Source organism: Sus scrofa, chromosome 9 (assembly GCF_000003025.6).
Source record: "Sus scrofa isolate TJ Tabasco breed Duroc chromosome 9, Sscrofa11.1, whole genome shotgun sequence".
NCBI classification, from domain to species: Eukaryota; Metazoa; Chordata; class Mammalia; order Artiodactyla; family Suidae; genus Sus; species Sus scrofa.
In genome coordinates, this window is record NC_010451.4 from 116,375,438 (window position 1) to 117,246,488 (window position 871,051).

The window sequence follows — 871,051 nt, forward strand, 5'->3', positions numbered from 1 at the left end:
GCTTACGGAGTTCCCGTCATGGTTCAGTGGTTAATGAATTCGACTAGGAACCATGAGGTTGTGGGTTTGATCCTTGGCCTTGCTCAGTGAGTTAAGGATCCTGTGTTGCCATGAGCTGTGGTGTGGGTTGCAGACGTGGCTCAGATCCCACGTTGCTATGGCTCTAGTGTAGGCCGGCAGCTGTGGCTCCAATCGGACCCCTAGCCTGGTTACATCCATATGCCACAGGTGCAGCCCTAGAAAAGACAAAAAAAATTAAAATTAAAATTAAAAAAAAATAAATACAGATTCTTAGGAGTTTATACCTTGTAGAGGAAGAAGTCAAGCAGGTTGTACCAAAATGCAATTAATCTAATCTATTTTCTCTTTAGGTTAAAATATTGTCTCACTTTATTTCTTTTTTTTTTCTTTATTCTTTTTTTTTTTTTTTGTCTCACCTTAAAAAAGAAAGAACATCTTATGTCTTTTCCTTCTATTTGAGGAACATATAAACTATTAAATAAAATATTTACAACGCTGGTATTTATCACAAGGTGGAGTTTAGAGAAGGGTAATCAGTGTCTTTGCAGCAGTAGTTGCTGCCTGTTTCCCAGCTAGATCTCTGTTTTTTGCTGACCCTCATGTCCACTATTGCCTCAAAATCTATCATCACCCACTTCTAAAGCCTCCCTGGTGGGCGTTTCTGGAGGCTGTTAATATCTGTCACACCAGAGAGAGAGAGTGGGTGCGAACTCTTCAGGAGATCTCAGCTGGCTTCAATATCTTAGCTCTATTTTTAACTCTCTGCAATCAATGTTGATGACATTAGACATTTGCTTAATCTCAGTGGACTCAGTCACCTTTTCTTTGGCTTATTCCTTTCACACCTTAGAGCCTTCTCCCAAGCTACACCCTATGCTTAGAATGACCATATGCTCTCTTTTTCTGGAGAGTCCCAATTTCAAATATTCTGTCGTATTGCCAAATCAGATGTCAGACCATATGTTTCATATTTTCTTTGGGGAAATATGTTCACCTATGTATGCTTCAGTTCACCCAAAACTCTGATCAAGATTTCTACTGTTTTGCTAGATAGTTTATGAAAAATGTTATTAATCAAAAATGCAACTCTGATGTCTTCTTCTATGGGAAGCATTCCTTCAGAGCCTGCTTTCCTTAGATGCTCTCATATGTGCTTCCAGGGCTCTCTATTCTTCCCTCTACAGGGCACAACCCAAGCCTCAGATTTCCCTCACTCACTCAATTAGAATCACCTTCATTGGTATATTTGGTAAAAAGAAGGGTAAGAGGTGCTGCTCTACATCTGTAATGTGTTCACCCACGTGTACCCTGCTGCTCGGAAAGGCAGTCTCTGTCCACTTAGAAAACACCCTTCATTTTTCTGCTGCTAATGGTTTGTACAGACTGTAGTCCACCATCTCCTCTTCCCTCCCAAGAGTCTATGGATCTGAGTATTCCCCAGCAGCACATCTCCGCACCTTGCATGTTTCAGTCCAGCATATACCATGGGGAAAGGGATTGGGGTTTCAGGTTGCTTTCCACTATAGTTGCATAGTCTAGAGTCTGGAAAGAACTTGGTATTCTCAGGACTTAGGAGACAATCATCAGATCAGGCACACAGACATATATTGATCTCCTACAGACAAATGTCAATTTTCCAGAGCAATATCAAAAAAGGAGGAAAATCAACTTTTTCTTAATTTTTCTATATAACACAGCCCTTGCACCCAATGGCATTTGAACTTTCTTTTATAATACAGAATGCATTAGCTCATTACTCATTTTTCTTCTCTCCTGCTTCTGAATAAGGAACTTCATGCCAACCAGAAATAAGAGAATGGACCAATTGCCGAGTCTAATTTCCTCCTAATGATAAGAATATGATATAAAATGTGGCCCTTCCCTGCAGGAAAAAAATAGCCAATGCACGAATTATTTTACATAGTTTTAGGAAATGTGTGAACCTCTCTAGAAGGTTTCTGCATCTCAGAATAAGGATTCTGGTCATATTTTTATGTGTGCTAGGCACTGGGAAGCAGAGGTTAACCAAAGGGTTCACACAGACAAGCTTAGAGCATTAAGAACCTGACTAGTATCCATGTGGATGCGGGGTTCGATTCCTGCCTCACTTAGTGGGTTAAAGATCCAATGTTGCCATGAACTGCAGTGTAGTCAAAGATGTGGCTCAGATCCCACGTTGCTGTGGCTGTGGTATAGGCCGGCAGCTACAGCTCTGATTTGATCTCTAGCCTGGGAACTTCCATATGTCATAGATGCAGCCCTAAAAAGAAAAAATAAAGAAAAAAAATAAAAATTTAAATAGAAGGAATCACAGAGAAAAATTACCATTGTAATGTTAGGTGCATAACAAGTTGAGTTGTCTTAGGCAGAGAGGTCTCAGAAGCTTCTCTGGTAAAGTGATTAAGGGAAAGTCAACTAGAAGGTAGAGAATCCAGATAAAGAAGAGAGCATGTACCAAAGCCCTGTGACTGGGAGGAGTAGGCATATTTAGGGAATGGAAAAGTCACTTGTGGCTGAAGGACACAGAATGAAGGGAGAGAGCTAGTGAAAGTAAGGCTGGAGAAAGAGGCCAGGTTATAAAGGCCAATTAGGATTTTTGTCTTTAGTCTAGGAGCATCGGGAGCAGTTTCTTGGTAGAAAGTTGATATCTGGTTTTGGTTTTGAATAGAGCACTCTGGCTATCATGAGGAGAATGATTCAGAGGGAAGCAAAAGTGGATGAGAGATCAGTCAGAATGCATTGACTCTAGTCCAGTAAGAGGGGATGGTAACTTCAAGTAGAGAGATGGCATGGAGGAAAAGAGAAGTGTCTGGGTTCAAGGAATAGTCCAGAAATGAAAATGACAGAACTGAGAGATGAGGTGGAAAATGAGAGAGCACGTGAGAGGGAGAGAATACCAAGAAGAGCGTCTAGGTTTGGGGGCTTCCATAATAGGTTAAATGGTGGTACCATCAGGGAGATCGTGTGTGCTAAGAGGGAGCCAAATTTGGTGGGGGAAGACTGTGTTCATTTTGTACCTGTTGAAATTGAGATGTCATTAATTCTCCTCACTTGAAGTGTGTACTAGTCTATCCAGGCTGCCATAACAAATACCAGAGACTCAGTGGCCTAAACAATAGACATTCTCTCACAATTCTGGAGGCTGGAAGTCCAAGATCAAAGTGCCAGCAGGGTGATTCCGGTGAGACCTCTCTTTCTGGCTTACAGATATCACCTTCTTACTATCTTCACTTTTTGTGGTGGTGTGTGCACACACAGAGAAAAGAGCGTGGTTAGTGAGCTCCGGAGTCTCTTCCTCTTCTTATTAGGTTACCAGTCTGTTGGATTAAGGGCCCAGACTATGACCTCATTTAACCCTAGTTACCTGCTTAAAAGCTCTATCTTCAAATATAGTCACATTTGGAATTAGAGTTTCGACGCAAGAATTTTGGGGGGCTGTCTCCATGCCCTCACAAAGGTCTAAAAAGCCTTTCTTTCCACTATGAGTAAAGGGCACTTGGCTTTTAATTCAGGTGGCCAGGTTTGGGCCAGGTACGTGATGTAGGCTTCTAATGAACTCTTTAGAGGAGCTTTTTAGGGGCCAGCTGACTTTCTTCACTGCATGTGGGGCTGCCTCTTACTCTATCTTTCTGACCCCCTATTTGCTCTTCTGAAACCAAAGATAGGAATGGATGGGTTTAGGCTTCTGGCCATGTGTGGGTGAGGAATAAAACTTACCAATTGATTGCACTGAAAGGAATTATGTACTTTAAGACTAAAAATTTTATTTTCATTTGTGTAATAAGCATTTACTGAGCACCTACCAATGCGAGATGTTGTGGAAATATTTATCTATTTAATTTTTAAAAATAGTGGAATTTAGTTCACTTACAATGTTGTGTTAGTTTCAGATATACAGCAAAGTGATTCCATTATACATATTTATGTAACCATTCTTTTTCAAATTCTTTTCCCATATAGGTTATTACAGAATATTGAGTAAAGTTCCCTGTGCTAAACAGTAGGTCCTTGTTGATTATCTAGTTTATGTATAGTAGTGTGTATATGTTAGTGTGGACATATTTATTGAGCAAGTTCACCATGCATTAATGTGGACCTCATGATTTACTGCAACCAACATCATGTGGTAGAAGTAATATTGTATGCCAGTTCTTAGCCTAGGCTTTAAGAGAATTTGCATGCTTCTGCTTTCACTCTTATAACTTTGACAGTCCATGGGCTAAGCCCAGCCTGGTCTGCTGGAGGATGAGAAACAACGGCTAACTAAACATCACAGCTGACAGCTTGCTAAGCCTGGAAGCAGAACTCTTAGTTACCGGCCTTTGATACAGACACATGAATGAGTCAACTGAACTAGTAGAGCTATCCATGAAGCCACCCATGCTGACCATATAACATGAGTTAAGAAATGATTGCTTTCAGTCTTTTCTCTCTTTACACACACACACCACACACACCCACCCACCACAGAGCTACAACTAGTGCTTAGTGACTTAGTCATTTAACCTATCTGTCCTCAGTTTCCTCATTTTTAAATGTTTTATAAAATATACCTGGAGTTCTGTTGTGGCTCGGTGGTAACAAACCCAACCAGTATCATGAGGACATGGGTTCATCCCTAGCCTCACTCAGTGGGTTAAGTCTCTGTGTTGCCATGAGCTGTAGTGTAGGCAGCAGCTGAAGCTGAGATTCAACCCCTAGCCTGGAACTTCCATATGCCGTGGGTTCAGCCTAAAAAGCAAAACAAAACAAACAAAACAAAAAACCAAAACAGCAAAAAACCAAACCAAACCAAAACCAAAACAATTACCTGCACAGAGGGTTGTTGTTATCATTAATGAGATAGATTTGTAAAGTGCTTTACACAGTGCTAGGTACAGTGCTCGGTATTCAATACGGTGGCAGTGTTTTAAGTCAGACTCTTATCTTTCATCTTGTTCTTAACAGTAGTGAGGTCTTCATGAAAAAATCAGTAATGTGAGTATTTGGGGAACTGTAGTAAACTCAACAAATATTCTGTTGTAATCTTCTGAAGCTAGGACATATATTTACCTAAGAGGCAGTAAGAAATCATTACAATATTATGTGATTTTAAAAGCAAACAAACAAATCTTTGTTATCTTCATTTCCTTGAAATGCAGGACTGATACTGATTGCTCACTTCTTGTTCTTTGACCCTATCATTGCATTCAGTACAGCTGATCTTTCCTTGTCTTTGAAACACTACTCTTCATTTGGCTCCTGGTACATACACTTAATTGATTTCCTCTCTACGTCACTAGCTATCATCTGCAGTTTTCTTTGAGAATCCATCCCTATCTTTCAGCCTCTAGGGATAGAACTTGGTCCTTTTCTCTCCTCCATCTCCATTCCTCTTTTAGTGATCTCATTTACCCTCCTGGCTTTAAATATTGTCCTATTTATGGCAATCCAAATTTATATCTGTTTCAGGTTATGCTCCTGAACTCCAGCCTCATAAATCCAATTTAGGATATCTAACTGCCTACTTGACATTTGCATTTGGGTATTTAATAGGCACCTAGGAATTTTATGCATCCAAAATTAACTCCAATCCAAGTCACCTTCTATTTACTTCTGAAACTTGCCCTATATTAGTATATAACAATCCATCTTTCTAGTCCCTCTACTGTTAGAAGAGCTAAAACCAGGGTGCAATTATTCTGGGGTATTTCCTAGTGATCTACTTCATATTACACATAGCAGCCAAGGGTAAAGAGGGGGAGATGAGTTTTGACAGTACAACAATTCTCAGAAGTTATTCAATCTCAGTTTAAGACTATTTATGATTCCTGCCTAGCAGCAACATTCTCCTGTCTACTTTGCTTTTCCTTCTGGTCATTTTAGGTGAAGGACAGATACTATGATAAACTGATTAGGTTTTTTTTGGGAGGGCAAAAATTATTTATTTGTTTTTGTTATTTATGATTATTGAAGTGATGATTTATAATGTTTTGTCAAGCTCTGTTGTACAGCAAAGTGGCCCATCAACACATTTCCTGTGCTGTACAATAGGTCCATTGCCATCCATTCTAGTATAAAGTTTGTATCCCCCAAACCCCAAAATGCCATCCCTGGCACCACCTCCCCTTTCTCCTGGGAACCAAATCTGCTCTTCTTGGCATGCTCCATTTCTGTTTTTTGTTTGTTTGTTTTGTTATTTTGACAGGATCATCTGTTCATATTTTAGATTTCACAAATAACTGATATCATATGGTATTTGTCTTTTTCTTTCTGGCTTTCTTCACTTAGTATGAGAGTCTCTATATCATCCATGTTGCTGCAAATGACATTATTTGTCTTTTTTTTTATGCTGAGTAATATCCATTGTGTATATGTAGCCACATCTTCTTAATCCATTCATTCTGTCAATGGACATTTAGGTTGTTTCCATGTCTTGGCTGTTGTGATAGTGCTGCTGTGAACCAATTAGTTTAAGGTGGTATTTTCCAACAAGGTTTGTGTCTTAAAATCTTCCTTTGTCATTATGATGGAGCTGATAATGTGAGAAAAAAGTAATGTAATGGGTCAGATGCTGTACAGTAAAAAAAAAAAATTGTATTGGGGAATAATTAAAAAAAATGTCTCATGCAAGAAAATATATTATTCTTTTTGGTAGGATTGCTGTGTATTTATAACAAGTCACTTTTTCTTGCTTAATTTTCCCAGATAGTATGTACATATTTAACAGAAAACTTCAGTGTTATAATTCAAAGCAGTAAACATTAGCCACCATAGCATGACAGTGAGAATATACTATTGGGAAGACAGTCTTTTGGTACAGTCAAAAATATCGTACTTGGCCATTTAATTTTTTCATAAGCGAATTCCCTGTACACAGAGCTAGTCTGGCTCAAAACGTTTTAACATTTTTCTGGAGTTCCCATCGTGGCTCAGTGGTTAATGAATCGACTAGGAACCGGATGAGGTTGCAGGTTCGATCCTGGCTCTCTCAGTGGGATAAGGATCGGCATGGCCATGAGCTGTGTGTAGGTCACAGATGTGGCTTGTATTTGATGTTGCTGAGGCTGTGGTGTAGGCTGGCAGCCGTAGCTCTGATTGGAACCTAACCTGGAAACCTCATATGCTATAGGTGCGGCCAGTTAAGCGCTTTCAGCATTAAAATCAGGATTAAAAAAATTTTTTTTCTATCTTTTTCCTTCATAAGGGTTTCATATGCAAGGAGCCTAATTCTCTTTGTCTTTTTGCCTTTTCTAGGGCCGCTCCCGTGGCATATGGAGATTCAGGCTAGGGTCTAAGTGGAGCTGTAGCCGACCGTCGCCAGAGCCACAGCACTTGGGATCCAAGCTGCGTCTGCACCTACACACAGATACGGCAAACGTTGGAATTTAACCCTGAGCAAGGCCAGGGATGAACCGAAACTCATGGTTCTAGTCGGAAGAGTTAACACTGCACCATCATGGGAATCCACCTAATTCTTTGGAGAAGACTATTCTTACTTAATGTGTCTCTTCCTTTTTCATAGATTTATCCATAGAGTCTAGAGGATTACTCAAATAGGAGTTAATCTGCATGGGGTGGCTCACATTACATAAAGTTTCAAAATATTTTCCACCATTTTTAAAAATCTCAATTCCATTACTATCCTAATTCTAATACTATTTTCTAATTCTATTACTATTAGTACTATTGTGTTATTACCACACTGCCTTTCATTCCGCATGAGCTGAGTTTATCACATGCTTACAAACTGATTATTTGTAGAGCTTCCTAATGGATTATCTTAGTCATATTCTTGCTTGATTTATTATGCATTCTGGCTATTTAAAAAAAAAACAAAACCCTGACTTACTGAATCTGGTTACTTTTTCTTTTACTTTGCTTGTATGCGACTTTACATTTTCAAGTTTTCACATTTTTTATATTGCTTATTCTTATATTAGCTTGTAAAGTTTATATTAATCTCTTTAACTAGACAAAGAGAACACATGCAGAATTGCTAGTGGCTGTGAGCTTCCGAAGATTTCCCCTGCACTATTTTTGGAACCTCAGTTGAGCGGTGTGGGAGCCCTAAACAAATAAGTAAAGAAGAAAAAAAGAAAAAAAAGAAAATAATTGGCAAATAGATAGTCTTCCATTCAAACCCACATTTTTTTTTAAAGTTATGGTTGATACAAATATACATAAATTCGATGTGGATATAGTGATGCAAATTTTTAAATGTTATACTGTATTTATAGTTGTAATTGGCTATATCCTGCATTTATAATTACCCCAGATTTTATTGCAACTTGAGTATTTTAAAAAATAGGGATGCTCAGGGAGTTCCATATGGGTCTAAGCATGGGCAGCTCCCTATTTAAATCTAGAGCGGCAGGGAAACGATCCAAGTAATGCTGCAGGTGAGCTAAAAAGAAATAAATGAATATAAATAAATTAAAAAATAAAGAAATAAAATAGGGATGCTCTTGTGAAGGCTGTCATATAACATGTAAAAAATTCAATAAAATGTATATGCTTTTCTCCTGTTAAGAAAAAGCAGAGATGCTCTTTTATTCGATCTAAACTGAGCCATTCAAATTCTCCCTTCCACAAAACTGGAAATGGATCACAGAGACTCTGATAAGCAGTTGAGAACTAGTGCTAGGAGCTACGGTGGTTTCTTCTCCTATGTGCATGTCCTGGTGTTTACTTCTTGGAGGATCCAGACTGACGCACCAGGATGGAGAGAAAGAGAAAAGAAAAGAAATAGACAATGAAAAACAGCAATGAAGGAAACACTAAACTTGGTTCTTAACTTTCTGGTTCCGGATCCACACTCTGTGTAGATATATTTCCTACACATTCTTGAATCTGTGATAAATTCTTTTTAAATGAATTCTACTCTAAATTTTATCAAGTGATTTTTTGCTCTTGCTGCCAAGTGATATCTAAAAACATGTTATTCTTTCCATCCTTCTTTCCCTCCTTATCTCCATGTCTTGCTCATGCCATGCTTTCTGCCTGGAAAACTTTATTTTATTCTCTCTTTTTTAAGATTGGCATCCCTTAAGTTCTTGTTCAAACACCATGTCTTTCCTAGTGCTTTCTCTGTTCATTCCTGGGATGAACATTCACTCTGTGTAAATATAGATTCAATTTATATCAGCAAAATAACACTCATTACAAACTGCTTTACAGAATTATTTGTGTATATGTCTCATCTGGCCTACTGTTGAGGAAACCTAGAAAAAAAGAAAAAGAAAGCATAGCATATTAATTTTTATGTCCCCCTGAGCCAACACAAGGCAAGTCTTGTGAGAGAAATGCAATGAATGAATATACAAAGAACCTGACCCACCCAATTCTAAAAGGGACTGATGCTAAGGCACATCTGCCTGGCTATCAAAAGTGGAGCCATCTGTGATATACATGTAACTCTTCCCACAAAGTCAATACCAATGGATTCTCTATTGGCTTAGTTATATTATATTTGGAACAAGATAATAAAAATTACTGAGCTAATAACCATTTAAACTGCTCATGCCTCAGGAAAGAACAGAGGTAAGATGAATCAAAGCAGTTAATAGCCTCCTAGATGCAAAGAGAAAAATTTAACCCAGAATTTCCTGAACTGCATTCCGTTCTGGGACAAGAAACAATAGTCATTTATTATAGAGCTCATGATAGTGAGCTCATATAGTGAAAATATTGATGATGAAAATAATAATGACTTCTGAATTTATTTAGTATTTGTAATTCCTTCACTCACAAACAGTAGTATTCCAATTGTTGCAGTTATATTAATTTTTATCTATCTATTATTATTATCTATCTTCTATCTATCTATATTCACTACACTATGTTAACTATTTATTTAATTTTTTAAATCATTTTTTTTTTTTGCTTTTTTAAGGCCCACGTGGCATATGAATTCCAGCTAGAGTAGAATCAAAACCAAGCAATGCCAGTCTGAGACGTCTGCAACTACACCGCAGCTCATGCAAACAGGATGCTAAATCCACTGGTTTAACTAACCCACAGAGATTGAACCCACATCCTCATGGATACTAGTCGTTCGTTACTGCTGAGTCACAACAGAACCCCCTAAAAGGCATTTTTTAATTGAAGTATGCTAATTTGCATATTATGTTACTTTCTGCTGTACAGCAAAGTGGCCCAGTTATACATACATATATTCTTTTTCATATTCTTTAACATATGGTTTACCACAGGATATGAGTATAGTTCTCTATGCTATACAGTAGGACCTGTTGTTTATCCATCCTACATTACAATACTTTGCAGTTGCTGATCCCAAACTCCCAGTCCTTCCCTCCCTACTCCTCCTCTCCCTTGGCAACCACATGTCTGGAGTCTGTTTCTGTTTTGTATTTGTTGTTCTTTTCCTAACTTACCTCACTTAGTATGATAATCTCTAGGTCCATCCATGTTGCTGCAAATGGCATTATTTCATTTTTATAGCGAAGTAGTATTTCATTGCATTATGCTTCTTTATCTACTTATCTGTCAGTGGACATTCAGGTTGTTTCCATGTCTTGGTTATTATTAGTAGTGCTGCAATGAACATAGAGGTGCATGTATCTTTTGAAATTATAGTTTTGTCTGGGTATATGCACGGGAGTGGGATTGCTGGATCATATGGCAACTCTATGGTTTTAGTTTTCTGAACAACTTCTCTACGGGGTTTTGTTTATTTGTGTTGTGTTGTTTTGTTTTATTTTGCTTTTTAGGGCTGCACCTGCAGCATATGGAAGGTCCCAGTCTAGGAGTCAAATTGGAGCTGAAGCTGCAGCTGCTGGCCAGTGCCACAGCCACAGCAACTCAGGATCTGAGCCACGTCTGAAGCCTATACCACAGTTCATGGCCACGCAGATCCTTAACCCACTGAGCGAGGCCAGGGATACTGGCCACATCATCATGGATACTGATCGGGTTCATTACCGACTGAGCCATGACGGGAACTCCTCTCCGTGTTGTTTCCATTGTGGCCGTACCAATTTACATGCCCATCAACTGTGTAAGAGGGTTCCCTTTTCTGAATTCCCTCTCCAGCATTTATTATTTGTAGAGTTTGAATGATGGCCATTCTGACTGGTATGAGTAGTACCTTATTGTAGTTTTGATGTGCATAAAATGCATTTTTAAACATTATATGGCTAATATTTTTAAAACTCTTTTATGAGACGGTTTGTACTGTTGAGTAATCACAGCTCATGCCCTCAACACTCCCCCTTCTCTCCTTTGGTACTTGCTTGGCAAAACTCCAAGCCTGCTGTAATACAACTTCCCACCTACTCAGTTTCTACACTTAATTAACTAGAGAAAAAAACTCATCATTCTGACCGGACTCACTTTAAAATTATGGCCTCAGGTTTTAAGTGGGTTCCCATGTTGCCCAGCCATTCTTTACATTTCCTTAGTCATTTGTCTCTCCCACTCTTCCGGATGATTCCATTCACCCTTAAGCATCTTCCTCCCTTATTCCTCTCAGCTGATGACCTTGCTTTTTATTCTGAGAAAAATGAAATAATCAGAAGAGAACTTTCTGATTTCATAGCCACTCACCCCTAATTCCACCTACCTACTTGCATCTCACATTCCTTCCTATTACGAAGGCCGAATTGTTCCTCTTTCTGTCTGAATCCAACTTTTCCTGTGCTCTGGGTCCTAGTTCCTTTTACCCATTCAAAAACTTTGCCATTAAAATTATCCCATCTCTTTCCTATATCAATTTTCCCTCCTTGTGGTATCCGTAACAGTAAAATACAACTATATTTAATATCTCTTATTTAATAAAAGAAGCCCTCTTGATCTCACAACCCTCTTTAGCCATGCCCCCATTTCTTTACTCGTCTTTACAAAAAACTCAAAAGAATTTTTTATTTGTTCTATCTTATGTCAGCAAGTCTCATTCTATCTTGAATTCAATTCAATAAGTTTTTTTTTTTTTTGCCCTCACTGGCCAAATCACTGATATTATTCCTATTAGATATATCTTTGCTCTTCATACCAATAAACCCAATGATAAATTCTTCTTCATCATGCTTCATCTTTTATTAGTAGTCAGTGCAGTTGAACTTTTAGGGACACGTTATACATTGGCTTCCAACAAACTTCTCTCTCCTGGATTTTCCCCACCTCTGACTCCTTCTTCACAATCTACTTTGTTTGTTCCTCCTCTTTATTTTGACAAAAAAGTGTCAAAGCTGGAATTCCCCAAGGCCCAGCTCTCCTCTGTCCTCACTCCCTAGGTTATCTCATCATATATCTGATCCTTTGTCTTTCTTTTACTTCCTTTTTCTTCCCAAAGCCATTAGGTAGGACAGAGCAAGGCTGGCATTTGGCCTGAGTTGGAAAGAATCACAGAGGCTCAGAAAGGGGTTTGGGGGCCACCTGGGAAAGGAGGGTACCTGCTTAAGAGGACTGCCTAGTATGGATTGTCATAGCTTGAGCAAAGTGAAGAGGGTATCCATGCAGAGGGGCAGCCTGACATGGGCTATTAGGGATCCATGTAGAAAACTGACCATGTAAGAGGAGTCAAAGCCTCAGCAGGAGGACCATTGTAAGGTAGGGGCAGACAGATATGGGTGTCAGAGCCTGAATGGGTGAGGAGGACACTTAACGCAGGAAAGGGAGTGGTGGTGACTCTCGAAGACCTCTTACCTACAGAGGAGTTGATTACATAAGTAAATATAGATATAAAATAAATATATATGTGTATATGTGTTTTGTATCTCTATATCTATATTTCCTAGCTCTGTCACTGAAAGGTCCTGGGAGTAAAAACACCCCAATAAAATTGAGCATATCTACTCCCCAGATTTTGGCTTCTAAATATAATTCTCCACAAAAATAACCAGGTTCTTGGAGAAGTGCTTGACTCCAGTACTGGAGCAACAAAAGTATAAGATAAGCTTAGAACATCTTGTTGAGCCAGAAACAAAGTGCTCCAGGAATGATGAGGGTATGTCACATAAGCCAGCCTAAAGGGTCTTAATGGGCAAATCTAGGACTTTTAAAATTTTTTCCCTCTTTTTAGGGCTGCACTCGCAGCATATGGAAGTTTCCAGGCTAGGGGTCAAATCCAAATCAAAACTGCAGCTGCCGACCTATACCACATCAATGTGGGATCTGAACTGTGCGTCTGTGACCTACATCACAGCTCATAGCCACACTGGTTCCAGGGTTGAACCGGCATCTTCATAGATCCTAGTTGGGTTCATTAATCACTGAGCCACAAAGGGAATTTCAAATCTGGGACATTTTGAGCATTAAATTAAATATTGATGGAAAGAGATTATAACCTGTTAAATAAAATTAGAAACCATGGGTCAATAGAGATATAAATTAATAAATGAATATACTGAAAATTTGATGAGTAGGATATTCACACAGTTTCAAAGTTCCTTTCCACAAAATACATATTAATTACAAAGGGGAAAAGAATAACTTTAAAATGGAGGAGGCTCTGGAAGCTCCCTTGTGGCACAGTGGCTTAAGGATTTGACGTCACTGCAGTGGCTCAAGTTGTTGCTGTGGCATGAGTTCGATCCCTGGCCTGGGAACTTCTACATACCATGAATGCGGCCAAAAAGATAAATAAATAAAGTGCAGAAGGCTCTAAGATACTACCTTAACCAAATGATTCAAATGTACATCATCAATTATGAGACAAATTGAAATTATATATCACATGATAGGTTGCAACAAGAAAAATACAGGATAAGTTCTGTAACACTCCTAACAAAGATACACGGTCTGAATCTAATTGTGACGAAACATCAAAGAAATCCAAATTGAGGGATATACTTCAAAAAAGCTGGCTTGTAATCTTCAAAAGTGGCAAGGCCATGAAAATCAAGGGAAGATTAAAGAACTGTTCCAGAATGAAAGATATTAAAGAAACATAACATCTAAAGTCAGCACATTATTCTGAAATTAATCCCTTTGATAAAAATAATATTGTGATTTGAATAGTGTCTGAGAATTAGATGGTAGTAATATGGCAGTCTTAATTTCTGGATTGTAATAGGTTTATTTGGTTATGCAGGAAAATGTCCTTATTTGTAGGAAGAACACACTAAAGTATTGGGGGTGAGTGTGCATTGGGTCAGCATTCCCATTGAGTCATTGGGTAAACATTGACTAAATGTGACAAAAGAAATAAACTTGTGTTATATTAGAAAATTTCTTGTGAATTTGAGATCGTTTTTTAAAAAACAATAAAACTGTATATGCCAATGAGTTTCAAATTTCTCTCTCTAGCTTGTACACAAGATCACATATCTAATTTTCCAGTCAGTCTTCACCTGGATGTCTAATTATTGTCAAATTGAGAATGTAAGATTAGGGGTTCCTGTTGTGGCTCAGGGGAAACAAATCTGACTAGTATCCATAAGGACACAGGTTCGATCCCTGGCCTTGTTCTGTGGATTAAGGTCCCGGCGTTGCCCTGAGCTATGGTGTAGGTCGAACACGAGGCTGAGGTCTGGTGTAGCTGTGGCTGTGGTGTAGGCCAGCAGCTATAGCTCTGATTCCACCCCTAGCCTGGGAACCTCCACATGCTGTGGGTGTGGCCCTAAGAAGACAAAAAAAAAAAAAAAAAAAAAGAAAAGAAAGAAAAAGAATGTAAGATTATGTATCTGTTTTCCAACTCTATTTGTTTTTTCCCCAGTGTTCCCATTATTCACCTAGTTGCTTGGGCCAAAGCTCTTAAAATCAGCCCTGACTCTAACTCTCAGGTCATTGGCAAATCCTCTTGCACTATCTTCAAAATACATTCAGAATCCAATCACTTCTTTCCACATCTTCTATTACTACTCTATTTCAAGCTGCCGACATCTTTTATCTGATTTTCTAACTGGCCTCCATATTTCTTCTCTTGCTCCTCTATAGTCATTTCTCAATACTGAAGCCAGATTGGTCTTTTTTCTTTTTCTTTTTTTAAAGCCGCATCTGCATCATATGGAAGTTCTCAGGCAATTTGTATGAACTGACCCTCACATCATGAGGATTTCTGCTCATATTTCCCCATATAAGCTTTCCCTTTTGACGTATTCCAGAATGACACTTCCTATCCTTTTACACTGTTTTATTTTTCTTCATTGCATTTATCCTCACCTGACATTATAATACCTATTTATTTATTTGTTAACTGCTAGTGTTTAACAAAGTACCCTTAAATATCTGGACTTAAAAAAAATATTTACTGTTATATCTCCAATACCTAGACCAATGCCTTCTACATAAGAACTACTCAATAAATATTTGTTCAACTAATGAATGGAAATGTTCACTATTAAAATGACCACATGAAAATGACATGGAAAGCTTTGACCAAGAGGGAAGAGGAGGACTCTGAAGTAATACCCCTTGAAAGGCAGACTTTTAGGGGTAAGTAAAGGTCGTTATATTTTATTCTGGTTAAAGAAAAAAGTTATAAGGGACACAATTCCATTATATGCCTGCATGTTTTCTTTCCTTCTTTGTGTTTATCCACTTAGAAGAAAAGAAAAGTCTTTGGAGGAAAGAAAGTTAAAATATGTAAAAGCAGCTACATATATATCTAGAAGTGTTTTTGATTTTTACAGAAGTGTTTGATTTTAAAGAGGCAGCCAAATATACATTCTGAAAGATTTTTTTACTCTGAGGCAAAGAATTTAGGGTTTATTAGAGGGAGGCTTCTTAGGTTTGAAAGTATTCATGGTGGACTGGGGAAAAGGCTGTGGAAATTCAAAGACACTATTTTGATAGAAGTTACTGATGAGAGAGAAAAACACCAAATTTTGCTTTGAATATAAGTGACTACTTTGTGATGATTATTATCAGCTTGTATTCCTGTTGTTCTAATAAAGGGTTTTATTTTTTAAAGTGTAACTTTTGGGAAAATATGCTAACTTTCTCTTGGTTAAACAAGTCTCTGAAAAACCTGGCTGTTTGAATCCTGAAGCTGTTAACAAATGTAACAGGAAGTTGCATAGGAAACTGTGACTGAAGCACCCCAAGGCAACAGGTGTGATTTTTCAGAGTGAAGTACCAGATCACCAAGCAGAAGTTTCAAACAAATTTCCACTGATTAGATGGTTCTCAAAACCCACAAGGGTCAGACAGCTGGAAAGTGGGTCTGCCACAGAGCATTTATAAAGAGGTGATCTTTAGAGAAAGGCAGTGCATTCTCTGCCCCCCATCTGAGGTAAAGGAGAGGGTGCTTGCCCTTTCGCCTCTGGCCTGGTAACTATTCTTTCAGAATTAGTCAGAGAACTATGGTGGGAAGGATGGAGTATAGAGGACTGAGGTCTGACTACCCCAAGGCAAGTCTAGATGGAGATGAAAGAGATGGCTTCACTTTGTGAGTGAAGAACATATGCCCCATTGTACTGGGGCCAGTCACCTCTCTCAGAGTTTGTCAGGACAAGGGATGCACGAAGCTTCCCACAGAGCAGGTGTGGGCCACACAGGGAGAAAGAATCAGTCCAGAGCTCTTTTTGACTCCTGCCCAAGAGAACTGGGCTCTAGCAGAAAGAACTGTATGAAATGGATATCTAAGAAATCTGAGTTTAAGGGAGAAGTGGCAGCAAGACAAACAGAATACATGCTCGGTGTCAGGAGATGTTGGGGGAGTTGTAGCTCGATTGGTTAAGCATGTGAGCCTCTGAAGAACTCACAAAAGTTCCCACAAGGCAGTTTTAAACATCTGCCAGTTCCAGAGAATACAAAATCATCTCACTATAGTGCCAACCAAGTAAGACCTTTCTGCTTCCTTTTCCCTATTCCTTCCCTGTATTCCAATCTAGAGAGTCAATAACAGCAGCTACTAAGTGGTGGAGAAAGTAAGCAGGAGACACAGAAGCAGCTGACCGTATTCCTCTTCTCTAAGGCCTTCCTTCCTAAATGCCAAATAGAAGCTGAATTTTGTGATTTAAAGTGATTGTAAAATAAATGAGCAGAAAAATCATGAGACTTGCTGGAATTTTCTTCTTAGTGGCAGAGGGTAAAACTCACCCCTCTGAATTCATTTCAAGAGAACAGTTATGTTTTGACTATATCTCATAAGTCACACTAGCCCAATGTAACAAGTACACAGATTTTCCACTGTGCAGTTTGTGGAAAACCTTCAGAACTTGCAAGTTCAAGTCTTTGGAGGAAACAAGCATTGCATGCCCAAATTTATAAAAGAAAAAATTTATAGTTCCTGCATTAGTTTTATCACCAGTCACTACAGTAGAATCCTGAAATAAATGAATATAGAATATTCAAACCTTATGGGAGAAATAAATGTAAAATTTGAATGAAAAAATTTAGTCTCCCTAAGGCAGGGAGAAAATTTCAGTGTACTTTCAATAAAAAGAATATCAAAACCAAATGGACTTGGAGCTCCCGTCGTGGCACAGTGGTTAATGAAAACAACTAGGAACCATGAGGTTGTGAGTTCAATCCTTGGCCTTGCTCAGTGGGTTAAGGATCCCGTGTTGCTGTGGCTGTGGCGTAGGCCTCTGGCTACGGCTCCAATTAGACCCCTAGCCTGGGAACCTCCATGTGCCGGGGGAAGAGGCCCTAGAAAAGGCAAAAAAAACAAAAAAACAAAACAAAAAAACCCACACAAAAAACAAAAAAACCCAAAAGGACTTAAACGTACCTTTTAGCTGTGGTTGTTAAGATAAAATAGTTACTGAAATTCTCCATCCAACCTTACTGTATTAGCCATCTTAGGTCTGATGGATCCAAAGAAAGACTTTCCATTTTAAAGGGATTAGGGTATTATGAACCTATCTTAATTCTGTATTTGAAAATCATATAAACCAATGAAGGAGTATGACCTTACCAATGAGATGTAAGTATTAGAGTAGTGGTTAAATTTAGGTTGAGGTGCAGTGAGTAAAACCAAAACAAAAAAATAATAATGGATTATGTATATAAGGTTTCATTCTGTATAAATGAGATTTGGACGTTGGCATTGCAGGTAGGTTGGAGGTCTACAGAGTCATCAGGGACTTCCCTTTCATCACTTCACCATTCCTATGGTGTCCTCTTGTACTCTGGTTCGGGATGGTTGCTAGATTCAACCACCATATCTGTGTTCAAGGGAGTAGGAGGAATGAAAGAAGAGCTTGCTCCCTCTCTAATTTCTCAATTACTTCTCTTTTTGCCAGAGTATATACCTCCAAGAAAGTCCAGGAATTGTGGTCTTTTAACTATGCATGTTCTAATATTGAATACATTTGGAATTTTGTTACCAAGATAGAATGAGAAAATGAATGTTGAGGCAAACAGTTAGCAGTCACTGCCATAGAAACTTAATACATTTCTTCTGATAAAATGGCTAGGCCAAATATTGATTATTAATAAATTAGAATTATTGATAGAGATCTTTAATTGCATTATGGTTTTTATTTTGTTTTATGTTTATTTAATTATTGAACTTTTTTGGCCATCCCTGTGGCATATGGAAGTCCTAGGCCAGGGATGGAATGTGAGCTCCAGCTGCGACCTATACTGCAGCTTCAGCAATACCTGATCCTTAACCCACTGCACTGGGCCAGGAATCAAACTGGTGCCTCCACAGTCAACCCAGATCATTAGCTCACTGTGTCACAGAAGATGTGATTTTCTTTTTTTTTTTTTTTTTTTGGTTAAACAAACTTTTTTTTCCCCCTGCTGTACAGCATGGGGACCAAGTTACTCTTACATGTATACGTTTTTTTTCCCCACCCTTTGTTCTGTTGCAATTTAAGTATCTAGACATAGTTCTCAATGGTACTCAGCAGGATCTCCATGTAAATCCATTCCAAGTTGCATCCGTTAACCCCAAGCTCTTGATCCCTCCTACTCCCCCCCTCTTCCCCTGGGCAGCCACAAGTCTATTCTCCAAGTCTATGATTTTCTTTTCTGTGGAAACATTCATTTGTGCTGTATATTAGATTCCAGTTAGAAGTGATATCATATGGTATTTGTCTTTGTCTTTCTGACTCATTTCACTCAGTATGAGAGTCTCTAGTTCCATCCATGTTGCTGCAAATGGCATTATGTCATTCTTTTTTATGGCTGAGTAATATTCCATTATGTATATATACACACCACATCTTCCTAATCCAATCATCTGTTGATGGACATTTAGGTTGTTTCCATGTTTTGGCTATTGTGAATAGTGCTGCAATGAACATGCGGGTGCATGTGTCTCTTTTTAGCAGAGTTTTAGATATGATTTTTAAAAATGCTTGATTTCTCTATGCAGAGAATATTTCTGTCACTTGCAACCAGAGAAAGTGCAAATTTATGATGAGTTGTCAGGAAACTAAGGCTTTCCTTCCTTAGGAAACTAAGCCTTAATTTATGATGAGTTGTCAGGAAACTATAAAATTTGTTATACTTGTTATATTTCTGTGTCACTGAGAGGAGAAGCATTTCTAAAACAAATGTGTGAAAGCATTATTCGATTATTCATACAATAAATACTTACTAAATGTTTAAGTACTAGAGAAAAAAAGACAAAGATAAAATCTAGTGGAGACAAATAGTCATAAAAAATGTAAAGATTAAGAAAGTGTTATGGGTGCTGTAAGGAAGTATGTACCAGGTGTTGTAGAGGTACAGAAGAAAGAGATATTAATTCTTTTTTTTGTCTTTTCTAGAGCTGCACCCATGGTATATGGAGGTTCCCAGGCTAGGGGTCAAATTGGAGCTATAGCCACTGGCCTACACCAGAGCCACAGCAACGTGGGATCCAAGCCGCATCTGCAACCTACACCACAGCTCAGGGCAACGCCAGATCCTTAACCCACTGAGTGAGCCCAGGGATCAAACCCACAACCTCATGGTTCCTAGTTGGATTCATTAACCACTGAGCCACTACGAAAACTCCAAGATATTAATTCTATAAAAGAGATTGAAGGGTATATATCTGAAATAAGGCCCAAAGTGACGATAGAATTAAATTAAAAATCATTATGTACTTTTTTTTTTTTTTTTTTTTTTGTCTTTTGTCTTATTAGGGCCGAACCCGCAGCATATGGAGGTTCCAGGCTAGGGATCTAATCGGAGCTACAGCTGCCGGCCTTCCCAGAGCCACAACAATGCGGGATCCTTAACACACTAAGCAAGGCCAGGGATCGAATCCAAAACCTCATGGTTCCTAGTCAGATTCATTTCTGCTGCGCCATGACGGGAATTTCTTGTTATGTACTTTTAAATACACCAAAATGCATATAGAATAACATAATGGCAAATATTGTAAATCAACCATATTTTAATAAAAAATAGAAAAACCAAACCAAAAAAATAAAAGAATAATATAATGAACATCCAGTCACTCACCATCTATCTTATGAAATGAGATAATTATGATTATGGTCACAGGACACATTTTTATGAAAAATAATTCTCAAACATGGATTTTGGTGTGAAGTTTGAAATTATTAGCAATGATATACAGGTGTAAATATCATAAATAAATGATCTTCCACAAGAGGTTGTTATTGTTGTCAAATCAAAGAATTAAAGAGTAGTGAGAATCTTTCTGAAATTGATAAGTATTAGAGAAAGTGTTAGGAATTTTGGAATATATTCTAAAGCAACAGTATCATTTGATAATTTTTAATTTAATGTTAGATAGGCTCGCATAAGACTTTGACTTTTTTTTTCGAATTTGCAACTTAATTTTTTTTAATGTGGCAAAGGGAGGAGGGACTAAAAGAATATCTTGGCGGGAGGTGGGAGGTGGTGGAGAGGGTGGATTTCCCTTGACTCAGAAGAGGAACGTGGTAATTTTTCTCCCTTTACCATGAAAGTATTTATAATTTTTGGAGTTGCTCTTCTGCAAAACATATGTATTTAAGGAAAATTTTTTGTATATCCAAAATCTAAATTCTAGGTCTATGGAAAGTACTTCAAGGGAACTTGGGGTCACTGCCAAAGCTCTGTTTGCATGCCTAGTGTGGGGAGTTCATCGAGAGCAAGAACTCTGCTAAAATGGCTGACACCTCCTCAACACAGCGCCAGGCTCCCACTTCGTATAGTTTCTTAACATTGTTAAAAAATAGAATTCCTTTTCAACAATCTCTTTACATTGTTAAAAAGGAGTTCTTTTCAACAGTTTTTTTTAAAAACATTGTTTAAAAATTAGTCAAATTCAAATTAAAATGGTAAAGTAGGCTGACAAAGGCAGACTCTCTACCTTTCCATAAATATAAAAATGGTAGATAATATATGTTGCCACTTCCTATATTTTGAAAGCAAGAAAGGGGAAACTCAGTTTCTAGAAAAAGGAAAATGGAAAAAAGGAGCATTGGAGGGAGCTGAAGCCAAGTACTTGCTAAAGCCCCATGGCTTACATGGGTACTGGAATTGGAAGCAGGCTGTGAGGCAGGGAGATTAAAAGGTTTAATGGCTGTTAGTATATGAACAACGTAGATGAATGTCAAAATAATTCCGCTGAGCGAAAGAAGCAACACCAAATAGAATACGCATTGTGTGATTCTATTTATAGAAAACTGTAGAAAATGCAAACTAATCTAGAGTGACAGCAGATAAATGGTTGCCTGAGGATGGGGGAGTAGAGGAGAGAAATTACAAAGAGGCGCAAGGAAACTTTTTTGGGTGATAAATATGTTTGCTAGTTTAACTGCTGTGATGGTTTAACCGGTATCAAAAAACTTGCCAAATTGTGTAGTTTAAATACGTAGGGTTCATTGTATGGCGATTATACCACATGAAGCTGTTAAAAACAAACAAGCAAAATCATGATTCAAGCAATTTAAACACATCCTCCTTCCTATTTTTTACTTATGCAATTTATTTGTTGAAAGAACTTGGTGGTTTGTCCTGCAGAAGTTCCCACATTCTGGATTTTATTGATTGCAAAAAAAAAAAAAAAAAAAATCCTTATCTTTTAGAACTGTATTACGAAGTATATATATTTTTTATGAGTGAAATCCAGGTGAAGGGTAGAGAAGAGGAGTTTGGCCATATGGTGATAATCTTCAAGATGAGTGATTGGCACATGAAGACATTATACTAGTCTCTCTACTTTTTATTTGCTTAAACATTTTTTGTAATAAAAAGTTAAAACAAAACAAGTCTGAGTCCCATCCCAGAGTCACTGAATCTCTGAGGGGTTGAGTATAGAGGTCTGCATTTAAAAAAAAAAAAAAAAAAGAAGTTCCTGTCCTGGCTCAGTGGAAATGAATCTGACTAGTATCCATGAGGATGCAGGTTTGATCCCTGGCCTCGCTCAGTGGATTAAGGATCTGGTGTTGCCCTGAGCTGTGGTGTAGGTTGCAGGGAACTTGGGGTCCGAAGTTGCTGTGGCTGTGGTGTAGGCCAGTGGCTATAGCTCCAATTCGACCCCTATCCTGGGAACCTCCACATGCTGTGTGTGCGGCCCTAAAAAGACAAAAAAAAGAAAAAAGAAAAAAATCACTGCTCCAGACCATAGAGAAGGATTCTGATGGTAGATGAATTTCAAAACCTGCCACAAATTATTGGAAAAAATTTTTGGTAGGTGTCTTTTTTGTTTTTTATCAAATCACAAAAGTGGTATATAACCTATTCTTCAGAGAAATATTTATGGCTCTGCTTGCCTCTTCTGCTGAGGAAAATTTCTGATCTCTATATACATATTGTTTGATTTTGTTCTTATTCAGTCATAAAAGGATGATTATAATATAGGTTTGTTTTATCATTTTGTCTTAGTACAACTTGCCTGATTACTCTGAATTTCATCCCTATATAGGACTGTGAAATGTGAAATTTTGTCTTCTGTACCTATAGTTGCTTCTATTACGTCTTACCTCTCTGTGATTCCTCCCTTCCCATTGTCTCTTTTTCTGTCTTCCTACTAGTAAAAAAACCACTCAAAAACCACATGATAATCTCTTTCATATAAGATTACTCAATAGAATCATGAAGTACTCTTCTCAGGGAAAGTTGATTTAAATAGGGCAAAGGATTTGAAGTCAAAGTTTAAAAAAAAGTGTAGTGTTGGATTCTCAGACACCAGGTAACCTAGTCAGGGATGGATTTTGGGGGTGGGGGTGGTAAAGTTCCTTTTAAGACCCTCTAAAATGTTATTAAGGGGGTTGTTATCCATTTAGCCTATTGGAAGCATTGGAAGTGTATTCTTTTTTTTTTTTAATTTTAAAGTTTTGCTTTATAGGGCCACACTCAAGGCATATGGAGGTTCCCAGACTAGGGGTCCAATCGGAGCTGTAGCCTCTGGCCTACGCCAGAGCAACAGCAATGCAGGATGTGAGCCGCGTCTGCCACCTACACCACAGCTCAGGGCAACACCAGATCCTTAACCCACTGAGTGAACCCGTAGGATCCTTAACCCAGGGATCGAACCTGCAACCTCATGGTTCCTAGTGGATTTGCTAACCACTGAGCCATGACGGGAACTCCTGGAAGTGTATCCTCAGAAAAATCAAATAATGCAACTACAGCTCTTTTTTCTTTTTTCTAACATGCATAGAAAATTTGGCTTCGACTGCTAAAGTAATAAAAAGCCAAATTCAAACTTTCTTAAATAGCTAAGAAAATTTATTAGCTCGGGGAATTTACTAAATCCAGACGAAGGCGGTAGGTTTCAACCTGAGTTTGGCTATTTCATCATGTGGTAGCTTTATCCTTAGGCTGACTTCCCTCATGATAGCAAAGTGTCTTCTATAACTATAAGACTCACATGCATCCATCACATCAGCCAGAAAGAGAGAGACAGACAGACAGACAGACAGACAGACAGAGATAGAGAGAGAGTGAGAGCACACTTTTCTTCTCCCAACAGAGATCTTTGTTTTTATAACTGGACCAATTTAGAGCTGTATTAGTATCTATCACTGACAAAGTCCGTTGAGGACCTTATTAGGCTGATTATGTACCTCAATTAGGGTCTACACTTAGAGCTGGAGCTGGGTCTATTCCCATTAAATTCATTAGCTGCCTTAACAATTGCAGATGGCTGGAAATGCACACTAAGGAGTCAATCAATAATGCTCATTATAAAAGCAATATAATATCCCGCTCCATTAAATACCACATTTTAAACACTTCCATTTTCATTCAACATTGTTTCCAGTTTTTTGATATTATGATATTTTAATTTTTGTCTTTTTAGGGCTGCACCCTCAGCATATGGAAGTTCCCAGGCTAGGGATCCAATTGGAACTGCAGCTGCTGGCCTACACCACAGCCACTGCAATGCCGGATCTGAGCCACGTCTTCGACCTACACCCACAGCTCATGGCAATGCCGGATCCTTAACCTGCTAAGTGAGGCCAGGGATCAAACCTGCATCTTCATGGATGCTAGTCAGATTCGTCTGTGCTGAGCCATGACAGGAACCCCAATATTATGATATTTTAAATTGGAATTGCAGACCCACATGAAGGAAACAGGGTAGTATAGGGTACAATAAGGAATGTATAGACTTTGGGAAAAGAGAGAATGCATGTCCTGTAGCTTACTGTCACCATGTGAAAATGTAAGCCCACTGTTACCAGATCTTCTGCTTTTTAGAAAGAAGCCTGAAAAGCATGTGAAATCCTCTGGTTTTTAACTTGGCTAATTTTTTATGCACCATGCAGGTCAAATTAAATGTGTTTATGGGTTAGATCTGGATCTAGGCCACCAGTTTCTGTCATGTTATGAATCATGCTAGAACATTTTATAACACTTCCCCTCAAAGTGAGAGCTGCAGCCCTTTCATGGATCAGCACTGCTAGCATATACTTAATGCTAAGAAAGTCACAGAGGCGAGAGACGTGAGCAGCGCACATTATATGAAGAATGCTTTGTTCGTAGTTCTTTGGCCTGTACTTAGAACTGTTTTCCTGGTTGTGAGGATGAGCTTGTACCAAATCACCTTCACTGTCTCTTATTTAGGTTCTCTTATGACATCTCTTATCCAAGTTCTATTATGAGGACGAGGTCAGGTTTACAGAATGACCCCTGGAGATTAGAGGTGTAACATGTGGCCCTGGAACAGAGTTCTTTTTTTTTTTTTTTTGTAGCAAGCTGTCACATCAATGATCCTATAGTAGTGACTTAGCTATTATGCTCCGCTTTAATAGAATTAACTGGCAACAGCCAATGGTGGATATTATTATTGCTGCCAAAGGCATATGGAACTGAATTTTGGGAACACTAAACTTATTTTGGACTTATGATTTAAACATATATTTCCTTTTCTGGGAGCTAAGGTTCTTATTGAGTGTAGATAATTATAAGAGTATTGCCCTTTTCCTTTTTTTTTTTTTCTCTTTTTAGAGACACTCCCTCAGCATGTGGAGGTTCCCAGGCCAGGGGTCCAATTGGAGCTGTAGCTGCCGGCCTATGCCACAGCCACAGCCATGTCTGTGACCTACACCATAGATCTCAGCAACGCCGGATCCCTAACCCACTGATGGAGGCCAGGGATTGAACCTGCGTCCTCATGGATACTAGTCAGATTGGTTTCCACCGAGCCACGACGGGAACTCCCAAGAGTGTTGCCCTTTTTGCCAGAAAGCTTTTTTCAGTTAGCAGGTATCAGAAGGCAGAAACTATGTCTTTTTCATCTGTTGTCTTTCTTATGGTGCCCAGAGTTAAGTTTAATAGTAATTTATTTAGCAGAGACTTAGAATCTACTTGTTGGCTTATTTATTAATAAACACAGATGAATTGAGTTATTCTAACCTTAACTTTATTAAATATCAAAAGTTTAGCATTTATTGAGGTCCAGAGCTAGGTAGACTCTCAGGAGGTTAAAGGACTTTCTGGCAAGGTGGGGGAAACACAAAATAGATGTGATATTCTTGATATGTCCTGGCATCTACAGACATTTAAATTAGGAAAAAGGTAGGTGTGTGTGTGCATGTGTAGAATTTGAGAAGGCTCTTTGGACAAATGACACATTTCTCAGGGTGGCTTTTGGACTTAGGTAGGGAAATGAGTACAGGAGAAATGAAGTGGGACAAAGGGAGAATTTTAAACCAAAGAAGCCATTCTAGAACGGAAACCATTGGACCTGCACTTAACTCTGGCTTCAGTGTATGATAACATTTATGGAGTAGTTTCTATGGGTCAGACACTATACTAGGCATGATGGAAGATTAAAAATGAATGAAGCAGGTTCTCAAAGATTCTCTAGTGGGAGAAAATTTTGCACAGATTTCCCTAGAGAAAGCTGAATATATTAGGTGACACAAATGTATAGTAACAAAGTGCTGAGGAAATTTGGAAAATTTCCTGGTCATTTCTGGCTGCAGGATCTAGGAAGGAGGATGTTCAGAGTTGAAGGATCAGTAAATACTAGTAGATGAAAACGAGTTGGCTTATTTTTATCTTTAATAGTTTGTACCCCCAATTTATTACCCTAAAGGATAAAAAGGTGCAAATGAGGGTACATTTTCTTCATAAATACATGTTTCCAGTTCCTTACTCGCAGGATATTTTCTTATTCAGTCTCCCCGGAGTCCCACAAAACGAACCAGCAAGGTGGTGCTTCCTAAGTACACAAGACACTGAAAGAGGCGAAGACAAGAAACTGGTGAGAAAAGGTAGCATTCTTTAAATTGACTTCTCTGAGGATTACGGGACATTAAGACTGAAAATATTTGTAAACCAGGCTTTATGAGCAAGAACACAACTGCCTTAAACTCAGAATTATCTAAGAGCTCAGTAACTTCTGGGCAGAAACTCGGCCCAGGTCGCTCGGGGCTCGAGCCAGCACGGGCTGGTTCACGGGCGCAGTTATCTCTCCGGAAGGCTCTGAAGCGCGGCGAGCGCCTCTTGCCGCTTTCCAGGTCCCTACCCCTAACAACCCAGGTCTGCCAGCTCTTCTCTCCCCTGCACCAGCGAAATCTCGGCCAGGCGGAGACATGTGTGCGCATGCGCGCCCACCGCCCTGAGCAGAGGAGGTGCTTCTGCCCTCAGGAGCGCGCACGCCGCGCCGAGGGGCCCGGACGCGCGCGCTCCCGACCCTCCTCCTCCTTCTCGGCCCGCCCCTCCCTCGCCTCTTCCTGCCGGGCGGTCCTCCTCCCCTCCCCACTCCGCTCCCTCCGCCTTACTCCCTCCGCCCTCCTAGGGCTCCGGCGGCTGTGGAGTGAACGGGACGGGCCCGGCCGCAGAGCGCGGGGCGGCGGGTGGGACTCGAGCGCCTGGTAGAGTTGTTCCGGCCCTGTCCGCGGAGACGTGAGGAGGTGAGGCGAGGGCGGCCTCCTAGGGGCCGGTGGGCGGACGGGCGGCCCGGAGCCGCCGGCCCGGCTGGGGGTGTTGTCCCTGGGGCTGAGCCGGAGGAGGATTGTGGTGGGGGCCGGGCCCGGGACGGGATGCGAGAGGACTCGGGAGGAGGGTTTAGGATTGTCGGTCGCTTCCCCGACATCGCCGTTCTCCCGGTGGCCGCCCCCCGCGGCCCGAGCAGGCAGGCGGCAGGCTGGGTCGGCGCCCCTCACCTGGGGCGGGTGGTGACGGGTGCTCGCTTTCAGCTGTGCCCTCCTGACATTGTCGCCGCCTCCGCCGCTGCCGCCCGCTGCTGCACTGTGGCTGCTGCCGGGTTCGAAGTCCCAGCAGCCCCACGTCCGGGGGCGAGTGGTTAGGATTTTCTTACCCACATTCAGACATGTGTTCTTGACCTGGTCTCGCCCTCGCGCTCCGCCTGTCTCCGCCCGGCGGCACTTTGCTCCGCTCTTGCTGTTGATGCTTGTGGTTTTGCAGTCTGGGATGGGCTGCGTCCTGGGCAGATCTCTACCTGCAAGAAATGCCCCGCTTCAAAGTTGACCGCCTGGCCATGTCAAACAACCCCTGTCCAGGTTGTATGTGCTCAGTGTCCTGATAACTGAGTCAAAGTTTCTGAGACTGGGCTAGTACTTTGCACTGGTCGCCAACGGTGCAGGGCTGGGCAGTGCGTCAGCATGTGGAAAGGGGCCACCGGCTAGCAGGAGGTGGCCGGGTGTTAGGGGACTGGTCTGACAGGGTCTGTTTCTGGGTCCAGGTGCTTGTGTATTCTCCTTGTACACTCAGATAGGATTATCTTAGAAATGTACCAAAATTAGATGGTCACTTGCAGACTTGAGGGTTTCATGTAAGTAATGAGAAATGCCATCCTCATTATTGCTAATGGTAAGGAGAACTTTTGCTTGCCTGACAGATTTCAGTGCTGTCTGGAAACTGATTTCAGGGTCTGAATGTTTGGTACTGGAAACTTAAGGGATTTTTAAAAATACATTTACATTTTCTTGTACATGGAGGGAAGTAGGTAGTTGCCTGTTAGAATTCTGAAAACATAATTATCACGAAAGCCTTCTGACTTTTCTCATGAGTGTTTATGTGTGGCTTCTGTTGCACTTTTGTAGTATATCCAATAGTCTGATGTCAGAAGATACAAACATGAAGTTTGCTTGTGGGCAAATTGGAAGTGGATTTTGTCCATGGAAAATATTGGTGCACAAGTTGCCAGTACTGGAAAACTGGCCTGTGATTCATTATCTCAACAGAGTCTTATGTGAAACTGACAATGAAATTACAAAGGAGAAAGACCAGATAAATTTAATGTATACATTATCATCATATTATATTAAACACTCAGTGGTTGGGGGGGTGAGTTGAGACTCTTGAGTTAGAGTCGTGTCTCTATTGGAGTTCCCTTTGTGGCTCAGTGGTTAACGAATCCGACTGGGAACTATGAGGTTGTGGGTTTGATCCCTGGCCTTGCTCAGTGGGTTAACGATCCGGCATTGTCATGAGCTGTGGTGTAGGTTGCAGACGTGGCTCGGATCCCACGCTGCTGTGGCTCTGGCGTAGGTCCGGTTAGACCCCTAGCCTGGGAACCTCCATATGCCGAGGGAGCGGCCCAAGAAATGACAAAAAGACAGAAAAGAAAAAAAAAAGTGTGGTGTCTCTATTAAGCCAGGCAATAATGTGCCCTGATATTACCCACACCAAGTCATGTGGGGAGGAATGGATGTAGTTGGGCAGTGTTTATATGTGAATGTATTATATAGCCAATATTGTATTCTGGAAAGCTAGAAACAAGGTCCCCAATGTTATTGGGACATGAAGTAAGTGAAGGAATCAACCTTAAAAGGTGTGACTAAGTTTATAACTTTTTTTTTTGGCCTGAGTTATTTGATGGGAATGTTATACATTATAATTACGATGTTCTGATAATTTTTGCTAATTGTTTTGTAATTCAGATCATTTTCTTTTCACTCTATGAGTTGTAATGTTTTTTATTTGAATAACAGAATTTCATTGGGTATGTGAAACAGGGGTTTTCATGTTTATTAGCTCACCAATTCTAAATTTGTGGCTTCTAAAAACTTATAATTAAAATTTTTTTTGCCTTAACCCAAATTTGAACTTGTTTAATTACTGTATATTCATTTGAACTCAGTTGATTCAGCATTAAAACTGATAGTCCTTTTATCCATTCTTTTGGAGTAGTCAAAAGAAGGAATTCTGTTGCGCCAAGTAAAAATAGTATTAGTTGAGGATAGCCAGGCTTCTAGAGGTTAGCTTTGAAGAGAGGAGAAGCTAAGTAGCAAAACTTTTTTTTGTCTTTTAGTACCACAGCCACGGCACATAGAGTTTCCCAGGCTAGAGGTGTAATGGGAACTGTAGCCACCGGCCTACGCCAGAGCCACTGGATCTGAGCTGAGTCTGCAACCTACACCACAGCTCACGGCAACGCCAGATTCTTAACCCGATAAGCGAGGGCCGGTATCGAACCTGCATTCTCATGGATGCTAGTCGGGTTTGCTAACCGCTGAGCCACGACGGGAACTCCACAAAATTTTCTTGTATTGAGGGAAAAGAACTGGCTCTACAGTCTAGCTTGCCATTGTCTTGAAGCGGTGTAGAGATGATTATGGCTGGATAGAGGGTGTTTGGAGAACGACACAGACACTATAGGCTTTAGGATTCCCAGGCACAAGAGCTTTTTTGCTGTGTCTCACAAGTTTTAATGAGTTACTACATGTATATAACTCTTGCTTTATGTAAATAGATCAGACAGTGGATCTGAGTATGACCAGCGGCCCAAGGCTTGTCCAGCCTCTGGTACGGCATGGACAGCTCCAAATTTTCTTATGGCGGTAGTCTTTTGGTGAGCTTTTGCTACCAGCGATCATGGAGGCAAACAAAGTATAGACTTGAGCCTGACTTATGGTAAAACATAAGGAGAGGTTTTTAAGGAGAGGTTTAGTATTGTGACCATGGAGAAAGACATTACTTGCCTTGATTCTCAGCTTTTCAGAGTGGTGAATAAATTTCACTTTATGATCAGTGTTTGAAATTGCATGTAAATATGTGATTAGCAGTGGACCCTAATTAGGAATAGTTAATGGAATTAAGCAGAACTTGTATCTCAACAATCTCTTTTTCATACTTCTTTTACTTTCCATATTGTAGTCGTTCAACAGATAAGATGCCATAACTGTTTGAGTATAGTGAGTTGGTGTTTATGCTGACTCCTTTTTGTCATCTTTTCTTTCTTTCTTTTTTTTTTTTTGGTGTAATTTTGGGGGATTTTCCTGGGAAATTTCTAGGTATATATTCACTTGATTTGGAATTATATTTGGAGTAAAGTTATTAGTCAGTTTGAAATTCTGAGCCTTCTTGTTTTCTAAATAACCTTAAAAATAGAAAACAAAATTCTTTATAACACTCATGAAAAATCTGGTTACAGACTGTGTTGTTGTGCTAGACATAGTACAGCCAAAAATATATTCAAGAAACTTCCCTTCTCCTCACCTAGTTTAGTAAGCTTAAATAAGAAGAAAATAAGAATTTTTTTTTCCATAAAAGCCTGATTTTCCCAGAATATCAAGTCTAACAACTGTTTGCTGTGCTATTTTCCCCCTTGCCTATTCTGAATTCAACAGGTACTATATGTCTCTAGTTTATAGCAAAGACTTAATTTTATTTTTTTAATTTTTTGTCTTTTTAGGGCCACACCTGCAGCAAATGGAGGTTTCCAGGCTAGGGGTCGAATCAGAGCTGTAACCGCTGGCCTACACCGTAGCCACAGCGACACCAGATCCGAGCCAATTCTGCAACCTACGCCACAGCTTACGGCAATGGTAGATCCTTAACCCACTGAGCAAGGCCAGGGATCAAACCTGTGTCGTCATGGATGCTAGTCAGATTCATTTCTGCTGAGCCACGATGGTAACTCCCACAAGTTTTTTTTTTTTTTTTTTTTTAAGTTATTAACTCCAAAGACTTAATTTTAGTAGAGGATTCTTAGTAATGGAGATCTTGTTGAGGGTTGCAAGCGTGTGCTGGAGAATTTGACAGGGAAACCTCAGGCCTGGAAATTTACTTTTTTATAGTTCTGTTTTTTCTATACCCAGCTTCTTGGTGGAGTGGGGACATGGGCACATATCAAAATTACCTAGACTTTTTTTTTCATACTGTAGATCCCCCCTCCACAAACCTTTGCTAAATGAACTTGGTAGGAGGGTGTTGCTTTTAGTAGGAGGGTGTTGTAGCCCTCTGTTGTGTGTAACTGAACAAAGGCCAAGAACCTTGACCTTTTGCTGATACTTCCTAAGCCAGATTTCTACTCCCTGTGATTTGCCTTCTGGTGATATCAATAGGCACCTCTGTTACTCTCATTTTTGAAGAGAAATGCAAATTTTGGTGGTGAAGAGCTTACGTCTGTAACTAAGAGTGAGATTTATTGCATTATGTAGTACACATGGGAGAGAGAATCAGGAGATTGTTTAGCTGAATGTTTATGAACTGTTTTGACTGTGACAGTAAGAAACACATTTTATACCCTGATTCAGTGTGTGTGCACACGCGCGCGCGCACACACACACACACACACACACGAAATTGAAAGAAAAGTTTGCTGAAACAATACTTATCTTTTCAGGACCTTGCTGGAGCTGGCTTATCATTTGGCTTGCAAGAGCAGTTGTACCTTTCTCTTCCCACCTAGCTGTGCATTCAGTGACTGTCACATTTGTGTCTTGAAATTGCCCCTGGTGGCATTATTTACACCAGGGAAATTGGTAAATGCTACCACTCAGAGCTTTTCTCTTTCCTCTGGTTAGCTAATTGTTATAAAACATTTACAGCACACCACACCACTGCCTACAACACACTTTGGTATTTTCTAGTCTATTTTATTAAAAAAAAAAGTGCTAGGTTTTAACCCCCGAATTGATTTTGCAGCCAGATAATGGATAACAGCCTATAGTTAAAAACTAGTTTTGTCCACCATCTTCACTTTGCAGATGAACACACTAAAAGATTGAAGTCCAAAGTCATAGAGCTAATAGCAAAGCCAGGTCTGCAGACTCCTAATCTGGAGTTGTTTCTAGTGGACTTCTCTCTTTTCCTAACCCAAGCCATTCATGTAGCTCAATTAGAGTCCATAATATGTGTATTAAACCGTTTGAATAGAGATGAATAGGGCATGGACCTTGGCCTTGAGGCTCTATGCTTATGTGGGGATTAAATATGGAAACAAAGATAATGTAAGGCAGAAGGTAATGTGTGGTAAAGAGATAATAAGGTGGTGTGCAAGTTAGAGGAGGTAGAGATTACTTTTAGTTGTAAGGATAAAGGAAGAGGTGACATTTAAATCAAGCTTTGAAGAATGGATAGGATTTAGACATGTGGAAATTGGACAAATAGTATATAGAGAGAAAGGCCTTCCTGGGCCAGGTAATCAAAGGCATAGAGGGAAGGAGCTGAGCAAGAAAGCACCAAATGCTAAAGAGTCTTAAATGCCACCTCTCCCTTCTGCTTTTCACTTTGTCTTTCATTTTTGTTTCTGGAGTCGTCTAGAACTTAACGTTAAATAAGCTTTATATGCTGTGCTCCTTATTAGACTATGACCCAGAGAGCACTTAAGTATCCTTAGAGTAAAAGTTGAGGCAAAAAATTTTAGCGTAGGGGAAACAACCTCGAGTTCAGTCCTAAAACTGTTGGGAAAAAAAGGGAAAATATTTTCTTTGCAAGGAGATACCTTTTTGGGCGGGGGGGGCGGGGGGGGGGAAATAGACAGCATCAAATTGGCTGTAGCAGCAGAACAGGAAGCAGTTTTAAAAGTCTTTGAAAAGCACTTTCTAAAATGTGCTTTCTAAATGACTGGATCTTAATCTTCGGAGGCAGGTTTGGTTTAGGCAGAAAGGCAGTTTTTACAGCTTCACAGCTGAGCTGACTAGTCTTCAGAATTTAGGGCAATGAGGAAAGCTATTTCATACCACAGCCAGTTGTGAAGGATTGATAGAGTCTTTACTCAAAGAAGTTCCTTTGATTCTAGCATTTATACTTTGACAGCCTGTATGACTGGGGTGTTTTAAAGTTCTGGATGGAACTTGCTTTGTTTGACAGGGGAATTAGGTGGCTGGAAATGAAGACAAATGACAGTAAGTTGTGTCTGTTAATCACACTGAAGCACTGGTGGTAGTTCTCAAGGTTTTCTGTCTGTTGATGATTTATACTCACTGCTTCTAATTAAAATGATGCACAGTCAATTTGAAGAAGCTTTACTTCTCTTTGACCCACCAGAAGGAAAAAGCCCTTTTAGAATGTTGCCCAGGTAACAACACATACAGAGTGTTGGAAGTATGTGGAAAATTTTGGTAATCTTGGTGATGAAGTTGCTATAGTAAATAACTGCTTGGTTAGTAAAAAAGCTGGGCTACTTCTGGATGATTGACAAAGAATTTTTGGGATGAGCTTTGGTTCCAAAGTAAACATGAATTATATCTTTGCTATACTTTTTTCCTCATGTGTTTAAGCTTCTAATATGTAAAATATATTGTCCTGTTACTAGAGGTTTTCAGTTTCATATGAACTGCTCCACAAGATAGCACACCCCAAATAGCATGATAAGGGCTTTAGATGCAGCATGCCTCAGATGCTTCACACCAGTTGAATGGAGTAGTTAATCATGTTGGCACAGAGATGGGTTTTTTTTTTTTTTTTAAAGACATGTCAAGTTTTACACATTGAGTTTATTAAAGGTCTTCCAGATTTTCTACCATCTTTTTTTGTTTTTATTTTGGGGGGTGTGGTGTGGTACAAAGTGTGATGTTGATATCCTTAACTTAAACTATGCAAACATTTTCTAAAGATACGTACATGCACATAGATGTGTATGTTTGTTTGTATGTATGTATGACATAACACCCACTCACTAGTTTTTGGAATTTGTGGTGAAAATACAGTTCTGCCCAGTAAATGACTAAAAATGAGTGATCTGGCTCTTTGAAAACTATCATCTGAAATAGTCACAAAAATGAAAGTAATACAAACCCAAAGGGATTTTTTTTTATTCCAAATTTCCAGGAAAGAAGCACATTTTAAAAGGCAAGTGTAGAATTCATTCATGTGCCAGGGAAGAATTTCTCAACCTTTCCCTACATATTTATATGTACACCCATATTCTGCCCTCATTTTATGCCGTAGGCAAAATTGCAGGGCTTTAAAAAATCAGGCTTGCACCACAGGGGATGTAAGTAACAAACACTATTTTTAGAAAAAATACAAACTTGTGGTTTTCAGTTTTGAAGGTTTAAGAGACAAGTGACACTAGTTTTTGGTAAACAATGTAGAGTAGTCTGTGCTTCAAGATATATTTGTCATTTTGAGCTCCCTTGCTAAGAGCATTATATAAATGCAAATGGTTGTTACAGTGGTTATTAGTTTTTTTCCTTGAGTAGTTTCTTTCTCTTTACTAAATTTATCTTGGTATGGCACTTTGAAAAATTTATGTTTTTAATTTAGTGAAAAGTCAGCCATTGAAAGGAGCCCATAAATATATTGGCAGAGTAGTATGCCATTGTGTACATATACCACATCTTCTTAATCCAATCATCCGTCGATGGACATTTAGGTTGTTTCCATATCTTGGCTATTGTGAATAGTGCTGCAGTGAACATGAGGGTGCATGTGTCTTTTTCAAGGAAAGTTTTGTCTGGGTATATGCCCAAGAGTGGGATTGCTGGGTCATATGGTCATTCTATGTGTAGTTTTCTGAGGGACCTCCATACTGTTTTCACAATGGAATACTACTCAGCTATAAAAAGGAACAAAATAATGCCATTTGCAGCAACATGGGTGAAACTAGAGACTCTCATACTAAGTGAAGTAAGACGGAAAGAGAAAGACCAATACCGTATGATTTCACTTATATCTGGAATCTAGTACAGGGCACAAATGAACCTTTCCCCAGAAAAGAAAATCATGAACATGGAGAACAGACTTGTGGTTGCCAAGAGGGAGGGGGAAGGAGTGGGATGGACTAGGAACTTGGGGTTAATAGATGCAAACTATTGCCTTTGGAATGGATAAGCAATGGGATTCTGCTGTATAGCACTGGAAACTATGTCTGGTCACTTGTGATGGAGCATGATACTGTGAGAAAAAAGAATGTATACATGTATGTGTGACTGGGGCACCTTGGTGTGCAGCAGAAAACTGACAGAACACTGTAAATCAGCTGTAATGGAAAAAATGAAAATCATTATAAAAAATTTATATTGGCAGATAGTATGGTTTCTTAGTTTGTTTTATAGTAATTTTGTTGCTTCAGTGGCTATTTGCCATCAAACCTGGTTCATTTATTATTTTATTTTCACAAATATCTTCTCTCATGAACGGTATTCTTTCATTTCAAATCTTTATCTCATATTTGCTCTGCCGTTAGTGGTCAAGTTTGTACTAATGTTTTCACTTGCCTTTGTCTTACTCTTTCTATGAAAAGATGTATTACTGTCTATCAGTTTGGTACTAAATCGCAATTCAGTTAATCCCTTCTTTTCTCCATCTGTTTTTCCCCCTCAGTATTCTAGAATTGACTCTTAACACTGGCCTAAGCTTCCTGATAAAGTTAATGGGAAAAATGAAATTTGATATTATTATTCAAAGCCTAGGACCATCTGTTTGCCAATACTAGTGAACCTATAAAATTTTATGTATGAGTTATGCAGCTTAAATTTTCACTAATGAGCCTAAGCCTCAATTTATTTATTTATTTATTTCCAGCCCAATATCTTTTTATTTATTTATTTTTTGAAGGCTTTAAAAAAATTATTTCCCAATACAATTTTTTTCTACTGTACAGCATGATGACTGTTACATATACATGTATACATTCTATTTTCTCACATTATCATGCTCCATCATAAGTGACTAGATATAGTTCCCAGTGCTACAATTTAATTTTATTTAATTGAAGTATAGTTGATTAAAAAAGTTGTGTTAGTTTTAGGTGTACAGCAAAGTGTGCAGTTATATACACACACTACACACACACACACATCTGTTCTTTTTTTTTTTTTTTTTTTGCCTGCCGCACTTGTAGCATATGGAAGTTCTTAGGCTAGGGGTGAAATCAGAGCTGCAGCTGCCAGCCTATACCACAGCCACAGTAACACCAGATCCAGCTGCTTCTGAGATTTACACCACAGCTTGCAGCAACACAGATCCTTAACCCACTGAGCAAGGCTAGGGATTGAACCCAATCCTCACAGAGACTACTATGTCAGGTTCTTAACCCTCTGAGCCATAATGAGAACTCCTGTATCTGTTCTTTTTTTTGGTCTTTTTGCCTTTTCTAGGGCTGCTCCCGCGGCATATGGAAGTCCCCAGGCTAGGGGTCTAATCAGAGCTGTAGCTACCAGTCTATGCCAGACCTACCACAGCTCACGGCAACACAGGATCCTTAACCCACTGAGCAAGGCCAGGGATTGAATCCCCAACCTCATGGTTCCTATTTGGATTTGTTAACCACTGCGCCATGACGGGAACTCCTTGTGTCTGTTCCTTTTTAGATTCTTTCCTGTTACGGATTATTACAGAATATTGAACATGGTTCCTTGTGCTGTACAGTAGATCTTTGTTGTTTGGCTATTTTATGTATAGTAGTGTGTATCTGCTAATCCCAACCTCCCAATTTATCCTTCCCCCCTTTCCCTTTCAGTAAGCATAAATTTTTCTGTGTCTGTGAGACTATTTGAGTTTTGTAAATAAGTACATTTGTATCATTTTTTAGATTCTGCTTATAAGTGTATAAGACATTGTCTTTCTCTGACTTCCCTTAATATGATAATCTCTAGGTCCATCCATGTTGCTGCAGATGACATTATTTCATTCTTTTTTAGGGCTAGGTAATATTCCATTATGTATATGCATATTTATAAGTTGACATTTAGGTTGCTTCTGTGTGTTGGTTGTTGTAAACAGTGCTGCTATGAACATTGGGGTGCTCTTTTTTAAAATTCTAACATGGATTTTATGTTTCTTGTCAACATTGTCAATAGTTTTGATAGATGAAACAGGTCTCTCCTGTTTCACTTGGTTTCACAAACAATGAAATAATGATCTTTACCATTTGAAGATATGAGATAAAGTTTTAAAAAGATAATCTAGTAATAGTAGGTTAGAGAAACCAGTTCATTTAGCAATTAATGTGATACTTCCATTTTGCTTGTAAATATCATTATGTTTGCATGCTATAGTGGCACTTTATTATGTTCCATTGATAATTTACTTTTCTAGATAGAGAACTTTAGAAATTTTTGTATTTATGAGAATTTTATTTGGAAGAGGAGCATGATAGTAGTAGATTTTATAAATTTTGGTTGGCCAAAGGGGTGAAAGAAAAAATCATCTTTAAGCTGCAAATAACTAAAAACATTTTTGGTTTTGTGGAAGACAAGGTAGGTAGAACATAGACCTTGGTTCTTAATCTAGTGGTGCTGTAGAAAGCATCCGGGATTTGCCACAGTTCTTTTTGCACAACAACAACAACAATAATAAACTAACATTGATTGAGTGTTTAATGGGTTAGTTATTATATAAGATAATGTGCATTACCTAGTCAATCTTAGCAGTAACTGTCTGAGGTAGGAACTTTTATAATGTTGTTATCAGTTTGCGGATGAGGGAAGGTCATCTGGCCTTAGAGAAGGTCAGTAACTTAGTTAAGATCACACAGCTCATAAGAGGCAGGTCTCTCTTGCTCCTAAATCTGCCTCATAGTTATTGACTCTCAACTACTATTCTATGTTGATGATTCATTAAATGAGGATGATGATACTTGCCTATTTTGTATGGTGGTTATGAGAACCAAAAAACGTAGCATTACAAAAGAATGCCTAGAAATGTGCCTGATGTTTTCATTTTACTGGATAATTTTTTTTTCTTTTGGCCGCCCACAGCATATGGAGTTCCTGGCCAGGGATCAGATCCAAGCTGGAGTTGTGACTTAGCTGTAGCTGCAGCCAATGCTGGTTCCTTAAACTAAGCCGAGCTGGGGATTGAACCTATGTCCCTGCTGCTGCAGAGATACTATTTATCCCCTTGTGCCACAGTGAGAACTCCTTTTGCCAGATAATTTTTGAGAAGCCAAAAAAATCATTGAAATAGATATGCACATCTGTTACTTTTCTTTTTCTTTTTCTTTTTTTTTTTTTTTTTTAGGGCTGCATCCATGGCATATGGAGGTTCCCAAGCTAAGGGTTGAATTGGAGCTACAGTTGCCGACCTACACCACAGCTCACGGCAATGCCAGATCCTTAACCTACTGAGCGATGCCAGGGATTGAACCCGCAACTGATGGTTCCTAGTTGGATTTGTTTCCGCTGCACCACAATCAGAACTCCTGCATATCTGTTACTTTTAATCACTAAAATAAATCAACCATATAAAATAAAATAAAGTAAAATAAAATAAAATAAAATAAAATAAAAATAAAAGTCGAGCAGATCAGTTCAACTATCTGCCAACTAGAAGACATGTTTTCTGTAGGTCCAGAGGATCAGTGGGCGAAAGGCAAAGGGAGGCAGAAATGTAGGAGGGTATTGAGTAATAATTGGATTGGATGATTTTTAGCAACCTGAATTCTTTCTGCTCTGAGGAAGAGTACATGTAAATAACATTGTGGCATCTTAAGATTCTTGCAGCATCTATTTTTTCTTTGTAATGGCTGACTTTTATTTTATTCTAAGACCTCAAAATACCTAGATACACCCAAAACCTTTTCTTTAAATTTTAGCTTGGATCATTAACAATCACCACTCTTTAATTTTTTGCACTTAGAGTGAAAAAAAGTATATGGTTGCCTGGGAAAAACAGAGTTATGTATTTTGCTTTTCTCTCCCCAAGATAAAACAGAATTTTGGAGGGTACAGTGGGTAAAACAGCTTAATAGTATGTTGTCACATGCTTGTGCTTTTCTTGTGATTTTCCTTCAAATTTAGATTTCCTAAGTGTGTATTTTCAAAAGAAAGTTAATATAATTAGGAGTATGAAAGGTCATTTTTATTGTCTGGAGTATCACAGATTTATGGCTCTCTGTACAGTTGGTTTCATTCTCTGACATTGTTTTTCTCAACAAGCATTTATAGGTAGAGTATGGGTTCAGTGCTAGAGAGGCAGAGATAAGAGGCTGCTAAGGAGCTGACAGTCAAATTGGAGAAACACATGCATATAGTGGAGTGTAGCAAGGATAGGGCAGCTTAGGGTGTGCCTTACAGGAAAGCTTCAGAGGGTTGTGTAGCCTGGTCTGGATTTTAGGTAAGGCTGCCTGGAATATCTGAGTTGGGTTTAAAGAAGGCAAGAGGGACATCTTAGAGGTATGAAAATTTGAAATTGTAAATCTTTACCCAGTGGCAGCTCCTTGTCGCTCTGAAACATGCAAAAACCCAAAGTAGTTGTCATTTTTACAGGTAATTACTTGTAAATAAAGCACTCATTGTGAACTTATTTTTACTTTATATATGGTGCTTGTGGTTTTTAAGATAGCAGATTAAAAGGAGTACTTTAGAATTGAAATGGTATAAGCATATATGCTGATAATGACATTGAGATTGCTGATATGATACCAGTGAAGAAATGGGTTTTATGGGTCTAAAAACCATAGGTAGTAAAGGAAAACCAGCCTTACACACCTACTTAGCTTTAGGTATCAATTGTATTTCTAATAGTATAGAATAGTAATGGAAGTTTGTCATGTTCTCTCTTACAAGAAAAGATTAAATATATGGTCTGTATAGTACATTTTTGAAAGTTTTATCTTAGAAAGATTTTTGATATGAAATAGTATGAAAAACAGAGGGTAAGGACTTAGTTATCAAATCATTTCTTTAAAAAAACTAGACTCTTATTTATTTATTTGGCTGTGCCTGTGGCATGTTCCTGGGCCAGGGATCGAACCCACACCACAGTAATGACCTGGGCTGCTACAGTGACAACATAGGATCTTTAACCTGCTGTGCCACAAGGGAACTCCTCAAATTGTTTATCCAAAATGATTGATTTCCATAGGGCTTTAAATAACCTTAAATTTAATTTTCTTATATATTCTTTAATGGGATACTAGACAGAGTTCAGCATAGGATTGCTAAATAATATTGCCTAGAAATTACTTGCTTATGTAAGATATCAGGGCAGAGTTCCTGACCATTGGGTATCAGGCATTTTTAGAGAGTATAGGCCAGGTTGTCTTTCTGTTCTGGATGGCTTATGGTTGTGGTCTCTTTCAGCATTAGTATCATCATCTTGAAAGCCTTCAGGGAGACTCTAAGCCCTGTTAGATATCTCTCATGTGTGCTTTCAGAGTATCATATTTTCCTCCCTGTATTCCTTTGTGACACTAATAACACTTCATTGTAGGTTATCTGTTTCTGCTTTAGAGTATAGGCTTTTCAAGAGCAAAAACTATTTCATTCAGGGCTCTGAAATAGGTCTCCCCTAGGTTTGAATTTTGGCTCGGTATGGCATTGGGGAAGTTATGTATAAAATGGGGATACTCTTACTGCATAGGATTATTTATCTTGAATAAGTTGATTAATGTAGAGGAGATATGACATAGTTCCTGGCACATACTTAAGTTCTCATAAATGTTTCCTTTTTCTTTCTTTCATTCTTGTTGAGTCTGGCACTTAGTAGTAGGATTTTCTGTAATACATTTTAAGTGATTTTGTAAACTATATTAAAGCCGAATTGGATCTATCATTAATCTTATTACATGAAAATCTCTTAAAATAAGTAGTAACTGGTATGTTAAAACACAGTCTTTGAGCTAGATGGCAGCAAGTTATGTGGTCTCCAAATCAGATTACCAGCCTGAAAAATTTTCTCCAGTCCATGTCCGGTTTGTAATTGTCATGATGGCAGAAGGTTTAAAGTAGGTGGAAAAGATTGTAGAGTTCCTTTTCCTGGGTTTGCTGCTTTTTGACCTTGTTCACTTGTGTTGGTGGCTATGCTCCTTATTGCCATTATCTTGATCTTTTTTGTGATGGGATTGTTATTGATCTATTTCTTGGGGTGACAAGAACCCTGAATCTGACAGGCTTACTAGCTGTGCAACCTTGGGCAAGTAACCTTATTTCTGGATTTATGTATCTGTATAATGAAAGTAATAATACCTCATCACTCTGTGAAATTTAAGAAATAAGTGCCTCGTATATAAAAATTGCTCCATAGATGGTAGGTATGAATCCTCAGCACTCCCTATTTATTAGCAACTTTATTTGATAGAAGCAGACCAAGAAATAGGATGAGGGAGAACTGAATGGCCTGGGGAATTATGGCAGAGATTTTGTATCAGCACTCTTTTTTTTTTTTTTTTTAAGTGATTTTTATTTTTTCCATTATACCTGGTTTTCTCTTGATCTCAGATGGGAGACACGGAAGGGGAGGGCCTGAGGCTTTACGTGAAGGCTGATGGGTGGAACCAGGTTGAAACAGATGTGGTATAACATCTGTATTCTGGCGTAAAACTCATAAGCTGGTTGGGTGATTTTTAATTTAATTATTTTTTTTTTTTTGTCTTTTGTCTTTGTTGTTGTTGTTGTTGTTGTTGTTGTTGCTACTTCTTGGGCCGCTCCCGGGGCATATGGAGATTCCCAGGCTAGGGGTTGAATCGGAGCTGTAGCCACCAGCCTACGCCAGAGCCACAGCAACGCGGGATCCGAGCCGCGTCTGCAACCTACACCATAGCTCACGGCAACGCCGGATCGTTAACCCACTGAGCAAGGGCAGGGACCGAACCCGCAACCTCATGGTTCCTAGTCGGATTCGTTAACCACTGCGCCACGACGGGAACTCCTAATTTAATTAATTTTTAAAAATTTAATTTGTTTTTTAGTTATTAAAATGCTTACAGCACTTAACTACTAACTTGATTAGAGAATGAATAAGCTGAGTACAACTTATTTAGGGCTCCTGGGCTATCAAATTGTTCCTTTGTGATAATGTGTTAAGACATTTCTAAGAATGAAGTATTTTGTCTCCCTCTTCTCTCCTTTAGTACCACAAGCTGTTGAGATCTATACTGCTGCTGTTCCTAATAGGAGCTGCCATTTCATTACATCTTTATTGTTTGCAGGGCATCATGTTAGGTGCTGTGGAGGAATGTAAAAAGTATAAGGCATAAACTGTATTTTAGGAACTTTACTGCAGCGAGGAAAGTGATATATACATGTGTTAAAAATAACTGACTTTCAAAAAGGGCTGAATTCCTGAATCAAACATCTTATTGTCTGAGCCCAATATTCTTAGCATCATTTGTTTAAGATAAATAGTTTTTCTGGGATGGGGTATGCGCTGGGGGTTTCGGATGGAAATGCTATAAAATTGGGTTGTGATGGTTGTTGTATAACTATAAATGTAATAAAGTTCATTGAGTAATAAAAAAGATAAATAGTTTTGCTAGAAAAAAGTCTTAGGTTGTTGTATATGCTGATGTCAAAAATGGATAGAAGAATTAGAAACTGAAGTTTCTTTTTTTTCATTTTTTTTATTACTCAAATGAATTTATCACATCTGTAGTTGTATAATGATCATAAAAATCCAGTTTCACAGGATTTCCATCCCATAGCCCAGGCACATCCCCCACCCCCACCCCGCCAAACTGTCTCCTCCGGAGACCATAGGTTTTTCAGTGTCTGTGAGTCAGTATCTGTTCTGCAAAGAAGTTCCGTCTGTCCTTTTTTCAGATTCCACATGTTGGTGAAAGCATTTGATGTTGGTGTCTTATTGTATGGCTGACTTCACTTAGCATGATAGTTTCTAGGTCCATCCATGTTGCAAAAAATGCTGGTGTTTTGTTCTTTTTAATGGCTGAGTAATATTCCATTGTGTATATGTACCACATCTTCTGGATCCACTCCTCTATCGATGGACATTTAGGTTGTTTCCATGTCTTGGCTATTGCAAATAGTGCTGCAGTGAACATTGGAGTACATGTGTCTTTGTGGAAACTGAAGTTTCTGACTGATGTTTTTTCATCTTATTTGAAAATCTGTATTAGAATTGTCCTGATTCCTTCATTTATATCTTCTAAGAATTTTAAAAAATTATCTGTAAATCTTAAAGTGTCATCACTTTGGCACCTTCAAATGTGATCATTGAAAAGTTGGTTAGTTATTATTCTAAGTATCTTTTTAGGGTAGATTGAGTTAAATCATCATCATTTATATATTTTCCTATACCAGTATTTTACCTTAATTTATGTATCATTTGGAAAAAAATCATCGTTAGTGCTATATTTATTGTTAAGTCTGTAATGTATTTTATACTTAAATGGTACACATTTTGATCAAAAGAAGCATTGCCACCCTTCCTCTTCCCCCTATTGTAACTTGACTTACATTTGGATATAAGAGAATCTCTAATCAGAATGCTCTAGGGAGTTCCCATTGTGGCTCTCAGCAGGTTAAGAACCTGTAGTCTTCCTGAGGATGCAGTTCTATCCTTGGCTTCTTAAGGACCCAGCGTTGCTGTAAGCTGTGATGTAGGTTGCAGATGCAGCTTGGGTCCCAAGTTGCTGTGGTATAGGCCAGCGACTGCAGCTCCTATTGGACCCCTGGCCTGTGAACTTCCATGTGCCACAGGTGCAGCTGTAGAGAGGAAAAAAAAAAAAAAGAAAAGAAAGAAAAATGGAATGCTCTTGCCTTACATGTTCCTGTTGCTGACTTCTTATTATTCAGATCTCAGCTCTTTTGAAAAATTTTCTCTGAGTTTTTCCCAAACCACGTGATCTGAAGTGGTCTTGATGCTCTCAGCCTGCTCTGCTATGTCTGTGTTTTAATTCAAAATACTTATCCCTATCATAAAAACTTCCTTCCTCCCTCCTTTCCTCCCTACCTCCCATCCTTCCTCCCCATTCTCCAGTAACATGTAAGCTCCTTGAGAGCAAGGGCTTAGCTGGATTTTCACTTTTGTTACTTCTAGAGCTTTAAAAAATGCACTTAATAAAATTTTATTATTATAGAATGAAACAGATATTCTTTCCCCTAGTAGCTTTATGACTTTCTTGAAAGTTTATTTCACTTCATTATGCCTTGGTTTCTTCCTTTGCAAAGTGGGTGGGAGATGGAAGAGGAAAGAGACTGAATTAGGTTATTCCTAAAATCTCTACAATTTAAAGGCTTGCTGTTAGCTTGATGTGAGCTTGAGTTCTGTTCTAATGGTGTTGATGAAGTTGTGCTGAGCTACTTAATTACCTTCTTACTCTGTCCTCTTTTAAAACCAATAGTGTGTATTTGTATTTGTAAAATTACTGACAGCATGGGAGAGTTAACTCTGATTGCAGAATGAAGTTTCCTGGTATATCTAGATTATTAGATTAGATCTGCAATATGATTTGTGTTTTGATGATCAGATTAATTAAGGTAAGTTCTGTGGCATATCAAGTACTAGGTTGAACTGATCTTTCTGGTATTTACTCTAAATATCAGGAAATTTGTTATCTCATCTTTTAAATTAATTTTAATTATGAGAGTTGTGATTTCCATGAAATGAACCTTGAGGTAATATTCATATAAATAAAATGAAAGTTTACATTAAAAGTAATTTTTGTAGTAATTTCTGGAAGGCAGTGAGAATTGTAGATACAAATTAGTTTTTCATTTGATCCATGTGACCAGAAATTTAGACAATTGGCTGTTGTAATCTTCACTTGGAAAAGCTTTATATAATGAACAAAAACATTTGTAAAGGAAATGAGCAGACAATTGAGGAAGTACAACCTATAAGCAACTGTCAGAAGAATGTTAGATCTTCTCAGTAGTCAAGTAAATGATTATTAAAGCAAAATGGAATACTGTTTTATACTTATTTCAAATTTTGAAATAGTAATATGATATGCTAGTTAGATTTTACTAAAGGAAGCATATTCGAATATTGGTAGTGGATTGTAATTTGATATCTAGAATTGTAAGACTATAACCTTTTCATAAACTGTTGATTCAGTAATTCCACTTCAGAGAATCTCCTAAAGAAATAAGTATAGATAAAAGAAAGGAAAATGTAAAAAAACAGGTTTTATGCATGAGAATATTCAGAGCACATTATTTATAGTGGAAGCATAATGGAAGCAACTTAAATTTCCAACAATTGGAGATTTTAAGTTAAGATACGTCTATTGGGAGAATCATTATGTAGCATGAAAATAATTACAAGGATTGTGTTAGCATAAGGAGATGCCTTTACATTTAAAGAAGGGTGAATATAACCATTCGAAATATATAATAAAAGATCAGGAATGCCCTAAAATGGTAATTGTGTTAGCTCAATAGGATTATGGACATTTTCTAAATTTATGTAACTTTTATAATGAAAAATAATATCAGATTTTGCTAGCTGTGATAATTTTGTTAGTATAAGTAGGGTTGCCAGATTTAGCAAATAAAAATACACACAAAATTTGGGCTGTACTTATACAAAAAATTATTTTTCTGAAATTCAAGGTTAAACTAAATGTTTGATGTTTTATCTGACAACCCCAAGTGTAAAAACATTTTGGTTATAATTGAATATTGTTGAGAAAGGTTGGGACACTCTGCTTCCCAAATAATTTTAACTGTTGTTTTAAATTAGATGTTAAAGTTAACTTTTTAAAAAAAAAAAACTGTAGAATTACTTAGCTTGAAAAATTACTCTTGTGGTCTCATTTTTTTTTTCAGGACTAGTTTTTGAGTGATGCTTTAATGAAATGTGTTTCAGTATTTTAAAGAGCAATTTAAAAATCTTACTGCTTAACAAAAGCATGATGATATTGGATGCTGCCTGTTTACCTTAGATGTGTGTCACTGGGAAGGTGCTTTCCCTGTAGCTAACTTATTAATATAATGTTTGAGAGGTCAAGGAAATTAGAATAACGAGGGAAGGGGATATGGGATTACAACTGCTTGGCTTTGAAAACTGGAACTTTTAGTAAGATTAATATTTGAAGTGAAAATAAGATATTTGTAAGAGGGTCCAACAGTTTTCTAAATCTTGAAATAGATAATCTTCCCACAGAGTAAGATGTCAGGACTTTTTGGATTGAAAAATATATGCAATTTTGGGGTCTAACTAAAGATAAATCGTATGAAGATGAAGATCAATTTTGTAATCATCATTGATAGAGTGAATGTATTCAATCAAGGCCTTTGAGTTACTAGGCACTGAGTGGACAGATGAGAGATGCTACCTTCATGGGATATATAGTTTAATGTGGATGTAGGCAGTTACCATGTTCTGTGCTAAGTACAATGATGGGGGCCGTTTGAGCTGCAGTGGTGGCTCAGAGGATGTGGGGGATGGTAGCCTTACCCAGAAGAGAGATTCTAATATGAGAAGGAGTAGGAGTTAGCCAGGGAAACTGATGCAGAAAAGTCCACAGTGGCAGAGAAGAACATGGCAAATCTGAAGAATGAAGAAAAGGAAGTTCGGTATGGATTACACAGCAATGTGTATGAGGGAGGAGGGAGAGCACCTGGAGGCGAATGAGGCCATATGATGCTGGGTCTTACAGATCATTTGAGCAGTTTGGGCTTTATTCTAAGGATAATGCAGCATCAGATTTTGTTCTAGGCAGATTATGTTGGCTTAGGTGTGTAGCATGAGTTTGGAGGGAAGTTTCAGGCTAGAGTCAGGGTGACAATTTAGAAAATTACTTCAGTAATCCAGGTAGATGAACTAGGGTGGAAGTAGTGAGGTTGGAGAGGAGTAGACAGAGCTAAGATGTTTTGTGAGGTAAAATAATTAGGTCTTTGTGATATATTGGATTAGGTGTGAGAGAGGAGTCATCATTCTAGGGCAGCTTTACAAGAGGGATTAAAGGAGGAACAGAGTTTTGGGGGAGAAAATACAAGTTCAGGGTTTTACGTCTATGAGGCAAATATTGTAGATGTCTGAAGGCAACTTGATGGATGGTTATAAAACGTGAGAAAGATGTCTGGGTTTGAAAAGTGCTAATTGAGACTAGATGAATAGAGTAGGAGAGGCGCAGAATAGAATCCTGAAGAACTCTCTTTTAAGGAAGGAAGAGGAACTTATTTTTAAAAATGATTGTTTCTAAAAACATACCCATTTATATATATTTCTTCTGTTTGTGTTTTTTGTGTTTGTTTTGGTATGTGTCTTTCCTCTGTTAGATGGTAAACCCTTTAAGAGCAGGACTGTGTCTCTTGTTTCACCTCTCTGTGCACAGTACTTGGCACATAGGGTATAGTCTACAAATATTTGTGGAATGAATAATTACTGTTTTCTCTATTACTCCTTTTGTTCCTCATTTGAGTCTTTTAGTTGTGGGCTATCATTTCTGCACTCTCTGTTCTATTTTAGGAGCAGTTTTTCCTCTTTAAATCAGGGTCAGTATGTTTTAACTTTTCATTTTGGAAAATTTCAAACTTAGAAGAAGAGAAAATAGGTTACTTAATATCTATGTAACAATCTAAACTAAACAATTATATTTTCCATCTTTGCTTCGTGTCTTTTTTTTTTCAGATTACAGAAATTGATTTATTTTTATCACTAAATAGTTGATATATCTCTCGAAAGTAAGAACATTTTCTTTTTTTTCTTTTTAGGCCCATGCAGCTTATGGAGATTCCCAGGCTAGGGGTCGAACTGGAGCTACAGCTGCCGGCCTACACCACAGCCACAGCAACGTCAGATCCGAGCTGTATCTGCGACCTACACCACAGTTCACCACAATGCTGGATCCTTAACCCACTGAGCAAGGCCAGGGGTCAAACCTGCAACCTCATGGTTCCTAGTCGGATTCGTTTCCACTGTGCCACAACGGGAACTCCAAGAACATTTTCTTACATAACCATATTCACATTCACACCTATATAAATTAACAATTTCTTAATATCATCAAAAACTCAGCCCATATTAAAATTTTGCCACTTATACCCAAAATGTCTTTGTGTTTACTACGGCTGCCGTAACAAAATACCACACACTGAATGGCTTAGATGACAGAGATTTATTCTCTCACATTTCTGGAAACTGTAAGTTCAAGATCAAGTTGTTGGCATGCTTTATTTCTCTTGAGGGTCTCTCCTCGGCCTGCAGATGGCTGCCTTCTCTCCGTGTCCTCACGTGGTCTTCCCTCTGTGTGTGCACATTCCTGGGATCTCTGGGTGTCCAGATTTCCTTCTGAGAAGGACACCAGTTAGATTGGATTAGGGCCCAAACCCTAAAAGCCTCATTTTAACTTACCTTCCTAAAGGCCCTACCTCCGAGTATTATCACATTCTAAGGTATTGGGAGTTGGGGCTTCAACATATGAATTTTTGGGGGGAGAGGGCACAATTCAGCCCATAAAAATGTCTTTTATACTTCTGGTTTGTTCAAAGGAAGATTTAATCAAGGACTATGCAACTGCATATAGTTGTCAATTTTTTATGCCCATTTTAATCTACATATATCTCCCACTTTTTCCTTTTTCTTTTCATGACTGTTGAGACACCTAGCCAGTTGTCCTGTAAAGGACGTTTTGAATTTGTCTCATTTATTTCATTGCTTTCTCTTTCCTGTAAGCTGAAAGCTAGATCTAAAAGTTTGTTTCAATTAAAACATTTTGGGCAGCAGTATTTTTAGTTGGTGCTGTGTGTATCATAATGCATTGTGTCTGGAGGCACATATCTCATTGTCCTACTCTTAGTAATGCTGAGATTGATCGCTGGGTAAAATAGTGACAGAATCAAATCATTTTATTATGAAGTTTTTTTTTTTTCCTTTATCACCAACAAGTTATCTGTGGTACAGCACTTTAAGCGTCATATAGTTTTGATAATTGCTGTTTAGGGTAATGTGGTTGCCTGAATGCCATCAATAAGGTTTGTTAGGAATAGTGAAAATTTCTCACTTTTGGCTTTTTAGCATTTGAACCTCTTTCTTGGATTTGGCAATTTCCCCCAATTTATGAGTCAGAGCCTTCTTTTCACTAGAAAAACTGAAAATGTTAGATTCTTTATTCCAACCCCTTTTCATCTAGGGCATTGCTGTGTACCTGGGTTCCATTAGGCAAATTACTTACCTCCAGTTTTGGACTGGAAGCTAATAATATAAAGATGGCACTAGACAGAATCTGTTCTGGTGAGGGATTGTAGCAGTAGCCCCAATCTCATTTAAGAAGCAGCGGGGCAGTGGCTCTAAGTGTGGCACCCACCCAGTGTCTGGACTGTTGGTAGTGTGGGTTGTGCAAGCCGTAATGTCTGTGCCAGCAGCAGTGGTGTCATCACTGGAAAGGTTGAGGCATGCGTTTGGGCATGGTCTTGGCTGTGTGGCCTTTTATAACTGTGGTCCTTGCTTTTCTGGAGATAACCTTTTTAATAAATTCTGTTTCTGCTTTGGTAGCTATAATTTCTTTTCCTTCTTAATAACTTAAAACTCTGGGAGAAATACTTTGAAGGGATAATTTAGATCAGAAGTTGGACCCAGTGTCACCTCAGGTCCTTTTTAAATTTGCAGTTATATTTGTCCACTCATTCTTAGTCTTTAAAAATCTTATTTTATTTATATTTTTGTTTCTCGTTTTTTGAGATATACTTTATCATTGGCTGTTAAGTTTTAGAAGTATTCGTTGCAGAAGTGTTCATTTTATGCCCACTATGAGCTAAGCTGGAAATACAAGACGAATAATAATCTACCCTCAAGGAAGATAAATCAGATAGAGATGTTTTAGTTCAGATAAAGTGCATTGGCAATTCAAGTAGGAAGAAATCATTTGCAGTAGGAGGGATAGGAAATGATAAAAGAGGTTCGATTTGAGCTGGTTTTTTTTTTTGAAGGCTTGGGAGTGTCTACAATAGCCAGATGAAAGAGGAAGGGGCCTTTAGGTAAAGGGAATAGCATGACCAATGGTAAGATGTTGGATATGTATATGAGGATATTTAGTCTATTAGAAATTAAAATGGGTATGTTAGAATACTTATTTATTCATTAAAAATGGTGGTTAATAAATCCCTTGCTTATTATCATAAATGACATGTTTTTAATGAAAAGTATTTCTAAAACAAAACAATTTAGTGAGAAGACAACATAGTTTTACATTTTGCAACTCCCTTTAATGTTGGTCTTAGATTCTCATATCTGCTACTGCATTCACTCTACTGTTGTATGTTGTTTGGGATGAGGTATTTTATGAGAAGCTGGCCATTTTCCTGTACCTTTAAACACCACTTGTCTGGGGATGGGAGAAACTGAAAGTGTAGATGTTTGAAGGTCTTCCAGTGCATACTGTTTATCCAGAATTAATAAGGTAGACAGTGAAGATTTTGTGGGTGAGGTGAGATTTAAGATGAAGCTTGTAGACATTAGATAAACAGGTGGAAATAGAAAGGCTTTATTGTTGGGGCCAAATAGTATAAATAAAGTTGTGGAAAATGGCATTTCTCAAGATCAAAAGATTGAAACAGTAGCCTTAAATTCAGGAGGGAGAACAAATTTAAAATGATCACTGTGTACTGGGATCTGGTAAAATCTAGAGGATAATATAAAGACCATGGTTCAACTGATTGGCTCATAATGTTGGGGAGTAATAGCAGTTCATCATTTATTGAGCTCTTTTTATGTGTCATTTCCTAATTTACACTAAATGTATTCATTCATTTAATCTGCAAATAACTCTAGAAAGTTGGTGTTATTATCATCATTTTATATATGAGAAACCTGAGGCACAGAGAAATTTTGTACTCACCTGAGATCACACTCTCAGAAAGTTGCAGACTTGGGATTTAAACTCAGGCTGTTGGATTCCAAGGCCTGTGCTTTTATGGAGCACACTAAATTGCCTATTAATTATTAAGAAATAAGATTATAGAAGGAGGATGGTATTAGCTTATGAAGGAATCTTAAAACAGAGGAATTTGAACTTGATACACTAGGTTCTCAATAAATGTTTGATTTTTTTCAGTTGAATTGATTTGAGAAGTTATAAAGTATTTATTGAGTGCCAGTATGTGTCAGCCATTGCGGCCGGGATATGAGGATGAATGTGGCAAAGCCTGCTAGTTGTCCCTCAGCAGCTGCCTTTCCTTTCTTCTGAAGTATAGCAGTCTAAGGTGAGCACATAGTCATCCATAGTAAAGACTACATCTCCCAGCCTTTCTTTCTTTTTTTTTTTTTTAAAGATTTTTTTTATTAAAGTATAGTTGATTTACAGTGTTTGTTCAATTTCTGCTGTACAGCAAAGTGACCCAGTCATACATATATATATATATATATGTATATATACATTCTTTTTTTTTTCAGTACTATCTTCCATCATGTTCTAACCCAAGAGATTGGGCATGGTTCCCTGTGCTGTACAGTAGGACCCCACTGTTTACCCATTCTAGATGTAATAGTTCGCATCTACAAACCCCAAACTTCCCGTCCATCCCACTCCTGGGTATATATCCAGACAAAACTTTCATTCAAAAAGGTACATGCACCCCTATGTTCACCCCAGCCTTTCTTGAAAGCTGGACTGGCCATATAACTAAGTTCAGCACCAGGGATGTAAGTGCAAGTATCGTGGTGACTTGTTGGGACTTGGTTTAAGTGATAGATTGTTTATGTCCTTTTTCTTCTATTTTTCTTTTTTTCTTTTGGTTTGGTCCTTTCCTCAGTCTTACTGCCTGTAAAATACCAAAGGAAAAGGTGTTAAAAGGAAGAGAATAGAATCTTTTTGAATGGAAATTCTTAGAAGGAATTACATAGAAGTTGGCTGCAATGGCAGAACATGAAGGGGAAAACTATTGGTCATAGGAATTAAAATTTGGTTTGGGCAGTAAGAATATTAAAAATGTGTGGAAAACTATTAGATTAGTAGTGCTCAGTTAGTAAGTTTGAATCTGTTGATCCTGGAGCAGCAGACACCCCTACTCCCAACCTGGCATTCTCAGGAAATTCAAACTCTTTAAGGATGCTTGGCCAGAGGGTCATGATTATCTGTCTATTCATTTGAAATATAAACAGTCCTTGGGAAGAAGTGGCAACATGGCTTTCAAGCCCAGTTTTATCTTCTTGCTTTAACCCCACGATGCTATTTTTTAAAATTTCTTTAAAATTTTTGAATAAATGATTTTTCAAGAACTTTTAGTATTATAGAAAAATTGAGCAGAAAGTACAGTTTCCATATACCACCCCCCTCCCTATGCACAGCCTCCCGACTATCAATACCAGGCATCAAAGTGAACATTTGTTGAAACCGATGAGCCTACATTGACACATCATATTCACCAAAGTCCAAAGTGTACGTTGGAATACACTCTTAGTTTTGTACATTTTATGAGTTTGGGTATATAACAACGTGTATCTACCACTATAGTATCATTCAAAATAGTTTTACTTGGAGTTCCCATTGTGGCACAGGAGAAACAAATCCAACTAGGAACCATGAGGTTGCGGGTTTGATCCCTTGCCTTGCTCAGTGGGTTAAGGATCTGGCGTTACCATGACCTGTGGTGTAGGTTGCAGATGTGGCTCAGATTTCGTATTGCTGTAGCTGTGGTGTAGGCTGGTAGCTGTAGCTCTGATTGGATTCCTAGCCCTGGTACCTCCATATGCTGCGGTGGGTACGGCCCTAAAAAGTAAAAAAACGGACAACCCCCCAAAAAAAAACCCAAAATAGTTTTACTGCCCTAAAAATCCTCTTTGCTTTGCCTTTTCATCCCTCCCTACCTCCTGACCTCTGCTAACCAATGATTTTTCTTTTCCCTCCATAATTTTATACTTTCTTAGAATGTTATACTGTTGGAGTCGTACATTACATGGTATTTTCAGATTGGCTTCCTTCTCTAGTATTAAGAACTTAAACTACTTCTGTGTTTTTTTGTGTCTTTATAATTCATTTCTTTTTAGCACTGAATAATATTCCATTGTCTGGATTATTTATTACTTGTTTATCCATTCACCTACTGAAGGACATCTTGGTTGCTTTCATGTTTCAGCGATTAGGAATAAAGCTGTTGTAAACATACACGTGCAGGAGTTCCCGTCGTGGCGCAGTGGTTAACGAATCCGACTAGGAACCATGAGGTTGCAGGTTCGGTCCCTGCCCTTGCTCAGTGGGTTAAGGATCCGGCGTTGCCGTGAGCTGTGGTGTAGGTTGCAGACGCGGCTCGGATCCCGCGTTGCTGTGGCTCTGGCGTAGGCTGGTGGCTACAGCTCCGATTCAACCCCTAGCCTGGGAATCTCCATATGCCGCGGGAGCGGCCCAAGAAATAGCAACAACAACAAAAGACAAAAGACAAAAAAAAAAAACAAAACAAAAACATACATGTGCAGGTTTTGTATGGGCATAATTTTGCAGCTCCTTTGAGTAAGTACCAAAGAGTGTGATTGCTGGATCGTACGTTAAGAGTACGTTTAGCTTTATGAGACACTACCAAATTGTCTTCCAAAGGGACTGTATCATTTTGGATTTCTGCCAGAAATGGCTGCGAATCTGTGTTGCTCCACATTCTTGTCAGCATTTGGTCTTGTCAGTATTCTGGATTTTAGTCATTCTGATAGGTATGAAGTAAATCTCACTGTTTTAACTTGCATGACCCTGGTGACTTGTGATGTGGAACATCTTTTCATATACTTATCTGCTATCTGTATATCTTCTTTGGTGAGGTATCTGTTCAGATCTTTTGCCCATTTAAAAAATCAGGTTGTACATTTTGCTATTATGCTATTATTTTGATACCTTTTTCTTTTTTTTCCTCCTATAGATAATATGAGAGACATTGTGTCCTAGTGATTAAAAATATTTAAGTCCCTTAGAATCAGGATGACTGTTACAGAATCCCGTCTTCTTCATTTAATAGCTGTGTGACTTTGTGAAAGTTACATAAACTCTTAGTGCCTCAGATTCTTTCTTGGTAAAAGAGAGGTTAATAATATGATAGTTACTGAATTGATACATATAAAGGGCTTGGAGTAGGGCCTGACCTGTAGTAAGTAGTTAAAAAAGGTTAGTGCATAGTATTTATTATTCTGTCATTTCGTGTAGTTATCATCAGTTGCTGCTCTTTACTGCATTCCCTCTAGAAAGCTTCTTCTAAACTTATTCACACTAATTTATTTATGATTTTTAGGATACTTATATTTTCAGTCTTTATTGAATTTTAAAAAATCACATTGAGGGAGTTCCCATCATGGCTCAGCGGTAATGAACCCAACTAGTATCCTTGAAGACACGGGTTTGATCCCTGGCCTTGCTCAGTGGGTTAAGGATCTGGCATTGCCCTGAGCCGTGGCATAAGTTGCAGATGTGACTTGGATCTGGCATTGCTGTGGCTGTGGTATAGGCCAGAAGCTGTAGTTCTGATTCCACCCCAGCCTGGGAACTTCCATATACTGTGGATGAGGCCCTAAAAAGACCAAAAAACCACATTGGAAGAGAAGAGGTAAAATTGTCACTGTATGCAGATGACATGATACTATATATAGAAAACCCTAAGGACTCAACCCAAAAACTACTCAAACTGATCAACAAATTCAGCATAGTAGCAGGATATAAGATTAACATTGAGAAATCAGTCCATTTCTGTATACTAACAATGAAATATTAGAAAAGGAATACAAAAATACAATACCTTTTAAAATTACACCCCAAAAAATTAAGTACCTGGGATAAACCTGACCAAGGAGGTGAAAGACTTATATGCTGAAAACTATAAAACATTAATCAAGGAAATTAAAGAGGATTCAAACAAATGGAAAGATAGTCCATGCTCCTGGGTTGGAAAAATTAATATTGTAAAAATAGCCATACTACCGAAAGCAATCTACAGATTCAATGTAGTCCCTATCAAATTGCCCATGACATTTCATGACAGTTTTCACAGAACTAGAACAAACAATCCAAAAATTTATATGGAACCACAAAAGACCCAGAATTGCTAAAGCAATCCTGAGGAACAAAAACCAAGCAGGAGGCATAACTCTCCCAAACCTCAGGCAATATTACAGAGCCATAGTCATCAAGACAGTGTGGTACTGGTACCAAAACAGACATACAGACCAATGGAACAGAATAGAGAACCCAGAAATAAACACAGACACCTACAGTCAATGAATCTTCAACAAAGGAGGCAAGAATATAAAATGGGAAAAACACAGTCTTTTCAGTAAGTGGTGCTGGGAAAACTGGACAGCCGCATGTAAATCAATGAAACTGGAACGCACCCTCACACCATGCACAAAATATAACTCAAAATAACTTGAAGACTTAAATGTGAGACAAGACACCATCAAACTCCTAGAAGAAAACATAGGCAAAACATTCTCTGATTATCAACCTTACAAATGTTTCTCAGGTCACTCTCCCAAAGCAACAGAAATAAGAGCAAAAAGAAACCAATGGGACCTAATCAAACTGACAAGCTTTTGCACAGCAAAGGAACCCCACAAGAAAACAAAAGGATAACTTATAGAATGGGAGAAAATAGCTTCAAATGATGCAGCTGACAAGGCCTTATCTCTAAGATATACAAACACTTATACAGCTCAGTACCAAAAAAGCCAACAGCTGAATTGAAAAATGGGCAAAAGACCCCACAGACATTTCTCCAAAGAAGATATACAGATGTCCAAGAAACACATGAAAAAATGCTCAACATCCCTGAGTATTAGAGAAATGCAAATCAAAACTACCATGAGATACCACCTCACACCAGTCAGAATGGCCATCATTAATAAGTCCACAAATAATAAATGCTGGAGGGAGTGTGGAGAAAAGGGAACCCTCCTGCACTGTTGGTGGAAAAGTAAATTGGTACAACCACAATGGAAAACAGTATTGAGGTTCCTCAGAAAACTAAATATAGAACTACCATATGACCCAGCAATCCCACTCTTTGGCATATATCCAGACAAAACTTTTCTTGAAAAAGACACATACACCTGCATGTTCATAGCAGCGCTATTCACAATAGCCAAGACATGGAAACAACCTAAATGTCCATTAACAGATGATTGGATTAGGAAGATGTGATATATGTATACACAATACTACTCAGACATTAAAAAAAAAAACAAAATAATGCCATTTGCAGCACCATGGATGGAATGAGAGAGACTCTCATACTAAGTGAAGTAAATCAGAAAGAGAAAGACAAATACCATATGATTTCACTTATATCTGGAATCTAGTACAGGGCACAAATGAACCTTTCCCCAGAAAAGAAAATCATGAACATGGAGAACAGACTTGTGGTTGCCAAGATGGAGGGGGAAGGAGTGGGATGGACTAGGAACATGGGGTTAATAGATGCAAACTATTGCCTTTGGAATGGATAAGCAATGGGATTCTGCTGTATAGAACTGGGAACTATGTGTAGTCACTTGTGATGGAGCATGATAGATACTGTGAGAAAAAAGAATGTATACATGTATGTGTGACTGGGGCACCTTGGTGTGCAGCAGAAAACTGACAGAACACTGTAAATCAGCTCTAATGGAAAAATAAACATCATTATAAAAAAAAATAAAAAGACCAAACAAAATCACATTGATCCCACATAAGCATATTCTTTTGGTAAGATATTCAGTACATGGGTATATGTAGTAAAAATGGAAGTTCCCGTGCATGTAACATCCCTTCCACCTACTTCCTCTTCTCTTTCTGGGTGTTAAGTACTGTTAAGAGTAGGTTGAGCTTGAGTAGATTGGCCTGAGACGTTCCATATTAAAAATATTTTAAAATCTGAAGTCTTTTGGCAACTGTTCTTATCTGGAGTCTCTTGGAGCAGAGATGCTTCATGAAGCTCTGCTGTGTTAATCTCTTGTACTCCTCTCAGGACTTCTTTGTAGGAAACATTCCCAGACTAACACCTACTGCTTTTTATTGATTTCTTCCATTTGTGGTAGTCGAGGTATTTCATTTTTAATTTCAGCACTTGTATGCTGAGAATGTCCACCTTAATTAAGAAATGCTCATCCTAAGTGGTATGGAAAGTGATACCACAGGTCATTCAAGGTTGGGGTGGAATTGTGGCCAACCTTCCCTGTTCATAGTGACATTTGCTCTACAGGGCAATAGTTCTTTGTAGGCACCGTTGAAATGTGATTGTAGGGCTAGAAGGAATGAGGGGGGATCTGTCATTGGTCTCTTCCCATCTCCTGTTTCTGATGACAGGACCTGGGAAATGTAAGGAGACCTGGAGATACCTTATAGTCTTTCTGATCTAACTTCATAGCCTACTGGATAGGTACTGTTAAATATCTCAATTGAGATGCGGAGAACTGTATGCTGCTTGCTTTGGGAATTATAAAGCTGAAGTACATTGAAGAATAATTTAAAACGATTTCTTTTAGGTTTTGCCTATAATTGAAATGATTTTTTGGCTTTATTTAAAGAAATGTAAAATTATATATTCAAATAAGTATTTCTTAAAAATTTCCACCTTTATTTTAAATTCCTCGGTAGTATGTAATCATTGCAACGTATTTAAAAGATGAGTAAAAATAAAAAGGTGAAATCTACCTCTCATACATTGTTTACTAAATACAGACATTGAAGAAGAAATAAACTTAAAATAGACTTAGTGTATTTTGGATATCTTTCTGTGACAGTTCTATGGTAGCAAAATACCACGTAATTTATTTAACTGTTTCCTTATTATTAGATGTTTAGATCCACCCCTCCCCATGCCCCAGAGCAAATCTAATATGTGTGGTCTTGTAATTGTATTTTCACGTACTGATGGCTATTTATCTGGGGCAGATTTTTGTGGATGGATCACTGGATCATTGCGTACCTTTACTTTAAAGTTTGGTTAAAATTTAAAAAAAATTTAATATGGTTATATGTCGACTTGTCGATTTTTTTGGGGGGCCTCTAATGGTCTAACTCAATTTGGTAGAGATGAAAGATGTTTCATTGAACAGTGAAAGATGTTTATCAAATAGAATATTGTAGGTAGAAACTCCCAAGGAAATGTCTACATAGTTGAATTTCAGGTAGGTGAAAATGTAAGGATAGCTAATCTCTCAAAATAACGGCTAATACTCACTTTTTCATTTTCATTAAAAATTAAGTGGAAATAATTTCTGAAAGACTCAGTGACATTTTGGCAAGCAGTTACATCATTTTAAACTGCTTTCTAGAGAGAAATGTAATAATTGTAGTCAGTGTTTTGATTTAAAAAATAATGAACGCATATGTTAAAATTTAAGCAGTTTCAGAGTGTCTTTATTTTCTGCATAGTGCTCTACTCCCATCCCACTGCAGCCTGCAGAAGAGCTACTCAGCTTAATTAGAGGATAATTTCCTAATTTGTCATTAATATCCATGTACTTTTTTTTGAAAAAAATTGAGGTTTAGTTGATTTACGTTATTAAATACATTATATAAGTTTCAGATGTACAATATAGTGATTCACAAATTTTAAAGTTTCTATTCTGTTTGTAATTATAAAATATTGGCTATATTCCCTGTGAGAGAGAGAGGTTAATTGTAGACAGACAAGTTAAGAGTGCTATTTCCTATTTTTCCCCTTCCAGCATGAAAAAAATCATTTGAAGTGTCACATGTACCAAAAGATTTCTTATGCTGTTGCCAGCAAGCCCTTAATGACTAGGGGGAATTCAAATGATATGTTTTATGTAATGGTAACCAATAAAAAATTTTCTAAAAGCTTGAAAAAAAAAAAAAACTTCAGTATAGTATATCCTTGTACCTTATTTTCTACACAGTAGTTTGTACTTCTTAATCCCCTACCCCTGTGTTGCCCCTCTTTCGTTCCCTTCCCCCATTAGTTTGTTCCCTGTTTCTATGAGTTGGGTTTTTGTGTTTTTGTGTGTACGTTTTTGGTATATTCACTAGTTTGTTTTATTCTTTAGTTGCACATATCAATTATATCATACAGTGTTTGTCTTATTTCACTCACCATAATGCCCTTCAAGTCCATCCGTGTTGGCTGCAAATGGTGAAATTTCATTTTTAAAAAAATTTTTTAGAGTTCCTGTCATGGCGCAGCAGAAACTAATCTGACTAGGAACCATGAGGTTTTGGGTTTGATCCCTGGTCTCATTCAGTTGGTTAAGGATCCACCATTGTCATGAACTGTAGTGTAGGTTGAAGACTGGTTTGGACCTGATGTTGCTTTGGCTGTAGTGTAGGCCGGCAGCTGTAGCTCTGATTCAACCCCTAGCCTGGGAACCTCCAATGCCACGGGTGTGGCCCTAAAAAGAAAAAAAGAAAAAAATTTTTGTTATTATGGCTGAGTAGTATTCCTCTCTGTGTGTGTTAAGTGTATAACACACTTTCTTTAGTCATTTATCTATTGATGGGCACCTAGGTTGTTTCCATATCTTGGCAATTGTAAATAATGCTGCTGTGAACATTGGAGTGCATGTATCTTTTTGAATTAGTGGGGTTTTTTTTTTTTTTTTCAGACGTATACCCAGTGGTGGGATCACTGGGTCATTTGGTAGTTCTGTTTTTTGTTTGTTTGTTTAGATTTTTTTTTATTTTAAAAAAATCTTTATTGGTGTATAATTGATTTTCAATATTGTATTAGCTTCTGATTGTTCTATTTTTAATTTTTGAGGAACCGCTATACTGTTTTCCACAGTGGCTGCACCATTTTACAGTCCCACCAACAATGTACAAGGGTTCCCTTTTCTCCACATCATTGCCAATGTTTGTTGTTTGTGGTCTTTTTGCATACCCATGTACTTTTATTCTCCTTTGTATTTGACCATTTTACTGCTCAACTGTATCTCTGCTAGTGTGGGTATATAAAGCAAAAGGAAAGAGTGTGATAATGTCTGGTAGATGATGGGTTAATTGAAAAAGTTGTTTAAAGTAGGGAATCATGAAAACCTAATGCAAATATACCTTTAAAAATGTTAACTTGAAATCCTTGTGTACCTTTATTTATGAAGCTTTTGATTTAAGGCCAAGGCTTTTCTGGTATTCTGTATATTGGTCTTTCTTGCATATACCTCATCTATAATGCTTAATTTTAGATTTTTTAGTGCACTTAGAATAAAACCTTAAGTCTTTAAATATGGTACAAAACTCGGTATAATCTTGCACTTTGCCAATTTCTAAAAATCTACTTTTCCTCTGGTTTTCTATAATAAAGTTATGCTGACTTTTTATTTTCTGAAACTTGCCTTAGGGTTTTTCCACATGCTGGTCTCATAATCTGAAATGATCTTTCCTTCAAATGTTTGAATGGAGAATCATATTTCAAATGTCCTGTTCTTAGAGAGGCATCCATAACATTCCCTTACTGTTCCAGCCTAAAGCCGGATATTCCCCCAACCCCATATCACCTTGTTTTCCTTAGTTCTGCTTGTCACATTATATAAATATATATTTTTATGTTTATTTGTTGAATTTCTGCCTTTTTAGAAGACTAAAGGCAGCATGAAGGCATGGGCCATATCTGTTAGGTTTACTTTGGTATAATAACCTTTGTTTAGAGCAGTGTCTAGATATAATAAGAAGCTTAAATATTTATTTTCTTAATCAAATGTTTAATAATTGGATATGAGTCAGGTTCTTTGGGGGCGTTAATTAATGAAATGCCACTTAGTCACCATATTGGTTGACTATAGTACATTTTCATTTTATTTATTTATTTATTTTGGATTTTAGGGCCTCACCCATGGCATGTGGAAGTTCCCAGGCTAGGGGTTGAATTGGAGCTATAGCTGCCAGTCTGCACCACAGCCATAGCAACTCAGGATCCAAGCCGCATCTGTGACCTATGTCACAGCTCACAGCAATGCCAGATCCCAGACCCACTGAGTGAGGCCAGGGATCGAACCTGCATCCTAATGGATACCAGTCAAATTCATTTCTGCTGAGCCACTACAGGAATTTCCTGTAGTACATTTTTAAATGGAAATGTGTACATTCAAGTATACATCATATTTAATAAGATAATAGGACATTAAAATTTCTCAGATGATAATATTAGAATATTAAAATTTTATACTAAAATGAATAGAACCCTTTTTAAAACATGGGAGAAAATGTTGCTTATCCTTTACAAGTAGTCATTCATTCATTTTTTTCATTGACACTATCTTGAGAATTCTGATCATTTTGTGTAAAGCTTTGAAAAGCTAGGAAATAGGCATTATAGCCTTTTTTCCTCCTAAAGTAATTAAGGTTTTCTTTGTGACTATGCATAGTGTAGTTATACTTGCCCTCTGGAGAACCAAATAGGTTTAAAATATAGAACTAAAAGTAGATCATAGGTAATTAAAGCTAAACTAATATGCTGCAACTCTGATTTGTTATATCTTAAGATCTGTTGCCCTTAATAAGATATACTGGGATAAACAGAATGGCAGGCATCATTTGTAAAGGTTTTCCATTTTGATCGTAGTTTTGTTTTTGCATGACCAGAAATTCTGATTTGAAAGGATGTACTTTATATAAGAGAAATGTGTACAGTAAGTATTCAGCTTTTGTCTTTATATTCAGTCTAGAGAATGAGATTTCTTGCCTGTGGGTGAGTGAATTTGCCTTTCAAATCCCATTATAGTTGTAAAGTGGATTTGGGTTTGGTATTTGGATGGGTTGACTTAATTAACATATTAAAAGTTCTCTGTTTTGACATGATCTTGCTAGATAGAAATTACTTTGGTCTTTGCAATGTGTAAGTTTAAGCTATTCATTCATTCATTTATTCAGTTAGTGTGATATTGTCAGGTGGCTTACTATGTTTTTGATACTTTCCAAGGAGCTGGAAATAAGAGATGAATAGATATATAGTTGCTGCACAGGAGGAATTATTTGTAATTGAAGTAATAGACACATAAATAATTAATGTGATATAGATGCTAAAGTAGGAATACAAATTAATGCAAAATGTTGTAGTAGCACTGTAGAGGGAGTGATCTAGTCTTTTTGTAAGGGTTGGAGAAAGTTTTCAGATTTGTTAACCAGATAAATTCAAATATTGGTATTTTAATCTCTCAAATTTGTGTAAACTAGGGCTTCTTAAGAACCTCAAAGGCAGAGTAGGATGACCCATTGGAAGTTCTGAATATATCTCACAGCAGCTTGAAAATTTCTTAAATCCTCTGTTTTATCTTGAGTTCATGTTAATGTTGCATTCTTTTGCATACTGATTATATAAATATGTAATATTTTATGACCAGAAAAGAAAAAAAATTCCTGCTGGTCTGTTAATTTTGGAAAAGGGGGGTGAATGAGGAGAGCTGAGACTATGATTGAAGTTAAGATTCACCTTCATTGTTTTAGTGTATCTCCAGCATGTTTGTGCCTGGGGTGTATGAATATGGGGTGTGTGTCTGTGTGTGTGAGAGAGAGAGAAAAAAAAGCAGATTGGTCAGTCAGATCTTGGAATATTGCATTCTTCTTCCTCCTTTTCCTCCCATGTTCCTATAGCTTTCTTTCTTCTTGGCTTTACTCTGGTCTTATAATTGCTTGGTTTGCCATGATTATTGTGCTTACTACTTTATAGGTCTTTATCAGCCAGTAAATAGAAAACAAAACTAGAAGATGCTTGGGGCATAACTAAGGAAGTTTCTAGAATAACAGAGAAAAGCCAAGTCAGGAGCACTCAGTATACAAGGAAAGGATCAGATTTGGCTCATCAAAGTAAACAAAAGTCTAGGAAGGCACTTACATTAATGGAAGGATAGATGGGGCCAGAATATAAAGTTAAGGAGGAGTAGGATGTAGGACTGAGTGCATCGGTAGAGTCCAGTTTCATAGCAGCATCAAAGCTGGTGGTGTTAGTTTTGTTTCAAAGTGGTCAGAGTATTAGACCAAATGGTCTAGAGATTTTCATCAGTTGAATAAGTGCATACTCAAAAATAGATTATCTCTGAAATTTTGTAGTTATACATCACAAAGAATTATGTTACTGGCTTATTTTATAAGTAATACTGGTCCCTGTGGTTCTCTTGATGTTGTTAGTGTGTTTCATTAATAACAAGTGCTTGATCTCTAACCTCCTCTCTTTATCTAACTGGGCTGCACTTGTCAGTTGGAGTTTCAGGAGGCTCTGATGAAGTTAGATCAGTCCACCTTTCCAGGTTCTTAACTAATTGAGAACAGACACAAGAAGCCAAATACTAGTACTAGTTGGGGTTAGGAAATGTGGTAAGGATTCTGATATTGCAGTCTTCCTAGCAAGAAGTGAAAACCTCACACAGAAGTAAGAGAACAGAAGTGGTTTCCCCCCCTCCCCCAGTGCAGTGAATCATGACACCTGCTATAGTCCCTTCAGGTGGAAAGTGGTCAGGGAACTAGGCAGGTGTGTTTTAAAGCGTTTAACCTGGTCCTTTTCCTGACCACCACCACTGGTACCCGACCTGTGGGCAGTCCTTATAGGAGACACACTGCTACAGTGTGAGATTGATTTGTTTGCTCCAAATCTGGACTCTATATTTAATCAGTTGTATTAACTAGAACATTATTTACTAAATATATGTTGATTGGCCTCTTGCTGTACATTCTTTTACTTAGATTAAGGGAGATACTAAAGTACTTCATTAAGGTTTGGATATGTATTACCAAGTGAAATAAGTCAGACAGAGAAAGACAAATATAAGAGATCACTAAGATGTGGAATCTAATAAAAAATGATACACGAGAACTTACAAAACAGAAACAGACTCAAAGATTTCGAAACCAAATTTACTGTTACCAAAGGGAAAACGTTGGGATTGGCGTTATACATACTGATATATATGGAATGAATGAGTAACAAAGACCTGCTGTATAGCACAGGGAAATAATACTCTGTGGTAATCTATGTGGGAAAAGAATTTGAAAAGGAGTGGCTATGTATATGTATAACTGATTCACTTTGCTGTACACCTGAAACTAGCACAACATTGTAAGTCAACTATACTCCAATAAATTTTTTTTAAAAACTAAAAAAAAGATTTGAATGTGTGTAACAGGATAAAGAGTCCCTTTATCTATGGAATGAAAGTTAAAACATAGGTTTAACTTTCTAATATAGGTTTAATGTTAGAAATTGTAACAAACGCTGGGATTCCTGACATTGAATTATGTTGTTCTTTGGGTAAAGAAGTCTGGAACTCTTCTCAGACCAGTTGCTATTTACTGATTTGATTTTAAAATGTATGTGAAGAAAGCCATTTAACACATGGCTTTGCTAAGTTTCATAAATTATCTGCATTAAACCTTTCCCTCCCTCCTTCCCTCTCTTCCTTTCCCTCTCTCACTCCCTCTCTTTCACTGGTCAAGATATTTTATTTAAGGAAAGCATTTTGCCAAAAAGTTACCCTGCATTATGAAGTATGCTAATCCAAAATTTTGGCATTTGAAAAGTTGACAGTACTTCATAATAGAACTGAACTCAAAGGACAGCAGTTCCCACAGGGGATTTATAAGTGTTACTGGCTATAAGCCAGAAAGGGAAGAGATGGATACTAGAAGTTACTATTTGGGTTGTGGGAAAAATGCCTTTAACTGCATTTAGATGATGACATTTTCTTAGAAGCCAGCCGTGGTCTACTGTGATGCTCTTGGATATCGTTACTGCCCAGATAGCCTTGCTCCCTGGTCACTCCTTTTCTTACTGTTAGGACACAGATGAACCTTCTACAAAATGTGGAAATAGGAGTTCCCATCGTGGCGCAGTGGTTAACGAATCCGACTAGGAACCATGAGGTTGCAGGTTTGGTCCCTGCCCTTGCTCAGTGGGTTAAGGATCCAGCGTTGCCGTGAGCTGTGGTGTAGGTTGCAGACGCGGCTCGGATCCTGCGTTGCTGTGGCTCTGGCGTAGGCCAGAGGCTACAGCTCTGATTCGACCCCTAGCATGGGAACCTCCATATGCCGTGGGAGCGGCCCAAGAAATAGCAAAAAAAAAAAAAAAAATGTGGAAATACATCTCTTTGTGACCTGGAATTTGGAACACTATTGTAGTTTTGTGAAGCAAGAGGATGTTGAGAACTTTTTTTTTCTCCCAAAGGTTACTAGGTAGCTATCCCTAAAACATAGTATATTGGAATTTACTTCAGATGTAGTATTTGAGTTTTACTTCTGGATATATCAAATATGAGTTTCATTTCTGTGTTTCTCCAACTGTTTACTTTCATCATTCTCTTGATAGAACACATTGAAATATGTTCTTGACACAGAAGTTTCACGTATTTTGAAAAGACGACAAGTTGTAAAAGGCCCTATTTTTTCATTTTTAAACATTCGTCTTCTGGCTTGTCATAACATCAGGTGTTATTGAAGTTGTGTGCTAGGGCTATTATGAAAGACTAATGATATTTAGCGTATTAGGTACAAATTACTTAAATGACACATATAAGTAAGAAATGAAGTCAGGGACAGAGAATTTAAGGTGCTGAAATGGGCTTTGACTAGTAGGAGGAAGGTTATTTGCTCATTTGGGAAAAAAAAAAAGTGAAGTTCACAGGTAAAATTAACTACTCTGGTTTCTTTGTTGATTTCTCTTTTTAAATTTTTTTTCGTTTGTTGATTTTTCTTGAAACAATTTCTCATTTGTAGAACTTGGTTTAGAGGTAGTAATTTTCATATCAAATACATGAGTTTTTATCTGAATTCCTTTGTTCAGAAGCAGGAGACAATTCTTGCCTCGTTTTTTTTACCATTAGGAAGAAGGTACGACAAACATTTAGCTGTGTGTTAAAAAGATAAACTGGAGAATTTAAAGTTGTGGGTGGGGGCGCGGAAAGAAAACCTTTAACTTCTCACTGTTGTGCTTGGATATTGTTTCACAGTTGTTAAATTCCCAAGTGTAAACTGTGGGAGTCAGGAAGGGATTGCTTGTATGAAGTGGCACTACTGTGTGTATGACTATATATTTACTGTCTGAGCCTATTCATACCCTTTAGGAACAAGCGATTTTTATTTTGTATTTATAACATGTTATTTTTTTATGGTAGAAACATTTGCTTATTTCACTATTATTTCAGCTGTGACTTAACTGGAGTGAAACAACACATCTTTGGTTAAACTCAACTCAAATTTCCCAACTGTGTAGTAAAAGCGAAATACCTTGGGACCAGAATTTATCTTCCCAACTTAACTATAAATAAGCGAGACTGAAATGTCGGAGGATTTATATCAACTTTTAACTTATTGATAGAATTAGACTGAGCATTTTGTACATTTGTACTTGCTTGAAACTTTTAGATGGAATGCTTTTTTATATTTGAAGTTTTAACTGTGGCTTTAAACAATAGTCGGACTGGGGGACCAATTAGATCACTTTAGTCACCTCTTTAACCTAAAGTATTTTACAACTTCTTGGCGGGACTGGGTTTTGGTATAGGAATATAGCTCAGGATGACTAACTAGAACTTATATGTCTTTGTTCCATCTTATGATTGTAAAAATCAGTACAGGGTTGAAAATTTTTACCCTGAAGATTGAAGTTGTGAAAGCCTTGAGTATTTGAGTTCAGATAAGACTGATTTTTATTTTATGTTAAGTTTACATAGAAGCTGCATGCTTTGTGACTCTTGCAGTGCGATTGAGGAGGTGGTATTAAGAGGAGCTGTTCAGACTCTTCTAGATGAATGCTTCCTTTGTGAACCTGTTAGATGGAACTCGTGTTGTCCATTTAATTCTTCTGCTTTGGAATGTTCTCATTTTGATTTTGTGTCAAATTCAGTAACTGGCCTGGATAAATGGTTTGCTCTGAATCTAAACAATATTTTTTGAAGATAGTGGATAATTGTTTGGAAATGCTGAAATTTTTGTTTTCCTTTATTTTAAAAAAAATCAAATAATCCCCAAGATGTGTGTGGCAGTTAGAGAAGCTGAAGGGACTCTCCGTATTGTTGTAGGTATTAGGGCCTAAAAGAGCCCACAGGTTTGATTCATCTCTGAATTCCCAGTTTATAGTGCTAAGTATATAGTGGACTTCCAGTAAATGTTTGAATTAATTAATCTGTGTCATGCACACTGAAAAATTCTTTGGCATCTTTCAGGCAAGTATTTAATTATTTTTATTCTGTTTTGGGGGATCGTTTTCAGAAATTATGACACATTCTGGTTTTCCGTTTCTTCGAGTTGGAAAGACATGACCATTTATAGAAATTTTTAGTTTTTATCCAGTGTTCCATGTTCTTATACTTTGTTGTTGTTAACCAGTTGATCATTTAAGTATTTGTCAAATAATTCAAAGATGGAATGATTCGTTTCTGATTTCCAAGGTTGATCCTACTCTAAAATGGAGGAGCCCTCTGCTCTCCTCCATTTCTTCAATCTAGACACCTGCCTTCAAGTAAATTCCCTAGATTCCAAGGCATGGCATAATTCTAGGATAGTACTTTGGAGCAGACCTGGGTTTTTTATCTCACTTCCATTACTTAGTGGTTATGTGGTTCCTAGGTGAGTTACTTAGTTTCTTTCTGCTCCCAATTAACAATTAAATTGATTAACAAACATAAAGTTCCTGGCAAAGCAGCTGACAAATAGTCAAATGGTAAATGCTAATAATAACTACCATCTTATGAGTATATGTTTACTAAAGGAAAAGCAGAGTTAATCATGCAGATTTAGAGTATGTCTGTAGTTGAGAATGAAGACTATAAAATTTCTAAAATTGTGGCAATATAATAAAAACTTATTTTTAATGTAATGAGGACTCTTTAAATTTGTCTTCTGGATTTAGGCTACTTTTTCTCCTAAACTTACCTTCTTAAAAAGTCATGGAATCCAGCAATCCCACTCCTGGGCATCTATCCAGAGAAAACCATGACTTGAAAAGACATGTACTCCAATGTTCATTGCAGCACTATTTGCAATAGCCAAGACATGGAAACAACCTAAATGTCCATCAACAGAGGAGTGGATCAAGAAGGTGTGGTACATACACACAATGGAATATTACTCAGCCATTAAAATGAACTAAATACCGGCATTTTTAACAAAATGAATGAACCTAGAAATTATCATGCTAAGTGAAGTCAGTCAGACAATGAGACACCAACATCACATGCTATCACTTACATGTGGAGTCTGAAAAAAGGACAGAATGAACTTCCTTGTAGAACAGATACTGACTCACAGACTTTGAAAAATTTATAGTTTCCAAAGGAGACAGTTTGGGTGTGGGGAGATGCGCTGGGCGTGTGGGATGGAAATCCTACAAAATTGGATTGTGATGATCATTGTACAACTATAAATGTAATAAATTCATTGAGTAATAAAAAAAAAGTCATGGAAATGGCAAAGTAAAAATCTGTTTTAGTTGAAGGAGTTGCTGAACTTTAGTTGAAGTTGCTGAACTTTTAAAAATCTGGGTTTGTTTAGTCGTTGGGGGGATTATGTGAGAAAGAGAAAGAAGAGTATATAGTATAGTGCCTGCTACATAATGAGCTTAATGAGTGGTTCTGTGTGTGTGTGTGTGTGTGTGTGTGTGTGTGTGTATAGTGGTGAAAAATATGGCTCTCTAGGAGTTCCCGTCGTGACGCAGTGGTTAATGAATCCGACTAGGAACCGTGAGGTTGCGGGTTTGATCCCTGGCCTTGCTCAGTGGGTTAAGGATCCGGCATTGCTGTGAGCTGTGGTGTAGGTTGCAGACGCAGCTTGGATTCTGCATTGCCATGGCTCTGGAATAGGCCAGTGGCTACAGCTCTGATTCGACCCCTAGCCTGGGAACCTCCATATGCCGCAGGGAGCAGCCCTAGAAAAGGCAAAAAGACCAAAAAAAAAAAAAAAAAAAAAAAAGAATATGGCTCTCTAATCTGACCACCATACTAATCTTGTGACTTTGGATAAGTCATTTAGCATTCTGTTGTTTCTTCATTTATAGAAATGATAAGCAATGAAATCCTGCTGTCCAGGGAACTATATCCAATCATGTGTGATTGAACATGATGGAAGATAATATGAAAAAAAGAATGTGTATATATATATGTGTGTGTGTGTGTGTGTGTGTATCACTGGGTCACTTTGCTATACAACAGAAATTGACAGAACATTGTAAATCAACTATAATAAAAATAAAAAATAAAAATAAAAATAGATTATTGTTAGCTCCAGCTTGTATTGTCAGGGCTAAATGAAATGGAGTATAAAGTGCATAGTACAAAATAAGCACTCAATAAATGTTAGATAATATTATTGTGTGTATTTCTTCTCAGAGGCATTCCATAGTAAAAACAGAATCTTTGGGGTCTGGTTGAGTTGGTTTTGAGTTTTGCTTCAGCTGTCTACTAACACTGTGTCCTGGGGAAAATTACTTAACAACTATTCTTTTCCTGTTTTCATATCTATAATGTGAAGATAATAGCTACCTTATAGAGTTTTTGGAAGGTTTATAAATATACAGATACTCAGTAAATGGTAATTATCATAGGCATGATGCCTGTAATTCACGTCAATAGTATTTTCTTGGTTTGGCAATGTGAGCCAGCTGGCTAGATTTTTCCCTGACACTGATGGGTGTCTGAATTGAGTACTTAGTCTACAATCAAATAAATTTATGCTTTTTCTATAGAAATAAAACTTTATAATAACAGTTTAATATTTACTTACAGTATTTTCACATGAAATACAAATTATGTATGTTCGATTGTACTTTTTTGGGTTCTCTTATTTATTTTTGTAGAACAAAGAAAAGCAACATCAGTTTGGGCTCAAGATAAAGAGATGTCATTCTGACTTCCACTAGATGCCTTTCACACTATGTGTCCTGGAAAAGAAAAATTCTGCTCATAGGGGGCTGTTTCTAGGCTGTGGAGGCTTTAGAGAAGCAGCAGTTAGGTATCTGTTTGAGGTAGACAACCTAAAACTTATCTTGCTTAGAACACAGAACTGCTAATCAAGAGTGGCAGGTGACTCTTCTTAATAGTCTCATTCTTTATCGTATGAACATAGCTGGATAGCTGTCAGTGGGATGAGGCAGCCCAGCTTCCAGCTTAGGTCTGCAAAGGCATGAGCATTTTTCCCACAAGAGTGGAACCAGCTATTAGAATTTACTGAGCCCAATGACTAATGTGAGAAACCCCCAGATGATCAGCCACTCTAAACTGAAACTATAGCAGGGTCTGACAAAGTTCTCAGACATGGGGACTGTTTATGGAAAATGTTAACAAAGATTTACATGTATGTCCCTTCAGATATTCAGATCTCATGGCTTATGTACTTGTGCCCTCCCCTCCTTTTTTTGATAAGAGAAATCTTGGAACATATAGAAGCTGCAGCTTAATAGCAGATTCTTGCTAAACACAAAATTTCTTATAAGAAACAGCCATTTACATATATTTTCCTTATTTTCTTGGAAGGTTTTGCAAATACATGCCAGTTACTCTGATAACATAAAATTCACCATTTTAAGGTGTATAGTTTGGTGATTTTTAGTATTTTCACAAGGTTGTGTGCCACTATCTAATTCCAGGTAGAAAATACATTTTGAAGAAAGACATTTTTAAAAATCATGTTTTGATTAACTTACCTCTAATTTTCTTTTCTACCTTAAGGATAACCTCTTTTGCTTTGTGCTTTTCTCTGACTTTTTGTTAAGCTGTTTGGAGTTGGTGCTTGTTTCATTTTAGAGTGGTTGATCATCTGGTTCTTTCACATTAGTCATTGGTGCTCAGTAAATTCTAAAAGCTAGATCTTCTTGAGGGAAAACTGTTTTATCAGTTTCAAGAAGTCCTCAAACCTTTATTTTTGTATTCACTTCATTTTTATTCTATTTCACAATGGGAGAAGATTAAAACAATATCATTTTGGATGGTATTTACCACAAAGCTGAATGATTTTTTTTTTTTCCTTTTGACAGTGGAGCATTTGATTCATGACTTAATTATTCACTCCTTCCTCCTCTATGACTAGTTAAGTTTTAATGTAAAAATTATTTTTTGGAATTCCCATCGTGGTGCAGTGGTTAACAAATCCGACTAGGAACCGTGAAGTTGCGGGTTCAATCCCTGGCCTTGCTCAGTGGGTTAAGCATCCGGCGTTGCCGTGAGCTGTGGTGTGTGTCGCAGATGCAGCTCGGACCCTGAGTTGCTGTGGCTCTGGTGTAGGCCGGTGGCTACAGCTCCGATTCGACCCCTAGCCTGGGAACCTCCATCTGTCCTGGGAGTGGCTCAAGAAATAGCAAAAAGACCAAAAAAAAAAAAAAAAAAAATTTTTTTTTGGTAGACCAGCTAAAGATGATCACTTTTCTTCTTAGAGACACTTTCTTTCTATTTCCAGCTGAACAATTTTAATGAGATTTGTCCAGGGCATTATAATTTTCTAACACATTTACTTTTTCTGGACAATGAAAATGTGTTTATGTAACTTTTACACAAGTAGATGGAGATCAACAATAGGTATAGAATTTAGCTTTATATACTTTATTTGTCTAGCCTATTATATGTCTTTGTAACGGGTTCTTTGAAAAATACTTTGTGTTATTTTTCAGTTTACTGTTATTTTTAATCCAAACTAAAATGTAATTATCTCATTGCAAAGCCTGTCTTTTCAGGTTCTTTGGCTTCTAATGGAGTAAAAACCTTTTTACTTCTTTTAGAACCATTCTGTACCCTTTCCCAGACACCTGAGAGCTCTGGTAGGCCTCATGTCTGTATGCCATACTGTCCAGAGCGAGGACAGCTTCTCTCTCCTCTAGGACATTCTTCTTGCGGATTTAATCTGATGAGACAGTTAAGTTCTTATATTCCTTCCTGAACTGTTGTCAAGAAAATGCCATGTTAATTGGCTGAGGACTTACTGTTCCTCTTGGAACCAGCTGTTCGGGTAAAAGGTATTAAGTTAGTTGGTCTAGAGTTCGTTAGAGACCACCCCCACCCCCGATCCCCTTCTGGATGCTTACTTCCCTTCTCCAGAAGCTAGCGATTGGGACTGCTATGTAGTTGGCACAGAGTTAGACTGGATGTGGAAAGACATTTAATAATATGTTTATTGGTCATTTGTCCTGTATTTCCTTTATTTAATTTTTTATTGGAATATTCATCTTTTTCTTATTTCTAACAGCCTGATATATGTTTAGGATGATGCATTTGGCCATGTTTCAAACTTTGCTTTTAAATTTTGCTCAGATTATTTGATATGCAGATGGCTTAAATTTTTGTGAACTTAAGTTTATCAGTCTTTTTCGTTATGATTTTCTCCTTTTTTTTCTTTTTTTTGTCTTTTTTAGGGCCGTACCCGCGGCATATGGAGGTTCCCAGGCTACGGGTCTAATTGGAGCTGTTGCCACTGGCCTATGCCAGAGCCACAGCAATGCCAGATCCGAGCCACGTTTTCAACCTACACCACAGCTCACGGCAGTGCCAGATCCTTAACCCACTGAGCGAGGCCAGGGATTGAACCCGCAGCCTCATGGTTCCTAGTCGGATTTGTTTCTGCTGCACCACGGCGGGAACTCCTCTTTGCCATTTCTTGGGCTGCTCCCGCAGCATATGGAGGTTCCCAGGCTATGGGTCGAATCAGAGCTGTAGCCACCGGCCTACGCCAGAGTCACAGCAACACGGGATCCAAGCCACGTCAGCAACCTATACCACAGCTCATGGCAACGCCGGATCCTTAACCCACTGAACAAGGCCAGGGATCGAACCCGCAATCTCATGGTTCCTAGTTGGATTCACTAGCCACTGAGCCACGACAGGAACTCCGAACCCAAATCCTTTAAACATTTATTTGGAGTTTGGTTTCAGGGAGGGGTAAAATTTAATTTTTTCCCTAATAGTTGTCCCATTACCTTTTATTGAATAATTCCTCCTTCTACTATTGTTTTGAGTAAATTGTCCCTTTATCACTAGTTTGTAACATGCCACTTTTATGCTATACCAGATTCTTAGTTATACTGATAGGCCCTTGAATTCTCTCTTCTGGTTCTTTGATTTTCCTGTGATTTCTTATACCGCTATTACATGATTTTCATTAATCTATCTTCTGCTATTTGGTAATATACTTTCCCCACTTCCCCGCATTTTCTTGATTATTTTCCATGTTTTCTTCCAAATGTTGATCTCACTTTATATTTACTGAGTACACAGTGTAGGTCAGGTTTTTTGCCGTTTTGTTTGTTTGTTCGTTTGTTTGTTTTTGTCTTTTGGGGGGCTGTACCCATGGCATATGGAAGTTCCCGGGCTAAGGGTTGAATCAGAGCCACAGCTGCCAGCCTATTCCACAACCACAGCAACGTGGGATCCGAGCCACCTCTGTGAACTATAGCATAGCTCATGGCAACGCTGGATCCTTTAAACCACTGAGTGAGGCCAGGGGTCAAACCTGCATCCTCATGGACACTAGTTGGGTTTGTTACTGCTGAGCCACAATGGGAAATACCTTTTTTTAGATTTTATTACATGTATTGGCATATTCAATCCTCATAACAACCCACTAATGTTGGTGTTATATGTATTAAGTATCTTTATACCTGTTTACATAGCATTTACATTGTATTAGGTATTATAAGTAACCTAGAAATGACTTAAATTATACAGATGGATGTACATAGGCTATTTTATATAAAGGACTTGAGCATCTGCAGATTTTGGTATCCCTGGAAGTCCTGGAACCAGTCCCTCATGGATATTGAGGGACAGCTGTACTTATATGTTGTCAGTACATGTAACTTATATGCTGTTCTAATAAGCATATTATGATAACTCATTTTATACTTACACCAATCCTGTAAGATGGGTACAGTTATCCTCTCTATTTTATGTCTAAAAAATTAAGACATGGAAAGATTAAGCAATTTGCCAAAGGTCATAAAACTGGTCAGTGTAGAAGTCATGATTCAAAACTAGGGATTCTCAGTTCCTGGCTTGGGGCAAACACCAACCAGCTTGGCTTTGGCACCTATTAAATTGAGCTCTGAATAAACATTCATTAGTAGTGACCTTTCTGTTCTCCCAGGTAGTGGTGGTGGTGGTCATGGCAGTGGGTGAAGAAATCTGCAGGAATAGGATTCATTAAATTCTAAAACCTGGGATTTTCAGTAGGATTATACTTTGCAGGGACTGCTTCTAGAAAATTGACCCATTGGCTCTATACTGCCCTCAGGAAAAGTGCTGAGATTGTTACCAGTTACCTGGTGGGCAGGCATGCACTAGCTATAGTCTGTTCAATTGTCAGGAAAGGCTAAGAAGTTATAAAAACAATAAACAATGTGAAGAGACAGATAACAGATTAGAGGTTGCCAAGAGGGAGGGAGGAATGGGGAGTGACTACTAGCAGGTGTGCAGTTTTCTTTGGGAGATGATAAAAATGCTTTGAAAGTAGACTGTGGTGATGGTTGTACAACCTTGTGACTATACTAAGAATCACTGAATTGTTAAAAAAAAAAAAAAGAAGAAGAAAAAGAAAAGAGCAGTGTGAGCTTTTTGGCAGATGGAGCACTTCACATACAAAGAAAACTCCATAAGGCATCAGCAGATTTTTCAGCATAAACTTTGCAGGCCAGAAGGAAGTGGCATTATGTAGTCAAAGTGCTGAAAGAAAAAAACTTCCAACCAAGAATACTCTACCTGGCAAAGTTATCATTCAGAGTTGAAGGAGAGATAAAAGAGTTTTCCAGATGAGCAAAAGTAAAGGAATTCATCACCACTAAACTGGCCTTACAAGAAATTTTAAGAGATTTCTTTAAGCTGAAGAGAAGGGACACTAAGAGTAACAAGAAAACATATGAAAATATAAATCTCACTGATAAAGGTAAATATATACTAAAGGTAATGAGTAAATCACTTATAAAGCTAGTTTGAAGGTTAAAAGATGAAAGTAGTAAAAACAATTGTAATTGTTTTTGTAGTTGAAATACACAAGATAAAAAAATGTAAAGTGTGACCTTGGAACATAAAGTGGGAGGGAGAATAAAAATGTAGAGATTTAGAATGTGTTTAAACTTAAGTTGTTATCAACTTGAAGTAGACCATTATAAATATAGCTTGTTACATGTAAGCTGCATAGTGACCACCAAACAAAAACCTATAGTAGGTATACAAAAGATAATAAGAAAGGAATCCAAGCATACCAGAAAAGAAGCTCATCAGATCACAAAGGAAGAACACAAGAGAAGGAACCAAGGAGCTACAAAATGACCAGAAAACAACAAAATGGAAATAAGTACATACCTATTGATAATTGCTTTAAATGTAAGTGAACTAAATTCTCTAATCAAAAGGCATACAGTGGATGAATGTTAAAAAAAAAAAAAAAAAAGAAAGAGAAAGGCAGCTCTATATGCTGTTTATAAGACACTCATTTCAGATTAAGAATTCCTCTGCAGGATCTTGGGTGACTGTGGAGGTACCAGTTCAATCCATGGCCTGGAACAGTGGGTTAAAGAATCTGGCATTGCCACAGCTGCAGCATAGGTTGCAGCTGTGGCTCAGATTCAGTCCCTGGCCTGGCAACTTCCATATGCTGCAGGTGCAGCCATAAAATTAGAAAAAAAAAAGTAGTTCTATTCATTAGTTCCTCAGTAGTGTTATTATTCCATTATTGCGAGAGCCAGTTTAGCCTCTCTCTCCCTTCTCTTCCCTCCCTTCTATTTATTTACTCCTTAAAGAAGTAATAGCTATTCCTAGAATTATTGCTTATGAAAAAGTATTTTTTATATTCAGTCTAGTGGTGATTTATTCATTGGAAACAGATGTGAGGATTATAATTTTAAACCCAGGTAATTCTTTATTAAAGGAGAAATTAAAATAGTTTATATTCATTGTTTATATTAAGAATTTGAAATTTTGTGGCAAGTAAGAATAAGAAGCAAAAGAAAATCAAACTAAAATTGGTACTTGGGATTTTTTTGGTTTGTTTTGTTTTTGTTTTTTTAGAGCCGTACCTGCAACATATGGAGGTTCCTAGACAGCCACAGCAACTAGGGATCTGGGCCATGTCTTTGACTTACACCACAGTTCATGGGAAACACCAGATCCCCGACTCTCTGAGCGAGGCCAGAGATCAGACCTGCACCCTTATGGATCCTAGTTGGATTCATTTTCACTGTGCCACAACGGGGACTCTGGGATGTTTTTGTATAAGATCTTCTGTAGGTGGTAGCTCACAATCTGGTATTCCTAGAATGTGAAACATGTACATCACCTCTTACTCTTTGGCAAATTAGCAGAGTAAGCTGGAATAAATAACTTTATTTCTCTTCCTGATGGGAAAATTTTATCTTTTTTGTACTGAGTCCATTTGATTTTTATCTCCGGTTACTTAAATGGAATTAAAAAACCAAACATTTATCTGTACATGAGCTAGATGGGAAGCTTTCAGTTAGGCTACTGTTTTACTTGAGTAGATTTAATCATCTGGGGAGATTGTTGAAGGTGCTTCCAGTGGTACAAGTTATGTTTTGAGGAATACAAGTTTTATTATATATAGTTTGTTACCATAGTATTTTTTTTTTTTTAGGGTCTTATCCATGGCATATGGAAGTTCTCAGGCTAGGGGTTGAATCTGAGCTGCAGCTGCCAGCATATGTCACAGCCACAGCCACATTAGATCCAAGCCATGTCTGCAGCCTATAGCACAGCTCAAGGCAATGCTGGATCCTTAACCTACTGAGCCAGGGATGGAACCCGCATCCTCATGGATGCTAGTTGGGTTTGTTACTGCTAAGCCACAATGGAAACTCTAATAATTTTAAGATTTAAAATTTCTATGCCTTAAATTTTTTTTTTATTTACTAGATCTTTCTGGGATTGAGACAGTGTTGGTCTCCTGCTCTATTTGTTTTCCAGTCTAATTGATCCTTGGATTTCTAATATGCTGCAGTGTTATATGGTACATAAAACTTCAGCCACCTTCTCTTGTTCTCATTGATTATATTTTGCATTTATATAATTGACCTTTATGGAATATAGTGCAATGCCTTTTATCTTGAAAAAAGGTAAAAAGTCTTTTCACTGTGTTCCTCATTCTGATCCAGTCATCCATACAAATTTGAGGTTACTGTGACCACCACTTTGCATGTCCTTTTTTTTTTTTTTTTTTTTTTTTTTTTGACTCTGAAGGAGGGCCTCACTTTGGTCATTCAATTTCATTTTAATCTGCTCTTGTCATTATGGAGTTTATAGGAACTGTTGGTTAATTTTGACATGTACTTTATTCTCCATCATTCATTTATTATTTAGATGCCGCATAATGTGTTAGATGCTAAAGGAAATGTAGACTTTTGTTTTTGTGTTTTTAAACTTACTTTCCATGCTATGATTACTTTGCTTTTATATTTTTATTTTGGCAGTGTCTAAACATATAGAAAATCAGGGTAAATGATGTAAATATTCCTATGACTTTTCCCAATTTATCAAATTTAAATTGATGACAATCTAGTTTCCCCTGTGCTTTCCCCTATGATTATATTAAGCACATCTCAGATATCATGTGATTTAACCTGTAAATACTTCACTATGTATTGTTAAGATAAGGACTTCCTCGTAACGATACCATCTATATTCACACTCACAAAAATACCAACTTCTTAATGTGATTAACTCTCTAGCCAGTGTTCTCATTTTTTTTTGCATAAATGGGAAATTCAGTGAGGAAGTGTCTAACATTTTAATTTACTCTGTTTTCTAGTTACGTCATTATATCATAAACCCATGGAAATTCTATATAATGTCAAGAGTGCGTGCTGGCTACTTATCCAGTGAAAGAGACCATCAGTACTCTTATCCTGTCCCTTTAGAGACAAAGTCCTGATCAAGGTGAAGGATACTAGTTTTAGGAACTGACCTTACTCATCTTGGGCACTCTTTCATTTGTTCAGCAAATATTTACCTGTCTTCTATGTGCCAGACGTAGTTCTAGGTGCTTGGTTTACATCAGTGAATAAGACAAAGATTCTTGCCTTTGAAGATGCTGTATTCTAGTGAGGGAGACAGGCAATAAACATTAAGTGTAATACAAAAGTAAATTAGATTGTGTTAGAAAATAAGTGTTCTGGAAAAAAGAGTAAGTAGAGTAGGATAAAGGGGGATTGGAAGTTGGTGGTGGAAAAGCAGACAGATAAGGTAATCAGGGTAAGTCTCAGAAGAAGATGAGATTTGAGGCAAGATATGAACAGGGGACTAAAGGGTTAACCAAGCAGACATCTGGGAGAAGAGTGTTCACAGCACAGCAAGTGTGCCGTGGTTGTTTGAGAGAAAGTAAGGAGATTGTTTTAGATGGATGGAGTCGAGTCAACCAGGCAGAGAATTGTAGGGGATAAGTAATAAATGTAAGATGGGGAGGGGGAAGTAGTGAGGAAGGGTGAGTTTTTAGTACAGGCGTGTAATGACTTCGAAGGTCATTTGGCCTTTTTTTTTTTTTTTTTTTTTTTTTTTTGTCTTTTTGCCATTTCTTGGGCCATTCTCGCGGCAGGCATATGGAGGTTCCCAGGCTAGGGGTCTAATCAGAGCTGTAGCTACTGGCCTACGCCAGAGCCACAGCAACATGGGATCTGAGGCGCATCTGTGACATACACTATAGCTCAGGCAACGTTGGATCCTTAACCCACTGAGCAAGGCCAGGGATCGAACCTACAACTTCATGGTTCCTAGTCGGATTTTCTAACCACTGCGCCATGACTCCCCTTTTGGCTTTTATTATGAGTGAAATGGGGGAGCCATTGGAGGGTTCTGATCAGAGGGCCGGTAATAACTACATTAAAAAGACCATTCTTTGTGTTTTTGAAAATAGACTACAGGGAACAAGTAAAGACGCAGAGAGATTATTTAGGCAGCTTGTAGAATAATCTTGATGAGAGATGATGGTGGCTAGAACTGGGTAGTGGCAGTGGTAGTGATAAAAAGCGGATAATTTCTGGATGTGATTTGAAGGTAGAGCCAAAGGAATTTTCTTACATTATAGCTGTAAAGTCAGGGTGTGGGTGGGGGTAAAGAGAGAGGGAGGGAGAGACAGAGGTTGATTGATTGAGGAAGGTGAGAAAGAAAGTAGTAGCCTGAGCAGTACTTTTTACTGGAGTAACTAGAAGGATGGAGTTGCCCTCAATCAGGATGAGAAAGTCTGGGAGTTCCCGTCATGGCTCAGTGGTTAACAAACCCTACTGGTATCCATGAGGATGCGTGTTCGATCCCTGGCTTCACTCAGTGGGTTAAGGATCCTGCATTGCTGTGAGCTGCGGTGTAGGTCACAGATGTGGCTCTGATCCCACATTGCTGTGGCTGTGGCTGTGGCTGTGGCTGTGGCTGTGGCTGGCGGCTACAGCTCTGATTCAGGTTACCCTAGGCTGGTAACCGCCATATGCCACAGGTGTGGCCCTAAAAAGACAAAAGACCAAAAAAAAAGAAAGAAAGAAAAAAGTCTGCAGGAGGGTGGTGTGGGTTGGCTATTAGGCTGATGGGGGGAAAGATTTAAAGTATTGATTTTTGAATATGTTGAGTTTGAAATCTGTCTAGGCCATCCAGTTGGAGCCTACCTTATAACTGCCTGTTAAGTAATGTGTTCATCTTCAGCAGCAACAGTTTTTTAAAAAACTAATTGGAGTCTGTGTGAATGCTCTTGGAGACCCCAAGGCTCTAATATTCCAATCTCTGCTCTCAGTATGGCAACAAGTCTGTTGTGGCTTGTAACTTAGGATTCAAAGGCATGACAAATCGAAGATGGGCATCAACATGCAGATTTAGAAACATGAGAAGCTGTCACATACTGGATTTCTGATGCTTTGTATTTTATTACGCTTTTCCTGTTTAAAACATCAGAAAGCATTTAAAAACATTCTTTAGGTGGGGTATTCAATAGAAATGGTTATGAGGCCATTGAATAATTTTTTCTTCTAACTATGTAAAATACTCTTGGGTTTTATTTGTCTTGTGAGAGTGAAACCTTGCAAAGTATAAAGCAGTTCTAGAATGGTTTTTACTTTGGACTATTTTCCCATTGCACAGTGACTCAGTTTGTAGTTTATATAGTTTTCATCTCAGCAAGATCCTTTTCCCCTTTGCTTTGTCATATGACCTTATATGATTTCATAGAAACTATGTAGTTATGAAATTTTAGGTACATGTCATGAAATTTCCTATATACTAGCTTCTTCAAATTATTCTTGGTGGTTTTTTGTATTTCTTTGTTTTTGTGTAGTAGAATTTGGAAGCTTCCTTTTTTTAAAATTAAAAAAAAATTGGGGAGTTCCCGTCGTGGCGCAGTGGTTAACGAATCCGACTAGGAACCATGAGGTTGCGGGTTCGGTCCCTGCCCTTGCTCAGTGGGTTAACGATCCGGCATTGCCGTGAGCTGTGGTGTAGGTTGCAGACACGGCTCGGATCCTGCGTTGCTATGGCTCTGGCGTAGGCTGGTGGCTATGGCTCCGATTTGACCCCTAGCCTGGGAACCTCCATATGCCGCAGGAGCGGCCCAAGAAATAGCAAAAAGACAAAAAAAAAAAAAAAAAAAAAATTTTTTTTTTGTCTTTTTAGGGCCTCACCTGTGGCATATGGAAGTTCCCAGGCCAGGGGTTGGATCAGAGCTGTAGCTGTTGGCCTATGCCACAGCCACAGCAACATGGGATCTGGCCACATCTATGACCTACACCACAGCTCACAGCAATGCAGGATCCTTAACCCAATGAGCTAGGCCAGGGATTGACCTGTGTCTTCAGGGATACTAGACAGGTTCATTACTGCTGAGCCACAACAGGAACTCCAGAAGGTACCATTTTTTAAGCATTGCAAAACTTTTTTTCACATTTCTTAACTTTTCTCATAAGCATCCTACTGAATCATTTTACCGAAAAAATTAGAAAGTAGTACGAAATGTATAGAAATGTATGTAATCCCTTTGTTAGAAATTCTACCAAACCAAGGAAAATGCATTTTTTTGAAACCTAGTTTATTTGAGGGATGTCGATGAATTCTAACTCTTTGATATGGATCATTAGTTCTGAAGAACTAGGCAGATACAAATGCATACACACAGACAAACATACATGCACATCATATGCCAAGAAGCTTTTGGGTACTGTATATTTAAATTTCTTCTCATGAGTAAGAAGGTGTTAAGCCAGGCATATCTCAGAAATACTCAGTGTTCTAGTACACCCAGAAGATTCTGTGCTTCAGAGACAGAAATCAGATCTTTGATTGTAGGCTTTAATAGGAAAAAAAAACATTCTTTAAAAATCATTTTACTTCAGTTCCTTAGTTGTGTTGGTGTTGTATCTTCTTGGACAATGATTGAGGCTTCCTAACTGCTGATTCTTGTGCAGCTCAAATAGTTGAAGAGGGCAGCAGGGAAATCCCTTTTCTTTCCTTTGGCATCAGGAACCATGTCTGGTTGCCAAGTTGAAGTTTTGGTTACTTCTTTGGGTCTCTCTATACTAGACGCAACAAATTGGTAATGACCATTTCTTCTGTTAACGTAGTTCCACTTATGTAGGAAATACACAGTAAACGTTAATTCACTCCTTTTCTTTCTTAATTCTGCTTGGTGTTGTATTTTGGTTTACTTTCATTGAGTGTATTATGTGAGGGCAGAAGATATAATTGGCTGAAAATGTTTGTAATAGTGTAATGCTGCCAGCCCTTAGAAAAGTAATATGCTAGTAAATAAGATTTCTTAACTGAGGATTTATAAATTCTACTTCTGCTCTGTACTTTATTAGAGGAATTATTTAATTTCTCTGTGCCTCAGACTTTTCATCTGTATTCTGTTTCTTCTTCATCTACAGGTATATTCAGAAAATAAATGATGTGTAAATTTTTTTAGAGCCTTGCCATCTTGGAGAACAACTAGTGAAACCCCTTATTTTTCAGCTAAAGAAACCAGTATGTTCATGGAAGTGAGATGACTTTCCCATGGACACACTGGGCTAGAAAGAACTTATGATTTTTTTTAAAATGATTTTTATTTTTTTCCATTATAGCTGGTTTACAGTGTTGTGTCAATTTTCTACTATACAGCAAAAGTGACCCAGTCACACATACATATATACATTCTTTTTTCTTACATTATCATGCCCTATCATAAGTGGCTAGATACAGTTTCTAGTGCTGTACAGCAGGTTCTCATTGCTTATCCATTCCAAAGGCAATAATTTGCATCTATTAACCCCAACTTCCCAATCCATCCCACTCCCTCCCCCTTCCTCTTAGAAACCACAAGTCTGTTCTCCATGTCCATGATTTTCTTTTCTGTGGAAAGCTTCATTTGTGCTGTATATTAGATTCCAGATATAAGTGATATCATATGGTATATTTCTTTCTCTTTCTGATTTATTTCACTTAGTATGATAGTCTCTCGTTCTATCAATGTTGCTGTACATGGCATTATTTTATTTTTTTATGTCTGAGTAGTATTGTGTATACATATATCACATCTTCCTAATTCAATCATCTGTCATGGACATTTAGTTTGTTTCCATATCTTGGCTATTGTGAATAGTGCTGCAGTGAACATGCAGGTGCATGAGTCTTTTTCAAGGAAAGTTTTGTCCAGATATATGCCCAAGAGTGGGATTGCTGGGTCATATGGTAGTTTTTTTTTATTACTCAAATGAATTTATCACATCTGTAGTTGTATAATGATCATAAGAAGCTGATTTCACAGGATTTCCATCCCATAGCCCAGGCACATCCCCCCACCCCCCAAACTGTCTCCTCTGGAGACCATAAGTTTTTCAATGTCTGTGAGTCAGCATCTGTTCTGCAAAGAAGTTCCGTCTGTCCTTTTTTTCAGATTCCACATGTCAGTGAAAGCATTTGATGTTGGTGTCTCAGTGTATGGCTGACTTCACTTAGCATGATAGTTTCTAGGTCCATCCATGTTGCAAAAAATGGTGGTGTTTCGTTCTTTTTAATGGCTGAGTAATGTTCCATTGTGTATATGTACCACATCTTCTGGATCCACTCCTCTATTGATGGACATTTAGGTTGTTTCCATGTCTTGGCTATTGTAAATAGTGCTGCAATGAACATTGGAGTACATGTGTCTTTTTGAGTCATGGTTTTCTCTGGATAGATGCCCAGGAGTGGGATTGCTGGATCAAATGGTAGTTCTATGTTTAGTTTTCTGAGGCATCTCCATACTGCTTTCCACAGTGGTTGCACCAATTTACAATCCCACCAACAGTGTACTAGTGTTCCTTTTTCTCTACACCCTCTCCAGCACTTATTGTTTGTAGGCTCTTTGATGACGGCCATTCTGGCTGGTGTAAGGTGGTACCTCATCATGGTTTTGATTTGCGTCTCTCTAATAATGAGTGATGTTGAACATCTTTTCATGTGTTTCTTGGCCATCTGTATGTCTTCTTTGTAGAACTGTCTGTTTATATCTTCTGCCCATTTTTTGGATGGGGTTGTTTGTTTTTTTGGTATGGAGCATATGGTAGTTCTATGTATAGTTTTCTTAGGAACCTCCATGCTGTTTTCCACAGTGGTTGTACCAATTTACATTCCTACCAACAGTGCAGCAGGGTTCCCTTTTCTCCACACCCTCTCCAGCATTTATTATTTGTGGACTTATTAATGATGGCCATTCTGACTGCTGTGAGGTGGTATCTCATGGTAGTTTTGATTTGCATTTCTCTAATACTCAGGGATGTTGAGCATTTTTTCGTGTGTTTCTTGGACATCTGTTTATCTTCTTTGGAGAAATGTCTGTGGGGTCTTTTGCCCATTTTTCAATTCAGCTGTTGGCTTTTTTGGTACTGAGCTGTATAAGTTGTTTGTATATCTTAGAGATAAGGCCTTGTCAGCTGCATCATTTGAAGCTATTTTCTCCCATTCTATAAGTTATCCTTTTGTTTTCTTGTGGGGTTCCTTTGCTGTGCAAAAGCTTGTCAGTTTGATTAGGTCCCATTGGTTTCTTTTTGCTCTTATTTCTGTTGCTTTGGGAGAGTGACCTGAGAAACATTTGTAAGGTTGATAATCAGAGAATGTTTTGCCTATGTTTTCTTCTAGGAGTTTGATGGTGTCTTGTCTCACATTTAAGTCTTCAAGTTATTTTGAGTTATATTTTGTGCATGGTGTGAGGGTGCGTTCCAGTTTCATTGATTTACATGCGGCTGTCCAGTTTTCCCAGCACCACTTACTGAAAAGACTGTGTTTTTCCCATTTTATATTCTTGCCTCCTTTGTTGAAGATTCATTGACTGTAGGTGTCTGTGTTTATTTCTGGGTTCTCTATTCTGTTCCATTGGTCTGTATGTCTGTTTTGGTACCAGTACCACACTGTCTTGATGACTATGGCTCTGTAATATTGCCTGAGGTTTGGGAGAGTTATGCCTCCTGCTTGGTTTTTGTTCCTCAGGATTGCTTTGGCAATTCTGGGTCTTTTGTGGTTCCATATAAATTTTTGGATTGTTTGTTCTAGCTTTGTGAAAGAACTCGACTTTTTTTTTTGACTGTCTTATGTTCTTTGTGCAGGAGCACACAACGTATCAAGTAGTAGATGGTGACCCAAAGATCACAAGACTGTGGTTTTTATTAGCCCAGCAGAGAAAGAGGGGACTGTAGCTATTTTATTTTACTTTTGGCACACTCTTGGCATATGGAAGTTCCCAGGCCAGGGATTGAACCTGTGCCATAGCAATAACCAGAACCTTAGCAGTGACAACGTTGGATCTTTAACCCACTGAGCTACCAGGGAACTCCAGGGGGACTATAGTTAAGTGGACTCTTTAGTGTATTCTATCATGTGATGGATTTTTTTCCCCACTTTGACCATTTGCCTGTACCTGCTGGGCATAAAGCTGTCAATTTGTTTGAAGCCAAGTTCATAGAACACTGAACTGCATATCTGACAGTCCTTTGTTTTTCAGGCAAAGAGTGAAATGTGTATGATTTTATTACCCTTATTCTTTAATAGATTGTATATGTACTTATGGCAGAAAAACCAAGAGAAAAATCTAGAGTCAAAGTCAAATCTTCATTACAATTTATGATTGTATTTATTTTCAAAATATTATTGCCTAGGAGATATTGGTGATAGCTTTTCTAAACTACAGTATCATGCATGGATCAAAGTTTTATACAACTGAGTATATCTAGGATTGAACATTAGTATTTGAAGGGTAGCCTATTGAAGTATGTTTTAACTCAGTGGAGTATAAATAATTATAGAAACCACTAGGTTTTTAAAGGTAAAAATTAAAGAATTATATTAATCTCTCTTTGAGAGATTGACTTATTATTTGCAGTGTTAGCTTTTTCTGATTTTTATTTGAAGATAGCATAATAATGCAGAAGAAATTTAAAAATAGTGGATTGTTGTACTAGCTATTACTTTGGTTATGCTGTGGAACAATGCTGGAATGTTTCATGGTTTACAACAATAAACATGTAGTTTTTAATGATGCTTCTGTGGATCTGTGAGGGAGACTCTTCTTACTGTAGGCTGGATTCATGTCTTTTTTTCATGTTGCTTATTGAGTTTATTGGCTTCCTGCACATGTTCTTCTCAGGAGAGGTGGCAGAAGTTCAAGAGACTAAGCCAAAAACCTCAAGTACATTTAAGGTTTCTGCTCAAGTTTTGTTTTCTGATAGTCCATTGACCTAAGCAAATTACATGGATAAGCCCCAAATTTGGGAGGCGGGGAAATATTTTGCTTCTCTTACTCTGATTGGAGGTATTGCAAAGTCAATATTCAAGAGGCATAAATGTACAATTCTGTAATAGGGAGTTTAAAAATTGATAACATTGAGAATTATGTTTAGATACTCATATTGCAACAGAACAAAGGGTGGGGGAAAAATGTATACATGTAAGGATAACTTGATCCCTTGCTGTACAGTGGGAAAAAAATAAATTAATAATAATGAAAAAAATTGATAACAGTTATCTGATCTACCACAGTCACCTGCACATCTCACCATCCTGATACAGATTTTTCAATATAATTTTTTTCCTGTTTTGCACTCTGTTTTTATGACTTAGGATTGTTACAAAGCAACAACCATAATGTGCCTACTATTTAAAATACCTTTTTCTCCTGGAGTTCCCATCATGGCTCAGTGGTAACAAACCCAACTAGGATCCATGGGGATGTGGATTCCATCCCTGACCCACCGAGTGGGTCAGTGATCCTGCATTGCCCATGAGCTATGGTGTAGGTGGCAGATGCAGCTCAGGTCCTGTGTGGCTGTGGCTGTGGTGTAGGCTGGAAGCTACAGCTCCTATTCACCTGCTAGCCTGGAAACTTCCATATGTGTGGGTGTGGTCCTATAAAAAAAAAAAGAGAGAGAGACAAAAAAAAATTACATTTCCTCTTTGTCCTATGATGACTTCCTATCTTGGTTATAAAACATTCTTCTATTGTCTTTTAAACCATCCTTTGACTGTAAATACTTCTTATGTAATCATTTTTTTTCCCCCTGTAATTACTTAAAGTAAGTCTCTTTACTCTTTTCCTTTCCTTCATCACAGCCACCATATCGTTTATCTGGGAAATTATTGTCAGCTTTTCAGATTCTCTTGTCTTCCTTCATCTAAATTTCTGTTCTCACAAATACTATATGAAATCATATGGCCATCTGTAGCTTATTAAAATGTATCTTGTACATCTTTTTGCCAACATATAATTATGTTAGGACTTATTAAGCTTCATGTGACAGAAACTCAAATGTGCTTATTCAAAAAGGATTTATAGGGAGGGATATGGGTTAGTTGGTCTGGTTTGGATTCAGTGTCCACCTTGGGATCTGTTTGGCCATAGGGTTGAGATTTCTATAAAAGCCATGTGGTTTGAGTAGAGAGAAAGCTTACTCTTAGAAAAAAAAGTTTGGAGATTATTGCTAGACAAATAGAAATAGGTATCTACTAAAGTAATGTGAATTAATAAGGTCCTTTTGTGCCTTTTTCAGAAGCAGGGGCGTGGGCACACTTGCATACATACCTACATACTGGTGTGGCTCTTGCCTGAAAACTAGAATAGTAGGTGGACTGTTTAGTGAACAGATGTCCTGGTAGTTTTTTCCCAGGACTTCCTCATTTCTTTTTAGTGCACAAAATAATTATGATTGACAAATGATGTTTTAAATTATTCAAGTCCATTTTCTTTTTGTAAATTAAAAATATTTCCTGTTTCCACTGTTGTAATGAGTCTACTATGGTCATTCTAATTTTCATGCCTGGGTACCTCCCACTTTTGACTCACACTCATATTTTCAGTTTTCTATTTTAGTTCAAGAGCTACTTGAAAATGAATAGGTGCAAGAACATACTCTAAAAGCAAGGAGTAGGCTAACCACATTTGGCACAAAAAGAAGTTAGACCATGTGGCCCACGATTATATACTTTTGAATGTGTTTGGTTATTTTGGGAAGAAGATAGCTTCCAGTTAGACTTTGCTGAATGTTTTTAAACTGTTATACATGTGAAAATTGTAGTTTTAGGCCTCCAAGTGAGGTGTTAATTTAGGTATCATCTTACTCATTTGACAAAAATGATATGGCATTAAAATAAGAATTAAAAGCTATTTTACTTGGTAAAATTGGTAGAATTACTCTAGATAGAGTGGATAAATGTGTGTTTAAGTGATTTAAGTCAGTCAATTTTATTGAGCTCCTTTAGTTCAGAGCAGTGGAGAAGGGGATAGATAAAAGAAACATTTATCAGATTTTCTGTAGTACTGATAAGTTTTCCTTTTCTTGTGTATTGTTAAAATGCCCTAAAAATAAAAATGTTTATGCCTAGACTATATTTCTCATATTGGTTTTTTTTCCCCTCCTTCTGTGCCTGAGGAGACATAACAATTATTTGTCAGATTTTACATTCTAATTTTTGAATTGTAAAAGGGCAGTCTTTTAACTAAATGCTTTTAAAAGCAGCTTTGCTTAGAAGAGTCTTGAAAATTTTCCAACTGCCGTTTCTTTTGATTTGAAATAATAGCAGATCACCATATATAAAGAGAAAGTAACATTTTGCTTAGCATGCTGTTGCATAATAGTAGACATAGTAAATTATATTTTGAATTGACGTGGAATGGAATTCTTCTATATATCACATAGAATGAGAATTTTAAGTGACTTTAGAATCCATTCAGTCCAACTTTCTACCTGATGCAGCAGTCCAGCCTGTTACACCCAAAATAATTGACTTGTTTAGTAAGCAGATATTTATTGAGTGCATACGATATGTAGGCACTGTGCTGGGGATGTTTTGGTGAATCAAATAAAAGCAGACATTGTCCTTGTACTTGTGTAGATAGTTTAGTTAGTAGTTGTGTTCTAAGTTTGTTTATTCAATCTCAGCAAGTTATTTTTTGTTTTTTTCTTTTTATAGCTTTACCTGTGGCATATGGACCCGGCCAGGGGTTGATCCTGCACTGCCTCAGAAACAATGCTAGATCTTTAACCTGCTGCGCTACAGTGGGAGTCCTACACTGATGAATTTTTGAGCCAGTCTTACATTACCTATGGTATAATTCTTTTTTTTTTTTTTTTCCTGTCTTTTTGCTATTTCTTGGGCCACTTCTGCGGCATATGGAGGTTCCCAGGCTAGGGGTCGAATCGGAGCTGTAGTCTCCGGCCTACGCCAGAGCCACAGCAATTCCGGATCCGAGCCGCGTCTGCAACCTACACCACAGCTCACGGCAATGCCGGATGGTTAATCCACTGAGCAAGCTCAGGGACCGAACCCGCAGCCTCATGGTTCCTAGTCGGATTCGTTAACCACTGCGCCACGACGGGAACTCCCTGGTATAATTCTTTTTATACATTGTTGGAAATGATTTTATAATACTTTGTCTATAGTTTTCTTGTAATCTGGTTTTGGTATTAGGGTAATGCTGGCCTCATAGAATGGATTAGGAAGTGTTTCCTCTCTTATTTTTTAGAAAAAATTGTGGTCAGTTAAAATTCATATTATTTCTTTCTTTCTTTTTTTTTTTTTGGCCGTGTCCATGGCATGCAGAGCTTCCTGGGCCGGGTATCAAACCTGTGCCACAGCTGTAACCAGAGCCATAAGAGTAGCAGTGCTAGATCCTTAACCTGCTGAGCCATGAGGGAACTCCAGTATTATTTCTAACTTAAACATTTGGTGAAATTAACTAGTGAAGCCATCTCTGTCTGGTGCTTTATTTTTTGGAAGTTTATTAATTACTTCTGGTTAAATTTATTTAAAAGTATAGAGCTATTCAGGTTAGCTGTTTTTACTGGTGTGAAGTTTGGTACTTGATGTCTTTTAAGGAACTGCTCCAGTTCATCTAAGTCACCAAATTTGTGGGTATAGAATTGTTTGTAGTATTCCTTTATTATCCTGTTAATGTCCAGGGGATTGGTGGTGATGACCCTCTTTCATTTTTGATATTGGTAATGAGTCTTCTCTTTTTCTTGTTTAGCCTGGCTAGACTATATATCAATTTTATTGATCTTTTTAAAGAACAAATCTTTTGGTTTCTGTTTTTAAATTTTTCTGTTTTATTTTTGCTTCAATTTCATTGATTTTTGTTATATTTTTATTATTTATTTTCATCTGCTCTCCTTTTTTTCAGTATCCTGAGGCTCCTAAGCATAAGTTATAGATTTTAGATTTATTTTTTCCCGGTGTATGTATTCAATGCAACAGATTTCTAAGTACTGTATCACACAACTTTTGAGAAGCTGTATTTTCATTTTTGTTTAGTTCAAAGTATTTAAAATTTTTTCTTGAATCATCTTCTTTGATGATAATCTCATGGTTATTTAGAAGTATGCTAAATATTTGGGAATTCCCAAGCTATTCCAACTGATTTCTGGCTTAACTCTATTATGGTTTGATAATATTGTATAGTTTTAATTTTTAAAAGTTTGTCCGGTTGTATTTTATGGCCCAAAATATGATCTCCTTTGGTGAATGTTCCCTTGAGAAAGTATATTCATCTCATATTAGATTAATATTTTATGAATATCAATTAGATCAAGCTGACCCACAGTGCTTTTCAGGTCATCTGTATCTTTGTTAATTTTCTGCCTGCTTGATTTGTCAGTCTCATAGAGGAGTGTTGAAGTTCACAGCTATAATTGTGGATTCATCTATTTCCCCTTTCATTTCTATCAGTTTCTGCCTCAAATATTTTGATGTCCTCTTGTTAGGTGCACACTCATTTCAGATTCTATGGCTTCTTGGAGAATTGACCCTTTTATTATTACATAATACTCCTGTTCATCTTTAATAATTTTCCTGGTTCTGAAGTCTGCTTTGTCTAAAATCAATATAGCTATTCCTGCTTTCACTTTTTGTTTTGTTTTGTTTTTCTTTTTAGGGCTGCACCCTTGGCATATGGAAGTTCCCAGACTAAGGGTCTAATTGGAGCTACAGCTGCCGGCCTATGCCACAGCCACAGCAACGCCAGGTCTGAGCCGCATCTGCAACCTACACCACAGTTCATGGCAATGCCGGATCCTTAACCCACTGAGTAAGGCCAGGGATTGAACCCACAATTGCATGGTTCATAGTTCCCACTGCGCCATGATGGGAACTCCTCTCTTCTTTTTTTGGAATTAGAAATTTCTTTATTATTATTGAAGTATAAACGTAAAATGCAAAAAATTCGAAGCCACCCTTCTACAACCCACTCTCCCCTCCCTCCCACACCCAAATTCCATACTTAGCTTCCAGTATTTTATCAAAATTACCATTTAGGTGTTCTTTCATGTTTATGATGCCAGCAGCTTCTGCTTTAGATAAACGGATCTATGCGGCTTTCTCTCTCTTGATTGCCTCCAGATTTGGCATGATGGTTTGTCCTTTGATCTCAATTCTCTGATGGATCCAAGAAGAGCTATTGATTTTCAGTTTGTCCAACCTTTTGTTATAGAGAAGGGAGTGATGACTTTCAGGTTCTTTAGCTGATACCAGAGGTTGAATTATTTGTCTTTTTATAACTGACTCATAGGAGTTATTCATATAATCTGGATAGCAGACTCTTATCAGATGTACTACTTGCAAATACTTTCTCATCCTGTGGATTTTATTTTTACTTTTTTCATTTTCAGCACATTTTAAATTTTGAGGTAGTCCAATTTATCTTTTTTTTTTATTTTGCCTTTTATGCTTTTAGTGTCATATCAGAAAGCATTGCTTAACCCAAGTACATGAATATTTACTCCTGTGTTTTCTTTCGAGAGTTTTAGTTCTTATGTTTAGGTCTAGGATCCATTTTGAATTAAGCTTCGTATATGGTTTGAGGCAGGGTCCAACTTTATTCTTTTGCATGTAGATATCTAATTTTTCCAGCACCCTTTATTGAAAAGACATTTCTTTCCCCATTTAAATCTTATTACTTGGCTGTGGAAATATTTTAAAGTATTGACTTTGCATTCTTAGATTTTGTGTTTGTATGCAAATTTGAAAAGCATGTCATCTCTATATTGAGGTTCAAAACAGTGTTCAACCCAATGAGTAGCATTAGACAAACTTCTAAAACTATTTATAAGGCCCTTCAAGGCAAGATTTTTATGCTTGTAATGAGAGCTTTCGTGATTCTGAGAAGACTGAGAAGTGCTGGACTGTGTTCATAGGATATTCCCTGATAAACAGAATTGGGAGTGGGGAGGGAGCATATGTATTTATTTATTTCATTTAAGAAAGTTTTGGAGTTCCCGTCATGGCGCAGTGGTTAATGAATCCGACTAGGAACCATGAGGTTGTGGGTTCTATCCCTGGCCTTGCTCACTGATTTTAGGATCTGATGTTGCTGTGAGCTGTGGTGTAGGTCACAGACGCGGCTCAGATCCCGTGTTGCTGTGGCTCTGGTGTCGGCAGGTGGCTATAGCTCCGATTAGACCCCTAGCCTGGGAACCCTCATATGCCGCGAGTGCAGCCCTAGAAAAGACCAAAAAAAAACACAAAAGTTTTATTGAAATATAGTTGATTTATAATATTGCAGTAATTTCTGCTGTACAAAAAAGTGATTCAGTTATACATATACACACATCCATTCTTTTTTCAGATTCTTTTGCTGTATAGATTATCAGAGAACATTGGGTACAGTTCTCTGTGCTATGAAGCAGGTCCCTGTTGTCCAGTCATTCCATAGACCACATTATGCATGTGCCAATCCCAAACCCCCAGTACATCCCTCCGCCGCAGCCACCTGTCCCCTTTTGTAAGAAGGAGTATATTTAGGTAGCCTTAGCATCAGGGGTGGCTTCAGGCTTCTCTGCCTTCCTTTCTATATTCCACCTAGTACTAACTGCAGTCGACCTTTGAACAACATGGGTTTGAACTGTCTGGGTCTACTTAAACATAGATTTTTTTCCCCCCAGTAATTACCACAATACTACACAATCTCTGATTGGTTGAATCCACAGGTAAGGAGCTGAGGATATGGAGGGCCAACTATGGGACTTAAGCATCTGTGGATCTTGGTGTCTATGGTGGGTTCTGGGAGTTCCCGTCATGGTGCAGCAGAAACGAATCCAATTGGGAATCATGAGGTTGCAGGTTCGATCCCTGGCCTCCCTCAGAGGGGTTAAGGATCAGGCATTGCTGTGAGCTGTGGTGTAGGCCAGCAGCTGTAGCTCTGATTGGACCCTTAGCCTGGGAACCTCCATATGCCGTGGGTGCAGCCCTAAAAAGCAAAAAAAAAAAAAAAAAAAAAAAAAAAAATTATGGTACGTCCTGGAACTAATCCTCTGTTGATACTGAGGAACAGCTGTATAATCACCTATACTCATTATTATGTAGCTACATGGCCCCCTTTCTCTTCCTCAGTAAGCCTTTTCCTACATCTTGGCTTTTGTATTTGCTTTTTCTTCTACTTGAAGTTCTTTCTTCCTAATTCTTGCCATAGTTTGCTCATTCTTATTAAGTCCAAATGTCAACTGGGTCCATATTGCCTCCTGGCTTCTCATTATCTCTTGTAGTACTTTTTCCATTATGTGATCCTAATTTATTTTCTTCGATATTATTTATCACATCCATAAGTATGGCACATCTAGGAAGACTGGACCTACGTTCCTCTTACTAATCACTTAGTCTCCAGTTTTCATTATAGTTTCTGTCTCATAGTAGGGACTCATTAAATATTTGTTGAGTCAGTGAATGAAAGCTGATATCTGTAGGAGTCAGCTATATGAGGGTAGGAGGTAAGAGCTAAGGACCTAAAGTGGGAAAGAACTTTCTGTGTTATGGAGCTGTTATGATGAAGCAACAGAAGCAAGGGCGTGTTAGGCCTTGTCAGTCCTGGCAAGGAGTTTGGATTTTATTTGACTTTTAGTGAAAAGATTTTAGTTTGGAGGTTTAATGTAATATCATTTATTTTACAAAAGATTTCTTTGGCAACTCTGTGAAAAGTAGATTAGGAAGGGGGAGACTGGAGGTCAGAGATGGGTTAGGAGACTTTTATAGTAGATGGGAACATACCTTGGATTGGATTGGTACAATTGACGTGGAGAAAGGTGGGTAGATGTGGAATTTATTATGGAAGTCGGATTGACATGGCATGCTAATGAGAGGAATGAAGAAGTGGAGATGAATCAAGGATGATATCCAGATTTCTTATTTGAGCAACTTGGTAGAAGGTAGTGTTATTTACTGAAATGGGAAATCTGAATAAGGACAAACTTTGGAGGAGACATTAGGTATTCCATTTGGATCACATTTAAGATACTGAAAACTCTTCCACACTGAAATATCAAATAAAGGATTGAATTCCAAATCAGGAATTTAGAGTGGGGATGACTCTAAATTTGGAAGACTCAGCATATACATGCTATTTAAATCGGTGGCAATGAGACATATTACTTTGATTGTGTGGCAAGGAATCAGAAAAAAGCTCAGGACTTGAACTTGAATTTCCAACATTTAACTGTCAAGTAGAAGAGTGGCAACTGAAAAGTATTTGGAGCTACAGGAAGAACACACAGAATGGCTTATGTTTTGGCAACCAAGGATTTATGGGACAGCCTGAAGGGTAAAAACACAGCTTCTACCACATACTGCATTTTCAGAAACATATAATATGCAAAATGAGAAGAAGCTTTTGAGGATGGATGAATGTGCTTGAAGGGTTTTAAAAAGGAAGGATGTTAACATGCTTAACAGAAATAAATGAGGGCTAGCTAATTACACTAGCCTTGAGGTATGGTATAATTATTCTTTATTTTGATATTATTGGAAACTTTGATTTTTGATTATGTTAGGAAGTTTTGTTTTTTGTTTTTTGTTTGTTGTTTTTTCTTTTTAGGGCCATGCCTGCAGCATGTGGAAGTGCCCAGGCTGGGGGTCGAATCACAGCTACAGCTTCTGGCTTATGTCACAGCCACAGCAACGCCAGATCTGAGCTGCATCTGTGACCTGTGCCACAGCTTGCGGCAATGCCAAATACTCAAGCCACTGAGCGAGGCCAGGGATTGAACCTGCATCCTCATGGATACTAGTCGGGTTCTTAACCCGCTGAGCCACAACGGGAACTCCCTAGGAATTAATATTTTAAAGTGTGACTTGAAGGTAGAAGTCATTTTTTTCCCCCCTCTTCCAGAGTAATGGTGTTAGTGTCACCTAATGGCGAAATGAGATATTGCAGCCATATTTATATGAGGCAGTAAACAAAGTAACCTAATTAGAAAGAGAAAAAGAAGGAATCTGGGGGGATTTTTGTCATGGATTGGAAAACTTACCATGGTTACAAGGTCCTGTGTTCTTTAGCCTACTTGTCTATCTCTCTGTCAGAGAGATCTGAGCAGATTGTTTAATATGCGGTTCGTTTTTGTCTTTTATAAATATTTTAGCTCAAATATTTCTCTTTCAAGAGAGTCCTTTCCTATCACCTTACGTAAAGTTCTCCATATACTCCTTACAGCTACTCCTTGTTACATTAATATGCCTCATTTTCTTCATACCTATAGAAGGATTTGGGATTACCTTATTTGCTTCCTTCCTTGCTTCCTCGCGTGATGTAAGCTTCGGGAGAGGAGGCAACTTGTTTGCCTTATTCATTCGTGTAACTACAGTGCGGAGTGCAGTGATTGTTAGTCATATAAGGGACATGTTCAGTTAAAATTAGTTGTGTGAATATTTGAATTTCTGGAAATGATAGAGAATGTTGAGTTTCCTTGGTGTAAATTAGAGATGTATCCAGAAAACAAATCACACTGTATTTGATTACTAACTAAAACATTGTTTGCTGCGTGAAGGCAGTGTGAACGCTTTACTTACCTAGGCCCCCCCCTCTTTTTTGCTTCCTATAGAGAAATGGTAGTGTGTCGGGAAAAGAAAAGATATGTGGCTTTGGGTGTTGAATTCTGTATTAATCAGTCAACTTCAGTGACACAAAAAATATTTTAAGATACAGTGCTTAGTCTTGAGGAGGTAATTTTTTGCAGACATGTAGATTTATTGTAAAGTAATTTCATTGAATGCGTTTTTGTGTATGTGAATTTGTAGGTACTTCCGGTATCATGCTTAATTCCTCTCTATATTAAAAAGAACAGAAATGGTATTTTTAGAAGAAATACAAAGAGCACCAAACAGTAATAAATCCTTTTAGCTGAGATGTGGGCGGGTTTGTGTTGTTTTTCAGGGAACAATATGGTTCTTTTAGACTGGAAACTTAGGGTGAAAAGAGTACATTTCCATTGTGTGGCCCAGTCCAAGAAGGTTGCCTCCCTAACTTTGAGATAATTACCCAGTCAGCAGAATTCTTGTTCGCATGAACCATTTATTAAAGGCCAGAGATTGATGAGGTGCTTAATAGTTCATGTTTTTATTCACTAGTTTTTGTTCTTAATTCTTGTGGTTTTGACCAGGTGGATGTGGGAAGAGAAGTTTGTAGAACTGAAATGGAGGTCAGAGCTTCGTCACAGAAGGTTAGTGGGTCATCGGATTCTGTGACTACACCGAACAGTGAAGAATTTGTTTTGGTTCCTCAGCATGCAGATGACACTTCTACAAAAGATGATGAAAAACCTGAACTGAAGGTATCTTTTTCTATTCTACAAATTATATTATTTTAAATGATTGTTTTTATTTCTTAACAAGGTGAAACTTATCTCAGATGTATAATATCTAAAGGTTTTTCTCGAGTATTGACTGGATCAATGTTTGATTTATCCAGAGGTTAATGATTTGGTTTGTGTGTTTTAAAACATTTTTGCTTTTGTTTGTTTATCTTTTACTTTAGAATTCAGAAAAAAGGGCATAAGTGGGAAAAAAGTAGAGAAAGGGTAAATGGCAAGTTAAACTTAATGTTTAAATCTTATATAAATTTATTTGGATATTTTTGTCTCTTTTACTGCTGGGTTTTGAAAGTTAACTATTTATTTATTATTATTATTTTTTTCTGTTTTTTGCTTTCTAAGGCTACATCTGTGGCATGTGGAGGTTCCCAGGCTAGGCTAGGTGTGGAATCAGAGTTGCAGCTGCTGGCCTACGCCACAGCCACAGCAACACAGGATCTGAGCTGCGTCTGTGACCTACATCACGGCTCACGGCAACGCTAGATCCTTAACCCAGTGAGTGAGGCCAGGGATCGAAAGCACATCCTCATGGATACTAGTTGGGTTTGTTACTGCTGAGGCACAATGGGAATTCCTAAAAGTTAATTATATAAATGCGTAGTTATGTATTATTTTCACATCAGAGACTTTTCTTTATGATTTTTGTGTTTCAAATCAGCTGGTAGGTAACATTAAGTATGTGATTTAACACTTGTATGAGTATTTTTAAGTATATGTTTTATAATTTTATCAGTTGAGTTTTTCTTTGGATGTGGTCCTTTTCCTTGTTCATTTTTATGTTGTTTTTCCTAACTCGAAAAAAAAAAGAACCAAGCAAATCCAGGTATAAATGTATGAGAATTGTATAACCACACTTTAGTAATAGGAAGAGAGAAAATAGTAAAAAATGCTACGTGTTATTTATGACTTATTTAATATTAATTGTGGCGTAAAATTTATGTGTTAATATATTAATATAATAAAATATCTAATAAAACTAAATCAGATTATTAAGTACTCATTATGTTGATATATAGTTTTACAATTTTATTAAAATAATCAATGGATTTCCTTAGCTTTATTCAAATATCTATATTTAAATAAACAACTACTTAAATTTCTGTAACTCTGTATTTTTGCATTAATGTGTTTAATTTAAGGCATTTATTTACTTAGGCTTTGTGTCTCACTTGCTTTTAAGAAAAGGATGAGTCAAATGTAAGGAAATTAGCAATACTCCTTGGAAGCCAGTTAGCAAAGTCTGTAAAAAAATCAGGAATATGTTTATGCAATGATAGCAAAAAATATGACCTTTTAAATGATATCCACACTAAATAATATGTTTAAACTTATCCATTTTCTTCTTTAAAGCACATAAATTTAGGATTACCTGGTTTTTAGAATGTGTTGCTAAAAAATAAGAAAAAAAAAGGAAATCTCTGTAAATAAGATCTTAGGTCTTTAGATCTGATATAGTTGGAAATACCTGGAGTGTTTCTTTTTTTTTTTTTTTTTAATCCTTTTTTGTTTTAGGGCTGAACCTGTGGCATATGGAGGTTCCCAGTCTAGGGGTTGAATCGGAGCTACAGCTGCCGGCCTGTGCCACAGCCACAGCAATGCCTGATCTGAGCCACATCTGCGACCTTCACTGCAGCTCATGGCAATGTGAGATCCTTAACCCACTGAGCAAGGCCAGGGATCGAACCTGCAACCTCATGCTTCCTAGTCGGATTCACTTCCACTGAGCCACGATGGGAACTCCAGCCTGGAGTGTTTCTGAAGAATCCTTTTCTGAAACTGATAATCCTCAAACTTAGATGATTTTATAACTTAGGATTTTGTATTATAACTAAAGAAATTAAATACAATTGTATAAATTCTTTGTATTCAGTAACTATATTTAAATTTAAATATTTAGATTGTTTAAATTTCTTCTAGAAATGAAATATTTTCATTAAGTTTCAGAACCATATTATGATTGAGAAACATTGTCTTGCTTTGTCTGTAGATAGTTTCTAATGGTGATGAGCAGTTGGAAAAAGCCATGGAAGAGATTTTGAGAGATTCTGAGAAAGGGCAAAGTAGCCTTCTTGTTGATTGTCCAAGTTCCAGTGAGATTTCAGACCATTCATTTGGAGATGTTTCAGCCAGCCAACCAAATAAGCCATCTCTTCAGTTAATTTTGGATCCATCGAATACAGGTACTATGTTGAACTCTTAACAGGCTGCAAGAGAAATGGGATAAAGTGATAAGGACAATTTTAAGGTGTAAATTAAATTAAATAAACCCAATTTTATTAAGTTTATTTTCTAAGATCAAGGTGGCGAGCTTTTCAGTTCTGGTCAAGATTTCGCACTTTGGTTCTTCTTAGGTTTCTGTATGTATCTCTACCCGTAAAATCAGTCTGTGTTCTTTGAGAACTGAGACTGTATCTGGATCTTCATTTTTACCCCTAGTTCTTGGCATATAGTAGGCCCTATATGAGTGCTTATTGAACAAATGAATAAATTCTTAGATGTCAAAGAATAGTGTAATTGACACATTCTTTCGTATGGTGTTCCTTTTTATTCAGTTTGACTACAGTTACTGTGAATTATAATTTGTTAAAATTCTAAATAAAATAGTATATCAACCTATATCAGTGTAATAATACTGTAAAAGTGTTTATTACAGTGTAATAAATAATACATGCACGAATGAGTAGGATTTAGAGTAGGAATACTGGCTTATAAGTCAAAATGGTTTTGGATGCAAGATAAGCCAAACCAAATCCAGTCCAACTCCTACTTCAGCTAGTTTAAACACTAGAGGTATGGTTTGATCTGAGGTCTGGTAGTATTGCTTTGTTAACTACTCAGTTTTGATCTCCATGTCGTCTTTCTCAACTGGCTTCCTTTAAGGTCACAAAGTAGTTGGCAGCAGAAATTGATAAGTAAGGCAAGGTAATTTGTTTATGCCTGGTGACAGAGAGAAAGTCTCTGATCTTTTACTCATTGAACAAAAGTTGTGAACTTTAATTGGACCAACTGAACCATTTTTCTAGTGGCCAGGGGAATGAGGGGAGTGCCATGAACTGCTAGGATAGGCCTTGGTTATATGCAGATTCCTCAGTAAGTCACTCTGACAGAAGAGATGAAATTATCTCAATTGATTTAAGGCACTCAAGATCCGTTTCTGAATGCTGGTGTAGGGTAAGTATAGGTATAGGCCAGAATGCTACACAGTGGGGCCGTGATGGCTCTACCTTACCCTATACTCAAGATTTATTCCTAGTGAATCAAATATTTAGATGTGAAAAATATAACCTGTATTTTTATATAGATTTTATATAGAGTTGAAAAAAGACCTATAGGGAGAAAATAGCATGTTTTTGTGATTACACAAAACGCCAAAGGAAAAAAGTTGCATTTTAATATGTAAAAGCTTAAATCTTCTGAATGAGAAAGGTACCATAATAAATATGGTCAAATGACAGACTAGGAGAAGATGTTTGCAATGTGTTGGGAATCCCCAAATGTTCCCACTAGTTCAGTGATTCACTATAGAGACTCATAGGTCTCAGTGCCTATTCATATTCATGGCCAGATTTATGTTCAAGGGGGCCTAAGAGAGAGATATATATATCTTATATGTGTGTGTGTACACATAAGATTGGGAATAAGGCTTATAAAATATTAATTCTTCTAGTTCTTGATTGAGGGAGCATGAAAGATTATATTATTCATTATGCTTTACTTTATCTTTTGAATTTCTTAAATCCCTAGCCCTCCCCCCAAACCCAAAGCATATTGATATCAATATTCATATAGTTGAGTTATTTTTTGGTTAATAGATTAATCAAAAGGAAGAAACACCTTTTTCTTCTAATATATATCTGATGGGTTGTTGGAATCAATTATCCTTTAAAGCAGTGGATTAGATTCTTATTTCTGAGCATATCTGATAGGGACTATGTATAACATACCTTTTTGTGTTCTCATTACACTAAAAAGAGTTTTTAAAATGATCTTTCCCTGAAGGTCTCAGTTGATAAGAATTTCCTTTGCTTTACAAGTACATTTTTAGCATTCTTTTCTGGTTATATATTGTTTACTTTTCATTTTCAATAAAGAACATGTGTTTTGTGTTCTCCCCCAAATTTGTATGTTGAATTCCTAGCCCTCAAGGTGATAGTATTAGGAAGCGGGGCCTTTGGGAGGTGATGAGGTCATGAGGGCAAAAGCCCTCCTAATTGGGATTAGTGTCCTTCTAAAAGAGACTCCAAAGAGCTAACTTGTCCCTTCTGCAATGGTGAGGATGCAGTGAAAAGATACTGTCCGGAAAGTGGCTCTTACCAGACACTGAATCTGCCAGAGCCTTCATCTTGGGCTTCCAGAGCTGTGAGAAATGAATGATGTTTAAATACCATACTCAGTCGGTGGTGTTTTGTTACATAAGAGCCTGAAAGAACTAAGACAAGGCATTTCAGCTGCCTCTTCATAATTGCAATCAACACAGTTTTTGATAACAGAATTGTTAACTCTCAATTGAAAATGACGCCTAACTCAATGGTCAGGAACAGTCTGGAAAGTATATAGATTTAAGCGGACTAAAATGAATATTAAAGGTATGTAGTTTGCCAATAATAAAATTAGGTAGATAAGGGTTTTTGTTTAAACATTATGATAACTTGTTGGTTTTTGTTATTTGCTGATCTTGTGTCCTGACTACTTGGATTCAGCTGTACAGGGAAGCTTTGCTAAATTATTGCAATGTACTAAAATACTATTTGGGTACATTCTTGAGTTTTCTCTCTCATGTCCTTTGTTGTTCTCCACCTCTTTCTGCTGAGGAAGGGATGATGGAATTAAAAAAGTATGACTTAAATAGGACTGAATTTATATTTGGGAGATGTGAATTTCTTACATTGGTGTGTGATTTTACTGGATCTAAAAGTGTTGCCTTGCTAAAAATGTTATTTGCCTGCTTGACTAAGGATCTTCACTAGTCATAGGGAGTTTTGTCTACATGAAAGCCATAATTATGCAGCATTTCATTGTGGATGGGATAGGGTCTAGGTAGTGCCTGGGATGATGTGTGTTTGCCATTAATAGGTTGCTTAAAGGACCACTAGCTCTAGAAAAGTTTATTAATTTAGTGATTAATTCATTTGATATTATATCAAGGGTCGAGTCTTTTAGACACTGTTATAAGTGCTGGGAACAAAGAGGATAGAACAGTTCCCTCCTTGAAGAGCTGATACTCTCTATAATAGGATAAACTTCATTTTGCTTTTGATTCATTCTATTTTACACTTTTCATAGAGGTTAAGACATGGTATCTGGAGTTCAGACCTGGATTTGGACACAGGCTCTTTCTGTAGTTTGGGCAAGTTATTCAACTTCTCTAGTGCTCAGTTTTCCTGTTTTTAAAATAGAATCTGTCTCCTAGGGATTTAGAGGATTAAATGACATCACCTACATTAAGCATTTTGTAAAATGCCTGGCTTTTGGTACTTGGAGAGTATGTACCAAATAAAATGCTTGTCATCATCATCATCGTCTGTTTTGGAAATCTTGAACACCCAAATAATATCACATAAAATTTTAGTTCTAAGGCCAATAATTACGACATATCTGTAATGGGCATGAGGCAAGGCATAAGTCCTTTATCTCCATTGAAGCACCTAATTCCTGGATTTATGTGGAGCAGTGTTCTTTGCATAGTTGATTTCTTTGAGTGCTTTAAAAGATGTTCTTTTTTATGGCTGAGTAGTATTCCATTGTGTATACATACCTCATCTTCCTAATCCAGTCATCTGTCAATGGACATTTGGGTTGTTTCCATGTCTTGGCTATTGTGAATAGTGCTGCAGTGAACATGTGGGTGCATGTGTCTTTTTCAAGGAAAGTTTTGTCTGGGTATATGCCCAAGAGTGGGACTGCTGGGTCACATGGTGCCATCTGCAGCAACATGGATGGAACTAGAGACTCTCATACTGAGTGAAATAAGTAAGAAAGAGAAAGACAAATACCATATGATATCACTTATAACTGGAATCTAATATACAGCACAAATGAATGTTTCCACAGAAAAGAAAATCATAGACTTGGAGAATAGATTTGTGGCTGCCCAGGGGAAGAGGGAGGGAGTAGGAGGGATCAAGAGCTTGGGGTTAACGGGTGCAAACTATTGCTCTTGGAATGGATTTACAATGAGATCCTGCTGTGTAGCATTGAGAACTATGTCTAGATACTTACATTCAGCACAACAATGGGAGGAAAAAGTATGTATACATGTATGTGTAACCTGGCCCCCATGCTGTACAGTGGAAAAAAAATAAGTAAATAAAAATTAAAAAAAAAAGATGTTATTCTTTGGTCTTTTCTTCTCCGTAGTTTCTGATGAGAAATCTGAAGTCATTTGAATCATTTATTATTCCTTTTTTTGTAACATGCTATTTTTCTGTCTTCTTTATATATTTAAAGAGATATTTTTGTTTTCCAGGAGTTTGATTATATGAGTGTGTTTTTCTTTAAATTTATCTTTGTTGGTGTTCACTGAGATTCTTGGATCTGTAAATTTATATCTTTTATGAAATTTGGGAAGTTTTCAGACAGTATTTTTAGGAGTATTTTTTTGTACAGTGATCTTTTTTCTCGTATTTTCCTGTGACTCAGACAACAAAAGTATTAGGTATTTTCCTATTGTTATACAATTCCTAAGCCTCTCATTGTATTCCAGCCTTTTTCTCTCTCTTCTTCAGTTTAGATATTTTTTGTTGACCTATGTTCCAGTTTACTAACCCTCTGCTCTATTATCTCAATTCCTTTGAGCTGTCTAGTGAATTTTTAGTTTTAGATATTCTATTTTTCTGTTCTTAAATTTATCTTGGTCCTTTTTGCGCTTTCTGTTTCTCTGCTGTGGATTAATATTTTTCATTCGTTTCCGGTGTATTCACCTTTATATTATAGAGCATGGTTATAATACCAATTTTAAAGTCTTTGATTGTTACAGTAACCGCATCATTTTGGGATTGGTATCTGTTGATTGCTTTTCCCTTGAGAACTGGTCACCTTTTTCTATTTTTGTTTTTGTTCGTTAGTTGAGTAATTGAATTATTTTCCAGACCTTCTGAATCTTTTGAGATTCTGTTTCCAAATAAAATTCTCTGAAGAATGTTGATTTTGTTTTAGCACTTCCAGTTGGTTATATACAGATTGCAAATTCTATCCTGCTTTCTACTTTCATAGTTGTTCAGTTCCAAAACCTTTTATACTTCCTTATTCTATACATGTACAGCATGGTGGTGAACCCAAGGCTCGTGTTAGTTCATACAAAAAAATTAGGGGGTTACCTTCTCCAGCTCTCCTCCTCAGCATTACCTTCATACTCTCTGGCTTCTTAGGGCCCATTTTCCCTTCTTCTAAGTAGAAGACAGATTTCTCACTTAGAGTTTTGTTCCTTTGTGCTGTCTTGTGGCCTTGTATGACTGGAGTCAACTTTAGGACACAGTGGTGAGAGAAAAGAAAGAAAAAATAACAGAGGTTTCCTTTTTCTTTTTGAATCACAAGAGCCAGGTCTCTTTGCTTGGGTGCTCTAGCCATTGAGACAGGTTCTTTTCTTTGAGTTTTAGATGCTTGTGGCACTCTGTTCCCATGCTCCTATAACACCCCCTGCCTCCCACCCCAAGCTGTGGCTCAGCTCCATCACTGGGGCTGGCCTTGTGGTAGAACTGGAAGAGGGGAGAGAGAGAGGGAAAGAAAGAGAGAAAAAGAAAGAGGGAAGAAGAGTATTATAATTCCTCAGTCTCTGGTTTACAGGGACTCAGTTTTCTCTCCTTTGGCCAGAAAGATTGGATTTCTCTCACATTTTTCTTGCTCACTGCATAGTTCTGCAACTTGGGCTGCAGATATAAGGATGAAAAAATATGAAAGGAAATTCAACATTACTGGTAGTTCTTCAAGTTTTGATTGTAGTCTCCAATCTGTTTTTTTTAAAAATTATCTTCAGGTAGTTACTTTTAATATTCTGGCTATTGTTTTCAGTTAACAGAGAGAAGCTAATGCAGACTTGTTGCTTCAGCTTGACTGGTTCAGTTTGAGTATTTTCAGTTCTGCTAGTTTTTGCTTCAGCTATTTGGAAGCTCTGGTATTGGGGCATAAGCACTTTTGAAATTATGTTTTCTTGATAAATTGACCCTTTTATCATTTGGAATGTCTCTTTTTCTCCTATTACTATTCATTGTTTTGAAGTATGGTTTTTCTGACATTAATATAGCCATTCTGGCTTTCTTATAGCATTTGCATGATATATCTATTTTTCTCCTTTCTTTCTTTCTTTCTTTCTCTTTTCTTTTCCTTTGTTTTTTCTTTTTCTTTTTTTACTTTGAACCTATTTGTGTCTTTTTATTTAAAATGAGTGTTTCTTATACATAGCATATAGATGAGTTTTGCTTTTTAAAATCTAGTTTGATATACTGTCTTTAATTGGTATATTTAGACCAGGGATCTCCAAACTACTTCTTATAGGCCACATCCTGCCCACTACTTGTTTTCACTATGGTTTGCAAGGTAAGCATTTTTTTTACATTTACAAAGGATTGAAAACAAGTCAAAAAAGACAGTGTTCTTTTCTGGTACATGAACGTTATATGAAATTCAGATTTTAGTGTGCATAAGTTGTTTTGAATTTTGTAAAAACAGTTTTTGTGGAAAGCTGTTTTCTCTTTTTACATAAATACTTGCCTAATATCCCAGATTTTTTTCTCTTGGCCCACAGAGCTAAGAGAAAATTCTTATGTAATTAGATCTAAGTGTACCTACTCTCTTGCTGTTTATTTTTTCTTTGTCCCCCCCCCCCCAATTTTTTCTCCTCCTCCTGTTTACTTTCATTCCTTTGATTTTTTTTTTTTTTGTGTGTGTGTGTCATTTTAGGGCTGCACCTGTGGCATGTGGAGGTTCCCAGGCTAGGGGTTGAGTCAGAGCTGTAGCTGCCAGCCTACGCCATAGCCACAGCAACACCAGATCTGAGCCACGCCTGCGACCTCCACCACAGCTTATGGCAACACTGGATCCTCAGCTCACTGAGCAAGGCCAGGGGGTCGAACCCATGTCCTCATGGATACTAGTTGGGTTTGTTAACCATTGAGCCACGATGGAAACTCCTGGATTATTTTTTAATATTCCATTTTATTTCCATTACTGGCATATTAATTACATAATTTTGTTTTATTATTTTAGTAGTTGCTCTGGGGTTTATAACCCATGGCTGTTTTATACCACTTCATATATATTGTGAGGATCTTCCAGTTCCTCCCTTGCAGACTTTATGCCTTTGTCATCATTCATTTTGCTTGGACATACGTTATGCATTATACGAAGTATTAATTTTTTGCTTTAAATAGCCTGTTGTATTTTTTAAAAATTAAATGGCAGGGAAAAAAGTTTTTCTCTCATATTTATAACTTTTGGTGCTCTTCATTTTCCCTCTAGTCTCATTTTCCTTTATCCCAAGGGACTTCTTTAACATTCTTCTTTTCTTCTGCAGGTTAGAATTAGCTGTTAATTCCACCCAGGGAATATTTCATTTCAGATCTTTTTGACTTTTCTGCTTCAGAATTTCTTTTGGTTCTTTTTTTCTGTCTTTCATTTTTCTCATTCTTTTGATGGGTATCTTTTTTTAGTTCCTCTGTCACATTTATAATAGTTACTTTAAAGACCTTGTCTACTAATTTTGTCACCTCTCTCTTGTGGATCCATTTATGTACTTTTTTGTATTTGATGTATACAGTTTCATGAATCTCTGAGTTACACAGATTTGTAAAATATTTATTTCTTCAAAAAGCTTTTTCTCCACCTTTTCCTCTTTTGTAGAACTCCAGTTACACATAAATTTAGACCATTGAACTGTTTGTTGTTGGTTTTTTTTTTTTTTTTTTTTTTTTTTTTTGTCTTTTTGCCTTTTCTAGGGCTGCTCCTGCGGTATATGGAGATTCCCAGGCTAGGGGTCTAACTGGAGCCGCAGCCACCAGCCTACACCAGCGCCACAGCAACACTGGATCCAAGCTGCCTCTCAACCTACACCACAGCTCATGGCAATGCTGGATCCTTAACCCACTGAGCAAGGCCAGGGATCGAACCCGCGACCTCATGGTTCCTAGTCGAATTCGTTAACTACTGAGCCGGGAACTCCTCATTGAACTGCTTGATCTCCCATGTTCATGAGTCACTGAGGCATGATTTTAGCATAGGATCTTGCAAATAATTGTTGTTGCATAAGTAGTTGCTAAATTAACAAAAATGCATTATATGTGTGTGCGTGTATGTGTATTCTAAATGTGTTAGCATTCAGCCTTAAGCTGTGTTTGTAGTTTTTTATTTATCCCTTTTGAAATATAATACATTGAACTGAATCAGAAGGTGAAAAATCATAGTCCGTGATTGAAGAACATGGTAGATGAAGTACTTAGGAAAGTAGGTGGTGAGGTTGCATGATTTAATATAATTTTTGGAGCTGGAATGGGGGGGTTGGGAATGGCTCTTGTGAACTATTTATTAATATCCTGTAAGTGCAGTCCTGGTAATGAGAATTACAGCATGCTGCAAGGATCTAGTTAAGGTGAGATAGGCATACTTCATTTTGTGTGGCATGGATATAGGTAAATGGGGAGGAGTTGGAGACTGGCTGAATGTAGATTTTCAGGTGGGAATGGGGAGAGTGATAAGGGGGGAGCTTTATATAGTATCTGATATGTGCAGATAAATACTCTAATCACAGTTGGGACTTTGCTGCATATACACTGTGCTTAGAATTAAAGTGGGTTTTTTTTTTTTTTTTTTTGGTCTCTTTTTTGTCTCTTTTTTGCTATTTCTTTGGGCTGCTTCCGCAGCATATGGAGGTTCCCAGGCTAGGGGTCGAATTGGAGCTGTAGCCATTGGCCTACGCCAGAGCCACAGCAACGCAGGATCTGAGCTGCGTCTGTAACCTACACCACAACTCATGGCAACACCGGATCCTTAACCCACTGAGCAAGGCCAGGGATCGAAGCCGCAACCTCATGGTTCCTAGTCGGATTCGTTAACCACTGTGCCACGACAGGAACTCCTAAAGTGTTGTTGTTGTTGTTGTTTTTTTATTTTAAAGAAACTCATTGGTGGGGAGAGGAGAATTGGGGGAAGCAATCATAGGATGATTAAAATAATGATTATTTTGAGGAAAAATTTTTCATTGAAATACTTGCATAGTTTGCAGAAACCAGCAAGCCAGGAAACAGCAAAATAAGGAGCTTGACCTCCGTTGGTCTTGGTATGACATGGAACATCTTAACGTTGTTGACTTTTGCTTAGGAAGTTAGGCTGCTTAATAAATTTGCTGCCATGCAGGATCTTTACCAGAGAAATTTTCAATTAACTTTAGTTTTATTTAATTCTCTTTATTTTTAGGCAGATTGACACTGTCTTTAGTTCCCTTTCCTTTCTATTGTTTTATATAATTTGAACTCCATCTTTGATTTTTTAAAATACAGAGCTTGGAGTTTTTTTCATTTTATTCTAAGGAAGTTGTAGCTAAGATAATACTTTAAGAGATTCGTAGTATATAGTGGCTGATTCCAGAACTCTAAGTTAAGGTGTAGGATAAACATAAAAGAAATGAAAACACAGAGAGACTTAAACTTTATTTGCAATTTTTCATTTGTTTTTGGGAAATAGGTGAACTTACACTGTGAAGTTTTGTTTTAACTTTTGAGTGTTTCTTTTTTTCCTTCAGAAATTACACCCAGACCATCTTCTCCAAGTGGAATACCTGAAGAAGATAGTGTTTTATTTAACAAACTGACCTACTTAGGTTGTATGAAAGTTTCCTCCCCACGTAATGAAGTGGAGGCTTTACGGGCAATGGCAACTATGAAATCTTCCAGTCAGTACCCCTTTCCGGTTACCCTGTATGTGCCAAATGTTCCAGAAGGCTCTGTGAGGTAAGTTCTAATACCTTTTAATTATTTTATTTTATTTTTTTGCTTTTTAGGGCCACACCCATGGTGTATGGAGGTTCCCAGGCTAGGGGTCAAATTGGACTAGTAGCCGCCAGCCTACAGCACAGCCACAGCAACGCCAGATCCAAGCTGTGTCAGTGGCCTGCACTGCAGCACAGGGCAATGCCAGATCCTTAACCCACTGAGTGAGGCTAGGGATCAAACCTGCGTCCTTATGGATGCTAGTCGGATTCGTTTCCACTGAGCCATGATGGAAACTCTGCTCTAATACTTTTTAACCCTCCTTAGATACCTGTGAAGTTTTTTTGGGTAGCGGTGATGATATTTTATCATAAATGAGGGCTAGGACTTGGTGTGAATTCACTTTCACTCTGTAGATGTGCAAAGTAAAAATGTTTAGGTATAGACTGTATTCCTTACGTGCAAGGGGCATTTGTAAAATTATGCTTAAATTGCTCTAGTGGAACTATGAATGTAAAAATACCTGTCATTTGTGTTTCACCTTGTCATGTAACAGTGGTTTAAAAAACTAGAACAATCTCTAGATTTCTAAGCTCTTTACTGCAGACTGGAAAGAAGCAAAATAGCTTTTTTTCATATGCTTCACTTGGAATAATATTTAATGTCATCTGAATTTTGAATTTCTTTAAATGTGAAACAGGTAATCTTATTTTCCTACATTCAGCCTTCCAGTAGTCTTCCATCACACTTGTATTTATATTCAAAATCCTTACCTTGTCTGGTCCTGGTGATCTGCTTTGACCTAATCTTCCCTTTCCCTCTCTCCTTCCCTCCCTCTTTTGCTTTCTCCTCCTTTCACTACACTTACTTCATTCATTCACTACTTTCCAGTCATAGTAGCCTCTTTATTCTTTCTCAGATGCAGTCATGAATCCTGCCTCAGGGCCTATCAGTCAGGATTCTTACCTCAGGGCTTTTGTATAGTCTCTTTAATTTGCCTAAAGAAGCTTTCCTAGCTTTTTTCCAGTTTTCACTTCTTTCCAGTTTCACCTCAAGAAACCTTTTATCAAAAGAAGCCTCTTTTTTTTTTCCCTTGTTTTTCTCAATAGGATTTATTTTTTAGAGTGGTTTTAGGTTCGTAGCAAAATTGAGCAGAAGGTACAGAGATTTCCTGTGTCCCAAGTGTGCACCTGCGGTCTCATCCAAACACGGACTTCCCTCCCCATCAGCATTTCCCTTCCACTTGTTACACTTGGTACATTCGTTGCAGCTGATGAACCTGTGTTGACATAATAATTTTCCAAAGTCCATAGTTTACATTAGGGTTCACTCTTGGCGTTGTACATCCTGTGGATTTGGACAAATGTATAAGGACATGGATCCATCATTACAGTATCGTACAGAGTACTTTCACTGTCCTAACAATCCTGCCTTCTGCCAGTTCGTCTGTCCCTCCCCCTTATTCATCTGTCCCTCTCCCCTCCAACCTCTAGCATCCACTGATCTTTTTACTCTTTCCGAAGTTTTGCCTTTCCCAGGATGTTATATATTTGACATTTTGTAATAAATAGCCTTTTTCAGATTGACTTCTTTTACTTAATAATAGGCATTTAAGGTTCCTACATGGTTTGTTGTTGTTGTTGTTGTGTGCTGAATAATATGTTATTGTCTGGATGTGCTAGTTTGTTTATCCATTCGCCTATGGAAGGACATCTTGATTGCATCTAAGGTTCAGTCATTATGAATAACATTTCTGTAGACATCTGTGTGCAGGGTTTAGTGTAGACATAAAATTTTCACTCATTTGAATAAATACCAAGGAGTATAATTGCTGGATCATATAGTATGAGTATATTTAGTTTTGTAAGAAACTGCCAAACTATCAAAAGAAACCTCCTTTGATAATATCATAACTTATCTTTCTCTTTTTTAACTGAGCTTTTTTAAAAATAGCATTTTCCCTTGACTTGATATTATGTTTATTCACTTACTTGTTTATTACTGCCTGTCTTCTTCACTAGACTATAAGTTCCATGGGAGGGAGGTTATTGGTATTTTTTTCTGCTTACAGCTTCAGTGTCTAAATAGTATCTGGTCCAAAAAAGGTATTTAGTAAATATTTGCCGAATAAACAAATAATTGAAACAGGTCTAGGGAATTAGGTTGAATGTGTCTTGAACCAGTAATACTCCCTGAAGGCTCATTTTATCTGTTTTCAAACCCCTTCTGATTTATCTCATTCTCTAAAGTTTAGAATGCGAGAAAAATTTTAAGTACCAAAATAACAGCAAAATAAATTTACGGTTTTGGCAAAAGTGCTTTGAATTTTTGGGGAAAGGGTTTTGTAGATGTATTGTTTGTATATCTCTTAAAAATGTCAAAATGACTTTTATTGTTACCTGTTTAGTTTCAGAGTAACAAACATATCTTGACAAAGATTTAATGGTTTTGACTTGACTTTCTATTCCTAGTGGGTTCCCCTTCAGTTTCACAGTTTGAGATCCTGAGAGGTGGTCTTGAGTTTTTTGATCAGTCTAGGTTAGGATTTGTATAGAAGAAGTCAGAGAGGTATTTGCTCCAAAATTACTCCTTTAAAATTCCCTTATTAAGTTCATCTTTGGAACCACTCTGACCTTTTTTAGGGTAAAAGAAGTCTTGGTTGAACAATGACCTGGGGCTTGTATGAACTTATGGGTGCTGCTTTTTTTTAATTAAATTTTTTTTTTTTTTTTTTTTTAAGGGCTGCAGCATGTGGATGTTCCTAGGCTAGGGATCAAATTGGAGCTGCAGCTGCCGGCCTACCACAGCCACAGCAACATGGGATCCGAGCCATGTCTGCAACCTATACCACAGCTCATGGCAATGCCAGATCCTTACCCCACTGAGCGCGCGGTGGGGGGAGGGGGGCAGGATTGAACCTGTATCCTCATGGATGCTAGTTGGGTTTGTTACTGCTGAGCCACAGTGGGAACTCCCTCAGGTGTTGCTTTAAATAGAAATGAACTCTCCAAGGATGGTCTGTGCTATTTTTTTACTGACGTTCCTTTTGCTGTAATAGAACAAGACTAGCATTTTGGGATGGGTGACATTGACTTTACCTGGCAGTGTATACTTGGCTTTGAGAGTAAATGAATTGGATCGTGGGACACAAAAATGAAGTAATTGTCAAAAGAAGGTGAAGAATTTGTGTTTGTGTTTATAGCAGAAATATTAAGATAATGTTTTCCTGCAATATTGATTCTAGTTTATTTTTGTGATTTTAAGATAGTTATGTTTATGTGTTACTAGAATAGTAAAATGTTTGCCTTTGTTCTTTGATAGTTAATATTTTATCTCATTTTCATCACTGTTCTGCAGAATCATAGACCAATCCAACAATGTGGAGATAGCGTCTTTTCCAATTTATAAGGTGTTATTCTGTGCACGTGGACATGATGGGACGGCAGAGAGCAATTGCTTTGCATTTACAGAGAGTTCCCATGGTTCAGAAGAATTCCAAATACATGTTTTCTCCTGTGAAATTAAAGAGGCAGTAAGTATAACAGATTGTAGCAATTTACTATTGAGATGAATTAGGGTAATGTTTTTGAACCCTAATTTCACTGTCATATAATTTAATATGTATAATCATATACCATATTACATAAATTTGGAGTATCTTTCTAAAGCGAAAGTTAGTATTTGTAGTGGCATAGAACTGAATACGGAAAGCTAAATTCAGTAACTCTGTGGACTAAAGTAGTACTCTCAGCTTTACAGATATAGGAGAAAAATCCCATTTGATGGGCTGCTCTCCCACACCACCATAGTAGTAATTGCTCAGGCTTAGAAGGAAGAATAACTTTGTACCTCTTTTATTGTTTTGCCCAAGTTGGTTGGTCCATGTGACTTGATTGATTGATCGATTAACTGCACCCGTGGCATGTGGAAGTTCCTGGGCCAGGGATTGAACCTGCACCACAGTAGTGACCCAGGCTGCTGCAGTGACAACGCTGGATCCTTAACCCGTTGAGCAACAAGAGAACTTTGGTCCCTGTGACTTTCAATAACAATGTCTGTTTCTCTGCTGGGCCTTTCACTTAGATATTGCACTAAGGTGATTCCATAGATCTCTGTGATTTTTACTGGTGGTCATTGTTATGTGTGTTCATTCAAAGATTTGCTTTTGCTCTATAGGACTGGTTTAATTATAAATACAAATACTCACATACAGCAGGGGTATCAACTAGTAGTCTTTAAAGATGCCAGTGAGCTCCTCTTCGTAATTATTAAATGAGTTTATTACTAGACTCAAGAAGTAGTACAGAATCAAATGGCTGTTACATACACAAGGAAATTGCCTTCTATATCTACTGAATTCTCCCCAAATTAAAAGTAAGTTGCACTTTTAGAACTTAAAGTACTTACACAACCATTTCAAAGGCTTTAATAAATGGGTTTGGATGGGCAAGGCCTTGAGTGTGTTTGCTTTTGGAAATGCAAATTGTCAGTGGAAGATATTGAAAGCAGCATTTATTCTGTTTTCTCTTTACCCTGAAACCAATGAACCATTGTATTAACAGTGGTTCTGAGAGTTTATTTCTGGCTATAAAATAGGAACATATAATATATAAATACATATACTGACTACTTGGTCAGGTGTGCATTAGATAGGAGTGAATGAGTACGAGTGAGTCTGGCTCATAGGAGGCAGTGAATATAAATATGTTGTAAGAATGTGTGTGTGTGTTTGTGAATTAGGGTGTCTATTTCTGATCCTTACAACTCCACTGCAGAGGTGGGGAAGCAGATGGTAGAGTCCTGGCGTTTCATGTTGGCAACCATCATTTAACATACCTGTATGAATTCTGGATAATTGGTGCTCAACAGTAAGAAAATGAGCTTTGAAGAATTGGGAGAACCCACTGCTTGGAGAGGCAGAAACACTGCTGCAGAAGGAAATTGAAAGGGACCTGGTTGCAAGCATTTTTCATAACTGTGATGGTATGAAACTTTCTTTTGAATTATAGCATCCACTTGTTTATGGGTGGGGGAAATTTTTTCATTTTGAGAGCTTTAACAGTGTAAGCAGGGGAATTCTCCTCCTGACCATTTTGAATACAGTATTAAATAATATTGATTGTATTTCTAGAAAGTATACTTAGTACACTGCAGGTTGTGAGAAAGTGATGTCCATGTATTATTTAATTTTGGGGGTAAATTTTTCAAAGTGTTACATTCTGGGACATTGGTGGTAAAATTCATTGTTGAAGGAAAAAATATATGACAGTTGTCATTCAGCTTTATTATGAGAGGTTATTTCTAAATGAAAAATAACCCGGTATAAATATAGGACTTATGCCAGGCACTGTGCTAAGCATTTACGTGATACTCATAACATCCCCCTAAACTAGATAGTACCTATTTAGACTAGTGATCTTATGCTTCTCTTTTCCTGGGGCAGTTCTAGTTTATGCATGTTGTCTGAGCATATTATTGAAGCACTCCATTTTATTCTCAGAAGTATTCTGGTCTGGTAAATTGTACTGTTACCCTTTCCTTATCCCAAGGCTAAGAGGATAGATGATAAAGCTGGTTTCCAAAGAAAGTTTCTGACTCTGAAGACCCTTGTAATTTGTAGTCACAACTTTCCTGTTGCATTATTATAAAAAGCACATATGGATTTTTACCTTTCAATTATGCTTCATATAGGGATTTACTGGTCATGTAGCTTGCATTCCAGCAACCTTTGGGTTTTACTCATGCCTTTCATAGAAGATGTCTGACATCTTTCTGTTGTCCCTTAAAAAATAATTACTCTTTTAGTTAATTCGAAGTCTTTTGTCACATTTACTAGTTGTCTGGTTATCTGGTTCCCAGAAGTTTCTTGATCTATGGTGAAGGGACTACTTTAGTGCTTAGGATTTGGATCCTTCTTAATGGGCACAGACAGTTGGCAAAGGTAGCTCAGGAAAAGATGACAGACTTTCTTATTGCTTAAGTATGTGCTTCGGAGCAATGTCCCTAATTTATTTACTATTGTTTGCAGAGTCGCCACATGGAGGTTTGAAGAAGTTTGTTGGTTAAAGGCAAGAAGACATCATGTCAAGAGGGAGTAGCTGCCTCTGCCAGTTGGCTGCCTCTACCAGTTGTCACTGACATATGCTTTTAAGTAAAATTCCACAAGCAGCAGACACCAGCAGTGGTAGAGGGAAAGCGGAATGAGGGCGATGGCTTTGTTGGGCCTGTGACACTAGGATTAGGAGTTCCCCTAGAAGGGTTAGGACAAATTTGACTTATTACACTGGATATTCTTCTTTGGAACTCTGCTGGAGTGGATCTCAATTATCTGTGGCAAAAGAGTTGGGGAATCCAGCCAGAAATATCTTGATACTGATGATCTTTGTACAGGGAAAATAATGTGCTAGATTTCTGCTGAAGAATTGCAGACAAAGCAGAATATCAAAAAGCATAGTGAAAAAAGCCAAGGAGGTGCATGCATCTTGTTGCATCTTTGTGGATATATTATGCAAAACTTCTCTTAAAGAGACATTGAAAGGCTCAGTTGACTCTCTTTAATAATTTATTTCTACTAAACAGCATAGCCATTTTCTCAAAACAGCTTTTGCTATTTCTTTGTTACAAAATACTTAACCACTGCTGGCAATTCTCAGTGTTATGTTTTAGAAGCAGGTTATCGTCTGGTGTTAAAGGCATTCAGAGGTATTTCATGAAAAATACCATGGGTATCATTAGGAAGATCTTTATTCCTTTTCTAGGGCTGCACCCATGGCATATGGAGGTTCCCAGGCTGGGGGTCTAATGGGAGCTGTAGCCGCCAGCCTACACCACAGCCACATCAATGCGGGATCCAAGCCGCGTCTGCGACCTACACCCCAGCTCTAGGCAATGCCGAATCCTTAACCCACTGAGCGAGGCCGGGGATTGAACCCACAACCTCATGGTTCCTAGTCGGATTCGTTAACCACTGAGCCATGGTGGGAACTCCAGGAAGATCTTTATTCCTAATGCACTGATATTTCTTGGAGTTACGAAAGAAAATCATATTCCTGGTATGGGGAAAAATTATTTCTAAACATGTATTTATTGAGATGATATTTTAACAAAATGCCTTATTTTGGAAATTCATTTGGAAGTTATACTGCTGGTGTTTTTCTTAAATAAGTTGATTTTTGTAATTTTTAAAAAGTTTCTTGTATGATATGCCTCTTATTTTAGCTCCTTTCAGTGAGTAATGTATTTGAGTAAGTTAAAAAAAATTTTAACAATGTCTTTCTGGGTATCTTATATAGAATAATTTTCCTACATTTATTTATTTATTTGATATTTATTTATCCCACCCCTTTTTATAGGAGGTTCCCTGGCTAGGGGTCCAATCAGAGCTGCAGCTGCTTGCCCACACCACAGCCACAGCACCTCCAGATCCAAGCTGCATCTGTGACCTACACCACAGCTCATAGCAATGCTGGATCCTTAACTCACTGAATGAGGCCAAGGATTGAACCCACATCCTCATGGATGCTAGTTGAGTTTATAACCTGCTTAGCTATAGTGGGAACTCCTCTACATTTATTTTTTGGGTGAACATTTTCTTGATATATATTTTTTAAAGAGTTAATTCTCTTTCACCAGTACTAGTGAAAAAGCTTTTATCTTAGAAGATTTGGCTGTTTTTTAAATTTTATTTTATTATTTATTTATTGGCTTTTTTAGAGCTGTACCCAGGGCATATGGAGGTTCCCAGTCTAGGGGTCTAAATGGAGCTGCAGCTGCCGGCCTATACCACAGCCACAGCAATGCCAGATCTGAGCCGTGTCTGCAACTTACACCACAGCTCACAGCAACACCGGATCTTTAACCCACTGAGAGAGGCCAGGGATCGAACCCGCAATCTCATGGTTCCTAGTCAGATTCGTTTCTGCTGCGCCACAACAGGAACTCCTATTTATTTTATTTGCTCATTTCATTTCATTTCATTTACCATGTTCATGGCACGAGGAATTTCCTGGGCCAGGGACTGAACCCATACCACAGCAGTAACCTGAGCCAGAGTGGGATACTTAGCCCACCAGGCCTTATTTTGGAAATTTGACTATTATTTAAGTAAATGTTTTGTTTAATAACCTTTTTTGACTGTTAACATGTAATGCATATTTGAGAATTTGGAAGATTCTGAAATACAAAAGAAAATAAAAGATACTCAGGATTCCATCAGAGTTAAAATTTTGGTGTATTCCTTTCCACATTATCTACATGCAACCTCCTCCCCACCTCTTCAAGCAACAATGACAGCACCAATCCCAACAGATAGTTTTGTGTTTAACCAGTGCTTTCTTTTTTTTTTAGGGGTGTACCAATGGCATATGGAAGTTCCCAGGCTAGGGGTCTAATCAGAGCTGTAGCCACTGGCCTGCACCACAGCCACAGTAATGCCAGATCCAAGCCACATCTGCAACCTACACCATAGCTCACGGCAACGCCGGATCATTAACCCACTGAGCGAGGCCAGGGATCGAACCTGTATCCTCATGGATACTAGTCAGATTTGTTTCCACTGAGCTGCGACAGGAACTCTTTAATTAGTGCTTTTTATGGGTACTGCCTTCTGGTGAAAAATTGTACTGTGTTATTTGTCAATAAACCTTTTGACTTCTGCCAAAAAAATGCCTATTCTTGATTATTGTGTATGCATGCGTGCATGCGTGTGTGGTATATGTGTATTTAATAGTGTGACATGAGAAAAATGTTTTCCATGGTATTATGGTTTAAAATTTCATTTCTTGATGAACTTGATTATACAGTTTGTTCCTATAACTGTATACATTGATAATCATTGTTTCTGAAGTCACCCTACAAATTCTTTGATCATCGTCTCAGCTTATTCATAGACTCTGAAAGTCACAAATACCTTTAGCCTTATTGTTGGAAAAATCCGCTTTTAAGATAGGGTAAGAATTAAATACGTTTCGACCTCTCTTAATGTACTGTTGTGTCCTTCCTCCAAAAAAGAAAGGTGCAGTCTGATTCCCCTCTACCACTTATTTAAGTGGTAGAGGGGAATCAGCCTCATATTTAAGCCTTTTTTAAAAAGAAATTCCTAAGCCTTGCCCATCTACTTGGGAATTTGCCAAGTTCTTCGTCTTTTTATGGTGTGGCCTGATACGGCAGGCTTGCTGACAGCTCTGGTACAAAAAAATGAAATAGAAGAAGATATAAGAGAGAAGGAAAAAGAATGAATCTTTTGGGGGTTTGACTCTACTAATTATCAAAAATTAAGTGCAGGTCCTCTTTTCACATGTGATGTTTTCTTAATATGCTTAAAATATGTTTTCTTAAAAACATAAAAATAAATAATAGAGTTCATATTTTTGGGGGTGAGGAAGTGGGAAGTACTTAACTGAAAATAATTTGATGTCCATATTTATATAAACCTTGCAGGCATAATTTTCAGTGACTTAGCTCTGGTATGTTCTTTGATTCTCTTTTCCTTGATAACACTTAAATTATTGAGCCACGTCAAATTAGGATCTGGTTGAGGCTGAATATTTCTGCTTTTGCCTTACCTGATGATTCTGTCCCATTCATCTCAAGTACATTCAACTTAACATGTGCTGAAATACAATCTCCATGTTCACTGCTATATCCCTAGCACCTAGAATAATACTTAGTACACTGAAGACACTCAACAAATATTTGTTAAATAAATGAGTGAATTTATCATTGTCTTAATTGTGTAAAATTTGAGGTCTATAATTCTTATTTCTTCCTTTTTTTTTTTTTTTTTTTTTTTGTCTTTTTAGGGCGGCACCTGTGGCATATGGAAATTCCCAGGTCGAATTGGAACTGTAACTGCTGGCCTACACCGCAGCTCACGGCAACACCCAGATCCTTAACCCACTGAGCAAGGCCAGGGATCGGACCTGCGTCCTCATGGATACTAGTTGAGTTCATTAACCACTGAGCCACGACGGGAACACCCTGCAATTCTTATTAATACCAATCCTTTGCTGCTTTATTATTTTTACTTACTTATTTATTTATTTTTTTATTTTTGGTCTTTTTTAGGGCTATACCTGTGGCATATGGAGGTTCCCAGGCCAGGGGTCAAATTGGAGCTGTAGCCGCTGGCCTATATCATAGCCACAGCAATGCCAGATCCAAGCCATGTCTGCGACCTACACATCAGCTCATGGCAACGCCAGATCCCCAAACCATTGAGTGAGGCCAGAGCTCAAACCTACATTCTCATGGATACTAGTCAGATTCGTTTCCATTAAGCCACTACAGGAACTCCCTATTTTTACTCATTTACATAAAATTATGAGACAATATAATATTAAAAATTTTACAAGCACTGTGATATAAATATAATGCTTTTGCTGAAGTTGAACTTTAGGCTACAAGCAGCATTCTTAAAGCGTATATAATTCATTTAATTTAGAGAACTATTAATTTGGCATTGGAAAGGCAATTTACAGTAATCACTGATTACTGCCTTTAAGTGCGACTGTTGGAAATTTGAGAACCATTTGTTTTTGAATGTGAAGGATTGTGTGTATGAGAAAAGGTAGAGTATATGAATGTAACAAAAAGAGAAAATTGAGGAAAGACCCTCCCATTCTTTAAGAAATTCTACTGTTAATGAGAGTGCTATTATTTTAAGCAAATTATGAAATTTTGTAATCCTAGACCAACATAATTCAAAGAATAATTTGAAATTCCCTTTTTCTAAAGTGAAGGATTTGTTAATATTCAACGAGGTCTCATTACTAGTTCCTCTCAATGTGAGATTTTGAGAATATTACCTTTCTTTAAACCCTTCCTATTTCATCTTGTTTTCACTTGTTCAGCCTATGGGTGGCCTAAGCTATTTGGGAGGTCTTTTGTGCTTCACCTTACAAGCTTGAAGTGGTATGATTCTTGTTTTGGAACCAAGGAAGACCGATCGATCGATCGATTGATCTATGTCACATAATAGCTTATCTAATTTATTTTTATATAGCTTATACTTTTTATAATATAAAAAGTAGTCACCAAGGTGGCTTAATACTAGTAAATTAGATCAAGCCATTTCAGCATTCAGTCGTTCTGCAGCGCATTTATACCACAACATTGAGTAACAACCTGGAAGCGCTTTAAATCATGTTACCATGTTTGCTTTTCACAAAAAACAGTGTTTGTTTTATTCTGTGCCTCAGGATCTAGCCCTCTGAAGCTGAGGGATGTGAAAAGAGAAATTGACAACTTGGGTTAAAAACCTTGTTTGTCTTCATTGTAAAGATTTAAATGCCAGCATCATTCTAGTAATTATCTTAGGATTCATTCAGTGCAAAATAGTATGTTGTGAGTCCTATAAACATCTATAAACATATACAGCTCCTTTTGTGAATTTAACTTAAACATCTTTATTATGGTGTTTAAATGCCAGATGGAAAGAAGCAAATTATAGTTGACCCTTGAACAATGTGCCGACGTGTGGGGGGGGTGTGTGTGTGTGTGTGTGTGTGTGTGTGTGTGTGTGTGTGTGTGTGTGTGTGTGTTAGGGGCGCTAACCCTCTGCCCGTCAAAAATCCATGTAAAATTTATAGTTGGTCCTCTATATTAGTGGTTCTTTATTATCAGCCGTTCCCCATCTGCCAATTCAACCAACCACGGGTCATTAATTATTGAAAAAAAAATGTGTATAAATGGACCCATGCAGTTCAAATCCATGCCGTTTATGGATCAACTGTGTGTGTGTGTATGTGTGTGTATTTATATGTATATAGCATATGTGTGTGTGTGTGTGTGTATATATATATATATGCTTAGACTGTATATGTACTATATAAACTATATAAACTTATAAATTCTGTGTATATATATGCTTAGACAATATCTACTTTATTTGCTAGGGAAAATTAGAACCATGGGAAGTTATAGGTTCAAGAATTTGGAGAGAAGGGTGTCAAAATGCAGTTAAAATTATTGTCTAATATTATTTTCATTTTCTTTTAGGTAAGCAGAATTTTATATAGTTTCTGTACAGCTTTCAAACGTTCTTCTAGACAAGTATCTGATGTTAAAGACCCAGTTATTCCTACCCCTGACAGTGATGTGTTTACCTTCAGTGTCTCCTTGGAGGTAAAAGAAGATGATGGAAAAGGAAACTTTAGGTGAGATTATTTGGAAAGAATAAAAATTGGTTTTGTGTCTGAAATAAAAAATTGGCTGATATAAAGGTTCTAGAAACTATGCAATGTTGGTATAAAGCTTTAGGGTGATATTTTACTGGTGAATGCATAGTTCGCTTTTGTCATTCTTTTCAGATATTTTATGTAAATGATGTAAATGATTTTGTTGATATTTAAAAACACTGACATTGTAGAAAACTTAGTAAGATAATGGAAGGATAAAAAGCAGTTGTCAGCTACAATCACTTTTTTTTTTTTTTTTTTTGTCTTTTTGCCTTTTCTAGGGCCGCTCCCACGGCATATGGAGGTTCCCAGGCTAGGGGTCTAATTGGAGCTGTAGCTGCCAGCCTATGCCAGGGCCACAGCAACGCGGGATCCGAGCCACGTCTGCAACCTACACCACAGTTCATGGCAACGCCGGGTCCTTAACCCACTGAGCAAGGCCAGGGATCAAACCTGCAACCTCATGGTTCCTAGTCGGATTCGTTAATCACTGCACCACGACGGGAACTTCTACAGTCACTTTTAATATTTGATTTTTAGGGTGTATTTTTATACAGTTGTATATATATAGTTTTTCTCTTTTCATAATGTAAGAATTTTTCCATTAAAATGTTCCTAATTAAAATTATTTTTAATGGTTACTTATAGAATATTGTATGGTTTAACCATCATTTAATTAATGTTGTGTATTTGAAATATTTTTCTTTAGTTCAAAGACAGGCAAATAATAGGAAACAGTTATACTTTTAAATGATCACTTATGTGCCTATATTTTATATCTAACAATAATTGTCAGGTTGTCAGGTAGGTATTTTAACTGTTACAGATACAGAAATTGGGTCTTAGGTCAAATAAGAAGATGTTTTTCCTTTTTAGATAAGACAACCTATATTTTATATACATATTGTTTTGATGAAGTAATCCTTGAGAAATGTCATTCTGGCCTAAGCCAGAACTTAACTTGCTCTAATCTATATCCCTTTGTTCATCTTTTATTTATGATTACTTGAATTTGTCACAGTTGTCTCAAATTCTAGATATTTAAAAGTAAGCTCTTCTCACTTGCTTTGCCTTGAGTTTCACTGTGCTAAAGGCATTCATGACCTTATAACCAGTTAAACCAGAAATGTGACAGTCTAAAAAGTAATCAAATAAACCTTGTTCCTAAGTTTGTTAAAATTTAAAAGCTGAAATTTGTAATGATGTCATTTAAAAAGTTTTGTTTTAAACCTTGGTTAGAGATAAAATATAAAGCTCTCATAAGCTCACTTAAGTAGCAACTCTGTTTTGCTGACTATAAAGTTTGTAGTTACTCTATGGCAATATGAGGGTTTAGTACATCTTAAGAATTTGGGTGTTGTTGCTTAAATACTTTGTCTCATTCTCATCTTCACATAGAGTATCTTTTTAATCATTGTATTGATAATTCCTGTTCTTTTTGCATATTGCAGTCCTGTGCCTAAGGATAGAGATAAATTTTATTTCAAATTAAAACAAGGAATAGAGAAGAAGGTTGTAATTACCGTGCAGCAACTTTCTAACAAGGAATTAGCTATTGAAAGGTAAGCAGCTTGTTCCTAAATGCTACCAAAACCTTACATTGACATTGTTAGTGTGTTTCAAAAAACATACACTTGAACCTTAGCTGTATTACTTACCGTGGCTTTTCACCATACTTCCATTTTTCCATTTAAAAATGAGGATGAGAATCATAATGCTTTCCTAGCTTAAATAAGTTGAGGGTAACCGATTCATGGAAAAATCTTAATTGAAATAAACATGAAATGGCTTTATTTTTTTCATTAAGAACGGCTTCAGGAGTTCCCGTCATGGCGCAGTGGTTAACGAATCCGACTGGGAACCATGAGGTTGTGGGTTCGATCCCTGCCCTTGCTCAGTGGGTTGGGGATCCGACGTTGCCTTGAGCTGTGGTGTAGGTTGCAGACACGGCTCGTATCCCGCGTTGCTGTGGCTGTGGCATAGGCTGGAGGCTGCAGCTCCGATTAGACCCCTAGCCTGGGAACCTCCATATGCTGCGGGAGCGGCTGAAGAAATAGCAAAAAAAAGACAAAAAGACAGAAAAAAAAAAAAAAAGAACTGCTTCAACCCTGTTTGGGCTTTTTCCTTCTCTCCCTTATTTATATATAGGACAAATAGCCTTAACTTCTCAATCATTTTTGTTTATTAAAAAGTCCACTTAATTATGGAGATTTCAGAATCTTTAATTTATATATATATTTTAATATATAAATACACACGTATACACACATGTGTGCATGTGTTTTTATGTTTATGTCTCTATTTTACCATATAAAAACAAAACAAACCTCTTGTAGAACACCAGATACTATAAGCAAAGTCAATAACAAATGATATTTTTGGAAAAATGGTAATGTAGATGACAGATGAAAGGATACTATCTGTCACAGACATATGTTTCTTAACAACTGGCAGGAAAAAAGGAGAAAAATGAGCAAGAGTATGCATAGACAAATCACAGAAAAGTTTTTCACAGCAAACATATATATGTGAAGATGTCCTGATTCATGAATAGCTTGGGAAATGTAATTAAGGTAACAATAAGATATCACATTGGCAAAGATAACATGTAAACCTGGTGAGAATGAGGGGAAAAGAGTAGAGTATGTGCATCCCTTTTGAAAAGCAATCTGATAATGTCTATAGAGATTTAAAAAATACCTATAATTGGGCACATCAGTCCCATTATAGGGAATCTTCCTACTGGGAATAAAAGTACACTAAGGACCTTGTGTGTGTGTGTGTGTGTGTGTGTGTGTGTGTGTGTGTCTTTTCTAGGGCCGTTCCTGCGGCATATGGAGGTTCCCAGGCTAGGGGTCGAATCGGAGCTGTAGCCACCGGCCTATTCCAAAGCCACGTCAACGCCAGATCCTTAACCCACTGAGCAAGTCCAGGGACTGAACCTGCAACCTCATGGTTCCTAGTAGGATTCATTAACCACCGCGCCACAATGGGAACTCCACTAAAGACCTATTTTTAAGGATATTTGTTAAAACGTCATTTATAGTGGCAGAAAACTGAAAATACAGACAAATACCCATTCACTTGACTTGAAGGAGTAAGAAAAAGTGGTGGTGATCACAAGAGAAAGAACACTTCTTCGTTAAGGCTGCTGTATACTGTGACTACTCTCTCTCTTCCTCTCCACATTCTCTAGATTGGGATGGAGGTGGGGGCCAGCCGAGGTGCTGGCCGATGGCATCATAGTCACCTCTGTCCCCCTTAAATCTAAGAGAAGCTTTTTTTAGAGTGTCAGGTATTTAGCTCCACTTTGTTCCTATCTTTGCATCCTACTGCCAGTATCCAGATAGTAGGAAACGTTCTGATCAGCATCTTGGAACAATGACGCATGCATGTGTTTTTAATTGTTGATGAAGTTTGGCCTTATATAAAAACACATTTCACATTTCACGAATTTTTAAGATGCATGTTTTCACATTTAACGTCTCTGAAATTGTTTAACAGTTGATGGATCTTATAATTATACTTGTCATCTTTTAATTCCTTTCCTAGTCATAAAAAAGTAATTATGAGTCTTAAAATGGATAGTTTCTTAAAGATTAAAGGTATTGTTGGTTTTGAATAATTTAGTACCAAAAGAATGATGGTATTTTAATTTTATTGTTAACTTTATTTTTTGGGGTTAACAGTAAATACAGCAATGTTTTAATCTTATTATTTGGAAGTAATTTCAAACTTAAAGAAGAGTTAAAAAATAAAACTGGTACAGAGAACAGCTGTATACTCTTTACTCAGAATCACCTATGGATAACATTCTGCCCCATTTACTTTGCACCCACTTTCTCAGTTTCTCTCAGTCTTTCTCTCCCTCTCTCTCTGTGCGCGCGCGCGCGCGCATACACACACACACACACACACACACACACACACACACATACACACATGACTTTTTCTAAACAATTTGAGAGTAAGTTACTGGATGCTATAAAACTCAAGGCAGAATACTTGGCAGAAAACAATGGCAGAATACTCTGACATAAATTGCAGCAGTATCACCTCCTAGAGTGATGAAAAACATAAGCTATCACATATCTGGAATCTAATATATGACACAATTGAACCTTTCCACAGAAAAGAAACTCACGGGCTTGGAGACTAGACTTGTGGTTGCCAAGGGGGAGGAGGAGGAGGGAGTGGCATTGACTGGGAGTTTGGGGTTAATAGAGGCAAACTATTGCATTTGGAGTGGATAAGCAATGAGATCCTGCTGTATAGCATTGGAAACTCTATCTAGTCACTTGTGATGAAACATGATGGAGGATAGTATGAGAAAAAGAATGTGTTTTATATATATATATATACACACATATATATGTGTACATATATGTATACATATATATGTGTACATATATGTACACATATATATGTGTGTATATATATGTATAACTGGGTTACTTTGCTGTGTAGCAGAAATTGACAGAACACTGTAAATCAGCTATAATGGAAAAAACCTAATTAATTAAACTTAAGAACTTTTACAGAGCAAAGGAAACCATAAAAAAATGAAAAAAACCCACAGAATGAGAGAAAAATTTTTGCAAACAAAGCAACCAACAAGGAACTAATCTCCATAATATACGAACATCACATGTAGCTTTATATCAAAAAAGCAAATGACCCAGTCATAATGGTCGGAAGACCTAAATAGACATTTCTCTAAAGAGGACAGACAGATGGCCAAAAAGCACATGAAAAGGTGCTCAGTTTCGCTAATTTTTAGAGAAATGCAAATCAAAACTACAGCGACCTCACACTGATCAGAATGGCCATCATCAAAAGATCTACAGACAATAAATTGCTGGAGAGTGTGTGGAGAAAAGAGAACCCTCCTACACTGTTGGTAGTAGAGTAAATGGTAAAACTACTATGAAAACAGTATGGAGGTTCTTTAAAAAAACTAAATATACAACTGTCATATGATCCAGCAACCCCACGCCTGGGCATATACCTCGAGAAAACAATGATTTGAAGAGATATATGCACCCCAGTGTTCATTGTTGCACTATTTATAACACCCAAGACATGGAAGCAAACTAAATGTCCATCAACAGAGGAATGGGAGATGTGGTACATATGTACAATGGAATATTACTTAGCCCTATAACGAGCAAAATAATGCCATTTGCAGCAACATGGATGGACCCAGAGATGATCATACTAAGTGAAGTAAGTCAGACAAAGGTATCGTATGATATCACTCACATGTGGAATCTAATAAAAATGATACAATAGAACTTATTTATAAAACAATCAAACACATAGATTTCAAAATCAAATTTATGGTCACCAAAGGGGAAACCCATGAGGGGGAAGGATAAATTAGGAGGATGGGATTAGTTTATACACACTATGGAATATAAAATAGATAACTAACAAGGACCTACTGTATAGCACAGGGACATCTACTCAATATTCTGCAATAACCTAGATGGGAAAAAAGAATGTACATATAGATGATTCACTTTGCTGTACACCTGAAACTAATACAACATTTTAAGTCAACTATACTCCAATAAAACTTTTTTTAAAAAGAGTAGCAAGTTACCTGTATCATGGTTTTTATCCCTATGTGTTCCCTTAGAAAATGTGTATTTCCTAAAAATAGAGTCAAGGATCTCTCTCTTGCTCTCTCTCCCTCTCTCTCTCTCTCTCTTTTTTTTTTTTCCCAGGGCTGCACCCACGGCATATGGAGGTTCCCAGGCTAGGGGTCGAATTGAAGCTACAGCTGCTGGCTTACACCACAGCCACAGCAACTCGGAATCCGAGCCACGTCTGTGACCTACACCACAGTTCATGGCAACACTGGACCCTTAACCTACTGAGTGAGGCTGGGGATCAAACCTGTGTCCTCTTGGTTACTAGTCAGTTTTGTTTCTGCTGAGAGAGTCATGATGGGAATTCCTCAAGGGTATCTCTTATATAACCACATTATATCTATTAACTTCAGTAAATTAAGCTTTCTTACAACACTTTTTATCTAACCTACTCTTTGTCTCTAATTTTGTCAGTTAACCCAATAACACCCCCCCCCCAATCCAGTTCAAGATTTACCCTAGGGTCAGGTAGTGCATTTGGCGGCTGTTTGTCTTTAGATTTCTTCAATTTGGAAACATTTCCACAAAATTTCTCTCCCTCTTACATCATGGACATTTTTGAAGAATACATCCCTTTCCCCTCTTTTTAATATAACATTGCTTGTTTTTGGTTTATCATATATTTCCTCATGATTAGAGTCAGGTAATTTGTTGCTGCATAGGTGATGTTCCTTTCTTCACAGTGTATCACACATGGCAGCATTTGCTAACCATCTGTCCCTTTCCTGTGATGTTAATTTTGATTACCAGTGAAGATATGTGGTTTTTCCACATAATTCCTTTTTTCCCCCCTCCTTTGCAGCTAGTAAGCAATTTGTGGGGACACCCTTGGAAACATCCTACTCATCATCAAAATTTCTTCCTTGCTTTAGCTTTCATTCATGATTCTTGTCTGATCCAGTCTTTAGTATGATGAATGCAAAGTGGTAGTTTGCCATCTTTTGCATTTTCTCTAGTCAGCCCTTGACATTCCTCCTGCAAGTCAGAGCTCTTCCTTCTTTTCCATTTATTACTTTGCTTGTTATTAACATTGGCTTTTGAATCCTCTCCTCCCACAAAGTAGTTTATAATTCACTATTGTTCTTAGTTATTTTGGCGCTCAAATTGTCCCAGGATTTGCCAGTGGGAACCCCTTCAAACCCTGTGTCCTTATGAAATAACCCCAGCGCTCCCCTCTGGCATAATGAAAAGCAGCTCTCTATCAACCAGTTTGTAGTGACACAGGCAAAGAAGTATTAGGTGTTGGCTTGAGTAATTTAACTTTTAATAAACATTATTAAACATATTGAAGTTTTATGTTTGAATTGTATATTACACCTCTGCTATAGAGGCCTATATTGTGCTTGTACATAAAGCAGTTCTTCCTTTTCCCGGTGAGATGCTCCAGGTTGGATTGACTTGAATATAGAAACCTTGGTGAATATAGGTGAAATAATCAAATGCCTAATTATGTTTTCTTTGTTAACTGAAACATTTACACACATCTTAAAATATTACACATACTGTAACTTAGAAATACAGCCTCTGCCCACTCTCATATTCATAAGACAACTTAATTCAGACTTTCCTCAATAATCTTCAATGTCTGTGTCATTATCACTTAAACTACTTTTTGAATAATTTTAAGGCATTTTTTTTCCAGAGCACATTATCTCAAATTCAGCCTAGGTTGTTTGAGATAAAGCACTTTTTCAGTCAGTATAAATTATAATCATTAGAAATTTTACCTAAGACAGAAGTACCCATTTGTATAACATTAAAACAGTTGAAAAAATTTGTTCCGTTTGTAACCACTTACTATATTCCTTCCTTCCTCCTTTCCTTTCCTTTCCTTTCCTTTCCTTTCCTTTCCTTTCCTTTCCTTTCCTTTCCTTTCCTTTCCTTCCCTTTCCTTTTTAGGGCTGTACCCACAGCATATGGAGATTCCCAGGCTAGGGGTTGAATTGGAGCTATAGCTGCCAGGCTACACCACAGCCACAGCAATGAAGGATTTGAGCCACGTCTTTGATCTATACCACAGCTCATGTCAATGCCGGATCCTTAACCCACTGATCGAGGCCAGGGATCGAACCCGCAACCTCATGGTTCCTAGCTGGATTCATTTTCGCTGTGCCATGATGGGAATGCCTTAATATATTTCTTTTGTGTAATATAATTAATGCTGATGATGATAATATCTAACAACTATGGATTCATATATTCAGCAATAATTACCAAATCTGTTAAGTTTTTTTGTTTCCTTTTTTACAAGTCTGTCAGATGACCTGTCAACATCCAGACTATAAAATTGCTTCAGGCTAATGGGTTTTCCCCAAACAATATGTTGTTCAACATAGCAAACACAATTTACTGTGATAGGGGGTATTTTTAAAAAATACTCAGATTTATCCCTTTTTAAAGAAGAAATTCTTTTTATTGGATTATATGTGGTATTTAATGTATTAAATCACAAAATATGAATGGTGGAATTTAAGGTAATCCATTAGGTGGCAGCATTGTCAAGAGAATTCTTAAGCTCCACATTTTCAGCATTGCTGACAAAGTTCATTTGAAGTATAAAGACAGTGATATGAAAGAAAATCCTTCAAATTATGTAGTTTTGGCTTATCTTCTGAAAGAGAAAATGATTTATCACTTAAAAAAAAAACCCTCATTTTGTGAAATATCCAACATAGGCAAAAGTAGATACTACATTGAATCCCTGTGCATCCATCACCCACTCTGAATGCTAATTTTCAATACTTTGGGTTTTTTAAAATACTAATTTTATTATGAAAAAGCCATTTCTCTGTGCATTCAAGGGCTCAAGCTTTCCTCGTGTATATATTTGACAAATTATATTGTGATTATCAGTCTTGACCCCTTTGAAAGCAAGTACTGTGTGGTTTATGTCAGAATCTCTGATGTCTAGCACTGTGCTAGGCACCAGAGCTTTGTAGCTAGCTACTTAGTATTTACTTAGCACTTTCTCTGTGTTGAGCACTGTTCTAAATGCTGCCTGTGAGGTGTAGGTACAATTATATTCATTGTACAGTCGAAGGAAATGGGGCACAGAAGAGAGGTTAAATAGCTTTCCCAAGGTCATACCATTAAATACCAAGTCCATCTAGTTCAGAATAAATATTCTTACTCTCTACTTCCTCCTTTTAAAAACTTGAATAAATGAATAAAAAGTGTATGAAAATTTTATAAAGTTAGGGCAAAGACTAAATTCATTGCAATATGGAGGGAATAATAGAACATTGCACCTAATCCTAACTTGTTTAAAGGAAATGTGAAAACTGTTCTCATGTTTTGAAAATTTCTAATATTTTTCTGCTTCTCAATCACTCATGTTAGATTTTACATATTAAACTTTATTTAGGAACTGGACATATGAAAGAAAGTATTATTAACAGCCCATATTTATTGAGGCCTTACTGTGATGGCTGTTATAAAATTTAATTGTCATAACAACATGTGAGAAAGGTATTACAATTATTACCCTTTTTTGTTTTGTTTTGTTATTTTGTTGTTGTTTTTTTTAAACAGAAGATGAAACAGAGGCTAAGTGAGAAGTGATTTGGTTACTTGGCCAGAAAGTGATAGAGCCAGGGTTTAAACCAAGGCTATCAGATTCCTGAATGTATACTTTTGCAGATGGTACCCATTTAAATCATGATTATATGCTAAGTTTAAAATTAATCAAACCAGTTAAAACATAAATGGATTGGTGTTCTTTGGTGTATTTCCAGCAGCATTTGAAAGTAATATTTAAACGCTTCAAACCCAGGGGCACTGTGTCCTGGTAGAAGAGCTGATTGGTTTGTAGAGAAAACTAACAGTCACAGCTAAGAGGAGAAAACATGATGATTGTAATCTGAAATGTGTGAGAAGAGCAGACCAAGCCTAATTATTGAGAGACTCCAGTTAAAATGTTAGAGCAGGTCTGATCTAGTCAGGCTCTCCTGGTGTTTCCAAAGTAGAGACGGCCGTCTTCTTCATTCCTGTCAGGCTGGCATTTTCATGAGTTTCAGTTTCACCATGTGTAGAAATATTGCAAAAGATTTTCTAACATATTGCTAAAAAGATAATAGATTTATAAACCTTTATCTAGTGTATAAAATATACTTTAGCACTGTCACTTCAGTGCTTTGAATAGATTGTTGATTGTGTTCGATACCCTAAAAGTGAGGGGGAGATTTTTCATTTTTTGCTGTATTAATTTTCTGGCTAGTTGATTTTTGCCAAGTATTGCTTCTTAACTTGTTACCAAATGATTCAGGGCAAATAATACCGTATGCATTTGGAAAATGGCTCTTTTTACAGATTCTTAACAAGAAGTAGAATTCTATTGATGGTAATTTCAGATGACAGTTAGTGGGGAAGAAATTTTGGCTTTGGGGTTTTATGTCTGTCAGATCACTTTGTTCCTAGGGACCGGCCCTGATCTTTGCTATGTAAACCAGAATTACATATTGACACAGCAAGCACAGTACAATTATTAGATTTATTGTAAATACACAACCTTGTTTGTGTTGAGTAACATGGGCCATTACTGCTAGAAAGAATTATTGTGAGTCACTTTGATCCTAACTTGAGGGAGCATAATCATTACATACACATTAAAAAATACGTGTATTATAGAAAACACATCATTGCTAAATGGCAGTTTGATCATTTGTAGAGTGATTCAGTGATGTGCCTGTTTTGATAATAAATTCAGCTTCAGTTCTTAATTTGTGCTTGCTGGCTTGTAGCAAAAACTACATCATGAGAAGGTAAAGTGTTAAGTACCATACCTCAAAGCATGAGTGACTGACATGTACCTTGCCTTGTGTTCTTGTCTTGAGGAAAAGATTTTCAAGCCTAACAAGTACTGGAAAAAAAAAAAAAATCACCTGGGGCTCTATTCTTCTCACATAAAAACACAATTTTCTAGTATGATTTGACATCTCTAAGGTAGATGGGAAGTAGAACCTGAACTGTTTATTATTTGGAGGCTGATGTAATTGGATATTAGACCATTCTGAACATCTTTTGCTGGATTTATATAGCGCTCATTTTTGTCTTCACCCCACCAAGTTGTTAAATAGTTTTATTTGGAAAGAATCTCAAGTCACTGACTTCTAGTTGCCTAGATGTTAATTTGATTTGCTTATTTTTCTCTTATATAAATTTTTGAAATATTTTAACAAAATCAAGAGTTTAATGTGTCCTGATAATTTTTCTTAGTGGATATCATTTTTCTCCGACCTGTAAATAAGAAAAAGTAGGGTGACCCAAAGTCTGCTAGTATGTTAAAATATGTTTTTGAATTTACTCATTTGTCTTCTTCGAGTTTTCTTATAAGGCAGTAGAAAGGTAACTCTTTTACCTTAGAAAAACAAAATGTGTTTATACAGAACTACTTTTGTTGTTCTCTGATAGCTATTTCAAATGACAGTTGATAAAGGGCTATTGGCATTATCAGATGCTTTGGAGAATGAGAAATTGGAAGCTTCTGTCCATCTCCCAGCCTTTGGATTGGAGCGTGTAATTAGGACAGAATTTTCAATATCGTCCATTGCTAGTTTTTGCAGGCACCCAGAAGAGGGAGGTGGCTCTATAGAAGTATGTATATAATACTATTACTTTTTCAGTAATGTATTTTAAGAGATACTTTTTAAATATTGGCAGTGAAAACATAAGTGCTTTCTGTCACATGTTTTTATAAGTATCTACTCTAGATGTCTTGGGGCTTAATTTTAAAAATGAACTTTTAAAATTGAAATAATTACAGACTCACAGGAAGTTAAAATAGTAGTGTAGAGAGGCCCCGTGTACACATCACTCAGCTTCTCCCAATAATAACATCTTGGAGTTCCCGTCGTGGCTCAGTGGTTAACAAATCCGACTAGGAACCATGAAGTTGCAGGTTCCATCCCTGGCCTTGCTCAGTGGGTTAAGGATCCGGCATTGCCGTGAACTGTGGTGTAGGTTACAGACTCGGCTTGGATCCTGTGTTGCTGTGGCTCTGGTGTAGGCCGGCGGCTACAGCTCCGATTAGACCCCTAGCCTGGGAACCTCCATATGCCGTGGAAGCGGCTCAAGAAATGGCAAAAAAAAGACATAATAATAATAATAATAATAATACCATCTTACATAACTGTAAGTACAATATACAGACTAGAAAATTGACATTGGTACAGTCTCTAGACCTTTGCTAGAGATCTTTTCAAATCCTTTTGTAAATCATAGTATGTTTCTATATTATAATTTTTAATTATTTTTCTAGTGGCAAGAAATTTTTACTGATCTTTATTTAACCTAAGGTGACTCATCAAGATAGTTACAAAGGGGCTACCAGGCCCTAGTGGAGGAAAGGCCTAGGTTGTTCAAATGTAGTTTTTTTTTTTTTTTTGTCTTTTTAGGACTGTGCCTGTGGCATATGGAGATTCCCAGGCTAGGGGTTGAAATGGAGCTGCAGCTGCCAGGCTACACCAAAGCTACAGCAACACAGGATCTGAGCCGTGTCTGCGACCTACACCACATCTCACAGAAATGCAGAATCCTTAACCCACTGAGCAAGGCCAGGGATTGAACCCTCATCCTCATGGATATTAGTCCAATTTGTTACTGCTGAGCCATGATGGGAACTCCCCCCTTTTTAGAAAAATTGTAATATATTTGACATGTAACATTGTATAAATTTAAGGTGTGTGTTGATTTGTTACTTTTATATAATATGATGGCCATTGTAGTGATAGCACTCACCTCTGTCACATCATGTAATTTTTTTAATTAAAAACATTTTTAAAATGATTTTAATTTTTTCCATTATAGTTGGTTTACAGTGTTCTGTCAGTTTTCTACTGTATAGCAAAGTGACCCAGTCACATATATATCTATGTGTGTGTGTGTGTGTGTGTGTGTGTGTGTATAATTTTTCTCACATTATCCTCCTTCATGTTCCATCGCAAGTGACTGATATAGTTGCCTGTGCTATACAGCAGGATCTCATTGCTTATCTGCTCCAAATGCAATAGGTTGCATCTATAAACCCCAGACTCCCAGTCCATCCCCCTCCCCCTTGGCAACCACAAGTCTGCTCTCCAAGTCCATGAATTTCTTTTCTGTGGAAAGGTTCATTTGTGCTATATATTAGATTCCAGATATTAGTGATATCATATGGTATTTGTCTTTCTCATTTACTTTACTTAGTATGAGAGTCTTCAGTTCCATCCGTGTTGCTGCAAATGGCATTATTTTGTTCTTTTTCATGGCTGAGTAGTATTCTAGTGTGTCACATCACGTAATTATTATTTCTTCTTTGTAGTTGGAATAATTAAGATCTAGTCTCTTAGCAAGTTTGATTATAATACAGTGTTGCCTATATTCACTCTATGGTGCATTCCATCTGGAAGACTTGTTTACTATTAGTTGCAAGTTTGTACTCTTAAAGAACATCTCTCCTACTCCCTCACTCCCCAGTGACCAACATTTTACTCTTTTGTTTTTATGAGTTTGACTTTTTTGAATTCCACATAAAAGTAGTGATATCATACAGATTTATCTGTTTCTATCTGGCTTAGCATAATGTCCTCAAGATCCACCTTTGTTGTCCCAAATGGCAGAATTTCCTTCTTCTCATTGTTGAATACTATCCTATTGTATATACCACATCTTCTTTGTGTATTCATCCATTGCTTGGCATTTAGGTTGTTTCCATATCATGGCTTTTGTGAATAATGCTACAATAAACATGGGAGTGATATCTCTTTGATATCTGGTTTTCATTTCCTTTGGGTATATACCCAGAGGTGGAATTGCTGGATCATATGGAAGATCTATTTTTAACTTTCTGAGCAAACTTCATGTTGTTTTCCATAGTGGCTGTACAATTTACATTCTTGATTTACATTAAGAAAATAATTTCTTAATTTATTGCTTAAGAAATTTTGATTTCTAACCTGGATGTTAAGTAATTAGAATACATGGGGATATTTTAACTATATCCTATGCCAATTATCAACTCATTGCCTCTAGGTTCCAAATATACCCTCTTCCTTGATCTGTATTAGTGCATGCAAACTTTATGCATTTCTTCTTTGCAGCAAGCACAATATTAAATTGTGCCAGTAGAGGGTGCTAGAGAGACACCACAGGAGGAAGGGACTTCTTGTTTTGGTGTCTTGTGATTGTTTCTTACTCTTGTTATAACATTCTGCGACATTCAGTGATGCTCTGCTCCTCTGTGCATGCAGGACATGCATTCCCTCTGTGAACTCATGGTCCTGGCCCTGGCTCAGTGAGATCTTCCTCCAGAGACAGGCACTGTGGGCCTTAGGCTTTGCACCACCGAGCCTGTGAGCTGGCTTTTCCTTTGTTTACCTGCCTGCCAGCCTTGGCTACCTGCACCCTAAAGGGCTATTTCCCATTTGCTTTTGGTCCAGCTTTGCCTGGGCAGTCCAGAAAACTTCTTTGTCATACATGAGGCTGCAGTTATACATTCTCCAGTTAGGTTAGAATATCAGCTTTAGAGAGAAGATCTTTTTTCCAAGTTTTCTCTTCCTTGGGGTACTCTTCCTCAGCTTTAGGGTAGTCTTTAGAATTCTCTTTATAGTCACTCTCCCAAAGATAACACTTATTTATAGTAAACTTTCCATGTCCAAATTATTTGCATGTTCTCTTTCCCAGCTGAACCTATACTGACAGTATCTAATTGAACTAGTGGCTAATGAAATCAACCAGCCTATAGATAAAGTTTCTGATACATTGCTATGGTGAAAAAAAAAAAAGATAGTCTTTTTAACTGATAGTCCTTTAATTTTCATAATAATAGCAAGGATAATAAGCACTGTTTAATGATTTCTACCATATGTCCATGTCCATCCCAGGTGTTTATTGAATAATGTTTTTTATACTCAAGCAAAGAATCATGTAAAATAAGTTATCTTTTTATTTACTTTTTGGCAGAGGAAGGAAGCCAAAGCATGTTATTTTGCCTGCTAAAAAACAGCTAACAAGAGACAACATGAAGATTTGAATTCAGGGTCTTGGTAGTCTTCCTATAAAGCCTTTCTATTTGACTCTTGTGTGATATTTTGGGGGGAGGGATGAGAAGAGGTATTAATTACCCATAGATATAATTATATCACTAGTAAATATTGCTTAGTTACTAATATTTTGTTCTTCTTTATAATAGAAGCATAGTTTTTTAAAAATAATTTTTCCTCTTCCTCCTTTTTTTTTATTTTATTTTTTATTTTTAGGGCCACACATGCAGCATATGGAAGTTCCCAGGGTAGGGGTTGAATTGGAGCTATAGCTGCAGATCTACGCCACAGCCACAGCCACAGCAAAATGGAATCTGAGCCACATCTGCGACCTGCCCCACAGCTCACAGCAACACCAGATCCTTAACCCACTGAACGAGGCCAGTGATCAAACCTGCATCTTCATGGTTACTAGTTGGTTTTGTAACCTGCTGAGCCACAATAGGAACGCTATAGCTTTTGTTTTAAACATCTTGGTTTATTTGAAAGGAAGTGGGAGGAAGAACTACATAAAGTGTTATTTTTATTTAGTAGGACTTTAGGCAATTAATTACAAAAGTGAAATAACTCATGTGAGAAATATTTGTGCTTAAATATTAGTTTGACTTTTTATATTTTTAATATTTTAATAGTTTACTTATTCTTTTTATTCTCATATTACTTTTCATTGTTATTTACCTGTTTTCTTTAAGGTTTATATAACCTGGTACGTTATTCCATTATTCCACTAGAAAACTGTTACGCTTTCGATAACAGATCAAAGCTTTATATAGCTTGATTCAGCTGCTTTAAATGTTGAGCTTTTGAGGAATCCATATGCACAGATGATATTATTTTGTATTAGAATTTTTTTAACTTAAAATGGAAATACCAAATAGGGCTGAACAGAGAAGAATTAACATAGGAAGACTGAAGCTATTATTCCTAACAAGATCAGCTTGTAAGGTTGGTTTTTGACTGGCATATGGAAACTTGGCTTTTGGGAGGGTTTCCTCCATTCCCAGAACTGAGAAGAGTGGCTCACTGGGTCTAAACTGTTAGTACAAACAACATGGTTTGTGTTGAACACCTGCTTTCCTTCTGGAGTCTGGAATTTTGGTACATGCTTGGCAGAAGATGCCTATGTGACCAGCCCCAAGAGAAACTGAGTCTCTCTAAGCTACCCTGATGTTTCACACATGTCACATCTCGCTGCTGGGGCAATCAGGTGTGTCTTGTGACTTCCCAGGGAGAGGACTTTTGGAGTTTGTGCCTGGTTTCCTCTGGGTTTCATCCCATGTGCCGTTTCCCTTTGCTGATTTTACTTTGTATCTGTTCATGCTGATGAACCGAGGGCATAAGTACAACAATATGCTGAGTCCTGTGAGTTCTCAGAGCAAATATTTGAACCTGGAGTGGTCTTGGGGACTCCAACAGAAAAGCGTTTTATTGTGACTAGTTTTTCATCCAGAAATCAGATTTCAAATAACCAGTTCCTTCCTTGTGTCTGTTTAGCTTTTATTGATTACATAAAATGCGTATTTGCCTAACTGAAGTTCTCTTTATGAGGACATAAAATAGCTTTTTTGGACCTTGTCTTCAGAGGAGCAGTAGTATTTGTGAGATGAGGTTATGAGGAAAGTATAATAAATATATATTTGTATTTGCCATTTTGCAGACTTATCACCTGAGAGTGTCTTTGGTGATATTCTCACCAAAAGAACTACTTAGTTTTTTTGCTTTTTTTTTTTTCTTGTCTTTTTGCCTTTTCTGGGGCCGCTTCTGCCGTTCCCAGGCTAGGGGTCCAATCAGAGCTGTAGTCCCTGGCCTACGCCAGAGCCACAGCATGGTGGGATCTGAGCCACATCTATGACCTACAGCACAGCTCACTGCCACGCTGGGTCCTTAACCCACTGAGCAAGGCCAGGGATCGAACCAGCAACCTCATGGTTCCTAGTCGGATTCGTTAACCACTGAGCCACGATGGGAACTCCAGTTTTTTTCCTTTTTTAAAAAAATTAAAATGTAGTTGATTTACAGTATTGTGCCAGTTTATGCTGTATAGCATAGTTACCCAGTCATACATACAAATACATTCTTTTTCTTACACTACCTTCCATCATGTTCTGTTCCAAGAGATTGGATATAGTTCCCTGTGCTGTACAGTAGGACCGTGTTGTTCATCCCTGCCAAATGTAATAGTTTGCATCTATTAATCCCGAACTCCCAGTCTACCCAGTTGCCTCCCCTCTCCCCCTTGGCAACAAGTCTGTTCTCTATGTCTGTGAGTCTGTTTCTGTTTTGTGTATAGGTTTATTTGTGCCATATTTTAGATTCCACACATAAGTGATATCATACGGTATTTGTCTTTCTCTTTTGACTTACTTCACTTAGTATGAGAATCTTTGGTTGCATCCATGTTGCTGCGAGTGGCATTATTTTGTTCTTTTTTATGGCTGAGTAGTATTGAATTTTACACACACACACACACACACACACACACACACACACACACACACACCACATCTTCTGAATCCATTCATCTGTTGATGGACATTTAGGTTGTTTCAGTGTTTTGGCCATGGTGAATAGTGCTGCAGTGAACATAGAGTTGCATGTATCTTTTTGAATTATAAGTTTGTTCGAATATACGCCTAGGAATGGGATTGCTGGATAATTGGTAGGTCTGTATTTAGTTTTCTGAGGAACCTCCATACTGTTTTCCATAGTGGTTGTACCAATTTACATCCCCCGCAACAGTGTAGAAGGGTTCCCTTTTCTCCATACCATCTCTAGCATTTTATTTGTAGACTTGTTAATGATGGGCATTCTGACCAGTGTGAGGTGGAACCTCATTGTGGTTTTGATTTGCATTTCCCTAATAATTAGTGATGTTGAGCATCTTTTCATGCCTGTTGGCTATCTGTTTGTCTTTGGAGAAATGTCTATTTAGATCTTCTGCTCATTTTTTGATTAGGTTGGTTTTTTGTTGTTGTTGAGTTATGTGAGTTGTTTGTGTATTTTGGAGATTAGACCCTTATCTGTTACATTGTTTGCAAAAATTTTCTCCCATTCTGCAGGTTGTCTTTTCTTTTTGTTTTTATGGTTTCCTTTGTTGTGCAAAACTTTTGAGGTTTATGACAAAAAGCAAAAATAAGTCAGGGGGACCTAATTTTGGTTGTTGTTTTTTTTTTTTTTTTTTTTTTTTGATGCTCTTCAAGTAAGACCTCCTTCACACTCATGTTCTGTTGTCCTTCCTACCTCGCATCAGTAACAGTAAGAGGGTGCCCAGAACTCCTTATTCCTCTGGTAATACTGTCCCTCCCTTGTCTTGTATATCACAGTTTTCCAAAAGTGGAGTAAAATAGAGTTCTCTAGGACTTTGTGTGCTCTTGCCAAGATCCTTCTTCTTACCTTCAGCCTTCAGCCTTCAGCCTTCAGCCTCACTGAAATAATCTACTTTGCCTGTTTCTTTCAGGCCTTGTAAGAAGCCCTGGGTTTTCCATCAACACTCAAATTCAAATTCCTACAAGATTCTGCATGTCCCTTCATCTGACTCTTATCTACACCTTTGTCCAACTTCATAGTTTATCATGAGCACAATTCCTTTTATCTTCAATCTTATTTCTGAACATTACATTCACTTGATATAATCTGGCCTTTGCTTGAGTCCACTGTTTTTTTTTTTTACAGTCCTTTCAAATGATGGCTGTTTCCTCTCTTTCCACCCCTTGTACCTCTGGCCTGGAAGTGTGGAGGCATCTTTCTTGCATTCCCTTGCTTCTTTCAGACCATTGTTTCTCTTTTCTCCTAAAAAGTTCTAGCCTAGAAGTTCATGCTATCAGATTTTAGCATCTGCTAATCTCTCTTCTTGTACTAATTTTCAGATCCTTGGAATTCACATCATTCTTTGAAGATTTTAGCTCCTGGCTTACTGTCATCCTTACTGTCATTAATTATTTAGGCTTATCTTAATTTTTGACAGTTTTGATGTCTATGTAGGTGATTTTTCTAGGAATCTAGCTTCTTAGTTTCTTAACCTCTTCTTGTCCAAAGATCTTGTCCTTTTCCCTACCTTGACCACCTACTTCCATGGCCATATTCTTGATTTTGTCAATGCCAGTAACTGCACGTCCTTCTTAATCTCATTTTTAAATATTCCACTTTCTGATCCCCACTTCTTACTGCTTTAATTCACTCTTATTTTCTCAATTCCATTAATTCCTTGATCCCATTGAGATTAACAATGTATAGTCCAGTCTTGTTTTACTATCCCTCATCCATTCACTTCATGTTTTTACTTGTCTCCTTCCTGACTTAGATTCCATTGTCTTTCTTTAAAGATTCTTCCTTATACACTCCCACAAATGCCCATAGTCTCTTACCTATCTTCTTACTCAGCTGGCATATTCCCAACTCTAATTAATTTGAGCTTTCTGCACTGTTGCACCAACACCCTTTATAACTGAACGCTGCTGGGGAAGAAAGAAAACAAAGTAAAAAAAAAAAAAAAAAAAAAAAAAAAAGCTGTATATAAACGTACTGATTTGTCATAACCTCGGGTATACCTTAGTGTTGGTAGCGTTTCTATTTCATTTTGCTAGACAAGCTATTTAATCTCTTTCATGTATTATTTCACACCTTCTAGTTAAACCTCCATCATGCCTTCTTCCCATGTTTACTCTCAGCCAGTGATCTAAGATAATAGAAGCAATAATATTAGAACTTTATATATTCCCATCACCTTCTCTGCCAATCTATCTCATCTCTACTGTGTATTCTGCCTTCTCTCTTATAACTCTGGATCAGATGTCCATATTGTTATGGTCAACTTCCTATTTGTATACTAGATTTTTAATCCATTTTGCCTTCTTGATGACATTCTAGGAGTCTTTCTGCTACCATACTCACTCTTGAGGTTATCTCTTCCAGTTTCTTGACTTTAAACATATGTATAAATGGATGGCTTACAGATTTTTCTCTCCCTCCTGAGGTCTCCTTTAAACTCCTAATTCAGACATCTCATAACTTCAGATCTTCAGTTGGTGTCTCAAAAAATTAATATGCTCAAAACTCAAACTCTAGTTTCCCCATCTCATCCAAAAGCTGTCCCTCCTATAGTCTCCCCTGATGTTATGAATTTGTAACTTGATCCTTCCAGTTACTCAGGCTGAAAACTTAGAGTCATCTGATACTCCTTTCACTCTCACTGCACATTAAATTTATTAGGAAATCATATCGGTTCTACTTGCAACTATGGAAAGAAAGATAAAACTCTAGAGGAAAGGGATAAAGAAAAATACATGAATAGACATAGGAGAAAATGTATGTAAAAGAAAAAGAATTAGATGAAAAAAATAAAAGAAGTGAAATTATAACTGGGAGAAAGAACCGGAGCAAAAACTTCAGGTGGAACCACTGGTATTTTGTTTTGTTAAAAAGTAAAGTTGCTCATAAAATTGCTCTTAAATTTTCTTATATTGAATTTATCATTTTTTGCTATTGTTTGGTTCAACTCCACCTATATTTGCTTTGTGTCTGTGAAGGAGAAAATGGGCCCTTGTTATTAACCAGCATTAGCTATAGGAGGAAAATATTATTTTCTTTATATTTCTTGATTTTTTTCTTTTAAAGGCCATACTTGTGACATATGGAAGTTCCCAAGCTAGGGGTTGAATTTGAGCTGCAACTGTAGGTCTACACTACAGCCATAGCAACACCTGATCTGAGCCACATCCTGCAGCAGTGCTGGATCCTTAACCCACTGAGTGAGGCCAGGGATTGAACCCATATCCTCACAGATACTATGTCGACTTCTTAACCTGCTGAGCCACAATGGGAATTCCTGATGTTTTTTTGATTGTGTTTACAGACATATTCAACTGTAATAATATTTGTAGTTTGGCTTTTGATTATTTTGATGCATATAGTTGGTATATCCAAAAGCCCAAATGTATCACTACCCAAATTTCCTGTATTATTCCTATTGAATAATAAAGCAAAAATAATTGATTTACTAAAATTTTTATCAGTGTTTAACCCAAGCATTAGATTTTGAAAAACAATTTGATTGTTGTAATGATTTTTAATATTATATTTTTTTCTGAGTATAGCTAAGTTCTCATTTTTTTAAATTAATTTATTTATTTTTATTTATTTTTTGTCTTTTTGCCATTTCTTGGGCCTCTCCCGCGGCATATGGAGGTTCCCAGGCTAGGGGTCTAATCGGAGCCATAGCCACCAGCCTACGCCAGAGCCACAGCAATGCGGGATCCGAGCCGCGTCTGCCACCTACACCACAGCTCAGGGCAACGCCGGATCGTTAACCCACTGAGCAAGGCCAGGGATCGAACCCGCAACCTCATGGTTCCTAGTCGGATTCGTTAACCACTGCGCCACCACGGGAACTCCAAGTTCTCATTTTTTATTTGAAGAGAGTTAGTAAAAGTATTCATATTTGACTTATAGTTTAACATTTAAAATTTTGATCCATTATTAATGTGGGAGTTAATGGGAATGTTATTGCCCAACAATGGTATGAAGGTTGTATATTCTTGAAGCTTATTGGCTGATAATTTTTTTTAAATGTACCTAAAATTACTATCTTTTTTTTTATAGCTTTCTTGTAGGTTAAATTTTCTGCATTGGTAGCAGATCTAAGACAGTGCTAAGCATCTGTTTTGAATTATTTTTTTCATAGTATTAGCCTTAGTGCTCTAGAAATCTTTGGGAAAAAAAAATTCCCACCTGGTGAATGAAAAGAAAGGAATAACCAGTTTTTACATCTCTTTTGCTGATGAATATAAATCCTAATGGCGAGACTTATTCTTCCTATTACTTAAGGCACTGAAGCTAGTAGAGTGACGTTTTTAAGGTCAACAGCTATGGAGTCCCCTCGTCTGGGTTTGAATCCTGGCTGTGCAGTGGCCTTGGCCAAATTATTTAACTTCTCTGTGCTTCAGTTTCCAGTTTGTAAACTGTGAGTAAAGCTTACTTAAGAATGTTGGAAGGGGGGGGGGGAACTGTAACTGCAATGTATACATCTAAGGATGACCTGACCCCCTTGCTGTACAGTGGGAAAATAATAAAAAAAAAAAAAGAATGTTGGAAGGATCCTACACCATGACCAAGCAGGATTCCTCCCAGGTTCACAAGAATAGTTCATCATAAGCAAATCAATCAACGTCATACACCACATTAACAAAAGAAAGGTCAAAAACCTCATGATCATCTCAATAGATGCAGAAAAAGCATTTGAGGAGTTCCCGTCATGGTGCAGCAGAAAGGAATCCCACTAGGAACCATGAGGTTGTGGGTTCGATCCCTGGCCTTGCTCAGTGGGTTAAGGATCCAGCGTTGCTGTGAGCTTTGGTATAGGTCACAGACGTGGCTCTGATCTAGTGTTGCTGTGGCGTAGGCCAGCAGCTGTAGCTCCGATTTGACCCCTAGCCTGGGAATCTCCATATGCTACGGGTGTGGCCCTAAAAAGCCAAAAAAAAAAAAAAAAGAGAGAGAAAAGAAAGCATTTGACAAAGTCCAACATCCATTCATGATAAAAACTCTTACCAAAGTGGGTATAGAGAGAACATACCTTAACATAACAAAAGCCATTTATGACAAACCCATAGCAAATATTATACTCAATGGGGAAAAGCTGAAAGCCTTCCCACTAAAACCTGGAACAAGACTAGTATGCCCACTCTCACCACTTTTATTCAACATAGTATTGGCAGTCATAGCCACAGCATTCTGACAAACAAAAGAAATTAAAGGTATCCAAATTAGAAGAGGTAAAATTGTCACTGTATGCAGATGGCATCATACTATATGTAGAAAACCCTAAGGACTCCACACAAAAACTACTCGAACTGATCAACGAATTCAGAAAAGTAGCAGGATATAAGATCAACATTCAGAAATCGGTTGCATTTCTGTATACTAACAATGAAACATTAGAAAAGGAATATAAAAATACAATAACTTTTAAAATCCAAAAATAATAAATACCTGGGAATAAACCTGACCAAGGAGGTGAAAGACTTGTATGCTGAGAATTACAAAACATTAATCAAGGAAATTAAAGAGGATTCAAAGAAATGGAAAGATATTCCATGCTCCTGGATTGGAAGAATTAATATCGTTAAAATGGCCATACTACCCAAAGCAATCTACAGATTCAGTGCAATCCCTATCAAATTACCCATGACGTTTTTCACAGAACTAGAACAAACAATCCAAAACTTTATATGGAACCACGAAAGACCCAGAATTGCCAAAGCAATCCTGAGGAACAAAAACCAAGCAGGAGGCATAACTCTCCCAGACATCAGACAATATTACAGAGCCACAGTCATTAAGACAGTGTGATACTGGTAGCAAAACATATATACAGACCAATGGAACAGAATAGAGAATCCAGAAATAAACACAGACACCTGCAGTCAGTTAATCTTCAACAAAGGAGGCAAGAATATAAAATGGGAAAAAAGATAGTCTTTTCAGCAAATGGTACTGGGAAAACAGGACAGCCACATGTAAATCAATGAAACTAGAACACACTTTCACACCATGCACAAAAATAAACTCAAAATAGCTTAAATGCTTAAATGTAAGACAAGACACCATCAAATGCCTAGAAGAGAACATAGGCAAAGTGTTGTCTGACATCAACCGTACAAATGTTTCTTTAGGTCAATCTCCCAAGGCAATAGAAATAAGAGCAAAAATAAACCAATGGGACCTAATCAAACTGACAAGCTTTTGCACAGCAAAGGAAACCAAAAAGAAAACAAAAAGATAGCTTACAGAATGGGAGAAAATAGTTTCACATGATGCAACTGACAAGGGCTTGATCTCTAAAATACACAAACAGCTTATACAACTCAACAGCAAAAAACCCAACAACCAAACTGAAAAATGGGCAAAAGACCTGAATAGACATTTTTCCAAAGAAGATATACAGATGGCCAACAGGCACATGAAAAAAATGCTCAACATCACTAATTTTAGAAAAATGCAAATCAAAACCACAATGAGGTACCACCTCCCACCAGTCAGAATGGTTATCATTAATAAGTCCACAAATAACAAATGCTGGAGAAAAGGGACCCTCCTGCACTGTTGGTGGGAATGTAAATTGGTACAACCACTATGGAAAACAGTATGAAGGTTCCTCAGAAAAATAAATATAGAACTACCATATGACCTAGCAATCCCACTCTGGGCATATATATGGACAAAGCTTTCATTGAAAAAAGACACATGCACCCGTATATTCACTGCAGCACTATTCACAATAGCCAAGACATGGAAACAATGTAAATGTCCATCGACAGATCAATGGATTAGGAAGATGTGGTACACAATGGAATACTACTAGGCCATAAAAAGAACAATATAATGCCATTTACAGCAACAGGGATGGAACTAGAGACTCTCATACTAAGTGAAGTAAGTCAGAAAGAGAAAAACAACTACCATATGATATCACATATCTGGAATCTAATATACGACACAAATAACCTTTCCACAGAAAAGAAACTCATGGACTTGGAGAACCCACTTGTGGTTGCCAAGGGGCGGGGTGGGGGGGCAGGAGCAAGTGGGATGGACTGGGAATTTGGGGTTAATAGATGCCAACTATTGCATTTGGAGTGGATAAGCAATGGGATTCTGCTGTATAGCACAGGAAACTAAATCTAGTCACTTGTGATGGAACGTGATGGAGGAAAATGTGAGAAAAATAATATATATATGTACATATATATATATATATATATATGCACACTGGGAAAAAAAAACGTTGGAAGGATAAAATTAGATACTACTTGTTAAGTGTTTGAAATAGTCACTGATGAAAATAAATGCTCGCTATTTAAATGGTGGTGTTTATTGCTACCACAATCATGTTTTTTTTCTAAGACTGTTACTGCTTTTTGACTGGTAACCAGAAATCAGAGTAGCCCACAGAATCAGAATAAACTATCCCTGTAGAAGGTAAAACCTTGGCTATGTTTAGAACCTATGTGTGTAAGCATGCGGTCTTTGCTTTGCAGTTATGAAATGCATGGATTTCTGTTACCATGATTTGGTTAAGTAACACCAGTTCCCACCACATGATTTGAATTTTTAGTTAACCGTAGTATATTAATTGTGAGTAATTGCAGGAAGTGTAGACTTTGCTGTTAGTTCTTCAGTCCAGTCACTACATAAATACGCAGTTGGTGACCTTCTTTCAAAGTCTTTTTATGATTGGTCATGGTGCATCTGTTTGTTTACAGATAGCAAGTGTGTTGTGTTGCCTCCTTGGTCTCTCAGTGATAAACTATGTAATAGTTTACAAAAATGGATAATTGAAAGAGTTAGCCGACAAAGATAAAACTGCAGCAAAGAAATGAGAAGTGATAATGCTGAAAGTGGAATTGCGTGTGATCTTAGAAGACTTAAAAATAGTGACAGCAAAATGAAGATAGGAGGAGACCTAGCTCTGCCTGAAGCTATAGTATGAACCATACTGAAAACTATAAAATATTAAAAACGTGAATATAAAAAAGTGATAGAGACACTTCAGCATCTTTCAGTTTAGATTTCACTAGGGCTAGAAAGCTGCTTATCATTTGAAATGGAGTATTTACTTCTATGTTGGATTGAAGACTGCAATAAAAAATAAAATTCCGGTTAGTTTTGTTAGCATCAAGTCATACTTTTGAAGTTAGTTGCCACATTGAAAGGAAATGATAATTCTAAGAGAGCTGGAGATCATGCAGTTTCTTTAGCTGAGTTTGGAAGAAATATGACATGAAAACATACAATTGAGAACATTCACACATCATGAGAGGAAGCAACAATGAGTCATATGCATGCAGGATGGCAAAGCTGTCACTGCACCATACAGATAACTTTGCAGGATTTGAATAGGACTTGTATGGAGTTATGGAAGAAATAGTTGACCATGGGAATGTTGACACTGCTATTATTCAGTAGACTCTGGATATGCAGCCACAGGAGCTTAAGGAGTATGAACATATTAGCATAAATAAGGCAAGTGGTTGTGATGAAAAGAATGAATGTCCCAGAGGAAGTGAGGACAGCAAAAACTTCATGTTAAAGGAACTCTTAGAGATATAGAAGTACAAAGGATAAAATACTGGAAGCTGATTCAAACTTAGAAAGGCGTATGACAGTTTGCCATGGCACAGAAAAAATGTTTATTCTGCATTGTAATTTATACAAGAAGAAAGCAAACACTATTTAAACTATGCTTAATAACTCTTTCCAAAGAAATAAAACATTTCAATTATAGGTTTTCTTTTTTGTCGTCTGTTTACTCCTTCTGTCATACTGTCGCTTTTCATTTTTAATAATAGAACCTTAGTCTAAGAGACTGTGTTCTTTAATTGATATTGGTCACTTCCCTGTCTCATTTCCTTTTCCTTTCCTCCTTTCTTAATTTTTATCCATAGTCTTCATGGGGATATGTAAAATTCTAATGACTACACGGACTAAAAGAAAAAGTAAAAGAAGATTTGTTTCTTATTATAGGACATTAACATATCTTTATTTTTTTCACTTATTTCCCATTAATTAAGCCTAAATAATTCAAGATATGTTAAGTTTTTGGTATTTGTATGGATGCTGACTTATTAAAAGCTGCTTAAAGACTCACTGGGCAGAATGGAAAGCCAAACTTAGTAATAGTGGAATCGTAATAATGACTTATAATTGGTAACTGCTCTGTAGTTTAACAGTGTATTTTCACTGTGACTTTTTCTATTTCAACTTTCCGTTAACATAGGGAACCTGTATGTTGGTAATATTTATGTTTCAGAAATGTGGAAAGTGAGACTTTGAAGTGTATGGCTTGCCCAGGATCACACAGAGAATTTATAATACTTTCTACTATTAGGCTAGGAAGGTGGCAGAGTATAATGCATAAAAGACTGTGTAGTTTTGGAGTCATGATCATGTCCTATAATAGCTATGTGGTTTGCACAAATCACTTCTACTTTTTTTTTTTTTTTTTTTTTTTAAGTCTTTCTCTCTTTTAGGCCTGCACCTGTGGCATATGGAGGTTCCCAGGCTAGGGGTCCAATCGGAGCTGTAGCCACCAACCTACTCCACAGCCACAGCAACATAGGATCCGAGCCGAGTCTGTGACCTACACCACAGCTCACAGCAATGCTGGATCCTTAACCCACTGAGTGAGGCCAGTGATTGAACCTGCATCCTCGTGGAGGCCAGTCAGATTCGTTAACCGCTGAGCCACAATGGGAACTCAACTTCTACTTTTTTGGAAACTAGTTTTATTATGGTGTTTTTTGGAGACTGTTTTGAAATGTAAATGTAACAATATAGTAATGTCTGACAAAACATTCAGTAATTAGCTGCCATAACTAATATAATTATTATTAATATCGTCATCATCATCTCATTCTCAGGAGGCTTGGTTTCAAGTTTTGGGTCAAGTTAGCTATTTGCTATATTATAAATAACATTCAATGCATCTACTCTGCTTCGTTAACATTCTGTACTTAAAGCTATCATAGAACTACCATAACAGCCTGTTTACTTGTTTTTCTCCCCTGCTAGACTGAGCTCCATGAGAAGCTAGTGTAATAGCAGTTTGTTTTCTACATTATTTATAGAGTTAATAAGGAGAGGTTGGATTCTTTGAACTCTCCAATGAAACACTTAATATTCGAATTAGGTGTTTGTGGTACTAATAATATCTATCTAATTAGTTATCTAAATAACTGACATGTAATTCCTAATAGACCTTGCTTGTCTCCATAGGAAACCTGATGTGCTTTAATGAAGCATAATTTTGGAAATGACTAATACAGCTTGATAGAAAAAAATTATGCGACTTAAGTACTGGAAGAACCCTTAGAGTTCATGTATTGTACCTCTCCTATCTTCTTGAGGAGGAAGCAGAGACCTAGGGGGTTAGGTGCTTTCTCTAAGGTCGCACTGTTGCTTAGTAGAAGGATTTTTTATTTACAACCCAGGAAAAGAGTAGTGTATCAAAGTTCATCAAAATAAGATGGTGCGTGTTGTCCTTTAAGGAAAGCCTAAATTTCTAAGGCTCCTTTCGCAGAGGAGTTTAGGATAGGAAGATTATTTGAAGAAAATTGTCCCCATTTTACCACTTACCTGTAAACGCTTAACAAACAAAATAAAACTTCAAACTTTCAAAAAGAGCAAAAGAAAGGTAGGGTGCATCCTAAACTCTTAGTATTTCTTGCACAGAGGGCTGAGATTAGAGAGAGAGAGGAGAAATTATTTTTTACTTATACACATTGGTATTCATTAATTTTTTTTACAATGAGTATATAATAGTTTTGTAACTTAAAAACCCTATAATATAGAAAACTGGTGTTTTTTGGTTCTTGTTTAGTTCATTTTTGGCTAGTCATTAAATTTTTTTCCTAGGTTCTTATGAAAAAAAATCCTGGCGTACGGAATTATTCAGTAAACATGCATATATCCTCTTCCTAGCTTCCACATTTAATATTTCTCTATATCTACTTTTTTTACCTATCTTTCCTTCCATCCCTCTATCCAAACAATAGTCCATCTTATTTTTTTGATGCGTTCCATAGTCAGTTGCAGCCATCAGTACACTTCACCCCTAAAGACTCCAGCATGCATATCATGAACCAAGTTCCTTATTAAACTTTATTTATTTATTTAGGCCACACCCCTGGCATTTGGAAGTTCCTGGGCCAGGGATTGAACCTGAGCCAAAGCAGTGACAACACCGAATCCTCAACTGCTAGGCCACCGGGGAACTTCCAACTCTTTATTTTTTTGTACTTCTGGGCCATTTGGTTTTCAGTGGCTCTTTTGCAAACAGCATGTAGTAGAATTTTGACTTTGGATCTAATCTAAGAGTATATCTTCTAAAGAGGAGTCTATCATCCCATCACATTGACTGTGATTATGGAATATCAGTTTTTAATTGTCTTCTTTTTTTTCTCCCTTTTCCTCTGTACCCCTGGCATATGGAAATTCCTGGGCCAAGGATCAAATCTGAGCCACAACTGCAGCCTTTGCCACAGCCAACTTCTGTCTTATTTCATGTCTTTCTTCGACATTTCCTCTTTTATGCTTTTACAATCTTTAGTCATTTATTCAAGTTTTCTTTGGTCTTTTCTCTTTGGTAAATGAATTTTACTCTTTTTTTCAACTAGTAGTTACCTTTGATTTAAACAGATATTGGGTCTATATTTCTCTGTTCACATCAAGAATAAGATAGCATCTGTTCCCTCTTCTCTTGTGAGATGAGGCCACTGAGCCTCCTTCACTTTCCTTGTCTGCTGAACCATTGCAAAGTTTTGTCCTGGGAGATCACAGACTCAGAGCATGTCAGGCTCTCATTTTGCAAAAGGGGGAATTTAAGACTTGGGGGTAGTGGGAAGACTTTCTCCTGAAAAGCCCAGGTTTCTGAATGGAAGAATCAGAGAACTGGCTTGAACACAGGGTGTTTAGTCCACCTCTATCTTTAGATTGGGCAGTACTCAAACAGCAGTTAATGCTCGCAGACAAAAAAAGGCCGCCCATTTAGGAGGACTAAATAAAATGGGATTTAAAAGCCTTCTAGGAAATCCTTCCACCTCTATAATAAGAATTTTTAACCTGCCAAATAATATACCTTCAAATATTTGAAGACTAGTCTTAAGTCTCCCCATAGTCTCCTTTTCTCAAAAATAAATAAATAAATAATTCCTTTAATCTTTAGAAAAAAATTAAACAAACAAACAAACAAACAAAAACCATGAGAGATGCAAACTGAAGCAAAGTATGTAGAGAATGTGAGACAAGTCTTCTGTCCTCCTTGACCTGACTTTTAAGTTTGGGGAAGTAAATTTTGTATCTGAGAAGGAATTAACTCTTTTATTCTTATAAAGAATTTAAGGCAAAATTAGTAGTAGTATAGTAAAGTGCTATATGATAACACTTAATTTGTATAAACTTTATTATAGGAATTCATAGAGAGTTCTTAGCAGTATATAGGAATCATATTAAAATTATGAATATCAGATTATAATTATTTCTATTTCAGTAGATTATATTTTGTTCACTGGTACAATAATATGTTTGGAAAGTTATCCTCAGAGCTTGTTGACTTTATCTTTGTTATATACTTGGTTGTTTTTGGATGCCTTATGCAAGGTATCCTCAAGTGTTCACAAGAAGTATATATTGTTTTACCACTGAAGTAATAAGCTTGTATTTGGATAGGACCAGTCACTTGTCTTGTTTATGGAAGAAAAAGCCATGACAAATAAACCTTTGGAAAACAAGAATCAGATTAAGTATTTGTTCAGCTGTCACTATTTTGAAATTTTAAAAACCTTATATCTAATTTGTTTACATTCTTTACTCCCTGTATAAAATGATCCATAGCTTATTTTTAAATTTTGGAAAACCACAATAAAAACACTCTATTCTGGTTAGTATGGGTGTGCATCGTTGGCAGAGGCACACTGCAGACTGACCAAATTGCCTTCAAGAACTATTTATTTAATAGCTATATGAATTTGAATAAATTAACTTTGCTGAACTTTATGTATTGTGTCTATAAAGAATAACTAACAGTAATATCTTAACAAATATAAAAAATTAGATTTAGCTGAATTTTAGAGCTTATGAAAATCCTTTACAGGTAAAGTGGTAGTGTCGATGGGATTCCTAAAACTTCCCTAGCATCAGGGAGCACAAAATAAAGTAGTTAATAGAATATAGTATGCTGGATAATATCTTCATTAATATAATAGCACTTTTAATAATGAGTTTATAGAACTTTTTGCTCAAACTGAGAATATAATATGAACAGGCTACTCATGAACATGACTGTTGAGGGCGAGGCTAATTGTTTCTATTAATCTGGCTTTGTGCAAAGAAAGAGTAGTGTCTTATTCTAATTTTTTTTTAATTTTCTTTTTAAAAAAACTTAATTTGGGTTAGCTCTTGACCTATATGTTTAGAATAATTCTAAGGCAAATCAAATCTTATTTTACCTAGATACTAATTCATATCTCACTACTGTATTTTGTTTCAGTTAACAATTTGTGACTATTTTATTACGATTTCTGATCATTGATAATCTTTTACATACAAAATAAAGATCTGGGAATTTAGATGACCTATTTCTATGTAGTTTTATTATGCATCTTAATGAATTCTTATTTGTGATGTTTCTCTGAAAAATTAAAGATATTTGTAAGTACAGAACTCACATTGTATAGTTACTATGAAAAAACTTTTTTGCTCACTGGGCTTCTCTATATTCTTGATACCTTATTTCTCCTTTTCTTCCCCCCAATATTTTCAGATGTTTTGGAATGTTATTAAGCCCAGGTCGAAACGTGAAGAACAGTGACATGCATTTACTGGATATGGTAATGAAAATCTTAAGCACCTTAACCAAGTATAGATAATAGTTATTTTATATTTTTAAAATATTTTCTGTTTTGAAATTTCGTTACTTTGTCAAAATTCTTTCTAACTTTCAGCTGTAAGATAGTAGTAATATGGAATCCCAAACTTTAAATTACTTATCAGGGAGAGATTTAGGAATATTTCTATCAAAACAATCATATGCAAGTCGAAAGCAAATAAAAGGATAGTGTTATTAAAATGTCCATCTATTAATTTGTTTGATTTTTAGGAAGAATGTCTTTTCTTTGAACTACAAATAACAAGTACATGATTATAACAGGCACATCCAGAGTGAATATAGTGCCTTTCATTTATTTTAATACAATATTAATTTGGGTACCGTGATGGACGCTTTTGTTTTCTTTAAAGCATTTCCCTTTCTGAATTTTTCCTTCTTGATTACCTTTTATTAGCAAAGTGTATTTACTGTAGAAGTGGTATTTATTTAAGGAATGCCCTTGAATGTTAATACATATTTAAGAGTTGGTTTTGATGTAAAAATGGCAAGCAGTTTTAACTTTTAAACAGTAATACCTGCTAATATTGCAGTCATTGAAAACATTTACTTTGTGATTTAGAAATGTTATAAGAAATAGTTACCTTATAATAAGTATAAAGTTCTTTGCTTACTTAAGTGCGATTTCTATAAGTAGCACTACATGTTTTCTTCCTCGCAGCTGTATTCTGCAAATGTCAGTGAAATATCACCAATCATATCAACTTCTTCTTTGAATTATTTCATGGTAACATCACATTGATCCTCAAGTGGTCGTAGAATGGTTTATCCATCTTTTTAGAGAACCTAATTATGTGCCAAGCATTGTGTGAAGTGCTGGCATTATAGATATGGTAAAACATAATTCTCATCTGTGGGTTCATGGTCTTGTGATAGAAACAGATCTGTTAGGTATGTAATGACAACAGTGGGTTAAGTGCCCTCAGAGTTGGTACAGTGAGCCACAGAAATATGACAGGAAGTTCTGCATGGGTAGGTAAGGTAAGGACAGCCAGCTACACTGGATATGAAAACAATTTAGCTATTGGTTCATCTTTCTTCCATCCCTTTTTACAGCATATCAGTAATGCAAGTGGTTTTTACTTAAGGTGAGACATTTCATTTTGGAGCCCTGAAAATTCCATGAGGAGGTAGTTTAAGGAACCTTAAACATTTAAAAGCTCCTGGGTCCTAATTAGTAATGGCCTTTCAGAGTTTAAAGGATTAAGATGATTCACTAGCAGAGATTTTTCCATAAAACCTAAGACAGGTTATAGAATTGCTGACCTGGCATGAACTTCTGATCCCTCTTAGACTTAGTGCAGCCCTCCACCTTTAAGAGTCCATACTGAAATCAAAGGACCCTTCAGCACTGAAGCTCCTGGAAACAAAGAGCTGGTCAAGGGGAAATGTTTGTATGTACAATTTATTAGTAGTTGTGATATTTATTACATGATACTATTAATCCTCATGGTATCTTAATCAAGGGCTTCAGTTAGACTACATCTAATAAAAAGGAACTTGTAATGAAGACTACAGGACAGTGCTGGCTATTACAAATTATGTCTTTTTGATCACTTGAAATCATATTCCTTTCAGCTTTGCCCAATTAGTCTTAATTCTGCCCTTTGGAGCAAGATATTAACCCTTCTGCTCCTTCTATGACATATCCAAATATGTGAACACTTTGAAAGCAAATTTCACCTTACACTTTATTCTGACAAACTTTAAAAAAGTGTACAGTTATATTTAATTTAATTTCAGGATTTGTGAGACTTCTTTAATTTGACTTGAATAATTTTTAAGCAATGCTGACCTTCTTCCCTGAATGCTGAATACTTTCTAATAACCAAAGTGAACTGAGACTTTTCTATAAATTTACAAGTTTTAATATACAATCTACATGAAAAGGAAAGTTATATTTATAAATGAAAAAATTTTTAGTCAAATAGATTACTTACATATGTATTATATAGAGTATATAAACAAAATCACACATAGGAGTTCCCGTCGTGGCGCAGTGGTTAACGAATCCGACTAGGAACCATGAGGTTGTGGGTTCGATCCCTGGCCTTGCTCAGTGGGTTAACGATCTGGCGTTGCCGTGAGCTGTGGTGTAGGTCACAGACGTGGCTCGGATCCTGCGTTGCTGTGGCTCTGGTGTAGGCTGGTGGCTCCAGCTCCGATTCAACCCTAGCCTGGGAACCTCCATATGCCGCGGGAGCGGCCCAAAGAAATAGCAAAAAGACAAAAAAAAAAAAAAAAAAAAAAAAAAACAACCAAAAAACAAAAAAAACCACACATAAATAAAATTATTTGTTGTTGTTGTTGTTCTTGGTATACATACTGGATTCTCAGTTTTCTTCCAGTCGCAAGAATAGTTTTGGTGAAAAATACTTGTACTGTAGGAATAAGGAAATGAGGATTCTTTTTTTTAGTACATACTTGTGAGTCTTTTTTTTTTTTGGCTGCAACTGAAGCATGTGGAAGTTACTGGGCCAGGGATCGAACCTGCACCACAGCAGCAGCCTGAGCCACTGCAGCAAACAATGCTGTATCCTTAATCCACTGCCCCACGAGGGAGCTCTGGAAGTGAGAATTTTTTATTCACAGCTGTTGATTGCTAGGCAAAACCTAACAGAAAGGTACCAAAAATAACTGAAAACTCAGCAGAACCAGGTTTCATGGAATTGGAACATGGCTTAAAATTGATGTCCTAGAGGTGCCTCAGGAAGTTTGTGGATCTTTACAATTAACCATTTATTAACATTAGGCTAGGAGCTGGACTTAAAGGAAATAAAACTTGCATCGTAATCTAGTACGTGTGTATGTATAAAAAGGCTGAAGTAAAATTTTTATGGAGCAGTTCTTAACCCTTATATGTGTGATGAACTCTATTATTTTTTCCTTCTATCTGATTAAAAAGTCTGATTATAATCCACTAAATTGATTTTATGATCTACAAATGGGTCACAAACTGTTGTTTGGAAAACATCAGCCTGTCAGCTCCATAAAGTCAGGACCATTTTGTTTTGTTTTCCTTGCTGCATACCCGCAGGCATAGGTACAGAGCCCGACTTGTAGTAGGCTTAAGGAGTGGATGGATTAGCATGAACTTACAATTCTTACTTTTTTGTGTGTTGTCTCCTCCTTTAATACCACCTTTACCCTGCTGTCTGCCTACTGGACCTCATAGCTTCAGCTTACTCATAACTTAACAATAGTTTGTTCATGGCTTAGTGTGTGATTCTTCAGCCTGTGCTCTCATTGCAAAGTGCCATATTCTCTTTATGTCTCCTAGTTTTCTTTTCTCTTCTCTTCTCTTTTCTTTCTTTTTTCTGGCCACATGCATGGTGTATGGCAGTTCCAGGGCCAGAGATCGAATCCAAGCCACAGCTGTGACCTATATCACAGCTGCAGCAATGCTGAATCCTGAACCCACTGTGCTGGGCTGGGGATTTAACCCGCACCTCAGCAACAACCCAAGCTGCTGCAGAGACAATGCTGGATCCTTAACTCACTGTGCTACAGTGGAAACTCCCCTAGTTCATTTTCTTAAGGAGAGGGCATCTGGTGTTTCCAGCCTGGCTGAGTTTGGGCAGAGAGAGGCCTTTGTTGTCCAGATGTCCTTTACCTGCTGACCCTGATCTTGTCAGCCTTGTTGAGGGAGATGAGGGCGGTGGGGGCGGGGGAGAGCGGGCAGCCGGAGGAATCAGGAAAGAAATCTGAAGTAAAGATTATGAAAGTATCTCATAAGGGGATGCGAGCAAGCCAGGCTATGTAGTAGAAATGTCCAGTTCAATAACAAAAATATGTTGATGAGGAGAAATCTTTGTGGGCCTTTGATGTATAAGATATTGTGGTCATGTGTTGTGAGGACTAGAGAAATAAAAATATACGTTATTTGGTTAGGCTATTCTGGTTATAAAAAACAAAGATTCACTTAGAGCACCTTAAGGACAATAGAGGGTTTTTTTTTGTTGTTTTTTTTTGTTTTTGAGTTTTTTTTTGGTCTTTTTTTAGAGCCACATTCGTGGCATAGGAGGTTCCCAGACTAGGCCTACCCCACAGCCACAGCAATTCCAGATCCAATCCAAGTCTGTGACCTACACCACCGCTCACAGCAATGCCTGATCCTTAACCCAATGAGCAAGGCCAGGGATCACCCCACATCCTCATGAGTACTAGTCGGGTTCTTAACTCACTGAACCCCAATAGGAACTCCCCCCGCCATCTTTTTTTTTTTTAATCTCTTCTCTTTGGACTCAAGCACAGCACAAGTTCTTGACCAGAATTGGATTTTGTTGGGGGCGGGGGCAGTCAGGTGTTCATTCTTGTTCTGAGTGAGGATCTAGTTAGAGAGTAGGGAGGATGGGCACATGGGAGGGAGGGAAGGGGAAAGTGTGAGAGCAAGGAAGAGAATTAATATGAATATTTAAGTGTGTTGGAAGTGCTAAATGGGTTTCTTTTGCATGGCTTTGAGTGTATTTTACCTCTGGAGTTCAGGGTCCTTGCCCTTAAGTTATGCAATCTGATTAGCAAAATATCACAGTACACTAGAAAAATGTACGTAGTACATTCAAATGACTGAAATAATTTCATAGGGGTTCAAAGACCCATCTGTGGGGATAATACTGAAAAAAGCTTTTCTTTTTCAGTCTGACCCATTGGCACTCTCTCTTCATAATATGAGGAAATTGGTACAGAAAATGGGACGTACTGTAGATAATACTCTTTTGCATATGCGCATATTTGTATGCTGTGCGCTGTTCTCCCAGGGGACAGCCTCTAAACTCTTCCTCACCCCTCCTCCACATACATATACACAACTGTATGTGGCCTTGCTTTCAGTATAGGAGTTACTGCCTCCTTTAGTGAGAGTCAAGAGGTAACTTGATAAAAGTCTTAAAGTGGGGAGGAAATGAAGAGGAAGGAGAGAAGGGAAGGATAGAGGGAGATATAAACTAGTGTTGATTATAAACTAGTGTTAGTTTCCTGATAATAATTTGTGATTGTAAGAAAATGTACATGTATCTGGCATATACACAGTAGAAAAGTATTAACTTTAAAGGTATTAATTGTGACAAAGTAAATTAATATATTAATTAGAGTATATTAAAAATTACTCTTTCTTTTAATGAAAAATTCTTATTTTCCTATGATTAGCTGTTGATTCAGTTGAACTTTCTTCAGTGAGATCTCTTCTATAGTTTTTAATAGAAACCGCATATATCTTTGTATGTGTAGGTATGTGAGATTTTGACAACCAGCCTAAGATAAAGTTAAATATCACTTCATACCAATATTATATCTTTTGAATCAGCCTATAAGGGTATATACCTCCTTTTATCCATGAGTACATGTCTCTAAATAGAAACTTTGCAGAAAGCTATAGGGAGAATTTAATATTTAAAGAAATGCTTCTATAGAGTGAAAAAATTTACAAAGAAAATCAAAATCCTGTTTGATTATAAAACCAAATTTTATAAGTTGAATTCCTTAAAGTAAGATCTGCTTATAATTTAAAATGATGATTTTTTTTTTTTTGGTTGTATATATTCTTAGTGATTCTTGTTTGAACTTTTATAGGAATCCATGGGAAAGAGCTATGATGGGAGAGCTTATGTTATCACTGGCATGTGGAATCCCAATGCACCAATATTTCTGGCACTTAATGAAGAAACCCCAAAAGGTGAATTTTCTTAAAAGATTACTTATTATTTGCTTTAAAATTTCCATTATGGACACTTGTTTTGCCCTGCTTAAAAAAAACCTGCTGCTCATTTTAAATGGAGTCTTCCTATTTTTTCATATTTTATGCCTCTATGGAGAAAATCTCCATTGAGAAGAAGCCTCCTCAAAGATATGTGAATTAATTTTATCACACCTTGTAGAAAGTATTTGGGCTTTGTGTTTCATATGTCATTACAGGTAAAGAAATGATGTAAGAATACAAAAGAAATGATGAAAGCAAGAATTTTTGTTTATATTTTATAAGTAGCTTAACTTTTTTCTTTATATTATGGATTACTTATATTTTTTCATTTGCTAATTATTCACTCCAGTCTTTTGACCTTTGGGAACTTAGTAATGTATATTTAGGATTTCATTTGTGGCAAATATTTTTTTCCAAGTTGTTTACCTTTTCATTTTGTCTAATATGTGTGGTGTTAAACAGAATTTATAAATGGTAAATAGTCATATTTGTCATTTTTCCCCATTGTATTTATTTTTATTTTCACTTTATCCAGATATCTGTTAATTGTCCATGTGTTTTTCCCTTCCTCCATTGTCTGCCTTTAAACTAAAATTCAGTTTTATCTCATGAGTTGTAATCTTATACTAAATGTTTTGCTGTGATTAAACCAATAATTTATATTGAGAAAATAATGGATCAGCTTGTTTGATCTTTTTTAATGCTCTTTAGGGCTACACCCGAGGCACATGGATGTTCCCAGGCTAGGGGTTGAATTGGAGCTGTAGCTACTGGCCTATGCCACAGGCACAGCAACACAGATTCCAAGCCTCATCTGCGACCTATACCACAGCTCAAGGCAATGCCGGATCCTTAACCCACTGAGCGAGGCCAGGGATTGAACCTGTGTCCTCATGGATGCTAGTCAGAGGAGCATGATAACTGCTGAGCCATGATGGGAACTCCAGCTTTTTTGATCTTTAGTTTTATATTATTTAGTTTATACCCACAGTAGACTTTTGGTTAAAGACAGGAGCCTTAGTGAAGACTGATATGGAAATTTAGTACATTAATGAAGAACATTAAGTGATAATTATTCTTGAATTTCCTTAGCAAGAGTATTTGCCAGTCCTATAAATTGCATGCATTTGATCACATATCAAGCTCTTTCAAAATGAGAGCTAAAAAGAGAAAAATAATCATGACTATGTAAAATTTAGCTTTTCACATATTAGGAATAAATAATTTTTGCACTTGCAGTTTGTTATTTCTGGATACAGGCTTGTGAATACCAGTCTGTAAACTTCTTTATAATCATTCAGAAAATCAACATAAAAATGGAAAAAATAAACCAGTTGATAATTTTGAGGAATAAAACATAGACATTTCAAATAATATCTTACAAAAGCAGTTTTTATCCAAAGCACATATTTTTTTTTTTTTGTCTTTTGTCTCTCTTTTTTGTTGTTGTTGTTGTTGCTATTTCTTGGGCCGCTCCCACGGCATATGGAGGTTCCCAGGCTAGGGGTCGAATCGGAGGTGTAGCCACCAGCCTATGCCAGAGCCACAGCAACGCGGGATCCGAGCCGTGTCTGCAACCTACACCACAGCTCACGGCAACGCCGGATCGTTAACCCACTGAGCAAGGCCAGGGATCGAACCCGCAACCTCATGGTTCCTAGTCAGATTAGTTAACCACTGTGCCACGACGGGAACTCCCAAAGCACATATTTTTAATGTAGCACATAGTTCAGTTTCATTTTGTATTTTAATACCTATTTGGTCTTAATTAAAAATAATGCATTTAAAGATTTATTTGTTCAATTAGAAGAAACTACATAATACTATATTACAATAATATTTAAAATCATTTCCTATGCCATACAAGAATGTTGACCTAATTTTTAAAAATTTAAAATGATGTCTTTGAAATTATAAATTACTCAGAGGTTTCATTAGTGAAAAACTATGGAAGTTGAAGCCTTGGGAGATGAAATGTCTTGGATCTGTTCACTTCATCAAGTTGTCTATTTGTGTTTGGTGTTATTCTCTCTTACTCCTCTACATTACTCCCCTGAGACTTTAAGGTCCTTTAGGTCAACTACAGTGTTGAATCCTAGTTTCTCTTGAGTTGGCATTTTTGTTGAATTTGATGATATTAGAAGTGTAGATTATTAGTATCTATGTGTAATGATTAAAAAGACACTATTGAAAATTTCTTCTAATGGTAGACTTGGTTATTTGAACCTGAGAACTAAAAATGGTAGACAAAATAAATTTTAAAAATATTTTTTTAAAAAATGAAGAAATAACAAAATGATATGGAATAAATCATAGTTTCAAAAACCCCAATGAGGAGTTAGTTCCCTTCTTGGCTCAGCAGTTAAGAACCTGACTAGTATCCATGGATGTGGGTTCTATCCCTGGCCTCACTCAGTGGATTAAGGATCTGGCATTGCTAGGTGGTAGTATAGGCTTGGATCTGGAGTTGCTGTGGCTGTGGCATAGGCTGGCAACTACAGCTCCAATTTGACCCCTAGCCTGGGGAACTTCCATATGCTGAGGGTGTGGCCCTCAAAAAAATAAGAGAACAAAACCCAAAAAAACCCAATGAAGTTCAAGCAGGGTAAATAAAATATAAATGAAATCTATTTTAACCTATCATAGAGAAACTAAAGAAAACCAATAGATACTGGCCTAGAAGATTCTAGACTCAAATTAAAGGAAGGCTATGACCAAGTAAACATTTTAAATAGTAACAGGAATTTTGACTGATAACGGTATACCGTTGTCTAAAAGCACTTGATAGGATTCATATATATATATTACGTATATATATATATGGACACACACAATCTCTTATATATCATCTATGTATAATATACAGTATACACATGTAAATTGTAAATTGTACAAAGCTGTTTCATTAGTGTTTTGGTCAGTTATTTTCCTGAGGGTTAATGTATATCTATTAGAGACAATGAAAATACTGACAAATCTCCAGGGACTTCTCTTAAAGCATACAGTATTGAAATAGTTGCTTTAATAACATTTTCTCAAACAAATTTTACATAGTTAAGGTTGAGCATTTCTTCTGATTTGACAGTCCTTTCCATACAATTCATCAAACAAACCTAAAAATTTTTAGTATCTCTTTTTGTAAGATGAGTTTGTCATTTTCCAGAGTTCCTTTTGGGGAAATCTGGAAGATAGTGTAAAAGACATTCTGTCACCTTTCTATACAGTAGAAATTAACACAACATTGTAAATCAGCAATACTTCAATAAGATGGATTTTTAAAAGACATTCTAAAATTTTGATTTTATTTATTTTTTATATTAAGTATCTGATTTTGGGGAGGAAAAATTAAAGTTGACAGAGGAGATTCGGACATTTGATTAAGATGGGACTGGGAATGTTGAGAAATGTACTTGGGATACTTGGGTACTTATTTAATCAAAGTGACAGTAAAACATTTAAAATTAAACATGGAGGGTAATATGATTGTAAAGAACTTCAGCTCTTTAACTTTGTTTTCTTAATTAATCAAGTAGTAATGAAGCCAGCATAAAACACAAAATTTCTACTACAGATAAAAGAGTGTACATGACTGTAGCCGTGGATATGGTCGTCACAGAGGTGGTGGAGCCTGTCCGCTTTCTCCTGGAGACAGTTGTGCGTGTGTACCCTGCAAACGAGCGATTTTGGTATTTCAGCAGGAAGACTTTCACAGAGACTTTTTTCATGAGGTTGAAACAGGTAGGACCTTTTTTGTTCTTTTCATATAACATATTTTTTCTTTAATGCCCACATAATTCCTTAAGTAGCAATAAAAGGCAAAAGAATTCCTCAAATAATCAAATGATATTTAGTGTCAACCAATAGAGTATTTGAAAATCCATATGGAGGTAATGTAAGTTAAAAAAAAAATGTAGGAGTTCTTGTTGTGGCTTGGTGGTTAATGAACCCAACTAGCAGCCATGAGAATGCGGGTTTGATCCCTGGCCTTGCTCAGGGGGTTAGGGATCCGTGTTGCCGTGAGCTGTGGTGTAGGTTGCAGATGCAGCTCGGATCTAGTGTTGTTACAGCTGTGGTGTAGGCCAGCGGCTACAGCTCTGATTCGACTCCTAGCCTGGGAACCTCCATATGGTTGGGTGTGGCCCTAAAATGACAAAAAACAAAAACAAAAACAAAAAACAACTGTAATAATTATGTTGACATTTTTTTAAAGAGACCTGAAATGTGTACCTGTAAAGTATCAACATACTTAGTAGAAATAATGAATCTATATCTAAAACAACTTTTCAATCATATAAACCAAAAGGAAAGGGCACAGAAATACTGTATTTTTAAAAAGTTATAATAAAGTCCAAATAATACCTAGTTGTTATCATTTTTCTACATATGTTAGTATATCAATGTATTGTTAATAAGGTTATGCAATTATTTTTATATTAAATAAATAAAATTAGGCTTTCTCTGACATCCTTAAAATAGGCAATGTTAGGTAAACATATTTTTTGTTTTATAATGAAGGAAGAAGGTAACAGTGAAAAATAATTTGAATTCTAATAGTGTCTCTTTTATGAAATCAGAGTAAAATATACTATTTGAATATTGGAAATTCTTTATATCCTCTCTCCCAAGTTTAAAAATGCTTATTGCTTCAAATACTGCAGTATGTGGAATGTAATATGCTATAAGCAAGCATCAGTGTGGCGAACAAATACAGAAGCCTCTGAACCATTTTCATATTTAAAAAACTTGTCAGTGCTCATTAGGCTTTATATACTAGATGGTTTGAAATTGTTGTGATTTTTATCTTTCATAAAATTGTTGGAGCTGTGGTTTGACATAGCTTTTACTACTGTGTAGACTGTTTTCTTTAGTTTTTGTAGCATATTTTGATGAAGATTATATAAACAGTATTTAAAATTAAGTCTTCCAAGCATCTTTTTGTATTTTATTATGAGATATTTTTCTCCCCTCTTTCTTTTCTTTTTTTGGTAGCTTAATTGTTAGCATCTATCAAATAATTCATTTGTCATTTTGAGCCAAAAGATTATTCATAGTTGCACAAAAGTGAATAAAGGAGCAGTATACAAAGTGGTTGTTATCATTCTAGTGACACTTAATAAATTATTATGCCATGAATTTTTCCTCGAGACGATAAAAAGTTAGCTTACTCAAGCGTACTCAAGATAAACATGAATACTATAATTTACACATCTCTATAAATTTAATAATATACATATGACTGGATTTTTATTATTAAATGTTACTTTCATATTTTAAAACTGCTGATGTTGAGTGACTGAATGCTAAGTACCATGAGATAAGTAATCTAGTTTATTTTAATTTCATGAGATAAGTATACTAATTTCTTTTTCTTTCTTACTTTTTTTTTTTTTTTTTTTTTAGTCTTTTTGCCATTTCTTGGGCCGCTCTTGCGGCATATGGAGATTCCCAGGCTAGGGGTCTAATCAGAGCTGTAGCTACTGGCCTATGCCAGAGCCACAGCAATGCGGGATCCGAGCCGTGTCTGCGACCTGTACCACAGCTCACGGCAGCACCGGATCCTTAACCCACTGAGCAAGGCCAGGGATCGAACCCGCAACCTCATGGTTCCTAGTCGGATTCGTTAACCACTGAGCCACGACGGGAACTCATCTAATTTCTTAATAAAACATTAAAAGTACTGTGTGAGGCCATTTCATGTGAATTAAAAAGATTAAATTAGATACACTTGTAGTATTCAACTCCACTAAATGTGAGACTGATTAAATAAATATCAAATAAGGCAATGTTTCTAATTTTAGTGGTATAATTCAATTTCTTTAGTAGGTGTTATATTAAAGTTTATTATTTTTATTCTTGAATCATCTTTGATGATTTGTGTTTTTCAAGGAGTCTTCAGTTTAATCAAGGATGTTCAATTTATGGCTTAAAATATTGCCTTTTTCTTTTTAATGTCTTTCGGATCTGTTTTTATTTCTTTCTTTTTAGGGCCACATGCGCAGAATGTGAAAGTTTCCAATTTAGGGGTCAAATTGGAGCTGCAACTGCCAGCCTAGAGCACAGCTACAGCAGCACCAGATCTGAGCTGCATCTGTGACCTATACTGCAACTCAAAGCAATATCGTATCCTTAACCCCTTGAGTGGGCCCAGGGATGGAACCCCCATCCTCATGGATACTAGTTGGGTTCATTACCACTGAGTTGCAACGGAAACTCCCGATCTGTTTTCATTTCTGATTTTGTTAACTTAAATATTCTCCCTTGTCTTTTTTATTAGCCTAGGTTTATTAAGTTTATTGATTTTATTCTCCTTCAAAGAACCAGATTTCGTGGTTCTGGCGTAGGCTGGCGGCTGCAGCTCTGATTCAACCCCTAGCCTGGGAACCTCCATGTGCTGCATGAGTGGCCCAAGAAATGGCAAAAAGACAAAAAACAAAAAACAAGACAAAAAAACAACCAGGAGTTCCCGTCGTGGCGTAGTGGTTAACGAATCCGACTAGGAACCATGAGGTGGCGGGTTCGATCCCTGCCCTTGCTCAGTGGGTTAAAGATCTGCCGTTGCCGTGAGCTGTGGCTCGGATCTGGCATTGCTGTGGCTCTGGCGTAGGCCGGTGGCTACAGCTCCGATTCGACCCCTAGCCCGGGAACCTCCATGTGCTGTGGGAGCGGCCCAAAGAAATAGCAAAAAAACAAACAACCAAAAAAAAAACAACCAGATTTGGGGTTCATTGATTTCTTTGTTGCTGTTATGTTTTATCTTCTCATTCCTTTTGTTTTCCTTTTTATTTCCTTTCATTTTTTTCTGCTTTGGATTTAACTCATTTTTTCTAGTTTCTTTATGTGAAGTAGGTCACTGATGTTTTTAAAAAAAATTTTTTCCGTGATATCTTTTTAAGATATTATCTTTTTTATTTTTAAGGTTACAACTTTCCTTCTAACCACTGCTTTAACTGTACCCATTAAAACTTGATATTTTGTGGGCTCATTCAATTTTCTAATTTTGTCTGTTATTTCTTTTGTGACATATGGGTTGTTTAGAAGTGTATTGTTTCATTTCTAAGTATGTGTGAATTTTCTAGATATCTTTCTGATACTGACAGTTTTGTTTCATTTTGATCAGAGAACATATTCTATATGATTTGAATCCTTTTAAGTTTTTGAGACTTACTTTATGACCCAATTATATGGTCTGTTTTGGTGAATGTTCCAAGAGTACTTATAAAGAATGTGTATCTGCCTTTGCTGAGTGGAATTTTCTATAAATGTCAATATGTTAAATTCTGTGATAAGGTTTTTCTGTGGTTTGTACTCAGTATTCTGTATTTTCAAGGAGATCTCTCCATTCTTGTTGGAAGAATAATATGAACTTCTGTAACTATTACTATGAGCAGCAGTAATGATAACAGCCATTATTTAAAAAGAATGGACATTCTCAGAACAACTCAGTTGAAGTGTAGGTACCATTATCATCTCCATTTTTCAGATAGGTAGTTAGGCACAGGAAGGTAGTTATTAGGTAACAGGAATTAAACCTAAGTAGTTTGGCTCTCCAACTTGTACATAAGCATAATTGTTTATGAGAAAGTGAAAATATGCTAGCTGTAACACTAAAATTAATATTTTTTTCCTGAAAAATTTTCCACATGAGTACTGGTCATTTTCGCTGTATTTCACTTCAGCTTGTTTTTCTTCACATCATCTTTGTTGACATCACTAATTACATTAGATATACAGCATGGGAAGAGTTTATAAAGAAAATCTAAGGATTTGTTACATTTGAAACATTGATAGTACATCTACTGGTTACTCCTCTAAGAAAACAGGCTCTTGAGTTCCCGTCGTGGCTCAGTGGTTAACGAATCTGACTAGGAACCATGAGGTTGCAGGTTCGATCCCTGGCCTTGCTCAGTGGGTTAAGGATCTGGCGTTGCTGTGAGCTGTGGTGTAGGTTGCAGACGCGGCTCAGATCCTGCGTTGCTGTGGCTCTGGCGTAGGACGGCGGCTACAGCTCCGATTCGACCCCTAGCCTGGGAACCTCCATATGCTGTGGGAGCAGCCCAAGAAATGGCAAAAAGACAAAAAAAAAAAAAAGAAAAAAAAAGAAAAAAAAGAAAACAGGCTCTTAGCTTCTGGAATATAGTGATATATGATGGTGCTCTACTTATATGGAGTCATTTGAAAATTGCTCGCCCAAAGGATTCCTGCTCCAAAAGCCTTTCTAATACTAATGAACATATGATATTTTACCATTAGATGCTGATTCTGCTGCCTTAAAGCTTTACTGCTTGTTAAAATGCCGGTGTCACTAGGAAATAGACCTTAATACCTTTTACCAGACATATTGTCTTCATTGTTAATGAGTTTAATATGGCTCTTTCCTTAGGCTAGGATTTATTAAGGGTCAAGATTAAGAAATCAAGAGGGCATTCTTGTTTGATATGAAGTGTTACTAAATTGAGGAGAGAGGCCAAAGGCCTGTATTGTAACAAGTGAGATTAATTTGCTGAGATGCCGCTATTCATTTTCCGAATGATTTTCAGTGCTTCGTTTAGTTTTTTAAACATTTATTGGAGTTCCCGTTGTGGCTCAACAGTTTAAGAACCTGACATAGTGTCCATGAGGATGCAGGTTTGATGTCTGGCCTCTTTCAGTCGGTTAAGGATCTAGCCATTGCCACAAACTGTGGTATAGGTCACAGATACAGCTCAGATCTGGCGTTGTTGAGATGTGGTGTAGGCTTCAGCTGTAGCTCTGATTCGACCCCTCACCTGGAAACTTCCATTTGCTGCAGTGCAGCCTTTTTAAAAAAGGAAAGAAAAAAATTTAATTGAATTCCTACAGCATGATAGGTACTGTGCTAGGTGTTGGGGATGTGTGAGTGAATAATATATGTTCTGTGTCTTTAAAGAGTGAAGAATGTAGTGATAAAAAGATTATACTATCGGGTGATACATGCAACAGTAGATGTATATGCAGAGAGCAGAAGTGATACTTATAAATCACACTTAACCACACTGGATGGAAGTCACATTCTTGGAATTGTATAAACCAACTTACCATTTCCTAGATGTTTAATCTTAGGCAAGATATCCCTCATCTCTGAAATGGGGATTTTAATTATATCACCTCAGAGTTGTTAAAAGAAAACTCTGTTTCCTTCACTACTGTTCACACCACTTCACTTTTCCACCAAATGGGTGGGTATTTTTCCAATACCAATTAATTCTCCAACTTGATAGTGATTGGATGTCCTTTAATTCAATTATGATACTAACTACCTGGAGTTAGCAGATAGTTATTATTAATGTTATCATTAATGTTAATTAATAATTGTTTTCTATTCTTGTCTGTGTTCTTTTGTGGGCAGAATCCTTTATATCTTAAGCATAAAATAAATTAATAAATAAATTAGCCAATAAACGAATAACTATCTCTGGTAGAAAGTTCAGGATTTTGAAGTGTGGTAGGGCAGAGAAGGGCATTTCTGTCAGAGACAATAGTTGAGTCACTTCATAAAGCTCTGATGCAACATGGTATGTTCAATATCTGTAGAAAATCAGGTATTGCTGAAGCATCAGTGGGCATGGTGGGTAATTATTCTGAATAAGTAGGTCGTTACCAAGCTCTGTACTTTATCCTAAGGTTGGGAGCATTTTCAGCTATGAATAACACTATATTTATAATGAAAAAGGTCACTCTGACAGCAGTGAAAAGGATATGGATACTGGAGGCAATAAATATGAAGTAAGAAGGCTATTGTGGCGAAGATAAGGAATGATGATGGCCTGAGAGAAGGCAGTGGCAGTGAGGATAATAGAAAAGATGAATTTGAGAGGCAATAGGGGAGTTCAAATCAAGATTTGGTATTGGATTTGATGTGAGTTTGAGGAAAAAGTAGGAGTCCAGGATTACTTCCAGGTGATTGGGTGGTTGTTGGTCCTTTTGATTGAGATATACTTTCAAGAAGGAATGTTGAAGGCTAATGAGGAAAGTTGGCAGAGTTTTAGATATGCTAAATTTCACATTTCTTTGGGACTTTTAAGTTTAGTAGCAATTGGATATTTGTATCCTAGGCTTGGGAAATAAAGATTCCAAAAGTGGTTAATGCTTGAGATTGTGAATAGGAATAGGTAAAATTACCCTGAGGCCAAGTGTTGAATGAGGAGACATTTAAAAGATTGGTAGAAGAGGGGAGTTCCCGTCGTGGCGCAGTGGTTAACGAATCCGACTAGGAACCATGAGGTTGCGGGTTCGGTCCCTGCCCGTGCTCAGTGGGTTAACGATCCGGCGTTGCCGTGAGCTGTGGTGTAGGTTGCAGATGTGGCTCGGATCCTGCGTTGCTGTGGCTCTGGTGTAGGCCGGTGGCTACAGCTCCGATTCAACCCCTAGCCTGGGAACCTCCATATGCCGAGGGAGTGGCCCAAGAAATAGCAACAACAACAACAACAAAAGACAAAAAGACAAAAAATAAAAAAATAAAAAAAAATAAAAGATTGGTAGAAGAGGATTAAACCAAGTGAATGTAGGATGCTCACAAGAGCTTGAGACCAGAAGAGGCAAGGGAGGAAGTTGTTTCCAGCAGTTGTTCCCGATGCATTAGGTACTGTAGCGAGGTTAGCTGGGGATTTGATTGGTAAGTCAGAGACAAAGAAAAACTTGGATAATTTCAGAGGAGTAGAGAGGCAGAAGTCAGATTGCAGTTGATTGAGGGTTGAATGGGAAACAAAATGTTGTCATAATTCACCCCCCTGTAACTGGGGACAAAGAGGGTACTGGGTACAAATCCAAAGTAATAAGGTACATTTTACTTTATATGTAAAATTAGAATTTTGAGAAAACTTAATCTCTCTGTTTTTCCTGGGTTTGGAAATCAAACCCTCTGCTAGTGATTCTGCTGAAAGAATACCTCATCAAAATATGGAGTCAAGTGCTAAAGACATTTTGTTGCCAATATTTAGAGGAATGGCATAGCAGATATTTTAAAAAGTAAACTATTTTCTTTCTGAAAGAACTGGTATAGTTAAGAAATTATGGGAGTTCCTGCCATGGCAAGTGAGTTAAGAATCTGGCTGTAGTGGCTTGGGTTGCTATGGAGGTGTGGGTTTAATCCCTGGCCCAGCACAGCGAGTTAAAGGATCCAGCATTGCCAAAGCTGCATTGTAGTCATAGCTGTGCCTTGGATTCAGTCTCTGGCTTGGGAACTTCCATATGCCACAAGTTTGGCCATAACATTAAAATTAATTAATTAAGTAAGTAAGTACACACTGGCAACTTGGAGATAATAAGTTCTGGAGATCTAGGAGTTCCCTTCATGGCTCAGCAGAAACGAATCTGACCAGCATCCATGAGGACGCAGGTTCAATCCCTGGCCTCATTTAGTGGTTTAAGAATCCAACATTGCCGTGAGTTGTGGTATAGCTCGCAGATGTGGCTCAGATCTCGGTTGCTGTGGCTGTGGTGTAGGCCAGTGGCTATAGCTTCAATTTGACCCTTAGCCTGGGAACTTCCATATGCCATGGGTGCAGCACTAAAAGGACAAAAAAAAAAAAAAAAAAAAGTTAAGTAATATGCCAGTTGTTAAGCAAAGCAGGTTGGGAAGGAAGCATAGTGACTTGGGATCCTCTCACTAAGTATCACCATTCCTCTCCCTTGTCTTTCTTTTGTGGAATTTAAGAAGGCACTGTGAAGTGGCCTATGAGTGAGGAATAAATAATCCTCTTATCTAAAGATTTATATTCTTTAATGATTTGCAAATTTAATAAAAACAGAACTCTTGTCAACCGGAGAGTAATGTGACCAGGAAAACTACTTGGGTATGATGAAGAAGTAGCAACTTAATTGGTATTTAATAATGGAATTTTGCTTATTTCATAGTCAGATATCTTTCTTTAGGTCCAGATAATCTTGCACTTAAGACTATGGTATTACTCTTAAAACATTACTTGTTTGAAATTTTGAAATGAAATTATTTTCTGTGGACAGAGGTAACTGCTAGTGTTCCCAGTCATGATGTGCAACATTCTTAGCTGTGTTCTTCATGAAAATGTTTTCTACTTTGTGCTGGTGCCAAAATGTAGTAAAAATTGATAGCAGCAAAGTTATATTAGGCATAAAGGAGTGGAAGCATATGGAGATAGAAGCTTGGAAAATGCAGCACTCACTTCAGTGAACTCAGTGATCTTTTATTTCATAACTTGGCGTCTATGAATAAGATAGAGTTTCAAGAAAAATATGAGCAGATTTAACTGATTTGATGAAGTTGTTTTAAAACAGAGTTTAATTCTCAAGGGGTCAACTGAGTCAGCAGCAGTGAAAACATGTAGGGGTGGTTCTTGAATTCTTGCTTATTTTGGGGATGTGTGATAAACTACAAAGAACAATTTGAGGTAATTATAGGGAAAAATGTTATGAAGAAAGAAATACTTATATAATATTTACTTTAAAGATAATCTGAAGAAACGTTATTTACATTAGGTTAGTTTAGGAAATTAAGAACATTTTGAGGCCAGCACAACATATTTCAGTGCATATGTTGTACAATTAGTAAGGTTTAAATAATTTAAATAATTTCCATTATTATGTCTGATTATCATGATGAACAAATTTTCTGAAAAAAATATGTTGCTGCTTATTATGGAGATTTTTAAACTCTAATAATAATAACAAATTAAGTTGTGTTTAGTTATTGGAGTATCTGGCCTAAAAAGACAGTGAAATTTATATTTGATTGAGAAGGCATCATCTGTTCTAGTATAGATATGTAGTTTGTATCATTTATTTTTGATTTAGAACATGAAAAAAGTGTTTCAAATTTGTATATGAAATAAGTGTGTCAGATGAAGCTTGTTCTCGGTAGATAATAAAAAAATAAACCTATTTGGAGTCCTTTTATCTTTGTAAGCCTTGGTTTCCTTATAAACTAAGAATGTGGGTTAATAGTGTTACTGAATTCTTTTCATCTCTAAAATTCTATGACATTTTAATCAGTGATTTATGTAAAAGGTTTTTAGCACAAATAATTCCATGACTGTTGTAGTTAAATTAGTTCAAAGTTAATTTATAGTATCCGTGGTCATGGAACGGCCAGGATATTTAAAATACAACCCTTATCCCCAAAGGAACTTTGTGTCATCTCCTATTAATAAGGAATCATAAAAATTACCATTTTATAGGAGGACTCTAATAAGTACCAGATGAAAATAACATACAAAATGTTGTGGGATTTCGAGAAGGGAGGGACCACAGCAGTAGAAGGACACAGAGTGGTGGTTAGAAAAAGTCCCTTTGAGGGTAAATGTGGGTTGTTTTCTGAGATTACAGCAGAGACAGACTATTGTAGGGGTAGAAAAAATTTCCCTTCTTCCCTCCTAGGTACTTTTGCTAGTCTAGTAATTAAATAAATATAAGACATATTAACAGGAGAAAAATTTAATTATGTTCATATGGGAGCCCCCGTAAAGATGTGAAGATGCAAAAGGCAGCTGGTAATGATACCAGAGAGATGATACCAGAATCCGGGTTCTTGTACTGTAGTCAAAGAATGAACTCTGCAAACACACAGGCAGCAAGCAAGCAAAGTCTTTATTAAAGGAAAGCAGATAGCTCCCAGGATAGCTGGGAGTGGGGAGAAGAGCCCCCTTTCTCTATTGTCTTATAGGGGTTTTTATCCTTTAAAGGTGGGGGGGTGGGTACCAACGTGGGGTCCAGAAAGATGTGGTCTTCTCCCATTGGCCTTGTTCTATTACCTACATTAGTCCTTGTCCAATAAGGTCTTAGGGGTGGAAATGTCCGGAAAGCCTCATAGTTTCCTTGTCCTTTTCTTCCTGTAAACTGAGTCACAGGGGATCCTCGATTAACGTCCATCTGGGCATAGGTACACTCCCTACAGTAAACAAGGCCTGTGGGGATATTACTCCCTAGAGCTCTTAAGCCACAAATGTTAATCAGTGGCCGTATCAAAGAATGCATCAAAGCCCATGCTCCTACACTGATGACCTGTGTTAATATTCTGCCTCAGTAATTGAAGCTTATATACCCTCCTGAGCCAAAGAAAGGGGAGGGGTCTAGGGCTACAAAGGAGAGGAAGTCCTTTCACTGAAGGAGAAAGGAGGTATTTGGAAAACAAAGTTTGCCCTGTTAGGCAGATAGGTTTTTTAGGTAATAAGAGATCTCTGGTAATAGCTTTCTGCCAGATGCAGGCGTTCTTTCCTATGTAAACGTAGGCAGTTGAGGGAGAGGTGAAAGAGCTTTCATGAATCTCCTGGGTTTTGATTGCTAACTTTAGCTCAAATTAGTAATTCTTAAGCTTGTTACTAAATTCAGGTTTGGCTGCTTACTGCTCAAAAGCCAGTACCCATGGCTTGGAAAGGAAAGATTGCTTTATTCAGGAGGCCAGCAACCTGGGGAGAAGGCTGACTCATGTCCGAAAAGGAATTTCGAAGATTCTGCTCGACCAGGAAAGTTTTTTAAAAGGGAGAAAGAGGAAGTCAACTGCTGTTAATCTTTTGTGGAGGGGACCAGAATCTAAACTGTGTGCTGACTGTCTTCTGATTGGTAGGTGGTGAGGTACAGAGTGGTGGTCCAGGAATTTGGTGCTCAGCCTGAAGTGACCTCTTCTACCTGGGTGGGGCCTTAGTTCCAAAAAACTCAAAGATGTTGCTGTGTGTATTCCTTGAGGAGGAACCTGAACACTGCCCCAAGGCTGTGCTGTTGTTTCCAGACTGTTCTTCCTTTGTTTTTACATTCCCTCCCTTCCCTAATCAGTAACCGTTTGAGTCTGCCCTTTGGAACTTAGGGAAGGTCAGGGAAACTGAAGCTTATTCCCTAAAAACAAAAAATGGGAGACACAGAAATAAATAGAAACTGGAAAACACATTTTTTCCATGTGGTTGTATGTATCTGCTGCTTAGTGAGAATTATCTGATTCTGTTATATGATTTATAATTAAAAAGGAAACTTTTTTTTTTTTGGCATATGGAAGTTAGTTCCCAGGCTAGGGGTCCAATCTAAGCTGCAGCTGCTGGCCTAAGCCATAGCCTCAGCAATGCCAGATCCAAGCCATGTCTTCAACCTACGCCACAGCTCACAGCAGTGCTGGATCCTTAACTCACTGAGCAAGGCTAAGGATTGAACCCAGGTTGATCTAGTCAGGATACTAGTTGGGTTTGTTACAGCTGAGCTGCTGCAATGGGAACTCATAAACACAGACATTTTTGTTAAAAAGAAGGGGTCTTGAAGGCAGTAGCTTGCAGTTTAGCTTTGCATCAGAATCACTTGTGGCCCCTTAAAAAAGTCCAGATTCTTGTGTCAGATTCCTCTTAGTGGTCTCTCTCTGTTCTTGCCTACACACAAGGATTTGGAAGTGCAGGCCGTGAAGCTCTGTAGCAGCACCAGGATAGAGCTAGCGGGGTCATTGTGTAAGGATGGAGGCAGGAGACCTTGGCTTAGTATAGGAGCGGTTCTGGGTCAGAGGGAATTTCCCCACAAACCAACACCTCCATGTGACAGCTCTGACCTGGGCTCTTTTTTTTTTTTTTTTTTTTTTTTTTGCTGTCTTTTCTTATTTTATTTGTTTGTTTGTTTATTTATTTTTGTCTTTTTGCCATTTCTTGGGCCACTCCCTCGGCATATAGAGGTTCCCAGGCTAAGGGTCCAATTGGAGCTGTAGCCACCGGCCTTCACCAGAGCCACAGCAACATGGGATCCAAGCCGCATCTGCAACCTATACCACAGCTCACGACAACGCCAGATCCTTAATCCACTGAGCAAAGCCAGGGACAAACCCACAACCTCATGGTTCCTAGTCAGATTTGTTAACCACTGAGCCACGACGGGAACTCCTATTTTTATTCATTGTACAGCATGGGTGACCTGGGCTCTTTTAATGAGCCGTAACACTCCTGCTGGTTGCCTCGGAGATTGCATTCTTGATAGCAATCAAAAATCAGGTAGCAGTGTACAGCAAGTTTTATTTATGTCTTCAGAGAGAGCAGGGACTGGCCCTGGCTGCAGCTGAGTCTATCCTTATATCCCTATATCATGGACCTTTTTGGGGACTCCTGTTTTCTTGCCCTAGGCCACTAATTTCCTGTCCCAGCCCCTCTGCACTGTGTTTAAGGGCCGAGTGTTGTTTTGTTCTCTGTTTGGGGGGTGCATTTTGATCCTCTGGTTCCAGGGTCAGGATGCCTTATTTGTATGGGAAAAAGGTTATAGGGAAGTGCTCTGAAGAGCATCCTCTGGTACCTGTAGGTGTCTTCATTGTTTGATCACAATCCTCCTATTTTTGGTAATGATAAATGGCCTGTTTTGAATCACCTGGGTCCAAGTCCCTATCCTAGTCTACCTAACAATTGGACCCCAACCTAAAGATTCTGATTTTAGTGTTTAAAATATTAAAAGCCAAAAAACATATATATATGTGTATATATATATACACATATATATATGTATATATGTGTATATATGTATATTAAAAGTCCAGATTTGGTTTCTTTATTTATAGCCAGTGTTGAGACCCATGGCTTTAGAAAATTTGTAGAGGTATCAGATTTATCAAGAGAGATACTGTACTTTGAATTTGATGATAGTATACCATTTTGAAAAAATTTTAGAATTTATTTGCATGTGATGAATCTTTGCAATGTGACTTAGCCACATTTATTGAATACCTACCATGTGTTTACAAGTTGCAATTAATTCTAACATAAAACAGGCAATTTATTTCATAAATACAGATGGATAGATTCTCAATTATCTGAAAATATGTGAATATTGGTAATGAAAAGTATTTTTTATTAAAAATTCTGTATTTCATGTCAGTTTCTAGGTATAATATTTAGGTCTACATGAGATTATAGTATTAGAGAAAATTATGCTTTTATAGGAAACTAAGTGCAGATGAAGTATTTTACTGCTATAGCAGAGTTGAGTAACTGTGACTGAGACCGTATTGTTGTGGTCTGTGCACACAGGTCAGAAAAAGAATTTTCCAGCATGGCAACGCAAAGAGAAAGAAGAGTTTATTGAGATGAGAAACACAGTTAGTACAGTGGGACGACTTACAATCAGGGAGAACCAACCCCGGGCATGTGGTTGTGTCTCTTTTTATAACCCAAGGAAAAGAGAGGTCTTGCAACACACTTGCTGATCTGCTGATAGGTTGGGGATATAGCAGTCTTAGAATACATTTGCTAGTTGGTTGGGGAGCGTCTAAGCCTCTATAGGGGCCAAGTGAGGAGTGAGCCACGTACTTTTCCTAGTAGGGTGCAGGAAGGAGTAGGCCAGGTTCCTCAAAGTGGGGAGGTGGCATTACAATGAGATGGGTGGGGCAATGATAAGGATCTGGTAATTCTTGTCTTGGCCAGAGGCTTTAAATTCCATCTCCTTGAAGAGGCTTTGAAGTCCCACACAGATGCCTTGCAAAGCTTAAAATAATTCCTATGTAGCTCCTAAAAAGTTTGTTTACCCCGATCTAGAATTATATTGTTTATAAATAAAAAGTTTTATTTCTTCCTTTCCAATCTGTGTGCTTTTTCTTTCTCTCTCTCTCTCTTTTTTTTTTCCTGGCTTTATTGCACTAGCTAGGATTTTCATACAGTATTAAGATTGGTGACAGTATACTTCCTTGCTTTGTTTTTCATCTCAGGACAAAAGCATTAAATTTTTCACTGTTAAGTATGATATTAGCTGTTGATTTATCATAAATTTGAGAAAACTCTCTTGTCTTCCTAGTTTACTGAACATTTTTAACACGATTAAATGAATGCTGGGTTTTCTTAAATGCCTTTTCTGTACCACTTGATATGATCATATAGTCCTATTTATGAATATGGTGATGACATTTATTTTTATATGGTTTTAATATGAAACCATCTTTGTATTCCCTGGTTAATCTCCACTGGTTGTGATATATTATTTTTTCTATATATTGCTAGACTTGATTTATTAATATTGAGGATTTTTGTCTGTTTCTTTTAATATCTTCTTTAGTTTTGGTATTGGGGAAATGATGGCCCTATGCAGCGAGTTGGGAATTAGTCTCATATTTCCTTGAAGGTATTTTTTCTTCAGGTGTTGATGTTATTTTTTTCTTTAAATGTTTAGTAGCATTTGTCATTGAAACCATAAAGGCCTGGAGTTTTCACTTGTAGAAAGATTTTAACTAAAGATTCAATTTGTTATTAGATGTTGGATTTTTCAGGTTATCTATTTCTTCTAAAGCATGGGTATTTTGTGGCTTTCAAGGCATTCGTGCATTTTTTCTCAGTTGTCCAATTAATATGAATTGGATTGTTTGCAGTGTTTTTTTATTATCCTTTTGATGTCACAGGGTCTGTAGTGATATCCATTTTTTGTTGTTGTTGTTCCTGGTGTTAAAAATTTATATCTTCTTTCTTTTTTTGCTTTGTGAATTTAGCTAGGGGTTTATCAATTTATTGATATTTGTTAAGAACTACCTTTTGGTTTCATTGATTTTTAGTTTCTTCTGAACCCAGTTTTATTGGTTTGTGCTGTTACCTTTATTTTCTCACTTCTGTGTGCTTTAGATTATTTTGCATTTCTTTTCCTAGTTTCTTAAGGTAGTGGTTTAGGTTATTGATTTTTGTATGTCTCATGTGAAATACCTATAAGCATTTATAGCTCTAAATTTCCCTATGCATTGTTTGGGTGTATCCTAGTAATTTTGATTTGTTGTATTTTTATTTTCGTTCGGTTCACAATACTTTTTTTTTTGTCTTTTTAGGGCTGTACCTGTGGCATATGGAGGTTCCCAGGCTAGGGGTCCAATTGGAGCTGAGCCAATGGACTATGCCACAGCCACAGCAACTCAGGATCTGAGCCTCGTCTGCAACCTACACCACAGCTCATGTCAATGCCAGATCCTTAACCCACTGAGCAAGGCCAGGGATTGAACCTGCATCCTCATGGATCCTAGTCAGGTTCATTAACCACTGAGCCACGACAGGAACACCAGTTCAAAATATTTTTTAATATGAGCCTTCCTCTTTTATTTTGATTCATGGACTAGTTAGAAGTATGTTATTTTATTCACAAGTATTTGGGGATTTTTCTGACATATTTCTGTTGTTTATTTCCAGCTTAATTGTATTATGGTCCCAAAACATATTATTTATTTCAGATTCTACAGTTTTCTTGAAGTTTGTGTTATAGCCCAGGAAATGATTTGTTTTGGTGAATGTTCTATGTGTATTTGAAAAGAACGTATATTCTGCAGTTATTGGGTAGAGTGGTGAATGAATATCAAATCATGTTTGTAACGGTATTCACTTCTATAACCTTGCTGAATTTTTGTATACTTTTCATTATTGTGAGAGGAATGTTGAAGTCTCCAATTATAAATGTGGTCTGTCCATCTTCTTTCATTTCTGTGAAGTGTTGCTTCCTATATTTGAGAACCTGTCGTTAGGTGCATATACTTCAAAGATTTTTATGTGTTCTTGTTGAACTGGTCCTTTTAATATAGTGCAATGTCCTTTTTCATCCCTAGTGATGTTTTTCCTTGCTTGGTAGTCTACTTCGTCTTGTATTAGTATAGTCACTTCAGCTTTCCTTTTGATTAGTGTTTTCATGGTGTATCTTCTAACCTCATTTTACTCTCAGCTTGCCTATGTCACTATATTTAAAGTTTTTTTTTTTTTTTGTAGACAGAATATAGGTGTCTTGTTTTTAATACAATCTGAGAATTCTGTCTTTAAATTGTTACGTTTTAATATTTTATATTTAACATAGCTATTGATATGTTTAAATTTGAGTTATTGGCTTTCTGCTTGTTTTCTTATTTTACATTTCTTTGTTTAACCTTTGCTGCCATTTTTTTTTTTGATTATTTGAAGATTTAGTTAGTATTTCATTTTCACTACATTTCTTTTTTTTTTTTTTTTTTTTTTTTTTGGATATTAGGGCCACACCCGTGGCATATGGAGGTTCCCAGGCTAGGGGTCTAATCGGATCTGTTACTGCTGGCCTGCGCCACAGCCATAGCCGCATCTGCAACCTATACCACAGCTCATGGCAATGCCGGATCCTTAACCTACTGAGCAAGGCCAGGGATGGAACCCGCAACCTCATGGTTCCTAGTCTGATTCATTTCCCCTGGGCCAGGACGGGAACTCTTCATTTTTATTTATAATTCTTTATATAATTATTTTAGTGGTTGCTCAAGGGATTGAGGTCTTCGTTTCTTGAATATAGTAGAAATACAATAAAAATTTGGTTGGTTTAAACCTAACAGTTAACCTTTCATGGCTGTCTTTTTCCTTCTTCTATTTTTAATGCAGTGGACAATTTTATCTTTTGCTATTTGCTAAATGATTTGGAAATGCACCTGAAATTTGATTTATAGTTCAGAAGTAATTCTTGAAGACAATGAATAATTAAAACAGTTATATTTTTATAATTTATTTATTTATTTATTATTTATTTATTTATTTATTTATTTTTGTCTTTTGTCTTTTTGTTGTTGTTGTTGTTGTTGCTATTTCTTGGGCCGCTCCCGCGGCATATGGAGGTTCCCAGGCTAGGGGTCGAATCGGAGCCATAGCCACCGGCCTACGCCAGAGCCACAGCAACGCAGGATCCGAGCCGCGTCTGCAACCTAGACCACAGCTCACGGCAACGCCGGATCGTCAACCCACTGAGCAAGGGCAGGGACCGAACCCGCAACCTCATGGTTCCTAGTCGGATTCGTTAACCACTGCGCCACGACGGGAACTCCCCATATTTTTATAATTTAAATGGATTGGCATACAGGTAGATATGAGAGATAATTATATCTCTGTTTATGTCTATATTAGTCTTATTTTGTGCTCTTTAGAGGCTCCTATGGTATTGTAAACATTGAAATAATAATAATAACAGTAATAATAGTAGTAATAAAAAGTTGTTCCTGGCACTTTGGTATATGTTCAAAATTATGTTTAGTCTTCTTAATACTTTGGAGATGGTTTATTTCCATTTTATTAATACAGATACTGTGACTCAGCAAAGGTAAGTATTTTGTCCGAGATCATACTCTTATTAGTAATGAAATTTGAGTTCAGAACCAGGTCTATTTGACTTCAAAATTCATGTCTTAGCATTAGTCTAGTCACTCATTCCACTGATATTTGCTGAGTATCTACTTAGTGTCAGGTACCATATTATTTCTGATTGGAAATTAACATAACCCTTGCCCATATGATACTTCCTCCCGTGTGGATGAGATAGTCATTAAACAAATAGTTATAATAATATAAAAATATAATGTATAGTTACACTGTAGTAAGTGTAGTGAAGGGGAAGAAGAAGGTATGATGAGAATCAAAAACATGGGAATGGAGTTTCGATTCTTTGTAGAAGTGACATTAGAGGTAAGGACCCAAGATTGATGGAGGTGAGCAAAGAGTAGGAGGGAAAATTGTATTGGCAGAGAGAAAAGGCTGACCCAAGGCTTTAATTTGGGAAAGAATTGAAACATTCCTGAAGCTGAAACAGGCCAGTTTGGCTGGAATACAATAACAAAATCTGGTTGTGAGATGAGGCTTGAGAGAGAGGCAAGGACAATTTATCTAGGGCTTTTGTAGGCCATGCTAGGTTGGTTAACTGGTAGTTGCCTTAGTTTTTCCTCCTTAAAAAAAAAAGGCCATTTAGAATGTAAACCATTTATAAGGTGAAAACTGTCTACTTCTATGAATTAGCTGATGTATATAGCTAGTATCTCTTTACCTTAGAGCAAGCTAGTCAGTCCTAAGAATCCAGCATCACTTACTTAACTGTCTGCCCTGGAATCTGTGATGGCTCAGGTTTTTCTGGTAAAAGTAATAGAATTTTCTTGAAATGATTAGTAGGTTTCATTGTATTGGTTAAAATAATATTGAAAGAACCATATATTTAGATATCGTGTGAAGAACAATATACTTTATTTATTTATTTATTTCTCTTTCTACCTTTTCTAGGACTGCTCCCGCAGCATATGGAGGTTCCCAGGCTAGGGGTCCAATCAGAGCTATAGCTGCCAGCCTACGCCAGAGCCACAGCAATGCGGGATCCAAGCCGCGTCTATGAACTAGACCACAGCTCACAGCAACACCGGATCCTTAACCCACTGAGCAAGACCAGGGATCGAACCCACAACCTCATGGTTTCTAGTCGAATTCGTTAACCGCTGTGCCACCAAGGGAACTCCCAAGAACAATATACTTTAAAAATTTTTCTCAACTTTAGACATGCTGTAAGTCAAACATGACATGCTGCTCTTCATTTCAGCTCTTTTAAATGACTATTGAAATGCACTTTCAGTATTTCCTTTAAATTTTTATTTTAATTAATTTTTTATTAAAGTGTAGTTGATTTATAATGTTGTACCAATTTCTGATGTATAGCAAGGTGACTCAGGTATACATATAAACATTCTTTTTTATATTCTTTTCCATCATCACCTGTCCCTGGAGATTGGATATCGTTCCTTTTGCTTTATATAGGATGCTTTCTAAATGTAATAGTTTTCATCTACTAACCCCAAACTCCCAGTCCCTCCCAATCCCTCATTCCTCCTCCTTGACAACCACAAGTCTGTTCTCCATGTTTATGAGTCTGTTTCTGTTTTGTAGATAGGTCCATTTGTGCCGTATTTTAGATTTCACATATAAGTGATATCATATGGTATTTGTCTTTCTCTTTTGACTTATTGCACTTAGTATGAGAATCTCTAGTTGCGTCATGTTGCTAAAAATGGCATTATTATTTTTTTCTTTTTTTAGGACCCCACCTGTGACATGTGGAAATTCCTAGGCTAGGGGCCAAATTGGAGCTGCAGCTGCAGGCCTGTGCCACAGCTGCAGCAACTAAGGATCTGAGCCACATCTGTGACTTATGCTGCAGCCTGCAGCAATACCAGATCCCTAACCCACCAAGCAAGGACAGTGATTGACCTGCATCCTCATGGATACTAGTCAGGTTCTTAACCTGCTGAGCCAGAATGGGGACTTCTTATTTTGTTCCTTTCTATGGCTGAGTAATATTCCCTTGTGTATATACCACATGTTTTTAATCTGTTCATCTGTTGAGGGGCATTTAGTTTGTCTTGACTATTGTGAATAGCACTGTTATGAACATAGAAGTGCATATTGCTTTGGGAGACTGACTTAATAAAACATTTGTATGATTTATGTCAGAGAATGTTGTGCCTGTGTTCTCTTCTAGGAGTTTTATGGTGTCATGTTTCATGTTTAAATCTTCAAGACATTTTGAGTTTATTTTTGTGCATAGCATGAGAGTGTCATTCTAATTTCATTGATTTATGATTTACCTGTCCATGGGGTGGGGGGATGTGCTTGTGCTGTGGGATGGAAATCCTGTGAAATCAGATTGTTATGATCATTATACAACTGCAGATGTGATAAATTCATTTGAGTAATAAAAAAAAAATAATAATTTACCTGTCCAATTTTCCGAGCATTGCTTGCTGAAGAGACTTTTTCTAATTTTAAATTCTTGTCCCCTTTGTCAAAGATTAATTGACCATAGGTGTGTAGGTTTATTTCTGGGCTCTCTATTCTGTTCCATTGATCTATATGTCTGTTTTTATACCAATACCATACTCTTTTGTTTACTGTAGCTTTGTAGTATTGTTATGCCTCCTGTTCCCCCCACCCCCACCCAAGGATTGCTTTGGTAATTTGGGGTCTTTTATGATTCCATATATATTTTTGGATTATTTGTTCTAGTTCTGTGAAAAATGTCATGAGTAATTTGATAGGGATCACATTAAATCTGTAAATTGCTTTGGGCAATATTGCCATTTTAACAATATTAATTCTTCCAACCTAAGAACATGGGCTATGTTTCCATTTCTTTGAATCTTCTTTAATTTTCTTGATTAATGTTTTATAGTTCTCAGCATATCACCTCTATCTATCACCTCTTTGGTCAGGTTTATTCCTAGGTATTTTTTTTTGGCGGGGGGGGGTTGCAATTTTAAAAGGTATTGTCTTTTTACATTCCCTTTCTGATATTTGTTAGTATACGCCTTCAAATTTCTAACATTGAAACATATCTTTATATCTTTCTCAGTCTGAGGGAAAAGGCCATACCAATGCTGGAGATGCAATATATGAGGTTGTGAGTCTACAGCGAGAGTCTGAGAAGGAGGAACCAGTCACTCCTACTAGTGGAGGGGGTCCATTGTCACCCCAGGAGGATGAAGCAGAAGAGGGTAAGAAGTGAAACATTCAATTCCCTCTCTTTATATAGCTGCTTTATGTAAAATCCTCAAAGGGGTGTGTGTGTGTGTTTGTGTGTGCGCGCCTGTGTGCCTGTGTGAGGGGCGAGGGTAGAGTGATGATGATTCCTAGTCTCTGACACTCTTAGACTAGATTGTACTAGATACAGAAGAGAATCTGGTCCATTTGGCTCTGTGGTTGCATAGTCCCCAGTGCTACTTATACAACTATTTAAATTTGACAGCCTAACTTTGCTGTCCTGCTTCCTATTTTACCTATTTTTAAAGTCTTAATGAGAAGTTTCAAATTCTCTCAAGTGTTTTTAGAATTTCAGTGGTAGGTCATGTCCTCCTCCTCATTTGATAATTTCAGTTCTGACTTGTTTTTTGTTGTTGACTTATCACTTACCACTCACTTTTTGGAAATAGCTGATATCGTCTCCTTTTACTACATGAATGCTGCTGAGAGATGTTAACAACCTCGGGAAAGTCACATTTCGTTTGGCTCTGTGTGCCCTCCTATTTATAGAAACTTGAACTAAGTGATGGATCTTTACTATAAACCTTGATATTATCTGCTTATAGTGTAGGATTTATTAAAAGAAAAATTTTAAATGTGATCTTTGAAAAAGCATTGTAGAATTATCTTTCTCTCAATGAAACCATTCATTTCTTTGATTGCCATAAAATAATAGTTATTTTTAGCAAATGTTTGTTCAGTGCTTATTATGCTAGACATTATTCTAAGTGTTTCATTAAACGAACTTTATGAACGTAGAATTTACATATAGTAGACGGTACACGTTTTAAGTGTATTGTTCCTTGACCTGTGACAAATGGATACATTCATTTAACCATCACAAGAATCATGATATAAAACATTTCCATTTCCTCCCAAATTCCCTTGTGTCCCTTTGTAGTCCATCCTTTCCCCTCACTCGCAGTTTCTGAAAATCACTGATCTGTGTTCTGTCACCGTGTTTTGCTTTTTCTACAATTTCATATAAAAGAGACCATATAGTACAGATTTTTGTGCATAGTGTCTTTCTCGTAGCATAATACTTTTGAGATTTATGTAGTTGGTTCCTCTCTCTTTTTTTTTTTTTTTTTTTGGTCTCTCTTTTTAGGGCCACACCTGTGGCATGTGGAGGTTCCCAGGCTAGGGGTCCAATTGGAGCTGTAGCTGCCAGCCTACACCAGGGCCATAGCAACACGGGATCCGAGCCGCGTCTGCGACCTACACCACAGCTCACGGCAATTTTGGATCCTTAACCCACTGAGTGAGGCCAGGGATCAAACCTGTGTTCCCATGGATGCCAGTCAGATTCGTTAACCGCTGAGCCACAACGGGAACTCCATTAGTTAGTTCCTTTTTATTAAGAGTTGTAATATATTGCAAAGATATACCATGGTTTGCTTATCTATCTGTTCACCAGTTAATGGACCTTTGAGTTGTAAATTTTTAGTTATGGTCTATTAGGAATAGAGCTGCTAGAAATACTTGAGTCCAAGTCTTTGGTGAATATATGCTTTCATTTCTCTTGGGTAAATACCTAGGAGTGGAATGGCTGGGTCTTATAATGAGTGTATGTTTATACCTTTATAGGAAACCACTAAGCAGTTTTTCAGAGTAGCTGTACTGTTTTCCTTCCTGATGAGTCAGTTGCTCCATATCCTTATTAACATTTGGCATTGTCAGTTTAAAAAATGAGCCATTCTAGACAGTGTATATTAGCATCTTGTGACATTAATTTAAATTTCCCTAATGACTTATGATATTGTACATCTTTTACTATGATATCTGCCACTCGTGTATATTCTTGGTCAAGACTATTTAAATTTGTTGCCCATTTTAAAATTAGATTATTTGTCTTTTTGATTTTTAAGATTTCTTTATATATGTTGGTAAAGGTCCTTTATTGGATATGTTTTGCAAATATTTTCTCCCACTCTATAGTTTGCTTTTTTATTTTCTGAAGTGTCTTTTGAGGAGCAAAGTTTTAATTTTTATAAAGTCTAATTGGTCAGCTTTTTTCTTTAAAGATTTGTCTGTGATCCATTTAAATTTTTACATATGGTTGGAGGCAGAAGTCAGAGTTCTTTTTTTCTTTTTTTTAAACTTAAAAAACATTTACCATCTCATAGTTTCTATGGGCCAGGAATTAGGTTTGTCTGGGCAATTCTGTCTAAGAGTTACTTATGAGAAGTCAGATATTACCTGGGGGATGTAGTTATCTGAAGACTTCATTGAGTGGGGCTGAAAATATGGAGATGCTTCCAAGAGGCTGATTCACACTGCTACCAAAATAATGCTACGTCAAGAAACTTTGCTTCCTATCCCTATAGGCTCCCCCTTCCAAGTGCTGCTTGGGTGTTCTTATGGTGTAAAGGTTAGCTAGGAAACCAAGGTAGAAGTGCAGTGCCTTTTACATCCTAGCCTTGGGGGTCACACAGCTATGGGGTCACTTCCATGGTATTCCAGTGACCACAGAGTTCAGTCCATTTTTCCATTGTGTGACTCCACTATATCTTATGTTAGACTTCTGGAAACACTGTTTTAGGCATCTCTATCCCAGGTAACATGAAGAGAAAAAGGCCAGAGATCACATGCAGGAGGATTTGGGGGCAGACCTAGAAGCTGTACACATTCTTTTCAGTTTAACAAGAACCACAGTAGTGATTAGGGAATGTAATTGAGCTGTGTGCTCAGGCAGAAGAGTAAACAGGTGTGATGAGCATCTGCAAGAAAGTTATTTGAACACAAGATTTCAGGTAATGCCTTGCAAAAATGCCATTTCCCTTAGAAATGAAAAATATGTGGAACGAGAATTGAGAGAGAAGAAAACTAATAGAATGACTAGCCGTACTCAGTAAAAATATACTGTACAATTTAGTATGACATAATTATGCCTTTTATTCTAATTCAGTAAATAAAAATTTGTCACTTTCATTCACTAATTTGTAAGAATAACTAACATGGATTAAACCTCTATTTTGTGGTATATATGAGCTATTTAACAAACCTGGTTTCATCTTTTACTCACATTAGCCCTTAGAAATAGCTTTTATCATCTTTATATTATATATGAGGAAATAGACTAAAATTTTTTAAAGTAAATTGTTTGAAGTCACAGGGCTAATAAGTATTATCTACAGAATTCACATCTGTGGCAGTCTTGCCAGAGCCCATGAATTTTCATGACACTCAAAATCAAGGTACAGACATATACCTTGGAGGTATTGTGCGTACTGTTCCAGACCACTGCAGTAAAACAAATATTGTAATAAAGTGAGTCACATGAATTTTTTTAGTTTCCCAGTACATGTAAAAGTTACGTTTACACTACATTATAGTCTGTTAAGTGTGTAACAGCATATCTAAAAAATATACATACCTTAATTAAAAAAATACTTTATTGCTAAAAAAGCTAACCATCATCTGAGCCTTCAGGAAGTCATAGTCACTTTGCAGTAGTAACATTCAGAGATCATAGATCACCATAACAAACATAATAATAATGAAAAGTTTGAAATATTGTGAGAATTACCAAAATGTTCACAAAGACTTGAAGTGAGGAAATGCTGTTGAAAAGATGGTGCCATTAGACTTGCTTGACTCGGGGTTGCATTTGTCAAGTAGGCAATATCGGTGAAGCACAGTAAAGCAATGTGCAATAAAATGAGGTATGCCTGTATTCCTCCTTATACCGCTAAAGTGTAAGTCTGGTCCTAATTGGTTAAAAGGTAGTATTTTTAGTATTCTCTCTACAGTCAATATATTATAGATTTTATAATTTCTAGATAATATTCTAGATCTCTCTAAAATCACAGATTTTGGATAGAAGGATAATGCAATGTAATATAAAAATATAACAGGAGACCCTAACTTCCAAACAGCATTGTTTTATGTGAAAGCATTTTGAAGAGTGATTCAAGTGTGCAGACAAACTGGTACATTAAAAAAAGAACTTTGGATATAGAATATTTTAAATTTGTCAGCTGGAAGCCACAGATACTTTTTTAAAGTTTAGGTTATAGAAAATCTATTGGAAGCCAAAATATTCTCTTCAAAAACGTCTTTCAGACATGCAGGCACGCCTTTAGTTTATTTCTTACGCATTTTGTCTGACGTATTACTTAGTGACATTCAAGTCTTGGAAAGGTATTTTTTTTTTTTATGGTTTGAACTTTATTTTTTGTTTGTTTTTATTACTCAAATGAATTTATCACATCTGTAGTTATATAATGATCATAACAATCCAGTTTCACTGGATTTCCATCCCATAACCCAAGCACATTCCCCCACCCCCCAAACTGTCTCCTCTGGAGCCCATAAGTTTTTCAATGTCTGTGAGTCAGCATCTGTTCTGCAAAGAAGTTCCGTCTGTCCTTTTTTCAGATTCCACATGTCCGTGAAAGCATTTGATGTTGGTGTCTCATTGTATGGCTGACTTCACTTAGCATGATAATTTCTAGGTCCATCCATGTTGCTAAAAATGCTGGTATTTTGTTCATTTTTAAGGCTGAGTAATATTACGTTGTGTATATGTACCACCTTTTCTTGATCCACTCCTCTGTCGATGGACATTTAGGTTGTTTCCATGTCTTGGCTATTGCAAATAGTGCTGCAATGAACATTGGAGTACATGTGTCTTTGCGAGTCATGGTTTTCTCTGAATAGATGCCCAGGAGTGGGATTGCTGGATCGAATGGTAGTTCTATTTTTAGTTTTCTGAGGAATCTCCATATTGTTTTCCACAGTGGTTGCACCAATTGACAATCCCACCAACAGTGTACCTTTTTCTCCACACCCTCTCCAGCACTTATTGTTTTAGACTTTTGGATGACGGCCATTCTGGCTGGTGTAAGGTGGTACCTCATCATGGTTTTGATTTGCATCTCTCTAATAATGAGTGACGCTGAACATCTTTTCATGTGTTTCTTGGCCATCTGTATGTCTTCTTTGGAGAACTGTCTGTTTATATCTTCTGCCCATTTTTTGGATGGGGTTGTTTGTTTTTTTAGTATGGAGCTGCAGAAGGTGTTTATAAATTTTGGAGCTTAATCCCTTGTCAGTCGATTCATTTGCAAAGATTTTCTTCCATTCTGTGGGTTGTCTTTTTGTGTTGTTTAGGGTTTCCTTTGCCATGCAGAAACTTTGAAGTTTGATTAGGTCCCATTTGTTTATTTTTCTTTTTATTGTCAATACTCTGATAGGTGGATCTGAGAAGATGTTGCCGTCGTTTATGTCAGAGAATGTTTGGCCTATGTTTTCCTCTAAGAGTTTTATAGTGTCTGGTCATATATCTAGGTCTTTAATCCATTTGGAGCTTATTTTTGTGTATGGTGTTAGGAAGTGTTCTAATTTCATTCTTTTCCATGTGGCTGTCCAGTTTTCCCAGCACCATTTATTGAACAAGCTATCCTTCCTCCATTGTATAGTCTTGCCTCCTTTGTCATAGGTGAGTTGGCTGTAGGTGCGTGGGTTTAATTCTGGGCTTTCTATCCTGTTCCACTGATCTGTATTTCTGTCTTTGTGCCAGTACCATGGGGTTTTGATGACTGTTGCTTTGTAGTATAGTCTGAAGTCCGGGAGCTTGATTCCTCTAGCTCCATTTTTCTTTTTCAGGATGTCTCTGGCTATTCTGGGTCTGTTGTGCTTCCAAACAAACTTTAAAATATTTTGTTCGAGTTCTGTGAAAAATGTCCTTGGTAATTTGATAGGGATTGCATTGAATCCATAGATTGCCTTAGGTAGTATAGTCATTTTGATAATATTAACTCTTCCAATCCACGAGCATGGTATGTCTTTCCATTTGTTTGTATCATCTTTGATTTCTTTCATCAGTGTCTTACAGTTTTCAGAGTACAGGTCTTTTGTCTCTTTAGGTAGGTTTACTCCTAGTTATTTTATTCTTTTGGATGTGATGGTAAACAGGATTGCTTCCCTAATTTCTCTTTCTGCTCTTTCATTGTTAGTGTATAGAAATGCAGTCTATTTCTGTGTATTAATTTTGTATCCTGCGACTTTGCCAAATTCATGGATGAGCTCTAACAGTTTTCTGGTAGAGTCTTTAGGGTTCTGTAGGTATAGTATCATGTCATCTGCAAATAGTGATAGTTTTACTTCTTCCAGAAAGGTATTTTTTGATCTAGTGAAAATTACTTCCGGGTTGATGAAATTTGAAAGTTGTACAGATATGCACTTTACGAGAAGAACCACTTACTTATGGAAAGCAACATTGCTAGGAAACTGATACATTTAGAAGTAAATGGCAAACCAAATGATTCCAGTTTTGGCTTGTTATTAATCAGCAAAATTTTCAGAAACATTCACTGCCAGGGTTTTAAAATCGTGTAGGAAGTACTAGGTAGGCCATCATATTTCAGTCTTAGCAAAGAGCTAAATTTGGCTCAGGTTTCATTTTGGGGGGGAAGTTCCTGGGCAGGAATCGAACCTGAGCCACAGCAGTGACAACGCCAGATCCTTAACCACTAAGCCACCAGGGAACTGCCAGCTTCATTTTTCATGTAGCCATTTTGACAGTTCTTTTGATACAGTTGTGTAAAAATGGCTACCTCAAAATGTAAGTAATGAGGTAGATTTGAGAATATTTTGAAAGTAAAATCAGTGAGGCTTATAACTAAATTGGATGTCATGGGCAGCAGAAGAGAAAGAATCATAGGTTATATTTAGGTTTCTAGCTTAGGTGACTGGGTTATCTTGATGCCAACAAGCAAGATAGGAAACACCAGAGGAAGAGACAGTTTGGGGGTGGCGGTAAGAGGCATTCAGTTTTAGACATTGATGGATTTCAACTCGTTGTGGAATATTAAAATGGAACTGTTTTTCACACTTTCTTTTTCTTTTTTTCTTTTTGCGGCTGAACCTGTGGCATATAGAATTTCCCTGGCTAAGGGTCGCTACAGCCATGGCAACACCATATCCGAGTGACATCTGTAATCTACATTATAGCTTGCAGCAATGCCACATCCTTAACTCACAGCGGGAGGCTAGAGACCAAACCTTCATCTTCGCAGAGACTGTTTCAGGTTCTTAACCCATTGAGCCACAGTGGGAACTCCTATTTTTTTCAGTTACGAGAAATAGTCTTAAAATGCGAGAGGAGTTTTATAACTGTAGATGAGAGTTTGAGAGTCATCAGAGTGAACCAATGATAATGGCTGAAATTTCCTTGGGAGAAAATGTGGGAGGGGTGGGTCAAAAATAGAGTTTAGGAGATCACTAACGTTTAAGGGTAGATGCAGGAAGAGAAAGCCCAGCTAAAGGATCTGCAGGAAAATGATCCAAGCAACACTGAGGAGAACTAGGTGCAGTAATCGATTAAGGAGTGGAGATTTGGAAAGAGGGAGTGACGTATAGTATTGGCAAATGAAGCAGGAACACTCAGTATGATGAAGAACAAAAATTGTTACTTGGGTTTAGTAAATTTAGGAGGTTGCTGAAGCCCTGTGAGAGTAATTTTAATAAAGTTGGAAAAGAAGCCTCATTATAGTAGATTGAGGACTGACCAGAGGTGAGAAGGGGGAGAAGTTTGAGTATTATTTAAGAAATTTGCTGAGGAGAAGAGGAGAGAGATTGGCCTAAAAACATTGGGTTACATCTGGCCAACAAATGGCATTTTTAGGGTGTAAGAGATTTGAGCTCATCTGTAGTTGGAAAGCGAGAGCTAAAAATAGTTACTCACCCAGCATTTAAGGTTACCACTCCCCATAAGCTTCTGTGTCTTTGCAAATGCTGTTTACTCTGCTTAGTGGCTTTTTCTGCCTGAGTCCACCTGAGTGAGCCTTTCAACAAAGGCATGTTAATAGTCAAAGGAAAATAGTGATTTTAGCATACTGGCAGTTTCTATACTTAGAAATGTTTAAAAATGTTTTCTATGATACTTTTTAGTAGGTTGCTCAGGCAAATTGCATTTAAAATGGACTCAATGCAGAATGGCTTGAATGAGGAGCTTGGGAAATCTACTTATCAAAAAGCAGTGATAGGAGTTTCTGTTGTGGCTCAGCAGTTATGAACCCGCCTAGTATCCATGAGAATGAGAGTTCGATCCCTGGCCTCACTAAGTGAGTTAAGGATCCCGTGTTGCTGTGACTGTGATGTAGGCCGGCAGCTGCAGCTCTGATTTGACCCCTAGCCTGGGAACTTCCGTGTGCTCAAGGTGTGGCCATAAAAAAAAAATAGCCAGTTGAGGACTTGAGAAAAACAGCTTGTTAAAACACAGCCAGTTAAGGACTTGAGAAAGTGGCCAAACTGTATAAAAAATTGAGAAGTATTTATTCAAGAAAAACCACTGAACCTTGGGTGAGAACAGTCTGTGATATTTTAGCTCCCTAGGCTGCTCCCATGCTGCTCATTCCCACCTCTGGCTTATTATCCTGGTGCTTTTGCTGGGGTGGGGCAAATTGTGAAAACTAATAGCTTTGCTTTTGCCCCTGGCAGGGATTCACTTGTTTGGAGCAAATGTACAAAAATCCGGTATTTCTGGAACGTTATTGGAAACGATAGTGATTTTGTCTGTGTGTGTGTGTGTGTCAAAAGAATGGGAAGGCGTGAGGTTGTAATTCTGATTAGGGAAAACCATGGATTGGCCCAAGTATTAACAAGGAGATTTACGGAGTGGAGTGGGCATCATTAGATTCTATGTATCACTGGTGGCCTGGGAGGCTGTGCACATCCTCAGGAGTGACTGGAGGGGGCCCTAACTAGTCACACATCCAGGCTACACGGAGGTCTTGCATGTGTACGATGGAGGCGTGTTTCTGGGATTTTCTCTCCTAAATAGTTTTGCATCTCTCTCTTCTGTTCTGTGGAGAGAATCTGTGTTCCAGGATGAAGGCTGGGTCTCCCACAACCAAGCCTTTAGTTTTCCCCTGTCAGCAAGTGGCAACTCCTGGGCTCCAAATCTCGGAATCCAGAATCTGACCTCTCTCTGACCCTGTCATTTCTTGTACTAGATTATTGCATTTCTTTCTAACTGGTCTCCTGCCTTCCACCCTTTTCCACACCTTCCTTAACTATATTCTGCACACCAGCCACAGTCATCCTTTTGGAATTCGTCAGATCGCATTACTTCTTTTCTAAAAATCCTCCACTGGCTTTTCATTTCACTCAGCCAAAGTTCTTTTACCATGGTTTACAAGGCCATATGCGATTTTGCTCTCTGATTTAAACCTTTCTGAGGGCATTTCCTGTCACTCTCTGCCCCACAAATTCCACACTTGTCCTGTTGCTGTTCTTTAGAAATACCGCGTATGCTATGCCTCTGTGCTGTTGCACTTGCTCTTTCCTCTGGCTGGAACTCCTTATTTCCTGGACTGCCACATGGTTCTCTCCTTACCCTCTTTCTAATCTTTCCTCAAATGACACCATCTCAATAGATTCTGCCTGCTCAGCAAACAATATGAATAATAATAAATGAAGGAACAAGTAATAAAACTAAATTTATTATAATAAAATTTCTAGTAAAAAATGAATATTTTTTCTTTTACACTGTCTCAAAATGATTGCATACTGAGAAAGACTAGAAAAACAGGTAACATTTCTGGAATTGCACTTGAAAATATGAAAAACATATGTAAAAACTTCAATTTCTTATTCTTTGTGTATAGCCTGAATAAGAACAAGTCCTCAGATTTCTGTTTTTCTCTGAAATTTTTTCACTTCTTAATTTTTCACTGTTTGAGATGTCACCTTGTCTTTTAAAAATCTATTAGCCATCGCCTATATTAAAAAAGCAACAAAAATCACAGAGTAGGAAGTAATAGTTTCTTTTATAGATTAGACATTTCATACATTTTCAATATGCTGTATTATTAGTTCTATAATTGACATTTCTGTCAACGCAGATATCAAAAGTTAGAGCTGGAGGTGGCATAGCAATGTTTTCCGGCTGGGGGGAAGTGGAGTATTCTTTTATTTAATTATTTTGAGCAATTTGCCTGTCAAAGCAAATGTGGAAGTTCAAGTCACTCTAAGTTGTCTTACCTTAGCCTGTAATTTAACTAAAAAGGGATACAGATTTAAAAAGACTAAAATTGCCTTAATTTGCTGGAAAAGATCTAAAGGGAAATGAATTAAAGTATCTTTGCATATTTTTCAAATGCTGTTCAAAAAATGAAGTGTGTTAAAGGGTATTAATTTAAATGCAGTGAATCTTAGCTGAAAGTTAAGTCCATCAATGCAACATTATAGGGATTATTTTAAAATCACCTTGTCACCTTTACAGTTCTCCCACACTTCTGAATTGCTCCTGCTTTTGAAACTTGAGGTGTACTTGTTATCGCTTCATTTGAATTTCAAACTGGCTTTCTGTTTGTTGACCTCAGACTTGTGTTTAGTTATTTGTAACATGAATAGTGAGTTACAAGAAGGCAACAGATGGCAAATACAGTGTGATTGCCTTAAAACCACATGCCCAAGTAATTGTAAAAGACTAGATTCATGGTGATATTAGGCAAGCTTCATACTTGGTTGTACTTTTTATGTTTAGTGTAATCTACAGTTTTTGTTCTTGTATTTGGATTGGTTAAATACTGTCTAGGAAAAAAAAAAACGTTACCCCTTGATCTGAGTGACTGTTAGTTATCTAGTACTACTTCTAACTTGTTGTAACTAGGAAGAAAAATAGTCTCAAACTCAACTAGAGGCTTATTTTCTTTCAGTTTCTTAATTCACAATCTGATTAGAGAAAAGAAAATCACATCTTTTATTATTGAAATCAGTTTGCAAATGAAATTTCTTTATATTCAAATGAAAAAAGAGAATATAGAAAAGACGTTAGTTTTTTTAAGAAGTAAATTGATCTTATTGCACTTATGTGTGACAAGTACTCCTTAAAGATGGGCTTCTCAAACTTTAAACATGCCCATGTATTACCTGGAGGTATGTTAAAATGAAGTCTTATTTAAAAAAAAAAACTACCAGATGCCATTGCTCTTGGTTACACCACACTTTGACTAGCAGGGATTTAAAATTGCCTGCTGATATTCATTTCATCCTCATATCAACCCTAATAAGGTCATACTATTACAATATTCATTTTGTAGATGAGGAAATATATTCCAATAAAATAATCTTGACATGCTAGATACTGTTTATTTTCCAGTCAGATACTTTCAGTAAAATTTGGTGTGTGTGTGTGTGTGTGTAGTATGACTGAGGGAAGAAAGGACTTTACAATGTTGTTTCATTCTTGCATTTTTGCATTATTTGTTTTAACAAATTAAAATGATTAAAAATACTTCTGATAAGGGAAGGTGTTTGAAAGCAGAAAGAGTGTGTATTAATTAGTTTTCTATTGCTCCTTAACAAGTAACAAAAAAATTTAGCATCTTAAAACAGCATACAGGAGTTCTCTTGTGGCTCAGCAGGTTTAGAATCTGGCATTGTCATTGCAACAGCTCGATTTGATCCCTGGCCCAGGAATTTCCACATGCTGCAGATGTGGCCAAAAAAGAAAAAAAAAAAAAAAAAGCACAAAAAGCCCCCAAACATTTCTTAGCTCACAGTTTCTGTGGATCATGAGTGTGGGAATGGGTCCTCTGTTCATGAACTCCTGAAGCTACAACCAAAGTTTTGGTTGGGGCTTCGTTCTCATCTGAGATTTAGGGTTTTCTTCAGAGCTGACAAAATTCATTTCCTTGCAGTCATAATACTCATGGGTCTTGTTTCAAGGTCATCAGGAGAACCTCTAAGGGAAGGCCCACACCCTCTTTTAAGGTTTACCTGATTAGGTCAGGCCCATCTAGAAAAGCCTCCCTTTGATTAACTTAAAGCCAAAGTGGTTAGGGACTTTATATCTTACCCTTCACCTTTGCCATGTAATACAACATGGTCACAGCCATGGCTCTGTCATATTTATGTGTCCCACCCTCCCAAGGGTAAGGATTATTTATATAAGGTGTGTATACCAAGAGGCAGGAATTGTAGGGGCCATCTTAGGTATGAAGAGTGATATACCAAAAATGAAGAAAGTATCCTTTCTCAAGCATCTGTTATATAATAGCCACTTTTACATACATGTTACCTCACTTGTTACCATAACCATGCAAGATAATTACTATTATTCCTCTTATTTGGTAAGTTCATATCTTATTTCTCCTGTTCGACTAGGCCCTATTAAGGGTATAAATCTATGCGGTATTAGCTAAACAAAAAACGATCTAAACAACTTGCCAATGAGTTATTAGAGTACTTATTGCTGAAGGTTTCAAGTGTCTTTCATTGAGCTATTTTGAGTACTTGCAAAGTTCCAACCATTTCCGCTTTTTGAAGCCAGGGTTCACCTACAGTTTAAATGATGTTTTTTTCCTCATGATAACTCTACTTATCTCCAATCAGAAGTGATCTTTTGTTCCCTGACTACAAAATTCCCCGACAATTTTACTTGCATATCTTTAGTGTTATTTGTGGTATTCCATATTAAATTATAGTTACATGTGTCTTCTCTCCCCTAGTGACTATAAATTCTTTCTGAGAAGCTCAGATCTTTGTGAGCCTATCAGAGTTTCACACAGTGAAATGCCAATTTTAGATCACTTTCAAATGACTGAGTTCGGGAAAGTTTGAAGGAGTTAGTGGAATTTGGAAAACAGCATAGCATTTTGACATACGTGAAACTGATAGTACAGACGTGAGCAGAAACTGCTTTATGCCTACGAGACACTGAATGCAAGCTTGGAGAAACTCACTAGAAACACCAAACAGCATAGACTGTGTGAAGCAGTGGAGAATCTTAGATTGTGAACTTGGGCATGGCATGAGCAAGTGTTTGAATAAGAAAGACTAAGCTGTCGTAAGGCATGTAAAATGCAGTTGGTAATAGTGAAGAATATATGACATATTCATATAATTTGAGGAGATAGTGCTTGAAGTAGGGTGTTGGTCCTAGAAATGGAAAGTGACTGATTTTAGAGAAATAATTGACAGAAAAAGGTGACTGAGTCATACCTGTGTTTAATGGCCATATTCAAAGGCTCTGCTGCTAGCTAGGTTAGCTCACTCTGGAAGAGAGCATGTTTGTTTGTATATTAGTCGATTTAATTCATTTAAGAAATATTTGTGTACCTGCATATTTTAGCACTATGCTTGGTTCTGAGCATGACAGAGTTCCCTTAAGGTTACTTACATTTGAGGTGGGAATAAACATTTAAGTCATTGCAGGGATTAAGTATTGCTGTGACACATCACAGTGTTGTATTTGACCTAAATATAACCAGGATCAAATGTGTGGTTTAGATCCTAAGTGCTATGAGATTAAGAGCGTTGTTTGAGGAGTTCTCTGGTGGCCTAGCAGATTAAGGCACCCACATTTTCGCTGCTGTGGCTCAGGTTTGATCCCTGGTGCAGGGAACTTCCACATGCCATGGGTGTGGCAGAAAAAAGAAAAAAATAATAAAAAAAGAGAGAATCTGAAATAAACATTACAACTCTTATTTAAAAACAAAAAACGAGTGTTTTGATCTTTTCCCCTGCAAATAACTGGTGGTGTTTCAGATAACACTGAGATCTAATCTTTGGGTGATTGAGTATGATTGAGTATGATTATGAACTCAAATGTTTAATTTCCTCCCCTGTGATTTGTGTTTTATTTAAACATTTAAAATACAAAACTGTGGTGTTTAATTCATGAGTACAATTTGTTAAGGTCTAATCTTATTCCACCTCAATCATATAGTGAACTTTATATTTAAAAGAACAGTACCTCCAAAGAATGGAAATCTGTAGCATTCAGTAGAAAGTAAACTACATTCTCATGTTTCTGGGTTGCATGTTTTTTTATCAAAGGGGATGGTGGGGGGGGGAGGCCTCATGTAGTTTTAAAGAATAATTGACCTTTGATTTGATAGAGAGTATATTTTAATTCACTTCTTGCAGTATTTTTGGGCCTGGAAGATGATTATCTTGTCTTTAACTGATGGAAAACTCACAGGAATTTAGTGTTTTTTTTTTTTTTTTAATTGATAAGATTCTTAAATTTGGCACATCATAATCTGATTCTAGTGTGTTTAATGTGTATGGGAATGATTTCTATTTTTAAAAATTTTAAAATATATAGTCTAGTCTTTTATATTTACTATGGTTTACCCTTTTAATGAAATTAATTCCTTTAGTACTAGGAAAATTTGGTATTGCCCATTTAAAAAATTCTTTCATATTTAATATTTTGAAGCAAATAAAAATGAATAGTCACTCTGAAAAAAAGTCTTGGGTTGGTAAACTGGCCTACTGGCCAAATCTGGCCCACAACTTCTTTTTTTTATATTGCTTTTGTGCCAAGAATGGTTTTTATATTTTTAAAGGATTGTAATGACAATAGCCTCCCTAATCTCCCACTTCCACTCCCCAAATAAAAGAGAGAAAGGAGAAAGAACACATGAGAGTCGAAAATGTTTACTATATGGCCCTTGTTAGAAAAGTTGGCCAACTTCAGCAGTCACAGCATACTTGTGAATAGCTTAAAGTCTGCTTTATGTAATTCCTGGAACTCTGTGGAGTGGATTGTTTTTAGTATACTTTTCTGTACATAAGATGGGACCACATTAGAGTTGATGTCATTTTTTGTTAGTTATGCTTTGTTACTTTAAAAAATACCTTTTGTATTAGTGCTCCAAATAAACTGTTCTGTTAACACTTTTTACTATGAATAGTGTGTTATAGTAAAGTTTTAGTATATTTCTAGTGGGAAGTACCTAAAAAATAAAACACTTTTTTTTTGCATTTTGAAATAACCTTTTAAGTGAAGCAAATCAAATTTCACAAATTGATTTTGTTCTTAATAGAAAATATATTTGAAAGGAAATATGAGAAATAGCAAGAAAAAAAAAAAAAAAGAAAAGCATGCTGGAGTTAGCGTTTTATCATATAGGTTCGATTGTAGACATGCGTCCTTCTTATTTAGTTACTCATGTGTGCCTAAACAGGAGTGCCCCTTGTGGCTCAGCAAAACGAATCCATGAGGATTCGTAGTATCCTAGTATCCATAAAGATGTGAGTTTGATGCCTGGCCTTGCTCAGTGTGTTGGGGATCTGGTGTTGCTGTGAGCTGTGGTGTAGGTCACAGACGTGGCTTAGATCTGGCATTTCTGTGGTTGTGATGTAGGCCAGCAGCTGTAATTCTGATTGGACCCCTAGCCTGGGAACCTCCATATGCCGCAAGTGCAGTCCTAAAAAAAAAAAAAAAAAGTGTGCCTAAACAATTTAATATTCAGGCTACAGTTGTGCTACTATTTTGGTAAGTTCCAGATGTGTATTTAATTCAAACTGTTATACATAGATAATCTAATAGAAAAAGTACATCTGAAGATCATAAAATGTTTTTTTCATATTGAGCCAGGAAGGATTGCTTTTCAAGGTCAATACAGTGCACAGTCTTTGGTAAGAAAATCAGACTTGAAGACATTTTATCCAAAATATTTTTAAATATAAGTATATGGCATGAAACTTAAGTTTTAACTTTATAGTAAGTATAACACTGTGAGTATAATAAATACAAGTTGTGAGTTTTTTTTTTTTTTTTTTTTTTTGTCTTTTTGTCTTTTGTTGTTGTTGTTGCTATTTCTTGGGCCGCTCCCGCGGCATATGGAGGTTCCCAGGCTAGGGGTCCAATCGGAGCTGTAGCCACCGGCCTACGCCAGAGCCACAGCAACGCGGGATCCGAGCCGCGTCTGCAACCTACACCACAGCTCACGGCAACGCCGGATCGTTTACCCACTGAGCAAGGGCAGGGACCGAACCCGCAACCTCATGGTTCCTAGTCGGATTCGTTAACCACTACGCCACGACAGGAACTCCCTTTTTTTTTTTTTTTTTTTGTTTTTTGTTTTTTGTTTTTTGTCTTTTTGTCTTTTGTAAGTTGTGAGTTTTTGTATTATATGTCTTTATTTTTTCTTTTTGTATTGTATGCTTATAGAAAAGAGTTAATTAAATGTTTATTTTAAAGCATTCCTATGTATGTTATGAAATTTTTATGGGTCTGGATTTTCTTAGTGTCCCCTTTTTTCTTTTGGTGTTTTTGTTTTCTGGTGTCAAATTTGGTTCATTTAGTACTTTGTAGATATACTATTTACATTATCTGGGACATTATTAATGTAAAGATACACTATCAAGAATTAAATGGTCATGTTTACTTTTCTATATTCCTTTCTAATTTGTTTAAAGTATTTGTTTCACAAGTTAGACAATTAGTTTTGAATTAACCAGTATCCCCATAGGAAGTTATCCCTAGTTCTTTCTCTCTCTCTCTCTCTCTCTTTTTTTTTTTTTTTTTCTTTTCTATGGCCGCACCTGTGGCATATGGAGGTTCCCAGGCTAGGGGTCGAATCGGAGCTGTGGCCACCGGCCTACGCCAGAGCCACAGCAACGCTGGATCCGAGCCGCGTCTGCAACGTACACCATAGCTCACGGCATGGCAATGCCGGATCGTTAACCCACTGAGCAAGGGCAGGAACTGAACCCTCAACCTCATGGTTCCTAGTCGGATTCGTTAACCACTGCGCCACGATGGTAACTCCCCTAGTTCTTTCTTAATTAGTGTTACTTTCATTTCATTCCAACATGCATGCAGTTGTCCTTCATTTTTCTAACTTCAGTGTGATAAATTCCTCACCTTTCCCAGTTCCCCAAATTATCCTGAATGCTAACTAAGGGACTACTTCTTTGCCTGTTTTCATGTCTCAAACTTCTTGAAAGATGGAGGTTAAAATTAATTTATGATTTATCTTAGAGAATTGGCACAATGCTGCCTTTTTTTAAAATTACTTAATGACTTTTATTACATGTATAGGTATACAGCAATCATCACAACCAAATTTTATAGCATTTCCCTATCAACGCTTTCTCCACATTAGTATAGAGCAGGATGAGATTGGACAGGAAAGGATGTTAGAAGATATGGGGAAGGTTGGATTCTATAAAATTTGATTATGCAAGTTGTCTGATGTAGTACCCAAACCAGTGCTACATCAAGTTTGGGTGAAAACTTGGGCGCTTACTCATGTTTCTTGTCATATTATTCAGACTTCACATTACATACAAAGATGTTTCTATTTGAAATCCCTGGAGTTTAATGGAAATGGGATTCCCCCCTCCCTTCACTAAAACCTCATTTTCCTATTTAATTTAATTCACAGAATAGTTGGGAATCAAGGGAAAAAACTTGGATATCTAATGTTTTCAGTAAATACAAAATTTCTTTCTCAACATTTTTTTTTTTTTTTTTGGCCTCTCTGAGGCGTATGGAGTTCCCAGGCCAGGGATCAGATCCAAGCCACAATTGTGACCCAGGCCAGGGATCAGATCCAAGCCACAATTGTGACCTAGGCCAGGGATCAGATCCAAGCCACAATTGTGACCTTTGGCAGTGCTGGATTCTTAACCCACTGTGCCAGGCTGGGGACCAAACCTGCATTCCTACACTCCCAAGATGCCACTGATCCCATTGCACCACAGTGGGAACTCCTCTTGTCATTTTTTTTTTAAGGAACATGATTATCTCATGACCTGAGGATTTCCAATTTTGTTTTAATGAAATATATTCAGATGTACAGAAATCTCAGACATTTACATGCACAGCAATTGTATTCTAAGTAAAATTATATACTGGTGCTTTTTTGAAGATGGGAAGGCTTAATTTAATCCTGTAAATGTCTTTGTTTTTTTTTTGTCTTTTTGCCTTTTTTAGGGCCGCTCCTGTGGCATATGGAGGTTCCCAGGCTAGGGGTCTAATCAGAGCTATAGCCGCCAGCCTACGCCAGAGCCACAGCCACTCGGGATCCGACCTGCGTCTGCAACCTACACCACAGCTCACAGCAATGCCAGATCCTTAACCCACTGAGCAAGGCCAGGGATTGAACCCGCAACCTCATGGTTCCTAGTCGGATTCATTAACCACTGAGCCAAGATGGGAACTCCATAAATGTCTTTGTTGATAGTAGCGCTGACCTTTAAATGATGGATAAGTGAACTTTGTACTTGAAGGGTCAGTGTCACTGGCTAAGTTCCACGTAGTTTTTATAGAAATTTGACTTGATTTTATTTATCTTTCTATTAGCATTTTTGTTCTAATTATATTTTTGTAAGTGGTTCAGTAAAGCATGTGTTTGAAAAGGTTGTTTAGATCCAGCATGCTAAGAAGGAGATAAAAATATTTATTTACAATGGCTGCAGCTTCATATGATATCAATAACATTTTAAATGTTAGTCCAATAAAGAGAGCTTGGTTAAAAACACGTAGGGTTCTTAAAATTATCGTCATTATTGACAAATGATGAGCCAAAGGTAGAAAAAAAAACCCCAAGTGAATTTTCTCTGAGATAATATCATGTTCTACTTTCTCCTTGCAAATATTATTGATATGTTTGTCATTTCAGTTTTTCCAAGCACATGAATCAACTAAAATGGGTTTTGGTTGAGAAAATCATTTGCTTAATCAAAACTTTAAGACATTTAAATAAATTAACAATACTACTACTGAAAAATTGTCTGAATAAAGCCAGCCACTGATTTATGATTTGGGAGGATAGGCAATCAGATTTGTATTATTTAAAAAACACACTTAGAAAAATATGTGGAGTTTTCTTTCTCATTTTTTATTGTTTAAAAATTTTAAATACAAATATAAAATAGTCTCCTATTGCCCACCAATACCAATTTTCAGGAGAAATCATTTAGCAGTTTATGTATTTGTTTTCAAAAGGAACCTTGTGTATATGCTATTTGGCAACTTGATTTTCACATTAAACAACCTATTATGAACCCTACATTAAACTATTTTTCAGTCTTCTTAGTTGCATACCATGCTGTGACATTGTATTAGCATAACTTTCCTTTTGAAGGTTCTGAAATCAATTTTCATCCATCCTTTTGCTATTATTTCAAATGCTGTAAAGAATAGTCTTCCTTGTGTTTATTCTCTGAAGCAGAATCTGTTTTTTGTTGTTGTGGTGGTGGTGGTGGTGGTTTTCTGTCTTTTTAGGGCTGCACCGAGGCATATGGAGGTTCCCAGGCTAGGGATCTAATTGGAGCTGTTGCCACCGGCCTACACCACAGCCACAGCAACGTGGGATCCGAGCCTAGTCTGCAAGCTACACCGCAGGTCACAGCAACGCCAGATCCTTAACCCACTGAGAAAGGCCAGGGATGGAATCCTCAACCTCATGAATCCTAGTTGGATTCATTTCCACTATGCCACAATGGGAACTCCACAATCTGCTTTTTTTTTTTTTTTTTTTTTTTGCTATTTCTTTGGGCCGCTTTACTGTTCACAGGATATTTTTATTTATTTTGTCTTTTTGCTATTTCTTTGGGCCGCTCCCGCGGCATATGGAGGTTCCCAGGCTAGGGGTCTAATCGGAGCCGTAGCCACCGGCCTACGCCAGAGCCACAGCAACGCAGGATCCGAGCCATGTCTGCAACCTACACCACAGCTCACGGCAACGCCAGATCGTTAACCCACTGAGCAAGGGCAGGGACCGAACCCGCAACCTCATGGTTCCTAGTCGGATTCGTTAACCACTGCGCCATGACGGGAACTCCACAATCTGCTTTTTGATAGGTACTACTAAATTGCTCTCTAGAAAGACTGCATATTTATACCCTTCCCAGTAGTGTATCTGAGCACCTTTACCTCATACCTTCATCAACAAGAGGTATTACCAATCTTTTAAATATTTACCACTCTGATGGTGATAAATAGCATCTCATTCTGTTTCCATTTCCCTGATTACAAATGAGATTGAGCATGTCTTATATGTTTATTAGGCTAATAGGTCTTAATTTTGTAAATGCCTATTTGACTGCTAAACCGTATATAAACTACTCTTGCTGTCAGAGATTTAGTATTTCACAATACCTTTAGTCAAGTTCTAAAAAACATCTCATTTGATTTATATATCTGTTGCATGTTAGTGTGAAGGGAAATCAGGAAGGAAGTGAGCTTTATTTTTGTGATAGCTTGGGAGAAAAGCCATGAAAAACCATTGCTTTTCTCTACTCACACCTACTCCTTTTGGATTTTTATTTGTTAAGAGGCGTATATTGTTTTGGGATCCCAGCAAACCATGGATATACAGATCACAGCTGCTGGGAACCCGGAAATAATCCATCCTATTTGAGGGGGAGAGATTTTTACTTTCCGCTGGGAGTCTCTCCCTCCCAGATGTTCATTGAGTGCTTACTCTGTCAGCACTGTGCTTACTGTTGCTTCATCTTTGACCAGTACCTTGTTTATATTGTGTGGTGGAAATAAATTACATAAAAACATATTTGTGTTAGAATAAGACAGCTTAATCATGCTTCACCTAACTGAAGAAATTTAAGTGTTATGGAGAATGATCTCTAATGACATCTGGAACCCTACAGTTTGTCAGTAGTGTTAAAGTATATAGGGTGCCTAAGAGCAAATAGGTAGTACTCCAAACTTATTTTTGTGATAATTCCTGGGGACAGCTCCTATGATGTGATAAGAGCAATCATAGGAGCTAACTTTTATTGAACAGATATCCACACCCCTGGGATTATTGTTGACATTTTATAGCTGACATTTATTTTGCAGAGTGCACCCTCTCTAGCCTCTGGGCTTTTATTCCCATAAGTGATAACAGACAGTCTGTAGTTATGCAAAGCCCATTTCAGAGACCATGTATCTAGGAGTGCTTTCATGGCCACCTTAACACCTTTTGTCCCAATTTAGTAATTAAGATTCAGACTAAAAGCTTGTAGTGACCACCTTGATGTGATTCTTCACACATCCTGGTGATGGTGATACAGCTGCATATTTCCAGTGAATCTTTGAGTTAGAAGAGATCTGAGGGTCATTTACTGCTTGTCCTCCTCCTGAAGTAGAATTCCCTGACTGCCTGGCAGGTAGACTGGCCTCTGGAAACAGGTTAAGTAACTGATTCACAAGGCAGTTGGTTCTACTTTCTAGTTATTAATAGTGATAAAAATATGTATAAAAACTATGTGAATTGTCTGTTTAATTCTCGCACCAGTCCTATGAGGTAGTATTTTTATCTAATTTTTTTTTTTTTTTTAAGAACAGAAAAATTGAAGCTTAGGGAAGTTAAACTGCTTCCCTAAGTTCACACAGTTGAAGAAAAGTGTTTATGCTACAACATAAACACTCTTTGTTTTCGAGGCTAAGACCTTGCTTGAATCTTCCTTTTCTTCCTCAAGCACTGCCACCATTACAGGTGGGAGCTGAGTGTGGTAGACCCCCCGTGTTTATATCAGCCTCACCTGGGGGTTTGGGTTGAAGCCAGAAATTGCCAACAGCAACTGTAACTCCCAAGTGCCTGTCTGTGGACAGGGCTTGGGGAGGCAGGTGTCAGAGGAAAACCTCTGACGAAGAGGGTGCTAGTTGTTGGTTCTCTATATATCATCTAGTTCAGCCAGGACAAATTTGTTAACCTCAAATAGTTAAAATATTTAAATGCTGGAGCCTGGCAACAACTTAGGCATTATGTTTTTGCACACAGAATGTACTTAATAAAAGTTATTTGAATCTATACTGAACTATCTCATTTACAGTTCTGGAAACTGAGACCCTGAGATTGAGTGACTGTCAGGATCAGAATCTAGTCTCCTGATTACTTTATAACTGTATTCTATGTACAGTTAACTCTTTTAGCTAAAGCAAGACTGAGAGCCTGTTAACTATTTGCAGAATGATTATGGAAGTAATTCATATGCCATTCTGTTTATCAGCAGTTAGTATCTAGAAGGAAAGAGCTTAATTTTTCAGTTGGAGAAATTATGACTCTTGTTACGCCAGGGGGATGTGGTGTTCTAATGATTTGAATATGGCATTGGGAGTTGAGTGACTCAGACCTCTTAAAACTACAGGAAGACAGCTGAGCTTTCTGAAAACTTTGTGCTAAAAATATTACACTGCATTTAATATTCTGGCTGGAGCAAGTATTTATTTGTAAAGTGTGTGTCAGCAGAAAGTCGACATAATACAGTTCTGTTAATGTTTTCATTATACTGTAAATAGGCAAATTATTCAATAAAAGTTCTAAGTGGTATCCATTTGAACACATTACAGTTTTTTTTTGATTGGTATTTAAAAAAATAAAATAGAAGTTAATTTGTCCTTTTTTCTTTGTACAAAACCACAAACAAAATTTTACACCAGAGAAATAAGGGCGTTAGATTTTTTTATGTCTCTTCAGAATTGCCCAGCTCTAACCTGCTTAGTAGTCTTTCTAATTGTCTCTCTCCCCATAACCTGTATGACTCTCTAGTGTTAGTTTTCTCTTCCTTACTTCCACCATTCCCAAGCTTTGCTCTGTCCTACTTACTTTCCTTTCCAGATTCCATTCTTTCATCCTTCCTGCACTCGATTATATTTAAAGCCTGTTATATGCAAGGCATATATTAAATGCTGCAGTAAATGCTTGAGATTAGTTCATATCTTCAAGGAACTTATAGTATAGGGATGGAAAGAGATGTGTGTAAAATAAATGAAAGATATTAGAGGTACAGACACTAAGACAAGTTGAATTTCAGTAGTTAGAATTTGGATACCTCTTGAAAGCTTTGCACCTATAGTCATTTCCAAAGTAAGACTTCTGTTGAATATTTATAATGTCATATTATATAGTTAAGTGGTTAAACTCCATAATTTAAGAAATCGTGAGTTTTTTTTGTTGTTGTTGTCTTTTTTTTTTTTTTTTTTTGTCTTTTTGCTATTTCCTGGGCTGCTCCCGCAGCATATGGAGGTTCACAGGCTAGGGGTCGAATCGGAGCTGTAGCCACTGGCCTATGCCAGAGCCACAGCAACGCGGGATCCGAGCCGTGTCTGCAACCTACACCACAGCTCACGGCAACGCCGGATCATTAACCCACTGAGCAAGGGCAGGGACCGAACCCGCAACCACATGGTTCCTAGTCAGATTTGTTAACCACTGTGCCACGACGGAAACTCCAGAAATCGTGAGTTTTATTCTCACTACTTTTCTTGAAAAGAGGATAATATTTTGCATAAGTAGAATAATACTCCTTAATCATAAAATGATGCAAATGATTTCCATTTCTTTCATTATGACCAGCAACCAGATTTTAGGGCAAAGGAGCAGAAGTATGGATTATAGTTTGAATTTAATGGTCTGATGTTCACATAAGTCACATTTTTGTATGTTAGTCTTTATCACATTTTTTAAAGGAAAAGACTATATTATGTTATAAATATGCTCATAAAAGATTAACATATTAGATCCTATGTGATGTTTTCAAATTGAAATAATATATGTAAAGCAAGAGTTCTCAATCTACAGGAGTGCCTTGTTACTGTAGAGGTGTGTGTCCCAAGTTGAAAAATCACTATATGCATTGAGAAATGTCATTCATGAGAATGGGCTACTTATGTGAATGATAAGATAGAGGTAGAAAGAATTGAGAATCACTGATTTTTAGAGGATAACTTGGGCTGAGATCCAAGTGGGAAGACATGAAAGGCTCTTTGACATCTGTAATGCAATTTCATTTTGCTGTTCATTCACCTAAGAAGTGTACAGAATAGCTGGATCTTCTCTCATTCACAGTGCAGACCACAGATACATCTGGCACTTGCTAATGATCTCAGTTTTGAAGAGTCTTTACTATAGACTGTGAAAGATGTACAGTTGCTTTTCAGGATGTTATCTCTAAAGAAAACTATTTATTCTTCTGTGTTTTTCAAATGTGAGTTCTGGATCAGTTCAGATTTTTAGAAAACCATCTCTAACTTAAATCTGTTACTTGTAGGTTTATCAAAATTGTAAAAGTTTAATAAACTTTTAGTGGGCAACCACTTCTCTGCTAAGTGCTGTGGACACAGAATAAGACATGACTTTTATCCTTGAGGAGCTTATAGTCTAGTTAGAGAAAAAGACCCATAAACTGATAATTTTAGTAAAATACAATAAATGCAGGACTCCCTGCAGATACTAAAATCCTTTGATGTTCAAGTCCCTTACAGATGATCTACAGTTGTTTGAATCCATAGATGCAGAACCTGTGGATGAGGTGGGTCAACCTTAATAAGATGTGAAGAGGGAGTGATGTGAGCTGAGGAAAATGAACTTAATTTGGCCTGAAAATTCAGGGAAAATGTCTTGAAAATTATGCCTCTGAGCTCAGTCTTGATTAATGCATATTATTTACCTAGAAATATTTGGATGCTATGATCAGGGAGTCCTTCAAGGCAGAGGGAAGCCCCAGGTGATGGGAAACAGCATTATGTGTGTAGTAAAATATACATAGTTCACCTGTAAGGGTGGGAAATGAGGTAAGAGAATACAGAGGCTGGATAATGGAGGGCCTTCTATGTCATACTATTTTTGTATTTTCTGCTTTAATCAAAGGTTCATGTAAGAGATATTTCTGCAGATGTGTTAAAAATATCTTCTTGGACATGACATATTTTATTCAGGGTCTTTTTATATAAAAATTTAGGAGATAAATTGCTTACACAGCTTAGGAAAAAGTATTTGTCTTAATGAAGTTATTTTTTAAATCTTTTATTAGTAAGAGTTGTATATGTAATCTTTTATTTTTTTCCTTATTTGCCTTGTTTTAGGAGTAGGATAAGGCTTAATTTTTCATTTAGCTGTTGTATATTGTTTTAGCCTGGGTATTCTGATCTAAGATGTCTTTCTTACCCAACTCGAACCATTGACTTTTTTGTTCCTATTTCTACTATAGCATGTACTCTATTCTGTTGTCATGTGTCTATGTCCATTTCCTTTTTTTCTGCTAGAACATAAATTCCTCCAAGTTAGGAATCATATCTATTTCACCTTTTTAAGTTTGGCCATGTGGTGGATACTTGGTAAATAGCTGAATGAATGAATAATTCATTGATTTAAAAAAATTTTTAGATGTTTCTGTTGTGCCTCGGGCTAACAAACCAGACTAGTATCCATGAGGAAGCGGGTTTGGTCCCTGGCCCCACTCAGTGGGTTAAAGATCTGGTGTTTCTGTGGCTGTGGTATGTGCTAGCAGCTGCAGCCTAGCCTGGGAACTTCCATATGCTGTGGGTGCAGCCCTAAAAAGCAAAAAAAAAAAAGTTTTTTAAATTGAAGTATAGTGGATCTACAGCATTGTGTTAGTTTCTTCTGTACAACCACCTAACTTAGTGGTATATACATATATGCTCTTTTTTAATACTCTTTTAAAAATTTTTTTTCCTTTTCAAAAAATTATATTGGAGTATAGCAGACTTACAAAGTTGTGTTAGTTTCAGGTGTCTAGTGGAATGAATCAGTTATACATACACATATATCCATTCCATTTTCTTTTCATTTCCCATATAGGTTATTACACAGCATTGAGTAGATTTCCCTGTGTTATACAGTAGTGTGTATATAGTAGTTTGTATATTTAATTCCATCCTCCTAATTTATCCCTCCTCCCCACTTGTCCCCTTTGGTAACCATACATTTGGTTTCAAAATCTTTGAGTCTGTTTCAGTTTTGTAAGTCCATTTTTATCAGTTTTTATTAGAGTCCACATTTTAGTGATCTCATATTCTCCATTTTACTTGTACCATTTTTAACTTCTGCTTCAAAATTTTTTTTTATAAATGAATAGGATAGATACATACAACTATACTGGTGGGATGGGCTTTATATATCTAATCTTTTAAGTCATCAATTTCTTTCTCTTTTTTTTGGTCTTTTTTCTTTTTAGAGCCACACCTGTAAGCACATGGAGGTTCCCAGGCTAGGGGTTGGATTGGAGCTACAGAGGCAGATCTATGCCACAGCCGCAGCAGCTTGGGATCCAAGCAGTGTCTGCGACCTACAACCACAGCTCATGGCAACGCTGGATCCTTAACCCACTGAGCAAGGCCAGGGATTGAACCCATGTCCTCATGGATACTAGTCGAGTTCGTTAACCGCTGAGCCATGATGGGAACTCCTAAATCATCAATTTCATAATACTTGAAGAGGACATGATTTTATACTAATAGATTGTTATTTTATACTAGTAAATTTATACTTATATCATTTATTGTATATCTACCATATGCTAGGTATTTAGAAATTTCCCTCTAATGGACCTGTCTTGGTACCATTGGATATGTTATTCTTTGGAAGGTACTTTGATCAGCACCTCTGCTGGCTGCCTTTTTCTCATCATTTAGATCTCAGCTCAAGTATTACTTCTTCAGATAATCTTACTTGACCATTTCTAGCTAAAGTTGGGTCTTTATTCTCTCTTTTAATTTTTTATGGAAGTTTTTTCCATAATCACTGAGGCAGTGTAAGCTTTTCCACCATCTTGCTCTAACGGTACTTTGAACACACCTTTGTAATAATTCTTAAAATACTTTATTATAAATATCGTCTTTTGCATTCATTTTTCTCACCCTCTGAAGTGTGAATTTCTCAGGGGCAGATGGTATTTTATTCTTTTTTGAGTTCCCATTGCCTAGCATGTGGCAAGTGTTAAGTAAATATTTATTTAATGAAGGGAAATCTCTTAGAAATGTTAGATTCAGAGACGAAAAACATATTTTTGCTTTAGAAATCTGTTAATGGAAGTTAGAATAGGTGATATAGAGGTGAGTGAGTTTGCAGAAGAGAGTTTATATAGCAGACTTCAGACTGCAACCTTTGAAGATCCTGCTTGCAAGGTTGCCCCTTGGCTGGCATTGGTAAACTTAGGTTTCAGGAGGGCCCTCACTTGCCCTTACTGAGAAGAGTGGCTCATTGTGTGCCTCAGCTCTTTTAATTAACAGTGTGGTTTATGCTGAACATCTGCTTTCTGTCTGACATCTGAAATTTTGGTACATACTAGGCAGAGGGTACTCAGAGGACCAGCCCTAAGAAAAATCTCAGGCACAGAGTCTCCACAGAGCTTTCCTGGTAGACACCATTTCACACATGCTGTCACTCCTCATTGCTGGAGGAATTAAGTGTGTCCTCCGGTACTCCACTAGGAGAAGACTCTTGGAAAGTTTGTGCCTGCTTTCCTCCAGATGTCACCCAATGCGCCTTTTCCCTTTGCCCCTTTTTCTTTATATCCGTTCACTGTCATAAAGTGTTAAGTACAACTGTATGCTGAGTTCTGTGAGTCCTCCTTGTAAACTATTGAACCTGGGAGTGATCTTGAAGTCCTTTGACATAATAAGATGATATATTTTCTCTACTTCTGATTAGGGGAGAGATAACAGATAAAAATAAATAGAAAAATAATGTTTGATCAGTCTGGGTGGCTAGTTTAGATTTGGTGCAAAAAATTTCTCTGAGGAGGTGGCATTTTAAATGAGATCTGAAGGGCATGAGGAAGCCAGCCATTGGAAGACGGGGAAAGAGCATTTGAGGAGGGAGAGCAGTTAGTACAGAGGCTCAAGGTGAAAGTGTTTGGTGTGTTGGAAGAAGACGATGGGAGGACAGGTGCCTGAAGGGTGGGGGCAAGCAAGGGCAACAGGTAGCCAGGGGATATCATGTAACTTCCTGTAAGCCATAGTGAGGAGTTTTGCTTTTCTCTTTTGAAGGGTTTGAAGGATTCTAAGCTGGAAAGAGACAAAGGTTTAATTCATGATTTTGGAACACCACTCCAGTGGTATACATAGAGAATGGAGTTGAGTAGAGAGCATGAATGGAATCGGGGGATCATTTGGGAGATTTTTATAGTAATCTATGCCAAAATCTGGAGGCTTGGATTACATTGTATTTGGAGAGGGAAAAAAGTAGATTGATTTGAGAGAGATGTTTTAGAGGTCGAGTCCACGAGGTTAGGTAATTAACTGTAGGTGATGAGGGTAGAAAGTTTCAAGAATAACTTGCGGATTTTCAATTTGAACAACTGTAACAGATAGTGCTGTTATTATTATTTTTGTCTTTTTAGGACCACATCCACGGCATATGGAGATTCCAAGGCTAGGAGTCAAATCAGAGATGTAGCTGTACACCACAGCCACAGAAACGCGGGATCCGAGCTGCGTCTGCGATCTGCATCCGCAGTTCACAGCAGTGCCAGATCTTTAACCCACTGAGCAAGGCCAGCGTTTAAACCTGCGTCGTCAAGAATGCTAGTCAGATTTATTTCTACTGAGCCATGATGGGAACTCCTAGATGGTGCTGTTATTCATGAAAGTGTTAGAGGGGTTGGGAAATCAGGTAAGTACAGATATGGGAAGAAAATTAAGAGTTTTATTTTGAAATCTTATTAGATATCCAAACAGAAATATTATGTAGGCAATTGATACATAGGTTCTGAAAATATTGCATTCCTTATTTTATTCATCAAACATTTATTGAGTGCTTACTGATTGCCACCTACTTTGATAGTGAGGAATACAATGATGCCCTGACCACAGCCTTTCACATGAGCCAGTAAGTTAGTCTAGAAAGGAAGGCAGACAAGTACTCAGGCTGTTATAGAAGAGATGTGTTATTCATAGGGCCATGCAGCGGATGCTTAGCATGCACTTAAACATTCCAAAATCTTGAGTTTTTCTCAAAAATCCATTATTTTCTGTTGCTTTCACAAATACTTTTGCTGCCACTTTTGAATTTTAAAATAGTCACGTGTAAGAGATAATCTGTATTAAAGACTAACCTTGGGCTGTGGGATGGAAATCCTGTGAAATCAGATTGTTATGATCATTATACAACTACAGATGTGATAAATTCATTTGAGTAATAAAAAAATTAAAAAAAGAAAGGGAAAAAATAAAAAAAAATAAAAACTACCATTGACATAAAAAAAAAAAAAAAAGACTAACCTAAGTCTATTTTGGCAATTTCTTCTCTTCCCCCCTTTGTGTTTTATACTTGGCAATGTCTCCATCAAGTAATATGCTTTCCCTTCAAGAGGCCCATTTTCTCCAGATTTTACATCCTCCACCCCCATTTTGGAAACATTTATCCATCTCTCTTCCTCTCTCCTTTTCTTCCTCTCCATATACATACATATGTATATGTGTGTGTGTGTGTATTCATACATGTGTCCTTATACATGTCATCCATACATGTATGTGGAGATGGGTGGAGGGATAGTCAGTCTTTACCATATCTATTTGTCTCATTTTCTCAGTAACTCAACTGGATTCCTATTCAGAAGTATAAACTCATAAGGGAATATAAAAATATCCAAATGCAGACATGAACCTGGTCTCACTGTTACTTCCTTGGCTGCCTGATTTCATGTGGCTGCTTTGGCTAGTTCTGTGGGCCTTCCCCCATCCTTTTGTATTTGTTGGTGAATATTTTAGCTTTCAGAGTTACACTCTTGGTTGAAGACTCTGACCTGCTCAGAGGACTCTGAGTATGTTGTACACCCCATGGTAGCTGTCAGTGATTTTCCTCTCCACCCGTCAGTTAGATTTGACCTCTCCTAATGAGTTCTGTCTTCTCTTGATACTTTATGCTTCTAATTATCGCTAACCTTTGCTTAAGTTTTTTCTTCCAGTTGATTGGCTGCCTTTTAAAAAATCATCTTTTGAATGATATGTTTTAAAATAATCCTTTAGTATAACTATTTGTATATGTTCTTTTTAAAAAAATCTGCCAGATAATACTTTCCTTTCTCACCATCTCTCAATTTATTTTTAAAAGAGTCATAGATAGTACATTCAAATAGACATTGCTCACATTTTTTTATCCTAAGACTACTATCCTCTTCACACACATCAAGTTTTATACATTAAATATCTACAACTATTTTCATGTCAGTTATACTTGAGTAAAGCAGTTTAAAGAAAAGGAAAATGGGCAGAAAATTCAAATGCATTTCCAAAAAACTTAAATGCAAAATGTAAATAAATAACTAGGTAAATTCTAAGTCATTAATATCCCAGCAAAATGTAAAATGAAACCTCTGTATAAACACACAAAGAATATACTAGTGTCAGGATTAAAAAAGCAGCTTGCTTAATGTTGTTAATTGTCCTTCAGGCAAGGTGTGTTGGCTGCCCTAGTTCTCTTGAGTGTGGTTGACAGGTTTCAATGATTGATGATACATTTTTATTAATCACCTATGCTTAGCAACTACAGGGATTATTAATTAGAAACTTGTAATTAGATTCAGAATGACAGTGATGATGATTTAGTTGGAAAGACACATGCAATTTGTGGTCTCCTCTACCTTGAATCTTCTTTCTGTAATAAATCAGCTTGCTTTTGACAGTGAGAAATGTTATAGAGTTTCAGAAATTTTGTTTTACTTTAGAATGCCTTTTGCTTTACTTCAATCATTTATATTGCATATAACCTTTTATGTAGAAAGAGTATATTCTGAAAAATGAGAGATTGTATTATATTCAAGGTCATAAAAATGTGACTATAGTGTTTGGCTGTCAAAAATGGCATTATTTACAATAATGTCAACTAATTAATCAAAATGAATCACTTTTGTACTATTCCAGGTTGGCAGGTATCATAATACAGACCTTTGTTCCTAAAAGCTTTGCACAATTAGTAACATTTTGTTTTGTTTTTCTCCCCAACAAATTTATAAGGGAGTTTACAGAAATCTGGGAGTGCCTGTATTACTTTCAGCAAATGTTTATTATTCAAGAAAGTCTAAAATTAAGGGAAGAAATCTCTGAAAACCTTCAGTAGTCACATTTTATATGTGCTTACTTTTTAGCTTTTTATTTTATGAGTAATTTTTCATTGGAAAGAAAAGAAATTGAGATTTTTATTTCTCTCTCCCTAATTTTGTGACTTATTTTTAACTTTATTGGGAAAAAAAGCATTGTGTGTGTGTGTCTATTTTTTTTTTTCTTTTATGATGTCTCTTGATAGTAGTACTGAAATTTTCCTAATATGATTAGGATGAAAAACATTTCTAATAGAGACACAATTTTTTTTTCAAAGCAGGGAGTGGCTGAAGTTGAGACCCTTTAAATTATTTTGATTGAAGTATCATGCATATTTATTTTGTTTGATCTAAAAATTTACATGTCTATTTTATCTTCTTTTGGTGTTGTGCAATTGCTTTCTGCTCTCTGAATGTTAGAAATCAGTAGATAAGACAAAACAAACCTGGAATGCTTTTTTTGTTACTTTGAAGTTCTGTTGGGCAGGAAACTGAGGGCTCAGTAACAACAATAATAAAAATGACAGCTAGCACTTGAATACTACTGTGTGCTCGGCACCATTTTTAGTGCCCCACATGTATTTTCATTTAATTTTTACAAAACTGCCTGATTGATACTGTTATTTCCATTTCACTAATGTTTTGATTAAAGAAAGTAGTAGTCCTTTGGTATGAGTCCAATGACATCTGAAATGCTCTGTAAGGTCCTGCTTTCTGAAGGAGACCAGTAACCGCAGGGAAATTGAAACCTGAAACCGATGAGGAAAGTGTTTGAGGATGAATTGAAGTTATACATATTAGAAGAGTCTCTGCCAAATCCTACTCTCTATGTTAAGCAGAGTCTCTCAAGAGATCGCTCCTAAAGTTAACTTGATAGAGGGATTTGAAGCTATTAGCTCTAAATTCCCTCAACTAACTCTCCTAACATCTTCAGACTCCCCCAAACTCTCACATCTAGTTGAAATATGAAATGTCCTTCTTGTCAGTCAACACTCACAAACCTGGGCAATTTCATGTCTTTATAGGGAATAGAAAGCAGGACCATACAGAGCATTTCAGATGTCATTGGACTTAAACTATAGGACTACTACTTTCTTTAATCAAAATATTAGTGAAATGGAAATAACAGTGTCAAGCAGGCACTGTTGTAAAAATTAAGTGAAAATACATGTGAGGCACTAAACATGGTGCCTGGCCTATAAGACTTAGAATAGTCTCTGGAATATAAATTTAAAACCGCAAGGTCAGTCTTCCTTGACTAAGTCTTCTTTTCCATCCAGACATTTGGCCCCTGACTTGCTGTTGCTTCTGCCTTAATTGTTCATCAGAGGTCTGTCTGGTGTTGCGTCAGTGTGATCATTTTCTTTACTTTTCCTTGGGATTCTCCTCTGCTAATCTAGGTGTTTACAGTTCTGATTTCTTTCTGTGGTGGAAAATAACTTGGGAGATTGTCAGGAAGACAAGACATTGTTATCATTGATGATTTTATGATGTGTTAGAAGGGGTTTATAACAATGTAGTGAGTTTTTGTTTCATATAGCAGTGGATGTTATTTAAAAGATAAAATCTTCTCCCCATACTTATTATACTTATGCATACTTATTTTAAAAGATAAGAATATTACAGATATGTAAAACTTAAAAGTAAAAAATACACTTCCTGAATATTTATTGAGTGCCTACTATGTGATAAGATACTGAAAGGTACTGAAACACAATTGGTATTAACAGTTTGGTGTATATTCTTGCAGCCTTTTTTAAAGGTCTTTGTAAACATATAGGAAATAATATTTACTAAAATGAAACCATACTTAATACTATTCTTCTCTTTCTTCACTTTTCATCACAAAATAATATACTTTGTATGGCTTTCATATTAGTGTGAAATAAATTCACCAATTTTTTTAAAGTACTTGATGCTTTTCTTTCTAATGGATATACCATAATTTAGCTAATAAAACTCCTATTGGTGGATTCCTGATAGTTTTCAATTTCGTTTTTTACGATTTTTATTTTTTCCATTATAGTTGGTTTACAGTGTTCTGTCATTTTTCTGTTGTACAGCAAGGTGACCCAGTCACACATATGTATACATTCTTTTTCTCACAATATCCTCCTTCATGTTCCATCACAAGTGACTAGATATAGTTCCCTGTGCTGTACAGCAGGATCTCATTGCTTATCCACTCGAAACGCAGGAGCTTGCATCTAGAAACCCCAGACTCCTAGTCCATCCTATTCCCTCCTCCTCCCACTTGGCAACCTCAAGTCTGTTCTCCAAGTCCATGAGTTTCTTTTCTGTGGAAAGGTTCGTTTATGCTGTATATTAGATTCCAGATATAAGTGATAGCCTGTGGTATTTGTATTTCCTTTCTGTCTTACTTCACTTAGTATGAGAGTCTCTAGTTCCATCCATATTGCTGCAAATGGCATTATTTTGTTCTTTTTTATGGCTGAGTAAATAATTTCTTATTATTACAAGCAGTGGTACAATGAAAACTCCTTTGCATATTCTCCTTGGCATATGTATTTCTAGATTATATATTTCTAGAAGTGAAGTTGCTGGATCAAATAGTGTATAAATTTAGAATCTTAAGAAATTAAAAAAGATTATTCATTTAAACATCAACCTTCTTGTTTGTTTTCCCATACTTTTATCAATACTAGGTATTATTATTCTTTATATTATCTGGCAGTCTAATTAGTGAATATGTTTCAATGTTTTGTGTTGAAAAATTATTAATGAGGTAGGGCTCTCCTTTAATATCTTTATCAGCTAGCTGTATTTTATATATTGTGACCTGTACTATGTTCATGTCCTTGGCCCAATTTTTTATTGGATTTTTCTTTATTTTATTGATTAGTAAGACCTTGGTATATTAAGTAAAATAGCCCTGTCATATGTTGGAACTTTTTTTGCTTGTTTCTTTAAAAAATGTGTTCTGTACCTTACCGCATAGAAGTTTTTAATTTATAGGTAGTCATATTTCTTATTCTTGCTCATAGCACCTTGGTTTTGTGTCATGCTTAGGGATTCCTTTCCCAGTAAGAGTGGGAAGAATCTGAAAGTTTCTCCATATCATTAGTCCTTTCTGATTTTCGTTATAATCAAGGTTAATGATGTCCATCAATATTTGTTTCCTTTTTTCTTTTTCCTTTTCATTGCATTTTAAATTTTGTTCTTCAATTTAGCATGTACTAATCATCAAACTTAATCAAATAATTTGGAACATTGTTATATTATTATTTACTGTGTAGCAAAATAGAATATAAGGAGGGATCATCTTGGACCTTGCTTAATTGAGTATCAACTTATAAGTACTTATATTATGCTTGGTACTAATTTTTAAAAGGGGTGGCCAGCAGTCTTTGTTTGCCTGCCATAGTCTAACCTGTTTTCACTGTAACTTTGAATAGTGTTCCTTTTTACCACTGATCTTTAAAAACAAAACAAAACAAAACAAAAACCAGTTATTTTACTAGCAAAATGAGTTTATTTGGGAATAGCAGAGAACTGCAATCTGAGACAAGCAAACGATGGAGAACTGTAGGTATATCCAGAGAATAGAGCAGAGGAGCTTGCTTTAATAGAGAAAGGGAGGAAATTGTGGAGGGCTGCTGGGGTTCTTTATTTACTGCAGGTAGTAGCAGCTTACTGTTGCTGGTTCAGGAGGAAATCTTCATGCTGGGGTCTGAAAGCTGCAGTGAATAATCCATGTGTGAGAAGTGCCCGTCCAGGGCTTCTTTACTTCACTTTAAGTGAGGTTTCCTTTATTCATTTTCATATTACTCTCAGAAGGGCCTCAGCTTAGTTGAAAAAATTATGGAGATTATAAAGGATAGTTGTTCACACTGGAATTTTTTTTTTCTTTTTACAGCTGTGCCTTCGGCATATAGAAGTTCCCTGGCTAGGGGTCAAACCTGAGCTGCATGGCAACTCTGGATCCCAGCTGCATCTGTTACCTATGGTGCAGCTTGCAGCAACACCAGATCCTTAACCCACTGAGCGAGGCCAGGGATTGAACCTGCATCCTCATGGAGACAACATGGGGTCCTTAACCTGCTGAGCCACAATGGGAACTCCACATTAGAGTATTTTAATATTAAGGCTTTAGTTACATTATTCCTCCAATATTTGGTAATACTTCATTTGCTTTAGCTTTAAAAAAAATCTCTATTATTTTCATGATGCACTTTTTGCAGTTTATAGAGTTACTTATGTGAGGTATTTCTAGAGCTAATGATGTCTGTATATATTTTCCTAACCTTCATCCCAGTATCCAGAATAAGGTTCACTTTTTAAATAAAATATCCCTCATAATTCTTGTTTTCTGGTATTATCCTAAAGATGGTGAAGCCTCTGTGTGTGTGTGTGTGTGTGTGTGTGTGTGTGTGTGTGTGTGTGTTTTGGTTTTATTTTACTATATACGTGGTGAAGTCTTTTCAGAGAGATATGACCAAATCTTTTAATCAGTTTTTCACATTGATTTTGGTGTTGAGTATATCTACCAATATGAATTAGTTTATGCTTGGATCATTGGATTTTTAGCATGCTAAGTAATTCTGTTCTTAACACAGATCCCTTTGGGATTCACTTAATGCCAATCCCTATTATACTGTAACAGCAGATAAAACCTTGGTACTTGCTATCAGCCAGACAGATTTTTATCTAGCTTATCATTCAAACTTATCCAGCTTTTTCTTTGGTAGTATTATGTCAAAGGCTTTGTTATAATGTGGGTAAATTGTGCCCGATACGTTTCCATTCTCTACCAACTCTGTTACCATTTAAAAGATTTATAGAGCTTAGAATTACTCATTCTTATCACTGATTGTAAACTATTACTCAACCTATCTTATTCTTTCTAAAACTATTGCTTTACATTTTGGGATATTTTGTAAAGTTGCCATTTTAAAAGACCAAACAAAATTTCATCTTTCCTCAGTGGAAAATAACTTGTACTTATCAATATATCTTTTAAAACATTTAAAATTTTCCTTAGCTTTCTGGTTGTATCATAATATAAATGTTTCTCACTGTTATATATTGATATATACATCTGACTCTTTTGGTATTTATTTGTCTCACTAAATATTAATATTAATAATAATATTAATACTAATATTTGAGAATGTTAATCTGATGTATAAAACACCATGTAGGAATTTATAATTGTGTTATCATTAGCTTTTAAATTTTACTCTCTTTGGGTAAAATTTTTCAGTATTTTAAACTTCATACTGTGTAAACTGTGGATAAGAATTTTCATAAAAATTTTTATGCCTTGAAAATATATAGGCACTAAAAATAAAATATATTGATGAAGTTTGTACTGTTATTTTTGCAATGAGTGTAATAATATAAGCAGAAGTATTATTTGTTTCATTCAACACACAGTTCTGTTTCTTGTTTTATAATACATAAATAATATAGCATATAGTATAATATTTGTTGTTTTGTGTTCTGCAGAGAGTGATAATGAACTTTCAAGTGGAACAGGTGATGTGTCTAAGGATTGTCCTGAGAAGATCCTATATTCTTGGGGAGAATTGCTAGGAAGATGGTAAAAACTTATTTTTCTTTTTTAAAAAAATATCAGATATCAAATTTTTATTTTTTCCATTATAGCTGATTTACAGTGTTCTGTCAATTTTATACTGTACAGCAAAGTGATGCAGTCACACATAAATATATACATTCATTTTCTCACATTATCCTCCATCATGCTCCATCATAAGTGACTAGACATAGTTCCCAGTACTATACAGCAGGATCTCATTGCTTATCCACTCCAAAGGCAATAGTTTGCATCTATTAACCCCAGATTCCTAGTCCACCCTACTCCCTCCCCCTCCCCCTTGGCAACCACAAGTCTGTTCTCCAATATAATTGATATTAATTTGTTTTATTAATTAAAATCTGTGTATTTATATATCATAATCTTAATATTGAGATTACTTAGGGAGTGAATACAGATAGAGAAGTCATCTGGAGCTGAGCCCTCAACCACTGCATTTGGCACTTGGAAAGATGAATAGGAAATATGCTGCAAAAGAATTCAAGGAAGAACAGCCAATAGGGTAGGAATAGAATCAAAGTAGAAATAAGTGAGCTAGGTCTATCAAGAGGGAGGAGGCAAGAAGTTCCTGCTGTGGTACAACGGGATCAGTGGCACCTCTGTAGGACCAGGATGCAGATTTGATTCCTGGCCTAGCACAGTAGGTTAAAGGATCTAGTGTTGCTGCAGCTGTGGCATAGGTTGCAGCTGTGGCTGAGTGTAGATCCCTGGACTTGGAACTCCATATGCTGCAGGGTGGCCAGAAAAAAAAAAAAAAAAAAAAAAAAGAGAGAGAGAGAGATCAGGAAGTGATCAACTGCTGATAGATCAAGTCAGAAGAAGCCTGAGAATTTCACTGGATCCAACAATTAAATGTCACTGGTGACTCAGACAAGTACCTCAAGGTAGGCATGAAAGCCTTATTGGATTATGTCTAGTAGGAAGGGTAATCAGCAGCTAGAGATAGCTCTTGAGAAAAGTTTTACTGTAAAGGAATGCTAAAAAATTGGGACATGTTAGGAAGTGGATGTGGGTTGAGAGATTATTCTAAACATTAAGATGGCCAGTATAGCATGTACAGTCTCTGTTGTTGGAAATTATGTAGTAGGGAGAGAAAATTTGCTAATGCCAGAGAAAGAGGACAGAATTGCAAGAGATGTTGATGAATAGGCAAGAAGATATGGACTTGTTGAATGATGGAGGAGTTGTATTTAGGAGCACAGAAAATTCTATAATAGGAGGAAAGGTAGGGTGTGGCTATAAAAGTAACAGCTGACTTAAGTGTACTTGCTATGTACTGGGTGCTATTTGGAATGCTTTAGATAACTTAGTTAATTATCATCACAGCAACCCTCTGAGGTAGGGATTATTCTTATCTTCATTTTAGAGATGAGAAAACAGAGGTATAGCTATGTGAGGCAGCAGGTAAATGACAGAGCCAGGATTTGAATCTAGACAGTCTGGCTCTAGAGCCAGAATTTTTTTAATCAGTTGGGCAGGCTCCCATTTCTATAATTTTTATAGGTTTGTAGGAGTATGTAGAAATTTTAGTAAGAGAGAGAATAAACCAGGAAGATTGATATCCTTGCCAGGCTTCTAGTATGAGTTAAAGAGAGATCAAGAGAATGGCAGTATGGTGGGCAGGAAAACAAAATACTTTTATGACTAAATAAGCAGCCAGTTGAGATCTTTGCTTTTTTATAAAATGTAATGTTTATACCTTGCTTCAATATAAAGCATCCTCTTAGGCTCTAGGAGATATATAGGTAGTTATACTACACAGTTCCTACTTGTTAGGTTCATAATCAAGAAGGGTAGGGATATATATCATAATAACACTGAGGTTGTTTCAGATTTCTTTTCCTTTTCTTTTCTTTTTTCTTTCCTTTTTTTTTTTTTTTTTTTAAGGCCACACCTGCAGCATATGGAAGTTCCCAGGCTAGGGGTTGAATCAGAGCTTCAGCAGCCGGCCTACACCACAGCCACAGCAATGCAAGATCCAAGCCACATCTGTAACCTACATTACAGCTCATGGCAGTGCCGAATCCTTAGCACACTAAGCGAGGCCGGGGATTGAACCTTCATCCTCATAGATACTAGTCGGATTTGTTTCCACTGTGCCATGATGGGAACTCCCCGTTTCAGATTTCCTGACCGTTTTGCTTTATTTCTTTTCTATAAAGTGGCAATCACATGAATTTTCATCCAACTTAAAAAATTTGTCTACTCTTTCTTAGGAACTATACTAAGCATTGCTGATTTGAAGATAAATATGAAATCATTCCTACCCCCAAGGAGTTTACCATCTTACAGGCATTTAAATATTGTTATGATGTAATGGCTCAAACTATTGCCTTTGGAATGGATTAGCAATAAGATCCTGCTGTGTAGCACTGGGAACTGTCTAGTAACTTATGATGGAGCCTGATAATGTGAGAAAATAGAATGTGTACATGTATGTGTAACTGGGTCACCATGCTGTATAGTAGAAAAACAAATTGTATTGGGGAAATAACTATTAAAAAACAACAACAACAAAAAGAACTAAAAAAATAAAAAATAAATATTATTATGACGTAATGGATTAAATATTTCTGTAAGCATTGAGGACCCAATGGAAATTTTCAAATGAACACAGTAGAAAAAAATATAATAAAGCCTCATGTGCCCGCCACTGAACTTTAGTAGTTATTAACATAATAAAGACAATTCCCAACAAATACTATTAAGGTAAAATTGCTATGATGTGTTTTATTATTTGTAAAGGTAATTTTGGAGTAGGAAGAAACTGTTAATAGAGAAGCTGGTTAGGAGGTAACTGCATGGATAAGTAAGGTCTCTACCAAACTCATCAGCCTTACGTATGAAGAGGAGTTCTTAATAGAGAAAAGAATTTTGAAGTAGAATTGACAGGATTTCTCAGCCATCATTCAGTTATACATTTTTTTCCAGAAATAAAATGTAATCTTTCTCCATTTATTTATATATATATAAATTATTTATTTATGAATATATTAATTTATTTATTTGTTTTTTGCTGTGCCCATGGCATGTAGAAGTTCCTAGGCCAGGGATTGAATCCAAGCTGCAGCTGCGACCTATACCACAGCTGTGGCAATGCTGTGGTGATGCTTAACTCACTGTGCCATGTCAGGAACTCCATCCACATTATATTTTTAGTAATGGACTCATTGAAAAAATCTGAGGAAACCATTTTAAAGAACTAAGATAACTTATTTTTAGACCTTTAAAAAACTTGCTGGATCTTTTATAGTTCAAGTAGTTTTATTTTATTTGGTTCATTATTGCAGTTGTGTCATGACAGTTCATGTGAAATAGTAAAATTTGCCTAATTGAGAGAAGTTTATATCTATTACACAAGGATTGACAGAATTTTTAAATTGCTCCTGGAATATCTTTTTTAGACATTAATCTTGGAGTTCCCATTGTGGCTCAGTGGAAACCAATCTGACTAGCATCTTTAGGACACAGGCTCGATCCCTGGCCTTGCTCAGTGGATTAAGGATCCAGCATTGCCTTGAGCTGTGATTTAGTTCACAGACGTTCAGATCTGATGTTGCTGTGGCTGTGACCGGAGTTTACAGCTCTGATTGGGACCCCTAGCCTGGGAAGCTCCATATATGCTGCAGCTGCAGCCCTAAAAAGACAAAAAACAAAAACAAAACCCCACAAAAAAACCCATTAATCTTTTATAGATTTAGAGCCTTTTGATGAGTCTTAGAAATAATAGCTAGGGACTTAGATGAAGATATTTTTGTGATTTATTTAGGGAAAAATAAATAAATTTTGTGCTTTGGGGAAATTTTTAAATGAGGAGACGGCTTGTGTTCTCAAAGAACTTTTATTTTTTTTATTTTTTGTCTTTTTTTTTTGGCCTTTTCTTGAGCCGCTCCCACATATGGACATTCTCAGGCTAGGGGTCTAATTGGAGCTGTAGCCACTGCCCTATGCCAAAGCCACAGCAATGCAGGATCCAAGCCACATCTGCAGCCCACACCACAGCTCACGGCAACGCCGGATCCTTAACCCGCTGAGCAAGGCCAGGGACCGAACCTGCAACCTCATGGTTCCTAGTCAGATTCGTTAACCACTGCGCCACGCCGACGGGAACTCCTCAAGGAGCTTTTAAATAAAATATAGTTGAAAGTATTTTGAACTTACTATATAGAAACTTGATCACCATATTAAAATAAAGTGAAACTTTTACAGATAAAAATCAGAATTCAGATAATGACATACACTATTAGATACAAAGGAAGACTCTTTAATGCTAATTTGAAATTATCAGCCAAAACAGGGATACTATGGGAAAAAAAAGGAAAACAGACCATGTAAAAAGTTCAGTAATGGAGGTCTTCATATGCGATTGGAGTTATGTAGTCATCAGTGCCATGAAGAAATGACTGCATGAAAAAAGTGAGTGAACTAGGGTTGAGAGAGAAGGAGAAGGAGATGGTCATGGAGAGAGGAACTGAGGAAATGTTTGTGGTGGGAGGACTTTGAAACACCCAGTTGAAAATGGTAGCAACATTTCTTTTGTATGTTGAATATATTCTGAATGGTAATGCTAATTTGCATTTAAGTTATTTAAGGAGTTTAAGGAATTGGGGCAGAATTATTTCTGAATAACTGTTTCTGGTTTTGAAATTGTGTCGAAAGCTGTTGAGATTTTTAAAGACTAGGAAAATAGAGTGCTAACCCTGAACACTGAGAGATAAATCAACTTTCGTGGCAGTTAAGATTTTCTAACCAAAAAAACTAAGTCCACCTCTAAGGTAAAAATTGAGAATTGGTTTATTCTACATAAATAAAACCATATTCAAACTATTCTCTTTTGTTAGACTATCAGAAAATTGGTATACATTTAGTAGCCATTTTGATTATATTTTTCATGGCTAGTACTTAAAGTGGGAAATGTGTTCTTAATCTATGGTCTCTCAACCTAGCTAAGCATCCACAAAGTGTCAGTGGGAAAAAAAAGTTTAAACTCGGGATACATGAAGGATTAGAGTCATTAAGCTTGAACATCGGTTGCTTCCTTCCTTTTCATATCAGTATAATATTCTACTTTTTCAACTAATGAAAAATACTGACAGAAACATAAGCAGACCAAAACAAAACATGTGCTTTTGATCTTCCTTTTTAATCTGATCTCTTTTCTTGACACTTTTCTTAATTAGATTGTTTAACTTCCAAGTAAGACCTAGTTTATATATCTAGGTCTTATTATTGGGAAAGGACAAATTTCCAACTTTGCTTATGTTCCCCATCTTCTGGTTTCAGTTCTACCTTATTCTCTTTCCTGAGAAAACCTTTTAAAGTAGGTCAAGCTGTGGGTCAAGCCTTCCCATTCTCATATCTGCTAGCCACCTACTTCCACCTCCCCTCCAATAAAAATTGTCCTAATTTAATCAGTGACCACTCAGTGTCATTCAGTGGCTTTTCTTCTCATCTCTTGACTTCTCTGCTGTTTTTGTTAGAAATGATGCTGTCCATTTGAAATTCTCTCCTGGACAGCATTAAAAATAAAGTTCGTTATGCCCAGATAGTTTCAAGAAAAGATGCCTCTGTGAAGTTAACTAGATGCAGCTTTATGATTGTATAAAAATCAGTGAGAATGTTTGCTTTTAAAAAAACATTCATCTTTTGCTTAGTCTTAGTAGTTGATCATTTTAATTTAGTTTCATAAATCTATTCATTTATCTAAAATGTATTGGATGCCTTTTATATGCCAGCCACTGTTATAGGAGCTTGAGATACATAAAGAAAGAAGACAGATTTCTGCCCTTTTGGAATTTATATTTATGCATTAAAAACTGGGATTACTATATGTTTAGTGTATGTCTGTTTTATGTGTGACCTTTTGAATAATTAGATATCTGTCTTGTGTTTAGTGCAGAGCTGAGCACCTGTTATAACTAGTTGCCTATTTCCAAGTCTCTCAATAGCCGCAGTTCATGTATTAAAGCAGTGGCCCTATGTAGTTATATTTTATTAGAAATATTGAAACAATGATTATTTCTCTAACTTGCCCTTTTGTTTGGGCCCTCTCTGGTCCTAGATACATACTAACAGCATTTGGCATAATATCTTTTAGTGTCTCTTAAGTAGTAGAGTGCTGTATGTAATATAATTATTGTTTTTTGTTTGAAATTTTATTTTATTTTTTTTTACGGAATAAAATACATACATTTAAACACAATTACATTCACACAGATTATTATATCATGGATCTTAAGAAAAAGATTAAGTGACTCCCTCTGGAGAAGTGGAATGAAAAATATGCTGAGACAAATAGGAAATTTATTCTATACTTTGTTCCATTTTGTATGGCTTTCATCCTTACTATTTAGTATTATCTATTACATTTCAATTTTTCTTTAACAATTAGCATTATGTTAAAATTGTTATATTATGCCACTAAAATTTATAGAGAAGAAAGCCTTATATGCCGTTAAATATTTTATATAGCATAATAAAAAGAATAACTTAACTGGTAAGAATAACAAAAATAATACACCCTCTGAAAATAAGAAAAATATAAAGTGCATAAATTGGTTAAAAAACAGTGTAACTATATAAATATGTCCTCACAATTTGTTACATCTTATTGATTCTTCAATATAGGCATTACAGCATTCTGGGTGATGTGATAAGACATTATAGACCTTACATTATACCATGGAGAAAAATGGTTATTAATAATACAATCATAGAACTGTATTATTTAATTGTACAGTTGCATTATTTAATTATACTTATCATAAATTCTTTGAGGAAATCAGAATCAGATGTAAGAAGACTTCAGCATTCCAAGAATGATGTCAAATGACCCCCTTCATGGTGGATTATGTGCTTATTTACTGTGAGATATATTTCTTCTCCAGAGATTCCTTGTTTGTGTATCAATTGTAGATTTTTGGTTTGCAGTTATTCTGGAGTTTTGATATAAGAGTCTATATGTATATGAGATTGTTTTAAGTTGTTGGTCTCTTAATTGCAAGTTCATCTCCCGTGTCCTGCATTTGTACCCACCTCTTCTCATGATTTCTGATTTTGGTGGTATAATTGTGCATGGATGATTTCATATCTTTACTGTATATATACCTTTACTGGTGAGCCTTGTCATTTGTGGAATTTTTGTTTCCTGATGCTGTCTTTTCTGCCTAGAAAAGTTCCTTTAGTGTTTGTTGTAAGGCTGGTTTTATGTTGCTGAATTCTCTCAGCTTTTGCTTATCTGTGAAGGTTTTGATTTCTCCTTCAAATCTGAATGAGAGCCTTACTGGGTAAAGTCATCTTGGTTGGAGGTTTTTTCCTTTCATCACGTTAAGTATATCATGCCACTCCCTTCTGGACTGCAGAGTTTCTGCTGAAAAATCTGCCGATAACCTTATTGGGGTTCCCTTGTATGTTACTTGTTTCTTTTCCCTAGCTGCTTTCAAGATTTTCTCTTTGTCTTTAATTTTGGTTAGTTTGATTAATTTGTGTCTCGGTGTATTCCTCCTTGGGTTTATTTTATATGGTACTCATTGTGCTTCTTGGAATTGAGTGAGTGGTTCCTTTCCCATGTTAGGGAAGTTTTTGGCTATTATCTCTTAGAATATTTTTTCTGTCCCCTTCTCTCTCTCTTCTCCTTCTGGCACCCCTATAATATGGATGTTGGTGCATTTCACATTGTCCCAGAGTTCTCTGAGACTCTCTTCATTTGTTTCCAATATTTTTTGTCTTTTCTGTCCTGCATCTGTAATTTCCACTAATCTATCCTCTACCTCACTTATTCATTCTTCTGCCTCCTGTATTCTGCTGTTTGCTGCTTCTAGTGAGTTTTTTATTTCAGTTATTGTATTTTGCATGTCTTCTTAAGTTTTATATCTTGTATCTCTTTGCTTAGTGTTTACTGTAAGTTATCCATCTTTTCCTCCAGTTTATTTCCAGTGTCTTCCATCATCTTCAGCATCAACAATCTAAAGTCTTTTTCCTGGAGGCTGAGAATCTCCTGATCACTTAGCTGATTTTCTGGGGTTTTTCCTTTCTCCCTCATCTGAGTTATAGTTCTCTGTCTTTTCATTTTTATAGGTTTTTGGTGTGGTGACCTTTTTACTGATAATAGAGTTGTAGCCTCTTTTACTTCTGGTGTCTGCCCCACTGTGGCTGAAGTCAGTATGGGGGCTTGCTGTAGGCTTCCTGATGGGAGGGGCTGATTCCAGTCTCTCTGGTGGGTGGGGCTTAGTCCCTGGATGGGATTAGAGGCAGCTGTGTGCCTGAGGGGTCTTTAGATAGCCTGTTTACTGAGGGGCGGGGCTGCGATCCCACCTGGATTTGTTTGCCCTGGGGCTTCTCAGCGCTGGCTGACTGATGGGTGGGGCCAGATTTTTCCAAAATGGCCACCTCCAGAGAAAGGCAGCTGCTGAATATTCCCGAGAGCTTTGCCTTCAATGTCCTTCCCTCACAACACGCCACATTCACCCCAGTTTTCCCAGGATGTCCTCCAAGAACTGCTGTCAGGTTTGACCCAGATTCCTATGGAGACCTCACTCTTCCCTGGGACCCAGTGCACGTGAAAGTCCGTGTGTGCCTTTTAAGAAAGGGGTGTCCCATTTCCCCCAGTCCTGTGGAGCTCCTGCGCACAAGCCCCACTGGCCTTCAATGCCAGGTGCTCCAGGGGCTCTTTCTCCCAGTGCCAGATCCCTGCATGTGAGGGTTTGATGTGGGGCTCAGAACTCTGATTCCTGTAGGTGAGTACTCTGTGAACCAGTTAGTTTTCAGTCTGTGGCACTTCCCACCCGGGAGGTATGGGGTTGTTTATATCTCAAAATTGCCCCTCCTACCTCTTGATGTGGCCTCCTCTTTTTCTTCTGGAGTAGGGTATCTTTTTTAAGGTTCCCTGTCCATTTGGGTGGAGATTGCTCAGTCTTTAGTTGTGAATTTTGTTGTTTTTAGGAGAGAAGTTGAGCTCCAGTCCTTCTATTCTGCCATCTTAATCCTGTCTCTATAATTATTGTTTCATTATCAGATTTATCAGTAAATTAAAGCAGTTAATCATGTAGTTCTTTTTAAATGTCAGTCTGTAAGGAGAAATAGTGCCTGGGTTTTTTTTTTTTTTTTTTTTTTTTTTTTTTTCCCCTCCCATTTTGCCTGTCCAAACAGATGGATGGCTGAGGGACAGCTAGAAGCTGAATGTTGGTTGAGTTGAATCATTATGTACAATATGTATTAGGGACTGTTAACTATTAATCTTTAGGTGTGTGTATGCAGGTGTAGGAATAGATATCCCAGATTCAAAATCTTGTATAAATCATTATACAAAGTAATTTGAGCAAAGTATTTAATCAAGCTGTGTCACCTCTTCATTTTGCCTGCAGTATTGGAAATATATCGCAGTTGGATAAGTGGATATTAGGCCATTGCAGAGATTGTAGAGTGACTAGCATTGGTGGCACTGGAGATGGAAGTGCATGGATTTTGGAGAGGTTGAGAAAATAAAATGCAGTAGAATTTGGGGTGGACTAGTAATGGATTATGGGGCAGAGAGTAATGTCAACAGTAACTGCTAGGTTTCTGATTTGGATGGGTCACAGTGACAGTCACTGAAGAAGGATACCCTGGAAACAACCAAAGAGAATATGAGTTCAGACTTGTTCATTTCTGGAACTCAGAATACATGGGGATGGGGACAATGCCCAGAGACAAAGACTGGGGAGAATTAGATTGTTGAGGGAAAGAGTGAAACAGGGAAAGAGAGAGAGCTGGGAACATTTAAGAGGTTAACAGAGGAGAAGCAGTCAGCAGTGAGGTTTGTGAGGGAGAAAAAAAGAGAGTGCTTTGTCATTGAAGCCAAGGGAAACAAAATGGTCCACAATGAAAGGACTGAAAAGTGTCCCCTGAATTTAGTGGCATGGAGAGAGGTCAGGTATTACTTAAGTGAAAACTGTTTCTAGTTTAAATTCAACTGGATAGTGAAGAAGAGGCAGCTGGTAAGAAGTCCAGGTGCCAGATAGTTTACTCAGGTGTAAGTCTTCTCCAGAATAATTAATACTTTCTACTTGACATATTTTATGGTGCATATTTGGCTATGGTGTTTTTCCAAATTAACTAAATTTATATTTTAAGTCCATGAGAGAAATTTAAAGACTTGAAATGACTTTTTTTTGTGTGCATGATTATAAAATAATTCAAGACCATTTTAAATATTTCAAACAGTAGGAAAATAAAAGTAGTAATTTCTCTCTTAATTTTTGTTACATAGATATTTTGGAGTTTATTCTTCCATATTCTTTTCCTATACATATCAAAAGTGGGTTTCAAAATAGTATGTGTTAGGGAGAAAGAAAGAGAGACAGAGGGAAAATATATATTTAAAATAATGCCATAGATGCTATTTTTAAACCTGCTCTTTTTACTTAGCAGCATAAATTTGTTCTTTAATGGTACAGTAGCATGTTAAATCAGTAGCATGTGTAATCATATACCTCTTCTTTGTTTTGCTTCAAGCCTGTCATTATTGTTAGCTTAGTTTTTAACTCAACAGTATAAAAGTTTTCCTTTAAGAGACTGAAAGAAAGCTGAATGGGTATAAATTTGATGGTTTATTAAAAATATTAATGAGATGAGTTTACTTGATCTTTTGACTTAAAGATGTTATTATAGTTTTTCCAAGATACCCGGATTATGAGAGTGTGGGGAAGGCATGAAACATATTTTCAGACGAAGGGCATGTCCAAAACTGAGGTCTGGGCTGGAGTTGGAAGAGTGTATAAAGATAGAGAAGTAGATAAAGTAGATGGGAGGACAATTTTAGAAAATAGACATATGGTTTCTATGACTTTTTAAGCTTAAAACTTGAAACCAGAGCCTGGAATGTTAGACCAAACTGAGTACATTATTAAAGTTTGGAGTCCAGATGGTTACACTAGGATCAGCTCTAAGAGATCACAAATGAGCAGCAAATACAAGTAGAGATAAGGTCTGAGCAAAAAGTTATAGAACATAGCTCCAGGTTCAAGTTAAGCATGGACTAGAGACTACAGTTAAGAAACAAGAGTTCAGTTGGGCAGATTATCATAGTTACATACCTACTAAATGATCACTGAATTCATGATAAGAACTATTTGTCTTTGTTCCAATTCTAAACACCCTTGGAAATGGATAAGACTGATAAGTGTATGTTGCTGGGGAGTTGGATAGGTTGTGATGTCTTGTAGGAAAGGGCTAGGTCCTACCTTCACGGAGCACTTTGGCTCAGGATGTAGGGGTATAGTCAAGATGCGATAGATCTCTGATCCACTTTCAGCATCCCTTGCCCCCAGCCATCGCCCTACACATGCCATCAGCCAACTTGCCGTACATTCATCTCAGGGGTTTCAGACAGCTCTTTTTATGCCTTGAAATGCTGCCTGGAAATATATAGTTAGCATATTCATTATTATGAGTTACTTCATAGGATGATTTAAACAAGTAAATGAGAGGAAGAAAACACTTCCCCTGTGTGTGGAATACATGATTTACCAATAAAGAAGATGTGATCAAGAAAAAAGGAGAAGGTATCACTGACCTTAAATGCTACTATTATTATTCCATGCCCCTCCCCACCACTTTTCTCCTGATCCAGGCTTACACTTTTATATAAACTCATTAATATACTTTCCCTAACAACAGCAGTTCAGCAGTGGTGAAGGGAGTATGAATGGTTTATTTTCTTGTTTTCTCAGGCACAGTAACCTTGGGGCACGACCAAAAGGGCTATCCACTCTGGTGAAGAGTGGTGTTCCTGAAGCATTGAGGGCAGAGGTATGGCAATTATTAGCAGGCTGCCATGACAACCAGGCAATGCTGGATAGATACCGACTTCTTATCACAAAGGTAGGAGCTCTTTTCATCTTATTCTCATGGGACAATATATTAAGTAAATCCCATTTTCATAGTTCCAGTAAGTCATAAGTGCTTTGAATTTCATTAAAAACTGTATTGGTGTTGTTCAGTGAATAGTTCTTTTGTTCTGGACACTTGTTGGATGGTGATAAACAATGCTCTATCTGTAGTCATCTATGAACACTTAATGCCTTGGCTTTCATTTTTTTGTTTGAGTGACTTTGTAATAACTATTTATTAAGTTGGAATACACTTAATAGTTCAAGTACTTTCAATTCACCTTTCTTACTGGATGAGATTTATATGCATTTGTATACAGTATAATTGTACTCTAGTATTTTAAAGTCAGATTAACTTAAAATGAAATTATAATGCCTTCTGTGCTTATGTAACCTTGGATCCTTGTCCTGTCAGGATCCTCCGCTTGCAATGTAAATTCCTTTGCTTATGTCCAAAAAACTGACTTTAGAGCATAGGTAAAGATAATCCTTGGTCCTAAGCTCTCTTCTTAGGTCTTACCTCCTAATTTCTTAATGTACTTGAAATCATGGGTTTTAAAATAATGGCAACATTTTGTTTGTTTTTTAAAAAATCTCTATCCATAAATGAGATTTTTTTTTGATAAGCAAGACTTTAATCCTCAGGCTACATCAACTTTTAAAGTTCTTTAGCCCCTCTAATTCCTTCTTCCCTTCCTTACCTTTTTGCCTTCTCCCCCTCAAAAAAATATTTTCTTAGTGCCCTGTATATTTAGTCACTACTGAATTCATCTATTTTCTTTAAAAAAAAAAAACAAAACAAAACCTTTATACCGTTTTTTTAAGGATTAGTATTTTCTAATGTGGGATGCACAAGGTGTTTCATTGCTGCTACGGGCTGGGATAGATAATGTTCCATTTGCATTTTTAAAATTACAAACGCAAAATGGTATTAAGCTTTACTAATGTTTGCTGTGCTGTGTGTGGTACTTAGACCTCACTTGACCCATGGACCCCCTGTGGTTTAGGCGTGACCTGGGGAAAGAAGGGACATGCACCCCTTGGAGTGGAGTAATAGGGGTGCTCACACATATATAGTCCCTTTAGAATATTAGAGTTTTCTTGCAGTTTGCATGTGTTAGATTAAATGGATTTACAAGTTATCTAGTTTTAATCCTCATAGGATAGATGAGTGCTTTGAAAAGATTGCCGTCACAGGATGTTACATATCAAGATATTTTAAAAAATAAACACACTAATCTGTCCCTCAGGCAAAAATTGATGTTACAATAATGGATGACAAAGCAACTACTTTGGGAAGTAAACTCATAGAGAAGGACATTTGAAACACTTGAAAATTTAAACATCACTATGTGATTTTGTGACTGAAAATGACGTGCATAAGTTATTATAAAACCTTTACCTTTTTCATACATTAAAATCTGGAATCAGAAATTTCAAGTATGTTTAAAACTTTGAAAATAGTTGCAGAGAATTTGAGACTGATTGTTAAAAAAATAAAAATACATCATCTCCTGTTGCTGTGGTGGCAAACCTAAAAGCCATCAGTGATGTTCTCGGTCTTTTGGTCTTCTGATGCTTAAGCACATGCGTCCCTGCATTAAATCCTTTTTGAGATACTTAGAGCAGGTTCTGTGTCCCTAACTAAATCCTGTCAGATGCACTTGGCACATGCACGTCACCTTGTTGTCACAAGATGGCTGCTCTATATAGTGTGTCAGAAAAGAGGAATGACAGAGGCAGCCAAACTTGAGTCTAAGGGAACTATATCTAAACTGGCAAGTCTGCCCAAGATTTCTGACACCTGCTGCAAGATCAGGGGTCCCTAGAGCTGCTCTCTCTGCAAACCAGCTGGCTGCAAATTAGAGGGTCCCCACAGACTCCCTCAGACGTGTAGCAAAGTGTTAAGACTTACCATTACAGTTTTTTAAATAGCAAATGGATACAAATCAGATATAAATCATAACCGGCCAAAGGAAGAGATACATTGGGCAGAATTTGGGACTGCGAGGGTTCCAAACAGGAAACTTGTGTTGTCCTTAGCACATTACCTTCCTAGCATCAATCTGTAGTAATATGTTTCACCAACCCAGGAATTTTATCAAGCTTTGGTGTCGAGAGTTTTTACTGGGATTTCATTGTGTGTGTGTGTGTGTGTGTGTGTGTGTGTGTGTGTGTGTGTGTGTGTTTGATTGACTAATTGCACACTTGGTTGAACTTGATCTTTATCCTTTAGAACCCTCCCCTGAGAGTGGGTTGATATCACCTGGCTCAACATCCCTATCCTCTAATTTTTTTTTTGTCTTTTTGCCTTTTCTTGGGCCGCTCCCGCGGCGTATGGAGGTTCCCAGGCTAGGGGTCGAATCGGACCTGTAGCCACCGGCCTACACCACAGCCACAACAACGCAGGATCCGAGCTGCATCTGCAGCCTATGCCACAGCAACACCAGATCCTTAACCCACTGAGCAAGGCCAGGGTTCGAACATGCAACCTCATGGTTCCTAGTCGGATTCATTAACCACTGTGCCATGACGGGAACTCCATCCCTATCCTCTAATTACATGATTGGTCTTTCTGACTTGACCAGCCCCTATGCTTACTCCTCTTATAGCATAACCTGCCTAGGGGCCTTCCATGAGTCACTTTGTTAGCATAAACTGCAAGATGTGGTTGGAAGTTCTCACCATTGATAACAGAGATGCCCCCTATCATTCGGGAAATTCCAAATGTTTAGAGGTTCCTCCCGTGAGCCTGGACCTTGCATGAGCCTGAACCTTCCATGAGCCTAGACCTGTCTTTGACATATCTGAACCAGGTCTGTCAGTCTTTTAAAAATCTTTTCCTCAAGCCCTGAACAGCAGCTTCCACTTAATCTCCTTGACCAGGATTCTGTTACCTGGCTGTCTCCATGGAACACTGGGAAATGTATTTTTTAAGATGGTACATTGCTGCTCCTCTTCATCCCCCAAAATATGAGTTTATTAATAAAGGAGAATGGATACTAGCCTCTCTCTGCCACAGCTGCCTGTTAACAGTAACAGTAGTTGAGATCTGTTGTGGAATAATTTATTCTGAAAAGTACATAGGCCTAGTAGTTTATTTATTTTAGGATAGTAAATGTTTACTAATCATGGCTTGAGATTGACTAATATTGCATAATTTAAGATAGTATAATAAATATTTCCAACTTTGGTTTATAAATCAATGGCTACATAAAATTATTAATGTTATTCCTATTGTTAACAGTGCGATTTATCAAAAACATTTTCATACAAACAATATAGAAATGTGTGGCTCTCATCATGTGCCTTTATTCAGGCTCTCAAGTCATAACATTTCTGTGAGAGGAAGTACAATGGTATATTTAATTTCATTGTCTTCCTTGTTTCACAGCCAAACATAATAAACATAAGATAAATAAGATAAATAATGTCAGTATTTTAAAAAATAATTTTGTTCTTTCTCTGTGCTTACGAGTAGAAGTGAGACAGCCAGTGCTTGTAGCCAAGAGTGTTAAGAATGCACTCTGGTGCTGAATGCATATGAGCTTATGAGCTGCTCAATAGAATGAACACCCAGAAGATTTTCAGTAAGAAGTGTTTGCATATTTGTACTTTCTGGTTCAGCAGCCAATAGTATCTTCTTTTGGCCCAGTTAATTTTTCTGCTCTTATTAATAGAATGGCAAGATTTCAAGGTCAGTTAATGAAATGATTTGGCTTGAACGGATAGACTTGCTTTATGTTTACACAGGGAAGAAGAAATATGAAGTGTTTAGAGAAAACCTACTTAAGACATGGCTTCTGGGAAAAAGTAGTCTGTTTACCAGTTAATTCTATAGAAGTAGTGTCCTAGTGCACAATTTGGAACCACAGATCATATTCTGAAGCATTCTTTTCAGGTGAGGTGGCATCTAGCCTGCAGGCTGGATCTAGCCTAACATATGCTTTCAATACAATACATTAAAGAATAGCATACATTTCGGGCCCAAGCTTGTACTTTCTGTTTTGCCATAGACATACTTCTCTTTATTACTTGCTTTCTGTTCTTGATACATTGTACTACCTGGCTAGCCCTCAAATATATTCGATGTTGCCACTCCATTATATTAGCATATTAACTATGCCTCAAAGGAGGGAGCTGTCACAGCGTGCTTTTAGTTTGTTAATGTCTACTTCACCAGCATACTCTAAACTCCAGGAGAGCAAGGACCACCACTGTTTTACTGTTTATGAAATACTCTGTGTCTGGCATACACTGGATGATCTATAAAATTTGTTTTTGCCCCCCTCAAGAGGGACCTAAGGTCATTTGTTGTCTTGTTCGTATAGTCATTTATTTATTTTTCTTCCCCTAAACTATCAGCTTTACACTGTATTGTGGATAAAGCTGGTGAAGTATGAAACACAGTGTCTTTTTCCTAGGAATTTTATTGTCTAGTTGGGGGTAGCTATCAGCAGTGGGTTAATTTGAGCCACAGGTCCTGGTATACTAGACTGTGTTGTTTTTGCCAAGGAGTAGGTAGGGGCCACTCAGAATTACTGTCATAGAGTTTAGCGATGGCCACTGGGGCACGTAGATTAAGGTGCCCTGAATTTTAGTAGGTCGAGGCTAGAGAGTAATAGTGAACAGGGAAGAGGGCTGGGGTTCCATTGTGGAACTGTCATACTCTCTGGTCTTGTGGGTTTTGTAGTATAATCCCTGGAAGACAAAACTTTGCAAATCTTTTGATTGGTAGGAAAAAAACTCTAGGGACCAAAGGTTTAAAAAGGATAAAAAGCTCTAGATTAGATTCAAGATGGACCAGGACAGAAGCTGCAGACTAAATGGTAAACTTAATCTGGAGTCAAGGACAAAGCAGGACCAGCCAGAAGAACTGTTCCACTGAAATCAGGGAGAAATTATGTTGACCCTACTGCCAGCATCAAGGAGCTTTTAGGCACAGCTTGCTTTGGTAAAAGCTGTAGCTCCACTTTGGGAAGAAAAATTGGTATTCGCTATGGAGGAAGACCCTGGGTTCAAATTTCAAGCTTTCCTGGTTACTAGCTTGTGACCTTGATTATGCTTAGTCTCAATCCCCTCATTTTAAAAATGGGCTTAATAATACACATATTACAGAATTGTTATGGGGATTCAAGAAGGGAATTCAGGTAAAGCACTCAGAGCGTGCCTAATAGGTGGTAAGCACTCACTAGTGACTGGAGATGAGGAAAAATGATAAAGCAGTATATGTTTCACTGTTACATGAGTGGCACAGAAAAGGACCTAAGGAAATATGGAGATTGCTATGGGTTCTTAATGTGTGCACATTTCAGGACATACATGTGAGAAGTAAGGAAAACAAGTATGTGTGACAGTCTCTTATCTACTTGTGCCACTAATTCCTTCTTTAATGTATCAAAAATTGAGGTGTCTTCTGTGTTAAGAGTAACGCTGATATCCTGCCTTGTAGGAGCATACAGTCCAGTGAGTGTCCAGAAAGCAGAGAAACAATGATTACATGGTTAAGTACTGGGACAGAGGTAGGGAACAAGGTAGTGAGGGAGCAGAGACTGGAGCAGCAAACTCTGCCCAGGGAAAAAGAAGAGGAGGATACATTTAGGCTGAGGCAATGCCATGCCCAGAGACACAGAGTTGTGAAAGGCCCCGCCATGGTCAGAGACTGTAGGAAGTTCAGTATAACGCATAGGGACACTCTGCAAACTATCATGTCTATAATCTTAGCACTCAACACTAGGACTGCTCTCTAGCAGGTGCTAGGAAATACTTGATGAGAGAACTAGTAGAATGTGTGAAGGGCATTATGTTTGGTGCTTTCATCTTCCCTTTCCCTGTACACCTGACAGCTTTGGTGATGTAACTCTCATTTTTACCATCACTGAAATAGGAGGTTTAGAGAGATTAAGACACAGTAAGCAGAATCAATATTTGAATCCTAAAGTTCAAAACTATAAAATAGACGTGAAGGGGATAGGGCATTCCTAAATTTTGTCTTTTAAAGATCATTTGGAAGGGAAAACTCTTTCTCTGATTTTTCCCATCATTAATCATTAAAGGAAATAAAAGTTTAAGGAAATATCCCTTTTCTTTGCTTTATGCTATTCATTGTATAGAAATGAAATTTATAATTTAGTTGAGGAATTATTCTGTTTATATCAAGAAACATGTAAAAATCTTCCAAATGTTAGAAAAGTTCTAAACAGTACTTTATAGAATCAGTAATAGAAAAGCTGAAAGCACCTAACTTCAAGCTGTCCCTTTTCAAGTGGGTCTTTTCACCATCTGTGGTAAAGTGCACTTCAGGCTTCAACCACTATCCACTTCTCCATGATTTCTCCCAGAGGCTGAGGGCACCACTACTGTTGATACATGAATGGCGGGCTTGTTTCCCATATTTCTGAAGGCATAAATTCTTACTGTGTATCATTGAGATTTCTTGTTATTTCTGTTAAATTAGCATTCTTCATAATATTGAGGTGATCTGAATGGACAATGGAAGGATTGTAACCTTGCTGTCCCATAGAAACAAATAGAATTTAGAGCTTCTAAACGGAGTATTAATTGCTGACTTGAGGAGCCACTGAGTAATGGTCACACTTTCACACATTATGAGCCATTTCGCATAGGGAAGATTGTGTGTGTTTTAGGGCAACCTGAATTTTATGTAGCTTTACAGAACTATATGTGTAGCTTCAGCAATTACATGGCATATTTTGTATAGTTTATCAAGTCTGCTGATTACTATATATATATAACATAACTTTTCTGTTATACTTCTGTGCTTTTTGTAGAGGTGATCTAATTTATACTTTATACTTTGTTAAAATCAAAACAAGCCTTTAATTGATAAGCTTTCAGAAATAACATCATCATAAGCCTTTTCTTTCTACCACTTGAATTTGTTTGGTTTTTTTTCCAAACAAATCTTTTCAAGAAGTATATGTATATATGTGCATGTACACACACAATTTCTTTTTAAAGGATTTAAGTTCTAGGGCTAGTTGACCCAGATTTGTTTCACCCCTCCTATCCATTAACTTGAGATCTTGAGAAGTTATCCCAACTTTCTAAGCCTCAGCTTCATCATTTGTAAAGCAGAGATAATAATAATACCTACTGGGATTGTTGTGAGAATTAAATAAAATGATAAAGTGTTTGGCACATAGTGAGCATTCAAGACATGAACGAAAGTATGGTCTAGATATATGCCCGGAAGTGAGATTGCTGGATTATACGGTAGTTCTATATTTAGTTTTCTAAAGTACCTCCATACTGTTTTCCATACTGGTTGTACCAGTTTACATGCCCTCCATCAATGCAGGAGCGTTCCCTTTTCTCCACACCTTTTTCAACATTTGTTATTTGTTGACTTGTTAATGATGGCCACTCTGACTGGTGTGAGGTGGTACGTCATTGTAGTTTTGATTTGTGTTTCTCTAATAATTAATGATGCTGAGCATTTTTTCATGTGCCTACTGGCTAACCATACTTCTTTGTCTATTTAGGTCTTCTGCACATTTTTTGATTGGGTTGTTTGTTTTTTGCTGTTGAATTGTATAAGTTGTTTGCATATTTTGGAGATTAGGTTCTTGTCTGTTGCATCGTTTTCAAAGATTTTTTCCCATTTTTTGGGTTGTCTTTTCAGTTTTTTAATGGTTTCCTTTGCTGTGTAAGAGTATTTGAATTCTAAAACTTGACTTTGTAATGATTATATGTATTGTAATGATTATATGCAGGGATTCTGCATGTTCAGGTATATCATAAAGTCAAGTGATACTCTCTAAAAAAACCAGTCCTAATGACTTCTAAAATCAAGACTTCAAAGCAGGTATTAATCTCATTCACTTATTCATTTAGTCATTCATTCATTCAGTAACTCTTTATTGAGTATCTTTTATAGGCTGGGCTCTGTGTGGTTTCTAGGCCTGTGTAGACAAAAAGTGCTCACAACCTTGAAGAGCATGGCCCAGGGAAAGCCAGGCCTGTCCAAAGATAGGTCAAGTAAATTATAATACAGGTTACAATAGGTATCTTACGAGTGTGGAATACAGAACAGGTAGTGACAGCACTGCTTGGGTGAGTCAGATATCTGAGGTGGGAATTATAGATGTCCGAGTCTGGTATGAGAGGGAGGACAGTATAGGGGTGGTTTATGTAATGATTCAGCTGCCATTTAGTGACTTAGCTTGAATTATCCTGGAAGCTTTAGGAAGCAGAGTCCTTCCTTCTTTCCTTCCCTCACTCTCACCTCAACTGGCCAACTACATCCAGTATTTATGGGTCAAAGCTTGTCCTCTTGTAAAATGGGAAGAACTTAATTACAAGTTTATGTTCTCATTAGAATAAATATGTGAAGTGAAAAACATCAGAAAATGTGTCATATCAAAATGATTTATTTAATTAGTCACCTGGGGTTGATGTAATAGAACTTTAACAAGTAACATTATAGTGTCTCTTTAATAAATGTTTGAGTACCTATAGTGTGCCAGATACTGTGCTAGGATGGTAATGCAGGTTAATTTTTAAAATCAGTGAACTGAAAAATATCATGTATTGGCTGAATATAGGACAGTATAAACTTGCAAAGAAGAAGTCTCATTTGATAAAGTACAGAGAGCATGTACTCAGACCTCTACCAGGAAGCAAAAAGGGCAAAGTTGTAGGTATTACTTTGGTCATTGCTACCAAAAATCTTTATTGGAATCTTTTTTTGGAAACAACATGAGTGGCCTGTTTTAAGGTTCTGTAAGTTTTTTGCTTTCCTGAGCATTGTATAGACAGATGAAGCTTCACAATGTTTATTCTTGTCAGATTATTGGTACTTCTTAGAGTAAAGCCTGTCTTCTCTCTGTTCTCTAGTATATTATTGTAGCAGATGGCTTTTAATAAAACATGTAGCTAAAGAAAATTTTTTACTCTATTTTAGTGGAATGTACTATAATTATAATTACTGGACAGTTCCAAGAGGAAATGTTTAAATTGGTATTTTTCTTTTGATCAAATAACATTTAGTGAATATTTAATTGAAAAGTCAAATTATGGTTGTCAGTTATGTATTTTTTATTTGATAAGTTCTCACAACTGAATTAAACTCTGTACATCATCTAGCCAAGTAGATATTTGCTTTTTCTTTACATGGCTTACTTTTTAAAAATTCAGTGCTGTGTATTAGTCAAATAGCACTCAACACTAGTCTTGTTGAGAGGCAGGGCATTGCTTAATTACATTACCGCTCTGTTCTCTGTCATCACCTTGTCTCGTTGTAGGAAATGAATTTTTTGATAGAATGGGGTTAGTCCTGCTGGGTCTGTACCACTGGCATTATAAAAGTCACAGACTCTTGTACTTATATGTTACTCATGTAGCCATAAACTTTATAAAAATTTCTCCAGAAAATTTATTGTTCTTTAGAATTTATTAACCAAGAAAATAAAGGGATAAGGACACTAAAGCATACTCACTGTGTTGTTAATGTAAATGCCTCAAACGTGTAGATACCAGAAGGTCTTCATTAAAGGAAACTAAGAATTATTAAAAGAGATTCTTTAAGAAAATATATCCCCCCCTTTTTTTTTTTGCAAAATAAGGGTGCTGGTTCCTTGCTATGTAATTATACTTTTGCCTATTAGTTTTTTCAAAGAGTAATTTTTATCAGTTTTTCTCAGTTCCTGAGGTCTTTCATTTTCTATCTTATCAATATTGACACCTGCATGTGTAAAAACTACAATTATATATGTGAATGTGAGAACTAAAAGTTTTCCCCCTAGCACTGATGTTTCTGTAAAAATTTTAAAGTATATTCTTAATTATTTTCATGTATTTAAGTGCTAATGTTCCATTTCTAGTGATAAGAATTTTGTTATTGTTTAAACATAGTAGTTTTGAGGTAAATTAAGAAAAAAATGATTTTCTAATAAATTAGAGTAGGGAAGACTTTTGGGCTACTTTCAACCATAGTTCAGTGGCATAAAAACTATATTTATAGCTATAGAAATAAGTCTAAGAGGAAAGCATATTTTTCTTAAATTTCACAGTTTTCAAGAGTCTGGGATTATAATGTGATTCCTGGCTCCTGAGTTCATAATAGCTTTGTTGGACTTATCTCCACATATTTCTGGAGCATATTTATCTTTTATTGGGTAACATTGTATGATGAGTTTTCTCCAGAGTTTTGGTTTGGCTTAGATTTACTTTTCCATTGAAATTTACATTTAGATATGTTTACCATTAACTTGTGTCAATTCCTAAAAAAGGAAGAGACAGAAGATACCTATGAGGCAGTTACCAATGGTCCATCCGTCTCCCCCCAAATATTACATGTTTCTGTTTGTGTTTTGGTGACAGTTCTATTTTGCAGCTTCTTGCTTAATGACCTCATGAATCTCTCAGTATCTTCTCTTTATTTTTTTGACTCTCTATGGTTTATATTTGTCTCTCCATCATATCTTTCATTCCTTTTAATTAACTACCTCCCTTTCTCAAGTGTTCAACTGTTCATAACGTAGCTCTGAAGGGTGTATTTTTTTGTTGTTGGTTTTCTTTTCTTTTTTTTTTTTTTTTTTTTTTTTTTTTTGATTTTTGGGCCACACCTGCGGCATATGGAAGTTCCTAGGTGAGGGGTCAGATTGGAGCTACAGCTGCCGGCCTACACTACAGCCGCAACAATGCAGTATCTGAGCTGCATCTGCGACCTACATCACAGCTCACAGCAAACACTCAGTACTTAACCCACTGAGTGAGGCCAGGGATCAAACCTGCATCCTCCTGGATACTAGTTGTGTTCGTTACCACTGAGCCACAATGGGAACTCCCTGAAGAGTGGTTTTTAATATTTGTTGTTTTATATTTGCTGGGTTTCATGTTCCCTGTGAATTTCTCGGTTTAGGCTGCTATTTATTCGAAGGGCTTTTAGTTGATTTTTAAACTGACAAGACAGACTTTGTCATCATAGAGAAACTGTCATTTTATTGTACTTTGTATCTCCAAAGTCTAGCATTAGCCCTTAATAAACATTTTTTGAATGACTACATGAATAAAATTCTATAGGTCAGCCCTCCATGATTGGGAAAAAAATAGAGGTTTAATATTAAGCATTAAGGAGTTCCCGTCGTGGCGCAGTGATTAACGAATCCGACTAGGAACCATGAGGTTGCGGGTTCGGTCCCTGCCCTTGCTCAGTGGGTTAACGATCCGGCGTTGCCGTGAACTGTGGTATAGGTTGCAGATGCAGCTCGGATCCCGCGTTGCTGTGGCTCTGGCATAGGCTGGTGGCTACGGCTCTGATTCGACCCCTAGCCTGGGAACCTCCATATGCTGCGGGAGCGGCCCAAGAAATAGCAAAAAGACAAAAATATATATATATTTAAAAAAATATTAAGCATTAATTATTAATATTAATGCTATTAAGCTACAGCATTGTAAATGAACAGTTGAATTAGAAGTTATGATTTTTTAAAAAATAGAACACTTTGAATTATAGACCAGAGCTGATTAATTGAAGTCTCACTTTTTTCCATCACATTTAATGAATAGCATTTAGGGACCAGACATAAGATTAGTCATTGGAAAGTTGTGTTTTTAATTTATTCTTTTTTATTATAGGATAAATAATTACTTCTCTTGAGCTTATGGGGTTGATATGTAATTGTTAATGTGCACACATGGAGTTCCCATCATGGCGCAGCAGAAACGAATCCATTTTCAGTCTTTGTTGAATTTTGAAAATCATATTGAGAGAGTTCCCATGAAGGCTCAGTGGTAATGAACCCGACTTATATCCATGAAGACATGGGTTTGATCCCTGGCCTCACTCAGTGGGTTAAGGATCTGGCATTGCCATGAACTGTGGTGTAGGTCGCAGATGCGGCTCGGATCTGGCATTGCTGTGGCTGTGGCATAAGCTGGCAGCTATAGGTCCGATTAGACCCCTAGCCTGGGAACCTCCATATGCCATGGGTGCGGCCCTAAAAAGACAAAAGACAAAAAATACATATATATGCACACATAAAGACCCCAAAATATGACACAGAGTATGTCTCCTATTGCAAACTCATCCTAGTTCCTACTTCCTTTTCCATCAAAAAGGAAAAAAATACACTGAATAAATTTAAGGTTATTGTAGGCCTTAGAAAAACTCACTTTCTTTGTGAAATTTCTTGAGCTTCTTCATAAAGATATTAGGTAAATACCATGTTGGGGATATTATTGATGCTGCAAAATATTTTAAGACTTTAAAGCTTTATTTTATAAACTGGCTTTTGGTTTAATTAATATATTCATTCCATAGAGTGTTTCAAACTAAGTATTGTAATTAATTCAATATGTTGCAATTTTAAAAGAAGAGTTATACCATAACAACTTATGATTCTCACTTGTTTCCTTTATCTTTAATTTTTCCATCATCACAATTTACTTTATCAGTTGTACTTCTATTAAGCACACAATTGACTTTCATATTTTTACATACAAACATTTCCATTCCTAATGGATGATGAGTAGACTAGGTAAAGGTTGCTCAAAACTTTTTTATTCCTGGATTGAAGTATTATATGAGTATGCATACTTTCTTCTGTAAGAGAGAGCTTTCCTTGTTACTTCTGTCAGAATAATTCAATCACATCTACCCTTTAAGAAGATGATCTCTGACATGTTTATAAAAGCTGCTTAATCTTTTAATAGATGACTAATTTTTTGAAGACAGCATCATGAAGGTTTTACCTTTATACCTGGAAAAATGATGTGAAAAGGAGCAGTTCCATTGAACTCTTTAAACCTTCAGTTCTTTTTTGAAAAAGTACAAATGGTAATTTTTAGTTGAAAGCTTATCTTAATTTTTTCTACCCATCTGTCTTGGTCGTTAGGTACTTTAAGTAAGGTTCCATCTTTTCATACAGATTATTTAATCAGAGTCTCTGAGACTCTCTTGCTTTCTGGGGACCTCAGATCTTTACTTTGAAGGGTTTCAAAGCTCAAGTATGTGCAAAGATGATTTGGGTATATTTACAAAATTTCTATCTCATTCAGTCCTATAGAGTTGATCATGCAGTTAAAAGGGAAATTGATCTTTATTACATACTATTAAAAAATTAAGATTTTCTGGGTAATTACAACTATACCAGAAAATTCAATTAAGGAGGCGGAGGTTTTCCCCTAAATAATCTACATGTTCTTTTTTCCTGTTGGGGCTGATGATGTGCCTCTCCACACTGAACTATATTTTTTCCAACTGACTTTTGCTGAGAAAAGACCCTTTCGCATTTGAACTGATAATAGATTATCTCGACCCTGGAGGAAAGGTGACACTTGGTAGCACCATGAGGAGAATCATTGTTCGTCCCAGTGGCACAGTTCAGTCTTATATTAAGTGTTCTGGGACTAATTAACCAGGAAACGACTCTAATTAAAAAGGAAACTGCTCATCAGCTGCCTGCTCAGGATATTTTACAGAGAGAAACTGTAGACTTAGCTACTTGCTCTCTAGTTTCTAGCAACATTCTTTAACTGCTGTCTCCCAGGTAGAAGGGGTCAATTAAGGATTTCTAGCAGATTTTATTGTGTAGTAATAAACTTTGATGTTTAATGGACTTGTTTTCAGACATAAATTTACATAATAACCATGATTCTGGAGTTACAATATTTTGGTTGATTTGCAGGGCTTTTTTTAACTCGTATTCTTATGTTTTTTAAACCCTGGAACGAGCCATGCAATGTAGAGAGAATCTCAGTAGATAACATTTGGGTATGTATGTAGATAAATAAATATAAAAAAACATTTATATGGCATACAAAATCAAAATAAGCATAAATATGTAACAACTATTAATATATCTATTTAAATGTCTTACTGGCATTTCTGTCAGCCTAACAGTTTATTTGGCTAAACTGAAATTGTCTTAGAGAATTACCATGTCAGAGAAAGTACTCAGCAAGGGTATATGCTTTATATATGTGTTATATGTCTCCTTTCCCAGCCTTGTTTGTGTTTGTATGATGATGATTATATCCAGCATATCAGATATTTCTTAATTTCCCAAATAGTAAATTAATTATGAACTGCTAGTAAGAACTTTATGATTGTTCCTAATGTTGCTTTTGTTAATTTTACTTCCTATCTTTTGATATTTGTCCTAACACATGTATAGAAGTTTATTAGTTTTTAAAATGGGCAGATAGATAGTTGGACAACTTCGGTAGATAAGAGCTGGAAAGGCTACCTTTGTAAGGGCCGGAATTGTCGTTCACTCTTCCTTGTGTCTTTCCCACCATCCCGCTCCCATCCATTGGCACATGGTAGACTCAGAGCATGTTTTTATGAAGCTGATTTGAATTATGGCCCTTTGGGGATCAATTTATTCTGTGCTATTATTTCAAACAAGTTATAGTTTAAGATAGTAAACCTTGTGACAATGATTTCTGGCACAACAGAATCTAATGTTTGCAAACTTCATGGCATGCTTAGCCAAGGCAAACATAGCTTTATGAATGAAGGAGCAATTACTTTTTAAATGTAGATGCATTTCTGTTTAGACTTGTAGTTTCTTTAAATAAAGGAAGAAAAGTTATTAACCCCCAAATGCTGCTTTTATTATATGTGATGCATCTGATGGGAGCAAGACAGTATCTTGAACAAAAACAGTATTAAAGCCAGAAGCTGTAGCTTGTATTCAGGTTTTATATCTGAGCTAAACAGGGTTTTCTTTGAACTTTGGGTAGGTGGATTTGTGTTAGTTTGCATAACTAAGTTACTCAAATGTTCACCTTATTTGAAGTGATCTCCTATGTTTAATACATTAATTTTAAGAATTTATTTAGAAACATTTATTGATTTATCTTTGTGACTTATCTATGGTTAGATCGATTTCAGATAATTGTATTACAAGTTGATATGGAAGTCTAAAACTTTAAATACTCAGCCTAAGGTCAAATGTGTGTCAGAAAGAGAAATTAAAATTGAACTTAGGTATAATTTATTGGTGGCTTCTAACTCTTTTAAAAATGTTTTGCATTGAATATTGCTTGGGGCATAAAGTCATAGAGAATATTTCTTCTTTATGTTGTAATAAAACTGCAGGCTTATCAAAGTTTTCATCAATAAATACTGCCTCCTACCTAAGCATTAAGAGGCAACTTACTAGCTTTCCAAAGCTGACCTTTTGAATGCTGAGGCATGACAGCACATATGTTTTGTTTATTATCTGGGTTGCTCACCACTGTTAATAGCTGCCCTCCTGTGTGTACACATAGCAGTGGATGAAAACTGTGCCTCACTCCAAAATGATGCTGAACTGTTCTAAATTAGGCACTTTTCTTAGGTAAAAGGTTGAGTTCAGATTCAGCAAAGTGGTAGATATTATTTCCATTTATGTTGTTAGTAGAACTCTACGTAGAATGATTTTATTACTATATAAGAAAGGTTCTCTTGGTATTAAATTCCATCCAGTTTGTACCAAATTCATGGGTATCTTAAGTAACTGATAATTCTTGAATAAGGGTCCTCTGGCGGCATATAAATACTTTGGGAGAATAGTTACAATTAAATCATGACTGTCTTTTTATTCTGAAGATAGAAATGCTCTTTAACAATGCCTGCAGCAGTGAAACATCCTTGAAAAACAAGAGAAAGCCATGTCTTATCTTGGTAATTTTAAAGGTTATCTAAGGATTGTATGATGCTTCAGGGGCACTCAAAAGAGTCTTTAAAGAGTGTTTAGTCCCATGAAAATAACTCAGTAAAATTAAATGCCAGCATTATGTCACTTTGATCCTATGTAGAGGATAAACTTAGAATACAATCTAAGTTGCCAATTCTATATCCCTCTGAAAGTTTTGATTTAATCATTTAACACTGTGTCAATTCTTTGATAATCTGTTTTTGGTTTGTTTGCATTCAGTTTTGGCTTTACCACTGCCTTTTTTTCCTTCTTGTCAGAAACATTATCTAGAACAGACCTCAAAATTTAATGGGCATTCTGAATACTGGGGATCTTGTTAAAAAGAAGATTCAGGAGATTTGGGATGTAAATTGAGATTCACATTTCTAACAATCTGATTATGTCAACAATACTCCTAGTCCAAAAACCACACTTGAAGTAGCAAAGGTCTAGGTCCTAGACCTTGAACTCTAAACTGCTTTTTGAAAGAGTTTTTTGTACCATTATTAGCTCAATAAATGAGTGTAATTTTCCTGGTTTATTTTAGTTAAGAAAGATAAATACGCTAAAATCTCACAATGTAGTTTACTATTGACTATAAAACAGTTTTTTAAAATGTTTATAGGAGTTCCCATTGTGGCTCAGTGGAAACAAATCTGACTAGTATCCATGAGGACGCAGGTTCGATCCTTGGCCTCACTCAGTGGTTTAAGGATCTGGCGTTGCTTTGAGCTGTGGTGTAGATCACAGACATGGCTTAGATCTGGAGTTGCTGTGGATGTGGTGTAGGCCAGTGACTACAGCTTTGATTTGACCCCTAGGCTGGGAACCTCCATATGCTGTGGGTATGGCCCTAAAAAGACCAAAAAAAAAAAAAAAAAGGTTTATAATCATGGATAGCCTTCATTAATAGTATACAGATGGACAAATGAGACAATATAGTTTAAAAACCAAAAAGCTATACAATAGTTCCTTATCAGAATACTATGTAAATAAATATAAAGTAGGTTAAATATAGTTGCCTTATAAAGTTTATGGTTTTTTCCCCTAATTTATGCTTTATATAACAAATAAATAATGTGATACTTAGCTTTTACTTGATCGGGAAAAAAAATAAAGGAAGGAAAGTCAGAGAATCAGAGAAGTAAAAGATGATTCTCTTGAACAATTTCTCTCTCCTGGGTTTTGGCTGTCCACTTTTCATTTTTGATTCAGGCTTCTTCTTTAATTTGCAAAATGTGTGGAGCCCTTTAGAATTTCCATTTGAGGCTAAAGAACAGGAATTAAATTTTACCTCCATTAATTTTCATTCCTGTACTACTCAACCCATCACATTTAAAATTGTAATACATTTTACTTCCCAGGAAGATCAGTCCTATTTCCCATTTCTTCTGTCGGGTTATGTTGGAGAAGAGTCCTTTAGTGAAAGAGGCAACTACATTAATTTGATCTATTCTGTCATGGAGATGGTAGCTTAACACAAAGTTTAAAGTTATTGAAGGGCTTCTTTTTCTTTTTGGAAATGGATAAATATGTAGCCAGAAAGATACTGTGATAAACAGTCCTCTGGGAAAACCTGGCCAGTACCTTTGCTGTAGAAGTGAAGTGAAATTAAATGCATTAACCTCTTTGTTTGTATTACTGTTTAGAAATCACTCTTAGAAAGAAAACGACTTTAGACGTTATTCATGACGTATTTGATCACTGACATAGATGTAATTATATGAATCTTGAACATACTGTATATTAATCTAGATTATTGATTTAGAGACCGTTAGGTTGAATGTTACTAATTTAATTTGTGGGAGTTCTTTTTAAATGACACTCATCTTTCAATGCATGTTTGGTATTATGCTAAATACCCAAGAGGATTTATAAACTAGCTTTTAATTTTCATTTCTCATATACCTCTCACCTCTCTCTTTTTTGCTTCCTAATTTTGTCTGATTGGCCAGTGTGGATTTGGGGTTTGTTGGGCCTGAAGTGTATATAATTGGGGCATGTAGGGAAAGCTTTTTAAGGAAAAAAAATTTTTCTTTTTGGCAAATTTTACAAAAGCATGTAGTGATGTGAACACATCTCTGGGACACTTCCAGCACAAAATGAAGCTTAATCTAAGCTTCATCTTCTGTCAGTATCTCAAACTGAGAAAATACTTTGTACTTTTTTTTTCCTATCAAAGTATAGTCCAGTATAGTTGGAAGGAGCAAAGTTGGGATTCAGACATGGGCTTTCTCCATCTTCTTTGCTGTTGCTGGAGTCCTAGGTGCATCTTTTTCCAAGGAGGCAATAGTAGTCTTCCCGCTTGCATTTTTTCACATCCCGTGAACCACCCTACAGTCTGTTTTCCACATTATGGCTAGACAGCTCTTTAAAAAATCTTTTAGTGACTCATTCAGGATAAACAACAAAATCCAGAGGTTTATTACTGTTTTCACTGTTTTTCATGAAAATCCATGTTTCTCTCTGCTATCATTTCCCTTGAGCCTGAAATAATTTCTTTAGCATTTCTTACAGTGCAGGCCTGTTGGTAACAACATAATTTTCCATTATCTGAAACTGTCTTTATTTTGCTTTTATTCCCAAGGGTATATTTCCCTCGGGTTGATAGTTTTTTCTTTCAGCATTTTAAGGATATTGTTCCATCACCTTTGGTCTCCATAATTACTGATGAAAGTCAATAATCATTTCAGAGTTGATTTCATGAGCATGTGACTTATGCAGTTGCATAAAGTCTTATACATAGAAGTGCTCTGTGATTGGTTAACTTTTCTGTTCTTGCTGTCTTGAAACTCTTAATAGTTTTGAATAATAGGTCCCACATTTTCATCCTGCACTGATACCCAAAAATTATATAGCTGGTTTGGCATCATTCTTATCATTGTTCCCTGGTATGTAATCTGTTGTTTTTCTTTGGCTGCTTTCAAGATGTTCTCTTTCATTTTAGTTTTCAGCAGTTTGACTATGATATGCCTAGGCATGGTTTTCTTCATGTTAATCCTGCCTGGGACTATAAATCTATAAATTTATGTCTGTCACCAAATTTGGAAAAATTCAGGGCATTACTTTTTCAAATGTCTCTTACTCCCAATTCTTTCCTCTACTACTGAGATTCTAAGTGTTGATATTGTCCCTTCACACCTCTGGAGCTCTTTTTTTGGCAGTTATTTTTCTTCAGATTAGGATAATTTTTGTTGATCTTTCTTCAAGTTTACTTAACCTTTAATTTTTTATCTCAGTTCTTAGTCCAGCCAGTGAATTTTTATGTTTATATTCTAGGATTTTCATTTGCATCTTTTTATATTTTCAGTTTCTCTCCTGGAATTTTTTCTCCTTTTATTCATCATAAGTATGATTTTTCTTTCCATCACTGAGCATAGTTGTAATAGCTTCTTAGAAGTCCATGTCTGATAATTTCAATGTTTGGATCATTTTAAAGTTGGCTCTTAAAGATTGCCCTTTCCTTTGCAAATGGATTAGTTTCCTGGTATTTGTCAAATAGTTTTGGAATTCTTCTGGAAAGTGTGAATGTTATGATAGTATTGATTTTTCGTTTTAGCAAATGTTTAACTTGGTTTTACTTAAACTGTAAACTCTATCTTGCTTATGGTGGTCAGCAGCCCAATTCTCAGTTCAGTCCATTTATTTTGAACCTATTAATTTGTAGTCTATCATATATACATTTGATTTGGGGAGGTTACACAGAGACTTGGGCAGATGTTACACACAGAATTTAGGGTTCTCACTTTCTGGCTCTTTTTTTTCCCCCCCCTTTTTATTTCCCTTCTTACTCTGTGGCATTTGTAATTACCCTGGGTATTCTCCTTGGTTCCTCAGTCAGAGTAGTGGGCTTTCTGTTGGAACTTCAGCCACCCTACATCACATTGTAACTTTGGCCTGCCCTCAGGTCGAAGCTGCAAAAATGCAAACTCATCTCAGCTATTCCCTCTCTCCAAGTTTGAACTACCTTTCCAAAGTATGCCTGCTCTTTTTCCTCTCTCTAGAACCCTCAGTGAGTTGTTTTTCTGTATTTATTCTAGAGCTTATATTCTAGGGCTTACCCTGTCATACCAGAAGTGTAGCTCCTGTATGTATCAAGCTTTAGTATTTTCAAAGGGAAGCAAGAGTAAGTCTTCTGAGGCTTATTGCATACTGTGCCAAGATGGTAGAAATTTTATAATTTTTAAAATTATAGTATTAAATTGTATTTAAATTAAACTGTTGATGATATATGATAATGACAGCTAAATTTTTGAGTATTTATTATTGATTATATTAACTCATTTAACCTCATTTACCCTATGAGGTTTCTATTAAAGCACAAAGATTTTACATAACTTGCACAAAGTCATAGTAAATAGTCAAGCTGTCTGGTGTAAGAACACATGCTTTGGATTACTTTTCATAAGATTAAAAGAGCTCTCTGTGTTTCTTTCAGTTTGGAGACTTGTATATTGTAACTGTAACAAACAAGTGTATCTTCTCTGTCTATTGGGTGAAAATTGCCTTGTGTAATCTAGGGTGCCTCTCCCTGATTAAAAAGGATCATTAAGATTTAAGTAAAATTTTTTTTTTTTTTTTTTGACTGAGCCCATGGCATGTGGAAGTTGCTGGGCCATGGATCAAAACACGCCACCGCAGCGACCCAAGCTGTTGTAGTGACAATGCTGGATCCTTAACCCGCTGCACCATAGAACTCCTTAAGTAATTTTTTTTTTAACATATGAACAACTTCCAAAAAAGTTTTAAGAATAGAAAATTAAATTCATAATGATAAGAATAATCATTTATATTTATTTCATAGCTGTCAGTCCGTTTGGGTTATTATAACAAAACACTGTAAAGTGGGTTGCTTGTAAACAACAGAAATTTATTTCTCGTGGTTTTGGAGGCTGTGAGTTCCAAGATCTTGGTACCAGCAGATTAAGTGTCTAGGAAAGGCCCACTTCCTACTTCAGAGATGGTACTTTCTTGCATTGTGCTAACATGGTGGAGGGGGATGCTTTCTTAGATCATATTTATAAGGTCACTAATCACTTCCTAAGGCTCCATTTTCCTGTAAGTATTATAGTAAAAATAGTGTCGTTTTTAGCATACTTTATATTTTTTCCCATTTTGTAAGTATTCTCTTATAAAATATTCAAATTAACCATGAGGGATAAGCAAAACAGTTCATATATCAGGTTTTTTTACACATGAGAAATCAAAAGTACAAGAACTTGTTTGTATGGGGGTACCTATTGATATTGATAAGATCTGAAGCGTTAGCCTAGATCTCCAACACTAAGTTCTGGATCCATTCTTCTGTACCACACTATCTTCTTTTGCTTCTAGAAGACATGACCATGCTGGTATAGAATATACACTTATCTCACAAACATTTTTACACAGTATCTTTAGATTGCACCTGACATTGTGGGAAGCACTGAACATGTTATTGAAATGGCAGATAGTGAATACAAACAGATATTTTGGCACTGCCTCCTAATATCTTTGGATTTTTCATTATTCTCTTCTGGAAAATATGCTTATGACTAAAACTGCTTTTTCTTTATTTCAGAATGAAGTGGTAGTATTTCCAAAATGCTATGTATGTATCTATACTTTGAATTTTGAGTCAACTAATAAAAAAATTTAAAAGACTTCTGGGACAGAGGGGCTATTTAAATGTTAAGCAGCATGCAGTGGGATAAAAATGCATTATAAATATTTATATTTAATATTTCTTCTAAAATCCCTTTTTATAAGTCTTTAGAACATTTCTTTGTTTGCTCCTTTCTCTCCTCTTTTCTCTCCTTTCCTTTCTTTCCTCCCTCTCTCCCTTCCTAGGATAGAGTACTGTTCTGTAAAAGCTATATTCTATCTTCTGCCAAGCCCTCAAATCTAATTTTGGAACAACTTCTGTAGGTAATTTAAGTACAGAAGGCAGGCTAAGTGTTCATTTTACTTTTGATTTATATATGACATCTGTTTAGAGCTAAACTTTCTCTTTTTTCAGAAATAGGAAAAAATTATTTTGGGATATATAGGCCAAAGGCAAATGATCTGAGAAGTAAGCATCCTTGTTCCTAAAAGAAAAATCACTTCAGTTTATAAGAAAAAATATATTTGACCAAAACCAAAGGATTTCAAAAAGAGAGCATGGTGTATAGTAGACTTTCAAGAAGTTTACTGAATGATGAATAAAGAAAAATACATGTATATATTTTTATGGCCTACCTAGAATATAGGATATATCTTTTTCTTTCTGGCCTATTACCAAAGAGAGATTGTAAAATTTCTGTGTTCAGTAGTGTCCTAGAACAAGAAGATGTGCTTATGGTGTGAAAGTAATAACATTTATGTGTCTTATTCTCAGACTTCATGCCCTTAGGGTAAGTAGATACTGGCTCCTAGTTTAACTTATGCTACTTTTCTCTTCTCAGCCTGGCATTTTAAATCAGTGAACTTCAGATTTAACCTTCATTTTTTCCTCTCAAGTCCATGTCATTTCTGTATTTTGTTAGTTATTAAATGCTTTTTGATAGTGGTAAAATACACGTTGTATTGACTTTTAGAAACACTTTATCATATACTTTTCAAACTTTAAGACATTTTAGGAAAGTATACTCTACCATATTTTAAATAAATAAATAATAGCAATATGTTAAATCAAAATTGCTGGAAAAAGGTGCTGAGTAACTTCAACCCCATTCAATAATCTTGAAACCTATCCTCCTTCCTCTCTCCCTCCCTGTCTTTCTAATGGCTGCACCTAGGGCATATGGAAGTTCCCAGGCCAGAGACTGAATTTGAGCTGCAGCTTTTGCAATGCTGGCATCCACAGCACCAGACCAAGGATTGAACCTGCACCTCCTAAGCCACTGCAGTCAGATTCTTAACCCCCTGCACCACAGCAGAAACTCCAGAGTCACATTTTATGAAGTGCCTTATTGCTATTGTGAAATAAAAATAGGGACAAATTCTAGTCTTCAATGCATTTTATTGACCTCATCATTTATGACACGCCTTTATGTTCCATTTGTGTGCATGATTGATACTTTATTGTCATAATTAGTGTTATTAAAGTGTAGTATATAATGGAATGCAAGCTTCTTGGGGAATTAAAATAATCCAATAGGATTATAATTTAACATTTAGAGCAGAATGGTTAGATCACCTTTGTTGGTCAGTGTAAGCAAACTTTCTACCTTCTTTTCCTCTCTTTCTTTTTTTCTGTTTCATTTGATAGGGAACACTGTTATGAGCTGAATATTATTTGAGATGTGTAGGTTATCAGCCACAGCATTGGGAATCTTTTTGTCATGTTGAGTTTTTTCATTGGAATTTGTTATGGCATTTGCTGTAAATAGGATTTGACCTGTATAACCAGCAGATACTGTAGTATGTTATTCTTCATTAGTAGTTTCCTATAATTTTAGGTCTACAGTCTTTGTGTTCTGGTCCACACTTATCATATTCTTAATACGCATTGCTTTGAACGTAGAAAGTTTTAAGGCTCTTAAGAACTCTAAAAAAGCATCTAGTGTTGCTAGTGCATGCTTCATATGGTAAAAATCTCATTTTATAAATGGGACAGATTAGGCATGTGGGCCTGGGAGAAGTCAAGTGACTTTCTCCAGATCATGCAGTGAATAAGTGAACTAGAGGTTTTTTCTCTCATTTCCAGTAGTGTTTGACTAAGACATGAAGAGTATTTACAGCTATAATATTCAGAATTCTCCACAAACTTGAATTCTTGTGAAAAGCCCCCAAAATAATTAGGGGCAAATCACATATAACCTAATACTTTTAATTTTAATAGATTAAAAAATAACTAAAACAGAAACAAACACCTTAGTCTGATTGTCCTGTCTACTATCTTATGTTAACAGTGGGGTTTAGACCAGTGTTTTCCACAGATGCAGTTAAGCCTCGCTTAGTAATTGACATTTTTCTCTTGATTCTGTTCATGTTGGTTAAACTTATTTTATGCAAAGTTAAAATTAATAAATGTAAATATATTTTAGGGGTTTTGGATAAATAGTTTGAAAATTTCTTAAATTTTTCTATCACTCATTTTGTGTGCAGACAAAACCTTAATTGTAGTAGTTCCATGTATCTAGTCTATTAGAAAGCTCAAAAGGATTAGAGTTATAGTTGTAATTAATTCCATCTACTTAGAGGAAAGAAACTTTATTAGTGGAATAACATGTATCATTGTAATTGTTTTTGCTCAAAAGGCATAATTTTATTGTATGTTACAATCAATTAGCCACCATCATTCTTAAGAAATTCTGTAAGAACTACTTCATTTTTAATACCTTTGCTCTTGAATAACACCAATAATTTCATTTCCCTTGGGGCATACAGCTGTTTCCAGCCTACTCAGTGTCATGTCAGGGCATAAAATCATCTTGACAGAAAGTTCTAAATTATAAATAGTCCCATAATGACATTCAGCTTGGGCGGTACATTTATAAAAGGAGTTATTAAAGAAAATGTCATTCTAACCCATTAGTATAACTAGAATCCCTCACATTTCTGCAGCCGTCTTTTGGTACAAAAATTTGATGATACTTGCAAGTGTACACATTAAACAGGACTGTTAAATTTACACTATAAAGACATAGGGATGTTGGAGAAATGGTTTCCTAAAATTTTCTGAAACTTTTTCTGTCACAAATACATCTTAATACATGTCTTCTTCGTGTGATAACTGCAGAAAGACTGAACTCCCAAAGTTTTGAAATTATCCATTCATAACACTGGAAATATAAGCTAAAAGAAAAAATGATAAAAATGTGTATTTATGTGATAAAGGAAAAACAGATTCAGAGATTAATTTATCTCGTTATCTTAGAAGCAACTTCAGAATATTGGGTATTGAATAAAATGCCATGAGCACTTTTTTCCTAATGTAAGTATTGATTGCAAATTACTTGATGTTAGTGTTCTAACATCATACCCAATTAATACCCAATTAATAATGATAATAATAATACCCAATTAATAATACCCAATCAATACCCAATTAATGCTACCTTACTGGCACATTTAAATCCTATGGTAATCTACTTTTAACCCAAGGCATATTTTTCTTTGAACAAAATTATATTTTTTCCAAAAATATTCAATTTTAAAGTAACTATATTTCTATAAATCACCCTTCTGTTTTATCCTGCTCGTGTATCAGATTATCTTGGCACCTGAAGGTAAGGTTAGGTAAGAGAGTGTGAATAGGAAAAGCAGAGGAGTCTAACATTTGTAATATGAGTTCATGTTCACAGCTACACTCACAAACTTTAGCCTGTGTTATGGTCATCACTCTAAACATCTAAAGCATTGTGGTTAGGGTTAGATTACCAGAACATTGTGTGTGTGTGTGTGTGTGTGTTTGGTGTGTGTGTAACACACAATGTACACAACATTCGTTTTATTTAAACTCCTATCCCCCAACTCACGAGTTTGTAAACATTGTTGCACGGTGCTGCTTAGTGGGCCCCAAATTACCCAAACCCACTGCTGATTCTTACTTCAGCCTTATAATTCATCTTTTAATCACCTGTTCTTTGATCTCCAATCCTTCTCAAAACAGACATTTTCTTACCAAGCTTCTGCCAGTTTAGCAACATTTATTACTCTTTTAGGCATGTCTTGAAAACAGCGTAATGGATTTATTCTTTCCTTTCTCAATTTCTGTCCCTTAAAAGTGATTTCTGTCAGGGGTTCAGTATTATGAGTTGTTCCCTTTGCTACCTAATCACTTTAGCCACTTAGCTTTGAAACTGCCTGGGTGAAAAATAAAGTTGTGCTGGCAGAAGTGGGTCAATTCATTTGATTTCTCTTTTTCCTCATTCCCCCATAACATGACCCAAGGATGATGAGACAGTATAATATTTTTAGCTTTCTTTTTAAAAGCTTTATATTCTAAATGAGTTTAAGCCACCTTATTTTCTGGTATTTTAAGAGAATCATGCTGTTTATTCTAGATTAGACTCCACATTTATGAAATAATCTTTTCCATTGATATTCAGCAGGAGAGGAACACAAATAACTCTATTTGATTTATTTAGCAAATATTATTATCTTCTATTATGTGCCAGGCGCTGTGCTTGCCACTCAGGGTAATAGTGATAGCTGTGAAAGATATTTTCAGAGGAGCTCATCATCTAGTGAAGAAGATGGTTAAATATACTTAAGCGCTTTTCTGGGTTGGTGAATTAAGTTGACAAGTAAATATTTCAGGTCCCTGCAACAGAATCTTAATGAGCTTTAGGTTAATACATGCCTGGTCTGAGGGTATGAGGGTTTTCATTTCATTCCTTTCTGTTGACATTTCCTCACCTATCATGTTTTTAATGATATCTTGAGTAAGCTATACAGTATATTTATAAATTCAGTAATGTCTATTTATAAAGCGTTATGAGGTCTTTAGGGAGAAAGTTCTAAATAAAAAGCATTCTTTTAACATACATGTTCTGAGTATCTATGATTGAAGCACTATGTGTTAGATTCAATGAGCGATATAAAGAAAAATGAGACAGTTGTCTTAGGTCTAGGAGCTGACAGTGCAGTGCATGGGGTGGAAGTATGTTATGGGGGAAGTTTGTGGAGGAGGCAGTGGTAATAAAAACACTTCTTTAGTACTATCATGTAAAAGTAAATGTATGTGTAAATGAGCATCTTTTTTTTTTTTTTTTTTTGTCTTTGTCTTTTTGCCATTTCTTGGGCCGCTCTCATGGCATATTGAGGTTCCCAGACTAGGGGTCTAATTGGAGCTGTAGCCACCGGCCTCCGCCAGAGCCACAGCAACGCAGGATCTGAGCCACATCTGCAACCTACACCACAGCTCACGGCAACGCCCAGATCGTTAACCCACTGAGCAAGGGCAGGGATCGAACCCACAACCTCATGGTTCCTAGTCGGATTCGCTAACCACTGCGCCACGATGGGAACTCCCCTAAAAGAGCATATTAATGATAATTATATTCTATCTTATAACTCTTTTCCATCTTTTCATATGATTTGCAATTGGATATTTTCCACAAGCTTGGTAGACACTAAGCTCAAAAATTGTTAATTTGTTACCAACCTAGTTAAAAGTTTTCCTTAACTTTGTTTCCCTTTCACTTGTATTGCCACAGTACCTAATTTGAATCATATGCCTTACCATTTTATGGGGAAAGAAGTTCTCAATGATTTCCTTCCACCAGTCTTAACTATAAATATTATTTTAGTTATGGATGACTAAAATATGTATCATGTGATTAAAATTGAATATAAACTCTTTGTACTTTTAGCTCTTGTGACCATAATAATTTTAATGGAATTAAAGTATAAAATCCATTAAAATGTAGCTTACAGTATTAATTTAATGTTATGGGTAAGGTTGGTTTTTTTTTGTTTTGTTTTGTTTTGTTTTGTTTTCCTGAGATGGAATTGCTGCTTACAGTGTACATGTGACCCTAACAGTTATAACACTGGATTGTTTGCACTCTGCATACTTATGGGGCCATGTGCCTTCAGATGACTCAGTTTTCCCAGCACACTTTTCCATCTCACTGAAAAAAAAAATGTATTTGTATGGTGTGGTGTTGGGTCCCGTGACCTTCACTTGGTACATCATTTGCATATTAAACCTCTTTGCGTTCTATTTTCTCAGCCTGCACAAATTACCAGCTACTTGGCTGCAACACAGTGGTAAATGTTTCAACAAATGTTGGCACTGGTATTTAATAACAATACTTTGTTATGAGATAGCAGTTAGATGATCAGAATCTAATTCTAGTAAAACTTTTAGTGTGTTGTGGAAATAAAAATTAAAAAATAAAAAATGTTATAGAATATTCATGGACCACTAAGGATACACTCTCAAAGATTCCTTGGACTCTAGTTTAAGAAAGATTATAAAATATATAATGTGTACATATATACATAGACTTTATATATAGCATAAATGAGTAGAAATCCAACAACTTATAAAATTAATCATACAGGTACTACTACATGGATATAAATTACTGCATTGTTAAATATAATCAAATTAACTATTGACTGATTTACTTTTATTTTATACATACAGTCTAAATACTTAGTACAACTATGTGACATTAAATTAGGCTCTTTTTCTTTCTTTCTTTCTTTTTTTTTTTTTTTTTTTTTTTTTTGGCTTTTTAGGCCCACACTGGTGGTATATGGAAGTTCCCAGGATTGGGGTTGAATTGGAGCTGCAGCTGTGGGCCTACACCACAGCCATAGCAGCGAGGGATCCGAGCCGCATCTGCGATGTACACCGTAGGTCATGGCAATGCCAGATCCGTAACCTACTGAACGATGCCAGGAATTGAACCTGCATCCTCATGGATACTAGTTGGGTTTGTTAATGCTGAGCTATGGTGGAAACTCCTTCTGGTGTTTTTGAATGTTTCTATTCTTTTTTTTGTAAATGTTATAAGAGAGGAGTTCCTGCTATGACACAGTGGGTTAAGAATCCAACTTCAGTGGCTTAGGTTTCTGTGGAGGCACAGGTTTGATTCCTGGCCTGGCAGTGGATTAAAGGATCCAGTGTTGCTGCAGCTTGGATTCAATCCCTGACTAGGGAACTTTCATATGCCATGGGTGGAGCATAAAAAAAATTATAAGAGATAAGATTATGTTGGATGATACTAATAAGCAGGGGTTAAGAATATAGTAAGATACTACAAATCATTCAAATAAAGGACAATAACATTAATTGTAATAAAAAGCAGTAGAGTTGCATTGGCCTCAGGATCAAAATAGTAGTTGTCACCAGTCATTTTCTTTACTGAGTAAGGTAGATAAGGAAAGAGTTTGTGCTTCTGTAATCATTGTCTTTCTGTAGAGTTATCAGACTATTGTATATACAGGAGGCTTTACTAACCAACAGGTACTGCAGCTCTCCTTTTTTAAGTGTAAGGCAAATAATGGCCTTCCTTCCCACTGAGCCCAGGCTGAGCTTCATGAGCCCTCATCACTAGCTCACAAGATAAATCACTGCTAGTTTGAAAATAAGCCAATGATTTTAGGGGAAAAATACTAAAAAGCAGATGGCTATAAATAAAACAGAAGGGTATCAAGGAGTCTATTCCCAGCCAATTCTCTTCTGTCCGTAAATGCCGGAAAAGTGCTGTGTTAGCACCATATGTTACTACATTTGTTACCTGAATCTTGCTCATTAGTTATTGGAAGGGAACAAATGAAACTTTGAAAATAAAGACTTACCTTGTTTTTCTAAGATAAAATAAAGCATGTTAATCTGAAGTTTTAGTTTCCTAATCTGGGCATCTCTGAGAAAATCATAAATTTTGTTACATTTTGGTTCAAATCCTTCAAAGATCTTACCACTGATCTTTATAAATAGGACCTTCATGAATTTTCTCTTGATAATCTCATTACATTCCTCTGTTGCACTTTACATTTCAGTGATGGTTACCTGTTCTAGCCCTTCTCTACTAGACTGTGAACTCTATGAGGAAAAGTCTCAGAACCTTGCACAATACCTAGCATGCAGTAGGCCTTCAGTAAATGTTTAAATTAATTGAACTCTAATTTGGTGACTCTGGGCAAAATGCTTTGGCAGTGAGTAAATTTTTTCCACTTTTAGTTTATTCTAGAATAGAGCGGTGAAGACTAGAGCTAAGAAGCAAGTTAGAAAACCAGAAAATGCAGATTTTGTGCCAACTCTGAATCATTGAGTTCAGTTCAACATGCATTTATTGAATAATCAACATTTCCTGCTGCTCATGAAGTTTGGTAACTTGTATGGTTAGCAGAGCCACGTTGTTTAATATGTATAGAATGAAGAGAGGAATATAAGGGATGTAAGAAATGCTTCAACTGTTGTGCTGAAGTTTGTGTTTCTTGTTTTTTTTAATTTGGACTCCAGAGACAACTTGTAAAGACAAGAGCATGAGTACTTCAAATTTTCTTTCGAAAACTGAGTCATAGATGTTGCATTTCAAGCCAAGTAAAGGTTTGATTATTTTACACTTCATGGCTTTTTAAAATTCCAGTTGCTATAACAACTTTGATATTTCTTTATTATTTTTAGCACTTCAGTTGCCATAACAATAAGATATCTTAAAAAATAGCAATTTTCTTTTATAAGGGAAAAATCTCTTTCAATTAAAAATGAATTTAATCAACATTTCTTTCCTATAATGTGAACCCATTATTTAAGATGTAATTGTGCTGTTCTGTTTTCATATAATTTTAACAGACTTTCCCAGAAAATATTTTAAGGTTCAACTTTTTCCTCTGTTTTTTTATTGTACAAAAATTAAAGAGAGGTGGCTGTAATGGACCCATTCTTAGATATTAGTATTTGATGGGATTTCATTGATCTAAAAATCTCATTAAACAATTTAATTTCCAGATTTGTTATTTAAAGTAAAAGAAGAACATGATTGATGGGTAGCTCTTACATCAACCATTTAAGAAAGCTTAGGTTTTCCTTCTCTCACTCACTATCTCTCTCTTTTTTCTATGGCTGCACCTATGGCACATGGAAGTTCTCTGGCCATGGTTCGAATTGGAGTTGCACCTGAGGCCTACGCCACAGCCATGGCAACATGAAATTCAAGCCACATCTGCAGGCTACACCACGACTTGTGGCAACGCCAGATCCTTAACCTACTGAGTGAGGCCAGGCATCAAACCCACATCCTCATGGACACTCTGTCAGTTCTTAACCCACTGAGCCACAGTGGGAATTCCTCCGTTTTTCTTAAGTTATTTTGAAGTGTATTTATGTCTATTATCATATTAAAATAGTTACCGCCTCACTTACCTAGCAGTAACTGACAGCTCAGACCTGAGCTATGGCACTTTACTTATAGAGCAATACTTCTGTTTACTCTTTGATGAAAAATTCTTATAAACTTGGTTTCTGCTATTTAATCCTCTAAAAAAAATTAAAGATAGCAAATTAGAAGAGGAAGGAAGAGTACTGCTCTATTTATATAGTGTCAAAAATATAAGGAGCTGTATATTCTTTTCTGTGCAAATGGAGTCAGAAAATACAGGGAGCTATATGTTCTTTTCTAGGTACCTAGTTACTTGTAGAAATTTTTAACAAGCCTCTTTAAAAATATATGTATATTGAATCAAACAGCTACAAAGGTATGATTTTACTATAAGATAGTTTTCTAATTGGCATTAACAGGGATGATCCCAGCCTACCAGACAAACATTGCTATGTTCAGAATTCTCAATTTAAGAAACAGAGGAGCGGATGATACATCTTATAAAGATTTAAATGTAAAATTGAATAAAGTAAAACAAAATTTTTAAAAATTTAAAAAAGGGAAACCTTCAGTTATTGGGATTTGCAGGATCTATGTAGCAGATTTTTATGGACCAAGGTTTGGTAATTTTTATATTACTGTGTGGCTAATCACATAAATTTCCCAAGATGCTTGTTTGGGTTTACATAATGTATTTCTTTTAAGAATGTATTTTTTAAAGGGAATGTTGAGGGAGATGGCAACTCAAGAGAAAAGTGAAGGTATTGTTTTAAATTTCCTAATCCCAACAAATTACTCGTAAGTATGGTTTTTAAGGAGAAATGATTAAACAAAAAGCCTGTTGATATTAAAGAATATGTTTACTATCAGTGAGTTTTGAATAGCTGCTATATGCTTTTCCTGGTTTGTATTTAGTTTCTAATTCATACCAACTTTAAAAGTATTATTTTACCTCATTTTTGCAGAAGGAAACTGAGACATTTGGAGAGAATCATGTACTCAAGGCCTCATAGTTAATGACTGCTGCAGCCAGTGCTAACGCAAATCTGGCTCATTCTAAAGCTTTATTTTCTTCTCTAGGTCATGGTCTTTCCTAGACTTCAAACTTAATAAATATGCATTAAAGGTAATAATGTGACCTGGAGAAAATGGAAAGATCATACTGTTTCTGGCTTTATTTTATTGCTTTATGTACTGTTTTTGCCCAATTAATTTTATTTTAATTAATATTTTATATTTGTGAGTTTCCCCTACTGAGTTAAAAATGCACATAAATTAGTATTTTCTTTGTCCATTTTCCTTTGTGATTGACTAAAAATAATGGATTCTCTCAAAGGTTTTACTTTCTCAGCCAGTTGTCGTAGATCCTAGCTAGCTAGGGCAGTATCAGAGTGTTGTGTAACTGACATTTAATAAGAAGCCTTTTCTCACTCAGTGTCTCACTTGCATCTGGGCTGTTGTGTCTGTGAGTACAAACACTGAGCCATGAGTCAGGTATAATGATTGAGAGAGTGTGAAAGTAGACACGGGCTAAATGTACTTATTCTGTCCAGCAGTATCTGTTCTTTTAGACATTTCAGTAGCCCTCATTCTTGATGGGATTTTGCTTAGGAGGATTCTGGTGTTTTTCTTTTTAAACATCAATATATATGATTTGTTGGCAGTTCCTTAAAATTCACGCCAGTGTTTTAACTCTCTAATTTGATGGTTTTGTACTGAAATGAGGGCACTTGGAATAAGCAAATGTAATTATCTTTATCATTCTCCTAGGCTATAGCTTATATATAGATGAAATGCACAGATCTTAAGTGTTACATTTTGGTATGTTTAACATATATGCATGCATATAACCCACAGTTATTAAAATACAAAATGTTTTCATCATCCCTGAAGGTTTCCTTATACCTCTTGCCAGTAAACACACATACACACCTCTGAGGCAACTATGTTTTGATTTCTTTCATCAAAACTTAGTTGTATCTGTTCCAGAACTTCATTGAATGGACATATCACAATTTGTTTATCCATTCCCTGTTGATGAAAGTAAGGGATATTTCTAGTCTTCGGCTATTAAAAAAAAAAAAAAAAGCCCACTATACAACATTTTTATACAAGTCTTTTATAGATATATGTTTTTATTTGCATTGGATAGGATTGATGGATCATAGGCTAGATTTGTTTGATGTTATAAAAAACTCCCAAACTGTTTTAAAAATTTCCAAACTGGGCCATTTTACATTACCACTAGCAATTTATGAGAGTTTCAACTGTTCTGTATCTTTACCAACATTTAGTTTTTAGCAATGGCTTAATTTTATCCATTCTAGGGGCTGTATAGTGGTATCCTATTGTGATTTTACTTTGTCTTTTCTTTTTATTTATTTATTTATTTATTTTGACTTTTTGCTATTTCTTGGGCCGCTCCCACGGCACATGGAGGTTCCCAGGCTAGGGATCTAATCGGAGCTGTAGCCGCCAGCCTACGCCAGAGCCACATCTGCAACCCACACCACAACTCACGGCAACGCCAGATCGTCAACCCACTGAGCAAGGACAGGGATCAAACCTGCAACCTCATGGTTCCTAGTCGGATTCGTTAACCACTGCACCACGACGGGAACTCCAACTTTGTCTTTTCTTAATGACTATTGATACTGAGTATTTTTTTTTTTTCATTTTCTTGAATGTCCATCTATGTATCTTCCTTTGTGAAGTGCTTTGTTGGTATTTTCCCATTTTTAATTGGGTTATTTGCATTTTCATTAACTGTAGGAGTGCATTTTGTATTTTGGATGTAGGTTTTTTGTTAGATAAATGTTTTACTGGTATTTTCTCTCAGGCTTTTGGCTTGCTTACTGATTTTCTTTTCTTTTTGAAAAGCAGAATTTTTATTTTAAGTATATTTATTTTTTGTGTTTATATCTATGACCATTCAAATAAACTTTTGTGTACAGTATGAGGAAAGGGTCTATGTTTATCTTCCTCCAGTTATTAAAACTTTTCTAGTACTCTCTACTGAAAAGATTTTCTTTTTTTCCTTGACTCGTTTTAGAGTCTATTCAAATTCACTTGGTAATTTTGGGTTTATTTTTGGTCTATTTGTTCTTTTAAGTAATCCGTTTGCCTGTGCTCATGCCAATCTTGATTATCATGGCTTTATAGAAAGTCTTGAAATCAGGTTGTGCCAGTCTTCCATTTTTTTCTAATCCTTCCTTAAGATTGTTTTAGCTATCCTGGGTCCTTTGTGTTTAATATAAGGTCTAGGATCAACCTCTTAGTTTTACCGAAAACCTAGTTGGATTTTAATTGCAATAGCAATAAATCTATAGATCAATTTGAGAAAAACTAACATTCGTAACAATATGGAGTCTTCTCATACATGAAGATGGTATAGATCTCTCTCTCCCAGTTCCTTGGGACCTTTTCATTTTTCTCAGTGACATTTTGTAACTCTTAGGGTAGAGGTCTTACACATCTTTTTTAAAATTTATTCATGTTTTCTGTGTTTTGAGGCTATTTAAAATAGTTTATTGTTTTAAATTTTCATTCATTGTTGTTTGTTCCAAGTGTATGGAAACTCAGTGATTTTTGTATATTAACCTTGTATTCCGACAGAATTTACTCATTCTAATGGGCTTTGGAGTAGTTTTTTGGGGGTATTTCTTCTGTATACAGTCAAGTATTGCTTTTCTTTTATTACTTAACTGTTTCTTTGTCTTGCCTGTTATGCTCATCAGGATCCCCAGAACACAGTACCTGGAAGCAATGAGAACAGACCTCTTTGTCTTGTTCCCAGTCTTAAGGAAAAAACATTTACTCTTTCACCATTATGTATCATGTTAGCTGTAGGTTTTCCTGGGGAGTGTCTTTGTGAGGTTGAGGTTTTTCTTCTGTATTGCCACTAACTTAACATTTGTTAAGTATTTTTAATTGTCAGTGACTTGCCATGTAGTAAAATTAACTTATAAACTTGTTTTCTGCTCTTGAGGGGTCACAAAATCAGTGAATTTTAATATATGCCACTTCAGAGGGTTTATTTTTTCTTTAGCACTGAAACAAAGTTGCTTTGATACTACACCTGATAGTACATTTAAAACTCTACACTTTGATACTACATTTTGCAACATTTGTCATTCTTTTTTTTCTTTTTTTTTTTTTTGGTCTTTTTAGGGCTGCACTTGTAGCAGGTATATGGAGGTTCCCAGGCTAAGAGTCGAATCCGAGCTGTAGCTGCTGGCCTATACCACAACCACAGCAAGGAGGGATCCAAGCCACGTCTTCGACCTACACCACAGCTCAAGGCCAGATGGCTGACCCACTGAGCAAGGCCAGGGATCGAACCCATGTCCTCTTGGATACTAGTTGGGTTTGTTAACTACCAAGCCACGATGAGAACTCCCTGTCATTCTTGAAATGATAAATAAACAATCATTATCTCATACTAGATATGTTTTTTCAAAGCAGTTTTTTTCAAATATATTGAATAGGGCTTATGTGGAGGTATAGGTGAATAATATTGACCTTAATTTGAATAGATTAGGAGGCTAATTATATCCCCCCCCGTTATTTGGCCATATGTTTTACAGCTTTCTAGTGAAGCTTGTATGTCATACAAGGGACTGTAAGGAACTTTGTATACTCAAACTTTATAAAACTGGCTATTAGTGTTTTTCTGTCTTCTTATAGACTTCTCAAGCTATTATATATGCTTTGTATTAAAACTATACTAAACACTTATTTGTTCAGCTCCTTTTCTATGCCCAACACTGTAGTGAGGGCACTTGAGATATAGTGAGAAACAAAACAGTTGCTCCCCTCATGAAGCTTGTGATCCAGTCAGGAAGACAAAACTGAACAAAAATAGATTATAAACTATAAGTGTGGGAATCTGGTCTAATCCAGGAATTCAAGTTTGGTTTCTCTGACGAAGAAGTAGTGTTTGAACTGAAGCCTGAAGATTGTATCTGAATGAGCTAAAAGAAATGTGATGACATATTAAGCAGTGGGTACAAATATCCTGTGGCAGTAGGAAACATAGCAAATATGTGTGTGTGGGGGGGAGGGTGGATTATGGGAGAAAGAATCAGTTTAAGTAATCCTAAACAATGTAGAAGTTAAACTGGATAGATACTTGGAGACCAGATTTTATAGGATCTGTTAGGATTTTATCCTAAGGGCAGTGTGAAACACTGAAGCATTGTAAACGGAAGTGATGTCATCTGGTTTGCATTTTGGAAAGAATATTCTCTGTTTTGCACATAAGTGATTAAAGAGAGGTCACAGACAACTCAGGAAGACCAGATTGGAAGCACTGTAGTGGTCCCATACAACTTGATGTGGACTCTAGCTTACTTAGGGCAGTGACAGTGGAGATGACGAAAGGTTAACAGATGGGAGGAATAGAAATAGGCAAATTCTGAATCCATACACCTTTTCGTTCTTTGAAGAAATATGCTTTAAAAACTTTTTACTTTATGCTACATTTGCTTTTTATGATACTGGTTGTGCCTTTCTCCTTGACAGTGACTGCCTACTGTTTATCCCATTTACCATTGATGGCTAGTGATCCTCTCTTCCTTTGCTGTTTAGATCTTATTGAGTAATTGCTGGAGTTGCTTAGAGTCTAATAATGAAATATTGGTATATATAAAAGAGCGTATGAAACATATTCAGGTATAAATGAAAAGTTCCACATCTGTGATGCATCATGTCCAAAAGTTATACAGATTTGGCTGTTAGAAGTAATTCTGAAGTAATGCCAAATAATAATTCCTCTTAGATACTTCACAACTAGCATTCATCAGTTGAAAAAGAGAGGGGAGCAGTTGATAATGACTGTAATAAGAATAGCAATAATAAAACACCTAATGATCCCCGAAATGAAGAGAATTATGTCTAGTATAAAAACAGAGTGCTTTATGTCATGAGCTATGTAAATATGTGATATTAATGCTCTTGTTATGAGAGCTTCACATTATAAATTAGTTTCTACTACAATTGAATAAGAAAAAGAGGGAAGAAAGGAAGGAAGGTCAGGGGCTAGGAGAAAGAGTCCACTGCAGAAAAGAAGGAAATTATCTTGGTAGAAGAAAAGAAGCTTAGTGAGTCAAAGGTCTGCTTCTTGAACTCTCCTCTCATATTATCATGTATCTTTGGCAGAATGTACAACTGGGGATCATTTACAGTTTTCTTAGACTCAAATTCATAGTATTTGCTGGAAATTAATGTCACACTAAAGTGATCTAGTATTTGAATTTTGCTAAATGAGATTTTTTTGCCATTTCTTTGATTTATAAACTATTACAATTCAAAAACTGAAAAATAATACACAGTCTATACTTTTGAAATGACTTGTTTAGATTTTGGTGTCAAGGTAGCTTTAATAATTAATAGAATTTTATTTTCCAATGGTTTTGTAGTAAAGTTCATTTTTTTACTTTTCTTTATGTGGAATTCATGACCTGTCTACCTTCATGAATATTTATTAGTGTAATTTTTATTTTGAATATTTGTTATTATTGTGAGAGTGTTAGTTAAATCCAGTCTTGTTTGATTTTCATACTTTCATATATCCCTAACAGTGAGAATATGTCTCTGTAAAATAGGACTTTCTAGCTTTTTTGTATTAAATGTAAACATTTATTTCAAATCTCAATTTGGTACTATTCTGAGATTGTTATTCTAACTTGTTTTATAAATTTTTCTGGTATTGAGAAATGTACTTCCATTCTATATTTCACTGAGCCCCCTGAAGATTTTAACAAAGATATGGTGTTCCTGAAAGACAGTTCAACTTGAGGAAAGAATATCATTTTTGATTATTTAGAAATCATTTTTTGAAATCCAAAATAATAAATCTTAGACATTTCCCAACTACCTGCTTAAGTGGGAAGGAGAGGAGCATCAAAATGTCCTTAAGAACGACAGTATTGACCTGTCTCATTTCTGTTTTCACAGTTTCATAATAGTAGGCAAGTTATATTTATCTTCTCTAGGTACCTAATTTCTTCCTTTGAAATGTGATAGTGATGGGTATCTACTTCATAGATATGTAAGTTTTTAACTGAGAAAAATATTTAAGCATATAGCATAATGCTTAGTACACAGGATGTTCTTAAATGTTGATTATCTTCATTTTCATCTTAAATTTCCTAATTCAATTCTGAAGTAATTGCAAATTTATTCTAAGTCACCTTTAAGAAGTTTGCTGACCCCATAAGAAATATACCTAAAATAGTGAATGTTTGTCTATAGTAAGTCAAAATAAATGGAAATGTTTTAACTTCCATCATATAAATAAGATTAATTTGCTTTCTTTTGGGTATAAGTAACTCAAATACTATATGACAAAGTTCTTTGACTCTTTGACTCTCTATTAAGATAAAAAAGTAGACTAAACAATCATTCTATTTATTTCTAATATCTACTCCTTTGAAGCCATATTTAACCTTAAATATTACCCCAAGTAGATCTTATCATAGGGTGTTAGTTCCAATGCTTTGTTTGTACAGTTAAATACATCAAATTCAGCAATTTAGTGTGGGTGTGGCAGAGCTTTGAGAGATGATAAAATAACTTCTGTTAATCAAAATATAATATATTTTAGAGAGTAAAAATAATAGCTCTATCACTTGAGTTCATGGAGACTTAGCTGAGTTTTAATAATTAATAAGTTTTTTCTGCCAATGAGCATTAGATTACTGCTGACTTTTTAGTGTCATAGTACCTTGTGGTAGTTTCTCTACAGGGTTTAAAGGTATATCCCAGGGTTTTTTTCTTTTTTCTGTCCTGCTCATAGGAAATAATCTTTACACTTGCTACAAGGAGAATACCTCTAAAAATTCACACATGCCATTAATATGTTGTAAGGATCGGTCATTTCCATTGTCTTCTTTTGTCAATCTTGATCGGAGCTTGCCGAGTAAGTCTATAAGCCTGCATGTGCCTGGCAACTGTTACCTAGTGACAGTTTCAGCTGCAGTAGCCATTGGCTGTGCTGTGCTGTTGATTGGGGCAGGAGGACCGAGTCACCTTTCTGATGGTGAGTTCTTCTGCATCAGCTCAGGATGAGGAGGAGGAGCAGGGCTTCGGCTCAGGTGGAGGCAGTGATTCTGAGAGATTGTGAAGAATATACCGACAGCATCTTGGTAACTGCATCACAGTAAATCGGACCTCTGAATCAAGCAGCCCAGCCTAGCAGCTAAGAGTGAATGTAGGTGAGAAGCATTGTTTTATTCCTGTAACAAGAGAACTATTTTGTGATAAGTGAAACTAGGAATGTACAAGGAGGAATATCCTGTGGCTATTATAAAAGAAGACAGACTTCCCTGAGTGACTTGGTGGTGCACACAAGAAAATAACTTTCAAAAGAATGCTTTCTCTTAAGCTGCTGCATTGTTCCTGAAGGAAATGTTTTTACTTCTAATGCATATTAATTCTTGAAAAGGTATGACAACAAAGCCTGACAAGAGACTCTGTGAAATGCCTATACTTTAAAAGAGACTTTTGACAAATGTTAACCTGATATCAGAATGACCTTGGAAGCCTTTTGGATGGATTCTATCCTGCCTGCCTTTCAGTATTGCAAACTCTAGGATTTAAACTCATCTTGATGCTTTAGAAGTATTTTAAAACAAGAACATCTTATAATCTACCTGATGGCCCCTGTGTTAATTGAGCACTTGCTCAAAATAGAATACAGAAATAGAAGAGGCACTTTCTTAACATATGGCTGCTATATAACTGCAAATATAACAAACAAGGTAATTTTCCACTTTCAAAAGATTTAGTTGAAGTAATGATTTAACGTGTTAATCATTTAATGAAAATAGAGAAGATATAGAAATATAGATTATAAAGCTTACTAGAAATACCTAAGAAATAAGTAATGGCAGCATTTTTAGTCAAATAAGCTCAGTATAGAGAAAAGTTTTTATTATTGTCTAAATTTCACATATTTTACATTTATTTGTGAGATGTAGGTGTGGTTGCAAAGGTGAGAAATAACTTTGAGCTGTATATTTTATGATCATGTACCATTATAAGGAAGGTGACGTATCAGCTAATGAAGGTTATTTTCAGTTATTGATGCTGAAATGAATAGCAAAAGTGATTTATTTTCCTTTTGAGGAAGTAGAAGTTACATTTCTGGTGGTAGCACCAGTAACGGTCATGGATTAAAACTGTTTTCATCTGAATGCTTTAAAAAAAAATGCATGCAGAATTAAAACTTCACAACTTTATCATATTTTGTCAGTGTTGACCCATTTGTGTATTATCTTCCCTACTGGAAATATGCTTTTTTTCCCCCTTCATAAGAGTTATAGGGCAGTCTGGAGTCTGTTACCTCTGTTTTGCTCCTCTGTGCCCAAATAGAGATGAATCTTTTGGAATTAACCTTATTGGAGAAGGGAGTTCTTAGCTTTTGAGAGAAAAGAGAAGGAAATGGATCTTAAAGTTGACCCACCAGCATCAAACCCTGAACTGAGTCCAAAGACACTCTTTGCCACAATGAACTTTTTCTCAGCTTTCCAACCAAATCTGAGATCTTAACTATTTAAATTCTAAAATATGATTCCACTTCTCATGACAGATGAAACAGGAAGCCTGAGACTATTTAAGACTTTTTCTTTTCTCATTCTTTCTAGTTGATGCCTAAGAAACTACCTTTCTGAGAAGAACAAACGGCCCACAAAAGCTTTTCTGCCCTTGGCAATTGCTTTTTTTTCTTTCACAGATTGAATTTTTCTTATACATGATATTATTAAGAAGTCTATTTTCTCTAGAAGTGCCTTATGTCTGCAAAAAGTTGTTTGAAAGCCCCGGAGGAAGCTAATCAGTGACCTTTTCTTCACCTCCTTTCTATCTTATTCCCCTCCCATTCCCCCCCCCCCAAAGCTGAGGTGTGTTATTGCTGCACTGAGGCTGATGAAGAGACTTGAGTACTCCCTGGGATGCTCAGCTGTGACAGAAGCACTGCCACTGTCTACCGAAGCTGGTTCTGAGACTCTCATGGGCAGAGTTTAGCAGATGCTGGGCAGGGCACCTGCTTGCTGTAGCCAAGGCTGCAGGTTCCTTTAATTCCAAGCCATGAATGAATCCAGGGGAATTGAATGGAGGATCCTGAACATGAGCAGTGGCACTTTGAATGTGTCTGAACGTCATTCCTGTCCACTTGGATTTGGCCACTACAGTGCGGTGGATGTCTGCATCTTTGAGACAGTTGTTATTGTCTTGCTGACATTTTTAATCATTGCTGGGAATTTAACGGTCATTTTTGTCTTTCACTGTGCTCCACTCTTACACCATTATACGACCAGCTATTTCATTCAGACGATGGCATATGCTGATCTTTTCGTTGGAGTTAGCTGCTTGGTTCCTACTCTCTCACTTCTGCACTACTCCACAGGTATCCATGAGTCACTGACTTGCCAGGTTTTTGGATATATCATCTCCGTTCTAAAAAGTGTTTCTATGGCATGTCTTGCTTGCATAAGTGTGGATCGCTATCTTGCAATAACCAAGCCTCTTTCCTACAATCAACTGGTCACCCCTTGTCGCCTGAGAATTTGCATTATTTTAATCTGGATCTACTCTTGCCTAATTTTCTTGCCTTCGTTTTTTGGCTGGGGGAAACCTGGTTACCACGGTGACATTTTTGAATGGTGTGCCTCTTCTTGGCTCACCAGTGCCTATTTTACTGGCTTTATAGTTTGTTTACTTTATGCTCCTGCTGCCTTTGTTGTCTGCTTCACTTACTTCCATATTTTCAAAATTTGCCGGCAGCACACCAAAGAAATAAATGACCGGAGGGCCCGATTCCCTAGCCACGAGGTGACTGCCTCTGGAGAGACTGGGCATAGCCCTGACCGTCGTTATGCCATGGTCTTGTTTCGGATAACCAGTGTGTTTTACATGCTGTGGCTCCCCTATATCATCTACTTTCTTCTCGAAAGCTCCCGGGTCTTGGACAATCCAACACTATCCTTCCTAACAACCTGGCTTGCTATAAGCAATAGTTTTTGTAACTGTGTGATATACAGCCTCTCCAACAGTGTTTTCCGGCTAGGCCTCCGAAGACTGTCTGAGACAATGTGCACATCTTGTATGTGTGTGAAGGATCAGGAAGCACGAGACCCCAAGCCGAGGAAACGGGCTAATTCCTGCTCCATTTGAAGAGAACTACAAAGTAAATCAAATGTAATCTGACAGTGGTTTTGGATTGTATTCTTGATCCACCTGGAAATTTGCCACCAGAGAAATATTTACTTGAATGGTTGACTATGAGAGGAAGGGACTAACAGTTTCTTTTTTTTCTTTTTCTCCTTTTTCATGGGAAAAAAATGAAAGAAAAAGATGTACAGAGGGTAATCTCATGAGGTAATTGTAGCGTGTGAGTATAAATGTGCAGTAATAGGAACAATTAAGCACTGAGGATGAAGAAGTGTCTCAAATCTTCCACAGGGCATGAGCAAAGCCCCTGGCATCTGTCTCTCTATCTGACTGGACTCTCCTGTCTCTGTCTCTCATTCTGTCTGTCTCTGTCTCTCTCACTCTTTTTGTGTTTATGGAAATTACTTACATAAATTGCCCTTTATAGAAAAATGCTACATATTATATATGTGATAATGCATAATCTTTTGCATCAAAGTGTACTTTTAAACTCACTAATCTACTCTGTAAATTGTCTCTCTATGGAGGATGCCTAGTAAGCATTGTGTTTTATTACTTGCCACAAAACCCTTTTGCTTGTGTTTTTATATTATCTGCAGCACAAAATTTTTGCTATGAACAAAAAAGATAAAGTGATTTTGTTTTTCTAGGTAAAATTATGCTCCCTCTTCCTTCCTAACAGCCTGCTATTTTTTCCTCCATTTTTTTTGATCTGCATCCTTTGGTACCTTAATCCAGAAGTGTCTTAGCTAATGAAAGAATCTACTATATAAAACAGTCATAATGTCGAATAATTTATTCCTTCCAACAAAACATTCTATCGACTGTTTGAGATATTGAGTTAAGTATTTTTAATGGCTTTAGGAAACATTTTAGTTTGATTTCTTTTGAATTAGTTCATGTGTCCAAAGTGGTGTCTTTTTTTCTGTTGTTGCTATAGTTAAGCTTTGTATTCATTTAAGAAAATTCATAAATAATTCTAATGCAGATGCAGGGTACTCACTCAGAAGTGAGGAATCTCTCTTAAAGCTAGTTGGTATATCTGTGTGTCCTTTTGTTTTTGTTTTTTGTTTTTTAAGAGTAAAACATTAACTTTTTTGTGTTAGGTCTACAAAGCTTCCTGTTGTGTCTACTAATTTACTAATTATTTGTGTGGTAATGCATTTGCACATAATATATTTTTTACAACAAAGAAAATGTAAATTACATTATGTGATATGTGCCTAATGTTTTCTTAGCACAATATATAGATCAATGTTGCTTAAGTCAACAACATTGGAAAAAAAATACAAAAATGTCTTTGAAGAGAAAAATGCTTTTGTGTAGTTGTTATTTAGATATTTATATAAGAGCGAGCTGCATTCTTAGTGCTGCTGAGAACACAGTTACTTAATTATCAAATACAGGTAACAATTGTCAGTATTTTCTTTTGTAAAGATTTGTTTTCATATTCAGAGGTTAAATTAACTTATTTTTTAGTGTGCTACATGGAATTATGTAATAAATTGTCAGGGGTTTAGATGTAGCAAAATGGCATTTGGGAAATTAGTAGTGAAGCAGATGTAAGTGCTAAAACATCATAAGTCTTACTTTTTTACCATAAGTTTCCTGCCTGACAGATATTTTAAAAATTTATATCAAACTACTGAATATTTTTCTTCTCAACATTTTTGATTTGTTTTATGAAATGGATTTGGAGAAATGTGCCTATGACTCTTCAAATTGGAAGCAAACCATGTTTGCACACTGGTTGTTTGACTTTAGAGGTCCTTTAGTAAAAGAAATGTCATCTTTTCATTGGGGTTGTTCTGAACCCATGTATATTTTTAAACATGTAAGAAAGGTTTAAAATAAAAAATAAAACAGTATTCTAAATATCAAAATTAGACTTTGCTTCAGTTTAATAAAACCCTTAGAGTAAGACTTTATTGTTGGTGGCATCAAAATTGAATTCTTTCACATTTCTGTGGATTGAATTGTTTGTATTAATTCTCATCTCCTGTTTGCCAGTGGCATCTCGGGTAAGTTGAAACGTGCCTTTTAAATTCAGACCAGCTGAAGGAGACAAAGTTGGAGGAAACATATACTACTAACTTTTCAGTTAACATAAATAGAACCTTTAACATTATGTATATTATTTGGAAGTCAGATTTTGATTCCTTTAGTTTGGTGTGTAAGTTTAGTTAGAGAAGACCTTAATAGGTCCTCTGCACAGAAAATCTGAGGATGTGTTTATTACATTTTCCTCTTTCAGCTTTTCCTCACGGTAGCTAATAACAATAATTATGTGCCAGGCACTATGTTTTACATATAGTTGAACATTTAATCTTCATCACAACCCTTGGAGATAAGACTGTTTTTATCCCCATCTTAAAGATGAGAAAACCAAAGAAAAGTGATTTATGCAACGTCACTAACTTAGTGCAGAAGGTACATTCATTGACACTCAGTTGGGCTGAAGCCAAAGCCTGTATACCGAACCATTATGCTATACTGCCTTTTTTCTCCCCCAGAGCTTACACACCTTATACTTCTGCCTCTACCTTTTCCCTGCAAAACCTGAGTTTTCCTTTTTCACACCTAAATCTTTTGCTTCAGTTCGTATCTTGTGCTATATATATATATATATATATATATATATATATTTATTTATTTATTTTTTTTTTCCTTTGATCGTATTAAAAATCTCTTTTATTAAAGCAGTAGTCTGATAAGCCCAGACTTGCTACTTTAGTCTGTAATCAAACTGAAACGGTGGGACACGACATCTTCTTGACATTACTTTTGTTCATTTTTGTTATGCTTTCATTGAATATCTTTTTCAAGTCCCTATAAATTTTATTGAAAAAAATTTTTGAAGGAAAAGAGTAGAGAAGGAAAGCTTTATTTTAGGCTTAAAGGAGCGCTTCTATAAGGCAAGTTCTTGGCTTAGATTCTTCATTTGCTGTGTTGCATGTGCAACTCTAGAGTAAGCCACTTCCTTTTAATATATCTTAATATGTTTATATAGTAAGATAATACTTATTTTGAAACTATTCTGTCTTTTTTAGATCAATGTGTTTTAAGAATAGACAGCATAATCATTATTCTTACCATTATCTTGTATTCTATGGTAGTTATCCAATTTGGTTATTAATGACAGCTAAACAATAATGCTGTCATCTATTACTAAAGGTTCTATTATCTGTGGAGTCATTCCTAAAATTATGTAGTGGTAGAAGGCTTTATAACCTACTGGTATGTACAACATGGACTGAAACCCTGGCCCTCAAAAGCTCTTTGGCCCTACGTAAGAAACTAAATGGTCCAAGTCTTCAGTTTTCTCATGAGGGAAAATCCAGAGACTTGTACCTCCTATTAGGCTGGATTTGAGAACTAAGACAATGTAGTCTATGCATTCAGTGTGGCTCCTGACATATAGAAAGCGTTCAGAATATGGTAGCTGCTGGCTTATTATCTTTGTGTGACTGCCATTTTTATTGCCATTATAACTTAAAGATCACTAATTCTAACTTGAGAAAATTATATTTTATATCAGAGTTTCCTAAAAACTATAGCATTTTTTTCAAGTCTGTATAAACTCAAATTTTGGCTTAAACTCAGATGATTTTCAGTGTAGAAAACTTCCATAGGAGTTCCCGTCATAGCGCAGTGGTTAACGAATCTGTCTAGGAACCATGAGGTTGCGAGTTCAATCCCTGGCCTTTCTCAATGGGTTAAGGATCCAGCGTTGCCGTTAGCTGTGGTGTAGGTCGCAGACGCGACTTGGATCCAGTGATGCTGTGGCTCTGGTGTAGGCCGGTGGCTATAGCCCCGATTAGATCCCTAGCCTGGGAATCTCCATGTGCTGCAGGAGTGGCTCTAGAAAAGGCAAAAAGACAAAAAAAAAAGAAAAAAAAAGAAAACTTCCATAATCTCTGATAGCTCATTTCCCAGGAATGAAGACATCATTTGAGATGAAAGCTGTCCAGCAAGCAGATGTTGGGCTGAGACAGGGATGACTCTGAGATTAACCTACCTCCCTCACTTTATTGTATGAAATATATGTAAACATATTTCCTTCTTCAGGTTGGCAATAGTAGGAAAGGATTGTTCAGGAGTATCTTGTCATTTTTCTTTGCATTTTAGTTTTCCTCACTTACTAAAATTGAATTTAAGGTATTTTTCCACATACACGTTACCTAGAAGGAACAAATACAAACAAGCAGATTCACTCTACATGTATCATTCATTACATAAGATTATAAATGAAGTTATAGCCTTAAATGACTTTCTCTGTGTCTCCCTGCCGTGGGAGCTAATCCTTAGATGCGGAAAAAGACATAAATATATGATAAATAGATGTAAAAGATTAAGGTATGGGGAATTTGCTAGTATAACATGCTGAGCATAGTATCATTTGTGTCCATGTAGGACCATCGCAATGCACAGGAGCTTATGTTACTGAGTTGATGCAATATTCTGATGTATGGGATTCAGCAGTTGGTCTTTTCCCTGAGTGAAATTTTAAGATTAAGAAGGATATATAGAAAGTGGCATTGTTTACAACCAAATGTATAGTCATTGAGGAAAACAAGATGACTTGAAAAAAATTCCCCTTTCACTATTTCTTATAAATGAAAGTTTTATCCAGTGCTAGTTTTGCTCTATAGTTTAAAATATTTTAACTTTAATAATTTAAGTGATTCTTTTTAAAAATATTAAAAGGGATATGATTAAGTTTTTCTTCTTTATTAATGTCCTGTTTAAAATTTTTTATAGTGAGCATTGACTTCTTTTATAATAGGAAAATTGTTTCGTTAAAGAGAATACTAACTTTAAAAATAATTTTGTTTCACAAAACAGTTTTTTTTTTTTTTTACAAGTAACATTACCCAGTTTTGTCACAATACTATTTTCTTTCAAAGACAGTTTATATAGTTTCTGACTCCTGTGATATTTACTATTTCAGGTAAAATTTTCAGAGAAGTTCGATGCCATTCTGCTTATGAAATTAGATATTCTTGACTTAATTTTGCTTCAACACAGTCAGTTTGAAATTATTTGCTGAATCTGCAATGGATCTCAATCACGTACTACTTTTTTATGCACTTTTTTTTTTTCAGTTCACCATTGATGGCACCTGTTAGCATTTTTCACATCTTTAAATAACTGAAGGATTGAAGGATGACCTTACATTAGGGAAATAGGGTCCAGCTCATGTATTGACTGCATTTCACAAAGACAAGATTCTGTTCTCAGTCCCCCATCCCCAAAGATCATGTCTGTACCTCTTTTTATTGCAGTATAGTTTATTTACAATGTCAGGTTAGTTTCAGGTATACAGTAAACTGATTCATTTGTACATATATATGTATAAATATATATATATATATTCTTTCTTTATATTCTCTTCCATTATATGTTATTATAAAATATTGAGTATAGTTCCCTATGCTATACAGTAGGTCCTTGTTGGCTATTTTATGTATGGTTGTATGTATATTTTAATCCCAATCTCCTAATTTATCCTTCTCCCCCATCCTCTTTGATAATCCCAAATTTCTTTTCTATGTCTGAGTCTACTCCTGTTTTGTAAATAAGTTCATTTGCATTCTTTTTTTAGATTCCACATGAAAGCAATATCATATATTTGTCTTTCTCTGACTTACTTGGTATGATAATCTCTAGGTCCATCCACGTTGCTGAGAATGGCATTATTTCCTTCTTTTTTTATGCTGGATTAACTTGCTGTTGTATATATGTTATACCACATCTTCTTAATCTATTCATCTGTCGATGGGCACTTATGTTGCTTCCATGTCTTGACTATTGTAAGTAGTACTGCTGTGAACATTGGGATGAATGTATCTTTTCAAGTTATGGTTTTCTCTGGATATATGCCCAGGAGTGGGTTTGCAGGATCATATGGTAGCTCTGATTTTAGTCTTTTAAGAACCCTCCATACTGTTCTCCATAGTGGTTGCACCAATTTATAGTCCTGTTGACAATGTACGAGGGTTCTTTTCTCTCCACACCCTCTCCACCATTTTGTAGACTTTTTGATGATGGCCATTCTGACTGGTGTGAGATGATACATCATTGTAGTTTTGATTTGCATTTCTCTAATAATTAGCAGCGTTGAGTATCTTTTCATGTGCCTGTTGGCCATCTGTATGTCTTCTTTGGGAAAATGTCTATTAAGGTTTTCTGCACATTTTTTGTTTGTATTTTTTTGTTATTGAGTTGTATGAACTATTTGCATATTTGGGAAATTAAACACTTGTCAGTCCCATCATTTGAGAATATTCTTTCTTAGTCCTTAGGTTTTTTTGTTCTGTTTATGGTTTTCTTTGCTGTGTAAAAGCTTGTAAGTTTGATTTGGTCCCATTTGTTTATTTTTCATTGTATTTCCATTACTATAGGAGACAGAGCCAAAAGATATTGCTGCAATTTATGTTGAAGACTGTTATGCCTGTGTTTTCCTCAAGGAGTTATAATAGTATCTGGCCTTACATTTAGGTCTTTAATCCATTTTGATTTTATTTAAATGGTAACTTTTATTCTATTTTTATATGTGATTCCCTACAAAGGTGAAGAAAATTAGAGTAAAAATTCAGCATGAGACTGTTATTCTAATAGATATTTAACATGAAAGGTGTGTGTGATATCACTAGAGTGAATGGGACCAGATTTTCTCAGAGAATGAAAAAATTTTCAATGTATAGATGATAAATATCAAGAAACAGTTCATGATGATAGAAGTTACTGAATGAAAATATTTGTTTAAATTCTTAAATTTCCCCAAATGCTTCTTTATGCAAGAAGAATCACATTTATCTTTGACTTCAGACATTTGACTCCAATATTATTTTATGTTTTCTACTTAAGCAGGTATTACTAATGTCGATGCTGGTTAAAGTGCCCAAATACACTTTATAAATTCAAACTGATGACATTATTTTACATGGAAGGCCCTCACACATAGAAATCAAGTACAAAGTTATATAGCCTGTTCTTTAAACTTTGAAATATATCTTTGAATACAGTGCAAACTGTAGCAAAAAGTGACCAGTACATTTGTCTGAGGTTATGCCTGACACAAACAAATGTTCATGTATATACTCTGTGTAAAATACAATTTTAAAGTATTTATTTATGTTCCTAGTAGAGTTTGAGGCTTAAAATAGGTATTATTAGATTATACATTTTATAATAATAAACAGCCTCTTCTCAGTTATTCCATTTACTTTTCAAGGAATTTTATAATTAAAAATACTAAATTGGTAAAATTAATGTAATAATAGATTTGGGGAAGGTTAAAACATAATTTGTGAAGAAATAGGTTAAAACCCTGAAAATCTTGACTTTAATATTTTAATAAATTAAATTACATTTGAATTTTTCTTATATTTACTGTTTTGGCGAGGAAAAGATGATTCAAAACTATGTTTTTAGAATTGCTTGAAATTACCAGTTTCAAAGTAGAACATAGGTTCTTACTTGCAAGAGAACAACTTCTGCAGAATGTGTATCTAAGTTTTTCTGAAATTCTCTAGTCGTAAGTTAGATTTTTAAAATATAATTTGTACTTAAATTAAAAATTACAAATATGTATGCATTTAACATTTTATTCTCTTCAAACAGAATTAGAGGAAAAACTTGACATCCCAATGATTAATAATCATACTTCTACTTCTATTGCCCAGATACAACTTTAAAAAAAAAAAAACAACTATTGCATGTCTAAGGTCTTAAAACTTTCCTGGGTTTTTTAGATACATTTACTTGGAAATGCTTTTTGAAGTTTCATATTTAGGATGTAATGTTATTAAATAGGTCTTGTAATGGCTTCTGTTATTTCGATCATTGGCTTTGCATCTCAGCCCAACTTCCTCAGTTTCTAATTGTAGTTTAACACGTACAATTGAACAAACTATTAAAATTTATTAGAGGACTATACCTTGATTTACTTTTATAGATTTTGAAGCCCAGGACATCCCGTGGTAGCATTTGTTTGTGGGACGAAATAAAGCTGTGTGCATGTGGATATATGTGTATTTGTTAGAATGCTTTTTTTTTTCCCCCAATGTTACAAACTTAGGAGAAAAAAAATCCCTGCATTCTCAATTTGTAGACGTTGTAAAGTGTTTAATTACTTTTGCCACAGTTAAAGGTACACATTTTAAAAAACATAATAGGATTTGATTTAAAATTCTTTGGTGAGATTGCTCATGATGTCCTAGTTTGGGAAAGTTAATGTGGGATATATTCAAATGATTCCATCTGTAATGAGGAAAATGCAGATAAGTACCTGTCTTTCTTATCAAGTGTTTAAGAATTTTAAAAAAACCCTGCATATTAAAATTTGAAAAAGCTTTAAATGCTTTTGAACATGTGTAATGCCCTTGGAATTATGATTTAGATGTATTCTAAAAGTTTCTGTGAAGAAGCCCTATCTCATTTCACATATAGTAATCTGAGATAAGATTTTTAAGTGATCCTAACAAGATGATATACCCAGACAGAGATACTGCTGGCCATATGTCTTATGTTGCAATAGTTTTGCTTTTGATAAGGTTCTTGAATAATGTATTTATGGATGGCTGGTTGTAGAGTGATCTGACTCTTCTTCCTTGAGCAGAAAATGAAGACTTCCTTAGTTAAGACAGCAAAAATTCCATGCGAAATTTTATCTTTCAACTTATGAGATAGGAAAGATTACCTTAAGGTTAACTCTATGTTGAAGGTGGGATTTTGAGATCAAGGAAAATTTTAATGAGATGTATTATCAGCACTGCTTATTGTTTTGATATTCTTTAAAACAATTTCTTATCCATAGAGGGTAATGAAAGCTTGGCTCTCCTTTTAAAAACATGGCCGTTTGAAAACATCTGCTGAATATATTGAGATATAGTGACTGAATTGAACCATATTAGTTACATATTTAAAAATTATAGCCTTAGTGATGAGTTGTCAAAAAACACTATTCATATAACTACTTTTGAAAAGTAAACATGTCATAACTGTGCATTTTATGTTCTGGATATTCATTGTGATGGATTTGCAATGTTGTTGAAGTCATAATAGGATAGGTTTTTTTTTCTGAAACATTATGGTGGAAAAGGTTTTGACATTTCTGCTACAGTGCTTTGTATATGTCTTGGGTGTAGTCTAAAAGATAGTACCCAGGGAATCAGAAATACCAGTCTGAATTAGTGATGTTTTACATAAAGCCCTATTAATATACAATTTAGTTTTATTTCAATGAAGAAGTGTGGTTATAAAAAAATATAGAAGCTCAATTTAGGCTAACTCGGAATTGCCTTATAAATATCCTAGATGCAAGCTTTCTTTAGTTTCTGCCTTATACAGCAATTGAATTTAAATGAATTCTCCTAAGTTATTTGAAAAGTTTATTGTCTTATTGTCTTAAACATTTAAATTTTTCATTTTGTGATAATTTATGACTTTAATTAATGATATTCATGAAACGGTTTGCAAGATGAGTCATTGCAAAATTCAAATTGTTGAAATCTGAATTCCACCAAATATATTTGCATTCCATATCAACAAATTAGGACAATAAATATTTATTGGTTGTGTTTTATGTGTAACATAATTGTGGTTCTCCAAATACTCCTGGATGCTTTTAAGTCCAAAGAATAACTTCCTGAATTGTGGAATGTAAGCAAGAGAGCAGATTTTCTGATTTCCAGACTTTGAGGGAGAGATTGCAGAACAGTTTTAGGAACAATGCAATATATTTAAGAATTAGAGGGATTGATGCATTTAAAAAGATGAATTGACCTAAATATTTAGCCATGTGTTTAGATGCTTAGTCTCAGAGGATAACTTGGGATATTTGAAAGTTATTAAAGTGAAAGGAAAGGAAATGTTTAGTGTTCACTGTAGTACAAATGTGTTGTTAAGAGAATTACGCATTAGTTTTGAGATGCAGTATATTCAAAAGAAAATATTCTTTTATATGGATTAAGTCTAATTAGAGCAAATCATTAGGCCTTACGATTCAGACAAGAGCATTAACATGGGGAGAAGTAGCTTCAGGGACTGCATGTGAATGACACATCCTACCAACTCAGGTGTCATCCTAGACCGCTACTGCTTAGAGTGTTCTTTTCCCCTAATATTTGTCACCTGATTATTGGGGAGGCTTACTTCATGAAGGCTTTTTAATGACTGGCAGGCTTTAACTTGTCTCCTGTTAACCTAATCATATGATATGGATGTGATACTTTTTGATTAATAGAATCATTATATTTGTTCATTAGGTGTTTATCAGGTTTTTACTGTGTATCAGAGACTATACTAAATTCTATGTAAGAAAGTGAGATTTATTAAAACCAATTGTCAGTTCTCTGAGAGCATAGAGACTAGTAGGAGATATGTGGACCACATATAGATGACTACAGTATAAGATAATAGTTGACAAGTTAAAGTCCACTGCTTACTGTTGTAAATAAAGTTTAAATGATATATAGCCATAGCCATTCACTTGTGAATCAACCTGGGGCTGACTTCGTATTTCATACTGCAGTGGCAGAGTTAAGTAGTTATGACAGAGATTTTATGTCCTGCAAAACCTAAAATATTTGCTATTTGACCCTTTCAGAAAAAAAATTCCTGACCTCTAGTAAAATACATTATCTATACTTTGTGCTTGGTACTCAAAATAATAAAATGTTTTGCTTTTATCATTGCTAAGGATCTCATAAGGATTTCAACCTAATTCATCCAAATATCAGGAAAATTACCAGCATATGAGTAAAACCATAGATACTGATTCTTCCTTTATGATTCCAGCGGTTTGTCAAGTGATTCCCTCACTCTAAATAAAACACAGCACTATTTTTAATTAATTAATGCTTACCTTTTACAGTTAATCTACATACTTATTATATTTGTATATTTTCCTTTTTGGCTAAATTCTTTGGGTATAAAACTTCTTAGTCTTTTTATTCAACTGCTAATTAGTATATCATGCATTATTTTACCTTTAACTATGGAGTCGATAATACTTAACATTGGATGTAATTTTCAAGCATCCAAAGCATTTGTTAAACTTTCCTTCAATAAATGATAACCTTACAATCTCATAAAATTGATTTACTGATAAATTAGCAGTCCTCTTTTGTAGTATTCTAGTAAGCAGTAAAACAGAAAACTAAAGGGGCTAACTATATAAGAACCACAGTTATATGCAACTCTCAAATGTGTATTACTTGAGAGTTTATAATTCTACATTTATATGTAACATTATTACTTATATATATTACTTATATATAACATTATTATATTCTTGGTAATATAAGTTAGAAAATTAATGAGTATAGTTGCACTCATGTCTATAGTGCAACTATAGGAATCTTACGTTTTTGACATTGTGAAGTGTCAAATGGTGTTTTAAACCAATTTACCAGAACATTTTGGTTTTCCTCAAGTCAAATGGATGAGAAAATGAATAAATGACCTTGAAACTTATATTGAAGATACACTTCACTTGGTTCATTAGAATAAGAGCAGACAGTTATATGTGCTTTCTATGTACTAGGTACTTTTCCATATCAGCGGTAGGAGAGCCACCATTTGAACTCATATAGTCTCGCAGAACACCCTAATAATTTGTTTTTTACATTTGTTGTTGTTTGTCTTTTTAGGACTGCTCTGGTGGCATAGGGAAGTTCCCAGGAAAGGGGTTGAATTGGAGCTGTAGCTGCTGGCTTACACCACAGCCACAGCAACGCCAGATCTGAGCCACGTCTGCGATCTACACCACAGCTCACGGCAACGCCAGATCCTTAACCCACTGAGCCAGGCCAGGGATCGAACCTGTGTCTTAGTCAGATTGATTTCCACTGAGCCATGACCAGAACTCCTGTTAATTGTATATTTTCTCTGATTGAATAAAAGGAAAATTTCATGTAAAGCTAGATGTTAAAAAATAGTAAATTATCAGGTTTCTCTTAGCCGTTTTAAGTGAATGATCTCAGAGGTTCATTAGGTCTTTTGCCTTTTCTTACAACAGTCAATGGACTGGAGGGTCTTAAGGGAAGACCCCAAGGATTTCTTATAGAGATAATTTGAGTGTTAAGATACTGTTTCTGCTTCTTCAGATATATACCAACTTTCCCTTACATAATTAGCATTTTTAAATTTTAGATAACTCTATAAAAGGACAAGTTATAGCTAATTGCTGTAAACTTATCTCAAAATTCTGTCTCTTCTAATTCTCATCCCTTCTACATGGCTAATTTCCCTTTTTTCATCCTCAGACAAGATTCATTTTAGTTGTTTTCATTTTTAATTTTTAAAGAAATATTACTCCTTAAGAAAATATAGGGAATATTGAAAAGGAAAAAAAAAGAGACTAAATCATCCATAATTCCATTACCCTTATATACCTAGATATAACAACTCTCCTTTTTTTTTTCCTCCTCCATTTTTCCATCATGGACCAGGACTTTTTCTATGTAAAGAATTTTTAATGTAGTTATTTTTATCTTAAGCATTTTTCTATGTTATTGCACTCTTTATAAACATCTTTGTAAATTAAACTTTGTCCCTATTTAGTATTTTTTTTTACCATTTTTAAGAAGGAGAAATACTGAGTCAAACTTACAAAAACATTTTAGGATTATTTATACATGTTCCCAAATTGCTTTCCAAAAGAAGTGAGCCAGTTTATCTTCACACCAGTAACTATCAAGCTATGTTGCTTTGCCACAAACTTGCCAGCAGCAATTCTACATTAACAAGTAAATTAAGGGAATTGATTTTCACTTTATCTCCTCCAAGCCCCTACAAGAAGTTGCTTTACTTAATGCGGTTTTTGTGGTATTTTTCTCGCTTGTACTAAACAATCAAACAAATTAAAAAAGAAAACCAAACCCAAAACTGGAATGGGTCTGCTGAGCCTCATTTAAACCAATGTGCTCAGATTCTTTATTTCAAAAGTCTTTGGGCTCAGATTATCGTTTCATTTTTATTAGTTCATGTTAAAGCTATGTGTTATCTTAAGACTGCTGAATTCTGTCAGTGCTGTTCTCTCATTATTGGTATTGTCTTCACCATTGCCTATTCGTTGCATGTTGTGTGTGCCACATAGCCACCTATATACTGGAGTTTAAGAAAGACTTAGAATATTTTCCTCCTTGTATTCTTTCACCTTTGTTATAGCTGTGGGGGAGGATCTTTTCCTAAGCAGAGACTTTTGAGGCCTGTGCCTTTGGGGTCTATGAGGACCTGAAGACTTCAGCTTCAAGGGCCGAGAACCCCACGTCCAGTTTTGGTCCTTGGGATTTTTCTAAACCACAGAACCATGGATATGGTTCCCACACTGGTGACTGGAGCTGTCTGTGGTGAGCAAGTGAGTGGCTTTACCACTTTGGAGCTGTCACACTTGGTGTGGATGTCTCAGATTCTGGGGATGCTTGTAAGAGTACCTTTTCTCCCTGTTCTTTTACATCGTCCTAGTTCTTTGGGGTGCTTTGTATATACTGGCTACTCAGTTCTTTGTTGAGCTGAGTGCAAAGTGCTCTCTCTTATAGTAAGTCATTTATTTGTTGAGTTGAATTGAATTGAATTGTTTGACTGAACTGTATTTTGGGGTCTGTCTCCTTTTCATCCCAACTCAGTTGAGAATGTGGTTAGACTGAAGATTACTTCAAAATCTTTTCCTCCCTGACTTTTTGTAGAGTGTTCACAAGGAAGCTATGGAAGAGAGTGTATTAGAAGAGATTAAAGATTATTTAACAGAACTATCCACTTGACTTGATTTCTTCCTTCCCAAATCCACATTCAGTGGACTTGTAGGCTTTGAATATGTGTTTTAAAGGAGGGTGAATGCATGTGGGAACAGCTCTGGATTTTGGATAGTTTTATTTATATTCAATTGAAACGAATATCTTTGTGATTTCTTCTCACTGTGATTATATAGAAAAAATTATAATTTCTACTTTATCCAAGAACCTTCGGTATATGTTAGTAGAACCATTGCTCATATCTCCAGTCTTTTTCTTAGTCTTGAACCATTTTTTATAAAATATGTTTTTGGAGCTCATCAACAGCTTTTCTATGAATGTGCTCTAATATATTCTTTAAATGGATGAATATAATGTTCTATATGTGATATGAAAATTAACAGGAGAATGGGGTTATTATTTCCCTTTGGTTTATATACCATACTGCTTTTTATTCAGCACAGAAGTAAATTAGATATCTCTAATAGTTACATTTTACCACTTAACGTATTGAGTTTATTTTCAATAAACTCCTTGGTCTTTTTCATACATGTTCCTTCTGCCTACAGGTAGAGTAGTCTGTTTTTTTAAACACTATTTTACACAGTCTTTATCTCCTTTAAAATTTATCTCATTAGAGTTGGCTCTGTTGTTCCAGCCTTTTTGAAACTTCATTGTATCTTCCAATATATTCATTAAACATTTCCCACCTGCAAATGTGATAAACATCTTTAATGTGTAAATCCAGGGAATTGATGTTTAGTAGTCAAACAGTCTCAAACTGTCTTTGTCATTGTTCCCCAAGACTATCCTCAGGTTTGGTGTTTTGTTGTAAGGATTCATAAGATTTAGTGTATTGTTATATTCATGGATAAGATTTATTACAGCAAAAGGATATAAAGCAAAATTAGCAAAGGGAATCAGACAGAAGCTTTTAAGAGTCCCCTCCCAGAGGAGTCACACAGTTAAACACTTAATTCCTCTAGTGACTTGTGACAACACGTGCAAAGTGTTATGTACCAGTGAATCTCATTAGAGACTCATCACTCAAGGATTTTACTCAGGGCTGGTCACGTAAGCATCCTCTGCCTAGCACTTACCAAAATCCCAGACTCTAAGAAGGAAAACAGATATTTAACATAAAACCATATTGTTTGCACAAAGAGTCCAAGCATAATGAGCCATCCTTATCATTTAGGGGAAATTGTATATCATCATAGGGAACTGTTTATCAGCCAAGTTCCCAGGAGCTGGCCAAGGGCCAGCCTTGCAAGGAGGCTGTTCTAAGGATAGGCAGTCTCAGGCCTGCTATATTAACTCTTTTCCATACATTATATTATGCTGACATTTACTAGAGCATGTATATAACATAAATGTTTTAGGATATTGGTAGAATACAATTTCCTCTAGTATACGCAAAGGGCAGTCATCCAGTTCTTTTTATGCTTGCTTGTAGAATAACTGAATGTAGGCCTTTGATTGGATTATAGCTGTTATTTTTATAGCAGTAGACCATTAATTTGAAATATAGCTTACCTTACCACTTAAGTTGATTTCTTCTAAACACAATTTTAGGAATTTAATATTTTCATAAGCATGTTTAGCATTTTTCCTCTCCTTTTACTTCCTGATTACTAATAATAAAATATTTACTAACTTTGTGGTTTCCATACCTTCAAGTGGCTAAATTAGAAAGATGCTATACAGTCTATAAACTTAGTTTTTCTTTAATTTCTATGATTGTTTTTGCCTTGTTTATGATTGGGTAAGGTTGAAAAGAGAATAATAACTGCAACAAAAAATCACGACTTGGGAGGAAAACAACAACTAGATCTTCATAATTTAAATTTCATGAATTATAATGTCTTAAGTTGATGCAGAAAGATAATGTTTATTTTACAATACTGGGGCATTTATGGAAATGCAGAAACTTTTTTTCACCACTTGAGAAATACTTAATTTGATGCAATACAGATTGATACTTTGGACTTGTCAAAAGAGAATATGCCATTTTCTAATAAGCTTATGCTATAAGCTTATTCTAGAAATTATAAATTTTTAAAAGGCCAAGAAAAAAAAGTGTTTAAGTTCTGTTTATCCCTTAGGCAAATCAAAATATAACTCAATATATGATTATTTGACAGCATTTAATATAATAAATGTTACCATTTGTGTTCCATAACTACATTTAAAATAGAAAGGTTTTTAATACAGATATCTTTAGTGTTTGAAACATGTTTTGCAGGAAGATTTTTAAGAATGCCTTTTAGTGGAGATGTTTATGAGAATAAAAGATAATGACCTTTGGATTTTTGTTTAAGTGGACTTTTGCCCAAGGATGAATGAATGATTGGATGGCATTTAAAAATGATCCTTGCAGAACTATAATTTTAATGCTCTTCCTGTCCTTAATTTATCGTTCCCTTTAAATATTTCTGCAGAAAGCTGATCCATTCTCAGGGATTGAGGATACCATTCTTTTAGCAAGTATTCTGAAATGAAGGTATCTAAATCTGGCCTTGTACCTATTCTCCAGTCACATGTACTTTGCTTTTTTTTTTTAATTCTGGTTTTCTCATAAAAAGTGGAACCCTAACCATTACAAAGGGAATTCATTGTTATCAATTCATTACTTAAATTGGCCATCTCCTTTTGTTTTGTTATCAATTTCATTAATAATAGTATCCTCCTCCATCTCCAGCTTATAGTTCTGTGTATTTACTAAATGCTCACTGAAAAAAAAGATTATGAGGACTTTTTCTTCTTCCTCCCTCCTTACTTCATGCAGAATCCAATTTGTACTGATTTTTTTTTCTTTACTGTCTTTTAAGACACCATCTCTGAGCAACCACCTAGATCACTTTCAATCTTCATGTGTAGTTTTATGATACTGTTAATGCACTTTAAATCATGGGAGATTCTGGGAGTTCCCATCGTGGCGCAGCGGAAACGAATCTGACCAGGAGCCATGAGGTTGTGCATTCGATCCCTGGCCTTGCTCAGTGGGTTAAGGATCTGGCATTGCCCTGAGCTGTGGTGTAGGTCGCAGACGTGACTCAGATCGTGCGCTGCTGTGGCTGTGGTGTAGACCGACAGCTATAGCTCCTATTAGACCCCTAGCCCAGGAACCTCCATATGCTACAAGTGCAGCCCTAAAAAGACAAATGAATAAATAAAGCAGAGGATATTTAGGTTAACTGATAACTTATGGACAGAGCTTCCTACTCCTAGAAATCTTTTTGTGACTAATAAGGAGCCCTTGTCAATTCAGACAGTCCTGTGACTGAGAAGATGTTCCCTAATGGTGAGCCCAGACCTTTTTTTCTTGAAATGTTCGCCGTTTCATCCTACATCATCTCTCTGGAGAAAACAGAAATAAGTCTCCTTTTTTGATATAGATCTTTTGTTATATGAAAACTGCTCTTTTATCTTCCATTTCTCCTCAGGCTAAACATTATTATTTCCCCACACTTTGCTCATTTGTTCATTCAGCACACGTTTATTGAGTACCTTTTATGTGGAAGTCCATTTGAAATATAGTGGTGGATAAGAATGCCTAACTCGAAGAGGATATTGGTAGAAGATCTCATTGGGCTTATGTCCAAACAGAGGTAAATGAAAAGTATTCCAAATTAAGACACTGACAAGTAAAACATAGGGTAGTTTTGGATTATACCAAATTCCATGGGAAAAAAAAAAAAAAAAAAAAAAGGTCATATGATAGAGAGGGCACAGAGATGGGAATTTCCTTCTCCATTTACTTTGGTTTCCAAATGTTTCATCATCATGGCTGCCCTCCACTATAACAGCATGTCTGGGCTTTGGCATCTTTGAGATCCCCTGTAAGGATGGACTTCTGATGGGCTCACGTCCTTTGTGTACACAGGAAGGTAGAAGCTTCTTAATTATATGCAAGACGGAGCCAGATATACTACAACATCAGTCAGGCAACTATTAAAAAGGAAGAGAGAAAATTTTAGATCTCTGGGCTTATTGTTGGCCTTAGAGAAAGTATACTTTGGCCCAGATTGTACAGTGAGACTAGTAGTTGCCATCTCTAGACAATGTGCTTTCACTACTATGGTCCCAGCTATACTCAGCTGCTTACAGTAGCTGGTCAGCCCCTTGATCTTGGATTTCCTGACCTCCAGAACTGTGAGAAATATATTTCTGTTGTTTAAGCTACTCCATCTGTAGTAATTTGTTAGGCAGCCAGAGCAGACTGAGAGAGAGACCTTTGTCATAATCTGAGCTTGGGGTAAGAAGGGGAGTGGTGATTGGAAAGAAATCAAAGAGATTGTTATGGTGGAAATGGAAAGAAAGTTGTATTTTTAAGATTTAAAAAAGTGTCTACAGGACCTTATGGCTGACCACATATGGAAGGCAAAGGATGAGGTAGGTATTTTTGCTGAGTCTTGAAATGGATGATTTTTCTACTTTCCTAAAGTGGGGAAAAGTGTTTTAGGAGTAACTGCATTGAGAGTTCCCAAGACCACTGCAGGTTTGGTGATTTGCTAAAAGGACTCATGGGATGAGGCATATTGTCATATTCGTGGCTATGATTTATTACAGTAAAGGGACATAAAGCAAAATTAGCACAAGAAAAAGGCACATGGGCAAAGTCTGGAGGAAACCAGGCATAAGCCACTGAGAGTCCTCTCTCAGGTTTACCTGAGCCTAGTAGTCCAGGGTTTTTATCAAGGATTGGTCCCATAAACACCCTCTATCTAGCATGTACCAAATTCCAGACTCTTAGAAGGAAAGTAGGCATTCAATATAAACTGCATGTTTGTACAAACAGTTTAGTTACACTTATCAGCTAGGGAATAGTGGGAACCCTTCCCAAATTCCTGTTCCCAAATGTCAGCAAGTGGCTAGCCTTGCAAGCAGGCCCTGCTAAAGACAGCAGCCTCAGTCCTGCTGAGTTAACTGATTTCTGCACAGTAATATTTTAAACCAGAAAGAGTAAATTACTTTTATATCATTCTCTTTTCATTATCAGAGTTTATACATAATAGAAACAGATTTTAACCCTAGTCATTGTCGTCAGCTGGCCACATATATTATAAGGATACTTTCGACAAGTATTAGGAAAAGAAAACAATTCTGAAAACAATGAAATACTGCCATACCTTTAAAGTCAAAGCATGGAGCAGTAATTTAGGCTACATCTGCTTATGTACTAAGAATAGCTTTATGATACTTTTGGTAAATAGATCAGAGAGTTGTGGCTGCTTTACAATAAATTAAATGTCTGTGTCTTTATATTTCTATTAGGTTGTTTTTTTAGTATTAATTTCTAGGAGAGTTCCTTATATAGTAAGAATATTAACCCTTTTTTCATATATAATCTATTATTACCCTCTCTCCCTACACCTGCCAGAATGTTAAGTCAAAGAATTTTTGCTCTTTATTGTCTCTAGAAGGATTCTATAATTTATCATGAGATTGAGTTTTTGCTTGGTTGCTGAAAAATTGCCATGGACTTAAATGTGAACATGTTGAAAATCAAATGGGCTGTGTTAATTTAATTCCCAGTAGAGCCACTTGAGCAGTTCAGTGTTTGTGAAAATCTATGCCCTACTTAAATGGACTTTTAACTTTCTTCATATGAAATGAGGCATGAGTTAGCCCATTAGGTGGTTTGAAAACTCAGCATCAAGAACAGTGTTATCTAGGACCATCTCCATAATAATATTTAGTTTAAATTTGAAAACTGAGATTGATATTTCTTGAGTTTTATGGCATGGACTTGTCTTAAATGTTCATCTAAGATATTGCTGTTTAGTTACTGATGTTAAATAAGGAAAACAAAGATCCATTTGAATCGAGTGATGAAAATATTGTAAGTGTACTCAGGAGTTATGATGAGGAGTTCCCGTTGTAGCTCAGCAGTTAACAAATCTGACTAAGCATCCATGAGGGTGCAGGTTCGATCCCTGGCCTTGCTCAGTGATTTAAGGATCTGGCATTGCCGTGAGCTGTAGTGTAAGTCACAGTCATGGCTTAGATCCTGCGTGTCTGTGACTGTGGTGTAGGCCAGCAGCTACAGCTCGGATTCGATCCCTAGCTGGGAACCTCCATATGCTGCGAGTGCGGCCCTAAAACGCAGAAGAAAAAGGAGAGAGAGAAAAAGGAAGGAAGGAAGAAACGAAGGAAGGAAGGAAGGAAGGGGATTGGCTTGGTCTCTGATTTTTGTCATGAAAGTCAGAAGAATAATGTTTATGTTATTTGCTTTACTCTGTTGGATCTTTTCAGATAATTGAAAACAGATAAGGTTTTTCTTTCTTTCTTTCTTTTTTTTTTTTTTCTTTTTAGGGAAGCACCAGCAACATTGGAATTTCCCAGGCTAGGGATCAAATTGGAGCTGTAGCTGTGGGCCTACACCATAGCCATAGTAATGCCAGATCTAAACCATGTTTGTGACCTATGCTGCAGCTCATGGCAATGCCAGATCCTTAACCCACTGAGCAAGGCCAGGGATCAAACCCACATCCTCATGGATACTAGTGAGGTTCTTAACCCACTGAGCCACAGCGGGAACTCCCCAGGTAGTTTTTTATGGTCTCTAAAATAGCGCTGAGCACTGAACTCCCTTCAATAGAAATGACAAACTAGGAAATTTACTCCATCCAAAAAATCAAGTACAGTAAACAAAGTTGGCCTGTCATGTCTGTTTGTTGTATTTTCTAACATGCTTTTTCTTCTATTACCTGTCAATTGTAAAATTGTGTTTCCTAACCATAAGGAGCGCAAAACTATGGTATAGGAACATTCACACGGGTTTTGGTATTTTTCTGTTTCTTCCCTGTCAGCGTTCTCCCCATTGCCTGTGTACTCAGGAACACAGTGGTATTCTCTATCTTTCTCTTCGGCCCTGCCTTTCAGGTTCTTACAGCCATAGTGGTTTGTCCATGTGCATCTTTGCCTCCTGGGAGGCTGCTGCTGTTTGATGTTTGTGCTGCATATACTTCTCCTGACAGCATAGGATCTCTGCACTGTGCTGGTGTGCAGAATTCCTCATGTGCCAGGTGTGTATGTTGCTTTCTCTGGAGCCCTGTAGAAGCAGGCTGTGTTCCCTTAGTAAATCCAGCTCTTCCTACCACCCAAAAGTAGATTTGTTATAATCCACTAAATGGATCCAGAAGTTTTCCTGCCTTGTACTCTGAGTGTCTCAAAAAGGTTTTTTTGAGCACTGTCTTGTTTTCTTGATCTTGGTATATAGCACCTGCTATCTAGAGCCCTCAGACAAGTCCCAGGTAGAACGAGGAAGAAGACACAGCATAGGCTCAAAGGCATCCAGAGAACAAGATGCCTTGATGATACTTTCCCTTCTCACGAGTACCTATGGCCCTTTTTTCCCCTTAGGATGATTACTAACTTTGGTGTCTCCATAGCAGTAATAGAGACAGTCTCCTGGCAGACTAGACATGCTTTAAAGTAAACATAATTTGGCATATATAATTCCACAGTGCTATTTTTTTTTTAAATTTTCACTTTCTTTTAAAGCCAGCAAAATCTCCTTTAGATGCACATGTACAACATATAAATGGCTGAGCTGCTCTAAATGAAGCAGGTTGAGGAGTCCTGCAGTCAGCCCTTCCCCTGAGGCTCCTTCAGAGCATGCTATAGGTTCTTGGAGATTACTGATCTCTAGCTCCCTTGTTTTATAGATGAGCAGTCGAATGCCCACGGGATTAATCCATATCCATCAGTTCTTTCCGGGCCATACCAAACTTTTTCTAAACTGTCTTTGACTAATCCCATTTTCTCCTTTGTGAAGCATGGTGGAAGTTTCTTTCCTGTAGCATTTTGTGTGCACATATCATGTAATATTTGTCATTTTCTCTTATACTTAAATGTTTTACTGTCTCCCTCATAGTCCTTAACCACAAAGAGTCTGTTTTTGTTTTTGTTTTTTAATTTAGTTTCGATCCTCAGTGCCTGGTGTGATCCTATCATGTGTTAGGTGGTTAATTACTGTTACATTAAAATGAATAAATTTATTTCATACTTTTCTTGGAAATTATGTATTCAGTTTGTGAAGTGTCATTTTGCGTTGGTGAAATGTTAGTTTCTTCTGGTTGACTTATGAGTTTATGTGAGCTAGCTCTCCTTCTTCAACTAGATTATCACTCTTTTAAAACCTTCTAAGTCTACCCCTCACCATAAAACTCAGCATAATAGAAGCACTTTGATAAACTAAAGAGAATCTTGTAAAGAATATCATGATACTACTGCTTTAGTCCCTTCTTAGTTCCTCTTAAAATATTCCTAACATTGACAAGTTAACAGTGAAAAGTGCTTCTTCTTTCATGAGGCCAGTGCAGAGAGAGACAGTGTATAGCTAAAATCACTGGATTTGTATCCAGGATCTACCTCCTGTAAGCTTTTGACCATGGGTGTGTTACTGAATCTCTCTGACTCATAATCTGTCATCTATAAATAATATCTATCACATTGTAATATATAAATGAAATAACATATTGTATCTAGCAATACATGTGCTATAATTAATAAATATTTAAATGATGAATGTGCATATATGTATAACTGAATCACTTTGTTGTACAGCAGAAATTATCACATTGTAAATCAACTATATTTCAATAAAACTTAAAAAAATTAATGATAGCTGTTGTCATATACACGCAGATGTCAGTGATGAATATTTGATTATCTTTTGCAGTCATTGTATATCTTGTCATTGTTATTGTTTTTCATTTTTTAAACCTTTATTGAAGTATAGTTGATTTACAATGTTGTAATAATTTCTGCTCTATAACACAGTGACTCACTTATACATAAACACACATCCATTCTTTTTCAGATTCTTTTCCCATATAGGTTATTATGGAATATTGGGTAGCATTCTCTTGCTATACAGCAGGTCCCTGTTGTCATATACAAGCCATATAAAAGGCCGTGTGGTGAAGAATGACTGATTAGAATATCTTTTGCAATCATTATATATCTTGTCAGACATTGTTACTGTGTTTTTCAAGTAGTTAACAATAATATCTTGAACTTGTGTATTGCTTTGTTTTAAACAACCTGTTTCATTAAAATTCAAAGGGCACAATAGACATTTTTAAAGGTTTGCAGTGCAGGGTATCAAACAGCTAAGGGCAGGCAATTAAGATAAGCATGATGATCCTGTCTACTTTTTAGAGGTTTTCAACTTGAAAGTATACCAAGCAAGGACTTCTGGCACATTAAGGCAGATCAAATCTTTGGCCATTTTCTTCTTGCTGTTTATGAATTACCTTCAGGTCAATAATTACAAGCATAAACCTAAGTATACCATATAAGATACACTTTATAAATCTTCCTAAATTGAAATTAATAGAGCACTAGGTTGAGATTTAGGTGCTATGAACTAGTTTTGAGTCCAACAAAGTTTAGCAGAGTAACCTTGGAAAGGTCAGAGTTAATTCTGACTTTTTTTTATGCATTTAGGATACTTTATACAGAAAACTTTTCAACAAAGCTCCCAGCCTTCCATATAAGATCTCATCTACAACAATTTTCTAATCTTCGGTATTCTGAATTTAAATTTGAAACTATTAAGTACCCTAAAATTAGTTAGTTATGACAATACTTTTTTTTTTTTAATTTTGTTACTAAGATTTTAATGTTTGGAGCGATTTACTGACCAACTATTTCAGATATTTCACCAAAATTTGAATACATTTTAATAAAAATACAAAGCAAATGTAAACACTTTTAAAAGTGTAATTATTTTCAGGTTATTTTCCTTCTAATATATGCAAAATTATCTATTGATGCAAAAGGCAGACACTCTTCAGCTGCTATGTGCAACTCTTGCAAATACCGTATTAATTTTGTGAGTACCTCCAAAACCACAAATTAAAACATGAAGTAAGAAAATGGACCTTGGCAGTCTTGGGAAATGATACTTGGCTAAGCAGGGATTTATTGCATTCATGATATTTGAGAGGGAGGATTTGACAAGTTAATTAATTTGTCTTTTCTCTTACCTAAGTGCTTTCATCGCTCAAATCCTACTGAAGCTCCAAAGCAGTATCTATCTCTGTCTTCAGCAGCTGCCTAGCCCACAAACCTTTAGGGCATTCTGACATAATCCCCTTTTGTTTTGAAGAGGAAGGGCAAGAGATGTGGAGAAGCATTTCCTTGGGGCTTGAAGAGTATTACTTGTGAGAGTAGATATTCGGGGTCATGAGTCACACTGTCAGTGTGAGCCCCAGATCTGAGCTGCAGAAGGCATGATACCTGTTCTTCAGTGGATTTGATTCAGGCTGTTTGTGATTTCAGGATTCTCTGAAACACAGAGTCTGTGGCAGTGTGTCCCCTCTTTCCAAGATCCGAGGGTGGCACTGCTTGAGTACCCCAGTTGCAGGAGCAGAACTGGATGTGCTGAGATATCAAAGCTATGCATGTGACCTCTGCAGGATTACTGTTATTAAAGTGTTATTTGGGGTAGCAGGTAAAATGCAGAAGTTATTACTGAGTTGGCTTCTTTGGAGCTAATTTATATGTCTGCCAGCCAGACTGTGGAAATATATGAACAAATATCACTGTAAGATAAAAGTTTGCTGTTCATGAACAAATAACCTCTAGTGTGCTTCTGAGCATCTTGGAGATATTTTCTTGGCTGTAGCCATTGCTGTGATGTTTGCATATAGTAATTATTATTGTCGAACATTTAGTATTTCTGAGCAGTGAACTAAGCATTGTGTTTTTAACCTCATTTCTAGTATAGAAAGTCAAAAAGGAAGTAATGTAACTTTGGGGCTTAGTGTTGATTCAAAAATCAACCAATACATGGGAGCTATTTCACATACTTTTCTGGTATTTGCTTCCTGTAACATTGCTTTCAAACTCAGTTCTCAAGATACTAAAATGGAGGAAAGGCACTAGAAATCTGGACAAATTTCTTTCTCTTCCAGTATTATCATAAACTGTGATATATATTTTATATTTAAAGCTGATAAAATAATCAGCTAATTCATATTGTGGTATACAGAATGGACCCTGACATAATAATGCATGATAATCACAAAATTTTATTTGTTCAAGCGGATATTGACATTTATTTTGTGCTTGACTCTACTTAAAACTCATTGTATCTATATTACTAAGATTTCCAGTAAATGCTCTGAGGTCAGTTAGTGTTGAGTGCTTAGAGATCATTTCTCCAAAGAGATTTTTTTAGGAAATACTTATATTAAACCAGCATATTTTATAATAAACTGAATATGTGAGTGATAATAGTGTCATTACCAAGTAAAAAATTTTATAACTAATTGAATATGCTTCTGTGATTAAGAATATAAGTTATCATTTCTGTGTAAGGTGTTACGGCAGCATAATTTTTGTCAGGTAGTGTATTTATCTAGAACACACGCATCTGTTTTTGTTTTGCTTGTCCAATTTCCAAGGGCATATTTCTGGACTTTAGTCCTCTGTCTGATTTGTGTCCTACCTTATTGAAAAAAAAAAAATAACAAAAGATTCAAGGAAGGCTGTCTCTTCACAGATTTGTCTCTCAACAAATCTTTATTTTTTTTTTATTTTTATTTTTAAATCACCAAAAGATACTCAGAATCTTCCCTCTGTGTTTCAACAGGGCATTGGCTTTGATTGCCTGTTTTACTATAAAGTATATTTCTTTCGGGCGTTTGCCACAATATCCCTAATACACTCTGCTTTCTGCCTGATGTGTAAGGTGCCCTGGGATACCTGCATCCAAGAATAACTACTCTAAATCAGTAAAGATCAGGCTTTAGTGTAAATAGGAGTCACCTGCGGATCTTGGTAAAACACAGATTTTGATTCAGCAGGGCTGAAATGGGCCTGAGATTCTGCATTTCTAACAAGCTCCCTGCTGATGCTGCTGCCCCTGATCTAGAGATCATACCTTGAAAGTATGGCTTATATCTGTGTGTCTAGTGCTTCTTAATGCATATACCAAGTGTCACAGGAATAGTTTGTTCTTAGGCAGTGATTCTCAAACTTTAGCATGCACTGGAATATAGTGGGAGAATGCTTGCTGAAAATTGGGCTCCATTCCTCAGCGTTCATTTTGGTGGGGCTTTGAAGCCCAGGAATCTGCATTTTTCAAACCTCCTCAGATTTTGCATGCAGGGGATCTAAGACCATACTTTGAGAAATAGTACATCAAAGTTTGGAATTACTGTGAAAATTCTCAATCCTTTCTGGAACGATTGCTTTAAAAAGCCAAAGGTGCAATGAAAAGTCCATCTGAAAGATGATTGCTTTGAATACCAATGTAGTATTTGTTTAATGAGGAAGCAGGGGTATAATTTTGTATGTTTCCTTGTTCTATTCCATTGCCTCAGGCAGGAGGTGCATAGTTTATTGTAATATATCAACGATGAAGACCATAGCTTCATGTACTTCCTAATTAACCCCAAAGGGGTCTTAATTAGATAATTGGTTAGAGGTAATAGGTGAGTAGGTATATTAAATGATGTGAATGGATGCCAATAATGATTCTTCTCTTAGATATTCTGACCAGGACATTTACTCTCTCTGGGATAAAATTGTATCTCTAATATTATTTGATATCTTACTTACCTAGCATCAAAAATCTAGCCTGTTCCATATATTATACATAGAGTTGGTTTTCAAGTTAAAAAAAATAGGAATTGAGATTGTCATCTGAATTGTTTGGCATTTTAGTTTAAGGCAGCAGTTAAAATTTAAAAGTATGTCATTCAAAGTGAGTTTTTTTAAATGACATCTTTTCATAACTTTAAAATCAGTTCTTCATCTGCTCATGTCTCTGTTTTAAGGATGTGGGTGGTATTTATGTAATACCTAATTGATTCTATAAAAATTATTTGAAACAAAAGGGTTATACAGAGGTTGCAGTTGTTGGATAATCTTAACCAGAAACAGTGAATGCCATTTAGAATTCTCTGATCAGCAAGTTGTATGGTGTTAACTAAAGTGATTTAAAAGCTTTATTTAGGATTAATCCATCATGTGCTTAAATTTATCTCATTTATTCACTAATTTGCATGTGATTTTGCAATTCTGAAATTTTAAGCAAACAAAAGTGTACCCCAAACAAATTACCAGATGAATTGAATTAAAGCAGATTGTAACTGAGGCCAACCTTGGACAGAGATGTGGGATTAATGAGCTGTGATTACGTTCTTTCTTTTCTGCTCCTCTGCCCTCAAGAGCAGATTCCTCTGTGCTTCCTCTGGACAGTTTTGTTCCACTGCTACAGTACCCCATGTGGTCTTTCTTGCCCTTGAGAATGTCCACGTGCAGAGCAGAGACAGTTTTGGAAACGATCACAACCTACCTAGTGCAATTAATGCTGTGTGAGAAGGATATCTATCACACAAAGTGCTTTATGGTCTTATGGTCACAGAGCCTGAAGAGAAAGGGGAGAAGGCTATAGACAAATGATGAGAATATAAACTTAGTGACCTTTTGGAGGTGCCTTTCTATTGTGAAATTTCTGGTTTATTAGTAACCTAAGAACTGTGCTTCACTATACATAGCATTTGTACCTCTTGACACAAAGGTGGTAGCATTAGGGAGGAAATGTATCTTCTTGCTTTTAAAGCAGACCAAAATTTTCTATATTGTATGCTAAGAAGTAGTTTTATTGAAATTTGAATAAAGATTTTGCTTTGATATTCTCTGACATAATATTAGGTCGTTGTTAATGAACTGAAAGCCATTGCACTTTTCTAGATAGACCTTTATATATTCCAACTGCTTTGAGTTAAAAGACATAATGGAGAAGAAAGGTAGAAAGTATTTAAATCCTATGACATTTTTAAGAGCAATGGATTTCTAATTAAGAAGAAATTCAGAATAACTTTTTTTTTCCAGATGATTCGTGATGGTTAGTATTTATCTCAATAAAGCATTTTAAAATTAAGGCATATACATTGTTATTTAGAGATAATGCTGTTTCACATTTAATAGACTACATCAGTGAAAATATAACATTTATATGCACTGGGAAAGCCCAAAATTTGTGTGACTTATTTTATTGTGATACTCATTTTACTAAGGTGGTCTGAAATCAAACCCACAATATCTCCACATGCTTGTGTTTGTTTATTTCCCACAGAATAACTTTTTGTACTAAAGTAGAAAGTCTGACTTTCAGACTCGCTGTCAAGTTACCTTAATCTTCAAAACTAACATTTTCTGAGTTTCTAAGGTATAGCCCAAGTTTGACATAATAAAATTATTCTAGCAAAATGTAATTATAGGTGTATCTTTTATGAAAATGTTTAGTTTTACTATTTTACATAAAAATTTGAAAGAAATTTCATATAGTTTTAAATTAACTCAATTACAGTTTTGATGTTACTTTATGCTTACAGCTGTGCTGATACAATAGCTGCTAACCACATGTGGCTATTTAAATTTAAATTAATTAAAATTAAGTAAATGTAAAATTCTGTTTTAAATGTTAAAAAAACATTTCAGTTGCTCAATAATCACACATGGCTAGAAGCTACTAGATTATACAGCAAAGATACAGAACATTTCCAACACTCTGTTGGACAGCACTGGTCTAGACTTTAGAGTATATGTGGGGTGTGGAATTGTTAGGATACGCACATTGTATTAGTTAGGATCAGGTCCACTTACGTTAGGCTAAACATCCTAAATGTGGCTTACATAAAAGAGTACTTTATTTTCCTACCATGGAAATAAAGTCTGGAGGTAGATAATCAAAGACTGGTTAGGTAGCTTCATGGTATAAGGAAAGTAAACTTATTCTTGTTTTGTTGCTGTGCTGTCCTCATATAGCTTCTCCCTTGAGGTTCAAGACAGCTGCTCAAGCTCCAGCCATCAAGTTTGCATTCCAGCCAGAGGAAAGGGGGAAAGAAGGAAAGACGCTCCCCTCTTTTTAAAGATGATTTCTCATTTATCTGTCATAGAACACTTTGACTTATATTTCATTTGGCTGGGATTTATATTTTTCACATGGCCAATATTAAACACAAGAGTGGATGGGAAATGTCTTTTATCTGGGCAGTGATATGTGTTTCTTGAGAGGACTTGCTGTCATCAGTTTTCTCAGAAGAGCCAGTAAGAAATTAGGTTTAATGTTTAGAAATTAATGTAAATGAATAGCTTTTTGAGGAGTAAAACTCTTCTGTAGTGTGTTGTAAAACCTAGGAGAGCAATAGGAAGCAAATAATGTTACCTCATTTAACTGAGGCAGAGAGATCATTCAGAAATCACTAGTTGGATAATCCTTTTTGAGCCCATTTTCCATGTTCTTGGAGCTCAGTTTTGAGCTTTTTATTTTTTAAGGTAATAGTTTGTCATATTATCTATGAAATATTATTATTGAGTTAAGGGTTCAGTTGTGTGGGGTTTTGCTCAGATACATGACCAAAACTGTACAAATTAAAGTACTTGGAGATTAATTAATGAAGTGAACAAATTACAGTCCGAAATGATACTTTTCATAAGAGTGGTATTCTTCATATTATGATGTAATGTTTTCTAACATTTTGTGTATGTTTGTTAATAGGTAGTATAACCTATAGTTGATTTTACTAAAATATGAGAAGTAGCTATTAATGTTCTAAGTATTTTATTTTTATTTTTATACATTTTATTATGTTGGAATCAAATTTTTATACTTGTCATTTTCTTGATTTTTCTTTGTTTTTCACTACTACTCTTGTTTTCAGTAATTCAGTTTTTAAATGTCTGTCTGAACCTTTAGGAAGTTTAGAAAAAAAGTGTGAGAAAGTATCAAAGAGGGCACATTCAGCTGCCATTCTGCTTTTTAATCACCAGCTCTTGCATGGCAGCACTTTACCACCACTGTTCTTATAATTCCTATAGTGTCGCTGTTGTTTCATGTCTCTTGGCGGTGTACAAACAGACTAGTATAGTCCTAGAACACGTCATAGACCGGTGTTTAAGTCAAATGTAGTTCCTCAGTGCTACATAATTAAATATTTAATTATATTCTCATGATTTTTTAGCTAGATGCATTAAAAAGACTATGTTATCTGGAGGGAGAAAAAAGATGGTTATAAAATAGCTATGACATGCTTCAAGAATAGCACCTTATGAAATCTTATTTTCAACCTATGTTCAAAGAAATAGTTATAATCCTGTAAACTTCTGGGGCCCTTGCTTCCTGTTTGGCACTTTTTCTCTACAAATCATTAGGTTGTTCCCAGGCTCTTCAAACACATGTTTTTATTGTTATTTAGAAAAGACTCTGGATGCAAGTCCATACCTTAAGAATTCAAGCAATTAATACATATTTCTTCTTCTGAAGATAGCCATTAGCAAAATTTATTGAGTTTATATTTTCTTACATTCTGGGTGGTGACCATTATTGCTATAGGCTCTCTTTTGGAGTTCTGATTTTGCCTGAGAACCTGTGTAATTTTGCTTGTGGAATTTACTAGGAAATTTCATATTTGAATCTGATAAGGGTAAAGACAGTATTTTCTGTGGACTTATCCCATTAGTCTCTCTCTCTCTCTTTTTTTTTTTTTTTTTTTTTTTTGTCTTTTTAGGGCCGCACCCATGGCATATAGAGGTTCCCAGGCTAGGGGTCGAATTGGAGCTGTAGCTGCCTGCCTATGCCACAGCCATAGCAACGCAGAATCTGAGCCATGTATGTGACCCACACCACAGCTCATGGTAATGCCAGATCCTTAACCCACTGAGCAAGGCCAGCGATCGAACCTGCATTCTCATGGATACCACTCAGGTTCATTACTGCTGAGCCACGATGGAAACTCCCCCATTAATCTGTGTGTAAACTGAGCTTAGTAGCTAAATCTTGCCTTACTATTGATCCCTAAAATTAAAATTTTAAATGATTTTTAACTGATACAGTAAATTAATATAAAGTCCTTTACCTTTGTATATTGACTGGAGGTTTGCAACCTTTTGTCTTTGATCTGCTTTTTACTGTTATTCTTCTTTATCTGACCAGTTTCATTGATTTCTTGCCCTTGGCATACTGTATACTACCAAACTTCTTTTTAAAGAAATTTTGCTTTTTAAAAAAAATTTTTTTAAGGCCACGCTTGTGTTGGGTGGAAGTTTCCGGACCAGGGATTGAATCAAGATTTTGCTTTTTAAAACTAGATTTGTGGAAGTAATCATTTACACTTGCTGCCAGCCCACTTCTGTAAAAGCTGCAATCTGTCTCCTGCCGCTGGCACCTGACTGAGTGTTTATTTGAAGTTTACTGGTGATCCACTAATTAAAACTCCAGTGACTTCTCTGTTCCTTTATTTCTGCCACATTTGAATTTTTGACCACTTTCTCCTTGACGTTCTCAGTTCTATCCGCTTCCCATTGAGTACTCTTCACTCCATCCAATTGGGACTTTTTATATATGTCTTCCTTTAAAAAAAAAAAATCTTCCTTCCATCTGGTCATGCAAAGCCTCCACCGGAAATATCAGCACATTCTCGTTTCTGCCTATTACGGATCCTACCTGTGCTTTTAAGACCTACTTCATATGTCATCTTTCCTCTTAGCTGTTTTAAATACTCTTTCTTATTTCTATAGTCATCTGGTTTCTACCTAGAGTACTTTTAGAATGCATGTTTTTCTTTGACGGTATGATTTTGCAGTTTGTTTGTTTGTTTTTTTTTTTAAATCATGGGAGTAGAAAGGCCACCATTGCAACTTCCTCAATGTTGACTGTAGTCAGTAACCATAAACATTCATTTAATATGCTGTGGTAGAAAGAATGATGACTCCCCAGTCATTCCTAATCCTCAGAACCTCTGATTATGTTAGGTGTAACAGATGCCATTAAGGTTGCTAATCAGTTGACCTTAAAACACAGAGATTATCCTAGATTATGCTGGTGGGTCCAATATGATCATAAGAATCCTTAAAAATGGAAAAGGGAGGCAGAAGAGAGAGTCAGAGTGATGTATTGTGAAAAAGAACTTGATTAGCCCCTATGTTAAAGATGGAGAAAAGAGAGCCAAAAGCAAGAATGAGAACAGCCCTTAAAAGGTGGAACAAATCAAGAAAACAGATTCTTCCCTTGGAGACTCCAGAAGGAATGCAGCCTTGCTGACACCCTGATTTTATCCCAGCAAGACCTGTGTCAAATTTCTGACCCACTGAACTATAAGATGTACATATTCGGAAATTTCAGAGGCAGTGGGATAAGGAAAATGGGAAAATAAATAAACCAATTATTTAAAAACTTAATTCCTTCTCAGAGAACTTACCAGTTTTGCAACATGTCCCTGCCCCCGGTTGTTTTTCAAATGAATTATGTGTAATGTAATCATCCCAAGAGAGAGAGCCTTTATAGGGTGTATTGATTTCCTTTTATAGGGGCTTTGTTTCTTTCATTTTTTTTCTTTTTTGGCTGCTCTGTGGAATATGAAGTTCCTGGGCCAGGGATCAAATCTGAACCACATTTGCAACCTATGCCACACCTGTAGCAATGCCCGATTCTTAACCCACTGTGCTGGGCCAGGGATTGAACTTGCGTCCCAGTGCTCCCAAGATGCTGGCGATCCCGTTGCGCCACAGCAGGGACTCCTATTTGGGCTTTGTAATTTGAAAAAGTTAAGGATACCTTGCTTATTGAATAAGGCAGCTGCCTAGGAGTAGGAGCTGTGAAATGAAAAAACTAAAGCAATTTAGTAACAAGTTAGATATCCTTTATTCAAGGGAAAATAGACTTCTGTAGGGATTTGGGGCAAAAGCAAGTTTTATAGAGCATTAGAAGAGGCAGCTCAAAAACAGGGGATGACTGGCTAGGTGCTCAGGGGGTTCCTTATTAGGCAAGCAGGTCCTCTTTTCTAGCTACCTGACCCTGAGTGGGAGGATTATGATTAGTGTGTGTTGGGTTTCCTTGACAGTGAGGTGTTGCCCCTAAGTGCAGGCTGACTTAGGTTTAGATTTGCGATGATGTGGACCAGCTCAGTGGGGTCACCTCCACTTTGTAGGTCCTGATATATGAATTAACTTTATTAGAGCCCAATAAATATTAATGGAATCAGTAAGCAAATGAAATTGAGGAGTGAATGGAGGATGTTTTTATTCATTCTCCTAAGAAGTGAATTAAGTACTTTTAACTTTTCAAATGCACTATATTTTTTCCCTTCTCTGTCCTACCTTGCTTCTCCACTCTTATACAAGTAGAAGACTTCCTTTACCTGGAACCTTCTTCCTCTTTCCCTTTGAATAAGTTCCAGTGATTCTTTTTTTTTTTTTTTTAAACAAGCAAGCAAAGTCTTTATTAAAGGAAAGCAGATAGCTCCCAGGGCTGCTGGAAGCAGGGAGAAGAGCCCCCTTTCTCTATCATCCTATAGGGGTTTTTATCCCTTAAAGATGGGGGGAGGTACCAGTGTGGGGTCCAGAAAGATGTGGTTTTCTCCCACTGGCCTTGTTCAATTATCTATATCAGTCCTTGTCCAATAGGATCTTAGGGGTGGAAATGTCCTGAAAGTCTCATAGTTTACAGGAGATTAGGGATTAATGTCCATCTGGGCATAGGTACACTCCCTATAGTAAACAAGGCCTGTGGGGATATTACTCCCTTGGAGCCCTTAAGCAACAGTGTTAATCAATGGCCATATCAAAAAATGCATCAAGGCCCATGCTCCTACACTGACTACCTGAGTTAATATTCTGCCTCAATCCCCCCTCTAGAGTTGGAGACTGTTAACCAAGCGGGGAGAAAAGGGGTGACAGCTGTTCTGGCTGCTTCCTGCTGAAAAGGGGCATCGTTAGGGGAAAGCAATTAGGTCTCCAGTCATGGGATGGTTGAGTGGGCTTTGATACATTACATTGGGTACCCCTTCTATCACCATATGAAGGTTGACAGCTTCTAATTGGGATGTAATGAAATGGGAAATACAATTAACTATACAGGGTCCAAATAATAGGATCAAGATCACAATGATGGCTGTGGTAAGGAAATATTTTCACCAGGAGGAGGAGGTCAACCAATTCCAGAGGGCAGCTCCAAAAGCTGGAGTTGGATCTGACATCTTATGAATCTGTTCCTGGAGGTTTTCCTGTTTAGTAACTGATGTCTCAATGTCTTACTTGACTTCTGTTAAACCTTGTGGGTGCAGATGTATTGGATCGGATCTCAGACGAGCCCCCAAAAAGATGATACCGGAAAGATGATACTGGAATCTGAGTTCTTGTTTAAGGCAGTCAAAGAATGAACTCCGCGAACACACAGGCAGCAAGCAAGCAAAGTCTTTATTAAAGGAAAGCAGATAGCTCCCAGGGCTGCTGGGAGGTGGGATAAGAGCTCCCCCTCTAGTGATTCTTAAAGTCTTGGTTTACTTTCGAAACCTTTTAGGAAGGGTCTTAATCTCTTCACCACTTATTGTCCCACCCGCTTTCCCACACTGGTCAGGTGCACCTGTTTGGCTTCCCCACTGCACCTTGTACTTCTGTCTTAGCCTTAACACACTGTAGTATTATTACCCATTTAATTGTCTTTCTCATTTGACTGTAAACTCCATGAAGTCAAGGACTAGGTCTTTTTTTGCTCACCATTGAATTCCCAGAGCCTGGCATAGTGTGTATTTGATAAATGTTTATTGAATGACATTCATGAAATATAGTAACAACCTCAGATGTGTTAAACATGAAACATTTGCTCTAAATGGATATAAAGTATTGTTTTCAGGTTATTTATTTGCCTATCTGTTGAAGCTCATAACTCTACTTAGTATTAAATGTAATAATAGTTCTGTAGGCAGAATGCAGTCTCTAGCAGTAAGATCTACTTTTATTTTTAAAATGAACTGTTGAATTTGTCCAAACTACAAACTTGACATTTAATCTCAGCTTAATCTATTTCACCTTTGTATTTGAGATTAAATACTTCTTGGAAGTCGCCATTTTACTCTTATTTTTTAAGAAAATTTTATCTTTCTCTGACTTCTTCATTGGAGTCTAGCATTTTTACAAGCATGAGCCTCTCATACTAAGTGAAGTAAGTCAGAAAGAGAAACACAAATACCATATGATATCACTTATATCTGGAATCTAATATATGGCACAAATGAACCTTTCCACAGAAAAGAAACTCATGGACTTGGAGAACAAATTTGTGGTTGCCAAGGGGAAGGGAGAGGGAGTGGGTGGACTGGGAGTTTAGGGTTAATAGATGCAAACCATTGCATTTGGGGTGGATAAGCAATGAGATCCTGCTGTATAGCACAAGGAACTGTATCTAGTCACTTGTGATGGAACATGAAGGAGGATAATGTGAGAAAAAAAAAATATATATATATTGACAAAACACTGTAAACCAACTGTAATGAAAAAAATAAAAATCCTAAAAAAAAAAACCCCGAATATATATCTAGAACATGGATTGTGTAGAATTTTTTTAGAGAGAAAATGGCTTTGATCCGTTTCTTCTGAAAATAATACTCTGTTGGAGGCTTGGAAGAGTTTAAGTCAAATTAAGTGGGCTTATGTCTGCTGATGGGCTCCTGCAGATAAAGCCACAACCACCTTCAGCCAGGCTGCTTTTGTGTTGTTGTACTGTTTTTCCCTTGGGCCAATAGATGCTGTTTCTTGTAAGATAAGAACATGGTACAGAAGGAAATTTGCTCTATTTTGCTGCTGTTTAAGGCACTATGGAACTGGTTGGTAGACCTTGACACACTGTTCATTTTGCCCTCAGTTGAATTAATATCGCTTTTGTTTTATTGGGGGACAACATTCCTGAGATAATTTCTACCAAGTAGTTATACCTTATAAGAGATTTTTCGTTTTTCCACATGACATGAAATGGTTCTCTGGAGATTTGGGCCTACTTTTATTTTAGAATCTTAACCACTAGATTGTTTTGCCTCTGGTTTAGATGATTAAAGTTAATAAAACTATTTTTGTTCCCAAATCTTTGGCCTTTTACTTCTTTTTTTTTTTTTCCTTTTTCTTTTCTGGCCACCCCACTGGCATATGGCGTTCCCAGGCCAGGGGTCTGATCCAAGCCACAGTTGTAACCTGCACTGCAGCTGTGGCAATGCTGGATCCTTAACCCACTGTGCCAGGCTGGGGATTGAACCTGAGAGCCAGAGTTCTAGAGACACCACTGATCCTGTTGTGCCACAGTGGGAACTCCTCTTTGGTCTTTTAGAGTGCCACTTTATTCATTTATTTATTTATTTATTTATTTTTGTCTTTTTGCCATTTCTTGGGCCACTCCCACGGCATATGGAGGTTCCCAGGCTAGGGGTCTAATCGGAGCTGTAGCTGCCGGCCTATGCCAGAGCCACAGCAATGCGGGATCCGAGCCGCATCTGCAACCTACACCACAGCTCACGGCAACACCGGATCATTAACCTACTGAGCAAGGGCGGGGATCGAACCCGCAACCTCATGGTTCCTAGTTGGATTTGTTAACCACTGTGCCATGACAGGAACTCCTAGAGTGCCACTTTAAACTACTGTTAGAAGAGATGAGTTGGCCCAGGAAGCTGCTAACTTCTCTGAAGCCTGTGGGACTCTCCAGCACAAGTCATAAGGTTGTAATGAGTGTTTGCTCCAGTCTGGAGCTCTTTCCACCCTGTAAGTGTTTGATGGAAACTGGCCTCCCTCTGAGATGCATATTGTGAAGTCTCATTGTTCCATTTTACCTTCTTCCAGTCTCACAAATTCATGGACTGGAAGTATGTTAGACAGTGAAACTTAGCCTAGTTTCTGTGGTGATGTGAGGAATCTTTTGGGGATATTAAAACTATATATCTTTGTTCTAGTATTCTTTTGATCCTCTTGTTCCAGGGCCTCCCCCATTCACCCATGGAATCAGTAACATGCATTCTTTATTTCAGGATGAGGGCAGATACAGCCTCAAGTAAAAGAGTCATTTTATAAAACTCAGCTCAGCTCTGAGTTTTATTTGCAGTAAATTATTTTCATGTGAAATACATATTATTAACAAAATTCACAAGATACGAAAGGATATAATTTTACATAAATCTATCCTCCCCCTACTTTCTCCCCTATTGGTCTCCAGTCTTTCTGTCTGCCATTCCATTCTGTGTACATGAAATATACATAGTTCACAGTCTTGTATACTTTGCTTTTTTCATGTAATGTCTTTGCTACAGTTCCATATCAGTATATATGAAGCCATCTCATTCTTACCGGCTATAGTAACTGTATCAAATTGGTGAACAATTCCATTCCTAATCTTATACTTTAACAAATAATGCCACAGTGAATAATCCTGACCATAAATTATTTTGCATATATGCAAGTTTATCAATATGATAAACGCTTAGGAGGATAATTAGGGTCAAAGTCTAATATTTTAAACTTTGAGTTTTAAATTTTTGATCTATGCAAAATAGGAGTCATGACATTCCAAATTTTCTGAGAGAAATAGGGATGTTCTAAATTCTAGAAATTCCTCTGAGTGTATTAAGAGGAAAATTTGAAAATCTATACATAATTTCACTAACGCAATGGTGTGTAAAGGACTCGGGATGATATATATATAGGCAGTTTCTGCCACGCCAGAAGGAGAAATCTTTTCCAGTGCTGAGAAAGCCATAGGTCAGTGTCTTCATTCCCCTGCATGCCTTTTAAGAGGCTGAAAGTCAAAGTAGGAGACAGGGAGGTGTTGATGATGGTAGTGATGGTGACAATGAGAACCACCAGTTAGCATCAGGAGAGAATCTGAGAAAGAAGGATTGCCTGAAAAAGCTGACTCTCTAGGGATAGAGAAATTCTAAGAGCACCAGCTGGCCAGCTGAAACCTATAAACAGCCTGGATGCAGCAGACTGTCTGACCTCAACACCAGAGGTTCTCAAACCCATAGGCTACAGCAGTATTCAAGGTTGTCAGCCAAGAATACCAGCCAGACACCAGCCTAGGGTACATAGTGACGAGGTAGAATAGCAGATGTCTAAGATGAAGCCAGTCTGTTGCCTGGCCTACAGCAAAGTGTACCTGCCCTTCATGACCACTCAACCTCTTCCTTTTAACTAGCTGCCATCTCAAGGAAGAAGAAGGTTGAAGAAATTCCTTAAAGAGGATTCACTTTTAATTGAATGACTATTTACCTGAAAGAGAATTAATTTCAATTAGGAGAGGCTGAGTTATCTATTTAGTTGGTGAATTTGAAACAGCCCTTAACCCTGTTCTCACCCATCATGGGAAATGAATGCTTAAGAGCAAAGTTACATAAATTTATAAAGAGAAATGAAATTTTATACTCTCTGTATATCTGAGTCACAGTATATACATTTTATTACCCCCTCCAACACAAACACACACATGCACACATGCCTAAGCACATATTTTCATGAATGCCTGCTATAGCAGTGTTTCTCTACCATATGTAAGGCATACCCAAGTATTCTTCTACCATATGTAAGGCATACCCAAGGGCAAACCATGGACTGCAGCGTACAAAGGTTTCTACATTGCTTCTAAGGTTTTTCATGGATTCTGTTTGAGTACATATTCAGTAACAAGTTCTGTGTTTATTTTTATTTATTTATTTTTTACAAATTCTGTTTTTAATTAAGGAACAGTTGATTTACAGCGTTGTGCCAATTTCTTCTATACAGCCAAGTGACCCAGTCGCACACTCATTCCCTTTCTTATGTTATTTTCCATCATGGTCTATCCCAAGAGACAAATACAGTAATTTTACATTACCTATAGCTATCTTTACTAACCCATTCATTGTATTTCACCATATCACAATTACTTACATATAGTCTCTTTTCCTTTTATCAGATATGATAATAGTGAACGTTAATGAGTACTGTTGTGTACCTAGCACTGTGTTCATACCTCAAGTTTTGTGAGGATTCCTTTGTTTCCAAGAGGAATGTGGCACAAAGAAGTTGAAGAACTTCTATGTGGAATTTGAAGCTGGAGTTCACACTCTGAACCTAGGAAGCTACATTGCATCCCACTGCCTCGCGTGTTCATTTCCAGCCCTTCTTTCATAATTCCACAGTGTTTGTGTCAATTGTTCGTCTTCTCCTTACTACCCCCCTACCACCCTTCGTCCCACTGGTTTTCTGGTCTCTCTGTGCTGTATGAACTCTGTTTCCCTCCTTTTACCACCTGGAGTCATTCTGGTCCATTGATTTCCGGTTCTCTGAGCCTGTTCTTTGCGTTCCTCTCCCCCTCCCACTCTTTGCCCTTTTGTCATTGGCAGCTTCTCCCAGATTCCCTTGCTCTTTTTTTTTCTCTTTTCTCTCTCAACCCAACAAAGACTGCTTAGAAAGAGTAGCAGCCTTGTCATTTGAACAAAAGATTCTCAGAACCCTGTGTAGGTTGGCTGTGGATTTGCTTGATGGAAAAACTGATTGGCCACTTCGTCTCTGGTTGAGTGTCTTTATTAATGTTAGAGAGCTACGTGTTACAGTATTAGTAGCTCTGACAGCGACTGCCTTTACATTAATTTTACTTACAGGTTTCTATCTCAGAGGCTTTAACTACACAGTGATTATTGTAGTATCTCCCAAAAGGGAAAATCAAAGTCTCTGAAAGCACATTGCCTTACAGGTTTGATTTATTTCAAGATCCTGTTAGTTTCATGGATAAGTTACTTTTGTCGCATTTGGAAAACCTTATTCCATATTTTTAAAGTTTTAAAGCAAGCTTAGAAACGATGTCATAATTTAGCCCTTTCAGTTTTTTTAGCTTTGAACTAATTGATGTGTATTTTTTGTTTAGAATTAAAATACAGCAATTGAGCATGGAAGAGTATAATGATTTGGCTGAGGAAGAGTGAGGTTTTGTAGGGATTTACATGTAAACCTATTTATGCATATGCTTTCATAAGTATTACTATGAATATTACATATTCACATGTTGGTTATTATGTTATAATATTATATGTGTTATATGTAATATTATGAATATTACATATTCACATATTGGTTATTATATGTTATTGTATAATTACATATCATGTGAATATCAAATATTCACATATTGGTTAGGTATATTCATTGATAAAGAAAAATTGTTGAAATCAATATGTTTTATAACCTTTCTTTTAATGATTTCCCATTATTACAGTGTAGACTTCAATAAATCTAATCAACAGGTAAGGTTAGGGCCATGGGGATTAAGCTTTTTTAATGGAAACAAAGTTTTAATTGTGACTGTTTGCATTACTTTCTCCTCATAAAAGCTATGAATTGACTCTTTGATCTCTATTATCTAATGCCAGACCATGAAATAAATTTGATGTAATAATTTTAATTGATTTCTATATGTTTTATCACTTCAAGAATTCTCTTTCCAGAGAAAGTCTCTAGGCTGATATTGTTGGTAATGTGCTATGAATTATATTACAACAAGAGTTTTTCTGTATATTCTAAATTCCTTTTGGATAATATTAGGAATTAATTCTTATAAATGAATTATACTTTCTATTCATTAATACATTGTAATTATTCACCCAAAGTTGTTTTCCTTTCAGTCTTATGAAAGGCCAAAATACCACAATGTGACATGCACAGTAGAACTGGGAAAAAGTTAAAAATGAGTTCCTTGCAAAAATGAGTTCCTTTATGCAAGGTCATTTATCACGTTTAAAATATTATGATTTAAGAGATGGCTTAGATTTTAGTGTAGATCATATATTCTTTTTTTGGGGGGGGGGGCTTTTTAGGGCTACACCTGTGGCATATGGAAGTTCCCAGGCTAGGGGTTGAATCAGAGCTATAGCTGCCAGCCTACTCCACAGCCATAGCAATGCAGGATCCGAGCTCTCTGTGACCTACACCACAGCTCACAGCAACACTGGATCCTTAACCCATTGAATGAGGCCAGGGATCAAACCTGTGTCCTCATGGATACTAGTTGGGTTCATTACCGCTTAGCCACAACAAGAACTGGTTTGTATATTTTTGATGAAATCTTACAGAATGTAGAAATTTATGTTTAAAACACCTGATCATTTTTATGTGAATTAATAATTTAAAAAGTAATAGCATGGTGTAAAGATTATAATCATCAAAGATTTTAAAATTAGTGTATGCAGTTGGTATGACTTGGAATATTTAGAAATACTGGAGGTGTATTTTGGTATAAGAAAGAGTACCATGTGGGTGATTGCTTCTTATTATTTGTATGAGATCAATACTTAGATGATTACAATGGTGAGATTATTTTCTTTTATGTAGAATTAAAAAGCTTGCAGATATCTGGAAACATGTTCTTAGTAGTGGGTTTTGACACATTTCGGCGTGAGTTCCAGCTCAACCAGTGTGACTTTGGGCTACCACTCTGAGTCTTTGTTTCCTTGGCTATAATGACAGTAATTACTCCATGGAATCCTTGTGAAGATGAAATGATAAAAGTTACATAAAGAGTGTAACACAGTTCCTGGCACATGTTCAACCTCGGTAAGTGGTAGCTCATGCCAGCAGTGGAGGGGGCAGCAGTGACAGTTTGTTTAGTATGAGAAAATAAAACCTGAAACATGCATGATGTATCACTTTCTTGACTTTCTCTGTCTTTTTAACCTCTGGTCCTAGAACTCTTCTGTAACTGCGTATATCATGATATGATAAATTTTAGACCCTCATAACTTTTAGGTTCTTTAGAGCCACATTACAGAATTTTATACCTGGAAGGTACTTTTGGGATCTTTTAACTCAAACCTCTTATTTTACAAGTGAGAAAATGATGTCCAGAGAGATTAACTGATTTATCCAATGTAAATTGCTTGTGGCAAGTCTCCTGATAAGGGGAGCAGTGTTCATTTTACTATTATATCCTGCTGGTTACGTACCATTTGATTCACATGTCAGCAGCTTCTGTTAATATGCTGACTCACTCAAGCCCTTATTGTGTACCAGGTGTGAGGTGCACAGATAGCAAGATGAGGAATACAGAGTTCCTACTGTGCAGGCATTCATAGAGAAAGGAACTAATTGACAAATCACAGTGGTATGGTGAGTATCATGAAAGGAAGGCATGATAATTGCACTTAAAAAGGGAGGAAAGGAACTGAGTTTCATGAAATGCCTATGGAACAGGTAACTCATGCATTGTCATTTCATAGTCACTATAGCCTTCTGCCATAGCTATTACCATCCATAGTTTTGTTTCTTGGCAAAGTGCAGGCTCTGATTGAGAAGGAGAGGGGAAGAAAAATAGCCCTGAATGTTAGTGGAAAAACTGAGTGTTCTTCAGGTCTCAGGGCTTCTATACGAGATCTGGTAGATACTGGTTCATGGTTGGATGGAAGTGATGAATCATTGTGATGCCACACTTTTTGCCTGCAGCTGAAATTAAATACCAAGTTGCTTTTTTGTAATTTTTTTTTTTAAGCACATTGCCTTAATTGAGTGGAAAACAGTCTGATTTCTTAGAAGAGCACCTTTAGTGATCTAAACTGAAGAAACATTTCCTATTGTAAATGTGCTCTTAGTTTTCTTAACGTTTTCTGAATCAAAATCTAGGGCAGGGAGATCCCGTTGTGGCTCAGCAGGTTAAGGACCCGACGTTGTCTTTGTGAGGATGTGAGTTCAATCCCTGGCCTCACTTAGTGGATTAAAGATGCAGCATTGCCACAAGCTGTGGTGTAGGTAGGAGATGTGGCTTGGATCCCATGTTGCCGTGGCTGTGGCGCAAGCCTCAGATGCAGCTCTCATTCGACTCCTGGTCTAGGAACTTCCATATGCTGCATGTGCAGCCATAAAAAGAAAAAGAAAATCTAGGGCAGGGGCCCCTTGAGAAGGACACAGAAGCTTCTATGTCCTTTGAGATGCTGCATTTTCTAAATTGCTTGGTCTTCTTGCCTTATTTACTTTTATTGTTTTATTTTCCCTGTACTTTCATAAATTTTTTTTTTAGTTGCTTCTTGGATAGATACATAAGGCACTATGAAAAGATTTAGTTGTTTAATGACAACTATAAATTGTTGTTATTGTTGGTTATTTAAGAAAAAAATCAGGGAGAGCAGCTATGTATTAACAATTGAAATACTTTCTTAAGATGTTTCCATTGCATAACAATTTCTTTTTGCAGGTATTTCTAAAATACTTGGTTGCTCTGGATTCCAAAAAGATTTTCAGTAGGGAAAAAATGTATCTATTTAAAAAATATATATATATACATATATATATATATTTTTTTTGTCTTTTGTCTTTTTTGTTGTTGTTGTTGTTATTGTTGCTATTTCTTGGGCCGCTCCCGCGGCATATGGAGGTTCCCAGGCTAGGGGTTGAATCGGAGCTGTAGCCACCGGCCTACGCCAGAGCCACAGCAACGCAGGATCCGAGCCGCGTCTGCAACCTACACCACAGCTCACGGCAACGCCGGATCGTTAACCCACTGAGCAAGGCCAGGGATCGAACCCGCAACCTCATGGTTCCTAGTCGGATTCATTAACCACTGCACCACGACGGGAACTCCTTAAAAAATATTTATTATACTATATATACCCTCTTTTTGAGGGAAATATCATTTGGGATCCTTAGAATATCTATGCATTTTTCCTTAACTTTTAATTTTATTTTGAACAATAATTGAGCTGGTCTAGAAGATATTCAGAGTTTTTCTATATTTAAGATTCTGCCATTTTCCTGGAACAGATGATTATCCTTGAAAAATATTAATTGACATAAAGATGTATTTCATGTGAAAAAACTATATTATAAATATAAAGTTATGTTAATAAAAATGTACATCACAACTTGCTCTTCATAATTATTGACATGTATATAAAAATAAGTTTCCTGGAGTTCCCGTTGTGGTGCAGTGGTTAATGAATCTGACTAGGAACCATGAGGTTGCGGGTTCGGTCCCTGCTCTTGCTCAGTGGGTTAAGGATCCGGCATTGCCGTGAGCTGTGGTGTAGGTTGCAGACGCAGCTCGGATCCCACGTTGCTGTGGCTCTGGCGTAGGCCGGTGGCTACAGCTCCTGGGAACCTCCATATGCCACGGCAGCTGCCCAAGAAATAGCAAAAAAGACAAAAAAAATAAAAATAAAAATAAGTTTCCTGACACAAAGAACTTTTTAGAAACCAGATATACAAAAAAGTTCATGTAATTAGAATAGACAGCTAGAACACCAGACAGAATATTAGCAGCTAGATTTATATCACATATTAAAAAAATTGAAGGATTCCAAGGATTTCTTTCTGGGGAAACTGACCATTCCAAAAAAAAAAAAAAAAAAAAAAACCTCCTACAGAACTGACCAGATCACTTTTCCATCTCAATAACATGTGTATATTGCATACCCTGCCAACACCTGTGATACACAGTGGGCTTTGTTGAGGGATATGCATATTGCTTAGAAATATGCATGTTAAGACAGGAAAAAATATTTAAAAGAATTGAAAATTATTTCCTCAAGAGAATGAGAATCAGCACTGGCGAGGCATGGTACAGAATACTGCAGCTTTTCACTTAAGCATAAAAGAACTGTTAACTTAGTACTATGTGCATGTATTGCTTTGATAAAAAGTTTTAAAAAATACAATGATCAAAAGCCCCTGGCAGCTCAGTGATCTGGCATTGTCACTGCTGTGGCTAAGGTCTCTGCTGTAGTGTGGGTTTGATCCCTGGCCAAGGGAATTTCTGCATGTCTTGGATGCAGCCAAAAAAATGTATAGTGATCAAAGTTATGTTTATTGATGTAGTGTTGCTGTATTATACTGGTGCTTCCATTGTATCAGTGAAGATATGCAGAATTCAGCAAATATTAAAACAAAGGCATCAAAGCTACCATATGAAATATGTAGACATAAAAAGTATGCGTGCCTTCTAACACCCTATTCTATCATTTTTATTATATGTTTTGGGGGTTAACTATAGAAGGTAATTGATACTCATAGATAACTTCCATCTCTTACTTTAACGTTATCAGTAGTTTCAAAACTTCCATGCAGCAACTTCTTTTTACTGTAGTTGCAATAAAGAAGTCCGCCCCTACCCCCCAAAAACGAAAGAAAAGATAACCAAAACAAAACTGATTTACTCTAATGGAGCATTCTTGTGGAGGTGCTAATAGTAAAAAACAAACAAAAAAACCTCACATCCTGGGTGGTGGGGGAGTTTCAGTGGCCTTGATAATCTATTGGCTAGTGAGTTGGTTGGAAGTGAATCAGATGAGTACCCCTGGGGATCAGTAAACACTGTAACCTATGATAATAATGAATTTTTGTGTATTATTAAGTATCTTTAATGTACGTATTTTGTATTCACCAAATAGAGCCATCGCTCACGTAGTCAGAAGTTCTTTAAAAGCAGAAACCACACTTTATTCAGTCCTTGTGTATTCTCCAACATTGTCATGCCAATAAAGGCATGCTTTGTCATGAATAGATGTTCACTACCTATGAATTAGCATGTTGCATCTGCATTTCAAAAAAATTTTAATTTGTACATTAAAAATTTTGTGTTATGACATCTTGAATAAATAAAAGCATTTCTTGTTCCTGATTTCACACAGATTTGATTGTGCTAGTGACAATAAAAGACTTTGCCATTTTCCACTTTGCTGGAAGAGGACCCCATGTCTTCCCTGCACAATTCCACCTGCATGCTGCTGTAAAACAAAGCGCAAGATCTCCATCTACCATTTTTCCCCTTAATTCCACCACCCTGGCACAGAACTTTTTTTTTTTTTTGTCTTTTTGCCATTTCTTGGGCTGCTCCTGTGGCATATGGAGGTTCCCAGGCTAGGGGTCTAATCGGAGCTGTAGCTGCCAGCCTGTGCCAGAGCCAGAGCAACTCAGGATCAGAGCCAGAGCAACGCAGGATCCGAGCCGCGTCTGCGACCTACACCACAACTCACGGCAACGCCGGATCGTTAACCCACTGAGCAAGGGCAGGGACCAAACCCACAACCTCCTGGTTCCCAGTCGGATTCCTTAACCACTGCGCCACAACGGGAACTCCAACTTTTCTTTTTTTTAAATGCAGTTTTCTACAGGGCTTTTAATGTGCCTTGAAATGTATTTAGTAAATCTTCTATGTACTTTTGTTTCAAAGTCCTTTGCTTTTTCTCTGAACCAATACAATTACACAGTTTACTTTGCTATTGAATCTCAAGGTTATTTTCTTACTGCTTAATATAGTTTTTCATTTCTGCAATGTTCTCTTTGCAAGACTCTTGATTGCTTTTTTACCTAAATGGTACCATAGCCAGAGAAAAAGCGGTTAAGATCTGATGACATATGATGAATTGGCATGTCATTTGCAATTGTGTATTCTACCCAGCTCTCCATTCGAGGGAGATGTTTTCTCCCAGGAGTGCTAGAGAAGTTGTTACAGCATCGTTTCTCAGAAAAGTTATTCATAGGAATATATCTGTGAGACACATCTAGTCTGAGGATATCTCAAGGAAATGATTGTCCTTTCTGAACAAATGTCATATTTTTATTGAAAGACTTATTTTCTCATTTTGGAAATAATGACATTGAACACATTATATGACTCTAAAGAACTGCGATTCTGATATATAAATGATGCCTGTTTTATTACTTCTATATAACAGTCAAGCCCTGTTCAGTTGTGTTCATTTTTTTTTTAGGAGTGAAAAAAAGAGCTCATTTGTGTTTAATTAAATTGGAATGATATAGTATTATACCATCTTTTAAAAACCACTGGCAAATTTTAAATGTTCAAAGCACTATATAAATAGGGATGAGCAGAGTCTATTCAGGGCAAGGTAATTAGAGCATCTGGCTAGAAGATCTCTGAGTAAAAATAGCTAGTCTCAGATAGTATTGGAGAAAGGTAATTAAAGCTTGAAGCATAACGATGAAAACCTTTTGCTCAGATACCCTTTTAAAATTTTAGGTTTAATGCCTTACATTCAGAATGGTGAACCCTAGCCTGGAAATCTCTATGTAATCAAAACTAGCCCAATGAGTATTACTAAGTAAGATAAATTGTAATACCCTAGTCTATATCCTTGCTGATGAAGGGAAATCCATGCGCCTAGTAACAAAATATCTTATTTAAATTAAAAACATTCGTCTTGCCTCTCTTTTGTCGTATTTCAACTTTGTGTATGTTTATATAGATAAAATCCCTTAACCCCCACCTCCTCCTTGGGCTTCATCCTTCTTCCTCAGGTAATGTACAAGGATGCATTATGGTAATCTGAGTTGAGACTGCTGGATTTTTTTTTTTTGGACTCTTCTTAACACTGTGCCAAAGCATTTATTATCCCTTTTTCTCAAACCTTAAATGTAGACAACCTTCAGGGAGCTGTCTTCAGTCCTTCCCGTGCCCCCTAATCCATCTTTTAGAATTCCTTTATATTTCTACCTTTATACTCTGTGCAGTGATTCCCAAACATGTATTTCTGGTCTTCAAGTCTCCTGGACTCTAAAAACTGAACTGCCTGGATATTTGTACTTGAAGTGTAGTGACATCTCAAGTAAGTGTCTTCAACATCAGGAGTCATTCTCTGTTCTCTCTAACCCTCCAACTTCTGCTACACACAGTCTTCACTGTTTAAGTTCATGGCATGGTCAGTCACATTTGACAATTTTAAAAGTTTTACATATCCAGTGAAAGACCTGTGTGTTCTACTTACTGTCACAGCCGTCATCAAGTTTCTCTCCTTCATTCTGTTCTTACTACCCATTGCTAAGGTTGAGGCCCACACGTCTTCTTACCAGGGATGTAGCAGCTGTTCTTGCTCTTCACATGCCCTCTTCCCTACCCCCAGGTCCATTCTACCCACTGCTCATTGCTCTGGTCTTCCTTAAGCTCTTGTCTAATGATGCCATTACCCTGTTTTAAAACATCCATTTGGTTTTTACTGCATCTTAAATTACCTAAGACAGTAACTTTTAACCTCACTTTCAAAGCCTGTCTCAATCTAGCTTTTTAACCTCCGTTTACACATATGCCATACTTTCGTCAAATGCAAAGAATGTTTTCTTTAAATATTTTACATTCTTTTCCATCCATGTGTCTTTTCATATCGGTATGTAACTTTCATGAGTGCAGTGATTTTCTTTTCATCTGTTTTGTTCACAGTTCTATTCTCAGTTCCTAAGACAATACCTAGCACATAGCAGGTACTCAGTAAATGTTGGTTGAATGAATAGTCAAGTAAATGAATGAAGGGAGGAATTGCAAGATACCTTTCATGGGATTTAGCTATTCTTTTATGAATTTTCAGACTCTGAAAAAGAGTCCTCTATCCTTTCAGTAAATTTCCTTTGTCTGCACTAACGTAAGTGGGTTCTATTCCTTCTAATCAAATGATCCTTGACCCAGACACCATAGAAGAGCTGGGAAGACACCATTTAAGAATTTGGGTAGAACTTGGTTTAGAGACCTTAGGGCTGCTGTGGCTCCTCTCAACTTTGCCTTCACAAATCTAAACAAACAAAACTTCACCCCTGAGGTCAGGTATCCCACAATCCAAACATGTGTTGAATGAGGAAGCACCTGCATTTCAACAGAACTGCTTATTAAATGGAGGCAGACTCTTTCTTCATGACTCTACACTCCAAGTTTTGCTTACATGTGAACAAAGAAATTTGTCATGTATTAATTATAAAGCTTACTCTAGCTGAACAAGCTATTTGTTCTAAGATAATAATTTAAGAAATTAATTAGTTGATTTTCAAGGTACACTAAATTGGCTGATGGTCAAAGCGCAATAAAAGTATACTCAGGTATCAGTATCCACAGATTTTTTTCCTTTTTTCTTTTCTTTTTTTTTTTTGCCTTTTCTAGGGCCGCTCCCATGGCATATGGAGATTCCCATGCTAGGGGTCCAATCGGAGCTGTAGCCACTGGCCTACGCCAGAGCCACAGCAACGCAGGATCCGAGCCACATCTGCAACCTACACCACAGCTCACGGCAATGCCAGATCCTCAACCCACTGAGCAAGGCCAGGGATCAAACATGCAACCTCATGGTTCCTAGTTGGATTCCTTAACCACTGCGCCACGACGGGAACTCCCACAGATTTTTTTCCTTATTAAATGACCTAAACTCTAGGCAAGAAGGAAGAGCAGAACCTTGATTAAAGTGTTATATCAAAACTTTGAGGTTTTAACTAGTAGACCTGACTTAGGAGACTCCACATTCCTAACCTATTACAATATTTTTTGTTTGAATAAATGCTTAGAACATCTCTAAAAGGCAACCACATGGTTTTAATTACATGGAAAAATGTGAGAGAAAAAAGACATTGTAGATTTTAAGTGTAACATCAAGAAATAAATGTTTTTATAATCTGTAGAAGACTACAGGTTAAGGAGAATGAGACCTGTTTCTTTACCAACAAAACACTTAGGCAGATATGTATGTTTTCAGTGAAGAATAGATTTTGATAAGTAGGCCATTTTCTTTAGTTTTAAAAGAATCTAGGAGGCTCACATGTAATGTTAAATGTTTACAATTAAAGTAAGCCTGCTCTTAAAAGCACAAATTTAGAACACTGGCACTAAAATAAATTAAGCCATAATTTCCACCTAAGAGAAATTAAAATTTCATGCCTTCTTTTTTTTTTTATGGTTACTGGAACAATTTTAAGTATACTGAGCATGCTTCCTTCCATTTGATTAAAATTTCTGACTCTCCATCAAATCCCCTGGTTAATTTCTCTCCTGCTGGACTTTTCAATAGTATGTGGCTTCTTTACACAACCACTCATGGTGTGAAGTATTTTAGATGTTTTTTAATGAACAATAAAGCAATCTTAATTTTAATTAGAGCAAAAGATCTCCCCATGTATTTACTCATAGCACAAATGTTCTCATGAGAAGATAAGACAACCATTTGGGACACAACATTTCTGGCCCAGTGTTCTATTCACAGAAATAAGTAATAGCTGGAATTATTTGTGGGGATGGTGGTAATGGCAATATTATCACTTTCACTTATTCCACTCTAGTTACTGGCTTCTAGAAAACTTGTTCTTGTTGTGTACTTTCTAACTACCACTTCTCTCAGCTTTTGATATGTATAGGAGTGGGTCTTTTAGCCCATTTTTACTCTCACGTAGAGATAGGGAAGGCCATGTTTAAGACCGTACTATAATTTACATGTTGTACTCTTATGTATTTGTTTCTTGGAAGCACAGAGGACAGCCAAAATGTAACATCTTGCATGTGTAAAAAGTCATGTTTTCAGATCATAATGACCCACCATAAGCCTTCCACCTTTCTGTAATCCTCTCTAAATTTACATGTGGGTAGCAGGCCAGTAATTCAACATGAGATGCCAGATAAATTAGAATCTTAGTGTCTGGAACTGTATGAATCACCTGGTGAATTGTAGGGGCTTCTGTGACAGTAGTGCTAAATGTAGTCTTTTTTGGAGCCCAAATTGCTGAAGTCATTGCTTTAGGCTGGATGGTTCTGCTCAGAAAAGAGTAAATATTTAAACATGTATGTACATAAAATATGTTATTCAGGATAGTTACACTTTAAATACAGAGATCATGTAGTACTGGTTTTCTAGATCCCGCTAACATTCTTCATCTGTAGTGACATCTGTCAGTATACTAGAATTAAGTTTCCCTGAAAGCCACAGTTCTCTTTAAGCACTGGGAACTCTGTCTAGTCACTTATGATGGAACATGTAATGTGAGAAAAAAGAATGTATACATGTAAGTATAACTGGGTCACCATGCTGTACAATAGAAAATATATATATATATAATATATAAATGATTAAAAAAAAGAATGAGTTCTGTCATCACACTGTTATGCTGGAGGGTCATGTAATTGCATTAAAAAAGGGTTTCATGACAGTTGTTAATATTATAAGCAAAATATGCTTTTATTTCAATTTTAATCATTCATATAAGGCTTAGATGGTTAGCATCCATGAAGTACTTTTAAAGCAATTTTTCTATAGCGTCCCTCAATATTTCTCAGTAGATTTTAAAGTATTATTTCCTTTTATCTAGTTTGAAATATAATATCTGTCATTCAGTGGATTATTTGCTAATGAAGAAATAAATGTAGAGCCTAATGACTGTTGTCCATTGCCACTCTTGTAAGAAATCATATGGTTAGGCTACGATGTATTCCTGGCATCATGTTTGAATTAATGTAAAAATATTTATAGCTTGTTGATTTTGATATGGAATTTCTCCTAATGGTGTACTGAAATTATAAAAAAATATTGTTTTTACTTATTTAGATAAAATTATTTATCTACAATGAGTATCTAGCACTTTGATAACTTATATATGGAATAGTCTGTATTTTAAATACTTTTCATATGAAAAATTGTAAAACAAAACTAGCAGAATCAATTATACACATTTTTATGAGTTCATGGTTTATTTTGGGATGATTCATATTGTGATGAAAGTCAAAGGAGGAGAAAAAGGTGGTATCTATGAATGCTGATATCCATTTAAAGATGAAATTTCAGCTATCAGACCAGGAAACTATAGATAAAATCTAAAATGATTGAATCAAGGGATAGCTATACAAGCTTAAAGATATTTATGTATAGTGCTAATTATTATTAGGAGAAGACAGTTACTTCTGGGAAAAGGGATCATGTTAAAAGAGGAATCATAGGCTGTTTTGTGCTGTTTGACTTTTAAATCATGAAGCTTATGCTACATTTTAAGCCAAAAGGGAAGAGATTATCTTTTTTGTTGTGGAGTTCACTTGCCATCTTTCAAAGCTTAGGGGTTTAGGTTGGGATAGAAGCCAGACTGTAAGGGAATAAGAAATTGGAAGGAAGTGGAGAAGCAACCATATCCAACTCCTTCAAGAAGCTTGATCTTAAAGAAGTTACATAGCAGTTAAGCACTGTGAGGTAGATGAGAATAATTTGCTATTAGTTGTGCCTTATACAGTTTATTGCTTTTTATCACAAAATATAATGATACCTGCTTACTTAATCATTATACTCTCAGTTATTTAAGTAGATGCATAAGTGGCCAAAACCTCTGTGTAAGGAGGTGAAGGCAGAACCTACAGTCTAAAGAGCTTCAAAGTTCCTGTGCAGTGTTTTTTTCCTCAGAGAATTTTACCTCTTTTTCTTTTCTTTTATTTATTTTATTTGTTGTACTTGATTTACAATGTTCTGTCAATTTCTGATATACAACAAAGTGACCCAACCATGCATATACACACACACACATACACACACACGCACACACACACACACACACACACACATTCTTTTTCTCACATTATCCTCCATCATGTTCCATCGCAAGTGACTAGATATAGTTCCCTGTGCTATACAGCAGGACCTCTTTGCTTATCCACTCTAAATCCAGTAGTTTGCATCTACTAATTCCAAACTCCTAATCTGTCCCACTCACTCCCCCTCTCCCTTGGCAACCATAAGTCTGTCCTCCAAGTCCATGAGTTTGTTTCTTTTCTGTAGATAGGTTCATTTGTGCCCTATATTAGATTCCAGATATAAGTGATATCATATGGTATTTGTCTTTCTGACTTACTTCACTTAGTAGAATCTCTAGTTCCATCCATGTTGCTGCAAATGCCATTATTTTGTTCTTTTTTATGGCTGAGTAGTATTCCATTGCATATACATACCACATCTTCTTGTCATCTGTCAATGGACATTTAGGTTTTTTCCATGTCTTGGCTATTGTGAATAGTGCTACTATGAACATAGGGGTGCATGCATCTTTTTCAATGAAAGTTCTGTCCGGATATATGCTCAGGCGTGGGATTGCTGGATGATATGGTAGTTCTATATTTAGTTTTCTGAGGAAACTCCATACTGATTTCCATAGCAGTTGTACCAATTTACATTCTCACCAACAGTGAAGGAGGGTACCCTTTTCTCTACATCCTTTCCAGCATTTGTTATTTGTTGACCTGGTTTTTTAAATATTAGCTAACTTTTGTTTCTGGAGCAAGATGGTGATTTTTCTTTTTCCTTTTTTTCTTTTTTATCAAGGCACTCCATTCTTTTTTATCACAGGGTTTTTTTTTCTGATTGATTTTTGATTGGATCTAAATTTGCATTCCTGGCCCTGAGAATCTCCTTTACATGTCTTTTGCAGTAATTCTCAACATTTTGGTCTCTTAAGAATTACTGCACACTCCAAAAAGTTTTTGCTCATGTGAATTTTATCTATTTGCAATTACCATGTTAGAAATGAAAGACTGAAACATACTTTAAATGTTTTTATAATTTATTTAAAATAAAATAACAGTAATAAACTCACCATATGTTAGCTTTTTTTTTTTTTTTTTTTTGGCCATACTTGTGGAATATAGAGGTCCCCAGGCTAGGGATCAAATCTGAGCTGCAGCTGGACCTACACCACAACTGAGGCAACACCAGATCCTTAACTTACTGCACCACAGCAGGAACTCCTACCATAGCATTTTTTTAATGAATAACTTTTCCAACATAGTAATTTTTGAAAAGAGTGATGGTGTTTTACATCTTTGAAAATCCCTAATATATGGCTTAATGTAAGGCAATTAGGAGCTCAAATCTGCTTTGCATTCACTTTGCTGTATTATCATATCTAACGTGGCCTCTGGAAGACTACTGTACACTTAAGAGAGAGTGAGGAAGGTATTTAATATTAGGACAATAGTTGTGACCTTGAGAACTCTCTAAAAGGGTCTTGAGGCTCCCCAGATTAAGTTTTGATGCTCTTTGCCTATTGCTCTTTAAACAGAGACTAATCTTTAAACCTTTAAAGTCCATGAGAAGAGTTATGAGGGTGGGAATAGATTGGTAGAAGTTTATGGCTAGGACTTGAAAATGAGAAGTTGGTGGAACAGTGGTCTGTAAAAGAGGAACTGAGGAGTGGGGGCTGGCACAGAATATTTCCATTGGAGAGGTTGAGAAAGTAAGCCAAGTTGTTAAAGGAACAATCACTGAAAGCTTGAGGGATATAGGAGAGTTAACTCATTATTCTCAGGAGCCCAAAGAAAGGTACCATCAGAACGGTTTAGGCTTCAAAAAGTAGAGTAGGCACAGATTATAAGCATTTGGCCAGAATGTGCCAAGGATGCTAAACACAAATAACAAAGAGGAAGGAGATGAGTGAAAACTAGTGATCTGTGGTGAATTTCACTAAATGGAGCTTTTATTGTTACAGGCATGTGCAAAACTAACTAATCCTAGATGTCTAGTTGCTTTGTGTGTTTGCTGGAGAGAGCGTCTGTAAATCTGCCTTTGTAGATTCTGAGGGTTTCACTGTGGAAATTAGCTAATGTAGTGCTCCTGTGAATGAGTTTACAGATATGCCTTTCTGAAGATCATCCCACCCATATATATTACATTTTATAGTGAAATAAAAAAGACTGGTGGTATAGAGATTTACATCCAGGAGCTGGATCTTTTTTACCTCTTCACACCAATTTCTTCTCTCTCTATAGCATCCGAATTTCTCATTACACCCGTGTGTTTCTGGTTCTGGGTGTACCATGTTCCTTCAGGGTCTGACCTGTTGACCCTCTCTTTTCCATTCAAATGACTTTCTTCTTCTCCTGTTAGGTATGAGTTCATATCTACTCTGATAAAGTAATCTTGCTTATGAAATACATTATTCCTTAATAATTCACAGTGTCATTCATTTGAATAAATTTCTTTATTTCCTAATAGTCTTGTCTGTTTTCTAATGTTTCTTTCCTCAGTTTATCCTCTACTTTAAAACTCATTTTGTTCAGAAAGTATTTCTGTCTCCTCACCTTCAGGTACTGTATTCAGGACCGATATCCAGCAGAAGGAAGTCTGGCTAGGAGACAGGTTGCCACTCAGCTTCCTCGGGTTGGCTTGGGATTGTAGCACCTGCCAGTCCGGAGGGAGGGGGTGCTTTTTTCTAATGTGAACAAAGATGCTTTATGGACTAGCAATGCCATGAGTAGTCATTCCACAAGAACTGCTAGCACTATTGCATGGTATTTACTGAATAACAATGAGGAAAAGAATCACTAACCAGTAATGAGCACTTGCTAGATGCTGGGTGTCATGTTAAACCCTGTTAACAAAGATTATTTACTTTATCTCTCAAAATAATCCTATGAAATATGTCCCATAACTACACATAATCTAGAGGGATGGGCAAATACTTAGACCAAGTTAAATTCATCTGAAATATCCACTACCTTTGCAAAGTAATATTATCCATTCCTTTAATAAGAGTAGATGAAATCTTGAAATCAGTTAGAAGGCACTTGAGTTATTCCAGCTTTGAAAAGTATGTCTGTGTGTGTGTGTGTGTGTGTGTGTGTGTATGTGTGTTAGTAATTTATTCATCAAAAAATTCTTCTATAGAGCTTGCTCCCACTTAACAGGGGAGTTCTTTTTCCTACTTAACTGTAGTTTGAATTCTAATACAGCTAATAGTTCTGAGAGCTCTTAGAGAGTTGTACTATAGTTGGAAGATTGATTTGTTTCATTTGCAAATTGGCCAGTTTCTCCATATGGTCTTTAATAAATACACCTGTTGTTAATTACTTTCTTTGTTTTTTTTATTGCTGCAACCATATTTATATATTTTTCATTTAATTGCATGTTCCTTAAGAGCAGGGATAATTTTTTAAATCTGTAATAACTTATCATGACCAGATGTATTGAAGTGCTCTGTGCATAGTGAGCATTTAATGCATATTGGTTGACACATACGCACGTGAAGTTTACTATCAATAGAGATATCTTTTTTATTACTCGTAAGAGTGTTAAAAGTGTAACTCTGGGAATTATTTTTATTTAAAAACAAGGTAGCTAATACTTTATTTTAAATTTAAGTCAGTTGGAGATATTTCCTCATTCTGGGGCACCTTCTAAATCTTTATTAATTTAAATAGGAATAATGGTTCTTGGAAGATTCCTAACAATATTCAAATGCAAAAAAAAAAAAAACCTGAACTGTAATTAATACAGATAAGTATGAAAGTCAAGAGACTAAGACTGAGGTGTTAAAAATTTCCATATTAATATGAAGATTGTCCTAAAAACAGTGGTTCTTAGCTTAATGTAAAGGCCAAATTTAGACCAGCTCATAAGGATTAAACTATAAGAGACAATTATAATCTATAATAATTACTGAATGTACACTCTGTGCCAAGCACTGTGATAAGTGCTGCATGCCTTATCTCATTTAATCCCCAAAACCACCCTAACAACCATCCTCATGTTATAGATGAGGAAACTGAGACTTGAAAAGAGTATGTAACTAGCTGTAGTAAGTGGCGGAGGTGAAATTTGAACCAGGAATTTGAACAGTAATTTTTAAAATTATAGGTACTGTAAAAATGCATATAATAAATATAGTTCTGTATTTAAGTGTTAGCTCACAATTCCCTTAAAATGTGGAGCTAATGAATTATTTCAAAAAAGAAATCCATTAGAAGATTCCTGAAACTTCACTAACAGAAAGCTTTCAGATACAGATATGAATAATATTTCACTAAGGTATAACAATAACATTATTATCCTTCTTGCAGTATTATGGGGATATGCTCTAACTTTGACATCTGATATTTTGGTTATATTATATCATTGAGTTAAACATGGCAAATATTTCTGTCATTTCAAATATGTTTTATAGAGGGAGATGTAGAAACAGGGCTCGGTTAAATAGTACACATGAAAAGTTCTTTGAAAGAAATACTAATGTCTTTGCAATATTTCTGCATTCTTGAAAATCCTCGTAAGGATCCTCCATCTAAGAGAGCCAGATATTCTCTCCTGGCAAATAACAATCTATAAAACATTATAGATCTATGGTGAACAAGCAATATCCCTCCAATTCTAGGGGGCTATTGATATAAATTCTAGGAAGGCAAATTTTTTAAGTCTATATCCATAGAAATATACACTGTAGAAATACATAGTAGCAATCAGTCAAAGCTGTCCTGTTAAACTTCCCCTTTCCTTAATAAAAAGTGAAAATTCAGCTAAACCACTATAAATGCTTTGTGTTTATAGTAGATTCCAGATGGTACCTCACTCATCAGTAAATTTATTTCTCTCATGAAGCAGTGTTCCATTCCCAGAGAATATTCCATTATAAATCCCTAATTGCTTTTGTTTTATACCTTTATTGAAATAACATTGTTTTAGATGTTATTTTGCATTGACATAATGTTTTTATATCTGATTTTGGTTAGCATTAATCAGTTAAGAATACTATTGATTTTTTAAATGGGAAAGCTAGGAAAAAGCTTTAGATAAAAAATATTAGGACGTCAAAGGGTTAAATCATTTGTTTTTTTTTTTTTTTTTTTTTTTTTTTTGCCTTGAAAGACTTTGAGTAAGATATTGATAGTATTAGGCCAGTTGTTTTCAATCCTGATTGTTTTTGGTATGTTTGTTTTTAACTCCCCCAAGTGGTCTTAACATACAATCAGGATTGAAAACCACTGGCCTAAAACAAACAAACATACCAAAACCAAAAACAGGAACCAATACTAAGATCCTGCCACCTGAGTTTTTGATTTGTATGGTCTGGGATGAGGCTCGGGCAAGAGCATTTTTAATAACTCTCCTGGTGTTTCTGATGTGTGGCCTGGGTAGAGAGTATTGGACTATCCATCTACTCTGTTATCATCTCATTTTAGGTATTAAATATACATTTATTACTGTCATATTGCACAACTCCAGGGACACCATTCAGATGGTGTCCTATATAAATGGCACCTACTTCAGGAGTGAATGGTGCCTCCTGAAGGTGGCTGTTGGTTATATAAACAAGCAAATGGCTTCAGTAATTCCTGATACAGCAATAATAAGAGTACTAATATAGGAATATATAATATGGCATTTGCCTGTATACATTCCTCTTCAATTACAATATACAAATGACTACCTTCTCAAGTCACTTGTTATTTAAAATCAGTAACGGTGAGACTGAGAAAAGGCCTGTGTCTTACAGTAGCTGAGGATCCAAAATATCCCAAGAGAAATAATGGGAACTGTGTTGAAATGGAAATTTGCATGGGGCTTCAGAACAGAGAGAGTGGGAAAGGGTCAGGTACAGCAAAAGGGCTTTTTCATCATTAAAGAGCTTATCTCTTTAAAACAGCACAGGAAAATATGAGTGATTATAGAAAGAAATGCTTCATTAAATATCATTAGAATAAAAACTATGTGGTACAACCATGGAGCCTTTTGCTAACATGACGAACGTACATTGCTAACTGTGCTTAGGTTCTTTACATTTTAATTAATCTTCAGTGATGTAAAATCACTGGGCTCCAGCAACGGTTTGATTTCAAGCCTGTTTATAAGGCTAGGACAAAATGTGACTTTAGGCTCACTCCACACCATTGTGTATGCTTTATTGTGGTGAATTTCAAAACAGCAGTTAATTATAGTAGGACCATTTCTGTTCTTCACTTCATTATCTCTGTCTTGCACTATTATTTTCTGTTGCTGCTGGCTAAACAGAATCAGGCCTGGCACCAGTGAAGTGTGAACACAATGCCAGCACTGCATTCAGCACAAGAATAGAAAGGCAGATGGCAGATTTTACTATTTATAGTTGGAGCCAATTTGCCTGAGGTGAGCCCTGCTGAAATGGTTCTTATCAAGAATGTTTTCATTTATTAAAGGGATAAGGAAATGAAAGCCAAATAAAAAATCTGAGTCCCCAGGACTCTGAGAGCAAAACTCTTTGCTATAGATTGGAAAGCAGTTTTAAGTATTGATTAGATGTTTATGAACTGAAAAATTATATATATTTTCTCCCTATTCTCAAATAAAGACTTCAGGTTAGTAGCATGCTTCATGGCAAAACTTGAAGAATTCATTTTTCAGTGAAGTTGTGTTGTCATAGCAACTTGATACAGAGTGAATTTTAATTATTAAGAATAAAATAGGTATATGGTAATAACTAATTATTTAATACCATCAAATATATTAAATATATTAAAGTGTGACTGTCTTTTACTTTCTCAGTAATCATTTCTTGACCATAAGAAAAAAGACAAAATAATAACTGCTTCGTGTTTGATTCTTTATATTATTTTTCTTAAAAGATTGATTGTTTAAAACTCTGATAAATATTTTATATTATCAGCACATGGAAAGTTTGTATTCAAAATTAAAATAGCATGTGAATTACCTAGGCTTTCTTATCTTTTAGGCATCTGATTTTAAAAGTGTTTTATTATCAAGAACATAATGAGTTGATAACTAAAACAACCTATTAAAGAACTTAGAGGGGGTTCCCACTGCGGATGAGCAGGTTAAGAACCTGACTGGCATCCATGAGGATGCAAGTTCCATCTCTAGCCTTGCTCTTTGAGTTAAGGATCCCACATTACCACAAGCTGTGGTATAGGTCATAGGTGTGGCTGTGGTTGTGGTGTATGCTGGCAGTTGCAGTTCAGATTTGACCCCTAGCCTGGGAACTTCCATATGCTGCAGTTGGGGCCCTAAAAAGAAAAAAATAAAATAAAGAACTTAGAATTTAGGCAGCTCAGTTGATGTGAAATATAGTAGTGAGTTAGTGGCAAGTTAAATTTATATTCCACAGGAAATAAAGAATTTTTATTAATAGGCTAAAGAAATTCATTTAATTCAACCATAGCCATTTTTCGATTGGATGTACTGGAATTTAGCAGATTATTTAGTCATATTCTCAATTATGCCAAAACATCTGTCCATTTTAAATCATGGTGAAATATTTGTCATATGAGTTTATTGGTTTTATTTAGATGAAATAACCAGTTTTCACTTTTCTCTGACTTGTCCTCAGAAGGAACTTATAAGAAGCTTCTTGCTTTGTGAATCTTATATCATTATTGAAATACAGTAAAAAAAATAAAATAAAATAAAAAGGGTTTCTAGTTAGACGTAACAGATTAAACACATGTTGATAGCTCAGGTCCTTCCCAAAACCCTTTCAAAAGGAAAGTAAAGGGGCTTTAAAATAAGTAAACTCAGGAAGACAAGGAAAATGGGAGAGGAGATAAGTTATAAAATTTGGAAGATGGAAAACAGATGCATGAGTGCTAACTTAGCAGACCTGAGAAAGCTCAATATAAGCTGGCAGTCAGGAAAACTGAGAAAACTCTTGATTTAGATACCGGGATCTCATACCACTCAGGACGGAAACACTGAGTACCTCTGGAAGTAGGAGTTAAAATGAGGTTAAAAACAGAACTGATTTTAAAATCTATTTAAGAAGCAGTTGGTTTCCAAGATCCCATCCTCTACCCCATAAAGCTGGGCTACAGTGCCTTTCTTATGTGGCAGAAGGCGTATTTTCTGAGAAGGGTAAAATAAGGGTACCGGGACTAAGAAAATCACAGAACAGTAAAAGGCAAAAGGCAGAAATCAGGGAAAATAAATGAAATTTCTGCATGTTGAATGTTGAGACCTCCAATCTCTGTCAGCCTGACATATTGTCAAGGCAAGAGTTTGGAAGAATTTTCTGTAGGGAATGTAAGAAGTCCAAGTAGGAAAGACTTAGATTCTTTTGGGGTTCCCCAAAGACACGGCTTAGTCAGTTCATTCTTCAGTGAGCACCGCTCTCAGTCAGCCAGCCCCATCCATTCTGCTGGCCTTCCATTCATCTCTTTAGTGTCCTGCTCTTTTTCTCCCCCCAAGCTTTATTGAGCTATAGTTGACATATAACTTTATGTAAGTTTAAAATATACAGTGTGAATGGTTCAGATACATACATATATACATATATATATATATATATATATATATATAGTGATACGATTACCACAATAAGATTAGTTACCACATTAAATTATTACCTTCTTATGGTGAAAAAATTTAAGATTTCTGGCTTAGCAGCTTTCAAGTATATAATACATTATTAACCATAGTCACCATGCTGTACATTAATCTCTGGAACTTGTCCATCTTCTAAATGGAAGTTTATACCCTTTGACTAGTATCTCTCCATTTTCTCCACACCCCCCGCCCCCAGCCCCTGGCAAACATCATTCCACTCTCTGCTTCTATGAGTTGGACTTTCTTAGATTCCACATGTAAGTGAAATCATACAGTGTCTGTCTTTCTTACTCTGACCTATTTTACTTAACATAATGGCCTCAAGAAGAATTCATGTTGTCTCAAATGGCAGGATTGCTATAATATTCCATTGTGTATGTGTGTATGTGTCTGTATCAACTTCTTTATCCATTTATCCATTAATGAACACCTAGGTTAATACCATACCTTGGCTATTATGAATAATGCTGTGGTAATGCTGCAGTGAACACAGGAGTGCTGATACTTCTTCAAGATAATTATTTCATTTTCTTCAGATATATGCATAAGTGGAATTGATGGATCATATGTTTTTAATGTTTTTGAGGACCCTCCATCCTGTTTTCCATAGTAGCTGTACCAATTTACATTCCCACCAATAGGGCACAAGGGTTCCTTTTTTTCCACATTCTTGCTAACCCTTATCTCTTGTTTTTCTATAATAGTTATTCCAGTAAGTGATATCTCATTTTTAAATTTTGATAGTAGTTTTGATTTGCATTTCCCTGATGATTAGCTATGTTGAGCACCTTTTCCTATCCCTATTGGCCATTTTTATGTCTTCTTTGGAAAAGAAGGACTCATGTCTTCTGCCCATTTTTTAAATGGATCATTTGTTTGTTTATCTCTATATCTTCTTTGGAAAAATGTTTATTCAGTTTCTCTTTCCTGAGGTGTCTTTTTTTTTTTCTTTGTTGAGTAATATGAGTTCCTTAGATATTTTGGATATTAAGTCTTTATCAGATATGTTGTTTGCAAATATTTTCTTCCATTCTGTAGGTTGCCTTTTCGTGTTGTTGATTTTTCTTTACTGCACAGAAGCTTCACTTTGATGATGTGTCCTACTTGTTTATTTTTTCTGTTGTTACTTGTGCTTTTGGTGTCATATCCAAAAAAATCTTTGCCAAGGCCAGTGTCAAAGGGCTTTACCACTGTGTTTTCTTCTAGGAGTTTCATGGTTTCAGGGCTTACATATAAGTCTTTAATCCATTTAGACTTAGTTTTTATGAGCTGTGTATGTTAGGGATCTAATTTCATTCTCTTGCATGTGGACATCTAGCTTTTCTAACGTCATTTATTAAAGAAACCGTCTTTTCCTCACTAAGTATTCTTGACTCCCTTATCAAATATTAGTTGACTGTATATACATGGCTTTATTTCTGGCTTTGAATTCTGTTCCATTGGTCTGTGTGTCTGTTTTTATACCAGCACTACTGTACTGTTTTAATTACCATAGATTCATGATAATAGTTTGGAATCAGGAAGTTTGATCTTTCAGGGTTTTTTTGTTGTTGTTGTTCTTTCTCAGGATTGCTTTGTCTATTTGGGGTCTTTTGTGGTTCCATACAAATTTTAGCAATCGTTCTTTTTTTCTGGAAAATGCAATTGAAATTTTCATTGGGATTACATTGACTCTATAGATGACTTTGAGTACTATCGACATCTTAACACTACTAGTATTTTTTCTGATCCATGAACATTGGTATTTTATTAGTTATATGTCTTCTTCAGTTTCTTTCATCAATGTTTTATAGTTTTTAGTGTACAAATATTTCACCTTCTTGGTTATATTTATCCCTGAGTATTTTATTGTTTTAAGCAGTGGTAAATAGGATCATTTTATTTCTTTTTAAGAAAGTTCATTGGTAGCATATAATCAGTGCAACTGATTTTTGTATGTTGACTTTGTATCCTGAAACTTGACTAAATTTAGTAGTTCTAACAGCTTTTTGGTGAATTTTTAAAGATTTTCTATATATATAAGATCATGTCAGAGTTTCCATTGTGGTGCAGCAGAAATGAATCTGACTACTATCCACAAGGATGTAGGTTCAGTCCCTGGCTTTGCTCAGTGGGTTGTGGAATCCAGCATTACCGTGAACTGTAGTGTAGGTTGTAGGTGTGGCTTGGATCCTGTGTTGTTGTGGCTCTGGTGTAGGCTGGCAGCTGTAACTCTGATTCGACCCCTAGCCTGGGGACCTCCATATGCCACAGATGTGGCCCTAAAAAGCAAAAAAACAAAAACAAAATTATATCCTCTGTAAACATGGACACATTTACTTCTTTCTTTCCAATTTGAATGCTTTTTATTTCCTTTTCTTGTTGACTTACTCGGTTAGGACTTCTAGGACTATGTTGAAAAGGAGTGTTGAGACTGGATACCCTTATCTTGTTCCTTATGTTAAAGGAAAAAACTTAAGCCTTTCACTGTTGATATGATTTTTTTAGATTTATTTTAAGGGCTGCACTTACAGCATATGGAAATTCCCAGGCTAGGGGTCGAATAGGAGCTGCAGCTACTGGACTCCACCACAGCCACAATAACATGGGATCCAAGCCACATCTGTGACCTGCACCACAGCCACAGCAATGGCAATGCTGGATCCTTAACCCACCAAGCAAGGCTGGGGATCAAACCTGCATCTTCATGGATACTAGTTGGGTTCCTTACCACTGAGCCACAACAGGAGCTCCTGATATGATTTTAGCTATGGGCTTTTCACATATTGCCTTTATTATGTTGAGATGAGTATACGAAGTGTTGAGAGTCTTTATTATGAAGGGCTTTTGAATTTTTCAAATGCTTTTTCTGCATCTATCAAGAGAGCATATGATTTTTATGTTTTATTCTATTAATATGGTGAATCACATTAATTGATTTGTGGGTGTGTGTGTGTGTATTCGTATATGTTTCTCAGACCTTTTCTATGGATACGCCTGCCCCACACTTCTTATGCCCTCTTCTGGTAGAATTATTAAGCTTGTGTGGAATTCTTAAGCTTCTCTAGATCTTGCAAAGCTGTGCTGGGTGCTGACACTCTTCTGTTTGCTTACTTTCCCTAGAGCAGTGTTGCATGATTAGGTTTGTGTGGTTTCTCCCAAACCTGCAGAGGTGGACCAGTTTTCTTCAACCTCTGCTGCACACTAGCAGCCTACAAAGGTTACTCTTGCTGCATTATGGCTGTGCACAGAGAGCTGGCCACAAAGTAGGGATGTGTGGTGGAGATGCACAGAGCATGGGGGGTGCCCTCTCGGAACCAGTTGACATCCTCAGGTCAGGTATCCATGGTGGCTCAGAGAGTAGCTTTCTCATAGGGTCTGTGATGTCTTTACTAGGACCTACATTTCCTTAATGCCCTCTAAGAGCCTCAGCTGCTATTATTCCAGCTATTTCTTACTCTCCAGTCATACAGCACACCTCAGTGTTATGGATGAGGCAAGAAAGAAGTGGGTCTTTTTGGCAGCATCCTGCATAGCTCAAGAAGCCAGTGCCCTGCTAATATATATCATTAGGCATTATAAGGAAGCATTTGACATAAAAATACCCAAAGAAACCAATAAATAGTCACTTAGAGAACACAGAGAATGTGCAAGAAGAAGAAAAAATACAAAAAATAGAATAAACTAAAAATTTCTTGAGTTCCCATCGTGGCTCAGCAGAAATGAATCTGACTAGTATCCATGAGGACGCAGGTTTGATCTTTGGCCTCACTTGGTGGGTTAAGTATCCAGTGTTGCCATGAGCTGTGGTGTAGTTTGCAGAAGCGGCTTAGATCTGGCATGCTATGGCTGTGGGCGGGTGGCTACAGCTCCAATTCAACCCCAAGCCTGGGAACTTCCATATGCCACAGGTATGGCCCTAAAAAGAAAAAAATTCTTGAAAGATAAGAGATAATCAAACAGAAGCAATATATTTATACATGCACATATGTGTTCTTGTAAGTAGGAACACTGAGGGAATTAAAATGAGCTAGGGGAAATGCTTTTTTTAAAAAAGCAAAAATTTTAAAAAGTTACTGAATAAAGGATTAGAAAATGAAGTTGAGAAAGCCCCTCAGCAAATAGACACAAATACATAGAAATTGACAATAGAACTATATGTATGTAGTCATTTATGATGGAGCATGATAATGTGAGAAAAAGAATGCATGTAGGTATGTTTGACTGGGTCACCTTGCTGTCCAGTAGAAAACTGACAGAACACTGTAAACCAGCTATGATGGAAAAAGTAAAAATCATTAAAAAAAAAGAAAATAGAATCGGTAAAAATTAGATCATAGCATTAAGTATAACAAATTTGCCATTCACAATATGAGTGAGTCTGAAAATGCAATTATTGAGTGAAAGAAACCATTCACAAGTGTATAGTGCATGTGTCCATTTATATGAATTTTAATAATAATCAAAACTATAATTATAGGTCAGAATAGTGGCTACCAGTCAGGTATGGGTGCAATTCAGGATGGTGTATAGGTGTGAATGCGGCTTCTTAAGTTTACCTTGGATGTGGATGTAAAATGTGAAAATTCTTCTAGCAGTAAGCTTTCATGTACTTTGTTTTATGTACTCTACTATCTAAGTTAACTCCATAAAAACATAGAGAAAAAATATTAGCCTGAGAGGCCCAACAGTTGAACAATAAGAGTTCTAGGAGGTAAATATAGAGAGCAGGAAACAAAAGAAATAATTCAAGTTTTCTGGTACTGAGGTTATGAGTTTCCAGAATCATAGGACAGAGCAAGTATCTAGGTTACTGGATAAAAAGGTAGAAGAAGACAATGGAATGACACCTTCAGATATGTGAGTGATATTAATTCCAACCTAGAATTCTATACCCAGCCAAATTAACAAATATGAACATAGATTAATGACATTTTAAGACACACTAGGTTTCCAATCATCCTTTCTCAAGAAGCTACTATGAAACATTTACCATGAAAGTAATGGAGGAGACAAAGAGAAAGATATGAGATAGAGCAAATAGAAGATATACCATGAAGGAGAGGTGTAGAGAACCCTCGAGATGAAAGAAAGGAAAATTTGAACCTGATGGCTGAATAGGAGGCCTATAGAGCAACCAGTTCAAATCAGAAGGATCTGGGGTGACTTTTTTCCCAGGAAGATGAGGTTGATAAAATATTGAGAGAATTTGTATCTATTGAAAGGAGATTTACAGAATTAGGGGAGAGTTTTGGGTATGTAGAAAACTACATAAAGAAATAGGACAACCATGAACTCTGGGGTTGGGAGAAACAATATGGAAAAGGAAGAAGAGAGGTAATAGTCATATATTACATGGTTCAGCTGTGAAGAACTTGTGGAAGTACATAACTCTGTAACAGAAATTCTCGTCCAGATAGTACACAATGGAGCAGCAGAAAGGAGTGGATCACAAGTAAACTCCTCACCTTGGTTACCAAAAACATAATGAGAGTGAGAAAAGCAAATGAGGAATACATGCCCCTTCATACCATTTATAACAAGCATTGGTATGTTATGTTTCTAAAAACTCATAAAAACTATAGAGAATAATTTGCTAAATATCCATATATCCACAACTGAGGTTAAGTAAATGTTATGAATGTAATGGAAGCCCCCTGTGTACTCCTCTCTGGTACCATTCCTCTTCCTCTTTATCTAAAGGCAACTGCTATTTAGAAGTTCGCATTTATCATTCCTGTGTATGTCTTTATACTATGTCTACCCCTAAATAGCATTTAACAGGTAGAATGTTTTTAAACTTTGTGTAAATGATGCTATACCATAGATATTCTTCTGCAGTTTGCTATTTCTTAGCTCTACACTAAAACTATTATGATTCATCATATGGCTACAACAGTTAAACTGAAACAAAATCAAATAGACAGATATCAAAAATAACATGAGAAGCTTTCCTTTATAATAGGAGTTTTTCAGTATTCTCACTTGTTGTATTACATTTCATATAAATATTGTTTCTAAAACTTAATTTTCGATCATGAGTTAAACATAACACACTGCATTAACTCCTAGTCATATTAGTTCACTAAAGCCTTGGTAATTTTCAGAGATACCATGTCTCCTACTCAGTGGCTTACTACCAGGGAGTTTCTAACAAACTAGAATAATTTGATTCATTGAAGTCATGCTCACAACCATAGTAAGAAAGCTGAAAGAAGGTATAGTTTATGTCTCCTCCCTTTTTTAAGGAAAAATTACCAATTTTAAATTTCATAGTTGAATTTGATACCATAAGTATCATGGAATATATTTTTGTGTAACCCCCCCCATTCATATTTTGAAACCCCAACCTGGTTTTAGGAGGTAGGGTCTTGGGGAGGTAATTAGTCGTGAGGGTGCAGCACCTATGATGAGATTATAAACAAGAGGAGAAAGAAAGCTAGCCTCTCTCCCCTCTATGAAAGGATACAAGAAGACAGCCATCAGTCAACCAGGAAAGAGCCTTCATCCAAACCAGACCATGCTGGTACCCTAATCTTGGACTCCAGCTTCTAGAACTGTAAGAAATAAATATTCGTTGTTTAAGGAACTCAGTATGGTAATTTATTATAACTGCCCAAACTAAGATAATAAGGTTAAGTGTTGTTAAGTGTTCTCTGTTGCATTTAAGACACTTTGATACATCTTTTATGTATAGGTGTAAATGGTTTTCTCTTTTGAAATGTTATCAGTCAAAATATAACTATGTAAGTTAAAAAAAGAATCTATCCTAAAAGGAAGAAAAATAAGGATCTGAAAGACTAAAACTTTTGGAGCAATGATGGAGAAAGGGAGCAGAAATAAACCTTAGATTATTTATTTTTTTAAAAACATTTTTATTAAAATATAGTTGATTTACATTGTTTCTTCAACTTCTGTAGAGTCATACATATATATGTGCATTTTTTTCATACTATCTTCAACTTCTGTATAGTCATACATATATATGTGCATTTTTTTTTCATATTATCTTCCTTCATGTTCTAACCCAAGAGATTGGACATAGTTCCCTATTGCTTACCCATTCTAAATGTAATAGTTTGCATCTACCAACTCCAAATCACCATACATCCTATTCCCTCTCCTTTCCTCCCTGGCAACAAGTCTGCTCTCCATGTCTGTGATCTGTTTCTGCTTTGTAGATAGGATCATTTGTGACATATTTTAGATTCCACATATAAGTGATATCATATGGTATTTGTCTTTTTCTAACTTACTTTGCTTAGTATGAGAATCTCTAATTGCATCCATGTTGCTGCAGATGACACTATTTGTCCTTTTTATGGCTGAATAGTATTCCATTGTGTATATGTACCACATCTTCTTAATCTATTCATCTGTCGATGGACATTTAAGTTGTTTCCATGTCTTGGCTATTGTGAATAGTGCTGCAGTGAACATGGGGTGCATGTATCTTTTTGAATGAAAGTATGATCTGGATATATACCCAGGAGTGGGATTGCTGGATCACATGGTAGTTCTACATTTAGTTTTCTGAGGTATCTCCATACTGTTTTCTATAGTGGTTGCATCAATTTACATTCCCACCAAGAGTGTAGGAGGGTTCCCTTTTCTCCACACCCTTTCCAGCACTTGTTAGTTGTTGTCTTATTAATGATGGGCATTCTGACGGGTGTGAAGTGGTACGTCATTGTAGTTTTGATTTGCATTTCTCTAATAATTAGTGATGTTGAGCATTTTTTCATGTGCCTGGTGGCTAACTGTATGTCTTCTTTGGAAAAATGTCTATTTAGGTCTACTGCCCATTTTTCAACTGGGTTGTTTGGTTTTTTTGTTGTTGTTGGGTTGTATGAGCTATTTGTATATTTCAGAGATTAGGTTCTTGTCTTTAGCATTTTGTTTGCAAAGATTTTCTCTCATTCTGTGGGTTTTCTTCTTCTTTTTTTAATGATTTCTTTTGCTGTGCAAAAGCTTTTGAGTTTAATTAGCTCCCATTGGTCTATTTTTCTTTTTATTGTCCTTATTCTAGGAAGTGGATCCAACAAGATGTTGCTGTGATTTATGTCGAAGAGATTATTTCTTTCACAAGTTTCTGTCTGAGCTGGGAATTTGGTCATTCCTCTTATAAGTACTCTTAGGAAATGTCCCAAGAAATAACCAGGAATCATTTAATTACCTGGAAGAGAAGAGAGGGTCTCTCTAAAGCAGTATTCTCATAACTTAGCGAATTTACTAAAGCACAGATTCCTGAGCTGCACCCTCAGAATTTCTTATTCAGTTGGGAGAGGGCCTAAGATTTTGCATTTTTTACAAATTTCCCAGGTGATGCTTCACAGGAGCTTAGCTGAGCTGGTAATAGAATGCCCTGAGCTGCCAAGTGTCAGAGTAGCAATGAAAGCAACAAGCCCAAAATGAAAGCGTTAAGCCTGAATCACTTACTGCTATGGTGTATGTAAGCAAGAGTCTAAAAGTGGAGGAAACGCTGGCTCTCATTTTCCATTTTCCCCCAGTGGAAGGGCACAGGATCAGGTGGAAAAGCACAGCTGTGCCAGTTGTGTTGCTGTTGAGGGAGCCCTGAACAAAAAGCTCCAAGCAGAGTCTGGGTAGGTGGGGGGAAGGACTAGGAGTGGAAAGGTATTGAGTGGTGGGGGAAAGTATGTGTGATGTCCCCCTCCCCTGCCCCCAACCAGAAATCTGGGATCGAAGGCTCCTAAGCTAGGATTGTAAATATGGGAAAGAGAATGTTTGGCAGGGGGCCTGAGTCTGAGTGCAACTCCTTTTAGAAACTGCAGTGCATTGGCTGGGCACCAGGTCTCATGTTGAGAGTACCACTTTCCCCATTTTTCTTGGTAGAACTTTTGTAATTGCCTTTGGTTAGATCTGGAAAATACAGATGTTTTTAACCAAGTGCTGGACTCTTCAATGCTGATGTTGTTGGCTAAGGAACCACACTTGGGGAACTACTGATTAAACTCTGAAGTATTGCAGTGCTCTTTTGTCTGCAGCTCATCAGCTCAAGCCTATTTAAGATAGGCTGAATTGTCACCTTTTCAAAATAATACTTATGCATCATTTTAAGACAGCTTTCAACCATCTGTTGACTAGTAAATATTAGCCTTGTTACTAAGTAATAATATGAAATGTTTGTAGTATGATTAGATGTTAAGCCTTACTGTACTTGAAATTATATGTAAACTCCCACAGTTGAAAATTAAGGTGGTTTGAATTCCAATTTGTAAAACCATAGTCTTCTGCCTCAACTACAGTTTTTTGTAACAAATAACATAGTATTTAAGATTTTAGGCTCTGAAGCCAGATTGTCAGAGTTTCTTGCAGCTTTGCTCTTTCTAGCTCTGTGAGTTTGGACAAAGTTACTTACCCTCTTTAAGTTTCAGTTTCTTCATCTATAAAATAGCAATAATACTATCACCTACATCGCCTCATAGAGTTGTGAGGATTATTACATGTAAGATATAAAGAACAGCATCTGTCTCATGGTAAATATACAATTACATTAATAGCTATTGTTAAAATTACTGTCATCATCAGTCTCTTTCCTGCTGGGAAGATTTGAATGTCACATTAATTTTTTTCTTTACTAAAAAGGTAATCATTTGCCATGAACAGGTACTTTCTTACTTTTTCTTTAAACAGCTACCAACTGTACTTAGGTGAACTTTGGATAATATTTAACCTTTTGCAGTGTTGTGTCCTATTGCAGGACACAAAGTTGGATCTCTCTAGTTACAAGGTAAAGAATAAAATCTAAGTATATGGCTCTTTAGATTTGAAAGCAAGTGGTGTTTTTACTACAGTTTGTTTCAAGGTATGTATGCCATATTTTATCTTTTATTCTCTTTTCTCAGTTCATTAGGACAAATAATTTTTGAAATAATTTTCTTCTAATTTTGGCATATTGGCACATATGTAAAGGATTTGCATCCCATCGAGCAGTTCTTTTTATTTTTAATAGACATATGATTATCTTTGATTAATGTAATTGCAAAAGTTTTGGTTTTTGCTGCTCCTACCCAAGTTAACCCTACCATATTCTGTTTTGAATATGTTAAGATTTTTGGTTTTGTCATTATGGGTCCATATGAATGAAATTTCTAACATGGCCAAAGATCTTAATAATCCCAGCAGGCAAAAATAGATATTATGGTAAGGATGTTCCTGTTTCAATAGATAAAGCTTTTGGGATTCTTGACAAGACTTTTTAAGTATTAAGACCCATAGAATGGAGGCAATGACTAGAGTATCTTAAAATCAAAGTATGGTGAAGTGGAATGCAATTATTGTTGTCAAGGGGACCCCAAGAGACAAGAAGATAGAAGTATATGTATCAGAACAAAAACTAAATAGTGATAACTAAAATCAGTTAAGCTATACAAAGAAAAGCAGGGAGAAGCAATAAAACACTTAATGATACCTAGTAGAAAAATTAAGAAAAGCAATTTAATGCCTAAACATCAAGTGCAATTAAACATCAAGGGAACATACACCTATTGATACCTAAGAAGATTAAGGATGGTTAAAAAGTGAAATCTTGAGCTTGTTTTTCTGACCTGCTGTTCTTTTAAAGAAAATAAACTCAGTTGTAGGGAAAGGAATGTAATAAACTTTGAATATTGTTAGATATAGTTAAATTTTTAAAAAATTGAAATTTTATCATGAGGTACCAGATATTGGGGATTTCAAATGAGAATTGACAACTTTTAACCTGCGGGCCAAATCTGGTTTACTGCCTGCTTTTATATGGCCTAACAGCTAATGGTTTTTTACATTTTATTTTTATTTTTATTTTTTGTCTTTTTAAGGCTGTACCTGCACCATGTGGAGGTTCCCAGGCTAGGGGTCGAATCAGAGCTGTAGCTGCTGGCCTGCGCCACAGCCACACCAACACCAGATCCAAGCCATTTCTGCGACCTACACCACAGCTCACAGCAATGCCAGATCCTTAATCCACTGAGCAAGGCCAGGGATCAAACCTGCGTCCTCATGGATGCTAGTCAGATTCATTTCTACTGAACCACAACGGGAACTCCGTTTTTTTACATTTTAAATGCGAAAGAGTCAAAAGAAGAGTAACGTGAGAAAATTCTATGAAATTCTAATTTCTGAGTCTAAAAATAAATTTTAACGAGCACAGCCATACTCATTCATTGACTGTTGTTGGGATGTTTTTGTGTTACAAGGACAGAGTAAGTGGTTGTAACAGACCCAAGATGGCCCACCAAGATTAAAATGTTTATTATCTGGCCCATTCCACAAAGCTTTGCAGATCCCTGTTCTTAGCCATCTCTACTCTCTTTGGCTTCTGAACATCCCCTGTATTTTCCTGTTTTCATGCTCTTGCTTATGCCACTGTTTATATTGTTGAAGTCCTCTGACCATCTCCATCTGTTAAAATACTGACTGTGTTTTAAGATCTAATTCAGATGCCTCACCTCCTCGAGAACATAATTTCCTCCGCCTTTCGAGTCCCACAGAACTTGGTTTGTAGTTTTCTTTGAATGCCTTTAGTATCAACTCTTCAGTGTAGATATTTGTAAACCTATATTATATTCACATTTGCATTCCTCATGACACGTGAAGGGAGTCAGAGTGAGTAACCGTGCTAACATTTACCAAGCACTTACTTGCAGATAGTTTGCTAGGGTCTTTTAAGAGTCTTTTCCAGAGTTGCTGTTGTGGCTGCAGCAGGTTAAGGATCAGGGATTCACACAGCTGCAGTGTGAGTTGCAGCTGTGGCTTGGATTTGCTTCCTGCCCAGGAACTTCTGGATGTGGCTGAAAAAGAAAAAAAAAAAAAAAAGTGTTTTTCTTGGTCTTATTGTACCTAATAGGCACTTAAATATTTTCTTAACAAGTAAATTAATATATCTGACCTAGCCTGTCATTCACTAACAACATCATTTTTAATGATTTTTAATCCATTACTTTAAAACACTTTCACTTTTATATTGAATGAAGATTCTTCCAATTCTATGAAAAATTCTTTCAATTCTATTTACAGTTTTCAAAAGTTTGGCATGCATGATTTCATATAATCACATGATAACCCTTTTTCCTTCTATTTCCCCTCTCCTGTATTTCCCCTCTCCTCTCCCCTTTCCCCACTGGTAACCCTGAGTTCATTCTCTGTCTGCTTCTTTTTCATTTTATTCACTAGTTTGTTGTGTTTTTTGGAGTCCACATATAAGTGTTATCCTATAGTATTTGTCTTCCTCTGTCTGGCTTATTTCACTTAATGTAATGCCCTCCATCCAAGTCCATCCATGTTGCTGCAAATGGCAAAATTTCATTCTTTTTTTATGACTGATAGTATTCCATTTTCTATACATACCACATCTTCTTTATCCATTCATCTGTTGATGGACACTTAGGTTGCTTCTAGAAATTATAAATAATGCTGCTGTGAACATTGGGGTGCATGTATCTTTTTGAGTTAGTGTTTTTTTATTTTTCGGATTTTACCTAGGAGTGGAATTGCTGAGTCATATGGTAGTTCTATTTTTAGTTTTTTTGAGAAACTTTCATACTGTGCCATTCCACAGTGGCTGTACCAGTTTACATTCCTGCCAATAGTATAGGAGAAAGTGCCCTTTTCTCCACAAACTCGTCATTTGTTATTTGTGTTCTTTTTTTTTTTTTTTTGTCTTTTTGCTATTTCTTTGGGCTGCTCCCGCGACATATGGAGGTTCCCAGGCTAGGGGTCCAATCGGAGCTGTAGCCTCTGGCCTACGCCAGAGCCACAGCAACGTGGGATCCCAGCCGTGTCTGCAACCTACACCACAGCTCAAGGCAACGCCGGATCGTTAACCCACTGAGCAAGGGCAGGGATCGAACCTGCAACCTCATGGTTCCTAGTCGGATTTGTTAACCACTGCGCCACGACGGGAACTCCTTTGTGTTCTTTTTAATGATGGACATTCTGACAGGTATGAAGTGATGCCTCATTGTTTTGATTTGCATTTCCCTGATGATGAGTGATGTTTAGGCATTTCTTCATATGCCTGTTGGCTATCTGCATTTCCTCTCTGGAAAAAGGTCTATTCAGAGCTTCTGCCCATTTAAAAAAAATTTTTTTAATGTTGCTTTATATGAGCTCTTTATATATGATGATATTAACCCTTTTTGGTCATATCATTTACAAATATCTTTTTCCATTCAGTTGTTCTTATTTCCATTCAGGTTGTCTTTTTGTTTTGTCAGTGGTTTCCTTTGCTGTGTGAAAGTTTTTAAGTGTAATTAGGTCCCGTTTGTTTATATTTGCTTTTATTTCCTTTGCTTTAGGAGACAGATTCAAGAAAACATTGCTGCAGTTTATGTCAAAGAGCATTCTTCCTATATTGCCCTCTACAAATTTTATAGTATTTCACCTTATATTTAGGTTTTTAATCCACTTTGTGTTATTTTTGTATATGGTATAAAAGAATGTTCTAATTTCATTCTTTTATATGTAGCTGTTCAGTTTTTCCAGAACCTCTTATTGAAGAGACTGTTATGGTATGTTTTTGCCTCCTTTGTCATAGATTCATTGACCATAAATGTATGGGTTTATTTCTGACCTTTCTATCCTATTCCATTGGTCTATATGTCTGCTTTTGTGCCAATACCTTAATGTTATAATTACTGTAGCTTTGTATTATAGTCTGAAGTTAAGGACTGACAACATCTTTTAAAAGTTTAGCCAGAGTATTATTAACTTATTAGCTGATCAAGGCATAAATACTTCTTAACTACTATATTTTTGGCTGTGGGATTTATTTTTGATATTTACTTATCAATGTGAATTTTCTTTTTCTGTTGAAAATTTAAAATATTTTATTCTATTAAAAATAGAACTATCCAATTTTCAGTTTTTAACCCTACCTGTTTTCTGCAACATTTTTTCCCCTGCAAAAAGAGAGCTCTTTGATGCTTTTAGACTGGTGCAGCAAGTTAAACAGAGTGGTTATAATTTAAATTGTTATCCAGAGTAAACCTGACAGTAAAGTGGATTTTGGATGTTGTACAAAGTTTTAAGTAAGTGCAATCGGGATGTGGGAGGATTGATTATATTTTGCTACAACCACTAGTTGAGGGAATGACTTGTCAACAGAGTTACTTAAATAGTGCCATGAGTATAATCTGCTGGAAAGCAATATTTGCCTAGCCTATTTGTAATTGTTGTAGTAGGTTGTCTTAATAAGCAAATTAGGACATTTTAACAAAATTGATAGTTTCTAAAAACTGGGAATAGAGCCTCCTAATGCAATAGTTATAGTACTTAAGCTTTGATGATTTAGATGGATAAAGATAACTTAAACAATTTTTAGAAATGGGTCTTTTTAAAACAGTAAGCCAAAAGAAATTTTGCTCAGCAGAAGAGGATGACTTTTGTTATTGCCTTTAGCATGATCCTAAGTTTGTAATCATTGTAATTTAATTGATATGACTTTCCTTAGTGTTTTATGAATGAGAACTTTTATTATTTCATGTATATATAAAATATATATACATATATATATATAAAATCTCAGAAGATCAGTGGAAGCCTATAATGTAAATATAAAAATCCATTTCACTGACAGTGCCATGTGGATGTTTATTGTAAAGGTGCAAGAATGTATTCAGGCAGTTAGTGTTTCTTGTTTTAGAAGTGGTATAAGATACTTTACATACATTGTCTCCAGTTTTATCTACAGCTTTAAAAAACAAAAAACAAACTTTCAGTACTATGTGAAATTTTAGCCTTGGGGAGAAGTTATTTGCCCAGGATCACACAGATGGTGATTTAAACCCAAGTCTCCATTCTTTTTATTGGCAAATGGGAAACTGGATCTTTGGCATCTGTAGTCTTTAAAACTAATTTACTATTAGCCTCTTTGGAGTTGGGAGCTTATATTTTCTTTTTCTTTCTTTCTTTTTTTAAAAGATGAGAGCCTATATTTTCAAGTTTTGATACTATGTCGTCGTATGGTCAGAAGGAACTAGATTCAGTAAATAGCAAATACTTATTAAGCATCCAAACCAGAGTTGCCAGATAAAATAGATGATTTTCAATTAAATTTGAATTCAGGTAACAACCCATACTTTTTTTAAGGATGTGTAGGTCCCAAGTATTGCATGGGACATACATACACTAAAAAAATTGTTAATTGTTTATTTGAACTTCAAGTTTAATTGGACATCCTGTATTTTAACTTGCCAAATCTGCTGACTCTACTCAAAAAGGTGGCCTAAGGAGACCTTTAAGAAAGTTTCAAGGAGCCCATTCATTTGTCGTCAAAGAGTACAGTTTTCACTTGCACATTGAACAGCTGTGGCGCTGCCTGCCTTTTTTCGATTCCATGGTATAATCTTTTCCTTTCTCTGTTTATCAGCTGGTGTGTGGTGTGTGTGTGTGATTATTCTTTAAAATTAATATATAAATAAAAATTGGAGACTATCTCTTTCTCTAAATTTTGCTTTTTTTAAAAAAAAAACCTAAGCTCCCAAAAGTAAAAATTTTTTAAAAAATTAAAAAAAAAAATAACCCTAAGCTCCTAAAATTCTGCTTCTGTTCCTTTCTGGCTTCATACTTATTATATGCCATCTATTTGTGTAAACCATCATTCCATCCTTTTTCCCAACTCAGCATGTTCCTTATTAGAGCCAATTGTTTCCCTAACCTTGTATGGGAGAAAAGTGCTAGTGTGTTTTTATCTCCTGAATTTTATGTCAAAATTGTTTTTAAGTATTTTTGTGTATGCTGTCAGAAATAAGGAAGAATGAATTGCTTACTTAAATATTTCAAAAGAAACTTTTGATTTCATGGGTTCGTTTGAGGATGAAAGGAAATAATTGACCATTAGTAGATATAGGTAGGAAATTGAAAAATTAGAGTATGATCTTATGAATCTCAACAAAATGAAAATTTTAAAATGACATTAGTAAAGCCAGAAATAGACACAAATAATTATCTCCATAACTTTACAGTACCTATTAAGATTATATTTGAGACTTGATCAGAATCCAGTACAAGCACACAATATTGTTAGGGAAAAAGGTATACGCATTGATATAATCTGAAGATTAAAAAGTCAAAATGCTTATCTTCATGACTAATGTGGAAACAGACAGAACATTGGTCATGGATGCTGGTACTGTAATTAGGTATTTGATTCTGAAGTTAGACTCAGGCAATTTTAAGAGGGGGTTTGCTTGCTTGCTTCTCTTTTTTCAAAAACTGAAGTTTAGAATGTATGTGAATTTTTTTTTCTCTATAGAGCTTTTATCTTCACTTGGATTTAAATATTACTTGATTCTGCTGTTCAGAATTGGATTTTTAAAAGATTTATTATTATTTAGAAGTTAAATAGGCATAAACACACAATTTTGTTAGTCTCTTGAGATATGTGTGTGTATGTGTGTATCTCTCAAAGGTTTTAAAACATCCTAGTTATAGCCCTTTCTTTTAGTGGATTATCACATTTGCATATTCCAGTAGACAAAGTTTTTGTGTTAAAATGGGGTTTTGAGTGTAGGTTTTAAAGCTTTCATGATTGTTAGGTGAAATTATGCTTAAATGTTGCTTCTCTCCTTTGGGACTGTGGGGAACTTTAAAGTGCCACTTTCCTGATGTGAGTGAATGATATTCACTCTAAAATCCCCTACTGTCATAGTTAGTACTACTCTAGTTTACCAGAGTATGAATTTTCTAAATTAACATTTGTGTTTCATCTCATGGGATGTGATGTTTACCACATCTTTCCTGCGTTGCACGTATGTCAAGATTAAAATCAAGTCAAACTTCTGTGACAGACCCATTTATCTACAAATTTCTAAGTTTTTTAGGATTTTACCCAGTCATTTTTTAAAGGAAATCTCCTCTTCATATCTCAGAATTTCAGTGTGGTCCATGAGGCCCAGAACTTTGCAGGTCTAGAGTGTTCAGATCTTAGCATGTCGTTAAGTACTCATCCACAATGATGCCTGGTAGAATAAACAGAAACTGTGTAATAGCCGGCAAGCAAAGATTCCCAATGATAAATGATTGCCTTGCCAAAGGACGTTTGTCTTTAGTCAGGGTAGTTACTTATTATCAGGAGAGGACTCTAGAAGAGGTACTTGTGCCTATTAGGTGTTCAGCATCCTTTTGGAAGAAGTAAGGTGGTTAGTTCAGTGGGATCATCTAATGTGTCCATATTTATAATTTTATAGTCTTCTTTTTCCCAATATCTTCAACCTTTGCCCTTCTCGAAAGTCATGTTTTCATTGTTTAGGGGAAATAATTGGTTTCATAAAACATACAATTCCTAAATGATTAACGATTAATTCCAGAGGAAAAAAATATTCATTGTGGTTATGTAAAATACTCTGACAACAGGCTTTCACTTTCTAGAATTGCTTCTCAGGTTTCTTTGAATTAGAAAATTTCAATTATTCCATGAGCTTGATAGATAAGTTGAGCATATTTTAGCACTGGGAACTCTCTCTAGTCACTTATGATGGAACACTTAATGGGAGAAAGAAGAATGTATACATTATGTGTAACTGGGTCACCATGCTGTACAGTAGAAAATATGTATGTATAAATAAATGATAAAAAAAAAATAAAAAATATAAATTGAATGTGTATAATTTTATAAGAATGAAAAAGATCCTTGAAAAATTCATATTTTCTTCAACTTCATTTTGTTGTAGAATAGTGTCTGCCTTAGTAGGCAATTAATGCATATTGCTAAATGAATATGATAGCCTCATATTAGTGGAATTCATAAATGCTAACATAAGGTACGTATGTGTTTTATGTAGGAAATATTGTCCTTATTTCACCTCAAGTTTTTATCATACCATTTTTTTTCTCTCTTTGCAAGTCCTTTCATCAGTATTTTAATTATTGATGAGGTCTGCACTTGGAGAATTTATTCAAATGAATAATTTCAGTGTCAGGGAAAAAAAGCACTCTGGAAATTTACCGTATGGCCTTTTCTGAGTGTTTATATCACTTTTCTTAAAGGGGCAGTTTGAGAATGAAATACTCAAAAGCAAAAGTACTTTTAACTTTCTGCAAATTTGTGAGTGTGTATGTGCATCTGTGTGTGCGTGTGTCTGTAAAAAAGATTGAGGAGAAAGAGAAGGTGGGGAGATGGAGGGGGGAGAATTTACATGTGCCTTATATGAAATTGTGACACATTTCCAAGATGACTGAGAATGACAGATTAAGCAGAAAGCAAAATAAGCATTTTTCTTTTGTGTGGGGAGAATTATACTTTTTTTCCTTAAAAAAATTGGTTTTTACCAAAACAAGCAGTAATAAGGTTAACAGATGGCAACTTTTGGATCAGCATGCTAGTTGCTTTTAGATGAGCACTGAACTCATTGACTAGAGGAGGGGAAAACTATCTTTTGGAAAAAGGTGTATTTCATGTTAAATAAAAATATTATATGTGTACTTTAAGGAAATTTGCTAACATTTAGCAAGAAATTTTCTTGTGAGCAGAAGAAAGAGTATCTGAATTATTGCCTGATGTGGTTTTACACTAAGACCTTTTAAATAATTCATTTTTTCTTTTAATAGAGAAAATGGCAGATTTAGATATTATGTTTATTTTACACTTTAAAATAATTTTCTTTGTTAATATAGGATGAAATAGATCTAAAGCCAAGGAGATTTAAAAAATTATAAAACATAAGTAGATATTGAAATTTTATCTTGCTTCTTCTGAAGTTTGCTGTTTGACTTAAAAAGCCAACAGTCTCATTTGTTGATTTCTTTGAAATAGAGACATAGAGTTGCCTTTCCTTTCTCCCTAAACAAACCATACAGATAATTTCAGAAACGCTTTTCCAGCAGAGCTTTTGTATTTTGTCAGTTTTCATGTGACATAGATGTAGTTTCAATTAAAAATAGACTATAAACTTGTATGTGGGAAGGAGTTGAATGAGTTGCTATGACAGTTCATATTATGAGGTTGAACCAAGTGCAAAATAGCTTGATAAGATTTGAGAAACATAGAGCTCTATCAGTTAATCTAGTGATCACCTTGTTTTAGCCTGGGGTAGATGCAAAGGGACATGCCTTCCTCTCAGAGGGCAGAGGCTAACTGGGGGAATCCATGGAGTCTGTAGCTCCCAACTCACTGCTACTAAAAACCCATCTTTCTGAGGAACAAGTCTCTTTCCCATCTGTGGAGATGGGTAAAAGATTTGGGGGGAAGTCATGTCTATATGCCTGTCTCCCCATTCCTTTACAGCCTCTTAGCTACACTTGGACATTCCGACTCTGCAAGGAAATTTAGATTTTTTTTCCTTTCTTTAAAGAATTTTCTAAACCAGATTCTGCCATTTTCTACACTCTGTACTTATCAGAAGAACTGTGGAGTATTGCAAAGTGTATCCATGGCATACCAAGAAACTTTAATGTTCTGTTATTAATGTGCCTTTGGACATTAAGCTTAGATATTAGGCAGGAAAGCAAAAAGCACTTTAAACTGGCCTCTATTTTAAGAAAAGATTTCCGCTTATGGAACACTGGCAATTAAAAATGAAAACAAAAGAATAGAATAGAAGAAAGTTAGCAGCTCTGTTTCTATGAGAGGTGGCAAATGAAGTTCATTTGGATAATGAAAATTCAAATATCAGAAAAAACGTATATGTGACATATTTATTTCCACATTTCTAGAAAGAGCCGTGGGTAGATGAAATGGAAAGATTTCATTCTCCTGCTGATAAAACAGTTGGTTGTTCAATGTGAAAATATGCAAAACTAGAGATGGAGAGCCACAGGTTTCACATAGAAAACAAACAAACAAAAATCTCTGTTTATTTTTCCTAAATTTCAGGAATTTATTTAAGGGGGAAGTAAGGCATCAGTACATGCATGGTGCCTAACTAAGCAGTGATCAGGAGGTGGTAGAGTTACTAGGAAGACAGTCCAGTGGCTACTGCTGAACATACCTTTGGAATTTGTGGGGATGGGGCAAGGAGGGTGGTTAGAGGTGTCTCCTACTCTGACCACTCTTGTCGAAGAGTTCATTCTCACTTTTGGCCTGCTTAAATCCTTGATGAAGGAGCAGGATTCTCAAGTCAAATGGATAGACTAGTTTCTTCCTTCTGTGAAGGGGAAATATGAATAATTATGATGCCATTACATCTGTTGTTTCCATAATTATTTAGTCCAAAGACATTTACTGAGTACTTACGAGATGCCAGAAGTTGTGCAAATATGAGGACTAAAACTGTAACCCAAGGCAGTCCCTGATTTGGTATGGGTTGAAGTGAAGGATACACAAATAGGAAAACGGGCAATTTGGTATAATAAGTGCTAAGCCAGCAGTGTGCAGTGTTTGGGGGAAGTTTGTAGGATGGACATCTGACTGAGTCTGAGCAGAAGGATAAGGAAGGGATGACTACCATTACCTTACCCCTAACATCTATCCCACCCATTTTCTTTTTCCCGTTTTGCCTATCACCACCGTATTTTAGACCTTTCCACTTGCATTGTTAAAGCCTTATACATTTTTTTCTCAAACATTTGCAACTTAGAACTTTTGACAGCCAGCAAAGGAGAGGGAGCCTAGTTACTGAGTGGAGAGGAAGAGGGTGGTGCCGCCTTTGAGCCCAGCCCTAGTGACCTGCCCTCATGTGAGTTTTACATATTTTTCCACACCGTTTGTGATTAGTGTGCCAGGTGTGATTCTGATGCTGTGTGAAGGCCTTGTAAGGAATGCAAAAAGTTATAAATGTTTTTAGCTCTACAGGCCTTCCTATAAAATTCAGTTTTGAGGAAGGTCTTCCATGCATATGCAGTGGTTTCACATACCTCAGGCACACTGTCATTCAACAAGTATTCACCCAGGTTGCCCTCTTCCTTAGATGGTCTTCTAGAAATGTTGCCAGAGCGATCTTCTTGAAGCTCATATTCTGTTACGTAATGTCCTTGTTCTTCTTAATTTAGAAGAAAACTCCAGATTCCCTAGTTGGCTTGAAAATGCCCTCTGTAATTTGCATCAAGCCTGCTTTCCCACCTTAGATCTCACTGACCTCTTTTGTGTGTTCTGGTGCAACAATTTCTGAACATTCTTTGGGGAAAAAAATGATTTGCTTCTGATGATATGTCTCTCTGAAATGCACATTTCTATACCTTTAGGTGTGAATATTTTAACTCTTCCTAAGGTTCAGATTAAATGCTAATTCCCTTTGAAGCCTTCCCCTGTTTCTTATCTTCTTTTGGTTTCTTCATAAATATCTTACAGTTTTTACTAGTACTTACCTGATTCTTCCCTTCTGATTCTTCATATATCTGTCTTTTTCTTTTCTGCCAGATTATAAGCTATTTAAGAATGACTTTCTTTTGTTTTTTTGTTTTGTTTTGTTTTTACAGTTTTCCAAACCTAATGTTGTTAGCCATGTATCCTATGCGGTATGTGCCCCATAAATGGCTACTGAAGGATGATCTTAGAAACACACCACTAAATTTTCTATGACTTACTTTTTTTAACCCATAATGTGTGTGTAATGATATTTCACTCTGTGTTATAAAATTATTTGTCAAAGTATAACCTTATGGACATACCACTAATCTAGGACTTTTGTATTCTATTCCCAGTGTTGCCGTTTACTCTTTGAATTGCAGTCTGACATTTAATTTTTCTGTGACTTAGGTTTTTTTTACCCACAAAGTGGGTGTAATGATATTTCACTCTGTGTTGTAAAATTATGTTATTTATCAAAGAACTACTTTGAACTCCCTGTGAGGAAAATGGTCAGATTTATAGAAAAGATAATAGGACTTTGCCTCTGCAGTATGAAAGTTTTGAATCCAATTTAGAGATAATTTTGTTTAAATATCAAATAATCTAGAAATACAGGGCCAATAATAACATATATGTATGTATATATTTTTTCATGTTTACAAGCTCATTTTGTAACATGATACCATACCAGACCACAGTAAATTTGTATGCTCATTTTTAGGAGGCTGAAGTTGTTACAGAAAAACATACTACTTTAGTGTAGTGGTTGAGAGTGTAGGCTCTAGAGATAGAATGCCTAGGTTTAAATAACTTTTTAGCCTTCTGTGACCTAGGGCAAGTTATTTGACTTTTTGTGCTTTGGTTTCCTCATTTATAAATCAGAATAGTAACTCCTCCTACTTAGAGTTTAATTTTCAAGAGTAATGAAGTTAATATAGACACATAGAAAACACATGTTAGTTATTATAATGATCTTTTTATGAGAAAATCACACCTTGTTAGGCTTAGTTGGAGGTCAAGCTGAATGTTGAAGAGCTTAGCATCAGCTAAATCTGGTTTTTAATTCTTGCTTTTCTTGTGTTGTATGTATAGTTTCATGGGAGTTACATAATTGTTTCCGATTAAAATGTTTGAGAATTGAATGAAGTAATACTTGTAAAATGTTTAACATATTGCTTGGTGCATGGCAATATTTAACAAATATTATCAATTGGCTGTACTTGTTATGTTCTGCTGTTCTGCTGTAATCTTTCACAAGACTGATTCAATTCTTTGTGATATTTATATTAGCATAAAAGGAGAAATTTTTAAGTAGAAAGGAGTTCTGTCTTAAAGATGAAAAAAAAAATCGTAATGTTAAAGAATAGATCTGAGTGTAAATATAAAGAAAATAAGGCTTTCTCAGACCTGTCCTAAAAACTCTTTTGGTTACTATGCGATTGGCTATTCCACTGACTCTCGCGAATGTTAGAAAAAAGCCCTTGAACTGCTCTGCAGTTGGGTCTGGAGGCAATCTTAGTGAAATAAGAAGCCAGAAAAATTCTGTATCTTTCATTCTATGATCTCCAAAGTGAGGCATATACTGTAATCTAGTAGGTAGGATAACGTACTAGACCACCTATTTATATTTGTTTCATCTAGAAATATTCATAATATATAGGTTGACAGTAGTACATATAGCTAATCTACTAAGTGTAATTATGTTAAGTATAAATATATTAAGGTTGGAACTCAGATGTACGTACACACGCACACACACACACACGCACACGCACAAAAGCACTGCAAGGGAAAACTGCTGTTATAAAGCAGAAGTTCAAGTATAAACAAAGTTTAAATATTTGCTGGTGGTACAATTTGGATATTACTCAGTTCTCTAAATCTATCAGATTTTCCTTTTCCTGTAATGTGCCATATGTAATAAGGGGAATAAATACTTTGCCCTGAGATTTTCTCCATAGTGTGTTCATCTAAAGATGCCTCTTTTGGTCAAGGTGAAGTGGGGGATTTAGAACTGTTAAGAGTTGTTTTACCAAAATTGAGGAAAAGGACTATAGAGCTGATTTGTCTGTTTTTCTTATATTGCATCTGTTGGATTAAGATAAAGCCGTTAAGTTAAAACAAAGCCAGTTAAGTTCTCCTTTTAAAATTGAGTTTTAAATTAATGATTTAAAATTAGACAGATCTGGATTAAAATCCTTGTTCTTGATTGTGCCAGCAGTGATGTGTCTTTGCAGGAAAAAGTGAGAGTGATAACAGTAGCTTCCTCCTATGTTTATCATAGTAAGTCCCTGCACAGTGTCTGGCACATAACAAGCAAGCTTTCAGTGAATGTCTGAATTTGTTATTGTTATGGAGGTAGAGTTGCTTAAAAGAGTAAGCATTTCTTATTCTGTGGAGCTTGATTTAACTTTGAAAGTATAAAAATTGAGAGTAAGCCTAAGCTTTTTTAGAGGTGGGGAATTTATCTGCAAAGTTTATATATACGATTATAGTATTAGTTTTTAAACTGACCTCAGATGCACATAGTTTATTACCTACTATGTTATATTTGAAAGGATTATATTTTTTATTGTCTTTCAGGAAGCTTAAGTTTACTTTCACATTGAGAAAGACAATCGGCCTAGTCAAAAGTGATCTAAAATGTAGGTTAGATTCTGTGAAGATCTCTGTGGTGTCCTGTCACCAGATGTCCTTTGACATTAGATTAGATGTTCTAATTTCTCACATTTTTTTGTTCTGGTTCTTTTCATGAACCTTAATTGTACAAATGTGTCCTAAAACACCAACTTGTTAGGAGGCTTAATGCCTGCTGAATTCGTCAGTGCTTCTTGGCTGCTTGACATGAGGGCTGTTCTCTGTGCGTGGGAGCTTAGAGTTTAGAAGTAACTTCGTGGATGTTGCACATGTTCACTTTGTATGAATAACCTTTCAGGGTGAAGGTAATTAATAGAAAGCATGATCCACAAAATGAAGCCGAACAATCTAAGATTTCTAAACTCTTTGGCGTAATATAATCTTAAAATTGTGTGCCTTCTTAATTTATTTAGAAAATTACAGTTCTGTTGTCCAAGTACTCTATAACCCTTACTTTAAAAGTCCCATCTACCAGTATTTTTAAGACTATGTATAGAAATAATGAAGAAACTCTGAACTTGTTTATTTATGGATATGTCATGTTATATGCTTCATATTAGAAATATAGTAATAATCTGATTTTCTCATGCCAGTTAATAAAAAGAACTATTCTCTAAGTTTTTCAGAAGAGTAAACTTCTACTCTTCATCTGTTTCTTGAGATACACTTTTCTCATCTCCATGTAAACTTGCTGGGGCATCTGTATGCCATTCATCTTCCAACATAAAGGTCCTTGGCTGGAGTCCCCCATTTTGCTCAACTAATTCATCTTGGTTGGAAGGCTTTACTACTACTGAAGCTTCAGGTTCTGTCTCCTTGTCATTCATCTCATTTTTAAGTTTAACATTCAGTGGCTCTTTGTGTTATTTTAGATTCATATGTTTATGTAATACTAAGAGTGTACCTGAATCTCCAGTTGGTGTTTTACAAACTTAGTTAGAAAGTGTTGAAAAGGTTTAAAAAATAATTTAAAGCTGCAACATTGACCTAGATTGAAAAAGAAAATCTCTCAACTATAAAAAATTTCTTACTACTGTGCTTATGCCATGAAGATTTATAAATTTGACGACTGATTCCTCAAATAGTATAGGCAGATGTTATATAGCATATGTTAAATCATTTTGTCAACATGTCTGAAGCCCTGTCCTTGAGTCCCCCGTGAACAGTGAAGTGAAGCAACGAAAACTAGATTACCTTCAAATCCATCTGTTAGGTTATTACCAACTCTACAGATGGTTGTAAAGGCAAAAGCTTTTTTTTTTTTTTTTTTGGAAGTTTTTGCTAATATCTCTTAGCACATTATACCTCAGTCTTCTTTTTTTCATTTATTAAAGTTTTATTGAAGTATAGTTGATCTACAATGTTGTGATAATTTCTTCTGTACAACAAAGTGATATATATATACACACACATCCATTCTCTTTCAGATTCTTTTCCCACATAGATTATCACAGAATATTGGGTGGAGTTCCCTGTGCTATACAGCAGGTCCTTTGTTGGCCAGTCATTCTGTATACCTCAGTGTGCATATGCCAGTCCCAAAACCCTGTACCTCTTCCTAAGCATATAACTTTAATATATATATATATATATATCTCCTAGTTGTTCTCAAAAGAATATAGAATAATCAGCCTTATTTCCACAGAGTGGTACATTATTTTGACTGTATTTTCTTCATAATGAAAATTATAGAAAGTAAAACCAAAGTTTTCTTGGCTTATGGAGGTTGTTGGAATGGTTGCTGGAGATACTTGGTAGAATAAGAAGGCTTTAAAAGAGGAGACTGGGTTTTAAATATTGTGATGCATCCTATATAGGTATTCAAACCTAGCATTCTGGTGAAGAGAAAACCAAATTCCTGCACTTCCTTGTACAAACTTGGTCACTGTTCTAAGCTCAATTTTAGAATTATGCAGAAATGAAGTGAAAGCTTTAGGCTTTTCATAATAGATCTTGAGATCTCAAGAAATGGAAAAAAACTGCAAAAGCAAAAATATTGAAAAGCCAAGCCAACTTGTTCCTGAATCCCTAAAACTAAGAATAATTCCAGAAGCTTAGGTTTTTCCTATAAATAGTGTAGAGGAATTAGCTTTGCCATTAAATAGGAATTGAGCATGATACCAGTCTGAAACCCTTGAGACTAAAACTAGCCAGAGACCAAATTCTGTTTTAGTTTATAATCCCTTTCTGTCTTCCCCTGACCTTTAAAGAAGTACTCATATAATAATTGAGGGAATCTCATTTTTAATATTTTTTTCTGGATTACAGTTATATTTAAACTAATCTCTCCTTTAGTCATTACTTTTTAGACCACTCCCCTTTCCCCCGAAACCTATCTAAACAATGTAATCATGCCTTTGTCCTATTTCAGAAATGTCCGTGATACTTACTGCCTGAAGTCCAAAGTCATTATCAAGAAACACACATTCTCTCACAATTAGGGTAGCCAGGCTTCCTGCACTTAATGATTCTGTTGTATATCCTCTATTGACTTTATTAGGATACATTAAATATCATGTATTCAACATTTTAAATAAATCAAAATTTGGCAGTTAGAGCTATTTTTTCCACCATAGTAACTGGCACTTAAGTCATTTAAATGGCAATACCAGCTGCAAATCATACCTCCAGAAATATAGTTGTCTGTACTCCATTATGTCTCTCCTGTAGGTTATTCTAAAGGGAAGTAAAAATTAAAAGTACTTAATTGTTATGTTTAAGAAAGGAAAAGATTGTTCTTTGCCCACAGTCCCAAGTCATGAGCAAGTAACTATAGTTTATTAGGAAATAACTCCAGATCACTACACTTGCTGTGAAAATCAGCCAATCAATGACAGCCTCACTCCAGTAGCTGTGCCTCTGTAAACCAACCAGTCAATAACAGTCTTACTCCAATAACTACACTTCTGAAAATTAAGAAATCAGTAAGAGCCCCAGGCTTCTGAAAGTCAGTCAGTTGTCAAGTGCTACTATAATGTTCATTATACCTGCTCAACATTTATTAATGAATATTTGGTGGGCAAAAGAACAAAGTACATTGGATGTGACCACTATAGAAATTATATTAAAATGTGGATGGACCAAAGACTCCCTTCTCAGCAACTGATAGATCTACTAGCCAGAAAATCAGTAGATATATAAAAGATCTAAACAATACACTCAACAAGTAGACTCCAATGGGCATATATAGAACATGCTATGCAATAAGAGCAGAACACAAGCAGAACATTCACCAAGTTAGACCATATTCTTGGCCATAAAACAAACCTCAACAAATCTAAAATAATTGAAGTCATACAGAGTATGTTCTCAGACGGTAGATTCAAAGTAGAAATCAATAATGTGTACAACAGGGAGAAATATGATCTCTAGGTCAGTGAGGAAGTCTCAAAGGAAATTTCTTAAAAATTCATAGAATTGAATGAAAATTAAAAATAAAACATATCAAAATATGTCAGCAGTAGCTAAACCAGTACTGACAGGGAAATTATAGCACTAAATGGTTCCATTAGAAATGAGGAAAGTCTTCAAATCAATAATCTAGTTTCCTAACGCAAGAAATTAGAAAAAGAAGAGAAACCCAAATAAACCCAAAGCAAGTAGGAGGAAGGAAACAATAAAGATAAGAACAGGGAGTTCCTGTCATGGCTCAGTAGTTAACGAATCCAACTAGGAACCGTGAGGTTGTGGATTCAATCCCTGGCCTCACTCAGTGGGTTGAGGATCTGGCATTGCTGTGAACCGTGGTGTAGATCACAGATGCGGCTCAGATCCCGCATTGCTGTGGCTCTGGTGTAGGCCAGTGGCTGCAGCTCTGATTAAACTCCTAGCCTGGGAACCTCCATATGCCGCAGGTGCAGACCTAGAAAAGACACACACACACACACACAAAAGATAAGAACAGAAACCAGGAAATTCAAGTAAGAAAACAGTAAAGGAGAGTGATACCAGCAAATGACAGATGAGGAGATTACAGCCCCTCCACAGAAATAACATAAACAATGGATAAAAAACTGCATGTTGATGAAAATAGGTCTAGATTATAGTAGGGAGCTGAGCTGCAGAAACTCTGCAGAACATAGAAACTGAGACTCCTGCATAGGAAGCATTTTGCCTATGTCACCTCATCCTCTTGATGTGACCTCCTTCCATAAGGAAAAGGAGAACAGGAGGACCCTAGCAATCCTCATTACCTCTGTAGACACTAGCAATTTTTACCACTAAGGACCCCTGCAGTCTTCATTGACCCTGTACTCAGCTGACAGAGCTGTCCAGTGTCCCATCCATGTGGCTGTGCTACCCTCTCTTCCCCAGTGAATGAACCATTGCTGTTCCCACCCTACCTCAAGAGGAGTGCCAGCCCCACTGGACCCTGGCTCCATAGGAGCTCAGCACATGTCGACATCTTGGACAACTGAACTACCACTGCAACAAGTGCATCTGTTCCCCTGTCCCGGGCACTGTGGTTGTTCTCTCCCCTTAACTCCTGGACCTCAGCTCTATGCATGCCTACACCTTGGACACTGGTTCCACCACCACAGTGAATATGCCTATATCATCTCAGGAACTGCAATTGTTCTACATCCCTCTGAACTGCAGACCCAATCTCCATAGCTGCTCCATGTGTACCTGTGCCCCATTTTTTAACTACTGGCACAAGTGCCCTGGATCATATTGCCACTATACATATACTTTCATGTGCACTTCCCTGCACTAAGTGCCCAGAAGGATCTCTTTGGTCAATATTTCTCACATATGGGGGAAAAAAAAAGAACAAGAGGACCCCAGAAGCCTTTACCACCAAGACCCGACAGACGTTAGATCTTACTGTTACTGAGGACATCCAGAGTGTTGGCTACTGAGGGCTAATACAGTCTTTGCCAATGCTGACCTCAGCTAACACAGCTCCATGGAGACTACACTGCTCTAATCCCCCAGAATGCAGACCCACTACTACAGCTGCACATAGAGCCAGACCTATTGTATCCTATCCAGCCAGTGCTTTCACACTCATTTGCAGGTGGTCTTTCCCCTCTAAAGCCAATCCGTAAATTTAGAAAGAGGTGATTGGTCCCTCAAATGTGCAGATATTTTTTTTTTTTTTTGGTCTTTTTTGCCATTTCTTTGGGCCGCTCTCGCGGCATATGGAGGTTCCCAGGCTAGGGGTCGAATCGGAGCTGTAGCCTCTGGCCTACGCCAGAGCCACAGCAACGAGGGATCCGAGCCGCGTCTGCAACCTACACCACAGCTCACGGCAACGCCGGATCGTTAACCCACTGAGCAAGGGCAGGGACCGAACCCGCAACCTCATGGTTCCTAGTCGGATTCGTTAACCACTGCGCCACGACGGGAACTCCAAATGTGCAGATATTAATGCAATGCTAGAGAAAACAAGACAAGTCCAGGAAAAATGATACCACCATTGAAATGCAAAAATTTTTTAGTGTCCTGACTACAAATTGCCTGGCAGAGAATTCAGAATTACTGTTTTATGGAAGCTTAGTGAGCTGCAAGAGACAAAGATAGACAAGTCAATGAAATTAGGAAAAACAATACATGGCTAAAATGAGAGATTCAGCAAAGAGATAGAAACCAAATAGAAATTCTGGAGCTAAAGAATGCAATGAATGAAATATTAAAATCCAACCCAAGAATTCCAATAATAGGCTGAATCAAACAGAAGAAAGAATTTGCAAACTTGAAATTTTGAAACCTGGTCATTTGAAATTATCCAGGCAAAGGAGGGGGGAAAAAAGGAAAAAAATGAAAAAGAGCTTTTTAAAAAGCCTGTGGGATTTATGGGATACCATCAAGAGAACTAATATATGCATTATGAGAGTCCCAGAAGGAGAAAAGGCTAGAAAAGCTACTGTAATAATGTCTGAAACAATGCAGAAATAATGCTTGAAAGAATAATGCCTGAAAACTTCCCAAATCTTTAGAGAGAAATAAACATCCAGATTCATGAATCTGAAAGGTCCTCAAATAGTATCAACCCGAAGACTTCACTGAGACATATTATAGTCAAATTATGAAAAGTTAAGGACAGATGGAGAATTTCAAAAGCAGAAAGAGGAAAGCAATTCATCACATATAAAGGCATCCCCATAAGACTATCAGTGGATTTCTTAGCAGAAAATCCTGCAGGCCAGGAGAGAGTGACATGATATACACAAAATATTAAAACAAACAAACAACAAAAAACAAACTGCCAACAAAGTATACTCTACCTTGCAGAATTATGCTTTTACAAGAAATAGATAAAATCTTTCCAAGACAAAAACTAAAGTGATTCATCATACCTAGACTTGCCCAATAAGAAGTGCCTAATACTTTATTAAAACTCTTAATGGAATAGTTATAGAAAGATCTCACCTCAACACAGTAAAGGCCATACATGAAAATCCACATCTAATGTCATAATTGGTGTGGAGAAACTCAAAGCCTTCCCCCTAAGATCTTCTGGTATAAAGCAAAGATGCCCACTCTTACCACTCCTTTTCAACATAATATTGGAAGTCCTAACCAGAGCAATTAAACAAGAAAAGGAAATAAAAAGCATCTAAGTTAGAAAGGAGTAAGTAAGACATCTCTGTTTGCAGTGACATTATCATGTATGGAAAAAACCCTAAGACTCAACAACAACAGAAAAATTGTTAGAACTGATAAATAAATTTGGTAAAGTTGCAGGATAAAAAAACCCAACATACAAAAATCAGTCATGTTTTTATAGACAAACAACAAACTATCTGAAAAGGAAATTAAGTAATCACGTCCTTCACTGCAGTAACAAAGATAATACAATATTTAGGAATAAACTTATCCAAAGAGGTGAAAGGCTTATCAAGTTAAACTTATAAGATACTTATGAAGGAAATTAAAGCAAACATAATAAATGAGAAGGCATTTCATTTTCATGGATTGGAAGAATTAATATTGTTAAAATGTCCATACGGTTTAAAGCAATCTACAGATTCAGTGCCCTCTTATAAACCCAATGGCATTCTTTGTAGTAAGAGGAAGGAAAAAAAAACACTCAAAATCCGTATCCACAAAATATCTCGAATAGCCAAAACAACTTTGAGAAAGAATAACAAAGGAATCACACTTCTTTATTTCAAAATATATTACAAACCTGCAGTAATCAAGACAGTATGGCACCAGCGTAAAAACGGATAGATAGGCCAACATAACAGAATTCAGAATCCAGATATAAATTCAGTCATCTTTGGTAAACTGGTCTTTGACAATGGTGCCAAGAACACAAAATTGCAAAAGGATCACCTTATCAATAATAGGTGTCGGGATATACACATACAGAAGAATGAAGTTGGATTCTTATGTCACACCACATAAAAAATCAACTTACAATTGGTTAAAGACTTAAATATAAGACCTAAAGTCATAAAACTCCTAGGAGATTTCAGTGCAAAAATATGCAAAAAGGTGAACATGGCATGATATCATTTAGGTTTGAAATCTAAAATAGCCTAAATCATAGAAGCACAGAGTAGAATGGTGGTCATCAGGGGCTAGAGAAGGGGAGAAAAGGGATAATGTTAGTTAAGAGGTACAAAGTTTGCTTATTTATTTATTTATTTATTCATTTATTTATTTATTTGCTTTTTAAAGTTGCACTTGAGGCATATGGAGGTTCCCAGGCTAGGGGTCCAATTGGAGCTACAGCTGCCAGCATACACCACAGCCACAGCAACATCAGATCTGAGCCATGTCTGCAGCGTACACCACAGCTCACAGCAACACTGAATCCCCAACCCACTGAGGAGGCCAGGGATTGAACCCACATCCTCATGGATACTCGTTGGATTCTTTTCCCCTGTGCCACACTGGGAACTCCCCAAAGTTTCAGTTATGCAAGATGAATAAGTCTGGGAGATCTAATGTACTAGAATGTGACTATAGTTAATGATACCTTAGTATATACTTGAAATTTGCTAAAAGGGTAGATCTTAAGTGTTCCCACCATAGAAAAAGAATGAGCCAGCTCTCTGAAAAGATGGATATGTAAACTTGCTTGAATGTGGTGGTTTTCTCAGAGTGCATGTGTATATTAAATCATCAAATTGTATACCTTAAATATATTCAAATCTTAATTATCAAATATACTTCAATAGTAAAAAAGTGAAACAAAAACTAATTTCTTTTCTTGAAAAAATTAGTAATATCGATAAACCTCTGGCAAGACTGAAAACAAATTTAAAAAAATAAAACACAAATCGCCAGTATCAAGAGTGAAATAGGAGATACCAGTAAAGATCCCGCAGACATGAAAAATACAAGAGAATCCTTCAAACAGCTTTATACCCTTAAATGGATAATTTAGAAAAAATAATGTTATGAAAAACCACACATTACCAGAACTCAATCAAAATGTCATAGATAATCTGAACATCCCTTTAACCAGTAAAGAAGTTAAACATAATTTAAAAGGTTCTGAAAAAGAAATCTCCAGTTGCAGTTGTTTTGCTAGAGAATACTACCAAACACTTAAGAAAAATTAATACCAATTTTAACAGTCTCTTCTAGAAAAATGGAGAGAACATGTTCTGACTCATTTTTTGAAGCTAGTATAACCTGATACCAAAAGCAAAGATAGTACAGAAAAAGAGAATGATAGACCATTTTTTTCTCACTTAGATGCAAGAATCCTCAACAAGAATCATAGAACCATAAGTAATTATAACCAGTATTCCTCCTCATGGAGAGTAACAGTGAAATCTGTCAGTTAATTGAAACTATCAGTTCAGTGTTCCTTTATTTACTCCTGCTATGATCTCAACATTGAATTGATTTATGATCAAATTCAGAAGGTTATTGTAGTTTTATTTTTGTTCTCTTCATTTATATCACCAATATTTTTCAAATCTAAGACAGTTACTTTTGCAAATTGGATCAAATCCTTGGTATTATTTTTAAAAACTGAGCCTCTCTCATTTGTCTTTTCTGAAAATGATTTTGCACCTTTAATTTTCCATTTTTTAGAGTATTGAATTTGCTAACTCTGAAGTTCTCCTTTTTATTTTTATTTTATTTATTTATTTATTTATTTGCTTTTTAGGGCCACACCCATGGCATATGGAGGTTCCCAGGCTAGGGGTCTAATCAGAGCTTCAGCTGCTGGCCTATGCCATAGCCACAGTAACGCCAGATCTGAGCCACGTCTGTGACCTCCATCACAACTCACAGCAATGCCGGATCCTTAACCCACTGAGCGAGGCCAGGGATCGAACCTGCAACCTCATGGTTCCTAGTTGGATTCATTTTGGCTGTGCCATGACAGGTACTCTCTGAAGTTTTCCTTTTAAAAGAGATACCTAAAATGTTTTTAGGATTGTGTTCATGATTAGGTTAAATCTTCCCCTTTCTGATGGGGTGGCTATAAAATTGAAATCAGTTTGAGTTATAGTAATCTACTAAATTCCCATGGCATTTACTAGTGGGCTCCTTGAAATTTTGTGATGGTAGATTTTCAAAAAGCAGTACATTTACTTGGAAGTCAAATATGTCATGACATGTACCATAGGATGAAGTTTGGTTTGTTTTATATACTGTAATTCCCTTCTTGAAAAAGACATCTTGTGCTTGTTTGAAATAATTTCTTTCCATTTTAGGCGTAGACCATTCCTAGAAGTTTAAAGTTAACATTTTCCTTCTAAATTAAAATGATGGTTCTCTGAAAATGAAATATCTTCAGGGGATGGGGGTGTAACACATCTTACCGCAGATATTGTCTGTTTTAAAGGAAGAAAATAAAAGTCCTCTTTAAATTTATTTGGTGGCATAACTCTTGCTTTTTGGCGCGTAATAACTGTTGAGGCAATAACAAATAGTGATAGGAGTTCCCATCATGGCTCAGTCGTTAACGAATCCGACCAGGTACCATGAGGTTTCGGGTTCAATCCCTGGCCTCTCTCAGTGCGTTAACGATCCAGCGTTGTCGTGAGCTGTGGTGTAGGTTGCAGACGCAGCTCAGATCCCACATTGCTGTGGCTCTGGCGTAGGCAGGCAGCTATGGCTCCGATTCGACCCCTAGCCTGGGAACCTCCATATGTTGCAAGAGCGGCCCAAGAAATGGCAAAAAAAAAAAAAAAAAAAAGTGATTGTTGCATAACCTTTTTTCACGTTGTATTTTTGCTTACACTTGTAGTTTTCAAGGCCAGCATGCAGGGAATTGTTTATTGCTCCTTAATTAGGTTTCCAGCAGTTAGAATAAGCAAGAGGGTGCCTGGCTTATGGCATTGCAGTATGTCCTGATGAGCTTCCCTTGGCCACAGTTAAAGACAAAAAAGAAAATAGGAAGCATTCCTTCACAATTTTACTTTCTTTATAAATGAGAACTCTTTGTGTAGAGTGAAGCATTAAGTAAAAATATGAACAGTAAATAAATGGAATATATATTTAGGCCCTTTTTAAAAAGGATTATAATTATGCCAAGGTGCAAATTATCTTTCATCCTTAACTGTCACTCTTTTCCATCACTGCTTACCTCACCCTTGAATAATACCAACATTCTTCAAGCTTTAAAATACTCCATCATATGTCAATAATGCAGATAGGATACCCCTCAGTGGTTTTATGGCAAAAGCCCTTGCAGTCATTTCTCTTAATTATGTATACATCACATATTTATTGAAAACCTGGTTTAATTATATGTTACATTGTTGTTTAGTATGGTCAGGGATTCATGCAACAAATATTTATTGACCATCTATTATTTGCCCAGAACAAAAAATGCAAGACATACATTTTCCTTAATGTTTAATGTGATTAGTAAAGGTGTAGGTAGATGTATATTTACATCGGAAAACAACTAATAATACATGCCGGTTGATTACCAGCTGACTCTCAGTTTGTGGTGTCATTTTAAGGGGGGGGGCATCTCACTATTGCTCTATAGTAGATTAAGATAGTCTTGAAATTGATAAAATTTATGTGGGTGAAGATGATTTTGATAAATCATTGTGGTAGAGGAACAAAAGCAAATTACAGCAATGAGTAAGGAGATGATAGGTACTCAAGGAATCTGGATAGATCTGTTAGAGCACAGGATTCACTGTGGATAGGTGATTGGCCAGGACTAGGCAGGGAAGTTTGGGGCCTGACTGGTGGAGGTCTGTGCATTTAGACTACACTCTGAGAATGAAATAATGAAAGCAGAGGTTCCTTTAACTTTAAAAAAGTAATTTCCTTATAAACGTCCATTTTAGAAAGACTAGAATGTATAGACGAGCAAAAAGCAGAAAGTAAAACTGTGAAATGGAGTGTTTTAGAAACACTGATTTGGTGATATCCAGGATGGATGAAATAAGGAGAATAATGACTGAAGACAGGAGGTCAGTTAGGATACTCCTACTGTGGTCCTCTTTCCCCCACTCCTCACCCTGTACTCTCTTTCTCATCAACTAGCTGTAGAGTGGCAGATGCTTGAAATCTGAATCAGAGCCCAGATAAGGATGCAATCTGAATAGAACTCTGGAAGTAGATTTAAAAGTTTTAAATAATAGTAGACCTTGCGTGTTAGTTTTCTTTGTCGCGTCCTGAGGAAATTCTTTATGAGGGCTTACGAAATTTAGGATATTTGTAGATGGATGAAGCAAGCTCAGCTTTGAAAGCAGCTTTCTGCTAGGCAGTGGGTGTACATTGAGCCAAGTATAAACCTCTAGCAGCATTGCTACCTATAGTAGCTTGTGGTATGAAGGAGGAGTCTGGAGGTTTGTACCAATGAGTTGGGGATGTTTTTGTAGAGGGAGTTTTGTGTCTCTGAATTTTTCTACTATCCCAAAATTGAGCAAATCAAGGAATCTCTATCACTGAAAGTAAGCTATAGGAATGTAAAGGGATTTTTTTAGTGCCATATGTCAGCAAAGGATTTGATCTCTTCTGTATATACTCTTAACTATGAATTAATTGGAAGTACATGACTATTGCAGAAGGACTAAGTTGCATCCACCTGCTAATCTCTGCATCTAGAGAGATCAACCTGACTGGCTTGTGCCACAACCATTGCAGTTGTCCCTGGTTGATGATGGTGAGTTGCCCATGATTTCTCTAAGTACCTCATGGAAATTCAGCTTGGGCTCAAACTTTTAAGTTCTCTAGTGAACTTTCCAGGGTCATGGCAGGCCTAGTATCTTGAGTTTGGAAATTACTGATGGTTTGGAAATTGCTGAAATTATTGTAGATGGCTTGATTGAAGCCAGGTGGCATGGTATTCATCTGTTGGATGCAAGTATCACTTCTCTTGATTTGATGGGCATGTGTATCTCTTGCTTAGGCACCAATTCTGGCATGAACCAGTGCTTATGCTATATCACAGGACCATCCTCCAGGGATTCGTCACTCCAACCATTCCAGTCCACCATTCTGGGGGCAAGCCTCTCCCTATAGAAGTACAGTGCAATTTTTAAGGGCTAGGGTCTCCTGTCCTTCAGAATATACATTGGAAAAGGGGGATTGCTCTGCCCAGAGGGCTGGCTGCTTTCTGGTTGAGAAAGATGATGAGCCAATGAAAGCAAATAGACCACAACAACTTGGAGTCAGAGAGCAAGCAGTCTCAGGGCTGTGACTCAGCCGCCTTCTTCAAAAGAAAAAGCACCCTAGCTTAATCTGTGTGATTTAACTGTTCCCAGTTCAAACAGTTATAGTGAAGCCTTTCACAGCCACTTCTACCTAAAGAGAAAGGAATAGAGAAAATATTCTCCTCTCCTTCAGTTTTCTCCAAAAATGAACAGAAAAAATTTTAAGTCTTGTAAAGGCAAAGGAAGTTTATTCCTGCTACCCTTTGAGGCCCTGCTATGTTTTCAAAAAAAATCTGTGTTAATTTTTCCACAGTTCAGTTTTGTTGTGACCTTCTTTTTCATGCAAAAGGTCCACCCTGGAGCTGCATGCCAGCCACCAGGTGCTATCTGAAAAGGCTGTGATGTTTTGTCTTAGCCTAAGGGTACTCCTTATGTTGTTTTATAGTTTTACTGCCAGATTAAGTTAAAATTTCCATTGACTCAAATATGTATATATGTACATAGCTTAATAAGTTTGCTTCTTTACCTCGTATAACTTTGTCTCACTTTCAAGGTTTGTAAGAGTTTCCCTAGAAATATGCAGATTCTGTCTGTGACGTCTGTCATTCTATGATCTCCACAGTTGATTTGGCTGGAGGAACAGTTATTTGGTAGGATATAGAAGTGGCTGGACTCTACTCGAAATAAACTCTCAAGTTATATTTAGAGATACTATTCCCGAGTTTTGTTTTAAACCATAATATATCTCTTAACAATATGTCAGTGTGCTGCAGCTTACCCATAATTTCCTAAGTGTTACCTTGTATTTATCATCCCTGGTAGTGAAAAGCTACTGGTACCTGGTGTTGGGAGGTAAACCTCAGGTAACCTCAGGTGTATTTTTTTTTTTTTTTGAGGCCATAATAAAGCTGGGTAAGAAAGCAAATTAAAGGGAAGGCCAACCTATGGACTTATAACTGAGGGCAGTATTTTCTTTTGGCTTTATTTCTCAACCATTATGAATCTTGAATTCTAGTCAAATGTTAATGTTTTCCCCTAAGAAAATATGATAGAAGGAATCTGGATACAGCAACCTGGCTTTTGGTAGACAGAGAAATAAGGAATAACCCATCCAGAAATGGGTCATCTGGTTATCCTTTTCAAACTATGCTTTTGTTACCTAATTAAGAATTCACTGGAGTTCCCGTTGTGGCGCAGTGGTTAACGAATCCGACTAGGAACCATGAGGTTGCGGGTTCGGTCCCTGCCCTTGCTCAGTGGGTTAACGATCCAGCGTTGCCGTGAGCTGTGGTGTAGGTTGCAGATGCGGCTCGGATCCCGCGTTGCTGTGGCTCTGGCGTAGGCCGGTGGCTACAGCTCCGATTCAACCCCTAGCCTGGGAACCTCCATATGCCACGGGAGCGGCCCAAGAAATAGCAACAACAACAAAAAGACAAAAGACAAAAAAAAAAAAAAAAAAAAGAATTCACTAAAATTTAAAAATATCATATTTTATCCTATGTTTTATACTCTAAAAGTTTCACTTTATAATTTATCATTATTTTAAAATTTTAATTTATTCTTAAATTATGTAAATATGTTTTCAAGGAAGTACTGTGTTTGCTATTGCTCATTATTATCATGAACATATGTCTTAGAACTTTTAACTTATATATTTCAAAGTTTGAAAATTTCAACTTCATTATGTCTCAACTAGACCTTAGAAAGCCAGTTACTGACATAAATAAATACACACACACACAGAGAACATTAACTTCATTTAAAACATATTGCCAGAAATTACAAATTCAAATAATTTAATACTGAGTGCAAGGGACAGAGACCTGAAATCATTGTGTTGTCAAGGGTCTTATCCACAACTTTGATGAATCAAGGCAAAGTATCTCTAAATAAACTTCCTCTGTGCTGGAGACCACATTGTCCTGGACTGATAACACATCAAGAACATATTTAAAACATTTTCTGAATTGAAATATTACTTTAGTTTATATGTCTCAAAAAATGGTAGAAGTCCTTTTTCTTGTACTTTTGAGTGGGATTGAAGATAAAGAATTGGATGGAAGAAATAATCTCATTTGAGCTATTCTATTTCATATCTTTCCAAACTGGTCCATTTTTATGGTTCTGGTTCTGGTACAGTCATCTTGATGAGAAGTAGAGTCAATAGGGCCAAAAGCATAACCTGGGAGCTCTCAGGGATTTTTGATTCCGCAAAAGTCCACATATACCAGTGTCTCTGGCACTGTGAGAATGGAATTGCCACGGGAGTCAAAAAAAAAAAAAAAATCCCTTTGATGGAAGCTGTACTTTAGGATTGACAGGTGTAGTCCCGTTTGGGTTTCAGTGAAGAGAGTACTCTGGGCTTGGGAGGAACTTTTTTCTTCCAATGTTTCTTGATTCTGCAGACTGAAACTAAAGTACATCTCCATTTCCACCAAAAATGTGCTTTAGTATTCACAGTAGTTCCATATATTCAGTTCTGTTTCAGTCATATCAGACTTACATACCTGATGGGTATCCCATCCTATCAGTTAAGAAAGGAAATGCAAGAACTGTGAATAGGAAAGAATATTGGGACTGGTAGGTGACTCTGTAAATAAGTAAGAGGAGATCTACTTTCTAAGTTATGTATTAATTGTGATGATTCTCTCCTAGGATATTTTTGAATACCGATTTAATATTTCTAAATTTCTTTTGTATCTTACCTCCCAGAATTGAATCTTAAATCAATTCACTAAGAACTAACATCTACATAAATTGTTATTCTTAAAATCAGGGTTCTTCAACCCCAGCACTGTTGGCTTATTGGACAGGATAATTCTTTGTTGTAGGGACTGTCTTATGCACTGTAGGATGTTTAGCAGCATCCCTGACCTCTGACTGTTAGATGCCAGTGGCACTCTCCTAGTTGCAACAACCCCCAGATCTCTCTAGATGTTGCCACTGGGAGAAAAAATCACCCCTGACTGAGAACCGCTGTTTGAGCCAAACAAGTTATTTAAAGCAACTTACTTTGAGTAATGCAGTTATTCTAATTTTATCAGAGTAGAGCTCTCGTTTCTGTATATATTGTCTTTATTTAGAGCAGGAGTGAGCAAACTAAGGCCATTAAACCAAATCTGGCCTGCCACTTGTTTTGCAGTAAAGTTTGAAATTCATCATTTATGTATTATCTGTGGCTGCTTTTTTTTGGGGGGGGGGCACAAAGGCAGAGGTAAATAGTTCTTACAGATGTTTGGGCTACAAACCCAAAATGTTTGCTCCCTGGCCTTTTACCGAAAAAGTTTGTCCACCCCTGATTTTAGAGTGTTTTAGAGTATTTTTACAGGATGTTTTTTCCCATGCACTGAACCATGAGTGTTAAGACTCAAAATTGTTTGGTTTTATGTAAAGGTTTTGGTGGAAAAAAAAATTTCAGTTTGTGCAAGTATGTAAATTAGGTATAAAATTAAAATTAAATTTAACCAACAGTTATTGCATATATCTGTTCTGGCTGCTGTATGGACATACAATGTGGCACATTAATTAAGAGCAAAAACTTTAGTGCCAGACTCAAATCCTGGCTCTACTCATCTGTGGGATTTAGGATAAGTTACTTAACCTCTCTGTGCCTCAGTTTCTCATCCATAAAATAAAGATAGTATTAAAACCTGTGAGTACTAAATAAATGACATATGCAAAGCATGCAGAAGAGTGTTTGGTATCCAATAAGCACAATACTTGTTGCTGTGATAGCCATAGGGTTCCAGAAATCAATTCAACTCATACTTGGCCTCTGTAGTTCCTTACCTAGCAGTGTAGTTTAAGGGTGAGGATGTGAATGTGTAGAAATTCATTTCACAGTAAAATAAGGGCAAAGATTTTCACTTAATTTATTTCTTCTTCCTAATGCCAACATCTTCAGTGGCACAGAACATATCTGGTATGGTTTAGTCTGCTCAGTTGTCCAGAAATGGATGAATAGCAGGAAAGCCACTGAATTGGCATCTAGCCAGGCTACTTTAATTCTAGCCAGAGACTTGTTTTAAGGGACACATACACAAAAATATTGTCACCCCAGGTCTTGCCACTAATAGAAAATAAATTACCTTAAAAAAAAACAGGATGCCTTTTTCAGAATGTTGATTACTTTCAGTGCCCTCCCTGGGATGCTTGTTCCAGCTCATGTAACGCTCTGCCTTGTATCCATCAGAGTTTAGGAACTCCAGGCACAAGCCTCCCTGGCTTCCTAGAAATGCATGTTTTAATATAATTTTCTATTTATGGAGTATCATTTTGCCCTGAAGCACAAAGATGGTTACAGATGATTTTATTAATCCTCTTATAAAATATTTAACAGTTAATGGTTTACTTTTTTTCTAGATAGAAAACTAAAAACAGAGGTCAGTAAATACCAAGAAACTTTTTATTCCTTTTTTTCCCTTGGACATACTGACTGTGTCAGATTGCCATTTATATTATGACCGATCAGCTAGCAACCAAAGTATTGAACTCCTCTGTGCGTGAGATAGGATGCTAAGTAATATAGAGTATGAAAGGAAATAAAAGGCTTATATCTTGCCCTCAAGGGGTTTACAAACTGTATGAAACCACAGTACGTTTATAGATGTTATAATAGCAGCAGGAAACCACATAATGTTCTAAAAGTATTCCAAGAGATGCCACATGATATTTTCATAGTAATTATCAAGTGAGTTATAGAGACAATGAGTTTTATATTCAGAGAAGAGACTGTTCATAACTGACTACAGTGTATTTGCCCTGAATTCCATCCACAAATATTACATCCTAAGTATCAGACACTGTGATAAGATAGTGGGGACCTAAATAAGATAGTATGTTTCTTCTGGACTTCACAATTTGGTGGAAGAGATCATTTTTTTTTTTTTTTTTTTTACTATAGGTAGGAATATAGTAAATGCTTTAATAAAGATTATGAAAATGCAAAAAGTCGGAGTTCCCGTCGTGGCGCAGTGATTAACAAATCCGACTAGAAACCATGAGGTTGCGGCTTCGATCCCTGGCCTTGCTCAGTGGGTTAAGGATCCAGCGTTGCCATGAGCTGTGGTGTAGGTTGCAGAAGCGGCTTGGATCCCGCGTTGCTGTGGCTCTGGCGTAGGCCGGTGGCTACGGCTCTGATTAGACCCCTAGCCTGGGAACCTCGGGAGTGGCCCTAGAAAAAGGCAACCCCCGCCCCAAAAAAAAGCAAAAAGTAGAGGGAACACCTGGGAATATATTCATGTGTTTTGTTTTGTTTTGTTTTTTTTAAAGTCTATTCTCAAATAATCCTTTTCCTTTTCCACCTAAATAACTTGCCACACAGAACATTTATCATATATTTGTCTTTTTTGAATAAGAAAGCAAAGGAACATGAAACACAATGACTTGGAATTGTAGGCCAAAGTAAGATCATCCTGCATGCGATAAATTGATCAATTCATTCAGTTTATGTTCTGTTAACACAAAGAAAATTAAAATAACTTCCCTTTTCTATGCCTTGGATAAGTGATTATTTTGCAATCTATTTGTTCTGCTATGACTTTATCATAAGTACATTGTTTTATTGAATGATGCAAAAATTACTAAGGTATTTTCTTATTCTTGAGCATTTAATTTATTTCTTTCAAATAATGGTGCAATAAATATTACAAGCTTACAACTTCTCTTGCCTCTGTCTTGACCAGTATTTAATGTTATTTCTTAAAGATTAAGTTGTGGAATTACATTACTTCGTCAAAGGGTAAATATCTTTTAAACCTGTTTCCCCATTTTTCTATAAAAATAATTTGTTTTGAGTTTCCCTGTAAAAAAAAACAAACAACTTTCTCTTATCTGAAGAGAGATTTTCAGTCTTTAAATAATTTTTACATATGCAGTAATCATTACTTAAGTGAAGAAAGCAGAGATAACTACTTTCTTCTCATTAGACAGACATACATTATACAAAATTTAAAAACGCAGAGCTCCATGTAATAAAAATTTATTCATATGTAGTATTTTATAGTGGTTTCATATTTATAACCTTATTTGATTCACAGAGTTGGTGAGGTTAAGCAGGTGTTATTCTCCTCTTTATTTTTCAGATGAGGAAACAGAGGCTCATAGAGATTGTGCTTTATTACCTGTAGGTTACATGACCAGCAGCTGTATCCCAGGATATATAGAATCCAAGTCTTCTAAGCTCTGAAATGCCCTCTTTCTGTGGTAATATGCATTCTTCTTGGCAGTAACAGTTAACATTTATTGACCATTTAGGATGAGTCAGCCACTCTACCAGGTGCTTTGTACATGTTACTTTGTTTAATTCTGACAACAGCCTTTGAAATAACTGCCGTTCCTATCATCACTTTGCAGGTAAGGATAGTGAAGCATAGATAAGTAACTTGCCCAGAGTCACATATTTGGCAAAGTTGCATATAGGCATTGAATCCGACTAGCCTAACATTCTTAACCACTCTCCTCTTCTGCTGTCACGTTTTTGTTTGTTTGTTTGTTTGTTTGTCTTTTTAGGGCCGCACCTGCAGCATGTAGAGGTTTCCAGGCTAAGGGTTGAATTGAAGCTGTAGCCACCGGCCTACACCACAGGCACAGCAACACCAGATACGAACTGTGCCTGTGACCTACACCACAGCTCATGGCAACCGCCAGATCCTTAACCCACTGAGAGAGGCCAGGGATTGAACCTACGTCCTCATGGATGCTAGTCAGATTCGTTTCCGCTGAGCCATGACGAGAACTCCCTGCCATGTACTCTTTTCTTGCTTAACTGAAATGCATCAGATCCCTTGGGCAGGGGAGACTGATGTCATTCAAAGTATCCTCAAAGAGGAAAGACTGTCTTTCATTGATTCCACAAAATTTTTTTTGAGTACTTGCTGATTACATACACTAGACTTGCATTCCAGTCTGGCTGGGGAGGTAGATAAAGCACAGTGGCCTTTTTGTTTTGTTTTTGGTCTTTTTGTCTGTCTAGGGCTGCACCCACAGCATATGGAGGTTCCCAGGCTAGGGGTCTAATCGGAGCTACAGTTGTCTGCCTCTGGTTCCTAGTTGGATTTGTTTCCACTGCACCATGATGGGAACTCCCACAGTGACTTTGTAGTATATTAAGTGCTCAGTACAACTTTATAGAGGATGTTATAAGAGCATAGGGAGGGTCATGATTCTCACTTAGGGGGTTGAGGAAGGCTTTCTAGAAGAGATGGTACCTGAATGAAGAGTGAGTGGGTTTTGTGTGGGACTTCTGCTGCACTCTTCCATGGGGACGACTTCTAAAAGAATGACCCTTATTTCCATAAAGTAGTTGTAGGCTAGTCTTGTGATCAATCTGGTTCTTTATCAGCCCCAAGGAAGAACTTTAGAAGAATATGAATTTTTCAGTAGTAGAAATACTGGTCTCTGTCTGTGGCATTCTTTAGGTATTAACATTACTACCTTTCTGGGATTCGTCTATTGAGGAGGAGGGTAGACAGTTTGGGGGTTCATCATGGTCTCTTCGAATCCTTCCTCTGGTGGGAACAGTTCTGAAAGCTATTTACAAATTCTGGTCCAGAGGTCCTTCCTCTGCCTCATACACTCTTTCTTTCCATGGTTTAGTTTTCCTGTAGTTATGCTACCAGGCCTCTCTCCTTCCCAATAGAAACTCTGCCTGCCAAAGATTCTCATTGGATTTCAGGCACCTAAAATGCCTTGAAAGCATTTTGCTAGGTTAGAAACATCAACTTCAGAGAAGCTAAATATGTATGAGGTTTTGGGGGGAACCTATTATTTAATATGTTTAGAATTCTCTACATCTCATAGGAAATAAAACTGTTTTAAAAGAGATATGAGTTCCCATCATGGCACAGTGGAAATGAATCTGACTAGGAACCATGAGGTTGCGGGTTCGATCCCTGGCCTTGCTCAGTGGGTTAAGGATCCAGCATAGCTGTGAGCTGTGGTGTAGGTCACAGATGCAGCTCGGATCTGGCATTACTGTGGCTGTGGTGTAGGCCGACATTGGAAAAAAGGTAGCTCTTCCTTGAACTCATGCCAGGGATTGACTAGCTTCTACTTCCCACAAAACAGTACAACTTCCCCCCACCCCACCCCGACCCTGCCAAAAATTATTTTATGAGGTAATGTCCGTCTTTTTGAGCCCTGTAGCCTTTTCCTCATAGAATAGCAAATATTTGCCATAACTTTAGTTGAATGATTCTATTTGAAAGGACAGAGAGAATGTGTGTAGGATGTGGTGTGTAGGGTGTGTAGATAGTGTGTTTTAAAATGAAGGGTTTTTGTGATTTAATAGACTCATGGGGGATTATTAGAAAGGGATGGGTTTGGTGGGTAGCCTGAAGTGTCTGAGCACATACTTAAGGCAACAGAAACATAAAAGAGCTGGAGTCAGGTATCTTATAACCTAACACATATCTTCCACTCTTGTGACACATGTAATGAAACATGGTCTTTCCTTATTTTCTCCCTACTTTCACTCCACTTAATGAATGTGTCCAGCTGTGTGTGGACACACTACATCACCTACTCCCAACAGAGTAAATTTTAATCATCATTAAGCTCTTTGCATGATTCTCTGACTACTTGGCATGCAGCTATTACTGGTTACTTTTTTTGCCTTAGTCTTACGACCGCTGTTGCTTCTCTTAGCTTCCCCTTCCCTTCTCATCTCCTCTGAATTCCTTTGTGTATGTTACTATTCAGTTGATTGTCATAATGTTTATAAGGTATTCATTGTCTGGATTTGACACGGTTTGGAATTTTTCTAGTACTTCTGAAGTTAAATTTCCAATATCAAACAGCTCTGCTGCGGTATAGCTTAAACACCAGTCACAACCCAAAGAAATTCTACCTAAGTCTTCTTTCCTCCATGTCCCAGTTGCTTTGTGTTGAGAACTTGGCACAGATTGTTTAGTGAGAAAGGAAAAGTGCTACAGTTAGAAAAAAAGGGTGAGATGCTTCAGAAAACTGATCAGATCCATTTCCTTTGTGAAAAATTTTGTGAAGATTTGGCTGCTTTTGAGTGGAATCCTTTTCCTTTATGTGTAAGATGCAAACTTTTTGGTTGTTTAGTAAATGTAAAGTCATCCTACGTTGTTATGCAGACAGGAAAGTATTGATCTCATGGTGTAGCTTTATAGTAACAATTTCTCATTCCTGATTAGGATTCTTAAGTCCTTTTAGAGTTCATTCCAAGAAATACAAAGATATCTCAGTGGTTTTTCCAGTTATTAAATATCCACTTGAGTACTTTAGCCTTTAGTGCATCTTATTTTTCCTGTATCAAGCTTTTAGTAATTCCATTGTTGTTTATGGTTTGTACCTCCTATAGAAGCCAAGCAAAGAGCAAGAAGCAAAATTCCATGTTGTTGTCACTGACTAGGAAGAGGATGAGTCTGAGTGGTGAGAGATGGGGAAGAGTATGGCTAGTGAGCAGGTAGTCTCATTTAAGGAAGGTTTTGGAACTTCTTCACCAGAAGGGGTTCAGGTCACTTTCTTAAAGGACAGGTGCCACCTTTGTTTCTTTTTCAAACATGGGTCATTGCTGATGGGTAATAAATGGTTCCTTGTCCTGAGTTAGGGTTTTAAAATACTCTCATTTTATTTTTTTAATAATTTTATTATAGTTTATTTACAGTGTTCTGTCAATTTCTGCTATACAGCAAAGTGACCCAGTCATATACATATGTGAAGATTTGGCTGCTTTTGAGTGGAATATATATATATTCTTTTTCTCACATTATCCTCCATCATGTTCCATCACAAGTGGCTAGATATAGTTCCCTCTGCTATACACAGCAGGATCTCATTGCTTATCCACTCCAAATGCAATAGTTTGCATCTACGAACCCCAAACTCCAGCCCATCCCACTCCCTCCCTCTCCCCCTTGGCAACCACAAGTCTGTTCTCCATGTCCATGAGTTCGGGGTTTTTTGGGGGGGATGGGCTCACTTGTGCCATATATTATGTCCAGATATAAGTGATATCATACGATGTTTGTCTTTCTCTTTCTGACTTACTTCACTTAGTAGGAGAGTCTCTATCTAGTTCCATCCATGTTGCTGCAAATGGCATTATTTTGTTCTTTTTTATGTCTGAGTAGTATTCCATTGTGTATATGTACTACATCTTCTTAATCCATTCATCTGTTGATGGACATTTAAGTTGTTTCCATGTCTTGTCTGTTGTGAATAGTGTTGCTATGAACATAGGGGTGCATGTATCTTTTTAAACAAAAGTTTCCTCCAGATATTTGCCCAGGAGTTGGATTTTTGGATCATGTGGTAGTTATAATTTGAAGGGTATGTTGAATAATGTAGGGAGGGAAGCTGGAAGAGGAGGGCTGCACCCTGCTCTGATTTAAACCCTTGGTATGAGGATGAGTATCATGATTGATGTTTTGTGGCATTTTTCAAGATTGCCTGATCCAGGAGTTCCTGCTGTGGTGCAGGGGGATCCACAGCATCTCTGGAGAGCCAGGACGCAGGTTCAATCCCCAGCCAGGCACAGTGAGTTAAGGATCCAGTGTTGCTGCCCCTGTGGTTAGGTTGCAACTGTGGCTTGGATCTGATCCCCGGCTCAGGAACTCCATATGCTATAGGGAGGCCAAAAGAGAAAAAAAAAAGATTGCATGATACAGTAATTTATAAATGCTAGCAGAGAATGGTAGCTCTCAGTATCAGATTTACAGTTATCCCAATAATATCACTTCTCTTCCTTGTGCCTTATATTCTCCATTTATAAAATGGAGATTATAGGATTTTCCTTGAATCCTGGTAAAATAATTGCAGAGATTACTTATGCAGTTGTGTCTTTGTGAGGCTATGAATACTCTTTTACTTAAACCAAATTTTATTGAACATCATGTGTGTGTATGTGTGCACATGCATGCACGAGTTTTTTTTCTAAAGGTACTGTTTATATTGTTGGGAAGGCAAGACATGGATTTGGATTCATTTGTTAGATGTTTCATAGAAATGATAGTTTTCATTTTCTGCATACCAAATTTTAAAGAAGTATAAATCAACCATGTAGAAAATTTCCTAGTATATTCTAGTCCCAGAAGGCTTTCATCAGTCTTCGGTAGAGTCTGTGAAGTGTGACTATAATATAATATTCATGATTTTTTAATTGTGGTAAAATGGAACATAGTATTTATCATTTTAACCATTCATAAATATACAATTCCATGTCATTAAATATATTTGCAGTGTTGTGTAACCCTTACTACTATCTACACCCGAAACCTTTTCATCATTCCCAATGAAAACTCTGTACATGTAAAACAATAATTCCCCTTTTCCCCTCTAGCTGCCCCCCCCCACCTTGGTCCCCTGGCAACCTCTCTTGTACTTTCTATCTCTATGAATTTACCTATTCTAAATACATCATGTAAGTGGAATCATACAATGTTTATTTGTCTTTCTGTGTCTGGCTTATTTCACTAAGCATGTTTTCAATACCCATCCATGGTGTAGCATGTATCCAAATCCATTCCTTTTTGTGGCTGAATAATTCTCCTCTCTGTGAATATACTGCATTTTGTTTATTCATATATCTTGGGCTTGGTATTTTAATATTTGGAATTTGATATTTTAATACATGAAATAATTATTTTATAGTAAAAGCCACATGTGATTTAATATCTAAGAAAGTGTTATAGGAAGAATATATTTTGTCAGAAAGGAGATAAGTTATGGAAGATAAGAGAGTGGCAGTATGGTTTAGTGGTGAAACGCACAAGGTCTGCATCTAGAGACCCTGGTGAAATCCTGGCCCTAATATTTACTCCCTGTGTGACTTTGGGCAAGTTGCTTAGCCTCTCTAGGCCTCCTTTCCTCATTATAAAATGGGAATAATTATGTTCTAACTCACAGGGTTGTTGTGAGTCTTAAATGAGTTAGTATATGTATGGTGCTTAGAACTGCATACTGTTATAACTGAAATATAAGTGTGTGTTTGTTACTTATCATTATTACTATATTGTAATTACTGTAATTATTATTACATTACAGTTGATGAGGGGCTCATGGAAGAGATCAGAAATGAGCTAGATCTTAATGACACTGTAGGATATGATTAGAAAAAGCATTCTAAGGCGACTCCAGTGTGTACAGAGAATGCAGATGGTACGCTTGTGCAAGACAGATGTTACACAGTGCTTAAATGAACAGCTCTGGAGTCCAACAGATCTCTGCTCAAATCACAGCCCTGCCATAGATTTACTGTGTGACATTGGGTATAACCTTTCTAAGCTTTCATTGTAATCTGTAATATGAGGATAATAACGGTGATAATCCCGCAGCATTATTACGAGGATTAAAAAAGAGAGGGTTCATGTAAAACACTCAGTGCTTTACCTGGCAACAAAAAGCACTTTCAAAAAGTGATAGCCTTGGAGTTCCCATTGTGGTGCAGTGGAAACAAATCCAACTAGTATCCATGAGGATGCAGGTTCGATCCCTGGCCTTGCTCAGTGGGTTAAAGATCTGGCATTGCCGTGAGCTGTGGTGTCAGCTCGGATCCCACATTGCTGTGACTGTGGTGTAGGCCAGCAGCTACAGCTCTGATTTGACCCATGGTCTGGGAATGTCCATATGCTGCAGGTTCGGCCCTAAAAAGCCAAAAAAAAAAAAAAAAAAAAAAAGTGATAGCTTCTATTAATTTAGTACTTTTGGTCATCATCATTTTTTGTCACTGTTATAAGTATTATCTACACTGGATCATAGTGGGAGGTATTTTTGGAAAGGTATTGGGGTGGTACAGAAAAGGGAGTTTTAGAGGTTATGGTATAGATTTAGGAGTTTGCACATGAATTTAGTTAGTGAGATGCCATTAAAGTTTTCTTTGAGAGAATAAGTGTGTGTGTGTGTGTGTGTGTGTTATAAAGAAGAGAGGTCTTGCTGAAAGAAACAGTGATTTGAGAAGATCAATCTGTTTACACTATGCTGATAATTTGGGGGTTGGGAAAAATAGATAAACTAAAGGGAATGATATGGTTTATAAAATAGCAATTGAAAGGAAATCAGGAAGCAAAAGAAAATATCTGAGGAGAATAATTGTTTACTTTGTTGGGTGTTATGTGCCAAACACTATGCTAACCCCTCTGTGTTATTATTATCTCATGTTCACAGTAACTTTATGATGGGAAATTCTATTATTTTTTCCATTTTGCAGATGAGACGTCAGTGGCATAAAACATTTAAGATCATACAGATAGTGTGGCAGGGATAGCTAGTACCTCAATATCTGTTTTCACCTTCTTGCATTAATAACAGCTCCTAAGGATGCATCCTAAGCCAGTGCCCATTTCACTTAGTCATTATTTTTTAAAAAATCACTGATTTTTGTATATTCAAAACTTTTAAGGTCATTTTCCAATGTCAAGGGCCATTAGAAGTTCAGTACAACTTCAAAAGATATTACCTTTAAAAGTAGCTGATTATTTTCGGTTTTTGATCATCATAATGTGGTTATATAAGAATAGATCCTTGCTCTTAGGTTAAAATAATAATTACTGAATACCACTTTTTATGCTAAGTACTGGCATCTTTTCTTTAAAAAGTTATTCTTAAGGAAGTTGATATATTATCTCACTATGTTATGGTAGACTTTTGTCTCACAAAGATTTTTTTTCTTCCTGCTTTTGAAATATGGGTAGAAATGATAATAAGTGGCCACTCAAACTTGCTCTACTTCTTTTACCATAATAAACTATTGAATACAAACAAACAATAGCAAAAAACAGCTGAGTGCTCAACAGAGAAATGTTTAGAAAAAGATAAAACCAAACTTAGTAAAGACTCATTAATTTAAACTCTTAAGGATGGAGAACAGCCTGAAATGAAATTTGCTTTTTGCAATCAGAATTCTTTCTTCATTGCCTTTGCAGACTAATAATGCAAGCATGATTAGGCAGGGAATATTTTAAATGGTTAAAAGAACAAAATGTTTCTGAGCAGCCTTCGGTTAGTTGGGCATCCTGATTAACAGACACATAAAAGAGGCATGCTCATTATAGTCAGCCTTATCTGGTCATTACAGCGGGTCCCCCAGGACCTTTCAGTTACTAGGTGGAATTTAAAAGTAATAAATTTGCTTTCTTAATAATTATTCTGTAATTAAGATTTATACAAATTTAAATCCTTTTCTCATGGTATTGTCCTCATTAACTGCCTTCAAGCAAGTGAGCATGCATTTCCTGATATGTAGGACAAAGGAGACACTGATGTTTGAAAAAGCAAGATGGTGATTAAGTTTGTTAGAAAACATTATCCTTTCTAGTTTTCCACACTGCCATTCTGATGAGAAGGTTTAAAATCTGTTTTACATTTTTTTTTTTAATTCATCATGTGGGAAGGTTCATAGTGATCTTGTTCTTACTAAAAGTAACAACCTTCTTAGATCTCAGGACTAATCTTTTCATTCTTTGATGGAGCAAAGAATAAAGAAATTTATTTCTCCTATGATGTAAAGATTGAATCCTTAAACAGAAAGGAGGTATCATCAGTTTCATTTTTTAGAGAATAAGGCTCATATTTAAGTTGTGTCAGTTTTGTTTTCACACATGAAGAGCAATCACATATTAAAATTGTACAGTAATTTTATTAGAAAAAGATATTATGTAATTATTATTATAAATATTGATGTGGTGTCTTTTGTTAACTACTGAACTATTTTTCTTAGTTATCATTATAAAACAACTGAATGGTGGTTGTGCCATTTGATGTTTGGTCATGTTTTATTTTTCCTAACACGTAAATAGTGGAAACAAATGAAAATAGCTTAAGGTTCAGACTTCATTGTTTGTACTTAAGAAACTAAAATTTTGTTCATTAGGTGGAAGGAAGGGTGAAATGGATTCCCTCGGGTTGTTTTTGCCTCTTTTGACAGTTTTTTTCAGATAGGATAACTTTGGCTCAGTATAATATTTGGTACATGGCTTGTGTCTCCTCCTACCTATGTCCTTTCTCTAGACCTTAGAGGAATACCAAGTTGCTCTTTGTTATGCCTAGAAACATAGTAAACATACCATACTAACACTAGTAACACATTAGAGAAGAGATAAAGACATTTTATTTACCTCCATCACTCCACTAGAAATTACTGTCCCCACCCCCATCAGCCTCAGTCTCCTTGTTTTATCCAAGGGAGGTATTTTAGTTCTTATTTAGATATGTCTGTGACATTTCTTCACGCTTTTCCTCCTTTCACGTCCTTATTGACATTCTTTTAGTTTCTGTTTTATCTCCATCATGTGTGTAGCCAGTATTTATGGTGTTCTTTGCTAAGTCTTGGGGATTTAAGTGGTGAACAAAGGCACATTCCCTGCCCCTCAAAGAGGTTACAATCTAAGGAAGGAAATGGGCCAGTTCGGGTGTTCATGGTTTTATCCATCAAAGTCCTTCTAACCTGAGATCTTCTCCCCCCCCGCCTCATTCCCATTACACTCCTGTGCTTTTGAAGGTTTAAGACATAGCTCAAATATTAGATGAATTAATGCCCAAATTCTTTTTAATCACAAGGCCTGGATTCTAATCTTGCCCTGCCATTTTCTAGCTGTGTAACTGAATTGTAACTTGTTTCCTCGTCTTTAATGTGGAATAGTAATTATCTGTACCTCTCACCGGATTGCTATGGGCATTAGATGAGATAGTAATATAAGTAGTAATGTATATCTATTCTGAATAAGCTAATAAAAAACTGTAACAAAGTAAAGGGGTTTTATTTCCTTCAGTTATCTCTCTTCTCCCTATCTTCCTGGCTCTTTTTTTTTTTTCTCTTCTCTTTTCTTTTTCAAAGGACCCTAAAATAGGTTGTTTTTGTCCTAAAAATAGTGCAGTATTGGAGGGAATACAACTATTAATCTACTCAGAAAATATATAGATCCCCAGTGGCTATAAACTAAAGTATTTTCAAGTCATTTAAAAACCATTGTAACCTGAATTTAATCTGTTTAACACACATAAAGAAAGCTGTTTCATAAGACCCTGAAACAGATTTATGCTAAGTAGTCTTATAAAATGAAAATGCTGTAGCATCAAATATTAATATTTTGCTAGCAGCAGGCAGCCCAAATGTTAATGGCTGGTATGCATTTGAAGGCCTGCTTAACTGTGAGTTTTATTAGGACCATTTCTCAGAGCTAGAGTTATAAATGGGCTTTATAAATGAGAAATTAGCCTCCCCTCTAGGGAGCAGCAGGTTCTTTGAAATCTTAATTAACCAATCACATTGAGCTTCACTTTTTCAATTGCCAACACTTGGTTAAATGTGAAGAAAACATTATCTAGTTGGAAACTGCTTAAATAAGGGGAACACCATTCTTTTGTATGTTGAAATAAATATAATTGTATGGAAAAAATAAAAATCATTACAAAAATATATATATAATTGTAAAAAGAAAAAGGAAAGAAATAAAAACATATTTCCTATTTGCCCTTGTGGATATTTTCTTTTGTCCATTGTACTTAAAAAATTTAACTGTAACACTAGGAACCTTTTTTTAAGTCATAAGTATAAGAAACATAAGATATTTTATCTTAATAATAATAATTACTTACTTTCAATATGCCTTTTGAAGTACCACTTTATTTTCTTCTATATAGATCACAAATTGAGGCAATTTATGTAAGGAAGGCAATTTTTTTGTAATGAATGATCAGCGAGTTTACTGTATTCATCATTATCAGAATGAGTGCTTTAATAATATGAAGTTTATGAAATAAAGTCCATTTTATTTAGCAGAGTCTCTTTGTGTTTTTGTCTGAAACTTGATTAAAAAATTGGACTTTATTTATATGCCCTTGCATGTAATCACCAACATTTTATTTTTCTACCCTTCTCCTTGATTAATTCAGATTCTAACGTACAAAATGATGAACCTCTGAAATTTATCAAACATTATGTATGTAATTGATTTACTCAAAATCTCTTTTTAGACAAAAGCATAAGATAAATCTAAACAGGAAACTCAGTGAAATGTAATGTCACAATCTGTTAATTCATTTGTTAGGTTTCCTTAGTAAGATTTTAAAATGCTAATTCCAGTGCTTTATAACATTTTTCATTAGAGATTTCAAGTAAGCCTTAAGCTTATAAATATAGAAAGCTATAAATTTTAAGAAAAGCCCTTCTTGGCTCCCTAGTAACATTTCTTTATTCTTATGCTTTCTCTTAGTCTTAGTTCCATAAATTTCATGTACAGTTCCCTCAAGATAAAGGCAATGCTTACAGTACTACTCTTTGATAACTATTCCTTCTTGAAATTCATCCACTTACTTTTTAATAATTTTATGTCAGTCTTCCTGAATTGTTCTCAAATATGTTCACCTTTTAGAACTATTTGTTCTGTTGCCCTGATTTTTAAGATTTGATTCTCAGCAGATATAACTATGGACAGTTGATCTGTAATTGAACAGAACACTTCTTCCCCTCCCATGATGTAGGTTCCCTTTGGTGTTAGATTTCTGCCACCCTCCCCTCAGATTTATTGGGATACAATTCACATGTGACATTAGCTTAAGGTGTGCAGCATAATGACTTAACACATGCATATACGATGAAGTGATTACCACAGTAAATTTAGTTAACATCCATCATCTCATATAGTTACAATTTTTTTTTTCTGGTTATAAGAACTTTTCCAAGATCTGCTCTCTTAGCAACTTGTGGATATATTTTTATACAGTATCCTTAACTATAGTTAGTGATAATGCTGTATATTGCATCCCCAGATTTTACTAATCTTAATACTGAAAGTAAATACTTTTGCTCACCTTGACCCATTTCTCCACCCCATCCCCTCAACTTTGGTAACCATAGATCTACTCTCTGTTTCTATAAATTTTTTTTTAAGATTCTACATATGTATGAAATCATATAGTATTTGTCTTTCTTCACCTGACTTATTTCACTTAGAATAGTATCCTCAAGGTCCATCCATGTTATTGCAACTGGCAAGAGGTCCTTCTTTTTTATGGCTGAATAATATTCGACTGTGTGTGTGTGTGTGTGTGTGTGTGTGTGTGTGTGTGCATGTGCGCGCGTGTACGTATATTCACACATATATCACATTTTCTTTGTCTCTTTGTTTATTGATGGTCACTTAGCTTGGCTATTATAAATAATGCTGCAATGAACATAGGGTTGTAGAGATCTCTTCAAGATAGTGATTTTGTTTCCTTCAGTTGTTTCCTTATACCCAGAAGGGGTAATTCTAATGAAATTTAGATAATTCATTAATAAATTTAAATTTGATGCATTTTAAAGTGATGTCTGGAAAACATTATTTATATGGTGGAATGAGCATATATAGGTGAAAGTTTAGTAACATTTTAATTGAATCTCTTTTCCTAGAGACAGAACATCATATTTTTTGAGATAAATTTTCTTGTGTTAGGTTACTACTTTCTTCAAATGAATACTACAATCAATGTAATCTTTAAAAACTTATGAGGAATTTATACAAGTGAAATGGTTTGTGATCAGTTTACCTTCCTTTAGACTTACTATTACTGGTAAATTGTCTTATTTGTGTTTATTATTTTCATATGTATACATATTAGTTTTCCCAGTATAACTATATAATGAAAAAGTACAGATATAATGCAGTCATTTAAGTCACTCAAATTTCTAGAAATAAAATATGGAGTCCTCATTTCCCACCATTTGCTAAGTCTTTTTTTCAGATTTAGCAAACATTATGCCTTCTAAATGCCAGGCACATTTGCATAGTATCATGCTTAATGTTTAAAACAATCTTGTGAGCTGGAGAAATATGTTTTGGGCTGAAGAAATAGCATGTATGTGCAATAAAGTGTGATTATAATGTAGCATGACATATTGAATAGGGTCCGAGAGCTTTTAATGCTAACCTTGTGGGGAGCCAGTTTGCAGACTGGAAGAAAAGGAGGCCAGGGTGATAGGTCGGGGAAGATCCTGGGGGGCATTGAATGGCAAAGGAGTGCAAGGAGATTTATCTTTATTCTTTGGGCTGGTGGCTTTTGGATGAGTTTTAATGCTTTTGTGGATCTTTTGAAAGATCCTATGTACATATACATCCACACTTGCTGGGAATAATTTTCATCAGATTCTCTGTGCCTAGGAAGTCAAACATTACTGCAAAAGATATAGCAAGGCCATTTAGAGATTTTAACTATGTGGTAATGGGACAGGAATTGTTGTTTGTTTTCTTTTCTTTCTTTTTATTTTTTTCTTTTTTTTAGGAATTCCATCAATATTATTTTATTCTTCAAATAGGAAACACAGCTTCATGCTACAGTTTGCGTGGTGTGGCATGATGTAATAAACATTTATTTTACTTTCAGACCCAACCTGTGTTTTTTTCTAATACCTCATCCATTCGGTATGTGATTTTTTTTTCATTTTTTTTTATTACTCAAATGAATTTATCACATCTGTAGTTATATAATGATCATAACAATCCGGTTTCACAGGATTTCCATCCTACAGCCCAAGCACATCCCCCCATCCCCCAAACTGTCTCCTCCGGAGACCGTAAGTTTTTCAATGTCTGTGAGTCAGCATCTGTTCTGCAAAGAAGTTCCATCTGTCCTTTTTTCAGATTCCACATGTCAGTGAAAGCATTTGATGTTGGTGTCTCATTGTAATGGCTGACTTCACTTAGCATGATAATTTCTAGGTCCATCCATTTTGTAAAAAATGCTGGTATTTTGTTCTTTTTAATTGCTGAGTAATATTCCATTGTGTATATGTACCACATCTTCTGGATCCTCTCCTCTGTCGATGGACATTTAGGTTGTTTCCATGTCTTGGCTATTGTAAATAGTGCTGCAATGAATATCGGAGTACATGTGTCTTTGCAAGTCATGGTTTTCTCTGGATAGATGACCAGGAGTGGGATTGCTGGGTCAAATGTATAGTTCTATGTTTCGTTTTCTGAGGAATCTTCATACTGTTTTCCACAGTGGTTGCACCAATTGATAATCCCACCAACAGTGTACTAGGGTTCCTTTTTCTCCACACCCTCTCCAGCACTTTTTGTTTGTAGACTTTTGGATGACGGCCATTCTGGCTGGTGTAAGGTGGTACCTCATCGTGGTTTTGATTTGCATTTCTCTAATAATGAGTGACGCCGAACATCTTTTCATGTGTTTCTTGGCCATCTGTATGTCTTCTTTGGAGAACTGTCTGTTTATATCTTCTGCCCATTTTTTGATGGGGTTGTTTGTTTTTTTAGTATGGAGCTGCAGAAGGTGTTTATAAATTTTGGAGCTTAATCCCTTGTCAGTTGATTCATTTGCAAAGATTTTCTCCCATTCTTTGGGTTGTCTTTTTGTGTTGTTTAGAGTTTCCTTTGCCGTGTAGAAACTTTGAAGTTTGATTAGGTCCCATTTGTTTATTTTTCTTTTTATTGTCAATACTCTGATAGGTGGATCTGAGAAGATGTTGCTGTCGTTTATGTCAGAGAGTGTTTGGCTTGTTTTCTTTTAAGCAAAGTCATTTTGGCAGCAAAACCAAAGGTTGGTAGAGAAATTAAGAGATTATGATAGGACCCTACCTCCCATTGTATATAAAAATTAATTCAACATAGATCAAAGACCTAAATGTGGAAGCTAAAACTATAAATCTATCTCTATACATTTATGTAAGTACAAAACTATGATGAATCTCTTAGGATAAAACATGGGGGTAAATCTTCATAACCTTGGTTGAGGTTTTTTTTTTTTTTAAATATAAAACTAAAAGCACAAGCAACAGAAGAAAAAAAACTAAATTTGACTTCATTGAATTTTAAAAGTTTTGTGCATCAAAGGCCACTACAAAGAAAGTTAAAAGACAATCCATAATGGAAGAAAACATTTGCAAATCATATATTTGATAAGTATGTAGTATCCAGAATATATAAGGAACTCTTACAACTCCATCATAAAATGACAGCCCAATTGAAAAATGGGCAAAGGGTTTAAATAGCTCTTTCTCCAAAGAAGATACACAAATGGCCAGCTAGTACATGAAAAGATGCCCCACATCATTAGCTATGAGAGAAGCATAAGTTAAAGCCATGATGAGCTACCACTTCATAACCTTTAGGATGGCCATAACCAGAAAGTCAAGTGTTAGCGAGCATGTGGAGAAATTAGAGCCCTCATACACTGCTGGTGGGAATTTTTAAATGCTACAGCTACCCTATAGAACTATCTGCCAGTTCCTCAAAAGGTTAGGTAGAAAATTACCATATGACCTAGCAGTTCTACTCCTAGGTATATACTGAAGATAACTGAAAATAGGTTCACACAAAAACTTGTACACAAATGTTCATAGCAATATTATTCATAATAGCAAAAAAGTAGAAACACTCCAGATGTCTATAAAATAATGAATGGATAAGTAAAATGTGGTTTATCCATACAATAGAATATTATTTAGGGGTAAAAAGGAATGAAGTCCTGGTACAGGCTTCAACAAGGATGAACCTTAAAAACATTAGGCTAAATGAAAGAAATCAGTTACAAAAAGACCGCATATTGTATGATTCTCTTTATATGAAATGTCCAGAATGGGCAAATTTATAGAGACATGAAGTAGAGGAATGGTGGGGTGGGGCTAACAGGGTATAATGACTTAATGGTGTGAGGTTTATTTTGGAGTTATGCAAATGTTCTAAACCTAGACCCATGGTGATGATCACACAATTCTGTGCATACACTACAAACCACTGAATTGCCAATTTTAAATAGTGAATTTTTTGTAAGTCAGTTCTATCTCAATAAATCTATTTTTATAATAAATAAGGGTTATAATATTCTAGAGAGAGGAAGCTCAGGTACTGAAATAAGGAGTAATAGAAATGAAAAAAAATGATGATGGATTTGAGGGCCAGTAGTGAGAAAGAACAGATAGGGCTTTGTAATTGATCTTGGCAGTAACAGTCAGATAGGAGGACGCATCTGTGAGGACTCCCAGATTTCTGCTTTGGGGGATTAAATAGAGAGTGGTGCCATTCGCCACAATGGGGCTAGAATATGAGAAGTAAAGAATAACTTTGAGGAAAAGCTGTTGAGTGATTTTTTTTTTTTTTAACGCACTGACTTTGAAGCATCTATAGAGTAACCAGGTGGAGATGCTCAGTAGGCAATTAAAAATGTAGGTTTGAAGTCCTAGAGACGTAATTTGAGAATCATTAGTGAATGACTTAAAGTTGAGGGCTTGTATGTGTAAAACCACAAAAGGATAGTGTTGGTTAAAGAAAAAAAAGAGCTGAGCAGTGGGTTACGGATCGGGTGTTTCTGCAAGCTGTGGTGTAGGTTGCAGACACAGCTTGGATCTGGCATTGCTGTGGCTGTAGCGTAGGCCAGCAGCTGCAGCTTGGATTCCACCCCTAGCCTGGGAACCTCCATATGCAGCACCTGCACCCCTCCAAAAAAAAGAGTTGAGAATATGTATAAATTTTACAGAAGAATTGCTGGTAAAGGAGACTAAGAAACTGTAAGGAAGTGATAGAAAAATAAGACAAGAGGTATTCAGGAGCTCATAGGGGAAGAGGTTCAAGAAAGAAGGAATGGGTTATAAAATAAATAAGTCCTACAGGTGTAATGTACAGCATGGTGACTATAGTTAATAATAGTGAATTTTATATTTAAAAATTGCTGAGAGAGTAGATCTTAAAACACAAAAAAAGGAAGGAGTAGTTAGCTTTCTCAAATGCAGTCCACTTCACAGAGTGTGAACACTGAAAAATATCCTTGTGCTTGACAATTTTGAGGTCATTGCAACCTTAATGAGCAGTTTCAGTGGAGTGCTGAGGTTAGAATCCATAAGGTATTTGAAGGATGGTTTCTTTGAAGATAAGATAGAGTTCACCTTATAACAGACAGACTTATTTTCCTTAATTCTTTCCTGCCTTAATAATGCCAGGACATTTTTCTTTAATCTAAGCATTTCCAACCGATGGTGCTTCATTTTTTTAAAAATTACATGTGCTTTAATCCAGGTTGGTTTTTCTTTTCATAATCAAAAATAGCAGTGTAAACTATAGCATCTGTATTACTCATATTAGAATTCTCAAATTATGTAAATCTCTACAAACAGAACAAACTTGTGGTTGCCAAAGCGGAGGGGATGGGGAAGGGATAGATTGGGAGTTTGGGGTTAGCAGATGCAAACTATTATATCTAGGATGAATAAATAACAAGGTCCTACTGTATAGCACAGGGGACTATGTTCAGTATCCTGTGACAAATTGCAATGGAAAAGAATATAAAAAAGGATGTATATATAGCTATAACTGAATCACTTTGCAGTATAGCAGAAATTAACACAACATTGTAAACCAACTATTACCGCAATAAAAAAATTTTAAGTAAATTTTAAAATGATATACATCTCTAAATCCACACACAAAAAGGGTTTATATCAGATTCTATTGATAAAGTCAGGGAAATTCCTTTCACTAAAGCTTTATTTTGTCTATTTCCCAAATGCTTTTTAGAATAAATATCACATAGGAGTTCCTGTAGTGGCTTAGTGGTAACGAACCCGACCAGTATCCGTGAGGACACAGGCTTGATCCATGGCCTTGCTCACTAGGTTAAGGATCCAGTATTGTAAACTGTGGTGTAGGTCACAGATGTGGCTCAGATCTGGCATTGCTGTGGCTGTGTCATAGGCTGGTAGCTGCAGCTCCGATTATTGGACCCCTAACCTGGGAACTTCTGTATACCACAGGTATGACCCTAAAAAGACAGACAGACAGACAGAAAAATAGAAAGGAAGAAAGAAGTAGCACATGAGAAAAAGTTCAACATCAATAATTATTAGAGAAATGCAAATCAAAAGTACAAGGATATACTGTGTCATGCTAGTCAGAATGGCCATGATTAGTAAGGCTCCCCATAACAAATGCTGGAGAGGGTGTGGAGAAAAGGGAACCCTCCTACACTGTTGGTGGGAATGTAAATTGGTGCAATCACTATGGAAAACAGTATGGCGGCACCTCAGAAAACTAAATATAGAACTACCATATGACCTAGCCATCCCACTCCTGGGCATCTATCTGGACAAAACTTTCCTTGAAAAAGATACATGCACCCCTATGTTCATAGTAGCACTTGTTACAATAGCCAAGACATGGAAACAACCTAAATGTCCATTGACAGATGAATGGATTAAGATGTCGTACATATACACAATGGAATTCTACTCAACCATAAAAAAGAGCAAAATAATGCCATTTGCAGCAATATGGATGGAAGTAGAGACTCTCATACTAAGTGAAGCAAGTCAGAAAGAGAAAGACAGATATCATATGATATCACTTATATCTGCAATATAATATATGGCACAAATGAACCTGTCTACAGAAAAGAAATAAACTCATGCACATGGAGAACAGACTTGTGGTTTCTAAGGGAGGGGGAGGGAATGGGATGGTCTGGGAGTTTCAGTTAGTAGATGCAAACTATTGCATTTGGAGTGGATAAACAAAGAGGTCCTGATGTATAGCACAGGGAGCTATAGCTAATCACTTGTTGGGTTGTTTTTTTTCCCTCTTCAAGATAGACTTTATTCCTTAGAGTAGTTTTAGGTTCACAAAATAAAACAGAAGGTATAGAGATTTCCCATATATTATCTGTCTCTACCCATTATATCTAATCACTTGTGATGGAACATGATGGAGGATAATGTGAGGAAAAGAATGTATATATATATATAAAACTGGGTCCCTTTACTGTACAGCAGAAACTGACAGAACATTGTAAATCACCTATCATTTAAAAAAATTTTTTTTGTTTGTCTTTTGTCTTTTGTCTTTTTAGGGCTGCACCCACGGCATATGGAGGTTCCCAGGCCTACGCCACAGCCACAGCAACACCAGATCTGAGCCGTGTCTGTGACCTATGCCACAGCTCACGGCAACGCCGGATCCTTAACCCACTGAGCAAGGCCAGGGGTTGAACCTGCAACCTCATGGTTCCTAGTCGGACTTGGTAACCACTGAGCCACGACGGGAACTCCTTAAAAATTTTTAAAGTAAAAAAAAATCTGTGAATAAGTTCAACCAAGGAGGTAAAAGACCTGTACACAGAAAACTATAAAACGTTGTTGAAAGAAATTGAAGGAGACACAAATAAATAAAATGATATGCCATTCTCATGGATTGGAAAAATTAATATTGTAAAGATGTTCATATTACCCAGAGCAACCTACAAAATTCAGTGTCATCCTTATCAAAATTTTGATAGCATTTTTCACAGAAATAAAACAAATGATTTAAAATTTGTATGGAACCACAGAAGATTCCAGATAGCCAAAGTAACCCTGAGAAAAAAGAACAAAACTGGAGGCATCGTACCTCCTGATTTCAAACTCTGGTAACAAAGCTCTGGTAACCAAAACAGTATAGTACTTGCATAACAGTAGAAACACGTAGATGAATGAAACAGAATAGAGAGTCAAGAGATAAACCCGAGCATATATTGTCACTTAATTTATGACAAAGGGGTTGGGAATATACAATGTGGGTAGAACAATCTCTTCAAAAATTGGTTTTAGGGAAACTGGATAGCTACATGCAAAAGCATGAAGCTAGACCACTATCTTATACCATACACAAAAATTGGATTAAACATAGGACCAGAAACCATAAAACCCCTAGAGGAAAACATAGGCAGAACACTCTTTGACATAAATGGTAGCAATATTTTTTTGGATCTGTCTCTTAATACAAAGGAAATGAAAGCAAAAATAAACAAATGGCCTACATCAAATTAAAAAGCTTTTGCACAGTGAAGGAAACTATTAACAAAACAAAAAAGCATCCTACTGAATTGGAGATGATATTTGCAAGTCATATCCAAAAAGGGATTAATATCCAAAATATATAAATAACTCATACAACTCAATATTAAAACAATAACAAATCTGATTTAAAAAATGGTCAGAGGACCTGAATATACATTTTCCCAAGGAAGATATACAGATAGCCAATAGCCATATGAAAATCATGTGGGAAATGTTAATGAGATACTCCATCAGACCTGTCAGATGGCTGTCTTCAAAAAGACAACAAATTACAAGTGTTGGCATGGATGTGGAGAAAAGAAAAGAGAACCCTCATGCACTGTTGGTGGGATGTAAAATAGTACAGCCACTATGGAGAACAGTATGGAGGTTCCTACAAAAGTTAAAGAAAGAACTGACATATGATCCAGCAATACCACCTCTAGGTATTTACCTGAAGAAAATGAATGTACTAATTTGAAACGATATATGCACTTCAGTGTTCATTGCAGTATTATTTACGATAGCCAGGATATGGAAACAATCTTAAGTGTTCATTGAGGGAAGAATGGATAACAAAGGTATTATATATAGGTACATATGGAAAATTAGCCATAAAAAAAGAATGAAATCTTGTCATTTGCAACAGCATGCATACTCCTTGAGCATATTATGCTAAGTGAAATAAGACAGAGAAAGAGAGATACCATGACTTCAGCTCTGCACAGTGGTGGTGGTGTAGCCAGTGAGATTTGCCCATGTGATTTCACTTATGTGTTGAATCTAAAAAACAAAACAAGCAAAACATATAAATACAGAAACAGATTGATGGTTATCAGAGGGCAGAAAGGTTGGGAGTGGGTGAAGTAGATGAAGAAGATCAAGAGGTTCATATTGCAATTATAAAATAAGTAAATCATGGGGATATAACATATATCATGGTAGCTATAGCCAATAGTATTGCATTGTAAATTTGAAAGTCCTTAAGAATGTAAATCTTAAAAAGTTCTTATAACAGGGGGAAAAAATGTAACTTTGTGTGGTAACTAGACTTACTTGTAGTGACCATGTTGCCGTGTACACAAATGTCAACTCATTGCGTTGTGTACCTGAAATTAATTCAATATTATATGTTCATTCTTCATTAAAAATATTTTGAAAAAAGAAAAAAGGAGAGAAATGCAAATTTAAAAATAAAAGAAACCTTGAGATATCAGGAATGGCAGAAGCAAAGGCATAAACAGTTCTTCTCTGAGAAGGTTAGTCATAGGGCCTACAACTTGCATACTTGGAGGTAGGTTTTGAGAACTTCATTTCCATTCTTGTCTCCTCCTTTCTGTTTTCACTCCTATGCCAAAGACATTTTTCCTGTCTCCCTACAGGGAGAAAAGTTTGTGACAAAAGGATTGAAGCTATAGAGTGTGGCTTTTGAGTTAAAATTTAGACCTGCACTGTCCATTATGGTAGTCACGAGCCACGTGTACTTTCAAGCACTTGAAATGCGGCAAACCAGAAAACTGTTGAGTGTAAAAAAAAAATTTATCCTGGATTTTAAAGACTTAGTAGAGAAAAAGAGAATTTAAAATATTTTAGTGGTAATTTTTAATATTGATTACATGCTGAGATAGTATTTCAGATTCATTGGGTTAAATAAAACGTGTTTTTAAAATTAATTTCCCTTATTTCTTTTTATCTTTTTAATATGACTCCGCAAAAGTTTTAAATTATATACGTGGCTTGCATTTGTGGTGTACTTCTTTTGGACAGCATTGATTTCAGAACAATACTTCAGTCACATCACCCAGCCTGGCTTTGACTCATGTCCATTAACTAATTTCAGCACTGACTCCTTCTACCCAAAGAGGGCCACTTTTTCCCAGTATTTTCTTCTTATCCTGTCTACCTCCCTACTCGTGCTTGAAGGAATATCTGGTGATTTATGGGACAGATAGAGCACATGAAAGAAAATCAGTCAAGTTTGCTCAACTAGAGATAAGGACAGATGAAAAAAAAAAAGTTTTCATCATGGCACAGAGGAAATGAATCCGACGAGGAACCCTGAGGTTGCGGGTTGGATCCAAGGCCTCACTCAGTGGGATAAGGATCCAGCATTGCCGTGAGCTGTGGGGTAGGTTGCAGTCATAGCTTGGATCCTGTGTTGCCTGTGGCTGTGGCATAGGCCGGCAGCTACAGCTCTGATTCGACCTCTAGCTTGGGAATCCATATGCCACAAGTGTGGCCCTAAAAAAAAGAAAAAGAAAGAAAGAAAAAAAGTACAGATGGGATTGTTGGAATATTAGGAATATTAGTCCCAGAGACAATGCGTTTGCTGAGGATATTCTGTGAAGCAGTTTTAAGAAAGTTCAGCAAAGTTCAGATTTTCCCCATTTTGACTATGTCAGTGGTTTTGTTTTTGATTGAAATAGCAAAGACTTCCAAGATAACTGTGTGCCTTCTTTTCCTTTGTTTTTGCCTACTCACAGTCTGTGTGGTTTACCTTCAGAGACCATCAAAGCCTTAGGGAGTCCAGCCCCTAAAAGGGGCTGATATGGGCTGGGATACTTGGCTGTCAATCTCTGAGCCTTGGAAGCTAAGTTCCTGCTATGGTTGGTTGCAGCCAAAAAGATAAAAGTAGCTGATGAAAATTGTTTCAGAGGAAGTGGACCTGTGTGTGTGTGTTAGAGAAGTTTCTGTTTAAATTGTTTTCAATTGAAAATTCTGTCCTTTAAAGAATATATGAGAAGAAAAATCAGATTTGCAATTAATTTACAATATAATCAAAAACTAAAAAATTATTCAAACATATACCATTATAATCAGATATAGTGCCCACTAATTATTTTGTTTATAAAATTTCAATAAGAATTTTAAAACCCTTCAAAGAAATAATTTAGAATATTTAAGTGGATGCTAACACTTACTTAAATTTTTCCTGTATAGGAATTATATACAAAGATTGCTTGTCCCCAGGCCACCACACTCACCAAGTCTTTCAAGTCGTACCCTGATACTTCTTCATATCAATATTTGCCATGTAAATACCAGGGCAATAAATCATCCTTTGATAAGACACAGTGAAGTATTAAAATCCCATTGTGCTAATTTTGAAGACAAGAAAAGTTTTTCAGATGTTAACTGATTGATCTTTATTAGGCATTTGAACAGAGGGGAGACACTGTTGACCAAATAAAGTCTCAGCATCTTTGTCCTCGGTTGCCTGGGAGGGATCTTTATCTGTTCCCTGCCTTCACGTCTTCAGGGACCTCTCAGATCAGTCTGCTATATCTTAATTTGATCTTATTTTCTAGGTCATCAGTTCAGTTTTTCTGTGCCTCACAGGCTTGATATTCTCACTAATAATGTTATCTGCCCATTGTTATCTGGATGTCCTCCTTTTCCTCTCAGTCTTTTATGGTTTAGAGCAGATCTTTCTGATTCTATTCATAACCCTCTCTGTGGCTTTTAACTAATATTTGCTCATTTTAAAGTAAATTTAACACAGCTTGATTGAGAAGTCAAATATGACTAATTTATATCAAGAACAAAACAATATATGAAGGGTACTCAGGAATTGATTTCCCTGTACTGTGGTAGTAGTAAGCTGCATAAGACTGCCAGATTTAACAAAATTGAAACTACAGGATGCCCATTTAAATTTGAATTTCAGGAGTTTCCATTGTGGCTCAGCAGAACCAAGTCTGACTGGCATCCATGAGGACGCAGGTTTGATCCCTGGCCTTGCTCAGTGGGTTAAGGATTCAGTGTTGCCTCGAGCTGTGGTGTAGGTTGCAGACGTGGCTTGGATCCCATGTTGCCTTGGCTGTGGTGTAGGCTGGCAGCTATATCTCCAATTGGACCCCCAGCCTGGGAACCTCCATATGCTGTGGGTGGGGTCCTAAAAAAACAAACAAAAAAATTTGAATTTCTGATAAACAAAGAACTATTTTTTAAATATAAACAGGTATGTCCTATGCAATATTAAATCCCCTGCAGTTTAACAGAGCATCCTGTGTATTATCTGGTATCCCTTAAGGTTTGAGGGGCAAAGCACAGTAGTTTCTAACCCTTGTGGAATTATGAAATCTTAAGACAACTAAAGCTCACATGGTTGAGCACATTGAATTGAATACATTTTTTTTTTGTCCTTTTGCTATTTCTTTGGGCCCCTCCTGCGGCATATGGAGGTTCCCAGGCTAGGGGTCGAATCAGAGCTGTAGCCCCTGGCCTACGCCAGAGCCACAGCAACACGGGATCCAAGCCGTGTCTGCAACCTACACCATAGCTCATGGCAACGCCGGATCGTTAACCCACTGAGCAAAGGCAGGGATGGAACCCGCAACCTCATGGTTCCTAGTCGGATTCGTTAACCACTGCGCCACGACGGAAACTCCTGAATACATTTTCTTTATTGAGCAATGAATTTTGTAATAGTTGTCCTACTTAAATCTTGTAGTAAAATGAAGACAAAAAGCCAACAAGTCAAGTTCTTCTACTCATGAAATATAAGCCCTCCTTCCCTCCAGTGTCTTTCTTTTTCCTCCTATCACTTTGCCCACATGGCCTTGATCTCTCCAGGGTCAATACCACTGTATTGTCATACCTGCTTTCAGGGTTAAAGCCAGACCACTTTTTTCGCCTCACTTACCTCATTCCATCTCCATCTCTTTCCTCATTTTTAAGAATTGCAGATATTCCTCTAGTGGTGAAAGCGAATGCATCCTCTTGACTGATACTCTGGGACAGAATACTGTGTCTTTCTTATTTAAAGAATTAAAATCTGGAGTTCCTATTGTGGCTCAGTGGGTTAAGGACCCGACTTGTCTTTATGAGGATGCAGGTTCAATCCCTGGCCTCCCTCAGTGGGTTAAGGATCTGGCATTGCCATAAGCTGAGGCATAGGTTATAGATGCGGCTCAGATCCAGTGTTGCCATTGCTGTGGCATAGGCCTGCGGGTGTAACTCCATTCAGCCCCTTGCCCAGGAACTTCCATAAGCTGCAGGTATGGCTGTAAAAAGAAATTTAAAAAAAAAATCAAAATCCTTTCCTCTTTCTGTGGCTCTCAGATTTACTACATTTGTGATGGGTTCTCTGGCCCATGCTATCTCCATCATGTTCCCTGGTGGCTCAGCAGGTTAAGGATCCTGTGGTATCAACTGCTATGGCTCTTGTTACAGTTTGACATAGGTTCAATCCTTGGCCAAAGAACTTCCACATGCTGTGAGTGTGGTCAAAAAAAAAAAAAAAAATTCTCTTTAGCAACTTGGGTTCATTAGGAAAAAGTTAAATAAAAATATGTGGCCCTTATAGCATTTAAATCAAAAGCAAATACATATGTTGATTAAAGGGGGGGTGATAGTGTTTCAAAAGTGAGAAAGATGACAGCCAATGAATTGTTTTTCTCTCTATTTTTTAATGCCAGTGTTATAGAACCTAAATAACTAGCAATTCAAAAGATGGTGGTGAGGGGGAAATCCTCATTTCATGAGTATCTTATAGTTTTGTGAAATAGAAGATGTTAGTCATTCTTAATTTATAGCTTCTAAAGGGTCCTTTAAAAAAGAAGATCTATATCTTCCTTAGATTTAAGTTAACATGTTTTTAAGATTAATAAAGAACCTGAACCTATTAAATTCTATAACCAAGAGATGCAATGAATAGGAAAAGTTTCCTGATTCTTACCTAATCTTGATCTTAATCTCCTACTTCAAGCTACTTTGTTGAGAAAGAGTTAATGTGAACTATGAAGGTATTTCAGGTTTCTAAAACATCATATTTAATGTAATTTGCTTCTAGCAGGGTCTTGGACACATTGTATGATTCATCTCCTTTCACTTTTAAAGTAAAAAATTAATTTTTTAAAAAAATGGAGCGCTGGGGGAGTTCCTGCTGTGGCTCAGCTGAAACAAATCTGACTAGCATCTATGAAGACACAGTTTCGATTCCTGGCCTCGCTCAGTGGATTAAGGATCTGGTGTTGCTGTGAGCTGTGGTTTAGGTCACAGATGTGGCTCAGATCTGGTGTTGCTGTGGCTGTGGCATAGGCCAGCACCTGCAGCTGCAATTTGACCCTTAGCCTGGAAACCTCTATATACCGTGGGTGAGGCCCCAAAAAGACAAAAATAAATAAATAAATAAAATAAAAAATGGAGCACTTGAATGTATCTTTATCTTTTATGGCTTTTCATATAAAATGAGATAAAATTCAGTGGAAAAACTACAAACTGCTTTTTGTAAAGATGATTTTTGGCAATTCCAATAGTGGTAGAATTTCTAATTTCTATTTTTAAAAGGAGATCCATTTAGATTTTTTTGTAGCTTCTGTAATATGTTTAATTATTTTCATATATCATCTTTGGTATTAGGAGCAAGGACATTTTGGTATGCATTTTCCTGTGAAATTTTGGTTTGGAAGTCCTTTTCAACATCTTTGGTTTGGTGCAAATTATTTCCTTTTGAAACTTCTCTTGACTAAATGAAATTAGAAGAGAACTGAAAGTAAAAATTATAAAACTCAAATATCTCTGTCATAGGGAATATATACTTCCTATGCCTGCATCCCATATTCTGATTTATTCAGCACCCATTTATGAAGTACCTACTAATGTCCCAGGCACCAGGGAAACAACGATAAAAAAGAACTAATCAAGGTCTACCTGGAGGTGGCAATCAAGTGGGGATATTCAAGCATGGATACAGCTAATTAAAAGAGCAGAGTGGAAGACCAAAGGACAAATTGATTAAGAGAGGAAAGAGGAGAAGATGTCTAAAAAACTCTTTGTCAGCTTAGATATGGAGGTTCACTCTACTAAGATTAAGAATATAGCAAATTCTGAATTGAGTTTTTGATTTGTTAAGTTTCAGATGTAGAATGATACATCTGTGGGACTAGTAGTTCCTAAATAACCCTTTGTGGACTTTTGCTTGAGGCTGCATGGGTCTTTGTTAAAAATACAGATTGTCTGGAATTACAAGTGAGATTTTTGTAGGTGAAATCTGGAGATACGGGTTCTGAAATAACTTCTCAGATGATTCTGATAATCAGTAAGGTTTGACATCTACTTTAGTAAAAATCCAGGAGAGAGAAGACAGATGGTAGCGGAAGTTACAGGAGTGGATGTGATTTCCCAGGCAGAGCATTACGAGTGAGCACAGAACAAGGCTTAGGAGGTGCACCATCAGATAAGGAGTAGGCAGAGGAGAAAACAGCAAAGAAACTAAAAAAGGTATATACCGTGTCAAGGAGCTAGAATATATTTACCTAGATTTTCTAAGTCTTAGAATAGTAATGCTCATTTCTGAGTCCGTATAGAGAAAAATAATGCAGAAGAAAAATCTTTAGGTTTCAACTCATTATTTGGCTTTATTCCAAAAAGGATTAATCAATTTTTTTTTAATTTTATAGCATTTTTTATTACTCGGTTGCATTTACAGTTGTACAGCGATCATCGCAACTAAATTTCATAGCATTTCCAACCCAAACCCTTAGCACATCCCCCTCCTCCGCCGAACCTGTTTCATTTGGAAACCATAAGTTTTTCAAAGTCTGTGAGTCAGTATCTGTTCTGCAAAGAAGTTCATTGTGTCCTTTTTTTAGATTCCCCATGTAAGTGACAGCATTTGATGTTGGTGTCTCACTGTCTGACTTCACTTAGCATGATATTTTCTAGGCCCATCCATGTTGCTACAAATGCCGTAATCTTTTTCCTTAAAAAGGATTAATCACATTTCAAATGTGCCCTATTGCAAAAAGATTGCTACTATTTCCAGAGAAATCTGTTGCAGAAACAGTAATTGACCCTCTTAAATAGAGAAAAATAACTGGTTAAAAGAAAGTTGTGATATTAACCAGAGTTTGTAAAATAAAAAACGCCTTGTTGTACACTTATTAAATTGAACTAGAAATTTTAATTTATTGAAATGACCTTTATCATTGAGAACTAGAACTAGTCTCTCAGGAACAAATTCTTCTGTTCGTAGCCCTTCCTATTTCTTTTGTGGTGGTGGTGATCAGTGCATCTTCCCCTCCTACATGAGTAATAAGTTATGTTTTTTTGGAAACATGTACTATTTTAAAAAGGGATAAAATGGCAATTATATAACCTGTCTTGATATAAAGATTAATTGGCTTTTTCAAAACCCACATTCCAGGATGGAGTAACTTTATTGATCCCAAGTGATTTTTAAGATATAAGTATTTTTTACATTTACTTGGAGATGTAGTTATTGTTCACTTACACTCACTCTCCTTTGAGGTTCCAGGTGATCCTTTATGTGAGGGAATTATAGGATCATATCAGTAGTTGTGTGATCTACTTTTAATTTAATGGTCTTCACTTCACTAACCACAGATAGATTTTTGAGGAGCTCAGTGAACAGATGACCAAATGATCAATAATAGTCCGTTACCTTTAACCTTTGAGGTTCTACATTAAAGATAATTTTTCAAAAGGCATCTGAGTTAACATGGTATTGGGGACCTGTTTTATTCTGATAGTATTTTGTCAAAGGCAGAGAAAAAGGTAGGCAGTGATATATATTTGAATAGAGAAATTATATACTGGTGAGAATACCACAGTGAGAACATTTGTTGGTGGCCGTCTTGTTAGGATTTAACCAATTTCAAAGTTAGAGTGAGAGCAGTGTCCACACAAAATGCCCCTACTCCTGACACCAGGTATGTCAAGTTATTACCAAAATCACCCTCAGCTTCAATAATTCACTAGAAGCACTCACAGAACTCAGAGACAGCTGTAGCACTCACGGTGCCATTGCAGGATAAAGATTAAAGCTTGCAAAGGGATGGAGCACATAGACAGAGCTGAGTCTAGAAGTACCAAGTGTGATGCTTTTTTCCCTGTGGGCCAATGGACAGTGTAACTTTCCTGACATCAGTGTGTGGTGATATGTGTAGAATATTGCCAGATAGAGAAGCTCACCTGAGTCTTGTCCAGAGTTTTTACAAGGGCTCATTATGTACTGCTCACAGGACTGATCTCTAGTCTCCAGCCTCTCTGTAGATAGACCTAATACTGTATGCTCCAGAGCCCCATGATAAGTCACATCGTTCAACTGCTGGGTGGTCAAGGCTGACATGCAAACAAAGACTTCCTGTTAGGCTTGGCATCCCAAGGGCCCAGAGGTCACCTCCTAACAACCAGTGGCAAACATCAGTTGTCTTTTTGGGTAAGGTTAATGCTTACAGCAATTCTTTCAGATAGTAAAATTCTTTCAGATAGTAAAAGCAGATGGGGGCCCCACTGAAGCAAGACCACAAAGACCATGGCACATGAAATAGCTCCTTATTGTCTGTAGGATTTATTGAAGACATCTCCATTTAAGATTACCTTTCCATATTCTGGATGCCACTCAACCTGCCCCTTTATAAATTCCCTCCCACAGTCAATCAGAGTCATATTTCCTAGACATGACCACTTCTTTCCTTCTTTGGAGCCTCTACTTATGCCATACTTGTTATCACTGTGTTCTCTTGAGACCTTTGTTCAGCCCATCCTGTCTGTGGTGCCCAGCCCAGTCCCCAGTCCCCAGCCCCTGTGGAAGGCCGCTTTCCCCACTTGCACCCTTCTATAATCACTTTCTTTCCAAAATTCTTATAGCTAACTTTACTCATATCATTCATTTGGCTGTTGGCATACGTTTCCTTCCATTGATATTTTGTTTTTACGTGTAGATCTTAACCTCTTGCAGTTTAGGGGCATTATTGACTATATCTCATACCTTTTTGATTCCCTAGATCATAGTACAATGTCTTGCACATAGTAAGTGTTAGGTAAATATTTGAAGGGTAGGCTTTCAGATACACATGTGCACCTAGGAACACATTATTCAAATGCATGAGCTAAAACATCTTGTAAGTAATCTAAATTATACTTACAAATTTCTGAGTAGCCATGTTGAGCCAAGAGAGTATTAGAGTTATTTTTAACAATTCATTGAAGATGTCTGCAAACATAAAGGTCAGCTGGGAAATGTCTAGAGAAGTCCAGCTGTCCTGCTCCAACGTCAGAGCTTTTGCCCATGCATTCCCCCTTGCCTGTAATGCTCTTTCTCTAAATATTTGAACCCTTACTCAGAGAAGCAAAACTACTCTACCTAAAATATTATCCTACTCCTCACTATATCTTTATCTTGCTTTAATTTTTTCATAAATACATTTCACCAACCAGTATTATATATTTGTTCTTTATGTCTTTCCCCTACTGCTAGAATGTAAACTCCAGAGAGCAGGGGCATTGGCTTGCTAACAGGGATTTCTTCTGCACCTAAAACAGTGTCTGATTCTTAGTGAATACTCTGGAATTTGTATGTTGAATACGTGAACAAATTTGAACTATGTAACTATGCAAATGGAAAGCTTAATTTTTCATGTACATTCAGTTTTCATGTCATTCAATTCAAGATTATTGAGTTCAAAAAGTTTCAAACAGAAGCATCTAAAATGAGTTAAGGAATGGTAGAATGTTTTTTTTTTTTTCGTTTCTTTTCTTTTTTTTCTTTTTAGGGCTGCACCCACAGCATATGGAGGTTCCCAGGCTAGGAGTCAAATCAGAGCTGTAGCCACCGGCCTACGCCACAACCATAGCAACATCAGATCTGAGCCACGTCTGCGACCTATACCACAGCTCACGGCAACGCCAGATCCTTAACCCACTGAGTGAGACCAGGAATCAAACCTGCAACTTCATGGTTCATAGTCAGTTTTGTTTCCTCTGTGCCACAGTGGGGACAACAGAATGTTTTCTAAATTATTAAAAATATTCAGTCTAGGGATTTCCCATTGTAGCACAGTGGAAACGAATCCAACAAGTATCCATAAGGATGCGGGTTCAATCCCTGGCCTTGCTCAGTGGGTTAAGGATCCAATGTTGCTGTGAGCTGTGGTGTAGGTCACAGACACAGCTCGGATCCTCCATTGCTGTGGCTGTGGAGTAGGCCAGCAGCTATAGCTCCAATTCGACCCCTAGCCTGGGAACTTGCATATGCCACGGGTGCGGCCCTAAAAAGCAAAAATAAATAAATAAATTTGTAAAAACAATAACTTGATGTGTACATACTCAAAGTTAATAAAATTGTAAAATGTAACAATTAGGTGAAAATAGACATCTTTATCAAATACTGGTTATTAGAGGCATTCTTTCAGGTTTTATAGAAAAATAATGTTATTGTTTCACAGTGTTCAATAAATATGGAGCACTTAACATTTTTATTCACTGTAAAATAAAGTTTAAAAGCTGTTTTAATAAAAGTTATAACTAATAATTTAAAAATAGTGCAAAGTTAGAAAAGCATATAACTTTGGAAAATAATAGCATGGAGTTCAGTTATTGTGCTTCATTCTAACAGGAGTTGCAGAGTTTATTATCGTGCATTGATATGAATTTCCAGGATTGTTAATACACCAGTTGAACCTTTATTTTGGGACAATGAGTGATCAGCAACCCTGGGAATGAGGATATATCCAAATATGGCCATAGATGCATTTGGTAGGTATATTTAGAGTCTAAAAGTATCCCCAGATATTCATCAGGAAGAAGTATTTAACCTAGATTCCATAGGATCTCTGGGAAATCCAGGCTGTGTTTATAGGCTGCAATGCTTCTTAGTTCTCCAGTCCCAAAGAAATGCTTTTTTCTATTCAGATACTTCCCACTCAGGTCCTTGCACTACCTTCAGGGTCAAGATGTTCATCATGAATATCAGCTGGTTTCATAAAGACACTTCCTCCTCTCCTCTCTCTTCCCCCTGTCTTCTCATTGTTGCTTCACCCACTAAGAAATTTCTTTCTAGTTGAAGCCAGACTATGGCTTACACTTTTGACCTTTGTGTCAGGCTTTGACTCTCAGACATTTGGCAGCATGTGTGTGCAATACCCAGAAAGCAGCTTGCTCACACTATGATGTAGTTGATGTTGATTTCTTTGCTTCTACATTACCCTGCTTTTGCTGAGCTCTCTCCTCATATTCCAGGAATGAAGACTGGCAATGATCCAACCTTTATGTGTTACTGTTTCTAGCTCATCATTTTAGTAGTATGTTTGAAACTAGAATGAACTTTTATGTTTTCTCCTTTCATCTCTGCCTCTTTGGATTTTTGGCAAACATCAAGGCAGATAAATCAGACCCACCACTGTAAACCCATCTGCTTTCAGGGACATGCAAGCTGACCAGTTTGTGATGTTTTACCACAGATCTAGCTCCAACATAGAACTAAAGGAGAATCCCTGTGGAGTAAGACTAGAAGGCACGTTTGAAAGTTAGTTTTTTTAAGCTTTGGGTAATTTATCTGCTAATTGATTGTGGCTAGTCTACATTGGCATTTCTAATGACATTAACAAATTGACATGGTACTTACAAAGTTGAAATGATTATGTAGTAGATGTAAAGCGAAAATGCTGTATATTTTCGGTTTGAAAATAGAGATTAGTAAGAAAAGATGGTATCATAGTTGTAATAATATAGCAAAACAAGACACAGCCAAAGGTGTTCTAGTTTATTAGGACATTACTTTTATACTTCATCTAGTGCTAAGGTCACATGTGAAAACAGTCATCCTAACTAAAAAATATCTTTCCAGTTGTTGACAGCCTAGAAGTTGTATCATAAAAAATAATAAGGTATGGTCATCCAAACCTGTCTTCCTAAAACTTGTTGACACTTGAATGCTATATTTATTTCCTTCTCACAACAAGCAAGTAAGTGATGATTCTCTTCGAACAGGAATTAAGAGGATTACAAGCTGTCAGGGCATGTAGGTTATACTGGAATAGGTCATGTAAAGCTCTTGTTAATAGGTTCTAAATGGACTCTACTAAAATGATCAAAAGTTAATCACGCTACTTATCATACCTCTTAGAATTGGTTTTAAGCTGATCTTCAATAAGCTGAATCATATGCTCCATTAGACCATGGATTTTATCACACTAGAGACATGTCTTTTGTGAAGTTTAGTTTTATGACTTAGTGGTTTGGAAATTAAAGAAAGTCCTTGAAAGATAAACTAAAAATTTCATTTCTATGTGGGTGAAGTTGTGAGTCTTCAGATACTGGTGAAATAGCTACCCATGAAAGAGTGAATTCTTCCCTTTTTTTTTTTTTTTTTTTTGGTGTACAGAAGTTCTGAGGCCAGGGATCAAAGCCATGCCGCAACAACAACTCCAGCCACAGCACTGACAGCCCTGGATCTTTAACCTGCTGTGCCACAGGGAACTCCTCTTCCCTCTTCTCTTTCTGAAGATAGTTGTCAGGACTTAAGGAGACTCTGCTTGTAGGGACCTTCCCAGAAAATGTAGTTTGGTTATGCTATAAAGTGTTTTCAGCCATATTTTTTAAAAATGTTTCCATATGAAATGTTTTAACTCCAGATGTTGGGATGGTGAATTATTTGGCTTCTTTTTTGTTCTTTGGTGTATCACTCGACCTTCACTTAAATGAAAGGAATCAGTGAATAATGTAAGAAAATAACTTTTTTTGTTTCTTAAGTGAAGTTGCAGAAATTATTCTCTTAGCCAACTGAGAGCAACACAGAGAAAGAAAATTCTAAAAACACACAGGTAAAAAGCACTTAAAAGCAATCATAGGAAGAAACATTTTATTAAGTACAAAAAGTTTATGATTTTTTTCTATTTGATTTTGCCCCTTTACTTTTTAAAACAAACAAGGAAGAGTCCAGTATTCATAGAAAAAAATTACTCAATATTATGCAGAGTTGTTTCCTAGAAATTTTTGATCAGTTTCCCTTTCTCTGAACCAGACCACTGGTACCATTTAAACACAGCATGATGACAGTAAAGTAGGCAGTTTATAGAGAATATGGTCCAATGATTTCACTCCCTTAACATTTCAAAAAGTGCAGAAAGAGTTATCCTGTAAACCACTTTGCACATGTTTGCACCTAACATAGTTCAGCTTGGGAGGAGTAACATTCATTGGGTATTTTTTCCAAATAGTTTGTAAGTGGAGACTCTTACTGTATGGAAAGAAAACCTTTCTTTTGGAGAAAACCAGGGCAGTGAAAACTCATCTGCCTGGTACAAGATTCCCCTACTTAGACTCTAAACCAAACCAGATAAACCATACACTTCATAAAATACCTCTTTATACATTACCTTTACGTCCGCATTATTCTGTACCGCCTACCTTACCCCCAGTTTTCTTTATCATTAGAAACTATACTTACTGTGATAAATAGAAGCTTTCTGTGTATCCTTTCATTTAGGTTATGGCAGTTTTTTTTAGGTTCCATTTTTATTCAGTTTTAGCATTCCATTTCTGTAAGCCATCGGAATTTCCCCTGGACTGATTTGTAATATGTTTGGTGTTTGCTAGCAAATTCAGAACCTTTCCGTTTTTGTCCTTTCTTTGCATGGTATAAGGTCTAATTCCAGCATGATAGTAGCTGAAATGAAAAAGGCAACAAGAGAAGGCACTGGCTTACCTTAGAGCTAATCAGCCACTTCCCTCCTAGATAGAAAGAGAAATGGCATTTATTAAAGTAATTCATGTATTAATCTTTTTTCTCTTCTTGATTTTAAGTGAGAGATTTGTTCAAATCTTTGTGGGATCAAGATATTAAATGATAATTTAAATTTGCGTTACTAGTCATTGATGCTTCTTTAAATTGTGCAAAATGTTTTCATCATTGAGGTTGAAGTAGTCACATCCTATTTTCTTGACATTTAAACAGACAAAACAAACACAGGAATAAAATCAAATTAAGTGAATGATTAATCATTTTTATAAGGCTTAACATTTACTTAGTTTTGAGCTTTTGGATCTTGAATTTGTCTTAAAAAAACAAAAACCAAAAACCTCTAGATTTATCTTTAAAGCATATATCATCTTAAAATAGTAGTTTGGGGGCTTTTTGTTTTCTGAAGCATGTAAGTTGAGTAGTTAACCTCAGTTGGGTAATTAACCTATTGGGGTAATATTTTTTACTTTCAAAATGACTGTGGTCTGTGTTTCCACTCATCAGAATGAAAAACTCAGATGATATTTGGTTCAGTGCAGGTGTGGAGAAATACATACTCCACAGTTGCTTGGATTATGCGTTGGTACAACTCCAGAGGGAACTCTGGAGAGTACCTTATCCTTTGACCTAGCAATTCCACCTCTAGGCACCTATCTTGAACATCTATGTATAAAAGTATTCCTAGTGATATTATCTGTGATATAAATAGAAAAATACAAAAAATCATTATTAAGAGAATATTAAATAAATTATGATATATCCATATCCAGATATACCTCATTCTTTTCCAATAGCTGCTCTTAAAGAGAATGAAATACCTTTGCATGTACTGATAAGGAATATTCTGCAAGTTATCCTGTGAAGTGAAAGGAGCAGATAGTTTACTTCTATTTATGCTTCAAAAAGCAAAGGGTAGAGATGTGTGTATACAACTTCCCTCCCTCTCCTCCCCCTCACATCAACATGCATTCACACATCTAAAGACTGATGAATGAAAGGATTCAAAAGAATCTCTTGGCAGTATTTGTCTCTGGTGAATGGGACTAAGGATCTGGAATTGAAGCAGGTTTTTGTGTGTTGAGGAGGGGTAGCTTACTTTTTTGTGTGCTGTTTGAATTTTGTTACCATGTATGTATTATTTTTCATAATTAAGAAATTTTAAGTTAATGACCAAGTCTATTTTTTTAGGACTCAGCCCAGGAGAGTGTTATTACCCGAGATATTCACCGTACGTTTCCTGCACATGATTACTTTAAAGATACTGGAGGAGACGGCCAGGAATCGCTCTATAAGATCTGCAAGGTAAGACCCTCCCCCTCATTTTCGTCTAACTTATTTTACAGGGCTATATTTTAGGAACCCATCTTAAAGATTTTTAGATCCCCTGTCTTTATTTCTTATGTGCACTGCGCCGTGTTCTCTGCTTTGTGCTTATACTGCCAGCTCCTCAGTACTGAGTGCCAACAAAGGTGACTTTGGGGCTGCATGTTCTGTGCTGTCTTGTGAGGGAGGAGGCATTATATGGCTTTGCTGCTAACAAGAAAGGAACAGAGGGTCCTCTGAGGCTAGTGCAGAAAAGGCTCAGAGGAGTCCTGATGACTCTTGCCCATCTGACAGGATCATGTGGCAGTTGTCTCAATTTTTTGACAGTAGGCAGGAGTAAGAAACAGTGTGGTACTGTTTCTGAATACTGGCATTTTCTCTGATATTGGTTTTATGGTTTGTTTGTTTGTTTTAATTTCCCCAATACTGGACTTCCCATGCGGCTCACAGCATAACTTCTCTGATATTGTTGATACTCCGAGTTACGTCACACCGTATATCTTTGTGCCGTTTTTATGTCCCATTAGGAAATCTTTCTTCTCCCTCGTTATTAGTAGATGTGAAGAAGTCTCTTTCCTGATTTTCAGCAAATATGCTTTGCTTGGATTAAAAAAGAAAAGACTTTATTAGTAGAGAATTATTATCAGATTATTTACTTTCAAATTTATATTAGAAATGCAGAATGACATTTCAAATCGTTAATATACTATTAACTTATCCATATGAGTTGAGAGCAAAGACTCAAAATTGTGAAATTTCCATTAAACAAAGTTTTACCTTTTATCCTCAAAGTTAAGATCCTCTACAGAGTGTGGTGGTTATACTCAACATTTATCCTCACCTATGATTCCAGTAGAGATTATTGATGAATAGTGAACTACACTGGAATCTTGTAAGAATAGAGAGAATAAACAAACACCAAGGCTAATTTGTAAGGTTTAAGAATAATCTAATTTAGCCTTTTATTAAGTAGCAAAGATTAACCAGAATAGATAGTCAGAAATATACTCACATAGCACTATCACATTTTGTTTGTCCTTTTCTTTAAATGGCACCTAAAAAAGCACTTGCCTGCATATGCTAAAGTAGGATTGATGTTCAACTCTGCAAATGATGTACTTTAGGTCCTTCTTGCATGTTTGTGGTTTAGCCCTCTGCCTACTCCTGTCTTATCTTTTTTTTTTTTCTTTTCTCTTGATGTAGCCATTTTGGAGTATTATAAATGTACACATGGATCAGAAACCCATTTTTTTTGTGGGGGTATCATTTAGAGCTAGAAATGCATAACTAACTTAAAGTCTGAAAGTGTAGTGATTTCTGGAAGGTGATGCATCATCTAGTTTTTAAAATGCTAAAAATCATCAAACACCACAAAAAATGTATAATGCATTCATTATATGCTTGTAAAAGGAAAACATAATTATTTAAATTTTTTTCTATCTGTTTTGAAATTCTACAAGCTAATTAGCTTTTGGCTTGTGTAAGGATGATATCAAAATTTATATAGTTTCTAAGTTATTTAGAAAAGCCTGGCTTGTAGTACGGAACAGTGTTTTTCTCCCAGCATTTAGTGTATTTTCAGCCAATAATTAACTTTTCTCTCACACTTTGTGTGATTGCTACTAGATACTTTTTTCATGTAAGTAAAACAGATGCCTCCATGTGTTTGCAGCCTCTGACTTACAATTTTGCTTCATTGTGGTGAAAACAGTATTTGCCTTATTATATAAGATTTAGAGGGGAAATATATGAAACATTACTAAACAAAAAGATAAAAGTTAAATAATTAGTACAGTTAAGTAGTTGATACTCCTTGCTTTGATATTGCAGATAATAATCTTACTTTGAATTCACTAGAGATTATTTGTTAGTACATTCACACAGCTTTTGTAGCCATTTTAGATTATCAGTGTGTATTTTGCAACATGATGGCATAGTTTTAAAGCTCTTTCTGAGTAAAGAATATTATAAAAATGTAGCTCTAAGATACCTTATAATTGGTGAATATCTTAAATTGCACTAGATTTTGTCAAAATATGGAAAACCAAAGAATCATGTTAAAAACATTTCAGAATCCAAGGTAGTAAATAAAAGCTACTAAGGCTTTTAATATTGTACTAAAATATATATTACTTAGATATGACTTTACACGTCTCTGATAGTGAGAGCAGAGATGAATGCATCAGAAAAATGTTAGAGAAACCAACATTTGTTGGAGTCCTACCTTGTGGGCCACTTGGTTTGTGATTGACACAATTCCTTCTCCTCCTGGTCTGCTGTTGCTAGCAGTGCAGTGCTCATGCAGGGAAACCTCAGAGGGTAGTGATCATCACAGGTAGGGGGGCATACTTACAAGTAATTTAGAATTGAATATTCTTCTCAAGTTTGTGTATCCACTTTTCCTTTGCTTTTTGTATTCAGTTTGCGCCATGGGACCTTTATGACTTTTAAGGCCACTGAGTCTGGTCCACCTGTTCTGTCATTTGTATTTCTAGAATAATATCTAACATCATATCTCACACTCTTAGCAATAAAACTGGATTTCCATTCAGAATACCTTGCACAAGACTGAATAAACAGTAATAAAACCTTGACTTTAAATCAGCCAGATTGTTGTATATAAATAAAGACAATTTGGCTTCTTCTTTATCAGTTCTTATTCTTTTTTTCCCTTCTTAATCATTTTTGTCTTACTACACTGACCAGAATCTCCATTATAGTGTTAAAATGAATTAATGATAGTGGACATCCTTTGCCTTGCTCCTGATTGTGAAGGAAACGCATTGAATGATTTACCACTAAGAGTGGTGCATCTTATATCAGCACCACACATATAGAATTTTTTTAAATACAGGGCCTTCCACATGCTATAATAATTTCACATTTACAAAGTACTTCACTTATTATGAATTTCATTTTTCAATTTATTGAATATTTATTCAAAAAACAATAAATATTCATTTATTACCTCATTTATTTCTGACAACTCCTCAGAGCTGGAGTCTATTCTAGAAATATAATATGCTGTGCTCTTAAATTAAGACAGACATTATTAAGAGAATTTCAGTTAGAATAAATGTAGAAGTCAACTCTGGTTTCAAGGATACAAAAGTCTGCCTTTGTCGTTGAAAAGTTTTCCGTGACTTTGTTGAAATGAGGAATGATCTGAACTGTCAGATTAGAGGGAAGACTGTTAAAAACTCACTGTCATGTTTTAATGGCCCTGTCAATGTTAGTTTCTGCCTCTTAATATCTTTTTCAAAGTAGGAGGAAATCGAAATGGTTCAAAGATTCTTCTGTTGTCATAAATTTATGTGTGGAAGTGGAACTGAAAGTATAATAAGATTCGTAGGATTCTGGAAATGAGATTTGGGCTTACTTCCTTCCCTCCCTCCCTCCCTTGTTATTAGTTATGTCAATAATATATTTTTTTAAATAGTGTCCTTGAAAGGAGACAAAATATACCACCCCTCCCCAAGTAGCTTTAGCACCTTTCTAATTTACGTATGAGTTAAAATCTGGTTTTAGTTGGGAGACACGTTGGCATAGTTTAAAGGACTAAACATGAAGAGATCTGGTTCTGGTCTTGATTTCTCTTTAAGCAGATTTAAGACTTTGGGGAAATCACTTTTAAAATTTCCTTCTCAGTAAGAGTGTAGGATCTGATAAGACTATTGTCATTCTAATTTGCTCTGATTTTAAGTTTTTATTTTAAAACTTCTTCTAAAATCTAACATGTGAATGCTGAATTTAACAGTAAATTCCTATGTTAGGTACTAGCTCTGTCTCTCTATACCGTAGTTACAGAGGAGCATACTCTATAGCTCTGAGGTAATCACATTTTACTTTGAAAACTTTACCTGGCTTTCTGTTATTGTGTTTGAGCGTGTTTTTCATGCACACATTTAGTATTTTACTTCTAGATACACTGCTCTTTATAAGACGTAAGACCACTCGGTCATAGTAATTAGCTGAAATATTATTCGCAGTAGAATAGATTGAAGTGACTCTTGTGCAAATTTGAAGCATGTTACTATTTCAGATTTACTAGTTAGATCAACTGCTTTATATAAAAGAGGTTACTACTGTGAATTGAAAGGGAAGGACTGAATGTATTACAGAGGGATCCATACCTTTGTTCATCTGGGTTAATAGTTTGATTATATAATGGTTTGTAGAAGGACAAAAATAAACCTAACCCTTGTTTCATCAGTTATTTTTCTCAAAATAATATTGGATTTAATGTAAGAACTAAAGCATTTAAGGATTTATTTTGATACCAAAATAATAAGTGATCTGCTGCATGATTTTGAAGAATGCAGATGATCACTGACTCTTGCGAAATTATTTATATCGTTTTCTAGATCTAGAAAATTAATTTCAGATGCATGTAAATTTGTATTCCTTTTTAAAAGATTATTTGAACTATATATGGGGAATGGGCAACTTAATTTCTTTAGTGCTTAAGGCCTTCAAAAGTTTTAATGAGACCCTCGGGATCTATCTTTTCTTTTCTTTCTTTGTTTCTTGGGCTGCACCTGTGGCCTATGAAAGTTCTCAGGCTTGGGATCAAATTGGAGCTGCAGCTGCTGGTCTGTGCCATAATCACAGCAATGCCATATCTGAGCCGCATCTGCAACCTACATCACAGCTCATGGCAACACCAGATCCTTTAACTGACTGACTGAGCAAGGCCAGGGATTGAACCTACATCTTCATGGGTACTAGTCAGTTTCTTAACCTGCTGACCCACAACAGGAACTCTGATCTTTGGGACTTCTAAGAGTAATAAATAGAAATTGGATATCACACTTAGAAATTGTGGCTTTTTCTTGAAGCTGCTTATAAAAAGGCAGAGTCTTCTTTTTTTCCAGTTTTATTGAGAAATAATTGACATATATCAGTGTATATGTTTAAGTACTTAAATGGCTTTTTAAAAAACATGACAAACATGCCATGTACAGATATTATAAAATGATTACCACAGTGGGTTTAGTGAACATCCATCTCATATAGATACAATGAAAAGAAAAGAAAACTGTTTCTCCTTGTGATGAGAACTCTTGGGCTTTCCTATCTATCACAGAGCAGTGTTAACTATAAGTTATCATATAGTATATCCATACTACTTATATATCTTTTAACTGGAAGATGAACCTTTTGACTGACTACCTTCCTCCAATTTCCTTTCTCCCCATCCCCACCTCTGCAAGTCTGGTAACCACAAATCTGATCTCTTTTTCTGTCGCTTTGGTATTGTGATTTCTTGTTTTGTTTGATTCCACATATAAGTGAAATCGTAGAGTGTTTGTCTTTCCCTTTCTTATTTATTTCACTTAGCATAATGCCTTCATGGCCCATCCGTGTTAGGCCTTTGATCTTTAGAAAGAATAGTTTCCTTAAAAATCTCTTTAGGTCTCACTAGTACCATTAAAATTTTTAATAAGTCTAACATTTAATATACATACAGTAAAGTGCACAAATATTGAGGATATAACTCAGTGAATTTTTACCAAGGGAACCACTACCGTGTAACCTTTATAGGACAAAGATAAAGAATTTTGCTGGCACTCTAGAAGCCTCCATTATTTTCCCTGCCAGCAATTACCTCCCCCAAAGGTCAACAGCGTTCTGATATCTATTACCATACATTAGTATTGCCTCATTTTTGAACTTTATTTATTTTTATTTTTATTTATTTATTTATTTATTTATTTATTGGTCTTTTTAGGGCCACACCTGCAGCCTATGGAAGTGTCTGGGCTAGGGGTTGAATCAGAGCTTCAGCCACTGGCCTACGCCACAGCCACAGCAATGTGGGATCCAAGCCACATCTGCAACCTATGCCAAAGCTTGTGGCAATGCCAGATCCTTAATCTACTGAATGAAGCCAGGGATTGAGTTTGCATCCTCATGGATACTAGTCGGATTCTTAGCTTGCTAAGCCACAGAAGGAATACCTGAACTTTATTTTTTCCCTCTAGTTTTATTGAGATATAATTGACATACAGCACTCAGTAAGTTTAAAGTGTACAGCATAATATTTGACTGACATCGTGAAATGACTACCACAATAAGTTTATTTTTTTGTCACAATAAGTTTAGTAAACAGTGAACATCTATCATCTCATATAGATACAAAATTAAAGAAATATAAAAAGGTATTTTTTGCCTTGTGATGAGAACTCTTAGGATTTACTCTCTTAACAGCTTTCATATATAACATCCTGCCTTCATCCAGTTCCCTTCCCCCCTGCCCCACCTCTGGCAATTACAGATCTGATCCTAAATTGTTTGTTTGAGTATAATTGACCTGCAACACTATGTTAGTTAATGTTACACAGCATAGTGTTTTAATATTTCTATCCATTTCAAAATTATTATCATGGCAAGTCTAGTTACTGTCTATCACCAGATGAAGATATTACATACTTAATGCCTATATTCCCCACACTGTCTGTTTTATATGTGTTACTTCTTTTGGATATTTTAAAAATTGATTCACATGAAATTATTTTGTTTTGTATGGTTTCTTTTGTTCTCATTATCTATGAACTTTACATTATTGTATGTGGCAGTAGTTCATTGTTTTCACTACTGTATAATGCAGTGTCACTGTATCACAATATAGTATCCATTCTACTCTTGGTAGGCATTTAGTGTTGTTTTCAGTTATGACTAATGCTGCTATGTATACTCTTGTATTAACAACAGTTTGGTGCTCATATGTATGCATTTCTTTTAGTATTTACTAGGAATAGAATTTCTGGGTCAAAGGATATGGACATGTTCACCTTTGGTAGATATTGCCAAACAGGTTTTCAAACTGTAACCATTTACATTTCCAACAGCAGTGTATAGGAATTCCAGTTGCTCCTTATTTTCACCAAAATTTGATAAACTTAAATTTTAACCATTTTGGTAGATGTTTAGTGGTATCTCATTGCGGTTTCATATGCATTTTCCCTTATGACTGCTGAGGATCAGCGTCTTTTCATTTGCTTATTGTCTACCAGGATAACCTCTATCATGACAAATCTGTTTGTCTTTTGCTCATTTTTACAATCAGGATTTCTGTTACTATTTTATAGGAGATTTTTTGTATACCCTGGGTGTGAATCTTTTTTTAGATCTATATATATTGCAGCTATCTTCTCTACAGCTTGCTTTTTCACTCAGTAGTATCTTTTGATGAACAGAAACTTAATTTCAAAGAGGCCAGATTTATCAATCTGTCCTTTTGTGCTTAGTATTAATGTTTCCTGTGTAAGAAATATTTGCCTAATCCAAGGTCAAAAAGATATTCTCCAATGTAATCTAGAAATGCTATTCTTTTGCTTTTTACATTGAGGATTATGATCCATCTACAATAGATTTTTGTACAAGGTAGAAATCAAGGTTTATTTTCTTTCTATTTGTATCTCTAGTTGGTTCAGCATTATTTTTAAACAACCATTCTCTCTCCACTGTATTGCTGCAACATCACTGTCAAATATCAGATATTTGTATACATGGGTCTGTGACTGGATCATTCTTTCTTTTTTCCCTAATTCTGGCTTTCTTTTTAATTTCTTTTTTGCTGTTAAATATATTTTATATGTAACATTGCATAAATTTAAAGCTTACAACATATTAATTTGATACACTGATATATTGTAATATGATTGTTGTTGTGTTGGTATTTAGCACCTCTATTACATTACAGAATTATCCAATATTTTTAGGGACTGGGGTAATTTTTAGTCTTGGCAACTTTGATGAATATAATATTGTTGTCTATATTCATTATACTGTTCATTAGATCTCTATGGCTTATTTACTACTCATTGAAGTTTGTCCTCTTAAAGAGCATCAATCTTATCTCCCCACACCACACCTCACCCCCTGGTAGCCACCATTTTACTCTATTTTACAAGCTTGACTTTTTTAGATTAAATGGATAAGTGATGTAATACACAGTTGTCTTTCTCTGACTTATCTTGCTTAGCATACTGTGCTCAGCATTTATTTGTGTTATCACCCATGGCAGGATATCCTCCAAAGTCATGGCTAAATAACATTCCATTACTTGTATATGTAACATTTTTTTAATCCATTCACTCCTTAATGGGCATTTAGCCTGTTCCCACATCTTGGCTATTGTGACTAATGTTGCATAGGAGTACATATCTCTCTTGAAAATAGCTGTTTTCATTTTTGGACCATTCTATTCCATTGATCTATTTATCTCTCTTTGTACCAATATCACACTATTGTAATTGAAATAGATTTACAGTAAGTCTTATTATCTGGTGGTGTTGAGCCTAAAACTGTTCTGTTTCCAAATTGTTTTTACTGTCTTGGTCCTTCATAGGTCTGTATTTTAGAATCAGCTTGGCAGATTTTTGAGGGGAAAAAATACCTAGTGGATCTTGATTGATATTCATTGAAGCAATAGTTCAGCACTTTTATTAGTTTTTTCAGAGCCAATTTTTGCCTTTGTTGATTTTATCTGTTGTATATTTCCTTTCTCTTTCATTGATATCTGCATTTCTTTCTTTTTTTTTCTTTTTCAATAAGACTCCATGTGTTAAAAAAAGATACCAAACGTGGATATCACCTTAAAAATTTCCCTAATGCCCCTTTGCAGTCAATACTCCTACCCCTATCTGACCCCAGGCAATCCCATTACCTTGTTTTTCTATTGCATATTAGTTTTCATTTTATATAATTTAATATAAATTAATCATACAGTATGGACTTCTGCTTCCCTCTAGCTTAATGCTTTTGAGATTCATTCATGTAATTGAGTGTTTCCATGTTCTATTCTTTTCAATTGATGAGTGGTATTCCATTGCAACCTCAATGACTTTGATGTCGTATTTTATTATTATTTGGTTTTAAATATTTTTTTCATTTCCATAGTGATTCCTTTGATCCATCATATTTGGTAATTTCTAAATTCTTTTTTTAGTATTGATTTCTAGCTTAATTTCGCTATGGTTGAAGGATATGCTCTGTATGATTTTAAAACTTCTGAAATTTGTTGAGACTTGCTTTATGACCTGAACATGTCCTATTTTGGTTTTAATATATAAACTTTGTAGTCATGTTTTTCTTATTTTCTTTATAGTTACTGGTTTTTTTTTTGTTGTTGTGTATTTTTTTTTCTATCAGTTAGAAATTCCCAACTATGATGTTGAACTTGTTTTTCCTTTTAATTTAGCCAAGTTTTGCTTTGTGTGGTTCGAGGCTATATTATTAAGTGCATACAAATTTAGTATTGTTATGTCTTCATATTGAATCCTTATTAACATTATAAAATGTCTTTCTTTTTTTTAATTATTTCCCCAATACAATTTTTTTTCTACTGTACAGCATGGTGACCCAGTTACACATACATGTATACATAAAATGTCTTATTGTTAGTTTGTACTTCAGTATGAGTATGGCCACATTAACTTTATTTTGCATTGTGCAGCTTTTAATGTCTTTTCATTTTCAGTTGAATCCACATATTTAAGATGTGTTGTATTTAAGCATCTTATAATAGAGTTTTTAACTCTCTCTATAATCTTAACTTTTTACTGGGGTAGTGAGTTTACTTAATAAACGTACTTTCATTTTATTTTAAACTTAATATTTCACTATTTCTGCTCTATATTTCTCATCTGTTACTTTTTTTTTCCCTCTTTCTTTCCATTTTCCATTTTACACTGTGTAACTACTGGTTATGCAATTTTTGTAATTTTGGTAGTTATCCTAGAGATCACAACATGGATTCTTTGCCTATTAGATTCCACCTTAAATAAATACATCAATTACTTCTAGGATAATGCAAGAACGCTATATCTGTTTAACTTCATATATTACTTTTTTGCTTTTAGTCTTATTATCGTCATGTTTTAATTATGTTCATATATCAATTGCCCCCAAACACACACATAGAACATTATTTTTTGTGTTTTAAACTGTCAGTGTTAATTTAGACTTACTCACCTATTTCTGTTCTTCTGCTCTTCATTTCTGCATTGCTTGCTTCCATCTGGGATCATTTTCATTACGCTTGAAGAACTCTTTTATATTTCTTTAGTGAAAGTCTGCTGGTGAAAATTCTTTCATTTTTTTATTTTTCTGAGACCTCATCATTTTGTTTTTATTTTGGAAAGATATCCCTCCCCCTTCTTTTTTGCTTTTTAGGGCCACACCCACAGCATATGGAAGTTCCCAGGCTAGGGGTCAAATCAGTGCTGCACCTGCCAGCCAGCACCACAACCATAGCAATGCAGGATCTGAGCTACATCTGCGACCTACACCGTAGCTCATGGCAACGCCAGATCCTTAACCCACTGGGATCCTTAACCCAGGGATCCGAGCCATGTCTGTGACCTACACCACAGCTCACAGCAACACCGGATCCTTAACCCACTGAGCGAGGCCAGGGATTGAACCCGCAGCCTCATGGTTCCTAGTCGGATTCGTTAACCACTGCGCCACGATGGGAACTCCCCATCTGGGTATTTTTTTTACTAATCCTTTCTTCAACCTATTGACTTCTTAATTTTGGTTATTTTATTTTTCAGTTCTAGAATTTCCATTTGATTCTTTTAAAAAATAGATTCCTCAGAACTACAGTGAGGTACCACCTCACACCAATCAGAATGAGCATCATTAAAAAGTCTACAAATAATAAATACTGAAGGGAATGTGAAGAAAAGGGAACTCTCCTACATTGTGGTGGGTGCAACCACTGTGGGAAAGAGTATGGAGGTACTTCAAAAACTAAAAATAGAACTACCATATGATCCAGCAATTCCCTTCCTGGGCATATATCCAGACAAAACTCTCATGCATCCCCTCCTTTAAATCACTCATTTCACATTTTATGTTTTAGAGGAATTGTCTAATTCTTCTTTATTGCCAAGGTTATGTTTATAGCTATTCAGAGCATCAAATGCATACTTAAACATATACATATACATATAAAGAAATTTGAGCAATCCAGAGTTGAACAGCTTTACCCATGTGTGTGTGTTGAGGAAGGCATTAACTTCATCCTTAGCTTGTGCTTAAATATTTCAAAAACATTTTTTATATTTGCTAATATCACTAAAGCTATACGTTAGGGATTGTTTGGGGGTTTTTTTGTTGTTATTCTCTTTAAGACGTGTATTAATAGGTTAGGCTTTCTATAAATCCGAGCTCAACCGGGAAGATATAACGTTATTTTAAATATGGAGTTTTGATCTGAAACTGTAACAATGAAAAGGTCAGATTTGTGAAGCTGGAGTCCTGGAAAGAGAATGAGTGTTTGTAATGCACTTGAGAGTGTCTGGAGAGATTTTAAAAATTTCTTTATGTGCTTAGTTCCATAAGAGCTTTTCTTGAAATAGCTTTGTAGTTTCTGTGGAGCCTGTGGTCTTTCAACTGACAGGCTAATTGAAGCCATCGCACCATTATTAGAATAAAGAAGAGAAAGAGTAGGATTATGAGGATGATAAAAATGTATAAAATTAGAATACAGGGATTAGTGTATATCCTGTGGCTTTGATTATACTCATTCTTTTTAGAAAACATTTTTCTTTGAGGAAAAGGAGAAAAGTAAGATACTTTTTAAAATAGAGAGAAAAGGGAAAACTAACCTGCGAAGACATACACAAAGAACCTTTAAATAAAATGCTACTCATGATGCCTCTTGAATTTATGGTATTTCTCAAAATAGAGATCTGTTTCTATACCAGATTCAGATGCCTTAAATATCCTAAAGAATACACTCTCAGTTATTTCTGAGTTAATTAGTTATAGAATTACGGGCACTTATTTCCTGTTTACTAATTGTTAGGCAGTTGGCAATATCTTTATAGCTTTGAAGCCTCCTCCTTAACCAACCTCTTCCTGCGTCTTTTAAAGACCTTGGAAGGGTGTGAATCTGAATTGCTCTCCTCCTCCTTCCCATCTGTCGAAATCTTAGTTGCCCATTTCCCTTGTGAAGCTTGTTCTACCCACTTCTACTCGCAATGATTTACAGATTAAAAATACTCTGAAAATTTAGGTTGTTATGGATTATGTTTTGAACATTATCTGATTAATTTCACTTAAGTATTTTTTGCACTATGTCCAGTCTTTGAGCAAATAGGCTATCACTAACATTTTCTTTTTCTTTTTCCCAGAGAGCAGCATGCAGTACTAGTTCTCCGGTATCAATATAATTAAATCTATAGTCTTGACTTGACGAAACTGACTGTCTTATTCCATTTCCTATAAAAGCTTATCACCAAGATAGGATTAAATGTGTACAAAAATGTATTAGGGTAAATGTCTGTGAGAGAAAATGGGAAGGAAGCTGAGGGAGCCATTGAACCACAGTGATACTGTGACCCAAAAGGAAGAAGAGAGGAAGGAAGGTTAGATGTAAGTGTCTTAGACTCTAGCGCACTTCTAAGGAAGGTTTGGCAAGGCCACTGGGGTTACCTGTTAGTTCCCACTTGTCTCAGAAGCTTTCTTGTCTTAGTGTTCTTGCTGTGCTCACTCATTAATTAGGAGAAGCCCATGGCAAGTGGGTCTAGTGCAAAGATAGAGATGGAGCTTCAGGCACAGCAGTTGGGACCCTTGGTCACTATTGTTGTTGGAGGCCTGAAAGGTACATTTTCATGGTCACAATACAGTTATCTTAGATGAAAATTTAATATATGTAAACTCTAAAAGGGCTCTCTATTTCTACCATTTCCTTCCTCTGTAAAGTAATTTTATTCATGAAAATTATCCAGGTTGAACTCCTTCAGAGCATGGATGCTGCTTTTCTTTATTTTGCAGAGTTCCATCGTAATGTCCTTTCTGTACCATTTTTTAAAAATCAAAAGCTTGAGAATGTAAACTAAACCCTCTGAGTAATTTACCATAATCACACAGTAGTTTCTTTAATAGGGACATTAAAAAAATTTTTGTAAAGAGGTGGTGTTGTTTTACATTTCCTTAAAAAAAAAAAAAAAAAAAAAAACCTGTGAGCGTATCAGTTCACTTTGAAATTGTTGCCAAGGGCTTTTTTAAAAAGGTGTTATATAAAAGGGAACTTACATCTAGGAATTTTGCCAGCACTGTTAGATAAGAAAATTGCTTTGTGAGTGATTATTTGTGAATATATCTAGTCATACACATTTATCGTCACCAGTGTTTAGATTATTTCATATCAGTGAAGCTGTTTTTAGAGCTTATGTTAGTACTTTCCTTTTTATCATCATATAGAACAAATTTAAAAACCTATTTTAAGCTCCAGGTTTTTATTATTAGAATCAACAGACACAATGATCCTGTCAAATTTGTTTATATATGTGTATGTATATTTTCATGTTTCCATATATTTTTTAAACAATCTTAAACTTAGAGTTGCTGGTACAAAATTTTATTTTCCTGTACTATTTGAAGGTGATTTGCCAACACGATGCCACATCACTCCCAAATACTTCAGGATGCTTTCTAACAAGCAAGAATATTCTACCTCCTAACTTTAATACAACATCCAAATCAGGAAACTAACATTGATATGTTGCTGCCACTTAAGCCTTAGTCTTTTTTCAAGTTTCACTAATTTTTCAAATATTATCCTTTATAGAAAAAAAGAATCTAGTTCAGATTTCAGTTTTCATGCCTTCTTGATCTCCTCTATCTGGAACAATTTCTTACTCCTTTTTTTTTTTTCTTCATTTTATTGACGTTGGTGCTTCTGAAGATTATAGACCAGTAATTTTTTTAGAATGTTGCTCAATTTGATTTGTCTGATGTTTCCTCATGGTTAGATTTAGGTCATACGTCTTTCGCAGAAATAGCATAGAAGGAATGATTTAGTGTCATTTCTTCCTTGAGAGTAGCACACAGTTGTGGCTTTTCCAGTTATTGATGATGATCACTTTGATTACATAAAAAAAGATACTATTTACTAGGCTTCTCTGCTATGAAGCTGCCCTTTTTTCCCTTTGTAATTAGGATTTTATGAGACAATTTGTCACTATGTAAATATCCCATTCCTTATCAGACTTTCCATTTATTTATTAATTATCATACTCAAATGGACCCTTGAGTCCTCATTTTATTCCAGGGATTATATTCTCTTACTATCATTACTTATTTTGGTGCTCAGATTGTCTTCAATTAGATTTTAAAGATCTTCAAGTGATAGACATACTCTTATCACTCTTAGACCACTGCCTTTCTTTCTGGCTTAAAAAGATGTTCCAAGCTTTTTTTCTCTGTCCCAGTTCTATAATTATCCATTTCTCCAAGGAGCCCAGTTTTCTCTAGTCAAAAATGGTAAGAAACCAAGATCTGTATGTGAGGTGTATTCACCGCTATTGGGGTTTCATTGCCTACAAGTCATCTCCGTGGACAGGTCTAGTAATGTATGTATATATAAATATATTTGGGTATATTTAAGCACACAAACATACATTTGCATCCATTTTTTGAGATATAATTCACATACCATAAAGTTCACCCCTATGAGTAAGTCGCAGTTTAGTGGTTTTTAGTATATTCAAAAGGTTATGCAACCATCACCACTATTTAATTCTAGAACATTTCCATCACTCCAAAAAGAAACACTATATCCATTAGAGGTCACACACTGGAGTTCCCGTTGTGGCTCAGTGGTAATGAACCTGACTAGTATCCTTGAGGATGTGGGTTTGATCCCTGGCCTTGCTCAGTGGGTTAAGGATCCAGCATTGCTGTGAACTGTGGTGTAGGTCGCAGATGCAACTGGGATCCCATGTGGCTGTGGCTGTGGCTGTGGCATAGGCCAGCAGCTGTAGCTCCTATTTGACCCCTAGCCTGGGAACCTCCATATGCCACAGGTGTGACCCCAAAAAGAAAAAAAGAAAAAAAGAAGTAGTCACACCCCATGATCCCTGATTTCAGCCTTTAGTAGTCATCAGACTTTCTGTCTCTATAAATTTGCGAGGTTTCTTGTTTTTTTGTTATCGTACTTTGGTTGGTAACTTTTGTGAACTAATTCTGTAAAGTCTATATTCTTTGTCATGTGTGGCCACTGAAATCTCTGCTTTGTGGTCAGCTAATGATTGGACAGAGGTTTCCTTAAATGGCTATAACCAGTAAGTTTCCCAGTCTTTGCCATAGGGCTCTGTGTATATGTTTGAGTATGCCTTTATTACTCACCCAGCCAGTTGACAATTCTGTCTTGCCTTCAGTGACTGCTTGTGCAGACTCTCAAGATCAGCCAGAGGTGAGAGCTTAAAGCCTTCTCAGGCCTTTCTTGAGCATGCACAAAGCTTTGGGAATTTCTATAGCCTTTTGCATGGATATGGCCTTTCTCAGAAAGGTGTCTGAGTCTTTCATAGCCCTCATGAATCTTTTCCCCCAGCTTTTCCTTTTAAGCTTTTTGATTCATCTCTTATCTGCTCCAAATTTTATCTATCACCTCAAGCAGTCAAAAAATTAAACAATTGTCTGTAATTGGTTTTGGTAAATGCCCCTGGGGAAAAGGCTTTCATACTGAGTGAATCTTTGGGGAACCACTAAACAAGTCAAATAATGACAATTCTCTGGGGGTGATTCTTTACAGGAACTCTAACCCCATTTTTGCTCCCTCTGGTGGCTGCCAGGCCATTTGTTTTCACTGCAAATGCGGGTTGTTAGTTTTCAAGGTCATGTTGCTGCAGAGCAGAGGATGGAACTATGGCAAGTTAAAAATGCCACAAAGGTCCTTGTTCTTAGCAAAATTCAGTTGTTTTTCTGGAATACATGTTCTTTGGGCTGCTGCAAACCCTTTGGTCAATATCCAGAGCTCTGGGAAAAGTTGATGGTAACAATTTTTCTTATTGTTACAGAGAAGCACATTTTTGGATATCCTTACTCTACCTTTTTTTGTTTGTTTGCTTGCTGATGATACTGCCCTCATTCATTTTTATATCTGTTTATTTGTGTTGAAAACCATGAATTCATAGTAATACTTCCAATTTTGATCCAACCCAGAGGATTGATTCTAGTCTTCATCATTCCTTTATTTGTAACTCCTTTCTCTGACAGTGAGAAACCCAGCTGCCAGCATCTTTAAAACATTTATCTGTTTGATCAACATTGCAGGATGTAACCCATCTCCCATTGCTTCTGCCACTTCTCTCTTGCACAAAAGGCCTCCTTCCCATGGTCAGGATGTAACACCTCATGCCAGAATGTCACCCTGCATGTACTGCTCTTCATCCTGTCAGCCACTGATTCCCCATTTTTGGCCACCACTTCCCCACATTGATGGCCTTGTCATCCTGGCCAGGCCACCCCTCTCTGTATCTGTGTTGCTCTGCCTGTTGGTTTCAGGAAGGAAATGGTAGCTTAATGATATTTTAAAGATGAAGTTTATTATCCTTTCTGTCTTTCTTGAGTTTTATTTGTGAGGGTTTATTATAAAGATTTATTAGACTTGCATTGGCATATTTGGTTTCAAAAAATTTTTAAAAAGGGGGGTACAACTTACATCTCTAAAGAAATAGGTGGGTAGTTTTTTGTTGGTTTTTTTTTTTTTTTTTTTTTTTTTGCGTCTGTGGAAAACTGATCATTTTCGAAAGGTCCAAGAATCTAAGAATCTGTAAGAATTTTAGAATTGAGTAAAACCCCATTCAGACAACTTCATATTCTTCTGATGATGGCTCAAATGATATATTTGGGAAAAGGACATGGTAATCCTTGATGTCATTGCTACCATTTCTTAAGCACTTCACTATGTGCTGGACACTGTTTTTATTTCTCAGATAAGTGTATGTGTTGTTTTCTATTATTACCTTTGTGTTATAGATGAAGATATTTGCTCCCATTTATCACAAAAGGCCTCAAAAGATTTGTCTGTATGTGCTATAATCAAGTCTTCCCTACACTTATATCAATCAGGATTGTTCACCTACATCACTGTACTGAAAACGGTCTGGTCAGAAAACAAATGTATTCCAGACCATAAAGTATCACCACAGTCTTTTCTACCTCAGTTAATAGTAACTCCCTCCCCCAGTTGCTCAGTTAGAAACCTTCAGTCATCCTCACCTCTCCTTTCTTTCTCTTACACTGCATGTTGAGAAAAAGACAACTGCTACCTATCCCCAGGAGCAGCAATCTCAGGGTGTCAACCCACTGCGTGGTTTGCAGGTATTGGGATTATTAACAAAGGCATAACTTGCACAGACTCTGGAAGGAACAGTGCTTTACTCTCACAGAAAAGAGAGCAAGGTCAGCTTCAGTAGTCCCCTAGAACGAACATGTCTTAGCCCTCAGGCAGTAATTGCAGGGAGATGGGCTGCACACACCCCTCTTGTTCTGCAGGGAAAGGCCACATTCCCTTCTCACCGAGAACATAGATAACAGTGGGCTTGGCCAGATACCATGTGCTACACTCACTTAAGGAGAACAAAGAAGCACACAGCAAGCCTGGGAACAGGGAAAGATACTCCCAAACAAGGCAGTAAGCCCAGCACAAGCTGTGAGGGCTCCTTGTCTCCATATGAGGAAACCTTCCGGGCCTACAGCATATTTTATAACATGCAGAGTTCAACAGGCTGTGCATGGCTGCTGGTCCCAATACCACACATCTAATCCATTAGAAGTCTTTTTGGCTCTGTCTTCAAAATATACCCAGAACCTGATTCTTGCCACCCCTACCACTGCAGCCACCCTGGTTTAAACTATAATCACCTACCTGGTCTTTCTGCTTCCAGTGGCTTTTTGTATTATTCACTGTAAAAGCCAAAGTCTTTATGCTTGTCAAGGCTGTAATTTCTTTTTCTTTCTTTTTTTTTTTTTTTTTGGTTTTCTTTATTTATTTACTTATTTTTTAATTTCCCCAATATGTTTTTTTTTTCAATTTCATGTATTATTATTCTTTGCAACATTCACTGAGCCCCAGCCATACATGCCACACTTATTCACACGTCAGAGCCCTTGCACTGGCTGTTTTCTCTGTTTTGAACAGTCTTCTCCCAGAGATCTATGTGGCTTGTTCTTTTACCTCCCTCAACTTGTTATTCACGTGGTATGGCTGGCCCTAACTACCCTACTTAAAACTGCAGTTTCCTCTTAGCTCAGCACTCCTTTCCTGATTTGCTTTTTGCCACCACACTTACTACTTTCAAGCATATATATGTATGTTTGTATTTATTTATTTAGGCTGTGTCTTTTTCCACTAAAGTATAAAGCTTTTTTGTGCATTTTGTTCACTGCCTAGACCAGTCTTTCACAAAGTAGGCTCTCAGTAAATATTTGTTGACTCAAAGGAATTGAAATTTAGGGAATTTAAATATTCTGGTAAATGGCAAAACTAGATTTGAAGTATTTGACATTCAGATCCACTATTATAAAAATTTCAATTTTTAAACAATCAGCGATTTTTAGAGCACTTTACTATTAACAAGTTATTGTCCTGGGGACTGTAGTTAGGGGCTAATTTTGTGATTTCAGCTAATCTGTGAACCTTATAACCATGATGTTTTCATGGTAAAACGTATGCTGAGTTTCAAAGAAAATAGTGGTAAATGAATGGTTCATCACTGCGGGTTACCTATACTGAATAGTAAAGAAATCAGAAAACATGGTATTGATAAATAGTCTTAGGGGAAAAGGAATATAATGAGCAATATTGAGTACTAAATATTTTTTAATAAAAATAGTGATTTATAACCAAATCTTAAAACTCTAAATTGTAGTGTGGGAATACATTCACATTGTTTGATTTTAGTTTAATTCTGAATATGAGTGTGTGTGTGTGTATCCAAAATTATATCATCAAGAAGATATGTAGACATAAATAGATATAGATATTGATCCAAGAGGAATTGATACACACACACAAAATCAATCCTCCTTGTTCATAGGTTCCATATTTGCAAAGTCACCTACTTGATAAGATTTATTTGTAACCCCCAAATCTATACTCTTGGTGCTTTTGAGGTCATTTACTGGATGTGCCTGTGCACACAATGTGGAAAAATTTGAGTTGTCCAATGCATACATTCCAAATTCAGATCACACTAGGTAATGCTCTACCTTTTTGTTTCAGCTCTCACACTGTAGACAAGTGTTTATTTTTGCAGTGTGGTTAGTGCCACATTTTTGTGCTTTTGGTGATTTTGGTGTTGGTTATTTGCTGTTTAAAATGACCCCCAGGTGTAATGCTGAGGTGCTATCTACTTTCCTGCTAAGCACAAGAAAGCTGAGATGTGCCTTATGGAGGAAATACGTGTGTGTGTGTGTGTGTGTGTGTGTGTGTGTGTGTTAGATAAACTTTGTTCAGGCGTGAGTTATAGTGTTGACTGTGATTTCAGTATTAATGAGTCAACAATAAATATTAAATAAGATCTTTAAATGGAAACTCACATAACACAAGATTATATTGATCAGTTGTGAATATGTTATAACTGGAGGCTTGCAGAAGGCTAATACACTCTATCGCCTAGGAACAATGATTTAATGTCTGCTAATCCAGTATTTGCAGAAATTTCACAGAATGTAACTACTGTAAGTAATGATCTATCCTACATACATACAGTTTTCTCCAAGAAGAGTAATTTTCATTGTTTGTCTCTTTCACTATTTTAATCATTATATTAAATTCCAGTGAAGCTCAGTGTGAGTCTTTCATATATTTATATTCCAGAGATGTCACCCAAATTGAAATCCTAATGCAAACCATTGAATGACATGTTACTAAGTAATTTTTTAATATAATTAAAATTTTTAAATTATGAAATGTATCATACACTCAAATGAGTAAACATAATTTGTATTTATGATTTTTACATACAGTTTAGGAAATATAGTATTACCAATATCTTTGAATTGCTCCAGGTGCTTCTCTCAGATTCACTGTTCCTGCACCAGAGTCAACCAATATTCTAAACTTTGTGATTGTCATTCCTCTGCATTCTTCTTTTTTTTTTTTATAACGGCTGCACCTATGGCATGTAGAAGTTCCCAGGCAAGGGGTCAAATTGGAGCTGCATCTGCAACCTACAATGTAGCTCGTGACAACGCCAGATCCTAACCCACTAAGCAGGCCTGCATCCTCATGGAAACTATGTTGGGTCCTTAACCCGCTGAGCCACAATGGGAACTCCTGCATTTTTTAACTAAAGCTATCTCTTGTTAGTATATGAATATTGATTGAATATAAAGCAAAAAGAAAAATGTATGTTTTATCATTAGATGTTACTGTTACTCACCTAAACTCTGCCACATATGTCAGTATTGTTAAGATCTAGAGACTGCACGGTGACAGTAGCTAAGGCCTTGAGCTCTGGAGCTGGGTCTTAAATTGAAGATGGGAGCTGCATGAGTTTAAATTCTGGTCTGCTGCTTACTAACTGAGTGACCTTACACAAGTTGTTTACCATCTCTGTGCCTCAGTTTCTTCTTCTATAAAATGGGGATATTAAGAGTACTTACCTCAGAGGTTGTTGTAAGGGTTCAGTAAAATATATATATATATAATTATCCATAGCAATCAATAGCAGTTATTAATTAATAAATTTTATTGGCTATTTAACAATTTAAAAATTACTGCTTAAAAGCTACTTGCTTTTTTGAGTACTAGATTAAATAATCTTTTCTTTAAATGTTATCCTAATTTCTTTTAGACATCCATGTGTTTTAATGATTCTTGTCATTCTTTGAGCTCTTTTCATTTGGCTTATTGTGGCATTACTTAAAAACAGTCTGTCCTTGGTATCTCTTTTTTTGTTTCTCAGATTATTTGAGAACAGCTTTCCTTTTAGTTTGTAAATTAATTTATTCCACATATTTTATATTTTCTTTTTTTCTACTTAACATACTCTAGGGGCTACTGGTGCCAAGAGCAATAAGCCAAAAGCTGTTCTATTTCATTATTTGTTTGTTTTGACCTCATGTTGGCAGAAGTTCATTGTAGTGATAGATAAAACAGTTTGTCTATCAAATAAATGCTTTATATAAATGTCAAGCTCCTGTTGAAGTGACTGAGTTCGTATTTCCTCTTCTCAGTGTTGTTCTTAGATCTGTGTTGAATCATGAGACAGCTCACTATTTAGGTTAGAGTTTGGAGAAACACTTAACATATCCTGGTTAAAACTTGTGGACTCAACTACTGTGTACTGATAGCCAGTAAATCAGTAAATATATCAGTACTTCAGCAGTACCAAGAAACTAAATGGGAATCTGTTTTAGAAGTCTAATCCCTGCTTGCATGCCCATCTAGCAGCTTTTCTGTCTTGTTAGAGACCATCTTCTGACTTCCTTTTCATTCTTCTTGTGAGTCTGAGCATCCTTCATCCTCATCTACAAGAGTGATTGTCCGATAAAATAGTACTGTATGTTGCCTACTCCTGGGACAAAAGAGTACTATTCTGTATCTCCTGTACCAACCTGGTAAAGGTGACTTTGTATGTGAGAGTGTTTTAGGAGAAAGAAGATTGTAGATAAATCTTTAAAGAGTCTAACTGTAAGACTGAAAACTTTCCTTCATGATTTTAAGGTAATTCAAGAGCAGTGGTGGTTATTGTGTATTTTGGATAGGCAAGGAAGGTCCCACTGACCTGTGGAAAATTATTTGCAAAGTTAGCATCTCTGTCATTGTGTAGCAATTATTCATAAAGAAAAACAAGTCAAGTGTTTTCCATGTTAATTTTAATAAGAACTTACATTTTATATGAATGTTAGCACCAAGATTAAACTTTAACAACTGTCTTGTGTTTTCATGTCTAAGTTCTAGCCTACAGTCAATATGTTAATAAATGTATTACATAGAGAAATTAAAAGTTTTCCTTTGCTAAACCCAGAAGTTATGGATTAAAAAATATTAAGTTATCCTCACTCAGATGGTCATTTCTTTTGAGGGTATGGAGTCTTATTCTCCACCTCTTTTGAACCCAAGCAGAAGATGGGTCCTCCTGTCTTCCATGGACCCAAACAGTGATAATTCTGTACACAGTCTAAGTGAATGTCTTAGTCTGTTCAGGCCACTGTTACAAAAATACCACTCACTGGGTTGCTTAAACAATAGACATTTATCAGTCACAGCTCTTGAGTCTGGGAATTTCAAGATCACAGTACTGGCCAATTTGGTGTCTGGTGAGGGCTCACCTCCTGGTTCATAGACAGCCATCTTTTTGCTGTAGCCTTACATAGCAGAAGAGGCAGGGGAGCTTTTATGGGTCCCTTTCTAAAGACACTAATACAATATGTGAAAACTCTAATTCATGGCCTAATCGCCCCTAGTGGCCCCACCTCAAAATAATTTTACTTTGAAGATTAGGTTTCAGCATATGAATTTTGGAAGAACACAAATATAATAAAGGTATAAAGAATACAGGCTTTGTATTCTGAAATGTTAGGATTCAAATCCTAGCTCTAGCTATGTGACTTTGTCCAAGTTAATTACCCTCTCTAAATATCACTTTTCTTATTTCATTTTGTGAGGATTAATTGAGAATGTGGAAAAGCATTTAGCACAGTGTTTGGCACATAATTGGTCAAGCTCCCTTGTGCCTTTAACTTGCATGCCTTTTCTCTTCAGCATGCCTAAAGAATATCTATATTCTTCCTTGAAGAATGTGAGATGAACCTTGCAGCAATTCTGGTCACATCCTCTTCTTTGAGATTAGCATCACCTTGTCTGAGATACTTCCCTTATCTTTATCTCTACTTCTTGCACTAAGACATGGTTACCAACCCTTTCCCTCTGAGCTTTTATACATCCATCAGAGCTTTCCTCACTATGCACTTTTTCATTGTGCATGTGAAATTCTTCTACAAGATTCTGAGCTGAGAAATCCAGATTTTTATCTATTCAGACCAGAAGGAAGTGGCACAATATATTCAAGGTTATGAAAGGCTGGAATTTACAACAATGAGTACTCAACAATGCTATTATTGGGATTGGAAGGAGAGATAAAAAGCTTTACAAACTAAAAGTTCAGCACACTAAACCAGCAATGTTAAAGGGAACTCTTTAACCAGAAAAGACCATAAATATAAATACAAAAATTACAAAAGGTAAAAATCTTGTCAGTAAAGGCAACATACATTAAAGTTAGTAAATCAACCATTTATGAAGCTAGTACAAAAGTTAAAAGAAAGAGGAGTTCTCGTTGTGGCGCAGTGGAAACGAATCCGATTATTATCCATGAGGATGCAGGTTCGATCCCTGGCCTCGCTCAGTGGGTCAGGTGTCTGGCATTGCTGTGAGCTGTGGTATTGCTGTGGCCATGGTGTAGGCCAGCAGCTGCAGCTCCAATTAGACTGCTAGCCTGAGAATTTCCATATGGCATGAATATGTCCCTAAAAAAAAAAAAAAAAAAAGTTAAAAGAAAAAAAATAGTAAAGTCATCTGTATCCATAAACATCTGTATCCAAACAAGAAAACATAAAATATTGTGTCAAAAACATTAAATGTTGGGGATGGGCAAGTAATAATGCATTCCGACTTGTGATCATCAGTTGTACATGTGTATATGTAGGTTGTTAGGGATGAATCTCGTGGTAACCACCAAGTAAAAACCTCTAATAGATACACATGCAAAGAAGATAAAGGAATCTAAGCATAACATAAAAATAGTCATCATGTCAGTGAGGAGGAGATTATAAAGTGTGCAGATGTCAAATAATTATGTAATATACCTGAAACTAACATAATATTATTTGTCAACTACATATCCATTGAAAACAAAAACAGAAAATACTAGTAAGTTGCAAATATCTATATATCTTATGTGTAGTACTACAACATGTATATTATTTTCATTAAAAATTTAGGTATGATTTACTTTTAATGAATCACAAATATTATGCACACCATTTCATTAATTTTGACAAATGTGGAGTTCCCATCGTTGCTCAGTGGGTTAAGAACCCCACTAGTATACCTGAAGATGCAGGTTCAATCCCTGGCCTCACTCAGTGGGTTCAGGATCTGGCATTGCTGAGAGCTGTATGCAGCTCAGATCTTGCATTGCTATGGCTGTAGTGTAGGCTGGCAGCTGCAGCTCCATTTCTACCTGGGAACTTCGATGTGCTGTGGGTACAGCCTTGAAGAAAAAAAAAAAAAATCTTTTTTTTTGACAAATGCATACACTTTTTTTTAAAATCTTCATGTTTATCCCTTTAGTGACTACTCTAATCATAGTTGATTTTTCTAATTTTTTACAATTTGTACTAGTTTATTAAGTGGTTGATCCACTATATATTTGCCTTTACTCATTGGATTTTTCCTTTCCTATGGATTCCTACTTCTTTTTATAGCGTTTTCCTTCCCACTTAAAAAGACCCATTTAATGTTCATTTTAGGCCAATTATAGTATTGATGAACTCTTAGTTTTTGCTTGTCTGAGTTCTTTATCTTTTCTTCAATTCTAAATGATAACCTTGCTGGGAGAGTATTCTAGGTTGCAGCTTTTTCTCTTTTACCACTTTGACTATATCATGTCATTCCCTTCTTACCTGCAAAGTTTCTGCAGCAAAGTCAGCTGATAACTTTATGGGGATCCCTTGTATACATACTCTGTTTTTCTCTTGCTGCCTTTAGAAGTCTGTCTTTATCTTTAACTTGCCATTTTAATTACGATATGTCTTGGTGTGAGTCTGTTTGAGTTCATCTTGTTTCGGACTCTCTGTACTTTCCGTACCTGGATATCTATTTCCTTTTTCAGGTTCAGCAATTTTTCAGCCATAATTTCATCAAATACATTTTCAACCCCCTTCTCTGTCTCTTCTCCTTCTGGGTCCCCTATAATGCAATTGTTGGTATGCTTGATGGCTCAGAGGTCACTTAAACTGTTCTCATTTTTAAAAATGCATTTTCTTTTTGATTTTCTATTTGGGTAATTTCCATTATTCTGTCTTCCAGATCGCTTATGTGTTCTTCTGTATTACTTAGTCTGCTTATAATTCCTTCTAGTGTGTTTTTTTCATTTCAGTTATTGTATTCTTCAGTTCTGATTGGTTCATTTATATCTTCTACTTCCTTATTAAAATTCTCACTGTGTTTATCTATTCTTTTCCCTAATTCAGCTAACATTCTTATTCCTAATACTTTGAGTTCTTTATCTGGCAAATTGTTTCTCTTTCATTAGTTGTTTTTTCAGGGATTTTCTACTGCTCTTTAAATTATGACAAATTCCTCTCTCTTCTAATTTTGCTTAACCTTCTCTGTCTCTATGAAATTGGGGATAATAGTTTACCTGTTGTAGTCTTGAAGAAGTAGTATTGTTTGGGGCATCCCAGTACAGTTTGCTTGTGCCCATGACTGGATTTGACAATAACAAAAATTGCATCTTTGGAGTTCCTGTCATGGCTCAGTGGTTAACGAATCCAACTAGGAACCATAAGGTTGCGGGTTTGATCCCTGGCCTTGCTCAGTCGGTTAAGGATCCGGCATTGCCATGAGCTGTGGTGTAGGTCAGACGTGGCTCGGATCCCACATTGCTGTGGTTCTGGCATAGGCTGGTGGCTGCAGCTCCAATTCAACCCTTAGCCTGGGAACCTCCATATGCCACGGGAGTGGCCCAAGAAATGGCAAAAAGACAAAAAAAAAAGACCAAAAAAAAAAAGAAAGCATCTTTCTTTGGGGATGTGCTGGCAGCTATTCACTTGGTAGGAGATGGGCCTGAAAATGCAGGGGCTAGGGCCAGAGCAATGGTTCCCCTTTCATCAGTGGCCATAATAGGCCTATCAGGGGCAGGAGCAGGTTCCATGTTGCTGGAATAGAAGCCCTGAACTGGCTCCTTTCCCTTTAAGTGTGTGCTCTCCATGCTCCCAGCAGTGGCACCTTCTCTCCAGAGGTACAGTGCCTGAGTAAGAGATGGTGGTGATGGCACTAGATGTAGGCCAGGGCTTAGGCTGTAGCAGCCCTGTTGAAGTCTGAGACCCAGATTGCTTCTGATGCACAGCCTGTGTACGTGGGGAGAGGTATGGGGCAAAGATAGGCAATGCTTTTTTTCATTTTTTAAAGTTGTATTGAATATAGTTGATTTACAATGTAGTCTTCTGTGTGACAAAGTGATTCAGTTATAATATATATGTACATACATCCATGGAGAGGAAGTTCTGAATAGAGTGAATGGATTTGGTTCAACTCAGAGTAGGGTTAGACTAAAGCCAAACAGTGCTTGGAAGAACTCCAAGGGAAAGAACTTGCTAAAAAACTGTGTTTTTCAAACTGTGAATCATAACTTCAGTTTACTGGGTGGCCTCTGAAAAGGCACTTTTGCTGCGAACCTAATACAAAACTATAACACAATTAGAAAGTAAGATCAATACATTGCTGATTTTCACTTTTTTCCTCAGCTCTCTAGTTAAAAAATAGTGGGGTCACTGAATCCATACCATCTGTATCTTTGTGTTGTGGGCCTTCCTTTTATATTATACTTCTCCTGTAGCACAAACATAGAAATAGCATACTTCTCAGTAAATATTAACTGTATTTATATAAAGATGGATCAGACCTTTGTCAAAGTTATGTCAGGGATGATGAGGCATAATTGATTCTATATATCTCTAGGGGATTTTTTTTTTCTTTTTGGCTGTGCCCCTGGCATGCAGAAGTCCCCAGGCCAGTGATCAAACCCAAGCCACAGTAAGTAATCCAGGCCACAGCAGTGACAACACTAGGTCCTTAACCCACTAGGCCACCAGGGAACTCCATAAATCTCTAGTTTTAAGGAATCCTTAATTTAGGCATCTTTCATTGAGAAGGGAAATCTTGAAAATATATTTATCACTCAAGTCACGTGATTTCTTATCAATAAATCCCAGAGATCCATGTTCATGGAAAAGGAAGTGACAGAGCACCATCAGGAATGCTCCAACTAGGATAGCATTAGAACCTTTCCCCTCTTTCTTCATTTTTTGGTTCCTTTTCTTTTCTCTCTGTTTGTAACTCTTCCTTCAACTCCTAGTAAACACATACACATACACTCACACACAGACACACACACGTATTCATGAGCTCCGGATAAAAGTACAAAAAAGAACTCAGAAATATAACTATGTAAACCAAAGGAAAGTAAATAAGTAAAAGGATGCTAATCCATCTTTCAGTTTCTTAAATTAGACTGAGGAGTTCCTGTTGTGGCTCAGTGGTTAACAAATCCCACTAGGAACCATGAGGTTGCGGGTTCCACCTCTGGCTTTGCTCAGTGGGTTAAGGATCCGGTGTTGCCGTGAGCTGTGGTGTAGGTCTCAGACGTGGCTTGGATCCTGCGTTGCTGTGGCTGTGGCCGGCAGCTACAGCTCCAATTAGACCCCTAGCCTGGGAACCTCCATATGCCGCAGGTGCGGCCCTAAAAGGACAAAAAGACAAAAACTTTAAAATAAATAAATTAATTAATTGGTTAAATAAAATTAGACTGAGCTCTGGAAACTTGATTATATTGAAGAAAAGCTTCTTTCAAATTCATTAAGTAATGATTCCATGATCCAATTTTTATCTCATTAGAAAAGATTGTGATAAAATCATCATTAGCAGAAAAAGGTTAAAAGATAACAATAGTATTTCAAAAGATACCATTAAGAGAATGAAAAGGCAGACAACACATTGGGAGAAAATACTGATAATACATATGTCAGACGATGGACTTGTCAACAGAATATATGAAGAACTCCCACGAATCAACAGTAATAACATGAACAGTCCAATTAAAGAAATGAGCAAGAACTTGAAGAAGAGATAGTCACAAAGGAATATGTTTCAGTTGCCTAAAAGCATGTGATAATATGCTCTGTGTCATTAACTATCAGAGAAGTTTGAGTTAAAACCACAGGAATTAATAAAGGGAAAAGACTGGCCATATCAAGTATTGACAAGGATGTGAAACAGTGAGTACTCAAACTTTTGCTGGTGTGAGTGTGATAATTGTACAACCACTTTGCAAAATAGTTTGGCAATTTCTTAGAAACTTAAACATGTACTTATCATTTGAACGTTGAACCTCCACTACTAGGTATTTACCCAAAGGAGATGAAAACCTATGTCCACACTAAGCTTTGTGTATACAGAGCAGCTCTATTCGTACTAGCCCAAACTGGACAAAACCCAAATGTTTATCAGTGGGAGAATGGATGGACCAATTGTGTTATGTTCATACAGTGGAATACTACTCCACAATTAAAAGGAATGACTACACTGATGCACACAACGACATGGAAAAGTCTCAGAAACCTTATACTGAGTGAAAGAAGCCAATTACAAAGGAGTATATAGTATATGAAACCATTCTATGAAATTATTTTATAAATGCAAAGCTAATAATAGGTTGTGAAAAAATCAGATCGCTAGTGGCCTGGGATAGAGACGGTTTGACTGCAAAGAAGCTTGAAGGATATTCTGGAAAGATGGGAATATTCTGTAATGATGTATTTACATAAACAACCCAGTGCAAGAAGTTGTGAAACTGAAATGTATGCCTTTTGTTGAGTATAAGCTACGTTTGAGTGAAGTTTTTTAAGTAAAAAAAGAGTTCTAGTCACCATTCTGACTACCTTGGCCTCTGAGAGATATCCACACTTGCCTTCTCTATGGTAACCCTTCCTAGTTGTCTTTGATGGCCCTGGACAGAGAAAATTTTCATACACACAAAATCATAGTCCATTGTATCTAAGTACATAAAAACACACAGCCTCTCACTAAAATGATGCACAATGGATACATGGTGGGATACGTGGAAGAGAACAAATATCCGGGATTTAAACAGCATGATTGGGGTGCTGGTCTTTTAAAAATAAATGGGACAGAGTCTGAATTTTTTTGTTGTTGTTGTGTTCTAAGTCAGGGGTCGGTAAACGGTGACCCATGCTGTCTGCTTCTGTACTGTCCTTGAGCTACAGATGGTTAATATTGTAAGGGATAGTTTAAGAAAAGAAAAAAATATGCAACAGATATATAAGTGTCCCTCAAAGACTAAAGATTTGGATTTTTATAGCAAAAGCTTACTAATTCTTGTTCTTTACTCTTTGATCAACACAGCCTGCCTACTGTAAATGATTCAGCCTCTTAAAAACTTGGACAGGTTATCTTTTTTAAAAATTATCATCTCAGCTGTTTGAAGTACTAGTTAGTGAATATTAAGCATACATTCTTATTTCCTTTCCTATAAAGACTAAGATGAATATTAAGTTGAAGGGTCTGATAGTTGCGTCTCTAGGAGTACTATGTTTCCTATGAATGGGCCTCGTTGGCTTTGTACCAGGAGGCCTGGTGAAAATGATGTTAAGGACAGTAAATAGCCAGAACACCTGTGATTTGGCATGAGGTTCTCTCTCAGCCTTCTGCAGAAAAATGCAGGGCAATACCAAATGTTTCTCATTAGCCCCATGATCTTATGGGAGAAAACATTTTTATGCTTTAGCCTTCTGTGGGAGAGAGGTTTAGAAGGTGTTTGAGAACCTATAGAGGCTAGAGAGGTTGGTATTTCTTATTGTCTCTTAGGATAGGGGATCTGCACTATAGTTTCACAGCTTTAAGATTTCCCCGCATATAATTCATTAAATCTCTCACATTACTGCAGGATCTTCCCACCCTCTCCTACCCTTTGCTTCTGCCTCCCACAGTCTCATTTGCCTGACCGCAAACCATGATGGATCTTTAGAAATTAATGTAAGTGCTCTGAACATCTCTTTATTCCAAATTTTAAAGATGAGCTTGAGTATAATGGGACATCTAGAATTGCTCTAGGAAATGTGCAGCCTCTTTGAGGGATCCCACTGTGCTAATGGCTCAGGCGTTCAAGCGGAGGGATCGGTGAAATTGTGGTGGATAGCCCAGGGACAAGAACAAGCAGCAGCTTGATGTGAGCAAGCACTTAGTTTAAAATCTGTGAATGTTTATGACATTTCTATCTTTTCCTCTTTTCTCCAGGCCTACTCTGTCTATGACGAAGACATTGGGTACTGTCAAGGACAGTCTTTTCTTGCTGCTGTATTGCTGCTGCATGTAAGTAATTTTCCATGTAATAAATGGCATGGTGCTGCCAAGTTTATTTTATTTTCTGCTTGGTTTTATTCCCCTTTCTTTATTTTCCACTTATCTGATGGAGATTACACCTGGCATATCTTTTTTAAAATGTACTTTTGGTGATAAAGTAAGAGATCTTATGTCACGAACAGGACAGTTTCTCAGTAGAATTAATTTTGCTGGCTGGTAGGGAATAAATTGCTTATTTGGAGTTATTTTTAACTAGAACCCTCTAGAATTAAAGAAGTCAGTGTAACTGCCAAATATGAGTAGGATCAGGACCATTATGAAGGAGTATCAAGAAAGTCTTTTATATCTTTTCTGTGATTTATTTTTGTATACTCTCTTTCCTTTCAGTCACCTTCATTTAACAGAACATTTACTGAGAATCCCTTGTCAGTACCGGGGTAGGACGTGGAGTTCCAAAGTGGATAATTTATCATTTTTATACTCAAAGGCCTCATGAGCTAGGATGGGGCACAGATAATGTAGGTGCATACCTGTTCTTTTTATTCTTCATATTGTATCTGTGTTGTTTTTTCTGATGGTCACTATGAAGAAATTTATAGTGTGCCAAGTGAAAGCAATACACTGAATAAGAGAAAAGAAAGGAGAAATACCCAACCCAGCTCTACCAGAACTCGTAATAAAGACTTTCTGAAGGAGGTAGTAGCTTTGCCAGGACTTAAATAATTGAGGTTGGAGGAGGCTAGAAGGAAATGAGAGGAAGTAGATATTGCTAGACAAAAGGAACAATGTGTGCAAATGTATAGAAACACAAAGAGCACAGCATATATGAAGAACAGTATGAAATCTTAGTTTCTATACAATTGCTAAAGAAAGTTTATGCAGAGAGAGGTATGAGGTTAAAATGGTCAGATGGTCAGGGACCAAATTATGAAGACTTTTTAATAATATCAAGAAATGTGGACTTTATTCTGAACCTAATGAGGAGCCATTGATCAGTTCCAAGCAAGGAAATGACAGATGTTTACTTCAGATGAGTTCTCATTATACCCATGAAGACAGCGGAACTGAAGCAGACAAGTAGTAGCTAAGAGACCAGTTAGAAAATATCAATCTAAATAAGAGATATTGGGACTCACAGAAAAAGAAACAATTTAAAACATGCAGGAGGTAAAATTGGTAGATTTCATGAATGGATTGACAAAGTAAGGGTCAAAGGTAACATGTCTGGTTGTCTCACTTTGGTAACTGGGTGAATTAACAGTATTTTGAGCTGAGATAGACAACACATCCATTGAGATGGAATGGAAAAAAAAGTTAGGAGTTGATGATGCATTTTGTTTTGAATTTTTGGTGTTTGGGATATTTTGGGGATATTTGAGTAAAGCTTACCAGCAACTAACTAACTGTATACTGGAGACTGACCCTGAGGGGAGAAATCAAAGCTGAAATCATAAGAGTGGATCAGATCACATAAAAATAAGTACAGGGAGAAGAACAGGATAGAACCCAGTAATCCCAGATATTTAAAGGGCTGATGAGGAAGAGGAATTCTTGAAGAATTTCTGGATTTTCAATAGAGAACAAGCATTGTATAATGTCAAATGCAACAGAGAGGTCCAGTAAGTTTAATGCTATAATGATGTACGGTGCTTCCATGGTGCTTATGCACTTTCTTTAACTTCGAGTTTGATTTCTTTCTCTGTGGCATTATCATCTCTTTATAGTCTTTTTGACTATCTCCTTGCTGCCTTTGTCATCACCAAAAAATTCTTCTTGGAATTTCCTGTGATAATTAAGCACTTTGTAGCCACAAATTCTCAGGGCCTTTGTTCTACTACTAGAGCCCACCTAGTATCTACAATAGTCAGGTCCCTACCACAAGGTATGGGAAACTGTAAGCAATGTCATGGATGTAGTCACAAAATTTCAGCACCATGGTTCCTCTCAAAGGAGCTTTTACAATCACTCTGATGAGAAGCTGATGTTTAAGCCATGGATAGTGATGCTTTGTCTTCCAGAGAGTAATCTTTGAATATATCACAGTTTAGCATTTTAGACCTGTAGGTAGCCCTGTTAAACACATTGTATCTGGAGTTCCCATCGTGGCGCAGTGGTTAATGAATCCGACTAGGAACCATGAGGTTGCGGGCTCGATCCCTGGCCTTGCTCAGTGGGTTAAGAATCTGACGTTGCCATGAGCTGTGGTGTAGGTCACAAACGCAGCTCGGATCTGGCATTGCTGTGGCTCTGGCATAGGCTGGCGGCTAAAGCTCTGATTCAACCCCTCCATATGCCAAGGGTACGGCCGTCAAAAAGACAAAAAGACAAAAATAAATAAAAATAAATAAATAAACTTAGAAGAGTATCTCTCCAGGAAATCTATTCTGAGACCTAACAGAAATTTAATTAAAGTTCATACTTATTTGGACAGATTTCCTTCTCAAAACAAAAAAAAAGAGAGACGGAGAGAGAGAGAGAGACAATGAATCAAGTAACTAGAAAATTCAAATAACCCAGTTTTTTTTTTTTTTTACATTATCTACTTGCCTATCATAAGGGCTATAGAAAATCAACCACTGTAAACTTAGCGAACAAAATTTCTTCCAAAGTATGTCACAAGACGCGTAAAAAATCAGTCTAGTCTCTTACACTTCCTGCATTAATAGAATTATGCAGTCGTTGCCATGGTTCGTAAAAATAACCGGAAATACAGAAATGCCTTCAGAATTCTGGATGAAAGATTAATTGATATTCAGCATTGTGCTAATGAAAACACATAATAATATGATTCCTAATTGAAAGTATGTGCGCTGATTCTATTAGTCAGCATATTTCATTTACTGACCAACTCATCCATTAGCCAATTTGAATAAGAGAAGTTAACTGTAATTTTTTCTTTTCCGTATTTTATTTTCCCTCCATGGTTTAAGGAGGTAGAAGAATACAGTCGAGCTTAAACAATTCATCAAATACACTATCTTAGGTTCCAGAGAGATACGTTATTAGGGTCTTGCTGACTAATTTTTTATCAGTTACATAAGCTATTGCTTCTTTTTGCTGCCAGACATCCTTTGGCAGCCCCATATTAATCATTGTCAGAACCTACTTCTTTTGGGGATGCTGTCTTTTCCTCCCCCATGGTCATTTATATTTCACATTCACTGCCTAAGAGGAAAGAGAGACCAGAAATGAAAGTAGGTTCAAAAACAAAAGTTTAGAATTTTTATATTTTTCCATATCTAAATAGTTTTAAGAAATAAATATCTTCTCCTGGTGCTTGGAAATTTCTAGATGCTTTTATAATAGCTTTATAACATGTATTAGTTAAAGCTGTGGAAGAATTAAATGTTAATTGCATAGATGCTGTTGTATCTATTAATGGAATTATAAGAAATTTATCATTTACAATTGGAAAAAACTATTATAGCACAGATTGCTTGTAGCCATTATAGGGTTTATATGCCTTTATTAATTATGCAATAATTATCAGTAATATAATATTATTAGCCTCTGCTTAATTGGAAATAAATAATAGCCTTGTATATATTTAATTTATTCTAAAAATCATATAAAATATTCTAGGTAATTTTTAACCCAATATACTTCTTTCACGTGTTTATTGTCAAGCAGCTTTAAGGGTTTTTTTTTTAATTTAACATAACTTTTTAGACTTTCATAGGATTATTCTCCTTTTAAAGGTTGAATCACTATATGTATACCATTATCAACATGTATGGAAGCTTTCCAACTGCAAAAAGGATTATTTTTAGATAATCCAGAATGTTTAAAAGTATTGAATTTTTTTCAAAAACTGTGGCTAGTCACAACTACTCCTTTGGAAGCCAGTTTGGCTTTATCTAATAAAGGTCCATATACCAGGCAATTCCACTCCTAGATGTATGCTTTAATCAAACTGATGAACACATATACTGAAATCATGTATTAAACTCGTCTTGGGATCAGTGTTTATAATAGTCAAAGAACGCAAATGCCCTTTGTTATAATGTCCAATATTAGAATTATAGTCATACATTAAAATGGATAAATTGTAGTGTATTCATATTGTGGAACACTGTACAGCCATGAAAGGAATGTTTTTCTCTACGTAAGCTAATGTGAATGAATCCTATAAATAGAAGGTTTAGTAAGAAAACAGATTATTGGTATCATTTGCTATGATTCCCTTTAGAATAAAGTTCAATAACAGACAAAACTCCTCTCTAGTTTTAGGATACTGCATAGATGGAAAAATGTAAATAACACCAGTGAAGTGATTATGGTTAAAGAAGTCAGACAGTGAGAAGATGGGAGTTGTGACCAGGAGAGGACACATAGGGATCTTCAGTGGGATTAACAGTATTCTAGTTATTAACCTGTTTTTACTTCATACTCATTTATTCATCGAATTATACATTTAACTTTTATGTATTTTTCTATATCTCATACTTCGAAATAGTTTAAGGTTTTAAAATTACAAATCTTTTAATGTTCTCCCCCCAAAAAAACAAGTTTCAGATAAGATTTAACCAATGGACTTAAATAGGAAACGGAGCTACTTCTTAGTTTTCCTGAAAATAAAGACTCCATGGAGCCCAAGGTAACCAAATAGAGGCTTCCTAGTGTCTTTATATGTATATATAAGTAAAAGTATTTGTGCCATTATGTTATTTAGGAATCTTTCTGCTGCATGTGACACAACCTTCATTCAAAGTAGCTTAAATTAAAAAGGGAATATATTGGCTTGCATAATGGGAAGTCCAGAGCAGAGATGATTTTGGTATGATTGGATTCCAGTGTTCATATTTTGTCATGAGAAATCTGTGTCTCTGTATCTCTGTTCTGCTTAAATTTTGCCTTAATTTATATGGGCAGGCCACAAAGCAGGCAGCCTGGTTGTGGGCTGGCCTGGCTTTGTATCCCTTCAGTTTTATAACTTCATTTAGAAAGTACTGTCTTTTGCTATAAACAAAACAAAACAAACAAACAAAAAAAAGCTGGCAGACTCTGATTGGCCTATCTTAGGAAACTGCCATCCTTGAATCAATTCTTATGATCAGAAAGGTAGGGTATTCTGATTGGCCTGGGCCAGGTCTTGAGTCCACCTCATTGCTGACAGTGAACTGCATCAGCTCCTCCTGAACATCGGAATGGTTTTCCCACAAGAAAGGAGATTTTGACATCAGGTGATAGATAAAATGCTAGACAGATACATCAGTTATCTTATAGTGATTCTTTACTAGAAGAGTTTTGGTATATTTTTAATAAGCCCTACTGTATTCCCAAATCACTTTTCCCTTACAAATCCAAGAGATGTTCCTGTTCTCTTAATTTTTGCATGAGTGCTTTGAAGCCATTTCCCAGCATCTTCTCCCTGTGTCCTGTAAATATACGCAAAACATTTTACCATAAAAAAAAATATCCTCTTTGATCCTCCTGTTTAGCTGTCTCAGGTTTCTCTGCCCTCTCAAAGCTGAACTCCTTCAAAGGATAGTAAAAAGCACAACTATGAATTTGAATTGGGGTTTAATACCTTTCAAGTTACATGACCTTGGGCAAGTTTCTTGAGCTTCAGTTTCTTCATTTATAAAATGGAAATAATATTATCACCTTTTTAGGGTTTTTATGAATATTGAATATCTTGTAATATAGTCTTATTTTGTATCTGACACACAAAAAAAGTACAGCCGTAGGATTAAATCTAATAGATGAGTAGTTATTGGCAAATCACTTAACTTCTTCGAACTTCATTAGTCTAATATTAAAATGTAAAAATAATACCTATTTTACAGAATTTTTCTGAGGATCAAATGGGGTCATGATTGAATGCCTACACCAGAGCCACAGCAACACGGGATCCGAGCTGTGTCTGCAACCTACACCACAGCTCACAGCAATGCCGGATCCTTAACCCACTGAGCAAGGCCAGGGATTGAAGCCGCAGCCTCATGGTTCCTAGTCAGATTCGTTAACCACTGAGCCACAACGGGGACTCCTAGATGCTGCTGTTCTTTCCAAAATTAATAATTATTCGCCCAGACAATTTTCTTTTGGACCCTGGTCCCACTAGCTTATATTGATCACACACAGCAAACTAATAGGTTGCACAGCATGTTTTATGACTTATAAGTTGACTTTAAATTTAAATGTATTTTAGCATATATGTGATTTTAAAAGGAACATAAACAGCTAGAAGTTTTCATTCTATTTGCTTTTCAGGCAGGTATTTAGTTTTATATTTCATAGAGCCATGGATGATGATTTTATATCTTAAATTATAAGATTTTAATGTTTATCTCTACACAGCAAAGGTGGATATTCACTTTTAGAGACACACTGTGCTCCAACATTTTAATAATTTATTTAAAAACACATTGTTCAATGATTTATTTTTATTGTAATTTTAGACATCAATTGCATATCAATAATAAATTAGATTTTCTAGTTCAGTGAAATATTAGTCATTATAATAAATTAAATAGTCATTTTAATGTTTTGTTTTGTTTTTTAAATAGGCAGATGCCATGATACTACTTAGTAGGGGAGCCCACTCTTGTAGTAAAGGGAGATTTTATAGTACAATTAATTATCAGTTCTCAGATCTTGACTGTTGTTTTATGCTAATTGAGAGACAAGCTTAATAACCAATAAAAAATACAGATAATACAAAGGTTCCTTCTATTAAGGATTTTTAATAATACTAAAAGAAATCAAGTACCAATATAGTTACATTTGGCTGCCTCTTGCTTCCACTTTTACTCCTTTCCTTTCCTTCTACATTTTTGTTGGCTCTTACCATCACAGTTGCCAACAGATTGCCCTCTGTGAGTGACATGCCTTCATTGATAAAGGCAGATGTATTCAGAGTTTTCCTAAAAATTATCTTAAATAAATATTTCATACTTGCTATTTATTCACCTCTCTGTGCTAAGAGCTTTGGAGGATACAAGTTAGAACAGTGCCCAGAAGTTCGTAGGGGCTTATAAATTACTGTACTACATGCCACAAAGAGCTTTGGAATTAAGAAAAATAAAAGATCTCATCAGGTTAAGGTGAATAACAGAGACATCATGTTCTCAGCACCATTTATGACCAGCCTTAAAAGATCAGTAAAATTTCAAAGACGTAACTGTGCTACCTGTACACCCCAACCTTAAGCCATTCAACCAAAGCTTGTGTGCCTTAACTCCCAGGGGCGTCTGGACACTGTAGCCTGCCACCATTTAAGTTATAAAAAGGGTGAGTAGTGGGAAGGAGGACCTTCTTCCCAGTGATCTGTAAGAAGTGCTCTCCTTTATATGAAAAGAAGCACATTTTTTTCTACCCCCTCTTTAAGAGCATATATTTATAGAAATCATCTTAACAGCTGAAAGGACTTCAATAGAATTTAATTTTGTAATTTTTTATTAGATAAACATTTTTACCCATGCATTTGTTTCTTCTTTTTATTCTTTTGAGGACCTAAGTATAAAGCACTGTGATAGTTATTGATGCGTAAGACATAGTTCTTTATGTTCAGGGAGGGAAAGAAAAGGGAAATTTACATTTATTGGTTACCTGCCATGTGTCTATGTTGTCTCTCACATATAATTCATTTATCTTTATAGCATCTCTATGACATAGTTATTATTGTTTCTAAACTGAAAAAAACTTAGACATTGAGAGGTTACCTTCTCAAGGTCACCCAATTGTAACTAAAGGCGTATCTAGAAATCCATATCTATTAGTGTAATTCCAAATTATTTTCTTTCTACTGTAGCACATTTTTTTTGTTTGCTGTCTATTTCTGGGTACCCTTTCAAGGGCAGTGGTTAGTATATGTTCTTGTATATTATCCTTTCATACAAAGGAAAAGTGATAGATCCTTACTAAACCCACATGTTTATAATCCGTCTTTCCCTGTAGTCTATTCACCACGTAGCAGCTAAGTGACCTTACTAAAAATTTAAAATTAGAGCCCCTGTTTAGAACTCTCCAGTGATTTTCCATTGCACTTCAAACACATTTCTAACTCTTCCTCATGTTTTTTTGTCAGTACTTTGCTGGAGCCAGATCCTACCAGCTCATGAGAGCCAGTTGTTAAATTTTAAAGAATATTGTGAGTCAGTTGTTAAACACAGCGCTTATTAAAAATTAAATAGACTTTATGGGTCACCAAGGTGACAACATAGGTCATTCTCGGTTTCAGCCCCTTTCACAAGAAGACCAAATAGCAATTGTCTATCCTCGGACAACATGAGGAAGATCCCAGAGCCTAAGGGTGATACTGAACCACCCTCACCCCCAGACCATCTATTGAGTGATGGATGGATAAAATGTATATACATACAATGGAATATTATTCAGCCATAAAAAAGAAATCCTGTTATTTGTGACAACATGGGTAAACCTTGAGGGCTTTATGCTAAGTGAATCAGAGAAAGACATGTATGATCTCATTTATGTGTGGAAACTAAAAACAAACAAACCAATAGAAGTCAAAAACAGAGAGTGGATTGATGGTTGCCAGCAGTGGAAGATGGAGGAAATGAGTAAGTGCAGTGAAAGGATACAGACTTCTAGTTACTGGATTAGTAACTTTGAGGGATATAATGTACAGCGTGATGAGTATAGTTAACACTGTGTTGTCAAACTGCTACATGTAAAATTAATAAGGTACAGGATATATTGTATAGCATAGGGAAATATAGCCATGATTGTACAATTACTTTAAATGGAGTGTAATCTATAAAAAATTGAATCACAGAAAAAACCCTACTGTATTATATATTTGAAAACTACTCACCATAAAAAACCAAAAACTTCTTACCACAAAAAACAAAAATCATAACTATGTGAGGTGATAGATATATTAACTAACCTATTGTGGTAATCATTTTATAATACATATATATATATATATACACACACACACACACACACACACGTATATAAACAAAATCATTACTTTGTACACAAATTTACATAATGTTTCACATCAATAATATCTCAATAAATCTGGGGAAAATTAAGTGATAGAAACATAATTAAATATATTAAAAACTGGTAAATACTGAAAATTGATTACTTGACTAATTATTTTGCTAAATTTTATTGTTACCTATACTCTTGAGTCTATTTATATCTGTTTTATCTGCTGGAAATACCATACAATGATGTGTTGCTGCTCTTTGCTTCTCAACTCCAGTTTATTTATTTTCTGTATTTGATTAGCTTTGATAATGGCCAAATACTGCTCCTGCTACAGCTAGGTACCTATTACCCAGCTTATCATTAGAATTATTAGTATTATATTTATTTGCATTGACAAAACTATAACTTGTTGTCAGTAAGTTTTTCTGCCATCATTGAATCATTAATGGCCACCAGTATATGATTATTGTTTATAATTTCCAAAATATGTTTTTATTATATGTCTTATGTTTTATAACATCAAGCTATGCCTTCATTCCCCATTATTGACACTTTACTGAGTTGTGTTTCTTAAAAATGCATTTTCTTATCCTTCAAAAGCAAAATACCATTTAAGTCATGTATGCATTTCCTTTTTTCTCTAGTGTAAATGTTAATCAGTTTTTGTTGTTCAGGTATATTTTATACAGGTCTAGATATTTGTTTTTATTTTTTAAACCTTTGACATTTTTGCTGAATTTGGTATGCTTATCCTAGTTGCTACTACCGATAATGAATACATTAATTGAAAAAGAAGAATTCCATGCTAAATAGATCCCATTTTAGTATTTAAACTAGAAAGAGAAGTTTGAATTTCCACTTTCCAGAGGACTATAGCTATTTCCCATTATTTTTTCTCACTCATTCTGTTAGCAGTCTTTTTCTGCCTTCACAGGGATTCATTTTTAGTCAGTTTGGTGATGAGGTAATATCTGAAATCCCATAAGAGCTTATTATATCTGACCTTAGCCTTCACAGGTAGTCAGTATTGATTCTACCCCAGCTGGTCTGGTATTTTATATGTTTAGTCTACTATTTTCATGTGACACATGAACTAACTGAAAATCAAAACCTTAACTGTAGTGCTAAAGCTAGACTTGAAGAATACTAACTCCAAGACTACCCCCCTCCCTACCAAATACGGTCATATATTTTTAAAAACAAAGATTACAGGCTGAGGTTGTCAGTTTTATATTTTAGGGCTCAAGTTCATACTTTCAAATACTTTTGTTCTTAAAGAACATTCGTTAAATATATTGTTTGTGTGTGAAAGAGAAAGAAGACAGACAGTTGAACAGGGAGGGTAAAGGTGGGAGAGAGGAAGGGGGGATCAAGAGATAGAAATAGAAAGGAGACAGAGGAGTTCCTGCCATGGCACAGGGTAAACGAATCCGGCTTGGAACCGTGAGGTTGCGGGTTCAATCCCTGCCCCCGCTCAGTGGATGGAGGATCCGGTGTTACCTTGAGCTGTGGTGTAGGTCGCAGACGTGGCTTGGATCTGCCGTGGCTGTGGCTCTGGCATACGTTGGCAGCAACAGCTCTGATTAGCCTGGGAACCTCCGCGGTGCGGCCCTAAAAGGACAAAAGACCAAAAAAAAAAAAAAGAAAGGAGACAGAGATAAAGAGTGAAAGCAGCAAGCAAGCATTCGAATGAATGAATATGAATGGATTTAAGCTCCATACCTAAAAGCAAAGCAGAAATGTGCATGTGTCATTTTCGTGAATAATTTACCCTATCTAGCTCCTACCTAACCATTCTCTGTTGGTACTGTGGCTGTAGTGATGTCTAACTCTTCCACACACCCAGCCTCCCCCACCGCAGGACTTCTGTGTCTACATCAAACTCCAGTAGAGTTGCTTGTTACCTTGTCCTTTGGGAAGGCACTATACTTTTACTTCTGTATCTAGGGCCTTGCTCAGTACATTACCTCATATGTTCAGTGTTGCTGAAGGGCATTTAAACTTTAATTTGTTTCAGTGATTTTACCACATTCAAGGAAATAAAAAGGTTTATCCCTTTTATATGATACCAGATGGTAAAATATTCAACTCATCATCACTTACTTAGAAAGACAAAAAGATTAAGTGAATTTGTTTCTCTAGGGCTGGTTTCAATTATCCTCCATGTGGCTTTTTGGTACAGCCATTTTAGTACAGATCTGAGGGGAAGATGAGGCTTAGAACTTGGTAGTAAGTGAAGAATTATAGGCTATGTATATATGCAAGTTAATGTCACCTATGTCATTTGAGGCTTCAAAGACAGAATTGCTGAAGAGGTAAAAAATACAGTGTGCTTACATTCTAAATAACTTGCATGTAAGTTGAAAAAATGTTCCCTGACTTGAACAGTGGGGGTTCAGGGGTCAAAGTTAGGGCCCCCAACTCATAGATAAAAAAGAAATGAGCAAATATTTAGAGAAGGAAAATGACAACAGGTAACTGCACTTATTTAACTTTAAGAGATTTTTTAAATTTATTTATGTATTTCATGATTTATAGTAGAAGTGGCCGATTTGTATAGGAACTTAAATAAACAGTTACATTTCCAAGTGGATAAGTCAAAATTTACTTGACTCAATTATTTAGGCAGGAAGTTAGTATAACAAAGGTGTCAAGTACAATAATCAGCCAAGGTCAGACTTTCAAAGAGTGACATTTAAACTAAATGTTTACGTCATAGTTACATCCTAGGACCTTGAGTGAAGACAACAACTCTTTTTGTACGCTTGGTATAATTTCTAGAATATATCCTTCTCTAAATTCTTTTAGCAAGAAACACTACCTGGATACATGAGAAATTATTGAGATTAGTTAAGCGGTTATGCAAAAGGAGGGGCCAGATACAGAGATTAGTGGACAGTAGGGATAGAGAGGAGTGGGACTTTGACTTTTTTATACTTTTACATTGTTTTCATTTTTGAATCATTTAATTGCATTACCTATTTTTAAAATGGCTTAATGAATGAATGACAGGATGATTAACATTAACAAAAGGGGGAAATTCATCTCAAATGAGGAAGCTCAAAACTTGGAACAACTGTTTTTAACCTATGTCACTGCAGAAAGCTGGTTCTGAAGAATTCATTCACTAGTGGCCTTCAAGCATAAATGCAGGGGACTCAGAGCACGAAGGAATCCTTCTGACATTCTGCCTAAATGCCACTCAGACATGTATTTATGTTTCCTGTAGATGCCAGAAGAACAAGCATTCTGTGTTTTGGTGAAAATCATGTATGACTATGGTTTACGAGACCTCTACAAAAACAACTTTGAAGATCTTCACTGCAAATTCTATCAGTTGGAGAGACTAATGCAGGTAAATAGCAACAAGGAACTTTTATCACTCCAGGATTTCTTGAGTTATAGAAAAAGTCTAATAAAATTGAATGATGGTTTATGAAAAATTAATGGAAAGTTATAGAAAATATAAATGGATTTGGTTTTGGTTTGGTTTTTTGTTTTTGTTTTTTGTCTTTTTAGGGCCACACTAGCAGCATATGGAGGTTCCCAGGCTAGAGGTCGAATTGGAGCTGTAGCTGCTGGCCTATACCACAGTCACAGCAACACAGGATCCAAGCCCCGTCTGTGACTTATATCACAGCTCATGGCAATGCCAGATCCTTAACCCCCTGAGAAAGGCCAGGAAACGAACCTGCCTCCTCATGGATGCTAGTCAGATTCGTTTCTGCTGAGCCAGGAGGAGAACTCCTGGTTTCTGACCAACATCTGTAAGTGGTCTTACTATCATAAAATATTTATTTAATTACTTGACCATTTACAAAAATAGTCAACTTTAATAGACTTTGAAATGCAAATACAGTGAGGTCACTCAATGAAGAGATTGATGAGTATTATTTCCAAAAAAAAAAAAAATGAAGATATTTACAGAATAGAAACTGAAATACTTAATATTTTTCGCAGTATTAATTAGCACCTGTGTCGTATTTAGGTACACATGTAGAGAACACTTTGAAGAGATAGAAAGATATTGGTGAGATTAAAAACCACCTAAAATATTGTAATGTAGAGGCATACTTTAAAATTTTTCCTATGTGATTTCAGATCTTAAACAATGTTGTTAACAACCTCATAATGCCTATGTGTAAATTTATATGTATGAGAAATGTATATTATTTTACATATCTGTCATAAAAAATAGTGAGCAAGGACAAAATTATTATCTGGAGTAATAAAGGAATTACTGAATAGCTTAAACATACAGCACATTTATATCAGCTTTCTCTTAATGAGTTATTTTGAACCCAAGAGAAATGTGCAGGAAACACATGCATGCATTGATTCCATATTGGGGGAAAGTAAAGTGGTTGTGAGAGAAGAAGATACTGGTAGGAGCTCATTGATGTGAGCTGTCAGGAGATCCATAGGTATCCAAAGGGGCAGTGAAGCCAATAGGAGACAGACAGATTAGAACAGGGGGGTGGAAAGTGAGAGTGTGTTGTGAGGTTCAGGCCAGCTTTATTGGGAAAAGGGAATATAGGAGGGTAGGAGACCTTAAACATGGATGAGAAATCAAGGAAGGGGGAAGGATGTCAGAAGGACTGTAAGCACAGGGACAGATGGGCATGAGAGGGGACGAGACTGTGTAGAAGAACCTAGCATCTGTGAACAATGAAAACAATAGCCTCTTCATTTTTATGGCTGAGTAGACCCCCTTGCTGTACAGTGGGAAAATAAATTAATTAATTAATTAATTAAAAAAAACAATAGCCTCTTCACATGGAGCAGATGACTTGTGAGACAATGCTGATTTTCCTCAAGATCTGCTCCCACCTCCCTTTCTGGCCACCAGACCAATAATTAAAACCGAATCTCAGGTTGAACAAGATGAGGCAAATACTGAGTGGGCCTGCCAATGGAATGGAGGGGTTCTCCACCCACAAAGAGCAGGATCTGACTAAGGTTTACCAGCAGGATGTAGGAAAGTAGGCTTGCGAATGGATCCTGAACGTTCTGGATCTGAAGGAGATGGAGGGGTGATGAAGTTAGATAATAAGGGAGAGGTTTTGTTTCTTTTTGTTTGTTTTGTTTTAAAGGCAGTAGGCTCTTTTTTAGAGATTTAATTCTTCCAAGTAAATATTTGGGGTTCTTCACTTTTTTACCTTTAATTTATAGAAGTTCATATTTTTTTCAAAAGTCAGTATTCTTAAGATCTTTGAGAGTCAAATAAAAGTACCTGACAAATGAAGAGCAAGTACATGGTACTGTGAAGAAATCCAAAATTTTTCTGTTAGCACTCTTTGTCTGTTAACTGAGTGACCACTTGGATACCCCATTTAAAGTACCTGATGGGGACTGAGGTATTTTTCAGAGTATCTTGTACAAGAAGTGGTATTTTTTTTTTTTTTTTTGGTCTGCTTATGAAAACAAAACTAAAGTAGGCTCTTATATATCTTTGCCTTTCTTTGTCCTTCAGTTATGGAAGTAGCTATGCTAAGCCTTTATATTTTGCCTTTTTTTTTTTTTTTTTTTTTTTGTCCATGGTCCCCAACATGCAGAATTTCCCAGACCAGGGATCGAACCTACTCCATAGCAGGGACAATTCCGATTCTTAACCTGCTGAGCCAGCAGTGAACTCCCTGCCTTTCATGCTTTTGAAAAGCATTTACTTGTGTAACTTGGGGAAAGAGAGCTAGCATAACGTTTTTTTAGGAGACATCAAATTTCATACATTATATACTTGCCCAATTTCTGTATTTACCCTTTTTAATATGTTGAAGATAGATTATTGAAAAGTACGGTTATGGTGGGGGCTTCAGGACCATAATGTACTGAAGTAATAGCAAAGAACTCAGATGATATTGATATTAAATGGTCTTTAAAGAAAATATACATTTTTTTCCTGGCTAGTTAGGAGTTGAACCCTGAATGGGGATGCTATAACTTGACCCTGGAGTCATGATATTCACTAGACTGCAGGTATTCTGTCAGAGCAAACCATTCCCAAGAAACAGGAGCAATCAAGTGAGCAAGAGTTGATCTCTGTTATTTGTTCATAATGTATCTGCCTGTCTTGTCCTCTATCTGTCATATCCCTAGTTTGCATCTCCTGTCATCACCTCCGTGTAGTTGTATAAAATTCTAGGAATGCTATAGTAAATTGAGAGTGATCATAGCAAGCTTGTCATAAATCGTAGTTGTGGGAGAAAATAAAGCGACTTCAGTGTTCCTCCCCCTCAATTTTCCACTTTGACTTTCAGGAGCAGTTACCGGACCTGCACAGCCATTTTTCTGATCTGAACCTGGAAGCTCATATGTATGCATCCCAGTGGTTTCTCACTCTTTTTACTGCCAAGTTCCCACTCTGCATGGTCTTCCACATCATTGACTTACTGCTTTGTGAGGTAGAGTGACTCCTATCTCTCATATTGAAACCAAAATAGAAAATATTTCTACTTAAAATGTATTTTTTAATTTTCTTTTTTCCTTAAAAAAGAACATTAAGCCATAAATACTGGCTGAAAAGTTCTCTTGGAACTTTTAGTAAATGCTATTTTAATTGTAATTTTATCATTTGCGAAAAATGAAAATATTAGGCTATATAATTTCTACAAAGTAAAATGAAGCAATTAAATTTGTATCATTAAATTTATAATAATCCTATATCTGTGTAATTATGTATTATTAATACAAAGTACCTTTAAAGTCAAACAAATGAAATTATATTCAGGTTTTTTAATGGTAGCAGTTATACTCCAAAAGGGTATATAAATGTAAACCTTATAGTAATTAAATTCTCAATTCATAAGATAGCTCTTCCTATATAATATTTGAAACTCCTGTCAGATAATTGCGAAGTGATAAACTAAAACTTCTATATCATATAATTATACTTTGATACAATAGAATATTCTAAAAATTAGCTTGCAGAATCCTGAGGTATCCATGTTCGTTTCTTTTATTGTTTTTAGTTCCTTAGATGGCTACATTTACTTACTTTACTGTTTTAAAGGCGTAAGCAGTGGTAGACACACATATGTCATATACTGCCCATCAAAATGTTTGCTGGTCTTGGCAGTGATAGGAACGTCGCTAGAATGAGAAGAATTTTTTATTGGAATGTAAATGTATTTTAAAATATAGCTATCTTAATGCAAAAAGCAGGAGTAATCAAAAAGTATAAACCTAATATAGTCTAGACAGTTTGTATTACTATATTACTTTTAACACAACTTCCTCTTTGTTAAAAGTCCAACCATTTTAATCACCTTAGGGACTAAAAATTTAATTATGAAATAAGATTGAAAAAGAAAAGACATCTAAGCTATATAAAGCATGACTGTTATTTCTCAGCCTACTACATCAGTAACCATTTTATATGCAAGCATAGCTGGGCTTTGCTCTTCAAGATGCTAGTTGGCAGTTGTACATCGTTTAAAGATGGCAGAGCATTTTGCAAGCATGTAAGATTTTAAAACATTTGTAACATATTTTGGTAAAGAAGATTTGATTTACTGAGAGTCATAGAATAAGATCTCAAATTCTGAATATTGTAACAGCTGGAGAACCTAATTGATGACACATTAATTCTCCTGATTGTTTTACTTACATATTAATGCCAGAAATGCCTATTTGAATTAAATTTAAAAGGAATAATGCAAAATTAGGAGCTAAAGCATTATTCAGAATCAAAATGTTGTGATCACAGTATCCAACAAAGCAGATTTGGTCATTTGTACTAAAAACTCTACTTTGCCTGATTATCCAAAGTAGTGTGGTGAACAGTTCTGACTCTCCTAATTTATTTCAATACTCTTTGAAAGTAGAAACCCAATTAATATCTTTTGAGTTCTATTTTCTTAAAACAAAGTGATACTAAAAGTTGGTTTTGACAAATCTCCACAGGTCTTATTCATTGCACACTGAGCTGAGTTTAGTATTTCATGGTATGTATAAAAATAGGAAGGTGAAGGTATGACATTTTAACAGTTTATCTTAATATCTTTATATTATATAGTAAGAGCTTCAAGTACTTGTCATTGCTTTAATTTTTTGCAGATATTATCTAATTCCATAATAGATTGTTCAATAGTATTCATAATAGAAAAGAGGATGAAATTAATATGCTTAACCATACCAGTTTAGTTGGATTTCTCTGTCACTTTGGGTAGAGTAGTAACACTGGAATGGTAACTTTGTAAAATTGTCTCTACCTGGATGCTGCCACACCTGACATTGGAGCACTGTCCATGGGTCTTCTGGAATCCAGATTCATTTCTCAGGAAATTTCATCCTGAAGATACTTGAATGTCTAACGTCACTTGCTACAAAAATGAGTAACATTTATGGCAGGGAAAAGAAATGAAAATTTATAAATGTTCTCATCAGTTGTCAACTGTGATTCATAGTCATAGCATTTGAAAGATTTTAATGCTCATTAAAATTAATAAGAGCATCATAGATGTTACTTTTTCTTTCCTTAAATCTGTACTCTGGAGCTGTTTAAGGAGGTAGAATAGCTTTCCAAAATGTGGAGTAGGTTGTAATCACAGCATCATGGTAACCAGCGAAATAAATGATAACATCCCTTAATGGAGTAGAGTAGCTTTTCAGAAGAGAGTTTATTGGGAACAATGTTGTAGTGTGCTTCAGGATATTCATTCTTTCCACTAACTCATCTTTGTCAGAGGATTAATTTGCAAAGGAAATTTTTAGATAAACTTTTATTTCCTGCTTGTCTGTTTTTTCTCTTTGCCCTTTTCCTTCTTGTAGTTAAGAAAATATTTATATCAAAGCTATTCTTTCGTATGTGATAAAATATTCTAAAAGAAGAAATGGTAACATAGTCTTAAATAGAATCATCCATAGGTATTTATTTTTGTCATATTCTCTCTTTTTAAGGAAAACAATCTAAATCTTGATGGTTATAAATTAATGTTGAGTTATAAATGGGAGGCTTGGAAATTCTTAGATGGAAAAGTGTTGATTTTTCAAAGTGCATTATTCTGACAAAAATGTGTTGGTCTTACAGAGAATTTTGCTCAAAGATCCTATTGCAAAATCAAAAATTCCTAGTTGTTGATAGTTTTATTTAAAATGTTTATTTAAAGCTGAATATGTGGTGACTTGGGTTAATTCCTTTGTTTAGTGAAGATGGATGACAACAGGATTTGAAACTAAAGTTGAAAATGTATTTTCTTATATTTAGATGAATAGAATTTTGTAGATTGACTTTTAACCAATAATTGAAATGAAATTTGAAGTTTTTTTGGAGAACAAAATCTATGTTTTATTACCTGCCTCTCTATATATGGAGAGATAAGAAAAAGGCTAAACAAATTAATTATAGCGTGAATACTATGCTCTTAACCCACAAAGGATAAAACACTGGTTTTTAAAGAATGTTTCATTGAAGTATAACAGAACAAAAGAAAATGTGCAAAAAATAGTGTAAAACATGATTATTTTTAGCAAAGTGAACATACTGATGTAACAATACCAGATAAAAGAAAAAGAATATTATCTGCATTTCATAAGCTCTCCTCCCCTTCTCTGCCCCCTCAGTCACTCTTCCTCTGAAGATTAATCACTGTCCTGACTTTTAACACCATAGGTTAGTTTTAACTGGATTTGAACCTTATATAAATTTCATCCTACAGTATGAATTCTTTTTTCATCTAGCTTTTTCATTCATCATTATGTTTGTGGGTTTCATCCCTCTATACAGTGCACTAGGCATGGTTTGTTTGTTCTGTTCTGTAAAGATACAACTGTCTATTTGTTCTTCCATTCTAATGTTGACAAACATTTGGGTCATTTCCAGATGAGGGCTATTCATCAACGGCATATGGAGGTTCCCAGGCTAGGGGTCGAATTGGAGCTCTAGCTTTCTGCCTATGCTATAGCCACAGCAATGCAGAATCCGAGCTGCGTCTGCAAGCTGTACCATAGATCACAGCAATGCTGGGTCCTTAACCCACTGAGCGAGGCTAGGGATTGAACCTGCATCCTCATGGAAACTAGTTGGGTTCGTTAACTGCTGAGCCACGACGGGAACTCCCTCTTATGAATATTCTTGAACCTGTTTTTTGGTAACTATGGGTATGCACTTCAGTGGGTTCGCATCCAGGAGTGAAGTTCCTGAGTTAAGGCACACTTATGCTAAGGTTTTATAGATGCTGCCAAACAGCTTTCTTCCAGAGTATTTTGAGCATTGCCTTTTGAGTTGCTTCTATTTAGTAAAAGTCTTCCTTGTGATCAGGGGCAGGTTTTCTTGTTTTATGTTCTTTTGTTTTTTTAGAGGGCAGGTCCTGGATCAGATTAGCATTCATGAATATGGAATGAAAAGAAACCCATTTGTTGATTGAAGTCATTCACTTGATCTCTGAAGTTTCCTACAGATGGGAACTAAGAGCCGGATTTAAGACCCAATGTGTTCAGTTATAGAAACAACAGAGAGGTAGTTTAACATTGGAGTTAAGATATCTGGCTTTTTATTTTTTATTGCCTTCAGATTATTTTACCAATATGTCTTAGTTTCTCTCTCTGTAAACTAAAGCGCACCATATTTATCTCCTGGGTTTATTTTAACGATTAAATGTGATTATGAATATAATGTGCTTGGCACTCTGTCTGATACATATTATTTAACTACCCTCCATTCTGCTCCACCCACCTCCAAAGCCTTTTAGTTGCTTCTCAATTTATTCACTTACCTAGCTGACTTTAGGAATCCTTAAGTGAGAGCTAACTAGCTGTTGGTTCTTTATTACCTTTCCCACCATCTTTTTTTTCCCTCAGTTGGGACACTTCTTTGCTAAAGCCAAAATTTTAGCCATTGACCTTAGTAGAAGTTTCATTATGTTTCTTTTTGACTAGTGATTCAACTAATCCTCCAAAAGTGGTTTTTCTTCCACCTTCTTTCAAGAGGCATAAGGAAAACTGTATTCCTTTTAGTCTTGATGAGATAACTGACAGCTGGTGTTTGAAGTTGACTCTTCCCAGATAGTTCAATTTTTAGAGTATCAAATATATTCAGCTTTATATAGTAACTTGGTATTTTATGAAATTTAAGGAAATCATTGACCCCTCAAATTAGAGTATATTTCCTGCCTTTCCTTTCTTCTTAGGAGGATGAGGGGGGAAAAAATGACAGTACAGGATATCTGATTAAATATCACCAAGTATAATCCCACTTTTGAAGCAGTTTTCTGAGGCTGTTATCTGAAGAATAGATTCATTATATAATGCTCTTACTCTCTGCCCCCATTTTCCCCCTTCAGACAGTAATCCATTGAATTTTTAACTGAGATACAATTGACATATAACATTGCGCAACTTGTATCACAGCACGTTGGTTTGATACATGTATGTATTGCACTATGATTGCTACAGTAGCGTTAACTAACACCTTTATCAAGTAATACATTGAACTGAAAGCACATCAAAATGAGATGGTATAAGGAAGATTGAGAATATAAACAGAATTTTCTGAGAACTTTAAGAGTAGCATTTGTTCACAAGAGAAGGAAAAATTAACCGATTGATTAACCAGTAAATGCTGTATCGGCTATTTTAAAGTTTTACTTATTAATTAATAGAACTCTTTGGGACTAGGAAAAAAGACTCTCTAGAATCTTATTTCTGGACTCTAATAAATCTTTCCCGCCTACTAGGGTCTTTATGGTTCTCACATCAGTTGTCTTACAAATCTTGTGTCTTCATTAACTTTGACACTGCAGCAAGAGGCAGAAACCTCAATTTAAAAAAATGGCAGAACCATTATCTGTGCTTCCTGTGACTTTGAGAGGAATAGTCATTCATTCATTTATTCAACAAACATTTATTGAACTCTTACTAAATACTTGGTACCATTCAAGTTTGGGGATATAACAGTAAAGAAAAAGCAGATTAAACTCCTGCCCTCATTAAACATTTAACAGTAAAGAAAAAGTAGATTAAACTCTTGCCTTGTGGAGGTCGCAGACAGTAAACAAATGACTAAGTAGACTATGTAGACTAAGTAGACTATCAGAGGTGTTAAATACTTAGGGAGAACGATTTTAAAAAGAAGAGGAATGTAGCAGATCTTAACAGGATCTTTATACAATTGTAGAGAATTTAGATTTTACTGGACTGAGATGAGAAACCACTGGAGGGTTTTGCGTATAGGAATGATATGCTCTGATACTTGTTTTTATCCTGAGCACTCAGGTTGCACTGTTGAAAAAAAAGATGTAGGAAAGAGTTAGAAGAGAGAAGCGGGAGACTGGTTAGAGGCAGCTGCAGTAACCTGGGTTGCTTTGACCAGGCAGTGGCAGTGGAGGTGGTAAAAAGAGGTTGACTTCTGGACAGACTTCAGAGGTAGAGAGGACAGGATGTGCTGGTGGGGTATCTGAGATAAGTGTAATTGATTACATGTTTTCATTGAATGTAATGGTGGCAGGGAAGGATAGCTGGTTGTGCAGCTTCTATGCTTCAGGGAACATCTTGGAGACAGATGATGCTGTGGGTGACTGGGGAATGTTACTATTACATGCTTTATTCTGGAAATGCTTGGATTACAATACCTCTGCAATATTTGTTCTAGCAGAACAGGTTTTGGTGCCCCTGGGAACATACAAGGTAAGAGCTATAGAGGATGGAATAATTACGAAAGATGATCAATGGGGGGGATAATAAACATGTTAAATCTAGTACTTTTAAGTACAAGTACGTATTTACTGCAGACAATCTCATAATGTCTGTGTGTGAATTTATATGTATGAGAAATGTATATTATTTTACATATCTGTGGTATTTTGCTTCAATAAAATCAGACCCACATTACTTTGAAGACTCACAAAGACTTTACATACCTTGAAGCTGTTCAATGAGCCCCAGTATTTAGTCATTGTGTGTTTAGTTCTCATAATCAGAACAAAGACCAATGACTTAAAGTTGTAGGGTGAAAAATTTTTTTCGAAAAAAAAAAAATTTCAGTTCATCATGAATTGGAATAACTAAAGTTACTTACACTATTTTTGATTGCAGCAAACCTCACAGCAGTTAAATTGTATATACATGGATTGAATAAAATAACCAAGTATATTCTATTATTTTTATGATTAAATGTTTAAAACATACAAAAATCATTAAGACATACATTCAACCCCTGTATATCTAACTGTCTGGTTAAGAAATAATAATATTGTATATTATTACTTCTTTTTGTTCCCACATCCCCTTTGCCTGCCTCAGAGGAACCATTCAGTGTTTATCATTACCATGTTATGTCTGTGTGTCTGCTACATACATATGTATCTGTGAGAGATTTCCAATTGAACATATTTGGAAAACATTATTTTACTCACTTGTTTATCAATCCCACTTCCAAAATATGTCTTAAAAGCAAAATGTATCTTTTACCCAGTATCATGTCCTATTCAGGAACCTCCTAGCTTGTCTTCCCACTTTTCTCCTTTTATCCCATTGTTCTTGGTAGCATCCAGAGAAGTTTTCTTAAAACCCATATCAGTATCACGTCACTCTTCTGCTGAAAGCTCTTGAGTGATTTCCCACTAAATAAACTTACAGTGTTTCACTTGGTCTGTTATCTGGTCTTTCCTTCCTCCCTGGAGGTATCCTTGGATCAGTCTTCCCCTTACTCACTGTGCTTCAGCGCTGGCCTTCTTTTAGTTTCTGGAACACTTAAGATTTTTTCAGGTTGAAAACATTTCTGTTTTCTTTCCCTCCTGCCTAGAATGTATTCTTCATTCTGCCTTGTTAATTTCTTCCAGGTCTAAAATGTTTCTTCCTCTGTGAAGCTTTCTCTGATCACTCCTTTTTTTGATTTATATTGTGTTAATTTCAGGTATACAGCAAAGTGATTCAGTTATACATATATTTTTTCAGATACCTTTCCCTTATAGATTATTATAAAATATTAAGTGTATTTCCCTGTATTATACAGTAGGTCCTTATTGATTATCTATTTTATATATAGTAGTATGTATATGTTAATGTCAAACTCCTAATTTATCCTTCCCCCTTCTTCTACTTTGGCAACTGTAAGTTTGTTTTCTATGTCTGTGGGTCTGTTTCTGTTTAATAAATAAGTTCATTTGTATCATTTATTTATTATTTTATTATTTTTCAATTTTATTTATTATTTAATGTATGCATACATACTTTTGGGGGCTGCACCCATGGCATATGGATGTTCCCAGGCTAGGAGGTGGAATCAGATCTACAGCTGTCAGCCTACACCACAGCTCCCAATGCTGGATCCCTAACCCACTGAGTGAGGCCAGGGGTCAAATCTATATCCTCATAGATACTAGTTGGACTTGTTTCTGCAGCACCACAACCAAAACTCCTGTACTATTTTTTTTAATTCCACATATAAACAATATTATATGACATACGCCTTTGGCTTGCTTAGTATGGTAATCTCTAGATCCATCCATGTTGCTATAGATGGCATTATTTCATTCCTCTTTATGGCTAAGTAATATTCCATTGTGTATATATACCACTTTTTATCCACTCCTCTGTTTTTTGTTGTTTGTTTGTTGGTTGGTATTTTTAGGGGCACACCTGCAGCATATGGAAGTTCCCAGGCTAGGAGTCAAATCGGAACACCTACGGCACAGCCACAGCAACTGCCAGATCCAAGCTGCATCTGCGATCCACAGTGCAGCTCATAGAAATGCTGAAGCCTTAACCCAGTGAGCAAGGCTAGGAATCAAACGCATGTCTTCATGGATACAAGTCAGGTTCATTATCATTGAGCCACAACAGTAACTCCTCTGTTCCTCTGTTGGTGAACATTTAGGTTGCTTCCATGTCTTGGTTGTTGTAAATAGTGCTGTAGTGAATGTTGGGATGCATTTATCTTTTTTAATTATGGTTTTTTCCAGGTAGATGCCCGGAAGTAGGATTGTAGAATCGTACAGTAGCTCTATTTTTAGTTTTGTTTTTTTTTTTTAAGGAAGCTACATTTAGTTCTCCATAGTGGTTGTACCAATTTATATTCCTACCAACAGTGTAGGAGGGTTCCTTTTCCTTCACACCCTCTCCAGCCTTTATTTTCTATAGACTTATAATGATGGCTATACTGACTGGTGTGAGGTGATACCTCACTGTAGTTTTGATTTGCATTTTTCTAATAATTGGCAATACTGAACATCTTTTCATGTGACTTTTCGCCATCTACATGTTTTCTTTGCAGAAATGTCTCTTTAGATCTTCTGCCCATTTTTTGATTGAGTTGTTTGGTTTTTTAAAGTATTGAACTATATGAGCTGTTTTTATATTTTGGTGATTAATTCCTTGTCAATCACATCATTAGCAAATATTTTCTCCTGTTCTGTAGGTTGTCTTTTTGTTTGTTTGTGGTTTCTTTTACTGTGCAAAAGCTTTTAAGTTTAATTAAGTCCCGATCACCATGCTTATGCAGTGCCTCCTTTTACTTTCTTCTATAGCACCCTGTAGTTGGTGGTTATTTATTTTATTTACTGTGTATTACTTTTCAAATGCCTATTTCTCCTACTAGGTTATACATTTCTGAAAAGAGAAGCCATGTCTGTACAACTAGTCAACTTGTAGGCACACATGAAACATCTGTTGAAGGAAAACAGGAATGAAGAATTAATGTACAAAATTATTTTTATTTTCTTCATGTAAATGTTTTTATGAAATCCTATGGGATGGGCTGAAAAATAACTGTGTCCTTGAGTTTTAAGAGAAAAAAAGTTAATATATTTAGGAATTCCCTCTCTTTAAGTTAATATATTTTAAGAAAAAGAAACCCAGACATAGTAGCTCACGTACAGTGGGGGTTTATTATAAATGTAGAGGGAATCCAGGAAAGATAAGCAAATAGACTGCAGGAAGGACAGGTGCCACAGAAACTCCAGGCACACATCTGTATTGTTCTGTATCACTCTTTATGAATTGGATGTTCTCCCTTCTTCCCTGACCTACGTCTTTGTAGTTTTGATTGCACAGGGCCTAAAATATCTCTGAAAAGTCTGCTATTACCTTTCAACTCTCGTATCAACAGGTCTTGGCAATCTCCTAATTTATTTTTTTAAGATCTTGAGGAATAACCTTAGTTGGTCCTGCTTGTATTTCAAATAAGCCTGCAACATGGATCACAAGTATGGGTCACCTTAGGCTAGTGGTCCATCTCTTGTCCAAAAGTCTGTGATGAAGTATAGTCTTAGGGGTGAGTCACATGACCTGCAGTCTACTCAACAGGAACTGAACATTGAAGCAGATTTTCTGAGAAAGACTGTTGGTGTATCTGGAGCAACAAAACATTTCTGGAATATGTATACTTCATGGGTTGAAATTATAAATGTTGACTGCTTTGAAATTTGGCATTTGATAAATATTGAATAATTATTTATCCTCAAATTGTATTATCAACCTCAAAATTACATCTCAAAAATATATTATCCAGCCATAATATTTAATTAGAATGAGGAGCAGCACAAATTTATTATAAAGTATAATCTTAAAAGTTAGGATTCTGAGAGTTGAAGTGGTAGCAGTGTTCCAAATCATTTTCACAGTACCATTTTTCAGCAGGGTTTTGAGTGAAGGCAGCATGTAACTTTGATCTGTCTAGCTAATTTTAATGATGGTCTGCAAAGGTATGCAAAGTATTTGAATACTTCCCATTGTCTGGAAATTAGATTGTGAAAGCATTTCTAATTAATACTAGTTTAAAGACTTCCATTGCCATTATTAATAATAGCAGTCATCTGATTTATAAATTATTAGATTGTAAAATAGAGAAGAAACTCTATCATACAGTGTCAGCCAGAAGTAGATTGGAAGTGAGACCTTGCTTTGGAGAGTGGTTACTGGCCTTTACCATTTCAGTTTTATTCATATACAATTTTTACTGATAAACTTTTAGGCTTCCTTTATTAAGTCTCAGAGATTTGAGGACAAGATAATTCCAGGGTTTTCTGGAAGGTAGTTCTGGGTGACACTCTGTACTAAAAGCTTTACGTCCCTTGTCCCACTTTTTAGCTTCTCCAACCAGACTGCTGCCCTTCATCTTCTTCATATAGTTGGCCAATTTAGAAATAGATTTTTATTATAGTCTAATTATTCTTGTCTATCTCTACAGCAAATAGACCAATAGTCTTTATCTCCCTTAAGAAACCCCCATTATCTACTCTCATTTAAAGATTGGGATTTTTATCGATTCTCCACATCAGTTGGGGTCTCTCAGTCTGAGAATTTGCTGACCTTAAATCTCAGGTGTTCCTTCTGTGTATCATGAATTGGCTTCTTCTGATGCTCCTGGTATCCTTCTCTAGCATCTCTTTTCAGATACTATACCATCAACATCCATTGTTTGGCAGTTTTAATCAACGGTGATTTGACCTTTTTGTTATTTATCCAAAGCAATTGTATCGAGACATACAGTAACCAGCTACCACCACTAAAATTGCTGATTGTGTTGGTTAACAAAGAGGCATAATGAAACAATCTAGTCTTCTATTTTTTTGGATTGTCTCACCAGGGTTTTCAGAAACTCTTATTTTTTTGTAAGTACACTTAACATTTTGCTTCTTGTCCATGTACTGGTAATATAGCCCATTTTACTCTTAGAGGAGAACAATGCCATAAAAATTTACGCAATTGAATAGAACAATTTCCTGCATATTCCACTGGCTCATTGACCTTTTGAGTTGCAGTTTGTGTTGTGTCACAGTCTGGTCATTGTTTCTTACTTATGGCATTTAGTGTTTATGGTCTAGTTGTTTTCCAACATCCCAAAGAATTAGGTACATACTACTTCTGACTAGTTCTCTTGTTTATGCTAAGTGACAGATAAGCAAGAGTTTACTTGTCTGTAAGAATCCTTTATACAGAGAAGAACTAATGATTTCTTAGGATTCAGAATCTGTTTTCCTGTAAATCTATTTAAAAGATTATTTATTAAAATTAATATCTGACTCTTTGTGAAAATACGAACCGTAGGTATCTAACAGTACTGATAAAACCTCTATTTAAATGCTCTTTTTTCTATTCAAGAGAATCAAAGCACATTATTATCTAATTATATAATAGTTAATAAGTTTTCAACTTGAAAAGTAAACAGCTTAAAATAATGAATATGGATTGAAGCTAATAGTGCTGAACACTTTCAGATACAAAGAGTCAACTCTGAAATATAAAATTATCAGGCTTCTGAAAAACAGGTCACCTTTGGAAGATATTATTTTGCCTACTCACCTATCTAGAGATATAATCCAATTCTTGTCCTGGATATTTTTCCCCAAAAATCATTATAGTTGCTTTCTGTTTATGTCTGATATTATACCACATAGAAATTTTACAAATATTACTTGTTCTGTGAGAATCTTCTTAATATCAGAATAGCATGATGATATAGTGCAATGCTGCAAGAAATTCTCACTGTTAGCTTATTAGTTATAGGTTAGATAGATACACAGATTAATGGATTAGAATTGAGAGTTCAGAAATATACATTTTTGGGTAACTGAATTTTGACAAGGGTACCAAGACAACTTAATAGAGAAAGAATGGTCTTTGCAGCAAAGTTGCAGAGATAACTGGATATTGACATATAAAAGAATAAAGTACTTTTACCTCATATCATGTGTAATAATTAACTCAAAAAATGGATTATGGGCCTAAATGAGAGAGTTAAAACTATAAAACTCTTAGAAGAAAACCTAAATGTAAATCTTTCTGACCTTGGATTAGGCAGTGGTTTCTTATATGTGACATTTAAAGCACAAGTAACAAGAATAGATTTGATTTCATCAGAATTTAAAACTTTTATTGGTACAACCACTATGGAAAACAATATGGAGGTACCTTAGAAAACTGTGCATAGAACTGCCACATGACCCAGCAATCCACTCTTGGGCATATATCTGGACAAAACTCTCCTTGAAAAAGAAACACGCACCCACGTGTTCATTGCAGTGCTATTCCCAGTAGCCAAGACACGGAAACAACCTAAATGTCCATCGGCAGATGATTGGATTAAGATGTGGTATATGTACACAATGGAATACTGCTCAGCCATAAAAAAAGAACGAAATAATGCCATTTGCAGCAACATGGATGGAACTAGAGACTCTCATACTAAGTAAAGTAAGGCAGAAAGAGAAAGACAAATACCATATAATATCACATATATCTGGAATCTAATAGACGGCACAAATGAACCTTTCTACAGAAAAGAAATTCATGGACTTGGAGAACAGACTTGTGTTTGTGGGGGGGAGGGAGAGAGAGTGGGATGGACTGGGAATTGGGGTTTATAGATGCAAACTATTGCCTTTTTAATGGATAAGCAATGAGATCCTGCTGTATAGCACTGGGAACTATATCTAGTCACTTGTGATGGATCATGATAATGTGAAAAAAAAATGTGTATATGTATGTCTGACTGGGTCACCTTGCTGTACAGCAGAAAATTGACAGAACACTGTAAACGAGCTATAATAGAAAAAATAAAAATCATTATTAAAAAATTTTAAACTTTTGAGTTTCAAAGGACATATCGAGAAATTGAAAAAACAGCCCACAGAATGAGGAAGATTATTTGAAAATGGCATGTCTGATAAGGGCTTTGTATCTAGAATATATAAGGGACTCTTGCAACTCAATGATGAAAAGACTGATAACTCAATTTAAAAGCAGGCAAAGAATCTAAATAGACATTTCTCCAAAGAAAATAGACAAATGGTCAAGAAGCACATTAAAAGATGTTTGACATCGTGAGTCATCAGGGAAATGCAAACTAAAACCATAGAGAGATACTACTTCACACTCACTACAACAGCCATTATCAGAAAGATGGACAAAAAGTAGCATTGGTGGAGTTCCCTGGCGGCTTAGCAGGTTAAGGATCCGGTGTTGTCCCTGCTATAGCTCAGGTTACTTCTATGGTGGGAATTTGATCCCTAGCCTGGGAACTGCATGCCATGGGGGTAGCAAAAAAAAACAAAAAACAAAAAACAAAACAAACAAACAAACAAAAAAAACTAGCATTGGTGAGGATGTGAAGAAATTGGAACCGTTGTAAATTTGCTGGTAAAAATGTGAAGTGGTACAATTACTTTGAAAAACAGTTTGGAAATTACTCAAAAAATTAAAAATAGAGTTACCATATGACCCAAAAATTCAATTCAATGTGTACATGTAGGTGTGTGTGTGTGTGTGCACATACACACTCAAAACAACTAAAATCATCAGTTTACCAAAACAAAAAACAAAAAAACAAAACTTGTCATGCCAGCATTATTCGTAAAAACTAAAAGGTGGAAATAAGCCAAATGTCCAATAACCAATGATTGAAAAAAACAAAATGTGGTGTATTCATATAACAGAGTGTTATTCAGGCATAGAAAGGAATGGTGTGCTGATACATGACACAACATGGGTAAACCTTGAAAACATTATACTAAGTGAAAACATCCAGACAAAAGGGACACATATCAGATGATTTCATTAGTATGCAAATCCATGGAGACAATTGATTAGTAGTTCCCAGGAGCTGAGGGGAGGAGGAATTGGGAAGTGACTGCTGATGGGTCCAAAGTTTCTTTTTGGGGTAATGAAATATTCTGGAATTAGATAGTAAGGACAGTTGTACCATCTTGTAAACATACTAAAAACTACTGATTTGTGTACTTTGAAAGGGGAAATTTATGGTATTAAAATTATATTTCAAAGAAATAACTTGGGAGTGGGTTAGGAAGTACTTGTTAAACATACAAATTCTTACCAACTCATCTTAAACTCAGGATTCTTAGAAGATACAACCCTAGAAAACCACATGTTTAACAGATGCTCCCAATATTTTAAATTCTCTGAAGTTTAAGGAATGCTCATTTAATGGTTTTATGTACTTATACACTGAAATGCGTTTGGGCTTAGGATATATGCCTTTTGATCATTTTAATCATCAACAGCAACAGTAGCAAAGAGTTAAAGGGGGAACTGTCTTCTCTCTGATATGGGAATTACTGAGTTATATAGGATATTTCTTTTTCTGGAGGATTGACAGTAGTGAGTTGGAGAGGCATAAGGCATAAGTGCACATTTTCATTTCTTAGAATTCACTACTTTGGCAAATTCTAGGAAGTTAAATAATAGTCTGTGTAATGCATTCGGAGAAATACAAAACTTAAGGGAAATATCTAGCAATATTTTCTATATTTTTACTTTGATTCTGGGGGTGAAGACCCTGTTCTGTTGTGTTTTTTTCAAGGCCATTAGGGGCATCTGTTACCATGGGCCTATCAACAAAGCCAAGTTGACAGAAAACAGATGTGTATTTTAACAGCTAAACTTCCTCAGTACTAGTATCTGGATCAGTTTTGTTTCACGGCAGTGCTGCAGCATGACAAATCATAATTAAAAATAGGCAGACATTTTATTTCATGAAGATTTAGGTGAAGAATAAGATGGAACCTTTCCGAGTTAGCAGTTGCCAAGTAGAGAATGAAAAGAATCTGCATTTTTTCAATACTGACTCTGAGGCTTATTCAAATTTTCACTTTCACGGAGTCATAAAATGATATACGATCATTAATAATATGCTATATATATGTTAAATTTAACATCTCTTCTGAAAATCTAAAACTTCTCCTTTTTCCAAAGCATGAAAGCTTTTTAAAAACCAGATTCACGGATATCTTTTTTAAAAAAGAGAAGTGTGGCTTGATACTCAGTTCTTTGTGGTTTGTATCAGGCACTCTGACTCCGACTAAGCCTACTTCTTTCTTTGACAGTAGAAATAGATGATCAAGCTGAAAAGATTCTACACTTATATAAAGGGTTTGTTACAATGGTTTTGTTACCTGTAAGCTCAATACCCTGCTGTGGGACACTTTGTCCAGTGAGGATGTGGGAATGTGACTCTGACTAGCTTTCCCATTTCTCTTTATCTCATGCTCTGCCAGTACTATTAAATGGTTAACAGGGGTCTTCTGTGCTTTAACCTGAAGGAGAGGGAATTCTAGTACCAATCTTTTTTCCAAAATACGGAACTTCACATGCTTGCTTATGCTCGTTGTATACAGATTGATCCAGGCTGAGCCTTAAGCCAACATGTATTGTGGTCTGTGTTAGGCTGGTCATCACAGTATTTGATGATGAAGACAGAGAACTAACAGATACTTCTGGAAGGAGGCAAGTTGGATGATCACACACAAATAAGATAGACTCTTTTGTTATGTTGAACCAAAGAAGTGTACCACTTTTGTAAGTCAAAAATCAGTGACTATTGGCCATTTCCTCTAGTTCAAGCTAATACTATATTGAGAATGGTAACATATCAGAGATGAGCTCCTAAGAACAAGGAACGTCTGATCTAAACTAGAAGGAGGTCCACTGTCCAAGCTCTGTATTGCTGGGCCATAGTAGTCCCTATTTATATAATAAATGAATTAAATCCTCTGTGATGAGATTTTTTTTTTTTTTTCCTTTTAGGGCCACACCCACAGCATATGGAACTTCCCAGGCTAGGGGTCAAATCAGAGCTATAGCCACCAGCCTACGCCACAGCCACAGCAACCCTGGATCCTTAACCCACTGAGTGAGGCCAGGGATTGAACCCTCGTCCTCATGGAGACTAGCCGGGTCTGTTACTGTTGAGCCGCAACAAAAGCTACCTCTGCGATATCTTTTTGACACATTGTGCCTGACAGTCTCCCAAACTCAGAGCTTCTTTAGAGTTGCATATCATGTATTAAAATTCATATTTGAATTTTACATTTTGCTCTACAGTAGAGCCAGAGAGGTTTTAATATAAAATTTTTTTTTCTAAAAATGTTTAAGTAAAAACTGTTTGTCCAAGGAGATGAAGCATATTTGCTTTGGCGTCTCCTCCCCTCACACGTAGCTCACTGTACCTCGGATTTGGCATCTGTCCTTTGGGAAGCACAGTTATATAAATGAGAAGCCACTGAAACCTTAAATTGAGGGACTGGCATGATGAAATAGATATTTTAGAAAGATAATTCTGGGAGAGCCAAAATAGTTGTGTAATATCAACTGACGTATATTCAGTGAGAATTCAACATTAAGAATGAATGCTGATGTTGTAGATTGTGGCTTTTACAAATCCATCCTCTAACATTTGTGCCTTTTATCTTATGCAGTAAGTATACATTTATGAGAATACGGTATAATGCCAAATTGTCTAACAGTACTACATTTTTGTGGAATTATGGGGAAGGGAACACATTATACAATGTGTGCAAAAAATTTTTAAGTAGATTTTGGGAGTTCCCGTTGTGGCTCAGTGGTTAACGAATCCGACTAGGAACCATGAGGTTGCAGGTTCGATCCCTGGCCTTGCTCAGTGGGTTAAGGATCCGGTGTTGCCGTGAGCTGTGGTGTAGGTCGCAGACTCGGCTCGGATCCCGCATTGCTGTGGCTGTGGTGTAGGGTGGCGGCTACAGCTCTGATTAGACCCCTAGCCTGGGAACTTCCATATGCCATGGGAGCAGCCCTAGAAAAGGCAAAAAAGACAAAAAAAAATTTAATTAGATTTCTGTAGCCTTTTCCTGATGTGGTTTCTTATATTTGGGGGGACAAGAATTCATAGAATGCATTAGTTAGTGTGTTGCATTATGTCAGCAGGATAACTAGATTTCTGAAGGTTGGGATACTAAAGGTTTATATGAGAGTCTGAAAGGATACATGAGTAATTTGCTTTCAAAGGCATTGAAAAGGAGTGAAAAGTAGACAACTGTCTAATTGCAAACATGAATATAAGACAGACTAGTACTTATAGCAGTTAGGAGAATGCCAGGAGAGCCAGAAAAGGAGCAGCGTATGCTTCCCAATTGCTTTGAAGTGAGCTTTTATCTTTTGTCCCTGGAAAAAATAATAACTAATAATTTATCAGCCCAATGTTTAGGGGACCAGAAATACTCACTAACAGGGAATGTCTTGTTTATTTGTTCATTCACTCATTCATTCATTTAATAAATATTGAACACCTAATCTCTCCTGACACTGAGCCAGACCGAATAGGTATCATGATTGATAGAACTTTCCATCCATGGAGCTAATAGACTTATGAGAAGACAAATGATAAATAAACACAAAAACATATATGCATTTTAATCAACGCTATAAAAGGAAAGAACAAGCTGCCTCAAGATTTTGTAGTAAGTAAACCTATTTTAAACTAGGGTTTCAGGAGTGGTCTCTCTGAGTAAGTGACATTTAGAGCGGAGATTTGAGATGAGTAGAATTCCCAGTGATGGGTGGGGAGAGTGCTTGTGTGAGGCTTTCAGGTGGGAGGAACTCAAAGAAATCAGAACTTCTAGATGACAGAGCAGTTGGCTAGGAGGTAGGTGGGCCCAAATAATACCGAGCTTGGCAGCCATGTTGAGGAGGACATGGGATTTCATTCCAAGTGCTGAGAGGAGCCATTGAGAAGACCTTTAAGCATGGAATTGCGTGGTCTGATTTGTGTTTCAGACAAGAGTGTGGCTGCTGTGAATGCACCGAAGGGATGAGGAGACCAGGGAGACAAGCTAAGGACTACTGCCCCCACTGGAGCCAGTAGTAATTGAAAGGGTCAGCAGAGGTGATGAGGGTTGTAGATGAATTCATGTTTCAGGAAAGAGGCCATGGTTGTTGTTAAGGGCATGGGTAAGGATTGGAGGGCTTGTGGAGGGATTCTGACAGCTCAATGAGAAAAGATGAGGTAGTGTAGAATAGGATTGAATTGAATTGGAAAAGGATGCCTACCTAGAGTCAAGAGCATTTTGTTAAATGAATTTTCATTTTTCCATTATTTATTGCTTGGACCTAAAACGAACCTAAAATTGAAGGTCAAAACTATTTTGTAAGTTAAGAAGTATTACTGCTGTATTTTACTTGGGAAAAAATACCTGTCTGGGACAATGGAAAACATCACCCTCTTCCAAAAGCATTACATACATAGTTTAAAGGTTGAGAAAGAGGAAGATGTTGCAGGAAAATTTTTACTGAGTTGTTGTTAATTGTTTATTTCTTGTATTTTTCCACAAGCAAGCAAAGTCTTTATTACAGGAAAGCAAATAGCTCCCAGGACGGCTGGACTCCTCTATTTTCTTATAGGGGTTTTTATCCCTTAAAGATAGGGGTGGTTACCAATGTAGGTCCAGAAAGATGTGGTTTTCTCCCATTGGCCTTGGCCAGTTACCTCTCTCAGTCCTTGTCCAATTACCTCTATCAGTGGAAAGTCCCGAAAGTCTCAAGGTGTCTTTGCCCTTTTCTTCTCATAAACTGAGTTGCAGGGAGTTAGGGATTAATGTCCAGCTGGGTGTAGGTCCACTCCCTATAGTAAACAAGGCCTGTAAGTGGTGTGGGTTTTTTTTTTTTTCAGTTCTAGAAACATGATCTCCTTTTTTCTCCCCCACAAGTTTTCTCTTTGGAAAAAGAGATTTAGTGGAATTTAGACTTACAAATTGGACACATCAATTTATGTATAGCCTCTGCATCACTTTTTAGCTTTGTCTTTTAACCTTTCATTTTCATTCTGTAGCCTTTGTAGAAATTGCGCCTATGGAATCTCCTTCCTGACTCTAAAAAATATGGTCCAGGTGCTTTATGTTTCCAGGAATGAAAGAGCCTCTGAAGTGATGTCTCTTTGCTTGTTGGGCTGCTGGGCCAAAGAAGGAAAGGGTGTACTTAGACTCTAGCAGCATTTTGATTTAGTAGGCCTCCCAGGTTTTTATTGTGTTCTGGGACAGTGCTTGGGAGCATTTGGAGTCAAAAAAAAAAAAAAAAAAGGAATTATGTTGTTTGGTGACAAGAAAATATAATTTTGTGTGAGCTGTAGTTGACAATACCACATATTATCTTTATTGATTACAGTCAGTTTTGAAGATATAAGTACTTTATGGTCCTTAATTTGTAGATTAGATTTGTTTGTTTAATAATTTAGCATGTTGAATTTTCCCTTTGAATTTTTATTCTTCTGGAAATCTTTCCAGAGTTCAGGTTTTTTTAATGCTAGGATTCATGTTAGGATTGTTGGAGTTCTGTTTATAAACTGATTTGCAATAGACTTTCAATAAATTAGGATACCACTTTCTTCTTTTATTTCCTCACACAGTTTTTGATAAGCAAGGCTGGATCAAAAGTAACTTTCCCATCTAAAGTGAATTTTCAAAATGAAGTCTTTTAGATTACCTGTCACTATTATAAAGCTAATTAGAAAATTTGAGTTATTTCAAAAAGCTGTCAATTTTGACAGCTTGACCTTGATGACTTTTTTTGTCATTCTTTCACTGATACATGGTGCCATCTGCTGTTTGTGGGAAGTAGATTATATTTTGAATCACTAGGCAGAATAGATGTATAATCTCCAAAAGAAAAATACATTGTAGATGAAATGGGAAGATGCAGGAGTATGACCTGTTCAAAACTTTGAGGCATGTGATTTATTTGCTTATTTTTTTTATGTAAAATCATTTTCAAAAACTAATTTATCATTTATTAAGATGTCATGTTAAACTGGTAGAAACTTTTTAAAACAATGGCTTATTTTAGAGAATTTGATCAATTCAAAGAAGAAAATTTAAAACTAATTCTGCTAGCCATGAGATAACTATTATTAATCTTAAAATCATTTTTAAAAACCTGGTTATCTCTAATATTGCATGCATCACAAGATTTTTACTCGTCTTAATTTCGTTTTCGTGCTCCTGTATCTTGGGTTTCCTCTTAGAGTACAATATTCTTGGCCCCAAGTGAACCATCCATTTGTTGGTTGGTGGATTAAGGCTCCCTTGGTTTCTTTTTTGTGGGTACTTTGGCCACCTTTTCTGTAATCCTTCCCCTGGTCATTGGCATAGAAGCAGTGTAGGGTATGGAATGAGAAAGACCTGGTTTCCAGCCAGGCACTGCTGCTTACAGGCTGTGCAGCCCCAGGCAAATCTTTTCACTTGGCAGCTCTGTTTCCTCTTCTGTAAAAAGGAGATAATAATATCCATCCTGTAGTATTGCTGTCAGGATTAGATGAGGTAATACTTGTCATATGCCAGGCATAGTCCTCTCTTTTCATTAAAATGTGATTAAGTTCAGGTTCAGTGAATTTCCTTTTCACCTTTTTTAAAGATACCTTTGCCATGAGTCAGATTTTGTTATTATAAAATCATAAGCTCTTCCAGTGGAAAGAACTTTAGCAAGTGGGTCTCATATTTTATTATGCATTTATCACCTGGTGATCCTATTTAACTGCCAGTTCAGATTCTGGTTGGTATTTCTGGGATAAGATGCCTGAGACTCTGTACCTCTGACTCACTTTTAGGTGATGCTAATACTCCCTCCACACAGTACACTTTGTGTAGCAAGGCTTTAGATGACAGCAAACAAAAAACAACTGATAAAGCTCCTGGTTTTCCTTTCACACACTTAATCTCATGTACTATTCATTAGAGCTTCATTTCTTGGAGTTCCCTGGTGACCTAGCAGTTAAGGATCTGGTATTGTCACTGCTGTTGCGTGGATTTGATCCCTGATCTGAGAATTTTTGTATGCCGCGGGTGCAGCAGAAAAAAAAAGGGGGGGGACTGCATTTCTTTGTAGAAAAAAATGCACCCAGAGTCTCTCTCCAGAAGACACTGCAGATTAATTTCTAATTTCTTACTCTTATTCTCAGCAGTAACATTTAGAGAATGACATTCAAGACCTAATCATTTATCACCCGAGAGATGTAACCTCTAAATACTTAATTGGAACCAATTAACCAATTCAGAATTCAAGGACAACTTTTATTTCTATTGGTAATATGTTACCCATTTGTATTGTCTTTAACTTTTACAGCATTGAATAATGAAAAGCTAAGTAAATTAGTTCTAAAATCTCAATATAAATTCTAGAGCAATTACTTGACTCAAATAAGATTTTTTGGGGGGTGCATTGAATATATAATGCTTCCCTGTTGGTGTTGGAATTTTCCCCCACACTGGTTGATTTTATTTAAGCCTGAATACTCAGTGCGTCAGTGTGGATTCAACTCAATGCATCAGGGTATAGTGTCTGTCCACATAGTCTAAGAAAGAATGGCTTTGATTTTACCCAGACATAAACTTGTTCACACCTGAGGGTTTATCCATCCCAGTCACAGTTTCAGGGTCCTAAAGGAAATTAAAACAGGTGTAAAATAAATTCTGCTTTGGGACATATAAATTTGATTTAAAAAGTAAAAATTATTGCCTAGAGAATAACTTAGTGGGCAGAACCTTTTTTCTAAATTCAATCTTAAGTGGAAGAACAACATTGCCCTTTTTGCCTACCTCCCTTGAAGTGGCCTTAAGAACATCCTACTTTAAAAAAAAAAAAAAAAATCCTGCTTTTATCTAGTACAGTGCACTCCCTCAGAAGCATTACTCTAAAAGGTCATGAGGGCCACTAGGAATTGTGTAGACAGGTTTCACTGTCATCCTATCTGTATTCAGGTAGATAGCCCTCTAAAACTTGTGCTTGTCCTATTGTTTAGGATATCTCAAAAAGAAACCTTTTACTTGGCAACTTTTTCAGGGTTTTTAATTCTCTTGCTTTTTTCAACATTTGGGAAAAATAGATACAGTGCTTTTTTGACCAATAGTTTTTCCAGGGGCTAATCCAGAAAACAAAACAAAGCTGAAACCTTTATACCCTAGATCTCCAACTTGAGAATTTTCTTTTTCATACCATTCCTGGCTGTCCATTTTATTTTTATTCATAAACTTGCCCTCCATTTAAGTTTACAAGATACCTGGAAACTCCTCAAGTCTCAAAAAAGCTAGATTCTCTAGGCATATTCTGTAAATATATCTTGGTTTCCAGACTCTAGTCCTGGTAATAGTGGTACCTTCCTTGTTACATTTTCTGGTGAACCAGAACTTAGAAGACAGCCATATCTCTATAACTCTATTTAATCTATTCTTTATTTGAATCCAGAAAATCCAGTGTTTCTACAGTATTCAAATCATAACAAATCATGGATTGTTAGGCTTAGAGAGTACTGTATGGGTACTTGAAGCCAATAGCCCTTACTTAAAAGACAAAGACTTGAATACGTTATGACAGGACAAGTTATAAGACCCATGGCTGATCTCACGCTCAAAGAAGGACTAGGCAGTTTGGTAGTAGATCTTAAATCGAATACTCCAAATATAGTAGCTAATTCTCTAAAAGTAGTCTGTACTATTTAAACCTGTGCTACAGTAGGCTATCTAATTTCATTTTTTATTAGATTTATGTAGGCCTTGAGAGTTCCTAGGTAAACAATTAAAGAGTTTACAGTTAGCACATAAGAGGACAGAATAAGGGAATTAGGAATATTTAAACTCAAAAAGGATACCTGCAAAAGTATCTCAGTGACATGGAAAAATTGCAACCAGGTGTTCTGCATTTCCTTTGAAGACAGAACAAAAGTAAATTTATATTATAGTAAAAGGAACAGCAGTTAGATGTGAAGCAGACCCACGCAATGAAGCCAGTTAACACTGGGATAGCAGGGATATTCAGCTTTCTGGTTATCTTCTTCAGATTCTCTGGTTCTTTTCAGTATCTGTTTCCTGTGGTTGGGATTTGGCATCTCAAGGCATGAGTTGGATGCATATTCAGAGATCCTGTTCAGCTCAGTGATCTCGCACTAATAGTGACATGAGAGGCAAGACAGCAGTCTATCTCTGGCAAATTTCCTGCATTATCAGTGCAACTAAACTGTTTTATTGAAATAACTTTTTTAAACTGTAACTAGCCATTAAAGAGTAAAAGCCAGAGACTAAATTAGTTGGCTTCTGTTGTTTTCTAAGAAGCAAAAACTATAAACAGCTCTCTTCTTTATTCACTTTTTTTTTTTTTTTCTATTTCTTGGGCCGCTCTCGCGGCATATGGAGATTCCCAGGCTAGGGGTCCAATCGGAGCTGTAGCTGCCAGCCTACGCCAGAGCCACAGCAATGCGGGATCCGAGCCGCGTCTGCAACCTACACCACAGCTCACAGCAATGCCAGATCCTTAACCCACTGAGCAAGGGCAGGGATCGAACCCGCAACCTCATGGTTCCTAGTCGGATTCGTTAACCACTGTGCCACGACGGGAACTCCTTCTTTATTCACTTTTAAAGTTTACTGGTTCGTTGATCTGTTTCTCCTGAAGTGCTAGCTATTCCTATCTCCTAGTGATCTAAGCTTTTTCTTTTAAAGTCTGAGTCTTGATATGATCAAATTGATAGGAAGAAAGGAGAAAATTTTTTTCAAGAAGTTACACAAGCAATATGTAGGTCAGCCTTCATCAAAATATGTAGCAAATTCCTTAAGATCTTAAATAAATGAAATTCCTTAAAAATTTTGGGAAGTTCAGTCTTGAAGACTTTACCATAAAGGGGAAGGACTGTGTTTTATTGATCTTTAAAGTTCCTAGTTGGTAAATGTTAGTATATTGAAAGAAGGAATAGCTCTTAACTGGAACACCAAGCGTGACTATAGGGATCTCAGGAGAGGGTAGTGTTCAGACTGGAAGAATAGTCAGGAAAGCTTTCAATGCCTCACTCAAATGGGTAGGATTTTGGGAGCAGAATGTCATTTCCAAAGAGGGGGCTAGCAATAGTAAAATAAGCCCCCTGTTCTAAAAACAAAAACAAAAGCTTGGAGAAATAAGTTCTCATGACAATTTACAGAAAGGTAAGAATTAAGAAACTCCATTAGTAGATAAAAATGTGGTCTTAGGAGAAAGTCAGATGTCAACTATTGTAAAAGAGACACAAGATGAGATGAGCTAGAATCAAAGCAATCATGATGCTCTGCCTCTTGGATACTGGGTTTTGGAAATCCTTACCTTTCTTTGTGACTGAGGACATGCACTTAAACCTGTAAGTATCTCTGAACTAAGAATCAGAATATTCTAGGGTGGGATTTAAGATGTGAACTTTCAGCAAATCGTCTTTGTTATTTTTAACTTCCCATTTTATTACATAGGAATCTTATTCACAAAGAGGTTGACACACACTTATGTAAGCCAGTTGGTAGCAGATATGGAACTATAATACAGATCTTTTGGCTCCTTCCCTAAAACTTTTAGTTTATAATATTAATGGATTTCTACAGTGAATTTCCAGATTAATACTAGGCATAATTTACTATGTTTAAATGGGGATGAGTTTCACAGGGCTTCTGGAACTTTCCTTTATAATTATAGAATTTTTGCAGCAACTACTATATTCCTATTGCTACAGTATCCTTTACCAGTTGGACTTTGAGTTATAGCTCTCACCTTTAATTTGTTTTGGGGGGGAGGGTGGGGAGTCATTTAGTAGAGCTCAGACCAATTAACTCATCTAATTCTTCCATCTTTTCTTAAATGGAGACGTATTCTCCTACCTATAGCAAGCAGATCTGTGATTTCCAATATAGTTCTTTGCTGTGCGGATTTCTTGGAAAAGAATGTCCGGTATTAGTGATTCAGTTATCTGCCTTCTTTAGATAGATAACTTTCTCTTGGTCAGCTCCTAATAAAGGAACAAGCTCTCCCATCCATTTTACTGCTTAACATAATTGTGAATGAGCTGAATAATATCCTACAGGAATCAGTGACTATATTTCCTAGTACCCGAAGTCCTCAGTGTTTTGTTCCATTCTGGGCAATTACTAACAGAAATGGTTTGCTACATAAATCATACTACTTAATTGAAAACATACTGGAAGCTTGTTTACTTTTTGCTTTCTAAAAAAGTGGTGCAGCGGGTTAAGATTGCGGCATTGTCTCTGAGGTGGCGCGGCGCGTGTTTGATCCCAGCCAACACAGTGGGTTAAGGATCCAGCATTGCTGCAGCTATGGCATAGGTCCTGGCCTGGGAAATTCCATATGCCACAGTTGGAGCCAAAAATAATAAATGAAAATATAAAAAATTTAAAAGTGAATAATTATTATGGCTCACTAGTTAGAAGTTGTAGATTTTACATATCCCTGACATATGACTGGAGAAGCAGAAATAAGAAAATTATACTCTGAATTAAGATTGCTGTGCACAAATACTTGATTAGGAACATCATTAAGATATAGAAAATAGGACTTTTGCCAACTTAACAACAGTTTTTAGTGTTCAAGGAAAATCAGTTACCCATCAGATTCTATTTTGTTACATTTAAGAATGTGTCAATTCTGTTTTGTTTTGTAAACATTTTTATTTTCAAGATTAAGTTTTCAGATTGTAGTAAAAAATTATTACTTTTTTCAAAAGCATGTATACTCTCTCTTCTAGTAAGGAATGTGATTTCTGGTCAAGCAAGTAATTTGTGTTTATGTTAACATTCAGGGGCACATTGATCAGCAAATGTTGATTTTCAGTGAAAATTTTTAAGGAAATAATGCCAATAGCTTGTTTTCTCAGAAATCTTTTCTATGACCTGTTTCATAAAATTAAGCTGCTAAACTGAAATTTTGTTGCTTAGCTTTTCATCAGATGCTGTTCTTTTCTCATCATTAATCTGCCAAATTTTATCACTTTCAAATTTTGCTGTTTGTATTTTTATAAAGCTTAACTCATTTTATTTCCTATAGATTTTAAATAGCCAATTGTATAGTTTCTTATTAAAAAGAATCTCACTTGTATATTAATATTTACACATGTTCACATGGATATAAACCAGTGAAGACATTTGTGAAATTTGACACAAGGAACCTATTTTCAACAACTTTCAAATGACTACTTTGTATTTTTTTTTTCTTCTGGCAAATGATGTAGTATACAGACTAACCTGAAGTGGATCCCAACATTTATGTTTTTATTAATCATTTTATCTAGTATTTATCATTTCTTTTTTCTGTACTCATTGAAATAGAAGGTCAGATATTTTCCATTATAAAATCCATCCATGCAAGAAATTGTGAGAAAAAAATAAAGAAATAAAGACAAGGAGTTCCTGTGGTGGCTCAGTGGTTAACGAATCCGACTAGAAACCATGATGTTGTGGGTTCGATCCCTGGCCTTGCTCAGCGGGTTAAGGATCCAGTGTTGCCGTGAGCTGTGGTGTAGGTTGCAGACGCGGCTGGGATCCCGCGTTGCTGTGGCTCTAGTGTAGGCCGGCGGCTGCAGTTCCGATTCAGCCCCTAACCTGGGAACCTCCATATGCTGCAGGAAGCAGCCCTAGAAAAGACAAAAAATACAAATCAAATAAAATAAAAATAAAAATAAAGACAAAAGCCACTGTTTTCTCATCACATAAAAATAGCCACAATGAATACTTGGTGTTTATCCTGATTTTCTACCCATTATGTTTATGTTATATAAAGAGATAAGTTCATGTTTTATAAAGAACATGGTATACAAATTTTATTTGTCACATTCATTTTTAAATGCATAAAATAATAATTTACCTTGATGTTTTATGTACTTGAGATTTTTCTGCATAATTCAAATCTGATGTATTAATTTACTTACTGTGGAAAGCATCACTGTGGAAAACATCTTTTCTTAGTGGATTATTGCGTACAGGAATGGACTTGAAAGGACCATTCGTTAGAGAATTGAATACGTTCCATTTTTTTGCTAACACAATCCAGCGAGATTTTTAACATCTCTGTTTGACAACTCCTAAAAAGCTATATTGAGCACCATATCAGTCTTTTTTTTTATCTTTTTTTTTTCTTTTTTTTTTTGTCTTTTTCCAGGGCTGTACCCGTGGCATATGGAGGTTCCCAGGCTAGGGGTCCAGTCCGAGCTACAGCTGCCGGCCTATGCCACAGCCACAGCAACGCCAGATCCAAGCCACATCTGTGACCCTACACCACAGCTCACAGCAACGCCCGGATCCTTAAACCACTGAGCAAGGCCGGGGATCAAACCTGAAACCTCATGGTTCCTAGTCGGATTCGTTAACCACTGAGCCAGGACAGGAACTCCCACTCTTATTTTTTAGGATCTATTAGTTGCTTCCATTTCTATTATCATCATCAGCTAGATTCCATACCTCTTAATTAACACTACAATGCGATTCACATTATTTTTAGTGACATTTAATTTTCATGTTTGACTTTAAGAACTTTCCACATGTGACCTTTAGAAGCATTTTAAACGTGGTGAAATAGCTATAAGCAGACTCTAAGTTAAGGAATTTTAAGATGTACTTGTTAGAGGCATTGCGCGGTGATTCCCACACTTGGCTGCGTATTATAATCACTTGGCCCCACCCAAACTAATTAAATTAGACCTTGGGGTGTCAGGAAAGCTTCCTGGGTGATTCTCATGAGCAGTTGGCATGCAAACTTTACATACTACTCATTTCTCAACCTGAATTCATGTTAGAGACTCTAGAGAAGTTTTTAAAAAGGCCAGCGACCAAGCTCTACCCCTGAGGAGTTTTTATTTCTTTGTTCTAAAGTGGAACTCCTGCATCTGTGTGTTAGAAAAGAACCCCAGGTGATTCTAATAAAAAGTCTGGCTTGAGAAGCACTCATCCAGTGGCAAAGAACTGGATTAGAATCTGGAAGCTTGTCCTTCCAGTTCTAAATGTGTGAATTCAGATAAATCACGTAGCATGTTTGAGCTTCCTTTGTAAAAATAGAGGGATTAATATCAATTTATACACTGATATATTGTTACATTTGAATGAGACAGTGTACTCAGAGGTTGTTTGCAGTAAAGCCTGAAAGAGGTGTTAGCAGTTAAGGCTTACCATGTTATCAGCTACTGTAAAGTGGTACGTTTCATTTGCTACTAAGTCCTACAGGGTTCTTGGCAGAAAAAAACTACATCTTTATCTGAGGCAGAAAGAAATTTGGGCTTCTTGGCTATCCCCAGGGTTGATTATCCTGATTTTTAAAAGTTTGCACTGCATTTTAATTCGGACGAGGCTAACAGTGCCTCTAGGGAGCAGGGGGCAGGTAGTGGAGAGAAAGATGGAGCTGCCCCATCTGGAGATTTTTTTTTTTTAATTCATAAATTCCTCTAATTAGTAGCATTCTTCTTGTACCTTCACAGAGACATGGAAGGCAGCAGGGCGGGGGTGGGGTTACCTGATTTAACTTTTCAAACTCAAACTCGTTTTCAGCGCGTTCCTCCTGCATCACTTTTGATACCCCTAGTGTCCCTAGTGTTTAAGCTTCACCAACATTTACCCATATCCTGAGTGAGGACAGAAAGAAGTAGAAAGGGTCTCCAAAGATGAATACACTCCCTCATGGTTTTCCACCATGACACAAACCTCAGGACTTCACCCATGGAGAGTAAGAATCAACCATGCAGAGCATCTGCTGGTGTGTTAGTCTGCGTCCAGGTTAGTCACTGGATTCATCACCAAGCAAAATTATGTACACTTTTTTGAGGCTTTTCAATTCTGTCAACTGTATATTTGACTGCAAGTCCTTGAGTTTTGTTTTGTTTTTTGACATGATTCTGCTTTGGAGTATTTAAAATATCAGCTCCTGCTTCCCTCTGAAGACAGTAATTAATTAATGTGTGATTGGTTTTGTTTTCCTGATGCATTATACCCTAGTTTTCAGATTTGGAAAGAAGTGATGAACCTTCTGGGATAGAAGATGAAAGATAACACATCTGAATTTTAGTGTTACTTTCCACAAGCTCACTTTCTCTATTTAAGAAGGAAATGAATGTCATATGTTTATCTTACCAAATAACCTGAAGGGAGGCTCCATAACTAAGAAAAGTCTGCAATTAGTACCAAGAAATTATTTCATGAACTTTAATTCTCATGACAGATCTTTTTCCTTGACTTTAACTATCCCATTCAGTTCATCTACTTGTTCAATAATTCTTAGCACCTACTCTGTTCCTGGTAGTGTCCTGGGTGATGGAAATATACCACAGGCAGGTATATAAAGGCACAGGCAGGATTCTGCCCTCATGTAACTTACAGGGAACTCGGCACCAGTAGATGAGTAATTACACAGCAGTAGAATGTGTGCTGTGATATAGAGAGTATAGGTGCTTTAAAAGAACACTAATGATGGATACCTAACCCAGCCACAGATGTCCAAAAAGCCTCCCCAGAGGAATTAGCATCTAATTCCAGGCCTAGACAAAGAGAGGAGTGGTTAGGAGGAAAGAATGTTCCAGGTAGAGAAAACGTCATAAAATAAGGGCCGAAAGTTCAGACCATGGTATAATATGGGGGGATTCCTTGAGAAGAACCTGTGTTTCATTTCCCCAGAGCCATGAGATCACTAAGGAGGGTGGGATTTGGGGCGAAGCAGGTACCACCAGCAAAATCCCTGCAAGCAGCAGAGGAGAAAGTGAGAAAGTGCCATCGCATTTTAACAAGTATGTGATGGTACATGACCTGGTAGCAGCCTGCTGAGAGAATTATCAAGGAGGACCTCAGAGTTTACCAGTAGACTCCCTAGATTAACATTGTAAAGGGAAAAAAAAAAAAAAAAAAAACTTCTGTTTTCCCCTCCTCTTGTAAGGGAAACGCTCAGTTCAGTGTATCTCTTTTGTGTTTCCCTTGCTCTCAGCACTACAAGCACACTCATACAGAACACTTAGCTTCTGACACTTTTAGTCGCCAAATGTGTGGATGTTTTTCCCCCCACCAAGCAACTCTCTGCCAACTGGGTGGCCTACAGTTTAATCCAATTCCAACACTACCTGCATTGAGACAATGTCAGATCCCACAGGTTAAAGGCTCAGTCCCACCACAGTGTGCTCCCACCCTACTTCAGATGCCAGCTGCACATAGTAGGCCCCCCAGTTACCCACAATTCTGACCATCTTGACTACAAATCAGAGGTTTCAGAAGGTCCCATGACCCCCTCCCCAGATTCAAGTAACTTGTTAGAAGGGCCCACAGAACTCAGGGAAACACTTAACTTACCTTTACCAGTTTATTGAAGGATATGGTGGAGGATACAGATGAACAGCCAGATGAAAAAATAGACATGAGCAAGGTCCGGGAGGGTCCAAAGCTCAGGAGCTTTTGTCCCCATGAAGTTAGGGTACGTCACTCCCCCAGTGTGGACATGCTTGTCAACCTGGACGCTCTCTGAATCCTGTACTATTGGGATGTTTATGGAGGCTTCATAACATAGGCTTGATTGATCATTAACTTCGTTTCCAACCCTGCGCCCTTCTCAAGAGAGCATGGGGCAGGCCTGGAAATTCCAAGTTTCTAATCATGGCTTGGGCTTTCTGGTAAGCTCCTCCTCCAGGAGCCATCCAAGAGCCCACCCACAGTTGCTTCATTCAAACAAAAGCCATTCCTATCACCCTGGAAATTACCAAGGTGTCAGAAACTATGGTCAAAGACCAAATATTAGAACAGAGATGCTCATAGTGTTCTTACCACTTTGGAAATTACAAGGGTTTCTGGAGCTCGCTCTGTCAAGAACAGGGGCAGAAACCAGTATATATTTTCTGTTGTTTCACAAGCACATATTTAATGCTGTTCTAGTTGATATGCTAATATATACCTTGTAATGATAAGTGGACACACTCATATGGTCATGGTCTTCTGGAGCCATGTTTCGTCTGAAGAATGAAGTATTAAAATATCTCTATTGTTAATTCAGCTCTAACCTTTAAAATAATCTTATTCAGACTTTAAGAGCTTCAAACTTGAGGAAGATGTATAGTATACCGTGGTCTTTTCAAATAGATTGTCGGACTTCCTCTGTGGCTCACAACATAACTACTCGGCGTTGCTTCAAACAGATTCTCTGCAGACAGACGGCTTGCTTTTGAATCGCAGCTTCAACCATTTGTGTGTGATCTTGGACAAATAATGAGCCTTCAGCCATGTTGTTTCAGTTTCTACATCTCTTATGTTTGAATTAAATGATATATGTAGAGTTCTAGAAACAATTATTGGCATTTATTAGTGCTCATAAGTATTAGTAGATAATACTGTCATCATCATTCCTTTCCGTTTGGGAGTTGACCCATTGGAATTGGGTCAAGTTTCAGCTTTCCAAAGACTTCACACTGCTCTTACTCGAGTTATTTCCGCACACCTTGATTGCCTATTGCGTCTTTCTGCAGGGAGGGGGACCCTGCAATATAACTTGATACTTTTACTAAATAATGTTCTGGTCTCTAACCTTTACAGGTGACTTGCCTCCCCAACTATGTTGCTTTTTTTTTTTTTTTTTTTTTTTTTTTTTGCCCATAGCCCTGGCATGTGGAAGCTCCCAGGCCAGGGGTAGAACCTGCACCACAGCAGTGACACCAGATCCTTAACCCACTGAACCACCAGGGAACTCCCCAATTATATTGAGTTTTTAAAATCAATGTATTTCTTTTTAATCTTCACAGCACCTGCATGCTATGTTGCTTTGTAAATATTTATTGAATTTAGAGTAATATGTTGTGAAACTTTTTTTAAGAGAATTTTTATTTTCAAAGAAGCAGGGGTGTGGTGGATAGGTACAGGAACTCTGTACTTGTGGGTGAATTGGGTGAATAGAAACTCTGGCAAGAGATTAGAGGAAGGAGAAAATCAAGATTAGCTGGCAGTTAGGAACAGGTGAAAGTCCTTTGTCACTATCAAGGGCATCAGATACACTCCCATAGCCTGGAATGGTTGACTGATACCTATCACTAGAAGACAGCATAATCCAAGGCTCATTATGACTCAAGGGGATTTGAGAAGGGTAATTGCCAGTGTTCATTGCCAGTAGGGCATCTTGGTAGGAGGTGCAAAGTGCTTTCCAGGTCACACTTTTTCTTTATACCCAGGGCGGTATATTGTCTGTGTACATTTTTATCTCCTGTCCTGGTCTGGGAGTCCCTTGGTGTAGTAATGACTTATCCACCCTTGTGGATATCCGTGGATATAAATGCTTGTATATACCAAACCATTCTCAGAGTGGCTTGCACACAGATTTGATAATACTTGTCAAAAGCTAGAATTTGATTTATCCCTCTTATTTTACATGCCTTGTTTCTGAAAGTTTTATTTAATTCACGTCACTAACCTCTAAGAATTCTCCCCAGAGTTATTCACAATTAAGGACTCAGTCTTCGTAGATATAACTTTTTTCAGTGCTTCGCTCAAAAAACAAATGCAAGTCAAGCAAAGATTTAAAAAATGTTACATTTAATTCTCATCCCTCCCCATTCTCAAGCTCTCTTCTTCACTACTCAGGAAAAAACTAACAAATGAATCTATAACAAAAATGGAAAATGGATAAAACTGAGGGAAAGGAAGCGGGAATCATCCAAGTTTTGTTATATTTTATATCATATTAGGTAATTAGTAGTAAACGTTGGGGACTTAGCTATGAGGGTTTTAAAACAGCAAGACAAATGAATTTGTAGACAAAGCTTCTGTAACAATCTTTTTAAAAGCTGCTGTTTGGTTTTCAGTGCTGCAATCCTGACCTCTAGTGGACATCCAAAAGATAAAAAATAGTGGGAATCAAAAAAAAAAAAAAAAAAGCAAAAACCAAAAATGAAAACATCACATCATTTTATTCATTACTCCATCAAAGTCCTTTATTTAGTCATCCTAAAATTTGAACTTTTTTTTTCCCACTGTACAGCAAGGGGATCAAGTTATCCTTACATGTTTACATTTTTTTCCCCCGAATTTGAACTTTTAAAGCATTTATAATATGAGAAGCAGAATAAAGTATAATACATTTTGGTGAACATTCGCAGCATCCTGTATTTAAGAACAGCCAGAATTTACTTCTTTATATTTGCATAGTAATTATCTTTCACTTTCTTCTCTCTGTGAAAAAACTACACTATTGTACAGATCATAGAAGTTAGGAAATTATCAAAGAGAAGTGAAAGGGATACCACTCTGCTTCCCTGGTGTGCATAACAAGCTACGCCAAACCTGAGTGGCTTTAAAATGATTTGTTTGGAGTGAAACAGATTGATATTATGTAGCCTCCTGTTTGATGTGCTGACACAACATTGCTTCTGTGGTATTTGTGCCAAGAATACGTCATCTAGGTTAAGGCATAAAAAACATCAGACAAATCAAATTGAGGGACCTTCTACAAAATAATTGGCCAGTACACTTCGAAAGTGTCAAATGTATGAGAGACAAAGGCTGAAAGGTGAAAGGAGACATGACAAACTTAAGGTATCATCCAGGATTGGATCCTGGACCAGAAAAAAGCCATTAGTGAGACATCTGACAAAATTTGAATACCACTTTCTTGGTTTTGATAGTTGTACTGTGGTTACGTATAATGTTAACATTTGCTGAAGCCAAGTGAAGGATAGGCAGACACTTTGGGAATTATTTTTGCAGGTTTTTTTGTCAATGTGAAATTATTTCAAAATGAAAGATTTCTAAAACAGTTTTTAAAGCCATTTATTTTGTTGACAATTTCATCAGTCAGGAACTGGGGAAGGGTTCAGCCGTGTGCTACATCTCTGATCCACGTGGCATCAGCTGAGGCACTCGAGGCCAGAGGTTTCACTTTTAAGATGATATCTTCACTCACATAGCTGAGTGATCCTTGGCCTCTCTTTCTGCGCGTCACATCTCATCCTTCAGGCCCCTTTCTCTTTGTTTGGCCTCTTAGAGCGTGGGAGTCTAAGTGTCATTGCACTTCTTACATAGTGACTGGTTGCCAAGAGTGAGCGTTCCAGGAGGTTGGACATGGAAGCTGTCAGTCTCTCATGAGACTGGGCGCAGAATGATGTCATAGCTTCACTTCTCCCATCTTCTGTAGGTCATAGAGGTAGCATAGTCATCCCAGATTCAAGGGGAAAGGACCAAGACCCCACCTCTCAGTGGGGGAAGTGTCCAAGGCTTATGACCATCTTTAATTCATCACAGATAGCTCACCAAAATCTCATGACTTTGCAGTAAAAATGGAATCAGTGAAAAAAAGCATGGGTTTTGTTGTTGTTGCTGTTAGACGTAAATTCTAGTCCTGGCTTTACCGTTTACCGATAGTGTGATGTCTCTGAGCCTCAGTTTTCTCATCCCTAAAACGGCAGCAGTAACACATATGCCTTAGAGTTACTGAGAGAAGTAGTGAAGATATATATACAAAACACCAGAAATGGCAGGTGATAAATATATCAACCTAATAATAATGACTAGCACTTACTGAGTACTTAGCAAGTGCTCAGTAGTTTTTTATGCTTTTTTTTGGCTGTGGCATGCAGCAGCTTGAAGTGGAATCTTAGTTCCCCAACCAACGATTGAACCCACAGCAGTGAAAGCCCCAAATCCTAACTACTAGACCACTAGGGAACTCCCTTCATTTGATATACTTTTTAGATGCTGTCTTATTTAGTTGTTGCCCCTTCCTGGAGTGTTGTGTCCTATGTTGGGTGGGTCAGACAGAGCAATCGCTTATTTCTTCTAGTTTGAGTTGCATTTGTCTGGGAGCCTGCTCCATTTACATGGTCTGATCCTTTTTCACTACCTTGTTTGGATTTCCATTTCCACATTCTATTTATTTCGTTTTATTTTGATCCCTAAGGACCCAGGTGCTGAAGCACACTTGGCACTTTTTGACACTACCTTTTCAGCATTTGTTCTCAGTGCTGTCAGTGCAGTTTTTGACAGCTTCTCACACAATCTGTCAGCTCCCTCTGAGCCCACGATTGCCTGCTCATCAGAGCCAAAATGTTCAGTGTCTTTGTTCCAGCAAGTGCTCTGCTGTCAGCCTTCCTTTATTCAAGATTGTGGGTGCTCACTTGTTGGCCTCTCCAGGAACATGATGATCTGCACTTGGGAGCAATTATTTAATTTGGGGCAATTACTTGTAGGTGTTCTTTAAAGTGAAGATTCTGCCTGAATTTTGAAACAGCAGCTTTGCAATCAGTTAAGGAACCACTTCTTCATACACACAGGGCTGATCTCAGTCTGCTTGTTACTGGAAGAAGGTGGTGACCCATTCTTTTCAGAGCAAGCTGAGTTTTTCTTGCTTCACATCCTACAAACAGTCAACCAATTTTTGTGCATGACCAAAAAAAAGTTTTTTATTTTGGTATAAGTTACCTATTTCTCCTCTCCACTCTTAAAAAGTACTTGCCTTTAAATGGGAAGAATCGCTTTAATCCTTTAGGAATTAGAGGACAGATTAAATAATGCCCAGCTAAGGGATTATTCATTCATTCATTTATTCCTTGAGCCATCTTCTCTAACTTAGTGGCTAAGAATATGACTTAGAGAGTTACACTGTGTAAGTTAAAATCTACTAAATAGCTCTGTGACCTTGGCCAATTAGTTTAACTTGTCTAAATCTTAAGTTCTTTGTGGGTTAAGTGTAATTTAGCATTGTTATGGGATTAAATAGGAATGTGTTTTTAGTGTAATTAATTTAGATCTTGGCACGTAGAAAACATTCAGTGGATGTTGACTCTGACATATTATCTGGCTCTTGAAGTTAGACCTCACGCTATAAATAATAAGTAGCTATAACAATGTGTGTATTATTTTTACTCTTAATAATTCTTCAAATACTTTAACTCTTTCAGTCCTAGTAGGAACACTTATTTACCTCCTCAGTAACAAACAAACTGCTACAGATTACATATTTCTGAAAGGGGGGGCATTTTGAAAATATGATATTTTTCTTTTTAAAATGTATTTCAAAAAATATATTTCAGCTCAATTAGGCAAAAGTTGGACCATGTAAGAGTCAGTGGACAATGAAATAATGGAGGATTTATTTCATATGGTGGCTTGGAAGAGTAAGGGGTGGCTCCCTTATAGTTCACTTTATTGTTGGCTAGCAGGCTGAGACCAAAGCTTGCATTGACATTGTCATCTTAAAACCAACTTGTTTGTAGTGCCCAAATGCTAGACTGTGGAAAGTTACAATAACTTAATGATATTTCTAACCGTATTCCTAAATAGGGATGTCTTACTTAAAACAGAAAAAAAATAGGAGTTCCCATCGTGGCTTAGCGGTTAGTGAACCTGACTAGCATCCATGAGGACACAGATTCAATCCCTGTCCTCGCTCAGTGGGTTAAGGATCCGGTGTTGCCATGAGTTGTGGTGTACATCACAGATGCGGCTCAAATCCAGCATTGCTGTGGCTCTGGCATGGGCCAGTGGCTACAGTTCCGATTGGACCCCTAGCCAGGGAACCTCCATACGCTAAGGGTGCAGCCCTAAAAAGACAAAAAAAAAAAAAAAAAAAAAAAAGACTAAAAAATATTTTAAAAATTAAAAAATTAAAGAGAAAACAATAGATGTTTAAAAACATCTAACTAAGGCTGCTTTTTCTGCTTTCCTCTTAGGAAATCAGGATACATTTTGTAGTGAAATAAAGAATTTGATCAAATAGCAAGTTTTTCCTGATTTCCAACAACTCAGAGGTCTGAAAATAACTTTTTTTTTTTTTTTTTTTTTTTTTTGCAGAGTCAAGTCATACTATTCTACTAAGTAAACAGTATTTATTAAACTAAACCTTTAGTTTTAGGCTTGTAAAGTCTTTATTTTTCTTGATTTTAATGGATACTGTCTAGGGTTTCAGGTCAGCAGGTACAATAATACTTTATTATTATGAATATATTTAAAGAGTTTATATATATAAATTTTTCTGATAATTAAAACTTTCGCTTCCCAAAGTTAACAAGAAATTATCAGCTTTTTATTTAAAACACATGCTAAACTTCTTAAGCACAGTATTTCAGACATAATGTAAGCATTCACTAACATTGCTGAGATTATCACAGTGAACTAATGTTAACTGTTGAAAGGCTATTGGCTCTACTAAATGGGCCCAAACAACTACTTTTTTTTTTTTAAGTTTATCTTCTATTTATTGTCAGATCTAATATTTTAATTCTGGCAACTCTCTCTCCTAACCAACCCCGTCTAGCACATACTTTGTCTTTTACTTGGATTGTCTATAAACTATAAAATCATATTACCAAATTAATTCTAAGTAGATATGAAATTTAAATTTGAATAAATTTTTTTCTTCTTATTAGTGAGAGCTGATGCTGTTATTTAGAACATTTTTCTCTAGGTTCTTGTTTGTGTTTTTATAGCTCAGTTGTCCAATAGTTTGACTTTGAGATAATAGAAGAGCAGGGTTTCTTACTTTCATTTGATGATGATTCTAGAAATTGGTTTAGTTACATCCATAGGGGAAAGAATAAATCCTAGAAAATTTGGACTAGCTAGTAAAGTTCAACCATTTGGTCATCAAGCACTTATTATGTACATTGCACCAGCACTGTGTAGCGGAAATGCTGTTAAATTACATATCAGAAGGCTTAGCGGATAATCTTAGCCTGCTACTAAATACACATATAACCTTAGGTTAGTCAAGTTCATATTCTGAAAAACAGGAATCATAACAGTTAGTTATGTGGATCATTGAGATTTCACTCTTCCCGTGAAAGCAGGAAGGTGGGGGAAATGTTTAGCAGGGAGGTTGAGGACATAGCAGGGCAGGCTGAACAAGGAGTGGAGCCACCCGAAGAGATCTGGGGAAGACCGGAGAGTGGGAGCCCGGCTTAGGAGAAGGCAGCAGAGCATTACCAGGATTAGGGAAGAGAGACAAGAGGTGCTTCTATTTCCAGCAGTGACTCAAAAAGCAAGAATCAGAGGGGCTATGGGTTTAGTCTTGATGGCAAAGTGACAAGCACTCAGGTTGTGAGGACTCACTACACCTAGCACTTGTGATGTGGGGGTGCGGAGAATATGGAGGAGAGCCTAGGAGTGGGCAGCAGCTAGTGGGTGAGGATCCAACTTTAGATTAGGAAAGCAAAAACTGCGTAATTGTAACCCAAGTTTTTTAAATTGTTATTGTCGTTGGTGGTGTTATGATTCTTATAGTGGTCTTTTTTTTTTTTTTTTTTTGTAATTATGATCAAAACCAGTCTATAGGAGTTCCCATTGTGGCTCAGTGGAAATGAATCTGACTAGTATCCATGTGGATGCAGGTTCAATCCCTGGCCTCACTCAGTGGGTCAGGGATCTGGTATTGCCGTGAGCTATGGTGTAGGTCGAAGATGCAGCTCAGATCCTATGTTGCTGTGGCTGTGGTGTAGGCTGGCAGCTGTAGCTCTGATTCTGTAGCTCTGATTCTACCCCTAGCCTGGGAACTTCCATATGCCACAGGCGTGGCCCTAAAAAGCAAAAAAAAAAAAAAGCAAAACTAAAAGCTAACCTTCCCCCCAAAAAACAGCCTATAATCATTGCTTGGAGTAGCGATTGACTGTGTCAATTTGATTTTGTCCCCTGATTATACTTCCCACTTTTTTTGGTTTCTCAAAGAATTGAGGACACCCAAAACCTTCAACCAAAAATCTTAAGTTTATTATTCATCCCTTCTACCATTACATCCTGTGTTTGGTAGTGAGATTGAAAGGTTAGCAAATTATGACAGAAATGAACTCTGAGTACCTGGTCCTAATCCCTGCTTCTGACTTTGGAGACAGTAAAAGGATGGTTTATTAGAAGTTCTTTGCACAACACATCTGATGCAGCTCCATATCCAAAAGGCAGATAGATTATATTTGTGACCAAGCTGAAGAGAGCGCATCTGATAGACCCTGGACTTCTGGGAGATGTCACCTCAAGCTTGAAAAGGTCTTTCGGAGTTCCCGTCGTGGCGCAGTGGTTAACGAATACAACTAGGAACCATGAGGTTGCGGGTTTGATCCCTGCCCTTGCTCAGTGGGTTAAGGATCCAGCATTGCCATGAGCTGTGGTGTAGGTCGCAGCTGCGGCTTGGATCCCGAGTTGCTATGGCCCTGGCATAGGCCGGTGGCTACAGCTCCGATTTGACCCCTAGCCTGAGAACCTCCATGTGCCGCGGGAAGTGGCCCTAGAAAAGGTAAAAAGACAAAAAAAGGAAAAGAAAAGGTCTTTCTTTTCATGTATGATAACTTTCATGAAACGGAAACAGTGTATTCTGCGGCAATTTTGTTTCTGACACTGCCATCCTAAACATTTATGATTCCTGTCTCTCAAGTATAACATCTCAACATCTCTTCAGAGTCACTGGGCTGAACTCAAAGTCAAAATTCAGCTCCAGTATGGCTTCTTGGCAAACTTCTTTATTCCTAAAGAAATTTTGCTCTGGTTTTCTGAACAAAAAGGACAAAGAAGTCTAGTAGGTAGCCCCTTATTACCACCTGTAGGTGTACAAGTACTCCTTTTAAGCAAGCACTAAAACAAACAAAAAATAAGAACTGTAGTGGAACAGTTCCACACATACAATCTATCCTAATTATCAGCAACAATTTGTTCTTTGTTTTGTTTTATTCCATTTTGTCTGCCACTGGCAGTTTAACCATATTGTACAGAAAGGACTTACAAATTTCAATTAACAGTTTTAGACTTCAGTGTCACTGCCATTTTAAGGACTTTGACTTTTACAAGCCTTAGGCCAAAAATATATTGAAGAAAAATAATTTATTGTAAAAACAGTAATTTTATGTGAGCATTAATTGAATAGCACCTAAAATTTATAACAAACCTCTCAAAGAAGGAGAATGTCTTTTTAAAAATCTCATGGTTTTGGTCTTGCCTCATGGCTCAGTGGCTTAAGGATCCAGCGTTGTCACTGCTGTGGCTCAGGTTGCTGCTGTGACATGGGTTTAATCCCTGGCCAAGGAACTTCCACATGCCACAGTGGCCAAAAAAGAAAAAAAAATCACATGGTTTGATTATTATTGTATGTGAAAATGAAAACAATTAGGGATTTTTATTACAGACGTAAAGAAGGATTTTATTAAAAATTATGGAAGTCTTGGGAAAATACTTAATAAAATAGTGATAGATGTAGCAGTATTGATTTTGACTTTTTTTTTTTTTCCTATTTCAGGGTTTGAACATAATCTTTCATGTAGCCTTGGCTCTCCTAAAGGTAAGCCTGTTTTTAAATGTTTAAGTTACCAAACTGACTTACTCCTCTGCCCTTTTAACTGGATATCATTCAGTTTACAGCCTTTGACTCATTCTAGATTCTTGAACCCAAAAAAAGACTTCTCTGAGAAGCTCTGATCCTCTCTCCTTCTCCCATTCTTTTTTGTTCTTGTTTGTTTCTTTTTTCCCCTTATCATCCATTTAATCTTGCCATCGTAGCCTCTTTCTAGTAACATATTAAGATGTTTCTATTCATTCTAGTTGTATAATATGAGAGAGTTAAAACCTATTTTCTGTCAAAATGATGCCAGCATTTTTCTTAAAATACTTCTTACCATTATAACATCCCTGGCGGTACTTAAACATGTAATTGAATTATTAGAAAGCTTCTGTAATACACTGACTAAAAAAGAAACTGCTACATTTCAGTTTGAAGTTCTTTCTCAGAGAGCTAGAAATTTATAAGACATGTTAGAATTCAATTATAATTACCTTGTTGGATTTTATATCAACATATCACTGCAGCTTTAAAAGTGTGGTAACAGCAAGACATTTGCTACAGAGTTGTTGAAAATAACCTCCTTGGTTTTTGTCCTCCAGTTAAAGATGAAGTTCTGTTACTAAAGGTAATAATTGCCTCGTTTATAAAAGGATGCAGGCTCACCCTTTTCCCAGCAAAATGTAGTTAAAATCTCAGGCACCAAACTCGGACAGATTTGGTTCTCATTTCAGCTCTAGTGTATGACCTTGGGCAAATTACTCGTTGTACTCAGATCCTGAATTTTGAGATAATAAAGAAAACTAATATGTGAGATTGCTAAATAAGAGCATACATAAAAGTCCTTAACATACTGTCTAGAAAATTTTATTGTCCAATAAGTAGTAGCTGTCATTATTGTGACTACAATTATATTCACAAGGTAATACAGAGTTTGTTACTGGATTCCTCATAATTATTCCAGATATCTAAAGCATAATGACTTGAATCTTCAGGGAACCTCTTGATATTCTAGGAGAGCTTCCATACTTAATCATTAAATATCTTGATCCAAAACAAAGGTATCTATCACATAATATGGGCCCTGCTCAACTCAAGAGGTCGGCTGCTGCTCCTTCCTTATCTTTTATTCTGTTAAGCATTTGTTTTTCCTGAAGTTCATAAAATGTAATTCAAGTTTTTCATTAGGTCATTTTTTTTAATTTTTTTTTTCTTTGTCTTTTCTAGGGCCGCTCCATTGGCATATGGAGGTTCCCAGGCTAGGGGTCTAATTGGAGCTGTAGCCGCCGGCCTACACCACAGCCACAGCAACATGGGATCCGAGCCGAGTCTGCGACCTACACCACAGCTCATGGAAACACTGGATCCTTAACCCACTGAGCAAGGCCAGGGAACAAACCTGCATTCTCATTGATACTAGTCAAATTCATTTCCACTGCGCCACAACAGGAACTCCCTTTCATTAAGTCATTTAGAGTTTAGATATGAACAATTCATATGAAATTGAAATTAGTTTAAGTTAAGGGAAATATTTTAAATACAGTAACACATAGGTCTTTGCATATATCTTTCAATGAAGTCATGGACCTCTACTTCTAGTTGTTGTTTTTTTTTTTTCTTTTCTTGTCATTAAAACAAATCAAAACCAAAAGTTTTCTAAGTTGCCTTCTGCAGAGAGCTGGAGTAAGACTTTTAGAATGCTTAAGCAGTAAGGGTATTCTATAATTCAGACTAAAAACAATATTGAATCATAAAGTATATATAAGGAAGCCCAACAAAGTTCTGATTTTTCTTATCATGTCTAATTTTTTTTATCTCCAATATTACATCTTTCCCAAGATGCCTTTCCTCACTTTTTAGTGACTTTTCCTTACTAGCGCTCTCAGTCCATGCTTTGTCTGTCTTTTGAGGATAACTCAGGACTTCCCCTCTGTACTCTATGTCAGCCTAAAACTTGATTCATCTGATAAATTACCCTCCTGGTTGAAAGATTCGGGGGACTTGATTCTATGACTTTCACTTACTTTTGGCCATTTAAACCCTGACATGCCTGTGCGGAGGACATTCGCTGGCCATTAGAAAGACTTTTGTGTTTTCTCTAGCAGTACAAGGACATTCATCGGATATTATCTTGGAGAATTTGTCTAGTTAGAGAAGATAGAAAGGAGAGCTTTCTCACTGCTATTGATTTATAGTTATCTCTCTTGCTTGTTTGAATCCTGGGGCTGACCCAAGATAGAAACCGTGTATACAGGCTGCATTGAAGTGTGCTTAATTGATCTAATTGCCCCCACTGGGAAAAGGAATACCTCAAACACATATGGCTAACTTTCCCCTTCTAATCTAATCTGTCAGATAAAAGAATATAAACTTGTTTATATGAAAATAACGAACTTATTCAAAGTTCTTATAAATCCAGCCTAACAAATTTTCAGTATAGCTGCAGAGGGACTTTAGATTTCTCTGTATTTCTTGTGATAAGGGGAATCAGAAAAGGAAGGAACATTGCTGGAGCACTTGCTGTGTGCTAAGTATTAGCATGGGTCATCTCATTAGCACACATTAAATGTCCAGGCAGTATTTGTAGGATAATCATAAATTTTGTCAGATAAAACCATCTAATTCTCTCCCTAGTTGATAGTTGAGGGGATCGAGGCCCCAGATTGCTTAAAGTCTGTTGGCTTAGCAAAGGCAATGCTGGATTACAATATTTTAAACATCATAAATATAGGTGAATGTCTCTATTGCTCAGTATGGGTTTATAAATATCTACATTCTAAATTGGAGCTACTTTCTTTTGGGTTTGAAATGGTCTACTGGGTAACTAGAAAGCAATTGAGCTAAAAAGAATGATTTGCTAAAGTAGATAGCATCATTAAATCATTTAGGATGTTGACAGTGTCCACTAGGTAGGTTAAATATATTCCCCCAAATCTAATTCAGTTACTGTAGGAAACACTGTAGTCATAGCGTGGTACATTATAATAGCTTAGAGATGATTAGCCAGAATCAGTCTTAGCCAGTTCTCTTTGTATTCTCTCATGATTCTTTTTATTTCTGTGGTACTGGTTATAATTTCTCCTTTTTCATTTCTGATTTTATTTATTTGGCCCCTTTTTCTTTTTTTCTTGATGAATCTGGCTAGAGGTTTATTGATTTTGTTTATCTTTTCAAGTAAATATCTCTCAGTTTTATTGATATTTTCTGTTTTTTGTCTCTATTTCATTTATTTCTTTTCTAATCTTTAATATTTCCTCCCTTCTACTAACTTTTGGCTTTGGTTGTTCTTGTCGCCTTTAAATGTAAAGTTAAATTGTTTATTTGAGATTTTTCTTGTTTCTTGAAGTAGGCCTGTATTGCAGTGAACTTCCCTCTTAGAATTGCTTTTCCGGCATCCAAAGATTTTGGAACATTCTTTGAATTTTCATTTGTCTCAAGGTTTTTGAAAATCTCCTTTCCGTTTTCTTTACTGATCCATTGGTTGTTTAATAGCATGTGGTTTAGTTCCCATGTGTTTGTGTCTTTTCCAGCTTTCTTCTTGTAATTAATTTCTAATTTTGTATCATGGTGGTTGGAAAAGATTCATGTGTATGTGTGTGCATGTGTGTGTGTGTGTCTCTGTGTGTGTGTGTGTGTCTGTGTGTGCACGCCCAGACTAGTGGTCAGATTGGAGCTGTAGCTGCTGCCTATGCTCTGAGACATGTAGGATTTTAACCTTCTTAAATTTATTAAGACTTGTTTTATGGCCCAACACATGAATTACCCTGGAGAATCTATTATGTGCACTTGAAAAGACTTTATTCTGCTGTTTTGGGATGAAATGTGTTGTATTTGTCTATTAAGTAATTCTGAACTAATGTGTCAGGCCAGTGTTCCCTTATTTTCTGTCTGGATGATCCACCCATTCATTTAAGTGGGATAATTAAAGTCCACTACTGTTATTGTATTGCTGTCTATTTCTCCCTTTATCTGTTAATATTTGCTCTCTATATTTAGATGCCCCTAAATGAGTATATTACTATTTACAAATGTTACATCCTCTTGCTGGATTGACCCTTTTATCATTATGTAATGTCCCTCTTTGTCTCTTGTTACAGTCTTTGTTTTAAAGTCTATTTTTTGATATAAATATTGATACCCCAACTTCCTTTTTATTTCCGTTTGTATGGAATCTTTTTCCACACTTTTTCTTTTTGTCTGCAAGTGCTTTAGACTCAAATGTGTCTCTTATCGGCAACATAGAGAAGGTCTTGTTTTTTTTTAATCCATTCAGCTGTGCTACGCTTTTTTGGGGAGAATTTAGTCCATTTATGTTTAAAGTAATTATTGATAAATACGTATTTACTATCTTTTTTTCTGATTGTTTTGTACTCTCTCTGATCCTTTCTTCTTTTCTTTCTCTCTTCCCTTGTGTTTATTAGTTTTCTTTAGTATTATATTTAGATTTCTTTCTCATTTTCTTCTGTGGATTTACTGTAAGTTTTTTCTTTAGGGTTAAAATGGGGTTTATATATAACATTGTATGTATATACCCTCCCCACATTTTATATTTTTGGTGACACATTTTACATCTTTTTGTTTATGCATCTCTTAATTATTGTATTTTTAATTAATTTTAATAATTTTGTCTAACCTTCATATATGCTTTATAAGTAATTGATCCATTGCCTTTAGTATTTATTTTCCTTTTTTTTTGGTGCGATTTTTACTTTTGTATATTCTCATTATAAGTTAATGTCTTTTCTTGTTAGTTTAAAGAAGTTACTTTAACAATTCATCTAAGGCCAGTTTAGTGGTGATAAACTCCTTTAGCTTTTGCTTATCTAGAAAGCTCTTAATCTTTCCTAAATTCTAAATGATAAACTTTGCCAGGTAGAGAATTCTTGGTTGTCAGGATTTTTTTTTTTCTTTCACCATTTTGAATATGTTATACCCCTCCTCTCTGGCCTGTAAAGTTTCTTTCTTTCTTTCTTTCTTTCTTTTTTTTTTTTTTTTTTGTCTTTTTTGCCGTTTTTTGGGCTACTCCTGCGGCTTGTGGAGGTTCCCAGGCTAGGGGTCAAATCAGAGCTGTAGCCACTGGCTTACACCAGAGCCACAGCAACACGGGATCCAAAGCCACGTCTGCAACCTACACCGTAGCTCACAGCAACACCAGATCCTTAATCCACTGAGCAAGGCCAGAGATCGAACCCACAACCTCATGGTTCCTAGTCGGATTCGTTAACCACTGAGCCATGATGGGAACTCCCTGGCCTGTAAAGTTTCTGCTAAAAAAAAGGTCTTCTGACATCCTTATGGGGTTTCCCTTATATGTAATACGTCGTTTTCCGATCTTAAAAGTCTCTTAATGGTTAACTTTAACCATTTTAATTATAATGTGTCTCATTGTGTTTCTCTTAGGATTCAAGATATTTGAAAGTCTCTGGGCTTCCTGGGTCTGGATATCTGTTTCCTTCCCCCAGATTAGGGGAGTTTTCAGCCATTATTTCTTCAAGTAATTTTTCTTGCTTTTTATTTCTCTCTTCTCCTACTGAAACCCCTTTATGTAAATGTTATTCCACTTGCTTTTGTCGCAGAAGCCCCTTAACATTTTCTCACTTAAATTCTTTTTTCATTTTGCTGCTCTGGGTATTCTCTCTGGCTTTGTCTTTTAGCTTACTGATTTGTGCTTATATTTCATCCATTCTGCTGTTGAACCCTTCTAGTGTATGTTTCATTTTAGTATCGTTTATGTTTGATTCTTATATTTTCTATGTTTTGTTGAAGTTCTCACTGTGTTCTTATACTCTTCTCCTGAGATCAGTGAGCATCTTTATGTCACTATTTTATGAAGAGTAAATGCTTATCTCCATTCCACTGAGGTCTTTTTTCTGGAGATTTGGCATGTTCTTGGTGGTGTGGAACATACTCCTCCATCTCCTCATTTTGCCTGCCTCTCGGTGTTTGTCTGTGTGTATTGGGCAAAATGGCTATCTCCCTCAGTCTCGAGAGAGCGGTCTTGAATAGGAGTTTTTTTCCTGTGGCCCAGAAGCACAATCTCTTTTGGCCAGCAGAGCAAGACCCTCTGTAGGTGTCTGTCATGTGGATTACATGAGCCAGCTGGTTGTGATATGGCTGAGACTGCTGTGAGGGGAAGGTGGAGCTCCAGGTACTCACCTGCTCAATTGTGGCCCATTCTGCTGCACAGAGATAGTGGGGCTCGAGGCACTGGCTGACCTAATTTCTGTTGGACTACTGAGGAAGAAAGGCAGGACTCAGGATGCTCACCTGTCCCAGCTCTGTGTGGAGTAGGCAAGGTTAAGAGCACTCACCCAGCCAAATTGTGGCTCATTTTCTGTGTGAGGAGGGCAAGGCCTAGGGTGCTCACCTAGTCCAGCTGCAACTCCATCACTTCTCTGCTAAGGTGGTTTTGGGAAGTTCTACCACCCTGGTTGTGGCTCAGATTCTGCACAGGTTGGGTGGGGCTCAGGACGCCCACCAAGGCTGGTTGCATCTAGGCTACTGCATGAGGAGAGTGAGGCTCAGGACACTTGCCTGGCCCAATTGCGACCCAGCTGCAGCATGGCGGGTGGGTGCTCAGGGTGCTCCAGTGCAATGTTGAATAAAAGCAGAAAGAGCATACATCTTTGTCTAGTTCTTGATCACATTTACCTTCTTTCAGAAAAGTTTTATTACTTAGATCTCCATTTCTGGATTACCACTACCCCTGCTAGCACCACTACCTTTTCCTGCCACATGTGGTAGCAGTTCAACCCTATTAGAGCAACAAACAGATTATTTGCTAAAGATCAAAATTGCCATTTGTAAGGAGTAGTCAAGTTTTCCCCCTTATTCTAGGGAAATGTCCATTGTGCCCTTACATGTGATTTTTGTGTTTGTCATCACTGTGATTCAGACTAGATTTCTAGGAAACTCTATTACTCTTTTTTTTTTCAGCTATATTGAAACATAATTGACTTTTAGGGATTTATTATTTTTAAAAGAAGAATCTTTGTATATTCTGGTTTTATGTAATCTACTTGCTCAATTTAAAGTTTTTTTCTCTCAGAGGTTATTCATTTGGCCCTTCCTGCTCCCTTTACTTCAATGTTGAGGTTTTAGAAAGACATAATTTCACATCACATGAGAAATAGCAAATATATTACAATACTTATTTTTTCTCTTGTTTAGCTTGTATATAAAATTTGCATATCAAATAGAATCTAAATGCTTACCTGTAACACCCCTCTCCTTAACCAAACTGTTCTCAGGTGGCTGTGGAGTGAGAGTGCTGAATCCTAACCACTAGACCATAAGGGCCAGCAGGCTTGATGTAGGTCCCCAGTCCTTGTCTCTTTAGAGAAAAAATTTGGCAGAGAGACTGAGAGTAGTGAGGCAAGTGAAGTGTTTATTAAGAGGTAAGATATGTGCTGAGAAGGAGTTCCTGCCGTGGCTCAGCAGTTAACGAACCCAACTAACATCCATGGCCTTGAGTCCATATTTGGCCTGACTCAGGGATCTCCCCTGTGTCTTGCTCATCTTTTAGCCAAGAAGAATTCTAGCACAAGGGTTTATGAGAAGTTGACAGGTTGTGCTAAGGTCTGGCACCCTCCTTTCTCTGACCTCTGAGGGATCCTTCTGTGCATGTGTGGTTCAGAAGGTCTCCTTGACCTCAAGAATGAGAAACATGTGATTTTTTATCCTTTATCTAAGCAGGACTCAGCTCCTCCTTGCTCCTGCCGTAATTTTTATCTTGAAGTATCTGTCCACAGGGGACAGATTCTGGTTGCTCAGCCTAGGACTCGTCTTTCGCTTCAAAACTTCCGTCATATCAGTAGCCTGCTACTATAGGCCTGGTTTTTAGGTCATTAAATTTTCTTTCCAGAAATATGTTTGGAATTCCACAGGAGAAGTGTTGGAAATTACAATAACTCTGGCTCGGGTCATCAGTGTCGGAAAGTGAGACACGTGGACAAGGAGAAATCTCAACAAGGCTCTTTACTTCTGCAGGAGGGCGCGCACACTCCAAAAAGTGTGCGCATCAAACAAAGGACCCTCCCCTATTTATCCCTAATGCAGGTGATTTACCTGTCCCTTTCCCATTGGTCGGGTCAGGGCACACATTCTTCCCAGTTGGCTAATTTGAAACAAACTGTTACTGGGAAAAGAGGCAAGGCGGAAGCGGGTTGCAGGGTTGATTCAGCGGAAGCTGGAGCCAGAGCAAAATGGAGTAACCAAGATTTCCTTTAATAGAAAAGGCATTATGTTACTTTCCACAGAAGTAACCTTTCATATTTCTTATTTTGGCACACGTCTATACATTCCAGTTTACCCTGCTGTCAGTCAGTTGGACGCTCTCTCATAAGCCATGCCCTGTGTGTCCCACCCTGCTTTCTTGTTCAGTGCCCCTAGTACAGCCCAAATAACCTCCTGTCTATCCTTTTTTTAGGGCACCCTTGTTTTTTTTCACCTTTAATAACCCATCATTTTGTTAGCTTCCACGTGTTATCCATCAACTCATCTACCATTCCCTACTCAAAACTCTCCTAGGACCCATGGAATGCATGGTATACCAATAACATTTGTTCACTTATTTGTTCATTCAGCAAATGACTTTTACATATCTTTTGTGAGCCAAACACTGTGCCTAAGAATAGGGATATGATAGTAGACCCATAGTCCCTTTTCTTAAGTTGTTTTAAGTAGTATCAGACAGCCTTTATAATGCACATGAACAAATAAAATATCTTCTCACTTCTCTCCTCCCCCTTAAAAAAAAAAAATCCCACAATAAGAGATTGTCCCAATTTATTTTGTTATGTCATAATATTGTAAGTCCCTACAGCAATAGAACTCAAAGTGGTTTTTAAATGTTAGGGTCCTTAAGAATCACCTACGTCCCAAGGAATTTATTTAAATTGAACATTTATGAATTCCTCCTCTCGCCCATCCCCCACCCTCAAGATCTGATGCAGGCAGTTCCAGAACTAGAAGGGCAGGACGATTCATGAGTTATGAAGAGCAAGGATTCTCAGTCTTAACCCTACATCAGACTCTTCTGTATGTAAGCATTAGCTTTAAACATTTTCCGATTCTGAGCTGTACAGAACAATTTCGTTTGAATATCTAGGTGGGACCCAAGCATCATTGTTTTTAAAACCTCCCCAGGTGATCCCATTGTGTGGCTAAGCATCAAACTTTCAAAACTAAATTATCCAAACAGTGTGGTAGTGAAGGAACAAGGAGGAAAAGAAAACACATGTGCCGTTAGAGTTAGCATTCACAGTCAGACTTAGAAAAGAGATGGGGAGTTCCCGTCGTGGCGCAGTGGTTAACGAATCCGACTAGGAACCATGAGGTTGCGGGTTCGGTCCCTGCCCTTGCTCAGTGGGTTAATGATCTGGCGTTGCCGTGAGCTGTGGTGTAGGTTGCAGACGCGGCTCGGATCCCGCGTTGCTGTGGCTCTGGCGTAGGCCAGTGGCTACAGCTCCAATTCAACCCCTAGCCTGGGAACCTCCATATGCCGTGGGGAGCGGCCCAAGAAATAGCAACAACAACAAAAAAAGAAAAAAGACAAAAAGACCCCAAAAAAAAAAAAAAAAGAAAAGAGATGGTCCTCGTGTTCATTGCTAAGTTGACCGCTTTGTTTCTATGCTCCTCCCTCTCAATGCCCATTTTTTAGGTTGTACCAGCTGCTCATTGGGACCTATAAAAATTACCAGTAGTTTCCTGAAGGGTGTGTTAAGGTGAGCTCCTTGAAAAGGGAAGCAAAGAAGTACCTGGGTTGGGGTGTAGATTGTGATTCAGCTAATTCATGTCGGATTACCAGGGGTTGCTTGAACCATAAAACCTAATTTGTAAGGTACAACTCATCCACTATTAATATCTTCAAATCAGAGAAAGAGTCTAACTAGAGAACCTCAAAATTCTAAAATTGGGCCTCGTTTATTTGAGAGTAAAAAGTCAGTTATTGTTTAGCTCTGTGCTGGCTGGTTAAGTATTCCTTTGCCCTTTCAAAGTACAATTCCTCTTTTCCTTTCTGTTGACACTGGAAAGAAGGATCAGTTCATGCTTCAGAGGCTCTCTCCCTGCAGCACCATATTTGAATGCCATACAAGATTAAAGAACAAGAAGTGAAGAGCAAGACAACTTGAAAATAGAAAATGGATTTTAGTTCTCCCTAGTCTTTGATTCACCATCCTTGTTAAAAAAAAAAAAAAAAAATTGTTTCTGAGCTTGAAGATGGTGACCTAATGAAAGACTGAAAATAGAACTAAAGCTTCTGCAGCTGCCATTCAGGTTACAAAATTAGAAGGCTACAGACCTGAGAAAAATGAAGCAACCCATAAACATTCTTTTGAATTTGCAGTGATTTTTGTGCCTTGGTTCATTTTGTAACTTCCATGAAGGAATACCTATTGCCCTGTTGGTGGCAGCAAAACCCTACTCTCTCGGAAATAGAGGCTAATATTTCTTCTGCATTTCCAACTCCGTGACATACCTTTATATTGGTTTCCCCTTCCAACATAATTTATTGTTTGAGTGTTCAGTTTGTTTATTACTTTTCTGTATTGTGTCTTCAGTTTGAGCATAGTTTGGTTTTAGCTATCTAGTAAATGCTAAAACTACCAAAAAATACAAATTTGGGCTTCTATTACAAGATACTCAAGGAATTTTAAAATTTTTAAAGTTCCAGAAATAATACATTTTATGGATTAGGAACCTATATCAGAAAGATAAATTTATCGTCATAGTACTATGTGTGTATTACATAACACCATAAATTTGTGGAAGTGATTTCTCGTTATTTATTTCTCATAAGACAATCCAAAATGCCAGGGAGGGAGGATGGTAGAATAAATGTACATGTTCCAAGTTGTCATAATTAATATGAATTTAATATATCCTAGGAAATAGGAAGTTACCTGACAGAGATAGGAACAATAAAATTCAGTGTCCTCCTATTTTTGCGAGAAAGCTAAGTACTCTTTGCACAAACTCACTTAAGCTTTCCTCTCTTTTACTTAAAAAATCCCTCTCCATCTTCATCTCTGCTGTGCTCCTTTGTTTAATGAATGTATGCTTGGCCTTCATTCCAAGGCTAACTTCCTGCTTGTGTTCTTGATCTCAGCTTCACTGCCTCCTTTTGGAGAAGCCTGTGGTAGTTGGTCAGGTCACCTATCCAGTAGACATTCGGTGAGTGCCTACTGTTGACAGATCTAGGGTCAGGTGTGGGAGCATCCAGACCTGACAGTGTGTATCCTCAAGTTGTCTTAAGTCTAATGGAGAAGGCAGACAGGTAGACAGTTATAATTCAGCGATTGTGCTGGACTTCTGAAAGGAAGCTTTGGGAGTCTTTAGACAGGGCATCAAATTCCCTCTGGGGGAACCAGGAAAGATTTTCCAAAGATGATTAAATGTTGAGGAGAGGCAGAGTGAACAGCATGCAAAAGAGGCATGAGGAAGAATGGCTGAGGCCAGCCCTCTGCTGTGGTGCATTTGAGGGTGATGCATGGGGCTGAGGTTCTGAAGGGCTTTAATTACATTTCTGCAACCAATTTAATGTGGAGTCTTAAATCATCCATCCTTTCTAGCACTTAATTTCCTTATTTACAAAATAAGGATGAAAGAATATGGTTTCTGAGGCTCTAAATTTCTACCTTGCTGACTGTTAATCTTTGCTAAATATGTGTGTGTGTGTGTGTGTCATACACTATCTATGCTACATGCAACTATTTCAGTCCTTTAGTGAGTAGATAAAAAACAGTTTATAATTATCACATTTGGGGAGCTCCCGTTGTAGCTCAGCAGGTTAAGAATCTGACTAGTATCCATGAGGATTTGGTTCAATCCCTGGCCTCATTCAGTGAATTAAGGATCCAGCGTTGCTGTAGCTGTGGTGTAAGACGTTAGCTGCATCTCTGACTCAACCTCTAGCCTGGGAACTTCCATATCCCATTGGCATGACCCTAAAAAGCAAGAAAAAAAAAAAAAAAAGAAGAAGAATTCATGGAGTTCCCATTGTGGCTCAGTGGTAACAAACCCCGCTAGTATCCATGAGGACGCAGGTTCAATCCCTGTCCTTGCTTAAGCAGGTTAAGCATCTGGCATTGCCATGATCTGTGGTGTAGGTCAAAGATATGGCTCGAATCTGGCATTGCTGTAGCTGTATGAGCTGGCAGCTACAGCTCTGTTTCAACCCCGAGCCTGGGAATTTCCATATGCTACAGGTGCAACCCTAAAAAGCAAGAACGTGTGTGTGTGTGTGTGTGTGTGTGTGTGTGTGTGTATAATTATCACATTTGTTATTTAACTCCTTGGCTGAAGTTAATCTTTGTCTCTCTTACAAAAGAGGATTTTCAGAGCAATATAATAAGATTGGATGCAAAAGAATAATCAGTCTGTTGCAATTAAAAATAAATACCAACAAATTATTTACAATCTCACTTAAAAACCCATTTTAGCCCCATCCTCAAATATGAACGACCCATTTGTCCTAAACTACTGAAATGCCTTTGCATGCCTGTGTGAACATGAGGGTGTGTGTATAGTGCACGTGCTTCTGTTTTACCATTATGCTTACCACATGCTTCCAGACACCCAAGTAATATGTTGGCTCTCTATAAAAAAAATCTGATGACCTATCATCAATAATTTTGTAACTATGCAGCATTTATCATTTCTGGTGAACTCTCCAATGCATTTTTTAAATAATAAAATTAATTGTAATACACTCCTCATTTGTGGAGCACATAAAACGTGCCTGATGCTGTGTTTTTTGATTTTATTAAGACCGCTGTGCTGCAGCTATGGAAACACATTATCCTTTGACCCGATCTGCCAGGGCCAGGGATCGAACTCTCTGCAGCAACCCAAGCCACTGCAGTCAGATTCTTAACCCACTGCACCACAGCAGGAACTCCAATGACACTGTGCTTTTAAACTAATATTCATGACCTTTAATTTTTTTCTTTTTTAAAAAATTGTAATAAAATATACATATATAAATGCTCTATTTTAACTGTTTCTAAGCATATAGTTCAATGACATTAAATATATTCACATTGTTGTTCAATCTTCATCACCATCCATCTCCAGAGGTTTTTCATCTTCCCACATTGTAATTCTGAGCCCATTAAATAATCCCTCCCTATTTTCCCCTGCACCAGCACCTAGCAGCCACTATTCTACTTTGTGAACTTGGCTGCTTTAGGTACCTCATATGAGTAGAATTACACAGCATTTGTCCTCTTGTAACTGGAATATTTCATTTAGCATAATGAATGACTTTTAATTCTAACAGTAATTCCGGTAATGGTTATAATGAGTCAACATCCTAATATACAAATGAGGAAACAAAGGCTTTGACAAGTCAAATAACTTGGCTAAAGTCATTCCTTTTGGTGAATGACACACCAGACTCAGAACTGGGCCCATCTTACCATAAAATCAATGTTCTTAACCCCTAAACTGCATGCGTGTGTGTGTGTGTGTGTTACATGCTTTAATTACTCTATAAAGAAGAGATTATTGTTCCCATTTGATGCACAATCCCAGTAGCTCTCACCAAAAATTCCATGCTTTTTCCACATTGTATAACACTGGGAGACTCTTAAATTGTAGTGAAATCAGCTTCCATTTCTCAAATCTATGTTAACATCATACTAGGAATGAGAAGAAAGTTTTTGATCCAAGTTCTCTGAAGACTGTGTAGGTGAGGAAAAAGTTTTCCTCAACCCTCTTAGCATCCCGGGCTGGATCCGAGCATTAAATTGACAAAGAGAGATTAACGGAAGAAAAGCATACCAGTTGACTATTAAGTTTTACCTGACATAGGGATCTTCAAAAGGAAGCAAAGACCCGAAGAACTGGTTAAACTTGAGTGTTTTTATGCTAGGTTTGATGAAGAGAGGACAATTGAGGAGAAATATGAGAGGCCAAGAGAGATAGGAGTTAATGTAATAAACTGAGAAAAACCTTGAGAGGCCTGTGTGAATTCTTTTCAGGATCCTTCTGTCTGGGAGATGAGGGTGTCTTTTTCCTCCAGGTGTAGGAAGGGCACCTCTCGCATAAGGGTCTTTTGACCTGCTTCAAGGGAGAAGGGGGTAAGGAGGTCAGAGGAGGAGGGGTCAGGAGAGGTCATTTTCTCAAACCCCTTCAGCTTAAAATACTCAGTATGCCAAGGTACCATATTTTGAGGTAGTGTGTTTTGAATGCCTTGGACTCCATGTTTAAAGATCATCATCCCAGCTTTAAAATGTCACTGGGGAGTTCCCGTCGTGGCACAGTGGTTAACGAATCTGACTAGGAACCATGAGGTTGCAGGTTTGATCCCTGCCCTTGCTCAGTGGGTTAACGATCCGGCGTTGCCGTGAGCTGTGGTGTAGGTTGCAGACGCGGCTCGGATCCCGCGTTGCTGTGGCTCTGGCGTAGGCTGGCAGCTACAGCTCCGATTCGACCCCTAGCCTGGGAACCTCCATATGCCCTGGGAGCGGCCCAAGAAGTGGCAAAAAGACAAATAAATAAATAAATAAATAAAATAAAATATCACTGGTTGAGGGAGGGGGAGGAAATAGGATGGAGTGGGAGTTTGGGGTTAATAGAGGCAAACTATTACAGTTAGAAGAGATAGGCAATGAGATCCTGCTGTCTAACTTTTTTCACACTGATCTATAGTTAGTCATTTGTGATAGAACATTAATAACGTGAGAAGAAGAGTATGTATATATGTATGACTGGGTCACTTTGCTGTACAGGAGAAATTGACAGAATATTATAAATCAACTATAATAAAAACATTAAAAAATAAAATAAAATGTCACTAGTTGAATAGGACAGAAACAGAGCCAGAGCAACTAGGAACCATTGTTATGTTGACAAGTAATTGAATTTAGGCTAATGAAAACAAACTCACTATCAAGAATGATCATGAGGGGAGTTCCCGTGGTGGTGCAGTGGTTAACACATCCGATTAGGAACCACGAGGTTGCGGGTTCAATGCCTGGCCTTGCTCAGTGGGTTAAGGATCCAGCGTTGCCATGAGCTGTGGTGTAGGTTGCAGAAGCGGCTCGGATCTATGTTGCCGTGGCTCTGGCATAGGCCGGTGGCTACAGCTCCGATTGGACCCCTAGCCTGGGAACCTCCATATGCCGCAGAGAGCGGCCCTAGAAAAGGCAAAAAGACAAAAGAAAGAATGATCATGAGGGTGTTCTCTTGTGGCTCAGTGGGTTAAGGATCCAGCATTGTTACTGCAGAGGCTCGGGTTGCTGCTGTGGCATGGGTTCAGTCCATGGCCCAGGAATTTCCACATGCTATGGGCACAGCCCAAGAAAAAAAAATGGTCACGAAATTAAAATATCCTCTGCTCTTGACTGGCTAGAATAATAATATTTGATTCCTGAGTTCAGTCTAAGCCATTTCTTCTTTCATAGCCTTTAAGTTGTATGAAGTCATCCCTGAATTCTATTTAATGCCCTACCCAAACGCCATTTCTCTGCCCAACCATTGTGTGTGAGCTGATCATCGGAGATCATATCAAGAGTCTTTGTCAGAGGATGTCACTGCCCAATAAGTTTTTATGACCCTTTTTATCTGCAAGCTTTGCTGGTATTGCTTTTCAGCATGAAATAGACTAATTTTGTTCATTAAAGTGCTGACAGGGTTGATGACTCACTGTGGAAATCGATAGATATTATCACAATAGGATAACCAGTCAGAGGAAATTCAGGTGAAGTATATAAAAATTTATTTGGTACTTGGTTTGTGCAGGTTGAGAAAAGGTAAAAATATGCTCCTTTTACTGGAACTATAATAACCAAAAACTCAATAGACTGCTCTTTTTTCTCCTTTGCTGTTTTCCTTTGACTAAGGAAATTTGAGTTTGGCATAACCAAATGAATTTAGGACAAAATCTTTTATTTGTGGTGTATGTAACTTTGATTAATTAGCATATGGGCTAAGCTGCTATTTAAGAAGAGAAAGAACACATGAAAGAGAAACCATAAGAAATACAGTGGTTTAAATTAGATAGTTTATTTCTCTCACATATGCATACCAGTCCAGAAAGAGGAAGACTGCCCAGAAAGGCAGGCATCCCAGCTCCATGAAATGACTTAGATTCCATGTATGTCTCTGCTTCACCGTCTCCTAAGATTTTGTCCTCATTCATGTATATGATTAAAACTAGATCATTGCCATATCCAAGTTCCAATTCAGAGAGAGGGAAGAAATTTAGTAAAAATAGAAAGCAAACAATTTCCTTTTAAGCAAATAGTGAGGAATTTAAGTACATTACTTTTGCCCATATTCCAATGACAAAATGTTTGTTCAGGAGTTCCTATCGTGGCTCAGTGGTTAATGAATCCAACTAGGAACCATGAGGTTGTGGGTTCAATCCCTGGCCTCACTCAGTGGGTTAAGGATCTGGCGTTGCCGTGAGCTGTGGTGTAGGCTGGCGGCTACAGCTCTGATTAGACCCCTAGCCTGGGAACCTCCATATGCTGTGGGTGCAGCCCTAGAAAAAGACAAAAACAAAACAAAAAAATATTTGTTTGTGCCACACTTAGCCTCAAGGGAACTAGGAAATACAGTCTAGCTCAGTAGCCTTGTGACCTGGAAATTTTTTAGACAGCAATTAACAGTCAGCCGTAGTTTGCCTGGCCCTCTGACCATTCAATATCTGTTATCACCTTTCTTCCCAAATGTGAACACATTCTCCTTCCCAAGGGAGACATTCAAAAGCCCCATTCAGTGACTTCATCAAAGTCAAGAGTCTCTGGAGTTCCCGCTTTAGTGCAATGGGAAGAGTGGTGTCTCTGGAGTGCTGGGACACTGGGACACAGGTTCATCCCCTGGCCCCACACAATGGGTTAAGGATCCAGCATTGCCTCATAAGTTGCAGCTAAAGCGTAGATTGCAACTGTGGCTTGAATATGATCCCTGGTCTAGGGAACTCCATATGCTGTGACCAAAAAAGAAAAAAAGTCAAGGGTCTCTGGATAATGTGCAGTCCTGTCTATCGGGTTTGGGATGGTTCCTCACAGTCCAGTGACAAGGTATCTGGTCATCTCCCATCCAGTGTACAGAAGTGGTAGAGAAAAGTATAACTGCAGTAAAAACTCTGATTTTGAAGAGGGAAGAATGGGAAACACATCATAATCAGTGGTCCATAGAAATGCACAAGATCCCCTGCTCTAGCAGTAGAGCAGCTTTCCTGATTAGCCAGTCTGTGCCCGCTGGTTCTAATCTCTTAACAGCTCTGCTATCATCCATTGCTCTCCTTGGCGACATCTAAGTTAGTGTTCAAGAGTACACACTCCTTGGAAGCTCTGTGGTTTTCAAAGCTTGCTTCCTGCTTGTGGAGATTTGAAAGCCTGAATTGTTTTAGTGATCAAATATAGGCTGTTTGGGGGGGGGGGGAGTCTTTTGATTTCTTTTGGAAGTTCATTCCCTTAATACTTCGATAGGCTTCTAGTTTTTTGCTTTCAGTCAGTTCATTGTGAGTAAACACATCCAAAGACTTCTTCTTGACATAGTTCTTAAGTCTCCTTGTTTATTTGTTTGTCTTAGCAGCCCATTCTCTTCCCCCATTTTAATAGTAATTTCACTGAGGCCAGCTAAAACCACAAGTTTGGGTGGGAAGGCAACACCCTTAATGTGATTTTTGCTTCTTGGCTGGCTTTATATTGTGGCTGAGAAGTCTTAATGAGAGATACTTATGAAAAGATATAGAGCCTTTTATCCTTTTGTTGTTGGGGAATGAGTTAGATTCTTCAACTCTGAGGCCCCAGATCACTGTACATGGTCAGTTTAGTTTACAGACCACTTTCCAACCACTTTCTCTAGAGTGACGCGTATCATAGACACATAGTAGTCTACCTTGTAGATCATCACAAGCCAGCAGTTTTACCAGTATTGTAACATGGCATAAAAAGGATCACCAGTTTTCCAGCTTGCAGTGTATGTTCTCTTGCCTTGTCTTTCACTCAGCCACAAAGCAAGGAAACTGACGTTGTATGTTTTAGTTTTGACAGCACCTCACTCCTAGGTACCAATTTCTTTTCTTTTTTTTTTTTTATTTTCCCACTGTACAGCAAGGGGATCAGGTTATCCTTACATGTATACATTACAATTACATTTTTTCCCCCACCCTTTGTTCTGTTGCAACATGAGTATCTAGACAAAGTTCTTAATGCTACTCAGCAGGGTCTCCTTGTAAATCTATTCTAAGTTGTGTCTGATAAGCCCAAGCTCCCGATCCCTCCCACTCCCTCCCCCTCCCATCAGGCAGCCACAAGTCTCTTCTCCAAGTCCATGATTTTCTTTTCTGAGGAGATGTTCATTTGTGCTGAATATTAGATTCCAGTTATAAGTGATATCATATGGTATTTGTCTTTGTCTTTCTGGCTCATTTCACTCAATATAAGATTCTCTAGTTCCATCCATGTTGCTGCAAATGGCATTATGTCATTCTTTTTTATGGCTGAGTAGTATTCCATTGTGTATATATGACATGATACTATACATAGAAAACCCTAAGGACTCAACCCAAAAACTACTTGAACTGATTAATAAATTCAGCAAAGTAGCAGGATATAAGATTAACATTCAGAAGTCAGTTGCATTTCTGTATACCAGCAATGAAATATTAGAAAAGGAATACAAAAATACGATACCTTTTAAAATTGCACCTCACAAAATCACATACCTCGGAATACACCTGACCAAGGAGGTAAAGGACCTATATGCCGAGAACTATAAAACTTTAATCAAAGAAATCAAAGAAGATGTAAAGAAATGGAAAGATATTCCATGTTCCTGGATTGGAAAAATCAATATTGTAAAAATGGCCATACTACCCAAAGCAATCTACAGATTCAATGCAATCCCTAGGTACCAATTTCTGTATCAGAGTATCGATTAAATTGCAATGCCAACACAAAATATGGTGGCTTAAATAAGAAAGAAGTTTTTTTTGTTGTTTCAGTTTTTTTATGTGGCAGACTGTAGAAATAGGCCAGTGGTCCAGGCCTGTACACAGCTTAGCCTCCAAGACATCATTCAGGGACCCAGTTCCTTTTCATCCTGTTTTTCTAGTAGGGTTTCTTAGATGCAGTACTATTGACACTTTGGACCAGCTAATTCTTTGTTGTTTTACAATTTCTTTTTTTCTTTTTTTTTTTTTTTTTTTTGTCTTTTTAGGGCTGCACCCATGGCATATGGAGGTTCCCAGGCTAGGAGTCGAATCAGAGTTGTAGCCGCCAGCCTACGCCACAGCCATAGCAATGCCAGATCCAAGCCATGTCTGCCCTTACACCACAGCTCATGGCAATGCTGGAGCCTTAACCCACTGAGCAAGGCTAGAGATTGAACCTGCGTCCTCATGGATACTGGTCAGATTCATTTCCACTGAGCCACGACGGGAACTCCTGCAATTTCTTAATGTTTACAGAAGTTTCATATTCTTTCCCTTTATTAGAAACTCAGACTTTGAAACTCCTTTCTTAGGAGTTCCCTCGTGGCTCAGTGGGTTAAGGATCTGCCATTGTCACTGCTGTGGTTCTGTTTACAGCTTTGGGGAAGTTTCCATTCCTGGCCCAGGAATTTCTGCATGCCGTGGATGTGGCCTCCCGAAAACGTAAAATGGTATAAAGTGAACTTGCAAAAGGCAGGGAATACCTGAAATGGAATAAAAGCCAGGAGGGAAGAAATGGTAATATGACCATTGTATAGCACTTATACTATATATGAAATTCATATTGTCACTTAGAGATAGACTGTGGTAAGTTAAAGGAACCCTAAAACAGCCACTGAAATAACAAAAGAAGGAATTATAGCCAGTAAGCCAACAGAGGAAATAAAAATAGAACCATAAAATATTTAAAAGAAGCAGAAAAAAAGGAAAAGAGAAAAAGAGTAGATCAAACAAGTAGAGAACACATGTCAAGATGATAGGTATTTATGGACCTAATAAGACTTTTAAGTGGACTGACCAGAAAAAAAAAAAAAAAAAACAATAAAGAGACAATTACCAATAACATAAGTGAGAAAGAAAGCATCACTACAGATTCTACAAACATTAAAAAGGATAATAAAGGAATATTGTGAACAACTTTACAGCAATAAACTTGACAGCTTAGGTGAAATGGACAAATCCCTCAAAAAATACAAACTACCAAAGCTGACTCAAGAAGAAAGAGATCATCTCAATAGCCCTGTATCTATTAAAGGGTACTCTTTCCACAACTCATTTAATTTTACAACTTGAAATTTGTAATAATTGGAGAAATGGAATCATGGTCGCCTGGGTACTAAATTCCAACAACTGAACAAAATAGAACGTTAATCTCTGTCTTAAGATATAGAAGCTGCTCCAAAAAAAAAAAAGCTAAAATTGAATATAAGAACAGAAGTTTCTTGGTTTACCTCCTACTTAGTTATAACTCTCTAAGCTAGGCTGATCAGGGGGGAAAAGGCATTCTGCAGAGATGGTACATTCTCTTCTTCCCCAGTTCTGTACTTTCTCTTCTTCCCCAGTTCTGTACATTCTCTTCTTCTCCAGTTCTGTACATTCTACATTCTCTTCTTCTCCAGTTCTGTACATTCTCTTCTTCTCCAGTTCTGTACATTCTACATTCTCTTCTTCTCCAGTTCTGTACATTCTCTTCTTCTCCAGTTCTGTACATTCTACATTCTCTTCTTCCCCAGTTCTGTACATTCTCTTCTTCCCCAGTTCTGTACATTCTCTTCTTCTCCAGTTCTGTACATTCTACATTCTCTTCTTCCCCAGTTCTGTACATTCTCTTCCTCTCCAGTTCTGTACATTCTCTTCTTCTCCAGTTCTGTACATTCTACATTCTCTTCTTCTCCAGTTCTGTACATTCTACATTCTCTTCTTCTCCAGTTCTGTACATTCTCTTCTTCTCCAGTTCTGTACTCCTTAGGACCCTTATTTCTCTACTCACCCCTTTGGTGAGTTCCTTTTCTTGCTCAGCTTTTAACCTTCTAAAATACCTTCTGCATTCTTGCATTGTGTAAATTCACTTTCCAAAGAAAATAATTCCTAAATTTTATCCTAGCTCAAGTTACAATTTTATATCTTTAGCCGCCCTGTGTAAAATTTTCAGAGGCCTTTGCTGTTTCTTTTTCATTACTGTTATCATTATTCATGTGTGGGTAAGGCAGCTTATGCACAGCACAGTTTCAGGGAGTGCCGTTTACATAGGAATGATCTGCACATCTGTCATCATGTCCTTGGTTATTAGGCTGTATTCATCTTTTCATTCTACCACCGAAAGTCTTTGAACTAAACTCTAGCACTGTATCCTGAAACCACCTTTATTTCATACATCATGTCCCCTTTTCTCAGTGTATACAAAACCTTCCCAGTTTCTATGTTCAAACTTAAATCTTACCTTCTTTAAAGGATGGTTCCTGACTCTCTCTGCCTGAAATGAGCATCTACCACAATTACAAAATGTACCATTCACCATCTTTCATTTTATTTAGATATTTCATATGTACATGTTCTGCATTCTCCAATTAGACTATTTCTTAGAGACAGTCTGAAGCTTACTTTGTATTCCCCAGAATGGCAAGTGCTTTCCTTGCTTGTTCAACAATCATCCCTAATTTCATTATTGATGCACAGGGTAGCAAAGGGCCAAAGGATTAACCTCATCCTCTTGGCAGTTATTATATTTAAGTAGATTGCACCTCATCAAAAGCAATATTTGAAATAGTTTTGTTTTTTCCCTAACGACCTATGCTTTGTTTTCATTTGTATTAGAAAGAAGAAAACCACCCACACTAACCTTTGCTTCTTCTTTTTTTTTTTTAATTTATCTATTTATTTATTTATTTATTTATGTCTTTTCTAGGGCTGCTCCCACAGCATATGGAGGTTCTCAGGCTAGGGATCTAATCGGAGCTGTAGCCAGTGGCCTACACTAGAGCCAGAGCTATGCAAGATCCAAGCTGTGTCTGCGACCTATACCCCAGTTCATGGCAACACCGGATCCTTAACCCACTGAACAAGGCCAGGAATCGAACCCACAACCTCATAGTTCCCGGTCGGATTCATTAACCACTGTGCCACTATGGGAACTCCCTTATTTTTTATTTTTTATTTTTTATATTTTTTTTGCTTCTTTTGATTAATATTTGTTAACTGTATATCTAGAAAACACAGATCTTTTCACACAGATTATGTATGTCACTATATATATATACTGAAAACTCCTTTATTTTGAATATGTCTCATGTTTCCCAAATTAAACATTTTTAATTTAAATAATTATACACAGATTAAAATTTCCCTCAATTAATGTTACTGATGTAAAAACAGCTTCAGACACTGTTTCCATCCTTTTTTCCCCCTGTATTTAAAAGAATTTCACTGACTCCTAAAGATTAAAAATGGAGTTCAGATACCTTAGTCTATTCCTGAAAATCTTTCCCACTCTATTCACATGGGTGGCTGTAAACTCATTACCTATCTCTACTCCAGCTAAACTGGAAGTGGACTCAAGATTATCTGCTTTCTGTCTGGGAGTAGCCTTTCAGACTTTCTAAGTCTACATGTTTTGCAGGTCCCCTTCACATCTAACCTCTGACTATCACTTACCTTCCTCCATTGTTACATTATAATCCTAAATAGAGATAAGTCTCAGGAAATACTGTTGTATTATAGCTTACTTGTGTTGACTAAAACAAACAAACAAACAACACAACATAAAGAGTTATGAGTTAAGTTTTACTGGGGACAAAATGAGGACCATAGCCCAGGAGACAGCCTCTCAGATAGCTCTGAGGAATTGCTCCAAAGAGATGGGCGAGGAGGTCAGTGTATATGTGATTTTGGTGAAAGGGGATACCTACAAACAGCACACATTTTGGCAGAAAGTCTCTTCTAGTCACAGGAAGTTGCTGCTATTCACAAGAACAGATGTCGCCAGTCATGATTTTAGTGCTTTTCTAGATATGAGAAGATGCCAGAAATAGGTCTCCTAAAATCTTCTGAAAATGTCCAACTATCTGAAGGCTTATTCTGCCAGTTTTTTTCCCGGAGCACAGAGGACCTCATTCCGGATCTCCACCCTGAGCTCCTTTCAGGTCAGCGACTGCAGTGGCTAGTAACTTCATTCTTATAGAGCCAGAAGGCAGGTGACAATTTTTAGTTGGCACTAGCTAAAGTAAGTGCTTTTTAAGTACTTGCTTCACTTTACTTAAATGCTGTTTAAAGAATTTGAGGGAAGCTCTTTGAAACCAGTTTATTCATTTGTTACTCTCTTCTGAGCCAGCTCTGCGTCTCTGCGTAGGTGGCACTTTGCATCATGAGCAAGATTACATTTTTTGGTAGGTATGCTCAATTGGAGTGGGGCTGTGAAGGAATATCAGATAAGAAATCTAAATGCATTCCTAGCTCTTCCTGAGTCAGTTCTTCACTGAATAACTTCAATCATTAAACTAATTTTTTTTCCCTGAAACATGAGCTACTCAAATTGAATTACATACACATTCAAATCTGTATTAATCCTCAGTTTGAAATTAGTGCCACCATTAGCTGTTGATAACTGAGAGGTTAGTGAATATCTTTGCATCTTTGGTATTTTTTCTCTTTTATTAGGATAACTATAGATTCGACTAGTTTTACCCTCTTCTCCTTTCTCTTTAGCCCTCTTTGTCAGTTTATTGTAAGTGCCTTATCTCAGGTTTCTTTTCTTTCCTTGACAACTTCTGAAATAAGCAGCCTGAGGTTTCTCCCCTCTGATGGTGGGAAGTGGGAGGGACTGATCGCCAGCTGGTGTGGGATCAGTAGTGGGAGTGTCATCTACCCAGAGGTGGCATGACACTGTAAAGGTGGAGAATTGAGCATATGAACTAAAGGAGGTAACTGACATACACCCGGGCCATCAGGTAAGGCTGGCCTGAGGCAAGCTTTAGGAACCCGAGTACAAAGCCAAGAACAGACAGAACAAACTATTGCCTTTGCAATGAATAAGCATTGAGATCCTGCTACATAGCCCTGGGAACTATAGCTAGTCACTTATGATGGAGCATGATGGAGGATAATGTGAGAAAAAGAATGTATGGAGTTCCCATTGTGGCCTAGCGGAAACAAATTCAACTAGGAACCATGAGGTTGCGGGTTCAATCCCTGGCCTCACTCAGTGGGTTAAGGATCCAGCATTGCCATGAGCTGTGGTATATGTTGCAGATGGGGCTCAGATCTGGCGTTGCTGTGGCTATGGTATAGGCGGGCAACTGTAGCTCCAATTACACCCCCTAGCCTGGGGATCTTCATATGTTGTGGGTGCAGCCCTAAAAAGACAAAAGACAAAACAATAAATGAAAAGAAAAAAATAAATAAAAAGAATGTACATATGTATGTGTGACTGGGTCACTTTGCTGTACAGTATAAAATTGAAAGAATACTGTAAACTAGCTGTAATGGAAAAAATAAAAATCATTTAAAAAAAGAAGTCTTAAAAAAAAGAATAAACAGAACAGCCAGTATGCCAAAAAAAAAAAAAAAAAAAAAAAAAAAAAAACGTAAAGGAAGGCAGCTCAGAGAGATCAGAGAGGGGAAAGGAGAGGATGAGGGAGTGGAGACTAGAGTGGGTGCTTATCTGTTACTAGGTTTTTCATGCTCTGCAAGCCTTTGCATGGGTGAGCTCGTCCACTTTAAAGGACGAGCCTTGAAAAGGAAGCCACCAATCAATTTAGTTTTAATTATTTAAATTATAAATGCCTCCTTAATTATAAAGTAATAGAAGGTGATGTGCTTCGGATAGGACCAATTTTGGTTTTGGTGACTTTTAAGCAGACTCTTGGAAAGTTCTCCTTTTTCTATGGGAATATACTGCTGTATTTCAAAATACAATATTTCCAAATAAGTGATTTTAAAAATAGAGAATTACGTCTTACTGTTAGATGAAGTTTAGTTTTTCATTCAGCTACCACTTTAATCAAATAAATAATTTCAATAAAGGGATTATATATATATATTTTGTATATAGATAAATATACAGAGAGAGGGTTCTCTCTGAGTTGCCTTCCCTTACACTTTTTTTCCTTTTTTTTTTTGTATCCTGGTTGTTCTGTCTATATATATATATATATATATATATATATATATATATAGCCTGTATATATAACTGTGGCTATCATGACTTGATGTTTTATGTTATATGTAGGCAATTTTAGGGTAAAGAAAAGAAATCAAAGAAGTTCTTGCTGAGCACACTTGCAGATGATGCATTCTTATTGGAAAATAAATGCATTTTCTTTTCCGAGCAAGGACAGCAGAGTTGACAATTGTATTTGAAGAGCCAAAAGTGTCTTTTCAAAACAGGACCATTTCGGGCCCTGCAGGAACTTTTGAGTGCATGTTTTCAGGCACTTACTCTGTCATGTCTACAATCTGCACTGCTTCTCCAGGGTCCTGGGAAGACCACATCTGCTCTTAAGGCCCATCGTCTTACATAGAGTGAAATACTTATGTATTAGGCTTTCAGTTCTTGAATCTTGGGCTAGATTTTTCCATTTTTATTTAAATATTGTGGTATCCCATGACCAGAGCATTACAACCTGCAGTATCACTGATAAGAAAGAAAAAAATAGAAGCTATATGTATGTGTAACACAAATGGAAATTGGAACTTTATTCTTTGATTAAATTGTTTATCTAGCCTCGCTGATTCCATTTCAAACATCTTACCCATTTATTTGTATTTTTAGCTTCTCTACATGTAAAAGCTTGTAAAGGAAACATTTGGAAGTATCCCATTTACCACAGTGATTTCCAGATCATTTTCTTGAGTTTGATTTCAATCCTGTTATTAGTAAATTCTGAGCATCTGCCTTCTTGGGCAAATCAACTTGTCAATCAGATGTTTTCTTAAAAGTGTGTTTTATGTTTGTTAATAGTTTGGGTGCGTGTTGGCATTGTTTAGAAACCATTGTTTGAGAACTTTAATGGCTTGATTTTACATATTTATTACCTATAGCCAAATAAGTACTATTTCTATCAACACTTATACTTGGTTTCCATGTGAAATGGTAAGTGTTGTTTTATTTAACACTCTCCTTCCTAATGTATTTTACACATTAGAATTCAAATGAAGCAGTAGCTTTTGTACTTCTATTTGTGCCCATCCTACAAAGTATGTAGATCTATCTGTTAATCCACCTCCAAAGGACTAGCTAATCTGATAACTAAGTCCCCACCATCCACAAATCAAATTTGTTTCTGAAAGAACTACCAAATGAGAGTGAGCATATTGCTAAATAACATTGTTTTATTTATTTTCTTATGGCATTTACACTGTTTAATTATGTCAGTGTTTCCCCTCTCTTTTAGAAATCTATAAACATCATACTTGCTTTCATCTTGACCTTTTTTCTTACTCATTTCGACATAAAATAAGACATACATACTTAACATCCTCTAGTTTAATACATGCCTTTTAAAAAATTAAACTCATATTTTAATTCTATTTTTAACTCGCATCACTTGAGATTGTCATTCATTCATTTACTCAGTGTTTATTTAAATAATCTTTGACTCCAGGGAGTAGGAGCTGTTGGGCAAAGATGAATATGTTGTAGTTAATTTCAGGGGGTTCACAGAGAAGTAGGGGAGACAGATGTATAAATGGGGCAGGATGCAAAGGCAGAGGAGAGAGGTAATAAGAAGGATTAACTGAAAGAGAAAATGACATTGTCTTAAAGATTAGCAAGAGAAGACAAGGAGTGGTATTTTAGGCAAAGAGAACAGCATATGTAAGAACAGAAATATCATAAGATACATGTCTGGGAAGATACTCCATGAGAATATTGGGCATGAAGTGTTAAAGTAACAGATTTAATTAAAAAGGTAGGATGGGTCTAGATGGTCTGAAAGGTGACTTACGGTTAGGGTTGTGTGCTAACCTTTGATCCTGTGGGCCAGAGGGTACCCTTAAATAGTTACAGGGTCAGATAGGATATTTAAGGAAGATAATTTTGGAGATAGTTGAGAGAGACTGCAATGTGAAGAGACTGGTAATAAATATGGAGACAAGTTAGAAGCCTGTTAAATTGAGAAATAGTGAAGGCTTCTCCCCTCCAAGGCTGTAACAAAGGGGAGGGAAAGGGAGGAGCAAACTGAGCAGCATTTTCCAGGCCCTCAGGGAGACTTGGCAACAACTGGATTAGTGCCAGATGACGGATAGTAAAAGTCATGCCTCTCCTCCACTTTTTCTCTCTCTCTTTCTCATCCTCTCAAAAAGCTCCCTGTCATGTTCTCTCTTCACTTTTAAGGAGAGGAGCGGCATGTTTTTGGTGGAGAAGGCAGCTTACCAGACCTTACATTCTCACTTATTGCTCATTAGTGATAACCAGAGTATCCCTATACAGTTGACTTATGTTGCCAGATCAGCTTCTTTCTGCTTGGTTCAGCTTAATGTATTATGGTTTGAACTCCAGTAAATAGACTTTCAGAGAAAGTGACCAAAGCGATTGAGCCTTTAACCAAACTTTGTGTCTCAAAGTCAGCAATTTTCAGAGAGCCCCTGTGTTCATATATCATGGGTGTTTCCTCCATGGTGTGCCCTTTTCCCTGACCTGGGAAAGAATATTATCTCTGGCAGTTTTGTATCAGTGAGTTATATAAAGGCAGACCTAATAAGCTGCATGTACTTGGAAAGTTACACCAAGATAACGAAGAGCTGTTTTTCCTTCATGATGCTTCTCAGATTCGAGCATGGCTCTGTTTCCATGACAACCACCCCAGTCCAGGCTCTCATTTTCTTACTTTTGGTGTACAGCAAGAGCTTTATGACATGTCTACTTTTAACATCTTCCTCTCTTAAACTCCCTTGCCCTCTGCTATGAGAAGAGTCCTTCTCAAAACTGTCTTCACCATATTATTCACCTCTCTATTCTCCGGTATGAGCCCATCCTCTAGCATTTCATTTTCCTCATAATCTGGCCTCAGATGTACTTACCAGCCTCAACCGTACCTCCTGGGCACATTATTACGCACTGTCACGTGGACATCCTAATTGTCCCAATCATGGGTCTTGTCTCTGTCATAAAGTCCATGATGGCACTGAGGATAGAGAACGTATTATGTGCTAGTTTGGTATTCTCCCTAGCACCGGACACAACTCTGGGCTCATGGTATATACATAGAGAATGGAATATTTCCTTTTTAACCCCTTGCCCCTGGGTTCATTTATTCCTTTCTGTTCCCACTGGGCTTAAGGGCTGTTTCTGGTAGTAAAATTGTGTTTAATTTCTTCCTCTTTCTTAAAGTAGTTGACAGTTTTATAGCATATATTATCCACAGCTTGCAGGACACTTCAAAAACCAATATTATGATATCTTTGTTTTTAAATATAGAAGCCTCTCTCTTCTTTACCAGAAACCACAGTGACTCAGCTGCTTGCATGCCTAAAATGGTTTCTGAGCTTTTCTGTGGCCAGTCTTTATGATGGTGATAGATTAATAGTAGGCTTTTTGGAAGCAAGACATGTGTTATTAATCATGGCATTACTGTAGTTAACTAGGTAGACCAATTAGTTGGAGTATGGTCTCTTTCTTTAACATATATATAGACATAGCTTCTTGGGGGGGAAGACAACTTTCATGAAAGATGTGTTCTGAGATGCTCTTCAGTTTCCTAATTATTTAATACCACTATGATTTTTATTCAGTTTATTTATAAAATTTGGATAATGTATAATAACTGAGGGATTAAGTCTAAGCTTACTCACCATCTGTTACATGGGAGTAACTAAATTCATTCCTCAGCAAACCCACAAGTTCTATGTTGTGACCTCATGAGGTCTCTCAGGGAGAGCGGAAGCAATAAATATTGAATCTGTAAATGTCAAGGGGTCATTTTAGTTGACTATTGGTCACTAAAGAGAAAAGAGATTCAAAAGACCCAGTAAAGTAAAAATGAATGAACAAACAAATGAGTGAATGAAAGACGCTGAGATTAAGAATCTTATTTTATGGTTATATTTTCCTAATAAATTTTCAATCAGATAATTTAAAAGCTCTCTAGCCCCTCTCCTGTGAGCCTTGCCCTGGTACTGTCTAGTTGCAGAGAAGGATAATATATAAGATAGAAGTAAGCAATTTCAAGTAGTGATAAACATTATAAAAGAAATAACACAAAGGCACCTAAGGTGTTATTACCCTCCACTAGATAAGATGGTAAGAAAAGTCCTCTGGGAGCAAAATAACATTTGAGTTGAATGATGCAGTGGAACCAGCCATATGAAAATCACAGGCAACAGCAAACACAAAGGCCTTGAGGTGGGAAAAGCTTTGTATGTTCAAAACAGAAAAGAGGCCAGTGTGACTGGAGCATAGTAAGCCAGTGAGCAAGGTATAGAAATGAAGGAGATGTGGTCAGATTATAGAAAGAATAGCAAAGCATTGGCATTTGGGTAACATGGGAAGCCAGTGTAAGTTTCAAGCAGGGAGAAATTAGATAAGGTTTTAAGACATCCTTTTGATTGAAGAATTCTGGTGTGTGGAATGTGGGTTGAAAAGAGGCAAGAGTAGAAGCATGGAGATGGCTAAGATGTTATTTCAAGGCCAAGCAGAAAATGATGGTAACTTAGACCAAAGTAGTGACAGTTAAGATGGAAAAAGAGAACAGATGCAAGATAATTTTGTAAATAGGGCTGACAGGACTTAAAGCTAAGTTACATTTGGAAGGCTGAGGGAGAGTGAGAAATTAGTGATATTGTAGAGATGGAGCAAACTGACTTTGCAAATTTTGAGCAAATCTTCATTTGAACAATAATTTTACTATAGGATATTATGGGGATGGAACAAGATCGTGCATGGAAGCAGCTGGCACAATGTCAGGCCCACAACAGGAACCTACGAGATGTTTATTCTCATCCCTACCTCAGCACATTTTCATTAGGAATTTATATTCTCACGTTACTCTTTATGTAGGTCACCAAATTTTAAAAAGCAAATGATTAGAAAGCTCAGTGGTGAATAGTATATGAGACTCATTCATCAACTTAGTATTTACTGAGTTCCTTCTATAGGTGGTTACTGTACAATTTCTGAGAGCATACTGGTGAGTAAAGCTAATGCAATGCCTACACTTAAGGATCTGGTAGGGTAGATTTTTTTTCCCCAAACAGTATAATTATATAACTAGTTATTAAATTACACCTGGAAATAAATAAATAAATAAATAAAATTACTTCTGGGATGGTTAAGAAGAATATCAAAATACACTATGGGAATATCTCTTCATGATTTCCATATTTTTCCTAACTTACTTCATTTATTTCCATGTTTCACCTTGCATATGACACCAGTGGTTCCTAAGCCCGTTTCTCAGCTCTGGATCCATATTTCCCTTGACCAATGAAACATCTCCTATGGATTGCCACATATTCCTTGCTAACAGCATTCCTCCTCCATCCCTTCCTGTCCCTGGTGCTTTCCCTATCAGTTGATATCTTACTATCGTCCCAGCTCACCAAGCGAGAAATGTCACAGGTGTTAATCATATTAGCAGCTTCACTATTAGTATTTTCAATCTCATTTTCTTAATGAAAAATGGGACTCCAAAAGATTAACTTTCCTGAAGTTATACAGTTTATTGAACTTGACATTGGGGTTTTAAATCTGGGTCTCTCTGACATCTCAGCTTGCTTTCGTTTTTTCCATGACAACACTTTGAAGGATTGTTTTAAAGGGAAAATAATGGAGGAAAATACTCTAGAAATAGAGAAGAACATTTAAAAAGGCTCAGAAATATTAAAGCATCAATATCTCTAATCAGAAAAATGCTTTTCTATCCCTCATATGAATAATAAGAATCATATTTTATCCATTTTGAATACTAAGCCATTTCAATAAATAGTAACGGGATAGCCACTATGTGTCAAGTAATCACCTCTGCTAAGTTTTTAGGGCAAAAAGAAGGATAGTAGTGATACCTATCTTGGTAAGACCAGAGTTTTAATAAATTAGGAAAAGGTAGGTAAATTAGAGGGGAAGCAACCTTCAAGAAAAGGAGAAGGTAAGAACAAAGACATTGAGATACGCAGTTACCTGCTGTGAATGAGGGAACGTCAACTGACTTGAGTATTGCAGATGGTAAAGGCACTGACATGTCACACTAAGGGCTGCGCTCAACTCAGAAGAGATGGGAATGGAGAAGAGGGGATGGATAGTTTTGAGAGATGGTGAGGAGGTCGAATCAACCAGACTTGAAAGTATTGAGTGTGGGAAGTGGAGGTAAAAAGAGGACTCTGTGATGATACTCTGCTGGGGTAACTGGGTAGGTGGGGAATGGAAGAGGAGGAACTGCGCTGGGGAAGAAATGGTGACTTTGGACATGCCAGGGTCAGTTTGCATGTGAGGCTGCATTTGTCCAGTAAGGAGATAGATATATAGATTGGGAGATCTGGAGAGAAGGCTGAGCTCAGGATTGGGTTGTTTAGTAGTCATAAAAAAAGGAAAGATACGGATGGGATCAGTAGGGTACAGTAAACATAAGTTTTTGCTGTGTTTTTGGTTTTGGTTTTGTCATTTCTTTCAGAACCGAGACACTTTAGCCCCTCCATGTATTCATAATGACATGACTCTGAAAATCTTGTTTGTTCCATTGGACCAACTTGATTAACCTCTAGGATCTAGCCTGTGTAACTCTCCCTCCTTCATTGTTTCAAATAACTCTAAATTTAAAACGCATATATCAGATGTGTAAATTATAGTTGCATTGCCCTAGAAGCTACATGCTCTTGGGCAGTGCTCTTAACTTTCCTAAGTTCAGGTGCCTCCTATGTAAAGTGGGTGTAATTGGTTAAGATGAATGGCAATAATGCATTCTCTGAAGGCTTGGCATAATTCATGGTGGTTATAGATACTGAATAAATAGCAACTACTGTTAGTCATACTTTCAGTCACTTAAATATTTATCAAGAGTTTGTGACGTGTAATTTGTTTTGCTAGGCTCTGCTTGGAACAGATCTGTGTATGAGCTAGGGAAAGGAGCCTACCAAGCAGAAAAGACCCGTCCACACATGTTTACTTGTTATTATCATCATGTACAAATGCTGAACTCACAAGGGAGGTGAAAATGAAGTTGACTGCCTCAAGTGAAAGTGTAGGAAAAATCACCTTCACTCTCATCAGTTTGCTACCTCTGAAATTCTACTGGGTCCATTCGAAGCCAAGAGTGGGAGGTAGGGGAAAGGAAAATAGTATGGCCATATAATCTATTACCGTCTTTATTTCAGAACATGGAATCTTCTATTCTGAAAAGAAATGAATGTCCTCATCTTGACATATTTATTTTGTGGAAACAAATTCACTTGCTAATACATGGGCTGACCCATATAACTCCTCCACTGAAAATAATATTTTTCACAGTGATAGCTGTTGAACTACACCTAGCATTCTATGTAACACAAAGATGCCAGAGGTAGCAAATTTAATAGAAGACTGGAGACTGACCATGGGAAAGAGGTAGAGGCAATTCACAACTTATCAAGATGAATGGAGCACCTCATTATTTTTAGCAACAATGACAAAACACACCCATGCTGATCTAGCTTGAGAGAATAAAGGAATATTCTAGATCCTATAAATCATAATTTTAATCTGATCAATTTGAAATTGAAAAAACTCTGCTGACATTTATATATGCCTTCTGCTTAAACTTGAAAATAAAGATGAGCCTTATACACAATGCCCATGAAAGAGGATGAATGAATTGAGATAGCAATTACTCCATTATCAAGCCTGCATCACTAACATGGCTTCAAAAAAAGCTGTGGTTATGTAGATGCTGTGGCTGAGCTGCCAAGGATATAGCCTCTCTGTTTGATTGAAGAGAATGCTTCTCAGTTAAAAATTGAGAAGGCCGATGTGTTTTATTACCATAAGTGTGTATTTAGAAGTGACTGTTCTCAAGGCAGTCTTTTGGAGGTCCCCTCTCAACTCAAGTCTAAGAATCTTTATGGGGAACTCTCCGTACCTTCCACTCAGTTTTGAACCTAAGACTGCTCTAAAAAACAAAGTCTATCAAAAAAGTATTAGTGGGGAGTTCCCATCGTGGCTCAGCAGAAACAAATCTGACCAGCATCCGCAGGTTCCATCCCTGACCTCACTCAGGGGGTTAAGGATCCATTGTTGCTGTGAGCTGCAGTGCAGGTTGCAGATGCAGCTAGGATCCAGCATTGCCGTGGCTGTGGCATAGGCTGATGGCTACAGCTCTGATTCAACCCCTAGCCTAGGAGCCTCCATATGCTGCAGGTGTGGCCCTAAAAAAACGTATTGGGGGTGGAAATGTTAGGGGGGATACTAGAATACAAAAACATTTTCCTTACTGTTCTTCTCTCAAGTTTCTGGATCTGGATGTGTTTACATAAAGCATATTCTGAGAAATCAAAGTAAGCTGTCTAATAAACTGTAACCACTTATAACCAATTATTCCTGTGAATAATGCTATCCTTGTATTACAAATATCACTATAACCCACAATTTCTTGTTCTTGTGTCTGTTAAAATATCCTCATCATTCTTACACCTGGCTTTGTAAGAAAACTATATACATGTGAACTTGTAAAATAAATCTATCCTAAAAAAAGAGTCTGGGAGTTCCCGTCGTGGCGCAGTGGTTAACGAATCCGACTAGGAACCATGAGGTTGCGGGTTCGGTCCCTGCCCTTGCTCAGTGGGTTAACGATCCGGCGTTGCTGTGAGCTGTGGTGTACGTTGCAGACGCGGCTCGGATCCCGCGTTGCTGTGGCTCTGGTGTAGGCCAGTGGCTACAGCTCCGACTGGACCCCTAGCCTGGGAACCTCCATATGCCGCAGGAGCGGCCCAAGAAATAGCAACAACAACAACAACGACAAAAAGACAAAAAAAAAAAAAAAAAGAGTCTAAGAATCTTAGGTTCTTTCATACCAGATGGCAGGCACAGGCTCCAGACCAATTCTATATGGAATAAAATGGTGGCGCACATCTTCCTGATAAGATAGGGTTTTGTTTTTTTTTCTTTGTTAGACTTTGAGGTTTTATTGATAAACTAGGCTATACTTTTAAAATTAATTTTAAAGCTATCTGCAAAGTAATTTGTCTTTATTTTTTATTTTATTTATTTATTTTTATTTTTTTCTTCCCCCCACTGCACAAGGATAGGGTTTTAAATGAGCAACATTAATTGGAAGCACGTTGCAGAGCAGGAAATGCTAGGTTCTCTGCTGGGCATCAGGGCTCTGGGATCTTGGCTTCCTGGCTCTGCCTCGGACAAGTTTTCTGATTGTGAGCAAGTTACTTACCTGCTGCCTCAATCTTTTCATCAATAGGATGAACATATTAGGCTTTGATGGTTTCTAGGGTCTAACGACATTTCAATATTTTATGATTCTGTTTCACATCTAAACTATCTATTTTATCAGTGTGGGTAATAATTTATTGAGAGGTATTGTCCCCTAAAAAAGTGTTTCCTTGGAGCAGGAGGTAGGATTGTAAACAGTCTAGAATGGTGTAAACACCAGCTCATAGGAGGCCCAGTTAGCAGCAAGGATGGTTAGCTTGAAGAAAAGGAAACAAAACTGACTGTGTTGAGATATTTTAATGAACGTTGCATCAGAAAAAGTAGACTTATTCTGTGTTAAAAAATGTATGACCCAGTTCAAAGACTGGAAGTTTAAGATTTCTGGCTTGCCATAAGTAGTCCTATTTAAACAAATGTAAATGTCCAGTAATAAAAATAGGTAGCCTTTTGAGCTAATTGTCAGCGAGGATGCAGAAGCAGAGGCAGAATGACCAGCTCTCAAAGAGACTGTAGAAGTGCTTGTATTAATAAAGGTACTATTCTGGAATCTGATCACAAGAATAGGTAACAAAATAATAGTGATGCTACTATGACTATAGAGAATGTTATTATATTGCTTTTTGGTGGGGGAAAAGTTCTCTCTTCTATTAAAAACAAAACAAATGGACATGGAGGACAGACTTGTGTTTGCTGGGGTGGGAGGGAGGCAGGGGGACTGACGGGGAGTTTGGGGTTGGTGGATGTGGACTGTTATATTTGGAACTGACAGGCAATGGGGTCCTGCTGTGCAGCACCGGAAATTGTATCCAGTCTCCTGGGTAAGAACCTGATGGAAAAACAAAACAAAACAAAAACCAGTGTGTATGGGTGGCTGGGTCACTTTGTTATACAGCAGAAACTGAAGAAACATTGTAAATCAACTAATACTATCATAAAAAACTTTTTTTAAAGCTTCTTTAAGATAGGTATGCTTTAAGTGTCACAAGAGGTCAGAATCTCTAAAAACCTAATAAGTAAGTGTATTTTGTAGGAATCTTTTTCTCTTTCAGTTCCAGTAGTCTTGTTACTTGAACTATCCACCACAGTGTTAGTTATGTATTTTCTTATTTTGAACTAATTCCTCAGTGTATGGGTTCCACCTACAAGATAATGAGTCATTTCCTTGTGATATAACTTGTAGGCTCAGTCTCATTACATTTTATTTTAGCCTTTTCTTCAGGTAGCCTGAGTAATCCATAAAGTTAGAAGCAACATCTGATGTATCTTTCTACCTCCAGAAGTGTAGCACAGTTCCAAGCAGAACCAAGACTCCAATGGCCCATTGTAAACTGCACCAGATTTTATAGGATCAAGATGCCCTCCACTCACTGTTTCACCTTTATTCAACCTGTTTGTTGTATCTTAGGAACTTGCTAAATTATAGAGGGCTCATCCTTGAAAAGGTAGTCTATGAGACAAAAAGAAATAAGTAGAGAATTAAGTTTTTGTAATTTTACCTCTCCTAGTTGAGAAGAGCATGGATCCTTTGCTACTTACCTTAATAAACTGCCTAAATCTTAAGGACGAACTGAAGAGGCAGTTGGTCTTACAAGAGCATTTTTTTCAGTGTTTGGCTTAGCTCTTTTTCTAACGTGAATACATCCAGAGTCTTTTTTGTCTTTCTAAACCCTAACCCAGATGAACACAGTGCATTTTACACTTGCTCTCCTCTTCTTGACTTCCCTGAAAGAATGAAGGAAATTACTAGTTATGTGGTACCTACCCTGGGCTAGGCACTATGAAACATTCCTTTATATACATGAATGTATTAAGTTTTCAGAGCAATTTGACTATGTGGCTGATACTGCCTTTTTACAGAGGCCCAGAGAATAGTAACTTACCCATGTCCTTCAGCTAGTAAATGTGACTAAAAGATGACATAAAAAGCAGTGCCCTGCTTTGTCCTTAGAGATGTGTTTGATTCTTATTATACTTAGACTAGGAAAGAGGCCAATCCCACCAGTCTAAGCCCACTTTTGTCTCCATCCATTGCAGACAAGAAAGAATGACTATTGTAATACACAAGGTGTTCCTTCTTCTACAGTGTCCACAGTTTAATCTCTGTGTTTGAATGCCTCCCTGATTTTAAGCTCCTGTAGGTTGGAAAGTGTTTTCCCTTTTCACCTTTGTAACCCCTGACATAATTACTTCACATGTTCCTAGGTACTCAGTGTTCTTCGTTACAGTTCTGTAAATTAAGTCAAATATGCTTTTCATTTTACAATGGAAATCTGTTTATGTCCTGCATATGTCCAACAACCATGACTCAGTAGAGTGGCTCAGGAAGAGCACTCAAGCTCAAGGCTCCACTTAGGACTGCACCACCATCCACCTGCTTCCAGTACTCTAGACTGAGGCTCCTGTGCTTTAGACCATGGCTCTGGGACCATTGCTTGGCCCTCTTTACTTTTCTCTTACTCTGCCTCATTGGATGATTCATCCAAACTTTCCATATTATCTTCAGTTGCTATTGAACTTCCTTTACAGATTTTTTTTAAAATCTCCATTATGATAGGGTGAGGAAATTTGAGAAATCATGTATTATTAACTGGCTAATTTAGAAGAGTTTCTTTTCTATCCCTTGTTTCATTTTTGAACTGCTCTGTAACTCAACAAATTTATTTCTCAAAAGTAAATTGCATTTATTGCTAAGTATGATCAACAATAAATAAATTACTTGAGGAGTTGGGGAGGCATAAGGGGAAATGCTTTTTTGCTCTTCTAGGGCTTCAGAAATCCCTAGAATACATTCTTTCATCTTACCGAGTAATGTTCTAGAAGAGTTATTTTACCTGATATTGAGCAACAGCCTATTCTCAAGGGACAACCTGAAAAATAGGACCAAGGTTGGAAAACTATGGAAATTTTGAAAGCAGGGATAATGCTTTTTTTGGTTTTGTTTTTAGTTAGTTTGTTTGTTTTTTTTAGGGGGGTGTGCTGTGTGTGTAGGGTGCTTTTCTTCTCTACAGAGTGAATGACACATGACCCATGTGAAAGTGGGTTTCCGCATATGTATAGAACTGAGTAAGTAGGTTTCTGGTTTACCTTTATGTGGAAAAGGGGATGGAAGCCTGGGGATGGATGTTACAACCTGGGGTATGTTCAGTGCTGGAGTGCAGGGAGTTGAGGCAGCTCTCAATGTGGTCCTTGCCAGGCAGGGGATGCCTGCCAGGCTTGGAGGGCCTTCTGTAGCACATCTTCCCACTGATTATTTGATGTCACCTGCCTTTGCCCTTCACCATGTTCTGGGTCCATGGGAATCGAGTTGTGGTTGCTTAGTACTGCAGCTCCCTCCTCATCTTCATCCTCACCCCCCTTAGGGCCAATTCAGCAAATGAAGCCCTAAGGCCTAGTTCAGTCCTGGAAATTAGCAGCTCCATCTTCTCCATCCCTGACTGGTGCCAGCTCTGCCTCTTCTGGTTCAGGACCTTGGTTCAGGGGCTGGTAGGCATAGCCGGATGGACCTGCCCCCAGTTCCTCCTGCTCTTCCTCTGGCTCCCACTGCTCTAATCCCCAGTGCCTCCTGTAGGGCCTGGTATGACCCCAGTTCCTCAGCCTGATTGGGAAAGGTGTGCTCTGAACCCGTGCCGTCTCTCCCTAAAACTACTCTGCCTCCCAGCAGGGGCCACTCAGAGCTGAGGCTGAACCTGCACCTTTTACCTCCTCAAGGATAATACATTTTTGTGGGGAAGGATGATGGAGAGATTAGGAAAACTGAAATACATGTCCACTTGTTTGTAGTGCCTTTTACAGAGCATTTTGTTAAATGTCCATAAGTGCTTAAGTATAACTTGATTTGCTCATTAAAATATATTTTAATCATTACGTTTAATATTTAGTGCATAGTTTTTTTATTCTTTAAAATTTTATTGAAGTATAGTTAATTTATAATGCTGTTAATTTCTGCTCTTCAACAAAATGATTCAGTACACACATACACGTATCCAATCATTTTCAAATTCTTTCCCGTATATATTATCACAGAATATTGGGTAGAGTTCCCTGTGCTATACAACAGGTCCCTATTGACCATCCATTCTATATACAATAGTGTGCATATGCCAGTCCCAAACTCCCAGTCCATATAGTTTTAACTTCTGTGAGCATCAGAGCCAAACCACACAGTTCCAAAGTCTTTCGATTAATTTTTACTTCTTTTACCATAGTCCTTTGGGGCAGTACACTTTTTGTTTCCGGTATGTGTAAGTTTTTTAAAAATGCTTCTGCCAGTGTTCTTTGAGATGAAGACAGATAGATGGAAACATGTCCCTATCCTTACAAAAAAATCAATCATAAAAAATCCTATAGGGAGTTCCTGTTGTGACTCAGCAGTAATGAAACCAACTCAGATCCGTGAGGATGTGGGTTCAATCCCTGGCCTTGCTCAGTGGGTTAAGGATCGGCGTTGCCATGAGCTGTGGTGTAGGTCGAAGATGCGGTTTAAATACCGAGTTGCTGTGGCTGTGGGGTAGGCTGGCAGCTGTGGCTCCTATTCAGTGCCTAGCCTGGGAACTTCCATATGCCTCAGGTACAGCCCTAAAAAGCAAAAAATAAAAATTAAAAAAAAAATCCTATAAGCTAAGGAGTTACTGAATTCTTCCTTTGCAAGTCACAATGTCCCCTTGCTCTTAAAGGTGAAGCTTCTATGGCAGTGCTTTTCATACTAACATAGAAATAGCACAGTCTTTTCAAACAAAATCTCATGTAGAACTCTACTATACGAACAAGATGAAAATAGAGCTGTTCCTTGTGTGGGGTAGGGATGGGGGGATAGGGATATGAGAGGCCCAGAACCTCTTCCCTCTAACCCCCTGGCTGAACTAACTTCCACCCTGGGTAGCCCATCACATATTTCCTCCAGAACCTTAAGGATCTGAAATTACCTATCTGACTGTCTGTCTGTCTATCTAAAATATTCTAATGGCTTTACTTTGGGAATTCCCTGGTAGCCCAGCAGTTAAGGATACAGCATTATCACTGTTGTGGCTTATTGTCAGTGCTATGGCTCATGGTCACTGTTGTGGTTTGGGCTCAATACCTGGCCCAGAACTTCTGCATGCCATGGGTGTGGCCAAAAATAAAATCTTTATTTTGTACAGTTTTTTTTTTTTTTTTTTTTTTTAGGGAATCATTTTTGGAAGAAATAGAAGGTTTGACAGCAATATATAAATATCTTTTTAAAGTTATTTTGTTAATTAATACTTTAAATGTTTAACCAAAAAAGCATTTCATTTTCCTGAGGTTTTGGAAGAAAAAAACAATATTCTGTTAAGGAAGGCAGTATTTCCCTTAATACCCAATTCTATAATTACTGTATTTCTGTAATCAAGATCGCAGGGATGGGCTGATACATATGTTTCTGTTTGGTTACTTGCAGAGATCTGTGACTCTTAATTGTCAGAGTGGGAAACTGAGGAACTTACCATGGCTCCTTAGTCCCATTGCTCTGTACCATGCTACAACTTGCTCAGAGAAAGTGGTCTGCTAGTCATGAGACCAACTACGGAACTGTAGCACCAAGGTTCTGAATATATAGTAGTTAATTGTTAGGATAAAATTAAGAAACTACCTCTCAAGGTAATGTTGTCCTTTTGCCTTGTTTTGGCTACAACTGATGATTCAGATCAAGGAAATTAATATAAAACTTTAATACTGAGATTGTAAAATTTTAAACTATGGATAACTCTCAATTATGTTATTACGAAGGAAAGATTAATTTGACTAGAGAGCGTCAAAACAATGTTTTGAACTATTAACTGAGTATCACAGTCTTGGGGTCAGGAAAGTTATTTTTGCTTTGAAAATCTCAACCTTAATAGTTCCTTAAAGGTATACTCTTAGTATGTTGTAGGTTTTTATACTTTATCATATTGTGTGTTTATAAAAAAATGTCTTTTTCACTATGTTATACACCTGAAACTTATATAATATGGTACTTCAATTATATCTCAATAAAAAATAAATAAAAATAAAATTTTTTAAATGCAGCTAGCCTTTCCAGAATGCTGAGATACCTCTGCATGTCCTAGCATTGCAAAAAGTCATTATTCCATGAACGCATAAACACTTTAACTTGAGGGTGTGTCATTTTTGGATGCTAGGTCCCTGCTCTTCTGTCCATAATCTATCATTTTCCTCTTCTGTTAGAGATTTCAGTAATCTATCAAGGATTGGAGCATCCTACTTTAAATATGCAGTATAAAATCAGACTTGTATCTGTTATCATTATTAGAAAGCAAGAGTGAATAAAGGTCAGCCTTTTTGCTGGCAAGCTGTCTAATTTTTCTGTGAGCATCACATGTTAGGAGAAGCTGGTTCGTCTGTCTGTGGCTTTAGGATTCAACAGCACAAGCTGTCAGCCTAACACTGATTGAAGGTGGACTGGGAGGGGAAGCGCATCTGTCCAACGGCTCGCCATTGGCTTCCTATTACAGCATTCTCCCCCGAGACACACTCTGCATGCTCATTCACCTACCTCCTTCTCTTCCCTCCCCTTCCTTCCCTACCCCTTCATTACTGATTCACAGCGAGAGGCAGCAGCAGCAGAGACAGCAGCAGCAGCAGCAGCAGCAGCAGCAGCAGCGCTGCTTGTCACGAATCAAGGATTGCAATGAGCTCATCCTTTTCTCCTTGCAGCTTCACAACTGCCCTGGCTTCCTGGCTACTGCTGCTGCTGTCCGCTCACACACACACACACACACAGACACACACACAGCACACGCGCGCGCACACACACACACACACACACTGTCTTTCTCTCTCATTTGCTAGACCCTTCTAAGAAGCTTGTCCATTTTTACACATGTATGTGAATTTTCCTGCATCACTCTTAGCCATTTTCTTGCATTCGATTGCTTTTGCCATTTTTTAATTTAGATCACCATTTGATTTCATTTCCACTCTACTTTGGGGCTCTTGCCCAGTGGATAATTTAGCCAACATGTTTTTCTTGTGGAGACATTAGCTGACAGTTCCCACCACAGGCTGGCTTGTGCGTGCTCCTGGGGAGACCTCAGCCTGGCTCCCCTCCCACCGCAGTTCTCCAAATTGTGGATAAGAGATCCAGCTTTCTCATTCTGGATACCTACTTACTGCTCATGGAAGAAGGGGTGCCCTGCCCAGCCCCAGCTGCTAAGCTCACACCTCCTGTCAAAAAGTCCCAGGACATGCACGACGAGAGGAGCAAGCTGGTGAATGAGTATGCGTGTCGAGTGCTGGAACTTCTGGGGATGGGGCATCGTCTGTTTGTGCCTCGGCTTCTGGCGGTGAGACTGTTTTTCATTGAACTTCATTTGTAGAGAATCTGCCACCTTCTGTGAGAATTCCTTGTATCCCTGGCAGAGGCTTGCGGTTTCCTGTTTTCTTCCCCTTCTCCCCACTCTACTGAGAAGGAAGTGCTGAGTGGCCACTGCCGTGGGTCTCTGTCCGAGCCTGGTTCACACCACTCCTTAATTGGCTAGAGGAGACATGGCTCTCCTCTCCGAGCCCAGGGCCACAGTACTGGCATTCTCTCTGTGGCAGGGAAAAAAAAAAAAAAAAAAGTCTTAAGGTTGGCCAGGCTCAGCAATAAAGCAGAATACTCAAGTGCTTGATGGAGGCATTCTGTTATTTATATCTCCAAAGGGTTAAATTTTACCACAGGCAATATTGCAACTTATCTAGACTATCTGTGGATTGCTTTCTAACCTCTCCATTTGATTGCCAATTTGACTGTTTGTTTTAATAGCCAATTTTACCCCCTAAAAATCCGTGGTTAGGAAATTATAGATTTATCTCCTGGAATGTTCGAACTGTGTATCTGTGAAACAGCTTAAAGCTGTTGGGTCTGTGCTGAGTCTGGGAAGTCTGGTTTGCTTGCTTTTTTTTTTTTTTTTTAATTTCCTGAACAAGAGAAAAATCCCCCTTCCTCACTTCCTACCAAGGGTTAAAATTAAATACCCACAATCACTGGTGCAGGATTTCTCTTTAGTGGTTTGAGAACTATACCCAGCAACTGTTCTATAATGTAATTGGTCTGCAGTAGTCCTATACCATTATTTGGTAATCGGGCAAGAATAACTTAGCTTTGTCTATTTTGTACGATGGAATTTAATACCATTCTAGATGGTTCCCTCATTTGGTTCTATCCTGTTTGAGTCTTTTCAAAAGTACAATATTGACTGAATTTAACTCTTTTCTCTCACATATCTTCCTCTAGCAGAGTTCATCTCTCTTTATACTTACAGATCTCTATCTCTGTCTCTACAATTATTAATTCAGTCTTCATCTGTCTATTTGCATGTAAATATAATCTCTTGTATAATCATAATACGTATGTTAGGTAGCCATGCACCCTGAAGAAAATCTGTTTATTGTTGCAAGGTGAAGTTAGATGCAATATTGAGCCTACAATTATAGGGAGGGGGAGGTATTTTTTGAGAAATATAGTTTTTTTGTCATTTAAGAGAGAAGAGCTCAATACATAGGTTTTAATGCCCAGCTGAGATCATCAATGCTACTTGAATTTTTTCTCTCTGAATTATATTTTTTTCTTAATAAAGGAAAAAACTGAAGATTTATGATTCTATTAGGGCAGGATTTTTTTTTTTTAAGGAATGAAATAAAAAGCTTTTATTTTAGGAGCTTTGACATGAAGAAATGCTAAAATATATTTCAACAAATTCTCTACCTCTCTTTGAGGAATCAGTTTTGGTCTAATTGATTTCCATATGCTGAAAGACCACTTAACTTTGTGACTCACCAACTTCCCCTGGTGACTTTAGAGTGATCTGGTGCTGTCTTTCTTTAACATTTACATTTTCAGTGTTTTGAAGGGAAACAGAAAATTAATAACTGAGAATATCTCTCATACTTAAATCTGCATCAGGGATGACTTGAAATTGCCTCTAGTGTAAAATAAATTGTCAAGCATAACACCCATAGGGAGATGGGTTCACAAGCTTCAGATCTGTGAGAAGATATATATGCTACAACTGTACTAAGGCAACCTGGTGGCCCAGTTAGGTTGCTGAGGTGGTACAGCCCTCAGGTTGTTTTGGGCTCTAACATTTACAGGTAATAGTGCCACCTGCATGATATGTGAAAAGTATATGCTGAGTTATCTATTGGGGGGGCAAATTTGGAAATCTCTGACTTTGTTATACAGTGCTATACTTCAATGACTAGGGTACTCTGCATGTTGGAAAACGACATGCCCTTTAATTAGCAAGATGGCTGTGAAATGGGATCAGCTATCCAATGAATTATTATTGCTCAAAGTTTAGCATGCATACCGGGGGAAGTACAGTTGTTCAGCCGTGTGTTATTGGACTGGCTAATGATGAGGGATCGTGGCTGATCTGCACAGGGTGGTCCTAAGAGGAATCCTACCACATGCAACATGGCAGTCTTCCCATTACCCATCAAGAGGGCTAGCACGGAAGTTTAGGTTTTTAGTCATGTTTTTTAAATATGAAGGTGTAATGGGTTAAAGACGTACAAATCCCTTAGTTTAGTTTAAAGATCTCAATGGTTGTTTTTTTTTCCTATGTAAGACAAGTTAATTTTCTTAATGAACTAATCAAATAAATGATTTACCAAGACAATATTGTAGATGTGGACTCTGGGCCTTACTTATTGTTCCCCATTTTACTGAGGGCCCATTGAACTACTAGAACACCAAGCACATTTTGGAATTTCTTCTTATTGTCCTTCAAAGTTACACCTAGTGAAGAATAATTTTCCTTTAATAAATCAGGTACAAGTATTCCATTTTAGATATTACCACAAAGCATAAACTGTGTACAGACTCACCACATACATGTTTCTTTGGCGAAATTAAAATACCAAAGTAAGGGATACAGGAAATGTAGATATCAGATAAGTAATGTTTTCTCCTTCCAAAGCCTATGCTTCCAGATGATTCTCAGTCCTCCAAAAACATTTCTCAATGAAATGGAGATCCTGTTAGACATTATAATTAAAGGAAGGAAAAACCATTTGTGATAAATATAGAAAAGGTGAGAAAGAGAACCATGCCTAGATGTTTTCCAGATAACCCCCTAAAATAATCATATCTAGATTTTGCTGCTTATCAGAGGCCCTTAAAGAAAGGTTTGACATCCAAGAATAGTGAGAGGTTAGGAATAGAAGCATCTAGAGCTAACACTCAAATGTTAGAACTGTTCATTTCCACCCACCCTGCTGTCTTTTTTTTTTTTTTTTTAAATCACTTTAAAATGCGATACTCTTGCACTGAATTTTTCAGTGGGAGAAACACACTCAAATTAGTATTAGCAGTAGGGCACATAGCCAGAGTTCATACTCTTCTGTAAATATGAAATTTGGAAAAAGAAGAAAATTTTTACTCTACTTACGTTCAAAATTCCCTCTTTTCCCCCTATATTTTTTCTTTTTGCTGCTAAGTGACATAGGAAGTTGTTATCAGACATTGTATATTAATATCAGTGTTGGCTATAGTCTCAGTACTGACCCTCTGGGTGTTGTGCACAGTGACTGTAAAGGACTCTCAGGCCAAGGAAGATTGACATATCACATAGCCAAATGCTCCAGCTGTCCCTTCAGTAGCCATGTTAAGGTTTAATTTTGATCACACTTCCTTTGCTGTCAAATTGCTTCCTGGTTTTTATTTTTTAATATTCATGAACTTCCTTAAATCATTCATTTTGAGGAGGGAATGAAAGAACGAAGAGAAAGTTTGTCTCCCATCTTTACCCTGGTTGTTGGCTGCTGCCAGAATTACCCCCTGAAGAGAGGTGATAACTCTTAAAAGAAGTTAAAGACCCAAGTACAAAAGTTGCCATGTATGGCGTTCTTGCTGTGCCACAGTGGGTTAAAAATCTGGAATCTGACTGCAGCAGGTCAGGTTGCTGTTCTGATATGGGATTGATCCCTGGCCCAGTGCAGTCGCTTAAAGGATCTGGTGTTGTCACAGCTGAGGCTCAGATTCAGTATCTGGCTCAGGAACTTCCATATGCATGGGTATGGCCATAAAAAAAAAAAAAAAAAAAAAAAAAAGTCGTCATGTATACTTCTGATGTTCCCCAAAATATAAATCAATTTTATATCAAAATAAGTCCTAAATCCCTTTCTAATTTGCGTTTGATAAATTTTGACTTTTTAATGGTGTGTATGCTTAAAGTAGAGCCTTTATGAATATGTGGAACAAATATATATCGATGTCTATTATGTGCCTGGCAGTGTGCTTAATTCATTTTACTGGGTTGAGTGGGAAGGATTCTTTTATTTATATCCTACTTACCTTTCCCTCTGGATATTTATATCTATCTACTTGAAAGGAAATAGAAGTAGGACTTGTTTAAATGTTTTTTTAATTATCCAGGTAATCTTTTTGTATAGCTCTATAGAGTCATTAAGACCAGTGGTATCTTGGAAAGGACGGTCACAGGGCTCTGAATTCTGTTTCCAGAGACTCAACTGGAGTTGGGCTCCAGCCCCACCCAGGCGGGGAGCCCCTTGCTGTGCCTCCCCTGAGACCACAGCCTCCTCCTAACAGCATCTCTGTATAGGTACACGGCCATCCTGGCCTGACCAGAGGACAAATGTCACTGGATATGTGACTTCTCATCTTCAATCCTATCTTTCTGCTTTTTTTGTGAACTCAGAGGCTAGACTTGAAATTAGGCCTTGGACAGTATTAGAAAATTAGGTAACCACGCTGTTGCTGTCAAGCAAGAGACTGTTCCTGCCATTTCGGGGCATCTGTTTCCAGGTAACTAGAGGTTAGTTACACTGACGATAGAAGAGGTTCCTTAGAAGCTTTTGAATAATGAGGAAAGCTACTAATCCTGCCTCCCTACAAACTCTTTAAGTAGCTTGTCTTGAATTTTCCCAACATTTAGCAAAGAGATAGTCATCAGAACCGGTATTACAGGTGAAGAAGGACTAGGGATGTAGTATGTCTGGTATAACTGGTAGGAATCTGCTTTCTCAATAAGTCAGCAGTTGACATTTTAGTTGAAGAAGCCATCTTTGGGGCTGAGGTTGTTTCCAGTATAACTGCCTTTTCCAGCTAAGTTCAGGTGAGTCGATAGCACTTTATCATGCTAAACATTCTCTCCACTAACATTTTGCCATCATATCTCAGTATCTCCGAGAGAGGAAATAAATCTGAGATGTACTGAGGCTTGTTTCCCCCACCCCCCACCCCAGCACTGTTAGCCTAGCTTGAGAATAAGGAGATGGTTGTGATTCAACATGAGGTTGGAGGAAAAGGCAGGGGCCCCCAAATCGTGAAGGGTCTTGTGGATGGTGGTAAAGATTTTGGGTTTTTCAGGAACCATTGGAGAGCTTTATCCAGAAGAGCAACCTGATCCGATAAAGTATCATCTAGCTGCTGTAAGGAGAGTTCATTGTAGGGAGCCAGAGCAGACACAGGGAGACCAGTTGGGGAATTACACCAGTGGCTCGGCTAAGAGGTGGCAATGGCTTAGACCAGGGTGGTGGTGATGACAGCCACTCATCATGAGCAGAATTCCTCTGACTTCCTTATACTCTTTTAATGAAGTCTTTAAGTTTAATCAGTTTTAAATTTAAATAAATTTTGAACTAGCACATAGTTCTATGATTTCTAGCCATCATGTTTTCCTTTTTTTTTTTTCCTGCAGTTTTGACAATTAAATGCTGACTCTTAAAACATCAAATTTCTTTTTGGCCTACTTCTGTGTACCCAGTCTAACTCAATCTCTTAATTTGTATCTCAGTGTTTGCCAATGATTACTTATCATTGTGTATTAAAATATTTATTGCCTTTTTTATTACAAAATTTTTACTGCTGAAAATATAGCAAAATATAAAGAGAAAAAAAAAAAACATGATTCCACTATCCAGAGAAACATTTTATTTCCTTTCAGTCTTTTTTTCTGTGCATACATGTAGTCATTTCTAGGTGGTCGTTATTTCTTAAGTAAACTTTGCAAACAATAGTTTTCATAAGAAGTTCAGTAGTTATATGGTTTATTTCATGCTACTTTTTCATAGCATTCTTTAAGATATGGGAACAATTTCTTATTTTCTTCACTTGAGCTGTCGCTGTTGTTAGTTGAAAAGCCATGCTCTCATTAAGTGTTTATTATGTAACTCTAATGTGCTTTGATTGTATTGTTTATATCTTCAGCCAGCTTTGTAAAAATATACTTAAGAATTATTAGTGTTTCAAAGAGCAGTGGTAAGGGATGATGTCACACTGACCCTCCAGTTACCCTCTGACCTCTTCCCACTATCTAACCCCCACCCCAACCCCACCATTTGCCATCTTTCCTGGTCTGACTTCTAAAAGTGACTCTCTAGAACAGTTTAATTTCTTTCTTTAAAATTAAAAAAAATTAAGTTTTTTAAAATTTACGAGTCCTTAAAATATGTCTCCTATAAGTCAGTTAGTGATTGCCTATAAAGAAAAGTGTTTTGGGGAGGTCTTTTTTTTTTTTTTTTTTTTTTTTTTTTTTTTTTTGTCTTTTTAGAGCTGCACTGCTGGCATATGGAAGTTCCCAGGCTAGGGGTCCAGTCGGATCTGCACCTGCCAGCCTATGCCACAGCTATAGCAATACCAGATCCAAGCCAGCCGCATCTGCGAACTACACCACAGTTCACAGCAATGCCAGATCCTTAACCCACTGAGCAAGGCCCAGGTCGAACCCATGTCCGCCTGGATACTAGTTGGGTTCATTACCACTGAGCTACAACTGGAACTCCAAGAAAATTTTCTTACTCTTGTTACTTTTCTTACTCTTTGTGTTTCTCACAAAGCTATCAATCCTTCTCCGGTGATATTGCCCACCCTTAACTTTGTTGAATTTTCACTTCAAGTCAAAATTTGTTCATATGTTTATAAATTATCAATAGGTGAAATAAAAGGGGGCGAGTAAAAAAAATTAAAAAAGAAATAAAAGGAGACCAAAAGTTAATTAATTAATTAATTAATTAATTAAAATATCCTTAAAATTTCCACCAAGCTAAAGTCACAGATTAGTCCCAAAGTGCAATTTTTTTTCTCTGACATTTTTATTTTCTCAGAACATGTTTGGCTTTGCCAGGATCTACCATTCTAATCTTCAGGTAATATAAATTAAATATGTTAGACTGTTAATCAATTCTTTTATTGCTTCTAGGATTTATAGTGACTTATTTCAGTTTATAGCAAAGAGATTAGAAATCTCTTCCTAAAAATTTTTGGAACTCACCTAGATGTCGGCTGTAGAAGTACATTCAGGAATAGAAATTCCCTTTCAGTCATTTATTGTGACACAGGTTAAAATGTAACTGATGATGCTTGGTGATTGTTTTGTAGACCTCAAAGGAAGATCTTCTGCAGGCTGATTTTGAAGGTGCTTTAAAGTTCTTCAGAGTCCAGCTTCCAAAGAGATACAGGGCGGAAGAAAATGCAAGAAGGTTAATGGAGCAGGCTTGCAATATTAAGGTAAGTTATATGAATTTATATATAATAAAGGTGGAACTTGAATGCAGAATCACATGGCAAATTATGTAAAACTTTCTCTTTGTTGGTTGCTGGATTTTGACTATGTTTAAGATGATGTGGTATGTGAACTAGTCTCTCAGATTTTTTGGTCAAGCTGATGTGTATAAATAGTAGCTGTCTTTCTAGTAGGATCAGAGTGAACATTGGCAAGTTCAGATTGTAACAAGAAGAAAATAAACATTTATCTTATAGGTGGGGCTCTAGAATGGGCTGCTGTGATAGTGGTTTCCATAGCAGCAGACTTGGTATTTAGCTTTTGCCATCTGTTTTAAGATTATTTAGGACAAAGCAAGAAGCCTGCTGAGGCCATGCTTCCTTTCTCTAAAGGACTGGGAAAGCTCTGAGTCTTGATCTACCCATTCCCATCCCACACCTGACAAATGTCTGGATACATTGCTTCTTATCATATATCTGGTAACACTAAATAAATTTTGTAAGTTGAAATAGAAATATCCATCCAGAGAATTGTCGTATCAAAGTGAGAGAACACATTTAAAGACAATTTGGAACCAATTTACCAATGTCAGTTCTTGTACCTCGGAAGTATACTAGGGAATCTTCTAACCTAACCATGGCAAAAACATAAATTGTTTTCTAAATAATCAAAGATCCCAGGTCTTATGGATCTTACATTCTTGCAGAAGGAAACTGACCATAAACAATCATCATAATAAAGAATATTTAGGAAGTTCCCATTGCGGCTCAGCGGTAACGAGCCTGACTAGCACCCATAAGGATGTGGATTCGGTCCCTGGCCTCGCTCAGTGGATTAAGGATCCGACGTTACTGTGAGCTGTGGTGTTGCACGTCACAGATATGGCTCGGATCCCGCGTTGCTGTGGCTGTGGCATAGGCCAGCAGCTGTAGCTCTGATTTAGCCTCTAGCCCAGGAACTTCCATATGCTGCAAGTGTGGACCTAAAAGACAAACAAACAAACAAACAAAAAAGATTTGTTAGAAGGTGATAAATCGCTATGAAAAAAGAAAAGAAAATGTAGGGCAAAATAAGTAAGCTGGATTGGTGGGGAGAGGGAAAGTCCCAGTTGTTGTTAGAGTAGACCTCCTTGGGAAGATGGAGGAGATGATTTAGGCATGGAGATGTCTAGGGGGAAGGCATTTCAGCAGAGGCAACAACTGGGTCAGAGGCCCTGAGGTTGGCTTATACCTGGTAAGTTTGAGGAACAGCCAGAAAGGCCAGTGTGGCTGGAATGAGAATGAAAAATGAGGGCAATAGGAGAGGAAGTTAGAGAACTCACAAGAAGCCAGAAGATGCAGGCTATTGTGAGGATTTAGGCTTTGCTTTGAGTGAAATGAGGATCCCTTACAGGGTTTTGATTGGAAGAATGATAAGATCTGTCTGAGGTTTTAGACGCTCACAATGCCTACCATGTTGAGAATGGACTATACAAGGTAAGAGTAGGGAGATCAGCTTGGGTGGGTGGGAGGAGGTTGCAGTAATCCTATTGAGAAATGATGATAGATTGAACCAGGGACACGGATGAAATGGACATGGATGTGGTTGGAGCCTGGGTGTGTTTTCAAAAAGAACCAACAGGATTTCATGATATATTAGACATGGGTATGAAAGGAAAAGAGGAATCAAAATGATTCCATGGATTTGGGATTGAGCAATTAGAAGATAGAGTAGTCTTAGGCTTATGAACCTCATTACTTAATATGTATTTCGAGACAGACTTCACTTAAGCACAGTACCCACTGTAAAACATTTTTGGTGTAGCACATTTTTCAAATTTTTAAGTTATTTTAAACTAAATTCTAAATGTTAAAAGGTATAACTCAATGCACTAAATAAATAACTGAGGAGAAAAAAATTATTATATTGTCTTTCAAATGAACTCTATATTCAAAGAGATTATTTTCCAAGGCATTAAGAAAGATCTCCGAAGTCTTCATCCTGACATGCAAGCTTTTAACGCCTTTATGACTTTTATTTGGTGAAACCAAATGACTAAGCATAAGCCACATTTGTCTGTAGACATTGGAAATACATTCCAGTGGTCATGGTGTGTTTGATTGAATTTTGTGATTGGTAGATTTGAAAGGTAGTCTTTAGCCAGTTCATTGTTCCAGAGCTGTCAGAATGCAGTGCTATAACCTGGGGCAATGCTGTAGGAATCTGTTAAAATAAGACATTCATTTCTAAGAATAAAAGAGTGGAGAGTTAAGAGGTATAGGTAAATGTTTTCAAGGGAAATATAGAATGATCGGAAAGTCATTAAGAACAAAAAAGTCCAGGAAAGTGATCCAAAAATGATATGTACAGGGAAAGTTTTTTCCCAATATAATTTATGAAGTTCCTCAGAGGATGGGAGTAACAAAAACTGTCAAGCCAGAAACATGAGATCTGAGAGACACAGAAACAGAAAATGTTAGAAAACAGGTTTCAAATATGATCTGAATAGACAGCTCCTGGAATGAAAGTGCTGTGTGCAGTTAGTGATTTATTTGGACATGAACAGATAGATATGAATTTTTTTCAAGTAATAACAGGATAATTATTTTTGTTTTGGGTTTTTTTGTTTTGTTTTGTTTTGTTTTCTAAGAAGAGTACTTTTTCTTAGATACTTAAAGCAGTACCCACAAGGGACACCATTTTAATTTATAGCATATGATTGAGAGGTAGATATGAGGTTTAATTGAAAGAAGGAAAACGTAAATGGTATATATTCAGGATTGTGCTAGGACTAGAACATAGGTCTCCAACACAAAAGCTTAAGATTGTTTTTAAACCAAGACCAACGTTTTGAAATAGCTTTTATGTCAACACCTTAAACTCACACACACACACACACACACACACTCACACACACACACAAAGAGATAATTACCCTTACAATGTATGATGCTCTCTGATGTTTTTTCTTCTTCTACTGTGTTATATTTTATTTTATTTTATTACTTTTTAGGGTCACGCCTGAAGCATATGGAGGTTCCCAGGCTAGGGGTCAAATTGGAGCTATAGCTGCCGGCCTACACCACAGCCACAGCAACACAGGATCCGAGCCGAGTCTGTAACCTACACCATAGCTCATGGCAATGATGGATCCTTAACCCACTGAGTGAGGCCAGGGATCAAACCTGCATTCTCATGGATGCTAGTCAGATTCGTTAACCACTGAGCCACGATGGGAAGTCCATATTCTATTTCATTTTAAACTTCTCCCCTTTCCCCCACCAAAATCCTAAGCCAAGAAGCTAGTTACAGTCCACTAAATCAATTTCACAGCAGCTTGCAGTTTTGAAAAAGCACTCAGGCCTGTCCCACTGTCAGCCCCTCCCCCCTTCCCCATTCTGATATACTGCAACCCTTCAGAGGCTGTGGAGGATGAGGTGTTACACTGAATAATGAAAGTGGGAGTGTTGTAAGGACATGAGTCATCATGCCATCATTACAGCAGAGTATGCTGGCAACTGGAAATGTTAGGAAATGATGGACTTGCAGATGGGGCTGCCTGTTAGACAAAGCGCTCACAGACAGAGCTGACTGTAGTTATGGAAAAGGCAAAGAAATTCAACTCAAAATTTCTTATCCGTGGCTATTCAAGATTAAGGATGGAATTTCTGTCAAACTTAATAATTTTTTTTTTTTGGATTTTAACTATTTTCATAGTACTTGTGTATGGTTGTCTTTCAATGGACATGTTCTCATTTAATTACCCATCAAAATGAGTCACTCTCCTCCAACTTTAAGGAACTAGGTGACCTGTGATTTCGTAAGCTGACTGGTTTTAAAATAGATGCAACAATTACAGGTAAAAAAATAACTTATTAGCTCAGTGTGTAGTTTATTTCTGTGAATATACCAACAGGATTTATTGATAAAGCTAGATAATTTTAGATAAATAAAGTTAGATAAATAACTTTAACTTTTTAACTTTTAATAAAGTTAGATAACTTTATTCTCCTGAAACTCATGTGATATTAAATACCAGGAATATTTTTTGGTGTTTATTTTTTCTAATTTAACTAACATGACTTTAAATTATTCTGCTATCCCTCCTGTCCCTATGGTCTAGCCAGACTAAAATCAGAAAATACATTCACCCATCAGACTTTATTTTGGGGAGTTCCCATTTTGGCTCAGCGGTAACAAACCCCACTAGTATCCATGAGGATGAGGCTTCTTGCTTAATGGGTTAAGGATCCAGCATTGCCATGAGCTATGGTGTAGGTCGCAAATGCAGCTCAGATCCCATGTTGCTATGGCTGTGGCGTAGGCAGGCAGCTATATCTCCAATTTGACCCCTAGCCTGGGAACTTCCATATGCCATTTTGGATTTTAACTATGGTATGGCCTTACAAAGCAAAAAAAAAAAAAATACACCACCACCAAAAAACTTTACTTCAGAAAGTCATTTGGTTACTTAACATATGAGTATCCTACACTTTCACAGGAAGGCAACTTTTGTGAATATCATTATTCAGTTGTTAGTTTATAGTTTAAATTTTTGCTATTGCAGAGTTTCTTAAACTTGGATCTTGGCTTCATGGACTCTGAGTCACTAGAAATTTAAATTTCTTTATATATGCATTCAAGCATTTTGTTTTTCCTGGTAAGACAGTATGACTTTTATTGGATTCTTAAAGGGAGCTTAGTGATTCAAAAAACTTAACCTTTGTGCTCTGAGATAATCTTAAGCTTGTTAAGAAAATTGATATTTCTTTGGAGCATAAGAATTTATGAATGTGATACCTATATATATTCACCAAATATCAAATACATCTTATCACTTAAAATATTTTGTTGGTAGATCTTCACAATAGAATGTCTTAAAAAATAAGATAATCTATTTCATGTGTATTTTATTAGTAAAATAACTGGAGCAAAATTAAAACTTTAAAATCTGACGTTAAACTAAAACGAGAGAATTAGGAAAGAAAGGTTCATTTATTGAGTATCTACTGTATGCCAGGAACTGTGCAAGAAGACTTCTCAGAGGAAGTGAGAGTTAAAATGAGACCAGCAGGATTAGCAGAGTTAAGGACTATGTGGAGTCAGGGGGAAGGATGCTCCATGCAGAGAATGTGCAGAAACCCAGAGGTGAGAAAATACAGAGTTGTCCAAAACCTAAACATAGTTCATGACTAGAGAATAGGCTTCGAGGAGGGAGGGAATAAGGAGAGTGGATAGAAGAGTAGAGAGGTAAGCAGAGAGCTGGTAGAGCCGTGCAAGCCTGTAATCCAATGCTAAGCAACTTGGACCTTATTCTGGGACCAGTGGGAAGTACTGAGGGATTTTAAATAGGAGACAAATGGTCAGATTTATGTTTTAGAAAGGTTGTTGCAGTTGCTGTGTGGAGAATGGATTAAGATTAGATGATTGGTTATAGATCAATTCAGGGGTGGTTGTAGTACTCCAGTTGAGAAGTGACCAGAGTATTATAATGGGCTTGAGAGATGTGGGCAGATTCCAGAGATATTCAAGAGACATAATCAACAGATCTTGGTGATTAAATGGGAGCATTAGGGCAAAGAAAGTGAGTCAGTAATGACTCTCAGGATCCTTATGTAGGCACTTTGGTTGTAATCACTCTATGAAAGGGAACAGACAAAGGAGAACAAATTACAAAGATAGGAGATAGTGAGTTATTTGTTAGGAAATAGTTATTTGTTAGACATGTTAAATTTGTGGAGTATGTCCACAGTCTCATATCCAAGTACATGGAAACATCCAGTAAGCAGGTGGATATAGAGTGGAAGTCAAATCTGAGCTAAAAGTAGACATTTGGATGTCATCAGTTTTGAACTACGGGAGCAGGTGAATTTTCATGGAAGAGCAGAGAGAAAGATTGAGGGTAGATTCATTAACATGTAAAAGATGGACTGAGAAGTAGAAATCAGTGAGACTAAAAAGGCAGGAAGAAACCCAGAAGAGTGTGAAGTGTGAAAGCTAAGGGAAAAAGAATTTTTTCAAGAAGGAAGAAGTTGAGCAGATGTCAGTGACCCTTAGAGGTCACATAAGGTATGGAGAGTGAGGTGTACATTGTGCAACAGTTAATGATAAAGAGGTTTCTTCATGGCCTCGGTGACAGCGATTTTAGTGGAGTGATGAGGTGAAAAAGCCAATGATTCAAGGAAAAAAGAGGGAGGTGTGTTAATGAAGAAGGGAGATGAGACAACTCTTCTAAGGAGGTTAATGTAGAGAAATGATGGAGGATGAAAGAAACAGCCAACAAGCCAGAGAGTAAGTATAAGAGAGAGAAATAAGTAGATATAAGGTTGAGGTTGACATGGATTTTTGGATGATGGGAAAAATATTTAAATTATTTTTTTAAAATATATCCATGTTTGTTTTATTTTTTTTTTGTTTTTTTCCATGATAGTTGGTTTACAGTTTTAATTCTTAAAAAACACTCAATCGGTTTCTTCATTGAGTACCTACTATATGCCAGGCACTATGTTAGACCCAAGGAATACAAAGTTGAACAAAAGCAGATACACTCCCAGAAATCATGGAATTTATATTGTGCAGAAGATGTTACTTACATAATTGCCTTAATAAATGTATAATTACAAAGTAAGACAAATATTCAGACGGGATATAATAGAGATATATGAAGAACCAAGGATCCAGACTTTGGCTCACTGGTTTAGAAGAAGCTTTCTTGCACTGAGATGATAAGACATTTCAGACTGAAGGAAGTGTGAACAACACTGTGGGGTGGGAGGGAGCATGATCTGTTTATAAAACTAGGAAGAAAGCTCAAGGAATGATGAGGGTGGATATCCAAGAACCAGACTAGTCATTGTCAAATGAGAAGGAAAGGCTCACAAGAGAGGAGTTGCAGATTGGAATATATCAACAGAGACAGACCTCAGAGGAAGCAAAGAATTAAACTCAAAAGAATACATTTTTCTTCCATTACAGCAGGAAGGAATGAGCAAGGAATAGATGGAGATAAAGGCAAATGTGCAGGTTAGGTAAGGTAAGAAGGAAAGAAATTGAGAATATTCCATTTGAAGGTTTCTATTATTTCTATTAAAGGAAATAGGATTAGAACTAAGAGAATGCAGTGGAGTTAGAGATTTAAAGAACATAGACAAACTTTTAGATGGACATTGTAGAGAATGAAAGAACTAATTGGGAAAATATACAGGAATTGCTGGACTGAATGGTTGGAGATCATGATCTGATAGTAGCAAAACTCTGCAGTGTTTTGTGAATTTCTCTAGAAGCACCCAGCCGTTCAAATGTATACCTGAAGAAAGCCATTATTTCCACCTATGGTTGAGGTTTGCCAACATTAGACAAAGGAAGGGCAGTGGGGCCAGGGCACTGGTACAATAATAAACCAGATCCTGGGGATACAAAAAGGAGGAGAAAAGAGGGAATCTCTGATTGGTAGCTTTTGCCAATTTCCAGGTAAAATACTCCCACAATGGCTAATTTCAACTTATCCATGACTTAACAACTGGCGCACAATTTCTGAATATTAACGGTAACTTCACTTGAACTGGTAGCTGCTAACCCCAGCACACCACTGAGTCAGGGGGATGAGCCTAGGAGCAGGAGGGAGGTTGACATGATAGATGATGGAATCAAACTAGTAGAAGAGAAAGTGAAGACAGTGGGGCCTGAGAGACTGGAGGACAAGGGGGTGGGGGAGGGATACAAAGAATTTAACTCCGGGGAGGGGTTGGAGGAGGGTGGAGTGGAAGGTTGGGGCTAACAGATGTAAGTATTGTACATGGAGAGAATAAATATTGAATGTAGTCCTCTGTGAATAGCTATGTATAAAAAGAAAAAAGTGTGTGTGTATATATATATATACACACATGTATATGTATGTGTGTCATTTTGATGTACAGCAGAAAGTAACACAACATTGTAAATTAACTACACCTCACCAAAAAAAAAAAAAGGAAAGAAAAGGAATTGAACTCTAAGAAGATAGAGAATTATGGAGGGGGACATTAAATGACTTGGTGGTTACCCAAGAGAAAAACATCTTTTCTCCAAAAATGCTTAGATTTTAAAGACAGTTTAGTGACATTAGAAGATAATACTGCCCTGAGCTCAAAATGCTCAGTCGATAGCTCAGGTTATATTTAGTGGCAGCAAAATTATGCCAATTGCTATTTTGCCATCCATGGCTAGTTCTGTGATTTGCTTCTCTCTGCTCTAGTGACTTTGCCACCATCACTCCCATTTTATTTTAATCATAGAGATTTTAAATGCATTGCAGGAGGAATAAACAAAGATGGCAGAGGCGATAAGAGGAAGGGGGAAAAAAAGAGTAAGATGAAGGTCCTAGTGGCTAAAAGCAAAGTTCTACCCTAGCATCTTCCTCTTTCACACCAAAATTGTCTTCCTACCCCATGCTAGAGAGGTAGCCACCATCAACTAGATGTTACTGTGGTATCTACCTGCCTCAGAAGACCCTTAGCTCTGCTCCAGCTCAGTTACCTATATACTGTGATGGACAATTATCCACTCTCCCAAAGTGGATTAATGCAATTTGATCTTGCCTCCCACAAATCATATTTTTAGTAAGATAGTGGTAAATTCATTTATCTAGAGAGTCAATATTTTTCCCTCTAAGATCTCCATATTTGTAACTGTGAATTTGAATTTAACTGTTTGAAAATAACTTTCACACTAGAGCAAAACTATAAAGAACATTTGTATTAAAAGCAATTTACCTCTAATTTCTTCATGCTCTTTGCTATTTCTTTCTGGCTATTGTTGCTGTGTATAAACAAGAATGTAATCTCCTAAGTAGAGGCATTTTTTGAATTAGCAATGAGGCCACACAGAGGCTTTTGTTGACTCCATGAATCTCAAATACGTGCCCTTATGTGCACCATGGAAAGGGTTCGTTTTTAATGGAACCACATCACATGTTCCTTTCCTATCAAGGCCTCTGCACACCGGCAACCACAACTTGGAATCTTTGGTTTAAAGTGTCATAGTCTTCTGCTAGGGAAATGTTAATTTTGTTATAGGCTATAGTGATGTGATAATTATAAACTGATAATGAGGTTTTTAAAAATCAAAATAGTTGCCTCATTTTTCCTTTGAGGTGTCTGTTAACATTTATAATCCTCAATGTGGCTGAGATTTGGGGCATTGTTTGTTTTCTCCCAAACAGAAACAATACAGTTTGATCCCGGTGCCCACAAATCATGTATTGTGGGAATGAGCAGGAAACAGGTGAATGTTAAACATGCTCTGAAACTGTTGATAACAGGTGGAGAAACAGGCCAGAGCTCCAGATGCCCAGGCATCAGGCACTTCCACATTTAGAAAACTGCTTTTCTAGCTGTTGCTAGTTAGCTGGAATGCATTTTTATCCTTTATTTACTTCTGCCATTTTATCCTGTCATCATACCTGCTTCTGCCCTGTCATTTTCTTTCCGTTTATTAAGGAGAAAACCATATAAATATTTTAAAAGTTCCTGCTGTGGTGCAACAGCATCAGTGGCGTCTCTGCAGCACTGGAACGCAGGTTTGATCCCTGGCCTGGCACAGTGGGTTAAGGATCTGGCATTACCACAGCTTCAGCGTAGATCACGACTTGGCTTGGATCTGATCCCTGACCAGGGAACTCCATATAGCTGTGAGATGACCAAACCAACAACAGCAACAAAATATAAACATTTTAGAATTAACTTGTTGGGTAAACCTGGATATTGTATCATGAACTGATAAATCACTAAATTTTCTTACTCCAAAGAAAAAAGATAAGATACAAAAGTTGATTTTATGTGGGCATCTCTTTTTTAGAAAAGGAAATAATAAACCATAATAAAGCATTGTGCCCTTACAGGCATCCCGACTTGATACAATATCGTTAGAGCTCTCCACATGGAAATAACAACACAAAAGGACACTTCAGAACTGCTGTTTGAACTAGTGGTTTCTCTCCTCTTCAACTTTTTTTTTTTTTTTTGTCTTTGTTGTTGTTGTCATTGTTGCTATTTCTTGGGCCGCTCCCGCGGCATATGGAGGTTCCCAGGCTAGGGGTTGAATCGGAGCTGTAGCCACCGGCCTACGCCAGAGCCACAGCAACGCGGGATCCGAGCCGCGTCTGCAACCTACACCACAGCTCACGGCAACGCCGGATCGTTAACCCACTGAGCAAGGGCGGGGATCGAACCCGCAACCTCATGGTTCCTAGTCGGATTCGTTAACCACTGCACCACGACGGGAACTCCCTCTTCAACTTTTAAGTCTTCTTTTCCCCTGCAGCTCATTCCCTCTCAGTGGTCTTCTGAAAACTAAAACACATGCGGCTATGCTCATAAGTGAACGTTTCCATATTTCATTTAACTTTCTGAAGTGTTTTGACAGTTACCTTTTATCCTGTTGTTATGATTTATGTTTATCTGTGTTCGAGAATAAACTTAGAGCTCATCTTCATTCTTTGGAAGCCATGGTAATAAATAATTTTCCCACAGCTATTTGCAACGATTTTTTTTTTTAACTACTTGGATTCATGTTAAGATTATATTTAAAGAGTGCCTCACAGTTTGTGTTTGGGGATCTGATTTAAGGAAGTAAATATAGTATTTCTCTGTTGCTACTCACTAGAAATAATTTTTTTTAAAAATTTTAGGTAGCAATAAAAATAAATTTAAATGTCATATGTTTAAAATACGTTAGGCTAGGAAGGCTGGGCCATTAGATTCTGGGGGCATTTCAGCCACTTCAGCCACAGCTATGTCAGATACCAGTGCCTCTACTCTGGGGAGAATAAAGAATAATTATATTATACTTACTTAGTTATTCATATTCTTGTTTCACAAACTCATGGATCCATATAGCATTTAGCTGGGAAAAAACCAAATCTAATTAATACTCTGGAGAACTGATCCATTTTACAATTATGCCTTTTTCATTCTTTCCCCAACCCTCACCATGAAAAATTCTTTTGTTTTGAGATGGTGGAAATTACGTGTAGATGAGAATAGCAACTCAAAAAAAAAAAAAAAAAAAACACAAAACAACGATAGTGAAGATTTTTGTGTGTGTGTCTTTTTGTCTTTTTAGGGCCACATCCGTGGCATATGGAGGTTTCCAGGCTAGGGGTCCAATCGGAGCTCTAGCCACCAGCCTACACCACAGGCACAGCAACCCCAGATCTGAGCCGCATCTGTGACCTACACCACAGCTCACAGCAACGCCAGATCCTTAACCCACCGAGCGAGGCCAGGGATTGAATCTGTGTCCTCATGGATGCTAGTCAGGTTCATTAACCGCTAAGCCACATGGGAACTCTGATACTGAAGATTTTTAAATGTTATTCACGTATCTCCAACTGCTCATCAGGCTTTCTGAAGCTCCACTTAAAGGCAAACAAACTGCTGAGGGGAAAATTATATTCCTTGCGGTAGCTGATAGTTGTGATTAAATGGGCACTCCTTTGTCATTATCAATTCCTCTGGCTTGGGGACTTTTTATTGCTGTCATCTGTGGGAGGGAGCTATTTCTTTCATCTGGAATAAAAAGAAAAGCCTTTTTCTTTCCTGTGCCTGCACCACTCTCTACCCATACCGCTGTAATATGTAGTTCAAATGGTCTTATCTTCATCGTCATCGTCATCACTGCTATCGTTATCATTATGTGAGGGAATCTTGGCATATGAACTGCATGAAGAGGTGGGAGAACTTTGTGTGCTGTCATGTCATTCAAGTTAAGGGAAGCTTCAGGTACTCACTTTGGCGCAGGTTCAATGACCTTATCAGAGTATTCTGTGCAATTTCATTCATCCTCTGTGTTAGGCATGACGCTATCCTCCTCTGTTATCCCTTGCCCTTAACGTCACTGAACTTCCCACCAGCATTTAATACACATTGAAGTTTCTTGCTAAGTTGGTTCCTAAATGAGCAGTACTTTTCCCACTGGGTCTCATGTCTGCCCCCAGTTCCATGTATGTGGTAGTTTGTTAGGGCTGCTATAATAAAATTCCTCAGACTGTGTGGCTTCAATAACAGAAATTTATTTTCTCACAGTTCTGGAAGCTAGAAGTTCAAGGTCAGATGTTGGCAGTTTGGTTTCTCCTGAGGCCTCTCTCCTGGTCCTGGAGATGGCTGTCTTCTCACTGTGGTTCCACATGGTCATCCTGCTGCATGTGTTATGTGTGTCCTCATCTTATCCCTATGAGGACACCAGCACTGGAGTTAGGACTTCAACATATAAATTTTGGGGACAGACAGTTCAACTCATAGCAATGTCTTACAGTCAACAGAATGCTAGTTCCAACCCAGTTTCTCTGAAAGCATTCTCTTCTGAACATGAATCTTACTTGGCAACCCTGAACTGTATCTCCATCATCTGATAATTCATGCCAGTTTCCTATGTTTGTCAGTATACCCAAGGTCCCCTGTTTTCTCCTAAATGCTCAGATTTTCTAAAAGATCCTATTTTTCTTCGCAATTCCACCCTCCATTTCCATCAGCCCACTTGGCTGGCAAAGAATTTCCTCTGGCATGCATCTTAGTTTGTTGTAAGTTCTTTTTTTTTTTTTTTTTTTTTTTTTTGTCTTTTTGCCATTTCTTGGGCCACTCCCGCGGCATATGGGAGGTTCCCAGGCTAGGGGTCTAATCGGAGCTGTAGCCACCAGCCTATGCCAGAGCCACAACAACGAGGGATCCGAGTCACGTCTGTGACCTACACCACAGCTCACTGCAACACCAGATCGTTGACCCACTGAGCAAGGGCAGGGATCGAACGCACAACCTCATGGTTCCTAGTCGGATTCGTTAACCACTGCGCCACTACGGAAACTCCCAGCTTGTTGTAAGTTCTAATTTTCCTTATAGTCCCTGTTCTGGTATGGTCTAAATGCATTAACTTCCTTCTAGTCCTGTCTCTATATTGTATCATATCCTATTCAAACCATAATCTCTCTCCTTCCCCTCCTTTCCTAAAAGGGAAGTGGAGATAAATAAGTTATGTCTTACCAGAATGTCCAGTGATACAAGAAAGTCTGTTATGCCAGAATGAGTGTTTTAAGCAACAACATAATTTGGACACAGTATAGGACCAAGGAACTTGGTTTACTTTCTAAAATCATTCACATAAAACCTTTTATTCTGAAATATTTTGCCAAGGAGTTCCCTAGTGGTCGAGTGGTTAAGACTCCATGCTTTCACCACTGCCCCTGGGGTTCAGTCCCTGGTCTGGGAATGGAGATCCCATAGCAAACCAAAACCAAAACAAACAAACAAACAAACAAAAAACTCTTTAATAAAGAAATAAAAATAAAATATTTCACCAAATTTTAGGCTAGCCATTTGTTTAAGAAGCCAGATTATAGACCTTGTGCTTGTGAGGGAAAATTTGTGGAAAAAAGAAAATTGTCTAACATGGTAGGATCTTCTTAGAACCTTCAGAATGGTAGTTTTGGGCACCTGACATTGCTGTTTGGACTGTTATAACTGCCTCAGACTAACTAACTGGTCCCTCTGCTTTAACTTTTGTCTTCTGGAGTTTTCTGCCTGAAGATTCAATCTCATAACTTCTTGCCTCGGAGAACATGCTGGCTCCCTGTTACATGCAAGATAAACCCCACACCTCCCTCAGCTTGGCACACACACCCTTTATCACATCAGTATGCCATGCCCTCTCCTGGGCCTCATCACCTCTTGTCCCTTCTACCTGAAAGGCAAAGGCAGAGGCTTTGGAGGCAGGCAAGACCAGGTTTGAATTCTAACTAGTTCTTACTGACCATTCTGAGAAAGTCACTCCCCTTCGTTGAATATGAGTTTCCTCACCATGAAATGAGGCTAATAACTATTGTCAAGGGTGCTTTAGGAGTTAATAAAGCTAAACAGTAGTTCCCGTCGTGGCACGGCAGAAACGAATCCGACTAGGAACCATAAGGTTTGCGGGTTCGATCCCTGGCCTCGCTCAGTGCATGAAGGATCTGGTGTGGTCATGAGCTGTGGAGTAGGTCGCAGACTTAGCTCAGGTCTGGTATTGTTGTGGCTGTGGCGTAGGCCGGCAGCTGTAGCTCTGATTAGAGCCCTAGCCTGGAAACCTCCATATGCCGTGAGTGCGGCCCTAAAAAAAGCAAAAAAAAAAAAGCTAAACATATGTGGGAAACAATGACTAAATTATTTATCAATTCCTTTTGTAATTATGGGGCCAAGAAAACCCCTATTCATCCTTTAAGACCCAGCACATACACTACCTCCTCTGGGAACTGAGGCTGTTATTTATTCTAACTCTAGCATTTCTTTCACTAGAGCACCACCGTTGGAATTGAAAATGTGGTTTTCTGAAGCCATGTTGTTAGAATTAAATCTTGGCTTCTCTATTTATTACATTGTGATATCTGGCAAGTTACCTGTACCTCAGGTGTCTCTTGTGTAAAATGAGGATAATATTGTCTATATAATAGAATTACTGTGAGGCTTAAGTGGGATAATGTATATAAGAAACTTAGCACAATGTGGTGCATCATTAGTATACAAAATATCTTCACCGTTATTACCATAATCATTTTGAGGCAGTTTCTCTCACTGGAGGATTTAACTCCACCTTGCTCCTCTGTAGAGGCCTTGGGCCTGGTCCAATGCCGAGTGTAACAGCTGGATCAAAGAAGTCATTCATTAAATATTTATTCAGTTAACATGTCCCATTCATTTTAGCTGGGGAATATTGGGCTTTAAATCTTCTCTGAAAACACTTTTGGAAATAAACAGAAAACCCCTCATGCATCCCACTGAATAGCATTCCAGGTTTCTTCCTTATAGAAAAGCGAAATAGTGGAATTTCTTGGTCTGAATTCAGCTTTTAAGAAAGTGTCTATCATATCATGGAGATCACAGGGATCATGAAGTATAAATTGGTGAATTTTCCACCTTTTAAGACCTTTGAGACTTGGATAGAAGCTCAGCTTTCTTCCTTGATGTTTGGGTAACCAGATAGCACTCCCTTAACTCTAACTCTGAGATTTTCCAGATTATTATTCAATGACTTTAGAATTTTAAAGGCTTTTTCAAGTCATATTTGCATAAACTTCTTAGTTGTCTATGGTAAAAAATAACTGTATTGAAAGACCTGAAGTTAAGATGTATATGCCACAGGCTTTTCAAATAGGGTAGACACTCAAATTAATACAATTTATAATCAAAAGATTGCTAATCCAGATCCAAAATGACAGACCTTCTTTATGTTCCTTCTTTCTGTATGAAGTTATAGTCACATAGAGAATCTATGTTTTCCATCATTCTCTTTTATTCTTCATAAGCTGAATGCAAGGAGTGTCAGCAGTATGTCTGCATATCCATGTTTGCACATTGAATCAGTTATCCATTGCTAGGTAGCAAACCATCCCAAAACTTCCTGGTTTACAACAACAATATTTCTCACAATTCTGTAAGTTGGCTGGGTGGTTCTTCTGCTATTATCTCTGGATTCATTCATGCATTGACGTTCAGCTGGTGGGACAGCTCAGAATAGGATCTCTTTCCACATGTTTTTTTCATCCTTGACTTCTTCTCAGCATGGTGGTCTCAGGTATCCAAAAAGGCAAGGCCCAACACATAAGCGCTTATCAAGCCTCTGCTTGTGTCACATTTGTCAGTGTCACATTGACCAAAGCAGATCACATGGACAGTCAGTGTTAGAGTGGACGACACAGGAGATGCCAGTAGACCTGATTGGTTTAGAGCCTTTTCTGTAAGAATCTACCGCACACATGCATGGCAAATTTATGTTTCAGCGCTTAAAAAAGAAAACAAAAAACTGTGTTAACTTGGACCACACTAACTCAGTTTCTGAGGAGAAGGCTGAGAGTTTGATTTGGAAAGGAGACTTCCTTTCCATTTAATAAATTTACCTTCATTGATTAATACTTTTTATTTGATAATATCCTTTTAAACAGTTTCTTTTACCACGGGCTGATATTGTTTCTTCAATTAAAGAAAAAGACAAAACTTTTCTCCCTGGCCTAGGAACTTCTACATGCCATGGGCATGTCCAAGTAGAAGACAAAACCTTTTGTCACAGTACAAATGAGTAAACCGCCATCAGTTTGGGTTCCCTCATAGCAGAAGCAATAGTTGCTTATGAATTGTTAATAAAACTTGAGTAGAGATGCTCTATTTACAAAGAAAATCCAGCCTGTGGTACTGATTTTAGCATGTATGAGTAAGCTGAATTTCTGGAGTTCAGAGGATGCATAAAATTTTTAAGATTTTCCTAGTTCAGGAGTTCCCATCGTGGCGCATGGAAACGAATCCGACTAGGAACCATGAGGTTGCGGGTTCGATCCCTGACCTTGCTCACTGGGTAAAGGATCTGGTGTTGCCGTGAGCTGTGGTGTAGGTTGCAGACGCAGCTCAAATCTGGTACTACTGTGGCTCTGGTGTAGGCTGGCAGAAACAGCTCCAATGTGACCCTTAGCCTGGGTGCGACCCTAAAAAGACAAAAAAAAAAAAAAAAAAAAAAAAAAAAGATTTTCTACTTCATAGCTATCAAGAAGTTATAGATGATTTGAAATAAATATTATTTAATTCTGTTTTATTTTCACAGGATTGTGGTTTCTTTCAGTTGTGCCATATGCTACCTATCAAACATTATTTACTCTAAAAAGAATGCTTTAGATAACATAAATCACTGGGGAAAGAGAAGAATACATTTACCAAAATGAACATGAACACCTTCTTAAGATAACAGTACATGAGAATATTGCAGTCAAGGATTTAGAGAAAAATCTGAATCCCATAGAATACCTAATTTTTTGGCCAAAGAAGAACAACAACCAACTTTAAGGTTCACATATTATGATTAGGAAGTCAAAGAAGTTAAACCTGACTATCAAATTTTTTTTTCCCCTGAGAATAGAATGAGTTCACCTGTTTTAAAGAAAGGACAATCTGATATTCTTTTTTTCTGGCACTGAGCAATGAAAATATGGTAGAACCAAATGAAAGCTTGCCACAAGACACCAACCTAGCTATTCAGTGTGTTGCTATAGACAGACTCTTTCTTTGGACCTATTTCATTTTTATTCATCTCAGGATTGACGTAGACTCCTAATATGGATGATTTAATTAAATTCATCTTAATATAAATTTTTCATGGAAGGCCATGAGTAGATGGTCCCAGGGGTAACCAAAAAAGAAATAGTTTCATATCTAGAGAAAAGGGTAAAACTTTATTTCTTATAAAATAATCAGGAGTTCCCATGATGACTAATATCCATGAGGACATGGTTCGATGCCTGGCCTTGCTTAGTGGGTTAACGATCCGGCATTGCTGTGGCTGTGGTGTAGGTCACAGACATGGCTTGGATCTGGCATTGCTGTGACTATGGCTTAGGCCAGCAGCTGCAGCTCTGATTGGACCCCTAGCCTTGGAACTTCCATAAGCCACAGGTGCAGCCCTAAAAAGCAAAAATAATAACAATAATCAGACCTATAGTCACCTCAGTATCACAAATTCAAGCTCAAATGCCTTGGTTTTAGATGGATCCAGGATCTGGGGAGTGGGGAATGGGTACAAGAGAGGAGATTGTGTAATATATTCTCAGTATTCGGAGGGGAATATAGTTTTTAAAAAAGAAGAAGGAAAACAGGAGAAAATACGGGAAAGATCTAGTACTTTCTCTCTTGAAAAACAGAATCACGAGTAGTGTATAGCATTTGTCAAGGGAACTGCTATAAGAGACAGAACTTTCCTTTAACACCCAGAGATACTTGCTGCTGTCAAAGGTGCACATTCAGTCTTGCATACTGGCTGAGGTTCCCAACTATTTTCGATGAACTGAGCCCAAAATCAAATCCAAAGACAGAGAGTAGGTGGATGGCTCGAGCAAACTTAAATGCTGTCAGCATGTGGCACAAGGAGACAGCAGGCTTATCTCAGGCTCTCTCCGGCAGCCCCTTCTCTCCCAACTGCTGTCAGTCATGCCTGTGCACTGGCACTGGGCACCCACCCAGCCAGCTTCTCCCTGTCTCCTTCTCGGATGTCTCTGTGGTGCTTTTGCCTTCTGCTGGCCCATCCACAACCCAAGGCCCTTTCTACAGGTTGTTGCTCCTGCTTATTCTAATTCAAGACTATTCTAATTCAATATGATTACATTTAAATTGCATCTATTCATTCTTTTCCTTAATAAGTATTTAAGTTTTCTCATGCATCTACTGTGTCCTAATACTACACTAGGCTTTCTATTCAGTAATTGTCACAACAGACAAGACTTCTGTCCTCCTAAAGCTTACAGGAACATGAAAGGAGCAGATAACACAAAAATAAAGTATAATTGAAAGCTATGATAAAGGTTACAAAAAGAAAGAGAAGCTTATTACAAGAGAGAAAATAGTAAGAAGCTAATTTAGATTGGCAAATGAGAATCAAGGAAAACTTGTGACATTTTAAGCTGAAACTCTAAAAGGTTAATAGGAACTAACCAGCTGGAGAGAAGTAGAAAGTATGCTTTAGATCTTCTGTTTCTGGCAAAAGAGTGGACTAGATGTTGGTGTATAATCTCTTCTGGTACAGAATATCTAAAACTCTGGATTAAAATCATTGCAATATAGTTTTAAATGTTTGGCTGAAAAATAAGGAAGAATTTTAGGAGTCAGAAATTATGTGAAAATCTAAATTCTGTGATATAAGTAAATTTGAACTCTGTATTTTGTTCTTTGGGCATTTGTTGATCCTTATTGGCCTTGGTATCGGTCTGTAGCAGGCCTTGTGCAGAAGACAAAGATCAGTCCAGGACTTCTGAAAGGCTTCTGTGTCATGAGTGAACTAGAGAGAAAAGCCCCTCCCCTCCATATAGAGGGGGATAGTTGGGATAATCACCACCCATCTTGGCCTTGGTACTCGAGTCATATGCATCAATCACATTCTTCTAAATGAAACTATATTTCAAAGAGAAAAGAAAATGTACTTCATGATTGAAAAACAAAACCAAATAAACATTTCCTGGACAGAGGAAATGCAAAGTGGGAAGGGCCTTAGGTAAAAAGAAGTTTGACCTTTTCAAGGCTAGTATAGATTGAGCAAAATAAGTGCTGGCAAATGAGATTGGAGATGAAACCAGGGACCAGATTCTTGCAGGTCTTCAAAGGCTTTGGATAGGATTTTGGATTTTATCCTAAGCACAATGCAAATCTTCTGAAGGATTTACAAAAGATTATCTGACTTATGTGAGAAAGAATATAGAAAATATAAAAAGAGAGCTGAACTATAGCAATACAGGTGAGAAGTGGATTTGGCTGGGATTAGGGACAATTGGAAGACATTAATGGGTTCAAGATATATTTTGATTTTTTGTTTGTTTGTTTGTTTGTTCTTTGGTCTTTTTGCCTTTTTCTAGGGCCCCTCCCACGGCATATGGAGGTTCCCAGACTAGGGGTTGAATCGGAGCTGTAGCCGCCGGCCTGTGCCAGAGCCACAGCAATGCGGAATCTGAGCTGCATCTGTGACCTACACCATAGCTCACGACAATGCTGGATCCTTAACCCACTGAGCAAGGGCAGGGATCAAACCCACAACCTCATGTTTCCTAGTTGGATTCGTTAACCACTGCGCCACAACGGGAACTCCCAAGATATATTTTGAAAGTAAAACATGTTGATGGATTAAATGGGGGTTTTGAGAGTCAGATGTAAAGGCCAACATCTGGCTTGAATAACTGGTTGTCCAGAGATCTTTTTCTGAGTTGAGGAAGTAAGGAAGAGATAAGGAGGGGGAAGATCATGAGTTTGGTTTTAGAAATGTTGAGTTTTACAATACAAAGTTTTCTGAAGAAAACTAAAAATAGAACTACCATATGATCCAGCAATCTCACACCTGGGCATCTATCAGAAGAAAACTGTAATTCAAAAAGATGCATGTATCCCACTGTTCATTGCAGCACTATATACAATAGCCAAGACATGGAAACAACCTAAATGTCTATCAACAAGAATGGATAAATATGTGGTACATATATACAATGGAATATTACCCAGCTATTTTTAAAAAGAATGGGAAGTTTTTGTTGTGGCTCAGGGGTAATGAAGCCAACTGGTATCCCATGAGGGGTTCGATCCCTGGCCTCACTCAGTGGGTTAAGAATCCGGTGTTGCTGTGAGATGTGGTATAGGTCACAGACGAGGCTCGGATCCCGAGTTGCTGTGGCTATGGCGTAGGCCTGCATTTACAGCTCCAATTCAACCCCTAGCCTGGGAATCTCCATATGCCTTGGGTGTGGTCCTAAAAAGACGAAAAAAAGAAAAAAAAGAATGATATAATGCCATTTGCAGCAACAAGGGTAGACCTAGAGATTATCATACCACGTAAAGTAAGTCAGAGAAGGACAAGCATCATATGATACTACTTATATGTATAATCTAAAAAAAGAGGTGTAAATGAACTTATTTTGCAGAACAGAAACAGACTCATAGATGTTGAAAACAAACTATGGTTACCAAAGGGAACAGATAAGGGGAGGGATTTGGGATTGGTATATGTGTTCTGAGGTATATGGAATGGTTGGCCAACAAGGAAACACTTTATCGCACAGAGTTGTTTGTTTTTTGGTTTTTGGTTTTTTTTGGCTTTTGAGGACCACTCCCATGGCACATGGAGGTTCCCAGGCTAGGTGTTGAATCAGAGCTGTAGCCGCTGGCCTACGCCACAGCCACAGCAATGCCAGATCCGAGCCGTGTCTGCAACCTATACCACACTCATGGCAATGCCAGATCCTTAACCCACTCAGTGATGCCATGGATCAAACCTGCATCCTCATGGATACTAGTCAGATTCATTTCCGCTGAGCCACGACTAGAACTCCCTCTAGCAAAAATTCTGTGATAATCTATGTGGGAAAAGACTCTGAAAAAGAATAGACATGTGTATATGTATAACTGAATCACTCTGTTGTACAGCAGAAATTATTACAACATTGTAAATCAGCTATACTTCAAAAAACTTAAAAAAAAACAAATGTTGAGTTTTAGAAATACTAAGTTTGACAAGTGAGGAATGCAAGTGGAGATAGAACCACTATTCAATATAATAGAATTAAAGTTATTTAAAATATGTTTGTGTAGTTGAACTCATATTTGAATAAGCCAGTGTGTAATGAGAATGGAAATTTACCTTTTACAGGCAGTCCATTTTATAGTAAATTTAATTGAAAGGCAAATTTGTTACATAGTAGAATTTCATTGTAATAAATACACCGTGTGAACTCACATCCCTAGGATGCAAGAACTGGGTGTATTTTCAGATAAAGCATCATATCCTGGGAAAGACACTGTTAAAATTGGCTAAGTATTCACCAAACCTCTTTTCTCTTCTTCCTTCTGATGCAGCTGGGACTACATTTCCCAGCATCCTCTGTAATTAAGTGCAATCATCTGCTGGGTCTCAGTAGAAGAATGAGAGTACAAGTGATGTACATTTCTTCCTTTGGTCTGGCTATTAAAAAAAAAAATCTCCCATATAGTTTCCATGCTCTTTGTCAACCCTTTTGCCAACCAGATACACTCAAAGTGACCATGGAAACTTGCTATTGAAGGTGACAGAATCTCCATCAGTCAGAGTTCCTAAATGACTACATAGTTCAGAAACCCCCAGCACCCCCTCCTCCTGCTGGCTGAACTTTGCATGAACAAAAAATATACTGCTTTTATTTTAAATCAAGATTCTGTGATTTAACTAATTCAGCAGGTAGTATCATATTAAAAGGTGTTGATTTTCCCATTGTGGCATAGCGGGTTAAGAATCCAGCATTGACTCTGCAGCAGCTCAGGTTCAATCCCTGGCCTGATGCAGTGAGATAAGTACCTGGCGTTGTTGCAGCCTTGGTGTAGGTCACAGCTGCAGCTCAGATTTGACCCCTGGCGTAGGGAACTTTCACATGCCACAGGTGTAGCCAAAAAAAAAATGGGTGGAGGGAGATGTTGATTTTCTTTCAAGTTGATATCATGGAGCTAATTTCAGGCCCATTCATTTCTTTTCCCATTTTCTTTCCATGTATATTTGCTGTCATATGTGACCAAGCAGTTTGAGTAGGTTAGGATGTTAAGAGGTTTATATAATGAGTGAGGGAATTTGAGATGCTTGAGGTATGAGAGAGAAGCTGAAGGACATAATTGCCTCTTCTCCATAAAAGATAACCATCACTTCTCTGTCCAGCCCAATAATTCATTTCAAAGATTTATACTCTTGGAGTTCCCATTGTGGCGCAGTGGAAACGAATCCAACTAGTATACATGGAGATGTGGGTTCGATCCCTGGCCTAGCTCAGTGGGTTAAGGATCCAGCATTGCTATGAGCTGTGGTGTAGGTTGCAGATGTGGCTCAGGTCCTGCATTGCTGTGGCTGTGGTAGACCAGCAGCTGTGCCTCTGGTTTGACCCCTAACCTGGGAACTTCCATATGCCACGGGTGTGGCCTTAAAAAGCGAAAAAAAAAAAAAAAAAAATTTATACTCCCGCAGCCACTTCTCCCCACCAGTTGATGGAACCTTCATTGCAAAACATAATCGCATTTACACACTGGGATGCAAAATAATCATAAAATTAAAACTGAAATATCTTTTCTTCCTTTATACATCTGATAATAGATGCCACAGGATCTCTCATAGTAAACACTTTTGGGAGAGATGTAAGATGTATCAGAAAATTTATACATCTCTTTGAGGACACGTTGAAATCAGAACATCCCCCTCTGAATCTCTGGCCATTGAATAAACAGGTTAAATATTCTCTTACATCTTTTTTCTTATAACTTATTTATCAGACTATTTGCCTTGCTGAACATTCATGACTCCTTCCCTCGAGGGAAGGTAAGAAGTAAATTCAGTTCCATACACTGCATACCCAGCATAATTCTTGGTGTATTGGTATTGTAAGTGCTTAGTAGTAACTCCTTGGTTGAAAACCACATGAATGCTGAAAGTACTGTTATTTGTGTCTGGCTGATAGGAAGAGTGCTCCAGTAGTGTGCATCATTTGGCTTATTCACTGTTGAGAATTTCTTTTTAACCACATCAGTAATGTGCCTCTAAGATTGATTATCTGGCAATTGAAAGTATTTTTATAAAAAACATTATTATGATAGTGTTTGTTGTATAAGGAATTTGTTAAAATTTACATCCCCTTTATAAATAGAATGGTTTTTTTGTTTTTTTGTTTTTTGTCTTTTTGCCTTTTTCTGGGGCCGCTCCTGCGGCATATGGAGATTCCCAGGCTAGGGGTCTAATCGGGAATGTAGCTGCCTGCCTACACCAGAGCCACAGCAACGCGGGATCTGAGCCACATCTGCGACCTACACCACAGCTCACGGCAATGCCAGATCCTTAACCCACTGAGCAAGGCCAGGGATCGAACCCACAACCTCATGGTTCCTAGTCGAATTCGTTAACCACTGAGCCACGACTGGAACTCCTAGAATGTGTTTTTAATTCATGTACTCTAAAAAAAAAGCATCAGATTATTCAGATACTGATAGACTTTATAATTTTGCAAGAACTAGGCAAATTGCAGGGACAGGTCAGGCATCTTCCCCTACAGGAGCTTCAAAGGAATGCATTCTGGCTCTGTTGGTAATTGCCTCCTCCTCAGTTCCAGTGGAGTATGGCGAGGTTTGGGATGGCACCAACTAGATGTTAATACCACATCAGGTACTGATTGTCTCAGCTCAAGTGTTAGGCCAGGCTGAAGTTTCTAACTGTTCTATAGCTGTTCCCCAGATGAAATTCTAAAGCCATAGCAGTTTATTCTCTGAATCCAGGGTTCATCCAGTCTAGAATATGGCACTTTTGACTTCTGGAATTATTTTCTTTCCTAGTATATAAGATGATAATAAAACTTATTCTCGTAGGGATTATGAAAAGCAAAGTGAAATTCAGTTCTGAATTGTTATAAGTAAAATAAAAAGCTTTCATTTATGTGGTCTTAGATGACAGAAATGTGATTATAAGTAAGCCCCAATTTCTTCTAGGCACACTAGTGCCTGACCATAGTGAATGGAGGGTCCCTTTACAAAAGTAGGTCCATTAATAACTTTGGCTCCTTGGAAAACTAGCAGTAGATACTATTTGCTATAGCTTTTTCCAAGGAATTTCTAGAAAATTTAGGCTAGCTGGCTAGACTAAATTCTCATGCTTTTGGTGGTATAGTGTATGGAATTTTTTCTTGGTAGTGATTAAATTTAAGTATAAAAGAAGAACTTAAATGCAGTAAAATAATCATTTTTCTATGACTTCCAGGGGGTAAAATGCATGATTTTGGTGATTGGACTGAGGAAGCTTAATCACTATAGCAAGTAGGCCAAATCTGGAGTATCTGTATACCACAGTCCTTTTCTAAGGACTCTGCCTCTAGCCCCTTCCTAAAGATTCCAGCTCTAGACAGTGCCTAGAAGTGGCCATGCTCTGTGTTGCGTGGCCTCATCACCGACCTTTGACCTAAAGCAGTCAGCCTGTTTGGATGCTAACTCATGAGATGACCCAGCACAAGTGCTTTACCTAAGTGATGATGGTGACATAGTAGGCTGATCAGATCCTCTCTCTTAGGAAATTTTGAACTTGTGGTGGAAGAGATTATTTGATAGGAAGAGAAGTCAAATACTTAACCAGGAAACAGGCAGACAGATGACGAGTCAGTCGAAGCCATGAGTAAGCCAGAGCGATGAGTAAGTAGAAGCTAAGTCGTGACGTTTTTAAAAATTGTGTGTTGGGGGATACAGAGATTTTACTTAATATCTGTAGAGGAAGAGCATGATCAACAAATTGTTGCTGTCACAGACACAAGGAACTAACAAAATCATTGCACATCTTCTGGACAATTTGAAATTCTCAGTCTGTGTTCCTTAATGCTCATGAGGCCTGGTTAAGCTGCTTTCCAGACATTACTATGAGACCTAGCCACAGGGCATACCTTTTTTCCATATTTTCATGTGAAACCTTACAGTAATTTTGCCACTCCTCTCACTCACACATGCACACCCAGTACACACAGTTACTTAAGGTACTTGATTGATTCTCTATTCTTTGTAGCCAAAGGATCCTAATTTACACAACTCTTCCATGAGTTCAACTTTTATTACTTTGACTCTGCAACCAAGGCAAGGACTGAAGAGCAATAGCAGTCTTATGGCCCCCTGAAGAGGGTATAGACTTTGAACAGGAAAAGGCAACTTAAGAAAGATGATATGGTATAGGGAGGGACCAGCAAAAGATGGGTGACACTAATAACAAAACATGGCATTTGAAGAGACTACATGGACATGTGCATTTAGCAAAAAAGTGTGAGAATAATATTTCCTCTTTTCTCCTTTCTGCATTTTGAGTCCCTGAAGCCTTCATCTTGGTACACCACTCCAATGCGTAGAAGGCGGCTTTGCACATAGGTGAAACACTAAATTGAGCACATAATGTGGCCCAGCTATTGGTTTGTTTTAAAAGTATATCTTTTCCAGTCAATTTTAGCTTTGAATTGACTGGTAAAGATATATCTTCAGGCAGACTAAACTGAACTGAAGAGAGAGACATGAGTTAGAGACAAGAGTAGAATTTCAAGAAACTTCTGGGTCAGGTAGAGACAGATAGTGCAGAATAGCCTCGAAACCATGGGAGGAATTTCAGAGTGCCAGGTAAAAACCTGCCTTCCTCATTCGTAGGACTCAGGACCAGAACATACTTTTATCAAGAACATCTGGAAAAAAAAAAAAGGAACATCTGAAGAGCTTGGTAGAGCAAAGCCTTCACCAGAAAACATTATGTAGGGAATGGATGGTGACGGAGAACTGAGAAAAACAAATTCTAGATTCTAGTTTTCAAATGGCAGAACAAATATTATGGCATCTAACTGCACTAGGGGAACAGAAAGAAATATGAACCTCATCTTCAAGGAAAATAGGAAGCATGTACAGCCCCAAACCACAATATGTGATAGAGAACAAATATATGCAGTTAAAGAAAAGATACCCACAGCTGCAGATCTCAGACAAAGCTGAAAGAACTCTCTAAGGGACAAAACCAGTAATGCCCAGTTTAGACTGATGGACAGGATGTCTGAGCTGGCAGCAGGGGCTTCCTTGGCCCTGATTGGGCATGAAGCAGGGTAATGAAGTAGCTCAATAAAGAATCTCACAGACAAGGTTGAAAGCATGAACAAAGTTTACTGGAAAGAACACAAACAAAAAAGTAGGGACCACATCTTTAGTATCAGACAAGATTAGATTTAGAGAAAGCTTTTTGAAATAAGGCAAAGAAGGATGATTCATAACACCAATATACTGCTGCCATCTATAAAACAGAAACTACAGAAAATATGAAGAGAAATACATGATAGTGGTAGGAAACATTAATTCACTCCTCTTAGTTCATAAGAGATCAGGTAGAAAAAAACAAGAAAAAGAAAACCCAGAGTGTTCCGGTAATGGCGCAGCATAAACAAATCCAGCTAGTATCCATGAGGATGCCATTTCTGTCCCTGGCCTCACTCAGTGGGATGTGGATCCAGTGTTGCCAAGAGCTGTGGTGTAGGTCGCAGACATGGCTTGGATCTGGAGTTGCTGTGGCCATGGTGTAAGCCAGCAGCTGCATCTCTGATTCGACCCCTAGCCTGGGAACTTCCATATGTCATGGGTATGGCCCTAAAAAGAAAAAAAAAAAAAAAGAAAGAAAGAAAAAAAAGAAAAGAAAAACTGAATAAAAATAATGAATCAACTAACTATTGGATATTTGTCAGTGTCCTGAAACTAAGAATTGATCTTTTTAAATGTTGAATAAAAGCAAAATAGACCATAAAGAAAATGCCAATGAATTCCAAAGGGCAAGATAAATACATATAGCATTCTCTAATTGAATTGCAATAAAACTAGAAAATAAGAAAATAATTAGAAAAAAATTACATCACCTGAACTCTTAAAAATTTTTGTTTTAACAACTATTGCATTATAGAGGAAACCAAACACGTTATAGAAAATCTAGAGAGAAAAGCACTATATGTCAGAACCTATGTAACAGCTAAAAATAAAATTTAGAAGCATCTCTCTTAATGAAGAAAGAAAAATAACTGAATTAAATATCTTACTCAAAAAATAAAAACAATCAATAAAACCTTAAAAAGCAGAAAGTAGGAATAAAGATAAAAGTTAATGAATTAGAAAAAGAAAATTAATCAGACTAATGAAGAGCTGGTTCTTTTTTAAAAAAATTTCAATTAAATAGATAAATCTTTAGCTAACCTAGTAAAATTAAAAGGTGATGGGTAAGAGAGCTTAGAATGAGAAGTAATAGTGGGAAAACGATCGGAACAGAAAATAATAAGAGAATTACAAGAAAATATTTTTGCTCTGTCCTGTGAAGATTAATTTGAGAACCTAGAAGAAATGAATACTTTTCTAGGAAGACAACAATGATCAATACTAATCCCAGATAATGAGAAAATCTAAACTGACTATTTATCACAGATAAACTTACCCCAACCCCCCTCAGAAAAAGCCTGAGTGAGGCCAGGCTTTAACAGGGCAGTACTATTGATCCTTTCAGGAGCTGACCATCCCTGTCCTCCCAAATATATGTGCTGTAACAAATATGGGGATTTCTTACAGGAGAAACAGCTGTTATTCTTAGGGAGTAGCACTGGGATAAGGGACAATACTAGAAGGAAGTCTTACTTTTTACTAATATCTTTTGCACTTTTACTATTTTATACCATTTGCATATGTTGCTTATTCAAACGTAAAGAATTTTGAATACCTTTGTTCCATATTTGGACCAGTTCACTTGGCTTTTGTTATTTTGTTTTGGTGACCTTAATTTTTTGGTAGGCAGAACTTCTTAACTGGCCTTCGTGGATGTCCCACCCTAATTCCTGGAACCTGAGACTAAGATGAGATATGACTTCTCTGATTATGTTATGACCCTAAAATAAGGATATTATCCTGGATTATCTGAGTGGGCCTGATCTAATCATATGAGCCTTAAATGCAGAGAGCTGTCTTTGGCTGGTAGCAGAAAGGCAAGTCAAGGAGTAGAAAGGATGAGAGGGACCCCAGGCACAATTGCTGCTTTGAAGATAGAGGGGGCCACAGGAGAAGGCAGGCAGCTTTGAGGAACAGAGGGCAGCCCCATGCAGCTGACAGCTGGCAAGGAAACAGGACCTCATCTGTACAACAACAAAGACCCACATTCTGCCAACAACCTGAAAGAGCTGGGAAGTGGATTCTTCCCTGCAGCTTTGAGATTAGAGCCCAGCCCAGGGGCCTCTTGATGTCAGCCTGATGAGAGCCTGAGCAAAGCCCAGCAGAACCCATCTGGACCCCTTGGCCTTCAGAGGTGTGAGATAAGTGAGTGTTGTTCCTTTCAGCCGCTAGGTCTATGGTAATTTTCTGCACAGTAATAGAAAACTAATACAGTAGAATTACATTTAAAAAACCTCAGGAGTTCCCATCGTGGCTCAGTGGTTAACGAATCTGACTAGGAACCATGAGGTTGCGGGTTTGATCCTTGGCCTTGCTCAGTCGATTAAGGATCCGGCATTGCTGTGAGCTGTGGTGTAAGTTGCAGACACGGCTCAGATCTGGCATTGCTGTGGCTCTGGCGTAGGCTGGTGGCTACAGCTCCAATTAGACCCCTAGCCTGGGAATTTCCATATGCCACAGGAGCAGCCCTAGAAAAGGCAAAAAGACAAAAACAAAACAAAACAAAACAAAAAAAAAAAAACCCTCCATACATGTGGAGCTTTACAAGCACTTAGAGATGGGAGCCATCATCCCTCCTGTCTAGATGTGGTGGGATGGTCCTCAAGCAGCGTACCGCATGTGGAGAGTCAGGGGCTTCATGGTTTCCATTAAGTGCCATAAGTAAAATATACTCTTCTGAATTTTCATTATTTTCTCTAATTGTTTAGAAGTCCAATTATTATATTGTTATTTTTAGTCAAAGACTCAGTGTGTAGGATAACAATTTTATTATCTTAATGAAGAGAATACATTTTTTATGCCTGTCTCTGTTTTTCCCCTGTTCCGATTATAGTCTTGAAAGCAATTTTTTTAGCCTCTCCATTTTAAGCAGTCTTTCCTGTTTTCAGTGAAGGAATTGGATTTTTTTTTTTTTTTTGGATATCTTAGGAAATTAACTCCTACCTTTCTGAAAAGTCTTTGTTTATGTGACCTAGATTTTAAATTTGTCAATGGAGCAATTTCTGATCATGAAAGTACAGTCAAATGACGCTGTAATTTCTAGAGTCTTAGTTGAGTTGCCCCAGTTTTGTTCCAGTGGCAATTTTATCTGAGACTGAGTAATGATAGTTTACCTTTGAAAATGCCAGACACTAAAAGTTATCTTTCAATTAGTTATTTGAGTTTAGTGGTATGGGAATCAAATATTTAATTTTTAATTGATTGGATTTTGTAAACTTTCGCCTTAAAATGTTACTACTGGGAACTGCAGAAGAGAAGCGTATCTGTTCAGATCTCTAAAGAGCATAGATAGGAAGATGCGAGAGTGTGGAGAATGGCTTCTATGGTCTCTATCACTTCAAACTCTGACCAGAAAAACACACGACAGACACAAGCAAGTCATTGTTCGGAGCCCAACATCATTCGAAGATGCGATAATACATAGACTCTCTGATACTGAGTTTTGATGCCTTTTCTTTTTGATAAGTTACATTATCCAATTTTCATTTCCTGGCCCATTCCAGGGTCTTGTCAGTGGCCTACTGAGGTGAGGAAATGCTTCTGCCTGGTGTTCAACACCTCTGGGCAGCATGTTATAAAAAGATTTATCTTATATCTGGAATCTAATGTACTGCACAAATGAACTTTTTCACAGAAAAGAAACTCATGGACTTGGAGAACAGACTTGTGGTTGCCAAGGGGGAAGGAGTGGGATGGCCTGGGAATCTGGGGTTAATAGATGCAAACTATTGCCTTTGGAGTGGATAAGCAATGAGATCCTGCTGTGTAGCCCTGGGAACTATATCTGGTCACTTATGATGGAGCATGATGGAGGATAATGTGAGAAAAAGAATGTATACATGTTTGTGTGACTGGCTTGCTTTGCTGTACAGTGTAAAATTGACAGAACACTGTAAACAAGCTATAATGGGGAAAAGATTTAAAATCATTTAAAAAAATATTTATCTGTGAAACCCAGGAGGAAAAATGTAAACAACTGATTTTAATGACCATGTGGAATGTGGCTAACAGAGAGAACAGTTCCTATTTTGCTATGATAATCAAATTTCTTTAAAGAAGATATTGGTCAGTTTTTGCAAAATGTGTTATTTTTCTTAAGGAAATGAAGTTAAATGTTTTTGTTTTTAATGAGATGTTTCCAAAAGGAAGGGAACTGTATTATTAATTCTGTTGTGGATGGAGGCATTCAGAGCACCCACACTAATTATGTTAGTGCTCTGTGCCAAACATATAAAATGACTGTCACTGATTGGTGTCTGAATTACGAAAAGGCAATAACTTGCGTAATAGGAGAATGCTGTTTAAGAGAAAACAGGATGTTTTCTTGAAGTCGAGTAATCTTTTTATCTGATCAAACTACACCTTACAACTGTACTCTCTCTGTATAAATCATACTTTACTGATTTAAAAGAAATTCCCTCTGGTGGAAATTCTGATTTCAGAATTGCATATAACTTAGGAGAGCCACCCTCCCAGGTCTTGACTCAAAGGCTAGCTTTGCTCCAAAGCCCAAGCCCAGCTCTGGTAGATTAATTTCACAGACTCTTGAACTATGCTAAAGGAGAGAAGGAATGGATCACCCTAAAATCTTGGTTGACTCTCTTTCATTGGGGGTTTTCTTGTGGTATGTTTACGTTTACCCTCTGAATAATGCTTCTTCTAAGCGGAATATAAAAAATTAGTTTGTAGTCTAAACCCGCTACCTAATAACAGATGTGTCAGAGGCATGCTAATGGTGATGAGGTGCTAGACACAAAAGAGAAAGAAACCTATGGGAATGAGGCTTTAGGAAGGACTGTGACTGTCCCCTTGTAGGCTATGCCTGGTAAATCCAGCATCAGGACATCATAGTTTGCCTTCAGTAATTTGCACCTATGCAGCTTTGGGGCAGTATTGCATCTAGGTGGTATAATAAGCTTATTTAACAGGGTTCTATCATATAAATATAAAAGTCTCTGTTTTGTTACGGTAATAATATTGACCTCGTGATTCTGTTTTTATTTTGTGTTCAATGATTTCATGACTGAATTGCTTGGTAAGAAAGCAAATAATACACTTCCCAACCTGATATTATGTATGTGTTGAGACTAAAGAATGTCATACAGAGGAGTCTCTTATTCCTAAATTTAGAGGTAGAGAGGGAGGAGCCTTACCATGTTTAATAGCAAAGACTTTCCATTGTAAAAAGTGAGATTATTCCTTTAGAAACCATATAAATTACTGGTGGAAAATATTACGAAGAATGTATTTTGGATGAATAGATGCCAGATGCCCATTTCACTAGATGATTACTATTCTAAATATTTTTCCATTAGCTAGTTTCAGCTCAGGAAATAGATTAGACCCTTAATGGCCTAAGCAACCAGGAAATGAGCAATATATTTATAGATTCCACCAGTGAATTTGAAATAGAACTTCTTGCCCATTAAAAATTCTGACAGCAATACTCAATGTAAATGCTTTTTTAAATGTTCTCTCATCCTCTTTTACCCCAATCCTTTTGAAAGTCTAATATTCTCAAGAGAAGAAATTACCTAAAACCATATTTTGAGGAAAGCCTGAGTTTATATTAAATGTGGGGACTCAAATCACCATTGAACCTAGATTGTGTGTTTTAGTCATAGAAACTAATCCATATCTGGTCTTGTTTTGGGAATCCATAGCAATCGGAATCAGAGCAGCCACCACAGACCATTCTGATGGCTCCACTCAGGCCTAGGGTTGCTCCTGTCTAAAAGGTTCTGGGGGAAGTTTATTTAGCCCTGGTTGTTTAGCTGTGCTCTGTGGAAGACTGGGGTGACTGTGTCCTGTACATGAAACAGGCAAGACAGGTTTGGCTTCCATCAGGGCCAAAACAGTCAAGGAGGGCTTAACAGTCAAGGAGGGCTAATTCCTACCTTATCTTCACCACTGAGTAGCTTTATTTGGGGCCTTTGACCTAAGCAGTTAAGTTAGAAGACCCCAGAGGAACTGTCAGCTCTAACACTATATGAGTCTAAACTCTACCTGTTGTTTCATAGAATCTTGAAGTAAGTACTTTACTCCCCTTCAATGGGCTTTTTTTTTTTTTTTTTTTTTTTTTCTTTCTGCATCCGGTAAACAAAGATAATACAGGCTCTTGAGATAGAGGGCCTGTTAAAAGCAATGAAAAGAAAGGCTCAAATCAAAGACATTTTGAACTGAATGAGGAAGTTCCCATTGTGGCACAGTGGTTAACGAATCCAACTAGGAACCATGAGGTTGAGGGTTCGGTCCCTGCCCTTGCTCAGTGGGTTAACGATCCGGCGTTGCCCTGAGCTGTGGTGTAGGTTGCAGATGCGGCTGGGATCTGGTGTTGTTGTGGCTCTGGCATAGGCCAGTGGCTTACAGCTCCGATTCGACCCCTAGCCTGGGAACCTCCGTATGCCGTGGGAGCGGCCCAAGAAATAGCAAAAAGACACACAAAAAAAAAGACCAAAAAAATAAATAAATAAATAAACTGAATGAGATTAAAAGCTATTTGTTTATTTTTTATGGGAAATAAGGATTCATGTATTGTCATTGTACATAGAAATTTCTTTCACTTTCTCCCTATAGCCTCTTGATAAAAGTCTGAATTCCTTGAGTTTTTCATTCTGGTAATACTCTCCTCTGTACATAGAAAACAGTAACTGTGTGTTCTCTTGAATTTCCCTCAAGTACAGCTTGAAAAAGTAAAGTATTAACTGCCTTTTAGTATTTGAAGTGATTTAAGCCATTTTTTAATGATTGATTGATGTTTATGCAATGACTCATTTTTGTTTGTACTAACAGAGCACGGCTTTCATTAAGTGAACAGTTCAAATGAGAGGATAATTTGTGCGTGGGGGGCTCTCTTGTGGCATAGTGGGTTAAGGATCCAGCATTGTCATGCAGTGGCTCTGGTCACTTTTGTGGCACAAGTTTGACCCCTGACCTGAGAACTTCCACATGTCATGGGTGCAGCCAAAAATAAATGAGTTACTTAAATAAAAATGAGGAAGGGGAGAAGTGCAAGTGTAGGATGGGGAATGTCCCTTGAATACTCAAAATGTTAGAATTGGAATTCTACCTACTATCTTTTCTTTCCCAATAACAATTAAAATTCTACAGTAATTTTCCGTTCAGTTATTTGCCTTTCTCCTTTTAAAGAAAAAGTTTCCATCGTTACACCTAATGGATTAAATAGCATTCCCCTTGTACTCATTGAGTTGATACCGTATGATTTGTAGGAAGAGTTATTCCAAAATACTGACATTAAAGAACAAGTTTTTCAGTAGTTTAAACTGTATCATGAAGCTGTAGCTTTACTTAATATCATGTCACAATAAGATACATTTTTTAAAAAAGTAAAACCAGCATTGCGACATACCCCGAAACTGGAAATTTGCAGAAAACATTGTTCGAGAAAGAGCTCTACAGAGATCACTGTTAGTAGTGGTAATTGGAATATATCCTGATATGACTGAATTTGAGATATTCAAAATAATTAGGCTGTTGAGTGTAGAGGTGAATGTAATGATCACCATTTCAATAAAGTTGAAATATTAATGTGCTAAAGTACCATCTCATTTGGTGCTAGCGGAAAACAAAGTGTTTAACCGTCATTGTGAAAATCACTAAACCTCTCTTACAGCCTGATTAGCTGGTTAGTGCATTTCCCTTTTTTGCTTTTCAAATGTTATTCCCTAATTTTGCATTCAATTTATGTTTTTCTGAAAACCTGCTAATTTCATGTGCTTTAGCCCTACAGAACAGAATGTTGCTTAGCAACCACCAAAATAACTAATAAGCCTATATCTAGGAAAGCCTAAGGACTTGTTTATTTTAAATTTCTGTATTTCTTTATTGACCATTCTAATCAAGAGGAAGGTTGTTTCACTTTGAATTTCTTTCAATTTCTACATTTTGGTTAAATTACGTATGCTACATAATTTTGTAGCAAAAACAAACCACATAGTATATTTAACATGAATCTCTTTTCTCCCATCAACCTCTTAACATTCCTCTCTGTTCATCATTTGCTTTATTTATTCTTTTCTGACGGAATACCCTATCAGTGATAATGCTGAGTAAAGACATGTTTTCTAATTCATTGGATGCAGAATTCTACAATATTGCTTAAAAACCTAAGAAGCTAATTTTTTAAGGAAGAAATCATTAAGGTTTTAGGAGAGGAACGTACTTAGAGATTAAATTGAAATGGTTGATGTTGGCGTTTCTGTTGTGGCTTCATGGGTTACAGACCCAACTAGTATCCATGAGGATGTGGGTTCGATCCCTGGCCTCACTCAGTGGGTCTAGGATCCTGCATTGTTGTGGCTGTGGTGTAGGCCGGCAGCTGTAGCTCCGCTTTGACCCCTAGTCTGGGAACTTCCATATGCCACAGGTATGGACCTAAAAAGCAAGCAGGGATAGAGGGAGGGAGGAAGGAAAAAATGGTTGATATTATCCATAATGGTTTTATTTTTGACCCAGAAGGATCTCAGAGGAGTCATCAGAACTAGGGGTTTGGGGTGGACTTCTGTCACATTTCAGTCTCCTCTCAGACTTGTCACTTAGCCTTGGCATAGTCACTTGTCAGAGGTTTAAGTCTTCCTTCCATGGCATACAGAGCTTTATTATTATCCAAATCTGAAACCCATTTTCTTCATTCTGCTTTTGTTCAACTGCCCCGGGTTAAAGACAGAATAACAGTAAATTTGCTTACTACTCTTTTTGTATTCTGTGGCATTGCAAAGTTAAAGACCACGTCTACAAAAATATTAATAAAATCTGGTCACTTACGATGGAGCATAATAATGTGAGAAAAAAGAATCTATACATGTATGTGTAACTGGATCACCATGCTGTACAGTAGAAAATTGACAGAACACTGTAAACCAGCTATAATGAAAAAAAATTATATATATAAAAAAATCAATAGAAAGAATACAGGTAACTTATATTAATAGTGCCATGGCAGTCTATTTTAGAGAGAAACTGTGCAAGTTTTCAGAAAAACTTTAGTTTTGGAATGAAGCCCTTTTACAAAATGGCTGCTGTCTTGCAGAGGCTTTAGGCAAATTTATAGCTTATTTTCTTTCACAAGAAATAGCTCCCGGAAGTATTTTTTTTTAATCGAAAGATAGTCTAACATAAAATAGTGGTTTTTTTAAGCAATAATTACTGAAAGCTATAATGACTAAATAACAGAATAATTATAAGGACCCACTTATAAACAGTAACCTATAAAGCAGTATACACTGTTTCTACCTCATTTATATTGTCAACCCTTTTATGAAGACAACAATGTAGAATAACTCAAGTTTAAAGATGTATGTTAAAAAACACTTAGTAAATTGTCTGATGTAAATATAGTATGTGGCAGAGTCAAATAGTTTAGGACAAAAAATAATCTTTTAAGAGAGATATTTATAAGAGAGAAAGAGAGATAGGGAGATAGATAATGGGGAGAAGAATGGTGAGAAGATAAAGAAAATAATATCCTCGTTGAAGTCTGAAAAACTCTTTGAACCTTAACATGTTAGCTTTAAGATTCACTTACTGCTCAGTTTTTCCAGAGGGGGGAAAGGTTTCACAAGATTGTTACAGTGAATAAAACAGTTAATAGAAGTAGCCACTTATTAATGCTTCAGTTCTATGTTTTTAAGTGCAGATAATAGGCAATTTCTTTTATTCTTTATAAAGTTTAATGCCAGAATTATTTGTTTACCATTAGTTAGCTTTGTGAGCCAGTTTTCCTGTAACATTCGTTTTTGGCTGTTCTCCTTTATACATGGGAATAGAAAATTGAAAGTATGGGTAGAAATTTGCTAACTGAAATTGTCTTATACAGAAACTTCTTTTTATTTTCACTCTTAATTTTAACTTATTCCCATAGCCTAGTCATTTGACAGAGATGATTAGAAGTAACATCCACCAATTAGAGTCACTAATTAGTTTTTCCTCTTTCCCTGTTTTTGCACTCTCTGGAAGAGACGTACACCTAGTGAAGTGTCAAAGAACTAGATGTCCATTAGGAAAAGCAAAAGACATCATTTACATAAATTAAAATTCTCTACAAACCACTGATATTTAATATATATTTGGTTTTTTTGTTTTGTTTTGTTTTGTTTTGTCTTTTTGCTATTTCTTTGGGCCGCTCCTGCAGCATATGGAGGTTCCCAGGCTAGGGGTCCAATCGGAGCTGTAGCCGCCAGCCTACGCTGGAGCCACAGCAACGCGGGATCCGAGCCGCGTCTGCAACCTACACCACAGCTCACGGCAACGCTGGATCGTTAACCCACTGAGCAAGGGCAGGAATCGAACCCGCAACCTCATGGTTCCTAGTCGGATTCGTTAACCACTGCACCACGACGGGAACTCCTAATATATATTTGTAATCAGTTTTACAATCTGACCATTTATACAGATTTGCTAATATAGAAACATATAATCTAAGCTATTTAAAGGAACTTTTTGTTTCATCATTATTTCAATTATAGTTAAAGGCAGGTCATTTTAGTATTATAAGTCATAATCTCATACTGTATTGCATAATTAAAATTCTCCCTAAATGCATGCTAAGTTTACTATAGAACAACAGTTTCATAGCAGTTTAAAAAATTTAAAATTTGTATTTAAGAACTACATTGAAGATTTCAGTATAGGATAATAAGGACAACATAATAAGGAATGTACAGCCAGCAATTTTAGAAATTGCTACTTATTTTGCTTCTGATTCTTTCCGTATCTGGTTAACTAGTAAACAGGCCTTCTTCACCTAAATATTTAAAGCTTTACTTAATTTCAGATAGACATTTAAAATAAGAAAGATTTTTTTGCAGAGTATGTATGTTCTTATGCCTGAAGAGGGTTATCATATTAGAATTTGTGACTGAAAATAAAACTTTTGGTCAGCTGTCTAGGCACTAATGTTATCTCTTAACTTTCTACTTGATTTGAAGAGAAATTAAATCATAAGGATTTAGCTATTTTTATAATCTTCATGATATTATACAGATACTCTCTATGATGACACTTGTGACAATTCTTAAACCTGAATTCTTTTTTTATTAAAGTATAGTTGATTTACAATGCTGTGCCAATTTCTGCTGTACAGCAAAGTGACCCAGTCATACATTCCCTTTTTTGTATTATCTTCCACCATGGTCTATCCCAAGAGACTGTTTATAGTTCCCTGTGCTATGCAGTAGGACTTCATTGCTTACCCATTCTGAGTGTAATAGTTTGCATCTACTAACCCCAAACTCCCAGTCCATCCCCCTTAGCAACCACGTCTGTTGTCTATGTCTGTGAGTCTGCTTCTGTTAGACCTGAATTCTTAAATCCTTTTTTGGGGAAAAAAAAATTTAGATTGAACACAGAAATAAACTCCTATTGAAATGAATAACATTACAATGCTTTGGGCACTGCCACTGATGCTATTATGACTGTGGTAAAAAATTATTAATACCTTTTTATTATTTTACTACTAGCCAATTAAGCAATTTACTGTTGCTTTGAACACAAACAAAAAGCCAATTTTTAACATCATAAAAACCACCACTGATTGTTCAAAGACTACCGTCTGGGTTCACACAATATTTTCTATTGTAATAGACTGCAAATATGTGCATTGCTCTTGCCAGTAGTTTGCTTTTAGTCTTTTCCTTTATATTTGCAAATGCCAAATAAGTAATACTATTAGGTGAAATGACTTTTTAGCTCATGTTTTCAATATACAATGATAGAATGTTAAAAATAAAATACTGCAGTTCCCACTATGGCACAGTGGAATCTGCAGCGTCTCTGCAGCGCTGGGACCAAGGTTCGATGCCCGGCCCAGCACAGTGGGTTCAGGATCTGATATTGCCTCAGCTGCAGTGTTGGTTTAGATCTGATCCCTGGCCAGGGGAGTCTGTATGCCGAGGGGTGGCCAAAAAAGAAAAAGAAGAAGAAAAAAAAAAATCTAAGAGAAGAGAAATAAAAAACTCACTTTAGAAATATAAAATTTCTGTTTCAGGATCTTCAAGTTGTATTTTTTTTTTCTTCTCTATTGAATTCATGTTTTGATGAACCTGTTGTAAGTGGAGAAAAAGATAAAAAGCAGAAAAAAACCCCAGAGCCTTTGTAATCATGTATTTTGGTTATAATCATGGTTCTGATTTACTAGTGGGGTAACCTGAAATAAACTCTTGGTGCAGTGGTTTCCTCTTCTGTAAAATGTGGTACGAAAACCAGCTTCACAGTATTGCACAAATTAATAAGAGGTACAGTGCGGTTAAAGCTTCCCCACCCCAGCGCAGTAGCTGTTAAATATATTACTTCTCTTCTCCTTTCCCCTTCACCCCTAATCAAACTCAGTTGATATTTTTGAAATGAAGTGGATTATAGGTTTATTGGTCCGTTCTAAGCTTCTGGAATATTTCTTTTGACTTTTAAGATACAAATGAACAGTGGAAAATCTTATTATAATACAATTGTAAAGAAGGATTATGTATTTCCACATGATAGCCCAGAGTAACAGTATTTTATTGATCAAGTTATAACAGGTGAATATCATTATGCAACAAATGCTCTCTTTGTTCCCTGTCCTTGTCACAATTGCTCAATTTACTAAGAAGTAATTGATTAAACGCTGCATTGTAGTTGGGGAAACTGGCAGGGAAGCTGATAAGCCATCCCCTCCCACCCCATAATCAAGCCTTTACCTCTTCTCACCTGCCTCAATAATTTCTGACAGAAGTGCTTGTGTAAATTACCAAGTTGCTCCCAAAGAAAGTACCATCTAGAAAGACGAATTGCATGGGGACAACTGGCACAGAATTGGAATTGTGTGACACTTTTTATTTCTCCCTCCTGGATTTTTATTAATAGAAAATGGAGCCATTGACTTGTGTTCTTACCTACTGAGAAGACTCCCCGTCCCCACCTCTTTCCTAAAGATTATGTGCCATCTTCTCCTCAGTTTTTGGCAGATAATCTTACCCTTCCAGCCATCATTTTTACTGAGATTGATAATAACAACTATCATTAATCAAATACTTTTCAGAGCTGGCAGCTTACTAAGGGCTTTTCTACACATTATCGTCTTCCTCATAATATCAGTACTGTTACTGTTTTCTCATTTTATGGATGAGAAATCCAAGGGTGAGACAGCTTATGCAACTTGTTCATGGTCTGACAGCTAGTATGGGGCAGAGCATTCTATCAAACCGAGGTATTTTGAACCCTGGAACCCATTTGTTAACTATTATACTATACTTCCTTGCTCTAATGACAAAAACAGAGGCTAGACAGGCAGAAACCCTATAGTCTTCAGTGACTGCCCTTGGTCTACATGCCATATATTCCAAATCTGTTGACCTGAGATTAGAAACCTACCACAGACATATTCAAATCTGTCTTTGAGACCTTATCTCCTACTGTACCTAAACATCAATTCACCGCTCTGGACAAGCTGGTTTTATTTTCCCGTGAAAAAAATTATTTCACTTTGCTTATGAAAATCCAGTCCATTTTTTTCCATGAAAACTTTTTCTGTCCGAGAGGGACTTCATTCTATTACAATCCCAATACAACTTGACAGACATTGTATATTGTATTGTGTAACCTGAGCGTGTGAGTGTGAAGGGGATCCCAGTGTGGGAGCAGCAGTCGTGTCTGGCACAAGACCAGTCTCTTCGTACATGTTTGGTTACTTCCCTTGTCTTCCTTTAGTAATGAAGGGCATGCATTTTGCAGCCAAATGGGCTTATTTTTTAATCCTCTAAGCTCCATTTTCTAGCTGTGAGAACTGAGTCAAATCACTAAATTTCTTCACACTTTAGTGACATTGTCCATAATGCAAGAATCTTTATTGTAACTAGCTCATGACTTATTGCGAAGCTTAAATGAGATTCTGTGTCTAGGGCATAGTGAGTACTTACTAAATACTGGCTGCTATTATTATTTTAGAATAATTTTTATTATATAAAGTCATTATTATAACTAGCTTATATAATATTATATTACAAATCTTATAGGCCACACTCATGCACATTGCAGACATTTAGTAAATGCTGTTTTTATTTTTTGGCCACAACCACAGCATATGTGAAACCGACAGTATTAATGGCCTGAACCTAGCCAGGACACAGATTGGGACTTGAACCCAGCCAAAACCCAGACTGGGACTTGAACCCAAGGTTTTAAATTAGAATAACTCACCCTGTGTCTGTACTCACTGAGGTTCAGGTTCTTCATGTCTCTGCACAGAAGGAATTCAGCGAGAGACAAAGTGATAGGCGAGAAATAGATTTATTAGGATAGGAACTAGTGAGATATGCAAGTGGGCAGGCCCAGAAGCTCTGCCCTGAAGATCCGAAGATCAGTTGGGCTACAGTTTTACCGTCCAAGGAGAGTGGGGGTTGGAAAAGCCCGCCTCTTCCTTTCTGGGAGTAGTAGCTCCTCTTTAGGATCAGGTAAGATGTGTATTCAAATCTGCAGAAGGGTGGTCCTCAAACTCTTGCCCTTGGTCTGAATCTGAATGCAGGCCTCATCCCATCCCCACCCAATGACCTGAGGCAATTCTCAAGGCTCCACTAATGAAGCAAACCTGCCTTGTTCTGAAGGCTTTTTTATTTACTTACAGTGATCTCCCAATGTCCCATAAGTTTCCCTCCTTTTCTGTGGTCTTTTATTGGGACTTTTCAAAATACGTGTATCTGCTCCATTCCTATCATATGGAAGTTCCTGGGCCAGGAATCGAACCTGTGCTCCAGGAGCAACCTGAGCTGCTGCAGTCACAACACTGGATCCTTAACCCACTGCACCTCAAAAGAACTCCATGCTGCTGTTTTTATTTTAATTGAGATATAGTTCATACACCATTAAAATCTTCCAGTTTTGACTACAGGATTTTAGACAAGTCCACCACCTCAAGCTTCTGTATATGTACTGCTGAGACCGGGCCCATTGAAAAGGGAGTTATTCAGGTTGACAGTCACCAGCCCTACAGGAAGAACTTGAGGAAATGAGCACTTGAATGAAAACACGTTTACATTGTATTACTGTTCCTTAAACCCACTTTCTGACCTTGTGAAAAAATGAATACACAACTTGTTCAGTGTAGAATGGTTTGATTTAGTTGTTAGTAAAACTTTTTAAGTTACTCAAATGCTTTAGAAATTTTAAGGTAAAGGTATTTGTGATTTACAGTTCCATTGTGTGTTCCGCTCAAAGCGATGTAAGATGAAGCATTATTCCTCTTCTTAGATGTGTTTGAAGCCATCCTCATTTGCGGTGATAGCACATGTCAGGGAATGCTTAGAAGTACTTGAAATACTTGTTTTTGCTTAGGCAAAATTTAAGTGAGTGTTATGTTAAAAAAAAAATTCAACTGAGTAAATTTTAAACATCTTATTGGCTTTATTCAACAATTCGTGAATGGAACGCATGGGATCTAGCAGATGGAAAGAAGCTAGAACGGAGCTCCAAGGGGCTGAATCAAATGAGACTTTTATAGGCAGAAGGGAACAGGAACAAGAAAGTTCAACTAGGCAAAAAAAGTGGCGTGATTATTGCAAAATTACTTTCCTTTAGGGGATAGCAGGGTCTGTCAGGCTGATTACCTAACTAGGGCTGATCAGGTGACTCCCAGTTGGTTTAAGATTCCATTTCTGGGAGATGGAAACTCTAACACTGTCTTGGTGACATGAGGCTTAGTGTAAGGGACTCCATTTGGGGGCTATTGTCTTGTTTTTAATAGTTGGCTGTAGATTTTAGAGTTACACACAAGGTAAAAAGCTGAGTTGTTAAAGAGTTGCAGCTCCTCTTTCATAGTCTGGAATGTACCTCACCCTCATTCTTTGTAGTGAGATGCAAATGAGGAAGTAAGATACCCCAAATAACTGTTAGGCAACTATTTATGTTCTGCAGGTTTTTGTTTCTTAGTTTAACTCTGGGGATTTTTTTTTTTTTTTTTTTTTTTTTTTTTTAGAGAACCTGTGTTTTCTGAGGTTTTGAATTTGCCTAGCAATTACTAGCGAAGATAGGAAAGATAATGAGCTGAATAATGGTTGGAATTTGACACGCAAATGATGGTTTTCATCACCTTTGCATGATTTTAAAGAGAACTAAGATTTCGCTTATTTTTTACTTTTTGTTTTCTTTTTTTTTTTCCCTCTTTGTAAGAACTGAGTACGTTATTGGACTCTTCTGAAATCCACAATATTCTGAAAAGCTTTCTTCTATTGAAACTTATACAGTTCCTCTCTCATTTTAGCTTTTGTTCCCCCACCTAAAGCATTTAGGTTTTGTAATGTGCACTCTTAAGTGTAAAAAGAAACTTACTTGGGATATTGTTTTTCTGCGATTAAGAAAGTAATTGTAGAATTTTGTCTTAGAGCTCTTTATGTCAATACTGTGAACATTTTGTAAGGCCTTAAAACTGAGTCTGTATACTTCATGAATTTTTATTCAGACACATCTATAAAGATGTTTCAAATTATTAGATAAGGACCAACCACTGGGGAGGGAAGACCAGTCTCTATAGGTCTTTGCTTGTCCAAGTAGGGAACACAGAAGACCTTTCTGCCCTCTAGACCATATTTCTGTCCTGGTAGATTTGGCCTCCTTTCCTTCTTAACCTGATTTTATGGCTGTTGTGATGAGAATGTTCAACAAGTAGAACCTGATACTTGGGAAAAGGGTCTTTACAGCCACTTGTGTGAGGTGAATAACTTTTTAACTATAAGTGATTGTTTTTAAATATATTTGCTGCTTTGATGGTGGATAACAAGATACTGCTCCTATAAAACAACTGCTTTGCTTTGCCTCATTTGGGGGCGAACACAGAAACAAAAATATTCACATCTCTTGATTTTTGTTTTGGCTGTTTTTAAATTGACACTTGAGAATAGCTGTTCTCTGAAGACCAGGAATCGTTTACTAGACTGATACTCATTTAGTATGACCCAGGTATATTTTTGTTAAATAATCATAATCCTAGAAGAATGACTATTGGAACAAAATCAGCTGAGTACAGTCTTTCTGTATAAAATTTTAAAAACAGTATTTAAAAATCATTGGGGATAATAGATAAAATTTTCTTATTTTTGTGGGATCTAGAGAGTTTCTAATTTTCTTTTGACCATTATTGATGCAGGCGCATCATTATTTTGTAGCCAGTTTGGCTTCTGAAAAGAAGGACTGTAACGAATAACTAATACAAAGTATAGCAACTGTCACCAATCCTTTTTGTGTGTGTGTGTGTGTCTTTTTAGGGCCGCACTTTTGGCACATTGAGGTTTCCAGGCTAGGTGGTGTAACCCCCAGCTTACACCACAGCCACAGCAACATAGGATCCTTAACCTACTGAGAGAGGGCAGGGATTGAACCCCAGTTGTCATAGATGCTAGTCAGGTTCTTTAATTGCTGAGCCACAATGGGAGCTTCTCCGAATCCTCTTTTAAAAGCAAAAGAGGGAGTTCCTGTCGTGGCGCAGTGGTTAAGGAATCCAACTAGGAACCATGAGGTTGCGGGTTAACGATCCAGCGTTGCCATGAGCTGTGGTGTAGGTTGCAGATGCGGCTCGGATCCCACATTGCTGTGGCTGTGGTGTAGGCCGGTGGCTACGGCTCCGATTCGACCCCTAGCCTGGGAACCTCCATATGCTGCGAGAGCGGCCCAAGAAATAGCAAAAAAAAAGCCAAAAATAAAAAAAATAAAAAAAAATAAAAGCAAAAGAGTTGATATTAAAAAATCCAAATTAGGGTACAAAGTAGACCTTTGTAATTTGTTGGGACACATTATAGCAACCGGGGAGGGAGTTTCTTAACAACTGGGATTAATGTTACCCTTTGTTTTTTATTCTGATAGAGATTTAAAAGGTATTTTCACCTTCAGATCCCATTTAGTGAAGGGAAATAGGACACACTGCTTTTGACTCTTTCTGAACGCACTGAGCACACGTGAAAACCTCGGATCTATTCCATCCCTCTCAATTTACATGACCATGAGGAAACTGAAACCTTGGGAGGTTAAATGACTTGCCCTGAGACAGTCAGCTAGTTAGTTCCTGCTTGAACTGGAGACCCTCTACTGGTCACCACAAAGGCCTTGTTTTCTGCTGCCTGTTGAATACACAGTCCTCTCCTGATAAATTTCAGCAGCTGCTGGTGTTGTGGGCACTACACTCCTTGATTTCAGGTAATTCACCATCCCCACGCCTCTTTTTTCAGTGGAGCTACATGGAGTGAAGTCCACCACGACAGAAACCCAGGTGGAAACCCTCCAGGGAGATCGGTGGGGTCTCCATCCACCAGGGAAAAGGCAAAGGAGTGAAAGAAAGATGTCTTACAAGGGGGTGAAATACTGTTTCTAAACATGACAGTGTACAGTGACTCCTGAAGTTGTGGGCAGATATTGTAGCTGTTATTTCTTGAGGCCAGAGAAAATATCCTTAGGAAAAGAGGAAAAAGCAGTACAAAGACAATTTTTTAAGTAGATCATCGGTTTGCAAAATGTCTGCTTTTTATTGAGAAAAACAGTATTTTGTTTTATTATGGGAGTGGTATTTTGTTATCCAGTATACTTTGCTTTGTATGAGAAAAGGAACATTTGACTTTTTCTTTCCCAGACTAAAGTATGAAAGAACGTTTAAGGGTGACCAAAAATTGAAGGGTGCACCTCGAACTTACGGAATGCTTGCTCTAGAAAACATACACTGTGGGTACGATAAAGGATCTTTTGGATTTAGGCATGAAACGTTCGTAAAATTCTAAGGCACTGTGGCTAATTGGAACAGTCTTGAAGGTCATATATCAGAAGCTTTTTAAAATACCTAATTGTTTACCTAAGAACCTGTAAGGAATTCCAAAAGGGTTTAATTATTTGAAGTTGTTAGCTTCTGTGTGTTTTTGTAATTTAAGAACTGTCTTTACAGCCTTTGATTATGTTTCTAAAAATGTTTTACGCTCTTATGGCCCTGATGCCTTAACTGTCTTATAAGTTTTAATGCACAGCACCTAAAACTATTTGATACTGTTTTCCCTGCTCTTTTTTTTTTTTTTCTTGGTTGTTATGAGTCTGCTTCTTAACCAAGAAGATTACCTATTGTTACACCGTCTGCCCTCTCCCAGGGCGCATAGGCAACTGCTCAAATGAGGTTATAATTCTTGTTTGCCCCTGGGCAGTTGCCAGCAGGGAATAAAGCATTATGGGAAGTAGTTTCTTTACCTTCCACAACAGGTGTCTTTGTCAGTGCACCTGATTCAGATATCACTGTGGAAGCACTGAGTCATTGGAGCAAAGGAAAATATGAAAGCCAGAGGAATTGCTTTCACAGCTAGAGAATGGTGCTGCAAGATAAATCGGAGATCTTCTGGTGCTAGTGAATGCACGAAGAGGTTCACAGTATCTTTAAAGTACCTCTGAAGAGATTAAAAGGAATTTAAAAGGTATGAACTGCCTTGACACCTTATAATACCTTTTTCTTGATTATCATTTAATTTTTACCTGGTTAGTCAGCATTAAGAGGAATGTGCTATAAAAGAATTTTTAAGAAAAATAATGCTTAAGAGGCAAAACTGCATTATAAGGGGGAAAAAATAGGTGCAAATGCTCTGTCAGGTCCAGCAAGGGTCAAACACAGTTTGAAGCTGTTTTAATCTTGAGGATTTATTTAAAGTATTGCATTTTCTGTTTAAATAAGCTTATTAGACTTACTTATGTTTCCTAGCAATAAGGTGTTTTCCCTCTTTCCTCTGTGTGTGTGTGTGTGTGTGTGTGTGTGTGTGTAATCCAGAATGCTTATAGCAGTTGCAAAACTCTGCTAATCACATTGAAATTGAACAAGGTACTATTTAAGTAATCATGTTTGTATACGTGAAAATACCTTAGAAAAACAAGGCAAAATAGACACTATAAATTTCATTCTAAGTTTTATTTGTTTTCTGAGCAGCAAACAAACTTAAACAACATAATACTGCAGTTGGTAATTAGCACTAAAAATTCCAAACAGTGTCTGTACTTGGCTGTAGACAGACATTGCCAACTTGATTTCTAATTCCAAAAAATGCTATTTCTCTTAGTACTGCAGTGTCGTAATCTGTAAAAAGCTGAGGAGATAATAGCTTAATTAGAAATACTGGAAAAACAGCTTTTGGAGGAGCTTTATCTGTCCTCCCCTTTTTTATTTGTTTAATACTTTTTCCATGGAATTAGCATACATTATATTTCCTGGTGATTTGTGATAATAATTACGGTCAGCTTTCACATTTTTCATCAGGGCACGCTGAGGTTCACTTACGGTTTCCAGCTGTACTGGAAAAAAAAAAGCTTCTGCTAGCTAAGAGTTCATTACTATCTGCTAATTTGGGTCATTAAAAGAAAACTTAAGTTTAAAAATAGATATGAAGAGAACTTTTATCTTTGGGAGAAAAATCATCAGTTTAGAAATGAGAACCCTGTGTTGCTTTCAGAATATCAACAGAAAACTAAGTTCTCAAAATGAAGAAGTCTGTTTAAAAATATTTGATTTTTTTTTTTTTTAAGTGGGAGAAGAGGAAATGGTTATTAACCGATATTGCAGTCCCTGTTTCATTTTTATATTTTGGTATTTTTTTTTTTTAACAGAAATACTCAGAGAGAAAAAAAGAATCTTTTTTTTTTTTTTCATACTTCAGGAGATAATTTTTAACTGCACCAAGAATTCTATAAAGTCTGAAAAACTAAAGGTTGCCATCTATTTCTATGAATGTGAAAAAATAAGCCCTAAGAAAATCTACTTCTCCTCCAAGAAGAAAAGCTTTGATATAACTAAATACTGAAGTAAGAAGATAAACTTTAAAATGTTTTAATTATCAAGAACACAACATAAATCAATTTTTGTGGTTTGTTTTTGGTTTTTTTTGTTGTTGTTGTTGTTTTGCTATAGGTTATTTCCAGTTAGGAGACTTTTATTTCTCATTTTGAAGTTTAAAGAAGATTTCCAAAAACTGAATTTTCCAGCTGCTGTGTTAAGAATGTAGTAGGTGTTTATAGTGTATACTTGCTCCGTAGATAAGAGACCTCTCTCAGTTTTCTACTCGGGGTGAATTGCTAGACAAGCCTCTGATAGCAGCTGCTTTTTTTTTTTTTTTTTCCTATCTGGATTTTTGACACTCCACCCCCAACAACTCAGGTGGGTGTGTGCCGTGACACCGAGCGCAATAGGATTTTTCCTTGGATAGTCTGGTCTGGAGCTGGGCAGCAGCTGCTGCTGTGGAAAGGCCAGCTGGCAAGATGATGGAAGAAATCTCCATTATGGTGGCCTATGACGCCCATGTTTTCAGCCAGCTGCATGATGAAGATCTCCTCACTAGTCTGGTGGCCATCAGCAAGCCCAGGTCGATGGTAGGTGGGGCCTTGCACACTACTCTGGGCTGTTTTTTCCTTTCTAGTATGCTAGTTCTACTCTTGTAGCAATTGCAGCATAACTTCCTGGGAATTAAAATAGAAGTATTGCTGTTGGCATTGTTACAGGCTACAACAAGGTCTGCAGGTTTTCAAGGATTTATTTACATAACCAAATACTATTAAACCTTAGTAGTACATTTAAAGTGTCCTAGGAGTCAAACTGAGGTGAATGCTTTCTCATGTAGTGAAGTTGAGAAGCTATGTATGGTGTCAAACATCACTTTGTCCCACGTATTTGCCTTGTATGTGTGCATGGGATTATTAGGTGAGAGTAACCTGCATTTACACACATGGAGTTCAGCCTTTTTGAAGTGGAATATTTTTACCAGTAGGCCATAACATAGACATTCAGAATTGAACTCTCTGAAAATCAAATACCTTCCAGAGTCTTTGTATTATTACTAAGAACTATTATGAGTATAATTTGAGTTTGGATTTAAATTTGTTATTAAAAAAAAAAAAAACACGTTCTCCAAGGGTTTTAGTTTTCATGTCCTGGCATAATAGAAAAACGAAGTCCTTGCAAATCTCTGTTGTTTCTTCTCTGTAGATATCATCCTTATAAAGGCTATTGATCCATACCTTTAAAACACTTCCCCAAGTATTGTTGTAGTAAACTCTTGTTCATCATATTCGCTAACCACTAGGACTCACCACCAGCAACAGAATGAACAAGTATATCATAACAATTATCTTAGTAGTAGTATGAAACCCAAATTATTTTAAGGCATAGGAACCTTAAACATAATATGGCGCTTTCTTCAAACAATATATTACAGTGGAGGAAAAAAAAAAAGAGGAAACTCATAAATTGATTTTAAAAAGACTGAGAGTTACATCAGCCAGCTGCAGTATACTGACTTTGTTTAGATGCTGATTTGAACAAACCATTAAAAATGTCTATGAGATAATTGGGGGAAATTTGACCACTAATTAGGTATTTAGTGATATTAAGAGAATTATTCCATTTTGCGTGCGTGCGTGGGTGGGTGTGTGCAGTAATATTAGGATTACGTTTAAAATGATGATTTAGAGAAATATATAGAGATAGTGAAGGATGAAATGTCTGCAAAGATTCAAAATGATCCAGTAGAGGGGTTGGTGATGCGGGTGAAACCAGATGAAGGTGTATTGATAATTGTTGAAACAGGAGATGAGTACATAGGGATACATTACACTCTCTCTACTTTCGTAAAAGTTTTATAGATGCAGTTTAAAAGAATCAGCTGGACAAAAAAAAAGAAAGCAAACAAGCAAAACAAAAACAAAACTATACTATACTTCAATACGTGTTCATTAATACAGAAACATCTAGCCTATTGCATTCTTTTCCTATTTAACGTACGTGATTTCTAGTTTGGGTTTTTTTTTAATTAAAATATAGTTGATTTATAATGTGTGCCAATTTCTGCTGTACAACATAGTGACCCAGTCATCATACATATACATACATTTTTTTTTTTCTCATGCTATCTCCCATCATGGTCCATCTCAAGAGATTAGATATAGTTCCCTGTGCTATACACAGGGACCTCATTGCTTATCCATTCTAAGTGTGATAGTTTGCATCTACTAACCTCAAACTCCCCGTCCATCCCACCCCCTCCCTCTGTTTTTATAATTACATGCATTATATGGAGATTATTGCCAGTCCTTAATTAACCGTAAATGTATATACAAGTCAACATAGGTTAGTTCACAGTTGTGGATAACCTTTAAGCTTCATTTCAGCCATTAGTTTTATAATCTTCCATTTCTTTCTGATGGTCCTGTCAAGATCCTCTTAAGTGGTCTCAGTGGGGTCTTAAAAAACTTGCAGGAGTTATCCAGGCCAAAGGGGAAAAGAAAATAAAACAGGGAGATGGAAGTCGGCACAGCGCAGAGGACAGAGGAGACTGAAGAGGAAGGCAGTGACCAAGACTTAGGGAGCATCCTATGCTCAATAAGTCTAGGACATTGTAGGGTGTGCGTGTGTGGACTCACACACATACAGGAGACAGGAAGAGAGAGAAAATGAACGAGTGAATTCATACTAATGTGCTTACCAGGAAACATTCTTCCGTTTATAGGTTGTATGAATATTCTACATATTGAGATATATGTCAATATTTTGCGTTGATGCAACTTTAGCTCCCCCCCAAAGGGGATTTAGCCCTGGAGGTTTTTTGTTTGTTTGTTTTTTGTTTTTTTCTTTTTAGGGCCACACTCGAGGCATATAGAGGTTCCCAGGCTAGAGGTCTAATCGGAGCTATAGCTGCTGCCTATGCCAGAACCCCAGCAACACAAGATCTGAGCCGCATCTGTGACCTACACCACAGCTCAAGGCAATGCCGGATCCTTAACCCACTAAGCCAGGCCAGGGATCAAACCCGCAACCTCATGGTTCCTAGTTGGATTCGTTTCCGCTGGGCCACAACAGGAACTCCACTTAGTTTTCTTAATTAGATTTGAAACTTGAGAGAGTTTATTTACTAGTGTCATCTTTTGGAGGTGATATGGTTTCAGTTCATCTAGGAAACTTAAACTAAAATTGGGTTAAGATGAAATATTTATCATTTGCTTTTGATTCCATATTGAATTTGTTGCTTTGTGTGAGATGAACCCTTTAAATTATATGAAAGAGATAAATTCTCAGATTTTCTACAATATAAAATAAATTGCTTCGCAATATGATTTATTACTGCACTGTGAAGCAAATTACATTCTTGCTAACATATAAAATCTCCTGGGTTTAGGTGGACTATTACAAGGGTATTTAGAAGCTTTCTTAGTACAGGATTAATTAAATATCTTTCTGTAATTGGACTTTGTTTCATAATGGGAAGTATATTGATTTTACCATTTGAATGGCAAAAATCCCATTATGTACAATGGTTTTGGTGTGGACTCAGGATCTTTTCTTGTTCATAAATAGCCCTATGGCTTTCTAATATTTTTGATGGAGACTCATAGTAAAAAACATATCACAAGATGTTGTACACATACAAGACTAAAAGAAATTTGAGTGATACTGTTGCTACATGTGATATATTCAATTTTTTCTTCTGCTGCATCATATTTAATTGTTTCAGTGTTAGTTATGAGCCACCATTGATTTCAGAAATCACACATTCTCAATCCACACTTGAAAAATATTACTACAGCCTATTGATCCTTTAAAAATGAGTGATAATGCAGGAAAATCACAGATCCCTTTATGTAGGTCCTTTTGACACATGACAGATAAGAAAAAAACATAATGAAGCCAAGCGTAACTTTTCTTATCTTTCACATCACACACACGCAATAAGATTACGCAGATCAACATTGTATTTGCTAAGATAACCCAAACAAAAGCCTAAGTCACGAACAGAACTTCAGAACGTTTTAATGACTGTGTGAATAAGTTGGTATGTAAGGTGAAAATCCAGTCTAATCAAAATGACTCAGGAACATTGAGAAATCTGTCTCACTGGACATAGTATTCTTGCCTTTCCTTAAATCAACAGACTGCATTTTCTTTAGTTGTTCGCTGGCTGAAATTAACTCTCTTACACTTTGAGACAAAATTAGACCCCTCTCCCCACGTTTCCCTTAATGAATTTATCTTTAATTCAGCTTGAGATGCTTACACAAGGCCTAACAACTGAAGGAGGGGTCTCTGGCATTTCCCTCAGTCGGGGCCTTCTGTCTTCTAGTGGAATGGCCAGCGTTCCTCTCTACCACTTCCACCAATTCTAGTTATTTTTATGCCTGATTAGTATAAAGAAAAGGAAGAGATCACACCTGTTACATTTATTATGCATTCCGAAAGGAAGCTTTGAATATGTATTTAAAGTCAAAATGTATGCTTTAGTGTTTAAACGGTGAATAAGCCTAATAACCAATGCATACTCTGTCAAGCTTGAATATTTCAGGTTAAATGTTAATTTATATTCTGCCGAATTATTTCAACTTTTTAATCTATAAATTGGTTATGAAGGGAACATTACTTTCTAATATACATTGGTTAGTAGAGGCCAGTATGTAATCATACAGTTTTGGTTTGCAACAATGTGCGGGTATAAATAGAAAGACCTCACAGTAAAGTAAAAGAGAGAAGCAAAATAAATATTTAGGGGATGATATTTACTGTTGGTGGGTAGAACGAAGTGGAGAAAAATTACCACTATTTGAACAGTGTGGAGGCGGACTTCTGGATGGGGTGAAAGTAGTTGAATGAGGCTTTGAAGGCTGATCAGGTGCTTCGAAGCCAGTAGAAAGTCATAGCACCTTTCTGAGCAGGGTGAACAGCTTGTGCAAAGGCCAAGAGGTGAACTATTTCAGAAACATTAAAGATACACAGTCCTCAGTTCAAATTTTACATCTGCTACTTACTGATAAATTTCCTAGTTTCTCTAAGCTTTCATTTCCTCATCTGAAAAATGAGGGAAACGGTAGCATTACATCACTACATTACTTCAAGGATTAAATGAGAACACTTGTACTTAGCACCATGAAAGCACTTACTAATTGTCCTCCCAGTAACTGGAGAAGCCTAAAGGAAGGACTGGGGCCAGTAGATAAGTTATCATAGGGATGTGGAAGAAGGTGGAGGGTGGACAAAATGCAATAGTTCGGTCACCCTGGCAAATTGCTTTGCTTGATTAGGGAATCACTATCAGGGTATCAGTCCTACAGGAAACTTGAAGCCTTCTGCCAGGAAGATGGTGCAGAGGGTCTTAGGTTTGTGCCTCAGGATGGCGGGAGGACAATGTAGAATTAATGGGGGGGTTTATATGAGCCAAGCCATTTGCTGAGTAGATTTGTCGATTACTGCAGAAATAATCTGGCAGAAATGGACTGACGGTCCACTCTGCTCATGAAAAAAATTTTAAAGGGCATTACAAAAACGCAGGAAAAGAATTGTCAGGAGTATGGACTTCAGCATTTGACTGCAGTAGTATAAATAAAGAAAGTAGTTCACACATGTTGGTTAGTTCTTATAGTGGATAGGTTCAGTAATATTACTTAGGCAGAAGCAGTAACTGAGCTATACAAGAAGAATAAGTTGAAAATTACTGTAAGCTTTCCACCTTATAAAATTGGGAAGACCATTGTTTTGTCAACTTGAATGGGAAAGATGGATATCAAGAATGTAATGGGAGTTCCTGTTGTGGCTTGATGGGTTAAGAACTTGATGCTGTCTCTCTGATAATGTGGGTTCCATCCCTGGCTGCAATGGGTTAGAGAATTGGCGTTGCCACAAGCTGTGGTGTAGGTTGCAGATGCTGCTCAGATCTGGTGTTGCTGTGGCTGTGGCATAGGTCAACAGCTGCAGCTCTGATTAGAGCCCTAGCCTAGGAACTTCCATATGCTGCAGATGAGGCCATTAAAAAAAGAAGAAGAATGTAATGGAGAAAAGTTTGCTCATTTTGGCTTTATCACGTTCCATCTCTAGAAGTTCCAGGGCATGGCATCACTGTAAGAGACTTGGTTGTTCAGTGGTTAGAAGGTTAGAACACTGTCCGTTAACAAAGGCTTTTACCCAGACTAATACATGCTTATACTCTATTAGCACTTGGTATATGTTCTTAAGCGACAGATACCAAAATAGCAGCGCTATGCCAATAGAGGAAGGGAGCTCATCAGGGAGCTACAGTTTGTCTGTTGTGTAACTAGGGGATGAGGGTAAGCATTAAGAAATTACTTCTTCTTTACTGGGTTAGCACATAGATTTCATCCAGCATGCCAAATTAAAAAAAAAAAAATCATAGCAATCCATTTTGCCATAGATGGAGAAAATGAATCAGTAGTTATTTCTAACTTTTCATTGTATATGCAGAAAAAATATTGATTAGAATAAAACATTGTAACACCAATTAAGAGTCATCCATATCTGTATTTTTTTAATGTTACTATCTGACCATTTTATTTTATTTTTTATTTATTTATTTATTTTTTTAATTTTTTGTCTTTTTTTTTGCTACTTCTTTGGGCCACTCCCGCGGCATATGGAGGTTCCCAGGCTAGGGGTTGAATCGGAGCTGTAGCCACTGGCCTACGCCAGAGCCACAGCAACGTGGGATCCGAGCCGCGTCTGCAACCCACACCACAGCTCACGGCAACGCCGGATCGTTAACCCACTGAGCAAGGGCAGGGACCGAACCCGCAACCTCATGGTTCCTAGTCGGATTCGTTAACCACTGTGCCACGACGGGAACTCCTATCTGACCATTTTAAATTCTCGTTGTTATACAGTAAACATATTATGCTACTATTTCATCAACTTTGGTTTCACACAAGGAGCCAAATCATCCCTCTTTGGTTTATCAGTTTTGATATGTATTACAGTTCTCACGGTTGCAAGCAATAAAATCTTGAGCTATCTTAAACATGAAAGAGAATTTATTGTGTGGACACCAGGGTGTGTTCCTTTAAACACAACGGCAGAAGTTCAGCAGAACCAGTACTGAACTGGGGTTCAGTTGATGCGGGCAAACAGTCTCCCTGTCTATTGCCCTCTAATTCACTTCTCTCTTTGCATCTGCTTTATCTTCCCCAAGGTCTCTGCTTCTTTGTTCCCACGTCAGATTCTGGCTGCCATACAGTATTCAGATTTATAGTCGTCTTGGGGGCCAGATTATAATGGAGGCCTTTGGAAGTGGGAAAGAGTTCAGGTTTTATTCCTTATATGATGTTCTTGTATTCATTTCTAATGAGTCAGATTTTAGGCTTGGTTAACAGAAATTTTAAATGATGATTAAATTATTAGAAAAGTGAGTATTACATTAAAAACTCACCACAATATTCAATATGAAATCAAATTATAGCCTTCAGATTCAGTGCAAGGACTACAAGCTGGCTTATGAACAGGATTTGCTGACTTGGCTGGGGACCCAGATCTAGTTAGATCTCTTGTTCTGTGCCTCTCATCCTTCTTTTTTTTTTTTTTTTTTGTCTTTTCTAGGGCCGCTTCAGCGGCATATGGAGGTTCCCAAGCTAGGGGTTGAATCGGAGCTGTAGCTGCTGGCCTATGCCAGAGCCACAGCAGTGCAGGATCCAAGCCGCATCTGCAACCTACACCACAGCTCGTGGCAATGCCAGATCCTTAACCCATTGAGCGAGGCCAGGGATCGAACCCGAAACCTCATGGTTCCTAGTCGGATTCATTAACCACTGAGCCACGACGGGAACTCTCCTCTCATCCTTCTGAGATTAGCAGGCTATCTTCTGAGATTAGCAGTGTCCTCTTTTTGTGACAGTTTGGAAGTTCCCAGAGTGGTCCCTGGAAACATTTGATGGCCCTTAAAGGCCTAGGCAGGGAGTTCCTACTGTGGCTCAGCAGTTAATGAACCCGACTAGGATCCGTGAGGACGCAGGTTCGAGGACGCAGGTTCGATCCCTGACCTTGTTCAGTGGGTTAAGGATCTGGTGTTGCCGTGAGCTGTGATGTAGGTCAGAGATGCAGCTTGGATCCAGCATTGCTTTGGCTGTAGTGTAGGCCAGCAGCTGTAGCTCTGATTCAACCCCTAACCTGGGAACCTCCATGTGCTGCGGGTGAGGCCCTAAAAAAAAAAAAAAAAAAAAAGATAAAAAAAAATGCCTAGGCTTAGAGTGAGCATGCTTTAATTTTTGTCCACATTCCATTGGCCAAAGCAAGTCAAAAGGCCACTTCCAGCACAGTGGAGCTGGAAAGTATACCCTACCCTAGAGGTTGGGGAGGGGGGGAATTTAATATTTTCTGAACCATCGTCTAAGCTATCTCTGCACAGATTTATCAGCAAATGACTTATCCTCATTGAAAATACAGTAAAACTTGATTCAAATTCAAATTTAGCAAACTCTATTACTTTTTCATTTTTCTTGGAACTTTGAAGTGAATTGGCACTCTTCTTTCCCATCCTTCCCAAACACACTTAAAAACGGAAGTCTTTTCTCCAGTGAAATTCCATGGTGTGCTAACATTGTTATTCCAACCTGATCCGTCCTTATATATAGCGCAGGGATTTTTAGCAATTTTGTGATCATGGTCTCCTTTGACAGTTCAGGTCTGTGGACCCCTTGGCAGAAAACTTTTTAAATACATTAAATACGTAACATTAAAAGGAAACCAATTATATTGAAATACACCTCTTAAAATAGTGAAAAATAAGGTTTTCAGACATTGACTTTATAATTGACATATTAGTGCCAGTTATATTACATAATAGCTCAATATATGTATGTATTGTAAAATGATCACAGTCAGTCTAATTAACATCCATCATCATACATAGTTACAGATTTCTTTGTGATGAAAAAAAATTTTTTTAATTTAGTTTACTTTTATTTATTTATTTTTTTATTTGTGATGAAAAATTTTAAGATCTACTCTCTTAGCAACTTCAAAATATAGTAGATTATTATTTTCTGTTTATAGAGAAAATCAAAGTATCACTGATTTACAATGATGTGTTAGTATCAGTTATAGAGCAAAATGATTCAGTTATACACACACACACACATATATATTCTTTTACCTTTTTCTATGTCAGTACATCAAGGATTCCTTATTCATTTGACAACTGCGTAGTATTTCATTGTATAGATTTTTGTAATATATTTAGCCAACTCTAATATATGCATATGTAGTTGTTCCTGATATTTTGCTGCTGTAAATAATCTTTTTACATCACCATTTCCCAGAACTGTGAGAATATCTGTAGATTAAATTCCTGGGAGTTGGAGTTCCCGTCGTGGAGCAGTGGTTAACGAATCCGACTAGGAACCATGAGGTTGCGGGTTCGGTCCCTGCCCTTGCTCAGTGGGTTAACGATCCGGCGTTGCCGTGAGCTGTGGTGTAGGTTGCAGACGCGGCTCGGATCCTGTGTTGCTGTGGCTCTGGCGTAGGCCAGTGGCTACAGCTCCGATTAGACCCCTAGCCTGGGAACCTCCATATGCCGCGGGAGCGGCCCAAAGAAATAGCAAAAAGACAAAAAAAAAAAAAAAAAAAAAAAAAATTCCTGGGAGTGGAATTGCTGGGTTGAAGGGTGTGTGCATGTATAATTTTGATACACAGAGCCAAATTGCTTTCCTTAAAAGATATATTATTTCACCTACCAGTGGTGTGTATCTGTGTCCATTTAAAGGTGGAAACTTTTGGAGTTCCTGCTGTGGCACAGTGAGTTAAGAATCTGACTTCAGTGGCTCAGGTCATTGCGGAAGCTTGGGTTCGATTACCAGCCCAGCTCTTTGGGGTAAAGTATCCTGCATTGCCGCAGGTGTGGTGTAGGCTGTGGCTCAGATTCATTCAATCCCTGGTCCAGGAACTTCTATATGCCACAAATGCAGCCATTAAAATAAAAAAATTAAAAAAAGGTGGAAACGTTGAACAACATGCTAAAGAAAAAAAAAATTAATTTCAGTTAGTCACATGGAGGGAAAGTATGTTCCAGATAGAGGGACTAGCAGAAACACGCAGGAGTGAGAGAGGTAGCACGGCTGGGAATTTAAGCCTTTTCCGTCAGGCTAGAGGATAAAAGGAAGGCCAGGAAGTGGTAAGAGAGTTGGTTATGAAAGGTTTTTGTGTGTAATGCTAAGGGACCGACACTTTTAATTCTATGAATGAAGTTGTTTGTTTGTTTTCTTGGGTTTTTTGTTTGTTTGTTTGTTTGTTTTTGCTTTTTAGCCCTCGCGCGGCATATAGAGGCTCCCAAGCTAGGGGTCCATTTGGAGCTATAGCTGCTGGTCTATGCCACAGCCACAGCAAGATGGGATCCGAGCCGCATCTGCGACCTACACCAGAGCTCACGGCAACAATGGATCCTTAACCTATTGAGCAAGTCCAGGGGTCAAACCTATATCCTCATGGATGGTAGTCAGATTCATTAACCGCTGAGCCACGACAAGAACTCCTATAGATGAAGGTTTTGAATAGGGAAATGATGCAAAAAACTTGATCAATACATATTACAAAAGAATAGCTGTTGTATCATTTGTTTGAAGTGAAGCACACCAAATCGGTCTAGTCCCTAAAGATCTTGCAACTTAAAGTTTTTTTTTTCCCCTCAGTGACTAAAATAATGTTGATTATACAAAATTTAGAAAATAAATAAATAAAATAAAATAAACCTCGTCTGTGACCTACACCACAGCTTATGGCAACACTGGATCCTTAACCCACTGAGCGAGGCCAGGGATCAAATCTGCATCCTCATGGGGAATCAGATTTGTTTCTGCTGAGCCACGACAAGAACTCCCTATTTTTATTTTCTTTAAGGACCTTACTGCAAGTCTTTAAATAGATCCCTATTGCATCCCTATTTGTGACATTTCACTGGCAGGCACTTCTCAAATTAGGATTTTCACAATTATTTGCCATACAAAATGTCTGGAAGGATGAAGGTTCCAGAAATCTAGAGTCCACTGTTCATATTCAGTCATCCTCTTGTGGAATAAATAATCCTAATATTAATAGCCAAGTCCCCCTGGTAAGACCTGTTGGAACAGTTTGTGGCAGATCCTTTCCAGGCTGTTCTTTGAATATAGGATTTACAAAACATCACCTCCAAGTCACTGATACTCTGTTTAAATGAAGGTGTCCTACCAGTGCACATAAGTACATGCAGGTACTTCAAATAATTTTTTCCCTTCTTGATTACATCCTAAAGAATTATAAGGGGAGAAAAGTCCTACACGCACTTACTGAACTATTTATTAAAGAACTCCAAGCTGGTAGATTGTGACAGTAATTTTGATGATTTAGGATTCATATATCCGAGATAGTGATAAAACCACACAATATGTGATAAATGTTGGAATCAGCAAAATTTCTCTTAATCATTAAAATATGACCTTTGCTTGGAAACTCAAAAGCTCTGCAGCGCCCTCCACCCTAACAGTCACATTTACATTAATTTGATTCCTTCATCTAAAACGATCATTTTTATCACTCCTGTCTAAAAGGTGCAAATTGCTTTTTCTCTTGGGTGTAGGCTGCTCAGCTTTCTTCTTATTAGAGAGACAGGAAATCCATCTTCCATTTGGAGGATCAATGTCATCTGTAAATAGGTAGCCTAATTTGTCATTGACTTGAATTCTTCCAAGAAGATAGGAAAAACAAGGTGTAACTTAGCACTCAAGATTGTTACACAAGAATGAAATGTTTTCAAAGACCAGCCTTCCCAATAATGGAAGGGTGCCGAAAGGAAGATATGGGAGAAGGCTGGAGTCCATCTGAATATATTTTGTGTAACTAAGAAGGCCATGACTGAGTTGGCTGGACTCACAAGTTCATTTTTCTCCTGAGAAAGACTTAACACCTGTTACCTCAGAAAGTGAGCACTCTTTCTAATCATTGAAAATAAGTGGAATAACAGAATGAAAGTTGATTATTTCTGTCCATTAGAAATAATAGAAACTGTCCTATGCATTTTCCACAGAGTTGAGAACAGAGTACTGAAAATATTTAAAGGGTAAACAAACTTGAAGTGGTATTGGTATCCTGTAGTTAAGTACCACTCATCGCCTCCCTTAAGCAATCTTAAGGGGAAAACAGGAATAAAACAATGTTAAGATAAAGGTATTAATTCCATCCAGGGTTAATGAAGCCATTCAGCCTATTCCATCTTTTAAACTATGTGGAAGTTTTTTAGTATATTGACCATATAAAATGACCATGAAGTTATACTCCCCCTCCCTTTGACCTATTAAGACCAAACCCATAGAATTCAGTTTGCTTCTGTCTTTAGGAGCCTGCCCCTGCTGTACCAGGGCAAGTGTGACAGTGACTATGTGATGATAGCACTCTTGACATTGGAGTGACCCACCTTGCTCCAGGTGCCCCCTCCATGGCCCCGCTGCTTGTATAGATTATCTGTCTTCCTTGGCTTTTAAAGAATTTTTCATAGAGCAGTAAAATGTACTTGCCTTTGGTACCCCTACAAAGGGAAGGAACTAATTAGAATCCTTTACTGTTTCTGCACTGACGATATCTTAGGAATTTTGAGTAAGACTAGGAAATGAGTATACTCACAGAGGAAGAGGAAGAGGAAGGGACATAGTAAGGAACACAAGGTGAGAGTCCACAAGTCCTACAGCATCATTCCCTGGGTTTCAGCTTAACCGTGCTAAAACGACAGAGAATAAAAATCATGCATTATTTTTAAACTTCGTTTAATTCACTTAACTCATTCTTCTTTTTTAACTCATTTAATCTTTGTTGTCTGTTTTTATAATGATTTTTATTTTTTCCATTATAGTTGGTTTAGTGTTCTGTCAATTTTCCAGTGTATGACAAAGTGACCCAGTCTCACACACACACACACATACACACACACCCACACACATTCTTTTTCTCACATTATCTTCCATCATGTTCTGTCACAAGTGACTAGATATAGTTCCCTGTGCTATACAGCAGGATCTCATTGCTTACCCATTTAATCTTCACAACAAACTTTTAGGTTTATTTTACAGATGGTCAGGCTGAAGCACAGATTAAGTCACTAGTTCAAGGACATACTGCTACAAAGTAGTAAAGTCAGAATTTGAACACAGGCTCCCTGGCTCTAGGGCAGTGCTCTTAATCAGTGGTTAAAATGCATGGCATTATACTTTCTTTTCCCTCATTAGTTTTTCCGGGTGTGTGTGTGTGTATGTGTGTGTACACACAAAAAAATTCCTTTGATTATATATCTCTTTGATTTATCAGAATCCTGAACTTTTCTACACTTCTGCAGTTTCTGAGAAGATGATAAGCTAGATATTAAGCCTATAATTAAAGTTTCCTTAATTCTGTAGCATGGATCTTGAAGGTGAATTGTTGCTCTAACAATGGTTGGTGCTGTTATTATCAGATTTATATTCGTTGTCTTTCGGGTAAGTGGATACTGAGATAAATATGCTTATTTAAATTCCGAAAGTTCCATGTTTGACTCTGTGTTCTATACCTGGCAAGGGAGCCTTGTTCTTCCTAGAGCAGACGTATTTACAGTGAATAAGTAGACCAATTAACAGTTCCATCTATTTTGAATTTCCCTGACTTCGAAGAAGGCATATGCTAATGAGAAAGTTATTGTTTTAATGTAGAGCTGCTGCCATCTTACAGTTGCAGTTTCAGCCTATTTATTCAAATAAGTCTGTGAACTTACTGGAGTAATGGAGAAAAAAAAAAAACTTTGATAGTCCAGAAACTGGCAGTTTAGAAGATCAGACAGATATAAAAGTTACCTATATTAAAAATTCCTTGAGTAGTTCCTTAAGAGAGGGATGCTTAATTATAAAAAGGCAATGTTTGTTTGGTTTTTTTTTTTTTTAATTTTAGGGCCGCACTCATGACATATAGAAGTTCCCAGGCTAGGGGTCAAATAGGAGCTACAGCTGCCGGCCTATGCCACAGCCACAGAGACTCGGGATCCAAGCTTCGTCTGTGACCTACACCACAGCTCACGGCAACACTGGGTCCCTGACCCACTGAGCAAGGCCAGGGACAGAACCTACATCCTCATGGATACTAGTCGGATTCCTTTCCACTGTGCCACAATGGGAAATCCCAAGGCAGTGTATTTTTTGATAGCATGTTTATCACATGTGTAGGTGATCCAACATGGATAGCTAACAGAATCAAGATCCAGAGAAGTTTGGCTGGAGCAGTGTATCCATGAAACACAAGAGGTCTAAGGGTAATATGTGAGATTCGAAACCCAAAGAATTCTGTATAGCGTAGCATGTTAACAGCATTTTAGTATTTTTTTTAGCAACTATGAGCTAACTTAAGCCTTTGTAAAATTGATTATTTATTAACTATGTTCTTGGTGCCTGGTAATGTTAGTCATTTAGTGATCCTAGGAACTGTTCTGTTGAAGTTTACAGAAGAGAGCGGGGTAAATGGGGTTCTACCTTCACAAGGTTTACAGTCTGGTAGGCAAGATAGATATTAAGCAAACAATCACCAAAAAAAGGTTATGAGTTTCATGAAGAGAGAGGGACCTAAGGCTTAAGGGGACTTTAGAGGGAGATTGAATCCAAATTAGGGGGCCTAGGTTCTGTAGGAACATGTAGGGAGAACGAATCTAAATCAGGGATCAGGGAAGACCTGAACGATAAGTAGGATTTCGTCAAGTGAAGAGTATAAGGGTAGGAGGAAGAGTGTTCCAGTGAGAGGAGAAAGTATATTCTAGGTCTCAGAAATGAGCAAAATAAATAGAGCAGCAAGTGTCAGGTGAGGGGAGTGAGGAATGAAATCAGGGAACCAGGTCTAGCCATGTTAAGGAAGGAAGGACAATGGAAGGCTTTTTAGAGGCTTTAAGCAGAGAAGACATTAATGGCACTGTCGAAAACACTAAATTTATGATTTAAACGTGGCAATTCATGTGGCCTTCCTAGTTCTAAATTTTCTCCTCTTTAGAGGAGAGACTTAAGTGGGCCCTTTCAGATCAAAGATTTTGAATGTGAGTGTAAACATCCTGAGAGTCTCATGTCTAGGAAGAGGTCACACAGTATTTCTCATCTTCTCTGTGGTGATTTTTTTTTTCTTTTTTCTTTTTTCCTTTCAGATTGGAATGTAAATTTTGTTGTGGAGTATATTTTAGTTAGTATTTTACTACATTGAAAAAACTATAATGATTCCTATGATGTGGTGGTCTTTTCTAAAATATAAGTTGGTCATTATAAAGGTAGTACAGATGCATAATGGAAAAATTTTTGAATGTGGAAAATGAATGAGAAGGGAATCCAAATGATGTCTGCCACAATATAAAAGCACTTGGAGTGTACTGAGCGGAGGGTTCAGGCTGGTCAAACTGACCTGAAGTTCTATGGCAAGGGAAATAGTGCTTGCTGGACCAGGGAAATATTGAAGGTGTGGTAATAGTCCTCCAATTTCTGAAGCACTATTGTATGGAAGTTGGAATAAAAGGCAGACTCCTGGTTAATGTGTACAGTTTGCTCAGACGTGGTAGAAACAAAACTTACAATTAGAACAGTTCACCTGAAAGTTAGTAAGTTCCTCTGAATGCCTATAGGTGTTTAGTCAATTACTACATTTGTTTAAGGCGTATGCAGTCACTTAGGGATATTACTGAGGGGGTTCCAGCATCAGGTAGGAAGTTAAACTATATGAACTTTGACTCCATAATTAAGAGTTTTATTTTGGAATCTTAATTCATTACATATTATGATGAACACGTAATTGATTTGAAGAATAATTTAATACCTGTTTGAGAAAGAAAAGTCATGCTAGGTGTCTTGACTTTAAAGAGATGCCAGAAGTTTATAACTGATTTCTCAGTATGTTATTTTTAGATGTATAGTTCAGTGGCGTTAATAATTCTATTGTATGTATGCAACTATATGAACATGGTTCGTTTCTCCATTCATCTGTTGGACATGTGGATTATTTCCATGTTTTGGCTATTTTGAATAATGCTGCAGTGAGCATGAGTGTACAAGTATGGGTTTGAGTCCTGGCTTTCAGTTCTTTGGGGTGTATGTATACCTAGGTGTTGAATGGCCTGCTGATATGATAAAATTCTATCTTAATTTGTGAAGGAACAGCCATTCTGTTTTCCACGGTAACTGAACCACTTTACATTCCCACTACCAATGTATGAAAGTTGTAATTTTTCTGCTGACTCCCTAACATTACCACTTTTCTGTTTTTTTTGTGTTTCTGTTTTTGGTTTGTTTTTATTTTAACCATCCTAGTGGGTGTGAAGTAGTATCTCATTGTGGTTCTGATTTGCATTTCCTTGTGATAACTAATGATGCTGAGCATTTTTCATGTGCTTATTAGCCAGTTATGTATCTTCTTTGGAGAAATGTCTACTCAAATCCTTTGCCCATTTTTTCAGGCCACACCCACAACATATGAGTTCCTAGGCCAGGGATTGAACCCGTACCATAGCAGCAACCCAAGCCACTGCAGTGACCATAGTGGATCCTTAGCCTGCTGCACCACAAGAGAACTCCCCTCTGCCCATTTTTAACTGGGTCTTTTGTTTTGTTGAATTGTAAGAGTTCTTTATTACTCTGGATATCAAACCCTTATCAGATAATATGATTTGCAAATATTTTCTCCCATTCTATAGATTGTCTTTTGATTTTCTTGATGTTCTTTGCACAAAAGTTGTGAATTTTTATGAAATCCAACTTACTTTTTTTGTTCTTGTGTCAAAGATATTTTTACCTGACATAAAGCACCATAAATTTCATAAAAATGTTTAAAAAGGCAAGTCTTTATGTAACATTATTAATAGTAAGAGTTCAAATTGTTCAGCTAAATACATGCAAAATAATATAGTAGCTAATTTGTATGAGCAGATTTGTATGAGCTGAGTCATTTTGTTACCTTCTCTAAACTTTACCTTCCCATAAAAAACGGTTCCCATTTACCTATGAAAGATGTTTTGAGATTTTGAATTGGTGCTTATAAAATCTGAGAATGTGCTTGTAAGACTGGCAGTAAATTTTGTGAGCATATTATCTGCTTAGTAATGACATCATATGTCTTACTAGATTTCAAGATGTTGAAAACAGCCCATTCAAATACTTCTATTATGTAATTGAATCACATTTATTGATATAAAAATCAAAGCTCCCTTGGTACTCCTATGATTCTTCTAATCTGCTGAATGTAGAGACACATGACTGAACAGTAATGCATTCAGTCATGAACTGCTCCCAGGTATCTTCCAGGTCAGGCTTCCAGGTATACTGCTTCCAGGTATCAGACTGCTTGTTTTGATGTATAGAATGAAGGTACAGATGACTCTGGAGACAGTGATTTTTAATCTCCTTCTAGAACCAGATATATTTTATTCCATATATCCTAGTTTTCTTCCTGAGACTTCCATGTTGTGCCATCTAGGCTCAAAATAATACAAGTAGCCCTGCTCAGTTTGGAAACTTCCTGTTACTGGTGTTTTTGGCAGTGTTACAGTAGTTCCTAACCTTGTTAGCCCCATGTTTGCTTTATAGGCCAGATGAGTAAATAGGTAAGATTTGATTTTTACTTTTGAAAATTTAAAGTATAAATTGAGTTGGGTAAGCATTTATGCTGTCATGCACTTTTTGATATAAGATAAAAAATATGAAAGATTGGTCAGTGGCATTGTCCATGGCTGGCTGGCAGGTGTTCATGACATACAAGCCATATGCTCCACATCCACACAGAACAGATGAATGTGTTCTGTTCTGTAGATTTTACTACTTTTCTCTGCCAATAGCCTCTTAAATTTATCTCACAAAAGGGACAAGGCAAGAGAATATGAATAGACCAGCTCACATCTATTGACCTGGAGAGGTAACCCAATGGATTGGATACTTGTTTCATCCTTATGCACACTGGAGCTGTACAGTGATAAGTGGCAAGTGTGTATCACACCTAGTTACAGGAGATATCATAAAAACCAAATACGCGGTCTTTGATCTCAAGAAGTTTCCCTATTGTCAGAAAAGAACACACCCACATCTAGAAATGCCTTGAAAGCAAAGTATAAACAAGTACAGATGAGTAGAACACAAACTGAATGTGTTGTCTAATCAGATAAGTTTATTTCTTATGGAAAATGCATGTCATCTAAGAGATAAGTCATGTCAGTGAAAATTAAGTCATGTCAGTGAAAATGTGAATTCCAGTCTCTTCTACCATTTTCAGATAAAGGATTCATTTAGCAGTAACATTTATCTCATATGTTTGTGGTCCATACGGTTTGAAATTTTTAAACCTGTGAATAGGTTCCCAAGGAAAATAATGAAAATAATTAAAATGTGTGCCATTTCAATGACATCAGCTTCTTCCTGCTATCATTTCCATTGTCCTCTGTAAGGACATTATACTCAGTAGGCAGCACAATAATTCAGAGTTTAATTATTGCCTCGCACTTTGTGAAAGCTTTGTCTCTATTATATATGACAGAGTGTACCATTGGCTTTAAGTAAAGGTGTCTATTCATAGTCTGCTCTGCATGCTTATTTACAAGAGCCATGTGATGAAACCATAGATGTATAAGGATTTTGGCTCTTTCCCCAGAGGTTTTGACACGCACATCATTGCCATGTAAGTAAGCAGTGCTTAGAGCTTATGTTTCTAGAGACAAAAGGTTTGTCTCTGTGGACGCTTAGTTAGGACAAGTAGCTTCTCTTGTTTTGCCTGAAGAACAACATACCTGTTTTTATGATAGAATCTTCCTAAAGATGTGAATGTCTATTACACCCTTTCTTTATGGACTTTGTACAAAGCTTATTAACCCTATCACTTCCATAGGGTAAATAACTGCCTTCTTATTTCCACCTCTCTCCTAGTTGATTACCTGTCACCATTCTTTTTAAAATCAGGGGACAGGTAAGAAAGTACCTAGCTTCTCTATGTAAATGAGATGTCCACAGAAGATTTTCCTACTATTTAGCTATTTTAATGTTTCATTGGCGAATTATAGGAAAAATTAAAAAGACAAAATTTTACTTAGCTCTATTTTAATGCCAGTAATTGTTTGAAGTGAAATACTGGTGATTCATTGATTCAGAAAATAAGTATTGACACCTGAAAGACAGACACAAGTTACAAAGTTCCAAATAACTTTCTGGAACATTCTTTCAATATGTAAATTTCAGATATGTACTAGGGAGCAGGATAGATTTCCCAACATATTTTATCTGTAAAGAATCTTAACTATTGAGGAGTTCCCGTCGTGGCTCGGTGGTTAACAAATCCGACTAGGAACCATGAGGTTGCGGGTTCGATCCCTGGCTTTGCTCAGTGGGTTAAGAATCTGGCTTTGCTGTGAGCTGTGATATAGGTTGCAAATGAGGCTCAGATCCCGTGTTGCTGTGGCTCTGGCATAGGCCTGTGGCTACAGCTCCAATTCGACCTGGAGGGAGCGGCCCAAGAAATGGCAAAAAGTCAAAAAAAAAAAAATCTTAAATATTGGAAACTAACAGAAGTTGCATAAATTTTTCTGTGATTAGATAAGAACATTCTTATTACTGGTCTGCAAACAGTTCAGAAACAGAGCTGCTGCCTCAGAGACTTCACAGTAAACCAGTGTTGAGTGGTGAACTCCATTCTTCATTTCCTAAAATGTGATTGTGCTGTCCTAAAATCCAGTGGTTTTCTCACGTGCAGTCCAAGATTCTCTGAGAGGTCTAGCCAGTAGGATGGCTCTGCTATTCTCTTAAGCTGCTTCCATCTATGAGTCCAAGGACTTGTTGGAGCTCTTGCCACCTCACTGTCAATAAAAGAAAGGAAAAGGGTAGCAAACCCCTGCCCCTTTAAGAGCACTAGTACAAAATGGCATACGTCACATTCACTTAACAGCCAGACTTAGTCGTATGGACTCACCAAGCTTTGGGCGAGGCTGGGAAAGATCATCTTTAGATAGGTATCCATGACGCCAGTTGAAACTCAGAAAGCGTTTATCATAAGCTTATTTGTGAGCTTATATATCCATTACCACATCCAGTTTTAGAATATTTCTATCACCCCAAAAAGTTCCCTCATCATCGTTTGCAGTCAGTCTCCTTCTCATCCCTAGACCTAGTCAATTTTAATGTACTTTATGGGTTTTTTTTTCTTTTTTTGTTGTTGTTGCTGTTTTGCTTTTTATTTTTATTTATTTATTGCCTTTTTTGTCTCTTTAGGGCCACACCCGCAGCATATGGAAGTTCCCAGGCTAGGGGTCGAATCAGAGCTGTAGCCATCGGCCTGCATCACAGCCACAGTAACATCAGATCTGAGCCACATCTGCGACCTATACCACAGCTCATGGCAACGCCGGATCCTTAACCCACTGAGCGAGGCCAGGGATCGAACCCGTGTCCTCATGGAATCTAGTCAGGTTCGTTAACCCCCGAGCCACGGTGGGGACTCCTGTTTTGCTTTTTAGGGCCCCACCTGCAGCATATGGAAGTTCCCGGTCTAGGGGTTGAATCGGAGCTATAGCTGCTGGCCTGCACCACAGCCACAGCAGTGCCAGATCCAAGCAGCCTGCACCACAGCGCACGGCAACACTGGATCCTTAACCCACTGATTGAGGCCAGGGATCAAACCCGCATCCTCATGGAACTAGTCGGGTTTATTACCGCTGAGCCACAATGGGGACTCCTAGTTTATGTTTTTATAGATTAGCCTTCTCTGTTAATTTTATATAAATGGAATTAAACAATGTATAGTATTTTGTACCTAGCTTCTTAGCATTATGATTTTTGAAGTTCACCTGTGCTACTGTATATATCCTTATTTGTTCCCATTTGTTGCATGATAGTATTCCATTGTATGGATAGCTCTTATTTTGTTATCCGTTTACTAGTTGGTGGACTTTTTATTTGCTTCAGTTTTTAGCGACTATGAGTAATGTTTCTATGAACATGCATATACAAGTTTTCGTATGAACATGTTTTCATTTCTTCTGGGTAGATGCCTAGGAGTGGAATTGCTGAGTTGTACAGTAAGTCTGTGCTTAATTTTTTAAGAAACTGCCAAACTGTTTACTATAGTCACTCTAACATTTTACATTCCCACCAAGAGTGTCCAAGAATTCTAGTTTCTCCATTTCTTCAAGAGCACCTAATGTTATTAGTCTTTTGCCTTGTAGACCATGCTAGTGGGTGTGTAGTAGTAGTTCATTTGCAGTTTTTATTTACAGTTTCCCAATGATGTTGAGCATCTTCTCATGTCCTTATTAGCTACTTGTATTTCTTCCTTGGTAAAATGTCTATTCAGAGATTTTGCCTATTTTTTTAATTAGGCTATTTTGTCTTATTGAATTATAAGAGTTCTTTATATGCTCTGGGTATAAGTCCTTTATTAGGTATATGATTTATAACTACTTTTTACCGATTTATGGCTTTTCTTTTTAATTTCTTAATGATATCTTTTGAAGAGCAAAAGTTTTTAATTTACCATTTTTTTCTTTTCTTAATTATGCCTTAGATATCATATCTAAGAAATCGTTCCTTAATCTAACACAAAGATTTATTCCTTAGGTTTTCTTCTAAATGTTTTTTGTTTTAGCTCTTACATTTAAGTCTACAATTAGCTTTGCTTTCATTTGGGGGGTGGGTATGGTGTGAGATAAAGAGTCTATATACATTTTTTCCCACATAAGGTTGTCCATTGTTCCAGCATCATTTGTTGAAATTTGTTGGAATTTGTTAAAACTCAATTTACTGTAAATGTAAGAGTTTGTTTCCAGACTTTCACTTCTACTCCATTAATCTGTATTCTATCTATCCCCACCTGGCTAGATTTTTTTTTTTTTTCTTTTGACTTTGTCTAGAAAGTCCCTGGCTAGATTTTTAGGACTTTGACAGTACTGTTTTTGAACTAGGCCTCTTGCTTTGTCATTTAGTCTAGTCAGTGATGGGACCAAAAATGACCTGGTAACCCTTGAACAGCACTGAAAAGAGTGATACAGGAGCTCAGCAAAGCTTTATATTCACAGGCTAGATGTAAGTCTGGAAGGCAAAAAGGTGAAAACATTTTCCAAAAAAGGCAAAACAATTTATAGTCACAAAAATATCATATTTGTTGTACTAAAATACAGGTTAACAAACAGACCCAAACAGTGGCTTAAACAAGGAGGACATTCACATTCTTTTCAGTATCAATTTGAGTACATGCAGACCAAATTGAAGACTTTTTTTTTGGCCTTTTCAGGGCTGCATCCATGGCATATGGAGGGTTCCAGGCTAGGGGTCTAATCGGAGCTGTAGTTGCTGGCCTACACCACAGCCACAGCAACACTGGATCCAAGCCTGCATCTGTAACCTACACCACAGCTCAGGGCAAGGCCAGATCCTTAACCCACTGAGCAAGGCCAGGGATCAAACCTGCATCCTCATGAACGCTAGTCAGATTCATTTCCGCTGAGTCACGATGGCAACTCCCAAATTTGAGAGTCTTTTGCTGTCTTCTTGCTCTCCAGTCTTCAGGGATGTTCTCCTCATCTTCATGGTCAAATATACTCACCACCACATTTTCTAGGTTCATATTCCAATTGGAGGGAAAGGGGAAAAAATGGGAAAGGGAAAGCATACCCATTTCTTTGAAGGAAGCTTCACTTAACTGATTTTACTCATTTCATTGGCCACAGCTTATCACTGGCCCTACCTAGATGCAAAGGAGGTTTTGAAGCATGATCTTTAGTCAAAGGCCATGTACCCAGCTAAAAATACATTACTAAAAAAGAAGGAGAGAGTGCATACCTAGAGGCGATTAGCAAGTCATACCTCCAATTAGATTTACATTGTGTATAGTCATATATAGTTACATTTATACATATATCAGAAGATGGACATTGAGCAGGTACATTTGAGGCACTGTTGTGGGAATTGTAAATTCTGTCCTCAGGTACCTGAAATGGGATGACTCAAAGATAGGGCTCAGCTGGGTTTGTTGAAGGAACCACCTTCTGGGCTTCCTCGCAGCATGGAGACCTGAGTATCTTACAAGGCTGCCCAGGGCTCCAGAGGCTGGTGTTTTTTAAGAACAAGGTTTTATCTTATGGAATGATTGGAAGATTTTAGTGAAGTAAAAAGTTAAGAATTATTTTAAAAATTGAATACATAAAAAGTGTTAAGTAGAGTTATAAAAGTTTCTTTGAGGCTACCAGGACACTAAAAGTGCCATTTATCGAGTGCATAGTATATGCCAAGCATTGCTCCATAAACATTTTTGTGGATTATCTCATTTATTCTTCACAGCAATCTTATGCAGAAACCCAGGCTTAGAAAGGATAGTCAACTTGTCCAGGTTATAATGCTGCTAAGTGGCTCAACTGTGACTCAAAACATATTTAACTCCAAAGTTTGTGGCTCAACTACTGTTATGGGCTGAATTGTGTCTCCCTCCCAGTTCCTCAAACTCATATCTTTTGAGTCCTAACCACCCCCTTGCCAAGTATCTCAGAATGTAGCTGTATTTGGAGAAAGGATCTTTAAAGATAAGGTAATTAAGGTTAAATGAGGTCTTTGGAGTGGACCCTAGTCTAATATGACTGGTATCCTTATACAAGATTATATAGACAATCTTGGTGGGGGGGGGTGCATGCGTGTGTGTGTGTGTGTGTGTGTGTGTGTGTGTGTGTGTGTGTGTGTGTTTTGCCTCTCCAGTGAGCTTCCTATAGATCCTTTTGAATCATCTCTGGTTAGAAAAATGTAATGTGATGTCATCCTCATTGCAGGTGAGCACTAAATGCATACAAACTGAATTGTGATTTTCAGATTTAGCTATTGTGAGTACATTTACCCTCTCAGCTCCACTGTTGAAACACTGCTGAAATCAATATGGGAAAGGACATTTTCTGTCAGTACTTACACTTTTTTTGGGGGGGGGGTCTCGATCAGAAGGACTTAGGCCCCCCCATGAGCGGCGCTGGGGAGATAAGTGCTTATACTTTTGAGTAAGAATAGTTTTGAGGCATTCACTTCGTTCCTCAATTTTTAAAAGTACTAATTTTTTTTCCTGACGTATTCTTTAGATACTGCTCTCTCTCAGCACTGCTTTCTCACCATGGAATTTAAGAGCATGATCTACTCAGAGTTCCCTTGTGGCACAGCAGGTTAAGCTCCAGTGTTGTCACTGCAGTGGCTTGGGTCACTGCTGTGCCATGGGCTTGGGGGAAAAAAAAGGAACATGATCTACTCTTGTACTGGGAGAGGAATGTTTCTGAATAAGGACCAGGCTTTTGATCATTTTGTGAGATTTCTTGGTCTCCTCCAGCTGAAAAATCAAATGACGATATTATTTCTAAAACTGGAACACAGGAATGTTACTCACATCTCAAAAATACTAAAACTTTTTGTTTTAGTATTTTTTAAAAAACAGCATAATTCTTAAAGTATAGGCTCTGTCTGGGTTCAGATCTTTTCTTTTTAAAAAAAATTTTTATTATAGTTGATTTACAAGGTTCCATCAGTTTCTGCTGTACGGCAAAGTGATCCAATCTTACATATATATATATGCATATGTATATATTATTTTTCTCACCTTATCCTCCATCATGTTCCATCACAAGTGACTCTACATAGTTCCCTGTGCTATACAGCAGGATCTCATTGCTTATCCACTCCAAATGCAATAGTGTGCATCTACTAACCCCAGACTCCTCGTCCATCCTACTCCCTCCCCCTCTTCCTTGGCAACCACAAGCCTGTTCTCCATGTCCATGCGTTTTGTTTTGTTTTTTCCTCTGTAGATAGGTTCATTTGTGCCATATATTCGATTCCAGATATAAGTGATATTATATGGTGTTTGTCTTTCTCTTTGGGTTCAAATCCTTTCTGTGCCACTTACCAGCTGTGTGACTTGGCAAATCAACTTAACTTTGTTGTAGTTCAGTTTTCTGTTCTGTAAAATGTGGACAATAATAGAATATGTCCATGCAGTTGTGAGAATTAAATAATATAGAACATGTTATATGCTTACAACAGCATGTGGCACATTGGAAAGGCTCAGTTAATGCCAGTCGTTATTGTCATTACCGTTACTTATTGGAGATTTGGATATTAGAAACAACCGAAATAACATCTAAGACTGATGCTTTGCGTAAAGCCTAGCAGGTATTCATTGAGTGTTTGTTAGTTAATACTTAAAAACATATCAAGTGCATAGAAACCCTTATTTAATAGGTGACTCTTTTCAAAGACATCAACAGGTTTTAAAGAGTTGGTTTATTTTAAGTATATGATATGTCGCCACGATTTTGAGTTTCAGTGCTGAATTCTGCTAGAATCTCCCCAGTTAACAGGTTCAAAGCCTTGCCCTTGGTACCATGTCTGTATAAATAATATATGGTCAAATAACATAATAATGTTAATCATAAGAGTATATTTTGCATCAACATAATTTCAAAATCAGTTGCTTAATTGTAGGCTTTGTCACCTCTAATGTTTAATCAAAGAATTATTTAGTCAAAAGTTACTTTGCCAAGTGGTTTCTCTGGGAGATGCAAACATGACTGAGTTATGACACTCGTGTCAGAGGGACGTAAAGCTTCTAGGGGGCTCGCTTTCAAACTACAATCCAGAGTCAGTTTCATAAGAAAGAAATCTGGGAAAGGGGAAAGAACATCTATCATTGCAGAATCCAGAGGGAGGGCTTTATAGAAATGACATTTAGGGAGAGCTGTAAACAATGACCTTGCTTTTCCTTTCGAGGAAATGTAGGGGAGTGAGTTTTTGTTTCCACTCCTAAACTTACCCTGTATATTTTCTCCAGGCTCATGAAAAAAAATTCTGTCCCCCTGCTATTCAACATGAATTTTTTCAACCTTGTTGGTAGTCGGCTCCCTTCCCATCTCCCTCAGGCCTCACACCAAGGGAAAATCTCAATTGGCAGAACAGCTCCAACTTCTTCTGGTGACTCTTTACTTAAACCTGGGACAGGTTATCTCTCTCCTACAAAGAAAAGTGGTCAGGAAGTTCTTGGGCTGCCTCATACTGATACCACCTCTCTCACTCCCCTTCCCTTAAAGATAAACTCCATAAATGAAGAGTTTATACTTGTCTTGACTTTTTCTGCACAGTTGGGAAAAAACGTTATTTTTCATCACGATTTATAGTTGCCCATTGAACAACATGGAGTTTAGAGATACCAGACCCTCTGTGCGGTTAGAAATCCATCATGGCTCAGTGGTTAACAAACCCAACAAGTATCCATGAGGACAAGGGTTCGACCCCTGGCCTTGCTCAGTGGGTTAAGGATCTGGCATTGCCGTGAGCTATGTATGGCGTAAGTCACAGATGTGGCTCAGGTCCCACGTTTCTGGAGCTATGGCGTAGGCCAGCAGCTACAGCTCTGATTCAATGCCTAGCTTGGTAACTTCCATATGCTACAGGTGAGGCCCTAAAAAGGCAAAAGACAAAAAAAATGAAATCCATAGATACCCTGCAGTTGGTCTTCCATTTACACCCTTTAGCCATGGTTCCACACCTGCACGTTCAACCACCGTGGATCATGTAGTCCTGTAGTATTTACTGTTGAAAAAACCTGCTAACAATTGAACCCGCACAGTTCAAACCCATGTCCAAGAGTCAATTATATTTCAAAAACAAAATTATAGAGTAAATATCCAGGTATTTGTTCCCCAGTTAAAAAATAGTAATGTTTTACCATATTTATTTGAGATCATATTTTAAGAAATGCATATTTTAAACAATGCAAATATAAACACTTATCTACCTTCAATTGTTTTATCCTCCCTTATTCTAGAAGTTTCTACCACCCTAAAATTGGTGTGTATTCATCTCATTAACTTTTTCATACTTTTAATACATTATATTTAATAAGAGCTAATAGTTATGTGGCACCTACTATGTACCAGGTACTGTTCTAAGTATGGCATATATAACATTAGTCAGGATTCTACGGAGAATTAGAGCCAATAGAATACAAAGAGAGTAGAGAGAAATTTATTTTAAGGAATTAACTTAGCAATCATAGGGGCTGGCAAATCTGTAGGGCAGGGTGGCATGCCAGAAACTGAGCTAAGAGTTGGTGTTGAGTCTTGAGTTTGAATTCTGCGGGGCAGCAGGCTAAAAACTGGATTAGGATTTCTGTGTTGTAATCTTGAGGAGATTGATGGGATGAGACTCACCCACATTGAGAGTAGTCTGTTCTGCTGTAACACTACTCATTTAAATGTTAATCTCATAGCAACATCTGCATTGGTGTTTGACCAAACATCACCACCGTGTACCAAATTGACACATAACATTAACCGTCTTACATATTAACTGCCTTAATCATAATATCCTATACACAGTTATTGTTCTCATTTTTAGTTGAGGAAACTGAGGCACAGAGAGGTAAGTGACCTGCTCAAGGTCACACAGGTACCAGGTGGTAGAACCAGAATTCCAACTCAGGAAGCCTGCCTTCAGAATCCCTATACTCTATATACTGTGCTGCTTCTTCATAAATAATAAATACTATGTTTCATTACAAAAATCATCTTATTGCATAAATGATTTTATACTGTACTTATTCTTTTAAGCTTACTTTTCCCACTTAGTATTGATTTTGAGATGTGCCTGTGTAATCACATGTACGTCTGCTAGCAATTCATTGTACAACTATAATACAGTTTGTTTATTCATTTTCTTATTTATAGACATTTAGTTATTTCCGGTTTTTGCTATTGTAAATAATATTCCCCTAGACACTCTTGTATAGATCTCTTTGTGCACCTGATCAAGAGTTTTTCTAGCATGTAGACTGCAAAGTGGAGTTGTTAGACTGCAGGACATGTACAACTTCAACTTTAGACATTGCCACCTTGTTCTCAAAAATAGTTATTCCAGGAATTCATACTGTGGCAAAAGTGGGTTAATAATCTGGCTTGTCTCTATAGAGGCATCAATTCAACGCCCAGTGCTATGGGTTAAGGATCTGGCATTACTGCAACTGTGGTGTAGGTTGCAGCTGTGGCTTGGATTTGATCCCTGGCCCAGGAACTTCCATATGCCTTGGGGTGGCTGAAAAAAGGAAAAAAAAAAAAAGTGGTTATTCCAATTTATACTCCAGCAACATTGTCTGAATTCCTCATTCCTTACATCATCACTTGCACTTGGTATATCTTTAGATTTTTTAATTTTTTGCCAGTTTTATATCTATGAATAAAATATCTCTGTATGCCTTAAACTTCCTCAGTTAAGCTGGGTAGGGGAAGAAAGGAGAAAAGGATAGCCCCTTGTCGTTTCCTCATTTCCCTCATGACTAGTGAGATGGTGCCTTTTTTTGTGTATTTGATGTCTCTCCTTGTCTTTGAATTGCTTATTCACATCATTTTCGCATTTATTTAATAGATTGTCTTTTTTCTACTGGCTTATGTAGGTATTTATGTATTAATCCTTTACTGGTTATATTTGTTATACACATCTTTCAGGGTTTTTTTTTTTATGAACATTGTGGTGTGTTTTTCTTTAGCAAAATTTTTATTTAAGGAGTTAAGCTTCATTCATTCAATATCATTGAATGCTTACTATGTGTCCGGCACCGTTATATTCTGGGAATATGATATTAGTAAATAAAGGAGGCAAAATGTAAAACTTACATTTACATGAGGACAGGTAATAAACATAATAACTAAGTAAAAAAATACAGTGTATTAGAAGTCCTATTTATGCATGGGCCTGTCTTAGGATCTTTAATTCTGTTCCATTGGTTCATGTGTTTATTCTTGAGCTGTTAAGACACAGTTTCAATTAATAAAACTTATGATAAATCTTTGATATCTAAGAGGGGCATCTGCCTCTTCCTTTGTTTTTATTTAAAATTTGATCATTATTGGTCCTTTTCAATATGAACTTTTTTGGTTAGGTTATCAAGGCTCATATAAACAAATCTTTTGGGATATTAACTGTAATTGTGATTGGAAGAGTTGATATATTAATACTGTTCAATCTTGCTATCTATCTTACTTAGGCCTTCTTTTAAGCTTTGTTTGTTTGTTTCTTTTTGGGATTTTTTGGTCTTTTTAGGGCCACACCTGTGGCATATGAAAGTTCCCAAGCTAGCAGTCAAATTGGAGCTGCAGCCGCTGGCCTACACCACAGCCACAGCCAACACCGGATCCAAGCTCTGTCTCTGACCTATACCACAGCTCATGGCAACGCCAGATCCTTAACCCAATGAGTGAAGCCAGGGATCAAACCTGGCAGACTCATGGATGCTAGTCAGGTTCATTACCACAGAGCCATGATAGGAACTTCCAGCTTTTTTTTTTTTTTTAATTGAAGTATAGTTGATTTATAGTGTGCTAATTTCTACTATATAGCAAACTGATTAAGTTATACATATATATATTTGGTTTTATTTTAAGTTCTTTTTTTTTTTTTTTTCTTTTGGTTGGATTTATTCCCAAAGACCTTTTAGTTTTTGTGGCAAGGATGAACAGGCTTAATTTTTATTTTTTTATTGTTTGTTGCTAGTATAAAGACATACTATTGATTTTGTAAATTGACCTTGTGCCTAATAAACTTGGTAAAATATCTAAACAGTTTTATTCTTTAAAAATTTTTTTTATTGAAATATACTTTAAAAAGTTTTTTGTTTGTTTGCTTTTTTTGTTGTTTTTTCTTTTTTGGCTACCACATGGCATATGGAGTTCCCAGGCCAGAGGTCAGATCCAAGCCACAGTTGCTGTGGGAGTGCTGAATCCTTTAACCCACCATGCTGAGCCAGGGATTAAACCTACATCCTGGTGCTGCAGAGGTGCTGCCAATCCTATTGTGCCAGAGTGGGAACTCCTAGTTTCTTTCCTTTTTTTTTTTTTTGCCATTTCTTGGGCTTCTCCCGTGGCATATGGAGATTCCCAGGCTAGGGGTCTAATCGGAACTGTAGCCACCAGCCTACGCCAGAGCCACTGCAACACGGGATCCCAGCCCAGTCTGCAGCCTACGCCACAGCTCACGGTAACGCCAGGGATCGAACCCGTGACCTCATGGTTCCTAGTCGGATTCGTTAACCTCTGTGCCACAACAGGAACTCCAAATAGTTTCGAGTTTTATCCATAGATCATCTTAAACATTTCTAATTAAATGATTGGAATCATCTGTAAAAATGATAGATTTTTTTGTCTTCCTCTCTAACTTCTAAACCTTATATTTCTCCCTTTTTATTGCATTAGTAACAATTTCTAGTAATTGTTAAAAGAGCCATGATAATAAGCACCTTGTCTGGGTCCTGTTTTTAAAGGGACTGTTTCTAAAGTTTCATCATTAAATATTATGTTTACTCTAGGTTTTATATTGATAGCTTTTGTTGAGTTTGAAGTCCTTTCTATTACTAATTTGCTAAGGTTTTTTGTAAATTATTGATGTGTGTTTAATTTTATCAGTTGTTTTGTTGTACATCTGTGTAGATGATTTTATAATTTTCTCCTTTAATCAAATATGTGAAATATGATATTTCTTCTTATTTAATAATATTTTAAAATAATTAGTAAAATGACGTGGTTCAGAATCCAGAATGTAAAACTGGACATATCCTCTAAACCTACTCTTCCTTTCACTTCAGTGTTTCAAAGAATGGTACCATCCGGCCAAAAACTTAGGAGCTGGTCTAGGCATCACTCATAGCTACTGAGTGATCAAGTTCTGTTCATTTTCTGCTTTTTTTTTTTTTTTTATTTTCCCACTGTACAGCAAGGGGGTCAGGTTATCCTTACATGTATACATTACAATTATATTTTTCCCCCCACCTCATTTTCTGCTTCTTAACATTGGTCCTCACCTCTTGATTCCTTTCTCATTGGCTGATCATTTTCCATGTTTTTTCCAGAGCACGAAATTCTCTTATTTAAATTCCTTCAGGAATTCCCTAATTCATAGTATCTATCTAGAAGTCTATCTAGAAGAGGTCTATCTAGAAGTCTGAGCTCTTTACTGTGCCCTCTGAGACCCTTCAGAATCAGGCCCTTCTCCAGCCTTGTGACCTATTTTTCATTCAACCACTTCCCGCTGGTTCCCCTGAGTTGGTTCTCCCTTGGAGCCTTTCTCAGTGTACCTCCTTTGTCCAGCTGTTCAGCACTAGCTTCTAGGCCCAAGACTCACATCCCTCTGTGATACTTGTCTTGACATGTACCCCATGCTGTTAATCTTTTGACAATTTATGATCTTTATTCACTTATGTATTGGATGGATGAACAACAGAACACAAGGCAGTAATTGAAATACAGGAGAAAGGGATTATGCAGAAAGAAAATAATATAAGCAAAAAGCCTATAAAGATTTAACTGTGACTGTTGATTTCATTATTTACCTTGAGCCCTTAGGGAACTCCAAAAAATGTTTGCAATGATTATCTAATATTGGCTGATGGAAATAGATTCTTTTTATCTGCAGTATTTTGCAACTTGGTTGCCATTTTTTCTTTCTGTCTTATCCAAGAGCTTTTTCTATGTTAAAAAAACAAACAAACAAACAAACAAAAACCTCTTTCTTTTTTGGGGGAGATTTTCTTTTCAAGTCATTTATGCATTTAGTCAACAAATATCTGTTGAGTTCCTGCTGTGGGCATGGTCAGTGCTAGTGCTGGGACTAATTAGAGCTTGTCCCCACGTAGAGAGTCTGTCTGGCTAGTGAGGGATACAAACTTGTAAACAAACAAATGCAGCAGTGCTTTTGTATAGTTATCCTAATTCTCTCCTCATTTTTCCACTATGGCCCCTACCTTGTAAAAGAAGTCCTCTGCTTACTGGGGTTTTAACAGCTGTATTTGGTGAACAAGAGAGTAATTGGAAGTGACTGAGGATGGAGTGCTGGGAAGAAATTGTCTGAGAGTCTCCTACATTACTTATTGCCTCTTCCTGTTCCCCACTGTCAGTATTGAGGAAAGATTCTGTTCCTCAGACTGGTAAAAGGAAAATAGGAGTAGACTTTTGTGCTTTGATTAGATTAGAAATTAGAAATTTAAGAAGTGTGTTAATTCCTACTGATTGTAATGCAAAATTCATCAAGCTTGATTTTGTCATCGTTGAGTGATGATGTTCTTGGTAGTTATTTTCTTCATTTTCCATGTTGAGGAGAGGATAAGGAAAAATGTATCTCAAAGAACTAGGATCCAGAAATTGAAATATAATGGAATTCGGAGTTCCCATTGTAGCTCAGCCGTAGCGAACATGACTGGTATCCATGAGCCATGCAGGTGCGATTCCTGGCCTTGCTCAGTGGGTTAAGGATCTGGCGTTGCTGTGAGCTGCATCTACAACCTACACCACAGGCGCGGATCCTGTAGTTGCTGTGGCTGTGGTGTAGGCTGGCAGCTGCAGCTCAGATTCGATACCTAGCCTGGGAACTTCCATATGCTGTGGGTGTGGCCCTAAAAAGACCAAAAAAAAAAAAAGGAAAGAAGAAAAGAAATATAATGGAATTCATCTGTAATAGAATTGTTTACAACGTAGGAACTGGGAACTAGAACCAACTTACTTTATAAGCCTTTATGTCCAACGTTTACTAATGTTTGCCCCATGGTATATCTGAATGTCATTGAAAATTGGTTATGTTATATTTGGGGTTGACTGCAGCTATTAAATATCTCTGATTATGACATTAGATGGTTGGAACTTCAGAGATAATTAGATTTCTAAACCAGTATTTTAAATGGAAGGGACTTAAACCCAGACCAAAATTTATTGTCATTGCTATAATTATACACAGAAGCTGTAATGATAAATGCATTTTTAAAATTAATTAATTAACTTTTCTTTTTAGGGCCACACACCCATGGCACATAGAAGTTCCCAGGCTAGGGGTCGAATCAGAGCTGTAGCCACTGGCCTATACCACAGACACAGCAATGCAACAGTCGAGCCATGTCTGCAGCCTACACCACAGCTCACCAGATCCTTAACCCCCTGAGCAAGGCCAGGGATCAAACCTGCATTCTCACGGATACTAGTCAGATTCGTTTCCACTGAGCCACGATGGAAACTCCAATAGCTGCATTTAAGACAACCTTTTAATTATGGAAAATTTTTGTCATTCACAAAATTGAAGTATAGTTGATATTAGTAAAATATTAGTAAATCTACAATATTAGTTTGAGGTATACAGCATAGTGATTCAGTTTTTTTATAGATTATATACCACTAAAATTTATTACAACATAATGGCTATAGTTCCCTGTGCTATACATATATCCTTTTTACTTATCTATTGTATACATCGCAGTTTGTATCTCTTAACCCTGTACTTCTAATTTGTCCCTCCCCACTTCCCTCTCCCCTCTGGCAAGCACTAGTTTGTTTTCGGGAAGACAGCTATTGTCATGTGTTTTACTCAGCTATATGTGAGTCTGTTTATTTTGCGTATGTATTAATTTGTGTTGTGGAAATTATTAAATACACTCAAAAGTAGAGAGCAGAGTGCCATGAATATCCACGTCCCCATCACCCAGCTCCAGAAACCATCAATTTCCTGCTATTCTTGTTTCATTTCTCCTTCAACTTGTTTTGCTGGGGAATTAAAAATTTCAGACATGTTATTCATTCATCAATATTTAAGTATATATCTTAACAGATAAGAACTTTAAAATCATAACTCAAATATTGATATCATACCTAGTAAAATTAACAACAATCTTATAGTGGGTGCATTTTTGAAATTCAGATGAACATCAAACCACCAAAGCAAGTAAAGGAATTTGTCTGTTTGAACTAAGCAAGTGGGGATTTTTTTTTTTTTTTTTTCCTTTTTGGCTGCTTTGTGGCACATGGAGTTCCTGGGCCAGGGATCAGATCTGAGCCGCAGTTGAAACCTACTGCGGCAACACCAGATCCTTTAACCCACTGTGCCAGTCCAGGGATTGAACCTGTGTCCTGGCACTACAGAGACGCCGCCAGTCCCATTACCTCCTAGCGGGAACTCCATTATGTTTTTTTTTTTAAACCCAGTTTTAGTGAGATTTTATGGTGTTTGGGTTTGGTTTTAGCCAGAAACATTAAAAAAAAAAAAAAATCCCATCATCAACCCTTCTTGTTTTGTTTTTGTTTTTGTTTTTTTGCTTTTTTTAAGGCCGCACCTGCAGCATATGTGGGTTCTCAGGCGAGGAGTTGAATTGGAGCTATAGCTGCTGGCCTACACTAGAGCCACAGCAAAGCAGGATCCGAGCCACATCTGCAACCTATACCACAGCCCACGGCAACGCCAGATCCTTAACTCACTGAGAAAGGCCAAGGATCGAACCCACAACCTCACAGTTCTAGTCAGATTCTTTTCTGCTGTGCCACGATGGGAACTCCATCAACCCCTCTTTTAAAGCAGGGAGATAAAGCAAGCAATGTAGGTGTTTTTCATGCCTAATTTTGTTTATTCCCAGGATATTTCACAATGTGCTTGTACCTCCTCTGGGCCAGGCTCTAGGTAGTGGGAAAGAAAGTGTCCAGTGAAACTCAGTACTTTCTTATGTGATGAACATTTCACATTCCTTCTAAAGGAGAAAGGTGATGGGATGACTTTTGCACTATATTTTAAGAATAAAATTCAGAATCCCTAGTGCTAATGGTAAGACTGATATTCTCATACTCTGGTTCTAAGCCTGGCTTTGGATTCTCTGAATAAGGGAAGTCATTTCTTATGGCTTCTAACAGTTAATGCTTTTTTCGCTGATCCTGTTTCAGGGATTTTCTTTGAGCGGCTTTTCAAGCTTAATAGAAGCCAGTGCTTTGAGCCAAATCAAAGCTTCCTTCAGCCCTGGCAAGACTTATATATTTAAAAAAAAAAAATTCGGGAAGACAGCTATTGTCATGTGTTTTACTCAGCTATACTGAACCAAAATTAGCTGTCTCAGCCAATTGGAGTATTTATGAGGGACGGAGGAAGGCAGGGAATTTTTGTATCTGGGTAGCATATGTAGCTCTTTGCCTTAAAGTTGTGAGAGACTCTGATTAATTGGTAATCTGTAGTCATCTCAGGTTGTTATAAAATAAACTTATAGTACTTTAGATGTGCATTTACTACTCGCTATCAGTCCCCAAGGCACTGTATAAAGCAAAAAAGGTGACTCTATTATACCAGAATAGTATTTAACTTAAAAAACCCATGTAAATGTATTGTTTCTGATTACTTCTTGGTGGAGCCTGCAATCAGGTGGCAGAAGTACCACATGAAAGTACCACACGTTTTTCATCTGCCTCCCTTTTTGTGTCCAGGTGTATGCAGATTTTTAGATGTTCCTTCTTGCTATCCAGTTAAGACTTAAATTATAAGTCAGCATTCCTGAGACCGGTCATGGTTCTTTGGTGTGTGGTTATTTACCAGTCCAGTGCAGTTCTGAGCTATCCACACTCAAATTCTACTATTCAGCGTGCTCTGCATAATAGAAGAGTAGCCTGACAGAATTGGTAAACTAGAAAGGACCCAGAGAATGCATCAGGTATGTCTCCTTTCTCCAGGTAGTTTTATATCAGAACCACTCTGGAAGGTCAGTCCTTTTATTTAAAATTTCAAAGAGAGATATTTATCCATTTATTTCAAAGAATTGTTTAAAGATGAACTCCGAGCCAGACCCTGTGTTCAACCTCTGTCTTTAGACACCTTCAGTCTGGCATGGCTGCTCAGTCTTTCTTTAACTGTCATAACCTTGATATTTTTGAAGTGTACAAGCTTAATTACGTAGTAGAATGCCTCTCAGTTTGATTGTGTCTGATGGCTCTGCTGGTTCCTCATGATTAGATTTAGGGAATGCACTTTGACCAGACTATCATAGAGGTGGTGCTCCATTTTTCTCATTGTGTTTGTTCTATCAGATTTTGACTTGTGCCATTACTGGTGGTATTCATTTTGACCATTTGACTAACAGTGGTTCCTGCCAGATTCTTTGTGTAAAGTTGCTTTATTCCCCTGCATAACTAATAATATTTTTTAATGGGGAGGGATTTGAAATTGTGTAAATATCCCATTCCTAATCAAACCTTAAATTTATTTAACTTATATCTATATGGACTTGTGATTTCCTATTTAACATTCTATTCTGTTACCATCATTATTTTTTTAATGCTCATATTACCCCCTTTGTGGCCACTGGGAGCTCCTCCAAGATGACTTCTCTGTCCCTTTGACAAATTCCCGTTACTCTCTAGAGCATAACGTGCTTTTGAAACAGCAAGGTATTCCGGGCTCTTCTTGTGCTTTCCAGGCTCTAGCCTTGAAATCAGGTATTTATTTAAGTAGTGCTGGTTCACTTTAGTAGAGAATGATATTTAGAAACCGAAATCTTTGCAGTAGATATGCTCATCAAAGAGGTATCATTACAGAGTTCCCATTGTGGCTCAGTGGTAACAAACCCAACTAGTTAGTATCCATGAGGATAGGGATTCAATCCCTGGCCTTGCTCAGTGGGTTAAGGATGAGGCGTTGCCATCAGCTGCAGTGTAGGTTGCAGACGCAGCTCAGATCTGGTGTTGCTATGGCTGTGGTGTAGGCTAGCAGCTACAGCTCTGATTCGATCCCTAGCGTGGGAACAGAGGTATCACTGCTTCTAGGCCCCCTCAGCAGACAGAACTAGGGAATATGTACACATGTACACGCAACTACATTTCTCTAACTGTGTACCCCAAAACTCTGACTTTGGACCTCCACTTCCAACCCAGCACTACAGGGCTCATTCTAGCTTTCTCTCTTGGCATTATTATAATTACTTTCTCCGACACTGAGACATCTGGATCTCTAACTTATTCCATGAGTCCCCTCGTATGCACAAGTCTGTCTTTTCTGCTTTGTGTGGATGTCTTCCTCACTCCACTGGGGCTCTGACCCCCCAAGTCAGATTGCACCTCTCCGGTGGACATCTTCCACTTGGGCTACAACACATCCCTGCCTGGCTCCCTCTCTGTGTAAGCTCTCTTCACCCTTCACGGACACTCATGTCCCACACAGGGCCATCCTCTTGCATGGTTACCCTTCTCACTTCGCTTGGGCCCAGTCTACCTGCTCAAAGCCACCCTGAACTCTCTTTTCATCAGTTGGATACAAAAGGAAATTGGATAACTGATGAGAACTCAAGAATTTGCCCCAATGAGAGCAGACTAGAGCAGAGGTCCTCCAAGTGTGTTCTCTAGACCAGGAGTATCAGCATCACTTGGGAACTACTTAGATGTGCAAAATTTCCTTAGACCTGCTGAATCAGAGGCTCTGGGATTAGGGCCCCATAAGGTGAGCTTTAACAAGCCCTCCAGGAGGTTCTGATGCTCACTGGTGTTTGAGGCCCACTGCCCCAGGGAAGATAGATTATCTTCTTTGGTTATCACTTGCCTAATGAAGATTGCCGGGTTGTTGGGTGTGCCTGGGGATGGTGTTTAGGGTTTTGGAGGCGTTGCAGCATTTATGGGCTTGCATCTGGGTCAGACTGGAGTTTCTATCCAGTTCAATTCGCCGTCTGTGCTAAGCCCAGTCCTCTAGGGGAAATTATAAAATTGTCAAAGAATTAAACCTTATTTTGTCTTTTTGGTTTCGAAGTCTTTTTATTAAAGCCTAACAGAAACACTTAAAGCAGGGATCAGGAATGGTAGCAGCAATATCAAAGCAATGGAGTTTGTAGGTTTTTTTTTTTTTTAATTTTTTAAGGTTACTTAACATATAAGAACATACAATGAATGAACTATTACTCTCCTGTACTAGCTCTGTTTTCTGCAGTCATCAAAAATACGCTTACACAATCCTTGTGCACTGTTGGTGTTATCACTATGAAAATATCTTTTTCTCTTGAATGGCATGAAAAAGTAAGCCCCCCAAAATTTATATTTATACTAATAGAGAACAAAGCATAGCCAGTTCAATATTTTGACCTTCGCCTCAAATGGATTATCAGAGAATCTGTTCTTTGCTTAGATTCCTGGACCAGATATATTCTGTATCCTTTAGCTTTTCTGTCAGCAAAAGGGGATAATTATAACAGTACCTGAATTAAAAATACTTTCAATTCATATTAAAGATTCCCTTAAATTAAAACTTATTCCCTTCTTAAAAGGTGACTCATATTTCTGATTTTTAATTTTCTTGGTTCTCAAAGAAGGCCTTTATTACTAATTTTTTCACAAACTATTTGTAAATGTTTCTGGGTTCTCTGTTCTCAGTTCAAGTGAATAATTGTTTTGAAAATATCTAAGTATAATATTTTTGATTTTTTTTTTCCGGACTAGAAACAACATAAATACATACCCATTCAAATTTACAAAGTCTAGGAGATAAAATAAATCACTTAATATGAACTTGGGCTTAATTTTGTCTGGTGTTCACATATTGGCATTTATGAATAATCTCTTGACAAGGTATGATAAGAAATCATTAACATTTAGAAAGGAAGTTTGAGAAACCTGATATTTCAAAGTTTGATACATAATTTTAAATTCAACATTTTTGTGAGATTCTCCTAAGAACCATGACCCTGTAATATTTTATAATTTTGCAAAAATCCTGATTATCAGCATGTGCCCTGTGCAGCTGAGGAAGAAACAAGTTGATGAGCCCAGTCTTTTCAGGATCCTGATTTCAACCTAACTTTGTTTCTGGCTGGAAAATGTTTCCAAAAAGAAATCCAGCCATTAATGCTGATGGTAGTATTTAGGAAGACTTGACGGCCAAGCGAATTATGAGTTTGATCAAGAAATGAGCAATTTGGATCAAGTTAAAGCATGCTTTAACTTGTCAAATTTCATAGTATGAACCTATGTCACAGTATAGTTTACACAGGCAGCAAAGTGCTTCATAAAACTATCTTAACTGTTATATTAGTAAAAATTTGCTTAAAAGAACGATGCAAGTTCCCTTGTGGTGCAGCAGGTTAAAGGTCCAGCATTGCCATGGCTGTGGGACAGATCACAACTGAAGCGTGGGTTTGATCCCTAGCCCAGGAACTTCCACAAAGAAAAAAGTATTTGCAGAGAACTGGATGGTGCCAGAATTTATCAGTAACTTTGGTTCCATATTTATAGATTCACCTTGTGTCACTTTCATTTTTTCAACTATTATAACCTGCATTTTATAGCTTAAGTCATATGTTACATTATAAATGATTTTTTTTTCTTTCTTTCTTTTTTTTTCTTTTTAGGGCTGCACCCTCGGCATATGGAAGTTGCCAGGCTAGGGACTGAATGGAAGCTGCAGCTGCTGGCCTACGCCATAGCCACAGCAAACCAGATCCTTAACCCACTGAGCAAGGCCATGGATCAAACCTACATCCTCATGGATCCTAGTTAGGTTGCTTACCACTGAGCCACGATGGAAACTCCTATAAATGATATTTATAAAGTCTCAGGGCATCGCTCATGGACATCAAGGTCTATAGCAGTGAAGGATGGGCAAGGAGAGTGCCATGTTTTTGTTTGTTTGCTTTGCTCTTGGGAGCCGCACCTGCAGCATATGTAAGTTCCCAGGCTGGGGGTCACATTGGAGCTGCAGTTACCAGCCTATGCCGCAGCCATGGCAACACCAGATCCTTAACTTAGGGAGTGAGGCCATGACAGGAACTCCCCATTTTTTTCCTAAAGTTAATCTGAAATAGTAGTATTTCATTTAAAAATTAGATACCTGGGAGTTCCTGTCGTGGCTCAGTGGTTAACGAATCTGACTAGGAACCATGAGGTTGCAGGTTCGATCCCTGGCCTTGCTCAGTGGGTTAAGGGTCCGGCATTGCTGTCAGCTGTGGTGTAGATCCCGTGTTGCTGTGGCTCTGGTGTAGGCCGGCAGCTGCAGTTCCGATTTGACCCCTAGCCTGGGAACCTCCATATGCCACAGGAGCGGCCCAAGAAATGGCAAAAAAAATAAAAATAAAAAATAAAAATAAATAAATTAGATACCTGGCAGTTAGAAACTGTCTTATTCATAAATATTGATATTACCAGTCCCTGGAGTTAGATCATAGGTTCTCAATACGTACTATTTGATGTAAACAGAATTAGACTTCCATTGAATCAACAATGAAAACCAGATATCCTAACTTGGAGCTCCTCCATAGTTTACTCTTAAATTCTTGTTGTGGAAATACCACCTTGGAGGTGGTGGTAAGAATAAGAAGCCCATCTAGGCCCCCAAAAATCTGTTCTAATATTTCTACTTATCTTGTTGGTTAATACTTTTAACATCATGCTGTTGAATTCCATTAGATGAGGTTCACATTTTTGTATTTGCCTGAGGCATGTGTGAATAGAAGCCAAGCTATAGGGAACGATTTGGAATAACAACCTCTCCAAAAAGAGTGAAAAAGTACCTCAGAGATAAAATTGAGTTACTGACATGTAAAACAAAAAGAATTATTTTTATGTCTTTCTCAACCTTCACCAATGTTTAAAAGGATTGCATTCATTTCAAATTATTGAAGAGAGTGTTTCCCCTTGAGCCAAAAGTTTATAACACAGATTTCCATCCATAAGTCACATCTATTCTAAAGCCCTTGGATGTAAAGGGGAAATGGATAGTCTGTAACAAGTTCTGGCCTGTCCTTTTCAATTACAGTAGTGGAAAAAAAAACAATGGGTTTACCTCTCCATTTGAACTCCAACCAAGGTGATTTGGATGTAATGCTGTGTGTTTATAGAATTCTTTACAAATGCTTGTGTCTAGATCTCCCACCAACTTCATTAGACTCGGTGTTCCAGCCTAGGTGTAGTTGACAGTCTTCCCATAGTTTCTGGTGATAAAATATGATTAAATCCTTTTTAAAAATTAAATTAGATCCCCCTCCCCCTCTCTCTCCTTTTCTGTGTCCTCACTCCGTTTAATTGGTTCCTCCATACCTTTCCACGTCTGCCGTCTGGAGGAGTTTATGACATCGATGACGTGGTGAAAACTCTTCATTTCTCTGCATATCCTGTCGCAGTCATTTATTTTAAAGATGATATATGATATTGGAATCATGAAAGACAGCAACAGACTAAACCTCAAAAGATCCCATTGAGTGTTCTTCCTCATGCTTGTTATGTAGTCACTTTCCCCCTTGAAAATTATTACAGTGGGGAATTTATTAGGGAAAACATCATTTAAAAATTTTAACAGCTGCTATAAACTGTCATTTGCAGCTCTCAGCTGACATTCAAACAGCTGCAGTCTGTGAGTGAGTTTTTGCTTTCAGCTGCCAGAGGTCTTTCAATTCCTGTTCCCATGGAAATGAGGAGGGCTAGATGGGTGGAAAGGAAGTGAGGGTTGAAATATACATTTCCCCATACCGTATATTTCTTGCCTCCTCACAGTTTCCGTGGAAATGGGAACATAAAGGCCATTCCACTCCAAGCTTTGGAGGAACAATCATTCATTGTAAATAGCAATATATGGACCTTAAACAGGCAAGGAAAAAAACTCACTAATCTCATGGCCTTTCCTTTACCTGTGTGGCCAAGCCTAATTGCAAACATATTCTTATTTGATCTACTCTGCACATAAAAATGATTTGATTAACTTTTAGAAAATTACTTTGATCTTACCTTTTTTCAAAAGGAGAATCGTCTTAGACCTACTCTTATTGATGGTCAAATATATATATGTGTTCAGCATTTAGTATGCATGATGTTTTTACTTTCTTTTTATGTCTTTCCCTCCAAGATTAAATAAGTGAATTTCAATTTAGGAAACAGCATATGATTGCATAGCCTAAAAAGCCTCCTCAAATAGTCTCATTCTTATGCACTCCTTTAAAGAAATTGCCCCACAGAGCAAAGGTAATTATTGGCTCTGTCAAACATATCAAGGAAAACTGCCATTTTTAATTGGTTATCACAGTCTTCTCATTTTAGGTAACAAAAATATCCTATGTTAAGCAGATTTCTGTGTCTTTCTACTTATCAACTCTGTGTCATCACATATCTCCTGTAATACTCATACTCAAGGAAAATATATGGGCATAGTCTTCGTCTGTCATTTTTTATTCCAATATTTTAACTGCTTAGCAAAATCCATTTGAACCATGAGACATTAAGAATATACTTAACTGAACAAATCTGCATTAGGCATCCACTGAATATTCAGCTTTGTGTTAGATTAAAGCAGGCGATACCTGTTTAAATAAGGCAGGGTTGATTTTTGTTGTGGTGGTTGTTGTTTTGCCTTAAGGCATCCTAATTGAGTTAAGGAAACTCATACCCCATCATAGCCATATGTGGTTATTATATGAGTGGTATAGACTAATTCTAAAGAAGTTTAAGGAGGAGAGGAATCACTTGGTCTAATAACCAAAATGACTCGGAAAGACTTGCTTTAAAGACATCTCTTTTATTGGTTTTAATGGTCCTTTCTTTCCATTTCTACTATCACTTTTTTAACAAAGACCTTTCCTCCTAAACTATTTTCATCATTTACTAAATATTCTTTCAGTTTCTACCTATTCCTTTTCTTTATCCCCCCAGAAAGGGGATAAGTTTAGCATATATGCCTTTTCCAGATAAACATTCCTACCAGCACAGTTGTGATCTTTCTGTTGCCCTATTTGAAAACCTTAGTGATTTCTTATCATTACTGGGGCAAAACTTTTTTTTGAAAAAGGGATAGTTCTGGAGTTCCCATTGTGGCTCAGTGGGTTAAGAACCCAATTAGTATTCATGAGGATGTGGGTTTGATCCCTGGTCGTGGTCAGTGAGTTAAGGATCTGGTGTTGCTGCAGACTACCTCATAGGTCACAGACGCAGCTCAGATCCAGCATTGCTGTGGCTCTGGCGTGGTCTGGCAGCTATAGCTCCAATTTGACCCCTAGCCTGGGAACTTCTGTATGCTTCAGGTGTAGCTGTAAAAGGAAAAAAAAAAAAAAAAAAAAAGTTCTAATGCCAGATATTCAACCTTCTAGATCCTATTAGCTACCAAAACAATAAAAAATTTAGTCTTTTATGTTCTTTCATGTTCTATATGGCTTCACATATCCAGAATGGATGCAAACATCTGTTAAAACTGTGTACCTGGTTTTTATTTGAGAAAACATGATCACTGAATTAGCAACTACCAAAATAGGTTCACACTTTCATCAATTTGGCGATGACCTAGATCTTCTAATAATCTGGCTGCAGTGTATTCTTCCAGCCTGTTCTGCAGGTGCCATAGACCAGGCACCCTGCTCCTCACCCAGACAAATATAACTGCCCGGCACAGTCAGTAGGCCCATGTTTTTAGCCCGGTGACTTTGCTTACAGCATTTTCTCTCTACTCCTTTATGGAGTGAGGAAAGAAAGAAGCTGTAATAAACTGTTTCCTCCTTGTCTTGCCCCTCTGTGGCTCTTACAGTCCTACCCTACTGTTTTACTCTCTGCAGTTTACATTAAGATGCTAAAACCTACACAGTGTGATATAATATGTGTTAGTTTTAGTCTATACCTTGGACTTGACTAATATTTGAAGCACCCTGATATGGAAATCTGCAGTCTGTGGGTAGTTGGCTGGCATTGGAAAAACCCTAGTCAGGAGACAATGGCTATAAATTTAACCTATTTATATTTAAATATACCCTAAAGGGTTTTCTAATTACCATAAAGGACGTCAAGTAATTTTAAATATGGTTGGCTAGAAATACTGTATAGGCCTGACTAGTCTTGCATGGAGGGCATATAAGATTCTGACAAGGCAGCAGTCTAACACCTGCAGGATGGCACCTGCAGCTGAACCTGCTGAGCTTGTAGGCTACTACCTAACAAATGATGCTTCCTGCCTGGTAGAAAGGTAGTGAGGAGGAGACTTATGGCCATGCTTATCGCCAGTCCTTGGAGGATATTAATATCTACCAAACTACCAGAAAAAGAAGATGATGATGATAATGACGATGGTGATGAAAAGAAAAATTCTGACATGTGCAAATGTCCAATAGCAAAAGCTCCCTCCAAGACCATTCTTGCTTATATGCTAACTCCCTTTTAAAGTCTGTCCTAAATTTCTTCGTGAATTTGTGAAAACATTCTTGTCTAAACCAAAATAGCATGAGGCTTATATTTCTATAATGGCATTGATCAGATTCTGTAGTTTATTGTAAGTTTCTTAACGAAAGAGTCATGTCATAGCTATCTCTGCATCCCATGTAGCATCTGGCATAGTGCCTTGTACAGTAGATGTTTGTTGAATCAATGAGCACATGTGTGCACTTCCCAATTCTGTAAGGAGTGGATCCGGCATTGGGTTATGGGGGCACTGAGAGCCAATGTCTGGTTCCTGGAGTTCCACTAATTCATTGTTCTGAGTTCTCAAGGAGTAAGTAGTAATGGTCCATAACTCTGTCGGCTCTAGTGGGCCACTGGTACAAAGCATCAGGGCTGTCATCAGTCGCAGAGGAATGTGGCATTGTCTATGTCGTCTTCAGGAATCCCTACCTAAATGTATCTCACGTTGCTGTTTCTGACAACTCTGGCTCTAGTGAATAAAGATGGAGAAATATTTAAGAAAATTGTTTTTCTTGTTCTGTATCTTTTGGCCAGTTTGAGGCAGTATATATAGCTAATTGAGTACATAAAAAGGTTAAAGTGACAGCACAAGACCAGAGAGAAAAAATTTTAAAAGAATAAGGTATAGATTTTTAAAACAAGCAAACTAGAACAATGTTAATAAAATGATAGAATCATATATAGTAGTTTAGAGCAAGGACTTTGGGTCTGGGCTATTTGGATTGGACTAAATCCCCACCTTGCTAGCTCGGTGACACTGAGCAGGTTATTTAGCTTTCTGGCTCTCTGTTTCCGCCTCTGTAAAGTGAGGACAATTATAGCACCTGCGTCATAGATGTGAGGCTAAATAAATTAATACACGTAAAGCATATAGCATTCAGGGCCCGCTGTATAAGAGAGTGCTGGGTGTGGGTGCTATTTCCACAATGATGTGGCCAACCATGGCTCTAAAGGCAGAGGAATGCTAATTTCAGTCTTTTTGAAGTCCTTCTGTCTGGGTTTTTACACTCTCCACCTCAAATGAGTAATCTTCATGCCTTGAATCTCTCACAAATTGGTGCTTATACTCTCTTGTGGAATTTACTACATTCTAGACCCTAAATTATAGAATTATTTGTAAGCTGCTTAAAAGCGAAGACTGCCGTCTTTGTCTTCCTCTTAGCACCCAGAAGAGTGCTTTCATAACAGCCTGGCTTACACAATAGCTCTTTAGTAACTGTTTGTGGGACTGTGAAGGTGACATTAGGAGGCTGGTCTGTGAGCTGGGTCCCTGGAGGCCCTGTCCCTGCGGCTGGTCCCCGTGTACCTCTCCTACCTCTTCAGCCTCAGCTAGCCATCTCTCTCCTCACGGTGCTCCATCTGCCTTTAGTCCCTCCAGCTGCATCCCTCTTCCCAGAGCCGGCTTCATGGGCATGTGACCTGTGTGACTGCATTTGGTGCAATGCTCTCTTGTTGTGTTAAAATTCTCATTTTTTGAACAAGGGGCCTTGATTTTCATTTTGTGTTAGTCCTGGCAAATTATGTAGCCGGTCTTGCTCTTCCCTACTGGTGCCCGTCGTTCCCTTTGCTGGGAGTACTCTCCCTCCCTTCTCTTCACTGGCTCAGCTTCATTGTCATTCCTCCAAGAAGCAATCAAAATTAGAGCCCTGTGCTCTGTTATCCCTCCACCTTCTCCCTAAGAGCGCTCACCTTACTTTGTAGGTGCATATTTATTATTTAAGACTGCCTCCCCGCCAGACTAAGCCTCTTGAGGGGCCATACGTGTGTGTTTATTCATTTATTTAATATTTTTTATTTTTGCTTTTTAGGGCCTCACCCATAGTATATGGAAGTTCCTAGACTAGGGATCGAATTGGAGCTGCCACTGCCAGCCTACACCACAAGTCACAGCCACCCAGGATCCAAGCCATGTCTGTGACCTACACTACAGCTCATGGCAATGCTGGATCCTTAACCCACCGAGCGAGGCCAGGGATCAAACCCAAATCCTCGTGTTCAGGTTCACTCTAGTCAGGTTTGTTACTGCTGAACCACAATGGAAACGCTGATTTTTTTAAAAGCAAAGGAGGGATGCCTTTTTCTTCCTATGTTAAAAAGTTGATGTGTAAAAATGGCAATTCAAAACAATAGGTCCCTACTGTATAGCACAGGAAACTATATTCAGTATCCTGTAATAAGTCATAATGGAAAAAAAAAAACATAGCCCTGCACTCATCTCATAGTTTAATACTGTTGCTAATGACTTCCAACAAGTTGGACTTACTCACTACCTTTATTTTTTTATTTTATTTATTTTTAAATTTTTGTCTTTTTGCCATTTCTTGGGCTGCTCCCGTGGCATATGGAGGTTCCCAGGCTAGGGGTCCAATCAGAGCTGTAGCCACTGGCCTACATCAGAGCCACAGCAACTCGGGATCCAAGCCACGTCTGTGACCTACACCACAGCTCACAGCAACGCCACATCCTTATCCCACTGAGCAAGGCCAGGGATCAAACCCTCAACCTCATGGTTCCTAGTCAGATTCGTTAACCACTGAGCCACGACAGGAACTCCTACTCACTACCTTTAAAGGTGATGAATACAGTATTCTCTTTCTTTCCCACTACTTTCCTTTTCAGATAGTCTGGTATAGTGAAGGTGAGTCTCTCCGAAGAATAGAATTACTCAAGACTGTTTCATACAGCCACTGTTTGGTCTATTCGTTTTGAGTTAAATTTCTTACAGCATAAGTATCTATAACCTTCTGCCTACTTTGAATATTTTTAGCAAGAGATATATATTAATGTTTGGCCTAACTGCCAATGACAACTGACATAAAAGCACTGCTTCAGGATTCTCAGCGTCCTGCAGTGCCAAGGCCAGCACTATCCTAATGAACGTGGCATTTAATGGTAATAAAGAACAGTGGCCTCCTTAGCTCTCCTGTCATTCTTCTCCTCCCGTCTCTCTGTCTAGTTTTAAATAAGCTTAATTAGCTCACTCTGGATGCAGAGCTGTGTCAGCTTTCTGTGGCTCAGTTTGTAGACTATATCTGCTTAACCTACTCCCTGGAATCAGACCAATACCATTCAACATGTGACCACATTTCATGTATTATATGTATTTGTCTTTTTAGGGCCACACTCATGGCATATGGAAGTTCCCAGGCCAGGGGTCGAATTGGAGCTGTAGCCACTGGCCTGTACCACAGCCACAGCAACCTGGAATCCGAGCCATGTCTGTGACCTGCACCACAGCTCATGGCAATGCCAGATCCTTAACCCGCTAAGCAAGGCCGGGAATCGAACCTGCGTCCTCATTGATACCAGTCAGATTCATTTCCGCTGAGCCACACAGGAGCTCCCTACTCTTAATTTTTAGCACTTGGTCATCATTCTTTTATTTTCCAAACACTGTAATAAACATTTTAAGTGATACATTTCTAACGAAAAAACTCATTTACTGCTGCAATATGTTACATGAGATATTATAGTGGCTTTTGAGCACCTCCTATTAGAAGAAATAAAAGCATCCAATATGGTATACTGACTTAAGATATCATTGCTTTTTAATTTTTACAGAGAGAAAAGAATTTTCATATTTTAGCCTAAAATGGAGGTTAACCAATATTGTGAGATAAGGATTTGTGTTGCTTGAAAGAAGAACAGGCAAAATGTCTTTTTTTTCTCTCCTCGAAGTATAAAGAAACTGAGAAAAAAGATTTAAAAACCAGGAGAAGGAATTGTTATAACCCAGTTGCAACAGCTGCATGTGGGTGAAAAAAAGTACCCAAATCAGCACGTGAAAAGGGGGTGGGGGGAACAGAAAGAATCAAGGAAATATAAGAAACAATACACAGAGAAAAGCATTCTCACTGAAGCTGTAGGCCTCAAAAAATGTTCCATCTAAGCTCCATCCCGTTCCAATACCTTAAGGTAATTTGCTTTAAGCCATAAATCTCCCAGGTGTTTTATGCCTCCATACATTTTTTTTTTTTTTTCCACAAGGCTGGGCAAGGAGGAAAATACATCATTTCAATCTGTTCCCTCTTGAGACTTTATGGAATTTTAAGCAGGCTTCTCCCAGAGTTAAACTCCTGGTTCAGTCACCTCATGGTCTATTTGACCTTCCCTTTTTTTTTATAGCTTGCCCAGAAAGTTCAGGGTGAAGGTGTTTATATTCCTCTGAGCCCCCGCTTTCTACTATGTAAGATGGCAGATATCCTGGGCTCATCATCTCCCAGTCAGATGTTAAAGTGTCTCCATTATCCTGCAGTTGATTTGCTCAGTTAGTTGCGGCAGGCGACGACGGAGGCAGTTTAGCAAGGGTCCTGGGGTTGAGATCTCTGGGTGCTGAATAGATGACAGGCATGTAACCTACTTCAGGGAAGGTTTTCCCATTGATATCAAAAAGGTCTGTGGGGCCAGTCATTGCTGTGGTCCTTGGGCACGTCACGTAGTCTTCTCAGTGTACTCATTTTGTAGAATGGGCATGGTAAACCCAGCTTAACTCTGTAAGACTTCAGTAATATGAAATATGTTAAATGCTTAAGCCCAGGGCCAGGGCATGCATTATGTGCTCCATAGGAGGAGACATGGTCATAGGGATTGCTAATTGCATTATACCCTCATTTTAAAAAATTAATAATTCAGGCTCTGAGTAAAAGCTTTAAATGATCTGCTTCTATAATTACATAGCTAGTATTTGACAGAGCAAGCTTTCACGTTTAACCCCGAAACCACCCTACATACAATAGTGGACAGAAACTCTATTGCTTAAATAATTGTTCTTGAAGCATATGGGTTTTCCCTTGTTTAAAACTTGATTTTCACTGAGAACTATGTCTAGATACTTACTTCTCAGCACAACAATGGGAGAAAAAATTATGTTTACATGTATGTGTAACTGGGTCCCTATGTTGTACAGTGGAAAAAAAGACAATTTAAAAAAAAAACTTGATTTTATCCTCAGATCCAAACTGTTCATAGAATAAATTCTTGAAATATTTTAGAACATTAAAAATAGCAGTTTTTCTTGACGTTATTGTAATTATTCTCTCCTCAAGTTTATTTATGAATCGGTTGTTTGAAACTCAGGATCGTGTTCCCTGGTGGCCTCGCAGGTTAAGGATTCAGCATTGTCACTGGGTGGATATCCCCTTAGAAACTGACAACTGTATTCTCAGGCCAGATCATAAACACCTCTCCAGCTTGTTTGCCACCCTTCCCTTTCTAGCACTTGATGTTCCTTCCAGTGGTTTTCAAGTGGACAGTCTATTAGAATTGCTGGAGGAGCTTTATAAAAATAGAGGTGCTCGACCACCCCTCTGACTTTCTAATTAGAATCTTGCGGTGAATGTGCTGGTTCCGTCCCAGCAGGAGCCACAGCAGGCTGGGAGTCCTGAGACTGTGCAGAATGCCCTGTGTCAAAGGAACTAAAAAGAAACAGTTCATCCAGTGTGGCTGGAGTAGAGACTGGTTGTCAGAAAACTTTTGATGGGGCATCCCTATCAGTAAGAGTCACTTAAGCATATACCTCCTGTATACATCTGTCCATTTTGTAGTAAATTATGTACCTGTAATTTGATAAATGAGGCATACATAGGGACATTTTTTTAAAGTTGAGGTGAAAAATAAAACAAATAAAACCCAAAATTCTAATAATCGCCTTTTGCCTTTTCTGTTTGTTGGGTCCTTTTATGTACCCCTTGGATGGGTGAATCCCACTTTTGTAAAATATAAGCAAAGAAAGTAAGGGGAGACATAGATTGAAACCACATCCTTTAGAACCAGCAGAACTTTGTCAGGTATTTCTCTCCTTAGCCTAAGCACAACAAGAGGCAAATTCCTCCTGAAAAATTTAGGAAGGGGAATGACATCCAATGTACATCCTGAAAAAAAAGTTGATCACCTTTGGGAGTAGAACAAGCATGGACTGGCATGGAGACCAGCGTGGGGGTTACTGCACTAATGAGAGGCGATTATGGCTTGAACTAGGGCAGCGCCAGTAAGGGTCAAAAGAAGGCAAGCTAGAGATACATTTGGAGGCCTGCGCTATAGAACCTAGTGATTGATTTCATGATCATTGATGGGGGAGAGGTCAAAGGTGACTTCTAGGTTTCCAGCATGAGCACCCGGATGTAAGATGAACCGTGGGAGAGCAAGTTGGGGGGTAGAGTGAGGTCATGTGTCCAGGTTTAAAATGCCTCAAATGTGAAACATCCAAAAGATGATATGAAATTTGCAGTTGGATATGTAGGTTGAGCTCCGTAGAAGTCCTGGGCTGGAAACTGTAAATCTAAGAGTTGTCAAAACATAGATAATAAAAAATTACTCTACCTCCAGATATTATTTATTGATAGGAAAGCTCTAGCGCAGAATTGCCAAGGAGTTCTATAAAAATAGTATACGAGGTTAGATTTATAGGCCTGTAGATGAGGAATTAGAAATGAACAGATAAGCAGTTTCTATAAAATGCAAGCATCTTCTAAAGTTGCTATAGCCTTGCGACCAGACAGCTTATATTAGAATGTGGTAAAGAAAGTGGAAATCAATATTTCAGAAGCTTTCCTAGATACCTTGATGAACACACTACATTCAGGGGTGAACCCTGAATGTTAGAAAGTGACTCACATCATACAATAATTCATGAATGAGGATGGGAACCTGTCAGAGGTGTGTGCACCATTAGGCTTGATTAAACGGGGAAACCGAGCATGCCAGATGAAATGAAAGAGCAGCACTGTAGACTGATGCATGAATTCGGGGCAAGAATCCCTAGGAGTTTGATGTCTGTGAGCCTTGAGAGTTCCTCACCCCCTTAAACCATGATGTTCCTTAAGTATTGGAGTACAACTAATATTGCTAGAGGCTCAGGGTGGGGTGAAATGGGTGAAGAGGGTCAAAAGATACGAACCTCCAGTTGTTCTATCCCAGTCATGGGATAGAATGTACAGCATGGTGACTACAGTTAATAGGACTGTATTCTAGGGAGTTCCCTTTGTGGCATAGCAGAAACGAATCCAACTAGTATCCATGAGGGTGAGGGTGTGATCCTAGCCTAGCTCAGTGGGTTAAGGATCTGGCATTGCCATAAGCTGTGGTGTAGATCAAAGATGCAGCTCAGATCCCACATTGCTGTGACTGTGGCTGTGGCTGGCAGCTGTAGCTCTGATTTGACCTGGGAACTTCCATATGTTGCAGGTGTGGCCCCAAAAAGCAAATAATAATAATAATAATAATAACACCAAAAAAACCCAACAAACAAACAACCTATTCCATATTTGAAAGTTACTAAGAGAGTATACCTTAAAAGTTCTCATCACAGAGTTCCCACTGTGGCATAGCGGGTTAAGAACCTGACTACAGTGGCTCCGCTCATTATGGAGGTGTGGGTTTGATCACTGGCCCAGCACAATGGGTTAAAGGATTTGCATTGCTGCAGCTTTGGTATACGTTGCAGCTGTGGCTTGGATTCGATCCCTGGCCCAGGAACTTCCACAGACCATAATGGAGATGGATGTTAGCTAGACTTTTGTGGTGATCATTTCCCAATATATACAAATATCGAATCAATAGGTCGTACATCTGAAACTGATCGTATGGCAGTTATATCTCAATAAAAAGAATATAATGAATAATCATAAATGATTCTTATGTTCTCTGAAGGTCTTTCCCTCTGGATCCTAGGGTAAAATTGGCTTTGTTCTTCCTCCTTCTTGTGCTAAAATTGCAAAAAGAGAGTAGCTTGGGAGTTCCCGTTGTGGTACAATGGAAATGAATCCAACTAGTATCCATGAGGGATGAGGGTTCGATCCCTGGTCTCACTCAGTGGGTTAAGGATCCAGTGTTGCCATGAGCTGTAATGTGGGTCGCAAAATCGACTGGGATCCCGCGTTGCTGTGGCTGTGGTGGGCCAGCAGCTGCAGCTCCAATTCAACCCCTGGCCTGGGAACTTCCATGTGCCATGGGCGAAGGCTTAAAAAGTACCTTCTTTTGCTAAACACTATGAAGAGAGTTAAGTGAAGTCCATAGGACATGGTCCGTCTTCCTAGATATCATCTCCTCTCAATTCCTTCCCGTCATTTTCATTCCAAGTCCTTTAGGCTGCTGCAAAATGACTATGAGCATTTCAGTTGCCACTGATCCACTTTCTGTGGACAGATCTTGACAGGTCCTTGCAGAAATGACTCTGAATTGAAAACTCTCAGCCTGTAGCCCTCCCTCCCCATCACTAAGAAATGTGATGCTATACTTCTTATCTGTTTCTCCTCTGTCCAGTGACTAATGTATTAAATTGGGGTCATTTATATTTATCCTAAGAAGTTACCTGAAGTGAGCACGAATAGTACATAATGCTTAGTCCCTTTGGCCTGTTAATTTTTTAAGCACCCAGACCTCTGACCATCAGGAAAACATTAACCAGATATCATCAGCCTTTTTTTTGGGGGGGGTCTTTTTAGGGCTGCACCCATGGTGTATGGAGGTTCTCAGGATAGCTGTCAAATCAGAGCTACAGGTCTACACCACAGCCACAGCAACACCAGACCTGAGCTGCATCCACAACCTATGCTGAACCTTGAGGCAATTCTAGCTCCTTAACCCATTGAGCAAGGCCAGGGATTGAACCCACATCCTCATGGATACTAGTTGGGTTCTTAACCCAATGAACCACAACAAGAACTCCTTTTTCTATTTTTTTTTTCAGCCTTTTTTGTTGTTGTTGTTAAATAGTGATTTACATTGCCAGCATTTGCATCTATCGGTAAATATTTTTGTATCATTTATTTCTGAAATAGAGAAGCAAATTCCTCAAGCCCTCAATAAATAGCTCTTACAAGTGATTGGCCCCTTGTTAAAATTTAGCACAAGGGAAGTGCAGTATTTTTATTTTTTTATTTTTATTTTTTATTACTCAAATGAATTTATCACATCTGTAGTTGTATAATGATCATAACAATCCAGTTTCACAGGATTTTCCATCCCTTAACCCAAGCACATCCCCCCACCCCCCAAACTGTCTCCTCCAAAGACCATAAGTTTTTCAATGTCTTTGAGTCAGCATCTGTTCTGCAAAGAAGTTCAGTCTGTCCTTTTTTCAGATTCCACATGTCAGTGAAAGCATTTGATGTTGGTGTCTCATTGTATGGCTGACTTCACTAATGATAATTTCTAGATCCATCCATGTTGCTAAAAATTCTGGTATTTCATTCTTTTTAATGGCTGAGTAATATTCCATTGTGTATATGTACCACTTCTGGATCCACTCCTCTGTCGATGGACATTTAGGTTGTTTCCATGCCTTGGCTATTGCAAATAGTGCTGCAGTGAACATTGGAGTACATGTGTCTTTTTGAGTCGTGGTTTTCTCTGGATAGATGCCCAGGAGTGGGATTGCTGGATCAAATGGTAGTTCTATGTTTAGTTTTCTGAGGAATCTCCATACTGTTTTCCACAGTGGTTGCACCAATTGACAATCCCACCAACAGTGTACTGGGTTCCTTTTCCTCCACACCCTCTCCAGCACTTATTGTTTGTAGACTTTTGGATGATGGCCATTCTGGCTGGTGTAAGGTGGTACCTCATCATGGTTTTGATTTGCGTCTCTCTAATAATGAGTGATGTTGAACATCTTTTCATGTGTTTTTTGGCCATCTGTATGTCTTCTTTGGAGAACTGTCTGTTTAGATTTTCTGCCCATTTTTTGATGGGGTTTTTTTTTTTAGTATGGAAGGTGTTTATAAATTTTGGAGCTTAATCCCTTTTCAGTGGATTCACTTGCAAAGATTTTCTCCCATTCTGTGGGTTGTCTTTTTGTGTTGTTTAGGGTTTCCTTTGCTGTGCAGAAACTTTGAAGTTTGATTAGGTCCCATTTATTTTTGTTCTTATTATCAATACTCTAAGAGGTGGATCTGAGAAGATGTTGCTGTTGTTTATGTCAGAGACTGTTTGGCCTATGTTTTCCTCTAAGAGTTTTATGGTGGGGAAGTGCAGTATTTTTAATTGGGCAAGCGAGTTTATAGTCATGATGAAAACCCTCCCCACTGAGGCACTCTCCCCTCAACCCATCAGATTTCTTCTTGATCACCCTTGTACCTTTTATGAACATCTGCTATTGCACTTATGAAACTAAATGGTAATTAGACACATAACTGGCACTACATCTAGACTCTCAGCTCCTTGAGGAGCTTTGCCTTAATCATCTGGTCCCAGGCAGGAGATCAAAGTGGTTAAAGAGGGCAGCCTCTGAAGACAGATGGCCAGGATTCCATTTCTGACTCTGTTTACCAGCTGTAAGATCTTGGGCACGTTGCCTCTCTTCAGTTTTCCTATTTGTAAAATCCAAATAAGACTTACCTCAGAGTTGTTGGGAGGCTTAAATATAGAATTTTCTAAATTACAGCTTTAAAACTGTTAGAAAGTTCTTTGACGTGAAGGCATTTCATGTTTTTCTTAGTGCCAATTAACCGCTGATCAAAAACAGAGCAGAGCAAGCAGACAGTAGTGCTGAAAACCTCGTGTGCTCGGCTAGTCATCCTTTGTCTTCATTGACAGTGTTTAGTGCAGTGGTTTTCAGTAGGAATCCCACTTCCTAAGCATCTACCCTTCATGCATCCCATCCCCCAGTGCCCTCAGCTTTCTGTTCAGAAAGGTGTGTGCACGGTATCCTCATTGTCACAATGACTGGAGGGCATCACTAACCGCTCATGGGTGAAATGACAAATGGGCCACGAATGCTAGGGGCTCAGAAATGGGAAGAGAAGTCTAACACAACCGTAAATCATTCCACCCCAGATGCCAAGAGCATCCCCACCTTGAGAAGCACTAGTGTCACCAAGATTTTCTCTAGTTAAATTCAAAACCAACTTTTCACAAAATTGATACACTGCTTTAGAAGATCAGCATATGCCAAAGATCATTTCATAAATTCTACAAAGTATAGACCAGGTTGGAAAATCTCCTCACGTGTATTCAGCTGTGTTGTGTCATTTCCCTCCTTTCTATGTATCAGTTTTCCTTAAGTTACTGTAATAGGCGTACTCCAGATTTGTGATTTAAGGGTTTATTATTCCATTGATTATTACTCAAGATTTAAGATCTGTTCTAGGGTGTTCCCATCGCAGTGCAGTGGTTAACGAATCCGACGAGGAACCCTGAGGTTGCGGGTTTGATCCCTGGCCTTGCTCAGTGGGTTAAGGATCTGGCGTTGCCGTGAGCTGTGGTATAGGTACAGGTTGGAAGGTGGCTCGGATCCCAAGTTGCTGTGGCTCTGGCATAGGCCAGTGGCTACAGCTCTGATTCGACCCCTAGCCTGGGAACCTCAATATACCCCGGGAGCGGCCCTAGAAAAAGCAGAAAGACAAAAAAAAAAAAAAAAAAAAAAAGTCTGTTCTAAGGCATCTGAATTCCTTAAATGTAGGAAAATCGCATTTGATAATCAGGAAACCTAACCAAATCATATATGTAAGAGAAATGTTTCATTAGAAATTACACATGAAATTCAAGTATTAACAAGGAGTATTCAAAATAATGTAGTGAAGGTAAAAATATGAAATAAGGTAATAACCCAGGTGGGTATAATAATTAATGAGATAAAAGATTATTTAGATGAATTCATCTAAAAATTAATTGATATACAACACCATGTATATGTATATATATTCATTTTATCAGAGTCATGTGTACAAACAGGAAATAAATGTTTTAAATGCAGAGAGAAAGCATGGGAAACAAAGAAAGTGATAAGCAGACAGTAGTCCCCCTTTATCTGTGGTTTCACTTTCCAAGGTTTCAGTTATTGTCAGTTAACTGTAGTCTGAAAATATTAAATGGAAAATTCCAGAAACAAGCAATTAATATGTTTTAAGTTTCAAGCTGTTCTGAGTAGGGTTATGAGATCTTACACCATCCTGCCCCAGTCCGCTCAGGATGGGAATCATCCCTTTGTCCAGCGTATCCACACTCCCTGCATGTGCTACCCTTGCAGGAGTCACTTAGTGGCCCCCTCGGTTATCAGAGCTACTGTCGTGTTACCACAGTGCTTGTGTTCCAGTGACCCTTTTTTTTTTTTTTTTTTTCTTTTTTGTCTTTTTGCCATTTCTTGGGCCGCTCCCAGGGCATATGGAGGTTCCCAGGCTAGGGGTCGAATCGGAACTGTAGCTACCAGCCTCTGCCAGAGCCACAGCAACACTGGATCTGAGCCGCGTCTGCAACCTACACCACAGCTCATGGCAACACCAGATCCTTAACCCTCTGAGCAAGGGCAGGGATCGAACCCGCAACCTCATGGTTCCTAGTCGGATTTGTTAACCACTGAGCCACGATGGGAACTCCTCGAGTGACCCTTTTATTACAGCATGTTATAATTGTTCTGTGTTATTACTAGTTATTGTTGTTAATCTCTTACTGTGCCTAACTTATAAATTAAATCCTATCCTGGGTATGTATGTATAAGAAAAAATGGAGTGTATGTCGGGTTTGGTACTATCTGTGGTTATAGGCATCCACTGAAGGTTTGGAAGGTCCCCCGTGGATGAGAGGGGCCTACCGTATTCCTTTTCAGTCTTCCCCTCCTCTCCCCAGCTGAAGCCAGCCTGACTGACACTGCGAAAGAGTAAAGCAAATTAGTAATTACAGTCATCCCTCGATAGCCTCAGAGAATTGGTTCTAGGACACCCCCCACCCCGACCCCAGCAGATTCCAAGATCCATAGATGCTCAAGTTCCTTGTATAAAATTGCATAGCGTTTTCCTATAACTTACTTACACCCTCTCTTATACCTTTTTTTCCTTTTTTATGGCCACACCCGCAGCACATGGAAGTTCCCGGGTCAGGGATCTAATCCCGGCTGCAGCTGTGACCTGTGTTGCAGCTGTGGCAGTGCCGGATCCTTTTACCCCACTGTGTAGGGCTGGGGATTGAACCCACAGTGCTGCCGAGACAAAGCCAGATGCCTAACTCACCGCCACAGCGGAAATTCCCCTCTCATATACTTTAAATCTCATTCTTCAAATCCACACTTACATGTAATTTATTTAACTTAAAGGGAGAAATACCTCAACTGCTCTTGAGGTAATAGATTGTTTAAATTCTAATAACTTTTAATGACTTTCTGTTCTTTTAATTAAAACTACATACTAAAGAGATTTTTCTTTTCCTTTCTTTGATAAGAAAATTTTCAAGCTCAGTATTTCATTCCCTAAAATAAAATCAGTTTTCTTCCTGAAATACAGTTTTAAAAACCATAGCCGTCTGTATTCTTGGATTATCTCGTAAATAACAAGAGTTTCCCATCAGGTCTTCCTCTTCCTCCACCTTTTTCCCCCCTTTCACTTTGTGCCAATCACAGGCGGATGCTCAGTATCACCCCATAGCACAAGATAAATAAGCTTGGGAGGTTTCCTAGCAACATATTGTTCTGGGAACCTGCTCTGTTTCTCTGAACAAGATGAAGCCAAACATCCTAGAATCTCAGCCAGATGGGAAAGGATTATCTTATTTGGGGGTGTTAATACATTTCCTAAAATTTCGCCCTGAAATGAACCTCTTAACATAAGTAACAAGACTGACATTTAAAAGGACACTCTTACATGTTAAAAAAAAAAACTCTCAGTAATAATTCCAGTTTTAAAAATACAATTTTAGTTCCCATAAGGGCTCAGCAGTTAGCGAACCCACTAGCATCCATGAGGATGTGGCTTCGATCCCTGGCCTCACTCAGTGGATTAAGGATCCGGCGTTGCCATGAGCTGTGGTTTAGGTTCCAGATGCAGCTCGGATCCCATGGTGCTGTGGCTCTGGAATAGGCCGGCAGCTACAGCTCCAATTTGACCCCTAGCCTGGGAACTTCCATATTCCGTGGGTACAGCCCTAAAAGACAAAAAATAATAATAAAATAAAAATACAATTTTAGAGGAAATTCTCTAGAGACAAGCTTACATGATGTAATTCAGTCATTGGTGAATGGATCCATTCTAGAACCATGTAGAAAATCCTTCTGCATAGGACTGATGTTCAGCCTGGTACCCACTGGTACCAGTATTCAGCTACAGAAATACTGAAATATTGCCTTTCCTTCTCATTTGTGCAGTAAGTGGCTGCTAGAGTAGGCTCCCTCCTCCTAGGAATGCACGTGGAACCCCTGTCACTGCCTAAAACTCTGAGACTTCGTCCCTTTTCTCCTCAGCTTCAGGGCTACTTCAGTGCTAGGGATTTGCCACTCCATCTTGAGCGTCTGTGGTTTTCAGAGTATATGATGAATACAGAGAAAAGAAAACTAGAGGAAATCCCACCCCCCCAAAGTCCAGGAAAATAATGTTGTTGCTATTTTGTTAGCATATGAGCATGTGTATTTTCCTTGTTTGTCGAAGATATTGAGGCCACGCCATTGGCAGGTGGTATTTTTCTCTCTCTTGCCCTCTCATTGGTCACTGTACACTGCTGAAGGTCTCTGGGATGGAGCAGTAAAGAAAGGATTAGAGTTCTCATGGCGGAATTCAGCAGTGGTTTGGCCACTCAATTATATGCTGGAAAATGTCCTTCCTTCTTATCTGACGGAGTGGGCATCTCCCCATCAGCTAGATAGTCATCATGTGGCCGTTGAGTGACTTACACAACCTAACAGATTTGGACTGTGTGAAATTTCCCAGCTGTGGTGAGAAGCAGATAATGCCAGGGCTTCTCAGTGCTCCTGGATGGGAAGAACAAAATAATTAGAATAAGCTGGGGAATGACACCTGGTGTCTTTGCTTTTTATTTAACTAATTCGCTGGTCAGATTCAAGAGAATTAAAAGTATCCACATCCCAGAAAACCATAAGATAGTTTTATTTTCATTCTGATGCTTTCCTTCCTCTCTCTCTCACACACACTCACTCATACATGTTTTCCAAGTATCATATTTTGAACTCTACATGGAAGAGTCTGTTGAGGGCCTCCTATGGGCCAATCACTTTGTTAGGCATCGTGAGGGACACAGAAGAACATCAATACATGGTCTTCACCTTCATTGAGTCCCCAAGAATTGAAGTCTAAGGAATTATACCATTTTTTAAAATTATTATTTTTGTTTGTTTGTTTGCTTCTTAGGGCCATACCTGTGACATATGGGGGTTTCCAGGCTAGGGGTTGAATAGGAGCTACAGCAACACCAGATCCAAGCCGCATCTGAGACCTACACCACAGCTCACGGCAACACCAGATCCTTAACCCACTGAGCAAGGCCAGGGATTGAACTCACAACCTCATGGTTCCTAGTCGGATTCGTTTCTGCTGAGCCACGATGAGAACTCTGAATTACATCATTTTGACTCTCCAGGAAAAGCCTAAATGTAGACTTAATCTGTTATGTAGAACATAAAATAGATTGTAATGGGTTAATTTTAACGAACATTTTCTAGAAACACAGTTTAAGAAAATTCCATGCACCAGGCATTGTTTTCAATACTTTATGTCATAAAATTCTCCTGACAACCATTATGAAACAGAAATTTGCTTGCCTACTGATTTTAGAATCTGCTTTCTCCTTGGTGTATGAGCTCTATTAAAAATTTTTTTTTGTTGCTCAATCTTTTATGAAATAGTAATTCTCATTTTTAACATGGTGGAAGAGTGAATTTTACTTAAAGTTAGGCAGTTGCCAGAATTACTAGCACTCTTAGATACATTAACAAGAAAAAGTGGTGATATATCAGCACTGTTATAGAACAGAGATGGATAAAGGACACTTCATTTTGGTAAATAAAGTTTTGCTGGAACATGACCACACTCATTCAATCGTGTATCAGCTACGGCGGCTTTTCTGCAATAACAGCAGTGGAGTTGTTGTGACCTAGCCTCTCTGGTCCCCAAAGGCTAAAAAATACATGCTATCTGGACCTTTACAGAAAAAGTTTGCAGACCCTACTTTAGAATCTAGATTCTCTCCTCCTGCATGGAGTTGGGTGCTCCCCTTTGGAATGCCAAAGACTTCATGGGAAACACACCAGAAAATGTTTTCCTGAGTGATCTCCTTGTCTAATGTGCTGTCTCTCTAATCCCCGCAGGTACCGACCAAGAAGCTAAAGAAATATGAGAAAGAATATCAGACAATGCGAGAGAGTCAGCTGCAGCAGGAAGACCCCATGGATAGATACAAGGTATGGGAGACGGGGGTCGCCTGTCACAGCCAAGCACTTTCCTTCCCCTAACGCTGCCGTTGTGGGAAGTTCAGTTCCCTGTTCCTTCTTCCCTGATGTGGACACTCTCTGACCATGGCCAGTGTCCAGGTGTGTTTTCATTTCAGGAGACTCCTGAATAGCCAACCATAATATTTCTTCTCTTTCAGTTTGTATATTTGTAGGTGACTTCACCTGTTGCATTTATACTGGGAGTCTTCATAAGAAGCTGAGAGAAAGAGAGGGAAAAAGAGAGAGAGAAAGTGGCTATCGACTACTTTCAAAAATGAGAAAAAAGGAAAATGCAAAGTACTGTTTTAGCTGTGCACGGTCACATCCACAGAGACTTTTAGAAGGCGAGCTGTTCAAGACTGGCACAAGAAATGTTTCAGACTTACCTCTGCCTGTAGCCCATGTTAAAAATACAAACTCCCTTGAAAAGACAAATAAAAACCACAAAGGCATATCGAGCACAGTAATGGTGTTTGTCGCAGCATTTATTTCCACAAACAGATTTATGAGCAACAGTGACTTTTCACTACAGTATGCAGTTCCAGGGTTAAAATGATTTCAGTTTATTACCTTAGTTAATTGCAGTGTTTTTAAAAATTGGGCCAGTCATAAAGTTCTCCTCAGTGGTCATGAGCAACACTGTTCCCATGAAGCAAATGTTGGGGAAATACTGATTTCACACTATTTTTTTTTTTCCAGCTGAAATCTCATTGTCTCTCTTCAACATGTCTTATTCTTCAGATTCCTGCAGATGCTCGATTCCCTCCTCCTCCACCATGGCACATTAGGATAAGAGAGCGCCATATGTATACATCGAGCGCTAGCAATGCAGAAATGTCCTGTCAGAAAAAGTGCTGCGATGGCATTATTAAAAGTCCCCCACCGTGGGATGATGTCCATTTCTGTAGCTAGTGTTACCTCTCTGTGGTCAGAGAGTGGGACATGTGCACCTGCAGTCACACAGTCTATCTTGTCTCCATCAATAATAGCGTGGGAGGCTCACACAGGGGAGTGGTGGAAGGGGTGTCTGGAGTCTGTGGTCAGATCTGAGTTCAAAGCCAACAAAGGAGACAGGATTTGGAGTCCAAGTTGGGGGTTCAAATCCCCAGGCCACTGTTCAGCATCCGGGACCAATTATTGAACCTCCTCCTCATCAGTAGGACACAGAGTAGACATGTTTCCTTGAAGAACTGTTGTGAGGATGAGGGATGCTGTATGTTAAGAATCCAGCACATTGTTGCTGTTCAGTAAATGGTTTTCATTAGCCTTCTTAGGGCCACTGCCTCTAATTACCTGATTATTACTAGAATAATATCACCTTATATGTGTCTGACCCACCAGTTCCTTGCTTATCTTCCTCCTATTTTTTCCAAGTATTGTTGCCTGATAATCTAACATCAGTATGTTTCTCCTCTTGTTTATAAAAGTAGCTGATAATAAAATCCCACATATTGCTATGTCAAGTAACCATTATCATATAAGATGCTCACAGATAAAATTTGAAGCTAATTTCTACCACCACCACCATGCCTCAATAAAACCAATTTTAATGAGGCTTATGGAGCATGCTGCTTTAGAAAGGCTTGAAGTAGTAATTTTGAAATATTATTAAGGATCCAAAATGAAGCTCTCCTACAGCTTGTGTCATTCTAATTTTCTTATTGCTGCCATCGTTATGAGTAAAATCCAGGAAGGGTACTTTAAAATAGAAGACAGGGAAATGGAAGACTAAAATTGTGTATTTAAAATCAATCATGAACTTGCTGTTTCTTAAATCCTTTTTGTGTCAAAGTAGATACGTATAAATAAGTATTGCATATTATCTTTTAAAAATTATCACATACAAACTATCGATGTATATAGTTTTTACTGAGCAATCAAAGCAGAATTAAACTTTTTGTTTGTTTTTGGTTGGAAAACAGGTACTACTTTTATTTTTTTTTAATCTTTTTTTTTTTATTTTTTTTTCTTTTCCCACTGTAACAGGTACTACTTTTAAACTTCAATGCTCTATTTATGCATATCCAATACTCTCTATAGCCATTTCTTTTGTATTACTGTAGTAGCTTGTCAATACCTCATCCCGCTAATAATGCCTAGAAATTTGTACTGGAGATAAGCTTGGTAAAGTTATAGTCCTCGAGTTATAATTATATTTTCAAGATGGCAATTGACAACATAATGTCCAACCATCAACAGATTTGTCCTTTCAGATACTTAGTACTTAAAGAAGCTCATTATAATTGTCTTCATTAAAGTAGGAAAGTGTCTTCGAAAATTCAGCATTTTATGAATGTAATCCTGTCAAGACTAAGATCTGTGTCCTAAGCATAAGCACTTTATAAATCATAGATCTTGGCCTGGGAACCTGGTTATATAAATTTCTAAGAATAACTTGGGGAGATCTTTGAAGGCATTGAGTCAGAACTGACACCCATTCACTAACAACCCCTCCTCAACTGTTAGGCTCCATCCTCCTTAAAATGCCATGTTTACCCCCAGCTTGCCGCATGGCAGAGGAGTTGGGAAACTGTGTCAATTGTTTAAAAATGCCCGGAAATATCCATACCATATAAGATATTCCAACAGATTTTCAGCCTGATAGTATTTTTCTTGGGCATGAGGGGGTACAAAAGGGCCATTTCATGGAAGCCAGAGGTGAGGTTAAAGATCCAACAATGCAGAGATGGCACTCAGCAGTCACATTCTTTTTTTTTTGCTTTTTAGTGCCAAACCCATGGCTTGTGGAAGTTCCCAGGCTGGGGGTCAAATTGGAGCTACAGCTGCCAGCCTGCGCCACAGCCATAGCAACTCGAGACCTGAGCCAGGTCTGTGACCTACACCACAGCTCACAGCAATGCCGGATCCTTAACCCACTAAGCGAGGCCAGGCTTGGAACCCGCCTCCTCATGGACACTGGACAGATTCGTTTCCACTGTGCCACACCCGGAACTCCAGCAGTCACATTCTTGCTCTATCTATCCTCACATGTGTTTTCTGTCTATTTTTATGACAGACACAAGCATCTGCATTCTCAGGTTATGTCATTACACTACACTTACCTGCATCTAATACTTGATGAAATGGTGTTGGTATAAATTTAAATTTTAGAGCCCTAAGCCCAATGAAAATGTTCTGAAATTTGATAGTGGTGAAGGATGTACAACTTTGAGAATGTAGTAAAACCACTGAATTGTACATTTTAAAAAGATGAATTTTATGGTACGTGAATTCTCTCTCAAAAAAAGAAAAAAAAATCCAAGCAGCATGTTCCAAGAGGATTGGCATCTGCCCACCGTCTTCTTTTCATAAACACCACTCACACCAGAGGTACCTGTACACAAGCCATACTTGTGGGAGGGAGACCTTCCTATAGAATTGGAGCTAATCAACAACTGTAGATCGTATGTGGACTCATATTTATAAAGGAAAGGCCAGCATAAGTGTGTGATACATTCACGTTCATATATGTATGTATGTTAATGTCTGTGAATATGGATATATGTATTGTATATATTATTATACATTATTATATAATGTACTTATATAATATATACAATACTTATATAATATATACAATACATATATCCATATTCACAGACATTAACATATATAAGTAGGTAATTCATATATATATATATACACATATATATATGCACACACACATACTGCCTGTGTTACCCGGTCTTGGCATCAGTTTGCATTTGAAACTCAGCAGACTCTATAATGACAACTCACAGCCTTTGGTGTACTCTTTCTGTTTATCTTCAGACCTGAATCCAAAGCACTGGAAAGGAAACTTTATTGGAAGAAGATTATATAGTATTTATTCTAAGTCTCTTTTATTATCCTTCTTAAGTTTGACCTGGCCAAACTTGTATAGTGGTATTTATCTCCTCTGATATTTTGGTTTGTAAATTTATTTATAGATTATTTGTCTTTAGAAATATGTCATGTGTATTTTTATCTCCATACAAATCCCCAGAACAAACATTCATGGATATGTACCAGCTGTTTTCATCATTTTAAAAATGAGTAGCCAGGGAGTTTCCTTGTGGCACAGAAGGCTAAGGATCCCGTGTTGTCACTGCAGTGGCTCAGGTCACTGATGTGGCACAGGTTCGATCTTTGGCCCAGGACCGTATGCTGTGGGCATAGCCAAAAACATTAGTAGCCAAGCCTCTAATAAGCAGTGATCAACTTCAGAAATTAAATTTTTTTTTTCTCGTTTAAGGAGATGAATTGTTTTCATTTGGGCAAAGTTAGTTTTCTAATGATGTAACCTATTAATGGCATGTTTTAGAGAATTACAGCCTTCATCTGTCTGTAGAAGATGGTGTGGTTTTCTTGTTTAATTAAAGAACTACCTGTACAAACGTGGGATAAGCCTTTAAAAAGCACAGCTAATTAAATTCAGTGAATCTCCCAGAGCATAATGAAGGTTATGTTATTACCTGTTCTAGATGGGCAAATCCTAGAAAGACTCGGGAATGTTTAAACTCTCTTGGGTTTGGAAGAGAGAGAGAATTATAAATACATAATTTCTAATTGAAGAATCTTACCTATGTTCAGTATAATTAAATTTAGAATGCTTAATGGCTTTCTTGAGGTTAGACATAGTAATTTTTTTTAATCAAAATGTAATTCAAACAGAAAGGAAATGATTCCTCTAAGTTCACAGCAAGTTTTTCTTGTCCATATTGATTTTTGTAGAGCAGTTTTTCCCTGCATGTAATTGAAATTAAGCTGTTTATTTATAAATAGTACAAACAAGATCTGAATAAAGCTTAATTGGTACTTGTATTATTTGCCATCCTTACATATCTAATGAAATAATTTAGAACAAGTATCACATTTTGTATTTAACTTCATGAGTGAAGAAGTCTGGAGTTCCCACCCTGGCGCAGTGGGTTAAGAATCCGACTGCAGTGGCTCGGGTCACTGTGGAGACATGGATTCAATCTCCAGCCTGGTGCAGTGGGCTAAAAGATTGCCCCAGTCAACTGCAGCTCAGATTCAACCCCTGGGCCAGGAACTTACACGTGCCCTGAGTGCAGCCATTAAAAATAGTAATAATAATAAGTGAAGAAGCTTGAATTATGCTAAACTTCTTGGGAAAAAATATACCCCCCCCCTTTTAAACTGTATTTTGGGTCTTCCTTATACAGAGAAGTCAAGATAAGTGAGTCCATCTTTGAAAAATGTTTTTCTTCCAATGAAAGTAAAACTTTCATTTTCTTCTCTTCCACATCATAGAGATGTTGTTGGTTTTGGGAAATATTTAGTTATGAAATCATATACTTTTACTTAATAGCGATACTCAAGAAGAGGCTTTCTACCTGTGACAACTTAATGATAACTTCAGAAGGCTACTACTCTCTTTTTGCACTTGGCTAACTCGACAAGCTCACTCTTGTAGGTTGGTGGAGAATGCAAGCCTAAGTTCTCTTGATGCTTCTTGAGCAACTTAGCTGAGAAGGAGCAGGTGGTTTCTGATGATGCTTGTCTGCTGATTGAGTTATACTTAACACTCAGAGAGGTATAAATGTTATGCATGTTGAGAATTTCTAAGTATGTTTCTTGATGATTCTTAGAATTCTCAAATTTTTCTTCAATTTTTAGTAAGTCTTGGTTTCCTGTTAAAAGAGTACTACCAAGAAAATTACATCACACTCGTATGTTTCCACATCATCTGTAACCCATTTGTTTTTTAAAAATTTGATTTGTGTGCTAGAGTAGTATAGGGGTTTGCAAACCATATGGCCTGTTTTTGTAAATAAAGTTTTATTGGAACACAGCTGCATACTTATTATCTATGACCGCTTTTGTACAGCAGTGACAAAACTGAGTAGCTGCAACAAAGACCATATGGCCTGCAAAGTCTAAAATGTTTACTGTGTGGGCATTCACATTAAAAGCTTGCTGACCCCCTGCGCTTGAGTATAATCTAAGATTGGTTTTAAATGCTAAAGGAAATGCAGTCTGGTTTGCCAACCGCCAGTTAGTTATTACTGACAAGATTTTCTCTTTAGTTTGACATTTAAAATTGTTTAAATTTTCACCAGAAGGATAAAACTGGGTATGTTGGGTACAGGAAGAGCATAAAATGATTTCAGATATCCAGATTTTCTTTCTCAAATCTTCATCTACAGACAGAGTAGACATTTAAACATTTCATCTGTAGACATTTGTCTTTGGATGTCAAAAAAAACCTGTTTGATGAAATCTGAATATGTTGACTATCAACTCTTTAGAAAGAAGCATCCAGAAGAAAAATGTGAGAGTTGAGTGTGTTGTTGCTCATAAAATTACACCGGGTCTTTTAGGAAAACATTTTCTTTTGACCCTTAAATATCTTTAAAAGCATGTGCCAAGAATTCGTTATAGCAGCAGACAGCACACCCAAAACACTGAGCCAGAGTTTATAAAGCCACCTCCTTCGCCATTAGGTTTTCCTCTGAGGCTGAGCTTATTTTCCTCTGATTGCCAGTTCACATTTCTCTGGTTTCCCATCTTGGGAAAATTGAGATTCACTATTCCTTAGACTGCTTCATTCAAACTCCAACCCCCAGACACAAAGAGGACCTGGAATCAGTTTTTTCCTTTTGCATTCCCCTGCCCAGCAATTTCATTCTGTTGCCGGAAGATGAACTATTTTTGTTTTGCAAGGTTTCCGACCTTGTCATGTAAGGAAGTACCTTCTACCCAACTCTAATGACACAGTATAAACAACTCCCACTGTAGTTGCAAATAGTTCCACATACAGCATTTTCATCAGTCATGCAAACTGCAAATAGCAGCGTGGAGAGGGAGGAGTTTGGTGTATCCGTCTTCCTGAGTTGAGACTTGCCCACTGGCTACCTCAAGCATACTTTCTTCCATCAAATGTTAGCTGTCCCGCAGAGAATTTAGAATAAATGACACTCTAAGGGAAAAAAAGAGCAAAATAGCACTAACAAGTGTCTGTTTTTGTTATTATCATTTCCTAATTGTATTAGTAGGTGTGCAATTTCATTGGATATTCTTTTTTTTTTTTTTTCAATTGTCTTTGTACCTATGATTGAAAACGGTAGTGGGTCTATGACTTTTGAGGAGGTAAGTTTTTTGTCTGTGTATGTCTGTAATATCAGCGTCTGTCTCTCCGAAAAAATGCAGTATCCTCCTCCCAAAAGTTACTAACCCAACTCTCCCAGCCGTACATCTCCTAGGCAAGAGGGGAGGGAACCGACGAGGGAAGTTGTTGTCTGCTTTTCGTCTAAATGTTGTTAACTGGGTGAGATGGAGGAGGTTTCAGACAGTGTGATGTGGATTTTCAGGGTCATGTAAATAAGCACTGCATCCTGTAGTCTTTTCTGAAAGGCAAGGAGAGCGATTTGCCTGTGTTGTTTATGGGCTCGGAGCCTTTAGCACATCTGCTTGTGCAGACTTCACGGCGTGTGAGCCGTTCTGGACTGGCTGAGGTTAGCAGGGCCACTTCCAGTCTTTCTCGGGTGGGCCACCCTTGCCAACATTTCCAAATGATCCAGACAAGATTACTACCTTTCCCAAAACGAAACTGTCTTCTTTATTGTAGTATAAAAGCAAACTTTTTCTTGAATCAAAACCCATTCCGGCTCCTCGGGGAAAGGCTGGAAAAAAACAGCCAAGTAATGTCGTCTCTCTTTAACCCTTGGTAAGTGTGGGCAAGTTCTTCCTCATAGAAAATCTCCACCTTGCCCCCCACCCCCAGGTTCATACTTTGGAGGACGATACTGCATTTTTGGTCCCAGAGCTTGCTTTCCCACATGTCTGTGAGTGCAAAGCAGGAGGCTCACACTTCCCACTGTGCTGCTTGCTTTGCAGACACTCAACTGAAGCTTCTTGCTAGAGCAAAAGCCAGTCGTCTTGCCCCCTAGGCTATTTTGCTTCTTAGGGACCCTCCAACACTCATCATTCCCCTCTCCACCCACCCTCTTAGCTATGTGTCTACAAGGAAAAGTTTGAGCTGCAGCAGTCACGGTAAGGGAAAGTTACAGGGCAAGTTTTAGCTGAGCTCATGTCTCTCATGTCTCTTTCTTGCTTTTTTTTTTTTTTGGCTGCACCTGCAGCTTGTGGAAGTTCCCAGCCAGGGATCGAACCCAAGTCATAGTAGCAACCCAAGCCGCTGCAGTGACACCACTGGATCCTTAACCTGCTACGCCACAAGGTGATATCTCTTTTTTATTTAACAGCATAACCCATCGGATATTTATCTCTAATCAATAGTGAAGAAGCTACTTGGTGCTTTTTTTAAGTACCTTGAACACAGTGCTTTTCCACTAGCGTTGTTTGACTTTCCCTGGAGGTTCTTTTAACTCAGTTCTAGGCCTATGTCACTGTAACCTGAAAAACCAGTAGCTGCAGCATTTTCACTTGTGCCAAATTAATTCAGTGTAAATAAATAGTTGAGGGAGCTCTTTGTACCTTGGAGAACTGCAGGTACAACTTCAGTAGAAATAGGACACTTAACTCAGGAATAGGTATTCAAGTAGTCTTCTCACGGTCTCTTTTGAAGGGATTTATCCAGAAATGAAAAAAATCTCCTCCCTGCCTAAAGCTGTCTGCCTTGAGAAATGTGATGAAATCGTGCTGAGTATTGCTGCCTGTTCCTGGCAAGGAGGAACTTCATTGGAAAAGTTTCTGAACCATATTTTTTAAAATCTAAGTTTCTGACAAGTATGTAAGTTGCTTCTACAGAAAGGGGTAATAGTTAGACATATCAGAATGAAAGACTGATCTCTAGCCCTTGCTCAAATTTGGATAATTTCAGCAAAGATTGAAAGATTCAGCTGAAGGTGCCCTGGCTATTTTTATATTTTATTTCTACTTTTGTTTTGCTCCTTTGGGAGGGTAGAGCTTCTGTAGATTGATGAGACAGAATTTGATGAGTACAATTTACCTCTGCAAATATGAACACTGTCTTTTTAGGAATATCTTGGGAAAGGGTTCCTGGCAAGATGGCACTTTTAAGGGGTTACATTGTATCTTGGTCACAGAGGAAGCTCCATTAAGTTTTCATCTAGAATATGAGCTTCTAATAGGAGAGGACTGTTAAAAAAAATTCTCATTTTGGCATTTTATCCCTTCCAATGGAATTGACATTCTGAATTGCTTTTTATTTTTTAAACAACTTTTTAAACACATGTATTATAAATTCATTGTAGACAACTTGGAAACATTTTCAAAGCACAAAGACAAGAGTAAGAATAATCTACTGCCCATAGTTAATGTTATTTATGTTGTTATGAAAATGAAATTTTCCAGTTACTTGTATTTTTTTTCCTGTAAGGTAGCATAAGCATTTTCCTGTCCTTAGAGAGAGACTTTTCACTGATGTTTTAACACTGCATGCAACTCTATCATTAATTTATTTAGATGTATTTAAGTTGGAGTTCCGGTCGTGGCTCAGCGGTTAACGAAGCCGACTAGGAACCATGAAGTTGCGGGTTTGATCCCTGGCCTTTCTCAGTGGGTTAAGGATCCGGCATTGCTGTGAGCTATGGTGTAGGTCACAGACTCAGCTCGGATCCTAGGTTGCTGTGGCTCTGGCATAGGCCAGTGGCTACAGCTCCGATTAGACCCCTGGCCTGGGAACCTCCATATGTCGTGGGCAAGGCCCTGAAAAAGCAAAAGACAAAAAAATAAAAATAAATAAAGTATTAAAGTGATTTGGGATTTTTTTTCCTTTTTCGTAGATATCTTTTTCAAAATTGTTTTGACTCTTCCCAACTATCCCATTTTACCTTTTCCAAAGGAAGAGACAGAAATGGGCCCCATTGACTGGCTACAGTCAAAAGTGCAGATTTATCCTTTGGCTTCTCGCTGGCCAAGTTTTTGGATCCTCTGCCTCCATGAATGCCTTGGGCTTTGCCCTGTTTCTTAACCCGTCTTGAAAGGAACAAAAAAAAAAAAAAGAGAGAAAAAAAAGAAATGAGGTTTTCTTGTTTCTATATAATAAACTGCAAAGTGTTCTATGGAAGATAAAATTCACTTCCTGCCCCACCTCCGCTCTGTACGCTCAGATGCACTATCTTCCAGGGCATAGATTTGTCTTCTGCTTGTGCAACACTGCTTTGTCTGAGTTTTTGCCATCCTTGCAGAAAATGCTTTGTTAGGAGTGTAAATCTGAAAAACAGGAAGGTCTCATCGCATTCATGTCTTTCCTGTCAGCTCTCTTTTGAATCTTCTGTAACTGCTCACAGCAGCAAAGGGAGCACTTTTGATACTTTGGGATGGAGGACACTAAATTGCTATTCAGAAAATAGACATGAATATACTCTCCTTAACAGGGGAGTCCTTGCTTCATAAGAATTAGTGACTTGCTTCTTTCATCATGTAACTGTTTCCTTTTTTTTTTTCCTGGGAGTTCATGGGTTGGGGGGAAAGCTCAGTAATTCATTTTATCCCAAATCTTTTAATCTGAAGCTTTTTAAAAAAAAAAGCAAGTCAAACATTCAGAGCCATTATCGAAAGGCCTACTGCTCTTACCAACACAAAAATTGGCATGCAGAAAAGTAAATATATTCACGTCCAGAAAACGAAAATGTCAGTTGATAGCAAAAGAAACCTAAACTGTGTATCTTAAATATACTCAATGAATTTAAGCCCTGATATGGGAAAAACAATGTGAAGAAATGTCTAGTGGTTTCCCCAGTTTCATCACTATTGTGTCTTGCAGTTTCCTTTCTTATCAAGGGTCTGATTATCATGCATGTTTCAAACCAAAAATTGCCTGTGTCTGTGTTCTAGATCTATATGAAAACCTCACAGGATTGGGGGTGTGTTTGGAAGTTTTGCTTTTTGCGGCACGGTTTTTTTGATGAAGTCCTGTCTGGAGGGCTTCAGGGACAACTGTGAGTTTCACTGGGTAGCGTCCGCATCCGCACCGCTCGCTTAACCCACTGTTGTTTCCCAGACAGCAGCCCTGCCTTCCTGTGCCACTTGCGCCTTCCCCTTCTCACACCTTCAAAAGTTCACTTTGTTGTTGCCGTTGCTCGTCTTTCCTCCCCAGTTCCATTTGTTTCTGAGAGTACGTCCAGGCACTAATGCCCCCCTCTGGCTGTTGCTCTTTTTCTGCAGAGGGAGAACCGGAGATTACAGGAGGCCAGCATGAGGTTGGAACAAGAGAATGATGACCTTGCCCATGAACTAGTAACCAGCAAAATTGCTCTGCGGAATGACCTGGATCAGGTAAACCTGTGGTTCCCTAGGCAGAAGTAAGACTGGATGACCTCCTCCAGGGCAGGGACCAAGCTGCTCTCAGACGGGCTCCCAGGGCTTGCTTTGTACTTGACACTGAGTCAGCTGCTTGGTGGGTGGATGACAGTTGGGAGGGGACTGTTCTGCTCAGTGGAGAAGGTGGAAAAAAAAAAGGCAAGCCTTTAAGATACTCAGCTTTTCAGTCCTTCCACATAGCATGTGCAACATACTTAAAAAAACACCTCTAAGCTTCTCTGGTGCCTATTCTCTTAATCTGTATGTTTCCTAAACAAAGCTGCCAGCATCATTACCTGAGATCATCACTACCAAGAGTATACTAATGCTGCACCAACATTTCAAGACATCATACCTTTTGTTCCAAAAAGAATTCTCATTACAGTAATTGTGAGGATTTTATATGAAGCCTGTACATTGAGATATGTATTGACTTGAGAGGCATCCTAGTAGTTCAGAGCCAAGATTGCCTGGGCGTGAATCCTGGTAGCACCACTCACTAATCATGCGACCCAGGGTCATTCTTAACCTGCTTGTAGGTTTTAAAAAAATGTTTACCTCCTAGGGTGATCTGAGAATTAAGCGAGGTAAAGTACTACAATAGTCTGTGTTCCATAAACCTTAGCTGTCACTAGGGAGCCCTTAAATTGTTTAATTTTCTTGTCCTTTCCAACAGTACTGCCAGCTTTAGGACTTACTGTTTTTCTATTGTTGGTGTCTTTGGAAATAAGTGACAATAAAGAAAAAATCTTGTGCATATTTAAAATTATCACTTTCTTTTCTGACTTTTAAATTTAAAAGTGAATATTCCCAATGGTGCCAGGTCAGAAACATTAGGCTGTTGAATCTGTTTTAAAAAAAAAAAAAAAAAAAAAAAAAAAGACGTTAACCTGCGCTCTCACGATGCACGGACAGTATTTAAAGTACGAATTCACTAATGATGGGATGTTTAAAATTGAAGGGACATTTTTAATGTTTAAAAATGGTCCACGCCACACCTCCTTTTTCTCCTGTAAACAGCTAATTTTGCAGCTCAGAGGTTTTAAGAACGGTAAGATGGGAGATAAAACCGCTGTTAAGGAAAATAGTGCTGAAGGGGGAAGAGGAAGCTGAAGAAGTCAGCACTGAATGGAGTTTGAAAATCAAACAAACACTGTGCTGTTTGGGACACAGGATGTAGAAGGTGGAAGAAGCAACCCCGTGGTGGTGGTTGGGGGCAGGGAGGGAATGGCCCTTTTAACTGCAAACCCCATTCAGCCAGCCTATTTGCAAGTTGTTGGAGGTGGTATGAAAACTGTGCAGCTAAGAGGCAGAACCAAAGAAGGTAGAAGGGTCCCCATTCAACAAGGACCACACTCAGCCTGCCCTTGGCTGTTGTGTTTTTGTAGTAATGAGAGCGTAGTCGTGACTCAGTACTATAATGAAATTTGGGGTTCCATATTAGCTTTCCAAATGGCCTTGACTGACCCTTGATTCTGTCATCTTGTAATATTTTATCCATTAAAAGTTTTTCTAAGATGGCTTGCTGAGTGAAAAAGTTTCACACTAAACCTGTTGTGGTAATCATTCCATGATATGTGTCATTCAAGTCATTATGTGTAAACCTTAAACTTGCACATTCTCTATGTCAACCGTATCACAATGAAACTGGAAAGAAAAAAGTTTTAAGCAATTAGACTCAATAGTGATGCACTGAAATTAGCTATAAAAGGTTGTAAATTGAAAGTTACAAGGGAAATGAAGTTCCCGTTGTGGCTCAGTGGTAACAAATCTGGCTCATATCCATGAGGACTCGGGTTCGATCCCTGGCCTCGCTCAATGCATTGAGGATCCGACGTTGTTGTGGTGTAGACCGGCAGCTGCAGCTCTGATTTGACCCTACTCTGGGAACTTCGTATCCTGCAGGTGTAACCCTAAAAAGACAATTTAAAAAAAAAGTTATGAGGGGAAGGTATATGGTATATATCATCTTTAAAAAGGTTGAAAAAATAATGAAATTAAATATTTACTGAGTGCCTACTCTGCGCCAAGACCTTTTATTTGACAGTTTGAAAGCATTGTCTCATTTAATCTTCCTAATGACTCCATTAAGCAGGTATTTTCATCTTTTGTTTTATAAATGAGGAAACTGACACATATAGTCTGACTTGGAAAGCTATCCTAAAAAAAAAAATACAGATTTGCTCAAAGATATACATGCAGAGTAGTTTACTGCATTATTGCAAGAATAAAAAGTAGAAATATATGTCCAATAGATGGAGAGGATGAAGGTGTATCTGTAAAATGTCCTTTGGAATAGTTTTAAAAGACAACAGGAAGGTAGTGATATATATTTTTAAAACAGTACATTTATCTATATATAATGTTTGTGTCTAAATCTCAAGGAAAATGGGCTGGCATAGAGCAATCTATAGGAAAGGAAGCTGGAATATACCTTGATAGGAAAAAGGCCTACAAGAAAATACATCAAAATGTTGTAGCTAGATCTCTCTGAGTGATAAGAGTAAAGCTAATTTTTTTTGGCCACACCCACAGCATGTGGAAGTTCCCGGGGCCAGAGATCGAACCCATGCCACAGTTGCCACTGTGCCACAAGGGAACTTCCTGAATCTAATTTTTATGTTCATCTTTATACTTTTCTCAATTATTTATCTCTTATATGAAGACCTTAAATTACTTAACCACCCTTGGCTAAGTAATAATATACCTTATAACTTTTTAATCATCAGAAAAAATATGTTATTTAAAAAAGTGTTTCACCTCCAAAAAAAATCTATTTTTGGATTAGTCTAAAATGATTGCTAAGTACTCATGAAATAATTGCTTATTGAGTACCTCGGTGCATTGTGGGACTACTTAGTCCCTGAGAAAAGATTCCTCTGTTCCTTCATTTGTTCCTTCTCTTTGATTTCCTCCCTTCATACCTCTCTTTCTTTCTCCTCTTAAATAAGTAGTTAAGACCTGCCTTTTGAAGTACATTATCTAGATGAAGGAATAAAAATTGCTATTTCATTGAATTGCTAATTCAAAAATTGCTGTCTTGCAGCATCTGATTTTGCAGTTCCTACCTGAGCCATGTTTATTTATAAGTGGAAAAACTGTCCTGGAGTTCCCTGGTCATGAAGCAGGTTAAGGACCTGGTGGTGTCACGGCAGCAGCTCGGGTTGTTGCTATGGCATGGGTTCAGTCCCTGGCCCTCGAACTTCCACATGCTGCAGGCACAGCCAAAAAAAAAAAAAAAAAAAAAAAGAAGAAGAAAAAGAAAAAGCATCCCTGCAGCTTAAGTGTCCTGCCTCTCCAAGCCTTCAAGGAAGCGAATTAGCCTAAGAGAAAAAGTACTGGCTCGGCCTGCCTTCACCCAGTTTGTCCAGTACTTTTCCATTTCTAGTTTTCCTTTTTTTATTTTAATTTTTTAATATTTTTATTGATTGACAGATTGGTTAATTGATTCTGCTTTTTTTTTCAGGGCCACATGTGCAGCATATGGAGGTTCCCAGGCTAGGGGTCCAATCAGAGCTAAAGCTGTCGGCCTACGCCACAGCCACAGCAACAGGATCTGAGCTGTGTCTGCAACCAACACCACAGCTCACAACCTCATTGTTCCTAGTCGGATTCACTTCCGCTGCGCCACGACAGGAACTCCTGCATTTCTAGTTTTTCAAAATCAAATCTGTTAGTTCGAATCGCAAAACATTGGCAAACATTAAACAAACATGAAAGCAAATTGTATTTGAGCCAGTATGTAAAGCAAACAAACATGAATTAGGTAACTAGACACTTTGTAAAAAGTAAGCTGCTTCTTACCTTTGTCATTTAGAGCTGGCTTCAGGCTTCCTGTGCACCAGCAGCTCTTCATTTTTCTCTCAGACAGAACCTTCCCTTATGACAACTTGCCCTCCCTCAGACTCCTTAAATGAGGGCTTCTCAGTGATTAGAAATGAAAAAGATACAACATTTCCATTTCAATTTCTGTCACTTCCTGCTTTCAGGCCCTTCCACAAGCCTGAAAGACACACAAGCAGTGCTTTCCCACTGCAGACTGGGCCCAGGTCCCTGCTGACCAAAGTTCGACAAGTTCACATTAAAGCAGAGGCTGCATGGCATCAGCGGCACATTCTCTTGTTTTGTTTTATTTTATTTTATGTTATTTTTTCTTGTCTTTTTGTCCTTTTTTAGGGCCACAGCCACGGCACATGGAGGTTCCCAGGCTAGAGATCTAATCGGAGCTGTTGCCGCTGGCCTACACCAGAGCTATAGCAATGCCAGATCTGAGCCATGTCTGCGATCTACACCACAGCTCACGGCAATGCCAGATCCTTAACCCACTGAGTGAGGCCAGGGATTGAACCTGGAACCTTATGGTTCCTAGTTGGATTCATTTCTGCTGTGCCACTACAGGAACTCCTCTTGTTTTGTTTTAAATTGAACGACTGCCTTGGCTAATTCTTTGAGAAAACTAGGGGTCCAATCAGAGCTGCCGCTTCTGGGTGCAGCTACAGCTTGTGACAATGCAGGATCCTTAACTCACTGAGTGAGGCCAGGGATCGAACCCATATCTTCCTGGATACTAGTCTGGCTCATTACCACTGAGCCACAATGGGAACTTGGGGAAAAGCATTTCTGAAAGTTCCTCATCCCTGCTGTCAGAGCTGAGCCTTCTGAGCAGATTCTCAGTTGGTTTGTGATTTAATCACAGGCTCAGCGCTTGTGTCTCTCATATCTATGTCATAGAAGTTAGACAGTGATTAGAAGTTTCCCTATCAGTGAGGCATTGTGAAATGTTGGAAGATAATAATGACAGTGATCCATTCACTCACATCAAATGATGGTGAAGGTTTTTATCATTTAGGCTCAAACATGGAACTGGAGTATGTGTTTAGTATTTATGTTCCTGGAGATTCCCTTTAACATTAAAAATGGTTTCTGCTTAAATGAGATGCAGAGGCTGGCTGTACAGAGAACCAGAAGACCATTTTTAGAAGAACCAAGTTAGTTCAGATCTGGTTCTATTCTGATGAGCAGAATCATTCCTGCCTCACTGTTCAGCGTGGAGAAGAAACTCAGGTGTGGCGTCCTGGGACTCTCCCCATGCGGGACCCACAGCAATTTCTGCAGATTGGATCTGATAACAGTAGAAATGGAGTGAGGCCACCTGACCTTGGCCTAGTGAAGAACATGCAGTAGAAAATGTGTACATAAAATAATAGCACCCACCTTCTTACTTAAAGTGTTTATCAAAAATTTCCTCAGGGGAGTAGAGTTTTTTTTTTTTTTTCCCTTTCCTTACAGACATTTCCAGAACTATAAAACATCTAGATATGCTGCAGAATTTCAGAAGCTTGTTGCTAAGCCTCAGGATAGCATTGACTATTCAGAAGTTTATAGGAGGCCCATAATTTGGATAAATCTCTCTTCCAGAAGCCCAACTTAGAAAATATTTGTTTCAGAGTGTCATAATGTGTATTATAAAAGGACTGTTCTCTTCATGAAATGGCAACTGCTGGGGGCATGGTAAAATGAGGTCAGATTGCAATTTTCTTTATTAGCAGAGCTATCGCCTGGACGGTCTGGGGTAGAACTTTAACCAATGGGCTGCTGTGGTAGGGAGACAGATTTGGTAAGATTTTTAAGAACACTGATGCCATCAGGAAAGCTGCTCTTGATTTGTACCTGGGAGACCCTCTGTCAGAGACTTTGGGGACAATTTCCTGCTTTGTGAGTAAGGTGTTATCAGGCTTGCAACTCCAGAATTCTCAGTTTGGGGTTTCCATAATCTACATCAGGTATTTTACAGTTTATTAAAACTGAACTTGCAACATACATGTTGCAATTTTTGAGACCCACCCCCACTTTTAAGATGCCCTTTTGCTTGTGTAGATTTATCTCCCTAAAATCTAATGTGTTAGAACCAATTTTATAGTCCTTCAAAGGGACTTTTTCACTTCAAGTACCCAACAGTTCCAAATTATCAACAGAGCTAAAAGCACTGGGCTATGGGACATCAAGAACTGGAAGACAGATCAGAGAAGCTGGAATGTAGTTTCTCTGCCAGGATCCAGCAGACTGTGCTGGCCTGGCCATCTGGACATGTGGGAGATATGGCGAAACACAGACAGAAGGCCACCTGGCCAGTTTTCACGATTACTTGGACAATGTTTTGCTGCTGTCTGCCAGGGATGGCCTCTTCACATAGCTGCCTCTCTTCTGTGTCTGTGGTTTTCTCTGCTGAACTCATCCTGGGGGCCCCCTCCCATCTGCTTCTCTAGTGACTCAGAGAACCACATTCATTCACTCATCAGATGCTTAAGGAACACCTGCTCTGCACCTGCCCTGGGCTCCATGCTGGAAATACAGTGATGAGCAAAAGAGAGGGGTTCCTGCCTTCCTTGCAATTGATTGGGCAAGTCACGTAAATGACACACGCCGTTCGTCACTACAGATCACGCTACTTGCTATCAAGGGAAACACCAGTTTAGATGGGGGTGGAGAGCCGATTAAGGTGGGGTGAGTGGACAGGGCTCAGACCCACAACCCTGCAGAAGCAAGCTTGAAGCTGAGACTAAAGGGTGAGCTGAGGGCCCTGACAAGCAAAACAGACACGCGTTAACTAAGTTACATACACACAGTGCTCTGTGGTGAATTTTGGCTCTGTATCCAATTATGAGCAGGATACTCCATAGAAATACAGTCTTTCCTGCCCGGCTTCCTGATCCTTACTTCGCTTTTCCTCAGGGATGTGTCTATCATGGTTTTGGGTCTTCGTTTCTCCTTTCTATGCTCAATGCCATTGTGAGTATCCTGGTAGACCAAGCTACTTCAGCTGGACTTGGAAGTTTCTCACCTAACTGTGGTCTGTGGATCCACCTGTCTGCTGGTCCTCTCTAAATCCACCCCACGGGCCCCCAGTTGGAAGCCTCCATGTGAGGCTCCCCCGCTTCATCCAGTCGGTCGGCACCGTCTCAGACTGAGTGCTGCTGTGACATCTGATCATGGGGAAGAAGCAATGGGAAAGCGCGTGGGCTAGGATGCCATTCAAATCTGAATTCAGACAGTGGCTCTGATCTTAGATGTGTGTGTCCGGTCGGGTTATTTGATCCTCTCCAAGCTTTGTTATCTGGAATATAATTTTCACTGTGAGGAGGAGCAATAACGTGTGCCAAGTGCCTGGGACCTAATCAGCCTTCAGTGAAAGCAGCTACTACCCCCAGAGTGAGCGAGAGGGAAAAGGGAAGGCTTCCGGTAATGTTGGAATGGTAATAACTGGAGATCAGGGGAAAGTATCCACATGCTTCCTTCACCTTCTTTATGACTGTGCTGTGCTTCTTATCTGCAGGCAGAGGACAAGGCAGATGTGTTGAATAAGGAGCTCCTCTTGACCAAACAGAGGCTGGTGGAAACTGAAGAAGAGAAGAGGAAGCAAGAGGAGGAGACAGCTCAGGTACAGGCACGGGTGGGCTTGTCTCTACACAGGTGTGTGGGTACGTGGAGTTGATTCATACTCTCCACCAGAAGTAAAATTAAATTTATGCTCAATCAAGGGCAATGTTGAAGCAGCACACGTGAGTAGCACTGAGTCATTTCTTTCGAAGGGTGTTCGGAGAAGAAGCAGCGTTTCCGCCCTTGAACAGCTTTTAGGAATTTGCCTTTACTGAGGTGTCTAGAAAGAGTGTTGTTTTTTCTAAGTTTAGGAACTTGGAATGATGATCTAGGAGCTTTGACAAATCTGCAGATTTCGTGTTGTGTCTCCGAGATCATTGACTTCGCTGAAGTCCTTTATAAGAATTGTTAAACCAAGAGCCTACAGAGAGCTCTGCTGGGGGCTGCCTCCATCAGTCACGCTTAATTTTCCTGATTCATGCCTTAGAAGAAGGAGCACCAAGGCTTCTGTTCCTGGCAGAGCACTCAGGTCTTATTCCCTGGGGGAATTAAAAAAAGACATCCTTTGGGAACCAGCTGTGAAGTTAGTTCCCTTCAGTGTTCATGTGCGTTGGGAGGCCTATCAGCTGGAAGATGCTGCCATCTCCAAGAAGCCCCAGAGGTGACAGAAGGGGCGCTCCACCCAAGGAGTCCAAGCTTCCAGCTTCCCCGAGGAAGCGCAGGCTGCTTCAGCAAGGTCCTCCAGCTCCGTCAGTCCCAGCCAGGCCTGATTAGCTCATTTATTTTAACGTGTTTCATTCGGAGACATCCATAACACTAAATATAAAACAGAACACAAAACATTTCAAAGGCTGCTATCCAAGCAACCAGAAAAAGTTCCCGTAAAGTTTTAATGAAGGGATGTGTCATTTAGCACCTCCTGGGATTTATAAAAAGTATTCCAAAAAAAAAAAAAGTATTCCATGACTTTTTTTTTTTTTTTAATGATGAGTCTTAGCAATTACTGTAGACCAAGATTTTTTTTTTTTTTTTTTTTAATGTACTCAAAAAGGGGCTGATTACTGAGTTTGTCCTGGGCCTTTTGATCAGTTTTGCTTTTTTTTTTTTTTTTTTTTTTGACGTCTGCTTTGTGGGGGCCCACTTTGGTACTTAAGAACAAGGCTATTAGCACATAAATTAAATCCATGTTTCTCTCCTTTGTATGTTTGTGTGTGTCCTGTTTTATTGGTGTGATTCCCCTGTGAGTGAGGGATTATTCTCATGTACAGTGTAGAGAAATTCAGTGAACTTAACTCAAACCTCTCAACTGTCTCTTCACCCTGAGTCAGTGGGGCCTTATCACAGCAGGGAAGAAGGGTGTGCTTGATGACTTTAACTTATGTAAGACAGAGAACAGAGACCAATACAGACATCTAAGTTTGAATCAATATAACCTAGAAAAGCACTGAGAATTTAGAATGTAGCATATGTGAAGAAATTCAGAAATCTGCTAATGATAAGGCTAGTTATAAACTGCAATACCTTGTGAATATGCAATTACAGAATACACTCCATTCATAATTTGGGATGTTGCAAAGCAGAGCTCATTTATTTTTTCTGATTATGTACTTAAAGATTAACCAGAGTCGGGAATTCCCATTGTGGCATAGCAGCAATGAAACTGAACTCCTTGATGTTTTGTTTTAGACTCTTATAAGGATAAAGATAGATTCTGAAAGTAAGGTTGACACTTTTTTTGAGTTTTTAAAATAAATGTATTTAAACATTTAATAATTGTATAGTGTACATGTCCTGCAGTCATAAAAAGGTTGTTTGGGTATTTTAAAAATTGAAGTATACTTGATTTACAATGTGTTAATTTCTATTATATAGCAAAGTGAATCAGTTATACATACACACAGACACATATTCTTTTTTTTTTTTTCTTTTTAGGGCTGCATCTGTGGCATATGGAAGTTCCCAAGCTAGGGGTTGAATCAGAGCTGCTGCTGTTGGCTTATGTCACAACCATAGTAGCAACATGGGATCCTTAACCCACTGAGCAAGGCCAGGGATTAAACCCACATCCTCATGGATAGTAGTCGGGTTCTTAACCCACTGAGCCACAGTGAGAACTCCTATACATTCTTGTGTGTGTGTATGTGTGTGTGTGTGTATAATTTTTTTTCTTTTTTTTCTTTTAGGGCCTCACCTGAGGCACATGGGGGTTCCCCAGCTAGGGGTCAAATCAGAACAGCAATGCCAGATCTGAGCCATGACTGCAACCTACACTATAACTCATGGCAACATTGGATATTTAACCCACTGAGGGAGGCCAGGGATCGAACTTGCAACTTCATGGTTTTTAGTTGGATTTGTTTCCACTGCACCACAATGGGAACTCCTGTATATTCTTTTTAATTATGGTTTATCACAAAATATTGAATATAGTTCCCTGTGTTGTACAGTAGGACTTTGTTGTTTATCCATTCCATGAGTTTGCATCTGCTACTCCTAAATGCCAAATTCATCCCTCCCCTACCCCTGCCACTCCTGTGGCAACCACAAGTCTGTTCTCTATGTCTATGAGTCTGTTTCTATTTTATAGTTAGATGGTTCATTTGGGTCATATTTTCAGATTCCGCATGTAAGTAATATATGGTATTTGTTTTTCTCTTTCTGACTTCACTTAATATGATAATCTCTAGCTGCATCTATGTTGTTGCAAATGACATTATTTCATTCTTCTTTAAGGCTGAGTAGTATTCCATTGTGTATATATACCACAGCTTCTTTATCCATTCATCTGTTGATGAACATTTAGATTGTTTTGAATGGACACTTATTTACCAACGTATTTATAAAGTCTGTATATGTAAGTAAGCAGAAACAGTTTAATAATAGGATTGCTCATATGTCTTATATTTTTCAGGAAAGAAAGATATCTGTATCTTTGGAGATGAATAGATTTTTCAAATGATCAACATGCAGTTTCATTGGGAAAATGTATATACTTACAACTTCATTGGGGAAAATGTTATGTTGTCATTGACTGTGAATTGGGCAGCCTTGAATGTGGATGTTTGTGGACATGTGTTAAGATTTTGACTGAGTCTTGATGTTTCTCATTCTTATACTTTCTAGCTAAAAGAAGTCTTTAGGAAACAGCTAGAGAAGGCAGAATATGAAATAAAGAAGACTACGGCCATCATTGCTGAGTATAAACAGGTAATGTGCCACCTTGGGTTTTGTCACCATAAACGTAATTGTTCTGCTGTTTTCTTTGGAGAAATTTTGTTTTGTTTTAGAGTTTCCAGAGCAGTAACTGCACTGCAGTGATTAAATTTGTTGGCTCATTTTCTTGTCTGAAATAGACAGTGGTTGGACATGCTTGCTGATAACATAGGAAGTTTAATTGAGCAACACAATCTGTTGGCTGTTTACAGTGTTTGATAGATTTAGAGGAACAAGAAATCTTATTACCATTGGGATCCTGTTTCTGCCTTACTCAGAAGCTAATTTCCAACAGATCGCACATTTGCCTCTTTGCTAAACACTCAAGTTTAGTGATTGTATCAAAGGGCAATAGCTCAGATATCTGTGTGTCCTTTGCTGTCGCAGGAGAGAATGCGGGAGCTCTTTTTCCCACACAGCCGTGTGGCCTTACCCAGTGGAGGCCAGTGTTTGCAGGAAACCTCCTGTTATGAACTTTAAAGTGATCCGTTAGTAGGGAGGGGGCGCTGCTCTCCTGAGGATGTTTCCGGGGGAGCTCAGAAAGCCCTCAATCCGGCTCCAGTAATATCTCCTTGTCCCTGCTGGTCATGCTGAGACATGGCAAGGACCTCTCTGGTTGTTGAAAGACACTGACTGGACTGTTTTGGTTCCAGTTTTCCAGAATTGTCAAGGCACCATATGCCACCTACGTAGCCAAAACTTGTCCTGGGGTTTCCTGCCTCACGTAGGAGTTTGAAGTCTAATGCTTAACTTTTTTTACAAATGTGGGGTTTTTGGCTTATAAATGAAATGTATCTTCCTTGTGGAAAATTAAGAAAGTGCAGAAAAGCACAAAGAAAGCAAACTTCTCTTAATCTTGCCAACTAGAAATTATAATATACCGAATATGCCTCGTCGCTATATAAATAAAAATGTCAATGATGTCATTCATGCTTTTGGGGGGAAGGAATTCATCTGTATATTATGAACAAATGAATAATTAGAAGACTGATTAGAAATAAGGCCTCAGAGCTGTGTTACTCTCTTTTATAAGCAGTGTGTGTGTGTGTGTGTGTGTGTGTGTGTGTAAATCTATGTATATTTAATGCCTGCTGCATGTGAGGCCTGATACTTTGGAGGACTAAAAGGTAAATTCATTTAATTTCTCTCCTCTGGAAGTTGATCTTGTAATAGGGAGGTAAACCCTGTCCATAAATAGGAGAAGAGGGAATTTATTACATATGGGAAATGAGGAATCCCTTCCTGGAAAAGGAGTGATTGAGTTGTGCTTCAGATGCTAGGTGAGGCGTGGGTATCTGGAGATGGAGGAGAGGATGGGAATGGTGGCAGGAGGGAAACAGCGTGTACACAGGCAGGGGAGGCGGGGCAGGGCAGGGGGTGGGGGAAGATTAGTGAACAAAGAGTTTTGTTGAACAAGTTTCAGGTATAGTAGAAGCAAAGGTGAGCTGGCGCCCAGCTCAAGGAAGATCTGCAGGAATAGGCTGAGGAATTTGCATTTGATTCCTTTTGTAGTAGGAAAGTGGCAAGAGCAGGAGCACATACGTGGCACTCTCTGTCCCCGTGAGAAATGTGTAGCCAAGTGGAGAGATGCAGACACAAAGACAGCAGTAAGAGGTGAACAGAGGAGTGTTCAACAGGTGAGAAAAAATAAGGCCCTGAACTAAAATAAGTAGTAATGAAAACAGAGAAACAGGAGACACAAAAGAGTCATTTTTTTGCTAGAGAAGGGAAAGCACTGGAAGTGATCCTGAGATTTTGAATTTGGGTGAACTAGGAGAAAGATTGATTAGAGATTAACCAACACAAGGAACACTAAAGACCCGGTGCAGTGGAACTTGCCATGGCTACACATGCATTTTTTTCATCAGTGTGTTAGTTCTTGGGTGGACGCCTTGTGCAGCTCTTCAAAGAGCCGTCCTTGGGGCTCCTCGTGAACATTATCTGGCAAGCACTTCAAGTGTTGTAAAGGGCAGCAGACCCATCTCTTTGAAGATAATTCAAAATAAAGCAGAATCTAACTGCCCTCTGTAAGTGGAATTGGCTGTTTGGGGCTATGTATCAGAATATTGGGGTTTAGTTAAAAGGGTATATGGCTTGCCAAAATTGCCAGAGAGAGTGTGTCCTTTCAACATAAGCCAATCTACGCCTATTTATTGCTTCTAGGCTTGGATCTGGAGAAACTGGAAACTGAACTCAGCGAGTGGTCCCTGGTCCCTTGACCTTTTTGTACTTTAAAATAAGACATCCCCTGACTGTTTTTTGTTGTTTTTTTTTTTTCCTTTTTTTCCCAAATAAAAAATTCTTAAACTCAAGTTTAGCAAGGTTTGAACTTCCAGTAAAAAACACAAATTTAGGTGGGGGGGGTGCTTTGAAAGCATTTATTTCTGTCTATTCCTGGTATTGTTAGCACATTATATGATGGTGCTATATGAAGCCCTTTATATACATTTTTCCCCACCAATTAGCACAGCATAGCACTTTTAAGTTATGAGGAAACTGAGGTTTAGAAAGATTAGTGAATTTGCCCAAGGACTGAATGCTAGGAAGTCATAAGGCTGGACTTCCAGGCTTTTCATGTTATGTCATGTTGCAAAACCACTTGATTAGAGTTTTAAGTCTTTATTATTTTCTGGTCTTTTTTTTTTTTTTTTTTGGCCATGCCCATGGCATGCAGAAATTCCCAAATGAGGGATCAGACTGGAGCCACAGCAATGATAATATCTCCTTAACCACTAGGCTGCCAGGGAATTCCTTTACTATTTTCTGGTCATTTTAACTTTTAAAAAATTCACTCTGTCATTTCCTAGGGAAACTTTTATAATTGAAAACAGAAACTCTTTCTGTAGCTGTAGACAGGAGACATTTCTAGTTCAGAATTCATCAGATTTCTGCGATAGTACTTTGCCCAAAGTAGATACTCTGCAAAGATTCTGTAGTTGATTCCAAAGTGAGGACAGGATGTCACTGGAACCAGTCATGAAGGCTAGGAACAGAAGGAAATCAAATCTACCTGTGTGTTTTCTTTTTTTCTACTGATCGGGTTAGAGATGTGCTATACACACAGAACACTGTCAGGCTTTCTGCTCCTTGTTGCAGGAATAACTGGCATTTGCAGGGCTACCCATCTGCAAAAGTTCTCCCATCATCAGAGATACTGGAGTGATATATGCGTGGATTAACAGCTATCCGTGTACACGTGCTACAAGAGTCATCCTATTTTCTAGTAAAGAAGCTCTTTTCTTTCTCTTAGATCTGTTCCCAGTTGAGTACCAGACTCGAGAAACAGCAGGCAGCCAGCAAGGAGGAGCTGGAAGTGGTCAAGGTGAGGAAGAATGAACTAGTTATGTGATATAATTTCTTCCGAATTCATGTAGTCCTGAGTGAGTACCTGATAGGAGCATCCCAATAGATAATGATCCCTACCTCCCTACCCTTGTTTTAGGATTTAGGGATTATGGAGAATAAAATCTCTCTTCTGACTGGCGTGTGAGCCAGCTGAAAGGTTATGTTCCCTTAAATCTCATGGGTTGTCAGAGACAGGTAACATGAGAGGAGGTAGGGTTTCAGCATTGTCACAAGAGGGCCCTGAGCTTTCTTTTCGTTGGAAACCTGGAACCCTGAGCAGCCTGCGTCCCAACTGTGCCTGAATTGATGTGACTTCAGCGTGCAACTCATTTGAACCATCCCATGGCTCTCTCAAACTATGGATGCCAAGGGCACTCTAGAACTCAGCGGCAGAAAAGTGTTAGGTAACTGATTCTTCCACCAAAATTTTGGAGATTTGTTTTTAATGCAAACCAGTAGCATTTATTTATATGCTGCCCCCTGGTGGTAAAAACTTCTTGTGTTGATTACCTATTTGAAAAAAAAGTGTTCACTGAGTCTATAGAAACAGCCGTGAACCAAAAAGGATCAGTATTCCTAAGTAGTAATGTTGGCACAGCCAACCCTTGGAACCAGTGTTACAGAAACCTGATATATTTCTGCTTGAATGTATTCAGATTTACACTAGTACCTAAAGGCATTTTAGACACTGTAGCATATCATTTAACAGCTCGACAAGTTATTTAACCTCTCCCAAACTTTATTTGTATTCTGCAAAATAGAAATAACATTACCTACCTCAGAAGGTCAGTTTGAAGATTAAATAAGATAATGTATATAGAGTGCTTGGTTTAGTAGTTGGCACACAATAAATGCTCAGGAAACACATATTTTATAAGTTATAACCTGAAAATCTGAGACATGAGAACTGAAAATATGAACCCAGTTCTGAGAAGGTGACTTTTCAGGATTCAGGCCTGGGAGACATGCTTGAACATGCCTGAGGAAAAATTTAATGACCAGCTGCATATGGAATGAAGGAGAGGCTAATGGAAAGACTACACCAAAATCTCGAGGCCTAAATGGTGGAGTAACGCACAGTGACACAGGGGTGCTTTGTGTGTGTGTGAAGAGAGGAGTGTACTTATGGGTATGGACACACTGAGCTTGTCGTAACAGTAGGCCATCAAAATAGAAATATTCTGTAATATCTCTTCTCTCTAAACTTTCGAATGTTTTGAAAATATCTTAAGAAAACAGTAGCACTCTTGTTCAGTGCTCTGTGCTCAACCAGCAGTCCAGACATGTGGCAGAGGTACTTTTATCACCTTTAACAATAAAGATCATCTTTGCTTAAAGCTGAGCAAAAGTATACACACTTTATTTATTGCAAAGGTAGGCTTGAGTTCGTGAGAATGACCTTGCTCAGTCTCCCATAGGCAAATTACTTAAACTCTTAAGTTTCTTCATGTATAAAAGGCGGGTGATAATAGTACTTAATCATACAGTGGCTCTAGGATTAAATGACGTGATGTATGTGGAACATGTGGCCTGGAACTTGGCATCTGGTAAGAATAATGGTAGTGCAAACTTCTGGAACAGATTTCAGAAAAAAATGCTATGTAATACTTTCTATCCCCAACGTTCTCCCTAGAGATACTTTAAGAAAAAGAAGCACCTGTCTTGGATAGTTGGGTTTGGTGCTAACCATGACCATTTTGGTTGTAGCACAAGAAAAATAATTGCTTTCATAAATGGGTCTGCATTTGATGACAACAAGCAGTGTCTAAATAAAAAATCATATTGCATTGTTTCGGGAAGTGATCTATGGAAATACAGTTTGATGTTGGTTATCTCATTTGGATTTTTCAGGGTAAAATGATGGCGTGTAAACACTGCAGTGACATTTTCAGCAAGGAAGGTGCTCTGAAAGTAGCAGCCATCAGCAGAGAGGACCAGGGAATTGAATCGGATGATGAGAAGGACTCTCTTAAGAAGCAGCTGAGGGAGATGGAGCTGGAATTGGCACAAACCAAACTGCAGCTGGTGGAGGCCAAGTGTAAAATCCAGGTTGGTGATTTGAGAAAAGATCAGTAGAAAAAAATGAACACTTTGTGGCCTAGGATATTCTAATACTGTAGAATATACCTGGAGCACTCAGAATCACTGCAATGTTACCGTATATGATGAATACATTTTCTGCCCATGGATGAGATGCAGTTTTGCATCATTTTTAAACACTGATATAAACAAACACATAGTTTAAAATACAATTAAAATTATATCTTACGAGAACTTAAGTATATGCTTTTTTTTTTTTTGTCTTTTCTAAGACTGCACCCATGGCATATGGAAGTTCCAGGCTAGAGATCTAATCAGAGTTGTAGCTGCTGGCCTACGCCACAGCCACAGCAATGCAGGATCCAAACCATGTCTGCAACCTACACCACAGCTCAAGGCAATGCAAGATCCTTAACCCACTGAGCAAGGCCAGGGATCAAACCCGCTCGTGGTTCCTAGTTGGATTCGTTAACCACTGAGCCACGATGGGAACTCCTTAAGTATATATATATTTTTTAATTTAATTTAATTTTATTTTATTTTATTTTTTGTCTTTTTAGGGCCGCACCTACTGCAAATGGAAGTTCTCAGTCTAGGAGTCAAGTCAGAGCTACCGCTGCCAGCCTACACCACAAGCAACACAGGATCTGAGCCACATCTGCGAACTACACCACAGCTCATGGCAATGCCGGATCCTTAACCCACCAAGTGAGGCCAAGGATTGAACCTGCATCCTCATGGATGCTAGTTGGGTTCATTACTGCTGAGACACGGGACTAGTATAGCCATGGGAACTACAAGTATATGCCTTTTTAGTTTACCCCGATACACACACACACACACACACACACACATACACACACACACACACACGTATATATATTTTTTTGTTTGTTTTGTTTTGTTGTTTTTTCCCTCCCCAAGGTCCTTTCCATTGAACTTGGTCACTTAGCTTATACTGAAAGTTGAAAGATGAAACCCCCCTTGTTCTCCTTCCCCCTGGCAGTGGAACATTGGCTGACAGCCATTCTTCTCTTTGGAGCTTCTCATCTTTACCTGTTTTTGCCAAATCCCTTTCCCTGTAATCTCTTTCCATACTGGAGGATATCAGAATTGGAGAAATAGTCCCAGCTTCTGATGGGCAATTCCCATTTCCTTTTTACCAGTAGTCCTTACCCTGGCCTGTGTCTTGCCATACAAAGGGCCAGCTGCACTACACCAAAGATCCTTAACTCTTCTGTGTCGGACTTTGTACGTTGTTCTCAGGGGCAAAGGCCATGTGTTTGGAACTAGAACTCATTCATGCTTAAGCTATCAGTAAAAATTCATTCTATCTCTACATTTGTATTTACCCGTGGTTCTAAACATGTTCCTTCAGGCTGCACCCTAAACCTAGATTTGGACCTCAATTTCAGGGAGAAAAGGGGGGTAAACAGGGTTTCATTTCTCTGATCAGAGAAAGCACAGATTCTGGGTTTAGTGGTAATTCTTTTATTATTTTTTTTTAATGACAATAACCATCACTTTTTAATTTTTTAAATTTTTTTCTACTTGCATAGCATTTTATTTTATTTTATTTTATTTATTTTATTTCCCCAACGCATTATTTTTTTTTTCTACAGTACAGCATGGTGATCCAGTTACACATACATGTATACATTCTTTTTTCTCACATTATCATGCTCCATCGTAAATGACTACTTTAGTGGTAATTCTTTTAGCTCTAAAAATCTTTTCTTGCATTAAGAAGCCAACTAAATCTCTCCTGGGTTTTATAGGAAGAAAGCTATGGCTATATAGACTTGGGGATTCCAAACGCTGTACTCTAGGTTTTTTTGGGGGGTTTTTTTGGCAGAGAGAAAACATTTATATAACTCAGATGATTTTCTTTCTTTAATTAGGAACTTGAACATCAGAGAGGAGCCCTTATGAATGAAATCCAAGCTGCAAAAAACTCTTGGTTTAGCAAAACCCTGAACTCTATCAAAACGGCCACAGGCACACAGCCCCTGCAGCCACCGCAGGCCACCCAGCCCCCCAAAGAGAGCACGTAGTTCCAGCCTCACCCAAGCACAAGAGCACAATGATCAAAGCAACGGTAACCCAGGAAGATCCTCCCTGGTGTCCCTTTGAAGGAGAGTAAAGGAGGCCAGACAGCAAGTCACGATCTTTCAGTAGCTCTCACTCTTTCTTGTGTGACACTTTCAAAGGGATGTAATTTAAACTAACATGGTTTATGTTAAATACCTGTTTTTGTGCTTCTTCACGGAAGGCCGTGTTCTGATCCATCATAGTATTACACATTATTTTATATGCCTGATGTTTGACTGGAAATAAGTAATTCAGAACTAAATGCTTTTTATTTAGAGCTAGAATTATTCATAATTATTTTTATCTTACATAAAAATGGAGATGTCTTTTATTCCAAGATTGAAGTGATAGGAAAGCTATTTGTCATAGAAAAAAGAAAAAAAAAAAAAGATTGAAACCTAAACCTCCTAACTTTCAGGATTTATTCAGATAAAGCACTCTGGGGCCAGTCATGACCACTGTCAGGTTTCCTCCTGAAAATGATTCCCTGGATAGTGATAACCTTGTCCGAAAGAAAGAACAGATCTGGAAATGAACAGTTCCCAAGGAGAATACTTCATTTTTATTTTCTTTGGGGTACATCTGGAAATAAAGTGCCAAGAACCACGGAATAAGGTTGACTATTGAGAACACACATGAGATAGAAAGAACTGAGGTTTTGATATATGCAGGATAAAATAAATCATTTTGGTCCTACTATTCTAACAGGTCCCTTTAAGAACTCCATCTGGGAATTGCAAGTTCCTAAGAATGAGCACAGTTGTGACTTCTGGCCAATGTACAGTCAGAAGTGGATGCTGTGAGTTGCTTTAGGGATCTTCACAAGAGAAGCTAGAAAGGCCCAGGAACAGCTGTTGTGCTTAGAATGGAATAGAACCAGGGACAGAGTATTTCATTTAATGTTGTTATATACTTGCTAAGGAAACACTAATATACTATAACTTTGTTAAAGTTATGAAATGGGAAATAGAGGTCAGCTTCATGTCATCTTAGTTTAATATTAGGCAACTTTTTCTGATTTCTGTAGCTTCCTAAAAATGTGCCCCTGGTACCCCTAGATAAAGAGATGCAAATGCATTTGTAACATTTTTGATTGCATATAAAACCTTTATAGAAATACTTATCTCATGGAAAGGTAAAGCTATTGTTTAAAAGTTGATGGAAATATTTTTTTCAATTATATTTAACATGTCTTTATAAATAGACCTTGCAGGAAAATCCTTTGGTAAGGGAAAAACTAATTTTCCCATTTTTAAAGCTGTTTTGGAGGCCTTTGGTCCTTTTACACCAACCAAACTACTGTCAGCTATGTACAGTAACATGTATTGATACTCTTCCTTGGCTTCGTTGTTGAGCATATTTTTTGCAAGGGATCTTAAACTCTGCAGTGCCAGAGCAATTCTCATCTGTGCCATACGTCGCAGTTAAAAGTAATATACTCTTGGAGGTAAAAAGCATAAAAACCATCTTCACTCCAGGAGCATGCTCTACAAGCTCTTCACGGTGGCTCCTTTCCTCAAAAATAATCATTAAACTCTAAAAAGTTAAGTCCCTTCTATCAGTAAGTGTTCATATCACCTATAACCCATAAAACTGATGTGGCTGTTATCCTTCGTTACACTCATCAAATAATACTTTTCTTACAAAAAAAAATTTTTTTTGTCCTCCACATCTTTTATCATAGTTTTCATTTCCTTTCACCCAAAAGGAAAGTAACTCAGCATTCTGAGTATCTGTGTTGACTTTAACATTCCCTACATGATGGTTTAGAAAAGGTAATTTTTTCTCTTTTTTTCTTTTTTTGTAAAATATAATGGCTAGAAAATTGCATCTTGGTACTTGTTTCTGTAAATCATTTAGTATAATTTGTTAGCTTTACTGGTACTTCATGCTTTAGATCCCAAGAAGCCTTGTACACGTTGCCTTATCAAATGGCTAGCTAAATTAAAGCTCTTCTTTTGTGTTTTGTGACTCTCATAAATCTAACTGTACAGAGCTCTTATACCATTTCACAGAATGCCTAAATTGAATAATTTTCCTTAAATGGCAGTTGAGAGAGAAATAGCTGTACGTCCTTACCTGTAGTTATTACCTGTAGACATGGCTCAATTTCATAGCCCCTTATATTTTTTTCTTTAAACAAAATCAGTAGGTACATACATTCCAAACATTTAATAAATTCATCTTTTGCATTTTTAAAAACTCTTTTAAAAGATTATAATGACCATCTATAGATTTTTTTTTTGTACCCTTCTCCAGTTCCGAATCATACTTGGGTATGCGTATTGGTACCATAGACTAAACTGGCCCTCCCTGCAATGCCTTTGGGTGAGTAGCAACTGCAAATACAGAAAAAAAGAAAATTGAAAAGTTGGTAAATTATTCATATAATGTTATAATAGCACTGTCTCAAACCACATGTCCTTTACCATGTATTGATTGAAAACTCATGCATCCCAGCATTAAGTAACTGCTAATTTTAATTTCTCTTATTTTGAGTATATTTGAAAATTACTACTCCTCTCTTGATTTCTTTTAGAAAGGGATTGACCAGCCCAAATATCCAGGAAATTTCCAAATATTCTAGAGTGTTTTTCATCTTTCCCTAGTATAAAACAGCCAACATTTGCAGCATTCTGAAAAGTGATTTTTTTTTTCATTAAATTCTGCAGAATCAATTAAGGGAATGAAATTCAATTTGACAATTCAGTCATTAGCTTTTATATCTTAAGAATCATAACACATTCCTTAAAGCTGAAAGAAACCAAGCTGAATTTTGCAGTGCATTGTTTGCTAGCTTCCTACATCCTGAGCCATGGCACAATTTAGTTATATTTAGTTACATATGATTTAATGCAAAAGAATTTTCAGTTACCTATAATGTTTTATATATGAGTGCCTATCAGAAACACTAATAGGAATGTGACATAGGCCTATGGCCTGTTTTTCCATGCAACCAGTAACACTCTTCCCCTCTCCCTGCTATTAAGTTAGTAGTTTATTCTTCATTGGCTTTCTTAAATTTCCATAATAAAGTAGGAAAGTAATCTTTGTACTAATGTTGGGATATTTAATAGTATTTATCTTGTTTCCATTGTTTTCAAAAATTTTATTTCTCTTATGCTATGTATTAATATTTATTTTTCTCAAACCTTTACTCCATTTTCTTAAAATATTTTCCAGCTAATAACTAGTGGTTAATTTCCTAGCTAAACTGAGAAAAACGAGAGGATACATAGTTTAGGGCACAAGAGGTGAGAGTTAGATCCTTTAAGTTGATTAGTTGCAAATCATTCTGCTAAGTTAGTTGTCTGATTTCAGGATCCTTTTAGAGAGAAAGGAGCCTTTAAAAAATCAAATACTTTGTTTTAGCTCTCTTGAAAAGAACACTTTTATTTACTAAGATGATTCCGTTGTATAACTTACTCTTTACAAAAAAACACTCTAAAGTAGCTCTGATTCTCTTGCTTCAGTTACAAGTAGATGAGAGCGTGGACAAACTCTGTTGTTTGATTTGAATGTTGTGAGGGGTGTGTGTGTGTGTGTGTGTGTGTGTGTGTGTGTGAAAGAGAGATTGGTAGAATTTTATATGGAGGAGTTGTGTGTGTGTGTGTGTGTGTGTGTGTGAAAGAGAGATTGGTAGAATTTTATATGGAGTATCCCTGCCTCTTTTGAATACCCAGGTACCATGCAACTGAACATGCACATGGTGATCAGATACAGAAGGCCAGACACAGCTCAGTGCCCTGTTTTCCTACCAGACGTAACTTGTTCCCTCCAGTTGCCATGCTGGTAACATTGAACTGGAACTGCTCCACAACATACTTCCTCTCTTAGAGTGGCTTCCATACAATACAGGCAAAGCCCTGAGGCATTTTCCTACCTTTCAAAAGCTATCAAAACAAATACTTCAGTATGGGCTGCACCTCAGTGGGAGATGATCTTGAGTTGTAAGGAGAAAAGTGGATGTTTACAAGTAGCCTAGTGACTACAGCCAGCTGTCAGATGTTCCCTACTAAGCTTCCATCTAAAAGACTACATGTTAAGTTTATCTTCAAATGAATTTGCTACCTGCTATAAAAACATCTTCACCAACACGTCCCACTCTCCCCACCCCCACCCCGGTTTATCATTTGTGGTATTCTGAAAACTTTAAAAGAATCATTGAGTAGAAAATTAATATTTTAAGTTTCTTTCCCTTTTCATTGGCAATAAATTAACATGTAAAATCTGTTAATAACTACATATTATATATGGACTAAAATATAGGAAACTGATTGATAAGGACATAAATACATCAAGACTCTGGTGTCATGAAAGCACAAGAATAAAGCCTGGAAATGGTCCCAGAATCCAAGATTCCAATAACCTTTGCATCAGTTTCACTATTTTTGGTATTTTGCATAATATATGGATCCTTAATTCAAATAAAGAAAAAAAGTTTCTCAGTCCCACTTTATTTATTTCAATTCCTACCTTTCCCCTTGCTGGGGAGGTAGTAGAAATTCTATGCCATCTATTTTTGTGAATTCTATGATTTTGTCCATGGCTTCTCCAATGAAAACAGGTTCCAGAATAAAGGAGTTGATTAGACCAAACTGTGCTAATTGACTACAAAAGAAATTAGTGAGCAGCTTTTCTCCTCTCTAAACACTGACCAATTAGATGTTTCCATAATTCCATGTATTATGTATAGTACACTCTATAAATGTAAATGTAATGCTTGTTAAGAAAAGTGCAATTTATTGTACATTGTCCCAACAAATGTTTACTTTTATAATTGTTATGAACTTGAATTGGATTAGTATCTTGTTTTCACGTGTGAATGAAGCCTTGTGAAGTAAACAAATGCAAGAAGGTAGCAAGGTGACTGTTTTTGTGAGCCAGTGATGTTTTCAATGCTTTGTGTTGCCCCTTTGGCCCCATTAAGCAGTAATAAACATTTGTTCTGGAAACCATACATGTCTTTTTTACTTTCTTTAGTTGATTTTATTCTGAATCATCTGAACCCGGTTTTTATGTAAAACTTATCTGACACTAGACTCTACACAAGCAAGAAGAAATACACAGGAATTTGTTCCAGGTTATACCTACCCTACAAAACGATATCCTGTACAGCACAGCCAAGTGCCCTGTATTCCTCTCTGTAGAGATTCTTTGGTTGCAAGTTAACAGAAACTCTCTCCAGCTAGCTTACTAATAATGCAATTAAATAAGAAGAAAAAAGTATATTTAATTCATAGCTACCAAAAGCTAAATTGTTGGGCCTGAGGCAGCAATGGGGAGAGAGAACTGGTATTCTATCAGGAACCTAAGCAACTGTTCTCATAATCACTCTTCTGCTTGTTTTGCCAGGTGATGCTTATCTGCTCCTGCCTCTTTGAAAAGAGGCATCTGCTTCTAAATGCACAGCTTCCAAGTTTACATGTCTTCAAGTGACCAGCAGAGATGGACTAGCATCTCAGCATCCCAATTCCAAAATCTTGCAAAAATATGCTTGGCTAGTCCTGGATTGGGTGGCTACTGCTAGCCTTTGAGAGTCACAGTGGGTGTCATTATATAATCCAACAGTGCTCCAGAGGCTCTCCTGGAGTGAAGGCAGGGTGCCTAGAATCCTGATTTGTGTTTTTTTCTAACTTGCTTTTCATTCAGGGTGTACATGGAACTGAATGAAAGTCAGATTGCAGATCTCCTCTTACAATTCAGTATTTTAAAAAAAATACTAATCAGAGATTGTAAAATTAGTTTGTGGCCCAAACCCAGACTACAGACATCTTTTGTTTGGTCCATGTTGTAGTTAAAACAATGAGAAATTTTACATCAAAAGTAAATTATTCAGAAAATATCTACTGAATTTGACAGGAGGTCATGAGTAGTCTTGACATAATAGTAAGTGGAACTCACTGTTCACTACTGATTAAAGGTCCTACACTTAGTGAAGTTACTTGTTAACTTGTAGATTTTTGTTCAGTAGTGTGCAAATCCCTATTTTCCTTCCAGAGGAACACATAACTCCAAAGGCCATATGTAGTTTACTACACCATAGGACATTAACCAGCTTATGTCTAACTTTGAAAATGTACACTAACATTCCATTGTTAAATTGCCCATAAGTACTCAGCTATGCAAATGCACTTTTTGATAGTTTTAACAACTTATTGATTCTATCATTAACCAATGAGTTGTATGAAATAGCAAAGCTCATTTTATATTTGCCTGAGAATCTTGATTTCACCTTTTTGAAATTACACTTTAACAAAACTTTTGATTACTGTCAAAAGGGCACTCAAAGCACAATCTTTTAATAATTCACTTACAAGGAAGTTCAGGCTGCAGAAAGATGAACTCACCAAACAGAAATTACAATATTTATAGGAAAAAACTATACAATTTCCAAGTATAGACTCTGTAAGTAGTTTGTTCCTGCTGAGAAACAGTAATTCTCACTATTATCCATACTTTTATTAGACATTAGCATTGCAAAAGTCAGAGATAAAGTGTGTTTGATTTTTAAGGAGTCTAATTTTATAGGAAAAGCTCAGGTTCAGAGTTTCATTGGGGAACTAGAACTAGACACAATGAACTGATGTGTATGTTGATGATGTTGGTTTTTGTTTGTTTTTGTTGTTTTTTTATCTATCTCAGGATACAAAGTTTTTGTTTTTGCTTTGAGATCCCATGTACCCAATTACTCGTAATGGCAGCAGAGCAAGGAGTCAGTTTTGCTTCTACATGATAGATGTATGGACAATTATAGTATACATCTGGAGAGAAGCAGAATTTTGTTTTGTTGACTCCTAAGAATGGGAATTCTGAGGTGTTTTAAATGCGGGCAGAAAGGGAAGACAGACAAAGCCAAGTGACGATCTGGTGGGAAACCATTCCAGAGAGAAAGCAAAGTTTACATGCAGAACCAGAGGTAAGAAGAAACTCAGTGGATTCAAGGAATGACAAAAATACCAGTGTTTAAACCAGGGAGAGGGGAGAGTGGTGAGAGATGAATTCCATGAGATGGGAAATTTATAAAAGGTGAGATATAAAATCATGTAGAACATCCTGGGTTATAGTGAGGAGTCTGGACTTTATTCTATACAATTGTGAAGGTTATTCTGGCTGCCCTGTGGAAAACTGTGGAGAAGGAGAGAAACCAGTTAAGAGGATAAAAATCCAGACAAAATAATGACACCTTAGTCTCAGTTGGTAGCAGTGGAGATTATGAGAAGTAGTTTTATTACCAACATACTTTGAAGATAAAACCAAGACTTGCCAGAAGATGGGATGTAGGACCTGAAACTGAAGACTCAAGTATGACTTCTTGGCCTGAGCAATTAAGAGAATGAGGTGGCCATTCACAGAGCTAGCAAATCATTGTAAGAATTGCAATGAGGTGTGAGGACGAGAAATTGAGAGGCGTTTTTTTACACAAGCTGAGTTGGACCTGCTTATGAGACATCCACGCAGAGACCGTCTGGATTTCCGAAGAGTGGTGGGAATGAACATATAGGTGGTGTTTAAAACTTGTGACTTTAGGATATCTGAGGGGTGGAGTTGCTCCAGGTGCATAATCAAGCAAATTTTTACCACTGCATTAGGTCAAATTTTCACATAGTGCAATGGGATATCTGTTCCTATTTAAGTGCCTAAATAATTCCAAGCTTCCAGTTAGACACTTTTTAAAAAAAACCTGAAGTATAAATAAAATGCACAGATCTTTGGAGTTCAGTCCTACGAATCTTGACGATTGTTATCGGTATTACATTTCTACCAGGAAAATTACCTCTTGGGCCTACTTAAATATAACTTTTAGTTAAAAATAACATACACAAGAAACTGCACAGAAGGACGCTCAATGAAATTTCTACACAGTGAACACATCTGTAACCAGGGCTCAAATCAAGAAAAAAAAATTAGCCGAATCTCAAAAGCCCCCTCGTGGCTTCTTTCTGTCACTGTCTTCCCAAACACAACCTGATTTTCAGTCTCACAGCTTTAGATTTTGTTTAAATGGAATCAAACGATATGAACTTCTCTAGTTCTAGCATCTTTTCCTTAACGTCCATAAGTTGTGTGCAAAAGTAATTTGTTTTTGTATTGTACTTCTGATTCTTTATTGAGATAATGGCCCTGCATTTTTCTGTACTTTTTTCCTTCTGTGACTTGCGGATCATCTTTACCTTGGGGTTGATAAAGCCGAGTGTGGGTTATTTGACATCTCAGGGGTAACCGTCTACATTCTCAACCGTGTTTCAGACGTTTTGAGGTCCCCAAAGGCTAAAATAATCTATCTGAAAAGTGAGTTTTTCAAGGGCCTTACTAAGCCGGGCTGCAGGAGTCAGAACCGGAGCAGAATGCAGCCTCAGGAAATCTTAGCTCACATTTTCTTTGACATTAATAGGCTCACTGAAATCGAATCCAAATCTGGTGACTGGTCGATGAAGGAAGCAAACTCAGCCACCCCGGGAGGCGCCCAGCATATTAGGAAGCTTACTCCGCTTCGGAGCCGCCACTGGGTCCCGCCACACGGCCAACGCAACCCCACCTCCTACTGCGACCGGTGATGACGCCACCACGTCGTATACGCTGAATCCTGACGTCCCCAGAGCGCCAGAACCCAGTGAAAACACAACCGTTCCCCTCAGGATCCTGCGCACTTAATGTCCTCGTTTTTTCCCGTTTTAGCACACGTAGGCTCGCCTTTATCCCTTTTTTCGTCCTTTACTCGCATACGTTCACAGTCTTAGACAAGATGGCCGACGAAGTGGCCCCGGGTCCTAGAGCGCACCGAACCACTCGACTGCCTAGTCAACTTCCGGTTTAGGCCCCGAAGATTGGTGCGTTATTTCCGGGGTGGTTTAAGGTAAGCAGAAGCGGCGGTTTCGAGCTGCGACTGCGCAGTCGGCGCGATGGGGGTCAAAGTAAATTACGTACAGTTGCCCAGGCGGGAAGGAAGAGGCGTTACTCTTCTCGAACTGCCGGTTTGATCGCGAGAGTTGAGCCGTTGCTACGGGGCGAGGTGGGCGGGGCGGGGCCAGGATAGGCAGGGCGGGGCCAAGCCCTATAGGCGGTGCTGGAGCGGGGTGGGCCTTCGGCGACGGACTCGCGAAGGTTCCAGAGGCGCCGCGTGCCGGAGGCCGGCTGCTCTCCCGTTCAGAGTCGGGCGTGTTCTCAGGCCGCGGCCACGGCCACTGCGACTCGTGTCCGTGCGATCTGCGCTTGGAATCAGCGCGCTCGTTGCGGCGTTCCTGTTCTCGCCCTGTGCCGGTGGAGCTCGGGCCTTGCCTGACGCAGCTCGACCATGGCTTCAGCTTTGGAAGAGGTAAGGGGTCTGGCCTCATCTTCCTCCCTCGGCCTTACTAAAGCTTCCCGCTGCGTCCTTCGCCCCACCGCCCTGTTTCCCCTATCGAGCTGCGCTGCGGCTGCCGGCGACACCTGCCTGTCTGGCAGCTTTCCTGCGTCCTTGGGTTCCCGCGCTTCCCCGCGGCCTCCCACCCGCCCAGCTGTGGCGGCCCCGGTGCCGACCGGCCACTGCGGGCCTTCGGGGCTTCGCTTACCCCGGAAAGTTGCCGTTGGATGCCTTCCACAACCCCGGCCGGCGGTCGGCGCTGTAGGTGAGCGGAGGTGTGTTGCGGTTCTCGGCGGCAGGTGGATCCAACCGTGGACCCAAGAGCTGGTCACCTTCACGTTATCCTCAGGCTCTTTTCACTCCTTTTACACCAGCCTTTGGACGTGAAGCTTCGTTAAATTAAAGCCGATTGCAAAAACTGAGAGTCGTTCCACTGAGAGGGCAGTTGGAAGGTGAGAAGTCCTCAGTCCTAGCACTTAAATTCTCTGTCATGTTTTCTCTACACATACTTTGGGCAAGTTATGGTGCATCTCTGGGCCACAGTGGTATCCATTTCACAGGGTTGTAAACAGTGCTTGGCAAAACAATTGTTTGCTATGTGCGTTTTAAAAAATAACTATATTGGGAAATTGGTTGTAACTTTTTTTTAAAGCTCTATAAACTCAACACAGGTGGCTTAACTTTTTGGAGATTTAGTTTGTGCAATTACAAAATGGGAATAATAATACTTGCTTTGCTCTTTTTTCTGGCTTAAGTACAATGACAATACTGTTAATCACAGTTAATTGTTGGGTTTCCACTAACTAGATTTACTCCCTGGGAATCTTCTGCTTAATATGAACAAGACTGGGAAATCCTCACATTTGACTTTTTAAGTCGAAGAATTTGCTTTAAATGAAAAAGTGTGTATGTGTTTTAAGTATTATTGTGGATAATGTGCCACAAGTTTGTTATGTGTTTTAAAGATAGGTCTTTGGGTACCACGTGCCCTGAGGAAAGACTCTGAAGTGACTGTACATACACGAGTTGCTCAATATTTATCCCTTTCAAAGTAACAGGCTTTCTAATTGCAGTGTATAAGTTTAGGGACATTTGGGGGGTTTTTTTGTTTGATATAAAATTCGCTGTTTTTACCATCTTAAAGTGTATAATGCAGTGCTTTTTTTAGTATATTCACAGTGTTGTGCAACCATCAGTATATGATTCAAGAACATTTTCATCACCCCCAAAGGAAACCTATTAAGTGGCCATTAGGCGGTCACTTCCCATTACTCCTCTTCTGCCAGCAGCCACCAGTCTGCTTTCTGTCTCTGTGGATTTGCCTATTCCGAGCATTTCATCTAAATGTAATCTTAAAGCATATGACTTTTTTGGCCTCTTAGCGTTATGTTTTCAAGTTCATCCATGGTGAAGCATATACTTTTATGGCTGAATAATATTCCATTGTATGTATATACCACATTTTGATTCATAAATTGATGGACATTTGGTTGATTTTCACTTTGATTATTATGAACACTGCTGATGTGAATATTTGTGTACAGCTTTTTATGTGGGCATAGGTTTTCAAATCTGTGGTATATATGGAGGAGTGGAATTACAGAGTCATATGGTTAACCGACAAACTGCTAAGTTCTTTTCCAAAGTGCACTATTTTTCATTCCCACAAGCAGTGTATGAAGGTTCCAATTTCAGTTCATCCTCAGCAACTCTTATTTGCTGGAGTTTGTTGTTGTTTGTTGATGTTAATCATCCTGGTGGGTGTGAAGTGGTATGTCATTATGAATTTGATGTGTATTTCCTTAAATGACTAATGATGTTGAGCATCTTTTCATGTGCTTGGTGGTCATTTGTACATCTTTGGAGAAATGTCTGCTCAAGTCCTTTGCCTGTTTTGAACCACTTTGGTTTTAATGCTTCTTAGTGAAGAACTTGGAAATAAGTTAGAAGAGAAAGCTTGAATATATTTATGATAGGAATAAAAAGGAGATGTGATTTTGCATAAGGAAGATAAATGAATGCCTAGAGAAATTAGGTGACAAACTGCTGTATCTCAGGCATCTTAAAGATATTTACAGGAAAAGCACCAAAGGGATCATTATTACTCATTTCAAATTTGTAAATAACAGAGAACTAAGGAATTATCTTAAACAGGCCTGCTGTAAGTTGCTTCAGACTTAACAGTGGATATCTCATTTTTGTGGTGCTGTAGAGCCAAACTGGCTGTAAAGAGGGTCTGGGCATACATTGCTAAATTCACAGAGTTCTGAGTCTCCTAGAAAAAGGATCCATATTGTTTAGAATTTATACATTTTCTTTTTTAAAAAAAACCTAAATCCCTACTCTGGAAACAAAACATACTCATTTTACATTTTAAATGTTTTAATCATATTATTAGAATCAGCGTGACTTTTTGAAGAAATTATAACAAAAAGATTGCTTTGGGAGTTCCTTTTGTGGCTCAGTGTGCTACGAACCTGACTAGTATCCATGAAAATGCGGGTTCGATCCCTGGGTTTGCTCCCTGGGTTAAGGATCTGATGTTGCCATGAGTTGTGTTTACGTCTCAGATGAGGCTCGGATCGTGGGTTGCTGTGGCTGTGGCCGGCAGCTGCAGCTCCAATTTGACCCCGAGCTTGGGAACTTCCATATGCTGCAGGTGTGGCCCTAAAAAGCCAAAAAAAAAAAAAAAAAAAGATTGCTTTGAACTAGCAGCATCGTGGTTGTATGCTCGAAAGATGAGTTGCAGTTTTTTGCCTTAGTAATAAATGAATTTTGAGAGCCGGAGATAGAATGTGGACCAGAGACTGGGCACACAGACTTTTTAAACCATGTTTTTAGCAGTTACATACAGGCAAAACAGAGTATTGGAGTTAAATGAGATAAAAAGACTTGTGATAAAAGAGTTCATTTTTCTGTTTTTGCATTTTTTCTTTTTTCCTTTTTTTTTTTTTTTTTTGTCTTTTGTCCTTTTAGGGCCACACCTGTGGCATATGGAGGTTCCCAGGCTAGGGGTCCCATCGGAGCTGTAGCCACCTGCCTACACCTGAGTCACAGCAACGTCGGAGCTGAGCCGTGTCTGCAACCTACACCTCAGCTCACCACAACACCAGATCCTTAACCCACTCAACGAGGCAGAGATCGAACCCACAACCTCATGGTTCCTAGTCGGATTCATTTCTGCTGCGCCATGACGGGGAACTCCCCTGTTTTGCATTTTCTAATACTATTAAGAAACATAAAGACTTTAAAACTGTACTTCACATATTATACTGAGTTATCAAGCATTTAAATATTTTTATTTTGAGCATTATATGATCTCAGGCTATAATATCAAAGTCTTCTGTTCAAATTGCTAGTATCAAGACAGATTGTAAAGTCATTTTAAGAAAAAATGAATCCCCTGTTTAGAAAGATCTTACAAATTTGCATTATGTCAGAGGATAACCGAGGAAAAGTTTTTAAGCTCATTAATTTTCTAACAGTGTCTTTGACTCTTAACCTCACAAAATCTTGGCTCTGCCCCTGAAAAGAAATAGCAGTAGCCTTGGATAGGCAATGTCTTGGTGTAACAAATAAGAAGCAGGTGGCATTTCCAGTGATCCAGGATTGTGTTTTATGTTGGATTATTTGCCCAGGTTTTTACCCTTTACTGTGCAACCAAACCAGGTCCCAGACTTCTGATGGTAAAAGAAACCTGGAGCTTCAGAATCAAACTTATTAGAAGAAATATCTTTTTTTTATCTTTTGCCTTAAAAATGTAAACTTTTTATATGTATTATTTGGGATAGGAAGATCAGTGAGGACCAGTTAGTGATGGAAAGTAGAGGATAACCTGTCAAGTTGCTGTAGCATTTCACCACACTCATCATGTATTCACTTATATCTTTTAATATTTAGAAAATTCCTAATATCTGATGACGGACTGGAAGTTACAAGGAAATGCAAGAATTCCTTTTTGTTGAATTTCATCTTAACAAATCAGAAAATGTTTATAAATCACAAAAGTAAAAAAAAGAGTTAACAGTCTACCAAACTAGAAAGTTTTGGCTCGATTACCTATTGTTACTTGAAGATTAGGTTTTCCTATTTTAAAAAAAGGGAGCTTGAGTTATTTACAATTCAATAGGCTGAACGAAAAAATCCTTGTTGCTACTCAACCCTAGAAAATTTAAATGAACCTCTTATTATTAGCTCCTATTTCAGTAAATTGAAATGACCAATGTGCACAACATCATGTTGTTATTTATCATAGCTAATGTGTTTTTTTAACACAGCTACAGAAAGATCTAGAAGAGGTGAAGGTGCTTCTGGAAAAGGCTACTAGAAAAAGAGTACGTGATACCCTGACCACTGAAAAGTCCAAGATTGAGACAGAAATCAAGAACAAGATGCAGCAGAAATCACAGAGGAAAGCAGAACTTCTGGAAAATGAAAAGCCGGCGGCTGTGGTTGCTCCTATTACAACAGGATATACAGTAAAAATCAGTAATTATGGTATGACTTGCGCCCCCCCCCATCTAGTTCTTTCTGCCTCTGAGCAGCCTGTTCCTCAGTAGTGACCCACTAACAAAATCAGATTTTTTATTATCTTTGTCTTTCTTTTTTCTTTTTTTTTTTTTTTTTTTTCTTTTTTTAAGGGCTGCACATGCACATATGGAGGTTCCTAGGCTAGGGGTCAGATCAGAGCTATAGCCACTGGCCTATGCCACAGCAACTCCAGATCCAAGCTACACCACAGCTCACAGCAATGCCAGATTCTTAACCCACTGACTAAGGCCAGGGATCAAACCTGCGTCCTCATGGACGATAGTCAGATTTGTTTTCCACTGAGCCACCACGGGAACTCCCCAAATCAATTTTTAAAACAGTGTATAAAGTATTTGGTTTTGGTGATTTATAAGAGAACACCTGTCAATTCTTACTTAATAGATGCTTTTTAAGAGATTAGAAGAAGGGATGAATTTCTGGAAGCTAATTAACAAGAGGGCAAGATGATTAGTACAGTGATGAGTAGCAACAGAAGGAACCTATTCTGAAATACATTAATTATACATGGAACACAGCTTTTGTTTTGGTTTTCTTCCTTTTTTGGTTTTCACTTGGCCAACTATCCACCCATATTAACTGAAGAAGGGAAACCAGTTAAATTCAAGAAACATTTTTGAGCATCTAATATGGGCCTTTATTGTACTTGGACTTGTGAGTACACAGCAGTGACCAAGACCCAATCCTGCTCATGGTGTGGTTGGAACACATACAGCTAATACCATAACAATGTCATAATACCATTTTCCCTCAACTGATTATAGACATTTTATTTTGGAAATAGTGTAACTTGGAATCTGAGTAATGGGCTCTCATAAGGAGAGGGACAGTCTTTATGCTCACAGTATGTAGCACATAGTAAGTACTTAATATTTGCTTAACTGAATAGATTTATAAAGTACTATGGGAATATAGCTGTTAAAATAATTCCCCTGGGGGGGAGGAAAAGTCAGGAAGAATTGGAAGAAACATTTGAGTTTAAAGAGTGAGTTCTGGAGGTTCCATTGTGGCTCAGTGGGTTACAAACCTAATATCCGTGAAGATGCGGGTTCAGTCCCTGGCGTCTCTTGGTGGGTTAGCTGCAGCTCTGATTCGACTCCTAGCCCAGGAACTTCCATATGCTGCAGATGTGGCCCAAAAAAGCAAAAAATAGGAAAAAAAAAAAAAATGAGTTCAGCAAATGTAAAAAAGGAAGGCAAAGGACATGAAAGGCATCATGTGTTTTGAGTATCGTCATAGCAAAAAGCAATGTGTGTTTCATGTTTCAGTGATGCACTGCAGTACTGTAGGAGATATGCTGTGCATGTCGTTAACTGTAGGAAACTAAGGTGGTAGGATTATGGAGTATTAACTAGGAACCTAGATTTGTGTTTAGGGAGAAATTTGGCAATGTGGAGGATGGATTGAATGAATGGGGAGAAACAAAATGAAGTTCTATAGAACCATTTAGGAGATCTTTTTTCATTAACACTGAATTTTTGTTCTATAGAATTAGGTGAGGAAAAGTCATATAGTACACAGTAAATACATGTATATTTTTATCATTTGCTTCTTGTGTGATGTTTGCATGTTTTCTTTGAAAGAATTCATCTAGGTTGGAGACTGAATAATTTGATAATATATACTGAAATAGCCTTTTCTGGATATGTGTAGGTTAGTCAAATTGGCAGACTTGGATGAATTGGACTCCTTTTTTTCTTCCCCCTTTCTTTTTAGGGCGGCACCACAGCATATGGAGGTTCCCAGGCTAGGTGTCCAATCAGAGCTGTAGCTGCCAACCTACACCATGGCCATAGTAATGCAGGATCCGAGCCGCATCTGCGATCTACACCACAGCTCACGGTAACACTGGATCCATAACCCATTGAGTGAGGCCAGGGATTGAACCTGCGTCCTCATGGATGCTAGTCAGACTCGCTAACCACTGAGCCACAAGGGGAACTTCCCCTGGACTCTAAAAATTTATATTCATTCTACTTTGTCAGGGAAAGGAATTGAGGAAGCTAGGATTGCATTTTTTTGATTTGCTTAGAGAAGTAAAAATGCTTATGGAATTAGACAGTATTGATATTTAGCCAGTCAGCTTGTGGAGAATTAATAATATCTGGGAATAGGACAAAATTATTTCCATAAAAAGGGGAAATGAGCTATTCTTAAGGAATATATTTAACAATCATATTCCTCATTCTAAGGAATAAAAAGAAAGAACATGGGCTTTGTGTTCAGTAAACCTGGATCTGAATCCAACTTCTAGCACTAGCTAGATGCCTAACTTTGAATAGATTACTTAACTGCTCTGACGCTCAATTTCCTCATCTAAAAAAATTTCTTGTATATTTTTTTCATGTGTCTGTTCCTAGATTTTTATCTTAGTTTTTTTTTTTTTTTTAATGAACTATAAGCATTTGCCATTCCAGAGATTGTATCAGACTTTACTCATATTTTTTCTTTTTGTTGTTACCAGGATGGGATCAGTCAGATAAGTTTGTGAAAATCTACATTACCTTAACTGGAGTTCATCAAGTCCCCACTGAGAATGTGCAGGTGCATTTCACAGAGAGGTGAGTTCTCATATAGGAAAGACAGTGTCTTATTATGGATTCTGTTCTTCTCGGTGTCTAAAATTCTGCTTAAATTTAGAATTAATTATCCTTTACACTTGCTTTAAAGGTTGAGTCTTATCATCTGGGATGGCCAAATGCATATCCTAAGACTGTGCCTTTTTTCCCCACAAGAACTGAAGAGCACCTTTCCTGAGAACCAGAAAGATAATGTGTTCACTATTGTGTCGTAGGTCATTTGATCTTTTGGTAAAGAATCTAAATGGGAAGAATTACTCCATGATTGTGAACAATCTCTTGAAACCCATCTCCGTGGAGGGCAGTTCAAAAAAAGTACGTTTACTTTTTTTTGTCATAACATTGTGAAACCTTATGCATTTACCTGGCCAATTTATAATTAGATGAACTAGAACTGATTTATCTATCCTGTTGCCTGTTTTGTAAATTTTTATATGAACATACATTCATATGTTATCTGTGGCTGCTTTTGTGCTACCAACAGATGATGTGGCCCACAGAGCCTAAAATATTAATTATCTACCTTTACAGAAAAAGTTTGCCAGCTCCTGATCTAGAATAATAGATTATAGTAAGAATATTGCATTAAAATCAGGAGGGCATTGAATAAAATGAAAATGATTAAGAATGAAACTTGAGGGTTTGGGGTTGGTTGGTTGTTTTTTTTGCTTTTTAGGGCCACACCTGTGGCATATGGAGGTTTCCAGGGTAGGGGTCTAATTAGAGCCACAGCTACAGCCATGCCAGATCTGAGCCGCATCTTCGAACTACGCCACAGCTCACGGCAATGCTGGATCCTTAACTCACTGAGCGAGGCCAGGGATCAAACCCACGTCCTCATGGATACTAGTCAGGTTTGTTACTGCTGAGCCATGATGGGAACTCCCAGTTTTATCACTTACTAGTTGTGACCTTTGGGAGCTCAGTTAATCACTGTCTACCCTGGTTTTCTCATTTGTTTTATGAAATTGAAATGATACACTAAAATGATATATATAAAAAGTGCTTCAGTTAATGGTAGTAACTATAAGTATTAATGTGTTTTTGCTACATAAAAGGAATCAAGCACTAGCCTAGTTGGATTAGTAGAAACTATAAAACTGTCTTTGAAAAAATATTATTCATAACTTAAACTAATTGAAATAATCCCTCTTTCCTAATTTAAATAAATGAAATTTAATGCATCTGGTATAAAGATGTGCCATTCTTTTTGTTTTTACAGTTATGTAGCAGCTTAAAGGCAATTAGGATATAATTTAATGATTAGCTTGTGACTCCCTGCTCCCTTCTTCGTCTGCTAATCCCATAGTTGAAGTAATATTCAGAACACTCCTAGAGTTATGTGGATCATTGTTGAAAGAGTTTTATGTTCTTGCTGTTTACTCACCTTACAAACTCCTTAACCAGTGCTCCCTTATGATTTTCTGCCCATCTCTGACCCCTTTATGTTACTCTCGCCTTAAGTCTTAAAAGTCAGCCATTCCTCTTTTTTGAGAGTCTTCCCTTGGAGCCTTTCTCCTTCATATGTCAACTGTCTAGAAGGCCCTGTTTCCTGGATCTTGACCCATACCTTAGATTTCATCTCAGAAAGGCCTTTCTAGTCAAGTTCCTTCCTCAATCCCCATTAACACCCTCTTTAACTTGGTAGTACCTAGTATTTGAAGGTTTTCCAGTTTTGCTTATTATGAACTTTCTCCATGAGACTTCAGCCTCTGGCTTATTCATAAAAGTATTACTAGCACCTAAAACAGTCCTACACATAATAGTAACTCAAGTAATTGAGTAAATAATTTTCTAAATATTCATCTTTATCTCTGTGTGTTCTAAGAAATGGCTGTTACCCACTTTTCTTCCAGGTCAAGACAGATACAGTTCTTATCTTATGTAGGAAGAAAGCAGAAAACACACGGTGGGACTACCTGACTCAGGTTGAAAAAGAATGCAAAGAGAAAGAGTGAGTCGACTTTCATTTGTTTAAGAATTGTATTCTTTGCTAAGATTATAGATTTTCAAAGGTAATAGAATTATAAAGTCTGTAGTTTGACCCTTTACCTCTTAATGTCCACTGACTAATCCAATTATGTCTGCTTTCACCTGTCAGAGGGCACCTGAAGGGAGCTTGTGTCTAGCAAGTTGCCTTTTAAGGAGGTCTTTGTACTTGCTGATTCTTTTGTGCTGGTGGTGCTCACCATTCCAAGAGATTCCATTTCAGTAGTTCCAGAGAGGCTAAGATACCCATAAAAGGTTTTTGAATTTGTAAAAGTTTCTGACGTGAAGTTAGAACTTCATTGTCACTGGTATAGAGTGGAAATGATAAGAGTATTTTAATCCTACTTAGTAATGGCTATTCCGAAAAATGTTTAGTAGAGATACTTCCATTCTAGGTCAAAAATTCCTCTGCGCTAAATGTTCTCCTGCAGTGGTAATGTACTGCTTTTAGTCAGTCAGCCATCCACATTGCATTTGGGATATAGTTGGTAAAGGTTAGGCATTGTCTGTGGGATTGATTTTAAATCTAGAATGAATCACCCAAGTATAGGAATCTTACTGTATCACCAGTGTCTAGTACAGAATTTGGCACTTAAAAAGGTGAATGAAAAATTAAGTATAGAGTTAATGGGCCCCTTTTGCACATTGATTGAACTAGAGGTGCTGACTACATTGAGGAATGTGCCTTTATACCACTAGGCCCAAGACTCATGCGTCTCATTAAAAGGATGACCTGTATTTATTGACATATAGTTGGTTTACAATGTTGTATTAATTTCTCTTGTACAGCACAGTGATTCATTTATACATACATAAACAATCTTTTTCATACCCTTTCCTGTTATGGTTTATCTCAGGATATTGAATAATTCTCTGTGCTGTGCAATAGGATCTTGTTTATCCATCCTATATACAATAGTTCCCATCTACTAATCCCAAACTCCCAATTCATACCTCCCCCAACTCCCCTACCACCAGCAACCACAAGTCTCTTCTGTTTTGTAAATAAATTCATTTGTGTCATAGTGTAGATTCCACATGTAAATGGATAGATGGTATTTGTCTTAGTATGATCTTTATTTTAGGTCCATCCATGTTGCTATAGATAGCATTTTTTTTTTTTTTTTTTTTTTTTTGTCTTTTGTTGTTGTTGTTGTTGTTGCTATTTCTTGGGCCGCTCCTACGGCATATGGAGGTTCCCAGGCTAGGGGTCTAATCGGAGCTGTAGCCACCGGCCTACGCCAGAGCCACAGCAACGCGGGATCCAAGCCGCGTCTGCAACCTACACCACAGCTCACGGCAACGCCGGATCATTAACCCACTGAGCAAGGGCAGGGACCGAACCCGCAACCTCATGGTTCCTAGTCGGAGTCGTTAACCACTACACCACGACGGGAACTCCGCATTTTTTTTTTTTTTTTTTTTTTTTATGTCTGAGTAGTATTCCATTGTGTATGTGTATATACACACACCCCATCATCTTTAGCCAGTCATCTGTCACTGGACCCTTAGGTTGCTTCCATGTCTTGGATATTATAAAAAGTGGTGATGGAGTTCCCACTTTTTATAATAGGGTGTGTGTGTACCTTTTTGAATTGTAGTTTTGTCGAGATAGATGCACAGGAGTGGGTTTTTGTGATCATATGGTAGTTTTATATTTAGTTTTTTGCTTCCTGTAGTGGCTGTACCAATTTACATTCCCACCAACAGTGTAGGCAGTTTCCTTCTTACCACATAACCTCTCCAGCATTTAATATTTATGGATTTCTTGGTGTGGGTGGTAAACCTCATTGTAGTTTTGATTTTCATTTTTCTAATAATTACCAGTGTTGAGCATCTTTTCATGTGCCATCTGTATCACCTTTGCAAAAATGTTTACTTAGGTCTTTTGGTCATTTTTTAATTGGGTTGGTCGTTATTGAGTTGTATGAAATGAGTGTGTATTTTGGAAATTAAACCCTTGTAGCATCGTTAGCAAATATTTTATTCCATTCTGCAGGTTGTCTTTTGGTTTATGGTTTTCTTCGCTATACAAAAAGCAAGCTTGTTAGGTCCATTTGTTTGTTTTTGCTTTTATTTCTCTTGCCTTTGGAGACTGACCTAAAAACCAACCCACAATTTATGTCAGAGAATGTTTTGCCTATGTTTTTTCTAGTTTTATGGTGTCATATTTTAAGTCTTTGAGCCATCTCAAGTTTTTGTGTGTGGCATGAAGGTGTGTTCTAACTTTTTTTTTTTTTTTTTTTTTTTGTCTTTTGTCTTTTGTTGTTGTTGTTATTGTTGCTATTTCTTGGGCCGCTCCCGCGGCATATGGAGGTTCCCAGGCTAGGGGTTGAATCAGAGCTGTAACCACCGGCCTACGCCAGAGCCACAGCAACGCGGGATCTGAGCCGCGTCTGCAACCTACACCACAGCTCACGGCAACGCCGGATTGTTAACCCACTGAGCAAGGGCAGGGATCGAACCCGCAACCTCATGGTTCCTAGTCGGGTTCGTTAACCACTGCGCCACGACGGGAACTCCTGTTCTAACTTTTTTGATTTACATGCTGCTGTCCAGCTTTCCCAATACTACTTGAGATTATTTTCTATTATATATATAGTCTTGCCTCCTTTGTGGAAGATTGTATTGGCCATAGGTGTGTGGTTTTATTGCTGGGCTCTCTATTCTGTTCCATTGACCTATATGTCTGTTTTTGTGCCATTACCATGCTGATTTGAGTACTGTATCTTTGTAGTATTGTCTGAGGTCTGGGAGAGTTATGCCAAGGAGAGCTTTTCTAACATGAGCTTCAGTATGTTTCCATACATAATTATGTTTTCCCTCAATGAAATTATTTTCCACATCATATGAGGAAACATGCTTTGAAAGAATAAAAACAATTAGAAAAGTAAATGCTTATTTAATTGCTAAAAATCAACTAAAACCCCAGTCCCATGTATAATCGCTTACTGTTTTAGTTGACCACTCTTTGATGCATTAAATGTGGGTGTATAGTTTTCATTAAGATGAATTTGCACAGGAGTTCCCTCATGGCATAGCAGGTGAAGAATCTGGCATTGTCACTGCTGTGGCTCTGGGTGGGTGTCTGCTCTGGCATATGTTTGATCTCTGACAAGAACTCCTGTATGCTGTGGGTGTGGCCAAAAAAAAAATTTTGTGCATGTTATCAATTGGTACTCTTTCCCCCCCATCTCCATTCCTAGACTTCCTACAGCCTGATTTATCTGTTTTCATATATATCATGATATACTATATATATTTCTCTACTTTATATAAATATATATATCTCCATCGTTGATTGTGTTTTCTTTTTAACAGAAAGCCTTCCTATGACACTGAAACAGATCCTAGTGAGGGATTAATGAATGTTCTAAAGAAAATTTATGAAGATGGAGATGATGATATGAAGCGAACCATTAATAAAGCCTGGGTGGAATCAAGAGAGAAGCAAGCCAAAGGAGATACAGAATTCTGAGACTTCAAAGCCTTTGGGGAACTGTGATGTGGAAACATTGTTTCCAGTAAGGAAAAGTTGGTGAGCTGCACAGATAAACTTGACAGATAAGTATTTACACAGCAAAGAATTCTCCATTTCCTATTGGAAAATTTATTTTAAAATAACACTTATTAAACACTTCCTCCAAAGATGGTTTTCCTTAGTAAGTGGGTCATTTCCTTCAAGAAAGGGTAATGTTGCAGTCCAGTGTGAAATGTAAAAAAGCAAGCGTTGCCTAATGAAAATGCCATATTGTGTGTATTTCTGTTCAGCTAAGAGGTAGAAAATAAGTCATTGCTTGCCTTTCAGTTCCTGACTCAGCTCCTGACGTCAGCTACCACCAATGTAAGAATAAATAAAAATAAAACGTGAATTTTTTGCATAAAATTCAAGTTTGGACCTGTGTTTGAACACTGTTATAGAAAGGTTGATGTATGATGTATTTGGGTTTTTTTGTTTTTTTTTGCTTTTTAGGGCCACACCTGCACACAGCTCATGGCAATACCAGATCCCCAATCCACTGAGCAAGGCCAGGGGTCAAACCTGCATCTTCATGGATACTCCCAAAATACATTTGTTTTTTCTGTAGTACCAGTTTTTTGTATGGTACCAGTTAAGTTTTGCTCTCAATCAGATAGCTTGAAAACAGTAACTATAAAGCAAAAATAAATGTGAAAATCATATCTCTTCCTATGTTCAGTGAAAGTCAGGTTTTTATTCTGTGGAGTAGCTTTACTGTCTGTTCAGGAGTATGTCAGAAAAGTCAGGTTTTGGGGGAAATTACTTATTTTGGAGGGTATAGTCCCCCTAAAATCAGAAGTAAGAACAAGATGCCAATGATCTTCATAACTATGTTATATTGCAAGCATCTGCCAGTGCAGTTCGATAGGAGAAAGCAAATTAAAACGCATAAAAGAAAAATCTAAAACTACAAAAATTAATAATCAAGGTTTGGTAAAAGTAGTAGTGTAAAATGTGGTGGGGTTTAAAATTAACATATGGGTTCCTGTCGTGGCACAGTGGAAACCAATCTGACTAGGAACTATGAGGTTGCGGGTTCCATCTCTGGCCTTGCTCAGTGGGTTAAGGATCTGGCGTTGCCGTGAGCTGTGGCATAGGCTGGCAGCTGTAGCTCCAATTAGACCCCTACCCTGGGAACCTCCATGTGCCCTGGGTGTGGCCCTAGAAAGCCTAAAATAATTAACAAACAGTTGTTATATAGGATAGCTATTACTAAATATTGAACACATTATAAAACTAAAATTAAAGCTATGTCGGCACATGAATAAGCAGATCAATGGAACAAAATAGGAAAAGACCTAAGGTGTATTAAACAGCATTTCAAAGCTGTGGGAAAGAAATGGGCTCTTAATTGAGATAACTAAAAATTGCTACATGGATACATTCCAACGACCTAAATGTAAAAATGAAGTCATGAGTACTGGAAGATATGGACTCCACTATAACCTAAGGGTGAGGGAAAACCATACTATGTGACTTAAAATGTAGAAGTAATAGGTAATTTTAACTACATTAAAAAATGTGTAAATGGCAAGAAAACCCCATATAACCAGAACATGACACATTAAGAGGATTCCTAAATTACCAACAGTTCATTACAAGAAGAAATACAAGTGACATATAAAAAGATGCATACCTTGTTCAGAGAAATAATTTTAAAACCTGCATTTTACATTTTACTGGAAAAATTCTAAAGGTTATAGGGAAATACATATGAGGGAATGGAATGTAAATGTTGAGCTTAAAACTTGTGTAAAATAGTTGGGATATCTACCCGAATTATATATGCATTTATTCTCTGACTCACAATTCTGCTTCTAGGCTTTTTCCCAAAGATAATACTGGCAGAAATATGGAGTGATACCTGCAAAAGATCAGAAATACCCAAGCATGAATTCATAGGACATAGAGAACTAGCTCAGCAGACATACTTTGGTACATCCAGACAAGAAATACTGAGTCTTCAATAAATGATTCTGTGTACTAACCCTAACCCTAACCATACCTGGTGGAAAAGCAAAGTGCATGCAGATCATTATTTACAGTATATTTAACTACTTTACTGTCAGAGGGAAAAACGTGAATAACATTTATGTGTTTGCATATACATACATGTATACTTGCATATATTTCAAAAGGAAACTGGAAGCATAAACCCAAAACCAATTAAAAACATGGTTACAAGTAGGGAAAGGAAAGAGAAGGAAACTTTCTATAGTTTTGACTTTAGAACCATGTAAAATTTAACAATTTAGAAGCTAAATAAAAACCTGGGAACAGAGATCAAGATGGCGAATAGAAGGAAGTGGAGCTCACCTCTTCACACAAATACATCAAAAAATACCAGAGTGCCCAGAAAGATCAGCACATAACTAGGTAGGATGAAAAAAAGGAATCAGAATGGGACCTGCACCCCTGGGAAGGAGTTGTGAAAGGTTCCTTGTGACAGTTGTAAAAGCAGGGAGATCTGCTGGGCTGCTCGTACAGATAGGCTCTGAGGAGAGTGCAACAGGAGGGTAGATACCAGCAGAAACAGTTCTTGCCGTCTTTGCTGCACTTCCCAGCCTGAGTTGAGCACCTGCTGATGTGCACGGCGACTGGGTGCTGAACCCTGAGCTTCAGTGGGCAGACCTGGGGGGAAGATGGCTGGACTGGGTGAAGAGAGCCTGTAGAGCCAGAACTGGCACAGGCTGCACTTGAGGGTGTGCACAGGACAAAGCCCAGGTCTACTATCATGAGCCCCACTGGTAATGCATGTGTGAAAGGAGGGGCATAGGTCTGCCACAGCAGCCTCACTCTTGGCTTGCTCACAGTGGGTGTAGCTCAGCCACTATGAGCTTTGGGAGTACATGCCAATGGGTTGCCCACACATGGAGACAGGGCTTAAAGTTGAGTCAATTCTCAGTGGGTGTACAATTTCAGAGGATTTAAGTTAGTGGCAGCACCTGGGGGACATCTGATCTGATAACTTACCAGGACTCCTGCAGGTGAGGCAGATCCAGCACCAGCAGTAACAGTCTTTTGGGGTGTGCACAGGCCAGGGGCAGTGCCAACAACAGTGTACTTTTTGAGCACCCAAGTGGGTGACAAGTGACATCACAGAGCACGTGTCCTGGTGGACAGCTCCTGGGGAGGAACATGCAGTGGCTCTTTTCCCAAAGCAAGTACTCCAGTCCCACCAAGCTCACACTGCAGCTTAGAACAGGGTCTGGAGCCTTCTACAACAACTGGGGAGCAGATCCTGCACCTGAAGGGCTGTGGCGACTACAGAGCAAAGAGGAAACCCCACTCAACATCCAGAACAGGCTCTAGTGACCACAATACCACACACCCACTATTCAAAGTGTAATGCCCAGCACACACTGAGGAAAGATGTGATAGACATTCATACAAAAGGGAACCTTTGAACCAAAAATAACGGACTCACAAGCTGCCACATAAAAACAGCCCTTCAGGACCACAGTAGAGAAGTGTTTCCCCTAAGTGTGAGGCAGAGGGATATGAATAAAGTGGAAAAGCAGAGAAACTATACTCGATAAAAAGAAATACAAAAATCCCCTGCAAGAACAATGAAACATCTCTCCAGCCTACCAGACCCTGAGCTCAAAAAATAGTTAAAGTGCTGAAGGAATTAAGGCAACCTGATGATAGAACTGAAGAGCACCATAACAAAGAACTAGAAATTATAAAGAGCCAATCGAAATTACACAACTCAATTGCTGAGATGAAAACTGAGCTAAAGGCAAGACACAGCAAAATACGCAGAAGAATAAGTGATCTAGAAGACAAAGCAATGTAAAAGGTCTAAGGGATAATTTAAAGCATGCCAATCTGAATAATAGGGATCCCAGAAAGAAGCAAGAGAAAACAGGATCAAAAATGTACTTGGAGAAATTATGGCAAAAAACTTCTCGAACCTAAAGAAGGAAACAGACATACATGTACAGGAAGCACAGAGGATCCCAAACAAGATGAATGCAAACAGACCAACCAAAACCAAGACAGCATAATTAAGATGAAAGAAGTTAATAATTCTAAAGGCAGCAAGACACAAGTGAAGAGTTACTTATAAGGGAACCCTCATAAGACTATCACCTGATTTCTCTATAGAAACACTTCAAGCCAGAATGGAGTGGCAAGGTATTTTCAAAACCCTAAAAAGGAAAATCCTACAATCTAGGATACTCTACCCATCAAGATTATCAGTTAGAATAGAAGGAGAAATAGATTTTTTCAGACAAGCAAAAACTAAAAGAACATAATTACAGTAAACCTATCCTAAAGAAATATTGAAGTCTTCTCTAAATAGAAAAGAAGAATCTACAGGAAAGGGAAAATCACAATAGGAAAAGCAAATATATAAAGGATTGTAGATCACTTAAGACAGCATAGATACTAAAAAATGTTGTGAAAGCAATTATAACTGCAATGAACAGCAAAAGAATAAGCATGAAGATATAAAATGTCAAAATCATAAATGTGGGGGAGGGGAGTAAGAAAATGTAGATTTTTCTTTTTAAATGTGTTTGACCTATGACTACTAGTCTAAAACACATAGGTATGGTATAACATACTTGAAACCCAGGTTAATCATCAATCAAAAACATACAAAAGATGCACAAAAACCAAAAAGAACTCAAACATAATACAAAAGAAGAAAAAAAAAGGAGCAAATAAGAAATACAACCTATGTAATGTATAACACCAAAAGTGAGCTCTACATTAGACTATGGACTTTGGGTGATAAAACGTGTCAACATAGGTTCATCAGTTGTAACAAAAGTACTTTCTGGTGAAGCATGTTGCTAATGGAGAAGGTTATGAATTTGTCCAGAGCAGAGGGTATTTGGGAACTCTCTGTAACTTCCTCTTAATTTTGTTGTGAACCTAAAACAGCTCAGAAAAATAAGGCATTACAAATTAAACTATAACAGAAACTGTACATAAATTTCAAAAGACAAGAAATACAAAATCTATTGGAATACAAGGTTTAAAATGGCAGTATATACATAACTATCAATAATTACCTTAATGTCAGCTAAACTGCACTAATCAAAAGACATAGAGTAGCAAATTGGATAACAAAACAAGAACCTACATTATGCTGTCTACAAGAGACCCACTTTAGGGCAAAAGACAAACTGACTAAAACTGAAGGGATGGACAGTGGTATTTCATGGGAATGGAAATAACAACAAAAAGGCAGGGTTGGAGGGGATAAGAGTCAAAATACTCTTTAAAACAAAGGCCATTAAAAAAGTTAAAGAAGGTGGCGCAGTGGTTAACGAATCCGACTAGGAACCATGAGGTTGCGGGTTCGGTCCCTGCCCTTGCTCAGTGGGTTAACGATCCGGCGTTGCCGTGAGCTGTGGTGTAGGTTGCAGACGCGGCTCAGATCCCGCGTTGCTGTGGCTCTGGCGTAGGCCGGTGGCTACAGCTCCGATTCGACCCCTAGCCTGGGAATCTCCATATGCCATGGGAGCAGCCCAGAGAAATAGCAAAAAGACAAAAGAAAAAAAAAAAAGTTAAAGAAGGACAATATATACTGATAAAAGATACATACAAGAGGATATTACACACTCGTTAACATATTTGCACCTAATATAGGAGTACCTAAATACATAAACACTAATAGACAAAAAGGGAGAAAATGACAGCAATATAATAAGGAGACTCTAACACCTCCCTGACATCAGTGGACAGAACATCCAGAAAATCAATAAGGCAACAGAGATTCTAAAAGACTCAGTGGAACAGTTAGACTTAATTGATGCTTTTAGGACACTATATCCAAACACCACCAGAATACACATTCCTTTCAAGCACTAACATTGAACATTCTCTAGGACAGACTACATATCAGGAGACAAGTCTCAATAAATTAAGAGGCAAGAAATTATTTCAAATATTTCCTCCAACTACAATGGCATGAAATTAGAGAAATGAGAAAAAAATGATTACATGGGGATTAAACAACACGCTCCCAAAAAAACCAATGGGTCAATTATTAAATCAAAGAGGAAGTTAAAAAATAACTTAAGACAATGAAAATACAACCATAAAAAAATCAATGGGATCTATGCAGCAAAATTAGTCTAAGAGGGAAATTCACAACGACGAAGGAAGGGAGGGAAGGTGGAGACAGGAAGGAAGAAAAATCTCAACTATCACATAAAAGAATTTAGCAAGAACAAGCAAAATCTCAAGTCAGAAGAAGGAAATCAAGAACAGAGAGGAAATAGAGGTTAAAAAAAAAAAAGGAAAAAAAAATCAGAGCTAGTTGTTTTTTGTTTGTTTAATGGCCACACCTGTGGCATATGGACGTCCCTGGGTCAGGGACTGAATCTGAGCCACAACTGGGATTTATACCTCTGTTGTGACAACAAGGGATCCTTTAACCCACTGTGCTGGGATGGATATCAAATCTGTGCCTCAGTGACCTGAGTCACTGCAGCTGGATACTTAAACCACTGTGCCACAATGGAAACTCCAAGAATAGGGGGTTTTTTGTTTTTTTTTTTTTTTTTTTTTTTTTTTTTTAATTTTAAGGCTGCACCTGTGGCATATGGAAGTTCCCAGGCTAGGGGCTGAATCAGAGTCGCAGCTGTTGGTCTATGCCACAGCCGCAGCAACACCAGATCCAAGCTTGCATCCTCGACCTACAATGCAGCTTGCAGCATTATCGGATCTTTAACCCACTGATAGAGGAGGCCAGGGATACTAGGCAGATTCATAACCCCCTGAACCACAATGAGAACTGCCAGAACTGGTTTTTTGAAGGGACAGACAATCAACAAACCTCCGGCCAGTCTCACCAAAAACAAAAGAGGACTCAAACAAGAAATGAAAGAAGGCAAATAACAACTGATACTGTTGAAATATAAAAACCCTAACAGAAGACAAACCATTATATGGTCAATAAATTGGATGAGCTAGAAGAAATGGATAAATTTCTAGAAACATATAGCCTACCAAAACCGAATCAAGAAGAAACAGGTAGTCTGAACAGACCAATCACTAGAAGTGAAACAGAATCTGCAATAATAAAATAACCCCCCTCCCTGCAGCCAAATCCTCCCACAAAAGTCCAGGATCAGATAGCTTCACTTGGGAATTCCACTAAACATACAAAGAACTTATACTGATCCCTTTACAAACTCTTCCAAAAGACTGAAAATGAAGAAACACCCCCGGAGTTGTTCTATGAAGACAATACCACCCAGATACCAAATCAAAAAATATTACAGGCCAATACCTTTGATGAATATAGATGCAAAAATTCTCAACAAATTAGCAAACCACATCTAACAAAACATAAGGATCCATACATCACGGTCAAACTAGATTCATTCTAGGGTCACAAGGATGGTTCCACATACACAAGTCAATCAATGTACAAAAGAAATGACAAAAAAAGGCATGGTCATCTCAACAGATGCAGAAAAATCATTTTATAAAATTGAACATCCAGAGTTCCCATCTTGGTGCAGTGGAAACCAATCTGACTGGGAACCATGCAGTTGTGGGTTTGATCCCCAGCCTCGCTCAGTGGGTTAAGGATTCAGTGTTCGGATCCCGTGTTTCTGTGGTGTGGTGTAGGCCGGCAGCTCTAGCTCTATTTGTCCCCTAGCTTGGGAACCTCCATATGTCGTGAGTGCGGCTCTAAAAAGCAATAAATAAAAAATAAATAAATAAATAAAATTCAACATCCATTCATGATAAAAACCCTCATCGAAGTGGGTAGAGTGGGAACATATCTCAACATAATAAAAGCCATCTATGACAAACCTCACAGCCAACAAATATTCAACAGTGAAAAGCTGAAAGCCTTTCCACAAAAATCTGGAACAAGATAAGGTGCCATTCTCACAACTACTACTCAACATATTATTGGAATTCCTAGCCAAAGCAATCAGACAAGAAATAAAAGGTATCCACATTGAGAAGGAAGAGGTAAAATTGTCATTGAATGCAGATGACATGACACTCTATACAGAAAACTCTAAACACTTCATACAAAAACTATTAAAACTAGGGCGGGATCAAGATGGTGGAGGAGTAGGATGTAGTGCTAACCTTCTCCTACAAATACATCTAGAAAAAACCATTCTAGGGAGTTCTGTTGTGGTACAGGGGGTTACGAATAGGACATTGCTGCAGCTGTGGCACAGGTCACAGATGTGGCTCAGATCCAGCTTTGCTGTGGCTGTGGTGCAGGTCAGCAGCTGCAACTCTAATTCTACCCCCAGCCCTGGGAACTTCAATATGCCACAGGTATGGCAGTAAAAAAGACAAAAAAGAAAAAGCCATCTACATGTAGAACGATTTGCACAGAACACCTACTGCATGGTGGCAGAAGACCTCAAGACTCTAGGACTTTCAAACAGGCAAGAAACCCTCTACATAACTGAGTAGAACCGAGAGGGGGGTAAAAAGAGAGAAAAGAGAAAAAAAAAAAAAAAAGTACAAGAATGGCACATCCCAGAGGAAACTGTGAAAGAGGAAAAGAATCCACACTCTGGGAGGCCAGCTGGGATGGAAGGGAAGCCTCAAAGAAAAGCACAGCAGGACTGTTACGGGCAAAGCAGAAAGACCATTGGTACCACCACCAGGAGCACCACAGCATGATATACTCAGCAGGTGCTAGGCACTGAGATCCTGGCTTCGGAGGTCAGTTCTAGGGAGAGGACTAGGGTTGGTTGCATGGAAACAGCCTGAAGGAGCTAGAGAGAGGTGTCCCACAGCCTGAGGTATGTTGTGCCACAGCTGAGGGAGCACAGGAGGAGGCCTGCACCCACAGGAGAAGCAAGGTGCCACTGCTGGGTAGAGCGAGAGAAGCGGGGAGCAGAACCACCACAAGAACTTCTTTATCTCAGGCAGGCTCTCAGATGGCAGGGTGCCTCTAGCATGAGCTATGAGGTGGGTGTAAACTGCCACAGCCTTCTTGAACTCTAGAGGTGGGTGCAGCCCAACACCACTGAGGGTCCCATGACCAGGCAACACTGGTGGAAACTGTGGGGGGGTCGCCACCAAGGAGTGCTCTGCAGTCCAGCATTGTACATTTCCCTCGCCTCCCTGGGAACACACACACTGCTGCCATTGCCACCAAAGGCCCACCCCCCACCTCCTTGAGGGGTCACTGCCACTGCCCAGGGCCCTGCAAACAGAAGCAGCCTGCACCCCCCACCTCCACCTGGGTCCTCATTACTGCCAAAGGCCTGGCAACCAAATGACTCCTGCAGGGGCTGCCGACTTTCCCCACCTCCCTGGAGGCACTTGCAGGCTGTACACTGGCACAGCCCTATCAAGAGGATAAAGACCTGCACACACTGTGGAAAGAGACAGCAAGCATCCAAACCAAAAGTAGTGCTTACACCAAAACAACACGCCTTCACAAGCTACCCAGGGATGCTGCCACACATAAATAGCCCCCCAAGCTACACACAACAGATAGTTGTTTTGCCTAGATTCACATACGGAAAATATAAGCAAAATGAAGAAACACAGGAACCATTCCCAGCTAAAAGAACAGGAGAATTTCCCCTAAAGAAGCAGACAATGAAATAGACCTCTGCAGTCTAACAGACACCAAGTTCAAAAAGGAGGTAATGAAGGAGTTCCCATCGTGGCTCAGTGGGAACAAATCTGACTACTATCCAAGAGGACATAGGTTCGATCCCTGGCCTGGCTCAGTAGGTTAAGTATCCGGCGTTGCCGAGAGTTGTGGTGTAGGTCGTGGAAGTGGCTCAGGGCTGCTGCTGCCCTGGCTGTGGCGTAGGCCAGTAGCTACAGGTCCAATGTGACTCCTAGCCTGTGAACCTTCATATGCTGCGGGTGTGGCCCTAAAAAGACAAAAAAAAGTAGGTAATGAAAATACTGAAGGAATCAAGAAATGGATATCAACAGTAACACAACTTTTAAAAAGGAACTAGAGGGAGTTCCCATTGTGGTGCAGCAGAAATGCATCCAACTAGTATCCATGAGAATGCGGGTTCAATCCCTGGCTCACTCAGTGGTTCAAGGATCCAGCACTGCTGTGAGCTGCAGTGTAGGTCGCAGATGCAGCTCAGCTTCTGCACTGCTGCAGCTGTTGTATAGGCCAGAAGCTGTAGCTTTGATGCACCTCTTAGCCTGGGAACTTACATATGCCTCATGTGCGGCCCTAAAAAAGCAAAAAATAAATAAATATTTTAAAAGTAACTAGAAACTATAAGAAGAAGATAAGTCAAAAAATTCATTTGCAGAAATGAAAGCTGAGTTAAAGGCACTGAACAGCAAAATGAATAATGCAGAGGAACAAAAAAGTGACTTGGAAGATAGAATAATGGAAATCACCCAAGGACAGCAGACAGAAAGCCAAAAGAAAAAAAAACAAAAGCAATATAAGGGATCCATGGGATAATATAAAGCATGTCAATCTACACATAATAGGGATTCCAGAAAAGAAAAAGAAAAGGGGATTGAAAATATAATTGAAGAGATTATGGCTGAAAACTTTCCAAATCTAAAGATAGAAACAGATACCCAGATACAGGAACCAGAGGGCCCTAAATAAGTTGAACCCAAATAGACACACACCAAGACATATTATTAAAAAATGGTAAAGGGAGTTCCTGTTGTGGTTCAGTGGTTAACGAACCTGACTAGGACCCATAAGGATGCAGGTTTGATCCCTGGGCCTTGCTCAGTGGGTTAAGGATCCAGCATTGCCATGTGCTGTGGTGCAGGGTACAATGCGGCTCAGATCTGGTGTTGCTGCGGCTGTGGCAACTATAGCTCTGATTTGACCCCTAGCCTGGGAACCTCCATATGCTGCAGGTGCAGCCCTAAAAAGACAAAAAGACACATACAAAAAACAACAATAACAACAAAAAAACAAACCTGGGAGTTCCTGTCGTGGCACAGTGGTTAACGAATCCAACTAGGAACCATGAGGTTGCGGGTTCAGTCCCTGCCCTTGCTCAGTGAGTTAACGATCCAGCGCTGCCGTGAGCTGAGGTGTAGGTTGCAGATGCGGCTTGGATCCCATGTTGCTGTGGCTCTGGCGAAGGCCGGAGGCTACAGCTCCGATTTGACCCCTAAGCCTAGGAACCTCCATATGCCCCAGGAGCGGCCCAAGAAATAGCAAAAAGACAAAAAATAAAAATAATAATAATAAAAAAACCCAAACCCCCCAAAACAAAATAAAAAATGGCAAAGGTTAAAGAGATGATTCTAAAGATAGAAGAGCAAACGAGTTAATTATAAGGGAACCCTCTAGCACTGGGAACTAATCTAGTCATTTATGATGGAGCATGATAATGTGAGAAAAAACAATCTATACATGTATGTGTAACTGGGTCACCATGCTGTACAGTAGAAAACTGATAGAACACTATCAACCAGTTATAATGAATATATATATAAAAGGGAACCCTCATGAGGCTATCAGTTGATTTCTCTTCAAAACGCTCAGGCCAGAAGAGAGTGGCAAGATATATTCAAAGTTCTAAAAGGGAAAAATATGCAACCTGGAATACACTACTCATCAAGTTTATCATTTTAAATAGGAGAAAGAATTTCTCAAACAAAAACTAAGAGAATACAGCAACACTAAACACATTCTAAAAGAAATATTGAAAGGTTTCCTTTAAATAGGAAAGAAGTAAGAAGATATAGGATGGAAGAAATCACAATTGGAAAGTAATCACTTAAATAAGCCAGTATATAGATCAAAAAGAAAAAATCTATTTGTGAAAACGACAATAAACACAAGGAACAGCAAAAGGAAAAACATAAAAATGTGAAAAAGGATATTAAAATCATAAAATATGGGGAAGGAGAGTAAGAAAATCTAGACTCTTTTTTTAAAAGAATGTGTTTGAGCCTATATAACTATCAATCTAAAGGAAGCAGATATAGGAAGGGGTTAACATACCTGAAAAACAGGGTAACCACCAAACAAAAACAAATATAGTTACAAAAATCAAAAAAGGGACACAAGCATAAAATAAAAGGAAATCATTAACCAAAAAAAAAAAAAAAGAAACAAAGGAGGAACATAGAATCAACTGGAAAACAGGGTTTACATGGCAATAAACACATGTTATCAATAATTACCTTAAATGTCAATGGACTGAATGCTCCAATTGAAAGACACAGAGTGGCAGACTAGATGGAAAAAAAAAAAGCCTACAATATGCTGCCTTGTAGATACCAACTGCAGGGCAAAGGACACATATAAACTGAAAGTGAGGGGACAGAAGAAGGTAGAACGGAAATGACAGGAAAGCAAGAGTCACAATACTCTTATCAGACAAAATAAACTTTAAAACAAAGGCCATAAAGAAAGATAAAGACGCACACTATTTAATGATAAAAAGATCAATTCAAGCAGAGAATATTACACTCATCATTATATGTGCCCCTAACATGGGAACATCCAAATACGTACAGCAAATACTAAAATACATAAAAGAAGAAACTGATGGGAATACTGTAATATTAGGAGACTTTAACATTCTACTCACATCAAGGGACAGATTCTCTAGACAGAAAATCAACAAGGCAACAGAGATGCTAAATGACACAAGAGAACAGTCAGACTTAATTGATATTTTCAGGACATTATATCAAAAAAACCGAGAATATACATTCTTTTCAAGTGCACACAGACATTCTCTAGGATTAACCACATAACTGGGGAACAAAACTAACCTCAACAAATTTTAGCATACAGAAATTATTTCAAGCCTCTTCTCTGACCATAATGCCATGAAAACAGAAATCAACCACAGGAAAAGAAATGAGAAAAAAACAGACTCTATGAACAGTAAACAAAATGCTACTAAAAAAACCCAGGAGGACATCAACAAATACAATAAGATAAAAGGACAATGAACACAATCATACAGAATCTATGGGATGCTGCTGAAGCACTTCTTAGAGGGAAGTCCATAGAGATATGGGCCTCCCTCAGAAAACAAGAAAAATCTCAAGTCTACAACCCAACCTATCACCTAAAAGAATCAGCAAAAGAAGAATAAAACCTAAAGTCAGGAGAAGGAAGGAAATCATAAAGATTAGAGAGGAAATCAATAGAGATTCAAAAAACAATAGAAAAAGAAAATCAGTAAAACCAAGAACTGGTTCTTTGAAAGGGTAAACAATATTGACAAACATCTGGCCAGATTCACCAAGAAGATAGAGAACCCAAAGAAACAAAATAATGAAAAAGGAGAAACCTCAAAGAATACTACAGAAATAAAAAATATATATATAGTAAGAGAATACTATGATATACAATTACATGCCAACAAATCTGACAACCTAGAAGAAATGGACAATTTTTTTAGAAACATACAGCCCACCAAAACTGAATCAAGAAGAAATATATAATTTGAACAAAATGATCACTAGAAATGAAACTAAGTATGTAATAAAAATACTCCCTTACAAAAGTCCAGGAGCAAGACGGCTTCACAGGCAAATTCTACCAAACATACACAGAAGAGATGAACTCTTACCTATCCTCTTAAATACACAAATCAATGTAATATACCACATTAACAAAAAAAAAGTAAAAAACCACATGATCCTCTCAAAAGATACAGGAAAAATATTCGACAAAATCCAATATCTATTCATAATAAAAACTCTTACCAAAGTGGATATATAAGGAACATATATTAACATAATCTAAGTCATTTATAACAAAAACCACACACAAGATAATACTCAATGGAGAAAAGCTGAAAGCCTTCCCAATAACACCTGTAACAAGACAAGGGTGCCCACTTTCACCACGTTTATTCAACGTAGCATTGGAATCCTAGCCATAGCAAGCAGATGAAAGAAAGAAAGAGAGAAAGAGGAGAGGAGAGGAATCCAAACTGGAAGAAATTATATACAGAAAATCCTAAAGAGTCCACACAGAAACTACCCAAACTGATCAACAAATTCAGCAAAATAGCAGAATACAATATTAACATTCAGAAATTGGGTGCATTTCTGCTGTATGCTAACAATGAAATGTTAGAAAAGGAATATTAAAAAAAAGAAAAACCTTTTAAAATTGCACCAAAAAAGAAAATAAGAAAAAGAATGTATATATGTGTGAAAAATGTATATATGTGTGACTGGGTCACCTTGCTGTACAGTAGAAAAGTGACAGAACACTGTAAACCAGCTGTAATGGAAATGAATAAAAATTATTTAAAAAATAAAATTGTACCAAAAAAATTTAAATAACTAGGAATAAACCTAACCCAAGGAGGTAAAAAGCTCATATGCTTAGAACTATAAAACATTAAGAAAATTAAGAGGATTCAAAGAAATAGAAAGATATCCCATGCTCCTGGATTGGAAAATTAGTATTGTTAAAAGGGCCGCAGTGCCCAAAGCAATCTACAGATTCAATACACAAACCCTATCAAATTACCCATGACACTTTTCACAGAACTAGAACAAATAATTCAAAAATTTGTATGGAGCCATAAAAGACCTAGAATTGCCAAAGTAATCCTCAGGGGGGAAAAAAACAAAGCAGGAGGCTTAACTCTCCCAAACTTCAAACAACATTACAAAAAGACAATAATCAAGATAGTGTGGGACTGGTACCAAAACAGACATACAGATCAAGGGAACAGAATGGAGAACTCAGAAACAAACACAGACACCAATGGTCAATTAATCTTTGACCAAGTAGGCAAGGATATAAAATGGGAAAATCTCTTCAGCAAATGGTGCTGGGAAAACTGGACAGCTGCATGTAAATCAATGAAACTGGAACACACTCTCACACCATGCACGAAAGTAAACTAAAAATGGCTTCAAGACTTTAACGTAAGATAATAACACCATAAAATTCCTAGAAGAGACCTGGGCAAAACATTCTCTAACATAAACAGTACAAACGTTTTCTTAGGTAGGTCTAGGTAGGAATAAAAATAAAAATAAATGAATGGGACCTAATCACACTTACAAGCTTTTGAACAGCAAAATAAACCATTAAAAAAAAAAAAGACAACTTACGCAATGGGAGAATAGTTGCAATAGTTGGAACTAACAAGGGCTTAATCTCCAAAATATACAAACTCATACAACTCAAAAACAAAAAAATAAACAACCCAATTGAAAAATAGGCAGAAGACCTAAATAGACATTTCTCCAAAGAAGACATAGAGATGGCCAATAGGCACCCAAGGAAAAATGTACATCACTAATTATCAGAGAAATGCCCAAATCAAAACTACAGTGAGGTGGTACACACCAGTCAGAATGGCATCATTAATAAGTCTACAAATAACAAATATTGGAGAGGGTATGGAGAAAATGGAACCCTCCTACACTGTTGGTGGGAATGTTAATTGGTACAGCCACTATGGGAAACAATATGGAGGTTCCTCTGAAAACTACAGAACTACTGTATGATCCAGCAATCCCATTCCTGGGCATATATCCAGACAAAATTATAATTCAAAAAGATACATGCACTTGCAAAATTACAGCAGTACTGTTCATAATAGCCAAGACATGGAAACAACCTATATGTTCATCAAGAGACAGACACACAGACACACACACACACACACACACACACACACACACACACACACACACACAATGGAATACTACTCAGCCATAAAAAAGAATGAAATGTCATTTGCAGCAACATGGATGGAACTAGAGATTCTCATACTAAGAAAGTAAGTCAAAAAGAGACAAATACCATATGATTACCACTTATACATGGAATCTAAAATGTGGCACAAACAAAATTATCTACAAAACAGGGACAGACTTACAGACATAGAGAAGAGACTTGTGTTTGCCAAGGGGGAGGGAGTGGGCTGGATAGGGATTTTGGGATTAGTAGATGCAAACAATTACACTTAGAATGGATAAGCAATGATGTCCGACTGTATAGCACAAGGAACTATATCCAGTGCCTTTAGATAGACCATGATAGAAGATAATATAAGAAAAGGAATGTGTGTAATTATATATACACACACACATATATATATACACATACACACACACACACATACACACACACAGTTTCTTTGCTATACAGCAGAAACTGGCACAACACTGTAAATCAACTATACTCTAATAAAAAATTTTTTAAGTATTAGAACTAAATGAATTCAGCAAGTTAGAAGGATACAAGATTAACATATACAAAATAATGCCATTGCAGCAACATGGATGGACACAGAGATTACCATATTAAATGAAGTCAAAGACAAATGTCATGATATCACTTAATTGTGGAATCCCTAAAAAAAAAAAAATTAAGGAAATGAATTTATTTACAAAACAGAAGTAGACTCAGAGAAAATAACATAATTATCAAAGGGGATAGTGGGGATGGTGGAGTGGAAGGGTGGGATAAACTAGGAGTTTGGGGTTAACATTAACATAGCTTCCATGTATAAAATACGTAATAATGACCTACATACTGTATAGCAAGGGGGATTATATTCAAAATCGTGTAATACACTATAATGGAAAAGAATCTGAAAAAGACATATACACCTATGTATTAAATGTATGTATGTATAACTGAATCCCTTTGCTGTTCACCTAAAACTAACAAAACATTATAAATTAACTATACCTCAATAAAAACTGTAAAAAAATTGACAAATCTGTTGCATTATTTTACGCTAACAATGAATTATCAGAAAGTAAAAAAAAAAAAAACAAAAAAAAACTTTTTAAAAATTGCATAAAAATACCTTTGGAATAAATGTAACCAAGGAGGTGAAAGACTTATACCCTGAGAACTATAAAACAATGATAAAGGAAATTAAAGAAGATTCCGAGAAATATAAAGATGTACCATATTCTTGGATTGGAAGACTTAATATAGTTAGATCAGCCACAGTCCCCAAAGCACTCTACAGATTCATTAAATCACATTATGATCCCTATCGACATTTTTCACACAACTAGAACAAATAATCCTAACATTTAAACGGAATCATAAAAGACCCAGAATTGCTAAAGCAATCCTGAAGAAAAAGAACAAAGTTGGAGACACAGCCCTCCCAGGATAATACTACACAGCTAAGCTACAGTAATCAAAACAGTGTCATACTGGCACCAAAACAGACACATGGGTCAAAAGAACAGAACAGAGAGCCCAGAAATAAACTTAAAACATCTACTGTCAATTAATCTTCAATGAATGAGGAAAGAATATACAATAGAGAAAAGTCAGTCTCTCCAGCAAGTTGTGTTGGGAGAGATGGACAGCCAACATGAAAATCAATGAAGCTGGAATACTCTCTCACACCCCACACAAAAATTAACTTGAACTGGAGTTCCCATTGTGGCTCAGCAAATTAAGAACACAACTAGTACCCATGGGGATGCAGTTTTGATCTCTGGCCTTGCTCAGTGAGTTAAGGATCTGGTGTTGCTGCAAGCTACAGTGTAGGTCGTAGATGCAGCTCAGATCCTATACTGCTGTGGCACAGGCCAGCAGGTGTAGCTCCAATTCAACCCCTAGCCTGGGAACTTCCATACGCCACAGGTTCAATCCTAAAAAGAAAAAAAATTAACTCAAATGGACCAAAGACTTAAATATAGGCAAAAGTCTCTGACATAAATCAGCAATATTTTTAGGTCAATTTCCCAAAGCAATAGAAATAAAACCAAAAATAAACAAATGGACCAAATCAAACTTAGAAGCTTCTGCACACACAGCCACACACAGCAAAGGAAACCATAAACAAATTTAAAAAACCTTGGGATTAGGAAAAAATATTTGTGAATGATGGGACTGACAAGGGCTTAGTCTCTAAAATATACAAACAATTCATACAACAAAAAAGCAAACCAATTAAAAAATAGGCAGAAAAACCTAAACAGGGAGTTTCTCTCATGGCTCAGCAGAAATGAATCTGACTAGCATCCATGAAGACGCAGGTTCAATCCCTGGCCTTGCTCAGTGAGTTAAGGATCTGGTATTGCCATTAGCTGGGGTGATAGGTCACAGACGTGGTTTGGATCCTGCATTACTGTGGCTGTGGTATAGGCCAGCAGCTATGGCTTCAATTCAACCCCTAGCCTAGGAACCACCATATGCTGTGGGTGTGGCCCTAAAAGACAAAAATGAATAAATGAATGAATAAATAAAAATACGATATTAAAAAATATCTAAACAGACATTTTTCCAAAGAGGACATACAAATGGCCAATAGGCACATGAAAATATGCTCAACATTGTTATTAGAGAAATGCAAATCAGGAGTTCCCATCACAGCACAGTGGTTAACGAATCCGACAAGGAACCACAAGGTTGCGGGTTTGATCAGGTGGCTTAAGGATCAGGTGTTCCCATGAGCTGTGGTGTAGGTCGAAGACGCAGCTCGGATCCTGCATTGCTGCGGCATAGGCCAGCGGCTACAGCTCTGATTAGACCCCTAGCCTGGGAACCTCCATATGGCATGGGAAGCAGCCCTAGAAAAGGAAAAAAAAAAAAAAAAAAGAGAGAGAGAAATGCAAATCAAAACTAAAATGAGGTACCACTAAACACTGGTTAGAATGGCCATCATCAAAAAATCTACAAATAATAAACACTGAAGAGGGTGTGGAGAAAAGAGAACCTTCCTATACTGCTGGTGGGACTGTACCTTGGTGCAGCCACTGTGAAGAATAGCATGAAGGTTCTTTACAAAACTAAAAACAGAGTTACCACGTGATCCTGCAATCCCACTCTTGGGCACCTACCCAAAGAAAACCATAATTTGAAAAGATATATGTACCTCAGTGTTCACGGCAGCACTACTTACAATAGCCAAGACATGGAAGCACCCAAGTGTCCATTAACAGATGGATGGATAAAGATGTGGCGTATACATACACACACACACACACACACACACACAATGGAATATTACTCAGCAATAAAAAAATGCCATCTGCAGCAACATGGATGGATCTAGAGATTATCATAGTAAGTGAAGTCATAGAAAGACAGCCATTATGTATCACTTACATGTAGAATCTAAAAAAACAGTACAATGAACTTATTCACAAAAGAGAAACAGACTCACCAACATAAAAAATAATCTTATTGTTACCTAAGGGGAAAGGGGAGAGGGATAAATTAGAAGTTTGGGATTAAGATATATATACTACTATATATAAAACAGTTAAAGTTTTACTATATAGCATAGGGAACTATACTTATTACCTTATAATAACCTATAATGGGAAAGAACTGAAAAAAAGATTTTAATTATGTAACTGAATCACTTTACTGTAATAAAAAAAATTAAAGAGAAAAATAAAAAACTTAACCTGCAAATTTGAAACCAAAATGCATATAAAGTTGTTATAAACGTACTTTCAAGTGACTTTAGAATACAGTGTTTTGTCCATTTTCTAAGACAAAAAAATAAAAATCCCCTCACACAAGCATTACATTGCAATCAATATTAAAAGGAGTAAATCAGTAGCAAATGAACTTTATGTATTATGTGATGATGGTAATCAATAGGTTGATATCATTATGAGCTAACTTTTTTTTTTGGTCTTTTTTTTTTGCTATTTCTTGGGCCACTCCCGCAGCATATGGAGGTTCCCAGGCTAGGGGTCCAATCGGAGGTGTAGCCACCGGCCTACACCAGAGCCACAGCAACGCGGGATCCAAGCCGCACCTGCAACCTACACCACAGCTCACGGCAACGCCGGATCGTTAACCCACTAAGCAAGGGCAGGGACCGAACCCGCAACCTCATGGTTCCTAGTCGGATTCGTTAACCACTGCGCCACAACAGGAACTCCATGAGCTAACATTTTTTTATGGTATAAAACCAGTATAAACTTACCATTATTTTTTATTTTTAAAAACATACTTATTTCCTGGCAAAGCCCACCAAAAGAAGCCTAAAAGTGATAACTGAGAACTCACTAGCAATGAGCAGCACTCTATATGCTCAAATGTGGTTTCAAACTACCATCTCCTACTAGAAGAGGGACCCTTGAAAACAATGTCTAAGGCAGGAAATATACAAGAAAAGCCTAGGTTATCTTATGTCAGAAAACAATGAACTATCAAACATCCTATACCAAGTCAACAAGATACAGGACCCAAGAGTGGGAGGATTAATTTGAGCATCAAAATAATGTCTGTGAGTTCCTGCTGTGGCTCAATGGTAATGAATCCAACTAGTGTCCATGAGCACATGGGTTCACCCCATAGCCTTGCTCACTGGGTTAAGGATCCAGCATTGCTAAGAGCTGCGGTGTAGGTAGGTTACAGACTTGGCCTGTATCCAGTGCTGCTGTAGCTGTGGCACAGGCTGCAGCTCCAATTCAACCTCTAGCCTGGGAACTTCCATATGCCACAGGTGCAGCCCTGAAAAAAAAAAAAGACAAAAAAAAATAAATGTCTGGAGTGATTTGAAACATTAAACATACAGAAAATCTACAAGTTCATAATGGTAGTGAAACTCATTTGTTAACCTCTGGAAGTTGCTAGAGCACCAACTCATTTACTCTAAAAATTGACAGATGGGAGTTCCCATCGTGGCTCAGTGGTTAATGAACCCAACTAGCATCCAAGAGGATGCAGGTTTGATCCCTGGCCTTGCTATGAGCTGTGGTGTAGGTCACAAATGCGGCTCAGATGCTGCATTGCTGTGGCTGTGGTATAGGACAGCAGCTACAGCTCCAATTAGACCCCTAGGCCTGGGAACCTCCATATGCTGCAGGTGTGACCCTAAAAAAAAAAAAAAAAAAAAAAAAAAGACAAAAAAACCAGATAGAAAATCACTCCATTTATTTAGAATTTAAGAAATGTATTTCAGGAGAACAAATTGTTAAGGTAAAATTCCTTACAGAGAAGTTCTGGCTAACACAAAAAAAAATGATGGAGTTTAGAAAATAACCATTAATTGAAACCATGAGTGAAATGCTAAAATTATTAGGTGACAGGTTAATAAATGGTGAACTTCAAATGCACAAATTAGACTGACCCTACCTGAATCCACTGATCATTAAAAATTGGACAAGTTATGTGCCTATGGGACAGAGTACACAGCACACTTGAGAAAGTTCATTCCTAAAATACTGAACCTGAATCTAGTCAAGCCTCTGAATGTAGCTACCACTTCACAGGGATAGAAGACTAAGTTAAAAGGACACATGAAGAAGAAAACAGCCAAATGTTAACAGGACAAATGACCTGGCTCCTCCAGCAAATTAATAATATGAAGAAAAAAGGGAGGAGTGGGAAACGGCAACCATAACAAATGTATGGATCATGCCTAGACCCTGATTCAAACAAAGGAGAAAGTGGATTATCAGTGACATGCCAGAGATCAGCAACCTTCATGTTTTAGTTATGATCTGACTAACACTGGTTACTAGTTGGGATATTAGCTAGAGCACTCCAGTTGGTAAGTTGTAATAAAAATTTAGGAAATATGGAGTTCCCATCGTGGCGCAGTGGTTAACGAATCCGACTAGGAACCATGAGATTGTGGGTTCGATCCCTGGCCTTGCTCAGTGGGTTAACGATCTGGCATTGCCATGAGCTGTGGTATAGGTTGCAGATGCGGCTTGGATCCCTCGTTGCTGTGGCCCTGGTGTAGGCCAGTGGCTTCAGCTCAGATTAGACCCCTAGCCTGGGAACCTCCATATGCTGCGGGAGCAGCCCAAGAAATGGCAAAAAGACCAAAAAAAAAAAAGGACATGGCTGTTTTTCAACTATAATAATAATAAAAAAAAAATTAGGAACTATGTATCCAAGGTATATCTTGCTGATTTCCTCTCATGACCTGATTTCCAGACTACACTTTCCCATTGGGATGACACAGGCATCTCCAACATTGTAAACCTGAAACCTGAACTTAGGTACATATCGTGTCTCCCCCCACCAAATCATTCTTTTCCCCCCCATAATTTTCTACTTTGGATTTACCTTCTACCATGTATATAGTCACCCTTACCAGGAACCCAGACAAAGCTCTTAAAGCACTTAAATATAATCAGTTTCTAGATCTTGCCCAATTTTCTTTCCTAAATAAACTTTTAAAATCTGTCCTCCCAACTACTCTGCTAATTCTACTATCTTAGTTCAGGTCCTTCTCTTCCTCAACAATTAGACACCTTCCCTAGTTGCTTATATATCTTACAGCCACTTCTTCTCATGGCCATCTACTACATAGCTGTCATTTGTCTGAAGAGCAAACTATCATGTCATCCCTTTACTTAAAACTCTCCAACAGCTGGTATTTAAGTCTCAGCTCCTTCACACATGTGAAGTCTTCCTCGATAACGGCCTTTGTCATGTGCTTCTTAGTTCTGATCTATTGACATGACAGCAGGTCACTATTTGATGCCTTTGTGCCTTTGCTTCCACTGCTCCCTTTGCAAAGAGTCTCACCCCTTGCTTCCTAAGTTCAGGTTTCAGCTCCAGAAATACCTTCTGGATCGATGCTTCCATACTACTCCATGCATGTACTATCACTGGGCTGACAACACTGCACAAGACAAACTTTAGCTATCTTTACTCATGTCTGTCACAGATTAAATAAATTTGAATACAGAGAAATATACTATTCCAGCAAAACTCTTCCTCTTTGGATAGATTTTCAGGGCTTAAAGAGACATATTTTGTTCTAAGGATCCTTGAAGACGGAACAAGAAAATGATTAGTGGTTCTGCCTCTGTTTAGCTATTACATAAAGAACTTGAGCATTAGTTAGATAATTCAAAACATCAGCTTTACCTTCCAATGTATTGTTTGCCTAACAATTAAATAAATGAGCTGTGCTGGTCAAGGTACCCAGTTCATGATTAAAAATTGCTACATACCAATTGAGTTGGATTACCTACAACATAATATTGCTGTATAAAATAACGCTCTTAAAAAATACAGGAGCCCTTTTGTATTGCTAAAAGACTAAAAACTCGAAGGAAAAGACAAGCATACAGAGCATTACTTTCATAGAAATATTTTTTTATTACTCTATCCCTTGCCCTATGCCTGGTAACAGGATGTTTATTAAGTCCAAGAGAAAAGATAATTCACAGCCAGAATTCACTGACAGAAGGAAACATTCAAATTTCTTCATTTAAAATGTAAAAGTAATTTAACTACAGACAGCATTTGGTAGATTAGACTCCTATTCTGCACCCTCATAAAAGCTTTTTGTCTATTAGAAAAGTCTCTTGCCAGAACTGGTTTCCTTGCAAGTTCAATAGGTTCTGGAGCTGATTACCACATTGCTCGCTGGACCCCAGACAGCTGCCCGTGGTCGGCTAAGTGACGGAAGACGATACGACTAAGCCTCCAGCGCCGCTTTACACCTCGTGGACGGGACGTCATAACACACCGATTTCTGATTCTAACAGGACAGCTATCCCGGGGAAGGGAAGCGATTTCTTCATCAGCTACTTCCTAGGGGAAGTCACAACATTATTTACACAGATCACATGTATTTTCTTATTCTAGACAATCAGTCAATGCTTAAAGGAAGAGAACAAAGAGCTATATTCATTAGTGTAGCCAGAGTTTGGCTAAAGAACCCCAGACACGGTAGTGAACCTTAACCTCTCATGAGTAGAAACAAACAGACTAGAAAAATGACAGAAATGTTTGACACGCTCTTGATATAATTTTTCAAACTTAACTGACACTTAACATAGATACATGAGAACCCACAAACCATAGGTGTAAAAGCTCAGAAGTTTTCACAAACAGAACATACTTATATAACCAGTCAAAAGATGAAGACACATTATTGGCACCCTCAAGCCCTGGCTCTGCCTCCCTTCAGTTACTGACCTCCTGGCTAACAAGTAACCTGGTTACTAACACCACAGATGAGTTTTTCTTGTTTCGATTTTATGTAAATATAACCAGAGTACTCATTCTTTTGCATTCACTTCTGTTTCGCTTCTTTCATTCAATAACATGCTTGAGAGATTCTTTATACTGCTGCATGTGTTATAATTTGTTCACTCTCAGTGGTGCTAATTTCCCTGTGGGAATACTCCATAATTCATTTATCCATTCTACAACTGATGGGCATCTAGGTACCTTCCAGTTTTGAGCTGTAACAAACAGAGCTGCCACAGACATTCTCATTTGTCTTTTGGAAAATGTATCAGTGCATTTCTGCTGTTCCCCCAAATGATCTTTTCCCCAGCTTTATTGAGATATAACTGATATATAACACTGTACAAGTTTTAGGAATAAAATGTGATGTTCTTATACATGTATATATTACAAAAAATAATTACCACAATAAGGTTAGTCGACACCTCCATCACCCCACACAATTACTTCTGCGGTGTGTATGAGAGCACTTAAGATTTACTTTTTTTTATTTTTTAAGATTTACTCTTTTAGCAACTTTCAAATAAATAATACAGTACTGTTAACTGTAAGTATAGTCACCACGTTGTACTTACTGAACCCCAGGACTTAGGCATCTTATAACTCCAAGTCTGTACCCTTTGACCAACATCTCCCCATTTCCCTCAACGCCCAGCCTCTGATAACCACCATTCAGTAATTCAGATATCACTTCATTTAGTATTGTCTTACTTCACTTAGCATAATGCCCTCAAGATACATTCATGTTACTGTAAAAGGCAGGATTTCTTTCTTTTTTATGACTAAATAGTACTGTACTCTGGGAGGGGGGGAATCACATTCTCTGAATGAATACCACATTCGTCTGTTGATGGATATTCAGGTTGTTTCCATGTCTTGGCTATTATGAATAGTGCTGCAATGAACATACAGGGGGTGCAGATATTATTTCTATCTAGTGATTTCATTTCCTTCAGATTTCTCCTCAGAAATAGAATTGCTGGATCACATATGGTAGTTCTATTTTTAATTTTTTGAGGAATCTCATGCTGTTTTTCATAGTGGCTGCACCGATTTACATTCCTACGAAGGATGCACAAGTGTTCCCTTCACATCCTTGAAAAGACCTATCTCTTGTCTTTGGACAGCAGCCATTATGACAGGTATGAGGTAATGGCTCACTATGATTTTGGGGGTGGGGCACACCCACTGCATGTGAAAGTTCCTGGGCCAAGGATGGAACCCATACCATAGTGGTGACCCAAGCCACTGCAGTGACAACACCACTTAGCCCCTGAGCCACAAAGGAACTACAGCTCATTGTGATTTTGAGTTCTATTTCCCTGATAAATGATGCTGAGCATCATTCCATGTACCTATTGGCCATTTGTGTGTCTTACTCTGAAAAATGTTTATTCAGATTCTCTGTCCTTTTATTTTTTCTATTATAGTTGATTTACAATGTTCTGTCAACCTCTGCTATACAGTGAAGTGAACCAGTCATAAATATAAATATATACCCCCCCCACACACACACACATTCTTTTTCTCACATTATCTTCCATCATGTTCCAACACAAGTGACTAGATATAGTTCCCTGTGCTATACAGGAAGATCTCATTGCTTATTCACTCCAAATGCAATAAGTGGCAATCTACTAACCCCAAACTACCAATCTATCCCACTCCCTCACCCTAGCCCTTGGCAACCACAAGTCTGTTTACCACATCCATGAGTTTGTTTCTTTTCTGTAGATAGGTTCATTTGTGCTATATATTAGATTCCAAATATGAGTGAATCATATGGTATTTGTCTTTCTCTTTATGATTTACTTCACTTAGTATAAGAGCCTCTAGTTCCATCCATGTTGCTGCAAATGACATTATTTTCTTGTTATGGCTGAGTAATACTCCATCATGTATATATACCACATCATCTTAATCCATTTGTCTGTCAATGGACATTTAGGTTGTTGCCATGTCTTGGCTATTGTGAATAGTGCTGCCGTGAACATACACAGGTGCATGTATCTTTTTCAATGAAAGTTTTGTTCGGTTATATGCCCAGGAGTGGGACTGCTGGGTCATACAGTTAGTTTTACATTTAGTTTTCTGAGGTACCTCCATACTGTTTTCCACAGTGGTTGTACCAATACACATTCCCATCAACAGTGAAGGTGGGTACCCTTTTCTCCACACCCTTTCCAGCATTTGTTATTTGTTGACTTGTTAATCCTGGCCATTCTGACTGGTGTGAGGTGGTACCTCACTGTAGTTTTGATTTGCATTTCTCTAATAATTAGCCATGTTGAGCATTTTTTCATGTGCCTGTTGGCCATCTGTTTATCTTCTTTGGAGAAATGTCTACTCAGGTCGTCTGCCCATTTTTCAACTGGGTTTTAGTTTGTTGCTGTTGAGTTCTATAAATTGTATTATTTTAGACATTAACCCCTTGTCAGTTGCATTGTTTGAAACTATTTTCTCCATTCCGTAGGTTGTTTGTTTGTTTCTAATGGTTTCCTTTGCTGTACAAAAACTTAGTTTATTTAGTCTCACTGGTTTATTTTTCTTATTTCTATTGCCTTGCAGACTGACCTAATATTTGTACGATATCAGATAATGTTCCACCTACATTCTCTTATAGAAGTTTTATGGTGTCCTGTCTTACGTTTAAGCCTTTAAGATATTTTGAGTTTATTTTTGTGCATGATGTGAGGGTGTGTTCCAGTTTCACCGATTTACATGTGGCCGTCTAGTTTTCCCCAGCACCACTTACTGAAAAGACTTTCTTTTCCCCATTTTATATTCTTGCCTCCTTTGTCAAAGATTAATTGACCATAGGCGTCTAGGTTTATTTCTGGGTTCTCTGTTCTGTTCCATTGGTCTGTAAGTTTTGGTAACAGGACCATGCTGTCTTGATTATTGTAGCTTTGTAATATTGTCTGAAGTCTGGGAGTGTTAAGCCTCCTGCTTGGTTTTTGTTCCTCAGGATTGCTTTGGCAATTCTGGGTCTTTTATGGTTCCGTATACACTTCGGGATTGTTTGTTCTAGTAATGTGAAAAATGTCATGGGTAATTTGATAGGGAATCACAATGAATCTGTAGATTGCTTTGGGTCACATGGCCATTTTAATGATACTAATTCTTCCAATCCAGGAGCATGGAATATCTTTATTTCTTTGAATCGTCTTTAATTTCCTTGATTAATGTTTTCTAGTTCTCAGCATATGTCTTTCACCTCCTTAGGTTTATCCCTAGGTATTTAATTTTTTGTGGTGTGATTTCAAAAGTTATTGTATTTTTATATTCCTTTTCTAATATTTCATTGTTAGCATACAGGAATGCACCCAATTTCTGAATGTTAATCTTGTATCCTACTATTTTGCTGAATTTGTTGATCAGTTCAACAAATTCAGCAAAATAGCTTTGGGTGGAGTCCTTAGAATTTTCTATATATAGCATCATGTCATCTGCACAGAATGACGACTTTAGCTCTTCTTTTCCAATTTGGATACCTTTTATTTCTTTTGTTTGTTGGACTGCTGTGGCTAGGACTTCCAATACTATGTTGAATAAGTGGTGAGAGCAGGAATCCTTGTCTTGTTCCAGATTTTAGCAGGAAGGCTTTCAGCTTTTCTCCACTGGGTATTATTTTAGTTATAGGTGTGTCATAAACGGTTTTGATTATATTAAGGTATGTTCCCTCTACACCCACTTTGGTAAGAGTTTTTATATGAATGGATGTTGGACTTTGTCAAATGCTTTCTCCACATCTATTCAGATGATCCTGAGGTTGTTGACTTTTCTTTTGTTAATGTGGTATATGACAACTGATTTGTGAAAGTCGAACCATCCTTGCGAACCTGGGATGAAGCCCACCTGGTCATGGTGTCCACTGATGCTAGCAGGGTGTTAAAGTCTCCTACTATAATTAATACGTATTCCAATGGATTTCTACTTTTATGTCTGCTAGTATTTGTTGTATGTATCTGTCTGCTCCTATATTAGGGGCATATATATTGATGATTGAAATATCCTCCTCTTGAATAGATCTTTTTTTTATCATTAGTATCCTTGTCATTCTTTATGGGCTTTGTTTTAAAGTCTATTTTGTCTGACGTGAGTATTGCAACACCTGCTTTCCTGTTTTTTCCATTTGCATGAAATATCTTTTTTCATCTCTTCACTTTCAATTTGCATGGGTCCAGTGCCCTAAGGTGAGTCTCTTGTAGACAGCATATTGTAGGCTCTTGCTTTTTTATCCAATCTGTGTCTCTGCGTCTTTTGATTGGAGCATTCCGTCCACTGGTGTTTAAAGTAATTACTGATAAATGTGTATTTATTGCCGTTTTAAACCCTGTTTTCCAGTTGATTCAATGTTTCTCCTTTGCTCCTTTCTTTTTTGGTTGGATGATTTCCATTTATCTTACGCTTGCCTCCTCTTCTTTTTAGGTTCTGTGGATGTCATGTTCGGTTTTGATTTGTGGTTGCCCTGTTTTTCAAGGATGTTAACTCCTTCCTATATATGCTTGCTTTAGCCTGATAGTCATATAGGCTCAAACACACTCTAAAAAAAATAAGAGTCTAGATTTTCTTACTTCCCCTCCCCACAGTTTATGATTTTTCTTTCTTTTTTTTTTTTTTTGTCTTTTGTTGTTGCTGTTGCTATTTCTTGGGCCGCTCCCGCGGCATATGGAGGTTCCCAGGCTAGGGGTCGAATCAGAGCTGTAGCCACCGGCCTACGCCAGAGCTACAGCAACGCGTGATCCGAGCTGTGTCTGCAACCTACACCACAGCTCACAGCAACGCCGGATTGTTAACCCACTGAGCAGGGGCAGGGATCGAACCCGCAACCTCATGGTTCCTAGTCGGATTCGTTAACCACTGTGCCACGACGGGAACTCCACAGTTTATGATTTTGACGTCCTTTTTTTTTTGGTCTTTTTTTGCTATTTCTTGGGCCGCTCCCATGGCATATGGAGGTTCCCAGGCTAGGGGTCTAATTGGAGCTGTAGCTACCAGCCTACGCCAGAGCCACAGCAACGCGTGATCCAAGCCGCATCTGCAACCTACACCACAGCTCACGGCAATGCCAGATCGTTAACCCACAGAGCAAGGGCAGGGACCGAACCTCCAACCTCATGGTTCCTAGTCGGATTCGCTAACCACTGCGCCATGACGGGAACTCCCTGACGTCCTTTTTTAACATCTTCATGTTTGCCCTTTTCCTGTTCCTTGTGTTTATCGTTGCTTTTACAATAGCTTTTTTTTTTTTTTTCTTTTAGATCTGTGTACTGGCTTGTTTAAGTGACTGCTTTCCAGTTGTGCATTCCTCCCATCCTATTTCTTCTTCTTTTTCTATTTAGAGGAGCCCTTTCAGCATTTCTTTTAGAATGGGTTTAGTATTGCTGTACTCTTTTTCAGTTTTTGTTTGTTGGAGAAATTCTTTATTTCTATTTTAAATGCTATTCTTGCTGGGTAGAGTAGTCTAAGCTGCAGATTTTTCCCTTTTAGAACTTTGAGTGTATCTTGCCTCTCTCTTCTGGCCTGTAGTGTTTCTGCAGAGAAAGCAACTGGTAGCCTTATGGGGGTTCATTTATAATTAACTCTTTGTTTTTCTCCTGCTACCTTTCGAATCCTCTCTTTATCTTTTGCCATTTTTATTGTAACATGCCTTGGTGTGGGCCTGTTAGGGTTCACCTTGTCTGGGGCCCTCTGTGCTTCCTGTATCTGGATATCTGCTTCCTTCAGCTCTGGAAAGTTTTCAGCCATAATTCCTTCAAATATATTTTCAGTCTCCTCTTCTTTTTCTTCTCCTTCTGGACTCCCTATTATCCGTAGATTGGCCTACTTTATATTATCCCATAGATGTCTTATATTGCTTTCATGCTTTTTCATTTGGTTTTCTGTCTGCTGTCCTGGCTTGGTGATTTCCACTATTCTACCTTGCAAGTCCCTAATTAAGTCCTCTGCATTATCCATTCTGCTCTTCAATGCCTTTAACTCAGCCTACATCTCTGCAAATGAACTTTCTCATTTTTCTTGGCTCCTCCTTCTATTTTCTAGCTCCTTTCCAAAGTAAACTGCATTACCGTTCACATCTACTCTTAATTCCTTCAGTATTTTCACCATCTCCTTTTTGAGCTCAATGTCTGTTAGCCTATAGAGGTCTGTTTCATTGTTTGCTGCTTCAGGTGAATTCTCCTGTTCTTTTAACTGGGAATGGTTCCTGAGCGTTTTCCCTTTGCTTATATTTTTCTTATTCCGTAAGTTTAGGGAAGACAACTACTGTAGTCTTGGAGGGCTATTTATAGGCAGCAGCACCCCTGGGTGTTTTGTGAGAGTTTTTTATTGTTACAGTTCTGTGTGCGCTTCCAGGGAGATGGAGGCAATGGGCAAAGCCTGGAGCAGTGCCTGGTTGCTGGGCCCTTGACAGTGCCAAGGACCTGTGGCAAGGTGGCACAGGCTGCTCCTAGTTGCAGGGCCCTGGCAAGTGACAGTGATCAGCAGGTGTAGGTGGTTCCCAGAGCATCTGGCAGTGGCAGCAGTGGGGGAGGTGTGTTGCCAGGGGAGTGAAAGCAGCAACAGGTGGTACTCAGTTGCAATGCCATCTTCTTTGCCAATCTCTGAGGTGCCTGGGCCACAGGTGGTGCCTGTGCCTGTTCACAGACCCTTAGTAGTGGCAGGCCACATCCCCCTCTGGTGTCTGAGGTGACTGCTGTGGTTTCCCCCTGTGGTCTATAGATCACGTAAGAGGTGCTGTTTCGCACTTAGCCCCCCGCTGCCCTCAGCCCATACAAGAGGTACCTGGCCATCCACAGCCCTTGTCACATGTAGCTAGTCCAAGTGGGGACTGGCCACCCATAACCTGTACCAGAGATGCCTTGCCCTCTGAGAGTATGCGCCTGCACAGGGAAAGATAATTCCTGAGGCAGTCCACCCTGCCTCCTCTCACCCTCCCAAGGCACCTTGCTTCTCCTGCTGGCCCAGACCTCCTTCCAGGTTCCCTCAGCTGTAGTACTTGTCTCCCCATCCCATGGCACACTGATTCCTAGCCCCTAGGCTGTCTCCACACAGCCAACCCTAGTCTTCTCCCCAGAACTGACCTCAGGAGCCTGATTATCAGTGTCCAGCCCCTGCCCGACTGACTCAGGCTGTGGTGTCTGAGGGCAGTGATGCAAATGGATTGCGTGTCTCACTCTACTTTGTCCTCCTCAGTCCAGCTGCTGCACTTTTCTATGTGACTTTGAGGTCCCTCCTTCTCAGCCAATCTCCACTGGTTAGGTGGCTTCCCAGGATGTGGGTTCCTTTCCTCTTTAGCAGCTCCTTCTTAGAAATGCTAGTTCTGTCCTGAATCCTTTTCTTTCTTTCTTCTTGTTCTTCCAGTTATGTGGAGGCTTTCTTGCCCTTTTTGGAGGTTTAAGTTCTGCCAGCTTTCAGTACATGTTCTGTGCAAATTATTCTACGTGTAGATGAGATTTTTTTGATGTGTTTGTGGAAGAAGGTGAGAGCCACATCTTATTCCTCCACCATCTTGATCCTTCTCCCCTCTGTCCATCTGTAAATCAATTTTTTTTTAAGTTGTATGACTTCTTATACTTTTTGGATATCAACCCCTTATCAGGTACATGATTTGCAAATAATTTCTCCCATGTTGTAGGTTGCCTTTTCATGTCATTTCTTTTAGTGTGATGTGGTCTACTTATTTTTCCTTTTGTTGCTTGCACTTTTGGTGTCAAAAATCACCGCAAAGACCAATGTCAAGAACTTTCACTCTGCTTTTTTCTAATAGTTTTAACACTTTCAGGTCTTACTTTTAAGTTTTTAACCCATTTCAAGTTAATTGTTGTGACTGGTTTAAGATAGGAGTCCAATTTCATTCTTTGGCAAGTGAATAACCAGTTTCCCCAAAACCATTTACAGAGAAACTATCCATAAAGCCAATGAGTATTTTTGGCTCTCTTGTCAAATATTTGTTGAACAGATATCTGGGGGTTTATTTCTGTTACATTGGTCTATGTGTCTATTTTTATGTGAATACAATTTTGAATATTACTACTTTGTAAATAAAGTTTGGAATCAAGACATATGATGCCTCCAGCTTTATCCTTTCTCAGGATTGCTTTGAGTATTTGTGGGTCTTTTGTAGTTCCAAATTTTAGATTTTTTTTCCTATTTCTGTGAAAAATGCTATTGGAATTTTGGCACAGAATCTATAGATGGTACTGTATAATATGGACATTAACAATATTAATTCTTCCAATCCACGGACTATCTTTTTGTGTCTTCAATTTCTTTCATCAGTATGGTTTTCAGTGTAAAGAACATTCCTCTTCTTAAATTTATTTCTAAGTGTTTTATTGGTTTTGATGCTTTTGTAAAGGAGATTTGAAAATTTCTTTTCCAGATAGTTTGTCAGTGTATAGAAACAACTGAATTTCATTGATTTGGCATCCTGCAACTTTACTGAATTTATTAATTAATTCTAACAGTACTTTGGTGGAGTTTTAGGGTTTGTAATATATACAATCATGTCTGCAAATTGAGACAGTTTGACATCTTCCTTCCCGATTTATATGCCTTATATTCTTTTTCTTGCCTGACTGTTCTGGCTAGACCTTCCAGTACTATGTTGAACAGAAGTGGCAAGAGGAAGCATCCTTGTCTTGGACATGTAAAATGAACTAAAGTTTCATGGAAGTAGAGTTTGAAGAATAGCTATAAACCATTTACATATGTACGAACATAAAGATTTAAGGCAGGGGAAATCTTTGTCTAATGAGGAAACTGGACAAAGGGAAAATGAAATAAAGGATCTTTCTGTGAGAACCTGTAAGTTTCTTAGCACTGGGACATAAAATTGACTTGTAAGCTAGCTGGCAAGCAACACAGAGCCAAGATTAGTTTCCCATGATTCACAGATTCTTTGCACAGTTATTGCTGGTTCCCATATCACAGACTCTTCTGGTGATCTTCATCAATTTGTCCTCCACAACATGTTAAGCTGTTTCTGAGGAGCTACTTTTTACCCCCTAAATATAGGCTAGTAGCTTAATACCATTACAGTGAAAGCTGTTAACAGAGTAGTGCAGGGCACTCAGTATTCTGCTCATTTGGCTTAATTTAGACAAGATTTTAAAAGAATCCATCATGATCCATGGTCTGTATATTGTTCTCCCAATTTATTACAAATGGTATGTTTTTTTTTTTACTCTGAGCTTTTGATAAGTTTAACGGCAATGAGTTTAAGTTATATACTCTCTGATCAGACTTAAAAAAATACTTTAAAGTGTTTTTATTACAGTTGATTTACAAAGATAAGATTCTTGAATGCAGGTATTTTATGTTATTAATTAGGCGCAGGACTTTATGCTTCAGAAAGCCAAAGAGTTGACAGGCTTATTCAAGCTACAGAGTGTGACAAGGTGAACCTAAATGGAAGGCCGCATCAGCATACAGAAGTGTTAAGGAGTTCAGAGAGGTAGGCTTAGGGCTGGCCTTGGGTTAGAACAGTGTGGGCCACACGCTGGACACGTGGCCCCAGGCACTAGCAAAGCCTTCCAATTCAGTGCCTTGAAGGTTCAAAGACTGAGATGAAGTGGGGAGAGAATGCAGGTCAAAATAACTGCCCAATTTCTTTGTGGTTACCCGTCAGTACTTTCCAAGTATTACCTAATTAAATGGTTAAAAGGCTAGTTAGCAATGAACAGTTCTTTTTAATTTGAAACTCACCAATATCAGTTACAAGGATATGTTGACTGCGAATATCTGATTATGTTATCCAGAAAGTATACTCATCCTAAGTGACGAGTGATCTGACTTAACGGTTTTATGATAGAAACTCAATGAGCTAACCTGAAGGTCTTTAGGCAAAATGGTATTTTTCCTGAGAGAATTGATCCGTAGCCTCTCATCTGCATACTCATAAGCCATTTTTCTTCTCTTCACATCACGCAACATTTTCCAGTCTACGTAGTAACTTCGAACTTGGCCTGAAGCTGATGAAGGAACCATCTAAAAGACGGAGACAAGGAACAAGTGAAGGGTAGTCAAAACCCAGGCTCTGCCAGTGTCTCTATGCTGTGATCCTCTTTAATCACTATTTATAATCTTTTATTTCCCCCGGTAATTTTGGGTCACCTCAATAATTTTAAATAATAGACTTAATTCAGAACAAGTTAACATTTATGGATATACATCAAGCCAAAATGATAGTTAATTAATATAATGTCAATAATGTGGGTTGAAAGTGAATATTTATGTTACTTTTAATATAATTGTTTGCCCTTTACTTCAACTACTAAGTATATGGTTCAATAATTTTTAAAAAATATGGAAAGGGGGAGGAGATCAAGATGGCAGAGCACAGGGATGTGGAGCTCACCTCCTGCCACAAACACATCAAAAATACATCTAACATAGATCAATTCATACAGAATACCTACTGAAAGCTTGCAGATCCCACACAACAAAAGTTACAACAAAGTTCCCAAACAACCACTGAGGACCAAGGGAAAGGGAGAGGAGAAATTAGGATGGTACCTGCACCCCTGGGAAGAAGTTGTGGAAGAGGTAAGGTTCTTTCACCCTGGGAACCTCCTTCACAGGCTGGGAGGACAGAATGGGAAGGCAACTTCGGAGGCTTGAGAGGAGACTGCAGAAGCTGGCCTGCTGCCCCATAGAGTGGAAAGAGACTAACAGAGACAGTCCTTGCCCCCATCACATTTCCCAGGCCAAGACATGTTCTTGCTGGTGTACACCGTGACTAGTGCGAAAACTCTGGCTTCAGCAGACAGATGTGGGGAGCAGATTCAGTTTGGCTGCTTGGGGATAGCCTGAAAGGCCCAGAATGTGGCCCAGGCCACAAGTGGGGTTGCATGCAGGACAGAGCAGGGTCTGCCACAGGGGTCCCAATGTCAACATGGGGGGGAAGGGGTGTGAGTCTGCCATAGCAGCCTCCCTGTCAAGCTCACAGTGGTGCATGGCTCAACTGCAGAGGTTTTCGCAAACCTGGAGGGCACACACACATTCAGAAGCAGGGATGAATATCTAAACCAATTATCAGAACTCCTACTGAAGGTGCTGGTGTGTAGCTTTAGCAAACTTTCTCACCCATAGTTTTGTGAGCGTGCATGCATGCTTAAGGGACCTCGAAGCCGATTATAAGTACTCCTACAACAAATGCAGCAAAGGGAAGTACTGGCAACAGTGATCTTTGTGGGTGTGCACAATGGCTGGAGGGTGGTGTTACAGAGTCACACATCACGGCAAACAGCTCCTGGGAAAGAATACATAGGGGTTCCTTTTCTAGAGTGTGCTCTAGCCCCAACTAACTCATACTGACTGCACGCAGCTGAGAACTGGATCTAGGGGCTTCTACTCCAAGAACTGGGGAGCAGACTCTGCCCCCGACATGGTTTTGACAACCACAGAGAAAAGAGAATGCACCACCCAACATCCCACGCAGGCTCTGGTCACAACACCAAAAACACCACCTATCAAGAGGACAAGGGCCAGCATACCCTAAGTTAAGACGTGGCAAGCATCTATATAAAAAATAGTTCTCAGACCAAAAACATTGGGATCAGTCAACACAGGGCCACTCCCATATAAAAATAGCACTTGAAGACCACAACAAACAACTATTTTTCCAAAATACATAAAGAAAAATATAAGCAAAACAGAAAAGCAGAGAACTACTGCCAATTAAAAGAACAAGAGAAATCCCCTGAAAGAGGGGAAAAAAAACAAAAAAGAAATAGACCTCTGCACTCTACAAAACCCCAAATACAAAAAGGAGGTAATAAAAATGCTGAATGGAGATCAGCCAAGATGGTGGAGAAGAAGGACCCTAAGCTCATCTCCTCTCACAAGCACACCAAAATCACAACAATCTGTAGAACAACCATTGTTGAAAAAGGCTGAACCCTACCAGAAATGGATAAGTTGAATGGACTGATCACTGGAAGTGAAACAGAACCTGTTAGTTAAAAAAAACTGCCTACAAACAAGAGTCCAGGACCAGATGGTTTCACAGGCGAATTCTACCAAACATACAAAGAACGACTTTTACTTATCCCTTCTCAAACTATTTCAAAAGACTGAAGAGGAGGGAACACTCCCAAAGTCATTCTATAAAGTCATTCTATCACCCTAACACCAAAACTAGACAAATAAACCATCAAAAAAAGAAAATTATAGGCCATTATCTTTGATGTACATCGATACAAAAATTCTTAAAATTCTAGCCAACTGAATCCAACAACACATAAAAAATATCATACAGCACAATAAAATCAGATTGATCTCAAGTTCACATGGATGGTTGAATATACAAAAATAAAATCCATGTAATACACCACATCAATAAAAGAAAAGTAAAACACAATCATCTCAATAGATGCCAAAAAAGCATTTGATAAAATTCAACATCCACTCATGATAAAAACTCTTATTAAAGTGGGTATAGAGGGAACATATCTCAACAGAACACAAGCTATTTATGAGAGACCCACAACCAACATAATATTCAACAGAGGAAAGCTGAAAGTCTTTCCACTAAATTCTGGAACAAGATAATAATGCTCACTCTCACCAAATGTATATAGTCTCAAAAATGACTATACTTATCCAAGGCAACCTATAGATTCAATGTGATCCCTATCAAATTACCAATGGCATTTTTCATAGAACAAAAAATTGTTAAATCTGTATGGAAACACAAAAGACCCTGAATACCCAAAGCCATCCTGAGAAAGAAAAATAGGGAGGAAGAATCAGACTCCCTGACTTCAGACTATACTACAAAGCTACAGTCATCAAAACAGTAATGGTGCTGGCATAAAAACACAAACCCATGTACATACGGTCAACTAATCCATAACAAACGGGGCAGGAATATACAATGAATAAAAGAAAGTCTCTTTAATAAATGGTACTGGGAAAACTGGATAGCTACATGTACAAGAATGAAATTAAAATACTCTGACATCATACACAAAAATAAACTCAAAATGGATTAAAGCCCAAAATATAAGATCAGGTATTATAAAACTCCTAGAAGAAAACATAAGCCTGTAGCTCTCTGATATAAACCACAACAGTATCTTACCAGATCCACTTCCTAGCGTAATGAAACAAAAAAGAAAAAAGAAAAAAACCAAACCTAATTAAGCATAAAAGTTTTTGCATAGCAAAGGAAACCATAAACAAAATGAAAAGACAACCCACAGAATGGGAGAAAATACCTGAAAATGAAGCAACTGACAAGAGATTAATTTCCAAAATATACAAACCCCTTCTGCAACTCAATATCAAGAAGAACACCCAATCCAATAAAAAAATGGGCAGAAGATCTACATGGACATTTCTCCAAAGACAAGATCCAGTGGGCCAAAACACACTTGAAAAGATGTTCAACATCACTACTTATTAGAGAAATGAAAATCAAAAGTACTATGAGGTACCACCTTACACTAGCCAGAAGAGCCATCATCAAAATGTCTACAAACAGGAGTTTCCACTGTGGCTCAGCAAGTCAGCAACTCAACTAGCATCCATGAGGATGCAGGTTCAATCCCTGGCCTTGCTCAGTGGGTTAAGGATCCGTCATTGTCATAGCTGTGGCACAGTCCTGCAGCAACAGTTCCAATTTGACCCTGAACCTGGGAACTTTCATATGCCACAGGTGCAGCACTGTCAAGAAAAAAAAGTCTATAAACAATAGCTGGAAAGAGTGCAGAGGAAAGGGAACCTTCCTACACTGCTGGTGGGAATGTAACCTGGTGCAATCACTATGGAGGTCCCTCAGAAAACTAAATACAGAACTATCATATGATCCAGCAATCCCACAGCTAGGCATCTATCCAGAGAAATCCATGAATTCAAAAAGACACATGTGCCCCAATGTTCACTGTAGCACCATATATGACAGCCAAGACATGGAAGCAACCCAAATGTCCAATGACAGAGGAATGGATAAAGATGATATGGTACAATGGAATATAACTCAGCCATAAAAATGAATGAAATAATGCCATTTGCAGCAACACGGATGGACTGTCATACTAAGTGAAGTTAAACAGTAAAAGAGAAACAGCATATGCTATCACTTACATGTGGAATCTAAGAAAAGGATACAAATGAATTTATTTGCAGAACAGATACAGACTCACAGACTTTGAAAAACCTGCAGTTACTAAAGGTGACAGGTTGGAGGGAGGGATGGACTGGGGCTTTGGGTACTGGGATACGCACTATGAGGTATATGGAATGATTGGCCAACGGGGACCTGCTGTATAGCACAGAAAACTCTATCCTATATTCTGTGGCAATCTATGTGGGAAAGTAATCTGACAGAAAATGGATGTGTACATATGTACAACTGAATCATTTTGTTGTATAGCAGAAATTATCACAACATTGTAAATCAAGTATACTTCAGTAAGACTTTAAAAAAAAAAAGGGAAAATTAAAAAAAGACATGGAAACAACCTAAATGTCCATCAATAGATGAGTGGATTAAGATGTGACATATACATACAATGGACTACATAAAAAAAAAATACTGCCATTTGTAGCAACATGAACGGAACTAAAAATTCTCATTAAGTCAAATGTCAGAAAGAGAAAAACAAATACCACATGATACCACTTATATATGGAGCCCAAAATATGGCATAAATGAACCTATTTACAGTGCAAAAACAGACTCACAGACAAAGGGAAGAGACATGTGGTTGCCAAGGGGGAGGGGGAGGGATTGGGGTGGACAGGGAGTTTGGAGTTAGTAGATGCAAACTATTACATTTAGAAAGGAAAAACGACAAAGTTCTACTCTATAGCACAGAGAACTATATCCAATCTCCAGGACAGACCATGTCAAAAAACAATATACCAAAAAACATATATATAGGTATAACTGAGTCGCTTTGCTGTAGAGCAGAAATTAACACAACATTGTAAATCAACTGTATTTTAATAAAAAATTAACAAGCAAACTTAAGTCATATCAATCACCTTTTCCAAACACAATACTATAAGGCTAGAAATCAAAAAAAAAAAAACAAAAAAAAAACACAAAAACATAGGGACTAAACAAAATGCTAATAAGTAATCAATGGATCACTGAAGAAATCTAAGAGGAAATTAAAAAACACCTAGAAAAATGAAAATGCAAACATAATGATCCAAAATTTTTGGGATGCAGCAAAAGCAGTTCTAAGAGGGAAGTTTATAATGATAGATACAAGGCTACCTCAGGAAACAAGAAAAACGTCAAATAAACAACCTAATCTTACACCTAAATCAAACAGAGAAAGACGAACAAACAAAACCCAGTTAGCAGAAGGAAAGAAATCAAAGATCAGAGCAGAAATAGAGGCTAGAAAAAACAAAAGATCAGGAGTTCCTGTTGCGGCTCCACAGCAATGAACCCAACTAGTGTCCATGAAGATGCGGGTTTGATCCCTGGCCTCACTCAGTGGCTTAAGGATCCAACATTACCACAACTGTGGCATAGGCTGCAGCTGCAGCTCCAATTCAACCCTTAGCCTGGAAACTTCCATAGGGCATGAGTGCAGTCCTTTAAAAAAAAAAAAAAAAGCAGCAATGAAAATAAAAGCAGGTTCTTTGTAAAAAGAAACAAAGTTGATAAACTTTTAGCCAGACTCATCAAGAAAAAAAAGAGCCAAAGAGGGCTCAAATCAATAAAATTAGACATGCAAAAGAAGTTATAACTGACACCACAGAAATACAAAGGATAAGAGACTACTACAAGCAACTATGTGCCAATGCAATGGACAACTTAGACAAAATGGACAAATTCTTACAAAGGTCAATCTTCGAAGACTGATCAAGGAAGAAACAAATTATGAAAAGACTAGTCACAAGTACTGAAATTGAAAGTGTGGTTAAAAAACTTCCAAAAAACAAAAGTCCAGGGCCAGATGGCTTCACAGATGAATTCTATCGAATATTTAGAGTCAAAAAAATTGCAGAAGAAGCAACACTCCCAAACTCATTCTATGACACCAACAACACCCTGATACTAAAATCAGAAAAAATATACCACAAAAAAGATAACTATAGGCCAATATTTGTGATGAAGATAGATGCAAAAATCTTCAACAAAATACCAGCAAACCAAATCCAACAATATATTAAAAGGATCATATACCATGATCAAGTGAGATATATCCTAGGGAAGTAAGGATTCTTCAATATCTGAAAATCAACCAGTGTGATTCACTATTTTATCAAATGGAACAATAAAAACTATATAATCATCTCAATAGGTTCAGAAAAGGCTTTTAACAAAATCCAACATCCATTTATGATTTAAAAACCCCCCAGAAAGTGAGCACAGAGGGTAAATACCTCAACATAATCAAGGGCATGTATGACAAACCCACAGCTAACAGCATCAACAATAGTGAAAAGCTGAAGGCATTTCCTCTAAGATCTGAAGCAAGACACGGATGTCTATTCTTGCCACTTTTATTCAACATAGTTTAGGAAGTCCTTGCCATGGCAATCAGACAAGAAAAAGAAATATAAGGAACCCAAATAGGAAAAAAGAAGTAAAGCTGTCACTGTCAGCAGATGACATGATGCTATACATAGAAAATCCTAAAGGCATCACCAGAAAACTACTAAAGCTCATCAATGAATTTGGTAACTTTTCAGGATAAAAAATTATTACGCAGAAATCTCTCACATTTCTATACACTAACAACAAAAGACCAGAATGAGAAATTAAGGAAACAATCTGATCTACCATCTCATCAGAAAGAATAAAACCTAGGAATAAACTTACCTCAAGAGGCAAAAGATCTGTATTCTAAAAACTCTAAGATTACACAGATGGAAAGATACACCATGTTCTTGGATTGGAAGAATCAGTATTGTTAAAATGACCATATTATCCAAGGCAATCTACAGATTTAATGCAATCTCTATCAAATTACCAATGACATTTTTCATAGAACTAAAACAAAAAATTTTTAATTTCAATGGAAACACAAAAGACCCCAAATAACCAGAAAAATCTTGAGAAAGAACAAAGCTGGAGGAATAATGCTCCCTGACTTCAGACGGTACTACAAAGCTACAGTAGTCAAAATAGCACAGTACTGGCACAAAAACAGAAGTAAAGGTCAACAGAACAGGATGGAAAGCCCAGAAATAAATCCATGGACTTAAAAATCAATTTCTAACAAAGGAGGCAAGAATATATAAAAAGTCTCTTCAGCAAGCGGTGCTGGGAAAACTGGACAGCTACATGTAAAAAAAAAAAAATGAAACAAAAATGAAATTGAAACATTCTCTAAAACTTTATACAAAAATAAACTCACAAAAACACCCTTTGGCATAAATCACAGCCCTATTTTTAGGAACCATATCCTAGGGTAATGGAAATAAAAACAAAAATTAATAAATGGGACCTAATTAAACGTAAAAAGCTTTTGCACAAGGGAAACCATAAACAAAAGGAAAAGACAACCAATGTACTGGGAGAAAATGTTTGCAAATGATGCTTCCAAAAAGGATTAATTTCCAAAATATACAAACAGCTCATACAGCTTAATATCAAAAAAGCAAAGAATCCAATCAAAGCACGAGCTAAAGACCTAAACGGACATTCCACCAAAGACAAAATACAGATGAACAACAGGCACAGGAGTAAATGCTAAACATTGTTAATTATTAGAGAAGTGCAAATCAAATTATAATGACGTATCACCTCACACAGGTCAGAATAAATATTATCAACAAGTCTACATATAATAAATGCTGGAGAGAGTGTAGAGGAAAGGGAACACTCCTAGACTGTTGGTGGGAATGTAAATTGGTACAACCACCATGGAAAAAAACATGGAGGTTCTGCAGAAAACTGAATAAAGAACTCCCATATGATCCAGCAATCCCATTCCTAAGCATATATCTGGACAAAACTACAATTCAAAAAGATACATGCAGTCGTATGTTTACAGCAGCACTATGTGCAATAGCCAGGACATGGAAACAACCTAACTGTTCACCAACAGATGAATGGATTAAGATGTGGTATACGTGCACAACGTACTACTCAGCCAGAAGAAAGAATGAAATAATGCCACTTGCAGCAACATGAATGGATCTAGATATTATATTAAATGAAGTCAGAGAGAGGCAAATATCATATGCTATCACTTTTATGTAGACTCCTAAAAAATGATACAAATGAACTTATTTAGAAAGCAGAAACAGACTCACAAACATAGAAAGCAAATTTATGGTTACCAAAGTGGATAGCAGGGGAAGGGGGGGTAGATAAATTAGGAATTTGGAATTAACACATACAAGCTATTACATATAAAATGGATAAATGATAAGGACCTACTGTATAGCACAGGGCCTCAATATCTTGTAATAACTTATAATGAAAAGGAATCTGAAAGAGAATACATATACACATACACACACACACACATATAAATGCATACATACATACATATATATATACACATACACACAGATTTGGAATGGTAATAGCAATACCTTCTTCGTGAATATGGTCGTCATTAAGAAGTTGAATAGTTTTATTTATTTGTATGTTTTGTAAAAAAAGGTACTGACGGAAATTTCAAATCTTTCCATGTATACATAAAACATACAAATTTTTACTAATGTAAAGTTATCCACAAATGAATGAGAACTCCAAAGCATAATTCATATATATAAAGCATCACTTATATGTATTCATATATATATGTGAAATCAAATAACTTTGCTCTTCACTTTGAAACATAATACTGTAAGTTAACTATATTTCCATTAAAAAATAGAAAAAATACTGAAGAAATTAAGAAAGCCTACAGATAGTAATATAGATTATAACAAGGGACTAGAATCTATAAAGAGCCAATAAAATTAGACAACTCAACCGCCAAGATGAAAACTGAGCTAAAGGTAATAAATAGTCAAATAAATAGTGCAGAAGAATGCATAAGTGATCTGGAAGACAGAATAATGGAAACCATCCAACTGAAAAAAGAGAAAAATGAAAAAAAAAAAAAAAAAGACCTACGGGATAATATAAGGCATGCCAATCTATGCAAGATAGGGATTCCAGATGGAGAAGAAAGAGAAAAGGAGATTTAAAACATATTTGTAGAAATTATGGCTGAAAACTTCTCAAAACTAAAAAAAGAAACAGCTATCCAGCTACAGGAAACAAAGGATCCCAAACAAGATGAACTCAAACAGGTCTACACTAAGATATATTATGTTAAAATGGCAAATGTTAGAGCATTCTAAAGGCAAGAGAAAGACAAAGAGTAAGTTATGAAGGAACCCTCCTAAGGCTGTCAGCTGATTTTTCTATAGAAATGTTGCAACCCGGAGGGACTTTCCTTCAAAGTCCTGAAGGGAAAATCTTGCAACCAAGGATACTCTACCTAGCAAGATTATCATTTAGGATAGAAGAAAATTCTTCTCTGCATAGAAAAGAATAATCCATAGTAACCAGAAAATTACAATTGGGTAATAAATCACTTAAATAAGAGAGTACATAGATTAAAGAAAAAACTTTTTGTGAAAAGGGTTATAACTCAAACATCTTCTGATGTTGAGTAAACATGAAGATGTCAAAGAGGACATCAAAATCACAAAACATGAGGGAGAAGAGTAAGAAAGCGATTTTTTTTTAAAAGACTGTATCTAAAGCAGAAAGACTAAACAACATGTTACTAAAAAAAAACAATGGGTTGGGACAGGGGAGCAAAGGATCAAGATGGCAGAAAAGTAAGACATGGCGCTCACCTTCTCCCACAAACACATCAAAATAAAAAAATATTCTACATGTAGAATGATTCGCACAGAACATCTACTGAACGCTGGCAGGAGAACTTAAACCTTCAAAAAGAGCAAGAAACCCTCCACATAACCGGGTAGAACAAAAGGAAAAAAAAGAGAGAGGGCAAAGGAATAAGGACAGAACTAGCATTCCTAAGAGGGAACTATTAAAGAGGAAAGGAACCCACAACCTGGGAAGCCACCTAAACAACAGGGAGATCAGCCGAGACACAGGGACCTCACTATCGAGGAGAAAACCACAGCAGCTGGACTGAGAAGAGCAAAGTAAAGTGAGAGCTGAGCAGACCATCTTAACCACTGGCCCGAGACAACACAGTCTGAGATGTTCTGACAGGGGCTAGATGTTGAGACTCAGGCTCTGGAGGTGAGTTCTGGGGAGAGGACTAGGGTTGGCTGTATGGAGAGAGCCTGAGGGGCTAGGAATCAGTGCGCCATAGGATGGGAAGCAGCACAGCACAGCCAAAGGATCCAGGGAGGTCTGGGCCTGCAGGAGAGGTAAGTCGCCATTGTTGGGGAGAGCAAGAGAAGGAGGGGCAGACTACCATAGAAATGTATTTTCCTGCACAGATGTGGATTCTCAGAGGGCAAGACACCTCTGGTGCAGGCTATAGGTGGCTGGGCACTTCTTGTGTGGGCTAAGGGCAGTGGGGGGCTAAGTGCAATGCAGCAGCTCTTGTGTGATCTACAGGCAGCAGGAGAAAACCACAGCAGTCATCTCAGACACCAGAGGGGGATGTGGCCTGCCACTTCTAGGGGTCTGTGAACAAGTACCACCTGGCCCCAGTCAACTAAGAGTTCAACAAAGAACAGGACACTGCAACTGAGCACCACCCATTGTTGCCCTCACTCCCTTGCTGCTGCCACTGCCAAATGCTCCTGGTGCTGCCTACATGTGACAGATCACTACCACTTCCCAGGGCCCTGCAACCAGGAACAGCCTGTGCCACCTTGCCACAGGTCCCTGCCACTGTCAAGGGCCCAGCAACCAGGCACTGCTCCAGGCTTTGCCCATTGCCTCCATCTCCCTGGAAGCGCACACAGCACCATAAAAATAAAAGGTAAGTGTTCACAAAACACCCAGGGGTGCTGCTGCCTATAAATAGCCCTCCAAGACTACAGTAGTTGTCTTCCCTAAACTTACGGAATAAGAAAAATATAAGCAAAGGGAAAACGCTCAGGAACCATTCCCAGTTAAAAGAACAGGAGAATTCACCTGAAGCAGCAAACAATGAAACAGACCTCTGCAGGCTAACAGACACTGAGCTCAAAAAGGAGATGGTGAAAATACTGAAGGAATTAAGAGTAGATGTGAACGGTAATGCAGTTTACTTTGGAAAGGAGCTAGAAAATAGAAGGAGGAGCCAAGAAAAATGAGAAAGTTCATTTGCAGAGATGTAGGCTGAGTTAAAGGCATTGAAGAGCAGAATGGATAATGCAGAGGACTTAATTAGGGACTTGCAAGGTAGAATAGTGGAAATCACCAAGCCAGGACAGCAGACAGAAAACCAAATGAAAAAGCATGAAAGCAATATAAGACATCTATGGGATAATATAAAGTAGGCCAATCTACGGATAATAGGGAGTCCAGAAGGAGAAGAAAAAGAAGAGGAGACTGAAAATATATTTGAAGGAATTATGGCTGAAAACTTTCCAGAGCTGAAGGAAGCAGATATCCAGATACAGGAAGCACAGAGGGCCCCAGACAAGGTGAACCCTAACAGGCCCACACCAAGGCATGTTACAATAAAAATGGCAAAAGATAAAGAGAGGATTCGAAAGGTAGCAGGAGAAAAACAAAGAGTTAATTATAAATGAACCCCCATAAGGCTACCAGTTGCTTTCTCTGCAGAAACACTACAGGCCAGAAGAGAGAGGCAAGATACACTCAAAGTTCTAAAAGGGAAAAATCTGCAGCTTAGACTACTCTACCCAGCAAGAATAGCATTTAAAATAGAAATAAAGAATTTCTCCAACAAACAAAAACTGAAAAAGAGTACAGCAATACTAAACCCATTCTAAAAGAAATGCTGAAAGGGCTCCTCTAAATAAAAAAGAAGAAGTAATAGGATGGAGGAATGCACAACTGGAAAGCAATCACTTAAACAAGCCAGTACACGGATCTAAAAGAAAAAAAAAAAAAGCTATTGTAAAAGCAACGATAAACACAAGGAACAGGAAAAGGGCAAACATGAAGATGTTAAAAAAGGACGTCAAAATCATAAACTGTGGGGAGGGGAAGTAAGAAAATCTAGACTCTTATTTTTTTTAGAATGTGTTTGAGCCTATATGACTATCAGACTAAAGCAAGCATATATAGGAAGGAGTTAACATCCTTGAAAAACAGGGCAACCACAAATCAAAACCAAACATGACATCCACAGAACCTAAAAAGAAGAGGAGGCAAGCGTAAAATAAACGGAAATCATCCAACCAAAAAAGAAAGGAGCAAAGGAGAAACATTGAATCAACTGGAAAACAGGGTTTAAAATGGCAACAGGGGGAGTTCCCGTCATGGCGCAGTGGTTAACGAATCCGACTAGAAACCATGAGGTTGGGGGTTCGGTCCCTGCCTTGCTCAGTGGGTTAACGATCCGGCATTGCCGTGAGCTGTGGTGTAGGTTGCAGACGTGGCTTGGATCCTGTGTTGCTGTGGCTCTGGCATAGGCTGACAGCTACAGCTCCGATTAGACCCCTAGCCTGGGAACCTCCATATGCTGCGGGAGCGGCCCAAGAAATAGCAAAAAAAAAAAAAAAAAAAAAAAAAAAAAAAGTCAATAAATACACATTTATCAATAATTACTTTAAACACCAGTGGACGGAATGCTCCAATCAAAAGACGCAGAGACACAGATTGGATAAAAAAGCAAGAGCCTACAATATGCTGTCTACAAGAGACTCACCTTAGGACAATGGACCCATACAAACCGAAACTGAGAACCAGAAATCAACCTCAGGAAAAGAAATGAGAAAACACTGACTACAAAGACTAAACATGCTACTAAATAACCAATGGGTCAATGAGGAAATCAAAATGGAAATTAAAAAATACCTCGAGACAAATGGTAATGAAAACACAACCATTCAAAATCTATGGGATTCCGCAAAAGCAGTGAATGCTTAGAGGTAAGTTAGTAGCAATACAGGCCTTCCTCAAAACAAAACAAGAAAAATCTCAAATCAACAACTTAACTTAGTACCTAAAGAATCAGAAAAAGAGGAACAAACAAAAACCTAAAGTCAGCAGAAGGAAGGAAATCATTAAGATCAGAGAAGAAATCAATAAAATAGATTCAAAAAACAATACAAAAAAATATCAATAAAACCAAGACCTAGTTCTTTGAAGGGGTAAACAAAATTGACAAACCTCTGGCCAGACTCACCAAGAAGAGGAGAGAAAAAAACTTAAATCAACAAAATAAGAAATGAAAACGGAGAAATCTCAACGGATATTGCAGAAATACAAAATACCATTAGATGATACTATGAACAATTATATGCCAACAAATTTGACAACCTAGGAGACATGGACAACCTTCTAGAGACCACATTAATGAAAGAAAAGTCAAAAACCACATGATCATCTCCATAGCTGCAGAAAAAGCATTTGACAAAGTCCAACATACATTCATGATAAAAACTCTTACCAAAGTGGGTACAGAGGGAACATACCTTAACATAATAAAAGCCATTTATGACAAACCCATAGCAAATATATACACAGTGGAGAAATCTGAAAGCCTTCCTGCTAAAATCTGGAACAAGACAAGGATGCCCATTCTCACTTTTACTCAAGATAGTATTGTAAGCCTAGCCACAGCAATCCAACAAAAGAAATAAAAGGTATCCAAATTGGGAGAGAAGAGGTAAAATTGTCATTCTATGCATTTGACATGATACTATTATATAGAAAATTGTAAGGACTCCACACAGAAACGACACAAACTGATTGACGAATTCAATAAAAGTAGCAGGATACAATATCAACATTTAGAAATCGTTGATCCAAGGCGACTTTCTGAAATTATGCTCACAGATGACCTTATAAAGAAAAAAAAATCTAAGTGGCTGAAGAACATGTGAAATAATGATTCAATAATATATTTTTTATGTAAATCCAGACATGCCTACATTAGATGCGCTACTAAGTAAGTGGTTCTAACGTATTCTATCATAAATGCTATTCCTGTATATTAAGAAAAATTTCAGTAAGTGAGGTTTGTAACTACATAGTAGGAGAAAAATCTTGAGGTTTTTGCTAGGGCAGCAACACCATTTTTAAAGTAGATTATTAGAAATTTCATAAGTAGTTTCAGGAACACAATAACATTCCATAGTCTCTTCTGTGCTAATGGAAAACCAGTTGGTGTATTTTCAAGAGAATTAAATAACTAAAGCTCCCAAAGAACTTGCTCTCTTCTGAAGCTAAGGAGAAAATAGGAACATAAAACTTTGCTTAGTTAATGTATAGTAGTGTAAAAATAGAGTAAAGGTAGAGTTTAGAATGTTGAGTTCAAATTACATAATATGGTAAGTTTCATTACAGTTTGGGCACTTAGGTGAACTTGTAGCAGCTGTTTAGATTTGATATTTAGTAATCTTAAGGTTATTGAATTTCTTAGATTTGTATTTCTAAAATTGCCTCTTACCTAAGTAACCTTTTGGGGATGAATGTTTCATTCAAAAAAGTATGCCATAATCTCAAAAACAAACAAAACCAAAAAACCAGTGGGTCAATGAGGAAATCAAAGAGAAAATTAAAAAATACTTTGAGACAAAGAAAATATCACCACACAAAATCTATGAGATGTTGCAAAAAGTCCTAAAAATTTAGTTTACAGCAATACAGCTGTTCCAAAAAGAAACGAACCAAACTCAAACAACCTAACCTACCACCTAAAAAAATTAGAAAAAGAACAAAACCAAAAGATAGAAGAAAGCAATAATAAAGATCAGAGAAGAAATTAAAAAAGAATTTTTAAAAAAGTCCATCAAACCAAGAATTGGCTTTTTGAAAAGACAGACAAAAATCAACAAACACCTGGCCAGGAGAAACAAGAAGGAAGAAGAGGGCCCAGATAAACTAAGTAAGATATGAAAGAGGAAAAATAACAACTGATACCACATAAATACCAAAAAACCCTTGGAGAATCACTAGGAACAATTACATGTCAACAAATTGAACAACCTAGAAGAAACGGACAAGTTTCTAGAAACATATAGCCCACCAAAACTGAATCAAGAAGAAATACATAATCTGAATAGGTTGATCACTAGAAATTAAATAGACTATTAATTTAAAAAAACTCCCTGCAGGCAAAAGTCCAAGACCAGATGGCTCACTTGGGAATTCTACCAAATATACAAAGAACTTATCCTGATCCTTCACAAACTCTTTCAAAAGACTGAAGATGATGGAACACTCTCAAAGTCATTCTATGAAGCCACCATCACATCGGTAACAAAATCAGACAGACACTACCAAAAAAAGAAAATTTCAGGCCAATACCTTTGATAAATATAGATGCAAAGATCCTCAACAAAATATCAGCCAACCAAATCAAACAACACGTAAAAAGGATCATATGCCATAATCAAACTGAATTCATTCCAGGATCACAAGGGTAGTTCAACATATGCAAATCAATGTAATAGACCACACTGATGAAAGAAAAGACCCCCCCCCCGCCCAAAAAAGTCATCTCAATAGATGCAAAAGCATTTGATCAAATTCAATATCCATTCATGATAAAAAAAAAAATCTTACCAAAGTGGGTATAGAGGGAACATATCTCATAATAAAAACTATTTATTACAAACCCACGGCAAGCATAATACTCAACAGTAAAATGCTGAAAGCCTTTCTGCTAAATTCTGGAACAAGAAAAGGATACCCTCTCACCACTTCTACTCAACATGTCCTAGCCACAACAATCCAACAAGAAAAAGAAAAAAAATCCAAGTTGGAAGGGAAAAGGTAAAACTTATTATATGCAAAAAAACATGACACTCTATATAGAAAATTCTAAAGACTCCACACAAAAACTCTAAGAAATGATTAATGAATTTAGCAAGGTGGCAGGATACAAGATTAATATACAGAAATCGGCTGCATTTCTTTAACAATAAAGTATCAGAAAGTTTTAAAAAAAACTTTCAAAACCACATCAAAAAATATGAGTTCCCTAGTGGATCCACGGATGAAGTATCTGGCATTGTCACTGCTGTGGTAGGCTGAATCCCTGGCCCTGGAAATTTTGCATGCCACAGAAATGGCCAAAAGAACAACAAACACAACCAGGAATAAATCTAACAAAGGAGATCAAAGACTTATATACCACGAACTATAAAACATTGATAAGGAAACTAAAAAATGATTCAAAAAATGGAAGGCCATCCCATGTTTTTGGACTGGAAGAATTACTGTAACAAAAATGCCATACTACCCAAACACTCTACAGACTAACTGGGATCCCCTATTGGCTTCCTCATAACATTTTTTTTACAGAACCAGAACAATTAATCCTAACATTTATATGGAATCACAAAAGACCCAGAGTTGCCAGAGCAATCCTGAGGAAAAAGAACAAAGTTGAAGCCATAGGCCCCCAGACATCAGACAACACTACACAGCTACAGTAATCAAAACAGCACAGTACTGGCACAAAAAAGAGACAAAAAGCAATGGAATGGAACAGAGGACCCAGAAACAAATCCATACACCTAGAGTCAATTAATCTTTGACAAAAGAGGAAAGAATATATACAATGGCGAAAAGACAGTGTCTTCAGCAAGCTGTGTTGGTAAAGATGGATAGCCACATCTAAATCAGTGAAATCAGAATAGTTCCTCACACCCCACACAAAAATAAACTTGAAATGGATCAAAGACTTAAATATAAAACTTGAAACCATAAAATTCCTGTAAGAGAACATAGGCATAACAGTTTCCAACATAAATCAAAGTGATATTTTTAGCTCAGTCTCCCAAAGCAAAAGAAAAAAATAAACAAATAGGACAAGGTCAAACGTATAAACTTCCACAAAGCAAAGAAAACCTATAAATAAAAAGACAACCTAAGGACTAAAAGAAAATATTCACAAACAGCAGGACAGACAAGAGCTTAATTTCCAAAATATATAAACAGCTCACACAACTCAATAACAAAATAACAACCCAATCAAAAAGTGAGCCGTTACTCTAAAAAGAAAAATCTCATCAACAACTTAACCCACCACCTAAATGACTCAGTAAAAGAAGAACAAACAAAACCTAAAGTCAGCAAAAGGAAGGAAATCCTAAGAATCAGAGAGGAAATCAATAAAATAGAGATTCAAAGAACAATAGAAAAAAATATCAATAAAACCAAGACCTGGTTCTTTGAAAGGGTAAACAAAATTGGCAACCCTCTGACCAGCCTCGCCAAGAAGAGAAAGAACTCAAAATAAGAAATGAAAAAGGAGAAATCTCAATGGACACTGTAGAAATACAGAAAACCGTAAGAGAATACAATGAACAATTATATGCCAACAAATTTGACAACTTAGAAGAAATGGACAACTTTCTAAATACTTACAGCCCACCAAAACTGAATCAAGAAGAAACAGATCAGGAGTTCCTGTCATGGTGCAGTGGAAACGAATCTGAGTAGGAACCATGAGGTTGTGGGTTCCATCCCTGGCCTTGCTCAGTGGATTAAGGATCTGGTGTTGCCGTGAGCTGTGATGTAGGCTGCAGATGCGGCTCAGATCTGGTGTTGCTGTGGCTCCAGCGTAGGCCAGCCACACCTGCTACAAACTAAAACAAGACAAGGATGTCCACTCACCACTTTTATTCAACATTGTATTAGAAGTCCTAGCCACAGCAGTCTGACAAACAAAAGAAATAAAAGGTATCCAAATTGGAAGAGAAGAGGTGAAATTATCACTCTATGCAGATGACATGGTACTATATATAGAAAACCCTAAGGATTCCACACAAAACCTACTCAAATTGATCAATGAACTCAGCAAAATAGCAGGATACAAGACTGACATTCAGAAATTGGTTGCATTTCTGTATACTAACAATGAAATATTAGAAAAGGAATATAAAATACAATAACTTTTAAAATCACACTGCAAAAAATACCTAGGAATAAACCTGACTAAGGAGGTGAAAGACATGCTGAGAACTATAAAACATTAATCAAGGAAATCAAAGAGGATTCAAAGAAATCGAAAGATATTCCATGCTCCTGGACTGGAAGAATTAATATCATTAAAATGGCCATGCTACCCAAAGCAATCTACAGTTTCAATGTGATCTCTATCAAACTACCCATGACATTTTTCACAGAACTAGAACAATCAATCCAGAAATGTATATGGAATCATAAAAGACCCAGAACTGCCAAAGCAATCCTGAGGAATGAAAACCAAGCAGAGGGCATAACTCTCCCAGACTTCAGACAATATTACAGAACTACAGTAATCAAAACAGTGTGGTTCTAGTACCAAAACAGACATATAGACCAACGGAATGGAATACAGAATTCAGAAATAAACCCAGACACCCATGGTCAATTAATCTTTGACAAAGGAGGCAAGAATATACAATGGGAAAAATTAGTTCCCATTATGGCGCAGTGGAAACAAATCTGACTAGGAACCATGAGGTTGTGGGTTCAATCCCTGGCCTCACTCAGTGGGTTAAGGATCTGGCATTGCCATGAGCTGTGGTGTAGGTCACAGACTCAGGTCAGATCTGGTGTTGCTGTGGCACAGGCTGACAGGTGTAGCTCCGATTAGACCCCTAGCCTGGTAACCTCCATATGCTGTGGGTGAAGCCCTAAAAAATAAAAAAAAAATAAAAAATAAAAAGGGAAAAAGAGTCTTTTCAGTAAGTGGTGCTGGGAATACTGGACAGCCACATGTAAATCAATGAAACTAGAACACACTCTCACATCATTCACAAAAATAAACTCAAAATATCTTAAAGACTTAAACATAAGACCCCTAGAAGAAAACATAAGCAAAACACTGTCTGACAACCATACAAATGTTTTCTTAGGTCAGTCTCCCAATGCAACAGAAATAAAAACAAAAATAAGCCAATGTGACCTAATCAAACTTACAAGCTTTTGCACAGCAAAGGAAACCATTAAAACAAAACAAAACAAAACCTATGGAATGAGAGGACACGGTTGCAAAGGGTGCAACCAAGAGGGCTTAATCTCTAAAATATACAATTTATACAACTCAACAGCAAAAAAACAACCCAGTTGAAAAATGGGCAGAAGACCTGAACAGACATTTCTCCAAAGAAGATAAACAGATGGCCAAGAGGCACAAGAAAAAATGCTCAACATCACTAATAATCAGAGAAATGCAAATCAAAACTACAATAAGGTACCACCTCACACCAGTCAGAATGGCCATGATTAACAAGTCAACAAATAACAAATGCTAGAGAGGGTGTGGAGAAAAGGGTACCCTTCTTTACTGTTGATGGGAATATAAATAGGTACAACCACTATGGAAAACCACCATGGAAACCATATGACCCAACAATCCCACTCCTGGGCATATATCTGAACAAAACTTTCATTGAAAAAGATATATGTACTCCTATGTTCGTTGCAGCACTATTCACAATAGCCAAGCCACGGAAACATCTCAAATGTCCACTGACAGATGAACGGTTTAAGAAGATGTGGTATACATACTCAATGGAATACTACTCAGCCAAAAAAAGAACAAAATAATGTCATTTGCAGCAACATGGATGGAACTAGAGACTCTACTACTAAGTAAATCAAAAAGAGAAAGACAAAGACCATATGCTATCACTTATATCTGGAATCTAATATACAGCACAAATGAACCATTCTACAGAAAAGCAACAAACTCATGGACTTGGAGAACAGAGTGTTTGCCAGGGGGACAGGAGTGGGATGGACTGGGAGTTTGGGGTTAGTAGTTGCCAACTATTGCATTTGGAGTGGATAAGCAATGAGATGCTGCTATATAGCACAGGGAACTATATTAGTCACTTGTGATGGAACATGATGGAGGATAATGAGAAAAATAATGACTGGGTCACTTTGCTGTACAGGAGAAATTGACAGAACAATGTAAATCAACTATAATAGAAAATAAAAACCTAAAAAAATTTGTTACTCCAAAAAGGAAAAAAATCAAAATCCAAACTCAAAATATATTTTGTATCAGGTAAAAATTCATGTTCTTACTAATAAAAACTAGATAATCTACTTAATAGAAATATTGGCAAAGCACAGTATGAAATTTCATATAAAAGAAATAACACATTCCTTATACGCTTTTGAAAAGCAAACTCAAATTCACTCCTAATGAAAGAAATGCATATTAAAATACTTAAATATTTGCAGTATACATTATTCTGGAGAATATGAGACCAGAGTGTTTTTCCTACACTATTTTGTGGGGTACAAAACTGGTGTAACCTCCTTGAAGGGTAGATTGATAACGTGTTTTTAAAAAAAAAATTAGGAGTTCCCATTATGGTTCAGTGGCTAACAAACCTGACCAGGAAACATGAGGTTACAGGTCTGATCCCTGGCCTCCCTCAGTGGGTTAGGTTGCAGACGCAGCTTGTATCCCATGTTGTGTGGCTGTGGTATAGGCTGGTGGCTATAGCTCTGATTAGACCCTTAGCCTGGGAACCTCCAAATGCTGCAGATATGGCCCTAAAAAAAATAAAATAAGTAAATAAATAAAATTTATGATTTCTTTCATATGTCCAAAAAAAAAAAAAAAAAAGAAAAATATAAAAGAAAAAAATAAATGAAAAGGAAAACAACTCAAATGTCAATAAATTCATTAAATTATGAAAAACTTGCCAGGTCATATTACAACACAAGAAAATCAAAATGAGAACGATGTGTGAAGTATTTCCAAAATGCGTGTATATTATCTAAACATTATATTTTATATAACATTACATATCTCTAATGTATAATACAGATAGACATGAGTTATGCAGAAAATTTGTGGTAATACTTAAAAATGTTTAACAGTAGTCACATTCATAAGGTGAGATCGAGAAAGAAATTTTTTTATGTTTGCATTTTTAAATAAATTCATATATTGTTTTTGTGGTAAAAAAAAAAAAGGTGGGCAGAAGACCTTAACAGACCTAAGCAGACATTTGTTTAAAGACAGGTGACCAGGAGTTCCCGTCGTGGCGCAGTGGTTAACGAATCCGACTAGGAACCATGAGGTTGCGGGTTCGGTCCCTGCCCTTGCTCAGTGGGTTAACGATCCGGCGTTGCCGTGAGCTGTGGTGTAGGTTGCAGATGCGGCTCGGATCCCGTGTTGCTGTGGCTCTGGCGTAGGCCGGCGGCTACAGCTCCGATTCAACCCCTAGCCTGGGAACCTCCATATGCCGCGGGAGCGGCCCAAGAAATAGCAACAACAACAACAAAAGACAAAAAGACAAAAAGACAAAAAAAAAAAAAAAAAAAAAAAAGACAGGTGACCAAAAGACACATGAAAAAAGGCTCAACATCACTAATTATTAGAGAAATGCAAATCAGAAATGTGAAATCACCTCACACAAATCAGAATGGCCATCATCAAAAAGTCTACGAATATTAAACGCTGGAGAGTGTGAAGAAAAGGGAACCCTCCTACACTCCTAAACCTGGCCTGGTGCAGTGGGTTAAAAGGATCTGGTGTTGCTGCAGCTGTGGTGTAGGTCACAGCTGTGGCTCAGATTCAATTCTCGGCCCAGGAACTTCCATATTCTGTGGGTGCAGCCATTAAAAAATAATAATTTCAAATAATAATAAATAATAAAAACAAAAATAAACCAATGGGACTAATCAAACTTACAAGCTTTTGCACAGCAAAGGAAACCATTAAAAAAAAAAAAGACAACTTACAGAATGGGAAAAATTAGTCTCAATGGGTGCAAGAAAAAATGCTCAACATCATTAATTATCAGTGAAATGTCCACCAAAACTACAATGAGGTACCACCTCACACCAGTCAGAATGGCCATGATTAACAAGTCAACAAATAACAAATGCCGGAGAGGATGTGGAGAAAAGGGTACCCCTCCTTTACTGTTGGTGAGAATGTAAACTGGTCCAACCACTATGAAAAACAATATGGAGGTACCTCAGAAAACTAAACACAGAACTACCATATGACCCAACAACCCTACTCCTGGGTATACATCCAAACAAAACTTTCACTGAAAAAGATACAGGCACCTGTATGTTCACAGCAGCACTATTCACAATAGCCAAGACATGGAAACCACCTAAATGTCCATCGACAGATAAATGGATTAAGATGATGTGGTACAAATACATGATGGAGTACTACTCAGCCATAACAATAAAATAATGCCATCTGCAGCAATAGGGATGGAACACAGAGACTCTCATAGTAAGTGAGGCAAATCAGAAAGAGAAAGAAAAAGACCGTACGATATCACTTATATCTGGAATCTAATTTGTGGGACAAATGAACCTATCTACAGAAAAGAAACAAACTCATGGACATAGTGAACAGACTTATGGTTGCCAAGGGAGAGGAAGAGGGAGTGGAATGGACTGGGAGTTTGGGGTTAGGTAGATGCAAATTATTGCATGTGGAGGATGAGCAAAAAGGTCCTGCTGTACAGCACAGGAACTATACCTAGTCACTTGTGATGGAACATGATGGAGGAGAATGTGAGAAAAAAAATGTGTGTATATGTATATTGACTAAGTCTCTTCGATGTATGGCAGAAACTGACAGAGCATTGTAAATCAACTATTAAAAAAATCTTTAAAAAATTAAAAGTATATACATGTACATATTTTATATATATATACACCAAATCACTTTGCTGTACACCTGAAACAGTATCATAGTTCAATTAAAATTCAAGTATTGAAAGACATCCAGTGGATTCAGCCTCCAACCTCATTCCTCACATGTCCAGCGATCATATCCCCACCTCTAGAGATGTCCAGTTACTAGTTTCCTGTTTAGCCTTTCGGAAATTTTTGCCTGTAAAATACATGTATACACCCCCTTGTCCACGTTTTTTCCTTATGCCCCCTTTTTATATTTAACAATATTATCTTGGAGATCTTTCCATATCCATATGTTAAAAAGCTTCTCTATTTTTTTGGTTGCGAATATTCCACTATATGGATGTGAGAGGGTTCAAGAGACACCCCCTCAAAATATGGCTCCTTGCCATATAGACCATTTCAAAAAAAAGGAATTTGAAAAACAGCAAGTGCAGGAAGGACTTTCTGATCTTCCTCAGAAAGAGATCATAAGACCTATACCCCAGGTCTTATGATATAGATCCCCTCCCTATACCCCAGGAGGAAGAGGGAAATGAAAAAAGAATCCTTATGTCTGAAGCCTGAGGGACACTGAGAAGAATCTGAATTATAAATCTTGCTAGTCTCCCTTAGTTGTCTACACTTAGCTTACACCTTTTGTCGTATCACATTTTCCCATGACTTTCTAGGCTTCATCAACCTAGTGAAAAACCATAGGTTTAACTGCTTCTTTGGGTCTTCCTTATGAAGGGTCCTTTGTAAAACTTACAAATTTGTATGCTTTTCTCTTGTTACAAGGCCCCCAGCTGAGAACTTAGAAGGGGATAAAGAAGTTACTTTTTCCTCACCACAGATGCTTCATGATTTATTATCCTGTGATTTATCGGTGGACAGATAACCATACTTCACCAGTTACAAAAACAATGCAAACAGTGAATAATGTCCTATGTAAATCATTTCATATATATTTCTATATATCAGCAGGATAAATTCTTGGAAGAAGAATTGCTTGGCCAAAAGGTATTTTGAAATGATCACTGACCTAAATTTTTTTAGCATGAGTTGTCCAGTAGTAAGACAGTAGACTCTTCACTGTCACATGTTTACATGGTGATGGTTTACAGTTCTCACTGAAAATATAGGCATGGTGTGTACAGGCCACTAGAAACTCGTCTCTCCCAAACCAGAGCTAATATTATATGTTAATTAAACTGCAGCTATGGAAAATGATGATGGCTTCTTATAACTGCTGTTTAGAAAATACATACATATATATATATATATATACAGCATTATACAGAAAAACTGAAAATGAGAATACTAGACTGAAAAGATTTTTTTTCAATTTATTTTTTAAAAAAGATAAACTAAGCATCTTCAATGCTGAAAGTCTCATGGGGAAATACAACAACTCTATTATCTTTTTGGAAATAAGACAGCATGAGTGAAATTTCAATACTGATTTGAAACATGACTGGGTCAAATGAATACCGTGGTCACTGTGGCTTGAAATGAGCAACATGGAAAGGGGGCTTTGACAAGGCTTTGAAGGACTGACAGAATTCTGATACAGATGGGAGGTGGGGAAGGGAGAGAAGGTGATGTCTGTCCAAACCTAAAGAAAAAATGAACAAGATTACAGTTGTAAGGTCAGGGGACATCATTCTGGCTTTCTCCAGTTGCTCTTTTTCTCCCACAACTGGGAGAAAACATCCTTGCTTTTCACTGCAGCTCCTTGCTGAAAGGAAGCTTTGACTCTTGTGCCATTGAGTTATACTCCCACTGCCCGTCACTGTTGCAATCATCTACCACAGCCCCCACCATTCCCTTTCATTTTTCATTCACTGTATCCTGGGCCCACTGTCATTCTCTCCAGTATTCTTCCTGTCTTAATTCCTGGTGATTCCAATATATATGAACTTATACCCTGATCTCTCCATTTCTCGAACTCTTTCCCTCCAGTGGTTTTTGTCCTCCATTCTTCTTCACCTATTCACTTTCATGCCCCAGGTCTTTCATTACCAGTAAGTGCAAGCTTTCTATCATCATCATCATCATCACCACCCGAGGCACGTGGAAGTTCCCGGGCTAGAGACTGAATTCGAGCTACAGCTGCGGCTACACCAGATCTTTAATTTGCTGGCCAGGGCTCGAACCCATGCCTCTGCAGCGACCCGAATCACCACGGTTGAATTCTTAACCCACTGCATCAGAGCAGGAACAACAAGCATTCTATTTAATAACTGCGTTAATTCTCTATCACTTCTTTCCAGCTTGCTCCTTCTAACACCCAATAACAGCCACTCCGGGACTATTATTGGCTAGGGAGCACTTCAAGTTAACTAGAAGAATGTAATTCCTAATTTTACTTAATTTTATTTAATTAAAAATTTTAAAGAATTTAAAAATTTAAACAACCAAGGTAAATATCAAGTAACTGTTTTGATACTACATTTTCCATTTCAATGGTGGAAAATTTAGCATCCGAACTAAGATGTACTGTAAGTTTAAAATACATACTTCATTTTAAAGATCTATATTTAAAAAAATAAATATATCCCTTTACAGATTACATGTTGAAGTAACAGTATTTTGGATATACCTATTAAAATATTTCAATAAAATTAATTTCATCTTTTAATTTTTAAACGTGACCGCTATAAAACTTTAAATTACATATGTGGTTGGCATTTTATTTCTACTGGACAACGGTATTACAGATAACTCTTCAAGTTCCTGAGACCAAAAAAACCGAACACTAGTCACCACCTCTTGCCTACACAGCTCCAGCAATTCTCTCTCCTACATTTTCCCCACTCTACAGAATTTTTCCCTTTAACACAAAAACATGCAGTTACTTCTGCCACGTTAAAAATACACACACACAAAACACCTGTTCTTAACTCATCTCCTCTCCAGCTACCGACTCCCTTTTCTGCTCCCCTTTGCAGCAAAACGTCTTCAAATGCTCATCTCCAATTTCTTTCCTCCCGCTGTCTTGAACGGTTTCGCCCCTACTACGCAAAAAAACAACTATGATCAAGGTCCCACCAACTTTCTCACTACTAAACCCGACAGGCAACTATCGGCCCTTTTTAAAATTGATTTTGAGCAGAGTTGCCTACTCCCTGATCTTGGAATGCTTTCAGGCCACCACGCTCCTTCCTCGCTCTGCTCCTTTGAAGTCTCCTTTGCTCCGTTCTCTTAACACTGGAGTCCCTAGGGCCTCATTCCTCGGACTACTTCTGTCTCCACCTACATTCCTTAAAAAATGGAGTCAATCTGCAGCTTTGAACCCCACTTAGTTATAAGCGAATACCAAATTTAAAATCGCAGCTCAGCCCTCCCCTTAATCAGACAGAAGGGAAGTGGGGAGAGGGAGAACACTGACACGGGTCTGCACTGGACGCTACAGGTGGCAGAATGGTGGGCGACTCGCAGGTTTGGAGGTTCAGGGGAAAGAGGAGAGAGGGTATAAACGCGTGGGCCAGACCTGCCGGACGGTCCGCAGCAGAAAACCCAGCATGGAAGCCGCCATATTGTCCGCCGCAAGCGGCAAACCGCTGCAACTTTATTAACACAGCCGGAAACAGCGGACACGAGGGGCGGGGTCTGGGCCGCAGGGGGTGGGGTCTTTAGCGTACCGGCAGAAGGGAGAAGTTATTGGATAGGAGTTCTCGCGGTATTCAACGGAATTTGGGAATTAACAATCTGGAAGCGGAGTTGTGCTACTGACCGTGGAGGCTGACGCTCTTCACCTGTTCCTCTCAGATTCTTTACACAACCTCTTAAATTAACTGTGTCCCCACCCACCTCCATTTCTTTCCCCTACTCCCACCTGCCAGTTCATTCATTATCACTAGTTTCTGTTTCTCAAGTTCTCTCGCTCAACTTGCTTCTCCTGTACCCGCCATTAGTTTATTTGCCAGAAACCTAGAATTATGGTCAGCTCTTCCTCTGTTATCCCTTACGTAGATTTTGCAGGTATCTCCTTTCTCTCCGCTATATGATGAGAATGATCAAGTTGCTAATGGCAATGCTACAATTCCCATTTATATGTCTAGGGTTTAAAAAATAAATTTTAAAAATACAGTTTGCATATTGGAGCTTTAGGTGAAAAGGGCTTAAAACATTTGGGGGTTTTTCAGGTGGAGGGGAGCCTTGGCATTTAAAACTGCTGTTTTCAGTCTGTAGGTCAGAGAACTTTGAGTTCAGTTTCATAGCAAATGTCCTTTGTCTGGAATAAACTCTGAGGTGCCCCTTTGTGCGGATGTAAGGCAAGTACTACCCACCTACCGTCCTGGTGAAAGAATATCAAGGACTGTATCTTAGTGGGACCTGTATTTTAGATGTGTTGATTGATGAAGGAGGAGTTGCCTGTGTGTTACTTATATCTGCATCATTGAACAGGAATCTTGTGGAAAGGGAAGATGAGTACATACTCCTTTTTTTTTTTTTTTTTTTTTTTTTTAAGAAGATCAAGTTTATTGGGACATAGCTAACGGACTGGGGAGACACTGACTGAGACCAGCTGGCAGGAAAGGACAGCATAAGCCCCTATCATAGCAGAAGCAGAAAATTCTTGAACAGGGGTCAGGCAGCCACCTATTCCTAATTCTAGCCCATGTAATGCCCTTCTCTCTCCTCCCCACAGTTGAAGGTCATTTTCTGCAATTGTAATAGGGAAGAACCTATGTATTCTATTAAAAGTTAATCACTGAAGGGATGTTACTTATAAGCTAAAATTACACATAATGGTCCATCTCTGGTGACCCTGCCTCCCAGGTAATGAGAGTTAAGCTAAAATACCTTTGTTTAGCTCACAGAAAACATCCTGACCAGGCCCAACTATGAATGCCTGCAGGAAGGAAGAAATTAACACATGCCTCTGGAGTTGACCTGGAACCAGGACTTTATCCCCTCCCCTTTTAGTATATATATATTTTTAAAAAAGCCATAATTCTAACTCTGGGAAGATGATTTTTTGGGACACCATTGCCCCATCTTGTTGGTTTGCTGGCTTTTGGAATAAAGCCACTATTCCTTGCTCCAACAACATGTCTCCAGTTTACTGACCCGCCTTGCAGCAAGCAGTACACCCTTAGACTCAGTAACACAATCAGCTCATGAAATGGGTGAGCCAGCTGTATACACAGTGTCCTTTTTTTAAAATTGAGGTAAAATATATATAAAATAATTTTTACTATATTTAACCATTTTTAAGTGTACAGGTGGATGGCTTTAAATACATTCACATTATTGTACAACCATCACCACTGTCCATCCCCAGAACTTTACCTTCCCAGACTGAAACTCTGTACCTATTAAACAGTAACTCCTCATTCCCCCTGTACCCCAGCCTCTGGTGACCACCATTCTGCTTTCTATCTCTATGAATCTGACTACTCTACATACCTCATATTAGTCGAACCACACACTTGTTTTGTGTCTGGCTTCTTTCTTTAATATTACGTCTTCAAAATGTATGCATCTGTCAATACTTCCTTACTTTTCGTGACTGAATAATACTCCATTGTAAGGATATGTATCATTTTATTTCTCTTTTCATCTGTTGATATTCACTTGCTCTGCTTCCACCTTTTGGCTATTGTGAATAATGCTATTGTTATCATTTACGTACAAATAGTTTAAAAAATATTAGTATGTTATTGGGTTGTTTTTCACTTTAAGAAGAGAGTAAGGCAATGTAATGGCAGATAAAATAGAATGCTCTGAGATGGTAAGAGAAGACTCCAGGATCTTCTTTAACTGCATTGTTTTTTTTAAAAAAACAGCCTAAGATGTTCCCCTCAATGCAACCTCCTCTGTTAGCGTGTGGAGAAGCCTGGCAAAACCTAAAGATGGTTCAGTTTACCTTGTGTTCTCCCAAAGAGTCTGTGATTCTCCCTGCCCATTTAACATAAAGTGAGGAAGGCTGCTTGCCTTACTGTCCTGGAATTCTAAGATCAGGAGAACCATCATCATTCGTTTATTCAGTCAGCAAACATCATGTACCATTTCATTTATTCAGTCAGCAAACATCATGTACCACTGTGTATGTGTGTAAGGTAGGGTGACAGAAAAAAAAAAAATCCCTGCCCTTCTGATGCATTAAATTGCTTTACTCTCTTCTTAAAGTGAAAAACAGCCCAATAACATACAAATATAGTTTAAGCTATTTGTACATAAATGTTCAATTGGGCATTTAGATTTAGAAGTGGGTGAGAATAAATACCATTGCCAGTATACTGCCTTTTTTTTTTTTCTTCATATAGTTTTTCCCTTGGATGCTTAAAAGTTATTTTTGGGTAGATGGATTAAAATTTTAATTGTTAACTATTTTGATATTTGATTGTGAGAGGCTGTTCTATGTACCATATTGATTCTGGGTTTAATAAATTAATGAGAACCATTGGATAGATGATGAAATTGAAGCACAGAGAGGTTAGATGACTTACCAAGCTCATAGAGCTAGTCCTAGGTTAAGGCCTAGGATCTCAGTCCACACTCAACACTGTCCTCTGGAGAAGCAACAGCTCTAGGACAAAAGTCTGACTGCTGTCAGGGAATCCTTACTTATAAAACATGTTAATTGGTTAAGGTATAGATTTTGTGCTATTTCAATCAAAACCCCCAATGCAAACGTTCTTAAAATAAATCTTAAATGTGTATAAAAGCATAAGCAGAATGGGAGAGAGGGGGAAAGCTGTGAAAATTTTTTTCGTCTGTTTCTTTAGGGCCCCACCTGTGGCATATGGAGGTTGCCAGGCTACAGGTTGAAGTGGAGGTGTAGCTGCTGGCCTACACCCAGGCACAGCAATGCCAGATCCAAGCTGCGTCTGTGACCTACACCATAGCTCATAGCAATGCTGGATCCTTAACCCACTGAACGAGGCCAGGGATTGAACCTGCGTCCTCATGGATGCTTTCAGATTCATTTCCACCGAGCCACAATGGGAACTCCAGAAATCTGTGAAATTTTTGAAAAGGTAAAGCAATGAATAGGTTTGTTCTACCAGATATTAAAATGCCATATGTTATAAAGCCATAGTGGGGAGTTCCTGTTGTGGCTCAGTTGTACCGAATCCAACTAGTATCCTTGAGGACTCGGGTTCAATCCCTGGCCCCACTCAGTGGGTTAAGGATCCGGTGTTGCCACAGTGTAAGTCATAGACTCAGCTCAGATCTGGTTTAACTGTGGCTGTGCTGTAGGCTGGCAGCTGCAGCCTGGATTTGACCTCAGCCTGGGAACTTCCATATGCCACATGTGCGGCCCTAAAAATAAATAAGTAAAGTCATAGTGATTGAAACAGTGTGCTAATGCCAAAATTGACAGATAAATGAATTAGATTGATAGATCAGAAAGAAACCCCAGTGTAATTACAATTTGTTATGCATTAAAGCCTAAAAAATCACAGAAAAAGTGGTACTGAAACAACTGGTTATATATATGTGGGAAATGTTTTAATTATATCTTTACCTCTTACTATTTATCAAAATAAATTTTAGAGGAATTAAAGAGTTAAATCTTGGGAGTTCCTATCATGGTTCAACAGTTAACGAACCTGACTAGTATCCATGAAGACTCAGGTTCCATCCCTGGCCTCACTCAGTGAGTTAAGGATCTGGTGTTGCCATGAGCTGTGATGTAGGCCAGCAGCTGCAGTTCTGATTCCACCCCTAGCCTGGGAATTTCCATATGTCACAGGTGCGGCCCTTAAAAAAAAAAAAAAAAAAAAAAAAAAGTTAAATGCTAAAAAAGCCTGAAAAGAAGGAAGAATAGGTGAATACATTTGAAACTTAAATCCCAGTAGACAATTCTCAGAATGTCTAGTAACATTACAAGTATCCAACCTCATTAGTTTCCAAGAGAATGCAAATTAAAACGATGATAATTTAATCTAGCAAATTAAAGTTACCAAAGAAGTTCAGTGTTGTTATGGGTGTGGGGAAATGGATGATTTCATAGCCTAGTGGTAGAAATAAATTGGTATAACTTGTCTACAAAGTAATTTGGCAAGAGTCTTTTCAAAGTTTTTATCTGTTGACCCAGTTACATTACATTTAGGAATCTATTCCAAGGAAATACTGAGGCTCTAAAATTTATATATAAGGATACATACCCTGCAATTATTTATAATAAGAATAAATAATTTAAAAGTCTAACAGTAGAGGGAGAGTTAATGAATTAGGAAATAACATGCTTTAACTCTAGTTTAAAAAATCTGATGGGTTCCAAAATTTTAAATTTGTACATTTAAAAATACAGGTATATTTATAGGTTAGATAGACAGAAAAAAGATTAAGAAGGAAATATACTCAGCTACTAAGAGTAATAGGTGAGTGACCAGAGTACTGGTTATATTTATGTTTAAAAAATTTTTTTTCAATTTCCTTATCATTTATATGTTTTCCTTTTAGACTCACAAAAATGTTGATTTTAAAATACTAACCTGTCATTGTCTTTTTATGCCTCTGTTACTTCACTCAAAACATTTGAAAAAATGTGTTTCTCAGAGGGTGTGAAGGAAAAAGTCATGATCGAGTCCCAGTCAGTAGCCTGTGCTAACCCTTGGGGACAGAGACAGTCAAACCCTGGACAAAGTAAGAAGAAATGAATAACTCAGCGACACCTGTTTCCTTCCTATGTGGTGCTAGTCATTCACTCTCCCTTTGGGCTTCATTTCGCTGGCTCCTCTGTGTCCACCATCAAGTAATTTGTTCCTTTGGCATCTAGTCTAGACCTAGTCTGTACAGGATTGATCATTTCCTTAACCTCTCTCTTTGGGGGAGGATTATTTTATTATTCCTTTTTATTGCTTTATAATTGGTAATTAGCAGGATTAATTTGGCTGCAGCCCTGAGAGTTTCACAGTAAGAATGTTTACTTGGCTTTTGCCTGTGTCCAAAGATTTTGTCTGGCCCAGGCTGCCTCAGCAACTTTCTAGGGCCCTGAATCCTTCCTGCTTCACCCCTTCAGGGCTTCCCAACCAAGGTGTTCTCCTGGAGGGGCCTCCAGGGCCAGGCCGCCCCCCATGGGGAAAACTGGATATGGTTTGACACAAAAGAACCAGACTCCTTGGGCTTTCTGCAGTCTGTGTGTAGGGACAGCCAAGAGGAGCTATAAAGAGGAAGAAGGAGTTCCCATTGTGGCTCTGTGGGTTAAGGACCTGAAGTTGTTTCTCTGAGGATGCGGCTTCCATCCCTGGCCTTGCTCAGTGGGTTAAGGATCTGGTGTTGCACAAGCTGCAGTGTAGGTCGAAGATGTGGCATTGCTGTGGCTGTGGTGTAGGTTGGCAGCAACAGCTCTCATTCATCCCCTAGCCTTGTAAATTCCATATGCCACGGGTGCGGACCTAAACAGAAAAAAATAAAATAAGAAAATACTGTGTTGGAGGGAGAGAGAAAGGTATACACACAGGCATTTTCAACCCTGGCTCTAAAATGGTGTGTATGGATAGTCTGCCTCCATTAAACACCTCCTGTAATCCTACTCAGTGATAAGGGAGCACCTGTCCCTTGGCTGTGGAATGTGGGTGGCCTTAGCACTTCCTTGTGGAAACAGCCGCTTGGGAGTTTCCTCTTGGGCTGTGTGCCATTCATTGAACACAAGGTGGCAGTAGTAGCACACCTAAGTTCCAAGCCAGCTAGCAAACTGGAAACATGTTCACACTCAGCTGTTCTCCAAATAAGATAACATGTTGCCTGTGGCCAGGTAGGACCTTTGTTTGCAATTGAGTTGCTTCTTTTGTAGGACTAACCAGCAGGCCAGGCTACATGATTTGTAGGGCCACGTGCAAAATAAAATTGTAGGGCCCCTTGTTCATAAAGCAGGAAAAAGCTGCAGAGAAGGGTTGTAAAATATATAGCAGAGCTCAGGTGTCGTGTGTTGGCACCTTGGGCATACCTCAGGCACCTCTCATTTTTACTCTGGGGTTTCTCTGAGGTCAATATGGGAACCAGGACACAGTGCAGCACTCACACATGCATGGCCAGCACGTGTAGGAACGTGGATGCCTGTGGGGACACACTGAACCAATGGACGACAGAAGACCGTGGATGACATGCTTCCTATGATTTCTGGAAGGTCTCAGTGATAAGGGAGCACCTGTCGCTACCTTAGTAACACATCTTTGCATTGCCTTTTCCCCTTTCTGTCCACCCTCCTGAGTCCTCACTCCTGCTCCCTGGGGTTGCTGCCCAAGTCTACTAATTGCACATAACCCTTTGTCATGGAGTCTGCTTTTGTGGGGGGGGGCAGGAGGCAGTTGTAGGGGAACTTTAGCTAAAACAAAAATATTCCATCCAACAGATCATTCAAATCTTGTTGATTCTACCCCTGCCTTTTTAACTTTCTCCTTTCCTACTTCTGCTCACACCTTCTTCATCTCTTGCCTGAACTAGTGTTAACTGGATTCCTAATTCTCTTTTGTCTCCCATTTTATTTGTTTGTTTGCTTCTCCCCCAAAAAAACCTCCACCCTTTTCTGCTGCCAGAGTGAACTTTCTAACACACTACAACTACTCACTTTTGGTAGCTCCCTTTCTCCTACAGAATAACATCCAGCCCTCTGCAGCGCCCTTGCTGTTCCTTCCTCCTTCCAAGCACCCCTAGTTACACCAGTTTCTCCCCCTCACAAGGTCCCCTCAGTGGTTCTTCCCTGTGAAGACTCTTTCTGGCAACCTTTCCATCCAGTTCAATTTAGTTCACTAAATAGTTAATGGAACACCAGGCACACAGTAGTTTCTGTGGTCCAAGGGGGTGAGGAACAGATGACAGGGTTGGGGGAGATGCTACAAATTACTGGGGTTAGAACAAATACGTTACATGTCAACACAATTCTATTCTAGCTTCTAGCTAGTCTGCCCCAAGGAGGGGGCTGAAAATACTTTTCTTTTCTGTCTTTTTTTTTTAGCTGCACCTAGGGCATGCAAAAGTTCTCAGGCTAGGGATTGAACCTGAGCCACAACAGTGACCCCAGCCACTGCAATGACAATGCTGGATCCTTAACTTGCTGCGTCACAAGGGAACTCCTGAAAATGCTTTTTCACCAGGTCAGAACCACTGCCAGGGTTTTGGTAGAGAGATAGGAAAATTTACCCTTGCAGAACTTGACATTTTGTAGGAAAACAAGGCTCTGAGTGGGGGTAAATGTATGAAAAGTCTTTTTATCTCTAATCCTAAAGACTGAAGTCTAAATAAAGCAAAGCACTGACATCTTGCACATTTTAAATTATTAGTAGTGAATGTGATACTCAATTTCCACTAACCATTCCTGACTCACAAAAATGTGTTACATTTTCTTCCCAGCAGTTCGAAGGAGATGCTCGCATATTTGTTTTGATTTGTTGCAGAAAATATGCATGCAAAGAGGTTTTTCTTTTCTGAGCCTCATGTTCCGTCCACATATTCAGTACCTTCCTTACTTAAGGTCTTGGAATTGTTGATTTTCCATCTCTCTTGTTCTGCCTTCAGGCCCTGGATGTGGTATGCCGATTGGCACTGGTTAAGGAAGCAACAGCCTGATGTCTGCCCACTCATTTTGCCAGCCCTGGCTCCCTGGCCCACAGCTGCATTACTTTTCTTTAATTTTGCTATGATTCAGAGATGTCAATAGAGTTGCTGCTTGAGACAGAAATGGGGTAGAATAATCTTATTTAAATAACTAGGCATGGCTCAGCGGGTCATTTTCAAGCCTTCCATCCAGCTCTAGGATTTACCATCTCAGTCATGGCCTTGGTATCTATGTGCAGGAACACCTACTACCACTCCTTTTTCCACCTTAGCTAACTACCTTCTTCCTGTCGGGCTAATTTCCCATCCTAAAGATCTGGTTTACTTTTCCTCATTGTATTCATTTCCAACCCCCAACAAACTGGTACAAACTGGGGGACTTAAAACAATAGAAATTTATTCTCTCACAGTCTGGAGGCTGGAAGTCCAAAGTCAAAGTGTCAAGAGGGCCACACTCCTGCCAAAGGTTCTAGGGGAGAGTCCTTCCTCTGCTGGCTTCTGGTGGTCCCCAGCCTTCCTTGGCTTGTGGCATCATTATTCCAACCTCTGCTCCTGACTTCCCCTGGCCATCTTCCCTGTGTATATCTTTGAGTTCTTTTCTGCCTATCATAAGAACATTCTCATTTGAATTTAGGCCACTTGAATGATCTCACCTCAGTCCTTGTCTTACTTACCTCTGCGAAGACCCTACTGGCAAATACCATCACCTAAGGTCGTGGGTTAATATGAATTTAGGGGAACCTATCCAACCCACCATTGTTGTCTACTTCAACTTGACCAAGATGGCATTGCCAGCATGTCTCCTTCCAAGGCTCTTGCTAGTCTCATTTCCAAGTTCCTCTTTTCCTATCTGACTCCATTAGAAGTGACTCATAATTTCTGTACTTAAGATTTTGCCACCCTAACTTTCTAAAGAGATATCTAAAGGTAAGCACATATTTACTAGAGCTTCTCACGGGGGAGTCAAGATTAGGGAAGGTGGAATTGGTATATTCACATATACGTCTTTCAATATTGTACTTGGTTGATATGCTTCCATGCTGCATATGTATGTGTGTGTATATACACATACGGTATAAATATATATAGTATATATGTATATATGTGTGTGTATACTATACATATATAGAGTATTTATATTAATTTACTCAACTTATTTGAAAGTTCCTTAAGGCAACGTGTTTTCAACTCAATACCCAGGTTCCTAGTGGAACGTCTGTAATACAGGAGGTGCTCATAAATATTTTTGTATTGAAATGATTCAGACTCTCACCTTGACCATGTCCTAATCAGACACTGTTGATCTGAATGGGAAAGGAGAGGACTGGCACAAATTCTCTCTTCATGGCTCATGGATTTCCCTTCAAGTCCAGCCTCTATGGATACAATCTGCTGACCTAATATTTTAGCAAAAAGTGCCCTTCTGTCTCTCATTTTCCAGACATGGCAAAGACCATGCTTGCAAGGCTGATGTGGTAACCCCGACGTTTAGTCCCTTCCAGAGGAGAGGGACCGGAATTGCCTCAAGAGGACAATGGGGTAGTAAAGGGCTCTCAGGGGCACAGTCATAAAGCATGTGTCTTGTCCCTGTGATAAAGTGAAGTCCATGAGGACAGAGATGAGGATTGGCCCCTTATTCCTAGGATCCAGCATGTTGCCCAGCCCAGAGCCAGACCCAGCAACCCTGGATGGTGATGACAATGCTTTTGCCCCAGCTGAAACCTGAGCAGATGGAGTCACTTTGCTCTCCCCTGAAATGCCCAAGACAGCCTTGCTTGCTACCTGGAGAGACAGGGCCCCCAGGGCTCCCTGGCTTTCAAGGATTCCAGACCCCCTGCCTCAGCAGAATCCCAGGAGGACTACAGCATTCTATCCCCTGTGGCTTCCAGGCCCAAGGCCATGGTCCTTTTGATAGGCCGATTCTGTTACTTGCTCCTGCCTCTCCAGCTATGTGGGTGCTGCTCTACCCTCTTACCAGAGGGAAATCAACACTTACTGTGAGGTTTTGGAGGCAATTCAGGGACCTCCATGGTGCTCTCTTCCAGCTGCCTGTGGCCCAGGCAGAAGCAAAATGTTTCATGTGGTTTCAGGGATGAGGTCACACCCGTTTTCTTTTGCAATGTTCTTAACCAGTTTTCATTTGGGGCAATCAACACTTGAGAGGAAAGCAGCCTCTTCTTTCTTTGACATCATTTCCTCTTTTTCTTTTTCTCCTTCCTGGTTTTTCTAAATTTCAAACCTCGATGAAAAAGGCAAAAATGTTAGCCATTTAGCTGAAGTGTTAGCCATTTAACTGAAATGCATCGCTCTTGGGACCTATAGGGGAAAAAATACCAGGGAGTCATAAGTTAATGGCATCCAAGGGTAGAAAACCTCTGCAAAGCCACAGGGCGAGTTCTGATGATAGATACCAGCACAAAGCAGAGAGTCCCTTTCCCAGGAGGTGTGACCTTGAAGGCCACCCGGCAGCCCTGGAGCAGAAATGCATATTGTGTCCTCACGCCCATGTTCCCTGTTGAGCCTGGGAGGGAGCAAGAAGAGAAAAGACTCACTTTACATGTCTGACCAACAGCCCTCTCCAGGGCTTTCTCCCAGAAGCCTAAAGATCCTGAAGTTCTATCCCATCTCCACCTCCAGGCAAATGTAATTAGACCAGGAAAGATGTTTCTAGATATGCCTTGTCTCCTGCCGAGTTTATCAGTGGTCAGGCAAACCAGGTGAATTTGAATTTTGTCCTGATTTACTAAAATTAGAAAAAGAAATGAAAATTTTGTTTCTACAAAACAGAAACAGACTCATAGACATAGGAAACAAACTTATGGTTGTCAAAGGGAAAAGAGGAGGAAAGGTAAAATAGGAGTTTGGGATGAAAAGATAAACCTTACTTTATATAAAATAGATAACGCAAGGTCCTACTATATAGCCCAGGGCGCTATATTCAACATCTTGAAATAGGCTATAATGAAAAAGAATATGAAATACAATATATATATTATTAGGTTATGACATATATAAAATGTATACATTGTATTTCATATTCTTTTTCATTATAGACTATTACAAGATGTTGAATATAGTTATACATATATAACTAGAATCCCTTGCTGTACCAGAGAAACAAACGCAACCCTGTAAATCAACTCTATTTCAATTAAAAATTTAAAAACCCCAATTACCACCCCAATATTTGCATTTTGAAATATGTTTTTCATTCTCTGCTCTTTGCTGTCCTAAAACAATGTTTGGTGTTATTTGCTAATTGTTTCATGTCTAGTCTCTCTGAAGGTAGGATTCATGTCACAACACTTTCTTGAATGTCTCACGATGCATAGCAGAGTGGGCATTCAGTCCTCGGTGAATGCCTTTTTATCAAGTAAGTTACTGGATTGAGTTTGACTTGGTGGGCATCTGCTTTCAGGGTTCCATTTGGGGTTTTAGTTTTTTCTTTCTTGGGTGCAACTCATGGCGACCAAAGAGCCTCGACTTCTCTGCTCAGGGAAGAGACGAGAGAAAAAAAGCACAATGGTAACCACCTAAATTGCTCTCTCTGGAGGATACAGGCTGTGGGGTCCTTAGTATCCTGTATGGCACTAGGAATACATTGCCATATATTCATTTACTTCTGTCATAGAACCACAGGGCCAGACTTGACTAATATTAATTCTCTTCTGCTACAGGGAAAGCTAGTCTGTCTTTCCCTCTAGAAACGTAACCTCCAGAGGGCAGTGACAATGAGAAGGACTCTATTTTGTTCAATTCCCCATCTCCTAGACAGTCCCTAGCCCATAGAACACATTCCAAATTCAATTTGAATGAGTGGAGTTCAGGTTCTATCGGGTAGAAACTTTACAAATTATGGTAAAGAGCAAAGTAGAGATTAGATTTGTCTTCTCAGACATTTGAAGTCTGTCCTGAGGTCTGACTCAGGCCGAGTGTCTCCCACTCTGATTTTATCTGGGATTTGGTACAAAACCTCAGCCCCATGCTTCCAGGAACCGCTGGGGGCTGCATCTGGAAGGGGAGGGGCATTTTCAGGCGTGGTGACCCAGTTGGAACAGCTGTTGTAATGAAGACCGGAGGCCAGGCCTGCCCTGGTGGGCCCCTCACTGGAGAATGCCATTGTCTGGGTGAGATGACGTGGTTACCAAAACCTTTTCTTTTCTTTTTTTTTTTTTTTTTTTTTTTTTTGTATTTTTGCTATTTCTTGGGCCACTCCCGCAGCATATGGAGGTTCCCAGGCTAGGGGTCGAATCGGAGCCGTAGCCACCGGCCTAAGCCAGAGCCACAGCAACGCGGGATCCGAGCCGCGTCTGCAACCTACACCACAGCTCACGGCAACCCCAGATCGTCAACCCACTGAGCAAGGGCAGGGACCGAACCTGCAACCTCATGGTTCCTAGTCGGATTCGTTAACCACTGCGCCACCACGGGAACTCCCACCAAAACCTTTTCACAGGATTCTGTTTCTTCCTTTTGCTTCATTTAGTTGTCCTTTGCCCCTCAATAGTAATAAGCTGGGTTCCGATTAATGTCAATTTCTATACTGGGGAAGAATCAAAGAGGATTGTCACCAACTAGTCATTGTTGGTAGTATTTGTTTTTATAAAGGTTTTAGTAAGTTATGTCATATTTTTTTAACTCATTGAGTTTTATTACATTTATAGTTGTACAAGGATTATCAAAACCCAGTTTTATAGCATTTCTATACCGAACCCCCAGCCCATCCCCCTACCCCCCTGTTGGTATTATTTGGATTCATTAATCTTGGTAATCATTGTTTCCTCTGAGAAGACCCAGGCTTCTCAAATACAGACATGAATTTCTTCAACTCACGGTGCTCTAATGAGGCCCAAACATCTTTAGCTCCACTTTTTTTTTTTTCTTTTTTTACTTTTTGGCTGCACCCATGGCATGCTGAAGTTCCTGAGCCAGGGGTCAAAACTGCACCACATCAGCAACCTGAACTACAGCCCTGACAATGCTGGACCCTTAATCTGCTGAGCCACCAGGCAACTCCTAGTTCCATTTTCAGGTGGTGACACCAAAGCACAGACATTAACCTGAGGTCAGGAACTCTAGTTCTGCTCTTGTGGTCCTTTTTCCAGGTCCCCAGGCCCTCCTGAGCTCCTATGCCAGGAAGCAGTAGGACCTTGGTTTGTCACTGTTCTCTAATGGGGAAAATGATGTGCTCCATGATTCTAATATTATCTTTTTTTATGGTTTATTTTTTTTAACCACTGGAATAAAAGGCCAGGCAAAAGGGATTGTCTATAAATTTCCTTGAATTCAGGATCTACTCATTTCTGCAGGGAAAGAGAAGAAATTAGGGGAAATGAACTGGTGGATATTATGTAGCTTTGAAAAGTTTTAAAATAATTTGGGGTCTCTGGCCTATACACTGGCAGCAAGCTCAAGATGCCTTTGCCCTTACTTTTTGGTCCTGAGGGTGGGATGCAGTCAGAATTGCAGCCTTGCAGCCAGATGGCGTTGGCTCCACCATCTGCTCTCTCTGGCTTGCCCAACAACTTACGTGACCTCTCTGTGTATGGACTGAAGTCCTTACCTGTAATAATACTCACCTCTTTGGGTTATTGTGAGGATAAAATAATTTAGCACATTTCATACTTAAGGCTCTCAAAAGAGCACCTGTGTGTTTGTGCTTAATAAATGCTCCATGATATTTATGATGACAATGACTTCCCTTCTAACCATAAGCCATGGGTATCCTCTCCTCCAGTATCTCCTCACATCAAATGGCAATTTCTGTATCTCATTGGCATCCACTGGATATATAATCCCTAAGTGGAATTGCTGGATCATAAGGTAGCTCTAATTTTAGTTTTTTTAGGAACCTCCATACTGTTTTCTATGGTGGCTGCACCAATTTACATTTCTGCTGATAGTATAGGAGGGTTTGTTTTTCTCCACACCCTCTCAAGCATTTATTACTTATAGGTTTTTTGATGATGGCCATTCTGACCAGTGTGACATGATACCTCATTGCAATTTTGATTGGCATTTCTCTAGTAATTAGCGATGCTGAGCTTTCTTTCATGCGTCTTTAGGCCATCTGTTTGTCTTCTTAGGAGAAATGTCTGTTTAGATCTTTTGTTCATTTTTAAATTGGATTGTTTGTTTGGTTTTTTGCTATTGAGTTGTATGAGCTGTGCGTATATTTTAGAGATTAATGCCTTGTCTGATGCATCCTTGGCAAATATTTTCTCCTATTTTTGTTTGGTTGATGTTTTCCTTTGCTGTGCAAAAGTTTTCAAGATTGATTAGTTCCCATTTGTTTATTTTTGCTTTTATTTCTATTATTTCAACAAGGCAGATCTTGACGACACTTAAAGGGACCAGCCACAGGCTTCTTTTGCTTCACAACATCAGTACTCAGGCTCTGGCTTTTGTGTCCCACAGAGGTGGCCTCTCTCCTTAAAAGACTTCTTTGCCTACTCATTCACCTTCCCCTAGAAGTGAAACTAGGGGCTGAGGGGAGAGTTGACCCAAAGCTTGGATCAAAGAGCCCCCTAAGGTAACTGGGCTTATCTTGCTCTTTTGTCCCTGTTTTCCCCAACCTGGCTTTTGAGCACAGAGTTCTCAGGGCCAGCCTATTCTCCCAAGGGCAGCAGACCTGTCCAGCTCATCTCCCAGTCAAGTCTCTCCAGCTGCTGGCTTCTGTCTGTGGCTGGAGCCTTGGGCCTTTCTGAAAGTAACCGCACAATGTGTGTCTGCAAAGTGTTTATGCCAAGTGCGGTCTCATGCAGACTTTCATAAACACTGCCAGTCACTAACCATCTTTGGTACTCTTTCCATTGGTCTGAATTGCTGTTCATTTTTCCGGGCTGCACGGAAAGGCACAGCCTCCTGTGACACATGTGCTCCCTAATACACACTGCCCACCAAGGCAACTGCTGAGGTGTCGTCCTGTACACTCAGGTTCACAGACTCAGCATGCCTCCTGATGTCTTCTGCAAAGATCCAACTCATCTTTCTCTCCTTCTGGGCTTATGTTTAGCCAGATCCTTCATTTGTAATTGTTTTTGAAGCTAAGCTTCAAAAGTCTACCCAAACCACAGTGGTGTGGTAGAAGGTACGCCTGCCAGGGTTAGAAGAGTCACGGTGCCTATCCTCCCCTTGCCTCAGGCCATCTTCTTCGTCTTCTGGAACACTGTAATGGAAAGGAGAACAGACATTTTCCTGCACTTGTCTGATGGCTCCTTCTGGAGCATAAACTAACACATGGTGCTTTTAGCACCAAAATGTCTCATCATAGAGGCTATTGAATGAGCTGGGGTTGGCTTTGGAGTTGGCTAGACTAGAATTCCTGGGGGATGCTTTTTGTCCTTTGTCATCACTGAAGGCCTGACTATAAGAACCAAGCAAAAATAATGATGGTCTTTGAAAGTCTGAGTTTTTACTCTCCACTTAAGTCAATGGTGACCTGGTTAGGTGACATACTGATTGATAAGACCTATATTCTTATTGAGCTATTGTCTACTTCCTATCTCCAACTCTTGACCATGTGGGTTGAGATTTTGCACCCTTAGCCCACCAGTGTTTCTCAATCTCCTTCCAGGGATGGGAGGCTCAGTCAGATGCAGCCAAAACATACACATTGTCATCACCACTAATTATAAAGAGTTAACTTTGCCTTGCATTTAGGCCCCCCAAAATCCAGCTCCTATGTACCACTCCAATGTACTACTCCCTTATTTTAACTCTTGCTTTGATCAAAATGGCACTCCTTGTTGGTGGGGATGTAAGTTTCTGTGGTTACTGTGGAGAACAGTATGGAGGTTCCTTAAAAAACTAAAAATAGAGCTGCCACAGGATCCAGCAATCCCACTCCTGGGCATACATCCAGACAAAATCATAACTCAAAGAGAGACATGCACACTAATGCTCATAGAAGCACTATTTATAATAGCCAAGACATGGAAGCAACCTAAGTGCCCACTGACAGAGGAATGGATAAAGAAGACATGGCACACATATACAGTGGAATATTACTTAGCCATAAAAAAGAATGAAATAATAAAACAGAAAGACAAATACCACATGATATTACTTATATGTGGAATCTAAAACATGGCACAGATGAAACTATCTACAAAATAGAAACAGACTCACATACATAGAGAACAGACTTGTGGTTGCAAAAGAGAAGGGGGAAGGGAGTAGAGTGGACTGGGAGTTTGGGGTTTGTAGATGCAAACTATTACATTTAGAATGGATAAGCAATAAGCTCCTACTGAATAGCACAGGGAACTATCTTCAGTCTCTTGGGATAAACCATGATGAAAGATAATATAAGAAAATGAATGTAGGTAGTTTCCTTGTGGCTCAGTGGTAATGAAACCAACTAGTATCCATGAGGACATGGGTTTGATCCCTGGCCTCGCTCAGTGGGTTAAGGATCTGGCATTCCCATGAGCTATGGTGTAGGTAGCATACATGGCTTAGATCTGGTGTTGCTGAGGCCGTGGCCAGTGGCTACAACTCTGATCGGACCCCTAGCCTGGGAACTTCCATGTGCCTTGAGTATAGCCCTAAAAAGACGCCCCCCCCCAAAAAAAGAAAGGGCATATATATATATACACATACATATATATATACATACATATACATATATATACACATACATATATATATACATATATATATATATGGCTGGGTAACTTTGCTGTACAGCAGAAATTGGCAAAATATAGTAAATCAATTATACTTTGATTTTAAAAAATAAATGGGGAAATAAAAAAGAATGAAATAATACTACTATCTGCAGCAACATGGGATGGACCTAGATATTATCATATTAAGTGAAGTAAGTCAGACAGAAAGAAACTATCATATGATATTGCTTATATGTGGAATCTAAAAAATTAATACAAATGAACTTATTTACAAAACAGAAATAGACTCATAGACACAGAAAACAAACTTATGGTTACCAAAGGGGAAAGTGGGGGGAGGGATAAATTAGGAGTTTGAGATTAAAAAATATATACTACTCTATACAAAATGGATAACCAACAAGAACATACTGTATAGCATAAGGAACTATACTCAATATCTTGTAATAATCTATGAGGGAAAAGAATCTTAAAAGGAATGTTACATATATATATATATAGAGAGAGAGTTTATATATATACACACACACATATATATCAACTATATATATATATATATTTTTTTTTTTTTGTCTTTTTGCCATTTCTTGGGCCACTCCCATGGCATATGGAGATTCCCAGGCTAGGGGTGTAGTCAGAGCTGTAGCCACCGGCCTACACCAGAGCCACAGCAATTTGAGATCCGAGCCACATCTGCAATCTACACCAAGCTCATGGCAACGCCAGATCCTTAACCCACTGAGCAAGGCCAGGGATCGAACCCACAACCCCATGGTTCCTTGTCAGATTCGTTAACCACTGAGCCATGATGGGAACTCCCAACTATATATTTTTTAAATGGCACTCCTTGTTTCATGTAATCTGCTCTTTTTACTCCTTTGAAAGTTCCCTCTAGGGGAAGGGTATCCTAGTTAAAAAAACAACAGATGACAAGTACACCATGAATTTCTTCCACACTGTTATGTGTTCTATTTTCTTTTTTAGAAGGCTTTTTTTTTTTTTTCTGGTAAAAAATCATAAACATTTACTGTGGGATATTTGGAAAATATTGAAAGATTTAGAAAATGTTTATTCACAATCTCACCATCCAGTGACAAGCACTGGTTACCCTCAAGTGTGTGTCCTTTCAGTGGTGTCTGTGCACATATGCATTTTCAGAATGATCTCCTTACACTAGAAATCTCATGATATTATTTCCTTTCTTAAGAACAATCAGTGGCTCCTCACTGTCTGGAAGCTCAAGTGCCTGGCCCAATGCTTAGCAAAAAATATTTGCTGAATGGATGACTAAATGTATGAGTCAGTGAGTGAATTAATGTATGTCTGCTCACTGCCGTAAACTCTTCCTCTTTTTCACTGTCTGTTTGACAAAGTCTAATCTTGGGATATGACTCTATCCAAGGCCTTCTTCAAAGCCTCCAACTCTCATGATAATCCTTATCTTTTTAAAAATCTTATTTATTTATTATTATTTTTTTTTGTCTTTTTGCCTTTTCTAGGGCCGCTCCCACGGGGTATGGAAATTCCCAGGCTAGGGGTCGAATTGGAGCTGTAGTCGCCAGCCTACACCAGAGTCGCAGCAACGTGGGATCCGAGCCGCGTCTGCAACCTACACCACAGCTCACGGCCAATGCCAGGTCCTTAACCCACTGAGCAAGGGCAGGGATCGAACCCTTAACCTCATGGTTCTTAGTTGGATTTGTTAACCACTGCGCCACGACAGGAACTCCTAAAATATTTTTAATTGAACTATAATTACTTCATTATTCTATTATAATATTATATTAGTTTCAGGTGTACAATATAGAGATTCAAAATTTTTAGAGATTATACTCCATTTATAGTCACTATATTGACTCTAATTCCTGTGCTGTAAAATAATCCTTGCAGCTTATTTATTTTGTACATAGTTGTTTGTAACTCTTAATGATGATGCTAGTCTTTAAGCACAGATTGTGTTGCTTCTCAGGTCCTTAGCACAGGTTAATGGCCTTTGAATGTTGTTTTTCTAAATTTATGCTTAGAAGCCTTTCATACTGAATTGACTGTTGACAACTCAACATCGTTCCATCCCTTTTCCACACTCCACCCTCATCTCAGGGCTTAGAAGCCTGAGAACTACACACCCCAGAATCCTTTACTGCCAGGGTTCCCAGTTGGATTCCACCAATTTAAGCCGTTTGCCTAAGATCTGGCATGAGAAAGAGAAACAGAAGTGTTTTTATTGCTCCCCTGGCTGTGGAAGCACCTTGTGGCTGGATGGTCCCCTGAAAATTTCCTACCTTGGTGCTGGAAGCAGCTGGGATCATCGACAGTGGTTTCTCACAGTTCTGGAAGCTTCTGATTTTCTAAAGGATAGAGACAAACCTGAGAGCCAGCCTTTGCTTTTCTGTCCCTTCCTATCACCTTTTGTATTAGGCTTCACGTTTTTCTGATCAAAGCCTCACTGAGTTCCCTCCTGGGCCAGCGTCTGGTCCCTCTTTGTATCCTCTTAACCCGCAGACCGCGTGACCTGGCTCAGTTCCTTAACACAAACTTGCTGCGGCTGTGAATGACAGTAACACCTGATACCTCATCACTGCAGGCAAAACAGCTCACTTAGTGGGCACAGCTGTATTTGTTTAGTGATTTAACTTGCTCCTCTGCAGCAGCTTATCGAGGATGTATGCCCTTCCACAAATATAACCAAAAAATATTACAAGACAGGTGAATACCTATCAGTGACCCAGCTCATTGAGGCTACATCTAATTTTGCAACATAATCATCACTCAAAGTACCTACTGATATTTATTAACTATGCATTGTGTGTTGAGAGCCTGCATGAGGCCTCACTGGCGTGGTTGCAGGAAAAATTAAAGCAAACTTATATCTATTTGATAAGCACCTGTATGGACCAGGCATGGTGCTGGGGGGTTGGAATTATACCTTAAGCAAGAATGGCAGCTGTCTGGCTTTCCAGAAATTACAGTCTAGCAATTCCATTGCTTGATGAAAATAATAAGTAATCAATAATAAGAATAGAATAGAGTTTTATTTGAGCCAAACCGAGGATTAGCCCGGAAGCCAGTTTCTCAGGTTACCCTGAGGACCAGCAGTGGTGTCTCTTGAGGAAGGGCATTTAATCCTTTTTTTTTTAGGATGACAGGTGTGGCATATGGAAATTCCCAGGCTAGGAGGGATTGAATTGGAGCTGCAGCTGCCTGCTGGCCTACACCGCAGCTCACAGCAACACCAGATCTTTAACCCACTGAGCGAGGCCAGGGATGGAACCTGTGTCCTTATGAATACTAGTTGGGTTCGTTACCCCTCAATAACTAAACAGCTCAATAAATAAAAATCTTTATTTTTAACATGGACATTCTTCTGATACATGTGCTCTTTTCTTTAATAATTAAAGCAGGTGTACAATGTATGTTTGATAGGACACAACCAGGTTGCTTTAGGTAGCATAAAATTCAAGTTAACTCATATATAAATCAGAATGATTTCCCTATGTCTCAGTATGTGAAATTTTCTTTTAGCAGTGGGTATTACTGAAAAGAAACGGAACCTGTCACTCACTATTCCCATCCCCGCTCCCTGTGACTTTGGCATGAACATCATCAAGCTTTCCAGACTGACTGAACCCCCAGACTTTCTAGGAGATATGGCTGCAAACCAGGCTCAGCCTGGGGTTCCCCCAGCCGCGCCAGCGTCAATATGTTCAGGTTTGGCTTGGTCCTTTCAGGATTGCTTGCTTCTTGCGCAGCATTTCATTCATTGTGGAAAGCTGGCCTGAAAGCCAGTGGCATTCAACCCTAAACTCTAGCAAAAAAGGCAAGGAGAATAGTAATGTGATTGTTACCAGGCAGGGTTGGATGAACTTTTACAAATGAACTAGAGCGGTGCTTTGTGCCAGGCCGCAGGGTGGAATACAGGGGATAGGGTAACACTTAAATACCATATTTTGAGAATTTTTTTAAGGAAAAAGAAAAAAAATGTAAAAATCCACTAAGTAAATGAATGGCAGGGCAAAGGTAGCCATCCCGTGGGTTTAGCAAATGTTTATTGAGTGCTTGCTATGTGCCAGGCACCGTTCCCAATAAGTTACATCAATGGTTCATTTAGTTCTACTCATGCTACCGTGAACCCCATCTGACAGGTCAGGCAACTAGGGCAGGAGAGAGGAAGCACCTTGCCCAAGACCATTTAAGTTACTGGGGTGTGAACCTGGGTAGTTTGATTAAAATGAGGAGACACATCCAGTCTCCATCCTTTGGAATTTCTCCTGGTTCCATCTGAGCTTGTCTGATCTGGAGGCCCAGAGAGAAGTGCTATTTTTTTGTCTTTTTGTTTGTTTGTTTGTTTGTTTGTCTTTTTAGGGCCACACCTGTGGCATACAGAGGTTCCAAGGCTAGGGGTCTAATTGGAGCTGTAGCCACTGCCGCCAGCCTATGCTAAAGCCACAGCAACGCCAGATCCGAGCCGCATCTGAAACCTACACCACAGCTCACAGCAACGCCAGATCGTTAACCCACTAAGTGAGGCCAGGGATCAAACCTGCAAACCTCATGGTTCCTAGTTGGATTTGTTTCCGCTGCACCACAACAGGAACTCCAAGAGAAGTGCTATTTTTATTTTTTTTGTCTTTTGTCGTTTGTTGTTTGTTGTTGTTGTTGCTATTTCTTGGGCCGCTCCTGCGGCATATGGAGGTTCCCAGGCCAAGGGTTGAATCGGAGCTGTAGCACCGGCCTACGCCAGAGCCACAGCAACGCGGGATCCGAGCCGCGTCTGCAACCTACACCACAGCTCACGGCAACGCCGGATCGTTAACCCACTGAGTGAAGCCAGGGATCGAACCTGCAAACCTCATGGTTCCTAGTTGGATTTGTTTCCGCTGCGCCACGACGGGAACTCCAAGAAGTGCTATTTTTAAAAGGAAGTTGTAAGGGGTCTAGGGATGTTTCTGATGACTTTTGGGATCTGAGAAGATGTTAAAACTCAGGCCCCAATGGTCACATTTATTCCTTGGGCCTGGAGTTTCATCTTAAAACGGGAAGCTGATAATCAGCTCTCAGCATCTCAGTGTAAATTGTCACATTACTTCACTCTATTTTCAAGACTTGGGTCTCAGAACAGATAGGTCGTAATGGAGGGAGAGGAGTGAGAAGGGTCCGGAGGAGGAGGGGTGGGAGAAGGATTTATTGAGCTTGTGCTGCAGGATGGCAGGTGGCGAAACTCCAGAAAAATATACACAATGTCCTTGCAGTAAAGAAGTATCACCTTGAAGATCAAGATCAAAACAAGGACACCAGCTTTCAGTGCTTCTATTCAGTAATGTAAAAAATTACAAGGATAAAATAGAAGAAAATGAAACTGTCACTATTTAGATTATATAAGAACTTATATAGAAACTTGTGAAAATCTATGAAAAATTATTGGAATTAATAAGAGAATGAAAACATAAGGTAGCTTAGAGTAAATCCAACAAAAGATCTATAAGATCCTTGGAGAGAAAATTGTGAAACTTTCTTTACAGAAGATCTGAATAAGGAGTTCCCGTTGTGGTTTAGCAGGTTAAGAACACACTATGTGTCCCTGAGGATATAGGTTCAGTCTCCGGCCTTGCTCAGTGGGCTAAGGGTCCAGCATTGCCACAACCTGCAGCATAGATTGCAGATGCAGTTCTGATCTGGCGTTGCTAGGGCTGTGGTGTAGGTCAGCAGCTGTAGCTCTCATCTGACCACTAACCCGGGAATTTCTATATGCCTCAGGTGCAGCATTAAAAAAAAAGAAGAAGATTCAGGTAAATGAAGAGATAGCCTCTTTATAGTTAGGAAAGCTCTATTAAGGTTCTCTGTATTATTTCGCTAGAGCTACTATAATAGCCATAGGATACCATAGACTAGGTCCTTAACAGAATACCACAGCCTAGGTCCTTAAACAACAGAAAATTAACTTTTTCATAATTCTAGAGACTAGAAGAGGTCATGGTATCGTCAGGGTTGGTTTCCTCTGAGGCCTCTCTCCTTGGCTTGGATGGTCATCTTTTCTCTGTGTTTCCATATGGTCATGTTTGTTCATGTCCTAATCTCCTCTTCTTATAAGGACACCAGTGACATTGGGTTAGGGCCCCACCCCATGCCCTCATTTAACTTTACCTCTGTAAAAATTCTCTCCAATATAGCCACATTCTGGGTGTAAGCACTTCAACATATAAAATTTGAAGGGACAACAATATTCAGCCTATAACATTCCCTAAATTAACCTACAAATTGAAGATGACCCCAATCAAATCTGAACAGGGCTTTGACCTTCTGAATTGAAGCTTGTTTGAAAGAGCAAACGTCACCTATAGACTAAAATTTCTTTGAAGAAAAGAATGTGGTGGGGAGTTTCCACTGTGGTGCACCAGGTTAAGGACCAACTAGTATTCATGAAGACGTGGGTTCAATTCCTGGCTTCACTCAGTGGGTTAAGCATCCAGTGTTGCTGCAAGCTGTGGTGGAGGTTGCAGATAAGTCTCGGATCTGGCTGTTGCTATGGCTGTGGCATAGGCCAGCAGCTACAGCTCCAATTCGACCCCTGGCCTGGGAACTTCCATATGCCGTGGGTGCCCCCGCCCCAAAAGAATGTGGTGGTAGGGAAAGCCCTATTGAGTATTAAAACTTATAAAATTATAATAACTAAGGCAGAGCATATCAGTTAGGAATAAGCAAATAGTCAAAGGAATAGAATAGAGAATCTAGAACAAGCCCACATATATATGATAGCTTGATAAATGAGAGATGACATAGCATGTTAGAGAGACTAACATGGCCTATTAAATAAATGATGCTAAAACAACTAGGTATCTACAAAGACAAATAAAATAAAATTGGATTCTTTCTTCACGCCCTAGAAAAAAATTAATTCCAAGTATGCTATAAACCTAAATGTCTTAAAGCAAAACTTTAAAACCCTTATAGGAAAATATTTCTTAAATAAGTCATAAAAAGAACAAATTATAAAGGGAAAGATTGACAAATTTGACCAAATTAAAATTAAAAAACTTCTGCACATAAAAATACCAGAAAAAAAGTTAATAGAGAATCATAAGAAGAAGAAAATACCAGTAGAGCGGCAATGCAGACAAAGAATTAGGAACCAGGATAAATAAAGAACTACAAATCAATAAGAAAAATACACAAAATCCAGGACAGTTCCCAAGAGAAGCAAAAATAGCATATGAAAAGACATTCAACCTCATCAGTAATTAGGGAAATAAAAATTAGAACCGTGGATAATATTTCACACTCTCCAGACTGACCATGATATAAAAAAATAAAAATAATTCTGTCAGTTTCAAGGGTAGGAGAGTCACATACTTCTGTGTGTAAAATGGAAGTAGGTATGACTACTCCAGAGAGTAATTTAGCCATAATAGCAAAGTGGAAACATGTATGCTTCAAGGTCTAGAAATCTTTTCCCATGTACAGAAGAGACCTATAAAGATTATTAAGCACAAGATGTTTATAATAGCAAGTAATTGGAATCACCCTAATATAATTATTAACAAAAAAATGGGTAGATTTTTATGGTATAGTCATAGAAGGCAGCAGTAACAACTGAAATAAATGGACCAGAGTTCCATGTATCAACCTTGTGGTAGCTAGATCCTAGGTGGACAAGAGACATTGATAATTTCCACCTACTGGCATCCATGCCTCTGTGCAATCCCTTCCCCTTGAGCGCAGACAGAACCTGCATTTAAACTCTAATCAACAGAATATGGCAACACTGATGGGCTAAATCTTATACATATATGATAGCATTTTAGCCGACTAGAGTGAGAGATTCTGCTGGCCTTGAAGAAGCAAGATGCTGTGGTGTGACCTGCCAAGGCAGGGGGCCACATGGCAAAGAAGTAGGGTGCTCAGCCACACAAATGCAAGGAAATGAACCATGCCAACAACCTGAATGAGTTTGGAAGTGGATTCTTCCCCAGTCAGGCCACCAGATGAGAATGTAGCATGGGCAACTCCCTGACTGCAGCCTCATGAGACCCTGAGCAGAGGATCCAGTTAAGCCACACCTGGCACCTGACCCACAGAAACTATGAGATAATAAGTGTGTGTTGTTTTAAGCCACTACATTTGGGGATAGTGTGTTACACAGCAGTAGGAAACTAAAACAAACATGGATAAAGATAATATCAAGAGTAATAAAGCATGTTTCAGGAAGATACCCAAAATATACATGACACTATTTACAACACACAAAGATTAAAATCATACAAACCAATTCTAATTACTGTTTTTTGATTTACATGTAGACATATATAGTAAAAGTATAAAGACATTCACAGGAATCAGAATCCCAATTTCAGGAAAGTGTGTCTCTCTTATAGGGAGGAGTATATGATCAGAGAGGCACATGCAGGGACTTCAACAGTATTTATTTTCTAAGCTGGGTAGAGGCACAAGAGCGTTTATAATACTCTTCCTTATACCTTTTTATATATCTGAAATATTCCATAATTTAAAAAAAATTCTGTCTTCAACTTTGGGCTCCAGTGAGAATGGTGTTGTGATGACAACAAATTTTGCCACTTTCCCAGACCTGTAATTGGGAAGAGGGAGTAGGAGAAAGAGGAGCCTGTAAGGACTAGATATATGGGATAATTGAGATGGAAGGAGGTGGGAGGAGAGAGAACTAGAGAGAGGGCAGTCTATAGAGGTACCTTCAGTCTCGGGGAGCCACCCGTAGACCCACTTCCCAGAGACCACAGATGGCCTAAAATGGGTGACCTCAGCAGTTCCACAGTAAGACCTTGTCATTAGTTGTGGCTTTGCCTGGGGTTGCAATGGAACAGTTACCACACAGCAGCCTTGTTGTAATCCTACACTCTAAGAAGACAACAATTAAAAAAATAAATGAGTATGTCAGCAATAAAATTATTAGAATCAAAGTTGTGTTAAAAATAAAAATCATAAGACAAAAGCCTGAACAGCCTGGCCTTAGGAGGAAAATTTGAGGTAGGAGGCTATGACTCAGTTTGCAAAGAAATTGATTGAATTTTCCTATCATATTTCAGCAATTAGTCATCTTCAGGGAGGTTCCGTGGGGTCTTTCTTTTTAATTTACAGCCGTGGAGCTTGGGAGACGTGATGCCTGGGTTGTATAAAGGAGCCTCTAATCCCCAGAACAACCAAGAGAGGAATTTCCAGGGGTGTGCTGGTAATGCTGAATATCAGCCTCTCCAGAGAGAAAGAAGAAAAAAAAAAAAAAAAAAAAACCTCTGCAAGTCACTGAGTGTGACTTGGGAAGAGTTAGGAGGCTCTCAAAAACCCAGACATGCTGGTTTCAACATACAACTGAAATTTCCTCCCTCCTATGGCGGTGAGCAGCGCTAGTTGGAAGTTTCAGCTGTAGGGAGGTGAATCCATAGGTGTGGCTTCTCCTGGCTCCCTCTCAATTCAAAGATGTTGAGATCTCATTGTTCTGCTTAGAATGTAAAAGTACTTCCTTCAGAGCCAAACATTTTTAGAGGCTAAGAATACATTAAACAGGAGTTCCCGTCGTGGCGCAGTGGTTAACGAATCCGACTAGGAACCATGAGGTTGCGCGTTCGGTCCCTGCGCTTGCTCAGTGGGTTAACGATCCGGCCTTGCCATGAGCTGTGGTGTAGGTCGCAGACGCGGCTTGGATCTCGCGTTGCTGTGGCTGTGGGGTAGGCTGGTGGCTATAGCTCCGATTCGACCCCTAGCCTGGGAACCCCCATATGCCGCAGGAGCGGCCCAAAGAAATAGCAAAAAAAAAAAAAAAAAAAAAAAGAATGCATTAAACACACAAATACCGAAACTCTATTCCATTTCAAGAAATGCGGTGGAATGATGTCCCTCTCTAGGAAGTCAGGGACTCAGTGCTGAGGATGGAGTTCAACTTAGGTACAAGACTTAGCCAGCAGCAGCAGCCCAGGGGGCAGCTCTCCTTGCAGATCTCAGGGAAGCTCATCTGAGGCTACGTTTGGGAACTCCCCTTGGAAAATTTCTAGTCCCTGAGTCACTGCGCTCAGTTTCACAGTCCCCTTCAAGTTTTGCTGTCTGAGGTGCACTTTCTGTGAGAAGTCGGGAGGTCTGTGTGGGTTAGAATGATTTGAATACAAATCACAAAGCTCTGACCCCAGTCGGCTTAAAATAATGAAGAAATACATTATCTCAGATAATGAGATGTCCCAAGGTAGGAAAGCACCAAGGTGGGTTAGTTCAGGGGTTCAAGAATGTCATTAAGGACCCTGATTCCTCTCATGGTTCTGTTCTGTCATCTTGTGTTCTGTTGAGCTTGCCTCATGGTTGCCACCATATTCCAGGCAAGTGTGGCAACAGCCCTTGGAAAGAGAAGGACCAACCCTTCTGCTATAGGAAAATTTTTTCAGAAGCTCCACTTGACACAAGTGGGTCAAATATTCTTTTCTAAATCAAACCATTGCAAAAAACTGAAATTATCATGATTAGCTTGGAATAAATCAGAATTTAGCCAGGAGTCACATGGGAGAGAGGTAAACACAGAAAAAATTGTTCGGCTTGGTTGGCAACTTCCATCCCAAGGATTCCTCCACTCTTCTGATCCTAAGCCTCTTGACTTGGGTAGATCAGTTTGGTCCATTTGGCTGATCAGAGAGAGCCACTTGAATCAGACCAATCAACTTGATTAGAACCAAATTATGCTATGTTTGTTAAACTGATTAACCTCAAGATTGGCTTGTTAAAAACTATTTGTTAAGGACATAATTTGAATCTGGCACTTAAAAGTCACAACTATTAGGTACTGGACCCACTGATGTGTGGACATGGACAATAGAACTGAGAGCTCCTAATCAACAGAAAAAAATAAGTAAAAATTTCTTCCAGGTGAGAAGAGGTAGATACTTTAAAAATACGTAATTCTGATTTTCAGTAGGAGTGCCAAAACAATTCAATCCGGGAAAGAATGGTCTTTCTAACAAATGGTGCTGGGACGACTGGATATCACATGCAAAAAAAAAAAAAAAATGGAATGGACCGTAATAACCTCATACCATATACCAAAATTAACTCAAAATGGGTCACGGACCTAGATGTAAGCACCAAAACTATAAAAAAACTTAGAAGAAAACTTGTAAATTTCACAACTTTGGACTAGTCATGTTTTCTTATACATGACATTTAAAATATAAGCCACCAAAGGAAAATAATTGGACTTCATCAGAATTTAAAAATGCTGTGCTTCAAAGGACACTATCAAGAAATTTAAAAGCTAACCCAAAGAATAAGAAAATATTTGCAGGAGTTCCTGTTGTGGCTCAGTGGTTAATGAATCCGACTAGGAACCATGAGGTTGCAGGTTCGAACCCTGGCCTCGCTCAATGGGTTAAGGATCTGGCGTTGCCGTGAGCTGTGGTGTGTGGGTCGAAGACACGGCTTGGATCCCGAGTTGCTGTGGCTCTGGCGTAGGCTGGTGGCTACAGCTCTGATTAGACGCCTAGCCTGGGAACCTCCACATGCCACGGGAGTGGCCCTAGAAATGTCAAAAAGACAAAAAAGAAAAAAAAAAAGAAAATATTTGCAAATCATATATTTATTAAGAGTCTCAGGTAAGTCTCATGTGCTATCAAGACTGAGAAACTGGGGAAGCTCTCGTCGTGGTGCAGTGGTTAACGAATCCAACTAAGAACCATGAGGTTGCAGGTTCCATCCCTGCCCTTGCTCAGTGGGTTGACGATCTGGCGTTGCCGTGAGCTGTGGTGTGGGTCGCAGACGCGGCTCGGATCCTGCGTTGCTGTGGCTGTGGGGTAGGCCAGCGGCTGCAGCTCCGATTCGACCCCTAGCCTGGGAAACTCCATATGCCTCGGGAGCGGCCCAAGAAATGGCAAAAAGACAAAAAAACAAAAACAAAAGCAAAAACAAAAACAAAAAAAAACTGAGAAACTGAAGCATAGACCAAGATCTAGGTTGCACTGGTTCCTATTATGAGGTGATTTTTTTAGAAATTGTTTCTCTCTCTGGTTTTTTGAGATGCCATTTATATACATTAAAATTTACCCTTTAAATTATAAAGTTTAATGCATTTCAACAAATGCATATAGTCCTATGACAACCATCATAATCAAGAGAAAGTTTCCATTACTCCCCTAAAGCCTTGGTTTCCCTTTGCAATCAATCTCCTCCCCCATGTATTAGATGCACACACTAGAATACTAGGCAAAATTAAAAAGCATGTCCTTGAAAGTACATACAAAAATAGAGAAAACATTTGCTACATAAAGTTAAGAGCAAAGAGCAGAAAAATATATAATATAATCGTAATTATAATATAATCATAATTAGTTTGTTTGTTTTGTCTTTTTAGGGCTGCACCCGTGGCATATGGAAGTTCCCAGGCTAGGAGTTGAATCAGAGCTGCAGCAGCCAGCCTACACTGTAGCCACAGCCACTGGGGATCCGAGCTGCGTCTGTGACCTACACCACAGCTCAGGGAAATGCCAGATCCTTAACCCTCTGAGAGAAGCCAGGAATCGAACCTAGATCCTCATGGATGCTAGTCAGATTCATTTCCATTGAGCCACGACAGGGACTCCTATAATTGTAATTGTTTAGCATTATTTTACAAATGTGCACAGATACATACACCTCTTCATCTATGTAGGAAAAAAAAAATCAGTGGTTATCTCTGGTCATGGAAATTACAGGAAATGTTCTTTTTTTCTTTATATTTTTCTACATGTTCTAGTTAGCCTATGATAATGTTACTTTTACAATGAAAATAGTAATGATAGCTACAAAACAGTGATCTATGGGCGCCTGATGTATGAAGAGCCTCTTAAAGATTAAACTGCCATCCCTTACAAGGTTTCAGGCCCCTATGGCTGCAAATCTAGCCTTCTGACCCCACGCATTTCAGGTCATTGGCTCACAGCAACAGTTACAGCCAAAAGAGATAAATAAGAAGTTATCGACTTCTACTGAGATAGATATCAAAAAATATTGACCCAGAGAAGAAAATATTGATGGAAGAAGAATCAAGGCCATCCATTGCCTTGAAGGGAGTAATAAACCTTCTTGCTTGCTGAGTGCCACATTCTGTTTATTTTTGCAAGCACCTGTGCATTTAAAGTCGAAGATGGCACGTCTTTGTAAACACTAATAGAAGTTTTAATTCAGAATCTACCACAAAGGGAAAGTGTCCCTATGGGTACAGAGTAGATATAATTTGTAGCAGAGAGAGTGAGCAAGCGAGCTGAGACAAGATCTTGACAAGCGGAGGATTATTCAGGTTTGGTTTCAGTTCCTTTAGATTCAGCAGAATCCTAATTAATGATACTCAGACATGTCTTTCAACCAGCTCACACTGGCCCAAACCAGCTGAAACCAGCTCCAGGTCTCCAAACTAGACACAGTGGATTCAGGCTCCCTCAGAGCCAGCACATTGGTCTTCTGGCTTTAGGGTGATTTCTTAGGACAAATAAAATTGGACATGACTACAGTTGGGATTCTTTTTCCTACATTTTTCTCAAATAAAAGAAGATGACATAATAACATGTTGGTTGAACCACCAACTTTGTTTTTTTCCAGGTTGTTCTGGAATGGGTTATACTCTTTGGACGAAATAATGGGTTGAAATTAGCTTCAAGTTAAACTATTCCCCTAGTTTACATATAGGCGCTGTATCATTTTTCCATTGTTGCATAGCAAACCTCTCCAAAATACAGTGGCTTAAAATAATTACTTATTTGCTCATAATTCTGTGGGTTGGCAGTCTGGGGTAAAAGGAGTTGGTATGGCTCACAGAGTATTGGCTGGGCTCATTCATGTGTCTGTGGCCTCAGCTCGGATGGCAGAGACCTCTTTCTCCTTGTGCTCTTTCATCCTCAGAAGGTGCACGTACTCCAAGGGAGTGAGAGCAAAAGCTGCAAAGGCCTTTGAGGCTCAAGCTCAGGTCCATGGTGTCACTTAGCCACATTCTGTTGGGCAAAGGAAATCACAAAAGCAGGCCAGGTTCAAGCAGTGAGGAAATAGACTCAACCTCTTTGCGGGGAGAAGCTGCAAAGCACCTATGGCCATTTAAAATCCGCCATAGGAGTTCCCGTCATGGCTCAGTGGTAACAAACCTGGCTAGTATTCATGAGGACATGGGTTCGATCCCTGGCCTTGCTCAGTGGGTTAAGGATTGGCATTGCCGTGAACTGTGGTATAGGTCACAAACGTAGCTCAAATCCTGTGTTGCTATGGTTGTGGTGTAGGCCAGCAGCTGTAGCTCCGATTCGACCCCCAGCCTGGGAACTTCCATATGCTGCAGGTGCAGCCCTAAAAAGACAATGAGTAAGTAAGTAAGTAAGTAAGTAAATAAATAAATAAATAAATGCCATCATGGCTCCAAACCTAAAGGCAACACAGCTCAGCTACAAGAACAGAAAGCTGTGGAAACTGACTTTCCTGTCTTCAAGTCCTGTCCCTGGCTGTGATGATTTTTTTCCCTGGAATTCCCTACATCTCTCTATGCACTAAGCAGGATATTAATAAATCGCTTTGCTACCAAGAAATTAACCGAGCAATGTGGAATCCCCTAGAATGTTTTCAGTTAAAAAAAATAAAATCCTGACTCAGGAAAGTTCTGAAGCAGAAAAATCTGAGGGGCACTTAATTCTGCAGCTTATCAGAAAGAACCCAGATTCCTCCCATTTTTCTGCTTGGCCATTCTTTTTACTCTTTTTTTTTTTTTTTTTTTTTTTTTTTTTTTTTTGCTATTTCTTGGGCCACTCCCGCAGCATATGGAGGTTCCCGGGCTAGGGGTCGAATCGGAGCCGTAGCCACCGGCCTAAGCCAGAGCCACAGCAATGCCGGATCCGAGCCGTGTCTGCAACCTACACCACAGCTCACGGCAACGCCGGATCGTTAACCCACTGAGCAGGGGCAGGGACCGAACCCGCAACCTCATGCATGGTTCCTAGTCGGATTCGTTAACCACTGCGCCACGAGGGGAACTCCTGCTTGACCATTCTTGATATGTTTTCATTGTTTTTGGCTAGGACGCTTTATATTTGCAAGGTGTCTGACAGAGTTTCAGGCATTATATATAAAGATGTGAAAATGTCTGTCTCCTCTTTGGGTCATTTATTTATTTATTTTAGTGAAGGCGTTTCCTCGAAGCCCTGCCAGCAGCCTCTCCCTACGTCTCCCTGATCCCATTATATATTGGATCGGTCAGTGGTAAGGACAGTGGGGTCACCCTGGTTGGCTTAGGTCAGTCAGAACCCATCTCCTGGAGCAGGGAATGGGCCTAGACACCCCTGAAGCCCAAGATCAGGAAGAGGTGAGTGAACATCTGAATTAAACTGGGGTTCTCTCGGGAAAGAGGAAGGGCGAGGCTGTTCAGAGGCAGACCAGACAGTGCTTGCTGCTATGGATTGGGCCTGATGTGTTTGGGGAATTTGCTTTTTCCTTGGGCATGTTGAGGCATAAATGATGGAATTTAAGGGAATGTATTATGTACTTCACAATACAATGGGCAGTGAGGGGAAAAGAAGCAAAGTCCTCACTCTCCAGGTGCTCATATTGAAGTTGAGGAGCTGCTGCATAAACACCTGGAAAAGCCAATCAGCATGAAGAGTCTTGAAATGAAAGCTACTGAGAAGAAATCCTGTAACTCAGGTGCCAGCTGAAGTCACCTTCCTTAGGGAGTTAAATCACATCATATCCAATGTCCCCCTACGACCTCTGGGAAATCCAAAGCACCCTCCCACTCCCTGCCTCTATTTCCATGACCAATTTCAGTGAATTCTGTCCTTGACAAGGTGAAGGGACTTAGGGCCTGTGGTCACATCTGCCTCTGGATTCTTGCTGCCTCTGAACTCTATTGCACTCTGTCTTACATCTTATGGCTGCTTCCCTCTCTTTGTGCAGTGCTGACTCAGATGTATGACCCAACTCCTCCCCTTTGATTTTTTTCCCCTTCCCTGTTCAGGTCAGTCAAAAAAAGTGTGTGTGTGTTTGTGTGTGTGTGTGTGTGTGTGTGTGTGTGTAGAAGACTCAATCCAAGGTTTAACCATGAAGGGGGATTTACGTAAAGCAAAGCAAATACTTTAATATCTAACAGACATTCTTGTTCTTAAAAGGCAGCTATGCTCACCACTACACCACCAATGCCAGACATTCTTGTTCTTAAAAGTAATTCATCTCCTAAGGAATATCTTACCCACCCACTCTTCCCTAGCCCCTACCCTCTGCCTTCATGCCTCACGACCTCCACAATCTTTTCTGTTCTCTCACTCCCAATTCCTATTTATTCTATCCAATGCTGTTTCCCTTTTATTGGTTTGTTCCTTTGTTTCATTGGAAGCCTACTTTTAGGATCCCAAGTATTTTCCTATGCAAAGAGTTACCTCCCTAAGAGACACTCTGGGGTCAGCTGCTAGAAAAGTAAAAATTTCACCTTGACTCAGGCCATTACAGGAGGGAAATCAGAGAAGACCTCATGGAGTGGACCTGGACTTGACCCCGGAACATGGAGCCTACAGGGAAGGAGCACCATGTGACCCAGGGACTGGGAGGGGGCTGAGTGGTAGAAGCTGACCTTTTATATTTATAAACAGTGGGAGATGAGTTTGGATAAGCTTGTGAATAGGAGGTGATGTGACAACTACACAAAATTTCAGAAGCTTGATCCTGTTAGTAATGCATGCTTTTAAAACATTTGGACAGATGAGTCACATGATGTGATTTTATGATTCAGGGGAAGCATTTTGCCAGTGGTGTATGGGTGGGCTCTAAGATAGAAGTCAAAATGTCCATCAGTGCTCATTCTCCCTTACTTTCTTTTATTCTCAGAGCTCCTGCACTTTGGTTGAACACGTGAACACCCATTTGGAGAAATGCCAGGCTTTCTAACAGCTGCGTGTGATCATGTGACTAAATTCTGGAAGGGATGTGTGCCCTGTCAAGGGATGTGCACCCTTATCAAAAGTGTGCCCTGTCAAGGGATGTGCGCCCTTATCAAAAATTATTTTCCGATAAAGGGAAATGGGTCTCCTTAGAAAAACAGCTGATTCTAGGGAAAGGGCAGAAGAAATACAAGATGAGCTTGGGATGTCTTACTATCCAAAAGTAAGGAAGAGCTCTAAGAATGATGGGGGTATGTTAAAAAGACACAGGAACCAGTGAGAAGAGCTCCTTGTAGCCAAATTTTGGACAATTTGAACAACAAAATAAATAATGACAGTAAAGAAAATATAATCCATGGAATAAAAAATAAGCATACAGGAGTGAGTTTGACAGATAAATAATTATTAATGAATAAAATGGGTGGAGGGGAAGAAAAATCTCTTCTTTATAGTAGAATTCCATATACTAAGCATACAAGGAGTAATGGAATTAGAAGAATCACCATTTCATAGCTATCATTGCAGTAGATATTTCAGCAAGAATCAATAGTAGGTGCTAAAACCAGTGGATGAATAAGAAGCAGAATATTTATTTGGTCTCAAAATATCTTCCCACAAGACACTTATTAATTACAAAGGGGGAATGTATTTATGATGGAGAAACTTAGCAGACACTGCATTAACATCACCAATATTGGGACAGACAAGTGTGAAGTGTCTCCTGATAAAGTACACAAAGGACATACCAGTTCTGCAGTATTCTTGCCCTAAATGCACAACTTAAATCTAGTTGTGAAGGAACCTCAGATGCTCTCAAACTGAAAACATTCTACCAAATAAGCGACCCTCACTCTTCAAAAGTATCAGGGTCATGAAAGGCAAAGGACAGAAGAACTGTTCCAGGTTAAAGGAAATGCAAAAGACAGACAAGAAAATGTAATGAGTTATCTTGGATTGGATCCTGGATCAGTAAAAATTTATGTCTTTGGCTATTCTTTAGACAATTATCGGAATTTGGATACAATCTATAAATTGGGCAGTAGTATTACATCAATGTTAATTTCCTCATTTTGATCCTTGTATTGAGGTTATATAAAAGTACGTCCTTGTTTGGAGAACTAGAACACATGGTAGTTATTTAGATGTAAAGGGTAAAGGGGTAAATCATGTCTTTAATTTACTCTCAAATGTTTTGGGGAAAAATTTGTAGCGAGAGGATGAATGATCAAGCAAATATGGTAAAATGTTGACATTTGGAGAATGTGGGTGAAGATTATATGGGAATGCTTTGTAGTATTTTTGCAGCTTTTTTTGCAAGTCTGAAATTATCGTAAAATGAAAAGTTCTTGTTTATGTGTTTTTTAAGGACTGGGCATGAACTCCTCTCTGCCCTCATTCATTTACCTTTCCTGCTGGCTAGGAGATGTTCTTAGAGGGTGGTGACTGTGTGCTATGGATGGTGGTGTCCCTACCAGCCCCGGACAGATTTCTTCTACTCTTATGTGAGAGGGAACTCACCTTCTATCTTGTTGGGCTACTGCATTGGGGAGGGAGCTCTTTGTGATAGTGACATGTCCTGTATCTGACCAATCCCAGCTGGAGGAAGGTGGCTTCTTAGGAGCCTGTTGCACTGGTTTAGTTGTACCTGTTTAGGGCAAGGACCATCAGGTAATGGATAGAGTTGACAAGGACCACTTATTTAGGGAGAACAAGTGAGAGGAAATTAAGAATAAGAGAGCAACTTGAGAATACAGCAGAGTCCTAGAAGCCTCTAGGGGGGGTTTTCCTATTTAAGAAGCAGTGAAAAGAGATTCAAGGGAGAAGAGGCATATTTGGCGGCTGGGGGACTTTCTGGTGACCCCTAATTCACAGCACGGTGGTCACCTCTGTGTAGACCTGGCCTTGATTCCAGGGCCAGTTACCAGGACTACTTGTAATTGTAAGTAAAGTGTGGCCGAGAACTATCCAAGTCCATTTTATGGGGCATATAAGAAGAAAAAATGATCATAATAATAATTACAATAGTGGAGTTTGTGGGACTTCAAGGCCTCTCCAGGAAATCAAACTCAAAAAGCCTCTGGCTAAGATAAGAACTGTCAGACCCTTATCATCCCACCTGTCTCACTGTAATTGTTACAATGTTCCTAAGGACCTCCCCACCCCAGCAACTTGACCTGCTCCTTCCTGCACCCTACTAAGAAAGGTATGTGGCCCCCTCCTCATTGGCTCCCCTTGATCATCCTGGCCTACTCCTTCCTGCCCCTCCCCACTAGAAAAGGCATGTAGCCCACTCCTTCCCCTTCCTCTACAGGGGCAACACATGCCCCCAACCAACCAGCAAGTGTATCAGAAGACTCCATTCTTCCCCAACCAATCAGCAGGTCAACAGGTGTGTGACAAGACCATGCTTTGCACTCTTTTGTCTTTGGGCTATAAAAACAGTCATGACCACGCGCCCAGAGTCGGCTCTCCCTGATTATTAGGAAGTCGACACACTGGGTTAACAGTGTCTCTTGCCTTAATAAACCTGTCTTTTCTACACCTTGGTTTAAATCTGGAAAATTCTTTTTCCACCCTTATGCAGAGACCACAACAGAGTTCCCATTGTGACTCATTGGGTTAAGGACCTGATGGATGTCTCTGTGATTGTGTGGGGTTCAATCCTTGGCCTGGCTCAGTGGGTTAAAGATCTAGCATTGCTTCATCCTGTGGTGTAGACTGCAGCTGCAGCTCTGATTCCACCCCTAGCCCAGGAACTTCCATGTGCCGGAGGTGTGGCCAGAGGGGAAAAAAATACAATAATAATAGAAGTTACCATTTTTTAAAATTGAAGTATTATTGATTTACAATGTTTCAAATGTACAGCAAAGTGATTCAGTGATATATATCTATTTCTATATCTATAACCTTTTCTTTTTCAGATTCTCTTCCATTATAGGTTATTACAAGATATTGAATATTGAATGTAGTTCCCTGGGCTATATAGTAGGTCCTTGTTAGTTATCTATTTTATGCCTAGTAGTGTGTATCTGTTAATCCCAAACTCCTAGTTTATCCCTCTCCCTACCCCGACTCCGAAGCTAACATTTATTGGATCATCACTGTATCCCTGGGACTAGTCAGAATTCTTTGCATGTATCAACTCATTAAATCCTTACCATGACCATATTATTCCCCTTTTAGAGATAAGCAAATGGAAGCAGGAAGAGATTAAGTCAAAAGTCCTTTGCAACTAGCAGACGCAAGCTTCAGATACCGGCAATCTGGCTCTAGATGCACCCTCAAACTTCCAGGGGCAACCCCTTGATCCCCATGTCTCCTGTCCCCTTCCTTCTTCTACTCTCCTTCCAACAGCATTTGATGTCTATGAACTGAAAATGCATGGGCTCCTTCCATTTCGTTGTAGATTTTACACTCCCACATCTTCCTCAGGCAGGGTAGGAGGGGGTGAAGGTTGGGAAGAGCAGCAAGTGTCAGCCTTGACTTATGGGTGGTCTCCCTGATTCATAGGAAGAAAGCCCTGGCCATCTGATGGCAAAAGGGGAAGGGTGGCATGAAAGGGCACTGCTATGCCTTCCTGGGGATGGGATTTCTCTGTGGCTGGTGTGTGTGTGTGTCTGCGGGAGTTGCTCGGAAGAGGTGGAGGTCAGAGTACACTGTGGAATGGAATCCCTGGGTCTGCTGTTGCTCTCAAGTGCCCTTGAACCCTGCCACTCACAGCTGTGAGCTGATGGAGGGAGGACGGAGGGGGGGGCAGTCATAGGAGGTTCTGTCCCTGAGGGTCTCCGATCATTTCTTTCTGTGCTAAAGATCTTTTCCTATTTTAAAAGCACTAGGCAATAAATCCCAGAGCTCCTGAAACAGGAAAAAAAAAAGAGAGAGAGAGGAAAAGAGACTTTGTGAATGTACTTTAAAACCTTGGCCAGGAGACATGCAAACTCATTTAATAACCTTATTCTGGATCTACTTAAATGGAAACAGCCTCCTATATTTTTAGCTGGTGTGTAATCGAAGTAAAAATGAAGGGGGAAATGTGTGTATATTTTTTCCTTTCCTAGTTAGAATAAGAAAGAGTTGCTCATTATCTCTTAACTGAATCTTTGCCTTGGAGAGAGGGGAACACCCACAAGGGCGTCTCAGCCCCTCCCCTGGTCTGGATGGTTTTAAACCCAAGGAGGGAAGCCGAGGAGAGAAGAGAGTGAGGGACAGACAAGCACCAAGGTCTGTAGCCCAAGGGGCCCAGCTCCCAGGTGGCAGAAGTGCTGAAGGTGGACCAGCAGCCTCTGAGGTAAGGGTGCCAATCTCCAAAAGGGCTTTACCTGTAGGAGGGAGGATGGTGCCTAGGTGGGAATGAACTCAAGTGTTCCCCAGCCTGAACACCTAGGCAGTGTAACTAGTCTCTTATCACCTCTATGAGGAGTGAAAACCCAATTAGGAGATATTTCCCAGGACCTAAGTAACTTAGCTGGCAGTATACTTGTTTCCCCAACTGGGCGAAGAACAATCTTACCTGGCCAAAAGCAGTCCGTGCTGTAGGGAAATTTCTACCTGGAGTCATAGATTTTTTTACATTAAATGTTTAAGTCTAGCATATTCTCCTCATCTTTAGTTTTTTGTTGGTTTCTTTACAATGTCAAAGGCTTTTTTTTTGTTGTTGTTGTTAATTTATCTGCTTTATCTCACTTAAAAAAAATCCTGAAATGAAACTTTTAGTTGTGGTCGGGGAAACTACGATAATTTTTTTCTGGATGTCATGTCTACCAATTAAGATGTTTGTGAATGTACTTGAAGAGCTTTGAAGTTTATTCAAACATTTAATTTTATTGGTTTTGAGTCTTTTTTTGTAAGAGAACAACCTCTTTTCTCAAAATTCCCATGTTTTTATCCTCACAATGTGGCAAAGACAACTTTTTGAAACATTTCAAGAAATAACAAAAAAAAAAAAAAGTAAAAAGAAGGAGTTCATGTCCTGGCGCAGCAGAAACGAATCCGACTAGGAACCATGAGGTTGTGGGTTCGATCCCTGCCCTTGCTCAGTGGGTCAAGGATCCGGTGTTGCCGTGAGCTATGGTGTAGGTCTCAGATACGGCTCGGATCTGGCATAGCTGTGGCTCTGGTGTAGGCCGGCGGCTACAGCTCTGATTAGACCCCTAGCCTGGGAACCTCCATATGATGTGGATGTGGCCCTAAAAAGCAAAAAAAAAAAAAAAAAAAGAAATGATGTGGTAGGCCAGGTTTTGACGGTTTTTTAATTTTTTTATCTATTTATTTATTTTTGTATTTGGGAGAGAGTGAGAATAGTCACTTAGAAGCACAAAACTTGAGTGCCGATGCAAGCATTAAAGAGAACATGTCCTGACATAAAAATGAGAAACTGCCCACATCTGGACATAGGTTAACCACAGTGCCCAAAGTCCACTGATTCTTAGAGAAGCCAAAGTATTACCAAGGTATCAGGTGACACCTGCTCAGCCAGACTACAGATTGGTGGCTGGCAGAGCACTGGCTTTACATGGGGAAAATCAGTGATTTTTGGCATCTGGGCATTTGTTGGAGACTCAGAGTCAAGGTGTTGGGACAAGGGACTCAGGAGAGAATAGATGGTACCAACATCAGCATCATTTTCCCAAGGAGGAGGGAAAAAACCCCACTTGCCACTCTTTTTACGCAATTTTGAATCCCGCTCTGTCCCCAAGTTTGTGGGCTGCAACTGACTCCTGGAGGAGAGAAAATAGGACAGCAATTCGAATCATCTTGTGGCTTCTGGTTTCCATTCCAGCCCCTTCTGTGGTTTGAAATGAAGGGTAGACTGAGATCTGTTCCCAAGAAGATGCCTGAGGAAATCATGCCCAGACCCAGTGGAAACTCTTGTCCACCCACCGCTCATTCCAGAACCTTGGCTCCTATAGGGCCCGGACACAGACATGAGATCATGGTTTAGGTTCTGTAGCGGCATCTGGAGCCACCAGTCTATGAGCTGATGATGCTAAGGTCTCAGGCCTGATCCCTAGCTGGGAAGGGTCTCTGCTGGGTTTTACCAGAGTAGACTTACTGCTAATGCCAACCAGCTGCCATCTGAATATGTGCTGTTGGTCTCAAAAAGAGACCCAGAGAGGGTGAGTAGAGCAGCCCAAGTCCTTGGAAACTAACAGGAAAAGCTTCTCCTTTTTGATAGAAAACTTTCAAGTGATTTCAACATGTGGAAAACCACATGTTGGACTAAAGAAAGGAACTGCATCTTTTCATCATGTGCCTCTCTTCATTATCATTCAGTTGAAGTAGGGTTTGTCATCAGACGCCCCTCATGCCCACAGGAAATAAGGCTAATTGTATGTAAGGTCATACTTAGTTATTCTGGAGATTGCGTGTTTGGTTTGATGTGGTTTGAGGTCCCTGAATCTTTGCGCTTGTGTTCATTTTATCTTCCCCTGGTGCATGAGCCTATGTGCACTCATGAAAGCAAAAGGAAGGTCTTTTTGTGAGAAAGGGAGTCATTCCTGTGGGGTAAATGAACATCTTTGCCTGATGTTCAGGAAGAGTTTCTAAGGTGCTGAGCACAGAGGCTGGCCCATAATAAAGTGCTTGGAAAATGGTAGCCACCATTCTTCTCACCCATTTGAGCCCTTGCAAGATGGATTAAGATTTGGTTGATAGAAGAAAACAATCACACAAGCCTGTGGTCACCATGAAAAAGTGATTGAGTGCTGAGGCTGGGTTGGGGAACTACATCCTTTATCTTTTTCAGCCTATGGCTCGTGGGGCAGACTTGGTGGAAAGAATTCTTTGAGAGAAGGGGTATTTCATGGCGGTGTGAGGTCTCTACAAGGATTTCTTCAGCACTCACTGGGCGTATTCCACTGAAAGGGAGGGGTGCAGAATGATGCCTGGAACATGACCATATTAAGCCTTATCACATGAAACCAATTTTTCATTCTCAGCCACACACACGCAGTTGTCTCGTGTACCATAGGGTATGCCTGTGCTGAGAGGTCAATGCCACAGAGACTAGAAATAAAAATACTGGTATATACTTGGTTTATCTGGAGATGGATCCAACTGAAACAGTATTGCCTTGTGCATCATACGCACTTGCAAACTGAAGGAGAAAGAGATCAGAGGTGAAACCCATTGCCTAAGGTCTCCAGTCCAGGATGAGTTGAATCAGGGAAATTCCTCAGTTGCGAGAAAACTTGTTCTTCTCGATTGAGTATTTGGGTCAAAAGACCCTGGAGTCACCCAGGGCCAAGGTTGAAGATCACTGGTAGAATAGGCTCACAAGAGTCTGGGGAAGGAGTAAATTTGCTAGGTGACATTTGTGACATCATTGCATCCCTATCTACCCGCTTCCTTTACTTTTCTTCATGGTTGAGTGGTGTCCACCCTGTCATTTGGGGACGGAATATCTTTTTAAGTGATACCACTGGAAATCCAAGATAATACAGTGCTTCTAAAGCCCGAAGCAGCGCTCTTATGTGCTTGTGGTTAACTGTAAGGGCAAGATGAGGTAAGCAGGGAACCAGAAAAAGCCCTAAATTTAAGCAGAAGATCTCTAATGGTGCCTAAGAAATTGGCTGCCACTCTCTTTGGTCTAAGTAGTATATTTTATTCCTGACCAGGGTGTGTGCCCTTCTTTGGATAAAATGAGGTGACACGAAGACTGTCAGCCCTAGGATTAGAGGGGATCCTCTGGAACCAGACTGCCTCCCTTTCCTCTGGTTCAAAGCTTGGTCAGTGTCTGTCCCCAACAGACAGAAGTCTTGGTCTGCTTTGTGTTTTCTTGTGAGGGAGTTTCCCAGACTCTCATGAGCTGTGACCAGAATTTAACCTCCCTATGGGACAAACACTAATTTATTTTTCCGGGGGATCATCCTTGGAACAGCGCAGAGAAGTGTGGACATAGGATTTAGTTATTGAACAATGAATGTTTCACTGAGCACTCAGCATGCCTTGGGTTTCTTTTATTTTCAGAAGAACCCCTCTCTTAAATATGACAGGAAGGAGGACACAGGGTCTCTTTTTCACATGTCGTAATCTTCTCAATTTTTTCACGTAAGGCAGTACATACAGCCGAGAGATGAAGAACACAGATAACGGGGAGTGGAAAGAACTGGTGTTGATCCCAGATTGGCTGCTTATTAGCGGTGTGTCCTTAGGCAAGTTACTTAACCTCTTTGAGCACCTGGAACAAAGAATGACATCAATGGACTCCGGGAATTTTGAAGATGAAACAAGAATAATGTTTATAAAGTGTTTGGCACAATACTCATCATCTAATAAACACACATGCAAAAAACCCAGCAACTATTATTATCTAATACATAAAATATTACTTTGGCCAGGACTGTGTTGTAAGGCTGTGGCTAGAGAGATCAACCCAGTTACAGCTACTGTCATCCCTAAGCTTCCAGGGATGTCTGGGCTAGGAACTCACACACATGTCAGTGTTTGGCTGGAAATTAAAGTCACAGGGGTAGATGTGGCCACCAAGAGAGAATGAATAGGGCACAAATGTGGAACCTGGTGACATCTCTGTACCTCTCAGGGCCAAACCAGGGGGAACCATTCATCCAGGTCACGGTCAGCAGGACACACCTCAAAGAGTCTTTCATGAAATAGCAAGAGCAGGCAGCTTCTGCGTCTTAATGTGCCACTGCCCCTCTGCTCCCTACACCACCCACCACCCCTCCTGCAGTCAAAGTTAAAGACAAGTTCAGTCACTGAGACCGAAGCCTATGGACGCATGGTTTCCTGCATGCATATTCCCGGCATGTGAACCCCTTTTGCCTGATACATTCCTACAGCATCTACCCCTCTTTACATGAGAAACTACTCCGCAGCAGAATAATCATCCCCCCTCAGAAATGTATTATCCTGCATTTCTCTGGGTGACGTTTGCTGACATCCCTGCCCCTTCCCCATCCTTGTGGTGCTGGGTCTGTGGTCGCTGTTCAGGAAAGACTTGGTGAAGTCATCCTTTCCTTATGCTGATGCTCCTGCCACATGTCCGAGAGAGAGCCAGAAGCCTTCTCCTCCTGCTCATTATCCTCGACAGAAGTCCTAGGTTGAGGACCTCCCCACTCTCATCTTCTTTCGAGCAATCACCCTGCCCAGGAAAATCTGAGCTCAACATATGGCATTGAGAGGGTGAAATTAGCAAGGACATCTTGCTACACCTCAGGAGGATGGGTTACAGGGAACACTCCTACAAGGGCTTTTGGTGTCTCTCCTATTCTGGGCTTCAAAAACAAACACTGTGAGATCGGGCTGTGTGCAGTCCTGCTGCGGTTTATGGCAAAAGTCCGTGGCTTTTTTTGCATTCTTTTGGAACTTCTTCAGAAAACCATCTGCATTCCATTTATGTCTTGGAGAACAGTGAGCCAATGGCTGGGGCTGGCGGAGGGAGGGTGGGGGTTGGATGACTGCAGTGGGCAGAGAGGTCTGAAGCCTGCCTTTTTAGCTCTATTGTTACCTGGGAAGGGGATTTTGGACAGTGGCAAGTTGGTGATGCTGGTGCATAATGAGACTTTTCTGATCCATCTGTGTGGTTACTGGGGATGGCAGAGTGCCCAGGGGTTAACGGCACAGTTAGCTGACACCATGCGCCTGGGTTTCAATCTGCAATCTACACTCTCATTGCAGAAGCAGGGGCATGTTCATTTTTTGCCTCTGAGCCTGAGCCTCAGTTTCCATCCTAAGAAGTAAGCAGAGAATATGCAAGTGACTGTTTTATCATTAGGCTCAACTTTTAAAGATAGCAGTTGTGAAATACCCTAATCTTTTTTTTTTTCTTTTCTTCTCCTTTCTCTCTCTCTCTCTCTCTCTCTCTCTTTTTTTTTTTAGGGCCACACCTGTGGCATATGGAAATTCAGCCAGGGACTGAACTGGCATCCTCATAGATACTAGTCAGGTTCCTAACCCACTGAGCCACTACTAAAACTCCTAATTTTTATTGTACACCTGCCTTCCAACTCACTCTCCCAGTGCTCCTCACCTGCCCATCCTCTGGCAAAAATCTCAAGCAGATTCCAGCACCTTTCTGGTCACTTTTAGGGTTGCAAGGAAACCCTTTTGTGAAAGGCAGTTCGTTCCCGTGTCAGAGCCTCAGTCTCCCATCCAGGCCACTTCTTTTCTTTTACCCAGTTCAGGCGCATGTGATGCTGGAATCCACAGATGAGGCAGAGGGCAGGAGACTGTGGTTGGCCTGGTGCCTGCCTTTCTCTGGCTACCTGGATGTTTCTGGCTGCTGACTGAGGCAGGGTGGGGGCTCAGAAGAGAAGAGAAAAGGTATTTTTATTCAGCGGAGGAGGCTGTTGTAGTTCTCTGTGTTTATCAGTCGCCCTTGGCCCTTCTTAGGGCAGCTGCTCCCAGTGCTGGCTCCAACCACCCCCTCTTGTGGGAGCCTTTTGTGGGCTCTTCAAACAATCCCCTTCCTACCCTCTGGGCACCTTCTCTGATAGTTTGCCCACTGGGGTCGGGGGGAGCTGGGGAGTGCACCTTAGCTCTGGTACCAGATGCATTATTTCTATGGTGTGGATTTGACCTATGGCAGGACTTACATATCCTTGTCTCCCCAAACTCTGGGTGCAAGCCCCTCCCCCTGTGTCCTCCCTCCAATGTCTGCTATGCCCCTTATTCTAGGCAAACTCCCGTCTCTAAATTCCTCTGGGGAGTTCCCATCGTGGTGCGGTGGTTAACGAATCTGACTAGGAACCATGAGGTTTGGTTCGATCCCTGCCCTTGCTCAGTGGGTTAAGGATCTGGCGTTGCCCTGAGCTGTGGTGTAGGTTGCAGACGCGGCTCTGATCCTGCGTTGTTGTGGCTCTGGTGTAGGCCAGTGGCTACAGCTCTGATTGGACCCCTAGACTGGAAACCTCCATATGCCGCCAGAGCAGCCCAAGAAATAGCAAAAAAAAACCCAAAAAATAATAAATAAATAAATAAATAAATAAATAATAATTCCTCTGGGCAAGAGGCAGGCAGTCTTCCCCTCTGCCTCCTAGTCTCAAGAGCCTTCTATCCCTAGAATGTCTCCAGTAGAGAAGCTTTCTTTAAAATGAGTGGTCATGGAGTTCCCACCGTGGCGCAGTGGTTAACGAATCCGACTAGGAACCATGAGGTTGCGGGTTCGATCCCTGCAACCTCTCAGTGGGTTGACAATCTGGCGTTGCCGTGAGCTGTGGTGTAGATTGCAGACTCGGCTCGGATCCTGCGTTGCTGTGGCTCTGGCGTAGGCTGGCAGCTACAGCTCCGATTGGACTCCTAGCTTGGGAACCTCCATATGCCACAGGAGCGGCCCCCAAAATGGCAAAAAGACAAAAAAAATGTGGGGGCACTATCTACCCACTGTCCAAATCACCTGACAACAAGAAATGTCTTGCTGACCATTCCATTACCTCTACAAGGTGTTGGGCCCATGTTCTTAGAATGTAGTAGATGCTTAGAAAAGGTAAGCTATTATTATTACTATTATCAATAATACATGCTTTAGATAATAGAAAGCACCAAGAATGAGGGAGTGGACCAAAGGGTTAACATGAAGAAGAAATTTTCTTCTGTTTAGTTCATAGTGGTGACATGACCTTTGGGTATAATATATAGGACCTCTGCCTAAAGGAGGGGATTGCATAGATATAGTATATACTGAACTCATTTTTTTGTCTTTTTAGGGCTGCAACCTGGACATATGGAGGTTCCCGGGCTAGGGGTCGAATCGGAGCTGTGGCTGCTGACCTACACCACAGCCACAGCAACACAAGATCTGAGCCGCATCTGTGACCTACACCACAGCTCACAGCAATGATGGCTCTTTAACCCACTGAGCCGGGCCAGGGATTGAACCTGCGTCCTCACGGATGCTAGTCAGATTCATTTCCAATGAGCCATGATAGGAATTCCTCTTCTTCTTTTTTTTTTCTTCTGTGCCCAAAGTGTGTGGAAGTTCCCAGGCCACGGATTGCACCCAAGTCACAGCGGTAACCCAAGCCATAGCAGTGACAATGCCGAGTCCTTAACCGCTCAGCCATCAGGAAACTCCCTGAACTCATTTCTTATTTGTATCGGAATGTCGTATCCATGCACAACAGGTACAAGCTTGCAACCAGATGCACCTAAGTTAGAATCCTGACTGTGCTGCTTTCTAGTTGAGCACCTCATGGGAAGGGAGGTTATTTTCAACACCTGGGTACTCACCCAGACTGAGGAGAGTGGCACCAATTTTACAGAGCAGCTCTGAGGCTGAAGTATGATGATTAACGCACCTGGCCAATCCCTGGCACGTAGCAGTAGCTTGACATTTGATATTATTGCAGTGTTATTATCGCTCTTTTTAGTAATAATTCTGCCAGAGCCCTTCAGCCTTGATTTCCTCCACTTCCTGATACTAAATAAACAGTGATTATTAAGAATTTAGGATTTTACACAGTATTAGAATTTGGTTTAATTCTTTTAATGGAATTCTGCTGACTTCAACCACTGGTTTGGAGAAGAGGCAGCATCAGGTGAGGGCATATGGGGGACGTCTAGGATGCTAGCAATATTGATTAAATTCTCTCTGCTGTAAATTATATCTTTGTAACTGGTTTATTTTATTTTACTTCAGCCACACCTGCGGCATATGGAAAGTCTCAGGCCAGGGATGGAACCTGTGCCACAACAGTGACCCAAGCCTCAGCAGTGACAATGCTGGATCCTTAACCTGCTGAGCCACCACGGAACTCCAGTAACATATATTTTACCCCTAGTCACAGGTACCTCTTAATCCAAGTCACCTGTTTTGCCCCTCCCCCATCCCACTCCCTTCTGGTAACTACTAGTTTGTTCTTGGTATCTGTGAATCTGTTTCTGCTTCGTTATATTTATTCATTTGTTTTATATTTTAGATTCCACATATAAGTGAAAACATGCAGTTTTGGTCTCTCTCTGACTTATTTCGCTAAGTATACCTTCCAGGTCAACAATATTCTAGCTCCTAACCTGGGTGGTGGGTCCATGGCTATTGCCTTTGTAACAATTCATTACAACTATATTATTTCTATTGTATGCTCCTTTCAATATTGATATCACCTCTCCCGATTAAAAAAAAGAAAAGGAAGACATACACTTCCTTTGTGATTAAAAACACAAACCTCAGAACATTTATTGAGCCCTTACTATGTTCTTGGCATGGTATAAAGTGCTTTTCACACACAATGCAGTCAGGCAGGCACTGTCATTCCCACTTTATGGATGAGCAGCCTTCGTAAGGCTAGGCACCCAGGACCTGCCTGATTCGTCCTTTCAGCACCTTGTAAACAGCCTTGCACAATGGGGAGGGAGAGCCACCCCTTGTGGGACACAGCCACCAAGAAAGAACTGGGCTTCCTGACTTCTTCAGCCTCTGGTACAAATGTTTATGAGCTGGTCACAGAAGCCCATCGACCAGAGGCAGCTCTGCAGATTGGTTTCTGGATGACAACCTGACTGAGGGGTGTCCTGGTGACAGAGGGTCTGTGAGTCAGTGTGAGGCTCACACCAGGTACCTGTGGTCTGCCCTGACTCAGCTTGTCAGTGGTCAAGAATGTGCCACCCCAGATGGGGGCTGGGGGCACTAGAAGAGAGGGGTTCTCCTGCACACGGAGCAGTAGGTCCACACCTCCTGCTGGCGGCAGAGGTGGTGAATATAATGGCCCAGCTCTGGTCTGGATGGTCTGGCCCTACTGACTAACCACCTGTGTGCTGGAGGATTTGAGGCACAAAATGTGATTCTGCTCCTGCCTTGGGGGGTCCCCAAGGGTCCTGTCCTTGAAGGCTTATAGCCTCACCTCACATGGAGACAGGCTGGGTACAAGAGTAACTATAATAACTGTTAGCAGATGCACAGAAGGACCAATACATTTCTTTGAATGCTTACCAGGAGAGCTAGTTTCCAGCTGGGGTGAGGGAGAGGGGTGTGAGAGAAGACTTTGCGGTGAAGGTATTTTTTATTAGAAATTCTGCTCTTTTGATGGTTTGTGGGCAGAGGTGGTGAGTGGGACACCAGCTTGGGGTCTGAGTACAGGCTTGGCCCTTCCTGGCCATGTTCAGGTTGGCATATTCCATCCCTTGAACCTCTGGTTCCTTATTGGTGCCAGGCAGCATGACACTGGGGTGGTCAGAATGGACTCTGGAGCTAGACTGCCCTGGTTCAAATTCTGCCACCCTTGGCCATGTGCTTGGCCATTTGAGGTAGTTAGTCGTGCCCTGGTTTCCCTATCTGTAAGAGTATATTCCATGAAGGGTTGTCGTGATGAATGAATGAAGTTATACATGCGGAATACTTAGAAGAGTGCCTGGCACACAGCTTGTGTTCTACCTGCAGCTACAATTGTTGGTGGTGTTAGTGGGGAAGTTGATATTAGGGTTGTTGTATAGATCAGGGATTAGGGTGAGCAAAGCCTGGCATCTGGTAGGTCCTCAGTATAAGAAGCTGTTCTCTTTGTTATTAAAGGGCAGGTGAAATAAGGAATTAGAAATGAAGAGAGGGGGAGTTCCTGTCGTGGCTCAGTGGATAACGAACCCAACCAGTATCCATGAGGATAAGGGTTTGATCCCTGGCCTTGCTCAGTGGGTTAGGGATCCGGCATTGCCATGAATTGTGGTGGAGGTCACAGATGAGGCTTGAATCCCATGTTGCTGTGGCTGTGGTATAGGCCAGCAGCTACAGCTCTGATTCAACCCCTAGCCTTGGAACCTCCACATGCTGTAGGTGTGGCCCTAAAAAGATTAAAAAAAAAAAAAACAAAAACAAAAAAAACAGAAAAGAAATGAAGAGAAGGACCTCCCATGGAGTGGGAACAGTGTCAGCAAGGCAGGATGCAGGAACGGGCAATGTATGAAGAAGAAAAAAAAATCTGGCTGGGATCCTCAGGAGATAGAGAATGAAATCTTCCTGATGGCATCTCAGCTTCCTGTAGATTCTTAGAATCCATTAAAAAGGTCAATTTCCATCAGCACATATCGATGGCTTTCTTTTGCATGTTCTTCTGGATGCAGGCCTTCTGGAGTGTCTGCTCCCCGTATCGCCGAGGATGGGTCTCCAGGAGATGTTCTGCTTCCTCCTGGCACTCCTGTTTGGCTCTGTGCTCTTGGTGGCCTCGGCCCCGGCCACTCTCGAGTCTCCTGGCTGCAGCAACAAGGAACAACAGGTCACTGTCAGCCACACCTACAAGATTGATGTGCCCAAGTCTGCCCTGGTCCAGGTGGAGGCTGACCCTCAGCCCCTCAGTGATGATGGGACCTCACTCCTGGCTCCAGGGGAAACTGAGGAACAGAATATCATCTTCAGGCACAACATCCGCCTGCAGACTCCACAGAAGGACTGCGAGCTGGCAGGTAGTGTTCAGGACCTCCTGGCTCGGGTGAAGAAGCTGGAGGAAGAGATGGCAGAGGTGAAGGAGCAGTGTAGTGCCCAGCGGTGCTGCCCACGAGCTGCTGGTGAGCTTACCACCTGGTATTCATTCAACAAACACCGAATGAACACCTTCCACGTGACAGGTGTTCTGCTAGCCTCGTGAGCACTCTACCTCTCACTCTGGGTTTTCTCTGGGGCGGGGGTGTCATCACTGGCATTAGCTCCAAGGGTTATCTGCAAGTCTGAGCAGGGAGAGACCAGCAACTCTTAAAGGGAGTCTGGACTTGGGTTAATACTTTCAGATGAAAACTTCTGGGCACAGTTTTACTTGTGGATCCAATCCCTATTGCAAGGGAAAGCAATGGGCTAGAGAGGAAAGACTGACGGCCTTGGAGCTAGACAAGATTGGATCCAAATCCCAATTCTGCCATTCTTTAGCTGTGTGACTTAGCGCAAATTCCTTAAGTTTCCTCAACTGTCCATAGAGGATAATTCTATCAACTAGTCTAGTTCTGAAAACTATAGAAGATGTGCAGAAGATTTCTTGGCCCATTATTCAGCAAATGGTTTACTCTTTTACTGGTAATAAAGTACCATAATTTGACTTTACAAATAGTAAGCACCCCCCATCAGTACTTTCTTCCCAACATAAACTGCCCAGGCTGATCCAAATAATAATGGCATGCATTTTAATGCTTGAAGAAATTGATACCATCGAGAGCACCTCCTATAGGCCAAATCCAGAACTAGGCACTGGGAACATTTCCCAGAATAAAAACAACGTGGAACTGCCTCTGAGGGGTCTCCATATCAAAAGTTTTTAGGAAGGGGAGTTCCCATTGTGGCTCACCAGTCACCAGCCCTCCAGCCCCAGCTCTTTTTTTTCCTCTCCGGCAGGTCTGAGTCACCACTGCAGCGGCCATGGGACTTTCTCCCCGGTCACCTGCAGCTGCCACTGCGAGCAGGGCTGGGAGGGCGCGGACTGCGAGCGGCCCGCCTGCCCCGGGGCGTGCAGCGGCCACGGGCAGTGCGTGGACGGCAGATGCCTGTGTGAACAGCCCTACGTGGGGATCGACTGCGCCTACCCCGCCTGCCCGGAGAACTGCAGCGGGCACGGCGCATGCGTGCGCGGCGTCTGCCAGTGCCACGAGGACTTCACGTCGGAGGATTGCAGCGAGCGCCGCTGCCCGGGTGACTGTAGCGGCCACGGCTTCTGCGACACGGGCGAGTGCTACTGCGAGGAGGGCTTCACCGGCCTCGACTGCTCCCAGGGTGAGAACAGAGACTTGGCCTGAGCTGCCCTTGGCTGCCTCTCTTCTTAACCAGCACCCACAGCCCCCAGGGCACCATTTAACCGTCAGTTAATTACCTTTTGTCCTATGCCAGAGACTCTACCTTTAGGCTACATTAGAATCACTTGGAGGGCGTGTTAAAACAGTTTTCTGGGCCTCCCACGGAGTTTCTGATTCAGCAGGTTTGAGGTGGAGCGGGAGAACTTTTCTAATACGTTCGAGAGTGATGCTGATACTGCTGGTTTGAGAACCGGTAGTCTTTATGTGTTTTCTAGGGCCGCACCCACGGCATATGGAGGTTCCCAGGCTAGGGGTCTAATCGGAGCTGTAGCCGCTGCCCCGCCAGAGCCACAGCAACGCCAGATCCGAGCCGCATCTGAGTGAGACCTACACCACAGCTCACGGCAGCGCCAGATCCTCAACACACTGAGCGAGGCCAGGGATCGAACCTTCAACCTCATGGTTCCTAGTCAGATTCGTTAACCACTGAGCCAGAATGGGAGCTCCTCCAGGACCAGTAGTCTTAACATGACCTAAGCCTGCGTGTTCTCTGCTTGTGGGTGTTGCCGAATTAAGTCTTATGAACCCCACTGTGGCCCTAGCTCCGATAAGGCTTTCTGCCTCTTTGGGGGAGGGTCCGGTTCCAGCAGCTAACAAGGACACTTAAGCTGAGATCCACACAGCACAAACTTCAGGGGCCAAAGAATGGGTAAGAGAAGCAAGAACTAAGTGCACAGGTTGACTGCCCACCTGGCAAGAGAGACTTCACTAGTAAAGACAAAAGGAGTGAGGCTAATGACAGGGAGACATATGCAAGGAAGGGTCGGTGCTTTTTCCCAGCGAGTGGGGAGTCACCCCCTTTTTATCCTTTTGTGGACCTTAAGGGCCAGTTGTGGCTGCCATAGCTGTGTCATTTAATATGCTAATGTAGTAAAATCAACATATAATGAGACTCAGGGTCTGTTGGAGGTCAGAGTCACCATCTTCGCCCCAGCTAGCTCCTGAATTTTTTTTCTTTTCCTCCATTTGTGGCTTCCTTTATCTCTGGCCCCTTTAATTTTTTTTTTTTAATCTTTTCAGGTCTGAGTGGCATACGGAAGTTCCCAGACTAGGATAGAGTCGGAGCTACAGCCACTGGCCTATGCCACAGCCACAGCAATGCCATATCCGAGCTGCATCTGCAACCACAGCTCATGGCAACACCAGATCGTTAACCCACTGATCAAGGCTAGGGATTAAACCCGCCTTCTTATGGATACTGGTTGGGCTCATTACCTCTGAGCCACACTGGGAACTCCTGGACCCTTTAATTTAAAGGTATATATTAACTCCTGATAAAGGTGGGGGCTGGAGGATTTTGAGACTTGGAGCAGCTCTGGCAACATAGGGGGTTGGTGTTAACTCTTAAGCAGATAATAAATAACTTTTGAGGGTCCACAGCGGTGCCTCACACAGGCTCTGTATTCTCCACACACACCGTCATAGTGGTCAGTATAAAGTAGGTGCTCAGTGGATGCTACTGGCTATGGTTTCCCACTCTTCTTTCCTCACTGTCTCCACTCCTGTCCTGTTCCTGTTCCGGGTGCAGTGGTTGCCCCCCAGGGCCTGCAGTTGCTCAAGAGCACCGAGGATTCCCTGCTGGTGAGCTGGGAGCCCTCCAGCCAGGTGGACCACTACCTCCTCAGCTACTACCCCCTGGGGAAGGAGCGCTCTGTGAAGCAGATCCAAGTGCCCAAGGAGCAGCACAGCTATGAAATCCTCGGTTTACTGCCTGGAACCAAGTACATTGTCACCCTGCGCAACGTGAAGAAAGAGATTTCTAGCAGCCCACAGCACCTACTCGCCACCACAGGTGAGGAAGCAGCCAGGTGCCCCAGGTTTCCCAGGGGAGGCCCTATTTTAAGCTTTTTCTTATATTGTCCTCACAAGTATTCTTCTGCTCAGGCCATTGCCCTGATTTGGGATTTGAAAAACATAGCTGCTGCAGTCCTAGGTTGGGAAGAAAAGTCTATGTTCTTGTTTCCCTTTCTCTGCTCTGTGATGATTGGGTCCTCTAAGCCAGAGATGCAGCCTGCTGGATTGGGGCTTATGGAGGGGGGGTCTTCTCCATCCCTGATATTAGTGAGATCTGATTGCCCTCCACCCACCTACAAGCAGCCACAGAGGACCCCTGCATCCCCAGGCCCTCACTCAAGGGCATGGTCAAGGTCAAGTTAGCATGGATGGGGGTCTGTGAAGCCACCTGTATCAATGAGATTCATCTCAGCAGGAAAGAGGAGGGAAAAACTGGGTAGTTGAAGGGGGTTTAATGAAGAAGTTGTTTAAAAAGGTATAGGTAGGGTTTGGATGCTGAAACACTCTAAGACCAGCATCCGTGGGAATCCACCCCAGCCTGAAGGAGCAGGGGATGGGAGTTGGTACAGGGGCCCAGAAAAAGCTGTAGGAGGGGGTTGCCTGATGAAGTGCCCTTGGTAGAGGGGTATGGGCAGTCCACTGTGTCTGTACCAGGAGGGTGTAAAGGAGGTCAGTTGCCCACACCCTTTTCCTGTCTTCTAATCTTCTCGTGACTCAAACTGGCTGGACATGACCAGAAACTAGAGGACAAGGGAACGTGGCTAACGCCTTACATAGGAGTCATAATCTGGGTACAGGGCAGAAGAGAGAATAAATCTCGGGGGACACACGGAATCTCCAGAGCACCCCTAAATGCTCCCACAATGTTTGGAAGGGCCAGCATCATTGCTTACTCTTTAGGAATTCTTGTCTCCTCCTGAACATTCTTGTGGCAGTTTAGATCTTCAAGGGTCTGGAAGAACCTAGTTGTTCGAGTGATTCTTTTTTGTCCCTCACTCAGCCTATTTTATTGAGCATTTACTATGTGTGGGGCACTGTTCTAGATGCTGATAAAAATGAGCTGTCTGCATCCTTCCCTAAACTCCTGGGGAAAATCCAGGGAGATGCAGGTGGATGGGCCTTTGGCATGCAGTGTCTTTGTAGAAACATTAGGCTACCTGTTCTTTTTGGGATGAGGATAGAACGGGGTAGGGATGGCTCAGTGTTGGAAGGAGCCTTGAGGGCCTTACCTTCCTGGGAGCACACTCTGTGATTGCCTTTGTCAACACCCCCCAGCCACAGACCCCTCAGAACACCCCTATTCAACATCCTGTCATTGAACAAGTTTGATTATTGAGTATTACAGCTTGGGAGCCTCAGTAAGACAGGGTTAAAAAGGACTGGAATAGCATTGGGGCTTTTCTTAGGTGATGTGGGGAAAGAGTTAAGGAAGTGGGGATTCGCTTTGCGATTGCACGCTGTCAGGAACTGGGAGTAACCCTGTGTTTGGGGAATCTTATCTAGGAAGAGGGCAAACTAGAGGGAGGCTAAGGGTGTTGTTGGTAAAGAAGGAATGGTCTCTCTTACAAGTCAGGAGGGAGGATGTTTAGTCATTTGTGTGATTTGGACAATGTTTGGTTCATGTTTTTTTTTTTTCTTTTTTTTGGTCTTTTTGCCATTTCTTGGGCCGCTCCCGTGGCATATGGAGGTTCCCAGGCTAGGGGTCTAATTGGAGCTGTAGCCACCGGCCTACACCAGAGCCACAGCAACGCGGGATCCGAGCCACGTCTGCAACCTACACCACAGCTCACGTCAACACCAGATCCTTAACCCACTGAGCAAGGCCAGGGATTGAACCCGTAACCTCATGGTTCCTAGTTGGATCCGTTAACTACTGTGCCACGACGGGAACTCCTTGGTTCCTGTTTTGCCTGTGTGTGGACATGACCTTGGAATGGACTTGTTTTGTCTTAATCTGTCATGGACACAGAGCGTGCTGTTTGAGGTTGATATTATGTGAAACTGCTGATGTTCAACAGAACACGCAGGCCAACCCACCGTGACATCTGGGCCAGCTCCCTGTGTGGGGCTGCTTTTCTCTCCCCCCATTTTTGTCTGTTGCTGCCTCTGCCTTCAGACAGGACAGTGTGAAGAGCAGAGATGTCTGTTCTGAGAGTCTGAACCATCCCTCCTGGCTTCTTGCTGACGGGACTTGTCATCCTGAGGCTGTGAAGCCGTCTTTCTGTCTAATCTGATTCAAGTGAAACCCATTCTGGTTTGCTCCTCGGGGGAGCCTCAGCCCACGAGACACTTATTCCCATAATAATCTTGAATGTTTTCATTAAGTTCCTGCTTTTTCACTTCCGAGCCATGTAGGGCCCCTTCTGGAATCTTTGAATCACTTTCATTATTTGCCTCTTGACCTGGTCCCTCAAGGAATTCTCCTCTTTGAGGGAAGAAGCTGGGGGCTGGCAGGTGGAAGCCAGCACATGGGAGGAAGTCCTTCAGAGAAAAGACTCTGTAATGGAGTTCCCCTCGTGGCTCAGCAGTGACGAACCTGACTAGGATCCATGAGGACATGGGTTTGATCCCTGGCCTTGCTCATTGTTAAAGGATCCAGCATTGCTGTGAGCTGTGGTGTAGGCTGCACATGCGGCTTGGATCTGGCATTGCTGTGGCTGTGGTGTAGGCTGGCAGCTATAGCTCCCATTCAACCCCTAGCCTGGAAACCACCATATCATATGCCTCAGGTGCAGCCCTAAAAAGACAAAAAAAAAAAAAAAAAAAAAAAGAAAAGAAAAGAAAAGAAAAGGCTCCATGAGGCTCTTTATTCATAACAGAGGGAATCAGAGACCTTCAGAGCTGTGGGACCTTGAGAGCACTGAGTTCACTGAGTTCACCCCTTGCCTGCTGCATGAGGTTCCTGTCCTGTGTCCGTGATCAGGGGTCATTCAGGCTGGTGGAAACCTCTTTGGAACCAAGGCACTGGAGATGAGGAAGGGGGCGAGGCTGAGGGGGCTTGTCTTTTCTGTCCCAAGCTTCAGGCCAGGGTGACATCGGCCTAGAATATGGCGTTTGGAATTCAAAGGTCCCCTAGAGACTTCAGTCCCTGTTCCAACAACACTGGAAATTTCTTCCCACAGTGCTACATCAGCGATCCACTCTTTTAAATAATCATTACATTTTCTTTTTTTTTTTTTTTTCTGAATGGAGGGTTGAACATTTAGCTATTGATGCTGTACTATGAATAAATATGCATAGTAACTCACCTCCTTCATGAGATGGTCAAGTGTGGTCGCTAAGGACACCAGGCACCTGGTGGAGGTGCTAAAATTTGGTAGAAGGTGCAAGAAAGATACTCAGAAGGACCATGCTAAAATTCTACTCCCTTCCTTCCTTCCTCCTTCTCTCCCTCCCTCTTTCCTCTTTTTTTCTTGGGTTGTACCTACGGCATATAGAAGTTCCCAGGCTTCTGGTTGAATCGGACCTGCAGCTGTTGGCCTGTGCCACGGCCACAGCAACGCCAGGTCGGAGCCGCATCTGCGACCTGTGCCGAAGCTTGCAGCAACACCAGCTCCTTAACCCACTGAGTGAGGCCAGGGATTGAACCTTTATCCTCATGGGCACTCTGTTGGGCTCTTAACCTGCTGATTCACAACCGGAACTCTCCAAACTCTCCTATAGTTTTGCTTAAGTTTAACCCTTGTAGGAGAATTTGAGAGAAGAAAAAGGAGCTATGATTTGGGAGACTGAGGAAGGAGCTGTTTGTATTATCAGTTAGACTCCAGAAAATTTGAAATGTGTTTCCCAGGTGCTCCATGAAGGGGCCTTGAGCATCTCATCCTGGGGCTGAGTCTCTGAGGGAAGGGGCTCTCAGAGAACAAGTGTTTAGTTCAGAGGGAGTGACCTTTGGCCCAGAGGGCTGGATGGCTGGCCCCCTAGGAGGTGAAGTTCTGGGCTTGGCCACAGCAGTGTGGATGGGGAGGGCTGCAGAGCGTGCATGGGGAGGCGGTGGCTGGGGAAGAGGCTTTCCCAGAAAATGGACTGCCCCCTCCATGGACAGTGTGAAAAGCAATAGTTATTTGCTACCTGAGTAGTCCTACGGCACCTGTCAAGGACTGGGCCGTGGGAATGAAGCCTGCTCTCTGTATGTCAAGAAAGGAAGCTGACGTGGTAGCCAGTGGCCTGTTCCAAACTTGCAGGCCTCTGCTCTTCCCTGCCTGCTCTCACCCTCCCTGACGTCTGCCCTAGATCTTGCTGTGCTTGGCACCGCCTGGGTGACAGATGAGACTGAGAACTCCCTCGACGTGGAGTGGGAGAACCCCTCAACGGAAGTGGATTACTACAAGCTGCAGTATGGCCCCCTGACAGGCCAAGAGGTGGCCGAGGTCACCGTGCCCAAGAGCAGTGACCCCAAGAGCCGATATGACATCACAGGTCAGAACCGACCCTGGGGATGTGGGGTGTTTGCTGCGGATGCTGAGGTGACGACAGCGTGTGTGGAGGGCATCGGCATCTGTACCGCTCAAGTGTGCACAGCGGGTCCTGGGGCCTTAGGAATCAGTTGACCCTGACCCTGGGAGCTCCCAGGGCTAAACTCGCTCTGGGAGCCTGTGGACTCTGCTCCAGCCTCCCAGTGCTGACTCTGGAATCTTGGAGCACCCGGGTGACAGGTTCCACATCCTAAATCTTCTCCCAGGTCAGCTAACCCTCTGGAAGCCCCTTTCTGTGTCTCAGGTGGATTTGATGGCACACAGACATTCCTTTTGGAAGAACCTTGTGTGTTGGGGGGGAGGGAGAGGGAGGGGGGAGAGAAAGAAAGAGAGAAAAGGAGAAGACGAAGGAGGAAGAAGAAGAGGAGGAGGAGGAGAGGGGAGGAGGAAAGAGGGAGAGGGGAGGGAGAGACTGAGAAGCTGGTTGGCTGAGGTTGGTGTGTTTGGCACTATATGTGGAAGGAGTTGAGCTAGGAGCCCTGAGGTGGGGGCTCCTTGACCCAGGTGACCGAGCTAACACGGCAAGCCCTGGAAATCAGATGGCTGCAAAGAAAACAGAGCCACACAGGGCTGGGTTATGTTTTGTGACACCTGAAGCTTATCCAATTTTCAGGGCCCTCTTTAAGAAAAGTAATACACAATTATGAAGACCCAGTTTGGCACATGGCCTTGGAAGGGGCTGGTGCAGGTGAGGCGCCCTGAGGCTTTTTGGCTCCATGGTGAGTCCACCTCTGGGGCCTTGTCCTGCCATCCACTGCCTGAGTTCTGTCTCATGAGGTCATCTTGGGGTTCTCAGTGTTTTGCAGGGTGAATGATAGTGTGTGTGCCTCCTACAGGCTGCTCTTTGCCTGCATTTTGCCACCACAGTCTGAAAATTTGTGTCACGGAGAACAATCATGCGCTGGCCCTGAGCCACGACAAACAAAAAAAGAGAGAAAAAAAGAAAAAAAAGGAAAGGAAAGCAAAGGAAAAAAAAAAAAAAAAGAAAGGGGAAAATTAGGTTAATGCGAAGCAAAAGAAGCTTTTCAGAGAAAAGGATTATTGGAAGCAGAAAAACTCTTGGGCTGTGAATAAAATTGGAAAATTAGTGTCCAGTGGTCCAAGGAGGGACCAGGAGTTCCATCAGCTCCATCTCATCCACTCGGGCCTGCCCCCCCATGACAATTACACCCCTCCGTGATGCCCCGTGCTCCGGTGGTCCTGCAGCTCTTTATCTCCCTTAGACAGATTACAGTCTTGAGGCAAGAAGCACAGCCCCTCCCCTCTCCGACACAGGAGGAAGCCCGGGGAAGAGCATGCTAGGGACCAATGGTCTGGAGCCTGCACTCACCTCCAGCACCGGTTGCTTGTTTCCAGGTCTGCAGCCGGGGACGGAGTATAAGATCACAGTTGTCCCCATGAGGGGGGACCTCGAGGGCAAGCCAATTCTCCTGAATGGCAGGACAGGTAAGAACCATGTGGAGGCGCTAGGAACGTATCTCATGGTTGCACTCTGATATTTTTCCTGGCTGACTCCTCTTAGGATAATAATTCTGGGATTTGTGTGTAGAGAGAGCCTATCTCTTTGTGACTGATATCTTTTGGAGGCCAGGAGAAGGAAAGGAAACTCGTTATATTTCACATTTTTCTTGCCATTGAAAAATCTCTGCCGGGATCTTGGAGTCAAGGGGAAAGGCCATTTCTACCATCTTTCTGCTTTTTTTTTTTTTTTTTTTGTCTTTTTGCTATTTCTTGGGCCGCTCTCGCGGCATATGGAGGTTCCCAGGCTAGGGGTCGAATCGGAGCTGTAGCCGCCAGCCTACGCCAGAGCCACAGCAATGCAGGATCCGAGCCGTGTCTGCAACCTACACCACAGCTCACGGCAACGCCAGATCGTTAACCCACTGAGCAAGGGCAGGGATTGAACCTGCAACCTCATGGTTCCTAGTCGGATTCATTAACCACTGCGCCACAACGGGAACTCCTCTGCTTATTTTAATAGCTTCAATCACTGGGTTGTTTTTTAAGACATTGTCTTGGATCTAGGCACACAGCTTCATATTCCCTAAGACAGGTGATTTATAACTTTTTTCTTGTCATTTCCGTATTTTTTTTTTTTCAGGGCTGCAAGTGCGGCATATGGAAGTTCCCAGGAGGAGAGGGGTCAAACTGGATCTGCAGCTGCTGGCCTACACCACAGCCACAGCAGCGTGGGATCTGAGCCAGGTCTGCAACCTACATCACAGGTGCCAGATCCTTAACCCACTGAACGAGACCAGGAATTGAACCTACATCCTCATGGATACTAGTTGGGTTAGTAACTTGCTGAACCACAACGGGAACTCCTTATTCCTATATTTCTTTTGCTGACAAACACACTCAGGGATTTTGCTCTAAAGTGTCAAAAGATATTAAAGACTTTCATGTGGGAGTAGCAGTATATTTTTCATCTGCGGATGGGGAAAATAAATAGTGACAAACGTTGCTATACATCAGGAGCATTTGATAGTAAGTTAATAATTTATTCATCAGAAAAAGAAACTGAAATCATTGTAGCTGAATATGCAAGATATCCTGTGTAATTTTTAGTTTGCCGGCAATGCTTGAGCTCCCACTGAGTTGCGAGCCTCTTGTAATCCCTCTGTGCTCCTGACAGCTGATGTTGGGAGATGGTGATCTAGAACAAAAGGCTACCGGGCAGAGGCTGATCCTTGCAGCCAGCAAAGAAGGGGATCTTCGAATTCTGAGACTTCTTTGAAAAGCTTTGTAGTTCTTTGCAGTTCATTCCTGGCAGTAGCTGGTGAGGTGGTGAGAATAAGGTTGAGATGGTACAAGAATTGAATTCACCATGCAATGCAGACTGTGCAGCCTGCCTGAATGGTGGACTAGTGAACCACGTTAATGAGTTGGAAGATGGTACTCCTTCCTTGCTTCCAGTGGCTTTCTCTCTCTCTTTTTCATTGCTTTTTAGGGCCACACCCGCGGCGTAAGGAGGTTCCCCAACTAGGGGTCTAATTGGAGCTACAGCTGCCAGCCTATGCCACAGCCATAGCGACACAGGATCCGAGCCACATCTGTGTCCTATACCACAGCTCACAGCCCTGCCTGATCCTTAACCCACTGATCGAGGTCAGGGATTGAACCTGCAACCTCCTGATTCCTAGTTGGATTTGTTTCTGCTGCACCACGGCTGGAACTCTCTGATGGCTTTCTCTTCAGCTGTGAATTCATTGAGAGCTTCCCAGATGCCAGCCATTATACTAAGTGCTTCTCATGAATTATCTCATTTCGTTCTTATCCTAATCCTATATTGTAGGTCTTATCATTATTTCTATATAAGAAAACTGATACTTGGAGAAGTTAAGCTCAAGATTGCGCAGCCGGGGGAATTCCCATCGTGACTCAGTGGATTGAGAACCCGGCATAGTCTCTGTGAGGATGTGGGTTCGATCCCTGGCTTCTCTCAATGAGTTAAGGATCCAGTGTTGGCACAAGTTGTGGTGTAGGCCTCAGCTGCAGCAGCTCTGATTCGACCCCTAGCAAAGGAAAAAAAAAAAAAAAAGATTGCTCAGCCAGGAAATGACAGGGCCAAGATTTGAACCCCGGATGTCCACTTTGGTGGATGCAAAACTGAAATGCCTCCTACTTTGATTTTCCTGTCCATTATTTCTGGTTAATTTTCATCCTGTTTACTCCCTAATTAAAAAGATTTCTGTGACCCCTCATTGCCTTTGGATAAATAGAACTATAGAACTATTTTATCTTGACCTCTGTGGGACCCTTCAACCTGGGCCATTATTGTTCTCGAAACTTCCCAACAGGAAGCCTTTCTGCAACTGGACTGTTCTCCGGGTTCCCTAACACAGATGGCTTATTTCTACCTTGTGGGTTTGTTTGTATTGTTACTGCTGCCTAAAAAATTCTCTGGTTATCTCTAGCTATCCATTCATTCAGTTCAACAGACAGTAATTTCAGAGTACCCTTGAGCCCTAGAGACATAGTCCCTGTAGATACTTCCAAAGGTGATGAGCCTTGGTCCCTGTCCTTCAGGGGCTCACAGCAGTAATATCGCTCATTCTTCCAGGGTCAGCTCCCATGTTAGCCACTCCCCTGAGGCCTTCTAGGACCGTATTAAGTGACAGCATCTTTGCCCCTGAATTCCTAGAGCATTTAATCACATACGGCCTTGACTTGCTAGTTAACCTTTCAAGTATATTATCCCAACTGGAAGATGAGCATTTAAGAACTATTTTTATTGTCAATTATATTCTAAAAAGCAGAATGGGATATTTTATCGGATTGCAAATAAAGTTGTGTTCTGTGTCTTAGCAACATGAAGAAAAAAAGACTCAATAATTGCTAAGGTCAGGAAACATTTTCAAACCTGGCTAGACTGTTAATTAATACAGGGGGGAAAAAAAGAATCTTTTCTCCAGATGTTTTGTATTTCGTGAGTTGGAAAAACACACTGGACTATAAGAGCAGCATCAGCATGTAACTGGGAGGAAATGGCACAGTTCAGGTATTTTCCATTTAACAAGTCACTCAGTGGAACTAATACCATGAAAGAGAAAGGGTCATTTGAAAATCTTCACCCTGTAAACACACTCACAGTGCACGGAAACGCCTGCTGGAAAGGTGAGGCTTTAGAAACAAGTCAGCTTCCAGAGAAGCAAGCACAGCCAGGCCAGTGTCTCTAGACATGTCCCTGGACCCCTCCATCAGGCCCTCCTAGCCACTCACATCAGAGGACAAGAGAGGCGGTCCCCCATCGAAGAAGTGACGCTATTCTTTTTTCCTTCCTTTCTCCATCTGTAAAATGAAAGGTTGGACTAAATGAGTTTTAAGTCTGTTCTCTTGTTTTTCTTTTCTTTTTTTTTATGATTATGATGCTTTTAATAATGTCTATGATTCATTCCTTTCCACAGTGAGTCTAAAACAAAGGCCTACTCGCTTTGTTATAATCTCACAGATGCTCACATCCAACAGAGCATATGGCCTGGCGTATTCACTTGTTCACAGTTTTCTCAGAACTTCTCCTCTTAGGCTATGCTATGAGATAGAATTTTGGGTAACTCTTTTCCTTTTCACTTTTTTTTTCTCCTTATAGCCACCCCTGTGGCATATGGAAGTTCCCAGGCTTGGGGTTGAATCAGAGCCGCAACTGTGACCTATGCTGCCGCTTGTGGCAACACTGGATTCTTAATCCCTGAGTGAGACCAGGGATTGATCTCACATCCTCACAGAGACATCTGATCCTTAACTCATTGCGCCACAATGGGAACTCCATCCTTTTCACTTTTTATTGCTTCCAAATGTAGCGCTTCATTTGAAATCGCCCAGCCCCTAAAACTTTGCTTCTCCACCTCCTTCATGTTTCAAGGTGAGCTCCTGTCAACATTCCAAACTCCTGTCTCTCATAGCCACCCCTATACATACATCCAGTAGCCGAAAAAATAATGATCTCTACCCCCTGAGGACTCACTGTGTTCTAGGTACTGTGAGAGGGGCTTCATACGCATCATCTTTGGTCCTTACGATAGCTTTGTAAGCATTATTATTCCCATTTTGCAGATGAGAAAATTGAAGCCTACAGAGTCTAGGAGATTCAGAATAAATTAGTGAAGGGCATTTGAATTTAGGTGTGCTTTCCCGAAGCAAAGCTAGAAGACAACATGAAGGTGGGTTTATCTCTCGAGCACATTCTCCATAAATGGTGCCTTTTGAATAACTTCCTTGCCACAATGAAAAGCAGTAGAGAAGACCTGAGCAGGCATAGCTTCTGTTGTCCACAGGTACCTCTTCTGTGAACCCACCTTCAAACCAGCGGCATAGGCCCTGTCCCCTGTCCCGTCTCTCAAGCCCTGGTGGTGTCATTTTCTAGTCTGACACCTGGTTGACTCACACGTGTCTGTCGTGACTGGAGAAGGCTGTCCATCATGCCTGTGGCCCTGAGTTGGAGTGTGGGCCTGTGCTGTGGGGTGTGTCAGCACAGACCAAGGACAGCCATACCCTACCCAGCCCTGTGGTGAGTCTTGTTATAAAGTGGAATAAACTTTCCTCATGTGCCTAGAGCGCTTGATTAGCCTCTTCTGTATCCTTAAACTTGTAAGTTAGTTCTCCTTGAAGTAGGGCTCACCTTTGTTCTCATACATGTGCTCAAAAGTGAGTCCTACCTGTCAAGCCTTATAAGTTTTGTTTTTTTTTTTTTTTTTTTTTGAGCCACATCTGTGGCATATGGAAGTTCCCAGCCTAGGGGTTGAATCGGAGCTCCAGATGCAGGCCTACACCACAGCCGTAGCAACGCAGGATCTGAGCCATATCTACAGCCTACACCATAGCTCACAGCAACACCAGATCCTTAAACCCACTGAGCAAGGTCAGGGATTGAACCCGCATTTTCATGGATACTAGTTGGGTTCGTTACCACTGAACCACAATGGGAAGTCCATAAGTCATACTTTAAATCTTCCTAACCCTGAATGGCCCTGAGAAAGGTCCCACCAGGGCTGCTAGCATCTAGCAGGTATGAAGTTGCAGCCCGCGGAGGGAGTTGGGGCCAGTGTGGAGGGCCTGTCTCTTAATCGAGGCTGCTGCCGTGACTCATCTAGGATTTGGCCAGTTGCTGCAGCCACTAAAAAGCTTCATTGCATGGAAAAAACTGTTTATGATCCCCACATTGCTTCTTGGCAGAGAGGGAGGTTTTGGTCCTGCTAAGCTGGCTTCTGCCAACAGTGTGGCCTAGCGTGGGGGGTCCCATCACTGAGGCTTCCCTCCTCCATCTGTATGCTGGCATCTGATTCCCATCCTGAAATTTATCAAGTAGAAGAGCCTCCTTCTGGCTGAAGTTGTTGTTGTTGTTGTTGTTGTTGTTAGCGAATTGAGAGAAAGAGCGTAGGAGTCCTGAGTTCCAGACTGGTCCAGCTTCTCCCTGGCTTTATGAGTTTGGAGAAGTCACATCTCCTCTTTGGGCTGGAGCTCTGTAGTTCTGATGTGGTGTGATTCTCTTTTTCCTTCCTGCCTTCCTCCTCTTCCTAACCAAGATACCTTCTCCCAGTTCTCCTTTCCTGAGGGCTCTGGGACTCCTGGGAGGAAAAGGAGCTTCAGGGCTGGTTATTGCTTCCTCCATCCACGCATGTGGATGTGATGCATCTTGAGGGGGTGCACCACACAGGCAGCCCTGTCCCTAAAAAGCCACGGGCCTGTGCCGTGGGTCCTGGCGGCCATGGTAGCAGGCATTGGTCGGGAGCAGGGAGAGGCGGTGGGAGGCACTTCTGGGATGGTGGGTTGAACAGCTGCAGGTCACGTTGGAGAGGATGAAGACCAAGGACTTCAAGAGGCAGGACTGTCTGGGTGTTCCCCCACCCTCATTTGTCCAGTCTGAATGTCCGTGTTCCTAGTTCAGCACTGATGTCCCCAGGCTGACATCTCCTCTCTTCCTCCCCGCCCTGTCATGTGCAGATTCATACTTTGTACTGAAAGGGGCAACGGGGTGAAGAGGGAGTCCTGTCTCTTGCTGTGCACACTTTCTCCCAAGCATCCTCTGCTTGAGCCCCCAGAGGCTCAGGACCTGGTCGTGTTGGTGTCTGTGTTCTGACTGTGCTGCCCTTTTATCCCTAGAGACCCACCTGCCGGGCCGTATGGGGTATGCCAGCCCCTGTCTCCCAGAGGCAACAGTTCAGGACCGTTTCCTCTCTCTTAATGTTACTCCACGTTCCAGCCTACTAGTGCTGCCGGATTTCAGATTGCAGGACGTTTTCAGATCGTACTTTATTTCATTTGCAATTTATTATTCTCATCCTCAGCAGTCGTCGTCATAGTTCCATAAGAAAAGGCCGATGGTAGTGCCACTTAGCCAGTAGTGCTATAAAGTGGAGGAGGGTAGTCTTTGGTAGGTAGGACTGGGTTCACATCTTGGCTTTATCAATTCATATGTCCAAAAGCAAACTCTTGGTCCCATTCCTCTTCTGGACCTCGACTGCAAGCTCTGCCCTCCCTCAGATCTCCCCATCTCTGTAAATGGCCACCTCATTCTGCACATTGCTCAAGACCCAAACCAACATGTTGTGATAGCCTTCCTCAAAGTCATCAGCAGATTCTGGCAGTGCTTTCTTTGAAATCTCCCCAGACCACCCTTTCTCATGTCTTTCATCTCCCATGGCTGTCCCTATTCCTGTCATCTCCACATAAACTGCTCTAGCAGCCTCCTACCTGACCTTCACTCTCCAGCAGCCAGAGGGATCCTTTTATAACACAAGTCAGATCATGCCCTTCTGTGAAAACCCCTCAGAAGCTTCTCATCTCATTCGGTGCAAAAGCCAAGTCATTACAATGACTTTCAAAGCCGTCTTCTTGCCCCTCCGCCTCACTGGCCTCGCCTCCAGCCCCTCGACCCCCTCACTTACTCTGTCCAGATGTCCTGGCCTCCTGCTCTTCCCTGCACACATGGAGCAAGTCCCTTGAACTTGCTTCTCCCTCTGCCTGGAATGAGGTTCCCCAGATTGCACATAGCCTTCTGCCTCATTTCATTTCAGTCTTTGCCCAGATATTACTTTCTCACTAATATAGATCTTTCCTGATCTTTTTTTTTCTCAAATCACAGATATTTTTTGTTCATCATTTTCTAGTTCCTTTACCTCATCCTGTTGGGCTTCCCAGTGCTATCACTACGTGTTTATTAACAGCTCCACTAGGAGAATGTGAGCTCCGTGTAGAGAATATTTATGCTCTTCATAGCTTATATTAGTTTCCTAGGACCGCTGTAACCAAGTTCCAAAAACTGGGTGGCTTAAAGTGGAAATTGATCGTCTCCTGGTTGTGGAAGCTTGAAGTCTGAGATCAGGGTGTCAGCAGGGCCACGATCTCTCTGACAGCTCAAGGGGAGAATCCTTCCTTGTCTCTTCCAGCTTCTGGTGTTTGTTGATAGTCCTTGGCATTCCCCGACTTACTGAGGAAGCACTGCAGTCACATGGCCGTCTGCTCCCTGTGTGTCTTCGTCTTGTCTTCCCTCCGTATGTGTCTGTCTGTGTCCACATTTTCCCCTTTCATAAGGACAGCAGTCATATTGCATCAGGTCCACCCTAATGGCCTCATTTTTAACTTGATTATCTTTAGAAATACGGTTTAACTCTAAACACTGCTGAATCTCTAGCACCAAGTAGGCACTCAGTGATTTTTTAAAGAATGAGCCAGTGACTACCATTTACTCTCTGTGTGACCTTGGCCAAATTATCTAATCTGAGTCTTGCATATAGTCAGTGATCTAAAAGTGGTAATCATTATTAATTTTTTAAACCAGTACGTGGAGGATCTGCCAAATACCTTATGCTGTTACCATGAGGTCTGGTTAAAAAACGTGTGAAAAGCACCTGGCACTTAATAGGTGCTCAATAAATGGCAGTCTCTGCTGATGGAAGCTATTTCATTTCCTTGCACACAAATAAAACACAGCCATTGTGCTCAGGAAAGGTGCACTGTAGTTAATGTTCAAGAATGCAGCTATGTAAAATTGTAACATAGCTGGAAAACCTTTGGCCAAGAGAACTAGAGCAACATAGGAGAACTAGGAAGAAAAATGCTTAGACTTCTGGGAGTAAGAGGCTGTTTTATGTGTCTTTACCCAAAGGATACCAATCTGTATGCAAGGAGGTTTCTCAGGGCAAGCTGTGTTGTGTGCAGCATCTTTATCAAGTGACCTTGATGAATGCAGACAGATGGCTCACTTATTAAGTTTGCAAATGGGAAAAAGCCGGAATGGAAAGTGGGCATGTTAGATAAAAGATCAAATTATAAGTGAAAGACTAAATCCATTAGATAAAATATAATGAGGATAAATAGTGGGTCCAGGACATATATCATATGCCTAAAATGGGGAAGATATGGCTTGCTATGCAGGTTCTCAACCTTTGATGGACATCAGAATCACCTGTGGAGAGATTTGCTTACTTGTTTTTTAGATAGAGATGTCAGGGCTTATCTAAGACCTTCTGAAGCAGACATTCTGGGTAGGTATCCAATACTTAGTAGGTATCCAATGCTGACAAAAGTTAAGATCCCCTGGGTTAACAAGGAGCATATATGAAAAAACAGGGATTTTCTGAGGCTGTGGGCTGAGGATATGTTATTGGGGGGTAAATTGTTTGGGACATGGAGGGCATTTTGTTCTGGGTTGGTCCTTCCAGAGTATAAACTCTGCATGGGCAGGGATTTCTGATTGTTCTGTTAATTGTTGACTCCTGAGCACCATTGCATTCTGTGGCATAGGATGGATGCTCAGTGAACTGTTGAATGAATGAACTAAGCTTTGGGAATTTTTCTCCAAAAAGGGAAAGACAGGAGTATGTCTAGATGTAAGTGTCAAGTGTAGAGACTATAAATTGGAAGTTGGAAATTTGAAACTATAAGTTGATAGTATAATATGATTTAATAATTTTTTTATAAGTTGGAAGCTGGGAATTAGATAATATAGGTTTATGATGTAATATGGTATAATGGTTTTTAATTTATAAGTCCATTCATTAGAGAGGTGTAGCTGTTTTCATTAGAGAACGAGGAAGAAAAATGAACTATTCCTGAATGCTTGCTGGATTGTCTCGTGGAAGAGGAACTAGGTGTATTCTCTATGTCCACTGAGGGTGGACATACTTGAAGGAGTTATAGTTCAAGTGGCCACACTTGAAGGAGTTTTCTCTAATGTGATCATTGGTGTGAAAGCAAAAGTCCCTCTGGAAGGGCTTTCTCGGCTGGGCATTCAAGCAGAGGCCAGTTGGCCACCTGTCACACACGGTGGTGGGGGCCTCTTGCATTGCACGGACTATGGACCCAAGGCATCCAGATGAACTAGATCTTGAAACATCTGTGATCTCAACCAGCCAGATGCCTTTAATTTTTCTTTCCTGTGTGTTTTTATAAAGAAATCGATAGTCCAACCAATGTAGTCACTGATCAAGTGACAGAAGACACAGCGGTGGTGTCCTGGGACCCAGTCCGGGCTGTCATTGATAAGTATGTGGTGCGCTACATCTCTGCTGATGGGGAGACTAAGGACACAGCGGTACCCAAGGAGCAGAGCAGCACTGTCCTGACGGGCCTGAAGCCTGGAGAGGCTTATGAAGTCTACGTGTGGGCCGAGAGGGGCAGCCAGGAAAGCAAGAAGGCCGACACCAACGCCCTCACAGGTAATTCGAGAATGGGAGCCTTATTTCATTTTCGCTCTCTCTCATCTCCACATAAATAGGTTTCTCTGTGGCAGGGAGATGATTGAGTTTTTTTTTGACTATGCCTGCAGCACGTGGACGTTCCCTGGGTCAGGGATCGAACCACACCACAGCAGTGACCTAAGCCGCTGCAGTGACAATGCCAGATCCTTAATCCACTGCACCGCAAGGGAACTCCAAGAAGATTGACATTTGAATCAGGAGGCCAATGGCCACCTAGCGTCAGCTCTTTTGTTTGCAGGTGTAGCGGAGGGGCTTGCAAAAGCAATGTCAGATTTCATAATTACGATTTTTTTTTCCTTTGAACCTCAAGCCGAAGAGACCGTCCTTTTTATTTGATATAGGAGGTCATACTTTTTGGGTTGGAATTCCATATGCAAATCCCTCCAAATAGTGGACCACTTTATTTATTTATTTATTTATTTATTTATTTTTTGTCTTTTGTCTTTTTAGGGCTGCATCTTCGGCAAATGGACATTCCCAGGCTAGGGGTTGAATCAGAGCTGCAGCTGCCAACCTACTCCTCAGCCATAGCAATGCGGGATCTGAGCCACATCTACAACCTACTCCACAGCTCAAGATAACACCTGATCCTTAACCCACTGAGCAAGGCCAGGGATTGAACCTGCAACCTCATGGTTACTAGTCAGGTTCATTAACCACTGAGCCACGACGGGAATTCCCTGGACTACTTTCTAATTTTCATGTTTTTGGATGTTAAAACTCAAAACATTTGGCTGATAGTGACCTGAAGGCTTATCTTTGTTTGCAGTGAGTATATGTCATGTTGCTCGTAATCTGGGGCTCTCAGACCATAGAAATGGTTTGCTTTCTGAGTTGATATTTAGCAAATGTCCCAATTCTGACTTTAAGCTTCCAGAGTAAGGGCTCCCGTACTCCATCCAGTTGTTTTGCTCAGCTCGGGCCTGCAGATGTCCTGAGGCCTCACAGGGTGTATCTGAGACATTCCTTCTACTTACACCCTCCTCTGGCACTATTCCTGAGTTCACAGAAGCCTAATCCGGGAGTTTGCTTGAGGTTCCAGACGCTTGACAGGCATCGTAGAAAAGGATTCATGTGGAGTTCCCGTTGTGGCACAGCTGAAATGAACCCAACTGGTAACCATGAGGTTGAGGGTTCAATCCCTGGCCTTGCTCAGTGGGTTAAGGATCCAGCACTGCTGTGAGCTGTGGTATAGGTTAAAGATGCAGTTCTGATCCCACATTGCTGTGGCTGTGGTGTGGCAGTTGTGGCTCCGATTCGACCCCTAGCCTAGGACTCTCCATATGCTGTGGATGCTGCCCTAAAAAGCAAAAAAAAGAAAAAGAAAAAGAAAAAGGATTTGTGTGTTGAGTGGCCTCTGTTTGGGACATAGTATAGAGACTCTTAGAGAAGCTGATGATTAGTTAGGAATGTGGTTTCAGAAACTTGACTGTCCACGTCTTATTTTTATTTTTATTTATGGTCTTTTTTTTAGGGCTGCACCCAGGCCATATGGAGGTTCTCAGGCTAGGGGTCAAATTAGAGCTACAGCTGCTGGCCTGCACCACAGCCCAGCAACTTGGGATATGAGCCGTGTCTGCGACATACACCACAGCTCATGGCAATGCTGGATCCTTAACCCACCAAGAGAGCCCAGGGATTGAACCCACATCCTCATGGATTCTAGTCAGGCTTGTTACCACTGAGCCACACCGGGAACTCTGACTGTCCATGTTTTATGCTCAGCTCAGCCATTCACTGGCTGAGTGATTTGGGGCAAGTTACTTCACCTCTCTTCCTCAGATTCTTGTCTGTAAAATGGGGCATATGAATGTCTACATCACTGGGTTAGTGCGAGAGTTACCTGAGTTAATTCAGGTGGGTGACTGACATGGAGAGCACTGCCTAAGTGATAGTCATGCTTATTTCTTAAAATGTGTCTTAGTCTGCTCGGGCTGCCATAGCAGAATATCATAGACTGAATGGCTTAAGACAGCAGAAATTTATTTCCCCCAGTTCTGGAGCCTGGGAAGTCTCATGATCTAGGTGCAGGAACCCTCTTCTTGGCTTACAGATGACCGCCTTCTTCCTTACATGATGGAGAGAGCAGGCTCTGGTCTCTTCTTCTTAGGAGGCACTAATGCCATCGAGAGGGGGATGAAGATGCCCCATCCTCATCATCTCGTCTAAACCTAATGACCGTCCAGAGGTCCCACCTCTCCATACTATCAACTTGAGGTGTAAGGCTTCACAACTGTGAATTGGGAGAGGACATGAGCATTCAGTCCATGGAAATGTTCATCTGCATTTGGCCTTGAGAGGTCAAGGTCAGAGCCTCCTGGGGCCAGGTGGACCTTGTCTTCTCCAGGGGAAGGAGAAGCAGAGAGGAAGGATGGTGAGATCTAGATTTGCTTAAAGTCACGGTCGGAAAACCTTCTGTAAGGGAGTGAATGTTTTCAGCTTTGGGGGCCATACGTTCCTTGTTGAAACTACCCAACTCTGCTATTGAAATGAGACAACAGCCACTGGCAGTATGTAAAGGAACTGGCATGGCTGTGTTCCAAATAAAACTTGGCTCATAAAAATAGTCAGTGGGTCAGATTTGGCCCCATTACTATGTCCTGGTTTATATTACACGTGGCCTCCCATTTACTAGGATTTTGGAAGTTGTGAAAAGAAAGAGCCTGGGAGTTAGTCTTTTTCAGACAGTGGAAGTTGGAATAGAAGAGAGGCTTCCTCTCTTGTAGGCGAGGGTGGTGAGAGCACCCCAGATCATGGTGAGCCACTGGGGTGTGGTATTGCCATGGTGTCACTTGTGTACCTCCAGAGCCATGGAGCAAGGCTCTGGAGGTACACAAGTGAAAGACATATTTCATGCTTGTATGGCGCTCATATCCTCTGGATAGAGAAGACAAGTGAAGAAGATAAAATGCAGTGAGTTATGTTCTAGTGCAAACAAATAACCCTGGAACTATGGGCACCTGAAAAAAGGGTACGTACCACAGCCTGGGGTGGGAGAGGGTTATGGCAGCCTGAAGGAAGAGGTGATACCTAGACGGAGCTTAGATGGATGGGTGGCCATTAGCAGTGGGGCAGCCCGTTCAGAGGTGTGGGAATATGATGGCTGGATTTCTGTCATGTCTTAATATGCACTTATCTTGCTGATGTTATCTTTGTGGTGTTTATGGTGGGCAGGTCAGTGAGGGGGGCGGAGTAGGGGAGGATGAGGCTGGAGCATTGACACCAGCTCAGAATCCCAGGATAAACTGTCCTTGCATGTCAGCTGTCCATGATGCATTCTGAACTTTGTGCTCCTTCTAGCAAGTTCTCCCTTGGTCATGCATCTCACTGAGCTGGCCTGTGTTTTTTTTTTTTTTTTTTATTTTTTTTTGTCCTTTTAGGACCGCCCTCACGGTATATGGAGGTTCCCAGGCTAGAGGTTGAATCGGAGCTGTAGACGCTGGCCTACACAGCTATAGCAATGATGAATCTGAGTTGCATCTGTGACCTACACCACAGCTCATGGCAACGGCAGATCCTTAACCCACTGAGCAAGGCCAGGGATCGAACCCACAACCTCATGGATACTAGTTGGGTTCGTTAACCGCTGAGCCACAACAGGAACTCTGACAGTGAGCAGGTTTGAAATGTAGCTGCCATCACAAAAAGCTTGGCCTTTTAAGGAGGTGGTTTTTGAAACAGGTTAATAAAGGCATGCTCATCATTGCACCTAACTCCTTGGATTTTTTGACTTTTTAAAGGTTTACATTCTGACAGTAATATTTCATATCTCAAGTGGCATGTGTAATAACAGAGAACTCATATTTAAGCATTTATGCAATATCTCATTTACTGTTTGCCATAAGTAAATGAGGTAGTTACTGATATTTCCTTCTTTGTTGAGATGGGGAGATCAAGACTTAAATAAAGTTTGTCCAAAGTTAACAACCAAGAAGCAGAGGGTCCAAGTTTTAATCCAGTTCAACTGCATGGAAATTCAGGCAGATTCTGCAAGTAGAATTATTTTTATCAGCCTAGACCACAAATATTTTTCTTTAAAAGCCTCCCAGTTCTCTGGCCTTGGACATAATGTTTTATGTGGAAAGAGCTGACAGCTCCTACTTCTGGGATATTTTTCTTCCAAAAGAAAATACTAGAACTGATGCAAAGATTTATTGAAGTGTAGTTGCTTTTAGGCACAAGGAGTCAGAAACTAAAATGGCATATTAATTTAAATCCAGGGTGAAGGAGAAATTTGGATATGAACACTAATTCTTTTTCTCCAAAGGCCAGTTGTGGAAAAAGATTATAGAGTTGAGACTTTATGTTGGCTTTGTCTGAAAACCCTACTTCTCATTAAATGCAAATAGCTCATTCTTGGTCATTTCAGACCACTTGCTTAATTAAACCCTGAAGTTATCCCAACCATTGGCATATAACAGACTCTGAAATTTGTTGAGGTCATCACTTTGGGTTGTTTATGGGCTGGCCTTTCATGAATTAGAGGGCTGGCAGATGCTACAGTCTTTTATCTCTCTTGAAGAAATCGATAGCCCCAAAAACCTGGTGACCGACCTGGTGACAGAGAACACGGCCACCGTCTCCTGGGACCCAGTGCAGGCCGACATCGACAGGTACCTGGTGCGCTACACCTCTGCTGACGGAGACACCAGGGAGGTGCCAGTGGGGAAAGAGAAGAGCAGCACCGTCCTGACGGGCCTGAGGCCGGGCGTGGAGTACACGGTCCACGTGTGGGCCCAGAAGGGGGACCGGGAGAGTGGGAAGGCTGACACCACAGCCCCGACAGGTAACAGGAGAAAGATGGTACATTGGAATCAAATTTTGAGGGTGTAGCTTGGGTGTGCATGATGCCAAAAGATGAGGCTTGGGTTGAGAGATTTTGCAAAGAAAATCCTAAAGATCAAAAAAGGCAGTGAATGGGGGTTCCCATTATGGCATAGCAAAAACAAATCCAAGTAGTATTCCTGAGGATGAGGTTCAATCCCTGGCCTCGCTCAGTGGGTCAGGGATCCGGTGTTGCTCTGGCTGTGACGTAGGCCAGCAGCTGTAGCTCCGATTGGACCCCTGGCCTGGGAACTTCCATATGCCTCTGGTGCGGCCCTAAAAAGCAAACAAAACTAACAAAACGTTGAATTCTAGTGTGATCTCAAGGTGCTGCTCTCCCCTGACAGTGATAGCTGCTCCTGGGGCCATGCAACCCACTGGAAGACAGAAGTGAAATTGTGCAGTGGCCAGGTTTTTATCAGGCTCAGCAAAGACACTGATGGGTCTGGCCATTGCAATCTTGTGATAATGGTTTTAGAATGATTGTTTGGGAAGTAGCTCTTGATAAAATGATAGATACCCTGACATCATGGCAGATGTTGAGTTGATGGCTTTGATGTGCCCTAACGTTGCTAAGAAGACATTGGTCTTCCCACATTTTAGGGAGAGGAAAGCTGAGAAACTATGTCAAGTTTATCATGAGTAGTCTCTTGAAGTGGAGAACGGGGGTCACTTTCTCCCTCACCTCCCACCAGCAACTCTGGATGGGAATGCCATTGCCTTGTGCTAAGAGGGCTCTAGGAGATGAAAGTCAAGGTGACAGGGTTGTGGGTGTCTCTTACATGTTCAAAGCTTAAGTTTTCTCAAACCTTTTCTTAAAGAAATTGACAGCCCCAAAAACCTGGTGACCAACCAGGTGACAGAGAACACAGCCACCGTCTCCTGGGACCCGGTGCAGGCTGTCATCGACAGGTACCTGGTGCGCTACACCTCTGCTGACGGAGACACCAGGGAGGTGCCAGTGGGGAAGGAGCAGAGCAGCACCGTCCTGACGGGCCTGAGGCCGGGCATGGAGTACACGGTCCACGTGTGGGCCCAGAAGGGGGACCGGGAAAGCGGGAAGGCTGACACCATGGCCCCGACAGGTAATGGAGCATGCATTGTCAGTGGGTCATTGCTTAGTCTAGGTTGCTTTTCCTTCTCTGACCTTGGCAGAAAGGGAGGCTTAAGGATGAGCAGGCTGGTGTCCTTGCACAGTACAGGCATCCTTGCTTCCATGGAAAGTCTCCTCTTTCTTCCAATGCACAGCTTGTCTTGCTCAGTTAAGACCAAAATTTGGTCTTTAAACATTGACATTATTGCTCACTGACCTTCATTCTCTGCCCATGCACCTGCCTAACACCTAAAGGTGTCACCTTCATAAGGAATAAATATGAAGAAAGCAGAAGTAACTCTCATGCTGAGGGATGCTTGATTCAGAATCGACTTTTTTTTTCCCCCCACCTCACCTGTTTAAACCGTTTCTGTGATGCTTATTTTTGTTTCTGCCCTTTGGATGAATGTTTTAGGCAGAAATAATACCAATGTTTTATATCTAGTTACTTTTAGCCCCCAACATATGTCATTCTGATAATTAAGATGTCTACATCCCTGTAATTGTATGTCATTCAAAGTTAAACCTGCTTCTCTCCATCAGCTTGGGCCATTTGCAGGTTAACCTCGTGCCATGGAAAGGGCCATGCTCGGCTTCTCTTTTATTTCCCTTCTGTTCTTCAAGCGCTGTCCTTCCGGAGTACTAACTAGAGTATCTTACCCATTTGTGTTTGGTACAGCTGGGAGTGAGGGAGGTCAGGGGTCAGGAGGAGGAGAGGTGGGGGTCTTGCTCGAAGGTAACAGTCACAGCTGGCTGGGGTCTGTCATGGGGCCTGACTAGGGTTAAAGCTCATTTTTCCCTCCTGGAACACTTGGGTTCTTCAGGACACCTCATCTGTCCTCTTTTCCTCAGATCTTTCCCTCTAATGATCCTGTGGGCACATGCACCTCTCCTATTTGTCCCTAATGCCCCTTCCTCTCCCCGCACTGACCCCTCCTTCTGGGGTCATCTCACGCCTCAGGCGACCCTCTTAGACATCTTCCAGAACAATCCTAGATGGGCTCTCCTTTCCTCAGCCCCCGTCTGGTCCATGGGGAACACACATGGCTCCTTTGTCCACGCAACTGGCTGTATAGTTCTTTTTCAATGCTGTAGCCTCTCTCGTTGCTCTGCAGCAGGGCAACCAGCCAGTTTCTCACAGCTATTTCGGGCACATGTCACACACCAGCCCATGGTGTTCCCCAAGCTTTGGGCAGGGTTTCTCAACCTTGACACAGTTGATGTTGTGGATAAATCTTTGATGCAGGGGTCTGACTTATGCATGGAGGATGTTTAGCAGCATCCCTGGCCTCTACTCATTAGGTACCAGGAGCCCCCCATTCCCACACTGAACTGAGACCACCAAAGATGTCTCCAGACATTGCTGATCACCCCTAGTTGAGAACCATTGCTCTGGAGTATACTTAAGCAGATCTGTTAGGGATCCCATTGCAACTGCTCATTCGAGGCTTGGCTCTTACCCATGGGACTCAAGGTGTAACTCTTTCCAAAGAAATCTACTCTTTAAGTCCCACCTGTTTGTACCTCTTTCATAGTCTGGAGTTGGTTGGTCAAGCAAGGGCCATAAAACTCTTGGTCTCATCTTGGCTGTGGGCCCTTGGTTTGGAATATAGATACCAGTTTTCTCAGAGTCACAGCCTAAGCCAAGATAAGAATAGTCCCACATTGCACATGTGTGATAGGACCTTAGAGTAATGGCTTTTGAAGTGAACTACAGGCATACCTCAGAGATATTTTGGGTAGGTTTCCCTGCAATAGAGTGAATATTACAATGAAGAAGGTCACATGAATTTTGTTTTCCAGTGCATATAAAATTTATGTTTACACTGTACTGTAAACATGACTTATTGCACCGTAAGAAGTGTGCAATAACATTGTTCTAAAAAAGGTATATTGCTTATTTTAAAAATACTTTATTGCCAAAAAATGCTAATCATCGTGTGAATCTTCAGCGAATTATAGTAACATTGAAGATCACTGATCATCATAACAAAAACCATAATACTGAGAAAGTTTGAAATATTATGAGAATTACCAAAACACAACATAGACACAAAGTGAGAAAATGTTGGAAGATTGGTACCAACAGACTTGTTGGATACAGAGTTGCCACAAACCTTCACTTTGTAAACAGCGCAGTATCTGTGATGCACAGTAAAACAAAGCACATAGAACTATAAGTTGGAACAAAGAAGCATTATTATTTTCATGGTAAATACATTTTTTTTTCTTTTTTTTGTCTTTTGTCTTTTTTGTTGTTGTTGTTGTTGCTATTTCTTGGGCCGCTCCCGCGGCATATGGAGGTTCCCAGGCTAGGGGTTGAATCGGAGCTGTAGCCAACGGCCTACACCAGAGCCACAGCAACGCGGGATCCGAGCCGCGTCTGCAACTTACACCACAGCTCACGGCAACGCCGGATCGTTAACCCACTGAGCAAGGGCAGGGACCGAACCCGCAACCTCATGGTTCCTAGTCGGATTCATTAACCACTGCACCACGACGGGAACTCCAGTAAATACATTTTTTAACACCTTCTCTCTGTGCGGTATGAAGGAACATAATCTTGCACATTCATAAACTACCAGCAAACGGAGATCACTTAAAATAGCTTATGATCATTGGACATCCACTCTGTGCCAGGAATTGTCATAAGGGGCATGTTATTAACTCAGATACCACTCAGGGCAATTCTAAAGAATATACATGAATATTATCTCCCCCCTGCTTTTTTTTGTTCGCTTTAAACACTATAATACTTTAGTAGTTTCAAGGCCTCTTTGCTACCTGACATTTTTTTGTCCTGGTTTTCAGAACAACCTGGAGAGGTATGTATAATAACTATTAAAAACTCCATTTTGCAAAAGTGAAGTGACTTGCCCAAAGGCACAAAACAAGCTAGTCATTTACCAAAGTAGATGCATACGTGAACAGCAGTGCCTGAAGGAACCTTCCAAGTCCATCCAGACTAAAGCCCAGATTTACAAGTGAAGAAACAGGCCCAGCCAGGGCCATGACTCTCTTCCTCCAGGTCTGCTACTCTTTCTGCTGTCCTGTGCTGCCTCCCTGAGAATCTACAGGTCCAGATGTGGAAAGAGGTCTCCATCCATGAAACAACTGAAAACTGACATATGAGAGAGAAAAATTATGAGAACAGGGAGCTGGCTCACCACCAGCAACAAGTCCACACGATCTCACTCTGTTAATAGTGTTTATTGATCATCCTTTTCCTTTCAGACCTTGACAGCCCCAAAAACTTGGTGACCACCCAGGTGACAGAGAACACAGCCACCGTCTCCTGGGACCCGGTGCAGGCCGTCATCGACAGGTATCTGGTGCGCTACACCTCTGCTGACGGAGACACCAGGGAGGTGCCAGTGGGGAAGGAGCAGAGCAGCACCATCCTGACGGGCCTGAGGCCGGGCGTGGAGTACACGGTCCACGTGTGGGCCCAGAAGGGGGACCGGGAGAGCGGGAAGGCCGACACCACGGCCCCGACAGGTAATGGAGCATCATTCTTCTGGAATGTAAGGCCTGTCCTGCTAAGCCTGTGGCTGGTTAAGTTCTGTTTTCCTGCTCTGACACTGGCAGAATTGATATGTGTGGAAAAGCAGGATAGTACATTTCTGTCAAACCACAGGCCATCCCTCACTTCCTTTTTACATATTATATCAAAATAAGGAGCTCATAATTTGGCCTCATACTTTGATCTTGTAAAGATAAATGATGCTTGGTTTTATGTACCCACTGTTCTTCTCCAATTGTGTATTTTCTTTGTCATCAGTCATTACATGTTTCTTCTTGAAAGGGGAAAAAAAATAGAAACCACATGTTAGGTCTGTGAACTAAGTACTTTAGGGAAATGGTTTTTGCTATAATCTCTTTGGAACAAGGAAGTGTTATCGCTTTCCTAGTGGATAAATCCTCATTTTTGTTTGTTTGTTTGTTTGTTTTGATTTCCTTTCTAGGGCTGTGCCCATGGCATATGGAAGTTCCCAGGCAAGGGGGTCAAATTGGAGCTGTAGCCACCAGCCTGCACCACAGCAACGCCAGATCCAAGCCACGTCTGTGACCTACACCACAGCTCATGGCAACGCCGGATCCTTCACCCACTGAGCAAGGCCAGGGATCGAACCCACAACCTCATGGTTACTAGCTGGAGTCATTTCCACTGAGTCACAAAGGGAATTCTGATAAATCCTCTTTTGAGTACTCTGTGCTTTGTTTTGAGGATCCAAATATTGTACTTTTATATAATAGCAGTTCTTAATTTTTTAAGCTCTCCCGTCTCTCTTTCTTAAAGAACAAACTTATTGAATTGTAACTTTCATACTATAAAACTCACCCTTTTAAAGTGTACAGTTCAGTGGTTTGTAGTATATTCACAGATTTGCACAGCCGTCATCACCATGTCATTCAGAATGTGTTCATCACTCTAAAACCAAACCTGTACCCATTAGCAGTCATTCCTCATCCCTGCTTCCTCCAGCCTTTGGAAACCACTGCTTTCTGTCTCTAGAGATTTCTGTATTTTGGACATTCATGCCAATAGGTTCATCTGAAATGTGGCCTTTTGTGACTAGCTTCCTTTACTAAGCATAGTATTTTCCAGGTTTATCCATGTTGTAGCTTCTGTCAATACTTCATTTTATTGCCAAATAATACATGGATCTAATACATTTTGTTTATCAGTTTGTCACTTGATGAGCATTAGGATTGTTTCCACTTTGGGGTTGTGGTGAACGATGATGCTGTGAGCATCTGTGTACACATTTTTGTGTGGACATAGGCTCTCAGTTTTTTTGGCTATATGTCTAGGAGTGGAATTGCTGGGTTACATAGTAACTCCGTGTTTAACTTTTGGAGAAACTGCCAAATTGTTTCCAGAATGGTGGCACTATTTTACATTCCTATCAGCCGTGCCTGAGAATTATATTCCTCCTTTGGTTGGTACTCAGAGGAATTTGTTGAAGTGGGCAGGGCAGGAGTCAGTATCCCCATTTGACAGTTGAGAAACCTCAAGTACAGAGAAGTGAGTGGTTTCTATAAGTCACCAAGTTAGCTGATGATTCATGGAGTAAGAGTTCTGGAATATTCATGGGACACCATGATATATTAAAATCTATTAGTCAAGGCCCACATTTTACAAATGAGGAGTCGAGACGCAGCCAGAGGCAGCAGAGTTGCCAAGGGCCACCCCTGGCTGATGGTGGAGCTGGGCCTAGAACCCTGGTCTCCTGGTTCCAGCCCAGGGCTCTGTCTGCCCCTCTGCTCTGCTGCTCTGGGCTGGGATGGAAATAGCTCCGCTGACTCTGGATCCAGTGCCCATTCTACTGTCCTGTGCTGCCTCCTTGAGGACCAAAGAGTCCGGCTATGGCAAGAAGATCTATATCCATGAATCAACTGAAAATCCTCAGAGGAGATGGAAAAGTGTTAGAACCGAGACTGCCTCTTCCCCGGCATCAAGACCGAAAGATCTCATTCTGTTAATAGTGTTTATTGATCATCCTTTTCCTTTCAGACCTTGACAGCCCCAAAAACTTGGTGACCACCCAGGTGACAGAGAACACAGCCACCGTCTCCTGGGACCCGGTGCAGGCCGTCATCGACAGGTACCTGGTGCGCTACACCTCTGCTGACGGAGACACCAGGGAGGTGCCAGTGGGGAAGGAGCAGAGCAGCACCATCCTGATGGGCCTGAGGCCGGGCGTGGAGTACACGGTCCACGTGTGGGCCCAGAAGGGGGACCGGGAGAGCAGGAAGGCCGACACCACGGCCCCGACAGGTAATGGAGCATCATTCTTCCGGAATGTAAGGCCTGTCCTGCTAAGCCTGTGGCTGGTCAAGTTCTGTTTCCCTGCTCTGACACTGGCAGAATTGATGATGTGTGGAAGAGCAGGGTGGTGTTCTTTCATAATAGACTGCACACCCCATCCCTCACTTCCCTTGGACTGGCTTCTTGACAAGTCACGTCCACCTGGCAGCCATGGTTTTGCTATGACTGCTCCTCCGAGTGCATGACTCTTTTGTTGCCAATGGTGTTGAGAGTCTTCTGTAGAGTTTGTGATTGGAAACTGGAAAGGAAAATCAAATATGGTTAAAATTAAGAATAGTATGTTCAGGAGTTCCCATCGGGGCGCAGCGGAAACGAATCCCACTAGGAACCATGATGTTGCGGGTTTGATCCCTGACCTTGCTCAGTAGGTTAAGGATCTGGCTTTTCTTTGATCTGTGGTGTAGGCTGGCAGCTCTAGCTCCCATTAGATCCCTAGCCTGGGACCTGCATATGCCGTGGATGTGGCCTTAAAAAAAAGACAAAAAAGACCAAAAAAAAAAATGTTCAAAATTCAACTTTAAGAAAGTAGACTTTACATCCACCAGATCCAGTAGATATGTGTGGTTTACCTTCCTGCTTTCATATGATAATTCTAATTTTGAGGATGAAAATAACATTTATGTTATATTCTTTTCTTTAACTGATGTACAGTTGATTTACAATATTGTGTAGTTTCAGGTCTGAAGTTCTAGGTATAATCTCATCTTATTGTGAAAGAGATGTGTGATTATATTTCTGTACAGTGGTTTAGCCAGCAAAGCAGCATTACAGGTGAATCTGTGATATGCTAAAGGATATTAAACCAGGTTTTACTTTTGCTGATGCATTTAACAATATGTATTGGGCATATTTCCATGGGCCCTGCTCTCTACTAGACCGTGGGGACCCCCAGGGAAATAGAATATGGCCTTCTTCCTCTGGGAGCTCACATTTGCATCTGGCCAGTAGAATCTTCTGGTCTGCAGTGGGAGTTCTTCCTTAACATGATGCTAGAAATAAAATGATGAGCTGCTTGTGAGCAGAGACCATGTCTTCTTCAATTGGACCCTGTGCACTGCCTGGCATCGTGCCTTGTACACAGTGGGCATTTGATATATGCTTATAAATGAATATAGACATTTGGCTTGCTAAACTCTTGGTAGAGGAAATAATGTAGATGCTCAGATTTTGGTCTCCTGTGCTTTCTCCTTGAGGGGTCAAAGTCTGCCTGGGGAGAGGTGATGTATGTCCATGAGCAGTTAGAGTGTGAAGATGGAAAAACCGAATGTGAAAGGGTGTCCCCTCAAGCAAAATGGTCATGAGCTTCTGCACTGTATGGCCTATTAATAGTGCATATTTGGAGTTCCTACCATGATATTGTGGGCTAAGAATCTGACTTGCAGTGGCTGAGGTTGCTGCAGAGGTATGGGTTTGATCCCTAGCCTGGCAAAGTGGGTTAAAGAATCCAGTGTTGCCATGGCTGCAGTGTATATTGCAGCTGTAGTTCAGATTCAGTTCCTGGCCCTGGAATTTCCATATGCCGAGGATTTGGCCATAAATAAAATAGTTCATAATGAACAGCATTTTTCCTTTCAGACATTGACAGCCCCAAAAACCTGGTGACCACCCAGGTGACAGAGAACACAGCCACCGTCTCCTGGGACCCGGTGCAGGCCGTCATCGACAGGTACCTGGTGCGCTACACCTCTGCTGATGGAGACACCAGGGAGGTGCCAGTGGGGAAGGAGCAGAGCAGCACCGTCCTGACGGGCCTGAGGCCAGGCGTGGAGTACACGGTCCACGTGTGGGCCCAGAAGGGGGACCGGGAGAGCAGGAAGGCCGACACCACGGCCCCGACAGGTAATGGAGCATCATTCTTCCGGAATGTAAGGCCTGTCCTGCTAAGCCTGTGGCTGGTCAAGTTCTGTTTCCCTGCTCTGACACTGGCAGAATTGATGATGTGTGGAAGAGCAGAGTGGTGTTTCTTCATAATAGAAATACACAGTGGCATTTGACATATGCTTATAAATGAATAAAGAATCTGACTGCAGTGGCTCGGGTTGCTGCAGAGGTATGGGTTTGATCCCCAGCCCAGCAAAGTGGGTTAAAGAATCCATTATGGCCACAGCTGCAGTGTAGGTTGCAGCTGTGGTTCAGATTTAGTTCCTGGCCCTGGAACTTCCATATGCCGAGGGTGTGGTCATTAAAGAAATAGTGAATAGCGTATTCTTAACATTTTTCCTTTCAGACATTGACAGCCCCAAAAACCTGGTGACCACCCAGGTGACAGAGAACACGGCCACCGTCTCCTGGGACCCCGTGCAGGCTGTCATCGACAGGTATCTGGTGCGCTACACCTCTGCTGACGGAGACACCAGGGAGGTGCCAGTGGGGAAGGAGCAGAGCAGCACCGTCCTGACGGGCCTGAGGCCAGGCATGGAGTACACGGTCCACGTGTGGGCCCAGAAGGGGGACCGGGAGAGCAAGAAGGCTGACACCATGGCCCCGACAGGTAACAGGAGGGAAGAGGAAAACAAACTAGGGTTATCCCTGTGGGCTGGTCTACTGCTGCTGAGTTATGGCACTGTTGCTGAGGTATGGCACTGCTGCTTTGGGGCCTGTGGCCTCAGGGACTGTGGGCTGTTTTGCGAGTTTGCTGTAAACAAAACAAAACAAAATTGGCCTAAAGAAAGAACTAAGCATTATAACAGGCTCAGTAATGAACAGTCCTATGAATCCTTAAAACTCCTTTCCAAAGCCTGTGTTTTTAATCACTGTGCCTCTCAGTTATAGGAAATTATAGGGAATAAGATAAAACCAATATAAAATGCTTAAAAACACTGGGTTAAAGTACTGTTTTGTGGCAAGCGATTTTATGTAGGTTTGACTTGAGAGATGGAGTTTAGTCTAAAGGAAGAAATGTTACCCTTGGCAGCTGGAGCTCTGTGTTCATTTCAACAGGCAGCTAAATGTTAACGTACATTTTCTAAGTGCCAGGCTTAGGATGCGGTGGTAAACAGAACAGATAGGCTTCCTACTCTCTTAAGGCCAGTGTGAAAGATAGACAACAAGCAAACATCTGTAACTACAAATTATAATGATAAGTTCTATAAATGAGGTGAAGAGTGTGTAGATATATAGAGAATGGGATGTAGAGAGCAGGAGGAAATGGAATGGGGTGAGTAACAGTTAAGATACATGTTGTCAGAAACACCCAAATAACAGTGGCTTAAACGAGAAGGGTTTTTTTTGTTTGTTTGTTTTAGTTTTTTTGCCTTTTTGCCTTTTCCTGGGCCGCTCCCGCGGCACATGGAGGTTCCCAGGCTAGGGGTTGAATAGGAGCTGTAGCCGCCAGCCTACGCCACAGCCACAGCAACGCGAGATCCGAGCCATGTCTGCAACCTACACCACAGCTCACGGCAACGCCGGATCCTTAACCCACTGAGCAAGGCCAGGGATCGAACCTGCAACCTCATGGTTCCTAGTCGGATTCGTTAACCACTGAGCCACGATGGGAACTCCACGAGAAGGGGGTTTTATTTCTCTCCTGGGGAATGGTCAGAATGTAAGGGGTCAAGGCAGATATGGCAGCTGCATGGTTCAGAAGCCCCAGGCTCCTTCTGTATTGTTGCTCAGCCATCCCTAGAAAGTCGCCTGTATCTGTGTGGTCGTCACCCATCCCCACTCCCGCCAGTGGGAAGGGGCATGGGAAAGGGAAGAGCATGACTGCACTGAACACGTTACTTCTCACATTTCACTGCCCAGATCCAAGACACAGTGCCAGACCTCACTATTAAGACAGGACTGGGAAACAAAGTCTTTAGCTGGAGGGCCATGTGCTCAGCTGCCATTCTGCTATACTTCCTTTCCAACATGGCTACTAGTGACATTTGTCAATTTAAATGTGTGCTTTTTTTTTTTTTTTTTTTTTTTTTTTTTTTGCTATTTTTTTAGGGCCACACCTATAGTGTTTAGAAGTTCCCAGGCTAGGGGTTGAATTGGAGCTACGGCTGCCAGCCTACACCACAGCCACAGCAATGCCAGATCCAAGCCTCATCTGCAACCTATACCATAGGTCATGGCAATGCCAGATCCTTTACCCACTGAGCAAGGCCATGTATCGAACCTGCAACTTCATGGTTTCTAGTCGGATTCATTAACCGCTGAGCCACAACGGGAACTCCAGAACTCCTAAATTTTAATTAATTAACAATAATTTAAAAATTGTTCCCTCAGTTGCACTAGCCACATTCCCAGTGGTCAGTGGCCACATGTGACTCATTGCTACTGTATTCGGCAATGCAGATGATAGAGTATTTACATCCTTGCAGAGATCTATTGGAGGAGCTTGCAGAGGAAGGGGAGAATGGCTATTGGGGGAAAGTAGCCACTTGGAGCAGAGGGAAGAATGCGTGTGGTAGCCCAAAGCTGGAATAGCACATGATGGCTGAAGAACTGAGAGGAGGCTGGTATTGCCATAGCGTAGAGAGTGGGAGAGAAAGTGGCATAAGAAGATGTGGAAAAGAGGACAGGTCAGATCATACGGGATGTGCTGTGTTTATTAGTAGAAGAGCGGCATGATGCAATATTCATCTTAAGAAGGTTATTCAGGCCAGAGCGAGGAGAATAAATGGGAGAGATGATAAGGGGAGAAGTAGGAAGTTACTAAAGAGGCTGTAATAAAAGTCAAGGGAGTGGTGGTGATGATTTTGACAAGTGTGATGGCAATGGCGTGAGAAAGGGGGTATCTGAGCGCATATTTGGGGGCATAAATGACAGTATTTGTTGATGGATGAGAAAGGTGTGGGGCAGGAAGAAAATGAGGAGCCAAGTTTGACCTATGTTTTTGACTTAAGCAATGTAGAGGACTAGGGCATCTTTTTCTGAGAGATAAATACATTTGGGGAGGAACTTTAATTATAAGACTTTTAGAGGAGTTCCCTGGTGACTCAGCAGGTTAAGGATCTGGTGTTGCCCCTGCTTGGGGTCACTGCTGTGGCACAGGCTTGATCCCTGGCCTGGGAACTTCTGCATACCATGGGTGTAGCCAAAAAAAAAAAAAAAAAAAAAAAAAAAAAAAAAAAAAAAAAGACTTTTAGACATTTAAGCTTAAGATACTTGTGAGATTCCTTGGTTAATCAAGTGACTTATTTATTGATTCCACAAATACTGAGTGTCTAATACATGCTAGGCACTGTGGTGGGTATGTGGTTGCAGAGCCAAGTCAGGGGCTCAGACTTGTTCCCCACAGGGGAGCTGTGAGCCTCTGGCTGATATTTGAAGGTGCAGACAGGGGTGAGATCGCCTGTAGACAGAGAGGAAGAGAGAGTCTTGGGCGCCCTACCACTTCCAGGTTGCCGACGAAGGATGCGGAAGAGGGGGAGTCAGGGGTTAGGAGAAACCCGGGGGAGTGCCTGGTCCTCAAAGCCAAGAGTGTTTCAAGACAGAGGGAGAGGCTGAGCTCTGCCAAACGCTGTTCAGAGGTCAAGCAAGGTGCAGATGGCAGGTGCCTTTGAGTTCGGCAATATGAAATCGTGGGTGCCCCAGACAAGCAGTTGGTGTGCTGTAGAAAATGCCACACTTCACTGAGTTGAGGGGTGATGGGAGGTGAGGAGTGAAGCTGAGATGTGCAGACGAGTCTCCTGAGAACTCTGTCCGTTAGGGTGCAGAGGGATGAGAGATCCTAGAGCTTGTTTGTCTGGGAACAGTGCAAGAGGAGGGGAGACGGGTGATGCAGGAGAAAGAGGGTAAATGAGAGGGAACAATGTCCTTGAGAAGGTGGGAGGGCTCAAAATTTAGAGCAAAGAGGGTCTAGTTTTTTTTTTTTACATTTTTAAAAAATTGAAGTATAGTTGATTTACAATATTGTGCCAATTTCTGCTGTACAGCAAAGTGACCCAATCATACACATATATACCTTCCTTTTCTTATATTATCTTCCATCATCGTTTATCCCAAGAGATTGGATATAGTTCCCTGTGCTGTGCAGCGGGACCTCATTGCTTGTCCATTCAAACTGTGATAGTCTGTATCTACCCCCCCCACACACTCCCCGTTTATTCCCCTACCGACCCACCCCCTTGGAAACAAGTCTGTTCTCTACGGCTGTGAGTCTGTTTCTGTTTGGAGGGCCCAGGTTTTAACACAAGAAAACAGCAGAAACTTGGATGCGTCATTTCATTTCTCTGGGTCTCCCTTCTCCTCCTCTTTTATAGAAGACAAGAAAGTTGGAAGATGGGACTGCTCAGCTCTCAAATTCTGTGAAACAAAATAACTAGATACCACCACGGCGATAACAAAAGGGATTGTTTTGGTTGCCATTTGCGTGGCTTATCTTGTTGCTCAGGAGATTTTTATTTCATTTTTGTGGGAACTAGAAGCAGAGAAAATTTCCATGTTGATTAACTTGCAGAGAATCTCATTCCTTCCAGTCTCAATATGCTGGGGCTTGTTTCCCTGGAGAATGTTTTCAGTGGAATTGGATCATTGATAAAGATAACGTGTATGGTGATGGGGTGCTGAGATGTCCTCCCAGGGCTCTAAAATTCAGCCTTTCCTTTTACAAAAGAAATTGACAGCCCCCAAAACCTGGTGACCACCCGGGTAACAGAGAACACGGCCACCGTCTCCTGGGACCCGGTGCAGGCCGTCATCGACAGGTACCTGGTGCGCTACACCTCTGCTGATGGAGACACCAGGGAGGTGCCAGTGGGGAAGGAGCAGAGCAGCACCGTCCTGATGGGCCTGAGGCCAGGCGTGGAGTACACGGTCCACGTGTGGGCCCAGAAGGGGGACCGGGAGAGCAGGAAGGCCGACACCACAGCCCTGACAGGTACTGTGGGGGACGAGGACATTGAACCCTTCACACCTATCAGGAGACTGTCTTCTTGCATATCCCCGGCTCTGGTGGGGAGCAGAGGGAACAGTTTTTTTTCACCAGAAGGCATTCTTCAAAGGGGCTCCCTTTCCACCTTTTGGAGGTAATACGTTGACATGACTGTTCAGATGAAGATGAAAGAGTGTAGAGGAGAGGTGTGACATCAGACTAGAGTGACTCCTTCAAGATGGTTCTGCACAGGTAGCCTCCCTTCCCACCCCTTCCCCCAGCCCAGCTCCCAGGCTCTGGAGGTGAGAACTTGCTCGGGCCTCAGCTCCACTTTGGAGAAGAGGGAAGCAAGGCGCCTCTTCTGCTTCTGTCACCAGACTGGGGACAATGGTAGAGCATCTCCCTGCCCTCACTGTCCCTCTCCAGTGGGTGACCAAAAGGGCCTGGACCTCTTGTATTGTATATGTGTGATGAGGCCTCTGGCCTCGGTGAGTGTCATAAGCATCAGGCCTCAGGGGGACCTGAGAGCATCACTGAGCCCACCCTGATGTCTGTGGGCCTCTTTAGACAGTCTGGGCAAGGCCTGGCCATCCGCCATGTGGCTGAGGACACCAAGTATGGCCACTGGAGTTAGAAGTGCCTTACGTAGGCCGGTGGCTACAGCTCCGATTCGACCCCTAGCCTGGGAACCTCCATATGCCGCGGGAGCGGCCCAAGAAATAGCAACAACAACAACAACAAAAGACAAAAAGACAAAAAAGACAAAAAATTTAAAAAAAAAAAGAAGTGCCTTGAATGTCTTTATTATTTTTATTAGTTACAGTTAACAGAAGTTTTTGATCAACAAAGTAATACATGCATATAGTAAAAATTTCCAAACTAAACAAAGATGTGTTGAAAGAAAAGCTATTTTCCACATCCCAGGCTCCCTAATACCCAGTGCTGCTCTCCCGAGGCAACCAGCATCTTCCTCCTCCCTTCTCCCCTCCCCTGCCCCCTCCCTTCCCATTCCTCATATTCCTTTCTTCTCTCTTCTTTATCTTCTCTTTGCTTCACTTTCTCCACTTTTAAAGTCAATAATATTTTATCCTTCAGCTTTGTAGAAATGTGGAAATAACTTAAGATAGACATCTCTTTTTTTTTTTTTGTCTTTTGTCTTTTGTTGTTGTTGTTGTTGTTGTTGTTGTTGTTGTTGTTGCTATTTCTTGGGCCGCTCCCGCGGCATATGGAGGTTCCCAGGCTAGGGGTTGAATCGGAGCTGTAGCCACCGGCCTACGCCAGAGCCACAGCAATTCGGGATCCGAGCCGCGTCTGCAACCTACACCACAGCTCACGGCAACGCCGGATCGTTAACCCACTGAGCAAGGGCAGGGACTGAACCCGCAACCTCATGGTCCTAGTTGGATTCGTTAACCACTGCGCCACGACGGGAACTCCAAGATAGACATCTCAAGTCCAGAACCCCGGGGATGGGCGGGCAGTCCAAGAGGTGGCAGAAGCCGGCTTAAGATATTTAAAGAGTTAAGGTTTTGCTTTAATTTTGCAGGCAGGAAATCCAGTTTTTCCATGTGATGGATGGAATAAAATCCATACCAGATGTTGCGCTTTAGAATGTCACACCAAGCTGATATTACAGAAACCCCAAATTTGTCAAAACATCCTAATTCAAAACAACAGCTGCCTGATTCCTATTAAAATGACTGCAATCCAGTTCTCAGTTGAAATGCTACTGGGTCGAAAATAGCCTGGAGACATCTTTTTTGGAAACTTCTAAATTAAAATCACCTTCTATGATAATGATTTTTCAAAATGGAAATTTCCATTCATATCTTGTTTGGTTACAAAAAATGAGCCGTCTGACCAGTTATTGTGGTGCCGAGTAGAATTTCTGCGGCGCTTTTGTTTTCCGGGTCTGTGGTACACACGTGCACTCACACTTTCCCTCTGGTGTTTAGCGGGCAGGTGCATAGGATCCAGAAGAAATCTCTGCTTTTCCCATACCTCTCCTACCTTTTTTTCCTTTCTCTCCTCCTTTGCACCAGCACCTCCCCCACTCCCTTGTTCTGTACAGGGTATGCCTTGAAGGCTGCCTACTTAGTTATGTGATAAGCAACCTAATTGGCCCCCATTTTCCCTAAATTTCTCAGTGAATTTAGGGTCAGGCTCCTTCCCGAGGGCTGTATGTAAAGTCTTGGGTGGTTTCCCAAGGCCAGGCATGGGGGCGCCCATCTGGTCTTCTGGTCGTCTTTCCCCGGAAGCGTGTGCCGAGTGCCCCTGGTTTGTGAGTGCACTTATCTCACTTCCTTAGAAATGATAATGACTTGATGTTTTATCTACAGACATTGACCCTCCCCAAAACCTTCGTCCGTCTTCTGTAACACAGTCTAGTGGGGTATTGACCTGGAAACCCCCATCTGCTCAGATCGATGGCTATATTCTGACCTACCAATTCCCAGATGGCACTGTCAAGGTACGGGACAGACACTCCTTGTCTTTTTCCTTCTGCCCCCACCCACCCCTCCCTTGGGCCAACCAGCTCATAACTGGTCCCCTGGCACCCTGCTGATAAAGGCATTGATCCTTATTGATCATCTGCTGTGTTCAAGGGACAAAAATCCTTTTGAACAACATATACGTGGTCTCATTTTATGGGACTGATCTTTGTGCCTTCTCCTTCCCAGCTGACTGTCATGGTTTTTTGTTTTTGTTTGTCTTTAGGGCTGCACCTGGGGCATATGGAAATTCCCAGGCTAGGGGTCAGGTTGGAGCTGCAGCTGCCGGCCTATACCACAGCCACAGCAATGCCAGATCCAAGCCGCATCTGTGACCTGCACCACAGCTCATGGCAACGCTGGATCCTTAACCCACTGAGCAGGGCCAGGGATTGAACCCGCCTCCTCATGGATACTAGTCAGGCTCATTACCACTGAGCCACAACAGGAACTCCCTGCCCCATGTTATTTTATTGTTTGTCTACCCCAATGAATGTTAGCTCCATGAGGACAGGAAATTTTTGTCTGTTTTGCCTATCCTTGTATCTAAAGTGCTTGGAATTTAGCATGTGGTTGGTGGTCATTAAATATTTATTGGATAAACTGATTAACTCTTATTTTAAGAGTGGAATCTGAAGGCCAGCACATTTTTGTAACTTACACCAGTGGAAAATTATTATTCTCTCTTCTTGGCAAGGAGGGAGGAAGGAAAGAAGGAAGGGTCCTTTGATTTATTCATTATCTCAGTTAATGCTATGGCAGTCTCTCTAGGAAGTTGGCCCTGTGTTTATGGAGGGAGTAAGACAGATCCAGAAGAAAGGTTATGGAAAAACCAACCATCTTTCTAGCCCACAGATATCAATGGCCAGCTTCACCTTCCCTATTAACTTCTCAGCCTGGTGTTGCCAGCCTGTTGCTGCCAGCGGTGGGTGTGGTTGGTGCCCCAGCATGTGTCTAGGGGGCAGAGGTCACCAAGGAGGCCCAGTGGATGCTCCCCCAGCGGCAGTGCTGGTTCCAAATAGAGTTCCCAGTAGTGCCATGGGGAGAGGCTGGGACCTGCTGGGGTTCTGGATTGCCACCGAGCCCTCAAAGAAACCGAACTCTACCTTCCGAGAAAGCTTCTGTTGTTAGTACCAGGGAATGCTGTTGACACCAGGGTGCAGGGGGTGATACAGGAATGACGGTCTACTGTCTCCTTTGTTTGGTAGGAGGTGCAGCTTGGACGAGGGGACCAGAGGTTTGAGTTGCAAGGCCTTGAGCAGGGTGTCACCCTACCTGTCTCCTTGGTTGCCTTTAAGGGTGATCGCCGTAGCAGGAGTATATCCACCACCCTTTCCACAGGTAATGTTGGTTCCTGCACTCTGAACCAGAATGCAGTGGAGGACACGCACTGGAGGAGCCCCAAAAGCTGCCCAAGGAAGAGCACGTGTTTTAGGGTTATGGGTTATGGATTTCTTTAGACATGGGGAAATGGAAATGGGGTTATGGTTCAAAAGAAATCCATCCTATAGTAGAGTCACTAAAGAAGGGAATGAAATGGAGTGTTATTTGCAGAGGGGTGGGGGTTGGGTCAGAGGAGGAAGTGATGTGAACTTGACCTTGTTTCTAGTACATTTGGAGGGTTTGATGAGAGCAGAGTGAGTGAGAAAAATAAGATGGAAGTGAAGAGTTGGAAGAAGCAAAGTGGTAGGAGGTTCCAAAGTAATTTCTCAACAAAATAAATTATCTTAAAATGGGGAACTAGCCCCATTCCCCTCCTCCCTGTCCCTAACGACACTATCTCTCTGCCTGGCTCCCAGTTGGTGCCCGTTTTCCACACCCTTCGGACTGCAGTCAAGTTCAGCAGAACAGCAATGTCGCCAGTGGCCTCTACACCATCTACCTGCACGGGGACGCCAGCCGGCCCCTGCAGGTGTACTGTGACATGGACACGGATGGAGGTGGCTGGATTGTGAGTCATGCAGAGCCCTCGGCAGTGTCTTGCTTCTCATCCCAGGAAGCTCAGTTTCTTCTCTATCTCTGGGAAAGGGGAGCTTTGGTGGCTTGTAGCTTTTTTTGGAGAGATCCCACCCCACTGCAAGAATGGGGCCCCAAAAACTTCACTCCTGGGATAGAGTAGGCCTCATAAACTAAGGCTGATGGTTGGGAAGGTGTGTAGTTTTATTGCTATCTATTAATGTCATTTATGCTGCGTTACCTGCATTTCACTCTCATAAACATGACCTTCACAAAAGCTATAGAGTAAAATCGAGGGATTCCTACTTTATAGGTAAGTAAGTTGAAGCCCAGAAGGAGAGGTGCCTTGGCTAAGTCACCTGAGTTAATAACAAAGTTGGGACCAGATTTTAGGACTCCAGCCTCCTGGGTCATTGGTTTTCCCAATGGGTCATCTCAGGCCATCCAAGATGGAAACCCACGACTTCTTTGGGGGCTCAGTCCTCTGAATTGGAGGCCATTGTCCAAGTTCTGCATCCTGGCTCCACAGTACAGAGAAGAGCCCTTGGAACTTTGATATGAAGGGTTAAAACCTGAAAGAGGGAAGCTTGGCAATGTTCTGATCATCCCTCTGTGTGGAAATTTTATTCTCTTGGGCCATTGTCTGCTTAAACCGCATGGCACCTTCTTTGATTGCATCTGCTTGATCCAATTATATGAGAGTTTCAATCTGAACTTTCCATCTTCCCCACCCCCTGTGCTTGAACAGAGGGAGGCTCTCAATGCCCCCAACCAGCCTGCAGCCCTGCCCGCTGTGCTTCCGCCACACACTGTGGGGAGGAGAAAGCGTGATCTCATGAGCCCAGACTCTTCATTTACACATTCACTCAGGGGCCTGCGAAACCAAAGACTCTTGAGCAGCCTCGAATAAAATGATACCATCTGATAAGCAGCAGAGAAGAAAAAACATATTATCCACACAGCTGCAGCTGATGGCTGAAAGGCAGGAATGGGATCAGATGGGGGAAATTCATGATTGATTTATAAAAATAATGGGACAGAATGCAACATGGGAGGCCTTCCCCTTGACCAGGCTCATGAGGCCGTACCTGCAGCTTCTCATCATCACCACTGTAACTCCAGCCATCTGTCCCTTCAGGCTTAAAGCCAGTTCCCAGCCTTTGTGCTCATTGTCAACCACTGGCAGGATGTTTGTACTTTTTGAAAACCGGCCTCACACAGGGAAGGAGATGGGGGCGAAGGACAACCTTTAGAAAGAGACCTACTAGTCTGTCAGCCTGGGAACACCCATGATTGTTTTCCCACAAATATTTATTGAGTGCCTTCTATGTGTCAGATAGGTGCAAGAACCAGCAGTGAACCAGATACAAATCCCTGACCTCAAGGAGCTTGCTTTCTTGTGTTGTCCGCTTACCAGAACACAGAGGTTGCTCCAGAAATAACCAAATCCCTCTGGGTTCTAACCTTCGCCAGTCCCCCTGCCCTGCCAAGTCACATTTTCTGATTCAGATTCCTGAAAATAATACATGACCAGAGATTCTGTAGGGTTCTCCTCAAAGTCCCCACACTCCAGAAAACATAAGGAGTCCTGAAAACTTCTCCACCATATCTTTTACTGACAAGTTCCATGTTTTGGAGGGTTGGAGAGTCTTCTGTCACTGAAAGATGATCTTAGGTATATTGCTCTTGTAAACTGAGCTTCTCAACTCCTTTTAAGGAAGTTCTTCTCCATCCCAGGCAGCAAGAACCCTCTTTGATTGACAGGCCAGAAGAACTCTGCCTGAGGTAATGGAGGCTGTGGGTAGGAGACTGGAATGAAGGCCATCCGGAAACACTTGAGTGTCTCAAATATTTCCATCTTTGTTTTCCAGCTTGCACATCTTAAGGACTGCATTAGAGGCTCTTTCCACAGACATTTAAATGAGGTTTTCATTTTTCACTCCTGATTTAGTCATTCAGACCTGAGTGAGCTCTCCAGTGCAATGAAGCTCTGCAGTGTAGAACCAGACCAAAAGAGAATTTTTTTTTTCCTCCTTTGAGACTTATTTGCTCAGGGGCTTCTGTTTTCCCATGTCGTTCATTGTTAAGTATTCACCTCTTAGAAGGGAATGGACTAGATTCTGAGTGAGTCAGTTAGGGCTGTCTGATCAAGATGTACAAATGATCCCCATGGGTCAGTTCATTTGGAATTTGATATAATGAAGTGCACACTAACATTTACTGTGTTATAATAATACCTTATTCTGTTTGTCTGCACTGGACTCTGTCTTCCGTACTTTATGATTTATCGTGATTAATGATCTTGCTAAAAAGCCTTGAGTTAAGAGAATGACATGCGGGCTATTAACATCTTGATCTAATGGTTTAGAGAAGTGAGGCTTGTCAAGGTTAACTAACTTGCCCAAGGACACTGCTAGTAAGCAGAGAGCTGGGTCTAAATAGTTGTACAAAGAGCATCAGAATCCTTTTTTGGTGGGGGAGGGTTCCCTAGCCAAGCTGAATCATTAATGAAACAAACAAACTAATTAAAAATGCCTGGGCACTTTGTTGATTAACTGGAGATGGAGACCAAATGCCTTTGTAAAGCATCTGTCCTAGGAGGGCAGGGTCAGATCTGAGCTGACCCTAGAGTGTAACTAATTACTTTAGTGGGAATGGAATTTGACGCAGTGCATGTGGAACCAAACGTTGGTGCTCACGGCTGCCCTAGGATTCCACTGTCCACCATCCAGGAGTGGTCCAGGGAAGGGACTAGAATTGGCATCGTGCTAGGCAATTAACTCTCAGCCTCAGAATCTTAAGACATGTTTTTTGACCCATAGGCTCCGAGGAGCTGGTGTTTTCAAACTCAAAATGATTGTTACATAAGTGAAGAAATGGTCCTTGACTTCTCACTAGCATTTGAAGAAGCACACCTTCTTCTCCTGGTCTTGGGGACTCCACAGTTTCCTAGTTGTCTGTCACGTCGCCAGTTGCTCCTTTCCCTCCCTGATAACTCATCCTGCTCCATGGGGCTCATATATCTTGGGGTCCATAAGGCTTCGTTCTAGGCCACTTTCTCTTTTCGGTTCCTGTTTTCCTCCCAGGCAGTCTGATCCTTTCCAGTGGCTGCATCTTCCTCTCGATGTCCTGGTGGCTCTCTATGTTCATTAGGATGGAAAGGGCTATATTGCAGTAGCAAATCAGCACCAAATTCAGATGATTTAACCCATAAAATGTTTTGTTTTTGTTTTTGCCCTGGTGTGATGTGGGAGCTCTATCCCCAGACCAGGGCTCAAACTGGGGCCACAGCCGTGAAAGCGCCGAGTCCTAACTGCTAGACCACCAGAGAACTCCCCATAAAAGCTTTTTTTTTTTTTTTTCTTTCTCACATGCGCAAAGTCTTCTGTGGATTTGGCAGTCACTTCTAAGTGGTGACTCAGAGATTCAGGCTGATGCCAGCTTGTGGCACTGCCTTGTCAATAAGTGGCCTTCACAGTGGCACTGTGGCCCAGGGCAGTGGGGGAGCATAGAGCCCCCCGGCCCTGCACCCGTGTTCCCGCTTACAGCCTTTTGACTCTAGAACAAGTCACATGGTTCCAGCTTAACGGCAAGAAAGGCCGAGAAAGAAGATCTTTCTGTGTTCCGGGGGAGGGGAAAGTGGAATGGGACGTGCCAAACACCGAGATCCTTGCTAAGTCCGGTCTGGCTGTCTCCCGAGAACTCCAGCCCTTACATTCAGCTGCTCTGATGGTGTCTCCTTCACCAGGATATCTCAGGAGTCACTCACACTTGCCAGGTCCCCAGATGAGCCCCTGTTGCACCCATAGAACCTGTCTTCTCTCAGAGCCCCTTGCTCAGCCAGCAGTTGAGTGAATAGCCATCAGCATTGTGAGCTCAAACCACAAGAAGCAGTCTTGACTTCCTCCTCTCTCTCTCGATTCCACTTCTAGTCCATCGCCACCACTGTCAGCATTACCTTCTGTCTTCAGGGCAGCCCCCGGTCCACACTGCTGTCCTCTTTCACCCCGTCATGCTGCTCAGGTGTGTCTGTGACATGTCCATCTCCCTCCTCAGGTCTTCCAGAGGCGGAACACCGGGCAGCTGGACTTCTTCAAGCGCTGGCGGACCTATGTGGAAGGCTTCGGGGACCCCATGAAGGAGTTCTGGCTTGGTAGGACCTTTGAGCATCCACGAAGGCTGGGTTGTAGAGGGGAGATTTTCCCCTGAAAAGGTGGTCAGGGAGCTTGAGGGGGCTCACCCATTCAGAAGAGCTCTAAGCTGCACTCCGAGGAACCTGCCAGCCAGGAGGTTAGCGAAGCCGTGTCCCTGGGAGGGTCCTTGTGTGCTCTGGGCGTGTGAGAGGGCAGGACTGTCACAGGTAGGTGGGCTTTATGCTGCACCTAAGCCCCACACAATCTGCCTGGAGCCTGAGCTTTTTAGAATCCACAGGAGAAGAAAAATATTTGATGGGGATTCTGGGCTCTCCTTGGGAGGTCACACCAGAACCTGAAATTCTGCCAGTAATGCCAGTCATTATGGCATTGTGTTCCCCTGTTTCCTTCTGCTCTCTTCTGGAGCAGATATTCAAAGGGAATGAAATAGCCAAAAGCATCAATTGGGAAATGAAGAATTAAAAAAATCGTAACCTGAAAACTCAGCGTCTGGTAGAGTAGATGATGCTTGTGGTTTGCTTGGTACAAAACTCCCTTCAGTGACCTGAGTGTCAGTGTTTGGACTCCCTTCCAACTGGGGAGGTAAGTGGATGATAGCTAGAACTGGCCTGCTTGAGAGGGAGGAGTCAGTGGGGCCACCCCACGATGGTCCCCCACTGCTCCCTCCCAGAGGACTTGGTCTCCACACTCATAAGCATGACTGTGCCAAAGAAATAAGGAAGGAGAAAAGGAGCCGCCCCCCAAATAGACAATGTGGGTGGGGAGGCCCCCATTAGCAGAGGAGTTAAAGGCTAAGGCAGCTTTGGGGTCGCACTCACATACACTGGCAGGTGAGTTACTGGAATTTCATTTCTTACTTAGGACTCGACAAGCTGCACAACCTCACCACAGGCACGCCTACCCGGTACGAGGTGAGAGTGGACCTCCAGACGGCCAATGAATCTGCCTTTGCCATATATGACTTCTTCCAAGTGGCCTCCAGCAAGGAGCGGTACAGGCTCACGGTCGGGAAATACCGAGGCACCGCAGGTAGGACAGCACATTCCCTTCCTGCCAGGTCCTCCTGCAGAGAGTGTCTGAGGATCCACCTGCCACCTGCCACGGGTCTGGGGTGGAATAGTGTTCTGAGAAGGTGGATGTCCACAGGGCAGTTGGGACCCCACTCCCTGCAAGAGTTGGGGGTAAACATAATCGTTACAGCAAGGAGTTCCCGTTGTGGTGCAGTGGTTAACGAATCCGACTAGGAACCATGAAGTTGCAGGTTCGATCCCTGGCCTTGCTCAGTGGGTTAAGGATCCAGCATTGCCGTGACACAGCTTGGATCCTGCGTTGCTGGGGCTCTGGCGTAGGCCAGTGGCTATGGCTCGATTGGACCCCTAGCCTGGGAACCTCCATTTGCTGTGGGAGCAGCCCTAGAAAAGGCCAAAAAAAAAAAAAAAAAAAAAAGACAAACAGAATCATTACAGCAATCTTTGACCATCATAAAATGGAACTTCTCTGTATGTTACATACGGACCCCTTCCCAGTAAAATCTCTCCCCTTATACCCCCCCCCCATTTGGGCTGTTGTGCATTAGCTGATGAACCCACATTCTGGGTGATTTCCTGGAGTCTGCTCACTTCTCATTTGGCTTCAGCAGTGTGACTGCCATTCTTGGAGAATAGACATGTGGTTGGTGAGGGGAAAGGGGAGGAGTGGGCTGGACCGGGAATTTGGGGTAATAGATACAAACTATTGCCTTTGGAATGATGAGCAATGGGATCCTGCTGTATAGCCCTGGGAACTACATCTAATCACTTATGATGAAGCATGATAATGTGAGAAAAAGAATATATATATGTATCTGTGACTGGGTTACCTTGCTATACAGTAGAAAATTGACAGAACACTGTAAACCAGCCAAACACCAGATACAGCAATGTGTGTGTGTGTTTGTGGGTGCATTTTTGTTTTTGTTTTTCTTTTTAGGGTAGCACCTGTGGCATATGGAAGTTCCCATGCTAGGGGTTGAATAGGAGCTATAGTTGCTGGCATACATCCTAGCCTTAGCAATGCCAGATGTGAGCCACAGCTGCAACCTATACCACAGCTCACAGCAATGCCAGATCCTTAACCCACTGAGCAAGGCCAGGGATCGAACCCACGTCCTCATGGATACTAGTCAGGTTCATTACTGCTGAGCCACAATGGGAATTCCTGTGGGTGTATATTATTTAAATTTTTGCAATACTTTGTCGTAAATAAAGACAGAAGAATGAAAGTGCTGATTCAAGGAAGTATAGGTCTCATTAATGCCACACAACTGTGACAACACAGAAATGAGCAGTTCAGCTGGAAGTGGGGGAACGTTCGCCTGGATTAGCTGCTTGTTGGATTTAAGCCAGTTGGTGGTGTGTTCAGTTGTAAAGGAAAGTACAAAATTAAGCAATGTGACGGAAACACTGGAATTATATTGCTGAGTATTTTATTTGAGGCGATATGGGTTATTGTTTTAAATACTGTATTTTAAACCTATATTTATGGTCTTTAAATCCTAACAGGTTGCTGTGGTGTTTGGCTTTGCATGTTTTTGACTTTGCTGAAACGATGTAGGAATGTGTACCAGCCAAACTGACCGTCTAAGACATGGTCACTCCCTTAGACTCACATGTAAAGAGATAAATAATAATATAACTTCTGCAAAGAATCAAGTAAGTGGTAAGGAGAATAAGGCGCTACAGGAGTGTGGAGAGCTGGGTACAGTGAGGACCTAGGCGATGGTTGGCTCTGAAAAGGTGCAGCTCAGATGGCAGGAAAGGGAGGGGCTCTCCCCAGGCCCGGGGGAGTCCAGGGGTGAGCAGAAGCGAGGAAATTGGGGTGTACCGTTGAAGCCTTGCAGGCCTGCTCAAAATTGTCCACTCGAGAAGCCCCTGATGGCAGAGGACTATGAAGAGACACGCCAGAGTGTCTGGGGCCTTGACTGGAAGTGGCCAACTGCCAATGCAAGATTTCTTTCAGGTCTTTTAATTTTTTTAAAAAAATCACTTGAGTTTTGCGTTTGCTGCTTTTTCCCAAGTGCTTAGCATGGAGCCTGGTGCAGAATGGATGAATTTGAAAGGTGATCTTGTAGGAGTTCCCTGGTGGTGCAGCAGGTTAAGGACCTGCTGTTGTCACTGCAGCAGCCAGGGTCGCTGCTGTGGTGCAGGTTCTACCCCTGGCCTGGGAACTTCCACATGTTGTGGGCGCAGCCAAATAATAATAAAAATAAAAGGCAGTATTGCTAGTATGACCTTTCTCTATAATCTTATGGATGTCTTATATTGTAAAGAATAGCCTTTGAACCCAAATAGCTTTCAGAGGTTCAGTACAAGGGTGAGTTTGGTGACATGGGAAGAGACAAACCTACCAGAGGGGTAGGAACCTACCAGAGTATGAAGGATTTAGGCAACAAACATGGTAACTGTTCAGGGGTTCTGATAGGGTTTGAGGGAGGAGAAGAGTGTGTAAAACTTTTTTTTTTTTTATCTTTTTAGGGATGCATCCACAGCATATGGAAGTTTCCAGGTCAAATCAGAGCTGCAGTTGCTGGCCTACACCACAGCCACAGCAACACGGGATCCAAGCCGTGTCTGCGACTACACTGCAGCTCATGGCAACCCTGGATCATTTAACACACTGAGCGAGGCTAGGATTGAACCCTGTCCTCTTGGATACTTGTCGGGTTCGTTACCACTAAGTCACAATGGGAACTACCCCCCACCCTTTTTTTAATTTATGGGAAAACAGTCCTTGGGGAAAAAAACCACTGCAGCTCAAAGAGCCTGCACTGCTTTAGGTACTGTCCCTTCTTTCCTCACTGGTCCTGGTCTCCATAGGCTGGAACAGGCTGGGCAACTATTTTCTACTGTAGAAAATATAATATAAAACACAAAAAATCAGGCAGGGGAAAAAGTCAGTTAAAATACAATTGGGAGGAGTTCCCTGGTGGCTCAGTGGGTTAAGGACCAGGCATTGTCACTGCTGTGGTGTGGGTTCGATTTCTGGCCTGGGAACTAACTTCCACATGCCATGGTGCATCCATGGCAACTGAGAAACACAGATGGACATTCAGATGATTATAAGGATATTAACTGGAGAAAGGGGATTTAAAGGTGCCCTTTTGTAGGTCTCAGCACACTGCTTACCCTTGCCCTCCCCCGAGCTGTGGCTAAAATCAGATGGCTTTGGATCTCCTGGCCAGTAGGTGGAAGGGGTATGTGCATTGCAATCTCCATTATACCTGTCAGTGAAAAAAACTACTCAATGGTCGGTTTAAAAAGGAAAAGAAAAATTTTATTCAAGCCAACCTGAGGATGATAGCCCCGGTGGCAGTCTTTCAGAAAGCTCTGAGGACTGTTCTGCCTGTTAGAGGACAAAGCACAGTTATATAAGTTTTCGAGACAAAGAATCATATGTCAAATGATGTATTATTGACAGTTTACACACTCCAGAGCTACGCAAAGTGGTGGGGTCAGGAGTCATCATGGCCCTTTGATGAGATTAAGAGGGAGCATTATCTCCAAAGGAGGTTTGGTTCCCATGGATGCCTAGTACCCACTAAAAGGGAGGGAAGAGGCCTGATGGGCAAAGATGAATTTTATTTAAAAATTTTTCTTGGAGTTCCCATCGTGGCTCAGCAGGTTAAGAACCTGAGTAGTATCCATGAGGTTGTAGGTTTGATCCCTGGCCTTGGTCAGTGGGTTAAGGATCCAGCATTGCTGTGGCTGTGGTGTAGGTCAGCAATTGCAGCTCTGATTTGACCCGCAGCCTGGGAATTTCCATGTGCTGCAAGTGCAGCCCTAAAGAGGAAAAAAAAGGTTTTTTTTTTGGTCTTGCCATAAAACATGACCTTTATCATCAGACCCCATGGGCCTCCCCCTGCTCTGGTCTCAGTCCACGTGGCAAATACCTAGGCATCTATACCTGGTCACATGACTGCTCATTCCTTTTCTTTCCAATACCCTGTTCACTCTTGACCATGGTCATCTGTCATCTTCCTTTCCCAGGGTGAAGAACCCCATCTTCAGAGACCCCATTCCTGGGACCTCCCCAGCCAAGATAGGGGGTCAAGCTCTTTCCTTGGCACCTATACCCACATCTCTTCCTGAAACCTGGTGCCCTCACCAGCCTCCTGCTGGGCCCGCACTCAGGCCTGCCCTCCCTCTATTATTCAAAGGTACCTTTTCTGAGGCCTGTCTTAATCCAGTAAATGAACTGATGCTAATGGGAAAATGAGTGAAAAGGAGTCAACATATTCGTGAATTACTGTGATTCTCCTCCAGGGGACTCAGTTCGCATTTTAACTGTGGTTAGGGGATAATTCCCATTCTAAGGTTGTTCGGGCCAATGGTGCTGATCAGTGGAGGATGTATTTTTTAATAGGAAGCCTTGGGAACCTTTGAATTCACGCAGCATTTAGGCAACTGTCTAGTCTTCCCCTGTGTACTATCATTCTCACTTTTAAATTCCGAATTGCAGTGGTGGGGTGAGTGGAGTTTTAGCTTTCCTCCTATATGCTTATTGGTCCCTGAGGAGGATTTTGAAATTTAGGAAGCTTCTGGCTACTCATGTCCTCAATGATGAGCTACGGTTTAGAGGACATGGCGTTCACATCGAAGGTGAATGTTTTTTGATATCTCTGGGCACGTGCGGCTCTCCCAGCTTTTAACTCTGTTGTAGCTCTGATTAGAACTAGAGAAGTACAGCTCTGGTGGAGAAGTCTGGTTTTAGACTCTGCCCCAGCTCAGACTCTGTCCAGGTGGGCTCTCAGCCTTTGCTTCTACCAGCATCAAATCAGAAAGCCCATTGTTCCTCCCTGAAGGAAACTCCTGCAAGGCAGTGCCGTGTAACTTGCTTTCTGAGTCTGCGTCTTGGAGTGAGACAGGTCGGACATCCTGTGAACTCTTACTTTCCAGATGCTGCTCTTCGCTTATTTGGAGATTCTAATGGGAACATAAACAGGTAGACGCTCGGAGCGGTGTGGAGGGATTTATGGGCCAACCGATCGTTGACAGCCGATTTCAGGTCCCACCTGCTGGAGATGCAGAGCTGCTCAAGCCAGGCTGGGTCCACTCCTTGGGGGCACTTGGAAATGTGACTGAGAAATGCTACCAGCCTTCAGTGGGCTGGGACCATAGATGCCAAATACCTAGGTGAAGCGTTGTTCCAAAATGCCAGGCCCTTCCTACTTTGGAGTGGATTTTTAAGTACTGGCACTTAAAAGAAGAGGGAAAACACTGTGGAGCACCTGGACAAAGGAGGAAGCTAGAGATGGCACAAGTCACTCTCTCATTGGCTCATTCGTGGTCCCGGGATAGAACTAGACACATGGTCCCATGCCTCCAGGCCATTTATAGGGGGTGTGATATTAGTGGCTTCTCCTGGCCTGAGATGCCTCAGCGGGGTCATCTGTCCTGTCTCGGGAAGTGCTAGAGAAGAAGAGTTGGTCCCAGAGTGGTGTTTCAATGAGATGCATGCTGACCAGCTCAGCTGCCCCACCCCTGGGGCTTGGATTCAGAGCTTGTTAGGGATCTGCCACCAGCTCCTCTCACCCACTACCGAGGAGAATGAACCTCCCACCCAAGCCATTAGAGCAGACGGACACTTATCTCCCATCAGTGTGTTCTCCTAAAACTCCCGTAGAAGGGAGGGAGCCTAATCACCTTTTTTACTTTATCTTCCTTAGGGAGATAAGCTTAATAAATCAGAACACTGTCTCAGCCAGGGCCTGATGACCAAAGAAAAGTTAGTTTTGATTTATGAGCACACTTACTATCTAGACTCTGAACATCAGTGTGGCTTCAGTTTCTAGAAAGTAGAAAATCTATCTGCAGGGAAAAAAACTCCTACACTCCGGCCACAACCTGTTTGGCCTTTCTTTATTCCAGTGCCCAAGGTTAGACAACCACAAACAAATCTTTAAGAGCCTCTGCCCAGATTCTTAGATAACAGCTCTGGGAACTACATGTGCACTTAGGTAAGTTGGGCTCATTGAAAGTGTTACTGAGGGAGCCATTGTGTGTTATTTTGAGCCGTAGGGATCTGTCTGCAGGAAATCGGAAGAGAGGAAGAAATGTATGTGAATGAAGTTCTCCCTTCTTTGGAGAAAATTATTGGGGGCGGAGTGGTTTTGCTGTGTCTTAGGGGCCCAGGCGTGAAGGAGCCACTGTTTGTACCCCCAAGTCAGAAGGACATGCTGGGACTTTCCCTTTACACAATGTGTTGTCAACCTTTATATATCTGCCCCCAGCCACCCATAACTAAGTTATTGAGAGCAAGGACCTCTGCCTGTCTTCCCAGAGTCTAGCATGGTGCTGGGCCATAGAAGGTGTACCTGATGTTTCTGGATTGAATGAATGAAGTTGCAGGACGGAAGTTCTCAAACATTAGTTGGCAGCAGTAGGGCTTACGATCATCTGAAGGCCTTGTTAAAGCACAGACTACAGAATACAGCCCTAGAGCTTCTGATTCAGTAGGTCTGGGGTGGGCCCGAGAATGTGCATTTCTAACAAGTTCCCAGGTGATGGTGATGCTGCCGGTCCAGGGACCGAACCTGGAGAACCATTGATGTAGATGGTTGGAGACGACAGACAGCTCGCTTCCGCTAGCATAATGGAAGCCAGCTGTTGAAATAAGGACGCCACAGAGGAATCGGCATCTCAGGAAGAACTCTGGGCTTGGAATCTCAGGTCGGAGAATTGAGCCCTGGCTCTGCTGCTGCTTGTGAACTGTGGGACCATGACAAACCCCTGGAGTCTAACTTTTGTGTGTTTGTTTCCTCATGGGATTAAGAGTTGCCTGACCCACCCCTCAGGCTTGTTGTGGGCACCAGACAAGAATGTAGGTGTGAAGGTGATGGGTAACTCAGAGATCAGATTAAATGGAAGTATTGTTATTGTAGGAGCCAAACTTGATGGACTCCTACAATGAGTCCGAATTGCCTTTTATGAGCTGAATTTAAAAGTCAGTTTATAAAAGGATGACAGATATGGTGGAGAAATAATAGAATAATTAAAGCTGGTTTCTAGAGAGGATGTAATGAAGCACTTAATTGCACCTGTGTGCCCAGATGGGCTGTGGAAGATCAGGTGTGTGTGTTAAGAGGGCGTGTGGGAGGATTAATAAGGAGACTCTTCTTATTAAGAAGAGTCAAGCTGGGCTTTGAGGAATGGTGAAGATTTGGATTGATGAAGGGCAGAGCGAAACCGGTGAGCTGAGGCATGGAAGGTGGACCCCCCCTACAATGGACGTAGAGGCTTGCCACAGGGCCAGTGGGCTACGAGATGGTGCAAAGCGTACAGTCAAGTAACATGCCAGCAAGGCCAGGAGGAGTAATTCGCCTCCCTGTGGGAGGAAGTAGGATGTTAGGTATGAGATGATGAGATGGATGCTTAGGCTTTGGAAGGGCTAGGAAGGCTGTTGTGTTCACAGAGGCCTGGAGAGATAAGAACAGGCCCCAGTGGCAGCCATGGGAGCAGGGGTGTGTGAGTGATCTGCAGAGGGAATGGCCCCTGACGGGTACGGCAGGAACGTCAGACATGTCTCCCAGGTTCCCAGTCTGGGTGACCGGGAGGATGCTCAAGCGGAGACGGAGCACGGGAAGGGCGTTAGCTGTGTGAGAGGGTCAGGTACTGTGGGTCTGTGGAGATGTTTGGTTTTGGATCCTTGGATATTTTGCTGTGAAGCCTCTAAGTGCAAAAGCTATTAAAGCTATTGGAGAGACAGCCTGAAGTTTGGGTGACAGGCGAGGAAAGCGAATTCGTTCGTCTGTATCGTGTTCTCATTTTGGTGATCTTGAGAAGAAGGTGCCTCCTGGTGGATCCCTGGCATTTTCATGCCCGGAGATTGTCCTGTGAGTCCTCTTTTGGGCTAGAGTATGATCACGCCCTCGGGGGTGAAACTTGGGTTCACCTGTCTCCCCTCTTCGCTCTCACAGGTGACGCGCTTACCTACCACAATGGATGGAAGTTTACAACCTTTGACAGAGACAACGATATCGCCCTCAGCAACTGTGCGCTGACACATCACGGTGGCTGGTGGTACAAGAACTGCCACTTGGCCAACCCCAATGGCAGATATGGGGAGACCAAGCATAGTGAGGTAGGTGACAGGTGAACATCTTTCTTTGTCCCATATTCCGTTCCCAGAATGCCACCCTCCAGGCTGGTTTGGCTGCCTTACCCCTCCCAATGCCAATAGTCAGGGCAGGAGGGCTGTTCCTCCAGGCTTCATGGCCTTGAGGTCAAGGCCCTCCTGGCCCATTTGCAAAAGCCCCTTCCCACTGGTGCTGTACTTTTACTCACTGCAGGCGTGGGACTCAGGCTGCCCATTGCTTCACAGAGATGATACGGGTCACACACCGTCTCACTTTACAAGTTCACACATGGACTGTCTAGGTCAGCTTGAGCTGCTATAACAAAATACGATAGGCTGGGTGGCTTAAAAAACAGACATTTATTTGTCATGGTTCTAGAGGCTGGGAAGTCCTAGATCAAGTTCCCAGCAGATTCAGTTCCTGATGAGAGCTCTCTTTCTCCTCGTGGATGGCTACCTTTTCACTGTGTCCTCACTTAGTGGAGAGAGAGAGAGGGCTCCGGTCTGTCTTCCTCTTCTTATAAGGGCACTAATCCACCATGGGTGACCTAGGCTTATGATGGCATCTAACCCTAATTACCTCCCGAACACCCCACCTCCAGATACTATTATGTTGGGGGTTAGGGCTTCAATATATGGATTTTGGCGGTGGGGGGGGGCACAGACACTTCATAACAGACACTTGAGAATTCTTTCTAGTTGTTCTCCCACTTAAACCAGAGCTATTTTTCTCAGTCCTTTGATGACAGGGAAAATGAAGTTTTCTGCCTTAGGTCAGACCCACTCTTGGATTCGAATCATCCAGAGCCACCCAGAGTCTGCCCAGGATGCTATGCTAAATCGTGCTCTCCATTTCAGGAGTGTGCACAAGGGCCAAGAGGTCTTAACGGCTCCTCATTCCTCCCTTGCTCTGAACTTTCCTATCAGTGATTTCCCAAACCTCCATGCCCCGTGAACATCATCTTGACTCCTCACCAGCCATGGGGCCTGTCTCGATCTGCTTCTGGAAAATTGCATCTTTGTTCCAACTCAGCATTAATTCATCCCCTCCGTGAACTGTCAGAGTTTCCTTCTTGGGTTTCTAATTTCCTATCCAGGGTCTTGATCCCAGCCTTCAGGGAGTCACCTCTTCCCTAACACCCTCCTGGTACCAATGTGACTGTAAATATTAGTACATCTAACTTTCAGGTATGTTCCAATTCCTTAGGTCCTGACCAGGCAGCAGGGACTCCCAATCCTTATGTGATTTTTTTCAAAGGCAAGACGAAATTTGCCCCCAGGGAAGCCAAAGAGGGTGGGCCCATGAATCATGGTGGCAGCATGTGGGCTGACTCAGGGAAGCCTGTGATCAGAGATCGGATATTTGAAATGAGCAGCCAGCGTGCCCTAAACCATCCCCATATTTGCTAATAAAAGACATTCATCTGGTTAATGTGCTTTTCACAGTCTGCAAGGCATTTAGCTTCTTGTTTATTATTTACCTCACAAATTAAAATACATAAAATTGGTCACTTGGGCTCTTTATTGGCCAGGTTGCAAGGTTATTAAGTGAATTAAATATTATTGCACTCACCAGTCAAAAGTCATAAAATGAAATTTAGTTTTCAGCAGGCTATTTGTTACCCCAGAGCTAATATCTAAACAGTCTAAATTGAAAATGATTTTACACAATTGGCCAATTAATATGTTTATTTTTGCCTTTAATTTTTTGGAAATGAGGAAGAGTAAGGCAATGGTAATTTGCTCATTGCTGGCCAGGTTGACTGGATATTATCTTTGCCGCTGCTCTGGCCACACCCACCTCTTGGGCAAACATCCCCTTACTCCAACCACAGGGGCTTCTTAGACATCAGCCTGTCTAACCTCAGCTGCCCAGCAGAGGGCGCAAGCTTCTAGATTCCACCCTCACTTCCTTTCTATAACCACCCCAGTCATGGGTCTCTTTTTCTCTCCCCTAAGCAGAGAGGGTGTGGTTTCCTTTGCAGATAAGCATCCTTTTGTACCATAACGTACCCCGCCTCCCCCAAGCGCCTCTTCTTAATGTTAGCTTGTTTGTTTATTTAACCTAGGGGGTGAATTGGGAGCCCTGGAAAGGACACGAATTCTCCATTCCTTTTGTGGAGTTGAAGATTCGCCCCCATGGCTACAGTGGGGAGCATGTCCTGGGCAGAAAGAAGCGGACACTAGGAGAAAGTTCGAGAACATTTTGATGGCCCATTTGCGCACTCATCGCTGGAGAGGAGAGAGAGGAGACCAGCCTGGAGTTTGGACCGCATAAGCATGGGGTGGGGTGGTAGTGCTGACTGGTTAAGGGAAGTTTGAGAGTTGCTCACAGCCTCTGACATCTGAGATTAGATAATCTGCAGGACAAAGCATGTCACCAGGCTTCCAACCCTAGAGCTTACCTCTCTGTCACCGGCAATTTTGTCCACCTACATTGGGGGCCTGAAAACGCAAAAGTAGTTGCACAGTGTGATGGGAAAGACAGCACTGGGACTGCAAGGTTTTCTGGTCTATCTTCAATAACAAATACATGGGATTAGGAGGAAAAGTAAAAAATATCTAGTACTTCACTCATTGGAAATCTGTGGAAATTGGTATAATCACACACACACACACACACACACACACACACATAATTTAAAGCTCTGCTAATACAAATCTTCTGTCTAAGAAGAAGCACCAAAGAGGTTTTCTTTGATGACAAGGGGCTGACGTAGCTGAAGTTTACCTCCCATTACCACTGGGTTTTGAGGAAAAAGGCATAAATCTTCCCTAAAAAAAAAAAAAAAAAAATTGCTGGTGTTAATGAGGAAGGATAAAGCGAACTAAGAGGAACCAAGAGGGGTTCGAATTTTGCCAAGTCCTGACTGGTGACCGACATGCTGGAGCCCCTGCTTTCACGTTACTGCTGTTTTCCTTGCCCCCTCTCCGGCCATCTGCATAATCACTTCCAAGGTCTGCATATGTTGTGAATAAATTCTCACTTATTTCAACTTTACATAGTTTGACTGTCTTGGTCATTGCTCCCTCCCCAGGACTCTTTTCTGTGACTCCCCTTCACGTCCCCACGTCTTCAGCCTCCCTCCCCTCCCCAGCCCCCCAACTCTTCTCAGACCCTGCAAGTGCTCAGCACCAGAGGCTTATTATTTGAACAGACACTTGGCAATGTCACATCCTTTTGGCTTATTTCCCCATCCCTTTGGAAGCCCTTTTCTGTAGCAAAGTCAGGGACCATTGAAGTAACTTAAATTCCTATCCAAGAAAAGAAAATAATAAACCACTTGATTAAGAAAAATTTGCCTTGTGTTATTTCCCCCACCTAAGTGCACTTGAATTCTAAATTTAACCTAAGTGCAAGCGAAGGTACCGTTTGTTCATTGTAATGGAATTTGGTTGGCTGAGGCCTCTTACTGGCATGATGGCAAATTTGGAGCCAGGAGAAGGGAGTGAATGGGGAGGAAGATAAATAACCCTAAAAAGCTGCGGTCCTCCTCCAGGAAGTGGGTTCTCTAGGTTTAACCTCTGGCTGAATGCTGAGCCATACTCGAAACAGTGTTTGTCAACCTTGAAAATTTTCAGCATCCCTGTGGCCCCCTACACACTTGCACCGAGCAATAGCTTGGTAACCACTTGATCTGATGAGGGGTGGTCTGGATGACATGGGGTGTCAGTGTTGGGGGTGAGTGTCTCATTGATTGAGAATTTAAGTGTCTGCCTGCTTACCAGGCAGTGTCTGGGCACTGGGGAGACAAGGTGAGCTCACAGACGTGAGCAAGCCAGACACAGTGCTTGCACTACTGGAGTGTGTGTGCTGTCATTTTTTCACTCATTCACTCATTCATTCAGCAAATATTAAGCCCTATTATGTGCTGGGTTCTACGCTAAGCCCTGCTGCCTTGGAAGTGAATCATACACAAGCTTCCTGCCCTCGTGCTTATAGTCTGTTGGTGGAGACTGACAATAAACCACAGATACACATTCAATTCTCAGATGTGCTAAGTGCTACTAAAGAAAAACATAGTATGATTAAGAGAAGGAGGTGGAGATGGGTGGCAGAAGTAGGGGACTCCACGGCCGTCTCTGAGGAGTAGATGTTTGCAGAGACTGGATGTCTTTAGTCTTGATCTGGCTTCCTCAGGGCCAGAGCCTGGCTAATTTCCTTGTGCATTTTAAACGTCCTTTTGCACAGCTTCTCAGCTCTGAGGCTTCTCCTCCACTGTTTGCACGTAGAGCCCGCACCTTGGTGGCTCAAGAGCCCTGTCCTCATTCCAGCGTGTGCAGGCTTTTTTTTTCTTTTTTTTTTTAAGAAAAGAAAGGCCTCCTTTGCAAAGTGGCTCAGACCCCGAAATGATTCTGAGGGGGGTGGGAGTGATGGTGGGTAGTGTTTGCCTTATGTAACCCTGTTTGGGTGTCAGTCCTACCTGGCGAAGCAGGATCGCTGGGCCCCAGCCCTTGTGACTCAGCAGCTCTGGGCCAGGGGCTGCTGCTGCCTGGGTGACTGCTCACGCTCTGAGGGGCTCTGGCAGAGGGGGGCAGAGGTGGGCAGAGGAGGCCACCCACCGCTGGCCTGTGTGCTCAGGAGGCATCTGTGATGGCAGCGGCACAGCCCTGTGTTCACCGACCCTGGTATTTTTCCACTGCTGGCCAAGGAGAGGGCCTGTGGGAAACTGGAGTTGTTTCCTGCATTCTTTTACCTGTGAGATCCTTGCTGCCCTGAAGGGACACAGCAGGAAAAAAAAAAAAAAAAAAAAAAAAAAAAAAAAAAAAAACCCTCAGTTGACCCTTCAAGGATTCCACTGGGGCAGAGAAGGAAGTGGAGAGAAGTTCATTTTCAAAGGATGTTTATCTGACTGAAGAGAACATTCCAGACCTAAACCTCCATGCCTAGCTTCATCTTAACATGAGCAGTTCTGGCTGCTCCTGCTCTGGTTGCTGAATATAATAAGCCTTGGGAATAGATTGCTGGATAGACCCACTTTTCCAAAGGACACTTAGAGCCAGGTGATGAGCTGTCAGTTTTTTTCTTTTTAAATCTTGCTTTTTTCCTTTTTTTTTTTTTTTTTTTTTAATTTTTTTGCCATACCTGTGGCATGTAGAAGGTCCTAGGCCAGGGATCCAACCCCTGCCACAGCTTCAACCTGAGTAGCAGCAGTGACAACGCCAGATCCTTAACCCCCTGTGCCACAAGAGAATTCTGAACCATCAGGGTTTTGAAGCTTAAGGGACAATTCCTACCTGTTAGGACGAACCAAAGGAAAAAAAAAAAAAGCTGTCATGGAAGGAACAGGCTGCAAAGCCAGGTACTAGGGTAAAACCAGGACAGAAATGTCACAGCAGTTGAGGAAGTCTCCAGCCACTGCGGCACAGTGGGGCAGCCACGGGGACAGACCAGGACAATGGGCACTGTGATGGGGACAGTGCTGTGAGCAGGGCGGGGGCTGTGGA

At 38.3% G+C, this 871,051-nt stretch overlaps 5 protein-coding genes and 1 long non-coding RNA gene across 22 annotated transcripts; 4 read left to right on the plus strand and 2 right to left on the minus strand.

Moving 5' to 3' along the window:
• RABGAP1L (RAB GTPase activating protein 1 like) lies at positions 26,958 to 684,620 on the plus strand. Of its 9 annotated transcripts, XM_021102607.1 has the most exons (26): positions 26,981 to 27,173; positions 95,790 to 95,960; positions 97,987 to 98,179; positions 107,728 to 107,935; positions 111,272 to 111,446; positions 119,912 to 120,069; positions 121,542 to 121,652; positions 151,077 to 151,143; positions 156,768 to 156,870; positions 160,466 to 160,632; positions 180,961 to 181,102; positions 217,137 to 217,230; positions 228,954 to 229,104; positions 408,859 to 408,972; positions 438,845 to 438,919; positions 451,050 to 451,175; positions 454,078 to 454,221; positions 494,525 to 494,566; positions 543,203 to 543,331; positions 650,240 to 650,332; positions 661,460 to 661,570; positions 668,928 to 669,032; positions 672,095 to 672,178; positions 675,435 to 675,506; positions 677,381 to 677,578; positions 679,471 to 684,620. In XM_021102607.1, the coding sequence occupies exons 2-26, from the start codon at positions 95,823 to 95,825 to the stop codon at positions 679,621 to 679,623; spliced, it is 3,153 nt and encodes a 1,050-aa protein (XP_020958266.1). In that variant the 5' UTR covers positions 26,981 to 27,173; positions 95,790 to 95,822; the 3' UTR covers positions 679,624 to 684,620. The 9 variants fall into 9 exon arrangements, with proteins under 9 accessions (XP_013845082.2, XP_020958266.1, XP_020958267.1 ...); XM_013989628.2 differs by lacking the exons at positions 661,460 to 661,570; positions 668,928 to 669,032; positions 672,095 to 672,178; ... (1 more) ...; positions 677,381 to 677,578; positions 679,471 to 684,620 and adding an exon at positions 650,521 to 650,829 and having other exon boundaries at positions 26,958 to 27,173; XM_021102610.1 differs by lacking the exons at positions 26,981 to 27,173; positions 95,790 to 95,960; positions 97,987 to 98,179; ... (14 more) ...; positions 494,525 to 494,566; positions 543,203 to 543,331 and adding exons at positions 583,727 to 587,689; positions 588,731 to 588,939; positions 590,117 to 590,875.
• On the plus strand, positions 263,786 to 272,564 carry GPR52 (G protein-coupled receptor 52). Of its 2 annotated transcripts, none has more exons than XM_013989617.2 (2): positions 263,786 to 268,271; positions 269,157 to 272,564. In XM_013989617.2, the coding sequence occupies exon 2, from the start codon at positions 269,599 to 269,601 to the stop codon at positions 270,682 to 270,684; it is 1,086 nt and encodes a 361-aa protein (XP_013845071.1). In that variant the 5' UTR covers positions 263,786 to 268,271; positions 269,157 to 269,598; the 3' UTR covers positions 270,685 to 272,564. The 2 variants fall into 2 exon arrangements, with proteins under 2 accessions (XP_013845071.1, XP_013845072.1); XM_013989618.2 differs by having other exon boundaries at positions 268,158 to 268,271; positions 269,407 to 272,564.
• LOC110262254 lies at positions 454,819 to 485,091 on the minus strand. The gene is made up of 3 exons (XR_002347086.1): positions 484,630 to 485,091; positions 456,031 to 456,141; positions 454,819 to 454,909 (listed from the first exon to the last, which is right to left on the minus strand). It is a non-coding gene; the product is annotated as an uncharacterized LOC110262254 (long non-coding RNA).
• CACYBP (calcyclin binding protein) lies at positions 686,866 to 702,005 on the plus strand. 3 transcript variants are annotated; one of them, XM_013989619.2, is made up of 7 exons: positions 688,724 to 688,976; positions 689,378 to 689,455; positions 693,281 to 693,500; positions 696,016 to 696,112; positions 696,346 to 696,445; positions 697,987 to 698,084; positions 701,441 to 702,005. In XM_013989619.2, exons 3-7 carry the CDS (start codon positions 693,395 to 693,397, stop codon positions 701,595 to 701,597), a joined length of 558 nt encoding a protein of 185 aa, XP_013845073.1. In that variant the 5' UTR covers positions 688,724 to 688,976; positions 689,378 to 689,455; positions 693,281 to 693,394; the 3' UTR covers positions 701,598 to 702,005. The 3 variants fall into 3 exon arrangements, with proteins under 3 accessions (XP_013845074.1, XP_003130369.3, XP_013845073.1); XM_013989620.2 differs by lacking the exons at positions 688,724 to 688,976; positions 689,378 to 689,455 and adding an exon at positions 686,866 to 688,517; XM_003130321.6 differs by lacking the exon at positions 689,378 to 689,455 and having other exon boundaries at positions 688,558 to 688,976.
• MRPS14 (mitochondrial ribosomal protein S14) lies at positions 722,404 to 761,751 on the minus strand. The gene is made up of 3 exons (XM_013989625.2): positions 761,622 to 761,751; positions 735,319 to 735,477; positions 722,404 to 725,043 (listed from the first exon to the last, which is right to left on the minus strand). The coding sequence occupies exons 1-3, from the start codon at positions 761,664 to 761,666 to the stop codon at positions 724,861 to 724,863; spliced, it is 387 nt and encodes a 128-aa protein (XP_013845079.2). The 5' UTR covers positions 761,667 to 761,751; the 3' UTR covers positions 722,404 to 724,860.
• TNN (tenascin N) lies at positions 799,306 to 868,604 on the plus strand. Of its 6 annotated transcripts, none has more exons than XM_021063658.1 (21): positions 799,306 to 799,440; positions 810,162 to 810,602; positions 811,417 to 811,791; positions 813,400 to 813,663; positions 817,896 to 818,081; positions 819,494 to 819,583; positions 829,030 to 829,293; positions 833,858 to 834,121; positions 834,981 to 835,244; positions 838,487 to 838,750; positions 840,771 to 841,034; positions 842,661 to 842,924; positions 843,313 to 843,576; positions 847,633 to 847,896; positions 850,230 to 850,360; positions 851,591 to 851,723; positions 852,182 to 852,333; positions 856,395 to 856,491; positions 857,354 to 857,521; positions 865,446 to 865,609; positions 867,673 to 868,604. In XM_021063658.1, the coding sequence occupies exons 2-21, from the start codon at positions 810,197 to 810,199 to the stop codon at positions 867,811 to 867,813; spliced, it is 4,419 nt and encodes a 1,472-aa protein (XP_020919317.1). In that variant the 5' UTR covers positions 799,306 to 799,440; positions 810,162 to 810,196; the 3' UTR covers positions 867,814 to 868,604. The 6 variants fall into 6 exon arrangements, with proteins under 6 accessions (XP_020919317.1, XP_020919319.1, XP_020919322.1 ...); XM_021063659.1 differs by lacking the exon at positions 799,306 to 799,440 and adding an exon at positions 804,412 to 804,524; XM_021063660.1 differs by lacking the exon at positions 847,633 to 847,896.

Coding starts and splice junctions, on each gene's coding strand:
- CACYBP (XM_003130321.6), top strand. CDS start 688,956: ATGGCTTCAGCTTTGGAAGAG. Junction 688,977..693,280: donor TGGCTTCAGCTTTGGAAGAG/GTAAGGGGTCTG, acceptor TTTTTAACACAG/CTACAGAAAGATCTAGAAGA. Junction 696,113..696,345: donor CAGGTGCATTTCACAGAGAG/GTGAGTTCTCAT, acceptor ATTGTGTCGTAG/GTCATTTGATCTTTTGGTAA.
- MRPS14 (XM_013989625.2), bottom strand. CDS start 761,666: ATGGCGGCTTCCATGCTGGGTTTTCTGCTGCGGACCGTCCGGCAG. Junction 735,478..761,621: donor TGCTGCGGACCGTCCGGCAG/GTCTGGCCCACG, acceptor TCCGTCTTTTAG/ATGGTTCCTTCATCAGCTTC. Junction 725,044..735,318: donor TTTTGCCTAAAGACCTTCAG/GTTAGCTCATTG, acceptor GACTTCCCCTAG/GAAGTAGCTGATGAAGAAAT.
- RABGAP1L (XM_021102607.1), top strand. CDS start 95,823: ATGGAGGTCAGAGCTTCGTCACAGAAGGTTAGTGGGTCATCGGATTCT. Junction 543,332..650,239: donor AGCAGGCTTGCAATATTAAG/GTAAGTTATATG, acceptor TAATCCCCGCAG/GTACCGACCAAGAAGCTAAA. Junction 650,333..661,459: donor ACCCCATGGATAGATACAAG/GTATGGGAGACG, acceptor CTTTTTCTGCAG/AGGGAGAACCGGAGATTACA.
- TNN (XM_021063658.1), top strand. CDS start 810,197: ATGGGTCTCCAGGAGATGTTCTGCTTCCTCCTGGCACTCCTGTTTGGC. Junction 834,122..834,980: donor TGACACCACAGCCCCGACAG/GTAACAGGAGAA, acceptor CTTTTCTTAAAG/AAATTGACAGCCCCAAAAAC. Junction 842,925..843,312: donor CGACACCACGGCCCCGACAG/GTAATGGAGCAT, acceptor TTTTCCTTTCAG/ACATTGACAGCCCCAAAAAC.
- GPR52 (XM_013989617.2), top strand. CDS start 269,599: ATGAATGAATCCAGGGGAATTGAATGGAGGATCCTGAACATGAGCAGT.